This window comes from Pan paniscus, chromosome 1, assembly GCF_029289425.2.
Source record: "Pan paniscus chromosome 1, NHGRI_mPanPan1-v2.0_pri, whole genome shotgun sequence".
In the NCBI taxonomy this organism is placed as follows: domain Eukaryota; kingdom Metazoa; phylum Chordata; class Mammalia; order Primates; family Hominidae; genus Pan; species Pan paniscus.
Genome location: NC_073249.2, coordinates 100,749,009 through 101,902,441, shown reverse-complemented (window position 1 = coordinate 101,902,441; position 1,153,433 = coordinate 100,749,009). Strand labels below are relative to the sequence as shown.

Below are 1,153,433 nucleotides of genomic sequence, written 5' to 3'. Positions count from 1 at the left end.
AGGCGTGTATCTGGAGGAAGAGTGTTGGAGCAGACAGACCAACCAGTACAAGAGCCCTACGATTGGTGTGGGCCTGACATGTTTGAGAAGTAGTAAGGAAAGCAGTGTAGCCGGAGTCCAGTAATGGAGTAGGAGGAAAAGAGAAGGAAATGAAGTCAGAAAGGTAACAGCACCAGATGACATCAGTCATTGTGAGGACTTTGGTTTTTACACTCTGAGAAGTAGAGAGCCATTGCGGGACTTTGAGCAGAGGAGACACATGGTCTGACTTATACTTTCTAAAAAGACCTATTTGGCTGCTATGTTGATAATAGACTATAGAGAGAAGAGTGGAAGCAGAAAGAACAGATAGGAAGCTGTTGCAATAATCCAGGGAAGCAATAGCAAACGTGGTAGCGGTGGGGTGGTGAGAAGTGGTCAGATTCCAGACATGTTTTGAAGGCAGTGCAAACAGAATTTGCTGAAGGACCAGATATGGAGTATAAGGGAAAGAAGGCGGGGAGAAAAAGATGACTCCACAGAAAAATACAGTTGCCATCAATTAAAATGGGGAACTCTGAGGGTGGATCAGAGGGATGAGCTGAGATATTTATTAGATGTGGATATGTTAAGTAGACTGTTGGATATGTAAGTTCAGGAGAAAGGTTTTAAAGTCATGACAGTAGGCTAGGCTCAGTGACCCACGTCTGTAATCCCAACACTTTGGGAGGCCGAGGCTGGCAGATCACCTGAAGTCAGGAGTTCAAGACCAGCCTGACCAACATGGCAAAACCCCGTCTCTACTAAAAAAAAAAAAAAAAAAAAAAAAAATAGGTGGGTGTGGTGGTGGGCGCCCATAATCCCAGCTACTTGGTAGGCTGAGGCAGGAGAATCACTTGAACCCGGGAGGCAGGGGTTGCAGTGAGCCAAGATCGCACCACTGCACTCCAGCCTGGGCAACAGAGTGAGACTCTGCCTCAAAATAAATAAATAAATAAATAAATAAATAAATAAATAAATAAATATAAAATCATGACAGTGAATGAGGTCACCAAAGATGCAAATATAAATGGAATAGAGGGGAAAGGACCAAGCCCTAGTTCACACTAATATTAAGAGATGAGGAGGAAGCAGAGGAACTCTCAAAGGAGACTAAAAGGAGGGAATCCCAAAGAGGACAGACCAGCGTAGAAAGTCGAGTGTAGCCCTATAGGTCATTTTAAGTAAGAAGACAACTGAGAACTAACCATGTGATCCAGCGATGTGGAAACCTTGGGGATTAACTGATGTAACACATGAGGCTTGGTGAAAGGTGTGCTCCGGAATAGTGATTACCATTACCCTCATCAATAGGCTTTATTAAACACCCAGTTGTATCAGCATCCCTGCTCCCATCTGCCTGACACCGAGGGATAAGAAGCCTGGGTTTTCATGAGTGCAGCTAGATTTATTTAGCACTGGACAGAGAGGAAAATCAAGCTGGAGTCTCTCAGGAAAAGTGGGGAAGACTGAACCCAAAGAACCAGAAGGAGGAATCTGAGTAAAGTCAAGTTAAGGGTCAGGGGAGACTGTGTCAGATCAAGGACAAATTGGGTATGAGCTAGGAAGGCCGTGGGTGATCTCAGCAAATACCTAGTTTGGCCTCTATGGCCTTTCTGGATGGGTGGGGACAAGGTTCCTACAGGACTGGGTAGTTTTAAAGGTCCAGAGGCAGGCAGATAGTGTAGACACAGTCCTCTCCAGTTCTCCCTCTCTTAAGACTAAAAAAAAAAATAAATTAAATTAAATGTATAGAGTCCCATTATATGGCTCATTATACATGACTTGTCGTTGGCCAAGTCATATGTGTGCCTGAAAATAACAATTACTAACCCAAAGGCACCCTGCACCATGAAGCTCCTCCTGGTCTCTTTTCTGATACTGAGTACTAAGTTATGAAGGACTCATAGCCTCAGGAATATATATCAATGGTCAGCCTGCACGGTGGAATGTTGGCACTGGAAGCTGTTCCCTACCCTCTAAATCCTGCTCACAGTCCCCACCTCACCTCCAAAATCTTTTCCCACATCTTGGCTTTCATCTGCCTTGATTTTGCTAAGACTTGGCCTTCTCTTTGTCCAAACAATTACAATTATAGTACCTTTCTTGCAAGGTGGTTATAAGGATCAAGTGACATAATGCATGTGTGTATGGTGCCTAGCACAGTGCTGGGCATAGAAAAGTGTCAGAAAATGCTTGTTGGTGTTGTGAGTTAATCCCTTGTTAGGATGCAGATGTGCCTGAAAAGAGTAATGCTTTAAACCTGCCCCCGAGGGTAAAGGAAGTTCATTAGAAAAGGTTTTGATAAGGGTCAGGGTGGGAGCACACATGAAGAAATGGGGAAAAGGGTATAAGGGGGCTTCAAAAACAAACTAGTCGTGTGGCCTGCCCCAGCATGTGGGCCTGACCAAAACAATCCTATATATAGGCACTCTCTTACCTTCCTTAGCATTGCAACCTATTGCGTTAATACCAGGCCCTCAGGCATCACAGCTCCTCTGTCTCTCTAGACCATCTCCAGCCACTACCTTCACCCGACTTACAATTCAGCTAAACTCAACTACTGTGTCTTTGCTTGTGCTGTTTCTTTCCTGCTTCTTCCTCAAGTGGCTCCCACTTTGCATTCAAGACTCAGCTCTTGTGTCTGGAAACCTTTTAAATCATTTCTCCCAAGCTGAGCATTGAGCCCTCCTCTGTGTGACTACAAGCCTATACTTACTTATTGTATACAGCTTAGCACTTTTAATATTAGTTGGTGCAAAATTAATTGTGGTTTTGGACCGTGAATTTTAAACATTGTAACTAGGCTCAAACACTTCTTTATTAATTAAAATAAGAACCATTACAATCAACATATTTTTGCCAATGAGAAGTAAATTTGTTTATTCCTGTAGCATAAAAAATCTGTGCTTTGGGATTCAACAACTCTTGGAAAGTACTTTCTGCATCCTGCTGATTGTGGAAGCATTTCCCCTGCAAAAAGTTGTCAAAATGCTTGAAGAAGTGGTAGTCAGTTGGCAAGAGGTCAGGTGAATATGGTGGATGAGGCAATACTTCAAAGCCCAATTCGTTTAACTTTTGAAGCACTGGTTGTGCAACCTGCAGTCGGGGGTTGTCATGGAGAGGAATTTGGCCCCTTCTGTTAACTGATGCCAGCTGCAGGCTTTGCAGTTTTCAGTGCATTTCATCGACTTCCTGAGAATAGTTCTCAGATGTAATGGTTTCTGGGATTCAGAAAGCTGTAGTGGGTCAGACTGGCAGACCACCAAACAGTGACCACGACTTTTTTGGTGCAAGTTTGGCTTTGGGAGGTGCTTTGGACCTTCTTCCCCATCCAACCGCTGAGTTGTCATCACCGATTGTCATATAAAATCCACTTTTCGAAGTATGTCACAATCTGATCGAGAAATGGTTCGTTGTTGTTGCATAGAATAAAATGATGGTTCACAATGACGATTTTTAAAATTTTCACTGAACTCATGAGACACCCACTTTTCCAGCTTTTTCACCTTTCCAATTTGCTTCAAAGGCTGAACGACCATAGAATGGTCAACATGGAGTTCTTCAGCAACTTCTTGTGTAATTGTAAGAGGATCGGCTTTGATGATTGCTCTCAATTGGTCGTTGTCAACTTCCAATGCCCAGACACTATGCACCTCATCTTCAAGGCTCTCATCTCCTTTGCAAAATTTCTTGAACCAACACTGCACTGCATGTTCATTAGCAGTTCCTAGCCAAATGTGTTGTTGATGTTGTGAGTTGTCTGCACTGCTTTACGACCTATTTTGAACTCAAATAAGAAAGTCACTTGAATTTGCTTTTTGTCTAACATCATTTCCACAGTCTAAAATAAACATAAAATAAAAAGCAAGTAATAAGTCATTAGCAAAAAAAAAAAAAAAAGCAAGAAGTGCACGTTAAAATGATGTATAACATAACCACATTAGTTAAGAATGTGTTCCAATATCAAATGGCCAATTTCAACAATGCAAAAACCACAGTTAAGTTTGCACCAAGCTAATAACATGCCATCTCCCACTAGGTTTTATGGTCTTCCAGCAATGCATCTGACACCTCTCACTCTGTACAGTGTACAGTCCCTGTACAGTGGCTGGCACATAGTAGGTGCTTACTAAGTGTGGCAGTATACACATGTACAGAGTTAGGCAAAAATTGGTGTATTTTGGAATGAATAATGCAGAGGAAATAGCCAAGCAATTTTCATGTATGTTTAGAAATAATCAGATAAGAGAGACCAAACTTTCTCTTTTATCATTCCAGAAACATTTCACAGAAAAGGTCACTTTTAATAGCTATTTGGAAGAAAATGAGAGATGAAAAGAGCACTTTCAGCAGTGGAATGGAATGGAGCAGAGTGGGGTTTGAAGGAGGGAGTAGAGAGGAATGGAGTCTCCTGGGCTTGTGGGGCCACAGCAGGAAAGAGAAGTCCAATTACACCCAGGGTGTTTGAAGTTAGCATAAGGACTTCGTTTTCTATTCCTCTTCTGTTGGATCACATCAAAAAAAAAGAAAGTGGTACATGGCATAACAGTTGGGGAGTCAGATAGACTCCCCAACATTTGAATTTTGTCTGTTTTCGTTTTTTTATAATCCTATGCGAGTTGCTTGACTGGTGGACCTCAGCTTCCTCATCCACGAAAATGGAATGATCCACTGCACAGGTAATGAGGTAACATTTGAAAGTTCTTAGCACAGAATCTGACTGGATTAGTCAGATTTTGCTGCAGCAACATATAACTCCCAAATCTGAGTGGCTTACAAACACAAACATTTATTTCTTGAGGGCTGTGAATTGGCTTTGGCTCTGGTGGTCTCCACAGATCTCCATTTATCTTTTCATTCAGTGACCCATAGCAACGGGATGGCCATCGTCTAAGATAACCTATTTTCACTGTGGAGCACAGGCTCTGAAGGGGACACATCCAAACCACACCAGCTCATTAGCATCTTCAGCTCTGCCATGGCATAGGGCATGTCTGCTCATACTCCACTTGACAAGGTAAGTCCCATGGCCCAGCCCAAGGCCAATAGGGATGTCTTCTCCACCTCCAGAGGAGTGCAGCCATCGGGGAGTGCACACATCATTGTCAACAAGTAAAGCTGCCTACCACATGTGGCGTTTCATTGGCTACTGCTCCTGAGTCAGTAAATATGTTCATAGATACCTAGAGATGCAAGCGGCCTAGGAGAAGGACGGGACAGTTATGTCTAAGGAGGTAAAAAGAAATGTACACTTGTGTCAAAACCTATTCCCGCCACCACAAACCTCTTCTATTGCTCCAAATTCCCAGCTTTGGGAAAAAATGGGTGAAAAAGAATTAATTTTTTTATAGGGGTTCATGGTAACAGTTCCTTTATCTCTTACTTTCTTCTTCCTGCTCACTTCTCACCAACCAATCTGGCCTCCTTGGCATTTTTTGAAACATTAAACATGCTGCCAGCTCAGGGCCTTTGCACATACTCTTCCATCTGCTTGAATAAGCTGCCCCAACATCTGCATGACCCCATCTCTTACTTCATCAGGTCTCTGCTCAAATGTCACCTTGTCCAAAAGGCCTCCTCTGACCAATCTATATAAAATAACCAACCCCTGCCCCAACCATCCCTTATTACCCTTAACCTGATTTACTGTTCTCCATAGGACTTATAGTCTGGGATATTATATATGTACTTATTTTTGTTGTTATTTATTATCTATCTCCATCATTTAGAATATAAGCTCTGCGAGAGCAAGGAATTACTCACTGCTGTATCACCAGCACCTAGAATGGTGAATGATACATAACAGGTAGTCATTAAATATTTGTGGAATTAATTAATTGAGCAAATATGCACCATGACTTTACAGAAATGAATCTCATTTTAATCTTCACAGGAACTATACAAATATACACGCATGTGGTATTGCCAAGCCCCATTGAATGGGTATGAATACTTAAGTGAAAGATTTAAAATAACTCACCCAAGATCAAACAGCACAGGGCTGCCCACACTGCCAACACTATAAGGAGGGGTAGGCAGGGCAAAGGCTCTCCCTCCAGGTTGTAGCTGAGACACAGCATTGCTGCTTCTCCTTCCCAAGACGGAGGAAGTATGGAAGATCCCTTGTACCCTGTAGGACCAGCAGAGCCCTGTGCCCTGGCCACCCTGCCTCCCAGGAAGGTGCCAGGCAGAGAACAGAATATCCTCCACCTGGAGGTAGGGAGGTTAGGACTGGGGAGAGGGAGTAAAGGAGACACTTGTCTGCTTTTTGTGACCATGACCAGCAGAAAGAGGGCTAGCCCGGAGCACATCAATAGCACCTTGTTGACTTTTAACGCTTCCTCACCACCTCTTCTTCTGTGTGCGCCATCTCTGATAACATGCCACAGCCAGCGTAATCTCTTCAGGGTGTCTCTCAGCCCTCCTGCCCTGCTACAGCCTTTCCTCTGCCCAGCTCCAAGCATGCAGTCTGCAGACAAAGGCCTTGAAGAGGCTGCATGTGTCCTTGACCCTCACTGACAGCACTTGCTTCTGGACTAAGAGGGAGCCCCAGGGAATGCCCCGGCCTCCTTCCGCCTGTTTCAAGGCTTTACCATCCAAGATCACTGGCAGTAAGAATTCGTTCATCCCTTTTACTGTCCCATCATTCCCACTGCCCCCCAACCCTGCAGTGCCTTTCCCTTGTCAGTAGCCACCAACAGAAAATTACAGAAACAAAAGATCGTCACTCTTTAATTATTTATTCAATGCCTGTGTATAAAACACCACCATAATACTGTCCTACGTGTCTGCAGAGCTGAAAGTGTCCAGCCCCCACTAGACAACCTGATGCCCTTCCTCAGATGTCACTCTACAGGAAGCTGCTCACCCAGCCCATACACAGAGACTAGCGAGATGACCCAGAGGTAAACTCCAGATCAGTGTGTCTCTCATGCTGATTTTTAACTTCAGATGAACTTGCAGGACCAAGGGAGCCTGCAGGAGGAATGATCTCCAGGAACCACCACCCCTTCCAGGAGCCACCGTTTAAGGGCTTGAGAATGGCCCTCTCTTCCCCTGCCAACTGTCCTTTGATCCTCTAGAACAGTGTTTTTTAAACACAGCAAATCACAGCTCATTAGTGAGACATGAAATCAATTTAGTGAGCTGAAATCACCATATTTTATCTTAAAAGAGAAAAGAAAATAGTTTGCGTTGCACAAAGTAAAGGTGAGTATTGTTTTATAAAACTTCTCTTTCGGTTGTGTGTGTGTGTGTGTGTATTCTGGGTGGAGTATTGAGTGTATTTTTTGCTGTTATGACACAGAATTTACCCATCAAAGAAAAGCACCTATTATAAGCTGTGGCAGAGGGTCTTCCAAAGGTGGTTGTCCTACCCACTCAACAAGGACAAGCTTGGGGTTCATGAATCATGGGATGTGAACTGTGAGGAGCTGACAGTCACCTTAGCTCGTGGGTATCAGGGCATCCAGAGGAGTTTGATTTGAGAGTGGGACTGATCAGAGGATTCAACAGTCCTAAAAGAAAAGGATTCTTGCTGCTAACAGTAAGGACAAAACTGAGAGACTAAAGGCAGCAGAACAAACAAAGGGTCTGGTGCATGGATTGCTCCAAAGAGGAAGGTTAAAGTAGGCTGTCAGTATTTAATGTTAATACAAAGCACCTAGCTAGGTGCTGTGGAGTTCAAAGGAACAAGATAGATCCTGGCCTTAATGAGCCCACATCACATTAAGGTTGAAAACCAAGCAGATCTGAACCAGTAATGGGCCCACATGTGCAAAACAGCATGTTAATCAAGAGTAGACCTCATGGGTATCAACTATAAGAGTAGTAAGCAGCCAGAAGCAGAGAGAGTGTGAGCAAACTCACAGGGGAACTTGAGCAAGGCGCTAAGGGATGAGTCAGAATAGTGGGGTGGGAAAGGCATTTAAGATCCAATATCCAGAGAAATTGAGTCAAGGTGGGAGCTCCGAGCCAATGTGATGTGTTCTTGAGCCTACACCAATATTAGCCTAGCTGGAGCAGAGGGATTCTGTCTGGAGACTTGCTTTGTAGGGTGAGGCAAGTTTATGAAGGGTCAAGGAAATGGATGTGATATTATAAATAAAATAAAAATCTAACACAACCCAAATGTCAGTTTCAGACACCCTGCCACTTGAGATTCAGATAAGATTGGCTCGAATCTCCATTCCACATCCTGTGGAAAGTTCAATGCCCTCCCCAAGATGTCTGCATTCTCTCAGAGCAGTTACTTTTTTGTGGCCTCCTCTGGTTCTGGAATTAGTTCTGTTGTTAGTGATCTCACCTTCCAGTGCGTGTAGCCCTCTTACCCAGTCCCTTGAGTGACAGTCCCTTGAAACCCAGTCCCTTTCCTTGATTTACTTATACACACATACATAGACACACACACACCACAATTTTACAAGGCCTTTGCTGACATTTTGAGAAAAATGAAGAAGGGAGGATTTACCCAGAAGCAATGGAAACAAATCAAAATTTAATATTAAAAAGTCTGTGTTCTTAACAGATTATTTCTTCCCTAACAGGAATTCTGATGCCAGCTACTAAGATAATAGTTGAGTTTTTATTTTTAATTATTATTCTGCTTCACCAAGAAATGTTACAGAAGAAGAGTGGCAGCTATAAATGACAGAGTAGGAGGTGGAGGACTAAGTGCAGAGGAGGAATGAAAGAAAGGAAACAAAAAAGAGGGTGTGGAGATGATTTTGAGGTTTAAAACATTGTCAAAGGAATGAAGGAAAACAGAAGTTAAGGAAATTCAACCAAGTCACATTGCACTGACTTGTATTTACTAAACTGATGTTTTGAAATTCAGGTCTGAGGCTGGTAGGAGGAAGGAGTTTGGAGAAAGGAGCCATGTAGAATGACACATGGAGGTTAGACCTCCAGCCAGAGAGGAACATGAAGCATCTGAATTCTAGCCTGAATATGCTCCTAACTTGCAGTATAATCTTATTTAACTCACTTCCTTTTCTGGAACACTCAGTTTCTTATCCGTACAGCAAGAAAGTCAGATTAGTGACCCTTTGCCATAAATTCCATCATCATCTGTTTATTTTTATTGTCTTTCTAAACTTATTATTAATAGCTGAAGGAGCCACAGGAAAGAGTTCAATAATTGTGAGTGGAGGGCAAGAGGGATATCGAAACTTCTGAAAATGAGTGGGATTGGAGATGTTAGACTAGTTGACTAGGACATTAGCTAAAACGTTGTACAGTTATTCTAATAGAGTTGTATTTTAATAGAGAAAGAAGATCTTTAGCAGAAACACATACTAACTGTTCTGAGACCCAGCTCTCCAAGAAGGCCTGGTAGGTGGGCCCACACCAACATGAACATTCCTCTCTGTTATTCTGGTGTCTCCTATCCCAACTTTGGACATAGTATCTAGAAAAGAAAAATACGCCCACTAAATTCTGTCTTGATAAACCTACCTTCCAAAGAAGAAGTGTTTCTCAAAGTGTGCGCAGTTGGTCCTAAAGATGCTCTGAAAATAAATGAAAAACAAAGGGGAACCCTTGTGGGAAACCAGCATATGCACCCCCCCAACATGTGACTGTAGGAGACCAGAATATGTTACCCCAAAATATGACTATGGGGAACATAATATGCACCCCAAAATATGACTATGGCAGAAAAGAATATCTACCCCCAAATATGCCTTTTTGGCATAAGGATTATTTTGAGCTGATTATTTTGAGAAACTTCAGACACAGGAGAAATTCTGAAAACAGAGTAGAAGTTACCCTTTTGTAAGGGAAATTTATACCTATAAGCCTCCATTTGTAAGGATATCTTTCTCTCAGTATAAGGAAGAGAAGGCTGACTAAATAACAAGAGACTTATCAATGGAGAAGACACTGACTTTAATCTGCATAACCAATCTTACCCTTGTTTCCCATGCTTCTCCTGGGCATCTCCTCATAACCAGCCTTTCCCACACCTTTCTTTCTTTGTTTTAACAGATAATGGTATTTAAGTCTGTTCTGAGATTAACTCATTTCTCTGGGTATCTCCCAGAGATATACATGAGGTATACATGTTACTAAACTTCTGTTTCTTTTTCTTTTATTATTCTGTCTTTTTTTTTTTTTTTACAGGAGTCTTTCTTATCTAAAAACTATGAAGGATAGAGAGAAAAACATTTCCCCCCCACAACATGTACTTGCTTTGAGTCTTGCTGAACTTCCCACACATTCTGTGCTCATGGGACATTGTAGATGTTATATGTAAATAGGGTAACAGAAGGGCAGAGACACATATTCTCTCTATTCGTGGACCTGCTCCGTTTTCCCATCAGATTCCACTTATCAAACAAAAGTTCAAAGATAAGATTAGGAATAATTTCAAGATGGTGAGAGCAGTGTACCAAGCCAAGTAAAGGGGTCTTCTGAGCACAGGGTCCTATGTGACTACACATGTCTCTGCCCATGGAGCCAGCCCTGGAAAAGGGTTCATCAATCACATAAATGTCTCTCCCTCTGCTGGCCATTATTGTGCTGTATTTGGGAGATATGGCAGCCATCTTCCGACCACAAGGGGAACTAGCCTGAGGACACATCTGACATAAGGGAAGAAAGAAAGAATGGTGTCTCAGTTCATTTTGTGCTGCTGTAACAGAATATCAATTTGTGGGTAATTTATAAGGAACAGAAACTTCTTTCTCACAATTCTGAGGCTGAGAAGTCTAAGAGCAAGAGGGCAGCATCAGGCATGGACCTTCTTGCAGTGTTATCCCATAGCAGAAGGCAGAAGGGCAAGAGAGGGTGAGAGAGGGCAAGAGAGGGTGAGAGAGGGCAAGAGAGGGCTAAACCACTTTTATTATAACAACGCACACTCTCCATAACGAACCCACTCCCACAATAATGACATAAATCCGTGTGTAAGGGCAGAGCCCTCACGACCTAATCACCTTTTAAAAGTCTCACCTCTCAAAAGTCCCACCTCCCAACACTATTGCATTGGGGATTAAGTTTCTAACACATGAACTTTGGGGGACACATTTGAACCATAGCATTCTTCCCCTAACCCCCAAAATTCATGTCCTTCTCACATGCAAAATACATTTATTTCATCCCAATATCCCCAAAGTCTTAACTCATTCCAGCATCAGCTCAAAAGTCTGAAGTCCAGAGTTTCATCTAAACTGATTATCGGTGAGACTGAAGGCAGAATTCATCCCAAAGCAAATTCTTCCAGCTGTGAGCCTGTGAAATTAAACATATTATCTACTTCCGATATACAATGGTGGGACAAGCATATAATAAACATTCCCATTCCAAAAGGGAGAAATAGGCAAGAAGAAAGGAGTAACTGGTCCTAACTAACTATAAAACCCAACAGGGAAAGCAACAGTATGTCTTAAAGCTGGAGAATAATCTCCTTTGACTCCAAATCCTGAATCCTGGGCACACCTGGGTGGAGGTTAAGCCCCCATGGCCCAGGCAGCCCTACCCCCACAACTTTGCTGGGCTCAGCCAAGCTTCATCTCTCTCAAGCTGGAGTCTGGTATCTGCGGCAATCCCAGCCTAGATTACACTAAAGCACCCAGGCAGCGATATTCTGTTATGGCAGCACAAAATGAACTGAGACACCAATTTTGGAGTCTTGGTGGTGGTCTTGTTCCCTCAGCTCCAGTAGATATTTCCGTAGTGGGAGTTTTCTGCGGTGGCCTCATTCCCGTGGCTTCACTAGTCATTGCCTAGGTAGGGATCCTCTGTGGCAGCCTTACTCCTGCAGCAAGTTTCTGCCTGAGCCCCCAGGCTGTCCACAACACCCTTTGAAATCTCAGTGGAGGCTGCCATGGCCCCACAGCTCATGCACTCTTTGTGTCTGCAGAGTTAGCACCACATGGACAACACCAAGGCTTACAGCTTGCACTCTCTGGAGCTGGGGCACGAGCCACATCTGGGCCTACATTCACCAAGGCTAGAGTGACCAAGGAGCACTGTGCCAGAATGTGGGGAGCAGAATCCCAAGGCAACCCTGAGCAGAGAGCTCATGGAGGGCACTCAAGGCTCATCCCCCCAAATCATTCTGCCCTCTTAGAGTTTTGGGCCTGTGATGGAAGAGGCAGCCTTGAAGATCTCTGAAATACCTTTGGGGTCATTCTCCCATTGTCTCAATGAATAGCATCTGGATTCCTTCCATCTGTAATCATCTCCTTATTAAATAGTTGCTTGTCTGCATCCTTGGTGTCCTCTCATAAACATGCTTCTTTGCCAGGCACGGTGGCTCACTCCTGTAATCCCAGCACTTTGGGAGGCCGAGGCGGGCGGATCACAAGGTCAGGAGATCGAGACCTTCCTGGCTAACACAGTGAAACCCCATCTGTACTAAAAATACAAAAAATTAGCCAGGTGTGGTGGTGGGCGCCTGTAGTCCCAGCTACTCGGGAGGCTGAGCCAGGAGAATGGTGTGAACCCAGGAGGCAGAGGTTGCAGTGAGTTGAGATCATGCCACTGCACTCCAGCCTGGGTGACAGAGTGAGACTCTGTCTCAAAAAAAAAAAAAAAAAAAAAAAGCTTCTTTATTCTTTACATGGACAGAAAACATTTTTCTAAATTTTTATATTCTGCTTCCTTTCTGATCATAAATTCAATCTTTAAACTATTTGTCTCATTTTTCATTTTACTGCAAGAGGCCAAAAGAAGCTATGCAGCACCTTTGGTGCTTTGGTGCTTAGAGATTTCTTCTGTAAGATATCCTAGTTTATTGCTCTTAAATTCTGCCTTCCATAAAGCCCTTGGGCATGGATACAATTCAGCCAAATTGTTTGTCATTCTGTAACAAGGATGACCTCTACTCCAGTTTCCAATAACTTGTCTCTCATTTCTGTCTGAGACCTCATCAAAATGGCCTTTACTGTCCATATTTCTACCAACATTCAGATCATGACCACTTAAGTAATCCCTAAGAAGACAGGCTCTCCCTACAGCTCTTGTCTTCTTCATAGCTCCCACCAGAATCACCCTTAACGCTCAAGTTATGACAATATCGGCTTTTTCTAGCCTGTTCCTCCAAATTCTTCCAGCCTCTACCCATTACTCAGTTCCAAAGTCACTTTGACATTTTTAGGTATTTGTTATAGCAACAGCCCCACTGCTTGGTACCAATTTTGTGTCTTATTTCATTTTGTGCTGCTATAACAGAATCCTACAGTCTGAGTAATTTATAATGAACAGAAATTTATTTCTCACAGTTCTGAAGACTGAGAAGTCTGAGATCAAGGGGCCAGTGTCTGGCAAGGCAAGAGAGAACAAGAGAGGGCTGAACTTGCTTTTATAACAACCCACTCTGTCAATAACAAACCTACTCCTACAATAACGACAAAAATCCATTCATGAGGGCAGAGGCCTCTTGACCTAGTCACCTCTTAAAGGTTCCACCTCTAAACATTGTTGCATTGGGGATTAAGTTTCCAACACATGAACTTTGGGGACACCTTGAAATCATAGCAGAAGTGTCTTTGGAGAGGTTATTGAGTCTCTAAATTAATCAGTTCCCCTAGCCACTTTGAGTTGAGTTTTCTCTTATTTGTAGCTGAAAGCATCCAAATTTGGCCCCAACCCAGAAATCTATATTTTTAACTAGCTCCCTAGGTGACTCTGATGCAGGTAGTCTAGAAACCATATTTTGAGAAACTCAGCTCTAAAATGATGGCAAACATCTCAGCTGTATCAGAAAAACCATGTTTCCACGAGATGGATCACCTCGATTGATTCAAGTGGATGCCTCAAATGCACAGTTCTTACTTGCTTTGACCATCAATACTGCCTTTGTACAAAGTTCCACATACCCTCTACACTTAAGAATTTCTTTTTTAAAAGTTATCTGTGATTGCTTAACATCCTGGGAACTAAATAGCTGAAAATCTTGGTTTTATATCTATTTTCTTCATGTTATCCCTCCAGGGTGATATGGGAAGATTTATTGACTTCCTTAGTACCTCATGGAGAAACTGCATGGTGTAAAATGTTTTTAGAGTCTCAGGATTCTCCAGGGGCTCACCCAATCACTCAATACCCATGCATTGATCTAAATAAAGAATAGCGGCGGCGGCTGCTATTCTTGCAAAGTAGGGTCACAGTGCCTAACTTCCCCTCCTGAGAAAACAGGGGCCCAGTTCTGACCTGCACTGTCCTCATAGAGCTTAGATCGGGCAAGGGAACAGAAGCAGCTGCAGCAGGGAGTATGGAGTAACTGGGGAAGAGAAATCATTCAGGGCTAAAATAGCGCCTGAAACTCAAAGACAGTCCAATTCAAATGCCCAATTCACAGTGATCCGAAAAGAAAGACCAGGCCAAGGAAAAGAACAGGTCGTAACCTGGGTCAGTAAGACAGAGAGAGAGAGAGAGAAAGAGAGAAAGACAAATAGAGAGAGAACTGGAAGTTGAGAGGGATACAACCAGTTCCCTTTAGGGGTGCCTGTGGCTTTCCATGGAAGAGAAAGAACTATTGATGACATTAAGTTGGTTTGTTGTGGAGAAAAACACCACAAACTTCTTAGTACAGATTGAGTAATCCTAATCCAAAACTGAAATTCAAAATGTTCCAAAATCTAAAACTTTTTGATTGTCAACATGGTGCTTCAAGAAAATGCTCATTGGAGCATTTCAGACTTTTAATTTTCAGATTAGGGATGCTCAACTGGTAAGTATAATGCAAACATTCCAAAATTCAAAGAGACCTGAAATCCAAAGCACTTTTGGTCACAAGCACTTCGAATAAGGGATACTTAACCTGTATATGCATTTGTCTCTCAGCAAATTGGTAACAAGTAGAGGCTCAAATCTCCGACATAATATATTATAGATGGCACTTTTGCTGCAAGGGGCAGAAGGAAGGGATAAAAAATTATTTTAAAGCTGTACATAGTCCTCCATAATGCACTGTCTTACATTATTTTCTTACTGCATCATGGAGAAGAATCGTCTGCATCTCTCAAGGGGATTATAGCTCCCTGAAGGCAAGGACCATGTTTTATGCTTGTATCACCACTTTATGGTGAATTTACATCTCCACAAGTTGAACTGAATTGATTTGAGCTATACCATTTCCCAAAGGAGTCATTTGATTTAGAAAGCAATAAATGAAACAAAGGCCGTCCCTCTGTAGAGGAAAGCCAACAGGCACTTCCATAGACATTGTATCAGGAAGTGGGAGAACTGATTTCATCCCACCCAAATGCCATATTTTAGGCCATTATCCTTTTGTAATGAAAATGGGTGAGAAGATATTAATATTTCTCCTCTTCCTCCTCTATCTTCTTAGTCTTGTCTCAGAAAGTCTCTCTTGAAACTCCTCCTTCCATAAGGCCTGCATTTCCACCACTGGAGACTTGTTCCTTTGAATTAAGTATAGCCCTCTTGAGCCCAAAGTTTTAAAATGTAAATACCTCTGGGAAAAGTAACACATTACATCTCTATTACTTTTATATAAATGCACTTAACCCAGGCTTTTCTCCTCGTAGAAAGGACTAGGCTCCTCCGGGGGCTAAGAATGATGAAAAGGGAGGAAAGCAATGATGCCCAGAGAAGAACAGATGTATGGGGCAGGGAAAAATGGTGCTCAGGTAAAAGTCGGCCTCTGTCCCAATCTCACTGAGGTCTGGCCCTGAATAAAACCAATAATAATAATCACAGTAGCTTTTATTGCTCATTATGTGAGACTCATTTCTTCGTGGTAAAGCTCCTTTACAAAGCTCATTACAAATAACTCCTTACACAGGGCTATTATCCCTTTGTAATTAAAACAATATATTGCATCCTCCACTTGGGATTCCTGTGAAACAGCATGGATAATACACAATGGCACTCTGAAAGCTTTTATTTAGTTCCTCTTGAGTCAAAGCAGAAGCTTCCAGGAAAGATTTATCAGCTAATTCCAGAGAGTTATCTCAAATAACTCACATGCAAGATATGGAAACCGTGGGGGAGATTCAAAGCTCCCTTTATGGTGTGAAGAAGGTGCAAATGTAAGATCATCTCCAAAGCTCTCATGAAGCCAATGACGTATCACCTGTGGATTTACTGGGGAAAGAGTGAGAATTGTGGTGTGAGCAGAGAATGAGGGCTTATCTCTTCTAAGCAAGCTAATCTTTCCCTGACATCTTTCTTTTTTCACTAGAAAAATGTATTTTTAATAGGTATGCTTTGTATAAAAGAAATTTTGAACTTTTGAAATCCACTGTTTGTTCTTTTCAAAGGGTACTAATAGTGGGCCTCAGTGACTTTATCTATAACTTGGATTAATATGCCCACCTCAGAGGGCAGAAGTGAGGATCAAATGAAGTTGCATGTGAAGCACCTGGTCAGAGCCAGGCACAAGGGAGAGGCTCCATGGATATTTGTTAGGTCCCTTTCCAACTTCTCTCAACCTGACTGTAATCCCAGAACTTGCTCTGGGAAGCCACTGTGTCAAAACTCCTAGATCCCATTTCTAACTTCTACTCTCCCCTAAACTACATTGCTGACAAGGAGCTGCCTCTTCTAGGTACAACAAGAAAGGATTTTGATTTCCTAACTCTCCCATAACCAAATTTTCCAAAACCAAAGACTGGAATGCATGGCCTCACCATACGGATGGGTTTTTTTCTTTTCAGATATGTTAATTTATTTATGTGACAAGTCTTTCAAAGGCAAAATAATTAAGATACATTCAGTTATGTATGTAAAGAACTATCTTTTTAAAGAATGAAATTACATCAAAAGAAAGAAAACTCAGCAAAAAGTCCTGGATAATTTGACATTGGGACTGTTGGAAACAGCATAGTCATCACAGACACCTTCTTCATTCGCTGATCACTAAGGGTTTTTAGAGTTGTTGCCAACAATGTTAAGTCCCATTCGGTCATGGGCTGACCTTTCTTTGCCAAGTAGCCTGGAACATTTTAGTCCTTTGTTGCATGTGTTGCCATTTCCTCAGACCCACAGATCTTATGACACACACTCTGGGTGTTGCTGAGCTGAGATGCCTGGAAAGTGGTCAGTATGTCCAAGTGATGTGAATGGAGGGAGAATCCTCCAAAAATAGAAACATAAACAGATGCAAGGTTGAGAAATAAGTCAAATTGCCATATCATTATTTTGTTTGGAGTAGTTTAATGCTGTGGCTCATTTTTATCTCATTTCTTACATCCTTTAGCCAAAGCAGAAAGACTGGTTATCCCCATTCCCCTCTGCCCTACCTTCCTACCATCTCAGAGACAGGCTGCTTGAGGGCAAGGACTGTGCCTTCCAATAAACAATTCAGCTAGCAGATGTTCATTGAGTGAGTCACAGTTAATTACTTAATAAATCTGACATTGAAGTCCAGACTGTGTGACCTGAACAATTGTTTCCCTTTAGTTAACACCATTCTTCATAGAGCTAATAAATCCACTGAGAATTCTCTAGAGCTTCCCCTTCTTCCACAAATGGAATGGCTCCAGCTTGACCAGGCTAAGAAGCACAGTGACACCCATCTTAGCTGGCTTAATTCTCAAATTCTCAATTGCTGGATAAGTCTTATCTATAGCCACGGCCAGCCCTTGACAAACTGTAAGTCTAGCAAAATTGCGTGTCTCAAACACATGTGTGTTTTTTTTTTTTTCCTCCTACATCTCCTCCCCATCACTGGCTTCCCTCTTCCCCTACTTCCATTTTCATCACTGCAGGGCCCAAGCTCTTACCTGTCTTTATCAGAATTAACTCTAAGGGGGATAAGAATGGTATGGAAAATATACATCAGTTAGCATCAGTTAAAGAGGCCAGTCAATTCCTGCCTCTGAATACTATATTCCAGCCCTTCAATTAACCATTTCTCTCCTTTTTAGCCCTGCTCCATTTCTCAGATCCATCCTGAGAGGCTGAAAGTATGTTTGCACAAGCACGAGCTTTGGAGTCTAGCTATGTGACATTGAACAAGTCATATCATCTTGCAGTAAAATGGGAACAATAAATACCTACCTCTTGGGGTTATTGTGAGGAGTGAGATAATATGTATAAAGAGTTTAGTACCAGACCTGAAACATAGTAAGTACTCAATAAATGGTTGCTGTTATTATTACACTTCCCACCCCAATCTGGTACTTAATTTTGATCACTCTCTCCATATACCTGCATGTCTTTGAGGTCAGGATCTTAACTAATCTATCTTTGACCCCCTGTACAGTGCCCCATGTCTAGCAAAAGGTAGATGCTTAGTAAATGCTGAGTGAAGGAACAGGACCAACACTCTGCCTTAGATAGAGTGGGGCTGACTGCTGGGCTCATGAATTGTTCCCTGAGTTGTAGCTCCTCTTGAATTGGGCTTCTGATTAAGCTTTATTCTAGTTTCCCAGTTCTCCAGAGAGGACTAAACATTTTCTGCACCTGGGACACTGGATTCCTGTCCCTGAGTCACATTTCAGGCTGGGGCTAAAGCCCAGGAATAATCCCAGGCATCGATTCTCTGCCCCAGGTTCTACATGGTCCAACTGCTGAGGAATAGCTTGAAGTTCAATACTCTTCACCTCCATCAGCGCTTCTCCCACCTATGTGGACAACTGCCATTTTCTAAACCTTACATAAAACATGAATAGAAGTTTTTTGTTGTTGTTTTGTTTTTTGACATGGAGTCTTGCTCTGTCACCCAGGCTGGAGTGCAGTGGTACAATCTCAGCTCTCTGCAACCTCTGCCCACCGGGTTCAAGCGATTCTCCTGCCTCAGTCTCCCTCTAGGACTACAGGTGTGCACCACCATACCCGGCTAATTTTTATATTTTTTAGTAGAGACAAGGTTTCACTATGTTGGCCAGGCTGGTCTCGAACTCCTGACCTCAGGTGATCCATCTGCCTCGGCCTCCCAGAGTGATGGGATTACCAGGCATGAGCCACCACGCCTGGCCTAAAAGTTTATTTTTAAAGTACTGCTTTGTTGATTGATCTATGCTGTACAATCTAAGTAAAAACAGAGTGCTTGCTATGCAAAAGCAGCTTCAAGACAAGAATCCTAACACCCACTCTGTCTTTGTCTTTTTGGGCTGCTATAACAAAATGCCATTGATTGCATGGCTTATACACAACAAAAATTTATTTCTTACAGTTCTGGAGGCTGAGGTCCAACATCAAGGCACCAGCAGATTCAGTGTCTAGTGAGAGCTTCTTTCTGTTTCCTTCTAACTGTGTTCTCACATGGCAGGCAGTCCAAGGCAACTCTCTAGGGCCTCTTTCATAAGAATATTAATGCAATTCATGAGGGCTCCATCTTCATGACCTAATCACCTCCCAAAGCCCCAACTCCTCATACCAGCACATTGGTGATTAGATTTCAACATGAGTTTAGGGAGTATATAAACATTCAGATCACAGCACCCTCCAATCTGATTCTTGTCCCTAAGTGCTACCCCAATATGGAAATTCTAGAGCCACCACTAACCCTGTCCCCTGGTCACTGATAGATGACTTCTGCTAAACTTGGAAACTTGGGCTAAACTTGGGCTGGGGCAGCTCCCCAAGCACTGCCCTGCTCTAAGGCTGGAAAGGCGGAGGGGATGTTCTTTTTTTTCATCCACCCATGGGAAAACCACCCTAGCCTTGGATCTTGCTTCCCTAGACCTGCTATTGAACCCTGGTCACTCTCATCTTCCCAGGCCTTGTCCAGTGTATAAAGGAGTGAGTGAAAACAACTGTGAAGGGTCTCCCAGCCTGATTGATGTATTCCTATACCAATGGCCCCTTCCAGGTAGTGGATTTAACTCAGCCAGAAATGGCCTCCTCAAAGCCAAAAAAGCCTCTTCCAGGCAGATGGAGGTCTACCTCAGCATGACATCTGACACTCCCTTTCCTGCAGTGCAGCTCTCATTGCCTGAAACGCCCTCCCTGAGTCAGTCACCCTGCATCACTTGCCTCAGCACTCAGGGCTCTGCACATGTGCTGTAGGCATTTCATCTATTTTAATAATAAAACAAAAATGACCTCAGCATAGGGACAACAGCAACCAGTCAATGGCTGCAAAATCATTCCTACAATTTCATATTAACATTCTGTCACCAGTGACGGCAATGATGAAGACATTCATTAAAAAAAAAAAAAAAAAAGGACAGACTTAGCCCTGGGAAGATGGATAATTATCTCTGCTAATTATTTCTGTGCCTTTGTTTAACCATTGCCCAGCCCAGAAGGCCCACCTGCATGCCCATCAATTAAAGTCTTACTCATCCTTGAAGGCCCAACTCAAATGCCACTTTCTCCAAGAAGCCTTTCCTAGTCCTCCAGGTAGAATTAATTGTCCCCTGCTCAATGTTCCTGTGATGTTTATTGTATAATATTCCCATGTCATTATATTAAAATGTTATCTATTTATTACATAATATATATTATGCAGTATTCCTATATCATTATTATAAAAATGGTACCATAAAGGTATATGGAAGATGATTACCACTCTGAGCAGCCTATAACTCAGCCTCAATAAAAAAGAACTATTTTAAGATTATGAATAACTTCATATCTGCCCCACAGGTCAGGCTCTAAATGTACATAGTTAGAAAGAAACTAACTTCTTTGACATTGTGAATCACAAAATCTAGCTGTTCTAAAAACAAACCTGAAAGAAAATGTAGGTATGAGCCATAACCCGCGTTCCTTCATCCGCTGGGATAAACACTTCACTTTGTCCAAAAGATGTCAAGTCTCAGAATGAAACAGGCCCTACTAACCTAACCAGCCCATCACACCACATAAGACACATAAAATCCCCTTTCCATCATTCCAGCTGTGCTCAAACTCACTTCCACCTGAGGCTACTCACTAAACTTTTAAGCAACTATAGCAACAAGCATCATAAAAATAGCTATCACATATTGAGTCTCTACAAGTAGTAGACCATATGCTAGATTATTTAATATCTCAGTTAATCCTCATGAAAACAAAAGGGTCAATTTCTCAGAGTCACAGCTCCTAAGTAGCATATTAGAGATTCAAATAAAGATCTAGCTCCAAAGCCTATGCTCTTACCATTAGGTATTCCTGCTTCCTTAGTCACCGGAAAAGTTTCCTAAATTTTGTAATTTAGGTGGAAGCTGCAAATTTCACCCATGGTTGTGAGTTTTCCTCTTTGAGACCATCAAAACATATCTAATTCCCCTTCTACTTTACCAGCCTGCAAATAATTAAAAAGAGGTGGTGTGACTCCAAGACCTCTTATCTCTGGGCTAGACATCCTTCAGCTATTGTCCCTCTTATAAAATGGCTTCAGATCACATCATGGTCTGGCCCCCATCTCTTTTTTTATTATTGTTATTTTTCCATAAATTATTTTTAATTTATGGAATTATAATTCTATAATTTATAATATTCCATAAATTATAATTCCATAATTTAATTTATGGAATTTTAATTCTTAAAAAATAAATTATATTTATTTTTCCATAAATTATTGGGGTACAGGTGGTATTTGGTTACATGAGTAAGTTCTTTAGTGGTGATTTGGTGCACCCATCACCCAAGCAGCATACACTGCACCTTATTTGTAGTCTTATCCCTCACCCTCTTCCCACGCTTCCCCCAAGTCCCCAAAGTCCATTGTATCATTCTTATGCCTTTGCGTCCTCATAGCTTAGCTTCTACGTATCAGTGAGAACATATGATGTTCTGTTTTCCATTCCTGAGTTACTTCTATTAGAATAATAATCTCTGATCTCATCCAGGTCGCTGCAAATGCTGTTAATTCATTCCTTTTTATGGCTGAGTAGTATTCCATCGTATAAATATACCATGGTTTCTTCATCCACTCATTCATTGATGGGCATTTGGGTTGCTTCCACGATTTTGCAGTTGTGAATTGTGCTGCTATAAACGTGTGTGCAAATATCTTTTTCATATCATGACTTCTTAACCTCTGGGTAGATACTCAGTAGTGGGATTGCTGGATCAAATGGTAGTTCTACTTTTAGTTTTTTAAGGAACCTCCACACTGTTTTCCATCACACTGTTTTCCATGGCGGCTGTACTAGTTTACATTCCCACCAGCAGCGTAGAAGAGTTCCCTGATCACCGCATCCATGCTAACATCTACTGTTTTATTATTTTTTTATTATGGTCATTCTTGCAGGAGTAAGGTGGGATCGCATTGTGGTTTTAATTTGTATTTCCCTGATCATTAGTGATGTTGAGCATTTCTTCATATGTCTGTTGGCCACTTGTATATCTTCATTTGAGAATTGTCTATTCATGTCCTTAGCCCACTTTTTGATGGGATTGTTTGGTTTTTTTTCTCGCTGATTTGTTTGAGTTTGTTGTATATTCTGGATATTAGTCCTTTGTCAGATTTATAGATTATGAAGATTTTCTCCTACTCTGTGGGTTGTCCGTTTACTCTGCTGACTGTTCCTTTTGCCATGCAAAAGCTCTTTAGTTTAATTAGGTCCCCACTATTTAAATTTGTTTTTGTTGCATTTGCTTTTGAGTTCTTGGTCATGAAATCCTTGCTTAAGCCAGTGTCTAGAAGAGTTTTTCCAATGTTATCTTCTAGAATTTTTATAGTTTCAGGTCTTAGATTTAAGTCCTTAATCCACCTTGAGTTGATATTTGTATGGGGTGAGAGATGAGGATCCAGTTTCATTCTCCTACATGTGGCTAGCCAATTATCCCAGCACCATTTGGTGAAAATGGTGTCCTTTCCTTAACTTTATGCTTTAAGATCAGTTGGATGTAAGTATTTGGGTTTATTTCTGGGTTCTCTATTCTGTTCCACTGGTCTGTGTGCCTATTTTTATACCACCACCACGCTGTTTTGGTGACTAGGTGACTATGGCCTTATAGTATAGTTTGAAATCAGGTAGTGTGATGCCTCCAGATTTGTTCTTTTTGCTTTGACCATGAGGGCTCTTTTTTGGCTCCATATGAATTTAAAAATTTTTTTTCTAATTCTGAAAAGAACGATGGTGGTATTTTATGGGGATTGCATTGAATTTGTAAATTGCTTTTGGCAGTATGGTCATTTTCACAATATTGATTCTACCCATCCATGAACAGGGGATGTGTTTCCATTTGTTTGTGTCGTTTATGATTTCTTTCAACAGTGTTTTGTAGTTTTCCTTGTAGAGGGTTTTTGACCCCTTGGTTGGGTATATTCCTAAGGTGTTTGTTTGTTTGTTTGTTTGTTTGTTTTGCAGCTATTGTAAAAGGGGTTGAGTTCTTTATTTGATTCTCTGCTTGGTCACTGTTAGTGTATAGAAGAGCTACCGATTTGTGTACATTAATCTTGTATCCAGAATCTTTGCTGAATTCTTTTATCAGTTCAGGAGCTTTCTGGAGGAGTCTTTAGGATTTTCAAGGTAAACTATCATACCATCAGAAAACAATAACCGTTTGACTTCCTCTTTACCTATTTGGATGCCCTTTGTTTCTTTTTCTTGTCTGATCGCTCTGGCTAGGACTTCCAGTACTATGTTGAAGAGGAGTGATGACAGTGGGCATCCTTGTATTGTTCCCATTCTAAGAAGAAATGCTTTCAACTTTTCCCCATTCAGTATTATGTTGGCTGCAGGTTTGTCATAGATGGCTTTTATTACATTAAGGTATGTCCCTTGTTTTCCAATTTTGCTTAGGGTTTTAATCATACAGGGATGCTGGATTTTGTCAAATGCTTTTTCTGCATCTATTGAGATGATCATATGATTTTGTTTTTTAATTCTGTTTATGTGGTGTATCACATTTATTGACTTGCATATGTTAAACCATCCCTGCATCCCTGGTATAAAACCCACTTGATCATGGTGGATTATCTTTTGATATATTGTTGGATTTGGTTAGCTAGTATTTTGTTAAGAATTTTAGCATCAGTCGGGTGTGGTGGCTCACGCCTGTAATCCCAGCACTTTGGGAGGCTGAGGCGGGCAGATCATGAGGTCAGCAGATCAAGACCATCCTTGTTAACACGGTGAAACCCCGTCTCTACAAAAAATACAAAAAATTAGCCGGGCTTGGCGAGCGCTTGTAGTCCCAGCTACTCAGGAGGCAGAGGCAGGAGAATGGCGTGAACCTGGGAGGCAGAGCTTGCAATGAGCCGAGACCGCACCACTGCACTCCATCCAGCCTGGGCGACAGAGTGAGACTCCGTTTCAAAAAAAAAAAAAAAAAGAATTTTAGCATCTATGTTCCTCAGGGATATCAGTCTGTAGTTTTCTTTTTTGGTTATGTCCTTTCCTGGTTTTGGTATTAGGGTGATGCTGGCTTCACAAAATGAATTCGGGAGGGTTCCTTCTTTCTCTATCTTGTGGAATAGTGTCAAAAGGATTGGTACCAATTCTTCTTTGAATGTCTGGTATAATTCTGCTGTGAATCCAGCTAGTCCTGGACTTTTTTTGGTTGGTAATTTTTAAATTACCATTTCAATCTTGCTGCTTATTATTGGTCTGTTCAGGGTATCTAATTCTTCCTGATTTAAGCTAGGAAGGTTGCCTTTTTCCAGGAATTTATCCATCTCTTCTAGGTTTTCTAGTTTATGTGCATAAAGGTGTTCATAGTAGCCTTGAATAATCTTTTGTATTTCAGTTGTAATATCTCCTGTTTTGTTTCTCAGTGAGGTTATTTGGATTTTCTCTCTTCTTTTCTTGGTTAGTCTTGCTAATGGTCTATCAATTTTATCTATCTTTTCAAAGAACCAGCTTTTTGTTTCATTTATCTTTTGTATTGTTTTTGTTGTTCTTTCAATTTCATGTAGTTCTGCTCTGATCTTGGTTGTTTCCTTTCTTCTCCTGGGTTTGGGTTTGGTTTGTTCTTGTTTCTGTAGTTCCTTAAAGTGTGACTTTAGAATGTCAGTTTGTGCTCTTTCAGTCTTTTTTTTTTTTTTTTTTTTTTTTTTACTATAGAATGCCAGTTTGTGCTCTTTCAGTCTTTTTTTTTTTTTTTTTTTTTTGAAATGGAGTCTCACTCTGTCGCCCAGGCTGGAGTATAGTGGTGCAATCTCAGCTCACTGCAAGCTCCGCCTCCTGGGTTCACGCCATTCTCCTGCCTCAGCCTCCCAAGTAGCTGGGACTACAGGGGCCCACCACCACACCCGGCTAATTTTTTTGTATTTTTAGTAGAGACGGGGTTTCACTGTGTTAGCCAGGATGGTCTTGATCTCCTGACCTTGTGATCCACCCACCTCGGCCTCCCAAAGTGCTGGGATTACAGGCATGAGACATTGTGCCTAGCCTCTTTCAGTCTTTTTGATGTAGGCGTTTAGGGCTATGAACTTTCCTCTTAGCACTACCTTTGCTGTATCCCAGAGCTTTTGATAGATTGTGTCATTATTGTTATTTAGTTCAAAGAATTTTTAAATTTCCATCTTGATTTTGTTTTTGATCCAATGCTCATTCAGGAGCAGATTATTTAATTTCCATGTATTTGCATGGTTTTGAAGGTTCCTCTTGGAGTTGATTTCCAGTCTTACTCCACTGTGGTCTGAGAGAGTGTTTGATATAATTTCAATTTTCTTAAATTTATTGAGGCTCATTTTATGGCCTATCAGATTGCCTATCTTGGAGAAAGTTTCATGTGCTGTTGAATAGAATGTGTATTCTGCAGTTGTTGGATGAAATGTTCTGTATATATCTATTAAGTCCATTTGTTCCAAGGTATAGTTTAAGTCCATTGTTTCTTCAGTGACTTTCTGTCTTGACGACCTGTCTAGTGCTGTCAGTGGAGTATTGAAGTCCCCCACTGTTATTGTGTTGCTGTCTATCTCATCTCTTAGGCCTATTAACAACTGTTTTATAAATTTGGGAGCTCCAGCGTTAGGTGCATATATGTTTAGGATTGAGATATTCTCCTGTTGGACAAAGCATTTTACCATTATATAATGTCCCTCTTTGTCTCTTTTAACTGCTGTTACTTTAAAGTTTGTTTTGTCTAATATAAGAATAGCTACCCCTGCTCACTTTTGGTGTCCATTTGCAAGAGATGCCTTTTTCCACCCCTTTGCTTTAAGTTTATGTGAGTCCTTATGTATTAGGTGAGTCTCCTAAAGGCAGCAGATAGTTCATTGGTGAGTTCTTATCCATTCGGCGGTTCTGTATCTTTCAAGTGAAGCATTTAGGCCATTTACATTCAATGTTAGTATTGAGATGTGAGGCACCATTCCATTCATCATGCTATTTGTTGCCTGTGTACTTTGTTTTGTTTTTTGTTTTTACTTTTTAACTTGTATTTTTGTCTTATAGGTCCTGTGTGGTTTATGCTTTATAGAGTTTCTGTTTTGATGTGTCTCCAGGATTTATTTGTTTCAAGATTTACAGCTCCTTTTAGCAGTTCTTTTTTTTTTTTCTTTTGAGACGGAGTCTCACTCTTGCCCAGGCTGGAGTGCAGGAGCATGATCTTAGCTCACTGCATGCTCCACCTCCCAGGCTCACGCCATTCTCCTGCCTCAGCCTCCTGAGTAGCTGGGACTACAGGCACCCGCCACCAAGCTGGCTAAGTTTTTGTATTTTTAGTAGAGACGGGGTTTCACCATGTTAGCCAGGATGGTCTCGATTTCCTGACCTCGTGATCTGCCTGCCTCAGCCTCCCAAAGTGCTGGGATTACAGGCGTGAGCCACCACGCCCGGGCAGCTGCTCTTATAATGGTGGCTTGGTAGTGGCGAATTCTCTCAGCATTTCTTTGTCTGAAAAAGACTGTATCTTTCCTTTATATATGATGCTTAGTTTCACTGGATACAAAATTCTTGGCTGATAATTGTTTTGTTTGAGGAGGCTGAAGACAAGGCCCCGATCCCTTCTAGCTTGTAGGGTTTCTGCTGAGAAATTTGCTGTTAATCTAATAGGTTTTCCTTTATAGGTTATCTGGTGCTTCCATGTCACAGCTTTTAAGATTCTTTTCTTCATCTTAACTTTAGATAACCTGATAAAAATGTGCCTAGGTGATGATCTTTTTGCAATGAACTTCCCAGGTGTACTTTGTGCTTCTTGTATTTGGATGTCTAGGTCTGTAGCAAGGCAGGGGAAGTTTTCCTCCATTATTCCCCCAAATATGTTTTCCAAACTTTTAGAATTCTCTTCTTTCTCAGGTACACCAATTATTCTTAGCTTTGGTCATTTAACATAATCCCAGACTTCTTGGAGGCTTTATTCATATTTTCTTACTCTTTTTTCTTTGTCTTTGTTGGATTGGGTTGATTTGAAGACCTTGTCTTCAAGCTCTGAATTTCTTTCTTCTACTTGTTCAATTCTATTGCTGAGACTTTCCAGAGCATTTTGCATTTCTATAAGTGTGTCCAATGTTTCCTCATGTTTTGATTGTTTTTTCTTTTTTTTCTTTTTTTTTTTTTTCTGAGACAGAGTCTCGCTCTGTCACCCAGGCTGGAGTGCAGTGGCGCAATCTCGGCTCACTGCAAGCTCCGCCTCCCGGGTTCACGCCATTCTCCTGCCTCAGCCTCCCCAGTAGGTTGTTTTCTCTTTAAGCTATCTATTTCCTTGAATATTTCTCCCTTCACTTCTTGCATCGTTTTTTGGATTTTCTTGCATTGAACTTCGCCTTTCTCTGGTGACTCCCTGATTAGCTTAATAACTAACCTCCTGATTTCTTTTTCAGGGAAATCAGGGATTTCTTCTTGGTTTAGATCCATTGCCAGTGAACTAGTGTGATTTTTTGGGGGGTGTTAAAGAGCCTTGTTTTGTCATATTACCAGAGTTGGTTTTCTGGTTCCTTCTCATGTGGGTAGCTTCTGTCAGAGTGAAGGTCTAGGGCTGAAGGCTGTTGTTCAGATTCTTTTTGTCCCACGGCGTATTCCCTTGATGTAGTACTCTCCCCCTTTTCCTATGGATGTGGCTTCCTGTGAGCTGAACTGCAGTGATGGTTGTCTCTCTTCTGGGTCTAGCCACCCAGTAAGTCTATCCAGCTCTGGGCTGGTACTGGGGGTTGTCTGCACAGAGTTCTGTGATGTGAACCGTCAATGGGTCTCTCAACCGTGGATACCAGTGCCCGTTCCAGTGGAGGTGGCAATAGGAGGTGCAATGGACTCTGTGAGGGTTATTAGCTTTATGGTTTAATGGTCTATTATTGTGCTGGCTGGCCTTCTGCAGGGAGGTGGCACTTTCCAGAGAGCATCAACTGTGATAGTATGGAGAGGAACAAGCAATGGACAGGTCCCTTTAACATCCAAGATTATATGCCTTTGTCTCCTGCTACCAGGGTGGGTAGGGAAGGACCATCAGGTGGGGGCAGGGCTAGGTGTGTCTGAGCTCAGACTTTCCTTGGGCCGGTCTTGCTGCGGCCGCCGTGGGGGATGGGGGTGAGGCTCCCAGGTCAATGGAGTTGTGTACCGAGGAGGATTATGCCTCTGCTGAGTCACGCAGGTTGTCAGGGAAGTGGGGAAAGCTGGCAGTCACAGGCCTCACCCAGATTCCACACAAACTGAGGGGCCAGTCTCACTCCCACCATGCCCCCACTAACAGCACTGAGTCTGTTTCCAGGTAGTGGGTGAGCCAGGCTTGACAACTTGCCCCAGGCTACCCACCTCCCAGCTGCAAAAGAAAAGGGCTTGGTTCTTCCCCCACCTGTGGAGTCTGCACACCAGATTCCCACCCTCCCCTGAGTTCTGGCCAGGAGGCTTCTTGACCTATTCACACTGTTACAAAGTTCAGCTGGAGACCTCCTTCTCCCTGTGGAGAAGGAAATGTTATATCTGGGATATCACTTCAGTCTGCTGAAATCTTTCTAAATCCTGATCTTGTCATCCAACATAGTCACTAACCCTCTCAGCAAATTTGATCAGTATATTCTGTGAATCCATCCATGTCATTAATAAAAACGTTGACTGGGACCCTGTGTCAGGCCTCTGAGCCCAAGCTAAGCCATCATATCCCCTGTGACCTGCACATACACATCCAGATGGCCAGTTCCTGCCTTAACTGATGACATTCCACCACAAAAGAAGTGAAAATGGCCTGTTCCTGCCTTAACTGATGACATTGTCTTGTGAAATTCCTTCTCCTGGCTCATCCTAGCTCAAAAGCTCCCCTACTGAGCACCTTGTGACCCCCACTCTGCCCGCCAGAGAACAACCCCCTTTGACTGTAATTTTCCTTTATCTACCCAAGTCCTATAAAACGGCCCCACCCTTATCTCCCTTTGCTGACTCTCTTTTCAGACTCAGCCCGCTTGCACCCAGGTGATTAAAAGCTTTATTGCTCACACAAAGTCTGTTTAGTGGTCTCTTCACACGGACACACATGAAACCCTGCAGCAAATGACTAGAGACCTCCTGTAAAGTTGACGCAGATTCATTAATCATCAGTCTTCACATGTGATTGTTCAACCAGTTACATATCTGCTTAACTGTTCTGAGCTCACAGGTCTATATCCTGCTGAAACTCACTAGCTCAGTAACCCCATCAACAAAGGAAATGGGTTTAGTCTGGCATAATTTGTTTCAAGTGAGTTCCTGTTATTTTATGAAGGTTCATCTGGCAGGATGGATCCTAAACCCACACTGCTTCTGCTGACGGTGTCTGTACCTATGGTGGGAGTTGTGATAACATAATAAATAATCTATAATCACTTGCATAACCCTAAGAAGCCAGGATTACCAATTACCTACCCAATACAAAACAAAAAATGAACATATGCAAAAGACCAGCCTAAAGTAAAATGGCAAAATTTTTCTTTTTTTTTTTTTTTTTTTTTTTAATTATACTTTAAGTTTTAGGGTACATGTGCACATTGTGCAGGTTAGTTACATATGTATACATGTGCCATGCTGGTGCGCTGCACCCACTAACTCGTCATCTAGCATTAGGTATATCTCCCAATGCTATCCCTCCCCCCTCCCCCCTCCCCACCACAGTCCCCAGAGTATGATATTCCCCTTCCTGTGTCCATGTGATCTCATTGTTCAATTCCCACCTATGAGTGAGAATATGCGGTGTTTGGTTTTTTGTTCTTGCGACAGTTTACTGAGAATGATGGTTTCCAATTTCATCCATGTCCCTACAAAGGATATGAACAAATGGCAAAATTTTTCTTTGGCTCTCTGACACGTTGCTCTCAGCCTTCCTCTATTGCACGGTATCCTCTCTTTCCTACCCCATATGAATCCTGTGACCTCATGAGACCCTCTGACTTCCCAAGGCTCCCCACCTTGGTATTTTATTTCATTCCTGCCCTCCCTTAAATGCTCAAAGCTCCAAAATGAACCCTTCCTGAACTCCTCCCTCCATTCTATTTTCTCAGATAGATAAGACAAAAAACAACTGGACTGTAAGAATTCACACTAAAGTATGAATGATGAATTACCCTGCAAGAATGCAGGTATTTGTAAAATAGGAACACAGTCAACCCCAAATAAGCTCTACTTAGTGGAATTACAAGCCCTGTGATAAAATCTGGGTGGAAAATTGCAAACAGAATTTGACATATCTTTTGCTGGGGGGGCTTTTGTAGTAGTCAAGGTTCTTGGATATAAGTAACAGAAACCTTCCCTGATTATCTTAATCAGAAATGAGATTGGAAAAAGTATCAGGTATGTATACTCAGAACTGATAAGGAGGCTTAGAAGTCAGACAGAACCCAAGAAAGACTGGGCAGCCGAAACCTCATTTGGATCACACAACAAAAACATGCTGTCTAGAAAGCCATGGCAGGCTCCACTGCTAATGGACCTTGACTCGTACTGGACTCTAAATACTGAATCCCTAGGCACCTGAATCCCTCCTGCTTTAAACATTTTCAACCCTTCCTAAAATTCAAAGACCAGGCCCAAAGTGTCCATTGGTCAAGGCTGGGCTGCATAGCCACTCCTCAGTGCCAGGGAACAAGAGAAGAGTATTTTCTGTTCTTTAGCTTTCTTAATGGGAGAGTAGTCCTCCTCACTCTTCCTCCTTCTTTTAGGATTCAGAAGTAGATTATCCAAGAGCATGAGAAATGTCTAGTGTAACTCCTAGAACTCCTTAAGTTTTACATATACTTTTAATTACAGTCTGATCCTGTATCTGCCCCTTCTACAGCCATTTGTTGGGGTTGGGGTGAGCTTGCCACCTTCAAGAGTCATTGTGGTAGACAACTGAGTACTGTATCTGTTTCTTGGTGGGCAGGCCTACACAAACCTGTCCCCAGAGTCCGAGGAAGCCTCTCAGCTGCTAAAGAAAGAGGCTAACAAATCCAGTTTCTTAGAAGGAACATTTATTTAATAGGAACTTAACAAACAGAAGCCATGTCTACGTCTCAGGCAGTGGCACGACAAGATGGATGATCCTGCACCATTACCCCCCAGACTGGGTGTTTATATACTGTAGAAGAGGAGCACAAGTGCTTCAGAGAGAACAGGTAGGAATGTGCCGTAAGGGCAGAATTTACAGTAAGTAGGAACTCACCCATAAGGAACAAACCAAAAATCTTAGAGGCCTTCCCAGAAGAGGGGTCAATCAGAAGCCAAATGGGGAGTTAGCATCTAAGACAGAATTGCTTTGGCCTCTATAGTATCACCCCACATGTATCCCAAGCTCAGCAGTCAGAATCTTGACAAACTTTTTAAAAAAAAACTGTTGGAATATTCCACACATACAGAAAAGTGCACAGATCATAAGTGCACTTTCATAAAGCAAAGTGAAATTTCACAAAGCAAACATATCTTCTGAAGAAATATTACCAGCACCCCAGGTGCCCCCCATCTGTGTCAGTTACTACCTTCCCAAGGTGACCACTACCCTGGCACCTGGCACAACTGATTTTTTTCTTTGCCTTCAAATTTTGAAAAATTGAATTGTATGGTATTTTCTCTTTTAGGGCTGGATTCTTTCACTCGACATTTTGTTTGTGACAGTCATCCATATTGTATGTGGTTGTATTTGACCAACCACTTTAGAAAGATTGCTGTTGCACTAGCCGGCTGTCCCAAGGGGGCCTGGGATTTACTGACAATCATATACTGAGGTCAGCTCAGAAACAAAACTCTAGACATTTGTTACATTCACAAGAAATCTGGGCAACCATGATTAGTTCTAGTGAACTTGAATATCACCCTTTTGTTATCCTGTGCTAAAACCAGGGAGATCTGAGTAATAATAGTAGTGATACAGATATAAGGAATCCCTTAGATTTACAAAAGTGTTTTACATGAGCTTAAAATGCTCTAACGAGTGTCCTCTTGGTTCCTAAAAATGCTTGCACCAGAAACAGAATTCAACTTCCCAATAATTAAAGGACTTCATATTTGGAGTTCAGGGAGTTCTGGCCTTGTGACAGACAAGAACTCACCATTCACCTGGACATGCCCAAGTGAGTCATCTCTGTGTCCAGCGCAGTGGTCTCTAAACACATAGGTCATTTGGGATAAACTTGTAGTGGAGAAATCATGGTAATGAGGGGAAAGTTACTGGTACAGCTAGAGATAATGAAACTGGTTTACAAAGAGGCTGCAGATGGAGACAAGGGAATGCATTAAGGGAGGGGCAGGCAGGACGAGGAATGCTAGATGATCAGACTAATACATTTAAGCTCTTCCAAAAATGTGCTCCGGAAAAGCAATCTCCTTGGAGAAACAAGTTGAAGATTAAATTGCCCCTCCCTGGGGGCACCCGCAGTCATACGATAGTGCGCTTGTGGGGTAGAGGGATCTGGAGGTGAGAAGCCAGAGGGAGGGCTAGCAGGGCTCTATGAGGAGGCAGCATTCCTGGTTCTCAGCTGTTTGTTTTGTAAATGGAAGAAGAAAGTACTTTGCATTCCACAGGTGTCTGTGGATAAAGCCATCACTTTGCAAACCTCTGTTCTTAACTCAAACCAACAGGACGAAGAGTGGTTGCTGCATGTCTGCAAGCTGAGTAGTTTGAAGTTAGCGAGGAAGGCAGTGAGATGGCAGTAGTCAGAGGGGAGTCAGAAGTCTGGTGCTACTGGGGACCAAAGAAGCCATGAGGGGTCACACCTTGGCTCAGTGGGCTAGCCTTTCTCCATGCGAATGTATCTGTTTGTCTCTGCTTCTCATCTTCAACCCAGCCCCAGACTCAATGTCCTTTATGGCTCTAGATGGTGATAGAGAAGGTGAGGCAAACAGGAAAAGCAGAAGGAGAAGAAACAGAGAGAAGAAAGTGTCTGAGTCAAGAAGTTGAAAGACGGCCAAGATGAGGGAGAGAAAGGATTGTGGGAAGAGAGCAGGGAGGGGCATCTTAGTCCTGTGTTGACACTTCCCCCAAAATCCATGAATTCCCCCACGGTGTGAGTGGCAGATGAGGTGAAACCATGAAAAGACATGGAGGGGTAAGCAGGGAGAGGCTGTAGTGGGCTGGGAGCTAAAGCCCTGCTTCACACTTCACTTCAGTGTTCACTCACATTTGCCTTGTCACTCACTCTTAGCCTATTGAGAATTTTTGAAAACGAAACTTGATATTCAAAGTTAAGCACTCTTCAAGTCAGGTCAAGAGTCTCAACAATTATGTGCATCTGCATATATGAGGCACTGTTAGAAGTTGTAGAGATATGAAAATGAGACCAAAGAATGTCCTACCAAGGAGTGTAAGACAGATGATGTTAAGGGCCACAGGAGGGTAGATATTACTAAGATGCTGAGAGTCAGCAAGGGGAGAGAACTCACCCAGTTGGAGTCAGAGAAGCCTACCAAGAGGAAGGCATACTTAAGAAGAGCACTGAAAGATAAGGAATGCAATAAGGAATTCCAAGTAGAAGGAAACACCTCAGCTGGGCAAAGGGGCTCATGCCTGTAATCCCAGTGCTTTGGGAGGCTGAGGCCAGAGGACTGATTGAGCCTGGGAGTTTGAGGCTGCAATGATCACACCACTGTGCTCCAGCCTGTGTGACAGAGCAAAACCCTGTCTCTAAAAAATGAAAATAAAGAAGGAAACACCTTAAACCAAGACCCACAAATGAAAAAGTACTGGGCATGTTTTAAATATGACTGATGCTTCTGTGTAGTCAAAGGTATAAGGAGATGAGGCTAGAAGGAAGAGAAGCCATATTATAAAGGCATCTGAATGTCACAGTTCGGATTTTACTTTGCAGGTAAACAGGAGCCATTGAAAATTTTTCTGCAGGGAAGTTCTATGACCAAGTAGCATTTTAAGAAGAATAATCTGGCAGCAATATATATAAGTAATCATCATGACAAGGACTGAAGTCAAGGAATCCCGTTAGAAGGCTACTAGAATAGTCTAGGGGGAGTAATAGCCTAAACTAGGCTTGTGTGTGTGTGCGCGTGTATGTGTATATATATATATATGACATATATATAGAGACATATATATGAGACATATATAGAGACATATATATGAGACATATATAGAGACATATATATGAGACATATATATAGAGACATATCAGACATATACATGAGACATATATAGAGACATATACATGTGACATATATAGAGAGACATATATATGAGACATATATAGACATATATATGAGACATATAGAGAGACATATATATGAGACATATAGAGAGACATATATATGAGACATATATATGTAGACATATATATGAGACATATATATGTAGACATATATATGAGACATATATATGTAGACATATATATGAGACATATATATGTAGACATATATATGAGACATATATATGTAGACATATATATGAGACATATATATGTAGACATATATATGAGACATATATATGTAGACATATATATGAGACATATATATGTAGACATATATATGAGACATATATAGAGACATATATATGTGAGACATATATAGAGACATATATATGTGAGACATATAGAGACATATATATGTGAGACATATATAGAGACATATATATGTGAGACATAGATATGAGACATATATATGTGAGACATAGATATGAGACATATATATGTGAGACATAGATATGAGACATATATATGTGAGACATAGATATATGAGACGTACATATGTGAGACATAGATATGAGACATATATGAGACATATATATACATATGAGACATATATATGTATATATATGAGACAGGGTCTTGCTCTATTGCTCAGGCTGGAGCACAGTGGCATGATCATAGCTCCATAATCTTAGATTCATAAGCTCAAACAATTCTCCCACCTCAGCCTCCCAAAGTGCTAGGAGTACAAGCATGAGCCATTGTGGCCAACCCAGATACATATATTTTTAAATGTTTCATTGATAAAACCTACAGAACTTAGTTATTGATTGGATGTAGTTGATACAGGAAAGGAAGTCTTGACTCCAAGGTGTGTGTCCAGAGCTGATAGAAGTGTAATGGTGCCATTAACATAAATTTAAAAATCAGAAAGAAGCTCAGAAGTGTAGGGGGAGGGGAGGTCTTTGTTTTGGGATGTATTGAAATGTCAGTAGAATATTTAGATAAAATGTCTAGCCAGTATTTTAAATACAGAAAGTAAATGATTTGTGGCTGAATATATAGACATAATGACTAGCTTCATAGTAATAGGAGTAGTAAAAATCGCACACACAAAAAATTGTAATGCTGAGTGTTCAGTCCCTGAGCAAGGAGTGTGGTAGTTTAAGGGAGGGGCTGTCATCATCCTTGCTTTCAAGTTAAACTGTTAATTAAATTCCCCCCAATGCTAGCTTGGCTTATGCCCAGGAATGATCAGAGATAGCTTGGAGATCAGAAGCAAGAAGAGTCAACTATGTCAGGTTTCTGTTAATGTCATAGTTATGAAAAGGTGGTCTCATACGGATTTTGGATGAGAGAGTTTCTTTTCTTTTTTGTTTGTTTGTTTGTTTTGTTTTGTTTTTTTGAAATGGAGTCTCACTCTGTTGCTCAGGCTGGAGTACAGTGGTGCGGTCTCGGCTCACTGCAACATCTGCCTCCCAGGTTCGGCGATTCTCCTGCCTCAGCCTCCCAAGCAGCTGGGATTACAGGAGAGCACCACCATGTCCGACTAATTTTTGTATTTTTCATAGAGACAGGGTTTCATCATGCTGGCAGGCTGGTCTCAAACTCTTGACCTCAAGTGATCTGCCTGCCTCGACCTCCCGAAGTGCTGGGATTAAAGGCACGAGCCACCGCGCGCGGTCATGACGAGAGAGTTTCTAGTTGAGGGGTGTTTACTGCCTGTATATGGAATGTTAACTGAAACTACACCTATCACTGAAGGACATAAAATGATCCTGATACCTGAAATACCCATACTGTCTGGGATGATGTCAGATAAATATGTTAATGAGGATGGCAGTTCCCAGAGTTCCATACTTAAATAGCAATGGTTTGTATAGGATCATGCCACCTGGGGAATGCCAGAAGGAGATACTCACAGGCACAGATCTTCTTTTTCCCTAAAACTGACTCTGGAACTACGCGAGGAGCTGCCAGTTTCCATGGTTCCTGATAAGCAGTTCCCTCACTGACAAAAAGCTATTGGATTTGTGGATGGCAGTTTCAAAGTGAAAGGACCACCTCTTGTTTGGAAGGCTGCTCCTCTGATTATTTATCAAAATGAGCCTCCAGGCCACACCCAGACTCCTGGAGCTGGTGGGGCAGAGCCTGCTGAGGAACCGGTTCTTGGCCATCTTCACCCTGGAGGAGCTGCCCAAGGAGGTCTTCTGTCTGCTGTTCACTGAGGCCTCCACCAGGAGATGCTGTGAGATTCTAAAGGCCATGGTGCAGGCCTGGCCCTTCCCCCGCCTCCCTCTGGGTTCCCTGATGAAGACACCTCATCTGGAGACCTTGCGAGCTATGCTGAAGAGACTTGATACACTACTGGCCAGAAGGTTCGCCACAGGAGGTAGAAACTTCAAGTGCTGGATTTGCGGGATGTTGATGAGAATTTCTGGACCATATGGTCTGGAGCCAGGGCCCTGTCCTGCTCCCCAGAGGCCATGAGTATGAGGCAGACAGTGGTGGACTGTCCAAGGACAGGAAAGCACCAGCCCTTGAAGGTGTTCATAGACCTCTACCTAAAGGAAAACACCCTGGATGAATGTCTGCGCTACCTCTGTGGGTGGATCCACTACAGAAGAGGTTTAGTACACCTGTGTTGTAGTAAGGTACAGAATTACTCAATGCCCACTTCAAATTTCAGAAATTTATTGGAAAAGGTATACCCAGACAGCAGTATCCATGATTTGGAAGTCTGGAAAAAGTGCTCGCTGAATAGAACAGGAAAGTTTGCCCCTTACCTGGGCCAGATGAGCAATCTTCACAAACTCTTTTTAGCCTTCAGTTATGGGTGTGAGTTATACATGTGCGGCCAACAGCAGTTCATTCCTGACTTGGACTCTCCATTCCTCTGCCTGGAACCCCCAGATGCTTTGTATAAGAAAGGTCAATAATATCAAAGAGCACCTGCTCAGGTGCCTCAAGAACCCCTTGGAGGCCTTTACATTCTGTCATGCTTACCTAGCTGATCGGGACATGGGGTGTCAGTACCCAAGCCTCAGTCAGCTAAAGCAGCTGCATCTGATTCATATCCTAATGTGGACCACCAATCTTGAGCCCCTTGGAGCTCTGCTAGAGAAAGCTGCTGCTACTATCGAGACCCTCGTCTTAGAGGACTGTCGGATCCAGGACTCCCAACTCATGGTCATCCTACCTGCCCTGAGCTGCTGCTCCCAGCTCACCACCTTCTACTTTCATGGAAATGAGACCTCCATGAATGCTCTGAAAGTTCTGTTGCATCACACAGGTGAACTGAGCAAGTTAGGCCTGGAGACATATCCTGCCCCTCTGGAGAGTCTTAACAACAGGGGTCATGTCAGTTGGGAGATCCTCGCCCCAATTCAGGCTGAGCTGATGCGTACACTCAGGGAAGTAAGGCAGCCCAAGAGGATCTTCTTGGTCCTGCCCCCTGCCCTTCCTGTGGCTCATGGCCATCTGAGAAACTGGAGCTCCATCTTTGCTTCTAGGGAAGGCCTGGTTAGTGGGGTGGATAGGCTTTCTCCCGGACACTTGGGCACTAAAATCTAGGATGCAGGTACATTTTGTTGTTGTTGTTGTTGTTTTGAGACAGAGTCTCACTCTGTCACTCAGGCTGAAGTGCAGTGGCACAATCTCAGCTCACTGCAACCTCCACCTCCCAGATTCAAGTGATTCTCCTGCCTCAGCCTCCTGAGTAGCTGGTGTTACGGGCGTGCGCCAACATGCCCAACTAATTTTTGTATTTTTAGTAGAGACATGGTTTCACAAGTTGGTGAGGCTGGCCTCGAACTCCTGACCTCAAGTGATCTGCCCACCTCTGCCTTCCACAGTGCCAGGTTTACAGGCATGAGCAGCCGGGCCCGGTCAGGTGCATCTTAAAGGAAGCACAGAGCCAGTGTGTTTCAGGCACGTGCTCACTGTGAGTAGAAAAACAAAGGTGACTAAGCAGGGGGCAGTACTGGGTGAAAATGCTAACTTGGCGTCCATGAGGCCTTCAGGGACCTGTGTCCTAGAGTCAGAACCTGAAATTCTAGAGTGATGCAGGAGTTACTCCCACAAGGATGGTTATTTAAAAATGTCAAAAATAAATGGAACCTGAATGGAAAAAAAAAATCGTAATTCTAACACATAGCTGAGACCAGGAATTAGGCTAAGATAATTAAGCTAAAATATATACATATATAAAATTTTTTTTTAAAGTCCTATAAATTATATGTTGTTTGTCTTTATCTGTTTTGCATTGCTAGAACAGAATAACTGAGGCTGGATATAAAGAAAAGAGCCTTATTTGGCTCACAATTCTGGGGACTGGGAGGTCCGAGATTGGGCAGCTGCATCTGTTGAGGGCCTAAGGCTGCTTCCACTCATGGCTATAAGTGGAAGGGGAGCAGACATGTGCAAAGAGGTCACATGGCAAGAGGGGAAGCAAGAGAGAGAAACTGAGGAAGCCAGATTCTAAAAGCCCACTCTCACCAGAACTAATCCATCCCCACAAGAGGAAGAACTGACTCACCCCCACAGAGGGCATTAATCTATTTATGAGAGAGCTGCCCCTGTGACCCAAACCTCCCAGCAGATCCCACCTCCCAACACTGCGACATTGGGAATCAAATTCCAACACGAGTTTGGGCAGGGACAAACCACATCCAAACTATAGTACTGTTACTATCCATGCTTAGAGATGAACAGAACTAGGTTAGAGAGATTAGGTAAACGAGGATTTGAAGCCAGGTATTCTGACTTCCAAAGACTGCACTCTTGGCCACCATGCTTTACTGCATCTGTAAGGGCTATTTTGACAGCTAGTGTGCAGAGAACACGTGAGTGGTGGGGAAGTAGATGCAGTAGGCAATGGAATGAAAAAGAACAAAAGAACAGAAGGCAGCAATGGCAGGACCCAGGGGAACAGATAGAAGCCTAAGCAAATGTAGAAGTCTGGGGAGATCCTGAAGAGAAGCCTAAGAAAGGCTAATTGGCACAGAAGGACCCAGGAGGAAGTTGGAAGGGATGGAATTAGAAGGCCTAGGAAGGAGTTAGCCTGGTCAAAGAAAAGAGAGGCTTTTCTGGAACAAAGAAGGAGGAAGGTGAAAGTACCAAGGAATTCTGAGGAGAAGCTGAGAGATCTTAGCTGTCATGGTCAAATTTTATCCCCCAAAAAATGTTGAAGTCCTAACCTCCAATATCTGCGAATGCGACCTTATTTGGTGTCTGCTGTTGATCAAGTCAACATGAGGCCAGTGGGTTGGGCCCTAATCCAATATGACTGTATCCTTATAAAAAGGGGAAAAATGGACACTAAGACAGAGACATGGGGAGAATGCCATGTGAACCTGAAGGCAGAGATCAAGATGATATGCCTACAAGTCAAGGAATACCAAATATTGAAATTGTTCTTTTTTTTTTTTTTTTTTTTTTGAGATAGTCTTGCTCTGTTGCCCAGGCTGTAGCATGATCTTGGTTCACTGCAACCTCCATCTCCCAGGTTCAAGCAATTTTCCTGCCTCAGCCTCTCGAGTAGCTGGAATTACAGGCACCTGCCAAATCACCCAGCTAATTTTTGTATTTTTTTAGTAGAGACAGGGATTCACCATGTTAGTCAGGCTGGTCTCGAACTCCTGAACTCAAGTGATCCACCTGCCTCGGCCTCCCAAAGTGCTGAGATTACAGGCATGAGCCACTGTGCCTGGCCCAGATATTGCATTTGAAATGCAATATTGAGAAGACATCCAGAAGCTAGAAGTGAGGCATGGAACAGATTCTCCCTCACAGCCCACAGAAGGAACACTTGTATCTTGGGCTTCTGGCCTCCAGAACTGTGATAAAAAATTTCTGTTGCTTAAGTTACTCACTTTGTGGCACTTTTTATTATGGCAGCCCTAGCAAACTAATACAGTGACCTTGACTTTCTCAAGAAATAGGCAACTTGTTCCCCATATCACATAGCTTCTGTAAAGAAAGACTTCTGGCTCGGTCCAGGGCCAACCCAGGTGTGGTTGGTGGAGATAATATTATAAGTGCAGCACTTGGGCCACAGCTTAGGAGAAATCAAATGGGAAAAGTCTTTTTCCCTTCTCCCTCCAGCGACTCGAACAGCAACTGATTTCCTCATCCAACTTGACCCTCCAAGGTGTCCTGGGAACAGGGTGCAAGAGTGCAAGGTAGGCATGCTCCCTGAACTGAGCTGTAAGGAACCTGGCTTGCTTTGGTCAAGGATAGGCCGAGGTAAACATTCAGAGTGACTCAGTGAGTTTAGAGCGCAGGCGTATAACTCCACTTGTTGTCATGCCATGTAGACATAACATAGAGAAGCTCACCACCATAGTCATAATATAGGGAAGGCTCATCACTTGGCTCTAAGCCGCTATTGTCTATAAAAGGTATAATTGCTTTGCCGACACTGTACAGGCACACTGGTGTCCAGAGAAAGAGCCAAAGCTGTCCATCTTTGCAGATGGACAGAGGGGAGCCAGGATGCAGCTTGGCTCACTCATGTCCAGAGAGAGAAAGAGTTAAGCTGCTGACCCTGAAGGCAAAGAAGAGCCAACCATGCAGCTGTGTGTGGGAGCCACTGAACTAACCAGCTGAGACAGGGTGGACAGTGTGAGAAAGTTGTTGATGAGAGCTGATGCTGAATAAAATCATCTTTCACCTGCCTACAGCCCCCCAAGTGTTATTTCTGCTCATCCACCCACTCCCTTCAGACTGCAACATGACATTTGGCATAGTCGTGAACCTGACATAAGCATAACTGAGGCAGGCAGATGTAAGACCTGAGTGTGCAAAGGGCCCTTCTAGGGTGGAATTTATACCTATGGCCAGGGCACTGGGAAATCCAGCTCACCCTGGATGTCGCCATTAGCATAGCTCACTTGGCATTTGAGGTTACATTAGATCCCTTGAGGTATTGTTGTGAGGCTGGCTTTTTTTTTTCTTTGAGGAGAAAAAGGAGGAATTCATTTTTATTTTCACAAGGTCTCCAGAAGCCTGGGTTGGTACAGGTGGGAATGTGCAGCTGACATTGAAGCCTGTGGGAGGGTGGGAAGGAGCCCCACTGGGGATAACACATCCCTGGCCCCCACTTAGCTTTTACTCCTATCTCGGTGGTCTATGAGTCTTTTGTCCCCAGTAGCCCTACTGGTCAGGGACTGTGTCTCATTCTTTTTGATGGCCCCACAGTGCCTAACCTAGCGCCTGACACAGTCACTCCCCAGTGAATATAGAGTAGTGGCTCAATAGCTTCTTCAATATTAGAACAATGATGAATGTTTCCATGTTTCCCATTCCAAAAGTAGATTTAGAACACTGACACCCATTTAGAAGCAGGATCAAAGCCCACAGCATAAGGGCTATTCTGACACTGTTGATACCACCTATTCCAGCACACCACCTTCCAAGGTCAAAAGCAACTGCTCCCCTCCATTTCCCAGCTGTCCTGCCTGGGAAAAACAGGATTGTAACAGAACAGGAAGTATTAAGTAGGAAAACACTAGAAGTTAGAATTGTAAAATGTAGTAACACACTAGATGCCTGAAGACTCCTTAAGCAGGCCTGATGGGAAGCTGGGAAGGAGGAGGGACAATTGTGAAAGAGACCAAAAGACCAGGTGCTTGAAAAACTTTGGTTCCCTGACTAATTAGTGGAGTCAAATGGAAAGACAGCCTAAGAGAGGACATTGCGGGTAAAGTGGAAATGGAAACCAGGCCATTAAAAATATATAAAGAAGAGCCTTGCAAGGAACTCCATAATCAATAACAAAGACACATACCCCTGAACATAAAATAAAAGTTTGAAAAAAAAAAAAGACGTGAAAGAGAGAAAGCCAGCTAAGGACTCACCAACAGCAATGACACCTCCGGTGCAGATAGCACTTTACAAGGTGCTTTCATGTATAACAACATAGAGAGTAAGATAGGACTTCGTATTCCCACTTTATAGAGTGGGCAGCTGAAGTTCAGAGAGGGCATATAATTTATCTACAGTCACACAGCTGGTAAGTGGCAGAGCCTGTTCTCTAGCACTCGGAATGGAAAAGGATTCAGTGAATAGGCTGAAAGAATTCTTTATCTTTGTCTCACCAAAGGAGGTGGTAAATTTGCCACTAAAATAGACAAATAAATATGTTCTCCCTACCATGCAGCAGCAACACAGCATAGCTAAGGCATGGTTTCTGGAGTCCCACAGACCTAGGCTCCAGCCGTAGCTCTTCTACCTACTAACGAGAGACCAGGAACAAGCTGTTTAATCTCTCAGAACTTAATTTCCACAACTGAAAGATAGGAATAATACTAGAGTTATTTTGAGGGGGGAAAACATGGTTGTGTATGTAATAAAATTGCTAATATTTATAAAGTGCTTAGTGTTTTCTTTTTCTTTTTCTTTTTTTTTTTTTTTTTTTGAGATGAAGTCTCGCTCTGTCACCCAGGCTGGAGTGCAGTGGCACTATCTCGGCTCACTGCAAGCTCCGCCTCCCAGGTTCACGCCATTCTCCTGCCTCAGCCTCCCAAGTAGCTGGGACTACAGGCGCCCGCCACCATGCCTGGCTAATTTTTTATTTCTAGTAGAGACGGGGTTTCATCATGTTAGCCAGGATGGTCTCGATCTCCTGACCTCGTGATCCACCTGCCTTAGCCTCCCAAAGTGCTGGGATTACAGGCGTGAGCCACTACACCCAGCCAGTTTTTTTTTAACAATAACATGTTTTCTATTGAAAACTTAAAGTAAATTTTAAACTTTTCAGAAAGAAAATCATAACTCACTGAAGAGTGTGCTCATTTTGCCCCCAGTACACCTAAGGAAAGTCTGTATCAGGCAGTTCCACCATCAAAATACCACTGTGGTCTCCAGACATTAAAAGCAGAATTACTAGGGATGGGCTGAAGTGAACCACCTGATGTAGGACCTGTGTACCATCTCCTGCAATCCTCACATTACCATGTGAAGTCACAACTAGCATTCGTTCCACAGATGAGGAAACTGAGGCCAATAGAGATTGAGTAACTTGCCCAAGATCAGGGCAAATTTGCATCCAGGTTGATCTGACTCCCAATCCTATGTTCTAAATCTATGGATTTCCTGAATCAGTAATTTTTTTTTTAATTTTGGAACTTATATAGAGTTCCAATACTTGTGATAGGTAAGAATATAATTTCTGACTCTCTAAAAGTCATCTCCTATTATTCATATATACATTTATTCGATAAATGTTCATTGGTGTCTACTATGTTCCAGGAACTGTCTTGGGGGCTGGGGCACTGAACCAAGCCAATTCTCTTCCTCATGCCATTATCAATTATCATGTTTGATACCAAAAAGATTTTAAATGACTCATTACTATGAAAACGTGGGAAATAGTAATACCATACATAGATAATAATAATTCCAGACATGGAAACAGTAATCTAAAACATAAGAAAAAGGATTAGAAATAATAATACCAAACATAGGAAAAATATCAAATGTAGAAAATATACCAAACACAGGAAAGCAGGGTGTTTAAAAGATAGGAAGACACAAAAAAGTGCAAGATCAATTTTTATTTTATGATATTCAATGTATTTACTATAATTGTTTACCAGTTTGGAGATTAATATTCAACAGTGCAATAAGTGGAGTTTAGTAGTCCAACTTGTTTTAGTGGCTCCTTTCAAATCAGTCTCTCTAGAAAATTTTTTCTTATATACCTATATGGCAAAAAAAAAAAAGAGAAAAAAGGAAATAAATTTCTTTTTTTTGAGATGGAGTCTTGCTCTGTCACCCAGGCTGGAGTGCAGTGGTGCGATCTTGGCTCACCGCAAGCTCCACCTCCTGGGTTCATGCCATTCTCCTGCCTCAGCCTCCTGAGTAGCTGGGACTACAAGTGCCCGCCACCACGCCTGGCTAATTTTTTGTATTTTTAGTAGAGATGGGTTTCACTGCGTTAGCCAGGATGGTCTCGATCTCCTGACCTCATGATCCATCCGCCTCAGCCTCCCAAAGTGCTGGGATTACAGGCATGAGCCACCACACCAGGCAGAAATAAAATTCTAACACCATGTCTCCCAATTTTGGGTGAAACAAGCACACCCTCCTTTCCCCTCCCACCCTCACCGTTCTTTTCACCATCTCCTGGAAAGATCAAGAAGGAAGGGTTTGAGGGGGCTGGTTAGGTGCCCAGGCCAGGTGGGCCTGTGGGAGCTCTGACCACTCATCTAGCAGCAGTTAAGCATTTATCTGAAATGGATGCTGCAGATGGATGGAGAATCCTTCTGCAAAGACTAGCACAGTCTGAGGTGATGCCAGGGAGCTCTGCCCCACATTTCAGTCCCCCAAAGCCATCCCACCATGCTACCGCTTTCTTTGAGGCCCAAAGAGCTTCTCTCTTCTCAAAAGGCCCCTAGTAAAAATGGAAGTATTTCTGTGGGTGTTAAGCATATCAGCTAACACTTTTCTTATCAGCCACAGCACCTTTGTTATCAGCGAACACCTTGGCTCAAATTACTTGACAACTTTCAGAGTGTGTGTGCACAGAAGAAACCCCTGTTTTGTCCCTGGTAGAGGAAGGTGAAGGGTGGCAATAAGGGTTTAGGGAATGCAAAGTGAACAGGGAGAATTTTTAGAGGAGACCCAAGATAAGTCTCCACCACTTGCTTTGCTTGCCCTGCACTCATGAGAGAGGGGACAGGGGGAGATGCAAGAGGTGCGTGTGTTCGTGTGTGTATGTGTTTGTGTGTGTTATATAATCTGTGTAAGGACTCCTGGGAAGCAGACAGCAAGTTCTGAGAAGAGGATTGCAGAGAAGTTTGCATGGCCTGAATGGGGAGTGTAGACCCTCAAGGGATGGCTGAATCTGTTGTTGTAAAATGTTTTAAATCAATCATTTAAAAAATTTATTTAATAACTAGCCTCTCTCCTAATACCCAATTTGTACTTGCTTCACTTATGAAAAGCCATTTGAATATTTACCTTCCAAATCAGATCATTCTGAGCATCCAGTCAGTAGTTACACTATGAAAAACTTGTTAACAGGCAAGAGAGGCTATAGTTTATAGCCAGCACCTGGTAGCTGGGAACAGTGAACTATGACAGATGCAGGGGGAGGGGATGTGTCCTGTTTCAGGGGCTGATCGTTGATACCAGATCCTGCTCCCCAAATCACACCTCTCAACTATTAGCTCAGCGTAGATGGCATCCACACCTCCTCTCTCTCATAGTAAGGGAATCAGGGGCATCTCCAGGTGTATACTCCACCTAGCTCTCAGCATCATTCACTCCACTTTGTTCTCCTAAGTTCTCCTAGGAATCTTCCACTAACATATTTTAGTGTGGCTCCAGGGAATAAAAGAGACAAAACCAATGGCTTACTGAGAATAATATTTTAAGTGATATTTAATGCTTCAGATAATTGGTCATAACAAGGTAAAAGGTCAGTTTACCAAATTATAGCTACAATGTTATCCCAACACTATAAAAATATACTGTTACGTATATATGTATATGCAAAAGAAAATACATGAAAATATTAACCTGGTTAATATTAACATTAACAATGGATATCTCTGCGCACTGAGACTGAGGGTGACTTCTGTTAGCTTTCCTCAAGTCCATTCACTTCTCTCCAGGTCTTTGGCATCACCTAGTCATGTCACTATCATCTCCCTCCTGATCTTCTACAGTAACCTCCTAAATGATCAGCCTGCAGCTGGTCTTACCAATTCACTCCCCACACAGAATCAAGACTGAACTTCTTCAAATGCAAATCTGGTGACCATGGAGGCAGGATGACAAACTGGCACCAGCTGCTTGCTCCTTCCATGAAACCCAACCCTAGAGATGTCCAAGAAGCAAACGTGAGCTTATTAGATTCAATGCTTATTGCAAAAACTATTTTTTTGGTTTGTATGCTTGTTTGTTGATTGGTAGGGAGTTAAAGGTTGGTTAGGTTTTGGAGGTGTCACAAAGACAGAAAATGGCAGCCTACAGCAGACAAGGGCTAGAAACTTTGGACAGTATATTAGCTTCCTATTGCTGTGTAACAAATTATTGCAAATTTAGCACCTTAAAACAACATACTTTTAGTGTCTCTTAGTTCCTGTGAGTCAGGCATCCAGACATGGCTCAGCTGGGCCCTTTGCTCAGGGTTTCACAAGTTTGTGATCAGTGTCTGGACTGCATTTCTTTCTAGAGCTCCAAGTTCTCCTTCTCAGCTCATATAATTGTCAGCAGAGTTAGTTCCTTGCGTTTGTAGGACAGAGGTCCCTGCTCTCTTGCTGGCTGTCAGTAAGGGCCACTGTCAGCTCCTAGAGGCCCCCACAGTTCCCTGTCATATGGCTTTCTGACAACCTGGCCACTTACTTCTTTAAAGCCAGCAGGGAAGCTCACTCTATCTCCATCTTACTAAGATGGAATCTTATATAATGTAATATAATCACAGTGTGACTATTCCACCATATTCACAGGTCCTACTCACATTCAAGGGGAGGAGACTATAAAGGGTGTGTATACCAGGAGACAGGAATCTTGGGGACCATCTCAGAATTCCACCTACCACAATTTGACCTCTGGCCTCCAGTAATTCATATTCCTCCCACATGAAAAATACATTCACCTTATCTGTTACAGGCTAAATTGTGTCGCGCAAAATTCATACGTGAAAGTCCTAACTCCCAGTATGTGACTGTATTTGGAAATAGAGTCTTTAAAGAAGTAATTAAAGGTCGGGCGCAGTGGCTCACACCTGTAATCCCAGCACTTGGGGAGGCTGAGGCAGGCAGATCACGAGATCAGGAGATCAAGACCATCCTGTCTAACATGGTGAAAGCCTGTCTCTACCAAAAATACAAAAAACTAGCCGGGTGTGGTGGCACACATCTGTAGTCCCAGCTACTCAGGAGGCTAAGGCAGGAGAATCGCTTGAACCCAGGAGGCGGAGATTGTGGTGAGCCGAGATCACGCCACTGCACTCCAGCCTGGACAACCGGGTGAGACTCCGTCTCAGAAAAACAAAAATAAATAAATGAATAAATGAATAAATAAATAAATAAATTTAAACACAGAATGACTCAAAATATACGTTTGCTTGTTTTTGAAAAAAAAAAAAAAGAAGTAATTAAATTGAGATCCTTAGGATGGGCCCTAATGTAACATGACTGGTGTCCTTATACAAAGTAGAAATTTGAGCATAGATGTATACAAAAGGAAGACCGTGTGAAGACACAGAGAGAGACAGGCATCTATAAGCCAAAGATATGGGCCCTCAGGAAAAAAAAAACACCCTGCCAATACTTTCATTTCAGACTTCTAACATCCAGAATTGTGAGAAAAATCATTTCTGTCATCCAGGTCACCCAGTTTGTGGTACTTTGATTTGGCAGCCCTAGCTGACTAATACACCATCCCAGCATCTTCATCCCATTACATCATCAGCAAAATCTCTTCATCAAATCTCATCTCATCAGCTCAAAATCCAAAATCTCATTATCTAAATCATATAACTCAGGTACAGACAGGGATCCTGGGTACAGTCTATTAAGTACAATTCCTGGGGCACAATTTCTCTCCATTTAAGAACCTGTAAAACTTAAGAGACAAATTATCTACCCACAAGGTACCCAACATACAATGTTCAGACAGACATAGGATAATTGCTGTAGACATCCTGGTTCAAAAATGGGAGAGATGAGAGATAAATAAAGGAGTCACCTGTCCATCACAGTATTGAAATTCAGCCAAGCAAATATTACATTTCCTTGATTAAGTTTCAAGGAATGGGAATAGAGACTGTTTAGCTCTCTAACCTCTGAACTCTGCACTCTGGTCTCTGAGTCATCTTTCCTTTTTGACAAAAGGTAGCTCATGTTTGCAGCTGAGTCATTTTAATCAGTCCACTTTCTGCCAGTAGCTCAGAGTCCTCTTTCAAGCCTGGTGTAGAAAGCTAGAACTAGCATATAGAGTGAGGAGGGCATATTTGCAGGTGAGGGGCTAGCAACGAAAATAGGAGATTGGTCTCATACAGGAACACTGGTCACATAATTAAATATATTAAAGATATTGAGAGCCAGGTTTCTTACCATCAGAAAATGGATTAACAAATATGAAAAATGAGAAATATAGAATGAACTCTGTGGTTTTGGATTGGAATTGGAAGTATCCGTTTGCAATATATAGAGAGAAATATAAAAATATAGATATAAACGTGTGTGTATATCTATATATATTTCTTAGCTATGTCCACTGAGAAGTCCTGGGAAGTGAAACACCCCAAAAGCAAGAACCAAACCTGTTGCCCAGATGCGGGCTTCGCAACATCATTCTCTACTTGAAGGAACCAGGCCTCCTCAGAGGAATGTCTTGAGTTTAAGGCTTGGGCAGGGAAAGTATGAGGTGAGCTCATAACATTTTTTCCCCTCAGAAGGCAAGAAAGTACTCAAAGAATGATAGGACTATATCAAAAGCACACAAACACCAGCTTGAAGAGGCTTCCAATGGCCAAACTGGAGACAATTTGAGTATCAAAGAATGATAGTAACAGATCATAATTCATTGAATAAAATAGGAAACCATGAGCCCATACAGGTATAAAACAATAAATTAATTAATTAAAAGTTTGTTCAGGAATAGAATAGTTACAAAGCTTCAACATTTTTCACACAAAATATTCATTAATTACAAAAAGAAGTAACTTGAAACTGGAGACTAGTAGACATCATCTTAATAAAGCAACTCTTGGCTGGGAGCGGTGGCTCATGCCTCTAATCCCAGCACTTTGGGAGGCTGAGATGGGTGGATCACCTGAGGTCAGGAGTTTGAGACCAGCCTGGACAACATGGTGAAACTGCATCTCTGCTAAAAATACAAAAATTAGCCAGGTGTGATGGTGCGTGCCTGTAATCCCAGCTACTCAGGAGGCTGAGGTAAGAGAATCACTTGAACCCTAGAGGCAGAGGTTGCAGTGAGTCAAGATCACGCCACTGCACTCCAGCCTGGGCAACAAGAGCAAAACTCCGTGCCAAAATAAATAAATAAATAAATAAATAAAGCAACCAAAATTGACATCATCAATAATGGGAAAAATTGAAGTTTTGCACTACCTGGCATGATGCACTGAGAAGAACACAGTATCACTTCTATGTTATTCTTTCCAAAGATGCATAACCCAAGTCTATTCTGAGGAAACAGCAGATGGCTCTGAATTGAGAGACATTCTACAAAATAACTGGCCTACAATCTTCGAAAGTGGCAAGGATATGACAGTCAAGTAAAGATGAGGAACCATTTCAAATTGAAGTTAGCCAAAGATGTGATACATGCAGCATTTTGAACTGGATCCTCTTGCTATAAAGAGTATTATTGCAACACTTGGCAAAACTTGGAATGGGATCTGATAAAAATGATTCATCAAGGTTAATTTTCTTTTTTCTTTTTTTTTCTTTTTTATTTAAGACACAGGATTTCACTCTGTCACCCAGGCTGAAGTGCAGTGGCACAATCACAGCTCACTGCAGCCTCAACCTCCCAGGCTATAGTGATCCTCCTGCCTCAGCCCCCTGAGTAACTGGGAATTGTATTGTATATACTACATTTAGTCTATATAAGCATATGGAAGAATGTCTTTGTAGGAAATAAACACTGAAGTTTTTGGGATAATAGGGAATCAGGTTAGCAGCTTATTCTCAAAGGGTTAAGGAAAAACAGTTACTTCTACCATACTTGTACGTTTTTAGTGTGACTGTAATCCTTTAAAAATATTTAATTTAAAAGTATACTAATAAATAAACGGGCCATGGTTTGACTACTTTTGGGCAGGCTGTCCTCTCACTCCAGCTTGTAGGCCATTTCAGGGCCTGTTGGGTTGGAGACCAATAGTTCGTTGCCAGTCTCAGGCAGGAAAATTGAACTGATTTTGTCCATGCATCAGCAGCTGCCTGAACGTGGCTCAAGATTTCCTGCCTGGCCACATTTCTGGTTAAACTTCACTGACAAATCATTCTCACTGCTCTCAAAATATTTCCCCATGTGTAACAGAGTCACCAAATCAAAGACCTAGGTCTGGCTCTAAAATCTCTCACATTCTTTAGACTACAGCTCTCTGTCTGTCCCTGAATCTTCCTAAACCAGCCAGGCACCCAGGGCTCCTCAGGAATGATTTACTTGCTATTATATTGTGGGGAATGTGGCTGACTTTTGCAAGAGATTTCCTGTCTTCTCTCAGCAAGTGACTAAACTGGTTACAGCTAATTCTGCTGGGAAGTAACCAGCTGTTTTTCCACAATGCTGCAGCCATTTCCATGAATTAATTTGGGAGTATTGTAGACCCTTGAAGCAGCATAAGGCTCTGGTGCCTATAGCTTTAGTAGGATTTAGCATCCTCAGCAATGGGCTGAATATAAAGAAACATAAAATCTATTAACGGCTGCTCCTGAAAATGCCTGTGCAGTCTTGGGTGAGGTAAAGAATCTCCCTATTCTTATGAGTGATGAAATGATAGCACCACTAACCCATACCTATTGTCAAGGTGTGTGTGAGGATAAACAGAGTGTATTTGGAGAGTCTTGAATTCTATATTAAGAGAATGTTGTATAGCCATATTGCCATATTTATTCAGTGTTAATAGCAGGAAGCAATTTAAAATCCTAGCCCTGCTAAATAAAGGAAGAATTATTATTACTAACAATTACATTTAGATAATAGTTTGTGTTCAGCCACTTATTTATATACTCAGCACACATTCACTGAACACATACTCTGTGCTGGTCACTGTATAGGCACAAAGGATGTAACTGTGAACAGGACAGCACAGTCCTTGCCCTCATGGTGCATAGAGCCCAATGGGGAACTGTGCAACTAGCCACTTCTTGCAAGTTTGAGGAGTAATAAAAAGAAAAAAAAAGAACTTAATTTTCAATGAAAATGACTATTATTATTAGGCAAGTGAAAAAAAAAATCATAGGCCTGGAAGTCAGAAGAGGATTTGAGACCTGGATCTCCTGCTTACTGCTATGTCAGCCTCAAAAAGTTACTTAAATTCTGGTCACCTGGGCAAGATGGCCAACTAGTGACAGCTCCAGGCTGCAGCTCCCAGCGAGATCAACACAGAAGGTGGATGATATCTGCATTTCCAACTGAGGTACCCAGCTCATCTTATTAAGACTGGTTAGACAGTGGGTGCAGCCCACGGAGGGCAAGCAGAAGCAGGGAGGGGTGCCACCTCACCAGGGAAACACAAGGGGTCAGGGAAGTCCCTCCCCTTGCCAAGGGAAGTCGTAAGGGACTGTACCACGAGGAATGGCGCATTCTGGCCCAGAAACCATGCTTTTCCCACAGTCTTTGTAACCCGCAGACCAGGAGATTCCCTCAGGTGCCTACACCTGGGTTTCAAGCACAAAATTTGGTGGCCGTTTGGGCAGACACAGAGCTAGCTCCAGGAGTTTTTTTCATACTCCAGTGGTGCCTGGAACGCTAGCAAAACAGACTGTTCACTCCCCTGGAAAGGAGGTTGAAGCCGGGGAGCCAAGTGGTCTAACTCAATGGATCCCAACCCCATGGCTAAGACCCACTGGTTTGAAATTCTTGCTGCCAGCACAGCACTCTGAAATTGACCTGGGATGCTAGAGCTTGGTGGGGGGAGGGGCATCTGCCATTACTGAGGCTTGAGTAGGCGGTTTTTCCCTCACAGTGTAAACAACGCCGCTGGGAAGTTCAAATTGGGCAGAACCCACCACAGCTCAGCAAAGCTGCTGTAGCCAGACTGCCTCTCTAGATTCCTCCTCTCCGGGCAGGGCATCTCTGAAAGAGAGGCAGCAGCCCCAGTCAGGAGCTTATAGATAAAACTCCCATCTCCCTGGGACAGAGCACCTGGGAGAAGGGGCGGCTGTAAGCGCAGCTTCAGCAGACTTAAACGTTCCTGCCTGCCAGCTCTGAAGAGAGCAGCGGATCTCACAGCACAGCGCTCAAGCTCTGCTAAGGGAGAGACTGCCTCCTCAAGGCACCTCCTCCAGTGCCTCCTGACTGGGAGACACCTCCCAGCAGGGGTCGACAGAAACCTCATACAGGAGAGTGACAGCTGGCATCTGGTGGGTGCCCCTCTGGGATGAAGCTTCTGGAGGGAGGAAGAGGTAGCAATATTTGATGTTCTGCAGCCTCCGCTGGTGATAGCCAGGCAAAGAGTGGACTTCCAGCAAACTCCAGCAGACCTGCAGCAGATGGTCCTGACTGTTAGAAGGAAAACTAACAAACAGAAAGGAATAGCATCAACATCAACAAAAAGGATGTCCACACAAAAACCCAACAGAAGGCCATCAACATCAAAGACCAAAGGTAGATAAATCCATGAAGATGAGGAAAAACCAGTGCAAAAAGGCTGAAAATTCCAAAAGCCAGAATACCTCTTCTCCTCCAAAGGATCACAACTGCTCACTAGCAAGGGAACAAAACTGGACAGAGAATGAGTTTGACGAATTGACAGAAGTAGGCTTCAGAGGTGGGTAATAACAAACTCCTCTGAGTGAAAGGAGCATGTTCTAACCCAATGCAAGGAAGTTAAGAACCTTGAAAAAAGGTTAGAGGAATTGCTAACTAGAATAACCAGTTTAGAAAAGAAGATAAATGACCGGATGGAGCTGAAAAACACAGCACGAGAACTTCGTGAAGCATACATAAGTATTAACAGCCAAATCAATCAAGCAGAAGAAAGGACAAAAGAGATTAAAGATCAACTTAATGAAATCAAGCGTGAAGACAAGACTCAAGAAAAAAGAATGAAAAGGAATGAACAAAGCCTCCAAGAAATATGGGACTATGTGAATAGACCAAACCTATGTTTGATTGGTATACCTGAAAGTGATGGGGAGAATGGAACCAAGTTGGAAAACACTCTTCAGGATATTATCCAGGAGAACTTCCCCAGCCTAGCAAGGAAGGCCAACATTCAAATTCAGGAAATACAGAGAACACCACAAAGATACTCCTCGAGAAAAGCAACCCCAAGACAAATAATTGTCAGATTCACCAAGGTTGAAATGAAGGAAAAAATGTTAAAAGGAGCAAGAGAGAAAGGTGAGGTTACCCACAAAGGGAAGCCCATCAGATTAACAGTGGATCTCTGCAGAAACCCTACAGCCAGAAGAGAGTGGAGGCCAATATTCAACATTCTTAAAGAAAAGAATTTTCAACCCAGAATTTCATATCCAGCCAAATTAAGCTTCATGAGTGAAGGAGAAATAAAGTCCTTTACAGACAAGCAAATGCTGAGAGATTTTGTCAACACCAGGCCTGCCTTACAAGAGTTCCTGAAGGAAGCACTAAACATGGAAAGGAAAAACCAGTACCAGCCACTGCAAAAACATACCAAATTGTAAAGACCATCAATGCTATGAAGAAACTACATCAACTAATGGGCAAAATAGCCAGCTAGCATCATAATGATAGGATCAAATTCACACATAACAATATTAACCTTAAATGTAAATGGGCTAAATGCCCCCAATTAAAAGACACAGACTGGAAAATTGGATAGAGTCAAGACCCATTGGTGTGCTGTATTCAGGAGACCCATCTCACATGCAAAGACACACTTAGGCTCAAAATAAAGGGATGGAGGAAGATTTACCAAGCAAATGGAAAGTAAAATAAAAGCATGGGTTGCAATCCTAGTCACTGATAAAACAGACTTTAAACCAACAAAGATCAAAAAGACAAAGAAGGGCATTACATAATGGTAAAGGGATCAATGCAACAAGAAGAGCTAACTATCCTAAATATATATGCACCCAATACAGGAGCACCCAGATTCATAAAGCAAGTTCTTAGAGACCTAAAAAGAGACTTAGACTCCCACACGATAATAGTGGGAGACTTTAACACCTTACTGTCAGTATTAGACAAATGAACAAGACAGAAAATTAACAAGGATATTCAGGACTTGAACTCAGCTCTGGACCAAGCAGACCTAATAGACCTCTACAGAACTCTCCACCCCAAATTAACAGAATATACATTCTTCTCAGCACCACATCATACTTACTCTAAGATTGACCACATAATTGGAAGTAAACACTCCTCAACAAATGCAAAAGAACGGAAATCATAACAAACAGTCTGTCAGACCACAGTGCAATCAAATCAGAACTCAGGAATAAGAAACTCACTAAAAACCGCACAACTACGTGGAAACTGAACAACCTGCTCCTGAATGACTACTGGGTAAATAACAAAATTAAGGCAGAAATAAATGAGTTCTTTGAAACCAATGAGAATGAAGACACAATGTACCAGGATCTCTGGGACATAGCTGAAGCAGTGTTTGGAGAGAAATTTATAGCACAAATGTCCACAGAGAAGTGGGAAAGATCTAAAATCAACACCCTAACATCACAATTAAAAGAACTAAAGAAGCAAGAGCAAACAAATTCAAAAGCTAGCAGAAGGCAAGAAATAACTAAGATCAGAGCAGAACTGAAGGAGATAGAGTCATGAAAAACCCTTCAAAACATCAATGAACCCAGGAGCTCATTTTTTGAAAAGATGAACAAAATAGATAGATGGCTAGCCAGACTAATAAAGAAGAAAAGAGAGAAGAATCAAATAGACACAATAAAAAAATGATGAAGGAGACATCACCACTGATCCCATAGGAATACAAACAACCATCAGAGAATACTATAAACACCTCTATGCAAATAAACTAGAAAATCTAGAAGAAATGGATAAATTCCTGGACACATACACCCTCCCAAGACTAAACCAGGAAGTCAAATCCCTGAATAGACCAATAACAAGTTCTGAAATTGAGGCAGTAATTAATACCCTAACAACAAAAAAAGCCCAAGACCAGGTGGATTCAGAGCCAAATTCTACAAGAGCTACCAAGAAGAGTTGGTACCATTCCTTCTGAAACTATTCCAAACAATAGAAAAAGAGGGACTCCTCTCTAACTCATTTTATGAGGTCAGCATCATCCTGATAACAAAACCTGGCAGAGGCACAACAAAAAAAGAAAATTTCAGGACAATATCACTGATGAACATCAATGTGAAAACCCTCAATAAAATACTGGCAAACTGAATCCAGCACCATATCAAAAGCTTATCCACCATGATCACGTCAGCTTCATCCCTGGGATCCAAGGTTCAACATATGCAAATCAATAAACAGAACCAATGACAAAAACCACATGATTATCTCAATATATGCAGAGAAGGCCTTCGACAAAATTCAACACTCCTTTATGCTAAAAACTCTCAATAAACTAGGTATTGACGTAACGTATCTCAAAATAATAAGAGCTATTTATGACAAACCCACAGCCAATATCATACTGCATGGGCAAATGCTGGAAGCATTCCTTTTGAAAACCAGCACAAGACAAGGATGCCCTCTCTCACCACTCCTATTCAACATTCTGGCCAGGGCAATCAGGCAAGAGAAAGAAATAAAGGGTATTAAAATAGGAAGAGAGAAAGACAAATGGTCTCTGTTTGCAGATGACATGATTGTATATTCAGAAAACTCCATCATCTCAGCCCAAAATCTCCTTAAACTGGTAAACAAATTCAGCAAACTCTCAGGATACAAAATCAATGTGCAAAAATCACAAGCATTCCTGTACACCAATAACAGACAAGCAGAGAGCCAAATCATGAATGAACTCCCATTTACAATTGCTACAAAGAGAATACAATACCTAGGAATACAGCTAACAAGGGGAGTGAAGGACCTCTTTAAGGAGAACTACAAACCACTGCTCAAGGAAATCAGAGAGGATGCAAACAAATGGAAAAACACTCCATGCTCCCAGACAGGAAGAATCAATATCATGAAAATGGCCACACTGCCCAAAGTAATTTATAAATTCAATGCTACACCCATTAAACTAACATTGACATTCTTCACAGAATTAGAAAAAACTATTTTAAAATTCATATGGAAGCAAAAAAGAGCCTGTACAGTCAAGATAATTGTAAGCAAAAAGAACAAAGCTGGAGGCATCACACTACCTGACTTCAAACTATACTACAAGTTTACAGTAACCAAAACAGCATGGTACTGGTACTAAAACAGACACATAGACCAGTGGAACAGAATAGAGACTCAGAAATAAGACCACACATCTACAGCCATCTGATCTTTGACAAAGCTGACAAAAACAAGCAATGGGGAAAGGATTCCCTATTTAATAAATGGTGCTGGAACACTGGCTGGCCATGTGCAGAAAATCGAAACTGGTACCCTTCTTTGCACCTTATACAAAATTTAACTCAAGATGGATTAAAGACTTAAATGTAAGACCTAAAACATAAAAACCCTAGAAGAAAACCTAGGCAATACCATTCAGGACATAGGCATGGGCAAAGACTTCATGTCTAAAACACCAAAAAAAAAATGGTAACAAAAGCCAAAATTGACAAATGAGATTTAGTTAAACTAAAGAGCTTCTGCACAGCAAAAGAAACTCTCATCAGCGTGAACAGGCAACCTATAGAATGGGAGAAAATTTTTGCAAACTATCCCTCTGACAAAGGGCTAATATCCAGAATCTACAAGGAACTTAGACAAATTTACAAGAAAAAAACAAACAACCCCATCAAAAAGTGGGCAAAGGATATGAACAGACACTTCTCAAAAGAAGACATTTATGCAGCCAACAAACATATGAAAAAAAAAAGCTCACCATCATTGGTCATTATAGAAATGCAAAACAAAACCACAATGAGATACTGTCTCACACCAGTTAGAATGGTGATCATTAAAAAGTCAGCAAACAACAGATGCTGGAGAGGATGTGGAGAAATAGGAACACTTTTACACTGTTGGTGGGAGTGTAAATTAGTTCAACCATTGTGGAAGGCAGTGTGGTGATTCCTCAAGGATCTAGAACCAGAAATATCATCTGACCCAGCCATCCCATTACTGGGTATATACCCAAAGGATTATAAATCATGCTACTATAAAGACACATGCACACATATGTTTATTGCAGCACTATTCACAATAGCAAAGACTTGCAACCAACTCAAATCCCCATCAATGATAGACTGGATAAAGAAAAAGTGGCACATATACACCATGAAATACTATGCAGCCATAAAAAAGGATGAGTTCATGTCCTTTGCAGGGACATGGATGACGCTGGAAACAACCATTCTCAGCAAACGAACATAGGAACAGAAAATGAAACATTGCATGTTCTCACTTATAACTGGGAGTTGAACAATGAGAACACATGGATACAGGGCAGGGAATATCACACACCAGAGCCTGTTGTGGGGTGAGGGCCTAGGGGAGGGATAGCATTGGGAGAAATACCTAATGTAGATGATGGGTTGTTGGGTGCAGCAAACCACCATGGCATGTGTATACCTACGTAACAAACCTGCACGCTCTGCATATGTATCCCAGAACTTAAAGCATAATAAAAAAAAAAAAGTTACTTAACTTCGAATAGCCTTGATTTCATCAGCATTCTCTGAGAATCCATATAGCAACATCTGTACAGCCTCTCTCATGAGGTTGTTGTGAAGCTCAAATGAGATAACCAATGTGAAAGCACTTGCAAAACTCATAGATGAGAGTTTTTAAGCCCTGCCAGGTGCCAGAAGATGTGACTGTCCCCAGACATTACTGATCCACCACCACCCACCACTGCCCACTGGCCTCATCTCTGTCCTGTTCAGTATGTTTAACAACATATTGGATGAAAACATAAGATGTTTATTAATATACAGCACAAATGAAGCTAAAAATAGAAAATACAAAGAATGATGGATTGATCTGTTCCAAGATGGCCAAATAAGGACAGCTTCAGTCTGCAGCTCCCAGCATGATTGACACAGAAGATGGACGATTCCTGCATTTCCAACTGAGGTGCCTGGTTCCTCTCACTGGGACTGGTTGGACAGTGGGTGCAGCCCACAGAGGGTGAGCCAAAGCAGAGTGGGCATCACCTCACTCAGGAAGTTCAAGGGGTTGGGGGATTTCCCTTTCCTAGCCAAGAGAAGTCAGAACCGACTGTACCTGGAAAAATGGGACACTCCCACCCAAATAGTGTGCTTTTCCCAAGGTCTCAGCAACCAGCAGACAAGGAGATTCTCTCCTGTGCCTGGCTCAGCGGGTTTCATGCCCATGGAACCTTGCTCACTGCTAGCGCAGCAGTCTGAGATCAAACTGCAAGGTGGCAGCCTGGCTTGGGGAGGGACGTTCACCATTGCTGAGGCTTGAGTAGATAAACAAAGTGGCTGGGAAGCTCGAACTGGGCGGAGCCCACCACAGCTCAGCACAGCCTACTGCCTCTATAGACTCCACCTCTGTGGGCAAGGCATAGCTGAACAAAAGGAAGCAGACAGCTTCTGCAGACTTAAATGTCCCTGTCTGACAGCTCTGAAGAGAGCAGTGGTTCTCCCAGCCTGGTGGTTGAGCTCCAAGAACAAACAGACTGCCTCCTCAAGTGGGTCCCTGACCCCCGTGTAGCCTAATGGGGAAACACCTCCCAATAGGGGCTGACAGACACTTCATGTACGCAGGTGCCCCTCTGGGACAAAGCTTCCAGAGGAAGGATCAGGCAGCAATGTTTGCTGTTCTGCAATATTTGCTGTTCTGTAGCCTCCACTGGTGATACCCAGGCAAACAGGGTCTGAAGTGGACCTCCAGCAAACTCCAACAGACATGCAGCTGAGGGACCTGACTGTTAGAAGGAAAACTAACAAACAGAAAGCAATAGCACCAACATCAACAAAAAGGACATCTACACCAAAACCCCATCTGTAGGTCACCAACATCAAAGATCAAAGGTTGATAAAACCATAAAGATGGGGAGAAACCAGAGCAAAAAAGCTGAAAATTCTAAAAACCGGAGCACATCTTCTCTTCCAAAGGATCGCAGCTCCTTGCCAGCAATGGAACAAAGCTGGATGGAGAATGACTTTGATGAATTGACAGAAGTAGGCTTCAGAAGGTCATAATAACAAACTTCTCCAAGTTAAAGGAGCATGTTCAAACCCATCGCAAAAAAGCTAAAAACCTTGAAAAAAGGTTAGACAAAGGGTTAACTAGAATAAACAGTGTAGAGAAGACCTTAAATGACCTCATAGAGGTGAAAACCATGGCATGAGAACTTTGTGATGCATGCACAACCTTCAATACCTGATTCCATCAAGTGGAAGATAGGGTATCAGTGATTGAAGATCAAATTAATGAAATGAAGCAACAAAACAAGGTTAGAGAAAAAAGAGTAAAAAGAAACAAACAAAGCCTCCAAGAAATATGGGACTATGTAAAAAGATCAAATCTATGTTTGATAGGTGTACCTGAAAGTGATGGGGAGAATGGAACCAAGTTGGAAAACACTCTTCAGGATATCATCCAGGAGAACTTCCCCAACCTAGCAAGGCAGGCCAACATTCAAATTCAGGAAATACAGAGAACACCATAAAGACACTCCTCGAGAAGAGCAACCCCAAGACACATAATTGTCAGATTCACCAAGGTTGAAATGAAGGAAAAAATGTTAAGTGCAGTCAGAGAGAAAGGTTGGGTTACCCACAAAGGGAAGCCCATCAGACTAACAGTGGATCTGTCTGCAGAAACCCTACAAGCCAGAAGAGAGTGGAGGCCAATATTCAACATTCTTAAAGAAAAGAATTTTCAACTCAGAATTTCATATCCAGCCAAACTAAGCTTCAAAAGTGAAAGAGAAATAAAATCCTTTACAGACCAGCAATGCTGAGAGATTTTGTCACCACCAGGCCTGCCTTACAAGAGCTCCTGAAGGAAGCACTAAACATGGAAAGGAACAACCGGTACCAGCTACTAAAAAACATGCCAAATTGTAAAGACCATCAATGCTATGAAGAAACTGCATCAATTAACGGACAAAATAACCAGCTAACATCATAATGACAGGATCAAATTCACACATAACAATATTAACCTTAAATGTAAATGGGCTAAAAGACACAGACTGGAAAATTGGATAAAGAGTTAATACCCATTGGTGTGCTGTATTCAGGAGACCCATCTCATGTGCAGAGACACACATAGACTCAAAATAAAGGGATGGAGGAAGATATACCAAGCAAATGGAAAGTATAAAAAGAGCAGGGGTTGCAATCCTAGTCTTTGATAAAATAGACTTTAAACCAACAAAGATCAAGAGACAAAGAAGGCCATTACATAATGGTAAAGAGATCAATGCAACAAGAAGAGCTAACTATCCTAAATGTATATGCACCCAATACAGGAGCACTCAGATTCATAAAGCAAGTCCTTAGAGATCTACAAAGAGACCTAGACTCCCACACAATCATAATGGGAGACTTTAGCACCCCACTGTCAATATTAGACAGATCAACGAGACAGAAGGTTAACAAGGATATCCAGAAAAACAGACCTAATAGACATCTACAGAACTCTTCACCCCAAATCAACAGAATATACATTCTTCTAAGCACCACATCACACATATTCTAAAATTGACTGCATAGTTGGAAGTAAAGCACTCCTCAGCAAATGTAAAAGAACAGAAATCACCACAAACTGTCTCTCAGACCACAGTGCAATCAAATTAGAATTCAGGATTAAGAAACTCACTCAAAACTGCACAACTACGTGGAAACTGAACAACCTGCTCCTGAGTGGCTACTGGGTAAATAACAAAATTAAGGCAGAAATAAAGATGTTCTTTGGAACCAACAAGAACAAAGACACAACATACCAGAATCTCTGGGACACATTTAAAGCAGTGTGTAGAGGGAAATTTATAGCACTAAATGCCCACAAGAGAATGCAGGAAAGATCTAAAATTGACACCCTAACATCACAATTAAAAGAACTAGAGAAGCAAGAGCAAACAAATTCAAAAGCTAACAGAAGGCAAGAAATATCTAAGATCAGAGCAGATCTGAAAGAGATAGAGACACAAAAAACTCTTCAAAAAATCAATGAATCCAGGAGCTGGTTTTTTGAAAAGATCAACAAAATTGATAGACTGCTAGCAAGACTAATACAGAAGAAAAGAGAAAAATCAAATAGATGCAATAAAAAATAATAAAGGGGATATCACCACTGATCCCACAGAAATACAAACTATCATCAGAGAATACTATAAACACCTCTATGCAAATAAACTAGAAAATCTAGAAGAAATGGATAAACTCCTGGACACATACACCCTCCCAAGACTAAACCAGGAAGAATTTGAATCTCTGAATAGACCAATAACAGGCTCTGAAATTGAGGCAATAATTAATAACCTACCAATCAAAAAAGTCCAGGACCTCATGGATTCACAGCCGAATTCTACCAGAGGTATGAAAAGGAGCTGGTAACATTCCTTCTGAAACTATTCCAATCAATAGAAAAAGAGGGACTCCTCCCTAACTCATTTTATTAGGCCAGCATCATCCTGATTCCAAAGCCTGGCAGAGATACACACACAAAAAATAGAATTTTAGACCAAAATTCCTGATGAACATCGATGCAAAGATCCTCAATAAAATACTGGCAAATGAAATCCAGCAGCACACCAAAAACCTTATCTACCACAATCAAATTGGCTTCATCTCTGGCATGCAAGGCTAGTTAAACATATGCAAATCAATAAATGTAATCCATGACATAAACAGAACCAATGACAAAAACCACAGGATTATCTCAATAGATGCAGAAAAGGCCTTCAACAAAATTCAGCAGCCTTCATGCTAAAAACTCTGAATAAACTAGGCATTGATGGAACATATCTCAAAATAATAAGAGCTATTTATGACAAATCCACAGCTGATATCATATTGAATGGGCAAAAACTGGAAGCATTCCCATTGAAAACCAGCACAAGACAAGGATGCCCTCTCTCACCACTCCTGTTCAACACAGGGTTGGAAGTTCTGGCCCAGAAAATCAGGCAAAAGTAAGAAATAAAGGGTATTCAATCAGGAAAAGAGGAAGTCAAATTGTCCCTGTTTGTAGATGACATGATTGTATATTTAGAAAACCCCATCGTCTCAGCCCAAAATCTCCTTAAGCTGATAAGCAACTTCAGCAAAGTCTCAGGATACAAAATCAGTGTGCAAAAATCACAATCATTCCTATACACCAATAACAAACAAACAGAGAGCCAAATCATGAGTGAACTCCCATTCACAATTGCTACAAAGAGAATAAAACACCTAGCAATGCAACTTACAATGGATGTGAAAGACCTCTTCAAGGAGAACTACAAACCACTGCTCAATGAAATAAAAGAGGACACAAACAAATGGAAGAACATTCCATGCTCATGGATAGGAATCAATATCATGAAAATGGCCATACTGCCCAAGGTAATTTATAGATTCAATGCTATCCCATCAAGCCACCAATGACTTTCTTCACAGAATTGGAAGAAACTACTTTAAAGTTCATATGGAACCAAAAAGAGCCTGCATTGCCAAGACAATCCTAAGCAAAAAGAGCAAAGCTGGAGGCATCATGCTACCTGACTTTAAACTATACTATAAGGCTACAGTAACCAAAGCAGCATGGTACTGGTACCAAAACAGATATATAGATCAATGGAACAGAACAGAGGCCTCAGAAATAACACCACACATCTACGACTGTCTGAACTTTGACAAATCTTACAAAAACAAGCAATGGGGAAAGGATTCCCTATTTAATAAATGGTCCTGGGAAAACTGGCTAGCCATACGTAGAAAGCTGAAACTGGATCCCTTCCTTACACCTTATACAAAAGTTAACTCAAGATGGATTAAAGACTTAAATGTTTGACCTAAAACCATAAAAACCCTGGAAGAAAACCTAGGCAATACCATTCAGGACATATGCATGGGCAAGGACTTCATGACTAAAACACCAAAAAAAAAAAAAAAAAAAAAGGCAACAAAAGCTAAAATAGACAAATGGGATCCAGTTAAACTAAAGAGCTTCTGCACAGCAAAAGAAACTCTCATCAGAGTGAACAGGCAACCTACAGAATGGGAGAAAATTTTTGCAACATACCCATCTGACAAAGGGCTAATATCCAGAATCTACAAAGAACTCCAACAAATTTACAAGAAAAAAACAACCCCATCAAAAAGTGGGCAAAGGATATAACAGACACTTCTCAAAAGAAGACATTTATGCAGCCAACAGACACATGAAAAAATGCTCATCATCACTGGTCATCAGAGAAATGCAAATCAAAACCACAATGAGATACCATCTTACGCCAATTAGAATGGTGAACATTAAAAAGTCAGGAAACAGCAGATGTTGGAGAGGGTGTGGAAAAATAGGAATGCTTTTACGCTGTTGGTGGGAGTGTAAATTAGTTCAACCATTGTGGAAGACAGTGTGGCGATTCTTCAAGGATCTAGAACCAGAAATACCATTTGGCCCAGCAATCCCATTGCTGGGCATATACTCAAATGATTATAAGTCATGCTACTATAAGGACACATGCACATGTATGTCTATTGTGGCAGTTTTCACAATAGCAAAGACTTGCAACCAACCCAAATCCCCATCAATGATAGACTGGATTAAGAAAATATAGCACATATACACCATGGAATACTATGCAGCCATAAAAAAGGATGAGTTCATGTCCTTTGCAGGGACACAGATGAAGCTAGAAACCATCATTCTAAGCAAACTATCACAAGGACAGAACACCAAACACCGCATGTTCTCACTCATAGGTGGGAACTGAACAATGAGAACACTTGGACACAGGACAGGGAACATCACACGCTGGGGCCTGTTGTGGAGTGGGGGCCTGGGGGAGGGATAGCATTAGGAGAAATATCTAATGTAAATGACGAGTTGATGGGTGCAGTAAACCAACATGGCACATGTATACCTATGTAACAAACCTGCACATTGTGCACTTGTACCCTAGAACTTAAAGTATATATAATAAAACAAAAAACAAAACACAAAAAAAGAATGATGGAGCCAGGATCCAATTATCTCCTCAGGATAACAAGATGAAATAGAATCACGATACATGTAAAGTCCTGCATTTAGGTTCACCAAATTGAACATTAACACAAAGAAAAGACCTAGGAGTATCTTGGTATTTCACATGTGAATAGTGTTCTGTTGTTCACAGAGCACTTGAATCTCATTTAATCATTTAGGAAGTTGGCTTCAGTGAATCCGATTTGTTAGATTAAAAATTTGCTCTGATTTATCCTTTTGGTTGCTAATCCACTATTGCTTGAATTAGGTTTAATTAAGTCTGGATTTATGTTTATTACCACATATGGCTGTATTCTAATCCTTGTCACATCCAAGAGTGCTGGGAGTGTGTACCTTTCTCAGGATTACACAGTGATGCCTGGGTGGGACTGGGAAGAAGAGTAAGATTTCCTTCTTAAACTCAGAGTTCTACCTTTGCTTTAATCTCTACCTCCCCTCTCTTCCCAGTTACAATTCATCAGTTTTGTTTTCACTATATTCCCCTATACAGAAAAGTGTGTGTGCATGTGTGTATGTTTGCATGGGACTGTTCACTGGCTTAAACTCAGTTATCCTGCACCAACCAACTTCCCCGCCCATAACTCAACTCTAGATCATAGCCCCTTACAAGATAAGATCCATGCCTTACACCTCTTAAAATCTTCAATACTCTAGCAGAGATTTGCACATATTAGGTGCTCAATAAATATTGGCAGAATTGAGTGGTTTTAATGGAATACAGGCTTCACAGTCACACCTGAATTGAATCACTGTTAAGCTATTTACTAAGCTCCATCCATTACTTTTCCCTCTGATTTTGTTTTGTTTTTAATCTTTAAAATGGGCATAATAACCACTTCATAGGAATTTTCTGAGTATTAAATGCTATCATAAGTTAAATAAATATTAGTTCCCTTCCCTTTTGATTTCTAGCCTATTAACTCTACTGAGGTCATGAGGAGAGTTTCTTTACATGAAATAGTAAGGTTAAGGTACCTTAACTCTAGCCTTCCAAAGTTCCTATACAGAGATCAGATGTCCATGGCTTCTGGTCCCCATCAGCTCACAGTTCCTGCAGACTATCCCCGCCCCTGACTACTCCCTGGAGTCACAGCAAGGCAGCTCTTCTGATTTAAGTCCACCATGCAGGGCTATTTGGGAAGCATGAGGCCTCTTTTCTTCACCATGGCCCTTAACACATCTCATCTGCATAGAACCTGGGCTCTCAGACCTCACAATTATTTTCAATTCAAAAAATGTTTCACTATTTACTTTGTTCCAGGAACTGTGCTAGGGCCAAAAGGTCAAAAAGTTGACAAAGGCATAGCATAATTCTGCCTTCAAGGAACTCAGTCTGCTGACAGTAAGTACACGTATACAAACTGATCTCCCACAGAGCAGAATGGAATAGCAGCCAATAAAGAGATAAGCCCCTGGGGAACTCCAAAGTGGGAGATCAACTCTAGATCTGATCAGAAAAGCCTCTGCAGGAATAGTGGTATTTGAGCTGTGCTTATAGATGTATACAGATAGCTGTGCAGGTGAAGAAGACTAAATGGTGGAAGGAATAGCCTAAGTAAAGGCATAGAGGTAGAAAAGAATCAGAGGTATTCAAGTCACAGCCAGCACAAAATTTTGGCCAGAACCTAGGGTATAAACAATGGAGTAGCAGACAAGAAGCCTAATACAGTAGGCAGCTTCTGAAATGTCTCCCACTGATTGCCTCCTGATATTCACACCCTGTTACCATACTCACCTCCCAATCCAATTAAGTTCTAAAAGACTGGACTGACTTCCATCTTGGTCTCTCCCTCTCCTGTCATTAACTTTGATGGAGCCAGCTGCCGTGTTATGATCTACCCTATGGAGGTGCCCAATTGGCAAGAAACTGAGGGCACCCTCCAAACAAAAGCCAGTGAGGAACCGGGGCCCTCCATCCAATGACCCACAGGGAGCTGAATCCTGCCAGTAACCTCTGGCTGAGCTTGGAAACAGATCCCATCCCGGTCAAACCTTGCATTGACTGTGGCCCTAACTAACACCCTGATTGCAGTCTTTTGAGAACCCTAAGCTGGAGGACCCAGTCAAGCCATACCCAGATTCCTGTCACACAAAAACTGTTAGAGAGTAAATGTGTACTGTTTTAAGCCATTAAATTTTGATTATGCTGCAATAGACAATTAGTAAATATATGTGGAAAGAATTAGAGACAAATCTTGGAGAATCCTCAGTACCAGACTGATATATCTGACCCATGACTGATACATCTTGTCTGTACCTGAAGGCAATTGTGAGATATTAAATGTTGTGTGCAATGATGTGAGTGGAGACAGGTTTTTTGAACAGTCATCTGTCAGTGGTGCATAAGATGAGTTGGAGCAAAAAAGAGAGAGATTCCCAAGATAAGAAATTAAGCAAAACTCTTGAGAAGCTCATGATTCCCTGACAAGAAGCAAAGAATACTTGAGCAATAGTGACAATGGGATTGGAAGGAAGACAGGAGAGATATAAATTAGACTCACCTGGTCTTGGCTGTAGATGGAACATCAGGGGGAAGGAGAGACAGAAAATCAAAGGAAGATTCCAAAGAATAAGGCTTAGGAAGCTGGAAATAGGGAAACATCATTTACAGACTGAAGATCACAGAACTAAGGGCAAGTTTTGAGGGAAAGATGCTGAGCTCAGGTTAGCGCTGTTGAGTTTAAAGTGCCAATGAAACATCTAGATAAATTCAATATTCAAGACTGAAGCTTAAGCCAGAAGTGTGGGAGTCACCTACATAAACTTAGAATCTGAACCTAATGGGGACCAGGGTTACAAGTCACAGCTCGAGTGACGCAGCAACTACCTTAACACACAGCATGAGAAGGTGAGGCTGCAGCTCAGGGACCACAGTGCCACACTTTTCATCTTGAAATCATGGAGAACACAACCTGGAGAAATCACTGGCTTATTGCCAGTGATGCCGGGGATCATGCTGGGAGGACACAGGGCTCTACCTATTGATTCAGTTAGGCCCTGACAAAGGTGTATATATTTTCTTGCATTAATATACCAAATACTGCCCCAGGGAGTGATGTGAAGCCTTCAGGTCTCATTCCAGATGAATATTCATACTCATGTTTAAAAAAAGACATTATCTCATAATCTCCTACAAACATAAAGTAAAATTGTAGTTGCCAGGGACTTAGGGGAAGGAAAAAAAAGAGTCATTTAATGGGTATAGAGTTTCCATTTTGCAAGATTAAAAAGTTCTAAAATTGGTTGTAGAACACTGAATCTACTTAATACTAAACCACATTTTAAAATTGTTAAGATGGTAAATTATAGGTTATGGACATTTTACCAAAATTTTTTTGATAAGAAATTATTTGTCTAAGAGTTCCTGGCACCTCATCAACAGAATTCTGGTATTGTCAGAGAAAATAATTTAAACAGCTACCATTTACTGACTACCTCCTACATGCCATGTGGCTATAAGTTAATCTTCATAAAAATCCAATGAAATAGGCTATTATCAACCTTATGGAGGCTAAGAAATGTGCACAAGATACACAGCCAGTGAGTAGCAAAGCCAAAATTTGGACCAAGATCTCTCTGATTCCAATAACGTGCTACTTCGTGTGCTACACTGCCACTGGTTGAAATGTAGAAAACAAGCTTAAGGTGTGGAAGACAACTTCGAGGTGGGGGTGGATGGAATTAGGAGAATATCATGTAGTCTTAGGCCAAGAACCATGTCTTATTGTTCTTTCTAACTCCCACAAAGCCCAGCACAGTGCAATGTACAGTAAGACCTTCAAAAAATATTTTGGAGAAATAAGTGAATAAGAAATCACTATTAAAAAAAACAAAATGACCCATTTCCTTCACTCCTAAAAGTTAAGGTAATTGCTTTCTCTGGCTTTCAAACCAGCCAATCAAAGGTAAGTTTATTCCAAATAAAAAGGCCCCTGGGTCTTCTGATCAACGATCCAACATGTACAGAGTTGGAAGTCAGCACTCCCATCCACTCAACAACAAAAAAGTTGAACAAACAACTCTTCTTAGATCCATCAGAGAACCAAAATCACAGGACAAACAGCTGTCCTGAAAACTGGAGAGACAATGAGGCAAATACAGAGAATTACAGTTTACTGGTGCAAAAGACCACAGCTGGAGCCAATTCCAGAAGAAACACTGACACTATAATGGATGAATTGCTGCAGGTTTAGTGTGGGCTAGCTTGAGAGTTAAACACTGAGGGGTAGCAGCTGTCTTCGAGGGTCCCCAACACTTTCCTGAGTTTTACCTTCAGGACCCCCACCAGGTTCTTATTGTGAAAATTGAAGAAAAATCCCCTGATGCTGCCAGCAAAGGGGTCGGAGATAGACAAAGTAACCATTTAAAAATATTCCCAGAGAGCCCTATTCTCCTTAAGAAAGCTGCCTTCAAGGAAAACTATTTTACCAGAACCTAACTGCCTTGGGGGAAGGAAATACCCAGTTCCAGCCCCTTCAAGCCTTCCATGACCTATTTTAGAAAGTCTCTAGAGAAACCCAAAGACAACAGAGAAAACAAAAGCAAAGACACGAGAGGGAATGTTATCATCTGACACTACGGTTACAGCAAACAGTAAACACACCTAACTCCCAGCCAGAAAAACAAAACCTCACACCAAAGGCCAATATTCCTGTTTCTTTTAACCAGATGTGTAGCTTTGTATGGCAGATGCACCTGCTGGCAATAACTTAAGCATACCCCCAAGAATGCAGACTCACCTGATCTATATAACTGCATGCTTTCCACAAATGGTAGTGGTTTTCCTGTCCCAGCCCTCCACCACTGGTCCACCCTATATGTAAGTTCCCTCAGTAAACCCTATGTCTCGTTCTCTGACTCCGTCTCTTCTTCAGCCTCTCAAACCTAGTATAGAACTCAATAGGAGTCTGGCTGACAAGCTCTCAACAAAAAAATACAAGATATGCCAAAAAGCAAAAAAACACAGTCTAGACAAAAAAAAAAAAAAAAAAAAAAAAGCATCAGAACCAAAGGCTAATGTGGCAGAGGTTTTGGAAAAGACCCCTTGAAGGTTCCCAGTGGAGTCCATTTCTTTGAGAAGAGGGTTGTTTTTTCCCTTCTAACTCTATGATCCTGGACAAGCTTTCTAAAGCTGGTTCTGCTGATTCTTCTATCTCAAAGTCTGTCAAATCAATACTATATTTTCTTTTATTTTATTATTATTATACTTTAAGTTTTAGGGTACATATGCACAATGTGCAGTTTAGTTACATATGTATACATGTGTCATGCTAGTGTGCTGCACCCATTAACTCGTCATTTACATTAGGTATATCTCCTAATGCTATCCCTCCCCTCTAACCCCACCCCACAATAGGCCCCGGTGTGTGATGTTCCCCTTTCTATGTCCTTGTGTTCTCATTGTTCAATTCCCACCTATGAGTGAGAACATGCGGTGTTTGGTTTTTTGTCCTTGCAATAGTTTACTGAGAATGATGATTTCCAATTTCATCCATGTCCCTACAAAGGACATGAACTCCTCATTTTTTATGGCTGCATAGTATTCCACGGTGTATATGTGCCACATTTTCTTAATCCAGTCTATCGTTGTTGGACATTTGGGTTGGTTCCAAGTCTTTGCTATTGTGAATAGTGCCACAATAAACATACGTGTGCATGTGTCTTCATAGCAGCATGATTTCTAGTTCTTTTGGTAAATACCCAGTAATGGGATGGCTGGGTCAAATGGCATTTCTAGTTCTAGATCCCTGAGGAATCACCACACTGACTTCCACAATGGTTGAACTAGTTTACAGTCCCACCAACAGTGTAAAAGTGATCCTATTTCTCCACATCCTCTCCAGCACCTGTTGTTTCCTGACTTTTTAATGATTGCCATTCTAACTGGTGTGAGATGGTATCTCATTGTGTTTTTGATTTGCATTTCTCTGATGGCCAGTGATGATGAGCATTTTTTCATGTGTCTTTTGGCTGCATAAATGTCTTCTTTTGAGAAGTGTCTGTTCATATCTTTCACCCACTTTTTGATGGGGTTGTTTGTTTTTTTCTTGTAAATTTGTTTGAGTTCATTGTAGATTCTGGATATTAGCCCTTTGTCAGATGAGTAGGTTGCGAACATTTTCTCCCATTTTGTAGGTTGCCTGTTCACTCTGATGGTAGTTTCTTTTGCTGTGCAGAAGCTCTTTAGTTTAATTAGATCCCATTTGTCAATTTTGGCTTTTGTTGTCATTGCTTTTGGTGTTTTAGACATGAAGTCCTTGCCCATGCCTATGTCCTGAATGGTAACGCCTAGGTTTTCTTCCAGGGTTTTTATGGTTTTAGGTCTAACATGTAAGTCTTTAATCCATCTTGAATTAATTTTTGTATAAGGTGTAAGGAAGGGATCCAGTTTCAGCATTCTACATATGGATAGCCAGTTTTCCCAGCACCATTTATTAAATAGGGAATCCTTTCCCCATTGCTTGTTTTTCTCAGGTTTGTCAAAGATCAGATAGTTGTAGATATGTGGCGTTATTTCTGAGGACTCTGTTCTGTTCCATTGATCTATATCTCTGTTTTGGTACCAGTACCATGCTGTTTTGGTTACTGTAGCCTTGTAGTATAGTTTGAAGTCAGGTAGTGTGATGCCTCCAGCTTTGTTCTTTTGGCTTAGGATTGACTTGGCGATGCAGGCTCTTTTTTGATTCCATGTGAACTTTAAAGTATTTTTTTCCAATTCTGTGAAGAAAGTCATTGGTAGCTTGATGGGGATGGCATTGAATCTATAAATTACCTTGGGCAGTATGGCCATTTTCATGATATTGATTCTTCCTATCCATGAGCATGAAATGTTCTTCCATTTCTTTGTATCCTCTTTTATTTCACTGAGCAGTGGTTTGTAGTTCTTCTTGAAGAGGTCCTTCACATCCCTTGTAAGTTGGATTCCTAGGTATTTTATTCTCTTTGAAGCAATTGTGAATGGGAGTTCACTCATGATTTGGCTCTCTGTTTGTTTGTTATTGGTGTATAAGAATGCTTGTGATTTTTGTACATTGATTTTGTATCCTGAGACTTTGCTGAAGTTGCTTATCAGCTTAAGGAGATTTTGGGCTGAGACAATGGGGTTTTCTAGATATACAATCATGTCATCTGCAAACCGGGACAATTTGACTTCCTCTTTTCCTAATTGAATACCCTTTATTTCCTTCTCCTGCCTAATTGCCCTAGCCAGAACTTCCAACACTCTGTTGAATAGGAGTGGTGAGAGAGGGCATCCCTGTCTTGTGCCAGTTTTCAAAGGGAATGCTTCCAGTTTTTGCCCATTCAGTATGATATTGGCTGTGGGTTTGTCATAGATAGCTCTTATTATTTTGAGATACGTCCCATCAATACCTAATTTATTGAGAGTTTTTAGCATGAAGAGTTGTTGAATTTTGTCAAAGGCCTTTTCTCCATCTATTGAGATAATCATGTGGTTTTTGTCTTTGGTTCTGTTTATATGCTGGATTACATTTATTGATTTGTGTATATTGAACCAGACTTGCATCCCAGGAATGAAGCCCACTTGATCATGGTGGATAAGCTTTTAGATGTGCTGCTGGATTCCGTTTGCCAGTATTTTATTGAGGATTTTTGCATCAATGTTCATCAAGGATATTGGTCTAAAATTCTCTTTTTTGGTTGTGTCTCTGCCCGGCTTTGGTATCAGGATGATGCTGGCCTCATAAAATGAGTTAGAGAGGATTCCGTCTTTTTCTATTGATTGGAATAGTTTCAGAAGGAATGGTACCAGTTAAATATAGTGTGGAGGAACAAGGAGGAATCCATACTATATTTTCATCCTGCTGCTGTCCCCTGAATCTAGGTCCCTGGGCCACTTGGATTGTTATGTAATCTAACTATTCTCCCTGCCTCCCCGACTAGTCACCCTATAACTACCCCAGACTGATTATTCTAAAACATCACTTAGCACATCACAGCTCCACCTGTGAGACTCAACGTCAAGGGAATCAAGGGCAAGCTCTTGAGCCTGGCTTCCTGAAGGAGCTTTCCACGCTGGTCCACCCGTTCCACTGCCTCCCGGTTCCCTCCTCTGCCCTGTCCCAGAAGCCTGCCATTACCATGCCCAGTGCTGCCTTCTCCTTCTCTGTTTACCCAAGTGTGGGTTACCTTCCAAGTACAGTTCAGTCCAGCTCCATCTCAATGAGAGCCTCAGTGCTCTGTAGCCACGCCTTCCTCCATAATTCTGTAACTTTTTTCTCTACTATTCATTTAACCTTTATTTTTATTCATGTAGCCTTTATTATTAATAACACCAAAGAATGGTGTAAGCTAGTGTAAACTATTTATTGATCACTTATGTGCCAGATTTTTTTACATATTTATATACTTTACATAGTTATTAATCCTTAGTCATCAAATCTTACTAAATTCCCATGCAATAGGTATTATAATCCTCACTTTTCAAATGAGGAAACTGAGGCTCACAGAGGTTATCCTACTTCTCCAAAATCATACCAGCCAAGAAGGAGTACAGTTGGAAATCAAATTCAGGTCTGTGAAATTCCAGGGTCTCTATTCTTTTTATATTATATTATGTGACTTCTCATTCACACCATCATTATTCATTCAACAAATAGTCCTGGTGTACCTATTATGTGCCATGTGTTGTAATATGTGTTATAACAGAGTTAAAGATGAATTACGGGCCAGGCGCAGTGGGTCACACCTGTAATCTCATCAACTTTGGGAGGCCAAGGTGGGCGGATCACAAGGTCAGGAGTTCAAGACCAATATGGTGAAACCCCATCTCCACTAAAAATACAAAAATTAGCCAGGTGTGATGGCAGCCACTTGTAATCCGAGCTACTTGGGAGGCTGAAGCAGAAGAATCATTTAAACCTGGGGAGTGGAGGTTGCAGTGAACTGAGATCGCACCACTGCACTCCAGCGTGGGTGACAGAGCGAGACCGTCTCAAAAAAAAAAAAACCAAAAACCAAACCAAAACAAAAAGGTGAATTAGACACAAATTCAGGTTACATAGAGCTCTGAGATATGCTTCTTTATGTTGCCATTTCTCTTTTTATGTACTTTCTGTCTTTCCATGCCTGGTATAACCATGTCTGAACATAATGGATCTTTTCCATCAGGCTATAAGTGACTGAGGTCAAGGATGGGAGGTTTTCCTTAAGCACTGCTATATTGTTAGTATTTAACACAATACCTGTCACAAAGTAGTCTGGGAAAACACACACACTGTTTCTCCACCGTCTCACACACTTCTGGCCCAAGATGTATGAGTTTTTTCTACAATTCTCCAACTCTCTGAACACCAGATGGAAGCCCTACAATTTAATTCCATTCTGCCACTATCTACCTGGAGTTAATGTCAGATCCTACAAGTTAAGGGCTCATTCCAACAAGACTATCTCCCCACTTCAGATGCCAATTGCAAGTTTGGGCCTCTGATACTTCTGACCAACCAGCTATAAATCAGAGGTTCCCACAACCTTCTTCTCAGTTTTAATAATTTGCTAGAATGGCTCACAGAACTTAGGGAAACACTTTACTTATGTTTACTGGTTTGTTATAAAGGATCTAACTCAGGAACAACCAGATGGTTGTTCCTCTCAGAGGCCACCACCCTCCTGGCACCTTCAGGTGTTGAGCAGCCTGGAAGCTCATCAAATCTTGTTCTTTAAGAGTTTTTATAGAGCTTCTTAATCTTCAGTCCCCTCCCCTCTGCCAAGAAGTCAGTGGGTGGGACTGAAAGTACCAACCTTCTAATCATTTTGTCCTTCTGGTAAGCAGCCCCATCCTGAGGCTATCTAGGGGTCCCTAACCCTAAATCACATCATCAGCATAAACTCCAGTGGGACTGAAAGGGCTCCATATGCATAACAAAGGACATTCCTATAATTCTGGAACTTCCAAGGGATTTAGGAGCTCTGTGCCAGGAATAAGGGACAAAAACCAAATGTATTTCTTATTATACCACAGGTAGGTACTCAAGAAATATTTGCTGAACAAGGGAATAAATGAGTGAATGAATGAAAGAATATTAAAAAGGGATGAGGATATGAAAAGTGAGGAAGGTGAGAAAGAGAACAAAGTTCTCCATTTCCATGTCCCAAGATTCCCAAGGGAGCAGTGCATAAATATATAGTAGCAGTTTGAGAACAGGAAGGAATTTAGTGCTAGTGTTACTGCTTAGGGGATGGGTGGGAGTCAAATCTTTCCCTTGTTGGAGATCTGGCCCACAGGGCTGATTGACAGACCCTGTACAATGTCCCCACTTCCACACCAGGAAGAGAGGACTTCAGGTCCAGGGTTCCCAAGTTCAATAGCCTTTTCTTTTTTGCCTTAAAAAAAATTGCTAAGGCATGAGATACTTCCGTTCTCCATTGGCATCTTTGCACTGTGCCCAGAGAAACAATCATATCATGTTCAGGAAGGCCAGGGCCTGCAATGGCGGGGAAACAGGAACCGTCCCCACAGATGTCCTTCCCACGGGGGGAAAACAGCTAGGGGCTGGGAAAAAAAAATACTGTGTGAAAAGGAAAGCCAGACTTCCCCAGAGCCTCCAGGGTGAGGGCCTGGCACTTCCAGCATCCAGAACGACCCTCAGCCATAAAGTCCAGGAACAGCACATTATTCTTAAACATACACACGTTTCCTTCCATATCCCCATCCTCCTACACGCGTGTGCACACGTACACAAAACACACACAAACACACACCCGCACACAATTCCTGGATGAAATTGGACCAGGAGGCTTTGTGCTGCTGAGCATATTCCAACTCCTTAGCCCAGAGGCCAGGCCCTCACCAGAAAAGTGTCCATCCCCCTCTGGAATACATCTCCATACCCCCAGATCCAGCCTGACCTTCCTGCCCACTGTCCCCAAACATATGTTAAGCCCAGTTTAGTCCAATCCATTCTTCTCTTCCCCTTCCACATACTCCCTTCCCTCTTCACTGATTAGCAAGGTTTTCCCCATAGGTCCTCAACCGAGAGCATCTCAGCCAGAGCTACCTCCTCTTCCTTTCAAATTTCAATAGCACTTCTTGTCCAAGTCAGTGCTTCCTCACCTTTTTCAGGGATTAGAAAATGATCATATTTGTACAGCACATAAAGCTGATGTCAGCCAGGTCCATAAGCCCAGAGACTCAAGATGCCTGGAGGACAGAGGAGATCAATATCCCTGACACACCCCACAATCCCTTCAAAGTCACCGCACACACAAATGATGGACAAGCTCAGGTCTACAGACTTCCTGACTCTGCTACAGAGCATTCTGCAAGCCAGTTGGGGAACTAGAAAAGAGGTATATAGGAAAGTCCTTGCCTTTGAGGAGCTTCCATGCTAGTTTAAGAAACGAAATATACCTGCATGTATAAGTAATATACACCTGCACAATCATTTTTAAATTATTTGTATAACAGAATATGGCCTTTGGCATCAACAACGTATGGAGGTTCAAATTCCGGCCTTGCCATTCACTTGATGTGTGAACTTAGGCAAGATAGTATCACCTCTCTGATCCTACTTTTCCCACCTTTGAAATAGGGTAATAAATATCTACCCTCATAAGGTCATGTTTTTAAATAATCTTTATTGAGGTATAATTTCCACGCAGTAAAGTTTACCCATTAAAAGACCCCACACAGTGGCTCATGCCTGTAATCCCAGCACTTTGGGAGGCCGAGGCAGGAGGATTGCTTGAGCCCAGGAGTTTGCAACCAGCCTGGGCGAGATGGCAAAACCTCATATCTAAAAAAAAAAAAATATATATATATATATATACATACACACACTAGCTGGGTGTGGTGGCACATGCCTGTAGTCCCAGTTACTCAGGAGGGTAAGGCTGGAGGATCCATTGAGCCTGGGAGGTCGAGGTTGCAGTGAGCTGTGATTGTGCCACTGCCCTCCAGCCTGGTGACAGAGCAAGACCCTGTCTCCAAAAAAAAAAAAAAAAAAAAAAAAAAGCCATACAATTTAATAAGTTTTCACAAAGGTATAGGATCATATAGTCATTACTATAACCAAGATAAGAACATTTCTATCACCTCAAAAAATTCCTTCTAGCCTCTTTACAGTCAATACCCACCCCTGATTCCTTGTCCCCTGGCAGCCATGGATCTGATTTCTATCACTATAATTTTGCCTTTTCTAATTTTTCATATAAATGGAGTCATAAAATCATAGTCCTTTGTGCCTGGCCTCTTTAACTTAGGATAATGTGTTTGAAATTCATTTATGTTGTTGTGTGTACCAGTAGTTTGTTCCTTTTTGTTGCTGAATAGTATTCCATTGTATGGATATACCACAATTTGTTTACCCATTCTCTTGTTTGTGGACACTTGATGAGTAAAGCTGCTGTGAAGATTCTTGCACAAATCATTCTACAGACGTGTTTTTATTTCTCTTGGGTAAATATATAATAGTTAAATTGCCTGGTTATATAATAGGTGTATGTGTGACATTTTAAAACTTTCAAAGACTATTGCCAAGTGGCTGTACCATTTGAAACTTCTAACACCAATGAATGTGAGTTCAAGTTGCTTCACATCCTTGCCAACATTTGGTGTTGTCTTGTTAATTTTACCCATTATGATGGGTATATAGTGAAATTTTATTATAGTTTTAATCTTTATTTTCCTGGTGACTAGTGATGTTGAACACATTTTTATGTGCTTATTAGTCATTCATGTATCTTCTTTTGTGAAGTCTCTATTCAGATCTTTTGCCCATTATATTTGTTGGATTATCTTTCTATGATTGATATGTAAAAGTTCTTTATATATGTGAAAGGAATTCTGTGTCAAATCTATATTTTACAAATATTTTTTCCTAGACTGTGGCTGGCTTTTTCATTTTAATGGTGACATCTTTTGATGAGCAGAAGTTTTGGACTTTGATAAATCTAGTTTATCAACTTTTTAAAATTTCTGGTTAGTGTATTTTGTGACCTCTTTAAAAAATATTTTCCATCCCAAGATCACAAAAAAATATTCTCTGAAGGTTTCTTCTAGAAGTTTTATAGTTTTAAATTTTATGTTTAGGTCTATGAGCCATGTCAAATTAATTTTGTGTAGTAATATGGGGTAAGGGTAAAGTTTCATATTTTTCATACATTTATTCAGGTGTTTCAGCACCATATGGGGAAAGGTTTTCCTTTCCTCTACTGATTTGAGTTGTTGATTTGTCAAAAATTGATTGATCATATATGTATATCTCTTTCTGGACTCTATATTCTGTTCCATTTATCTATTTTTTTCTGTGTTTACATCAATACTACATTGTCTTAATTACTATAGTTTTAAAATATTTTTCTTTTTTTTTTTTTTTTGAGACAGAGTCTGATGCCAGGCTTGAGTGCAGTGGCACGATCTCGGCTCACTGCAACCTCCGCCTCCCGAGTTCAAGCGATTCTCCTGCCTCAGCCTCCCGAGTAGCTGAGACTACAGGCGCGTGCCACCACGCCTAACTAATTTTTGTATTTTTAGTAGAGATGGGGTTTCACCATGTTGTCCAGGATGGTCTCAATCTCTTGACCTCGTGATCTTCCCACCTCGGCCTCCCAAAGTGCTGGGATTACAGGCATGAGCCACCATGCCTGGCCTAAAGTATTTCTTTAATAGATAATGAAAATTCTCCAAATTTGTCCTTTTTCAAAATTGTTTTGACTATTAAAGTCCTTTGCATGTCCACATATATTTTAGAATCAAAATGTCAATTTACATTTAAAAAATCTTCTAGGATTCTGATTGGGATTGCACTGAATCTACAGATCAATTTGGAGAGAATGGGCATCTTAGCAATACTGTTTCTTCCAATCCATGAACGTGATATATCTCTTCATTTGTTTATATCTTCTTTAATTTCTCTCCACAATGCTTCTCAGCGCAAGCATTTTGCATTTTATTAAATTTATTTCTAAGTATTTGATGTTTTTGATGCTATTGTAATGATACTTTTTAATTTTATAGTTGAACTTTTTGCTGCTGGTATATAGAAATAAGATTGATTTTTGTATATTGACTTTATATCCCATGATTTTCTAAATGTATTTATTCTACTAGAGACTTCTTTTCAGATTCCTTAGAATTTTTAACATACACATCATGCCATCTGAAGATAGTTTTATTTCTTCTTTTTCAAACTTCATACTGCATTTCTTTGGCTTGCCATATTGTACTGGTTACAGCCTTCAATATAAGTGGTGAGAGAATTTTTCTGATCTCAAGGAAAAAGCATTTGATATTTTACTATTAGGTATGATATTAGCTGCAGAATTTTTTCATAGATACCATTTTTCAGATTAAGGAAGTTATATCTGAAAGCATAAGCATTTTAATCATGAATGAGTATTAAATCATTTCAAATTTTTTCTGCATTTATCAAGTTGATCAAATGGCTTTGCATCTTTATGTTGCAGATATGGTAAATTGTACTAACTGATTTTCAGACACTAAACCATCCTTGCATTTTTTGGGGAAGAACCACATTTGGTCTTATAATATCCTTTTTTATTTTTTAATTATCTCTTTTATATATTGCTCAATTATGTGTGCCAATATTTTAGTAAGGCTTTTGCATCTATATCCTTGAAAGATCTTTAGTTTTATTTTATTGTGAAGTGTTTTTTCTGGTTTTGTTTCATTCGATTAAAAATATTTTTTAATTTCTCTTGTGATTTCTTCTTTGAAACATGGATTACTTATAAATGTTTAATTTCCAAATATTTGGAGATTTTTCTAGATATTTTATTATTATTAATTTCTAATTTAATTGATTTATAATTTAATTCTATTGTAGCTAGAGAATATATTATGTATAATATTAACCTTTTAAAAGTATTAAGAGTTATTTTATGACTCAGCATATGATTAATTTTGGTGACTGTTTCCTGGGCACTTAAAAAGAATGTTTATTCTGCTGTATAAGGTAGATTGTTCCATGAATGTCAATTAGGTCAAATTGTTGATTGTGCTGCTCAGGGCTTTTTATCCTTACTGATTTTTTATCTACTTGCTCTATAAATTACTTAAAGAAGGCTATGTTGTTAAAATCTCTCACTATAATTAGATATTTGTTTATTTTTCCTCTTAGTTATGTCACGTTTTGCTTCTGTTATTAGATACATTTATATTTAGGATTGTTATGTCATCCTGTTGCATTGATTTACACTTAGGAGTAAACAGGGACTAGAAATAGACTAGCCCTCAAAAAGAATAAATCTCAGCTTCTAATAAACTCAGTCATTGATTGGATTGAGATAATTTGTCAGCACCGATTATCTAAACCTGGATCACAACCACAGCTACCTTCAATATACACCTTCTTTTAGCCTAGAATTGGGCAGAGTTTTGACTATGAAGTTTAGGCTAATCTGGTGTGCAGATATGCCATGCAATTCCTTCGGTTTTCAAAATCTAGACTTGCTAGTATGTCATTAGTATTTTATTAGCTAGCCTGTATGCTAGACACCCAGGATTTAGTGGTGCCAAATGTTGATTCCTTGTATTGGTTTATTTATACATTTTGTTGTCTGACTCTTTAAGAAGTTCAGGTCATTGCTTGAGACAAATTGTATTTATTCATTAATTCAACAAATACTTTTTGAGTATCTAACAGAGTAAAACTCCTGCAATGACAATGCACTAGAATATAAGACCCTGATATTGGCTTCCTTCTTCCATTCAGCCACTATTCTCAAATTAGCAGACAGCTTTCTTATTATTTGAGGAAAAAGAGAAAATGTGGAAAGAAGAAGAGGGGCAGGATGGAAAAAATAGGGGAAATGGTGGTAAATTTGTCTTTGGAAGCAGCGAAGTGGAGAGTAAGTCCCAGCATCCCTAATGTTTTTCTGGACCTATCTACTTGAATTGGGCCAAGTGGGTACCACTAACCAGGAGATGTTTGGAATCACTGCTCTTTCCCTGGAAATTCCAACAACAGGACCCAGAAGCATCCCCATCAATATTTAGGCTAGAGCAGACAACTGCTATCAGGAGTTGCCAAAACATAGCCAGGTGGTAATGAATTTAGATGGGAGTTCCCTGCTGGCTAGCTGTGCTGGCCAGCCCCAGTTATTTTATTAACCTAATTAATTTGACCCCTCATTCTTTATTTATTATGACTTTTGGATAATATTTAATCAAAGATCAGCAAAATTTTATTAATATGAATTTTAATTAATATGCCCTCAAGGAACTTGCATTTTATTGGAGAAGCCAGCCAGGTTAACCAATAACTACCATGCAATTTAATAAAGTCCATAATAGAGGTATGGACCAAATGGCACCATCCCAACCAAACAAGAGGATCATTAACTGTTTTTCTTTTTTCATGTTTTTCAAGAGACCATAGTGATCATCTTCATTGTAAACACGTTTGGGTGTTGAACAGGTCAAGAATGATGGGTTTTATATCTTTGTGGCAGCAACAAATGAATGTGTTAAAACAAATAATACAAATGAAACAACCACCATCCCCTCCTGCAGTATGATTTTCTTTCATTGATTCTATTCAGTGTTACTGTTATTGTGGTTATTATTTCAGTCATTCTTGAGTTAAAGCTAGAACCACATAAAGTCGATTCTTAAACTAAACTAATTAACTCTTAAGCAGGTATAAACGTGAACTCCATTTGACTATGCCAATAGAAAAATAGACCAGTTAGTTTAAGGACACTATGAAAATCATTAAACTTAAAACTAACATGGTGTGGGGCAGGGGAGAACAATCCCTCTGAGACCAGTGCTTTTTAAATTTCCAAGAATAGAAGAAGTGATAACAAGAAAAATCATACAGTTGGAAGCTTAGCATTTTACAAGGCAGGTAGAGAGGACCCAGAGGAGAAGCCTATCCAAGATTGATCTCTGTAATGGTTAATTTTATATGTCAACTTGATTGTGCTAAGGGATGCCCATTTAACTGATAAAACATTATTTTCAGGTGTGTCTATTAGGATGTTGTAGGAAAAGATTAGCATTTAAATCAATACGCTGAGTAAAGAAGATTCATTTCCCCCAGTATGGGTGAGCATCTTCTAATCTATTAAAGGCCCAAATAGAACAAAAAGCAGGAGAAAGGGTAAATTCTCTCTTCTTGAGCTGGGATACCCATCTTCTCCTGCTCTCAGAAATTGGAGCTCCTAGTTCTCAGGCCTACAGACTCCAGGATTTACTCCAGTGCCTTCCCCACCAACTCCCCATCCCACCAGCTCTCAGCTTTGAACCAGGAGTTACACCATCGATTCCCCTGGTTCTCAGGCCTTCAGACTTGAACTGAATCGCACCACAAGCTTTCCTGGTTCTCCAGCTTGCAGATGGCATATTGTGGGACTTCTTGGCCTCCATAATCACGTGAGCCAAATCCCATAACAAATCTCTTATATGCCTATATATATATCAGATTGGTTCTGTTTCTCTGGAGAACCCTCACTAATACAATCTCATGTGGACAATACAAGTTAAAGGAAGATGGAAGACCAAAATCCCTGGGCATGCATCTTCTCAATGTCCTTACCTTGCTCTCACTGCCCAGTTCTTTCACTGCCTCTTCTTCCAATCTACTTGAACAGTTAACCAAACAGCAGCTAACTGGTCTGGTCAGCTGGTTGTGATCATTCCGACCCTGGGAATGATTGCAGTAGGGTCTCAAAAATACAATGTACAGGCAAAAGTTTACAGCAGGAAGCATGAAAGGAACTGGATTATGTATAAACCATGAAACATATCTGCCAGGTCCTCTTCCTTAAAAAGGATGGATCTAATTATACAGGGGATCACAAAGGGGGCAGAATTTGTAGGAATGACCGCCCCAGAGTTTCACATTACCAAGACTAAGGGAAAAGTTTTAGGGAGAACTTTGGTGTCTCTAAACAGAAATAACTCCAGCTTGGCAATGAGATATGCGTCTCTTTTCTCTATGATCTTCTGGGTCTTGGTCCCTTTCATGCACTTTCATATTTGCCAGCTACGTGTCTCAGTTTCTTTTATCCAAGCCCTCCATCAACTGATTATATTTCATCTCTAATTTTAACAGGCATGTGAAAGTACAGGATCTTCCACCCCCATCTCAGAGCAGACATCTTATTTCCTAGACTTTCATTTCAAGGCCAACCCAATAAAAGACATTGAACTTAAAATGTTATAAAATATGCTTCCACTAATCCCCAATTTAAAGCTCAGTTGTAGACTCTTTCCTCCCCCCAACCCCATTTCTTTAGTAAGAGAAAGTAAGTAATGTTACCAAACTCTTGAAGTCCAGCTGCTGTCTCTAACTCTAACCAAAAGACACGTACCATGTAATGGAAAAAATGCAAGTTATAAACTTCAAATTTGGGCCTGGATATAAATCTTGATTCTACCACTTCTTAGCATTATGACCTTGAGCAAGTGAATAATATATTTAACTGCATTCCCACATCTGTAAAACAGGAATAAAAGAGTTACTTTATAGGGCTTTAATAATGATGAAGTGAAATGATGTATATAAAGGTGCCAGCCTTATAATGTACATTTAATAAGTTATGACTATTTTAAAAGGGATCTTCAAGTTTTGTAATAATGTTGGTGTTCACATCTGCATATGCCTAACTGTTAGCATAGAACTGGTGAATGAGAAATGCATTGTGTCAATTCCTGAAAGTATGAGTGATGGACAGTAGCAGACCTTTCTGCTCATAATTTTGGTCAAGAAGTTGTGCGTTCTTATTTTTTTGTGAGATTTCCAACCAAAATAGATGATGAATTCATAAATATGAACTGGTCTCTGTGCTCCAGCAACTGATAGAAGCCTTTCTCAACCTATTCCCACCCACTCCTGGGCCTTTCCCACTCACCAGGTAGAATTTTGAGAAAGAAATTGGCCTCCTTCAAGAGAGAAAGTTCAGGCAGAAACAGCACCCCAGGCATTACACAGGAGCAATCTTGTGCCCATTCAGAGACTAACCACAATCCAGATGAATCCAGACAAAGCCTTAGTTAGCACTTCACAGTTTTCAAAGGGCTTTCATATTTCTCACCTCCTGGGCAAGGCCAACTCTTCATTATACCCATATTTAGCACTCTGTATATGTCTTCATTGTGATGACGATGATGACTTTTTTTTTTTTTTTTTTTTTTTGAGACAGAGTCTCACTCTGTTGCCCAGGCTGGAGTGCAATGGCATGATCTTGGCTCACTGCAACCTCTGCCTCCTGGGTTCAAGTGATTCTCCTGCCTCAGCCTCCCACGTAGCTGGGATTACATTCACTGGCCATCGTGCCTGGCTAATTTTTGTATTTTGTAGAGAAGGGGTTTCACCATGTCGGCCAAGGTGGTCTTGAACTCCTGACCTCAGGTGATCTGCCCACCTCAGCCTCCCAAAGTGCTGGGATTACAGGCATGAGCCACCACGCCTGGCCCATTGTGATGATTATTAATTAGATGATAATGATTGCTCACGTGTATTATTTCTTCAGTGTCTATCTCCAGGAGGACAAGGACCATGTCTAACTAGTTCAGCATTGTATTTCCAGCTCCTAGCCCAGTGCCTGGCACATAGTAGGTACTCAATAAATATTTGTTGAATGAAAAGAAGCTGTAGCATTCATATGCCCATCACTCTCTAATGAAATATTTACAATTGAGCTAACAGGTCTAGTTCAAAAATTTATCTACTGCCAAAACAAATATCATGACATTTTTCAGAGTCAAAAGCAAATCTCTTTTTGGCTAATCCAGGTTACTACTTCATAGATAATCAGAAAAGGACTACAGACACCCCTAACCCTCACTGCTAATGAATCATCTTCCCATTTAAGAAGTCAGCGGACTATTTTCTTTCCAGTTTCATGTCATCAGTTTTACTTAAACAGTTGTCAACCCTAATGGGTTGTTTCTCCAAATTAATTCTTCTCGCTTTTTTAGGAAGATTTATAGCACATCACCCTCATTCTGATCTTTTTATTGTCCAAGATTCTCCTCCTATAAGATAATCATATGATTTAGAGACTGGCTTAAATGGCCCAGGACCTAGAATTCATAATATATATATTTTAAATTTTAGGAAAATTTCAGATTTTTCCTGACTACTCTCTCCTGATTCCTACCCACAATGATTTCTTTTTTCTTTTCTTAAAATTTTCTTGTTGGAGACTCTAAAAATAAATAATCAGAGAGGTGCTCTATTCCTGGTGTTACCCCAGATTCACTGCAGCTGTGCCGAAGGCTGCCAACACCGTCTAATGACACATTAAATACACTGTCTATGACTTGTCCTGTCAGGCAGAGCCAAAAGCTACTTTGATTAATTTTTATTTTTAAATGCAACTGGCATGTGGACATAGATCCTGCCTTTGTGACCTTTGGGCAGGGCACGTAATCTGTCTCTTTCACCTACTCTTCTACCTGCAAAATTGGTTTGACAATAAAATCTTTCTTTCTAAACTGATATGTAGTAAAAGATAAACTATACAGGAGCACTAGTGAAAAGATGCCATGCAAGTGCCTCAAAGGGATCTGTTTTCTGGACTCTCTGTGGCACATCTTGCATCTCTAACAAGTCTCCCTCAGCCATGTTCTAAGCCCCAGCCCCAGCATTAACCAGTTGTACAAGTAACAAATACAGATTCACCTTAGTGCAAACTAAGTCAAATAAGAAAATAATTCTCCTGCTAACTAAAACACGCATCTTAGTATTCTAGAGCAAAATGCAGGTAACTTTTGGATAATCCAAACCACAGCTTTATAGGCAGTGATGACCAGCCTTCTTTGAGTACTCAGCATATGCCAAGAACTGTTTCCAGCGCACTGCATACATTATCTATTCAGTCCTAAGTACCCTGTGACATAGCTGTGATTATTAAACTTCATTTTTAGCCAGGCATGGTGGCTCATGCCTATAATCCCCGTGCTTTGGGAGGCTGGGGTGGGAGGATCACTTGAGGCCAGGAGCCTGAGACCAACCTGGGCAACACAGCCAGACCTTGTCTCTACAGATTTTTTTTTTAATTAGCTGGGCATGGTGGCACATGCCTGTAGTCCTAGCTACTCAGAAGGCTGAAGCAGGAGGGTCACCTGAGCCCAGGACTTCAAGGTTACAGTGAGCTATGATTGTGCCACTGCACTCCAGCCTGGATAACAGGAGAGAGGCCCTGTCTCAAATAAAAAAATTGCATTTTACATCTGAGAAGACTGAGGCATATAGAAATCAAATGGTTTTCCTGAGCTCACACTGACGGTAAGTGGTAGAGCTCAGATTTGAGTCAGCTGGCTTAGCCTTTATACTCCACTGCATTTCAAGATAATGATAACAACCATTTATGTGCCAGCAGTTGGGCCGAGTACTTTACATGGATTATCTCATTAAGTTCTCATAATAATCATCTCCATCTACAGATGATAAAAATGAGATTTAAAAGGGTTAATTTGCCAACTATCACAGAGCTAGTAAGTGATAGATTCTGAGCCAGAATTATAGAATTACAGCCAGATTATAGAGACTGACAACAAAAATACTAAACCATGTTGTGAAAGCCAGTGATGGCTCTACCTACAGTCTTCCATGGAAGACTCCCTCATCGTTTACAAGGACATGAAAATGTGTTTGCTGGACCTAGTGGGGAGAGAAACTCCTCTGCACTCTTCACCCTAATGGGTTTACAGGTAGGCCAAGGGCAAAATGAACTCCTGAGTAGGAGCCTGGAGTCTTTGTTGATGCAAGCTGTACCAGTGGATTTCAATTAGCCAGGAGGCTTTTGGAGTGCAAGCCCAGGCATGGACAACTCACAAGAGAGAAGGTCCCAAAAGCTCCCCAATTCTGCCCTTAGCAACAGAGGCTTCCTGTAGCCAAGTCTGTCTCTGATTTGCAGGTGGGTGAGTTAAATTCACACAATCTCAGCCATAACTCTTAGAATGGGTTCTCCATTGCCCTAACCAGAAAGGCCCCAGAATGTTTGTCTCCAGTGATCAAGGTCTGCCATCTGCTGAAGTTTTGCCCTTTGCTTTGTCATCACATGAACCTAATGCTCTACAATTTACTCTGCCCTTTATCATCAAATATTGCCCCTGGTACAATCAGGGATACAGTAGAATTGTGCAGGACCAAAGGAAATAAGGACAGGTCTGGGAGAAGGGAGGGGGATAGAGCAAAGAATCTTGAAACCCTCGGGTTGGTGATTCTGGATTTGTGGTGCTGTGGGAGACAGGGCAAATATTTCCGTGATAAAAGGGACTTCTGAATAGGAAGAAAAGGAAGAGAAGAAAAAGAGGGATACCCTCTGGGGCATCCAGTGCCACCAGTATAATGATCACTAAACAGGGTGAAAGGGAAGGCACAAGGAAATCGGCCCAGAAAGTGTGGTTATACAGTAAAATTAAAGCCAAGGTTGTCCCCCTTTGCATTTCCTGTCCTCCCAGCCCCTCCCATTTAGACCATATCCATCTTTTCCCGTGTGGAAAAAAAGAGTTCACTTGACTCTCCTTTGCAGACTTGGAGTAAGCCTCTTTTCTTTGCCCTCAGGCTCTGAAGGCGTCTACTACAGTGCGTGGAGCAAAAGAGAGACGGCATCGCCCCCTCGTGGCGCAGGGCCAATCTCTGCGGTATTCCGGACGCTGTCGCGGGCTGCCCAGACAGGGGCACCCTGTGGGAGTGGAAATGCTGTCCTCAGAATCTCTGGCTGTTGAATGACTTGTGTCGTGTCAGAATGGTGAGATCCCCGAATGCCATCACCCTGTTCCTTCTACCCTTCCCATTGATGTTCCCACAGGTCAGCTAAGCTAGACCTGTCTGCAGTGTGTCTTGAAAACAGGTTGCCCCTGCAAGAAAACTCCTGGTTTAGTAAATCAGCACATCAGGGCTAGAGAAGAAAAGAGTTCTGCTGTCTTTGTTTCCATTTCAGTCCATTCTGCCAAGTTGAAGCAGAATGATTTTCATTCATCTTAAATCCCCCCAAAATATTTTTTTTAAATAAACCTCTCAAACCAAACACCATCACATATGTACCCTAAGGAATAATAAGTCACCTTTTCAGGCAACGGAAAGAAAGGACCAGAGAATTGCTGTCAAGCCTAGGGTGGGTGGAGGAGGCAGGGAATTAATTTTGTTGAGTGGATAAAGGTCTGGGCCTCAATCCCAAAAGCCCAGATTGGGGCATCGAGCCTACAGCACCCCTGTCAGTCACTCCCTGCTGTCCCTGGAGCCTGGGCAGGCAAACAGTCATCCTTCTGCACTGTCTCTCTGGGACAGCCGGAGCCTTTGCCCCCATCCCAAGGTCACCCTCTCCCAGAACCTCCTCTGCCTCTGGTAAGAGGAGGTAAAAGGAAGGGGGACGCAGGAGGTCCATCAGAGCATGGATGAAGCTGCCCCTACATCAGAGTGCAGAGTTTGGAGTCTAGCCCCATCCTGGCCAACACAGAAGCAGGGAGTGAGAGAGGCAAAAACGAGGAGCCAGCCTGTTTCCATAGATACAGATTTCAGTTGCATTTTATGACAGCCGTGCCAGGCTGCCTGGAGAGGCATTGTTTGGATGCCTAGGGACCCGCTCAGAAGGAAAATGAAGTAAGAAGCGATTTTTTTAAGATTCAAGTGGTTTCCCTCCCAGTTTCAGATTGAGATCCACCCTCCGCCCTCTGGCCTTCTGGCAGAGGTCATCCCTGGTAGGACACTTGCCTTTAGTACAGCCTGGGCAGATTTAGGCCCTCCAACCCCAGGCCTCGAAGATCACAGTCAAAATGATTCTTAGAAGCAAGCCTGCTTTCCCTGGAGCCTGGGCAGTCAAACAGCCATCCTTCTGCACTGTCTCTCTGGGACAGCCGGAGGCTTTGCCCCCATCCCGAGGTCCTCCTCTCCCAACACTGCTAGTGCTTCTCTAACAGCTGCTCTGTGGCTGAAGGAGTTCCAATTTCCCAGCCCCTGGTGACCTCTTGTGAGGGCTGCCACTGAGGCTTTGAGAGAAGAAGGCTTACCTGGTCTCCTGCCGGGGGCTCAGCCTGCAGCTGGGGAAGGACTCCCCTTACTTCTAGATTCAAAACACTCATTTTCCTTTGCCACTCCTACATCTTCATCTCCTACATCTTCATCTCCTACCTCCTCATCTAGGTGGTGCCCTTCTCTCTACTCATCACTCATTCATTTCTCAAAACCCATTGAGTTCTTTCATTTGCCAGGCCTTTATAAAATAGACGTAAGAGACTTTCCCTGTACTCAGAAATCTCACAGACTAGTGGGGGATGCAGACACATAAGTGAACTACTAGAAAACAACTTAGATAGGGTCAAGTAAGAAGTCTTGGGAAAGTTAAAGCCCAAACTGAGCCCCAACGGATGAGTCAGTTAGGGGAGAGGAGATTCAAAATAGAGAGGGGACTGCGTAGGCAAAGGCATAGAGGCAAGAAACAGGGTTATGTGCATAAGAAACTCGGTAGATCATAGGTGCCGAGAGCCAGTGCAAAGCTATGAGTGGCAAGAGATGGGCTGGAGTAAATTGGCAGTCGTCAGACAGCAGAGGGCCCTATGTGCCATGCTAAAGGCCCCAAGCTTCCTCCTGCAGTGGTTCTTCAGCCGTGACTCACAGAGTTCCAGGGCTCCACCGTGGTGCCTCAGGGGCAGGACTAGGGGCCTCTCACTCTCAACCTGAGTGATTTTTTTTTTTCCAGACAGAGTTTCACTCTAACTCAAGTGATCCGCCCGCCTCAGCCAAAGTGCTAGGATTACAGGCGTGAGCCACCGCACCCAGCCCTGAGTGACTTATTTTATATGTACTTGAATAGGTGACAACAAACCACAGTGAGATTAAAGTCTGGGAAGGACACGATAAAAGAGGCATGTATGGGAAGGACATGATCAAACGACGTTTCAAAGAGACCACTCCAGTTTCCAGGCCTCACTTCCAACCATTCCTCAGGGAAGTCTACTGCCCAAGAAAATCTCTGATGGTAATACATGATTTACAGCAAAAATGAAGACTTCTTCAGTACATCTGTGATAATTATTTCCAAACTTCATCCTGAGAAAAGAAAATGAAGTGGGATCCCTTTCCCTTAGACTTCAGAGCTGTTTTCACCAGCTGGCTGTGCTGATCATGCCATCTAGTGGTAGGAGTGCAGCATGACTCCAAAAGGAAACAAGCTTGCATTTCTTTCTGAATATCTGTATTATCTTATTTAATCCTCAAAAAACCTTGGCAAAGTATGTCTCATTAATATACCCATGTTACAGGCCATAAAACTGAGAGATGGGAAGAAAACAATATTTGTTTTGAGTCTCCTGTGGGTTAGGAACTATGTCAGCTGATGTACATGAGATGCATTATCCCCACTTACAAGACAGACAAACTGAAGACCTTGGTGACTGAGAGACCAACTAGATTAAGCTACAGACACTGAGGTTTTCCTGCTTCCAGGTCTAGATTCATTCCAAAGAATCTGGTCAGATTCAAATCTCTAACTTGAGTTGAAAAGAAACCAAGTAGTAAAGAATGAGGAAAGAGGCAAGCCTTTGTGAAATTCAGAGTAACTGGCACAGACAGACCACAGCTATTTCTTTGTCATGAATGGCAACCAAAGCACAGTTGTATATTAGATTCTAGAATAATTATAGGAAGAATAATTACCACCGGAATATGCAAATTATAGGAATCTGTGAGCCTAAAGCCAATCAGATGCCCAGCAAGTACGTTTCTTAAGAGTGAGTGGCTGCTTTCTGTAGAACAGAGCATCGCTTGGAGCCAGGAAAAACTGAGAATTGTGGTTTGAATGGAACCTTGATTCCACATCTGAAACCTTAATTCCTCTTTGCCATGTAATATAGCATATTCCCAGGTTCCAGGGATTACGATGCTGACATCTTTGCGGGCCATTATTCTGTCTTTCACATACATTGAGACCAAAAAGACCAAGTACCTATAAGAGGACCAACCCAGACGGGCTGTGACAATTACGCTGTTGCTTCTGAATGAGAAGTTACAGGCCCAAGAAAGGGTAATGACAGCCTTAGAGATACATAAAAGAGACAAGCAATTTCCAAAACAAAAAGCAAAGGCAAAAAGAAAAATAAAAAAGCTCTCTCTCCGTAAAAAGGTAGAAAATATGCCTATAAAGGAGAAAAACAGGGCTGGATGTGGTGGCTCACGACTGTAATCCCAGCACTTTGGGAGGCTGAGGTGGGCAGATGACCTGAGGTCACGAGTTTGAGACCAACCCAGCCAATATGGTAAAACCCCATCTCTACTAAAAATACAAAAATTAGCTGGGTATGGTGACACACACCTGTAATTCCAGCTACTCAGGAGACTGAGGCACAAGAATTGCTTGAACCCAGGAGGTTGCAGAGAGCCAAGATTGCATGACTGCTCTCCAGCCTGGGTGACAAGTGAGACTCTGTCTCAAAAAAAAAAAAAAAAGTTAAAATTAAAAAAATAAAATAAAAATAACATTCTTGCTCTTTCTCACCTATCTCATCCATCAGTGATATCTGAATATAGTACAAATCAGGCATCCAGAGCCATAAAATGCAAGACAAAAACACATTGGAAAAGCAAAATGTCACAGATAATCCCCAGGTTTGACTTTCTGATTTGCGAATCAGAAGAGGCCCTTGCAAATGATGATAAAATCTGTCTCCAGATGCACCAAGATGATGAATTTAAATATATATGTATATATAGTTGACCCTTGCACAAAATGGATTTAAACTGTGTGGGTCCACTTATACACAGGTGTTCTTCAATAAATGCAGTCTGCCTTCTGTATTGTCTCCATATTGGTGGGTTCTGCATCAGCAACCAAACATGGGTAGGAAGGCAAAATTTGGAAATCTGCATTATAGTAGGGCTCGCTTTTCATATCCACGGGTTTCATAGGGCAGACTACAGGACTTGAGTTTGTGTAGATTTTGGTATCTGCGGGTGGTCCTGGAGCCAATCCCCCACAGATACTTTGGGATGACTGTACTCCTTTATTATCATTATGTTTAATGCCAGCAGAGAAAGAGGACTAAAAACTAGGAGGAGAATCAGCAGTACTGACATTGCTATCATAATCCAGTTTTTTAAGCATCCAGGCTTAAATGCTGAACTGAAACAGAAGCTGATCTGGCAAAATTTTTTTCTAACTGGTTTCTTGAATTTAAGTGAAATGTAGAGGCCTTTCTAAGCCAGGCACAAAGTCAAGAAACAATACATTTTTAAATGACAGACTTGATTAGATAAAAATATTAATTCTCTGTACAGCAAAACACACTAAAAGTAAACTTGCAAGACAAGTGATGATTTGGAAAAAGTTTTACAACATAAGTGGCAGAGGAATAATAACCATAGTCTATAAGAAGAGCTTATACATCTATAAGGAAAAGACAACTTCTCCCCCTACCCAAATGGACAAAGGATATGAGTAGGCAATTCAGAAAAAAGAAAGGCAAATAGCTAGTAAACATGAGGAGTCACGCCATCTCTCTAGTAACCAGAAAAACACAAACTAAAATAAGATACTTTCTGCCCATCCCATTGTAAAAAATGTGAAGCTGGACAATAGCCAGTGATGGTAAGAATACATAACGAAGTGCTCCCTTGACAGCTATATGAGTGTAGTATGGTACAGTGTGTTTGAGAGCGATTGGTAGTACCTATCAACTTTAAAATTTTACCTCTTTTGAACAATCATTTCTACCTCTACACACTCCTGAAATATTCCTACATGTGCTCAAAATATATTCATAAGGATGTTATTACTTAAAAATATTGTGACAGGAAAAAAAGCAATCTAAGCGTCTTTCAATAGAGAACAGACCAAATAAATGTACAGGATGTCCTTACTGTGGAATACTATTACAGACATTAAAAGGATGAGGTTGATCTGCATGCACTGCAAAGATCACCAAGATATATTAAGGGAAAAAGGCAAGTCACACAATAATATGCAATTCGTTGATCTCATTGACATGTACATACATATATGCATAGAAAAAGCATCTAGAAAGACACATATCAAACTGTTAAGCATGGTCACAGTGATGGTAGGATAGGAACAAGAGGGTAAGGAGAAGCCTCCACTCTTTTTATTTTTATGTTTTTTTTGGAGACGGAGTCTCTCTCTGTCACCCAGGCTGGAGTGCACTGGCACGAACTCGGCTCACTGCAACCTCCGCTTCCCAGGTTCAAGCAATTCTCCTGTGTCAGCCTCCCGAGTAGCTGAGATTACAGGTGTCTGCCACCATGCCCGGCTAGTTTTTGTATTTTTAGTAGAGATGGGGTTTCACTATGTTGTCCAGGCTGGTCTCGAACTCCTGACCTCAGGTGATCTGCCTGCCTCGGCCTCCCAAAGTGCTGGGATTACAGGTGTGAGCCACCATGCCTGGCCGAGGCCTTTACTTTTTACCCTACATGCCCCTATATTGTTAGTTTTTTTTCAATGTGCAGATATTCATGCCATACATTTGTAGTTTTATTAAATATATAGATATGTGCAAAGTGAATTAGTCTATTTAGAAGATATTTGCAGCTATATTGGTTTTACAGAACAAAAAGCAGCTTTTTAAAACATGCTAAATGTTAACTAATTAGCACAAAGACCGGAGACCCGAGATGCTCTGAAAATTCAGCACTGTAGAACCAAATCTTATAATTAAAGGAGACAACATGGGCAGGCCAGAGCAAACATGGTCTCTGGAGTCAAGCAGATCTGGTCCTAGTCCTGGCCCTGCCCCTTTCTTTCTGCAACTGTGTGCTAATTACTTAAGTTCACTGCGTCTCCATAAAATAAAGATACAAGTGCCTACCCCTCAGTCTTGATGCAAACACCATGTGTATACAAAATATTTTTCTCCCTTTCTCATTTATGATATTGTATATGTAGGCTGGGCTCATATGGCAGCTGGGAGACTGTAGTGAACATTTTACAATGATGTTTTTTTTAGGTGGACCCAGAGAAATGTTTTTAGGGCCCTATCTTGGTGGTAGAGTGTCAAGAGGTGCAGTTTGTTGTTGGGGAGGGTTGTGATACAAAAGCTTTGAGCACCAGGGCCAGGATGAACATTTCTAGTAGCGGCAGCTTCCTAGATCAGTGGTTCTAAAATTTTAGCATGCATTAGAATCACCTGGGGGGGGGCTTGTTAACCCAGCTTGCTGGTCTTGCCCTCAGAGTTTCTGATTCAGCAGGTCTGGGGTAGGGCTTGGGAGTACACACTGTCCTAACAGGTTCCCAGGTGATGCCGATCCTGCTGGTGTGGGGAGCACACTTTGAGACCCTCAGACTTAAAGCATCAACAACTGCCCCTAGCCAGTGAATTTTAGGCTGCAGCAGACTCTTTCCCTACCCCTAGTTCTGGAGATGCTTCCTCTGGCGTTCTCTCTGAACCTTCCCAGGCATCAAGAATTCCAGGACACTCCCTGGTTTTACCCATGGCCAGTGGCCAATTTCTGCAGCCTGTGCTAATTCTGTCCAAGGTGATGCGGCAGCTGAAAGAACCCAAGACTTTTAGTTAAGGGAGGGGAGAAACTGGGGGGAATGCGGAGAGCCAGACCCAGCCCCTGGCCTGGGTCCTGCCTGCTCTGTGTGCTCAGCACAAGGACAGGAATTGTATCCCCCTTCTGCCTAAGCAGATTGGGAAAGATAACTATGTTAGCAGGAGAAGCCTGGGCTGAGGGGTCGTGCTCTATAGAATTGGCACAATCTGCTCTCATGCATGAGCTGCTCCTATCAATAGAGAGACCTGCCTTGCCCTGACAACTCGTCTGTGCTGGAAATCCTCTCTCGAGTGAAAGTCCCCCCAGTTCCCCCCTCCAACACACCCTTTGCCCCTCAGGGCACGGGAGCCCTTGAACCTCAGCCAAATGGTTGTGATGAAGAATTTCTAGCTCCCAACCAAATTGGCCAGGGAGGAGGGAAAGAGAGGGCCATGGCCTGCCTCCTGACCCTCTCCAGGTGGCACAAACAGACCAAAAAAGCAAGTATTGATCTCTCTGCTGGTGAAGCAAAGTACCCTTGGTTTCTCTCTCTGGTGACCCTCTTCCTAATAATGGTGATAGCAATTACTATCTGTCAAGCGCTTACTATGCAAAGTATTGGACTCAGTTTCACACACACTGTTTTATTTAATCACTGCAACTCTTTGAGGCAGACACTGTTCACCATTTTTCACAAGAGAAAACTGAGGCTGAAACCAGGAAAGTCACTTAGGCAAGGTCAGGCAGCTGGCTAGTTAGTGGTGAAGCTGAGACAATCTAACCCCAGAGTCTGGCATTAACCTCTTCACTGTTCAGTTTCCCACAAGATGGAGGCTCCCAGGCCAAGGTTAGGCCCAGGATTCAGCATGATGGGGTAGACCAGATTCTCCCCCAACCCCTCTCTTTGAGCAGCGTACATGAGGCCTCTTTGCACACTCCATGTGCTAAGCATCACATAGGGGACCATGCTTCATTTACCTTTGTGCTCCCAGCACAGTGCCAAGCACACAGTAGCTGCTTAGCAAAGCCTGTGGTAGAAAGGAAGGATAAAGCTGTACGATGGGCACTGGGTAGTAACTGGCTTCTTGCTGGTGTTGGGGTTTTGAAGACATGCAGGTGAACAAACAATACATAGATGAACAACCAACAGATTAAAATTACATTTCCCAATTATGTTTGTCCTTGCCCACTCTACCGCAGCCCCTCTGGCTTCCTTGCTGCCTCAAGCTTCACCCCCATGCCCTCACGATTCTCTCACCTTCTTGAAAAATTGCTCAAATCTCACCTCAGTGAGGTCTCTTTGGGCACCACCTCCCCTCCACCAGCAATCCCAATCCCCCTCACCCTGCCATATGTTCTCATTTCTGGTACTTACCACCTTCAAATGTTCTGTATAATTCACTCATTCATTGTGTTTAATGCCTATTCTCCACCTCCCCGCTAGGAATCTTTGTCTTACCAAAGTGTCCCACACACCTTAAAGGGTGGGAGCTCAACAACTACTTATTGAATGAATCTCTAAACATTGCCCACTAAGTCAGAGCTGGGCTTGAAATACTCAGAGAAGTGACCGGATTCTCCCACAGCCCCCCGTCCTATGTGAGACTCGTTCCCCCTGGCACTTCCCAGTAACTGGAAGAGAGATTCTACATCTCCCAATTCCAGTCACCACAGGGATTGACTGAGGATGGTCCTCTTGGGCCCCATAAATCTTTCTGCCCTTCTCCTCAGGCCAGGGCTCACCTGGTTCTCCCTAAAGAGACTCTCTGCATATTGAGTCTGTGTCCCATAACTGGAGGCACCCGGAGCCATGGAAAACACATGGGCTTGAGAGCTATGCCACAACCTTAGGGTGTCATTTCAACTCTAGCCTTGGTTTCCTCATCTATAAAATAAGGGCTGGGACCAATGATCTCCTCCAGTCTTTCCCAGTTCTGACATTTTCCCTGTGGAAGTGGGGGAGTGCGTAACCTTGGTCAAAACGTACTTAGAAACAAACCAACCCATGGCCCTGGGGCACAGGACATAGCCACACTCAGATCATAGCAAATATAACCAACAAGTGAACAGGCATTCACAGCATCACATAGGTTAGATTAGCAGCCACCATCTGTTTTCACAAAGCAAAAAAGGCAGTGATTATTATCTCTATTTCACAGATGAGAAAACTGAGGCTCAGAAAGGCTAAACAAGCCACCCACACACAGGAAGCAGAAGAGCCACACTCAAAGCCAGGTCTTCCAATGGCAAATTCCACAGACTTTCCACAAAGAACTGCCTCATTACTTTTGAAATGCACCCTGGGCCAGGTGCAGTGGCTCACGCCCGTAGTCCCAGCACTTTGGGAGGCTGAGGCAGGCAGATTGCTTGAGCTCAGGAGCTCGAGACCAGCCTGGGCAATACGGCAAAACCCCATCTCTACAAAAAATACAAAAATTAGCTGGGTGTGGTGGCCTGCGCCTGTAGTACCAGCTACTTGGGGGGCTGAGGTGGGAGGATTGCTTGAGCCCAGAGGTGGAGGTTGCAGTGTACCAATATCAGGCCACTGCACTCTAGCCTGGGTGACAAAGCAAGACCTTGTCTCAAAATAGAAAAGAAAGAAAAAGAGAGAGAGAGAAAGAAAGGAAAGAAAGGAAGGAAGAGAGAGAGAAAGAAAGAAAAAGAAAGAAAGAAGAAGAAAGAAAGAAAGAAAGAAAGAAAGAAAGAAAGAAAGAAAGAAAGAAAGAAAGGAAAAACGAACCCTGGTAGGAGAATGCCACCATTAGATTATCCAAAATGTCAATAATCTAATAATCTATAAGATTACAGAATATAAAATTGGAACTTACATTTGAATGTGGTTATGTCTCCTATTCTAGACATTTACTTATTTATCTCAAATAATGCAATACAGACACCCTGGGAAGACATCCCTCTGAAAGACCTGAGAAAGTGATTCTTGGTAGGAATAGACAAGTCATCTCTCAATGGTAGCTAAGGTGAGCCTCTTTCCCGATCTCTTTCAAAACTTTCCCCAAGATATACACGACTGAGTGTTTATATTTTCAAGGACTTCCCAGCTACAAACAGAAGAACCAATAACAAAGATAACTTAATCAATTGGGTACTACGAGTAGAGGAGTATCTTCTTTGTTAACAGCGTAAGAAAACAAAGAAAGTGCTAAATTGAAAAGCTAGATTTGTCTAAATCCGAGAGACTATAACTGGTTCAGAGCCTTGTTGACAGCCCCGTTTTTCTGGATTCAAATGCATCCTCTACTACCATCTCTCACAAAATGATCATGAGCGATGACACCACCCACTACATTAGCCAAGTTGGACTGGGAAGCCTTGGATAGGGAGAACTTCATTTTAAAGAGAAGCTTTGTAGATTCTTTTCTCTTCATAGGACTATATCAGGGAGAGCGCAAGCTTCAGGAATCAGCATGTACTGAATATTCCCAAAGAAAGAATGATTGGATTTTTTCCCCTCATCCTCTGACTTCTTACCTTATTGATATTGCAGGGATCAGCCTTGACCATCTATTTTTAACTGAAAGATTTGCTATAGGGCATTGTCCCAGTCAGTGTGGGCCCTCAAACTTGGGAGTTCAAAAGAAATCAGACATCTAAAGTAAACAAGGTTTTGGGCTAGTGACCATTTTATTTAAAATGGAATTGGGGACTCACACAACATTGGTACCATCCTCCTTCAAACTGCCCCCATCAAAATGCAATATGTCCATGACACCAGAAAGGACAGGAAGGGGGGGTGGGGTGGTGAAGCCAGTGCTTAGATTTTTTTTGTCTAGTTTGCCCTCAAAGTTGTCTTCAATTTAGTAATCATACATTGCAGATTTCGTAAAACAATCTAAGTTTCAACTATTTTTGCTCCATTGTTTTCACGAATAAACTTGTAGGATAAAATGCCCCTATTTTTGGTTTGGAAATGTAGTCAAAATAACCATTTTTTATACTACCAATAGTCAGTCCCAGATGATGGGAAGGGAGTGGGCCTCAGAGAGCATGTGTCCATGCCCTCCAAGCATCATTCCTCATTAAGCCACATTAGAACTTAATCCAAGAGCCTCCTGGTGAGCAAAACCATCATATCCCCATTTAACAGATGAAGGCACTAAAGTCTAAAAATGTTAGCTGACATTGATTGAACTTCCGCTACTCAAAAGTATATGTAATTATGAGTGAAACATGGTGAGAAATGCTATTACTTTGACAAATGGCACCAGAATTCTTTGGAGTGTTAAGGCTCCTTTCAAAGAGGGAGACCACCCTGCTGAAGGTTGTTTGTGTTTCTTTTTTATTGTTTTGATCTTTTTAGAAAGCTTTTTCCTTTTATGTTTAGTTGACACATAATAATTGTACATATTCGTGATACACAGTGATATTTCAATACATGTATACAATGTGTAATGATCAAATCAGGATAATTAGCATATTCAGCATCTCAAACATTTATCATTTCTTTCTGTTGGGAACAATCAAAATCCTCTCCTCTAGCTTTTTGAGACTATACAATAAAATAGTTAACGGCCAGGCATGGTGGCTCATGCTTGTAATCCCAGCATTTGGGGAGGCCAAGGCGGGCAGATCGCCTGAGGTCAGGAGTTTGAGGCCAGCCTGGCCAACATGGTGAAACCCCGTCTCTACTAAAAATAGAAAAAAAAAAATTAGCTGGGCGTGGTTGTGGGTGTCTGTTATCCCAGCTACTCAGGAGGCTGAGGCAGGAGAATAACTTGAACCTGGGAGGCAGAGGTTGCAGTGAGCTAAGATCGTGACATTGCACTCCAGCCTGGGTGGCAGAGCGAGACTCTGTCTCACACACACACAAAAATATAAAAATTAAAATAATTAATTAATTAATGTTAACCATATTCACCCTACAGCACTGCAGACCACCAGAACCCATTCCCCGTATCTAGCTGTGCTTTTGTATCTATTAGCAACATGCTCCCCATCCTTCCTTCCGCCACTACACTTCCCAGCCTCTAATATCCACAATTCTGCTGAAGGCTTTGAGAGACAAGAGCAAACCACCAATAAAAAATGAAATATGGTCCTTTGGAAAGGACCAACCACTCTTGGTGTGACTCAGGGCAGAGGGATTCACACAACTGACCACTTACTGTCCCTACATCATTAAGATTCTCCCAGCTGATGATAAGGCCTTGGGAAAATGCCCCTAGGCTCATGCGCTCTGGAGAGACGCCAAAGGTTTACTGATGTACAGGCCCAGTCTGCTGCTAAAAGAAACTTTGGGAGGCACAGAAGCCCCAGCTAAGCTTTCACACATCAGCTTTCCCCATCCTCCTCCCCTCAGTGCCCAACACAGCTCTCCCATTCTCTCACTCCCATTGTTTCCCAAACATCCCTCCCTTCATAAAAGCTGTCTGGCTGGGAGCTTAAAATATTGCTGGACAGTAAAACCTACCCATCAGGGCCAATCCAGTCATATCTGCTCAGTCGTGCAGCACAGTAGGGGCGGGGTAGAGAAGTGGGAGGTGGGCTTTTAGGCAGCAAAGGAAAGAGACGAAAGTTGCCATTTTGCTGCTGAGCGCCAAGAGAGAAAGAGCACATATTTCTCCGTGGGACACTCCTTGTATTGGCAAGTTTTCCTTGGGTGATATTAGTTTGTAACCTTCCCCCCAATTGTTCTTTCTCAGCCTAATCTAAGGGCCATATATAGGCTTCTCCAAAAGGAAAAAGGTTGTCAATAAGATTCAGTCTTGGGCTGGGATGGCTAGACTTGCACTCCAACTCTGAAAACCCTCTTCAAGTTGACCTAAGAACTGGCAGAGGTTTGGAAGGGAGAGGAATGCTGGAATAATCAGCAGGATGGGGAAACAGAGATGTCCAAACTCAAACTACAATTTGACTTCTTAAGCTCTTTTCATGTCTACAGGAATCCACAGGGACCTAAACCAAGTATTTGATATTTATGAAAAAGTTTTGTGCCCTTTTCACTCAAATTCTACAATAGAAATAATAGTCATAATTACTGAATGCTGTGGGGGTAGCGGAGGCTTCGTGCTCAGCATTTTCCATGTTGGAGCATTTAATGGAGCACAGGAATGGATCTGGCTAAGGACCATAAAATTCCTCCTAGGAGCAGGTTCTGTCGTCTGTCTATGAGAACTGCTGGCTAGTGGCTGTTCTAGAAACTAGAAAAGAGGCACTTTCCACTCGGTTACCAACCAGAGTGGTAAGTGGCCATTGAACGCTTTGGATAACTTATTAATGGATGTATATGTGTTATTCTGCCTCTTCAAAACCAGAGGAGGGCTATGCTGTAATGGGCTAGATCTGGAAGACCAGGGCTCACATCCTAGCTCTGCCCTCACTAGCTAAGCCCCCATCTTGGAGACTCATTTCACCTCCCAGCCTGTCTTTTTGTCTGGTAATGGGGATTGATAATGCCAAGTTCACTGGTTCTCAGACATCCATCTGGGGATCTGTCAGTTCTAGCTCAAGATGAAGGTTTCCACAACCTGTGACCAAAATGTGACAATGATAAAGTTAACAATGTAGTAAATGTTTCACCAAGTTAAGTGTGTTCAATTTAAAGGCTTGTCTTTTATTCTGAAGTTATGTCCTCTCAAGTTTTGTGGTGTTAAAATCCCCTTTTATGAAATGATGATGAAAATAGACTGTAGTTGTAGTTAGTAATTTAATAACTCTTTTTTTTTTTTTTTGAGACAGAGTCTCGCTGTGTTGCCCAGACTGGAGTGCAGTGGTGTGATCTCAGCTCACTGCAGCCTCCACCTCCCGGGCTCAAGCAATTCTCCTGCCTCAGCCTCCCAAGTAGCTGGGATTACAGGTGCCCCACCACCGTGCCCAGCTAATTTTTGTATTTTTAGTAGAGACAGGGTTTCACCCTGTTGGCCAGGCTGATCTTGAACTCCTGACCTCAAGTGATCCTCCCACCTCGGCCTCCCATAGTGCTGGGATTACAGGCATGAGTCACCACGCCCAGCCAATAACTCTTATTTTTATGTCCTTGTTTGGCAAAATAAGGAGTTGGTATCCTTATGTTGGTCACACTAGTTTGTTATTATTATACTAGTCTGTGAAATCTAAGTCTGAGAACCACTGGCCTAGTTCACAGCTTGTTATGAGGACTGAAATAAGATATGAGAAAATGTATCACTTAGATCAAGGATACCCAAACATAAGGTGTTATTTTAATCATTACCTCTAGCCATCATTTTCTGGTGGGATGTTCCTGGCCATATATGGACACCCTGGGGTTGGAGGCTTGAACTCTATCCATTTATTTTCCATCTGTAATAGGTCTGTTCACTAAATTTTCACAAGCAAAATAAAACAGAGAATTATCTCTGAGAAAGAGAAGAGAAACATTCTTCCTTTGGTTCAGATTTCTCCCTGCTCCCACAGAACGCTTTGCTTCTCTGATCTGACTTCCTTTAAATTTTCACTGTTAGAAGTCAGGAAACCAATACATTTCCCTTCGCACCTCTAAAGTGTCTCTCCTTAACAGCACAGTAGGCCTGTTTCAACATCATGGGGTTGGAAAGATTGTGTCCTAAATTACAGTTTCTCTCCTTCAGTTATCACAAGAAACTGTAACTAGACATTTAAAAAAAAATACAATCTTAGCATGGCGGCTTAGAGTATAGAAAGACATGGGCTTGTTTGGCTTTGGTTTCAAAATTACTAATGAGTGGTCAGGAACGACTTCCTGTGTCATGAACATGTATCATGACACTCTGGTCAAGAATTGTTGGCCTTCCAGTTTATAGATTTGATCTCATACAAAATAAGCAGTTTTGTGTCTCAGAGCAGCTGGTTGGGGATCAATTTACTATCCTTTTTGTTATTTACCATTTATTACAAGTTCTTAATTTTTCTGCTGTTAGCTGTAGCAAGAGGACTGAAGTTCCTTGGTCTCTAGTATTCATATTACAGGAATTTGGGGATTGAGAATTTCAGATTTCACAAGGATTACTATTAGAACCATGCACTGCTGTCTATGGAGCTCCCACTCTGTGAAGGGCTTTGTTCTGTGTTGTGATGGTTCACAAAAGATGAGGCCAAAATGGTTCCTGCCCTCCAAAACCTTTTGATACTAAAGGGGGGGAAACAAGATTGGTTAACATACAGGACTGAGAGCATGTGCTCATCACACACATTCATGTGGGTATGTGAGTGAAATACACTGTCAAAAATGAACTGATATATCAATGAGGGTAAGTATTAGCAAGATAGTTAAGATTAAGTAAGATATTAGTAAGATAGTAAGATATTAGCCAAATCTTATAGAAGTACAGTTATTCAAATTGCTGTTTTAACATAAATTTTAGAATGAACTATTTGATAAGAAATGAACTTTTTCCTGGCTCTGCCACCAGTGAGCTTTATGCTTGGGCTGCTTACCTGATTGTGATGTTTCCCACCTATTTTCCAAAAGGCAATGGGAATGGCTACCACTCTTACCAGGGCAAGTACTAGACTTAACTATAGTCTGAAGAGTTAAAAATAGATACATGTGGCTGGGATTGAGTTGCTGGTTCTGATTCCGAGCTGCTGGTTCCTTCCCCCTCTCCATTACCCATTTCTACAAGGAACTCTTCCCAATGCCAGACCCATGACTGGGGATGCCACAGCTGCTGTCACTTTTTCAGGAGAAGAGAAGCTGCTGCAGGATGCCCTGCGTGATTGGGAGCTTATGAGGCCTCAAGAGGAGGAGCACTCTCTGCTCTCCCACAAGAAGCGAACAGCTATTGTGCCTGCCCTGACAGCACAGGCTGGACATTGCAGATGCCTGCAATTAGTATCCTGCCACCAGGTTCTGTCTGGCCAGACTCCAAATCACAGGTTGGAAATAGGCTTTTGTGTTTAACAAATATCACTGTGATTAAAAAACAATAGGCATATCCCTTAAGCCCCATAGGTTCCTAGGCCTATAGCATGGGGCATGGCTAGAGGAAGCCCAGAGCAAGATCCTCTAACATGGGCTCTTGCCCTGGTCTGAGGGCAGTGATGAGTAAACTTTACAACTCTAGAGATGTTCAAGCTGCAGGAACAACTGTTCTCCATTGAGGTGGAAGTTTTGCTCATCATTCTTTATAGGTTACAGGTTTGCACTGGATGAATGACCCAGTTGCAGGCAGCCCCTTGTCAGCTCAATGCCATTTCCATTAGCCATTGCTGTGCTACAGGCATTATATACTATCATGTTTAACGATATTTTTTCTATAGACCAAATTTTTGACTCTATTAAAACAGCCATATGTTACAGACCCTGAAACATTTTCATTCCGTAGGACACTAAAAGTGTCCTAGAAGACCTTCCTCATCCTGTGACATGATTCCTTCCCAAAGCATTCTCTCTGTTCTTTGGATTTAAAAGAGTAATAATAAAAATATACGGCCCTCAATGTGTAAAGCTATTAATAAGGGTTTCCAGATTTCAACCTAGAGAAGAGGAAACATAAATTAAGAGCACAGAAGTCAAAGAATTGTGTAGCTTTGATTGCAGGCAGTTTATCTCAATTGTGTAGTGGGAAGAACCCAGCCTTTGTGATCAAGCAAACAGAACTGCTGCTATTTAGCTGTCTAATCTTGGACAATATATTTAGCCTCTATGAGCCTCAGATTTCTTTTTTCTTTTTTTTTCTTTTTTTTCTTTTTCCTTTGAGACAGGGTCTTTCTCTGTTGCCCAGGATGGAGTATAGTGGCACATATCAGGGTTCACTGCAACCTCGACCTCCCAGGCTCAAGCAATCCTCCTGGCTCAGCCTCCCAAGTAGCTGGGAACACAGGCATGCACCACCAAGCCCAGCTAGTTTTTAAAGTTTTTTGTAGAGATGGGGTCTCACTGTGTTGCCCAGGCTAGTCTCTATCTCCTGGGCTCAAGTGATTCTCTTGCCCTGGCCTCCCAAAGTTCTAGGATTACAGGCATGAGCCACTGTGCCTGGCCTTCAGTTTTCTTATTTGTTGGAATCAACTTAATTAACAAATACTTATCAAGTTCTCACTGTGTGCTGGGCTGTATGTCAGGCATTGAGTATATAGCTGTAAATAAGACAGGCATGGCTCCTACCGTCATGGAAATTACAGTCTAGCAGGATCAAGTTAAATGAAATAATATAATGTCAAAGTTCTTTCACAAAGCTGGTATTCAATAAATGCTAATCCCCTTCCACTTCCCTTCAAATATATGATCATTATATATTCTGACACTCAAACATAAGATGGCCACAGACAATTTCATACATACAAGAATTGTGTTGGGAGCCCAGACACCCATAGTATAAGGGAACTCTTCAGCATTATGTCTCACGAAACTTAGATCAGTGTGTGGTCTTGATTTAAATCCATGTAACCAAGGGTTTCCATTTATGGTCAACAATGAATCCTTATTTTTGGTGGACTTTAAGGAATTATACAAATATTGCCTCATTGATGCTTTCAGACCATTTGTGAAGTGAATGAAAATAGGTATTATTATTATTAAACCCATTTTACAGATGAGGAAGCGGATGGAAGCACATTCTTTGGGGCCTTCTTTGTTCTCTAGTCCTAGTCTGCACAAAGGAAGCACTGGATAGACGCTGTGTGCACATTGACCGTTCTGGCAACTTGGAAAGGAGAGGTACCCCGCGTTAGCAAAAACAGATATTAACTCAGGGTTGCATTGCGGCCGCTCAGCTCTTGCCTTCTCCCTCATTTCTTCAGGTGGGTGAGAAATGGGCGACTGGAGTTTCCTGGGGAACATCTTGGAGGAGGTGAATGAGCACTCCACCGTCATCGGCAGAGTCTGGCTCACCGTGCTTTTCATTTTCCGGATCCTCATCCTTGGCACGGCCGCAGAGTTCGTGTGGGGGGATGAGCAATCCGACTTCGTGTGCAACACCCAGCAGCCTGGCTGCGAGAACGTCTGCTACGACGAGGCCTTTCCCATCTCCCACATTCGCCTCTGGGTGCTGCAGATCATCTTCGTCTCCACCCCGTCCCTGATGTACGTGGGGCACGCGGTGCACTACGTCCGCATGGAGGAGAAGCGCAAAAGCCGCGAGGCGGAGGAGCTGGGCCAGCAGGCGGGGACTAACGGCGGCCCGGACCAGGGCAGCGTCAAGAATAGCAGCGGCAGCAAAGGCACTAAGAAGTTCCGGCTGGAGGGGACCCTGCTGAGGACCTACATCTGCCACATCATCTTCAAGACCCTCTTTGAAGTGGGCTTCATCGTGGGCCACTACTTCCTGTACGGGTTCCGGATCCTGCCTCTGTACCGCTGCAGCCGGTGGCCCTGCCCCAATGTGGTGGACTGCTTCGTGTCCCGGCCCACGGAGAAAACCATCTTCATCCTGTTCATGTTGTCTGTGGCCTCTGTGTCCCTATTCCTCAACGTGATGGAGTTGGGCCACCTGGGCCTGAAGGGGATCCGGTCTGCCTTGAAGAGGCCTGTAGAGCAGCCCCTGGGGGAGATTCCTGAGAAATCCCTCCACTCCATTGCTGTCTCCTCCATCCAGAAAGCCAAGGGCTATCAGCTCCTAGAAGAAGAGAAAATCGTTTCCCACTATTTCCCCTTGACCGAGGTTGGGATGGTGGAGACCAGCCCACTGCCTGCCAAGCCTTTCAATCAGTTCGAGGAGAAGATCAGCACAGGACCCCTGGGGGACTTGTCCCGGGGCTACCAAGAGACACTGCCTTCCTACGCTCAGGTGGGGGCACAAGAAGTGGAGGGCGAGGGGCCGCCTGCAGAGGAGGGAGCCGAACCCGAGGTGGGAGAGAAGAAGGAGGAAGCAGAGAGGCTGACCACGGAGGAGCAGGAGAAGGTGGCCGTGCCAGAGGGGGAGAAAGTAGAGACCCCCAGAGTGGATAAGGAGGGTGAAAAAGAAGAGCTGCAGTCGGAGAAGGTGTCAAAGCAAGGGCTGCCAGCTGAGAAGACACCTTCACTCTGTCCAGAGCTGACAACAGATGATGACAGACCCCTGAGCAGGCTAAGCAAAGCCAGCAGCCGAGCCAGGTCAGACGATCTAACCGTATGAAGTGACGCCAAAGAAAAAAAAAAAAACGCCCAGGCTTACATAGGGCAAGATGAAAGGAAAAGGTGCCAACATGATCTGAATCTTCTGTCTCCTGTCCTCCCACCAGCCTCTGGTTGGAGAGGCACTGCAGCAGGGCAGTGCACTCCAGGCAACTCTAGGAAACAGTCTTTCCCACATCCAGCATAAGGGCTACCAAGAGAAACACATCGACCCACTAAAGTTCCCCAGTCTCATAGGACTACCCCACTCCTCCAACCCCAGCAGCTATGGGTGACTCTTCTTTCATCCCCATTTCTCCATAGAAACCCTTAAATCGGAATTGGGGTTGCCTCATAGCCTTTTACCCATCTTGTCTCAAGCTCACTAAGCCAGAATCTATCATCCCAGCATTTCTGAAGCAGATACCATGTGACCATATTTCAGGGATCCAGACTCAAAAGCCTACAGAATACAGACAGGTGACATAAGTTGCAAGACAGGCCTGTTCTAATGCAAGGGAGAGAATGGGGCTGTGAAAGTTGGAAAGCAGGGGCAGCTGCTGCTCACTTCCAGACAATGAATACCATGAAGTGTTACCTGGTCTTTCTGATTTTTCAAGGGAAGCCAGAAATCCAACCTTTCTTTTAGACAGGCTCTCTCTTGCCCAGGCTGGGGTGCAGTGGCACAATCTCAGCTCACTGCAGCCTCAACCTCCCAGGCTCAAGTGATCCTCTCACCTTAGCCTCCCAAGTAGCTGGGACTATAGGCGCACACCACCACACCCGGCTAATTTTTGTATTTTTTGTAGAGATGGGGTTTCACCATGTTGCCTAGGCTGATCTCAAACTCCTGGGTTCAAGTGATCCACCCACCTCAGCCTCCTATAATGCTGGGATTACAGGTGTATGCCACTGTGCCTGGCCCATGAAATCTAAATTTTAATTGAAATTTTCAAAATTGTTAATGTTGGCAACTAAATTTTAAATACAACATGTGGACCAAATGAAATATGTGCAAGCCACATTTAACCTGTGAGGCACCAATTTGCAATATCAGCTTATGCTAATTAGCCCAGCTTTCCTATGGAATTGGTCTTATTATTTATGGTCTCAACTTGTTTCTGTGGCTCCTAAACCTTATTTCACTACTTTGGAGTGTTTTGTTTAAATCATCAGTCCAGGAGATATCTAAAGTTCTCACTGACCATTCTTTTGGCTCATTGTAGCCCCTGGGTTCTGAAGCAATGATATGCTTTGTATTGGTGGGAATTCTGCCCTGGGTACCATCAGAGAAAGAGAGCAAGTTGCCAAAACTCTCTCTGTGAAATCAAAAGGCTTTGAGGCCTGGTTGTAGTTTGTTTTTCCTGAAGCAAAGAAGATCCTTTCTTTATTCCCCTCTCGCAGCATCAGTGCTCAGCCTAAAATCTATACCTTTTTTCACTAGTGACTAGAAGCAAGCCCAGTTTCGAGCTGGAGGACATCTGCTCACAGGCATGTCCTGGGAAGAGGCAGCTCTCAGACATGATCAAAGGGCCATCAGGGTGGCACCAGAGGGAGCCTCTCACAAAGTGGGTGCTCACACAGCCAGGATCCCAAAGTGGAGTCTCAGGCCAAGCTTCATCCCTGGAAAGGACACAGAGGCTAAAGGGAACAAGAAGAATCTTGAAGGGCTCCTGTCCTCATATTCCCACAACTCACCCTCCTCAAACACAGAGTCTATTCAGGGGAAATCCTCATGTACACGTACATATTTCATACCAGGAGCAATTTTACCCTCAGCCAATTGATTTCCAGAGCAAGGAGAGAAAACTAAGATGGTTCACCTAAAGCAATACTATGCTTCATGGACTGCAGTGCCAAAGATAGGGTAGGAGGTATAGAAACCAAGTTGACATAGCAGGGACCTGGACAGGAGACCAGCAAGGGGCCCAAAAGGGATACTTAGAAAAACTGCGTTTGTTGTATCTTCCCAACCCCGATCAGCATCATCTCAAAGTATATCAATCCCCTTTGCTGCCCTCTGGTTACCACCTTCCTTTTAAGATATTCATTCAAGATATACCTTTCCAAAGCAGGCCTTTTCCAAAACTATTCCTCCCCCTTGACAAAATTTCCATTCCTTGGTGACCCATTCTAAAGCAAAGTAGTCTAAAAATTAAATTCACTCTAAGGTTTGATTGTTCGGTAACTAATCCTGGGGAAAAAACTGCATTTAAAAGAGAAAGACTAAAATATATTTTTACCTAGGTAACCCAAAGTGACAAACCTTCAGTGGAGGGATGTTGAATAGAAGAGGTATGTTTATCTTGGAGGCACGTGATTTTCTGGCTACCGCTTAATCTTACCCCTAGCAAGCAACGTTATTCTACACAGACTTTCTCCTATATGGTGAGAGAATTAACACAATCCGAGGCCTGAGAACCAGAGAGTGCATCCTTGACCCTAATGGCTGCACTATTGCTCCCATAGTTTTGTTCCTGAAGATGCATTTTAGGAAGAGCCTTATGAATAGCTTGATCATTACCAGAATAAAGTGTCTATCTCAACTAGAGCCTAATACAAAAAAGAAAAAGAAAAACGATATCCTGTTCTAAATAAAACTGCTGTTTGGTACCAGTTGTAGAAATGAGGGCTACTGGTCTCCTTATCTCAGGTGGGACATAGGTGTGTGATAGAGCGTCTTTCCTCAGATGAGGCAGTATCCTGCTTCAATGAACGTACCCACACTGTCCCCACATTTTCCCTCTTAGTCTTCCCAATAAAAGGAGAAGCCTATTTAGGAAGAAACAGACACAGGCATCAAGGGGCTGCATTTTTTTTCTATTTCTGCCATTTAGTAGCTGTATCATTATTGTGCCTTGAGCTCTCTTTACTTCAGTTTTCTGTCTACAAACTAAAGCTGGCATTTGCCACCTACCTACATCCAGGGGTGTCCTAAAGATTGAGTTGGCTGCCAAGCATGAGGCCTGCTGAGTGGTACCATTCCCTGAGAGATTCCTCCAACAGCAGTAAGACTGGGAAGAAGGGCAGGTGGATGGTTTCCATCTGTCCCTCCAACCTGCCTCGTAGTTACCTGGTGAGTTTTTCAACGTGAAATAGACACTCCAGAGATCACTTTTCTCAGAAGAGATTCAAAACAGAATCTTAACCCCATATGTTTAGTAGGAACCTGAGGCTCATTGACCTTAATAAATGACTGGAGACAGATTGCCAATTACTTTCATCCTCTGAGAAAGAGGTCCCATCTTAAGCGGCCACACAAACACAGCCAGTTTCCATTTAGAAGCAGCTGCATGTCTGTGGTGGTCTTTACTCTAGGCAGCTACACCACTCAGCATCCGTTTTGAGGCAAATAATTATGACTGAGTCAGGATTATAATCCCCATGGGCTTCATTATGTCCAGATTTCATTTCTACTCCTAGTCGGTCCCTTGTTAGATAAAAACCCTAGGGCACATGGACCTACCAATAAAAAGATGCATTAGACAGCGGGACATCAGTAGTACAGCTCCCTCCAGAGGAAAAGGGCTAATCACTTGATAGCAGTTCTAACACCACCATCAGGGGATATCTGTGACCAAGGATAGATGTACTCAAAGTTCAGTGAGAAAGTTTTGAGCCTGGCTGTGTAAACCCTGGCCTAGTGTTTTGGGCATTATTTAAAAAAAAAAAAGAAAGAAAGAAAGAAAAGAAAGAAAAAAGCCTGTCTGCTTTTTACCATGTCTTTGTCCCCTGCCATACAGGGAAGCATCCAGTACAGCACTGGACAGATATTCCTGAAGGTCTGTGTGACCTGGGGACCCACAAAGAACACTGACATTCAAGTCAGGGGTGTTGATTGCCCCTCCTGACTCTAGGTATTCCAAGATGCCACTTACCTGCTCTATGAGACAATTTTCTCTATGTTAGTTGAGGATGATAAATTCTGCCCCTCCTTCACAAGATGTTATAGGTCTTTTTTAAAGCTCACTAATTTGGAAATAAATGGAAAAGAAAGAAGCCATCATCAAATTTTGTAAGACCATATTATAAAATGTATACTGAAGCAGTGACAGTCATCACTTTCAAATACTGCATAGATTGTTAACTAAGATACTGATAAAAAGTGAGCCAATAACTAAAGTAAGGGAAATAAATTTGGAGGGGCAGCAGGTAGTCTTGAATTCCTAAGAATTATGGTACAAAAAAAAGAATGTCTTTAATCACGCAAGAATTGGTTGCCGAAAGAGGTGCTAAAGGTACTCGGCTTAGGAGAGCTCACATATGGAGAAGCGTCAACCCCTGAGATAATCTCTGATTCATGGCAGAAGGGGCTCCATGGATACGGAAAGAGCTGCATGCAGGAACTCTTCAGTCCAGGCCATGTGGAAGGCCTAGGACAAGATTGGTACAAACCACTGCTCCTCTCCAGTTCCCGAGAAGGGTCATTAGGCATGCTCTAAGTAAGAATGAGAACACCACCCCAACTGCATGTCCCATTCCATTCCCCCAGCCTCCTCTTCTCTCCTTTCCCTGACCATGATTTACCCTCTATGCATACTGTGTGCAAATGATTGCCCAACCCAGCTTAGCAAAGTTTAGATGAGAAAGGTTTGCCTGGTTGGAAGAAAAACTCTTCTGAGTGTAAATACAATCTGTAAAACTAGTAAGTGTGTACCTAGAAGTGATAGCGAAATAGGCAAGGAGACTTTCCCCTTTTGCAATTATTGTATTATAACTAAATATGTACTTGGGGAAGGGAAGAGAAAAAGGAAAAAAAATTCTCGGTTCAGCAGTTGGGTAAGAGGAAAGAAAAACTTTTATGAAAGACAGTTCACTCTCCACTGCCCTAGACATTGCAGCTCCCAGAGCCAGGAAAAAGTGGTATTCAGCTCTGGGAACCGAATACCACATAAAAAAGTAGCCACCAAGTTGCAGTGGGACATCCCATAGTCTCCAACGCCACTGCTTTCTGGAAGTTCTACAGAGCAGACAAAGAAGATTCTAAAAGAATTCATAAGGTTGTCTGAAAGGAAAAGTAGATGACCCCATGGCCTTTTTCTGCAATTTTTTCATCTATAAAACAAAGTGGTAAAGACTCAGTTTGTTATGAAGCACATTCATAACAAACTTCCTGGGGAAATCTCTGGCAAAAGAGAGACACGTTATTGGGATGGTGGTCCTGTATTCTCCAACCTTCCACATCCTTGTGCCAGAGCTAATAGTCGTGTGTTAGACTGTTACAAAGCAAATAAAATTAACTTGACTTTTCACCATCTTTGTTTTTTCTTTTTACGTGTCAGCTGAACTAGACTGTGAAGAGACTGCCTCAGTTTCTAGTTATTTTTCCTTTGGAGTTGAGGGCCTAGAAAACAAGGCGAGTGGGGTAAAGGTGGTGAGGTTGGTATGTTAGTAAATGTTCAACCACCAGCTCTCTCCAGGGTAAAGAAGGCAGACTTTGTAGTGTTTGCCAATTTCCTTGGTTTAAATTATCCCACTGCCACCAATTTCAAGCTACCAACCTAATGTCACTGAATGCAGAGTTGGGAAGATGTGCAGTAGCATAACATGATAAGGGTTTCCACCATACGATGGATGTGTACCATTGAGTAGGTATAAATAACCTCAAGAACATAGACGATAGTAAAATAATTAGGAAGTGATCAGCTTTGAATATTTATTACCTTTGCGTTTCATATCTTTTTTTGTTTAAATGTATATAACTTAATTGTTAATAATGACTGTTCTTAACAAATGACTCACAGAATTCCTGAAAATTTAGCAAATGACTCTTGTCAGCCAGTACAAACCAGCTCCAACACACCACCGGGTGGGATGGAAGAGAATCTGATTCAGAAAGAGCATGAAACTTTCTTGATCAATTGAGATTTGGTCCAATTTTTTTCCCTCTCTTTCACTACACAAATCTCAGGAAAAAATAAACGGTATATTTGTTTGGACTATGGAAAGGTGCGATAGAATGATATTTGTTCTCTTCCATGTCAATGAGAACTACAGAAAGAGTTAACTTTGTTCATTACAGGTAAAAATAAACTGATAACAAAATAAAATTAGCCAAAAGCTTCTGTCTGGGATTTATCATGTCACTTCTCTGCTCATATTCCTTCAACAGCTCTTCATTGCCTACCCAATAAATTCTAGATTTTTTTAACATGACTTTTGAAGCCCTTTATTACTGACTCCAACTCACCTAGAGACTACGTCTGTTTTTACCTGACCAGAATCTATTCTTCCTTCTTTTATAATCTCCATTTCACCTATGGGAAACATCCTTCCTCAATTAGATGTAGTCTTAGTGAACCCTTAGTCATGTTAACCCAGCATCCCCTGGTCAAGGGTCAGGTTTTTGGACCCAAATGGGCCAGTCACTCTCTCCCTGGAATGTGAATCTTGAATAAGAGTAACAAAGAAACTGAAAATTGGTTGGAATTCATTTATCTTGGCAGAAGCTCCAGAAGAAAAATTCACAATTAGTTTCTGCTTACCTAGATTTCCAGGAGATGTTTGGCTCCACATTTTTCAGATCATGGTTCTTCAGCCTTCCTTCAATTTGCTAAGCTACCTAAGCTACCTCTGAGTTCCTTTTTATTTTTTTAATTTAACATAGCCAAAATCATCTCCATTGCTTGCCAGCACAGCCCGCCTAGTACACCACATTTCTAGCCTCACCTCCCACATTTGTCTACACATAACTGTGCCCCAGCCTTACAGAACCATTGGCCAGTCCCCAGTATGGACAGTCCTGGCAGATCACGATGAAAGTCATGTTGTTTCAGGACTCTGTGCTCTGTCCTGCCTTTTTCCTACTGTCAGCTTCTTCTCATCCTATGAGAGTCAGCTCAGTTGTCTTTCTCTTTATGAAATTTTACAAACTTCCCAAGAAAAGTCAGTTGCCCCCCCCCTTTGTGGTCCCTCAGTACTTTTGTGCCCTTCTATCACAGCACTTACCAAATTGTTGTATTTACTTGCTTTTCTCCCATCTGACTGCAAGCAACTTTAGGACAGAGATTTTATCCTATATCACTGAATATTCAGTAGTTAGCACAGTGCCTGGAACGTTGTAATGTTTGCTGAATGAATGAATGATTAGTGAGACATCTCCCAGGGCAGGAAGAAGATAATCAGCCAAGCACTTCCCAGCAATAGAGCAGGTTGACACTACGCAGGCATGTATCTGAGGAAGAGGTTCCCTGAAGGTCCCAGGCGTTCCAGGCTTGAAAGCAAGCAAACTTTCTTTGTCATAAATAAAAATAAAGGAAGAAAAAGATATTTTCATATGAATTACTGGATGTTGTCATCTAGAGCAACCCCAGAAGCCACATATTAAAGATAGCATCCTTATGTTAAAGATGCTGTCACCCAGAGCAACCTTGGAAGCCATGTTATGAAGATGTCAGTTTTTGAACAGTTGTTGATCAGAGGGCTTCCCACCCTGCAAATTCCCATTAATTGGACTTTTAGACCTTACATGAGATGAAAAATAAACTTTTATTGTATTAATCCACTCAGATGTCAAGATTTATCTGTTATGGTACCTAGCATTATCTATTTACAGAAATTGGTACATTGAGGTTAGGTGTGATTGTAACAAAAACCTAAAATATGTGGCTTAACAGTCAGTGATTGGTAAAAAACAAAAATCAAAGCCTACAAAGATGGAGACCCAGGTTTGTACTATGCAAATATTTAATAAAAATATTACCTGTGATGACTTGTGTATTTGTTGTATATTGCTGTGTAACAAATCACTCTAAAACTTAGTGGGTTAAAACAACAAGCATATCTTATCCCTCACAGTTTCTGTAGGTCAGGAATCCTAGAGCAGCTTGGGTGGGGTCTGTTGGAAGACTGCAGTCAAATATAGGTGGGACCTTCAGTTATCAGAGGTTTGACTAGGATGGTAGGATCCACTCATTCACACGGCTGCACAACTACCAAGTTAATGCTGGCAAGTTGGTTTCTCTCCACTTGGGCCCCTCCATGGTGCTGCTTGAGTGTCCTTATGACCCAGTAGCTGGTTTCCCCCAGAGAAAGTGATTCAAGAGACAAAGCAGAAACTTCAATGTCTTTTATGACCTAACCTTGGAAGTCGCATACCATCGATTCCACCGTATTCTGTTGGTCATTTTCTCTCAGACTGCCCCGACCACTGTGGAGAGAATAAACTAGAAAGAAGCAAGATTTAAGGCAAAGACATCAATTTTGGCTCTTTTTTCTGTTTCAATGATTTCATTGTACGTATAATATGCATTGTAATCTGCTCTAAATGCTTCTGTTCAATTGTCACCATAAAGGAAGCCCTCATCCGAGGATAATGTGTGGTCATGACCCCTTTGGCCAGGACAGTTTTTGTGTCCTCTTTTTTTCTTTTCCTCCAGCATCTGTTTTTCTCTGATACTCAGCTTTCCTGAAAACTGTTTAGTGTTTCTAATTCATCCAAGTTTTCCAGTTGTATTTTTCTTTCTCATCTGCTGCAGTTTTCATCTTTAAACTAGCTAGATCTGTAGATGGAAGAAAAAATGAGGTACCTCTAAAATTGAGTTAGATCAATGTAACCAACAGAAAATGATGAGATTAGATAAACGCAAGAGACCTGAGCCAATGGAATATAACTTAACAATTAAAAAAACTCAGTAATATCTATAGGGCAGATATTATGACGGGGATGATATTACAACAATTGTTCATCTCTCTAAGATCTCTCAGATCAGAAGGTCAACTTTCTTCAGTTTTTTTTCATAATTGTATCAGCCTATGGCACTAAATTCTAGGACAACTCTATATTTTTCTTGAATTATAGTTTACTTGTCTTCCTTTAAATTTTTTTTTTTTTTTTTGAGACGGAGTCTCGCTCTGTCACCCAGGCTGGAGTGCAGCGGCTCAATCTCGGCTCACTCACTGCAAGCTCTGCCTCCCGGGTTCACGCCATTCTCCTGCCTCAGCCTCCCGAGTAGCTGGGACTACAGGCACCCGCCACCATGCCCGGCTAATTTTTTGTATTTTTTAGTAGAGACGGGGTTTCCCGTGTTAGCCAGGATGGTCTTGATTTCCTGACCTCGTGAACCGCCCGCCTTGGCCTCCCAAAGTGCTGGGATTACAGGCGTGAGCCACCGTGCCTGGCCAAATATTTTTTAGAAATTTACTTATCCAATAGTCAAACAGGATTCTTCTTTACATTTTTATTAATTCTGCTGACCTAATTTTACTGTGTCTAGTCAGGTCCTATATCTATTCTGGGATGGATGAGATTCTCAGTTTTATAGATAAGTAATAGACAGGGAAAATAACAACAACTAGACAGAGAATAACCTGGAGTCTCTGGAAGGTTTCAGAGACATGAGAAGAAAACAATAAACACCAAAAGTAAAAGAATGGCATAATTTCAAAAAATCTTTACTTAAAAAAGTAAAAATTTACTTAAAATCTGTACTCTCAAAAAAAAAGGGTTAAAGAAAACATGGACTCTATAAAACAATACATGAAACAAGATAATAAGGTACTAGATTGAATTGTAAAAGGAGCTGGCAGAGTTAGCAAACAATGCCACAGCAGAATTTAAGAATAAAGAGCAGAATTAGCAATACATAAAACCAAATCAATTTTGTAAAGAATCAATATCAGAAATTCTCCCAAATGCCAAAAGAAAGGACAAAGAGATGAAAATTATCAAAGAAGAAATAATAGATATGGAGGAAAGACAATAAAAATCCAACACATGGATATCGATGCTCCTGAAGAAAAGTCAGGACAAGTGAACCGTAAGCTCTAAAGATACAATAGAAGGAAATTTTCTTGAGCCGATAAAAGACCTAAAATTGCAAATTGGAAGGGATTCATCATGCACCAGGGAAAAAATCTAGATAAATTTTGATTTGCAAGTATAAAGACATAATTCTATAATTTAGAAATGTAATGGAACAACCCCTGCGATGGTTTTTGTACCACTGTTTAACAACTATGTTTTCACATTCTTGTCTGCTTGTGAACAGAGAGTAGGGTCATACCTCTCTCAATAGGAGGTGAGGCTTCCTTGAAGATAATAGATATTTCAAATGTCAACTGCTGAAAAGAGAAAGATTCTAAGATGAGAAAAGAGAATTTGGAAGGTGGGCCTTAAACAGGAACAAAAGGGAATTCCTTTCTCTGAGCCTCATTCTCTTGAGCCTACAATCCAAAGAGTCATAATATGCTCGCTATTGCTTCCAAAAAAAGAAGGGAAAATGGCATCTGCCAGATGGAGGCAAGCTAGGAACTAAGTTGGAGAGTTAATGAGTTAATACAAGTCAAGATCTTAAAACAGTACCTGGCACATGGTAAGCATTTCACAAATGTTAGCTATCATCACCTTCATAATTATCATTCTATGTGATATGATCACTGTAATTTAGCATAGCCTTATTATTATTATTGAGACAGTCTCGCTCTGTCACCCATGCTGGAGTCCAGTGGCACAATCTCAGCTCACTGCAACCTCCACCTCCCGAGTTCAAGCAATTCTCCTGCCTCAGCCTCCAGAGTAGCTGAGACTGCAGCTGCATGCCACCATGCCTGGCTAATTTTTGTATTTTTAGTACAGACTTGGTTGCACCCTGTTGGCCAGGCTGGTCTCGAACTCCTGACCTCGTGATCTACCCACCTCAGCCTCCCAAAGTGCTGGGGTTACAGGATGAGCCATCGCGCCCGGCCTAGTCTTATTATTAAATGATGTACCTTAGACTCAGCTTTGATAGCGATTTAAGAAAAGGGTTTATGTGGTCTGGAGGGTAAAGGAGAGAGATTCCTCCTCTCCCTCAGAGGCCACTGTTGCTCATAGGGATGAGTAATAGCTCAAAAGGAAAAGGGAAGCTGGAGTGAGCATAAGGAACCAAAAACTCATGGCTCTCAGTTTCAGCCAACCCTCTCAACGTCGCGCTAGTCCTTCCAGTGCCAACTGTGGATGAACAGAGCATATATCAAGTTACTCACAAAGGAAAAAAAACATCAGGCTGGCATCATGCTTCTCCATAACACATTAAATTTCAGAAAAGAGAACATTATCCACAGAATATTGCGGATGAAAAACTTAAGCTGAAAACTCCACAACAAGCCAAATTTCATTCATGTGTGAAGCCAATTGAAAGGCACTCTCAATCATGCAAAAGCTCAAAATACCTGCAAACCCTTCTTTAAAGAAAAAATGTATTTCATAAGCCTAGATATATATATATGTAGATATATATATGTAGATATATATGTAGATATATATATGTAGATAGATAGATATATATATATATATTTTTTTTTTTTTTTTGAGACGGAGTTTTACTCTTGTCGCCCAGGCTGGAGTGCAATGGCATGATCTCGGCTCATTCAACCTCCACCTCCCGGGTTCAAGAGATTCTCGTGCCTCAGCCTCATGAGTAGCTGGGATTAGAGGCGTGTGCCACCACACCTGGCTAATTTTTGGATTATTAGTAGAGACAGGGTTTCACCATGTTGGCCAGGCTGGTCTCGAACTCCTGACCTCAGGTGATCCACCCGTTTCAGCCTCCCAAAGTGCTGGGATTATAGGCATTACCCACCACGCCCACCCAAGAGAAATATTTTTTAAAAGAATTCAAGGCTCAAGAATAGTGGCTCATACCTGTAATTCCAACATTTTGAGAGGCAGAGGTGGGAAGACTGCTTGAGCCCAGGAGTTTGAGACTAGCCTGGGCACATTGTAAGACCCTGTCTCTACAAAAATTTAAAAATTAGCCAGGCATGGTGGCACATGCCTATAGTCCCAGCTACTTGAGAAGCTGAGGTGGGAGGATCACTTGAGCCCAGGAACTACAGTGAGCTGTGATCATGCCACTGCACTCCAGCCTGAACAACAAAGTGAGAGTCTGTCTCAGAAAAAAAAAAAAAAAGAAAGAAATCAAGAAGGCAAAGTATGAAAGAGGCTGATGATGAATACTGAAGACATTTAAGCATAAAATGAATTAAATGTAACTATTTTACGTATAATTACAAAACAGAAGACAAATATCATAAATATTCCCTAACAAAAAAATATTTTTAAAGTAAGGTTTAAAATCCCAGATTACACCAACATAAACTTGGGTATTGTGTGGGGTGAAGGGAGTAACAAGGAGAAACGTGAGAAAGTAGAAGTGTCCTGGTATTCTCAACGTACAAAGATACTATTTTATTCTGTATGTTAGTAATAAGAAAAATATAAAGTTGTGTGTGTTATTTTAAAACAAAATGCATGCCTTCCAGATTACTAGGAAACAAAACAAGAAACAAGGACTACACAGTCCATACAGCAAAAAGAAGAAAAAACAGAAAAAAGGCAAAAATAAAGACCAAACACACAAAATACGAGAGCAGAATAATTAAATCAAACCAAAATATTGATCTTTATTAATATAAAATATAATATGCAACAAAGACATACTATGAATCATTTTGCACTGAAAAATAAGGCATTGGACTGTATGAAGCTCTCAGAAATACATGGAGATATGGACAGAAAAATAATAGCGATAAAAGACTTCAGTCCTTGACGAATTGATAGAAGACAAAAATAGAGAGGACCTAAATGTAATTTACAAGTCTGATTTAATGGATATGTAATGAAATGTTAAACAAAATACTTCCTATGTCTTGGAGTTTCAGTAAGGCTACATAACCAAGGACAATAAATGCTCAATGTCTATACTCTCTAAAAAGTGGTACAAAGCACAATCTAGAATTGCTTTAAAAAAAAAAAAAGTAGCCCCCAAACAGTCTTGCAACTCCTAGCTCACAATCCACCTCTGGGTTATTTAAGAGAACGATAAGGGTTAACTGATAGGAGCAGTCTTTGAAGAGAGTTGTCAGACTAGAAGAAAGAGCTGTGGTGTTTCTCACCCCCTTCCCTCACTCCCCTCCAAGTGAGGGGCTCAAGGAAAACCCCTGAGACTTTTTGGGAAGCACTTGCTGGGAGGGAGGCCTGACCTCTTTCTCACTAGTCATTAGCGGCCTATTGGTCTGCAGAAGTTCACAGGCTCACCTCCGGCTACCACAGTAGCCAAGCTTGCAGGACCTTGATGTGTGTCCTCAGAATTTGCTGGAACATAGACACAGTGACCTTCCCTTGCCCAGGGAAAATTGGAGGCTTGAATAAGTGTTTCCTGTGGGCCAAATTCTTCACCATCATATTATTTTATTATAGTAAACACCACCAAAAAAAAAATCCAAAAGGTAGATTGGTTAAGTTACTCATGAGATAACCATATGATGGAATGTTACTGAGTCAATAAAAATGCTATAAAGTCTTTGGCAAAAGAAAATATTCATAATATACATTTTTTTTTTGAGACAGGGTCTCACTCTGTCACCCAGGCTGGAATGCAGTGGTGCAATCACAGATTATTACAGCCTCAACCTCATAGGCTCAAGCAATCCCCACACTTCAGCCTCCAGAGTATCTGGGATTACAGGTGTGCACCACCATGCCTGGCTAATTTTTTTTTTTTTTAATAGAGACAGGGTCTCCCAATGTTATCCAGGTTGGTCTCAAACTCCTGGACTCAAGTAATCCTCTCACTTCGGCCTCCCAAAGTGCTGGGATTACAAGTTTTAGCCACCATGCCTGGCCTATAATATATTTCTTTTTGTTGTTGTTTTTTGTTTGTTTGTTTGTTTGTTTGTTTTTTAGACAAAGTCTTGCTCTGTCACCCAGCCTGGAGTGCAGTGGCACAATCTCGGCTCACTGCAACCTCCGCCTCCCAAGTTCAAGCAATTCTTCTGCCTCAGCCTCCCAAGTAGGTGGGATTACAGGCATGTGCCACCATGCCCAGCTAATTTTTGTATTTTTAGTAGAGATGGGGTTTCACCATGTTGGCCAGGCTGGTCTCAAACTCCTGACCTGAAGTGATCCACCCACCTCGGCCTCCCAAAGTGCTGGGACTACGGGCGTGAGCCACCATGCCCAGCCCCATAATATATTTCTAAAATGAAATATAATGAAAACTATGTAACAACATAGTATGCTCATTGTCTTAGTTCAAGCTACTATAACAAGATACCATACATTGGGTGGCTTCAACAACAAACTTTAAAAAATTTTTTATTCTTAAGTTTTGTGGGTGCATAGTAGGTGTATATATTTAACAAACATTTATTTCTTACAGTTCCAGATGCCAGAAGTCCAAGATCAGGGTGCCAGCATGGTCACTTCTTGGTGAGGGCCCTCCTTCTGGTTCACAGACAGCTGCCTTCTCACCATATACTCACCTATCAGAAAGAGAGTGTGCTGGTCCTTCATCTCCTTGGAAGGGCACAAATCCCATCATGGGGCTTCACTCTCATTACCTCATCTAAACCTAATCAGCTCCCAAAGGCCCCTCCTCCAAATACTATCACATCGGAAACCAGGGCTTCAACATATGCATTTTGGGGGTACACAAACAGGATCCATTTTTTCAATATTGGATCACAAGGAGTCCATAGCACTCCTTGTGATCCAGTTTTGGGAAAATCAAAAGGTATATGTGCATTGGTGTGGGTATGCATCACGTTAACCAAGAATAAGAATGAATATCCCAGACTTTGGAAATATGCCAGTGTTGTACTCCTTTGCAACTGTCTTAATGTCATGGTGGCAAATCTCAATCCAGTGGTAAAGGTGGGCACTTCTTTAAAATAAGCAAATGTCCCTGCTGGTAGTTATCCCAAGAAGAAGTTAGTCCTCGAGCAAGAAGTGGTGGGGCAGTAGGGAGAGCTTTCTGCTCTGCCTGAGCACAGACAGCAGGGGACCAGAAGTTTGGAACAGTTCATACATTAAGAATATGAACATCCTTTACTTTGAACTTCAACTAATATATTCCATTTAAAATTTAATCTCTACACATTCTTCCCGTTTGTTCACAAAATATATGGATCAAATTCATTCTGCATGATAATTATATTAACAGAGAATCCCAAAATTAGTTTTAATAAATGGAAAAAGTTGGTGTTATATATTTCAAATAATGCCGCTGAATCTTTCCAAATTTGGGAGCTCTACAATCATCAATCTTTTCAGTATAATTTGAATAACTGACAACCAAAACTTTTAAATATACATTTATAAATATTAATAAATAAATATACATTGAAACTAATTAACAATGAAGGAAAACTGAATGTAAACTCATAATAATGGGTAAAAATTATTGCATACTTACTATAAAGTGCTTATTTTCCTGAGGGCTTTATGTATATTAATCTTCATAATAGCCTTATGAGATAAGGTACTATTACTATCTCTATTTTTTAGATGAGGAAACTGAAGTACAGAGAGTTTAGTAACTTGCATAAAACCACACAACTATTTAATCTTCTTTATTCCTCAGGAACACGGCCTCAAGAACAACCAAGCACTTGATACAGAGTTAACTCTAACTCATATGAACCAATCAGTGCACACCAGGTCAGCACCAAGGTCAATATATCCAAAATGAGATTGTATAAGAGGAAAGGACCGGAATGCACCTCCAAGAAGGTCTGGCAAAGTGAGCATCAACTAGGGAAGAGGTTCAAAGTAGACTCAAGGAAGATGAAGGGGAATTCTTGAGCCAAAGCACAAGTGGTTGGAAAAGATTTTTAGGCTTCCTGAGGCTGTGGAGTGAGCATATCTAGAGAAAGGGGGGTGGGAGTGGAAAAAAGGAAAGAGCAAAGCTAGCACCACTCTGGCCCTTAGTCCTCTTTCTCTAGGCAAATCAGAACTGGCATTTTCCTAGTGTGAAGGCGCTGACTCACTCTAGGAAAGTTTTGAGGTGGGGAGCAGAGTCTCACAACCAGTCCCCAGTCAGTGTGCATAAGAATCTCCTGGGAAGCTGTTAAAAATGCAGATTCCTTCTAAAAAAAAAATTGAATGCACAAAAGCAGAGAGTAGAGTGGAGATTACCAGGGGCTGGCGGGGGATAGTCGGGTTGGGTAGGGGAGATGTTGGTCAAAGGAAATTTCAGTTAGATAAGAGGAGTAAGTTCAAGAGATCTATTGTACAATATGGTGACTATAGTTAATAACAATGTATCCATTTTTGAAAATCTCTAAGAGAGTAGATTTTAAGTATTCTCACCACAAAAAATAAGTATCTGAAGTAATACATATGCTAATTACCTTGATTTAGCCATTCCACAATGTATACATATTTCAAGACATCATTTTGTGCATGATAAATGTATATAATTTTTATATATTATGACTCCCAGATTCCTCCTCAGAGACACTTTCAGAAATCCCAAGTCCACTGGTCTACATTAGGGCTTATGAATCTACATTTTAAATAAGCCCCCCAAGTCGTTAGAGAACCACACTTTGAGAAAACTGCACCTATACATTTTCTAGGTATCAAGTATAGATACTGTCCATGGGACCATTGGGAAATAAACACTTTTCCTCCGAATACTTGGGGTTTCCTGTCCAGCTTACACTGGTGACTTAGTGGGGCAAACAGGGGAGTTCAGAGACTCAGTGAACCTGGCACAGTTGGCAAAACTACAAGATAGGATGTCTATCCATGAAGGGAGACAGCTGGAGTAGGATGCCACAGAATTGGTGATATCATATGTCACAAAAGATCCCAGACTTACAACTGCATGTGAATCTACAACTATGTCAAAGTAAGTAAAAAGTTTCAAAAGAAAATCCCTAACAGAGATCATCCAGCCACTGGCATGAGCAGGTGCTATGTATGTGCATGGAGAAGAGGTACTAGGGTGTCTCCCAGGGATCTAGTGTTAGTGTCAACTCCTGGGCCCAGTCCTTTGCATTAATTTGGAGGAAGGGGGTGAAGTAGTTAGCTGTCAGTATGTGGATGGTGCTGGGAAGTGTGAGAGTACCGTAGGTATGAACACTGCAGTTGCTATGAAAAAGGACAGTAAAGTGGTGTGAGCAAACACTCATCCAAAGGACACAGACTGATCATCTTGTCAATCCACTCTTCATAGCACATCTATGGGACTGGCTGTCAATCTCTGGATGAGTGGCAAACCATGGCTACTAGTTATGAACATGACATATTTTGAAAACCTCCCTTGGAAAAATAGCACAAACTGGGGACTCAGAGCCCAGATGGTGTGACTGTCCATGGAGGCAGAACCAAAAGATCCCACTATTCTAAGAGGATGGCAGCAGCTAGAGTGGATCGGGAGAATATTACCAGCAGTAGAGATGGGAGGACAAGCCATTTTAGTGTCAGAGTCCACCACCAGCAGTAGAGACTTGCTTTGAAAGGAGAGTCAATTGGATACTAAATGCAGTGCGAAGGTTTCTAAAGACATTCCTCAATCAAAATCAGGGGATAAAGCAGTCGCTTGAATCACCTAGGCCTGTCCTTTACCTGGACACAAGTGGTACAGTAGGGAGAATTCTGAATAGTGTCACCCAAAGCTTTGCATAGGCCTTAGGCCAGCAGGTATTGCACACCTTTCTCTGCTATTCCTCATTACTGATATTCTGATCCCCACTGTGCACCCCAGTAAGCCACCAAGGTAAACTGCTTGCCTTGATAGTCTCTTTCAGCACTCTGCACTCTACACACTTTTGAATGTCAGTTAGGTGCTGTTATGTGGGAATCTACCTGCTTACCCAATAGATATAGCCAGGACACACAGTTCTCTGGTTTATGACACTCCCGTAGTAGAGCTGCCTCTACAGCTCCTTGAAATTCTGGATCAGGGATTGGACATCTGACAGGTAGTTTTGACTGCTTAGTATGACGGAGTTCAATCCAACAAAAGGAAGACATGTTCCCTTGTGTGTAATGAATCTGCAGGTCACTTATTCAAACTGTAGTAGTCTGAACTCAGATGCTGGATGTCAGGTCCCCTCAGGATTGTCTTCCTGGCTTGACTGCAGCCACTCCTACACAGGGTGATTTCCTGGGCTGGAACCAGTTTGCAGGACTATGAGACTATATGAACTACAAAGCCTAGTTAGGCCCCAGGTCGGTGGCAGAGTAAGCCCCACAGCAATGCATTAAGCCTTCATGAAATGAGTGTTGAATGAATGAGGTAGTGATTCAGTGTATATTTGATCCACTGCAACATGTGGGAAGGGGGCAGAGGCAGCTACTTCCTAAAATAACCCTTCTTCAGACTCTTAAAGAACTGATCCTTGTTTGAATTAAAATCTATCTTCATTTAACTTCCAATCCTTTTCCCTACAGATAACTCGTAGCGCCACATCGGTTCTACCCATTCTTTCACAAGAAGACAGATGTCATGTTCTAAGTCATCTTTCTTCACCTCCTTCCACCAGCCCTTATCTGGTGGCTCACATTTGAGTGAGCTCCAATATGTCTTTGTATAATCTCTCGCTTTTTTTTCTTTTTTCTTTTCTTATCTTTTTTTTTTTTTTTTTGAGACGGAGTTTCGCTCTTGTTGCCCAGGCTGGAGGGCAATGGCGCGATCTCGGCTCACCGCAACCTCTCCTCCCGGGTTCAAGCGATTCTCCTGCCTCAGCCTCCCTAGTAGCTGGGATTACAGGGATGCGCCACCAGGCCCGGCTAATTTTGTATTTTCAGTTGGTCAGGCTGGTCTCAAACTTCCGACCTCAGGTGATCCGCCCGCCTCGGCCTCCCCAAGTGCTGGGATTACCGGCGTGAGCCACTGCGCCCGGCCTGTAAAATCTCTTAAAAGTGTGGTACACAGAGTGCAGTACTCCACCTGTGGCCTAACTGACATGCAGTACAATATTATTACTAAATTGCTACAGACGGTGCGCTTTTCGTTGTTGTCACAGAAATGTATTTGGTTATATTTGTTAATGTCTCATCTGACTTTCCAGTCTTCCCTCACTTTGTGCAGTCATATTTGCCAAGTCAAGTAAGTTATAACATTTAGGACACAATGCCTGACTTACTATAATTACCATTATTATCTTATTAGCTATGATCATTACAAAACAGAATTACAACCTAGCTCTCAAGCCCTACCTCCTTCAGCCTCAGAAATGTTAACGCTACCTTGCATTTTTGCTTTTAGCATCGCCCCTAATAAGCCCCGCCCCTGGGGCCTCCGCGGCTGGAGCCTAGCGTCCGCCCCACCCACGCGGAGCCCGAGGCGGGGGCTCTGGATGTAGCCGCTGATTGGCTGGCTGGGGCGCAGCTTGATGGCGTCGGGCTGGAGCGCCGCAGTCCCGGCTGCGGCACCTGGGAGAAGGCACCCTGTGTGAGGGTCCGGTGTCCCCAGCGTGCCGTGGCCTCGGGGAGTGGGAAGTGGAGGCAGGAGCCCTCCTTACCCTTCGCCATGAGTTTCCTGATCGACTCCAGCATCATGATTACCTCGCAGGTGAGTCACCGCCTCCCGCCCCGACACCCGTCGGCCTCCCTTGCCCGAATCGCCCTCTCGGGTCCTCCGCGGTGCGGGCTGGTCGGGGGTCTCGCTCCTCTCGCACGCGGTCTGGCCACTCACTCTCGGACCCAGAGCGCGAAGAGGGTGTGCGATTTGCTGCGTCCGGTTGCCTCAGCCCCGGCCGTCTGGAGGCTGGCCTGCGGCCGTCCGCGGCCCCACCTGGCATCCATCCCCGGAATTTCAGTCAACTTTTGGAAGGGGTCCACCGGCCTCCACGCTAAGAGCCGGCGCCGCCAGCTAAGGCGACGGTCCTCGGAGCTCCTCGAAGCTTCTGGGCTGCGCCGCTGACCTGAACTGGGGAAGCCTGTGTGGTTGCGGGCGCGGGGTGTGCGACCTGCCAATCAGGGCTGGATACTAAGGACACGTCGGTGCAGGCTTTGCTGTTAGATGTCAAGTCCTGCATCCGGGTGTGGAGAAATTTGCTGCTTCAGAGTATCAATATAAGGTTATACCTGTGCTTTAAAGTTAAGATTTCGTTTTTGCACTGACACCTCATCCTTTATCCTCTGCTTACTTACCCACCCTTTTCGGATGTTTTTCTGACCCTCATTTCTTTTCCATTGGCCACTTTCATTTGTTTGTACAGTCAACATTTATCGACCATTATATAAAGCTCTGAGCGTACAAGCATGTAAGACACTGTCTCTGCTCGGTAGAAGCTTTGTCTAGTGAACCTCTTGCTTTTACCATGTAATCCATTGTTAATTATTGTTTCTTCCTAGCATTTATCATAGCACTGGCATCATTTATGTATGTGTTTATGATTTTGTTTTTTGAAATCCTGCTTTGTTCATAGCTGTATCCCCACTTCCAAGTGCAGGCATTCAGTAAATAATTGTTGGCCAACTGTTAATATTTGTGAAGCTCAGACTACCTATTGACCTTTTTCCCCTCGGCTTTCCAATAATTTAACGATGGTTTTTTTTTTGTGGTTGTTTTTACTTGTTCTTTCTCTCAAATGACAAATAACAGAAACAGTTACCTTTTGGGGCTTAAAGTGAACTAAATTTGTGTTCTTTGATTCAGTTTTTGTATTGCTTCATCCTAATACTCGTCTCCGTAGAGCGGAGCATTGTCCTTTTCTCTTCAAAAACTTGTTTACAATATTTAAGAAAATAAGAAAGAAGGAAAAGCCATCCACAATCCTACCACTCTAATGCAATAGTTTTTTCATTTTTAAAATTTACTACCTTTTCTATAGTTTTCATAATTATTGTTTTTATTGGCTGCATAGTATTCAAATGTATTAATGTAAAAAAACCTGGGCATGTGACTCTTCTGCTTAAAACCTTTCTAAGGCTACCCAGTGCCCTTGGTGACAACTCAGGGTTATTTTTAGCCCTATTGCCAATTTAAGAAGAATAACAATATTTAATTAGCTTTTTTTTTTCACTTAGAATAAAGATAAGAATGTCAGTAGAAAATTGGCTTTGCATTGCAGCCTTTAAGATTTTTAGCATGGATATAATTGATAACGTTGAACCAAGGAAGTGGCTTTCTAATTTTGTATGCCTTATAATCATAGACTTTCACTTCACACATGCATCCACATGCAGTAATTAATTGTTAAACCTACTCTTTACAAATGTGGAAGAAAGACCCAAAGACTCCTTTGCATGGAATGTTCTCTGTTCAAATATTTATCTGGCTACTTTATCATCATTTCGGTATTAGTAAAAATGTCACTTTAGGAAGGTTTTACCTGACACCCTGCCCACAGCCAAAGTAGCTTTCCATTTCGGCTGCCTTCTTCCTCATTTCCATGTTTTATTTTCTTCTTGGCATTTATTACTATAGTTCATTTGTATGTTTATGTGTTTGTTATCTGTCCATGAAGTCCAAGATACTGTCGTTCTTGTTCTCTCCTGTATTCACCAGCATCTAGATCAGTTGCGGGCACATAGTAGAGTTGTAGTGAATATTTGTTTAATAAAAAGCACCTCTCTAGAGAGGTGTGGTTACCTTGGAAACACCACCATTGCCCCCTGCGCCCCTTCCCCCTCATTTTTTCTGTTTTGTATTAATTGAAAGGTTTATTTGAAATGAAATCTGAAATCAGAGGTCACATATTGAATCTTGCTCACCACGGCACAGGATGAAGTTCAAACTCCTTTACATGGCTTTTCAGGTCCATTATTGATGGGACCCTCGCTCTTATCAGGTCCCTTATTGATGGGACCCTGGCTCTTCTCTCTTCAGCTGTGGCTTTCACCATTTTATTCTTTAGGCTTCCTGAACTTCTTTTAGTTCCCTAACCTGGCCATGCTATGGTGCCTCCAGATTTCCAGTGTGTTTTCTCTTTCTGGGCCTTTTCCTCATATCCCTCCCCTTCTTTCAGCCTTCAGATCTCAACTTGAACATCCAAGAAGCTTCCCCTAGACTGGACTAGATGTCCCTATACCTACTGCCATAGTACCCTTCACATACTTCCCCTGTAACAACACTACCACATTGTTTTGTAATTACTTGTTTATCTCCTCCGTAGATTATAAACTCCTTGACAGTAGCATTCATGCTCTCTTGTTTGCCATTCTATCCCTTCGACCTGGCACATATTAGGCACAATAAATATTTGTTAAATGATTAAAAGGGTGAATAAATGATCCAAGAAAGGTGTCTTTTATAGTTAATTCTTTAATAACTATCCTGCTGATGGCCATCTTTTTTTTTTTTAACAGTAGCTAATTTTCAACCCAGAAGTCACTTTTATAAAAGCAACTGTTATCTAACTCGTGTTTTGAGCCCTCTATACCGTCATAAGACTTATCAGTTCCAGAGTACACTCTTAAGTCCTAACGTCAAGACTCTACTGTGTACAATTCCGAAAGTATTGTCTCGTTTTTAATAAGAAGCTATGCGCCTTCCATTTTATTTGCAAAGCTATTTGAAATTGCATTTTGCTTTTGCATTCTTTTTGGATCCTCTATAATCTTGCCAGAATTTGTATTTATCTTAGATGTAATGAATTCTCCAGCTACTTTTGTGTATGTGTGTAGTTTAAAAGTCTTTTTTTTTTTTCAACTTTTATTTTATTTTAGATTTGGTCCTTGTGCTGGGTATATTGTGGGAGCTGAGGTTTGGGGTACAAATGATCCGGTCACCCAGGTACTGAGCGTAGTACTCAATGATTAGTTTTTCAACCCTTCCCCCTTCTCCCCTCCCCTGCCCCCAAGTAGTCTCCAGTTTCTGTTTTTGCCATCTTTATGTTGGTGAGTACCCAATATTTAGCTCCCACTTAGAAGTGAGAACATGTGGTATTTGGTTTTCTGTTCTTGGGTTAATTTGCTTAGGATGATGGCCTCTAGCTGCATCTATGTTGCTGCAAAGGACATAATTTTGTTCTGAAAGTCTTTTTAAGCTTTCTTTGTCAATGTGAAACGAGGCCACAATGAAATATTAAAGGTATATATCTGTTTCGCTTTTCTTCCATTCCCCTCCCCACCATATAAACTTAAAATTTTTGCTTGTTTTCCTTGTCTAAAGTTCCATTTCACAGCAATCTTGGTGATTTTTTTTTTTAATCATCCATTTCCACTATACATACCATTCTCAGTCCTAACTGCCCAACTTCTCTGTCTTCAGTTGTGGCTTCATAAGTCATATAAATATGGTTTCTAAACTCTGAATTTACATCTGTCTCCACTGGTGACTATTTATAATAGCCAAAGGGTATCCTGGACATTTTCTCCTAATCTATTTGACCCTTTCCTTTTCTGCTTGATCTAGATGCTTGGATCCAACTTACTTTCTTACACCCTCTTGTTCGTTTACCTTCCTATATATAAGTCCACACTTGGATCACTGCTATAGTTTGTTTATTACTAATACAGAGGCCTGAAGGCTACTGTAGAAAATCACACAACTGTGTAGTTTGCCAACGCCATGAGTTTAACCCTCAGCTCACTGAATTATTCCTTTTCTTGACCTTAATCAGCTACTTGTTTCATTCCCCTCAAAGTTTCTATGAATCTTTGTCACTCTCCTCAAAGCTCCCTTTTCTATACTCACCTCTCTTACTCTTAGCAGATAACCTTGCCTCGTACTTACTCAACAAAAGTGAAGCCAAAAGGTATGATCTCCTACTATGAATACTTTCTGCATTTTAATCTAAAAAGTTATCTGTGTTCACAACCATTCTCACCTCCTTTCCTTCCATTTCAGAAAATGGGGTTCTGCTACTCCAGTTTAAGGCCATTTTACTTGCCTTTGATCTTAGAGTAGCTTATTTTGAAGTGGTTAAAAGCACAGGTTTTCTAGACAGACAGACAGACTCAATAAGAGCTGAAAAAATAATATTAAAAAAATAAAAACAAAAAAAGATTTTGGAGTCAAACAAGCTTGCGTTCAATCTTGATTCTGACACTTACTATAAATTGATTAACTTCTGTAAACCTCATCTTTCTCTGTGAAAATAGGACAATCAAACCTACCTTACTGGGTTTTTAATGATTTTTATAAGATTATAATGCTAAGTACTACTTAGAGAGCCTGGAGTATAGTAAATGCTCAATAAAAGTTACCTAATAATATTAATAATAGTATTATCAGTTCATCCTCTAGTATTCCACCATCCTTCTCATCTTTTTCTCCTTACTTGACTGCTTTCTTTCCCCTTGGCCAATAAACTTTCCCTTTATTCCACATTCTTCTCTAGCCTATTATCTAATGTTTTCTTTTTTTCTCGTTCCTGGCTCTCCCTAGAGTAATTTGCATTTACTGTCCCCACTGCTTTAGCTCCCATTCATTCTGACCTGCCACACTCTGGTTCCTCACCATTCAAACTGTTTTCCTTACCTCACCATTCAAACTGTTTTCCTTATCCTCTAGTGTTTTCTTCTTGGCACATTGCTCTCCTTACTCTAGATATTATTCCCGGGTGATCTCATGTACTTTGGTGGTTTCAACTATAGGTATATCTTAGACGTGTCTTCGCAATCTATCTTTTATTCAGATGCTTGCTGGGTATCTTGACCCATCTTGCTGGCTGTCCCTCAGGCCCTTAGTGTGTTCAAAAATGAGCTCATCATTTTCCCCGTCCTCTGCCCCCTTTCCTAAACCTCTTCTTTCTCCAATATTCTTTATATAAATTGGGTAGCTTCACTATTCATCCTGTATTCCAAACTAGTCATCCTTGAATTCTCCCTGCTGATTTTACCTTCTAAGTAGTTCTCAAATCTGTTATCTCCTCTTCTGTCACCAAATGTCTTAATTCAGGGCTTTATCATCTTTCATCTGAACTCCCATAACACATTTCTATAATGTTTCTCTTCCTACAATGTTGTTTCCTTCAAATGTGTCTTCCACACAGCCACCATACCGCTCTATATAATATAAAACAAATCAGACCATGCCATTTCCCTGCTTAAATAACCCTCACCACCTACAGACTATAATCTAAGCTCCTTAGGGTGGCCTTCAAAGCTCTCAGTGATTGGACATCCACTCCTCCTGTCTAGCCTCATTTTTAACTTCTTTGAATTTCATCTTCTAGCGGCACCAAGTGCAGTTCCTGGCATATAGCATGCTGTTCACTCTGTGCCTTTACTCATGCCCTTTGCTATCTGGAAAGCCCTGTCCTCCTACCCCTACCACCTATTTTTACCCTACCTAATTCGTTTTTTTGTTCATTTGTTTTGTTTTGAGACAGGGTTTTGCTCTGTCACCCAGGCTGAAATGCAGTGACGTGCGCACGGCTCACTGTAGCCTCCACCTGCCAGGCTCAAGTGGCCCTTCCACCTCAGCCTCCCCATAAGCTGGAACTACAGGCGCGCACCACCACACCTAGCTAATTTTTGTATTTTTTGTAGAGATGGGGTTTTACCACGTTGCCCAAGCTGTTCTCGAACTCCTGGGCTCAAGTGATCCACCCGCCTTGGCCTCCCAAAGTGCTGGGATTACAGGCATGAGCCACCGTGTCCAGCCTCCCTACTTGATTCTTTTTTTTTTTTAATTAATTAATTTATTTATTTTAAATTTTATTTTATTATTATTATACTTTAAGTTTTAGGGTACATGTGCACAATGTGCAGGTTAGTTACATATGTATATATGTGCCATGCTGGTGTGCTGCACCCATTAACTCGTCATTTAGCATTAGGTATATCTCCTAATGCTATCCCTCCCCCCTCCCCCCACCCCACAACAGTCCCCCGAGTGTGATGTTCCCCTTCCTGTGTCCATGTGTTCTCAATGTTCAATTCCCACCTATGAGTGAGAACATGCGGTGTTTATTCATCCTTTGAGAGGGTGGTTTTTAATATGTTAGGGGTGGTGGAAACCTTTGAGTGTGTGATGAATACCTTGAAACCACTCTAGAAAAATGCACATAATCCCAAAATTTGCACACAATATCAGGTTTTAACCCCAAATTAAAACTTCCTTCAGCTCAGGCATTATCTTCTCCAGAAAATCTGTCCTAACCCCCTCTTTCATATTGTTTTACAATATCATGTATGTATTTCTATCATTGCATATCCCTATTACGTTATTTATGTTTTGTCTTCACTATATTGTGATCTCCTAGAGGGTAGTAACCATCCTATTCATCTTTGTATCCTCAGCACTTAGCATAGCACATAGTAGTTATTACAGAAAATTTAAGATTGAATGCTGAAGAATAAACCATCTTTTATGTAGACCACTTAGCCATTCAGCAAGCACTTATGGAGAGCCTGCTACGTACCAGGCTTTGTGCTAGATGCCAAGGATACAAAAATTACAAGACAAACATGGTTTTTGCCCTCATAGAGCTTATAATCTAATGTCAAAAAATATTTAAATCAGGCATTACAAAACTGTATGGTAAGCACTTTGATGAGGGAAGTACAATGTAAAATAGGATTATATAAAAAGAGCAATTTATCTGCATTTGGGAGGGCAGAGAGGGCCTTCCAGAAGGAGTAAATAGCATAACTGGAGAGGGCTGGAAAGAAGTTGCTGTCAGAGGACATCTACAGAGGTCTCAATGTGAAAGAATATGGGTCTAAAGAACCAAAGGAAGTTCCAGGGGGCTGAACACATGAGTTTGCTAGGCAGCAGGGGCATAAGAAGCTAAAGTAGTCTGTGCTAAACTACTGAGTTTACACTTGCTCAGTAAAGTAGTCCCTAGAAAGACATAAAATCATTTTATTCATAAAGGTCCTAGCCAGTTTAAGAAGAAAAGAGTAGTTGTGTCAGTGTGTGTCTATGTATAGAAAGTTCTATTTACTACAGACCAGCTTTGTCAGCTGTCATGTGGCTACGGTCTCTGCCAGTTTGAAACAAAACTGATGAAAGAGGGATCCTGCAATCTCTCCGCTTTACACTGAGATGAAAACCACTTTATGTAGATTAGGCAGGATGGTGGAGAAGCTAAGAAAACTCTCTGAAGGAAACAGATATAAAAAATATTAGGCTTTCTACTACTCTTCTAATTTTGGTCTCAACTCCTCTCCCCTGAAGTTTTTATTTTTAAAATTAATTTATTTTTATTAATTTTTTGAGACAGGGTCTCACCTGTTGCCCAGGCTGGAGCACAGTGGTGCAATCATGGCTCACTGCAGCCTCAACTTCCTAGGCTCAGGTGATCTTCCCACCTCAGCCTCCCAGGTGGCTGGGACTACAGGCATGCCCCACCACCCCCAGCTAATTTGTGTGTGTGTGTGTGTGTGTGTGTGTGTGTGTGTGTGTGTGTGTGTGTGTGTTTTGTAGAGATGGGTTTTTGCCATGTTGGCCAGGCTGGTATTTTTTTAAAATACTTGCAGTCAGGGATCATCCATAAGAAGCAAGTCTCACTCTGACTACTTTTTTTTTGAGACCGAATCTCACTCTTATCACCCAGGCTGGAATGCAGTGGCGCGATATTGGCTTTCTGCAACCTCCGCCTCCCAGATTCAAGCGATTCTCATGCCTCAGCCTCTGGAGTAGCTGGGATTACAGGTGCCCATACCCAGCTAATTTTTGTATTTTCAGTAGAGAGGGGGCTTCGCCATGGTGGCCAGACTGGTCTCGAACTCCTGGCCTCAGGTGATCTGCCCACCTTGTCCTGCCAAAGTGCTGGGATTACAAGTGTGAGCCACCACGCCTGGCCACTGACTCCTTTTCTGTTTGCGAACTTCTCTGGCTCATATAATGATTATCGTTAAGATTATGGGAAAATACATACTTCCATTTTTGTCTTACTTAAAGCACACTCTGTAACATGGATAACTTCAAAAATCCAAGAGTATTTAAACTTTTATTTCCAATGTCATGAGCTTTAATAAGTAGGTCTTATAAGAGTGGATCTTATCTTTAATCCCTGAAATAAGTTAACCATCTAGTTAGCAGACCTTTTATCATAAAAGAGTTTCTATAAAACATTTCTCAAAAGAAAATATATATTGACATTCTATTTTCTTTCTCCCCCAGATACTGTTTTTTTTTTTTTTTGGATTTGGGTGGCTTTTCTTCATGCGCCAATTGTTTCAGGCTATGAGGTGAGAATAAATCATTTTGTCGTACTTACACTATATGAATTTAGATTGTTTTAAAATGGGACAAGAAAAATGCCTCCATTAAAGAAACATTATGTTCATTTCCAAGATAGGAAGCTTTTACCAAATAAGTACTATATAACTATTAGATTGGAGAATATAATTAGGCTTATTTGATTTAAAAGGGGGGAAAAGGCAAGTCAAATATAGCCCAGAAGTTAGGAGCAAGGAATGTCATGCCTTAGTCATATCAGGATATGCACCAATAGCAAGTAGTTATTCTGTAGGAGAGAATTTAATTCATAATGTTTCACAAATGTTCCCTTTCATTTGTCTGTCTGGCCCTGAATTGCCAGTCTTATATTTTAAGTTAAAACCAAAATCCCAAGGCTGGTGTTGTTTTTATCTTAAGCTTTGGATTCAGAAGATCACCACCCTAGACTCGACATTTCCTAATTAGTTATCCTAATTAGTAATAAGATCAGTGGTTATAGTCTACATTTGGGTCATTTCTAGGATGTTCTCCATTAAACTTTCCCAGGGAGTTTATTGTCTGAAAGAGCCTGGGATTCTGGAGATTTTCTTCTGCCCAATACTTTAAGACCTCCCAGAGGAGGTTCCAGAACTGATCCAGGATCTGCAGAGTGTTGAAGAACCCCTTTAAACATTGACCATTATATACGAATCTGTCAGTTTTTTGTCAGTGTGCATCAGGAATTCTAAGTGCTACCTATGACACTGTCACTTCATCTTCTTGTCCTCAAAATTCTTCTTCCACAAGAGGATGCTGGTAATAGTGACTCAGGATTCAGAAGTGCCACCTACTTTGATCTTTTTCTTCAGCTCCAGGCAAGTTGTTGTTGTGGCCCTACTTCCAGTGAGTTGAGAATTTTCTCAAAATAAGTTTCTGACTTGTAACCAGAAGGAGGTTATCAGTTCAGTTTTTAAACAAGGAAATAACTTCTAGTCTCTATTTGGCTTTTAACAGGTAACGTCAGTATGTTGTACAGGTGATCTTCTCCATGACGTTTGCATTTTCTTGCACCATGTTTGAGCTCATCATCTTTGAAATCTTAGGAGTATTGAATTGTGGGTGAGTAAGAGTACTGAAAATTCCTCTTGAAGAGTTCTGTGCTACATTCTTTACGGTGGAAAATCTACCTGGATCTCATAACTGAAAAAAAACACACTGTGTTAATAGTTTAGTCTCAGTAACTGCAATGATCACAGCAGATATGGGTCACAGCCACCTAATAGCTGGTTTGACAAAGATTATGAGATACCAGGAAACAAAAGATCTGACCATTAACTCTGAAGAACTCTTTGGAGTGAGACTGTGAAGCTGCTTCGCTCCTAGAAGCTTTATTTTTCTGGGACTGCTCACTGACTGAATCCCAGTAACAGCCCTTCACATTGTTCTACTGATTGAAAATCTCTACCTGAAAAGATTAGAATTCCTCAGAGCTACTTAATGATCTCTCTGAAGGCTGAACTCCAGTTCTTACTTAACTTAGTTACTTTTACTGATTTTACAGTCATGGTCAAGTTTGGTTGAATTTAAAGTGTTTCTTAAAACACTTTTTTAAAGTAACTCTTTACTGCTCTCTAAATAATAGACCTGTTAGTTTATTAGACAGCCTATCCAAAATATTTCTTGCTTCTTAATCTGCAAGCTTGAGTACTTTTTTAGGCCAGCATTTATATGTAGGGTTCATCAACTATACCATGCAGACTTTTGTTGTACTTTTTTTATCACCACCTGGAAAAACCTTTTAAGAGTAAAGTAGTCTTTCACTCTAAAGTTAGGACCCAGTGCCGAGGTGAGTTCATTATAGACCCCTGGCACTTGAGACTTGTAGAGAGACTGTACTCTCAAATCCTTTGATAATCAGAGTTGAAAACAAAATTTAAATTAAAAAGAAAAACTTACTGTACAAATGGTTAATCACAAAACATTGAAAGGTTAAAAAAAGAGAGAGGGGCCAGACACAGTGGCTCACGCCTATAATCCCAGCACTTTGGGAGGCTGAGGCAGGAGGATCATTTAAGTGCAGGGGTTCAAGACCAGCCTGGGCAACAAAGTGAGAACCTGTCTCTACAAAAAAATAAGAAAAATTAGCAGAGTGTGGTAGTACACACCTGTAGTCCCAGCTACCCTAGAGCCTGAAGCAGGAGGATCCCTTGAGCCCAGGAGTTTGAGGATGTGCAGTGAGCTGTGATCATTGGACAAGACAGTGAGATCCCATCTCTTTAAAAAAAAAAGAGAGAGAGGGAGAATCAGAGTTGGTAATAATGGTCTCTTGACAGAACAATGAATAACATGTATAATGGTAAAATAGAAGTATGTTCTGATTCTCCTACTTTTAAACTTTAATAATCCAAACCTTTTTTTAGATGAGCTAGATATAGATCCTATGACTATAAAGAATAGACAAGTATTATTTTACATAATGGTTATTAAATTTTATTATCACAACCTGCATCTTTCACTGCTATTTAAGCAGGGGTTGGCAGACTTTCTTCTGTAAAGGGCCAGATAGTAAATATTTTAGGCTTCTGTGGACCAGAAGGTTTCTATCGCAAGTACTCAGCTCTGCTGCTGTAGAGTGAAAGCAGTCATAGGCAATATATAAACAAACGAGCATGGCCATGCTCCAATAAACTTAATTTGTAAAAGCAGGTGGCTGCCAGGCTATAGTCTGCCAACTACTCATCTAAATATTGATACAGAGGATTCAGATATTCCAAAGCTATAGTTACTGTTTTTGGTAGATGATGTCCCCCAACTTTTAACTTACAGTTAATAACCCATATAGTAAGAAACATCAGTTATACTTTGGTATATATTTCTTAAATTTCTTAATTAATTAAAGAGGATAAGAAGTAGCATTGCTAAAATCTGGTTCTTCTTTGTGTGCTATATAGAGGATTGGGTTTGTTCAGTCTGAGACATGTCTTCAGTTATACCTGTTTTTTCATGCTAATGTTTCACCCAGTTATGGAACACAAATGTGAACCTTGATGATGTAGTATAACTGTCCATTGGACTGGACTCAGAATAGTTTTGAAAAGAGAATCTTGCCCAGAATATTCCTTTGACTCGCCTCTTGTATGACTTCCTATTCAACTGTGTAATCTTGTTGGGATCCTTAATTTTTCTGAGAGAATATCACTTTACTCTCAGCTCAAAAGACTAGTTAAAACATGTGGTTCACTTTTAATAGGCAGTCCATACTGCCAAGTAAAGTTATACTTGTTATTTCAAACCCACTGCCTCCCAAAATCTTTCAGAAGCTTAGCTGAAATACTATGTAGTATTGCCTGGAGGATGTCCAGCTTGTTTCCTTCTCTAAATGTTCTAAAGTAGGTTAACCTAGAGGAGCGAAAAGTTGTCAATGTATCTAGTCTGAATGGTATTCATTCCCTGTAGGGTAGCTTTTACTGAATGGCTCTTTGTTTCATGATGCCTGCCATCTGTACTAAGGAAGGAACAATTAAGAAACAGCCCTCTGAAACTGATATTTCTCTTGAAAGGATGTTGTTGATGACACTGTTAATTGCCTTTGCATTTTCTTCTTTATGAAGCTCGAACTGGGTGGAGCCCACTGCAGCTCAACTAGGCCTGCCTGCCTTTGTAGACTCCACCTCTAGGGGCAGGGCATAGCTGAACAAAAGGCAGCAGAAACTTGTGCAGACTTAAACGTCCCTGTCTGACAGCTTTGAAGAGAGCAGTGGTTCTCCCAGCACAGAGTTTGAGATCTGAGAATGGACAGAGTGCCTCCTCAAGTGGGTCCATGACCCCCGAGTAGCCTAACTGGGAGACACCTCCCAGTAGGGGCCGACTAACACCTCATACAGCCGGGTGCCCCTCTGAGATGAAGCTTCCAGAGAAAGGATCAGGCAGCAACATTTGCTGTTCTGCAATTTTTGCTGTTCTGCACCGGGCATGTTTTTCAACAGTTACCTCTCCTTCCCCTCCAGAAGCATGTAAGGAGTTTTCTCCAATTCTCACCCTAAGTCTTCTGGAGACAAAACTCATGAAGGTATGGGAGGCTCCCACTAGTTAGGCCCCCAGGAGTTTTTACCTCTCAGGCTAGGCTGCTGTCAGCTCCAGCAATTAGCCAATTCCCTTTGAAGTATGTCTACCCAATGCTGGCTCCAGTGGTGGTTTCTGATCCAGGTAAGTTGTGATTCTCTGTATTTGCCCATGGCTCCAGGTTCCATAGGGTTGGCATGTCTTAGGACCTCCATTTTCTGTTGCATATAAGTAGAGTTATTGATGTTCAGTTTGTTCAGCTTTTTTCTGGTGAGAGTGGGAGTGATGGCTTTTAAGCACTTTACAAGTCTGGTTGTAATTTCTGATTTTTTCTTCAAGCCATCAATAAATGTCATATAAATCCTCCATCGTACTGTTAGTTGTTCTCTGGACGCTCCCCACATGAGGTCCTGCATCCCTCTGCTCACCCTACTTCTGATTGTTCACAAGGCCAACTGCGTAGCTGCCATCCTGGGGCTTCCCTTGCCTCCTCTATCATTCTGGATCTCCAGTTTCTCAGATATCAGGTTTTCCTAGTGGTTTTCTCTTTCATTTTAATGTAAGTACTTGTGCATAACATGCGTCACACATTTGCCAGTTTCATGGTGGAAAAAAATTTATCCTAACAGTAGTGTGCTCAGATTGTTTTTTCTAGTTTTAATGTTATGAAGTATTTCAGTGACATTCTGAGACCTAACCTTTTCTATGGAGTTTTCCCCCAACCCCTCTAGAAGCTCTTGGGATCTTTTGCTCATGCCTAGAGTTCTGGCATTCCAGGATGATGTACCGCAGTGTGCCTCATTTTTTGCTTCCATGGGTTAAGCATTTCATCAAGCCATTCATTAGGACACTGTATGTCTTTAAGGCCCAGGATATTTTCTCATAATGATTATTCGATATTTTCCTCCCCTTTGTTTTCTCTGCAGGTGAGAGAAATTGTTTCAATTAGTAGTGATTTATTTTGCCCTTGTCATAGCAAACTGGTGTGTGTGTGTGTGTGTGTGTGTGTAAGAGAGAAATACTTACTTGATGTCGTGTGGAAATTATTGCCAGGTACCAAATTACAAAGCAAACACACAGTTACATCCTGAACCCTGAAAAGATGTCAAAAGAAAGATCCCAAGAGAAGCTCATTCATACCCTCACCAAGTCTCTATACTTTTCTAATGGTTAGTGCCAGAAATGCTAGCAATCCTAAAACTCTGCTAAAAGAAAGAGAATTGTCATATTAGGTTTTGGATAACAGGTTTCAGGTTCTTCTCATGCTCTTGAGTCTTTGGAACTTGCTGGAATCAGTATACTTCTGCAGGCAGGGGTAAGTGAGATGCATTCCTGTCTTTCAGGAGATGTGGAAGAGGTCTCAGGAGTTTTCAAGGCCACATCCATCAGTGCACATTGTGCTTATGGAATCTGTGATGTCACTGCCTCCCCCGATGAAAATCAGCCCTGAATCTGTTTGCCTTTAGGAATTAACACCAGCAGAGGAGCAGTAAAACAACGTGGGATTCTTCTGGCTTCTGGAGCCTCTGCATATGTCAAGACAAAATTGCTTCACCAGTGAATCAGGTCACCCAGCATCTCTAACTATTAAAATTCAGCTTGGTTGGACATAACCTTGGGTTTTATTGATTTGTTGGAGTTTGAAATACTTATTCTAGATACTAATCACGTTTTCCCATGTTACATGTACTTTCTTCAATTTCGTGCTTTCCCTTAATCTGATGCCCAATTTTATGTGTGCACAGACTCATTTTTCATTTTCATGTAGTCAAAGCCTCAAAAAGTCTCACCCCAATTTCTTCATGAAAACTTCATCAAAGGTTTAGTTCAATCCTATAAGCCTATAATCAAATCCAGTCCTTTCCAGAAAAGAAGTTCTTATGTAAGCAAATTCACATATTTCTGTCTTGGTAGAAACCATAAGGAGTCAATGATAATCATTTGTTCAACTGAATACAAAAGATTAATGTCTGGGTACAGACAATCAATTTCTTATGAAAATGATTTAAGGTTATTTGGCTTCATTGAAAATGGAAAAACATCTTAGGATTCCCAGAGGAACTTTTACATTTATGGTAGTCTATCAACATTGTATCAGGAATGCTGCTGTACTCCCAGAAGTGGTTGGTGATCACTGCAGATCACAAAAGTTGTTTCCAAGCTCAGATTTAGTACAATTTTCTATCTCAATATTATCTTTTATTTATTTGCAATATTTAAAACATTTAAATCCATGTCTATCATACTTTCTGTGTATTAATTACTTTTAGTAAAATATGATTTTGTTCTTGTTTAAATTTCACCATTATTTTAGATACCAGGGGCACATGTGTAGGATTGTTACATGGTTGTATTGGACCCAGGTATTAGTGGGCATAGTACCCAATAGCTAGTTTTTCAACCCACTCCCTCTTCCTTCCTCTCCCCCTCCTGGTAGTCCACAGTGTCTCCTGTTCCTCTGTTTATGTCTGTGTGAGCTCACTATTTAGCTGCCACTTCTAAGTGAGAACATTCGGTATTTTGTTTTCTGTTCCTGTGTTAGTTTCCTCTGGATTGTAGCCTCCTGCTCTATCCGCGTTGTTGCAAAGGATGTGATTTCATTCTTTTTTATGGGTGTGTAGCATTCCATATTGTGTATGTACCACATTTTCTTTCTTTAATCCACCGTTGATGGGCACCTAGATTGGTTGCATGCCTTTGCTATTGTCAGTAGCCTGGTGATGAACATACTAGTGCTCGTGTCTTTTTGTTATCATGATCTATACTCCTTTGGGTATATACCCAGTAATGAGATTACTGGTTGAATAGCAGCTCTGTTGTAAGTTCTATGAGAAAACTCCAAACTGCTTTCCACAGTGACTGAACTAATTTACATTCACTGCAAAGGTGTATAAGCCTTTTCTCCACAGCCTCATCGGCATCTGTTGGTTTTTGACTTTTTAATAATGGCCATTCTGACTGGTGTGAGATGGTATCTCACTGGAGTTTCTATCTGCATTTCTCTGATGATTAGTGATGATGAGCATTTTTTCCTATATTTGCTGGCTGCTTGTGTGTCTTCTTTTGTGAAGTGCCTATTGATGTCTCTTTGCCCACTTTTTAGTGAGATTATTCGGGGTTTGTCTTCTTGTTGCTTTTTCAAAGTTTCTTGTAGATTCTGGACATTAGACGTCTGTCAGATGCACAGATTGTGAATATTTTCTCGATTCCGTATGTGGTCTGTTTACTCTGTTGATGGTTTCTTTTGCTGTGCAGAACCTCTTTAGTTGATTTAGGTTCCAGTTGTCAATTTTTTATTTTGTTACAGCTGCTTTTGAGGGTTTGGCCATAAATTCTTTGCCAAGGGTGATGTTAAGAATGGTATTTCCTAGGTTTTCTTCTAGGATTTTTCTACTTCGAGGTTTCTGTATGTAGTGTTTCATTGCAGATGACAACCATCCGGAGACTAATCATTACAAGCCAAGAAAGGGAATTTATTGTTTGCCAGAAAAAACATCCAACACAAAAAAATTAGCAAAGGAGATTCCTGAGTGTCCCTTTCTGTAAAGCATCCAGCATTGTTCTCTGCAGAGTTCAGCAAACGTTTTTCCGTAAAGGGCTAGAGAGATATTAAATATTGTAGGTTTCTAAGCCAAGAGGCAGAAACCATGGTATTATGTAAGTGCACATGTAACCAAGGAGAAAACAAATTTCCATACCATTTTTGTCGATGAGATCCTAAGTTAACAATAGTAACTGAGTAGAACCTCTCAGGTGTTAAATGTTCTTTGCATTGAGAGCCTAGATCTGCTCACCTAGGCTCCCTGGTACAGCCCTCCCTTCCCTCCCCACAGGCCATTTCCTCCCTGCTTCCCTCAGATGAAGAGTTCCATACAAAAGACCTACTCCCCTGAGAAGCAGTGAAGTGGTCCTGGGGCCCACCAAGGCCACACAAATCAAGGAGTGGGTGACCTCACCCAGCTGATTTTGAGATCACCTTTGTAAAATGACATCTTGCTGGGAGATGGTCATCAGACATAAGGCCATGGATGTGGCTGTTGGAGGAGGTGAGAGGAGAGATGCCCAGGGGGAGAAGTGGCCAAGCACCGACACCTCTGCATCCAACCTCACAAAAGACTCAAGGGTATGCAGAAATGGAGATGGGGGAATGGAAACCTCTTTCAAGCAAGGCTTTGAGGCCTGGTACTGATCTCTCTTCTTCCTCCTGCAACCTACCGCACCTGCAGTTTTCTCACCTCAGTTGATGGAAACTCCATCCTTACATACGCTCAATCCAGAAATCTTAGAATTTTCATTGACTGCTGATCTGTCTCTCACCCCGTATAGCTGATTAGCCAAGAACTCAAGTTATCTTGAACTGTCAGGGTGTGGACCTTAATCCACACCACCCTTTTCTCCCTAGTTTAGGAAACTTGGCAAGTCATTTCTCCTGATAAAGACAATAGGATTTCCTTGAAATTGCATGATTTCAGTCCTTCCTAGATTCATGACTCACTTAAGAGCACTGTTTTGTTTGCTACCATTTTCCCCTATTTTTATTTCATACCTGTTTGATCTGCACTCTTTCCTATATGGCAGGCAAACCAGTTCAGGTGTGCTTTCCTAATCATAGAATTAGCAATAATAACACCCTTGGTAACAACTTATTTCTGGCTGCACCACCAGGCAAATGTCACAGGATTTAATAGGTAGAGGATCTTAGGATCATCTATATATCTTGATGTTATAGACTGAAATGTTTCCTTGTGAATTCATATGTTGAAAGCTTAACCCCCAAGTCGACTGTATTTTGAGATAGGGTTTTTAATGCGGTAATTAATGTTAATGAGGTCATACAAGTGGGCCCCTAATCTGGTGGGAATGGTGTCTATATAGGAGGAGGAAGAGCATCAAAGAATCTCTCTCTTTCTCCACGCAGGCACAGAGGAAAGACTATGGGAGGACACAGCAAGAAAGTGGCTTTCTGCAAGCCAGGAAGAGAGGCCTCCCCAGAAACCAACCCTGCTAGCATATCCAACCTCACAAAAGACTCAAGGAGAACTTCTGGCCTCCAGAACTTTGAGAAAATGTCTACTGGTAAGCCACCCAAACTTTGTTATCTTTCTATGGCAGCCTGAGCTGACTAATACCCTTGGTAGGTGGGCGGCACTCACCTAATTGGGCTATATGATGTGAAGTTAAAGTACCTTTAGCAATAGGCACCATCTAATTTCGTTGTATAGATATCGTGTCTTTTGCATTGATATTGCCTCTCTTAGTTGTATGTATATTGATGCATGAGGCTAGGATTACAAGAATAGTCAAAAAAGGAAGAAAGAAGAGAAAGGTGGTGAAGATATGAAGTTCCATAATTGCATCCTCTACCCACATCCTGTTCTTAGAATCTTTTCCACTGGAGGCTGCACCTGTGTACCCTCAGATTCAATCTGAGCACACAATTATTTATACAAGCAAGGCAACTTTTCCAATTTTGCCTATCACCTGCTTGGAGAAACAAGTACTTCAATCACCAATTTGAATATTCATTGAGATAACTGTTCGGAGATTGATAAAAAATGTGGCATCTCCCTGTATTGTTGCTTTCTCCTGGGCCAACAATGCCGTCTGTACTCTGCTGGTCTGCATTTGACCACAAACTGGAGTCGCAGCAAATCTTAGCCTCTTGGGAAGCCTATTTTTTTTAAATTTTATTATTATTATACTTTAAGTTTTAGGGTACATGTGCACAATGTGCAGGTTTGTTACATATGTATACATGTGCCATGTTGGTGTGCTGCACCCATTAACTCGTCATTTAGCATTAGGTATATCTCCTAATGCTATCCCTCCCCCCTCCCCCCACCCCACAACAGTCCCCAGAGTGTGATGTTCCCCTTCCTGTGTCCATGTGTTCTCATTGTTCAATTCCCACCTATGAGTGAGAACATGCGGTGTTTGGTTTTTTGTCCTTGTGATAGTTTGCTAAGAATGATGGTTTCCAGTTTCACCCATGTCCCTACAAAGGACATGAACTCTTCACTTTTTATGGCTGCATAGTATTCCATGGTGTATATATGCCACATTTTCTTAATCCAGTCTATCATTGTTGGACATTTGGGTTGGTTCCAAGTCTTTGCTATTGTGAATAGTGCCACAATAAACATCTGTGTGCATGTGTCTTCATAGCAGCATGATTTATAATCCTTTGGGTATATACCCAGTAATGGCATGGCTGGGTCAAATGGTATTTCTAGTTCTAGATCCCTGAGGAATCGCCACACTGACTTCCACAATGGTTGAACTAGTTTACAGTCCCACCAACAGTGTAAAAGTGATCCTATTTCTCCACTTCCTCTCCAGCACCTGTTGTTTCCTGACTTTTTAATGACTGCCATCCTAACTGGTGTCAGATGGTATCTCATTGTGGTTTTGATTTGCATTTCTCTGATAGCCAGTGATGATGAGCATTTTTTCATGTGTTTTTTGGCTGCATAAATGTCTTCTTTTGAGAAGTGTCTGTTCATATCCTTCACCCACTTTTTGATGGGGTTGTTTGTTTTTTTCTTGTAAATTTGTTTGAGTTCATTGTAGATTCTGGATATTAGCCCTTTGTCAGATGAGTAGGTTGCAAAGATTTTCTCCCATTCTGTAGGTTGCCCGTTCACTCTGATGGTAGTTTCTTTTGCTGTGCAGAAGCTCTTTAGTTTAATTAGATCCCATTTGTCAATTTTGGCTTCTGTTGCCATTGCTTTTGGTGTTTTAGACATGAAGTCCTTGCCCATGCCTGTGTCCTGAATGGTATTGCCTAGGTTTTCTTCTGGGGTTTTTATGGTTTTAGGTCTAACATGTAAGTCTTTAATCCATCTTGAATTAATTTTTGTATAAGGTGTAAGGAAGGGACCCAGTTTCAGCTTTCTATATATGGCTAGCCAGTTTTCCCAGCACCATTTATTAAATAGGGAATCCTTTCCCCATTGCTTATTTTGGTCAGGTTTGTCAAAGATCAGATGGTTGTAGATATGCGGCATTATTTCTGAGGGCTCTGTTCTGTTCCATTGATCTATATCTCTGTTTTGGTACCAGTACCATGCTGTTTTGGTTACTGTAGCCTTGTAGTATAGTTTGAAGTCAGGTAGCGTGATGCCTCCAGCTTTGTTCTTTTGGCTTAGGATTGACTTGGCGATGTGGGCTCTTTTTTGGTTCCATATGAACTTTAAAGTAGTTTTTTCCAATTCTGTGAAGAAAGTCATTGGTAGCTTGATGGGGATGACATTGAATCTATAAATTACCTTGGGCAGTATGGCCATTTTCATGATATTGATTCTTCCTACCCATGAGCATGGAATGTTCTTCCATTTGTTTGTATCCTCTTTTATTTCATTGAGCAGTGGTTTGTAGTTCTCCTTGAAGAGGTCCTTCACATCCCTTGTAAGTTGGATTCCTAGGCATTTTATTCTCTTTGAAGCAGTTGTGAATGGGAGTTCACTCATGATTTGGCTCTCTGTTTGTCTGTTATTGGTGTATAAGAATGCTTGTGATTTTTGTACATTGATTTTGTATCCTAAGACTTTGCTGAAGTTGCTTATCAGCTTATGGAGATTTTGGGCTGAGATGATGGGGTTTTCTAGATATACAATCATGTCATCTGCAAACAGGGACAATTTGACTTCCTCTTTTCCTAATTGAATACCCTTTATTTCCTTCTCCTGCCTAATTGCCCTGGCCTGAACTTCCAACAGTATGTTGAATAGGGGTGGTGAGAGAGGGCATCGCTGTCTTGTGCCAGTTTTCAAAGGGAATGCTTCCAGTTTTTGCCCATTCAGTATGATATTGGCTGTGGGTTTGTCACAGATCGCTCTTATTATTTTGAGATACATCCCATCAATACCTAATTTATTGAGAGTTTTTAGCATGAAGCGTTGTTGAATTTTGTCAAAGGCCTTTTCTGCATCTGTTGAGATAATCATGTGGTTTTTGTCTTTGGTTCTGTTTATATGCTGGATTACATTAATTGATTTTCATATGTTGAACCAGCCTTGCATCCCAGGGATGAAGCCCACTTGTTCATGGTGGATAAGCTTTTTGATGTGCTGCTGCATTCGGTCTGCCAGTATTTTATTGAGGATTTTTGCATCAATGTTCATCAGGGATATTGGTCTAAAATTCTCTTTTTTTGTTGTGTCTCTGCCAGGCTTTGGTATCAGGATGATGCTGGCCTGATAAAATGAGTTAGGGAGGATTCCCTCTTTTTCTATTGATTGGAATAGTTTCAGAAGGAATGGTACCAGCTCCTCCTTGTACCTCTAGTAGAATTTGGCTGTGAATCCATCTGGTCCTGGCCTTTTTTTGGTTGGTAAGCTATTGATTATTGCCACAATTTCAGAGCCTGTTATCGGTCTATTCAGAGATTCGACTTCTTCCTGGTTTAGTCTTGGGAGGGTGCATGTGTTTAGGAATTTATCCGTTTCTTCTAGATTTTCTAGTTTATTTTCATAGAGGTGTTCGTAGTATTCTCTGATGGTAGTTTGTATTTCTGTGGGATGGGTGGTGATATCCCCTTTATCATTTTTTATTGCGTCTATTTGATTCCTCTCTCTTTATTAGTCTTGCTAGCAGTCTATCGATTTTGTTGATCTTTTCAAAAAAAACAGCTCCTGGATTCATTAATTTTTTGAAGGGTTTTTTGTGTCTCTATTTCCTTCAGTTCTGCTCTGATTTTAGTTATTTCTTGCCTTCTGCTAGCTTTTGAATGTGTTTGCTCTTGCTTTTCTAGTTCTTTTATTTGTGATGTTAGGGTGTCAATTTTGGATCTTTCCTGCTTTCTTTTGTGGGCATTTAGTGCTATAAATTTCCCTCTACACACTGCTTTGAAGGTGTCCCAGAGATTCTGGTATGTTGTGTCTTTGTTCTCGTTGGTTTCAAAGAACATCTTTATTTCTGCCTTCATTTCGTTATGTACCCAGTAGTCATTCAGGAGCAGGTTGTTCAGTTTCCATGTAGTTGAGCGGTTTTGAATGAATTTCTTAATCCTGAGTTCTAGTTTGATTGCACTGTGGTCTGAGAAACAGTTTGTTATAATTTCTGTTCTTTTACATTTGCTGAGGAGTGCTTTACTTCCTACTATGTGGTCAATTTTGGAATAGGTGTGGTGTGGTGCTGAAAAAAATGTATATTCTGTTGATCTGTGGTGGAGAGTTCTGTAGATGTCTATTAGGTCTGCTTGGTGCAGAGCTGAGTTCAATTCCTGCGTATCCTTGTTAACTTTCTGTCTCATTGATCTGTCTAATGTTGACAGTAGGGTGTTAAAGTCTCCCATTATTATTGTGTGGGAGTCTAAGTCTCTTTGTAGGTCACTAAGGACTTGCTTTATGAATATGGGTGCTCCTGTATTGGGTGCATATATATTTAGGATAGTTAGCTCTTCCTGTTGAATTGATCCCTTTACCATTATGTAATGGCCTTCTTTGTCTCTTTTGATCTTTGTTGGTTTAAAGTCTGTTTTATCAGAGACTAGGATTGCAACCCCTGCCTTTTTTTGTTTTCCATTTGCTTGGTAGATCTTCCTCCATCCCTTTATTTTGAGCCTATGTGTGTCTCTGCACATGAGATCGGTTTCCTGAATACAGCACACTGATGGGTCTTGACTCTTTATCCAATTTTCCAGTCTGTGTCTTTTAATTGGAGCATTTAGCCCATTTACATTTAAAGTTAATATTGTTATGTGTGAATTTGGTCCTGTCATTATGATGTTAGCTGGTTATTTTGCTCGTTGGTTGATGCAGTTTCTTCCTAGCCTTGATGGTCTTTACATTTTGGCATGTTTTTGCAGTGGCTGATACCGGTTGTTCCTTTCCATGTTTAGTGCTTCCTTCAGGAGCTCTTTTAGGGCAGGCCTGGTGGTGACAAAATCTCTCAGCATTTGCTTGTCTGTAAAGTATTTTATTTGTCCTTCACTTATGAAGCTTAGTTTGGCTGGATATGAAATTCTGGGTTGAAAATTCTTTTCTTGAAGAATGTTGAATATTGGCCCCCACTCTCTCTGGCTTGTAGAGTTTCTGCCGAGAGATCCGCTGTTAGTCTGGTGGGCTTCCCTTTGTGGGTAACCTGACCTTTCTCTCTGGCTGCCCTTAACATTTTTTCCTTCATTTCAACTTTGGTGAATCTGACAATTATGTGTCTTGGAGTTGCTCTTCTCGAGGAGTACCTTTGTGGCGTTCTCTGTATTTCCTGAATCTGAATGTTGGCCTGCCTTGCTAGATTGGGGAAGTTCTCCTGGATAATATCGTGCAGAGTGTTTTCCAAATTGGTTCCATTCTGCCCGTCACTTTGAGGTACACCCATCAGACATAGATTTGGTCTTTTCACATAGTCCCATATTTCTTGGAGGCTTTGTTCATTTCTTTTTATTCTTTTTTCTCTAAACTTCCCTTCTCGCTTCATTTCATTCATTTCATCTTCCATCACTGATACCCTTTCTTCCAGTTGATCACATCAGCTCCTGTGGCTTCTGCATTCTTCACGTAGTTCTCGAGCCTTGGCTTTCAGCTCCATCAGCTCCTTTAAGGACTTCTCTGCATTGGTTATTCCAGTTATCCATTCTTCTAATTTTTTTTCAGTTTTTAACTTCTTTGCCATTGATTTGAATTTCCTCCTGTAGCTCAGAGTAGTTTGATCATTTGGAGCCTTCTTCTCTCAACTTGTCAAAGTCATTCTCCATCCAGCTTTGTTCCGTTGCTGATGAGGAGCTGCATTCCTTTGGAGGAGGAGAGGCACTCTGCTTTTTAGAGTTTCCAGTTTTTCTGTTCTGTTTTTTCCCCATCTTTGTGGTTTTATCTACTTTTGGTCTTTGAAGATGGTGACATACAGAAGGGTTTTTGGTGTGGATGTCCTTTCTGTTTGTTAGTTTTCCTTCTAACAGACAGGACCCTCAGCTGCAGGTCTGTTGGAGTTTGCTAGAGGTCCACTCCAGACCTGTTTGCCTGGGTATCAGCAGCCGTGGCTGTAGAACAGCAGTGGCTATAGAACAGCGGATCTTGGTGAACCGCAAATGCTGCTGCCTGATCGTTCCTCTGGAAGTTTTGTCTCAGAGGAGTACCCGGCCATGTGAGGTGTCAGTCTGCCCCTATTGGGGGGTGCTTCCCAGTTAGGCTGCTCGGGGGTCAGGGACCCACTTGAGGAGGCAGTCTGCCCATTCTCAGATCTCCAGCTGCGTGCTGGGAGAACCACTGCTCTCTTCAAAGCTGTCAGACAGGGACATTTAAGTCTGCAGAGGTTACTGCTGTCTGTTTGTCTGTGCCCTGCCCCCAGAGGTGGTTCCTACAGAGGCAGGCAGGCCTCCTTGAGCTGTGGTGGGCTCCATCCAGTTCAAGCTTCCCAGTTGCTTTGTTTACCTAATCAAGCCTGGACAATGGCAGGCACCCCTCCCCCAGCCTTGCTGCCGCATTGCAGTTTGATCTCAGACTGCTGTGCTAGCAATCAGTGAGACTCCGTGGGCCTAGGACCGACTGAGCCACGTGCGGGATATAATCTCCTGGTGTGCCGTTTTTTAAGCACATTGGAAAAGCTCAATATTAGGGTGGGAGTGACCCAATTTTCCAGGTGCCGTCTGTCACCCCTTTCTTTGACTAGGAAAGGGAACTCCCTGACCTCTTGCACTTCCCGAGTGAGGCAATGCCTCACCCTGCTTCGGCTCGTGCACAGTGCGCCGCACCCACTGTCCTACACCCACTTTCTGGCACTCCCTAGTGAGATGAACCCGGTACCTCAGATGGAAATGCAGAAATCACCCATCTTCTGCGTCGCTCACGCTGGGAGCTGTAGACCGGAGCTGTTCCTATTCGGCCATCTTGGCTCCACCCTCCGGGAAGCCTATTTTAAGATAGTCCCCATCTCAAACTTGTTTTAAGACTAGTATGCTGATTGAGAAGAAGTAGCCTCATTGTAAAAATTTAACTAGAGCTGGCGTGAACTTGGGAGGTGGAGCTTGCAGTGAGCCTAGATCACGCCACTGTACTCCAGCCTGGGTGACAGAGTGAGACTCCGTCTCAAAAAAAAAAATTTAACTAGAGCTGCGGGTGACAGTTGTGAGTTTCAGTACAGGTCTGGGCCCAGGTTTCCCTTGAGCACCAAATGAATATGCTCCTTTGCAGGGATCTTCAAGGTGCTCATTATTTCTATCTCATAGCCTCAAAAGAAGTGATCAGCTAACAGAATTTGTGTACTATCCTGAGGAGAAATTAGTGTAGAAATAGAGAAGATAAAGAATTTATAAAATAGATTCTACAGTTGTTTAAGATGTAGAAAGCTGCAAGAGACAGTTGTTCCACTCTAATGCCAAGAGAAAGCTGTATGGTCTGCAAAATCTTATGTGTTTTGATCCCACCAGAGAGCTGAATTTGCAAGGCCACTAGATCAACTGAAGTCCAAAGCATGAGAACCCCCACTAAAGAAGGACAAACAGATGAAGCAGTTTCCTTCCAGTTAATGGAAGAAAAAGATGGCAGCCATAAATGTTGGTTGGAGAAAATCACTGAAGTTTTCATCATTTCTTAAAGGCCAAATGTGAACTATTGTGACAGCTTAGAATCTATGCGAGTCCCAGATACATAGCATGTTTTTGCCCATTTGCCAAGTCTTTTCCTCCCACATTTCCTGAGTGCTGACAAGAAACGTGGCAGGGAAAGAGAATTTCTTGAGCTTGCCACAGTGGTGTAGGCATATAGGTCATGATCGGCCACCACAAGAGTACAGGCACAAAACCTCGTTGCTTCTCTCACATGAAACAAAAGGCATTTGCCACTGATGTTGGAGGAAGGAACCCTTCTTACCTTTGGTCCCAGGTATAGGTCACCTGCTGAGTAGAGTTAGACACAAAAGCTACCTATACTAGACAAGGAGAGTAGAGTTGCTCTTTCCCAAGACTTCCCATCATTGAAAGGTAGAGTTCCACCACCCCAAGGGGATGTCACAGGAACACTAGGACTCAGGCACCCATGGCCTGAGGTTTGGTACACATTCAATGCAATCAGTAACTTCAGTTGGTTTTGACCAATCATTTGAATTGGTTGCAGATCCTTTCCTTTAATGAAGGAAAGCTCGATATGGGTACAAAGTTTCCATGTTCGGGACAGATTGGCCTTGTCCTTTAGGAAATTATATGAATTGGGATTTCTCTCAACCTAGTTGTTTTTACCATTATTAAAATTAAGCGACATTCACTTGGATTAAGTGGTGATGAAAAAAATGATGTGAGACTTTCTAGTGATTTTTGAACCCAAGCCTTGTATCACTGTTAGGCCTTCATGTGTGTACTTGAAAACAAAACATGTACAAATATTGCACTGGTTTGAAGATTTTAGTGGTGAAAGTGACCTAATCAGTAATCAGTAGAAACCAATCTTGGAAATATGTGGTTATGCTCTTTTAAAATAGCTGAAAAGAGGGCCCGGTGTGGTGGCTCATGCCTGTAATCCCAGCATTTTGGGCGGCCAAGGCGGGCAGATCACCTGAGGCCAGGAGTTTAAGACCAGCCTGGCCAACACCGCCAAACGCCATCTCTACTAAAAATACAAAAATTAGCTGGGGGTGGCGGTGCGCGCCTGTAATCCCAGCTACTCGGGAGGCTGAAGCATGAGAATCACTTGAACCTGGTAGGTGGGGGTAGAGGTTGCAGTGAGCCAAGATCCTGCTACTGCACTCCAGCCTGGACAACAGAGGGAGACTTTGTCTCAAAACAAATAAATAAATAACATAGCTGAAAAAATTATTGTGTGTTTACTCTCACTTTGTCCTTGTTTTGTTGTATGGTGTTTAAAGAAAAGGAGATTATTTATCCCCATACTAAATTTCCAAAACTGTTCTTTGCATTTACTGTTTTGTTAAATGATGGAGAGAAATGTTAATTGTCTTACTTTGATAAATTTGGCATAGGCCCTGTCATATGTTTTATGCTTTTGGTCATGGTTCTGTGATTAGAATGCTGGCAATTAGGTACATGCAGGGAGTATCCTAACCAATTTAATACAGTGGTTTGAAGTGCTGTAGGCAGTAACTACTGGACACCAAATCACAGTGTTTTCATTTGTGACATGTAAGAGAGAAATAGGACTTCCTGCAGTACCAACGTCCTATTAACTAATCCCTGTGCTTTTAGCTTATGGGGCTTTGACTCCTGGGTCTGAAAAAAGGCACCTACTCCTGCTAAATCTTGAACATTGATGCCAATCAGTCCCTTGTGTTCAGACCCTGGAGATCACAACCAAAATGAACTGCTTTCATGAGACGCAAAAGCAGAAATTGAAACCATTCAATCCATCTAGGCCCAACAATCCCACATGCACCTCTCTTCTGCCTCATGCCCCCCTCTTCATCTAGACAGAAGAGATGGGCACATGAGATTTGTAAGGTCGGAGTTTGAGGAATAAGTTTAGTTCAGAGATTTTCTCTTCTTTAATATTCCCTTTCTTTCCTTTCTTTTCTTTCCTTTTCTTCTTTCTTTCTTTTCTTTCTTTTTTTTTCTTTTTTTGTGTTTTTGGTAGAGACAGGGTTTCACTACATAGCAAAGATGTAAAAGCCAGCCAGGCTCACAATAGCATCAAGAAATATACACTACATAGAAAAGATGTGAAAGCCAGCCAGGCTCGGCTTCAAATCCCAGCACTTTGGAAGGCTGTGGCAGGAGAGTCGCTTGAGCTCAGATGCTTGAAACTAGCCTAGACAACATAGTGAGAACTCATGTCTACTGAAAACCAGAAAAATTATCCAGGTGTGGTGGTGTGAGTCTGTAGTCCCAGGAACTCAGTGGATGAGGCCCTAGGATGTCATAGGCCCGAGAATTCCATGCTGCAGTGAGCTGTGATCGTGCCACTGTACTCCAGCCTGGGTGAAAGAGTGAGATCCTGTCTAGAAACAAAAGAAAAAAAAATGTGAAAGCCTGTATATTGAAGACTACCAAGTATTGCTGAGAGCAGTTAAAGACCTTTGGGATAGAGAGTGTTCCTTCTTGCATTTCAAGATTGCTTTTGTTTTGGGGGGACACTTGCTATTTTTTAGGAATATGAAGTTCTTAGCCATTCCTGTAAAAAAGACCACGTTTTGATAGGATTGTATTGAATCTGTGAATTGCTTTGAGTTGTATTTTTATCTTAACCATGTTACAGCTTCCAACCCGTGAACACAAGATGTCTTTCCATTTATTTAGGTCTTTCTTAATCTCCATGAGCAATGTTCTGTAGTTGCCTGTGTACAAGTACTGCACCTTCTTGAACAAATTTATTCCCAGGCATATTATTCTTACCGGTGCTATTATAAATGAAATCATTGTGTCAATTTTCTTCTCAGATTGTTCATTGCTAACACAACTGATTATTTGCTGAAAGTTTGCTGAATTAGCTTACTAACTCTAGTGGTGTGTGTGTGTGTGTGTGTGTGTGTGTGTCTGGTGTCTGTGTGCATATATGTGTGTTTGCATTTGTATTATTTGGGATTTTCTATATATAGGATCACGCCATCTGCAAATGGAGATAATTTTGTTTTCTTTTCAAAAATATTTTTTCTCATGTTTATTTTTGAAAGCTAATCTGGCTAGGTGTAGAATTGTAGGTAACAGTTTTTCTTTTTTTAAGTACTTTAAAACTATTGCAGACTTCTTGTTTGTAAAGTTTCCTATGAGAAATCTTATGCCATCCTTATATTTAGTCCTCCGTATGTAACATGTTCTTTCCCCTTTTATTCCTTTTAGGATTTCCTCCTTATCACTGGTTTTGATGGATTTGATTAAGATGTTCCTTGGTGAAGTTTTCTTCATGTTTCTTGTTTTTAGGATAATCATATTTCTGTAATATTTGAAGTTTATGGTTTCCGTGAAGCTCCTTAATCTTTCATCCAGTATGTTTTAAATATTTTTGTCTCTCTTCTCCACCACACACCCTTCAGGGATTCCATTTAGGCCTATACTAGGGTGTTTAAAGTTTTTACGCTGATAGTCCTTTTAAGTTTTCCAGTCATTTGTTACTGTGTGTTTCGTTTCTGTTAGTTTCAACTTCTATTCCTTCTAGCTCAATAATCTTCTCTTCTGCAATGTTTAATCCAGTGCCTTCTTCCATTTCAGACTGTAAATCATAGTTTTTATCTACAGAATCTGATATTTAAAAAATCTTCAACCTCTCCATTTAATTAAAATAACAATTATAACTGCTCTAATGTCCTTTTCTGCTATTTCCAACATGTGTGTCAATTTCAAGTAGATTATTAGATTCTTCATTATGTGTCATGTTTTCCTGCTTCTTTGGCTGCTTGATATTCTTTTATTTTATTTTATTTTTGGGATGGAGTTTCACGCTTGTTGCCCAGGCTGGAGTGCAATGGTGTGATCTCAGCTCACTGCAACCTCCGCCTCCCAGGTACAAGCGATTCTCCAGGTACAAGTGATTCTGTGCCTGGGCAAGTAATTGACTTTCACTGGGATTTTTTTTTTTTTCCACATCTAGAAACTTAAGTTGGCAATTAACTTTCTCAAAGAAGTTATGTGAGAATTAATGAGACCTAAAAATTGCATCTTTAATATGATAGCTAACCTTTATTAGTTATAGTGTTCATGCTGGGTCAGGTACTGTTTTAAAATCTTAATGGATATTAACTCATTGAATCCTCACAAGTCAATGAGGCACATTCTATTATCCCTGTTTTATAGAGGAGGAAACAGATTTCTGAAGCTAAGTAACTTGTCCAAGCTAACATAGCTAATAAGTAGCAGATCCAGTATCAACCTAGGCAGTATGGCTCCATTCCACCACCATGTGCCATCAGTTAGTACAGAAATAGAAACCATCGCTATGATAGCAAATATAGTGTTTAGTATTCCTTTCAGCTTATCGTTTTATGCTTCCCCCTGTTAAGTTACACTGGGGAGAAAACAAATAAATGAACTGAGTGTCCATTTATCCTCATCTAACATTAATTGTTACATGCCCTGAACAAATAGGAAAAAGACTTATTTCAGAAAACAATATGTATGTAAGTGGCCACCAGAGATAGTTTTCTGTATTGTTTGTATTCATTCCTGGGACATGTATTTAGAGATTTCTGTGTTCCAGGCCTGTGCTAGATCTGGTAAAACAAAAATGAGTAAAACGTGATACTTATTCTCAAGAATCTCACACCTCCTTCTTCTATGATAGATTCTTATAAGCCCTTTGATATTTAGTAGAGGCAGTTCTTTCCTCCAGAAACTTACAGTGTCCCTTCTGCATTAGGATCTTAGTGCAACATTGCTCTGCAAACTTGAACCAGGGCAGAGTGAGATAGCAGAGGAGCTGTGCCAGCGTCTACAGCGAAAGGAAAGGATGCTGCAGGACCTTCTAAGTGATCGAAACAAACAAGTGGTGGAACATGAAATGGAGATTCAAGGCCTGCTTCGGTCTATGAGCACCAGGGAGCAGGAAAGCCAAGTAAGGATTAATGCACAGATCAGAAAAGTATCATGTAGTGCATTTATAGTCTGCAAATAGGAAGCATTTGCAGATATAGATGTGTGTATATTTATATATTTTACAGTCAACTCTGTTAGTTTCTTTCCTTCTATTTATTACCTAGACCACAGTTTTATTTATTTATTTACTTATTTAGAGGTGGGGGGTCTCGCTGTGTTGTGCAGGCTGGTCTCAAACTCCTGGGCTCAAGCAATCATCCTGCCTTGGCTTCCCAAAGTGCTGGGATTATAGGTGTGAGCCGCTGCACCTGGCCTTAGACCACAGTTTTACATTAATCATCAAAGTATGAAACATTTCTTGAAAACCTTGCATTTGGAAGGGTGCCTAAACAATACATGTATCCATTAACTTCATTACATACATTTTCTTTTCCTTAATAATATGATCATTTTGAGAGAAAGGAGTAGGGGTTGTGAGTGTTTTGATTTTGAATCTAAATTATTAATACTTGAGTGATATTTTGCATTTCCAGTCAAGGTATGGGAAAATTTACACTCAGCATGTTTACTTTTAGTTTTTGTAAAATCTGAGTTGTCTTAAGAAGAAAAAAAGATTGCATTTTTCAGAGGTCATGGTGAGAATAAACAATCTCATAATAATATGGGGTATATTAATTTCACAATATTTAAGAAGTAAAATTTTTTTTTTTTGAGAAGAGAGAAGATGGTGCAAGCCTTAATGGAAAGAAATTCAGAATTACAGGCCCTGCACCAATATTTAGGAGGGAGAGACTCCCTGATGTCCCAAGCACCCATCTCTAATCAACAAGCTGAAGTTACCTCCATTGGCTTCCCCTCTTGGAGAATAGACTGATCAAATAAGAACTATAGACTTAGATAATTCATACTGATTCCATTTCCTTTTTACATTCGAGGTGTAAGTTTGATAATTTTAATACCAAATTCTGAGAATATTCTCAGTACTATCATTGTGGACATAGTTCCTGCATCTTCCTAAGTCCCCCAACTTTTCCAGTTTTTTAGGGTTCAATGCAGATACCTTCCAGAGATGACAGCACTTCATCGACTGCCAAAGAGGATGCCAGCATACCCAGATCCACATTAGGTAAGTATCAAATTTCATTTCATTAAGGGACTTTGTTTTAGTCTTGTTTTTCCTTCTAGTAATCTCCGTATCTATAGGTTTGGCCAAGACTCTTTTCTCTTCCTACCTTAATGGAACAATTAAGTTTGGAATTCCGCTGAAAGGCTGAAGAACTGTCCTCACCTTATGTTGAGTTGAGGTCATTGCTCTGGGTTCACAGTTTGGCCCAGAGAAACTCTATCCTTATTCTCCTTTTCAGATAGCTTTGCAGGGATTCAGAAATGCAGGAGGTAGTTGTTCCAATCCTGCACAGCAGGGCCATGAGCTGACACCTTTTTCCGGGTATCTTTCAAGTCTGGGGCCACTCACTGTAACTTGACGTCACCTACATTAAACCATTAGGAAGGGTAGGCAACGTACATTGAGTTATTTGCCAAGCCTAGCCCCATTCAGGGAACGGTTTAGAAAAGCCTTACAAGTAGTCATTCTCTAGTAGGAAAGCTTTACACTAATCAAAGAGTAAAAGCATGTTGAATTTGTTTTATTTATTCTTTATTTGCCTTTTTAAAAAAGTATACTTTTCCCTAAAGTTTTTTATTTTGGAAATTTCAAACCTACAGGAAAGTGGCAAAAATAGTATAGTGAATACTCCTAGACATTTTTATTCAGACTTACCAGTTATTAACATTCTGCCACATTTGCCTTTTTTCTTTCTATTACACACACATATGTAGTTGTAATGTATTTTCTGAACCATTGGAGAATTTCTTACAGAAATCATGACATTTTATTCCTGAATACTTGAGTAAGTATTGCCTAAGAAGAAGGGCATTCTCCTACATAGCTACAATATAATTATCACACTCAGAAAACTTAAATCTTGATGTAGGCTTAATATCTAATATACAGTCCACATTCAGAGTTCCTGTTGTCCCCATAATGTTCTGTATAGCTACTTTGGTTTCCCCCAACCCAGGGGTTATGCATTGTGCTTAGTTGTCATGTCTCTTAGTCTCTAATCTAGAACAATTGTCTAGCTTTTTTTTTTCTTTAGTGAGATTGGCATTTTTTTTTCTCTCTTGTTAGCTGGATATATTTGTTTTCTTTTCTTTTCTTTGTTTGTCACAGAACACTGTTTGCAGTAGAGGAAACTGGCATTGCAGTCTGGTGGTATAATGGCTTATTCACATAAAACATTACATGTTCATCCTTTAGCACAAAAAGTCCTAATGGCGCATACCCTATTAAAATTCAGGACATCTCCAATATTATCTCTGTCTGTTTTTCTTTGTCATCTTTTTTTTTTTAAATAAACATTTTTGAGGTTTGTCCAAAAGAAGACCATATAGGTTCTTGGCTAGCAGAAGACAATTCAGAACAGCTGTTGCACACTCGGACTGTCACCTTCTCCAGGCTGGCAGTTGATATCTTACATTTTTTCCAACTCATTTTTATTAAAAAAATTTTTTAAATGTTCCAACTATCAGTTTTACAAAATCTCTAAGAGAAACACAAGAGCAAGGTGCTGAGGTAAAAAACACCTGAGGTAGCTTTTTCTGTGTGTTTTTCTCATTAAAAATATCTGTAAATTTAATGCCCTGGACCAGCAACCTTGGTAAATTTCTACTTTCCTCCACATTTTTTCTTAAAGAAAGAAATCATTTTGCTGAATATTGATGGCTTATACATCAAAATGCAAAAAGACAAAATACATTCTTTCATTGTGGAATTTTTTCTTTGTTTGGTTGATTGGTTGGTTTGATGGATTCCTGTTTTCCTCTTCCAAAACGCTAGGACATGTACCATTGACTCTTGTTCTTTTGAGTAACCAAGTGTAAGTTGAGGCTGGTTTGTGTATTTCACTTTTGTTCCTTTTGTGTGATGTGATACTCAGAGCACTGCTTTGCCTGGGAGGGGGTGGGCTGCGTAGATACGGGATTGAGGTGGAGGGATGAGGGAATTCAAAAGAATGGAGATGGAGAAGAAGAGGAGGGGAGGGAGGGGAGAGATAAACAGAGAGAGACGGAGAATTATATAGCAGTATGCAAAAATCCAGTTTAAAACCTGTGAAGCAAAGAGAAATGGGTGTATGAACTAGACAGGCATGAGGAGTGACAGAGTTTCCTCTTCAAGGAGATGGTATCCCTTCTGTTGACATACACAGGTGATCCAGAATTGCTGTGAGTGTCCTTCCCAGGAGATTTCCCTCTGGGTGAATTTTGTGTGGGTGGCCTCAAAGCTCCTCTCTATACCGTGAGACCTCCCAAAGAAAGACTTTAAAGTCTAGAAAAGCCTGCTTTCTCTTTAAAAAGAAAAAAAAATTAATGATTGATTAAAAATTGAAGTCAGTTGAGTTATTTGATATATTATTTCTAAAATATGTTACTGCTGCAGGCACCCTGTGTAACCCACAGGCCACATATCTTAACATCTTCTCCTTCTAATATGTACACACATGTACAGAGATGATTTACCACAAAAGAAGGGTGTGCATTTTGCTTGGCTTTGAACACATTCACCAATGTTAGTTCAACTAAAAGGGATAGCGTTGTGGGAGTTAAGGAGAGATCCGCATGGATGGTAAAGTGGATGGCTGAAGCCTGCAGAAGACCTGGGGGGCGGGAGGCGGGTCCGGTGGTTCTGGCAAAGCTGGCTGACCTTCCCCACCCCTCCTTGGCCCCTGGAATTCTCAGGGCCTCTTCAGAGTCCGTGGCAGCCTCCACAAACTTCTCATTCCTCAGATGGTCTTTGGTTTGCTCCCGATCTGGCTGGCTGTGTTTGGTCTCATTCTGTCAGGTGTTGGAAGGGCTCCATTCATCCGTTGTTTTGCTGGTGCCTGTGGGAGCCTCACTTGCTGTGCTGTGAGGCGACTCCCTGAGGGTATTTCTGCTCTTGCTGCTTCACCTGTTGTACAGTTTCCCTGATCTTGTGCTGTGCAGTTGGGCTAGCAAAGAAGTGTCCAATAATTCTGACGATCATTTCCTCATTTTCATCTGGCGTTTGGTCACGAGGCACGATGACTTCTGCACTGGTTAAGTTCTGCAGTTCATTCACGGTCTTGCCACCTTTGCCAATCACCCTGCCAGTTGTGGAAGAGGGCACTCTGATATGGGCTTCCAGCTTCACTTCTTCTTTGGGGTTAAAGAAGTTTTCTTCTTTCAGTTTCCCAAAGATCTGTCCCTGGGCCTTGAACTGGGCTTCCGGTGGCCGGGTGATGATGACCATCCTTTCGTTGACGTCTGGGCCTTCCTCAGGGGTGATCTTGATGGAGGCTGCGGCGAATCTCACCAGCTGTTTGATGTGTGCCCCCTTCTTCCTGATAATGGTGCCCACAGCCTGGGTTGGGATGAAGAGATTCACAATCTCCTGCTCTGGATGAGTGATGATGCGGGAACAGGCCAAACCGGTGATTGGGGTACAGGCTGGAGAAGTATCCGGAGTGCGTATTAACAGCCAACATATCATTTTCAAAGGTCTTACGCAGCTTCTTCATAATCTCTATCTCAGCACTGGCACAGGCCTCAACTGTGCCCTTCACAGTGATGGTTCTTTCCTGGTTGTATATGCTCAAATCCTGCAAAGATGAGATTGCTAGCTTGGTCCCTGTTTCATGTTCAATTTTCTTCAAATTTCTGCCTTCTTTTCCAGTCAGTCTTTCAACCAAGCCATTGTGGGCCAAGATTTTCAGAGGAATCTCTTTGGCTAGTTTGGTTTCATATGCCTCTTTCTGCATGATTTCAAGAATCATGCGGCATGCTTCAGAAATTCCACCTGGGGTGGCATGGATGGTGACAGGCTTCTCTGCAGCTCCAGAGTTCTCTTTTCTATGGATGTCTACCCGGGACTGGGTCTGCTTAGTGATATTCTTTATGGTCAAGCCCTCCTTTCTGATGATGGCACCAACAAACTGGGTGGGGACCAGGATCCGCAGCAGGAAATCAATCTGTCTGGCCTGAGAAACGTCCCCAGGGGCGTGGCCTTGCTCCCTGGGAAGAGTGGTCCCCACGCTGGGCTCGCTGAGGGGGCGAAGGGGAGCTCAGCTCTTCATCCGGGATGTAGGAAATCTTAAAGGGCTAGTTCTCAAACTGATGCCCGCTTAGCTTCTGCATGGCTATTTTCTTCTCTTGTTGCATACGTGACGTTGACAACAGCAGTTTCTGTGTCTGTGTTGACTTGTTCCACATTCTCCACTGCTCCATTTTGAGCCAAAAGTCCATCCAACACCTCCCACTGGAGGTGAGGAGGGATGTTTTGAATCTGAATTTTCCTGCTCCTTAGCTTTTTAGAGACTGAGTAATCAACTTCCATGATTTTCCCATACAATTCCACTTGACCGGGGAGAGTCTCGATGGCGCGCATGGCCCAGTTCTGGTCGGGATAGTCCACGAAGGCATAGCCGGGCTTGAGCAGGACCTGTCCTGCGGGGGGCAGCTTCCTGTCCCCAAAGAGCTGCCAGAGGTCGTCGGCGGTGACGGCAGGGCTAAGGTTCCCAATGTAAAGCTTGTTCATCATCCATCTCTTCCCCGAGAGCCTGCGGCTCCCCCGGCCTGGTACCCGGCGCTCCTCGCCTCCTTCTCTGCCCTCCTCTCCTCCGCTGCCCTCGTCTCCCCTCCTCCTCCTCCGCCAGCCCTTCCCACCCTCCGCCCTCCCGCTACCCACCCGCATTCTCAGCCTGGCTTCCCCCACCGCGATCGCCCGGCCCTGCCTGGGGGCAGAAACCAAGATTGGCATTTTTGAAGAATCCAGGCCAGATAATATTCCTCAATTTAGCTGTGATTGTTTCCTCATGGTTAGATTAGAGTTAAACATTTTTGGCAGGAATACCATATGGATGACATCTATCTTTCCTCCCTTTCTTCCTTCCTTCCTTCCTTCCTTCCTTCCTTCCTTCCTTCCTTCCGTCCATCCTGCCTGGCTGCCTGCCTGCCTCCCAGTTTCAAGCGATCGGGACCCGCCTCAGCCTCCCAAGTAGCTGGAGCTACAGGCATGCACTACCATGCCTGGCTAGTTTTTTTGTATTTTTTTCTTAGAGACAGGCTTTTGCCATGTTGGCCAGGCTGGTCTAGAACTCCTAGCCACAAGTGATCCACCTACCTCGGCCTCCTAAAGTGCTAGGATTACAAGCGTGAGCCACCGCCCATGGCCTGGATGACATCTTTTTTAGTGCATCACATCAGTGCGTGATAATCAGTTTGTATCATCCCTGGTGATATTAAATTTAATCATTTGGTTAAGGTTGTCGCTGCCAAATCTCTCCAAAAAAGGTTTATTTCCCCCTTAGTATATAAGTGATCTGCTGGCTGAATGTAAACTACGTTGGTAGTTTAAAAATAGTGATTTTCAGGGTTGGGCACGGTGGCTCATGCCTATATCCCAGTACTTTGGGAGGCTGAGGCAGGCAGATCACTTGAGCTCAGGAGTTTGAGACCAGCCTGGCCAACATGGTGAAACCCTGTCTTTACTAAAAAATACAAAAATTAGTCAGGCTTGGTGGTGCATGCCTATAATCCCAGCTACTCAGGAGACTGAGGCAGGAGAATCGCTTGAACCTGGAAAGCGGAGAGATTGCCCCACTGCACTACAGCCTGGAGGACAGAGCAAGACTCAGTCTCAAAAAAAAAAAAAATTACGATTTTGTTTGTAAAATTTCTTCTTTGTTTGTTTGTGGGTGTTATTTATAAAGAAGAGCTGTCCTTTCCTTATCTCTATACCCCATTTGTTTTTATCAATGTGGAGTTTTAAAGATCATTATATTATTGATTTTGGTCATTATTTCCTTTAATGCTCAAATTAAGCCACATTTGGTCAGTGGGAGCCTCATCAAGCTGTTTCTCTGACCCTTTGCCATATGCCCATCAGTTTTGTTTTTTTTTTTTTTTAGCATAGTTTCATAGTTTCTGGCACAATAAGATGTTCTGTGATTACCTTTTGCTTTACCTGCCTCAGTCCCAGAATCAGCCATTATCCTGAAGAGCTCCCTGGTTCCTTTTGGTGGGTAATGGCATTCAGAAACTATGATCTGGACACAAGATGTGTCCATTGCTACATGAATGCCTTTTGCTTCTAGGCCCTTTTAAGAGAACAGAGCTAGCAATGAAAATTTTTAAGTATGTATGTGTGTATTTGTATACATAATGAAGATTTGAAGATTTGATACTGACTTCTGTAATTCCAATTTTAACAATATAGGTTCTTTTTCCCCTCATTTCATATTTATATCTCCTTGAGAGCCCTAGTTACTTATAGCATCAATATGTTTCAAAATGTTTACACATTTGCAGAATACTATAATATGCAAAAGTAGTTTCAGAATTGCTACATAAATACCACCATCAACAATAAATGTATTAAGTAATGTTTAAGATTTTTTTGTAATTCTTTTTATCCTTAGGATATTTTGCACTGACAGTGTTCATTTAGAGTAGTGAGTTCAAAAATTATTTGGATTAATTTTTTTATTATCTTCTGGGTAGTTTTATTATCTATTTGCTATATAGATTTATTTATTTATATTAGTATTCAATTTTAGATGTTTTCTCTCCCATTTATTGTCAAGCTGACTTACACATTAAAAATTAAACATTTACACAGTTCAAAACTCCAGTATATAAAACAATATACTCAGATGTCCCATATTTCCCTATCCCTTCTCTCCTGTTTCAACTCGTCTCCTTCAGGTAATCAGTTTCATTTCTGGGTTATTCTTCCTGTATATCTTTTTGCAAAAATAAGCAAATGAATCATTTGTGTATATGTGATGTATATCTGTACATTATTTCCCCTCTTTCCTAATATAAAACCTACTACCTTAGATGTATTCTTAAGCATATAGCTTGTTTTACTTAACATATTCTTCAAATCTCAAAATCACTCCATAAAAGTTCATAAAGATCATCCTTATTCATTTTTTACATCAGTATATAGTGCCATCTGTGAATATACTATAGTTTATTCAATCTTTATCACATCTAGGATGATTGCAGTATTTTGCTATGATAAATAATGCTACAAAGAACAATCTGTGTGTATGTTTTCTTTTTTCTTATTATTGGAATGTGTCCTCTGTAAATTACTCAAAGGAGGCAGCAGATACCACATTATGTTAATAGCAATTAAAACTAGTGCTATATTTTCATTTTAGGAGAGTTGGACACAGTTAAAGGGCTGGTGGAAAAAGAACTGAGTACTGCCAAAGAGGAACTTGAACTCATGGCTAAAAAAGAAAGTCAGGTGAGTTTTCTAGTCAAGTTTTAATTTCTAAATCCCTATTATTTTTTCTTTCAAAATAGTTTATATTTAAAAGCATATAATTCTCCAAGTATAATATCTGAGTCCAAATGCCAGGTATGACTTTTTTCTTTTTGGAGATAAGTTATTTTATATATACATTATCTCAAAAAGATGCTCCTGTTTTTAGATTGGGACCATTAAAACTTATTAAGTGCTGGAAAAACGTAACCCTCTCTCCCCATTGCTAACTGGAATAAAATAATTGTAAAGGCTGGGTGCAGTGGCTCATGCCTGTAATCCCAGCACTTTGGGAGGCCGAGGTGGGCGGATCACTTGAGGTCAGGGGTTCAAGACCAGCCTGGCCAATATGACGAAACCCCGTCTCTACTAAAAATACAAAAATTAGCCAGGTGTAGTGGCGGGTACCTGTAATCCCAGCTACTTGGGAGCCTCAGGCAGGAGAATCGCTTGAACCTGGGAGGCGGAAGTTGCAGTGAGCTGAGATCGTGCCATCACACTCCAGCCTGGGCAACAAGAGCAAAACTCCGCCTCCAAGATAATAATAATAATAATAATTGTAAAGCACTAGTGAAAAAAGGAAGTGTTGTGTGATTGCTGCTTAGAGTTATGACATTAACCCATGAAATTAGTTTTAGAAACATTAAACGAGAAATTTGAGTATAATCAATGTTTATCGAGTATTCATGTGCAATGTACTGTGCTAGGTATTTAAATTAGCACTAATGCTCACAACTCTACACAAAGTCAGTGGTGTCGGCCCAATTATTATAGACGAAGAAGCTGAAACACTGATTTCTCTTTTAAAATGGGAGTGGAGAATAGTCATGTAACCAATAAATGCCAGAGCTGTGATTCAAACTCAAGCCTTTTGTGACTTCACATACTTCCTAAGAAGATTCATTTCCTAGAGCACATTTTTCCCACCTTATGCTTTAACTCTCTCTAGCATAGAGTTCTCTTCAATTTTTTTAGAAGAGACCTTTAAACCTTAGAGATTCCCTTCCCCCTGCCTTTCCTCCACAGCTAGTTGCATATTCAACTATGATGCTGAAGAAATACTAGGACCACAGCGCAGAGTTAGAATGAAACTAAAAGCTTGTTTGTTACTATGTTGGCATCTCTTTTAGAAGATCAGTCAGTGTCATGGCTTCTTAAATTCAGTTTAGCGAGCTAGTCCAAATAGCTCTTAGTTTTTTTCTACCTTTTGCCATAGCTAGATATATAATATAAAACCTGTGTTTGTATTTGTGACGGAATTACCGTATTTTATCTTTTGATTTCATTACCATATTTCTGCTTACAGACTCATGTTTTATGACTCAATTAGTTTTCAGGATATGAGAATGTGTAGCATTTAAGAAATACCAGTTTTAAAAATCCCCTAGTCTTCTTTCCTTTTTGTGGTTCTACCTTAGCCGTTATCTGAGTATTCATATCAGATATTTTAGTTTCCACATCCTCTTCCTGTTTTTGTCGCATTTATCAAATCCAGAGTAATGTTACTTTTTGATTCTGTCCTGTTTTCAGGATCATGAAATTGTAATGCCTATGAATAGATATTTTGAGTGAGTGATATTTAGCTATTGCTAAATTCCTTTAAAGGGTTTATTTAAAATAACTGGTCCTTACCATAAAGATTGTATGGATATGTGGTATCTACAGGAAAGACATTATAACCTAGTGGCTCTGAGTCAGCTTCCCTGAGTTCACGTTCTGGGTTTACCACTTACTAGCCAGCCCTGTGATTTTTGAACAAGTTCCTTAATTTCTCTGAGACTCAATCACCTTGTCTGTAAATTGAAGAGTAGAAGAAGTCACCTTGTATATAAATCAAAGAGTAGTTATCTCATAGGATTGTTGTGAGGATTCACTCATTCATTCATTAGCTATATGGGGACCTTCTCTAAGCTTGGGCTAGTGCTGGGGATGAGGTAGTGAATGAAATCAGTAAGGTCTCTGGCTCTATGTAGTTAATTTCTCCTGGGGAGATACAGACAATAAATAAATAAACATTATAATTATAGAGTATAGTAAGTGATATGAGGGAAATGGTAGAAAGCAACATGGATGGAGACCATCTTAAATAGGGTGGCCAAAGAAGGCTTCTCTGAGCAGATGGCACTTAAGCTGGGACCTAAGGATGAAAAGGAGGCAGCCCTGGGAAAGATATTTCAGACAAAGGGAGTAGTAGTTGTAAAGGCCGAGTCAAGAGAAAGTCTGGTGTTCCTGGAACAGAAAAAGTCTAGTGTGCCTACAGAGTCATGAGTGAGCAGTAAAATGGCAGATATCAAAGTAGGAAAAGTAGGCAGGAGCCAGATCACTAGATTTGTTAAAAGGATTAAATATACACAAAGCATTTATTAGAGCACCCGGGGCATAGTAAGCGTTAGCAGCTATGGTTATTATGAAGTTTTTTTTTTGTTTTTTTTTTTTTTTTTTTGAGACGGAGTCTCACTCTGTTGCCAGGCTGGAGTGCGGTGGCGTGATCTTGGCTCACTGCAACCTCCGCCTCCCGGGTTCAAGCGATTCTTCTGCCTCAGCCTCCTGAGTAGCTGGGATTACAGACACACACCAACACACTTGGCTAATTTTTGTATTTTTAGTAGAGATGGGTTTCACCATGTTGGTCGGGCTTGTCTCGAACTCCTGACCTTGTGATCCGCCCACCTCAGTCTCCCAAAGTGCTGGGATTACAGGCGTGAGCCACCGCACCCTGCCTATTATCATGATTTTTAATGAACTTTGTCGTAAGCAAGTACTTGTCATTTTCTGGTGAGAACACTGAAAGTTTAGGGCATGTAGTGCCAGCTTTTGGCAATATTTCTTCATAGGTGGTGGCGTGTTCTTCCATCAGGAGGCATGTAATGTTTGGTGATCTCTCATGATGTTAGCAGCTGTTGCTGTTTGATGCCTTATCCATTAATTCATTAAGAGTTGCAAAATGGAGATATCCTAATGCTATCATTTTTTTCATGTTAGGTGAAATACATAAAAACTTCATCTCTTCTTGCTTCTGCTAATGGTGACCATTCTTTTTCAGTATCATAATAAGCTTGTTAAATGAATTTGATGTGTTTTACAGTGCCAGCTAAAGTGGAAGACATCATTAAGAACGACTATGACATCTTCCCATAAAACATCCTTTGTTACCATACTGCATGGATTATTGATTTGATGCTGTAGAGCCCTATTCATGTTCTCGTTTTCTTTTGCATTACTGGCTGATAGTGATATGATATGCAAAAGCATTTGCCTCAGTGTTAAAATGTAAACATGGCAGACATTGTTTCCTCTTTTCACAGATGGAACTTTCTGCTCTACAGTCCATGATGGCTGTGCAGGAAGAAGAGCCGCAGGTGCAGGCTGCTGATATGGAGTCTCTGACCAGGAACATGCAGATCAAAGAAGATCTCATAAAGGTCTTTCAAAACTTTTTAAAGACCATTGGAAATGTTCACAGCTCAGAATACCTGTAGGGCATCTTCAGACAATATTTGCACACATCGAATCCCTTGGCCAGTGATTATCCATATCCCACTTGAAAGTATAGGCAGAACATTTCAAGAACATTTGTTCCCGTGCTCCTCTGCTGAGTAATCCTTTTATTACTATTTTCACATCCACACTTATTTTTTGACTTCTGGGACCTGCAAATGCAACTGGTTGATCCTGAAGACATACCAGCTATGGAACGCCTGACCCAGGAAGTCTTACTCCTTCGGGAAAAAGTTGCTTCAGTAGAATCCCAGGGTCAAGAAATTTCAGGAAACCGAAGACAACAGGTAAGTTATTGGAATATAAACCTTATTTATTTATTTACTTTTTTTTGGTATTCTTTTTTTTTTTTTTTTTTTTTTTTTTTAGTAGAGATGGAGTTTCACCATGTTGGTCAGGCTAGTCTTGAACTACTGACTGCAAGTGATCCATCCTCCTCAGCCCCTCAAAGTGCTGGAATTACATACAGGCATGAGTCACCACATTGAGACAGGGTCTCACTGTGTCACCCAGGCTGGAGTGCAGTGGTATGATCACGGCTCACTGCAGCCTCAAACTCTGGGGCTCAAGGAATCTTCCTGCCTCAGCCTCCTGAGTAGCTGGAGCTGCAGATGCACACCACCACGCCTGGCTCAAACCTTATTTTTCTACTGTGAAATAAACCATGGTAAAGCTGTCAATCTCAGCTATTTGTGGAGGGTTAGTTGATGGTATTTCATAGAGAAACTGTGCTCTAAAGTTTTCTACTTTGGTCGGTAGCAGCTATAGATGCCCCTTTCTGACATTTGTAGTTCTGAAAAGAGCAGCAATTCTTTTGGACACATACCAATAGTTATCCCTCACACTCATACCTAAGTCACCTCCCTCAACTGAATCTTTCTCTTTTGTCTGCATTTAACCATGTTCAGATCTCTCCCACTTAAAAAAAAAAAAGAGAAAGAAACCCCTACATTTGCCCCGATTTCTTTGTAGCTACAGCCCCGTTTAACCTTTCTTCAATGCCAGACTTTTCCAAAAGACTTACTTGCCTGTACACCCTGTCTCCATTATCATGTGTCTCACTAACTACTCACCTCACTCCTTTCTGGCTTTTAACTCTACCTTAAACAACTCTGTTGGTTATACATTATCATAGCTCATTATCTTTATAGCATTTATTACACTCACAATGACACACATCTATGATTAATGAGTGTCTTTTTCCTCCACTAGATAGTAAGCTTTCCCCTAGAACCTAGAACAGAGTCTGTCCCATAGAAGGTGCTCAGTAAATATTAATTGAATGAATGAAGAATACTAGTAAGTCCTATTATATACATTTCCCTCTTGCCTGTCCTGTTTCCCTCTTACTCCTTTCTCTTGGCTGCTTTCCTGTGCTTCTGGCTTCTCTCCTTTTTCTTCTTTTTGCTCCCATGTTTGAATTCTACCTTACAGGTTTTAAAGATAAAAAAAAAAGATAATATGACATTGATTTGAAAATTATAAAATAGTATCAAAAGCTTAAGTACTAAGATAGTCGGCTTTTTAAATCATAGTACATGCTAATGCATTTTCTTGTTTCTCAGGATTAACTGTGGTTTCATGTCTCACTGTGCCATTTGCGTATTGCTGCTTCTCTCTTCTTTTCTCAGTTGCTGCTGATGCTAGAAGGACTAGTAGATGAACGGAGTCGGCTCAATGAGGCCTTACAAGCAGAGAGACAGTTCTATAGCAGTCTGGTGAAGTTCCATGCCCATCCAGAGAGGTAAGAGAGTGGCTGTTTTTTCTTTTATTCTTTATTGAAATTTTTATTTCTTTTACTATTGTATTATTTTTATGCCTTTTATTCTTCATTAAGTGCAGATGCTTATGATACTGAAGAGGGGAGAAAAAAGAGGGACAATTACCGGGGCTACCCACTTTGTCATTTGTTTTATGGATTGCTCTAAGCCTCAGTGTCAAAATCTTAAGTCGGGAATAGCGCCTGTTTCACACAGCTATTGCAGAGATTAAATAAGAAGACAGCTTTGGTGTCTAAAACAATGCCTTGCATGTAGTAAGCACTCAATGTATGTTCATTTCTTTTCTGTGATCCATGTCCTGTTAAAGCCTGTTCTATTATAAACATAAGGCTATACCCTGTCTCTACTAAAAATAGAAAAATTAGCTGGGTGAGGTAGTGCACACCTATAGTCCCAGCTACTCGGGAGGCTGAGGTAGGAGAATCACTTGAACCCAGGAGGCAGAGGTTGCAGTGAGCCGAGATCACACCACTGCACTCCATCCTGGGCGACAGAGCAAGACTGTGTCTCAAAAAAAAAAAAAAGGTAAGGCTACAATGGGGACTGATATTCATTTAATATCATCAAAGAAAATATATTAATTGGGATGGCTAATATCATCCTGGGACCACCAATAACTATCATGATGAATATAGTTTCTTCTACCTCTTGATTTTTGGTCACATATATGATACCTCTCTGGATCGTTTTATATTCTCTTCATTTTTGTTTTCTCATTTTGCCTTCCCTACTAGCCCCTTTTACTCTTTTTCAATTATTATTATTATTATTATTATTGCTATTCAGTTTCTTGTAATTTATTGTTGGGCTTTAAAAATGTTTTCTTTCTACCAGGAAAATGAAGGCAGAGGAAAGGTATGATAGGACCAGTTGATTGTGTTACTTTTTAAAGAACCTCTGGAGCTTTAGTTTTTATGAACCAGATTCCTTTTCAGCACACCATCCCACCGTCAAGTTTGATAACAAATGAGAAAACAAATATCTTCAGTAGTGGTTCTACTTGGCTCAGTCTTGCTCCAGTTTATATTTAGTTTGTCCTGGGTTTTAGTTTTTCAGAAACAAAAGCTTTTAGTCAAATAATGAAATTTCTCTTGTTTGGGCTATAGGGGTGTGAAGTAAGTCTTAGGAGCTATAATTTTATGTGAAATTGGCCCAGAATCTAGCATAAGGGGCAAGCTTTTAAAAAAAGCAACAGTCCTTACTAATCTATCAACAGTGAACACAAATGCCACACAAAGACTACATTCATTTATTGTGTCCTGGAGAATAATTACTTTACAAAGTCGTGTGGCTCAAAGTGGCATTGTTGGTTCTTTGGAAGCAAATGTGGACTCACTACAGTTGATGTCTAATCCATTTTCCTTCCATGTGGCATGTTTAATCAGCTCTGAGAGAGACAGAACTCTGCAGGTGAAACTGGAAGGGCTCAGGTGTTACGCAGTCGGCTAGAAGAAGTTGTTGGAAGAAGCTTGGAGTGCTTAAACAGGCCGGAGACCCTGGCCACCACTGGAGGTAGGGAACTGGAAAGTGTGCAAATTCATCACAAGCTTGCCTACTGAGCACTGGCGGGTCAGACTGCAGCCCAGGATGGAAAACCTTGTTTGCACTAACCAGAAAGATCCTTGTCTGACTTTGGCAGAATTAAACGGTGACTTACTAATGATAGAACTGGTACAAGTAGCATCAACTACAAAGTGAAACTCACTTTAGCCTACATGGATCTCACTGTACATACATATCAATCCCTAAATTGAATGGTGGAGGTTGCAAAGTGTATTAGTTTTTCCACTTTTATTCATTCTTATCCCTAGCCCCTTCTCATTGCCTCATCCCTTCTGTGAGCCAATAAAGTTTATTGTTCCCCCACTTTTACAATCCATTTCATATGTTCCATATCATATCATAAATGCATGTGTATTATTTTTGCCATTCAGTCAACTCCTCTTTGAGAGCATTTTTTTTTTTTTTTTTTTTTTTTTTGAGATGGAGTCTCGCTCTATTGCCCAGGCTGGAGTGCAGTGGCGCAATCTTGGCTCACTGCAAGCTCTGCCTCCTGGGTTCATGCCATTCTCCTGCCTCAGCCTCCTAAGTAACCGGGACTACAGATTCTGGCCAACATGCCCGGCTAATTTTTTTGTATTTTTAGTAGAGACGGGGTTTCACTGTGTTAGCCAGGATGGTCTCGATCTCCTGACCTCGTGATCTGCCCACCTCAGCCTCCCAAAGTGCCGGGATTACAGGCATGAGCCACCGTGCCTGGCCAAGCATTTTTTAAATCAAAAGAATACAAGTTTTAAGATGAGAGAGCAGGAAAGAGATTGAGAGTCTATAAGAATGACTTCGCAGAAGTGATATAATCCTTATCAGAAGGTAATCAAAACCAGGAGAGTAGTCTTGTAATAGTAGACTGCAAGTATTGGGAAGGCCAAGTTAAAGAACAGAGGCAAAAACTATGAAAGTGATCATAGTCAACTTTTATCTCCAATACTGTCTCAGAGTTGACTGTTGTACACAAGTGAAATTAGATTAAGTACAGATTCAATTCTACTTAAAATTTGTTCTTTATTGATTCCTTTAGGTTTCTTTAAACCAAGGTCATGCTATTTAGTCAGAACATGACTTCTAGAATGGTCTTCCAGAGTCAGAATTCTCTGTTTACAAAGATAATTTCAAATATAGTATCCCTCTTTATATTCAGTGTTTCACCAAATAACTCATTATAGCCAGAAGAGGGTATTGCTTCTTCCATTTGTGGCACTAGATAGGGTCCTATGTTTTTCACTATTTAGTACGTATACTTTTCTCCATATAAAAGTAATAGGCTTCAGGCTTTGAAGTGCTTGAATAGTTTAGAAAGAAATGTTACAGATGTATGTTTATAGTTTTAATCATTGTCTCAATGCTTTCTTGTGGCAACACGACAGGTATAAGGAGAGGGACACCAGAGATTGTATTTCTGATGTCTTGAATATCCATAGTGTGAAAAGTAACCAAGATTGCTTTGCAGCTTTGTGGGTTCAACATCATGAATTTGTATTTATTTCCTCTGGTTTTAAGTTTCCTAGGTCAGAAGCCGAGGTTCCAATTACTTTAAATATGGAATTTGGGAACAGGGTTCGAGGCTTTCTAGCACAATAAATGTGACTGAATACCCTTTCTAAACTAAGTAGGGCACAGCTTTTTTTCCTTCCATATTTTTTTTTACATGACACTATTTCTTTCATATGTTGACATGGCTTGTATTACATTCTAAATTTCATCTGTTTCTGTAACTTTAGCTGTGTCTATAACAGATAGAGCATCAGTCAAACTAGAGTGGACAGGGAGAAAATGTTTTACTGGGGAAGCACTCTGGAATCTTCTGATTAAGTCATTTGCAAAAGATTGATAGCCATAAGCCTTACTCTTAATGAATCTGCCATTTCAGTTTCAATGGCTTTTGAGGAAAAAGGAGTCATTTAAGGAAGGAGATAGGAAGTGTAGGCCGATCCATCCACTTTTCTTAGTCTCCCAATTTTAAGAGACCTTTTCTTGCACAAAATTTTTTGTAACTTTCCAGAAGTAAAGAGGAAGGTAATGGAGCTGTAGTAATGTCAACCCATCAAAGACTAGTTTGTCCTGTCATTACAACAAGGCATTTAGGGAACATCTTTCCTTAATTTTACTAATAGACCAAGGAAGCCTTCTGAGTCCGCTAGTAAGATTCAGTTCTGGGTGATTCTTGGTTTCTAATGGCTCATAGTGATTACAGTTTATGTTAATAATCACTCCTACTTCTGTCAACCTGCAACAAGAGTAGATTGATAGCAGGATAAATTAAAAGTCTGATCTTAATGTCATAAATATGACTAAAATATGGTACTAACTTTCTGGTCTAGATAGCTGGAATGAGGCTTGCAAACAGTGTTGTCTGGAGAGAGCTTGCTGGTCTAACAACTTTGTGTGATAATTTGGCATTTGGTTAGAGAACATGAGTCTGATAAATTTTATAATCCACACATAGATCATGCTGTGGTTGGACACATCATTTAATAATATTTAGCGTGATATAATATTCCATTTTCTCTTCAGGAGCACAGACTCTTTCTCATACTGGATTATTCTACCTTTCACAGTCATTTTTCAACATGACAGTAATTTTAGATAAAGCATCCTGTGCTTATAGAACCTTGTGCTTGAGTAAAAATAATCTTCAAATAAAAATAATGAAGTAAATTTTTACTTAGGCTGTGCTTAATTGGAAGCATAGAACTTAAATTGAGAAAAAAAATCCATATGATAGATTTTGTTTTTCTCATGTTTCTTTTTAAAATAATAGTAAATAATGCAGAGTAATGGTTGTAAGAGTACAGGGTAGATGAAGTCTGTAGGTTTTAGAACTATAGAGTTGAAAAGAACCTCCAAGAGGACTTATTTAATGAGTGAAATAAATGTCCTTAGGTAGATATTGTCCCTAAACTCTTTTCTATTAAAAGTTTATAGTATTGAAAATTTGATGATTATTAGTACCTAGTACTAATAAGTGCAGTGGTCTTATCTCCTGGTCTGCCCAGGAGTCCTAATTTACATGTGCCTTGGTTAGCCTAAGGATAGAAGACTGTAGTTGTATTGAATCATTATCCTTTTGGAGAAGTAGAAACTGTTTCCAGAATTTTAGTGGGATTTCCTACCCCCAAAAGTGTTTTAGATTATGATTTGGCCTTTTCAAGTCACTTGAAACAGCTACTTTCTGAAACATGTGAGCTGGAAAGCCCTAAGGCTACTTAAGAGATGTTACAATTTAAAGACAAAGATACACCATAAAGGGGTTTGACTGCAGACAGCAGTTTTCTACCACTTCTGTTCCATGATCAGAATCTGTCTAGATAGAGAATTTTATTTCTTAGCAGAAACTATGGAGGACTATATGGAATCTTAATAGTTTTCTTATGATCCTGAAGGGAACGTGTGCAGGTGAAATTGTAGTTTGATAGGAGGCCTCTTTTCCTTGATTCTCTCCATAACATTACAGCACCATAACATTAAAGTCAGCAATAGTTGGTTCATGACATGAAAATGTGAGCATTCTTGTAATGAACGCATGGCAGTGTACCTGGGAGTCAGAGTGAAATGGGGCTGAGATTATTAGACACAAGGGCCCAGTACCGAAGGAAAGAACACTTGGCACTGCCAACTTATTCATGCTTAAAGTTTTAGTTCTTCAGATCACATTTTAAAATGAATAAAATATGATCTCTTGCTATGTTCTAAGTAACTATATGGAAAAACATCACTCCTTTTCTGTTGATCCGATATTAATGGCTTAAAGGAAGATAATAATGACTACAGAGTAGAATTTGGGGGAAATGGTCTTGACTCCACCCAGTTTGGACTCATTACTAAAGAACATGTCATGAGCCAGGTGTGGTGGCATGCACCTGTGGTCACAGTTACTTGGAGGCTGAGGCGGGAGGATCTCTTGGGCCCAGCAGTTCAAGACCAGCCTGGGCAACATAATGAGACCTCATCTCTAAAGCAAAATCAAAACAAAAAAGGAGGTCATGAAGTTTCCCCTAAGGCTTATTTATGCATGTTGGAGTTTTAAGACAGTTATCATTTAATGATGATTAATCCTTTTTGTAAGGCACCTAGTCCAAAGAGTTCAACCTACTTTACTGGCAAATCCTTACTTTTGCAATGTCCTTTGAGGCAGAGAGCAAAGAGTGTCATTTCAAGCCTCCTGCTGGGGAAACAAGTATTCAGAAATGAAGAAGTGCAGGTAGAATCAATCAAGATCATTCAGATAATAACATCAAGTATACAACTTCCTTCTGCTGATGCTATTTAGGTTCTATGGCCTTCAATTTTCTCAGCCTTTAACTTACAAGCCCATGGACCACTTCCATTTACCTACAATAACAATAATAATAATATTGTTTAAGGATGGTATTTATTGAGTACACACTGTGTACCAAGCGCTGTTCTAAGCACTTCAAAATCAGCAAACCCTTTAAAGTTCACAACAGTACGGAGCGGATAATACTCTTACCCCTAGTTATTAAATGAAGAAACTTAGGAAAGGTGATGACTTGCCTAAAGTGACATAACTAACGAAAAAAGCACAAGTAAAATCTAGACAGTCTATCTCCATAGTTCATGTTCTTAATTATTATGCCATACTCAATTTAAAAAGTTCTACAATAGTATGAATTTTTGCCTCAGTGATAAGAATACCTTATATTTGCATAGTGCTTACATTTTCACCCAAGGATTTTATGTTCTTATGTTTTAGAGGCTTATTGTTGTGTGCTTTGTAGAATTAGATAGCTGATAGAAAATAATCTAAATCTAAGTAAGAGACATCTTGATATCACCTCCATTTTGTGTTGCTCAGAGCCTAGAAACTTCCAAGAACCACAAGTTGAGAACTTTTATTGAAGTCTCAAAAGTTTTTGATGAAATTGCCAGTCTAACATATAAAACTTAATCTCGAAGAAGCAAGTTAAATGAACAGATTCTTAGCTTTCAGAGAATCTAAAGGTGGCAGACTATTTTATATTTTATCAAAAAATAAGCACAAGAGTCATCAATATAAAAGCATAGGTACCTTTAAATTAGAAATTCAAAGTATTCGAAGTTAGTTCTGAAGATAGTGTTTCGTTGTGCTATAAAAGTTTAGAAAAGGGTATCACCCACACAAGAGAAATTCTCTCATTTATTTAAAAAATGGGCCGGGCACGGTGGCTCACGCTTGTAATCCCAGCACTTTGGGAGGCAAAGGCGGGTGGATCATGAGGTCAGGAGATCGAGACCATCCTGGCTAACACAGTGAAACCCCGGCTCTACTAAAAATACAAAAAATTAGCCGGGCGTGGTGGCGGGCGCCTGTAGTCCCAGCTACTCGGGAGGCTGAGGCAGGAGAATGGCGTGAACCCCGGAGGCGGAGCTTGCAGTGAGCCGAGATCGCGCCACTGCACTCCAGCCTGGGTGACAGAGTGAGACTCTGTCTCAAAAAAAATAAAAAATAAAAATTAATAAAAATAAAAAATGGAAAATGGTAAAAGATGTCTAATGTAAACTTATGTTCAGGACCTTGTATGAGATAACTCACTCTTTTATTTCCATATTTTCTATAAATTTTTTAGCTTTACCCCTCAAACATGGGAGAAGAAGTTTCAGCATTTTAATTCAAATTGGTAAAAGGCTGAGCAATTAAATTAAATTAAATTAAATTAAAGCTGCCATAATGGAAGAAGACTGTGAGCTAGCTTAAAAAAGAGAGAATGAAGGGGAAGAAACAAAACCCCTGTGTAGTAGAGTGTCGAGATGAGATGAGCATTTATTTGTCTCTGTCGAATTCCTTATGAAGCCAGAACCATAGCATCCTGCTCTTAAGTGAAATAAGATGGAGCATTATCCAAGAATGCAGACATGGCACCAGAAAGGCTGTCAAGATAAGTGGAGGGCAGAAAGTGTCAGATAAAAACCTTCAAGACCAGTGACAGTCACCCTTTCCAATTCTTGCTTCTGGAACCTGGCAGGAATGGTCCTGGGATGTGGGCCCAGCTTGACTCCACAACCCAGCAACAATGGTAGGGGATGAGGATCCTGACCTCATAGAGCTGAGCTTTCTTCAACTACAGGATCCTTCTCTAGCCCCATGTTCAAATGAGAAACAATGTGAACAGTCTGTTTTCTGTCACTGAGTGAGACAATTCATTTCCTTTGCTGGAAAAACATAAAAGATTGTGATCGCTACTGTTGTACAGGGAAAGATTTTCCAAAGTAAGCATAACATGATATGGGTGTCCTAGGTAAATTAGTATCCTGGGTTCGGTAAGTTTTTAAAGCAGCAAAAGATTAGGGAATGTGTCCATACACCTCTACTCAGCTAGTATCCTGAGTGAGATGGTTTCTGGGGTTGGTTTGAATGAGTAAGTATTGGAAATTCCTCTTGTACACTGTCAGCCACAGACCTCTAAAGATGCTGAGTGGTAGAGGTGGTAGAGGCTACACTGAACAGGACCCTTCCTTGATCCAAAGTTAACACAAAATTCATGGTGTAGATGAGGAAACCTAAGCTGTTATTACCAGCATACTTACTACCTCTTAGCACTTCCATGAGATCAGCCTGGGCCATTGCAAATATATAGATGTGAACTGCCCCTGCTTACCTTCTCTGCATTGGGTAGTGAATGCTCATGATTCAGGCAGAACCTTTCATGCCTGGATGTCTGAACTCAACAGAAGGTTCTTTGGTCTTGGAGGAAGAAGCAAAGATAAAGATCTGATTTGTCACCAGAAGAAAAAGTGAGTGGCTTCTGTCTAAGAGTCCACAGTCTTGACTTACTGGCACAGCTCTAGTGAAGGCTAGTTGTGTAACCTTGGACTCACCACCTGATCTCTTAGAGGTCCAGGTTAATCAGTGGTCAGAAGTGGAGTTGTAACTGGTTGGTTGCCGAGGCTAGGATCAGAACACGATTTCAAGATTCTTTAAGTTGGGGAGGTTCTATAAGACACAGTGAGTGTCACAGTAGATTTTCTTTGATAAATTAACCATAATAAATTTCTACACTTCCCGAAAACTACAATAATGTAAAACATAGTTCTTGGTCTTAAAATGTATGAACAGTCTTAATTTCAATATAAGAAGGAAGAAATACCCTAGATTTGTGCTGTCCAATAGGATAGCCACTAGACACATGTAGTCATTTAAATATGTTAACTTAAATAAAATAAAATTTAAAATTCAGTGCTTTGAAATGTGGGCCATACTACTCACATTTCAAAGCTCAATAGCCATATATGACTGTGTCCACTGTACTGGGCAACACTGGCACAGAACATTGCTGTCATTGCAGAAAGTCCTCTTGGTCAGTGCTGCCTTAGACCTTTGCCCATACCACAAACTGCAGCTACTTGTACCTTAGAGCAAGGTGTAGATGTTTGGGCCCTAGAGTAGCTGTGTCCATCTTTGGAGAATGAAAGGATGGGTTAAATCCCACGGGGATAAAGCAGTGCAAGAAACCCTTCAGGCAAAGGGTGTCTGCATAAAATAAGAGTTTGAGAGAGGTAAGGAGGAAGGGAGGTTAGAGGAAGAAATTAGGGAACAACTGAATCGTTGGGTATCTTGAATCTTGACTAGACCTGAACCTTACTAGGACACAGGACCCCCAGAGGGAAGTTCCTCAGAGAGATTGTCACCCTATGCACAACTGATCCCAACAATAGATACCTCTGAGAGATTCAGGGCAGCTCTAATCTCCAGGCAGTCAGTGGTGGGGAAAGGGTTAGGCATGTTGGACTCACGTTATGGAAGAGAAAGTTTTTATGTAGCCAGGCAGTGGGGAGTAATTCAGGCTTTCTTGACATTCGAGTGGGGTAACCAGTGCATCTGACAGTCGGCTCCTTAGAAATGGGTCTGTGCAGGCAAAGTCAGCTTATGTTGTGAGGCTCAGGCTTGAGTATGAGTAAGAAAGTGTCTGTGATACAAAAAGTTCTATTTTTCTTTCCAGCCCTGCTGGCTAGGGAGAATTTCTTCCCCATGTATATGGAGAGAGGAAGAAATCAGAGGCAGCTGGCAAAAAGAGTATAATTTAACCTGCTGTCTGGAAGCCATCTGTGAAGGGAATCACTTTTCTTTACTGGACTTGTTTCCAGGTGCAGCTGCAGGGGATGACACCAAAGATGCAAGCACTGAGTTCACTGACAGTATTGAGGAGGCCGCACACCATAGTCACCAGCAAGTAAGTCAGTGTCAGGGTCTGGGGCTTCCAGGGTGGATGACACACAGCCCTTCTGAGGTCTGATGGTCTCCTGCAGCCCCTGTGGACTTAGAGTGAGAAGGTATCTTTTTATATAAACCACTTCTCAGTCATCTTCCTGTTCTCCTTGAGCTTCCCAGCTGCCTTTCCAACCCATGTTTTCACTCCCATTTTTCTCTCCAATCCACCCTTTGGTTTGTGTTGTATCTCTTTCTTCTGCTTCCTGCCCCCTCCTACCCACATTAGTCTCTGTTTATTTTCTGTAGCTATAGCTTCAGAATAATTTTTACTTGCAAGACAATGGACACATTCTTCTTGGGCTTTTTGTAATTGAAACGCACCACAGAAGACAGGGAGTCATCAAAGGGCTGCTCGGGGAGGTGGCAGGGCGGAGGACCTGCTTGGGAAGAAACTCCAAGAAGATTGGAATGCTTCCAAAGCAAGGATCTTTCTCAGTGAAATCTCATTATACAAAGAGAACCTTATGCAACCTGACAAACCACTGAGGTCATGGTGACTCAGTGATCAGCAGATGGTACTTCAACAGCAATCCCCTGTCAAACCTCAGAACTTGAGGCTGAAACATTGTTTCCACCCACCATCAGTGAAGATGTAACTAGCATGTTACAAGAGTGAATAATCTGGACTTCAGAGATTAAGTCACCAATAGTGATCCCACAAGCACTCACTGGAACTCCTATAATGTCTCCACTTTGTCCATGCCATTTAGCAATCTCATCTCCTAGATGGACTGTGCCTATGATTCTTAAGGAGAAAGTGAATCATTGGTAGATATCCTGCACAAGCAGCTGGACTTTCCAGTGATAGCTTTCTTGGGGCTATTAGGAAAACTAAACAAGAAATGAGGCTTTCTGGGTCTGCCTGTATGTCTTCTGCATAAGAAAAAGAGGAGACATCAAATCAACCAATAAGAAAAGCCCAAGTGAGCGTCCTCAAATCTTTTGGGATTTGGCACTTGGGGACATGAGTAGTTGTCTGGGATATGTCATATTCTCAACAGTTTCTTTATAGTAGTAGGATCACCTTCTTATAATAGGATCACCTTCTTGTTGCTATAGCTGTATCCGACCTTCCCTTCTCGCTTGAGTGCTTGCATGAGCTCCACTTTTCCTTTTGCTTGAACAGCTTCTCCTAAGTCCTCCTTACCGATGGTTGTGACTTTAATTATATACATCTCTGTCCCTCCAGACAGATCCCTCTGTCCTCACTCTCTGATTTCATTGAGGATCTTGGGTGAGAAAAAGGGACCTTCAGGGTGAACAAATGTCTACTCTGAGACAGCTAGATTGGGAGGTTGGCTGGTCACTGATGGTTATAATGACTGTGGGACAGGATTAACTTCAGAATAAATGAACAGGAGACACAGATATGAAGACAGTTTCTGATTGATATGGTCTGAAGTACTCCAGGTATTGCAAGTCATTTGCTCTAATTCTCAATTGTAGGCAAACTGATTTGTAAATTTGCTTCTTCAGCCTTCTTTCCTGTAGCCTAGCATGGAGAATCTGACCAGACCCCATTTTGAGAAGGTCAGCCCACCCTGGAATGAACTTTTTACATTAGGGCATTTGTATTTCCCTCACAATACTTGCCACATTACCTGGCATAGGAGAGACGCTTAGTGTAATTATGAGTTAACAAGCCTTTGGATCAGGGCTTGACTCATGATAGACAAAGTATATGCCTGCTGGATGGAAGAATCTCTTGGGTAAGCACCATTTTTCTTTCTATCACCTTTCCTTGAAAATACATCTTCAGTTTTGGGTAGGAGGAATCTTGGTGTAAGAAATCATTGCAAATTTACTTCATCTTTTCTGGAGTTTGAGGTTGTGACTCTCCTGCTACCAGTTAAATAAAGCTTACTTTGCCATAAGTGTTTTGTGTTCAGATTCTCAAAATTTGTTTGCTTGTTTCCAGGAAAATGGTCCCTTAAGATAGATTTTGAGCTTCTCCTTGTTATGTCCTTGGAAGGTAAACTTTTGGTTGACACCAAGCTCCCTTCCTACTCCAAGCATTCATATGCTTTTCCTAACAGACACATCCCACCTTGTCTTTCTTCCAAGGTGAGAATCACCTTTTGGCCAATGCAAATTGCTTCCTCCTTATTTTTTGGACTCATCCACTTCGGGAAGCCTCAAGTCTGGCCATGATAGTAATTTTCCCTAGATTATCTCCCACAAAATTCTATTCTCAAGCAGATATAAGATCTATAATAAATACCTATGAAATTGCTGTGAGAGAAACTAGAGTATCAACCATTGCTTTTTTTATGTGAAGTTTTGTAATGGACAAAAAGTTAATCAAGAATAAAGATTCAAGCCCAGGTAGTGTGCATCTATAGTTGCAGCTACTCGGGAGGCTGAGGCAAGAGAATCTCTCGAGCCCACGAGTTCGGGGCCAGCCTGGGCAACATAATGAGACCCCCCACCTCTTAAAGAAAAAAAATCAAGATTCAAATACAAAGAACAGACGTTAGTAGACAAAGTGTGATAAACTTGAAAAAAGCTATTTTTAAAAAAGTTATTTTTGATTGACAAATTGTAATTATATACATTTATGGGGTATGATATGATTATATATATACACACACATATGTATACACACACACATATGTATACATACAAACAATATGGAATGAGTAAACCAAGCTAATTACATATTCATCAACTTGCCTACCTATCATTTTTGATGGTGAGATATTGGAAATTTACTCTTATTTTGAAATATACATTATTACTGGCTATAGTCACCCTAGTATGAATATATCTTAAGACCTATTCTTTTTTTGATACCTTTGATCAATAATTCCCCCTACTCTCCCTTCCCACTCTACCAGCCTCTAGTAACTACCATTCTACTCTGTGCTTCTATGAGTTCAACTTTATTAGATTCCACATATAGGTGAGCTTATGTGGTATGTGTGCCTGGCTTATTTCACTAAGCATAATGACCTTCAGATTCATTCATGTTGTCACAAATGAAAAGAGCTCTCCCCCAACATTTTAAGGTTAAATAGTATCCCATTGTGTATTATCTGCCACATTTTCTTTACCCATTTATCTACTGATGGACCTAGGCTGGTTCTACATCTTGACTATTAATGAATAATGCTGTAATTAACACGAGAGTGCAGATATACCTTTAACATATTCATTTCAGTTCCCTTGGATATATACCCAGAAATGGGATTACCGGATCATAGGGTAGATTCTATTTTTAGTCTTTTGAGGAAACTCCATACTGTTTTCCACACAATGTAGTAATTTACATACCTATTCACAATGTGTGTATTCCCTTTTCTCTGCATTATTTCTAACATGTCATTTGCCTTTTTGATAAATGCCACTCTAACAAGTGTGAGATGATATCTCATTATGGTTTTAATTTGCCTTTCCCTAATGATTAGTGATGCTGAGCATTTGAGAAAAGCTAATTTACATTGTGACAGATATGAAGCAATAGGGTAAAAACAAAACAATGTCATTCAAACAGGATATCAGATTTGCACAGAGGCCTTTGTGGGGCAAATGGGAACCCAGCACACAAAAAGTTGAATTATATGAAGCAATATCACAAGTGAGTTAGGAAATCTGAAAAAAAAAAACCAGTAAGAGAGATATAATTAAAAATAGACCTAATGGATTCACACTATCACTACAAATACTGGAAGCCCTGGGGTTTCATTTGGGGGAAAGAAATATTTGCTTTCATACATGATCAAAACTAATGAAAAGGCTAGATCCTGAGTTACTTTTCAGGCATTTACATTTAAAACTTAAAGTTAGCCAAAGAAAGTCCACTTTGAGATGGAAATATGAAAACCCAAATTAGCCTGGGGAAAAATCAGATCCCTAGGCAATGTTTGATTTTCTCACTTTAAAGTGGGAAATTAGATCAGATGTACCTTAAGGTTTTTCTGGTGTTAACATTCATGGTTCATAATTTTTTCTTTTTAAAGAAAATAGGTATATTGAAACCAATAGAACAAGATAACATATATCCAGAAGGCACTTTAATAATGGGTAAACTTCATTAAAGTTAGACATTATTTTTAAGCAGAAGGAACCCTTAAGGCCTAGAAAAGAATAATGCTGTGCCCACACTCAAGACTAATGGCAAAGTGTGTTTTAGTTAAGTTACTTGGAAAGAGTTTATATAGAATGAGAACATCACGTAGTTTAAATGAGGGATGGGATCATAAGCTTTCAGAAGTGGTTTTATTTGGTCCCCATTCCTTTGTTTTGTCAAAAATGCAGGGGGGCACATATGGAGATGGCCACCAGCCTGATTAAGCCTGTCAGCAGAGTCTTAGAGACAGACATTCCCAGGAGCCTGCCAAATCTCAGGCTCACAAAGTCCAAATAAGATTGGGTGCCTGGGAATTGAGTGGCTTTGTCTAAGGATCTTTCTTCTTTGACCTGGGTGCACATGTCTTCACAACCTCAACTGCTATGCTACTGAACACCATTGCACATGCATACTGTGAATCGACCCTACCACAAACCTGTGACCTACATTTGAACATAACTTTGTTATGGGGAATAGCAAAAGTCAGTGGCTTTGCACCAACCCCAGCAGCTCTGTCAATCGTTGATCCATATACGCTGTTCTGGGCCCTGCTCTCTTCAATGTATTGGTGACCTGAATGGAGATATAAAGCATATAATTAATTCTACAAGTTATCCCCAATCAGGGGGCCACTACATGATTTGTGGAAATGCACATCAAATATTTGGATGACTTGGATAATTGAGAATGATGCAGTATAGCCAGAATGAATTCATAAGTGACAATTACAAGTCACAATATTTATAGAGAGAAAAGAAAACAACATGACTCAGCAACAGCTGTGGGGGAGGGGTGGAAAATTCAGAGGTCAAAATTGACCCGAAGTTAAGTAAAAGCTCCAAATGCTGCCACTGAGAAGAAAAAGAAGCCAATGTGACATTGGGACGTATTAAGATTAATATTGGACAGACAGGCAGGAACTCCTTGTACTAAAGTAATTAGTCGTATGCTAAGTAGATTATCATACTCAGATTTTGATTTCTACACTTTTTTTTTTTTTTTTTTTTTTTTTGAGACGGAGTCTCGCTCTGTCGCCCAGGCTGGAGTGCAGTGGCGCGATCTCGGCTCACTGCAAGCTCCGCCTCCCGGGTTCACGCCATTCTCCTGCCTCAGCCTCCCGAGTAGCTGGGACTACAGGCGCCCGCTACCACGCCCGGCTAATTTTTTTTTGTATTTTTAGTAGAGACGGGGTTTCACCGTGTTAGCCAGGATGGTCTCGATCTCCTGACCTCGTGATCCGCCCGCCTCGGCCTCCCAAAGTGCTGGGATTACAGGCGTGAGCCACCGCGCCCGGCCGATTTCTACACTTTTAAAAGCATGGGAAAAGACCAAAGATAAGCCCAAAATGAACAATAATAAAGTCTAAAAGTTAACAAATTCCCATTTGAGGAAAAGCCATAAGATCTGCTCTAATTAAAACATTGATGAGTAACTTCAAGAGTGTCCTCGAGAAATAGAAAGGTGCTGGGCAATTGTTCCTGCCTGTGTTTCTTCCACATGCTGAGATTTGTAGAGAGAGTTTGTCTGGCAGCATCAGCACAAGGATAATAACCAAAAAGTGAGGTTGGCTGCTAGGCAGGATGGCTTCACCTCCACCTCCCAGTAGCTGCAGAGTGTGATTCTTCTGCTGCCAATGAAATAGTTGGTGTTGTCTTCCCTGTAGCTCCACGTTATTCTAATTCTATAACTGTGTCTGCCGACTGTTTCCCCGGTGCCGAGTCCCCCCTCTCAGCTGTCCTTGAGGGAGTTGGAGTTACAGGCAGGGCATTAGGCTTTGCGCCCTGATATCTTAAGCCATCATCTCCCGCCATCCAGGACTCAGGTGTTGCAGAGCTGATGAAGCTTCCTGACTTGTGAGAAAACTCGCAGGACTCTGTCTCCTCAGGAAGAGAAAGAATCACCGTATTCACACCCTCCAGTCCTGTTTCAACCTCGTTTGTTTGCATTTGTTTTAATTTCTTATGTGCTTTTCTCCCTCACCATCTCTGGATTCTCCTCTTCTCCATGGGGAAATTCCTCCTGCTCATTTTGTGTGTCCTTCCCACCCAAACCAGTCCCCAGGGCCCTTATGCCTGACTAAGGAGGTTCTGGTTAGGGAGTTTATTTTAGATCTGCTTTTTTTGTTTGTTTTTGTTCTCATTGAAAATTGCCTTTGCAATCTCATGTTTCTCCTGGGTCCTCTTTAATGGCCTAACTTCTTCAAACCATGATTTTCTTTTAGCTCATCAAGGTGGCTTTGGAGAAAAGTCTGGCAATTGTGGAGACCCAGAACCCATCTTTTTCCCCTCCTTCCCCGATGGGAGGGGACAGTAACAGGTGTCTTCAAGGAAGAAATGCTCCACCTGAGGGCTGAGATCCACCAGCACTTAGAAGAGAAGAGGAAAGCTGAGGAGGAACTGAAGGAGCTAAAGGCTCAAACTGAGGAAGCAAGATTCTCCTCAGTGTCCCACATCAGGTAGGACATTCTTCCCAGGGAAGGGGAGCTTGAGGGTCATGAGGCACCACAGCCAAGGGGTGCCTATCCCAGGCTCCATGCATTAATATTTCTACAAATTATTTAGATAGAAGTAAGTAATATTGGCTAATGGTAATCACTTTCTGTTATTCAAATAATCCTGGTCTTAATTCAGTATAACAGTGCCCACTATTATTGTGCATCTGCCAGTCATACATATGACAGTCATGGTGGAAACCTCCTTGTTACATGACCTGTATTACAGTTTTTAATTGACTGAAACATATAAGGAATCCTAGCTACCTAATACGTCTCACTGCTATACAGAACCAGAACAGTTCACGAAGGCGGAGGAATTTTTTGTTTTTTGTTTTTTTTGAGATGGAGTCTCCCTCTGTCACCCAGGCTGGAGTGCAGTGGCGCGATCTCGGCTCACTTCAAGCTCCGCCTCTTGGGTTCATGCCATTCTCGTGCCTCAGCCTCCTGAGTAGCTGGGACTACAGGCACCCGCCACCATGCCCAGCTAATTTTTGGTTTATTTGTTTTTTTAGTAGAGGCAGGGTTTCACCTCGTGATCCCCGCGCCTCGGCCTCCCAGAGTGCTGGGATTACAGGCGTGAGCCACCGCGCTCGGCCAGAGGGTTTCTATAGAGGCCCCTCCCTCTCCTCTCAGCTCTCGCTCATAAGTCCTTGAATCATAGAATATCAATTTTAATCATCTCTGCTGCTTTAGTAATTTTACAAAAATAGCAGATAGCTCATTCATTGGTTAGATTGGCCACTCTGTCTTTGATGGCTTTTTGTCAAAAGATACTTGGAGAACATGCTGATACTGTAGGGCTGATCCATTTATTCATTCACTCCCAGGACTATAATCATCACTGTCTGTTTAAAGTACAGCTGTACAACTTCTAAATCATGCCCTATTGTTTCCCTGCATATTACGTGCCACTTAAACTTCCCTGAATAATGTTAGCACTTTGAAAAGGACCTACACATCTAGCCTCATGTCCTTGTTTCATAGCTGAGGAAACTCAGGCCTAGAAGGTTTCAAGTGACTTGCTCAAGGTTGCATAATAGTCTGTGGCTCCCAATTTCTAACATCTAAACCTTGCTTATATACTGTATACTTTGTCAAACAATTTTTTAAAAATTCTTGTGATTGTTCTAAGTGCTGATTCTCTTGCTCTGAATTATCAAAACTTTTTCCTTAACTTCTACATATTATTTATATGTAGCATATTATTATATTATTATTAAGTAAAATAATAGCATATTATTTTACTTAAAATTTTGTATGTGTAAACTTAATTGAGTTGTCATGGGTAAAAACAGTACATCTCTTTTGATTCTATTGTTGAACCTACAATCAAACCCTCTGTAGATATCCCTGTGGATTATTTTCCTTTGTCCTCAGAGTTACTAACCTGAAACTCTGATTTGTTCAACCCTCCACCCAACCTACAGAATCACTTATACTGTAGAAGCTAGAATCTAATGCATTGTTCTTCCTTTCAAGAAGGTTGTGTTTTTTTTATGTTTGTATTTTAAAACATCAGTTAATTTTTAAACATGAAGTTAGAACATAATATTAAATATTCTTTTCCATATACACCTGTGCCTTCTTTATCCCCTTTCCACATCCCAGTTTTGGTAAAATACTTATCCCCTTTTTCTTTATTGAGAAACTATCTCATAGATTGTCTGTGTGTATCCTAGTCCTATTTTCCTCCCAGAAACACACCAGACAAGCTCTTCTCTAGATTCCAAGACTCCTGGATTCTGAGAAAAATCAATCTAGGTACATAGGCCATTGCTGATCCTTCAAGTTGTGAATTACCCATTTCCTGTGCATCCTCTAGCTCAGCGGTTCTCAGTTTAGCATGCTTAAGAATCACCCGTGGGCCGGGCGTCGTGGCTCATGCCTGTAATCCCAACACTTTGGGAGGCCAAGGCGGGCGGATCACCTGAGATCAGGAGTTCGAGACCAGCCTGGCCAACATGGTGAAACCCCTTCGCTGCTAAAAATACAAAAATTAGCTGGGCGTGGTGGCGCATGCCTGTAGCCCAGCTACTTGGGAGGCTGAGGCAGCAAAATTGCTTGAACCCAGGAGGTGGAGCTTGCAGTGAGCTGAGATCTCGCCACTGCACTCCAGCCTGGGCGACAGAGTGAGACTCTGTCTCAAAAAATAAATAAAAATTTAAAAATCACCTGTGGAACTTAAGTAAAATGTGGATTCATAGGCCTTAGCTCTACAGCTTTTTTAACAAGCACCTTATGGGATTCTGCTGTTGGTATTTCTCAGGTCTGCAGCTAGTACAGCAGGGATTGAATGACTTCCCAGTTAGACCCTGAGCTAGCCATACCGTATATGCAATTTCATGTAAGCATCTGCTAACTCCACTAGGTAAGTGTTATCATCCTTATTTTATATAAAAGGAAACTGAGGCTCAAAGAAGTTAAGTGAATAGACTTGTTACAGCCATGTTTGCTTCCACTCAACCCTAGTATGAGTTTGTTGTTGTGGAAAGAATTTATCTGGAATGTCTTGGTGCAAATTAGCTGTTTTGGTCAGTTTTCTTTCTTCAACAAATATGAATGATTTATGTAGCAGGCACTTGTGTAAGCACTGGGGATATGGGGTGAATAGGACAGACACAGTCCCTACTCTCAAGAAGGTTATCTCTATCATGTGAGCCAGACATAAAGCAAACAATTATCTAAGTACATTTTGATTGTATTAATGGTACTGATTAGTGTTATTTATTTATTCTGTGTTCCTAAGTCCCAGTGGTTTGAAACTGACTAATGATAAATAGAACTGTAGAATTCATAACAATAAATTTGTTACAGAAAAGGTCTTATTTTTTAGCAGCGTAAGTACTCTTGTTTATTCCAGAGGCTACTAAAAATTAGAACATATGAGGCTGCGTGGCACAAGTAAAGAAAACTAGCCTGCATGGGCTCTGAAATTGAGGCAGTAATTAATAGCTTACCAACCAAAAAAACTCCAGGACCAGACAGATTCACAGCCGAATTCCACCAGAGGTACAAGGAGGAGCTGGTACCATTCCTTCTGAAACTATTCCAATCAATAGCAAAAGAGACAATCCTCCCTAACTCATTTTATGAGACCAGCATCATCCTGATACCAAAGCCTGGCAGAGACACAACAAAAAAAGAGAATTTTAGACCAATATCCCTGATGAACATTGATGCAAAAATCCTCAATAAAATACGGGCAAACCGAATCCAGCAGCACATCAAAAAGCTTATCCACCAGGATCAAGTGGGCTTCATCCCTGGGATGCAAGGCTGGTTCCAACATATGCAAATCAATAAACATAATCCAGCACATAAACAGAACCAAAGACAAAAACCACATGATTATCTCAATAGATGCAGAAAAGGCCTTTGACAAAATTCAACAGCCCTTCATGCTAAAAACTCAATAAATTAGGTATTGATGGGACGTATCTAAAAATAATAAGAGCTATTTATGGCAAACCCACAGCCGATATCATACTGAATGGGCAAAAACTGGAAGCATTCCCTTTGAAAACTGGCACAAGACAGGGATGCCCTCTCTCACCACTCCTATTCAACATAGTGTTGGAAGTTCTGGCCAGGGTAATCAGGCAGGAGAAAGAAATAAAGAGTATTCAATTAGCAAAAGATGAAGTCAAATTGCCCCTGTTTGCAGATGACATGATTGTATATCTAGAAAACCCCATTGTCTCAGCTGAAAATCTCCTTCAGCTGTTAAGCAACTTCAGCAAAGTCTCAGGATACAAAATCAATGTGCGAAAATCACGAGCATTCTTATACACCAATAACAGACAGAGAGCCAAATCATGAGTGAACTCCCATTCACAATTGCTTCAAAGAGAGTAAAATACCTAGGAATCCAATTTACAAGGGATGTGAAGGACCTCTTCAAGGAGAACTACAAACCACTGCTCAACAAAATAAAAGAGGACACAAACAAATGGAAGAACATTCCATGCTCATGGATAGGAAGAATCAATATTGTGAAAATGGCCATACTGCCCAAGGTAATTTATAGATTCAGTGTCATCCCCATCAAGCTACCAATGTCTTCGCAGAATTGGAAAAAACTACTTTAAAGTTCATATGGAACCAAAAAAGAGCCCGCATCACCAAGTCAATCCTCAGCCAAAAGAACAAAGCTGGAGGCATCACGCTAGCTGACTTCAGACTATACTATAAGGCTACAGTAACCAAAACAGCATGGTACTGGTACCAAAACAGAGATATAGACCAATGGAACAGAACAGAGCCCTCAGAAATAATACCACACATCTACAACTATCTGATCTTTGACAAACCTGACAAAAACAAGAAATGGGGAAAGGATTCCCTATTTAACAAATGGTGCTGGGAAAACTGGCTAGCCACATGTAGAAAGCTGAAACTGGATCCCTTCTTTACATCTTATACAAAAATTAATTCAAGATGGATTAAAGACTTACATGTTAGACCTAAAACCATAAAAACCCTAGAAGAAAACCTAGGAAATACCATTCAGGACATAGGCATGGGCAAGGACTTCATGTCTAAAACAACAAAAGCCAAAATAGACAAATGGGATCCAATTAAACTAAAGAGCTTCTGCACAGCAAAAGAAACTACCATCAGAGTGAACAGGCAGCCTACAGAATGGGAGAAAATTTTTGCAATCTTCTCATCTGACAAAGGGCTAATACCCCAAATCTACAAAGAACTCAAACAAATTTACAAGAAAAAAACAAACAACCCCATCAAAAAGTGGGTGAGGGATATGAACAGACACTTCTCAAAAGAAGACATTTATGCAGTCAACAGACACATGAAAAAATGCTCATCATCACTGGCCATCAGAGGAATGCAATTCAAAACCACAATGAGATATCATCTCACACCAGTTAGAATGGCGATCATTAAAAAGTCAGGAAACCACAGGTGCTGGAGAGGATGTGGAGAAATAGGAACATTCTACACTGTTGTTGGGACTGTAAACTAGTTCAGCCATTGTGGAAGACAGTGTGGTGATTCCTCAAGGATCTAGAACTAGAAATGCCATTTGACCCAGCCATCCCATTACTGGGTATATACCCAAAGGAATATAAACCATGCTAGTATAAAGACACATGCACATGTATGTTTATTGCGGCACTACTCACAATAGCAAAGACTTGGAACCAACCCAAATGTCCAACAATGATAGACTGGATTAAGAAAATGTGGCACATATACACCATGGAATACTATGCAGTCATAAAAAATGATGAATTCATGTCCTTTGTAGGGACATAGATGAAGCTGGAAACCATGCTTAGCAAACTATCGCAAGGACAAAAAAACCAAACACCTCATGTTCTCACTCATAGGTGGGAATTGAACAATGAGAACACTTGGACACAGGAAGGGGAACGTCACACACCGGGGCCTGTTGTGGGGTGGGGGGAGGGGGGATAGCATTAGGAGATATACCTAATGTAAATAATGAGTTAATGGGTGCAGCACACCAACATGGCACATGTATACATATGTAACAAATCTGCACATTGTGCACATGTACGCTAGAACTTAAAGTATAATAAATATATATGTATATATATAGAAAAGAAAACTAGCCTGCATGTCATGAGTCCAAGGTTTCTAGTGATGGTGCTGCCACCAAGAAGCTGTGGAAGTTTGGGCAAGTCTCTTACTCTTCCTGAGCCTTGGCTTTCTTGTATATAAAAGACCTTGTGGTAGGTCTCAGGTTGCTTCATGCTCTGGGGTATGTCTGAGTTTATCGTGGGCTGAGATGTGGGTAAGAGGAACTGTTAGGAACTGTTGTCAGGACCAGACCTAGCCCTCAATTATGTGTTTTCTGCAGGAATACCGTGCTGAGCCTTTGCCTTGAGAATGCAGAGCTGAAAGAGCAGATGGGAGAAGCAATGTCTGATGGATGGGAGATCGAGGAAGACAAGGAGAAGGGCGAGGTGATGGTTGAGACTGGTAGCCAAAGAGGGTCTGAGTGAGAGTAGCCTTCAGGCTGAGTTCAGAAAGCTCCAGGGAAAACTGAAGAATGCCCACAATATCATCAACCTCCTCAAAGAACAACTTGTGCTGAGTAGCAAGGAAGGGAATAGTAAACTTACTCCAGAGCTCCTTGTGCATCTGACCAGCACCATCGACGGAATAAACACAGAACTGGTTGGTTCCCCTGGGAAGCACCAACACCAAGAGGAGGGGAATGTGACTGTGAGGCCTTTCCCCAGACTCCAGAGCCTTGACCTTGGGGCTACCTTCACAGTGGATGCCCACCTAGTAAGTGTGGGCTTAGATTGAGTGAAAAACAATTGGAGAAGGGCTTGAGATGACAGTGTTTACCTTAAAACATTCTCCCATATGAATCAGGAGGTACCAAGAGAAGGTTCTCTGTACCACAAACAATAGTAATAATATTCTGCCTACATTCAGCCTTTAGAAAGGCTTTTATAACATAAATATTTCTTGAGTACTTAATTTTTCAGATAACATACTAGGCATTGGCATGGGGCAATAAAACCAATGGCTGCACTTGAGATACTTAATATAGTCAGGAAAGATGACACACAAACAGGTAATTTTAACAGGATGTGGTAATTGCTGTAACATAGGGATTCATCAGGTTATGAGGCAGCCCAGACAAGTGGTATGTAATGACATCCCTTATCACTGCCATTTTTTTGTCACAGCTCATCACAGGTGTCTGTTCCTGGACCTCAGATGGGTTACTGGGATCCTCTTTAGGGAAGGAGCCGTGCTGAAGATTCAGTGAAATGGAGAATACAGGGATTCTGAGAGAATCAATGGGACAGAATGCAAGGGGAGATGAGTGGAGGGTTCCACCCCTTCTCTTTTTGACCACTGAGAAAACATTTCCTGAGAGCTCCTCTGTAGACTTGATTGGTGCTGTGCTGTGTGCTGTGGATACAGATATGAAGAAAACTTTATCCCAGCGCTCCAGGAGCTCCATCTGGAAAGCAAGTCACTGCCAAATGGCATGAGAAGTGCTGTGACAGACTTGAGTAAAGTCCACAGGGTTCAGAAGGGGCGGTGGTCGTCACTGCATGGGGGTGACCTCAGACTGTCCCGATCCCTGTATTGGCCCCTTTCACAGTTGGATAACCAGTCCCAGCCTCATGACCCTGGGCCTCAGTCAGCGTTTAGCCTACCAGGGTCCACCCAGCACCTGTGCTCCCAGCTGTCACAATGCAAACAACGCTATCAAGATCTCCAGGAGAAGCTGCTGCTATCAGAAGCCACTGTCTTTGCTCAGGCTAATGAGCTGGAGAAATACAGTTATGCTTAGTACTTTTACTAGTAAAGAAAACTAGCCTGTGTGTCTTATAAGTTCTGTATGTTCCATACCTACATAATGTGGTTATTGAACACATGAAGTGTGGCTAGTGCAACTTGGACATTTGGTTTTATTTAATTTTAGTTAATGTAGTATAAAGTGGCCGTATGTGGCTGCTAACTACCTTATTGGACAGTACAGGTCTAGGGTCTTGGGGCTCTAAATTAGTTCAGCTCCATTCAACATTTATTGAACCCCTGTGGATAAAGCACTTGCCAGCTTCAGTGGGGCTGCTAAAGATGGTAGTGTATAATCGCTGACTTAAGGATATCTGGTCCCAACTAAAGCCTGGGTTTTCTGAAGGGGAGATAATCAATGGAAAATGCAGACTCCTCCTGTGGAAAGAAATTCTGCTTCCTGGAGCTGGTGGTCTCTTCTCCCACCAGTTCAGAGAAGCTTCTCTCGCACTGTGGATCTGCCCTCCCTGCCCCAAAAGGTTAGGGCATGTGCCATTGAGGCTGAGGGCATATGTGGGAAATTCAGACATTGTCTAACACCTGCTGTCTCTTCCCAAGCAGGTGAATCCTTGGTGAAGCAGGACAGCAAGCAGGTCCAGGTGAACCTCCAGGACCTGGGCTATGAGACTTGTGGCTGAAGCGAGAATCAGGCTGAAGAGGAGGAAACCACCAGTCCTGGTAAGAGCACAGGGTGTGGGGCTCACCCCTCCCTGGAGTCAGCTGTCACATTTGGATGCTGTTGGCCAATTCCACACCTAACAAGTGGTGGGAAAGAGGAGGACAGGAGGTTAATAGGAGAACTCTAACCCAAAATGAGGCTAAGTATAAGTTGGAATTTCTACAATTAGTTTTTGACATACTACTACTACTACTACTAATAATAATATAAAGTTCTATCCAACTGATTATTATAGAAATACTAAGACCTACTTAGAGACCAGATGAGGTTTTGGAAACATGCAAACCGTAAGTTAAACATAATTTTGTTTTGCATTATAAAAAGACTACAACTATAGGGCCACCCACCACACTGAAAACCAGAAGAGAAGAAAAACAGAATCTCTCTCATTCTTGAGGCAGTGTAGTGTGGCAGTTAAGAGACAAGATCCTGGGGCCAGACTGGTTGGTTCAAATCCCAGTTTGAAAACTTTCCTATGTCCCAGTTTCTTTATATGTTAAAATAGTAATAAAGGAACTACCTACCCCATCAGGTACTAAGGTCAATTAAATGAGTAAATTCTTATAAAATGCTTTAGAACAGTGCCTGGCATCTGGTAAAATGCCATGGATTAGTTCTCATTCTGACTACCACCGCCCTAATACACTGATGTTAACATGCTGATATATTTATTCGAAGTCTTATTTTCCTATGCCTATTTTTCACACAGTTGTAACCCAATAAACTTTTAAATTATAGTAAAATTTAGAAAGCATTAAACTTTCAGCATGCAGGAATATCTTGTCCTATGTTCTTGTGGCCATTCTAAATAGATAAGGCCATGTTAATGTCTTAAGAAACATCAGCGTGTGTGGAATGAACACAGGACATTGGGGGATTTGAATTCTGGTTCTGCCATGTGCTAGTTTGAGTGATCTAGAACAAGCTAGTTTACCACCTCTCTTTAAGTTTTGGTTTCCCCAGTCAGTAAAATAGAAAGTGATGAAACCTAACTTGTAGGTATAAGGAGGATAAGAAATATTGTATTTGAATGCCTAGTACAGTGTCAGGGTTGAGTAAAGTACTAATTCAACTTTTTCCCTAGTAATTATTGTCCTCATGAACAAACCTGCCTCCTCTCAAAGGCAGTGGCCACAACAGCACATCCAACTTTTATTTAGGAAGACATCTTTGTCTTTTTTCAGAGTGTGAGGAGCACAACAGCCTCAAGGAAGTGATCCTGATGAAGGGGCTGTGCTCTGAGCAGGGGTGCCGGGGCTGGCTAGTTCGTCTGAGAGGAAGCCCTTGGAGAACCAGCTAGGGAAGCAGGAAGAGTTCCGGGTATATGGAAAGTCAGAAAACATCTCGGTCCTACGAAAGGAGATCAAAGATCTGAAGGCCCAGCTGCAGAATGCCAACAAGGTCATTCAGAACCTCAAGAGCCAGGTCTGGTCCCTCTCAGTTACAAGTGATTATTCGTCTAGTCTGGAAAGACCCCAGAAGCTGAGAGCTGTTGGCACCTTGGAGGGGTCTTCACCTCATATTGTCCCTGATGAGGATGAGGTGTGGCTGTCTGATGGCACTGGGGCTTTCTACTCGCCAGGGCTTTAGGCCAAAAAGGACCTGGAGAATCTCATCCAGAGAGTATCCCAGCTGGAGGCCCAGCTTCTTCATGACACTTGTTCATTTACATTGTAGCTCAAAGCATACCTCCTCAGGGAGGCCTTTCCTAGACACTATCTGAGGTACACTCCTGCACCCCCAGCCTTCATGATTGCTTTTTATACATTACTGGGTTTTGTTTCCAATGGAACTTATTGCTTATTACTGTCCAAAATTATTTTATTTATTAATTTTTTAGCCACCTTTCTCTTATAGAAATAAGGTTCCTGAGGACAGGGAGTTTATTCTGTATACTACGGTATCCCTGACATCAGGGCTTGTGCCTGCCGATAGTAGATGCTTTCTAAATATGTTCTGAATATTAGATAGCTAGTTCCCAAATGCACTGCACTGAAAGTGTAAGAAAATTGGAAATTGGCGTCTAGATTTTTGTATTATATTGCCAAATGATGGAGTGATGAGATTGAAATCTACTACTTCTTTTTGCCTTTTTTTTTTTTTTTTTTTTTGGTGGAATAGAGGAGGGCCTGCACAAACAGCAGATACACACACAGTAAATAAGATTTATTTCAGCCAGCGAGTATTTATTGACATGAAAATTGGGGTTAAATGTGACTCTTTGTGAGTGACTAGTTTCTTGGAGTCTATTAAAGCATCAGTTTAAACATCAATTCTCTATGGTATGATTAATGTTTCTTTTTTCACTTTATAAGCATGAAGCTGCCTTCAATTTTATTGTTAAATTTAAGTGTTTTACATTGGAAAAAAGTAAATTGAATTTTGAAATGAGGTCTGTCCCGGTCTCACTTTCATGGCTTCAGGTTATCAAAGTTTTATTTTCTCTTTGTATGGAAGATAACTATAGTATTCATTTTTGCTCCTGAGTACAGCCACGAGTCTCAAGATTATTTTTCTTTTTTAAAAATTAGAATTGTCAATTTATAGTTGTATACATTTATAGGGTACAAGGTGATGTTATAATTTGCTAATACAATGTAGAACAATTAAAAGGTAGTTAGTGTATCCTTCATCTCAAATATTTAACATTTTTTGAAATTTACTCTCTTAGCAATTTTGAAATGTACAATACCCTATTATTAACTATATTCACCACACTATGCAATATATCTCAAACATATACAAAAAAATTCTTCTTGTGTAACTGTAGCTTTTTGTACCCATTGATCATCAGGCCCATAGCTTCCGTAACCACCATTTTTCTCTCTGCTTCTATGATTTTGATGGTTTTCAATTCTACATATAAGTGAGAACATGCTGTATTTGTCTTCCTGTGCCTTATTTCACTTAGCATAATGTTCTCCAATTCTATCCATGTTGTCTCAAATGACAGAATTTATATCTAAAGGTTGAATAGTATTCCATTGTATGTATCTACCACAGCTTTTTTTTTTTTTTTTTTTTTTTTTTTTGAGATGGAGTCTCTCTCTGTCACTCAGGCTGGAGTGCAGTGGAGCAATCTCGGCTCACTGCAACCTCTGCCCCCCAGGTTCAAGTGATTCTCCTGCCTCAGCCTCCTGAGTAGCTGCGATTACTGGCGTGCTGTAATTTTTGTACTTTTAGTAGAGATGGGGTTTCATCATCTTGGCCAGGCTGGTCTTGAACTCCTGACCTCGTGATCCACCCGCCTCAGCTGCCCAAAGTGCTGGGATTATAGGCGTGAGCCACTGTGCCCGGCCTATCTACCACCTTTTATTTATCCATTCATCTGTTGATGGACTCTTCCATAACTTGGTATGGGTGTACAGACATCTTTTCAATAAACTGATTTAAAATATTTGGGGTAAATACGCAGCAGTGGGATTACCAGATCATGTGGTGATTCTATTTTCAGTTTTTTGAGGAACGTCTGCACTGTTTTTCACAATGGTTGTACTAATTTACATTCCCATTAACAGAGTAGAAGGGTTCCATTTCTCCACATCCTGTTTATTCAGACGATATGTTATCATCTAAATCATCTAAGACCTCTATATTATATAGCTTTTGAGTATTTTTAAAAGTGGACACTCAAGCGTTCATATAGTCATAGTGTGTGGTTCCTCAGACCTGTGGTATCAACATCACCTGGGAATTTGTTAGGAATGCAGATTCCCAGGCTCCCTGCGGACTTAGTCAGAAATTGTGGGGGTCGAGTCTAACACCCTTTTTTAAAAAGCCCTCCAAGTGATTCCAATGCTTACTAAAGTTTGAGAACCGTGGCTCAGTAAAAGCTAAAGGTTCAAGGTAGCAAGATCCCACACATCAGCCAAGTGGCATTAATTATTAGCCTGGTAAGCCCACCTTCTTTTCAGTCACTGAGTTTGATTGGTTCACTAAGGCTAGGCTGTAAAGTTATTTGCTAGATTGATTGCTACATATTGACTTTGGGTTGTTTGTATTTCTCTGAACCTGTCACTGTAATGATTTGTCAGGACACTTAATAGGAACAGGCCGTGATTTTTGCACCCGTGGCATTCTGAGTCATGGGTGGCTGGGTCATTATGTACTCCAGGTTTCTTCAGGCACTGGGCATGCCATTCATGTACTTATAAGGAGGGAGCTGTCGCTGGTGGATCACAGGGAACCTTTAGGGACATTTAGTTAGCTCTCAGCTTGGTACGGGTAGGGAAATTGAGCCCCCATGAAGTTGTGCTTTGCTTGCAGTTAGGGGTACAGACAGGATTTCAGGTCTCCTGAGTCCCTCCACTGCACCAGGATTCCTGCAGGGGGACAGAGCTACAGCTTTTTCTGTGCCTACAGGACATTCCTTTCCTACTGTGAGGGTTTTATTTATTTATTATTTTATTTAAAGAAAAAAAGTAAATAGAAAAACCCCCAGAAGTTCTCACTGAAACTAATAAAAGTGTCTAAAGAGAATGAAAAAATCAGTTTGAGAACTTTGGTATGGAGGAAATAACCTGACATTAACTGTTTTAATTATAGTTGTTACATTGGGCTTATCAGTGTGGGAAGAGGGAGCATTTGAGCCTTACAGGGAAGTGGGATATGGACAACAAGATGACCCTCTTCCTCAATTTGCCTGTTTGGGCCTGCAGCCTGGTGACTCTTTGTGTGATCCCAACAGCTGTCATAGAGATGGGTTGGACTTTTACTGAGACCTGGGTCCTAGGCCCAGCACTGCCACCAGCTAGTGGCGCGATGCCCCATAAAGAGGCCACTTATTCTCTCTGGCCTCTACTATTGGTAAATGGGTATAATAATATCCACCCTGCCAATCCTGAGAAATTTCAGGTAGTGGGAAGCAGTGTATCTTGGTGGTTAAGGGCAGAGTCTCTGGATTCAAATTCTGGCTTTCTAACTCACTGGCATGGCAGTAGGCAGGCCACTTATCCTCCCTGTTTTCTCACCTGAGAATGGGTATAATGAAATTTACTTCTAAGGGTTGTTGTGAAGATTGAATTAGTTAGCTAATTTATGTAAAGTACTTAGGATAGTGCCTGGTATTTAGTAAGTTCTATGTGTTAGCCTATTATTATTACTATTACCATTTAAAAATATTATTTCAAGGATGGGATGCATTTTCTGTAAACATGTTCTCAAATGATTCTACTACTGGATACAATACTGGGCTTTTATGCAGTAATTGTTGGTGGAGGAGTTGTTCTGACATCCAGCTTGCACCTGGGCTACTGGTTTCATGGCCAGGGATGGCCAGGCCTAGCGTCTCTGATCTTGCACAATTTATGCATAGAGTGGTGTGGTTAGAGGAAACTTGGAGGGGGGAACTTCTCAGTTTTGCTTTCAGGTATTTATACATTAACTATCATAAGTGATGGACATCTTAATAACTTCCAAGAAAGAGTTCATGAGCTTCAATTTGATATTTATTGTTTGACTAGGTTTCTTTCTGTCTTACCTTTCCAGTTGTTAGGGTTCTTGATATGTATTTTGGTGATGAAAATTTCAACTCTAAAAGCTAAACAATCAAGATATTGTAATTATCCAGCAAGTGATTGGCAGATTTCGAGTAGACTTCTTCCGTTCTTGGCTGGAATGAATGAAAATGTCTACTATTGCTGTTGTTTTTGTTCTTTTCTCTGAAAAGTCTGTTTTTGGGAGGGCCTCAGATGGTAAAGTGCCTTTTTATTGTCTCTTAAAGGGAATGGGGGAATCAACAGTTTGAGAATTTTTGTTTTATCTGTATGTATAAAATTGCCTTCTCCTTTTATTTCTTTTGATACTCTCTCTGCAGTCTCTATTCATGATCTACTCCCCATCTTTTTATGGGCCCCTTAAAGCTAGAGATTATGTTTATTCGTTTATTTATGTATTCCATTTCTCCTTTTTTCTGGATCCTAATTTTGTGCCTGGTGCATACTAGGCTCTCAATTTTAGTTTGTCGAATTACTGATATTGCTGTTTCTGATTACTTCTTGAAGCGGTCTGTTTTAAAACTTCACCTGAAGGCTAAGTAATTCATCAGTATAATGGTGATCTATTATTTATCTAGCATTTTCCTAAACACTCATTGATGAATCCTTATAATACTCATCTGAAGTATCTAAATCCCAAGATGATGTGTCATGTCATAGATGGTATGGCTTTAATTTTTAATTGGGAGATGGAGATGTAACAGCTGGCGATACTGAAACACAGAGAAATAAGAGCATCATTCAAGACCACAAACGTGGTTATTGTTGGAAGATAGTTTTGGGATGGGCTTCTGTGCTAGAAGCCAAAACATAAAAAACTGATTAAAACTCTAAAAAGAAACCCAGATTAGGTGGGAATGAATGCTGATCTGGATTGGATTACACTTCTTTGGTGTCTGAGGGTTATGATTAGTGACTTACTTCTAATGTGCTTTTGTTTTTATTTTTAGCATTGCAGTGTCGAGATGGCTATGAACCCTGTGTAAATGAAGGAATGTGTGTTACCTACCACAATGGCACAGGATACTGCAAGTAAGTTTTTCTCTTCATATATTTTCTTTTTGCGATAGAACACTGGACAAGATTTGATTCTACTCCTCTATTTTTAATGCTTCTGTGGAATGTTACTGGTTCTTGAGCTTTCCTGCTACAGATTTTGGTTGGGGGTGAGGATGGAAGGATGTGGATGCCAGATAATTGGCTAATAAGAACTTCTTACTATCTTACTGTTATCTTTCTCACTATGAAAAAGACTTTTCAGTGAGTGGCTAGTTAATGTATATGGGGTAGACCAGAAATGGTGGCTCATGCTGGTAATCCCAGCACTTCAGGAGTCTGAGTTGGGCGAATCACGAGGTCAGGAGTTCAAGACCAGCCTGGCCAACATAGTGAAACCCTATCTCTACTAAAAATACAAAAATTAGCCGGGTGTGGTGGCGCATGCCTGGAGTCCCAGCTACTCGGGAGGCTGAGGCAGGAGAATGACTTGAACCCAGGAGGCGGAGGTTGCAGTGAGCTGAGACCACATCATTGCACTCTAGCCTGGGTGACAGAGCAAGACTCCGTCTCAAAAAGAAATAAAAAAAATATAAAAAATATATATATTAGATTCCCTTGTGTTTTTCAGATTAAGGCATACTCTTAGAGTCTCCCCTTAACATGTTACCTATTATCTTGTTTTTAAGTAAAACCAAATAGATATCAACTTTAATATTCGGCCCAGTATATGTGAATATTATATTCATATTTTTTTCTAGTGTAAAAAATCTAATTCTGAAAGTGAGACAGTGAGAGAGGAAGATGTGTGCATATGTGTAGATTGAGGGGGAGCAGGGGCTTTGGGTGTGTATTATTTGGGGATAAAAGAGTAAGGATGAAGGAAAATGTAGGCTAGTTCTTGGCTTAAGAGCATTTTTTTTTCCTTTTTCTCCAACCATCTACTCTAGCCAAGACGTTTTGTTTGTTTGAGGAAGGCTGTGAGATAATTTCATAATAGCTTTTCTAGGTTTCCTGCAAATAACTTTTTTTCTTCTGCCTCAATTGAAAATTTTTAAGAGGAATATGTATCCATTCTGTTTATTTCAGGGAAGATGCTGGAGAAATAAAATTTGGTAATATGAAATTTCTCTTCTTTTCCTTCACTTTTGTGAGGAGTAGTTCTTCTTTGCTTTGGTGGAGGTACTTGCTTAGTAAGCATTTTAAGTGAGTTTATCCAACACATTTGTATTTCTTACCAGGAATGTAATTACAACTTTTTTCCAGTGAGATCTGTTCTGACACCAGGATTTAGTTTTTTAATGTTATAAACAAGATTTTTTTTTTCAAGTCAGAAATAATTTTCTCCACTAAAGTGAAAATATTTTAAGCTGTGATGACAGTAAAGCTTAACAATAGGTTGTTTGGATTGGAATAAAGATAACATTGGAAATAAAGGTTTTATGTAGCTTATTATGGGCTGCTCATTTAGTTTCTCTAGCTGGGGGAAAAAAAAACATGTGGTGCATTCTCCTCTAAGAATGGAGATACAACTGGAGATAATAAGGGAGGGAACTTAATACCTTAGAGTAGGCCACTGAAATCTTGTTTAGTCTTTTTGTGGCATTTGGTGCCTTAGTTGCTTGCTTTATTCTGTTATGCAACTCTTGTGGTAGTTAACCCCATTGCATTATGGTCATTTGTTGATGTGTTTCTTTTGCTAGAATGTGAGGTCTTAGTCTTATGCATTTTTTGCATAGTTAATGCCTAGTACAGTGCCTGGTGTAGTTATTGTTCAGCAATGTGTTTCTTAAACTAAAAGGTGCTAAGTAGATACCATCATGCACATGTTTCTTATCTATTTATGTTAAATAAGAAGACACTGGTTCTCTCCTTTAAAAATTTCAGTGTGGCGATTCCTCAAGGATCTAGAACCAGAAATACCATTTGGCCCAGCAATCCCATTACTGAGTATATACCCAAAGGATTATAAATCATTCTACTATAAGGACACATGCACATGTGTGTTTACTGCAGCACTATTTACAGTAGGAAAGACTTGGAACCAACCCAAATGCCCAACGGTGATAGACTGGATTAAGAAAATGTGGCATGTATACACGATGGAATACTATGCAGCCATAAAAAAGAATGAGTTCATGTCCTTTGCAGGGACATGGATGAAGCTGGAAGCCATCATTCTCAGCAAACTAACACAGGAACAGAAAACCAAACACGGCATGTTCTCACTCATAAGTGGGAGTTGAACAATGAGAACACATGGACACAGGGAGGGGAACATCACACACTGGGGCCTGTCAGGGGGTGGGGGGAAAGGGGAGGGAGAGCATTAGGATGAATACCTAATGCACGTGGGGCTTAAAACCTGGATGACGGGTTGATAGGTGCAGCAAACCACCATGGTACATGTATACCTATGAAACAAACCTGCACATTCTGCACATGTATCCCAAAGCTTAAAAGTAAAATTAAAAAAAAATTTATTTACTTCACATAGCATTCAGGGTGGTAATACCATACAGAGAGGCAAATTGGTTCTATTTGAAGATCATTCAACTTGGTGACTTATATATGGAGAATTTCAAATATGTTCTAAGTGTTCGCCTATATATTTTTGGTCTGACATGGGGAGAGAAGGTTTCTAGGGGAGACTAATCTCTGAGCACTTACCAGGAGAGGACACCTAAGGGTCACTGTTGGGAAGAAGTCCAATAGTTCTTTGTTGGACTGTTGGGCTGCTAGTCTCATACTCTCCAACCAAGGTTGGAGACCATCCTGGCTAACACGGTGAAATCCCATCTCTACTAAAAATGCAAGAAATTAGCTGGGCGTGGTGGCACGCACCTGTAATCCCAGTTACTCGGGAGGCTGAGGCAGGAGAATGGCCTGAACCCAGGAGGCGGAGCTTGCAGTGAGCCAAGATTGCACCACTGCACTCCAGCCTGAGCGACAGAGCGAGACTGTGTCTCCAAAAAAAAAAAAAAAAAAAAGAAAGAAAATGGAGCTGCCTAAATTCTGTCCCTGGCTACTTGTTAATTGTTGATAGGATGGAATGCTTATGGATACAGTTCTGGGTATGTCCCTCAGATGTCTTTCCTGTTTTGAGGGAAACAAACTCCTTGAGAGAGAGTAAGAAAAAATTTGGTGAGGCCATCCTTTTGGGAGACCAAGATGAACAACAAAACTTGTATAAAGAGAATGATTCCCTACCTCAGCAAAAGTAATATTAGCATATTTAGGAGTGGCAGGGTCAACATAAGTGGACAAAGAAAAAGCAAGAACAATATCAAGGCAGCCATGTCAATCATTCTACAGTGCTTTGCCAGCCTCCACAGAATTTTAAGCAAAATTTTATGCAAAAATAATGTGTACCTAGCAGAGCTTTCAGTGTATTTTCACCAACCTTACCTTTTTTTCTGTGGAGAAAGAAGATGATCTAGCTTGTTCAGTAAATATTATTTTCACAAATAGAAAATAAATATTAAAACACTTAGAAGATTTATAAAAATTCTATCAGGCATGCAGGGCATGTGATTATCTTTTTATTCATGAGATTGCTTAGTGGATTAAGAAAAGAAAGTTGAAGCCAAATTCCTTTTACAGGGCCAGCGTGGGGGTGAGTGGTGAGTGGTGGGATGGGAACTGGTAGAAAGTGTTTTAAAATAGAAGGAATCTGACTATCTGTTTAGACAGCATAATGCTACTGATTCAGCTAAAATATAATGATTGTTTATAGAAATTATAAAAATCCTTGATAAGATCACATTGACAGATGAAGATAACTACTTTTGAAGATTAGTTTTGTACTCAGCTCAACTGTTTTTTCTCACTGTTAGGAGCCTAAGTACCCTATCAGTCTGTGATTAGATTTTGATGCCAGATTAGGAGAACTTGTATAATCTTGCATAAAACTCAATTATTGCTGTTAAATAACTACTGTCAAATCTTAATAAAGCCCTCTCACTACAGGGAGATAAGATATTTTATTCTTTCCCTTGTCCTACTGGGAGGTGTAAATATGTAATTAAATTTGATGTCATTAATCACTTTCAAGTTGTTTGCTTCAGACTTTCAAATATAAACCATTCTAAATCCCAATTTGATTAAAGATCATGGACAACTCAAGTTCACTAGGATTCTGGGGGTAGGTTAGGTTATGATTTGTATAATTGACAAAATATGTATTTTAAGGACATTTATTGTAGTTATTTAAAATCTTTGTCTGCTGGTTCTTAACATCTGGGTTGTCTATGGATGTGTTTCTGTTTCTATCAACTGCTCCTTCTTTGGACCATGGGTATGACTTCCCTTTACTCTACACATGTATGGTAGTTTTACATTACTTACTGGACATTGTGGGTGATAGATTTTAAAGTTTATCTCCCACTAAAGAATGTTGAATTTTGTCAAGATTGGCAGATCATCTTGATCCTATGGATGCTAGGTTTTAGGACACGTTAGGGTGGGCCTACTTCTGTTCTGCCCTTAGTCCGATGACACAAATCTTAGTCATGGGATAGGGCTCTTATTCCCAAGATGTGACCCTTCTAGGGGTTCAGTGGAAAGTGTGAGGGGCCTACCAAGCCCTGAGGTGTTCATTAAGCCCCTCTAAGGCAGAACTTATCCTCCCAGCCCCAGGAGCCTTCTGCTCAGTCTTTTCAGCCGTCCAGCTCTTACTTTCTCTTGGGTTTCTGAATCTTATCTTGCTCATGCATAGTCAGGAATTATTTAAGGATTTGAGCAGAGTTGTATGCATACTTTGAAGCTACCCACTCTGTGGTTCTGTCTTTTCCAGGATTTTTTCTCCTCATATTCTAGCTGCTGTGACAGCTCCAGATACCTCTGACTCCTCAGTATCGCAGGACTTCCGTTTTCTGCTTGCACACTCTTCCTCTTCTGCTGCATGAACTGGGGTGTACCTTCACGATAAAAAAAAAAAAAAAAAACTGTAAATGTGGGTTTCATATAGTTTGCTTCGCTTTTTCTGGGGCTTATATCCCTTCTAGTTTATGCCTGCTTTCAGTGATTCTCCAGTGCGTTTGATATTTTGTCCAGAGCAAGAGGGCTAGTCTGATATAAGTTACTCTGCAATTATTTTTAATGATGAAAGTTGGAAATATAAAGGGGCCTTTCAGAATTTCATACATACCACTTGGTAAATATCTAACATAGTGTTTGTAAAACAGCAGAAAGTCACCGTGAGTTGTATACGTTCCTGTAGATGGGTGCTTGCATTTGAGAATGTCCACTTTTTGCTAAAGTGCTGATCTAAAAACTACACTTTAAGGTAAATTATTATAAATATAAAGTGTTATAAAATATAACTTTGTGTCACATTTTTCCTAAAACTTGTCTGCTAGCTGTAATAAACATTAAACATTAACAGCTAACAATTTTCCTTTCCAGGATTAGGCAGTCATGTTGGTGGTCCAGATTTCCTGAATCCATCCAAGAAAAACTAGAGCCATTGCCTTCTTTGTCTTCTTGGTAAATGTCTGTATAGTAAGTAGAGAGTAGAGACACTCATAATCCCTTAGAACTTAGCTTTTTATGGAGGATGCATTCGCAATGTTTCTGTTGTGGTGCTTCTCCCCCAAAAAGGCGTTTTCAGAAGTCATGGCTGACTCAGCATTTCCCCCTTTCCTTCACCTTCTTGTGAGTGCATTCAGGGAGGCACAGGGGCGTTGTCAGATCAAAGAAATAGACAGGGAAAAATATCAACTGTTAAATTACTTTCTCTTTCTTCTCAGCTGAAACTGGTTCTGCCAGCCTAGTTCCTTCAAGTACGGTGCCTATTTAGCTGAACATTGTGTATATAGTTTTTCTGGAAAATGATAGCAGAAGCTTGGCCAGTTTTCCATAGTTCATTTATCTTTTTAACATAAAACAAAGAATGCTGTTTTTTTGGCTCATTAAATACCTTCCATAGAGTAATCTTTTCTTAAAATGTAATATGTTCAGGTTTTATTAATTCAAGAGTTATTTATTGCATGCTATTTATGCGTACCACATATAACAGATAACTCAAGTCTGTGGTAGTAGTTGCAGTTAATCAATATTGTTATCATATTATTTCACACTTCTTTGGGAAGTCATAAAATAATTACCAGTTCATTAACTTGGGCTTCTTAGAGAGGTTCAGAGTAAAGCCAAGTATGAAAAAAACTGACTATAATGTGGCCTTCTGTACAGGGGCCGCCAGTGAATGGCAGGGCTGGGACCATGGTGAGGCAAGTAAGGCACAGGCCTCTCTTGTGAAATTTAAGAGAGTGCCAAAAAACTCACTAATCAAAATAATGTTTGTATGTAGTTGTTCAAAAAATCAAAATTAATGCAAAATAAGTTGAAAATTATCAAAATTTTAAATAAGGAGATCAGTACTACTGATTTTTTCTTTTGCCTTATGACCTAGTATGGTTCAGCCTGCACTGGTGAGTGGAGTAAGGATCCTGGAAGATCCTTGACTGGTGACATGAAGAGGACATAGTTTTTTTTTGTTGTTTTTTTTTGAGACAGAGTCTCGCTCTGTGGCCCAGGCTGGAGTGCAGTGGCGCTTTCTTGGCTCACTGCAAGCTCCGCCTCCCGGGTTCATGCCATTCTCCTGCCTCAGCCTCTCAAGTAGCCGGGACTACAAGCGCCCGCCACCACGCCCGGCTAATTTTTTGTATTTTTAGTAGAGACGGGGTTTCACTGTGTTAGCCAGGATGGTCTCTATCTCCTGACCTCATGATCTGCCCGCCTCGGCCTCCCAAAGTGCTGGGATTACAGGCATGAGCCACCACGCCCAGCCGAGGACATAGGTTTTTTTATGCCAGATAGACTTAAGTTTGAGTCCTGATTCCTATTAACAATTGGATCTTTTGCAAGTTAAAGTCTATAATGCTAGCTAACATTATTGCGTATTAGGGTCTGTTCTCAAGTAGTTTACATGTATTTACTTTAGTCCTCATGTGAGAGAGAGACTATATGGAAGCTAAGAGAAGTTAAATAATTCACTCAAGATCCCATCACTCTGTAGCTAACCTGAGATATACTCGTGGAAAATGTACTGTCACCTTGAGTCTCAGTTTGCCAGTCAATAAAATGGGACAGAATTACCTGTTTTAAGTTGGTAGTTCAAATGGAACCTTCTGAAAAGGAAGTGTGGAACATTTGAAAGTATACAAAAAGGGGACTTTTCAGATCAGGAATATGATTAAAACACTGCTTTATGTAATTTCTAAATTTAAAGACAGTAGCATTAGGTAGGCCTGAGTACCTCATATCATTCTAGAACACTAAATCTGCATATAGTTGCATGAGTGTACATGGGCCAGGTTTGGTGAATACTGCATTTCTGAGAAATGGCCTTTAACATGAAAGCTCAATGTAATAACTGTGGATGAAATAGAAGAAGAGGGCAGTGAAGGTGGGGATAGAGGATATTGTCTATTAAAGTGTGCTTCAGTAGAGAGAACTAATTTGAAACTTCTCCTTTCTTTTTACTAATGGAACAGGAGCAAGTCCAGACAGATTTATGCAGTTGTGAAATTGAGACAGGTTAAATTCAGTGATTTTTCATAAATGTTGTTGCCAGCACAAAAGTCACAAGTTGTTGAATATGGCACCTTACATTTGCATAGTGGGTTACAGATGCATATGAGTATGTCCTGTGAGGCTTTTCCTTGTATTAGGACTTGAGATCTGGACCCTTTAACAGTACCATTCCTAAGTGATTCTTATTAATACTTATGTCCTATTAAAATCCTTTATCAAATATGATGTTTCCCTAAGGGGTCTTTTGTAAAGGAAGTCTTGTTTACTAGCATCTCCATCTGTGGCCCAGGCTTGAGTGCAGTAGAGCAATCATGGATCACTGCAGCCTCCACCTCCTAGGCTCAAGCCATCCATCCTCCTGCCTCAGTCTCCCATTTTTAAAACTTTTTATAGAGACGCGGTCTCACATGTTGCTCAGGCTGGTCTTGAATTCCTGGGCTCAAGTGATCCTCCCACTTCTGCCTCCCAAAGGGCTGGAATTACAGGCCTGAACAACTGTGCCTGGCCAGTTAGTAGCTTCTTAACACATAGCAACATAATTTCCATACTATTTTCAACTAATTTTTATTCTTTCAGTTGGGACCTTTATATATTTCAGTGTTCAGTGAAGAAGTAGGAGAATCTAGTTCTTAGGCTCTGCCTATATCCTTTTACCTGTCTTGGGTAACTGCCAAGAAATTAAATCAACAAATTTTGGCCTGCAATCTGGCATTAATAGATGTGAATTTAGCTAGGTTTCTTTCAACACAGTCTCCAGGTCAATCGTAATCTTATGTGAAGTTTCTTATTCAGGCATGTCTCATTAGCACCATTAATTTCACACAGGAATTCTTTTTTTCTCCCTTTTTTTGTGACTAAGCAAAATGAGAAATATTTCTCTTTCAGGATATGGAGAGGCTTAATTAAATTCTTTAATTTTGTCTACATCTGCCCTTATGAATGATAGCAAAGGAATGGGGGATATCAGAATATGAGAAAAAGTAATCATCTAAAAATTTCCAAGCACTTTAAAATGTGTTCAGCTAGCATAAATATGTGGGTGTGATAGAGGTTTTCATTAGGCCTCCTCTCAACATACAGTAGTTAGGAATGAAGTTTAGTGTCTCTCCGTCCTCCTGTCATATGTGTGTATGCACACACGTGTGCACATGCGACTGTGTTATGCATTTTGTTGTCATATTTCTTTTAGTTGAGTTTTACCTTACAACCCAATGTAAGGTAAATTAAAATTTCTATTGGATTTCCGCACATTTTCTAGATCCTATTTATTCACTGTCAGTGACCTACACTAGCACTTAGTCCTCTGTGTCCAAAAATGTATTGCCAATTCTTAGACTCCATCAGCCTTCTCCTATGAAAAAGTAATGCAGTTAATTTCTGCTCGAAATGCTCTTCTCCTAAACAGTCTTCTACTTGATCTTTATGAAAAGACTTTTATGAAAGAAAAGTGAAAATAAAGACTAAGAAAGGCATTATTTAAGTGATGGGTGATATTATTCAGCGAACACATTCAACTAGAGCATTCTATCCAGTTTTTTGCCTTCACGTAAATATGAGGAGAAAGGTAGGTGTTAATAAGAAAATAATCTGATCAGGATTTATGTAGAATGGTAGCATTTAGGGTATTAAATCTGTATAGATTCAGGTCATTTTCCTGCAGTCACTGTCTATAATCCTGTGTGCTGAACACTGAAAGTTAGATGGACTCTGAAGCACTATAGAATCCTCACTTTTCAAACAAAAGTTTAATTTTTATCACACTAGTATTTATTGAGCAGGCTACTATAACTGATCACTGTACTGGGTATTGTGAATAGACAGAAAAGCCCAAGAGGCCTGTGTTACCTGACTTCTTTATTCACAAGTATACATACCCAGAGACTGTCTGACAGTGAATGCAGTTTCTCCTGCATAAGACATGGTGGCAGTCTTCTGAAGTCTTGCTGGGGAGATGAAGCATACAGAGATGTGTAAAATAAAACAGTTTGTAATATCCCAGTGTAGGGGCACAGATAATAACTATGGACACTCAGACAAAGGAACAAGTACTGTGGGACAAAAGAGTAAAATCAGAGTACTTTTGGTGCACTGCTTAGATCCTAAATCTTTGAATATTAGTGGTGCCTTAGAAGATGGATAGGTAGGAGAAGGGTGAGAGGAAGGGAGCTGAGGAGACTAGAAGGGACTGTTATTTCCTGGAATAATCATTACCAATTTCTTCATCACGTTTTCTTAATGACACAGTTTCAAACGTTTTCTTCATCTTGATTGCTGTCTTCTGTGTATATGCTGGTTTGTGTGAGGTTTTACTAAACCAGTATGTGGATTAATCTAGTTTCACAGTAACAGGTAAGTGATTTAGAAAATCATTCCTTTAGCACATGTTAACTTGAATGTTTGGAGGTAGAATGCCTAGAGTGAGGGTGAAGGAGAGGACCTGGGGACAGGAAGAGAGGGCAGCTGGGAGCAATTATGCTCCTTCCCTCAGACCTTTTTGGCCTTGACTCTTGATTCTTGTACTTCTACCAGACAGAGAGGCGGTAGGCTTGTGGCCATGTTTTGTGAGGAAAATCAGAATCTAAGAGTCTCTAAGGCAAGAGCAAGAATGGATTTTGATAGGGGAAGTGATAGGAAAACAGAGGCACTAAGAAGAGGGTTGGTTTTCATGTACTGCATAGTTCATTCCCTTAGTTGAGAAATCAGGTATCTCAACCTCAGATATCTTCTGTCCAGCATATCACTGGCCAGATCTGATTCATATGAGGGATCCAGAGTAAGGAAGCATCTGTTAGCCAAGTCTTTGGTTACCCCAAATTAGCTCAGGTCCTTTACTGCTTGTTTCCTCTGATTATATAGTACATATCCAAACCCTCAATTTTCCAGAATAAACTAGGTCTGCCTATTCTGTGTGGAAAACATTTGATGGTGGTTAAGATTCTCTTGCCTAGACGATGGTAGTGCCTTGGTCGTTTAACTGCCTGTCACTTTAAGATTTTGAAATACTGGTTCTCGTTGTGTAAGCCAGACACATCTTGAGGATATTTTACGGGGCAACTTGCCCTTTCTGAAACCTCAGTCATCCTGAAAAGTAACTCTGTACCTCCTTGACTTTAATTTTTCTGTCTTAATTCTATTTGTATACAATGTTTGTGGTGTCTGATTCTCTGTCTCGTATTGCTGAAACTCATGGCCTTGAATTTCTGGGTCACTCTTAAAAAATAGACATAACTTGATTACTAATGAAAAAGTGACTCATTTTCTTCCAGGCAAAGGCTGACACTGACTGTCACAGTTTGTGACAGAAGCAAACTCTCTAATTAGGAGACATCACCTATTCTTTTCTAAATTTTATAAGAATTGATGATAGCATCATGAGATGGGAAGTGAGTAAGATAAGCGTTTATGCTTGTAGAGAGGATGCATAAAAATGAAATCTGGATAAAGTTCTATCTGAATTTACCTTTTTAAGTGGTTGATTCCCTGTGAGCTTAAATTTAGTGCTTCTCTTCCCAGACCGTTGTCTTACCTACACACTTCAGTCAGTTTTAGCCTTGTATAACTAATCAGCAGGTCAGATTCCATAGAGGCTGAAATACCTACCACCATTCTATGCTCAAGAAAACAGGCTCTCATGTTGGCCAGTTGTTTGGGATAGAAGATGGTTAGACCTTTCTATCCCTTTTAAACACAAGATTCTTTTTCATTCCCCTTATCTTGTTTAAATATATTGTTCCTTCTCTTTGGTTGTTCTTTGCTTTCTTATGCATCTGTGAGGGGCTAGCTGAAAGTGTGAGTTGTGGAACAATTCATTTACATAAGTGTATATTGAATTATCTGTGCACCTAGAGGGTGATGGGATATTAAAAAAGAGACACAGTACAGTTCTTACCCTAGGATCCCCTGCTTGGAGTGGGACAGTGGTCAAGACATATACAACCACAAACACCCAAACATTAACATCAGCAAGCATCATTACATCCTTGGGTAGTATTGCCAAGGGACTTCAAAGGCCAAGATTATAGAGTCATCACACTTAGGAGGTCAAAGGGACTTTGGAAAGCACCTTTGTCACTCATTTTGTTTTATAAGTGAGGAGGCTGAGGTGTAATACAGCTAAGCGAATTAGCCTTTATTACATAACTCATTAGAATGTAGACTGGGACTAAGAGCTGTTTCTCCAGATCCCATTAGGCAATCTAAAGATTCCACACTATTTCTTTTTCATTTTTGGTATCCAAATAGGTACAATTGTTTTTCATCTAGGAAAATCCTTTTAGACTAAACAGTAAGCTTTTTAAATTACTCTGCTTTTAGATATTTTTTGGACTTCAGAACTTTGAAGGTGGTCATCCACCAACATTGGGGAATGGAAAGAAGGCTCCAACACTTTTCTTTCTAGAGATCTTCTTTAATTTTCAATGGCAGTCACTACAGGATCTAGCAGTTCATGCTATTGAGGCCACTTTGTAGGATTTTTTTTTTTTTTTAGTCAGGGCTCCAGGTCCCTGGTGGTTTATGTAGTCAGTCTTTTATCAACAACCGATGAAAGACTAATAAAAGTGCAAGAGGGAATGAGGACTGTGTGTGTGTATGTCTGCACATGCACACATGCCTCTCTGTGTGTGTTGGTTAACTTCATATTTGGTAGGTGGGAGGGAAGGTGATTAAAAAATAATCTACTTTGCATGGAGTTGGCCCAATTTGACTGATATAGGGGTGAGTGGGGGTTAAGAAGTAGTCTATATATCAGGAATCTTAATTAGTTTTGAAAATCCTTTAGGTAAATAGCTCAACCCAGTTGTTCCCAAACTTCAAGTGTATTTATAGGGTCTTTTTAAGGGGTAAAGATTCCACAGAGCCCTTCATTTTGACCTTTTGCTTCTGCACTGAATAGTTGAATGCCTTCTATATGCCAGTCATTGTGTTAGGCACTGGGAGTATGAGAATTAATAATTTTAGTCTGTTGACAGATAATCATAATAAGGGCTAATGAGTAACACAGGCTCAGGGTTATAAGAACAGAGGGGGTGTGAAGGCTGTTTTTCACAGGAAATAACATTTAAGTTGAGACTTAATGAAATTTTAGGGCTTAGCCATGAGAAAGTGGGGAAAAGCATTTTGGGCTGACTGAACAGCGTGTACAGAGGTCTGGAAGTGAGAAGTAGTGTACCATAGCATTTTCTAGGAGCTGAAAGGCGTTTAGCAAGAGTATAGTGCATAAAGGAGAGAGCTTGAGATGAAACAATTTCTCAGTGTGTTGTTTGAATACAATGTATACTGTCAAAATCTAAGAATTCAAGAATCATTTAATATATCTTTATTTTACTAGTCATAAAAGCATATACATATATTTAAATATGGACAAGATACTGTTTAGTAGTTTAGAAAGTGATTTATAAGGATTGCAATCCCTTGCAATAACTCCACAGCCCATACCTTGGGAACAACTGAGCTAACTCATTCAGTTTTGTCCATTACATCGAAGGGTGTTTTTTGTAAACTCATATGTCTAGAATGTGTTTGCCATGTTTTAATCACAAGTAGATATTTTCTCAGGGTCCAGTGCAGTGAAGTATGGTAAGATCCTGATTGTGTTCTGGAACACAGAGGAAAGACCACCTTCTGTTATAGCAACAACACAAGTCTTTTAACACTGTGTGCCCCTTCCCAATCTTTCAAGTGATGATTGAAGAGACTAGGTGCTCAGCTCAGCCTTTGAGTTCTGATAAATGAGCCCAGACTGTAAACTGGAAGATAAAGATGTTTGTAAAGTTCTTGTATAAATAAAGCATGGTTTCTCATTGCAGTGGTTACTGATTTCATAGTCTGAGTGAAGATGAATGATGCTGTGAATCAACAGCTTTAAAGTCCGTACCACTTCAGCTTCTTTTTGGTTTAGGTTTATTAAAATCAGTGTGTATTTAATGCTTTATTCAGATGAGGGGGTGAAAAACCTAACCCATGTAAACTAAGTGAGGTGGGGTTTCAGAGATAATTCCCAGCCTCACAATTCCTCGTGAAGTTCTTTTCCTGTGGGTAACTTTTAATTTGGAAGCATGCAACCTAATGTGGGAACCAAGATTAACATTTTCTGAAATACTTCTACAAGAAAAGCAGAAATGGTCTGTCCAGGAAGCTGAATTTACATAGTAGAAAAATGAGCTGCCCTGCAGTATTTGGTAGTCTTTGTGTATTAGTTGTGATAAAAGTGTGTATGTGTGTGTGTATGTGTGTGAGAGTGAGAGATTGTATACTTGTCTTTGTTTCCTTCACATACAACTAGTAAGGCCCTAGAAAAACTACACTAGAAAGTGTGTTTTACCACAAGCGTCCCAGTTCTGGACACCAATCTATACACAAATACTTTTTTTAAAAGTTCTTTTTGTTTTTCCTTCTTGCTGAGTAAGCTATAGTATTTCCTTTTTTTTCTTTCTTTTTTTTTTTGAGAGAAGGGGGTGTTGAGAGTAGAGTGGGAATGGCAAGAAGTAGTATGACAGAGCTTCTTCTCTTTTTTTCCCCTCTTTACCAGGAAGTTAACTAGAGGTCCTCATGCATGTTTTTAAAACAAAGTTGGTAATTAGCATAACCTTGTTAGTTACCTTTACACAGACTGACAAAATTAAAAAGTTGACAAGCCCATCAGACCTCAGCCAGGAGGTACTGAAAGGAGGGAGACCAGTGAGTCTAGACCAATAGGTGGGTTAGGCCTCCTGAATGCCAGCCTAGAAGTTTAGACTTGATTCTATAGGCTCTGGGGTACCTACAAGTTTGTAGTCGGAGCCTTGGGAATTGAATGTTACATAGGAACTTTCACTGTTTCCAGCTAGCCTTGGCTGTTAGCAATTATTTTTATCTACTTTAACAGGGGGGACAGAGTAGGGGGGCAGGAAACTAAGCTGGCATTATGGTCACAGGAAAGAACAGACTGATTTGGAGCCTTTCAAACTGCAGACCTTTGTTACTGACCGATGCTTAATTTGGTTTCTGGGTTTTGTTAGTTTTTTCCCCTGCCCTTACCTCATTTACCTTAACGACAGCTCCCCCCTCTAGAGCTCAGCTAGGGCAGGCTGCCACTGCGGATTGGGGGGCCAAGAGGCCCAGCGCAAGAAGAAAGTGGGTTGAAAGCAGAGTTCTGTTTAAAGAATTTTCTGCTGGAAACTAGCCCAGAGGGAGTAAAGAGGAGCTTTAATGAGGAGCAGCTGCAGTGCCGACGCAACCCACATGAGACTTTTTTTTCCCCTTCGTTCCACATTCTGTATAGTTTTTTTAAAAATCATGATTTTGAAATAGCTGTTTTGTAAAGCATGCCTCTCTTTTTCTTCTTGTATGTGGTGGGATTTTGCTTTGTTGTTGTTGTTGTTTTTTTTTGAATGGCCAAATCCTCGTTTAAAAAAAAAAAAAAGCTAAAGACAGAGCTGCAGGAAAGCCCTGGATGCAATTTGGCCTCACCCTGCTGATACAGAACATTCGGTGGAGAAAACAAGGGGAGAGAACACTGGCTTTTGTTTGGAAAAGGGGCTTATTTCCTGCTCAGACTTCAGTCATCTCGGAGCTGACACAAGCTGCTACACTGTTTTAAGCTTTTCTGTAGACAAGTGGCTATTCATTTAGGAAACGTGAAAGAACAAATTTTTCTGTCCTGTATTACTAGGGAGACTGATCCTGAACTGCAGCCATTGCCAGACAGATTGGAATTGCTATTCAGATCCCAGCTTCGTTGAAATCTGTAAAGTGGCTACATGTAAACTAATCCAGGCTGCTAGTGAGATGTGAGGGTTGGGGTCTGGTTTTCATCTGCTTAAGTGAGAGGAAACTGTAGGGGTATCCTTCAAATGGAATGTTTTCTAGTTCCATTAGGAGGAATCCCTTGTTTTTCTCTGTTTTCTTCCTTCCTTTGCTTTTCTACATCCAACCCCATGCGTATGTTTGAACAGTAACAATGAAAACGTGGACCTCTCAATGTCAGAAATGACACTTTTTTTTTTTTGAGATGGGGTTCTCACCATGTTGCCCGTGTTGCCTAGGCAGGTCTCGAACTTCTGCTCTAGCAATCTGCTCGCCTTGGCCTCCCACAGTGCTGGGATTACAGGTGTGAGCCACTGTGCCCAGCTGAGACTTTTAAAGAAAAAGTCATAAATATATCTTTATGGACCTGGTAAGTATTCAGATTAGTTTATGGAGTTTAAAATGGAAAAATGCTCCCCAAACCTTTCTCTGTATTCACAACCTCATCTGCGAAGTATGTTCTTTCAGAGTTCCAATGCTAGAGAAGAGAGAGTAAGTAGAAGTCACTGAGAGACATTGAAGAGACAGTTATGAAAATAATTAATAAACTCCCTACAGGAGGGAAACATTCATATAGTTTTGCGGATGAAAGGCATCTGTTAGATTTTTGTGGTTATTTTTTAGAATATACACCTTTAGTTCAAGTGGTAGACTATTTTCCAAAATGTGTGCTGGGTAGCTTAATGGAATTATAGATATGTAAGGGTTGTTGGGTGTTTAGCCATGTTTTCACTCTCTAACCAAATTCAACTTTAGCCATCTCAAGAAGACAGCTATTTAAGCCCTTGTTTTGAAGCAGAGAACCTTACTTTCCACCAAGACTAACAGAGTATATTTTCTCCTTATACCACAGTTGAACAGGGATTTGCAAGTTGAAAGATCTCCTGCCTTAGGAAACAAGGGTCTGTTATTTCTGACTGTCTTACCTATTACTCCCCTTTCTTCCCATGTCCATAATGCTGCTTAGCTTCCTGGGGTGTGAAGGATAATTCTATACCTCAGGATGACTATTAGGTTGATTTGGCCTGTTATTCTACCAGACAGATCACAGAGTAGAGATGGATTTTGTGGAACATTTGGATTGAGAGACTGACTTTATCCATCACATGAAATTTAGCCTGCTTTGGAACCAGCTGCTTAGTGGGGTTTAGGTACTCAGGTATTCAGGGAACCTACACCAAGGGTTCAAGACAGCCTCTTCCCCACAAAAACTATCTAGATGGGAGTTTGAGAAAGGTACAGCAAAGACATAACAGTGGCTTAAATAAAGAAGAACCATACCAGTGGAGACAATGTAGTGCATGACATGGCACTACATCTGCTGTTGGAAGGATCAGAGACAGGTGGGATGATTTGTAGAAGGCTTACTATAGGACAGGTTTACAGCAGATTTTTGAAAAAAGGGTGGAAGAAAGGAACCTAAATTGGAGATATACCAGAAGGGAAGCATGATGTTTCTCACTGGAAATTAAAAAGATTTTAATATAGGGGACAGTAAACAAGATTGTGGAAATAATATGGAGTGTTCGAGTTATGGATTACTAAAGAGTAAGATGGTTAGATGATTGGAATGGGACAGACAAGCAGATCAGAGATTGTAAAGAACTTGGATTTGAAAGGCTTGGTATTAATACTGTTGCTAGTTTCTGAGCAGAAGAATGACATGAAAATTATGCTTAGGAAAGATTATTCTTTAAGTCATATGCTTAGGTTCAGCAAGGAATTTCCAGACTGTCCTTAGGGAGAGGAGAGGTATGGATAGGATGCTGGTCCATTTAGGATGTTAGAGCTGATTGAATAGGTGCTAGTCTTGGGGCAAGACTTAGTCATACACTTTCAGTTAAGTACTATTTCATTGCAAGGTCTAGGTGAAGATAGGGATATATTTGTAAAACTGGGGAAATTGCTAGATTCACAGATAACCAACTTTGGGTAGATCAGTTAGCTTTGGTGTCCTTTTCAGTGCTATAGGGGTTCAGACCATTTGGTTTCTGAGATCACTGCTGAAATTCTGTGATTGTATGAGTATAATGTAAAAGTTGTCTCAATCAAGGAAACTTGGAGTAAAGACTCAATATGATGGATTTAAAAGGAATGAATGACAGTTCCAATTATTGGGTTCAAAAAACATGTGCTACAAGTATAAGATGAGAAAAATAGGGTACACTAGTAGTTCATGTGAAATAAGGCTCTGAATATTTTAGCTGAGTGTGTATTCCATAGCACGTAGTAGTATTTTGTGGCTTCTAAAAAAGCACACACATCCATTGGGTATGAGTCGGAGCATTATTCTTTCTTGAACTGCGCTCTCACGATGCCTCCTCAGTTTAAGAACTTACTCTGAAATAGTAAAAGCATAGTGTCCAGATCAGGAGGTCATGGTTCAGCTCTGTGCTGCACTGGTAAGAATATGTTAAGCCTTTTTCCATTTTGAGCCTCACTTTTTAAAGAGGTTTTTGATGAACTGGAGTCATCCAGTGATGGGGAGGCAGGATAGCCTAGTGTTGAAGCACACGCACTCTAGAGTCTTCTTGGGTTTGAATCCTGCCTCTTCCATCTACTAGCTGTGAATTTTTTTTTTTTTTTTTTTGAGAGGGAGTCTCGCTCTGTCGCCCAGGCTGGAGTGCAGTGGCACGATCTTGGCTCACTGCAACCTCCAACTTCTGGGTTCATGCCATTCTCCCTCAGCCTCCCGAGTAGCTGGGACTACCGGCGCCCGCCACCACGGCTGGCTAATTTTTTATATTTTTGGTAGAGACAGGGTTTCACTGTGTTAGCCAGGATGATCTCGATCTCCTGACCTGGTGATCTGCCTGCCTCGGCCTCCCAAAGTGCTGAGATTACAGGTGCGAGCCACCGCGCCCGGCCTAGCTGTAAAATCTTAATCTTTCTAAGCTTCGAGTTCCTCATATATAAAATGGAGATTATAATATAGCACTGGAGCGAGTAATACAAGAGACAATAGCTATCAAATGCTTAGCAAATATACAATACATAGTTAAGTACTTAGAAAATATGTTTTCAGTTACTTCGGGTATATACCTGGGAAGGGAGGCAGAAAATTTTGGTCATTCTGATTATTATTACTACTATTAAGCATAGAAGCACCACTAAAAAGGTGAAGAAGCCTGGACATAACCCTATACTGAGGAATACGCCAAACCATTGAATCCTGGAAAAGAGAAAACAAAAGGCCCACATAACTATCTTCAGATTCTTGAAGGGCTACGTGTAAGAGAAGCAGAAGGCTTGTTCTTTTTTGTTCTAGAGGGTAGAGATAACCTGGAAATTGTAGAGAGACAAAGTTTGTTCTTTTCAAAGTTAAGACATAATTTATGTATCATAAAATTTACCCTTTTAAAGTGTTTAATTTAGTAGACTTTAGTATTTCCAGAGTTATGAGACCACCACCATTATCTAATTTCGAAACATTTTTATCACCCTGAAAGAAATTCTCTACTGCTTAGTAGTCACTGTCTATTTCCCTTTCTTTACAGCTCCTGGCAACACTAATCTACTTTCTATCTCTACGGATTTGCATATTCTGGACATTTCATATAAATGGAATTATATAATATGTGGCCTTTTGTGTGTGGCTTCTTTCACTTAGCATGTTTTCAAGGTTCATCCATGTTGTAGCATGTATCAGAATGTCATTCCTTTTCATGGCCACATATTTCATTTATGGATATACCACATTTTATTTATCTGTTCATCAGCTTATAGGCATTTGGGTTGTTTCTACTTTTTAGCTATTATGAATAATGCTGCTATGAACATTTTTATTACGTGGGCATATGTTTTCAGTTATCTCGGGTATATACCTAGGAAGGGAGGCAGAATTTGAAGAATTAAGAAAGAAAGAGCTTTCTCACAGTGGGATCCACCCACATTGAAGACTGTTCTTTTGTTGAAGTAGTCAGCCAGTAATTTCACTTAACAAATGCATAGTGTTTACTATGTGTTGGATAGTGTTCTAAGTGCTTTACCCTTATTTAAAAATCCTATGAAGTAGGCACTGTTATTACATCTGTTTTACAACAGGGAAGTTTAGTACCTGGCTCAAGATTACACATTGAGTAAATGGTGGAGTTGGGATTGAAATCCAGGTGGTCTGGTTCCAGAGTCTGTACTCTTAAGAGCAGAACAATAATAACTCCAAGCATTTATTAAATTCTCAAGATTTATCCGGCACCATGCTACATGCTTGTATTCAAGCAGAGGCTGGTGATCATCTTTTAGAAATATTTTAGAAATGATTACTTAATTGGATAGAAATTAAATTTCTTGAATCTGAAGGTTCTGTTATTCCAAGGATGGCTGGAAATGGGGAAAAAGCCAGCAACAAGATGATGTCTGGCCTGAGGCTTTTAAGATGATCAGAATTTGTATCAAAAAGGAAACTGTGAACACGAATGATAAGTATTATAGGAATTCAGTTAACAAGTCTTGTCAGAATGTGGTAATAAATTATATACAACTTAAAGAGATGAAGTTACTTTAAATTGTGTGTGGAAGCCTTAGAAAAATTGAATAATTAAAGTCTCTTGGGAAGATGATCTCCTTTTACAAATGTTTAGTTTCAAATAGTGGCAGCACATATTAGGATAGAGAGATGACTTCTAGAAAACTGAACATATGGGACTGGAACAGTGTATTTTGGAGTCAGTTACAGGAAGGAAGTTGTTTAAAACCAAGTGAACAACAACAGTAACAAATGCATTTGAGAGAAAGAGCAGTGCAGTCCAGACTTAAACATTAGGGTGGCCATAATAGATGGGGAAGAAGGAGAAATCAGCAATCCAGACTAAGACTTCACTGGGTTTTGAGTTAGACAGAGGGAGTCATAGAAGCCAAGGTAAAATGATTAAAACGGTGCATGGAGTGGTTAGCAATTCTCCCTATAGGAGAGAGAATTTCCTTATGAAGTTTCAGATGAGACCACTGAACTTGACTAGAGGAAAGTCATTGCTTTTAGAAAACAGTTTCTAAGCAATAATTAGAATTAAAGTTTTGTTGCAGAGGGATAAGTAAGAAGTAGATGGAAAAGAAAGAGAAATATCTGAAATTAGGCTACAGTCATAGAAGGTTAGCTGTGAAACAATAATTTGGAAAGGGAAATGGGACCTCATGAAAATGTGGGTTAAAAGAGACTTGTTATCTTCTAAGGTAAAAGTAAAGAACTAAGCTGATGTCCAGCCCTCTAAAACATTTTAAATAGAAATCAAACTTTATTAATACAGTAGGTCTAGTTTCACATAAAGCAAATATGTGGTTCTGTACACGGGCTTTAGGAGAGTAAGTCTGTTGTACCTCATATGTAAGTATTATCCCATTTAGAGGAAAACCCTAAGTCTTTCTTTACAGTGGCTTAAAGGCCCCAATTGATCCACATCCCAGTTACAGCTCTCATCTATTTTCTGCTGCTCCAGATATTCTTGCTGCTTCTCAAACACGCTAGGGCTGCTCTCTGTGTTATGGCCTTTGCATTTGCTGTTCCCTTTCTCATGAATGTGTTTCCCTAAGATACCTGCATGATTACTCTCACCTTATTTAGGTCTCAACTCAAGTATTGTCAGTGAAGGTCTTCTCTGATTTTCCTATTCTAAACTGAGATACTTCTCTTTGCTCACCCCACACCCTCATCCCCAGCTCCATTCCTTCCTGTTTAATTTTTTTTCACAGCACTTAACTCCATCTATTGTGCATCTTTTACTTAGTAATTTTGTTTTCGTCTTCCGCTATTAGAATGTAAACTCCAAGAGTGTAAGAATTTTTCTAGCACTGGAAAAATGCCTGGCACATAATAGGCATTTACTAATTGTTGTGTGAATGAATGATTATAAGTTTAATATTCTTTGTGGAAACTAATAAGGTTGATTTCCTATCAGAAACCGATCATTATTAATAAGCATATTGGATGGTATTTATAGAATTAGCCTTCATATGTTCTCTACTCAGAAGTTGGCAAACTTTTTCTGTAAAGTGCCAGAGAGTAATTATTTTTGCAGGCTTTGTGGTCTCATTACAGCTACTTGACTCTGTTGTTGTAGTGGAAAATCAGCCATAGACAATCTATAAATGAATGAGCATGGCTGTGTTCCAGTAAGACTATTTATGGACACTGAAATTTGAATTGTATATAATTTTGAAATGTCAGAAAATATCCTTCTTTTGTTCTTTTTTTCTAATCATTTAAAAATGTAAGAAACTATTCACAGGCCAAACAAAAACAGGCAGTGGTCCAAATTAGACTTGCAAACTGTACTTTGTCAATCTCTGGTTTTACTGATTTCTTAAATATATCTTAGGTTAAAACTTATTTTTCCATACTTGATAGGGAGCAACAATGTGAATTAAACTGTAGAAACAAATAATTCAGAAATACATCTGTTTAGCTTTAGAAACTTCCATTTTGCTTCATTTTTGTTTTCCTGGGAACCTTATGTTTCCATTATATGTTTATGATGCTACCATTTAAATGAGTTTGCATTCTCTTAGCATATGCCACATGATAGTGTTAGGGTGGTGTAATAGTTCCGGAGCAAAGCTGAGCAAAGCCCACCCACGTTTAAAAATTTGCCATTATTTAGAAGGTGCATAATTCCCATATGGGAGAATGAGGAGTCATCTAATAATGCCCAGAGGGCTGCACTGTGAGTGAGACTTGTGTTGCAGTTTTTAACATTCATAACACATTTCTTGAATAAGCTGCAAATGCTTTTAATAATATATCTCAGAGTTAATTTTAGCTATGCTACATTGGCACTTTTTGCTCCTCCACTTCGAAAAACCAACACAAGAAACTATTCTCAAATCAAGCTGTGATTTGGATGGGGCATTGTATTTTCCTCAATAAGCACAAAGAAGAGAGAAAAGATGTTTTCACTTGCAAAACTTTTTTTTTTGAGATGGAATCTCACTCTGTTGCCCAGGCTGGAGTGTAGTGGCACAATCTCGTCGGCTCACTGCAACCTCCGCCTCCCGGGTTCAAGCAATTCTCATGCCTCAGCCTCCCGAGTAGCTGGGATTACAAGCGTGCACCACTACCCTGGCTAATTTTTTTATTTTTAGTAGAGCCAGGGTTTCACCATGTTGGCCGGGCTATTCTCAAACTCCTGACCTCAGATGGTCCTCACACCTCAGCCTCCCAAAGTGCTGGAATTACAGGTGTGAGCCACTGTGCCCAGCCCACTTGCAAAACTTTTTAACATTTATAAGGTTTTTTACATACTTGATTTTGTTCAGTTGTTAGAATAATCTCATGATGTAGGTGACCTTATTAACTATTTACAATGTGAGAAAATGGATAGTCAGTGAAGATAAGTAACTTGTCCAAGGTCACAGCACCAGAACTCCAAACCAGACCTTCTGACCTTCTTGATACAGACTCCTCACAGTCACCTGCATGCCATCTTTGGTTTCAGTGCTATGAACTTTCTTCACTGCCTGTTGGTCTGTAGCTACACCTACTCATGAAGATGCCCAGAGCCTTAGCCGCTCCTTGCTCCGCCATGCTTATCTTATGCAGCTCTGGGAGGGGTGAAGAGGCTGTGGCCAGTTACCTCACTACCACTATAGCTATTCACCACCCTGTTTTCTCCTTTAGCCATTTTAGCTACTACACAATTCTTCTGGGCATTTTCTGTCTTAGTTCCCTAGTATCTGGCCTTCCTTCTTTTCTCAGTAACTGTGACCCCTGCTAGCTAGCCTTGCCAACCAATGGTTAATGAAAGGTCTTGGATATGACTGTCAAAGACAAAAGCACTCATGACCCCAATGTTTCAGGTCACAATGATTAGGAAAATCAGGACAACAAGGCTTGGGCACAGAAGAGCTGGTTTTTGAGAGGGGGATTTAGAGTTTGGTTTAAATGTGTAATCTTTGAGGTAATGGTGGAACAGCCTACTAGATTCAGTTTTCTAGTCCCTGAAAACTAAAACGAGGAATAAGTTGAATCACATATTTGGGACACCAGCCAAATATATAGCAGCATTTATAGTTAGAATCAAAGTGTTTGTGTTTCTTAATTTAAATGCTTCTCAGAGATTCCATTTAAACAACTTCATTATGAAAATGGAGACTTACCATGCCTTTTTGATATTGTTCAGAGAAAATTGTCATAAATAATACACACAGTTTGAAATGGTTGTACATCTTATGAATCAAGGGGTGGCATGTAAAAAGGTTCCTCAGTGCCTCAATGTGGAAAATATCATAGAATGTTATTCTTCAATTGATTCCTTCCTTCACTTTGGTGTTTATATGGTATCTTAGATATTTTATGTTATTTTAATTATATTTTGTGCCTTTTTATTTGGTTAAAAATGCCTACTACTTAAATATTAACAGATTTTTAAATATCCCTTTGAACTCTTCCCCATTCCTGTACCTCCTTTCCCTTTTTCCGTTGTAATGTCAGCCACCTGAACATAACCCAGAAAACTAGGTATCAGCCAATTGATGTTTCAGTGGAAATAAGAGAAAGAAGCACTTACTACTTCTCAACGCTTAATTGAGGAAAAGCACATGATATCTTACATATTTTAAATTGGAGGGGATAATAGGGTCAAGTTCATGCATTATATTGTGGACATCTTAATCCTATCAAATGGCTTAGTCAAAATGAGAAAGTTAATGAATTTAAGCAGACAAGTACGAACAGTGCTCTAAAAAAGGTGCTGTTACACCATCCCAACCTGTACACACATGAAAAAAAGCTGGGGTGCATTTTGCGTTTGAATAAGGGTCATGTTGACTGGCCATGGCAGACCCTGCTAGACCATACACCTGATACTCTGTCACCTGCCAGGACTCAAAAGGACATGGGAATATGTGGTTAAGTTCTCTAAGGACTCTTTCTTCTAAAGGGAAGCAGTTTTATAGGTGGTACTTGTAGGTCTGTTGATTCACAATCTCGTGCTTTCTTGATTGGACTGTATTGTTTTACTGTAATTTTTTGGACTTACAAGAAGTCAGGTGTTTTCATGGACTCTTCTCTTTTCCATACAGATGTCCAGAAGGCTTGTTGGGGGAATATTGTCAACATCGAAACCCCTGTGAGAAGAACCGCTGCCAGAATGGTGGGACTTGTGTGGCCCAGGCCATGCTGGGGAAAGCCACGTGCCGATGTGCCTCAGGGTTTACAGGAGAGGACTGCCAGTACTCGACATCTCATCCATGCTTTGTGTCTCGACCCTGCCTGAATGGCGGCACATGCCATATGCTCAGCCGGGATACCTATGAGTGCACCTGTCAAGTCGGGTTTACAGGTAACTAATGAGACCAAAGCCAGTGCTTTCCTACCTTCAGCAGATACCTTTATTTAGCATCTTTTAGATCATGGTGTCTGGCTCTTAAATGTCCCCCAGCTCTGGTGCACATTTAGCATTGTGATAAGGAACTGGAATGTTCCAGACAACTATCCCTAACTTCCTTTTAAGAGTTTCAGGGGGCAGAGAAAGAGAAAGAAAAAGGACCAAATACTTTGACTGCTTAAAGTATATATATCAGAGCCAGGTGCGGTGGCGCACGCTTGCAATCCCAGCACTTTGGCAGGCCAAGGCAGGAGGATCACTTGAGGCTAGAGGTTTGAGACCAGCCTGGGAAACATAGCAAGACCCCATCTCTACAAAAAAACAAGAATAAAAATAAAACAAAATTAGTCATGTGTGGTGGTGTGCACCTGTAGTCCTAACTACTTGGGAGGCTGAAGTGGAAGAATTGCTTGAGCCCAGGAGTTTGAGGCTGCAGTGAGCTATGATCGCACCACTGCACTCTAGCCTGGGTGACAGAGTGAGACCCTGTCTCAAAAAAAAAAAAATATGTACACCAGGATGGGGAATCAGAGTTTACTTCACTAAAAGAAATAAGTACACTGTCACCAGAGGAAAAGTTGCTGATGTTATTGACTATTTGCTTTTAGAAATCTCCCTCCCTAGACATTCAGGGCACTGGCTTTTCTGGTTTTCTGAACCCTGTTCCTTTTGCTTCTTCATTACCTTGTTCTTATCCATTAAATGTCTGTGCTCCCTGGAGCACTGTTTTGCGCCCTCTTTTGAGCCACATCACAGCTCTCCCTAGGGAATTTCACTGTGTGTATTCGCCTCCACTGCCACTGTCTTCATTAGCTTGCTGATGAATCTCACCATCATTCCCTTAGCTCCACCCAACCCTGACATTCAGGCTCATGTTTCTAGCTATCCTTTGTATGTTCTCCTTGGAGATATTCTACAGGTACTTTCAGCTCACCTTGTTGACAGAAATACGTAGCAACCATGTACATCCCAAATACCCACGCTAGAAACTCCCTGTCCCTTGTTCTGACCTCATTTCAACTCAGTCACCCAAGCCAACCTCTGAGTTGCCTTTCACCTGTCTATTCCTCCCATTTCCTCTGCTACCCTGTAGTTGAGGGCCATGTTATCTCTCACCTGGACTTCTGAAGTAGTTTCTGAATACGTTTTCTTGCCTTTTTTCTCTCCCCATCTCATTCACCCATGATATTACTACATCTTTGATTATAAATGCAAATATTCTAACAATCTCACCTGCTTACAATGTCTAATATTTTTTCATCATCCGCAGAATAAACTGCAAACTCTTTTACATGACTTCCATAGCTCTCTACAGCCTAGACTTTACATGTTTTTGTAGCCTGGCCTCCCCACAAGCATCTAGGCCTAGTCACACCAAATTCTCCTTATTTCCTGAAAATGTTGTACTTATTATTGCTTCCATACAGTTACACACCCTTTTTCCTGGAATGCCCTTTTCTACAACTGGTGATTGTCCAGTGTTATTTAAAACTGTGACTTAGTGACCCTTTCATGATTCCTTTAGGCAAATGGTCTCTAGGTTTTATTATTTTTATGTATCACATTTTATTGTAATTTTTTTTTACACATATCTCACCTGAATAGATTGTGAGTTTTTCTAGGTGGGTCTGAGCTTTATTCAAAAGTGTTTATTAAATTAGATGAGAAAGGGAGGAACATTCTTCATTTTTTCTCCTGCTTTAAGCACTAAACCAAGAGTTCTATAAATGCAATAAGCAAAAAATTGAAAAATGTACTCAGAAAACTATACTGGATCAGTTAGTGTAGAATACTGTTATATTAATTTTTCATTGTATTAGGGTTCTCTAGAGGGATGGAACTAATGGAATATATATGTATGTATATATATTCCAACCCAAAGTGTCTTGGTGGCAATCTTAATATATATATATTGGCAATCTTTATATATATATAAAGGAGAGTTTGTTAAGTATTAATTCACATGATCACAAGGTCCCACAATAGGCTGTCTGCAGGCTGAGGAGCAAGGAGAGCCAGTCTGAGTTCCAAAACCGAAGACCTTGGGGTTCGCTATTTGAGGGCAGGAAACATCCAGCTCGGGAAAAAGATGTAGGCTGGGAGGCTAGGCCAGTCTCCCTTTTTCATGTTTTTCTGCCTGCTTTATATTTGCTGACAGATGATCAAATGGTGTCCATCCAGATTAAGGGTGGGTCTGCCTTCCCCAGCCCACTGACTCAAATGTTAATCTCCTTTGGCAACACCTTCACAGACACACCCAAGATCAATACTTTGTATCCTTCAATTCAATCAAGTTGACACACTCAGTTTTAACCACCACAAATCTACCCCTTGTCAACTTGAACCCATACACATCTCCTGAGATCACACATAATCTTCAAATAAAGACAATAATTAGGTCATAATCACACCTAATGTAGTACAACTATTCTTCGTACATCCGGAAACACACCAGTCCCCAACTGAAACACTCTTACATAAAGTTAACGATACTTAAATGCTGACGTGAAGTCAATAAATCTTATGTCACATGATAAAGGAGAAAGGAAATAAAATGAAGATATTTTCTTAGTACAAGTGTGTGCAAGCACAGACATGTTTTTAATAAAAGAAGGAGGAAATACTGAGGACAATTACAGTCCTCATTTCTGCAGCTGGTCACATGGTAGTAGCTGGTATTGATGGCTACCTTCTTCTACCCATTTTGTATTCCTTTTGCCTTCAGCAAACACCTCAGCAGGTTGTGTTTTTTTTTTTTCCTGATGGAGAGGCCCAAACCTTCATTCATCCAGGCGGGACCATTTGTAGTCCCGCCTGGATTGGGCTGTTGTAGTTGCCCATTGACCTTAATCACAGGGCATGGTAATACTAAGAGACGCCCTAATGGATCTCCTGTATTCCATGAATACTCTTTCTTACCTCCATTCTGGAGTAGTAGACTGATTTCATCTTGATAGCCTGGGTCTTGATAGCCTTGATGTCCCAGCCAACACTGTAACGCCTTTCTTAGCCTGTTTACTTAAAGGTAGGAACCCAAAGTGTCCTGGTGGCAATCTTAACTACCAGTTGAATGGAATTGTTGTTGTGTCTTCTGGTGGCAGCGTTCCTCCCTCTGGAACTAAGACCTCTAGGCCAGCAGAACTTAATGTTGCGGGAACAGGAAGCAAACATTTTGCTAGTGGATCACTAGGGGTGATGGTGAGTGGTACCACTTCCATTTCCACCCCTTGATTCCTGGACCTGTGAATCCTGGCTATGGGAGAAACAGTACCACATATTGGACGCTGATTCAGAGCATACACAGCCTTCTTGAGAACTTTGCCCCAACCCTGCAAAGTATTCTCACCTAGTTGGCATTGTAATTGTGACTGCAAAAGGCCATTCCACCGTTCTGCTTCAGGATGTTGGGGAACATGGTAAGACCAGTGAATTCCATGAGCATGAGCCCACTGCTGCACTTCTTTAGCCATAAAGTGAATGCCTTGGTCAGAGGCAATGCTGTGTGGAATACCATGACAGTGGATAAGGCATTCCGTGAGTCCGCGGATGGTAGTCTTGGCAGAACCATTGCATGCAGGATAGGCAAACCCACATCCAGAGTAAGTGTCTATTCCAGTAAGGACAAACATCTGCCCTTTTCACAATGGAAGAAGTCCAACATAATCAACCTGCCACCAAGTAGCTGGCTGATCACCCTGAGGAATAGTGCCATATCAAAGGCGCAGTGTTGGTTTCTGCTGCTGGCAAATTGGGCACTCTGCAGTGGCAGTAGGCAGGTCAGCTTTCCACCGGCCCATCTTGTTTTCTGCACTGGGAAGGTGGGGCATGAGCACAAATGTTAGGACCTGAAAGGTGGTGAACTCTGCCTGGGCAGGGCAAAGCCAGAGGAAACTCTGGTGGAGGTCCGTAGCAGTCCTGATGTGCAAATCGGTCATCCAACCTGGGTGTAGGGGCGAAAGACTGATTGAACCATCTAGTAGCTGCTTCCCTCCAAAGTTTCCCTCGTGATAGCTGGCACTCTCGCAAAAACCCCACTCTTGGTACCAATTTACTGTATTAGTCCAGTTTCACGCTGCTGATAAAGATATCCCCGAGACCGGGAAGAAAAGAGGTTTAATTGGACTTACAGTTCCATATGGCTGGGGAGGCCTCAGAATTATGGTGGGAGGCAAAAGGCACTTCTTTCGTGGTGGTGGCAAGAGAAAATTAGGAAGAAGCAAAAGCAGAACCCCTGAGAAACCCATCAGATCTCATGAGACTTATTCACTATCATGAGAATAGCATAGGAAAGACTGGCCCCCATGATACAATTACCCCACTGGGTCCCTCCCACAACACATTGGAATTCTGGGAGATACAATTCAAGTTGAGATTTGGGTGGGGACACTACCAAACCATATCATTCATCAAAAGGTGTTGGTTGGTTAGAGGGTAGTTAGGATGATCCATTATCTCCATCATGACGATGATGGTATTGATGATGTAAGTCACTGAAAATATTTGGTGTTATAAGAATAATTTCTTCCTGATTGTCAGTTTTAAGTTGTTTTGTTATTAGGAGGCAAAGTAGGGGGGCATATACCCACTTAAAATATTTTAATTCTGGCTAGTGGAAATGACAGTAATGCCTTCTTCATAATTAAAATGTCACTCTGAAATGGTCCCAAATTAAAACTTCTTCCTTTGTTGTTAAGAAGGGTCTCTTCTTGGTGTGTTCTGCAAGATTCTGATCACCTTTTTTTTTTTTTTTTTTTTGGGATGGAGTATTGCTTTGTCGTCCAGGCTGGAGTGCAGGGCGCAATCTCGGTTCACTGCAAGCTCCACCTCCTGGGTTCACGCCATTCTTCTGCCTCAGCCTCCTGAGTAGCTGGGACTACAGGCACCTACCGCCATGCCCGGCGAATTTTTGTATTTTTAGTAGAGATGGGCTTTCACCTTGTTAACCAGAATGGTCTCGATCGCCTGACCTCATGATCCACCCGCCTCGGCCTCCCAAAGTGCTGGGATTACAGGTGTGAGCCACCACACCCGGCCGATGCTGATCATCTTTTATACATATGCTATTTTTGTCTATCACTTTAGGAATCATCACAGATCAAGGTCATCCTTTTGGTTTTTGTGATAGCGCTATACCTCAGTCAGCTTACTAGCTCATCTCCACTCAGAGATGAAGAAGCAGAGGCAGCAAGTTAGTGCCTATACATAATATATATGGAAACCAAATTCAGGGTTGATTCTTTCTTTCTTTTTCCCTTTCTTTCTTTCTTTCTTTCTTTCTTTCTCTCTCTTTCTCTCTCTTTCCCTCTCTCTTTCTGTCTTTCTTTCTTCTCACTCTGTTGCTTAGTACAGTGGCGCAGTCTCGGCTCACTGCAACCTCCACCTCTTGGGTTCGAGTGATTCTTGTGCCTCAGCCTCCCAGGTAGCTGGGATTACAGGCATGCGCCATGAAGCCCGGCTAATTTTTGTATTTTTAGAAAAGATGGCGTTTCACCATGTTGGCCAGGCTGGTCTCAAACTCCTAACCACAAGTGATCTGCCCACCTCAGCCTCCCAAAGTGCTGGGATTACAGGCATCAGCCACCACTTCCGGCCCAGGGATCTTTGTGTTTCAGTTGTGGGCATCACTCTGAAAATCACACTTGCTAGAAGTGAGCATTTATATCTCTTCTCCACTGTAAATAAGTGCCTCTTAGTGACATGAGTGGAAAGACAAGAAGAATTGCAGTTCCTTCATTTTCTGTCTTAGCTCCCTGAGATGTATATGCTGTGCCTAAATTTGTGTTATAGTTTTCTCCTTTGATTTGACATTCCTTGATAGGCAGAGAGCACTTTTCTGTGCTCATATGTCACATCTCGCATCTTTTTCCCTCATAGAAAAACTCTTGTGTCTCCCATTTACCTTTCTATGAGGTCAGAGATTTAGATACTTTCCTAGACAATCAACTGGAGTATTAACAAATTCAAGGAGTTCTCGCCATCCCATTACTGGGTATATACCCAAAGAATTATAAATCGTGCTGCTATAAAGACGCATGCACACGTATGTTTATTGCGGCACTATTCACAATAGCAAAGACTTGGAGCCAACCCAAATGTCCATCAATGATAGACTGGATTAAGAAAATGTGGCACATATACACCATGGAATACTATTCAGCCATAAAAAAGGATGAGTTCATGTCCTTTGTAGGGACATGGATGAAGCTGGAAACCATCCTTCTCAGCAAACTATTGCAAGGACAAAAAACCAAACACCGCATGTTCTCACTCATAGGTGGGAATTGAACAATGAGAACACTTGGACACAGGAAGGGGAACATCACAAACCGGGGCCTGTCGTGGGGTGGTGGGACGGGGAAGGGATAGCATTAGGAGATATACCTAATGTAAATGACGAGTTAATGGGTGCAGCACACCAACATGGCACATATATACATATGTAACAAACCTGCATGTTGTGCACATGTACCCTAGAACTTAAAGTGTAATAATAATAATAATAAAAATTCAAGGAGTTCTCATCTCTGTAGTTTAAATAATAAGCGACTTGGACTAATGACAGCAAAAAGCCAGCCATGTGAATACCAAATTTACTAGTTCTGTGAGGATATTTTTTTCTCCTTCTCTTTCTGCCTCAAAGAATCTGCTTTGCTTCCCCTGGCATCATGATTTAGTTTTCAACCCGTCAGAGTCTTCCTGCTAGTGCTGGTACTTTCCTACTTGAGAAAGTCCACGGAATACCTTCTAGACCTCTGTCCTCCTGATGGCTTCTATTTCATTTGTTATATAGGGACCCAGAGGTCCTTCATCATTTTCAAACACATCAACAGATATTTATAGCAAGGCCACAGTTAATAAAATGTTTCCCAGAATATATGTGTGTGTTACATTTAGAGGAAACAGAAGTAGTATTGACTTGTTTCTATCACCAGAGGTCTATTTAGTAACTATATTTTGTGGAAAATATCGATATATTTTATCCATTCAACAGACATGATTTGAGAGCATACCATGGAGACCCAACCCTGCCAGTGTGGCAGGTGGTATAAAGAAGAAAATAGCAAACTCGGTGTATCTGTGTTTGCACACATGTATGTATGTGAGGGGCACTAAGGATGACTTTACAGAGGTTGGAACTTTTGAGTAGAGTTGCCAAGATAGGTGAGAGTTCACTAGGAAAACAGAAGGGAAGTTGATTATTTTTTTTTTTTGAAATGGAGTCTTGCTGTGTCGCCCAGGCTGGAGTGCAGTGGTACAATCTCGGCTCACTGCAACCTCCGCCTCCTTTGTTCAAGTGATTCTTCTGCCTCAGCCTTCCAAGTAGCTGGGATTACAGATGCGTGCCACCATGCCCAGCTAATTTTTGTATTTTTAGTAGAGACAGGGTTTCACCATATTGGCCGGGCTCGTCTTGAACTCCTTACCTCATGATCTGCCTGCCTCGGCTTCCCAAAGTGCTGGAATTACAGGTGTGAGCCACTGCTCCTGGCCCGGAAGTTGATATTCAAACAGGAGCACCATATGCAAAGACAGTGAGCTCTGAGAGAGTAGATGGATCCAGACTCCTATTGCTGATAGCGTCCTGCAGGATTGGGCTTCAATGTGACTAACCTACAATTGCCTCCAGGTGCTCCACCCCACTGAGTCCTTGTGTCTCTGCTGAGGTCCTTGGAGAGTTACTGGAGAGGGCTCTGTGTCAGATGACCTTGAGGAGGCTCTGATTTAGCCTTTTGTAAAATGCAAAGAGTTGAGGTCTTCTCCACACAAGAGCTCGCTGATGTCAATGAGGTATTGAGGATGGGGCCATCTCCTATTTCTGTGGCCAGTACTGAGTTTTGTTATCCTTCCTTTAGGTAAGGAGTGCCAATGGACTGATGCCTGCCTGTCTCATCCCTGTGCAAATGGAAGTACCTGTACCACTGTGGCCAACCAGTTCTCCTGCAAATGCCTCACAGGCTTCACAGGGCAGAAGTGTGAGACTGATGTCAATGAGTGTGACATTCCAGGACACTGCCAGCATGGTGGCACCTGCCTCAACCTGCCTGGTTCCTACCAGTGCCAATGCCCTCAGGGCTTCACAGGCCAGTACTGTGACAGCCTGTATGTGCCCTGTGCACCCTCGCCTTGTGTCAATGGAGGCACCTGTGGGCAGACTGGTGACTTCACTTTTGAGTGCAGCTGCCTTCCAGGTAAGGAGCTCCCTAGTGTCCCAGGATTAGGGGACAAACCCCTAGCACAGGAGGTAGTGGGTGTGGCTCAATTGCTTTTTTTAGGAAGCGCAAGGAAAAAGGGAAGTGAGAATTTTGTGTGGGGTGGGTTGCTAGTGAGGGAGGAGTTTTATGGGCCCACTGTGGTCCATAAACTGAGCAGGGGATAATTTAGCATGTCAGGGTTTATGGATGATGAGTGGCTAGAAAATTGTTTATCGTCCCTTTTGTAGAAACAGTGAGAAATAAGAGGAACAGAGCTCTGGGAAAGAGACAGGCAAGTCTGGAATGGAAAAGAACACGATGAGAATTAGACACTGGAAAATATGTATGTGTGGTTAATAAAGTGCTTTAAACTGAATTGACATTAACAGTAGGTGATCAACTTTCCTATGTGCTTGTGCTTTTGCTTTTGATGGAGTAATTCATTGTTTTCTTATCCACCTAAATGCACCCAGCTGCCCTTGATTTTCTCTGGGCTACTGGCCTTCACAACCCTCTCCCATGTACCCTCTCTGACTTTGGGGTAACCCTCCCCTAACTTAAAGCTAGAGAATTCTGAAACTGAGGAGGGGATCCTCTGTTAATCAGTGAGCACTTTTTGATGAGCTGATAGATGATATATGAGAGACTATGCGTGGCACAATACTTTGTTACACTCTTCACTGATACAAGTGTTCTAGAGTGCACACACAACCCAAAGATAGAAACAAAAAGAGGAGCAGTGTCGGGGAGCTTGGGGCCTGGTGTTCCATGGAGAGGGAGAAAGGAACAAGCCTGGCCAATTCATTCAACTCCTTATAAAAATGATGAGGAGGCTGAAAACCAAGAATTTTGATTGGGAACAGAATACAAGCAGCTGGAGCAGATGAATTACTAAGCAACAAAGATCCTGTTTTTATACAAATATCCTTAGTACAAAAACAAAAGAAGGAAAACTGTAGGGGGGAGTAATGTGCTAAGTAAGCAGAATTGCCTGAAAAAGAAGTTGTTCTAGTTACTCTTTCAGAGTGGGAATCTTAGATTCTGGTATTGTGGATATGGTTCACATATAATGGGATTGTGTGTTTTATTTTGGAGGGATTAAAGGTCATAGGTTGGTCCTCAGTATAAAATCAACTGGTAATTTATTCATTTCATTTGGTAAAAATGTATTGACTGCCTGCTATGTTCTAGGCACCATGCTATGTATTTGGAATACAGCTATACAAAGCATTGTCACATAATTGAAATGAAAACTTTATATTATTTAAGTCACAAGAACAAGCTATTTAATTATATTACTTTTAGTTTCTGTTTTAATAAAGAATAGATAATGCTATCATTCTAGATACTAAATAAGTGTTTTCTTAACATAATATTACTATCCACTTTATCTTGTAGAAGAAATAACTAAAATACATCTGTCTTCACTCCTGTATTTGTTTGCATTTTAAGGGTTAAAGACAGAAATAGAAATGTAAACAACTTTATTTTGAAAATATTTCAACATTGCAAATATCTCTGGGTCTGATATTCTAGTAATCTAATTGGCTAGTAATTGATGTTAGTGTGATTTATTGTTGAAGGCTAAATGTGTTTTTCAGTTTCAAGAAAATTGCTTTTAATAATTGCCTAGAACAAGAGGTTGATTTGGCAGCAAGATGTTGACAGGAAGTTAGAGAAGTCAATAAAGGAAGTTTTTAGCTGAGAGAGAGTGATTATTCACTCCCATAGCCTCTGCATTGTTATCCATTAGCCACGATAAGAACCTTAGGGAATTCTGAGAGTGTGTCCAGGAAAGGATCTGTCAAACTAGAATCGTATCTCCTCCTTGAGAAAGGAAATAACCAAGGATTCCGCAGCTGAGAGGCTGCCAGGGCTAGTGAAATAGAGTAAGGAAATCTTGGCTGTCTCTTATTCTCTGGTTGTAGTTTAACACAAGACACTTATTTACTCACTGATGGTGTGTGTGTGTGTGGGAGGGGAGATTAGCATGAGGGGTGGGAATGGGGAGATTTGATGAAGAGAAAACTAACATTTTTTTGGTGACTCAGGAACTGTGCCAGGTACTTCCATGCTTATTAGCTCAATTACACAAAAATCTTGGGACCAGGTATTATTTTTCAAGTCTTCCCACATGAAGTAACTGAAGTTTGGAGATGTTAAGTGATTCACCCAAAGTTGTACAGCTAATATGTGGTTAGGCTGGGTCCTGAAACCGAGGCAGTTTATTTTCAAAGCCTTTGCTTTGTGCATCTTACTGCGCCACATTGCACTGCACATCTGCTTCCTGAAAGCACTTTGTAGGTGTGTAAAACTTTTCGTTAAATGCTTTAAGCTGTTTGGGTTAAAAATATATGTTCATGTTATAAGAAAACCAAGACACTCCTAATTATAATGAAATAGTACTTGTTACATATCAATATGTGTGTGTGTGTATATATATGTATATATATATATGTATATATATATATATATATATATATATATGGCGTTGTGCAGATGTTTAAAAGTAGTTACGTAGACTAGTTCTTGCTTTTCAGGGTCCCATAATCTAAACCAGATGACTTCAGCTTTGGATAAATATATAGAAGGAAATTTAAAGAGAATTCAAAACAATAGATGATGCAGTGACACTGTGAATAAATGTTATTTATACAGTTTGTAAGATTTCTTGCTCATTGTTCGTATGTCCCAGGTGGAGTTCAGAAATTATTCACTTCATTTCCACAAAGGGAAATAGTGCCTAGAGATGGTTTTCTTTTAAAAAGTCCTTTTCATAATGCAGTGCCCTTCCTTCCATTGCCCTTCATTCCATTGCTTCCCATGCTTGTCAAGAGACTAAAATGTTACTTATAGTAATAGTCACTATCTCAATGTAAATAGCACCCTTATTTGATGAGAATTATTATTTCAGTTCTAAAAATGGGGAAACAAAGTCAGCAGGAGGCAAAGTAGCTTGTTAAAGTATTGTGCAACTTTCAAATGGTTGCTTCCACTGCATTTCACGTCTTGGCACTTCTAATTGAGGGTTACTCTAACCACCCTATTTAAAATTGTAACTGTCCCCCACCCCCTTAATTACTAACCCTGGTCTACTTTTTGTTTTCTTTTTCTGTAACTCTTATCTTCTTACTATATAATTTATACTAGATAATTTACTTTATTATGTCTATTGTTTATTGTCTGTCTTTTCCAAATTCTACTGCCTCTTACCCTCTCCAGAATGAAAACTAGTATCTTTGTTTTTGTTTACTGATGTAACCCAAACACCTACAAACAGTGCCCAGTATATACTAGGCCCGCAAATATATATTGGCTGACTGACTGTATGGTTTAGTATCATGTCATAGTATTGAGACTGTAACTTTGGTCTTCTCATTTTCTTCTTTGTATTGTGCGTCCTAGACTTAGTTTGGCCTCTCTTTTGTCCTTGTATACTCTTAATACTGGATAAGAATTTTGGAGTCTTTTTCAACTCTGAGTCAGTGAATGCCACATAACTTAGTGACTATATTTAAATGGTTAATTTACAATTCTTTCCCTGCAAAGGATACTGTAGTCACTGTGAGTATTTTAGTATTATTTTAGGACTCAAGAGGGAATTAAAACTACAAAAATCACTCGTCTTATTTGACACAGAAAGAAATGTTTCTTCACAGAGGGAGGAGAAAAATATGTTCAAGAGAGAACTAATAGAATCAAATCAATGAACCATGTCTCATCTTTTTGGATAAGTAACTGTTAGTAATCCAGACACTTCATGAGCTTTCGTTATGTAAAGTCTTTAGCAGAAGCTAAAGGAGGGGCACCAACCACAGTAATTTTAATTTAAGAACAAAATGGAGCATGAAAATAAATTATTAAATCATTTACTCCCTCTATTTTTGGGTTAGGGCCAATAATGGGGAGAGAAAGAGGTAGACTAGTTTTGTGTTTGTGGCTATTTTAGTAGAGTAGCACAAGTAATCAGAAAACAGTAGGCTGTTTTGAATTTACTGGCTGTCCCTTATGAGTTCACAGTTAGATTGGACTGTCCTCAATGTACTTTCTTTTTTTTCTTTCTTTCCCACATCTCTTTATTTCTCTGATTTTGTTTAAACTTCATAAAGAGCTCTCTGATGTTTCCTTTCCAAACAATGAAGGTTTATCCTTTGTAAACTACCTCTGTACTCCACAGGCTGATGATATGTGATATCCCTATATCATTAAAGTAAAGCCTAAGCACATTCTGTGGCTTTTGTGTCTACTCTGTTGTTGCTGAGCTTATGAACTATTAGAAATAATTCCCTCTTGCATTTTCACACATGGGGAATGTGATGTTCTCTTGGGTATTATGCTAATCATATTTTGGCAGGTTTCTCTGGAGCAGATGCAGAAATGATCATACCACTTTCCAGGGTGTATTATTTTAGCTCCTTTGACTTGGGCCCTAAGTCTGTTTTACCTGATGTTCCTGAAAGATGTTCCTGATGTCCCTCACTGTTCTTTCATGCTGGATGTTCTTGCCTATGCTGCCTCCTCAGCTATCACCCTCTCTTCCCCTTTTTAATGTAGAACTCATTCTTAATGATTTGTCAAAGGCACCCTATTTCACTGAAATGCCTTCTATATTCCCTACCCTCCAAGTGGATTGTAGACCTTCTAAGGTCTTTTGACATCTGCGTATCTCTAGCACAGCACTTATCACGGTGATTATTTATCTGTTCATCTTTCCAAGTAGACACTCTCATTTTAACTCCCTACCCTAGTCGCCAGCATCCCCAGCATAGTGCCTGTCATAAAATGGTGCCACAATGAAAATTTGAAAAATGAATGAATTGAACGTGATAAACATAGATGAGAACCCTATATTCTACAATTTTTTAAATGTACTGAAATTATTCTTTTTGAATCCTCCTATTTATTTCTGTGACTTCTTTGGTGACAAAGTTAGAAAAAAGTGGAGGTCAGTAGGGAGATATGAAGGGACGCCGGTGGGAGCAGTGAGCCTGGGCGGGTGATGGAGTGGGAGATACGTGGCACAGGGGTCAGTGAGTTAATCTGGGCTCATTCAGAGAATGGAAGGTGTGTGCCAAGAAAACTGGTTGGATAGGGATAGGTCAGGGATTCCCTCTTGCATTCTCACATTTGGGGGCATGCGTGATTTTCTTTTCTTTTCTTTTCTTTTTTTTTTTTGAGACGGAGCATCGCTCTTTCTCCCAGGCTGGAGTGCAATGGTGCTATCTCGGCTCACTGCAACCTCCACCTCCCGGGTTCAAGCTATTCTCATGTCTCAGCCTTCCAAGTAGCTGGGACTACAGGTGCCTGCCACCATGCTCAGCTAATTTTTGTATTTTTAGTAGAGATGGGGTTTCACCATGTTGGTCAGGTTGTCCTCGAACTCCTGATCTCAGGTGATCCACCTGCCTCGGCTTCTCAAAGTGCTGGGATTCCAGGCATGAGCCACCATGCCTGGCCGCATGTGTCATTTTCTTGGGTGTTATACTGATCGTATATTTGCAGGTTTGCTTTTGTGACAGACTTCTTCTGGGGGAAAAAAAGTATCCTTCTATCTTTTTACTTTTGTCCAGTTCCAGGTATCCCTGTTTTTTTCTTCACTCTTCCTTCCTTGTTCATGGGAGTTTTTCTTGAGGACTTCAAGCCCAGCTTCGGAGAATCCTGGTTGTGTCATCTCATCTCCTTTCTGCTCTCTTCTCTACCTAGCCTTTCCACCCTCACACCTCCCGGGGTCTGAAAATGGAAAGATAAGGGTGTTTCCCTGAAAGTTGCTCTTCTGTGTGGGGATGACAGGTTCTAAAGACTCTTTTCTGGTCCCTGCCCTCATTGCCATGATTAATCAGTTAAGTGGCCCGAGGTTTTGTAACAGCACAGTCTTAAAATGCTTCTCCCAAGTTTAATTTCTCTCCATTTGACCTTTTAAGGATGTGAATTGGCTTTAAGCAGTAGACTCCCTTTAGTACGGCACTGTGAGCCTCTCAGTGAATCGGCTACATCCATTCCACCCACGGGTCTGGAAACTTGTCTGTTTACCTTTCCCTAAAAACCTAAGATATATTTTTAAGAAGTGCCTTGTAACTTTTCATATAGCCTTTCCCCTACTTTGGGCAGACTGTTTCTTACAGGAATTTGGTAGATCTTTCCAAAGAGAATTCTGTATCTCTATTTTTAAAGCATAAATCCTGTCAACTTTGGAGGAGAAGTGATTTGGCTTGAGTTTTCTCAGACATGGGAACTTTTGACCTAAGTTTGTATTTTACATTGTTGAAAGGGAACTCCGGGATCCCAGAAAACATATGGACTGCAATTGGGTAAAGTTTCTGTTTCAGTACTTATTCCTACTTAGTAGCCGTTTAATCTTGGTCAAGTCAGCCATGTGGCTCTCAACTTCCTCATCTGTAACATAAAAGGATTAGAGTAGACAATCTCTAACAAATGCTATAATACCACTGACAAATGATAATATTAGCTAATATGTGTAAGGCACTGTGTTTAGTGCTTTTTCCCTTAATACAATAGCTTTGAGATATAATTTATATACCATACAATTTACTTCTTAAAAAAGTACACAATTCAGTAATTTTAGTAGATAGGAGTAACCATCACCACAGTCAATTCTAGAATATTTTTATACATCAGAAGAAACCCTTTACCCATTATCAATTACTCTCCATTCCTCCTAACTCTCTCCCAGCCCTAGGCAACTAGTAGTCTACTTTCTGTCTTTATTTGCCTCTTCTGGACATTTCACACAAATGGAAACATGCAGCATGTAGTAATTTATGACAGCTTCTTTCACTTAGCATGAGGTTTTCAAAGTTCATTGATGTGGTAGCATTTATCAGTACTCTGTGCCTTTTTATGGCTGAATAATATTTTATCATATGGATTTACCACATTTTATCATTTTATTTATCCATCATCAGTTGATTGACATTTGAGTTGCTTCTACTTTTTGAGTATTATCAATAATTCTGTTATGAACATTCTTGTACAATTTTTTGGTAGACATTTATCTTCATATTTCTTGGATATATACCTAGGAGCAGAATTGCTGTGTCAGATGGTAATGCTGTTTAACCTTTTCAGGAACTGTCAGACTGTTCTGAAGTGGGTACATTATTTTACATTCCAACCAGCAGTGTATGAGAATTCCAGTTTCTCCACATCCTCATCAACAGTTGTTATTGTCTGTCTTTTTTATTATATTCATCTGTAATGTGAAGTGTTTATCTCATTGTGGTTTTGATTTACATTTCCCTGATGGTTGATGATTTTCAACATTTTTTCATATACTTATTAGTCTTTATGTATCTTCTTTGGAGAATGTCTGTTCAGATCCTTTACCTACTTTATAATTGGTTTATCTTTTTAATATTGAACTGTAATAGTTTTTAAAAAATATATCCTAAATACAAGTCTCTTATCAGATAATATGATTTGCAGATATTTTCTGTCATTCTATGTACTGTCTTTTCACATTCTTGATGATATACTTTTCAGCCCAAATGTTTTTAAGTTGATGGAATACAATTTACTTTTTCTTTTGTTGCTTGTGCTTTCAGTCATATTCGTGAAAACTTTGCTTATCCCACATTACAAAGATTTACTATTTCTAAGTGATTTATAATTTTACCACCTACCTTTAGGTCTCTGATCCATTTTGAGTTAATTTTTATGTGCGAGGAGGGAGTCTAAGTTGATTCTTTTACATGTGGATATTTAGTTGTCCCAGGACCATTTGTTGAATTAAGTGCCCAGAACAAGTACATCTATATATAGAGAAAGTAGATTAGTGGTTGTCAGAGACTGCAAGAAGGGGGGAATTGGAGAGTGACTGCCCATAGGTACAGGCATGCTTTTTGGCATTATGAAAATATTCTGGAATTAGGTAGTGGTGATGGTTGCAGAACTTTTGGAATACGGTAAAAGACACTGAAATATATGCTTAAAAATGGTGATTTTTGTGATATATGAATTATACTATAGAAATAATAATAACAACAGTAATAAAGCAAGGTGTCTTTCCATATCTCCATGCCTTGTATTTTCATTAAAAAAAAAAAAAAAAGAATTTCAGGGCCAGGCTCAGTGGTTTACTCCTGTAATCCCAGCACTTTTGGAGGCCTAGGTGGGAGGATCGCTTGAGGCCAGAAGTTCAAAACCAGCCTGAGCAACATAGCAAGACCTTGTCTCCATGAAAAATAAAAAATTAGCCAGAAATGGTGATGTGTGCCTAGAGTTCCAACTACTTGGAAAGCTGAGGCAGGAGGATCGCTTGAGCCTAGGAGTTCAAAGTTGCAGTGATCTATAATCACCACTGCACTCCAGCCTGGGTGACAGAACAAGACCCTGTCTCAAAAAAAAAAAAAAAGGCATCTCACTTTAATAGTAAGAGGCCAGCATATGATGCTGGCAGCATGTTGTGAGGAAATGTATTCGATGAAAGAAGTTAAATTCCAGTTCTCCTTTTTTCAGAAATGAGATATAGGGGAGAGAAACACGTACTTGGAAAGAATTGACCCAGCTGAATTGGAAAATGTGGGAAGGGGATGGGGAAGAGGCTGCTCCACCTGAGATCTGGCTCCAGGACTTACAGCAAGGGGAACTTGGGCAAGTTACAGACTCTCTATGCCTCAGTTTATCAGCAAAACAGAATCATCCCATAAACTATAAGGTCGATGGTATCAGCGGGTCCCCAAACTGACTGCACATCTGAGTCATGTTAACAAACACATTCCAGGCCCCACCTGAGCCCTCTGAATCAGAATCCCTGTAAGGAGGACGATGAACTTGAATTTGCACTGACTTTCCCAGCTGTTTCTTACTCTGATCAACTTGGGGGTAGGACCCATTGAGCTGCATCACATCATTCCAAAGCCAAAACACAACAGCAGGACAAGAATATTTTCAAGGCAGTCTCTAAAGCAGAGGAGAAACTGTTGAGGGAACCTAGAAGTCAAGGAGATCTGGCTTGCTGGGCTCCATTAGAACTTTGAGTACAACAGAGACATGAGCCCTTTGGGACACATGCCTGAGGTAGTGACAGTCCAACTTTGGAAGAGTGGAAGCCCTAGTTTCAAATTCAAGCATGCTTTGAGTAGAAATTAAATTTACCTCTTTTTGCACAGCAACATGGCCAATCTTTCCTAAGCTGCTCAGCTTACAAGAAAAGGAATCATACTGCTAAGAATTCAAACTTCAGCAGTCATAGGTAAGTAAGGAAGTCTTATAAACCTATTCTAGCCACCTAACCAGAAACTCGAAATTTAGCAGGTTCTTTCAGTTTCAGGACAGTTGTGTTCACTAGATCAGAGGCATTGAGACATGAAGAACAGACCCTTAAAAAGGGAAAGTGTTCCCTTCAGTTTGAGGACATCACTGGAACATTAGGGAAGTGGGAACACAGCTGCTCACTCTACAGTGTGGGTTGCCTTTGTGTCTGGAATGTGTCTGATGTCCTGATCCCTGTGCACATTTCAGGGAGCCTTGGGAGGACCCCGAATCACTGATGGAATTGGGCAGTGCATGGAGATGGCTCAGCAGGACGAGGGTAAATGCAGGGGCAAGTCCAGGTCATACTGAGAGACAATGAGTGGCGCTGATGAGGACAAAGATAAAATCAAAAGTTTGTGCTTCATCTTCAAAAACTCAAGCTGATAACAAACTTGGCCTGATGAGAAATAATAATTATTTTTCTATTTACATGAGAATTTAATCTCAAAACAGAAATCAGAAAAATATGAAGTCCAGGGCATAAAACCTAAAACTATTGCTCATGTTTATTCTTTCTAAATAGAGCAAAGTGTAAAATCTTCTCCATAAGACATACATTATGGTTATAAAAAGGCAAAAGTCTTAGTGAGAATCATTGGTATTCCATAGAAGAGTGAATTAAACACAGCCAAGGGAAGACCCACGTCTCATACTTCTCTTGTATATTCCAAAGTTCCAGGGAAATTCCAGGTGATAGAGGTTATTTCCCATACTGTTAAAGCAAGGTTTCAGACACTTCTGAATTTTGGTACCAGTACTCTAGAAGGGCACACCTCTGTCCTGGAAAATAATACAGGAATGAATACTCTTCCCGTGACCCATTCTGGTCATTCTTCCAGCATCACAAAAACCAAAAAATGGAAATATGGCCAAATACGTGATTAGCTGTCCCTCATCTTCAGGTTTCTTATCTGTTACTTATAGATAATAGCATTACCTTAAGGATTATGATGAAGATACAATGTCCAAATATAAACACAGTTTTGAGCAAAATGCCTTGTACGAATTGGTCAATGAATAATTACTAAATATGTGAATATTTACTGGATTGTATGGATCCTATGAATAATTACTGAATAATTATTGTGATTGCTTTTATTGGCAGTGCTGAAAACTCATCCCTTTGTGACCTCAAGTAACCCATGACACTTTGTGAACCTGCAGTTTTTTCATTTAGAAACTTGACAGATTTTCATTCTGACACAGAATGTCAGGTCTCCCACACCCTAGAAAATACATTGACTTAAAGCCTTTGATACATCTCAAAGCAGTATCCTTACAGTGTCACTGGAAGATGGTGCGGGCTGCAGAGAGGGATGCTTTCAAATGGGATTAACCAGTCCTCCTTCCTTCACTTCCACATGAATGCTGGGCAGCCCAGGGTCAACCCACTGCACCCTCAACTCAGGCAAGTCCAGCAGCCAATCTTAGGAGACCTGGGCTACAGAACAGTCTCTCAAGTTCCAGGCTCACAAAACCTAGGTGGGGATGAAAGCTGAGAAAGTGAAGAGGTGGTTCAGGGGATCACTCTTTCCTACTTGTTCCTCTCACCTTAAACTCACCTTCTACTGCACTGCAACACTGAGGATCGCCAACCAACCCTGACCATAACCTTGATCTTGCCATGTTCTGTTAGTGGAATGCAACCCAAAATCAATGGTGTTAGGTCATCTCAACAAAATATATATCAAACCATATTCCATAAGAACTGCTCGTGGCCCTGTTCTTTTCAGTATATGGGAAAACAAAATGGAAACAACAAAATAGCATCAGGTTTACAAAACTTCCCAAGATAGATGGTCACACATGTTTTCGGAGACCTCTATATAAATGACTTTGATCACTTGATACCTTGAAAAGAGGTCTTGTGGCACTAGAATGACATCTATAAGTGACAAGTATAAAATGTAGTGCTCAGTGACATTAAAAAACAAATCAACCCACATAGAGGAAGAGCTTTGGACGTAGGGATGTCAAACTGGTCTAGAATGTAATGAAAACCCAAGAAGGTGCCCCAGTAAGAAAGAAGAAATCAGTCTAACAATGGGATGCAGCAGCAAGAATACTGAGACAGGAAAGAAAACATTTTAAAAAAAAGAATTATTCATTCACTTTCTAGTGGATATAGAAAAAACTGCAGAAGACCCGGAGGATATCAGGGCAGGCTAAAAGTTTGATATCTTACACCTGTGGAAAAGCCTTAAGCTCTGTTTTAACTGAGAGCAGGTGGGGTGACTTCATGACTACCATTAAGAAAATATAACCTGTTGGGAAACTGTTTCTGCCTTGATGATGTTGTACAGACAAGAGATAAACAGTGAGGAATATGCTTAGATGTATTGGGAAAGACACGGGTCTGTGGCATTGTCACAAGGGTACACGAATACTGAGAGTGAATGCTGAAGGAATGATCCCCATTGGTGGTGACCCTCAGGTGAGACTAGGGTGCCTGTGTTTCAGCAAAGCCTGGGCAATTGGAATGCAGGGCTCCTAAGATTCCGTGACACCCCCACCTTCTAATTCTGTTATGGCAACTGCAGACGGTTACCTGGCACGCTGGCCACATTCTACCTCACTCTTATCAGAGACTGAGCTACTGGCAGTGCTTTCAGCTCTGTGTTCAGGCACCTCGAACCTTGTTTTTGCGGTGAAGGATCCTAAAGTGCTGTGGGGAGTGAACACATTTTTCACAAGAGTAAGTTAAGAATTTCAGTTACTGACATCCCTCAGTCCTGATTAAACCTGTTTGATTTCACCAGTTTTTAACCCATCATGTGTTTGCCTTTCTTCTCCCCAGTCCCTGGCCTCACCTCTTCTGCCACAAACGTCAGCATGGTGGTATCAGCCGGCCCTTTGTCCAGCGAGTAGGCAGAGATGAACATTCTAGAAATCAATGAGAAATTGTGCCCCCAGCTGGCAGAGAAGAAACAGCAGTTCAGAAGCCTCCAAGAGAAATGTTTTGTAATTCAACTGGCCGGCTTCCTGGCCAACGGACAGAAGAAATACAGTAAGATCTATAGGCTCACCATCATGAAAGTGATGAATGATGTCCTGTCTTCTCTCTGAGACACTAAATGCTCTCTCCATCAAAAATAATTTCATCCTTCCTGTACTTCTAGGAAAACAGAAATGGGTATTTTAACATTTTGTTAAAGTTGGAAGACAGAGGTACCAAAGTATTTAGCAACTTTCCATGTTTGCAATCAGGTGGGGGTGGGACTAGAGTTAAACTGCCATTTATTGATTTCTGACACAGGCGCAGAATGACCTGTTTTCTCCAAGAGGCTCAATCGTGTTTTCAAGAATCCTCTCTGTACCATATAAGATCCTGCAGACAAATAACATCTAGTCTGTTGTTCTAAATGTCTGAGACTAGTGAACTTTTATTCAGTTCAAGTTTCTGTTGAGGCCCAACAGGCAAAGCTCTGTTCTCGTGACTCTGAGGGAAACTTGGTGATAGTAGCCAGTACCTGCTCTGAGGGGCTTCAAGAGGAGTCTACTCCTAATAGAACCTGTGCTGTCTATAAGTGACAGCATCAAGAGCAGGGAGTAGGGGCCGTGCATGGTGGCTCACTCCTGTAATCCCAGCACTTTGGGAGGCTGAGGCGGGCAGATCATGAGGTCAGGAGTTTGAGACCAGCCTGGGCAACATGGAGAAACCCCATCTCCACTAAAAATACAAAAAGTAGATGGGCGTGGTGGCAGGTGACTGTAATCACCCCTTTTCAGGAGGCTGAGGCAGGAGAATCCTTTGAACCCAGGAGGCTGAGGTTGCAGTGAGCCAAGATTTTGCCATTGCACTCCAGCCTGGGCGACAGGGCAAGACTGGTAAAAAAAATAATAATAATAATGATAAATAAAAATAAGAATAAAAAGCAGAGAGTAGCTTGGTGAGACTGAAGTCCTGCTTCCTGGGGCACAGAGTCTTGTTGCTAAAGAGGAAGAAAGATCGCACCTGAGAATGTGTGGAGATAGCAGTGCAGTGTACAGAGCAGGGACCGTGGGCCTGTCTCCTGGGCTCCATCCAAGTTGCTTGTCGTGTCTGTCCCTCAGTTACCTCACCTGTTCAGAGGGTACTACAATAATACCTACCTCTGTAAATTGCTGCAGTGAATTACATGAGCTATTTCTTGTCAATCTCCTAGAACATTTATTGGCACAGAGTAAACACTATCTATTAGTTCTTCATTCTGCTGTTTCTAAATTAACACAAATTTTATTAGCATTTGGGCATATTTCCTTCATGGCCTTATGGTGTTATGTGTCACACTTTATGCTTCAGATATGATTCTTAAAATCATAACTGAAGATATGATTTAAAAATCAAAGATTTTAAAAATCTTTCGCATACTTGTCCTTGAAATTCCCAGTAAAAGGGAAACCATCAGTCCCATAGTCCTAGGGGCCTTCCCGACTGTACAAGAAATCACTACTCATGCCCCAGTGCAGTGTTTTAGAGGAGAGGCTGCAAGGCTTGGGAAAGTGGCCCCGCATTCAGAGTCAGACCTCAGGGACTGTGAATTCTGACTCCACTTCGTTGTGGTTGAATCATCTTGTCAGCTTCCTTGATGTGCCCTTGAGGTTCTCTTTCTTCATCTCTAAATTTTGGAGGATCAGATGCCAGAAAGTCAGGAGACTGAAGAGTAAAGATGTGGAAATCCCTGTCTACATCCTGGTACTGGGGAGAGTTTTGTCCTTGGGATGGACCTGGCTCCTGCCCTGTAGGCAATGACCACAGCAGCATGTCCAGCCTTCCACCGAGGCAGGCGTGTCTGTCTTTTCTCAGAATATGAAGAGTGCGAAGACCTCATAAAATCTATGCTGAGGAATGAGCGACGACAGTTCAAGGAGGAGAAGCTTGCAGAGCAGCTCAAGCAAGCTGAGGAGCTCAGGTGAGGGGACCCCATGGGGGCAGGCAGGGGGGCAGGTGTGTACATTTCTGAAGTACAACAGCTCGGTGGGGAGAAATAAGAACGAAGCTGGGCCAGGGGAAGGGCAGGAATTGCCATGGCAGGCTCGCAACACACAAGTATTTATCAAGCAGAGAAGAAGTATAATAAAAATGTATGGGTTGCAGTTGTTTGTCAGGGCCTTGTTTTCTCTTTTTCAAACAAGTAATTGTTGATGTGAAATTTACATAACACAAAATTAACCAGAGGAGTGTGAACCACACAGCAGCATTCAGTATACTCAAAATGGTGTGCCGTCACCACCCCACTTACCCTTAGTGAGAATCACCTCCTGACTGACTGCGGCTTCTCATTCTTTCACTCAATCAATGTTGCCTTCTCGACCCTGTCATTCTTTTCTTCTTTCGTCTTTTCAATTCGCCCCATCTGCATCTGGCCTCATTTCTGTACATGGCTTTGTATCTAGTGGCCGCCAGATGCACTATGTGTATTTTCACATGGAAATGTCCATGGCCAGAGTGAGGAACTGAAAGGATGTCTTTTTGAAACGGAATTAGGAAGACACCTACTTTTGTTTACAGAAGAGAAAGATGAATGGAACATCATCGAGGATCTTGCAGGAGCCCTCTCTGATACAGAGGAAGCCTGTAAACCATTTTCTATTCTTTCTCTTGGCCACAGACATTCCTTTCAACATGTGCTGACCTTCTGCTTGAAGGTCTCCTTGAGGACATTGTCTCAGAAGTCTCTGTTGCAATATTTGAACGGATCACTCAACCCTTTCTACTCTTAAATTTTCTCTACTGTCTCACCTTAGGCAATATAAAGTCCTGGTTCACTCTCAGGAACGAGAGCTGACCCAGTTAAAGGAGAAGTTACGGGAAGGGAGAGATGCCGCCCGCTCATTGAATGAGCATCTCCAGGCCCTCCTCACTCCGGATGAGCCGGACAAGTCCCAGGGGCAGGACCTCCAAGAACAGCTGGCTGAGGGGTGTAGACTGGCACAGCAACTTGTCCAAAAGCTCAGCCCAGGTAAGGTGGCCATAGGCCCTGATGACCCAAAACCCCAGGCTTATGAGAGGCTCCAGACCTCCATACTTTCACAATGACAGTTGTATCAGTGGGGTTTTTTTCCGCTACACCTATGTGGCCATGACATGACCAGGACTTCCTGGGTAAGAACAGAGATGGGAAACCCATGGGTTTGGAGGTCACAGTATTGCAAGTGTCCCTCCTTCCTTGATGGAAGGTGGTCTTTGGAGCAAGAGGCAGCATCTGTCTAGTTTTAAAGGACAGGAAGGAGGCTGTGATGGGAGGGCGCTTGTTGGAGTGAAAAGAGCTCTGGGCTAAGAATGAAGGTTCCCAGGCTGTCTTTTGGGCAATGTTCTTAGTAAGTGTCGGTGAGTGAGTGATTTATCTTTCCAGAGTTTCTCTCTCTGCATCTGCAAAGGCAGACAAATTGTCTCTTGCAAGGCTCTGAAGCATCCAAATATGGGAACACTTACGAATGCTTTTCAAAATGAGATGAAGCCCCTCTCCATGTGGTGTTGGAGAAGGCACTTGATGTGGGGGCATTTGGTGGTAGGAAGTGCTTCAGACTGGATCACTCCCCATGGATAGAATGTCCCTGAATAACACAGCAGAAGCCACATGGAGGGCCTGTGCTGTCTCATGACGCATAGAGGACTGTGGGACAAGTTTGTCCTCTCCTAAGAGAAAGAATGAGGTTTGAAATGCGAGCTGTGACAGGACACCAAGCCTGTTCCTGGGAATCAGATCTGTGGTAGGATGGGGGAGACAGCTGCCAAAGTCCAGAGAGAGGCTGCACAAGCCTCCAGTGATATGGGAAGCAAAAGGTCTTTTCAGTATTTGGCCACATCTTGATGGTGGCCCTCCACATCAGAAATGCATTGCCCGATGGATCAAGAAACCATGCCAGGGCATTTTGTGAAAGATAAAACATGAGAGTTTTCAGTACAATGCTGAACCATATGTAGATGTTCATGTCTCTGTGCACGTTGGGCTGACTGTGCTTGCGGAATGTGAAGTGGGAAATATCTGAACGAACATTTTTTATTTATAGAAAATGACGAAGATGAGGATGAAGATGTTCAAGTTGAGGAGGCTGAGAAAGTGCAGAAATCATCTCCCCCCAGGTAACACTGAATACTCAGGAGCAAGTAATGGGTGGTAACACATGAAAATGTCTAGGAGGCACACCCTCTCTGGCATCTATGGTGGGCCAAAAGCCCGCATCCCCTTGGCCACAGTATGTGAAATTGAACCCAGCTTAGACACAGGGTGCGGCAGCTGTCGTGTTTCTCTATGTGTGCCGAGTGTCATGTCTGCACCATACAGGGATAGCTGAGTCTTCATCCTCCTCAGCTCCTATCTGTCCAGTGCAATGAACACCAGCTGCTCTCTTCCTCTCTGGTTCCCATGGCAGCCATGCTCTGTTGCAGAGAGAAGAGGATTGCCTGTTCCCTCTTTAAGGGAACCTCCATTTTGCTTTCTGGGACCACTCTCTTAATGCCGCCTGTCAAAACCAGCTAGGACTCCCTGGGGTTCAATCCCTCTGTGTTTAATCTTCTGTCATCTCTGTCCCACCTGGCTCATCAGGGAGATGCAGAAGGCTGAAGAAAAGGAAGTCCCTGAGGACTCACTGGAGGAATGTGCCATCACTTATTCAAATAGCCATGGCCCTTATGACTCCAACCAGCCACATAGGAAAACCAAAATCACATTTGAGGAAGACAAAGTCGACTCAACTCTCATTGGCTCATCCTCTCATGTTGAATGGGAGGATGCTGTACACATTATTCCAGGTAGCCTCTGTTTTCCTTGTGTCTCATACCTCTCTCTAGGCTGACGAAGATAAACTCTGAAGACAGGCTCTATAAACACAAATTCATTTGAATAAAAAACTATGATGGGTTTCTAAACAGATATCAGGGAGTTTTTTTGTCCTTCTCAGCTAATGTCATGCCTTTGTCTGCCAGTCCCCAGTATCAAGTTACTCAACCCCAGGCAAGTGTGACAATCTCATAGTCACCTGAGTGCAGGAGGTGCACAGGCAGTATCTGTCAGGCCTCCTAGCTTCGATTCAGTATCTCTTGTCATCTGTGATTAAGTCATCTGTCCCTGAACAATGTCCATGGAGTTTCTATGCCTGTTTAAGGAAGCTGGCAGCCTTGCCTTTGTATTTGGAAATATTGTTCCCCAGGCTTCACTGCTCTCAGCTTTCATCTGGATCTCCTTTAAGTCAGCTTGCTTAGCTGCACAGTCACCCTGAAATCAGGACAGAAACTTTTCTTCTTTACTTTGCTGATATATTTCCATAAAGCAAGGCTGGACCCTGGTTTTCCACCCTGTCAATGCAATGGCTGATCCAATGTTTCTTTGTAGTATCGTGGATTTTTTTTTTTTTTTTTTTTTTTTTTTGCGATGGAGTCTTGCTCTGTCACCCAGGCTGGAGTGCAGTGGCACCATCTTGGCTTGGTGCAACCTCTGCCTCCCAGGTTCAAGTGATTCTCCTGCCTCAGCCTCCTGAGTTGCTGGGACCACAGGTGCACAACATCACATCTGGCTAATTTTTGTATTTTTAGTAGAGACAGGGTTTCCCCATATTGGCCAGGGTAGTCCTGAACTCATGACCTCAAATGATTCACCTGTCTTGGCCTCCCAAATCACAGATTCTTTTTAAAGCAAGAGTTGTTCAAATTTATCTATCAGTCGTGTTTCATGTATAGATGCCTCTAAACATTTAATGTCCATGTTACCTGGTGATATAAGTCCGTACTGCAGCAACACTCTTAGAAAATTGTTTGACCAATTTTTGGAGATTTTTTTGGGGAAAAAATTTTGTTTAACTTTGACTCAGGTAGGGAATATGGCATTATGGTCTACACGTAGAGGGAGATTTTGGCCTGTGGATCTGGAAAGCAGGGTCATCTAATTCTCACCAAAGTTAATCTAGGACACCCTAGAATATTCCTGTCAGAATCCTTATTCTTGCACTGAGAATAGTTATGTCCTTGTGCTATGACTGGACAGTGATTTCTTCATATGTGAAGTATGAATTGCTTAATGTGACCTGCTTCTCTGAATTTATTTACAGAAAATGAAAGTGATGATGAAGAAGAGGAAGAAAAAGGGCCAGTGTCTCCCAGGTAATGTTGTGGAATTGTTGGCTGTTAATTCAGTAGTGACATCTGGAGATTGTAGATTTAGGGAAAATGAGGAAGTGATGAATAGAACTATTTCTTCCATTCACCCAGCTACAAATTGTGCTGATTTACAATGTTGTATGTTATTTGTGGCACTTGTATTGGTTTTAATTTCATAGTCCTCTCAAGATAGGAACTTGCCATCAGATGAGCCAGGTGAACTAGCCAAACAGGGTTTTCTTGTTGATCTTTTCAAAAAACCAGCCCTGGATTCATTGATTTTTTGAAGGTTTTTTGTGTCTCTATCTCCTTTAGTTCTGCTCTGATCTTAGTTACTTCTTGTCTTCTGCTAGCTTTTGAATTTGTTTGCTTTGCTTCTCTAGTTATTTTAATTGTGATGTTAGGGTGTCAATTTTAGATCTTTTCTGCTTTCTCTTGTGGGCATTTAGTGCTATAATTTTCCCTCTACACATTGCTTTAAATGTGTCCCAGAGATTCTGGTATGTTGTGTCTTTGTTCTCATTGGTTTCAAAGAACATCTTTATCTCTGCCTTTCCCAGTAGTCATTCAGGAGCAGGTTGTTCAGTTTCCATGTAGTTGTGCGGTTTTGAGTGAGTTTCTTAATCCTGAGTTCTAATTTGATTGCACTGTGGTCTGACAGTTTGTTGTGATTTCCATTCTTTTACATTTGCTGATGAGTGCTTTACCTCCAACTATGTGGTCAATTTTGGAATAAATGTGATGTGGTGCTGAGAAGAATGTATATTCTGTTGATTTGGGGTGGAGAGTTCTGTAGATGTCTTTTAGGTCTGCTTGGTGGAGAGCTGAGTTCAAGTCCTGGATATCCTTGTTAAGCTTCTGTCTCATTGATCTGTCTAATATTGACAGTGGGGTGTTAAAGTCTCCCATGATGATTGTGTGGAGTCTAAATCTCTTTGTAGGTCTCTCAGGACTTGCTTTATGAATCTGGGTGCTCCTGTATAGGGTGCATATATATTTAGGATAGTTAACTCTTCTTGTTGAATTGATCCCTTTACCATTATGTAGTGGCCTTCTTTGTCTCTTTTGATCTTTGTTGGTTTAAAGTCTGTTTTATCAGAGACTAGGATTGCAACCCCTGGCTTCTTTTGTTTTCCATTTGCTTGTAGATCTTCCTCCATCACTTTATTTTGAGCCTATGTGTGTCTCTGCATGTGAGATGGTTTCCTGAGTACAGCACACTGATGGGTCTTGACTCTTTATCCAATTTGCCATTCTGTGTTTTTTTAACTGGGGCATTTAGCCCATTTACATTTAAGGTTAATATTGTTATGTGTGAATTTGATCCTGTCGTTATGAAGTTAGCTGGTTATTTCGCCCGTTAGTTGGTGCAGTTTCTTCCTAGCGTCAATGGTCTTTACAGTTTGGCATGTTTTTGCAGTGGCTGGTACCGGTTGTTCCTTTCCATGTTTAGTGCTTCCTTTAGGAGCTCTTGTAAGGCAGGCCTGGTGGTGACAAAATCTCTCAGCATTTGCTTCTCTGTAAAGGATTTATTTCTCCTTCACTTATGAAGCTTTGTTTGGCTGGATATGAAATTCTGGGTTGAAAATTCTTTTCTTTAAGAATGTTGAAGACGCTGGAGAGGATGTGGAGAAATAGGAACACTTTTACACTGTTGGTGGGACTGTAAACTAGTTCAACGATTGTGGAAGGCAGTGTGGCAATTCCTCAGGGATCTAGAACTAGAAATACCATTTGACCCAGCCATCCCATTACTGGGTGTATACCCAAAGGATTATAAATCATGCTGCTGTAAAGACACATGCACACATATGTTTATTGCGGCACTATTCACAATAGCAAAGACTTGGAACCAAGCCAAATATCCAGCAATGAGAGACTGGATTGGTTGACCATACCTCAAAAGCTGTATTCTCATGGTAACTGCAGGGAGACTTGAGCACATTTTATGCAAAATTATTGAGGACATGCTTTTCATGATCACTGTTCACTGTGTGTCCTGAGAGCACAAATACAGAGTGTCCTTTGACTCCCTCATCAGTGTGTCACCTGACGAATTCACTGAGCTCACTCTGTGTGTGTGTGTGTGTGTCTTTCTCTTTCGTTGTTTTCTACCTGGCCCTGTTCTATCCCAACATAAAGGCAATAATTTGTTACCTCATTAATGGATCTGTCCTTTTTCTTTTCAAACTCTTCCTTACGTTAGCCATGAAATCCAGCTGGGGCTGTGTGGTTTCTGATTCCCCCTGGCTTATTCTTTACTTTTTCCCACTTTTCCAGGCTCAGCAGGGAGCTGCTGGATGAGAAAGGGCCTGAAGTCTTGCAGGACTCACTGGATAGATGTTATTCGACTCCTTCAGGTTGTCTTGAACTGACTGACTCATGCCAGCCCTACAGAAGTGCCTTTTACGTATTGGAGCAACAGCGTGTTGGCTTGGCTGTTGACATGGATGGTGAGTACCTTTCTATGAAGGTGATAAGGATCCACTGAGTCTTCTGGTTAGGGTCATATTCCTACTGCAAGTGGCCCTTACTGAGCTGAGAGATGTCATTGCCACAGGGAGGACCTATAGGCACATGTAGGTTGAATGAAACTCTAGTTCCACTTGGAAGCCCAGACAAGGGATGGGTCAGTGAGCAAGACTCTCTTCCTAGTCTCAGGCCATGCCTGTGGCGCCCTAATCCTACTCTCAAGATGTTGGATCTGGGCAGATGTGACAAATTCACACAACTCTGATTTTGTCTCAATTTTGTAGATCTTGTAGATTTCATCCTTCACTCTAATTTCAGCGTCTAAAATCCTCGCTACCGTGAACAATCTGAGTATTTGATGAGACAGGGCTGAATAGTGCAGTTTTTCTCCTAGCAACCATTTGGGGGCATTTGCTTTAAATCGATTGGAAAAATATGGCATAACCATTTGCACAAACTTGGGACAAATGATATTGGGATAACGATCTACCAGAATAGGGAATTTTACCCACAGTTTCTGGGACAAAAACCAAGGACTCTCTATTGTGATCAGCCTTCAGGCCTCCTGAAGAATATCTCTCACAGTGTCCTATTCTCATGCTGAGGAGCCTGAAGTCCCTGTGTGAGGATTAGACAGTGGATTGTTACGTGTGTAGGAGAACCAGCTTAATATGTCTGTCCATGTCTGAACTTATTGCAGAAATTGAAAAGTACCAAGAAGTGGAAGAAGACCAAGACCCATCATGCCCCAGGTAACTTTGAGCAATTATGGATGCTTCATTCTGTGTTGACACCTGGAGATGCCAGGTCCAGGGAAAACAAGAGTGTGTTCAATTTCATGTTTTCAACGAAGGTTGAATTACTCCTACTGACATTGCTGTTGGTTTTCATTGCAGTAGATGTTTAGGTTTCCATTTCTTCCTCCCCTTATCATTTACTAACTTACTGTAGGTTGATCTCAAAGGCTGTATGGCAACTGCATGGAATCTTGAGCAAGTTTATGGAAAATTATTGAGCCCACTCTTTTCATGATCACTGTTCGCTGTGTGTCCCGAGGGCACTAACTCAGAGTGTCCTTTGACCCCTTCATCAGTGTGTCACCCAGCCAATTCGCTGAGCTCACTTTCTCCTCTCTCTCTCTCTCCCTCTCCCTGTCTTTCTCTTTCATTCTTTTCTACCTGGCCCTGGTCTATCCCAACATAAAGGCAATAATTCATTACCTCATTAATGGATCTGTCCTTTTTCTTTTTAAACAGTTCCTTATGTTAGCCATGGAATCTAGCTGGGGCTGTGTGGTTTCTGATTCCCCCTGGCTTATTTTTTACTTTTTCCTACTTTTCCAGGCTCAGCAGGGAGCTGCTGGATGAGAAAGGGCCTGAAGTCTTGCAGGACTCACTGGATAGATGTTATTCGACTCCTTCAGGTTATCTTGAACTGCCTGACTTAGGCCAGCCCTACAGCAGTGCTGTTTACTCATTGGAGGAACAGTACCTTGGCTTGGCTCTTGACGTGGACAGTGAGTACCTTACTATGAAGGTGATAAGCCTCCACCTGGTCTTCCAGATAGGGGTGATATTCCTGTTCCAAGTGGCCCTTACTGACCGGAGAGATGTCATTGCCACAGGCAGGACCTATGGGCGCATATAGGTTGTAATGAAACTGTAGTCTCAGTTGGAAGCCTAGACATGAAATGGGTCAGTGAGCAAGGCTCTATTCCTAGTCTCCAGCCATGCCTGTGGCAACCTGAGCCCGCTCTCAGCACATTGGACCCAGGCAGATGTAAAAAATTCACAGAACTATGATTTGGACTCAAGGGTTTGTAGATTTCCTCCTTCATTCTAATTTCAGTGTCTAAAATTCTTGCACCCATGAACGAGCTGGGCATTTGATGAGACAGGGCTGAATACTGCAGTTTTCCTCCTAGAAATCATCTGGGGCATTTTCTTTGAACTGATGGGAACAATAAGGCATAACTGTTTGCACAAACTTGGGATAAATAATTTTGGGATAACGATCTACCAGAATGGAGATATTTCACCCTTGGTTCTGAGATGCAAACCAAAGAATATCATGACCAGCTTTCAGGCCTCCTGAAGTATATCTCTCACATTGTCCTGTTCTCATGCTGAGGAGCCTGAGATCCCTGTGTGGGGATTAGACAGTGGACTGTTATGGGTGTAGGTGAATTGGCTTATTTTGTCTGTCCCTGTCTGAATGTATTGCAGGAATTAAAAAGGACCAAGAAGAGGAAGAAGACCAAGGCCCACCATGCCCCAGGTAACTGAGCAGTTGTGAACAGCTACTTCTGTGTTGACATCTGGAGACTCCTGGTTCAGGGAAAACAGAGCGGGCTGACATTATCGATTACATCTTTTCAACCAAGCCTGAATTATTCCTAGTAACATTGCTGTTGGTTTTCATTGCAGTAGATATTTAGGTTTCCATTTCTTCCTCCCCTTATCATTTACTAACCTACTGTAGGTGGACCAGACTTCAGAAACTGTATTCTCATGGCAACTGCATGGAAACTTGAGCACATTTTATGGAAAATTATTGAGCGCAGTCTTTTCATGATCACTGTATGCTGTGTGTCCTGAGGGCACTAACTCAGAGTGTCCTGTTACTCCCTCATCAGTGTGTCACCTGGACAATTCACTGAGCTCGTTCTCTCTGTGTGTGTGTGTCTGTGTGTGTGTGTGTGTGTGTGTGTGTGTCTGTCTTTCTCTTTCATTCTTTTCCATTTGGCCCTGTTCTGTCCCCACATGAAGGCAATAATGTGTTACCTCATTAATGGATCTATCCTTTTACTTTTTTAACCACTTCCTTATGCTACCCATGAAACCTAGTTGGGGCTCTGTTGTGTCTGATTTCCCCTGGCTTATTCTTTACTTTTTCCTCCTTTTCCAGGCTCAGCAGGGAGCTGCTGGAGGTAGTAGAGCCTGAAGTCTTGCAGGACTCACTGGATAGATGTTATTCAACTCCTTCCAGTTGTCTTGAACAGCCTGACTCCTGCCAGGCCTATGGAAGTTCGTTTTATGCATTGGAGGAAAAACATGTTGGCTTTTCTCTTGACGTGGGAGGTGAATACCTTTCTATGAAGGTGATAAGGATCCACTGAGTCTTCCATATAAAGATCATATTCCTGCTCCAAGTGGCCATTACTGAGCTGAGAGATGTCATTGCTGCAGTGAGGACCTATAGGCACATGTAGGTTGAATGAAACTCTAGTTCTACCTGGAAGCCCAGACATGGGATGGGTCAGTGAACATGGCTCTCTTCCTAGTCTCAGGCCATGCCTGTGGCACTCTGATTCTATTCTCATGACATTGGACCTGGGCAGATGTGACAAATTCAGAGAACTATGATTTTGACTCAAGGGTTTGTAGATTTCCTTTTTCACTCTAATTTCAGTGTCTAAAGTCCTCACAACCATGAACAATCTGAGTATTTGATGAGACAGGGCTAAATATTGCAGTTTTTCTCCTAGAAATCATTTGAGGGTATTTGCTTTAAATTGATTGGAAAAATATGGCATAACTGTTTGCACAAACTTGGGACAAATGATATTGGGATAACGATCTACTAGAATAGGGACATTTTACCCACAGTTTCTGGGAGAAAAACTGAGGAATTTCTATCACGACCAGCCTTCAGGCCTCCTGAAATATATCTCTCACAGTGTCCTATTCTTATGCTGAGGAGCCTGAAGTCCCTGTGTGAGGATTAGACAGTGGATTGTTATATGTGTAGGGGAATCAGCTTAATGTGTCTGTCCATGTCTGAATTTATTGCAGAAATTGAAAAGAAGGGGAAGGGGAAGAAAAGAAGGGGAAGAAGATCCAAGAAGAAAAGAAGAAGGGGAAGAAAAGAAGGGGAGGAAGATCAAAACCCACCATGCCCCAGGTAACTTTCAGCAATTGTGGATGCTTAATTCTGTGTTAACACCTGGAGGCAACAGATTCAGGGAAACCAGAGTGTGTTTGATGTCACGTTTTCAACGAAGGCTGAATTACTCCTACTGTCATTGCTGTTGGTTTTCATTGCAGTAGATGTTTAGGTTTCCATTTCTTCCTCCCCTTATCATTTCCTAACGTACCATAGGTTGACCATACTTCAAAAGCTGTACTCTCATGGCCACTGCATCGAATTTTGAGCATATTTTATGGAAAACTATTGAGCTCACTCTTTTCATGATCACAGTTTGCTGTGTGTCATGAGGGCACTAACTCAGAGTGTCCTTTTACTCCCTTACCAGTATGCCACCTGGCCAATTCACTAGCTCACTTTCTCTCTGTCTCTGTCTCTGTCTGTCTTTTTCATTGTTTTCTACCTGGCCCTGTTCTATCCCAACATAAAGGCAATAATTTTTTTTTTTTTACCTCATTAATGGATCTATCCTTTTTCTTTTCTAACCACTTCCTTATGTTACTTCTGAAATCTAGTGGGGCTCTGTGGTGTCTGATTTTCCCTGGCTGCTTCTTTAGTTTTGTCTCCTTTTCCAGGCTCAACGGCGTGCTGATGGAAGTGGAAGAGCCTGAAGTCTTACAGGACTCACTGGATAGATGTTATTCGACTCCGTCAATGTACTTTGAACTACCTGACTCATTCCAGCACTACAGAAGTGTGTTTTACTCATTTGAGGAACAGCACATCAGCTTCGCCCTTTACGTGGACAATAGGTTTTTTACTTTGACGGTGACAAGTCTCCACCTGGTGTTCCAGATGGAAGTCATATTCCCACAATAAGCAGCCCTTACTAAGCCGAGAGATGTCATTCCTGCAGGCAGGACCTATAGGCACGTGAAGATTTGAATGAAAGTACAGTTCCATTTGGAAGCCCAGACATAGGATGGGTCAGTGGGCATGGCTCTATTCCTATTCTCAAACCATGCCAGTGGCAACCTGTGCTCAGTCTGAAGACAATGGACCCACGTTAGGTGTGACACGTTCACATAACTGTGCAGCACATGCCGGGAGTGATCAGTCAGACATTTTAATTTGAACCACGTATCTCTGGGTAGCTACAAAATTTCTCAGGGATTTCATTTTGCAGGCATGTCTCTGAGCTTCTATACCTGCTCAAGGTCAGTGTCATCTTTGTGTTTAGCTCATCCAAAGGTGTTACCCTGGTTTCAATGAACCTAACATCATTCTTTGTGTCTTCAGTGTTGGCTTGTTTTAGCTGATCCATCTGTAACACAGGAGGGATCCTTGGCTGAGGATTGTATTTCAGAACCACCAACTGCTCTTGACAATTGTTAACCCGCTAGGCTCCTTTGGTTAGAGAAGCCACAGTCCTTCAGCCTCCAATTGGTGTCAGTACTTAGGAAGACCACAGCTAGATGGACAAACAGCATTGGGAGGCCTTAGCCCTGCTCCTCTCAATTCCATCCTGTAGAGAACAGGAGTCAGGAGCCGCTGGCAGGAGACAGCATGTCACCCAGGACTCTGCCGGTGCAGAATATGAACAATGCCATGTTCTTGCAGAAAACGCTTAGCCTGAGTTTCATAGGAGGTAATCACCAGACCACTGCAGAATGTAGAACACTGAGCAGGACAACTGACCTGTCTCCTTCACATAGTCCATATCACCACAAATCACACAACAAAAAGGAGAAGAGATATTTTGGGTTCAAAAAAAGTAAAAAGATAATGTAGCTGCATTTCTTTAGTTATTTTGAACCCCAAATATTTCCTCATCTTTTTGTTGTTGTCATGGATGGTGGTGACATGGACTTGTTTATAGAGGACAGGTCAGCTGTCTGGCTCAATGATCTACATTCTGAAGTTGTCTGAAAATGTCTTCATGATTAAATTCAGCCTAAACGTTTTGCCGGGAACACTGCAGAGACAATGCTGTGAGTTCCCAACCTCAGCCCATCTGCGGGCAGAGAAGGTCTAGTTTGTCCATCACCATTATATCAGGACTGGTTACTTGGTTAAGGAGGGGTCTAGGAGATCTGTCCCTTTTAGAGACACCTTACTTATAATGAAGTACTTGGGAAAGCGGTTTTCAAGAGTATAAATATCCTGTATTCTAATGATCATCCTCTAAACATTTTATCATTTATTAATCCTCCCTGTGTCTATTATTATATTCATATCTCTACACTGCAAATTTTGGGTCTCAATTTTTACTGTGCCTTTGTTTTTACTAGTGTCTGCTGTTGCAAAAGGAAGAAAACATTCTCTGAGTTTTAATTTTTGTCCAAAGCTAATTTTAATCTATACAATTAAAACCTTTTGCCTATCACTCTGGACTTTTGGATTGTTTTTTACATTCAGTGTTATAATATTTGATTATGCGGATTGTTTTTGGTGGGTACTGATGCAAATTAATAAAAACATTTCATTTCCATGTTTATTTTCTAATCTCTTCCACATTGTAGGCTATGTTTACCATATGTAGCAGAATGTATTTACATTTCTTGGTTCTAGTCATTTGTATTCTTCGTGAGTGTGAGTGTGTGTGTGTGTGTGTCTGTGTGTGTGTCTGTGTGTGCCTTTGGCATTTAGGAAGGGTTGTATAGCTCATGTTAAATATTGCACTAAAAATGTTTTTGATGGTTTTCCTCCCTTTGAACTAGACACACTTCTAATATTTGGTTTATAGTTTTAAATTATAACTTTCAGCATCAAATATTTCCATACAACAGTCAATTACATGATGTGTTTTCTTTTTCCTACCTCCTTTACCTGCCACTTCTCATAATAGTATTTGAACCTAAACATATACCGGTGACATTCTGTGATTATCATCTTGCCCCTACCTTGGTTTTGGTTTTTGGTGCAGTTCCAGGCTCTTGGTGTCTTTGTTTGGGACACCAAGAGCCTGGAACTGCACGGCACCAGCTGGTAAGAATTAGGCTTTTTTGGCCGGGCGCGGTGGCTTATGCCTGTAATCCCAGCACTTTGCGAGGCCAAGGCGGGCGGATCACGAGGTCAGGAAATCGAGACCATCCTGGCTAACACGGTAAAACCCCATCTCTACTAAAAATAAAAAAAATTAGCCGGGCGTGGTGGCGGGCGCCTGTAGTCCCAGCTACTCGGGAGGCTGAGGCAGGAGAATGGCCTGAACCCGGGAGGCGGAGCTTGCAGTGAGCCGAGATCGCGCCACTGCACTCCAGCCTGGGCGACAGAGAGAGACTCCGTCTCAAAAAAAAAAAAAAAAAGAATTAGGCTTTTTTTTTCCCTAAGGGTTAACAACAAACCAGCCCTTTGGAAAGACTTGCTTCACCACTGTTATCAACCAACGGCCTGATGCTTTCCCTCACTTTTGTGATTTTGAGAAAACAAGCAAGCAGCATTCCCTCCTGATAAGAGACCACCGACCTAGGAATGATTCTGGCCAGACTAGAGAGGATGCACAGTGAGGGTTTTCATGTCCTCTGCTTCAGCTTTTGATGTCAGAGGGCCACAAACTCCACTCTCAGATGATTGCTAATGCCACCATTTTATGAACATGGGCCCCATGGAGAGGCACGAAGCTCAATTGCACTTCTGCACATTTTTCCTCCTATAAATATTGCTATTGGAATATTATTTGGTACGGCTCCCGTGAAAGATACATTTGCAGAATGTACTCAAATTAGAAGCATCATGTAAACCCTATAATGTAGGAATAGTGCATCAACTTCCCTACACTATAGAAATATCTGCGGTGTAAACATTTCCACAATGACCAAAGATATGTGTACAAGAAAGGTGGCTGCAACATTCTTTGTAATCCTAAAACAATGAAACCTACCTCATCTCAAAAACTTTATTTTATTTTATTTTATTTTTTGAGATGGAGTCTCGCTCTGTTGCCCAGGCGGGAGTGTAGCGGTGCAGCCTCCACTGGTGCAGCCTCCACCGCAGCCTCCACCTCCCAGGTTCAAATGATTCTCCTGCCTCAGAATCCCAAGTACCTGGGATTACAGGCACTTGCCACCATGCCTGGCTAACAAAAACATTTTGAAAAGGGTTAAATAAATCATGCACAAAGTGAGGAAAAATACTCTTTTCAAAAATGATGGAGAGGATCAGTATGATGATGAATGATTCCACTGGTCACATTATTGATAGAGCAATCAGTAAATCCAGGCACATCCTCGGGATATTACTGACCTCCTATTATTAAAATATGAAAAAATGGAGGCATGTAAATTACTCGTTTAAGCGTATAACGGACTGAATTAGAATTTTATCACACCAGAAGTGGGTTCCTAGGTCTCTTTCAGGATTCCTGAGTTACACACGTATAAACCCAGGATTTCAGGAGACACTCGGTTAAGAATCCGGTCGGGGAGGTGGGCTGGCCCTTGACATGGATAAGTCACAAATAGTGGCTTAGGACTCCAGGAAGATAAAATCTTCCCCATTTATCTAGTGATTGACAATGCATGAATACTTTAAAAGCTCGAACAAGCGTCCCTGGGTGGGCTCGAACCACCAACCTTTTGGTTAACAGCCAAACGCGCTAACCGATTGCGCCACAGAGACAGGAACTATCAGTTCTACTGGGCGCTATAGGAAGGGCGCACGCACGAAACTTCCTCCGTCCCTTGCATCCTCAGGGCCCGCCCGGCAGGACGACTGAGCAAGGCCTTGGAAGACCGGAGAGATTGGAGCGGTAAGTCGCGCTGGTCACATTGGACACCTGCGCGTTGGGAGATTCTGGAGCCGGAAGGATAGCCGAATGGTCTTCGCCCGCCCTGTCCCTCGCCTGCTTCAGAAACCCCCGGAAAGGCCCCGGTTGAGACCCCGGCCCGAGCCGCCTGGGGGCCCTAGGGAGGCTGAACGCCCGGTGGCTCCCGGGATGGCTCTTCCCGTTCTTTGCGCCGCCTTCACCCAGTGAGGGAGCCTGTGCCCTCCCTGCCCAGTCGCTTTTGGGGCCGCTGCGGAGCTTCCGCTGCCATCTTCAGATCCTGTGTTCCGCACGGGGGCTCCACCAGGGCAGGGATCGTGGTGAGGGTGGCTCGTGGGTCCCCCTCGCGGGGAGCAGGGTCTGGCACTCACCAGGGCGCAGGACTAGGACTTGTCGAATGAATCCATCCTTTTAGCTTTTAGTCCTTTGAAGAGCCTTGAGAATGGAAATCATGAGAGATTTTTCCATGGGGAAGTTCCTTTTACAAAGCATTTATTTACGTTGACTTCTTGGCACCCCGCGGGGCGGCAACGGGCAGGGCCTCCAGTGCACCTTTTGCGCGGTGGAGCCACGGGGGCTCAGCTGGGCGGTGGTCGGGTCCTGAGGCCGGAGGGCGGGAGCAGGGGAGGGGAAAAGCAAAAGCGGGGAAAGAAGCCGGGGAGCGGTGGACCAGACGTCCAGACCTCCTGAAAGGCTGGCGGGGAGGCACAGGCGGGATCTTCCGGAGGTGAGAATTTTTTTTTATTATAGCAGAATGGGGAGGAATTGAGGGGAAAATGGAGATAGAACCTGAAAGAGCCCCAAACGCCAGAACCTGTAGCTCCCCAAGAATAAGATCTTCCAGAAGAACTAGACCCAAAACTAGCCGTTGGGGAACACCGAAATCCTTGGAGGAGCAACATCCTCATGACCCTCTGTGTTCCTTTAGGCAAAAGGACTTGCTTCCATTGTTTGTTCAATTGTTTGTGTTTGTTAAATAAATAAAACGATTTTCATGTATCTTTGAAATTACTTTGGCGCTACTATTTTATGATTACAAATAATGCGGCAGTGATCATTCTTGTACACTTCTCATTGGCCATTTGTGTATTTCTATAGGGTAGAGGCCTGGAGAGCAGTTGCTCCAGCATAGGGATTACACAGTTTTTGTTTGTTTATTTATTTACTTATTTATTTATTTTTGAGACAGAGTCTCGCTCTGTCACCCAGGCTGGAGTGCAGTGGCGCCATCTCAGCTCTCACTGCAACCTCCGCCTCCCAGGTTCAAGCGAATCACCTGCTTCAGCCTCCCAAGTAGCTGAGATTACAGGTCCGTGCGAGCCACCACATCGGGCTAATTTTTGTATTTTTAGTAGAGACGGGGTTTCACCGTTTTGGCCAGGCCGGTCTCAAACTCCTGACCTCAAGTGATCTGCCTGCCTTGGCCTCTCAAAGTGCTGGGATTACAGGCATGAGCCACCGCACCCAGCGATTACATGTTTTTTTTTATATATATCATTCTATTTTCTTTCCTTATTTGGCTTATTAGCTGTAACTCTTTCTTTTGTTATGTCAGTGATGGCTTTAGGGTCCCTAGAATACATCTTTATCTGTCTGCCATCAAGTGACATTATACCTCCCCTTCTGGCCTTTATGCTAGTGTTGTCAGGGAATTTGATTTTGGACATGTTATAAACCCCAACATCCAAGTACGTACATAGCGACTTTCAGTCGTCTCCATTTCTTTGTGTAGGTTCAGATTTCTGTTTGGTATCCTTATCCTTAGGCCTGGAGGACTCCTTTCATATTTCTTGTAGTGTGGTTCGGTGAATTCTGTCATTTTTTTGTATGTCTTTAAATGTCCTGATTTCAGTCACATTTTTGAAAGATATTTCAATTTGGCATAGAATTCTAGAATAACTTTTTTTCTCTCAGTACTTTAGGATGTTGCCACTTTGACGCTTTGTCATGGACATATCTTTCCTGTTTTTGTAAACTTGGCATAAGGTGGGTTTCCTGTACTTGTTATATGATTTTTGGATTGTGTATTCAAATTAAAAGTATTAAATTAAAATTAAAATGGCCTGGGCGAGGTGGCTCACACCTGTAATCCCAGCACTTTGGGAAGGGGAGGCAGAGGATCGCTTGAGACCCAGAGTTGGAGACCACCCTGGGCAAGATAGCAAGACCCTGTGTGTGTGTGTGTATGTGTGTGTGTATATATATACACATAAATATGTATATATATTATATGTATGTATGTATATATATGTCCTACAGTCACCTTAAGTTCCACCAACAGTGCGCTTAAAGTAAAATGTGCCCAACCTGAGGCTCAAACCTACCTGCTGGCACGCAATTTGTGTTTGTGAGACAATCTCAACAGCATTTGCTTTTTCTAGCATAGTGGTTTTCCTGTTTTCCTCACATGTGAATGTCTTCAGTGCAAAACCTGTCAGAATTCATTTCCTTTGCTAAAATGTTTTAAAATAACTCTTACTTCAAGTAAGTGCATTAAAAATAAACTTCTCAGTTGCATCCCTGGAATCCATGGAAAGTCCAGGAGAGACAATCAAGTGCTACGGGATCAAGCCCAAACAGAACAGGACTAGGCATGGCTTCCTCACAAGGAGCCAGGCCAAAGTCATCTCCTTTGGTCTCCAATGGAGGCCAGAACTCGGTTCACCTGCAACGGGAGGACCTGGCCCAGAAGAGGTGGCCTTCATCTTCATGGTGCCTTCGGACAGGAAATCTAGGATTTCTTTTCTTCTCTTTGATCTACTTCCAACTCTCCCTTTCTATTTATTTATTTATTTATTTATTTATTTATTTATTTATTTATGAGACAGAGTCTTGCTGTGTTGCCCAGGCTAGAGTGCAGCGGGGCAGTCTCAGCTCACTGCAACCTCCGCCTCCTGGGTTCTAGAGATTCTCCTGCCTCAGCCTCCTGAGTAGCTGGGATTACAGGCGCCCGTCACCGCGCCCGGCTACTTGTTGTATTTTTAGTAGAGACAGGGTTTCACCATCTTGGCCAGGCTGGTCTCGAACTCGTGACCACGTGATCCACCCACCTCGGCCTCCCAAAATGCTGGGATTACAGGCGTGAGCCACCGCATCTGGCCCTCCCTTTCTATTTCTTCAAGACCTTTTTCGGATCCCTCCTGCGCAGGACCTAAACGGGCGGTGCCCTTACCCACTGGTCCCTCCCTGCCTGGTGTCTTCGGAGCCCTAGCTCACCCGGAACGTTACTGCCTGCCGGTGACAGCGAGAGGACCAAAGAGGACAGCGGGTGCGGTGGGAACCACAGAGTCACCGCGCACCTGCGCCTCGCGGGCTCCTCGCAAATTGAATAAACGCCCCCTGAAGCTTCTCTTCAAGTCACAGGGAAGGGGAAGGTGGCTGACGACCCGGCGGGAGAAGCCGGCCCTGCCCCTGGTCCTTGAAGACAGGTTTGGCCAGGCTGATTTTGACTGGTAGGCCCAAAGAAAAGCCTTAAGGGCAGACCAAACTCCGACAGGCTCCGAGATTAAGGCTTTCAAACGTCTGATCGTTTTCAGCTTGGTCAGTAAAATCGATCCCGCCTTTATCAGGAGATTCCTTTGCCAAAGTTCAGAGACCTGGGGTTCCTGCTGCTTGCCACACAGAAAACCAATCACTGAGACGGTTATTGCCAAGGAAGAGGCTTTAATAGGGTGCTGCAGCGGAGGAGATGAGAACTCAGTCTCAAATCCATCTCCCTGACCAACCAAAACTAGAGGCTTAGATGGCAGGGAAAAAATGTGACAGTGTGTAAGAAAACAGGAACTAGACCAGGCGCGGTGGCTCACGCCTGTAATCCCAGCACTTTGGGAGGCCGAGGCGGGCGGATCACGAGGTCAGGAGATCGAGACCATCCTGGCTAACACGGTGAAACCCCATCTCTACTAGAAATACGAAAAGAAATTAGCCGGGCATGGTGGCGGGCGCCTGTAGTCCCAGCTACTCGGGAGGCTGAAGCAGGAGAATGGCGTGAACCCGGGAGGCGGAGCTTGCAGTGAGCCAAGATAGCGCCACTGCACTCCAGCCTGGGAGGCAGAGGGAGACTCTGTCTCAAAAAAAAAAAAAAAAAAAAGAAAAGAAAAGAAAAGAAAGAAAACAGGAACTAGGGAGGGGCAAGGAAGCAATCAGGATGAGTGAGGGGTCCGGCATCTCATTGTCTGGGTGACTTTCAGTTCTTTGATATCTTTTTTGATAGGCCTGAAGGAAGGAACTCAAATAAAACAAATATCGAGTTTCAAACTTTCAGGTCAGAAGGGTCCATTTCTATGTTTATCCAAAAATCTACGTATGGGACTATTGGGTGGGTTTCAGACCAAGAAAGAGTGTGCATATCAAAGTCTGCGGTTAACCAAAGAGAAAACATAATTTTCCGACCAATAGGATGTGTAGGGGTCAAAGAACGACCAGCCTACAGTACTGTTCATTGGCCTGAGCATACGGAAGGATGAAGTTGCACCAGCGAAATGGGATTAAGCTGCAGGTGCGGGCTGGGCGCTGTAGCTCACACCTGTAATCCCAGCACTCTGGGAGGCTGAGGTGGGTGGATCACTTGAGATCAGGAGTTTGAGACCAGCCTGACCAACATGGTGAAACCTCGTCTCTAATAAAAATACAAAAATTAGCCGGGCGTCATGGCGGGCACCTGTAGTCCCAGCTACTAGGGAGGCCGAGGCAGGAGAATTGCTTGAACCCGGGAGATGGAGGTTTTAATGAGCCGAAATTGCGCCACTGCCCTCCAGCCCGGGCAACAGACCGAGACACCTTCTCAAGCAAAAATAAAAACAAAAAGCTGCAGGTGGAAAAAAAGTCTGGATTTTGGTTCAGAGCCCCTGGGGCCTTCCTCAGTAGTTTTCTCTTTCCTTGAAAAAGGAAGCCTGTCTCAGTCTCTGCATCTCTCTGAGTCCTTTTGGAGATTGAGGATGGTGAGGTCTCAGTGCTTGGCCCCCTTCTAACTCTGGGTACCTCCCCTCCCGTGGGTCAACCTGGTCCAGTGCACAGGCCCCAGCTCCGACGACCATCTCCCCCCTACCCTTTGCTCCCAGCAAAGGCCATTTCTAGGTCAGTTGTGAGGTACAGCCAGGACAGGGCAGCTCGCTCCGAGATTTTTGGCTCTCGAAGGCCTTGAGCGCTGTGGTTCTGCAGAACGCTGTCTGCCTCTTGTGGAGGAACTGACACCCGCTGGAGAAAGTGTGGAGGGAAGCGAGGGCTGCACCTGCACGCAGGAGCTGAGGCAAGCGGCGGTTCCCAGCTCTCAGTGCAAAAGACATTTGTCATCTGAGAGGCTGGACTCAGTTATTATAATTTTCAATTTTGTCAATAAAAACCGAATGGAAATTTGTTTTCTTACTTGTAGAAACCTCCTCACAAGACCTCCCATCTTACATTCCAGGGAGAATTAGCAGGGTATTCCGCCAAGACATAGGTTAGACTGCGGTTCTGATCTGCAGGCCTCGATGCCCTGCGCCGGGGCACCAGGGCACGGGCAAAGCCCTCCCTCTACACAAAGCAAGGGTGTTATGTCTACAACTGAACGGGGACACTAAGAGCCCCCAACATGCACGGTTTTCATTCCAAAGAAAACCACCAGTTCTGAGTACAATTTCCACCTGGCTCTATTAACTGAGTACACGTTTCCCCAGCACAGAAATCCTACAAACTCCCGTGAATGCTGTGGTGAAAAGCAGGAGCTGCCAGGGCAAGATGGATCGCACCTGTAATCCCAGCACTTCAGAAGGCTGGGCGGACCACTTGAGCCCAGGAGTTGGAGCCCAGCCTGAGCAGAATGGTGAAACCGCTACGAAAAAAGAAAAAGAAAGGAAAGAGAAAGAGAAAGAAAAGAAAAGAAAAAAAAAGAGAAAAAACTAGCCGGGTGTGGTGGCGTGTGGTTGTCCTACTCGGGAGCCTGAGATGGGAAGATCGCGCCACTTCTCCAGCCTGGACGGTACAGCGAGACTTGTCTCAGGGAGGGGGGGAAAAACAGCAAAAAAAAACAGAGGCTAAGAGGTAACTCCGAGGATGACAGAAAACACCAGAGTTTTTAAGAGATGTTAGAAGCCCTGGGAGCACTGAACAAACCAGAAAGCTCCCGATGCTTGATCCCTGAGCTCCACCTAGCAAGTACCGCGGCGGCTAACCTGGGAGACCACCCCAACCAACAGAGACTGAAATTCGCCCCCCAAGAGAGGAAGTGGATAGTTCTAAGCTGTCCCCAAACATGACCTCACAAACGAAAACTAACCGTTGCGAACGGAAACAACTGACCGGACAGAACACAGCCACAAGACACGAGTCCGCACCCTGAATTACAAAAACACTTAAGGCTCACCTACTATTCACACCACAAAAGCACCAGGGGAAAGCGCGAACGTAGTCCCCCACTACCACAAATTATGCAGTCGAGTTTCCCACATTTGGGGAAATCGCAGGGGTCAGCACATACGGAGTACTATGGATAAGCCTCGCCCTGGGAAAAACACCTTCGTGATCGCGGTATCTCCCCTGCCAGGTAAGTATGAGCTCTTGCACCTCCGCCCCGCCACAGACTCACACGCTTCACCCTTTCCACGCACGGTCACTTCCCCGCGCACCCCCCACCCCCCCAAGCCCTGACACACAGCTGGGACTCTCAGGTCCGACCAGCGGTCCAGAACCCGCTCCCACGGCACAGGAACTCCTTCGTGGCGAAGCAGCAGCCCCTGCTCTGCCTCATCTACATAGAAATCGCCCTATCCGTGATGTCACCGACAGCGCCTTTCCCAGTCCCCGTCTGCTTTTCCGCCCCACCCTCGGCCGACTCAGCCGATCAACCCGCTGCCGGAGCTGGCGGAGGAAGTGACGTCTGTCTCTTTCTCCTTTTCCTCCTGCCATTGTCCTTTGGGGAGGTGCGCAGAGACCCCGCGTCTGGTCTCCCCCTAAGACTGTGGTACTTGATCTGTGTCCTGCAGAGAACCCTTCTGGCAGCCAACAGGAAGCTTGTGCACCCTTCTTCAGATAATGTCTTTTAATGCGCAGACTTGAACGTTTAGGATTACAAGGAAAACCGGTTCCTTTCAAACCTGTTTATCTTTGTGATGTAGCATTCCGCTTAAAGTTGAAAGCCGTTCAATGTCAGAGAGAAAACATATCTATGAAACCAGAGAGGCTGCTCAGATGGGTTGCAAACTAGCCATCCTTACTGGTTTTACCACTAGAAGTGTTACAAAGACAGTTGTCCAATTTTATGAATCTTGAAGGGTTTTTTGTTGTTGTTGTTATTTCAAATACAGTGTAATACAAAAATATGTGGCCCCCGCAGAGACGATTGGACACTCTCAGGCATGGTGATGGACTTTGTCATCTCTTCCACGGCCATCTCAGAACCTTAGTGCTTACCTCATATTAGTATTTTATATTCTCCAAAGACACAAAAATAATCCCAATTTGACAAAACAAACAAACAAAAAAACATCTAGGGCATGTCTTATTTGAGGCGCTTAACAAATGACTGGATCATCTCCCTTGTATATAACCCAGAAAACACTGTGAAGTAGAGCAAAATTGGAAAGCCCAAGTCAAAGACCATTTGCAAATTTCAAGTAGATTCCAGTCTGTTGCTCAAATCACAAAACATGAAATGGAGGGGTCTCCCTTGGAGACCATAAAGTCTGTGACATGGTGGCCAGTTGGGTCACTGGAAAACATGGCAAAATATTGAAAATGAGGGATTAGGTGAGAGTGTAGCAACTGAACACTAAATGCTTGATCCAGGTGCCATTCCCTGGATACTGACAGGGAGACACATTGTCCAGGTAATACTGGAAAAATACTTTCTATAGTGTAAACCACAAATAAAATTCCAAGTCCCTCAACTATTTGAATGCACCCCTCCTCTCAGCCAGGGTCATTCCAAAGTTAACCTGAAAAACTGGTTCAGACCATGACGGGAAGTAGGGGTCAGATATGCCTCATTATACCCTCCTTCCTTTGGAATTCAGGCACAACTGACCAGCACATCCGACCAGGCCCAACTGACATTACAACAGCGATCTTAAGACTTTTTGTAGCAATAAGACACCAAACTCCAGGCTGACTCTAGTGTAGCATTACATGACAGATAGCAGGCCCTGAAAGAAATAAAAATATTTTACCCTAAAATACATTTTTTATCATATTTTGAAATGTCCCTACAAAGTTGTCTCTTGTGGGGAAAGTCTACATGCTATAGGGAATCCCTTTCCAGGCCTTTTCCCTAATCTAGGCACCTTTTTAAGTCTGATAAGAAACATTTACAATCAATTCTCTCTGAAGCCTGCTACCTGGAGGCTTCATCTGCATAACAAGAACAACCCCTTAACACAGAGACTCCCGTCTATGGATTCCAGGTCTTTAGATAAACTCTTTCCACCAATTGCCAATCAAAGTATCAGAAAATAACGGCTGGTAACTATGTAATTATGCACATATATGAGTAGAATTTTGGGGGTGGGCACAGTGGCTCATGCCTGTAATCCCAGCACTCCCTCAGGAGGCTGGCAGATTGCCTGAGTCCAGGAGTTTGAGACCAGCCTGGGAAACATGGTGAAACCCCATCTCTACAAAAAAAAAAAAAATTAGCCAGGCATGGTGGTGAGCACCTGTGGTCCCAGCTACTCAGGAGGCTGAGGTGGGAGGATTACTTGAGCCTGGGAGGTGAAGGTTGCAGTGACCCAAGCTTGCAACACTGCACTTCAGCCTGGATGACAGAGGAATGGGCCTTCACTAGACACTGAACCTGCTGGCAACTTGATCTTGGACTGACCATCCTCCATAACTGTGAGCAATAAATTTTTGTTGTTTATAAGTTACTCACTCTGTGGTATTTTGTTATAGCAGCACAACTGGATTAGGACATCAACCTGACCTTAAGAAATCATCTCAATTCAGTCTTGGCTCTGGTGGGAAACAAGGGGCACACTCGGATGTGTGATTTAAAGAGAGTTGTGTTTTTTTTTTTTTTTTTTGAGATGGAGTCTCGCTCTGCCGCCCAGGCTGGAGTGCAGTGGTGCCATCTCGGCTCACTGCAAGCTCCGCCTCCTGGGTTCATGCCATTCTCCTGCCTCAGCCTCCCGAGTAGCTGGGACTACAGGCGCCCGCTACCACACCCAGCTAATTTTTTGTATTTTTAGTAGAGAGTGGGTTTCACCACGTTGGCCAGGATGGTCTCAATCTCTTGACCTCCCAAAGTGCTGGGATTACAGGCGTGAGCCACCGCGCCCGGGCTAAAGAGATTTTTATGAAGAGAATATTTATAAATATAATATGGACAGGATCAAAACAACCCAACCAAGGACTGAGAGGCGCTCAGAATCTGGAATCAGCAGAGAAGTTGTATTGCCTCTAGGACTGGATTGTTGTATAAGTCTGTTCAGGTTGCCATAACAACCTGGACAGGACAGTAGTCATGTCCAGTGATCCTCCCCAAGACAACAGTTCTCTCTAGTAACTATGGTTTTCCTTTCTCATTTCAATTGCCACCTCAATTGACTGAAATGTGAACACCAACTCCTGCACTTAAATGTTGAAGCCCTAACACCCACTGTGATGATTTATGCAGCTGGGGCCTTTGAGAGGTAATCAGGATTAAAAGAGGTTATGAGAGTGGTGTCCTCATGCTGAGATTAATGCCATTACAAGAAGAGAGACACTAGAAAGCTTGCTTGTCCGCCTTCCCCCTGGTGCACGAAGAAATGGTCACATGGGCACACAGTGAATCTACAGCCACTTACAGGCCATAGGAAGAGACCTTAGAAAGAAATCCGCTTTGCTACCACCTTTATCTTGGACTTCCCAACTTCCAGAAGTGTGAGAAATACATTTCTATAGTTTAAGCCACTTGGTGTATGGTATCTTGTTATGGCAACCTGAGCAGACTTATACAACAATTAAGTTGCCTTTCCACTGATGGACTTAGACACAATCTCTTTCCCAAAAAAGAGCTATATTTAGCTACTTTTCTTTTGCATATTGTTCCATTTGCAGCCACACTATTTGTCTTCCCCCACACCACTTCTATCACCAGGAATCCATTTTCCTTGTTTTCTTTTTAATATCGGGAGCCTCTGCTCACTGCACTGCATAGTCCTTGGGGCTTTTTTTAAACTTTATTTTTAACAATCATTTCAGCAGAAAGTAGCCAATTCAGTTCTTTAATTTCCCATTTTATTCTTGGTTTGAAACTGACCTGATTGTGTCCCTTTTGTTATGACCAGTTACTTAGAAGCCATACAGCCCACAAGGTACCCTTGGGTATAAATCCAACTTCTTCATTTTAATGGTGAGAAACCAAAAGCCCATGTTTCCTGATTTCTGGCCCAGCACTGGAACCGTTTTCATGGTCAATTCATCATACATTTTAATAGTGATATTTTATATTTGCATAATTTTATTGCCTTTGCAATGGGCTTTCACATCTATCTTCTCATGTGTATATAGTTTAAAGGCCATTTTTACCCACTATCTCCTAATCATATCGACCACAGCCTCAGGAAATGTCTGCTCTATTATTTCACTTGCCTGTCTGGGTTCTTGGGCAACAGCATAGAATCCTGCACTGTGTTTTCCCTCACGCTTTCTCACTCTCTGCAGAACAAATTTTTGTTACATGCCTTATTATCATGGTAATATTGGCCTTCAGTCCTGTATAGAAGCATTAAAAATGTGCGTAATGTATATCCTTTTAAAATGTTATCCTAAGAAGCATCTTTTAAAAAGAGTTAAGGAGAGTTAGATGAATAAAGAAAGAATATAGTTTCTCCTAAACAAACCCACTAAGAAAATCATGGAAAGAATTATGACAACTATGAAAATGAAGGAGGTATACTTTGTCAACAAAAGCAAAATAACCAAGCTACTCTTAGACATAATCTCACGTTATCTTTCTGTAGTGCTCTAGCATTTTCTAAGCCTTTTCACACACTGTTATCTCTTTTTTCTTTCTCCTTCTAGAAATTAATTATGACTTTTCCTTTCAAAAATGAAGGACTTTTTTTTTTTTTTTACTCTTTTCATTTTTTCCTGAGACCATATGTCAAAGGGAATGTGAGGAACAACTTTGGTGTGGTAATAGCCAAATTTCTCCAGGTCTGCTCCTCAAGCTTGCAAAGTCAAGACTGGCAGAAGTGGTGATTTTTACCTGGGTATCCTGAGAACCTTGCACAGTCCTTATCACATGCAGGTGTTCAGAGTGTGCAAATAAATGAAGAAATGTGAGATTGTGATGATATTTTCATGGCATGCTTTTTTTCCACACTTCCTCATGCAGCCCAACATCCTCTACACTGTGTTGTTCTACCCGTTTAAGTGATTTACCACTTCTCCATTAAGCCAACTTAAACCATGTTGCCTTCAACTCAACATTGATTGATCCCCAATACAGTCCTGTAGGGAGGCAAGAAAACTTACAAACGAACTGGTAAAGAAAGAGAGAGATTAAGCAATTTGCCTCAAATCTCATAACCACTAGGTGATAAATCTTCAACTAGAACTCAAATATCTGGCTGAGAATTCAGTGCTCTTTTCATTTAAATCACATTGCTTCATAAAAATAGATCTGCAGGAAGAATAAAAATGTCCAAAGTGCAATGAGACAGAGAAGATAATATGGAGACAGACATATTGCACAGAAAGCATTTGACCATATGTCTGCCTGATCCCCTTCATGTGTCTTGTTCATAACTTACTTTACTCGGGCAGCAGGAGATAGCATAACAACTGTCAGAGTGAATTTAGGCCACAGTTTTGTGTTGCTGAATGTGTTGAGTCATTTCCCTTAGTTCACATTTCTACCTAACTTTATCTTTTAAGTCATCATCATGGCTTTAATCTCTGATTTATTTTGACTGTTGAGATTTTGTAGCCATTATCCAAATAAAACATTTATTTTCACTCGTGAGTCCCTAATCCTTCCTCAATGGAATTAGCTATTTATTTGATGCAATAGCTAGACCAGTAGGGTTAAAAATGCTTTTATAAAGACATTAATAGCTGGGTATGGTGATGTGCACCTAGGGAGGCTATGGCAGGAAGATCACTTGAGTCCATGAGTTTGAGGCCAATGCCTTCGCAACATAGTGAGACCCTGTCTTTAAAGTAAAACTTTAAAAATTAAAAGAAAAGACATTTAAAAAGGCTGTTTACCAAAATGATGGTTAATTGACAGAAAATAGAAACTGAAACTAGAAATCATTGCCATCAGCTTTCTCTAATGTGTACTTGATCCTTTTCTCCCTGTGATGGAAGTCGAAAGTCTTTTTGTTTTTTTTTTTTTAATCCACTACTGTTCAAATGAGAATAAACAGCCAAATGACTGAATTAGTTGGTAGACATAATTCCTAGTCTTCAATTATTTTTATATTCTTTTGTAATACAGTCATTATTTTTTCAGACTTCTATATTATTGCATTTAACCAGTCCCCAAATAGGGAGATGTTATGTAATTTTTCTATTATTTACAGTTCCTTGATTATAATCTTTTATTTGAAAAGATTATATATTTATATAAAAACACAGTTTCTTTCTTACATATAAATATTAGTAGTAGTCTAAAAATGTCACTCTCAATAAACAGGATGAGTCAACTTGAGGACTAGAGAATCAGGTAGTCAACATCAGAGAACTGGTTTAGCAAACAGAAGGGGCCTACCCAGATAGAGAGAAGTCAGGCAGGGCTGTGCTGTGAAAATATTAGAGAAGCTTGATGGGAGGCCTAATATAGTTTGTCTTTACACCTGTATATTTTGCTTCTTGCATCTGCTTCAATGCCCTCTGTCATTTATTATAACTAGATGTATTGTTCCAATAGATTTGTACTACAGTCAGAACAAACAAATCACTGGATCCAGCAGAAGCCTTAGATATATGACATAACAGAGATTTGCACAAAGATTTGCCCCATTGCCTTCTCGAATTTCTCTTATCATCAATCCATCTAGCTGGAGCTCTCTGAAGGTCATCAGAGGTCAGTATAATTTTAGTAAGATTTTAACTGAAGGATAGCCTTGATGTTCAGTGACCTTCAGACATGTTTATAATCGAGAAGCCACTCCCCCTGTTGAATGATAACCTCTTCCATGAATTACCAAACCAATGGTGTTCACATTCTGATTAACCATTGATTCCCATAAACCCAGCTTCCCCCAACACTGATGATCTAAATAACCTGAATTATTTGCATTGCCTTATCAATTCCATCTCATTTCCTGTCTTGGTGGTTTTGCTCACACTGCTTCTATGTGGAATGTCCGTATGTAGCCACTCGAGTTTCCACCTCATCGTTCCATCATCTGTAGTCTCTATACACTATCCATCATCAGGACTAATGTGAGCTGACTTTCCTCCAAAAAGCTTTCCCTGAACTTATCCTGAAATAACGTTTTTCTCTGCTAACTTACCATTTGTCACGTTAGTATACAGCTTCTCTAACTGTCATGAAATGAAATAAATGGGAAGAAGATGAAACTTGAAAAGAAATCTGCTTCTTAAGGCAGGCTCTGGGGGAATAGCCCTGGCTGGAGGTAATGTAAGGTCTAGATGGTGTTTTTAGAATCTGAAGACTGCAACACCAAACACAACAAGTATAAGCCTAGGCAAGCTGTCAGTGCAGGGCCTAAAATTAGGTATTAGGTATTTCAACAAGTGGATGAATCAATTTGGGGAATTGTATTAGTAAACAGAGGAAGCCCGTCCAGTAAAAGGGAGAGTAAGCAGGGATGCAATTTAAAACTATTGAGGAAAAATGGCTAATAGTAAAATTAACACATGGCCTAAAATATTAAGAAATTAAGCCTGTTACAGAATTACTGACCTGGCTAGTATATAGGAGCATTAACAACACAAAAACAGATTAGGTCGGGATTAGCAGTGGGGGTGAAATAATCTTCAGGGCTGAACTACTGAGCTAGAAATATTTAAATCCTCCTTGCAGATGAAAACTATAGAGGACAATTTATTGGTTCAGCATGAATTTCTGGTCTTCTGTTAAGAAATACGCTCTTTCATTGAAAGCGAACATTGAGGCAGTAAACTCCAAATACAGCTGCAGGTACTATCTCCTGCTGATTTGTGTGTATAGAGCATGAAAGAAAGGCTCAGAAACAAACGCATGTTGGAAAAATAAGCAGAAGGAGGCATTTACTTGCAAAGAAATGTGAGGAAGTCAGTCTTCAAAAGAACTGCCCAAAAAATTTAAAAAATAGAACTTTTTAAAACAAACAATATTATGAAGACTATAGGGTTTATATTAATCTCTTCATGGCAGAAAACAGCAATTTTATCATGGTTATTGTATTCAGAAAGTTCATGACATATCTTCCGACAATAAACAGCATTGTAAAGTCAAGGATAAAGTGATTTTCATTAAGGAGTTAGCAACTCTCAGGAAATGCTCAAGGTTTTATTCATTTGGAGGACTGCAGGTAGACAGAGAGACCCTTTTATTGTTTCTTTATGTCAGAGTGCAGAGTTTTTTTTTCTCTGTTTCTTCAGCAGTGGAACATGATGAACGGGCTGACAATGGTGTCAGGCCCAGATGTCACTTTGGTTTTTACACTTCATCTTGCGGTCATGTTTCCTTCTCTACAGGACATGTTTGTCTACCTACATTTGCTGAACAATGTTCCTAATCAGTACTATTGATTTTACATTTTAATTTGATCCATTTTATTTGCACAGATCTAAGAAGTGTTGATTAATATTTAATGACCTCCTAGTATTTTTTTGATGAAACAATAAACTAAGGCTCACAAGTTTACGTCTATCTATAGATTTATAAAGCCCTTGTGGTTTAAATTTACTTTTACATGTTTAACAGCTCAGTTTAGAGCAGACCAAACCAGTCCGTTCACCTCTACCTGATTTCATCTGCAGTATTTATAATGCAAATGTATCCTTTTTAATAAAAGATATCCAATGTTTCGGTGTCCCTGCTCTGCCAAGAAAGGACATTCTTTCTTACCTCCAAGCCTGAGATTGCATAGTCCATAGAGCAAGCACCAGATTGGTTTCCTAGAAGGATATTATAGGCATCGCTTCTGCGTGAAAAACATAGAAATTATTCTTATTACTGGATTTGTCTTGTCTAATTAAATTGAATTTGTAGCACAGCTATAAATTTTTTATTAAAAAATTGATTCTTCCTGGCTGGGCAAGGTGGCTCATGCCTCTAATCCCAGCATTTTGAAAGGCTGAGGCCGGCAGATCACCTGAGGTCAGGAGTTTAAGACCAGCCTGGCCAACATGGTGAAACCCCGTCTCTATAAAAATACAAATATTAGCCTAGCATGATGGTGGGTGCCTGTAATCCCAGCTACCTGGGAGGCTGAGGTGGGAGAAGTGCTTGAGCCCAAGATTGAGAGGTTGCAGTGAGTTGAGATCACGCCATTGCACTCCAGCCTGGGCAACAGAGCAAGAGTCCATCTCAAAAAAAAAATAAATAAATAAAAATTTCTAATTAGTAATATATTCAGGTAGAAGGAGGACAAATTCTTATTGAACCAATACAAATAACTACATAGTCACAAAAGGTAAATGTTTTTATTAAAGAAACTTTGTGCAAGATTTAACCAATATTGCTAATTAAGGGTATGTTAATAGACAAAACCAAATATTGTATGTCACAATTCTTTACAAAATAATTATTTGTATGTTTTTCTTGGCAACTTATTAGCTTTGTTTTTATATTAAGAATTTCTGCAAGGTATTTTTTCCCTCAACACTAAGGATTCAGAGTGTTTTATTTAGTTTTTACAAATTTAATAATTTGTAAATTTAATTGGAGATTAAAGGTAGATTAAGAAGAAAATGGGTTTCTCTCATGTTCATTAAAGTAGAAAATTAAACTAACTTCAATTAAATTGCCTTACTGAGGCCCTTTAATCCTAAATAACAACCTCTTGTCGTGCTGGTCTTGAGTTAAGCAGTCTACTTTCATGAATTCATCCGCTTCTACATTGTGAATGTCTTGGAAATCCTGACTCATTTACTTCGTATAGTTGGAATATTGTTTGTGGAGACAAGGTCAGCCTATTCTTGGAGGCCTATATCCATGAGTCAATTTCCTGTGGTATCAATAGTATCAACAGTGTCTGCTACCGTTATTACTGGAGCTCTTTTGATATTTCTTCCAGATGACTCAAATTCTGATTGGCGCTTTGTAGAGAGGCTTTTAGGTATGCTTAAAGGGAAAGGAGGGCTGGGCACAGTGGCTCATGTCTGTAACCCCAACACTTTAGGAGGCTGAGGCAGGCAGATCACTTGAGGTCCGGAGTTTGAGACCAGCGTGGCCAACATGGTGAAACCCTGTGTCTACTGAAAATAGAAAAATTAGCCATGCGTGGTGGCGGGCACCTGAATATAGCTACTCAGGAGGCTGAGGTAGGAGGACAGCTTGAACCCGAGAGGTGGAGTTTGCAGTGAGCTGAGGTCACTCATTATGAGGGTGGGAGTTAGATGGTGGGACAAAGAGATAGAGGTCACTCAAATGAAAAGGACCCTGGATAGTATTAAGAATATCTTCACACAGGGTTGCATATGGTGACCAAATGGTGGTAGCGCCCACGGTGGGAGGGGTAGCAGACATGGTGATGGTATTTCCCTAGAACAGGGGTCCCCAGCCCCCAGAGCATGGACTGGTACTGGTCCTGGCCTGTTAGGACCCCAGCTGCATAGCAGGAGGTGAGTGGCAGGCCAGCGAGCATTACCCTGAGCTCCACCTCCTGTCGATCAGCAGACCAGCAGCTGCATTCAATTCTCATAGGAACGGGAACCCTATTGTGAACTGGGCATATGAGGGATCTAGGTTGCCTCCTTCTTATGAGGATCTAATACCTAATGATCATTCCAAATCCATCCCCCACCCTGTCCATGGAAAAGTTGTCTTCCTTGAAAATGGTTCCTGGTACCAAAAAGGTTGGAGACCACTGCCCTAGGACACTTTAACCTCTTCATGAAGTTGCCTGTTCTCTTAGATTTATTTGCTAGAGCAGCCTCATAACTATAGGTGATTCATACTAGGTCTCACAGGAGTTCCAAACAGAATTCTGTAATGATTTTATATTGTGAAACCTGACATCTCATGGCAGCAACATTATCATTATCACCATAATTACATATATAATTACATGATTAATATTTATCGAGTAAATGATAAATGCTAGGCCCTATCTTAAACATTTCATAAGAATAATATTATTTAATTCTCACTATAATTCTGTGAGAAAGATGCTATCGTGATCCCATTTTATAGAGAGGTTAAGTAATTTGACAAGATCACACAGTTATGAAATGGTAGAAGTTGTGTTTAATTGGCAGGTGTTGATTTTCTGTTTCATGTGTATTAGAGTAATTGTTTTTGTGCATCTTGTATGTTTTTAAGATTTTTGCCTAGGTTTGCTTTTTGTTAAAAAGTAAACCAAAACAAAACAAATGAAGACTATAAAACGAAAACCTTTGGTAGAACTTGGGCAAAAATGGTCTGGTCTTCAAGTTAGCATACCAAGTATGAAAATGTCATCTGTTTAAAAATACTAAGCTGCATGATTAAAATTTGACCTTGTGAAAATTTGCTTTCTAATTTATATGGCACACCACCTGAAGGCCAGCACAGAGAAATATATGACCTGTTTAAAACGAAAGGAAGTGTACCTGGGCACGACCAAGAATCTATCAAAAAAGCATCAGAAAGCTCCATATTAAGGTTAATAAAAATAGGTGAACCGCACATTTCAAAGGAGAATCTGGGACACTATTCAAATAACAAAGACTTAAAGCAGGCTGGGTTCACTGACCGGAATAATAGGCACATGCATTTACAGAATGGGGGGATTTTGTCCACTGTACGCATGCTCATTCACACTCACATCTAACCCTACAACACCAGCTCTGAGAAAGTGGATGCAATGAAGGAAATAACATGAGCAGTGACCCTAGTGTACAAACAATATTAAATTTTAGATTCTTTTTGTTTCCATGATAGTCTAATCTGTATTATCTTTTGGCTATATCAACCTTGACTTTGAAATCTCCAAATAAACATTTCAACCAAAATGTACGGCTGTATTGTAATTTCAGCAAGAAGGGTTTTCATTGTTTGCACATATCTTCAAAAAGAAAAAAAAAGTGTGCTTGGTAGTAATCAAAAGCACATTCTCGAGTGAGCATGCTTTGGTGGTATATTCTACAGACTGGGAAAGGTCCTACTTATCACTCCCAAATTTTCAGCATACATCTAGTTTCCTGATGTGCAGCGTTAAAAAACTGCTCTGACTTCTTTGTCTTTCTTTACTGTAGAGAGAATAATAGCTTCTTTGTGAATGGGAGAGCTGGGTCTCTAACTCCACAGAATGACCTTGGATTGGGGAAAGGTTCAGAAGTCTGTGTGTTTGTTACTATTACTATTGCTGCATAGCAAATCACCTCAGTGGCTGAAAACTGCAAGTATTTAGTACTCACAGTTTTGGAGGGTCAGAAATCTGGGAGCAGCTTAGCTGGTTAGAATTGCCTCAAGTTCTCTCATGAGGTTGCAGTCAAGCACTCAGCTGGGGCTGCTGTCATCTCAAGACTCGACAGGGGCTGAAAGGTCCGTTTTCAGACTCATGCACACGGTATTTGGCAGGCTTTAGTTCCTGTCCACACAATAGGTCTGCTTATAACACGGTAGCTTAGTTCCCCCAGCACAACTGATCTAAAAGAGAGCATGCATACTCAAAATGGAAGCCACAGTTGTTTTTGCTTTTTAAAAAATAATCTAATCTCGGAAGCAACATTCCATCACTGCTGCCCTACTGTATTCATTACAAATGAGTACTAGATCCATCCCAGACTCAAGGCGAGGGAATTACACAAGGGTTTGATGACCAGGGATCACTGGGGACCAACTTAGAGACTGCCTATTACAGTCTGCATCCATTACCTGAGCTGGACACCAGAGGAGCAGCAGAATTAGTTCTCTCTTTCTTCTTCTGGAACAAGACTAGTACAAACTAAGCACAAAAGGGAAGGGGGAGTATAACCAGAGCTGAGGCTGAAGACTATGCCAAGCTATGTAAGCCTTATTAAAGATTTTTGTCTATATCCTCAGAACAATAACAAACTCAGACTCTGCTTGCCTCAGTCATCCCTTCAACCACCGCTGGAAGACATTGCTGGCAGTGACTGGCCCTGGGGACTTCAGTGTCTTCTTGCGTGCCTTAAAGGCTAAGGTTCACATCTATGGCTCCAGTGTCCTACCCGAGGGTAGGTTAAAAGAATGACATGGGTGACTCAAGACTAGAGAAGTGCCTGGCCCTGTGAGGCAGACATATTAATAGTTTGAGAGGCAAGAAGTCGGGCCCCAGGTTCCCACCATGAGGAACTAGGAAGCCATAGAAGGAAAATGCAAATGCCACACACCTGCAGGTGCCTGGCGGGTAGCATAAATAAGTGAACCTGCTTAGGTGCAAGGGCATAGGGAATAGTGTTGGTGACTGTGACTGTGACTTTCTGGACCATTGACCAAACAAAATACATCAGTGAAGGCAAGTCTCTAGGAGAGTACCACCAGCAGGGGGCACCTGCAGATGGTTTTCATTGTCACAAAATTAGGTTTGGTACTTGGGGATGAGCAGCTATTCACAGTAGAGAAGCTCCAGTTTGAAGTATCCTACACTACTTGAATTCACTACAGGCTGCATGGAGGAAGCAGCATGGCCACTTTGATTTCCAGAACTACCCGTACACAATGTGAAAAGAAGAATAGAGGTGAGGTGGATTTGGTTTTGGAGGTGAGTGAGCAGGTGCCTCCAAATAAGAGTTGGGGCTCAAGGTTTTCTTAAAAAAGATAGACTCTTGAAAAATTGCACTCTAGTTACGTTAGTGCCAACTCATGAGGTCACCTGTTCTTTTTTCCCTCTCCCATTATCTCCCCTTTCTACCCCATTCTACCCTCTCCCTGATGTCCTATACATCACAGAAACTTGCCCTTGAGATGTAAGACTGTTTGGAAGGAGGTTGGAAGAGCTGGCCTTGGCTCAGAGAGTTGCTTTTACCTTGTGGTATCTTAAAGGTGCCACCTGATGTCCAACCATTCATAACAGACAGAGAGCTGTTGCCAACAAGGTCAGCAGAACATAGCACTAGAGAGCACCAGAGGAGACACCTAAACATGCGGCTTTTGGCACATCATCTGGGGATGAACAAGTTGGGCCTGGAGTAGGACGAAGCAAGTAAGACACTCCCTGAATCATGAAAATGCAGGGTCAGATCCTGTCTTTATTTAAAGTTTTGATATTTTGTTCATTGTGGATTTTTTTTGCATTACTATTTTTCTAAAATATTGCATTAAAATATTATTTATCTTGATTACCGAGATTTTGGCACGCTTTAAACTTTGCACCTCAGGTGAGTGCCTTGCTCCTCTCATCCTAGTTCCAGCCCTGAATACCTTAACAGTTGAATCAAAGTTTGAACCAATTGATCTGGTCCATCAGCACCAGACCCTTCTGGTTTTGATTTTTTTTTTCTCTCCCTGTATCTCCTAAGAATGTACCAAAGCCAGCAAATAAAGGATGCAATAATTCTCTTCTGTATACCACAAGCTCTGAGCCTGGGCCAGCTTGGGTATTTCTGTACCTCTCTGTCTGTTATTATTATATCACACGCATAGCCTAAAACTGGGATACTTTTATCTGAATAAAAGATTATTCTGATCGAAAGGAATTGTGATGGTTAATGTTGGATGTGCTTGTTCTTTTACCAAACTGATATAATGTTTTGTTTTGGTTTTTGAGACAGCGTCTGCCTCTTTCACCCAGGCTGGAGCGCAGTGGCACAGTCTCCAGTCACTGTGACCTCTGCCTCCCAGGCTCAAGCCACTTTCCCACCTCAGCCTCCTGAGTAGCTGGGACTACAGATGTGCACCAGCACGCCTGGCTAATTTTTGTTGTATTTTTTGTAGAGATGGGTTTCACATGTTGCCCAGGCTGGTCTCGAACTACTGTGCTCAAGCCATCTGCCTGCCTCGCCTCCGACAGTGCTGGGATTACAGGCATGAGGCGTGGCACCCTACCCCTATGGCATTAACTCCTAAAGCCACTTGAACTTTGCAAAGATAAAGGACTGTTGAGTTTTGCTCATCTTTTGTCCAGAATTGCCAGATGTTTGATACGGTACTCAACAGCTCAGTATTTTGACATTTTATATGCTAAAATGAAAATGAAAACAAAAGCGAATACAGAACGTGAGATTTTTCTCATTAAAATTTCTTCCTCGTGTGAAGCTTTCTGAGGCTGTATCTTGATATTTTTGAACCTTTGTCAGCTGGAAGAAAGGACAAAACAGCTGTTCTAAACTGCCAAGAAATTGGCTGGTGCATAGAAGAGGGAATTTGTCTTTGTTGTATATTTTGCCTTTGTCCTGGGAGTGATTATTTTGATCAGCACTTTTGGTTGTACAGATGTGAGCCAAATATCTAGCGGAGGGTAGCTCCTGATTTTAGTTAAGTAATTCACTGCTGAGACTTCAGATTATGATGTAAAGTGTTCTGCTTAATAGTGATAAAAGCTGACCTGAAAAGGGTGTTATATTCTTTTTTTTTTTTTTTTTTTTTTTTTTTTTTTTTTTTTTTGAGACAGAGTCTCACTCTGTCACCCAGGCTGGAGTGCAATGGGACGATCTCAGCTCACTGCAAGCTCTGCCTCCCGGATTCACGCCATTCTCCTGCCTCAGCCTCCCGAGTAGCTGGGACCACAGGCACCCGCCACCACGTCCAGCTAATTTTTTGTATTTTTAGTAGAGATGGGGTTTCACCGTGTTAGCCAGGATGGTCTCGATCTCCTGACCTTGTGATCCCCCTGCCTTGGCCTCCCAAAGTGCTGGGATTATAGGCGTGAGCCACCATGCCCGGCCAAGGGTGTTATATTCTTTTACATAATACAGTTATGCAATGATTTTAAATATTCTCAGGAGATACACATTAAATATTTAGGGGTGAAGAATCTACATCTTACTCTCAAATGGTTCATCAAAATAATACTAATGATTGTGTCTGTGTGCTTGTGTGTGTGTGTAAAGAGAGAAAACAAATGTGGCAAAATGTGAATCTATGAAGCAATTGAAAGATTTACAGGACTTTATTGTGCTAGTTTTACAACTTTACTATATGTTGAAAATTTAAAATTTTTCAAGCTGGAAAGTTAAAAAATCAGTGTTACTTTTCACTCATATGTGTGTATGAGTGAAAGTTATTATATATGGCTTCAGGGACCAGCTAGTAGATGGCATGATACAAGAAACAAAGGCAAGGGCCATGGATATAAATGGCTATCTTGTCCATAGAGGTATTTTTTCTTTTTTTTAAGAGACAGGGTCTTGCTCACTGTCACCCAGGCTGGAGTGCAGTGGTGTGATTACAGTTCACTGTAGGCTCAACTCCTGGGCTCAAGTGATCCTCCCACCTCAGCCTCCAGAGTAGCTGGGACTAGTGGTTTGCACTACCATCCCTAGATAATTTAAAAATTTTTTTTTTTAGAGACAAGATCTCGCTATGTTGCACAGGCTGGTTTCGAACTCCTGGCCTTAAGTGATCCTCCTGCCTCAGCCTCCTGAAGTGTTGAAATTATAGGCATGAGCCACTGAACATGGCAGCGATATTTTTTTTTCTAATTCAGAATCCAATCCAAGATCTGAACTAGGATCATGCATTACATTTAGTTATTGTTATCACTATGGATTTTTAAAGCAGTCTGGATTGATTGACACATGCTCCTTTGACTTGTACTGGAATTACTTGCCCCACCCTGGAAAATGACTCGGATTTTAGCGATGGTGTGATTGTCATGAATGCCTTGAAAGCTATTTATGAATTTATTCCAGTATTGTTTCTGGTCCCAGAAATGTATTTATTGACCCTAACATCAGTCCCTTCAATTTTTGAGATCTGATATCTATGTTCAAATCAAGGAGAATTATTCATGTAATTCACACAAGTCTTCCCTCACTATTCCAACCCCCTTTCCAGAAATTTACATACCATATTTCTTGCATGATTTCCCCTCTCCCAACGTCAGATACAGATAAATAGTGGGTGTTGAAAGGATAAAGGGGATTGTGTGAGTAAATTACCACCAGTTGTCTGAAGGCTTGGTTGTAATTTCTTTCCTTGAGGTTTGAGGTTTTTGTTATGGCTGACAGACAAGGCTAACCATTGAAAGGGATGGATCTGAATAAACACACACACACGGTTCACAGTAATTATTTATTGAATGAATGAATGAATGAACGAATGAATGAGATAATGCATCAGAAATACTGTGTACATTTTAAGGCATTGTCCCAGTTGTCTATTCCTGCATAAACACACACACACACACACACACTTCCTCAAGACAGATACAAGATGGGGGAAATGTCCACCTTTTCTGCTCCCTAGACCTCCAGCCAGCAAGTGAGGAAATCCACTTATTCAGCTTCCTTGCCAATGCTTTGGTCTCACATGATAAATCAGAAAGATGAGAAATGGAAAATCTGGGTCACTGGCCTAGCCCTAGGGAGCACTTTGGAGCAGAACTGAAATTAAAATTCATGACTTCTACACAGTATTGGAGTCCTGCCTGGTATGCAAACATTAATGAAAAATAGCTATGATTTATAGAATGCTTAAAATGTGCTAGACAATGAATTAAAAACTTTTCATATATTAGCTCATTTTGTTCTTACAGTGGCCCTATTAGGTAGTTATTATCATTAAACTTGTTTTACAAATGAGGAAGCTAAAGCACAGAGTTTAAGTCATGTCCAAAATTGCATGGTTGGAAATTGACAGAGGAGGAGGATTGGAACCCATGTCCCTGACTGTAGAGCCAGTAATCTTAACTGCTCTGTTGTAATACCTGCCAGCAACCTCAGCTGCGCTGCACCGCTCTTTCAGATGAATGGGACCCTAGGCACTCACTCACAGGAGACCGGGAATATTTTTCCTTCTACCAGAGAAAAATAAAATTGTTTTCATCAATACTGTTTTTAAGTTAATTTTTTAATTGACAAATAGTAATTGCATATATTTATGGGGTACAATGTTTTGATATATGCATATACTGTGGAATGATGAAAACAAGCTAATATTTTTTAATTTTAAATAAAAGCACTGTATTTTGCAATCCCAATGTATGATAAAATTTTATATTGCTAGCATACTTCAGTACTCTACTCAGATGCTACCTTCTTTAGAAAAACTTCTCTGGTGGAATTTAATTAATCACTCCCTCCTTCATGTTCTGCTTGGTGTAGAACTTTACCAGATCTGGTTTGTATTATGGTTTGATGAATGCTTGCCTGGCTTTACACACTAGATTTTAACACTGGATTTATACACTAGATTTTAGCAATGCCTAGCACATGCTCTGTTTGTTTAATTAAATGAATGAAGGTAACCACACTGTCCTTGAGTTTTACCAACTGTGGAAATAAAATTAAGTCCCATGAGCATTAGCTGCCTCTGAACTCCTACCTGTTCACTTAGGAAATTAAGTCCCTTACAAATTCCCCTGTACCCTACAAATACTTCTGCTTTTTCCAAGAATTGTTTTCTCTTCTAAACTGCTCCTGGTCCTGATTTTGGTTGTTCCGAGTCACAGCTGGCACTTTGCCTACTATGTATAGTCTTCAGAGCCACACATCCTCCTCCAAACCCTCCTGCCCCATTCCACTCCAGCTACTGAAGGGCAGATCTTTTCATTCTTTTTTTTTTTTTTAATACTTTAAGTTCTAGGGTACATGTGCACAACATGCAGGTTAGTTACATATGTATACATGTGCCATGCTGGTGAGCTGCACCCATTAACTCCTCATTTACATTAGGTATATCTCCTAATGCTATCGCTCCCCCGCCCCCCCACCCCACAACAGGCCCCAGTGTGTGATGTTCCCCTTCCTGTGTCTATGTGTTCTCATTGTTCAATTCCCACCTATGAGTGAGAACATGCGGTATTTGGTTTTTTTGTCCTTGTGATAGTTTGCTGAGAATGATGGTTTCCAGCTTCACCCATGTCCCTACAAAGGACATGAACTTATCATTTTTTATGGCTGCCTAGTATTCCATGGTGTATATGTGCCACATTTTCTTAATCCAGTCTATTATTGATGGACATTTGGCTTGGTTCCAAGTCTTTGCTATTGTGAATAGTCCCGCAATAAACATACGTGTGCATGTGTCTTTATAGCAGCACGATTTATAATCCTTTGGGTATATACCCAGTAATGGGATTGCTGGGTCAAATGGTATTTCTAGTTCTAGATCCCTGAGGAATCACCACACTGACTTCCACAATGGTTGAACTAGTTTACTGTCCCAACAATGTAAAAGTGTTCCTATTTCTCCGCATCCTCTCCAGCACCTGTTTTTTTCCTGACTTTTTAATGATTGCCATTCTAACTGATGTGAGATGGTATCTCATTGTGGTTTTGATTTGCATTTCTCTGATGGCCGGTGATGATGAGCCTTTTTTCCTATGTCTGTTGGCTGCATAAATGTCTTCTTTTGAGAAGTGTCTGCTCATATCCTTCGCCCACTTGTTGATGGGGTTGTTTTTTTCTTGTAAATTTGTTTGAGTTCATTGTAGATTCTGGATATTAGCCCTTTGTCAGATAAGTAGATTGCAAAATTTTTCTCCCATTCTGTAGGTTGCCTGTTCACTCTGACGGTAGTTTTCTTTGCTGTGCAGAAGCTCTTTAGTTTAATTAGATCCCATTTGTCAATTTTGGCTTTCGTTGCCATTGCTTTTGGTGTTTTAGACATGAAGTCCTTGCCCATGCCTATGTCCTGAATGGTATTGCCTAGGTTTTCTTCTAGGGTTTTTATGGTTTCAGGTCTAACATTTAAGTCTTTAATACATCTCGAATTAATTCTTGTATAAGGTGTAAGGAAGAGATCTAGTTTCAGCTTTCTACATATGGCTAGCCAGTTTTCCCAGCACCGTGTATTAAATAGGGAATCATTTCCCCATTGCTTGTTTTTATCAGGTTTGTCAAAGATCAGATGGTTATAGATATGTGGCATTATTTCTGAGGGCTCTGTTCTGTTCCATTGGTCTGTTTTGTTTACCAAAAATCTCTGTTTTGGTACCAGTACCATGCTGTTTTGGTTACTGTAGCCTTGTAGTATAGTTTGAAGTCAGGTAGCGTGATGCCTCCAGCTTTGTTCTTTTGGCTTAGGATTGACTTGGCAATGCGGGCTCTTTTTTGGTTCCATATGAACTTTAAAGTAGTTTTTTCCAATTCTGTGAAGAAAGTCATTGGTAGCTTGATGGGGATGGCATTGAATCTATAAATTACCTTGGGCAGCATGGCCATTTTCAAGATATTGATTCTTCCTGTCCATGAGCATGGAATGTTCTTCCATTTCTTTGTATCCTCTTTTATTTCATTGAGCAGTGGTTTGCAGTTCTCCTTGAAGAGGTCCTTCACATCCCTTGTAAGTTGGATTCCTAGGTATTTTATTCTCTTTGAAGCAATTGTGAATGGGAGTTCACTCATGATTTGGCTGTTTGTCTTTTACTGGTGTATAAGAATGCTTGTGATTTTTGCACATTGATTTTGTATCATGAGACTTTGCTGAAGTTGCCAAACAGCTTAAGGAGATTTTGGGCTGAGATGATGGGGTTTTCTAGATATACAATCATGTCATCTGCAAACAGGGACAATTTGACTTCCTCTTTTCCTAATTAAATGCCCTTTATTTCCTTCTCCTGCCTGATTGCCCTGGCCAGAACTTCAAACACTATGTTGAATAGGAGTGGTGAGAGAGGGCATCCCTGTCTTGTGCCAGTTTTCAAAGAGAATGCTTCCAGTTTTTGCCCATTCAGTATGATATTGCCTGTGGGTCTGTCATAGATAGCTCTTATTATTTTGAGATATGTCTCATTCATAACTAATTTATTGATAGTTTTTAGCATGAAGCGTTGTTGAATTTTGTCAAAGGCCTTTCTGCATCTATTGAGATAATCATATGGTTTTTGTCACTGGTTCTGTTTATATGCTGATTACGTTTATTTATTTGCATATGTTGAAGCAGCCTTTGCATCCCAGGGATGAAGCCCACTTGATCATGGTGGATCAGCTTTTTGATGTGCTGCTGGATTCGGTTTGCCAGTATTTTATTGAGGATTTTTGCATTGATGTTCATCAGGGATATTGGTCTAAAATTCTCTTTTTTTTGTTGTATCTCTGCCAGGCTTTGGTATCAGGATGATGCTGGCATCATAAAATAAGTTAGAGAGGATTCCCTCTTTTTCTACTGATTGGAATAGTTTCAGAAGGAATGCTACCCACTCTTCCTTGTACCTCTGATAGAATTCGGCTGTGAATCCATCTGTTCCTGGACTTTTTTTGGTTGGTAAGCTGTTAATTATTGCCTCAATTTCAGAGCCTATTATTGGTATATTCAGAGATTCAACTTCTTCCTGGTTTAGTCTTGGGAGGGTTCATGTGTCGAGGAATTTATCCATTTCTTCTAGATTTTCTAGTTTATTTGCGTAGAGGTGTTTATAGTATTCTCTGATGTTAGTTTGTATTTCTGTGGGATCGGTGGTGATGTCCCCTTTATCATTTTTTATTGCATCTATTTGATTCTTCTCTCTTTTCTTCTGTATTAGTCTTGCTAGCGGTCTATCAATTTTGTTGATCCTTTCAAAAAACCAGCTCCTGGATTCATTGATTTTTTGAAGGGTTTTTTATGTCTCTATTTCCTTCAGTTCTGCTCTGATCTTAGTTATTTCTTGCCTTCTGCTAGCTTTTGAATGTGTTTGCTCTTGCTTCTCTAGTTCTTTTAATTGTGATGTTAGGGTGTCAATTTTAGATCTTTCCTGCCTTCTCTTGTGGGCATTTAGTGCTATAAATTTTCCTCTACACACTACTTTGAATGTGTCCCAGAGATTCTGGTACATTGTGTCTTTGTTCTTGTTGGTTTCAAAGAACGTCTTCATTTCTGTCTTCATTTCATTATGTACCCAGTAGTCATTCAGGAGCAGGTTATTCAGTTTCCATGTAGTTGAGCAGTTTTGAGTGAGTTTCTTAATTCTGAGTTCTAGTTTGATTGCACTGTGGTCTGAGAGACAGTTTATTATAATTTCTGTTCTTTTACATTTGCTGAGGAGTGCTTTACTTCCAACAATGTGGTCAATTTTGGAATAAGTGCGGTGTGGTGCTGAGAAGAATGTATATTCTGTTGATTTGTGGTGGAGAGTTCTGTAGATGTCTATTAGGTCCACTTGGTGCAGAGCTGAGTTCAATTCCTGGATATCCTTGTTGAATTTCTGTCTCGTTGATCTGTCTACTGTTGACAGTGGGGTGTTAAAGTCTCCCATTTTTATTGTGTGGGAGTCTAAGTCTCTTTCTAGGTCTCTAAGGACTTGCTTTATCAATCTGGGTGCTCCTGTATTGGGTGCATATATATTTAGGACAGTCAGCTCTTCTTGTTGAATTGATCCCTTTACCATTATGTAATGGCCTTCTTTGTCTCTTTTGATCTTTGTTGGTTTAAAGTCTGTTTTATCAGAGACTAGGATTGCAACCCCTGCATTTTTTTGTTTTCCATTTTCTTGGTAGATCTTCCTCCTTCCCTTTATTTTGAGCCTATGGTGTCTCTGCATGTGAGATGGTTTTCCTGAATACAGCACACTGATGGGTCTTGACTCTTTATCCAATTTGCCATTCTGTGTCTTTTACTTGGAGCATTTAGCCCACTTACATTTAAGGTTAATATTGTTATGTTTGAATTTGATCCTGTCATTATGATGTTAGCTGGTTATTTTGCTTGTTAGTTGCTGCAGTTTCTTCCTAGCCTTGATGGTCTTTACAATTTGGCATGTTTTTGCATTGGCTGGTACCGGTTGTTCCTTTCCATGTTTAGTGCTTCCTTCAGGAGCTCTTTTAGGGCAGGCCTGGTGGTGACAAAATCTCTCCACATTTGCTTGTCTGTAAAGTATTTTATTTCTCCTTCACTTATGAAGCTTCATTTGGCTGGATATGAAATTCTGGTTGAAAATTCTTTTCTTTAAGAATGTTGAATATTAGCCCCCACTCTCTTCTGGCTTGTAGAGTTTCTGCCAAGAGATCCGCTGTTAGTCTGATGGGCTTCCCTTTGAGGGTAACCCGACCTTTCTCTCTGGCTGCCCTTAACATTTTTTCCTTCATTTCAACTTTGGTGAATCTGACAATTATTTGTCTTGGAGTTGCTCTTCTCAAGGAGTATCTTTGTGGCATTCTCTATATTTCCTGAATTTGAATGTTGGCCTGCCTTGCTAGATTGGGGAGGTTCTCCTGGATATTATCCTGCCGAGTGTTTTCCAACTTGGTTCCATTCTCCCCATCACTTTCAGGTACACCAATCAGACGTAGATTTGGTCTTTTCACATAGCCCCATATTTCTTGAAGGCTTTGTTCGTTTTATTCTTTTTTTCTTTAAACTTCTCTTCTTGCTTCATTTCATTCATTTCATCTTCCATCACTGATATCCTTTCTTCCAGTTGATCGAATCGGCCACTGAGGCTTGTGCATTTGTCACGTAGTTCTCGTGCCTTGGTTTTCAGCTCCATCAGGTCCTTTAAGGACTTCTCTGTATTGGTTATTCTAGTTAGCCATTCATCTAATTTTTTTTCAAGGTTTTTAACTTCTTTGCCATGGGTTCGAACTTCCTCCTTTAGCTCAGAGTAGTTTGATCGTCTGAAGCCTTCTTCTCTCAACTTGTCAAAGTCATTCTCCATCCAGCTTTGTTCCATTGCTGGCGAGGAGCTGCGTTCCTTTGGAGCAGGAAAGGCACTCTGATTTTTAGAGGTTCCAGTTTTTCTGCTCTATTTTTCCCCATCTTTGCGGTTTTATCTACCTTTGGTCTTTGATGATGGTGATGTACAGATGGGGTTTTGGTGTGGATGTCCTTTCTGTTTGTTAGTTTTCCTTCTAACAGTCAGGACCCTCAGCTGCAGGTCTGTTGGAGTTTGCTTGAGGTCACTCCAGACCCTGTTTGCCAGGGTATCAGCAGCGGAGGCTGCAGAACAGCAGATACTGGTGAGCAGCAAACGTTGCTGCCTGATCGTTCCTCTGGAAGTTTTGTCTCAGAGGAGTTCCTGGCCATGTGAGGTGTCTGTCTGCCCCTACTTGGGGAGGCCTCCCAGGTAGGCTACTTGGGGGTCAGGGACCAACCTAAGGAGGCAGTCTGTCCATTCTCAGATCTCAAGCTGTGTGCTGGGAGAACCACTACTCTCTTCAAAGCTGTCAGACAGGGACATTTAAGTCTGCAGAGGATTCTGCTGCCTTTTGTTTGACTATTCCCTGCCCCCAGAGGTGCAGTCTACAGAGGCAGGCAGGCCTCCTTGAGCTGCAGTGGGCTCCACCCAGTTCGAGCTTCTGGGCTTCTTTGTTTACCTACTCCAGCCTCGACAATGGCAGGTGCCCCTCCCCCAGCCTCGCTGCCGCCTTGCAGTTTGATCTCAGTCTGCTGTGCCAGCAATGAGGAAGGCTCTATGGGCGTAGGACCCCCCGAGCCATGCACAGGATATAATCTCCTGGTGTGCCGTTTGCTAAGACTGTTGGAAAAGTGCAGTATTAGGGTGGGAGTGACCCGATTTTCCAGGTGCTGTCTGTCACCCCTTTCTTTGACTAGGAAAAGGGAATTCCCTGACCCCTTGTGCCTCCCGGGTGAGGTGATGCTTCGCCCTCCTTTGGCTCATGCTGGGTGCAGTGCACCCACTGTCCTGCAACCACTTCCCGACACTCCCTAGTACCTCAGTTGGCAAGGCAGAAATCACCCGTCTTCTGCATCGCTCACGCTGGGAGCTCTAGACTGGAGCTGTTCCTATTTGGCCACCTTGGCTCCACCTCAGATCTTTTCATTCTTGTATATACAACAGTTTACTTGGACAGCCTGGGTAGTCAGGAACATCCATCCAAGCCACACTTCTGCCTATTAGGTTCCTCTGTTGTGCTAAACAACAATTTGAATTTATAAATTCTATTGAACAGTGTTTCATCAAGTGAAACTCCAGTTTCATTGTACCTAGGAACTTGCTTCTCTTACTGCCTATTATTTAATCTTTCTAAGACTCTGTTTTCTCTTCTATAAAAAGAGGGTTGTCTTGCTGGGATGCTCCCTTGACATGCTTCACTTATCTTTATCGCCCTTATCACCATCTGGCATATTGTAGTTATTCCTTTACTTATTATCTATCTAAACCAGTAGATTGTAAGCTCCATGAAAACAGGGTCTTTGTTGGCCTTTTTTTAAACTACTGTGTCTCTAGAATAAAGAGTAGTGCCTGACACATAATGGTTCACAGTAATTATTTATTGGATGAATGAATGAGATAATGCATCAGAAATACTGTGTCCATTTTAAGGCATGGTCTCAGTTGTCTATTCCTGCATAAACAATCTACCCCACAATTCAGTAGCTCAAAACAACCATTTTGTTGTATCTTATGATTTTGTGGGTCAGTAATTTGGACAGGTCTCAGCTGAGCAATTTGTTTTCCCCATGCAGTATTGACTGGGTCACTTGCTGGTATTCAGTGGAAGGCAGGGCTGCTCTGGAGGTCCCAGGTAACTTCACTTATATTGTGTGCCTGATGCCTTTGAGGACTGCTGGTGGCCTCAAGACCTCTCCTCTCTATAGCTCCAGCAAGGTAGTCGGATTTCTTTCATGGCAGCTCAGTATATCAAGAGGCCTACTGGAAACTGCAAGGTTTCTTATTGCCCAGGTTCAGGAGTTTATGGCTTAGAACTGCATTCTATTGGTCAAGCAAGTCATGAAGACCAGCTTAGATCCAAGGGAGGGGAATTAGATTCTACCTCTGAATAAGAGAAGTAGCAAAAAATTTGTAGCCATCTTGAATCTACCACATTCCTTTTCCTCTGGCCACAGACATTATTACCACAAGCAAAATAAACTCACACTCTCCTAAAGCCCTCAAAAGTTTCCTGACATTTACTGCATCAGCCTAGAAGTCCACTTTCTCACCATCTAACTCAAATTCAGGTGATGATGAGGCTCCTGGCACTCAGCTCCTTGAGTATAGTTCCCCTTGATCTGAAGTCACTGGGGCTCTCACACCCAAGAAACAATGGGACAGAGATAGGATAACCATAATAGGCACTCCCATTCGAAGAGTCAGAGAACAGAGGCATACAGTGGTCAGTAGTCCACAGAAAGTTTGAAATCTAGCTGAGTACATATTACCAGTTCCTTGATTAGGGCCCAGTCCTCCTCCTGGGAATGATTCCCTCTGGCTATCCATCAGTCCTCTGGGCTCTTGGTTCCGTTCTTTGAGCTGTTCTTCTTTTTCCCTAAGAAGTAATCCTTGTTTTTGGCTGGGTAACTTTCTCAGCCTGCTTCTCTGAGGCAGGTTGAGGGTCCAAAGGCATCTTTTCACTTTGTATTCTCTTCATCCTTTTCAGTCAGTCCATGCTGGTATAATTCACTTAAAAATGTTAAGGCATCTTATATACTAATTGATAACGAACTGTACTAGGCAAAAGCCACACCCACATTTCATTCTGAAGCCAGCTTTTTCACCTTGCTTGGACTAACTGTGAGTCTGACATGGGATAACAGAACCTTAAAATTCTTAGAAACTCTTTTGTCCAATGGAGAGGTACATTGCCCAAGATTGTAGAAGGCTTTTTGTTTAACTGAAAGGATATATGAGGCACCACCTTAATTGAGGTCTTAATCATGGGTCTAGCTGTCATATCTTGGAATTTATTTTTGCCCTGAAGCCATTTCTTATTTTGAAAGCTTTCCCTGTCTAGAGAGATTGAGGATGAGAAGCAGTTTGATGTTTGAACCCAGCAAAGTCTACGGCCATGCCACCCTGAATGCACCCGATCTCTTCTGAACCCAGCAAGTCCTGCCTCTTTATAATTCCTCTAAATTCTGCTTAAAAACCAAATGGCTCCTTTTTTAGCCCACTTTTTTTCTTTTTCTTTTTTAATCAATATCTTATAATAATGTGGCTAAAAGAAACCTCTTTGTAGTTTTCAAATTCTGCTGAAAATCTCCTTAGCCAGATCCTCCCATTCATTGGGCACCTTTTCTATTTTCCCACATTATCAAAGACGAAAACTTTCTGCCACTACATAACACAGGTCATTTCTTCAGCCACCCCCCATAGTATTTTCTTTACTGTCCTTCAGTCTCTCCAGCAGTCTCCTCGATGTCCTTCCAGTATTCACTAACATTTTTCTCGAGGCCTTTCTAACTTCTGTGGCAACCAGGTACAAAGTCATTGCCATTTGTTTTCAGTTTTTGTTATAGTGAAAGTCCACTTTCAGATACCAAATTTAGTTCCAGTTATCTATTGTTACTTAGTAAACTACTCCAAAACTTAGCACAATAAGCAATTTATTGTATCTCATCATTTTGGTAATCAATAATTCTAGCATGGTTCAGCAGGGCAAATTTATTCCATAGTGGCCACAGTTAGGGTTGCTCAGTTGTGTCCAGCTGATGGAAGACTGCTTCACACATAATGCCTGGCACCCTGATGGGAACTGCTGGTCGTTGTGCTCAGCTAGGCCCCTCCCCTTGTCATGTGGTCTCATGGCCTCTGCACGTGGTTTATCTAGCATGGTAGTTTGACTTATCCAGCAGCTTAGGCCTTAGAAGACATGTCCCAAGAGTCTCACATGGAAGCTACAAGGCTTCTTACTTACCTAGCCTGGCCAGTCAGACATCTCTTCTGCTGTATTCTATTAGTCAAGTAAGTCTCTAAGGGTAGCCCATATTAAAGGGAGGAGAATTAGATTCCACCTCTCAGTGGGAGAAGTAGCAAGTAATTTGTGGTCATCTTTAATCTACTACAGACACTGTATCCTTGATCTCAGAATGATGCCTCTTTGTCTGGAAAGGGCATTTGTTTTTTAAGCCCAAGGTTAGAGAGACAGACATGGAGCTGTGATGGATCAAGAAGACATCATGTTCTGACTAACCAGGTGATCACAGGGATCACTGAAGTGACAGATGTTGCAGACATATTGTTCTCCTATCTAAGTCCCAGCCAATGTTATGTGTCAAAATTAGGGAAGCAGTACGCAAAATGGTTAGGCAGGCCATTCTGAAACAAAACTGATTGGTTTCAAATCTCAGCTTTGCCATCAATCAGTTTTGTGAATGTGGGCAGTATAATTTACCTCCCTGTGCTCCACATTAGTCATTTGTAAAGTGGGCATTAACTAGAGCCTACCTCAAAAGACTGCTGCGAGGATGAAAAGAGTTAGTACACACACAATTGTTAGAGGAGGATCTGGCAAAAATATATTAGACACAGCTATTTTTATTATTGATGTATAGATTATGCAGTAAACTATATCAACATCAATAATCCTTTTTACCCAGAAACAAGTTGGAGAGAAGAAAAGGAAAATGAATTTTAAAAACTGAATGAAAGGTGAAAGTATCATTGGAATATTTGGAGCTGACTGTAAAGACTGTGACACCTTCCGATTTTTTGTCCCTTATCATCAATTCAGGTATTCCCTGAAGCACAATCAGTTGACCAAACTAAGAGCAGTGCCCTCAGGAAAGAATAAAATGAATAGTTTAATTTATCAACATCATTTATTTACCCAGGTTATTTGAGTTCTTTTTATTTTTTATTTTTTTTTGAGACGGAGTCTCGCTGTCGCCCAGGTTGGAGTGCAGTGGCGCGATCTCGGCTCGCTGCAGGCTCCGCCTCCCAGGTTCACGCCATTCTCCTGCCTCAACCTCCCGTGTAGTTGGGACTATAGGCGCCCGCCACCTCGCCCGGCTAATTTTTTGTATTTTTAGTAGAGACGGGGTTTCACCGTGTTAGCCAGGATGGTCTCGATCTGCTGACCTCGTGATCCGCCCGCCTCGGCCTCCCAAAGTGCTGGGGTTACAGGCGTGAGCCACCGCGCCCAGCCGGTTATTTGAGTTCTAAGCCAGAAAACTGAGAGCAGACACACACATAACAATACTTGGTTGCAAAATGGAAATAAAAAGCAATGTGTTAGGATAGGCTAGATTATGCTCCAGTAATAAATAATCTCCAAATCTCAGTAACTTAATACAACAAAAATGAATTTCTTGCTCATTCTACATGTTCAATTAGGGTTAGCAGGAAGGCTCTGACCATCACAGTAACTCAGGGACTTAGGTTGATGAAAGCTTCATCTTATCGATCTTCAAGGATAAATAAAACAGTGGAAACTGAAAAGGGCCAATTATGTACTAGCTCTTAAAAATGTCTGCGTTCTTCCCAGAAGTGACCACATGAGACTTCCTCTCACGTTTCAGCCAACAAAACAAGTTACATTTCACTGTTCAAAAGTCATAGCTAAGTTAAAATGGGATGAGGAAGAATAATGTTACCATGTATCTACAAGGAGAAAAGCTTAACAAAAAGCAAGAAAGTAGCACATACAGTGACTGGCGGATTGCATTATTGTTCCACAAATATTACTCTCCCCTCCTGCACTCTGTGGGCAGACTGTACTTTTCTGCACCAATGACTTTGGACTTGGCCATGTGACTTACTTTGGTGAACGGAAAATGGCAGAAGCGAGACTGTGCCAGTTCTGAGCAGAGACCAGTCATCATGAGTCTCTGCCAACTCTCTTGCACTCCTGCACTCTGCCATGAAAATGACAGACTTAAACCAATCCATACCTAAACTATAGATCCTTGAGGGAGAAATGGATGTGCGTTGTATAATACTGAGATTGGGGAGTTCTTTGTTGAGCAGCACTGTTTCTGCAAAAAGGTGACTAATACAGTGACTCAACACAAGGATTTCATGAGACTGGCTACTACACATATGGTTTCCAAGAAAGGATATGAAATAAGACCTTACTCGCTAGTATTCTAAGAAATGTAAAGCAAAATGAGATGGTGTTACATTATTTGTATACTAGCTAGATATAGAACTAAAATATAACTATCCAATTATTTACAAATTAAATAAGAAAAAAATAAAAGGAGAATTTCTAGTGCTTTTGAGGCTAAGATAATAAAATTAGAAAGTCCTTTTATCCCAGGAAAGTCGTCTTTAGTCCATTCCTGCTGCTATAGCAAAATAGCTTAGACTGGGTAATTTGTAAATAATAGAAATTTATTTCTCACAGTTCTGAAGGCTGGACCAAGATCAAGGTGCTGGCAGATTCAGTGTCTGGAAGAGCTTGCTCTCTGCTCCCAAGATGGCTCCTTGTTGCCACAGATGCTGTGTCCTCACATGGCTGGAGGGACAGAGGACAAAAGGGACCAGAGCAATCCTTTCAACCTCTTTTTTAAGAGCATTAATCCCATTCATGAGAGTGGAGTGTTCATGCCTTATCACTTCCTAAGACATATTCCTAAAAGGCCCCACCCTGTAGTACTATAACACTCGGTATTAAGTACCAATGTATGAATTTTGAAGGCATACATACATTCAACCATAGCATAATTCAAAAAAGGAGAATGATAAAGGCAGAAAGCTCTTCATTAAGGCATTATTTATAACAGTCTAATATCAGAAACAGCATAACTATGCAATAGTAGAATATTTTAAGTAATCTATGGTCCTACTAATATTATAAAATATTGTACACTCATTAGAATAACTATGAACTTTCCCTAAAAACATGGACAAATATTTACTAAGTGAAAGAAGGAGAATATAAACATATACCTAAGCTGTAATCATAATTATGTAAATATATATTTAATATATATAGATAATGACTAAAGGGAATTTGGAGAAATTTAAACATTTGTGCTGTAGCAGTGGTTATATGGGTGAATATTTTTCTTCTGAAATCTAACGCAAAAAAATTGTTCTTTTGACAATAAGTATAATTTTTAAAACAACAAGGAAATTTCTCTTCTCAAGAATATACCCATGTGTGTAAGAAAGAGTTGGTGTTTGGATTAAAAGATGCATTTTTTAAAGAGTGGGGAAAAAATGCAACACATTTTTAATATTGAAGATCCCTGGGTATTCTGAGTAATCTATATAACTTTCTGTATTTTTCAAATGTTTTTACAATGAATGTGCTATAAACTTTTGAAAAAAGTTATTTTAAAAATACATGAACGTATTTTCTAGCGTCACTTCTGAGACCCCACAGCTCACCTAGTTAGTGCTATCATTTCTTGAATCCAGTGAGCTGCCTGTAGACAGAGTTCCTCTCCACAACTCGGTAGCCCATAATTTGATTTGAGACAAAGCTAAATACAGCCCCAACTTTGGTAGGAAGGATGGGAATCTGACTCTCCCTGCCTTTTCTTCCCCCCCATCAGAGGCAACAGGATATTCTTTTCAAGACAGGTGGCCTGTGAGCCTTGTCTAAGATCAAACTGGACCTTGAAATTTTTCCTGGTAACATTTTGAGCTCTGGAGCAGTGTGGTCCTACCAATAAATCAAGTGTTGGAGGAGTCTAGACTAGGGGCTTTTTAGACAGTTCTGCTAAACCTTCAAATGTTTTGTTATCCTCCCCTCCCCACCCCTACTTTGTACTAGTATGTAGGGGAACCAATCCAAGAGATAACAGACAGATGACAGGTTCCCCCAAGAACACAGACTCCCCACAGTCTCACCAATACCCAGGCATGCCAGGTTCTTCCTGAGTTAAATGCCTAGGAGGCCTGAAAGAATAAATTCATCCTGGAGAAGTCTTGTGGGTTGTAGCTTTAGAAATTCAGGGAACATATCTCTGGGGCCATCCAATGGAGAACACAGCCTGTATCAGAACCTTAGCAGAGACGTTGGGCCTTTTGGGGTCTCAAATTTATCATCTCTGAAACAAGTACAATGAAATTAACATTGCCACATGTGGGCACTATAAAGCCTTTTTCAAATAAAAAAAGGTCAGTGATAGTGCTAATAATAACAGTGATTATGTCATTTAATAAAACGGTCTCATTTGAAAGCTAAAAAGGAGCTTCAGGGTGGCAAGCACTCTAATTATAGTATGTCTGCCTTGTTTAAATCTTGATACATAAGTACATGGTACAGGGCCTGAGGCAATGCCATCTCCAAAGAGCCCTTTTCCATGATCTTAAAACAGTCACAAGGGAGTGTCTAGCTCCTGATGGCTACTGTCTTGAGGCTTTTCTAGTGTTCTGGGAGTCAGGAAGCTTCTCCCTCCTTGAAGCTATTGGTAGAGCCCAGTCGCTGGCGAAACTGAAAAACGAGGAGGTAGAATACCCTAAAACAGGAGATGTCTGAGATACAGGCAGCTAATAGGGCTGTAAGGTTTTGTTGGGATGCTTCCCTTCCTGATGAAGGGTCCTGTCCCTGGATTAATGGTGAAACTGGCATGTCACATCTCTAGGAAGACAACATCGTGTTCCATGACCACGTAGGGTATACATCTGCATTCAGCCGGGATTGCTCCTAAACCTTCCTAGACTCCATCTCTGGCTCTGGGGTTACCTGTGGGTGGGGCGATGCAGACACACAAGAAAACCTCCTCTACAAATTCTTCCTGTAGTTGGTTGATTGTATTCTAAGACCTTCGTTGGGATGGGCGAGGGACGGGGCTTGGTATGGCGTCCTCTAAGCTCTCTGCCCTCTGCCGTCATCATTCATGTGAGCCAACGAGAGAGGGGTCGGGGAGACGCGAGGGTGGTTCAGGGGGCGTGCAACCTGGGCCGATTCTGCCCCAGCACACTGGTTGTCGGGAGCCCCGCCTCCGCTCACGGTTGACAGCTCAGCTGGTGCCGAGCAACTCGTGCCAGCCAGTCGTGTCTCAGCCTGGAGAGTGCGCGCACCGCCCCCCGGGCAGCCGCTGGCTCCAGCTCACGAAACAGCCCCGGGCGCCGCGCCGCTCTGAGTCCAGCCTCCTACTGAGAACAGTCCCTCCCTTGTGCGGGTCGCACGGCTAGCCGCAGGTTCGGCCACGTCAAATCCATTTTCTAAAAAAGCAGGGAGCAGAGCTCTCTCTTCGCCGCCGACGCAGAAAGGAGCTGGGGAGGAAAAAGCTGCTGCTTTTTGCGCTGGAGATTCGTGGGCAAGGCTTCTCATTTTCCCAGTTTCAAGGAGACTCGCTTGAACCCGGAAAGCGGAGGTTGCAGTGAGCCGAGACCGTGCCACTGCACTCCAGCCTGGGCGACAGAGCGAGACTCTGTATCTCAAAAAAAAAAAAAAAAAAAAAAAGTGAGCCTAACTCAGATACTTGCAGGAATGGTTCTGGCAGGAGTAAATGATCTAATGTGGGACATGAAGTAGTAAATGCAAAATTAATTAATAAGTCTCTGCCCAGATTTCATCCTGAAGAGTTTCATGCGCCCTCACTACCATCTTGAATGTTCCAAGTCCTACTAAAATTAAAATCAAAAGCATGATCCTGTAACCTGTGGGACATAATCTAACGTGGGACATTAGATTATTCACTCCTGCCAGAACCATCCCCGGGAGTATCACAGTATACTTTGCCTTCCTCTGTAAACCTGTAGTTCTCACCTCCTACCCTGTCTTTTTTTTTTTTTGAGACGGAGTCTCACCCTGATGTCCAGGCTGGAGTGCAATCACTCAATCTCAGCTCACTGCAAGCTCCGCCTCCTGGGTTCAAGTGATTCTCCTGCCTCAGCCTCCCAAGTAGCAGGGATTACAGGTGCCCACCACCACGCCCAGCTAATTTTTAATTTTTTTAGAAGAGATGGGGTTTCACCATGTTGGCCAGGCTGGTCTCGAACTCCTGACCTCATGATCCACCCGCGTCAGCCTCCCAAAGTGCTGGGATTACAGGCGTGAGCCACCATGCCCAGCATGACCTCCTACCCTATTCCAGTGCTCTTCCATGTCAGGCTGACAGAAGGATGAAAGCTGATGAAAAGCTTGGATGGACAGGAAGACACACATGCTCAGCATTACTCTTCATGATTTAGAAAGAGTTTTGTTTCAAATGCCAAGTGGTTATCAAATGCCTAATCTATACAATATAATGTATATTTCTTTTCCTGGGCCATGTGAGACAGGGGACACAAGCCCAAAACTGCGTTCTCACTTATGACCTTGATCATACCTCATAGAAAAAAACACCCGCCAAGTGAAGCTGAAATTAAATGTTTACCTGCTAGAACAGCAACAAAACAAAACATTTAAAACTCTTCTCAGCCAGGCATGGTGGCTCACGCCTGTAATCCCAGCACTTTGGGAGGCCAAGGCAGGCAGATCACGAGGTCAGCAGTTCGAGACCAGCCTGGACAACATGGTGAAACCCCATCTTATAAAGATACAAAAAATTAGCCGGTTGTGGTGGCACATGCCTGTAATCCCAGCTACTCAGGAGGCTGAGGCAGGAAAATCGCTTGAACCTGGGGAGGCAGAGGTTGCAGTGAGTTGACATCACGCCACTGGACTCCAGCCTGGGCAACAGGGCTAGACTCCATCTCAAATAAAAAAAAAAAACTTCTCAGTAGGCCGGGCACGGTGGCTCATGCCTGTAATCCCAGCACTTTGGGAGGCCAAGGTGGGTGGCTCACCTGAGGTCGGGAGTTTGAGACCAGCCTGACCAACATGGAGAAACCCCATCTCTACTAAAAATAGAATATCAGCTGGGCATGGTGGCACATGCCTGTAATCCCAGCTACTCAGGAGGCTGAGACAGGAGAATTGCTTGAACCCGGGAGGCGGAGGTCCTGGTGAGCCGAGATGACATCATTGCACTCCAGCTTGGGAAACAAGAGCGAACCTCCATTTCCAAGAAAAAAAAAAAAAAAAATCTTCTCAGTAAAAACCATCACCAAATTATGCCCAAATTTTATTATTACTATTTTTTGGAGACAGAGTCTCACTCTGTTGCCCAGGCTGGAGTGCAGTGGCACGATCTCAGCTCACTGCAACCTCCATCTCGAGCTTAAGTGATTCTCGTGCCTCAGCTTCCCGAGTAGGTGGGACTACAGGCATGCACCACCATGTTAGGCTAATTTTTGTATTTTTAGTGGAGACAGGGTTTCCCTATGTTGGCCAGGCTGGTCTCAAACTCCTGACCTCAAATGATCCACCTGCTTTGGCCTCCGAAAGTGCTAAGATTACAGGCGTGAGCCACTGTGCCCGGCCCCCCATATTTTATTCTTTTATTTAAATAAAGATCGGAGAAAAATTAATACCCTATATGATACCGGGTGCAGTGGCTCACACTTTGGGAGGCGAAGGCAGGCAATCACATGAGGTCAGGAATTCATGACCAGCCTGGCCAACATGGTTAAACCCCACCTCTACTAAAAATACAAAAATTAGCTGGGTGTGGTGGTGCACGCCTGTAGTCCCAGCTTCTTGGGAGGCTGAGGCATGAGAATTGCTTGAACCAGGGAGGCAGAGGTTGGCATGAGCCAAGATCGCGCCACTACATTCCAACCTGGATGACACAGTGATACTCTGTCTCAAATAAACAAATAAATAGCCTGTATGAAACCTTTTAAAAGCTTTTTGTGTATGGCCTCTGAATTTTCAGTAGTGTGATCCTGTTACCCCCACAAAAGTTGTTTCCATCCTATAGATGAAGACTTCTTTGTAACTCTAGTATGCAGAAATCTCTGGCTATAGTTGATACCATTTAACAATGGCCAGTTACTCCTATATACCCATCTGCTTGCTTCCTGTCAAATGAGAGCACTACCTATATGATAGAAGGAAGAGTCAATTAGACAAAAGTAAAAACAAAATAACAAAAATACATCCCTTACCACCGCTCATCTGTGTGGAGGGAAGTTTCTTCTCACTTATCCTCTCATGGTTGGTGGGAAAGGCAGATGGCTCTCTGTTGGCTGACGGTATCAGGCTCTCTAGGGCAGTAGTATCCTGGGGAGGATGTACTAAATATGTCTCTTTAGGCATTTGGACCATGAGGCTGGACAGTGTCTGATCAAGAACGTCCTCCTCAGCAATATAGGTGTATGGACAGTATTCTCGGGTCCTGGAGTAGATGTTGGCATTGTCATAACAATCTGAGCAAATCACCCGGGTACCAGTGCCACCTAATAACAAGAAAAAGAATCTAAATATCTTTCTGTTAAGGAATTATTTTTTGCCAATCATCAGTTTTCTTCAAAAGTTGTCATCATCATTGCTAGCATGTATTGAGCACTTACTTTATAAAGTAGGTGAAGTTTCAAGCCATTTCTGTGAATTGATTCATTAATCCTCACAACATCCCTATGAGGTAGGTATTATTATTATCCCCACTTTACAGATAGGGTAAACTAAAGCACAGAGAAGTTAAGTAACTTAACCAAAGTCATACCGCTGCCGGGTGCGGTGGCTCATGCCTGTAATCCCAGCACTTTGGGAGGCCGAGGCGGGCAGATCACAAGGTAAGGAGATCTAGACCATCCTAGCTAACACGGTGAAACCCCGTCTCTACTAAAAATACAAAAAATTAGCCAAGCGTGGTGGCGTGCGCTGGTAGTCCCAGCTACTCGGGAGGCTGAGGCAGGAAGATGGCGTGAACCCGGGAGGCGGAGCTTGCAGTGAGCCGAGATCACGCCACTGCACTCCAGCCTGGGCGACACAGCGAGACTGTCTCCAAAAAAAAAAAAACAAAGTCATACTGCCAGAGTGAGGAGCAGAAACAGCCATTCTGGCTCCAGAGCCCATGCTCTTGAAAACTACACTGAACCATCTCTGTCTATCGTGGATAGACAGATCATGCCCAAATTAAGGGAGCAAGATAAGGCTGGTACTGTGCTACAAGACACATGCTTGGCTTAAGCAAACTAAGTCAGAGAATAAGGAGTTATGATGACTTCACTTCATGAAAAACCATGTTACCTTCATGAGTCAAGAGGTTAAGTAACACCAATTGCTACAAGCATCCCTAGGGAAAGCTTCTGACAATGAGAAGTCCTGCCTGACAAGTACACGGTTGACAGAAGTATAGGTTTAACAATGAACTCCCTGGATTATTATGTGCTTTGAAAACTGAATGATGAAGGAGAGAAGAGAGAATGAGAAATAAAGAGTGAGTTACTTATTCAAAATCATGCAACAGGCCAGGAGCAGTGGCTCATGCCTGTAAGCCCACCATTTGGGGAGGCCGAGGCAGGTGGATCACCTGAGGTCCGAAGTTTGAGACCAGCCTGGCCAATATGGTGAAACCCCATCTCTACTAAAAATACAAAATAAGCCAGGCATGGTGACAGATGCCTGTAATCCCAGCTACTCAGGAGGCTGAGGCAGGAGAATCGCTTGAACCTGGGAGGCAAAGGTTACAGTGAGCTGAGATGGTGCCATTGCACTCCAGCCTGGGTGACAAGAATGAAACTCTGTCTCAAAAAAACCAAAAAACAAACAAAAAAATCATGCAACAGAATGTTAGAATTGGAAGACAGTGAAAAGTAATTTAGTTTAACCCAGAAAGCAGTGTTATTTCCCACATATTTCAAAGAACAGACTTTTAAGTATTCTTTTAAAAGTCAGAAATGCCGGCCAGGTGCGGTGGCTCATGCCTGTAATCCCAGCACTTTGGGAGGCTGAGGCAGGCAGATCACAAGGTCAGCAGTTCAAGACCAGCCTGACCAACATGGTGAAACCCCCGTCTCTACTAAAAATATAAAAATTAGCCGGGTATGGTGGCGCGCACCTGTAATCCCAGCTACTTAGGAGGCTGAGGCAGAGGAATCGCTTGAACCTGGGAGGTGGAGGTTGCAGTGAGCTGAGATCGTGCCACTGCACTCCAGCCTGGGTAACAGAATGAGATGCTTTCTCAAAAACAAAAAAAGAGTCAGAACTACTATATTTTTCATGAAAAGCCAAAATCCAATTTATCAATTAGATAAAGTTCTGTTGACACCCAGCCTAAAAAAGTCTCTGAAGAAATGGAACAAATCTTCCATTTGTATAGTATTTGAAGTACCACACAGATTTGCTGAAAAGATCTGTGAGAATCTTGGGGGAAGTGCTTTACAAATTATTGTCTCTTTATTTAAAAATTAGAAAAGTAAAGCTCAGATCTTAAGTAACTAGCTTCATGGTCACAGAGCTGGAAAAAGGAAGAAGTATCAATTAAACCCAATTCTTCTGTCCCTTAATTCATTCAGTTCTGTCACTCCCTATGGGAGCGAGGCTATGAAAAGGGTGGAGGGAGAAGAACTCTGTGTATGGGTACGCATCTCTACGTGTTGGGATGTCAGGTTCATTTAATTAGAGAACTCTTTACATCTCTCTGATGTTCTCCAGTATATGCTGAGAACCATTGCTACCATTTGTTGATTTCTTTTAGAGGTGGGGAGTCTTGCTATGTTGTCCAGGCTAGAGTACAGTGGCTATTCATAGGTGCACTCACAGCACAATACAGCCTCGAACTCCTGGCCTCAAGTAATCCTGCTTTAGCCTCGTGGGTAGATGGGACTACAGGCATGCCACCATGCCTGGCTCCTAGCTACCTTTTAAACTTTACTGAATGTCTACCTGTCAGGAAGAGAAACCGGCCTCCCTTGGATGTGGTCTGAAGGATGCCCACGCCTGAAAAGGGTAAGAAAGAGATACCTGAAAAAAGTTTGCAGAATATCCCTTTCCTATAATTACACAAGTTTGGGAGCCTCTGATGTGTACTCTGATCTCTTGTTTAATGTGTTTCTCCACTCTGTAAGATGATTTTCATATCCTTTTAAGACTTGAGTCAATTTTCATCCTATTTTGCATGTGGCTAAATGCTTTCATTAGGTATCTTACTTTAAAATATTGCTTCAGATTAATGGAGAAACTACACACTGAAAAGTAAACTCAATACAATAGGCTAAAATTGTAACCATAAACAACAGTCATTACCGTCAGTGCCTTTGTGTATATATCCATTGGCAGGAGGCATAAGTTGCTGATGACTGCCTGCCTCAGAGTTGCTGTAGCCTTCCTGTGGCTCAGACAGCATTCCTTGGGAAGACAAGTAGCTGGGAATGTCTGCAGGCAGATTGAGCTCCTCTGTAAAAGAGACATTTTTAACTCTCAAAGGTAGGCAGTTGAAGCCAACACTCAGAAGACTATTTTGCAAATGTGTTCCACTTTGATACTATTAGCAAGAAAAACTGTACGTACCTAGGACCGCAACAGCTCTTGGTACTTCCCCTAAAACTATTTCTCACTAGAACTCTTCTCAAAGCTTCACTTTAAAAGTTTCATTGAAAGAAACAAAACCTAAAGGTTGAAATCTTATCTACTGCCACGCTTTCATAATCTATCTGCCTAGATTTCTTTTCTTGCAGGATTCCAGGGTGAGAGGTGTAAAAGACTGACCTCAATGATCCAGTTTGATATTCAAGGGAAAAAAAGAGACTGATCTCAATCACAAGGGCTCCACTCTTCCTTACAGCAAAATTATGATGAAAAGGAGCCTTAGACATTAAAGAGAATGCATCTGTCATGCGTTTTTAGAAGTAAAGTTTGGCCGGGCGTGGTGGCTCACACTTGTAATCCCAGCCCTCTGGGAGGCCAAGGTGGGTGGATCACAAGGTCAAAAGATTGAGACCATCCTGGTCAACATGGTGAAACCCCGTCTCAACTAAAAATACAAAAATTAGCTGGGCATGGTGGCACACGCCTGTAGTCCCAGCTACTCGGGAGGCTGAGTCAGGAGAATCGCTTGAACCCGGGAAGTGGAAGTTGCATTGAGCCAAGATCATGCCGCTGCACTCCAGCCTGGCAACAGAGCGAGATTCTATCTCAAAAAAAAAAAAAAAAAAAGTATTTACAAATTCTTAAAATTGGTCAGACGCAGTGGCTCATGCCTGTAATCCCAGCACTTTGAGAGGCCAAGGTGGACAAACTGCTAGAGCCCAGGAGTTTGAGATCAGCTTGGGCAACATGGCAAAACCCGACTCTACTAAAAATATAAAAACTTAGTCAGGCGCGGTGGCACATGCCTATAGTCCCCGCTTCTCAGAAGGCCGAGATGGGAGAATCACCTGAGCCTGGGAAGTCAACGCTGCAGTGAGCCATGAATGTACCGATACACTCTGACCTGGGCATTACAGTAACACCCTATCTCAGATAAACAAAATTCTTTCCTCAAAGAGGTTCTGTTATGAACCTATTCCTCAAAGAGGTTCTGTTATATCAAAGAAGTTGAACATTTTAACAACAAAAACTCCCTTCTATCACATATCAGGTAATGTATCACAGCTCTTCAGTTTTTTGAGGGGGAAGATGAGGTCTCGCTATGTTGCCCAGGTGGGCCTTGAACTCCTGGGCTCAAGCAGTCCTCCCACCTCATCCTCCTGAGTAGCTGGGAGTACAGGCATGTGCTACTATGACCAGCTCTCAGTTTTTTATATTGTACAATTAATCCTATACTACATTCTTGACTGAAGTACAAGCCATAGGTGTCATGTGGGTACACTTACCTGTGTTTGTGATACTATAGTCTTCATTTTTCCTTCTCATGTGGTAAATAACAATGACCCAGATCAAAGAAGTGCCAACAACACAGCAGACCACAACAATGATGACAATGCCAACTGTGGTCCAGCCATCATCTTCATGCCCAATGCTACTCTGGGAAGAGTCACAATTGGGGGATGAAATGACATTTAGGTACATGTGGCCACGTTCTGTCCCAAGGGTGTTAGACATAATGCAGGTATATTTCCCAGCATCTTCTAGCCCGGCATCTACAATGATGAGAAGCTGATTGGCTGCAGCAAAGAAATGTCGTTCTGTCACCAGCAAAGGCCCATCATCTTTAGTCCAGTTGAGACGAGGGGCAGGACTCCCTCCAGCTATGCACTGTAACACCGCAGTTCCACCTCGGGTTACTGTCTTATCCTCCAGGGGTCTAATAAATGAGGGTGTCTCTAATAGGAAAACATTTTTAAAAAAAATGAAAAGTTAGGCAATTTTATTCCCTAATTCCTACTGAATTAGACCAATGGGGGTATAATAAAATGAGTAATTTTATATACTCATGGGAGGATTAGAAGTTAATGTTTCAGAACAAAATCCTGAAAAAAGCCTCAATCTTTTCTCGATAATTCCAGCTTAGGCAAGCTATCCTAAGAAAGAAGTTCAGGGCAGCTGCAATAGCTGGAGGGGGTGAGCAGGGGTGACCCATTAAAAAAGATTTAAAATAACTTAAAAAAAAAAAGAAATTCAAAGATTTATACGCAAAGATGTTTACTGCAAAATGTGTAACTTTAAAGAATAAAGAAAAATATTTTTAAATCTAGCAGAAAAATGATTAAGTAAATTATAGTCACATGATCTTTTACAAAGACTTTAATAACAAGGCAACTTGTGGTACAATAGTAAATGAAAAAAATGTAGGTATATTTGACTACATAAAAGTGAGAGGGGAAAGTCTAGAATATGCTAAAATCCTTAAGTATTTGAGTGACTTTCCTCCCCTTTTCCTAATTTTCTGTATATCTTAACATCTTAAGACAATAAATGACTTATTTTTCTAAGACTGAGGCAGGCGGATCATGAGGTCAGGAGTTCGAGACCAGCCTGACCAACATGATGAAACCCCGTCTCTAAAAAAAATACAAAAATTAGCTGGGTGCAGTGGTACATGCCTGTAGTACCAGCTACTCAGGAGGCTGAGGCAGGAGAATCACTTGAACCCGGGAAGTGGAGGTTGCTCTGAGCCGAGATTGCGCCACTGCATTCCAGCCTGGGCAACAGAATGAGACTCTGTCTCAAAATAAATAAATAAATAAATAAATAAATAAATAAATAAATAAATAAATGACTTCTTATTTTTCTGGTTATACAAGTAAACAAGACAAACCAACAAACTTAAAAATAATAATAATAATAACTGACATCTAGGAAAATAGAGAACTGGAAAGTAGAATTTACCCTGGATTTCAGTTCCATGAAGAAAAGTATTGTAATAAGGAAGAAAAAACAAAACAAACAAACAACAACAACAAAAAAAACCCAGGCTAGCAGGGGAAAATTTTTAGGAAAAAAAGGCATTTTACCAGAAATAGGGTTAAGAAGAACACACTGAAAAGGAAAGCAGAAACTCTAACCAGAAAACACATCTTTTTTTTTTTTTTGTATTAAATTTTTTTTGAAAATGAACTAGGAGCAAACAGTTAAATAATCTTAGGTTCCTATCAAGCAATAAGTGAAGCAGCATCAAATGGCTGGGATACTCCTAAAAGAACAGTGGAACTCTCAATGCAAACTCACTGAATAGTAAACACACCTACATGAAACAGAAACCTTACAGAGAGGGACTTAAAAAGATAAGCTGATAAAGGAATTTGAACTTTCAATTATTGTGACAAGGATGCCTACCTAATTTTGCCCTATGTATTTTCCCACATTTCAGTTATCTGACCCACTAATTCCTAGACTGACATAACCTTGCATAAAACTGTGAAATAAGATAAAGATCTGAGACTCACAGAGGTAATCTCAAACTTATTTTTCTTGCTCATTAAGACCAAGAGTAGCTCCCAAAGACTCCAACAAAAGCAGGGACCCACAGAGCAGTAAACGTACCTAACACTGTTAGGGAAGCATTTGCTGAGAGACCTCCTGCTGTATTTTGTGCCATGCAGCTATAGATTCCCATATCTTCTATTTTCACATTGGCAATAAAGAAGACGTCATCCTCGGGCATGACGTGCATGCGTCTTTCTCGAGCCGCAGGAAAGTCAGTACCACCATCTTTCTGCCAGGAAATCTGAGGTGCAGGGTGTCCCTCTGCAGCACATTCTAATCTGGCCATGGCACCAGTGCGAATAGTCAGATCCATTGGCGTTTTCAGAAAAGATGGCATCTCTGTTTCCAGAAAAATCACCAAGAAAAAGTGGGCAAGGGAACAAAGACACATATATGCATACAAATAGGCATGAAAGAATCTAGTAGGCAAGACACCCCCTAATGTTCCATTTCTTTGTGAAGACAGGCTCTCTGACTGAGAGTGAATATAGTTTTATAAATTTAAAAAAACAAAAACAAACTTTAGAGATAGGGTCTTGCTCTGCTGTCCAGGCGGGAGTACACTGGCGCAATCATAGCTCACTGCAGCTTCAAATTCCTGGCCTCAAGCTATCCTCCCACCTTGGCCTCCCAAAGTGCTGGGACTACAAGCCTGAGCCACAGCACCCAGCCAAGAGTGAATATGGTTTTGAGAACACCTTTTCTTCCAGGACCTCAGAGTATTTGGAGCACACTGATGACTCTGTCTTCTAGGATGCATGATACACTTAATCATCAGCTGGAACTAGGGAAAGCAGAAGGCCACAAACCTTCTTTGAACTTCGTATTTTAGAACCTGGTATTTACTATGACTCTCTCACTTATGAAGCTAAATGATGCTTCCCTGGGAGGCTGAGGCAGGAGAATCACTTGAAACTAGGAGGCGAAGGTTGCAGTGAGCTGAGATCACACCACTGCACTCCAGCCTGCATGACAGAGTGAGAGTCCATCTCAAAAATGTTCCCAAACCAACATCTACAAAGCTATCAAGGAAACTGCATGCTAAAAAAAACTTATGACTTCAAAAGTATCATTAAATAAGATCTGATTCCACAGAAATTTCAATTTTAACTCTTTTTTTTTTTTTGAGACAGAGTCTCGCTCTGTTGCCCAGGCTGGAGTGCAGTGGCGCAATCTCGGCCCACTGCAACCTCTGCCTCCCGGGTTCAAGCGATTCTCCTGCCTCAGCCTCCCAAATAGCTGGGACTACAAGTGCGTGCCACCACGCCCAGCTAATTTTTGTATTTTTAGTAGAGACGGGGTTTCACCATATTGGCCAGGATGGTCTTGATCTCTTGACCTCGTGATCCACCTGCCTTGGCCTCCCAGAGTGCTGGGATTACAGGCGTGAGCCACCACGCCTGGCAAAGTTTCAATTTTAAGAATGAAAAAAATTGACTTACATTGTTCAACTGTTCAAAGTTGACATATTGTTATTAAACAAGAGGGGCACTGGCAAAGATTACTATGCTTTTATAATGCTTTAACAAGTTTCATTGAGTAATTTTTTCTCTAACAGTTGGTTTGAACAAACTGCTATTGCAGGAACTTTAATGCAACTGTGTTGTGAGACAGGAACTTGCTGTGTTGCCCAGACTGGTCTCTAACTCCTGGACTCAGAGGATCCTCCCACCTGAGCTTTCTGAGTATCTGGGATTACAGGCATGAGCCACCACACCTGGCTCTAATGCAACTTTTTTACTGAGAATTGTTGGTTGCTTTTGGTTACTTTAAAAGTCATATTTATAATACTTTTTAGGTCAACATTTATTAAAATCTCTCTATACTTTTTGGTATTCCCCACAAGGCTTTGCATCAATAATAGGAGGTGTATGAAAAACTTGCATATAAATTTTAAAATGCTTTCCATTAAAGTTATATAATTATAGTAGAAAATTAGAAAGTGCCACTAAACCAAGAAGGAGAGAAAGCTCCTCAAATCCTCACTACTCAAAGACAACCACTAGCAATATTTTAGTATAATCTATCCACACATTTGTTGAGAGAATACCGTATACTCTGTTAAGTACTTGTGGTCAGGATTTGGTTAGTATATGAAGAATGGAAAGAAGCAAAAGACATAGAAGTGAAGGAAGCTACTGTGAATTAAGTTTCGTCTGTGGCCAGGCACTGGGCTAAATACTTTATTTATTTATTTATTTATTTTTTGAGACAGAGTCTTGCTCTGTCACCCAGGCTGGAGTGCAGTGGTGAGATCTCAGCTCACCGCAACCTCCACCTCCCGGGTTCAAGCAATTCTCCTGCCTCAGCCACCTGAGTAGCTGGGATTACAGGCACATGCCACCACGCCTGGTTAATTTTTGTATTTTTAGTAGAGACAGGGTTTCACCATCTTGGCCAGGCTGGTCTCGAACTCATGACCTCGTGATCTGCCCGCCTCGGCCTCCCAAAGTACTGGGATTACAGACATGAGCCACCGCGCCCGGTTGAGGTAGGCATTTTCAATTCCATTTTCTAGAAATGGAAACTGAGATTTTGGAGGCATTCAGTATCACGTCTAAAATAAATGGTAGAGTTAGGATATGAGCCCAGGTCTTTTGAGTCCAGCTTATATTATACCTAAGAAAACATAAATTGGACGAGGTCACTCCTCTTTTCTAAAGATACAAAAATTAGCTGGGTGTGGTGGTGGGCGCCTGTAATCCCAGCTATTCAGGAGGCTGAGGCAGAACTGCTTGAACCCGGAAAGCAGAGGCTGCAGTGAGCTGAGATCGTGCCACTGCACTCCAGCCTATGTGACAGAGGGAGACTCCATCTCAAAAAAAAAAAACTTTTATTTTGCCATGATGTGTAATCTTATGGAGGCTGAAGAGACATCTAGGGGCTGTCTGGATATCTCCAAAGCCCATCTGAGTGTAGATAAAATACTTAGTCTATTTCCAATTGTTCTTTTTCCTTTTCAACCCAAGTCATTACTTTTGGGAGTCCCCAAGTCCCCTGAGAGATCCCCAGGAAGGGTGGGGGGCCTACAGTCCCAGTGACAAAGAGTCCAGAATGAGAAGGAAAAAGTCTAGCAGTGGGTGGACAGATGGATGGAGGATGTAAGAATTTGAAGGGAGTCATATCAAAGGGCTCAAGGGAACTGGAAGGAACATTAAAGGTGGTAAGAGGAGGAATAAGGAGCAGTAGCAATGGGAAGAAAGACAGCTTACAGGATGCGGTCTGGGGAGATCTTAAGTATTCCAAACAGGCCAATAAAGGTCCAACAAGGAGGAGGTGGACAGAACCAGTGGTGGAGCAATATAGTTAGCAGGGGCTCAAACAGAGGGGATTCAGATGCCAGAGAAATTGCCATGGGAGAAGTAGGATCCATTAGAGACAACAGAGTAGCCTCACAGAGTTTCAAGGACTTTTAGTCCAGGGAGTCAGGGAATAAACCCCACTCAGGAAAGAGAGCCAGGAAGAAGACCTTCAAGCCCAGGAGGTACCTTTCAAAAGAAGTCTGGCCTCTAGCCCAACTCCAGAGAATATATTCACAATCTTGAGAATCGAAATCTTTCCTTACCAGCTTCAACAGATGTTTGTCCGGAGCAATGGTTCGTTAGTCTGACTCACCATTGGATCCCCGATCTATCAGTCAGGAGTGAAGACAATGGCTTCAAAGGTGCACACTTGGGGTCCTGGGTGAGAGGTCTGGGGGTCCAATGATGAATCTGATCCTATCGGAGTCACAGCACCGTAACTGTTAAATAAAAAATTACTCAGTGATACTTGTTAAAGCATGGTAAGGTAGATGTTATTCAGGATCATCTCAATAGATATAGGGACCACGGCAATGTGATGTTGCAGCTGGGGAGAGAGACTGGGTTCGACTCAGTGAGGGAGAGACAGTAGGGAAACAGCAAGGGCAAGTATAGCCAAGGAGCAAGGTGGGTTTGCTTTCATCCCACTCAGTGGATGTGAAATTACTAAAAAATAACATCCAGAGTAAGGAAGACTCTGGCTAAACCCTAACAGGATTCTTGCTGAAGACAGGCCAGGGTGATCAGACATCACCTGGGAATGGTCTACAATGAGGAAGAGTTCTTGCTAAACTGGTTTTACAGGGTTTGTGCTAAAATTGGATTTTACACAGCTAGGCCTAGGAGAAGGTTTAAGGGCTTGCCTACGGGTTGGTTAAGCAAAGAATCTTTGTGACAACTCTCAAATTACTAAATGACTCTCTGAAGATTGAGACTGCAATATTTGCTTTGACCTACTGTTTAAATTTTATGTTAAACTGAGTTCTTGTAACAGTTAAAACTTTCTTGCCAGCTCTCAGGTTATCACTGGCAAAAAAAAAAAAGGATGGGGGCGGAGTATACTAATTTGTAGTAAGTCACAACTTATAATTAAACTAAGCCTATGAGAAATAACTCAAAATATCTCAACAGATCAAAATATCTACTTTAAAAATCTGGCAGAAAATAACTAATGATGATTTTCATAACATTTTAATTTTAGTTTTTATTGTTAACATTACTCAGCTTCTACTCTGTGCCAAGCTCTGTGCTGAGCATTTTCTCAAAACCCTCCAGTTTCCTAATGCACACAAGAAAGCAAAAATCCTAATTCCTCGTGGTCTATTATGATCTGCCTCCTAACTCTCTCTTTAAAAAGAAAAATATGAACATAATTTTATTGTTGGACCTATTAAAACTGTAAATTCGATATGCTTTTCAAGAACAACAAAAAAGGTAGGTTAGAACAAAGCAGTTTGGGGTAAAAAAAAAAATATATCTTGACAGGCCAGGCGCGGTGGCTCATGCCTGTAATCCCAGCACTTTGGGAGGCCGAGGCGGGTGGCGCGGTCAGGAGATTGAGACCATCCTGGCTAACACAGTGAAACCTCATCTCTACTGAAAATACAAAAAAATTAACTGGGCGTGGTGGGGGGCGCCTGTAGTCCCAGCTACTCAGGGGGCTGAGGCAGGAGAATCACTTGAACCCGGGAGGCAGAGGTTGCAGTGAGCTGAGATGGCACCACTGGACTCCTGCCTGGGCAAGAGCGAGATTGCATCTCAAAAAAAAAATTAAATTAAAAAAAAAATACTGGAACAAATGAAGAGAACGACTAATGAGAAATAAGATGATTAATATCAAAAAAATTGTAGATATTTAATTATTCTACTCTGCTTAACTCTCTAAACTCATTTTACTTCCTACTCCTTGTGCCTGGAAAGCCATTCACCCAGTGTTCACATGGTTTGCCGTTTCATTAAGGTCCTGGTTCAAATGCTGTATCTTCAAAAGAGTTTCCCCTCACTGCTTTATCTAAAATAGCAATCCCCACCACTCTTCATACCTTTGACTTAGTTTTTTTTTTCTTCAGTTGTTACCTGATGAGATATTATATATCTACTGGTCTATTATTTATCTTCCTCACTAGGATTTACTGTAATATGCTATGAGTACAGAGACTCTGTCTTGTGCACTAATGTTTTCATCATCCAGAACAGTATCCTACATAGCAGATTATGAATAAATATTTGAGTAAACAAGTTATCTCACTTTATCTTCACATAACCCTGAGGGAGGTGCTATTCCCATTCTGGGAACAGAAACTGAGTCGTAGGCTAACAGTTTGCCCATTATCACACAGTTGTAAGGAATGGAGTAAGGATTTGAACCTAGGCAGTTTGAAAACTCACACATTTCCAGTGCATCTCAAATTATCCATGGTAAGGACCAGTCTTTTAAATTTCCAATCCACAGCAGACTAATACTTTTATAAACTACAACAAAAGTGTCACAGTAATGTCAAATTGTTCTAAAAGTTTCTAAAGGCTTATTCTGCATTTCTATCCTTATCTTCTCATCAACCAGTTCTGCTCCACAGAGTATCCTTTGAGTAGCTTCCCAGGCAAGGCAAAATAATTTCTATAATCTAGTGGTTCTTACCCCTGACTGCATATTTGAATCAATAGAGTTTAAAAATAATACCAGGTGGGACCGGTGGCTCACGCCTGTAATCCCAACACTTTGGGAGGCTGAAGCAGACAGATCACCTGAGGTCAGGAGTTCGAGACCAGCTGGCCAACATGGCGAAACCCTGTCTCTACTAAAAATACAAACATTAGCCGGGTGTGGTGGCAGGCGCCTGTAATCCCAGCTACTCAGGAGGCTGAGGTGAGAACCGCTTGAACCCAGGAGGCAGAGGTTGCAGTGGGCCGAGATCGCACCACTGCACTCCAGCCTAGGGGATAGAGTAAGACTGTCTCCAAAAAAGTATAAAAATATATAAATATAAATAATACCAATGCCCAACTAACCTCCAATCCCCTAGGGAAATCTCGAAACCAGTAAGAACAATTTTTAAAACTCATCAATGAAAAAGGGTATAAAATGATACATACACACACTTGTCTATTTTGACATTTTAGTAGTTTGAACAGGTTAGAGAACCGTCTCTGACAATTATACTAACTGTTAAATCACCTCGGAAACTAAAACAAAATCACATAATACCTTTATTGTAACCCACACAAGGTGTTAAGAACTGGTAACACATGTTTCTGATAATCCAAAAAGGAACAGTAGGGTATACATAAAGCATAAGGAGCAGTGCTGAGGTCTCCTAATTATAAGCATTGGTAGAACAGGCAAAACAGAAGGTCTTGGTGCCACACACTCTGGGCTTTTCAATGTTGGCTATTTTAAAATTACCTCCAGCCGCTTAAATAACTGAGTATTAATACTTTCTTTTTTCCTGCCTGAACTGTGTGCTTTTGGAAATAACTTGGGTCACTCCCATCACACTTTAAGCACAACAAGCAGGAACAATGATCCAACTGGTGATTTTAAAAAGACAAGTTACTTACAGTTCTTTTAAATGAGTCTGAGAAAAAGCATTTTCTTGGATAGATATTATAGCATTATTGTTCAAATCTCTGAAATAAAGAGAAATGAAACATTATCAGTCACCATTTCTATATCAAGTTACATAAACACTTTACATGGTCATGAAAACCTCTGCTAATAGCAAAGATTATTTATAGAGTAAGCAAAATGTATGCAAAATACTTACAGATGCTCAAGGGATTCAAGACCAATGAATGCTTTCTTTGTAATTGACTTAATCTGGTTTCCTTGTAAGATTCTGAAATATAAACAGATCTTTCTAAGAAAGCTCTCCACTAAACAAAATTAAATTCATTAAACATTTACCTATAAAAAGTGAAAATAAGCCTAGCGTACTTTTTTATATACTTCACAGCTTTACTGAGGTACAATTGATATACTAAAAACTACACATATTTAATGTGTACAATTTGATGAGAACGTGCATTTTTAAGAAAGTTATGAAATTTAATTATTAATCAATGCAAAACATAGCATAAAAGTGTCTATCAAGATGTTAAAGCTCAATGAGGTGAACAACCATCTTGACCACTGATAAACTGGTAATTTTCAGATGTTAAATTCATTATATTCCTCATGTCTCCATTCAGAGCAAAAGATTGTCAGATGAAAGAAATTCAGACAAGTGTGAACCTTTGGAGAAATTCTTCTCACGGGAAAAGATCTAAAATCTTATGTGAGAGAATGCTCTACTTCTGCTAGATAAATTACTCATAAATCTCCTACAATTAAACAAACTACAAATTAAACAGATTACCAACACATTACTCTACTTTCTCAATGCATTCCTTTTACTTGAATAGAAATTCTACTTCCATAAATAACTTCTCTTTAAGTGTCCACAGGAATGCTTTTTCAATAAAAAGTGCCCCGACAACAACAAAAAAAAAACACAAAAACAAAAAAACTAGCTGGGCATGGGGGCTCATGCCTATAATCCCAGCACTTTGGGAGGCCAAGGTGGGAGGATCACTCGAGCCCAGGAGTTCACCACCAGCCTGGGCAATATAGTGAGACTCTGTCTCTACAAAAAAAAAATTTTAATTAGCTAGGCATGGTGATACACACCTTTAGTCCTAGCTCCTTAGGAGGCCAAGGTGGGAGATCACTTGAGCCTAGGAGGTTGAAGCTGCTGTGAGCTGTGATTGCACCACAGCACTCCAGCCTGGGTGACAGAGCAAGACCCTGTCTCAAAAAAAAAAAAAAGAAAAAGAAAAAAACCAGCCAAGTTCAGTGGCTCATACCTATAATCTGGGCACTTTGGGAGGCTGAAGCAGGCAGATCACGAGGTCAGGAGTTCAAGACCAGCCTGGCCAAGATGGTGAAACCCTGTCTCTACTAAAAATACAAAAATTAGCTGGGCGTGGTGGCATGCGCTTGTAATCCAAGCTACTCAGGAGGCTGAGGCAGGAGAATTGCTTGAACCAGGACCTAGGAGGCAGAGGTTGTAGTGAGCCGAGATCGCGCCACTGCATCCCAGCCTGGGATACAGAGTGAGACTCAGTCTCAAAAAAACGAACAAACAAACAAACAAAGAAACCCCACAGAGCTCCCAGAGTGTCAGAAAGCTCAGACTTTGTAGCCATATGAAATAAACATAATTCAATCATATTTACAGCCAGTTCTTGAAAACATGCCTATGTAGACATACATAAATATTATAATACATACAGTTTAGTGAGACTTGTGAGTCCAGCAAAGGCTTCACTAGCATCTTCTATGGCCCATGAAATTTCATTGTTTCTTAAGTCTCTACAAAAATGTCAGAGAAAGACAGGTTCTATTAGTCAATACAACCATCACAACATTGAGCAGTATCCTGGTATGGTGATGTCAAGGTGCACATGCTAATTCTGACCCTTACTTTAACAGTTATTTATGATGAAGGCTCAACTCTGCTTCTTAAGAAATATCTGTAATAAACACGTAAGAACTGATTCTTATAAGCTAAGAATTAAGCTGGCCTTGGTAAATAAAGCAACCTGCTAAAAGTATTACTCTTCCAAGCAAAGAGCCCTTCATTATGTTAGCATATTAAAAATTATAAACAGGGTCCTGAAAAGAGCAGGAGGGTTTCAAGATGCAGGGTATATGGCTTATAAATCTGATTTCAGATTAACGGGATTTCTGGGTGACCCAAGCCTTCCTCTGGGACCTTGAACTTACAATGGCTGACAGAGAGTAATATCAATACAGTTTCATTGCTCAAGAGCAATTAAAGATGCCCCATGGGAAGCAAAAATGATAAACCCATGTGTTAGCGTGTCATCAGATTTTCTTTCAAAGGGAAAGTATGGATCTCCTAAAATTCACTGTTCCATTCTCAGAGGAAATGCAATTGTACCACATCATGTTATGATAAAAGAATTATTTCCATATAATTAAAAATATTTAATCGCTTTTGCTTCCTTAAGTCATCTCATAATAAAGCACAAAGCTTTCTACTTTATAAGGGATATGTAGAGTTGTGTGATTAGCAGTAAAGAGGAGATCCCTGTTTTCACTTAGCTTTCTTTAAGTGAAAAGCTAATAAAGCTCATTTTATTTTACTAAGGAATAAATAATGAAAGAACCAATGGCTCAACTCTTCAGGATTTTCCCCCTCCTCCACAGCACAGCATAAATAGAAACCATTCAACAAATTAAGAACTGTATCTACCCTGGCAAGAGCATGAGGCTAAAGCCAGAATTCCCCAGATTTGATCCTAACTCTGTCTTAACTATCTCTGTGGCACTACACAACCATTTACTTCTGCTATTACTTCCCTAAACTTTAATTCTAAAAGTAATAATCAGTGGTATACTAAAATAACCTATTTGCCATCCCTTCGACTGCCAAAAGGCTGCAGCTACATCTAAGTTTCTGAGATTGCATTGATCCAGTTTCACTTCTGATAATATAGGAAAAGGAAAAATACAATCACTTTTAATTTTTCAAGGCCAAATCTAAAGGAATTTTTTAAAAAATCAAATACACACCTGTGCATGTATATACCCTTCACAAAATTATCTTGTTTTCCCTCTCATTGATGGTTAGGTCTCCAAGTTGGGAACCTGCCTCTTCTCTGAACCATTTCAACTCGAAACCTAATGACCACAAAGTCCTCTATTCAGGAAGCTTAAGAATCTACAAATTCTACTAATTACTCTTTGTTTTCTTTTATTCTGCTCTGTGTTTGAGATTACTATAGTTCATTAAAATACCTCTTCATTTAATAAAATTATATTCTAAAATTAGATATATTTATATATAAATATATAAAGTTCATAAAAACACATTCTTATATTCTGTAAATTGAATAACTTAGAGAACCACAGAATTTTAGCGTGGAAACTGCCTTTAGCAACCATCTAATCCTATATCCTTCCTTCGCCGTATAAAGGAGAAAAAAAAATGATGGCCAGGAAAAGCTAAGTGATTTTGTTCTTCTGTTAGTATGATAAAATGGACATGAGCTTTAGCATCAAACAGACCTGGGATCTGATTCTGGCCCAACATTTACAAGCTATGTGACTTAGAGAAAATTATTTAAATTTCTCTGAACCTCAGCCTCCTAATATGGAAAACAGCAGTATCATCCTAGTATTTGAAAGTACCTGGCACATATCAGATAATAAGTATTAGTTTCTTCTGTCCAAAGTCATGTAGCAAACCAGTAACAGTGAACTGGTCTCCTACCACGGCAGTTCCCGCTACACATCCTGCATCCTTTCGAATGAGAACTAGTAGCTCTGGTGTATTGTCAAAGTCAAAGGAACAAGAAAATGACTGCTCTCCTGACACTAGCAACTGTGTTTTATTCCACAGCAACTAACACAATAAGACATGCTTTGATGCTTATGGGATTAACTCAGAATTAAACTACAAACTGAATTGCCTATGACAGGCTTGGGATTTTTATGGGGATGGAGACAAATAAGACTGTCTTGCTCTGAGGCATAGGACAGAAGAACCACAAAATGTTAGCATACAGAATTTGCAGACTGATTAGTTGTTTTAATTAATTTGCTTTATTGTACTAAAAAAATCAGTAACAACAACCAAAAAGGAGAATGGATATACTTACAATGTCTGAAGATTGGAAAGAAATCTAAATACACCATCAGCAATATGAGTGACTCTGTTGTCTCCTAAATTCAATCTCTCCAATAAGCTCAGACCCACAAAGGCAGATTCATCCAGGCGGGTCAGCTGGTTATAGGACAAATCACTGAAAACAAGAAATGTGGAAGGTAAGGAATTCATTGTATTTGGTTCAACTTACAATTCTTATTATATCTACATGGTAAATTTAGAGCTTTCTACAAATTTCTAGTAAAGAGGGATGTTACATCTCATTACTGCCCATGGGAATGATTTATGCCAATCTGCTCTAGTCTTAACTGCCTCCAGTGAAATGCTATCCAACACTTACAGTTCGGATAGTCTTTGGCAGAACTCCCATGCATCAGGGCTGATTCTTTCAATAGCATTCTGGCTCACATAGAGCTGCTGTAACATTCGCAAGCCATACAACCACCCCTTGTTCACTCGTGTAAGGTTGTTGTGTTCCAGTTCTCTGCAGAATTAGAGAAAGAGAAGAAAATACGTTCCAAAACAAGGCAGTTCAATAACTAGCTTTAAATCTTAAGTTTTTCCCAGAGAAGCATATACCTTTGTTCAACCCAACTGAGCTGACCAATTCTATTCAATAAAAATGAATATCTTATTTAAGATTTAGTGCTTGGCCGGGCACAGTGGCTCACGCCTGTAATCCTAGCACTTTGGGAGGCCGAGGTGGGCGGATCACAAGGTCAAAAGATCAAGACCACCCTGACCAACATGGTAAAACCCCATCTCTACTAAAAATACAAAAATTAACTGGGCACGGTGGTGCGCGCCTGTAGTCCCAGCTACTCGGGAGGCTGAGGCAGGAGAATCGCTTGAACCCATGAGGCAGAGGTTGCAGTGAGCCGAGACTGTGCCACTGCACTCCAGCCTGGCAACAGAGCAAGACTCTATCTCAACAACGACAACAAAAAAAGAGATTTAGTGCTAGAAGGTAGTAAGACTGTCTAAAATAGGAGCTCTACAAAACCAACAGGCCAAGTGGTATAGTATACCTGTTTGGATAAATTCTGATAATTTTCATTAGCCAAAACATTAAGAATATAAACTTTTTGGCCGGGCACGGTGGCTCATGCCTGTAATCACAGCACTTTGGGAGGCCAAGGTGGGTGGATCATGAGGTCAGGAGTTTGAGACCAGCCTGACCAACATGGTGAAACCCCATCTCTACTAAAAATACAAAAATCAGCCAGGCCTGGTGGCACACACCTGTAATCCCAGCTACTCAGGAGGCTGAGACAGGAGAGTCACTTGAACCTGGGAGGCAGAGGTTGCAGGAGCTGAGATCACACCATTGCACTCCAGCCTGGGCAACAGAGTGAGACTCCATCTCAAAAAAAAAAAAAAAAAAATATATATATATATATATATATATATATATATATATATATAAACTTTTTAGATGAGAAGTTTGTAAGAATTATTTCAAAACTGATCAGTTAGCTAACAAAACTTTAAAGGTTTTATGTACACTTACTTCACATCAGTGACCAGGGAATGAATGAATGTATCTCTATAATCAGAACAACTACCCTAGCCATTCGACACTGAAAAGTCCCAAACAGACTACTTTCCTAATAATCACCTCTAGTCCCGAGTACTTACAGTTCTTCCATGTTATTCAAGCCAAAAAATGCTCCATCCTTAAGTTTGCTAATTCCATTCCGCTGCATTTTCAAAGATCTTAAGGAGTCAAGCCCTTGGAATGTAAGACCTTCCACAATTTTAATTCTGTTTCTTTTAAGTTCCCTTTAACAAAAATAGTTTTACAGTCAGGAAATTGGTTTGCTAAAATGTTCTAACAGTAATTAAATTAAAAAGAAAAAGACCCTGTAAGAAAAAACTATCTTCTTATAATCCGTCTATTTTGTTACTCACAAGAATGGGAGGTGAGGCAGCTTGAAGATCTTAGGTGGAATCATGCTAATTCGGTTACGGTTTTACTTTACCACTAATAAGGAACTTGATAAATTATCGAAGCAACCGGCCTCCAAGGTGGTTATTCTGTTATTACTTAAATTCCTAAAATAAACAAGATAATAGCAAAAGAAAAAATTTAGTAAAATAAAAATTCTACCACTAGAAAGCTGCCAAAAATCTATGTCTAAGCCCCCAGGTCTATCACTTAATGCCCATCCACAACTTTATAAATCATTTAACTGCTCTGTTTCTTCATCTACAAAATTAAGAGGCTACCTACTTCATTTAGGTTGTTACAAAACAGCATGTGTGAATATGCTTTGTAAACTGGAAAACATTGGCACACATGCTAATTATCATTATATACAGTAAGCCATTGTTTAACAAATCTCTATTTACCTTTTAGAAAGCTTGGTTCAAAAAAAAACAAACAAAATTGAATCTCAAAATTACCCTTGATATCTACCAATATTTTCTGACAATAGTGCGATCTTTCTTTAGGGGGCTTGTGGGGTGAGTGGCAAAGCCAACCACCCAACACACCAACTCTAGGTTTGTCTCACATATGCATATAAAAAGCACAATAAATAACCAAATATTTTTGGATAGGTACTGATGAATAATAAACATGTGCTTTATTTTATTTTATTTTTATTTATTTATTATTATTATACTTTAAGTTTTAGGGTACATGTGCACAATGTGCAGGTTAGTTACATATGTATACATGTGCCATGCTGGTGCGCTGCACCCACTAACTCGTCATCTAGCATTAGGTATATCTCCCAGTGCTATCCCTGCCCCCTCCCCCCACCCCACAACAGTCCCCATAAACATGTGCTTTAAAGTAAATCTAATTTAATCTGTGTTACTTACAGGTATTTAAGCTGCATGCGAGGAAATGAAGATGTCTTGATTTCTGATATTATATTTGAGCTGAGGTCTAAACTCCCCAGAGCAGGGTAAAACTGGAGCGCCTGTGCATTTATTTCTGGGATTATATTATGGACTCTGTAAAACAAAGATTATAATGAAGCTGCTGCCACTGATCCACCCCAGGCCACAAAAATGTTAATTAGAATCAACAATATATGTGCTTTAAAAAAAAAATGTATACTTTTCATAATTTAAGTAAAAAACCTGAAAACTTACTAACTTACAATGAAAGTAGAGTAATATTAGATGTAGGTTCTCCAAAATACGGGATTTCTGTTAGTTCATTGTAATTCATTTTCCTAGGCAAGAGGAAAAACAGATTTAAATGTTTAGTGAGGGAAATATTACCTCTTGGATTCTACCTTCTGGCTAACACACATTCTTTAGAATAAGTGCCAAATTTGAAAAAGAATATGACTCAGAATGAGTTAGACGAAAATAAAAATGTATTTATTGAGAAATTAGAGGTTTTAATGAGAAATGTATTTTCTTTCTTTTTTTTTTGAGACAGAGTTTCATTCTTTTTGCCCAGGCTGGAATGCAATGGTGCAATCTTGGCTCACTGCAACCTCTGCCTCCTGGGTTCAAGTGATTCTCCTACCTCAGTCTCCTGAGTATCTGGGATTACAGGCATGCACCACCACACCCGGCTAATTTTGTATTTTTAGTAGAGACAGGTTTCACCATGTTGGCCAAGCTGATCTCAAACTCCTGACCTCAGGTGATCTGCCCACCTTGGCCTCCCAAAGTACTGGGATTACCGGCGTGAGCCACCATGCCTGGCCAAGAAATGTATTTTCATAGTGTTGATCTACTGTTGATATTAATATCAGAAAGGTTACAAAGTATTTTGCACATTAAATATTGTTAGTTCAAGCAAAGTTCTTTGAATAAGTTGGGGTTATGGCAGCTAATTTGAGTCCTTAAACAAAGAAGGCATAATCAGTCCATCCAGATCTCTCTTTCTCTAAATATATATAAACACACACACACAAATGTATATATATTTTTTCTAAAGCTATACAAATGTTAGAGAGTGTTACTTGAGACCACAGATGAAATTTATCAGCCCACCCAGAGATGGAACCTATCACTAATTTTACAGATAACATAACATGTTGCATCTGATCCCAGCAGCCCTTTAAACAGTTTGTCTCAAATGTTTTAGTAGCAAATCTAATACAATCACATTTCATTAACCTGGTTTTTAGTCACTGAACAACCTCAACAATCTAGAACACAGAAAAGAAACCAGAAGTAAAGACCTTCAGGAAACCAACCAAAGTTACAAAGTCCATGCAATAAAGCTCATGCACTTCCCACTGAAGCATTTTCAGGCCTTTCCTCAGTGCCTACTCTTTCAGCTAACAAACTTGTCAACTGTGTACTCATCCACAACGTATTAGAAGCAGTGAATCTGGGGCCAGGAGGAGAGAATGCAGAGACAATTAGCATGAAGAAGTTATCCCTGTTAGCAAAGAATTAAAAAGGAAAGTAAATCTCAGGGTTCTGATGGTGTTAATTGTAGAGGCAAATAGGCCTATATACCTTAACGGTTGTGCCTCTAGGAATGTAACAACGCAAAAACTAATATTAATAATATCTTAGAAAACTCCTTCCAAAATTACATAATACATCTCAGTATTAAAGGAAAAACTTTAGTTAAGAGAAAAACTTAATTCTATCAATCATTACATTCTCATACAATATCAAGAATACTCTATTTCATATAAATCTACTTTAGACATGATGCTTCCAATCTTAGATAACATGTCAAGACATTTAAAAAGGTTATACAACAGAGTTTCACTGGCTGAAAACTTGACCAAAATCAAAACACATTTACTCTGAAGAGGCGTAAATCTTACTTTTAGCCCCAGGAAGGTAAAATATTTCCCCCACAGCCTGCAACTTGAAATCACCAACCCAATGCCAAGACAGTCTGATAATAACAAAGCCAAAGAAAACATTTTAGGTTTTCAAATAATTTAACTAATTTTTTCCTTCAATTTTTTTATGGCATCTCTGGATTAAACATCCCACAAATCACAATTTATTAAGTTCCCTCAGGAATTTAACATAACTTTAAATAAATAAAAATAACTTACACTTCCTGTAATGTTTGTGATTCCAAGCTGATGTTCCAGTTAGACAACTGATTATGACTCAAATCCCTGAAAGGGGACAAAATATCATTCTTAGTTTAGTCCTGGAAAGTAGACCTAAAGAAAAAAAAAGAAACTAAATAGAAATACAAAAAGTCCTCTTGGCCAGGTACAGTGGCTCATGCCTGTAATCCTGGCACTTGGGGAGGCTGAGGCAGGCGGATCACCTGAGGTCAGGAGTTCAAGACTCACCTGGCAAACACCATCTCTACTAAAAATACAAATATTTGCCAGGTGTGGCAGATCACCTGCGGTCAGGAGTTCAAGACTCACCTGGTGAAACCCCATCTCTACTAAAAATACAAATATCAGCCAGGTGTGGTGGCACACGCCTGTAATCCCAGCTACTCAGGAGGCTGAGGCAGGAGAATTACTTGAACCCGGGAGGCAGAGGTTGCAGTGAGCCAAGTTCACGTCACTGTACTCCAGCGTAGGTGACAGAGCGAGACTCTGTCTCAAAAAAAAAAAAAAATTTTTTTTTGTTTTCTTTTTGAGACGGAGTCTCGCTCTGTTGCCCAGGCTGGAGTACAGTGGCGCAATCTCGGCTCACTGCAAGCTCCGCCTCCCAGGTTCACGCCATTCTCCTGCCTCAGCCTCCCAAGTAGCTGGGACTACAGGCGCCCGCCACCATGCCCGGCTAATTTTTTTCTGTTTTTAGTAGAGACGGGGTTTCACCGTGTTAGCCAGGATGGTCTCGATCTCCTGACCTCGTGATCTGCCCATCTCAGCCTCTCAAAATGCTGGGTATACAGGCGTGAGACACCACACCCAGCCAAAAAAAATTTTTTAATAAAAAAAAAAAGTCCTCTTAAATGTCAATTTGAGTAGTATAGACAAGAATGTTTATAAAGGATGAATAAAAATGTATCTGAATTTCAAAATAGCTATTTTACTTTACGTGTGTGTATTTATATATGTGTGTGTAGCTTCTGAGTTCGGGAATATATTCACATGGTCCAATAATCAAAAAGTGTAAAAAGTCTCCCACTTTTGTTTCCAGCCACCCAATTCCCCTTCCCAGTAACAACAAATGAAAATATGCCATTTATTGTGCAGACTTCTGGATATTTTATGCATGTACAGCAAATTTTTACAGAAATGACACAACAATTTACACATTTTGCCCCTTGCTTTTTTCACTCAATAATACATCTTAGATCATTCCATTGCAGTATTTAAAGAGTTTCTTTATTCCCTGTAGTGACTATGTATTATGCCTTAACTGTAAATACATCTGAAGATATATTTCACAAGTCAAAATGGTGAGCTTCTAAATTAAAATTGAAGTTGACCACATCCTTGATAGGGATGTGGTCTTCCTTTAAAAAAAAAAAAAGGCCAGGCATGGTGGCTCACGCCTGTAATCCCAGCAATTTGGGAGGCCAAGGCGGGTGGATCACCCGGGGTCAGGAGTTCAAGACCAGCCTGGCCAACATAGTGAAATCCATCTCTACTAAAAATACAAAAAAAATTAGCCAGGCATGGTGGCATGCACCTGTAATCCCAGCTACTCGGGAGGCTGAGGCAGGAGAATCACTTGAACCCTTGAGGCGGAGGTTGTAGTGAGGTTGTAGTGAGCCAAGATTGCACCACTGCACTCCAGCCTCGGTGACAAAGCAAGACTCTGTCTCCAAAAAAAAAAAAAAAAAGCAATCCACCTTCAGGAAGAGGAAATTAATCTCACCCCAAATTATGTTAATAATAATGATGGCATTGGTGGCCAGCATTTATAAAGGCAGGCAGGCATTCTTCTATGCACCTGACACATATTAACTGGCTAAATCCACACAACAATCTTATGAGGCAAATACTTTTAAAATACTTTCCTAATATGGAAACAGGCATAGAAAGATCACTGATTGGCCAATCTAAGGTCACACAACTAATAAAAGTTATAAATTTGAAATTTCATCTCACTTCTAGCAAGTACTTTATTAGATACAGTAGAGATTTCACTGAAATTAGTCAAGTCTAAATAGTTAAATAGGCTTTAAAAATTCACCTTGATGCTTCTGGCATCTTTACAAGGCTGAGGTGGAATGCAGCCCACACAAGCTGTCTGCCTAAAAGATGTGCTGTATGTTACAATATGGCTAGCAACAGGGACACATTACAGAAACATTACAGATCACTTTATCTCACTATGCCACCATAAGCAGTTGACAGATGCATGCAGGTTTGAATAATGTCTCTATCACATTAGAACAATTTGTTCTCAGCTAGATTCATGCCGGCCTATCTGTAAAAGCTAGCCACTTTCATTTAAGAGCTTAATTTACACCATATCATAACTAAAGCTGTGTGTTAAACCATCACTTTTCCACAACAGTTCTAAAATATTCCAAGATGTCTGGCACAAGGTATCAGCTCAAGGACACTCATGAATGGAGGAGGGTGTCAGAAAATATAAAAGATAAAAATATGAATTCACTACACATAAAAATCTCATGTTCAGATACTTCATCCAATTCACTCTTGCTACTAAACAACAAACACATACACTTGTATAAAAATATAAGTGAAAAGATTTTTTTGTTGTTGTTTTGTGGTGTTTTGACTCAAGGAGAAATTCAACTGTTCTAATTTAAGTTAGATATTCTATATTCTACTCCAAGCTGGTTAGTCTGGCAAATGAAGAGCTAATATCATCTGTGTAGCAGGCTAGCATAATATGATCTAATTTTGTATCTGGTGACTACTATAACTTAGCAGTTTTCCCCTTCCAGATTAAGGGCTTTCATTTTAATCCTAACAGTGTTCATAATGCCTTTCCCAACCCTAAATCTTCCTGGCAATGTAACTCTTGACTGTATTCATCCCCTAGAGTTCTCCTATGATTGTCAATAATCATTGACCCACATAATCATTTTTAAAGAAAATAATTATTAAAGAAATCTAAAGCAATAAAATGAAACTCAATTTATACGTTATAAATAACTTAGTATTTGGTATTAGTGAAAACTGTCCAGTGTCCTCTGTTTTGGGAAAGAGTAATTTTCTCCTATCTTTGAAGAACCTATAGGCTTTTCAATGCAACCCAAAGGATACCTGAAATGCTTTGCAGCCTCTGTACCGGATAATGTTGTTGAAAGGATATATGCTTTCAAACAGCCTCATAGGTCAGAGCCCCATATAATGAGGCTCTCTGGACCCTCTAAAACAAACCCACATTTATTAAGATTGAAAAACACTAAAGGTGAACTGAAATATACTCCCAAAGCAGTACTATCATAGAAAGCAACTAATATACATCAGCATCAGTACAACTGTTTTAAGTTATCAAGTGTCTAACTAGAATTACATGGATTGATCTGATCAGTCATGCATACAATAAACACTTATTGGACCATGTGCCAGGCAGTGGACTAAGCGCTAGGGTTGTAAGCACTGTCAACTTTAGTAACGTTTTTCTTTTTCCGAAAGCAACACTTAACAATTCTCAGAGGTGCAGTCACTCCAAAACTGTAAGAAAATTCAACATCAACTCTATTATTCTCCTTTACTGCAAATGGGTAAATTAGCTTTTACGCCTAATTTCACTCTGGAATTTGATCAAATGACACGTGCACACAGGAGTGCACAGGCATACTCGTGTTCCCCGTAAGCATGCCTTCCCTATTTCTTTTTTTAAAAGTACCTCCCAAAAGACAGAAGACTAAAATATGAAGACTTCGGGGCCAGGCGCAGTGGCTCACACCTGTAATCCCAGCACTTTGGGAGGCCGAGGTGGGTGGATCGCCTGAGGTCAGGAGTTCGAGACAAGTCTGGCCAGCATGGTGAAACCCCGTCTCTACTAAAAATACAAAAATTAGCCAGGCATGGTGGCAGGCACCTGTAATCCCAGCTACTCGGGAGGCTGAGGCAGGAGAATCGCTTGAACCCAGGAGGTGGAAGTTGCAGTGAGCTGCGATCGTGCCACTGCACTCCAGCCTGGATGACTGAGCTAGACTCTATCCCCAAAAAAATTAAAAAATTAAAAATAAACAAATAAATGAAGACTTCAAATATCAGATTTAAAGCTCTTGGAATATGGATTTGGATGATTTTAAAAATTGAAGTCTCTCACTGTCCTTCCCAATGTCCATTAATTCCAGGTGGTTTGCATAATTTTTTTTTAAAAAAGCAGGAGTCCTGAAATGGAGAACTCTCTTTCAAATATCCCTAAAATGTACTTAAGAACTTGAAGTAATCTAAAGCTCTGTTGCCTAGGCTGAAATGCAGTGGTGACATCACACCTCACTGCAGCCTTCACCTCCCAGGCTCAAGCAATGCTCCTAGCTCAGTCTCCTTACAGCTGGGACCACAGGCAAATGCCACCAAGCCCAGCTAATTTATTCTGTTTTGTAGAAATGGGGTCTCCCTATGTTGCCCAGGCTGTAAACCTAATGCTTAATAAACTTAACCTAAAGTCTAGCTCTGTAACAGTCCTCCCTTTATTTTCTAACACCACTAATATCTGAATATTTATAGATATGATGACAGAGGAGTAAAGGTCTCTCAGAGGGCCTGATCTCAATGTTGTAAACTCAGTTCCCACTCATGCTAATCTACAAGGATGTAGCTGTAATAAATGATGAATTATTAATGACCTTGATATCATGTGGAGCCAGAGGTGCCATTAATGTAGTCGTTTAGTACCATCAGGGGTAAATTATTTATAGGATGTACAAAGCAATCACAACAGTTCGAAGAGAAAATCAAGTTCAGCAAGCTAATTGCAACAAAGTCCTACAGCAACAGAAATGGAGGGGTTTTCTTCTGCACAGTCACACATACATCTGAATCATCAACAATTTTGTTTTCAAGAATATGCAGCAATAATAGGCTGAACCGGGAACTTCAGCAACTTCTGACAAAGAGGCCCTTTGTAAAAGTTAAAGCATAAGAAAATATTGTATCTAATATTTTGGGTATGACAGTGCTTCATTTAGCCTGCATAATTTACGCTTCCTTTTGTGAATGGAAATCCTTGCCTTGTTAAGAGTGTACCTAGCATAATTTAGTTTTAAAGATAATACTCGGCCGGGCACAGTGTCTCACGCCTGTAATCACAGCACTTTGGGAGACCGAGGCGCGTGGATCACCTGAGGTCAGGAGTTCAAGACCAGCCTGGCCAACATGGTGAAACCCCATTTCTACTAAAAATACAAAAAATTAGCCAGGCGTGGTGGCGTGTGGCTGTAATCCCAGCTACTCAGAGGCTGAGATAGGAGAATCGCTTGAACAGGAGGCGGAAGTTGCCATGAGCCAAGATGGTGCCACTGCACACCAGCCTGAGCAACAAGAGTGAAACTATCTCAAAAAAAAAAAAAAAAAAAAACCTCAGGGTTACCATTATAATCAATTACCATATTGTGATTTAACGTGCTTATGATCTTGAATATTCTTGGAGTAAACTGAACTAAACAGAAGAATTCTAAAACAACTCTGAAAATTGTCTGCTCTTGTAAGTTGGCTTTTCCTCTACAACTAACAGCTTTACACTAAAAGCTCTCACTTCTTGGAACTTTCAGTCTTCCTTTCTGTAACAGGCTACTTAACTTTTTACAAAATTTGTTTCTAATCAATTGCCATAGGCTAGGAGACCCCACCTCCTGTTAGAACTATCTGAATTAGGAGTAAATGAGATCTGAGTCTTTTCCGTGAATAAATGCTTCCTGGAAGCATTTTTGCTTTGTGGTTGAACTAGAAATGGCTAGCTATATTGGATAAACATTAGGTAAAGATCTTCAGGATAGACCGGGCACAGTGGTTCACGCCTGTAATCCCAGCACTTTGGGAAGCCAAGGCGGGCAGATCACCTGAGGTCAGAAGTGCAGTGCGGGACCAGCCTGACCAACATGGGGAAACCCCGTCTCTACTAAAAATACAAAATTAGCCAGGCATGGTGGCGCATGCCTGTTAATCCCAGGTACTTGGGAGGCCGAAGCAGGAGAATCACTTGAACCCGGGAGGCGGAAGTTGCGGTGAGCAGAGATCCCACCATTGCACTCCAGCCTGGGCAACAAGAATGAAACTCTGTCTCAAAAAAACAAACAAAAAAACACGAATTTAGTTACAAGTTGATTTACACCACACTTCACTACTGTTCCTCTGTTAATGGTTTAACTTTAAAACTGCTAATCACCCACTAGTTATTCTGGCAATTATTCTGCCAGTTATTTGTTACAAATAATGTAATTACAGTCTTTTTTGGGAAAGGCTGAGGAAGGCAAAAGGAGAAGAGATAGAGAATACAAATACCTTAAAAAACTGGTTTACAACAAAGTAAAGTTCAATTAACTATTCCATTCTCCAGGTTTTTCTGCCAAACATGAAATCAATAATTTGGATAGAGTGTAATTACTTAAATTGCTTTTATTTTTTATTTGCACCAACTGAATATTGTAACATTTTTCATGACTGAAATAATACAGAATAAATGTGTTGAGTCATTTTCTCTAGCATAGGAAATATAAGAATGCTTTCAGAGTATTTCTAAAAAACATTTTGCTAAGCCTTTACTTAATATGATGTGATCTTTTCTCAACTGGTTAAATGCCAGTTTTCCATCAGGATTGAAAGACCTTTAAAGAATAAAGCATATAAAATGTCATCCATCTAAGATGAAGGAAATGTATTTTCTAGCATTAGGAAACCAAGTGATTATCTTAATATACAAGTAATCCTTTGATTACTCATGTGCTGATTTTATTTGTTTTACATTGGAAAATGCAAAACATTTTTAATATAATGAAACATAATTAGGACATTAATCTCTACAAAAATAAACGGGTCCTTCAAAGCAGAAAATAATTTTAAAGAATTAAGTATGCCGGGCGCGGTGGCTCATGCCTGTAATCCCAGTACTTTGGGAGGCCGAGGCGGGCGGATCACAAGGTCAGGAGATCGAGACCATCTTGGCTAACACGGTGAAACCCCGTCTCTACTAAAAATATAAAAAATCAGCCGGGCATGGTGGCGGGTGCCTGTAGTCCCAGTTACTCGAGAGGCTGAGGCAGGAGAATGGCGTGAACCCGGGAGGCAGAGGTTGCAGTGAGCCGAGATTGCGCCACTGCACTCTAGCCTGGGTGACAGAACGAGACTCTGTCTCAGAAAAAAAAAAAAAAAGAATTAAGTAAAGCACAGATTTCCTCAACTAACATTCAATAAGCAAAAATTGCTTATGGTTCAGTGGTTCTCCATCACGGCTGCACATTAGCCTCACTAGGGAAGATTAATATTGATAGTTAAGTCCCACCCCAGACCAAACAAATCAGAGAATCACCGGGATAAGGCCAATATTATTATTATTATTATTATTATTATACTTTTTAAGTTCTAGGGTACATGTGCACAACGTGAAGGTTTGTTACATATGTATACATGTGCCACACTGGTGTGCTGCATCCATTAACTCGTCATTTACATTAGGTATATCTCCTAATGCTATCCCTCCCCCCTCCCCCCACCCCACAACAGGCCCTGGCATTTGATGTTCCCCATCCTGTGTCTAAGTGTTCTCAACAATGGTATTTTGTAAAAGCTCTCCAAGCAACAGTCTAAGGTACAGGTGGGGCTGAGAACGTTACCAGTCCAGAAATCCATCTAATAACCCAAAGCCTGATGGGCAGAGGATGTTCTGAGTTCACATGAGATCTGGTGGCTTAAAAGTGTGCAGCTGGCCGGGCACAGTGGCTCACATCTGTAATCCCAGCACTTTGGATAGCCAGGGCAGGTGGATCACCTGAGGTCTGGAGTTCGAGACCAGCCTGGCCAACATGGAGAAACCCCGTCCCTACTAAAAATACAAAAATTAGCCGGGTGTGGTGGCACGTGCCTGTAATCCCAGCTACTCGGGAGGCTGAGGCAGGAGAATCGCTTAAACCCAGGAGGCAGAGGTTGCAGTGAGCCAAGATGGCACCACTGCACTCAAGCCTGGGCAACAGAACAAGACTCCGTCTCAAAAAAAAAAAAAAAAAGTGAGCAGCCAGGTGCGGTGGCTCATGCCTGTAATCCCAGCTCTTTGGGAGGCTGAGGTGGGCAGATTACTAGAGTTCAGGAGTTCCAGACCTGGGAGACTCCATATCAAAAAAAAAAAAAAAAAAAAAAAGTGTGCAGTAGCCAAGCATGGTGCCTCATATCTATAATGCCAGTAATTAGAAGGCTGAAGCAGGCAGACTGCTTGAGATTCAGAGTTCAAGACCAGCCCGGGCAACATGGCGAGACCCTGTCTCTATAAAATCTACACAAAATTAGCCAGGCATGGTGGCACACATCTGTAGTCCCAGCTACTTGGAAGGCTGAGGTGGGAGGATCCTCAAAGCCCAGGGAGGTTGAGGCTGCACTGAGCCATGATTGCAACACTGAACTCCAGCCTGGGCGTGGTGGCTCATGCCTGTAATCCCATCACTTTGGGAAGCCAAGGTGGGTGGATCACCTGAGGTCAGGAGTTTGAGACCAGTCTGGCCAACATGGCAAAACCCCATCTCTACTAAAAATATAAAATCATTAGTCAGGCATGGTGGCAAGCACCTGTAATCCCAGCTACTCAGGAGGCTGAGGCAGGAGAATTGCTTGAAACTGGGAGGTGGAGGTTGCAGTGAGCTGAGATCTCACCACTGCACTCCAGCCTGGGCAACAGAGAGAGACTTTGTCTCAAATAAATAAATAAATAAGAGACCCTGTCTCTAAATAAATAAATAATAGCGTGACACCTCCCCTACACAACTCTCTCTCTCACTCCTGCTTTTGCCATGTGAATTGCCTGCTCCCGCTTTGCCTTTGGCCACGAGTAAAAGCTCCCTGAGGCCTCACCAGAAGCCAAGCTGATGCCAGTGCCACACTTCCTGTACAGCCTACAGAACTGTGAGCCAGTTAAACTTCTTTTCTTTATAAATTACCCAGTCTGATTTAATTGTATATAGCAGTGCAAGAGACTAATACACCAGGGTATAATTGTGTAACAACCAAGCCCAGGTGATCTGTATCAGATCTGTATTAGATCAGATTTCTTTAGGCTCTCTTGTTGCAGATTTTCTTGTTCAGATATCTTATAAACTAACAAAAATGTCTTGAAGATATCACTAGATTTTAAAGGCTCACATTTGCTGTTTACCACTTCCCCAGATATACCAGGATAAAGAAGACAAAATATGTTAAAATCCTTAATACAGTGAAAGCATCGTATATGCTTTGAAATGACTGTTGCAAGTGAAACAGTTCATTGTAACAGTATCATGCAAGCCAGGGGCAAAGTATATTGGATTCTGGAAACATAGCAGCTTTTCCCACGCCTCATTCCCAATTTGGTTTAGGGATTTACTACGTCTTTTATTTACTTAATTTTTTTACTTGGCCACTAATATCCAGTTAAGGTGTTTCTTTTGCAAACTAAAACTGCTGTTTCTGCTACTGTCTAAAAAAGATAATCTTTCTATTACATGAGATTATGTGAGAGACATCCATAATACTTTTGAAGTATCTCAACTTTAGAAATGGGTGGCTGGAGGCCGAGCACAGTGGCTCACGCCTGTAATCCAGCACTTAGGGAGGCTGAGGTGGGCGGATCACCTGAGGTCAGGAGTTTGAGACCAGCCGGGCCAACATGGTAAAACCCCATCTCTACTAAAAATACAAAAATCAGTCAGGCCTCGTGGCGGGTGCCTGTAATCCCAGCTACTCGGGAGGCTGAGGCAGGAGAATTGCTTGAACCCAGGAGACAGAGGCTGCACTGAGCTGAAATCACCCCACTGCATTCCAGCCAATCACGAGGTCAAGAGATCGAGACTATCCTGGCCAATATGGTGAAACCCCGTCTCTACTAAAAATACAAAAATTAGCTGGGTATGGTGGCACATGCCTGTAGTCCCAGCTACTTGGGCGACAGAGCAGGACTCTGTCTCAAAAAATTAAAAAAAAAAATAGAAATGGGTGACCAGTATACAGTTTCAGACCACTAAAAACACCTCCATCTACAGCTGTCAGCCATCATGACACTGCATGCAACTACTTATTCATTAATATTTAGTAACTATCTAATGGAGGCTGCAAGGCTCTATAAAAACAAAGATAAAGAAAAAATGAAAGATTACTTGTGGATACGTTTTTCCGAATTTTGAGGCAATTAGACGAAACATCCCAGATGCAGAGTCAGATGGGAACCAGAGTTAGTAATAACTTTTTGGGCCAGGCGCAGTGGCTCATGCGTGGAATCCCAGCACTTTGGGAGGCCAAGGTAGGCAGATCACGAGGTCAGGAGTTTGAGGCCAGCCTGGCCAACATGGTGAAACCTCGTCTCTAGTAAAAATACAAAAATTAGCCAGGCGTGTGGTGCATGCCTGTAATCCCAGCTACTCAGGAGGCTGAGGCAGGAGAACCCCTTGAACCCAGGAAGCAGAGGTTGCAGTGAGCCAACATTGCGCCATTGCACTCCAGCCTGGGCAACAAGAGCAAAATTCCGTCTCAAAAAAAAAAAAAAACAAAACTTTCAGTGTTCCCATATTTAGAATTTTTCTTTGTTTAAAAAGATGATTTTGAAATAATTAGCTAAGATAATGCCCTGATTCATTCACAACATTTACTATGGATAATGAGGTACCTTGAAAAGAAACCACATAGTAAGGTAGTTAAAAGACCAGAAGCAGGCCGGGCACAGTGGCTCACGCCTGTAATCCCAGCACTTTGGGAGGCCGAGACGGGTGGATCATGAGGTCAGGAGACCAAGACCATCCTGGCTAACACGGTGAAACCGCGTCCTACTGAAAATACAAAAAATTAGCCGGGCGTGGTGGTAGGTGCCTGTAGTCCCAGCTACTCTAGAGGCTGAGGCAGGAGAATGGCATGAACCTGGAAGGCGGAGCTTGCAGTGAGCCGAGATTGCGCCACTGCACTCCAGCCTGGGCAACAGAGCGAGACTCCGTCTCCAAAAAAATAAATAAATAAAAAAGACCAGAAGCAAATGAGAATGGGTTGCTTTAACTTGTTTTAAAATTTCTCCTGATAGGCTGGGGGCAGTGGCTCACGCCTGTAATCCCAGCACTTTGGAAGGCCAAAGTGGGCCAATCATGAGGTCAGGAGTTGGAGACCAGCCTGGCCAACATGGTGAAACCCCGTCTCTACTAAAAATACAAAAATTAGCTGGGTGAGGTGGTACGTGCCTGTAGTCCCAGCTACTTGGGAGGCTGAGGCAGCAGAATCGCTTGAACCTGGGAGGCGGAGGTTGCAGTGAGCCGAGATTGTGCCACTGCACTCCAGCCTGGCGACAGAGCAAGATTCCGTCTCAAAAAAAAAAAAAAAAAAAAAATTCGGGCCAGGCGCAGTGGTTCACACCTGTAATCCCAGCACTTTGGGAGACTGAGGCAGGCGGATCACGAGGTAAGGAGTTCGAGATCAGTCTGGCCAACATGGTGAAGCCCCGTCTTGACTAAAAATACAAAAATTAGCTAGGCATGGTGGTGGGCGCCTGTAATCCCAGCTACTTGGGTGGCTGAAGCAGAATCGCTTGAACTCGGGTGGCAGTGAGCCGAGATTGTGCCACTCCACTCTAGCCTGGGCAACCGAGCAAGACTCCGCCTCAAAAAAAAAAAAAAAAAAGATTTCTCCTGATTTCCCTCCAAAGGTATAACCTTTCTTTTTTCTTTTCTTTTTTTTTTTTTTTTTTTTTTTTTTTTGAGATGGAGTCTTGCTCTGTTGCTAGAGTGCAGTGGTCTCAGCTCACTACAACCTCTGCCTCCCGGGCTCAAGCAATTCTCCTGCCTCAGCCTCCAGAGTAACTGGGATTACAGGCGCCCGCCACCACGGCTGGCTAATTTTTGTATTTTTAGTAGAGATGGGGTTTCACCATCTTAGCCAGGCTGATCTCGAACTCCTGACCTCGTGATGTACCCGCCTCTGCCTCCCAAAGTGCTGGGATTACAGGTGTGAGCACTGTGCCCGGCCATCTGTACCTTTTTTAAAGGGGCTCATTTTCTTTCTCTTTTTTTTTTTTTTTTTAAATAGGATCTTGCTCTATCTCCCAGGCTGGAATACAGCGGCACGATTTCGGCTCATTACAACCTCTGCCTCCCAGGCTCAAGCAATCCTCCTACCTCAGCCCCCCAAGTAACTGGGACTAGAGGTGTGTACCAGCATACCTGGCTAACTGTTGCACTTTTTTTGACAGACAGTGGGTTGTGCCACGTTGCCCAGCCTAATCTTGAACTCCTAGGCTCCAGTGATCAGCCGGCCTCAGCTTCCGAAAGTGCTGGGATTACAGGCGTGAGCCACTGCACCAGGTCACAGGGCTCATTTTCAATTTACCAACTTGTGGTTTAAAGCTATTAAAGTAGATTACTTTTACATTTCAGCTAGATTATCCAACCGCAAGTTACAAAGTTATCTCAAAAAATTTTGCCTCCTCTGGCCGGTTGTGGTGGCTCACAACTGTAATCCCAACACTTTGGGAGGCCGAAGTGGGCAGATCACCTGAGGTTGGGAGTTCGAGACCAGCCTGACCAACATGAAGAAACCCCATCTCTACTAAAAATACAAAATTAGCTGGGCGTGGTGGTGCATGCCTGTAATCCCAGCTACTCGGGAGGCTGAGGCAGGAGAAGCGTTTGAACCTGGGAGGCGGAGGTTGCAGTGAGCTGAGACTGGACCATTGCACTCCAGCCTAGGCAACAAGAATGAAACTATTCCATCTCAAAAAAAAAAAAAAAAAAAAAAAAAGTAGAAAGGAACTGCAAATGATCTGCCCCTTTAGGAAGGAAATATGAAATACAGGCAAAGCTATGAAGTTTTTGCTTGACATCACACAAGTCATTGCTAGTGAGCTCATACTCTTTTAAGGGATCAAGACTAAATCCATGGGAGGCCGAGGTGGGTGGATCACCTGAGGTCAGGAGTTCAAGACCAGCCTGGCCAACATGGTGAAACCCCGTCTCTACTAAAAATACAAAAATTAGCCTGGCGTGGTGGTGGGCACCGGTAATCCCAGCTACTTGGGAGACTAAGGCAGGAGAATCGCTCAAACCCAGGAGGCGGGGGTTGCAGCGAACCAAGATCCCACCACTACACTCCAGCCTGGGCAACACAGCAAGACTCCATCTGAAAAAAAAAAAAAGACTAAATCCACATGTTAATAGTAAAAACATAAAGACACATGCACACGTATGTTTACTGTGGCACTATTCACAATAGCAAAGACTTTGAACCAACCCAAATGTCCATCAGTGATAGACTGGATTAAGAAAATGTGGCACATATACACCATGGAATACTATGCAGCCATAAAAAAGGATGAGTTCATATCCTTTGAAGGGACATGGATGAAGCTGGAAACCATCATTCTCAGCAAACTATTGCAAGGACAAAAAACCAAACACCACATGTTCTCACTCATAGGTGGGAAATGAACAATAAGAACACATGGACACAGGAAGGGGAACATCACACATCGGAGCCTGTCATGGGGTGGAGGGAGGGGGGAGGGATAGCATTAGGAGATATACCTAATGTAAATGACGAGTTAATGGGTGCAGCACACCAACATGGCACATGTATACATATGTAACAAACCTGCAAGTTGTGCACATGTACCCTAGAACTTAAAGTAGAATAAATAAATAAATAAATAGTGAAAACATTTTGCCAGGGTTACTAAAATAGCTACAGAGGTTGAAGCTCAAGTCACACATGGAAAGACTTCCCTAGAGCTATTCAACATAAGCTTATGTCCTCTATGCTAAAAAACGAATCTGTTCACAACTATTATAAAGAAACAAATGCAAACAAATTTTAAACAATTATAATGAAAATAGAAAGAACTAAAAAACTATAGGTAACTAAGTATATATATAATTCAATAAATTAATCAAGTACAGCACTGGTTGCCAATACTGATCCAAGACAAAATTTTTAGCAGCTGGCCAGGCACAGTGGCTAATGCCTGTAATCCTAGCACTTTGGGAGGCCAAGGTGGGCGGATCACCTGAGGTCAGGAGTTCGAGACCAGCCTGGCCAACATGGCAAAACCCCTTCTCTACTAAAAATACAAAAATTAGCTGGGCATGGTGGAGGGCGCCTATAATCCCTACTCAGGAAGCTGAGGCAGGAGAATCACTTGAACCCAGGCGACAGAGGTTGCAGTGAGCCGAGATCAGGCTGCTTCACTCCAGCCTGGGCGAAAGTGAGAAACTCCATCTCAAAAAAAAAAGAAAAAAAATTTAACAGTCTACAGTGAAATAAAACAGTAAGGAAAAGGTTACTTTTATTTCATAAAGCTAAATCTATATAATCTATAGAAGCGTCCTTAACCCTAAAAATACATACTTCTTAATGTTTTGGTACTATCGTGAAATGACCAAGACAACACATCATTGGGGGAAAGGGGTTCTAACAAAGTTACTTTGCAAAATAAGAAGTTGAGTCATAAACCTAGTCTTTCAATGCTGTGTATGTGTGTGTAATCAGAACAACGTGAAACAGAGCTCTATACCCACAGAGAACCCAGTCAAGCTCTGAATGATCAAATACTATTCTAGAGAGTTTCTCACACAGAGAAGCATAAAGACAGTATCTGAGTATGTTTCCAAAAATCAGTATTAATGAATTTTGTCCATAATCATTTTGATGGTCACAAGTTTGAGCATATATTTGAATCCCTAATATATTTAAAGCATTACATGTATTTCAACATTCAAAATTACATAAAGAAACCCAAATGTACTGGGTGGTTTTATAGCTAAAGGCAACTGCTGAAGAATGTTTCATTTCTCAATTTAAAATAGTACGGTACTATCTTTTAATATTCTAAGAGTTCTACCAATGTAAGACTTCCATCCAATTACATTTCTACAACTGAATTGTTCTCTAAGTCATTTCACTTCAACTGAAAATGTCATTTCATTATAGGACATTAAAAATTCTGAATGTCACTTGGCTCTAGGCAATTGGTCTTGATTAAACAAAAATCAAACCTTAACACAAAAATATATCTTACATAAAATTACTTCTAAATGTTTACCAACCAACGGAGAATCTTAAATGTAGGCCCGGCTGTGGCCAAGCGCAGTGGCTCGTGCCTGTAATCCTAGCACTTTGGGAGGCCAAGGTGGGCAGATCACCTGAGGTCAGGAGTTCAAGACCAGCCTGGCCAACATGGTGAAACCCCGTCTCTACTGAAAATACAAAAATTAGGTGGGCATACTGGCTCAAGTCTGTAAACCCAGCTACCTGGGAGTCTGAGGCAGGAGAATCACTGGAACCCAGGAGGCAGACGCTGCACTGAGCTGAGATCGTGCCACTGCACTCCAGCCTGGGTGACAGAGCAAGACTCTCTCTTAAATAAAAAAATTTTAAAAAAAGTAGGCCAGGCCGGGCTTGGTGGCTCATGCTTGTAACCCCAACACTTTGGGAGGCTGAGGTGGGTGGATCACCTGACATCAGGAGTTTAAGACCAGACTGGCCAACATGGTGAAACCCCACCTCTACTAAAAATATGAAAAATTAGCCAGGCATGGTAGCGCACGCCTGTAATCCCAGCTACTTGGGAGGCTGAAGCAGGAGAATCACTTGAACCTGGGAAGCAGAGGTTGCAGTGAGCCGAGGTCACACCATTGCACTCCAGCCTGGGCAACAAGAGCGCGACTCCATCTCAAAAAAAAAAAAAAAAAAGTATAGGCCACATTCATTTCAATTACAGCTAAATGAAGCTGTTTTGTCAAATCTGTGCCAGACTTATTGTTATAATCAGATAGCTCTTCCAAGAATGTCTTAGAAAAAGGCACTTGCTGCATAACAAAGAGGCTGTGCTAGGTTTAACTGACACTACACTGCACACTGATAGTTGTTTTTAAATTTGGGTCAATAAAACCAGAAGTGACTACAGGTGTCACTACCATGAAAGAGAAAGCATCTTACTACACTGCAGTTCTATGTTTACTAAAAGATATGATTATTTATGTTAATTTTTTCAATGACTACGAGGTAGCTTTCTTTCCTATCTGTGCTAACCTATTTGCAAATATATAAATACTTCTTAACCTCCGCAACACCTCTTATTTGTATTCTATTTCCAATAAAAATCCAAGCAGCCTCTCAAATTTTAATTGCACTTCAACCTATTTTTTTAGTGATGACTCCTTTTTTTTTTGAGACAGAGTTTCACTCTTGTTGCCCAGGCTGGAGTGCAATGGCACGATCTCGGATCACCCCAACCTCGCCCTCCCGGGTTCAAGTGATTCTCCTGCCTCAGGGTGTAGCTAGTATTACAAGCACGCGCCACCACACCCAGCTAACTTTGCATTTTTAGTAGAGATGGGGTTTCTCCATGTTGGTCAGGTTGGTCTCGAACTCCCAACCTTAGGTGATCCGCCCGCCTCAGCCTCCCAGAGTGCTGGGATTACAAGCGTGAGCCACCGCCCCCGGCCCCTCTTCCTCCCCGACCCCCCCTTCCCCCAGACGGAGTCTCGCTCTGTTTTCAGGCTGGAGTGCAGTGGCGTGATCTCAGCTCACTGCAACCTCCACCTCCCGGGTTCAAGCGATTCTCCTGCCTCAGCCTCCCGAGTAGCTGGGACTACAGGCGCGCACCACCACACCCAGCTAATTTTTTTGTATTTTTAGTAGAGACAGGGTTTCACCATGTTGGCCAGGATGGTCTCGATCTCTTGACCTCGTGATCGGCCCGCCTCGGCCTCCCAAAGTGCTGGGATTACAGGCGTGAGCCACTGCGCCTGGCCCAGTGATGACTCTTTCTTAACGACTCCATCAGAAATCTGTCAGTTAATAAACGTGCTGCTCAGTTAGTGACGAGAAATAACTGTATGTTAGTGGTTAAGAAGCCCCATAATTGCAGCATTTAATACCTGCTGTTGTTCCTAATACCACCAGGCTGACTCAGACTAAGGAGCCCTCCAAGTTCCACTGTCTAATAAAGACCTGTCAAAGTGAAAACTCAACAGTGGAAACTCCAGAATTCATTCAACCGTTGTACCTGCTTTACATACATAAATAAGCAGAACTGATTTTTGGGTTCTTTGCCACAAGAAGATGCGCTGAAAACAAAGCATCAAATGGTTCTGCAAAAAATACTCCTCCTCTTTACAGTGAAGTTTAAATTAGATCAAGAATGCTACTTACAAAGATATTCTGAATTACAGGATCTCCTGATTCATCATAATGAACTTTTCAACCCTGTTAAGTATCAAAACTGCAACACAAAATCAGCCAACATGCGAACTAAGGACTAAAGACAGTTCATAGGTCTTTGGCGATTGTGATTATAAAATCACGTGCCTGAGGACCACTAAGTCTGAGGTACACACCAAATAATGCAGCTCAAAATAAGCAGAAAGCACTGTTCCGTGCTCAACCCACCCCCCGCCCCACCAACCATCCAAAGTCAATGCTGGTGCCCAGGACCCGTGAGTCCTTACCATTAAATATGCCCGCCCCATTTCCTCCCCAGTTGAGGAAATCACAGACTCCTTGGCCCCAAGAATCTTAACCCTCGTCTTCATACAATTCTCCAGAAACCTTAACACCGGCTTTTTCAGGCTCCCACCACCTAAAACAAAGTTCATAAAATCCTGACGGCAGTTTCCTTCAGAGCTTAGGCTCTCGACCACACCCTCCGACCAGGCCTGTCTCCCTCCTGCCTGCCCCCTGTAGAGGGAAGGCTCCCCCTCCTTTTGGTCACTCTGCCTGGCCGCTCTACTCACAGGATAGCGGTGTCGGGGGGCAGCAAGCCCGACAGCGCCCTCCAGCTCGGTGCGGGCAATTTCCTGCGACTGCAGTCCAGGAGAGGAATACGGCAGGAGCAGGGCGCGGGGCAGAGACCTGCTCCGGCGGCGGGCAACAGGAGGAGAGCGGTCTGGGCAATGAAGAGTAACCGAGAAAGCAATCTAGATCGACAACCCAGCAACTGCTATTCCGGGACGCCTAGGGGCGCCGGCGCCATTTTCCCCCTCGACCTGGACGTGGCCTAGAAGAGCTGCCTGCTAGAAAAGGAGGATCGGCGGAGAAGCTCAGCAGAGATGCTCGGCGGCTGCACTGTCTCCCGAAGCCCCGGCTGCAGGCTGTACCATCTAAAGGCATGCAAGGAGCAGACGCAGCGCGACAGCGGGGTCGACGGCCTGGGACACACGGCCTGACGGACACTTCTCGTCCGCCCCTCCCCACGGCGCAACGTCCTCACGCACAGGGGCCAGCCAATCGGTGCCATAAGATGAGGTTGCGCCCGGGGCGGAACTCAGTGAGGGGGCGGGGCCAGACGCAGCCGAGTCTCTTGAGGAGAAGGACTTTAAAGCGTTCAGGGATTTTAGCTGCCGCTGTGGAGTTCCGCCGCTGTTCTTCCGCTGGAGGGCGCAGTAGTTCCTTAAGAGGGAATGGTGCGGCGAATAGCTGTGAGTTCAAAGTCCTGACTACAGGTATATCTACTGTAGTAGAAAAGGATCTTTTATTTGCTCTAGGCTTTAAGAAAGGGGAGTGGCAGAAGGGCTGCCTTCCAAGTCGCACACACGAATGGGTCACGGGAGCTTCTATCCTGACTTTGGCCAGATCGGCCTCCAGAGCCGAGCTCGAGCCTCTTCTGCCCCCTGCTGCTTGGCTGTAGCCCCTGCTCTTCTGCAAGTAGGCGGCAACTGCCATTTGCATAAGATCAATATCACTCTCTGTTAATGGCCTTGTAAGCTCCTGAAGGCAGAGGCCCTGTTTCTTCATCGGTGCACCTCCACCTTTTGTTCTAGCTTGGAGTTCAATAAATTTTGGTGGGACTGCACCTGCATGTCTATATAAGGGAAATACCCTTCTCTTTGGAGGGATGCTGTCAAGGTCACTCTCAGAAAAGCAAGCGAGACAAGAGGGTGTTGAGCAGTCAACAAAGCAAAGACTGGAGGTGAGGAAATTTATTTCTCCTAAAGCAGAGGCTATGGAAAACTTACTAGGAACAGTGAAGTCTGGCCATCTTATGCTCATTCAGCCATCCAAAGTTGTAAATAAGACTTTGAGATTAATAGTGATGGTTCACTTATATGTAGTGAACTTTTCAAAGGGCGTTTGCATCTGTTATCTTGTTTGCTCCTTCAGTGACTGTGACATTGGCAAGACAATTATTGCTGATGATGCAACAAGCCCCAAGAGGTTAAACCAGGTTACTCTTGAGGCAGAGGCAGGTTCGACATTAACATGGGTTTTCTGACATAAATTGAAAATCTGAGCAGGTTAAAAAGAATGATAATGCCTAGGTTAGGGTTCTCATAGAAAGTAACTGAAAGCAATCTTTCCCATGGCAGATTATGGAGTCGTAATTATGTTTTTAAAAACCTTTTTCTGTTTTTTTTTTTAATATTGAAGTATATATTGGAAACAAGGCCATATCCAATGCTACAGTCCAAACCAAACTTTTAAAGCCAAGACAGCGGAATGAAACTTACTCTTAGCCTTCTTCCCTTAGCTGTTGAGCAGACTTAACAAACTCTGGTAAGAAATCCGGCATAGGCAAGAACCTTACAAAAAAAAAAAGGAGGCAGTTTAGTTCCTTTCTACATTATAGTTTCAGAGCTTTCCTATGAAACTATACCAAATGGGGCCATTAGAAATTAATGCTCTCTAACCTGTATCCTCCGCAGTAAGTGGCTCACTGCAATCTCCGCCTGCCGTATTCAAGCGATTCTCCTGCCTCAGCCTGCCGAGTAGCTGGGACTACAGGTGTGCACCACCATGCCCGGCTAATTTTTGTATTTTTAGTAGAGACGGGGTTTTGCCTTTTTGGCCAGGCTGGTCTCGAACTCCTGACCTCAGGTGATCCACCCACCTCGGGCTCTCAAAGTGCTGGGATTACAGGCATGAGCCACTGTGACTGGCCACAAATACACATTTTTTTTGTTTTTTGTTTTTTGTTTTTTTTTTGAGACAAAATTTCATTATTGTTGCCCAGGCTGGAGTGCAATGGCACGATCTCGGCTCACCGCAACCTCCGCCTCCTGGATTCAAGCGATTCTCCTGCCTCAGCCTCCTGAGTAGCTGGGATTACAGTCATGCGCCACCACGCCCAGCTAATTTTGTATTTTTAGTAGAGATGGGGTTTCTCCATGTTGGTCAGGCTGGTCTCGAACTCCCAACCTTAGGTGATCCGCCCACCTCGGCCTCCCAGAGTGCTGGGATTTCAAGCATGAGCCACCACACCCAGCCGCAAATATGTGTTTTTAACAGAATTTAATGATTTATTTCTGAATAACAATGGAATATAGAGCTTTTATATTCATTGCCCTAAATTGTCTAATTAATTCGTGGGTGCTAAAGTACCTGGGCTGAGATTTTAGAGTTCAGTGGAATCCATAAGCACAGAATACCCCAGCTCCAGATTACTTAAAAAAAAAAAAACTACTCACTTGATATCCCTTGTTCCACACCTTAACATAAACCCCAATCCCTTACAATTTAGCTGCCCTATATCTCCTTACCTCCGGACTTTACTCTTTGCAAAGTCATAGCTAACTAACCTGATCAATTCTATTCTTTCAAACTAGAAGTCTCAGGATTGCCTGTGCTTTCCCCCCATTCTTTCCTGTCACATCTAATCACTAGACTCTCTTGATTCCCCCTCAGGAATGTCTCAGATCTTTCCCCAGCTCTCCATCCCCACTGCTACTTAGTTCAGACCTTCATCTCATATGACTACTATTTCAATAACCTTTGAACCCATCTCCTGTCCTCCAGTCTCTCCTGTATCCAAGTCTCTAAGCTGTCACTAGAATTATCTTTCCAAAGCATAATGTTACAGATATGTTTTCTCATTTTATATCCCCATTGCTAAGAGCAGTGTCTGGAATATAGGCAATGCTGAATAAATATTTATTGTTGACTAAATTACTGTTAATTTGGCCGGATGCAGTGGCTCATGCCTGTAATCCCAGCACTTTTGGAGGCCGAGGCGGGCAGATTACTTGAACTCAGGAGTTCGAGACAAGCCTGGCTAACATGGCAAAATCCCATCTTTATTAAAAATACAAAAATTAGGCTTGGTGCTGCACGCCTGTAATCCCAGCTGGGGAGGCTGAGGCACGAGGATTGCTTGAACCTGAGAGGCGGAGGTTGCAGTGAGCCGAGATTGCACCACTGCACCCCAGCATGGGCAACAGAGAAAGACTCCATTTCAAAAAAAAAAAAAAATTACTGTTAATTTCACTGCTTCTCTGTAAATATGCCCAAATCTAGTGAGAATGCATTTTTGTCTCCTTCCATCTCTTCCTTTCCCTGTTTCCTTTTCCCACTAAAGCAAAGAAGGAATAATGATAACAATTGTAACTACTATTTATTGAAGTGAAACTTAAAGCCAGAAAAAATAGATAAATTGTACTTCATCAAAATTAAAAACAGTTCATTAAAGGACACTATCTACAGAGTGAAAAGGTACGCCATGTGATGGAAGATTTGCAAATCATATATCAGATAAGGGATTAGTATCCAGAAAAACATAAAGAACTCCTACAACTTAACAACAAAAAAGCAACCTAATTTAAAAATAGGCAGAGGACTTGAATTCCTCCAAAGATACACAAATGACCAATAAGCACAAGTAAAAGATGCTCAAGATCACTAATCATCAAGGAAATCCAAATTAAAACCACAATGTGATACTACTTCACAACTAGTAGGATGGGTATTATATATATATTATATGTATATGTATATGTATATGTATAGAAACCAGAAAATAACAAGTTTGGTGACGATGTAGAGAAACTTGTAATTCTTGTACATTCCTGGTAGGAATATAAAATGGTGTAGCTGGCTAGGTATGGTGGATCACACCTGTAATCCCAGCACTTTGGGAGGCCAAGGCGGCAGATCACCGAGGTCAGGAGTTTGAGAGCAGCCTGGTCAACATGGTGAAACCCCATCACTGCTAAAAATACAAAAATTAGCTGGGCCTCGTGGTGCATGCCTATAATCCCAGCTACTCAGGAGGCTGAGGCAGAATTGCTTGAACTCAGGAGGCGGAGGTTGCAGTGAGCTGAGACCGCGCCATTGCACTTCAGCCTGGGCAACAGAGCAAGACTCCATCTCAAAAAGAAAGGAGAGGAGAGGAGAGGAGGGGGAGCAGAGGGGAAGGGAGGGGAGGGGAGGGGAAGGGAGGGGAAGGGAAGGGAGGGGAGGCTGTGGAAAATAGGACAGCATTTCCTCAAAAAATTAAACATAAAATAATTGAAACGACTTGAAGAAATATGGGTATACCCATGTTCCATAGCAGTATTATTCACAATAGCCAAAATATGGAAGCAACCCAAGTGTCTTATCAATGGATGAATAAACAAGTAAAATTTGGTATGTATGTGTGTATGTATATATATATATATATATATACACACACATACACATATATATGTGTATGTGTATATATATATACATACACATATATATGTGTATGTGTGTGTATATATATATATATATATATATATATATACACACACACATACATACATATATTTCAGCCTTTGAAAGGAAGGGAGGGAATCCTGGCCGGGCACGGTGGCTCACACCTGTAATCCCAGCGCTTTGGGAGGCCAAGGCGGATGGATCACCTCAGGTCAGGAGTTCGAGACCAGCCTGGCCAACATGGTGAAACCCCATCACTGCTAAAAATACAAAAATTAGCTGGGCCTCGTGGTGCATGCCTATAATCCCAGCTACTCAGGAGGCTGAGGCAGAAGAATTGCTTGAACTCAGGAGGCGGAGGTTGCAGTGAGCTGAGATCACGCCATTGCACTTCAGCCTGGGCAACAGAGCAAGACTCCATCTCAAAAAGAAAGAAGAGGAGAGGAGAGGGGAGTGGAGGGGAAGGGCGGGGAGGGGAGGGGAGGCTGTGGAAAATGGTACAGCATTTCCTCAAAAAATTAAACATAAAATAATTGAAACGGCTTGAAGAAATATGGGTATACCCATGTTCCATAGCAGTATTATTCACAATAGCCAAAACGTGGAAGCAACCCAAGTGTCTTATCAATGGATGAATAAACAAGCAAAATTTGGTATATATGTGTGTGTATGTATATATATGATTCAGCCTTTGAAAGGAAGGGAATCCTGGCCGGGCATGGTGGCTCACACCTGTAATCCCAGTGCTTTGGGAGGCCGAGGTGGGTGGATCACCTCAGGTCAGGAGTTCGAGACCAGCCTGGCAAACATGGTGAAACCCCGTCTCTACTAAAAATACAGAAAATTAGCCGGGCGTGGTGGCACATGCCTGTAATCCCAGGTATTCGGGAGGCTGAGGCAGGAGAATCGCTTGAACCTGGGAAGCGGAGTTTGCAGTAAGCCGAGATTGCGCCATTGCACTCCAGCCTGGGCAACAAGAGCGAAACTCCATCTCAAAAATAAAAAAGGAAGGGAATCCTGATACTTGCTACAACATAAATAAACCTTGAAAACATTATGCTAAGTGAAATAAATCAATTATAAAAGGACAAATAGTGTGATTGCACTTATATGAGGTACTTAGAGTAGTCAGATTCATACAGACAGAAAATAGATTGGTGATTGTCTGGGCTGGGAGGGGCTAGGAGGAGGAGAGAATGGGGAGTTATTGTTTAATGCATAGTGAGTTTCAGTTTGGGAAAATGAAAAAAGTTCTGGAGATAGATGGTGGCAATGGTTGCACAATAATGTGAATGTACTTATTACCACAGAACTGTATACTTAAAAATAGTTCCAAATTGTTACATTTTATGTTATATATTTTTTACCACAATTTTTAAAGAAAAATCTCCAGAAATTTAGAACTCATCTTTGAGTCTTCTTTCCTTTCCCTTTATTCTCCATCTACTCCTTACCTTACTGCAACCCATCAGCAAATCCAAAATATATTTTTAAACTGACTACTTCTTTCCATCTATCTTACCTCCACACCAATCCAAGACACAATAATCTCTCATCTATACAACCTTAGTAGCCTCGTAACTGAACTCTTCTTTCTATCTTGTTCCCATCAAAACCACCCACACAGCAAATGGGCCTATAAATGGCCTCTTTAATAGGTAAACTAGAAAGTGCTAGCAATCCACTACATTATCAGAGTAAAGGAGAAAAAGCATAACTATTTTAGTATATGAAAAAATATGACTTTTTATATGATATATGTGATATGTCATATATATATATAGCATATATTTGTACATCCTAAAATAGTATGGTTTTTCCTCTTTAACACATATGTACTATTTGATATATAATATATATCACATATATATGGAAAATATGTAAATATGTAATGTATGATATATAATATATCACCAAGATTTGGCCGGGTGTGGTGGCTCACACCTGTAATCCCAGCACTTTGGGAGGCCGAGGCGGGTGGATCACCTGAGGTCAGGAGTTCAAGACCAGCCTGGCCAACATGGTGAAACCCCATCTCTACTACAAATACAAAAATTAGCTGGGCGTGGTGGCAGGCATCTGTAATCCCAGCTACTCAGGAGGCTGAGGCAGGAGAATCATTTGAACCTGGGAGGCGGAGGTTGCAGTGAGCCGAGATCGCACCATTGCATTCCAGCCTGGGCAACAGGGTGAGACTCCATCTCAAAAAAAAAAACAAAAAACAAAAAACAAACAAACAAACAAAAACTCTTAGCCAACTTGGAATAGAATGAACTTCTTCTTGCTAATAAAAGGTGTTTACCAAAACCTACAGCAACTTTTACTTAACAGTGAAACATTAAAAAAACTCCTTTTACATTAGGATCAAGACAACGATACCTATCATTGCTTCTACTGGACACTATTCTAGAGTTCCTAACCAGTACAAGATAAGAAAAAGATATTAAAGATATAAAATCATAAGGGAGCAAACAAAACTGCCCTTACTTACACAGGATATGATTCTCTGCAGAAAAAAATCCAAAAGAATCTCAAGTAAACTGTTTAAACTAACAAAAAATTCAACAAGGATGTGACTACAAGATCAATATACTAAAATCAATTTTGTCATAATAAATCAGCAATTATAAAATACTTTTAAGATGGCATATGCAATAGCAATAAAAACTAAAAGATACGTAGATCAAACAAAGAAATACAAGAGAAAAAGTATATAGAGAACATTATAAAACTTTATTGGAAAGCATAAAAGAGGATCTAGCTGCCTCTGCCTCCTGCCTCCTGCCTCCTGCCTCTGCCTCTCCCCACGGTCTCCCTCTCCCTCTCTCTCCATGGTCTCCCTCTGATGCCAAGCCGAAGCTGGACTATACTGCCGCCATCTCGGCTCACTGCAACCTCCCTGCCTGATTCTCCTGCCTCAGCCTGCCTAGTGATTGGGATTGCAGGCGTGCACCGCCACGCCTGACTGGTTTTCGTATTTTTTTGTTGGAGACGTGGTTTCGCTGTGTTGGCCGGGCTGGTCTCCAGCTCCTAACCGCAAGTGATCTGCCAGCCTCGGCCTCCCGAGGTGCCGGGATTGCAGACAGAGTCTGGTTCACTTAGTGCTCAATGTTGCCCAGGCTGGAGTGCAGTGGCGTGATCTCAGCTCGCTACAACCTCCACCTCCCAGCCGCCTGCCTTGGCCTCCCAAAGTGCTGAGATTGCAGCCTCTGCCCGGCCGCCACCCCGTCTGGGAAGTGAGGAGCGTCTCTGCCTGGCCGCCCATCGTCTGGGATGTGAGGAGCCCCTCTGCCCGGCTGCCCAGTCTGGGAAGTGAGGAGCGCCTCTTCCCTGCTGCCATCCGTCTAGGAAGTGAGGAGCATCTCTGCCCGGCCGCCCATCGTCTGAGATGTGGGGAGCGCCTCTGCCCCGCCGCCCTGTCTGGGATGTGAGGAGTGCCTCTGCCCGGCCGCGACCCCGTCTGGGAGGTGAGGAGCGCCTCTGCCCGGCCACCCCGTCTGAGAAGTGAGGAGCCCCTCCGCCTGGCAGCCACCCCGTCTGAGAAGTGAGGAGCCCCTCCGCCCGGCAACCGCCCCGTCTGGGATGTGAGGAGCGTCTCCGCCCGGCAGCTGCCCCGTCCGGGAGGGAGGTGGGGGGGCAGCCCCCGCCCGGCCACCTCCCCATCCAGGAGGTGGGGGGCGCCTCTGCCCAGCCGCCCCTTCTGGGAAGTGAGGAGCCCCTCTGCCCGGCCGCCACCCCGTCTGGGAGGTGTACCCAACAGCTCATTGAGAACAGGCCATGATGACGATGGCAGTTTTGTGGAATAGAAAAGGGGGAAATGTGGGGAAAAGATAGAGAAATCAGATTGTTGCTGTGTCTGTGTAGAAAGAAGTAGACATAGGAGATTCCATTTTGTTCTGTACTAAGAAAAATTCTTCTGCCTTGGGATGCTGTTAATCTATAACCTTACCCCCAACCCCGTGCTCTCTGAAACATGTGCTGTGCCCACTCAGGGTTAAATGGATTAAGGGCGGTGCAAGATGTGCTTTGTTAAACAGATGCTTGAAGGCAGCATGCTCCTTAAGAGTCATCACCACTCCCTAATCTCAAGTACCCAGGGACACAAACACTGTGGAAGGCCGCAGGGTCCTCTGCCTAGGAAAAACAGAGACCCTTGTTCACTTGTTTATCTGCTGACCTTCCCTCCACTATTGTCCTATGACCCTGCCAAATCCCCCTCCACGAGAAACACCCAAGAATGATCAATAAATACTAATAAATAAATAAATAAATAAAAATAAATAAATAAATAAAAGAGGATCTAAATAGATGGAGAAAAATACTATGCTCTCAGACTGAAAGAATCAATATTATAATCCAGGCAAAATGGCTCATGCCTGTAATCCCAGCACTTTGGGAGGCTGAAGCAGGTAGATTACTTGATGTCAGCAGTTCAACATCAGCTTGGCGAACATGGTGAAATCTCGTCTCTACTAAAAATGCAAAAATTGGCTGAGTGTGGTGGCAGGTCCCTGTAATCTCAGCTACTCCGGAGGCTGAGGCAGGAGAATCAATCAAACCCAGGAGGCATACATTGCAGCAAGCCAAGACTGTGCCACGGCACTCCAGCGTGGGCAACAGAGTGAGACTCTGTCTCAAAAAAAAAAAAAAATCACTATTATAAAGATGATGACCAGGTGTGGTGGTGTGGGCCTGTAATCTCAATTATTTGGAAGGCTGAGGCAGGGGGATTGCTTGAGCCTAGGAGTTCAAGGCCAGCTTAAGCAACACAGCAAGGCCCTTTCTCTAAAAATAAAAATAAATTAAAAATAAACAAATAAAAGATGTCAATTCTCTCAGACTGATTTATAGATTGAATGCATTCCCAGTAAAAATCCCAAATGTGCATGGTGTTCTAAGGTGAAAATAATCACAAAGACACTCTCAGGGTTAAAAAAGTAGAAATGGCCAGGCACAGTGGCTCACGCCTGTAATCCCAGCACTTTGGGAGGCCGAGGCGGGCAGATCACGAGGTCAGGAATTCTAGACCAGCCGGCCAACATGGTGAAACCCCGTCTCTACTAAAAATACAAAAATCAGCCGGTGTGGTGGCGCAGGCTTGTAATCCCAGCTACTTGGGAGGCTGAGGCGGGAGAATTGCTTGAAATCGGGAGGCGGAGATTGCAGTGAGCTGAGAGCATGCCACTGCACTCCAGCCTGGGCAACAGAGCAAGAAGCCATCTCAAAAAAAAAAGGTAGATGTAGTAGGATCACAGATAAATCTAAAAACAGTGGCAAATGGGAAAAAAGCAAACTGCTAACAAATATGTACAATATATCTAAAATATACAATGTTCAAAATATGTGGAAAATACTAGGTAGAGCCAGGCATGATGGCTCACACCTGTAATCCCAGCACTTTGGGAGGCTGAGGCGGGCGGATCACCTGAGGTCGGGAGTTCGAGACCAGCCTGACCAACATGGAGAAACCCTATCTCTACTCAAAATACAAAATTAGCCAGGCATGGTGGCGCATGCCTGTCATCCCAGCTACTAAGGAGGATGAGGCAGGAGAATCGCTTGAACGTGGGAGGCAGAGGTTGCGGTGAGCCAAGATCGCGCCATTGCACTCCAGCCTGGGCAACAAGAGGGAAACTCTGTCTCAAAGAAAAAAAAGAAAGAAACGAAAATACTATGTAGGAAATATGTAGTAAAAACATGCACAGGAATGACAAATGCCAAATTCAAAAATGTGACCTCTGTGGAGAAAAGGTGAGGAATGAGTTAATGTGTGAATGTATGGGTACATGCTTTCTATTAACTTAGGAGGAGAAAAAAATCAACCTCTACCACGTGGACCTCCAGAGAGGGAAGCAAAACCCCATGAAAGACGCTTTTTATATTCCTGTAGGCTTTTGTTTGTTTGTTTGTTTGAGATGGAGTCTTGCTCTGTCGCCCAGGCTGGAGTGCAGTGGCACAATCTCGGCTCACTGCAACCTCTGCCTCCTGGGTTCAAGCGATTCTCCTGCCTCAGCCTCCCGAGTAGCTGGGACTACAGGCACATGCCACCATGCCCGGCTAATTTTTTTGTATTTTTAGTAGAGACGGGGTTTCACCATGTTAGCCAGGATGGTCTCAATCTCCTGACCTCATGATCCACCTGCCTCAGCCTACCAAAGTGCTGCGATTACAGGCGTGAGCCACCGCACCCAGCTGCTCCTGTAGGCTTTTAAACAGTTCTATTTACAATTCAGTTTTGGCCTGGCATGTTGGCTCATGCCTATAATCCCAGCACTTTGGGAGGCTGAGGCAGGTGGATCACCTGAGGTCAAGAGTTCATAACCAGCCTGACCAACATGGTGAAACCCTATCTCTACTAAATACAAAAAAAATTAGCCGGGCGTGGTGGCCCGTGCCTGTAGTCCCAGCTACTTGAGAGGGTGAGGCAGGAGAATCGCTTGAACCCAGGAGGCAGAGATTGCAGTGAGCCAAGTTTGAGACGTTGCTCTCTAGCCTGGGCAACAAGAATGAAACTCCATCTCAAAAAAAAAAAAGAAAAGAAAAAAAATCAGTTTTAAGTTTCCTTCCTTACATTGTAACTTTTTTCAAGTCACCCTCAAACATACAGCGTAAGTTCTTAAACTTCATCAAGTATCAGAATCACTTGGAGGGCTTGTGAAGGGTGCAGTGGCTCATGCCTGTGGCTCACGCCCATAATCCCAACACTTTGGGAGGCCGAGATGGGTGGATCACTTGAGCTCAGGAGTTCAAGACCAGCCTGGGCAACAAAGTGAAACCGTGCCTGTACTAAAATACAGAAAATTAGCCAGGTGTGGTGGTGCACGCCTGTAGTGTCAGCTACTCAGGAGGCTAAGGCAGGAGAATCACTTGAACCCAAAAAATGGAGGTTGCAGTGAGTCAAGATGGCACCACCGCACTCCAGCCTGGGTGATAGAGCCAGACTCTGTCTCAAAATAATAATAATAATAATAACAACCATAAAAGAATCACTCGGAGGGCTTGTTAATATATGGATTGTTGAGCTGGCCCCCAGACTTTCTGATTCAGTAAGTCTAAAGTGGGACCTGAAAATTTGCATTTCTAACAAGTTCCCAGGTATTGCTGAAGTGGCTGGTCCATGGATTATGCTTAAAAACCACACTGTGAGACCTACAGTAAAGTCTGTCTACATAACACAGGTGTTTTTGTGGTTGTGAGGAATTAAGAGGCAGTGAATGAAAGCCTGCCATTTTCTACATTCTCTTTGGGCTGAGGCCAGCACAGAAGCTCATAATTCTAGGTGGTGAATAGGAGTATTGACAGTGCAGCAGGTGGGAGCCACATGTCAGGAGAATTAGTGTGATATGAACCCCCTCTTCCAAATACATGCCTGAAGAAGTAAGTACAATGTAACTGGTGGAGAAAATCAAACCATGCCCCTCATGCCCCCACCCTAGTCCCCATCCTTAGCACAAACTTGATTTATACCCTGAAGGTGTGGGGAGGAGGGGATTGAAAATGCTGACCTCCATCCCATACCCAGCAAACCATCTTGTCCCTGGGCTGCTTGAGCTTCTGAGCTAACCTGCAGCGAGTCCCATTTTTGCATTTTCAGCTAGCTGGGCTACTCCCCAGACCTGCCCCTTTATCCTTCCAAGGTTGGGAGGAAACCTTGCTGTCACTCTGGATGAGACGTTTGTATTGGTTTAATGGGCTCTTGGTGGGAACTTCAGAGTTTGATTATTCTCAGCAATCAGCAGAGGCAGTCATGCATTTCTGGGCCCTCCAGCCTCACTCTGTTCACCAGCTTTCCAGGCTGGGAATGTACCCACAAACCCTTGAGCTGACTGAAAGCCCAGGGAACTTGTGTGCGTGCCTGCATGAATGCATATGTGTGCATGCCCAAGAGGGAGCTGAAGGCCAGTGCACAGAAGGCCAGAGGCCCCAGGCTGGTCATTATCTCCAAGCCAGAAACTTCCTGTCCCTGAATAGGACCCTGGCACAATGCCAAACAGCCAGACTCTCACCCTATATAATGAAGTTCTCACTGATTATCCTGATGATGGCCCAGGAGACCTGGGCCTAGGGAGGTTCATCTGCTGTCAACCCTGGTTCCTATTTCCACTCCACTGTGGAAATTAGGATGTCCCTGCGGCTCCCCCATCATCTCACTTCCCCAGCATAACGCCTATCCCCAAGGGACCCTGATCCTGGAGCTGAACTGAAATGACAGCAACAGTTTATTAACTGGACTAATGAGAGGCCTGGGCAGGGAGAGAAAGAGAAGCTGGAAGAGTGAGAAGGAAAGGGATGAAGAGAGGAACACTGTATAGCACAGGAAGACAGAACTAGATTTAAGACCAGAGCCAGCGGCTCACTTTCTGAGTGTTTGGGGAGAGGCCGGGGAGGGACTTAGAAGATGGTTTTACAAACTTCATATTCTGTATAGGAAACATGCTATTTTTTCATCAGCAGCAAATTAGAACAGCCTCATTTCCTGATTGCCTGTGTTCCAGGCACTTTACTGTTTTACATGTACTCAGTTAATCTTCGTAAGATTCCTATGAGATGAGAATATTCATTTTACTGATGAAAAAGCTGAGGTCCAAAGAGCTTTGCCCAAAATCATACTCATCATAAGGAATAGGCCAGGCACAGTGGCTCACGCCTGTAATCCCAGCACTTTGGGAGGCCAAGGTGAGCAGATCACAAGGTCAGGAGTTCAAGACCAGCCTAGCCAACATGATGAAACCCTGTCTCTACTAAAGATACAAAAAAGTAGCTGGGCATGGTGGCATGTGCCTGTAATCCCAGCTACTCGGAGGCCGAGGCAGGAGAATCTCTTGAATCCAGAAGGCAGAGGTTTCAGTAAGCCGAGATCACGCCATTGCACTCCAGCCTGGGTGACAGGGCAAGACTCCATCTCTAAATAAATAAATAAATAAAATAAGTAATAGAGCTAAGATTTGAACCTAGACAATCTGATTCCAGAGCCCAAACTCTTTTTTTTTTTTTTTTTTTGAGACAGAGTCTTGCTCTGTCGCCCAGGCTGGAGTATGGTGGCGGGATCTCGGCTCACTGCAAGCTCCGCCTCCCAGGTTCATGCCATTCTCCTGCCTCAGCCTCTCCCAGTAGCTGGGACTACAGGTGCCTGCCACCATGCCCAGCTAATTTTTTTGTATTTTTAGTAGAGACAGGGTTTCACCGTGTTGTCGATCTCCTGACCTGCCCACCTCGGCCTCCCAAAGTGCTAGGATTATAAGTGTGAGCCACTGCGCCCGGCCCAGAGCCCGAACTCTTAACCACTGCTACTGTGGGGAGTGATAGGAAATGAGGCTTACTGCATAAATAAATATAGCACTTGCATTCCTCTATATCCAACCCTATGAGGCAGGTATATTTATTTTCCCTATTTTACAGATGAGGAAACTTAGTCTAAGAGAGGTGAAGTCATTTGCCTAAAGCCACATGATTAGAAAGTGTCAGAGCAGAGATACGATACCCATCTACCTGCACTTCATCCACTACAGCTGCACTTCTTGCCTTGATTGTCTTATAAGGAATTTTCCCTTTACTCTGAGCTCCTGCAGGCATCCTGCGTGAGAGAAGGCTAGCTGCAGGAATGGTGAGACGTTTTATTTTTCCATGAAAGAAGCTTTAGTTTGACGTAGGGGGATAGGATTGCCATGGGATTTAGCCTGTGGAACGTAACCCCTAACCAAGTGTTGGGGGCAAGTTGCTAGGACATGGAGCTGGAAGTTTGTTACATGCAATTGTGAGGATTCCTTCCGAGCAACCCAAATCCAGTTCACTGCCTGATCTAGGCAGAGGCATGAGGGAGTTGTTAATAGCATGACATTTTCCTCAACATTTTAAGGTTTAAATTTTTTTCCTGTCAATAAGGCTAACAGGGTAATCTGCACTGGCAGCTGCATCCTTCCTGTTTGTCCTCCTGAAGCAGTTCCAGCTGACCAGCCACTGGGAACCTGCTGCTTAAGCAGCTGGTAATGAACTGCAGAACAGAACAAGAAGAACCAGGCAGGCAGGGGTCAGCACCCTCCCGGGACAGTAAACTGGCCTTGCAGAGAGGAGCCAAGGAAGAAGAACACAGGAGTACAGCTGATGTATGCATATCTAGCTATTCTCTGCTCTGGGCTTATTTCACTTTTGCAAAAAATAGTAAATGCTTGTAAACAAGCTATACAGAAGAATATTAAATAAAAAGTGAAACTTCCCCTCCCAGACACCCCACCCACGAGGTATAGCCATGGTTAATTTAATCATTTGTTTATCTTTTTGTACCTTCTCTGTGTAAATCTTGGTATAAATGTGAGCTTAATTTTTTGTTTTTTATTATCTAATACAAAGTGGGATTTATATGTTGATCTTCAATTTGATAACTAGCTCTTTAAATTTCTTTTTTTTTTTTGAAGATAGGGTCTCACTCTGTCACCTAGGCTGGAGTGCAGTGGCATGATCATAGTTCATTGCAGCCTCGACCTCCAGAGCTCAAGCGATTCTCTCACCTCAGCTTCCCAAGTAGCTGGGGCTACAGGCCTGAGACTGCAGGCACATCCCACTACACCTTGATAATTTTTTTTTGTTTTTAATTTTTAGTAAAGTCTTGCTATTTTTTTAATAGAGTTTTGTTGGTCTTGCTGTGTTGCCCAGGTGGTCTTGAACTTCTGGCTTTAAGTGATCCTCCCATCTCAGCCTCCCAAAGTGCTAGAATTACAGGCATAAGCCACATCACCCAGCCCCGCTTCAAAATTTTTAGCAATTTACACTTCCAACAATAGTGTATAAACCTAGCCAACAGTGACTCGTTTTTTAGTTAAAAACAAATCAAAACATGCTAGTATGTCAACTGAACAAATATTTCTCTCACTCCCTTTCCTTCTGTCCTTTCCTCTGTTTTCTATTACATTTCCAACCTCTGACCCATGCTTATTACACAGAATTCCAGAAATTTGTCAGTAGGTGAGAAACAGGGGAGGGAGAGTTTATGGCTAATCAACAAAGATACACAAAGGTGCAATATTACTCTGTAAAAGGTGATAGCAGCTTTTACATATATATTTACAAGACTTCATAGGTACAGCTCATTAGCTGGCAAATAAAAATGTACAAGCAAGACACCTTGCTAGGTGTGGGATCTCATTTGATCCTTAGATAATAGTGCAATTAGGAAAAGCACGCATTATCTCCCCATTTTACATATGATTAAAAAGAAATTCAACAAATGTGCCTGTAAGGTCACAGTGCTAGTCAAATATGGAACTCTGAGTCAATATTCTCTTCCCTACATTATATTCACCATTTTTATATGTGTGTAAAATATAAGTGTGTATATAAACTCTAAAGTGCACAATATGTAATCCGTAAGCACATTTGTCACACCCTTTTTTATACCTGTGGCTATATACTAAATGTAATCTTGGTGTGTGCAATACAGTATATATAAAACATGGAAGATGGTACAGGAGGCACTAAGAGGTAGTTAAAAAAAAAAAAACCCCACCTAAATGTGACCTAGCAGGCCCTGACAAATACACAGGTGGGTCAGGGACTAAAGAGTGCTGGGAAATTGTTGAATTCTAAATGAGATCTCTTCTAGTCATGGTTCTGGAACAAACAATTTATAACAGGGGTTAAGTGCATGGAGTTTTGAAGTCAGGTACATATGGGTTCAAGTTCTGTCTTAGCCACATACTAGATACATGATCTTGGACAACTAAGTTAAGTTGGACAACTAAGTTAAGAAATAGGCTGGGCGCAATGGCTCATGCCTGTAATCCCAGCACTTTGGGAGGCCGAGGCAGTCGGATCACGAGGTCAGGAGTTCGAGACCAGCCTGGCTAACATGGTGAAACCCCGTCTCTACTAAAAGTATGAAAATTAGCTGGGCGTGGTGGTGCACACCTGTAATCCCAGCTACTCAGGAGGCTGAGGCAGGAGAATCACTTGAACAGAGGAGTCGGAGGTTGCCATGGCTGAGATTGCACCACTGCACTCCAGCCTGGGTGACAAAGTGAGACTCCATCTCAAAAATAATAATAATAATAATAATATTCTGTGTTTCACAAGATGAAATGAGACAATGTATGTAAAACATCTTGCAATGTGCTTGAAACATAATTCTCAATAAGAGTTATTATTATTTGTATTATATGTTTGACTTTATCATTCTTGTTTAGTTTCAACATAGTTCAGCTGTACGTAAAACTAAGCATATGACTGCAGAAGTGGCAATCATGAAAGATTAATGCAATGGTTCTCAGCTCTGTCTGCTCATTAGAATCACCTGGCGAGCTCAAAACAAAATGCTTATATCTAGGCCAGTGAAGTCAGAATCTCTGAAGGCATTGAGAATCAATGGATTAAACAGAGGCTTTGAGTGTGAAGTTTTCAGGGCTACTAAAGAAGAGTAAGATTATGTGAAAATCAAGGCTTTTAGTGAGTCCTCTGAATTTTCATTATGACTGTAGAGGATGGTTGTTGGTTGATCCCTTTCCACTTTCCCAGGAGTCCTGTTTTACATTTGGACATCTTGAGTCCTGGAAAAGTTGATTCTTTCCCTGATTTCAGGGGTCAAGGAAGAAATCCCTAAAGGCAAAGGTAATATTGCATTTTATCCACCGCTATTATGATTGGTGCATATGGCCAAAGCTTTGTAATCAGGGTGATTCTCAGGACTGTTGGAAACACTGGGACAAAAATGCTGTCTTTCTTGCTGAGCATAAAGAGAAGGCAGGTAGGTAGCCCATCTTGGGATTGCAAAGGAGGTCAGCTTTAGTATAAAGACAGCAGAGAAGAAAGAAAGACATTGTTTTGGGGCTACATCAAGCCTCATCTAAAGCCAGTTGCCTCTGGACTTTCCAGCATAATGAAGTGCAAATTCCTTATTCAAGTTTATTTTTCTGTTAGTTGAAACTGAAAGCATCCAAATAGAATAATAACCTTCCTTATATAGGTTGTAAGAACAATGAAGAGGGAAGCATGCCTGGTGTTTCTGTTTTACAAGAAAATAGCAAGTATTTTGCCGGAGCCTCTTCCTGCCCCTTCTAAAACCAGTAGCCCAAGCAAATAAAGCAAAAGCAAATAAACAATAAACAGAGCAGTAACTCCTCTTCTTTCAAAGTCATAACCAGTTTGAGCTCAGGGTCTCTTTGGACTTGTGGTGAAAGTCTCAGGTTCTCCATGTTAAGCTGATAAGGTGGAGTCACACCAGCATCCTCACCACAGCTCTGACCCTGTCATTCTGTTCATACACTTTCCACGGCTCCTGAACAGCCATCAAGGCCTCTCATAATCTGGCTCCGTCCTCACCTCCCACTGTAACACCCTATTCTCTCTTCACGTGATTTGCTTTTCTCCAAAATATGAAATGCTTTCGTGTTTCATTCTCCCGTGCCCTTTGTACATACAGTTCCCTTTGCCTGCTATATCCTTTCCCCCTTCTCTATGTGGCAATCTCACCTATCCTGCAACGTCCAGCTCAAATGCCACTTTCTCTGCTTTCCCCAAGCAGGGCTAGGGGGACTTTCTTGGTCCTTTCTTTTTTCTTTTTTCAGACGGAGTCTCACTCTGTTGCCCAGGCTGAAGTGCATTAGCGTGATCATGGCTCACTGCAGCCTTGACCTCCCCGGGCTCACAGGATGCTCCCACCTCAGCCTCCCGAGTAGCTGGGACTACAGGTGCACACCACCACGCCAGGCTAATTTTTTCTTTTCTTTTTTTTCTTTTTTTTTTTTTTTGTAGGGACAGGGTTTCTGTATGTTGCCCAGGCTGGTCTCAAACTCCTGGGTTTAGGCGATCCATCCACCTTGGCCTCCCAAAGTGCTAGGATTATAGGTGTGAGCCACCACACCTGGCCTCCTTGGTCCTCTTACGGTACTTTGTATACACCTTGTGGTAGGGTCAATGTGTTTTGGTACCCATCTCCCCACCAGTCCATGAATGCCTCAACAGCAGGGCCTCTATCTTTTTCATTTCAGTACCCTAGAGAGGCAGTATAAAGTGGTGGTTAAGTAAACTGGTTCTGGAAGAGCCTAGAATAAAATCCCAACTCTATCACTCATTAACTCTGTAACTTAAGGTAAAATACTTCTCTTTGACTCAATTTCATCATCTGTAAAATGAAGATTAAAAATAATAGCTGGCTGGGCACGGTGATTCACGCCTGTAATCCCAGCACTTTGGGAGGCCAAGGCAGGCAGATCACCTGAGGTCGGGAGTTCCAGATCAGCCTGACCAACGTGGAGAAACCCTGTCTCTACTAAAAATACAAAATTAGCCGGGCATGGTGGCGCATGCCTGTAATCCCAGCAACTCAGGAGGCTGAGGCAGGAGAATCGCTTGAACCTGGGAGGTGAAGGTTGCGGTGAGCCGAGATCGTGCCATTGCACTCCAGCCTGGGCAACAAGAGCGAAACTCCATCTCAATAATAATAGTAATAGTGTACATGACTGTTAGAATTAAACAAACAATATACTCCATGTAAAGACGTCTAACTGAGTGCCTTGTACAGGTTAACTATGGTGATGATGATAATGATGATTACAGTGACAATTACTATGAAGACAACCATTCGTTTCCATTCTAGTGCCTTGCATGTTCTAAGCGAAGTACATGTTGAAGATGAACAAAAACCAGATTTGTTTTTTCTTTTTTTTTTTTTTTTTTTGAGACGGAGTTCGCTCTGTCGCCCAGGCTGGAGTGCAGTGGTGTGATCTCGGCTCACTGCAAGCTCCGCCTCCTGGGTTCACGCCATTCTCCTGCCTCAACCTCCTGAGTAGCTGGGACTACAGGCGCCCGCCACCACACCCGGCTAATTTTTTGTATTTTTAGTAGAGACGGGGTTTCACCGTGTTAGCCAGGATGGTCTCAATCTCCTGACCTCGTGATCCGCCCGCCTCGGCCTCCCAAAGTGCTGGGATTACAGGCGTGAGCCACCTCACCCGTCCCCTTTTTTCTTTTTTGGGACGGAGTCTCACTCGGTTGCCCAGGCTGGAGTGCAGTGGCGCCATCCCGGCTCACTGCAGCCTTCGCCTCCTGGATTCAAGCAATTATCCTGCCTCAGCCTCTTGAGTAGCTGGGATTACAGGCATGCGCCATCATGCCCGACTAATTTTTGTATTTTAGTAGAGACAGGGTTTCCCCATGTTGGCCAGGATGATCTCAAACTCCTGACCTCAAGCGATCTGCCCGCCTTGGCCTCCCAAAGTGCTGGGTCACAGGCATGAGCCATCCCACGAAGCCTATCATTTTTTCCTTTTATTTATTTATTTTTTTGAGATGGAGCCTTGCTCTGTTGCCCAGGCTGGAGTGTGATGGCGTGATCGCTGCTCACTGCGACCTCTGCCTTCTGGGTTCAAGTGATTATCCTGCTTCAGCCTCCTGAGTAGCTGGGACTACAGGCGTACACACCACCATGTCCAGCTAATTGTATTTTTAGTAGAGACAGGGTTTCACCATATTGGCTAGGCTGGTCTCGAACCCCTGACCTCGTGATCCGACCACCTTCGCCTCCCAAAGTCTTGAGATTACAGGCATGAGCCACCATGCCCGGCCCTCTTTTTTTTTTTTTTTTTTTTTTGACAGAGTCTCGCTCCCTCACCCAGGCTGGAGTGCAATGGTGTGATCTCGGTTCACTGCAACCTCCACCCCCTGGGTCCAGGCAATTCTCCTGCCTCAGCCTCCCAAGTAGCTGGGATTACAGGCACCCACCACCATGACCAACTAATTTTTTGTATTTGTTTAGTAGAGACGGGGTTTTGCTATGTTGACCAGGCTGGTCTCGAACTCCTGACCTCAGGTGATCCACCCACCTTGGCCTCCCAAAGTCCTGAGATTACAGGCGTGAGCCACTGCACCCGGCCGCCTGGCCCTCATTTTTTATAACAGATTTAAACAGCACAAAAAAGGAAAATTAAGTCATCCCTTCCACAGTCCTAACTTCAAAGGGTACTGCTTAGAATTTCCTGTATTTCCTTTCACACATTTTCTTTTTCTTTAATTTCAACTTTATTGAAGTATAACTGACGTAACATAAACTGCATATATTTTAAGTGTACAACTTGGTGAGTTTCAACATATGCATATACTCGTGAAACCATAACCACAGTCAAGATTAAAAATGCACTATCCACCAGGTGTGGTGGCTCATGCCTGTAATCCCAGCACTTTGGGAGGCCGAGGCGGGCAGATCACGAGGTCAGGAGTTTGAGACCAGCCTGGCCAATATGGTGAAACCCCGTCTCTACTAAAAATACAAAAATTAGCCGGACGTGGTGTCAGGTCCCTGTAATCCCAGCTACTCTGGAGGCTGAGGCAGAAGAATCACTTGAACCAGGGAGGCAGAGGTTGCAGTGAGCTGAGATCGCACCATTGCACTCCAGCCTGGGCAACAAGAGGAAGACTCTGTCTCAAAAAAAAAAAAAAAAATGCACCATCCATCACCCATCATTCCTCATGCTCCTCTGTAATCCATCCCTCACTCCCCCACCCACCAACCCTGTTTGCAGACAACCACTGATCTGCCTTGTCACTATAGATTAGTTTTACATTAAACTCTTATATAAATAAAATAGTACAGCATGTACTCTTTTTTCTTGGCTTCTTCCACACAGTATAAGGTTTCTGAGATCTGTCTACATTGTTATGTGTATCAATAGTTGATTCCTTTTCATACTTTTGTATTTCCATGGTATGGATGTACCTTAATTTGTCTACCCATGCATTATTGATGGACATTTGAGTCATTTCCAGTTGTTTATGACAAATAAAACTGTTCTGAATGTTTATGTACAAGTCTGTGTACACATACAAACCAATCTGATTTGAATAACTGTTAAAACAACAAGAGCAACAGCTGTGAGTGACTGAGGAGAGGACCTGGGTAGAGTGATAGTGGCAACATGGGAGCTGTTTCCTTTTCAATGTGTGAGTAGCAAACATTTTAATAAAGTTGTAAACATCCAGTTATCCAAATGTTTACAAATAGGAATTATTGCTGAGCATGATGACTCACGCCTGTAATCCCAGCTCTTAGGGAGGTAGAGGCGGGAGGGTAGCTTGAGCCCAGGAATTCGAGACCTGCCTGGGCAATATAGCGAGACCCTGTTCTCCACAAAAAGGAAAAAAAAAAAGAGACAAATAGGAATTACTGAGTTCATCGCAAACTTAGATTTCACCAATCCAAGTGCCCATCTAGTATAGGCCCAATGGGTATGTCACCACTTCTGGAAGGAATCTGGAGAGGCCACCAGCCATATTTTCCTTGCAAACTTAGAAACATTGGAAATAGCTGGGCACGGTAGCTCACGCCTGTAATCCCAACACTTTGGGAGGCCGAGGCAGGTGGATCACCTGAGGTCGGGAGTTCGAGATCAGCCTGACCAACATGGAGAAACCCCATCTCTACTAAAAATACAAAAAAATTAGCTGGGCGTGGTGGCGCATGCCTGTAATTCCAGCTACTAGGGAGGCTGAGGCAGGAGAATCACTTGAACCTGGGAGGTGGAGGTTGTGAGCTGAGATTGCGCCATTGCACTCCAGCCTGGGCAACAAGAGCGAAATTCTGTCTCAAAAAAAAAAAAAAAAAAAAGAAAAGAAAAAGAAACATTGGAAATAAACTCCCTGAGGACAGGAACTTAGGTCACTGCTCTATCCCAGTACCTAGTGACCTGACACATATACACACAAATTATTCTTTTCTAAGCAGTTCATTCCCTTTTTGGACAGTTCCAACGATTATAAACTTACATGGAGCAGATAAGTGATCTATCTTTTTGCCCTAATTATGCCCTCAGGAACCATATTTTCTAAATAAGACTTTAAAAATATTTTAAAATAGCTCCACTCCCTTTACTTCTCTAAGTTAAACAGACCCAGAGTCTTTAACCGTTTGTGTTAAGGCACCGTTTAACTTAGGAAAGTACTGACCAGGTCTTCTTTCTTCTGAAAGGCAGTGTGCTTAGTGACTAAGCATATGGGTGGAAAAGTCTGCCAGATCTGTGTTCAAATCCTGAGTATTGTGGTATGGTTTGTGGCAAATTCTTAATTTTATTATGCCTTAGTTTCTTCGTTTGTGGAGTGAGGATAGTAATAGCTGCCATACAAGATTGTTGCTAGAGTTAAATGAGAACACTTTTTGTTGTTGTTGTTGTTGTTGTTGTTGTTTATTGAGACGGAGTCTCGCTTTGTCACCAGGTTTGAGTGCAGTGGTGTGATCTCGGCTCACTGCAACCTCCGCTTCCCGGGTTCAAGCGATTCTCCTGCCTCAGCCTCCCGAGTAGCTGGGACTACAGCATGCACCACCATGCCCAGCTAATTTTTGTATTTTTAGTAGAGACGGGGTTTCACCATGTTGGCCAGGATGGTCTTCATCTCCTGATTTTGTGATCCGCCTGCCTCGGCCTCCCAAAGTGCTGGGATTATGGGCCTGAGACACCGCATCCGGCCTGAGAAAATGTATTTAAAGCCTCCTGCACAGTGTTCTTAGCATTAAATATCTCCCAGGTTTTTTTCATTTGTATAAATTTAAGAAATACAGTTTAAGGAGTGTGGTTTTGTTACATGGTTATATTTTGTAGTGGTGAAGCCTGGGCTTTTTTTTTTTTTTTTTTTTTTTTTTTTTTTGACAGAGTTTTGCTCTTGTTGCCCAGGCTGGAGTGCAATGGCGCGATCTCGGCTCACCGCAACCTCTGCTTCCCAGGTTCAAGCGATTCTCCTGCCTCAGCCTCCTGAGTAGCTGGGATTACAGGCATGTGCCACCAAGCCCAGGTAATTTTGTATTTTTAGTAGAGATGGGGCTTCTCCATGTTAGTCAGGCTGGTCTTGAACTCCCAATCTCAAGTGATCTGCCTGCCTTGGCCTCCCAAAGTGCTGGGATTACAGGGGTGAGCCACTGCGCCCGGCCAAAGTCTGGGCTTTTAGTGTATCTATCACCTGAATAATGTGTACATTGTACCCATTAAGTAATTTCTCAACCCTCAACCCCTCCCACCATTCTGAAGCTCCGTCATTCCACACTCTATGTATAGGTGTACACATTATTTAGCTCCCACTTGTAAGTGAGAATATGTGTTATTTGACTTTCTGTGTGTGAGTTGTTTTACTTAAGATAATGGCCTCCAGCTCCATCCACATTGCTGCAAAAGACATGATTTCATTTGTTTTTATGGCTGAATAGTATCCCGTTGAGTATATATACCACATTTTCTTTATCCAATTATGGTTGATGGATACTTAGGTTGATTCCATATGTTTGATATTGTGAATAGTGCTGAGATAATCATATGAGTGCAGGTGTCCTTTTGATATAATGATTTATGTTCCCTTGGGTAGGTACCCAGTAGCGGGATTACTGGATAGAATGGTAGTTATTTTTAGTTTTTTGAGAACTCTCCATACTCTTTTCCATAGAGGTTGTAGTAATTTACATTCTCACCAATGGTTTTTAACCTATTGGATTACTGACATTTAAATAAATAATAGCATGTTAATATCTAGTGAGGCTTCAGAATATTAACTGAGTATTCATAGGCAAATTACTCACCCTCTATGCCTCATTTTCTTCATCTATGAAAATGGAATAATAACAGTACCAACTTCATAAGATTATGACAATTAAATAAGTTCATGTATGTAAAATACATAGAACAGTATGGTACATGCAAATGTTACATAATTACTTGTTTTATTAGTTATTAGCCAAAGGTATTGGTGTGTATATCAGACCCTGGAGAGGGAGGGGGTTTACAGTGGAGAGACAGAAACACTGCAAAAGTGAATCTGACCATCATTTCTTTCCCAACGCCTCCTTGCTAATTCCATTTTCGGGCACCTCTTCCTTTTCCCTTGGCCTCCCCAGAAACTCAATTCCCCTCAATTTTGTTACACAAGCAACTGACTTCTCTACCCCCTATTCAACCCCAGGCCTTCTTTGCAGAGCTAGCTTTGTGACTGTGCCCTGCTATCCTGTGAGCATTTTCCCCAGATCCAACCCCTCAGGACCACTTCGAGCTCTCTTTTCCTTTTGCCTCCCCCAATAGCTTCTGGGAAGAGCAGGGAATAAGATAGAGATTTATTTCCCCACCAAACAGAATTTTGTCATCTCTCTTAGAAGAAGAAGAAGCAACAATCAATTCTTACATTAAATGGCAATTTTAATTATTTTGACTCATAAACATTTTAAAAACATATTTTAACCACAGTTAAAAATACATATTTTAAACATATTTAAACATATCCTCCATATTATGAAATTTCAGTGGTGCGTTACCTAGGTCTTGATGTTTTAATGAGTGAAGTCTGTGAAAATGAGGTTCTAAATGCTAATCAGGGTTTCCTAATTCTGAGAAAGAAGTCAGGAAGGATGTCGTTAGCTCATCTGACCACAAATGTAACACTGATTCTGCCTAGGAGAGGAAGAAAATAAAGCAAAACGTGAGCAGTGCTGCTTTCTCAGCCTCAATTAACATGAGAACACCATCTCCTCCACTCTCTCCCAAGGACTTGACAAGAGAGGCAGAAGCCCTTGTTCTTGAACAATTCAGAGGGTTGGTAGGAAGGTCTCCAGGGAGATACTGGACCTCCTGCCACTAACTGCAGTTGGGCTCTCAAGTGATTAATGGAAAAATAAAAGATGAGACTATATTTATATCCCAAACTGTGGAGTATGTCATACCAGTGACACTTGATTATACGGCTAAGTGTTCCAAAATTCATCAGCCTGAGACTACAGAATCAGGTTACATTTTCTCTTTTTTTTTTTTTTTTTTTTTTTTTTTTGGGACAGAGTCTTGTTCTGTCTCCCAGTCTGGATGGAGTGCAGTGGCGCCATCTTGGCTCACTGCAACCTCTGCCTCCTGGGTTCAAGCCATTCTCTTGCCTCAGCCTCCCAAGTAGCTGGGATTACAGGCATGAGCCACCACGTCAGGCTAATTTTTGTGTGTTTTTTTTTTTTTTAGTAGAGACAGGGTTTCACTGTGTTGGCCAGGCTGGTCTCGAACTCCTGACCTCAAGCGATCCACCCACCTAGGCCTCCCAAAGTGTTGGGATTACAGGCGTGAGTCACTGTCCCCGGCCACATTTTTTTTCTTTTTTTTTGAGACGGAGTCTTGCTCTGTCACCCAGGCTGGAGTGCAGAGGTGCAATCTCGACTCACTGCAACCTCTGCCTCCCAGGTTCAAGCAATTCTCCTGCCTCAGCCTCCCAGGTAGCTGGGACTACAGGCGCGTGCCACCACGCCCAGCTAATTTTTTGTATTTTTAGTAGAGATGAGGTTTCACCGTATTAGCCAGGATGGTCTCGATCTCCTGACTTCATGACCACCCGCCTTGGCATCCCAAAGTGCCCGCATTAAAGGCATGAGCCACCATGCCCGGCCGACATTTTCTTTAATATACAAATTTCAATGATTCCAATCGTCTTCTCTGGAATATGACAAGCTAATTCTTTTTTTTTTTTTTTTGAGTCAAAGTCTCGCTCTGTCACACAGGCTGGAGTGCAATGGCGCAATCTTGGCTCACTGCAACCTCTGCCTCCCAGGTTCAAGCGATTCTCCTGCCTCAGCCTCCTGAGTGGCTGGGATTACAGGCACACACCACCACACTCGACTAATTTTTTGTATTTTTAGTAGAGACGGGCTTTTGCCATGTTGCCCAGGCGGGTCTCAAACTCCTGAGCTCAGGCAATCAACCCGCCTGGGCCTCCCAAATTGCTAGGATTATAGGTGTGAGCCACTGCGCCCGGCCTGAGAGGCTAATTCTTATTATTAGACTTCCCTTTACTTAATTGTTTGTTTGTTTGTGGCAGGAATACTGGGAGAAAGTCAATATGACCCTGGCATTTGCAGGTGTCCTCCCCAAGTACATTTGCCACCCTTGCTGTGCTCCATAGCTCTCAGGTCACCTGATGCCATCTAGGGACTGACTTCCCCCTGACTGCTGTTGCTTTCTCCCCGAGATGTGGTTCCCCAAGCCTGGACACAGGCTCTACCCTTTACTCCCCAAAGAATACCTAAAACCAACAAGTAGGTGCCAGGAAAAAAAAGCCTGACAGAAGTTTTGAGGATCACAGAAGGGAATGACACTAAAATTGAGGAAAATCTAAACACGAGGGGATGTCCCACTGCTCTTTGAATCTGTTAGCCCACACCCTCCCTAGGGTACCTTCTACCAGGGCTGGCTTCATGGGACTGTGACCTATGCCATCACACAGGTCCCCAGTCTTAGAAGGGGCTTCATGCTTAGTGTTCTGCTGTCATCATCTTGAAATTCTTAATAATTTTTGAATAAAAGATATCCTGAATTTTCATTCTACACTTAGCCCTGCAAATTATGTAAGTGATTCATGCCTTCTAGTAACCATTCTTCTCTTTAACCCCCTACCTGCCTGTATGTGCAGAGACCAGTCCCACATCTTGCCAACAAAAGCGCCCATGATTATAGTCAACTCAGGCACACTATTGCTCCAGAGATGCAAAAAACCTTGCTCACGATGAAGACTTAGGAGTGACGAAATTGTCCTTCAAGTACCATAACCACAAGGTAGTGATACGAACAGATAACCAGCATATATTTGGGGTAATATTGGCAAAATTATCCAAATGTGGTAGATTCAGATATGTGGTCCCATGTAGACCAAAAACGAAGCAAATAAATTTTTATTTAAAGATGTTTGTTTTGGTTAAAGGGCTTGGCCTCACTTAGATGGACTCACCCTATACATGAGGGTGCTTGGGGGAGAGGCTAGAGTGTTTCATGACACAAAAACATTCTATTTGTTTTATTATTATTATTATTATTATTATTATTATTATTTGAGATGGAGTCTCGCTCTGTCGAGCCCAGGCTGGAGTGCAGTGGTGGGATCTCGGCTCACTGCAACCTCCACCTCCTGGGTTCAAGCGATTCTCCTGCCTCAGCCTCCCGAGTAGATGGGATTACAGGCACCCGCCCCCACGTCCGGCAAATTTTTTGTATTTTTGGTAGAGACTGGGTTTCACTATGTTGGTCAGGCTGGTCTCGAACTCCTGACCTCAGGTAGTCCACCTGCCTCGGCCTTCCAAAGTGCTGGGATTACAGGCATGAGCCATCGTGCCGAGCTGACACGAAAACATTCTGAAGAATTTGGCTACAGCACTGATCTCCAGCCCACCTGCACTCTCATCTCCACCCCCAATTCTCCACCTCCTACACCCCTCCCCCTACTCCACCTCAGCCCCTTAGGGCGATTTAAGTAATTTTCCAGACCTGACTCTGAAGTTATCTCCCCAGCAGGAGTCGCAAGGGTGAGTGGTAGAGGGGTGAAGACCCTCAGTGACCAGCTATAGTCTGAGCTGGGAAGGGACAAAGACAAGAAGAAGGAGGAAATGGGTCACTGCCCATGGCTGGCAGAGCAACTGCTGTGCCTGAGCTTTTATTCTGTGAACAAATCTTTGCTCTCTTCACCAGTGACCCACATGAACTGTCATTCCCAACTGCAATAAAGTGGGGCAAGGGCTGAGAAGGGCTGAGAAGGGCTGACTCCACAGCTGTGGAGTAAGAGTTCCCTGGCAGGAGAAGAAAGACTGAAAGACACAGGGCTTTCATGGAGGCAAAAGAAACAAAGAAAGTCGGAGACAAGGAGATTAAAAAACAAAAACAAAAAAACAAACAAAAACCTCTGAAAAGCCTAATTGCCCCTAAATGCCTCGACACCAAAACTTTGTCATTTTTTTCTTTTTTGTGGCTGTCTTCCCATTTTATTGTTAATTATTTTTTTTTTCCAAGACGGAGTTCCGCTCTTGTTGCCCAGGCTGGAGTACAATGGTGCGATCTTGGCTCACTGCAACCTCTGCCTCCCAGGTTCAGACGATTCTCCTGCCTTAGTCTCCCGAAAAGCTGGGATTACAGGCATGCGCCACCATGCCTGGCTAATTTTTGCATTTTTAGGAGTGACGGGGTTTCACCATGTTGGTCAGGCTGGTCTGGGACTCCTGACCTCAGGTGATCCACCCGCCCGGGCCTCCCAAAGTGCTGGGATTACAAGCGTGAGCTACCACACCCAGCCTGTCTTCCCATTTTAAACACCCTTTATGTTCCAAGTGAGGTAAAGGTGAGGAATAAAAGGGAGAATGGTTGCAGAGCCTCATTAAGCTGGGAGCTAGGATCACAGGAGCTAGTGGAGATCTTGGGTGAATCCTGCTGTTTCTTGAATGAGTCCTAGAAACGCCCGCTCATTTGGCTACTTCTTCCTTTCCTGCACACAGGAATTTAACAAGATTCTTCTACAGCCTGGTGACTTTGTGATCTCTTGGCCTTAGTCATGTCCTCTTTCCCTCCCACCCTAGCCCCAGAGACTCTTCCTCTTTTCCTTGGCAGTTCGAGTCCCAGAGTGTTATTTATCAGTCAGCAGCAGAGGGCGATCTGGCCCCGGAGAATGACCCGGTCAACTCGGGCCATACGCCTGGGTTGCTAATGACTTGCAGCTCCATCAACATAAAGCTGAATTCTTCACAAAGGCACACTGTCACTAAGCTTTTTCCTTTTCATTCTTGAAAGCTACACTGCCTTAGCTAACCCCTTCCCCCTCCCGCCTTCATTCCTGCTCTCTTTCCTCTCCCAACCTCTTGGAAGCAGCAGGAAATGAACAAGGTCCACAGTGGAGAAAAACAAATCCCAGGGCCCTGCTGAGGAAAACCACAGGAAAATGACCAAGTGGCATTAGCAGCTGCAGGAGTTTTAGGTAGCTGTGTGGTGTGCGTGTATGTGTATGTGTGTGTGTGAGAGAGAGAGAATCCCACATAGCAGTACTTTTCATAGTTTAGCATAACATAAAAATCACCTGGAGAGCTTGTTAAACCACAGCTTCCTGGGCCTTACCCAGGAATTCCCGGGGCCCAAGAATTTGCATTCTTAACACTCCTAAGGTATTTTAATGATGCCAGTGGAGGACTGACCACATTTTGAGCAGCACTGCTGTACACAAATGCAGTGAAATAGAAGGTATAGATCTGAGCCAGGGGCTTGCTTGGATAAAATCCTGATATGATGGCCTCCCCCAGAAGAGTCAGGCCAGATCCTTCCAATTCCAGGCCAGAAGATTTCATAGATCAGCCTACAGCCGTTCCCTCCCCTTGAAAAAGAAGCAGAGAATGTATCAACAAGAGCATTGTTTGGAGAGGGCTGAGCTCAGATAATAGGCTGGTTCTCCATTGACTGTTTCTTTCATCCCAACTGGCAGAAGAATCACAGAAGGCCCCTCCTTTCCCCTCCAGCAGAGATGGATGCTCTACCTACTTAAAAATCAAGAATTCTTCTGACCTTGGCTGTGTCCAACAACTCATGCCCAGAGGCTTCTGACCTGTCCCCTCCTTAGCACCCTCCAGATCTGAGAACCTCCAGAGTCACAAAGGCCTGTGGAAAGAGCTGGTTATCTTCAAGATACCCAGAGGTGCTTGGGCTGATTTAAAGGCACTACTCCCTTCTGTTTATGCAGCAGAAGATAACAAGACAGACAGAAGTGCTGCTATGGTCTGACTGTTGATGTCCCCACAAATTCATCTGTTGGAATTTAGTCCCTGATGTGATACCAATTAAGAGATGGGGACTTTAGGAATTGATTAGGTCAGAAGGCTACAGCCCCCATGAATGGCATTAGTGCCCTTATAAAAGAGGCTGGGGGGCCTGGCGTGGTGGCTCACGCCTGTAATCCCAGCACTTTGGGAGACTGAGGCAGGCAGATCACTTTGGGTCAGGAGTTCTAGACCAGCCTGGCAAACATGGTGAAACCACATCTCTACGAAAAATATTAAAAAATTAGCTGGGCGTGGTGGCGCATGCCTGTAGTCCCAGGTATTCAGGAGGCTGAGGCAAGAGAATCGCTTGAATACAGGAGGCGGAGGTTGCAGTGAGCTGAGATCGCGACACTGCACTCCAGCCTGGGCGTCAGAGCAAGACTCTGTCTCAAAAAACAGAGCTGGAGGGAGACTGTGAGACACGTTTAGAAAGCATCATTTATGAGGAACCAGCCCTCTTTGGCAGCTTGATCTTGGGACTTCCCAGCCTCCATATATGGTACCAATCCTTCTTTAGTTTTAGTGTCCATATCACAGAAGGGCTCATGTTGTAAAAGAAGTCAAAAGCAGCCTTGAATAATCAGAACCCTTCTGCCAGATTGTCTAATGTCAATTTGTTTTCTAGAACTACTGCTTCTACATGTTCTTCCTCTTCATCTGGCTCTGGTTTGGAAGCACTTATCTCCATCAAGTCATCTTCTGTTAATTCCTCAGGTGTGGTGTCTATTAGCTTTTGAATTTATCCAAGATCTGTATCTTGAAACCCTTTATCTCCCACCTTTTTTGGGACATCCACAATCTCTTTCATGATTTCCTTGATTGCTTCTGTCATATATCCTGATAAGTCATGCACAACATCTGGACACAGTTTTCTCCAGCAGGAATTTATTGTTTTGGGCTTGATGGCTTTCAAAGCTTTTTCTGTAACAATGATGATGTCTTCAATGGTGTAATGCTTCCAGACTGTCATGATGTTCCTATCAGGGTTATCTTCCATACTGTTGACAATCCTTTCCATAGAGTATCATGTGTAATGAGCCTTAAAGGTCCTTATGAACCCCCCATATAGAGGCTGAATTAGAGACATATTTGGGGGCAAATAGACCACTTTGACACCTTCGGTGTTGAACTCATGAGGTTCTGGGTGGCCAGGGGCATTGTCCAATATCAAAAGAACTTTAAAAGGCAGTCCCTTACTGGCAAGGTACTTGCTGACTTCAGGGACAAAGCATCAGTGGAACCAATCCAGAGAAAAGGATTCTCATTATCCAGGCCTTCTTGTTCCACAACTAAAAGACTGGCAGCTGGTATTTATCTTTTCCCTGCAAAGCTTGAGGGTTAGCAGCTTTACAGATAAGGGCAGTCTTAATCTAAACCTGACTGCATTTGTACAAACAGTAGAGTTAGCCTATCTCTTCCTGCCTTAAATCCTGGTGCTCGCTTCTCTTCCTTACTAATAAATGTCCTTTGGGTCATTTTTTTCGCCAGAATCAAGCACTTTCATCTGCATTAAAAACCTATTCAGGTAGATATCCCTTTTCCTCAATGATTTTCATAACGTCTGGAAAATCATCTGCTGCCTCTTAGTTGACAGAAGCTAATAATTCTCTTGTTATCTTGACATTTTTAAACCCAAACCTCTTTCTAAAATTACCAAACAATCATTTGCTAGCATTAAATTCTCTCGCTTTAGATTTCACCTTCTTTTTGCTTCAAGTTGTCATATAATGACTTTACTTTTTCTGGAATCATATTAGAGTATATACGTATGAATTTCTTATAGCAATACCGCACCAATATAAAAGTTGCATTTTCAATACAAGATATAAAGGTAGTTTGCAAAAAGTGCAAGGTTTTCATGACTGCTGGTATAGCTGCAGTGACAGTTTCACAAATTTCCTTTCCTTTTTTTTTTTTTTAATGGTTCTTATGCTGGATTCATTTATCTCGAAATGGCAGACAAGTACAAGCTGCAGGCCTCAATCTATGGAAATATCAAGCAATTCAACTATTTGTTGTAATGATATAACTATTCTGTGCTTCTTGGGAGCACTTCCAGCATCACTAATGGCACTTCATATGGTCCCAAGGTGTTATTCAAGGTTTATGGTATTGCACTAAACATGATGAAAACTATGTGAGAACTGAGAGATCACTTTTTTTTTTTTTTTTGAGACAGTGTTTCACTCTTGTTGCCCAGGCTGGAGGGCAATGTTCACAATCTCGGCTCACTACAACCTCCGCCTCCTGCGTTCAAGCAATTCTCCTGCCTCAGCCTCCCGAGTAGCCAGGTTCAAGCGATTCTCCTGCCTCAGCCTCCCAAGTAGCTGGGATTACAGGCGTGCACCACCATGCCCGGCTGATTGTTTTTTGTATCTTTAGTAGAGATGGGGTTTCACCATGTTGGCCAGGCTGGTCTTGAACTCCTGACCTCAATTGATCTACCCACCTCGGCCTCCCAAAGTGCTGGGATTATAGGTGTGAGCCACTGTGCCCAGCCTACTACAGTTAATTGTATGCAGTTATGATTTAATACTGCATCTCTATATTTGTTTGCATTTATTTCCACTGTGAATGGTGCAAGTGTTTGTTAAGTGTACTTATGTGTAAGTTTTGATTTTTTTTTTTTTTTTTTTGAGACAGAGTCTTGCTCTGTTACCCAGGCTGGAGTGCAATGGCATGATCTCGGCTCACTGCAATCTCCGCCTTCCGGGTTCAAGCAATTCTCCTGCCTCAGCCTCCCAAGTAGCTGGGATTACAGGCATGTGCCACCACGCCCGACTAATTTTTTGTATTTTTAGTAGAGACAGGGTTTCACTATGTTGTCCAGGCTGGTCTCGAACTCCTGACCTCAGGTGATCCGCCTGGTGGCCTCCCAAAGTGCTGGGATTATAGGTGTGAGCCACCATGCCTGGCCTCTGATAAATTTTAACTTTTTATAATGGATTTATATATCTTTTATGGCAGTAAATAATAAAGTACACTAGTATCTACATATATTTTATGCATTTATGACACACTCAACTTTTTCTTTCTTTTTTTTTTTTTGAGATGGAGTCTCGCTCTGTCGCCCAGGCTGGAGTGCAGTGGCGCGATCTCGGCTCACTGCAAGCTCCGCCTCCCGGGTTCACGCCATTCTCCCACCTCAGCCTCCCAAGTAGCTGGGACTACAGGCACCCACCACCACGCCTGGCTAATTTTTTGTATTTTTCTTTTTTAGTAGAGATGGAGTTTCACCGTGTTAACCAGGATGGTCTCCATCTCCTGACCTCATGATCCACCCTCCTTGGCCTTCCAAAGTGCTGGGATTACTGGCGTGAGCCACCGTGCCCGGCCCAACTTTTTCTTAATTTAAAAAACATTTCTGGGCTGGGCGCGGTGGCTCACGCCTGTAATCCCAGCACTTTGGGAGGCCGAGGCGGGCGGATCACGAGGTCAGGAGATCGAGACCATCCTGGCTAACATGGCGAAACCCCGTCTCTACTGAAAATACAAAATTAGCTGGGCATGGTGGCACATGCCTGTAATCCCAGCTACTCAGGAGGCTGAGGCAGAAGAATCGCTTGAACCCAAGAGGCGGAGGTTGCGGTGAGCCGAGATCATGCCATTGCACTGCAGCCTGGGTGACAAGAGCAAAACTCCATCTCAAAAAAAAAAAAAAATTAGCCAGTGTAGTGGTGCATACCAGCAATCCCAGCTACTCAGGAGGCTGAGGCAGGATAATCGCTTGAACCCAGGAAGTGGAGGTTGCAGTGAGCCAAGATCGTGCCACTGCACTCCAGCCTGGGTGACAGAGTGAGACTCTGTCTCAAAAAAAAGAAAAAATCTGAGTATAAGTGGACCTGTGCAGTTCAAACCCATGTTGTTCAAGGGTCAACTGCACATTTCTCTTACAAGAGTAACTTTCCAAAGCTACTCCTATGTCTGCAATTTCTCAAAATAACCAGCCGGAAATTATTAATATGCCAAAAAGGCATGTTTTGGGGTGGCATATTTCTGTCTCCTACAGTCATACTTAAATGTGGTATCTCCTGAGTCCCAACACCCTCAGAAGCCCATAGTCTAACTGGATACAAAGACTAACAAGCAAATATATAGTAAGAGCAAATAAACCAAAATGTAGTAAAAGCATGGAGATAGCAGAAAACCCTCAAGGGCATTAGCGGAATGGGAACACATCCTGAAAGAAGGGATTGAGCTGAGATTTGAAGGGTGAATGTGAGTTCATCAAGGAGATCAAAGAGCAAAGACTTGAGAGGGAATCTTGAGTCGTGGGATATGAAAAAATAGTGGGTAATGCTGAAATATAAAGTGCAGTCAGGGATCACAGGCCCCTTTCTGTTCTTTTATAGCACCTGGCACTTCAGACCACTTTGAGCATTTATCACCACTTCTCAACCAAAAGGGTGACCAAATGGGATTATTTGTTTCACAAACCCCTGTAAGAACTGTCAGCAGGGAGTGCTTTCCCTTCTAAATCCCCTCATGGCAGGGAAGAGTACTGGATAGGAGTAGGGGTAGATTTCCCTCTGGAAGGTCACTACACCAGAAACGCCCCAGGAATCTGGAGGTTGGTTTTGTCACATGGAACAGTCTGTTTGGCTCTGGCAGCTAAGAGGCTAGCAGTTCTACTGTGCCAAGCTATAGGAGATGAATGAAATGAGCAGAAACCACCAAGAGGCCAAGAAGACCAATTAGTGAGCATATGAAATCTACTCCCAGAGACTCCAGAATGACTCAGAAGATCACTGAGAGGGTTATAGGTTGTGTAAATCTGGTGGGGTAAGGAACAAAGAGCACTGCTTGGTTACTGCTACCATGACCCAGTTTCTCCCTCTGGGCAGGTGTGGCTAGGAGAAACACATTTAACATGGAGATCATTAGGGCTGCCAGTAGTGGTTAGGGTAGGTATGTAAATACTTTCCAAGGAGTACAGGGCAGTGGTTAGTTTCAAAGAAATCAATTTCTAGATCCTCAATTTGATGCGCCCCAGAGGACATCTGCAGCCCTGATTTTCTTTTCCCATCTATCTCATTTTCTCAATTGCCCTCTTCTCACTTTATCAAAAAAAGTTTATCTCTTACTCTTCCCTAATCCTGACAAATGATGCATTACTCTGGGGTGAAAAAAGCATGTAAGGCATCAAAGGGACAATTCCAAATTTTTTTTTTTGAGACAAAGTCTCACTCTTGTCCCCCAGGCTGGAGTGCGATGGCACGATCTCGGCTCACTGCAACCTCCGCCTCCTGGGTTCAAGCGATTCTCCTGCCTCAGCCTCCCGAGTAGCTGGGATTACAGGCATGCACCACCATGCCCGGCTAATTTTGTATTTTTAGTAGAGACGGGGTTTCTCCATGTTGGTCAGGCTGGTCTCGAACTCCCGATCTCAGGTGGTCTGCCCACCTCAGCCTCTCAAAGTGTTGGGATTACAGGCATGAGTCACTGTGCCCGGCCGTAAAATGTTTTTAATCACTAATTATATTAGTACAAGATTACATAGAAATGGATTCAAAATATGATTTAAAAAAATAATAATAATAATGTAAAATTAAAGAGTGTGATATGAGAGCTGGGAGGTTGGCTTGAGCCCAGAAGTTTGAGACTGCAGTGAGCTGTGATGTGCCACTGCTCTCTAGGCTGGACAACAGAGCAAGACCTTGTCTCAAATAAATATATAAAGATAAAAATTTAAAGAAAAAAGAGTGTAGTCATGAATTTTCTAAATTGATGATGGTAATATCAAATTACTATATTTATATTCCTGTAGATTCCTTTAAAAGGGTGCTTTCGGCTGGGCTCAGTGACTCAAGCCTGTAATCCCAGCACTTTGGGAGGTCGAGGCGGGCAGATCGCCTGAGGTCAGGAGTTCAAGACCAGCCTGGCCAGCCAGGTGGAACCCCATCTCTACTAAAAATACAAAAATTAGCCAGGAAGCTGAGGCAGGAGAATCGCTTGAACCTGGGAGGTGGAGGTTGCGGTGAGCCGAGATCATGCCATTGCACTCCAGCCTAGGCAACAGAGTGAGACTCCTTCTCCAAAAAACAAAACAAAACAAAGTGCTTTCATAGTTTTATTATATTAATCACAAAAAGCCAGTAATTCTATCTTACAGCTCTTTAAACTTACAATGAAAAATGTCAGTTGCTAACTTTAAAACGTACAAGGGGGTACATGGTTTTTCAAGTCTCTTACAAAATATAAGAACAAAAACATTTGACGACCATGGTTTTAGGCCAGCGTCATTTCTGGAAGGGGAAACCTAGAACAGCCTAAACTTGCCTTTTCTATTCGGCACCATTCCATGATTCCCCCAGGGCAGGGTGAGAATGGTCTTCAGCTTCCTTTGCAAACCCTTTCAGCCCATTCCCAGTAACTGGCATAGGTTACTCACCTTGGAGTCACACAGCCTGACTCAGTCATGTACACAAATACTTGGGCACTCTTGGGCAAGGTACTGAATCTCTCTGTGCCTCAGTTTTCTTTTTTTTCTCTCTTTTTTCTTTTTCTTTTCCCGAGTAGCTGGGACTACAGGCACGCATGATATCATGCCTGGCTAATTTTTGTATTTTTAGTAGAAACTAAAAATAGTTTAGTCAGGCTGGTCTCGAACTCCTGACCTTGTGATCTGCCCACCTCGGCCTCCCAAGGTGTTGGGATTACAAGCATGAGCCATTGCGCCTGGCCTGAGTTTTCTAATTTATAAAATGAGAGTAATGTTTTATAAATTAAAATATTATTCTTTTTTTACTAATACTACTTTTAAAATTTATGTAAATTATCTTAAAAAGTGCCTGGCCATGGAAGCTATTAATGTTGTTGTTGTTGTTGTTGTTTTTGAGACAGAGTCTTGCTCTGTTGCCAGGCTGGAGTGCAGTGGCGCGATCTCGGCTCACTGCAACCTCCGCCTCCCAGGTTCAAGTGATTCTCCTGCCTCAGCCTCCCGAGTAGCTGGAATTACAGGCATGTGCCACCATGCCCAGCTAATTTTTGTATTTTTAGTAGAGACGAGGTTTCACCATGTTGGCCAGGCTGGTCTTGAACTCCTGACCTCAGGTAATCCACCCGCCTCGGCCTCCCAAAGTGCTGGGATTACAGGCGTGAGCCACCGTGCCTGGCCCTATTATTGTTTATTTGAGTACTCATTTAACAAAAAAGGAAGAAACAGAGAGGTCAGGCCAGATGTCAAAGGTCATTTTAGCTGGGCATGGTGGCTCACACCTGTAATCCCAGCACTTTGGGAGGCTGAGGCGGGTGGATCACGAGGTCAAGAGATCAAAACCATCCTGGCCAATATGGTGAAACCCCGTCTCTACTAAAAATATAAAAATTATCTGGGCGTGGTGGCACATGCCTGTAGTCCCAGCTACTCAGGAGGCTGAGGCAAGAGAATCGCTTGAACCAGGGAGGCAGAGGTTGCAGCGAGCCAAGATTGCACCACTGTACTCCAGCCTGGTGACAGAGCTAGACTCCATCTAAAAAAAAAAAAAAAAAAAAAAAAAGAAACTCCATGTCTACTAAAAAATACAAAAATTAGCCAGGCATGGTGGCAGATGCCTGTAATCCCAGCTACTCTGGAGGCTGAGGCAGGAGATTGCTTGAACCTGGGAGGCAGAGGTTGCAGTGAGCCAAGATCATGCCACTGCACTCCAGCCTGGGTGACAGAGTGAGACTCCATCTCAAAAAAAAAAAAAAAAAAAAAAAAAAAAATCCGGTCATTTTGTTGGTCAGTGGTAAAGACTGAAAACCTGGAGTCCTTGCATTTGGCCCACTTATACTTACCTTTTGGTTTCTGGGCAGGGACTCAGAGCTTGTCCAGGAATCTGGAGGGATGGCTTGTAACATCTTTTCCTCCATGGGCCTTGAGAACAGTCTGTTCTTTCATGGACTTCCACTTAGCACTGTTCAGAAGCATCCACAGCCACAGCCATAGTCGGGTTCCTAGGCTTATAGAGTAGTGTCTCATGTCCTAAGGCTAGGCTCCACCACAGCAGAGCAGAATAGGTATCTGCTAAAATCTCCTATCACTTCTCATTTGTTTATTAAATCCTTTTTTTTTTTATTAGAGGGAGTCTCCCTCAGTCACCTAGGCTGGAGTGCAGTGGCGTGATCACAAGTCACTGCAACCTCTACCTCCTGGGTTCAAGTGATTCTCCTGCATCAGCCTCCCGAGTAGCTGAGATTACAGGTGCGCACCACCATGCCAGCTAATTTTTGTATTTTTAGTAGAAATGGGATTTCACTGTGTTGGCCAGGCTGGTCTCCAACTCCCGACCTCAGGTGATCCACCCGCCTCAGCCTCCCAAAGTGTTGGGATTACAGGCGTGAGCCACCGTGCCCAGCCTATGTTTCCTTTTCTTTCTTTCTTTTTTTTTTTTTGAGATGGAGTCTTGCTCTGTCACCCAGGCTGGAGTCCAATGGAGCAATCTTGGCTCACTGCAGCCACTATCTCCCAGGTTCAAGTGATTCTCCTGTCTCAGCCTCCCGAGTAGCTGGGAGTACAGGCACCTGACATCATACCCAGCTAATTTTTGTATTTTAGTAGAGACTGGGTTTCACCATGATGGCCATGCTGGTCTGGAACTCCTGACCTCATGATCTGCCCACCTCGGCCTCTCAAAGTGCTAGGATTACAGGCATGAGCCACTGGGCCAGCGGAAGTGTTTTTTAAAACACATTCTAACTGATAGCTATTAATATTTCTTGGATTGTTATATATGAGATAGGATAAGTTTAAAAAAAAAAAAAAAAAGGGCCAGGCTCGGTGGCTCACGCCTGTAATCCCAGCACCTTGGGAGGCCGAGGTAGGTGGATCACCTAAGGTCAGGAGTTTGAGACCAGCCTGGCCAACATGGTGAAACCCCGTCTCTACTAAAAATACAAAAAATTGGCCAAGCATGGTGGCAGGCGCCTGTAATCCCAGCTGCTTGGGAGGCTGAGGCAGGAGAATCACTTGAACCCAGGATGCGGAGGTTGCAGAGAGCTGAGATCACGCCATTGCACTCCAGCCTGGGCGACAAGAAAGAAACTCTGTCTCAAAAAAAAAAAGAAAAATAAAATCCTAGTATTAATAGGAAAATGCCAGGCAGTCAAGCATTCTAACAGAAAAGGTCAAAACAGGGATTTCTAATGTGAGTCCTGAACCCCTACTACCACTAACCTGGAGGCTCCATGGAGGTGTTAATGAAGGTGTAAGAGTTGTTTTCTCCTTTCCAAAGAAGTCTAATAGAAATCATCAATTATATTTATGCTACCTTTGCTTTTTTTTTTTTTTGTCCAGAAACCCATCAAGGTAGTGTGGTAGGCCTGGCTGTCTTAAGGGAAAAGGGATTAATTAATGATATTTGTCTGGCAGGCTAAAATCTTTTGAAGCTTTGAGATCCACTCCTAAGAGCTACTTAGTGGTGAGAAGGTTAGGGATCTGCAATTTAATCTCTGGGAACAAAGTCTTAAACCAAAGAAATAAACCTCTTCAACAAACACTCAGGCAACAGTGCTGTTGTGTTTCAGGAGAAAGGTATGGATTAAAGAATTGAAGATACACTGGCCTTGATATCTAGGTCTCTAATGTAGAATCAGTAGTCTACGGTGGTTAAAATAATGGACTTTTTTCTTTTTTCGAGACAGAGTCTCACTCTGTCAACCAGCCTGGAGTGCAGTGGCGTGATCTTGGCTCACTGCAACCTCTGCCTCCCGAGCTCAAGTGATTCTCCTGCTTCAGCCTCCCGAGTAGCTGGGACTACAGGTGCAAGCCACCATGCCCGGCTACTTTTTGTATTTTTAATAGAGTTGGGGTTTCACCATGTTGGCCAGCCTGATCTGGAACTCCTGACCTCAGGTAATCTGCCCGCCTCTGCCTTCCCAAAGTGCTGAGATTATAGGCATGAGCCACCGCACCTGGCCAAAATAATGGACTTTTAATAGTAAAGAGACATAGTTCAAATCTTGACTCTGCCACTTGCTATTAATAATTAACAAATTATTGAACTTCTCTGTGCATCAGTTTTCTCATTTGTAAAATAATAGAAACTATCTCATAGGCTTGCCAACTAGATGAATAATACATTTGAACTACAAGATGCTTGACATACAATAACTTCTCAATGAATGTCACAAATTTTTTTAACGGACCATAACTCAAATCTGTCTTTCACTATGACACAGGCACATCTGTTCATCCCCACCTGCCTGCCAATTCCTTTTTTTTCGCCCCCTGAATTAATTGGATGTTTTAGATGTTGTCAAAAATGCCTGAAACCAAAGCAGAAGGAAAGTGTAGGCTGGGCCCCCACCCAGAAGTTGTGTGTCAGTTTGTTCCTCCTGAGTGAGGTTCACTACTAGGCTGAACACAGTGTGGAGGGAATTTGGGCCTCTGTTACAAAGGGAGGAAGAGGAAAAGAACAATTAAGGGCCTGTTCTCAGGAAGCTCACTCTAATATTACGGGAGTCACGAGTCAGGCTTGGAAAAGAAAGAAGACCAACTGAAAACATAATTGGTTAAGTATAAATATTGAATATGTAAGTGCTAGGTGGGAAGTTCTCCCTTGAGCTGCATTTGATGCGGAGGTAGGAAGACTTTATTATGCTCTGCTATCACCCGCATTGAAGCACCTAGATCTTTTATCCCTCCAATCTGTCCCCACCACCCGGGCAGTTGCCATATTAATTGCCCTAAAGCACTACTTTAATCATGTCATTTCTCAACGAAAATATCAGACACTCTATGGAATTATCTATGGAATTAAGTACAGACTTTTTAGCCTCTCCAAATGTGAGCCCAACTTATCACCCCATTGTTCCCTGACATGTGTCAGATTGGTGTAGTCACTGTTCCCTAAGCACATCTTGAATGGTTGCTCTTCTACACCTTTCTTTATTCTATCTGGAATGTCTTCTTGCCCCCTCCAGTCTCAAATACCACTCTCTCCTTTAAAGCTTCCCCTAACACCCTCCTAATTTTCTCAGCATTCGCTATCTAAAATTTGGGACTCTTATTTGCTGACTGGGGTTACAGTTTGTTTTGTTTTTTTGAGACAGAGTCTTGCTCTGTTGCCCAGGCTGGAGTGCAGTGGCACGATCTTGGCTCACTGCAACCTCTGCCTCCTGGGTTCAAGTGATTCTCCCGCTCAGCCACCCAAGTAGCAGGGATTACAGGTACCCGCCATCATGCCTGGGTAATTTTTGTATTTTTGTGGAGTCGGGGTTTCATTATATTGGCCACGCTGGTCTTGAACTCCTGACCTCAGGTGATCCCTCCCCACCGCCTCGGCCTCCCAAAGTGCTGGGATTACAGGCACGAGCCACTGCACCCGGCTAATACATCTCTTTAACTCTCTCCTAAGAGAATTTTAAAAGGTAAAAACAAAGAGAAGAAGGAAATTTAGCCCCCAGAAAAATTTACTGCAAAGTAAAATACAGCTTTAAAATTCAATGTTTTTCTTCTCTGAAGATACCCAGGACAGTTTGCCTCTGCTGTTTTTTGTTTTGTTTTGTTTTGTTTTTAATCATATAAATTGCTTTGCTTGAAAGGCAAGTGGGGGTAAATATAGCAGCAGTATCTCTGATATAACATTCTCTGACCTGTCCTGGACATGTCCTTGACATTGTCCTTTAGAAAGGAAAGAGAAGGAGAGAAAGTGTGTCCCTGCTACTGTATATAAGAGAAACTCCTATTTCTAGCCATTATCAGGGCACAAGGGGACTGATGAGTATACAGAATAAAAATAAAGGTCGAGTGCAGTGGCTCACACCTGTAACCCCAGCACTTGGGTAGGCAGAGGCAGGAGAACAGCTTCAGCCCAGGAGTTTGAGATCAGGCTGGGCAATACAGCAAGACGCTGTTCTCCACAAAAAGAAAAATAATAATAATAAAAATAAAGAAGCAAAAGATGATAGTAATTTGTCATGTCTCCTGTGTTTGGCTGTCTCTGGCAGGACAGCCAGAGCCAGAGAGAGTCGATCAGCAGTATTTACTGAGGTGAAGGTGGCCAGATGCCCTGTACTGGAAACCACACTCAGTTCAACTTCCATTTCTGCCAACTGCATTTTGAAAAGCGTCCTGCCTAAATGCTTTGTAGGTTACTGAATCCCACTTCCTCCTTACCCTTTTCAGAGTTTTTCTTTCTTTTTTTTTTGAGACGGAGTCTCGCTCTGTTGCCAGGATGGAGTGCAGTGTCAAGATCTCGGCTCACTGCAACCTCTGCCTCCTGGGTTCAAGCAGTTCTCCTGTGTCAGCCTCCCGAGTAGCTGGGACTACAGTGCGCACCACCACGCCCGGCTAATTTTTGTATTTTTAGTAGAGATGGGGTTTCACTATGTTGGCCAGGATGGTCTCAATCTCTTGACCTCGTGATCCGGCCTCCTCGGCCTCCCAAAGTGTTGGGATTACAGGTGTGAGCCACTGCACCCGGCCCAGAGTTTCTTTTTTCTTAAAGGAAAATGTAAGGATACCAATAATGAAATTTAACTTGAAAATGACTTGGAATATACATCATTGTGGTTCTCTGTTAAAGGGATTGGGTGGTGGGAGAGTGAGGTAAGGGGCTGGGGGCTGAAAGGAAGGCTGAGTAGAGAATGACCCCTAAGTCTTTGCTCTATGTTGTTGACCCTTTTATAATGAGAATGATTTATGAATTATGTGTATAATTTTTTTAAGTAGAGAAGGAAGGAAACAAATAATGTGTTGAGAAATAGCTCACCTGTGATTTATACAGGATACTTGATTTAGACATATTATGTATTCTCTATTGCTATCAAGTAAAATATCTGTTTAGTAGGTTAACTGTGATTACCTTATTTCCAGTGTCTAGTACAGTATCACACCAATGCAAATTTTAAATTATGTACTAATTCTGCCTCCCATTTCTGTCTTTTGATTACTTGTTTCCTTGATAAGATTAAAATTAGAGAACCTTGTGATAGTACCCTTGGCACACGTGCCCACCCTTTTAGAAGATCATTTGTCAAATTAACAAAGCAATGCTGTGCTAGAAATCAGTGTATACATTAGTGTACAAAAGTCCCTCATATAATGCCTGATACATGCTGGTTGCACTGTAAAAACTAAGACCTTTCTTCTCTTCCCCTTTGTCCAAGGAATAAGACAGGGTTGACATCAAAGAATTTCAATTTGTAAGCATCTGGCCTAGCAAAGTTAGTTAGAGCTAGGAAGTGTGTTAGGTATTATTTCACCAATTTTCCTCATCTTAAGATAGAGAAACTCAGGCCCAGAGAGGGTTAATGTTTAATACAGGTTACAAATCCACCGAGTGGCAGAGTCTTAATGAACTCTTCTAAACTTCTACCTAGCCGGGCACTGTGGCTTGTGCCTGTAATCCTAGCACTTTGGAAGGCCGAGGCAGGTGCATCACCTGAGGTCAGGAGTTCAAGACCAGCCTGGCCAACATGGTGAAACCCCATCTCTACTAAAAATACAAAAAATTAGCCAGGCATGGTGGCGTGTGCTACTTGGGAGGCTGACATGGGAGAATCGCTTGAACCTGGGAGGCGGAGGTTGCAGTGAGCCGAAATCATGCCATTGCACTCCAGCCTGGGTGACGGAGCTTTTTTGAAACTTCATCTCAAAAAAAAAAAAAAAAAAAAAAAATCAAAGTACTGGCCTAAAGGCATTTTAACCTCTCTCAGAGCACAGTATGTGAAGAACAGGCATAGTTCATTATTATTATTATTAGCATATTAGCAGCTTATCATCCTTGTCAGTTTTGGCTTCTGTGTGTGAGTTTTCAATACAATGTTTCAAAGGCCAGTGCAGCTTTCCCGCCTCCTCAGGGAGTGAGCCAGCATCCAGGTGTCTCTGAAGAACAATACCTACCCTTGACTCCCCAGGTGGCTTTGTGATGCTGAGCCTCACAAAGACAGGGAGGTCTTGTGGAAGGGAAGCCCTCAGCCCTCAGCCCTCAGGGTGCTGACTGGGGTGAGCTCCAGGAAAAGCTTGCCTAATTCTCACCTAGAAAAACAGAGCTCTTCTCTGGAATTCAAACACAATTTAGAGAGGTCAGAGAAATTCAAAGCCTGGGGCCCTTTGTCCTCCTGGTGCCCAAACAACCACACATTCTGCTTTCTGCTTCACAGTTTATAAAGCACTATGAAAGGCAGGAGATCTGCATAATAGGTAGTTCACTGTTCTTATTTTATAAAGTAAAAGCAAACAAACAAAAACAGCCCAGAAAGAAACAGGTGAAGAGAAAGGAGAAGACACTAACATGGCTTAAGCACTCATGTGTGCTAGGCATCTTAGATCCCTCATCCCACTTTCAAAACCTCCCTGGAAGGAAGCGTTATCCCTATTTTATAGAAACGGAAGCTTACAGGCCAAGCAGCATGTCCAAGGTCGCACAGCAACAAAGTGGCAGAGCCAGAAGTTGAAGTACATCCTTTGACCTCTATCTAGTAAATTGAGTGCACCTTCTACAGCCCCACATGAGGAAACCCAATCCCAGAGCGGTAACATGCCCTGCAGAAGGTCACGTAGCTAGTAAATAGCAGGGCTGGAATCTGACTGTAATTCTCATCTGAAGCTTGAAGTGGACAGTCTCTGTTTTAACAAGATGTTTTGTTTGCTGGTGGGAAACAGAGCTTATGGAAGAAAATGAAATGTCACGCATAAATTGATCTGTTTAGATTAGATTTGATAACTTCGGTTGGGGGTATCACTTGCAGGGAGAGGTCTCTAAACTAAAACTCCACAGTACAAAATCACAAAGCGGATGAACAAGTTGGGCAAGGAAATAAATAAATACTGGAGGCTATGCTGACCAAAAAACTAAATCTTAAATTTCACTACTCAGCCTTAATTGAGTCTTTAAAGTACCAACTTACTGTTTCAATAAATGACACATGATCATAATACAAAATTTAAAAGATATAACAGATATGATGTGAAAAGTCCCTTTCCTTCCCTCCCTAACCGTTTATCCAGCCTGACCATTATAGAGTATCCAGAAATCTTGATTTGGCCTAAATAAAGAGTGTTCTATGTATTGGAAGAGGGTACTCTTTACATAGTGTGATCTGAGAAGTGTGGAAAGATCCAATGCATTGTAAAAATACATCTCCACTGGCTTGCTTCTACCTTCCCTTTCTACCTAGCAAGAAATTCTGCCAGTGAGAGGTAATCCTTTCTGCTAAACTAAGAGGAGGACATTACTTCCAGAACTACATAGGAAAAGCATAATTTTGCCTAAGGGCCTTTCTGTTCATCAACCTAATCATTATTTTCCCTTGTCTTTTTTTTTGAGATGGAGTCTCGCTCTGTCGCCCAGGCTGGAGTGCAATGGTGCAATCTTGGTTCACTGCAACCTCCACCTCCACGGTTCAAGCAATTCTCGTGCCTCAGCCTCCCAAGTAGCTGGGATTACAGGTGCATGCCACCATGCTCAGCTAATTTTTGTATTTTTAGTAGAGATGGGGTTTTACCACGTTGGCCAGGATGGTCTTGAACTCCTGACCTCAGGTGATCCATCCGTCTCGGCCTCCCAAAGTGCTGATTACAGATGTAAGCTACTGCACCTGGCACCTGTATTTTATTTTTAAAATATAGAAATAATTGAGAAAATGCTATCTATTTTAAATAAAATAACATTTCATTGAATTTACTCTATTACATAGGAAAAGAAAATACTCAAATACATGTGCAAAAGATTCAGTTAAAAGTAAACTATTTGGTTTGAAGTCTTTACACTGCTGCCAGAAGAGTACACTGCCTCTGTCCTTCTTCGAGTTAGATGACAATTGTATCTCTTCCTGCCTGTTTTCAGGTCATCCGTGTAAGGTTGAGAATAGATGGGTAACAGCAGAAACATTAAGAGGATTAGTTTCTAAATAAGAATGTATGATACCTACCTCCATAAGTGAGTGGATCCTCTCTTGGAGAGATTGCCAACAGATGATGCCAACCTTATGATGACCAATCAAGCAAAAAACACAAAGAAATAAATTTCTTCCTCCAGTCATTGAGCCTAAACTTAACCTTACCCTAACCAGAATTAGGAATTTTGCCACATGACATGGAGTGCATTAGCCAGAGTTCTCCAAAGAAACAGATCCAAAAGGAATCTATTTTATTTTATTTTATTTTTATTTATTATTTATTATTATTATTATTTTTGAGACAGAGTCTCATTCTGTTTCCCAGGCTGGAGTGTAGTGGCGCAATTTCAGCTCACTGCAACCTCTGTCTCCCAGGCTGTAGCGATTCTCCTGCAGTCTCCCAAGTAGCTGGGATTACAGGCATGTGTCACCACGCCCGGCTACCAAAAGGGTATCATGCCTATGGAGGCTGAGAAGCCTCATGATCTGTCTGCAAGCTGGATGCACAGGAAAGCTGGTGCTTAAGTCCCATTCCAAGCCCAAAGGCCTGGGACCAATGGGAGCCAATGGTATAAGTCCCAGTTCAAGTATGAAAAAGTGCAGATATCCAAGGGCAGGAAAAGACAGACACCCCACTCAAGAAGAGACAGTGAATTCATCCTTCCTCAACCTTTTTTTTTTTTTGATTAGGGCCCTCAATGGGTTGGATGATGCCTGCCCACTGCGGTGAGGGTGGATCTTCTTTACTCAGTCTACTGATTCCAATGCTAAGCTCTTCTGAAACTACCCTCATACACACATTCAGAAATAATGTTTTACCAACTATCTGGCCCTTTCCCAGGGTGGGGTTAACCAGCACCTTTCTCTTCTCTATGGTGACCATGCTGATGGGGTGCCCCTGACTGAAAGCTGAGAGGTCACCAAGACCCCAGATCTTCCAGCACTTTAACCTGGAGTGTAAGTCAGTGTGCTCCCTGCCCTACAGCAATGCTTTTTGCTTGGAAGACATCCAAACATGCCAAAATTGGCATTAATCACCACTTCAGGGCTGGGCACTTATGAGGTCAGCCATCCACTTCTAGCAATTCCTGCGTAAGCTGGGAGACCCTAGGTCTTTTCCTCAAAACACACCAAAGCCAAATTCTAAAGGAGATCCAAAGGTGATCGGTAAAATCCTTGAGAATCCTCCCAAAGCCTCCATGGAAAAATAAACTGGAGAACTGTTTCTCTTTTTCAATCAAATTTAGGCCAGTTATAATGAAATATGAATGGGCAGAAGACACAAAAGAAGATTAAAGAGTCTTTTAACATATAATAAATAATCAATAACTTCCTGGGTATGGTACAGGGATGTCTTTCTAATTGCAATAGATGAGTTTCTGATAAATTGCCTATAAACTGAATTTCTGCAAGTGCCATGTGCTAGTGTGGATTCACTATAAATTCACATATGTGGCCGGGCATGGTGGCTCACGCCTGTAATCCCAGCATTCTGAGAGGCCGAGGTGGGCGGATCACCTGAGGTTGGAAGTTCAAGACCAGCCTGGCCATGGTGAAACCCCGTCTCTACTAAAAATACAAAAAATTAGCCGGGCGTGGTGGTGTGTGCCTGTAATCCCATCTACTCGGGAGGCTGAGGCAGGAGAATCGCTTGAACCCAGGAGGCGGAAGTTGCAGTGAGCCAAGATGACGCCATTGCACTCCAGCCTGGGCAACAAGAGTGAAACTCCGTCTCAAAAAAAAAAAAAAAAATTAACGTATGTTTTACTGTCATTCTGGTTCTACTTCAAATTATACGAGCATCATTTTCACAACTTTTTCCTTCTTCTTCATTCTACTTTATGTTCTTTCTCCTAACCAAATATGTTCAAACTTCCTAAAACATCTATTTTGTAAATGCAGGCATGTGCATAACTTCCTTAAATCAGGACACACCTATCTATGCACTGAGTAGAAAGACTAATAAGTTCAAAGTGATCTCAATAAATGTGTTGCCAGCCATCCTGTCCTTCCTGCAGCTGTTATATAAGCTTATACTACCTTCAATTTATTAGTCTAGGACAAGTTAATTGCATGGTTTCCACAAAATAGGACATGTCGTTCATAGTAACTATATGCTAATTCCTTTGAAAACATCCGTAATTATACAGTGACTTCACAACACTTGTGCACCTAACTGTTGTTACATGTTTAAAGCTATGAGTGAATTAAACATCAAGGCAGAGTTCTGACTGGGTTCATGCATAAAAGGACACTTTTCTATCTTAACTCTCTTTCCTAAGACCTTACCTCTTTATTAAGGCTAGTGGGTGTGCACACGGCCCTGCTGAGGTAGGAGGGATTGCAGCAGCAGCCTTGACATTTAAGGCAACCACACAAAGGCAGCAAAGCTTTTCCAGGCACAGAACAGCATGTACTCGAGGAAGACAATATCAATGGTTGCCCAGTAAATACACATCTATATAAAGTTCAGTAAACACACAGGTGTAGGTGTAATGGCTTAACTTTTACATCTAAATCCAACTTTAAAATCACACTTCAGGCTGAGTACTTTTGAGAAATGATTGCACTTTTAAAGATATTCGAAGTTATATGGCTTACAGGATTCTGTCTCATAAAGCTGAGAAAGAAATGTCATTTTTGCCTGAAGTGCTGATTTGGCTTTGAACTTCACATTTTACAGACTATTCTGCTTTGGGTTATGTTTGTAGATGTGAACACCATTGGTACTCTTTATTAACATTTCTCTGATGTCTTATTGCCCCCTCTTTCCTCTCCCCAAATCTCTTCCTCAACCCTTCCAGGTCTGATAAGACAAAATATATTTTGTCACCCCATTATTTTTTCCTGAATGTCTGCTTTGGTTAGCTGCTTCAACATGAAGGACTCTATCTTTTAGGAGAATTAGGTCACAAAGACCCCGGGTGGGTTTAAAACAAAATGAAAAGTGCTTTCATTGTAAAACTACAAGGAAGTAAAGGAAATGCAAATGTGTTAAAAGCAATGAATTTGCAGAGCACAGATTTCTTAACAAAATTTAATGAAATGTAATCAGCCATCTGACTCAGCTTATAGGTGACAAAAGTCCATTTTCTTTCCCTTTTCCCAAACTCTTCAGGTCAGATGGAAGAAATGTTCCTTAGATTTCAACTCCAACAGTTTGAGGTTGGCATCTCAGCAGGACTGTCCAGATGTTCAGTTTAAAGAATTTAATTTTCTAGAATTTAATTCAGGTGTGGAAACTTTGAGGCTATCCTAGGAAACACTGAGTTATTGTGTCCATCAGATCTTGGGTCTCTCTTGTTGACAAAAGGCAAAACCTGCGTGGAGAGGAGATATTCCTCCCTTGACCTTCCCAGTACCATGACTATAGACTCCTCAACCATCTCTTCCTGGCCCATTTATGTAAAGCCAAATCATGAGCCTATTTGTCTGACACTTCTAAGCCCCATGAATGATCACTCTCTGATTCAGGTATCAGTTCTTTGATGATTCATCTTCAAGCATCCCCTGGGAATGACTTCTGAAGCTTTATAAACTATGACTTTATAAAACCAAAATTGCTTTTCAAAAGTTGATTCAATTTTCAACAATCAAAGAGGTGAATCATTGTATCTCAGGTGCCCTTGGAACAGAAAGAAAGAGGAAATCATTTCTTTTCTTTTTTTTTGAGACGGAGTCTTGTTCTGTTGCCCAGGCTGGAGTGCAGTGGCTCAATCTTGGCTCACTGCAACCTCTGCCTCCCGGGTTCAATGATTCTCCTGCCTCAGCCTCCCAAGTAGCTGGGATTACAGGCATGTACCACCGTGTCCGGCCAATTTTTGTATTTTTAGTAGAGATGAGGTTTCACCATGTTGGCCAAGCTGGTCTCAAATTTCTGACCTCAGGTGATCCGCCCGCCTCAGCCTCCTAAAGTGCTGAGATTACAGGCATGAACCACCGCGCCCAGCCAGAAGAAATTATTTCTATGGCTCCTCGGATCCCCATATTTACTCCAAAGCAGCAGCCTATAGCAGCTTATCATTATAAGTCTTATGTGTTCACTCTTAATATAAAATATATAAGCAGAATAGACACATATGTAACGTGTAATATGTATATATACACATATGCAATAGAGGAGTAAGAGTGCCAAGAAATAAAGATAAATAATGAAACATGAGAAGAATATGTGTCTCTATAATTTTGCGGCTCAAATTTCTGATTTTAATTACAGATTCATATTTGAAGGTCTTTGAGAATTGGCATTGTACCAGTTACTGAAAGGCACATTATCTAATTTCTAAAGAAGAATAGCATTTGAAAATTTTAAAGCACTCTATTCTACTTCTTTTTACTCTTTTAGACACAGGGACTTACTCTGTTGCCCAGGCTGGATTCAAACTCTTGAGCTCACACAATCCTCCCCCATGAACCAATCCTCCCCCATGAACCCAGCTGTTCTGTTTCGAAAGAAACGGTGTGCCATAGGCAAAACTTTTACCTCGCTATATCTCTGTTGTATTTTTACAGTCCATAGATTCTAAGTTTTATTATTTCATTTAGAGTGTGATGACAAATACTTGACGTTCCACTAAATTAGACAATATCAGTAGAACAATGTTCCGAAACAAGATACTTACTGGAAAGACATTGGCTAATATTTTCAGTGTTAATTCCTATATTTATAAGTTTAAATCTCTTGCTTTAGTAAATATTAAAATACCATGCATTTTATGCCTTTGAGGGTGAGGGTAGAAAGTTTTCATTGTCTATTAACCTGTATAATAACACATTTAATTCACTGTCCACTATTGACACAGCACTGTACTAGATACTCTATAAATTATAGATTTTATAGATTATTATAGATTTTTCACATACCAGAAGTTCTATAAAACACAGTTATTTTTATAATTTATGTTTATTGAGCACTTACAAATGCCAGATTTTGCATAAGGGTTCACATGAATTATATCATTCAATCCCACATTAACCCAAAAAAGTATTATTTTTTCCTCATTTTCTAGATGAGGAAATGAGGCTGAGAGAAGCTGAGCAACTTTTCCTCTCACAGTTAGCAAGTAGCAGAGAAGAGATCCTTCTGCCCCCGGAGCCTATGCACTAATACTCTGCTGTAGATCCAGTCCCTCTTCTCAAAGATACTTAAATCTTCTTTCTTTTTTTCTTTTCCTTTTTTTTTTTTTGAGATGGAGTCTCAGTCTGTAGCACAGGCTGGAGTGCAGTGGTGAGATCTCAGCGCTCTGCCTCCCTGTTTCAAGCAATTCTCCTGCCTCAGCCTCCCTAGTACCTGAGATTACAGGCATGCACCACCATGCCTTGCTAATTTTTGTATTTTTAGTGGAGACAGGATTTTACCATGTTGACCAGGCTGGTCTTGAACTCCTGGCCTCAAGAGATCTGCCCGTCTTAGCCTACCAAAGTGCCGGGATTATAGGCGTGAGCCACCATGCCTGGTCTCAAAGATACTTAAATCTAATGAGGGGATTAGTATAAGGATCAAGAGAAAATTTAATAAATACTGCATAAGCCTGGAAAAAATGCATACTAATTCTTACAGCAATAAAGGATGACATGAATGTTTGTAAATGGAACACTCACATGTAATGTCTTAGACTCCTCTTGTATTAATTAATTAATTTTTTTTAAAAAAAAGACGGAGTCTCGCTCTATCACTCGGGCTGGAGTGCAGTGGTGTGATCTTGGCTTACTACAACCTCTGCCTCCCAGGTTCAAGCAATTCTCCTGCCTCAGCCTCCCTAGTAGCTGAGATGACAGGTGACTGCCACCACACCTGGCTAATTTTGTATTTTTAGTAAAGATGGGATTTCACATGTTGGCCAGGCTGGTCTCGAACTCCTTACCTCAGGTGATCCGCCTGCCTTGGCCTCGCAAAGTGCTGGGATTACAGGCATGAGCCACAGTGTCCAGCCCTCTTGTGTTAATTTATAAGGCTATTTAACTCATATTGTTCTGTAGCATTTTCCATGTATATTAGTCCCTTCCTCAGCTAGATTTTGACCTTACTGATGGCAGACTATATTTTCTATTTTAAGAGTTTGCCATAGCCACTAGGACAATGACACACACATAATAAGTGCTTTATAAATATTTGTGGAGTGCATGAATGACGGAATTATAGGCAATTAAGACAAGGTTGCATATAGCTGTGTGGCATCGCTATACACAAGGGAGTGGCAATAACTTAAGTGAGATAGCAAAGGCCTGGATAAGATAAAAAAGAAATATAGATTCAGGAAGTGGGTTATAAAATAGGCAACAGTTATAAAGTGTTTATTATTTGAAGTAACTTTAGAGGTATTTGCTCCTTTTTTTTTTTTTTTTGAGACAGTGCAGTGGTGCAATTATAGATTACTATAACCTTGAACTTCTGAGCTCAGCCATCCTCCCATCTCAGCCTCCCAAAGTGCTGAGATTACAAGCATGAGTCACCATGCCCAGCCTACTCTTTACAACAACAATCCTATGAGGTAGGTACTACTATCATCCCTACTTTATAGATGAAATGCAAATAGATAAATAATTTAACATCACCCAGCCAGGAAGTGGTTGTGTCAAAAGCTCATGCAGTTTTGTTCTGCCCTTGCCTGTATAGGATCCAAAGATAGTCTGAGCAACCACATGGATGTTAAGAGTACAAGACAACAAAGATTTGAAGGTTACAACAAAAATCCTTGATTGAAATATGTTTTTATTTTTATTTTTTAGTGATAGGGTCTCACTCCATTGTCCTCACTATTTAATCTCAAACTCCTGGGCTCAAGCAATCCTCCTGCCTCAGCCTCCCAAGTAGCTAGGACTACAGGCACACATCTCCGCACCTGGCTAATTTTTTTAAAACATTTTTTGTCGAGATGGGGTATTGTTATGTTGCACAGAATGGTCTCAAACTCCTGGCCTCAAGCGAGGCCTCAGCCTCCCAAAGTGGTGGGATTACAGGCATGATTAAAATATTAGGGCTGGGTGCAGTAGATCACTCCTGTAATCCCTGCACTTTGGGAGGCCAAGGCGGGTGGATCACCTGAGGCCAGGAGTTCGAGACCAGCCTGACCAACATGGTGAAAGCCCGTCTCTACTAAAAATACAAAAATTAGCCAGGCTGGGTGGCAGGCACCTGTAATCCCAGCTATTCAGGAGGCTGAGTGAGGCAGGAGAATCACTTGAACCCGCGAGGTGGAGGTTGCAGTGAGCCGAGATCATGCCACTGCACTCCAGCCTGGGTGGCAGAGCGAGACTCCGTCTCACATAAAATAAAAGAAAATAATATTAGAAAGTTATTACATTGCCCAACACTAAGAGAAAGTTGGCATAGGAAAGGCATAGAGGGAAAATAAGCAGTTGCGCTATTTTTTCCACATTCAGCTTGAGTGGCCACAGGAGTCATTTTAGGAAAGGAGGACTACAGAAAACTGACCTGGGGAGAGTTGAATGACAACAACAATCATTTTATAGCCCTTTATATTTTATGGGAATTATGATTAGTGAGATAGTTGACATAAATTCTATGTTCAATGACTAACCTAGCATAGTTAATTCTCTTCCCACATACGAAGTTATCTGAGAAATTATTTCCTTGTTCTTCACAGTTCTATAGATTTGTCATGTTTCTTTTTTTTTTTTTTTTTTCTTGAGACAGAGTTTTGCTCTTGTTGCCAAGGCTGGAGTGCAATGACACAACCTCAGCTCACTGCAATCTCTGACTCCCGGGTTCAAGCGATTCTCTTGCCTCAGCCTCCCGAGTAGCTGGGATTACAGGCATGCACCACTACACCCGGCTAATTTTGTATTTTTAGTAGAGACAGGGTTTCTCTATGCTGGCCAGCCTGGTCTCGAACTCCTGACCTCAGGTGATCCACCCGTCTCGGCCTCCCAAATTGCTGGGATTACAGACGTAAGCCACCGCATCCCACCTTGTCATGTTTCTTATTTGAAGAGGAAAACACAGACTGAAAGTTTTAATGACTTGCCAAAAGTATCTCACCTGATCAGATGTTCAAACATGTCGAAGCCTGATTTTCTGGCTCCTTCTTGTGAGGCAGATTTCAGTTTTAAAAAAACCTGGTCAGAGCAACCTTGCCTGCCCCAACCCATTATTCCCTATCTCATCTCTATTGTCATTTGTAACAGAGCACTCATGCCAGGAGCTTATCTCTACCTTCCATTTTCTGTTGGCTCCCATTGGAACATAAGCTTTATGAAAGCAGAATCTGGGATCAGTCTTGTTCTCCGATCTTCACCTACACAATGTCTGGCAAGTAGTAGGCAGTCAAGGTTTGCTGTAGTCATGACAGAAACCCAAAACCCAAAACTTGCCATGTTATCAAAGATAGTGGACACAATGCTTGAACAAGGACAGGACAGTGAAGCAATGTTTTCATGTGGTTTCTCCCTGTTACATTGTTCTGTCGGTGAGACAAGTGCTCATTTACAGGAGTTCATGTGGGTAGGGAATGAAAGAGAACAGGAATTAATTGAGGAACTTTATGGGAAATTCTTCCCAACAATGAAAAGTGGTATTGGGTTGATTAACGCAGGGAAGACTATAGGGTAACCAAAGAGATGTAGAAAGCAAACCCGATGGTGGAAGTATACCAAAAGGCCATTTGGTACTTACCTGAGCTTACATGGAATTTATTAATGTATTATTAGCACCCACCTAAAGCACGTACTTTTTAAAACTCTACATTAAATTATCATATTGATGGTTTCCCAAATCCTACATTCTTTAGGAATTTAGAAAAATGTATAAAAGTCAAGTGAATCTGCTTTGTGTATACATTGTTTATGTGATGATTTTTACCAATTCCAAAGTAAATCAGTTCTGGTTTGCTTGCTTGGTTAGTGACCTGTTTAAGCCTTGTATAACATCTACAATATACAGAATTTTTCATTAAACACTCAAACCTAATCATTTTTACATTAATGTGTGGACATACATGGCCTCCCATTGGAAGAGAACCTTGGAAATTTTGATAAAAGCTGAACAGAATGCAAGAAAAAGTATAGTACAGTCAGTGGTTTCTGTGCCAGCTCTGCTAGTTCTACTAGTGAGCAGCTGTGTTACCTCAAATAAGCAACACTGTGCTCAACTCTGTAAAATGGGAAGAGCAATCCCTAATCCATAGATTGTTATATATTAGATTCCTGAAAAGTTGTCCGGTTGCTATGGGTGGGGCTTTAAGAGTTTTTCAAGCCCTTTTATTTCATTATAGTAGGTTCTTTGGATAATAGAGAAGAAAATCTTTTTGTAGCATTTGAATAAGAGATAGTTCTTTCCTGCTTCAGGTGCATAAAAATCTTCATAACTGCAGCAGCAATTTCCAGTTCAGCGCAATCTCCAAATATGGGTTTTTCTCTGTACACCACCTATGGAACACCTGATAATGTCTTTTATGTCATTAAAAGCCTTCTGCTGTAGGATACCTTTAGGCTCTATGCAGCCTGAACAATCCAACCCCTCTTGAGCTCAAGAGGTGAACAGAGTAGAGTGCAAGGTTGTATTTGGAATTAGCAGCAAGGTGGGATTTGGTTAGGTCTATATGTCCAATTTACATTAAGTCTAGGAGTAGAAACCAAATATCAGAGACTCATGCAACCATATGTCAAATTCCCCAGCTTTCTGAGCCCCTTATTTAACAATCCAGGTAATGACAACTCAAGTTTCCATAATTCCATACATTTCTGAGGGTGCTTCAAGTTCTTAGACATCTCTCTGTCTGAAAGAGGCATATTCCTCAAGCTCACACTGCTGTTATCATCCCCTCAGGTAGCCATCCTGCTCCAATCCCCTCAGCTCACTTTAATAAGCTTCTCCTGGCTAGTATTGTCTGCCCAAATTTTTCTCATAAGTGTTAACAGAGGCCCCTCCCTTAACTCACAAAGCAGAGCTAAAGCCAAGCTACAGCATTTAACAGAACTTACTGAAAACTTGAGGTTATGAAGGAGAATTATAATGGAAAAAAAAAAGATTATAATCTCATAGAGTAGCCATCACTGCTCCAAAGAAGGCAATGGTCAAGAGCACTGGCTTAAGAAGTGGACAGCTGGGGTGAGAATCCTTGCTTCTCTGCTTCATGTCTGAGTGATCTCTGACAGGTTATTTTATTTTTATTTTTAATTAATTTTTTTTTTTTTTTTTGAGACAGAGTTTCACTCTTGTTGCCCAGGCTGGAGTGCAATGGTGTGATCTCAGCTCACTGCAACCTCTGCTTCCTGGGTTCAAGTGATTCTCCTGCCTCAGCCTCCCAGGTAGCTGGGATTGCAGGCATGCACCACCACGCCTGGCTAATTTTGTATTTTTAGTAGAGATAGGGTTGCTCCATGTTGGTCAGGCTGGTTTCAAACTCCCGACCTCAGGTGATCCACCCGCCTCGGCCTCCCAAAATGCTGGGATTACAGGCATGAGCCATCACACCTGGCAATTAGTTATTTATTTTTTTTCTTTTTTGAGACAGAGTCTCACTCTGTCACCCAGGCTGGAGTGCAGTGATGCAATCTCCATTCACTGCAACCTCTACTTCCTGGGCTCAAGTGATTCTCCTGCCTTAGCCTATTGAGTAACTGGGATTAGAGGCACGTGCCACCAGGCCTGGCTAATTTTTGTATTTTTAGTAGAGAAGGGATTTTGCCATGTTGGCCAGGCTGGTCTCAAACTCCTGACCCCAAGTGATCTGGCCCGGCTCAGCCTCCCAAAGTGTTGGGATTACAGGCGTGAGCCACTGTGCCTGACTGACAGGTTATTTCAAATCTGTGAGGGCTTTGCTTTTTTAAAAAAGGAAAAAATGAGAGGAAGACCGGGCCTGGTGGCTCATGCCTATAGTCCCAGCACTTTGGGAGGCTGAGGCGGGTGGATCACCTGAGATCAGGAGTTCGAGACTACCCTGGCCAAAATGGTGAAACCCCGTCTCTATTAAAAATACAAAAAATTAGCCAGGCGTAGTGTAGTCCCAGCTACTGGGGATGTTGAGGCAGGGGAATTGCTTGAACCCAGGAGGCGGAGGTTGCAGTGAGCTGAGATTGTACCATTGCACTCTAGCCTGGGCGACAAGAACAAAACTTCGTCTCAAAAGAAAAAAAAAATTAGAGGAGAAGCCATTGTCACTACCCCTTGCCTTTTCTTGTCTTCATTATAGAAGTGATGCATAGAGCTATGGCATCTATTTTGAGACTATAAAGCAACAAATAAATATGCTATGTATGGCTGAATATAAAAATAAAAACAAACTGCATCCTTGATGAACTTACGGAGTCATTAGACAACAGCCCTGAAACCAGCTGCTGTCTAATGTGGAAAAAAAAAAAAGCGCTTGTTGTTTAAGTAATTGTTGGATTTTTTCCATTATTTGCAGCTAAAAGCACTCCTAACAAATATAACAAAGTAGTGACATGACCATATTTTTCAAGAACATGCTTCTTAAGGGAGATCCTGCTGTTCTTGGATCTTTTAAGAAGATCCTAGGGCTATATGTAGAATTAGATCACTAACAGAACATTACTGTAAATGTTCTTTCTTTTATAGAGATGGGGTCTCATTCTGTTGCCCAGGCTAGAGTGCAGTGGCATGATCACAGGTAACTGCATCCTCAAACTCCCAGTTTAAGCAATCCTCCTACCTCAGCCTCCCAAGTCGCTGGGACTATAGGCACACACCACCACATCCAGCTATTTTCTTTTCAATTTTGTATAGAAGACAGGGTCTTGCTGTGTTGCCCAGGCTGGTCTTGAACTCCTGGGCTCAAGTGATTTTCCCACTTTGGCCTCCCAAAATGTTGGGATTACAGGCATGAGTCCCTGTGCCTGGCCCAGTGTAAGTTTTCTATGATGAGTACAGTTTGGGTTGCAAATTCATAATCACACAGACATCAGATTCAGAGGGAGCCTTAACCACCTCAAGATAAGAGGAAATACTTTGGAAATACTTCAGAACCTTTTCTCCTTAGATTGAGTTAACTATCTATTAGAGAAGTGTTGTCTCTTCTGAGAAAAAGCAGAGGGTGAAGTCTAGGATAATCACCACATCATAATCCATTCAGTCTTTTCCTTATGCCAACTGCTTACCTGCTAGGGCAATAATTCTCAAAGTGCTTCTGTAATAAAGGTTAAGGTACTTGATATACTATGACTCATTCTATTTTACATAATTTCTGTGAGAATGAACAGAGAAAAAATGGTAGGGAAAAAAATGAGCCTTCATTTTCACCACCAAAAAAATGCATTAAAAAGAAAGTTAATATAATATATTAAGTCTGTTGATAGAGGGTTATACCTGATGATCGTTCAGGATAATGATACAGATGGAATGTGACAAGCAATTAGGTCTTCACTTTTTCTTTAATATGATTTATCAAGATACTCTTCCCACATAAAAGTCATCAATGTTGCTGAACCTTCTAAAAGAGAAAAACGAGTAAATCCTGAAATTTGGATCCTATTAAATCTCATCTGACTAAGCTCTCTGTACGATTCTCACTTCTGGGAGGATTCAAGTCAAATCAAGTTTCGTAGCTTTGAAATTTCATCCCTCTGCATGCAATACTACAGACTTAGCCAGAAAAGTTGTGAGATCTGAATAATAAGGAGCAAGTAGTAATTAGAAAATAATTCCAGCTAGAAGACGATCTATGCTCTATGCTCATCAGTAAGAATCTATGAATTAATCAATCGATGTCAGATATTTTTTTAAATACCTATCACCTAATTTATATTTTTTGCCATAAGAAAATTCTCAAAAATATATTTTCTAATTTTTTTGTTCAATGTTATCTTTTTTTTTCCAGTTTCCACTTTTCTTCTCTATAAAATTATTGTATTCATCATGAGTAAATTTTTTTCTGCAGGCTTTAAAAAAATGTTTAAATAATCAACTATGACATTACTTCTAGCTATGGTCTCATACTGTTTACCTTGTAGCTATAAAGTCCATTTTTCTTTAAACTGCCTAATTTGTAAGATATAATTTATGAATGAGTCAGAGTTCTATAGATACAGACAACAGAAAGAGGCTCTAGTTCATTTATGGAAAGGAAACTTACTGAAATATATCAGACTTCATCGCCTGGAAGTAAGGCTAGAGAACCAGACTTTGAAATGTGCTGATCCAAGGTATTCGCAGTGGTCCAGGATCTGGAGATCACAAGAATGGCTTCACGTTGACAAAATCCAGGAGTCGCCCCGGAATAGATTAATCCTCTCTTTAATCCTCTACCCAAGATTTACATTCCAGAGAGGAGGTGTCTGATTGGCCTGGTTTCAACCATATATTCAGACTTTGGCTAAGAAAGTATAGGTCTGCTGAGTAAAAGTCCACCAGGCTGAATCCAAAATGGTAACAAGGCCAGGCACAGCGGCTCATGCCTGTAATCCCAGCACTCTGGGAGGGCGAGGCTGGTGGATTGCTTGAGCCCAGGAGTTTGAGACCAGCCTGGGCAACACGGTGAAACCCCGCCTCTACTAAAAATACAAAAAATTAGCCGGGGACAGTGGCACCTGCCTCTAGTCTCAGCTACTCAGGAGGCTGAGGTGGGAGAATCACCAGAGCCTGAGGGGTCAAGGCTGCAGTGAGCCGAGATCACCCCACTGCACTCCAGCCTGGACAACCAGAGTGAGACCCTGTCTCAAAAAAACCAAAACAACAACAACAATGACAAATATATAAAAATATATATGCAAATAGTAACAACAATAATAATAAAATTATAATTCCCTCTAAAAGAAATGTGATGTTATTAGGAAAGAGAAATGAATGCTGAACAGTCACACATTAAAGATGCTCAATACACCATCCTTAACCATTTTTTTAATAAATACCTCACCTATTTTCAACCCATATTTAATAAAATAAAAATCTTTTTTTTTTTGAAACAGAATTTTGCTCTTGTCACTCAGGCTGGAGTGCAGTGGTGATCTCGGCTCACTGAAGCCTCTTCCTCCCTGGTTCAAGCGTTCTTTTTTTTTTTGAGACAGAGTCTCACTCTGTTGCCCAGGCTGGAGTGCAGTGGTGCAATCTCAGCTGACTGCAAGCTCCGCCTCCCACGTTCACACCATTCTCCTGCCTCAGCCTCCCGAGTAACTGAGACTACAGGTGCCCACCACCACGCCCAGCTAATTTTTTGTATTTTAGTAGAGACAGGATTTCACAGTGTTAGCCAGGCTGGTCTCAAACTCCTGACCTAGTGATCCACCAGCCTTGGCCTCCCAAAGTGCTGGGATTACAGGCGTGAGCCACTGCACTCAGCCTCAAGTGATTCTTGTGCCTCAGCCTCCCGAGTAGCTGGGATTACAGGCGTCCACCACCATGCCCGTCTAATTTTTTGAATTTTTAATAGAGACAGGGTTTCGCCACGTTGCTGAGGCTGATCTCAAATTCCTGTCCTCATGTGATCCACCCACCTCGGTGTCCCAAAGTGCTGGGATTACAGGTGTGAGCCACCACACTCAGCTGAAAATCATTTTTTATGACCATTCTGAAAACCCAAGAAGCTCCTTATCAATGCTTGATAATTGCAGTCACTGAAATACAGAAAGGACTAAGTGGATTTTATTCAAGGTGAGAGTTCAGAGTAGTGAAAAGCTCTTAGTGGTTCTTTAAGAATTTTCTCCCCATTTCTGAGTGGCAATACCATCAGCTGGCCTGATGAGAAAGTGGTTTGTCACACATTCTTTTGAGTCATAGTGAAAGGCATGATGGTGTCACCTAAAATTAGTAGATTAGCTATGCTTCATTTCTCATCTACACCAGGAACTGGTAAGGTTATCACCATGACCATGGCATTCTTTTTCTTCTTTATTGTCCTATATTGGCTAGAAAGCCCACCTCATCCTACATTTTGACCTTCCCTCTGCTTCCTCAGAGGGAACTTGATTTTTTTTTTTTAACGTTATTGATATCTCCTCATCCACCCCCTTTTTCTATCAAGCATTATAAAGTGAAGCCAAGGAATTATATGCTTTTCCTCATCTCTTTAGTTAAGAAATTCTAAAGTAAAGCCGGGCGTAGTGTCTCACATCTGTAATCCCAGCACTTTGGGAGGCTGCAGTGGGTGGATCACCTTGAGGTCAGGAGTTCAAGGCCAGCCTGGTCAACATAGTGAAACCCCGTCTCTACTAAAAATACAAAAATTAGCCAGGTGTGGCGGCACATACCTGTAGTCCCAGCTACTCGGGAGGCTGAGGCAGGAAAATTTCTTGAACCCAGGAGGTGGAGGTTGCAGTGAGCCGAGAGCAGGACAGAGCAAGAATCTGTCAAAATAAATAAATAAATAAATAAATAAATTCTGGCATTCTTTTTTGTTTTGTTTTGTTTTGTTTTTTGTTTCGCTCTGTCACCCAGGCCAAAGTGCAATGGCACAGTCTCGGCTCACTGCAACCTCTTCCTTCCGAGTTCAAGCAATTCTTCTGCCTCAACCTCCCAAGTAGCTGGGACTATAGGTGTGCACCACCATGCCCGGCTAATTTTTGTATTTTTAGTCAAGACAGGGTTTCACCATAGTGGCCAGTCTGGTCTCAAACTCCTGACCGTCCACCTCATCCTCCCAAAGTGCTGGGATTACAGGCATGAGCCACTGCGCCCAGCCATCATATTTTATTTGTAATGGGACACAGGATATCTTCGAAGTCCTTAAAAAGAGATGTGCCAAATGTTAAACTGAGGGAGGCAGTTTTCAGTTGTTTAACTTTAGACTCATCAGGAGTAGAGTGGAAGAAATACTTTGAAAGTTATTTACATTCTTTGCTTAGGTTTTTGACATAGTGAATGGTATCTAGAAAAAGTCAAATTCAATCTTTTGGGTAGTTTTAAATAAAATAAAAATTTTGATTACATATTGATTTTTCTCATGGAAAGGAGATAAGTTCTTCTTGGTGGTGGTGGTGGTGGTGGTGGTGGTGGTGGTGGTGGTGGTGGTGGTGGTGGTGGTGTTTGAGACAAGTCTCGCACTGTCACCCAGGCTGGAGTGCAATGGTGGGATCTCGGATCTCTGCAACCTCCACCTCCCAGGTTCAAAAAGCCGCGGCGGCGGAGGGGCAAAAAGCGGCGGCGGAGGGGCAAAAAGCCGCAGCGGCGGGTTGGGGCAGAAAGCCGCAGCGGACAAAAAGCCGCGGCGGGCAAAAAGCCGCGGCGGCGGGGGGTAAAAAGCCGTGGCGGGCAACAAGCCGAGGCGGGGTGGGGGCAAAAAGTCGCGGCAGCGGGGAACAAAAAGCCGCGGCGGCGGGGGGCAAAAAGCCGAGGCGGGGTGGGGGCAAAAAGCCGCGGCGGGTGAAAAGTTGCGGGGGCGGGGGGAAAAAACCACGGCGGGGAAAAAGCCGCGGCGGCGAGGGGGCAAAAAGCCGCGGGGTGCAAAAAGCGGCGGGGTGCAAGAAGCGGCGGGGTGCAAAAGGCGGCGGGGGGCAAAAAGCCGCAGCGGGCAAAAAGCCGCGGCGACAAAATTCGCAGCGGCGAGGGGTCAAAAAGCCGCGGCGGGCTAAAAGCCCTGGCGCCGGGGGGCACAAAGCCGCGGCGGGCAAAAACCCGAGGCGGGGTGGGGGGAATAAGCCGCGGCGGCGGGGCGGGAAAAAGCTGCGGCGGCGGCGGGGGGGCAAAAAGCCGCGGCGGGGTCGGGGCAAAAAGCCGAGGCGGGGTGGGGGCTAAAAGCCGCGGCGACGGTGGGGCAAAAAGCCACGGCGGCGGGGGTTAAAAAGGCGTTGCGGGCAAAAAGTCGCGGCGTCGGGGGACAAAAAGCTGTGGCGGCCGGGGCTAGAAAGCCGCCGCGCGCAAAAAGCCGCGGTGGGGGGGGGGGGGGGCAAAAAGCCGCGGCGGGGGGGGGGGGCAAAAAGCCGCGGCGGCGGGGGGGGCAGAAAGCCGCGGCGGGCAAAAAGCCGCGGGGGCAGGGTGGAAAAAGCCACGGCGGTGATAAAGCCGCGGCGGCGGAGGGGGCAAAAAGCGGCAGGGGGCAAACAGCCGCGGCAGGGGGCAAACAGCCGCGGCAGCAGGTGGGGGACAAAGCCGCGGCAGGCAAAAAGCCAGGGCGGCAAAATTCGCAGCGGCGAAGGGTCAAAAAGCCGCAGTGGTCAAAAAGCCCTGGCGTTGGGGGTGCAAAAAGCCGCTGCGGACAAAAAGCCGAGGCGCGGTGGGGGGAAAAAGCCGCGGCGGCAGGGGGGGCAAAAAGCCGCGGCGGCGGAGGGCGAAATAATGGAGATGGGGTGGAAGGCCGGCACAGCTTGGCATTGCTGGAGTGCGATGTGACAGGAAATGTGCAGCCAAAGACAAAAAAAGATGTAAGTAGGCTTGACTCATTGAAGCTAAGAACCAAGATGTTATCTTGAGGCTATTAACTAATAAGCAGTTTAAATCAGAATGGCACATTCTGATTTGTTTCTTGTACGTTCACATTTGGCAGGCATAGATACTGTTTGAAGAGAGAAAAGTCAGTAGAGAGAGGTAACAAAAATATGTGCCAAGTCTAGAAACAAGAGACCAGGGGGATAGGGACCTTTCCAAATAAAATGCAAGATTTGAAAACTGATTGGCTGGGGGATGAGTAAAAGGCAGGTCTTTAAGGTCCATCCCTGTTTTGCTTTAAGTTGTTAGGGGGTGGTTTTATCACATGTTGTAGAATATGTCATTTCAGTTTTGAACATCTTGAGTTAAATTGTCCTAACATATCTTATGAATTTGATTTTCTTCCCTGGGAAGCTAATATTTCAAACACTTAAAGAGTATATAGATTTCCAACTTGTATCCAGTTTATAAAACTATCTCTAGGCTGCTGATTTCAGGAGGAGGGTCATGAGTATTCTCTTTGCAGAGAATATATCAGGAGTTAACAACAGCTTCAATATTTGTGGACGACCAGTTAACTAAGCCACCTCTTCGTGTCTTTAGTTGGGAAATCTTAGCTGAAGATATTCAATAATGAACCAAGAGTGACTAAGAAATTCAATATTTAAGTATATTTCATTGTAATTAATTTGAATTGAAGTAGCCATATACAGCTAGTATTTACTCTATTGAACAATGCAAATAAGAGGAGAAAATTAATAACCATCTCTAATACCACATGCCAAAATCCTGATCAATTTCTTCTAGCTAAAGGAGTTGATCAGAAGCAGTAGTTGAAAGCACCAACTAAACCAGCTGGGGTTAGTTCACTGTCATTCTCTCAGAACCATCTCTTCTCTGAACAAAACAAGTACAAGAGTTCATTGTGAATCTGCATTCTCCTTGCCTATTTTAAGGTTTTGATGCTGACACAAATTTGTGAAATCCCTCCTGTGGTGTGATATTTCCTTTTCCTTGCTTTCTGTTAGGACAAGAATGCTTCAGCTCTTAATTTAAAATTATGTTTCTCCCTCCTAGGTTGAGTGAACTTAGAATGCATTCTCTGACATATCCAAGATTTTGTTAATATGAATTTCGGGAAAAAAGCATACTTAATTAGCTAAGACGTCTTATTCTAAGCTTGACCCTATGTTCGACATCTTTTGAATTTGTAGTTGCATGGCTGCTCTCTGACACTGGTTAGTGACCTGGAAGCTATATTAATGTTAGGGGAGGTGGTGTATGAGCATTAGAGGTATCCTTGCAAGGAAAGACTTGTCTTATCTCAATACGTCTTTTTTTGGCACACAAGAAAGTCAATGTCTGAGTCTTCTAAAATCTTCCTATTTCCAAATTGCAGATTATGATTGATTCCTAAACAAAGACCTAATTTTTGACTCAGAGACATGGCAAGGTAGTGAATCACCGTTATAATTTAACAATCTTCAAGATAAAATTATCTCTGATATTTAGATTTTGCCCAATTATTAAGATATTTGGGTGTTTCGTTAAGAATGGAAAACTCTAGTCTCTTGAGCAGAGACTATAAAGGCCTCAGATGATCATTTTTAATTTTATGCTCTTTTCTTTAACACCTTCAACACAGTTGGAATCAGCTGATATTCCCCAGAGTTGTTGTGTTTTTTAAACCAAATGCATGGTTCAGTGGTAGAAAACTGGGCTCATCCAAGCTGTTTTCAGTAAACACTTCATTTCAGGTGACCTATTTCATATTAAATAATCTCTAGATCCTGTCTTCGAAACTAACTAGATCAGATAACCTACCCTGGATTTTCTTTTAAGGTCCGTGAGCTGCAGTCACTTTTGTGAAAATGATTGCAATGACAAGATAGAGTTGTGGATGGGGAAAATGTTTTGACTCATTTAAGCATAGTGGTATTTCACATGAGAATTTAAGTTACACACATTTGAAAATTATAATGGAGTCTCTTGGCTGAGCTTTAAACAAAAATAGCGTTTAGGCTAAAAAGGGAACTGCTACCTCTCCTAAAATCAGAAAGATGTTACAGTAATTCTCCATTCTCTAGAATTATCAAGAAGCACCTTTGTGATGATTTACTTTTGCTCTTGCGAGTGTGAGCCCGTGCAGTCGTGGAACCATCAATTAGAATGGTGGCTTTCTGATCCCAAAGTCACTGGTTCTGAAAAGAATATTTTTCATAAATTTGAAAGTGAGAAGTTTTGATCTTGCCATTCCCAAGTAACTCTCTTAATAAGAGGCATCAGCATGCTTCAGTGACAGCTGTCACCTTCCAGTGCTGAGAGTCATCTTTGAGTTCTCTATTTCACTCCCTACACTCCAATTTAGCTGCAGTTCTCTTGGCCAGTCCTATGAAATACATCCATGGCCTAACGACTTCTCACCACTACTACCACTCATGCTGACAGCATTCTCACCTAAGTCACTACCTTTTTTCGCTGGATTAGAGTAGCCTCCCAATTTATTTGCTCACATAACCTATTTATTCTACACAGTGCACCAGATACACCCCTTTGAAATGCAAACACAATCATATTATTCTCTGGTGAAATTATCTCATATATTCCTATCGCATTTAAAATTAATTCAGAATCATCCCATGATTATCAAAACCCTACATGCTCTTCCACAACATGGTTTACTTCCAAGATATCTCTTCAACATTTTTTTCAGTGTACTGAATTGGTGACTAATGGTCATATTTTTGTTTTTGCTCAAAAAGTCTTGACTTGTAAATTTTTCAGTTTCTCCTTTATCCACAGGTAACTCTTTCCTCATAAGGCGAATTGCTTGCTTCCTTGAGTTCTGCTCTTAAAGATACCCTTCATTTTCTACCTAATATTAATAACTTTAATCATTCATTATTCCATTACTATGCTCTATAGTGTATACAATTTCTGTTCTTTGTCATGTTATTAACTAAATTATTTATTGGGTCCAGTAACGTATTCCATAAATATTGTACACATAAAAATTGTGTTATTTTTATTCCGGTTAGAAAGCACAGTTTAAAGAAAAAGTTGTTAAGAATGTTCAGATAATAACAGCAGAGTTAAACCAGACTCAGCATCTTTCTGAGCATAGGGCTCTGTGTAACTGCACTGGTCAAATGCTCATCAGGCCCACTCTGATTTGCAGGATGAAGTCTGAAGACTGAAGTTTCTCCACACCCTGCATGTCAAAGTGCCTTGTACCACTTGACATATCAAGGCTGCAGCCCGGGTCCGAGAGAGCATGGCTTCTTTGTCACAGCAGCTTTTCCATATCTTAGAAGGCCTGGAGGAGCAGAGTGGTGACCACCTTCTTGATGTCTGAAATCTCTCACCTCCACTCCCCACCAGGCTGGTTCTCAAGCCACACATGAGGATAACATTGATTCCTGCCTTAGTTCTGTCTTTAGAGGGGCTTCTTGTGCCCACCTTGTTCTGTTCTCAGAAATTAGTCCTTCCTTCTATTCCTAAGACTTCCATAAACAATACAAAGTTTTTAGTAGGAAAAAACAAGAAAGAGAAAAGGAAAGGATAAAAACAGTAATCTCCTGGAAGAAAAATTAATATGGTTAATAAATAATAAATAAATGGATGGATAAATAGGTGGTAAGTGATGTGTATCACCAGTGATAAGGGATATACAAATTAAACGTCATTTGTCACTGATTTGTTAAATGTTAAAAAGATTGACAACAAACCAGCCTTTAAATTAATGCATAATTTATGATATTTGGATTCCTACATTGAAGACATGAATGTTTTTTCCTTTACTATAAAGACATTCATTTTAGAATAACAAACTTTAAACCTAAAGTCCAAGCTTTTTAGTTAGAGTCTGGAAATATAATTGACCACATTCCCGTGGTCAAATTAAAATACATCTTATTACCCAAAAAAAAAAAAAGAAAAAATGCAAATTCAACCCCCTGGTATGTTTCCAAACTCTCACACAATGCCATGCTCTTGAAGCATTCACAGCTGATGCTTTGCAAAATTAAAATTGTGTATTTCATGAGCGAAATTCTTTTGTTTTTATTGCTTTCAATTTTGTTTTGTTTTTGCTCTTAAGCATAAGCATGACTGGAAAGCACTAGTTACCATCTCGAGGAGTTTTCCAGGCACAGAAGTAGCAAAAGGGGATCAACCATTGAAGTCAAGTTGATATTTATTGGCTATAATTTTTTAAAAGACATATCTTACCACATTGAAGGCATGTTTTACTATAGCAAAAGCACTATCTAAAAAATATATGACAAACTAACAAAAATAACAAAAGTCCGAAAGTTTGCTGAGTAGAACCGAGACATCATATGAAAGAATTTTAAAAATTGGGATCTTGGAGAAAATGGCAGACAATACTAATAAACTAAACTCATCTGCTCCATTGAGCATTAGTAGTAATGATTTTTTAATGAATAAAATCCTATATATTTGGTTTTTGACAAACCCTTTACAATTCAGATTCATGTAACATGACAAGAGAACACTTCTTTCCAACTTATTAGAATGCATTTTTTCTGTATTTTTTAAAGGAAATCATTCTGATATAACCTTTAATTTTACTATCCACCAATTTTCAGAGACCTGATTTTAGGAACAAATGTATCTGACATTGGCAATAGTTTAGAGAAAGGAATGACTTCATATTTCATATTCTTTTTTTTTTTTTTAAGTTTCACCATGAGGGTTTCGAATTCCTGACCTTCAGTGATCCACCCACTTCAGCCTCCCAAAATGCTGGGATTACAGGCATGAGCCACCACCACACCTAGCCAGGAATGCATTCATATTCTATTAGAGTAAGTTCACATTGTTTTCACTTTTGTTAGAGGACAAAATGGAAAAAACTATCAAAATATAAAATATGCCAAATCTCTGACCCAGCAATCCACATCTATTGTTTAAAAATTGTTACAGTATATATTCATCCATTTTCATGCTGCTGATAAAGACTTACCCGAGACTAGGAAGAACAAGAGGTTTAATGGACTTAACAGTTCTACAGGAGTGGGAAGTTCTCACAATCATGGCAGAAGGCAAGAAAGAGCAAGTCAACATCTTACATGGGTGGTGGCAGGCAAAGAGAGAGCTTGTGCAGAGAAACTCCTGTTTTTAAAACCATCAGATCTCGTGAGACTCATTCATTATCACGAGAACAGTTCAGGAAAGACCCACCCACATAATTCAATCACCTACCACCAGGTTCCTCCCATGACAGGTGGGAATTGTAGGAGTTACGATTTAAGATGGGATTTGGGTGGGGACACAGCCAAACCATGTCACACTAGTTTACAGAGGTTTATGCAACGTTTATTGCAGTATCACATAACAGTTGACATCACAAACTCTGATGCCTGATTATCTTTGCATAATTCCAGTACCAGTTTAATAATTCTGTAATTTAGGACACAGTATTTAAACTCTCTGCTTCAGTTTCCTCATTGGGAACATATGGGAATAACAACCATTCCTAACTCATGAACGTATTGAGATTAGATGAGATTAGACTATTAGAGCTGTGCCTGACCCATAGTAAGTTCTTAGTAAATATCATCTGGCTTGTTTTTAGAGAATTAGTTACATGAATGACTGTATTATAACTACAGAATTCTAGGCAGTCTTTAAAAAGAGAAGTCCATTGCTACGTATGCTATAAAAGAATATCCACTATAACTTGCTGAATAAAGAAAAAATATGACATGCATATGAGCATTTTGCATATAAATTGTGTGTGTGTGTGTGTCTAAAAAAATTTCTAAGTAGCTAAAACCATATCTGTCAGTGCCACTTCCACAGTTGCACTGGAAATAGAGATAGAGTAGCCAAAGGCAGTCAATTTCATTATAAAGTACTGTATGGTTTGAATTTTTATAAAATTTAAATAAAGCCAATAAAATAAGATAAAAAATCTTTTCCAGCATACCCTGACCAATCCTGTCTGTCTTATCCTATGTAATACTAAAGCCTATCTGATATTCATTTGAAATCTCTTTCATTACTTCTCTTTCTTGACTGATGCTATAGATGCAGGCATCAGCACTTCCAAATAATGTAAAATGGTACATCATATTATTACATAAGTATTGTTCTTGTCCCCACTTCTTGGTCTGAAATATTTCACTTAAACGATACTATGATGTATATGTTACTCTTAGTTTCAGCTGAGTATAAATAAATAAAATGCTATACCTATTCCAGCCCAACCACCATAAACATTTCATGAAAAAACAAATGAACAAACAAAAACTAACCAAATGGTCAGCCAAGAAACATGGATTTAATTCTGGTCCTGTAAATAGAAAAAAGCAATGCTTTCCATCCTGACGTAGCCAAGACACATGACAAACAATGGAGGCCACAGTGAAGAAAAATTGCAATTACAGATTTAAGTTTATTCTCACTCTGTCATGATACTTTGCTTATGATTATTGCTACATATTGTAAAAGTGCAAGTACTGGTATAAGAAAATAACAATGACTACCTTTCAAATGTGCATACTACCTTTCGGATGATTGAAAAAATAAGGTAAAAAACAGACATCATATCTTCAGATGAAAATATTGACAGATTGTATTTATTTATTCAGTCATTTATTCAGCAAGTACTTATTGGGCACCAATGATATTCCAGGTACCATTCTAGGTTCAGGGGACAAAGTAATGCACTGAAGAAAGGTCCTACCCTGATGGAAGGGAGAGAATGACAACAAATGGAAATATAATGTCTCTCAAACTGATAAAAACCCATACACACATTTAATCTTCGCAAGCTCCTAAGTTTGGTGCTCTCATCATTGTCATTTTTCTGATTTTACAAGTGGGAAAAATAAGGAATAGAAAGGTTGTCACTTACATATAAGCAGTAATATAAATAGTTTGTGATAGAAATAATATTCAAACCCCAGAATTTGATGCCAGATCCTGAGGTCTTGATATTCCTGTTCAAAATCACATCACAAGGTTGTTCAGGGGACTAAATGAGATAATTTATGTTGAACCATTTTTTAAATTGTATTTTTAAAAAATATTGACATCATCATCACCATCAGCTATGGTATTTTTGTCTGGGCAAATTGCAAACTCCAAGGTTGGCATTGGAAAACAGCATCGGCTGCGCTAAATTTTTCTTAGGAATTTAGTGAAAGTCCTTTGGTATAAAACAGCCAAGAAAGCCTGTGTGTGATTCAAAGGTCCAAAAAATTCACTACGTCATACAGAGGAGGTACAGAGAGACATACGTGTTCAGGGGCTGCAGTGAGGCCCAAAAACTTAGCATGGAGATTATTTGAGAGCACAGCAAGAATAATTCCACCTGATGCCATACCTTGTAGAAAGCTGCTTTTAAAAATGTTAATATAATAACAGTAAAACTAAATCTCTTCATACTTCTATAAAGATATGACCAAGAGAAATCTCTCTAAAAGAAAGAACTAGAAACTGAGTTATAATCTAGCTGTAAAATCACACCTCCCACATACAAATTATTTATTTCTCAGATACTGCAGCTTCTCTCACCATGGAGTCAAAGTGTAAATATCAATGAAGAATAGCCTTAACATTCAACATACATGTATTGTGAAACCTGAAGGAGAATTATTATGAAAGATGGTAATTATCAATTTGAGAATGGAAGATGGAAAAGATGCTAAACTGGGCCAACTGAGTTAATAATTAAAAGGTTATTTTTATACAGCAATGATATACTTATCACAGGAAAAACAAACAGTGGATGATAATTGTCTTAGTGAGGGTTTTATCAGAGAAGCAGATCCACTATAAGTGATACAGAGTAAGGGATTTATTTCAAATTTAGAACGTATGCAAATGTGGCAGTGGTCAGACTGTCTATATAACACCTCACTTGGCCTGAAATTAGCAGAGTTAGTGGTTGAAAACAACATTTCCTCCAGGAATCTCTTTCTGAGGTCCAGAACGTATTAGGTCTCTATAAAATTAGGACTTGTGTTTGTCTGCTGATAAGAGAAAATGGAAATAATAATGGCTTTTAAAACTCAGGTTACTTCTCTTACATAAAGAGGTTCAGAGATAGGAAGACCAACTTTCCATTGTCAATAGGATCCAAAACCCTCTTTCTACACCATCCTGGCACATGATTTTCATACTCAGATTTACCTCAGGTCACTATGTGGCTGCTAGAGATCTTGGCATCATAGTCATGCTAGAGGTCACAAAAAAATAGGATAGAAGAGAAAAATGGTGGTGGTCGTAGTGGGCTTGATCTCTAATTTGTGTCAGGTCTCATTAATCAGTTTTCATGGATGTCCCACACATCACATCTTCTTGCATCTCATAGATCAGAATATCATCACCTAGCTGCAAGGAAAGAAGATAAATTTAGTCCTTATTCCAGGTAGCAATGTGCCCAATAATAATAATAATAATAATGATTTAAGAATCATTATTTATGGATTCAAGTAATAAAGATGAAAATGTGAACATATTAAATATTAAATTAACTACTAAAGACTTACTTTGTATTTTTTAGACAAAAATACATCCAAATGCAAATTCTATTTTTTTTCTTGCACTCTAAACAACATTCTAGAACATCCCCTGAAATACATACAAATCACTTTGGAAGCCACTGATTTAGAGAATGGAAAAACGTTATTTGAAAGTGACAGATGATGACTAATAGTTCACATGTGTTGATTCCCAAGAGATGCATTATTTCATCCAGCATTTATTAATATAGATTATTTGGAACATTAATATTTAAAATATTATAATGCATATATAATAAACATGCATTGAATTTCTATATTTATTAGATACGATTCAAAAGATTTCAAAGAAAGATATTAAAGTTACTCATGTATAGAGTTAAATATGTCGCTGAATGATTCATGTCATATATTTGAGAGTGAGCACTAAAACACGCAGACACTTTGGGTATACACACTGGCACACATACACAAACATATGCATACATACATCCATTTACTTATTCAACTTTTTCTCTAAAACTGAAAATGAATGCATTTTGAAAGGCTAATTTAAATTTCTCTCAGGTTGGCAGAACTAAAATTTATCTTTTGCTTATGATTACTATATATGCCATCTATAAGTTTTTTACAGAATCTTTATTTTTAGTAAATAAAACATTCTTTAAAGAATGTTTAATGTTTAATTCTTAATAGGAAAAAAGTGGGTCTTTATTTAACAAGACAATAAAATTTTAGAAACAATAAAACTATAGAATTAATAAAACTTTAGAAACTGTAAAAAATGTGATATTAAAAGTTAAACATTTTTACTTTAAAATATTACCAGAAATAGCTCCATAAATAAATAGCAAAAAAAATTCTTAATTAGCCCTTATCTCATCTTAGAAGCTAAAGTTTTGCAACTTCTAGAGTAATTTCAAATAACTGATTTTACCCATTGATGGCCTTACACTACTTACGTTTCCTATTTCAACAGTCATTTATCTTTGAAGTGGCGTAGTTTGAAATGAGATATTACTCCTTGGGGAAATTCTAGACTTCTGCCTTTCAGTTTCACTTCTCTAAACAACTCAACTTTATAGATGGGAAGATAGGCAACATCTTTTATATATAAAGGAAGAGAAAGAGAAAGGCAGAAAAGAAGATGGACTCTTGATAATCTGTTACTAAATAAGCTCTTTAGTCGAATTTGCTTTATTCCATAATTTACACTATTCTATTCACTTTCTACACAATTTCATGAGCATTGGTACCTGACTGGATTAACCTCTCTGCACTCACAATTATTGTTTATTTGACAGAAACAACCACATTTTTCTCTGAAGTTTAAATTTCCCAAGGTTGCAAATACAGCCTGGTTCTTACACTGTGGAGGTGTGTGTGTGTGTGTGTGTGTGTGCACTCAAGCATGTGTGTGTCATATATGCAATTACTGATTATTCTCTATTAGGTAGGCTCTGCACTTTATATATCTACTACTAAATTTAAGGGAAGTAAATGCAAAACTATGTTATCAAAATTATAATATTTAACTTTCTATATTACATATATCCATCAAATAGCTATACTGCTACATTCTGCATTGCATATAAATGTATTTGGAATATAAAATTGTATTTTCCCTATATTCCCATCTAATGGGGAATTTCATCAACATTATATTAAGATAATCGCATACTATTGCACATCAGGTTTTAGGATTATTTGTAGTTATCTATTTTCTACCTTTTACTGGACTAAATTATAATTAGTCTCTAAAATGCTTTATTGTACTTTGTCTAGAGTATTTTCCTCAATCCCATTTTGTCTGCAGAAAAGAATATTCAGAAAATTTCAAAGAACAGAACAGTAATGCCCTCATGGCATGGAAAGCACATGAGATTGCCCTAAAATACACAAATTCATTTCAAGTCATACACAAATGCACATACATATGTATGTATATGTTCATATGTATATAATTTCAAATTCATGTATATGACAAAATTTTCAATTTAATAAATATGTATACACAAAAAATGAAATTAGAAATATTAGAAATATTTGACTAAAAGTCCGGATTCCTCACAAAATAACACAATTCAGTGTGTATCACTCTTTAAAATATGAAACTATGTATACTACTTCAAAATTATCAGAACTTTTCTGCATATGAATCCTGTAGTGGTACTAAAATTGCAACATAATCCTTTCAAATAACAGTGGCTGTTCCATCTGAACTCTAACCTTCTCAGGCTAAGATCAAAACCTGAGCTTAATTCAACTCCTTTCTTAAATCAAACTATGTGCCCAAACAAGGCAAAGCAAAAATACACAATAGTTTGAAAACTACATATTAGTGAAGCACTCATATTGGTTGATTTTTAAAGATATTTTACTAGAAAATAATGTTAAACCACTGAAAATAAAGGCATCTCAAAATGTAACTACTGGAGCTAGGTATAATTTTAACATTATAACCAACTGTAATAATTTGACTTAAAAATCAAGACTCAGAGTACATAATGTTCTTCTTAAACACTTCTACATTGTATTCGAGTCAGTATTGACTTTGAAAATTTTTGTGACTTCAGATTTTGTATAGTTGTTTTTCCTAGACTTTTCCTATCTTCTACATTTTGTTATGGAATAATTCAGAGCAATAGTCCAGGTTATTCTTGATGTGAGAAATAGTGACAAATAGCACAACTCTAAAAGCTGACAGTATCTGTGAAGATAAGCAGCCAGCAGCATTTTATCTTGGTGTTGGAACAGAGGCGAGGGTGTCAGAATATGGAAATTAGCTTCCAATTTTGAGCCACCTCTATTGCCTTTGAAGAGATCCTTCTCCTCATTACTACCCCATACCTACCCAGTTTTCACAATATTCTTTTTTTTTTAAGAGCAACCCTTGTTGATACATTTCTCTCATGTATACTATTGTATTTATAAGCTTATGATCTGATTAACACAGAAAATAAATGGATCAACAGCAAAATAATTGATAAATTGATAAACTCTTGGTGCCTCCACATTGTTTTAATTGCAGACAAAGACATTAAGAAACTATCAAATTATAACATCAACATCTTTTCAAAAACAGCGGTTTGCTGAACACGCATCAAGTGAGAATATTTACTGGTATTTGATTTACAGGTGAAACAGAGGACAGCAGTAAAATGTGATCCAGACCAGGACAGATGTTTGTTGGTGCAATCCCAACTGTAGGTGTCACTAATATTCAAATAGTAGATTAGCGGCTTATACCAGACTCACAGATAGTATTTTTTATAGTTTTGGGCATGTTCATTTGACCATCAATTCATTACCATGTCCTCCAGTTGACAGTTCTCCAACCTGTTGCCCATCAAAATCAATTTTTGAAATGTCTTACAAGCACAGTTGTAAGTACAGTCTAATTCAGATCTACTTAATCAGAATCTTTGGGAAGAAAATGTAACATTTTTCCCTCCTTCCTTCCCTTCATCTCTTTTTCCCTCCATCTTCTTTCCCCCGTTTTTCTCCCTCCCTCCAGGCATATTATATGACAAAAAAAATTAATACTAGAAAAAAGAGAGAAATAATGAAAATAAATAAATCAGTATTAAAAATCTTTACTTAATAGAACAAAAGTAAATATTCGAATAATTTTTTGAATGAAAAATATGACTTATCAGCTCATATAAAAGTTGTACCAAACTGTTCAAAACCAGATATAATACCAAAGAAGATAACTCCATGTTTTTGTTTTTGCTTTTTTGAGACAAGGTCTTACTCTGTTGCCCACGCTGGAGTACAGTGGTGTGATCACAACTCATTGCAGCCTCGACCTCCGGGGCTCGAATGATCCTCCCGCCTCAGCCTCCTAAGTAGCTGGCACTACAGGCACACACCACCGTGCCTGCCTATTTTTTTCTATTTTTTGTAGAGACAGAGGTTTGCCATGTTGCCCAGGTTGGTCTCAAACTCCTGGACTCAAGCGATCCTGCCTCACCCTCCCAAATTGCTGGGATTACAGGTATAAGCCCCCACAACTGGCCAACAACAGCATTTTAGGCCTTTTAAAATAAGTATTTATTTCAAGGGTGAGAGGTTCCCACTATCATGTTTCTATGGCATTTTATTGAAACTTCTGAAGGTCCAATATGATTGGTTTAGTTGCCTACCTATATACATCTGTAATATGAATTTCTTAAAGGAAATTTAATAGTACTGAGTTTGTCTCTAATTTGGCCCAATTTTTCCTGCTCCTTCCTTGCTTCCACTGCCTAACACACCTTTTCCCATCTGTATTTGTCAGGGTTCTCCAGAGGAACAGAACCAATAGGATATATGTATATATAAAAGGGAGTTTATTAGGAAGAATTGGCTCACATGATTACAAAGTGAAATCCCACAATAGGCATTCTGCAAGCTGAAGAAGAGAGAAGTTGGTAGTGGCTCAGTCCAAGTCCAAAAGCCCCAAAACCGGGAATCCAACAGTACAGCCTTCAGTCTGTGGCACAAGGCCTGAGAGCCCTGGGGAAGCTGCTGGTACAAGTTTCAGAGCCCAAAGACCAAAGAAACTGGAGTATGATGTCCAAGGGCAGGAAGAGCAGAAGCAAGCAACCGGCATGGAAAGAAAAAAGAGAGCTGCCTGCCTTGTCCTAGCTGGCCGGCAGCCAATTAGATGGTGCCCACCCACATTTAGTGTGAGTCTTCCTCTCCCAGTCCACTGACTGAAATGTCAGTCTCTTCTGGAAACACACTCAGACACACAGAGAAACAATACTTTACCAGCCATCTAGGCATCCCACAATCCAATCACGTTGGCACCTAATATTAACCATCATGCTATCTCATTCATCTCTTAAATTCCTTTTTTTCCTTCTAAATTAAGCTTGTACATTCAGTAAATAATTATTGAATGCCTATTTAGTGCCAAGAGTTGTGATTCCATAGAAAATACAAAATGGAATTAAGCTTTGTCTCTTCATCAAAGATATTACTGTCCTGCTGTTGGGAGTGATAGGTAAATAAATAATTACAGAAAGGTGTAACGAAGATATGCCTGGAACCGATCCCCAGTGAATATCAAGGGACAACTGTATATCATTACTATTTAGGCCTTAATGTGTCTACTTGACTGTGCTGAACTACATTTTCCAGCATTCCCTTAATTGTATGTTAGGGTGGACCACAAGGGAGACATTTGGCAGATCTGAAGAGCAGATAGGAAGCAACAACTTTTGTTGCTAACACTTGTTGTTGCTGATCTTTGAAATGCAGCTAAAGCAGTATTGGGAGGAAAGTTTACAGTGCTAAAATCCTACATCAAGAAGTTAGAAAGATCTCAAATTAACAATTTAACAGTGTACTTAGAGGAACTAGAAAGAAAAGAATAAGCCAACCCCAAAGCTAGCAAAAGAAAGAAATTAACTAAAGTCAGAGCACTGAATGAAATTGAGATGCAAAAACTTATACAAAAGATTAATGAAACCAAAAGTCTGTTCTTTTATAGATGAAACAAGATTGATAGACCACTAGCTAGATTAACAAGAAAGAAGATCCAAATAAGCACAATCAGAAATGACAAAGATGTCATTACAGCTGATCCCACAGAAATACGAAGGATCCTCAGAGATTATTACGAACACCTCTGAGCACACAAATTAGAAAACCTAGAGGAAATGGATAAATTCCTGGACATGCATAACCACCCAAGATTGAACCAGGAAGAAAGTGAAAACTTGAACAGACCAATAACAAGTTCCAAAATTGAATCAGTAATTTAAAAAAACCTATGAACAAAAAAAAAAGGCTTGGACCAGATAGATCCACAAATGAATTCTACCAGACATACAAAGAACTGGTACTAATTCTACTGAAACTACTGCAAAAAATCAAGGAGGAGGTACTCCTCCCTAACTTATTCTATGAAGCCAGCATCATTCTGATACCAGAATCTGGCAGACACACAACAACAACAAAAAAGAAAACTTCACACCAATATCACTGGTGAACATAGATACAAAAATCCTCAACAAAGTACTAGCAAACCATGTTCAGCAGCACATCAAAAAGTTAATTTATCACAATCAAGTAGGCTTTATCCCTGGGATGCAGGATCGGTTTAACATATGCAAATCAATAAATGTGATTCACTCCATAAATGGAATTAAAATAAAAAACCATATGATCATCTCAAAAATGCAAAAAAAGCTTTTGATAAACTCCAACATCTTTTTATGATTAAAAACCCTCAACAAATTAGGCATCAAAGGAACATACCTCAAAATAACAAGAGCCATCTATGACGAACCCACAGCCAACATCAGACTGAATGGGCAAAAGCTGAACCATTCTCTTTGAGAAATGGAACAAGACAAAGATGTCCACTCTCACCACTCCAATTCAACATAGTACTGGAAGTCCTAGCCAGAGCAATCAGAAAACAGAAATAAAAGAAATACCCTTCTTGATATCAGCGATGGCTAATAATTTATGGCTAAGTCCTCAAAAGCAATTGCAACTAAAACAAAAATTGATTAGTGGAACCTAATTAAAGTAAAACACTTCTGCACAGCAAGAGAAACTGTAAGGAAGTAAACAGACAACCTGCAGAATGAAAGAATATACTTGCAAGCTATGCATCCAACAAAAGCCTAATATCCAGAATATATAATAAACTTAAAGAAATCAGCAAGTAAAAGACGAATAACCCCATTAAAAATTGGACAAAGGACATAAACAGATATTTCTCAAAAGACAACATACAAGCAGCCAACAAACATGTGAAAAAGTGCTAATCAACTCATTGTCGGAGAAATACAAGTCAAAACCATAATGAGACACCAGATCACACCTGTCCAAAAGGCTTTTGTTGAAAAGTCAAAAAATAACTGATGTTGGTGAGGTTACAGAGAAAAGGGACACTCAGACACTGTTGGTGAAGATGTAAATTAGTCCAGCCACTATGCATTACAGAGAGTAGTTTGAATACTTCTCAAAGACCTAAGAGTTTAACTACCATTTGATGCAGCAATTTCATTAATGGGTATATACCCAAAGGAAAATAAAGTAGTCTATCAAAGGACACATTCACCTGTATGTTCTTTGCAGCACTATTTACAATAGCAAAAACATGGAATCAACCCAGGTGCCTATCAACAGCAGTTTGGTAAAGAAAATGTGTACATATACACCATGGAATACTATGCAGCCATAAAAAATGAAATCATGTCATTTGCTGCAACATGGTTGCAGCTGGAGGCCATTATTTTAAGCAAACTAATGCAGAAACAGAAAACTAAATACTGCATATTCTGACTTATAAGCAGGGCTAGACATTGAATAAATGCTGACATAAAGATGGGAAAAACAGACACTGAGGACTACTAGAATGGGGAGGGGGGAGGGAGTAAGAGCTAAAAAACTACCCATTGGATACTATGCCCATTACCTAGGTGAAGGGTTCAGTCATACCCCAAAACTCAGTGTCATGTAATACACGTTTTTAATAAACTTGCACATGTATTCCCTGATTCTAATATAAAAGTTGAAAAAGAAAAAACCATAAAAAAGAATAGCATAATATTTGCATATAACCTACACACGTTCTCCCATATACTTTAAATCATCTCTAGATTACTTATAATATCTAATGCATTGCAAATGCTACATAGTTCGCTATACTGTTGTATTATTTAGAAAATCGTGACAAATGAAAGAAGTCTGTATATGTTCAATACTGATGCAACCACTCATTTTTTAAAAAATACTTTTGATCAATGGTTGATGAAATCCATAGATGCAGAACCCATGGGTACAAGAACTGACTGTGTTGTTCACCTACCAGGCTACTTTAGAAGAAAGTATGCTACCTGTTTTCTCACATTTAATAATTTCACTGTATTTGGCAGACAATATCTACATTCAATGCTGGGTATTGCATTTTAAGAAGGTCATGGAGGAAATGAAATGTGATCTGAGGGTGCATTCATAATAGTCATATGAGGAAGATTCTGGTGACCCATGAGATTTTTGAAAAGTTCACATGTGGAAGATGTAATAGGCTTATTTGGCTTACTGCAGAGGATCAACAGTTAAAATGTCATGGAAAGGTAATTTTTTTTCTTTCATTTAAAGTCCAAAAACTCGTCTTAAATGCAAGCTCTACACAAACAGGGAATAGTGTATTTGTGTGTGTGTGTGTGTGTGTGTGTGGTGTGTATTTTTAAAATTTCCAATGCTCAGTACATATCCACATATGTTGAAGTGATCAAAAATGTTTGTTGGATTAATCAATTAATTGATGGACAACTGAGACAGTTTCCTTGAAAAAAATAAAATTGAAGTAGTTAACTGTGAAATGGGCTATCCATATATTCCATAACTCCATTTTGTTACAGCATAAGTGTGCCATCTCTTTATAAGCATATATTCTTGTAAAAAAGATGATGAGAAAATTTTAAAACATAAGCAATCTGCATAAAAGATTCAGAATATCTCAGATCTCTGAGAATTTACATTTTAATAAAATCATGAAAATAGCACAATGGCTAAAAATATTTTATTATTTCTCAGGCAATCTGAATTTGTCGAATTGTAAAACTAGATGGAGGGTAAAAAATTATCTTAATTTTATTTTGTAGTAATGTTTATTATTCCTGAATGATATAATTGACCAAAATATGATTTCATTTCTCATTTACTTTTATTGGCTTAGTAGTAACTCATTCTACATCAAAGACAAAAACATTGAGGATACAAAATAGTGGCTACTTAGGAATGTTTTTGGTTTCACATGTTTTTGGTTTCACATTTAGGTACCTAGCATCTTTTGAGCAACCCACTTTTATGCATATATACAACCAATGTTTGCATCACAGGTCGCCTGCACCCCTAGCAGCAACCTACAAATGCAGTGAGAATACCTATCAATTCTCCTAAAACAAAACAAAACATCCTGCCTTTTACTCATAATCCAAGGTCCCTTCTGCCCAATGCCCCAAATATGAAGTATTTTTATTACGGTACGTGAGATGATTTTCTATTCAAAATACTTCCTGAAGAGTAATAGATTTTCAAAATAAATTAGTAACATTCCATGTATTTGTGAGCATAACAATGTGAATTTAATGTTGTATATAAAAACAAAACTATCCTTCTAGAGCTTTCTGTATCCCTCATTTCAAACTGTTGTATTTTTCTTAGTTTTTTGAAATTTGGTTGCAGAAAATTGAGTTAGTTATACTCTGAAGAGTATCATTAGCACAATCGAGACCCTTTGCTGGTTGATATTGACTTTTCCCTTTCATCCCTGATCCCTGTACCCATCACTTTTCTCACCTCTTAGATTCATTTACAGCAAGTCCTTGAACAACATCATTTAATTCAGTGTCACTTTGTAATAACCGTAATAAGAAAACAAATGGATTCCCACACAAGACCACTCTCCATGCAGAATTTGCATGTTCTCTCCATGTTTGCATGGATTTTCTCCAGATATTCCAGTTTCCTCCCACGTCCCAAAGATGTGCATGTTCAGTTAATTGGTATGTCGAAATTGTTCCAGGATGGGCTGGCGTGGATGTGTATGTGAGTGTGCCCTGTGATAGAATAGCATCCTGTCCAGGGTTGGATCCTGCCAGGATAGACTCTGGCCACCCATGCCCTGAATTGGAATATGCAAGTTAGAAAATAAATGAATGAATGAATGAATACAAATTATTTTAAAATAAAAATTAGTAAACTATACAATAATCCTACAAATGCTCGACAATAAACAGTGAGGTACAAAAGCCCTCATGGAGCCATATTTGTGATTGTTTTTGAGCTGCATAGTGGTAGGACGTCCTGATTAAAACTTTCACTTTGCAACATTTATTCTTTGATTTAACCCATGACCGCTATGACTGCTGTAACTCACTGATTCACCAAAAATTAAGTAAATAATTACTTTACTTGTTTCTATTCATCTTTCTTATACATATGTATAGCTCACATTTATTTCAATGTTTAATATAAGTGTTTGGGGCCTTTATTTAGAAATTTGGTGATGTTTTTGTGTCCAGAAATATGCCAGAAATAGCAACTTAACTCCTGTTTATATCAATTAGCTTATGGTAAAATTGGTTCCAATATTCATCATTGTGCCTAAAGTCACAGTTTCCAAGAAGTTACCGACAACAATAAGTGAGGACTTACTGGATATCCCCGCAAATTATATTGAATTTTGGGAATGTCAGTGTTTTAAACTTTTTCCTTTGCCCTCTTCTTCCCCCCTGGATTTTCTGTCTTTTCCATGTTGATTTTCATGGATTCTTTCCCTAATCTAGATGTCAATCTAGAATATTTATTTATTTTATACATTGTAAATATCTTTTCTGAATTAGTCAACAACTGTTTAACTTTGTCTCTATTTCTTCATTAAAATAAACCTTTAATTGTAATGTAATCAAATCCATAATTTCTTTTTTTCTCCCTCCTTCCTTCCTCCCTCCCTCCCTCCCTTCCTCCCTTCCTTCCTTCTTTCCTTTATAGTTTATCCTCCTAGGGTCATACTCAACATGATTTTCCACTACCTCCAGGTAACACTTATATTCTCATGATCTTTTTTCCTTCTTAATAATTCTACTTTTCACTAATTTAATGTGTGGCATATGGCCTTAACTTATTTTTTCAATATTCTGATGCGATCTACCAAACTGTGTTTCCCCAAATCATTTATAGTTCAACTTTATTATAAATCAAATTAACACACATGTTTATAACTGCATGTTTGTGTCTATTTCTGAGCTCTCTGTTATGTCATCTTTCTTTCTATCTGTGATGAATACCACACTGGTTTCATTATTATTATTATTATCATGACTTTGTACTTATATTGTGTCTAGCAAGGTGTGTCCCCATTCCTTGCTTTTCTTTCTTTCTTTTTTATTTTTTTTTTTGATGGAGTCTCACTCTGTCACCCAGGGCGGAGTGCAATGGTGCAATCTCGACTCACTGCAACCTCCCCCTCCTAGGTTCAAGCAATTCTCCTGCCTCAGCCTCCCAAGTAGCTGGGATTACAGGTGCGTGCCACTATTCCCAGATAATTTTTGTATTTTTAGTAGAGACGTGGTTTCACCATGTTAGTCAGGCTGGTCTCGAACTCCTGACCTCAGGTAATCCACCCACCTCAGCCTTCCAAAGTGCTGGGATTACAGGCGTGAGCCACCACACCTGGCTGCTTTTCTTTAAATAAAAGTAACTAAACTATTCATAGACCTTTATTCTTCCATGTATATTTTTGAATACAGTGGCTAATTTCTTAAAAAAAAAAAAGGAAGTCTGAATTTTGTTTGAAAATAAGATGGCATCTTCTTGAAAATTGTGGCCATGCATATTTTAGATCCTTATCTGTGTGGTCCATTAATTCTGCTGACTAGGTTTTAGTTTATTGCCTTTCTTTTACAACACTGGAACAATCTCTGGTCTCCTCAGGGGCGGGGGTTAAAATCCAGGCCCTAGCTTGTATACAGCTGATGAGGTTACAAATGGAGCAGGATACAGAGGGCCTCTGGTTTAACAATCAAGACTTAACCATTCTGGTTTAATTTTCTCCCTCCTCCCAACACTGCCATGTGGCTGGCTGACAGGCTGGGGTCTCTGCTCTCCCTACACCGAGTGTCTTCCAGTGCCTACCAGAAGTACTCCTTTCCGATATTAACTCTTCAGTGTTTGGCTAATGCAGCTACTCTCTCATTCTGAGTTCAGCTTCTTCTTAACATTGTTAATAATGATACCATCACAGGTCCTGTTTATTAGTTCAGATTGTCCATAAAACTTAACAGTGCTGGTAGTTTGCAGCATCAATAAAATACATTTTCAGACTTCTGTTTCCCAAGGTGTGTATATGAGACTGCTCCCAAAATTCCTGGCTTGCCACACAATGCAGTAAAAGCAAGGTAGGAAATTTATCATGCTAGAAGAAACTACTTGCTTCCTCTCACAGGTTAGAGGATGATTGTACACACTTTGTAATAAAATATGACACACAAAAAAGAGATTTTCATCCACGGGAAGAAGTAAGAATTAAGTGTGCAGACTGGGGATTTACTTACTTCACATCCTTGCACAAATTATTTAACCTCAGTTTCCTCATCTACAAAATGGAGATACTGATAGTACCTATCTATAGGATGGTTGTGAAATTAAATATGTGAGTGTGTGTGTGTGTGTGTGTATTCATCAATTTAATTAATATTATATATTATACAATTTCTACAACTGTGCTTGGCACATAGTAGGCACCTCATAAATGTTAACTATTGTTATTATTACAGTTGTCTTCAGAGGTTCCAGAGGCTTGAAAATTCAGATTCCTGAAATCCACTATTATTATGTATTCTTTCCCCCTATTTTCTGCCCTCTAGTGGTAATTTCAAATATGATTTCTGTGCTTGATTTTATTTGGAATTCTTGTTAAATAAAGACCCACTTTTTTCCTTTTTTCCTATTAAGTGCAAGTTATTTTAAGTTCAGTCTTGTATATGCAGGACTGCAAACAATTTGTAACCGTTTCTCATGGAGTTGGTAAGGGATAGTTTGAATCTTGTAAAGGAAACTTTCTTTTAATGCCTATTTGTATTCATTTCTCTAAGACACCTCCATCCTAAAACAATCCCTTTCTCTAGAAACAAGAGCTCTTCTTTCACCTGACCTTACCTATGAGATTCCACCCCATTTTAAGTTCTGTAAAAGTAATCAGGTATTTTTACATTAAAGATATTACTTTCTGAAAAGTAAATATTTATCTCCAAAAATAACAATGTTCCAAAAATGGAATGTTAGCATCCATAGCTATTGAAAACTTTAATCAAATAATAATAACAATCCTTACTTAAGCTATTCATTGCCTCAGAAAATATGCTACGTCCTTCCATTTCTTTAACACAGCCTCTTTCCCAATATACTTATACATACTCTGAATGTAGAGATACAGATGAATATTCTTAACTGCTTTATAGTGAAGACAGATATTGTCAATTAGTGTAAACAACAACTGCCAAACCCCCTCCCCATTCCCTTTTTCTCCCAGTCTCAGAATATAAATAATAGCAAGGACTTAACTGGCATTCTGAAGAGCAGATTTGTGGTGCTTTTACAACATATATTTTTATACACAATTTTAAAATATCATCTTGGGCCATATAGCTTTATCAAATAGATATATAATGAAGACAGCTTTACTAAACTGTAAGAAATTAACTGAGTTATCAGGACTTGAAGTTTACATTTATAAATCAGGAAATTGAGTCAGAAAGAACTGAAGAAGGACTGCACTGAGTAATAAACTATAAGATTTAGTGAGTGGATCAAGTATTCAAATATGATCTTGAACTACTTAATGTATCTACGTATTATTTTGTCCTTGATCAGGATAGGATCATAAATATGAGAGGGGGAAAGAACCCCCAGGCTGTGTAAGTCTGTTCAGTTTGACTGATAACATTCGTTTCATGCTCCCTAAATCTTTCTCTAAGTAGTCTTTCCTTGAGCTTGGTGTAGAAAGATGCTTAATATAAATAAAATTTTATTACCTTCCCCTTCTGAGTTAGTGAAATAATGAAGACATGTTCTCCCGATGTCAGAAATGTAAGATGTAAGATTGCAATCACACCTTAGAATCAGAAAGCTAAAAGTGGAATAAAGGGAAAGCCTACCTACTCTCTTCAGAAAGGAGATGCTGGAGACACCCTAGGCATAGACAACAATGACTTTTCAGGAATATACCTAAACCTGATACATAAGCAGCTATTATTGAGCAACAGCACTGGTATTAGAAATTAATGTCTTGGTACCAATTCATATTAACTGTTTTAAATCCCAAATGCTTTATGCACAATCAATATAAGCTAATATAACTGTGCTAAATTTCTATTACTTATTAAGATTTATTTGACAAACTTAATTTCCTTTAATTCCATTGAATGGAAGAGCTAGCAAAGGCAAAAAAAAGAGGAAGAGATTTTGAGATTTTACAAGAATTCAAAGAAGGAAGTGGAAGAAACAGAAAAAAAAGGGAAAAAGCAAGTGGCCTAATCTTCTCAAAATAATAAAGCTAAAAGAAAATGTAAAAATTAATGCATTCAAACACATTTTATTAGTACCTTTTATAAGTAAGGTAATGTGCTAAGTCCCAGAGATAAAATAAGCAAAAAGACTTCAAATAACTTGCCTTGTGGAGTCAGTTAACATTTACCAGTGGTAATAACATCTGAGGTGAGTGCTGGAGAATAAGTGAGAGACAGATAAAGAGTAGTGAAAAGAGTATTTTAGGTAGAGGGAAATATGTGCAAATGCTGGGAAGTAAGAAAAAGAATGCACAAACACAACTGAATGAGCAGGTTAAAGCAGCTAAAAGTAATTCAGTGTAGTTGGAGATTAGAGTTGTGGGGGCAGGGAAGAAAGTGATGGAGAAATCCAAGAATAAGGATGAAATCTGGGGCCAGATATTAAAAGATCCTCTAAGGTCTGTTGAAGAGTTTCTACCTTATCACACAGAGATGGGATGGGGTAATACACAGGGGGTTTAAATATTAGTTAACATGTCCGTGTGTGTGCATGTGCATGTGTGTGTAAAATGCATTGGAATAAACGAGACAGAAGAGAAAAAGAAATGAATGTATTCAAGTTATTTAGGAGAAGGAATATAAACAAATTGGGTATTACTTAGCATAAAGTATAAGGGAAAGAAAGGGAGAAGCTATTCATCTGGGGCATGGGCAGATGAGTGAGTGGTGCATCCCTGCCCCTAAAATACAACACACAAAGAGAAGGACAGCTGGTTCATTGGGAAAATGGGACAGATGTGTTTGGTGATTAAACATCCACTCCACCTTAACTTACAGATGAGGAAACTGTGGTCTTTGTTTTAATTGAAAAAAATTTAAAAGTACCATGCTAAGATGCTAATACTTACAAGGCTTTGGCCTATTAATTTACAGGAAGTCAGGAGATAAAGTATAAATCCTGTCTTGTAATGCAAATCCGCCTGACAGGCCTTGCTAAATTCTTCTTTTTACACACTACTTTGCCATTTATTCATCCATAAACATGTGTTGATCTTTTACTATGGGCTGGCAGCATTTTAAGTGCTGGAGATATAGGGGAAGCAAAACCAAAGACAGTCTTGCTTTATGAATCCCATGTTCAGTCCAATGTCCTAAAGCGAAACTGTAGAATGAAAGTACAAAGGACATGGGGGAGCTGTATGAATCAAAGATTCAGTGCCATAGAGCTATGAAGCAAAATAATAGTAATAATGATACTGCAATCTATTTTTTCCCTCAAAAAGTGAGCCTTTGCTTCAGATTTTATTATAACCAAAAGACAAAAATAATGCCCCTGGGAAGGCAACACCTGAGCTCACCACTGGATGTATATTAAACTGTACAATGCAGTGGGATGGAAATGTTATATTTTAACAGTTCTAGTGAGTGATATTGCTTTTAAAAAAATCTCAATTTAAATGTATACACTATGCACACATTTCCAAAGTTATCTTCTGGGAGAGTTGAAGGATATACAGTATATACTCATACCTTGATACACTCACCATGACTAAATGTTTGTTTTGGGCTTTGTGAAGTTGTGTGATGAGTGCCCTAACATATTTTTTCCTCTCAGCTTTAAATAACATACAATATTGTGATTCATGCATATATCCAATTTTCTGGTAAGTGTTTTATGGTCTCATATATGTCCTCCTTAGAGTGTAGCTCACTTGTAAGGCTTAAAATCATGAGATTTTTATGTCTTTTTTTTTTGCTTTGTTTTTGTTTTTGTCTTTTTTTGTGGGATATTTAAAAGTGGGTTACATATTTTAAAGACCCTGACAAGAAGCATCCTAAGGGGCCCCACTGCATCAAGTATTAGAGTTCTCCAGAGAAACAGAACACATAGCATGTGTGTAGTGTGTGTGTGTATACACACACATATATAATATTGTATATAATTATCATATATCCTATTTTATATATGCTTATTGTACATATATTTTATATAAACACATTTATTATGAGGAATTGATTCACACAGTTATGGAGACTCACAAGTCTCAAGATCTGCAGGGTGAGCCAGCAAACTGGACACCCCAGAGAGCCAATGGTGTAGTTCCAGTGTGACTCCAAAGGAAAACTGGAGACTGAGGAGAGTCAGTGTTATAGATCAGTCTAAAGTGTGGTAAGGTTGAGACTCAAGAAGGGTCAATATTTCAGTTCATGTTGAAGTAAAAATGCCAAAGTAAAAGTAAAAAATGCCAATGTCACAGTTCAAAGAGTTAGGCAGGAGGAATCTTCTCTAATCAGGGGAGAATCAGTCTTCTTATTCTATTCAAGCCTTCAGCTGATTGAAGGAGGCTCAGACACATTAAGGAGGAAAATCTGCTTTACTCAGTCTACTATTTCAAAAGTTAATCTAATCCCCAAAGACACATTCACAGAAACACGCAGAATAATGTTTCACCAAATATCCGGGAACCCCGTGGCCCAGTCAAGTTGACACATAAAATCAACCATCACAGTGACATCATTTCTTTTGGCTTCTCAAGCTAATAAAAATGCCATAAACATTAAAAGAAAAGAGAAAGGGTGGGAGCAAAACCAACGCCTGGCTCGGAGCAGCAGCCTCTGAGGTGTCCCTGGCCAGTGTCCTTCCACCTGTCCACAAGCATGGGGAACATCTTCGCCAACCTCTTCAAGGGCCTTTTTGGCAAAAAAGAAATGCGCATCCTCATGGTGGGCCTGGATGCTGCAGGGAAGACCACGATCCTCTACAAGCTTAAGCTGGGTGAGATCGTGACCACCATTCCCACCATAGGCTTCAACGTGGAAACCGTGGAGTACAAGAACATCAGCTTCACTGTGTGGGACGTGGGTGGCCAGGACAAGATCCGGCCCCTGTGGCGCCACTACTTTCAGAACACACAAGGCCTGATCTTCGTGGTGGACAGCAATGACAGAGAGCGTGTGAACGAGGCCCGTGAGGAGCTCATGAGGATGCTGGCCGAGGACGAGCTCCGGGATGCTGTCCTCCTGGTGTTCGCCAACAAGCAGGACCTCCCCAACGCCATGAATGCGGCCGAGATCACAGACAAGCTGGGGCTGCACTCCCTACGCCACAGGAACTGGTACATTCAGGCCACCTGCGCCACCAGCGGCGACGGGCTCTATGAAGGACTGGACTGGCTGTCCAATCAGCTCCGGAACCAGAAGTGAACGCGACCCCCCTCCCTCTCACTCCTCTTGCCCTCTGCTTTACTCTCATGTGGCAAACGTGCGGCTCGTGGTGTGAGTGCCAGAAGCTGCCTCCGTGGTTTGGTCACCGTGTGCATCGCACCGTGCTGTAAATGTGGCAGACGCAGCCTGCGGCCAGGCTTTTTATTTAATGTAAATAGTTTTTGTTTCCAATGAGGCAGTTTCTGGTACTCCTATGCAATATTACTCAGCTTTTTTTATTGTAAAAAGAAAAATCAACTCACTGTTCAGTGCTGAGAGGGATGTAGGCCCATGGGCACCTGGCCTCCAGGAGTCGCTGTGTTGGGAGAGCCGGCCACGCCCTTGGCTTTAGAGCTGTGTTGAAATCCATTTTGGTGGTTGGTTTTTAACCCAAACTCAGTGCATTTTTTAAAATAGTTAAGAATCCAAGTCGAGAACTCTTGAACACACAGAAGGGAGACCCCGCCTAGCATAGATTTGCAGTTACGGCCTGGATGCCAGTCGCCAGCCCAGCTGTTCCCCTCGGGAACATGAGGTGGTGGTGGCGCAGCAGACCGCGATCAATTCTGCATGGTCACAGTAGAGATCCCCGCAACTCGCTCGTCCTTGGGTCACCCTGCATTCCATAGCCATGTGCTTGTCCCTGTGCTCCCACGGATCCCAGGGGCCAGGCTGGGAGCCCACAGCCACCCCACTCTCCCGCAGGCCGCCCTACCCACCTTCAGGCAGCCTATGGGACGCAGGGCCCCATCTGTCCCTCGGTCACCGTGTGGCCAGAGTGGGTCCGTCGTCCCCAACACTCGTGCTCGCTCAGACACTTTGGCAGGATGTCTGGGGCCTCACCAGCAGGAGCGCGTGCAAGCCGGGCAGGCGGTCCACCTAGACCCACAGCCCCTCGGGAGCACCCCACCTCTGTGTGTGATGTAGCTTTCTCTCCCTCAGCCTGCAAGGGTCCGATTTGCCATCGAAAAAGACAACCTCTACTTTTTTCTTTTGTATTTTGATAAACACTGAAGCTGGAGCTGTTAAATTTATCTTGGGGAAACCTCAGAACTGGTCTATTTGGTGTCGTGGAACCTCTTACTGCTTTCAATACACGATTAGTAATCAACTGTTTTGTATACTTGTTTTCAGTTTTCATTTCGGCAAACAAGCACTGTAATTATAGCTATTAGAATAAAATCTCTTAACTATTAAAAAAAAAGAAAAGAGAAAGAGTTGACACAAAAACCAACCCACTGACAAATATTTACTGCATATTTTCTGTGTGATCAGTGGGACTGCTTTCCAGGGTCTGGTGAGCTGGCTGTAAATCTAATCCATGCAATAGGACATTAAGGTAGGAGGACATGTTTCACTGGACAGTTGGGTAGGATTTAAAGAGGAAGACGTAAGCAGATAAAATAAACAAGAATAAAAGTAAGGATAAACATGACATCTTAGGAAGTTTATTTTACCTGGACAGAGATTGCCCATAGAACAGTGATGAGCAGTAAAGATAGATAGATGTGTGGTAGTCAATTTATAAAAAGGCTTGAAATAGGTAGTGTACAACTTTATTTGTATAATGCTTTGCACTTTTAAAATTGCTTTGACATACATCGCCTTTTTTATCCTTTTAACAATTTTGTGAGGTAAATAGTATCATTATTAATTTTATTTAAAAAAATTTACTATCGTTTGTAGAGACAGGGTCTCACTATGTTGCCCAGGCTGCTCTCAAACTCCTGGGCTCAAGTGATGCTCCCACCTTGGCCTCCCAATGTGCTGGGATTACAGGCATGAGCTACCATTCCCAGCCCATTATGAATTTCATAGTGGAGAAGGCTTAATATTGTGCGGGTGTTAAAACTATCATCGGATTCCTACTTCAGGCCCTTTTCCCATTGAAGTTGCAATGGGTAACTATTACAGTTCTTGAGCAAGCGGTGCCAGTATAAAAATAGTGCTATAGAAGGTTTGAACATGGTTTATAAGTTGCATTGAACAATGAGACCTAGGAAGCCAAGAGGGCAGCAGTAATGCCTTGTACTTTTCTGGGCATTAAGCATTACCATGGAATAAAGGAACAAATGAAAATTGGCATACGTGGAGTCATGTTTAAAGGAAGAAATAATAAGCTTTAAAGTGTGAGATCTATGAAAATGCATGTAGTAAGATACAGAATACAGGCATGGAGACAAGAGGAGATAGATACCCACTTCAAAAACTTTAAAAGATATATTTTATCTATATTTAAGTATACATTCAGCTTAGTTTTAAAGCTAACCAAAATGTTCAATTTCATTTTCCTCTTACATAGTCTTACATAGTCTTGTGGAATCCCCCACAGTTCAGGGGAAACAACTCTCAGAAGAGTTTATTCTCATATATTTATGTCATTTCATGGAACAAGCAATAGATTCAAACAATTTCAATAAAAGGAAGGGTATTTGTTTCTATCTTAGTTTGTGCTGCTATAACAAAATGCCTGAAACTGGACAATTTGTAAACAACAGAAATTTGCTTCTCACAGTTCTTAGGTTGGGAAGTTCAAGATCAAGGGGCCAGTAGGATCAGTGTCTGGTAAGGGCTGCTCTCTGCTCCCCAGACGACACCTTCAACACTGTATCCTCTGGAGGGGATGAATATAGTATCCTCACATGGAGGAAGGGATGGAAAAGGGGAGGCATCTCTCTGAAGGTGTTTGTAGAAGGGTACTAATCTCATTTATGAAGGCAAAGCCCTCAGAGCCTACTCACCTCCCAAGGGTCTCATCTTTTCATACCATTACCCTGGGGGTTAAGTTCCAACATATGAATTTTGAAAGGAAACATACATTCAAACCATAGCAATTACTATGTCCAAAGCACTCCTCTTTTTCTTCTATACCTCCTTTTCTTCTTTTATTTTTAATTCTTGTGGGAACATAGGAAGTGTATATATTTTGATACAGGTATGAAATGTAAAATAAGCACATCATGGAGAAGGAATTACCCATCCCCTCAAGCATGTATCCTTTGGGTTACAAACAATCCAATTACACTCTTTAAGTTATTTTAAAATGTACAATTAAGTTATTACTGACTATAGTCACCCTGTTGTGCTATCAAATAGTAGGTCTTGCTCATTCTTACTATTTTTTTGCACCCATTAATCATCCTCCCACCCCTGAGCCCTCCACTACCATTCCCAGCCTCTGATAACCAGCCTTCTATTCTATGTGTCCATGTATTCAATTGTTTTAGTTTTTAGATACCACCAATAAGTGAGAACATGTGATGTTTGTCATTCTGTGCCTGGCTTATTTCACTTAACATAACGATCTCCAGTTCTATCATGTTGTCACAAATGATGAGATCTCATTTTTTATGGCTGAATAGTACTCCACTGTGTATAGGTACCACACTTTCTTTATCCATTCATCTACTGATGGACACTTAGTTTGGTTCCCCATCTTGGCCATTGTAAATAGCGCTGCAACAAACAGGAGCACAGATAGCTCTTCGATATAGTGATGGTCTTTCTTTTGGATATATACCCAGCAGAGGGATTGCTGGATTGTATGGTAGCTCTATTTTTAGTTTTTTGAGAAGCTTCCAAAATCTTCTCCATAGTGGTTTAGTAATTTACTTTCCCACCAGTTGTGTACGTCTGTTCCTTTTTTTCCACATCCTTGTCAGCATTTGTTATTGCCTGTCTTTTCTAAGCCATTTTAAGTGAGGTGAGATGATACTTCATTGTAGTTTTTATTTGAATTTCTCTGATGTTTAATGATGTTCAGCACCTCATCATATGCCTATTTACATATAATTGCTTGCTATTTGTATGTCTTCTTTTGAAAAATGTCTAATCAAATCTGTTGCTTCTTTTTTTTTTTTCTTTTGAGACAGAGTTTCTCTCTTGTTGCCCAGGCTGGAGTGCAATGGCACAATCTCAGCTCGGTGCAACCTCCGCCTCCCGGGTTCAAACAATTCTCCTGCCTCAGCCTCCCGAGTAGCTGGGATTACAGGCATGTGCCACCATGCCTGGCTAATTTTGTATTTTTAGTAGAGACGGGGTTTCTCTATGTTGGTCAGACTGGTCTCAAACTCCCAACATCAGGTGATCAGCCCACCTAGGCCTCCCAAAACCCTGGGAGCCAACACGCCCAGCCATCTGTTGCTTATTTTTTAAGCAGAGTATTAAGTCTTTTCTTATAGAGTTGTTAGGAATCCTTACATATTCTGGTTGTTAATATCTTATTAGATGGATAGTTTTCAAATATTTTTTCCCATTCTGTGGGGTGCTCTTCACTTTGCTGATTGTATCCTTTGTTGTGCAGAAGCTTTTTAACTTGATGTGATCTCATTTGTCCATTTTGACTTCAATTGCCAGTGCTGTGGGGTATTACTCAAGAAATTTTGCCCAAACCAATGTCCTAGAGAGTTTCCCCAAAGTTTTCTCATAGTAGTTTCATAGCTTTAGGTCTTCGATTTAAGTCTTTAATCCATTTTTATTTGATTTTTGTATGTGGCAAGAGATAGAGATCTAGCTTCATTCTTCACCATATGGATATCTAGTGTTCCCAGTACCATTTACTGAAGAGACTGTCTCTTCCTCAATTTATATTCTTGGCACCTTTGTCAAAAACGAGTTCACTATAGGTGTGTGGATTTGTTTCTGGGTTCTCTATTCTGTTCCATTGGTGTATGTGCCTGTTTTTATGCCAATACCATGCTATTTTGGTTACTATAGCTCTGTAGTATAATTTGAAGTCAGGTAATGTAATTCCTTCAGTTTTATTCTTTTTGCTTAGGATAGCTTTAGCTACTCTGGGTAATTTGTGATTCCATATAAATTTTAGAATAGTTTTTTTTTATTTCTGTGACATGGATTGCATTGAATCTGTAGATTGCTTTGGGTAGTATGGCCATTTTAGCAATATTAATTCTTCCAATTCATGAACATAAAATACCTTTCCATTTTTTGATGCCTTTTTAATTTCTTTCATTAGTGTGTTATAGTTTTCATTGCAGAGATCTTTTATTTCTTTGGTTAATTCCTTGGTATTTAATTTTATGTGTGGCTATTATAAATAGGATAACTTTTCAACTTCTTTTTCAGACTGTTCACTGATGGCATATAGAAATGTCACTGACTTTTGTATGTTGACTTTGCACCCTGCAACTTTACTAAATTTATTCATAAGATTTAAAAGTTTATTAGTGGAGTCTTTAGGTGTTTCCAGCTATAAGATCACATCATCTGCAAAAAAGAATAATTTGACTTCTTCCGTTCCAATTTAGATGCCCTTTATTTCTTTCTCTTGTCTGATTGCTCTAGCTAGGACTTCCAGTACTATGTCGAATAAGAGTGGTGAGATTGGGCATCCTTAATGTGTTCCAGATCTTAGAGGAAAGGCTTTCAGTTTTTCTATATTAAATATGATACTAGCTGTGGGTCTGTCACATACGGTTTTTATTATGTTGTGTACATTCCTCTTATATCCAGTTTTCTGAGGGTTTCTTTTTTATCATGAAGGAATGTTGAACTTTATTCAATACTTTTTCAGCATCAATTGAAATGATCATATGGATTTTATTCTGTATTCTGTTGATACGATGTATCACATTGATTGACTTGCATATTTCGAATCTTCCTTGCATCTCAAGGATAAATCCCACTTTATCGTGATGAATGATCTTTTTAATGTATTGTTAAATTTGGTTTGTTAACATTTTGTTGAGGATTTTTACATGAATATTCATCAGAGATATTGACCTGTACTTTTCTTTTTTTTGATGTGTCTTTGTCTCATTTTGGTATTAGGGTAAAAATGATCTCATAGAATAAGTTTGGAAGTATTCCTTCCTCCTCTTTTTTTTTTGGAAAAGTTTGACTAGAATTAGTGTTAGTTTTTCTTTAAATGTTTGGTAGAATTCAGCAGTAAAGTCACTGGGTCCTGGGATTTTCTTTACTGGGAGATATTTTATGACAGCTTTGACCTTGTTATTTGTTATTGGTCTGTTCAGGTTTTAGATTTCTTCTTGGTTCAATTTTGGTAGGTTGTATGTATCTAGGAATTTGACTATCTCTTCTAGATTTTCCAATTTATTGGCATATAATTGCTCATAATAGCCACTAATGATCCTTTGAATTTCTGCAGATTCAGTTGTAATGTCTCTTTTTTCAATTTCTGGTTTTATTTATTTGAATGCTCTCCCTTTTTTTCTTAGTCTAACTAAAGGTTTGCCAATTTTGTTTAACTTTATAAAAAAACCAACTTTTTGTTACATTGATCTTTTGTATGGTTTTCAATTTTATTTATTTCTGCTCGGATCTTTATTATTTCTTTTCTTCACTGATTTTGGACTTGGTTTTCTCTTGCTTTTCTAGTTCTTTAAGATACAGCATTAGATTGTTTATTTGAAGTTTTTCCTCTTTTTTGATGTAGGCATTTATAGCTATAAACTTCCCTCTTAGCACTGCTTTTACTATATCCCATACATATTGGTATGTTGTGTTTCCATTAACATTTCTTTCAAGAAATTTTTCAATTTCCTTCTTAATTTCTTCATTGCCCCACTGGTCACTCAGGAGCATATGTTAAATTTCTATGTTTGTATAGTTTCAGAAATTCCTCTTGTTATTAATTTCTAGTTTTATTCCATTGTGATCAGAGAAGATGCTTGATATTATTTCAATTTTTAGCATGTTTTAAGGCTCGTTTTGTGACTTAACATATGGTCTGTCCTTGAAAATAATTCATGTGCTGAGGAGAATAATGTGTATTCTGCAGCTCGTGGATGAAATGTTCTATATCTATCTACTAGATCTATTTGGTCTATAATATAGATTAACTCTGATATTTCTTTGTTCATTATCTGTCTGGGAGATCTGTCCAATGCTGAAAGTGGGGTGTGGAAGTCTCCAGCTTTTATTATATTGGGACCTATGTCTCTCTCTGTCTCTCTCAGTTTAATAATATTTCCTTTATATGGGTGCTCCAGTGTTGGGTGCATATATATTTACAATTGTTATATCATCTTTTTGAATTGACCCCTTTTTCATGATATAGTGACTTTCTTTGTCTCTTCTTATAGTTTTTGTCTATAGTTGTTGATGTAAGTACAGCTACTCCTGTTCTTTTATGGTTTTCATTGGCATGGAATATCTTTTTCCGTTCCTTAAGTCTATGTGTATCTTTAAAGGTAAGGTGTGTTTCTTGTAGACAACAGATCATTGGCTGTTGTCTATTGATTGGACAATTTAGTCCATTTACATTCAATGTTATTAATGATAAGTAAGGACTTACTTACTCCTTCCATTTTGTTATTTATTTTCTGTGTCTTTTTGTGTGTGCGTGGTCTTCTCTTCCTTCTTTCTTTCCTTTCTCTCTTCCTTTAGTAAAGGTGATTTTCTCTGGTGATATGATTTAGTTTATTGCTTTTTATTTTCTGGTATCCATTGTATGTTGTTTGGTTTGAGGTTACCACGAGGCTAGCAAATACTATGTTACAAACCATTATTTTAACCTGATAACAATTTAACGCTGCTTGGATAAACAAACAAGCAAAAAGAAAACTAACAAAAACTACACTTTATTTTGTTGTTTTATTTATATCATATAGTACTTCCTATGTCTTTTTTTGTTGTTGTCGTTGTTTTGAGACGGAGTTTCACTTTTGTTGCCCAAGCTAGAGTGCAATGGTGCCATCTCGGCTCACTGCAACCTCCACCTCCTGGGTTCAAGTGATTCTCCTGCCTCAGCCTCCTGAGTAGCTGGGATTACAGGCATGTAACACCACATTTGGCTAGTTTTGTATTTTTACTAGAGACAGGGTTTCTCCATGCTGGTCAGGCTGTTCTTGAACTCCTGACCTCAGGTGATCCACCCACCTCGGCCTCCCAAAGTGCTCCTGGCGTGAGCCACCGTGCCCAGCCTGTACTGCTTATGTCTTGAAAAGTTGTTGTAGTTATTATTTTTATTGGTTCATCATTTAGTCTTTCTACTTAGGATAAGAGTAGTTTACACACCACAGTTACAGTGTTATGATATTCTGTGTACTTACTATTACCAGTGAGTTTTATACATTCAAGTGATTACTTATTGGTCATTAATGTCCTTTTATTTCTGATTGAAGGACTCTCTTTAGCATTTCTTGCAGCACAGGTCTGGTGTTGATGAAATCCCCCAGAAATCCCTCAGCTTTTGTTTGTCTGGGAAAGTCTTTATTTCTCCTTCACGTTTAAAGGAAATTTTCTCCAGATAAGCTATTCTAGGGTAAAAGTTTTTTCCTTCAGCATTTTCAATATGTCATGCCACTCTCTCCCAGACTGAAAGGTTTCCTTGGAAAAGTCTGCTGCCAGACATACTGGAGCTCCATTGTATGTTATTTGTTTATTTTCTGTTACTGCTTTTAGGATCCTTTCTTCATCCTTGATCTTTGGGAGTCTGATTATTAAATGCCTGGAAGCAATCTTCTTTGGGTTAAATCTGCTTGGTGTTCCATAATCTTCTTGTACTTGGATATTGATATCTTTCTCTAGGTTTGGAAAGTTACCTCATGTTATCCCTCTGAATAAGCTTTCTACCCCTATCTCTTTCTCTACCTCCTCTTTAAGGCCAGTAACTCTTAGATATGCCCTTTTGAGGATATTTTCTAGATCCTGTAGGTGTGCTTCATAATTTCTTATGCTTTTATCTTTGTCTCTTCTGTGTATTTTCAAATAGCTTTTCTTCAAGCCCATTGATTCTTTCTTCTGCTTGATCAGTTCTGCTATAAAATAACTCTGATGCATTCTTCAATATACCACTTATACTTTTTACCTCCAGAATTTCTGCTTGATTATTTTCAATTATTTCAATCTCTTAGTTACATTTATCTGATAGAATTGTGAATTCTGTCACTGTGTTAACTTGAATTTCTTTGAGTTTCCTCAACACTGCTATTTTGAATTATCTGCTTGAAAGGTCACACATCTCTGTTTTTCCAGCATCGATCCCTGGTACCTTATTTAGTTCATTTGGTGAGGTCATGTTTTCCTGAATGGTGTTGATGCTAGTAGTTGTTCTTTGGTGTCTGAGCATTGAAGAGTTAGGTATTTATCGTAGTCTTCATTGCCTGGCCTTATTTGTAGCTGTCCTTCTTGGGAAGCCATTCCAGATACTTGAAAGAACATGGGTGTTGTGATCTAAGCTGTGACCTAAGCTTTAAGGGGCACCCAAAGCCCAGTAATGCTGTGGTTCTTGCAGAATGGTAGAAGTACTGCCTTGACAGTCTTGGACAAGATTTGGAAGAATTCGCTGAACTACCAAGAAAAGTCTCTTGTTTTCCTTCCTTACTTTCTCTCAAACAGAGTCTTTCTCTCTGTTCTGAGCCACCTAAAGCTGGGCTGGCAAGACACCCCTGTGGCTACCACCACTACGACTCCACTGGGTCAGACCTGAAGCCAGCAAAGCACTGTCTACCCGAAGCCTCCTGTAGCCATTCTCTGGCAACTGCCTATGTTTGTTCAAGGCCCTGGAGCTCTAAAACTGCCAGTGTCAAAGCCAGCCAGGCTCGTGTCCTTCCCTTCAGGGTGGCAAGGTCCCCCAGATCCCAGATGGGTCCAGAGGTGCCATCTGGGAGTCAGGGACTAGATTCAAAAACCTTAGAAGTCTACCTGGTATTCTTTTCTATTGTGGCTGAGCTGGTGTTTAAACCCAAAAGATGCAGTCCTTCCCACTCTTCTCTCCCCTTTCCAAAGGCAGAGGAGCATCACCCCCTAGTCACCACCACCCTCAGGCCAAGAGGAGTTCTGCCAGACTACCACCAATGTTACCAATGTTCCCTGAAGGCCCAAGGGCTCTTAAGTTAGCTTGTGATAAATGCTGCCTGGCCTGGGACTCACCCGTCAGGGCAGTGTCCAGGAATGTCATCCAAGAGCCAAGTCCTGGAATTGGGGATCCCAAGACCCCACTTGGTTCTCTGTCCCTCTGCTGTGGCTGTGCTGGTACCTAAGGTACAAGACAAAGTCCTCTTTACTTTTCCCTCTGCTTTTCTGAAGCAGCAGTTTTGCCCCATATGCACCACAGCTGGTAATGTACTGAGTCTCACCTGAAGCCAGCAAATTTCAGAGGCTCACCCAAGGCCCTTGATGTAGTGCCTGGGTATTGCTGCTGATTATTCAGGGCCCAAGGACTCCTCTGTTAGCAGGTGATCAATATTTCCAGGGCTGGGTCCTTTCAAGGCAGTGAGTTCCCTTCTGGCCTAGGGTTTGTCTAAAAATGTCAGATGGGAGCTAGGGCCTGGAACGGGGGCTTCACTACTCTGACTGGTGCCTTATCCTGCTGTGGCTGAGCTGGTATCCAAGATGCAAAACAAAGTCCTCCCCATTTATCCCTCTCCTCTCCTCAAGCAGAAGGAAGGGTCTCTTTTGAAGCTGTGAGCTGTGCAGCCTAGGGTTAGGGGAGGGGTGATGCCAGCACTCCTTTGGCTGCCCCAGCTGATGTCTCAGTATGTCACGTGCCCCCCAAGTGCACTGTCTCTGGACCTAGTTCAGCACTAGGTCTTGCCTAAGAGTTGCAGTCTTTATGGTCTAGACTGCCTTTCAAGTTTACTTAGAGACATGTAGTGCTGTAACCCTAGGTGGCAAGGTTTGGGGGAACTCAAATTTGGACCACTAAGCTCAGGAATTCCCCTCTGGCTAGGGCTGGTTTAAATGTTCCTTTCATGGGTGGGTGTCAGGTGAGTTTGGTCTGGTTTTTCTTTTTACTCTAATAGGACAGAACTGAGTTCAATGCCTCACAATTACGTGTCCTCCCTCCCACAGCACCCAGAGATGCTCTCGACAACACGCAGCTGCTGGGGTGAAGGGGAAGTGAAGGATGGGGGTGGAGGAGGGGTAGCATTGGTGATTCAAGGCTGTTTTTGCTATCTTTTCTGCCTTTTTCAGCAATATGAAGTTAAAACCAGGTACTGTGAGTGCTCACTTGATTTTTGGTTATTATGAAGGTGTTTTTTTCTGTGTAGATACTTGCTAAGTTGCTGTTCTTGTAGGGGTAGGGGGATGATGGGTGGAGCCTTCTGTATCACCATCTTGACTATGTCTCTCTTTTCTCACAATAATAACCTTCCTTATTTTACTGCTAAATGTATCTCACAAACACCTTTGGACAATGTTTAGATATAGACTTTTTTTGTTTGTTTTTTGGTTTTTGGTGCAGACAGAGAAAGTTGGAAAATAGACCCTTAGCTAGAAAGGACTAAGAGAGAAGAGTATTCTGAGAATTTAAAGATCAAAATGAAATAAATCATTAAATATCTGCCTATTTTTAAGTTACACGATGAAAACAAACTCATTTGACTCTTTCTGTCTCCTTTCTGGTTTGATACACAAGCACATGCTGTCTTAGAAAAAGGAATTGCCTAAATGAATAATATAAACTTTATTCTTATAGACTCTTAGAGCAAATCCAGTCAACTAAGAGACTCTATCATCATCATTAGAGCAAGAGTCAAAAGGGACATTGACTTTTACAGGTAGAGTTTATACTGACCAATTCTCTGATTTATTTTGTTTGACAGTTAATGTAGTGCTCTGAGAATTTAGAGAAGAAATAAAATACTCATTCTTTATTTCTTATGTAAAGATTCAGGGAACGAAAAAGAAAGCACAAGATAAATATGACATAGTTTCTACTCTTCAAGAGTTTAAAATATCTTTACTTATAAAGTGAGTATAAGAAGAGTTTTGCTATTTTTTAAGCCAAACCTACTGCATATGAACAACAAGTACAAATTAACAGTTTATCTAAATTTATGGTGTAAGTGCTGGGATGACTTAGAAAAGTCACAACCAATATCAAGCGGGGTTGAGGAGAAAATGTACTTAATGCAGTTTAATATAGAGCTGTCTCGAAGGGAACAGATCTGAAATTGCAATGGAGAAGCACAAAACAAGCTAGTTGAGTGTAAGAAATAGCTAGAATATTGAGAGGTGTGGGTGGGATTAAGGACTGCTGCATGATTAATAAATATTCTCAAACTCAGTGGAAGCAAAAAAAGAAAAAGAAAAAGAAAGAAAGAAAAAAAAGAAATGCCTTTGGGCAATATATCACAAGACTTCTACAGAATCAATATACTTCAAAATGAAACTGAACAAAAAAGCCAAAACTTACATATTTTTCACCAACATAGAGAAATGGAGATTCTTTCTAAAATTATGACATTTTGGTTTTTTAAAGAAAGAAAGAAAGAGAGAAAGGGAAAGAAAGAGGAAGGAAGGAGGGAAGGAAGGGAGGAGGGAAGGAAGAAAGGAAGGAAGGAAAGAAGGAAAGAACATTTAACCCAATTAGGTCAAATATTTTGTTACAGAAATTTAGTTCAACTTCAGAGGATCTTTCTTGTTTCCTATTCCCAGGAAAAATAAGTAATACAACCGCAAGCAAATCTTAACATAGAATGTATTTTCTTCCTCATTGCCTTATGCCTAATTTAATCATGTGCAGATCATCTATTTCACCTACAGAGCTGTGTACAAATTTGTTTTGACCTTTTTTTCAATATATTTCAGAAATAATACACTATTTGGGATTTGTATTTGATTGGCTGTATTTAAATTTTTTTGAAAAACTACTTACTACATGTGAAAAATATTCCCTCCTCCCATTGTAAGCTAAATTTAAAATTGTTCAGGTGGTGCTGTCATCATTATGCATATATGAAAATCATCACTTTTTTTACAAGCCTTATAATTTTTCCTAAAATACTGACTTTCTGCTGAGATGCTTCAAATGTAGATATACCACATTTCCATTTTCCTTTACCCATCTGCTAATTATAAAGATCAAACTATAAGCTATATCTAAATAATTAGAAGCAAAGTCTATACATTAAGAATGTAGAACCTGAAGAAGGAAGAAATGAGTAAGTGAATAAATGATGAATTGTTTTGTGTCTATGTGGATTTTGTGTCTATGTGAATTTTTTTGTGTCTATGTGGACTTTTTTCTAAGTGAACTCTGAACAGCTGTTTTATAACAGGGATGAGGGAGAAAACCAGGGCAGACTATCCATGTAGCAATAATTGAAATAGCTAATATTTACTACATTCCACCCTCTTTTCTAAATATTTTACACACATTCACATGCTTAATCCTCACAAGGACCAGAGGATGCTATCGTCATTCCCACTGTGCAGATGAGTAAACTGAGGCATTTAGAGGTTAGGCAATTTTCTAAGGTCATGGAACTTATAAGTGGTGGAGCTGGGATTCGAGGCTAAGGCATGTGACTCCAGAGGCCAAAATTGAAACCACCACTCCAAAAATGAAATATACAGAGAAGGAAGCCTGTTACTGAGTACTGATCATACAACCATCTGACGACATGCTACATTCATCTGCATTGGTGCAAAGCAGGTGTCTACCCCAGTTAACTCACATTTCTTCTTAACTTTCTGTCAGCAACTAACAAACCCTAGCATATAAATTTTACATTTTCTAAATCATTGTTCTTCTCTTATATGGGAGACCTGCTTCAGTTTTTGAATTTGTTTCTTCTTGATGAATAGGTAAATCAAACTAACCAGCAAGGACTCATCTTTCAAGATTCTCTGGCTATGACTCTGAATCCATATTAACCTAACTCTTCGATATAGATCATCTCAACTAAGTATCATTTCCAGGAAGCTGTGCATCATGTTGGGTGCTTTCACTGTGTCTGAAACTTACTAGCTGACATGTCAAAACCTTAATTATCTTTAAAACTCTTGCTAGGATGCAAACTCCTCAATGAGATCTTCCTTCCCTATATTGCATCCATCCCTTCTACATGCTATTAGTACTGCATCGTCACTACGGATTTGCATTTTTTATATGTTGTTCTCACACTGGGTTCTCCAGTAAATAAGTAAGATCATTAAAAATAATCATGGTATTTTGGAATGCCCTGGTCTGAGAAAAGTGCCTGGCATATATTAGAAGCATCGCAAATGTTTATGAAACCACATTGAAATGTGACTGCTATGTCAGCATTGTTGCAGGCTGGCAGGACTTTATCCAACTACCTGTACAACTTGCTTTTTAGCTAGAGTATGATTTAAGTCATACACATTGAGAAAAAATTTCTGTCATATTTTCCCCAAATTGTCCACAAAGCTATATTCTTCTAGTATATCTTGTCTCCATATACTCTTGTGACATTTTTAGTTTTACTTTAAGTCACATTTTTAATTGATTTATTAAATTTAGGAAGAAATCTACAAATTAAAAGCCATTACATATGTACAGTGGCACATTTTATGTGGTGCACATTTTAAAAACATTATATTTTAGCAGTATAGAAAACAGCATCTAATTTTATCAAAATAAGCTTGCTAGTCATTGTCATTCCCATTAAGAGGATAAATTATCTTTTCAAATAATTCTTAAAGATATATAAAATGCAACTTCAATTTTTAGCAGGATCGTTGATTAAGATAACTAGAAACTCTAAAAGTGTAAATAACTAAATGTAATATATAACATGGTTAACATATAACAAAATGGGTTGGTAACAATTAACAAAACGTTTTAAATGCATAGCTACGTTTTCAACAAAGAAAAGGAAACCTGTAGGTACCAGAAATAAGATGGAAACCAAAAACCAAAGGATAAGCATGCAAGCGGAACCTGAGGCGATGTACTTTTCCTCCCAGTATTTTCAAAACTCAAGTTGTATTTACAAGATGAGACAGAGGACAAGCATGGCCTATGCAACCTATGCATGGCAAAGAACAGGAACTGAGAGAATGGAGCAGAGCAGGTACCCTCAAAAGTCTACACATTTGATAGATGATTAAATTTTTTAATTGCCTAAAATCACAGGAAGATAGCAAAGAAGTTTGTCTGTCTCTGTCTAGGCTCTATGTTTTAGACGTATATATCTCCAAAGAGAAATTTTAGTCCTACGGCTATCCCAGCTTTGAGGTTAAAATGAATATACTGTTAATTTTAACAATATACATCATATTATTCCTAAGACAGGGATTACCATTAAACCACCTGGTAAATCTACTTCAAAGCTGTTTCTTAAAGACAGGCCACAAGTGTTCTCTCAGATAAAATGTAGGGAAAAGCCTCAGTAAAATAAAGTAGCAATTAAAAAAGAAAACATGGAAATCGCAGAAATAAATTACCATGAATTAGATTAAGCAAACACTATAGAAAGATTAGAGTCTTGGCTGGGCATGGTGGCTCACACCTGTAATCCCAGCACTTTGGAGGGCTGAGGTGAGTGGATCACAAGGTCAAGAGATTGAGGCCACCCTGGCCAATATGGTGAAACCCCGTCTCTACTAAAAATACAAAAAGTAGCTGGGCGTGGTGCACACCTGTAGTCCCAGCTACTGTAGCTTGGCACCTGTAGCCCCAGCTACTCAGGAGGCTGAGGCAGGAGAATCACTTGAACCCAGGGGGCGGAGGTTGTGGTGAGCCGAGATCGTGCCATTGCACTCCAGCTGGTGACAGAGCAAGACTCTATCTAAAAAAAAGGAAAAAAAAAAAAGATTAGAGTCTCAAGAATGTGAGCTATAGAAAGATAATTTAAATGAGAATATAGAAAAATACATATCAGTGTACAACTTTTTTTAATGCACAGAGGCATAAACATGGCTGCACCAACAGGTAATTTTCCTATAGGGGTATGGGGAGGAAGAGATCAGACTAGACAGGAAAAGGAGGATCAAAGGTAAATAGGTAAATTAGGGTAAATGAGGTCATGATCTATGTAAAGGAAACAGTTTGAAGAATAAGAATATTGTAAAAATAACCCAATTTTGGTGCATATTATAGAATCCTGAGAAATCAGGTTGAGTGGATAGAATGAGTCAATTTCAGTAGGGTAAGCTAGGCTGAAGTAAACATCTTGGTTGGTTTCCAACATCCATCCCATTACTTCTCTACTAAGTAGCTGTATGATTTGGGAATGCAATTCTATTCAAGGTGGGCTTGACTGGTCCACCCATCCCCTCCCCAAATCATGTCTGACCTATAAGACTTTAAACCCACTGACAACTTATTGGCACCTTGTGCCAGTGTAGGCCCTCTTGCTCTATTTCTCCCCACATTGTTTTCTGGAATTTATAGTATCCAGTTGAACAACAAAAAAAGACAAGCACAAGTGAAGGGCTCAAAAATATTCCTGCTGCCTTAAAAGCAGTACATGTGTAGTAGCATAACAGACATTTAGAATTCTGATTGGTGTAATGCAGAGGAAGGAAGTAAAGATAGGATGAGTAATGTGTTCATAAATGTTTAACAAAAGGGGAGAGTCCTGATTTGTAGCCTGTGATGATCCCATCGAAATGGGAGTAAACACTCTCACCATGGCTGATTTCAAGATTTAAGTAGTTTAACAAGCAACTTTCAAAATTCCTGATAATGCAGCTCTTGACTTGACAAACCATTATGAGCAGTCTGGCTCTCATGCACCATAGCTCTCAACCCACCTTTAGAAGATAGCAAAGTACCACTTCAGATGTTCTCTCACCAATGGATTATCCATCGCATTTTTCCAACTGGTTGTATTAGCCTATGGATGACAAATATTCTTCTCAGATTCTAGCAGTAGAGTTACTGTCATCCTAGGTGTTAATGGTAGTGTGAGCATTGTCTTTTTCTTATTTTAATAGAAAGTTTGGAAACAACAAAAAAAAAATACGAAGCTATTTTAAGTTAGGCTCCCAAACTACAAAATACTAATAATATTTATAAATTTATTCATTAATTTAACAAAAATGTATTAAGCTCTTTCTAGGTACAGTTTTAGGTTGCAAGGGTAGAGCAGTGGGGGAAAAGTAAAATAATTAAAACCAACTAACCAAACAATTTCTTCTCTTCTGCTCCCCTCTGAGTTCTTCCCTAATTTGGTTTATAAAATATCTCATTTCTTTCCTTTATGTAAATGAAATATATGGCAGTATATATACACATAATTCTGAATTTGAATTCATAAATGATGGAAGGAAATAAATGTGCTTGAAAAAAAATGACAGACCATAGATAAACATCCACAAATCGAATTAAAAAAAAAAACTTGCGTAAGTTTTTGCAAGTCACAAGAACAGCAACCCATCTAGTAAATAAAACAATTGCAGCACTTTTTGTAATAGAAAAATATCTGAAAGATCCATCAATTGGAAAATTGATAAATAATTGTGCTGGATCCATATAATAAAATGTTGCATAACAGAGAAGATGAATAAATCCAAGCTATAGATACCAATATGCGTGAACCTTACAAATTTAAAGTTGAACAAAAACAAATGCCAAAAATATACACAGCACAATGTTTTAAATATATAATTGTAAAACCTTTAATCTATGTATAAGTACACATGTGTGTGGATAATCAATCTTACATTCATGGCAATAATAAAAAATTTCATAAAAGTGGTAGCCTCAGAAGTTGAAGAAAGCATGATGCTATTAAAGAGTTATAATCGGCTTTAGCTGTTTTCAGATTGATTTCTTTTTAAGCTGGATAATTAGCATACAGATTTTTTTATCCTACTTTTTCTTTTGGAACACATGAAGTGTTTTATACATATTTTATTTATTTTTTAAATAAATTTTTCAAATTTTTTTTTTAGACAGGGTCTTGCAGAGCCCTGGGTGGAGCACAATGATGCAATCATAGCTCCTTGCAGCATCGAACTCCTGAGCTCAAGCAATTCTCCCACCTCAGCCTCCAAACTAACTGGGACTACAGGCATGCTCCACCATGAGTGTCTAATTTTTTTTTTTTTTTTTTTTCGTAGAGCCTGGGTCTCACTCTGTTGACCAGGTTGGTGTCAAAACTCCACTCCTGGTCTAAAGTGATCTTCCCACCTCAGCCTCCCAAAGTGCTTGGATTACAAGTGTGAGCCACTTAGCTGGGCTGATAACATATTTTAATAATAGATTTTAAATATATTGACTAAATTTTTGTAGCTTCACAAGTATTTGTGTGGTTTGAACATTAGTAAACAGTGTATTATCTTATGCATAAAAACCTTCATTAGTAGTTCTTCCTTTCAAGTTTGGGAATTACTTGAATTAAATATGGAAGCTCCATATTTAATTACCAATGAGTCAGTAATGTTATTAAGGATTTTCTACCCAATTTCAAATTGTAACTTTCAGAGTAATTCATGTGCAAAAAATCAGAATTAATAATTGAGAATTGGAGACAGGAGTAATCTCACCTAGGATATAAAGAATGGTGACACAAATACAGTCTCTCTTTGTTATCCATTATCTGCATTTTGCCCCAGGAAGACCTACCCAGTTTTTCATGACCAAGATTTGTGATGTCATCTGAGTGTATACGCTGGTGTGTATGTGCACAAGCACGTGTGTGCAAATGTATGTGTATCCAGTGAAAAGTGCCTGGTATAATTTTTAATTATAGAAATGAATCCAAAGCACAGAACATAAATTGTAATCAAATAGGATAGTTTCTCTGAAACTAACTTCTATATTGATTAAAGACTCAAAGATATTGAGCTTTTGATCTAGAAATCCCTGCTTTGCCAACCTTAGAATGAAATGTAAACACTGCTGGATGGAGGTAAACACTGCTGAGATAACTCCAAATTAGCCTATAGGGAATATTTTTTTCTCCCTTCATTGAAGTTTAAGGTCAGATCTAAGCAAAAATTTATTTGCAATAAAATGGGCTTGGGGAGAACAAAAACGTAGTCAGCCATAGATTTTCCAAATTCTAGACCTCCTTTGGTCACTGACCAGTTTTGTAACCTTATTTCTCTAGTCTTACTTTCTCATATCTCATCTTTTCCCATTTGTATAAAATATCTGGCATTTTATGCATAATTATGCAATTCATCCTGATTATATTTACCTGTGCTAAATAGACCTGGAATGTTTAATAGAATTTGTTTCCCAAGGCAACCCATGACTTTACATGTGCCCCAGAATTTTCCTCTGAAATAATGAAAGTTTCCTAGCATTACAAAAACTGAAACAAGGTATTTTTTTCTGGTTTATTCTTGATGAAAAAATAAAATAAAATTAGAATACTTGGGAACTGAAAGAATCAGGAAAGTACATGCAGATGTGCTTGCCCTAAAATGAAAACAAATTTTGAGGAGAAATGGAGAAGCAGCATATAAGGTTTTACTGATGCTCGAACTTTTCTTCTTTGCTAAGACTATGCAGTTTTTTTCTTAGAACCGTATAACTAAAGGGGTTTTATCAAACACTAGCACAAGTGTACTTTAAGGAAACGAAACAATTATAAAACTCTACATGGAAAAGTGTTGATATGTCAAAAATTGTAAGTTAAGTAAGACTAGTTTACTTACAAATGCTGTAGCATTTCATACATTGTATAAGACCAAGCCTGGTGGCTCATGCCTGTAATCCCAGCACTTCGAGGGGCCAAGGCGAAAGGACTGCTTGAGCTCAGGAGTTGGAGACCAGCCTAGGCCACACAGGGAAACCTTTGTCTCTACTACTACTACTACTACTAATAATAATAATAATAATTTAAAAATCAGCTGGGTGTCGTGGTACTTGTCTGTAGCTCCAGCTACTCAGGAGTCTGAGGCAGGATGATTGCTTGAGCCCAGGAGTTTGAGGCTGCAGTGAGCTATGATGACACCACTGCACTCTAGCCTGGGCAACAGAGTAAGACCCTGTTTCTAAAATGTAAATAAATAAAAATAAAATGTAGTTCACTTATGAGAATTATATCTCCATTTAAACTTTATTAAATCTGTATTGGTTAAGGTGTTGTACAGCTTTGATTTAAAACTTATGTTAGCACAACATCTTGCGTACATAAAAATGATGTTAGATGTTGCAGTGGTTCTTTCTGTTTTTTCATTTTTAACTGAGGACTGTGTTGCAAATGTGAACAAACCAGAACCTCAATATTGGTTTTGCAGATTAATACTCTGAAATGTACAATTCTGTCATTTGATGAAGTAGTATAAGTGGACTCAGGGTGGATACAGAGTATAATAATGACATTAAAAGTAATTTAATTTGAACCTTCATGAGAAAGGCCTGTAGATTGTTTTCTTTAGGATAAATCCACAATTAGTTTCCAAATATCATTACTAGCTTGAAGCAATAAACCCCTTTCCCAAAATAGTCCAGAAGGAAAAATTTTCCTTTCTTTTCCGACCACCACTATGCAATTTCAAAAAAAAAAAAATTGTAACAAGTTATGTTACAGTTTCAAATGCTCAATTGCCTTCTAGACTGTTCTAATTCAGAGCATAGAATCCACTGTGTGCACCTGTCCAGATCCTCACATTCAAGTCTGCTTTGATAGCCTGCTCATTGGAACACTTCCACATCACTGTCCCTTTGGGGCCTCATCTGCTTACACTGCTGGCTGTCTCAGCCCTCCCAGGTGTCAGCTGGGCTCCAGCACAGCCCTCACTTCCTAGTCACAAGGGGACCTGCAGCAGCCCAAGTGTCCAGACCTACATTGAAGGGACACATAGGGGCTGTGGTTCTTCCCATCATGTCCATAATCAGAGGAAGTTCTGTGGAATGCCTGAGACAGAACTTCCTGAGCAGCTAATGACACAACTCAGAAGTGTGGGGTGTGATGCCTCATTGTTCAGCAGCGAGAGACAGAAGAAAGAGGTTGACAAATCCAGTTTCTCAGAAAGAAACATTTAATCGTGTAAACTAAAAATAAAATTCTACACCCCCCAACAGACTGAATGGACCGTTTCTTGGCCAAGTTGGACCCCAGAGAAACCTTGAAAACTGAATTCTCAGCCATGACAGGATAGGAGGTTGGACGCCACTCATTAGACCCCCTCCCTTACTAATGGCTAACCACCATTAGGCTTTCTTTCCTAGGGGCTAAAAAGAAACGAGCCCTCTCAAAGGACTCTACCACAGATATCAACCAACCACCTGAAAAAAGACCACCGACCCCGGAGTAGTACTGACCAGTCTATGGAGAACGGGCCGTAAGGATTTTCATGTCCTCTGCTTCATCTTTTGGCGTCAGAGGGCCGAAAACTCTACCCTCGGATCATGCTAATGCTGCTGTTTTTTTGTATGTGGGACCCATGAGGGCTGAGACGCTCAACTGCACATAAGCGTAGTTCTCCTTTCACAAATATACATGACTCCTCCCATACCTTATGGAATGTGTACACTTGCCACCCTGCCCAACATAGATTCCTGTTCCAGTTTTCCCTCCCTGGAAGTGTCCGTTTCTGGTTTCTGGCTATAGGCTACAATTCCCAGCCTGTCAGAATGGCACCCTGAAGGCTGCAGCCCTTTATGAGAAATAAAGCTCTCCTCTCCAAATTTATGAACCTTGTCATTCTTCAGTTGACAATTTACGAACCTTGTCATTCTTCAATTGACTTAGGAATATTAGCCATATCTCTGGTGGGGGTGAGAGGATATGGTGGATCCCTGCACCATTCTCCCTCAGACCCAGGGTTTTTGGTTTTTGTTTTTTTTTTTTTTTTTTTTTTTTTTTTTTTACCATAGGGAAAGGGTAACGTGCTTCAAAAGGAATTTGTAAGACAATTGAAGTAATTTGCTCAAGGACAGAATTTGTGGTAAGTCAGTCAACACATCTGAGTAGCATTCAAGATGGAGTTGCTTTACCTCCACACAAACTTAGAGTAATGAGAAAAATAAAAAAGCCAGCAGATAAATTCCTGTCCTGTCTTTCTATCTCACACTTTCCTGAGTAGCAGGGGTTACCTTACGACCTGCGTGGAATACGTCCTTAGTGTTAGTGAGGAAGCAAAAGGTGCTTTGTTCTAAAGCTGTGGATTCCTGGACGATGTACTACATTTTCTCCTTCCCTGAATCACTTCTTTTTCCCTCACTGTTGCTACACTAGCATTGCTTTTTCAAGAAAGTATTAGGACTTAAGCTTTGACCCAGGCTATATGTTTTTAGGGAACTTTAAAACGTTCACTTTAGGCATATGTAATCTTAAACACATAAGAAATCTAAAATATGAGAATAATTAAAAGACTTTCAGTATAATTCCCCCGAATATCCATAGTTTTCACTCCTTAACAACAATACCCCAAATTAAAAATATATATATGGCAAAAGTCTCCTTAATGCCAGTCAATTAATCTAGTTCAGAAGAAAGCTTTATTTTTCTCATAGCTCTGTACCATATAATATAAAATGCTAATAATTTAATTTTTTATTTTATTTGTATTTTTTTTTGAAACGGCGTCTCGCTCTGTCGCCCAGGCTGGAGTGCAGTGGCACGATCTCCGCTCACTGCAAGCTCCGCCTCCCAGGTTCGCGCCATTCTCCCGCCTCAGCCTCCAGAGTAGCTGGGAGTACAGGCATCCACCACCACGCGCGGCTAATTTTTTTTTTTTTTTTGTATTTTTAGTAGGGACTGGGTTTCACCGTGTTAGCCAGGATGGTCTCAATCTCCTGACCTCATGATCCGCCCGCCTCAGCCTCCCAAAGTGCTGGGATTACAGGCGTGAACCACCGCACCCGGCCAAAATGCTAATAATTAAAAAACAAAAACAAACAAACGAAAAAAAACCTTAGTGAGGACTGGTGAAAAATAAAATAATTAAGTCAATATTTTAAAAGAAATACAGGAAACATTTTATTTAGTTTACTATGGAGAAAAGATCCTATAAACAATAATGATAAACCTTAACAGAAACAAATCCATTGACTGTTTTTTAAAACAAATTTTATTGAGGTGTAATATTCATATAAGAAAATGTACTCATTTTTAAAAATGTACCCACTTTACAGTTTAATGAGTCCTGACAAATACGTATATCCATGTAACCACCATCACAATCAAGATTTAGAATATTTGCATCACTCCAAATAGTTCCCTTGTGACCTTTTGCAGTCACATTTTCCTACCCTTACACCCAGGCGACTGCTGGCCTCATCAGCTTTCACTTCCTGTCACTATACAGTTTTGTCCATTCTAAAATTTCATGTAAATACAATCATCACACACACGTGTTAGGTATGTATGACATGTTATGTACATGTGGTGTATATATCTGCTCTTTCTCTCAGCACGTTTTTGAGACTCATCCATAGAGTTGTGTGTATGATTTTGTCCTTCCTATTGCTAATATACTATTGTATTCAGGTACCACATGTTGATGCACATTTGCATTACTTCTCATTTTTGGCTCTTACCAATGAAGCTGCTATGAACATTCATGTGCAAGCTTTTCTGTAGATATATATTTTTACTTATTTTGGGCAAATATGTAGTAGTGGAATTGCTGTATCATAAGGTAAGTGTACGTTTACTTTTATAAGAAACTGCCACATTATTTTCTAAAGTAGTTGTACCCACAAGCAATGTGCAAGAGTTCCAGTTGTTCCACGTCTTTCCCAACATGACATTGTTAGTTTTTATAGCTATATGTATTTATATGGCTAGTCTTATCTCCTGGTAGTCTTATTTTGTATTTTCTTTCTGAATAATGATGTTGAGCATCTTTTCATATGCTATTGGCCATCTTGTATCTTTTTTGCGAAGTGTCTGTTCAAATCTTTCATCCTTTTTTTAATTGCTGTGTTTGTCTTTTTATTCACTTTTAAGCAATAGAAAGCTGGCAGAATCTACTGGGCATCTTGTAATCTGTAAATATCCCAGGAAATTTTAGTTAAATTTATGAAATAAACTGTTGGCAATAATTTATTACCTCATTTTCTGCTTCAATCTTCCTTTTTCAGGAAACTTCATCTATTTTAGCTTTCTATCCATCCTTGGAACAGGCCCAGACTTTCTCCTCACTTCACATTGCTCTTACAATTAGCTGTGCTTAGAATTTCTTCCTCCCTATCCCCTGGCTCCTTCTCATTTTTCTAGTCTCAGCTCCAATGTCATATCCTCAAACGTACCTTCCCTGACCACCAAAACTAAAATAAGGACTTTTATACCGTTTCTTATCACGGCACTCTGTTCCATCACTTCTCACAATCTGCAGTAATATATTTTTATTTGCTTATTTGTGTGTTGTTTTGTTCTCCCACCAACTTGTGCTGCATGAGAGCAGAGATTATATTCAAACTGTTTTCCAAGGAATCTCCAGCACATTGCACAGTGCAAGGTTCACAATGAGTGTTGAATAGATATTTGTCATTGAATGAATATCTTAATTCTCTATGAGTTATTAAATTGAAGGGTGAATAGGTTTAGAACAATCATTCCCTATAGTTCTTTTGTAGTTTTTCACAACTATGAGTAATTCACAAATGCAGATAACCTTGTAATTCCTTCTTACTTTCTTGTTCATCAGGAGATTCTTGTAGTAGAAGAGGCTTCATAAGCCTTCCTAGATAAATGTATGCAAAAATGGATATTCCAAGGAGCCATACAGATTTGTCCTTGACTTTTTTGGAACTCCATATCAATGTTGAAACTTTTTAGAAGTTTACAACTTTGGGAACTACCCTAGAGGGATTTTTGGAATAACAAGGTTAGCCTACGTCTACTGGGCTATTACCGGGCTCATTGGGAGACTAGGCAGATTCCATAATGAAGAAAGCATGCCCAGGAGAAGACAATGAGGAGTGGTGGGTAGCCTGGTGAGCACCAACACAAGTGTTGTCATGCAGAAATGCAGGATCAATTTTTCCTAATCATTGAATGTGAGAATGAATAAATGAATAAAGATCTTGGTTTTAACTTTTTAGCCCCCGCTGCCGCGGCTTTTTCTCCCCCGCCGCCGCGAATTTTGCCCCCACCCCGCCTCGGCTTGTTGCCCGCCGCGGCTTTTTACCCCCCGCCGCCGCGGCTTTTTGCCCCACCGCCGCCGCGGCTTTTTGCCCCACTGCCGTCGCGACTTTTTGCCCCCACCCCGCCTCGGCTTTTTGCCCGCTGCGGCTTTCTACCCTAACCCGCCGCCGCGGCTTTTTACCCCACCGCCGCCTAGGCTTTTTGCCCGCCGCGGCTTTGTGCTCCCCCCCGGCTCAGGGCTTTTAGCCCGCCGCGGCTTTTTGACCCCTCGCCGCTGCGAATTTTGCCGTCGCGGCTTTTTGCCCCCCGCCGCTTTTTGCACCCCGCCGCCGCTGCGGCATTTTGCCCCCCTCCGCTTTTTGCACCCCGCCGCTTTTTGGCCCCCGCCGCCGCGGCTTTTTCCTCGCCGTGGCTTTTTTCCCCCTGCCCCCACGGCTTTTTACCCGCCGCGGCTTTTTGCCCCCACCCCACCTCGGCTTTTTGCCCGCCGCGGCTTTTTGCCCCCCGCCGCTGCGGCTTTTTGCCCCCTGTCGCCGCGAATTTTTGCCCGCCGCGGCTTTTTACCCCCCGCCACCGTGGCTTTTTGCCCCCACCCCGCCTCGGCATTTTGCCCGCCGCGGCTTTCTGCCCCACCCCCGCCGCCGCGGCTTTTTACACCCCCGCCACAGTGGCTTTTTGCCCGCTGCCGCGGCTTTTTAGCCCCCGCCTCTGCGGCTTTTTGTCCCCCGTCGCCGCGACTTTTTGCCCGCCGCGGCTTTTTACCCCCCGCCGCCGTGGCTTTTTGCCCCCACCCCGCCTCGGCATTTTGCCCGCCGCGGCTTTCTGCACCCCCCCCCCCGCCGCGGCTTTTTACACCCCCGCCACAGTGGCTTTTTGCCCGCCGCCGCTTTTTACCCCCCGCCGCCGTGGCTTTTTGCCCCATCGCCGCCGCGGCTTTTAGCCCCCACCCCGCCTCGGGTTTTTGCCCGCCGTGGCTTTCCGCCCCACCCCCGCCCGCCGCCACGGCTTTTTGCCCGCCGCGGCTTTTTGCCCCACCGCCGCCGCGGCTTTTTGCCCCACCGCCGCCGCGGCTTTTTGCCCCACCGCCGCCGCGGCTTTTTGCCCCACCGCCGCCGCGGCTTTTTGCCCCACCGCCGCCGCGGCTTTTTGCCCCCACCACGCGTCGGCTTTTTACCCGCCGCGGCTTTGTGCCCCCATCGCTGCCGCGGCTTTTTGCCCGCCGCGGTTTTCTGCCCCCACCACGCCTCGGCTTTTTACCCGCCGCGGCTTTGTGCCCCCATCGCCGCCGCGGCTTTTTGCTCCCACCCCGCCTCGGGTTTTTGCCCGCCGCGGCTTTGTGCCCCCCGGCGCCAGGGCTTTTAGCCCGCCGCGGCTTTTTGACCCCTCGCCGCTGCGAATTTTGTCGCCGCGGCTTTTTGCCCGCCGCGGCTTTTTACCCCCGCCCCCGCCGCGGCTTTTTGCCCCACCGCCACCGCGGCTTTTTGCCCGCCGCGGCTTTGTGCCCCCCGCCGCCGCGGCTTTGTGCCCCCCGCCGCCGCGGCTTTGTGCCCCCCGCCGCCGCGGCTTTGTGCCCCCCGCCGCCGCGGCTTTGTGCCCCCCGCCTCTGCGACTTTTTGCCCGCCGCGGCTTTTTACCCCTCGCCGCCGTGGCTTTTTGCCCCACCGCTGCCGCGGCTTTTTGCCCCCACCCCGCCTCGGCATTTTGCCCGCCGCAGCTTTGGGCCCCCCTCCCCGCCGCGGCTTTTTGCCCGCCGCGGCTTTCTGACCCCCCCCCGCCGCCGCCGCGGCTTTTTACCCCCGCCGCCGTGGCTTTTTGCCCCATCGCCGCCGCGGCTTTTAGCCCCCACCCCGCCTCGGGTTTTTGCCCGCCGTGGCTTTCCGCCCCCCCACCCCCGCCGCCACGGCTTTTTGCCCGCCGCGCCTTTTTGTCCCCGCCGCCGCGACTTTTTGCCCCACCGCCGCCGCGGCTTTTTGCCCCCACCACGCCTCGGCTTTTTACCCGCCGCGGCTTTCTGCCCACCCCGCCTCGGGTTTTTGCCCGCCGCGGCTTTTTCCCCCCCCGCCGCCGCGGCTTTTTCCCCGCCTCGCCGCCGCGGCTTATTCCCCCCACCGCGCCTCGGCTTTTTGCCCGCCGCGGCTTTGTGCCCCCCCGGCAGCCAGGGCTTTTTGCCCGCTGCGGCTTTTTGCCGCCCCCGCCGCTGCGGCTTTTTGCCCCCCGCCGCCTTTTGCACCCCGCCGCTTCTTGCACCCCGCCGCTTTTTGCACCCCGCGGCTTTTTGCCCCCTCGCCGCCGCGGCTTTTTCCCCGCCGTGGCTTTTTCCCCCCTGCCCCCGCAACTTTTCACCCGCTGCGGCTTTTTGCCCCCCGCCGCCGCGGCTCTTTAGTCCCCGCCGCCGCGGCTTTTTGTCCCCCGCCGCCGCGACTTTTTGCCCCCACCCCGCCTCGGCTTGTTGCCCGCCACGGCTTTTTACCCCCCGCCGCCGCGGCTTTTTGCCCGCCGCGGCTTTCTGCCACCCACCCGCCGCCGCGGCTTTTTGCCCCACCGCCGCCGCGGCTTTTTGCCCCCACCCCACCTCCGCTTTTTGCCCGCCGCGGCTTTCTGCCATGTATCTGGTGTGGAAAGTTCTCTATTCCTGGTTCATTGACTTTCTTTTTTCATTTTTAATCATTAAAGCATTTGTATTTTGTTAAATGTCTTTTCCGAATCTATCGAGATGATCATGCAATTCTCGTTTGTTATTCGACGGATAAGATGTATTACCTGAATGGACTTTGGGCTGTTAAACCAACCTGGGATTACTTGTATAAGTTTCACTTTGTCATAGTGTATAGTTCTTTTATATGTTGCTAGATCTGATTTGTTAGTATTTTTTAAGGAATTTTGCATTTATACTTATAGTAGTTTTATTTTTCTATGCTATTTGGACTAATTTTTGTATCAAGGTAACACTGGCCCCACAGAATAAATTGGGAAGTGAATATTTCTCTTTTTTAAAAAAGCTAGTCAAGAATTAATATCAATTACTCAACACTAAAAAATATTATTATAAATTATTAATTTCTCTAATTTTTATTTTCTTCCTTCTGCTTGCTTTAAGTTTAGTTTGCTATTCGTTCCAGTGCCTTAATGTGGAACATCATCTTATCCTTTCATTTGTCTTTTCATTTTGTAAATAGTGTCTTTTTAGCATCAGGTGAGCTTCCCAGGTTGGTAGTACTCCATGTTTATTGCTGTACAACGACAGGTAATATGTCCTGAAGACAATGGAAACTTAACATTCAAAACCTCCTGGATTCCATCTTACATGCTATGTCTCTTCAATTGATCCTAATTTCTACCCTTTCTCTATTATAAACCATGAGTACAATGGCATTCAATGAGTTCTGTGAGTCTTTCTAGTAAATTGTTGAAACTGAGGGTGTTCAGGGGAAACCCCTGAACTGGCAGTTGGTGTCAGAAGTGAGAATCTTCTTACGTGGCCTCTCCCTTTGAACTGTGCAGCTGGACGCAAACTCTGCACAATTTGGGCCAGAAGTCTCGTGTTGACTTTGCAGCCTAAAGTATCTTGTAGTTTGTCTAACCCTCAATAAATTTGCTTTCATCAAATATTGTGTTTGTTACCCCAAAATTACCATCACGTTTTTTTTTCTCCAAATAACTAACATTGGGAGAAATAGCCAGCTGAGTCTGTAACTCAACAGAAACAAGTGATCCTTATACTATATACCATATAAGTGGCCATTTCATTTTGCCTTCTTCCACCAAATCTTAGCAACCTCAACCATTGCCATGAGCCACTGTAGGCCTACCAGCTACAAACAAACAAGTATCTTGTAAAAACACTTCATACTCCCATTTGATACATTTCCCAGCAAAGAGATGCCTACTTTAACTCTATGCAAGTGGCTCATATTCACGAAGTCTGTAGAAATTATTCATGTAATGTGAGAAAATCATCCCAGCGATGCCAGCACATTCTCCTTCCCATGATCTGCTTAGTTTGCAAACATATTCAGGCCATGGGTGAGAGATTTGTATTTCACAGTACAACAGTTTTACGGAGGGCATTGAAACTTACATTGAGCATTTTAGTACAGTCACACATCACTGAATGATAGGGATACGTTCTAACAGATGTATCCATAGGCAATTTCATCGTTTTGCAACCATCACAGAGAATATTACAAACACCTAGATTGTACAGCCTACCACGTCTAGGTTTTATGGTATAGCCTCTTTCTCCCAGGCTACAAATCTGTGTACTACATTACTGTACTGAATACTGCAGGCAATAAGAACAGAGTGGTAACAGGTTATGTATCTAAACATACTTACACGTAGAAAAGTATGTAAGAATATTATAATCTCATGGGACCACTTTTGTATATGTAATCCATCTTTGACTGAAATGTTATTATGCATGACATGACTCTATGACAAAAATAAAATAACACATTGTAAAAAAATGTACACAGGTATCAAACAAATTAATATTGTAAAAATAGAAATATTTATTCAGTGTAAGAATTTGTAATGATCACAAAATATTCACAGCTTATATTTTAGTATAGCTTCAAATGCCTAGTGCAATTAGTATTTATTTCTGTATTTTAATCATGTGTACAATAAATATTTTTCAGGTTCAACAATATATATCAATCCAACTGGCTCGTATAAATACTAGTTAGCATCAGTTAGTAAATTCATATATATATACACACACGTGAATCAGTCTGTATGCATGTATGTGTGTGTAAATGTAACTGTATGTGTGTGTAAACGTAACTGGATGCATCCTAATATTTACCCTTACCTACAAGGTTTCCAAGATTCGTTTATTATCTTTAAATGGTGTGCATTTAAAGATTTACCAAATAAAACCGCAATCGTGGAAAATATCAAGATGTTATTAAATTCATCTTGTGCACATTATTGTTTCTTTAAATTTATGTTTCTTGCAAAACTTGCGGTAATGCTCATGCACAAAATAATTTTCTAAATAAAAAATAAAAACATTTTCTCAGTCATTAATTCTTAATAATTATTTCTCCCCAATAATTACTGTGAATTACTTCTTAATTCTTAATTATAGAATAATGATGCCCTTCAGAGTTCTGAATCTTTTGCATATTGTATACATTTCACTAACTAGAACATCTTCTGGAATACTGACATTAATTAATGTCACTCAGCAATTAATGATTTCAAAGAAATTAAATACCATTCATATTCTGAATCACAAGGGTACTTTGGCATCTAATTTAATCAAGCTTTTTGTATCATCATCTACACTTTAATTACTTAACAAACATTTCTCTGTGTGAGAAAGATTGAGCAGGTTATTGTGCTTTTTTATGATGCAACTTTTGCTTAATCTAGAGATAGGCAATGCTCCCTATAAGGGACAAAGAGAAAAATGAAAGAGCAATAGAGATGTGACAGGCATGGAAAAAGACAATACATTTATAAAACAAATAGGGCCACAGATGATGATAATGGGGATCAAATGTTGAGATACTGACTCAGTTTTTATCCGCACTGTACAATAGAGCAAATCATTTGTTAATTTTTTTACAAATGGAATTTAATTTAATTAAGATGAATACAGTGTTTTAAACCAGGCAGGTCATCTTAAAATAAAATAGTGGAAAAAGTGATAAAACCAATGTAAAAATCATAAACATTTTATAAAGAATTTTTGTCATGTAATTTAATATTTTTCTTTATTTAAAATCACCCAAATCAAAATAATTTTATCTTAATTAACAAATAATCATCAGAAGTTAACAAATTTTTACTTTATACTACTAGGTTTAAAAATTCTTCACTATATTTTTAATCATACATGCTTATACATAAAATAGACATAGGGTATATGTTTACATGTTCACAATATTATATTGCAAGTGTTCCTATGGATGTGGTTTTTCAATAGAATTAATAAGTACTTTTAAAAAGTTTCCATTTCAATGATACATATGTTTGATTTTTCTTTGACAAAGCATACATATATTGATAGGTAATAATAAGAAAATCTTCTAAAGACATTACAGGAACATGAATAAGTAATTAAATCCTCAATAATTTGTAATGTTTTATGTAAGCGGAACACATTTAACTGAAAATTGCTTTTATATAATACTCAAACGAGACTAAAAACATTTTAACTAACGGAGTAAGTCTTCAAATTGATAATCTGAACTATATAAGAGGAGAAACTTCAAGCACTCAAATATTTGAAATGCTACAAAATATTTGTATAAACTATTATTTAACAATTTCTGTTTGTAGAGGGCTATACAGTAATCAATATAAATGACATCTCAGTCTTTCTATAGCTTTGACCACATTTACCTCCTAATTTTAATTATTAATATGTTGGAGCAGTGCATACAACTAGATTCCGATCTTCCTTTTTAATGAGTAAAAATATGTCCTTTGACACAGCATTAAAGAAAGAGCACCTTGTATAAATTCAATGCCAAGAGACAAGATATTCTTGATTCTGAAGTCTTGTTCTTTTATACAGCAATGTAATTAATAAGAAGAAAAGCAGGACATAGATATGGAGTCTATTTTCATCAAAAATTGTCTATAGATTTTGATGATAAAAATTTAAAACTCTACTATATTTAGTTAGTCACAAAACACTAGGTTGTGGGAACATATTTGGTCAATAAAACACCCCTACCAAATGCTGACAAGAAAAAAAGTTAGGTACCACCTTTCTTCTCTGCAGATGGCCTGAGATGGGTTAATTTGAAAGAATGCTTCCAAACCTGAGGTGAGCCCTGAGAACAGCATAATCCACTGCTGTCTCCCACATTCAGTTTCTCAGTCTGTGCTCTTTTAATTTTGGGGGGAGGGAAGCCAGTCCTTTAAAGCGATCTTCAGCATGATGGCAGAGCCAAGGAGTGTGGACAGGTGGCACGGTGTCTGACTTTGTTCCAGCAGCCACTTGGGCTTTCTCTGGGTCTTCTCTGCCCTAGGGATAGCACTACTATTGAAAACATGTCTTTGTGACATTCTCTATGCCAGGAACTCCCAACATATTTTCCTTGAAACTGATGAAATGAATAAAAATAAACCAAGAGCTGTGCTGTTTGTTTCTGTTTCCTCCTTTCTGCAGCCCTTCTTGATCATCTAATATTTTTAAATACATTGTCGATCACCAAAAGGAGCATAAGGGCTTTATTGGTTTGTAGCAGATGTATTAATAGCCCAGCCCCTATTCCTTACCTGTAGCTGCTGGGAAGAAAACCATTCTTAACACTCTACAAGGTCTCATCTCCAGAATTTGCACCAGTTTCGAGCTGAGGACTTTCTCTAGCAGCACGGGAGCTTGTTACTGGGCATGAAGTGGGAAGAAAAGGTGAGGGTAACTAAGAAGAATCTCCCTGGATTCAGTGATGTAATTCTGAGGCATGTTCCATATAGCTTCCCATAGAATTAAGCCCAGATATCTAACACAGGAACTTACCTCTTAACACGTGTGGTATTGGCTTTTCTCTCTTTCCTGTTTTATTTTGTTCTCTTTTCCTTGTCTCACTTTCGCTGTGTCCTCACTCCTGCTTTAAGAATACCCAAACAAATACGTTCATTTATTTTTTTAGACTCTCAGAACACAGTTGATAGTTGAACTTGTAATCTATGATAATCAGCTTGGATGCTATATTGACAGGAAGATGGTGAACTCACAATGTCTAATTAAGATACAATTTAAAAAATATATTGAATCATGTCCAAAGACTTAAAAAGCCTAAGCGGCAGCGTCACAATTTCTTCTTTTTAGTTTATATGGTTTCTTAAACGCCTACAATTATTTTAACGGAAGCCTTGAGTCTAGGAAAAATTGAGACATATGGAATAAATTACTAACCCATTTCTCCTTGAAATCCATTAGATGTTTGATGATTCTTCACATACCTTTCTGAACTGAAAAGCTAGTTGGGAATTATTTTTATAAGCATATCCTTATGTAGTATTTTGTTTCTAAGAGTGAATTGAAGGTTTAAAGATTAAATTATTCTATCCGGAGAATAAAAAGCAATTATTTCACAAGGAGAACATGTGTATGTTGACACGACATTTTAAAATCTAGATTTTAAAATAGGTCCCATATAATTTTGAGTCAATTAGAATATGTTTGTATCAGTCTGTCTACAGTTTAACACCTGTCAAAAGGTACTTGAACTAAAAGAAGTAACTTGAACAATTTTGAAATTTATTATTCCTCTGAAACTGATTAAAAGAATGACGGTAGAGTGAAATTTGGATTGGCAAAATTTAGGAGAGAAATTATTCCTTGGAGATCAACCTCTGCCAAGATAGTTTATAATGACATTGAGACTTTTTGATTTACACAATTTGTTATATAAAAAATACTAAGACGATGACAGATAATACACAGACTTTAATTAAAATTGTACTAAAATTAAAAGTCTAAATAAATTACAAGGGTACGTGGTACATCTAAACGTATGTTTATATATTTTATTTGTGCATTTTATTCCTAGGGTTGCTTTTGCTTTAGTTTGTAAAACGTTCTTATTTTTATGACAATGTAGTATATACTAAATAAAGAAAAATCAGGAAATAGAAAATGAAGAAGGAAACATTAGCTATCGTCAACCAAATAAAAATTGTGCAATCTCTAAGTACATGAACGATGTATTATTTGTACAGCATGTACAATGTTTATGCTTCACAGGGTGAGGTAGAGACTGCAAAACATTGAACCTGGGACAAAGAAGAAAGTAAGGAAATTTTCACAATATATTAATATTACAGAAAATGTTGAACTTAACAGTTAAGATACAAGTAGTGAAAAATGATAGTATTTAAGGAGATCTAGAAAATTTAATCTATATCAGTAATGTGTGAGAAGTATTAGAATAATGCTTGTATTTCTGGATTGGCATCGATTTCTATTGAGACTGGAAACATAATAGAAGTGAGCAAAAAAGAATTTAAATCGTGGATACTTGAGTTTTATACCTAGGAGTTCGAGAAATATATTTTGTTACTATCAAAGCAGTTGGCACAAGAGTGTATAAAATTCCCTAATTGTGTCTATGTGGTGAAGACATAGACAAACAGAGAATAGCAAAACAGAAATAGCAAAACAGCACAAATAAATTTTACCTGTATTTTTACGTAAAAGCCAATTAGAGTAGGAAAACATGAAATTTGTGTTTTATCAAAACTTTTCTCTTATAGTATAGTTGATTATATTGCTGGAAAAAAATTGAATTCACAAAAAAAAAAAGTAAAATATAAGGTCAAAACCATGGGAATGCAGGGAGCAGACAAAATACACCTAAACACTGAAACTGATTTTGCCCTACGGACATGTAGCAAAATGAATGAGTGCAGATTCCTACTGTCATACATCACATAGGACAGTAAAGAAATACATAGTGTTTCCCAAGATAGGGCATCACACAGGAGCTCTTCCCTAAAGCTAGCACCAAAATTTATATCCTCAGTCTAAAGAAGAATCAGAGGTAAATTATTCTCATTTCACATTCCCTGGAAATGGCAAATAAAAATGACTTGAGATTGGACAGATTTAAAGAAACTCAATCCTTAATGATTTACAGCAATTAATTTAAAAATTGTTTAAATGTGCTGTCCAAACATATGTCCAAACACCTTTAGGCCAAGAATTAATATAATGTGGTCCCAGAATGGTGGTGCCTTTAGTAGACTCACAAAAAATTCAAATTCCCTTTGGAAAATTTTCTTCTTACTAATATGCAAAAGTGCACAATAATAATTTTCAGAGAAAAATAAATCTTTGTCATTCAAGGCATCCAAGTACGCAAGGAAATGATATTCCGCCATTTGAAAGGAAAGCAGAAAAAGAGTACAAACAGATCCACAAAGGTTCATTAGTAGAAATATCACTGTTAGATTATAAAGCACATTTGCTTTCAAAAAATTTAAAAAAAGAATATATTTTTAGGAGACTAACAAATTGATGTAGTAAATTTGAAAAGTAGTTTGTATATAATATTTTAAATTAAAAACCCAAAAATGAACTCATCAGATTAGACATGGCCATGGTGAGAGTTCATAAATATTTCAGAATGCATTAGAGAAAATTTTAAAAAAGGCACAATGTGGACAGAATCATGAAGAGACATGGAAGATTCAGTGAGAAAGTGTAGCATGTGTTTAGTGAGTGTTCTCATAGAAGAAGGGAACTGGGAAGGGACAATATGTGATGGTATTTTGGCTGAAAGTTCTCTAGACTTTTGTAAGACACTAATCCACATATTCAAAACTTCTATGCATGCTAAGCAAGCTACAATGGAGATAAACCTACATCTGCATATCTCCTAGAGAAATAGTAAACAATCAGGAAGGGAAAAATATTTCAATTAGCACTAGAAAAATCAAATTACCTTTAATCATATTGAAATCTGAAAGCATGAAAGGTAAAATAAACAATATTATTTGTTAAGAATAATAATGCCATTCTGAAATTCTCAACCAAGAAAAATATTCATCAACCTATGGCTAAATCACATATTTAGAGACAAAAAACAAAACACCACCAGCAGAATTCCACTAAAGAAACTAAAAGGAAACTCTGAAAACATGCTTCAGAAAGATTGGAGTTCTGAAATCAAAGAAAGAACACAGAGCAAAATATATTGTAAACATACAGATAGATCAAAATAGAAAATTAGGTGTTGAAACAAAAGGATATTTAAAATTAGATAAGCACTGCAATATGTATGTTAGGAAGCAAATTATTAGGGCTGAAGTATTCAAAGACCCCTTAATTGTCTGACAAGAGCAGAAAGGTATGACTTTGCAACTCTTTTTTTTTTTTTGAGAAGGAGTCTCATTCACTCTTTCTCCCAGGCTGGAGTGCGGTGGCGTCATCTCCGCTCACTGCAACCTCTGCCTCCCAGGTTCAAGCAATTCTCCTGCCTCAGCCTCCTGAGTAGCGGGGATTACAGCCACGTGCCACCATGCCTGGCTAATTTTTGTATTTTTAGTAGAGACGGGGTTTCACCATGTTGGTCAGGCTAGTCTGCAACTCCTGACCTCGTGATCCACACGCCTCGGCCTCCCGAAGTGTTGAGATTACAGGCATGAGCCACTGCGCGCCACCGACTTTGGAACTTTAAAAAATTGACTGGACATTATGCATTTCTCTGTTGTATCTATGAAAACAATAAAAATCAAAGTCATAATTTTAAAACAAGAAGACAGAAAGTGATAGGAGAAAATGAGACATTTTATATATATATATATACACACAACAAATTAATAATACAAAATTAAGTATAAATGATCAAAGATTCACTTAAACCTAAGTAGACAATGTTCTTGTTAAAATACAAAGATTGGCAAAATTTAAAACATCCGTCTCTATCATGGTTACAAGAGACACAACTAATATATAAATTTACAGAAACTTTGAAGTTCAAACAATACAGATACTGTGTATATATGATATACATGCAAACATACTACATGAATATAATTTTTTAAAAAGTTGCTATGTAGACAAAATAGAATGTAAGTTAGAAACATTTATTAAAATAAGTTAGTCTAACCAGTGTGATAAAAGTTTTAAGTTATTAAGAAGATGTGATGACTTAAATGTGCATTAGCCTGATACATACATATATATACACACAAACCACACACTCTCTCTCACACACACAGACACACACGTATTTAGAGAGAGAGTCAAATTATATAAAGCAAAAATATCAGAAGGTAAGTAGAAATGGATAAGCCCCCAAATATTATAGACATTTCAAACACACGTCTTTCAGTAATAGATAAAAGAAAAAATTAAAAGAGTAAGTTTTAAAAGAAGCTAGTGGATTTTAAAAAGGGCAAATATTATATAAGGAACATGAATATGATAATTCATGTTATTTTCATGTTCATACAGAATACTTACAAAAATTAACATTTTCTAGACCATACCACAAATTCAAACAATTTTCACGGAAATAACGTGACACAGAATATATTTCCTAAACAAACAGCAATGAAGGCAGATATCAATACAAAAAGGAAAGTTAGAAACATAAGTGTAATAATATTGGTTGGAAGCTATTTTAATGAATATTGAAATATTTTAAAGGTGAATAGTCAATACAAATAAACCAAACACTTTTGTAAGGCCACTAAGATGCATGTGTAATGTGTAATGCCTCCTTTTATAAGGAGTAAATCTGTAACATCACCTGGGCTATTTGACAACTACAAAGTGAACGTGAGAAGGAGAAAAACAGTGAGAGAGAGAGAGATAAAACCAGTATAATAAACATAAAGAATGAAGGAGATAGCCAGGCGCCATTGTTCACGCCTGTAATCCCAGCACTTTGGGAGGCCGAGGCAGGTGGATCACCTGAGGTCAGGAGTTCGAGACCAGCCTGGTCTAACATGATGAAACCCACTCTCTACTAAATATACAAAAATTAGCCTGGCATGGTGGCATGCATCTGTAATCCCAGCTACTCGGGAGGCTGAGGTGGGAGAATTGCTTGAACGTGGGGGGTGGAAGTTGCAGTGAGTAGAGATCACACGACTGCACTCCAGCTTGGGCGACAGAGCAAGACTCCGTGTCAAAAAAAAAAACACCAAAAAACAAAAAATAAAAAAACGAGGAAATAGTACACGAAAAAGCAGAAGTAAAGCAACTGGGTATATATTTAAAAATGCAAAAGCTCACTTTTTCAGAAAAATATTAAAATATTAAATCTAACAAATATCTAGGTAGACTGATGGAGAAAAATACAGAAAATGCACAAAAAAACAATTACCTGGAATGCGAACGTTACAAAACGTCAGCAGTTGTAGATTTTAAATAAGCAATGATTTTTGAGTTCAACCATGGTGGGGTATATTGAAAAGAATCTCTCAGAAAAAAAGAAAAAGAAAACTGTTATAAAGCTATGTACAAAATGTTAAGCACTATTAAAGTCTTCCAAATCTACCAGTTACGGAGTTATTGGTCTTGGACTAACGCTCCTGAAAAGAAAAAAACCAAACAAAATAAGACAATACCTAAAAACCTGGATAAAATGGCCTACCGTGGGCACTGGCAATGCATCCAAGCAGGTAGGACCTGGGTGCTACATTCTCTTTGTCAGAACACAAAGCATTCATACACTCTTCTCACCCTCACTTTCACCTTTTAATCTTTGATCTACTATTAAATGTATTCTACATTACTATCAATCCTTTGCTCAAAATTTCTTTACTCACATTTTGCTTGATGCACTTGGATAGACTGTTCAAGAAAGTGTGAGTAGTGAATTCCTCAAACTCTTGCATATTCAAAAGCACATTTTTGAACCCTGATGCTTGAAGTGTAGCTTGGGTAACAGATGGGCTTTAAGCCAATTTTGGCATGCAAGGGGTTGAGTTTATTAGGCATCAGCACCGCTGAAAATCGTGGGGATGCAGGCTTAATTTCAACACTATTCTAAATACTTGAAAGATATTATATAAGTCTTTAATAAACTCCTGTGTCTACAAATGGTTCACATTAACTCAATATCCATGATTAAACATGTATAAAATCAAGGCACTGTTCTTTAGTGGAGACTTGCTGGCTATTCTATGAGAGGAGGTTATTGTTATTGTAATCTCATCCTCTCATAAAATTGTATCATATTACTCATAACCAGCCCTTCATATTCTATTCCTATTTTGGTATTTTAAAATAAGATATCTTTGAAACTCTTGAATTCAAAGAGGGAATCTGAATAATTTTTAAAATGTCAATGAAATGTCATTTCTTCATGCTGCAACAACTAAAAATTGACTAAAGTGCTTCTCTTCAATCTTTCTGGAACATTTTTTGTCTAAATTCTAAGAAAAATCACAATAGGTTTTAACCACAAATGTGAGAATATTCTAAATGTTACGGTGGAACAATTTTTTAAATATTTTACAGTAATTTTTCATCATGGTGACAGTGTGCTAAATTTTTTTAAGCCAACTATTACTGTAGACATTTAAGTCAGGATTCTAAGAAGCTGTTCTAAAGTCCAAAATTGAGTTTCATATACGCTGATATTATATATATATTTGCTTAAAAAATTAATACATGTGAGCTGTGTTTCAAATAGTTGAGAGATTATTATATCAAAGATTCTTGATTATATAAAATGCCAATTACTTATAGGCAGACATGCTTTAAATAATTACTAAGGCAGTTGTGGTTGATTCTACTCTTGCTACTGGCATTTATATGGACATACTATTATGGTCCGAAGAATATTTAGGCAAATTTATACCTCATATGATCAGAAGAACAATGCAAGATAGTTTATATCTGAAAGGAAAAAAATCTTTATATGGTTCTGAAAGCGTAAATCATTAACAACTTGGATAATAATTAGCATAAAAATACACAAACATGCCCTCTTCCTCGCAGTAAGTACACAGTGACAACAGAATCAAAGCATGTGGCTATGTGCATGTTTATATTTCAAGACGCAGAGCACTCTATTCCTCCTCTCTGCCCTTTCTAGATGGCACAATTCCTCATGAATCTAAGTGCAGTTATAGGGTGGATTAGGGTGACCTGCCATTTGTATGCAACTTATCTCTAGTTTGGAAGTAATTAATGTCAAAATATATTTTTAAAAGATAATTTCAAATTTCAGGGCAAACTAGCATGGTTTCACCCCTTTTCTTTGGAACATTTTTTCTAAGGTTGGAAAAGTAAGGTAGGCTTTAGTACGATTTTAAATAATAAGTTTTCAAAGTGAGACGCAAAATGGTGGCGCCAACACATTTCAAATCTGCTACATTTTGAAGACACTTATTGGAGAAAAGACCTTCTCATCATTTTTCTCTTACAGGAAAGGAAATAACATGTACAGTTGACCCTTAAGCAACACGGAGGTTGGGGTGCTGGCCCCCCTGCACAGTAGAAAATCCACTATAACTTTGACTCCCCCAAAACTTAACTACTAATAGCCTACTGTAAGCCTTACAAATAACACAGTCAATTAACACATATTTAATATGGTATATGGCTTATATACTGTATTCTTAACAAACATGCCAGAGAAAAGAAAAAAGAAAATCATAAGGAAAATAGATTTACTAGTTATTAAATGGAAGTAGATGATCAAACAGGTCTTCATCCTCATCCTTTTCATGGGCAGGGTGTGGATAAGGATGTAGAATTGTTGGTTTTGCTAAGTGGACGTGCACAGTTCAAACCCCTGTGGTGCAAAGGCCAACTGTATAGCCATTGAATAGCAATTTATTTTTAGAAATTAACCTCACTAAAATACTCTTAGAAGGATGCCAAAAAAAAAGTGAATAAGTATTTTTGGTTCATCTATTACATCATCTCATTTCATTATTTCATTTCTTTTCATCATTTCATTTCCTCATTTCATCATTTCATTTCATCCTTTCATCACTTCATCATTTCGTCTCATCATTTCATCTCATTTTATCATTTCATTTCATTCTTTCATTTCATCACTTCATCTCAACATTTCATTTCATCCTTTCACTTCATCTCATCATTTCATCTCATCATTTCATTTCATCTCATCCTTTCATCTTTTCGTCTCATCATTTCTTCATTTCATTTCATCTTTTCATCTCATTTCATTTCATCAATTCATCATTTCATCTCATTTCATTTCACTTCATTTGTTGCATTTCATTTCATCATTTCATTTCATCACTTCATCTCAATATTTCATTTCGTCACTTCACTTCATCTCATTTCATCATTTCATCTCATGATTTCATTTCATCTACTTTCATTTCATCATTTCATTTATTTCATCATTTCATCATTTGACTTCATGTCATCATTTCACATCATTTCATCATTTCATCTTTTCATTCCATCATTTCATCATTTCATTTCCTCATTTCATCCTTTCATTTCATCTCATCATTTCATCCTTTCATTATTTCATTTAATCATTTCTTCTCACTGTTGCATTTCGTCATCTCATCACTTCATCATTTCACTTCATCTCATCATTTCATCATCTCATGATTTCATTTCATCTCATCATTTCATCTCATTTCATCTTTTCATCTCGTCATTTCATTTCATCTTTTCATTTCATCTTTTCATCTCATCATTTCATTTGATCATTTCATCAATTCATCATTTCATCATTTCATTATTTCATCATTTAATCATTTCACTTCATTTCATCATTTCATTTCATCATTTCATATCATTTCTTCATTTCATCATTTGATCTTTTCATTTCATTTCATCATTTCATCATTTCACTTCATCATTTCATTTCATCATTCCATTTCATTTCATTTCATTTCACAATTTCATCATTTCATCATTCCATTTCATCATTTCATTACATTTCATCATTTCATCATTTCACTTCTTCTCATATCATCTTTCATTGCGTTATTTCATTTCATCTCATCATTTCATTTCATCATTTCACTTCATCTCATCATTTCATCTCATCTCATCATTTCATCTTTTCATCTCCTCATTTCATTTAATTATTTCGTTTCATTTCACCTTTTCATCTCATCATTTCATTTCATCAATTCATCATTTAATTTCATTTTTTCATCATTTCATCATTCACTTCATCATTTCATTTCATCATTTCATATCATTTCCTCAATTCATCATTTCATCTTTTCATTTCATTTCATCATTTCATCATTTCATTTCACTTCACTATTTCATTTCACTTCACTATTTCATTTCATTATTTCATTTCACCATTTCATGTCATCATTTCATTTCATCATTCCATTTCATCATTTCATTTCATTTCATCATCATTTCATCTCATTATTTCATTTCTTCGTTTCATCATTTCGTTTCATTTCATCATTTCATTTCATCATTTCATCATTTCTTTTCATTTCAGTGATACATGTATTTAATTGCTAATGCGATGCTCAGGAGACACCCTATTTCCCTTTGTAAAACACCTCCTTCAACAAAAGGCAACTTCTCATGGCTGGCTAAGTCTACAGGGATACCAGCCTCTCTTCAACCACCCAATTTCATTTAGAACCTCAAACAGCGCCTCAGTTTCATAAAAACCTAAAACATAAACACAACACTTGGTTGTAAGTGAGCCAACAGTTTCTTGTCTCTTTCTCTGCTCAAGGCTTAAGGCCGTGTCTCTCCAACTACATTCAGTGGAAGAAAAGATCCCATGGACAAATAAGTTTGAGAATTGTTGTTGCAGGCATTCTCAGAACTTTCAAAACACAAATCCTCATCCGCAGGGATCTTCAGGAGGGAGATGGCTGATGCAGCACAACTTTCTTTCACAGGAGTATCTTGCAGAATACAGTATGAGATACAGAAAGGCTGCATTGAGTCTTTTTAATGGCCCAGGCCTTGGTGGGGGTGGGATAGGAGCTCTCCAGATAGCATCTAATGAGTAGGAACATTCAGGTGGCTTTTTGTTTCCTTATTGGCAAAACTGTGTGTACACCATGAATGAAGCTGGTCTCCCTTATCCACGTCAAAACTAAACTCAAATTAATTGGCTAAATTGGGACTCAACACCTCCAGGAGCCACGCGGCAGAAAGCCCCAACACACTTTAAATCAGCTTACCTCATCATATTTGAGGAAAGCAAAACGCTTATGACCAGTATGCTGCTAATACAAGTCTACAGATAATGCTGTATGAAAAACTAGTTTTCCCAATCATAGCTGGCATGGTCCACATTTTGCATTACACTTTCCCCCCCTTTTTTTAAATTTCAAACACAGGTCTTTTTCTCTTCTTTTTTTCAATTTTAATTAAATTATACAAGACAGAGTCTCAGTATGTTGCCCAGGCTGGTCTTCAACTCCTGAGCTCAAGCGATACAACCGTCTCCGCCTCCCAAAGTGCTGAGATTGCAGGCCTGAGACACTGTGCCTGGCCTTAAACACAAATCTTAATTCATTCTTACAATTATTCTGAGGTTACAAAAATGGAAGGGGAAGAAAAATGGCAAGTAGTTAGGCTGACTTCGGCTTCATTATTTGGAAGGACAGTTTGCTCGGTTAAAACACACTACTGCCTCCAAAGGCCAAGACAACAGAAAAATACAGACTTACATAAATAGATTTTATATGTGACAGCAGTTTGAATGGAGACTTTTTCAATGCAGTGAGAAACAGCTGTGCTTGGGAATAAATGACAACGAATTTTTTTATCTCAACAGCTGTCCTGAGAGCATGTCTCTACATCTCTACCTGCATTCTGGAATCAGGGAGAAAGCCAAAACGGACGACAAGACACTAGATCAGCCGTGTCCAACCCTTTGACTACAAGGACTTTTTCACCTATCTGTGGTGGTGGGTAGCATGAAAATTATGCACAAACCTTTTTTTTTTTAACCCCATCAGCTGTTGTTAGCATTAGTGTATTTTATGTGTGGCCCAGGAGCATTCTTCTTTCAATGTGGCCCTGAGAAGCCAAAAGACTGGACACCTGTGCACTAGATCAAAAGGCTACTCCTTCTGGAAGCAATTGTAAAGAATTTCTGACATTATCTTGACATGAAAACCAATGGATAGTGGGACAGAATGCAAAATCTTGAAGAATTTTTCTTGTCTTTTTTTTTTTTTTGAGTCACGGTCTTGCTCTGTGGCCCAGGCTGGAGTACACTGGTGAGATCAGAGCTCAGTGCAGGATCAAGTGCTCCTCCCGCCTCAGCCACAGTAGTAGCTGGGACTACAGATGCGCACAACCACCCCTGGCTAATATTTTATTTTTTGTAGAGATGGGGTCTCACTATATTGTCCAGGTTGGTCTCAAACTCCTTGACTCAAGGGATCCAGGAAAGGATAACAGGTGGGAGCCACCACACCTGGCTATGTGCATGAACTTTTAAGACAAACACAAGGCCCCACAAAAGTTAAGGTTTTTCCCACCTAATTTCCAGGGGGATCTTTTGGTGCAAGGCTGAGAAACCCTTAAAAGTACACAGACAACTCCAAAGATTCAAGACAGTTCATTCGGGCTGAGCCAGCCCACTGGGCAGACTGACCTTCCAAAAAGACCCACCCATGACATACACCAGCTGGCTCTCCAAGAATCTCTTCAGTCCTCAGGGTCCCTAACGTACTGGACAGAGCTAGGAAAGCAAACCCATTTGCTTCTTCCTGCAGGAAACCCCTTGAGGTTAAGACCCCACAATCACATGAGGATGGAGCGGCTCACCCTCTGTCAACAGGCCAGACTCAAGGTGGTATAATGTCTTAACCAAGGGTGCGGGCCTCTAGGTCTGACTCCCAACTCAGTTCTTCTTTAATAACCACACTTTGTTAATTTTCCTTAACAGGGGTTCCTGGCAAGTCATTTCTCCCTCAGGCCTTCGGTTTCCTCACCTACAAGATGAGAGGGCTGGACCAGATGGAAATTCAGGGGTAAGGGGATGTCCTCGCGCAGCCTACCCCCACCCCCACGGGACCCTGGAGCCTCCACCCCAGTTCCCACCACGCACCCACTCCACAAATCCTGCCCAAGGTGAGGGCTGGTCCCGGGTCCTCTGGCTGCCGCATCAGCGAGTGCAGGAGGGAGGGGAAGCCTCCAAGGGGGTGACGTGGGCTCAAGGATGCAACTCGGCCAGGAGTGAACTGGGGCCCCGAAGGAGGTGTCCGGGCCGCTCCTGGAGCCCAGCCCGGGTCCCCGAACCCCTTACCTCCAGGGTCTGTATCTCCTGCTGGGTGAGGTCGTTGGACACAGCGCACTTGGTGCACAGCCCGCACAGGCTGCCAATGAAGATGACGATGAGCTTCTGGAGCTGCCCGCACTGCTGCAGCGCCCGGCTGGCCGCAGCCCCTGTGCCACCCTCCGTGGCCGCCGCATCACCCCCACCACCGCCCTCCTTCTTCTCTCCCATCGCCTCCGCAGGCAGCGCCGCTCTATGCAGGCCACAGGGGCCTAGGCAAGGAGCCCGGGGCGCCGGCGCCTAGGCAAGGAATCCCTGAGCCAGGAGAGCTGGACCAGGAGCACCCCTCGGCGCTGCCCTTGCCAGGACGCCAGTAGAGCTGGCAGCCGAGTCTGCCGCTCCCGCCCTCAGAGCCGCGGCGGCGGGGACAAAAATCCTCGGCGGCGGGGGCAAAATGTCGCGGTGGTAAAAAGCGGCGGCGACCGGGGCAAAAAGTCGCGGCAGCAAAAAGCCGCGGCGGCGGGGACAAAAAGGCGCGGCGGGGAAAAAGTCGCTGCGGCGGGGGGGGCAAAAAGCCGTGACAGCGGGGGGCAAAAAGCCGCGGCGGGTAAAAGGCCATGGCGGGTAAAAAGCCGCGGCGGGCAAAAAGCCACGGCGGCGGTGGGGCAAAAAGCAGCGGCGGTGGCGGGGGGACAAAAAGCCGCGGCGGCGGGAGGGCAGAAAGCCGCAGCAGCAAAAAGCCACGGCGGCGAGGGTCCAAAAAGCTGTGTCGGCGGTGGGGCAAAAAGCCTGGTCGGGCAACAAGCCGCGGCGGGGTGGGGGCAAAAAGCCGCGGCGGCGGGGGGCACAAAGCCGCGGCGGGCAAAAAGCCGAGGCGGGGTGGGGGCAAAAAGCCGCGGCGGGTGAAAAGTTGCGGGGGCAGGGGGGAAAAAGCCACGGCGGGGAAAAAGCCGCGGCGGCGAGGGGGCAAGAAGCCGCGGGGTGCAAAAAGCGGCGGGGTGCAAAAGGCGGCGGGGGGCAAAAAGTCGCAGCGCCGGGGGCGGCAAAAAGCCGCGGCGACAAAATTCGCAGAGGCGAGGGGTCAAAAAGCCGCGGCGGGCTAAAAGCCGAGGCGGGGTGGGGGGAATAAGCCGCGGCGGCGGGGTGGGCAGAAAGCCGCGGCGGGCAAAAAGCCGCCACCTTGATTTGAATCCACTAAGTTCCCTGTTAGACTTCTGATCTACAGAACTGTGATAAATTTATGTTGTTTTATGCCACTAGTTTCATGATAACTTATTACAGCAGCAATAGAAAAATGCATGTCTTCTTATATTGACCTGAACAATGTTAAATAATAATGCAAATTTTGGGTGGAGAAAGAGATATTTAGGTTGAAAAGACAAATGAGGCTGCCTTGTCTCAACAACAAATGATTTAGAAATTTTCTACTTCATTAGATTAAATTAATGTTCTAATTTATTATAGTATTACTAATCTAGTTTCTAATGATATATTTCAATGCTTCATATTTCACTTTTCTGATTTTCTTTATCTGTATTTATTAATTTTTTGAAGTATCATTTTCAAAGGATTGGTATTTTCTCTAATGGTTTCTTATTTGAAATGCAAAGTCTCCTTAAAGTATTGGCACCCTCTACTACTTTTGCTAGTGTTTCTCCCATATATGCTGTGACAAAATTCAAGCCTTCTGTGTATATTTTGATTGTCATCTTTGAACATTTCTCACATTTCAACCATATCGCTAAGGATAGAATCTATCAGCTGAATCAATAGACAATGATCTTGCCCCATTCTCCTTAATTTCTTTCCCTAAACTAGTCATGGATAAATTGAGTATCAGCTGTTGTCTTTCCAGCAGCCCTTCCCCCTTTTTTTACTAGCAGCGCACTGCAATTAGATTGTAAATCACAGTACCCTGCCCCTTCCAAACTAACAGATAGCAAATAACCAAGATTCTCCCTCTCCTGGTAATCTGAAACCTGAATAGAATGTTTAGTTGGTCTTGAAATCGTCAATAGCACTCAAAAGAAACTGTCTCTAAGTTTCTGATTGAGATGACCCAAGCTGCTATAGTTTATTAATTTCTGAGACCTTGTTATCTGGTTTTTCCTTCAATTGTGTAATCTAAGCAGTATCTTCCTTTAAATGTCTTTATTTATTTATTTTTATTTTTTATTTTTTTTGAGACTGGGTCTTGCTCTGTCACCCTAGCTGGAGTGACAGAGCAGCAGCCTCAATTTCCAGGGCTCAAGCAATCTTTCCACTTCCACCGAGTAGCAAGGACTATAGGCATGTGCTATCATCCCTGAAAATTGTGTGTGTGTCTATGTGTGTGTGTGTGTGTGTGTGTGTGCGGAGGAGTGGTGGGAGATGGGGTCTCACCATGTTTTCTGGGCTGGGCTTGAACTCCTGGGCTCAAGCAATCCCTCTGCCTCAGCCTCCCAAAGTTCTGGGATTATGACCAGTGTCAGTTTCTAATGTTTTCGACCAAAGACTTTGAACGGATTGATTCACAGGGGATGGTGGTCACGATGGCATGTATCATCATCTATTTCTGTGGATTCGATGCAAAAGTGTTTCTTTGTGTGCTATCTTAGTTAAGAATCATTTGGTTTTAGTGTAAGAATGGGGATAACAAGAGGAAAGAGAAAAAGAACAATTTTCAGAAGAATCTCCCCAGTGACTCCAATGCTGCCAATGTTCCTTCCAATTAACTCCTGTTCTCTTTCAGCTAAGAGGCAGCAAAATGGAGGCTGGAAAGAGATAGTGTACCTTTTGCTCCCTACTTGGCAGTAGAGTGTCAACAAACCTCTTTCCCAAGTCAATCCTATGTAACTTTTTAATGAAATTAAAGGCTCTAGCAACCATGTGTCTGTGTCAACTCTATCCAGCGCTCGACTTCTAGGTGGTGACATGTAAATGAGGATGAGTTTCACATAATGAGGCTGAATGTTCTATACATCAAAGTAGGGCAACATGGCCAATGGCAAGAATGTGAGTGGCAATGGGGACCACCCTTGGAGAAAAAGCCAGAATGATACCTTTGTGTCAGTCATGCTAAGTGGTAAACATTAGCAAATAAATGAGGTTGCATAGTGGACATATTTGTTTTGAGAGTTTTGGCTTTAAACCATTAGAACACTCAATACTCAATACCTTGCCCCCTCCTTAAAAAATGAACACTTATAAATCTGGGTTTTCGCAGAAAAGTGAAGTAAATTCGACCAAGGACACACAAATAGAAGCCACATTGCTAGTATTCCAATGCAGGCAGCTGTCTCCATTTTACTAATATGCTATTTAATGGAAAACCCTAGAGACCTAACTAGACCATAGCCTCATTGTGTCTTAGTCTAGTTCTGTGCCTGAGTCATACATTTCTGCCCTTCTCCTTGCACAAATTTGCTCTTTGTTCTACCAGCCTGAGCTGCCCTACTTCAAACAGTATTTATGCACTTCCCACAGAGGTACCTCCTTACCAGAGCCTTGCAGCTGACCTCGGCAATTCGGCCAGCTCCCTCTCCTGAAACTGCACCTCCTCCTCCAGCACAGATTCTATAACTTTGCACTCTTCACACTCTGAGAAAAGACAGACATGCCTGCATCATGGAAGGCTGGCCATGCTGCTGTGGTCACTGCCTGCAGGGCAGGAGGCAGGGTCTATCTCAAGGATAAAAGTATCCCCAGTACCAGGCTTTACACTGGGATTTCCATATCTTTATTCCTCAGTCTCTCACCTACTCCCTGTTTTAGAGATGAGGAAAGAAAAGCCCACAGGCTGATAAAGTCACTTGACAAGATGATTCAACTGGAATGAGGCAGTCAGAATTCACATCCCCTGAGGTCTGACGCCACATCTTTTTCTTTTCTTTTCTTTTTTTTTTTCTTTTTTTTTTTTTTTTTTGAGATGGAATCTCACTTTTTTGCCCAGGCTGGAGGGCAGTGGCACAATCTCGGCTCACTGCACCTCTGACTCCCGGGTTATTCTCCTGCCTCAGCCTCCCAAGTAGCTGAGATTACAAGTGTGCCCCACCACACCCTGCTAGTTTTTGTATTTTCAGTAGAGACAGGGCTTCACCATGTTGGCCAGGCTGCTCTCAAACTCCTGACTGAAAATGATCCACCCACCTTGGCTTCCCAAAGTACTGGGATTGCAGTAAGTGAGCCAATGCATCCAGCCATTACTTCAAATCTTAAGGCCAATTTACCAAGCCTTACAGCCTCTTAAGTAAAACATGAACATAAGGGCATGAAATAATGACTTCCTGTGTGTTTGGGAAGATACTAAGAATGGTAGGACTGATGGTCCTCCTGTGTCAGGAGTTTCAATAATCCCAAAAGATTTCAAAGATTTCAACATTTATCTGTATACAGCTGTGTAAAACTGTATATAGAGGAGAAAGATCCAAATGATATATGCCCAAAAGCTAGTAGGTGGTGTTTTAAAGGGAAAACCAACACATAGTGTTTGTCACGGTACTGTTGCAGTAGGTTTTTAAGAATTATCATCATATGATCGTCACCACCATCCAAAGAGGTAGTTACTACTCTATTGCCATTACAGATGAGAAAACTGAGGGACAGTGATGATAAGTTAGATTTGAACCCAGGAAATTTGGCCTTAGGGTATATGCTCTTTAATCACTGCACAATAATACCTTTATACTAGGGTCTTAAGTAATATCTTTCTTCTTCTCTAGCTTGAGAAATTTTTTTCCTACAATTATAATGAGTGAAGGTTTTTTTTTTTTTAAACTAGTTTTTCCACACACCAAAGCTCATCTTTTCACTTCTTTAATAAGTGGGCTTTTGGCTTTACTTTTCTATGACAGTAAGTTAGACAGCAACTTTTAGCCACCCCCCACACAATGATGTATTTTAAAATAATTGTAGAAATTGGAAAACAAACTCAATTTCTATGTTAACCAGAATCCTCTTCTAATATCCCTGTTCCTCTCATGCCCTTGTTCCCATGTTTCCTTGTCATTACAGCTTCCCTTCCCTGACTATTAGTAACAGGTTTGGGATTTTACAGTGGATTTAAAAATGTGAGAGCTAACTGTGGAGAGGAAGGGGCCAGCCCCTAACCTGGCCTGGCCTTCTATTGAGAATGGCAGTCTGTTCCACTTGGCCTTGTTCTCATTTTGGCCATATGTCTCATAGCTCTGATCCTGGATGTCCACCTGCAGTTGCTTGCTGTCTGTAAAGTTGATACTCAGAGAGAGACAGAAAGGGTGTTACAAAGTCTCTGATTTTTCTGGAAATACCCTCAATCTAACCAGAGCATGAGGAATGGCTTATCTGAACTTATGTGCGAAGAGAATCTTGATCCAGGTATCATAAAGACTTTTTTCTGTGTCTGCTATTGAAGTTCACATCTCCACATATCTGTGACTCAGTTGAGAATAGCTAGTTTTAAGTTCCTTCAAGGCAGATAGGGTATACTATTACTTCTATCACCCCTGATGCTGTTGGCACAGTGCTTTGCAAATGGGCGCTCTTAAAAAAGTTTAAATCGAATCCTGAGATGTTTTAGCCAACAGTGATGTTACATGTTTGTAGAATCTGATATTCATTGCTGAGAGGGGAAAGACAGTTTCATGCCTAAACCAAGGTTTTAGTCTCTATTCCTCACTACACTTGCCCTGCAAACTTTACACCTTTGTGCCTCAGTTTTTCTGTCCTTGGCAAATTGAGAGTAAAATGCCCACTTCTACCTTTCTGGGAGTGTAGTTAGCATAAAATTAATTTTGATAGAGAATAAAGTCCACAGTGTTTCATTTCACAGAGGAAAGATGGGCAATCATTTATCACTTTGGTGACCATGCCCCTTTGGGACCTACTATATTTCTGCAGGTGATTGGCCAGGGAGTAGGCAGTAGCTTTGGATGTCAGGAATTTCTCTGTGAGGTCTTGGAAGTTCTGTTTGCACTTTTCCAGTTCAGAGCGCAAGCGCTGATTGGTTTCCAGGATGCTGATTTCTGCCCTTGGACCAAAACAAGTGGTGGCAGATACTGCCATGCTGAAGCTTGTGGAGGAAGTAGAATCAGAACCCAGACAAATAATAAATTAAAAACAAATGCATGGATTATGGTAATGGTTGCACTACTTGGGTAAATTACTAAAAATTATTCAACTGTACAATTATAATGGGTAAATTTTATAGTTTGTAAATTATACCTCAATAAAGTTACTTTACATTAAACAAAGGATTTAAATGAGTCAAAAGAAAGCAGATCTGATTCATAACTTACTTTTGGGATAAATTTCATCAGCATCCCACAACTCTGAGAATCCTTAGCCACAAAAACAAGACAAAGGTACCTAAGCTTAGACTCTAAGGTACTGTCTGTGGTTCAGGCTCTGATAGGAATGCCAGAGGTAAGACCCAGTGCCAGGTAATGGTCTGGAGTCACAATCAGAATTAGAAGGTGGGGGTGTCATGGAATGTTAGGATCTCTGCCTTCCAGGTGTCTAGGCCATGTGGAAACACAGGTCTCTTCTGAAGGTCACCACCAGTGGAGACCACTGCCTCAGCAAGTCAATCTCAGTATTTGTATACCCTTGTGACAATACCACAGGCCTATCTCTTTCTAAAATTCAACCATATTTTCATTGTTTATTATTGCAAATGCATAGAAAACATCAAGGAATACATATTTTCCCAAGTTCTATCGCTGTCTTAATTACTATCATGAAGTCATTTTCTTCCTAATGAAAAATTTAACACTTTTAGATAGTCTTGGCATTCTTCTTTGGTTCTCCAGATTTCCACATCATTTATATTATAAGAAAAAAATCCTGAATATTCCTCTCAGTGTGTGAATAATTGATTTATATCAATTTAGAGGCCAGGTGCAGTGGTTCACACCTGTAATCCCACCACTTTGGGAGACCAGGGTTGTTGGATCACTTAAGCTCAGGAGTTTGAGACCAACCTGGGCAGCACGACGAAACCCTGCCTCTACAAAAACATTTAAAAAATTAGCCAGGCATAGGGCTAGGCACGGTGGCTCATGCCTGTAATCCCAGCACTTTGGGAGGCTGAGGCAGGCAGATCATGAGATCAGGAGATCGAGACCATCCTGGCTAACACGGTGAAACCTCGTCTCTACTAAAAATACAAAAAATTAGCCAGGTGTGGTGGCAGGTGCCTGTAGTCTCAGCTACTTGGGAGGCTGAGGCAGGATAATGGTGTGAACCCAGGAGGCGGAGCTTGCAGTGAGACATGATTGCTCACTGCAAGCTTGGGTCCAGGTGTTTTCTGCTGTAGTGAACCAAGATCATGCCACGGCACTCCATTCTGGATGACAAAGTGAGACCCTGTCTCAAAAAATAAAAACAAAATAAATAATAAAAGGATTTTGATCAATATCTTAATATACTTCTTGCTGCAAACCAATGTTATACTGACATCTTTTCCCCCACTGGGGAAGCATGTTAGTTTTTTGTTTTTTTGCTTTTTTTTAATAGAAAGGGTCTAGCTCTGCTGCTCAACCTGGAGTGCAATGGCATGATCACAGCTCACTGCAGCCTCAAACTCCGAGGCTTAAGTGATCCTCCTGCCTCAGTCTCCTGAAAGCCGGGACTGTAGGCACATGTCATCACACTCAGTTATTGTGTGTGTGTGTGTGTTTGTGTGTGTGTGTTTGTGTAGATGGGGTCTCACTATGTTGCCCAGGTGGGTCTCAAACTCCTGGGCCCAAGTTATTCTCACACTTTGGCCTCCCAAAGTATTGGAATTACAGGCATAAGCCACCACACCTGGCCCATGCTGGCTTTTCACTTAACTTGAGGACAAGCTTGATATTCATAACTCCTAACCCCACTCTCCTCTTCTATGTGTGGTTTGCTTAGTGTTATAATCTCTGTATACATATTTTGTGCTTGTCACTTATGATTTTCATTCTAACTCCACATGCTTTCTTTCCAATTTGTCACAATTGCTGAAATAATTTATGTATATCTCTTTAAATACATGTAGTTGCCACCTAATTTGGAATGACTTATAAACTGTTACTATTTTATGTGTTTGAAGCAGTTTTTATGGAACACTAATGATTTGCATTGGCCTGAGGATATATTCTCAGACAAAGCATGGTAAAAATCAAGTTAATGAGTCTGTGGTGGTTGGCGGTGATCAACAGTTTTCCTGTGCAATGGGGTTTAGTGGGATAGAAACTGAGGTTTTAAAGACAGGAATAGATAGGCAGAAGAGAAGTCATCCCCTGATGTAACTCTTCACTTCCTGTGTATCAATTCCTCCCTGGTTTTTTGAGACTGAGATAGGGAGACTCTTATGGAATATGTGTCCTTTCCCTTCAGCTGCCTGACTTTCCTGGGCTACTGGCCTACACATGTGTAATCATGGTCACCTCCACATTCATGACAAACAGAAGGAAGCAGGACCAACAAACTGCATACCCTACATGCTAACCTGAAACTATAGTGTGTGATAGTATTAGTTTATGAGATATATCAGAAGTTATATGATTTTAGTCCTTTTAAATTTATTAAGATTTATTTTAAAGGCTAACATATGGTCTATTCTATAGAACATCTCGTGTGTACTTGAGAGGAAGTGTATTCTGTTTTTGTTGAGTGGAGTATTCTATAGATGTCTGGTAGGTTATGTTGTTTAAATCTTTTATTTCTTTATTGATCTTCTGTGTAGTTGCTGTATCCATTATTGAAAGTTGTGGTATTAAAGTCTCCATCTACTATTGTTAAATTGTCTATTTCTCCCTTCAATTCTGTCAGTTTTTGCTTCCTGTGTTTTGAGGCTCTATTAGATGCATGTGTATTTATGATTGTACTCTCTTCCTGATGGATTAACCCTTTTATCATTACAAAATAGCCCTCATTGTCTTCAGTAACTTTTTTTGTCTTAAAGTCTCTTGTTTATTTTGTCTGGTATTAGGATAGTTGCTACTGAAACACCAGAGGTTTGATTTAAGTCTTGCTGTTCACTGCACAGAAAACCAATCACTGAGCCAACTAGCGTTGCTAGGAAAGAAGGCTTTCATCAGGTACTACAACTTAGGAGATGGGAGATCAGTCTGAAATCCATCTTCCTGACCAGTGAAAATTCAGGGTTTAGATAGCAGGGAAGAAATGGAACTACATGCAGGAAAACAGGAATTAGGGAGAGGTAAGAAAGAGGAATTGGTCAACAGGAAGCAGGTGGTCACTTAGGCAATTTTGATGGGATAAGGGGTCTGACATTTCATTGTCCAGATGTGGTACTCTGGTAAATTTCAGTTCTTTGATACTATCTGGAGGGCCCAACGCTTGGTTTCCTGAGAAAGGAACTCAGATAATGCAAATGTAACTTTCTCAAATTTCAAGACTGAAAGGGTCAATTTCTATGTTTATTCAAAAGAAACGGTAAACATCAGTTCTATGGGACAATTGGGTTGGTTTAAAAGTCACTTCAGCTTTCTTATGGTTGCTAATTACATAATTATATTACATTGTATGGCAAAGGGATTTTGCAGATACAATTAACCTTAAAATGGGGAGATTATAAAGGTTGACTAATCTAATAACATGGGCCTTTAAAGTCTGGATCTAGAGGTCAGAGGTCAGCAAACTAGGAAGTCAGAGAGATCCAAAACGTGTTAGTGATTCAATGAGGAAGAAACTCTTCATTGCTGACTTTGAAGATGGTGAGAGTCACAAATAAATAAAGTCCTCAGTCCAACAACTTCATAATTAGTGCTACCTGCAAATATGAGCTAACAATATTTTTAAATGCATTTACAATATGTGGTGAACAGATTCACATTGTCTCTGCCTACTCTTCTCTTTTGCTTTGTCCCTGCATGCTACTATGTCTGTCTAGATGGGGGGACACAAACATCAGGGCTTTGTGCAGCCTTCTCTCCTTTCCTGGAATGCTATGGCTCTCTAGAGCCAGATAGCACTGCTGAAGGTGGCTGAGTACAGGCAACTGATGGTGTTAGAAGCCACAGGCCCTTGATTAATCCAGGCTCTAATCTTCACCCACCTCAAAGTCCTAAGAGTCCTCCTTATAGCTTCCTATCAGATTTATACAGATTATTACCCACAAACCTTGCTCTTCCTTGGACCCCTAAGGCCAGGGCTTCTAATATCTTCATCATTTTTGAGGTATCTAATAACTCTTCTTTCTGGAGTTTCAGTTACTTCATCCCCACTGCCAAGTGAAAAGTTACCAGATAACCAGCACAAAGTCTCATATGCAAATCAGGGCTAAACAGCGACTGGATGATATTTTGTCTAGATCAGCCATGGGTATTGTCAAATGTGACAAGAATATTATTTCTAAAAGTTCCACACTACAGAAACACACTAGAACTTACTTCCCACGTTAAAAGATAACCTGGAGGAGTGGCTATTACATCTCAGGCCACGCATTAATCTTTCCAGGATTACAACTTGGCTCCCAAAGTTGCCAAGCTATTGCTTAGACAAATTATTTAATCTCTGTTATACCAAAATTATTTCCAGGCCCCCACAATTTGCACCTGGCTGCTATACCTCTATGAAGACTAGAATTACCTATGAGTAAGAGTCCAAAATAAGCTTTCTAAATCAATTCAGACCTGTCTCACATACTTTTTGGTTTACAATTGATAACCATGAAGGAATTCTGAGTGGAGGTGCCCTGACCTTTGACAAATCTCCTATCTGTACTTGGTACCAGCTTGAGCTATTTTTATTGCTCAAACCAATAGGACAATTTGCTGAGGCCTCAGAGATCCACCCCCTCCAGAGAATCCCTGATTTCCCAAAATTTGATTGAGATCTAAGGTTTATTTTGCTGTACAACTCATTTTCTGGAGTTTTACTTGCTTCCAACAATGAAGGCAACTTTTCCTGCTTCCATGATGATGGAGAGCAGGCAATTCCTTTCTGGGGTTTCAGTTCACTTCTAACAGGGAAGGAGGGAAGGAGAGTTTGGGTTTTTTCCTGCTTCTAGGATGGTACAGAGCAGTCTTCAGCCTGGGCCCCATTCCTAGGTAAGTAACTGAACCTGTGTTTTGTCTTGGAAATTCTCCTAAATGATTAAAGTTATGATTAACAACCAGGCTGAGGCAAGAGAATGGCGTGAACCCGGGAGGTGGAGCTTGCTGTGAGCCGAGATCGCGCCACTGCACTCCAGCCTGGGCAACAGAGCGAGACTCTGTCTCAAAAAAAATAAAAAATAAAAAAAAAAAAAGATTAACAACCAACTGATCATAATTTCTTCTTACCGTTAGAGTGCTAGGCAATCATATAAATTGTGCGATCATTAATTTTCTGAACTGTTTTTTGTTTTCTGTTTGTGTTTTTATTGTTGTTTCCTTCTTTTCCCCATTGGGTTTGACCAGTTCTATCTGACTTGATCAAATCCAAAGGAAAGTTCCAAATTATGGGGACAAGACCTCTGAATTGGATAAATCTCTGCAGAAATATAAATAAGTAAATAATAAAAATTTAAAAAGAGGGAGAGCGGGGAAAGAAAAATAAATAAATAAATAAATAAGCAGCCATCACGAAAATAAAGGTTTTCATTGGGCACGGTGGCTCACGCCTGTAATCCCAGCACTTTGGGAGGCCGAGGCAGGCAGATCATGAGGTCAGGAGATCGAGATCATCCTGGCTAACATGGTGAAACCCCGTCTCTACTAAAAATACAAAAAATTAGCCGGGCGTGGTGGCGGGTGCCTGTAGTCCCAGCTACTAGGGAGGCTGAGGCAGGACAATGGCTAAACCCGGGAGGCAGAGCTTGCAGTGAGCCGAGATGTCGCCATTGCACTCCAGCCCGGGCGACAGAGCAAGACTCCATCTCAGAAAGAAAAAAAGAAAGAAAGAAAGAAAGAAAAATGAGGAAGCTACTGATAGTCCAGTATGGTATACTGTGATAGATTGAAAAAAAAAGTGGTTATATTTTGCAGCTTCTCTCATCAAGAGAGTCTATTTCTCCTCTCTTTGAATCTTGGATTGGCTATATGACTTGCTTTGGGCAAATGTTGGTGCCTTCGCAAACCTGGCAGAAGAGAGGCTTGCACATGGGAGGATTACCTGCTTTTTCCTTCACTTGAAATCCTGAGGCCATGATCTGGAGATGCCCCAAAGCTAGCCTGTTAGAGAGATCACATGAAGAAAAAGATCCATGCATCCCACTTTTTCCAGCCAATCCACCTATACCCCAGATGTGTGAGGCCATCCTAGACCATCCAGCCCCAAATGAATCAGCTTGGACTAGAAGAATTTCCAAGCCAACTCACAGAATCACTAAAAATAATAAATTATTGTTTTTTTTTTATTTTTTATTTTTATTTTTTTATTTTATTTTATTTTTTTGAGACGGAGTCTCGCTCTGTCGCCCAGGCTGGAGTGCAGTGGCGCGATCTCGGCTCACTGCAAGCTCCGCCTCCCGGGTGCACGCCATTCTCCTGCCTCAGCCTCCCGAGTAGCTGGGACTACAGGCACCCGCTACCACGCCCGGCTAATTTTTTGTATTTTTAGTAGAGACGGGGTTTCACCGTGTTAGCCAGGATGGTCTCGATCTCCTGACCTCGTGATCCGCCCGCCTCGGCCTCCCAAAGTGCTGGGATTACAGGCGTGAGCCACCGCGCCCGGCCTTTTTTTTATTTTTTAAGAGACGAGATCTCAGTCTGTAGCCCAGGCTGGAGTGCAGTGGCATGATCTCGGCTCACTGCAACCTCGGCCTCCCGGGTTCATGCCATTCTCCTGCCTCAGCCTCCCTAGTAGCTGGGACTACAGGCGCCCAGCACCACGCCTGGCTAATTTTTGTATTTTTAGTAGAGACGGGGTTTCACCGTGTTAGCCAGGATCGTCTCGATGTCCTGACCTCATGACCTGCCCGCCTTGGCCTCCCAAAGTGCTGGGATTACAGGTGTGAGCCACCGCACCCAGCCAATTATTGCTATTCTAAGTCAATAAGCTTGGGATGGTTTATTATACAGCAGAAGTGTATCAAAAGGGTGATGGTAGTTGCAGGAAATAAATATAAACTTTTAATTGTATATGCATAAACATCTTTGGAATGATACCTCCAAAATACAAATTCCCATATTGAAAGAGCACACTGAGTACCCAGCATGGTGGATGGAAATAGATCATGAAGTTTCAAACTAATAGGAAGAGGTAGAAGATTCTATAGGCTTTTGGGAGGGGAGATGGGAGAAGAGTTTAAGGCAAATAACAAAGAATCAGAACGGCATCCATCTTCTCTATGGTGCTGATGTGCTCCAGTGTGTAACCATCAGGAACAAACCTATAGTCAAACCTGAGTATATTGGCTCATTGCAACAGAGGAGACAGCAAACACTATGGGGAAATTGTGGGACAATTCTTCCCCTGGGAATCTCGATATTTTTATCTAGAAAGTGAGAGAAATGGTTGCAAGACTAAACACATAATTGGTAAAGAATCAACAGTCAATACAAAAGTTAGCCAAGCATGGTTGGGCATGCCTGTAATCCCAGCTACTTGAGAGGCTGAGGGAGGAGAATCACTTGAATCCAGGAGGCGGAGGTTGCAGTGAGCTGAGATGACGCCGCTGCACTCCAGCCTGGGCAACAGAGACTGTCTCAAAAAAAAAAAAAAAAAAAATGACCTGGTGCAGTGGCTCATGCCTATAATCCCAACACTTTGGGAAGCTGAGCGGGGCGGGGGTGGATCACAAGGTCAGGAGTTCCAGACCAGCCTGGCCAATATGGTGAAACCCAGTCTGTACTAAAAATACAAAAATTAGTTGGGTGTGGTGGCAGGTGCCTGTAGTCTCAGCTACTCGGAAGGTTGAGGCAGGAGAATCGCTTGAACCCAGGAGGCAGAGGCTGCAGTGAGCTGAGATTGTGCCACTGCACTCCAGCCTGGTGACAGAGCAAGACTCCATCTCAAAAAAAAAAAAAAAAAGTGAAGTATGTATCTTCTACAGTATACTCTTCCAACTTATCAGATTCTGTCATTGACATACGATGTTGCATCAATACTTGTGTAAGGGGTTTAACACTACTACTATATATAATAGATGTAATATATTTTATATATATATGTATATATATATATATATAACACTAAGGTTTATTAAAACAACTCTCAGTAAACAGATGCCCCTGATGTTCCAACAAAATAACCTACTATAATTAGAAACCAAATAAACTCCTCCTCCTATGAGGAAGAAAGTAAACAACTTCTGGCTTGGCGCGGTGGCTCACGCCTGTAATCCCAGCACTTTGGTAGGCTGAAGCGGGTGCTCATGATCACCTGAGTTTAGGAGTTCAAGACCAGCCTGGCCAACATGGTGAAACCCCGTCTCTATTAAAAATACAAAAATTACAGCGCGCCTATAATCCCAGCTACTCGGGAGGCTGAGGCAGCAGAATCGCTTGAACCTGGGGGGCAGAGGTTGCAGTGAGCTGAGATCACCCCACTGCACTGCAGCCTGGGCAACAGAGCAAAACTCCATCTAAAAAAAAAAAAAGTAAACAATTCTGGAACAGTTTGAAAAAGCAATTTAAGTGAAAATGAAACCAAAAAGGGTAAAAAGAAAAAGGAGGGAATTGTAGGAAATACAATCCCTATATGTGATTACCTATTTTCAATTCTAAGTGGCTTGGCATAGGTTTAGGCAGGCTACCTGGAAATAAAGACATAAAGAAGCAGAATGTACTGAGCCACCCCCTCCACCTTCCTTCTTTCCCTTTCACCCAGTGGCCAGGCATCTATCGGTGGGGGCCCCCTCATCTACCCCTTCCCCACTCCACAAAGAAATTTAGTTTAAGCTAGCTTGCAACATAGATAATTGTACCCTTTCTTATCAGCTAAGTGCAGCCACTAGAGCCGTAAGTCAACTGTTTGAAAAATCCTGAGAGTCATAATGCATTGTGTGCTGCAATAAAATGCAGCAGAAAGACCCTAAAGAATGTACTTGAAGAACAATCAATAGGTGATGTCTAGGAAGATTGTGGAAGGCTAGTAATCAGCCTATGAGGAACTGAGGGAGGGGCCTGTGCACTAGGGCATAAATTGCTTGTTGAAACTGTGCTGGGTGTGCCTGCATGCCAGACACCCGATCTTGCACGACCGTCATTAAAAGTCTCACTTTCGCTGTTCTCTGGGTCTCTGAGTTCATTGTTTGGGTTTAGACGGGTGAATTTGTTTCTCACAAATTTGATTGGATTGAAGGATGAAAGTATTGATCCTGGGTGTATGTGTGAGGGTGTTGCCAAAGGAGATTAACATTTGAGTCAATGGGCTGGGGAAAGCAGACCCACCCTAAATCTGGTGGGCATAATATAATCCACTGCCCATGAATATAAAGCAGGCAGAAAATCATAAAAAGGCAAGACTGGCCTATCCTGCCAGCCTACGTCTTTCTCCTGTGCTGGATGCTTCCTGCCCTGGAACATCAGACTCCAAGTTCTTCAGTTTTGAGACTTGAACTGACTTTCCTGCTCCTTAAGCTTGCAGACAGCCTATTGCGGGACCTTGTGATTGTGTAAGTTAATACTTAATAAACTCCTGGCCGGGTGTGGTGGTTCACACCTATAATCCCAGCTCTCAGAGACGCAGAGGTGGGAGGATAGCTTGAGCCCAGGAGTTGGAGACCTGCCTGGGCAATATAACAAGATCCTGTTTTCCACAAAAAGTAAGAAAAAAAAAGACAAAAAAAAAGTAAGTGTAATACTGAATAAACTACTTTGTATATCTATCCTATTAATTCTGTCTCTCTAGAGAACCCTGACTAATACAGAGTCACATAAAAATATGAGCCTCAGGCCGGGCACAGTTGGTCACACCTGTAATCCCAGCACTTTGGGAGGCCAAAGCGGGTGGATCCTGATCACCTGAGGTTAGGAGTTCGAGACCAGCCTGACCAACATGGAGAAACCCCATCTCTACTAAAAATACACAATTAACCAGTTGTGGTGGCACATGCCTGTAATCCCAGCTACTCGGAAGGCTGAGGCAGGAGAATCACTTGAACCTGGGAGGCAGAGGTTGCGGTGAGCTGAGATCACGCCATTGCACTCCAGCCTGGGCAACAAAAGCAAAACTTTGTCTCAAAAAAAAAAAAAAAAAAAAGCCTCAAAGAAGGCCGTATGGTTGAAGTTTATATGCAGCACATAAAGGACTAACTAGGCTTGGAGTTCTTAGGGGATGGTGGCCACAGGTTATGGGAGGTTGAGGGGAGGAAAGACATGGTGAGCAAAGGCTGTGTTGTGATGCAGATGTGATGCAGATGAAGTCTCTCAAGAAGCAGCCCTCCACCAGATGTGGTGGCTCATGCCTGTAATCCCAGCACTTTGGGAGGCTGAGGTGGGCAGATTATTTGAGGTCAGGAGTTCAAGACCAGCCTGGCCAACATGGCAAACCCCATCTCTACTAAAAATACAGGCCGGGCTCGGTGGCTCATGCCTGTAATCCCAGCACTTTGGGAGGCCAAGGCAGGTGGATCATGAGGTCAAGAGATCGAGACCATCCTGGCTAACACAGTGAAACCCCGTCTCTACTAAAAATACAAAAAAATTAGCCAGGTGTGGTGGCGGGCACCTGTAGTCCCAGCTACTAGGGAGGCTGAGGCAGGAGAATGGCATGAACCTGGGAGGCAGAGCTTGCAGTGAGCTGAGATGGCACCACTGCACTCCAGCCTGGGCGAAAGAGCAAGACTCTGTCTAAAATAAATAAATAAATAAATAATAAATTAATTAATTAACCTGGTGTGGTGGTGGGCACCTGTAATCCCAGCTGCTCGGGAGGCTGAGGCATGAGAATGGCTTGAACCTGGGAGGCAGAGGTTGCAGTGAGCCAAGATTGCACCACTGTACACTCCAGCCTGGGTGTCAGAGTAAGACCCCGTTTCAAAAAAAAAAAAGTTTCTCTGTCAGACCTTTAAAAGCATGAGATCTTTTGTTTCCTTTTCCTGTGAGTTAATCTTACCTGGATCCAGATAAAGCAGATAAGAAGGTCTCAGAGAAAGCCATTTGCAGTTGATGTTTACTTCCTCTACACATGCTAATCTCCCTGACAAAAGGACAGCTTTTCATAGGTATTTCTGTGACTGTGTTACCTATTGCACTGCCTACATGACTTACCTGGACCCCTACCCAGATGTTGTTGGCCATTGCAGTGCATATGTGACATGGCTGAATTCTTACTCACCTTTAACTCTGCTTATTTTTAAGAAACAGGATGTCTGTGGTCAGAAGTTTCTTCTTGGGACTAAACCAGCTGAAGCTGGTGAAATCCATGATGGCAGCTTACGCAACCTCTGAAAAACATCTAGCTTTATTATAATCCAATTTCCATGCTAAATAGCACTCCCATCAGTGCATGACAGTTGACAATCACTGTGACAATGAACGGAAGAGACCAAGAAAGGACAGAAATGAGGTGACTCCTTGATTCTAGGAAAATCTCCATCCCTTCCTAAGAAAAGCATGAATATTCCTCACCTTGCTCATTCCCTTCATTAAAGATCCTCTGTATTTGTAACTTCCTGGTTCTCAGTAGCCGAGAAGGTGATTTGCAAGCTATACTACTTCTCCAATTCCACGCTATGCTCCTACTTCTCCAATGCCATTGAATAGAGCCTGCACTGCTTGATGCTCACTCTTGGTTTCATACATTAGCTTTGCAATAATAAACAGGAAAGAGTCCCTTTTTGGGGTGAGACCCCTCAGTAACATCTGCAGCCCCTCTAAATAGCCATCTCAAATTATACCAAAGGAGTGTATTTTGGGGTGGCATATTTTGGGCTTCCCACATGGCTAAGCCAACATATAGCATTCTTGCTGAACGCAGGGTGATCAGACATCACCTAGCAGATGGTGAAGGATGAGGAGCCCTATTAGATATTATGAGTGATCAGCTATTGAAGATGGGGAATTCTGGCTAAATTGACTGAGAAGGATTCTTGCTGAGATTGAACAATGCAGAGAGGAACACAGAAGCTCAATAGTTGAGGCCTAGTGAGAAGAGGACTCAGAAGAGCCTGATTAGAGTTTGGCCAAGGAGATGTCAACCTGAAATAATTGAAAGGTTCAGAATTCAGTGTTAAAATGTTTATTCATTCTGCTTGTGGGAACTAATGGTAAAAATTAAAAAAGAGTTTATTCAAACAAAAATCTGGGAATAGCCAATCAGGACACACAGACTCCAGAGAAATGGGGTCAGTGCTGCAAAGTCAAAAGTGAAGTTCTTGCTTACATAGAAAGAAAAAAAAAATAATAGGATCACAACATTTTCTATATAAGGCTGCTTTAAGAGTTACAACAAATTAATTAGTTGCAGAATTTTTTTTTGTTTGTTTTGTTTGTTGTTGTTGTTGTTGTTGTTGTTCTGAGATGGAGTCTCACTCTGTTGCTAAGGCTGGAGTGCAATGGCATGATCTTGGCTCACTGCAACCTCTGCCTCTTGGTTTCAAGTGATTCTCCTGTCTCAGCCTCCTGAATATCTGGGATTACAGGTGCCCACCACCATGCCCAGGTAATTTTTTGTATTTTTACTAGAGATGGGATTTTACCATGTGAACCAGGCTGGTCTCAAACTCCTGACCTCAAGTGATCCACCCACCTCAGCCTCCCAAAGTGCTGGGATTACAGGCATGAGCCCCACTGTGCCCAACCTTTTTCTCTTTCCATACTACTTGTTTTCTTTCTTTATAGCTGGCTCACATTTCCTTTCCAATTTAAAGGAGTGTATTTAACATTGCATCTTAAGACAATGCAATAGCCATGAAGTCTTTATGAGAGCAAGGTAAGAAGGAAGTTAATCTATAATGAAAGTCAGCAGTGAAGAGGGAAGCAGTCTTCCCTGGCACCCTTCAATAATTTATATGACATGTTAGAAAACAATGCATGTGGCTGGGTGCAGTGGCTGATGCCTGTAATCCCAGCACTTTGGGAGGCTGAGGCAGGTGGATCATGAGGTCAGGAGATGGAGACCATCCTGGCTAACATGGTGAAACCCCGTCTCTACTAAAATACAAAAAATTACCTGGGCATGGTGGTGTGCGCCTATAGTCCCAGCTACTCGGGAGGCTGAGGCAAGAGAATGGCATGAACCCAGGAGGCCAAGGTTGCAGTGAGCCGAGATCATGCCACTGCACTCCAGCCTGGCCCACAGAGCAAGACTCCATCTCAAAAAAAAAAAACAAAAATAAAAAACAATGTATGTAAGGAAGAAGGCCAATCTATAATCAGAGAAACAAAGGTTACAACTGCCTAGTTTACAGGTGCCTCTCATGTGACTTAGGCTCCATACCCACATTTTCTTTTTTCTTTTTTTTTTTTTTTTTGAGACAGAGTTTTGCTCTTGTTGCCCAGGCTGGAGTGCAATGGTGCGATCTCAGCTCACTGCAACTTCTGCCTCCCAGGTTCAAGTGATTCTCCTGCCTCAGCCTCCCGAGTAGCTGGGATTACAGGCTTGCACCACCACACCTGGTTAATTTTGTATTTTTAGTAGGGATGGGCTTTCTCCATGTTAGTCAGGCTGGTCTCAAACTCCTGATCTCACATGATCTGCCTGCCTTGGGCCTCCCAAAGTACTGGGATTACAGGTGTGAGCCATGGTGCCTGGCCCATACTCACATTTTTTAAAGGCTCAAAGTAATTTGGAATTCCAACAACTTACATTTTAAATTACTTATTTTCACAGAAAGAATCTTTGTCAGTTGTCACTCACTTATTTCTCCAAAGACCATAGTCCTGTCCAGTTATCCTCTCCAAGACAATAGCTCTCTCTAGTAACTATAGTTTTCCTTTCCCATTTCAATTTCCACTCCAATTGACTGAATTGTGAACACCAACTCCCACACTTAAATGTTGAAGCCCTAACCCCCAGTGTGATGGTTTATGCAGCTGGGGCCTTTGAGAGGTAATCAGGTTTAAAAGAGGTTGTGAGAGTGGGGTCCTCATGCTGAGATTAATGCCATTATAAGAAGAGACACTAGAAAGCTTGCTCATCCCCCTTCCCCATGGTGGACAAAGAAATGGTCACATGGGCACACAGTGAAACTACAGCCACTTACAGGCCATAGGAAGAGATCTTAGAAAGAAATCCGCTTTGCTAGCACCTTTATCTTGGACTTCCCAACTTCTAGAAGTGTGAGAAACACATTTCTATAGTTTAGGCCACTTGGTATATGGTATTTTGTTATGGCAACCTGAACAGACTTATACAACAATTCAGTCCTAGAGGCAATACAACTTCTCTGCTGATTCCAGATTCTGAGCACCTCTCAGTCCTTTGTTGGGTTATTTTGATCCTGTCCATATATTTATAAATATTCTCTTCATAAAACTCTCTGTAGGCCGGGTGCAGTGGCGCATGCCTGCAATCCCAGCACTTTGGGAGGCCGAGGCGGGCAGATCATGAGGTCAAGAGATCGAGACCATCCTGGCCAACACAGTGAAACCCCGTCTCTACTAAAAATACAAAAAATTAGCCAGGTGTGGTGGCGGGTGTCTGTAGTCCCAGCTACTCTGGAGGCTGAGGCAGGAGAATGGTGTGAACCCAGGAGTCGGAGCTTGCAGTGAGCCGAGATCATGCCACTGCACTCCAGCCTGGGGGACAGAGCGAGACTCCATCTCAAAAAAAAAAAAAACTCTCTTTAAATCACACATCCGAGTGTGCCCTTTGTTTCTCATCAAAGCCAAGACTGATTTGAGATGATTTCTTAAGGTCAGGTTAATGTCTTAATCCAGTTGTGCTGCTATAACAAAATACCACAGAGTGAGTAACTTATAAACAACAAAAATTTATTGCTCACAGTTATGGAGGATGGTCAGTCTAAGATCAAGTTGCCAGCAGGTTCAGTGTCTAGTGAAGGCCCATTCCTCTGTCACCCAGGCTGAAGTGCAGTGTTGCAAGCTTGGGTCACTGCAACCTTCACCTCCCAGGCTCAAGTAATCCTCCCACCTCAGCCTCCTGAGTAGCTGGGACCACAGGTGCTCACCACCATGCCTGGCTAATTTTTTTTTTTGGTAGAAATGGGGTTTCACCATGTTTCCCAGGCTGATCTCAAACTCTTGGACTCAGGCAATCTGCCAGCCTCCTGAAGGAGTGCTGGGATTACAGGCATGAGCCACTGTGCCCACCCCCCAAATTCTACTAATATATATATGCATAATTAAATAGTTACCAGCCATCATTTTCTGATACTTTGGCAATTGGTTGAAAGAGTTTATCCAAAGACCTGGAATCCATAGAAGGCAGTCTCTGTGTTAAGGGGTTGCTCTTATTATGCAGATGAAGCCTCCAGGTAGCAGGCTTCAGAGAGAATTGATTGTAAATGTTTCTTATCAGACTTAAAAAGGTGCCTAGATTAGGGAAAAGACCTGGAAAGGGATTCCCTGTAGCATGTAGACTTTCCCCACAAGAGACAACTTTGTAGGGACATTTCAAAATATGATAAAAAATATATTTTAGGGTAAAATATTTTTATTTCTTTCAGGGCCTGCTATCTGTCATGTAATGCTCCACTGGAGTCAGGCTGGAATTTGGTGTCTTATTGCTACAAAAAGTCTTAAGATCTCTGTTGTAATGCCAGATGTGCTGGACAGTTGTGCCTGAATTCCAAAGGAAGGAGGGTATAATGAGGCATATCTGACCCCTACTTCCCATCATGGTCTGAACCAGTTTTTCAGGTTAACTTTGGAATGACCCTGGCTGAGAGGAGGGGTGCATTCAAATAGTTGAGGGACTTGGAATTTTATTTGTGGTTTACACTACAGAAAGTATTTTTCCAGTATTACCTGGACAATGTGTCTCCCTGTCAGTATCCAGGGAATGGCACCTGGATCAAGCATTTAGAATTCAGTTGCTACACTCTCACCTAATCCCTCGTTTTTAATATTTTGCCATGTTTTCCAGTAACCTAACTAGCCACCATGTCACAGACTTTATGGTCTCCAAAGGAGATCCCTCCATTTCATGTTTTGTGATTTGAGCAACAGACTAGAATCTACTTGAAATTTTCAAATGGTCTTTGACTTGGGCTTTCCAATTTTGCTTTACTTCACAGTGTTTTCTGGGTTATATACAAGGGAGATGATCCAGTCATTTGTTAAGCACCTCAAGTAAGACATACCCTAGATGTTTTTTTGTTTGTTTGCTTTGTCAAATTGGGATTATTTTGTGTCTTTGGAGAATATACAATACTAATATGAGGTAAGCACTAAGGTTCTGAGATGGCCGTGGAAGGGATGACAAACTCCATCACCATGCCTGAGAGTGTCCAGTCATCTCTGCGGGGGCCACATATTTTTGTATGACACTGTATTTGAAATAACAACAACAAAAAACCCTTCAAGATTCATAAAATTGGACAACTGTCTTCGTAACACTTGTAGTAGTAAAACCAGTAAGGATGGCTCATTTGCAACCCATCTGAGCAGCCTCTCTGGTTTCACAGATATGTTTTCTCTCCGACATTGAAGGGCTTTCAACTTTAAGCGGAATGCTACATCACAAAAATAAACAGGTTTGAAAGCAACCGTTTTCCTTTGTAAGCCTAAACATTCAAGTCCGCGCATTAAAAGACATTATCTGAAGAAGGGTGCACAAGCTTCCTGTTGGCCGCCAGAAGGGCTCTCTGCAGGACACAGATAAAGTACCACACTCTTTGTGGGAGACCAGATGTAGGGTCTCCGCGCACCTCCCCAAAGGACAACGACAGGAGGAAAAGGAGGAAGAGGCAGAAGTCACTTCCTCGGCCAGCTCTGGCAGCGGGTTGATGGGCTGAGTTGGCGGAGAGTGGGGCGGAAAAGCAGACGGGGACTGGGAAAGGCGCTGTTGGTGACATCACGGATAGGGCGATTTCTATGTAGATGAGGCAGCGCAGGGGGTGCTGCTTCGCTACTAAGGAGTTCCCGTGCCGTGGGAGGGGGTTCAGGACCGCTAGTCGGAACTGAGAGTCCCAGCTGTGTGTCAGGGGTAGGAGGGCTCAGGGGTGCGCGATCTCGGCTCACTGCAAGCTCCGCCTCCCGAGTTCACGCCATTCTCCTGCCTCAGCCTCCTGGGTAGCTGGGACTACAGGCGCCCGCCACCACGCCGGGCTAATTTTTTGTATTTTTAGTAGAGATGGGGTTTTACCGTGTTAGCCAGGATGGTCTCGATTTCCTGACCTCGTGATCCGCCCGCCTCGGCCTCGCAAAGTGCTGGGATTACAGGCGTGAGCCACCGCACCCGGCCAAAAAAGCCTAATTCTTACCAGATGGTACCGTGCAGTTCCAGACTGTTGGTGTCCCAAAGAAGTGTACATGACACACACAAAGCAGCAAAGCAAAGCAAAAGTTTATTAAGCACAGTAACACTCTCGGAGTGGGGAGAGTGGGCTGACCTCTGGGAGATGAGATCAGTATTAGTTTGGTGTACATTGGGTCTTTTGATGTGTGGGTTTTTTTCTTCACAAGGATGCCTAATCTTTTTTTTTTTTTTTTTTTTTTTTTTTTGAGACAGAGTCTTGCTCTGTCACCCAGGCTGGAGTGCAGTGGCACAATCCTGGCTCACCGCAAGCCCTGCCTACCGGGTTCAAACCATTCTCCTGCATCAGCCTCCCCAGCAGCTGGGACTACAGGCGCCCGCCACCACGCCCGGCTAATTTTTTTGTATTTTTAGTAGAGACGGGGTTTCACCGTGTTAGCCAGGGTGGTCTCGATCTTCTGACCTCATGATCTGCCCGCCTCGGCCTTGCAAAGTGCTGGGATTACAGGCCTGAGCCACCGTGCCTGGCCAAGAATGCCTAATCTTTAGCCAGGGTTTGCCATTTGATTGATAGTTGGGTTGCTTAGTTACTTTGGCCCTTGTGTGCTTGAATGTTGCCTCTATCCCATAATTTTAAGTACATGCATGATATGCAGTCCATATGCGTGAGCTTTAATGAGCTGATTATCATATGAAGTCATGTTAAGGATACTTTTTCTCTCTAATGCACATGCCTATCTCTGAAGAGCTGCCCCTTTATTGGTTTGGATCTTGCTGGCCATGGGGTCCTTGCTTGCTTGTTTTATTTTTTTTTTTTAAGACAGGGTCTTGCTCTGTTGCCCAGTCTTGAGTGCAGTGGCATGATCTTGGCTCACTGCAACCTCTGCCTCCTGGGTTCAAGCAATTCTCCTGTCTCAGCCTCCTGAGTAGCTGGGAGCACAGGAGTGCACCACCATGCCCAGCTATTTTTTTCTTTTTGTATTTTTAGTAGAGAAGGGGTTTCACTATGTTGGTCAGGCTGGTCTCGAACTCCTGACCTCAGGCGATCCACCTGCCTTGGCCTCCCAAACTGCTGGCATTACAGATGTGAGCAGCTGCGCCTGGCCTTGCTTGCTTTTTTTAATCTTACTTTTTGTTTTGGTTGCTTAGTTTATGCCTTTTATCTTGCTTCTTGCTCTCCCACCCCATCACCTTACTTCTGTTTCTGCTTTTACTCATTCTGCCTTTTATCCAACTTCCAACTCCCTCTGCTGTTCTCCTGCCTCATAACCGCGGTTAGTGAGGGAGGGGTTTTAAGGGGGCATGTCCAGCCTTCTATCCTGCCACAGCCAGAAACAGCTTTCAAGGTTTCTCTGCGGTCCTGTCAGCCAAGAGGGAGTCTGTTCAGTTGGCTGTAGGGCCTAGGGCTTATTTTTATTTCTCAATCCTGACAAGGGAAGGCTGGATTAATGCAGATTCTCTGTAGGTGTAAATTTCCCCTATAAAAGACAGTTTTGCAGAGTTACTTCTGTTGCTGGCTCTCTGACAGCCATCTTAAAATATGCCAAAGAAATATATTCTGGGGTAAAATATTTTGATTTTTTCATCTATCTAGCTTCATCATGCTGACAGCCTCCAGTTGAAGCATACCTGAAGCCTTCCTTTTTAAAAAGCTTTCCCACTTTTCTGACTGCCTTCAAGTCTCTGCCAAAACACAAGTAACAGTGGCTGACTCCCTGCTATAGCAAGCTCAGAATAAATAGCCTTTGCTTTTTTTCATTTGGTTGGTCTTCGTTTATTTGCAGAAGCTTCAATTTAGAGTTGACAAGGACTCCATCTTTGACCAAACCTTAGTCAGTTTCCTCTGAGCCCTTTTCTCTATTAGTTCTTGGCCTGCCAAGTCCAGTTTTAGAAAAGAATACTGTTGAGTCTAGTTTAGCAAGAGTCCTCCCAACCACCTTTGATAGCTAATCAAGTTCCTCTTAGTAATTTTCCATCCACTGACTTTCTTATCTTGCCGATTGGCTATAAATCTTCAACTCTTCTTGCTGTATTTGGAGTTGAGCTCGGTTCTCTGCTGGTCTCTCTTGCCTACTGTAGTACATACAATAAAATCCATCTCATGCTTTTAACAAGTGTCTGTGTAGTCCCTCTGAAACTACTTTTGCAAAATTATGACAATAAGAGAAATCTGACATGGCTGACTCCATTTTGGTTCTAGCCTCACTGGTTAGCTGTCTTTGCTCATTCCTGCACAATTTCTCCCAAGCTATTTTTGGGAAAAATTGAGTTTATAGTTTAAATCAGGGGTCCCAAACCCCCAGGGCCACAAGACAGGTATTGGTCCATGGCCTGTTAGGAACCCAGCCAAACGGCAGGAGGTGAGCTGCAGGCTTTCGAGCATTACCACCTGAGCTCCGCCTCTTGTCAGATCAGCATCAGCATTAGATGCTCATATTAGCTTGAACCCTATTGGGAACTGTGCGTGTGAGGGATCCAGATTGTGCACTCCTTATGAGACTCTAACTAATGCCTGATGACCTGAAGTGGAACGGTTTCATCCGGAAACTATCCACCACCCCCTTCCATGGAAAAACTGTCTTCCATGAAGCCAGTCCCTGGTGCCAAAAACACTGGGGACAGCCAAAAAGTTTGGTTAAAATGATAACCTTCCCCAAAGCTAAATTACCCCTGTAAAACTAATGAAAGGCCACCAAGTTAGGAGGATGAAAGGGACCTGAATTCTACTAAGATGTATGCCTCGTTAAATAATTACCAGCCATTATTCCAGAGGTCACAAGATTTGCAGCTTCCCCAATTACTGCTGTGAAGAACATCACTATTGCAGAACCTAAGACTGGCCTCTTGAGATGTCTTTTCAGGCTTTTGCATTTCTGACTACTGGATGTCACCATTTGGCCCGCAAATCAACCAGTCCCTTAGCTCCCACCCAGAAGCTGACTCAATGCAGGAGGGCCATTTTCCACACCCCTGTGATTTCATCCCCAACAATCAGCACTGCCCAAACCCTAGCCCCCTCCCCACCAAACCGTCTTTGAAAAACCCCTTACCTCCAAGCCTTCAGTGAGATCGATTTGAGTAATAACTCCGTCCCCCACATGTTGTGGCTGGCCTGTGTCAATTAAACTCTTTACTGCAACGCCATGGTCTCCATGAATTGATTTTGTATGTACAATGGGCAGGAAGAACCCATCAGGCAGTTGCACCTGCAGGATGGTGCCAGTTCTTTCCACGAAGGCTGGTCAGATACCCAGAAAGTATTTCTCCACTACTACCTGGATGATGTGTCTCTCTGTCAGTCTCCAGGGAATGGGGCCTGGATCAAGTATTTAGTATTCAGCAGTTACTATACCGTCACCTAATCCCTCATTTTCAATATTTTGCCATGCCTTCCAGTGGCCTAACTGGCCACCATGCCACAGAATCTTTACTTTATGCTCTCCAGAGGAGAACTCTCCATTCAATGTTTTGTGATTTGAGCAATGGAATAGAATCTGATACTGGTGGGCTGGGGGAGGTCCCCGGACACTGGTGGGATCTCGACCCCAGCTGTGGTGTCCAGGCTCTTGACACCATCTCGAGAACCAAGTCAAGGATGAGTCAGCAAATAGTGAAAGAAGAGATGTATTGCAAAGCAGAAAGTACACACTCAAGAAAGGGGAGTTTGGGCATACCCGAGAGAGAACAATGGGTTCTGGGGTTTCATCTCGATGGGTTTCTTTAACCAAGGAGTGGAATATTCGTGAAAATTCCTGGGTAAAGGTGGAGATTTCTCGGAACTGTGGTGCCATCCATTTTTACATCACATATTGGTCTCAGAACTGTCATGGCACTGGTGGGTGTGTGATTTAGTCTGTTAATAAGCGTATAATGAGGGCCTAGGTAAAACCTACCTCAAATCCAGCACCACATTGGGTCCAGTCAGTCTTAGCCAGCTTGGTCCACAACCCTGGTTTTTCAGCATCTTATCAGCCCATAGCCTCAAGTCATGTAAATCTGCTGCCTAGAATTTGTTACCCTGCGGCCACCCTGTATTATTCCTGTCTCAAATCTACTTGTAAATATTCAAATGGTCTTTGACTTGGGAATTCCAACTTTACTTACTTCACAGTGTTTCCTGCGTTATAATCCAATGTAAGAAAAGAGGATCCAGACATTTGTTAAACATCTCAAATAAGATGTATCCCAGGTATTTGTGTCAAATTTGGATTACTTTGGTTTTGTCTTTGCAGAATATAAAAAACTAACGTGAGGTAAGCACTAAGGTCTGGAGATGGCTGTGCAAGAGAGGACAAAGTCCAACACCACGCTGGAGAGTGTCCAATCATCTCTTCTGGGGCAGCATATTTTTCTACAATACTGAATTTGGAAAACAACAGCAACAACAACAACATCAAAAGCAAACAAATAAACAAAAACCTACAAGATTCATGAAACTGGACAACTGTCTTTATAACATTACCAGTGATAAAACCAGTAAGGAAGGCTGGTTTGCAGTCATCTGAGAAGCCTCTTTCATTTCATAAATATGGTTTCTCTCTGACATTGAACGGCTTCCAATTTCAAGCGGAATGCTACATCACAAGGATAAGGATGTGAAGAGAACCGGTTTCTTTTGTAATCCTAAACGTTCTAGTCTGAGAATTAAAAGCCATTATTTGAAGAACGGTGCCCAGGCTCCAGCTGGCCACCGAAAGGTTGCTCCGCAGCGCAGACTAAGGACCAGCTTCTTCGGGCGAGAACAGATGCCGGGGCGGGAGAGAAAAAAGGGAGAGACAAACGTCACTTCCCCTTGCCGGCTCCGCCAGCGGGTTGGTAGGCTGAGCGACAGAAAGGCAGACGGGGACTGGGAAAGGCACTGTCGGTGACATCACGGATAGGGCGACTTCTATGTAGATGAGGCAGCGCAGGGGCTGCTGCTTCCCCACCTGCTGCTTCGCCACGAAGGAGTTCCCGTGCCGTGGGAGCGGGTTCAGGACCGCTGGTCGGACCTGAGAGTCCCAGCTGTGTGTCAGGGCTAGGAGGGCTGGGGGAGGGGGAGGGGGGTGCGCGGGGCAAGTGACCGTGCGTGTAAAGGGTGAAGCGTGTGAGGCTGTGGCGGGGCGGAGGTGCAAAAGCTCATACTTACCTGGCAGGGGAGATACTATGATCACGAAGGTGGTTTTCCCAGGGCGAGGCTTATCCATTGCACTCCGGATGTGCTGACCCCTGCGATTTCCCCAAATGTGGGAAACTCAACTGCATAATTTGTGGTAGTGGGGGACCGCGTTCGCGCTTTCCCCTGATTCTTTGTAGTTTAAAGAATAACCTGCACAGCAAAGGTTACTTGATTTTTTTTACTGGCTTGTGTTTTAGTGTTAATCGTTACTCTTACAGTCGAATGCTGAGGAATAGTAGTAACATGCCGCTTTCTCCCCGCCCCGGGAGAAATAAGAAGCGTCGACCTTTACACAAGCTAGCTAGCGCCAAGGCCGCACAGCTTTTCCTTTATCTACGCGGGGCTGCTTTTTGCAGAGATTTGTCTGTCCATGGTCTGCAGTCTCTTGGGTTCTCAGGGTCTGTGAAAATCTACGTGTTTTTCCCTAGCCCCCAGTCACATTTCACATAGCCTCTGCTTCTAGCCGCAGCCCCCTCAGGAGTTTGTAGGATTTCTGTGCTAGCGGGGAATGTGTTCTCACCTCATAGAGCCGGGTACAAACTACGCAGGCGGGGGCTGTTCTTTGGGATGAAAGCAGGGCCTTTGGGGCTCTTAGCGCGTCCCCGTTGGGTTGTAGACATAACACGCTTACTTTGCGGAGTGGAACGGCTCTCCCGGAGCCCAGGTGCCCTAACGCAATTCATCGAGGCCCGCAGGTCAGAACCGCAGTCTCACCTGTCTTGGCCGAAATGCGCTGCGATCCTCCCTGAAATATAAGGCGGGAAGTTTTATGAGGAGACGGGTCCAGTTTCCCTACTATCTCCTGCCGTTTACATATCTAGTCTTTCTTCAGACTTTATTTAAGCGACAGCTTCTTGTTTGATGTCTCGCTTCCGCATCCCACAGCCATTGCCAGGCAACATTCTAGATAGCACCCCGACCCATCCTTCCCACTCCCAAGCAGCCCTTTCCTATTTCTGGCGCCAGTGTCCTCCCCCCTTCCTCTTTCTTCAGGCCCTCGCTTATCACCTTCATGGACAGAAAATACTTAGCTCTCTCTGAACCTGCAGTTTGCACCTGACACGCGTCAGTACCCTGGCAAATTCCTTAATACCCCTTCTCAAATGGCACTGTAAATTCATCTTTTTTTTTTTTTTTTTTTTTTTTTTTGACGGAGTCTCGCTCTGTCGCTCAGGCTGGAGTGCAGTGGCACGATCTCAGCTCTCTGCAAGCTCAGTCTCCCGGGTTCACGCCATTCTCCTGCCTCAGCCTCCTACCAGTAGCTGGGACCACAGGCGCCGGCCACCACGCCCGGCTAATTTTTTGTATTTTTAGTAGGGATGGGGTTTCACCGCGTTAGCCAGGATGGTCTCGATCTCCTGACCTCGTGAACCCTCCCAAAGTGCTGGGGTTACAGGCGTGAGCCACCGCGCCCGGCAAATTAATCTCTTTTTAACTCCCAGAAGTATCTAATTGGTTTTGTCCCTGCACTACATGAATACTACAGAAGAAAACCCCAGGCCTAGCGATGGCGGATCTGGGCATTGTGCCAGCCTCTCCCAGGGTATGTTTTCTGACCTCACCTACTTCTGATCAACTGAGGTCAGGAGTTCGAGACCAGCCTGACCAACATGGCGAAACTCTGTCTCTATTAAAATACAAAACAAAACAAAACAAAAAAATAGCCAGACGTGGTGGTGTGCGTCTGTAGTCCCAACTACTTGGGAGGCTGAGGCAGGAGAATCGCTTGAACCCGGGAGGCGGAGGTTGCGGTGAGCCAAGATCGTGCCGTTGCACCCCAGCCTGGGCGACAGAGGGAGACTCTCTCTCAAAAACCAAAAATAAAAAACAAAAACAAAACAAACAAAAAACAAAAAAACTAGTCCATCTGAGACATATTATTGGAGACAGTAGAATCCTGTATCCAACAGGCACTTGGTGCATATCTGAACCCATTGAGCTATTGGCTCATGTTCCCTCTGTTCTATTAAGTATCATGAGCAGAAATTGAGCTCTTTGGCTTTTACCCACTAAGTATGGCTGTAGGACAGGTCTCTCTCTCTCTCTCTCTCTCTCTCTCTCTCTCTCTCTCTGTCTCTCTTTCTCTCTCATTTTTGCATTATTATTTTTTGCCATCAGTGTGGGTTTTTGGTTTTGATGTTATGAAGTGAATTTCTGGGGACAATCTCTGTTGGGTGGTGTTGACAAGGATCCAGTCCCTGTTTGGTAATACATGACAGCTAAGCTGCTCTGTGAGTCTTTTTTTATTGTCTATTTATTGTCCTGAGAATAATGGTATTTCCTGATATTTGAGACTGCAGCAATGATGAGTTGTTCATATCTTGTCTTTCCAATGTTTGTTAAAAATTTTATGGGCCCAATAGTTGTCAATATCTGCAAGAGTGGCATCCCTGTTACAAGAGTGATCTTACTACTCCACGTCCCCCCTCCCACCCAACTTCGTTCCATAGGAGCTCTTGGCTTTAACAAATTTACTATATCTAAAAGACATCTTAGCACAGGAAGAACACTAAATCTGTAGCATGTAAGGAGCAGTTTTCTTTGATTGGTATATTCAGGTTTCTAACCAGCTGAAAAGTTCAAATACATGTCCTTTAAGGATTAAGTTTAAACCACACTACAAAAAGGAGAGAAAAGACTTATATGATCACATGTAAGCAATGGAATCAGCAATATGAGCACTTTTCACAACCATACAAATCAAATTTAATAATCTCCAGAACATTAAGGAGGTTCAGCCCTTAATGAAAATGAATGAAAAGAAATTATTTGCCCACTGTCATATGCCCTGGAAAGAGAATGTCCTGCCGGACTCAAAAGGGTATCACAATATTACTCAGATTTTCAGCAATGAAGGCCCTCTGAGGATTTAATGATGTTAATATTTTCAGTTTATTTCCTTCACTGATAAACATTGTTAATAGATACCATTGCCTCTGTTTTCACCTTAAGTGATGTTACTTAGCACAATTCGTTTCTTTAGAATGCCCCCTAGTTTGGTAGAAGGAATTTTCGTGCTTTATTAATATAGGATATTTTCTCATGAAGCAAACTGGCATACTCTTTCAGTGAAGTGAATAGACAAATTAGGTCTCTAAAATTTTAAAGGAGTCACTGCCCCAATTATCTTAGGAACAATAATAATCACTTATATAAAATTAAAATAAGAAAATTAAGCCAGGTATGGTGGCTCATATCTGCAATCCCAGCACTTTAGGAGGCTGAGGAGGGAGGATCAATTGAGGTTAGGAGTTGGATACCAGCCTGGCAATATAGTGAAACCCCTGTCTCTACAAATTTTTAAGTATTAGCTAATTTTTTAAAGTTGGCCAGGCATGATAATGCATGACTGTAATCTCAGCTACTTGGGAGACTGAGGCAGGCTGCAGTGAACTATGATTGCGCCACTGCCCTCCAGCCTGGGTGACAGAGTGAGACTCCCAACTCAAAAAAAAAAAAAAAAAAAAAAAAAAGAAAAGAAAAAGAAAAAGAAAGAAAATTAAGTATTTGTTGAAAATTGTTTTACTACAATGCTAGGCTGCATGTCTTGCACCTGTACTCCCAGCAACTCAACAGGCTGAGGCAGAAGGATTGCTTTAGGCCAGCAGTTGGAGACCAGCCTGGGCAACAGGGCAAGACCCCATCTCTAAAAAAATACAAGGCAAGCTGAGCCAGGAGGATTGCCTGAGCCCAGAAGTTCCAAGCTGGTCAGCTATGATAGCCCCACTGCACTCAAGCCTGGATAACAGAGCAAGACCCTGCGCCTTATTTTTTTATCTTATTATTATTATTTTTTTTTACTACTTATGCTTATTTATTTATTTTTGAGACAGAGTCTTGCTCTGTAGCCCAGGCTAGACTGAAGTGGTGCAATCTCAGCTCACTGGAAGCTCTGCCTTCCAGGTTGAAGCTATTTCCCTGCCTCAGCCTCCAGAGTAGCTGGGATTACAGGCGCACGCCACCACACACAGCTAATTTTTATATTTTTAGTAGAGACGGGGTTTCACCATGTTTGCCAGGCTGGTCTCAAGCTCCTGACCCCAAGTGATGCACCTGTCTTGGCCTCCCAAAGTGCTGGGATTACAGGTGTGAGCCACCTTGCCCAGCCTACTTATGCTTGAAATGTGAGGTTTCATTAGGGAGAAATTTTCTTGTTGAATTTCTAACATGAAAAAAATAATAGATTTAGCAGTAGATTAAATTAATGGTCTTCATAGTTTGGTACAATAAAATAAATGGAATGAAGTTGAGAGCAGAGAGGAATCTTTGATGCTTTTGAACAATTTAAATAGTGTAAGTATTGTGGGGAAAAGAAAGAGAGATCAGACTGTCACTGTGTCTATGTAGAAAGGAGACATAAGAGACTCCATTTTGTTCTGTACTAAGAAAAATTCTGCCTTGAGATGCTGTTAATCTGTAACCCTACCCCCAACCGTGTGCTCCCTGAAACATGTGCTGTGTCCACTCAAGGTTAAATGAATTAAGGGCTGTGCAGGATGTGCTTTGTTAAACAGATGCTTGAAGGCAGCATGCTTGTTAAGAGTCATCACCACTCCCTAATCTCAAGTACCCAGAGACACAATACACTGCAGAAGGCCGCAGGGACCTCTGCCTAGGAAAGCCAGGTATTGTCCAAGGTTTCTCCCCATGTGATAGTCTGAAATATGGCCTCGCCGGAAGGGAAAGACCTGACCGTCTCCCAGCCCGACACCCGTAAAGTGTCTGTGCTGAGGAGGATTAGTAAAACAGGAAGGCATCTGTCTCCTGCTCATCCCTGGGCAATGGAATGTCTCGGTGTAAAACCCGATTGTATGTTCCATCTACTGAGATAGGAGAAAACCGCCTTAGGGCTGGAGGTGGGACATGTGGGCAGCAATACTGCTCTTTAAGGCATTGAGATGTTTCTGTATATGCACATCAAAAGCACAGCACTTTTTTCTTTAGCTTGTTTATGATGCAGAGACATTTGTTCACATGTTTTCCTCCTGACCCTCTCTCTACTATTACCCTATTGTCCTGCCACATCCCCCTCTCCGAGAAACACCCGATAATGATCAATAAATACTAAGGGAACTCAGAGACTGGTGCCGGCGCGGGTCCTCCGTATGCTGAGCGCTGGTTCCCTGGGCTCACTTTTCTTTCTCTATACTTTGTCTCTGTGTCTCTCTCTTTTCTCAAGTCTCTCCTTCCACCCGACGAGAAACGCCCACAAGTATGGAGGGGCAGGCCACCCCTTCATCTATTTAATATGTAAACGATGAAAACGTTCATTACATTATTATTTGCTTATTTATGTATTCATTTTGAAACGGAGTCCCACTCTGTCACCTAGTCTGGAGTGCAGTGGTGCAATCTTGGCTCACTGCAACCTCCGCCTCCCGGGTTCAAGCAATTCTCCAGCCTCAGCCTCCTCAGTAGCTGGGATTACAGGCACACACCACCACGCCCGGCTAATTTTTGTATTTTTAGTAGACACGGGGTTTCACCATGTTGCTCAGGCTGGTCTCGAACTCCTGACCTCGTGATCCGCCCGCTACGGCTTCCCAAAGTGCTGGGATTACAGGCGTGAGCCACCGTACCTGGCCCATTACGTTATTTTTTAAAAAATCAATGTGACTCTTTTGACAAATTAGAATGGCTCAATAATCTTGGTTACGCTGGGCACGGTGGCTCACGCCTGTAATCCCAGCGCTTTGGGAGCCGGAGGTCAGGAGTTCGAGATCAGCCTGGCCAACATGGTGAAACCCTGTCTCTACTAAAAATACAAAAATTAGCCGGGCATGGTGGCGGGCTCCTGTAATCCCAGCTGCTCAGGAGGCTGAGGCAGAAGAATTGCTTGAACCTGGGAGGCAGAGGTTGTAGTAAGCCAAGACCGCGCCACTGCACTCCAGCCTGGGCGACAGAGTGAGACTCTGTCTGAAGGAAAAAAAAAAAAAAAAAGAGAGAGAGAGAAATTTGGTTTTAGAACCAGACAAATTAAATGGGAGACTTACTTGCAATGAGACCTAGAAATTTCCAAATTTCTAAATTTCTAAAATTTCTAAAAGAACTGAGAAAATTGCGCCAGGCGCGGTGGCTCAGGCCTGTAATCCCAGCACTTTGGGAGGCCGAGGCGGGCGGATCATGAGGTCAAGAGATGGAAATCATCCTGGCCAACATGGTGAAACCCCGTCTCTACTAAAAATACAAAAATTAGCCGGGCTTGATGGCGGGCTCCTGTAGTCCCAGCTCTCGGGAGCCTGAGGCAGGAGAATTGCTTGAATCCGGGAGGCGGAGTTTGCAGTGAGCCGAGAGCCAGACTCCATCTCAAAAAAAAAAAAAAAAAAAAGAACTAAGAAAATTGCCTCCATTGAGGAAGTAAGCTTAAGGAGGTAAACTGACACGTTTTCTGAATTGAGAAATATTGAGGAGGCTTTGTCTCTTTCGCCTCCAACTGCTCCTTCTCCTCCTGCCCCTGCGCCTGCATAGTCTTTCTTACCTGAGCCTTCCTGTCCTGCCTTGCCTCTTCTTCCATCACCATCACCTGAGGAAAGTCCCCAGGGCTCTGGCCCCTTCCCTGAAACTTCTGTTCTGACAGCCCCTTTCAAGGTAAAACCGAAACCCACAGGAAGAGGGGAGCCTACCATTGTGTACACCGCTTCACCAAAATGTGAATTAAGAATATTATAGCAGGGCGCGGTGGCTCACGCCTGTAATCCTAGCACTTTGGAAGGCGGAGGCGGGCGGATCAGAAGGTCAGGGGATGGAGACCATCCTGGCTAACACGGTGAAACCCCATCTCTACTAGAAATACAAAAAATTAGCGGGGCGTGGTGGCGGGCGCCTGTAGTCCCAGCTACTCAGGAGGCTGAGGCAGGAGAATGGCGTTAACCCGGGAGGCGGAGCTTGCAGAGAGCCCAGATCGCGCCACTGCACTCCAGCCTGGGCAACAGAGCAACACTTCATCTCAAAAAAAATAAATAAATAATAAAAAAATAAATAAATAAATAAAGGACTTCCCTGATCTAAAGTTAAACACATTTCGTTCTTCTGTTTCTAAAGCAGGCTCCAAGATGCTATAGGCTTTGGCAGAAAATTCGACTTAACTGTCGAAACCTTTGAGCCCAAATATTCTGATCTTTATCAATTAATTCACATTCTGGTGAAGAAGGCAAGGCCACTAACTGGTTGCAAAAGGCAAATTGGAAGGATTTTCAAGCAGAACATGAAAGGTTCACATTTTAGCCAAATATGTGCATGTTGCCATTCCCCAGGTCCTTCCTAAAAATATAGATTGGAGGATAATTCAGCAATGTACTAAAAAGCCAGACAAATCTGTCTTTGCTTACTTAAAATGGTTTGAGAGCCAGGCGTCATAGCTCATGCCTGTAATCCCAGCACTTTGGGAGGCTGAAGCGGGTGGATCCCTTGAGGTCAGGAGTTCGAGACCAGCCTGCCAACCTGGTGAAACCCTGTCTCTACTAAAAATACAAAAATTAGCAACGTGGCTACTCAGGAGGCTGAAGCAAAAGAATCGTTTGAACCCGGGAGGTGGAGGCTACAGTGAGCTGAGATCCTGCCACTGCAATACAGCCTGGGTGACAGAGCAAGACGCTGTCTCAAAAAGAAAAAAATTAGCAGGGTAGTAGAAATATAATGCACACGAGAATGATAATCACGAAGACAATCTGTATTCCAGAATAGTAAGGGAACCTATTCCATTAGGGAGCCAACTGAAAATATAAAATCGCAGTTCACACCCCAGGGTGTGGTGTCACGTGCCTGTAGTCCCAGCTACTCGGGAGGATTGGTAAGGAAGTTTGCTTGAATTCATGAGGTCAAGGCAGAAGTAACCCTGATCATGCCACTGCACTCCAGCCTGGGGGACAGTGAGACCTTGTCTCAAAAACAAACTAAAAAACAAACAAAAACCCCCACAAAACCAGACAACAACAACAACTTGTCTCCTCACTCTGAAATGACAGCGGCAAACAACACTTTGCTATTGGAAAATTGAAAGAAAAACACTCCCTCTTGCTGTCGACCTGCCTTCTTGCTCTAACATTTCTGACCCATGGTTTAAAATGCCCAAAAGCTGATGTACTCAATTTCACTTACCTGTTCTGCACCAGCATTTATTTTTGTGTGGAGGAGATCACCATGCATGGTCCTATAAATGTCTAATGGCATGGAATCATGAAGGGCCGTGTCTTTTAGGATATTTGGATATTTATACACATACACACACACACATATATATATATATATATATACCTGAAGAAACCCAACATTACATATATATATGTAAGCGGAATGCTTCATCACAAGGGTAAGGACGTGAAAAAAACCAGTTTCTTTTGTCATCCTAAACGTTCTCGTCTGCGAATTAAAAACCATTATTTGAAGAAGGGTGCCCAGGCTCCAGCTGGTCGCCGAAAGGTTGCTCCGCAATAGAAGCTAAGGACCAGCTTCTTTGGGAGAGAACAGACTAGGGAGCGGGAGAGAAAAAAGGGAGAGGCAGACGTCACTTCCCTTTGCCGGCTCGGCAGCGGGTTGGTCGGCTGAGTTGGCGGAGAGTGGAGCGGAAAAGCAGACGGGGACTGGGAAAGGCACTGTCGGTGACATCACGGATAGGGCGACTTCTATGTAGATGAGGCAGCGCAGAGGCTGCTGCTTCGCCACATGCTGCTTCGCCACGAAGGAGTTCCCGTGCCGTGGGAGCGGGTTCAGGACCGCTGGTCGGACCTGAGAGTCCCAGCTGTGTGTCAGGGCTAGGAGGGCTCGCGGGTGCGCGGGGAAGTGACCGTGCGTGTAAAGGGTGAGGCGTGTGAGGCTGTGGCGGGGCGGAGGTGCAAGAGCTCATACTTACCTGGCAGGGGAGATACCATGATCACGAAGGTGGTTTTCCCAGGGCGAGGCTTATCCATTGCACTCCGGATGTGCTGACCCCTGCGATTTCCCCAAATGTGGGAAACTCGACTGCATAATTTGTGGTAGTGGGGGACTGCGTCCGCGCTTTCCCCTGATTTCTTTTTTTCTGGTTTCAAAAAAAGACTGTACGCTAATTATAACTGTTTTCTTTTATTGGTTGTGTTTTTTGTGATGCCCTTAAGTGTTACTGTTGCAGTCAGAAGCCTTCAAAATAGAAAGTGGCATGTCGCTGTCTTTCTCGCTGGAGAAGTAAGAAGTGTCAGCCGGTTTATCCCAGGCTAACCAGCGCGAAGACTGCATAGCTCTTCCCTTTGAACATAAGGCTGCTTATTGCAGAAATTGATCCACGGTCTCCAGCGTCTTGGGTTCTCACGCTCTGTGAAGATTTTCGTGTTTTTCTCTAGCCTCCAGAGTCCCCTTTTACACAGCGTCTGCTTCTAACCCCTTTTACACAGCGTCTGCTTCTAACCGCAGCCCCCTCAGGAGTTTGTAGGATTTCTGTGCTAGCGGGGAATGTGTTCTCACCTCACAGAGCCAGGTACAAACTACGCAGACGGGGGCTGTTCTTTGGGATGAAAGCAGGGCCTTTGGGGCTCTTAGCGCGTCCCCGTTGGGTTGTAGACATAACACGCTTACTTTGCGGAGTGGAACGGCTCTCCCGGAGCCCAGGTGCCCTAACGCAATTCATCGAGGCCCGCAGGTCAGAACTGCAGTCTCACCTGTCTTGGCCGAAATGCGCTGCGATCCTTCCTGAAATATAAGGCGGGAAGTTTTATGAGGAGACGGGTCCAGTTTCCCTACTATCTCCTGCCGTTTATATATCTAGTCTTTCTTCAGACTTTATTTAAGCGACAGCTTCTTGTTTGATGTCTCGCTTCTACATCCTACATCCACTGCCAGGCAACTTTCTAGATAGCACCCCGACCCATCCTTCCCACCCCCAAGCAGCCCTTTGCTATTTCTGGCGCCAGTGTCCTCCCACGTCCCTCTTTCTTCAAGACCCCCCTTATCACCTTCATGGACAGAAAATACTTAGCTCTCTCTGAACCTGCAGTTTGCACCTGACACGCGTCAGTACCCTGGCAAATTCCTTAATACCCCTTCTCAAATGGCACTGTAAATTAATCTCTTTTTAACTCCCAGAAGTATCTAATTGGTTTTGTCCCCGCACTACATGAATAGTAGTATTTCAGCACAGAAGAAAACCCCAGGCCTAGCGATGGCCGTTCTGGGCAATTTGCCAGCCTCTCCCAGGGTGCGTTTTCTGACCTCACCTACTTCTGATCAACTGAGGTCAGGAATTCGAGACCAGCCTGACCAACATTGCGAAACCCCGTCTGTACTAAAAATACCAAAAAAAAAAAAAAAAAAAAAAAAAAAAATGCCCAGCGTGGTGGTGTATGTCAGTAAGGCTGTAATCCCAACTACTCAGGAGGCTGAGGCAGGAGAATCGCTTGAACCCAGGAGACAGAGATTGCAGTGAGCTGAGATCCTGCCACTGCATGCAATACAGCCTGGGCAACAGAGTGAGGCTCTGTCTCAAAAAAAAAAAAAAAAAAAAAAAAAAGAAAAAAGAAAAAAAAGAAAAGAAAAAAGAAAAAAAAATTAGCAGGTTAGTAGAAATATAATGCACACGAGAATGGCAACCATGAAGACAATCTGTATTCCAGAATAGTAAGGGAACCTATTCCATTAGGGAGCCAACTGAAAATATAAAATCCCAGTTCACACCCCGGGGTGTGGTGTCACCTGCCTGTAGTCCCAGCTACTCAGGAGGATTAGTAAGGAGGTTTGCTTGAATTCATGAGGTCAAGGCAGAAGTAACCCTGATCGTGCCACTGCACTCCAGCCTGGGGGACAGTGAGACCTTGTCTCAAAAATGAACAAAAAACCCCACAAAACCAAACAACAACAACAATTTGTCACCTCACTCTGAAATGACAGTGGCAAACATCACTTTGCTATTGGAAAACTGAAAGAGAAACACTCCCTCTTGCTATCAACGTGCCCTCTTGCTCCAACGTGTCTGACCAATGGTTTAAAATGCCCAAAAGCTGATGTACTCAATTTATAGTACACTTACCTGTTCTGCACCAGCATTTATTTTTGTGTGGAGGAGATCACCATGCTTGGTCCTATAAATGTCTAATGGCATGGAATGATGAAGGGCAGTGTCTTTAAGATATTTGGATATATATATATATATATACACATACACACACACACACACACACATATATATATATATATGTATATACACACACACACACATATATCTGAAGAAACCCAACATTGGGCGAGTTCCCTCTAACTTTTCACTAGGCATGACCACTGCTCTATTTTAGATAGAGATTCAGTGGGGCAAAACCTGAGAATTATCTGCCCGGCTATCAAGAAGATAGCTCCTTGCATTTTTGGGGGGAGAGCACTTTTGCTTCAAGGGAGTGTTTCTTCCCAGGATTACAAATCTTTCTGTAACCTCAGGAAACACTGCTGATGAAAACCAGGCATGGTGGCTCTGGCCTGTAATCCCAGTGACTCGGGGGCTGAGGCAGGAGGATCACTTAAGCCCAGGAGTTGGAGGCTGCAGTGAGCTATGATGGCACCACTGCACTCCAGCCTGGGCCACAGAGACAGACGCTGTCTCTGAAAGAAAAAGAAAAAAGAAAGAAAAATATTGCTGACGAAACTGCGGCCTCTTTTGCAGCTCAATAAAAAGCTATTTATTCACTGGCTAAGGTTGTACTAGGTAATCACATCACTTTAGATGATATATTTAGCTGAGCAGGGAGATGTATGTGTGGTGGCAAATACCTTTTGTTGCATATACATAAATGTTTCCCATGCAGTAGAACCTTCTCTAGAAAAAAAAATTAGAAAAGAAGCCACTTGGCTACAAGAAATCACTAAAGAAGAAATGGTATTTGATGTTTTCCCTGATGTTTTCAGTTGGCTGCCTAATGGAATAGGTTCCCTTACTGTTTCGGGATATAGATTCTCTTTGTGATTATCATTCTTGTATGCATTATATCTCCACTAGTCAAATTATTAATGTTATGTATTTCTCATTGTTTTACTTCTTTTGAGAAACGAAATTCATGGTACTCTGAAGACTAGAGATGATTCAACAAGTGACAGCAACTATAGAATTGGCCGAGATCTCTCTGTCTCCCCCCCCCCAATTCTGTGATGCCAATTCAGCTTCTGGGCACTGTTAAAAATTCCTTAGTGAGAGGGCTCCTTTCCTCCCCTGCCCCCAGTGTGGGACAGGACTATCTGGGAATGAGCCTTTCTGGCAAGGAGAGATACAGCTTTTGATCGACAATGCTTTCAAGAAAGACTTTTTATCTGGCCGGGCGCGGTGGCTCACGCCTGTAATCCCAGCACTTTGGGAGGCAGAGGCGGGCGGATCATGAGGTCAGGAGATCGAGACCATCCTGGCTAACACAGTGAAACCCCGCCTCTACTAAAAATACAAAAAATTAGCCAGGCGTGGTGGCGGGCGCCTGTAGTCCCAGCTACTCGGGAGGCTGAGGCAGGAGAATGGCGTGAACCCGGGAGGCGGAGCTTGCAGTGAGCCGAGATCCCGCCGACAGAGCGAGACTCCGTCTCAAAAAAAAAAAAAAAAAGACTTTTTATCTAAAGGGAGAATGAGAAAAGAAGAGAACTTTTATGAGGAGTGCGAGCCTTTCCAAATTCTCAGGCCCAGAGAGGCATTACATTGAGACAGCGACCACATTCTGCTTCCTTTTTGTACAATACCGTATTTGAAAAACAAAAAAACAAACCTACGAGACTCATGAAATTGGACAACATTCTTTATAACACTACTACTGGTAAAACCAGCAAGGATGGCTGGTTTGCAGTCATCTGAGCAGCCTCTCTAGTTTCATAGATATGATTTCTCTCTGATAGTCAAAGGCTTCCAATTTTAAGCAAAATGCTACTTCACAAAGATAAACAGCTTTGAAAGGAAACGGTTTTCTTTGTAATCCTAAACGTTCTAGTCTGCGAATTAAAAGCCACTATTTGAAGACCGGCGCACAGCTTCCAGCTGGCCGCCAGAAGGGTCCTCCGCAGGACACAGGTTAAGTAGTCGCTTCTTTGGGGGATACTAGATGCGGGGTCTGGGCGCACCTCCGGAAAGGACAAGGGCGGGAGGGAGAGGTGGGACAGCAGACGTCACTTCCTCCGTCGGCTCCCCCAGCGGGTTGGTAGGCTGAGTGGCGGGGGGTGGGGCGGAAGAGCAGAAGGAGACTGGGAAAGGCACTGTCGGTGACATCACCGATAGGGCATTTCTATGTAGATGAGGCAGCGCAGGGGCTGCTGCTTCACCACGAAGGATTTCCCGCGCTGTAGGAGCAAGTCCAGGACCACTGGCTGGACATGAGAGTCCCAGCTGTGTGTTAGGGCTAGGAGGGCTCGGGGTGGTTGGGGATTGGCTGGAGTGGTGCTGGGGCAAGTGACTGTGCGTTTAAAGGGTGAGGCGTATGGAGCTGTGGCGGGGCGGAGATACGTGGAATCTTACTTATGTGGCAGGGCAGATATTATGGTTATTGAAGTGGCTTCTAAACCCGACTCAACTGTTTCATTCCAAGTATGCTGTTCTGTCATTTCCTCTAACGTGGAAAGCTCAGCTGCGTAATTTGTAGTAACGAAGGGGAAGTTACAACGAAAAGACAAGTTTTCTTGTACTTGGCAGGCGCCCCTCTCCCCCGCGCCCACACACACACACCAAGGCCTGCAGTGGATAGAGCCTAGCAGATCCTGGACAATACTATCCGAAAAGCTACATCTCTGACAGTGATTTCCAGCGACTTTGTCAACACGGTCCGCCCCCAGCAAGTATAAGAGGAAAAACAACAAATGTCTTTACTGCCTTGTCTTTCCCCCTTGCCACTTGTCATTATTCAAGTTTTGTAAGTTCCTGATTTCCATTCAGTGCAGCTGCAAGGTTACCAGCTGTGCTTGCGTTGCAAGACCTGTCACAGTTTGATTAACTGCCTTCTTTCTGCTTCTGTAAGCCCTCTTGCCTGCCCCGCGAGTTTCGCACCATCAAATTCCTGCTGCACCATTCAAACTAGCCAACCCCCTTTCAGAAGTGTGTATAAAAGTCAAGTCCCCTGTCTTTCTTCGGGGCTCACGCTAGGCCCGAGTGCACTCAATAAAATCCTTCTGTTCCACCCGTTGGTCTCTTTGTTCTCCTGATTCCCGCAACAGTAGTAGGGGACTGCGTTCGTGCTTTCCCCTGGTCTTTCATGGTATGAATAATAGCATTTGTTTTTTTCATCTATAGTCGCAGGCCCGGTCTCAGTGATTGTATGGTGTGGTCAGCTGTTTTTGTTTTTGTGAGACCTTATTTTCTTGTTTACTGTCCTGGGACAGATGTCTGTAGTCACTTGTTTCCTCAGGAGGCAAATTTCAGTCTCTGTGGGGGAGGTCTCTCATGTTAGCTGTGGTGGTACTTGGCGGGCAGAGCTCAGGGATCTAGGCTTCCCTGCTTTGTAGATTGCTCAATGGTCCCCAAGGCCTACTGGCTTTTAACACCACTTGAAAACCTTAGTGTTTTTCCATTGTCCCCGGAGTCACCTCTTACAGAGCCTCTTTTTTTTGTTTGTATTTTTCCCTGAGACAGAGTCTCACTGTATCTGGTGGGATCTTGGTTCAAGCGATCCTCCCACCTCAGCCTCTGGAGTAGCACAGGCACGAGCCATCGCAGCTGGCTAATTTCTGTTCTTGTTTTGTTGTTGTTGTTGTTGTTGTTTTGTTTTTTTAAGAGTTGAAGTTTCGCCATGTTGCCCAGGTTGGTCTCCAATTCCTGGACTCAAGTGATCTGCCCTGCCTTGGCCTTCTAAACTGCTGGGATTAAACGTATGATCAATCACACCTGGCTAGCCCCTGCTTTTCCCTATAGCATTCATGGGAGTTTGTGGGATTTCTGTGCTGGGGGGAACATGTACTCAGCTCATAGAACCAAGTAGAAATTGTACTTGGAACTGGTGCCATTGGGTTGTAGACATAACACGCTTGCTCTTTGTATGGAAAGGGCTTTGCCAGTGCCCTGGTGCCCCTGCACAGGGCATCGAGGCCTGCAGGTCAGAATGGCAGTCTCACCTATGTGTTCGTGTAATACGCAGCAATTCTCCCTGGAATATAAGATGGGAGGTCTTGTGAGGTTCCTACAAGTAAGAAGACAAATTTCCCTGAAGTTTGTATTGACGAATTTAAAAATTAATAATAACAGCCCAACCTCCTGGATGGCAAATGTCCTTTACATTGACAGACCGCAACTGCCCTACTTGCCTCAGCTCCTCCGTGCAGATGCAGCCCCTGATTCCCTCCACACGGGTCATTTCCTCTCTGCTTTATCCAAAAGAGGGAGACAGCGGTTCTGCAGGAACCGCTAGGCCTTCAGGCCTTTGCTAGGAGCAAAGTAGGGGGAAATGGTCGCTGGAGCTGGGACCTGGGCACTGGGCCAGGTTGCCCTGCAGGAGGGGAAGTACTCAGGGCTAGAGGGGGCCAAGCACCAAGACCTCAGCATCCCCAACCTCCAAAAGGACTCAGAGAGAGGCAGAAACCGAGACAGGGTTCTTCTTTCAAGGAAGACCCCAGGGCTCTGAACCAAAATCCAGATTTTTCCCCATCTGCAGCTTAATTCCACCTTAGTTGGTGCAACTTCATCCTTCCCCTATGCTCAGGACAAAAAACGGTTCTTCTATAGCCTGGTCATTCTCTGATCCCATACATCCTATTGGTCAGAAAATTATGTTTTTTCTTTGGTTAACTGCAGACTTTGGTCTGCACAATCTTTTTCTTTCTTGGTCTGAAAACCACCCCACAGTCCCATATGTAGCTTTTTTGGATAAACCTAGAAATGGACCCTTCTGGTCTTACAGCTTGAAACTTAGTATTTGTTGGCCGGGTGCGGTGGCTCACGCCTGTAATCCCAGCACTTTGGGAGGCCGAGGCGGGTGGATCACGAGGTCAGGAGATCGAGACCATCCTGGCTAACACGGTGAAACCCCGTCTCTACTAAAAATACAAAAAAGTAGCTGGGTGTGGTGGTGGGTGCCTGTAGTCCCAGCTGCTCGGGAGGCTGAGGCAGGAGAATGGCATGAACCTGGGAGGCGGAGGTTGCAGTGAGCCGAGATCGCGCCACTGCACTCCAGCCTGGGCGACAGAGCAAGACTCCGTCGCAAAAAAAAAAAAAAAAAAAAAAAAAGAAAGAAAGAAACTTAGTATTTGTTATATCTGAGTTCCTTCCTCAGGAAATGACCTTCAGGCCTGTCAAAAAAGCTATCAAAGTACTGAAATTCATCCGGAAAATGAGATGCTGGGACCCCTCATTCATCATGATTGCTTCCTTGCTTCTCCCTAGTTCCTCTTTTCTTACTCATTGTTAACATTTCTTCCCTGCCATCTAAACCTCTGGTTTTGGTTGGTCAGGGAGATGGATTTGAGACTGAGTTCTCATCTCCCCCACTGCAGCACCCTATTAAAGTGCCTTCCTTGGCGATAATCGTCTCGGTGATTGGCTTTCTGTGCGGCAACCAGCAGGAATCCCAGATCTCTGAATTTTGGCAAAGGAGTCTCGTGATAAAGGTGGGATGGATTCTACTGACCAACATCAAAACGTTCAGACATTTGAAAGCCTTAATCTCAGGGTCGGGGTTTGGGCCGCCCTTGAGCCTTTTCCTTGGGCCTATCCATTAAAATCAGCCTGGCCAGGCCTGTCTTCAAGGTCCAGGGGTAGGGTCAGGTCCTCCCGACGCTTCTTGACGCTTCTCCTGCCGGGTCGGCAGCCACCCTCCCCTTCCCTGTGACCTGCAGAGAAGCTTCAGGGGGCGTTTATTCAATTTGCGAGGAGCCCACAAGGCACAGGCACACGGTGACTCTGGTTCCCACTGCACCCACCGCCCTCCTTGGTCCTCTCGCTCTCTCTGGCAGGCAGTAATGTTCTGGGTGAGCATGGGTGCTGAAGACACCCAGGCAGGGAGGGTAGGGAAGGGCACCAGCCCCTTAGGTCCTGCGCAGTAGGGATCCAAAAAAGGTCTTGAAGAAACAGAAAGGGAGCGTTGGGAGTAGATCAAAGGGAAAGAAAGAAATCCTAGGAGATTTCCTGTCTGAAGGCACCATGAAGAGAAAGTCCGCCTCCTCTGGGCCGGGTCCTCCCGTCGCAGGTGAACCAAGTGCCGGTCTCCATTGGAGACCAAAGCAGATAACTTTGCCCTGACTCCTAGTTAGGAAGCCATGCTTTGTCCTCCCCTGTTTAGCGCTTGATCCTGTAGCACTTGATGGTCTCTCCCGGGCTTTCTATGGATTCCAGGGATGCAACTGAGAAGTTTGTTTTTAATGCACTTTTGCTTGAAGTAAGAGTATTTTAGGCTGGGCAAGGTGGCTCACGCCTGTAATCCCAACACTTTGGGAGGCCAAGGTGGGCAGATTATTTGAGGTCGGGAATTTGAGACCAGCCTGGCCAACATGGTGAAACTCCGTCTCTACTAAAAATACAAAAATTAGCCGCCTGTGTTGGCGCAGGCCTGTAGTCCCAGCTACTCGCGAGGCTGAGGCAGGAGAATCCTGTGAACTTGGGAAGTGGAAGTTGCAGTGCGCTGATCTCAAAAAAAAAAAAAAAAAAAGAAAGTATTTTAGAATCTTTCAGCAAAGGAAATGAATTCTGACAGGTTTTGCACTGAAGACATTCAGATGTGAGGAAAACACGAAAACCACTATGCTAGGGGAAAGCAAATGCTGTTGAGAATGTCTCACAAACACAAATTACACGTCAGCAGGTAGGTTTGACCCTCAGGTTCGGCACATTTTACTTTAAGTGTACTGTTGGTGGAACTTAGGATGAATCTAGGACATTCACGATGTATGTATGTATGTGTGTATATGTGTATATATATATATACACACATATATATACATATATATGAGCATATATATATACACACACATATATATACATACACATGAGTGCATATATATGTGTATATATATGTGTGTGTGTGTATATATATATATGTATATATATGAGAGACAGAGAGACAGGGTCTTGCTGCCTTGCCCACACTGGTCTCCAACTCTGGGCCTCAAGCGATCCTCCTGTCTCGCCTTCCCAAAGTGCTGGGACTACAGGCGTGCACCACCTTGTCCAGCCCATCTTAATGTTTTTAATTTAAATACACATTCCAAAAATTATATAACAAGTACAAGAAGCCCGCTTTATGCCAGTTTTACAAAAACAAAGTGGCAACATCCTAAAGTACTGAAAGAAATAAAGTTTTCCTAGAATTCTATGCCAAAATGAAAAATCTTTCAAGAATGTGATTGAAATAAGGACATTTAAAGACATACAAAAAAAAAAAAAGAAAGAAAGAATTCAGCAACCCACACTACAAGAAATGCAAAGGGAGTCCTCCAGGCCTAAGGATAAGGATACCAGACAGAAAACTGGATCTACACAAAGAAATGGAGACTACTGGAAATCGGTATGTACACAGTGAAATATATATGTTCTTCTTATTTAAATCTTTTAAAATAATTTGACCGATTAAACAAAAGCAATAATAATGGATTGTGGGGTTTATAACATGTCTAAAACCAAATTACATGACAACACCAGCATAATGGCCAGAAGGGGAGGTAGAATGTCACTAGATGGCACTGATAAAGATGTATTCTGGAAACCCTAAAGCCATCACTGAAAAAGCAAAAGCAGGGAAAGAAGTCGGGGATGCGGTGGACAAGAAGAAAGAAAGAGTTATAGCTAATAAGCCAACAAAGGGAAGAAGAACATGGAATGATATAAAAACCATGTAATCACTGTGCTGGAGCAACTGCTCTCCAGGCCTCTACCCTATAGAAATACACTAGTGGCCAATGAGAAGTGTACAAGAATGATGACTGCAGCATTGTTTGTAATCATAAAATAATAGAGCCAATGTACTTTCAAAAATATATGAAAAGGGTTTTATTTATTTAACAAACACAAACAATTGTACAAACAAGGGAAGCAAGTCCTTTCGCCAAAAGGAACACAGAGGGTCATGATGATGCTACTCCTCCAGGGATTTCAGGGTTCCCAGACACCCAGTTTTCTGTCTAGTTCTTCTGGAAGATGTTATTCTTGGGGAGTTATACGTCCTCGCGTTTGGAGCTCTTTCATGTTCTCTCTGAATTTTCCCCTCAGTTCCTCCCCATTCTGCTTCAACAACAACAACAACAACAACAACAACAACAACAACAACAACAACAAACAATTCTCACCTCCAGAAGATCCAGCCTGTGCCTCTGCACGAGTCTTTCAGGAGGTCTGGATGTGTGTTCCACCGCTCCCCGGCTTCTTTCCCTGCTTTTGCATTTCCCTTCCCTCCTGCCCTCCCGCCCCAGGACCCTACCACTGCGCAGCTGAGCCCCCGCGGCTCCACCGCGCAGAAGGTGCACTGGAGGCCCTGCCCGTTGCCCTCCCCGGGGGATGCCTAGAAATCAACGTGAATAAACGCTTTGAAAAAAGAACTTCCCCATGGAAAAATCTCATGATTTCTATTCTTGGGATTCTTCAAGGGACTAAAAGCTAAAGGCGACGATGGCCCCGGGAGGTCGAGGCTGCAGTGAGCCGTGTTTGCACCACTGCACTCCAGCCTGGGCGACCTAGCGAGACCCTGTCTCAAAAACAAACAAACAAAAACAAAAAACAAAAAACTTCCCCATGGTAAAATATTCCATGATTTCCATTTTCGGGGCTCCTCAAAGGACTAAAAGCTGAAGGTGACGATGGATTAATTCAACAAGTCCTAGTCGTGCGCGCTGGTGAGTGCCAGACCCTGCTCTCCGCGAGGGGACCCACGAGCCACCCTCACCACCATCCCTGCCCTGGTGGAGCCCCCGTGCGGGACACAGGATCCGAAGATGGCAGCGGAAGTTCCGCAGCGGCCTCAAAAGTGACTGGGCAGGGTGGGCACAGGCTGCCTCACTGGGTCAAGGCGGCACAAAGAACCATCGCGGGAGCCCACCGGGCGTTCAGCTTCCCTTGGGCCCCCAGGCGGCTCAGGTCCGGGTCGGGGCCGGGCGTTTCCGGGGGCTTCTGATGCAGGTGAGGCGCAAGGTCGTCCTGGTTCCAGAATCTCCCAACCTGCGGGTCTCCAATGAGACCAACACGATTCACCGCTCTCATCGCTCCAGTTTTCCAAGGCCTTTCACAGTTGACTGCCGGGTGGGCTCTGAGGATGGGAGGGTTGGGGAGTGTTTGGTGAGTGCACCCTTCCTATAGCGCCCAGAAGAAGGTACACTACGTGTCTCTGTGGCACAATCGGTTAGCGCGTTCGGCTGTTAATCTAAAGGTTGGTGGTTAGAGCCCACTGAGGGACGCCTGCTCCAGGTGTTTTGTTTTGTTTTGTTTTGTTTTTCTTCTTCCCTGAGACAGAGTCTTGCTCTTTCGCCAGGCTGGAGTGCAGTGGAGCGATCTTGGCTCACTGCAACCTCGGCCTCCCGGGTTCAAGCGATTCCCCTGCCTCAGCCTCTGGAGTAGCTGGGAATACAGGCGCGGGCCACCCCGCCCAGCTAATGTTTTGTGTTTTAGTAGAAACAGAGGTTTCACCTTGTTGGCCAGGAAGGTCTGGATCAGCTGACCTCGTGGTCCGTCCGCCTCGGCCTCCCAAAGTGCTGGGATTACAGGTGTGAGCCACCGCGCCTGGCCGCCTGTTCCAGCTTTTAAAGCGTTCATGCATTATCGATCACTAGATAAACGGGGGAGATTATATCTTCCCAGAGTCCTAAGCCACTAGGGTTGTGTCTCTGTGGCACAATTAGTTGTCGCATCCGAAAGGCCTAGCTAACTTTTGTATTTTTTGTAGAGAAAGGGTTTCATTATGTTGCCCATGGTGGTCCCCAAACTCCTGGGCTCGGGCACCTCCGAGGTCTCCCAAAGTGCTAGGATTACAGGCATGAGCCACTGCACCGGGCCTTATACAATGCTTCTAATTTCAGCACATTTAGCAAACTTATCTTCTGTGGGAAAGGTACCAAATCACATTCCAGTTTATTTCTCAACTCTAATAATGTCCCTTTCTTCATTTACTTGCTGACACAACAAATTTTCTCCCCTCCCCTACTTTTTGTTTTGAGACTAGGTGTCACTCTGTCACCCAAGATGGAGTGCAGTGGCGTGATCTCAGCTCACTGCAAACTCACTGCCCCTGCCACCCTGGCACTAGTGATCCTCCGGAAGAGCTGGAACCACAGGTGTGCACCATCAAATCCAACTTTTTTTTTTTTTTTTTTAGAGATAGGGTCTTGCTATGTTGCCCAGGTTGCCCCCAGGAGCTCCAACTTCTGGGCTCAAGAGATTTGCCTGCCTTGGCCTCCCAAAGTGCTGGGATTTCAGGTGTGAACCACTGCACCTGGCCTAACAAACTTTCTATACATGTGCCCATGATATTCTTTTCTTTCCTTTTTTTTTTTTTTTGAGACACAATCTTGCTCTGTTGCCCAGGCTGGAGTGCAGTGGAGTGATCTCAGCTTACAAGCCTGCACCACCACGCCCAGCTAATTTTTGTATTTTTAGTAGAGACAAGGTTTCATCTTGTTGGCCAGGCTGGTCTCAAACTCCTGAACAGCCTCCCAACATGCTGGTATTACAGTCATGAGCCACCATGCCCGGCCATGTGCCAATGATATTCTAATATGGGGACAAGTGCCTTTCCGGTTTAAGTAAGGGGGAGGTAAAACAGAAGGACATGGTGGACATTACACATGGATATTCAGTTGCATAGGATGGACAGCTAAACTTCTAAGACATGTTATTTTATTTTTTGAGATAGAGTCTTGCTCTGTTACCCAGGTTGCAGTGCAGTGGCATGATCATAGTTCACTGTAAGCCTCAGCCTCCTGGGCTCAAGTGATCCTCCTGCCTCAGTCTCCCAAAGTGCCGGGATTACCAGCCTGAACCACTGCACCTGGCTGAGATATTTTAAAGTCCTCCAACATCTGTAGTTGTTTCTTTTTATTTTATTATACATAATAAAATATATACATATTTTTATTAAAATTATATGATAATAAATATATACAATTATATATTATGTATAATAAAATATAGTATATATTTTATTATATATGTTTATTTAAAAATATATATGTATTCTTTAGAGATGAGGTCTCACTATGTTGCCCAGGCTGGTCTCGAACTCCTGAGCTCAAGTGATACTCCCATCTTGGCCTCCCAGAGTGCTGGGATTATATGTGTGAGCCACCGTGCCTGGCCCTGTTTCTTTTTCAAACTTAATTTATTTTAGAGACATGGTCTTACTCTGTCATCCAGGCTGGAGTGCAGTGGTGTAATCATGGTTCACTGCAGCCTGAACCTTCCTAGGCTCAGGTGATCCTCCCACCTCAGCCTCCTGAGTAGCTGGGACTACTAGCAGACACCACCATGCCTGGCTAAATTTTGTATTTTTTGTACAGACAGAGTTACATCATGTTGCCCAGGCTACTCTTCAACTTGCGAGCTCAAGTGATCCGCCCACTCCGCCTCCCAAAGTGTCGATATTACAGGCATGAGCCACTGTGCCCAGCCTGTAATTGTTTGCTGTGGTGACCAAGTCACACTGGTCCGGAGAAGACAGGTCATAGTGACCTCTTTGATAGCTTTCTGCCAAGTTGCTTATCCAAAGGGAGCAAAATCACAATGGTCCCAGTCATTTTTTTCTCCTCCCCTTTCCTCTTTTCTTTATAAATGTTGATTTTACTTTTATTTGATGAACACAATCTAATGCCAGTTCCCCTTCTATATTGATGGAGAATGAGCATGCAGACAAGTGTCTCTGTATTATTCCTCGACTGATTTCTTTCAGAGGCTATGCCCATAAAAATTAATCCATCTGACACCCATCATTGGAGCCAACAGAATCCTGCACCTAACAGGCCCCTGGTGCAGACCTGGATCCTTAGAGCCACTGGTTCTTGTTCCCTCAGTTCTTGTTCTCATGAGCAGAAATTGAGCTGTTTTGCTTTTATATACTAAGTATGGTCATTGGGCAAGTCCTTCCTTTCTCTATCTCCCTCTCTCTCTTTCTTGCATCATTGTTTTCTGCCATCAGTGGCATCAGTGTGGGTTTCTGGTTTTGATGTTATGAAGTGAAGTTCTGGGGACAATCTCTGTTGGGTGGTGTTTGACAAGGATCCAGTCCCTGTTTGGTGATACATGACAGCTAATCTAGTCTGTGAGTCTTTTTTGATTGTCTATTCATTGTCCTGAGGATAATGGTATTTCTTGATATTTGAGACTGCAGCAATCAGAAGTTGCTCATATCTTGTCTTTCCAATGTTTGGTAACAATTTTTTTGGGCCCGATAGCTGTCAATATCTGCAAGAGCGGCATCTCTATTATAAGGCCGATCTTACTACTCAATGCCCCACCCACTCCCGCCACCTAACTTCATTCCATAGGAGCTCTTGGCTTTAACAAATTACTATACCTAAAAGAAATCTTAGTACAGAAAGAAAACTAAGTCTGTGGCAGGTAAGGAGCAGTTTTCTTTGATTCGTATACTCAGGTTTCTAGTAGCTAAAAACCTCTAACCAGCTGAAACACATGTCCTTTAAGGATTAAGTTTAAATCACACTACAGAAAGGGGAAAAGAGATTTATATGATCACAAATAAGCAATGGAGTCAGCAACATAAGCACTTCTCACAACTATACAAATCAGAATTTTTTTTTGCTTAAGACAGAGTCGCGCTCTGTCACCAAGGCTGGAGTGCAGTGGCACAATCTTGGCTTACTGCAGCCTTGGCCTCCTGGGTTCAAGTGATTCTTGTGCGTCAGCCTCCTGAGTAGCTGGGATTACAGGCGTGTGACACCATGCCTGGCTAATTTTTGTATTTTTAGTAGAGATGGGGTTTGGCCATGTTGGCCAGGCTGGCCTCGAACTCCTGAACTCAAGTGATCTGCCCACCTTGGCCTCCCAAAGTGCTAGGATTACAGGCGTAAGCCACTGCGCCTGGCCACAAATCAAATTTAATAATCTCCAGAACATCAAGGAAGTTCATCTCTTAATGAAAATGGATGAAAAGAAATGATTTACTCACTTTTATATGCTCGGGAAAGAGAATGCCCTGCCAGACTCAAAAGGGTATCACAGAATCACTCAGATTTTCAGCACTGAGGGTTTTCCAAGGATCTAATGATGTTCCTTTTTTCAGTTTGTTTCGCTCACTGATAAGCCTTGTTAATAAATACCATTGCATCTGTTTTCACTTTAAACGATGTTACTTAACACAATTATTTGCTTTCGAATGACCCCTAGATTGGTGGAAAGAAATTTTCTGATTTATAAATATATTTTCTTATGAAACCAATTGGCATACTCTTCCAGTGGAGTGAATAGATAAATTAAGTCTCTAAAACTTTAAAGAGATTACTGCCCCAATTATCTTAAGGACAGTAATAATTACGTATATAAAATTAAAATATGGAAATTAAGCAGGGTGTGGTGGCTCACACCTGTAATCTTAGCATTTTAGGCAGCTGAGGAGAGAAGAAGGATTGAAGTCAGGAGTTTGATACCAGCCTGGGAAATATGGTGAGACCCCTGTCTCTACAAATTTAAAAATGAGCTGATTTTAAAAAACTAGCCAGCACAGTGGCTCACATTGGTAGTCCCAGCTGCTTGGGAGGCTGAGGCAGGAGGATCGCTTGAGCCCAGGAGATCCAGGCTGCAGTGAACTATAATTGTACCACTGCACTCCAGCCTGGGTGACAGAGTAAGACCTCAACTCAAAATAAAAGAAAATGAAGAATAATTTCTTGACTTTTTTTTTTTCCTGCAATGCCAGGCTGGTTGACTCACACCTGTAATCCCAGAAAATCAGGAGGCTGATGTGGGAGGATTGCTTTAGGCAAGGAGTTGGAGACCAGCCTGGGCAACAGGGCGAGATGCCATCTCTAAAAAGTTAAAAGGCGGGCTGAGCTGGGAGGACTGCCTGAGCCCAGAGTTCCAGGTTGGTCAGCTGTGGTTGCACCAGTGCACTCTCACCTGGATGACACAGCAAGACACTGTCTATTACATTTTTTAATTCTACTTATGCTTTAAATGTGATGTTTCATTAGGGAAAAATTTTCTTGTTGAATTTGTAACATGAAAAAATAATAGATTTCGCTGTAGATTAAATTAATGGTATTGGCTGGGCATGGTGGCTCACGCCTGTAATTGTAGCACTTTGGGAGGCCGAGGCAGGTGGATCATCTGAGGTCAGGAGTTCGAGACCAGCCTGGCCAACATGGTGAAACCCCATCTCTACTAAAATACAAAAATAAGCCAGGCATGGTGGCTGGCACCTGTAATCCCAGCTACTTGGGAGGCTGAGGCTTGAGAATCGCTTGATCCCTGGAGGTGGAGGTTGCAGTGAGCAGAGATGATGCCACTTCACTTTATGGGTGGCACAGTAAGTGAGAGTGTGTCTCTAAAAAAAAAAAAAAAGAAAGAAAAGAAAAGAACTTTTTCATGTGAAGAAAATGAGTGCTTTCAACTTAGCATGCCCAGAGCTAGGCATTAAAATGAGACAGCAACCACATCCTACTTCCTGCTTTCTAAAATCTTTTAAGTTAAAAAAATTTTTTTTTTATTGTATTGAAATGGAGTCTCACTCTGTTGCCCAGGCTGGAGTGCAGTGGCAGGATCTTGGCCCACTGCAACCTCCTCCAGTCAGGTTCAAGCAATTCTCCTGCCACAGCCTCCCGAGTTGCTCGGACTGAAGTCGCGAACCACGATGCTCCCCTATATATATATATATATATATTTTGTATTTTTAGTAGAGACAGGGTTTCGTCATGTTGGCCAGGCTGGTCTCAAACTCCTAACCCAAGGTGATCTGCCCAACTTGGCCCACCAAAATGTGAATTATGACCACCACCGGCCACTTCCCCACTTTTGAGCTATGTATTCATCCACTGAAACTGCTTGCTATTGCCACAGTTAGCTATAAAGTAACCTAATCACGTGCACTGGACACCATCTCTCATTCCCTGTAGCTGAACAATGTATAGCTAATCCCTAATCAATGTTATTTCTGTAAACCACTGGGAGTTCCTGACAAGCAACTTTCTACCAGCCAACTCCCTGTCTCCCTTTTTGGTCTTTACAAACCTGCTTGTAACAAAGGCCAAACAGAACCCATATCCAAGATTGCTTGGCTCTGAGCCTTCTGGGCAACTATCCTCACACTGGCTCAAACAAACTCTTTAAATCATATTTTGTGCTTAAGCCCCTTCCTTCTAGGTCGATGTTTTTGGCCCTGGGAGCAGGATTCAGAGCAACTTATCTCTGACCATCTGACCGTCCTCTCAAAGGCCTCCAGGGTGGCTACATAGTAGGTAGAATTTGATTGGTGAGATCAGTTTGCAGTCCGGGAAGAGACAGTCTCTGGTGTGTGTCTTTGAAGAAGTGCTTTCTCTCCAGAGAGAGAAAGAGAGAGAGAGAGAGAGAGAGAGAGAGAGAGAGAGAGGGCAGGTTGGTTTTTGTGCCTCACAGGGTGTGTATCACACAATAGAGTCATACATATTCAGCAGGTTTGGGGAAACGCCATTTCTGAGGGGTATTGAGCTCATGTGCAACGGGTAAACATATATGTAACATGCACCCCATCTTCACATTGGGAAGGGATTTTAGCATTAAAATGAGGTGGAAATTGGCTGTTTATGTCAAAAGGTGAACTACTGGACACGAAGTCGGTTTGTGTGCAGTCCCTGTAACATGGCTGAAACTGGCTTGATATCTGCAGTTGCTTATCGGGAAAGAATGGAAGGCCACTCCTCTGTCCCATCAGAGCTCTAGTGATCTGGGTTGTAAATCCAGTTGAGAAGGGCTGGGAAGATTTTGACAATTTGCTTGCTAGCCCCTATTGTTAAGGAGTTTAGCAACAGTGTGTTTTTTCCTGTAGCCATAGGAATTCAGGACGTTGCCATGCCAGATGAGCCCTGAACCCTGGACCTGTAGCTAACTTTTGTTTCCTTAACCTTACAGTCTGTCTTAGTCTATAAGGGGGCATGTATTTTCATCTCTCAGATCACACCACATTCCTCCTGGACTGGGTGCCTGGCCAGCTCTGAAGCCCTCGAGTTTGGACTCTGAGAGAAACAGTTGGGCAGTAGTAAGTGGGGAATCCTCCTGAAATCTGGACCTTCCCACTCTTTGGCTGAAGGCCTGGACTTTGCTTGAGTGTCCTTTCCAGCTCTCCCTTTCTAGAATGGAGGTTTTCTGTCTTTACCCTGTGGGTAAGAGGTTTGAGTCTCAGGGGGAGATAACTGCCTTTTCGACCTCTGCATCAGGACAGAAAGTTTGGGTCACAGTCAGGCAAAGAGCTCTCCAGAGAGCTTCTGCCTTTCCTGCCTCTGTTCCTCAGCAGGAAGTTCTGGGTCAAGGTATTGGCAGGTAGGCCCTGGTGGTGTCATTTTATGTAGCATGTTGTTTTGAACATTCAGGCTTAGCTTTTCATTTGTGACTAATTCCTGTTAGTTCTTAACTGGAAAGTGCATGGAGGTGCATTCCCCTGCCCTGAAGAAAAGAAGTGATCTGCTTCCGCCAATCCATTCAGGTGCTCCAAGTGATCAGGGATGTTGCAGAGGTGTCGGGGTCATTACTCACCATGTGAAGGTGGCCTTATAGGACACTCCCCATCAGAACATCTTTATGAACCCCCTTTCCTGCTCTTCTGGGAGGGTATATGTCGGACGGGTCCCTCATAGCACATGCACTCTGTGGCCACCTGGTGGTTAGAAACAGTGGGAACCACTGAGACAGCGATACACAACTCCGGTGTTATCTGTCGGAGTGACTTCATAAGCACCACACTGTGACCCAAAACACATCACAGGCCTTGGTCATCTGAAAAGCTCCTGAATTATGGGAAATCAAGCTTCAAAATTTAGCACACTGTGAAGAAACAACCACCTTTAGAAACATCAGCTGGGTTTATGTATAACACTTATGAAGTGTCCTCTTGTAAATATCCAAGAAACTGGACCCACCTAACCAGGAAAACTCATAAGCAGAATGAAGAAAATGGGGATATTTTGAAATGCTTAAAATAATTTATTAGTGTGCACAATTGGAAAAATTTGGTTTAAGAACCAAATTAAATGGGAGACTTACTTCCAATAATACCTAGAAATTTCTAAAAGAACTGCGAAAATTGCCTCCAGTGAGGAAGTAAGCTGAAGGAGGTAAACTGACACGTTTTCTGAATTGAGAAATATTGAGGAGGCTTTGTCTCTTTCGCCTCCAACTGCTCCTTCTCCTCCTGCCCCTGCACCAGCATAGTCTCCCTTACCTGAGCCCTCCGGTCCTGCCTTGCCTCTTCTTCCATCACCATCACCTGAGGAAAGTCCCCAGGGTTCTGGCCCCTCCCCTGAAACTTCTGTTCTGACAGCCCCTTTCAAGGTAAAACCCACAGGAAGAGGGGAGCCTACCATTCTGTATACTGCTTCACCAAAATGTGAATTAAGAATATTATAAAAGACTTCCCTGGGCCGGGCGCAGTGGCTCATGCCTGTAATCCCAGCACATTGGGAGGACTAGACAGGCGGATCACGAGGTCGGGAGTTCGAGACCAGCCTGGACAACATGGTGAAACCCGGTCTATACTAAAAATACAAAAATTAGCCGGTCATGGTGGTACATGACTGCAATCCCAGCAACTTGGGAGGCTGATGCAGGAGAATCGCTTTAACTCGGGAAGTGGAGGTTGCAGTGAGCCAAGATTGCACCATTGCACTCCAGCCTGGGTGACAGAGCAAGACTTTGTATCAAAATACATAAATAAATAAATAAAAAATAAAAAAGACTTCCCTGATCGAAATTTAAATCAATTTCCCCTTCTAATTCTAAAGCAGCCTCCAAGATCCTATAGGGTTTGGGAGAAAATTTGACTTAATTATCCAAACTTTTAGCCCGAATATTCTGATTTTTATCAATTAATTCACATGTGGTGTAAGAAGGCAGGGCCACTAAATGGTTGAAAAGGGCGAATTGGAATAATTCTTTAGAGGATTTTTAAAAACAGACTAAAGCAGACAATGAAAGGGTCTGCATTTTGGCCAAATGCCTCCATGTTGCCATTCCCCAGGTTGTTCCCAAAAATGTAGATTGGAGAATTCAGCAATGCACTTAAAAGGCCAAGCAAATCTGTCATTGGTATTTTAAGTGGTTAAGATTTATTTATTGATTGATTGAGACAGGGCCTCACTCTGTCACCCAGGCTGGAGTGCAGTGGCTCCATCATGGCCCACCACATCCTCAACCTCTCAGCTCTAGCAATCCTCCCACCTCAGCCTCCCGAGTAGCTGGGACCACAGGTGCATGCCACAATGCCCAGCTAATTCTTTGATTTTTTTTTTGTAGAGAGGACATCTTGCTGTGTTTTCCAGGCTGGACCTGAATGAACTCCTGGGCTCAATCAATCCACCTCAGCCTAACATTTACACTGGGAGCAGAGATGCATTTGGAGTAGGTGATGATTTTGGAATGCTTTAGAAGCAACATAGGTATCTGATTTCATCAGGTCAAGCCATCAAAAATGACCAATAAATCTCTGACCTCTTAGAAGCAATTTGAAGACCCAAATTTTGGCCATCATCAAAATTTGTGTTCATTCAAAATTAGATATTCTGGAGAGCAAGGACAATCATTTTGCTGATGCTGCAGCTAAGAATGCAGCTCTGAAGGTGACATCAGACACAGAACTTCTCAAAATGACCTTGCTGACTTATGACCCATTGAAGACTTCATTAGAAGTACAAGTGGGCTGGGCATGGTGGCTCACGCCTGTAATCCCAGCACTTTGGGAGGCCAAGGCTGGCGGATCACCTGAGGTCAGGAGTTTGAGACCAGCCTGGCCAACATGGTGAAATCCTGTCTCTACTAAAAATACAAAAATTAGCTGGTGTGGTGACACATGTCTATAATCCCTGCTACTTGGGAGGCAGAGGCATGAGAATTGCTTGAACCTGGGAGGCGGAGGTTGCAGTGAGGTGAGATTGCACCACTGCACTCCAGCCTGGGTGACAGAGCAAGACTCTGGCAAAAAAAAAAAAAAAAAAAAAAAAAAAAAGAAGCATAAGCAGGAGAGGGATCTCTGGAAGGATAAAGGGAACAAATTTCTTCCAGAAACAGTCATATGGTATGGGCCCAATGATACACTGATCTATCCCTTAGGCTTCAATTACCCTTTTACAGTACTTCATAAGCTGATTCATTGGAATTCAGACAAAATGTTGGCATGGGGAAAGCAATGGTATTGAAAATCATTGCCTATGATTGCAGAAAATGTTTAGTCTTGCCATACTTTCTGTCCCAAACATAATCCTGGAAAACCCCTTCATGGGTCACAGGGACATTTTGCCTTTAGGACCCTTCGAGACATGGCAGTTAGACTTTATCCAGCTGTCTCCATCTCAGGGTCACAGATACTTTCTGGTGCTAATTTGTATATGCTCACTGGGGTGAGCATTTCCATGCCGATGAGCCACAGCCCAAGTAGTAGGTAGAATGTGATTAGAAAAGGTAATTCCTCATGGGGGGTGCCATCTGAACTCCATAGAAACCGAGGAACACACTTCGTTGGTCAGGTAATTTGATCCATTTGTAACATTTTTGCCTAAGTCCCAACATTTCCATTGTGCCTATCACCCCTAATCCTCTGGGCCGATGGAATGCACTAATGATACAATAAATACTCAATTGGCAAAGCTAACAGAAGTTTTTAACTTTTCTTAACCAAGGATCTCCCACTGGTTGTGGAAAATGTCCGCACTCTCTGTCTTTGAAATAATAACAGGAAGACCCATGCAGTAGTTAGATGAAGGCGCTTATGAATCTGCACTTCTTAAAGGTGACATTCTCCATTACTGCTAAGATCTCACAGAACTTACTAAGAACTCTACATTAACAAAGAATTCCATTCATAATGAACTCCTGGGAGATGAAAATATCAAAAATCTTGGCCTATAACCTGGAGATGTTGTTGTTTACTGGAAACAACATCAAATAAAATATTCTCCCCAAGACTGTTGGAAGGGACCACATCAGCTATTATTATTATTTTATATATTTTTTTGAGATGGGATCTCATTCTATTCCCCAAGCCAGAATGCAGTGGCACAATCATGACTCACTGTAGCCTTGAACTCCTGGGCTCAAGCCACCCTTCTGCCTCAACCTTCCAAATATTTGGGACCACAGGCATAGGCCACTGCACCTAACTGACAACAGGTATTACTGACCAATCTGTGCCAGTAAACTTAAGGGCGTTGACACATGGATTCATGTTTCTCTTGTAAAAGGCAACCCTACCAGAGTGGACATCTGTCAGTGGAGATTTTCACTTAGAGGTAACTCACAATCTTCCTGACAGAGATGGCAAGTAGCTGACATCTGGTGTAGTCCGCTTTCACCCAAGATACTGGCCTGTATAATCAGTTACAATTCCAGTGCTGACCGTGCCTGAGAGAGTTAGTCTCTTTTTTGCTGACTGGAATACATACACCATTAGGGCTCCTTTAAGTTGTAGGGGTTGTCTCTTGGTGGTTTTGGTAAAATCACCCTATATGCATATTCTCTTAAGATATGACACACTACTCCTCTTGCGTGTATGTGTATATACATATACATACATAGCAGAATACCTGTGATCAGATTTCTGTTTTACTGTCCCTAATTAATTTGATTACAGCAGGGAGGGATAATTCTCTGATTAGAATCTCACAAACCATTACCTCTGTGGGAAATTTGACAAGGTTCCAGGTTTGCCACTCAAAACCACAAACCACGTTTGACTGTAATGACCCATTGGTACATCCTGTGCTAAATTTCACCTGTATTCCTCCTGATTGCACTCACGATACAACTCAGGGTCATATCAAGCAAAACCTGTTTATCTAATCTGTCTGACTCACCCTAAACTTCCTGCCGCACATCTCAGTTTAACCCATCATAATCATATTGTCAAAATAACTGCCTGTAATCCCAGCACTTTGGGAGGCCAAGGCAGAAGGATCACTTGAGCACAGGGGTTTGAGACTAGCCTGGGCAAAATGGTGAAACACTGACTGTATAAAATATATACAAATTAGCTGGGTGTGGTGGTGCCCACCTGTAGTCCCAGCTACTCAGGAGCATGAGGTGAGAGGATGACTTGAGCTAAGGAGTTCAAGCCTGCAGCGAACCCTGATGACGCCACTGCACTCCAGCCTGGGCAACAGAGTGAGACCCTGTCTCAAAAAATAAATAAATAAGCTGCGTGTGGTGGTGTGTGCCTGTAGTCCCAGCTGCTTGGGAGGATGAGCCATTGAGCCTTGGAGGTCAAGAGGTCAAGGCTGTACTGAGCTGTGATCTTGTCACTGAATTCCAGCCTGGGAGACAGAGTCCTTGTCTTAAAAAGTAATTATAATAAAAATAAAAAGTACAAAACCAACCAAACAAAAAATTGTTTCTTCACTCTGAAATAACAGTGGTTAACACCATGATGCCACTGGAAAGTTAAAAGAAAAACACTCCCTCCTGCTATCAGGATCCAACCTGCCCTCTTGCTCTAAATTTCTGACCCATGGTTTAAATGCCCAAAAGCTGATGTACTCAAATTATAGTGCACTTACCTGTTCGGCGTTTATTTTTGTCTCTTGAAAAGATCACCATCCATGGCCCTATAAATGTCTAAGGGCATGGAATGATGAAGTGCAATGTCATTATTGTTATGTATCTCTCATCGTTTTACTTCTGGGAAAACTAATTTCATGGTATTCTGAAGAGTAGAGATGATTCAATAAGTGACAGCAGCTGTAGACTTAACTGAGGCCCCCCTCTATCTCTCTTTTTTTTTTTTTTTTGCCACTCTATGATGCCCTTTTTTTTTTTAAGACCGAGTCTCACTCTGTCACCCAGGCTGGAGTGTAGTGGTGTGATATTAGCTCAGTGCAGCCTCAAACTCCCAGGCTCAAGCAGTCCTCCTACCTCAGCCTCCTGAATAGCTGGGACTAAGGTGTGTGCCACTACACCTGGCTAACTTTGTATTTTTTGTAGAGATGGGGTTTCACCATGTTGCCCAGGCTGGTTTTGAACTCCTGGACTCAGGCAATCCACCTATCTTGGCCTCCTGAAGTGCTGGGACTACAGGTGTGAGCCACCATGCCTGGCTGTAATGCCCTTTCAATTGGACTTTTGGGCATTCTTAAAAATTCCTCAGTGAGGTGGCTTCTTTCCTCCCCTGTCCCCTGCTTGGGACAGGACTATCCGGGAATGAGCCTTTCTGGCAAAGAGGGACACCCTTGACTTAGCTTTTGATCATCGATGCTTTCAAGAAGAAAGATTAAAAAAACTTTTTATCTGAGGAATGTGAGCCCTTTCAAATGATCAGGCCCAGAGAGACGTTAAATCGAGACAGCAATTTCCGCTCCTTCCTTTTGAGCTGCACTGAGCTATGTATTCATCTGTTGAAACTGCTTGCTATTGCCTCAAGTAGCTGTAAATTAACCTAATAATGCCACACCAATCCTTATACCCCCATACCCTATAACTTAACAACATATAGCCAATCACCAAGCAATGTTATTTCTGTAAACCAATGAGAATTCCTGATAGGCACCTATCAGCCCACTGTCTGTCCCTGCTTTTGAACTTTAAAAACCTGCTTGTGGGCAGGGTGCGGTGGCTCACGCCTGTAATCTCAGCACTTTGGGAGGCCGAGGCAGGCGGATCATGAGGTCAGGAGATCGAGACCATCCTGGCTAACACGGTGAAACCCCGTCTCTATTTAAAAAATACAAAAAAAATTAGCTGGGCGTGGTGGCGGGTGCCTGTAATCCCAGCTACTAGGGAGGCTGAGGCAGGAGAATGGCGAGAACCCGGGAGGCGGAGCAGAGTTCGCGCCACTGCACTCCAGCCTGGGCGACAGAGTGAGACTCCGTCTCAAAATAAATAAATAAATAAAAAATAAAAAATAAAAACCTGCTTGTGACAAAGGCCAAAGGGAGCTCAGATCCAAGCTTCCTTGGTGTGAGTCTTCCAGGCAGTTGTCTTCATGTTGACTCAAGTAAACTCTAAATTATATTTTGTGCTTCAGCCTCCTTCTTTTAGGTCAACATGTTCAACAACAGTAGAATAAATACATAAGTTAATGTATATTCCTACAAAGGAATACACGTAGAACCAAATAACCATATGAATAACATGAAAAATTCATAGACATAGGACTGAGTGAAAGAAGTCAGACCTATGCCTCTGCTTCTGCAACCGCCTTTGCAAAAATTACAACTGGGACAATTACCACAGTGAAAGAGATCTGATCTAACTGATTCCATCTTGTTTCTAACGTACAAGCTGTCCTTGTTGATTGCTGGGCACAGGCCGAAATAACTTTGGGAGGAAATTAGTTTATGGTTTAGCTGTGAAACAAAGATGATAATATCCCTTTCCCGAAGCAAACCCCCTTCCTGCCTGGGGACTAGACTGCCTTTGCCGGACTAACAAATTAGCCACGAGATTAGAAATTATGGTTTAGGAGTCATGTAGCCTCTGGCTGCAAGATTCTAAACCTCCCCAAATTGTTCCTGGAGATCACATCGTTATTGGAAAACCTAAGATCAGTGCTTGAGATATTTTGCCGACCCTGCACTCAGTGGATCAGCTGGCACCAGCTAGACTGATAACCTGGCTCAGCTGGTCTTGTGGCCCCCAAGCAGGAACTGACCCAGCACAAGACCACAGCTTCAGCTCCCTGTGATTTCATCTCTGACCTGGCCAAGCAGAACTCTCAATTCACCGGCCCCCAATCACCAAATAAAGAGTGCAACTCTTTATTGCAATTCCCCTGTGTCGAAAAATTGGCTCTGTCTAGGCAGCAGGCAGGGTGTACCTGTTGGGCAGTAACACTCCCCCCAAAACCCACTACAGACTGTGACTCAGCTTATATGAAAGTAAAGGGCAGGAAAAACTTGCCTGATAGATTTGCAGAGACGGGGGTGGAAACCATTAATAAGTCTGTGGAGTATTCTGAGAGTTTGGTGTTGTAGTCTACATATTAAAAGTAATCAGTTAAACACCTGAAATAAAATTTCTCCCAAATATTTTTGCCAAATTTGGATGACTGTGTTTCTGTCTTCGCAGCATATAAAGTGTTAACATGAGGTAAGCGCTAAGGTCTAGAGAAGGCAGTGAAGAGACGACAAACTCCAGCACCATGCCTGAATGTCCAGTGTGCTCTGCTGGGGCAGCACATTTTTGTACATTGCTGTATCTGAAAAAAACCCTACAAGATTCAAGAAACTGGACGACCGTCTTTATAATACTCCTAGTGATAAAACAAGTAAGGATGGCTGGTTTGCAGTCATCTGAGCAGCCTCTCTAGTTTCATAGATACGGTTTCTCTCTGATATTGAACGACTTCCAAATGTCAAGCGAAATGCTACATCACAAGGATAACCGTATGTGAAAAGAACCGTTTTTCTTTGTAATCCTAAACTTTCTAGTCTTGAGCTTTAAAAGCCATTATTTGAAGAAAAGCGCACAGGCTCCAGCTGGCCGCCAAAGGGGTCCTTTGTATCACAGGCTAAGAACCTACTTCTTTGGGAGAGACCAGGGACGGGGATGGGAGGGAGAGGAGGTAGAGTCAGGTGTCACTTCCTCCGCCCGCTCCCGCAGCTGGTTGGTCGGCTGAGTGGCAGAGGGTGGGGCGGAAGAGCAGACGGGGACGGGAAAGGCGCTGTCGGTGACATCACAGATAGGGCGATTCCTATGCAGATGAGGCAGCTCAGGGGCTGCTGCTTCGCCACGAAAGATTTCTCGTGCTGTGGGAGCTAGTCCAGGACCACCGGTTGGACGTGATAGTCCCAGCTGTGTGTCAGGGCTAGGAGGACTTGAGGCGGCATGGGGGCTGGGTGGGGGAATGCGCGGGGCAAGTGACCGTGCGTGTAAGGGGTGAGGCGTATGGAGCTGTGGCAGGGCAGAGGTACGTTCACTTATATTTACGTACCAGGAGAAAATACAGTCACGAAGTTGGTGTTTTTCGGGGAGATTTCTCTATTGTACTCTGTATGTCCTGACTCTTACATGTGGGGAAACTGGACTGTAATTTGTGATAGTGGGGAATTCCGTTTGCGCTTTTTTCTGGAGGTTGTAGTGCAAAAAGCAGTTTGTCTACCAAATGATACTTTCAGCTTTTACAAATGCTGAATAATATCCATGGTGTGTTATCATGTCACCTCCTCTCACTTATTTGTCAGAAAAAAATGGAAGAGCACGTGGATGTTTTGAGATGAGAAGAGATGCGTTCACCCCCTTCACCTCCGTGTAGGCTTGTTATTAAGGGAAAGGGAACAAAGGAGTCTCACTTATGTAAGATGACCTTACATGAGAAGAAGAAATTCGAGTTGGTGAAAAGAAAGAAATTCAATTTCAGCCGGGCGCGGTGGTTGACGCCTGTAATTCCAGCACTTTGGGAGGCCGAGGCAGGCGGATCACGAGGTCAGGAGATCAAGACCATCGTGGCTAACACGGTGAAACCCCGTCTCTACTAAAAAATACAAAAAAATTAGTTAGGTGTCGTGGCGGGTGCCTGTAGTCCCAGTTACTTGGGAAGCTGAGGCAGGAGAATGGCGTGAACCTTGGAGGTGGAGGTTGCAGTGAGCCGAGATCGCACCACTGCACTCTAGCCTGGGGGACAGAGCGAGACTCCGTCTCAAAAAAAAAAAAAAAAAAAAATTCAATTTCAACAGTCTAATATCCTGGCATGCAAGAGAGAAATTCTAAGACTGTCTCAACTGTAGAAATGTTCAGGGGGAAAAAAAATAGATGATTATTTATTCTGGTTCATTCATTGTCTCGTTGAGTTTGTCAGATGCCAGGTGAGGTGCCTTACATGTGTTCATAACCTCAAGACATAAAAGGGAAGGAATTTTAGAATGATTCAATGATATCACTGTTTTGCCTAATAAGCAAATAATTCAGTAAGAGACACTTATTAACAAATCTAAGAATAAAGCTTCCTTTTTAATCACAAAATTGCCTTTCTTCACATTATCTTTCTTTACATTCTTTGACAAAGTACCCCAACCCATCAATATTGTCTGTCTTATCCAAACTGAAGGATTATAATCCAGATTTAAGAAAATATCTATCAAAATAATGACAACATTGAGCATGTACTCAGTATCTGCTGGGTATAGGGCACAACAAATATCTCTCAAGTTAGTACCAGGCCCTGTGCTGAGGCCTCCACTCCTCTCTAGCTCATGTGCACTGAGCAGCGAGTGCCACTGGCTCCTTGAAAGCTGCTCAGGCACCACCGTTTTTAATTCCCATGAGAGGTGCTGTGTGCACCCCAGTGGACACATGAGGGAATGGAGAGCAGGTGGATACCCTTGGGTAGAGAGCCACACACGGTTGGATCCAGCTCTAGAAGGACTGACCCCTTCTCTACCCGACTCGAGAAAGCCCACTGTCAATGATCTCGACCTCTACTTTATGTCTCCTATTTCTGGAACGGAAATGACCTCGTGCATATTTCAAATTCTCCAGCTTTTCCTTGCCTTTCCTCCATCTTGTCAGTACTCAAATAGGAAAATGATATATACATATATGTTGATCATGTACACTTAATTTCCTAGATGTAATTAAGTATAAATTTCAGGCAAAATGCTAACTTGAATATATTTTTATGTTAAAACTTTTCCATATTTCATTCACTTATCATTAAGAAAGCAAAACCTTTGCACAAAATATTGTGCTAGCCTTTGCCAGGAGACAGAAATGAGGAGTCATGGGCTGTGTTCTTCAGGAGTGTTGAGTTCTCCCGAGAGTGTGAGAATACACAGGTAAGCCCAATAGAAAGCAAAAGTCAGGGCCGGGCATGGTGGCTTATGCCTGTATTCCCAACACTTTAGGAGGCCGAGGTGGGCAGATAACTTGAGGTCAGGAGTTCGAGACCGGCATGGCCAACATGGTGAAACCCCATCTCTACTAAAAAAAAAAAAACACACACACACACACAAAAATTAGCTGGGTGTGGTGGGATATACCTATAATCCCAGCTACTTGGGAGGCTGAGGGAGGAGAATCACTTGAACCAAGGAGGCAAGGGCTGCAGGAGGCAGTGATTGTGCCACTGCACTCCAGCCTGGGTGACAGAGCAAGACTCTTGTCTCAAACAAGCACACAAACAAAAAGCAAAAGTCAGATGACTAAGGCAGTGATGATTGCCACATCCTGTGCAGGGCAGCCTCTGGGATTTGTCTCAAAACACACTCGATCTAGTTCTTGACGCCCATTGAGATGGATGCTAGGCTATAGGCAGTTACATAAGATCTTTGAGCCTCAGTTTCCTTATCTCTGAAGTGAGAAAAGTAATATTGATATTGTTAAAAAGGCATGAGATTTAGATATAAGTAAAATACTTGTATTTTACTTAGTACCTACTTAATCTTCATGAGTGAGTCAAAGAAAGCAAGTAGAATTAGGCAGGGTTGTGGGGATGGGGAGAGGCAAGCTGTGCTAAAGACAGGGGAAATGGGCAGATAGAATGCAGGGCTAAACACAGATACTTACAACCTGCAGCAGAGGCAACTTACTGAGCTTAACATAGAGAATACAAGTCACTTTAAAATGTACAGCTCTATGTTACTTTTCACCCCACAATAAAATCGGTCCTTACCTAGAAAAAAGTAAAGATAAAAATGAAAGAAAAGAGGAGTGGGGGAAGTACCATACATGTGTACACATTCAGACCTTTGGCATGCTTACATCAGAGAAAGAACACTTTTGCAAGTTTTCTTGGCACAACAAATGGTAATAATTTTTAAGTCTATTGTGTCTGTCATCTATTCATATATTCTGAAACTGCTGACCTCTCATTGACAACAGTATGCCTCTTTTTCTAAGATTAGAAATTTTAAAATGTAATTGCTGATAGTAAACAATGGACATTATGCTAAGTGAAGTGAGCCAGTCAAAAAAAGAAACAAACAAACAAACAAATAAATACTACATGATTCAACTCATTTTAGGTTGGTGCGAAGTTATTGTGGTTTTTGCCATTAAAAGTAATATAAAGTACCTGGAATAGTCAAATGTATAGCAAGAGAAAATAGAATGGTGCTTGCCAGGGGCTGGAGGGAAGGAGAAATGGGGTTGTTGTTCAGTGGGTGCAGGGTTTGAATTTTGCAAGATGAAAGGGTTCTGTGGCTGGATGGTGGTCATGGCTTCACAGCACTGTCAACGTGCATGATGCCACTGACCTGCGCACATCTTAAGTGGTTAATGATAAATTTTATGTCATATGTATTTTTTCACATTTGAAAACACTTTTAAAAACCATTCTTGTTAGTATTTAAAGAACTGCAAAATAAAAAAGAGACATTTTTAAAGTGTGAAGTCGTGTGCACAGGTTCATCGTCTAGGTGTGTACTCATGAAAACAAATCTCTTGTGTTGCAGATAGCGCTCGTTAAGGTTGATTTCTGCATATCAGTGAGAGTTCAGTGATCTTACATTCAACATAAATATGACAACTTTACAAACATCCCCCCTTTCATCCACTGAGTGAGTTTATCAGGAAAACCCAACAAAATCCTTCCAGGCCTCCCTGGGGGAAGGTACACAGTCCCCTGCTCTGGAGGAGGACATGGAGGCTCACGCTGGTTAAGGGAGTTTTCCAAAGTCACCAGCAGCAAGGAACCTTCTGAAACTGCTGACAAGTCCGTGCTTTTCCCACGTCCACTTACATTATTTAGGCAAGACCCACTTGGGAATCTATTTTTTCAAGGCATGATCGGGACTAGGTTCTGGATGGTAGAGCAGGGCTGTTTTTGAAAGGCGGTCTCTTTCTCTTTGCACCAAGCTTTCCGTAAGTGTGTGGGTGACCCTCCCAACTTCCTCCTCTCTCCCACAACCACCGCCCTCGCTGCTTCTCTCAGCTTCTCTCCCCGACACCTGGATGACTCCTTTTGGCTACCTGGGGGCTGGCATTGTGGGAGGCAGCCGACGCCAGTGGGTGCTGCTGGGATCCCTGCCCACACCCAGCAGTTGCCTGGAGTTGGAGGTATGCCAGGTATGTGGGCCAACAGCTGCAGAGTTGCCACTGACAGGCCGGAGGAGGATTCTTTGTCAGTGACCGCACCAGACCGAGCCCCTGCCAGCTGTCCCACTCAGTATGCCCTGGCTTCCAGGGCCCCAGCCAAGGAAGGGTGTGGACATGTGATACAGTGGTGGCCACAAGGCAGGGGTCAAGGGGAAGGCAGGCCGATACTAGCAACAGAGGAAATGACACTTCAGAAGCGTCCTCTCTTACAAACAAGAGCAACTGTGTGTGTCCCAGTGAGTATGGGAAGCTCAGTCTCCTAACATCATTCAAGGGTCTCCAAGTGACTGTGCATACAGTTTTAAAAATATCACCGAACTTGTTTTTCTTACCCCAGCCATTTTTTATAACTATATCTAGGGAATGGGTTGGTTGACTCTAAAGAGCAAGGAACTAAAGAAAAGATAAACATGGACTTCCGTCCGTGGGGGGAGCTGCGGCGGTGGCGGTGCAGGAGGCCGGGCAGGGGTGCGGAGGGACCGACGGACGCACGGGCGGGCGGCCGGGAGCCATGGAGCGCGGCCCTGGGGCCCGGGGGCACGGGCCGGGGTGGGCTTCCCACGGCACGACATGGAGACCTGTGGTTGCGAGGCTCCCTGGGGCTCGGCTTGGACCGCGATGGGGCTGGGCCCTGGCCTCCTAACGGGGCTGCTGTCTGGGGCGGTAGCTGGGGGGGCGCTCTCCCCCCTGCCCGCGACTCGGAGCACCTCCACCCTCCCCTGCCGGGCCAGGCCGGGCGGCGTTGTTGGCGGGGGCCCCGGTGGAGGCCCGGCCCGGGCGGCGCCCGCCATGAACGGGCTGTCGCTGAGTGAGCTCTGCTGCCTCTTCTGCTGCCCGCCCTGCCCCGGCCGCATCGCTGCCAAGCTCGCCTTCCTGCCGCCGGAGGCCACCTACTCCCTGGTGCCTGAGCCCGAGCCGGGGCCTGGTGGGGCCGGGGCCGCCCCCTTGGGGACCCTGCGGGCCTCCTCGGGCGCACCCGGGCGCTGGAAGCTGCACCTGACGGAGCGTGCCGACTTCCAGTACAGCCAGCGCGAGCTGGACACCATCGAGGTCTTCCCCACCAAGAGCGCCCGCGGCAACCGCGTCTCCTGCATGTATGTTCGCTGCGTGCCTGGTGCCAGGTACACGGTCCTCTTCTCGCACGGCAATGCCGTGGACCTGGGCCAGATGAGCAGCTTCTACATTGGCCTGGGCTCCCGCCTCCACTGCAACATCTTCTCCTACGACTACTCCGGCTACGGTGCCAGCTCGGGCAGGCCTTCCGAGAGGAACCTCTATGCCGACATCGACGCCGCCTGGCAGGCCCTGCGCACCAGGTGAGGGCGACCCTGGGGGCAGCTCAGCCTGGGCACACCCAAGAGGGGACCAGGCGGGGGGCCGGGGGGCGGGCTTCCCTGGGAGGAAGGTGGGCGGCCCTGCAGGAGGGGAGCCACAGTGGATGCACAGGGCCAGAGAGCCGGACAGGCGAGCTTGGGTGTGCAGGTGCCGCCTCCACATGGCTAAGGTGTGGCCAGGCGGTCCTCGCACACCCTGGCCTGTGGAGCCAGGCTCCCTGGGAACCCCTGGCCTGAGGATGGGAAGGGGCTGAGCTTGTCACAGGGGTGTAGATGCCACCCGGCGGGAGGGAGTGGGTGGTGGTCTGGGGGTCTGTGCACGTGTGGCTGGGAGCCCATCGGCCGAGGCAGCACTTGGGGCCAAGTGAGGCGAGGCTGCTGCATCCAGGTCCGGAGGCCTGGCCCATGAGGCCCTGTGGCTGCGGAGCTTGGCCATCCTGGGGCAGGGCCTACAGGGTAAGGTGCAGACCCGCAGCACACATCCGAGGTCTGGGCCAGCCTCGATTCCAGATCCAGCCCTCCTAATCATCCACGTCCCCAGCCCTGCGCTTGCCTGGGCCCTTGACCGGTGTTTGAGCACCGCTCGGGCCAGTGCTGCTTTGGACGAGGAGACCCGGGTGGGCCTCTGGTGGCTTTTCCTGCTCGCCATCCACTGGGGCTGTCTCGTCCTGGCCCTGCCCAGCCCACTGGTCTGACCTGCTCCCGCAGGGACCAGGCACAGCTCTGAGAAGTCAGAGGCCCTAGAGAGGTGAGGTCGTCGTTGCCTTGGTGATATGCAGGCAGTCCCTGCAGTGGGCCTGGGAGCTGGTCCCCTGGCACCACCCTGGCTCTGGGGGCCTCCCAGCAGTGTGGGATGCTGACACCAATCACCACTTCATGCGACTTCCTTGGCCCCTCCTGTCTCTACTGCCTGGGCCACTGGCAGAGTCACACCCGTCATGGCCAGCTCTGAGCTCTGTCTGCTCGGCCATCTGTCCTGCTGCCACTTTGTCCTGCAGGAACCTAGGCCCAGAGCTGTGAGGGGGAGGCCAGAGCGTGCCCAGGGCCTCCACTGGGGATGTGTCCTGTTCGTTTGAGTGGTGACATCCAGGTGGCAGCTGGGGGCTCCTGCCTGTAGCAGGTGACAGGGCTGGGCTGGCTCAGCACACTACTGACCATGGCTGCCAGGGAGCAGGCCAGGGAGGCCGAGGCAGAGCTGGGGCCACAGGCACAAGCCAGGCAGCATCCTTTGGGGCATGGGTGAGTGGTGAGCTGTGGAGTGCTGCCAGGAGGCTGGGATTCCAGGCCAGGGACGGGGACAGCCCTGCTGGTGGAGTCCGAATGCCAGGCAGAGGGGACGCACACCTGCCCATGCTCCTGCCTTGCAAGAGGGCATCTGCCTGGGATCAGAGCCTAGAGCGTGTGGGAGGAGAGTTGTGGGGTCCCGGCATGGGCAGGGTGGCAGGTGGGTCCCGCGTGCTTGGGACTGGGCACAAGGAGGCCTTGTAACTGGTGCTGGATCAGCTGGGTCAGGGGCCACACACCAATGACCTGGGGGTGGGGGTGGCCCTGGGTGGGAGCTGGTGGTGCTGAGGTGGCCGAGGACTTGTCCACTCCCAAGGGAAGGTGCTGGTGGGAGGGGGTGCCACCTCCGCAGCCACCACCCTCGATGCTGACCTGGGTTGCACTGGCATCTCACTGGGCGTGGGGAGTCCGAGAGTCCAAAATTGGGTGGAGACATCTGGGGACACAGCTGCCTGAATTCCTCATGGCCAAGGGGGTGGGCAAGGGCTGCAGGGTGGAAGAGTGTCCGCTGTCCTGGCCAGTGCACCAGGAACGGCTTTCTAACCCGGGCAGGAAGGCGTGAAGCATTCAGGATGTGGGGGCCACACAGTTCCCAGTGTGCACCTAGGGGTGACCAGGAGGAGGAGAGGCGCCAGGGCCTCTCCTACCCCCGCCCCAGGGGCACTCCGTAGGCGGGATCCCTGCAGATCCTAGCTAGGAAACGCCAGTGAATGGCAGCGCAGGGAACGGGGCGGGGCCGCTGGCTTCGCCCACCGCCGCGGTGTTGGGGGCTGGGGGTGGCCCTCGGGACTGGTGTGGAGCCTGGGCCTGACCCACTGACTTGGCTGAGTGGGGAGACTGGAGGGTCGCATCCGGAGCTGGGCCCGGGGACGCCCGCTGGTGGGAAGGGTGCGCGCGCGTCGGAGGCCGCGGCTGACCCTGCTCCGGCGCCGCCAGGTACGGCATCAGCCCGGACAGCATCATCCTGTACGGGCAGAGCATCGGCACGGTGCCCACCGTGGACCTGGCCTCGCGCTACGAGTGTGCCGCGGTGGTGCTGCACTCGCCGCTCACCTCGGGCATGCGCGTCGCCTTCCCCGACACCAAGAAGACCTACTGCTTCGACGCCTTCCCTAACATCGAGAAGGTGTCCAAGATCACGTCGCCCGTGCTCATCATCCACGGCACGGAGGACGAGGTGATCGACTTCTCGCACGGGCTGGCGCTCTACGAGCGCTGCCCCAAGGCGGTGGAGCCGCTGTGGGTGGAGGGCGCCGGGCACAACGACATCGAGCTCTACAGCCAGTACCTGGAGCGCCTGCGTCGCTTCATCTCCCAGGAGCTGCCCAGCCAGCGCGCCTAGCGGCGGCCCCAACCGGCCGGACCTCAGCAATAAGGCGGCCCCCGGACCTCACCCCGCGCCGGCCCCCCAAGGGCTGCATGTGGACCCCCCGGGCGGCCCAGGGGACCCCGCCTCGACCCAGGGGCTGTGGAAGATGTACAGGCAACAGAGCTACGCACTCCTTTCCTTTTGGAAGCAAGAAGAAAATACGTGAAAACGGAAATTAAAGATTTAAAATTTTTTTTAAAAAAAAAGAAAGATAAACATGGAAACTTCAGGTTTTCCAGAATCTTGCATATTTCCCTCCTGTTTCCCTATTATAATTCACATTTAAAATGGAGAGATATGCAGTTTAAGCCAAATGTTTTGAATCATGAAAACAAGTGAAACTCTTTTGCCTGTTCATGATAAACCTTCAGATTTGGTGACTTCTTTCCACCAAGGCAAGATAGGTTTCACTGGGGGGAACTGAACTGGTGTGGTGTTTTCTGCCTTCAGCCATCTGTGTGTACACTCTGACAATATGGTTCTGTGCTGGATGAGACGCCTACTATTTTTTCATTTCACTAAAGAGCCTCAAGTTTCTCAGCTACAACCTGGAGGAAGTGTCTGAAAGCTGATTTTCTGATGCCCAGCCCCAGGCCTCCTTTTCCACCGCACAATATCAGACCTGCTTTTCTCTAAATCAGAATTAGGCACGCCACTCCAGATGAAAGAGCCCTGTCGTTGAAATGCCTTTCTTTGGCTCACACTAAGTATAATTTCTGCTCCCGTTTGAACTCAAATATCACATTTATATTTTAACAGCTGCTGCTCTCTAAGCAAACTGATTCACATAGAAAATCCAGGATTCTGACTACTTATTTTTTCCTCTCTACACATGAAACAGATTCCCTGGAAACACAGTTAGCTTAAGTAGCTGGAATTGTCTAACTTCGGTTATTTTATTATTTACAAATCAGCCAGGTGAGAACAAGAAAGTGAAAAGCAGGAAACCAGATAGGCAGAGAAACAAAAGGCTTGATCGGAAGAGCAGCAAGATGCCTGAGCAGACCCACAGGGTTCTCAGGGCTGCAGCAAAAATCAAAGAACAGTCGTGGTCTCAGGACTCGCCATAGATCAGACCAAGCTTCCAACCATGCCACAGGCTGTCTGTGTGTTCCCTGCACACCATTCATTTTTTTTCCTTCTATTTTAATGATCTGAAACCAACTTTGGGCCATGTGTAGACAGGCCATTCGGAGGAGGCTTCAGGAAGGAGGGTGCATCTGAGACTAGTTGTAAAAGATGAGGAGGATTTCCACAATCGCTCAAAGGAAAGGGGCATTTCAGAAAGAGAGAAGAGCACGTTCACGTGAGCCCAGATAGGAGCACGGGGCACACGCATGAAACTTGCTGATGCTGGAGTTCATGCGCACGGTGGATGCAGGCTTGGCAGCCCGCAAGGCACAAGGGGAGGTGGTGCAGGAACAGTGGCTGCTCTAGGAAACTTGAGCTCCATTCTGCAGGCTCAAGGAGAGATGGAGTAAGAGGAAGGACTCCTTGGGTGCATTGTTCATGGGAGGACAAATTAGAAAGGGGATTATCTCATGGCAGGCAGCCACTTCCAAGTAGGGAAGTTGGAGAACTTGTTGTCAGGTGGAAGAAAAGAGAAGACCCTTGAAAAGTCATCCAGGAATGGGTGTACACAAACATGCAGTGTGTTCCTCATGCCGTAATTCTGATCCAGGTCCTTGACTTAATTGCATTGCCATTAAGCTTGTGAAAGGAGGGGAAAGCCGGTACCAGACATTGGTTATATGTCCAATATCTGTTTGACTCTTTGTTAGAGGTATTACCTAAGTTACCTTACAATACTCTAAAAGCAATTCTACAAAGCCCATTGCTATTTTACAGAAATGAAATCTGAAAATGAAGAGGGTCAAGTAAACTAAGAAGTCTACGCATAACTAAGAAGTGGGGCTGCCTGACCCCAATCCTGCACTCTTGGCTCTTTATGACTTCACTTGTGAGCATACTGAACTCAGAGTGTTCTGGACGTCTCCAGGTAGAGGGCTCTAGGAGGCAGCTGAGTACGTGAGTCTGGAACTTAGGAGAGTTCCAAGCAGGGCTGTGGGTGTGGGATGGGGTGCGTGGGAAGGAGGTTGTCAAAGCAAAGCAATGGGCAGCTGCTTAGGGAGGGGGCACAGGAGAGTGGCCTGGCCCTTCTTAGATCATTGTCAACTCAACTTGTCTAAATGGCTTTTATGACCTCAGTTATCACCTGTATTAATTCTGGCCTATGGTATTTTGCAGCTCTTCGGGAAATAGTGATCCTTTGTTTCTGACAAAGTTCTTCTTAAAGGGTTTATTGTCTTATTTACTAGGAATCATGGGGAATAGAGTGTTACACAATGTAATTTTTTCCCTAACAAATAAAGCTTATTTTTATAAATTCCAGGGCTTTTTAATTTGAATCATGCTTAACTATTTTTCTATATTTTATTACATTGTTTGCTTCCTCCCTAAAGACAGTATATTTTAGTATTTTCACAGAAAAATGAGAAGCCCTCATTATGAACATACCTGATTAAATTGAGCATTTCCAAGTGATGTCCACATCATTGCTCAAGTGTTATGAGGCCACAGGATGAACTACTGCCCCCCGAATGATGCTAGAATGCTGTGCCTTTATTTATTTCATTGGACAACTCATTCAACATATATTTATCAAGTGACTCCTATAAGAGTAACTAAAATAGAATTTCCTGCTTTTGTAGACCTTACACTATAGTTGATTCCATAGTGTCTAGTGTTTCATGAAATTATACAAAATTTCACTAAATCTAAAATGCCATTGGTAATGACATACACTTTTTAATGCACTAATATTAAATAATGCTGAAATTAAGTTATGCTTATCTAATGTAAGATACATTGCAGTTTCAGATACTAAAATTTGAACAAGTAGACAAACGTTTCTCTTGAAATCAGTGAAATCTATATCTAAATCCCTTAGAATAGGGTTAGCACATAGTATTCCAGGAAAGCAAAGCTCTAATTATTATTATTGGAATGTACCCAGATTATGTTACTATTTAAGTTTCTACTTTATGTAAAGCACTTTTTCATATGGATATTCTTTATCCTAACAATAGTCCATTTGTTACACCAGAAGTAACACCAGATACTTCTGAATAATAATGGCAGTTAAATCTGTGGTTTTGTGGAACTTTGCTTATGTACATCACTGTTGATTCAAACAATATAGCAGCTCTAAGAACATCTGTGCCTCCAGCCTCTGCATTTCAACCATGAGAGCGTCATTTCTCTCCATGATGCTTAAATTAAAAATCAAATTTTACGCTTTTCTAGAATATGTTTTGTTAATATTATATTCTAGTAAAAAAAAAAGTTCTTAGCCTGAGAAAGATTTTACAGAAAAGCTTTAGTAAACATTATACTTCATAATGTACCTGTACTACACTAAATGTATAATGTACTTATACTAAAGAGTGAACTATATTATCTTTGAGTTTAGGAATAAGATGAGTAAATATGTAAATGTAATAATGAGAAACTATTAAAATGCAGTAGTTTCAATATGATTATTTAAATAGAAAATCCAAAAATTTGTACATGAATTAAATTAATAAACAAATTCAATGAGTTTACTAGATACAAAATTCATTGTCCAAAGGAATTGTATTTCTTTACACCAGCAATAATGTTAAAAATAATAATTTATAAGATTAACTTCATATTTCATGAAAAGTATAAAATTTAAGAATAAATTTAAAAATAGTGTATGAAGTCTTTATATACAATAATATAAAACTTTTGTACAATAATAACATCAAAATGAGGGGTGATATGTACTATGTTCATAGGCTAAATGTCTCACTTTTATAATAATGTTAATTCTCAAATATATTTATATTATGCTTGAGTTTGACAAAATTATATAGGTTTGACAAAATTCCAATAAATTCCCAATACATTTTGTGGAACTTATAAACTACACAATAAAGGCCAAAACAGTTCTTAAGAAAAACAAGTTGAGAAGACTTGACATATCATGAATGATTTGAAATTTACAAATTTCAGAATTTTTCCCATTGTAATATAAGCATGTAATACTATCACATTTCCCCAAATGGCTACTTTAAGTGCATCCTACAAATTGTGATATATTCTGTTTTTGTTTTCATCTTCGTTCTCTTTGAAATACTTTCTAAGTTCATCTGTGACTTCCTCCTTGACTCAGGAATTTTTAGAAGTGTGTTGTTTCATTTCTGAACATTTGGAAATTATTTATTTCTAGTTTCATTTAGTTGTGCTTAGAGATCATACTGTGTATGATTTCTATTCTTTTTAATGTACTGAGACATGTTTATATAGCCCAGATTATCGTCAATTTTAGTGAATGTTTTAAATGTGCAGTTGATAACAACGTCTTTTATATTGCTGTTTAGTGGACTGTTTTAGAAAAGTCAATCAGGTAAATCTGATTAAGAGTATTGTTTTTCTTCTATCCTTTTGCTGGTTTCTTATCTCATTCTATTAGTTACTGAAAAAAATGGGTTAGAATCTACAATTTCCAACAATAACGGGATATATCCATTTCTTTTTTCTGTTGTATATTTCTTCTTTGTATATTTTAAAGCTCTATTGTTGGGCAATATTTGGTATTGTTGTGTCTTCTTGTTGAATTGACCCTTCTAACATCATGAAATGTTATGCAATTCTGGTAACATTTCTTATTGTAAAACTTACTATTTCTGTCCAAATCTATGCCCTGTCCCTTTATAAAATAATGATGATAACAAATAATACATAATATTTATTGTTTTTTTATCTCCCATTTTTAAAAATTCTGGGGGTTTAGATTATTTGAATTTATATAATTATTGATAAAACTAAAATCAAATCCACCATCTTTCTATTTGTTTTCTACTTGTTCCATCTTACTTCTTAATTTTATTTTTATTTTTTAAATTTTTATTTCATCTAGAGTTTACAATACACATCTTTAACTTATCACAGCTCTATGTAGAGTATAAAGAATGTACAGCAGGAGAAGTCAGTTTTTCTCTTCTGTCTTTGCACTACCGTTATCATACATTTTACTTCAAATGCATACATTTAACATGTGCCACAAATCCTATAACACTTTATTGTTTTTGCTTTAAATAATCAATTATCTTTTAAGGAGAAAAAACAAAAAAATTTTACATAATTTTTATATATTTCTGGGACTCTTAATTTCTTTTTTTATAGATCAAATTTTCCTTCTGGTATTATATTTCTTTTACTAAAGAAATTTTCTTTAACACTTATGTAGTGCAAATGTGCTAATAATGAATCAGCTCAGTATTTGTTCTGAAAAGTTTTTTTCTTTTTGGAAGACATTTTTGCTGGTTAAAGACTTCTAGGTTGGCAAAAATGTTTTTAAGTACTTTAAAGAACAGCTCTATAGTTCCTGGCCATTTTTTTCTTACTTACATAGATTCCGATGAGGAGTCTGCAGTATTCTTGTTTGTATGTAGTGAGTTTTCCCCTCATGAGCTGTTCTGCCCCTCTCTCTCGGTTCTCTTCTTCTGGCACTCCAATTACATATACATTCAACTCCTTGACGCTTTCCCAAGTGCAGTGCTGGAGACTGAAGATTTAACTGCAGTGAGCTTGGACTGTGAGGATTGAAGCAGAGCCAAAAACTGACAGACAGTTAGTAATCATTGCAGATGTTTGCTGAACAATTGCAAGGTAGCAGGCACTATTCTACTTTTCACCTGTATAATTCTGACTTATCCTCAAGATTTATCTTGAAATTTTCCAGAAAGCCTTCCTATACCATCCTTTCTCACCCTAACCTCTACCTCACCTCTCACACTAGGTTAGGTAGCCCTCTTTTTTAGTTTTACTGCACACTGGGTTTCCAGTGTTTTTAAATCTACTACTCTTTATTCTATTAGATCTTTTTATTTTTAATCTCCATGGCTAGGCTGTGAATTCCATGAGGGCAAAGACTATGACTATTGTCTTGTGTCATAGTCAAATGACCTCTCCTTTGCCCAGGGTGTGTTACATTCTCAATGTGTATTTCGTGAAAGAATGGATGAATAAATGGTGTCTCCCACTAGACTGTGAGTTCCTCAGAGGCAGAAATTACACTTTTCCCATGTTTTCGTGACCCTGGTTCAATATATATGATTGATGAAAAACAGCGTTTCAGCAATTACAGTTTTTGTTTGTTCGGTTTTTGTTTTTTGTTGTTTTGAGACAGGGTCTCGCTCTGTCTCCCAGGCTGGAGTGTAGTGGCACTATCTCAGCTCACTGCAACCTCTGCCTCCCGGATTCAAGTGATTCTTGTGTCTCAGCCTCTCAAGTAGCTGGGATTACAGACGCAAGCCACCATGCCTGGCTAATTTTTGTATTTTCAGTAGAGATGGGGTTTCGCCATGTTGGCCAGGCTGGTCTCTGACTCCTGACCTCAAGTGATCTGCCCTCCTTGGTCTCCCAAAGTTCTGGGATTACACTAAACTCATGGGAGGCAGAGAAGCAACAGCTAACAGAAGTGGGGAGGAGGCACTGTAACAATTACATTGAGGGCCATCTTTGTTTAACATCAGAAGATTACAGGATAAAATTATTTGTCATGTAGTGAGCCAGGGGTAGAAATCCTGTTTTAAAACTGATTTTCTGTGGCTTCAGCAAATCATAGAATTGTCAGAGCAATTACCCAAAGCTCCAGTGGAAAGGAAGAGTCAGTCTTGTTTGCATACTTGCCTGGCCTAGATCTTTTCATGATCTTTCTGCCACCATGTTGCTGAAGAAATCTTCACTCCCTTTGCCTGTGTGTGTTTGGGATGGAATTACTGAAATCCTTCCTGAATTCTGCTTACGTGAAATGTTACTCCATGTGATTTTAATTCCATGAAGATATTTCCTCCAGTGTATGTGAGTTATATAGGTTGGGAATAACTAGAAAAAGAGATGACTGGGTTAGAAACAGGAAAGAAAAGGAAATAAAATGCAACAAAACAAAGCACAAAGCAGGCAGAACAGGCAGAGGTCCTGCAAAAGGGCTTTGGGCAATGGAGGGGAGTGCTGAGAGCCAGACGATGTCTGGACATGCATTAGAGGGGGTGAGTGCAGGTCTTTGGGGAATCTTCCTCTGTCCCTGTAGTCACACTGTCCATCAAAGGTGGCAGACAGGCCAGGCACAGTGGCTCACGCCTGTAATCCCAGCACTTTGGGAGCCCCAGGCAGGCGGATCACCTGAGGTCAGGAGTTCGAGACTAGCCTGGCCAACATGGTGAAACCATGTCTCTACTAAAAATACAAAAATTAGCCAGGCATGGTGGTGCACGTCTGTAATCCCAGCTACTCGGGAGGCTGAGGTATGAGAATTGCTTGAACCCAAGAGCTGGAAGTTGCAGTAAGCTGAGATAGCGCCACTGCACTCCAGCCTGCGGGATAGAGTGAGACTCTGTCTCCAAAAAAAAAAAAAAAAAAATTGGGGGACAGACAGACCTTCACTCCATCAACTCAACCAGGAATCTTGTGGAGAAACCCCCTAAGAAGAAAAAAAAAAAAAGCAAAGGAACATGTCTCTCAGTGGGTGTATTACCCACGAGGAACGAAAATGAATGTATGGGAGTCTGGTTGGAACAGACAGAAGGGGAGATCCTGAGAAGATTCTTCCAGCAAAAGATATTAACAGGAAATGGGCTTCAGAGAACCCAGTATATGAAGATGTGCAAAATGCCTTGTACAGCCTTTTTTAGTTTGCCTTTATTGCTGTATTGTAATAGATATTAAAATAGATATTTACGAATGTCTTCAGGGTGAGTCACAGCTCTTGTTTCCCAGCCCTCCCTTTCTCAAGTCTTCCATTCCTCCATTGCAAGTTTTCCAGCACAGATATTTTCAGAAGCTGGATTCCTGTATTGGGGAAGTTGTTCTGCACTTTAATCACTGACTTGTACCTACACAAGGGGAGAAGTTGTAACTCGGGGAGCTAATGTAAAGAGAAGCTGTACCATTCAACATATGTATATGAATGTTGTCATTTTTACTTTACATGCATTTATTTGCTTACAGAAAATTGCATAGTGCAGCAAATCTATAAAAAGTCAAGCTTTATTGTCAAGAAGCTTAGAGTGACCAAAGACAAAGGGAGACCCATAATATGCTCATTACTGCTTACACTTTTAACTCGAGCTAATCATATTCTTATGTTCGCCACATGTACACATTAAAGAAAATGTCAGTAATTACTGAAGAATTTAACATAATGAATCCATGTAAAAACAAGGTTTTAATTACAGCATTTACACAGGTTACAAACTCTAACATGCCTTTGTATAAGAGACAATCAGATCCATACATTTTGTTTTCTAAGCCATTTTGGGGAGGAAAAAAAAAACAGCCCTTGATATTTGAGTCATGCGAATACTCTGGGGTTCCAAGATAGTACTCTGGCATTTTTCAACAAGGTCTTTTTCCTCACTATGGAGAAAGCATCAGTCTCAGAGTTCACAGTGTGTAGTCACATCACTGAGAAATGTGCATGCATCTGACCTCACACCCGGATACTTCTCCCTGTGTGACCAGTTCCAAAGACGCCTTCTCAGTTTAGTTCCAGGACAAGCTAAAGTGAAATGTTGACTTTCAGTTTCATCAACTGCTGATGTTGACCGCACTCCAACGATGGAAAGAGTTTGAGGTCATCAGCAGTTACTGGGCCAGGGAGCCTATTTTCCTCAGGAATCCAAGAGAATCAAACCCTCAGTATGGACCAAGAAGCGATATGGACTTATCTGATCTACAAGATGAAAAGTATTCAAAATTGGCTTTAAAAAATAGTCAATTTGGTTCTGGAAATAAATTGTGAGAATTTCCGTATCTATTTCTATTATCTTAAAAAGTAAGCAAATATCTAAGTGTTACTAATATTGAACATGTAGACTGATTCTGGACTCCCCACTCAGGCTGCATGTCAGAGATTTGCATAGCAAGTGAAGTCACTGATTTCCTGAGAAATGTGGGCCCTGCAGAGGGCAGAGGAGTTCCCACAGCCCCACTCACAGGATCTCTTGCAGCTATTGTTAAATGGCACAGTCATCTTAACCATGGCAAGTGAATTCAAGGATTAAATTGTCTACTTTTGACTAAACTAACTTCACAAAAGGTTAAGTGGGTTAAAAAATTTCCTACAAAGAAATACCAAATTTAGATAATATGATAATTCAAGAACAATAAAATATCAGAGCTACATTTCTTCAATTAGTTGTATATACTCTTGTCAACCACGTAGCAAAGTTGAAAACAATGGCAAGGAGTCAGCCAAAAATTCTACATTATCATCAGGAAAGCATTTTGAAACATAGGTTATATCCATTGTCATCAATGTCAACTCACTCTAAGTGCATATTCTAACTCAAGATTTGAAGTTGATGATAGTATTCAGGAAACACGTATGATTTGATTACTCATGCTCAAAGCCATGTGTTATTGAACCAACCACTTTACAAAATTTAATTAAACTTAATGATGAAAATTAAAAGTCTCTCTGAAAGATCTTATCAAAGAGCAAAAGACAAAAGCCACTTACTATTTGGGGAAATGTGTTCCTTATAATATGCAAGCTTATTTTCCCATCATTTTGATCAAAACAGAAGAAAAAATATATGAAAATGTATAATAACAAGCTTAATAAATAAAACATGCAAAAATATGGTGTGTTACTTATTTTAACATGAATTTCTATGTATTTACAGTTATCTGAAAAAATATAAAATAGTTTGGATCCTTGTGATCGGTCACAAACTTAGAAAGCCTGCCCTTTACGTGCAGCAAACTTTTAAAATTTTTGCATATAACAAACTTTTAACTGATTAAAGTAATGCCACTCTAGTTATTTATGAAATACATCAAAAAGGCCGGGCATAGTGGCTCACACCTGTAATCCCAGCACTTTGGAAGGCCGAGGCGGGCAGATCATGAGGTCAGGAGATGGAGACCTTCCTGGATAACGTGGTGAAACCCAGTCTCTACTAAAAAATACAAAAAATTAGCTAGGCATGGTGGTGGGTACCTGTAGCCCCAGCTACTCTGGAGGCTGAGGCAGGAGAATGGCGTGAACCCAGGAGGCAGAGCTTGCAGTGAATTGAGATCATGCCTCTGCACTCCAGCCTGGGCAACAGAGCAAGGCTCCATCTCAGAAAAAAAAAAGAAAAAGAAAAAGAAAAAGAAATACATCACAAAGTAGATGGTATTTTATTTGGATTGATAGGTTTATCATTTATAAATGCTTTTCTGTAGTATTCATTTTGTCCATAAAGCACAAAGATGCTAAATCATATACAAGTTCTTCCAGGTACTTGTCAAGTGAGTTGATTTTTGTTTTCTAACTATGTAGAAAGTTAAATTCATCAGTTGCTTTTCCAGATGGACCCATTTCAGGTCTCTTGACTACCATCACCTATGTGAGCAGAAGGATTCAGGGTATCCTTGGTGGACTGCTGAAGAATGAAGCATGTGCACCCACTTTACTTCTACACTTTGGCAGCTGTAGAACAGAGACAGTGGTGGTGCAGGATACATCCTTGTATCTGGGAATTAATTCCTTTCCGAGGTGTATACTACTTAGCTTTGTGACTAAAATCTACGGGCTTCAGTTTCCTAGTCTTGCTAAATTGGAAACATGTTAATATCTATGATTGTAGCACATCACAAGTACAGATAAATGAGAAAATGTATGCTTTGGCTGGGCATGGTGGCTCACACCTCTAATCCCAGCACTTTGGGAGGCCGAGGCAGGTAGATCGTGAGGCCAAGAGATTGTGACCATTCTGGCCAACATGGTGAAACCCTGCCTCTACTGAAAGTACAAAAATTAGCTGGGTGTGGTGGCGGGTGCCTATAGTCCCAGCTACTTGGGAGGCTGAGGCAGGAGACTCACTTGAACCTGGGAGGCGGAGGTTGAAGTGAGCCAAGATCACGCCACTGCACTCCAGCCTGGCGACAGAGCGTCACTTCATCTCAAAAAAAGAAACCAAAAAAAAAAAAACAAAAAAAAACCCCAAAAAAAAAAGGACAATGTACGCTTTGTAAACTTTAAGTCTGGGAGATGGCTAACATTATGGGGGAAGACTTAGCCAAGACAGCCCAGAAACCACAAGGTGAATAATAGCACCCAGAACAGAAGGTCCACCATGAAGATAAGGACTTAATCTATCAGGAAGGATTAAATGTAACCGTCAAGAGTAGGCTTGATGGAGGAGGGTGAATGTGAATGGAGCCTTGAGCTACAGTGGGGTTTACAGCACAGGCAAATCCTGGTGACTGCATGCTAGATGAAAGGAATTGGACAAATGAACTAACTGAGAGGCAAGAGAGGTTGGGCATGTTCAAATTCGTATCTGTATTGCATAGATAGCTTAAGAATGAAGTAGAGCCAGAAAAAACATACTAGGCTCAGATTACGGAACATGTTTAATGCTAGGCTAAGAACTGTGTTCTATTATATATGCAAAGAGGATCCATGATCGCTTTTTGAGCAGAAAAATCACCCAACTTAATGTGATGTTTTAGGAAGATACTTGGGTAGCAATGTGGAAGAGGCACTGAAGCAAGCAGATTGAAGGCAGATGCTACGTATAAGACCATAAAGCTTTTGCACTGGATTTGATCAGTTGCAATGAAGGCTTGAGTTTGGATGGTGGTCTTGGGAAAGTTAAAAAAAAAAAAAAGGAGAGGAGGGGTCATAACTGAAAGCCATTTTATCATGACTAAGAAGTCAAACATGTTAATAACCTCAAGAGATATTGGAACAAGCAGAAAATATTCCTCTTTTGTGCATCCATACTTTTATTAAGAAAAGCTTAATGGAGCTTGAGATATTTATAGAAAAGGCCAGTACCATGAGGAAGGAGATGTGTTCCTAGAACACGTTTAAAATGATAGTGTTCTTTAATTTTAAAATATGATGGAGGATAGTTTTCAAATTTTGTGTCGCAGTTTTTGCAAAGTTACTGAAGTTTCCAAATTCTAAAACCACATGGTAGTCTGCCAGCTACACATGGAGCAAATAACCTGCCCTGATGCTCCCCACTTGTAATCCAGCCAGCAAGCCCTGTCTCTCCATTCCCAAGGCTGTGTTCACAGACAGCATTGACCAAAACCAGCCAGTTCCCCCCAAACCCCTGCTGCACAGTATCTGACAGATATCAGTGATGGCTTATCTTCACTTGTCTTTCAACCCCTCTTTATTCTCTACCCCTCTTTATGCACCCCAAAACTGCCAATATCTCTATAAATAGCATGACTCTGGCTTTCCTGGGCTTGAACTTCCATGTGGATTTGGCTGACAGAGATCAATGTAAGGTGATGGGATGCTCAGAAGACAGAGAGTTGGGGGTAATTTTCTCCCACTCCTTTTCTGCAGTGGGAACTGCAGTGATGGCAACAGTATTCTCTCCACGAAAACACTCCCTGCCTCCTGCTATGGTTTCAATATTTGTGTCCCTCCAAAATTCATGTTGAAACTTCATCCTCAGTGTGACAGGATTAAGATGTGAGGCCTTGAGGAGGTGATTATATACCCTTATAACAGCACTCTAGGGGACTAGCTAGATCCTGTTTGCTTTTATATTCCTTCTGCAATGTGAGGACACAGCAAGAGTCGCCATCTTGGAAGCACAAAGCAACCCTCTCCAGCCCCCAGATCTGCTGGCACCTTGATCTTGGACCCACAACTGTGAGAAATATGTTTTTTTCAATAGACTACATAGCCTCCATGTCCATGTTCTGTTAATGCAGAACAAACAGATTAAGACATCCCACAATTCGGGCATTGACCAGTGCCCTCTTTGCCCACCTTTGCTGCTGGTAGCCTGTCTTGCAGATACCCAGTGGCTTGACAGAAGGGGAGGTGGCTTCCTGAAGGTTCTCACACAGTGCGAGCTGAGAGATGGCATGCTGCAGGCCTGGAGCACTCCTCTCCAGCATGCAGAATGACTGTGGAGCAATGACCAATGTATGACTCTGTCTCTTGTGTGACCATGTGCTCCAGTTTTCCCAGGACATAATAATAATAATTTCTAACATAATTATTAACAACAACCCCTTTCACCGTCAAAAGTGACCTGACTTAGATAACTGAATTGTAAGTTCACTCCACCTTTTCCACAAAGCCAGAATACTAGAACACATGGTCAGAAAACAAAAGGGTGAAATTGGGTATGACCTCCCTCAGTCTTACACTGATGGGATCTGTATTTTTCATTCTTAATTCCTTATACTCAGTGTGTTGTGAAGTCCTAGGGCCAAGGGAAGAATTTTGCATCAAGAAACATAGTCCTGGTTTCGTTCAATGAGAACCTGAGACTGTTCTATAATCATGTTGGGCTTTTCATGTTACGAGATAGAGAATTCCTATTTTGAACTGGCATTTTACAGTGCCGAAAGGATGTTGGAGTGTTTGTATACAATGGGAGCAAAGAAGATTGCATCTAGAACATGGGCAATTTACTGGGGCTCCTTAATTCACTAGTGTCCAAAGATAATGGTTAGTGGGAAACTGTAGCTGTAAAGGATTTGCAGTCTATTGGAATGAAAATTTTGGTCATACTACTAGTTTAAAATTTCTGATAGGGAAAGGTGTTGGTAGAAGGTAAAGGGAGCATTGATAGGTGATTTGAAAAAATGAAAAAGAGGAGCTGACTATCAACATAGAACATAGACCAACAGCAGAGGCAGAACCTATATCAACTATTGTTTACTTGTGCTGATTAATGCCTTCCTTCCCTTTATCATGCTGCCTGATCTGAAGAGTACTGGTGGAACTAACATTACAACCTAGGTTCCAGGTAGGGGTATGACTGAGTTGATACCAGCCCACCACCATACAGTGGCAGGTGCCCTTTGTAAGTAAGGAGGATAGTAAATGTTATCCTCCTTACTCTACCATTGCACTGCTAAGTAGGCTTTTATTTTGCTGTATTTTCCACCTTTAAAATTTATCCTTCGCATCGTAGTCATAACAAGTGAGGTAATTAATGAGGCTTCCTTACCTTCACTATCTTTCTTCACCTTTGACATGGTAAAGTCTATTATTTCTATGTTATTGGGGCATATGACATTTCCAGCCTATTCTGTAACCCTAATCCACATTTGGTTTCAGTCTACAGTAAAATACATTCAATACTTACAACTTTCTTTTTTGGCTGTATTTTACCAAAGCATCTTCCTTTAATTGGTTGTTATTGTTTTCCTTCCTTCTGTAACCAAATGTATTGCCCTTTTTCTCCACATACCCATGTTTTTGTTCTCTCAAAAACATTAATGAAAATATTTTTTCCTGAATTCTTGCTTGATAAAAACCGCAACAAATTGTAATATATCATGTCTACATAGTAAGACTAGCTTGGCTGCACATAAAAATCCTTGGTTGGCATTGAGAATCTTGTTGGTCTTCCCTCATGACCATCCAGCTTCAGTACAGCTAGGGGAGCCAGGACAGCCTTCTTCATTTCTCCTGTGAGTGACTTATTCTTTTTTTCTGGCTACCCAATAGATACCTTATTTTTTTTAAGTCCAATACCTTCATTAAGATGTGGTTCACTTTTTGCCTGTCATGAATGGATATACCTTGCTTCTGATGTGCCCTTTTGAAAGGTAGATTCAAGTCTTCATGCATTGCACAGAAGTGTTCTTGAATTAGAATTCTGAAGTATTCGTTCTGTCTCTTTTGGTTTCTTCTTTGGATGTTCCAGTAATGTATGTGTTCAATCCATTTGTCGGTCTTCCATAGTTCTCATTTTCTCTGTAATACTTGAGTTTTGCTTTTCAGATGTTTGCTTAGATAATTTTTGTATAAATGGGTATCTATTTCCTTTTATTTTTGTAATATACTACTAAATGGTTTGGGTTTTCCTAGATAACTACGGAGGTTCAGAGAGAGAATTAAGACAACCTTCTGGGCATCACACCAGAATGGCTCTTTCCTACTGGGCTGTCACAGAGACAGACTGCTTCCTGCAAGTATGGCTCCTCTGGTGATTCTCTGTGTGGTTGAATCTCCCTTGTTCCTCCCTTGAACAAAACTGGGTCCAGGAGGGGACTTTTTCTGGTAGACTGTGTACCCTGGTTCCCACTCCTGTGGTTAAAAAAAAGGGGTATAAGTTTTGAACATGGAAGTGAACTCCCAAATTTTCAGGGAGTACATTTTGTTGGTGTTTTCTGAGATTATCAGCCATTGGCCTCACTACCTCCATACTTCATTTACTCCCATGTGGCTTGTGCCTGATTCCAACTAGATTTAGTCATCTCTACATATGTTTTGAAATCTTTGGATTCTAACTTTTTCTAGTTTCACTAAGGATATATTTGGTTCTTTTTTTCTCCATTTTCCTTGTTGCTTTTTTATGTGTTCTGGAATAATATGAGGAAAAATGCTGACTTTTACAGCCTGTGTATACAACTACCTCTACAGAAAATTTTAAGATATATATTAGTTCTTTATATTCACACAATAACTTTGCAAATAGTCCTAGTGTACAAAGCTTATTCCGATATCTTGCTGTGTTTTTAAACAAACATATATACATATATGCTGTGATAGTTGATGTTGAGTGTCAACCTGATTGGATTGAAGGATGCAAAGTACTGTTCCTGGGCATGTCTGTGAGGGTGTTGCCAAAGGAGATTAACATTTAAGTCAGTGGATTGGGAGAGGCAGACCCTCCTTCTATCTGGGTGGGCACCATCTAATCAGCTGTCAGCACAGCTAGAATAAAGCAGGCAGAAGAAGATGGAAGAACAGACTTGCTGAGTCTTCTGGCTTTCATCTTTCTCCTGTGCTGGAAGCATCCTGGTCTCGAACATCAGACTCCAAGTTCTTCAGTTTTTAGGCTCTTGGACTTACACCAGTGATTTTTCAGGGGCTCTCGGGCCTTTGGCCACAGACTGAAGACTGCATTGTTTACTTCCCAACTTTTGAGGTTTTGGGACTCGGACTGATGCACCACTGGCTTCCTTGCTCCTCAACGTGCAGATGGCCTATCATGGGAATTTATCTTGTAATCATGTGAGTTGATTCTCTTTAATAAACCCCCTTTTATATGTACATCTATTCTACCAGTTCTGTCCCTCTAGAGAACCCTAATACACATGCATACACACATGTGGTCATGCAGACATGTATACATGCATGCACACATATGTGACCACATGAACATGCATACACATATGTGATCTTTGCCATTGTGGATGGCTAGGATGATTTTTCTCAGGAAAGGTATCTGTGTTATTAGAAAAATAGCCCTGGTTCTCATCCTAAAGTCATAAAAATCAGGAGGTAACTCAGTAAAAGGAGACACACACACGATGTTATATGTATAAGTGATTTAATATTTTATATATATAATCAAATCCTTGAAATTGCCCTTTGTATTAATCAGGGTTCTTTATAGAAACAGAATCAAGAGTATGTGTGTGCGTGTGCGCGCATGTGTGTGTGTGTGTATATATACACATATATATTTAATATGTGTGTGTGTGTGTATATTTATATATAGACAGAGAGAGAGGGAAAGAAGGAGAGACAGGGAGTTTATTATAAGAAATTGGCTCATGTGATTATGGGGGCTGAAAGTCTCACGATCTGCCATCTGCAGCTGGAGACCCAGGAAAGGCAGTGATGTAGTTGAGAGAACCAAAGTATCGATGGTATAAGACCCAGTCAAGAACAGCACAGGGGGCTGATGTGTCAGCTCAAGCAGTTAGGCAGAGGGTGAAGTCACCCTTCCTGTGCTTTCTGTTCTATTCGGGTCTCAGTGAATCGGATAATGTCCACTCACACGGTGGAGGGCCACCTGCTTTACTCAGTCTGCTGATTCAAACGCTAATCTCATACAGAAACAGCCTCACAGGCATAACCAGGACCCATGTTTAGTCTGGGCACCTCATGTCTAAGTGAATTTGACACAAAAATTATCCATCATACCCAGAGTTCTTAATCAAAGTTTCAATGACTGAGGCCAGTCCTGGGCCGCTAATGTTCGTCCAATATTGCGTCTAGTTTTACCATCCCTTCCGTTTGCCAGAAATAGAAACAGAAAATGTTCTACATGTTTGCACCACCAAATAATGAATAAGCAATCAAATGCCATTTTGATTATTGACCTTCTAGCTTTTACAAAACACAAAACTTGCACAAATAAAGATATTACTGGAAGCCAAGGAACCTAGAGACACATGTAAATTCTCTTTATCTCTGCTCGATGCGTAAAGTATTCCTATTTAAGAGTAAATTTCCTCTTGTTTCAGTGAAAGATATTTTTAACTGATATTTTTACCTTCAGCAAACACATAAACGGTGAAAGTTATCCCAAACATTGCCATTTTCAATTTCCAAAGGAGCTTATGCTAATTTCAGAGGCATCTCTATGGTTTATATGTATATTTAATATATAAGGCAGGTCCTACTATCTCTATTTTACAGAAGAAGAAACTGAAGTTGGAAAGATCAACAAGCTTACCTGAAGTCACAGGGCGGGAGAGTAAAGGAGCAGAATTTTCAACCTAAGTTTATATGATTCTAAAATTTTCCACTACCGTGCTACTAAAAGAAATTACTCAACTAGTTCTTCCTGTTCAGGTAAGTCAGTTCAGACTTTGCTAATTCTGAATAAAGGGGACAGAAGTTATGATGCTGTAACTATTTGACATAGACTGTGTTAGATTAGAGATGAGAGGCAAAAATCTGACCCTAGTATATTTGCTTTCATTGATTCCAATGTCATCTTTAGGTTTTTGTATATTTCTTTCTGATTTTAACATATGATCCTTTATTTTCTTCTTACTTTCCTCCCTTCCTCCTCTCTCTGTCAAATTGTTTTCCTCTTCCTCCTCTTTTAAAAATTCTCAAAATTTGACTATAAATTGCTTTTTCTTCTTTGCTCCTTTTCACAACTCTTTCATTGCCACAAGGCATTCAGGTAGAAAAAAAGGCCAAGGTAGTCTGCAGTGTGCTAGCTATTTACCCAATTGACCCACCATATCTTTTACATAAGCAAATAAATTAACAAGTTATGTAAATAATTTATATTCAAATATTCAGAAGTGTCTTAGACATGTTTAATATGCTACCAGTAAACTCCTTTTAGGAGGAGACCACATGCAGCTTTAGAATAGAAAATAGAAGAAAGGAAAAAAATAAACAAATGAAGGTTTTTCTCTGCAGTCTTTATGCAAGCAATGACTTATTTCTTCAACTCTCCCCTTTGTGGCTATCACTCAAAGAAAATAAAGAAGAAAAGCTACTGGCTTTCTAGTTTAAATCACAGTCTCATTATTCTGTAGGTGAATGGGGAGGGGGATTGGAATCGTAGGTCCGAGTGGGCAGTAACTTGAAGTCAATGGAGATATATACAAAACAGAAGCACAATCACGATCCAGCAGTTCTGGAGCTGCTAACTTTTTCTGCCTTTTTCTAAATGTCCAATAATAAGGTTCTAATGGAGACTGAAGATCCATCACCTGCTCCACATCTCCAGGGGGCCCATGTGTGCATCGCAGTGCAGATCATACATGCTTCTTTCCCCTCCCATGGCAAGGGGAATACTGAATGATGACAACTCACATGTGTAACCCAAGGGCTTTGCTTGGGTTTGCAAGGACTAGTGCACAATACATTCCTTGAGTGTTATAATAACATTAAGTCAATGCACGAATTATAATCCCTATTTCACAAGTACAAAAACACATTCAAAGAAATTAAATTCCTTGCTCACCAAACAGTTATTGACAAAAATTACAATATTTATGTTTCTTTTGAAAAATATTATAAAGATTCTCAAATTGTCTAACCAATCATATTATCCGTATTTGTCTCTTCTCAAGCTGCTAATAAAGACATACCCAAGACTGGGACATTTATAAAGGAAAAAGGTTTAATTGACTCACAGTTCGGCATAGCTGTGGAGGCCTCAGGAAACTTACAATCATGGCAGAAGGGGAAGCAAATATGTCCTTCTTCACATGGCGACAGCAAAGAGAGGTGGGAAGAAGGAGGGAAAAGCCCCTTATAAAACCATCAGATCTCATGAAAACTCACTTACTATCAGGAGAACAGCATGGAGGTAACTGCTCCCATGATAAAATCACCTTCCACCAGGTCCCTCCCATGTCAGGTGGGGATTATGGGAACTACAGCTCAAGATGAGATTTGGGTGGAGACGTAGCCAAACATATCGTTATCTTGATAAGATATTGCTTTGGATTGAACTGTGTCCCTGCAAAAATCTTATGCATAAAAGTTCTGATCCCTGATGTGACTGTTTTTGAAGACAGGCAGGGCCTTTAGTAGGCACTTAAGGTCAAATTAGGTCATATGGGTGGGACCTCAGTCTACTAGGACTGGTGGCTTTATACTGAAAGAAAGAGACAGATGTCTCTCCCCTCGACCTCACATGTATAAAGGCCACATAAGGAAAAAGCAGCCCAAGCCGGTAAGAGGCCCCAACAGACGCCAAACCCTTCCAGCTTCATGATCTTGGACTTCACTGCCCCCAAAACTGTAACAGAATGAAATTCTGCTGCTTATGCCATCCAGTCTGTGGCATTTAGTTACGCCAGCCTGCACTGGCTAATGCAGATATTCAGAATCAAATGAGTCATCCCAAGCAATTTCTCAGTATATACAGCACAGATTTCACCTTCTAAACTCACCCTTGTCTTCGACTTTTTTTTTTTTTTTTTTTTTTTTTTTTTGAGACGGAGTCTCACTCTATCGCCCAGGCTGGAGTGCAGTGGCGCGATCTCGGCTCACTGCAAGCTCCGCCTCCCGGCTTCACGCCATTCTCCTGCCTGAGCGTCCCGAGTAGCTGGGACTACAGGGGCCCGCCACCACGCCTGACTAGTTTTTTTTTTTTTTAATATTTATATTTTTAGTAGAGATGGGGTTTCACCGTGTTAGCCAGGATGGTCTCAATCTGCTGACCTCGTGATCCGCCCGCCTCGGCCTCCCAAAGTGCTGGGACTACAGGCATGAGCCACCACGCCTGGCCAGTTTTTCTTAATTATTAAATAATCTTTCATTGATTTAAGAAATATTTTCATATGGTTCCTATTCAGGCCCAGGCATTGTTTTTTTGTGCTGCAGACAATGTGTTAATAAAAGCTGTCCAGTCTTGTTAGTACATCATGATATTTATATTTGACAAATCCTCTACTTAGATATGTATCACCTCCATAATTTTTTGGAACACATAAATTTTTTGAACCAAATGGAATAAAAAGCTAGATATATAGGTATAATGAATATATTTGAAACTTTGTACTTTGCTTTACAATTTGCAAAAGAACATCATATACAGTGTTGTATTTGAGTCTCCCTTAAGCCCTATTAAGAAGAAATTTTTCTATTTCTGCTGTTCAGTGAAGAAAATGAGCAAAAAAAGGTGCAGCAACTTCCCAATATCCCATACTTACAAACATAAAGGAGTGGGACTTTAATGTAGACTCTTGGTGTCCAAGTTTGTGCTCTTTATGCTTCATGACACCAGGTAAAGTGCAATGAGCACAGCAAATGTGCCCCCTCAGGAGCCAGCTAAGACCTTCCGGGGGCTTCTCCTGGAAGTACAGAGTCTGCGACCCCCATCCTAAATACACAAGCATTGGCATCACTGTCTCACAGTAAAACAAAACAAAACAAAACAAACAAACAAACAAACAAAGAAAAAAACAAATACAATCTGTTCAGCAGAGTAATTGTACATAACACAAAAGAACTTCTGGGAAAAACACGGAACGCATATTGAAGTCAGAGGCTCAGTCATGTGAAAATAAAAGGTCTTGTTGGGTGCCTAAGTCTTGTCTTTGCTAACAGCTGTTTTCGTGCAATACCAGTAAACCCAGCCAAAGGCATTCTAGTGAGCAACACAGGAAGACTCCTATACACTTCAATTTTCCAGCAATCCATAAAATTGAAACATAAAAATAGGATTCTATTTCCCTTGCTCATTCTATATCTTACCAGTACTTATATTTGCATATGTGTAGAAACTCAAGGTTTACAAAGCATATCCACGGTCTTTATTGTATTTGATGCTCCACAAAATGTTGCAAGGGACTCAGACAAAGTCCTGTTTGTACTATGTTACAGGTGAGAATGCTGACATGTAGAGGGGCAAGTACTTACCTGATCACGTTGTCTTAGTATGATGAAGCCTCACTTAAACCCATGATCTCATGTCTTCCCTTACACTGATGCACTGAAATACAGTCAGGTAAAATAAAGAGTTAGGGGCACATTTTAAAATACATTTAACGTGCATCAAAGATTTAAACCAATCACTTGTAACATCTCTATTTGTCAAACTCATTGGTGATCATTAGCATTTAGAGAGACCCAGGACAATCCCAAGATTCTAAATAATTTTCAAACCATAGTAGAGGATACTTTGTTTACTGTTATTTATGTATTAAATATCTTTTAATATACTATAACTTTATAAGAACAGATAATCCTTTTTTAGAATAAATTTGTGTTTTAATTGGCCAAAGAGTTAAATCCATTTTTTCTAGATCCTCTGGATAATTAGGAATCGGTAGTAAAAAGCAATTGCACTTTTCCAATAAAATAATATGCTCAGTTGTTCAAACCCACATTCTTGATAAAAACAACTAGAAATTCTGCATAAGATAGAAGAAAAAGATTTTGGAGCAACAAAGAGCATACAAGATGGTAAGGAATTACAAGACCAAAATCTAAGTGATGTCTTGATCTCAGAAAAGAAAGCTAAATGTTGAATTCCCTTTGGCCCTTGGAGAATTCATGAAAGCAGTGAATTTGAGCTTCAGTTTTTCAGTCTCTGTGGAGTGATACGGAAGAAGGAAAAAATCTCAAGTCCCCAGCAACACGCATGTGATAATAGAAGACTTTCCCCCTATGAAACAAGACCTCCAAAGAGCTATAATTTCACAATAAGCATAAACCAAAAGTAAACCCACACTACCTCACTCCTGCTTCCATGTGTCGGCAAGTAAGTGTTCGTTGGTGCTGAACAAAGCATGGGGAAAATGCTGCTGTTGCATAAATTACAATCTCAAAAACTCAAGCTATAAATTTAGTTTAAAACAGTTCACAATACCTAATAGAAACAAATGTGCAGTTCCTCCTCATCCTGAAAGAATCTCCACAATAATATTCCAAGGAAAATAATGCACTCACAGCATATGTATGTATCACCTATATGATGTATATAGCTGATAGATAAGTACATATGTATCATATATATATATACATATAACCATTACAGAGAACTAGAAGAAATAGTGGAGAAAGAAACAGTTCTACAAAGACCCTAGATTTAAAAATAATCAGAGAAAAAGGTTGTAAAACAACTCTTCTCATAACGCCCAAAGCTAGAACACACTTGAAACAATCTCAGCAAAAGAAAGCTGTCAAATATGCAGCCATAAAAAAGGATGAGTTCATGTCCTTTGTAGGGACATAGATGAAGCTGGAAACCATCATTCTCAGCAAACTATCGCAAGGACAGAAAACCAAACACGGCATGTTCTCACTCATAAGTGGGTACTGAACAATGAGAACACTTGGACACAGAAAGGGGAACATCACACACCAGGAGCTGTCGTTGGGTAGGGGGAGGGGGGAGGGATACCATTAGGAGATATACCTAATGTAAATGACAAGTTAATGGGTGCAGCACGACAACATGGCACATGTATACATATGTAACAAATCTGCACGTTGTGCACATGTACCCTAGAACTTAAAGTATAATAATAATAATAATAATAACAATAATAATAAAAGAAAGCTGTTAAAAATGACCAGCATGGAATCTCTCTTCCCCACTGTCAGACAACATTTCAGTGGTCCCTGTAACTATTGCTCTGGTCCTGAATAAAATCTTTCTCGCCATGCTTGAAAAAAAAAAAAAAAAAACAGAATTGCAAAATATGTCTCTGACAAAGGACTAATATCAAGAATCTACAAGGACCTCAAAGAATTCAAGAAGAGAAAAAGAAACAACCCCATTAAAAACTAGGCAAAGGACATGAACAGACATTTTTCAAAAAAAAAAAAATGCAAGCAGCCAACAAACACATGAAAAAATGCTCAGAATCACTAATCATTAAAGAAATGCTCATTAAAACCACAATGAGATATCATCTTATATCAGTCAGAATGGCTGTTATTAAAAAGTTGAAAAAAGAAAAAAACAGAGGTTGACTTGGATGCAGAGCAAAGAGAGAACGCTTATACACTATTGGTGGGAATATAAATTAGTTCAAGCTCTATGGAAAACAGTATGAAGATATCTCAAAGAACTGAAAACAGAACTACCATTTGACCCAGAAATATTCATAACTGGACACCTACCCAAAGGAAAACAAATCATTATAGGACAATACCATGACAATATAGCAAAGTCACGGAACCAACCTAAGTCTAACCTATGGGTCCATCAATAATTGATTGGATAAAGAAAATGTGATATATATACACATCATGTAATACTACACCACCATAAAAAAGAATGAAATCATGTCCTTTGAAGCAACATGGATGGAGGTGTAGACCATTATTCTAAGTGAATTAACTCAGAAACAGAAAATAAAATACTGCATATTCTCACCTACAAGGGGAAGCTAAACAATTGGTACACATGGGCATAAAGATGGAAATAATAGACACTGAGGTTTCCCAAAGGGGAGAGGATGTGAGTGTTGAAAAACTACCTATTAGGTACAATATTCATTATTTGGGTAATGGGTGAACTAGAAGCCCAATCCCCACCAGTATGCATTATACCCATTTAACAAACATTCACATGGACCCCTTGAATCTAAAATAAAATAAATATTTTTTAAATGACTGGAATGTGTGAAAAAGGAAACAAAGAACATTTCTAAAATAGAAAGATGCAAAAAATAAATTTTTAAATGCAATGGCTGTTCACTATTTTGTAGTAGCTAAAGTAGGTACTAGTGAATCCAAAGATCAGTCAGAAGAAATTATGCAGAATGCATCACAGCAAAACAGAGGCAGTGAGACATTTTACCATATTTTTACTTGGATTCCTAAACAAAGAGGAGAAAGAACATAGAACAGAGAAAACGTTTGTAAGTAATATTTTAAGATAATGACTGATACCCTACATCAAAAGAAAGCCAATGGGAAGTTCCTAAATCTATAGAGGGTACACAAACATAAAACTACTCTTGAACATGTCATGGTGAGTTGGACGAACCAAAAACAATAGTAAAACCAAAGAACAACCACACACATGCATAAATCCACAAGGTAGTGAATAAAACAGCTTACTTTCAAGGCGGCAGAATGGCATTGACCACTAACTACTCAACAGAAATGATGAAAGACGGATGCCAGAAGAATGAGATCACCAAAGTGCTAATAAAAAATAATTGCCAACCTAGAATTTCTAAGACCCACTTTTTAAGAGTAGGATGAAATGCAGACATTCTTGGGCAAACAAAAAGAGTTTATCTGCAGCATATCCTCAGAAAAGGATGTAATTAAATCAGAGAAAAAGATGAGGATCAAGAAGGTAGGAAACATGCAAAAATCATGACAAGTAGTTTTTGCCATTAAGAAAAAGATGAAACTAATTAATTCCACAAAACAAGTCAAGAATAACTCGTGAATTAGAAGGAGCAGAAATGGAGTTGCCATCTTCAAAGGCACTCGTTTTCAGGAGATGTATACAATTTTTGGAAAAACTTGTATTTGAAAAGTTAAGTATGCATTTTGCAATTTTCAGAGAGTGAAAGAATAGCAACAAAATACTTATAAACTAGGAAAGGAAAAATCTTGAATAAGAAAATAATCTATACCAAAAAAGCCACATTTAAGTACCATGTTTATTTTGTTAAATTAATTTAAATTTTAAAAATTTATCTTCACTCTATGCAATAATATTTGTGAAATTTTGACTCTGGTGTGTAAATTAACTTGTTTACTGCATTGAATCCTTTGTCATTTTTGTAATACTTTGATTATCTCCATCTAAATATTCAAACATCACCTCTTAACATAACCAGTGGTACACTTTCCATGATTTAGATATGGTAGTCTGACTAGCGTTGAAACTTGAGAGAAGCTAGCCTCAATAACAGGACCCAGGGATAACCATCTAGTTCTCCAGCGAAGGGCCTTAAGCCCTCTGGGGTCCACATTGTTGGTTACTCACTAATCAAAGATGTGCCCGGCCCCTAGTTTTCTCCTCCCTGACTCAAGTTCATGTCATTCAACTCTCTGCCTGGTTCACAGACTCATGGTATTCTGCCCTACTCCTGCTGCTTGGCTATCCACCAGTTACCAAAAGCTGAAGTTGATGCAACCACATGAAATTTCTACAAGACCCTCCCCTCTTTGGGCTCGCATCACATTGTCACTACTGCCAGATGTCATCAGCGTGAGAGAATCAGTGGTGGTCCACAGGAGCATCTTGTTGTCTCTCCCTAAATGATACCAGCACCACTTTCCTCCCAAAATCAATGCTCCCAACCACAATACCCCCCTTGGCTTCACTTGTGTTCCCAGCAAGCCATCAAAACTAGCACCAAGGCTCTCTCTAGGAGGCTATAAATATGTATGTTTTCCTTTTTTCTGTCTTTAAATGGTGAGTTAACACAAACAGACCTACGTACACCAGACCCCAAGGTATCAATCTGGATCCCTTCACAGGATCCTTTGACATTTTCCATTCACAGAACCAAGAAAAAAAAGCAAACTCTGAAGCCCAGCCCTTCCCTCCTCTATTCCGGAGCAGGCAGCTGATGGGACGCAAATGGGGCTGCTGAGCTTCAGGTAGGAAATGGAAGCCAGGGCCTTGTGCTCCTTGTGATGTGAAACGTGTTGCAGGGGCGCAGAGAAACAAGAGTTTTCACTGGACACAGTGCAAGGAGCAAGCAGGATGCCTTTCATGGACAGAAGCTGCATCTGTCTATACTTCAGCCATTCAATCAACAAACATTTCATGATCATCAGTTACTGCTATGAAAGGTAGATGCTGAGGGTAAAACAAGGAACAAGATGAGAATGCCCCACTCCCATATGGCACATGTAAAAGCATAAAAGTCTATCTGAATCATTTTTGAAACAGAAGGCCCATGACATTGCCTGCTGAGTCCACATTGGCTCTTGTTTGTGGATACCAGCACATATTAAAATTATCTGAAATATTCAGTTGTGAGCCCCCTCCCCTGATATGGTTAGGCTTCGTGTCCCCACCCAGATCTCATCTTGAATTGTAATCCCCATAATCCCCATAATCCCTATTTGTCAAAGGAGAGACCAGGTGGAGGTAATTGAATCATGGGGATGGTTTCCCCCATGCTGTTCTCATGATAGTGAGTGAGTTCTCCCAAGATCGGATGGTTTTATAAGGGGCTTCTTCCCCTTTGCTTAGCACTTCTCCTTTCTGCCACCTTGTGTAGAAGGTGCCTTGCTTCCCCCTCACCTTCCACCATGATTGTAAGTTTCCTCAGGCCTCCCCAGCCATGCTGAACTGTGAGTCAATTAAACCTCTTTCTTTGATAAATTACCCAGTCTCAGGCAGTTCTTTATTACAGTATGAAAATGGACTAATACAGTGAGAAAAAAATAGCTCTGGAGGGCTGGGTTACATTCAGGACATGTACTAAATATTTTAATGCATTTTTTTAGCAAGCACGTAAAATGTCTCCCCCAAGGCTTTAAGCTCTCTTTCTACTTCCCTAAAGGTTTCCCCATCAAAATAGGAAATAAATATTGAAGCTAAAAAAGGCTTGTCCCCTTCAAAGTAAGTAAGGGCACGCTTCATGACAGGCATATCTTTCTTCAGACAGTGGGGGAGGACACCTAATTCCTTCACCTAAGAAAAAAAAAGTTACAAAACAGCAACCTATGGAAACAAGAACATGGAATCAATGCATCTCCTGAAATAACTTCTCTGTAGTCCTGAGGGTGGTGTTTTGTTTGGCTTGTTCTCCTTCCCACCTTTTTATACCCCCCAAGGATCCTTCTCATTCTGTTGTAGCCAGGGCTCCTAGAGAAGGCTGTCAACATTGAAGGGCCCAGATCCCTTCTACCAGTTTTTCTTGTGCTTCCTATGTGCTTGTAACTGTGAATCTCCTGCTTTTCAAACAACTCTTCTGCCTTTTGTATGGGTATACATTAAAGGGGAAAATCAGGGCCTCTTCACACTACTCTGGCAAAATCAACCTGAACTGCTGGATTATAGGTCTTGGCATCTGGAGCTGCCTGCTTGAGCCCTGGCAGGTCTGGAGGCTTGGGGCTCTTTCATTGACTCAGGAAATATTTCTGCTTCCCACCCAGGACTTCTGTTGTCTCTTCCTCCCTTCTCCTCCCCTGCTCTCAGGACTCTTAGATGTAGCCCAGGTTTGCTTCCACACAGTTGACATTGGCGGTGCACGGTCTTCTCCCCTCTACGCCCTCAGATCTCCACGCCTGTGCCTACGACACGTGCCACCTGCACCTGTGTTGCCAAGCCTGGCTCCTCATCCGTGGCCACTCCTGCCCCCACAACCTGCCAGTTCTGCCTCCTTTTTGCCTGCCTCCTGCCTATCTTTACTTCACTGATTTCTTTGGCTGGAAAATATTTCTACAACTTCCCCTCCCACACTCACCTGGGGCTATGACATTGTTGTGCGCACTGGTTGGGCCTCGCCCCTGCCACCTAACAAGTACATCCTACAGGCCCAGGAGGGCATTATCTGTGGTTTTGAATTTCTAGTGTCTCGAACTGTACTGGCCCAGAGAGGACCTCAAATATGGAAAACTGAAGTGATTGCTTTCTGCATGCGTTATCTATGCACCCATGCATAACTCACACAAACTTACTGAATCTTCATTTACTCTTCTGTAAAAGGGGAGTAATCAAAGAAATGCACTTTGCTAACAACAAGAGGATGGCATAGTTTATCTTTTAAAGTGATAAAGATGTTCTGAAATAAGAATCTATGTTTTCAAGGGTACAGGACTTTGGTAGTTACACCATGACAGTAAAGATGCATATTTTAGGAACTTGGTGGGGGATAATTTGACAATACACATCTACATGTTTACATTGTACATACCCTTTGACTGACACTCCACTGTTAGAAATTTGTACTAAGGAAATAATCAGACCTACAACATAAGCACTTAGCTATAGGAATACTGGTCAAAGAGTTGTTGATCATACTCAAAAATTAGAAACAATCTAAATATGCAATAAGAAATATTTAAAATAAATTATATTGCATTCATCTGATGTAATATTATACAGACATTTAGAAAGCTCTTGTAGTCAAAGGATAAGTAGGTTACCTTTGGCATATTAAATGAGTAAAACTGATACTAAGTTGATATACCCATTGTGATATAATTTTCTTTGGTTCTTAAATATTTTTATATACCTAAGGAAAAAGATTAAAAGCTTATGAAACCAAAATATTCACAGTTTAGTTATCACAGTCTAGTGTGATTATGGGTAATTTTTATTGTTTTAATTTCATATTTTTCTGTTCAAAGTTCCATTGCTTGTTTAATTAAAAAAAACTTTTAAATAATATTATAAAATGACCATCACAGAAAAAAATATCATTAGGCAATATTGCCATGACTATAGACCTTTCTCCCTACACTGTTATTCTTACAGTTGGATGCTTTGAATCGGGAAGTGATATATCGCCTTGCTTTTCGCTGGAGAAGGAAGCGCCAGCCTTTGTGAGCATGTGTATCACAAGCTAACTAGCACGAAGATTGCATAGCTCTTTCTACATAAGGCTACTGTTTGCAGAAATTTGGTCCATGGTCTCCAGTCTCTTGGGGTCTCACGCTCTGTGAAAATCTTCGTGTTTTTCCCTAGCCCCCAGAGTCACCTTTCACGCAGCGTCTGCTTGTAACCGCGGTCCCCACAGGAGTTTGTAGGATTTCTGTGCCAGCGGTGAAGGTGTTCTCACCTCATAGAGCAAGGTAGAAACTACGCAGACAGGCGCTGTTCTTTGGGATGAAAGCAGGGCCTTTGGGGCTCTTTCTTAGTGTCCCCGTTCGGTTGTAGACATAACACGCTTGCTTTGTGTAGGAGATCGGCTCTGCCGGCGCCCAGGGGCCCTAACGCAATTCATCGAGGCCCGCAGGTCAGAACTGCAGTCTCACCGTCTTGGCGGAAATGCGCTGCGCTCCTCCCTGTACTACATAAGCACGAGAATTCCACTACAGAAGAAAACCCCAGGCCTAGTGATGGCGGTTCTGGGCATTTTGCCAGCTTCTCCCAGGGTGTGTTTTCTGACCCCACCCACTTCTGATCTGTAATGTCATGGTCAATAGAAACTACTTGGCCCAAACGGAAAAGGCAAGGAGGAACACAGCGGGAAAGCCTATGGCGTTCCCTGGTGGCTACCCCGGGGACTGCACTCATAGATCCGCATGTTCCGAGAAGCCTCTGCCATCCCGACCCCGGAGCCGTGCAGAAACCCGCGGCTCCAAAGAAAACCGGCTAGAACGCACAGGAAGCCCAGCCAGTGTTCAGGACACTGAGAGTGGAAGCCGTACGTCCCACGGACTGATCTAGTTTGCTGAAGACGAGCCATTTACTTCTAACCCCAGCAGCGGACATTGCCTTGCTCAAATATAAAATATATGAACCAAGACCGAAAGCAACTCTTATTGCGTTACTGATGAGCAAACGGGTTTTTAGAATGGTTAAGAAATGTCCCTTGTTTCGGGACCATTATCACTAACGTATGCTTGGGATTCCTGATCGAGGAGTTTCTGAGCAAAAGCAGCCCACCAATCCAGTGACTGAGAACGGCTTGGATATTGGCTTCCAGGCGCATCAGAAATACCGAGGTTCTGACAAAGACGTGAGCTTCTGTCTGCCTTTGGGAAGGCCTTCTTCCAGTACTGGCGCTGCCGCTTGCCTTCTGTTTGACCTGGGGCCAGGTCCTTCAATTTGCTAGGCTTCAAGTTGGAAAGTGTTACAGGAAAATAATAATTTGAAGTACTTCTTAGAGTTATTGCACAGATTACAGAAGATAGTCTAATACTACAGCTAGCATCGTGTGTGGCTTACATTAAGGATTTGCTGATAGGAAACAATATCCCAAATAAAGTTTTTTCCCCTTAATTATGAAATATAACAAAGGAAATTGTGTAGGCTTCTGCTTCAGGCCTCTGTAAAATTTGAATGAATTTTGCACTTATGAAGGTTACGTCCTTTTACAAAATAAGTTAATACTAAAGAATGACAAACGGAATTTACAAAACAAATATTAACAAAAAGAACTTGTTCTTAGCAGCTTTGTTTACAATAGTCCCCAAACTGGAAACAGTTCATATGTATCAAGAGGTGAATGGACCTTTTGTGATATATTCATCCAATGGAATACCACCCTCAGTAAGATGGGACAAATTATGGAAACATGAGATAACATGGGTGAATCTCAAAAGAGTGCATTCTGTGTGGTGCCATCAAGGTGAATTTCTAGAACAGGTGAAACTAACCTGTATAGTGACAGAAAATACATCATTAATTGCTGGGGTCAGGGAGTCGAGGGGACTGACTGCAAAGGGCACAAGAGGACCTTCTGGAGTAGTAGACATGTCATGAAACTTGAAATGGATGTATTGTACGATATTCAACCAATGCCTTAATCAATTTGATTGTAAAAAGTAGTAAGAAAACCACTGCAGGCCAGACGTGGTGGCTCACGCCTGTAATCCTTGCACTTTGGGAGGCTGAGGCAGGCGGATCACCTGAGGTCAGGAGTTTGAAACCAGCCTGGCCAACATGGAGAAACCCCATCTCTACTAAAAATACAAAAAAAAATTAGCTGGGTGTGATGTAGACGCCTGTAATCCCAGCTACTCAGGAGGCTGAGTCAGGAGAATCTCTTGAACCTGGGAGTGGAGGTTGTAGCATGTGGAGATCGCGCCACTACACTCCAGCCTGGGTGACAGAGCAAGTGATGCTGCTCTAAAAAAAAAGAAAAAGAAAAAGAAAAAGAAAACAAAAGAAAAAGAAAAAGGCCGGGCACAGTGCTTCATGCCTGTAATCCTAGCACTTTGGGAGGCTGAGGCAGGCAGATCACAAGGTCAAGAGATCGAGTCCATCCTGGCCAACATAGTGAAACCCCATCTCTACTAAAAATACAAAAATTAGCCGGGTATGGTGGCACACGCCTGTAGTCCCAGCTACTTGGGAGGCTGAGGCAGGAGAATTGCTTGAACCTGGGAGGTGGAGGTTGCAGTGAGCTGAGATCGAGCCACTGCACTCCAGCCTGGGCAACAGAGAAAAACAAAACAAAACAAAACAAGAACTCCATCTCAAAAACAAACAAACAAACACTGCAAATCATAATGCATTCTACTTAATTTAACTTATGTTTAGCTTTAGAGGATTCCTTTAGAAAAGCGTCTCTCTAAATGTGATTGAGAGTTCAGGAATTCCTTCGTTTCTGTTTCTGTCTCTTTGTCTTCAGTTAAATTCATGCACTATTAAATGGAATATTTGTTTTTTGTTTTTTCGTTTTTGCTTTTTTTTTTTTTTTTTGAGACGGAGTCTCGCTCTGTTGCCCAGGCTGGAGTGCAGCGGCGCCATCTCGGCTTACTGCAAGCTCAGCCTCCCGGGTTCACGCCATTCTCTCTCCTCAGCCTTCTGAGTAGCTGGGACAACAGGCGCACGCCACCGCGCCCGGCTAATTTTTTGTATTTTTAGTAGAGATGAGGTTTCACTGTGTTAGCCAGGATGGTCTCGATCTCCTGACCTCGTGATCCACCCGCCTTGGCTTCCCGAAGTGCTGGGATTACATGCGTGAGCCACCGCGCCGGGCCCAAATGGAATATTTGTAAAATAAAAATAGAGTCTAAGCTCAATATTAGAAAAGCATATATATATATATATATATGTATATATATAATATTTAGCTCCTATATATGTATATATATAATAGCTCCTATATATGTATCTATATAATAGATAGCTCCTATATATATGTATATATATAATATATAGCCCATATATATATATATCTTTATTTATTGTTCTGTTTTTTCTTTTGCAGGGGCGTTGGGGGGACAGTCTAGCTAAAATATACCTTCTTCTCTCTGTAGATATACCAGAAGAACATGATTCAATCAGTGTTGCCCTAATGTTAACAAAAGTTATTTTGAACTTATGGTGATCAGAAATTTTACATATCTGTACTTTTTCTGTATTAGTGTTATGGTTTATGCTAAGCATGTATGATTTTAAAAAAAATGAGAGTAACTTTAAAATGATTTGGAAGAAAAATATGTACATATGTGAACAGTACTTAATTCCAGGTAGTGGGAATATGGATGACTGGTTATCTTCTTCTTTCTGTATCTTTCATATTTTTAAATGGAAAAACTCAATGACCTGGAAGTGAAAGAACAGATTTGGAAGGGGTGTGGGGCAAGTGAGAGGAAAATGCAAGGGAAGGACAAACCTAGTTCTGGCAGGATTGTGTTTAAGTTGGAGGTTTCTAGGGAGCAGTTGTTGGGATAAGAAGGATATGGGGAGGCAGGAGAATCATGAAAATATTTAGGACAGTGTATTGCCTGTCATATTATTCCTCCTCCTTTCCTGTTTCTTCAAAAGAAATATACAGACTTACACTTCTTTTCAAGCGTATGTACTATTTGTGTTTCTCTTTTATTAATGTAACTGGTGAGTTTATCTTGCTGGTTGCCCAGAAAAGCCAATGGAGCTGAGAAAAGCAGGCTTCCTGCAATAGAGAAAGAATCTAATAAATGCAGAGACAGCTAAGTGACCAGGACAGAGGTTTATTATTACTCAAATCTGTCTCCCCCCAAATTCAGAGGACATTTTTTTTTTTTTTTTTTTTTTTTTTTTAGGATAGTTTGGCAGGCAAGGGGCTAGGGAATGGGGAAAGCTGATTGGTTGGGTTGGGGATAAAAATCACAGGGAGTCAGAGCTTGTCTTCCTGCACTGAGTCAGTCCCTGAGTGGGGGCCACAGGACCAGATGAGCCAGTTTACCGGTCTGGGTGTGCCAGCTAGTCCATCATAAGGCAGGGTCTGAAAAACACCTTGAACACCAATCTTAGGTTTGACACTAATGATGTTATCTATAGGCACAATTGGGGAGCTTAGGAATCTTGTGGCTTCTGGCTTCATAGCTCCTGAGCCATAATTTCCAATCTCGTGCCTAATTTGTTAACTTTGCTAAGGAGGTCTGATCCCCAAGAAAGGAAGAGGTTTGTCTCGGGAAAGGGCTATCATCTTTATTTCACACTTAGACTTCGAACTAAACTCCTCTCATATTTAGCCTGGCTTATGTCCAGGAATGGACAAGGGAAGCTTGGAAGTTGGAAGCAAGATGCAGTGCTCAGGGTCACTTAGCCAGGGAAGGAGGATGTGAAAGCAGGAATTTGAAGTGAAGGCAGCCTGGCTCCAGAAGACATTCTCAGAACCACTGTGTTTATATTGCTCCTAATGAAAGTGCCCTGGCAAAAATTATGACAGTGAGAAAAACTTGACATAGAAAAAGTATGACAGTGAAAGAAATCTGACCAGAGTCACCCTGGGCAGGTAACTTAACATCTCTGCATCTCAGTTGTCTCATATGGAAGATAAAGATGATGGTGTGACCTTGGCCTGTGGTAAAGACTAAATAAGTAATTATGCACACTCATTGACTGTGCCTGACATGTGGCACTTGGCATGTCAGGCACAGTTGATGAGTGTTCATATGTTACTTATTTGCATGTTAGCTCTTGTATTATGCCTGCAACACTGCACAAAGAGCAGATGTGACCAGGTGCAAGGGCTCATGCCTATGATCCCAGCACTTTGGGAGGTCGAGTGGGCAGAGCACCTGAGGACAGCAGTTCGAGACTAGCCTGGCCATCATGGAGAAACTCCGTCTCTACTAAAAATACAAAAATTAGCCGGGCATGGCAGTGCACCTGTAATCCCAATTGCTTGGGAGGCTGAGGCAGAAGAATCACTTGAACCCAGGAGGCAGAGGTTGCAGTGAGCTGCGATTGTGTCACTGCAGTCTAGCCCGGGTGATAGAGTGAGACTCCATCTACAAAAAAATAAATAAACAAAAAGAGCAGATATGATGACAATTTGTTGTATTGAAGTTACAGCAGTGATACTTTCCAGCGGCTGTGCACCCTCCCAGGGAGACTGCAGCAATCTTCTCACCAGCAGTAATCTCCTGGGCTGGGAGGTCCCAGGAAGGCCCCTCAATCTCCAGCAGGTTTGACCCTCAAGGAGATTCAGGGAATGAGCTAGAGAAGTATTTCTATCTGGGAGGAACTGGGGGTTTGTTAGCTCATCCGTTCAGTTCATCCAAAGGGGAATAATGATTCAATTTCTTGCTTCAAACCTGCCTCAATAAAATTTTTACAGTTTTACAGTGGAAGACATTTTGTACATGTAAGGGGGGAAATATGACTCTTCCTCACCCAGCCTAGGTTCACTGCTGAGAACCTTATAGCAAAAGACAGACTAACAAGAGAAGAGCATATCTAGTTATTTAATGTAAGTTTTACATGATAGAAAAAGAGCCTTCCTAAAGAAATGAAGACCTGAAGAAACAGCTAAACTTCAAGTTGTTTTTTTTTAACGGTAGGTTTGATGACTAGTGGATAGTCATAGAGAAGTGAGATATGATGAAAGGAGTATGATCTAATGGTAATAAACTGGGGGAAATGTAGCCAGGCCTGTATGCTCAGACTCTGTGTCGCTGTGTCTTCAGACACAGCAATGCATCTTTCCTCTGGGTACAGAGAGAGCACCTCTCACATGAGAGCCTTATGATCTGCTTTGGGGAAGAAGGGCAGGGGGAGGGTGACAGTGACCTTCCTGCTTTTGTTGTTTTCTCAAATTCCTTTAGCATAAAATATTCAATACCCCAAGGTGTTTGGAGTAGTGTGTCCTGAACCTCACCATATACATGCTACAAAACTCAGAATCTTTGAAGAGTGATACTTATGACTATAAAATATTTAAATTCAAAATACAAATGATGGCTGGGCATGGAGGCCAGCACGTAATCCCAGCAATTTGGGAGGCCCAGGCAGGAAGATCCCTTGAGTCCAGGAGTTCGAGACCAGCCTGGCCAACATGGCAAAACCCCTGTCTCTACAAAATTAGCTAGGCACCGTGTTGTACACCTGTGGTCCCAGCTACTTGAGGAGGACGGGCTGAGGATCAATTTAAACAATATCATATGTAAAAACAATTTTTTTTTCCTTTAAGTTTAGTCAAGTGAAGCAGTGGGAGTGGAGCAGGAACAAAGAAATCTGTAGCTAGTTGTGATAATTGGTTGTAAACAGGAAGGATTTTTGATGCACTGTACAGTTACCAGTTACATATGCTCTAAAGCTGGTGGTGAACAGCAACAACAGCAGTGTTCTGGTCCCCCCTACACTTTTTTCTAGGGATAACAATTTTGTTTTCTTCCTTCCTTCCTTCCTTCTTCCTTCCTTCCTTTCTTTCCTTCTTTCTATTCTTTTCTTTTTTTTTTGCGACGGAGTCTTGTTCTGTCGCCAGGCTGGAGTGCAGTGGCGCGATCTCAGCTTCAGCTCACTGCAACCTCCGCCTCCCAGGTTCAAACGATTGCCCTGTCTCAGCCTCCCGAGTAGCTGGGATTACAGGCACGCGCCAAGACGCCCGGCTAATTTTTGTATTTTAGTAGAGACGGGGTTTCACCATGTTGGCCAAGATGATCATCTCCCGACCTCGTGATCCGACTGCCTCGGCCTCCCAAAATGCGGGATTACAGGTGTGAGGGATAACAATTTTCAATGCATGCAGTCAACCTCTACATATTGTTGCTCTTTGACTGCCCAGTTTTCCATCCTAGGCCCTGCAGTCCAGCCTGCAAGGGGAAATGGAATTTGTGTGTTTTCCTTCCTATCAGTCCACTCCAAGGAGCCAACAAGGCACCTCTCTCCCGTCTCCCACCCCCACACCTCCGCACGCCCTCCAAACTGAGCCCCTCAAAGACTGCGGTGTTTTTCAGTCCTTCGTAACCGCTGAAAATTTTCATATTTGCAAAATATGAAAATCAGAGCGATGGTCCTAAGCGTCTGGCGGGACATCTTAGCTTGCTCTCAAGACCCACCATAAGCCGCATCCAAAGTGTTCTGCCAAGCAGAAGAAAAGATTTTTCATCTGTCGCGTCCTAAGGCATCTTCTCCTTGGGGCAAGGTACTGGCAGGAAGAGGGGGAGCCCCCACCGTCCCGCACTCATCCCTCCGAGCTGCTCAGGCTCCTCTTACCCGTGGTGCTGCGGGAGCCCGGCCCGGTGACTGAAGGTCAGAACCCACGCTCCCGGCCCGGGCGCTTGAAGAGGCCGCCGCGCAGATTTCTCTTTCCGGTTGAAATTTTGGGACGAAAGAATGAGATTTCCTGGAGTCGGGTTCCAAAGCTTACTGAAACAGCGACTTTTAGGGCCCGCAATAGAGACGTAGGAGCTAGAAATTCGGCATGGAAATCTGAATATGAAGAACAGAGTAAATTAACATTCGGAAGAGGATGGGCCATCCGAATAAAACAGTGTTACTTCTAAGTTAGGTCTCAAACCATCTACCCTAAACTGAGACATAATCACCAATGACTGAGCTAACCCCATCAAAATTTCTCACGTCACCGTTTACTTACCAAAAAGACAATGGGTGCGATTACGAGATTTCCCGAGTGAAAGGAATCTCGGGGTCTAGCACTGAGGGGCCGCAGCCCTTTTAGCGTAGGAAACCTCTCACCCCGAGGCCCAGGGTCGCCCTGAGAGGGGATGGGGACTTGTTCGGTTGCTGGGACGCTGGCTGCGGGGTCCGGGCCTCCGATTGCAGGGGGCCGGGAGGCTCGCCCAGGACTGGGACCAGGATTGGTGACTCCGATGGGATGTTTGGGCAATTTCCCTGTGGACCAGGCCACTGCAAGAAGCCGGTTTCTGGGACCCGGACCACTGAGGAGGAAAAGGGAGAGGAGGAGGGACATCGTAAGGGACGCATTGCGAGGCCGGAGCAGGAGGGACACGGGAGAGGAGGAGGGACATTGCAGGGGACGCATTGCGAGGCCTGAGCAGGAGGGACTAGGGGATTTGCAGCAGCAGAGCTTCCTTCCCCGGGACCCAAACCTTCCTTTCTCTTCTCTAACCCAGGACTTGGTACGAAGGGCAAATGTAAACCACATCCCTTTCACTCTGTCTTTGAGGGTGGAGTTTGCTTCCCAAAGTGGCTTCTGGCTCCAGAGTAAAAGGCCAGCAGACAACAAGGTACCACCGAGATTTGAACTCGGAACGCTTGATTCAGAGTCCAGGGTGCTCACCATTAACCCATGGAACAAGCTATTGAGAAAATTCTCAGTTATGGGCATTTGACAAGTGAATTCTCAGCCTCCATAGTCACCAGAATTTCCTTTTCAGGTATTTTTTTCTCTTTGTCACACAGGACTTGAGTACCTTTAATCTACAATAGGAGGAGTCGCCCCAGACTTACCTCTCTCTGCCCTTCTCTTTAGGTTTCTATCTCAGAGAATGAGATTAAGCACCTTTCAGGATTAGGAACAGAGAAGAGCTATATTTAGGCCTCCACTAAAGCCAACAGTTCTGCCTGGGTTGCCAGAGTTTCCTGCTCTGAAATAAACATTCTGCCGAGACCCTCTACCCGCTGGGGTTTCTTTCTTTTTCTTTGCAAATTTCCTTTTCCCTTTATCCATGGGGCACTGATAACCATTTCCGGAACAAGATTTGGGATATGCTGGAATTTCTGCTCTTCTTATTCTGCCTTCTTCTCCTCCTCTTTCTCCTCCTCCTCTCCTTCTGTTTCCAGTCCCCTCTCTCTCCTGCTCCCTGTCTTCCTCACACTACCCCCACACCCATTTTCCCCAGCTCCCTCCAGCTTTCCATACTTCCTGCCTCCTCCTCCTTCTCTGCTCCTTTTTGGCTGCCATTCCTCTTCCTTCTCTAGGCTCCCACCCTACCCACCACCAGCCTCCCACATGCAGCCTACATTAACAGAAGAATGGCTACCACGAGCTGAGAGGAAGTTGAGGAATATGTTTCTAGTCAGGACACTTTGGGGGATCTTTGCTGGGGATTGTGAGTGCGGTGACACCAACCGAGATGATGAATATCAGCCAGTCCTTCAGGCCTGGGGAGGACCAGCAGATCCAAGGCCACCCCATACCTGGGGTGACCCAAAAGAGTCATGTTCACATTCCAAAAGGCTAAATCTGATTGCAAAAGTCCAAGGAAATTGAAAGCAGTAGGAGCCATCGTCTTTGCAAGTCCAGTTCCAAGTGGAAGGATCATGGTGCTTCCTTCCAGTCACCACAAGGTCAGCACACAGGCATTTGCATTGCCTAGGACTCAACCGGTACCCTGGATCCCTGGCTAGGGCCTGTCCAGAGAAAAGCTAGGCGTGGGGCCCATTTCCACCTAGGCAGAGGTTCCTGGGGAAGTAGGTGCTCACCAAGAGATTGCCCCTTACCATCCTCCTGAGGGTGTGTGGAGCCTCAGTGCTGCTACCTCTTGGACTCCACCCTCCGGATGCCACCAGCTCCCACTGTCCAAGGCTTCCAGTGAAGTCTCCAAGGCTCTGATTTTTGAATCATCCTGATTTGGTGCGTCAAGAGCTGCCTCCCACAAAGTGAGCAGATGTGGAGAGCTGCCAGATCTAAAAGGTAAAATCGCAAGGCATTGCCAGCTAGATAGGGACAGAGTTCCCTCTCTATTTGATGATTTGGATTCAAAGGGTAGATGTCATGGCCCCTAAACATCACAGCATGACCAGGGCATGCCACCCACGACCTGCAGTGCCCTTGCACCTGGTTAGGTGTAAATTATTTTACTGAAGCAGACAAGTGTTCTCTTCTGGACTTTTTCCTTCCTTAGTGGCTAGATCTCTCTCTCCTTCTCTCTCTCTCTCCCCCTGAGTCCCCCCATTCTCTACCCACCTTTATTTTCTCTCTCTATTTCCACCCTGTTGCCCCTCTTCCACCTGCTTTCTCCTGTTCAGCTTTCATGGTTCACCCCTTCCTTGCCCACTGGCATCCCCCAAATTAAAGCTGCTGCACTGTCCTGGGTGGGGAGGTGGGTATGGCTGTAGACAGTGCCCTCCAGACATGTCCAGGATGGGGAAACATAGTGCAGCTGCCAGCATAATGCTTTAAAAGAATGGCCACTTTCAAAAGCCTTTCACATCTCCTAATCTGGGATCTTTGGGGACTAAAACGTTATGGACCATAGGGGAATTCTTTGTCCTCCAGGACCTTGTGGTGGATGCCTTCTTTCACTGAGCTTTCATGTGTGGCTATTAAGTGCCAGTCCCTGCTCTTGGACAGGGACATCATTGTGAGCAAGTCTCAAGTCACTACTCATGGAGTGGGTCTGGAGCTCACCTCTGCAGGCATCAAGAGGTGTCAGAGAGAAAGAGGCATGGCCAGTTTGTGTCTTTCCCATGTGGCCACTCACTGAGTCCTGGGGAGTGGAAGTCAGTGCAAGGAAAGAAGCCCAGTGAGAAAGCAAATGGACAACATCAGACCTGGGGCTGAGGCCCCCACCTGCAGCGGGGCAGCCTCTGAAGCAGGCAAGGGGCAGCAGGGAAGGTCGTGGCCTGGTGTAATCTGGTGTTGGGTGCCCCAGCTCATTCATGTGGATGCCCAAACTCACCCAAAGGCAAGATTCAATATCTCTGTTCTTCGGAAGAAAATGTGTCTTCAGAGGAGAACGGAGAGGTTGGGGAACACTTTCTTACCCCCATGCTAACTGTACTTGATGTTACAGTATGGTATCTCTGTGCTATAATTAGTTAGCATGTGGTCATTAATGGAAACGATTGATGGTTTAAGCCCATTCCCAGATATTCTAGTCTTCATCTAAGTTCCCTCCCTCCCTCTTTCCCTCCTTTCCTTCCTTCCTTCTCTTTCTTTTTAAATAGACCACTTTGCACTGAAATCTAAGTTCTTTTTCTGACATTTAATTCTCTCACAAAATTTGCCAAAATCTCTGAAGCTGCCTTTATCTTTCAGTCAGGGAGCTCATTCTGTAGCCTGCAGTTCCTCCCTGTCTCCTTCTCCTTTGATCTGTGGTTCCAAGTATTTAGCAAGTTCTGCCCTCCAAGGTGATTTCACCCTGTCCTTACTAGAACCTACACTGTCTGGAGTGCTGATGCCACTATGACCTAACTGATCTGCCATCTGGATTCCAGGGGCATCCCCAGGCACAGAGGGTGAAGGCACAGACATTGAAATCTTCAACTGCTCTGACTCCAGTTTGGTGCATCTCAATGCCAAGTATTAACCACATGATATCAGGATGCCACCAAAAATTGAATTTGGAGCTTTCACATTCTAACTTAGAAAAATTAATACATATTACTTTATAGAACAGTTCTAGGCTTACAGATAAATTGAGCAGCTACTATAGAGAGTTCCCATGTGCCTCCCTGTCCTTCAATACACAATTTCCCCCATTAGTATCTTGCACTATTGTGGTACATTTGTTACACTGGATGAACCAATATTGATAATTATCATCAACTGAAGTCTATAGTTCACATTAAGTGTTTTGTCTTTTATCTTATTTTTTTAAAACAATTCTTTGGGTTTTGAAAATTACAGTGTCATGACTCCCAAATACAGTATCATGTAATAGTTTCACTGCTGAAAACTCCCTGTGCCTCACTAGTTCATCCCTCCTTTCCCTCCTTCACCCTTGGCAACCACTGATCATTTTACTATCTCCATCTTTTTGACTTTCTCAGAATGTCCTACAGTTGGAATGATACAGTATGTAGGTTTTCAGACTGGCTTCTTTCAGGCGTTATGAACTGAATGTTCCTTTATGTCTTTTCATAGCTTGATAGCTCATTTCTTTTCATCACTGACTAATATTCCATTGTATGGATACACCACAATTTGTTTATCCATTCACTTGTTGAGAAGGGCGTCTTGGTTGCTTCCAGTTTTTGACAATAATAAATAAAACTGCTGTAAATACCTGTGTGCAGGTTTTTGGGTGAACATAAGCTTTCCTCTCATTTGGCTAAATAAGTCAAACTGCCATTGCAAGATTATAGGGTAAGATTATGTTTAGCTTTGTAAAAGAAAAAAAAAAAAACTCCCAATTTTCCAAAGTGATTGTACCATTTTGCATTTCCACCAACAATGAATGAGAGTTCCTGTAGCTCTGTTTGTTTGACAGCTTTTGGGATTGTCACTTTTTACAGATTTTAGCCACTCTAATAGGTGTGTTCTGTTATCTCATTGTTTTCATGTGCAATTTTCTAATGACAAATGACTTTGAGTATCTCTTTCATATACTTATTTGCTATCTGTATATCTTTTCAGTGAGGTGTTCAGATCTTTTGCCTACTTTTAAATTGGGTTGCTCACTTTCTTATTATTGAGTTTGAAGAGTTCTTCATTTATTTTGGACACCAGCCCTTCATCAGATCTGTATTTTGCAAATATTTTCTCTCAGTCTGTGACTTGTTTTTTCATTCTCTTAACAGTGTCTTTCACAGAGCAGAAGGTTTTAATTGTAATGAAGTTCAACTTTTCAATTTTGTTTCTTCCATGGATTGCGCTTTTAATGCTGTTTCTAAGAAATCATCACCAAACCCAAGGTCACCTAGCTTTTCTCCTGTGTTATCTCCTAGGAGTCCTGTGGTTTTGAACCTTACAGGTAGTTATAAGATCCACTTGTGAAAGTTATAAGATCTGTGTGTACATTTATTTATTTTTTCATGTGGTTGTCCAGGTGTTTTCGCACCATTTTTTGAAAAGGCCATCCTTGCTCTGTTAAATTGTCTTTGCACCTTTATCAAAGATCAGTTTATTATATTTATGTAGGTCTATTTCTGGGCTCTGTTTTCTTTTCCATTGATCTATGAGTCTGTTTTACATTTTTTCACCAACTCCATACTGTTTTGGTTACTGTAGCTGAAGTTGGCAGTGCCAATCCTCGGGGATTTTTTCTGATCTTCTCCATGAGAACTTTGTTGGGTTTCTAGTGGTCAGATTTAGGAAAGTGTGAGATTCCCCCCATGACTGGTTCTCAGAGTGTTTTTAATGCTCAAGCCAAGCCACCCTCAGCTTCTAGTAATCTGTCAATACTATTTAAGTTCTCCTCCCAGGTGCTGGCTCCAGCAGTTTCTGTTCCTGGTAAGCTGTGACTCCGTGCGTTTGCCTGTCTTTCTAGTTTTCAGGGTGGCAGCGACCTCAATTCTCTGGCCGTCTAGGAAGAGTTGTTGGTTTTCAGTTTGTTCAGCTTTATTCTTGTTGTGAGGACAAATGGTGACTTCCCACCTCTTTATATGTCAGAATTGAAACCGGAAATTTCATATAAAAAGTTACTTGTGGCCAGGCGCAGTGGCTCACGCCTGTAATCCCAGCACTTTGGGAGGCTGAGGTGGGTGGATCACAGGGTCAGGAGTTCGACACCAGCCTGACCAACATGGTGAAACCCCGTCTCTACTAAAAATACAAAAATTATCCAGGCATGGTAGCATGTCCCTGTAATCCCAGCTACTCAGGAGGCTGAGGCAGGAGAATCACTTGAACCCAGGAGGTGGAGGTTGCAGTGAGCCAAGATCACACCATTGCACTCCAGCCTGGGCAACAGAGTGACACTCTATCCCCCCCAAAAACAAACAAACAAACAAACAAAAAAGCTTACTTGTAATAAAGCTCACCAATTGCGCAGCCATCAGCAGTGTCACATTTTAGAATATTTTTGTCTTTCCCCAAATTCCCTCAAGCCTCTGCACAGTCATTTCCTAATCTCTGGTGCCCATGACTGGGCCCCAACAAAATAAAAATTTGGAAAACCAACATCATTAAATTTCAACCTTTCTTAGATTAGGATTTTTAATAGTGAATCACTGTCTTACTTTTGTGACATTTAGAGGAAATATTGCATTTTAGGGACTTTTTTGAGGAACATAATAGTCCTGTTCATTGCTCTTCATTAGTTGTTTCATTTTTACTGATAACTGATAGTTGCTACCAAACCTCATCTGGCAAGCCTAAATGAATGAGCTAAAAAAGAAAAAGAAATCTGCTATAAGAAATAGAGATAGATGATGAATTTGCACATAAGATTATGTGAAGTTAGTATTGTACCATCTTTATTCTTTCAGAAATTTGGTTGGTAACATTATAGATACTCCTCATGTGCTTGGAATGCCTCTCATTATCTTCTTCAGGTTGCAAGGGCTCCAGAATAGTGACATAAAGGTGAGTGCAAGATTTTTGCTGTAGTTCTTTGCTTTTTTTTTTTTCTCTCTTAGAGGGATTAGCATCCATATATCTGAAATAATAAATCAAGAGTAGAGATAGACATCTCTACTCTTTCTATTGGCAGTTTTCTATTGCTGCCTATTAACACATGCAACAAACTAGTGGATTGAAACCACAGAAGTCTGGAACAGAGGCTGGGTTCTCTGATAAGGGTTTTAGGAAGCTGAATCCAGGTGTGTCTGGCTATGTAATTATGTGGAGCTCAGGCTACTTCTCCAAGTTCACTTCAGGTGTAGGAGGAATTCATTTTTGGGTGGTTGAAAGACTGGGTTTTCTTTTTGTGTGCTGGCTGTCAGGCAGGAGACGCTCTAACTCCAGAGGCCACCTGCATTCCTTCTCACCTGGCCTTTTCCATTTTCCAACCAATAACAGCTCATGGAGTCCTTCTCCAGCTCCCTTTCTTTCTGACATCACCCTCTCCTGACAACTAGAGAAACCACTGGCATGTGTGCAGTGATGTGATTAAATCCAGTTTACACAGGTAACCTCACCATCTTAAAGTCATATAACTGGCATATAACAACATAATCACAGGAATGATGTTTCATCACCTTAACAGGCTTTAGAGACAAGGGTGTGGCATGTTTGGGGGCCATTTCAGAAATTCCATCTACCACAGTCGGACACTCACATTCCCCCATTTGCAAAATACATTCACCCTCTCCTCTAAGGTTTCCAAATTTCATGTCATTAAAGCATTAGCTCAATGTGAAAAATGTTATGTAGACCACACCAGATCAAAAGTTTAAAATCTTATCTTAGTCAACTATACCAAGTGTGAATGAGGCTTCTGAGGGTGTCCATTAAGTCCAGATCCTTGACATAATTCCCTTCCCTCTATCAACCTGTGAAACTGAACAAACGGCTTATCTGCCCTCAGTGTGCAATGGTGGGACAGACAGAGAAAAACGATTCTAGCGATTCTTGTTCACAAAGGGGAAACATGGAAGTAACAAAGAAGTCACTGATCCAAAACTTTTTTGAAATTGGGCTGAGCAAAGTCCAGCAGGAATTTCTTGGTTAGGATCCAAAACCTGGAACTAACCCTCTGTGACATGGGGCTTGCCTCTGGGCTCTGCCTTTCTATCTTTATATAAATCATTTTATTTTCCTTCTTCTCCTACTCCTTTGGTTCTTCCTCTTTCTACTTATGGCAGCATCCTCCCCTTAATCCTTGGCACATTATCCCCAGCAGAATTGGTCAAATGTTGCCCATGTCACGGTCCTGACCATCTCCATGAGGGGCTGTCCTTGTGACCCCCTGCTCCCCTGGGACCCTCGTCACTGACCTGACCTCTCTGTCATGACTGCTTCCAGCTGACCTGGCTGGTTTAGGAGAAAACCTAGAATTGTGGATACCCAGAACCAATCTCTGCCCTGTCTTATCTCCAGGAGAGGAAGAAAGTAACAGGTATCATCATGGAGAAATGACCCACATGAGGGCTGAGACTCTCCAGCAGTTTCAGCAGAGGAAACTCCCTGAAGAATGGAGGAGCTGAGATCCCAGGCTGGGAGAGCAGGCTTGTGTTAAGCATTACTTAATCTTTATGTGCTCCCTGCCCCAATCTACCAGCCAGTGAATGACAACTGACTGAGCATAAATACTAGGACTGCAGAACGGTTATAAAGCGTTTGTCCAAGGAAAAGCCCTTTTACTTTATTTGTTTTCACAGTGGAAATTGCTGTTTTTGATCCAAAGTTTTCTGAAACGCAGCAGTGAGTTCCTGGAGGGTGAGTTAGCTGCTTTAGACCTGGAGGCTGAGGCCAAGGCTTGTGTGGTCGATCTGCTGCCACCATGTGGTGAGGGAGCCTGGGAGAGTGTTAGTCTTTCTTGGCTTCACTTTCCTCCTCAGTGAGGTAGGGGCTTATTGTTCCTCTCTGAGGTACCTTCCTACTTTGTTTTCTCTGAGTCTCTGAGGAACTGAGATGGTTTTTAATGCCACCCAGGACCTGCAGCTGAGACCTGACTCTGTGTGTCTCCTGCAGGAGCCTGAGCTGAGTCCCCACACTGGAAGCCCAGAACTGAGGGAACAGATGAAAGAAAGTCAGCAGGTTTAGGGGATGAGAACAACCCACAAAGGACAAGCCATTGGTAAATGAAAACCAAAGAAGGGGGAAATAAGGACAAATTGGGACAGAAGCCTCAGGGGAAATGGGCAATGCCTATCATCATCCAAGCCCTCAAGGAGTAGCGTGAGCTGAGCAGTGGGGACTGAGAGAGAAATTTACTCCACAGGAGTCTCCTGCCCCTGGCCAGGGAGAGCCACAGGGTGGATCAGAGCTGGTTTATAGTGAGGGGGCAGCAGCAACTCCAAGGGGGGAAGATGCGACCATGAGCCCCGCCCCAGACCCAGGAGCCTTGACCTTGGGGCTGCCATAGCAGTGGATGCTCTTCAGGTCAGTGTGGGTTAGAGGGAATAACCATGCTGGGAGAAGGGTTGGAGACATCCATTCTTACATAAAAAGCTCTGCCCTAGGTCAGGTGCCAGAGTAAGCGTCCCTTGCTAGTATACAAAGCAGTGATACTTATAATATTCTTCTGTACTTACAGTTGAAGGAGGTTTCCAAATGTTATCTCATAAATATTTATTGGGTGTTTAATTTTCTTTACATTGTGTTAAACACTTGGGATTCAGATATTAATGTCTCCCCAAAGGAACTCAAGCCCATGAGAGAAAGAACAGAAACATAGCATTTTAAGAAAATATGGAAGTTCCCCCACATTGGGGTGTTGTGGCAACCCAGAGAGTGGGAGTTTAGGTGAAGACATTGCTCCTAACGACAGGGGGAACCATAAGAGGACTTCTTCAGAACAGACTCATTTTCCTCTAATGTCCCACAGAGAGGGATCCTGGGGCATGAATGGTGTAAGGCAAGGGCCAGTCTAAGGAAAGGGATTTGCTGCATCCTGGGAGAAATCTCCGCACCCCCGAAAGGACATTTGGGACAGGAATACAGGTGAGAGGAGGTTTGCAATTGCTTTTATTCAATAATTGATGAACACTCTCCTGAGAACTCCCTCAGTGCTAGACCCTGAGCTGGGAACCATGAACACAGAGATTAGTAAGATATGATCTCAGCTTTCACAGAACTCTCAGTCTAGTGACCAGCGATTCCTGAGAAGTATGGTGATGGTGGGTTCATTGGAACCAGTGGTCTATGCTGCATGGAGATTACCTCAGTGGATGGCCTGGTCTCTCTTCTGTTTTTTTTCAAACAGCTGAATGACCTGTCCTGGGCCAGTGACCCTGGACTTCAACCAGATGTCAGAATCTCAAGGTACAACCAACATTTTCGCTCCATGTTGGGTCAAAACAGTTAACACAGCCAAGATATTCAAGGTTTCAGTAGATACTGACTAAGTCCTGGCCAGCTGTGAAAAGAAAGAGGTGAGTTTAACAAGAATTCTAAAATTGTCCTTGACATAGTAATCACAGATGATCTATCTTCTGTCTACTTTTATATATATATATTATATATATATATATATATATATATATATATATTTGTGATGGAGTTTCGCTCCTTTTGCCCAGGCTGGAGTGCAATGGCATGATCTCAGCTCACTGCAACCTCTGCCTCCGGGTTCAAGTGATTCTTCTGCCTCAACCTCCTGAGTGGCTGGGATTACAAGCGTATGCCACCATGCCCGGCTAATTTTCTATATTTTCAGTAGAGATGGACTTTCACCATGTTAGCCAGGCTGGTTTCAAACTCTTGACCTCAGGTGATCCACCCACCTCAGCCTCCCAAAGTGCTGGGATTACAGGTATGAGCCACCGTGCCTGGCCTCTGTTTGGTAATTGAAATGCTTTGCAGACTTCAAGATTCACCTGTGTCCAAAATAAATTCTATATCAGTCATAGTACTAGCATTTAGAAATTGTGTATTTTATCCTCTAATTATAGAGGAAATACCTAAGGTGGAAAGGAGTAAAGCAGCTTCCATGAATGTAGTGAGAATGTAGGAGAGTTAGGGACTAAAGTCCTGCCTTAGGATTCCCCAGCAGTTGCCAGTCACAATTTTTGTACTCTAACAACAACAACAACAATAACAACAAAATGACATACTGTTTTGTTCCTCTGCTTACCCTATCCAATTCTCTACACCATAACATCTCTGCTTATCAGGCAACTTGGATTCTCAATTTGTTGAGCTCAACAAGTGCATTTCCTGAGCCCCTGTGAGTAAAGCATTATGCTAGTTATGGCGAGTGATACAGAGGAAGCACAGAAGAGTCCTTAGTGACAAGAGCTTAAGATTTCTGCTCTCAGCTCAGCCTGAGTTGCCTGGAGGTGAGAAAATCAGTAGCCGACACACATTCTGGTGAAAGGGTCAATGATAATGAATAGTGGTTCTGACAGGGCTGGGCTCTTAACCTCCCAAAGATGCTGGTCAAACAGGATCTGGAGGATCTCTGCACATAGTGTCTGACTGCCGACTGTCATAAGTGAATGTCGCCAAGTCTTGGCCTGGATCCTCTCCTTTGTTTCATTTCACAGATTACATGTTGACAGCAGGAAAATCAACAGAAAGACCATGAGGCTAGACTCCAAAAGACTTAGTAATGCTGCTGGGTGGGCCATGAATTTCTAAAAACTCGTGAAGGGCCTTCTCAGAAGTGAAGTTTTAGGAAATATAAAATGCATAGCTGGGATACATTATAGTGTACTGATAGAACAAATATTGGATATAGCAGCATCTAATAACTTCTGGAGGAAAAAATATTTTTCACATTACTCCAATTATGGCCTTATATGACAAAAAAGAAAAAAAAATCCCTAAGAGAACCACTAACATCCACTGGTTTTGTAGAAACAGGATACCCTTAGTGCACTTAAAGTTGGAAAAATGGCTCTGCCTTTAGGGCCATGCAATGAAACAGACTGTGTGGTAGTTGACACAGGAAGAGCAGAACAGAGTTTATAACAATGGCCACAAGACAGTTAAGAAAATGCTTTGGGGCTTTTAAGCAGCAGATAAGGTGACTCAGAGGAATGTTAGACAATCGCAGAAAAGCAACTTCAGCAAAGTTTTTGATTCAGTGGGCACTGCATACTTATTCCATGTTCTGCGTCTGTTCTTTCACAGTCTGTCCCTTCATCGACTTGGGCCTACAATGACTTTTCTGGGAGGGGAGAGGGATCAACACAACAGGATGCACACACCTGAAATAAATAATGAATTTCTGATTTTCAGATTTTAGTCTCTGACATAACCAAGGAAGTGACTACCATAGATGTTAACTTTTTTTTTTATTATTATACTTTAAGTTTTAGGGTACATGTGCACAACGTGCAGGTTTGTTACATATGTATACCTGTGCCATGTTGGTGTGCTGCACCCATTAACTCATCATTTAACATTAGGTATATTTCCTAATGCTATCCCTCCCCCACCCCCCCAGATGTTAACTATTAATAACATAAATGATGCTCACAAATATGCAGATCTTATAATAATGAGGTAAAACAGCTTAAAAAATAGATGGTAGAACTGTAGTCCAGGGACACTAATAGAAGTGACCCATAACATTACATCATCTCCACTTCCAACAAAAATCAGGCAAAAGAAGGAAGGAGACTGGCAACCCAATGCACAGAACTATATATAACAGGCATACTAGTTATTGGTTGGTTATAAACCAGTGGGAATAAATCTTTTTTATATACTGACTCTTGGTTTATGTCACTGAGGCACAGCATGGAACAACAGAAAACCGGACTGTAAGATAAATTCATTTGAGTAACTGGACTTTTGTAAACCATTAGACAGACATTTGAGAAACCAAATTTAAAGCTGTTTGTGAGCCATGTTAGCCTATCAAGGTTGAAATTCAGCAGAGATACAGAACGAAAAATAAATGCTTTTTTTTTTTTGTGACACTGTGATCTGATGCATTGGGAATGTGATCTTGTGAATCACTCAGGTGAGCAAGCCTGACATGAGTGGGCATAAAGGTCAGTAACTGAAGAGGTACCAAAATGTGCTACATGTGTCAATTGTGACCTAAAGAACTGAAGGCATTCACCCTCCCTTGAAGTAATGAAGTTGACACAGCAGGGGGCTGCAAATTCCACTGCAGATCAGGGTCTTGAAGCTGACATACTGAAGAGTGGACTCCCACTTGAGATACAGAGTAGGAACTACTGTTTCCTATGGCTACTGAATATCCCACAAACTAACCTCCTCAGCATGCCATTATTAATTATTTTAAAGCTCTTAAAGGTCTCATTTTATAATAGATCACATCAGAAATAAGACTAATAAGGATCAGGTACAAACTCATACTTGCTGGACATATCATTGCATATCATCCCAAAGTTTTTGGCACTACATAATGTTGGAATAGATTCTTGAACATTAAATTTTAAACTAAGGGAGAACATTGGCTTCTAAATTTTACAACTATAGTATTGCAGCTAAACACAAGTGCAAATGGGCAGCCTTATAACTGCATGAGTAATCTTAAGGAAAACTTATGGGTGAACATACAGAACATTTCACATGCATTTGTCTACAAAGGACAAACTCTTCCCAACCTCAGAACTTGATATGCGTTAGGACTTTCCTCTCCCTTGGGCTGGTGATAAAGCTCCAATTGAAATGAGAAAGATTCTTCATACCTGGTAAATACGCAAGTTTCCAAAGATATTGCCACTGGCCGATCAAACCTGAATCCAAAAAGCATTTGTTTCTAGCAGGATATAAGATCAATATGCAAAAATAAATTGTATTTATGCAATTGCACGGCAGAATTTAAATGTAAAAGGAATACCATTTACAATAATGTCAAGTGTATAAAATCCATAAATGTGAATATGACTGAAAATTAGAGCATATTTCACGGAGAACATAGCGCAGGCCTAATAACTGGAAAGATATTGTTTGCTCATGTGTAAGAATATTGTTGAGATGTTCATTTCCCCTAATTTGATCTATGAATTCAATGCAATCCGACTCAAAATTTCAGCATGCATCGTTGGTAGAAAATGGCAGCTGATTCTAAAATTAACATGAACTAGCATAACCAAAATGCCTGTATAACGAAGTGCAGAATTGGAGGGCTAGCTCCACCTGATTTAAAGAACAATCACAGAGTTGTAATGGCCACAACAGAGCTTTGGTATGTGATCAATTAAATGGATCAAAAGAAAATAGAGTCCAAATATAAATGAACACATATATTGAGAACAGATTTTTGACAATCTTGAAAAAGCAATGTATTTAAAAATGCATAATATTTCAACAAACGATTGAAGATTTTCTTTTTAAGCAATGGATGTGACATATTTGTAACCATATAAAAATAAACAAGTAGAAAAAACTGAATTCATGTGTCATATCATATATTAAAATTAGTGGTTACAAGAGGCTGGGAAGGAGATAGGGGAGAAGGAAGAAAAGATATTGGTTAATGCATATAAAATATAGTTAAATAGAAGGAATAAGTTCTAGTATTTGATAGTATATTAGGGAGACTATAACTCAAAATAACTTCTTGTATATTTTAAAATAACTAGAAGAGAGGAATTGGGATATTCCTAACATAAAGAAAAGATAAAGTTTTGAGGTGACAGATATACTACTTACACTGATTCGATCATTATAAATTGTATATGTTTATCAAAATATCATGTGTATCCCCAAAATGTGTGCAACAATTATACATCAATTAAAATAATGAAGAGTACATCTTAGACAAATTAACAATGATTCCAATCCCATCGAGTATCTTTTCTGACCACAATGGTATGAAACTAAAAATTAACTACATAACAAAAACTGGAAAATTAAAAAATACATGGAAATTAAACAACTTGCCTTTGAACAACTGATTGATCAAAGAACAAATCAAAAGGGAAATTTGAAAATATATTCAGGCCAACAAAAGTGAAAACAAACATAACAAAATCTTTGGAAACAGCAAAAACAGCTCTAAGAGTCAAGTTTATAACCATAAATGCATACATTAAAAAAGAAGAAAGACTTCAAATAAACATTACACCTCAAGAAACCAGGAAAAAAACAACAAAATAAATCCAAAGTTCACTGAAAAAAGGAAACAAAAATCAATGCAGAAGTAAATCAACTGAAGAACAGAAATACTACAGAAAAATAATAAACAAAAGTGAGTTGTTGGTTTTTTGTTTTGTTTTGTTTTGTTTTTTTCCTTTTCCTTTCTCTTTCTTTTCCTCTTTTTAGGAGAGACAACGTCTTACTATTCTTTCCAGGCTGATTGGGAACTACTGGCCTCCAGTGGTGATGCAACGTAGGCCTCTCGCACCCGAGTTGTTTTTCTGGAAAAAGTAAAATTAACAAACACTTGGCTAAACTAACTAAGAAAAAAATAGAGAAGACTCAAATAAATAACATCCAAAATGAAAGTGGAGGCATTACAACAGAAACCTCACAAGTAAAAAGGATCATAAGAAACTATTATTAGGCTGGGCGCGGTGGCTCCTATGCCTGCAATCCCAGCACTTTGGGAGGCCGAGGCGGGTGGATCACGAGGTCACGAGATCGAGACCATCCTGGCTAACACGGTGAAACCCCGTCTCTACTAAAAATACAAAAAAATTAGCTGGGCGTGGTGGCGGGTGCCTGCTACCCAGCTAGCTACCCAGTAGCGTGTAGTCCCAGCTACTCGGGAGGCTGAGGCAGGAGAATGACATGAACCCGGGAGGCGGAGCTTGCAGTGAGCCGAGATCTTACCTAGAGTAAGTCTTCCATCCTCTGCCCACCTCGGGGAGACTGACTTCTGGGTCCTTACTGTGGCTCCCAGCGGAGTTGGGATGCCAGGGAAACACTATCGGCCACTCTCAAAATGAGGTGTATATTTAATGTAACTTTGCTCCAAATTCCAGGTTTCCTGGAACTGAAACAAAATGTATTTTCCATATAAATTTCAAATAAACTTATATGAAAAAATTAAAGTTTAAAAATTATCAAAACTTTTAGAAATAAAAAAACCTGAGAAAGTGACTGTCAGACATTAAAATGTAGCTCAGGAAGGTCCAGTAATTAAAACAGCACGGTTTAGGACACAGATCAACAAGGCAGAAATAAACGTGTAGAAACAGATCTGAGTCTAGTGCTTATGGCAAGCACTAGAAAAGGGGGCCTTTGAATTAGATGGAAAGGTGTATTGTTTCATAAACGAGGTGGTAACCATTAGTTAAGTCTTCGAGATAAAGTAACCTTAGCTCTCTCCCTGTATGCAAAAATAAGTCCAAGATGGCTTGAAAATCAAAATATAAGGAAAATCAAAACAGAAAAATTATAAAAATATCAGCAAAGAGTTCTGGATGATTTTTGTATAACCCTGGAGTAAGAAAGACTTTTTAAAGCAAGACGGGAACATTTGACAACTGACTTCACAAAAATTTATGAACTTCACATTGCAAAAGACATGATAAACACAAAATTTTAAAAGACAGACTGAAAGAAATACGTTGGAAACACATAGATCAGAGAATTACTATCCCTAATGTGCAAAGACCACTTAACATTGACAATACAAACAACTCCATTTAAAAGTGTGCAAACATTTGAAAAGCTAATTCATACAAGAGGAACTGTGAAACGGTAAAAAAGAGAATGACAATATGTTCAGTCTCATTAGTAATAAGGAAAATGCACATTGAAACAATTAAAAGTGTTATTTGGATAAAACTAAAAATACCTTGCTAATATCTGGTGCTGAAAAGAGTGAGGAAATTGAAGGAAATTTGCATTGTTCAAACCTTTTGGTAAAGTAAGTAAAAAGAAACTATGAGGATTTAAAATGCAAATGCCCTTTGACTTTTAAGTGTTCTACAGAAACAAAACAATATTGTCAGTATCTGACAACCTTGGCACAAAGGTGCTTCTTGCAATTCTGTTTGCAAAACCTAAACTTGGTCATAAACTTAATATCCTGTAGTGAACAATGGTTGACTAAGCCACGGTATATGCACATCATGAGAGGGTGAAGTTCCTGACAAGAATAAAACACATCTATATGAAACGTCAAGAGCGTAATCCATGCCACACTGTTGAAGAAATCAAAAAAGGAAGTTGCAGAATAATTCATATGGTATACGTTAACCTCTCAACGTGAGTGAATCTGTATAGAGAAAAAACATGTATTTACCCTCTATTATTAAAATGGCATTTTGACGTGGTATTCAGGGAGGGAGGTGCAGAATATTTTTAACTTATGTACTATCGTATTCAAACTGATACAATTAGAATGTAATACGGTTATAAGTTCTGAGTGTAAGTTAGGTAATAAATTCTCTCCCATCTAAATGTTGCTCCATGGCCAGACAGAGTGGCTCATGTCTGTAGTCCCAGCACTTTAGGAGGCTGAGGCAGGCAAATCGCTTGAGCTCAGGAGTTCGAGACCAGTGTGGGCAACATGGTGACACCCCATCTCTACAAAAGTTGGCTCAGCGTGGTGGCATGAGGCTGTGGTCCCTGCTACTTGGGAGGCTGAGGTGGGTGGATTGCGAGAACCCAAGTGGCAAAGGATGTAGTGAGCTGAGATTGTGCCACTGCACTGCAGCCTGGGTGACAGAGTAAGACCCTGTCTCAAAAAAATAAAAAATAAAAAAGTAAATGTTGCTCCATGATCCAGTGCAGCTGGGTTGGGAGGATAAGGCCAGCTGGGTGCACTCATCTGTGAGGGGGAGACCGGGAGACATGTGGTGACCTCAGCAGTCTGGGGTCCCAGGTGCCTCTAGAGGAACCCTGAGCAGCTCCAAGCCATAAGGTGTGGGTGCCCCTTCTTCCCAGCATGAACAGCCTCCCTCACACACACTCCCTGAATAATGTCGGCAGTGTCTCTGGGCATGTGTCCACTGGGCCCTTCCTGATTTGGACATCTGGCCCTCCTGAGCAGCATGACCTACTGCAATGGTGGCAGAGACCCCAGAGGTCCTGGGCCAGGACAGCTGCAGCTGCTGGGTGCCCAGAGAGGAGGATGGGGCTGTTCTGTGCAGGCTGGGGTGGGCGCTTCCCCTGTGGGGTCAGCTGGGACTCCCTGCAGTGACAGGAGGAATATGGCGGGAAGGCTGGGGACTGGGATGTGAGGTGAAGGCAGGAAGGAGGCTGTGTCAGTGTGACAGAGTGTGACTGTGTGCGAGAGTGTGTGTGCACGCACGTGCCTGTGTCTGTGCACCTGGGGTGGTTTGAGCCAATGACTCCTACCTTTCCATTTCATTTTCTTTTAGGTTGTATTAAATGGTTCTAGATGAAACTTTAGTAGAGTGTCGGAGTGCAATATCTAAACCCTGAAACTCTGGGAAATGTTGTATAAAGCTGCTTTTTAAAATATAAAGTTAATATGTGTTCATTTTATGGAAAAGAAAATGAAATAGCAAACAAGGAGTAAATAATTTACTCAGCATCATGTGTGAGTAGATTTCCTATTACTCTACGTTCTGTGAGAATTGTATCCTGTACTTGAGATTCTCTGGGAAGAATATGCATTTGTCATGGCTGCACAATTTTATTTCATCATGGGAACAGGGTACCCTTTAGAATGTGTGCTTAAAACTGGATCATGGTCCTCTTTATAAGGGTCTTCTTTCAGCTTTGTAGTTTGAAGGGTGAAAAAGTGGTGTGCAGTTGGGCTGGAATTGTGCAGTGTTGGGGCAGAGCTGTCATCAGTGGATGTATTTAGAGTTGAAATGACAAGATCTGACTCTCAATGAAACACTATTAGAAACATTAAAAAACATTCAGGCTCACAACATTACATGTGTTTAAAGAAAGAAAATAACTACGCTTGGCCTTATTTTTGTGCGTAAGTTCAAATGTTAGTTATAAAGAATTCTATAATTTTTTCAAGTAAGATCAGTGCAATAAGCCACATGAATGGCTATAAATGTTCAGTGAAGCATTTCTACTTTCCCTTATGTCATCAGAATATTTGAACATGTTAAATAGAGAACATATTTTCCTAGGTAATTTGAGTTCAGGCGAGTGTACAGACAGATAAAACGTTCCCATTAAACTTACGAACTTACCCAAGTGTAGATGTACTCGGGGCATCATCTGCTTCCTGTGGGGGGAAGGGAAGCAAAATTCATAGGATGAACAAAGACCTGGTTGACATTAAACTTATTCTTAAACAAAATTCAAGTTCATTACTAGTCAGTTCTGAGTAATGGTACTTCAAGAATGCCTGGATCATGGAATAGGATCTCAGTGGTGGCACAGCACCCTTCCTCCCAATCCTTGTATTATGGGCTGAACTATATCCTCCTCCAAATTCATAGGTTGACATCCTGACACCCAGTACCTCAGAATGTGACTATATGTGGACACAGGGTCTTGAAAGAGGTAATGGATGTTAGATGAGGCTATTAGAGTGAGCCCTAATCCAGAGTGACTGGTGTCCTTTTATGAAGGGGAGATTATAACAAAGATGCAGACAGAGGGAAGACTGTGAGAGGACACAGAGAACAGGTGGCCGTCTACGAGGCAAGGAGAGAGGCCTTGGGAGAAACCAACCCTGCAGACACCGTGCTCTGGGACTTCTAGCCTGCAGATATGTGAGAAAATACATTTCTTGTTGCAACACCCCATCCGTGGTTCCTGCTTGTGGAAGCTCTAGCAAAGAAAAACACCTGCTATGTGTGCACACACATGTTGTTCTCAGTGCTCTTGGTGAAGAACCTGGGAGTGGGAGTGCTGGCTCATATGATAAGTATATGCTCAGCATCTGAAGCTTTGCCAAACTGCTCACCAATGTGGCATCATCTTTCATCCCCATGAGCAATGGATGAGACTTCCAGTTCTCCGATGTCTTCACCAACACTTGATATTGATCACCTTTTTTTATTTATATTTTTTAGAGGCAGGGTCTTGCTATGTTGCCCATAGTGGTCTCAAACTCCTGGCCTCAAGGGATCCTCCTGCCTTGTGGGCCACCCAAAGCTCTGGGATTTCAGGTGTGAAGCTTTGTGCCTGGATGGTATCCTTAATCTGCTTTCTTGCAGCTACTCTAATGGGGTGCAGCAGTATCTTATTGTGATTTTAGCTGGTGGTTCCCTGGTGGCAAATGATGTTGAGCACCATTTTGTGGGCCTTATTTCTCATGGATATTGTTGCCTTGGTGAAGAACGTGTTCAATCTTTCACCCATTTAAAAACTGAGCTGTTGTGTATTTTTGAGTTTTCATGGTTCTTTAAATATTCTGGATGAAAGCATATGACTTGTAAATATTTTATTTCAGCCTGTGGCTGATATTTTCATTCTTTTACTAGTGACAATGGAAGAAATAATTTTAAATGCTTAAAGTCAAATGTATCCGTTTTGTGAAATAGTGTATTTGGTATCTATCAAAGAAGAGTTTGCCTAACACAAGACCCCGGAGATATTCTAGGATTTTTGTAGGAATGTTAAAGTTTCCCCCTCTTACTATGAGGTCTATGATGGATTCTGCACTGCTTTCTAGGTGGGACTGAGCTGCGTGTGTGTGTTTGGCATGTGGTTATCCAGCTGCTGCACCACACTCATTACAAACCCTTGCATGTCTCCCCATTGCCTCACCTTGGCACCTTCCATTTAAGCCAAACATTAGAAATGTAAAGAAGGGCTTGTTTCTGGAGTTTCCAGTTTGTTCCATTCATCTACTCAGAGCATCTTCTTTGGACAACACTGTCTGCAGCTGTGGGCCCACTCCACGGGGAGGCGATGGACTGTAGGTCTGTGGAGCTCAGCACAGGGCTGTGCCACGGACGCGGGTGTCAGTGAAGTCACGCGCATTTTCAGATGGAATTCTCCTCCCCGATGTGAACAATGAACCGACGGTGTCACTTTCATAGGATTGTCCTGGAGCCCACGGGACACGGGCTTGGGATTCAACGTGATGCTGAGCGGATCTTCTCTGCTTCAGAACAGGCCTCATGTGGCTTCACTATTCATCCACACATAGAAGCTGCAGAGACACTGAGGGGACTCACAAATGCACCTGCGCAGAAGGTGTCAACGTGGACAATCACAGGCAGAGAAACTCCCATGAGCCCGTGTGCCACATGCAGTGAGGGAACTTTGGTGGCTGAGTCTGGGCCAGGGTGGGCTGGGGGCTCAATCGATTTCCACTGAGTGTGTCTCCAAATCTTTGCTGGAAGTGCAGGCAAGGGGCAAGGCTTGGACACCAGCGTCACTGTTCCTCCAGCCTAGGCTGATCCCTTTTTATTTCCAAGTCACAGGAGCCTGTTCCCTGAAATCCTGGGGAAGTGTGGTGAGGTGGCCCTGCCCCCACAGGGAAGGAGAACACACCTGTAACCTCCAGAAGCTGGCCCAATGACAAAACCTGCTCAAAAGGACCAGCCTGCGGCCTGGCGTGGTGGCTCACGCCTCTAATCCCTGTGCTATTAGAGGCTGAGGTCAAGGAATCACTTGAGATGAGAAGTTCCAAACAAGCCTGGACAATAGAGTGAGATCCCATCTCTTAAGAAATAAAAAATAAAAAATAAATTGGCTGGGCGTGGTGGCATACGCTTGTACTTTCAGCTACTCAGGAGGCTAAGGTGGGAAGATTGCTTGAGCCCAGGAGTTGGAGGCTGCAGTGAGCCATTATCCCACCACTGCAATCCATGCTGGGTGATGGAGTGAGATCTCATCTCTAAAAAATAAATAATGACCCAGCAGAAACCACTGGAAGCTGACCCCAGAGCAGGAACAGAAATATGTGGCCCTAAAGTCGGCAGCCGCGCTGGTCTTTTCCTGTGAAGGATGGACACGGAGTCCATGTAACAAACACACACCATTCACACACATATACACGTGACCACACACCACACACAAAACCACACACATAACCACACCCCCCCACATATGTGCAACCACACACCATACACTTGTATGTGTGACCACACATACATCGTCTATTACCATCTGTCTCCTACACACAGTCTTTCCTAAGCATTTTATTTAAAAAAAAAAACAGCACATGGATTCTGCCATGGCTACCAATTTCCCTCCATCCTTTATCACAACACTGTCCCTCGCTGCATGTTCTGGGCACTTCAGAGCCTGCCTTGGGCATCTGCCCATCACCACAGCCTGATGGTGGTGCTCCAGTGCTGGGGGCTCCCACTTTGGTACCCATCTGTCTCTGTCACCCACAGCTGGGAAGCATTCCTGACTCTCACTCCATCTCTCTTCCGTGCTCCACCCACCATCATTCCCATGTGAGCAGCACCCTTGGACACAGAGTGCTTCCATTCTGAATACTGCCTTAACCTCAGCTTGGGGGACCCGAGACCACATATTCTGCACACGGCCCTGACCTTGGGGTGCATCGCTGGTGACTGCAACTTACCTGTGCCGTCGAATCCCCATCCTGGTTTACTGAAGTGCAGAAGTGACATAAGTGCTTGTGAATCAGCAGGGAGCTCTTGGCCTTGACTCTGGTGGGACAGGAAGGAGGAGAGAAACTCATCTCAGCTTTGTAGGGGGACTCAGGGTGGCACTGGAGGCTGCACAGCATCGTGTCAGCACCACTGCTGTGGGGCACACATGTCTCAGAAACTTGTAGACCAGCAGCTCCTGGGAGGTTGTCTAAGTACTCCTGCGTTATGTGCAGTGGCAAACGTAAGAAGCTCCTCATGTAAAGGACCATGACTCTTTGCCACTGGGACAATGCAAAGCAGTGCCTCCACCCACTGTGTGAGACCTGCCCTACACCAATGCCTAAGACGGGTTCTGAAGAGTGATGGCAGATGGGAGACAGTTCTGATGTGCAGCTCCCACATGGAGAGACAGAACAGCATGTGGAGACTCATACTGTGGCCTTTCACTCCAGGAACCACCACAGCAGCATACCAGAAAAAACAAAAAAAGTCACAGAGCCTTTGGAAGATGCCATAGGCCACTGCAAATTCCACAGAACAGGTGACAACTCTGCTGCTGTCTCAAAAGTGCCACCTCCTGGCTGGAGGCCAGTCAGCTCAGGACATGACAGCAACTCATGACAGAACAACCCTGCTCCTAGGAAGGAGAAAACAAGAGCTTATTCCACCTCCTGCAACATCCTGAATAACCAGAGGTCCTGAGTCTGCCCATGTGACAACTTCACTGCTAGAATAACCAGCCTCTGAGAAAGTCAGCACAGTAAACCTATCGACCGCCGAGGACCCCCACAGAGTCCACTTCGGTCCCCTGTCACCTCCACCGGAGCAGGTGCTAGCATCCACAGCTGGGAGACCCGAGGACGGATCACATCACAGGACTCTGTGCAGACATTCCCCAGCACCAGCCTGGTAGCCCTGCTGGGTGGAGAGACCCAGAAGAACAATAGCAATCACTGCTGTCTGGTTTGCAGGAAGCTCCATCTCTAGGGAAAGGGGGAGTGCACAAATCAGGGACCACCCCATGGGACTAAAGAATCTGACCAGCAGCCTTGAGTTCCAGATTTTCCCACTGAAATAATCTACACACATGAGAAGGAATCAGACAAGTAATCCTGGTAATATCATGAAACAGGGCTCTATTCCACCCTCAAAAGACCACACTAGCTCCCCAGTGAGAGATCCAAACCAAGAAGAAAATCAGAATTGCTGGAAAGAATTCAGAAGGTTGATTATTAAACTACTCAAGGAGATACCAAAGACAGGTGATAACCAACTTAAAGAAATTTAAAAATCAATACAGGATATAGATGAAAAATGCTCCAGGGAAATAGAGATCCTAAAGAAAACACAGTCACAACTTCTGGAACAAAAGACACACTAAGAGAAATGGAAAATGCACCAGAAACTTTCAACAGCAGGATCTAACAAGTAGAACAAAGAACTTCAGAACTCAAAAACAAGGCTTTTTAAATAACCCAGCCAGACAAAGAGGAAAAAAATAATTTTAAAAAAGAACAAAGCCTCCAGGAACTTAGGGATTATGTTAAACAGCCAAACCTAAAAATAGTGTTCCTGACAAAGCAGACAAATCCACAAGTTTGGAAAACTTATTTGAGGAAATGATCAAGGAAACCTTCCCTGGCCTTGCTAGAGTTCTAGAGATCCAAAGACAAGAAGCTCAAAGAATGCCTGGGAAATTTATTGCAAAAAGATCATCACCGAGGCACATGGTCATCAGGTTATCTAAAGTCAACACAAATCAAAGAATCTTAAGAGCTGGGAGGCAAAACATCAGGTAACCTCTAAAGGAAAACCTCTCATATTAGCAGCAGATTTCTCAGCAGAAACTCTACACACTAGAAGGGATTGGGGTCCTATCTCTAGCCTCTCCAAACAAAATAATTAACAGCCAATAATTTTGTATTCAGCAAAACTATGTTTCCTAAATGAAGTAGAGAAAATGTCTGTTTCATAACAACAAATGCTGAGAGAACTAGCCACTAACAAGTCAGTCCTACAAGAAATACTAAAAGGAGTTCCAAATCTTAAAACAAAACCTCAAAATACACCAAAACAGAACCTCCTTAAAGCACAAATCTTACAGGACTGAGAAAACAGTAACACAAATTAAAAAACCAAGGTATTCAGGCAACAACTAGCATGATCAATAAAACAGTACCTCACATCCAAATGCTAACACTGAATGTAAATGGCCTATAAGCACCTTCTAAAAAATACAGAGTGAAAGAATGGAGAAAAATCCACCAACCAAGTATCTGCTGTCTTCAAGAGACACACCTAATGTATAAGGACTGAAATAAACTTAAGGTAAAGTGGCGGAAAAGATATTCCATACAAATGGAAACCAACAGCAGGCAGGAGGAACTATTCTGATACCAGACTCAACAGACTTTAAAGCCACAACAGTTAAGAAAGACAAAGAGCAACATTATACGATGATAAAAGAATCACTCCAAAAGGAAAAATATCACTATCCTAACTATATATGCAAGTAATGAGGGACCTGCCAAATTTATTTTTTTTATTCTTTATTATTATTTTTTTTATTGATCATTCTTGGGTGTTTCTCACAGAGGGGGATTTGGCAGGGTCATAGGACAATAGTGGAGGGAAGGTCAGCAGAAAAACAAGTGAACAAAGGTCTCTGGCTTTCCTAGGCAGAGGACCCAGCGGCCTTCCGCAGTGTTTGTGTCCCTGGGTACTTGAGATTAGGGAGTGGTGATGACTCTTAAGGAGCATGCTGCCTTCAAGCATCTGTTTAACAAAGCACATCTTGCACCGCCCTTAATCCATTCAACCCTGAGTGGACACAGCACATGTTTCAGAGAGCACAGGGTTGGGGGTAAGGTCACAGATCAACAGGATCCCAAGACAGAAGAATTTTTCTTAGTACAGAACAAAATGAAAAGTCTCCCATGTCTACTTCTTTCTACACAGACACAGCAACCATCCGATTTCTCAATCTTTTCCCCACCTTTCCCCCTTTTCTATTCCACAAAACCGCCATTGTCATCATGGCCCGTTCTCAGTGAGCTGTTGAGTACACCTCCCAGATGGGGTGGTGGCCGGGCAGAGGGGCTCCTCACTTCCCAGAAGGGGCGGCCGGGCGGAGGCGCCCCCCACCTCCTGGACGCGGTGGCTGGCCAGGTGGAGGCGCCCCCCCACCTCCCTCCTGGACGGGGCGGCTGGCCGGGCAGGGGCTGACCCCCCACCTCCCTCCCGGACGGGGGACCTGCCAAATTTATAAAACAATTCTTACTGGACATAAGAAATGAGACTGATGAAAACACAATTATAGTGACGGACACAATACTGCACTGATAGCACTAGACAGGTCAAGACAGAAAGGCAACAAAGAAACAATGACCTTAAACTATATCCTAGAACAAAAGGACTTGACAGATATTTACAGAACACTCTACCCAACAACTGCAGAATGTACATTCTTTTCATCAGTACATGGAAAATTCTCCAAGATACATCATATAATAGGCCACAAAACAAGTTTCAATGAATTTAAGAAAATCAGAATTACATCAAGTATCTTTTCAGACCACAGGGGAATAAATTGATAATTAACTCAAAAAGGAACCCATGAAATTACACAAATATGTAGAAATTAAATAACTGCTTCTGAATGATCTTTGGGTCGACAATGAAATCCAGAGGGAAATTTAAAAGTTCTTCAAACTGAATAACTGTGGCACAACTTATCAAAACCTCTAGGACACAGCAAAAGTGATGCTAAAAGGAATGTTCACAGCATTAAATGGCCACATCAAAAAGACTGAAAGAGCACAGGCAATTTAAAGTCACACCTGAAGTAACCGGAGAAACAAGAACGAATCAAACCCAAACCCAGCAGAAGAAAAGTAATAACGAACATCGGAGCAGAACTAAATGAAATTCAAACAAAAAAACAAAAAAACCACAAAAGATAAATCAAAAAGCCAGTTTTCTGAAAACACAAACAAAATTGATTGACCATTAGCAACATTAAGCAAGAAAAGAAGAGAAAAGATCCAAATAAGCTCAATTAGAAATGAAATGAGAGACAGCACAATTGATACCACAGGAATACAAAAGATCATTTAAGGCCAATATGAACACCGTTATTATGCACACAAACTAGAAAATCCAGAGGAGATGGATAACTTCCTGGAAAAATACAACCCACCTAGATTAAATCAGGAAGAAATAGAAACTCTTAACAGACTAATAACAAGTAGCGAGATTGAAACAGTAATAAAAAAATTGCCAACTAAAATATCCAGGATGTATTCACAGCTGAATTCTATCAGGTATCCAAAGAACGACTGGTACCAATCTTATGGAAACTATTACAAAAGATAAAGAGGAAATCCTCCATAAATCATTCTATGAAGCCAGTATCACCTTAATACCCAAACCATGAAAGGACATAGCAAAAAGAGAAAACTACAGACCAATATCCCTCATGAATATAGATGCAAAAAACCTCAACAAAATACTAGCAAACCGAATCAAACAGCATAGCAAAAAGATAATAACACCATGGTCAAGTGGGTTTCATACCACGTATGCAGGAATGGTTTAATATATGCAAGTCAATAAATGTGATACCTCACATAAACAGAATTAAAAACAAAAAATCAGAGATCTCAATAGATGCAGAAAAAGCATCTGACAAACTCTGCCATCCCTTTATAAATAGAACACTCATCAAAATCAGCACGGAAGGGACATACCTCAAGGTAATAAAAGCCCTCTATGACAAACCCACAGCCAACATTATACTGAATGGGGAAAAGTTGAAAACATTGCCCTTCAGAACTGGAATAAGACAAGGATGCCCACTTTCACCACTTCCTTTCGACACAGTACTGGAAGACCTAGCCAGAGCAATCAGAGAAGAGAAAGAAAAAGCATCCAAATTGGTAAACAGGAAGTCAAATTGTCCCTGTTCACTGATGATATGGTTGTATACCTAGAAAACTCTAAATACTCATCCAGAAAGCTCCTAAATCTGATACATGAATTCAGTAAAGTTTCAGGATATAAAATCAATGGACACAAATCAGTAACATTGCTATGTGCCAACAATGACCAAGCTGAGAATCAAATGAAGAAGTCAACCCCTTCTGCAACAGCTGAAAGAAAAAAAAAACAACTTAGGAATATACCTAACCCAAAAGGTGAAATATCTCTACATGGAAACTACAAAAACCTGCTGAAAGTGAACATAGAAAATGCAAATAAATGGAAACACATCCCAGGCCTGTGAATGGGTAGAATTACTATTGTGAAAATGACCACACTGCCAAAGCAATACACAAATTCAATGCAATTCCCCTCAAAGCAGAATCATCTTTCTTCACAGAACTAGAAAAAAACAATCCTAAAATTCATATGGAACCAAAAAAGACCCCAGATAGCCAAGGAAGACTAATCAAAAAGAACAAATCTGGAGGCATCACATTACCTGAATTCAAACTATACTACAAATCTAGAGTTACCAAAACAGCAGGGTACTAATATGGAAATAGGTGTGTAGATCAATGGAACAGAATAGAGAACCCATAAATAAAGCCAAATACTTACTGCCAATCGATCTTCAACAAACAAACAAAAAACATCAAGTGGGGAAAGGAATCCTATTCAATACAAGGTGCTGGGATGATTCACAAGCCACATGTGAAGAATGAAGCTGGATCCTCTCCTCGCACCTTTTACAAACATCAACTGAGGATGGATAAAAGACTTAAGACCTGAAAGCATACAAAAATCTACAAGATATCATCAGAAAAACTTTTCTAGGCATTGACTTCGGCAAAGAGCTCATGACGAAGAATCCAAAAGCAAATGCAACAAGAACAAAGATAAATAGATGCAATTTATCTTAATTTATCTTTATTTTAAATAAGTACCTTCTGCACAGGAAAAGAAGTAATAAGCAGACTAAATGAACCCACGGAAAGGAAGAAAATATTAACAACCTGTACATCTGACAAAGGACTAATATCCAGAATCTAAACGGAACTCAAACAAATCCACAAGAAAAAAACAAATCATCCAATTGGGTGTGGTGGCTCATGTCTGTAATCCCAGTCCTTTCAGAGGCTGGGGCAGGCAGATCACTTGAAGTCAAGAGTTCAAGACCAGCCTGGCTAACATGGTGAAACTTGTCTCTACTAACGACACAAAAATTAGCTGGGCGTGCTGGTGGGTGACTGTAATCCCAGGTACTTGGGAGCCTGATGCAGGAGAATCGCTTCAACCCAGAAGGCAGAGGCTTCAGTGAGCCAAGATCATGCCCCTGCACTCCAGCCTGGGTGACAGAGTGAGACTCTGTCTCAAACAAACAACAAAACCAATCCCATCAAAAAGTGGGCAACATTCATGAAGAGACAGTTCTCAACAGAAGATACACAAATGGCCAACAAGCATAGGAAAAAATGCTGAACATCACTAATTAACAGGGAAATGCAAATAAAATCCACAATGCAATACCACCTTACTCCTGGAAGAATGGCCATAATTTAAAAAATAAAGAAATAACAGATGTTGGCATGGATGTGGTGAAAAGGAACACTTTTACACTGCTAGTGGGAATGTAAACTAGTACAACTACTATAAAAAACAGTACGGAGATTCTGTAAAGAACTTAAAGGTAGAACTATCATCTGATCTAGCAATCCCACTACTGGCTATCTACCCAGAAGAAAAGAAGTTATCTTATGAAAAAGATACTTGCACCCACATGTTTATAGCAGCATAGTTTGCAATTGCAAAAATATGAAACCAGCCTAAAACAAATCAGTGGATAAAGAAAATGTGATATATATTTGTGATCTGTATATATGTAAATACCATGGAATACTACTCAGCCATAAAAAGGAATGAAATATCAGCACTCACACAACCTGGATGGAGTTGCAGACCATTATTCTAAGTGAAGTAACTCAAGAATGAAAAACCAAACATCGTAGTATCTCATTTATAAGTGGGAGCTAAGCTACGAGGATGCAAAGACGTAAGAATGATGTAATGGGCTTTTGGGATTCAGGGGGAGTGGTGGGAGGAGGGTGATGGATAAAAGACTACACATTGGGTACCGTATACATTGCTCAGGTGGTGGGTGCACCAAAATCTCAGAAATCAACACTAAAAATCTTTTCCATGCAACCAAACACCTTGTTCCCCAAAACTATTGAAATAAAATAAAAATAAAAATTATAACTAGGACTGGTGTGGTGGCTCATGTCTGTAATCCCAGCACTTTGGGAGGCCAAGGCAGGCAGATCATGAGGTCAGGAGATAAGAGATCGTCCTGGCTAACAGGGTGAAACCCATCTCTACTAAAAAAACAAACAAACAAAAAAATTAGCCGTGTGTGGTGGCCGGTGCCTGTAGTCCCAGCTACTAGGGAGGCTGAGGCAGAAGAATGGCATGAACCCGGGAAGTGGAGCTTGCAGTGAGCCGAGATCACACCACTGCACTCCAGCCTGGGTAACAGAGTGAAATTCCATCTCAAAAAATAAAAATAAAAATAAAAAAGTTATAACTATATAAGCAAAGAGTATTGGAGGATATTTGTATAACCTTAGAGTAATGGCGCCTTTTTAAAGCAAGACAAAAGGAAATGTTAACAAATTTGGCTTCAGAAAAGTTCACAACCTCTACACTGTGAAAGATCCCATAGGGTTCCTAATAAGCAAAGAGCTGTTACGTTTGATAATCCAAATAGCCCAACTGTTGAACATTAATTCACACAACAAAAATTGTAAAATGGTCAAAACATGAAAAAATGTTCAGTCGTAATTGTAGTAAGGAAATGCATATTAAAACATTATATATTTTCTTTGAATAAAACTAAGCATACTGTTAGTATCTCATAGTGAGAAGAGCGACAGCGTTGAATGAAGTGTGAACTGCTCCACCCTTGTGAGAAAGTCATCAGAAAGAGTCTGTGAAGATTGAAAATGCGCGTGCCCTTTGACTCTCAGCTTCCAAAAGAAAACAAACCGCACTGCACAGCACTAGCTCAAAGACGCTTCTTGAAACCCTGTTTATGAAGCCAGCCCTGGCCCTGTTGGGTGGGGCTCCGGGTCAAGGCACCCCCAGTGCTCCCATTTACTTAGCACCTTGACTCAGGAATGGGTTGGACTCTCAGAGCTTACAATTTCTATGAAACACTATTAGAGATCATAAGAAATACATTCAGACTCACAACTACCCACATGTTCATGGAGAGATGTAGAAATAAATAAGCGGGTCTTACTCTTGTGTGTTAGTTTAGATGTTAGTTATGAAGAAGGGAGTGAAGAATGTAGTTTCTGCAAGTAAGACAAGCACATCGAGATAGATAATTTGGTATAATTTAACAATATTAAACAAAGCTATTTTATCTTCTACTGCATCATCCCATGATTTCAAAATGTCTCATCATAGGTGAATTATTTTCCAAAGTCATTTGAGTTAAGAAAAGAATGCAGCTATTCTTCAGAGCGACCAAGCTACTGCAGGAAGCTTGCAACTTACCCCTGTGCAGATGAGCCCAGGGCGCCGTCTCCTTGCTGTGGGGCAAAAGAAAATTCGTCACATGAAAAAAGAAGTTGCTGACATGCAGCTGATTCTTACATAAAAGTCACGTCTATTATTCCTGGGTTTTGAGGAATGGTACCTGGAGTTCTCTTGGGTCCTGAGTTCAGATCTCAGAACCACTTACGTGTGCACGTGTTTTCATTTCTCTCTGGTGAGAAACTGGGAGTGGGATTCTGGTCATATATTAGACATTTATCTTTTAAAGAAATGCCAAACTGCTTTCCAATGTGGTGGCACTTTATACCCTCATTTAACTTCCACTAGCAAAAAACGCAGGAGACTTGCAATTTCTCTACAACTTCATCAACCCTCGGTGGTGACTGTCTTTTTGATGACAGGCATTCTCCTGGGTGTGTGGTAGTATCTGATTGTGGTTTTAATTTGCAGCTGCCTGATGTAGAATGATGTTGAGCATTTTTTTCCATGTGCTTATGTGGCATCCATGTATCTATACATCTACATCTACCTTGGTAAGGAGTTTGTTCAAATCTTTTGCCCATTTTTTATATGTATGTATGTATTTTTATTTATTTTTGTAGAGATGCTCAGGCTGGTCTTGAACTCCTGGCCTCAAGCAATCCTCTTGCTTGGCCTCCCAAAGCAATGAAATTATAGGTGCTTCCCATTGTGTCCAGCCCTCTTGCCCATTTGAAAAACTGGGTTTTCTGTATGTTTTTGTTTGTTGTTTTTTTACAATTGCACTTTGAAAGCTCTTTGTGTCTTTGTGTATTCCGGACATCAGTCTAAGACTTGAAAATATTTTGTTTGCCTGTGGCTTGCACAGGAATGAACACCTGGCTTTATTGTGCTTTGCTTTACCGCACTTCACAGATACTGTTTTTTCACAAATTGAGGGTTTGTGGTGACCCTGGTCAAGCAAGTATGTCGGCGCCATTTTCCCCGCAGTGTGTGCTCACTTCAAGCGTCTGTGTAAGCAGCTTTTAGCAATAAAGCACTTTTAATTCAGATACATAGTTTTTAGACATAACGCTGTTGCACACGTGTCATATAAACATAACTTTTATAAGCACTGGGAAACCAGAAATTCATGTGACTTGTTTTACTGACATGTTCACTTTATTGTGGCTTTCTAAAACCAAACCTGCAATATCTCTCATGTGTGCCTGTATTTTTATTTTTTTAATGGTGACTTTTGAAGAGCAAATATTTTCAATTTTGGTAAACTCCAAACTATGATTTTTTTCTTTAATAGGCAGTGATTTTGGTGTCAGATCAAAGACAAGCTTTGTCTCACTAAAGATCACAGAGATTTCATTCTATGCTTGTTTCTAGAAGTGTTCTATGTTCAGCTTTTAAGTTTAGGTGTCAGATGGATTTGGGGCTAATTCTTCTGTGGGGAATGAAGTGATCCTGGGTAATCTTTGTACAGGTATGAAGAACTCAATCATTCTTTTTTCTTTTCCATGTGGATATCCAATTGTTCTAGTACCACTTGTTGAACTATAATTTCTCCCTATTTAATGATTTTAGTACCGTTATTTAAAGTCAATTGACCGTAAATGAAAGCTTTAACTTTGGACCTTTCTTCTGGTCCATTTCTCTATATCTGTCTCTGTCGGCGCCACACTGTTTTTATTACTGTAGCTTTATGTCTCTATGTCAGCGCCACCTGTCTTTAGTGCTACAGCTTTATAGTAAAATTTAAAGTCTGGTTGTGTAAGTTCTCCAATTTTATTTTTTCTCAAAATCATTTGGCTAGTACAGTAGCCTAGGTCTTTTGAATTTGCATATACATTTTAGGACCACCTTGTCATTTCTGCTAAAACAGAAGCCTGCTGGGGTTCAGCAGGGATTGTGGTAAATCTGTAGATAAGTTTTGGGGAAAATTGCCCTTTTAATAGTATTTTTTTCCAATCTATGAATGCTGTACACCTTTTCACTTAATAGAGCATCTCTGACTTCTCTCAGTCATGGTGTGTAGCTTTCAGTGTACATATTTGCACAAGGTTTGTTAAATTTATTCTTTTTTTATTAGATTATGAAAGGAAGTTTTAAAAATATAACCCGGATTTTTCATTGCTGGTGGATAGAGATGTGCGAGTGTGTATTTTAATATGTGCCCCACATCCTTGTTAAGTGATTTTATTATCTTAACTAGGTCTTAAAACATACTTTTTAGGTTTCGTTGCCTGCAAATAAACACAGTTTTATTTTGTATTCTGTGTGACTTCATTTTCCCTGCTGCGCTGTGTTGGCTGGAATGTGACTGTGATGTCAAAAGTAGGAGGAAAGGGCGTCATCACCTGTGCCCAGCCTCCAAGAGAGGGTCACCAGCCTTTCACCAGTAAATGTCATGTCAGGTGCACAGGGTGCTTTCCTATCATTCCTAGGTCACTGAGATTTGTTAAAAATCATGAACGGGAACTTGCTGTTAACAAACCCTTTTCTGCATTGATTCGCATGATTGCATGGTTACCGTTCTCTATTGGACTAACGTGCTGAGCTGTAGTAATTGATTCCTAGGCCTTAAGCCACTGCTTACCCCTGGAGTGATATCACTTGGCCACAGTGCACAGTCCTGCCCCATGCTGCTCCATTTGGTTTCCCAAGGTCTTATCAGTGATCTCTGCCTGTGTTTCCTGAATGTACTGGCTTACGAATATCTGGCTTTGGTGTCAGGTTGATAGTGGCATTGCTGAATGAGTTGGGAAGTGTTGCTTCCTTCTCTGTTTTCTGAAAGAGTCTGTGTGTAGGTGGTATTGTATTTTTTCTTTAAATCTTTGCTGGAATTCATGCATGAAGACTACAGGGCCTGGGATTTTTCTTCACTGGGAGATTTTAAATTAGTACTTCAGTCTCTTGGCTGTTCTATGTCTATTTAGACTTTCTATGTCTTCTTGAGTTAGTTATAATAATTCATGTCACTTAACTGGAAAGGGAACTAACTTCCTTAAGTTAAAAATCAAGTTTCAGGCCAGGTACAGTGGCTCATGCCTGTAATCCCAGCACTTTCGGAGGCCAAGGCGGGCGGATCACCTGAGGCCAGAAGTTTGAGACCAGCCTGGCGTGTCAAAACCACGTCTCTACTAAAAATACAAAAATTAGTCAGGCGTAGTGGCATACATCTGTGATCCCAGCTACTTGGGAGGCTGAGGCAGGCAAACTGTTTGAACCCAGGAGGTGGAGGCTACAGTGAGCTGAGATTTCACCACTTCACTCCACCCTGGGCAACAGAGCGAGACTCTGTCTCAAAAAAAGAAAAAAAAGATGCAAAAAGCACATTTCAACTTTGGAAGATGTATAATGCAGTAGAGAAATGTCCAGGAGACTCAGTTCCTTTCCTATCTTTGCACTAGGAAGTCAGTGGTGCATGACTGGTGTTTATGTTCACAAAGACACACAGACACACCCATGCACAGAGCCTCACACAGAGACACACACACAGCAGAGTCCACGGGCTGCATCAGCCCTGAAATAAAGGAGCATGGCTGAGAGTACCAACCACCGAGTGACCTTAGACATTGTCCCAGGCCTGGAGAAATGGAGCAGAGAGACAGGTGGTACCTGGAGAAATCCTTTGTCCATTTGCACGTATGGATCTTTCCTCACTGCTTGATGTTTTGAACTCTCTTCTTTGCAGGTATTAATGAGATACTCAAAGGTGGTCATCTTCTTGGCCTCTGGAAAGGGAAAAGGAGGAACAGGACAAGTTACCAGCCCTGCGGCTTTGCACGGCGCCCACAGGACAGCTCAGCAGAGTGGCCAGTGCCACTGATCCGGCCCCTGCACAGGTAGAACTGCTCCGCCCAACATGCAGGCCCTGTGAGGTCAGGATGAGTGCAGGTACCTTGTGGGCCCAGGTCTGCAGCTAGCTGATGGTCAGCAGGAGGGGTTTGCAGCTGCAACCTGGGGAACGGTGCTGACCCACGGCCCCCCGCCTGCCAAGGCCTCATTGAGCTGCATTGTTAGTGTTGTCAGAGATGAGCTGTCTCTCACAGACCTGGGTCCCCCAATACCATGCAGCCTGAGAGGTTGCTCCAGATCCCCTGGGATTGCTGGCAGGGGTAAGAGGCCAGCTCAGGAGGGGCCGCTCTGTCTGAGGGTCCAAGTGGCCTGTGGGGTTCCCCACATCTGGACACTGGGTGGGGCGCACCTTGGGGGATGCACAGAGACCCTACAGTCGGAGGACCACGCAGTGGGGCGGCCACCCTGAGGTGCTGGCTAGCAGGTCCTGGGACCACACACTCCTGAGGGTGCTCAGAGCCCCAGGCCCAGGAGGTGAACACGAGTGCTCTGATGGGGCTGAGACAGGTCACCATCCCTGCAGCCCTGCACAGTGCCCACAGGACAGCTCAGCAGGCCGGCCAGAGCCCCATCCACCCGGCCTGTCCTGCGGGCAGCAAAGCAGCCCAGGGAAGCAAAGCAAAACCTGATACACCCGTTTATCTAAAAGAGCCGTCTTAACAAACGTTAATAAAATGGGCTCTGCACCTATTTCAGCCACGAGCTTCCATGGAGGGGCCAAACTCTCCATGCTTCTTTCCCTAAACACCAACACCGTGAGAGCCGATGTCTTGTGACTATTTCTGGAGACTGGGGCGGCCGCCCACAGAGGCCTATTTGCAGTGAGGAGCAGATGGCGGTGGGCGCCCTGGGGAGCTGCCTGCGGCCAGCCCAGCCCTCACAGGATGCGTCTCACCACAGCCTCTCCAGTCCTGTGAGGTAGAGAAGAAGCTCCTGGCCATCCCGGAGTCACTGCCCAGGGAGGCTCTGGGTCACGGGGGTGGGGACAGGCCTGGGCGTCCTGCTTCCAGGCATCCTGCCTCCCGCCCACAGCAGCCGCCTGCCTGTCCTTTCATGTTTCTGCCACACTTGGTCTGGGCTTTGCATTCAAGAAGCCCGTTCCAAGTGCAGTGCCTGGCTCAGAGGACAGACCAGGTCGTCCCTCCCAGCCCTGCATGGCTTCAGGCCCACTGCACTTCCCTGCTCCGCCTGAGGCAAGGGCCAGCTTCTCCGCAGCACAAGGGCCAGCCACACTTGTTTGTGTCTCATTCTTCATCCTCTCCCCGCAGCGTGCAGGTGACCATGCCTCACCCAAAGAAGCCTGCAGCCCCCTACGTGCTGAGCACACAGTGGGCATTGACTATTTTAACCCAGGGAAACATTTTGTACACAAAGTTGGAAAAAAATGACAAGTGCAGACTTTGTATTACTGGGCAGTTTGAGCATCCCTTAATCTGCGGCACATGTGGATAAGACCATGTGGCCTCGGCCCAACCTCTGCCGATTCTCCTGTTGTGGGGGGACTCACCCTGACTCTAAGCATCTGAGGGTGAGAGATTTCCTGATAAGGACAGATGATGAATTCTGGGTGGAGTGAAACTCCAGAAAAGCCTTCATAGGTGGTAAACCCAAAAATATTTAAATGTAAGAGAGACTGCTAGATAATTCTAGAAAGTACTTTTAAAAATATTCCTGATTCTAAGAGGGGTGGAGAGTTTTGAAGGAGGCCCAAATGACTTCTCACTCTTAAGGGTTTCAGCTTCAGGAACAGGCAGCCTGTAACATTCTACAAGGCAGACGCGCGTCTCCATGAAGTTACACCTGAGGCTTTAGTTCCATTCCATTCAGTAAACATATCCTAAGCACCTATTCTATACAGGCACTGGCCTTGACATCCAAAATTAAAACTCTGAAAACAGCACATTCAGCACTGTGTCCGTAGGATTAAATCCAGTGATTTTCATTGCACTTCCATTAAAAAAATTCAACCCTCAGGCAAGACAACAGTGACTGTAAGATGTGCGTTAGAGGTGTGTGTTTTAAAACATCCCCAGGGTTGTGTGGGGACAGTGGTTTGTAGCGTAACCTGTGGTTATGAACAAGGAGGCTCTTGGTGGGGTGTGTTCATTCTGAGCTGGGTGTTCTTGCCACAACTGCAGGCAGGGGATGCTCTGGAGATGGAGGTGAGCCCAGAGCCTGACCCAACCAACTCCCTCTGCCCTGACCAGGGGTTGGCCAAGCTGTCAGGAGCAGGGCATTCTTGGGCGCTGGCCTGGACACACTCTGCTGCCCGCATCCACAGAAACCCCCTGAGGCCACAGCCTCGGGGCCACCACTGCCCAGAGAATGGAAGACACTTTGCAGCTGGCCCACCATGACCAAAATGGCTGGTGCCAGGAGCAGAGAGGTTGTTGTTACTTCCAACAAGTTTCCTTGGGGCTGGGGAGTTTACCCTCCCTCGTTCAGCAACATGACTGACCGCCTACCGCTGTGCCCACTGCGAGACTCAGCAAGACCACCAGCTCTCGCTTCAGTTGTTTGGTTAGTGGGTGACCTGCCTGTAATATTTTTCATTGTTAGAATTTCTACTTGTGCTTTTGTAAGTCCACCTGTCCTTATTTCATAATGTCCTGTTCTTGCCTAATAGATTCCATTCCATTGTCTCTGAACATTTTAAACTTGTTACTTCAAGCACCTGGCACTGCTCCTGCAGGTCTCGGCATGAGTTCAGCTTCTTGCTGGGCCTGCTGGGCCCTCATGGATTTAATTTCTTCCTGTGATTTGCCCTTTTTGTCTATGATCTCACTTCTGGGAGAGGCTGACCCTGAACACATGCGCACATGGGGGACAAAGACCCTGGCCCCAGGTGTGGGGGGCTCAGGGTTAGGGACATACTCAAGTAGAGGTGTAAGATGAGCAGCTCTGACCAATCAGGCTTGGGGGGATCGGGGACTTCGGGTGGGGGACATACTCAGGTAGATGTGGAAGATGAGCAGCTGGCCCAGGTGCACCAAGCCAAGGAAGTCCAGCAGGAGCACGAGCATCCCGATGATCACGACTATCAGGGTCTGCACCTGCACCGGGAACAGGGGGAGGAACAGCAGCCACGTGTTCATATTCTTGACATCTGGGGAGACAAGGGAGAGACAGTGTGTCCAGCACCTGCTGACGGGTGCCACATCAGGCGGACGTCACAGACCAGAGCTTGCTGGGGATGCGGCGGCATGGGGACAGCCAGTGCGAGGGATGTCTCCCTGCCCAGGTGGACGCCTCCCTTACCTGAGTGCCCCGTAGGCCCTGCTGCCTGCAGTTGGTTTTCATGATCCCTGCTTTATGGATCTGGGAGGTGAGGCTCCAACAGGGTCACTAAGTGCCGGGGTCACAGTGCCCACCCCTTCCTGAGTGCTGGGGTCACAGCACCCCCCCTTCCTCACTAAGTGCCGGGGTCACAGCGCCCACCCCTTCTTAAGTGCGGGGGTCACAGCGCCCAACCCCCCTTCCTCACTAAGTGCCGGAGTCACAGTGCCCACCCCTTCCTCACTAAGTGCCGGGGTCACAGCGCCCACCCCTTCCTCACTAAGTGCTGGGGTCACAGTGCCTGCTGGCTCTGCCGGGCCCCAGCACCCATCCCTTCCTAAGTGCCAGGGCCCCAGCACCCACCCCTTCCTTACTAAGTGCCAGGGTCACACTGCCCACCCCTTCCTAAGTGCCGGGGTCACAGTGCCCACCCCTTCCTCACTAAGTGCCAGGGTCACAGCACCCATCCCTTCCTTATTTAGTGCCAGGGTCACGGTGCCCACCCCTTCCTAAGTGCCGGGGTCACAGCGCCTGCCATCTCTGCCAGGCCCCAGCACCCATCCCTTCCTCATGGCCCACTCTGTGTCCCTGGACCCTCTGCACCCTAAAACAGCTGTCTTCAAATAGAACAGGAAAGCCACAGCTCCCGCCTGGGGTCATTTCTAAGATATGGTCCTCTGTGACACTGGGCTGCCAACACTCAAAACCACAACACTTCCAAAAATCAGGCGTAATGCAGAATGGCAGAGGGCTGGGCAAGGCAGAATGGCAGAGGGTCGGGCAAGGCAGAATGGCAGAGGGTTGGATTCAGCATGGATGTCTTTGGGTGACTCAGCATGGATGTCTTTGGGTGACAGACCCTCTCTGGAACTGGCGGCCTCGGGGGCCATCCTAGAAGGCAAACACCACACTCAGCCTGACAGGACTGCAGCTCCATGTGCCTGGGCCGGGCTGGACCCCATGCTGCCCCCCTTAGCCAGGGAGATCATGATGAGTTCAGCCCATGAGAACAAGGAGCTGCTTTGCTCAGGGCTCTGCTGGTTTTGAAGCCCTGCAGAATCATCTGGAACAGCAAACCCAGGAATTCGCTCAAGCCACAATCAATGAATTCACACGGAGACACTGGCACTGCCATGTGGAAGCAGCATGTTCCAGGAGAGAAGGCAGCACATGCCATCTTGGCCACCTCTGCTCTCTCACTCTCCCCTGGCATCCCCCACAGGGAGAGCCCAGACAACATGGTGGCTGCTGGGGAAGGTGACTTGCTACAGTGGGGAGAAGAACGCAACAGGCATCGTCCTGGGCTTGGGTCCGCCGAGGTCAGGGCCTCGCCAGGGTGGAGCTGGCTTTCAGGAAGTGCTTCAGAAGTGGCTGTGAGGCCCTGGAGGCATCAGTCATGCTTCGAAGTGGAAGGAGGAGCTTTAGGGCCTTCCACATGGAGCTGGCAAAGCTCATCCTTGAAAAAAATGTCACACCATGTTGGCTCTGGAATGTTCTGGAACAAGGGGCATGCAAGTCCTCCCTGTCTCGCCACCCGGGCTGTGTGCAGTGCGGGTGCAGCCATGCCTGGGGCTGAGACTGGCAGTCTTGTCCTGCACCGCGAGGGGCTTCTCTGGCCCAGGTCCTCCTGGTCAGGGTCCCGGCGCTGCTGCAATAAATACATCAAGTGGTGGCGGGTGGAGGCAGCTTCTACAGCAGACTCTTGCAGTCTGAGGCAGGGCTCTGACGTCCAGCTGCAGGACAGGTGGGCACACTGCCTCCGCAGGGTCCAGCGAGGTCCTCCCACCTCTGCGAGCTCCTGTGGCTCCGGGCGACCCCGGGCTGTGGCTGTGTGACTCCACCCCTGCCTCCATCCTCACGAGGCCGCCTCCCCTCTGCATCTCTCCTTTCTCTTACGAGCACACTCGTGGCTGGATTTGGACCCACTGGGACATCCCAGCATGACCCTCCCACCTCAGATCTTAAGTCACAGCTGCAGGCCCATTTCCCAAGGATGCTGGCATCATGGGATCTGGGTTAGGCGTGGACTCGCCTCTGGAGCCCACAGTCCTCACCGCCACGTCTCTCCAGTGGCTCAGTGTGAGCATCGGTTCCCGAGGCCCAGGCTCCAGGCCCACTTGGCCAAGGGCCTCAGCGCACCGCAGCCTACAGCCCAGCACCCTCAGCGCTGCCTCCACTCTCCCTCCCCATGGGCTGCTCCTGCAGGATGGGCACCCCCACCCTCCCACAACTACATGGCCCCACAGGATGGTGTGACAGGTGCTACAGGGCTGACTGCGGAGCGCAGGGGCAGAGGTGGACCCCACTGTCTCTCGCCTGACACGACCTGGCAGCATCCACAGAGCAGCTTGGCCAGTGCCCTCCCTGAGCCTGCCTCCTGTGCGCTGGGGGCTGCTGAGTTGTGTGGACACTGGGCTGCTGCCGTCGGGCCAGGTCAGAGCCTGCCTGGGGCTGCCTGCCCCGGCCTCTCCCTGGGACAAGAGGGGCCGACCACCCCAGACCCGATACTACCGCCCGGAAAGATGGCTGGAGGCGAGGATGAGGCCCCTTTAGAGCGGCGGCCACGTACCTTCATACTTGGGGTCCGTGCGGAGCACCCTGGGGTTCACGAGGTACTGGACGAGGACGTACAGCAGGATGGCAATCAGGCAGAGCATGCCAGCTGTGGCCGAGGCCACAGTGCTGAAGAAGAACCTGCCGGGAGACACACAGGCAGGCATGGGGGTGGGGACGTGGGAGCAGTGGGGGCGCAGGGGCAGGTGTGGGGGGCACAGGGGCAGGGGGTGTGCACAGGGTGGGCAGGGGTGGGCGTGGGGGACACAGGGGCAGGGGACACACAAAGGCAGGCATGGGACGTGCAGGGGCATGCGGGGCATGTGGGACAGGTGTGGGGGCGGGGAGGCAGGGGCAGGGACACGCAGGGCATCCGGGGCAGGGGCGGGGGCACGTAGGGCAGGTGTAGGGGGCGCAGGGGCAGGGGTGGGGACGCGCAGGGCATCTGGAGCCCATAGGGTGGAGGTGACAGGTCAGTGTGGGCGTCCACTTGAGGGCGCCTGGCCACCGCCCAACACTGGCCTCAAACCCCACTCCCGACCATGCCTGGAAGCTCAGGCTCCTGTCTCTGTGCCGTCCTGTGACACCCCCCCAGGTCTCCAGGCCTCTCGCTGGAGAGGGGTGGCCGTGGGACATTCCCACCAGCACACCGCCCAGCAATGCAGGCAGCGCTTCTTGCAAACGTGATTGCCTTTAATCCCCACAAGGAACAAGGAGGTTGTGACGAGGGGGAACCAGCCCTTTTCATGAGTGGGGAAAGTGAGGTCAGAGATGCGGTGTGACTCGCCCAAGCCTACCAGCGGAGCATGAGGGTCACACAGCGTCTCCAGTGTCACAGCTCTGGGGCCTCTGCCCGCACCTCCCGACTCCACCTGATGCAGACAGGGCTCCCTACCAGCCAAGGAGCACGCCGGCTGGGTCCACTCAGGGGGCCCTGAGCATGGTCTGTGCTGGGGTCTCCATGGCACCATGCTAGGCAAAGGCACTGAAGCCAGGGAAGGGGAGAGCCATGAGAGTGCCGTGGCACCCAGGAGGGCCTGCAGGCTCAGGGACCTGGATCTCTGCACCCAAAGGGAACTCGGGCTGAGGAGGCCCTGGAGGAGCCCGGTCACTCCTCGGCTACAGTCCCCCCTTCTCCAAGGGTCTCGTGCAAATCTGAGCCAAAAGCGATGTCCATGCTGCAGACGTGAGACCAAATCCACTCCCAGTCTCTCGTCTTTGCTCAAAAGATGCAGAGAATAATCCATCCAGAAAAACCAATTCTGGGCAGCAGTTCCTGGAACACACTTTGACTAAACCATCTTCCCTTGGTCTTTCTGCCACGATGATATTTTTTTAAAAGTATCCTTTAACCTCCTTTAATCTTTTCCATTGTATTATGTTCACCTAAGCTTGTTTAAATCCCTTTTTCTATTTTCAACTGGAGGACAGAGCATGAATGCCGCAGTCGTCCGAAGACGCAGTTAGGGCACAGCTGCCTTCCCCGCGCTCCTCCTCCCTCTAAGAGTCTTCTGGATAATCCAGGGGTGAGGGGTGGCTCCGGGCGTGAGCGGCTCCCTGACTGCTGCTCCCTCATACTGCCTTCCCTCTCACAGCTTAGGTTTCCAAAGCAGCAGCCCCTCCAGGCAGCGGACACGCCCTACCCTGCCCCCAGTCCTCCTGGGCTTGAGCCCACTTGTGGGGAGTAAAGACCCCTCATCCTCATCCTACTCTCTGGACAAGACTTCCCTCTTCATCCAGGAAAGAAGGCGGGTCTCTAAGACCACAGAGACCAAAGACCACAGAGACCAAAGCCCACAGGATGGGGCAGAGCCATTCATGCGGGGCCTCCTCTCCCCGCAGCCACCCAGGGCCGCTCTCCTCTTGGTTAGCACAGCCTCCTGCCCCTGCTGCCCGTGTTTAACCTGCAGAGTCCGAGGCCAGCGCTCGCAGTCTTCCCAGGACACCAGTGCCGCCTGCCTTCTTTCCGTCCCCCTTCCTCTCTTATCACTACAAAGTATGCAGCCTCCCTCACAGGGGCTCTGCCATCAGCTGGGCCTCCCCGCAGGGGCTCTGCCATCAGCTCGGCCTCCCTCAGAGGGGCTCCGCCATCAGCTCGGCGTCCCTTGCGGGGGCTCTGCCATCAGCTCCTCAACTTTCCTCATCTTGCTCTCAATTCCGTTGCTCTCTCCGCCTCTGGCGGATGAAGGGACAGAAGCGAGGTTGGCACAGATGCCGGCGCTGGCTGCTGCCCGAAGCCGAGGGCGCCCATGACCCTAGCCCTGCTCTCCTGATGCCCCTTTCCCACACACAGATGGTGTCTATACTTGGCGCCCACGTGGTCCCTCTCCAGCACCCCTCCTGAGGAAGGCAGACTCTCTCCTTGCCACCTGCCTGTGGGCCCTCACCCCCTCACCTTCCCCACCAGGACCCGCCGGATTGAGCCAGCTCGAGGCACGAGAGCAGAATGAGTCCAGAAGGAAGTGGCACCTGGGGCTAGCGTGAGCCAGAGAAGCTGGCCCCACCTTGGCCATCGTGGAGCTGCTCTTCTCCAGGGGAGGAGGCGGGTGGGTCTCCCCGGCCCCTACCATCTCACGCAGCCTCTGGACTCGCTGTGCGGTCATGCAACCTCTCTGTCCCTGCCGGGCTGCTCAGCCTCTCTGGACACATGCTGTGCTCCAGACGGGATGGCAGGGAGGCAGGGCAGGGACCCCCCGGTGCGTCCTGTGACAGGCAACGTTGGTCCCCACTCCCACGCACACCAAGGCCTCTTTCAGGTCAGCACGGAGTAGCTGGGGAGCAAGCGTGGTTCTTTTCCCTGGTAATCTTCACAACACAGTGCTGCAGACAGCCAGGGCTCAGCACACGGGGCCTTGAGAGTCCCTGGATCCTCCACTGTGCTCAGGGGAAAGACGTCTCGTCTATGAGCCTCCACCGTGCTCAGGGAAAACACCTCTCGTCTATGAGCCTCCACCGTGCTCAGGGGAAACACCTCTTGTCTATGAGCCTCCACCGTGCTCAGGGGAAACACCTCTCATCTATGAGCCTCCACCGTGCTCAGTGGAAACACCTCTCATCCTTGCACCTCCACCGTGCTCAGGGGAAACACCTCTCGTCTATGAGCCTCCACCGTCCTCAGGGGAAACACCTCTAGTTTATGAGCCTCCACCGTGCTCAGGGGAAGCACCTCTCGTCCTTGCGTCTCCACCGCGCTCAGGAGAAACACCTCTCATCTGTGAGTCTCCATCATGCTCAGGGGAAACACCTCTCGTCCATCTGCGCTGGGTGCCCACTGCCCTTCCGTGGCCCCACCCTTGTGCTGGATGGGCCTCTGCCTGGGTGGAGAGAAGGCAGCCCAGCCCAGGACAGCGTGGTCAGGAGGCCTCAGCCAGTGTGGCCCCGCAAGTGCCCATGGGGGACCTCCAGGGACTTACTCTGTGCCGATGAGCTTGTCCAGGGACGGCTGCACCACAGCCCCAGGGCCAGACAGGAGGCCAGGGCATGCAGGCACCAAGCGTCACCACATCAGGACAGGGACGCGGCCCCAAGAGGACCCTCCACCCTTTCAACACGAGGACCCCTGCCCACAGACCCCTCCCTTCCAAATTCCCCCAAGCCTGGCCCGTGCCGGCCATCCCCGCTGTGCCCCTCACCAGTAATTCCGGCTTCCCACGCAGTTGTTGATCCATTTGCAGTGGTGGTCGAAGCCGGACACACACTTATTGCAGGAAATGCAGTGTTTGGTTTTCTTGTTCCTGGAGGGATGAATCGGGGAATGCCTGTCAGGCCCCAAGTGCGCAGGTTGGGGCAGGGCCAGAGGTCCATCACTGGAAGCCAGGTGCCTTGGAGGAACCAGCCCTGTGTGGCCTGGGGAGTGGGCATCCAGCAGGGAATGGGAGGCTGGGGGAGGGTGTTGAGGCCTGTGGGGAGGAGGAGAAGCAGGGCAGCTGTGGGCAGAGATAGCCACAGAGCAGGAGGAGCTGTGTCTGTGGTTGCCCTGAGCATAGACTCCCCCCACCAGCCGTCCTACACCAGCCTCACTCTGGGTCATGGCCCTGGAGGAGGCCGCGCCTGCCCCATGGTTCCAGGAGTTGAGGCCGGGGGCTTGGATCCCACCTGTGCCTACAGGGCCTCCCTTGCAGCCGATAGCAGCCCTGTGGCCATCCCCTAGGCCATCACAGAGGCCTCCAGGGCCCCTGGAAACACTGGAACCCTTACCTCCCTCTTTCCTAAGGGCTTGTCTTGAAAATCCCCAAGAAAGGCAGTGCTCTCTTGCCCCGGGACCTCAGGGGAGGGAACTCATGCACAAAATCCACTGAGGACCAAACATGCCTGAGTGCTGCTGCGTTTCATTCCAGGGGAGCAGCGGGTCACCTACAGGTGACAGACCCAGCCCTCCAGTCTCAGCCCTGCCTGCGGAGGAGTTGGGGCGGCCCAGCACTGCACCCGGTTCACAGCGTGATGAGGGGCTATCCACCTGCAGCCACAGGGCCAGGCCCTGGAAGCTCCATTAGCATCAGCTGTGGCCATTGCATGGGCCCTGAGGGGCCAGCAGTGACCTGAGCCCCGGGCCCCTGGAGATGACCCTGACAGCTTGGGGCCTCAGCGAGGGCAGACACTCACACGGTGACCTTGCACAGGTGGCAGAACTGATTCTGGATCACGTGTGCATGTTTTGATCTGTCGAAGAGGGGCATGGGCTGAGAATAGTTCTTCATGAGTCTGACTTTGGAGTCAGCCGGGTCGATGCAGGAGGCAATCAGGTGGACGACGAGGTGGAAGGAGAAGATCCCCCCGGTCACCTGGTATGTCAAGGAAGAACCTGGCCCAGGGCCTGGTCAGCCTGGCACGAGGCATCCCCGTGAGGCCCAAGGGCCCAGACGAGGCGCGACCACTGGTCAGCCCTGCTCACCCAGCCCTGCACAACTGAGCCCAGCTCACCCAGGCCTGGCCCTGCTCACATGGCCCTGCTCACATGGCCCTGCTCACGCAGCCCTGCACACCCAGCCCTGCACACCTGAGCCCTGTTCGCCTGGCCCTGCTCACCCAGGCGTGCTCACCTAGGCCTGCTCACCTGGGTGTGCTCACCCAGCCCTGCACACCCAAGCCCTGCTCACCTGGGCCTGCTCATCTGGCCCTGCACACCCAGCCCTGCACAGCCAGCCCTGCTCACCTGAGCCCAGCTCACCCATGCCCGGTCCTGCTCACATGGCCCTGCTCATCCAGTTTTGCACACACGGCCCCATACACCCGGCCCTTCACACATGGCCCTGCACACACAGCCCTGCTCACCCAGGCCTAGAGATGAGGCCACACATCGGCCCTGCACACACAGCATTGCTCACCCAGGCCTAGAGATGAGGCCACACATTGGCCCTGCACACACATCCCTGCTCACCCAGGCCTAGAGGAGATGAGGCCACCCATCGGCCCTGTACACACAGCCTTGCTCACCCAGGCCTAGAGGAGATGAGGCTACCCATTGGCCTTGCACACACAGCCCTGTGCCAGTCGGGGACCGGGAAGGCTGCCCCCATGCCCCTTTTGGTTCATCCCTGTTGGACACAGGGCAAATCCCCCACAGAATGCAATGCACCCCCAGAGGCTCAGTCAGCCCAGCCAAGCACAGTGACCCCAAGACCCTTTACAGCTTGAGGGACAGAGCAGGGCCACAGGAGGGACGCCCCAGGTATAAACACAGCCAGATGCAGCCCCAAAGGCCCTGGAGGAGCCTGGGTTCTTTCATACCAGAGACCCCTGAGCACTGGGAGAGAAGACAGCCGCAGACAGGAGGAGCAGGGGGAGGAGGGAGGGAGCTGCACAACCTACCCGCTCCCTCTAGGCCCCAGACAGCTCACTCAGGGACCCTCTCCCCAAGAATAGCTCAGGGAAACCCCACCCCAGACTCCCTCAGGACCCCTCCGGACTCTCTCAGGGACTCTAGACTCTCTTGAGGACCCCAGACTCACTCAGGAACCCTGGGCCTCTTTCTTGGGCCCTCTGGGCTCAGAGCCTGGCTGCAGGGGCACTGGGGAGAGGGTCCTTGTCCCCTGGAGCCAGGAGAAGCTAGACTCCCCATGACTGGGACGTCAGCTCCCGCCCTCAGATCCTGGCTCCCTCCTCCTCTCACCCTGGGACCAACACAGACTCTCCATGGCAACCAAATAGAAGGGGTAGAGTGCGGGGCCCTCCAGTCACCCTGCCTGGCCCCTGGACCGCCTTCTAGCCAGGAGTTCAGGGTTGACAGCCATCTCCGCAGGGCAGCCCAGAGGCCCTTGCAGTGTGGCCTAAGCTTGGCATGGAAACGCAGGCTGCTGACCTGCGGGGCACGGCGCTGTTCCTCCTTGGCACCAGGGGCAAGAAGAAAGGTGCTGGCCATGTGCAAAATGCTGCGCAGGGATTTTAGTGGAAGGCTGCCCGCAGGGCGGGTCCTGCGCCACGCCAGGGGGCTGCTGTCCCTCCTGACAGATTCCCTCTCCGGAGCCCCCTCAGCCAACGCTGTCCTGTCCTGACCCTAAGCAGGGGCTGCACAGAGCACGAGTGGCCACTGGGCCCACCTGCAGGCTCGGGGGACATAGTCTGGCCCAGGGCAGGTGACTGGTGCCACCAGGAAGCCATGGCCCAGATCCCACAGCCAGGTCCATCGCAGGGTCCTCCAGGAACCCCTCCCGCTTAGACCATGCCACGATGAAAAGGATACCACGTAGGCAATGTATTTCCACGCGTGAGGCAGGAGGGGAATGAAGATCCCGAAGGTGGCCGAGGAAAGGCCCACGAAGACAGCCCAGGTCACTACCTGGAAGTAGTGCAGGGGTAACGACCAGCCGTTCACTCTGGAGATGCGGGGTGGCAAGACCAGCTTTTCATTGTTGAGTATGGCTTCTGGGGTGACGGAACACTGGCTCCCGGAGCGGGTGTCCATCTGCAGGACACAGAAGGGGAAGACCTGCGCCGTCAGATCCTGGGAGGGCCGGCCCCACCCACTGTCACAGAGACCAAGGGGACTGGGAACACAGCCGTCAGGACCAGCACTGACAGCCAAAGGCCCAGCACTGCCTGGGGCCATGTTCCCCGCAGAGGGAGCAGGGGCTGGGCTGGAGTTAGTGCAGGGCACTGCCCAGGGGAATGAACAGACATGCTGCAGAATCTCACCCCGGCCAGAGCCGAGTGGCAACGGAAAACGGCTCTCCAGGGTGTGGAAGACCCTGGGCGGAGGACCTGGCCAGGCCCCCGGTGCCCGCGCGACCGCCCGTCAGTTCCCCTGACGATTTGTTACGTTCTGGGGAGTGCTCAACAGCCCCCACACAGCGACAGGTCCCAGAACCCGTTCACGAATACACAGGCTCACCCAGGACTCCCCAGGTGCAAGAAGAAAACCCACATCAGAAAGAGGCCACACTGAGCAGAGGGCTGCACCTGTGAGAAACTGAGGCAATGCCTGAAGAGCTCGCGAGCTGTTACTCACTGCTGCAACACTGAAACCTGCCAGATCCTCCCCGAGCTTCCCAGAGGAGCAGGACCCGAGAGCTCACTTCACAGGGTCCTGTGTGTCTCCCCTTCCACAGGAGAGGGAAGCCCATCCAGCCACGCGGGGCTGGGGTCTCTGCCCAGGTGGACAGTGGCTGGGAGGTTCTGAAAACCCTGTGGCCGCTCCTGGCCAGTCAGGTGGGGAGGGCGGCAGGGGAGGGAGGGATGTGGTGTCACAGAGGGGCAGTGAAAGACACTCAACGGCCGCTACAGGGTGGGGCGTTGATCTTCAGGGGCTGGGCGGTCTCTACAGAGGAGGGTTAGGAAGCTTCACCACGTTATGCCTCGCTCAAAGTCCTTGTTGTCTCTTTGGGAAAAAATCTTCAGAAAATGAAGTTGATATTAAATGTATTTCTTTGAGAAGAGAGACATTGAGAAATAGTTAGCAATTCTTCGTTCTTGCAGTCGTGAACGTCCATGATACAGTGGCTCTGCGCTGCCTTTGGTGGCTCCTCCCTGGTCCTCTAAATGTGACACCAGGCGGATGCGGGGCCACAGGACCCTGGGGCTTGAGTCACACAAGAATGTCTCTGGGAGACCCGAGAGACTCACAGTTATGAAACAGGACCATGGTTCTTTGGCTGGGCGGGGGGGCTCACGCCTGTAATCCTAGCACTGTGGGAAGCCGAGGCGTGCCTATCACCTGAGGTCAGGAGTTCGAGACCAGCCTGGGCAACACGGCGAAACCCTGTCTCTACTAAAAATACAAAGATTAGCAGGGCGTGGTGGCACATGCCTCTAATCCCAGCTACTCGGGAGGCTGAGGCATGAGAATCGTTTGAACCTGGGAGGTCGAGGCTGCAGTGAGCCAAGATTGCACCACTGCATTCCAGCCTGGGCAACAGAGGGAGACTCCATCTCAAAAAAAAATAAAAAAAAAGAAACAAAAGTCAAAGTGGCCAAGGAAGGAAATAGAAACACAGAAAGACAAACTTGTAAAAACACAATTCCCAGTTAAAAACAAAACCCAAATGAAAGTGCCAACAAACAGAAATGATGTCGCCAAAAGTCACATTGGTAAAACCTGGAAGATCAAATCGAGGAAGGACCACAGATCTTAGAGAGGAGAAGAGGGGAATCGCTCAGCGGCCTGGAGCCTTGAGCCTGGAGACAACACATTCATCTGTTAGGATTTCGGAAGAGAAAGGTGGAGAGTCTGTGAGAGAAAAAAGAAAACACTGAAGAACTTTGAGAAGACTGAAGACTTCAGGTCGAAACTCTGCACCAAGGGCCGGAAAGGACGATTGGAAAAAGAAATACATCCAAATTGGAGAAAATGTGAGCAAGCCAGGGAGACAGACCCCACGGTGGACAACGAGCAGCGGGGACAGACGCCACGGAGAACAGTAAGCCGGGGGTACAGACTCCACAGAGGACAGTGAGCCAGGGGGACAGAGGACAGCAAGCCGGGGAGACAGACCCCACGGAGGACAGCGAGCAGCGGGGACAGACCCCACGGAGGACAGCAAACCGGGGGACAGACCCCATGAAGGACAGCGAGCCGGGGGGACAGAACACACGGAGGACAGCAACCAGCGGGGACAGACCCCACGGAGGACAGCAAGCCGGGGGTACAGACCCCACGGAGGACAGCGAGCAGCGGGGACAGACCCCACGGAGGACAGCGAGCCGGGGGACAGACCCTACGGAGGACAGCGAGCAGCAGGCACAGATCCCATGGAGAACAGCGAGCCAGGGGGACAGACCCCAAGGAGGACAGCGAGCCAGGGGGCACAGGCCCCATAGAGGACAATGAGCAGCGGGGACAGACCCCACAGAGGACAGCAAGCCAGGGACACAGACTCCACAGAGGACAGCGAGCCAGGGGGCACAGACTCCACAGAGGACAGCGAGCCGGGGGGCACGGACCCCACGGAGGACAGTGAGCAGCGGGGACAGACACCACAGAGGACAGCAAGCCGGGGGGCACAGACCCCACAGAGGACAGTGAGCCAGGGGGCACAGACCCCATAGAGGACAGACAGCAAGTGAGGGGCACAGACCCCACAGAGGACAGCAAGCTGGAGAGACAGACCCCATAGAGGACAGCAAGCCAGGGGGAAAGACCCCACAGAGGACAGTGAGCCACGGGGACAGACCCCATGGAGGACAGCAAGCCAGGGAGACAGACCCCACAGAGGACAGTGAGCCGGGGGGCACAGACCCCACAGAGGACAGCGAGCCAGGGAGACAGACCCCATGGAGGACAGCGAGCCGGGGGGACAGAACCCACAGAGGACAGTGAGCAGCGGGGACAGACCCCACAGAGGACAGCGAGCCAGGGATCACAGATCCCACAGAGGACAGCGAGCCAGGGATCACAGATCCCACAGAGGACAGTGAGTGAGGGGCACAGACCCCACAGAGGACAGTGAGTAGCGGGGACAGACCCCGGAGAGGACAGCGAGCCAGGGTCACAGACCCCACAGAGGACAGCGAGCCGGGAGACAGACCCCATGGAGGACAGCAAGCCGGAGGAACAGACTGCACAGAGGACGGTGAGCAGCGGGGACAGACCCCACAGAGGACAGCGAGCCAGGGGGTACAGACCCCACAGAGGACATGATCAGCGGGGACAGACCCCACCGAGGACAGCGAGCTGGGGGGCACAGACCCCACAGAGGACATGATCAGCGGGGACAGACCCCACAGAGGACAGCGAGTCAGGGGGTACAGACCCCACAGAGGACAGCGAGCCAGGAGGACAGACCCCATGGAGGACAGAGAGCCAGGGGGCACAGACCCCACAGAGGACAATGAGCAGCGGGGACAGACCCCACCGAGGACAGTGAGCCGGGGGGCACAGATCCCACGGAGGACAGTGAGCCGGGGGGACAGACCCCACGGAGGACAGCGAGCCAGGGGGACACACCCCACATAGGACAGCGAGCTGGGGGGACAGACCCCATGGAGGACAGCGAGCCAGGGGGACACACCCCACATAGGACAGTGAGCAGCGGGGACAGACCCCACAGAGGACAGCGAGCCGGGGGGCACAGACCCCACAGAGGACAGCGAGCCAGGGAGACAGACCCCACAGAGGACAGTGAGCCGGGGGGCACAGACCCCACAGAGGACAGCGAGCCGGGGAGACAGACCCCACAGAGGACAGCAAGCCGGGGGCACAGACCCCACAGAGGACAGTGAGCCAGAGGGCACAGACCCCACAGATGACAGCAAGCCAGGGGCACAGACCGCACAGAGGACAGTGAGCAGCGGGGACAGACCCCATGGAGGACAGGGAGCAAAGGAGACAGACCCCACAGAGGACAGTGAGCCAGGGGGCACAGACCCCACAGAGGACAGGGAGCTGGGGAGACAGACCCCATGGAGGACAGCGAGCTGGGGGGACAGACCCCAAGGAAGACAGCGAGCCGGGGAGACAGACCCACAGAGGAGAGCGAGCCAGGGGCACAGACCCCACAGAGGACAGTGAGCAGTGTGGACAGACCCCACAGTGGACAGAGAGCTGGGGGGACAGACTCCACAGAGGACAGCGAGCCGGGGAGACAGACCCCATGGAGGACAGCAAGCCGGGCAGACAGACCCCAAGGAGGACAGCGAGCCGGGGGACAAACCCCACGGAGGACAGCGAGCTGGAGGGACAGACCCCATGGAGGACAGCGAGCCTGGGGGCACAGACCCCACAGAAGACAGACAGCGAGCCAGGGGGCACAAAACCCACAGAGGACACACAGCGAGCGAGGGGCACAGACCCCACAGAGGACAGTGAGCAGCGGGGACACACCCCACAGAGGACAGCGAGTCAGGGTCACAGACCCCACAGAGGACAGCGAGCTGGGGAGACAGACCCTATGGAGGACAGGAAGCCAGGGGGACAGACCGCACAGAGGACAGTGAGCAGCGGGGACAGACCCCACCGAGGACAGCGAACCGGGGGGCACAGACCCCACAGAGGACAGTGAGCAGCAGGAACAAACCCCACAGAGGACAGCGAGCTGGGGGGACAGACCCCATGGAGGACAGCGAGCCAGGGGGCACAGACCCCACAGAGGACAGTGAGCAGTGGGGACAGACCCCACCGAGGACAGTGAGCCGGGGGGCACAGACCCCACGGAGGACAGCAAGCCGGGGGGGACAGACCCCACGGAGGACAGCGAGCCAGGGGGACACACCCCACAGAGGACAGTGAGCAGCGGGGACAGATCCCACAGAGGACAGTGAGCCGGGGGGCGCAGACCCCACAGAGGACAGTGAGCCGGGGAGACAGATCCCACAGAGGACAGCAAGCCGGGAGGACAGACCCCATGGAAGACAGCGAGCCGGGGAGACAGACCCCACGGAGGACAGCAAGCCGGGCAGACAGACCCCACGGAGGACAGCGAGCCGGGGGACAGACCCCACGGAGGACAGCGAGCTGGAGGGACAGACCCCATGGAGGACAGCGAGCCTGGGGGCACAGACCCCACAGAAGACAGACAGCGAGCCAGGGGGCACAAAACCCACAGAGGACACACAGCGAGTGAGGGGCACAGACCCCACAGAGGACAGCAAGTCAGGGTCACAGACCCCACAGAGGACAGCGAGCTGGGGAGACAGACCCCATGGAGGACAGGAAGCCAGGGGGACAGACCGCACAGAGGACAGTGAGCAGCGGGGACAGACCCCACCGAGGACAGCGAGCCAGGGGGCACAGACCCCACAGAGGACAGTGAGCAGTGGGGACAGACCCCACCGAGGACAGTGAGCCGGGGGGCACAAACCCCACAGAGGACAGCAAGCCGGGGGGACAGACCCCATGGAGGACAGCGAGCCAGGGGGACACACCCCACAGAGGACAGTGAGCAGCGGGGACAGATCCCACAGAGGACAGTGAGCCGGGGGGCGCAGACCCCACAGAGGACAGTGAGCCGGGGAGACAGATCCCACAGAGGACAGCAAGCCGGGAGGACAGACCCCATGGAAGACAGCGAGCCGGGGAGACAGACCCCACAGAGGACAGCGAGCCAGGGGGCACAGACCCCACAGAGGACAGTGAGCAGCGTGGACAGACCCCCAGTGGACAGCGAGCCGGGGGGACAGACCCCACAGAGGACAGCGAGCCAGGGGGACAGACCCCACGGAGGACAGCGAGCCGGGGAGACAGACCCCACGGAGGACAGCGAGCCGGGGGACAGACCCCACAGAGGACAGCGAGCCAGAGGGACAGACGCCACGGAGGACAGCGAGCCTGGGGGCACAGACCCCACAGAGGACAGACAGCGAGCGAGGGGCACAGACCCCTCAGGGGACAGTGAGCAGCGGGGACAGACCCCACAGAGGACAGTGAGCCGGGGGACACAGACACCACAGAGAACAGCGAGCCACGGAGACAGACCCCACAGAGGACAGTGAGCCAGGGAGACAGACCCCATGGAGGACAGCGAGCCGGGGGGACAGACTGCACAGAGGACAGTGAGCAGCGGGGACAGACCCCACAGAGGAAAGTGAGCCAGGGTCACAGACCCCACAGAGGACAGCGAGCCGGGAGACAGACCCCATGGAGGACAGCAAGCCGGGGGGACAGACCGCACAGAGGACAGTGAGCAGCGGGGACAGACCCCCACCGAAGACAGCGAGCCGGGGGGCACAGACCCCACAGAGGACAGTGAGCAGCGGGGACAGACCCCACAGAGGACAGTGAGCAGCGGGGACAGACCCCACGGAGGACAGTGAGCCAGGGGGCACAGACCCCACAGAGGACAGTGAGCCGGGGGGACAGACCCCATGGAGGACAGCGAGCCAGGGGGCACAGACCCCACAGAGGACAGTGAGCAGCGGGGACAGACCCCACCGAGGACAGTGAGCCGGGGGGCACAGATCCCACGGAGGACAGCGAGCCGGGGGGACAGACCCCATGGAGGACAGTGAGCCAGGGGGACACACCACACATAGGACAGTGAGCAGCGGGGACACACCCCACGGAGGACAGCAAGCCAAGGGGCACAGACCCCACAGAGGACAGCGAGCCAGGGAGACAGACCCCACAGAGGACAGCGAGCCGGGGGGCACAGACCCCACAGAGGACAGCGAGCCGGGGAGACAGACCCCACAGAGGACAGCAAGCCATGGGGCACAGACCCCACAGAGGACAGCGAGCCAGGGGGCACAGACCCCACAGAGGACAGTGAGCCAGGGGCACAGACCCCACAGAGGACAGCGAGCCAGGGGCACAGACCACACAGAGAACAGTGAGCAGCGTGGAAAGACCCCACGGAGGACAGCGAGCCGGGCGGACAGACCCCACACAGGAGAGTGAGCAGCGGGGACAGACCCCACAGAGGACAGCGAGCCAGGGGCACAGACCACACAGAGAACAGTGAGCAGCGTGGAAAGACCCCACGGAGGACAGCGAGCCGGGCGGACAGACCCCACACAGGAGAGTGAGCAGCGGGGACAGACCCCACAGAGGACAGCGAGCCAGGGGCACAGACCCCACAGAGGACAGCGAGCGAGGAGCACAGACCCCACAGAGGACAGCGAGCCGGGAAGACAGACCCCACAGAGGACAGTGAGCAGCGGGGACAGACCCCACAGAGGACAGCAAGCCACGGAGACAGACCCCACAGAGGACAGCGAGCCGCGGGGACAGACCCCACAGAGGACAGCGATCTGCGGGGACAGACCCCAGGGAGGATAGCGAGCCAGGGAGACAGACCCCACAGAGGACAGTGAGCCGGGGGGCACAGACCCTACAGAGGACAGCGAGCCGGGGAGACAGACCCCACGGAGGACAGCGAGCCGGGGGTACAGACCCCACAGAAGACAGTAAGCAGTGGGGACAGATCCCACAGAGGACAGCGAGCCAGGGGGACAGACCCCATGGAGGACAGCGAGCCGGGGAGACAAACCCCACAGAGGACAGCGAGCCAGGGGGCACAGACCCCACAGAGGACAGCGAGCCAGGGGGCACAGACCCCACAGAGGACAGCGAGCCAGGGGGCACAGACTCCACAGAGGACAGCGAGCCGGGGAGACAGACTCCACAGAGGACAGCAAGCCAGGGGGCACAGACCCCACAGAGGACAGTGAGCAGCGGGGACAGACCACACAGAGGACAGCGAGCCTGGGGGCACAGACCCCACAGAGGACAGACAGTGAGCGAGGGGCACAGAACCCACAGAGGACAGTGAGCAGCGGGGATAGACCCCACAGAGGACAGGGAGCTGGGGGGACAGACCCCACAGAGGACAGACAGTGAGCGAGGGGCACAGACCCCGCGGAGGACAGCAAGCAAGGGGCATGGAACCCATGGAGGACAGCGAGCAGGGGACACGGACCTCACATCAGCCAGAGAAGACTCCAGGACAGCTCCTTCCCCTCAGGCCCACGCTCAGCCTCAATACCACCGTGGCCTGTAAGCACGTTCATATACCACACCACACAATCCACATCACACACCATATACCACACAGACCACGTACCACACACACCACACACCACACACACCACACCACACCACACAACACAGACCACACCGACCACACACCACATACCAGACCACACACCACACACCACATAGACCACACAACACACACCAAACAGAAACCACAACACACAAAACACAACACATACACAAGACACCACACACACCATACACCACACGCCACACACCACACAATACATACCACATATATCATACAACACAGACCACACACAACACATACCACATACACACAACACAAACCACAAAACAGAAACCACACAACACACATCATACAGATTACACACCATACCACACGAAACACACCAGAGACCACACAATCCGCCACACCACCCACACACCACACAACACAGATCACACACACAATTCCACGCACACCACACATGCACCACACACCACACAAACCACACGCACACACCTCACGCCACACATATGCAACAGAAGCAAAACACACCAAACACACCACACACTGCACGTGCACCACGTGACAAGTACCAGACACCAACCACAAACGCATCACTCTCCACATACCACACAGGGACCACACAATACAATACACATCACGCACACAGAATACACACCACACACAGCACACCACACCACACAAACCACACACCACACACAGAGCACACACTTGCACTACACACTGTACACCACACACACCAAACATCACACCACATACTGCACATATACCACACCCCCAAAATACCACACACCAAACCACACACCACACACACACCACACAAACCACACACCACCGGGCACACCCATTTGCACTACACACCGCATACCACACACAGCACACAAACCACACACACCACATACTGAACACATACCACAACTCCCACAAAATACCACACACAACACACAATGCTCACACTCCCACACACACCAAATGCACACACACTCCCACACACAATTCAAGTGAAAGGAGCATCTGTGAGTCATGACACTGAAGACTTGTAATGTTGGGTTCAGGTCCCCTTAGCACGACTAAGGCTGGATGGATGGGCCCCCCGTGTTATGACAACCAGACTGATGCCCGGGGAACTGGCTGCCCAGCACCGGGGCCTGCAGCGCAATCCTGTGTGGTGGACCCCAGGCGCCTCCTGTCTGCCCCCATCTGTGGATGTGGAGACAGCCCCCTTCTCAGACTGGGACTCCATCCTTCTCTGCACCACCACACGAGAACCAGCCCCTGCCACAGACCCCAGGTGCCCATCCCACCCTATCAGGTCTTTAAGATGCCATGACCTCCTCAGTCTTTCCTGTTTCCATCTGTGTATATGACACCAGGCCCCTAGAGTCTGCCCCGGTCCCCGTCCTATCTTTATGACTCCGTGGTCCCCTGAGTCTGTCCTGGTCCCCGTCCTGTCTTTACGACACCAGGCCCCCAGAGTCTGTCCCGATCCCATCCCTGTCTTTATGACACCAGGCCCCTAGAGTCTGTCCTGGTCCCCGTCCTATCTTTATGACTCCATGGTGCCCCCGAGTCTGTCCTGGTCCCCGTCCTGTCTTTACAACACCAGGCCCCCAGAGTCTGTCCCGGTCCCATCCCTGTCTTTATGACACCAGGCCCCCAGAGTCTGTCCCGGTCCCCGTCCTGTCTTTATGACACCGTGGTCCCCCAAGTCTGTCCAGGTCCCCATCCTGTCTTTATGACACCGTGGTCCCCTGAGTCTGTCCAGGTCCCCATCCTGTCTTTATGACACCGTGGTCCCCTGAGTCTGTCCAGGTCCCCGTCCTGTCTTTATGACACCAGGCCCCTAGAGTCTGTCCTGGTCCCTGTCCTATCTTTATGACACCGTGGTCCCCTGGGTCTGTCCCGGTCCTGTCCCAGGCCTGTCTTTATGACACCAGGCCCCTAGAGTCTGTCCTGGTCCCATCCCTGTCTTTATGACACCGTGGTCCCCCGAGTCTGTCCCGGTCCCCGTCCTGTCTTTATGACACCAGGCCCCTAGAGTCTGTCCCGGTCCCCGTCCTGTCTTTATGACACCAGGCCCCTAGAGTCTGTCCCGGTCCCCGTCCTGTCTTTATGACACCAGGCCTCTAGAGTCTGTCCAGGTCACATCCCTGTCTTTATGATACCATGGTCCCCCGAGTCTGTCCAGGTCCCCATCCTGTCTTTATGACACCGTGGTCCCCCGAGTCTGTCCAGGTCCCCGTCCTGTCTTTATGACACCATGGTCCCCTGAGTCTGTCCAGGTCCCCATCCTGTCTTTATGACACCAGGCCCCTAGAGTCTGTCCTGGTCCCCGTCCTATCTTTATGACACCGTGGTCCCCCGGGTCTGTCCCGGTCCTGTCCCAGGACTGTCTTTATGACACCAGGCCCCTAGAGTCTGTCCTGGTCCCATCCCTGTCTTTATGACACCAGATCCCCAGAGTCTGTCCTGGTCCCCATCCTGTCTTTATGACACCAGGCCCCTAGAGTCTGTCCCGGTCCCCATCCCTGTCTTTATGACACCGTGGTCCCCCGAGTCTGTCCCGGTCCCCGTCCTGTCTTTATGACACCAGGCCCCTAGAGTCTGTCCTGGTCCCCACCCTGTCTTTATGACACCGTGGTCCCCCGAGTCTGTCCAGGTCCCCGTCCTGTCTTCATGACACCGTGGTCCCTGAATCTATCCTGGTCCGAGTCCCCATCCTGTCTTTATGACACCATGGTCCCACAGGTCTGTCCTCTTCATCCCTGTCCTGCCTTTATGACACTGTGGTCCCTGAGTCTGTCCTCACCGTCCCTGCCCTTATGACACTCTGGCACCCCTGAGCATGTCCTCACTCTCCTCCAGCCCCCCAAACGTGTCCTCGTCCCCCTCTGGGCCTGCTCAGCCACGCTTTTTCCATGGGGACCCTCTGGAAGCCACCCCACCCTGGTGAAACCTTCCATTCCTCTACTCCCCACAGTGGAAACGGCCTTTTCTGAGGCCCCTCATGAGACAAATCCTCACAGCCTGAGTCCCGGACAGTCTTGCTGTGTTGTCTTTACTGCTTGACTCCTTCAGGAGTGCAGGGATTGCATCTGCCTTTTGGGAACATGGGAAAGTAAGGCCCCACTTTCCTTACCGCCAGAACCCACAGTTCCTTCTCACGCCTATCACATCACAGGTCCAGGCTGAAGAGCAAGAGAAAAGCAGCGTCACTCTCGCTAACTCCAGACCAAAGTGAGAAGTGGGTGGGCTGCCCTGGTCGACACGGTAGCCACGGAACCCAGGGCGCCTCACAAAGCCATGGCAGTTGGGAGGATGAGGGGACAAGGGGGCATGAAGAGGGAGGAAAGTGTGAGATGGACTCGGGTGGAGGTGAAATAATGCACGCAGTGGTCCATTTCCAAGACAAGGTGGCTTGATCCGGTTTAGGTCAGCAAACTACAAAAAAATAGGATGTACTAGGCCCCTGCTTGGATGGGCCCCAATGCCTGCTTGTCGGCCTCCCCCTCCCTGCCTTCCCACCTGCTTTGCCGCCCTCACCTGAACCAAAGTAGTCTAAGGTGAAAGTTTACTAGCCTGCAAAAGAGCTCGCTTTGTCTGTTCTTATCAGCCTGCCCAACTACTCAGCTCTTAAGTCAAATACTTGAAAAGCCCCAGAGCTGACTAGGATTGCAATGCGTTGTGGTCCGCAACAAAATGCAGCAAGACAACCCTAAAAAAAAAAACACCTAAAACCCCTACAACAACCAACAGGCGACGTCCAGGAAGACTGCGACCCCAGAGTACTCAGCCTAGGAGGAACCGGGGGAGGGACCTGCGCAGCTGGTTCTGAGCAAAGACTTTGGCCACCGTGGCTCTAACTGACTTCAGCACGTTTTTTCGTAGTCTCACGAGTGGAGGGAGTCTCAGCATTTTAGCAAGCTGTTTCATTGGCTGTCCTCTGAGCTCAGGAATTCGGTCACTGGCTTAACTCGGGGCACAGCTTCACCATGACCCATGCCAAGGAAGGGTTTCTCCTGAGAAGGGCCAGCAAGTGTGTTTAAGGGCATCCTCCCTCCTGTCCCTGCAGCCCTCCTCCCTCAGTACTCAAGGCATTTCCAGTTCCTGTCGGTTGGGGGGGGTCCCCAAGGACTCCTAACTGAATGCCTCCGATGCAGGCCAGCTGCTGACGCTGACTTTGGGGGTGAGGATGGGAAGGTGGACAGGGATGCACCCTTTCTGTTAGCAGGGGTCCCTCCAAGACCACCACCGTGAGGGAGTCGTCCACAGTCAGGGGCCCTCTTGCCGGCTGAAGCCTGCTGGGTCTCACTCTGGTGCCTGGAGCCTGCAGTGGCCAGAGGTCTGCTGCCCATGGACATCTTGTCTATCAGGGGCACACACGAGGTACACAAGTAAGAGGAACAGCTGGGCTGGGGTGGGTGCCCAGGACAACATGGGGGGAAGGGGCAGGGAAGCCTACCTGACATAGCTCTCCAGGACTTGAAGGCCCCTGCAGGGCAGCTGCTCTGGCCAGTGAGGCTGAGACGGTGCTGCTGGACCACTAAGGGTGACGGCAGGTCCCCCAGGACAAACGCCCCGTCTTGTCGCCTGGAGTGGCTTGTGAGGCCTCTTCCAAAGGTTTTCTTGCCAAACTCAGGACAACTGGCTTTTATTCACCAAGGTCTGCAGTTAACGTCCCGACACCTGCAGGTATTGTGGCCCTGATGCCGTCTAAAGATTGACGCAAACACCCTCAAACACACCTGCACACCCTCCCCCACCACCTGCACACCCAGTATCAGTCCCCATGTGCTGCTGTAACAAAATACCTGAGACGGAGTAATTTTAAAGAACAGAAACTTCTTATTTCTCCCCATTCTGGAGGCTGGAAGTCCAAGATTCAGGAGCCAGCAGGTCTGGTGTCTGGTGAGGGGGGCGCTCAGCTTCCAAGGTGGTACCTTTCTGCTGCATCCTACGGAGGGGACAGACACTGTGTCCTCACGTGGAGGCGCTGGGAGGGTGAGAGGTCTCTGCTGACTGAGGCCTGGTCTGCAAGGACCTTCATCCCCTTCACGGCCTAACCACTCCTAACACCATCACACTGGCCATTCGGTTATGACGCTTAAATTTTGGTGGAGACAAAAACCACAGCACACCCACACCCCCACCCCGACCCCTCACACCAAACACATCATGCACTCGCACACCCACACACCCACCTGCACCCCATACACACACACACACCCAATACCTGTACCTCATACACATCTGCACACCCCCATACATGCACCTTCATATGCACCTGCATATACCCCATAGCTTCACCCCCATACACACCTGCACACCCCCACACCCGCACCCCATACACACCTGCACACTCCCACACCTGCACCCCATACACACCTGCACACACACCTGCACCCCATCCAAACCTGCACACCCCCACACCTGCACCCCATCCACAGCGGCATACCCCCACACCTGCAGCCCATGCACACGTGCACTCCCTACCCAGACTGAGGTCTTGGAGGAGACCCCTTTGCCCCTCCTCTGCCTCCTGATTCAGAACAGGAGGCTGTGAGCTCGGGGAGGGGTCAGGCACCTAAAAGTTGACAAGTGCCCAAGGTTAACAGATGGTGGGGGAGGCTCAGCCACACTCAGAGGACCTAGGGTAGTTCTGGGTGAATGGGCATCTGCCTCAGTTTCCCCACCTGCAACAAAGCCCTGAGGGCACCACGGGGTGGGCGGATCTTGGATTCTGCAGGCCCCAGAACAACCAAAGGGTGGGAGGGGCTGGACAGAGGTTGGAAGTGTGGCCCAAGCCAAGCCCAGAGGATGCCACCTCCCACACAGCACATCCCACCACCCTCCTGCTTCCTGGCTCAGACAATCACGGGCTTGCAGGGCCCTGGCTGGGGATGCACAGCTGCTGGCCCTCACGCCCCACAATCTGCAAGTGGTCCCTGTCACTGCCGCCCTCTGCTCCCAGCTACCTCCCCCTCCCCTACCCAGGTTCTGCCCACATCAACCGGGGAGCAGGGTAGGGGGTACCAGTAGCTGTTCCCCGCCTGCACAGGGAGAGCTGGAGCTGCACCCCCAGCCGCTCCCCAGGCTGAGACATGGCCATGTCTGTGGGGCCTCCCTGGAAAGCTCTTGTGTCCTGTCAGACACAGGCGTGGCAGCCTGTTCCCCTCTGCCCCTCCTCTGGCCTCAACGTGAGATGGCTGCCACAGCAGCAGTCACTGTGTGACCACAAAGGAAGCATCCAGGGACCAGAGAGAAGCTGAGCTCAGGGAAGGCCCCAGCCCCTGCTCCCTCCACCGTGGCTGCTGTGTGCCCTGGCATGCGGGCTTGGGGACACCCAAAGGTGGTGTACCCACAAATGAGGGTGGAGGGACCCACGGGCTGCCAACAAGAGCAGAGGCTGCCGGAATCCCGGGAGGCCACGCATGACCTACCTGGACAGCTCCAGCCACCACCAGGGCCCTCTAAGTCCTGCAGGATCAGCTGACCAGGGTGGCCCCGTATCTGCGCAGCCCAAGGGGCAGCGGGAGGAGCCCTGGACTCTCCAGCCCACTCCCATCTCCTGACCCGAGGGGAGCCTCTCGGCCTGTAGGTCACCCATAGGCCTCTTCAAGATGTCCCCTCATTGCACACTCACTAAGACTGAAGCCACATGGTGGCTGCTGCCCAGTGCCCCTCTCTGCTGGGACCCTGTTGACCAACAATGCCACCCAGAGGGACAGCCAGTCTCAGGGGCCTCGGGGAGTGAGGGGTGCAGCAACAAGGGCCAGGCCACCAGGAAGCCGGGCAGGGTGGCTGCCTCCCGCAGCTCAGCACTGCCTGTGGGCTGCACCTGACCTCCACCCAGAAACTGCTTCAGAGCGCTACGAGCCTGGAGGGACGGCCGCCCACGCCTGCTGCACCATGAGGGCACAGCTGTGTCATCTCGATGCAGGTGCTTTGTGCTGCTGTAACAGAACGCCTGAGACTGGGTAACCTGAAAGACACGAGGCTTATTTGGCTCATGGTCCTGAGGCTGCAAAGTTTAAGACAAGGCCCCAGCATGTGGCGAGGGCTCCTCCACTCACAGTGGATGTGCAGTGAGGTGTTCAGAGATCAGATGGTGGGAGGACACCTGACTCCACAGCAACCTGCTGTCAGGAGCCACGTTGTTCCTGAGCCCAAGCTCTCTAAGGCTGTACCCTGGGGACCCGGCTGTGGGAAGTGTCTGTCCTGTTAAGGGAATCCTGGCCTCTGGAGCCCCAGTGGAAGCTGGGTGCGGTACACAGCCCCACTGAGCTTGGGACTGCAGATGCTGCCTTTCCCACCCTCCCTGCAGCAAGGGCATCCTCCCAGAGTTGGGGGTGGGGAGCAGAGCCTGCAGGCAGCCACTGGAACGGTGCACTTGGTGGCATCCAGGGACAGGACGGCAGGTGCAGCTGTGCAGACAAGCGTGGAGTCTGCTTCCTAGCCAGCACAGAGGGTGCAGCCCAGGCTCTGCCCCTCGTCTGAGCCCTGTTCACAAACTCTTCCTGTGAGTCAGCTACTGTGGCTTCTTCATGCTCTGTCCAGAGGCAATGGCTTTGCTCCCACTTCCACCAGGGCCCAGGAAGGACCTGAGAATGCTCACCCACACCACACAGAGCACCGGCCACCCTGCTCACCCAGCGTCAATGGCCTGCGAGGGTCAGCCCTGTGGTCCCGTGGCGTGAGGGCCCAGGCACTGCATACTGCCCCCGGGGCCTCTTCAGAGTCACAAATGCTGCTGCCCCCAGGACGACTGAGCTCCCATCCATGCCTGGCCTCTGGAAGGTGTGGCTTCTTCACTTTCAAGTTTCCATGGTCACAGAGCAGGGCACCCTGCAGGAGGTGCTGCTGGGCGCACAGGTGTACCTGACGTCACTGTGGGCACGACAGCTGGGCCAGAGGACCACCACCAGCTGGTAGGACACAGCACCCTCGCGTGCTGGGAGCAGTCGGGTGCACTTTGGCGCTCTGTGTCTTGTGATTGGAAGCTGTGTTTATGGTATTTTGCAAATACTAACATAAATGGGCACTCAGTAAACACCCAGTTAGAAAATGTTTTATGGACACGGAACGCTCCACTGTAACGGGCAGGCAGAACACACTCCTTTCCCAGGCTCAATTAAACAGAAAACGGGAGCTCTCCTCACCCCAGCCTGGCCCTGTGCTCCCCAGTGGCCCTTGCGAGGCCCCTACCATGGCCTGCCTGGGAAACACAAACTATGACAGGAACACGCAGGACTGATACAGAATGAGGCCAGACACACCCATGCCTGTGCCTCCCAAGAGCGACCCCAGGACAGTGGGGCAGACAGAGGTGTCTACACTGGCAGAAATAAGGGCTGGAGCTACACGTGATGCTCGGACACAGACGGCACGCAGCTCTGCGGCCTGGCCACACACCCTTCGCATATGACTCCACTCCTCAGGGTTCACGGGGCTGTGTACAGAGACTCTCTCTGCTGACACGATGGCCACACGCCCTTCGTGTATGACTCCACTCCTCAGGGTTCACAGGGCTGTGTACAGAGACTCTCTCTGCTGACACGATGGCCATATGGCCTTAGCGTATGACTCCACTCCCCAGGGTTCGTGGGGCTTGGAGACTCTGCTGACATGATACCACAGACAATTCATTACCTCCCCAGGGCTGCTTCCCGCATGCCAAAGGGGACAGGATCAAAGTCCTTGTCTGATGACAAAAACTCTACACGTGCAAAATAAAACTAAAAAAATAAAAGAGCTGAAGGTGGTCTAGAGTTAGGTCTTGGCAGAGGCCGCAGCCTCTGGAGACTGAAGAAACTCATAGGGGTCGTGGGTGACGTCTGGCTGCTCCCCGACACTCAGGCGAGAAGGGCTTCCTGCAATTTTCAGAACACAGGACTTCAACACACAGGACAGACCCGCAGCACACGTGGGGCTCCTGGAGCCCAAGGTCTGCTTCGTGACCTACCGCCAGGGCTCAGGGACTCCCAGGACACAGGGGCACCTCTCACTCCCTGCCAAGGAGAGCTGTGTGTAGAGACCCTGGAGCCAGGGGTCGCCCTGACCCGCACACAGCACGGATGCTGCTTCTGAAGGAGAGAAAGCTCCTTGGCCAGGAGTCCCTCAGACACAGCCCAGACCTCAGGGCAGTTCCCAAAGTCATACTGGGATATCGGGGGCCTCAGACTTTGACCCACGGCCCTCCAAAGCCTGCTCCATGCACTGTTAACACCCTGATCACAAGGTCAATGGAATCGAAAATACTGGTCTTTCTGCAGATGGTTGCAGCTAAACCTCTGCAGCTGAAGAAGTGTCAAGATTCACTCTGCCGATAGAGTGATCCAGTGTTTACAAGTGGGAACAAACCCCCACCCACCAAAACCACTCCAGGACACATGGCCAAGGAAGCCATGCTCTCTCCCCAGCAGAAACACTGGAACCAGGGTCCACAGAGGGCACAGGGGTGGACAGAACTGGGGACGGTATCTGGCAGAAAGCCTGTAACCCAGCGTGCGGCCAGGCCAGCATCCCAGCTCCGCTCCGGCTCTGCACCCTGAGGCCGCGACCTAAGGACGTCTGTGGAAACCGACCCCCACAACAGCACAGCTGCCCATGCAGCCTCCAGCCTTCCCACAACTACAATGCTGCCCACTACCTCGTCTAGACGTCACACTGACTGTGCTGGGGTCTCTGGGGATGCGGCGTGGGTGGGGGCGTCTCACCCAGGTGGTGCTGGTCCCTCTCGGAGGCGTTGGACAGGGAGCTGAGGTTGGACGACGGCCGAGATCCACCGCGCTCCGCCTGTGCTTCGTGCAGGTCCTGCAGGAGCTTCGTCGTCTCATCCAAGTTCAAATGGCTGTCGTCAGGGTCCAGCTCCTTCTTCACCTTCCCTGTGTAAACAGGACATGACCCCACGTCGGCTGAGCTCAGCCGGCCCGTCTACCCTAAGGGCAGGAGCGCACTGCCCATCCAGACAGGCCTCTCCGCTCAGGACAATAATTGCTCTGGAAACTGAGTGGACGAGCTCACAGCAGACAGGTGGACAGGCCTGGAGGACAGACATTACCCTTAGCAGTGAGTGAAGGAAAGGCAGACACCCAGGGTCCTTTGCTCAAGCAAAGCATCAGACAAGACCTAGCACCGCACAGACCACGTCATGTCACGCACAGACACCGTGGAGGGATGTGGCCACAACCCAGGATGGGCCTGGTGTGGGCTCCTGTCCTCAACACACAAAGGCCAGACAGCTGGATGGAGGGTGCAAGAGGCTGGCAGACCCCGGTACCCGCCCAGCTCACTGTGGAGCAGGTTCCAGGCCACAGCCATCGGGGACGCAGCACATCCAGCGGAGAGGTGGAAAGGATGAGCTCCCAGCCTACTCCTGAACTGTGCACCAGACATGCCAAGAGCCTGCACACAGGTCTGTGGTCACCTGAGCCCCACCAGCCAGGGGACCAGCTTCACCCTCCCCGGGGTGACTCTGGGCTTACCCTGACAATGCCTGGGGAAGGTCCCACAGAGTCTAAGCCACTTCTCAAACTCAGAACAAAGGCCGCCAGGCCTCAAAGGTGTGTAAGCAGACCTATCACCCAACGGCATCAACTACAAACTCCACCTGGTATCCAGTAAATGATTCCAACACACACGAAGGGGCAGGAAAACACAGCCCCAAACTAGGGGAGACTCAAAGCTGACATCAGGGAATCAGTAGACAAAGTGTAAGAACAGTGACTACAGACATGCTCTGTAGAACTGGGTAATGAGCAGAGGCTAGAACAGCTGGGAGAACTTAAAGACAGAAGATGAGGGAAAGTTTGGAACTACCTAGAGACTTCCTGCATGGCTATGATTCAAATGCTGATAGTGATATGGACAGTGAATTCCAGGCTGAGGTGGTCTCAGATGGAGATGAGGACCTCATTGGGAATGGGGGCAAAGGTCACTCTTGCTATTCTTTAGGAGAGACTGACAGCATTGTGACCCTGCTCTAGAAATCTGTGCAACTTTGAACATGAGAGAGATGATTGAGGGCACCTGGTGGAAGAAATTTCTAAGCACTAAAGCGTTCAAGAGGTGACTTGGCTGCTTCTAAAAGCCTATGCTCACTTGCATAAACAGAAAAATGACCTGAAACTGGAACTTATATTTAAAATGGAAGCAGAGTGTAAAAGTTTGGAAAATTTGTACCCCAGCCATGTGGTAGAAAAGAAAAACCCATTTTCTGGGGAGGAAGTCAAGAAGGCTGCAGACATTTGCATAAGTAAAGAGGAGCCAAATGTTAATACCTCAGGGACATTTCAAAGACCTTTGCCCAGACACTGCCATCACAGGCCTGGAGGTCTAGCAGGGAAAAATGGTTTTGTGGGCCAGGCCCAGGGCCCCACTACTCTGTGAAGCACTGGGACATGTGCCATGGTGCTCTGTGTCCCAGCCATGGCTAAAAGGGGCCAAGGTACAGGGCTAAAAGGGTCGATGCTTCAGAGGGTGCAAGCCCCAAGCCCTGGAAGCTTCCACGTGGTGTTGGGTATGTGGGTAGGCAGAAGGCAAGAGCTGAGGTTTGGCAGCCCCCACCTAGATTTCAGAGGATGTATGGAAAAGCCAGGGTGTCCAGGCAGAAGTCTGCTGCAGGGGCAGGCCCTTCATGGAGAACCTCTGCTAGGGCAATGCAGAGGGGAAATGTGAGGTTGGAGCCCTCACCCCACAGAGTACCCACTGGGGCACTGCCTAGTGGAGCTGTGAGAAAAGGGCCACCATCCTCCAGACCTCAGAATGGTAGATCTGACAGCTTGCACCATGCCATCTGGAAAAGCTGCAGGCACTCAACACCAGCCAGGGAAAGCAGCCACAGAGGCTGTACCCTGCAGAGCCACAAGGGCGGGGCTGCCCAAGGCCGTGGGAGCCCATCCCTTGCATCAGTGTAGCCTGGATGTGAGACAAGGAATCAAAGAAGATTCTTTTGGGAGCTCAAGATGTAATGACTGCCCTGCTGGGTTTCAGATTTGTAGCCTGCTGCCCCTTTGTTTTGGCTGATTTCTCCCTCTTGGGATGGGTCTATTTACCCAATGCCTGTACCCGATTTGTATCTTGGAATTAACTAATTTGTTTTGGATTTTACGGGCTCACAGGCAGAAGTAACTTGCCTTGTCTCAGATAAGACTTTGGACTGTGGACTTCTGAGTTAATGTTGGAATGAGTTAAGACTTTAGGGGACTGTTAGGAAGGCGTGATTGTGTTTTGAAATGTGAAAAGGACAAAAGATTCGAGAGGAGTCAGGGGCAGAATGATACAGTTTGGTTCTGTATTCCTGCCCAAATCTCATGTTGAATTGTAATTCCCAATGTTAGGGGAGGGTCCTGGTGGAAGGTGATTGGATCATGGGGATGGATTTCCCCCTTGCTGTTCTCTGTTCTCATGATAGTGAGTGACTTCTCATGAGATCTGGTTGTTTCAAAGCACTTCCCCCTTTGCGCTCTCTCCTGCTCCGCCATGTTTCTCCTTCATCTTCCGCCATGATTGGAAGTTTCCTGATGCCTCCCAGCCATGCCTCCCAAACAGCCTGAGGAACTGTGAGTCAATTAAACCTCTTTCCTTCACCAATGACCAGTCTCAGGTGGTTTTTTATAACAGTGTGAGGACAGACTAACACACCACAGCACATCAGCACCAAAGCACATCAGCACCAAGCTGCTGAGAAGTAGTAATAAGGACAAAATCTTAGAAGTGCTGAGAAAAACAGCTGCTGTGCAGAAAAGTGCTGTCACAGCAGCCTGGGGCCAGGGTCCCCTGGAAGGCAAGGCCAGCCACGGCTGGCATCTGGGGTCCCTCCCAGTGCTAGGGATTGTTCACAGCTCCAACAACAGGAACAGAGTGGTTTATGCTAAAGCTCACCTCCCCTCCGGGGTCTGGATTTTGGTACCTGCCTGGCAAGGGGGTACCCTGTGACCAGACCCCAGTGACCCTGGGCACCAAGCCTCTGATGAGCTTCCCTGGTGGGCATTTCACATGTGTTGTCACAGCTCACTCCTGGGAATTAAGCGTGTCCCATGTGCCTCTGCTGGGAGTGGATCTGGGCCTCACGTTGGATTTCCTTGGATGTCACTCCTGTCCCTCTGCTGCTGTTGGCACCCTTCCCCTATAATAAATCACGGCCATAAGTGCCTGAACAGAGCCAGCAGAGACAGGTGGAATGTCACCACGCGAAGCAGTGGGACCCATGGATCCAGGCACCACAAATGCTGCTGGAGGTCAGAACAGCTGGGGGGCGCTGCACCGGCAGCCTCCCAGGTGAGGGCACAGTCTCCAGGATGGCCCCACCAGCTGATGCCAACTGAAAGCCCCAGGCTGTGGTCTGTGCTTCCGACTAACCAGCTATCAAATGGGGTTCCCAGAAGACCAGACTTGAGCTCTATGAATTTCCTAGAGTGACTCACAGAAGTCAGGGAAACATCTGTAAATGAAAAATAAAATTCTAAGCCCCATGGACTGAACGGATTCCCACTCTTGGCCAAGGGCACTCCAAAGTCAACCTGGAAAATGAGGTCAGGCCATGATGTGAAGCGGGATTGGACTTGCCTCATTATCCCCTCTTTTGGAATTCAGGCACAGCTGACCAGCATTAACTTTAAAACAGAAATCTGAAGGTTGACAAAGCAGACTCCGTGGTAATAAGACACCAAATTCCGATCCAACTTTAGTACAGCATCACGTGATAGACGGCAGGCCCTGAAAGAAACTGAGTATTTTATCTCAAAATATATTTTTGACATATTTTGAAATAGCCCTGCAAAGCTGTCTCTTGTGGGAAAAATCTACATTCTGTAGAGAATCTCCTGCCCCTTCCAAGTCTCTTCCTGACCCAACAGAGATTTAACTAACAATCTGGTACCTTTGAGGGCCTCATGAGTGATGTTTGCCATCTACTCTACTCTTTTTGAAGCCTGCTACCTGAAGGCTGAATTCATCTATGTGACAAGAACCTTGGCTTCTACAACTGCTTATGTTAACCACGCACATTTCTTTCTGACTTCAGCTCTTCAGAGCTTAACCCTTTCAACCAAATGCCAATCAGGAAATCTCTGAATCCACCAACGACCCGACGTTCCTCGCTTCAAGTTGTCCCACCTTTCCAACATGAACCACTGTAACAACTGACATCTACTGACTGATGTCCTCTGTCTCCCTAAAACATATCAAAACAAGCTGCAGACCAGTCCTCCTCGGCAAATGTTCTTGGGACCTCCTGGGACTGTGTCACAGCCACGGTCTTCATATCTCACTCAGAAGAAACCTCTCTAAATACCCTGCAGAGTTTGACTCTTCTGTCCACACACTAGGCTGACATTTACCCATTTATTCTGCGGGGTGTCACCCAGGGTACAGATGGGCCCCAGGTGGGAGCGATGCAGAGGGGACCCGTGGGAAGGGGCTGCCTTCTTCCCAGAGCCTCCAGGCGTCCGGCAATGAGGCTCCCTAGGGAACCCCACCTTTGGGGATTTCATGGAGGCGGTAGGCAACACTGATGAAATCCACAGCCACTGGGGATCGGCCAGACCCCATCCTGAGGTTACCCAGGGGCTGCAACCACTTCTCATTAGCTTAAAAAAGACACAACACTCAGGAGATTCCAGGGGTTTTAGGAGCTATGGTCCAAAAACCTGGGACAAAGACCAAATACTGTAACAAAAGATTTTCCTGGCATCCCTGTCTAGTCAGGAAGGGAGAGGAGGTGGAGGCCGCGTGTTTTCTTCCTCTATCACACCTTCACCGGGTGCTGTGGGAAAGCACCTGTTACAACTCACCCAGAGAGCTGAGCATGGAGATATCCACAGAGACGTCGGGATAGGACTTCATCGACATGAACTCCAGAACAGAGCTGCTGCTGTCTCCTAGGGTGTCCCCAACCTGTGGAGACAGACACGCATCAAGCTCAAATGAAACATCAAACGAAAAACGAAATGTTACTTCACACTCGCTATTGAAATCACTCTAATTATTTGCTAAACGTGAACCCACCCCTCAGTAAGTGACAAGACCAAGCCCTGTTCACTGAGGCTGCTGTTCAAGGGACTGTCAGGTTGGAGCTCATGAACGGATATGCAAATCCATGTCAAAGAAAAACCTACTGAGACCAACAATGCAAAGTAACAATCCTTTGTTAACTTTTTGGGGCTAAAGAAATTGGGGAGGGACATTATGCAACAGGAAGATACATGGAATTTTAGGGTCCAGGACTATTTCTCAGGCACTTCACAGAGCACACAACGTTCCCTTTCCTTTCCCAGCAAGGCGTGTCCTCAGGGCTAGACTACAGCCACCCTAACACATACTCTCTCATCAGCTCCCTGCAGCTCGGCCTCTGCCCTCAGACAGATGTTAAGGGGTCTCTCCAGGTTCCCAGGGACCCTGGACCAAAGCCCAAGCCCATGCCTGTTGACTGTCAGAGACACACACCTGCCAATCGGCAGGTGCAGCAGTCTGGGCTCACAGCACTGCCCTGCCAGCACTGGCCCCAGAGCCCACTGTGCTTGGGACAACACCTGCTACTCACCAAGCAGGTCCCGAGAAGGCCCATCCTGCCCAACCCTTACAAGGGTGTTCCACAAGGACAGCACCCAGCGGGGCCAACTGCTCTGAAACTACCCATTTCTGGATTTGGAAGAACGTACTGCGGCTTCACACCACTCACCTCAAGTCATGAAAAGAGGAGGAGAAACACTATTGATCTTACTGATCAGAAACGGACTCCATTTCTAAACGCCGTCATACACACAGACCTCCCCACCTCAAAGGCTGGACACAACTTTCCCTGTGAGAATAATATTTGGCTTGCCCTTCCATGTTCAAAAACTTACCTTGGCTTCATCTGGAGGCTTCATGGGAACATTTCTTCTCTGAAAAGTAAATGAGGACAGAAACTAGTTTTTCCAGAGTGATTTCATAGAAACGGACAATTCGCTGACATTACACACACGTAAAAATGGCTTGCGCGCTTCTGCGAATTCTGCTCCCCAGTCACGCCATCTTAATGGATTAAGGCTGGGGGTCCTCCAAACCTTCTTCATCACCGGTCACTGACCCAACCATGCCCAGCCCCCTCCTCAGCGCCAGGATTGTGTGCCGGGGACAGCGCTCCACAGGGCGAGATGGAGAGGACAGAGAGAGAGGACGCCGTTGCTGTTTTGGCAGCCTTGGGTGGCTTAAAACAGAAAAAAAAAGATGTGCCTAGATCCTATGGGAAGCTTAGGATAAGAGGGGTCTCGTGGGTTCCACCTGGAATATGACCAGGTGCCTGAGACCAGCTCGAGTCCTGCAGGGGCAGGTGTGTGCAGGAGTGAAGGAGGCAGACACCTCCTGGCGGTGCCTGCAGCAGGTGGGCCGGGCCGTGCATTGTCTCCTTCCACAACTGTTGGCATCCGTGGCACACCCGTCCTGTGCTCCGGTGGAGCGATGCTGTAGTATGCACTCTATCATGTGTGATCTTTGTTCGAAATAAAGTTTCTCAGATTCAATGACATTGATTTTCACAAGCTTTTAATTAGAAAATGAATACTGCTGTTTTGTTCGCATCTGTTTCCCCACAAGCCTTCAGTCACTTTAGTCCTGAGCATCATTTACTGCGGGGGTGCACTCGGGGTCACTCAACTCCATATCCAAGTTCACTTTCCCAAAAGGAATCTAACTGGAACCCAGAGAGGAAACCACAGAGCCATCCCATTTCCGGGCTGTGAGGGGGTCACTTTCCCTACCCCACAGCAATGCCTGATTCTAACGCGGTGTTGGGGGGGCCAGCTTCCTGCCTGGAGGGAGCCTGCAGGCCACAACACGGGAGGGTGACCAGAGCTCAGAGTCAGAACCACGAGGGGCAGGCTCTGCAGAGGGAGCTGCTCCTCAGAGCTGCAGAAATCTGCGTGGGGACTCCCGCCTGGCTGCAACCCTCTCTTCAGGGGCCTGCGAGCCCTCCACGCATGGAAATCAAGGAAAATCTTGAGTTCCTTCAAGGGAAATTCCAGTTACTTAGATAACTCCGAGAAGTAAATCAGCGACTTGATAAGCAAGAAGGTAACAGTATCCTAAAACAACAGTCAAGGAAGCTGGAGACAGATGTTTGTTCCCTGTAGAAAGTAAAGACAACCTCCCAGCACTGTTCCCTGTAGAAAGAAAAGACAACATCCTACCACTCTGGGAGGCTGAGATGGATGCATCATTTGAGGTCAGGAGTTCAAGACCAGCCTGGCCAACATGGCGAAACTCCGCCTCTACTAAAAATACAAAAATTAGCCAGGTGTGGTGGCGCGTGCCTGTAATCCCAGCTACTCGGGAGGCTGAGGCAGGAGAATTGCTAGAATCAGGGAGGCAGAGGTTGCAGTGAGCCACAATCACGCCACTGCACTCCAGCCTGGGTGACAGAGTGAGACTCTATGTCTCAAAAAGAAAAAAAAAGAAAGTAAAGATAACATCTTAATGTATATCCCTGAGTTGTCTTTCAGAAACCTGGACCCTCCACCTAGGACCTCCCCAACAAACTAATCTACTGGCATGAAGGGCTCAGATAAGGAGAAACTGAAGACTGAGCTCTGACCCCGTTCTTTGTTCTGAATTTCTTCCTGATGGGCCTGGAGGAAGCCACACCCACAAGCCTAAGCTAACATTCTTTTCTCTTCACCCCAAATTTTTAAACAAAGCTTCTCCTCCTTAACCAGCTGCAAATCAGAAAACCTTTGAATCCACCTATTACCTATAAGGCCCTGCTTGCAGATACCGCCCTTCTAGGCCAAGCCGACATGTAACCTCTGTGTCCTTATGCATGACTCTGTCTTTCAGTTCTGCTTTCCTGAGATCTACCCCTGCTTTACAAGCCTTGCCTGTAGCCAGTGGGGGAGGCCAGGATTTATACATGAGCCTCCTGGTCCACCTTGCTTGGCGCCCTGCAAATACACGTGTCCTTTCTACGACAAAACCTCGGCATGGGTGTCTGGGTTTACTGCACCAGGCATGTGGACCCCAGTTCATCTGTAACAAGCACAGATGAAACCGTCAGGTCAAGGGACTGACCCCTCCTCGGGAGCCATGAGCCAAACGTTCTCAGAGCCTGGGCAGGACAGAGACTCATCCGAACTCCACCCACAGCAGAGACCACGCTGAAAAGACAGGGCTCCCCGAAGGGCCACTCCTTAGCATTAAGGCTACACGAACCCTAGAATAAGGCTGCCCTGGACCCACCCCAGACAAGCCTGGTAGGATCCGGCCATCATCCACAAGTAACAACTGCCAAAATGATCATCAGTATTCTCCGAAAGAGAGCAAGAACCCAGATCAGCCTTGCCCAGCAGACATAACGTGAGCACACGCCTCGTTCTAAATGTTTTTTTATCTTTTTTTTTAGACAGGGTCTTGCTCTATTGCCTAGACTAGAGGGCGGTGGTGCAATCGCACTGCAGCCTCGACCTCCCGGCCTCAAGTGATCCTCCCACCTTAGCCTCCTGTGGAGCTGATGACAGGTGCATGCCACCGTACCCAGCTCTTAAAATTCTAGCTGCCACATTAAAATTACTCTTAACATTCAATTAACTAATGCATTTTACTTAGACAAATTTATTGAAGATGTTTTTATTCCAACATGCGGGCCATAAGAAATCGTTACTCATATTTTTACGTTTTTTGTATTAGTTTTTTAAGATCTAGTTTGTAGCTCACACATCACATCTAAATTCAGACTGGCCACATTCAAATTTCCCAGCGGCCATGTGGCCAGTGCTATTTTATCAGACAGCGAGGGTCAGGACTGTCCACCAGGCATGTGCACAATGGCCCACAGCTCCAAGTGCAGCAAAGTGTCAAACAGAAACAGAACCGGAAACGGCAGAGGCGACAGACTCAGTGACTGAGGACTTCAAAAGCAGCAGCAATAAATACGAACATGGCTCAAGGATGTAAGGAAAAACACACACACAACATGAGAGAAGATACACAAAAGCCGCAAATGGAGCCCAAGTGATGAGCAGCGCGGGACGGCATCATCAGTGAAAACTGATCCGGGATAACAGGTTCAGGTGTGGCCAGAGAACAGGTGAATGAACTTAGCCAACAGCATCAGAAACTAATCTGCAGCAGCCTGGTGCGGCAGCACAGTGTCGGTGCCATGTGAGATAACGCGAGCTGTCCTCAGAGTGCCACAGTCCAGCAGGAGGAGGAAGAGGCAGTGGTGGAAAATGACATTTGAGTAATGGCTAAAAATCTTCCAAATATGATGAAAACTACAGACATATCCAAGAAACAACAAATGCTAAGTAGAACACAAAGAAAAGCCCACCAAGGCACCTGGAAAATACAATGCTGAAAATCACTGATAAAGAAAGATAAAAGTTCAAAAGCTCCTAGAGCACCGGCCAGATCCCGTCCTGCCGAGCGCCCGGGAGTGAGCAGCCGAGGCTCTGTGAGCCACACGCTGCCTGAAGCATCTTCTTCTTCCTTTTCTTTTCTGTAAACACCCTTTTAAAGATGTAAAAGACATTCCTGGCTTGTGGTCTGTACAAAAGCAGACTTCAGGTCAGATCTGGCTGAAAAGACACGTCACATGTGGGAAACAAAGATGACAATGACTTCAGATGCTTTTTTTTTTTTTGGAGATGGAGTCTGGCTCTGTGGCCCAAGCTGGAGTGCAGTGGCATGATCTCGGCTCACTGCAAGCTCTGCCTCCTGGGTTCACACCATTCTCCTGCCTCAGCCTCCCGAGTAGCTGGGACTACAAACACCTGCCACCACGCCCGGCTAATTTTTTCTATTTTTTAGTAGAGACGGGGTTTCACCGTGTTAGCCAGGATGGTCTCGACCTCCTGACCTTGTGATCTGCCCGCCTCGGCCTCCCAAAGTGCTGGGATTACAAGTGTGAGCCACCATGCTTGGCCCAGATGCTTTTTTATAGCAACAATGCAAGTCAAACCTATTTTACAGTAGATGGGAAAAAAGGTCATCTAAAATTCCATACACAGGGAAAATGAATTTCAAAAATGAAGATGAAATAAAGACTTTCAGAGAAGCCAATGCTGAGAGATCACTGTCAGTAAATCTGAACTACAGGAAATATTTTTTTAAACTCTTCAGGATGAAGGAAAGTGACAGAGATGAAAGATGAAGATGGAAATAGAGAGTTACGAGTGCGCTGGAGTGGTGAGCACACAGTCACGGTCTCCAGGGGACACCTGCCCATGCAGAGAAGCACGCAGATCCTGACGAGGAGCCGGCAGCAGAGTCCCTGCGACAGCTCCTCGTCCCCGAAAGCCTGGTCAGGCTGCAGGCTCTTCCCACCAGCAGCACCCCAAGGGCACCTGCCCCTCCACCCCGGTGCGAGTGCAGCCCACCTGCTTCAGCTGGAAGAGCGTCCTAGAGTGGTCTCCGCCTGTGATCTGGTCCAGGAGGTCGTCCACCACTTTCTTGCTGTAGCTCCCAGCATCCTTCACAAACTCCTGCAGGCTAGAGGGGCCGCGGGAGAAGGTACGCTGAAAGGCATGCTGTGTGCTCCACGCCAAGCCCTTGTCGCCTGGCCCTCGCAGCGGCCCTGATCACAGAAGCCTGCCGTGCCAGTGCAGCTCCTCGGTCCCCGTGACCCTCCCAGAGCGGGTATTTTGGGGAGTGGCTGATAGTTTTCATTAGATTTTCAAAGTGGTCCATGACCCAAAAAGCTTAAAAAGATCTCAGTGGGGAGAGGGAGAAAAGCATGAATACACACGCACACAGCCTAGAAACACACGTGTGCTATGTTATCATCTGTAAAAGGATACTCCTATCTTTCCACTCGTTATGCGTTTAAAAACACAAGTGGGTGTGGACAGAAGCACATCGGTGGGCAGCGCCTGCCGGTGAGGAATGGGCGCGTAGGGCAGGGGTGGGCCGACACTTCCAAGGCACTCCTTTTAGTACCATCCTGATTCTTGGCCATATAAATGAAACAACTTAAAAAATAAAACATAATACAATCTAAAAAGTAGGCCAGGAACAAAAATGCATAGTCTTAGAATCAAAGCACCAAGCAAGGGCCTCAGAAGGGCTCCCCAGACTCCAAAGACCTTCGCAGAGAGGAACAAGGATGGCTGCTGGTCAGAAGCTGAACCACGGTCAGAGGAGGCAACAAGGAGACTCCGTGTCTTTGTTAAAACACCCACAGCCCAGGACAGGCCAAGCTCGGCACTCGCAGTGTGCACGGAAGCAGCACTCAGGGGCAGAGGATCTGGGTGTCTCTGCGCTGAGGCTGGCATGGGACCACGTAGCCTCATGCCAGGCCCTAGGAGATGTGCTTCTGAGTGTTGCCCCTGCAGCCATAAGGCAGGCGGGGTCAGAATGATCTTTCTTCACAGCAACATGGAACCTGACGCGTTCTAGGACAGACAGCTGGGGAAGGCAGGGGGTGTGCACAGTCCGCTGATGATACCACATGGACAACAGGTGACTGACGTCCTGAAGGAGCCACAAGCCGTGGACAGGGAGCCGACTGCGGACAGGATGGAACCAGGGGAGCCGCGGCCTTGGCCCAGGCTGGGCAGAGGCCCCACAGCAGGGGTGAGGTGAGGGCTGGCGGGAGGGTGGGGAGCAAACAACTCTTTAATTTCTGACTTATGACCCCATCGTCTCCTACTAGAATTTCCTCTTCATTTTCCACATTTACTTCCTTTTTTGCTATAAAACTCAGGGTCAGGTTTTCACTTATTTTATGAAGCACTAAGGGGATTCTTATTTATTTTTAAAACATATTCTGCATTCTTGTTGGAATAAAATGAAGACCTGATATGTCAAGATGCCATTTCTTAAAGGCTAGCAAAATTAAGTTGCTTTCTCCATTAAAAACTGCCAAATTTTACAAGAGTGACCCACTTTTATTTTGCCACAGAAAACAAAAAATACACACAGCAACATTCTACGGAAAAGCAGGCTGCTACATTTGTGATTTTGGTATTATACTTTAGCCTGCCATGGCCTGAACTGTGTCTCCCGCTCAGAGTTCATAAGTTGAAATCCCGACCCCAGTGCCTTGGAATGTGACTATACTTGGAGCTGGGGCCTTTACGGCCTTTAGAGGTAACTGCAGTGACATGAGGCCATTAGGGTGGCCCTGATCCAATATGACCAGGGTCCTTGAGAACGGTAGGGTCTCCAGGAGAGCCGAGGACACAGAAACGCACAGGATGGCCCTGGGAAGGCACAGGGAGAAGACGGAGAAGACAGCACCTGCAGGTCCAGGAGAGAGGGCTCGGGAGGAACCAGCCCTGCCCACACCTTCATGGCAAATGCCAGCCCCCAGGAGTAAGACCCCAGTCTGTGGTGCTTTGTCACTGCAGCCTGAGCTAGCACGGCCACTTAGGAAACACAATTCAATACGATCCAGTGCGCTCAACACACCCCCAACCCCGTCACAAGCTACGCCCTGATCACCACCTTCTGACTGAGTTACCCAGATTTCAGGACTGGCCTGTGGCAGACCTGTGTGGATGACTGAAAGCAACGGGAAGACCCAGGCTGCCATCTGGACGGCTGCGGGATGGCCCTCTCCCTACCCGCACACATGTGGGGCTCCAGGTCCCACACCAGGGCGCAGCTCAAGCTGCACAGCAGCCAAGGGCTTCCCGGGGCCGACACTTGCCTCAGCGCACACTGCACGCCTGTCTCATCTCTGTAGGCTGAGTAGAGCAGCTCCATCTCGTCCGACTTCAAGTCGCCAAATACTGAATTATTCTGCATCGAAAGCGCAGTAGTGGCACTGGAGAGAAAGGTGACTGGGAGGAAGAGGAGAAAGAGAACATCACTGGACTCACTGGAAGGACTCGGTGTGCAGGCCCCACCCCGCTTCTCCAGGGGCTGAGGGACCGCCTGGCTTGCTCTCCACAAAATTCTCGCTCCTGAGTTTTCCATGTGTAACCAGCAGGGGTGTAATTCACCACCCCTCATTTTACTTCTGCAGGCCAAAGACCGCAGGGAAATGCGCTCTCTGCAAAGGGGTGAGCCCCACAAGCTAAAGAGCTGTGTGGAAACGTGGGCAGAGTGCACTGTCTGTCACTGTGAAGGATCCCAACCAACACACACCACAGGGACCACGCCTGCCCAGGGCCAGCTCTCGCTATGGGGGACACAGGCCAGGTGTACTGTGCAGTGTCCCATAGGGTGTGGAGCAGCACCTCTGGCATCTCCCTACCATCTGGTGCCAGCAGCACCCCCAACCCCAGTGGGACCATCAACACACTTCTGGACACTGCCAAACATCTCCAGGGACAAAAGTCCTGTGGTTGAGAACTGTGTTAGAGGGTGAGAACAAGGAGTGTGTCAAACACAACAAAAAAAAAGTATCAACAACCACAACAGCCCCAAGAGGAAGAGGGGAGCAGGGGCTGGTGAAGACAAGTGGTGAAAGCAAGAGTATCCTTCCCAGTGGAGGGCGTCCGTCAATAGGAGACCCAGACCAGGCAGAATTTCAACACCTGGAGCTGGAGGAAAGAACATTCAAGAAACAAGGAAGCTCTTGAGCCAAGGCCATGGTTTGGAGGGAAGAGTGAGCTGTCCCATTAGCAGATGGTGTCAGTGGCTGAGGGAGAAAGGGCCGGCAGGAGCAGTGTCCATGCAGCTGTCTGCACGGGAGGGACCCAGCAGAGGTGGAGAAGTGGAGGATGGGGCCGTGCAGGAGGTCCCAGCAGCAGTGCAGCCAGGAGGCAGCAGTGCAGATGGAGAGGAGAACACACAGGCCAGACCCAAGGCCCAGGGGCCACACATTCTGACCCCTGAAGGGATGTTCTGTAATGTGACAGGGACAGAAACACAAGGACCCCAAAACACTGACCAAGGTGAAGTCCAGTGATGCAACCAAGGTGCCCGCTGTGTGTGTCCCCATCCAACACAAGTTTCATTCCTGTCACTGTAACTGATCTCAATCTTACCCATGCGAAAATATGAATCCAGGTACAGTGAGGAAACCGTGAAGTAGGAATCAGCAGCATTTGCCATCACTCCACTAAACCCCTGCCACCTTCCCTGCTCCGGCCGGCTCCTGGGACGGGACTACGGATTTACCTTTGTTTCTTCTCTCGTCTTTGAAGCCCAGCGTGGTGAAGCCTGGGAGTAGCTTACTGGAGAGCGAGCTCAAGTCCACCGGGTGGGTCTCCTCCTCTGCAACATGAACATGGCGGGCCGTGAGTGGCAGGTGTGACCCCAACGCGGTGCCCCAGTGCAGTGCCATGAGCCCTTTCTCCACATCACAGTGGATGTGATTGGTGCGGGTGGAGGGATTTTATAATGATCACCTGAAAACAAATTTGCGAAAGCCAACTACCATTCTCAAAACTAACTGCATTTCAATTTCATTTCTTTATCACCCCAAAGTCAACACAATAAAAAATACCACATTTGGCCACCACACCAGCAATACTTTGAGAACATTTTCAAATGGATCACTCAACAACTCCAAGAAGAAATCTTGTCCTGCGTGCTCTAACAGCGAAACGGTGGCGTGTGCACCCGGAGCGCGTGCATCTGACAGCATGTCTGCCATGCTCAAGTCACCACCCACACACCACTCATGGGATCAGAGCAGGAGTTCCTCAGTTCCCAACCGGTGCCTCGGTCTCAACACTCTCATAAGCTAAATATGGATCAACGGTCTATCCTCTTTAGGAAAATAAGCTGAAGATTATATAGATCAGCCCGTTTCTATCCTTCACACACTGGAGAAAACCACGCTGGCATGGTGGAGCTGGGTGAAAGACCACCAGCAGGCATGCGGGTGAGAGCGAGGGAAGCGGGAATCGAGAGGCAACCCGTGCCGGGCTGCGCGTTCCTCATGTGAGCCCGCGAGTGCGTTTCAAACCCAAGTGATCACACTTTCGTTCAAAGGACAAGCCTCTTAATTACTTCCAGGCCAACAAAGCGCCCCTGACGGGCTGGACAGGCCTAGTGCGCGCCGTCCTTCAACACTGTCCTGACGTCATCATCTAACAGCTCTTCTAAGACTGCTTTTCAGATTCAAGGAGCAGGGTGGGCCAGCACTCCGGTCTTTGCTGAAGACTGAGCTCGGGATGTGAACCCTTCCTGATGCTAGTGAGGTTTGGCCTTAAAGGCCTCTCGGCAGCTTTTCAGGAACGTGGCTCGAGTCCCGCTGCTCCCAAGGAGCCCTGACCGAGGTCTGACCAGCACACCCGCCCCGCGAGATGGCCGTCCACGCCTCCACTCAGCGCACGTGTCACGTTGGGGTGCGAGCAAGGTTGGGAAGCCGGGCAGCTTCTCATGCTGCCCCATGGCCATGGCTCAGCTTTTCATTACACAATATCAACGGAGGCCCAAAAAACAGTGTACGGAGAGCATAAAGCCAGCCCTGAGCGGGCACCCACCATCAGCGTCTGGCTCGGCCGTGTTGACCACACTGTAGAGCAGGCTCCCGTCCCCGTTCCTCTTCAGGTAGCCCATCTGGAAGGAAGCACTGCCTGAGCGTCTGTCCCTCAGGAGGGGCAGCGTAGCACAAATGAAATGAAGGTCAACAAGCAGGGCTTAATGGGGGTGAAAGCACATTTGTCCAAGAACAAACGCCAGAGGGCCCCTCACGGCATTCCCTGGAATTTCAGACTCACCGGCAACAGCAGAGCGCGCACAGGTGCCAAGGAGAACCTCTTAGGCTCCCCATGGCCCTGCTATAGGGGGTACAGCTGAAACAAAAACCTTCACCCACAAGTAAACATTTAAAATTGCTCATGAGCCTTGACAAAATGGAATGGTCAGCAGGTCAGCATGGCACTGCCTTGACGGCAGGCGGCTCCAGCTCTCAAGCATGTGTGGACCGGTTTTCATTTAAAAACCCACCACCCACACCCCAGCTCTGTGTACAGGCCATCAGGAGGATCCAGGAAGAGGAGGCACTGGTGTGTGCAGACTTGGGGTTCAAGGGGGAAGAGGGCTGTCATGCAGGGGTTGGCTGGGCTCCAGTGCAAGGGTGATGTCCATGCGCTGGACATCATGCCATGTCAGGGCAGCCACCTGGCCTGAGAAGAGCCGGACGTTTGTGTGGGGACAGCTCCCCACCGCCGATCCATGCAAAGTCTCAGAGCCCACAGGAGGGCCAGGGCCCTGGGGGAGAGGCGGAAGATCAGCTGCCATGGGACACGGAGTTGATACGTAGATTAGGAGCAGGGCCCTGGGGGAGAGGCGGAAGGTCAGCTGCCATGGGACACGGAGTTGATACGTAGATTAGGAGTCAAGTCCTCACGGCGCAGACACAAAACTGAAAGGGAAGAAGTGGGGGGAACCCACGGGGCACGAGGGAACCGGAAGTTTCCATGTAAAAACAGTTTTCAACCCATGTAAACACAGGTGCCAACAGAATCCTTCTGCACAGTGTCCATGTATGTGGTGCAGACACACACCACAGGCATCTCCCAGCTCTATCTGCAGAGGGCTTCACCCAGAACCCAGGTCCTGGCTTCTAAACAAGGCTCTCTAGTCAAGAAACCAGGGCTTCTTGGAGAATGTGGCAATTCCAGGGCTGAAGCACAGACTGCAGAACAAGGCTGTCCAAAAGAACTACAGTGCAAGCCACGCAGACCACAACCTCCAGCACACAAGCCACATAAACCACTTCCCAACACATGAGCCACGCAGACCACAACTTCCCAACACGTGAGCCAAGCAGACAACTGCCCAACACATGAGCCACGCAGACCACAACCTCCCAACACGTGAGCCACACAGACCACAACCCCCCAACATGCAAGCCACAAAAACCACAACCTCCCAACAGATAAGCCACACAGACCACAGCAACTTTCCAACACACAAGCCATGCAAACCACAAACTCCCAACAGGCGAGCCAAGCAACTGCCCCACACGTGAGCCACGCAAACCACAACCTCCCAACACGTGAGCCACACAAACCCACAACCTCCCAACAAATAAGCCACACAGACCACAGCAACTTCCCAACACGCAAGCCACGCAAATTGCAACCTCCCAACACACGAGCCACGCAAACCACAGCAACTTCCCAACACATAAGCCACAGAGACCACAGCAACATCCCAACACACAAGCCACGCAGACTGCAACCTCCCAACACACAACCCACACAAACCACAACCTCCCAACACATAAGCCACGCAGACCACAGCAACTTCCCAACATGCAAGCCACGTGAACCACAACCTCCCAATACACAAGCCACGCAGACCACAACCTCCCAACACACGGGCCACACAGACTGCAACCTCCCAACACTCAAGCCACACAGACCACTGCAACTTCCCAACACGTGAGCCACGCAGACCACGACCTCCCAACACGTGAGCCACGCAGACCGCAACCTCCCAACACACAAGCCACACAGACCACTGCAACTTCCCAACACGTAAGCCACGCAGACCACGACCTCCCAACACGTGAGCCACGCAGACCGCAACCTCCCAACACGCAAGCCACTCAGACCACTACAACTTCCCAACACATGAGCCACGCAGACCGCAACCTCCCAACACACAAGCCACAAAGACCACTGCAACTTCCCAACACGTGAGCCACGCAGACCACGACCTCCCAACATGTGAGCCACGCAGACCGCAACCTCGCAACACACAAGCCACACAGACCACTGCAACTTCCCAGCAGGCACAGGCAAACAGAAGCAGACACCTCTGAAATGCCCCCACTTCAGCATTCTTTACATCCCATCCCATGTGCATTTTGAAGACTTAATATGAAAAAAACCCATAAAGCTCAAATTAACGTTTTCTACAGACTACATGTTGAGATAAAATGTTGGATAGAGAGGTGAAATGAAACCTGCAGGATTAACGTCACCTGCATTGCTCTACTTCTCTTATCAGGGCTGCTAGGAAGCCTGAGACTGCAGACAGCCTGTGCTCTGTTTCCACTGAAGACACTGGGTCTAGAACGTCTCCTGCCAGAAAGGAGAGCGTGGTCAGCTGAGTGGGCCCCACCACCACAAAGACCATCTGTGGCAGGAGCCACGTGAACACAGTCGGTGGCCTATTATGGACCATCTGTCGGATCCAACGCCAGCACCCCCACTGGAATAAAAAGGGCGGTGCCTCACGTCAACACCCAGTGACAGAGACACAGAAGTCAGCATTCACTCCAAGAGAAAGGATTAGCCTGCAGCAGGGCCTCCATCAAGGAAATGAGGTCAGTGACCATGTGGCCTCCACGATGCGTGAAACACCAGCGGCAGCCCTGCCAGAGGCACCTGGACCCCGACTGAAGAGACCAGCCTTATGTGTGTCTGATCCGGACCTCCCGTCAGGGCCCCACGCTGACCTCTGGATCCCGGTGGCTGTGCTAGATCACACAGCACCAACCCAGAAGGAGAAGCACACAGAGAGTCTGGGGCCACGTGGCACCCTCTCTCGGTGGCCACAGAGCACACTACCTTGCCGCCTGGGAGGAACCGGTTGATCCTGTCCCGAGCTTCATCAGCTGCGTGCTCCACCAGCGCCAGCACGTGCTCCTCTGTGGTACTGTCCGTCAAGCTGCAGGCGTTCCCTTCAGGCTCAAACATGCAGCTGTGAGGTGGGGACAACCAAGTCACCTGGAGGCAGCATCCCCACCGCACACCTGCTCCCCATGCGTCGGCACCTAACCCAGCTTCTACCGACCCTGCCCTCAGACACAGAGCTGGCAGAGCATACTTAACTCCTTTTAGGTCTCAAAGCATCCCTTTTCACCCTAACCAAATGACAAATTAAGACACTTTTATTAAAATAAAGAGTAAGTGTAAGCCAAGTAGACAGACTCCCTGTTTTTCAAGGCAGTGCAAACTCAGTTAAAGTGCTTTAGCAACAAAGTAACAGATGCCCACACTGGTTAGTTATTAAAGGCCCCATCAGAAAAGTGACTGGAAAAGCCACCCGTGACTACGCAGGGTTCACAGCAAGGCAGGATAGGCGGGGCTGCTCGGGTGAGGTCTGGTGCTGCTGGGCTGGGTGGACAGCAGCCCCCTCTGCTGTGGCCACTGGGTGGCACAAAGAACACACAAGGACGTCAGCAAGTGGCCCCAGGTTCCACCTGAAGCAGTTCTCCAACAGCTGATGGGCACAGGCTGTAGCACCCAAGGAGTGTGGAAGGTTCTAGAAGCAAGCGAGTGGGCTCCTTCCCACCCTGGGCACTTGCCTGGGCATGGGTCTGAACGGCCTAGGGCCAGGTGCAGGCCCAGGACAAGCCCTGCCCATGAGAGCGGCCCTGCCCTTGCCTGACCTACAGTGACAACCTGGCAACCCTACACAGGAGTCAGAGCCCCATGAGCTCCGCAGGGAGGGGCTCCACTCAGGCACCTGCGTGAGCCCATTACCGATGCGCACTGCTGTGACACTAGGTGAAGGTGACTGCCTGAGCTCGGCACGCTCTCCTGCCTGCAGACTGACAGCTGGGGATCCATCTAAAGGGCCTGGATCCCACAGGCAAGGGTGAAGCTGCAGCACCAGAGACACCCAAAACCAACCTGGGGTGGGTCTGCCAGGACACAACCCCACCGCAGCTGAGCATGCTGACCAGCACTAACTTCAATTCCCCCTCAATGCTCAGTCACCATGAGGCGGCAAAGGGCGGCCATGAAACCCCGACCCCTGAAGGCCAGCAGCACACTCGAGTCGGGCGCTGAGGCCGGACACAGCCACCAGCCAACCACGCAGTGAGTGTTCACACGGCAGCGGGGTGGGAAACGCAATGCACGTGGGGAGACCGCCTTAGGAGACTGTCGTCCGTTGCCAAGCAACACACTCTGGCCACGCAGAGCACCCTGTCTCCTAAGCCAAGGCTGCAGGAACTGAGGCGCTGGTCTCAAGACCACTCTCCCTTTTGACGGTTGGAGGGAGCTGCTCAGAGCAGAAGCACCGAGCCCAGCACCGCTGCCGCCCCACCTGTTAAATCCACGTGAGTCCCATACACACTGTGAGAAGGAAACAAACAATGGAGGGCCGTGACCATCACAATTGCCTCAAGGACATTCAGTACCAACTCCAGACGGTCCCTGACTTCCCACAAGATGGCACAAAAGCAATACACTTCAGCAGAAACCATCCTTCAAATCTGATCTGTCCCCAGGATGGCAACAGGCCAGTCCTCTCAGGATACTGGGAAGACCGCGAGCCACAGTGCTGTCAGACACACGGCCATGAGGGTGGATGTCCTGAGACTGCGCTCTCTGGGGCCTGCGCTCAGCAAGTGACACGTGATGAAGCAGGCTCTGTGCCAGGCGCTTCTGCCCGCTGCAGGCTATGGTAAGTGCTCTTGGTGCCTCTAAGGCCCCTGGCAATACTCTCGCTTTGTTTGGTCCTATCAGGCGGCCACCTCACATAGGTGGAGGAGCGTCTACAGGAATGACGTGTGATACGGACTTTGATACAATCTCAATGCTCAGCCACCATGAGACAAAGAGCCCCCATGAAAACCACTCTGGGGTTTAGAAAAAAAGGAAGAAGGTTCCCTGAAGGACCAGCTAAGTTGGCTGCTCCCTGTGGGAGGGAGCAGAGCTACAGGGAGCTGTGGCCTGCAGTCCTCACCTGGTCCCCCGCAGCATCCACACCTTCCTGAGCACAGGCCTGCACCTGCTCCACTCCAGCGTCTACACAGACACAGAAGCGAACAGTTCAGGAGTGTGCGTCTACCCCACGGCAAGAAAGAACCCCCGCCAATGCTGGCTGCCCAAAGTCAGCCCGCTTGTGCGGCACAGTCTGGGACAAGGGCACAGCTTTGGCTGCCGGCAGGTGCTGTGCAGGGGAGGGAGGGGCCAATGATCTTAACGGCGTGTAGAGACAGAGACCACCAGTCAGTAGCAGTTGGGGGCAGGGGTGATCGGACGGGCTTGGGTACCACACCTGGGTCAGAGAGTGCACGTGGCCGGTGGGCAGGAGGGGCTGTCTGGCCACACTCCTCCTACCAGAATAAGCTACACCAAGGACGTCTACGTGACATGACATCCATTCTCTCACTCACTCACTCTCCCCTACAAGGCAGCTGCTTTCCTGGCTGTGGTGCTCAACTCCAAAAGCAAATGTGGTTTCCACAGAGCCTTTACCTGATAACTTCTCTACTCGGCTTTTTGGATTTCTTGGCAGTTTCTACTTGTACTGGTACAACTTCAGGGACAGGTTCCTCAACAGCTGTCTCTTCATTGCCCAAAAGAGCTGCCTGCTGAGAAAAATCCATGTCCTGCATAAACGACATGCTGCGCTTCAAAGCTAACAGCCGCTCCTAGAATCAGAAAGGACAGAGCAGCAGGGATTTACCTTTCCCTCACAGCCAGGGTGCCGTGATGATGGGATGGGATGGGGATGGTCACAGCCTCACCTGGCCTAAGAGCTAACTTTCCACGGCGGAGCAGCGGGAGATGGTTGTGGGGGCTTGACCCACCGCCAGAGCACGGCAGGTGCCGCACCTCCCCTTTACCTTCACCTACGTGGGATGCATGCAGCCTGGCTCACGGCACAGATCTGGGAAGCCACTCAGGATGGCCAAGGAAGACAAGGATGTCCCGTCTGGATTCAGTGAGGCAGTCACGCAAAACAAGCCTGCAATGCTGGCTGCCATCCAGCAAGACTGACACCTGACACCCAGGCTTAAGATCAAGAGATGCGGAACTTTCCACCAAACCTCAATGAGATGTTACAGCTAGGTCATGAGCAGAGAGGGCGGCCGGGGACGTCTACCCTAGAGCAAAGGGGGCAACACCATGAAGGTGGCAGGTGGATGGAGCACGTGTTCACTGTGAGGCTCCCTTCGGGCACAAGCGACGGGGGGCAGAGCCCCTGCTTTCCGTAGCTCGCTGCTGCCAGTGAGTTTCTTACTTTGCTCATCATCTTAAAGCCTGCGTGAAGGACCTTCTTCGCCAACTTGTAGTACACGGTATCTGGCCTATTGTATGTCATTGCATTATCACACATCAGCTTGAAATCTGCCTGAAAAGAAAACAGGAAAGACTTACCAGGTTTGAAATGCCACAGACAACAGCAAAGCTCTAGATGACTACCAAGAGACCAAAAGGAAAAAGCTACAATCGAGTAGAAAACAATTCAACTGGGCTCTCTGATCTAAAAATAACGTTTAAGAACTTAGAGAAGTTTTCTTAGTTGCACGTTGGTCTTGCATGAAAAATATTACAGCAAACAGTTGGCCAAGCCTGTAACTTCTTTCTAAGCATCACATACAAATGCTGTGCAAGGAAAAAGCATTTCCTGCGCTTCTTGCATTTCTCCAGAACATAAATAGGAACGAGAAGCAACGACCTGATTCTTTCAAGTGAAAGTCAAGGGATAAAGGCAGGCGTGCGGCACAGTGATATCCTCTATCTCTAGAATTTCTCCACAGAATCGAATTTAAAATTCTGTCACCAAATGGTTCCCTCAAACTACTAGAAAAAGACTTTGCCCCACAAAAGGACAACCTTATTTCGTAATTTATGGTGAAAATATGGAAACATCAGTATTTTATTATGAGAGGCCAGTTTCCTCAGCACAGGCCTCTCAAAGGTGAGTACCAACGTCAGGCTGGAGCATGACCCCGGAGGCCGGCCACCCTAACTGAGAATGTGCCATCTGGACCCTCCCCAAGTCCCGGTTCCAGAACCAGCAGCCCTAGGGCCCGGCCCGAGGCTGTGGAGCCCCTCCCCTGAAGACTCCACTGCGGACACTCCACGGAGTGAATGCTGTTCCCCTTCTCACTTTGTTGCTAGGAATGGCCAGACTGGGGCCCGAAGCAGGGAATACAGAGGGCTTTCGGGCATGGAGTGCTCTTAACATCTACCCTCAGGCGCTGCCTGATCCTCTCATCAAGTTTCCTTTTCTCCCACTCTCCTTTAAGTCTGTTCTGTTGTGTTTCTGTGAGTCAGCAAACAAACCCTTCAGTAAGCATAAAATAGAAAAGTCAAGCTTTCCCCAGGGGAATGGAACCTAAGAGAGAAATCTAATGCCTTTCTAAACTACACTAATGCCAATTTTATCAAGCATTTGTTTTGCTTTCTTCCCCTGGGCTGCAAAACCAATGAGCAGTTGCTAATTCTCACAGCCAGCAGCAAGAAACAGAGTTAAGAGCAAAGTGCTCAGGAGACAGAAAAACTTACTATGCTAAAAAAACTAAATGCTCAATTAGTGTAAGACTAAACTAAGAATTAAAAAGAAGTATGTTTTTAAAAATGTCTAGTCTCAAGCCGTGCCACACCGGACACCTCACTGCTTGAAACAACATGTCCTATTTACGCCAGCGCAGTAACTTAGAAAGAAAAGAAACAGACTTCTAACAGCGTGCAACCTGACCTAGTTTCTAGACCAAAGCACAGAGAAAACGTTCACGACCAATCATTTCCTTAATGCTGTGTCTGTAAAACATCACCCGAACACAGAAACACCTGTGAAAGCTCAAAAACTAGAAATGATCTAAGGTGAATGAAGTCTTCCCAAGACATGAATACACAGAATTATGCCACGATTACTTCGGGCAATGAAAGTAACTTACCTTAAATTCCGTAACTGACTTGTATTCATTAGCTACAATTTTGTCTTTCATGGTGCCAAAATCCATGGGATGTTTTATTATCATTGAATATCCAGGAGCAATTGCATCCGTGACAGGAAAAGCAAAAAATCCATGGAGATCTTTTCTGAAAGCAAAGACATCTTAAAGTGGAAAAATCTAGATTTCTAAATGATACAAAATCTCTTACAATCCAAAAATTGGATACAACTGACCGAATTTTGTTTCTTAAAAATAAAAAAGTTACGAGCGTCTTTTCATTTATTGTGATAGGTATTTCAGATATAATAAAAATCCCCCCAACGCATCCTGGCGGCCGTCAATGTCCCAGCTCTAGCCTTGACTTCCCTCACTCTACTCTGACTTCAGAGTGAGCCACTAATGAGTTCATGAACTCTTCCTACGCACCCCGAAGTGGACTGGGAGTCACCAAGACAAGGTGCAGGGTCTGTTTCACAGCTGACGAGGCTGGGGTGGGGAATAAGGCCTCAGAAAAGATGACACCACACACCCCCAGACACTAGCTCTTCAGAAACGCCCAGGTTTACCTCTGAAGCTGGCGGAGGAAGTGTTCCAGGAGTTGCTGAATAGGTGTGCTCTCATTTTCGGCTGACAATTTAAGGAAAAAAAAATTGAATACAAGACTTTGGTATCCTTTCATTAGAGAGCTCCAAGTTCACAGTATCTGTCTGTCTAGTGTCTCACAGCATTTTAAGTTCCACCGAGAACTGGGGATATAAAGATACATCCGACTCAGCCTTGGCTCCCACGAAGCTCAGCCGGGTAGAAAGGGCACCCCCACAGCAGGAGTCATAAAAATCTCTTGTAATAACCGGTAGCCCTTACATCAACAATATGTGGTGATCACTTAGCAATGTTTTCAGCTCATACCACTACTCTAGACAAGAAATGGAGGACGGAACAAACGCTCTGGACATAAAGGTTGATCCTGAATTCACCGATTATTATTTCACTTGAGGTCCCTTAAAATTCAACAAAAAGTAAATAAATGGCCAGCGTGGTGGTGCGTGCCTGTAGTCCCAGCAACTTGGGAGGCTGAGGTGGGAGGATCGCTTGAGCCCAGGGTTATCTGAGCCCAGGAGTGAATCACGACACTGCACTCCAGCCTAGGCGACACAGCAAGACCATGTTTCAAAAATAAATTAAAAAAAGAAAGTGCCTGAAGAGCCAAATGACCACAGAAGCTCAGAAGGCCACCAGCTTTCCAGAACTTTCCTTCAGTGGAGCCAGCAGGCCTCAGACAGTTTCTGACGGCCTGAATGATTGCAGCACTAGTCTCCCCACTCCCTGATGTCCCATGTCCCAAAGCCCAGCCATCTGTTTCCCTATAATCCAGGAACCACTGGATGCTGAGAGTTGCTGGGAAGAGACACCCCTTGTCTTAGGTACAAATGCCTCATCACTGTGAGTTGTGCACAGGAAGGCTGGGGACAAAGAGAACTCAGAGGGCAAGTCCTTGTCAACTGGAAATTCCAGCCAAATGCCATCCTTCGCAGATGGTGCCCACGACAGAAATTCTACTAAAGGCCTCCAGCTTCCTTTGTCTCAGCCTATGGTCACTTTCAGCAACTTCAGACCCACCATTTGGGCCTCGAGGTCCCTTCTTCCCAAGGGGAATTACCTGCGTTTTCACTGACATGCATCTCTCTTACCAGTCTGACCCAGATGGGGCTACTGTTCCAATACTGTCTTAAGTGCAAACAAAACCAAACTTCAAGACCCAGGGCTGGCAAACTTTTTACATAAAGGCCAGACAAAAAACAGTCTAGGCTTTGCGGGTCACATACGATTGGTCTCTGTGGAGATGCCTTTTTGTTTCTTTTTATGAACGCTTAAAAAACATATAAGCCATCCTTAGCTAATAAGTTAAAAAACAAAACTGAAGGGCACCAGTGGTAACTGGCCACGCCTTGCTCTAGACATTCAGAGACACCGGAGGAAACCTCAGGCCAGAGGACACCTGGGATGAGGCCCTGGAAATACCAGCTCTCCTCCCTCCCATGCTTCTCCCCAAAGCAACAGGACACGGTGCCGACCCCTCATTTACAACGATGAGCTGTGAATACCAGGAGAGTCTCTAAAAGTGCACCCTTGCCTGGCTGTGTCCGGCACGCTCGGACTGGCCGATCTGGGGGCGGCTCCACCTCCACCTTCTTCCCAGGATCAAAGTCATCAGCCTCTCCCTCCGTGTCACAGTGCTCCCTCTCTCGCTTCCACTTCTTCTCTTCCTGGGCGGCAGAGTCAAGGGAGTGAGAAAGGCAGGAGTAGGTAGGATCCGGACAGGTCTGCCCAATCCCCTCGCAGTTCTCAGGGGAGGGACAGAACTAAGGGAAACCCCCTCCGAGATCCTCCTCATGCCAGGCTCCCTCCTCACAGAGACCCTGGCAGGGTCCGCTGAGGAACAGCACACCCAGGATCCTGGAAGTGAGTCTGCGGGCCTCAGCGGTTCGCGTTTTGCTACCAACGGAACACCCCCTCCCCTCCTCCAGCCACGCAGGCGCACTCTGCCTGGGTCCTAGGACCAGGCTCCCCACGGGCTCCTCGTGGGCAGCGTCCGGGCCACCGCCACTGCTCCTTTACCTTTCGCTTCCTTCTTTCCTCATCGTCCAGATGCTTCTCCTTCTCGGACTTCTTCTTCTTCTTTTTCTTTTCTTTGTGCCTCTCTCGCTCATGGTCTGACCTGTCATCATAGTAACTGAAGTCGTGGCCGGATCCTGAGAGTTCAGTCACTTCACTTCCTCCGACCTTCAGGACTAGCTTTAGAGGCTTCTCCAGGGGCTTGTCGGCATAATCTGCACAGACACAGACCGAGTTCTACCCGCGTGCTCGGGTGCAAACGCCACGCAGCCAGGTGAGACGTGAAGGTGCTAAGAAGGAAAGGCCTCCCTAAGGAGTACAGCGGGGCTGCCAACCAGCAGGGAAAGACGGAAGGGAAGACCACAGTGGCGGCATGTCACTGCCTCCTTGTTCTCCCTTCCCCTCCACAGGGAGCTTCAGGTCCCTTTCGAGCCACGGTGTCCTCATCAGAGGCCCTGTGGGATGTTGTTCACATTACTCGTTCAAGAAGATGGATTAAGAGGGACCTGGAACCCCGGAGCCCGATCTCCCTCCTAGAAACCCCCAGCACTTCGGTTCACCCTCGCCTGACTTCCTGCAGGCGCCCGTGCTGCCCGCTGACACCCATGGAGCTGCTGCGGGAGCAAGGGAGAGGAAGGGAAAGGCGGGAGAAAGGGCAGCCCAGCTTCTCCCTGAGCTCCACACAAAAGCCAGCACAGATGCTTCCCTAGTCTCCAGGACCGGGGTGAGTGGGCTTGCAGCCTCGAACCCAGAACCCTCTACCAGGAACGTAAGCGCCTACCCAGGACCCCTCACGTGTGCCCGGTTCCCTGCCCGAAATCCCAGGACCCCCTCCCGCGTGCCCAGAACCCCTCCCTCGTGGCCAGGACCTCGCCCGGTGCCCAGGACCCCCGTCCGCGTGCCCGGAACTCCTCCCCCGTGCCCGGGACCCCGCCCGCCGCGCGTCACAAAGCGCCGCCGCCTCACCCTCGTAGGACGAGCGCCACTCGGCCTTGTGCTTCTTGCCCATGGCGGCGCCGGCGGCGGGCCCGAGGCGGGGGCTGGGAACAGCTGGCACCCGGTCGGACCTTGGCCGCCACCGCCCCCTGGCCCTGGCTGGCCGCCCGCGCTCGCTGCGCCGAGGTTGCCGAGCTCGCGGGGCCGCGGCAGGAAGTGGCCCTGCCGGGCCCGAGCGCTTCCGGGTCAGGAGGTGGTGCGCCTCGCGCGGCAGATTCGAAGCTAGGGCGGGGCCCGCGGGCTGAGGCAGCGGCTGTGGCGGCGACGCTGGGCGTGAGGTGGCGGCGGCCGCGCCCTGGTTGGGTCCCCACTGCTCTCGGGGGCGCCACGGACGAGGCCGTGGGCGACCTGAAGCAGGCGCTTCCCTGTGTGGCCGAGTCGCCAACGGTCCACGTGGAGGTGCATCAGCGCGGCAGCAGGTGAGCCGGCCCTGTCCGACACATCCTCTGGGCACCCACCCGCCCCGACCCCAGCGCGTGCACCGAGCCCCGACCCCAGCGCACTGATTCTGATGCGACTGAACCCCAGGGTACTGATCCGGCCCGACTGGACCCCGGCGCACAGGCCGCCGGGCCCCGACCGGATCCTAGCGCAATGACCCGACCCCACCGCAGGGCACTGACCCGGCTGACCCGAGCCCTGCGCGCAGGACCCCAGCTCACAGATTGAGCCCCGACCCGACCTCAGCTCACGGACCTGGCCCTGCCCCTGCCCCGGCTGTCCTCCAGTGCATTGATCTGGCCCTGAGTCCCACGTTGGAGAATAGGATGGCTGCGCATTACAGAGAGCTCTGAAGTCTCAGCCGAAAGTTGGGTGGTTATTCTTTGAGCCACTGTTTCTCAGACCCTTTAATTGTTCCCGTTCCTCACGGACTCGATGTTAAATTTTTAGGGTTCAAAGCAAATCCCACTCATTTGTGACCAAGTCAGTTCATGGTATGGTGGGGCCTGTGGGCTGTGCTGCTCCCTGGAGTGGGGGGAGCTCAGCGGCGGGGCCAGACCTTCACAGACCCTCCTTATGTCCATGGAGGGTGGATTGAGGTCAGGTGAGACCACCAGCCTCAGAGGGGATGCAGAGGAAGAGACCTTTCCTTTAACAGAATAGCTGTTGACTGGGTATTTTCTAGGTGCTGGAGTTCAGACACGTCAGCATAATTGCACCAGGGCCCAGAGACACCTGCACAAAGCCCCATCACAGCCTGGCGACACCTGTGTAAACACCTTAGCGCTCAGAGACACCTGTACACAGTGCCACCGCAGCCTAGAGACACCCCATGTACAACCACACCTGGGCCCAGAGACGCTAGGCATAATCACACCAGAGCACAGCTGCACCTAGAGGACAGACACCTACGTACAACTGCACCAGAGTTCATAGACACCTGCACACAACCGCACTATGCATGGTGGTCGCTGCTTGTAGGGTGCTGGGACGATTGCAAAGGGGCCACATATCACCTGCCTGGCTCTGAGGAGCCTGTCCAGGAGGGCTCAGAGGGAGGCAGACATTGAATAGGACTTAGAGGGTGACTGCAGTTGATCAGCCCAGTAAGCTGGGACAGTGCATAGCAGGGCACAGAGGTGTGATCCAGGACCAGGTCACTGTTGTAGAAAGGGGAGGTGTTAGGAGGACTGCAGCAAGGGGGGCCGAGGGAAGCCCTGGATACCAAGCTTAAAGCATTAGATTTTCTCAGCACGAATCACAGCTATTGGAGACTTGTTACAATGCAGACCCCAGGCCTGACCCCACAGCTGTGGAACTTCATTAATAATAGTGAAAGCCAACATTATTGGGTGCTTACTATGTGCCAGGTATCGTCCTAAACACTTTGAATGTATTAATGACTTCACAGTAGCCCAGCATAGCGAGAACTCTTACTGTTGTCCCCTTTTTCTAACTGGGAGCTGAGGCACAGCTTCTTCAGGGCACAGCTGGTAGAGGACCCACAGGCAAGGGGTGGCTCTAGATTTGGTCCCAGGCAGGCCAACTCCAACCTATCCTGTTAACTACTGGGCTTTCTTATGTATTGTCTGAGTTTTTCAAAACACTTCATTTTAACATTTTGTTTTTGAACTAAGATCATTTATGTGTGTTTTGGCTTCTTTTTTTAGCACTGCAAAGAAAGAAGACATAAACCTGAGTGTTAGAAAGCTACTCAACAGACATAATATTGTGTTTGGTGATTACACATGGACTGAGTTTGATGAACCTTTTTTGACCAGAAATGTGCAGTCTGTGTCTATTATTGACACAGAATTAAAGGTTAAAGACTCACAGGTAAGTTACTAATTTGCTGGACCAAGGAACAGTTAGCTGAATACAAAGGTTGTATCATGAATGTCTTGCCGTTTTCATAGCCTGTTGTCAGAAACAGGTTCACTTCTCTGTTGGTTTGGGTGGCTAGACAAGTTCTTTTCACTAGCTGTCAGGAGCCAGGTGCTGGGAGTAGGAAGTAGCCCTGATGTCGGGGTGCTCTCAGTATAGCAGTAACAGATTGGAAACCAGGAATGAGAATGCAGTGCTGTACAATAGTGGGCTGCACTGGTAAGGCCTGTGTGCCATGTCTCATTCTTTCAATCAGCAAATGTTTATAAAGTGCTCAGTGTGTGCTAGGGCCATAGGAGGTGTGGGGCCACAGAGATGAGAAGATGGGCTTGCCTTATAGAATTCCTTTATCTCATCCCATGCATGGCCACCTCACCCACCATCTGAGTTGATGCGTATGGGTTAGAGGAACTTTGTGTGAGGGCGTGGAGGCATTGGGGCGATTCTGGCACCAGTATAAAAACAACCTGAAACATTCCTAAGGAAGACTTATCACTTACAGTAGTACAATTCCTGTCCTGTAAGAACCAGCTGTGAAGGACAGGCTTGGTACTAGGTTCTGCTCGTGAGGTGGACCTCCCCATTCATACGTTAGGACTCATGTTTGCGCATGCTCAGAGCTTTGTGCACACCGAGATCTGATAATGCCGTGGTTTTGGCCAGTCTGAGGGAAGGAAGAGCTTCCCACACTGTTGTGGAGGGATGGACACCCTAACTGGAGGGCACGGGCTGCCCAGGGAAAGTTCTAATGTTCTCTGATTGCAGATTCACTTGTAGGAATTTATTGTAGCTGATAATCATGCAATTTTGTAGATCTTTCTGAACAGATGTTTGTTAGATGCTGTTAATAATAGCCAACAATTTGAAATATTTTAACTGTCCACCAGAGGTCAGTTAATAAATGTAGGAATTCCATATGTCTACACTATGTACAATATAGCCATTAAGAAGAATGAAATAGATTTCTTTCTACCAATGTAAACATTTCTCTGAGTTAATAACAAATGTAAAAAGACACAGTTAGGAAACCGACTGGGCAAGGTGGCTCATGCCTGTAGTCCCAGCACTGTGGGAAAAGGATGGAAGGATCACTTGAGGCCAGGAATTGGAGAATGGCCCGGGGATCATAGCAAGACCCCGTCTCTAAAAAGAGTTTTAAGAAATTAGCCAGTGCGGTGGCGCACACTTGTAGTGTCAGCTACTCAGAAGGCTGGAGGTGGGAGGATCACTTGAGTCCAGGAATTTAATGTTGCTGTGAGCTGCGATCGTGCTGCTGCACTCTAGCCTGGGCGACAGAGCAAGATCCCGTCGCAAAAAATAAGTTAATAAAAAAAAAAAAAAAAAAACCTTATGTGATAAAACTCAGTTTTTGGTCCCATCTGTGTGAGTGTATTTATATAATAACGTCCCGGAGGCTGGATTTAGGGCACTTTTTCATTCTGTAAGTAAATGTAGGGCCCAAAGAGCAAGGGATGGGTATTAGCTTTCAAAAGAGCCAATCCTCAATCTGAAATAAAATAATAGCCTTCTCATCTAATCTGAGAACTAGCTTTGATTATACTATACATTCAGTTTTTATTTGTAGACCTTAACATCTAATTTGTATGGTTGGAGTTAAGTGAGAGTTGGAAATGTGTGTCGATATTGGCTTTTCCCTCATTTTAGCCCATGGATTTGAGTGCATGCACTGTTGCACTTCACATTTTCCAGCTCAATGAAGATGGCCCCAGCAGTGAAAATCTGGAGGAAGAGACAGAAAACCTAATTGCAGCAAATCACTGGGTTCTACCTGCAGGTATGTGGGGTGTGATGGGAGTTGAGGGGGAGGCTGAGGTCAGAGGATTGTATACTCAATGCCATGTCAGTTCACGGGGGGGGGAGGGGTTCTGTTTGTCCATTTGTTTTGTAGGATTTTAGGATGTTTTCTCTCTTATGAAATGGAAAGTATATCACAAAAGAGGAAAGTAGAGATTTCCAGTGTGGGACCATACTGTTCCTTTGGGTGGGTACCTTAGAGTTCATGGCTAACGGAGAGTGCCCATGTGCTCTTCTCACATGCCTGCTTGGTCTGTCCTGCTGAGTGGCTCCTTGTCTGCTTGATGCTTCTCCATGGGCATTGCTGATGGGCTCTAGCAGGCCAAGCCCAGGGCTTCATTCAGTCAGTGTGTGGAGAAACAGGTGGATTTGGCATCTGAACTTGTGTTGAAGCATGGGTAAAAGACAATTGTAAATGGTTATGATCATAAATTTTATAATGTGTTGTTTACCACCAAAAAAATGATAGTTTAATGAAAACATATTGTGGGGATTATGTTATACATCAATGTAAAATAAATGACAATATCGTAAAGAAGGATGGGAAGTTAAAGTTTTTTTAAAAGACTATTGCGCGTGATAATGAGACATAAAGTGTAATTCTTTGACTCCATCCAATTGTCTGCCAGAAGTTACATGTGACTGGCATTTATTTTGCATCTTTGATTTTAATAAAAATCAAAATTTGAAGAAAAATTTGCAGAATTTATACTTTCCTGTAATCAGAATCATAGTCTTGCCTGGAGCAGCACAATGGGAAGCTCAGGCTTAGGCTCAGGGGAGACTGACTGGGGGTGGCTGTAATTGCTTGCCTTCCTGAAGTCAGGTCTTTGTTTAATTCTGTCACAGCTGAATTCCATGGGCTTTGGGACAGCTTGGTATACGATGTGGAAGTCAAATCCCATGTAAGTTGCTGTGCCTTTTCCCAGAATGCCCTGTTATTTGAAGAGGAACCATTACTGTTTTGCTCTCCAACACCCCTGAGCAACTTGATGCAGATGGGTTTTTGGGAGCCCCTGTCTGCTGGCAGCCCTTGTCCTGGACATCTATCCTCTAGGATTGCTCCAGAGTAGAGCTGGTCTCTGAGGAGCTCCCTGAGGGAGAAGAGGGAAAGGGAGAATGTGAAGGCAACTTAGAGAATTCAACCCTCTGGAGATGGGAGGAGGGAAGGTGAGCAAGCCTGGTCCGCACAAAGGAAAGGCCGGTGTGTCTTAACCCTTGCACCCTCTTCAATGGGAAGGGTCTTTCCCATGCCAGCAGCTGGCTAGAAGACTATCACTCAGCTGTCCTCTGCATTGATAGTCTGAGACTATCACTCAGACTGCTCCTCTGCATTGTGGCTGTTGTTATTTTGCGAATAATAACTGCTGTATCATTCTAGGGAAGGAGCTTACTCATTACTTGATAAACAAACCCCTTAGTGGTTTTGTTTAATGTTGGCACTTTAAATAAAAGTGATCATTTTGTTGCTCTTCTTATATTTATAATAGTAATAGCCAGTGTTTTTCCTTTTCCCTTTTGGAAGCACCTTCTCTTCTGAAATGAAAGCATTTGGAGGTGATGATCTCTTAGGAGGCGGCCTCGCTCCCTGTGCTCCCTCTTCTCATGTAGGATTAAGCCCTGGGGGAGGGCACATTTCTTGGGGACCTTTGCCTTGTTGGTACCTTTATCAAGCTCTTTTTCTTTTTCTCTATCAGCTCCTCGATTATGTGATGGCAACTTTACTGTTTTCAGACAAGAACGTCAACAGCAACCTCATCACCTGGAACCGGGTGGTGCTGCTCCACGGTAAATTATGCAGGCTTTTATTTGACCAGATAAGTGGCATGAAATTTAGCCTTTACTTGTACCTTCGTCCTTCTGCAAGGAGTTACCGCTCTTTGTTTTCTGAAGGAGCCACAGCTGTCCTAGAATGTCCCCTCTCTGTGAAGCAGATCCAGCTCATGACACTTGGGACATTTTTTGTTTGTTTGTTTGTTTTTGTTTTTGAGACAGTCTCGCTGTCGACCAGGCTGGAGTGCAGTGGCCCGATCTCGGCTCACTGCAACCTCCACTTCCTGGGTTCCTCCCAGGTTCCAGCAACTCTCCTACCTCAGCCTCCCGAGTAGCTGGGATTACAGGCATGCGCCACCACACCCAGCTAAGTTTTGTATTTTTAGTAGAGACGGGGTTTCACCACATTGACCAGGCTGGTCTCAAACTCCTGACCTCAGGTGATCCACCCGCCTCAGCCTCCCAAAGTGCTGGGATTACAGGCTTGAGCCACCGCGCCCGGCCCTTGGGGCATTGATTACTCAGCACTTAATCAAGTCTTCCTGTGGGGGGCCACATTCCAAGACATCCTCAGATGCCCCAAATGTGGATAGTACTAAACCTTATGTAGACTATTTTTTCCTACAGACATTCCTATGATAAAGCTTAACTTATAAATTAGGCTTGTAGTACTCAGAGCTTTACTTTGTGAGGAGTAAACTGAAAAAGCCATATTTTAAAGAAATTCTGTCTGGTTCTTCTCAGGAGAAAATACTGATGGTTTGTTGTTTTGTTTTGTTTTGTTGTCAATATCACCGGGTAGAATGGGGACACGGGAATTGAGTGGACTCGAGAGTATGAAACTGTAGCAAAGTGTTAAATAGAAGCTTGAAGGGTACTTGGCTTCTTTAAGTCAGTTAAGATTGCGTGACAAAGTGACCTTAAAACACAATGTTCTTTTAAAGAGCAGACAGGCCCTGCATACTGCCCTCATAGCACAGTCAGAGTAAGCAGCAGGTGTTTTAATTAGTGAAATAAGTTGTTTCTGTTTGGAACCAGTTACGTATTTCCTCTTTAATTCTTGAAAATACCTGCAGAAAATTAGAGTTGTATGTCTCCATTTTCTGTTAGATGCTTTCCTTTTTCCATATTGGTCACCTCGCAGCTTCTGTGAGGCATCGTTTGTAGGGTCCAGCCCCACAGGGTTGGTGGGTTTTCTCCCCATGTGCAGAGACGAGAGAGTGTAGAAATAAAGACACAAGACAAAGAGATAAAAGAAAAGACAGCTGGGCCTGGGGGACCACTACCACCAAGACGCGGAGACCGGTAGTGGCCCCGAATGCCAGGCTGCGCTGATATTTATTGGATACAAGACAAAGGGGCAGGGTAAGGAGTGTGAGCCATCTCCACTGATAGGTAAGGTCACGTGGGTCATGTGTCCACTGGACAGGGGACCCTTCCCTGCCTGGCAGCTGAGGCAGAGAGAGAGAAGAGAAACAGAGAGACGGCTTACGCCATTATTTCTGCATATCAGAGACTTTTAGTACTTTCACTAATTTGCTACTGCTAGCTAAAAGGCAGAGCCAGGTGTACAGGATGGAACATGAAGGCGGACTAGGAGCATGGCCACTGAAGCACAGCATCACAGGGAGACAGGCCTCTGGATGACTGCGGGCGGGTCTGACTAATGTCAGGCCCTCCACAAGAGGTGGAGGGGTAGAGTCTTCTCTAAACTCCCCGGGGGAAAGGGAGACTCCCTTTCCCGGTCTGCTAAGTAGCAGGTGTTTTTCCTTGACACTGACGCTACCGTTAGACCACGGTCAGCTTGGCAGCGGGCTTCTTCCCAGACGCTGGCATTACTGCTAGACCAAGGAGCCCTCTGGTGGCCCTGTCCAGGCATAACAGAAGGCTCGCACTCTTGTCACTTCTCACTATGTCCCCTCAGCTCCTATCTCTGTATGGCCTGGTTTTTCCTAGGTTATGATTGTAGAGCGAGGATTATTATAATATTGGAATAAAGAGTAATTGCTACAAATTAATGATTAATATTCATATATAATCATATCTAAGATCTGTATGAAGTATAATTATTCTTATTTTATTTATTTTATTATACTGGAACAGCTCGTGCCCTCGGTCTCTTGCCTCGGCACCTGGGTGGCTTGCCGCCCACATCATGCTAGGGGACGCTTGGCAGGCAGGCGTGCAAGAAGAGTGCTGGCCTCTGCCTCTTCTAGTATGGGGTATGAGCCCACTGAGAATTGTCTTAGGAAAGAGAGTGGTTCTGGGGGCAACAGGAATAACACATGACCCCTCCACCTCCATTTATCAAGAAAGGTGTGTTTGATCTCTGAAAGGTGCCTTGATGAGTGGATTTCATAAAGGAAGAGTGGGGACAAGGACAGGTGTCAGCAAAGATGTAGGCTAGAAAATGCAATGTTCATTCCCGATGCTAAGTGAGACTGTAGGCCGAGAAGCTGGGAGCAGTGCTGGGGGTGGGGAGGCGATGGAGGCTGAGACCAGAAATACGAAGTTGAGTACAAATAAGAAAGAGGGGGAGACGTAAGTGTATTGGTAATATTTCATAGCATTTAAGTTTCCAAGCAGACTTCATTGTAGTAATAACATTAATAGCTTTTAACTGTATTCCTTATATTTTATGGATAATGGAAGTTACTATTGTTTTAAGAAATTTGTTGTAGCACTGACTTAAAAATATATTTGCTTGGATCTTTGTCACAGGTCCTCCTGGCACTGGAAAAACATCCCTGTGTAAAGCGTTAGCCCAGAAATTGACAATTAGACTTTCAAGCAGGTAACTTTCGGTAATCTGTGAGAGGAGAGCCATGGGAATGGGATTTATAACGGGAGGTTGTTCTTTTTTTTTTCTAAATCATTTTACGCAAATAATAGATTCCTCTCCACTGTAAGTCACTTGATTCCTCTGTATTCAGCAAAGTTTTGAGTTATGATTTCAGTCTTTTAAGATTTGAGACTTACTTGATTGCCAGCACATGATCTCTGCTGGTGAATTGCACTTCAGAAGACTATACTTTCTCCCCTTGCTGGATGCAGTGTTCGTCTCTAATTACGGATTTGTCTTTTCCTCTTGAGTTCTGTCTGTTTGGGGCTTATGGTTTTCATCATATTTGGAAAATACCTGGTCATTGTTTCCTCACTGAATTTCCTTGACCCTCCCCTTTATCTGGGACTCTGTCTGTTTTCATGTTAGACTGTTTGATGTTGTTCCACAGGCCACTCCTGTGCTTTTTCGTTTTTTTTTTTTCAGTTCTTTAGAAATATGTTTTATTCGAAAGTTTCTATTGCCGTATTTTAAGTTGACTGATTTTCTACATCATCTAATCTGCTTTTAATTCCATTCAGTGAAGTTGTTATGTCTGATAGTGTATTTTTCTGCTCTGAATGTTCTATTTGATTCTTTTTATACTGTTTTTTCATTATGTTCTCGTTCACGTCTTGAACAACCCCATAATAGCTGTTTTAATGTTCTGTCTGCTAATTCCATCATGATTGTCATTTCTGATTGTGTTTGTATTGACTGGTTTTTCTTCTGGTTAGGGGTCACATGGTTTTGCTTTGTTGGCATGTTAGGTAGTGTTTGATTAGCTGCTGAACATTGTGATCTGAAGTGTGTGGATTGTGTGTTCCTTTAGTGAGTGTTAGATTTTGTTCCGTTAGGCATTTCCATTACTTGTGATTTGGTGTGATCCTTTGAGGTTTGGTTTTTTTAAGCTTTGACTGGGAGGGGTTTAGGTTTGGTCTTAACACTCAATTATGGTCCTCTGGGGTCTCCACTGAGTGTGCTGAAGGATCCGTGGGCACTCTCCACTCTGGCGGTCGGAGTATGCACTCCTCTCAGCCTGTGTGAGGTCCAGGAGCCCTTCAGCTCACAGACCACGGGCGCCCTTTACATAGCTGCAGGGAATGTCCCCTGCTCACACACACCTGAGTATTCATCCAGGACATCGGGGGCGCCATGAGGATCCTGGGCACTCCTTCTGAGGTATTTCTTCATATTTCCTTCCCCTCTGGAATTCTGTTCTGCAGCCTTCAGTCACTTCAGACTCCCTGAACTCCAATCTCTGTCTCCTCGACTCAGCGAGTGGCTGTGCTCCACTTGGGCTCCCTCCCGTGCCTGTGGTTGGAAGATGCCTCCCGGCAGAAAGTTAGAGCATTTGTAGAGAGGGTCCCTGGTCTTCCGACTCAGGAGTCCCAGCCCTCACTGCCCTGTGTACAGCAACCTTACCAGATGTCATTTCATCCATTTTGCCTTAAATGAGGTTTTCTCATTTAAGATTAGATGGTAAATCTGCTTCCTGTTACTCCAGTATGACTAGCGGAAATCCTGTGAGGTTTAATTTCATATACATAATTTTTGTTCTTCAAAAATGTCTTGTAAATGTTTTTACATAGGGAAATTGCTTTATTTTGACCCCTTAGCTTATGTTCAGCAACTTGCCCTTTGCTTTGACATATTGAAATACATGTGTGTTTTCAAGATCTCTAGGGGCATGCCAGCATGGCGGCTCAATGCCTGTAATCCCAGCGCTTTGGGAGGCTGAGGCAGGTGGATCGTTTGAAACCAGGAGTTTGAGACCAGCCTGGCCAACATGGAGAAACCCTGTCTCTACAAAAAAATACAAAAAATTAGCTGGGAGCACATGCCTGTGGTCCCAGCTGCTTTTGAGGCTGAGGTGGGAGGATCACCTTAGCCCAGGGGGTCCAGGCTGTGGTGAGCCTGGGTGACGGGAGTGAGACCCTGCCTCCAAAGAATAACCAAAAAAGATCTCTAGGGGCAGAGAGGGAAACACAAGAGAAGGAAAATGTTATTATAAGGAATATAGCTTTTTCCAGTACAAAGATCTGGAAATATGCATTGGTTTTATGGCTTAGAAATGGCAAAAAGAAGTCTTAGCAAGCCTTTATTCCTCACTCTATCAAAGAATCAAAATGTTTTATAATTAATTTTGTTTAATATTCAACCCAGTCTATATTTTGTTAGATTGTCTGTATCCCTCCACTGTTTTAATAAACAGTATCAGTAAACGGTCTCTCTCTTTTTTACGTGGAATGCCAGTGATGCTTCTTGAACGTAATTCTTTTTCTTTTGTGGACTTTTGACATGGAAGCAAGTGAAAAGAGGACCTGGAAGTCAGTTTCTCTCTGGCCTCAGTCTTGTTCTCTGGTGATTTAGTCAGCAGCTAAGCACGCCCAGATCTGTCTGCGGGCTTCTGAATGGATAGAGGAGTGTTTCTGGGTTCCGGTCAGTCTGTGTGTGTTAAGGTTAACTTTGGGCCACCTGAGCATTCCTGGGCTCTGGGGTCTGTGCTGTTTAGGGTTCTGTGGAAGGAGGGGAAAATGCTCAGCTCCTGCCAAAAGCTCTTGATGCTTCTATTTTGTTTCGTTTTCTATCTTATGTTAGTACTGCTAATATTTTTAAACATAGAAATATAATTTGTAAATAGATATAAAATGGGAGTTTTTACTCTTTAACTCAATTGATACAGTCTAGAACTACTGATTGAATCTTGTTAGACTTTTTCATAATTATTTAGTAGACGGAGGGCTGGATTCCTGAATTCTTTGTCAGTAATTGTAATCCCCCCGATGCTGGGCACTTGAGATGTTGCATTCAAGACGCATGAATGGCTGCCGCTGAGGATCCACAGGACCAATTAGTAATTCTCTCAACTCCTTTTTTCTATCTCAGGTACCGATATGGCCAATTAATTGAAATAAACAGCCACAGCCTCTTTTCTACGTGGTTTTCGGAAGTAAGTATTAAATATTAATTCTAATTGTCTGGATTGTATAGCTGAAAAAATGTCTTGTATGTTAGGCAAATCCTCCTCCAGAAGCTTCAGGAGAGAACTGGGTGGGAAGGGTGTGTGAGGATTGGGGCTGACTGTGATCAGAGAAGGTTCCGGAGCTGGGGCCCATGGGGACCCTCCCTTGGTTCTCCCCAGACCTATGACTGGGTGGGACAGGACAATCGATGGACTCTCAGCAGGGCAGGGCTGGCACTCAGGGGACTGCAGCCCTGCCATGCATGTCCTTGGTGCTCATGCGCCGTAGCACTGTCTGTGAGCTGAGGGGGTCAGACAAGGTGATGTCACATGTGATTCTTACCTCTGAGGAGCTGTGCCCAAGTCACCTGGCATCCGCACATCCCTCTAGTGAGGTGAGGTGGGACCAGGCACGCTGGGCACAGGAGAGCCTGTGAGGAGTGCATCCCAGCCTGTTTGCATCTGTGGTCTGCCTCTTTTCCTCATCAGAGAGGACACACAGGTAAAGCAGAGGTACAGGTCACCCTCACTGTGCCACCCCGGGCAGGTCAGGTGTGGTCTCAGGTCTCAGCACCCTGGCATTCAAAGCAGAGGGGAAGAGTGTTAGGCTGACCTCCTCCCATGCTGCCCTAGCTTCTCTGATTTAGGGAGCTTTCTGAGGGGCCGTCAGGAGACAGTGGGCTTGTGGGGACAACTGGGGCAGCAGGCCACGTCAGGGTCCCCCTGTGCACCTGGCAGTGTGGTCCCTGCACGTTGACACTAAAAGGGTGTTTGGGTTCCAGAGTGGCAAGCTGGTAACCAAGATGTTTCAGAAGATTCAGGATTTGATTGATGATAAAGACGCTCTGGTGTTCATGCTGATTGATGAGGTAGGCATTTCCAGATAAGGAAATTCATGACAGAATCGCCTTTTGCCATTGTGGGGACACAGCCTACTCCTGATGCTCCTAGCTTTCCCCTCCTACAGCCGGGCTGCCCTCTATCCCTCCCTGCACTGTGCGCCTTTCCACCTTGCCGCAGCATCCGCAGGCTAGGCATGGGAACACCCATTCATTCATCTTTTTCACGTGCTCAGGGGGGCGTATCCCCATAGCTGCCTGTGAAGTGCCAGGCCCTGTCCTTTTTGACCCCATTGCTCCCTCCCAACAGGTGGAGAGTCTCACAGCCACCCGAAATGCCTGCAGGGCGGGCACCGAGCCATCAGATGCCATCCGCGTGGTCAATGCTGTCTTGACCCAAATTGATCAGATTAAAAGGTAACCAGGACATGCAGCAATTTTCCCTGAGAAGTGATGAGAAGTTTGTCCCAAAGAAATGCGTGATACTTGTACAACCCTAGATCTTAGTGCCCAGCTCTTTCACCGGAAAGTGCATTTGGCATTGAGTATCGACTCCTTTTCCACATTGGAAGCAGCATATCACAAATGCTTTTTAAAGAAATTGTTTTTAGTGTATTAAAAATGTAAAAGAAGGCCAGGCATGGTGGCTCACACCTGTAATCCCAGCACTTTGGGAGGCCGAGGCAGGCGGATCACAAGGTCAGTAGATTGAGACCATCCTGGCTAACACGGTGAAACCCTGTCTCTACTAAAAATACAAAAAATTAGCCGGGTGTGATGGCGGGCGCCTGTAGTCCCAGCTACTGGGGAGGCTGAGGCAGGAGAATAGTGTGAACCCAGGAGGCAGAACTTGCAGTGAGCCGAGATCATGCCACTGCACTCCAGCCTGGGTGACAGAGCAAGACTCTGTCTCAGAAAAAAAAAAATGTGAAAGAAAACTCAGGCATGGTAAGCATTTTACGTAGCACAGAAAAGCATAAAATGAAGAACTGCTACATTCAGGCCTTATCCCACCCACTTCTCTCCTATCCCACCCACTGTCAGCACCAACTAGTGCTGCTCGTAGGTGAATGGCTGTCCCCTGCTCGCCCTGCTGGCCCAGGACAGACAGCTTCGTGTGCAGATGGTCCACGTCTCCACAGCCCAGCCTCACAGGGCCAGGGCCTGTTGTCATTGTAGCCCAAGTTTATCAAGCTTAAGGAGCGACAGCTGCTGGCCCAACTCCCAAGGAAGTGATGGGCGAGCCAGAACCTGCCTGTCCCTGTGTGGTGCTCAGCCAGGACTCAGGTTCCTTCTGTGAAATGCTTTCTGTCCTCAGGGTACCTGGGGAGTCCCTGGCATTCTCAGAAGCTGGATTGTTGAGTGTGGGGTGACAGCAGACTGAACTGTGCAGAGGAACGTTTTGTCCAGGCCATCACCGCTGTCTCACCACAGAGAGCGTATCTGGCTTCCTGAGAATCGCTCGTTTTGGGGTCAGCTGCAGGAATGTGTGCCAAGACCAGCTCGGTCGGGGAGACCCTAACCCAGTGGCGCTAGAGGAATTAAAGACACACACACACAAATATAGAGGTGTGAAGTGGGAAGTAGGGGTCGCACAGCCTTCAGAGCTGAGAGCCCCGAACAGAGGTTTACCCACGTATTTATTAACAGCAAGCCAGTCATTAGCATTGTTTCTATAGATATTAAATTAACTAAAAGTATCCCTTACGGGAAACGAAGGGATAGGCCGAATTAAAGGAATAGGTGGGGCTAGTTAACTGCAGCAGGAGCATGTCCTTAAGGCACAGATCGCTCATGCTATTGTTTGTGGCTTAAGAACGCCTTTAAGCGGTTTTCCACCCTGGGCGGGCCAGGTGTCCCTTGCCCTCATTCTGGTAAACTGACAACCTTCTAGTGTGGGCGTTATGGCCATCATGAACATGTCACAGTGCTGCAGAGATTTTGTTTATGGCCAGTTTTGGGGCCAGTTTATGGCCAGATTTTGGGGGGCTTGTCCCCAACAAGTGTGCAGGTCCTGGAGGGGGGCCTCCTCTGCCTCTGACTTCCTTCTCCTCTTGTCCACTTCCTCCCCCACCTGGCTTGTCTCTCAGTCTACTGCAATCTGGCTCCTGCCCCCGCCGCAGCCCAGCAGCCCCGCATTCACATGAGTGTTCCCTTTTCTCTTTCTGGAACTTTGCACAGCGCTGACACCCTGATGGCCCCTTCCCTGAATCTCTTTGTGCCTCCCTCCCTGGCCTCCATTCTCCTGTCTCCCCGGTTTATGCTGCTGGCGTCTCTCCACAGGGAGGGGTCTACACAGCCTGTCTGTGGCCTTCTCTCCTGGCGTGTGCCCCTTCAGCATGGCTCAGGGTTCTGTGGGGGGAATCCCAGACCTGCACATCCACCTGTGACCAGACATCAGGCTTAGATGCCCGGGATGCCAGGCACACTCCCACACTGCTCACTGGGCCCCAAATCCCTAACTTCCTGGGATTCCACACGACGCTGATGGCCTCACTGTGCACCTGCCACTCAAACCAGAGGATGGAGGCCACCGTGACTTCTCCCTGTCAGTCACAAGGGGGTGTGGCTCAGGAAGAAACAAGGAGACACGCTTGCCTCTCTTGCCTTCATTCCCTCATGCTCCTGGTTCCAGCCCCTCTCTAGAGGACTCTTTCTGTCCCCCACCAGTCCTGTCCACTCCCGCATCTCTGGATTGTCAGCCCCTGGGTCGTGATCTGCAGGCCTAGGCCTCCCTCTGGCCCTTCCTGCAGCCCCACCCTCCTGGTGCTGGACTGAGCAGCTGTGAGTTCACCCAACCTCTGTGCCTTGTTCCTCTGCTGGGGACCCACAGGCTCCCTGTCCTGCCTCTGCTTAGCTCACCCCGGCGCGCAGGCACAGGGCCTGCCCTCCCTTGGCCAGGGTCTACGTGAAGTTGACCTTCCCCAGGCAGCAGTGGTAGCACTGCCACATGTGCAGCCACGCCCCCAAGGCCTGTGCAGCATGCTCCCTGGGGGCACCTTGTGCCCGCTCTGCTGGCTCATGCTGGGTCCTTGGGGGACATTGGTCAACAGACCAGGCAACAGGGGCTCTCTCTATGGAGTTTAGACGCTAGAGGGGAGAGCAGATCATGAACATGGGAAGTAACCCAGCTCTAGAGTATGTCTAGGGATGATGAGTGGCCATGCCCAGGTGGTGGTGGGCACCAGAGCCCACGGTAGGTGGCACAGTCAGGAATGCCATGCGAAAGTGAGATCCTTGCTAGGCCAGGCGCGGTGGCTCACGCCTGTAATCCCAGCACTTTGGGAGGCCGAGGCGGGCGGATCACGAGGTCAGGAGATCGAGACCATCCTGGCTAACACGGTGAAACCCTGTCTCCACTAAAAATACAAAAAATTAGCTGGGCACGGTGGCGGGCGCCTGTAGTCCCGGCTACTTGGGAGGCTGAGGCAGGAGAATGGTGTGAACCGGCGAAGCGGAGCTTGCAGTGAGCCAAGATAGCACCACTGCACTCTAGCCTGGGCGAAAGAGCGAGACTCCGTCTCAAAAAAAAAAAAAAGGAAAGTGAGATCCTTGCCAAGGTTGAAGGCAGTGAGGGAATGAGCCAAGTGGGGCTGTAGGAGAATTCCCGGAAGGCCTGGAAGGCCAAGGAGCAGCGAGAGCAAAGGCTGGGGGGTCTGCGTGGCCTGTGTTGGCACAAGGCCGCTTTCCTTCCTGTTGGCAGCCTGCTGGCCATCGTCCTGCCAACCTCCTTGCCAGATAGGGCAGGATAGAATTGGGTCACCGACAGCCGTGATGACTGTGGTGCTTGCTTCTTGGCCACAACAGGCATTCCAATGTTGTGATTCTGACCACTTCTAACATCACCGAGAAGATCGACGTGGCCTTCGTGGACAGGGCTGACGTCAAGCAGTACATTGGGCCGCCCTCTGCAGCAGCCATCTTCAAAATCTACCTCTCTTGTTTGGAAGAACTGATGAAGGTACCTTTATTTTTTTTTTCCTCTTGATACAAATGTATTTCTTATATGTTCTTAATTAATTAAGATAGCTTAAAATAAGCTCGTTCCAGTACGGAAGATTTCAACATATGCATTAACTCCCTTCTTAAATTGAAAACTAGTTTTGTATGTGACAGGTTGAGCTGATAGTTGAAACTAGGGCCACTGACTCAATATTTTTGTTCTTTTGGCACAATACAGTCATCATTGTTCATTATTTGAGGTACCAGTCAGTGTAGGGGACGTCAGTGACGGGCTGTGCTCACCTGGCTGGCTGCACAAATCTTAGTTCTCAGCTTACCCCGGGCATTTCCAATGCCCTGCCTCTCGGGGGCCTGTATCCTTACCTGAAAGAGGAAACATCACGGGCGTAGTATGGGCCTGGTTTTGGTCACGGGGTCCACATGACGTCACGTTCTTGAGTCGCCTGTTGTGATGATAGGCAGGAACACTGTTGCCGTGGGCAGAGTGACACGTTCGGGGAGTGTGTGTGAGTCCGGAAGGCCGTCGCCATGGGCCCAGCGACGCGTGCGGGTTGTGTGTGTGAGTCAGGAAGGCCGTCGCCGTGGGCAGAGTGACGCATGCGGGGAGTGTGTGTGAGTCAGGAAAGCTGTCGCCACGGGCAGAGTGACACGTGCGGGGAGTGTGTGTGAGTCAGGAAGGCCGTCGCCACGGGCAGAGTGACGCATGCGGGGAGTGTGTGTGAGTCAGGAAGGCCGTCGCCACGGGCAGAGTGACGCGTGCGGGGAGTGTGTGTGAGTCAGGAAGGCCGTCGCCACGGGCAGAGTGATGCGTGCGGGGAGTGTGTGTGAGTCAGGAAGGCCGTCGCCATGGGCAGTGACACTGCGGTGTATGTGAGTCAGGCTAGCAGGGACCTGCCCCATGCTTGTGTTTCTGCTGCTCTAGCCCCTGTGGGAACAGACCTGTCCCAGACAAATCATCTTGCAGGGGCCTTTGTTTAGGGTAGTTGGGCCGTAACCAAGCAAACCAGTGAATGGGGATTTAAACAGTGATGAGTTTAATGCAGTTGTTGCCACCTGCTGGTACCACAGAGTAGGGGTGTTAACAAGGATGGCACACCCTGCTGTGGTTGCGGACGGGAGAACTGGTCTCAGCCATGGACCCACTGGGCCTGCCCGGGTCAGCTCTGTTCAGGCATGGTTTTCTTGGGGGTTGGGGAAAGGAGACGGAGCTCTGTGGAGCTTTGCCTGGAGAATGCCAGTGATCTGAAGACTGAATCTACAGCAGTTTTGCTGCCAAGGAGCCCCACGTGATAGCAGATCCTGCGAGGAAGTCGTGTGTTGGAGGTCCTCACGCACCTTCAGTGTGGGTTCCAGCCCTCACAGTGTGACGTTTATACACTTGTACACTCATGCTGTGAATCCAGGGGATGTTTAAAATGTTAGCTAAGAGGGATGGACTTTTTCTGGGACAGTGTAGGACAGGGGTAGTTTTTTGTTTGTTTGTTTGTTTATTTTGAGACACAGTCTCACTCTTACCTAGAGCTGGAGTGCAGTGGTGCGATCGCAGCTCACTGCAACCTCCGCCTCCTGGGTTCAAGCGATTCTTGTGCCTCAGCTTCGTGAGTAGCTGGGATTACAGGTGCATGCCACCACACCTGGCTAATTTTTGTATTTTTAGTAGAGAAAGGGTTTCATCATGTTGGCCTGGCTGGTCTCAAACTCCTGACCTCAAGTGATCCGCCCACCTCAGCCTTCCAAAGTGCTGAGGTTACAGGCGTGAGCCACCGCGCCCAGTGATAAGGGTAGTTTCTTATTTTAGGCAGTTTATATGAAATTAAGACATGCAGATGTCACAGTGGATATTGAACTGGTCTCGAAAGCTCAATATCCCCCAAAGCACAAGCACAAACTGTCTTAATTTTGCTCACACCCCTCAACAAACCTCCAAAATGTTCAGACAATGCTATTTTCTTCCTTCTCCTGGTTCCTGAGTCAGAACGGTTCGTATTAGAATTCAGTCATAGTAAGTCAGTGTGCGCACCTGACTGTTGGCAAGGCTGCTTGGAAAAGCATGACTTCCAGACAAATGATCTCTGAGGGGAACTTCTGGTGCCCAGCTCCTCGGTCAGTCAGACACTGTCATGCTGCCAAACAAGCCTCACCTTTAAAACAGACAAACTAGGATCCTGCTTTGGAAGTCAGTGGAAGTCCTGGCTCTAAGTCCCAGCTCTGCCCACTGTGGGTTTTGACGTCTCCGAAGGTGGCATAACAGACTGGACTGGGTGCCTCCAGGTCCCTTCCCTTCCTGACACACAGGGAGGAAAAGTTTTGGCTCGAAACACAGAAGAGGCTATGTTGCTACTGGTTTCTGAGGCATGTTCCGTTCTTTGTATTTGTTTGAAAAAGCAGAATGTGTATGCTGAGAGGCATGAGAGAGCGAGCTTGTTCCCTAGTGCAGCTGTGCATCTTGAGTCGTCACCGTCTGGATTTCTGTGAGACGTGGCGTGGTTGACATTTGACCTGCAGGTGCTGTCCCTCTTGCTGACGGTGCCTACGCTCAGGCCTCTGTGGACTCAGCTAACTGCCTGTACTTCTGTCTCCCCAGTGTCAGATCATACACCCTCGCCAGCAGCTGCTGACCCTCCGAGAGCTAGAGATGATTGGCTTCATTGAAAACAACGTGTCAAAATTGAGCCTTCTTTTGAATGACATTTCAAGGTGCAAATTGACCTCATTTTTGTAATCAAGAAGAATCCATTTGTGATATTAACTAGGGAGTCATTGTTTCCTTTGAGGAGACCAGGGAGGGCCGTGGGTGTGAACTCTCAACACAGTATAGGTGTGAACATGCATGTACACACGTGTGTGTGTGTGCATGTGAGTAGAAACACGCAGCACAGCCACCTCCTTCCAAAGGAGATGTAACCCTTGCTCAGGGAGGGCGCTGGCTCACGTGCTGGAAGCCTGCAACCCTACGGCTGACGACACTTACAAGGATTCGCAGAGTCCACAGAAAGGAAATGGCTTTGGGGGTCCAGGGAGGGTGGAAGGGAAGGTAGGAAAATCAAACGGTGCCTTGAAGGATAGAATTTGGTTCCAGCTGGAGAGAAATCAGGAAGGCTGCTGGAGCAGTGTGTTCAGGTGACTGTCTAGTGGGTTGCAGTGTGGAGGCTGGGGAGGTGCCGGAGAGGCGGGGGGTGGAATGGACAGAGCCTCGGGTTTCTGGCCAGAGTTTGAATTTTATTTTGAAGTTGGCAAGAATGTGGAAGGCTTTAAACAAGGGATAACATGAAGAATGTAGTATTTTTTAAGGATTTGGATTATCTGTTGAAGAGATTTAAATCAGTTAAGATGGGAACGAAGAACAGTTCAGAGACTTCTACAAAAATTGAAGATGTGAACCCACCCATTATTTGGGGACTCCGTGCCTACTGACCATGTGCCCGCTGCATCGTGCCCTACACCTGGTGCTCCCAGGCAGGTGATGCCTTCCCTGAGCGCAAGGATGCTGGCCCTGGGGCAGAGGCTCCCGGGCAGGTGATGCATTCCCTGAGCGCAAGGATGCTGGCCCTGGGGCAGAGCACACAGGTGTGCCTTGGGTGTGCTTCAGAGCCGCGAGGACACTGCCTCCCAGAGCAGGAGCTGAGGATGGGGAGAGACCGGCCCCATACGAGAGGCCAGGGGCAAAGGGACATTCAGAGGGCAAGGCTCAGGAGACCAGTGAGGGGCAGGAAGTGCCCTATGAACCCAGGGTGTGCCTGGGACGCCTCGGCTTGTGTTCCCAGGGATGCCTCGGCCAATGAGGAAAATTAGTCCTGAAACGTGTGATTGTATAAATTGCTGTCTCTGAACTGGGTTTTCTTTACACAGGAAGAGCGAGGGCCTCAGCGGCCGGGTCCTGAGAAAACTCCCCTTTCTGGCTCATGCGCCGTATGTCCAGGTGAGTCTTCACTGCTGTCCTCCAGCACCCGCCCTGTCCGCAGGTCTCAGCCTCGCTGGAGATTCCGCTTAGTAGCCCTGGGGTATCAGCCTCATTTTATCTCAGTTTCTAAACCACAGGGTCCTGGGGCCGGAGGAGGAGCTGACCTTGGCACCGAAACACAGGGGCTGTCTTGAGTCCTTTGGGAGGAGGCGGCTGTGCCACATGCCTCTGCTCACACGCATGCATGCACACACATGCACGTCTGCCTCTGTGGTGTGCTGAGCTCGTGGCCAGGGCCCTCGCTGGCCTCACCAGAGGTTTGTGCTCTTTCAGTCTGGGTTCAGCTCACATAGAACAGTGACTTGGATCCACAGCCTCACCCACTGGGTGCTGGGCCTGTTGCAGACGCTTCGGCCCGGGGCACTCACCCCTCCCCTGCACTGTCCCCAGCAGCCGGTTGGGGTAAGGACTCAGTGTCTGGCAGAGCAGGTACACTTACATCTGAGAAGAGAAAACCCCCATCTTGGAATGTTTCCTTTCAAATCAGAAGTGACTCAGGCTCTGTCTGATCAGTAGCAGCCTCTGTGCTGGACACAGTGCTCAGCACAGAGGTGACAGTGGCCATGGATCATGAGTGGGAGCCTTTTGATGCAGGGGAGGTGACAGCTCTGGGCACTGGGCCATGGGAATTCTCTGGTTATAAGCCTGGGACATAGGGTGGGCCCTCCAGGGTCTGCTCCCTACAGCTTCTCATCCTTCTCAGTGTGTGGGTGGCTGCCTTGGTGCTCCCCTGCCCACCCCCGCAGCTGTTTCTGACATGCAGGACATGGCGGGGGGGGGGGTCACGTAGCCACCTTGTTCGCCTTTTCTGAAGTAAAGAGCTTGGCTGATGTGCGTCCTGGACGTGTGTGGTGCGCACTCACTGCTCACCTCATCAGCTACCACCCCCTTCTGTGCTATCTGCACTGTGGGTGGCGGCAGGGGCTGTGGATGCCAGATGGCCCCACCAAACGTGAGTTGAGCCCCTCCAGCAATGACCGTGTACCTTCTAGGCCCCCACCGTCACCATAGAGGGGTTCCTCCAGGCCCTATCTCTGGCAGTGGACAAGCAGTTTGAAGAGAGAAAGAAGCTTGCGGCTTACATCTGATCCTGGGCTTCCCCATCTGGTGCTTTTCCCATGGAGAACACACAACCAGTAAGTGAGGTGGCCCCACACAGCCGTCTCCCAGGGAATCCCTTCTGCAAACCAAACGTTACTTAGACTGCAAGCTAGAAAGCCACCAAGGCCAGGCTTTGTTAAAAGAAGTGTATTCTATTTATGTTGTCTTCCTTATGTCACTCTTACCTAGAGCTGGAGTGCAGTGGTGCGATCGCAGCTCACTGCAACCTCCGCCTCCTGGGTTCAAGCGATTCTCGTGCCTCAGCTTCGTGAGTAGCTGGGATTACAGGTGCCTGCCACCACACTTGGCTAATTTTTGTATTTTTTAGTAGAGGCATGGTTTCACCATGTTGGCAAGGCTGGTCTCGAACTTCTGGCCTCAAGTGATCCATCCACCTCTGCCTCCCAAAGAGCTGGGACTTAGGCATGAGCCATCATGCCCAGCCTTCTTTTCAATTTTAAAATAAATCCTGCAGTTTACATTTCCACACACTGATTCCACAGCCTATTAATGGGTTCAGCACTGCAATGTAAAAATTCTGCTTTGCTCAATTCTTGTCATTCAGCCAAATCCTCAAAGAGAACTCGTAGGTCTCACTCCACTAGACAGAATATAATAATAAGTAAAAACTGAAACTTGGCCGGGCATGGTGGCTCATGCTTCTAATTCCAACACTTTGGGAGGCTGAGGAGGGTGGATCACCTGAGGTCAGGAGTTCGAGACCAGCCTGACCAACATGGCGAAACCCTGTCTCTACTAAAAATACAAAAATTAGCCACGCATGATGGCACGTGCCTATAATCCCAGCTACTCAGGAGGCTGAGGCAGGAGAATCACTTGAACCCGGAAGGCGGAGGTTGCAGTGAGCTGAGATCACACCACTACACTCCAGCCTGGGTGACAGAGTGAGACTCCATCTCAAAAAAAAAAAAAAAGAAAAAGAAATAATAATAATAAAAAAACTGAAACTCAGGAAGAGATGATATATGAATACTTTTTTATGCTACCCTTGATGCTGTCATGAAATTCTAAAAAGAAATCTTTCCCAACAAACCACTCTGGGAAAAATGTAACAGGGAGAGGAGAATGTAATAAAACACAAACTAATCCTTTTCACTTTCTACTTCAGAGTTTTGTTGATCAGATATTGAGCATGTTTCTAGAAATGCCTTAAGGTGTAACCAGGTGTGGAATCAACTTCAGGGAATTAGGGATAATAAGTTGGGCCATGGTTATAATCACCACCCTTCCTTTGTAATTCCATTTGACTCTTTCCTTTTCTTCTGATCCTTTTTGGAAGAACACATAATATTTCTTTTGTCTTTTTCTCATTTTTTATTTTAACCAACAAAACAAGCAGCAGTGACATCATATTTCTTTGTAAAAGCTCATTCCTATCCTAGCCAAGGTGACCCAGCAACCTCTAGTGACTGTCGAGAACTCCAGATTGGAGAATTGACTCTCCCTTCTCTCTAACTTATTGAAAGAGACTTCGTGCGTGGGTTCTAGTTTCAGGGTTGTCAATTGCAAGTCATGTGGCTTTAGTTAAGTCAGCCCTGTGGCATCACTGCTCCTCTGTTGTAAAAGGCAGAACTGGATGTGGATGCGGTCTGAGGTCCTTCCTGTATCTCACCTCCAGGGTTCTTCCCATGGCCCTGCGCACCCTTCCCTAAGAGACGGGGACATGGAGTTGTAAGGGAGTGGGTTTCTCTGCAAAAGGTCCTTTCCTTCTGCAGCCTTCTGTTTCTGAGCTTTCATGGTTGATGCTGAGAACATCCTCACTGAGGGGTGTGAAAAGCCATTACTCTGCTCCAGACACTGGGGATCAGGAGGAAAGGGGCTGCTGGTTGGGCAGAGCTAGGGTCCCTATATCCTTCACCTCAAGCTGACTGGAAGTTCAGGGGTATTTATTTTTCACTTGCGGATGGCACTTGCCTCTTCACTTAGCCTGAGGCTCACCCTTCAGCTCATCCTCCTAACAGGAGCTCAGTTTGCCCCTGGGCTATCACCACTTAACAGTCCCTCTAGACTCAGCCATCAGCAGGACCTGACAAAGATGCCCATTTGATCTTTCCTTCTCTCTCTCCTACAGATACTAAATGCTGCTGGAACAATGAAAAGAAAGAACGGATGTCACAAAAAGCATTTTCATTTGATGAATAGAACTAAAAGAGCAAAGCAATTGAAAGCTCAACACAACACAGGAGGGATCCATGGCTGAGGACTATATTTCAGAACCACTGACTGCTCTTGACAATTGTTAACCCACTAGGCTCCTTTGGTTAGAGAAGCCACAGTCCTTCAGCCTCCACTTGATACCAATACTTAGGAAGACCAAAGCCAGATGGACAAACAGCACTGAGAGGCTTTAGCCCTACTCCTCTCAGCTTCCATCCTGTAGAGAACAGGAGTCAGGAGCTGCTGGCAGGAGACAGCATGTCACATGGGACTCTGCCAGTGCAGAATATGAACAATGCCATGTTCTTGCTAAAAATGCTTAGCTTGAGTTTCATAGGAGGTAATCACCAGATAGACAACTGCAGAATGTAGAATACTGAGCAGGACAATAACCTGTCTCCTTCAGACAGTCCATGTCACCACGAATCACACAATAAAAAGGAGAAAAGACATTTTGGGTTCAAAAAAACTAAAAAGATAATGTAGCTATATTTCTTTAGTTATTTTGAACCCAAAGTACTTCCTCATCTTTTTGTTGTTGTCATTGATGGTAGGGACATGGACTTGTTTGTAGAGGACAGGTCAGCTGTCTGGCTCAATGTCCTACAAGAGACAGGGGACATGGAAGCGTACAGCTATATTTGTGGATTAGTCTAGCTATCTGTTCAGCATTTAAGGTTGTTGTTGCATAGGTATTTATGACTTTTGTCAGGGGAGGGGTTGGTGGATTGGTCCTTTCATCATTTTATAATGTCCCTTTCTCTCTCTGATTAGTTTCTTTGTTCTGAAATATACTATATCTGGCATTAATATAGCCAGTCTTCCTTTCCTTTAGCTAATGTTTGCATGATATATCTTTTTCCATCCTTTTGATTTCAACTTGCCTGTATCATCATATTTGAAGGTAGTCTCTTTGTAGCCAGGATGTAGTTGGGTCATGTCCATTAACCTACTCTGCCAATCTCTGTCTTGTAATTGGTGTACTTAGCCCATTGATATTTAATGTGATGATTGATATGGTAGGGCTTAAGTCTGCCATTTTATTTTTCCTTTTCTGTTTGTTCTCTCTGGTTTCATTTTCTGGATATGCTTTATTTTTCTTACCTGCTGTGGTGACTTGAACATCTTTGAGAATGGTGTTTTGCCTTATCCATAGTATTTTTTAGTATATGTGTTTGTATAGCCCTCTTGGTTTTTCCAGGTATATATATATATTTATATGTCTGTGCATCTATATCTGACCACACGGTATACTGGTGTCATTGTTTCACCAGTTGAGTGAACGATAGACGAGCAACCTTCTATATAGGTCTCTTTACCCTTCCAGTTTATAATTGTTTCCAACATTTTCTGTATGTAGAGTTAGAACCACATCGAATGGTTCTATGATTTTTTTCTGAAACCGTCAAGCATAGTTTAGAAAACACAAGAGGAGAAAGAAGGCCTATTTTGCTCACTGTTTTTTAAAATTTTCTTTCTGACGTCCCAAGTTTCCTTCTTTAATCATTTCCTTTCTGTCTAGAGAACTCCCTTTAGCCTTTCTTTTAAGGCAGAACTGCTGGTCAGAGATTCCCTTAGCTTTTCTTAATCTGAAACTGTTTTGATCTTCCCCTTAATTCCTGAAAGATGTTTCTGTTGGACAGAGGAGTCTGGGCTGACAATTATTTTCTTTCATGGCTTGAAAAGCACTGCACAACTTCTTTCTGCCTCCATGGTTTCTGATGAGAAATCCATCATTACCGGAATTGTTTTTCCTTTCTAGGTAAGGTGTCACCTTTCTCTGTTGTTTTCCGGATATTTTCCTTGTCTTTCTTTTCCAACATTTTGTTTTTTCATGTGTCTTGCCATAGACCTCTTTGGGTTTTATCCTATTTAGGGTTCTCACAGCTTATTGAGCCTGTAGGTTTATGTCTTTTGCCAAATCTGGGAAGCTTTTGGCCATTTACTTCTTTGAGTATGTTTTCAGCCTTGTCTTCTTCCTCTTCCCCTTCCAGACACTGATAACAACATGAAAGTGAGAACTTTTGAGGTAGTTTCACAGGTCCCTGAGGTTCTGTTCACTTTCCCCCCCAGTCTATTTTTACCCTGTTAGGATTCTGTAATTTCTGTTTTTCTCATCTGCAGTATATGGATTTGTTTGCTCCACACCATCCATTCTGCTGCTGAGCCTATCTGCTGGACTTTTTATTTTAGTTGCATTTTTCACTTCTAATACTTCCATTTGGTTCTTATTTATGTCTTGTATTTATTTGTTGAGTCTTTCTACTTGTCCATTTGTTTCAAGTGTTCTTATAAGTACTCATTAAATCATTTTCATCAGGCTTGCCTGCTTTAAACTCTTTGTCAGACAATCCCAACACTTCTCTCATCTCATTGCCAGCGTGTATTTGCTGTCTATTTTCATTCAGTATGAGATTTTCCTAGTTCTTGGTATGATGAATGATTTTCAATTGAAACTTGGACTTTTGGGTGTTATGTTATCAGAGTTTCGATTTTATTGAAACCTTCTGTTTTAACTACCTTTTTTTGAATCTGTTTCTGCAGGGGAAGAAGAGTGGTGCCATCTCATTGTAGCCGGGTGTGTGTAAAAATCCAGGTTTCTCATCTGACTGACCTCTGTTGACACCCTGAGTGGAGGAGCTGCTAAGGTAGGAGAGGGAGTTCCAGCAGCCCACTCCTCCTCCACTGCTACCTCCCTGGCTGGGTGGGTAGGAGTGCTTCATTACTACTTTCCACATGGCCTCCAGTGACACCACAGGACAAGGGCAGCCTTATTACTGCTGGGTGGATGAAAGTCCTGACTCTCCACCAGGACTCTTCTGATACCAGCCTAGCAGACAGAGGGAGAGGTGCCTCATGACCATCTAATGAAGTCTAGGCTCCAAATGTAGTTTCTATTGACAGGGAGGTAAACATATTATCACCTGGCAGGGATGATGATGACAGCCCCAGCTTCCTCCTCTAACATCTGTCATTGAAATTGTTTTTCCCCTCTAGGTAAGATGTCATCTTTCTCTGTTGCTTTTGAGGTATTTTCTCTGTCTTTAGTTTCCAGCATTTTAGTCATTGTGTGTCTCATGATAAATAAAATGCTGGAACCTAAAGAACCCCCGGGGCAAGGTGGGGGTTTAGCATATGTCATTATACCTGCGCAAGTGTGAAACCCGAAGCCCCTCACTGGGATTTTGCTAGCTTTTATGTTGATGCAGCCACAGCTTTTCTTCCATGGTGCTTGACCTGAGGAAACTGATGATCGTATATGTGTCTTGTCTTGCTAGACTGCCCCTTTGCTCATCCTTTGCCTAGAGAGCAAGATTGTATTGGGGTTTGCTGGATCTGTAGCCATTGGTATTTCTGGGTTGCCATCTCCTTTGGCTCTACATCTAGGATGTATGCCGGGGCATGGAGGAATCCTGGGAACTCATCTCCTGGCTTTCTGTGGGTCTTGAGGAAGCCAGATGGCCTCCTATCTTCTCTTTGCCCTTCAGTCTTCCTATGTTTGTTGTATGTACAATGCCCAAGGTTTTTAGATGTAATGAGCAGGAAGAATAGGGCAAAGTTCATCTATTCCACCTTCCCAGTGTATGCCTGTGATTTCCTTGTCTTGCCTTATTGATTTGGGTAGGATTGTCATGTGAAATATCAGTGGTGAGCGTGGTCTTCCTTGCTTAGTTCCCAGTCCTAGAGGGAAAGCATGTGGTCTTTCACCATGAGGTAAGATGTTAACTGTGAATTTTTTTGTAAGTTGTCTTTATCGAGCTGACAAAGTCCTGTATTCCTATGTTTCTGATAGTTGTAAAACATTCTCTTTCTTCCCTTCTTTCTATTTTTTCTTATTTCTGTTTTTGTTTGTTTTGTTTTTTTGAGATGGAGCCTCGCTTTGTCACCCAGGTTGGAGTGCAGTGGCGTGATTTCGGTTCACTGCAAATTCCACCTCCCAGGTCCAAGCAATTCTCTGCTTCAGCCTCCTAGTAGCTGGGATAACAGGCACCTGCCACCATGCCCAGCTAATTTTTGTATTTTTAGTAGAGATGGGGTTTTGCCATGTTGACTAGGCTGGTCTCAAACTGTTGACCTCAGGTGATCCACCCACCTTGGCCTCCCAAAGTTCTGGGATTACAGGCATGAGCCAAAGAGCCTGGCCTCCCTTCTTTATTTCTATCATGAATAGATGTTGAATTTGTCAAATGATTTTTCTTCATTGACTGATAAACATTTTTGTGGTCTGGTTTTGGAATTGGGGTAATCATAGCTTTACAGAAATAGTCGAGAGGTGTTCCTTCATCTTCTATTTTCTGGAACAGATTGTACAGAATTGATGTTAATTCGGCTGGGCGCGGTGGCTCACGCCTGTAATCCCAGCACTTTGGGAGGCCAAGGCGGGCGGATCACGAAGTCAGGGGATCGAGACCATCCTAACACGGTGAAAACCCGTCTCTACCAAAAATACAAAAAATCAGCCGGGCGTGGTGGTGGGCACCTGTAGTCCCAGTTACTCGGGAGGCTGAGGCAGGGGAATGGCGTGAACCTGGAGGGCGGAGCTTGCAGTGAGCCAAGGTTGCACCACTGCACTCCAGCCTGGGAGACAGAGCAAGACTCCGCCTCAAAAAAAAAAAAAAAAAAAAAGAATTGATGTTAATTTTTCTTCAACCGTTTGGTAGAATTCTCCAGTGAAACCATCTGGACCTGGAGCTTTTCTTTCTGGAAATTTTAAAATTAGGAATCCAATTATTTTCACAGTTACAGAGCTACTCAGATGACCTGTTTTGCTTTAGGTAAGTTGTGGTAGTTGATACTTACGACAAATTTGTCCAATTCATCTGGGTTGTCAAATATATGTGTGTACAGAATTTTAAATAGTTTTTCCCTTATTATTATCCCTTTGATATCTGCAGTCTGTAATGAGTGTAGTCCCTGTTTCATCCTGATGTTCATAAGCTGACTTCTTTTTTTCTTTGTCAAGTTTATTGATCTTTTCAAAGAGACAGCTTTATTTTCACTAGTTTCCCCTTTTGTTTTTTTCTGTTTTCAGTGCCATTGATTTCTGCTATTATCTGTATTATTTCCTTCCATTTGCTTTAGGTTTTTTTTTTTTTTTTGTAGATTCAGTCTCATTCCCATGGCGCAGGCCAGAGTGCAGTGGTGCGATCTCAGCTCACTGCAACCTCCACCTCCCGGGTTCAAGCGATTCTCCTTCCTCAGCCTCCAGAATAGCTGGGATTACAGGCGGGTGCTACCATGCCCAGCTAATTTTTTTGTATTTTTAGTAGAGACGGGGTTTTGCCTTGTTGGCCAGGCTCGTTTCAAACTCCTCACCTCAGGTGATCCACCCACCTTGGCCTCCCAAAGTGCTTGTATTACCGGCGTGAGCCACCGTGCCTGGCCTGCTTTAGGTTTCTTTTTTTTTTTTTTTTTTGAGACGGAGTCTCGCTGTGTCTCCCAGGTTGGAGTGCAGTGGCGCGATCTCGGCTCACTGCAAGCTCCGCCTCCCAGGTTCATGCCATTCTCCTGCCTCAGCCTCCCAAGTAGCTGGGACTACAGGCACCCGCCAACACGCCCGGCTAATTTTTTGTATTTTTAGTAGAAACGGGGTTTCACCGTGTTAGCCAGGATGGTCTCGATATCCTGACCTCGTGATCCGCCTGTCTCGGCCTCCCAAAGTGCTAGGATTACAGGCGTGAGCCACCGCGCCCGGCCTAGGTTTCTTTTACTTGCTTTTTTCTTGTTTCTTGAGGGGGGAGCTTAAGTGTATTCATTTGAGAGGTCCCCTCTTTTCTTTTATCCCTTTTAAAAACTTTTGTATATAATTATTATTGTAGGAAGTTAGGCTTGGGCCCGCAAACTATGGAAGAACAGAATATACTAGGCCGCTGCTTTAATAGCTGGTGCCTGCTTGTCGCCCACCCCCACTCCCCCACCTTAGCTGCCTTGTCCAAACCAAAGAGTTTAGTCTAGAATGGACATTTACTAGCCTGCAAAATAGTTCACTACATCTATTCTTATCAGCTTGCCTGACTGCCCAGGTCATAAGTCAAATACTTGAAAAGCCCCGGAGTTGACCATGATTGCAATGCATTATGGGCTGCAACAAAATACAGGGAGACAACCCTAAAAACAACAACAACAACCTAAAAGTCCCAACCCAAGATCCAATAGGCGACATCCGGGAATACTGTGACCCCATAGTACTCAGCCTATGAGGAACTGGGGGAGGCACTTCCACACTAGGGGATAAATTGCTAGTTGTAAGCCTACTGGGTGTGCCTGCCTACCAGACACCCGATCTTGCAAGACTGTCATTAATAATAAGTCGCACTTCTGCTGTTTTCCGGGTCTTGGAGTCCATTCTTTGGGTTTGGACGGGTGAGTTTATTTCTCACGATTATTTCCAGGCAGGCCTTGCCCAGTGGGTGGCTCATGCTTGTAATCCCAGCACTTTGAGAGGGTAAGCCTGGTGGATCACCTGAGGTCACGAGTTCGAGACCAGCCTGGCTAACATGGTGAAGCCCCGTCTCTACTAAAAATACAAAAATTAGCCGAGCGTGGTGGCGAGGGCCTGTGGTCCCAGCTACTTGGGAGGCTGAGAGAGGAGAATCACTTGAACCCAAGAGGCGGAGGTTGCAGTGAGCCGAGATTGCATCACTGCATGCGACAGTGCAAGACTCCGTTTCAAATAATAATAATAATAATAATAATAATAATAACAATAATAATAATGGCACGACCTAAAGTTATGCAAGCATTTGCCTTAGATAAAATTTCAAGTTTTCAAAGTTGTTAGCTGGGTGGACGTCATGGCTTTACTTCCTATTTCTTGGTATTTCCTAATCTTGTTGAAAAAGTTTTTCTTTTTCTCAAAGGCTTATTTCAGTGGAAGCCCATCTGCAAAATCTGTTATTAATTTAAATTAGAAAATCACTACAAGTCCCACTGACATGTGGGTTATTGTTTTTGCGAGTGACCTAAGGCCACCTCTCAGGGGAGCTGGGGGTTGCCTTCCCACGTCTGCGCGTCTGCACCGCATGCCCGGGCCTGGAAGTCAGACTCGGGGGCGGTGCTGCAGCACCAGGCCTGCAGTCCTAAACGCGGGGTCGCTCCGGGCCCCCGAGGGGGTGTGCCTTCTGCCCCTTTAACCTGGCAGGGGCGGTTCAAGTGGCCCGGGAAATCAGCGATTTGCAGGGTCAAGGGCTGGTGCTTTGAAAGAGAGGCGGAGGGGAGAGAGGGATTTCCCGGTCTCTGCTGCACTCTGTCTATCCGCTCTGTTACTCCTTTTCCTGGCCCGCGCGAACCCGCTGTGCGGCAGAGGCGGCCATGTACCTTTAAGGCCCCGCTGCACCTGCGCCTTGGGCTCTCCTGACGCGCCGAGCGGGACCCTGAGGAGCCAGCTGGCGCAGGCTATGGGCTGGGCGGCGGTTGAGACAGCGGCGGTATTGGGAGGGGTAGGTGAGGGTCGCGAGGCTGCGTGAGCTTCTGAGTGAACGCGGTGCTTTTGGGAACGCAGGACGGGCGACCTGTGGCGCCAGGAGCGGGCCGAGGCGCGGCGCACGGATGCCGTCTGGATGGGAAGTTACGGTTTACAGCGAAGTCCACCCAGCGTTTCCGAGGTGAAGGCGCCGCGCCAAGCCGGGCGGGCGGTGAGTCCGGGACCCGCGGGTACACAGCTGGGTCGAGCTGCGGCTGTCGCAAGTTTTGTTGCGAGCGACGGAGGGCGAGGCGGGGTGGGGGGTTGGGAGGGCGTGTGTTCCGGCCCCGCCGGGGCTTAAGTTCCATGCGTTCGATTCCTCGCTTGCCGCTGCCGCCCGCAGCCCTCATCTCTTGGGCGCTGGGGAAGAAACTCGCTGGCGGGTGTTCTGTGGCATCCCAGGGGGTGGAGGGACGAGCAGCTTCGGGGGCACGTCCTCGTGTATCCTGTGGAGGAACCTGACCCCACACCCCACCCTCGAGGCCAGAAATCGGTTGCCTCTGGGGACCTGAGAGGCGAGACCACTCGCGCCCCTGACTTGCGAAGTTGGGGTCTTTATTGGCCTCCGGGATTCTGCTCCTGGCGGTTTCTCCAGGCTGGTGATGGGCAAGCCGGGTGTACCAAGTCCATGATGCACATGAGGAGCGTTTGTAGCCATCACTGAATCACCTCATGACTAGCGGGGCAGGCCTCTAATTCACCGCAGGATTTCCGGTAGGTTGGATTGTGGGGTTGGTGTTTGCACTCCAAAGAGTTGCTGTGATTTCCCTGTGTCTGTCTTTCTGGCTTGTTAGATCTTCTCATTTGGCGTCCTTTCTCCGAAGAGTTAACCAAGACGTTTGGCGTGGTTTCCTTGCTTTCCTCCTATCTTTTGCTGCTAGAGCTGCTTTCGAAAAGAAGTCTTTTCTTGCAGTGGTATCTTTTCTTTGGGTTACAGTGTTGTTCATCCTTTCTTTGCCGAAAGAATGAATCCCAGTGCTTCACGAAGTTAAAGGAAAGATCTACTGGTAGTGTTTAGTCTTTGTTCTGAGCTGATATGTGTTAGTAGCTTTTTGTTTTAAAATTTTATTAGTAAAATTTCACCAGTGAACCAGAAGCTCTTTTTTTCTGTTGTGAAATGCTAGCTTTAAGATTTCTGAGAACTTTGTGTCAAAGAAATCTTTGAAAAGTTACTGAAGTATACAGAGAGGTTCACAATTTTAAATGTGCAGGTGGTCCGGGCGCGGTAGATCACACCTGTAATCCCAGCACTTTGGGACGCCAAGGTGGGCGGATCACTTGAGCCCAGGATTTCCAGACCAGCCTGGGCAACGTGCCAAAACCCTATCTCTACTAAAATTACAAAAGTTAGCTGTGTGTGGTGGTGTGTGCCTGTAGTCCCAGCTACCTGGTAGGCTGAGGTGGGAGGATCACCAGAGCCCAGGAGGTTGAGATTGCAGTGAGCCATGATCATGGCAGTGCACTCCCACCTGGGTGGCAGAGTGAGACCCTGTCTCCAAAAAAAAAAGTACAGGTAATGAATTTTTACCAAGTGAACCACCACAGATCAAGAAATAGAACATTACTAGACTGGGGTGTATTTGTAGGAGTGGCATTGTTGGTTTTAGAGGTATATGAATGATAAAACTTAGTATTACGTATTGTTGAACGTTTTCCCAAAGTGGTTGTACCATTTAGCAGGGATATTCTGGTTACCCCACATCCTTGCTGATGCCTGTCAGTTAAAAATTATTTTGCCATTCTAGTAGGGGTGCAGTAATGTATCAGTGTGATTTCATTTTGCATTTTCCTGGTATTGAGATTGAGTATCTTTTATTGTCATTTGTGTGTCCTCTTTTGTGAAGTGCCTGTTAAATCTTTTCATCCAGTTTTCATTGATATGCTTGTTTTCCTGTTGATTTGTAATACTTTTTTCTGGATATGTGTCCTTTCTACAATATATATGTATTACATTTCCCTTTTTTCAATCTGTAGCTTGCCTTTTCACTCTTTTAATGGTGCTTATTCATGAATGGAGATTCTCTAACTTTTTTTTTTCTTTTTGAGACAAGATCTCACTCTGTTGCCCAGGCTGGAGTGCAGTGGCACAATCACAGCTGACCGCAACCTTGACCTCCCAAGGCACAGGTGATCCTCCTGCCTCAGCCCCCAAGTAGCTGGGACCTACAGGGGAGCACCACCACACTCAGCTCTTTTCTGTATTTTTAGTAGAGATGGGGTTTTGCCACATTGCGTAGGCTGGTCTGGAATTCCTAGGCTCAGGTGAGACATCTGCCTCGGCCTCCCAAAGTGTTGGGATTACAGGCATGAGCCCCTGCACCCAGCCTGAGATTCTTAATTTTAATGAAATTATACTTTATCAATCTTTTCCTTTATGGTTACTGCTTTTTGTGTCCTGTTTAAGAAATCAATGCCTAACCTAGGAGTATGAACACATTTTTCTGTGTTAACCTTATAGCAATTTTATTTTAGTTTTTGCATTTCTTTTTTTTTTTTTCAGACAGGGCCTCACTCTGTTGCCCAGGCTAGAGTGCCGTGGCAGGATCTCAGCTCACTGCAACCTCCACCTCCTGGCTCAAGCGATCCTCCCACCTCAGCCTCCTGAGTAGCTGCGACTATAGGAGTGTGCCACCATGCCTGGCTTAATTTTCATATTTTTTGTAGAGATGGGGATTCAACATGTTTCCCAGGTTGGTCTCAAACTCCTGGGCTCAAGTAATCTTCCCACTTAAGCCTCCCAGAGTGTGGGGATTACAGGCATGAGCCACCCCACCCGGCTATGATTCACTTTTTACTACATGGATGTGTCTGCTTGATCCAGCACCATTTATTGAAAAGACTATCCTTTTTCCTTCTGCACTGTTTGGCACTTTTTTTCATAAATCGGATGACTGCATGGTCATCCAATTTATGAAATTAGTGTGGGTCTGTTTCTGTTTGTGGACCAACCTGGGCAATATAGTGAGATCCCATCTCTACAAAAAATAAAAATAATAAATAAATGAGTAAAATTTAAAAAATAAGTGCATAGAGCAGATGGAGTCATAGGTGATAATTTATAAATGATTGTCAGTTTCTTGGCTACATACGGGTGTTGGTAATTCAGATGTGTTGGGCATTCAGGGAAAATGTATTAAGGGAATTATGTGGTGTTCACAGTGGTGTTCACAGTGATTGCTAGATGTTCATTGTGACTTGAATTAGATGTTATTTGAGCCTCACAGAGCTACAATTTTGACTCTTTATTTATTTATCTTTTTACAATTTTTACAATCTTCCTGTCAAGGCAGTAACTCTTTTATACTTCATTGTTCTTAGGTATACTTAATTACCAGGAAAACTTTATGGATCGTACCTAAATAAGCGTTAAGCCATTTAAAGGGCCGAGGTGATGTGATGTAAACAATAGTATTCTACATAATAGTTTTAGGACTACATCGAACAATTTTTTTTTTTTTCTTGAGACAGTGTCTCGCTCTGTTGACCAGGCTGGAGTGGAGAGGTATGATCATGGGTCTCTGCAGCCTTGACCTCTCAGGCTCAAGCAGTCTGCCCACCTCAGCTTCCTTAGTAGCTGGGTCTACAGGCATGCACCACTATGCCTGGCTAATTTTCTATTTTTTGTAGACAGGGTTTTCCTGTAGTGCCCAGACTGGTTTCAAACTCCTGGGCTCAAATGATCCTCCCACCTTGGCATCTCAAAGTGTTGGGATTACAGGCATAAGCCATCACCGCTGGCCATTTTAGTTTTAATAATTTTTATATTTTTCTAATTTAAAAGATTTACTAAAATCTCTTACAGCTATTATTTATGAATATAGTATTCATTGTTGTTGTTATGATTATTTTGTATGTGTTCAATCTCATTTTCAACATAAGCTCCTGGAAATTTGAGATTTTGTCTCTTATTCACCACTGTATTCTCAGTACTTGACCTTGCCTGGCATGAAACAGATATTGAATAAATATTTGTTAAATGAATGAATGAATGAACATACTAATACCATATTCAACAATCTCCCAAGTGTCACAGTTTTCACCATCTAACAAATAAAATAGCTTGTATACAGCAGAGTCACAGTCAACCTGACATAAAAGGAAATGTCAATGAAAAACCTTTGTATGTGTTGCTGCTAAGATTTTGGGGCTTTTGTTACTGTAGCATAACCTAGCGAAAGCTCAGCGAGACAGCCTGTAGAATATACGTGTACAGATAGACCAGATAGACCAGTAGATGAGATTCCAAAGAAGCATTAACTACACCCACACACTCTTAATTCCCTAACAGAAAGAATCGAATTCTTGTTCACTAAGATCTGCCTCAAGTATTACTTTGTGAAAACTTCCCTGGCTACTCAAGTATTTAGTCAGGACTCTTTATTTTTTTCCCCCCCAGGCTGGAGTTCAGTGGTGCCATCATAGCTCACTAACCTCTAATTCAAGGCTCAAGGAATCCTCCTGCCTCAGCCTTCCAAGTAGCTGAGACTACAAGGGTGTGCCACCATGCTGGGCCAATTTTTCATTTTTTATTTTCAGAGATGGGGTGTTACTATGTTGCCGAGGCTGGTGAGGACTGTTGATTACATATGACAGGAACCCAAAGAATTCTAGTTCCCCACCACCTTTCAACCTGCTCCTCCCTGGGTCTTCCCAGTCTCCGTAAACGGCAGCTCCATCCTTCAAGTTGCCGAAGCCCCAAATCTCAATATTAACCATGATTTCTCTCTTTTATCTCATAGGCAATCTGAAAGCAAATCCTGTTTAGATGCAGGCGAAGGTTCCTGGTGACCCAGGCTCTCACCTTACCGTCCCTTACCGTCCTCCTGAGGGTGTCTGGAGCTTCAGTGCTGTGTGTTCTTGGCCTCCATGCTGGGGGTGCCACCAACTCTCACTGTCCAGGGCTTCCAGTGGACTCTCCGAGGTACTGATGTAGAAACTTCCCCATTCGGTGCACCAAGAGCAACCTCACACGGTGTGGGCCGAATGAAGAGCTGCCAGATCCCACAGGTAAAAACCCTGAGGCATTGCCAGCTCGATGGAGTCAGAGAGTCCTTTTTCTATTGTGACTCAGATGTGAAGGGAAGATGCCAAGGGCCCTAAACATCGCAGGGCCTTGCCTGGCATGAAACAGATACTGAATTAATATTTGTTAAGTGAATGAACAAACATTCACAGTGTGTGCCACCCTCGACCTGCAGTGCGTTGTCAGGTGGAAGTGATTTTACTTCAGGAGAGGACAGTGTTCTCTCCAGGACTTTTCCTTAGTAGCTAGATCTGCATCCCACTCCTTGCTCTTCCCCTCTTACCCCCCATTCTCTGCCCCCATTTCCGTCTCTTGTTTCCACCCTGCCGTCCCCTTTCACCTGCTTTCTCCTCTTCAGCTTTCATGGCTCACCCCCTCCCTGTCCACCCGCATCCCCCAGGCTAAGGCCCTGCACTGTCCTGGGTGGGGAGATGTGTGTGGTTTTAGGCAGTGCCCTCTAGATGTGTCCAGGATGGGGAAACATGGCTCAGTTGCCAGTATAATGGGTTAAAAGAGAGGCCACTTTTGAAGGCCGTTCCCATCTCCCATTCCAGAATCCTGTAGGACTTAGAATTTATGGGCCACAGTGGAATTCTTGGTTCCCCAGGACCTTGTGGTGGACGCCTTCTTTCACTGAGCATTCATGGGGTGACTATTAGGTACCATGCCCTGCTCTGGGCTAGAGACCCCATAATGAGTAAATCTCAGGTCACTACCCCATGGAACCCACCACTGCAGGCATTGAGAGGGGGAGAAAGAAAGGGGCATGGCCTGTTTGTATCCTTCTCACGTGGCCGTCCACCAGGTCCTGGGGGAGTGGGAGCCAGTGCAAGGAGGGAAGTCCAGTGAGAATGACAAATGGACGATGTCAGACCCAGGGGCTGAGGCCCCCACCTGCAGCCGGGCAGCTTCTGGAGTGGACAAGGAGCAGCAGGGAAGGTTGCGGCCTGGTGTTCTGGGATCCACTGTCTCATCTCATTCTTTTGGGCACCAGAACTTATCCAAAGACAAGACTCAGTGTCTCTGGCAACAGTGGACCAGAGGAATAATGTGTTTCAGAGGAGGAAGAAGGGGTTGTACCCCATGGAAACAGTATATAGTTTTACAGTAGTGCGTCTGTCTCCAATAACTAGTTAGCGTGTTCCTGTTAATGGAAAATACTGGTGGTGTAAGTTCCCCTGGATGTTCTCATCTTCATGTAAATTTGTTCATTTCCTTCCTTCCTTCCTTCCTTCCCTACTTCTCTCCCTTCCCTACTTCTCTCCCACTCTTTTTCTCTCTCTCTTTATTCTTTCCCTCCCTCCTTCCCTTCTGCCTTCCCTCCCTTCCTTTCTTCCTCCCTTCCTCCCTCCCTCCCTGCCTTCCTCCCTCCCTCCCTTCTTTTCTTCCTCCCTCCCTTCCTCCCTCCCTGCCTTCCTTCCTCCCTCCCTTCCTTCCTCCCTTCCTCCCTCCCTCCTTCCTTCCCTCCCTCCATTCTTTCCTTTCTTCCTTTCTTCTTTTCTTTTTCTTTGTCTCTCATGCTCTCTCTTTTTCTTTCCTTTTTGTTCTACTTTTTTAAATAGACCACACTGCACTGAAATCTACATTACTTACCAAAACCTCTGGAGCTGCTTCTGTCTTGTAGGCAGGGAGCTCGTCCTGTAGCCCTTAGGTCCTCCCAGCCTTCTCCTCCTCTGATTTGTGGGTGCCACTGGGGCAGCTGCTGAGTCTCAGTGGTTCCTAGTCGTCACCAAGTTCTGCCCACCTAGATGGTTTGCACCTGTCCTTACCAGAACCCTGCACTGTCTAGATGACTGAGGCTGCTTCTGCCTAACTGATCTGCTATCTGTGTTCCGGGGGCACCCCAGGGTTAGAGGTAAATGGCACAGGCATTGAAATCTCCAACTGCTCTGACTCCAGGTTGGTGCACTTCAATGCCAAGTACTAACCACACAATAACAGGATGCCACCAAAACCTTGGTATGGGGCTGCTGCATCCTAATTAAAAAAAAGTAATAGATGTTATTTTTTAGAACAGTTCTAGGTTTACAGAAAAATGGAGTGGATAGTACAGAGAGTTCTCCTAGGTTCCCCTGTCCTCCAGCACGCAGTTTCCCCTATTAGTATGTTGTATTAGTGTGGTCCATTTGTTACAATTGATGAACCACTATTGATACATCATTATCAACTAAAGTCCATAGTTTACACTAGAGTTCATTCTTTGAGTTTCACAGATTATGGGTTTTGGCAATTATGTAATGTCCTAAATCCCCAATACAGCATCATGCAAAATAGTTTCACTGCTGAAAATTCCCTGTACTTCACCATTTCATGCCTCCTCCTCTCCTCCACCCCGGACAACCACTCATCATTTTACTACTTCTATCTTTTTGACTTTCCAAGAATGTCCTAGAGTTGGAATTACAGTATGTAGGTTTCCAGACTGGCTTCTTTCTAGCATTATGTACTTTAAGTTCCTCCACGTCTTTTCATGACTTGACAGCTTGTTTTGTAAAATCACTGAATTCATTGTATGGCTACAACACAGTTTGTTTATTCATTCACTTGGTGAAAGACGTCTTGGGTACTTCCAAGTTTTGACAATTAGGATAAAATTGCTGCAAGTACTTATGTGCAGGATTTTGAATGAACTTAAGTTTTCCAAAGTGACTGTACACTTTTGATTTCCACTAGCTATGGAGAGTTCTGGTTGTTCCTCATCTTTGACAGCATTTGGTGTGTTCACCATTTTGTGTTTTAGCCATTCTGATAGGTTTACAGTGATATCTCGTTGTTTTAATGTGCAATTCCCTCACAACAAATGATTTTGAGCATCTTTCTCATATGCTTATTTGCCATCTGTATATCTTATTAATGAGGTATTCAGATCTTTCACCTTTTTTTTTTTTTTTGCTTTGTGTTGTTTAGTTCTCAGAATTCTTCATATATTTTGGACAGCAGTTTTTCCATCAGATTATTTTGTAAATATTTTCTCCCAGTCTGTGACTTGCTTTTTCCATTCTCTTAACAGTGTCTTTCACAGAACAGAAGTTTTTAATTTTAATGAGGCTCAACTTAATTTTTTTTTCATTAGTAGATTGTGCTTTTGGTTTTGTATCTAAGAAGCCATCATTGAACCCAGGATCCCTCAGATTTTCTCCTATTTTATCTCCTAGGATTCTTATGGTTTTGCACCTTACATTTACATGTAAGATTTATTTTATAAAGGGTATAACATGCATACCTGGATTTATTTATTTTTTTGCATGTGGTTGTCCAGCTGTTCTAGCACCACTAGTTGGAAAGGCTATCTTTGCTGTTTTAAATTGTCTCCAAACCTCCATGGAAGATCAGTGGACTGTATGTAGGCCTGCTTCTGGGCTCCGTATTCTTTTCCATGCATCTATATGTGTGTGTTTTCTCTTTTCACCAACTTCACACTATTTGGGTTACTGTAGCTTAATGTAAGTCCTGAAGTTGGTAGTGCCAAACCTCAGGGAGTTTTTCTGAACTTCATCATGAGAACCTGGTTGAGATCATTGTAGTAACACTTGGAAATGTGTGAGATTCCCCCTTAGTCTGGTCTTCAAGGAGTTTTTAATGTTCTAGCCAGGCTACCCTCAGCTTCTAGTAATCTGTCAATACCATTTAAGTGCTCCTCCCACTTGCTGTCCCCAGTAGCTTCTCTTCCCTGTGAGCTGTGACTCCTTGTGTGTTAGCCTGTGTTTCTCATTTTTAAGGTGGCAGTTTTCCCTGTGACCTCAATTCTCTGATCCACCCTAGAAGGGTTGACTTTCAGTTTGTTCAGCTTTTTTCTAGCTGTGAGGACAAGTGATGACTGCCTAGCTCTTTCCATGTTGAAATAGAAACCCAGAAGTTTGTTTAAAGAATTACTTGTTATAAAAGTCCCCCATTGTTAATGTACAACTCAATGATGTAAGTTGATTTATCGAATTGTGCAGCCATCAGCAGAGTTCTACTTCAGCATATTTTGTCACTTCCCAAATTCCCTTGAACCTGTTTGTAGTCATTTCCTAATCCCTGGTTCCCATGACTGGGTCTGAATAGAATAAACATTTGGAAAGCAGATTTCATTATATTTACATTTTCCTGTGTTTGGGACTTTATATAGTGGACTATTGTGTTCGTTTTGTGACAAGTAGAGAAGAGATTGCATTCTAGGGATGGTTTTTGGGGAAACATAATAGTAGTCCTGTTTATGGCTCTCCTTGAATTGGTTCATCTGTGCCGGTGACTGGTATTTGTTACCAAACCTTGTCTGGTGAGCACAAGAAAAGGAATTTTTAAAAATCTGCTATTAAAATTGAGACGATACATTTTCACATAATAATATTTGGAGTTAAGTAGTGAACCGTCTTTATTTTATTTTATTTTATTTTTTTGGAGATGGAGTTATTTCTCTTTTCCTTGGGCTCGAATGCAACGGCGCCATCTCAGCTCACTGCAACCTCCACCTCCTGAGTTCAAGTGATTCTCCTGCCTCAGCCTCCTGAATAGCTGGGATTACAGGCGCCTGCCACCACACCTGGCTAATGTTTGTATTTTTGGTAGAGACAGGGTTTCTTCATGTTGTCCAGGTTGGTCTCTAACTCTTGACCTCAAGTGATCCACCTGCCTTGGCCTCTCAAAGTGCTAGGATTACAGACATGAGCCACGGCCTGACCTGAACTGTGGGGAAAAGAAAGAGAGATCAGATTGTTACTGTGTCTGTGTAGGAAGAAGTAGACATAAGAGACTCCATTTTGTTCTGTACTAAGAAAAATTCTTTTGCCTTGAGACGCTGTTAATCTGTAACCCTACCCCCAACCCTGTGCTCCCTAAGACATGGGCTGTGTCAACTCAGGGTTAAATGGATTAAGGGCTGTTCAGGGTGTGCTTTGTTAAACAAATGCTTGAAGGCAGCATGCTTGTTAAGAGTCATCACCACTCCCTAATCTCAAGTACCCAGAGGCACACTACACTGCGGAAGACTGCAGGGACCTCTGCCTAGGAAAGCCAGGTATTGTCCAAGGTTTCTCCCCATGTGATAGTCTGAAATACAGCCTTGTGGGAAGGGAAAGACCTGACTGTCCCCCAGCCCGACACCTGTAAAGGGTCTGTGCTGAGGAGGATTAGTAAAAGAGGAAGGAAGGCCTCTTTGCAGTTGAGATAAGAGGAAGGCATCTGTCTCCTGCTCGTCCCTGGGCAATGGAATGTCCAATTGTATATTCCATCTACTGAGATAGGAGAAAACCGCCTTAGGACTGGAGGTGGGACATGCTGGCAGCAATACTGCTCTTTAAGGCATTGAGATGTTTATGTATATGCACATCAAAAGCACAGCACTTTTTTCTTTACCTTGTTTATGATGCAGAGACATTTGTTCACGTGTTTACCTGCTGATCTTCTCTCCACTATTATCCTATTGTCCTGCCACATCCCCCTCTCCAGAAATGCCCGATAATGATCAATAAATACTAAGGGGACTCAGAGGCCAGTGCCGGCATGGGTCCTCCGTATGCTGAACGCCGGTCCCCTGGGCCCATTTTTCTTTCTCTGTACTTTGTCTCTGTGTCTCTTTCTTTTCCAAGTCTCTCCTTCCACCTAACGAGAAATGCCCACAGGCGTGGAGGGGCAACCCATCCCTTCACTGAACCATTTTTATTCTTTCAGAAATGTGATTGATAACAGTAAAGCCACACTCCTCAAGTGCCTGAAATACCCCTCATTGTCTTCTTCAGGTGGCAAGGGCTCTGGAACAGCCACATAAAGGTGAGGGCAATATTTTTACTGTAGTTCTTTCATTGATTGGTTGATTGATTTTTTTCTCTTAGAGGGTTAGCATACATTTATCTGAAATTGAAATTCAAGAGGAGAGACAGGCACCTGTACTAGTTTTCTCTTGCTGCCTTTTATCACATTACCACAAACCAGTGGTTTGAAACCACAGAAGTCTGGAATGAAGTGGCCGGGTTCTCTGATCAGCTAAGGAAATATTTCTTAGACTAAATACTGTAGCACTCACCACAATAAGAAATCAAGCGAATTGCACTTCATTTTTTAAAAGTTCTCATTCAAAAAACTATGTCTTGAAGAAAACATAGGTACAAATCTTTGTGACTTTGGATTAGAAATTTTTTAAGTAGGCACAAACAACCCCAAAATAGATAGATAAATGGACTTCACTAAAATAAAAAACGTATATGCTTCAAAGGATAATGTCAAGGAAGTGAAAAGATAATCCACATAATGGGAGAACTATTTCCAAATTATATATTTGACATGGGTCTAGTACCTAGAATATATAAGGAATTCATATAACTGAGCAATAAACGACAAACAACCAAATTTAACAATGGGAAAAAATCTGTGAGTAGAGGTTTCTCTAAAGCAAACACACAAATGGCCAAGAAGCACATGCAAAGATGTTCGATGTTTTTCATCATTAGGAAAATGTAAATTTAAATCAAAATGAGATACCACTTCACACCCACTAGTATGACTTAAGAAAAAATAAAGACAACACATGTTTGGAAAGTTATGGAGAATATGGAATTCTCATATATTACTAGCGGGAATGTAAAATGGCATAGCCATTGAAGTTGGTAAACAGTGTGTAAGTTCCTCAAAAAGTTAAACATAAAAGAAAGTTAAACATAAAGTGACATGATGCAGCAATTGCACTTCTAGGTTTATAACCAAGAAAATGAAAAACAGAAGTTCACTCAAAAACATGTACAAAGCTGTTCATAGCAGCATTATTCATAATGGTTAAAAAGTGCAAACATCTTAAACCACCGTCAGTTGATGAATAAACAAAATGTGGTATAATCATATGGTGGAATATTATTTGGCCATAAAAATGTTGAAGTATTGATGCAGGCTAAAAAGGATGAAACTTGAGAACAAAATGCTGAGAAGCAGATGCAAAATGCCACACTTCGTTATCCCATATAGAGGAAGTGCCCAGAACAAGTACATCTATATATAGAGAAAGTAGATTAGTGGTTGTCAGAGACTGCAAGAAGCGGGGAATTGGAGAGTGACTGCCCATAGGTACAGGCATGCTTTTTGGCATTATGAAAATATTCTGGAATTAGGTAGTGGTGATGGTCGCAGAACTTTTGGAATATGGTAAAAGACACTGAAATATATGCTTAAAAATAGTGATTTTTGTGATATATGAATTATACTATAGAAATAATAATAACAGTAATAAAGCAAGGTGTCTTTCCACATCTCCATGCCTTGTATTTTCATTAAAAAAAAAAAAAAAAAAAAAAGCATTTCAGGGCCAGGCTCAGTGGTTTACTCCTGTAATCCCAGCACTTTTGGAGGCCTAGGTGGGAGGATCGCTTGAGGCCAGAAGTTCAAAACCAGCCTGAGCAACATAGCAAGACCTTGTCTCCATGAAAAATAAAAAATTAGCCAGAAATGGTGATGTGTGCCTAGAGTTCCAACTACTTGGAAAGCTGAGGCAGGAGGATCGCTTGAGCCTAGGAGTTCAAGGTTGCAGTGATCTATAATCACCACTGCACTCCAGCCTGGGTGACAGAACAAGACCCTGTCTCAAAAAAAAAAAAAAAAGGCATCTCACTTTAATAGTAAGTGGCCAGAATATGATGCTGGCAGCATGTTGTGAGGAAATGTATTAGATGAAAGAAGTTAAATTCCAGTTCTCCTTTTTTCAGAAATGAGGTATAGGGGAGAGAAACACGTACTTGGAAAGAATTGACCCAGCTGAATTGGAAAATGTGGGAAGGGGATGGGGAAGAGGCTGCTCCACCTGAGATCTGGCTCCAGGACTTACAGCAAGGGGAACTTGGGCAAGTTACAGACTCTCTATGCCTCAGTTTCTTTATCAGCAAAACAGAATCATCCCATAAACTATAAGGTCGATGGTATCAGCGGGTCCCCAAACTGACTGCACATCTGAGTCATGTTAACAAACACATTTCAGGCCCCACCTGAGCCCTCTGAATCAGAATCCCTGTAAGGAGGACGATGAACTTGAATTTGCACTGACTTTCCCAGCTGTTTCTTACTCTGATCAACTTGGGGGTAGGACCCATTGAGCTGCAGCACATCATTCTAAAGCCAAAACACAACAGCAGGACAAGAATATTTTCAAGGCAGTCTCTAAAGCAGAGGAGAAACTGTTGAGGGAACCTAGAAGTAAAGGAGATCTGGCTTGCTGAGCTCCATTTGAACTTTGAGTACAACAGAGACATGAGCCCTTCGGGACACATGCCTGAGGTAGTGACAGTCCAACTTTGGAAGAGTGGAAGCCCTAGTTTCAAATTCAAGCATGCTTTGAGTAGAAATTAAGTTTACCTCTTTTTGCACAGCAACATGGCCAATCTTTCCTAAGCTGCTCAGCTTACAAGAAAAGGAATCATACTGCTAAGAATTCAAACTTCAGCAGTCATAGGTAAGCAAGGAAGTCTTATAAACCTATTCTAGCCACCTAACCAGAAACCCGAAATTTAGCAGGTTCTTTCAGTTTCAGGACAGTTGTGTTCACTAGATCAGAGGCATTGAGACATGAAGAACAGACCCTTAAAAAGGGAAAGTGTTCCCTTCAGTTTGAGGACATCACTGGAACATTAGGGAAGTGGGAACACAGCTGCTCACTCTACAGTGTGGGTTGCCTTTGTGTCTGGAATGTGTCTGACGTCCTGATCCCTGTGCACATTTCAGGGAGCCTTGGGAGGACCCCGAATCACTGATGGAATTGGGCAGTGCATGGAGATGGCTCAGCAGGACGAGGGTAAATGCAGGGGCAAGTCCAGGTCATACTGAGAGACAATGAGTGGCGCTGATGGGGACAAAGATAAAATCAAAAGTTTGTGCTTCATCTTCAAAAACTCAAGCTGATAACAAACTTGGCCTGATGAGAAATAATAAGTATTTTTCTATTTACATGAGAATTTAATCTCAAAACAGAAATCAGAAAAATATGAAGTCCAGGGCATAAAACCTAAACTATTGCTCATATTTATTCTTTCTAAATAGAGCAAAGTGTAAAATCTTCTCCATAAGACATACATTTTGGTTATAAAAAGGCAAAAGTCTTAGAATCATTGGTATTCCATAGAAGAGTGAATTAAACACAGCCAAGGGAAGACCCACGTCTCATACTTCTCTTGTATATTCCAAAGTTCCAGGGAAATTCCAGGTGATAGAGGTTATTTCCCATACTGTTAAAGCAAGGTTTCAGACACTTCTGAATTTTGGTCCCAGTACTCTAGAAGGGCACACCTCTGTCCTGGAAAATAATACAGGAATGAATACTCTTCCCGTGACCCATTCTGGTCATTCTTCCAGCATCACAAAAACCAAAAAATGGAAATATGGCCAAATACGTGATTAGCTGTCCCTCATCTTCAGGTTTCTTATCTGTTACTTATAGATAATAGCATTACCTTAAGGATTATGATGAAGATACAATGTCCAAATATAAACACAGTTTTGAGCAAAATGACTTGTACGAATTGGTCAATGAATAATTACTAAATATGTGAATATTTACTGGATTGTGCGGATCCTATGGATAATTACTGAATAATTATTGTGATTGCTTTTATTGGCAGTGCTGAAAACTCATCCCTTTGTGACCTCAAGTAACCCATGACACTTTGTGAACCTGCAGTTTTTTCATTTAGAAACTCGACAGATTTTCATTCTGACACAGAATGTCACGTCTCCCAGACCCTAGAAAATACATTGACTTAAAGCCTTTGATACATCTCAAAGCAGTATCCTTACAGTGTCACTGGAAGATGGTGCGGGCTGCAGAGAGGGATGCTTTCAAATGGGATTAACCAGTCCTCCTTCCTTCACTTCCACATGAATGCTGGGCAGCCCAGGGTCAACCCACTGCACCCTCAACTCAGGCAAGTCCAGCAGCCAATCTTAGGAGACCTGGGCTACAGAACAGTCTCTCAAGTTCCAGGCTCACAAAACCTAGGTGGGGATGAAAGCTGAGAAAGCGAAGAGGTGGTTCAGGGGATCACTCTTTCCTACTTGTTCCTCTCACCTCAAACTCACCTTCTACTGCGCAGCAACACTGAGGATCGCCAACCAACCGTGACCATAACCTTGATCTTGCCATGTTCTGTTAGTGGAATGCAACCCAAAATCAATGGTGTTAGGTCATCTCAACAAAATATATATCAAACCATATTCCATAAGAACTGCTCGTGGCCCTGTTCTTTTCAGTACATGGGAAAACAAAATGGAAACAACAAAATAGCATCAGGTTTACAAAACTTCGCAAGATAGATGGTCACACATGTTTTCAGGAGACCTCTATATAAATGACTTTGATCACTTGATACCTTGAAAAGAGGTCTTGTGGCACTAGAATGACATCTATAAGTGACAAGTATAAAATGTAGTGCTCAGTGACATTAAAAAACAAATCAACCCACATAGAGGAAGAGCTTTGGACGTAGGGATGTCAAACTGGTCTAGAATGTAATGAAAACCCAAGAAGGTGCCCCGGTAAGAAAGAAGAAATCAGTCTAACAATGGGATGCAGCAGCAAGGATACTGAGACAGGAAAGAAAACATTTTTAAAAAATGAATTATTCATTCACTTTCTAGTGGATACAGAAAAAACCGCAGAAGACCCGGAGGATATCAGGGCAGGCTAAAAGTTTGATATCTTACACCTGTGGAAAAGCCTTCAGCTCTGTTTTAACTGAGAGCAGGTGGGGTGACTTCATGACTACCATTAAGAAAATATAACCTGTTGGGAAACTGTTTCTGCCTTGATGATGTTGTACAGACAAGAGATAAACAGTGAGGAATATGCTTAGATGTATTGGGAAAGACACGGGTCTGTGGCATTGTCACAAGGGTACACGAATACTGAGAGTGAATGCTGAAGGAATGATCCCCATTGGTGGTGACCCTCAGGTGAGACTAGGGTGCCTGTGTTTCAGCAAAGCCTGGGCAATTGGAATGCAGAGCTCCTAAGATTCCATGACACCCCCACCTTCTAATTCTGTTATGGCAACTGCAGACGGTTACCTGGCATGCTGGCCACATTCTACCTCACTCTTATCAGAGTCTGAGCTACTGGCAGTGCTTTCAGCTCTGAGTTCAGGCACCTCGAACCTTGTTTTTGTGGTGAAGGATCCTAAAGTGCTGTGGGGAGCGATCACACTTTTCACAACAGTAAGTTAAGAATTTCAGTTACTGACATCCCTCAGTCCTGATTAAACCTATTTGATTTCACCAGTTTTTAACCCATCATGTGTTTGCCTTTCTTCTCCCCAGTCCCTGGCCCCACCTCTTCTGCCACAAACGTCAGCATGGTGGTATCAGCCGGCCCTTTGTCCAGCGAGAAGGCAGAGATGAACATTCTAGAAATCAATGAGAAATTGCGCCCCCAGCTGGCAGAGAAGAAACAGCAGTTCAGAAGCCTCCAAGAGAAATGTTTTGTAACTCAACTGGCCGGCTTCCTGGCCAATGGACAGAAGAAATACAGTAAGATCTATAGGCTCACCATCACGAAAGTGATGAATGATGTCCTGTCTTCTCTCTGAGACACTAAATGCTCTCTCCATCAAAAATAATTTCATCCTTCCTGTACTTCTAGGAAAACAGAAATGGGTATTTTAACATTTTGTTAAAGTTGGAAGACAGAGGTACCAAAGTATTTAGCAACTTTCCATGTTTGCAATCAGGTGGGGGTGGGACTAGAGTTAAACTGCCATTTATTGATTTCTGACACAGGCACAGAATGACCTGTTTTCTCCAAGAGGCTCAATCGTGTTTTCAAGAATCCTCTCTGTACCATATAAGATCCTGCAGACAAATAACATCTAGTCTGTTGTTCTAAATGTCTGAGACTAGTGAACTTTTATTCAGTTCAAGTTTCTGTTGAGGCCCAACAGGCAAAGCTCTGTTCTCGTGACTCTGAGGGAAACTTGGTGATAGTAGCCAGTACCTGCTCTGAGGGGCTTCAAGAGGAGTCTACTCCTAATAGAACCTGTGCTGTCTATAAGTGACAGCATCAAGAGCAGGGAGTAGGGGCCGTGCATGGTGGCTCACTCCTGTAATCCCAGCACTTTGGGAGGCTGAGGCGGGCAGATCATGAGGTCAGGAGTTTGAGACCAGCCTGGGCAACATGGAGAACCCCCATCTCCACTAAAAATACAAAAAGTAGATGGGCGTGGTGGCAGGTGACTGTAATCACCCCTGCTCAGGAGGCTGAGGCAGGAGAATCCTTTGAACCCAGGAGGCTGAGGTTGCAGTGAGCCAAGATTTTGCCATTGCACTCCAGCCTTGGCGACAGGGCAAGACTGGTAAAAATAATAATAATAATAATAATAATAATGATAAACAAAAATAAGAATAAAAGCAGAGAGTAGCTTGGTGAGAGTGAAGTCCTGCTTCCTGGGGCACAGAGTCTTGTTGCTAAAGAGGAAGAAAGATTGCACTCGAGAATGTGTGGAGATAGCAGTGCAGCGTACAGAGCAGGGACCGTGGGCCTGTCTCCTGGGCTCCATCCAAGTTGCTTGTCTTATCTGTCCCTCAGTTACCTCACCTGTTCAGAGGGTACTACAATAATACCTACCTCTGTAAATTGCTGCAGTGAATTATATGAGCAATTTCTTGTCAATCTCCTGGAACATTTATTGGCACAGAGTAAACACTATCTATTAGTTCTTCATTCTGCTGTTTCTAAATTAACACAAACTTTATTAGCATTTGGGCATATTTCCTTCATGGCCTTATGGTGTTATGTGTCACTCTTTAAGCTTCAGATATGATTCTTAAAATCATAACTAAAGATATGATTTAAAAATCAAAGATTTTAAAAATCTTTCGCATACTTGTCCTTGAAATTCCCAGTAAAAGGGAAACCATCAGTCCCATAGTCCTAGGGGCCTTCCCGACTGTACAAGAAATCACTACTTCATGCCCCGGTGCAGTGTTTTAGAGGAGAGGCTGCAAGGCTTGGGAAAGTGGCCCCGCATTCAGAGTCAGACCTCAGGGACTGTGAATTCTGACTCCACTTCGTTGTGGTTGAATCATCTTGTCAACTTCCTTGATGTGCCCTTGAGGTTCTCTTTCTTCATCTCTAAATTTTGGAGGATCAGATGCCAGAAAGTCAGGAGACTGAAGAGTAAAGATGTGGAAATCCCTGTCTAGACCCTGGTACTGGGGAGAGTTTTGTCCTTGGGATGGACCTGGCTCCTGCCCTGTAGGCAATGACCACAGCAGCATGTCCAGCCTTCCACTGAGGCAGGCGTGTCTGTCTTTTCTCAGAATATGAAGAGTGCGAAGACCTCATAAAATCTATGCTGAGGAATGAGCGACGACAGTTCAAGGAGGAGAAGCTTGCGGAGCAGCTCAAGCAAGCTGAGGAGCTCAGGTGAGGGGACCCCATGGGGGCAGGCAGGGGGATAGGTGTGTAAATCTCTGAAGTACAACAGCTCGGTGGGGGGAAGTAAGAACGAAGCTGGGCCAGGGGAAGGGCAGGAATTGCCATGGCAGGCTCGCAACACACAAGTATTTATCAAGCAGAGAAGAAGTATAATAAAAATGTATGGGTTGCAGTTGTTTCTCAGAGCCTTGTTTTCTCTTTTTCAAACAAGTAATTGTTGATGTGAAATTTACATAACACAAAATTAACCAAAGGAGTGTGAACCACACAGCAGCATTCAGTATACTCAAAATAGTGTGCCATCACCACCCCACTTACCCTTAGTGAGAATCACCTCCTGACTGACTGCGGCTTCTCATTCTTTCACTCAATCAATGTTGCCTTCTCGACCCCATCATTCTTTTCTTCTTTCGTCTTTTCGATTCGCCCCATCTGCATCTGGCCTCATTTCTGTACATGGCTTTGTATCTAGTGGCCGCAAGATGCACTGTGTGTATTTTCACATGGAAATGTCCATGGCCAGAGTGAGGAACTGAAAGGATGTCTTTTTGAAACGGAATTAGGAAGACACCTACTTTTGTTTACAGAGGGGAAAGATGAATGGAACATCATCGAGGATCTTGCAGGAGCCCTCTCTGATACAGAGGAAGCCTGTAAACCATTTTCTATTCTTTCTCTTGGCCACAGACATTCCTTTCAACATGTGCTGACCTTCTGCTTGAAGGTCTCCTTGAGGACATTGTCTCAGAAGTCTCTGTTGCAACATTTGAATGGATCACTCAACCCTTTCTACTCTTAAATTTTCTCTACCGTCTGACCTTAGGCAATATAAAGTCCTGGTTCACTCTCAGGAACGAGAGCTGACCCAGTTAAAGGAGAAGTTACGGGAAGGGAGAGATGCCTCCCGCTCATTGCATGAGCATCTCCAGGCCCTCCTCACTCCGGATGAGCCGGATAAGTCCCAGGGGCAGGACCTCCAAGAACAGCTGGCTGAGGGGTGTAGACTGGCACAGCAACTTGTCCAAAAGCTCAGCCCAGGTAAGGTGGCCATAGGCCCTGATGACCCAAAACCCCAGGCTTATGAGAGGCTCCAGACCTCCATACTTTCACAATGACAGTTGTATCAATGGTGTTTTTTTCCACTAAGCTTATGTGGCCATGACATGACCAGGACTTCTTGGGTAAGAACGGAGATGGGAAACCTATGGGTTTGGAGGTCACAGTATTGCGAGTGTCCCTCCTCCCTTGATGGAAGGTGGTCTTTGGAGCAAGAGGCAGCATCTGTCTAGTTTTAAAGGACAGGAAGAAGGCTGCGATGGGAGCAGGCTTATTAGAGTGAAAAGAGCTCTGGGCTAAGAAAGAAGGTTCCCAGGCTGTCTTTTTGGCAATGTTCTTAGTAACTGTCAGAGAGTGAATGACTTGTCCTTCCTGAGTTTCTCTCTCTCCGTGGCAAATTGTCTCTTGCAAGGGTCTGAAACATTCAAATGTGGGAACACTTACTACTGCTTTCCAAAATGAGATGAAGCCCCTCGCCGTGTGATGTTGGAGAAGGCACTTTATGTGGGGGCGTTTTGTGGTAGGAAGTGCTTCAGACTGGATCACTCCCCATGGATAGAATGTCCCTGAATAACACAGCAGAAGCCACTTGGAGGCTTGAAATCTTCTGTGCATAGAGGACTGTGGGACAAGTTTGTCTGCTTCTAAGAGAAAGAATTAGGTTTGAAATGCAAACTGTGACAGGACACCAAGCCTGTGCCTGGGAATCAGATCTGGCAGGATTGGGGAGACAGCTGCCAACATCCAGAGAGAGGCTGCACAAGCCTCCAGTGATATGGGAAGCAAAAGGTCTTTTCAATATTTGGCCACATCTTGATGGTGGCCCTCCACATCAGAAATGCATTGCCTGATGGATCAGGAAACCATGCCAGGGCATTCTGTTAAAGATGAAACATGAGAGTTTTCAGTTGAATGGTGACCCATGCCTAGATATTCATGTCTCTGTTGAACATTGGGCTGAGTGTGCTTGCAGACTGTGAAGTGGGAAATATGTGAATGAACACTTCTGTATTTACAGAAAATGACAACGATGACGATGAAGATGTTCAAGTTGAGGTGGCTGAGAAAGTGCAGAAATCGTCTGCCCCCAGGTAACACTGAATACTCAGGAACAATTAATGGATGGTAACATATGAGGAATATCTAGGAGGCACACCCTCTCTGGCATCTATGATGGGCCAAAAACCCGCATTCGCTTGGCCACAGTATGTGAAATATAACCCAGCTTAGACACAGGGTGTGGCAGCTGTCGTGTTTCTCTATGTGTGCCGAGTGTCATGTCTGCACCGTACAGGGATAGCTGAGTCTTCATCCTCCTCAGCTCCTATCTGTCCAGTGCAATGAACAGCAGCTGCTCTCTTCCTCTCTGGTTCCCATGGCAGCCATGCTCTGTTGCAGAGAGAACAGGATTGCATGTTCCCTCTTAATGGGAACCTCCATTTTGCTTTCTGGGACCACTCTCTTAATGCCGCCTGTCAAAACCAGCTAGGACTCCCTGGGGTCCAATCCGTCTGTGTTTAATCTTCTGTCATCTCTGTCCCACCTGGCTCATCAGGGAGATGCAGAAGGCTGAAGAAAAGGAAGTCCCTGAGGACTCACTGGAGGAATGTGCCATCACTTGTTCAAATAGCCATGGCCCTTATGACTCCAACTAGCCACATAGGAAAACCAAAATCACATTTGAGGAAGACAAAGTCGACTCAACTCTCATTGGCTCATCCTCTCATGTTGAATGGGAGGATGCTGTACACATTATTCCAGGTAGCCTCTGTTTTCCTTGTGTCTCATACCTCTCTCTAGGCTGAGGAAGATAAACTCTGAAGACAGGCTCTATAAACACAAATTCATTTGAATAAAAACTATGATGGGTTTCTAAACAGATATCAGGGAGTTTTTTTGTCCTTCTCAGCTAATGTCATGCCTTTGTCTGCCAGTCCCCAGTATCAAGTTACTCAACCCCAGGCAAGTGTGACAATCTCATAGTCACCTGAGTGCAGGAGGTGCACAGGCAGTATCTGTCAGGCCTCCTAGCTTCGATTCAGTATCTCTTGTCATCTGTGATTAAGTCATCTGTCCCTGAACAATGTCCATGGAGTTTCTATGCCTGTTTAAGGAAGCTGGCAGCCTTGCCTTTGTATTTGGAAATATTGTTCCCCAGGCTTCACTGCTCTCAGCTTTCATCTGGATCTCCTTTAAGTCAGCTTGCTTAGCTGCACAGTCACCCTGAAATCAGGACGGAAACTTTTCTTCTTTACTTTGCTGATATATTTCCATAAAGCAAGGCTGGACCCTGATTTTCCACCCTGTCAATGCAATGGCTGATCCAATGTTTCTTTGTAGCATCGTGGATTTTTTTTTTTTTTTTTTTTTGCGATGGAGTCTTGCTCTGTCACCCAGGCTGGAGTGCAGTGGCACCATCTTGGCTTGGTGCAACCGCTGCCTCCCAGATTCAAGTGATTCTCCTGCCTCAGCCTCCTGAGTTGCTGGGACCACAGGTGCACAGCATCACATCTGGCTAATTTTTGTATTTTTAGTAGAGACAGGGTTTCCCCATATTGGCCAGGGTAGTCCTGAACTCATGACCTCAAATGATTCACCTGTCTTGGCCTCCCAAATCACAGATTCTGTTTAAAGCAAGAGTTGTTCAAATTTATCTATCAGTCGTGTTTCATGTATAGATGCCTCTAAACATTTAATGTCCATGTTACCTGGTGATATAAGTCCGTATTGCAGCAACACTCTTAGAAAATTGTTTGACCAATTTTTGGAGATTTTTTTGGGGAAAAAATTTTGTTTAACTTTGACTCAGGCAGGGAATATGGCATTATGGTCTACACGTAGAGGGAGATTTTGGCCTGTGGGTCTGGAAAGCAGGGTCATCTAATTCTCACCAAAGTTAATCTAGGACACCCTAGAATATTCCTGTCAGAATCCTTATTCTTGGACTGAGAATAGTTATGTCCTTGTGCTATGACTGGACAGTGATTTGGTCATATGTGAAGTATGAATTGCTTAATGTGACCTGCTTCTCTGAATTTATTTACAGAAAATGAAAGTGATGATGAGGAAGAGGAAGAAAAAGGGCCAGTGTCTCCCAGGTAATGTTGTGGAATTGTTGGCTGTTAATTCAGTAGTGACATCTGGAGATTGTAGATTTAGGGAAAATGAGGAAGTGATGAATAGAACTGTTTCTTCCATTCACCCAGCTACAAATTGTGCTGATTTACAATGTTGTATTTTATTTGTGGCACTTGTATTGGTTTTAATTTCATAGTCCTCTCAAGATAGGAACTTGCCATCAGATGAGCCAGGTGAACTAGCCAAACAGGGTTTTCTTGCTGATCTTTTCAAAAAACCAGCCCTGGATTCATTGATTTTTTGAAGGTTTTTTTGTGTCTCTATCTCCTTTAGTTCTGCTCTGATCTTAGTTACTTCTTGTCTTCTGCTAGCTTTTGAATTTGTTTGCTTTGCTTCTCTAGTTATTTTAATTGTGATGTTAGGGTGTCAATTTTAGATCTTTTCTGCTTTCTCTTGTGGGCATTTAGTGCTATAATTTTCCCTCTACACATTGCTTTAAATGTGTCCCAGAGATTCTGGTATGTTGTGTCTTTGTTCTCATTGGTTTCAAAGAACATCTTTATCTCTGCCTTCATTTTGTTATTTTCCCAGTAGTCATTCAGGAGCAGGTTGTTCAGTTTCCATGTAGTTGTGTGGTTTTGAGTGAGTTTCTTAATCCTGAGTTCTAATTTGATTGCACTGTGGTCTGACAGTTTGTTGTGATTTCCATTCTTCTACATTTGCTGACGAGTGCTTTACCTCCAACTATGTGGTCAATTTTGGAATAAGTGTGATGTGCTGAGAAGAATGTATATTCTGTTGATTTGGGGTGGAGAGTTCTGTAGATGTCTTTTAGGTCTGCTTGGTGGAGAGCTGAGTTCAAGTCCTGGATATCCTTGTTAAGCTTCTGTCTCATTGATCTGTCTAATATTGACAGTGGGGTGTTAAAGTCTCCCATGATGATTGTGTGGAGTCTAAATCTCTTTGTAGGTCTCTCAGGACTTGCTTTATGAATCTGGGTGCTCCTGTATAGGGTGCATATATATTTAGGATAGTTAACTCTTCTTGTTGAATTGATCCCTTTACCATTATGTAGTGGCCTTCTTTGTCTCTTTTGATCTTTGTTGTTTTAAAGTCTGTTTTATCAGAGACTAGGATTGCAACCCCTGCCTTTTTTTGTTTTCCATTTTCTTGGTAGATCTTCCTCCATCCCTTTATTTTGAGCCTATGTGGGTCTCTGCATGTGAGATGGGTTTCCTGAGTACAGCACACTGATGGGTCTTGACTCTTTATCCAATTTGCCATTCTGTGTTTTTTTAACTGGGGCATTTAGCCCATTTACATTTAAGGTTAATATTGTTATGTGTGAATTTGATCCTGTCGTTATGATGTTAGCTGGTTATTTCGCCCGTTAGTTGATGCAGTTTCTTCCTAGCGTCAATGGTCTTTACAGTTTGGCATGTTTTTGCAGTGGCTGGTACCGGTTGTTCCTTTCCATGTTTAGTGCTTCCTTTAGGAGCTCTTGTAAGGCAGGCCTGGTGGTGACAAAATCTCTCAGCATTTGCTTCTCTGTAAAAGATTTATTTCTCCTTCACTTACGAAGCTTTGTTTGGCTGGATATGAAATTCTGGGTTGAAAATTCTTTTCTTTAAGAATGTTGAAGATGCTGGAGAGGATGTGGAGAAATAGGAACACTTTTACACTGTTGGTGGGACTGTAAACTAGTTCAACGATTGTGGAAGGCAGTGTGGCAATTCCTCAGGGATCTAGAAGTAGAAATACCATTTGACCCAGCCATCCCATTACTGGGTGTATACCCAAAGGATTATAAATCATGCTGCTGTAAAGACACATGCACACATATGTTTATTGAGGCACTATTCACAATAGCAAAGACTTGGAACCAAGCCAAATATCCAGCAATGATAGACTGGATTAAGAAAATGTGGCACATATACACCATGGAATACTATGCAGCTATAAAAAATGATGAGTTCATGTCCTTTGTAGGGGCATGGATGAAGCTGGAAACCATCATTCTCAGCAAACTATTGCAAGGACAAAAAACCAAATACCACATGTTCTTACTCACAGGTGGGAATTGAACAATGAGAACACATGGACACAGGAAGGGGAACATCACACACTGGGGCCTGTTGTAGGGTGCGGGGAGGAAGGAGGGGTAGCATTAGGAGATATACCTAATGTTAAATGATGAGTTAATGGGTGAAGCACACCAATGTGGACATGTATACATATGTAACTAACCTGCACATTGTGCACATGTACCCTAAGACTTAAAGTATTAAAATATATATATATGTATATACATACACACAAAAAATAATAAAAGAAAACTATACATATGGAAAAAAAAAATGTTGAATATTGCTCCCACTCTCTTCTGGCTTGTAGGGTTTGTGCCAAGAGATCTGCTGCTAGTCTGATGGGCTTCCCTTTGTGGGTAATCCGACCTTTCTCTCTGGCTGCCCTTAGCATTTTTTCCTTCATTTCAACCTTGGTGAATCTGACAATTACGTGTTTTGGGGTTGCTCTTCTCGAGGAGTATCTTTATGGTGTTCTCTGTGTTTCCTGAATTTGAATGTTGGCCTTCCTTGCTAGGTTGGGGAAGTCCTCCTGGATAATATCCTGAAGAATGTTTCCCAGCTTGGTTCCATTCTCCCCGTCACTTTCAGTACACCAATCAAACGTAGATTTGGTCTTTCCACATAGTCCCATATTTATTGGAGGCTTGTTCATTTCTTTTTACTCTTTTTTCTCTAAACTTCTCTTCTCGCTTCATTTCACTAATTTGATCTTGAATCACTGATACCGTTTCTTGCACTTGATCGAATTGGCTACTGAAGCTTGTGCATGCATCACGTAGTTCTCGTGCCATGGTTTTCAGCTCCATCAGGTCATTTAAGGTCTTCTCTACACTGTTCATTCTGGTTAGCCATTCATCTAATCTTTTTTCAAGGTTTTTAGCTTCCTTGAGATGAGTTCGCACATCCTCCTTTAGCTCAGAGAAGTTTGTTGTTACCGACTTTCTGAAGCCTACTTCTGTCAGCTCATCAAAGTCATTCTCCATCCTGCTTTGTTCCATTGCTGGCGAGGAGCTGCGATCCTTTGGAGGAGAAGGGATGTCAGGTTTTTGGAATTTTCAGCTTTTGTGCTCTGGTTTCTCCCCACCTTTGTGGTTTTATCTACCCTTGGTCTTTGATGATGGTGACCTACAGATGGGGTTTTGGGGTGGATGTCTTTTTTGTTGATGTTGATGCTATTCCTTTCTGTGTGTTAGTTTTCCTTCTAACAGTCAGGTCCCTCAACTTCAGGTCTGTTGGAGTTTGCTGGAAGTCCACTCCAGACCCTCAAACAGGGATTTCTTGGTGTTGCCTATTCTCTCCCATGTGTTTAAATCCAGGGAGAGATGTATATATGCTTTCTTCCTATTTGTTGGTAGTTTGTTGGCTAGTATTTTTGCAAGAAAAGAAATCGAAAAAGTAAATATATTATATCAAAATATTGGGAAAATGGGGCCCTTAATACACAAGATCTGTGTCTGCACTGCGTCAAGAACTCTCTTCACTTGAATGCTGCATGTAAAATTCAACCCAATTTATGCAAAGTAGTTGAAGCCCTGTGTCAATTCTCTGTGCTGCAAGTCATGATGGTAGTTTACAGGGAGAGTCTGGGTGCCCTGAGTTGGCTCATCTGTGGCAAATGTACGGAGCACATGCTGCCCATTTTTGCTCTGTCCCCAGAGCAGTCACCCTCCACCCTGTATTTAGAAGGATAGTTTTATTTCTCTTGAAGGAAAAATGCCTTTGGTTTCTGTGACCACTCCATTCTGTCTCCCATCAGATCATCTGGGAGGTTTTGTTGTCTAATGTCTGTTGGTTAAATCTTCTATCATCCCTGTCCTGCCTGGCTCATCAGGAATCTGCAGGAGTCTGAAGAGGAGGAAGTCCCCCAGGAGTCCTGGGATGAAGGTTATTCGACTCTCTCTATTCCTCCCGAAATGTTGGCCTCGTACCAGTCTTACAGCAGCACATTTCACTCATTAGAGGAACAGCAAGTCTGCATGGCTGTTGACATAGGCAGTGAGTACTCCATTGTGAAGGTGATAAAGCTCCAGTTCATGGCCCAGGTAGACCCCATAATCTTTGGGCCTTGTGCCCCTTGTTGGGCTGAGATTTGCCATCACCATGGGCTGAACCTATATATCAATGTAGATTTCAATCACTCTGGAGTCGAGTCTGAAGCACAGGCATGGGGTGAGTCAGTGAGCTTTGCTCTCTTCCTAGTCTCAGGCCATGCCCGTGCCAACCTGGACTGACTGTCACGACATTGAACTCAAGGCAGGTGTGGCAAACTCACACCAAACTATGCAGCACATGCCCAGGAGTTGTCCGTTAGATCAGCTCATCTGAATTAAATGTCTCTTGCCAGCTACAAAATTCCTTATGAGTTTTGTTCCCAAAGCATGTCTGTGTGGTTCTTTACCTGCCCAAGGCCAGTGTCACCCTTGTCTACCTCTCAGTGAAAGATGTGACCTAGGTTTCACTGAATTTATCCCCATTTTCTGTGTCTTCTAAGTTCGCTTGTTTTAGCTCATCTGTCCGTCATGTTCCTGGTATGTTTTCTAGATAAATGGCTGACTTTTCACCCACAAAAGCCATAATAGCTGATGCTTCTGTGTAGAACCAAGTTTCATTTTGACTCAAGAGCTGGTACATTGCACCCCTTCATCAAATCTCTGTGTCCACAATCTCATAAACTATCAAATTCTGGGTATTTGATGAGAGAAAGCTTAATATTGAAGTATCTCTCCTATGAGGTGTTAGAACTATTTGCCTACAATTTATTGGGGAAAAAATTGCTCATTTGTGTACACAAACCTAGGACAGAGGACATAGGGAAGATAACATTCCAAAACAGGGGAATTTTGCCCAAGGCTCATGAAAGAACCCAAGCCAGTTTTCTCAAGACTTGACCTCAGGCCTACTGGAATATTTCTCTCAAAGTCTCCTGTTCTCACACTGACAAGACTGATGTCCCTGTGTTAGGATTGGACAGAGGAATGTTTCTGTGTGCAAGGAAGAACTGCTTAATGTAAGAGGGCCCATCTGAATTTATTTGCAGGACATCGGTGGGATCAAGTGAAAAAGGAGGACCAAGAGGCAACAGGTCCCAGGTGAGTCTGAGAAATTGTGGACAGTTAATTTGATGTTGACACCTGGAGATGCCAAGTCCAGGGAAAACAGTACATGCTGAAAATAATGATTTTGTCTTGTCAGACAAGTCTGAATTATGCCTACTACATTGCTTTTTGGTTCTCATTAGAGTAAATGTTTAGGTTTCCATTTCTTCCTACCCTTATCATTTACTAACCTAGTGAAGGTTGACCATACCTCAGAAGCTGTATTCTCATGGTGACTGCAGGGAAACTTGAGCACATTTTATGCAAAATTATTGAGGGCATGCTTTTCATGATCACTGTTCACTGTGTGTCCTGAGAGCACAGATACAGAGTGTCCTTTCACTCGCTCATCAGTGTGTCACCTGGCCAATTCACTGAGCTCACTCTGTGTGTGTGTGTGTGTGTCTTTCTCTTTCATCCTTTTCTACCTGGCCCTAGTCTATCCCAACATAAAGGCAATAATTTGTTACCTCATTAATGGATCTGTCCTTTTTCTTTACAAACTCTTCCTTACGTTAGCCATGAAATCCAGCTGGGGCTGTGTGGTTTCTGATTCCCCCTGGCTTATTCTTTACTTTTTCCCACTTTTCCAGGCTCAGCAGGGAGCTGCTGGATGAGAAAGGGCCTGAAGTCTTGCAGGACTCACTGGATAGATGTTATTCAACTCCTTCAGGTTGTCTTGAACTGACTGACTCATGCCAGCCCTACAGAAGTGCCTTTTACGTATTGGAGCAACAGCGTGTTGGCTTGGCTGTTGACATGGATGGTGAGTACCTTTCTATGAAGGTGATAAGGATCCACTGAGTCTTCTGGTTAGGGTCATATTCCTACTGCAAGTGGCCCTTACTGAGCTGAGAGATGTCATTGCCACAGGGAGGACCTATAGGCACATGTAGGTTGAATGAAACTCTAGTTCCACTTGGAAGCCCAGACAAGGGATGGGTCAGTGAGCAAGACTCTCTTCCTAGTCTCAGGCCATGCCTGTGGCGCCCTAATCCTACTCTCAAGATGTTGGATCTGGGCAGATGTGACAAATTCACACAACTCTGATTTTGTCTCAATTTTGTAGATCTTGTAGATTTCATCCTTCACTCTAATTTCAGCGTCTAAAATCCTCGCTACCGTGAACAATCTGAGTATTTGATGAGACAGGGCTGAATAGTGCAGTTTTTCTCCTAGCAACCATTTGGGGGCATTTGCTTTAAATCGATTGGAAAAATATGGCATAACCATTTGCACAAACTTGGGACAAATGATATTGGGATAACGATCTACCAGAATAGGGAATTTTACCCACAGTTTCTGGGACAAAAACCAAGGAATCTCTATCGTGATCAGCCTTCAGGCCTCCTGAAGAATATCTCTCACAGTGTCCTATTCTCATGCTGAGGAGCCTGAAGTCCCTGTGTGAGGATTAGACAGTGGATTGTTATGTGTGTAGGAGAACCAGCTTAATATGTCTGTCCATGTCTGAACTTATTGCAGAAATTGAAAAGTACCAAGAAGTGGAAGAAGACCAAGACCCATCATGCCCCAGGTAACTTTGAGCAATTATGGATGCTTCATTCTGTGTTGACACCTGGAGATGCCACGTCCAGGGAAAACAGGAGTGTGTTCAAGTTCATGTTTTCAACGAAGGTTGAATTACTCCTACTGACATTGCTGTTGGTTTTCATTGCAGTAGATGTTTAGGTTTCCATTTCTTCCTCCCCTTATCATTTACTAACTTACTGTAGGTTGACCATACCTCAAAGGCTGTATGGCAACTGCATGGAATCTTGAGCAAGTTTATGGAAAATTATTGAGCCCACTCTTTTCATGATCACTGTTCGCTGTGTGTCCCGAGGGCACTAACTCAGAGTGTCCTTTGACCCCTTCATCAGTGTGTCACCCGGCCAATTCGCTGAGCTCACTTTCTCCTCTCTCTCTCTCTCCCTCTCCCTGTCTTTCTCTTTCATTCTTTTCTACCTGGCCCTGGTCTATCCCAACATAAAGGCAATAATCCATTACCTCATTAATGGATCTGTCCTTTTTCTTTTTAAACAGTTCCTTATGTTAGCCATGGAATCTAGCTGGGGCTGTGTGGTTTCTGATTCCCCCTGGCTTATTTTTTACTTTTTCCTACTTTTCCAGGCTCAGCAGGGAGCTGCTGGATGACAAAGGGCCTGAAGTCTTGCAGGACTCACTGGATAGATGTTATTCGACTCCTTCAGGTTATCTTGAACTGCCTGACTTAGGCCAGCCCTACAGCAGTGCTGTTTACTCATTGGAGGAACAGTACCTTGGCTTGGCTCTTGACGTGGACAGTGAGTACCTTACTATGAAGGTGATAAGCCTCCACCTGGTCTTCCAGATAGGGGTGATATTCCTGTTCCAAGTGGCCCTTACTGACCCGAGAGATGTCATTGCCGCAGGCAGGACCTATGGGCGCATACAGGTTGTAATGAAACTGTAGTCTCAGTTGGAAGCCTAGACATGAAATGGGTCAGTGAGCAAGGCTCTATTCCTAGTCTCCAGCCATGCCTGTGGCAACCTGAGCCCGCTCTCAGCACATTGGACCCAGGCAGATGTAAAAAATTCACAGAACTATGATTTGGACTCAAGGGTTTGTAGATTTCCTCCTTCATTCTAATTTCAGTGTCTAAAATTCTTGCATCCATGAACGAGCTGGGCATTTGATGAGACAGGGCTGAATACTGCAGTTTTCCTCCTAGAAATCATCTGGGGCATTTTCTTTGAACTGATGGGAACAGTAAGGCATAACTGTTTGTACAAACTTGGGATAAATGATTTTGGGATAACGATCTACCAGAATGGGGATATTTCACCCTTGGTTCTGAGATGCAAACCAAAGAATATCATGACCAGCTTTCAGGCCTCCTGAAGTATATCTCTCACATTGTCCTGTTCTCATGCTGAGGAGCCTGAGATCCCTGTGTGGGGATTAGACAGTGGACTGTTATGGGTGTAGGTGAATTGGCTTATTTTGTCTGTCCCTGTCTGAATGTATTGCAGGAATTAAAAAGGACCAAGAAGAGGAAGAAGACCAAGGCCCACCATGCCCCAGGTAACTGAGCAATTGTGAACAGCTACTTCTGTGTTGACATCTGGAGACTCCTGGTTCAGGGAAGACAGAGCGGGCTGACATTATCGATTACATCTTTTCAACCAAGCCTGAATCATTCCTACTAACATTGCTGTTGGTTTTCATTGCAGTAGATATTTAGGTTTCCATTTCTTCCTCCCCTTATCATTTACTAAGCTACTGTAGGTGGACCAGACTTCAAAAACTGTATTCTCATGGTGACTGCATGGAAACTTGAGCACATTTTATGGAAAATTATTGAGCACAGTCTTTTCATGATCACTGTATGCTGTGTGTCCTGAGGGCACTAACTCAGAGTGTCCTGTTACTCCCTCATCAGTGTGTCACCTGGACAATTCACTGAGCTCGTTCTTTCTCTCTCTGTGTGGTGTGTGTGTGCGTGTGTGTATCTCTGTGTGTGTGTGTGTGTGTCTATCTGTCTTTCTCTTTCATTCTTTTCCATTTGGCCCTGTTCTGTCCCAACATGAAGGCAATAATGTGTTACCTCATTAATGGATCTATCCTTTTACTTTTTTAACCACTTCCTTATGCTACCCATGAAACCTAGTTGGGGCTCTGTTGTGTCTGATTTCCCCTGGCTTATTCTTTACTTTTTCCTCCTTTTCCAGGCTCAGCAGGGAGCTGCTGGAGGTAGTAGAGCCTGAAGTCTTGCAGGACTCACTGGATAGATGTTATTCAACTCCTTCCAGTTGTCTTGAACAGCCTGACTCCTGCCAGCCCTATGAAAGTTCCTTTTATGCATTGGAGGAAAAACATGTTGGCTTTTCTCTTGATGTGGGAGGTGAGTACCTTTCTATGAAGGTGATAAGGATCCACTGAGTCTTCCATATAAAGATCATATTCCTGCTCCAAGTGGCCATTACTGAGCTGAGAGATGTCATTGCTGCAGTGAGGACCTATAGGCACTTGTAGGTTGGATGAAACTCTAGTTCTACCTGGAAGCCCAGACATGGGATGGGTCAGTGAGCATGGCTCTCTTCCTAGTCTCAGGCCATGCCTGTGGCACTCTGTTTCTACTCTCATGACATTGGACCTGGGCAGATGTGACAAATTCAGAGAACTATGATTTTGACTCAAGGGTTGTAGATTTCCTTTTTCACTCTAATTTCAGTGTCTAAAGTCCTCACAACCATGAACAGTCTGAGTATTTGATGAGACAGGGCTAAATATTGCAGTTTTTCTCCTAGAAATCATTTGAGGGTATTTGCTTTAAATTGATTGGAAAAATATGGCATAACTGTTTGCACAAACTTGGGACCAATGATATTTGGATAACGATCTACTAGAATAGGGACATTTTACCCACAGTTTCTGGGAGAAAAACCGAGGAATTTCTATCATGACCAGCCTTCAGGCCTCCTGAAATATATCTCTCACAGTGTCCTATTCTTATGCTGAGGAGCCTGAGGTCCCTGTGTGAGGATTAGACAGTGGATTGTTATGTGTGTAGGGGAATCAGCTTAATGTGCCTGTCCATGTCTGAATTTATTGCAGAAATTGAAAAGAAGGGGAAGGGGAAGAAAAGAAGAGGAAGAAGATCAAACAAGAAAAGAAGAAGGGGAAGAAAAGAAGGGGAAGAAGATCAAAACCCACCATGCCCCAGGTAACTTTCAGCAATTGTGGATGCTTAATTCTGTGTTAACACCTGGAGGCAACAGATTCAGGGAAACCAGAGTGTGTTTGATGTCACGTTTTCAACGAAGGCTGAATTACTCCTACTGTCATTGCTGTTGGTTTTCATTGCAGTAGATGTTTAGGTTTCCATTTCTTCCTCCCCTTATCATTTACTAACGTACCATAGGTTGACCATACTTCAAAAGCTGTACTCTCATGGCCACTGCATCGAATTTTGAGCATATTTTATGGAAAACTATTGAGCTCACTCTTTTCATGATCACAGTTTGCTGTGTGTCATGAGGGCACTAACTCAGAGTGTCCTTTTACTCCCTTACCAGTATGCCACCTGGCCAATTCAGTAGCTCACTTTCTGTCTGTCTCTGTCTCTGTCTCTCTCTCTCTGTCTTTCTCTTTCATCCTTTTCTACCTGGCCCTGTTCTATCCCAACATAAAGGCAATAAATTTTTTTTTTTTTTACCTCATTAATGGATCTATCCTTTTTCTTTTCTAACCACTTCCTTATGTTACTTCTGAAATCTAGTGGGGCTCTGTGGTGTCTGATTTTCCCTGGCTGCTTCTTTAGTTTTGTCTCCTTTTCCAGGCTCAACGGCGTGCTGATGGAAGTGGAAGAGCCTGAAGTCTTACAGGACTCACTGGATAGATGTTATTCGACTCCGTCAATGTACTTTGAACTACCTGACTCATTCCAGCACTACAGAAGTGTGTTTTACTCATTTGAGGAACAGCACATCAGCTTCTCCCTTTACGTGGACAATAGGTTTTTTACTTTGACGGTGACAAGTCTCCACCTGGTGTTCCAGATGGAAGTCATATTCCCACAATAATCAGCCCTTACTAAGCCGAGAGATGTCATTCCTGCAGGCAGGACCTATAGGCACGTGAAGATTTGAATGAAAGTATAGTTCCATTTGGAAGCCCCGACATAGGATGGGTCAGTGGGCATGGCTCTATTCCTATTCTCAAACCATGCCAGTGGCAACCTGTGCTCAGTCTGAAGACGACCCACGTTAGGTGTGACACGTTCACATAACTGTGCAGCACATGCCGGGAGTGATCAGTCGGACATTTTGATTTGAACCACGTATCTCTGGGTAGCTACAAAATTCCTCAGGGATTTCATTTTGCAGGCATGTCTCTGAGCTTCTATACCTGCTCAATGTCAGTGTCATCTTTGTGTTTAGCTCATCCAAAGGTGTTACCCTGGTTTCAATGAACCTAACCTCATTCTTTGTGTCTTCAGTGTTGGCTTGTTTTAGCTGATCCATCTGTAACACAGGAGGGATCCTTGGCTGAGGATTGTATTTCAGAACCACCAACTGCTCTTGACAATTGTTAACCCGCTAGGCTCCTTTGGTTAGAGAAGCCACAGTCCTTCAGCCTCCAATTGGTGTCAGTACTTAGGAAGACCACAGCTAGATGGACAAACAGCATTGGGAGGCCTTAGCCCTGCTCCTCTCAATTCCATCCTGTAGAGAACAGGAGTCAGGAGCCGCTGGCAGGAGACAGCATGTCACCCAGGACTCTGCTGGTGCAGAATATGAACAATGCCATGTTCTTGCAGAAAACGCTTAGCCTGAGTTTCATAGGAGGTAATCACCAGACCACTGCAGAATGTAGAACACTGAGCAGGACAACTGACCTGTCTCCTTCACATAGTCCATATCACCACAAATCACACAACAAAAAGGAGAAGAGAGATTTTGGGTTCAAAAAAAGTAAAAAGATAATGTAGCTGCATTTCTTTAGTTATTTTGAACCCCAAATATTTCCTCATCTTTTTGTTGTTGTCATGGATGGTGGTGACATGGACTTGTTTATAGAGGACAGGTCAGCTGTCTGGCTCAATGATCTACATTCTGAAGTTGTCTGAAAATGTCTTCATGATTAAATTCAGCCTAAACGTTTTGCCGGGAACAGTGCAGAGACAATGCTGTGAGTTTCCAACCTCAGCCCATCTGCGTGCAGAGAAGGTCTAGTTTGTCCATCACCATTATGATATCAGGACTTGTTACTTGGTTAAGGAGGGGTCTAGGAGATCTGTCCCTGTTAGAGACACCTTACTTATAATGAAGTACTTGGGAAAGCGGTTTTCAAGAGTATAAATATCCTGTATTCTAATGATCATCCTCTAAACATTTTATCATTTATTAATCCTCCCTGTGTCTATTATTATATTCATATCTCTACACTGCAAATTTTGGGTCTCAATTTTTACTGTGCCTTTGTTTTTACTAGTGTCTGCTGTTGCAAAAAGAAGAAAACATTCTCTGCCTGAGTTTTAATTTTTGTCCAAAGTTAATTTTAATCTATACAATTAAAACCTTTTGCCTATCACTCTGGACTTTTGGATTGTTTTTTACATTCAGTGTTATAATATTTGATTATGCTGATTGGTTTTGGTGGGTACTGATGCGAATTAATAAAAACATTTCATTTCCATGTTTATTTTCTAATCTCTTCCACATTGTAGGCTATGTTTACCATACATAGCAGAATGTATTTACATTTCTTGGTTCTAGTCATTTGTATTCTTCGTGAGTGTGAGTGTGTGTGTGTGTGTGTGTGTCTGTGTCTGTGTGTGCCTTTGGCATTTAGGAAGGGTTGTATAGCTCATGTTAAATATTGCACTAAAAATGTTTTTGATGGTTTTCCTCCCTTTGAACTAGACACACTTCTAATATTTGGTTTATAGTTTTAAATTATAACTTTCAGCATCAAATATTTCCATACAACAGTCAATTACATGATGTGTTTTCTTTTTCCTACCTCCTTTACCTGCCACTTCTCATAATAGTATTTGAACCTAAACATATACCGGTGACATTCTGTGATTATCATCTTGCCCCTACCTTGGTTTTTGGTTTAGATCCACAATGAAATATATTAACGCTCATGAGCTATTCAAAAGTGAATGTCACAGTCATCACTTGCTGAGTGGTACTCATCCTTAACAGAGTCCTCATGAGGGAATCAGGTCTCGCTGAGTTTAGCATGTTTAATAATCTTTTCTCACGGTCTCGATACATGGGTCGCATTACTAGATATAAGGTGCTTGCCCAAAATGATTTTTCTGGAGTTTTTAGGAGATATTGTCTTCCTTAGGGGACATACATGGTGTATGTTCTCATTGTGGGATTCTATTTTGTTCTACCAGGACCTCTAATTTCTGCCAGTTACTTCATTCATTTGTTCTCTTCACCATGAGTCTCCAGAGGATACTTCCATGGTCCGTGCCTCCCCATCTCCCAGCAATTCTGCATTTCCAAGATTGGCACCTCTGGTCCTCTGCACGGTGAAGCCCCTTCCTTTCAATTCCCCAGTAGCCAGTGCTCTAATCCACCAGGTCTCAGGCATGATCTATGTTTCTCCACACTCGCTTTCTGAGGATAGTTTTACCTGGGTTCTATCATGAACAGGCCCTCCCTGCTGTCCTGGCCTCTATTTACATAGTGTTTCCTGCTCCCTCTGCCGTCGTGTGGCTCCGAGACCTGGCTAAAGAAAATCACCTGAGGGCCACAGTGTTCCCTAGCCCTGGTGTTTAGGGGCAGGATTATGGGTGAGATTTTTGAGTCTCTAAGTTGACCCCTACGGCTCTGAAGTGTATGTTGAGAAATTCAGCTGTTATCATCCTAGGTGGACTTGCTCCCTCCTATCCTCCTACTTCAAATGCAGAACTTCAATCGTTTACAAAAGAAGACTGAATCGTATAATAGAACACACCCTTATTCATTGGCTGGCTTCACCAATCATCTCATGGCTGAACTTGTAAAAATACAATCTTAGCCACATACCTATGAAATGTATATGTGTGTGTATATATATACATGAATTTGCTTCTGAGATTATGGAGGCTGAAATTCCCAAGATGGAAGGAAAGCTGGATACCCAGGAAAGCATTTGTTTCCCATTAGGCCTCTTAATTCTCTCCTGGCCCTTGATTGATTGCATGAGGCCCACCCCTATTAAGGAGGGCAATCTGCTTCACTTAGTCTGCCCATCCCAATGTTAATCATATCTGAAAGACTCTCTGGAACACAACCAGAATCATGTTTGACCAAATGTCCTGGCACCCTGGTGCTCGGTCACAGTGACAAGTACAAGTAACTATCACACATGCCCTTTGTCATATTGGTGATTTCCACTGTTTTTCTCCCAAACTGCAGCTTATATTTGTTCTCTTAATACTGTTGAGCAAAAACTTTTAATTTTTATGAAGTCGAATGTATCAATGTTTTCTTTAATGGTTTGTGTTTATTGATAATAAAGAACACTTTGCCTAACTCTGTGTCATGAAGATTTTGTCTTATATTTTCTGCTATACTTTTTCTAGTTTTATAGTTTATATTTAGTTGCATAATCCATTTTGAGTTAGTTTTTGAGTTAGTATTGAGGTTCAGGTGAATTTTTTTCCTTTGGGGATATGCATGTCCAGTTGTTTCTACACAATTTGTTGACAAGAGAATGCCTTCTCCATTGAATCATATTTGCACCTTTGTCAATCCATTGGGTATTTGAGACTGGTGAGAGGACTGTCCTGGTGTTTGTGTGGACAGAGAGACAGGGCATGAAGTAGGGTGGTTCTTATGGGAAAAACTAAGGAAGACACATTTTTCCATGAGGAATAGGAAATCCCCAAGCACAATTGGGGTACCCTCTACCAGCATGTTGTAGCACACTCATCTCTGCTCTACCTGTCCTGCTGCAAAAGCTTGGGTGTGCATAGACACTGAGGTTGAGTGGTGTCTTTGGGCACTTCTGAGCATTGACACCAAAGTTCCAGCATCAAATCTTAGAATATCAAGCAGCCAGATGGATCACCTGAGGTCAGGAGTTCACAACCAGCCTGACTAGCATGGTGAAACCCCATCTCTACTAAATACAAAAAAATTAGCCAGGCATGATGGTGCATGCCTGTAATCTGAGCTACTTGGGAGGCTGAGACAGGAGAATTGCTTGTGTACCTGGGAGGTGGAGGTTGCAGTGAGCTGAGATCACACCATTGCACTCCAGCCTGGGCAATGGGAGTGAAACTCCATCCCCCACCCCCCCAAAAAAATAAATAAAAATAAAAGAATATCAAGGAGCCAAAGAAGCAGGAAAACATGACACATAATGAAGAATCTAATAATCTAATTGAAATTGACAGACATGTTGGAAATAGAAGAAAAGGACATTAGAGCAGCTAGTATAATTGTATTTTAATTAAATGGGGAGGTTGAAGATTTTTTAAATATCAAATTCTGTAGATAAGAACTCTGATTTACAGTCTGAAATGGAAGAAGGCAGTTGATTAAACATTGCAGAAGAGAAGATTATTGAACTAGAATGAATAGAATTTGAAACTAACATAAATGAAACACACAGTAACAAATGACTTGAAAACATAAAAAGACCATCGGCATCAAAACTTTAAACCCCCCAGTACAGGGCTAAATGGAATCCCTGAAGGGCAGGTAGTGGAGAAGAGAGACAAATATATTTAAAACATACTGGATGAAAGATTTAGAAGCTCCATGGAAACCATAAACTTCAAATATTACAGAAATATGATTATTCTAAGAACAAGAAACATGAAGAAAACTTCATCAAGGAACGCCTTAATCAAATCCATCAAAACCAGTGATAAAAAGGAAATCCTAAAAGGAATAAAAAGGGAAAGAACATGTTACATACAGAGCACTAAATATAAGGATGGCATAAGATTTCTCACACAAACAAGAAGTTTGCAATAAAGTACTTAAAAAAAGAAAAACTGTCACCTACAATTCTACACCTGGCCAAATTATCTTTTAAAAATAAACATGAGAAAAAGTATTTTTGAACAGAAAACAAAATGATCTCAATTTGCAGATGGTGTGATCCTATGCATAGAAAATCCCAAATAATACCTACAGATGCAAACACACATACATGCACACAGAGGCCAGACACACACACACACACACTCACATGCACACACTACTAGAGTTAATAAGCAAATTCAGCAAACTTTCAGCAAACAATCAGTTGTGTTAGCAATGAACAATCTGAGAAGAAAATTGACACAATGATTTCATTTATAATAGCACTTGTAAGAATAATATGCCTGGGAATAAATTTGTTCAAGAAGGCCGGGCGCGGTGGCTCACGCTTGTAATCCCAGCACTTTGGGAGGCCGAGGCGGGCGGATCACGAGGTCAGGAGATCGAGACCATCCTGGCTAACACGGTGAAACCCCGTCTCTACTAAAAATACAAAAAAAAAAAAAAAATTAGCCGGGCGTGATAGCGGGCGCCTGTAGTCCCAGCTACTTGGGAGGCTGAGGCAGGAGAATGGCATGAACCTGGGAGGCGGAGCTTGCAGTGAGCCGAGATTGCGCCACTGCACTCCCGCCTGGGCCACAGAGCGAGACTCCGTCTCAAAAAAAAAAAAAAAAAAAAAAAAAAAAAAAAAAAATTTGTTCAAGAAGTTGCAGTACTTGTACACAGACAACTACAGAACATTGCTTGAGGAGATTCAGGAAGACCTAAATCAATGGACAGACATCTTGGGTCCATGGGTTGGAAGTTGTAACATGGTTAAGATAAAAATACAACTCAAAGCAACCCACAGATTCAATACAATCCTATCAAAAAATGGCCTTTTTTACAGGAATGCCTAAGAAGAACTTCATATTCCTAAAAAATAGTGTGTCCCCCCAAAACAAAAGCAATCTTGAAATGCAAGAAGGAACATTTTCTATTCCAAAAGTCTTTAACTGCTCTAAGCAGTACTTGGTAGTCTTCAATATATAGGCTTTCACATCTCTTTTTTTCTTCTTTTGTTTCTGCACAGGATCTCACTCTTTCACCCAGGCTGGAGTACAGCGGCACAATCACAGCCCACTGCAGCATGGAATTCTCAGGCCTATGACATCCTAGGGCCTCATCCACTGATTCCTGGGACTACAGGCTCACACCACCACACCCGGATAATTTTTCTGATTTTCAGTAGAGATGAGGGCTTACTATGTTGCCTAGGCTAGTTTCAAGCTTCTGAGATCAAGCAACCCTCCTGCCACAGCCTTCCAAATTGGTGGGATTTGAAGCCAAGCCTGGCTGGCTTTCACATCTTTTCTATGTAGTTTATATTTCTTGATGCCATTGAGAGCCTGGCTGGCTTTCACATGTTTGCTATGTCGTTTATATTTCTTGATGTTATTGTAAATGTTTATTAAAGGAATCTTTTAAAAACTTTGTTTTGGCCAGGCGCGGTGGTCCACGCCTGTAATCCTAGCAGTTTGGGAGGCCGAGGTGGGTGGATCATGAGGTCAGTAAATCGAGACCATCCTGGCTAACATGGTGAAACCCCATTTCTACTAAAAATACAAAAAATAATTAGCCGGGCGTGGTGGCGGGCGTCTGTAGTCCCAGGTACTTGGGAGGCTGAGGCAGGAGAATGGTGTGAACCTGGGAGGTGGAGCCTGCAGTGAGCCAAGATAGTGCCACTGCACTCCAGTCTGGGAGACAGAGTGAGACTCTGTCTCAAAAAAAAAATTGTATTAAAATTATATATTTAAGGAATTACATATATATTTATATATATACATAATACATATCCTTAAACTATATATATTTAAGGAATACAACCTGAGGACTACATATACATATACATAATGAACTAATGCCTACTAGGTGAGGGGCTGCCTTGTGAGCAAACCCAAGGTCCCTGGCTTATGATGCCTTTGTCTAGAACGATGGAGGGATCAGCAAGTGGGCACATGGCAGGTTCTGTCTTTGGTGCGGGCATCTGCCCACTCGGGTCTCTGGCAATAGTAACCAGGCTTCACAATGGGTGAGGTGAGCTAGGAATGGGAAAGTGGATGACTTCAGATCCAGAGACTGCAGTTGTCACCTGGGGACCTGGTGTAGGCGTGGAGGAGTCTCCCACTGACTTGGCCCTGGGTCAATGCCCAAACTTGCACAAGGACGGGATTCTCGGCCTCAATGCTTTAGGAGCCCCCAGTCTTCTAAAGAGGGTTTGTGGTGGGGAAGAATGTTCAACAAAACAGAAGAGTTATGGGTACTCTAGCTTGGCAACGGAGAATACTTCCTTGTGCTACTAAATGGCAATATTTGACAATTATGGATGACACAATTGAGCAACAGCTTTCACTGTTTAACAAGCAGTGTCTCTGGAACACTGGGTTAGTGCTGTCGGATGTTGACTGAAAAGTCAGTGGTTTGAGCCCATCCAGTCATATTAATGTTTCTAGCTGACATGACCTTCCATCTGAAGAGTCTCTTCCTTGGACCAAATATCTCTTAAAGCTTCTCTTCTTCTTGTCTCTTGTCTATTTTCTAAGGTGCCTCTTTGTTGCTTGGGGCAAAAAAAAGTCCATTTTAAATCCACACCCAACAAACATCTACCCTTACGTATCCTGGTTTTTAGGGTTTTGAGTTTGTTGTTTGTTTTCTCAGCTTCTCATATTTGGAATACTGGAAATTCCTAAAGTGGAGAATGACAGAACGTGAATCACACCTATGGTGAAGCCACAGGCTCTGGATGAAAAACCTAATCTGCCAGGGTTTGAAGTTAAACACATTAATCTTCTGTGCCTCCATTTCTATCTGTCCAATGGGCTAAATCAGAACACTTAGGTTGTCCAGTGTTTAAATGAGCAGTGCAGGAAAAGCGTGGAGCCAATGCCTGTCACGTAGTAATTGGTCAACACGCATGAGCTCCTATCAGCACCATGGTCTCCAGCATTTCCATCAGGTTTTGATCTTTGAAATGTCCTTCTTGATATGAAAGGATCATTCCTCAAATATTCTCTAACCGATGGCCATGAAATTGCTCCAATGTGTATTATTACAAATACAACTGCAGGGACCAGACTGACACATGTATCTGTCGTGCATCTCTTGTCTATTTCTCCATAGACACCTGGAGATGGAATTGTCAGACCAAAGTATTTATACATGTTTGATTTTGCTAATTTCTGTCTAAATTACTGTGAAAAGAAAATATAACATTTCATACTTTTAACATTTTTTGAGAATTCTTTTTTTCTCCATCTTCTGGCCAAAACTGGGAAGTACTTGCCTACCATTTCCTCTGAACTCACTTTTGCCAACGTTTGTGTAGTCATACAGTGGGATCACATTGTATGCAAGACATCAAACTCAAATCCTTAAATGAAAAGAGTGATTAAAATGACTGTATAAAAATTATCTTCAAAATACAATGAATGCAAATATATATGTGTATATAATTATATATATACACACATACATATATGGGAAAGGAATTTTTTTATTTGGATACTTTATCGAAGTTATATATACTTGAAAATTTGTTTAGTAAAATAGCAGTCCCCTTGTGTACTCCCAGACTTTCATCACATAGAAGCAATTATTTCGTTATTTATCTCCTTATGTCTAAATAGATATTGTTACTTTTTGATTTTCAAGTTTAGGCACTACCTCTCCTTCACATACTTGCTCATCACCACCACCCCCAAACATGCCTCTCACCACCTTACCCTCCAACACGTTTGTGTCCTCGTTTGCTGGGTCAATTGCTACATTGTTATAACTTGTATATTTTATTCAGAGTTCAGTCACATTGGATATACATAGCAGGAATGAGAGGCCAGTATCTTCAGGGACTCTCTCTCAAGTAGATAAGCTTCAGAGATTTTTGTAATCTTTGGTCACTCTCCCCATTTTTTTCCTATTCCAGGTAAGTACTGGATCTGATGGGCCCAGCTCAGGTCAGGCACTCTCTCCTTGAGCAGTGGAGAGCGGGACATCTTCATGTGTAGTACCAGGAAGACAGTGTCCAAAGAGGGACAGGTAGTTCTGAGACAGAAAAGTCTGTCTGGGGTACAGGTAGGCAAAACAAGGACACACACACAAAAATTAGTCTGTTCTGTGAGGGGAGCATGCAGTAGAGGGTGGATTCAGAGTGGGAGGGGAGAGTTTTGAGAGATATGGGCCATGGATATCACTCTGTGGGCCGGAGCCACACAAGACGGTTGTGGTCTCTCAGGGGCAGGGAGCTGAGGAGGATCTGCCCTCCCCAACCTGGGACACTGGTGAGGGGACTGTCCTGGTCACCAGACAGAAATGGGGTCTGGGCCAGGGTAGTTCTGGTGGGAAAGAAAGAACAGGACATCTCCTTAAGGAAAGGTCCTGAGTCAGGTCTTGGTAGGGAGGGAGGTTACCTTGGGCATTGGCAGCTGAAGATGGTTGGCCAGATGAGGGCACTGAAATCTATGTCCTATAAACTTGTAGTTCTAGTAAAAGAATGACAGCAGTAAAGGGTCTTTAGGAAGAGGAGGTGGAAGACCTGATTTGGGTTGGGGGCTCCAAGAAGAATGTCTGCCTTGCTGTGCAGAAGCCTTCTGCATAACCTCCCTGGTCCCCTTGCTCAGTCTCCTGGACAGACCCCTGTGAGCCCTGGAAGTGCACAGTCAGCTCAGCCAAGGCATCTCCAGCCGGGACTCATCCCTGGGCATTTCTGTGGCCTTGGGTTCCCTGGCCTCCTCCAGGCCCTGTCTTGCAGGCAATCATCCTGCAAGGGAAGGGGGAAAGGAGGTTACCTGACAGTTAACTCTGAGTGGCTTCACAAGGTCCTGACTTAGCTCCTAGTCACTTGCAAACCTATATACCCCCATCTTATCCCCCAAACGATGACAAGAAACTTTGCAGGACTCATGCCAGACAAATAGAGTGGGACCGTTCTGTAGAGCCAAGTTCTCAGGACATCAATAAGAGATGGAAACCACCTGCTGGAAGGTGCCACAGTGGGAACCTTGGGGTCAGGGAGCAGTCACTGAACTGTCAGGGTGAATCCTGGCTCCTGGCCCTCACACACCATTTCTCCCCCTCCCTCCTTCTCTCCTCCTGTCTGCTCTTTCCCCTCTCTCCCCTGCATCCCTCAGGTACCTTCCATGGGCCCTGACCCCTCCTTTTCAGAGGCTCCAAAGTGAGCCCTCAAAACACTTGGTAACCTTGGACATTTCCAAAACTGGAGAGACTTGACCACAGCATTTTTATGAACTAGGAAGGTCCTCCAGAGCTCTTGCCTAAATTTTTCTGCTGATGAGAAGAGAACAAGAGTTTCCATCTGATCTGGTCCTAAGGCAACTTCTCCTTGGAGCAGAGTCTGGGCAGGAAGAAGGGGGTTGCCCAGGGCCCTGGACTTGCCCCTCCCAGCTGCTCTGCTCCTCTCCCCTTCACTGCGGGAGGCTGGCCAGGGATCAGGAACCTCTGCTCTCCACAGATGCTGGGATTCCAGGCTCAAATCTAAATATTGGTTGATTTAAGAGGCTAAGGGAGGCAATTCCCTGGAGGGAGGTGTCAGGATTTGGGACAAGAGCAGCATCTAGTTACCATCCACAGAGACCCCAAGGACAGGAATCCACTGGTAGCTGGTTGGAGGGGATCCCATGAAAACAAGACGAAACGCACGCATTAGTACTGGACCCAAGATCAGGAGATGAAAAACTGCACTGTCCTAGGGGATGAATGAATTAGGGAATCCTGGAAGTAAAGTTTTTCATATAGGTCATTTCTTCCAAAGAGACACAGGGCAATGGCCCAATGACGTGAACAAAAGAAAACTCGGGGTCTAGGATTGAGGGGAGGCAGCCTTTTTAGTGGAGACCTGTGACCTGGAGGCCCAGGGTCACTCTGAGAGGGGAGGGGTCTTGCTGGTCGCTGGGTCTGGGACTCCAATTGCACACAGCCAGTGGCATGAAGGGTCTGTGACCACGATTGGGGCAATTTCCCCCATTCTGCTTATGGAGCAATAGAGAGGAACCTCACTGAAATTATACAGAAAGGTCCCAGTGAGACTTGAACTCTGATCACTGTATTCAGAGTCCAAAGTGCTCACCATTACACCATGGAACCTCACACTAGCTTATAACTGGAGGTAACTGAGTTCATACTTAGCAGCCATAGTTCCCACACACCTATGTTAAGGCATTTCTTCTGATCCCTCAAGCAACACCAAGGAAGGTGGACCTGCAAGAGAGGAGTCATCCTCTTTCTCTCTGCCCTCTCCTTTAATCAACTTTTATCATTTCATTTGCACCTCAGAAAATGAGGCAAAATCCAGTTTGGGCTTAGGGCCAGAGAAGAGCCCTTGAGGCCTCCCTCATGGAAAACATACTCTCTCAGTTTGCCAGAGTTTCCTGTACCAAGGGGAAATTTCTGCAAACAGTAGTGCTATATTCTTTTTGCCTTCCCTCTTTTCCCTTTGCCAAGGGAGGCCAGATGATTGTGAGAACAGGACTTGGGACTTCCTGGGTGCCTTGCCCCCTTCCTCCATGTAATAAATAATGGCTGACACCAAGCAAGTGGGATTGGGAGGCAGTGAATCTTTCATTTTCTTCTTCATATACTTCTATGCATTTGTTTGGTTGGTTTTGGCAAGATTTTCTCACCAGAAATGGAGATTTGTTGGATTTAAAATAAAAAGTAATCAGCCATGTTTTACATTTCTATAAAACACTCAAACCAGGCCATACTCCCCTGCTGTGCCTCAAAATCAACCATAAACTGTCGAGGTCAGGAGGCAGGGCCCTGACACTTAAGCACAGTGTGTTTTCTCAGAATTGGCCAAGTTGATGCCATTCCAATTTCTCAATATACCACAACCCATTAATTTCAGTTTTTAAAAGTGTACATGTATTTTTACCAAAACCCCAGGGCTACAGTGTTCTCAGCACACAGAAAGCCAATCATTGAGACATTGAGTATTGCGAGGAAGAAGGCTTTAATCGGGTGCTGCAGCTGAGTAGACGGGAGATGAGTCTCAAATCTGTCTCCCTGATTGACTAAAGTTAGGGGTTTATATAGCGCAGAAGAAACGTAACTGTGTGTGGGAAAAGAGGAACTAGGGAGGGGTGAGGAAGCACTCGTGATGAGTGAGGGGACTGGCATCTCATTGTCTGGATGCTGTGATTGGCTGAGTTTCAGGTCTCTGATGCTTTTTGAGAGGCCTGAGAGTCCTTTCCTGAGGAAGGAACTCAGATAAAATAAATATAAGTTTGTTTCATATAATGGCTTGACCTCAGGGGTTTGAAACCAGCCTGGGCAATATGGTGAAACCCTGTCTCTACCAAAATACAAAAAACAAAAGAGGGTTGCTTCCAAGATGGCTGAATAGGAACAGCTCCGGTCTACAGCTTCCAGTGAGATAGACACAGAAGACAGGTGATTTCTGCATTTCCAACTGAGGTACCTGGTTCATCTCACTGGGACTCATTGGACAGTAGGTGCAGCCCATGGAGGATGAGCCAAAGCAGGGTGGGGTGTTGCCTCACCCGGGAAGTGCAAGGGGTTGGGGGATTTCTTTTTCCTAGCCAAGGGAAGCTGTGAGTGACTGTACCTGGAGGAGCAGTACACTCCTGCCCAAATACTGTGCTTTTTTCCACTGTCTTTGCAACCGACAGACCAGGAGATTCCCTCTTGTGCCTGGCTTAGCAGGTTCCATGCCCATGGAGACTTGCCTGCTGCTAGCACAGCAGTCTGAGATCAACCTGGGACACTGGAGCATGGCAGGGGGAGGAGGTTCTGCCACTGCCGAAGCTTGAGTAGGTGGTTCTGTGGTCACAGTGTAAACAAAGTGGTAGGGAAGCTCAAACTGGGCGCGGTCCACTGCAGCTCAGCAAGGCCTACTGCCTCTAGATTCCACTTCTGGGGGCAGGGTATATGTGAATAAAAGGCAGCAGACAGCTTCTGCAGACTTAAACTCCCTGCCTGACAGCCCTAAAGACAGCAGTAGTTCTCCCAGCATGGCATTTGAGCTCTGATAATGGACAGACAGCCTCCTCAAGTGAGTCTCTGACCACCATGTAGCCTAACTGGGAGACACCTCCCAGTAGGGGCTGACGGACACCTCATACAGGTGGGTGCCCCTCTGGGACAAAGCTTCCAGAGGAAGGATCAGGCAGAAATATTTGCTATTCTGCAGCCTCTGCTGGTGATACCCAGGCAAACAGGGTCTGGAGTGGACCTCCAGCAAACTCCAACAGACCTGCAGCTGAGAAGCCTTCCTAGTTAGAAGGATTAACAAACAGAAAGGAATAGCATCAACATCAACAAAAAAGACATCCACACTAAAACCCCATCTGTAGGTCACCAACATCAAAGACCAAAGTAGTACATAAAACCACAAAGATGGGGAGAAACCAGAGCAGAAAGACTGAAAATTCCAAAAACCAGAACGCCTCTTCTCCTCCAAAGGAACACAACTCCTCACCAGTAAGGGAACAAAACTGGATGGAGAATTAGTTTGATGAGGTTACAGAAGCAGGCTTCAGAAGGTCGGTAACAACAAACTTCTCCGGGCTAAAGGAGCATGTTCTAACCCATCACAAGGAAGCTGAAAACCTTGAAAAAAGGTTAGATGAATGGCTAACTAGAATAAACAGTGTAGAGAAGAGCTTAAGTGACCTGAAGGAGCTGAAAACCACAGTATGAGAACCTCGTGAAGCATAAACAAGATTCAATAGCCAATTCAATCAAGCAGAATAAAGGATATCAGTGATCAAAGATCAAATTAATGAAATAGTGAGAAGACAAGATTAGAGAAAAAAGCTTAAAAAGAAATGAACAAAGCCTCCAAGAGATGTGGGACTATGTGAAAAGACCAAATCTATATTTCACTGGTGTACCTGAAAGTGACGGGGAGAATAGAACCAAGTTAGAAAACACTCTTCAGGATATTATCCAGGAGAACTTCCCCAATCTAGCAGGGCAGGCCAACACTCAAATTCAGGAAAGACAGAGAACGCCACAAAGATACTCCTCGAGAAGAGCAACTCCAAGACACATAATTGTCAGATTCACCAAGGTTGAAATGAAGGGAAAAATGTTAAGGGCAGCCAGACAGAAAGGTCGGGTTACCCACAAAGGGAAGCCCATCAGACTAACAGTGGATCTCTCGGCAGAAACCCTACAAGCCAGAAGAGAGTGGGGACCAATATTCAACATTCTTAAAGAAAAGAATTTTCAACCCAGAATTTCATATCCAGCCAAACTAAGCTTCATAAGTGAAGGAGAAATAAAATCCTTTACAGACAAGCAAATGCTGAGATTTTGTCACCACCAGGCCTGCCTTACAAGAGGTCCTGAAGGAAGCACTAAACATGGAAAGGAACAACCGGTACCAGCCACTGCAAAAACATGCCAAATTGTAAAGACCTTCTACCCTGTGAAGAAACTGCATCAATTAACGCGTGAAATAACCAGCTAGTATCATAATGACAGGATCAAATTCACACATAACAATATTAACCTTAAATGTAAATGGGCTAAATGCCCCAATTAAAAGACACAGACTGGAAAATCGGATAAAGAGTCAAGACCCAACAGTATGCTGTACTCAGGAGACCCATTTCACGTGCAGAGACACACACAGGCTCAAAATAAAGGGATGGAGGAAGATCTACCAAGCAAATGGAAAGCAAAAAAAAGCAGGGATTGCAATCCCGGTCTCTGATAAAATAGACTTTAAACCAACAAAGATCAAAAGAGACAGAGAAGGCCATTACATAATGGTAAACGAATCAATTCAACAAGAAGAGCTAACTATCCTAAATAAATATGCACCCAATACAGGAGCACCCTGATTCATAAAGCAAGTCCTGAGAGACCTAAAAAGAGACATAGACTCCCACACAATCATAACGGGAGACTTTAACATCCCACTGTCAATATTAGACAGATCAACAAGACAGAAACTTAACAAGGATATTCGGACTTGAACTCAGCTCTGGACCAAGCGGACCTAAAAGACATCTACAGAACTCTCCACCCCAAATCAACAGAATATACATTCTTCTCAGCACCACATCACACTTATTCTAAATTTGACCACATATTTGGAAGTAAAACACTCCTCAGCAAATGTAAAAGAATAGAAATCACAACAAACTGTCTCTCAGACCACAGTGCAATCAAATTAGAACTCAGGATTAAGAAACTCACTCAAAACTGCACAGCTATATGGAAACTGAACAACCTGCTCCTAAATGACTACTGGGTAAATAATGAAATGAAAGCAGAAATAAAGATGTTCTTTTGAACCAATGAGAAGAAAGACACAACATACCAGAATCTCTGGGACACATTTAAAGCAGTGTGTAGAGGCAAATTTATAGCACTAAATGCCCAGAAGAGAAAGCAGGAAAGATCTAAAATTGATACTCTAACATCACAATTAAAGGAACTAAAGAAGCAAGAGCAAACAGATTCAAAAGCTAGCAGAAGACAAGAAATAACTCAGATCAGAGCAAAACTGAAGGAGATAGAGACACAAAAACCCCTTCAAAAAAATCAGTGAATCCAGGAGCTGGTTTTTTGAAAAAAATCAACAAAATAGATAGACTGCTAGCAAGACTTATAAAGAAGAAAAGAGAGAAGAATCAAACAGATGCAATAAAAAATGAAAATGGGGATATCACTACCAATCCCACAGAAATAGAAACTACCATCAGAGAATACTATAAACACCTCTACACAAATAAAACTAGAAAATCTAGAAGAAATGGATAAATTCCTGGATACATACAGCCTCCCGAGACTAAACCAGGAAGAACTCAAATCCCGGAATAGACCAATAACAGGTTCTGAAATTGAGGCAATAATAGCCTACCAAGCAAAAAACTTCCAGGACTGGACAGATTCACAGCCAAATTCTACCAGAGGTATGAAGAGGAGCTGGTACCATTCCTTCTGAAATTATTCCAATCAATAGAAAAAGAGGGAATCCTCCCTAGCTCATTTTATGAGGCCAGCATCATCCTGATACCAAAGCCTGGCAGAGACAAAACAAAAAAAGATAATTTTAGGCCAATATCCCTAATGAATATTGATGCGAAAATCCTCAGTAAAATACTGGCAAACCGAATCCAGCAGCACATCCAAAAGTTTATCCCCCATGATCAAGTCAGCTTCATCCCTAGGATCCAAGGCTGGTTCAACATACACAAATCAATAAATGTAATCCATCACATAAACAGAACCAACAACAAAAACCACAATTATCTCAACAGATGCAGAAAAGGCCTTTGGCAAAATTCAACAGCCTTTCATGCTAAAAACTCTCAATAAATTAGGTATTGATTGAATGTATCTCAAAATAATAAGAGCTATTTATGACAAACCCAAGCCAATATCATACTGAATGGGCATTCCCTTTGAAAACTGGCACAAGACAATGATGCCCTCTCTCACCACTCCTATTCAACATAGTATTGGAAGTTCTAGCCAGGCCAATCAGGCAAGAGAAAGAAATAAAGGGTATTCAATTAGGAAAAGAGGAAGTCAAATTGTCCCTGTTTGCAGATGACATGATTGTATATTTAGAAAACACCATTGTCTCAGCCCAAAATCTCCTTAAGCTGATAAGCAACTTCAGCAAAATCTCAGGATACAAAATCAATGTGCAAAAATTACGAGCATTCCTATACACCAAGAACAGACAAACAGAGAGCCAAATCATGAGTGAACTCCCATTCACAATTACTACAAAGAGAATAAAATATCTAGGAATCCAACTTACAGAGGATGTGAAGGACCTCTTCAAGGAGAACTACAAACCACTGCTCAATGAAATAAAAGAGGACACAAACAAATGGAAGAACATTCCATGCTCATGGATAGGAAGTATCTCGTGAAAATGGCCATACTACCCAAGGTAATTTATAGATTCAATGGTATCCCCATCAAGCTACCACTGACTTTCTTCACAAAATTGGAATAAACTACTTTAAACTTCCTATAGAATCAAAAAAGAGCCCGCATAGCCAAGACAATCCTAAGCAAAAAGAACAAAGCTGGAGGCATCACGCTACCTGACTTCAAACTATACTACAAGGCTACAGTAACCAAAACAGCATGGTACCAGTACCAAAACAGAGATACAGACCAACAGAACAGAACAGAGCCCTCAGAAATAACACCACACATATAAAACCATCGGATCTTTGACAAACCTGACAAAAACAAGAAATGGGGAAAGGATTCCCTATTTAATAAATGGTGCTGGGAAAACTGGCTAGCCATATGTAGAAAGCTGAAACTGGATCCATTCCTTACACCTTACACAAAAATTAACTCAAGATGGATTAAAGACTTAAATGTAAGATGTAACACCATAAAAACCCTAGAAGAAAACCTAGGCAATACCATTCAGGACACAGGCATGGGCAAAGACTTCATGATTAAAACACCAAAAGCAATGGCAGCAAAAGCCAAAATAGACAAATGGGATCTAATTAAACTAAAGAACTTCTGCACAGCAAAAGAAACTCTCATCAGAGTGAACAGGGAACCTAAGGAATGGGAGAACATTTTTGCAATGTATCCACCTGACAAAGGGCAAATATCCAGAATCTACAAATAACTTAAACAAATTTACAAGAAAAAAACAACCCCATCAAAAAGTGGGCAAAGGATATGAACAGACACTTCTCAAAAGAAGACATTTATGCAGCCAACAGACATGAAAAAAATGCTCATTATCATTGGTCATCAGAGAAATGCAAATCAAAACCACAATGAGATACCACTCACACCAGTTAGAATGGCGATCATTAAAAAGTCAGGAAACAACAGATGCTGGAGAGGATGTGGAGAAATAGGAATGGTTTTACACTGTTGGTGGGAGTATAAATTAGTTCAACCATTGTGGAAGACAGTGTGGTGATTTCTCAAGGATCTAGAACTAGAAATACCATTTGACCCAGCAATCTCATTACTGGGTATATACCCAAAGGATTATAAATCATTCTACTATAAAGACACATGCACAGCTATGTTTATTGTGGCACTATTCACAATAGCAAAGACTTGGAACCAATCCAAATGTCCATCAATAATAGACTAGATAAAGAAAATGTGGCACATATACACCAAGGAATACTATGCAGCCATAAAGAGGGATGAGTTCATGTCCTTTGCAGGGACATGGATGAAGGTGGAAACCATCATTATCAGCAAAATATCACAAGGTCAGAAAACCAAACTCCGCATGTTCTCACTCTTAAGTGGGAGTTGACCAATGAGAACACATGGACACAGGGAGGGGAACAACCCCCTCTTGTGGGGTTGGGGGCCGGGGGAGGTATAGCGTTAGGAGAAATACCTAATGTAAATGATGAGTTGATGGGTGCAGCAAACCAACATGGCACATGCATACCTATGTAACAAACCTGCACGTTGTGCACATATACCCTAGAACTTAAAGTATTAAAAAAAAAGATAATTTCTTTGAATAAGCGTTCTGTTCTTTGCTCCTTCTCAATCCCCTCTTTAAGGCCAATAAATCTTTGATTTTCTCTTTTGAGGCCCTCTTCTAGATCTCTTAAGCATTCTGTGTTCCTTCTCATTCTTCTTTTTCTCCTCTGACTGTATTTTCTTTTTTTTTTTTTTTATTATACTTTAAGTTTTAGGGCACATGTGCACATTGTGCAGGTTAGTTACATATGTATACATGTGCCATGCTGGTGCGCTGCACCCACCAACTCGTCATCCAGCATTAGGTATATCTCCCAATGCTATCCCTCCCCCCTCCCCCCTCCCCACCACAGTCCCCAGAGTATGATATTCCCCTTCCTGTGTCCATGTGATCTCATTGTTCAATTCCCACCTATGAGTGAGAATATGCGGTGTTTGGTTTTTTGTTCTTGCGATAGTTTACTGAGAATGATGGTTTCCAATTTCATCCATGTCCCTACAAAGGATATGAACTCATCATTTTTTATGGCTGCATAGTATTCCATTGTGTATATGTGCCACATTTTCTTAATCCAGTCTATCATTGTTGGACATTTGGGTTGGTTCCAAGTCTTTGCTATTGTGAATAATGCCGCAATAAACATACGTGTGCATGTGTCTTTATAGCAGCATGATTTATAGTCATTTGGGTATATACCCAGTAATGGGATGGCTGGGTCAAATGGTATTTCTAGTTCTAGATCCCTGAGGAATCGCCACACTGACTTCCACAATGGTTGAACTAGTTTACAGTCCCACCAACAGTGTAAAAGTGTTCCTATTTCTCCGCATCCTCTCCAGCACCTGTTGTTTCCTGACTTTTGAATGATTGCCATTGTAACTGGTGTGAGATGATATCTCATAGTGGTTTTGATTTGCATTTCTCTGATGGCCAGTGATGATGAGCATTTTTTCATGTGTTTTTTGGCTGCATAAATGTCTTCTTTTGAGAAGTGCCTGTTCATGTCCTTCGCCCACTTTTTGATGGGGTTGTTTGTTTTTTTCTTATAAATTTGTTTGAGTTCACTGTAGATTCTGGATATTAGCCCTTTGTCAGATGAGTAGGTTGCGAAAATTTTCTCCCATGTTGTAGGTTGCCTATTCACTCTGATGGTAGTTTCTTTTGCTGTGCAGAAGCTCTTTAGTTTAATTAGATCCCATTTGTCAATTTTGGCTTTTGTTGCCATTGCTTTTGGTGTTTTGGACATGAAGTCCTTGCCCACGCCTATGTCCTGAATGGTAATGCCTAGGTTTTCGTCTAGGGTTTTTATGGTTTTAGGTCTAACGTTTAAATCTTTAATCCATCTTGAATTGATTTTTGTATAAGGTGTAAGGAAGGGATCCAGTTTCAGCTTTCTACATATGGCTAGCCAGTTTTCCCAGCACCATTTATTAAATAGGGAATCCTTTCCCCATTGCTTGTTTTTCTCAGGTTTGTCAAAGATCAGATAGTTGTAGGTAAGCGGCGTTATTTCTGAGGGTTCTGTTCTGTTCCATTGATCTATATTTCTGTTTTGGTACCAGTACCATGCTGTTTTGGTTACTGTAGCCTTGTAGTATAGTTTGAAGTCAGGTAGTGTGATGCCTCCAGCTTTGTTCTTTTGGCTTAGGATTGACTTGGCGATGCGGGCTCTCTTTTGGTTCCATATGAACTTTAAAGTAGTTTTTTCCAATTCTGTGAAGAAAGGCATTGGTAGCTTGATGGGGATGGCATTGAATCTGTAAATTACCTTGGGCAGTATGGCCATTTTCACGATATTGATTCTTCCTACCCATGAGCAAGGAATGTTCTTCCATTTGTTTGTATCCTCTTTCATTTCCTTGAGCAGTGGTTTGTAGTTCTCCTTGAAGAGGTCCTTCACATCCCTTGTAAGTTGGATTCCTAGGTATTTTATTCACTTTGAAGCAATTGTGAATGGGAGTTCACTCATGATTTGGCTCTCTGTTTGTCTGTTGTTGGTGTATAAGAATGCTTGTGATTTTTGTACATTGATTTTGTATCCTGAGACTTTGCTGAAGTTGCTTATCAGCTTAAGGAGATTTTGGGCTGAGACAATGGGGTTTTCTAGATAAACAATCATGTCGTCTGCAAACAGGGACAATTTGACTTCCTCTTTTCCTAATTGAATACCCTTTATTTCCTTCTCCTGCCTGATTGCCCTGGCCAGAACTTCCAACACTATGTTGAATAGGAGCGGTGAGAGAGGGCATCCCTGTCTTGTGCCAGTTTTCAAAGGGAATGCTTCCAGTTTTTGCCCATTCAGTATGATATTGGCTGTGGGTTTGTCATAGATAGCTCTTATTATTTTGAAATATGTCCCATCAATACCTAATTTATTGAGAGTTTTTAGCATGAAGGGTTGTTGAATTTTGTCAAAGGCTTTTTCTGCATCTATTGAGATAATCATGTGGTTTTTGTCTTTGGCTCTGTTTATATGCTGGATTACATTTATTGATTTGCGTATGTTGAACCAGCCTTGCATCCCAGGGATGAAACCCACTTGATCATGGTGGATAAGCTTTTTGATGTGCTGCTGGATTTGGTTTGCCAGTATTTTATTGAGGATTTTTGCATCAATGTTCATCAAGGATATTGGTCTAAAATTCTCTTTTTTGGTTGTGTCTCTGCCAGGCTTTGGTATCAGAATGATGCTGGCCTAATAAAATGAGTTAGGGAGGATTCCCTCTTTTTCTATTGATTGGAATAGTTTCAGAAGGAATGGTACCAGTTCCTCCTTGTACCTCTGGTAGAATTCGGCTGTGAATCCATCTGGTCCTGGACTCTTTTTGGTTGGTAAACTATTGATTATTGCCACAATTTCAGCTCCTGTTATTGGTCTATTCAGAGATTCAACTTCTTCCTGGTTTAGTCTTGGGAGAGTGTATGTGTCAAGGAATGTATTCATTTCTTCTAGATTTTCTAGTTTATTTGCGTAGAAGTGTTTGTAGTATTCTCTGATGGTAGTTTGTATTTCTGTGGGATCGGTGGTGATATCCCCTTTATCATTTTTTATTGCATCTATTTGATTCTTCTCTCTTTTTTTCTTTATTAGTCTTGCTAGCGGTCTATCAATTTTGTTGATCCTTTCAAAAAACCAGCTCCTGGATTCATTAATTTTTTGAAGGGTTTTTTTGTGTCTCTATTTCCTTCAGTTCTGCTCTGATTTTAGTTATTTCTTGCCTTCTGCTAGCTTTTGAATGTGTTTGCTCTTGCTTTTCTAGTTCTTTTAATTGTGATGTTAGGGTGTCAATTTTGGATCTTTCCTGCTTTCTCTTGTGGGCATTTAGTGCTATAAATTTCCCTCTGCACACTGCTTTGAATGAGTCCCAGAGATTCTGGTATGTTGTGTCTTTGTTCTTGTTGGTTTCAAAGAACATCTTTATTTCTGCCTTCATTTCGTTATGTACCCAGCAGTCATTCAGGAGCAGGTTGTTCAGTTTCCATGTAGTTGAGCGGCTTTGCGTGAGATTCTTAATCCTGAGTTCTAGTTTGATTGCACTGTGGTCTGAGAGATAGTTTGTTATAATTTCTGTTCTTTTACATTTGCTGAGGAGAGCTTTACTTCCAACTATGTGGTCAATTTTGGAATAGGTGTGGTGTGGTGCTGAAAAAAATGTATATTCTGTTGATTTGGGGTGGAGAGTTCTGTAGATGTCTATTAGGTCCACTTGGTGCAGAGCTGAGTTCAATTCCTGGGTATCCTTGTTGACTTTCTGTCTCGTTGATCTGTCTAATGTTGACAGTGGGGTGTTAAAGTCTCCCATTATTAATGTGTGGGAGTCTAAGTCTCTTTGTAGGTCACTCAGGACTTGCTTTATGAATCTGGGTGCTCCTGTATTGGGTGCATAAATATTTAGGATAGTTAGCTCCTCTTGTTGAATTGATCCCTTTACCATTATGTAATGGCCTTCTTTGTCTCTTTTGATCTTTGTTGGTTTAAAGTCTGTTTTATCAGAGACTAGGATTGCAACCCCTGCCTTTTTTTGTTTTCCATTTGCTTGGTAGATCTTCCTCCATCCTTTTATTTTGAGCCTATGTGTGTCTCTGCACGTGAGATGGGTTTCCTGAATACAGCACACTGATGGGTCTTGACTCTTTATCCAACTTGCCAGTCTGTGTCTTTTAATTGGAGAATTTAGTCCATTTACATTTAATGTTAATATTGTTATGTGTGAATTTGATCCTGTCATTATGTTGTTAGGTGGTGATTTTGCTCGTTAGTTGATGCAGTTTCTTCCTAGTCTTGATGGTCTTTACATTTTGGCATGATTTTGCAGCGGCTGGTACCGGTTGTTCCTTTCCATGTTTAGCGCTTCCTTCAGGAGCTCTTTTAGGGCAGGCCTGGTGGTGACAAAATCTCTCAGCATTTGCTTGTCTGTAAAGTATTTTATTTCTCCTTCACTTATGAAGCTTAGTTTGGCTGGATATGAAATTCTGGGTTGAAAATTCTTTTCTTTAAGAATGTTGAATATTGGCCCCCACTCTCTTCTGGCTTGTAGGGTTTCTGCCGAGAGATCCGCTGTTAGTCTGATGGGCTTCCCTTTGAGGGTAACCCGACCTTTCTGTCTGGCTGCCCTTAACATTTTTTCCTTCATTTCAACTTTGGTGAATCTGACAATTATGTGTCTTGGAGTTGCTCTTCTCGAGGAGTATCTTTGTGGCGTTCTCTGTATTTCCTGAATCTGAATGTTGGCCTGCCTTGCTAGATTGGGGAAGTTCTCCTGGATAATATCCTGCAGAGTGTTTTCCAACTTGGTTTCATTCTCCGCATCACTTTCAGGTACACCAATCAGACCTAGATTTGGTCTTTTCACATAGTCCCATATTTCTTGGAGGCTTTGCTCATTTCTTTTTATTCTTTTTTCTCTAGACTTCCCTTCTCACTTCGTTTCATTCATTTCATCTTCCATTGCTGATACCCTTTCTTCCAGTTGATCGCATCGGCTCCTGAGGCTTCTGCATTCTTCACATAGTTCTCGAGCCTTGGTTTTCAGCTCCATCAGCTCCTTTAAGCACTTCTCTGTATTGGTTATTCTAGTTATACATTCTTCTAAATTTTTTTCAAAGTTTTCAACTTCTTTGACTTTGGTTTGAATGTCCTCCCGTAGCTCAGAGTAATTTGATCTTCTGAAGCCTTCTTCTCTCAGCTCGTCAAAATCATTCTCCATCCAGCTTTGTTCCGTTGCTGGTGAGGAACTGCGTTCCTTTGGAGGAGGAGAGGAGCTCTGCATTTTAGAGTTTCCTGTTTTTCTGTTCTGTTTTTTCCCCATCTTTGTGGTTTTATCTACTTTTGGTCTTTGATGATGGTGATGTACAGATGGGTTTTTGGTGTGGATGTCCTTTCTGTTTGTTAGTTTTCCTTCTAACAGACAGGACCCTCAGCTGCAGGTCTGTTGGAATACCCTGCCGTGTGAGGTGTCAGTGTGCCCCTGCTGGGGGGTGCCTCCCAGTTAGGCTGCTCGGGGGTCAGGGGTCAGGGACCCACTTGAGGAGGCAGTCTGCCCGTTCTCAGATCTCCAGCTGCGTGCTGGGAGAACCACTGCTCTCTTCAAAGCTGTCAGGGACATTTAAGTCTGCAGAGGTTACTGCTGTCTTTTTGTTTGTCTGTGCCCTGCCCCCAGAGGTGGAGCCTACAGAGGCAGGCAGGCCTCCTTGAGCTGTGGTGGGCTCCACCCAGTTCGAGCTTCCCGGCTGCTTTGTTTACCTAAGCAAGCCTGGGCAATGGCGGGCGCCCCTCCCCCAGCCTCGCTGCCGCCTTGCAGTTTGATCTCAGACTGCTGTGCTAGCAATCAGCGAGATTCCGAGGGCGTAGGACCCTCCGAGCCAGGTGTGGGATATAGTCTCGTGGTGCGCCGTTTTTTAAGCCGGTCTGAAACGCGCAATATTCGGGTGGGAGTGACCCGAGTTTTCCAGGTGCGTCCGTCACCCCTTTCTTTGACTCGGAAAGGGAACTCTCTGACCCCTTGCGCTTCCCAGGTGAGGCAATGCCTCGCCCTGCTTCGGCTCGCGCACGGTGCGCGCACCCACTGGCCTGCACCCACTGTCTGGCACTCCCTAGTGAGATGAACCCGGTACCTCAGATGGAAATGCAGAAATCACCGTCTTCTGCGTCGCTCACGCTGGGAGCTGTAGACCGGAGCTGTTCCTATTCGGCCATCTTGGCTCCTCCCTCTCTGACTGTATTTTCAAATAGCTTGTTTGCACGCTCACTAATTCTTTCTTCTGCTTGATCAAGTCTACTGAGACCCACTAATGCATTTTCCAGCTCCAGGATTTGATTTTTTTCTCTTACTTCAGTAATCTTGTTAAATTTCTGATATATTTCTGAATTGTTTTTGTGTTTTCTTGAAGTTCATTGAGCTTTCTCAAAATAGCTATTCTGAATTCGCTGAGAGGTTACACATCTCCATCTCTCCAGGGTTGATCACTGGGTGCCTTACTTGGTCCATTTGTTGAGGTCATATTGACTTCAATGTTATTGATACTGTCGATGTTTGTCAGTATCTGGGCATTGAAGGATAAGGTATTTATTCCAGCGTTTGCAGTCAGGTCTTGTTTGTACCTGTCCTTCAGAGGACCTTCCTGGAATTCAAAGTGGGCTGATGAGTTCCCTAAGCCAGTGAATCACTGCAGCCAGTTTTGTACTACAGGGCACCCTAGGCCCAGGTACACTGCAATTCTTACAGATTCCTAGGTCCCCAGCCCTGTGGACTTGGGGAAGATCAGGGATTGTTCTCTGCATTCCCAGGTAAAGCCCCTAGCTTACTTCCCTTTCTTTCCCCCAAGCAAAAGGAATCTTTCTTCAGGCTGCACTGCCTGAAGTGTGGGGAGGGGTGATACAGGCATTCCCCATAGCTGCTGCAGCTGCTGCCGTCATACTGGCTCACACCTCAAGTCCAGGGTCTTCCAGACCTATGCAGCATCAGGGCTTGCCCAAGGACTGCGGTCACTACAGCCTGCCGGCCACTGAAATTTACTTGAAGCCCAAGAAATCTCCAGTGATAAAGCCAGCCAGAACTTTGCTGGGTTCTTCCTGCTGGGGCAGCTGATTCCCTTGTGGCCCAGGGTGGGTTTAAATGCTTCTTTTGTGGACACCAGCCTGGAATCAAGTGCTGTGGGGTTCTGTCCAGTGCCGTGTGTCACTATGGCAAGACAGGTACTAAGTTTCATAAAGTCCCACACTTTCCCCCTTGTCCCCAAGCCATTAGATTCTCTCTCGGAGATGCATTTCCTGTGGTTGGGGGAGAGGTGTCATAGGCAATGCAAGACTGTCCTTCCTCCCTTCTTCAATGCATCTTTTCTTGTTAGCATGTTAAAACCAGGTGCTATGATCTCTCACCTGGTTAGCCCTTGTGAAAGTGTTTTCTTACATAGATAGTTGTTCAATTTGATGTTCCTTCAGAGAGACCATTGCTGGAGAATTCTATTCTACCATCTTACTCCACCTTCTACCTGTTTTTATTTTTTAAATGTTTCTAGTACATAATTGTGAAGTGATAGCTTTATTTTAATCTTGGGGATCGAAAGCATGTAGCTAAGAACTTTTCCCAAGGAATATTTTAAAATTTTTACATCAATGTTTATGGAATGACATACTTTTTGATTCAAGGTTCTTAAATGTAGTTTTAGTTTTGATTCAATGTTATAGAACACTGTTTTTTTAAACTGTGATCTGCAGCCCACATGTAATGGAATCACCTGGGGTGCTTATATTTAAAAAATGCAGATTCTAGGGCTCACACCAACTAAATCTCCTGGGATTGGAGACCAGGAGGTAGCTCCTATAATCTCCACAGTTGCTTCTAAGGTACACTAAGTTTAAGAACCATTCTTTCATATTTTCAGACTGGGGATTCTTACAAAATGACAAAGAAGGAAAACCTTAATCTTTTAAAGTTAGAGTTCAAGCATTAGACTATGTGCTTCTTAAACAGTTTGTCTTTCCCATTTTCTCTTTCCAGTTCTTTATACTGTCAAGGGATTGGTGCAGAAATGGGAAACAAAGCAGTGAAAGAAAAACTATTTATTTCTTTATACACATTTTCCTTTAATAATCACCAAAGACTTTCATTTTCTGTCACCCACCCTGTCCACCAGTTATGTTGGCCTTCAATATATGGCGATAGCAACATATATAAATCTATATCATACATTTATACACACAAACACATTCTACCAGCACTGTGAAGACACAGACTAGGCTTTACCATGGCTGGAGGCCTCTCCCATGCCACTTAAAAATGAGCACAGGTTTGCTCTATGCAAGAATTTCAACAGAGTTGGTCTGGCCATCAGTCTCCAATTTCCCCAAGGTAAGATAGGATGACAAAATAGGACAGCATCTTTGAAGTGAGGTCAGTCCAATTTGGATATCATAGAAGAAAAGAAATAGGATGTGCTAGGTTAAGCCTGAGATGGTATCTGGGAAGTCACCACATTCATGATGTGAACTCAAAGAACGCAGGTGCTACAGTGCAGACCAAAGGCCAGCCTGACTCGACCCAACAGGGTCAGGTGTGGATCTGTGAGTAGTGCTCACTGAGCCCCCGCCAGCAGTGTCCGGCAGGGCACCGCTGCTCTGTAGTGTGCTTTTAGAACCTGACAGAGGAGCTCCAGCATTGGGACCACGTGCCCCATTCGTCGGAATCAGGGTCCTAGATCCACTGAGTTTTCCATCTCAGGACAGCCGATGAGGCAAGAAATGTGCTCTTGCTAGTTCCCAAGCTGCTGGGGCTGTTGAGAGGCAGTATCCCAAAACCTTCTATGCAAACTACGCATCTTTTGCTTAGTGCTGGGCCAAGTGGACCTTGGCTAATGGTATTCCATAGCTGTCAGAAAGGCTTTCTGCCTTTCTCCCAGCTCCACCAGGATACATCTCTGACTCCCTCTTCTGGACCCTCCAGTGGACTTGGAGGAATGAGGCCCAGATGCTCCTCAGCAGATAGGTAGCTGCACAAAAGGGGGACAGGCCAACCTTTCCTGCTGTTTTAAGGACTTCTGGTGGCTGCGCTTCTTGCATGGTTCCTGGAAGGCAAGGGTCACAAGGCTGGAGTACACGTCAGAGCCCTTAGGGATTTCACCTGCAGACAAACATAAAACAAACCAAATCAGTGTATATTGCCAGGCCCTACTGATGGCTACCTGAAGCAGGAGTGAGAGCTACATGGTGACCAAAGCCAGGAGCATGGTGAGAGCCAGTTAAGAGGATGAGCTAAGAGCATGCGCTGCAGTCTGGAGGAGCAACAGGTGCCCGAGGTTAGGGGGAGCCTCCCACCTCCCTGTGTGCTGAGATCCCTGCTCCAATTCACTGCACACTGGGTGGCTGGATCCTACCACTCCCTCTTCAGGGGCCAGGTGACTCTCCAAATCACTTTGTCTCAGCAGAAAGAGGCCTTTGCCATCTCCAACCAAGAAAGAAGTGCTTAGCGTGAAACATGCACATACAGAAACAGCCTGTTGTAGGAAGAAGAGGACATTTTGCAGGGAAGTCCTCTGTTAAGTTTATGTCCAGTCGCCATAATGAGGGTGTGGAGGGGCCAAGTCCACAGGGACCTCAGAGCTCAACTAAGTCCAGTTCCATCTTTGACAGGTGAGGGTGCAGCAGTCTCACAGAGACTAAGGGACAAGCCAAAGCCACACAGCAGTTAGTGATAAGCCAGGGATTAGAACCGAGGCCTCGGGTCCTTTCCAGTGATCTATGGGAGGTGGAGGGGAAAGCTTCCACACTGGAGAAAGCCAGTGGATACTAGAGATTTTTGGGTTACCTTTTCTGGGACAGGAATAAGGCTTTACAGAGGCAATCCTGTAAGTGCTGCTCTAAAGAGGCTCAGGAAAGAGAAGAATTATCAGAGAAAAATAAAAGGGAATTAGTGAAAAAATTAAAAAAAAAGAGCAAGTTAAACTGGCCCAAGTCATTTTCACACTATGGAGATCAACATTCTCTCAGGTTATGGTTTAGAAACATTTCTAGGAATATGCTGAATTGCTTATGGCAAAGCTTTGAAGTTCACATTAAAAGGTTTAGTTTCTGATTTTTAACCATTTCATATACCTCAAGTTTTTCTTCAAAGCACTTCCTAGGGAATGATGAACACTTAGTGTTTTAAGTAAATGTAGATAATGTCTGGTACATATGTAATATTTTTCCCGTGAAGGTTCAGTTGTTATTTAACAAATTCTCTTTTAGACCAATGAGACCCAACAGATCTCTTTTGTCGTGCTACTTAAAGATACAGCAAAATCAAATTGCTGTTCTTAACCCAGGAGTGTGCAGTGAAATCAGTTTATTAGGTTGCAAATTGCTTTTACTTTTTCATGAAGAGTAGAACACATAACTGGCCTCAAGATCCCTCTACCAAAAGCTCATTCAGAGGCAGACTCCTGAATGTCTAATGACTTCCAGAGTGAGCTGAATTGCATTTCTCCAGTCTCCTGACCTGGCATCAAAGAAGAAAAATTGGAGTAAAATGGAGAGATGAGGACAATGTGAGAGTGAACCAAGATACAGGGGCAGGAGCTGACGGGGTGGGAGGGTGATGGGAACAGAAACTATCAGGAAGCTCACTGAGGACCTGTGATCTTGCAAGTGGACTGAAAATCTTCTCCTGGAAGGCCAAAGCAGGCCAAGCATCGCCTACAAGATCTGCTAACGGATGGTGATGGGTGGGGGACAGGCTTGGTGCCTCTGACTGGTGCAGTAGTTTCCTTACCTCTAAGTTAGTCCTTGCCTTCTTTAAAACATCGTGTGTTCTGGCCTCTGAAACAACAAAAGAGCACCACAGAGTAGAAATCACCAGCAGAAATTAACCCTATTTGCTTAGCGTGAGAATTCTAAAGCATTTATTTCTTTCTAGCTATTCAGTTTGGAGTCTCATTCTATCCACCCCGTCCTCCCCTCCCTCTGCATCCACAATTGCTCGTGGCACAGGAGGTTTGGGGACATCAAATCAGTCTCCACTCCCAACATCTCCAAGCCCACCTGGTCACTGCTCATCAGCAGCACAAGTGCGGCATTGGGAAGACTGCCTGTTTCTTCCCCCATTCCCTCTCAGGGAACCTACGCTGGCTGACGATGAACTGCTTCATGCTCTCCTTCTGTTGGTTGGTGGTCTTCAGACGCTCAGCTGTGCTCTGAAGGAGCCGCTCCTGTTTGGATACTTTGGTTCTCAGTTCCAGAAGTTCCCTTTCTGTTGATTCTCCCTGGATAAGAGGAACAGACTCTTACTGAACAGGCAGAAGGCCTAAAGCACCCTGTGCTTTGTGGCTCTTTCCAGTTCAAAGAAGGATTCTACAATCTTCTCAACCCTCCTGAACTGGATTTCCTCCTTCACAGCCTCGAATACCTCCAGCTGAGGACAGTTTAGGATGAGGCCATTAGGCAGGAATAATGAGACTCTGGAATTCCCCATGCAGACTAGCACAGGCCTACACACCTGTAGCTTAAGAGAACCTCGCCTCAGGCTGGTATCAAACTCTCAACTCTGAAGAGGACCTTGCTTTAGTCCTGATATCAGTTCTGTCACTCTCCCTTCACAGGTAAGATTGAGAGTTCAGAAGTGTTATGCTGGGGAGAGAGATCTGGACTCAGGCAAGTTTGCAAGTTTGTAAATATTTGTGCCAACATGAAGATGGCACAACACCCTCTCCCTGGAATTAGCATAGTTGGATCCAAAAGGTATTGGTGACATTGACCTGGAAGTAGAATCCCTGGGGAGGGGATCCTGAAACCTGCCTACACAAGGGTCTGCCAATCAGAGTTAGCCTGAGCTCTGAGCAGATCCTGAGGGGAGGCTGACTTTCCCCAGGCCTGGTCCAGCGATGCCAGCTTAAGTTGTATGTTGGGATTCCAGGCAGTGGCTAAAAAGGCTCAGTCTCATGGGGCATTCTGTGATCATTTGACCACGGGACCTGTGGGGTGGGAGATGGGTGCTAAAGCTTTAACTGAATTTCAGCTCATCCAAACTTCAGAGAGGTAAAGAAACTGAACATTTATGGATTGCCAGGGTTCTGATGTCTCCGCCTTCTCCACACTCCTTCCTCGTCTTCTTTGATTTCTTATCCAGGGGTCAAGGGGCTGGTGGGGAATGGGATGTATTTAGAGCTGCAATGAAAGCAGCCACCAAGGGTCAGAGATGTCCCTCCAGGGACACTCCTCTAAGTTCCTGTCTATCCCAATTCACTATGTGGCTCCTGATTTTCTGGAAAAGCTGTGACATTGAGGAGACAGAACAGTATTGGAGGGCAGGAGAACTGGGTTTGAACCAAGAAAGGACACTGGCATCTTACCACTTTGCCAGGCAGCACAGGGATGTGGGTGCTTGGCAGGGCCGCTCTCCAGAACATGGTGAGGGGGGAAGCCGACTCCTCTAGGGCATGGTGCAGGGCACTGGTGCTGCTCCGAAGCTCATGAATGCCTTTGCTGCCTAGCACCTGGGGAAAGGTAACACCACAGGAGCGGAGAGATTACTTTCTTCCCCCTGCGTGGGCTCAAGCTTCCTTTGTGAGTGAGGCGCAGAACATGGGCCTGCTTGAACCTGTGAAGCCCTTGCACAACCATTTGCAGCTCTCAGAACTAAGGTGCTGCTCCCTTTACCAGGAATGCCTTCCTCCACCTGCAGAACCCATAAGGCTTTCAAAACTCACCCCCCTTGCTATGTCCTCTATGAACCTGTTACCTTCCTTGCCTGAGATAAATGACCACATTTGCATTGGCGCTGTCACGGCACAAAGGATGACTTCTCATACTGTGCCTGTAGACCCGTACTGTGCTTATCTACTTGGGTGTGTGTCTTGCCCTCTAGTGTGGGGGCTCCGTGGAGGCAGGGCTGTCCCTATGCATCCATGGGTCTCCAACAGCTCAGACAGCACAGCCACTGGTGCCTGGTCTCTCTCACTGGAAAGGTGCTCTGAGAAGCTTTGCTGACTACCTTCCCTCCCCGTATGCAGTCTGCACAAGGAAATGCCGTGGCTGTCAGGCTTCTCACCCCTTCCACATGTGGGGGCCATACACCTGCAAATCCTTCAGTTTCTGTCCATCCCATTGAGTTGACTCTGCCCACAGATGGTCATGTGCCTGCATGACTATGGTAGATAATAAGCTACCAAAGGCTGCTAGGCAATGCCACGTGTTTCTGTGTGGCTGAGGGGAAATATCCAGTCAGCTATATATGGAACAGAGCAGAACTCACAGTGAAAATAGGAGATAGAGAAGAAAGGGCCTGGCTGCTATGCATGGAAGAGGAAGCCTCAGATGTTGAGAGATGCAAAGCATGGAAAAAAACAAAAAAACAAAAATGGTGGGAGAAGGAGTTAACATCAAAGGAAGAAGGGGCACAAGGAAAGAGTGCACCTAAAGCTTCAGGTGTGATTACCCCTGTGCCTTGGGCTTCAAGGCCAGGGAAGCTGCACGCTGATCTCACAAGAGACACTATCTTTTTGACCAGCAGCTTGCCCTCTGCAATCTGCTGTCTTAGGGCACTGTAGTCATCAATGTGGCCAATGACACGGTGGCCATGCTTATTGGCAAAGGAGCCATCAGTAGCATCACCCTCCAGCTTGCGAGGGGTCTTCAATACTGGAGAAGTATCCAAACCCAAGCCTAAAAAAGAAAATGACAACACAACAGAATCTTCTGTTATTCATAATGATATCCTCAGTTTGCTCCAACTCAAAAGAGGTAGGGAACAAGAAAAGGACGAGGCTGGGAACAAGAAAGGAAGCCTTGGAATTTACAAGGGTGGGGTAAAGTCCATAGAGATCTTCTGGCTTCTATATATTTTATAATCTTTCTTACATTATCTCTTAATGATAAATTTGCCAGGAGACAATTTTTTCCTTGGCAAATGAAATAGGATGAATCATAATAAATAATAAGCTTCTGGGTAGAGAAGACACAGACAAGGAAATCAAGCTGGATACAGGGAACATTTTCAAGAATGGAGAGATTATGGTGCAATGAAGCAAGAACAGCAGTAGGAAAACTACAGGAGGATGAACAATGGCAAGAAAGGCAGCCACAGAAGGTGCAGGGAGTAGGGCTAAAGGCCTTGGGGCATGCAGAGAATACTCTCTAAATACAGATAATATGTTTACAGACAAGAAAAGGTTGTTTGCATTAATCTCTTTCCATCATCAGTCCCTGGGCCCTTTAGTTGCCATATTTACCATTTGCTCTCTTGATTATGGCTGTTTCTGAGCCAGGAGTAGAGGAAGTCGAGCTGGGGAAGACCAGAGCTGGGGAATTCATACCAACATCCCAGACTGGAGGGGACACAGCTGAATCTAGGGGGTAAAGGCAACCACAGTTTTCAGGAGCCCTGGAATACACTGCACATGAAGCACATGCACACCTAGCCATCCCCACTGAGACCTAAGGTGGCAGGACTCTCCTCTTACAGAATTATCCATACCCCACAAGCAAAAGCAAAAGCCCATGAGTCACTGAGTTCAGAGTGTGTCCATTCTTCAGAACAAAAAGGTATTCCTTTAACTGAGGGGTGTTCCATGAGAAAGTAACCTCTAGTTTGAAAAATTATTAGGTATATTTTTATAAACCGAGTCTTGAGTATAATTTGTGTGTGGTATCTAATAAGATGCCCTGTAACTAAATGTAATATGTATAAATATACATAGTACATATTAAAATCTAGAATCAAGGAATGAAGGAATGAATGGATTCATGGGGGACTAAACTCAACATTCTAGTCATCATTCTGATGAGGTAATACTGAAAAAAATTGACTTGTATGAGAAGAACGGAGAGAGAGGGCTTGGTGGGTTAACATTGTCTTGCTGGAGACTAAAAAGCAACCCTATGGTGGAGGAATTGGAAAATATCACAAAGAAGGAAGAAAAGGTCCTGCTCAAGCAAGTGTGGCCCAGTGCCTGCTTTCCAGCTCAGGCCTCGGGGGTGCTAGAGAAAGACGGGCAGGGACTACACCAGTGGGGCTGAGTCTTGGCTGCTGTGTGGGAAGCCAGTGAGAGGGGAAGGCCTGGTTAGAAGGAAGAGTTGGAGACATAACTGAACACCACAACCATCAGGGCAGTCCAGAGGAGGGCAAGGTGTCCAACTAATGTAAGCTGAGCAGTTCCTGGTGGTCAGGTGGTTTGCTTGGCGGCCCACGTGTGTTTTTTTATTGAATTGCTAAAACAGCATAATCATGTTATTGTCACCTTCATTTGACAAATAAGGTTACTGTCAGATAAATAAGCATCTACAAGAACCAGAGAAAAATAAAGATTAACATGATCCAGAAATAGCTGGCAGGAGAGTTTGAAAGCTCAGCTTTAGAGAAACTGAACAGAAGTGGTTCCTGATTTGAATAAAATTGAAGGTATGGCCATGGAGGTGAGTGGAGATGGTGTACTAAATGGTGTATCAAAAGGAGAAAAGGACAGAGGAAGTAGAAATTGAACGATTTAAGAGACTAGGGGGACACCACTGACACTTCAATGAAAACTGGGAGAAGTGAGATTGATGGGGGATATTGAGAAGAGAAGGGGGACCTGGTCAAACACGCCTATCTGAAAAGGCAGGCAAGGGGTGGGGTAGAGAAAGCGAATGATGACCACCCAAAATAAATCACCCACCATCCAGGACTTCCCCAGAGCCCTGTTTCCTTAGGGGCAGGAACATTTTGCCACACAGTTGAGTTCCCCACCTGTGAGGGAAAGGGGGACTAGAGAATCTGGGAAGGTCGGCAATACTGAGACAGGGCACAATGAGCTGGAAGGAACACAGACTGAAAATCACAACATCTGGTTCTGATCCTGGCTTTGTCTATAACTTCTCTAAACCCTCGCTTGTCTGTTAATATCTCAAGACCTAAGTTTTCTTATGTGAAATACAGAGACAGCAAAATCTGCTTTACTTCAGACGAAATTATATATGTGAAAACACTTGGCTAAAACTAAAGCACCAAGCAAATCCAAGAAAAAGATATGAACATATACAGCTGCTAATTATTGAGCAATTCTTAGTGTGCCAAGCACTTGTAAATGATCTCATTTAATGCTCAAAATCATATAAACTATATATTGTTATTATCCTCATCTTAAATATGAGGAAACTAAGGCTTAAACCACTGAGACTTTAGACACCTTGCCCAAATCAAACGACCTATAAGCGGTAAACTCAGAATCTGGAGCCCAGTCTGACCTAAATCCCATGCTTTCACTCAGGCTGCTAGACTAGAGCATCTCTGATTTCAACCTGACCCTAAGGAGCATGGACCAGGCTGATTGCACCTTCTGCCGCAGACATCCTGGTGATCTCCCCACTGGCCAAGGGCTTTCTAAGTCCCTTTTCCTTCCTGCCTTGGAGGAGCAGCTGCTTGTTTCCAGAGTCAGCGCTGGCTGGGAAGTTCTGGTTAATGGAGGAGGGGCTGAGGCTGGCTTTGCCAGCAGGCTATCCAGCTGCTGTTGCAGCTGCAGTCACAGACAATTGTTCCCCTGAATGCTCTGCTCCAGCTGCCCTCTCAGAGCTCATACCTCTGCCACCAGGTGGCTCAGGTCACTGCTCAAAAGGATTTGGTGACAGGCATCCAGGCTGTAAGCTAAGAGAGAAGAGGAGTCTGGTAACATTGACCCAAGTATTTCCAAGCACTTGTCAGAAGCCTCCTCTGTGACATTCTTTTCTGCCAAGGACCCCACTATCATCTGAGTCTCATGTAACCCATCTATGATGGAGATGTCACCATTTCTGTGTGTGGCCTGGGGATGGAACTGAGCTAGCACACATCCAGTCTGAAACTTCCCTGCGGCTTAAGTTACACACATGCACCTATAGAGCATTTGATTGGCAGATGAAGATAAGTCCATGGTAATCTTAGTCCTGTAGGCTAAAGTATACGATCCTCCAAGGTAGAAGGTCAGCACTGAGCTAGAGAAGGGTAGGGGATGAGGGAGAAAGAGATTTCACGGTCTCCACTCTCAAAAATGAGAGGAGAAGGAGGAGGCCTTTTGGTAGCATGTGAGAATGCGAGTTGGGCACCTTAGACGAGGGATTATAAATAAATGAGTTTTTCAACGTCTTTCTCTTTCTCTCTTTCTATATATATATGTGTGTGTGTGTGTACATATATATACAACTATATATAGTGTGTGTATATATATGTCACGTGTGTATATACATGTGTATATATGTATATATACGTGTACATATATATGTACACGTATATATACACACACATATATAAATATATATGTACATATATTTACCTCCATTCACCACATGTAGTCTATTTCTTTGTACTGGGGATGAAGAGATCTAAGAAATATTCTATAAGGCCACAATCCCTTATCTGAAAACCTTAAGGCCAAACAAATGTATTTTGAAAGGTAAAATTTATTTTAGTTTTTAGCAAGGCAACAGAGTGCATATATCATATATAACATGTACCCAGTTGCATGTGAGCCACAATCCTTAATCAAACATGTAACTATTTCTGCAATGAGCTATGTGAATATTCTAAGTAGATAAATAAAGACTTATGACTATCCTCTTGTCAGATCATCTAGATTTTGTCACTAAATGAGTATTTGAAAATTTTAATTTGGAGATCTTACTGAATTTTGAAATTACAGGTAAGAGATTATGGAGCTTTAGTGGTTGTAGCTTTGAAATGAGTCCTAAAAGGCAGGGAGAAAAGCATGAAAGGAAATGTAGCTCAGGATGAAGTAGTTTTAGAGATGTTTTAAAATCTATCTATATGCTTTCATCTTCCCAATAGCACCTTATATTAGACTGTCATCTCTTAATGTACCAGAATATCACTAGACCCCTCCAATAGTTTCCCAGATTCTAATGCCTCCCAACTCCAGGACATCCCCTGAGACTTAGCATCCTAAAGTTCTCTTTTCATCATATGCTTATCTTCTTTGAAAAAGAACAGACTTAGTTTCATTATCTACTATACAGAATGTCAACTTTCACCCTGACCTGTGAGCTTTCAAGATTTGGTGACTCTGCTCCACCATCCTAACTTCTCACTCCCCCAACCCCAAGCTTCTCCTATGGGCAGGCTGGTCCCACTGACCCAACACTCACCATGACTATGTACTTAAGCTATTCTCCCAGCCTGGTGAGCCCCCTCTATTTCTTCAAGTTCCAGTTCACCTTCTCTTTAGAAAATCAGGAAACTAAATCAGGATTTATGATAATTCCAATCTAAATTCCACTGCCCTTCACTCTTTGTTTAGCCCTCTGGAGGGACATAAAATAGAGTTCTTTTTCACCTGACTGTTCTTCAAATATCCGAAGCCAGTTCTCATGTCCTCAAGATCTTTTGAAAGCCTAAATTTCTTTAGTTTCTTTGACCAGTTGGAGATTTCTGGTCCACACCATTGTGTGCCCTGCCCTGTCTTCATTATGTTCCCTAGTGTGTCAATGCCCTTTTCAAAGATAGTGCCCCTTAATCTAACAATATTTTAGACATGGTCTCCACAGGCAAACATCACACTTACACTACTGTAGTGTCAGTTTGAGCTGGCATTTCTAGCAATCTTTGGCCTATGCCTTACTTGTGTGAACATGTTTCTACCAAACCCCAAACCCTCAAGTCCATGAATGGCTGCCTGTCCTATATTTCTACCCTCATCCGTTATTTCTACCACTGATATTTTTAATTGAGCTCAGGATTTTGCTTTTTATCTTTGCTAAATTTCATGACATTGATGTCAGTCCTCTGTCCCAGCCTGCTGTGACTTATTCACATTATGTTTTGAGTACCCTTCTCCATTTAAAGAATGAAGAAATATATCAAAATTCTCAAATATTAGATTATTATTTCAGCAGGCAGCAAAGTCTTCAATAAATGTCCTTAATATTTAAATCCAGGATTGAAATTTAGGTCCTTTTAGTGGTATTTCTATAAGGGTTTTTTGTTTTTGTGTCTTTTAATTTTCTCCTGTGGGCAGGCTGGTCCCCACTGACTCAACACTCACCATGACTTTGTACTTAAGCTATTCGCCCAGCCTGGTAAGCCCCTGTATTTCTTCAAATTCCAGTTCACCTTCTCTTTAGAAAATCGGGAAACTAAATCAGAATTTATGAAAATTAAATGAAAGGGCAATAAGCTAAGAGCCAGATGTCACTAGGGAAAGGGTCAGGGTGGGAGCAGACTGCCTGCTGCATTGGGCTGAATGGGTTGTCAGTATATATTACCGACAATATTAAAGGCCTTTTCAAATGATGATATCATTAGGACAGTTCTTTTGCTTTAAAAAATGTTACAATCTAGACATTGTTAGGAATGTCTAGATTTTCTTAAAGTAATTAGGAATGATCAGGCTGGATCTTGCTCGTGCCACAACCTGTCCCCTTGGGCTTTGTGTATGAGATTCCTACTGGGAGCCCCAGGCTCGGGTGGCGGTTTCTGAGACAGAACTCTGTAGCTTCTCATGATCTCCACAACTCCCAAAGGAATGACCTCACTAGCATCCTATGCAAGGGCAAAAAGCTCATGGGGTGAGGGGAGAAGAACACATACCTTTCAGCCCCTTCTTGGAATTGCCATAAAGTGCCTCGTAGATTTGTAGCTCTGACTGGAGGGACTCAAAGAGCTGCTGTTTCTCTTCACACTGTTGCTGCAGGAGAACCAGCTTGTGCTGCAGTCTGACCAGGGAGAGGCAAGGCCCACTGAGATGGCAGAGCCACTCAGCCACACCAGAGCAACAAGCTGAGAGCCAGATGTCAACTCAGAGGGTCATAAAGGGTTACGGTTAGGGTTACATCTGAGCCCCAGATGTCAACTCAGGGGGTCATGAAGACCATCACTTATTTTGCAGATGTGGAAATGGTGGCTGAGGGAGGTCAAGTAACTTTGCTTGAAAACACACCATTACCTACATTAGTTCAGAGCAGAACAGACACACCAGCACAGTCTCCTTACTGCTCCTACAGTGCTCTTTGCATCCTGACAAGCAGTTACAGGGCTTATGCTGGGACCAAGCATCACAGCCAGTATAGAAGCTTCCTAGGTGATGGTGAGACTAATGTCCTATATGTAATTGGAAACATAGGAACCCTTCTTTTTCATGTCTCTGATATACTGAAGACTTCTATAACAGAGTTTTACTCTCTCAACTTGAGAGGGACAAGGCATTCCCAGAGAAGTCCTTTCTTCTGCTCAAAGCACCCCACCCCCTCTCCACACCCCGACTGACACACAAAACTCAGGAATAGCAGAGGGAACATTGAGGTTTCCAAAAGAGGACACCAATTGTCTTGCCAATATCCCTTCTTATAATGTATGTAAGAATGAATGTAAGAATGAAGAATGCTGCCTTATCTGTCAATGGGTCCCCTCTTACCTGGAATCGTTTTCCTGCAGGGAAAGACGTTCCTCCCTGAAACGCAAGACCTCTTGCTGCTTCTCCCTCAAGTCTTCCAAAAGCTGCTGCCTTTCCACCTTCTGGTGCTCCAACTCCTTTTCCAGCTCTTGAAGGTGGGATCGAGATGACAGCAGAGCCTCCCTCAGGCTTTCCGTTTCTTGGGAGTGCTCTGGTGAGAGGAACACAGGAAGACTGATTTATTATGATGGGGCCAGAGCTCAGCAGGAAGATGACCCCAAGCACATCCGCCCTGACAAACAGAGCTAAGGAGCAGGGAAGGAAGGCCCTATGTTGGTGGGAAGAGCATGCTGGCTCAACATCCCCCACAGTCTGGAGAATGGTGCCTCTCTCTCTTTGCAAAACCCTTCATTCCACTTATTTAATCTGTCCTACCTTGCTCTTAGAGAAATTCTGCTTTCTAATGCTCACCACTTTCCAAGTGCTCACATACCATCTGTTCAATAATCCATTCTTGAATTTTGACAAAGATCAACGTCAAGATTTTTTTGGAATGTATCACTTTCATTATTTTGAAAACTGGGATATTTGTTCTTTTTTGAACTTGCAGCACTTCTCTGATCTTCACAAGTTGTCAAAGATTATTGAAGGGACTCTAAAAATACAGCTGCTGGCTCAGTAAGTCCTCTGGGGAAAGAGTCACCTGAGCCTGGCAAATTGTACTCGTTTAAATCTTTTACTGTCTTCTCACCTGTGAGGTCTGTTCTATTCTCTCCAAGCATGCAATGGTAGCTTAGTAGTTCTGCCCTCTTTCTTATCTGTTAACTTTTGTTATTGTCCCCCAGCAGTGACCTTTCCTCTCAAATCTTCTTGCTAATACAGAAATCAATTAATTAAATTAATTAATTAATTTAGGTGGCTAATTTAGAAGTATCTCTTGGTGGCTTTTTCCTTTTCCACAAGCATTCCTTCATTCTGAGCTTAATCCTTTTGGATACTACTCTCAGTCTTTTTATGGCTGTTCAATAAATATTTGTGAATAAAAATACTTTGTTATTGATAATATATTGATCTGATCAAGTAGACCAACACCAAAGTCAGCTGCCTCCCAGCCACACGAGAAATGATGCCCACCTGTGAGTGCCCCCTGGCTAGTGCTGGGAAAGTGCTGGGGGGCATTTGCTAGTACCACTCGGCATGGAGTCATAGGAGTACTGACCAGAGAGGGGCCCTGAGTCTATGAGTGAGGGACGTGGTGAGGAGGCAGAGGGATAGCAGAGCAGGGCCAGGAATGACACATGCTGCTGCAGTAAAGTCTGGAGAAACTTGAGAGGGAAGATAGGCATTCGCACTCCCTCCTTTATTGGTTCCAAATCAGTTGTGAGTGAAGGGAGGTAGAACATATACCAGACTGGTATCCAGGTTGATAGCTCGTGATTCTGGATATATGCAGGTGGGCTTGTACAGAAATGATGGATTTCTTAGAGCTCTTCGCTCCCGGGGACGAGGAGTCTGAGGGGCCCATAGTTGGCACATCTTAGAAAGCAGCCTTCTCTAGACTGAGAATAGCTGTGAGTTTGGGTTGGTGGATCTGAGTAGCTCTGTTACCTCTACCTTCTTTTGTTTGCTTCTCCAGTTGGTGGTTAGTGTGGCCAGGGAAGAAAGAAACTTAAGAGTGACCACAATTTGTGGGTTTTGACCACGTACCTCTGGAAACATGACTCAGTTGAGCCTGAAGTCTTCGATTTTCTTCCCTGAGGACTCTGTTCTCATTGCAGAGCTGAGGTATGGACTCCAGACCCTGACTGTAGAACTTAGAGGTGGATCCTGTCCCAGAAAGTATACATTTGGGTAACAGAAGCTTCCAAAAGTTTCCCATTCTTTATCTCTCAAAGATACTGCCCCAACCCAGCAGAAAACCCCAAGGACTGAAGGCCTGGCCCTGAATGAAGCATGGGGGGCTGGGTACATGTTTTCTGTGTGCCTCTTCTCAGTGGATTCTTTGCATGCATCATCACATGCCGTAACTGCAATGGTGCAGGAGGCTCAATCTCCCTAAACAGCTGCTGCTGTGGTATAGGCAGGACAACAACCTATGGAAAGACTGGCCTCCACGTGACAGCAGCTTGGAAGGAGAGTGCAAGGAGAAAGGCCACCTTGGTAAAGAGGCGAGGGTAGAGGTGGGAGGACCCTTACAGACCTGGTTCCACCACTTATCAATCACACAACAAAGGCACAGACATCAGCAGTATATAAGCAGATTAAGTATGGGGTGAGAAGTCCGGTGACTCTGGGCATCAGACGTAGTTCTGCCTTAAAGAGAGTTACTCTCTAAACTCAGATATATTCAGAAAGTAGGGATGACAGTACTTGCCCACCTCCCTTGCTGGACTGTTCATAAGGAGCAAGTGAAGTAAATAATATCTGTGAAGCTCTGCCTAAAGGTCCCTAAATAGAGCCAGAAACAGGAAGGTCTGGGCCTCTCCTACCACTTCCACATGCAGTAGAGGTCAGCCGGTGTTCCACTTGCTCCCATAGGCGGTCATTGATGCAGATGGACTCCTCCAGGCGCTGGTGCAGGTTCGGGATTTCACCAAGATGCTCTTCCAGCAGGTCAGCCCCTGCAGCCAAACCACCAGGACATGGAGAAAGGTGGGAGATGGAGAATCCTGGTTACTGATGGGGGTGGGGCTCAGCCAGGGGCCTTGCAGCAAGACCTGTAAATATCACTAGCCTTCTGCCAACTGTGTCCTCTCACACGGACACCCAAAAGAATGGTAGTTTTGTTCAAATAGTAAATGTGCTTGCAAACACATAACAGTCACTTGCTAAAAAATCTCCATGGGCCTCCTCCCACACAGGGGTCTTGTGAGAGTTCCACATGTTTTAGAAAAATAACTGAGAGCTCTGGATAAGGCCTGCCTAGCATCTGGAAAGGTATGGCCACCTCCTGGGTGTGACTATGAGGATGATAGGTGAGATCTCACTCTACCTTTCTTCTTACTGACACGTGAGCGAGCATTCTTTAGCAAGGGACAAAGCCCTTCCTCCCACCCTTAGAAAGAAGGCCTAAAGTAAAAGTGTGTGATCTTACACTCACCCTATGCAGTTAATGACTGACACTGAATGCTTCCCTGAAATCACTTTTAATATGGAAGATGAAAGAATAACCTGGAAGGATCTAGAGATCTGAAGGCAGATTAGAGAGGGGACAACACCCCCCCACCCTGCCAAACAAAGGAAAAAGATGCAGAAAAGTCAGAGGGATGCTTACACCGGACATTAACTGCACCATTTTGCTTTGGGCTCAGTCTTTTCCTGAAAATTACAATTGTCTTACTGTTGGAAATGAGTGGCATCCCAGCATTTATGAGTTTAGCCATACCTCTCCACTTGCTGTGACTGAGTTTTGTGCACAGGATATATGTGCAGGGTTGGGGAGCTGCACCCTTGCACCCTTTCCTGTGACAACTCCTGACTGATGGAAGAAAGTCCCGTCTATGCCTGGCATTCTGGAGGGGTCTAAGAGAGTGGGCTGCAAAGAGGCCAGGCTGCAGAGAGATGGAAGGATATGAGTGTGAGAACACAAGAGGTGGGTCCCTGACTTTCCCATATCCCTACAGAGCACTGAGGCCCTGGGCAGGAGAATGAAGAAATGAACTTGGAAAGGACTGAGCCCTGATACAGCTCTTCCATTTTCTACCCCTCACTCTGTGAGCCAGGGATGGAGGAATGAAACAGTCCAGCCTGGGTAGGAAAAGAGTAGACTCCGAATGAGACTTCTTTTCAAAGGCTGCCTTCTTTACTTTGTGCTTTACCTGTGGGTTTGGAGTTAAGCTGGTACACAGAGGAGCCTGAGGATAGGTCCCCAGATACACTCCCTTTCTGAGGCCTCATCATGTCCCACTGGCCACTGCTGCCCAGGTACCCAGGCTCCAGGATTCTTCCTAGTTCTATGGTGTCCCTAGGAGGAGAGTGAGGCTGGGCAGATTTGAGGTAGTGGGAAGAGTCAGCTTCCAAGTCATTGCTTGGCAATGTAGCTGTGGAAGCAGAAGGAAGAGTGCTGGCACCTGGGCAGAAAGAAACATGAGTAAGAAGCAAATGGGGTGTCAGAAGGGAAGGATTTGCAAGGAAGTGTGTGATTGCTAAGAATAGAGACTAAAAGGAGACCTGTGGAATGTCAGAGATCCCAGTTCACTGTGGTATACCAATTAAACTAAGGCTCATAACCTAGAGGTTGCAACTCTCACCCTTTGCATTTCCTAGCAGGAGACACAAGAGGTAGAGAATAAAGTATCTTAAAGTCATCAGTATACACAATGGAAAAGTCCAGTGGCCCTGCTCCTGGCTCCTTCTAGAATCCTTCATGACAGACTCCAAGGAAAGTTCTAAAAGTAGGATTCACTCCCACAGTTAGAAGTTGTGAGTGCAATGGAATACAGGATTGAGCTTACCTGTGAACACGAACATCTGTTTGTCTACATGTACTTGCCTTTCCCTGAAACTAACCGGTCAATATGTCCGTTCCACCTTGGAGTTTTTCAGAAGAGAAAGGGGACATGAAATCAAGCTGGATATGGTGGCCCTAGTTCCTCCAGACTGAAGAACTCTTTGCTGAGGCTGGGGAAGGGTCTATGTAAGGCAAGTATTTATTTGGATCCCATCCAACATGACTCAAGGAGCTGCAAAATGTCATCACTCCTGTCTGAAGAATCATTGAATACTATTCCACAGAGGCAGGTAAGACCTTTCATTTCATAGGCTGACACTTTCATAGACCCTTTGAAATCACAGGCCTTTCCCTTGAGCCCCATCATCTCCACTTCTTTGTAAAAAGAAGCCCAGCATGGGGGAGATGGGGAAAGAGGTGGGCAGAGACACAGTTTAGAAGAAAATTCAGAAGCCTGCTTTCTTTCAGGGATTATGAACATGGGCAGCAGAATAGACAGGTAGCTCCTCCTAAGCAACAGGAGTGAGGTCATTGTTTCTTCCAACCAAGCCAAACTCCTCAGAGGGGTTAGTGTAATTGCCACTTGCCAGTTTTTAGCCCCACTTGTAGCTGGTTCTCAAATTTGGGTACATATTGGAATCAGCTGAGAAAGTATGGAAACATATACTGATTCCTGGATTCCAGAGATTTTGCCTTAATCAATATGGGATACATCTTGAACAATGGATGTTTTAAATTCATTCTAGGTGATTCTAATAGGCAGAAGTTTGGGAAGTCTTGTCATGAGTCTCTCCTCCAATTGGCAAAATACTAGATGTTCATTAGGATCACTTAGCTAAGGAAGAAGATTAAAAATTTAAGCACCTACATTTTAGAAGGGAGGCAACAAATACATGATTTCCTACCTCTTTCAAACTGCCTTCAACCCCATCCGAACACAAGGCAAAGGGGGAAATCAGTGGTTGTAGATAGCCAGCTTACTTTTTTTTTTTTTTGGCATATGAAAATTTATTACTACAATGTTTTCACCATTAATATTTATGATCTTGGTCTTTCCTTCTTGCCTTTGTATAGGGCCAAAAGAGAAACATTGGCTACTTTGACAACCTTAAAGTGGACTCCAGGAATATCACCAACAGCATGACCTTTGCGACCAAATCCAGCAACCAGAACTTCATCATTTTCCTCAATAAAGTTCAAGCAACCGTCGTTGGGTACAAAGGCTGTGATTTTCTTGCCATTCTTGATCAGCTGGACCCTTACACACTTCCTAATGACAGAATTTGGCTGTTTGGCTTCAACTCATACTTTTTCCAACACGATTCCTTTTGCATGAGAAGCACCTCCAAAAGGGTTGGCCTTTAGGGCTGTGCCCAAATGAGCTTTCTTATACTGTTTATCATGCCACTTCTGGTCTCGTCGGTGACTACGGAGCTTCCTAGCAGTACGAAGTCCACGACACTTGCCCAACCTGTCGGCGCCACGGGCCTGAGCGAAAGAGTCAGCTTACTTTTTAATCAAGGCCATGTGAGGTTTTAAGTCTATCAGTAACAATGATCAGTATTCTCATGCTCCAGTTCCTTGGCCACACAATACACAGCACATACTCTAAACCATGCAAAGATACCATACAGACTCTTGCACAAGACTTTAACCCAGGGACCTGAGAGGCCACCATGCACCACTGTCCACATGGAAAATTGGCTCAAAGCAAACAATGAGCTTGGATAAGCAATGGTCCCTTGGAGAGGACCTTAACTTCAGGTGGAGAAAGAAAGGGCTACAATCTTCCTCATCTAGGCTGGGACCATTCGAATTCCAGTCAATGGCTTCAGACTTGATGTAATTCCAATTTAACCCAAAACGACAGACCCCTTTTCAGGGACAGTGCTCTCCTTCCATCCTTCCCTTTGGGCAAAGACAAATGTGGAAAGATAAAAGGAGGCAAGGGGAAGAAATGGAAGCTAGAAAATACTCTTGCCATCTGTCATGGGGTACATTTGTTGCCCATCCATTGTTGGTGCCAGAACTGCTAAAGTAACAAGTTTTAGGTCAGAAACACCAGCAGCTCCTACTGGTCTCTAAAGAGACGGAAAAAATTGTTGCAAGGAGTCCCCAGAGTTTGATCAGCTGAGCTCGGCCTCATACTCTAAGCAGGATGGTGACAAAGCCTAAAATTAAGCTGGATATGGTGGCCCTAGTTCCTCCAGACTGAAGAACTCTTTGCTGAGGCTGGGGAAAGGTCTAAGTAAGACAAGTATAAGTAGAAAAGGTATAACAGAAATGTGAAACCTGGAGCAGAAGACCAGATTCGAGCCCATCTCTCCCACTTATTAGTGACCTTGAACAAGTAACTTCACTTCTCTGAGTTTTTTTTTTTTTTTTCTCTCTCAGCTTTAGAGTTCCCTGCACTAGACAAAGTATCCATTTCCTGGGTTGACAAAATAAATAGGCTAGGCCGGGTGCAGTGGCTCATGCCTGTAATCCCAGCACTTTCGGAAACCGAGGTGGGCTGATCACTTGAGCTCAGGAGCTCTAGACCAGTCTTGGCAACGTGGCAAAACCCCGTCTCTACAAAAAATACAAAAATTAGCCAGGTGTAGTGACACACACCTGTAATCTCAGCTACTTGGGGGGCTGAGGTGGGAGAGTCGCTTGAGCCCAGGAGGTTGAGGCTGCAGTGAGCCGAGATTGTGCCACTGCACTTCAGTCTGGGTGACAAAGTGAGACCCTGTTGAAAAAAAAAAAAGAGGAAGAAGGAAAGAAACAGGCTGGTCCACATGACATTTGGGGCTACAGGGAGGGGGACGCAAATTCTTGGCTATTGTCTCGCATCACTGGAAACTGTTGGCATGGTGACCCTATCAGTCTCTGGCTCACCTAAGCTTATTTACAGGCACAGAAAGTGCCTGACAAATAAGTTAAAGTTCATTCAAACTGCTTTCTAACTGTTGTGCTTAAGGTACTATGAGAGAGCAAATTCATGTGAAGGTTTGTCATTTTTTTCTAAGCTATCAGTGACCACCAGCACACTAAATTTATGATGAGCATCCAGCCTACAAATACATCAAAGCACTTTCTAAAAGGTGACTGTCCACAGTCTACATAACTACATGAGATCAATTATCTTTGGGAATCAGAGGATGGGATTCACAGTCAGATGCCATAGCTGGTGCTGTGGTTCTAAGCTGTCTATGTGTCACCTGTCCCAGGGCAGGGATGAACCCTGTGCAGTAGGAAAAGGGGCTCATCATTTCCTCTTCTGAATCCCTCTACTATTATCCTTTTTGCTCCAACCTAATGATGTCAGGAACTGAACTTGATTAACAGCATGTCACAGCAGAAAAATATAATAGCCACACAAAGGAGTCCACTGAATGTGGCCAACTTTTTCTTGGCCACTTCATCCTGCATAGGCAAAGCATAACATCTCTCTCCCACCCCCTACCAATGAGCAGTCCACCAGTCTGTCAGGGATTCAGCATACTTGGTGGTATCCAATACTGTCTACAGTGTGAGAGCACCAGGTCTAGAGCCTTGTGAACATATCTACCTGTTAACTGATGAGACACACACACCACAGAAATAACAGTAAATACATTTCCAAAAAATAAGCAAGCAGAGCTTTCCCTCACTCTTCCATCTGTAACGTGTACCTGTGTTGTTTTTTTAAACTCTGCCATCCAGCCCAAGCCATGCACAACAACACAGTGTGGGGCTGCCATTCACAAGCACACAAATGCAGAAGTGCTCAGTTTCTCCTAACTGCTTCTGCAGCATCTGCAGCTCCTGCTGAGCCTCAGCCAAGGAGACCACTGGTGTCTCACAGCAGCCAAGGAGGGGAGGGCCAGTGGGGCTGAAAGGCAGGAAGCTGGATGGAGCTGAGGGCAATGGTGCCTGAGGAAGGCTAGCCAGCTTGGGTATGGAGTGAAATTGAAAGCCTAGGAACAGAAAGTTAGGGGGAAAAGAGACATATCATCAAGAGAAAATGAGAGAAAAGAATGGGTAAAAGATTGAGAAGGTAAAACCATTCCCTGACCAGATATCACCCTGCGGAGTGGCTATCACCTAGTGTGGTACAGGATGAGACAGCCAAGGGTGACCATTGCTACCAGAGGCTGGCCTGGCTGACCTTCCCTCTTTTCCCCTGCCAGGGCTATCCTGCATATATCCTCTGTGTTCATCTTGAAAGCAATTGGCTAAAGAAGGTAAGGTGGCATTATTGAGCCCCACCCCAGCAATCCTGGACATGGACAAGTCAGAGAGCCTGAATGCTCTCAGGGGCCCCTGGGGCTCTGCTCCCAGCATGTATCAGTCCTTGGCCCTCGGACAAGACTCTTTCTCCACCTAGAACTCCTGACAGCATCAGGTCCCATCCTGAGTAGGAGAGATGTGAACAAAGGCTGTGGGGAAATTTTCATTACTAGTGCATGCAGTTCAGGACTCTGATGGAAACAAACTTCAGAATTCTAAATCAATGTGTTCATTCACCAAATTAAAAATAGATGCTTTGGTAGAGTGGCTTAGACCAAATGGCTTGCAAATCCTTCTGGGCATTTAAATCACATAGCAAAAACTCTTAATATATGTAGATTCTTTAGGCCTTCTTGATTCTGTCTAGGCCTTAATGTAGACTTACAGAATTATAAATTCTTGGAACAGGAAATTTGCATAAAAAAAGTCTTCCCTGGTGATCTTTAGGCAGCCCATCTACAGACAGGTTTTTAGAAACCCTGGCAAGGTTCAATGTTTAAAATTGTTTCCTCTTCCCTAAAAGAATTTAAAGGGCAGGTAGCCGATGGAGAGGGAGCAGAAACCAAGGCTGACCCATACAGAATGTCTAATGTAGAAGACAATGATTACATCCTAAAACACATCCCAATGGTGCTGGCACCATTTCAGATCAATACTGCAAATATACTCAAATTGCCAGGAAACACAGCCCCGGCATTCTTTGAGGAGGCATTCTGATTTTAAAATCCTCTGTTCTTTACCTACTGCTCTGTTTGAACCCAAAACATTTAAGCAGATGTCTACAAGTCTGGAAGCACAGCTTTTCCTCATGATTCTGGTCCAGCTGCTGCCCACTCTGGCCTAGAAACTTTGAAACCAGGCTCAGGAAACATTGGAACACTTCCTCTTCCTTAAGATTTTGGTTGAACTGCCTTCAGGGAAATGAGGGCAGCAGAACAAAGCACTGTGCTTTCTGGGAGCACCTCTACTCAAGTCAAACCTCACAACAAACCACACTGAAGGCAGCCAGCCAGCTATGTTGGGAGGTAGGAGGGGAAGACAAGGTTTGCCTTTTCCTTGCCATTCCTGATACAGGGCTGTGAATGAGCAGTGTACCCTCCGGCAACTAAGCTGGACTTGTAAATGAAATGCACTTCTTTAACTGCCCCCAAGATATGCATTATGTACATATCAAGGACTGCCAATCCATTTATACATCCATTAATGGTAACGTACTATGAACAGAACCTTGTCTGAGGCTGTTCTCACCATCCTTGGCTATGAAATAAGTAGCACCACCTCTTGCAGAGGATCTCCATGCAGATTTAATGGGTAACACACAGTGGATCGGCAGATGTGAATTTCTTTTCATCCTATGGCTGTTGGAATCCTGGGAGAAACATTTTGCTTTTTTGCTCCCAGGATAAAATGAGAGAAAAACCAATAAAGATATTTCTTTTTAAATGATTAGCCAACTACTAGTCAAAGCTGATATGCAGATCAAAACCTGATGTGGATTACTTATTTTCTAAAATATTTTCTTAAATCAGACACAATTGGCAAATGAGGGTAGTTTCTTGATTCTGTCTAGGTTTTGATGCATTTAGGCCCCTAGCAGTCCAAACCTCTGTCGTTGAAGAAAAGTCAAACAGGCAGCAGAGAAAGAGGAGACGAAGCGTTTGCCCCATTGGCTGCTGCATACCTGAATGGGCCTGGTTGGCCTCCTTGTGGGGATTCTGGGGAGTTGGCAAGCTGATGAGGTTGCTGTTGGATTCGGCCTTAACCCCCTGAGATGCACTGGTTGATGATGGTTTAGAAGATAACACAGCAGAATGACTCGAATGATGGATGGAATCTATAAAATCCATGAATGAAAGAAAACGTATGATGTTCTACAGAGAACTGGAATCCTGGCCTTATATTTACCCAGGGGTACCAGGGCTAGAGTCTTGCTTTCAGGGAAAGAACCAAGCACAAGCACTGTTAGCAGTGTTCATTTTCTTGCTTGCAGACAGCTCCTATAGTGAGGCAAACCACCTTAGGGATGATAGTGGTGCTCTGAGCTCTGAAACATGAAAATGGCAACTCCAAAAATATCAGGCAAGACTAGCAGCATCTGTGGACACCCACGTATACTTAGGGAACACTGCTCAGGAATAAGTAGCAAGATCATTGTAGGAGAGATGAAGGAGGTTTTCCATCTTAAAGATCTATCCGACAGAGTCACTGAGGAAGAAGAGTCTGCCGTGATCTTCTCACTCTCCCCACAATGGCTCACCTTGTGCCCAACAGCATGCACATGCCCATGGAGGCCACGGTGACAGAGGTAACTTGTAGAGTTAGGAGCAGAGCAAAGATCCTGATCCACTGGTGCCTGTGCATGGCACTTGGCCCCACAGCCATGTTCAGCCTGATACACACCATGGTGGAGCTATAAGGCCTGTTTCCTCACATCTCCACTCAGTCTAGACAAAGACAGTACCACCCAGAAAGGAGGCTACCTGAGTGACCGGGAGAAGCTTTCTTCTCTTCATAGTGTGTGTACTCGCTGGCTATGTCCATGTCAGAGCAGGCTTCCAGCTCATCAGACAGTAAAGAGGTGTTGCTGGGAGAGCGGTGGGAGTCAGAAAAGGCATGGCTGCTGGAGGGTGTGAGGGACCGAGCATCCAGCTTGGCCTGCAGGACTTCAATCACTTTCTCCTTCTCCTGCAGCTCCCTGCTGAGCCTGGTGGGGAGAAGGGGGACAACAGGTAAAACCAAGGTCACCCAAACCAACCTGTCCTGACCATGGCTCATAGGAAAAGCCAAGTGAGCCAAGGGGACCATGCCTGCAGAGAATAATAGAAATAACCCACCTCTGCTTAGGGATGGAGCGTAGGTGGGGTGTAGATGGAGAGAGAATAGCTACCCAGTGCTCTGACCACATAATATGCTGAAGACAAGCAAAGACATAGCTAGCCCTCCTTTTAAGGCACTGCTGCTTAATGTATGATCCCTGGAACAGTTGCAGCCTGCGAACCGTTTGTTACCATCTCCAACAAGACAAGTATAAAAATTGAAAGCAAGCATTGAGAAATGCAGAGCAAACCATTGTCCCAACATCCAAAAGCATGGGAGGTGGAGTCATGTAGTTAACTGAATTCAGACCATGTATGTTTCTATGATGAATTAGAAATAAAAACAAAACAAAACAAAAAACAACACTGCGTCCTTCACTACCGATATTTTCAGAAGCATTTATGTAGTCTGAGACACAAGCATGACACAAAGAACCCCAACTAGTGGCTACAGTGGACTCTGAGCCCATATTTCATTGATCATTATATGAAGCAACTCACTGAGAACTGGGTCCTGAGGCACTGCAACCTCCTGGTGATCTACACCATCTAGGCCTCTTTCACCAGGTCCTGTTATATGATTCCTTTTTCCCCCCAGGGCAATTGAGTGACTATTAAACTAGCTGTCAACCCAACTTGGGGCAGGTCAACTTTGCAAAAAGCTCATCCTACTTATAAAACACATAGCAGGAAAGCAGGACGCTTAGTGGGGCAGAAGACTCTTGAAACTTAGTTAGTTCACTTTCAGCTCAGACTGTTTCTAGGTTACTAAGCCTGGAGAATTAATGTGCCAATGTAATTGAACCAAAAGAGAAGAAAGACTTCAGTTAAAAACAACAGTGAGGTGTTCAATGAATGCCTGAATTCAATACATTCAGCACTTTCCTTTATTCCCCTTGATTTGTGGAGCTGCCACCACCCTTGACCCTTTGGGCCTCAGTCCCAATCTCTTTCCCAGATTCTCCTCTGAATTACCTGAGGGCCAGTGGCTCAAGTCCAGCTTGATCTTTCTCACTTTTATGATCCTCTGTAAACCAAATTTAGAAAGAAACAATAAGAAATTAGGCTGGTCCCACTTCCCGCATTACAAATGCAGGAGCCTATCTGGAGACAGAGTAGTGAGCATTTCATGTGTGCATCCAGAACAGTTACTCTGGGAGACCTCAGCTTGTGTCTCTAGAGAAGTGACCCCACTGTCCCTGACCTGCCGGTCACCATGATGACTTCCTCTGCCCTAAATCAGGGTAAAACATTTATAATGTCTTTTGTTCCATTAATCATGAGGCCCTTGCCCAGCTGCCCTGTGGGACACTCCAGCCTCCATGTCCTGCTGCAGACTAGCTCCCCAATGCATATGCCCCACCACAGCTTTCATGCAGAACCTGCACTGGTCTCTGAGGAGATGACAAGAAGCCCTGCCCCACCTCTGCATCTGTCACCAGGAGGTGGGCTGGGTGGCTCCCAAGTCTGATCTGATCCTACTTTACTCCCTTGGATAGTCTCTAGAAATTCTGAGTAGAGGACCCCAATAATAACCAATGTAGCCCTTGAACTACTGCAGCCAGTGCCTAAACCATGTATAAAAGAACATGGCGCTTTATCCATATGTGGAGTACCTGCATGCACATTACCATGCCATAAATGGAGACACCACAAGGATAAGGCATTTAGTGAGTTGGTGGCAGCATCCAGGCTAGAGCTTGGGTCTTGAAATTCTTGGTTCAGGGCTCTTCCTCCTATAACAAGGCCCTTCCATCTCATGTCTGCTACTCCCTCTTAGCATCAGATAGATGCTGCCCCTGCCCCACAGGTCACATTCCATCAGTGGTGAAGTTTCTATAGTTGTAACCATGGCATCTCCAGCCCTGTGTGTTCCTCTCCATGCTCCCCACTGAGCAGTCTTGATCCTGTATTAGCTCCAGGAAATGAAATAGAAACAGGACCCTAGGAGATGTGGTGGCCACCAGGGGCTGGAACTGTGGGGGTGACTGAGAGTATTCCAAAGCCCTGTGGCCAACTTACTGGTGCTGAGTTTGCTGGTGAGCCTCTCTGTCAGCTGGCTTCCCTGGGTGAGTTGCTCCCAGAAGCTTTGTCCCAGGTAGTAGTCAATGTCATTGCTCCTTAGGAGATCCTCAGAAGATTTTACTGTATCTTTTGCATGCTGGGTGATAAGATAACAAATACCTCTCCCTTCTCGTATTTTTTGCCGTAGGTAAGAGAGTTTCTGGGCCTGATCCTAAATCAGGGAATCACAGTTCCTAATGCAGGACAGAAGAGGAAAGAATAAGTATGGAAAGTGGATGATAAGTTATGGAGTTATGGGGGCTTCTGTAGAGATTTCTATGAGAACATTCCTAAGGAACTCCCCCAAGCTGAATATGGTACATAAGCCATAGGAGGTATTTAAGAGTAAATTCTACCCTGATAAAGTATTGCATTAAAAAACTTAGTATGGGCCGGACATGGTGGCTCACTCCTGTAATCCCAGCACTTTGGGAGGCCGAGGCAGGCAGATCACAAGGTCAGGAGTTTGAGACCAGTCTGGCCAATATGGTGAAACCCTGCCTCTATTAAAAATACAAAAAAAAATTAGCTGGGCATAGTGGTGCATGCTTGTAATCCCAGCTACTCGGGAGGCTGAGGCAGGAGAATTGCTTGAACCTAGGAGGTGGAGGTTGTAGTTAGCCAAGACGGCACCACTGCACTCCAGCCTGGGTGACAGAGTGAGACTCCGTATCAAAAAAAAAAAAAAAATTTAGTATGCCACTGTTCTTCAACTGTTATACATGTGTTAATTATATGTCCCTAGATAAATCATAAGGTCTGTGAGAATAAACATAGTTCTGCATTTTACATCCCTTACAGCACCAGTATCACATAGATTCACAGCAGTTACTCAATGAATAATTAGCATCATTTCATCCTAAGTCTAGATAGGACCTTTCATGCCTTCTGTTTTAACCACCACCTGATGCCTGAATTTCTTCTATGTTATGATACTGTGGCTGACTGTATTTTGCAATGATGGCCATCACATAAACGCTCATACCGTCAACTGATGGGACCCAAAACAAGAGACCCTAAGTGAGAACCACCCAGCTGAGCCCAGTCAAACCATAGAACCATGAAGCATAATAAAGTGTTGTTTGAAGTCACTAAGTTTTACAGTGGTTATTACTTAGCAATAGATAACCAGGACACACCAAGATGAATGTCTGTGTTTTCAACACTAAGTATCAATAACACTTATAACTATGGCAAATAGCACTGAGAGCTTAATATATGCTAGGCACTATTCTAAGCACTTGCATTAATTCTTTTTTTTTTTTTTTTTTGGAGACAGAGTCTTGCTCTGTCACCCAGGCTGGAGTGCAGTGGTGCCATCTCGGCTCACTGCAACCTCTACCTCCCAGGTTCAAGCAATTCTCCTGCCTCAGCCTCCCGAGTAGCTGGGATTACAGGCATGCACCACCATGCCCAGCTAATTTTTGTATTATTAGTAGAGACAGGGTTTCGCCATGTTGGGAAGGCTGGTCTCGAACTCTTGACCTCAGGTGTTCTGGCTGCCTCGGCCTCCCAAAGTGCTGGGATTACAGGCATGAGCCACCACGCCTGGCCAGCACTTGTATTAATTCATTTAAACCTAATATCTACCCTTTGAGATGGGTTCTCTTATCATCCTCATTTAATAGGTAAGGACAAAGGCTCAGAAAAGTTAAGAAGGCTGCATGGGTAGTAAGCATCAGAGCTAGGCAGACTGATTCCAGTATTACTACTATACTATGCCATATATACTATTACTTTACTAATATATCCCTAAGAGGAAATCCCTGAGACCCGGTTTCTCCCAGATACTGGGACATATCCTATGCCCTCCTGGTTGCCTACCTGTCTTTTCCGCAGATCTATATCTACCATTTAAATCAGTGTCTTTGTGAATACCCAGACATGTTCTTTCTTCCAACTGCCTGAGCTACCCTACAGCAAGCACAAACTTACACATTTTCAATCCAGGAAGTGCCCAAATAGTGCCATCCTTACCCAGGCCAAGAGGCTGATTTCAACTCCTCAGCCAGCTTCCTTTCTAGTCCATTTTTTGGGAGCTGGGCCTCCAGCTGGGATACTCTCTGGATGAGACTCTCCAGGTCCTTTTTGGCCTAAAGCCCTGGCGAGTAGAAAGCCCCAGTGCCATCAGACAGCCACACCTCATCCTCATCAGGGACACTATGAGGTGAAGACCCCTCCAAGGTGCCAACAGCTCTCAGCTTCTGGGGTCTTTCCAGACTAGACGAATAATCACTTGTAACTGAGAGGGACCAGACCTGGCTCTTGAGGTTCCGAATGACCTTGTTGGCATTCTGCAGCTGGGCCTTCAGATCTTCGATGTCCTTTCGTAGGACCGAGATGTTTTCTGACTTTCCATATACCCGGAACTCTTCCTGCTTCCCTAGCTGGTTCTCCAAGGGCTTCCTCTCAGACGAACTAGCCAGCCCTGGCACCCCTGCTCAGAGCACAGCCCCTCCATCAGGATCACTTCCTTGAGGCTGTTGTGCTCCTCACACTCTGAAAAAAGCCAAAGATGTCTTCCTAAATAAAAGTTGGATGTGCTGTTGTGGCCACTGCCTTTGAGAGGAGGCAGGTTTGTTCATGAGGACAATAATTACTAGGGAAAAAGTTGAATTAGTACTTTACTCAACCCTGACACTGTACTAGGCATTCAAATACAATATTTCTTATCCTCCTTATACCTACAAGTTAGGTTTCATCACTTTCTATTTTACTGACTGGGGAAACCAAAACTTAAAGAGAGGTGGTAAACTAGCTTGTTCTAGATCACTCAAACTAGCACATGGCAGAACCAGAATTCAAATCCCCCAATGTCCTGTGTTCATTCCACACACGCTGATGTTTCTTAAGACATTAACATGGCCTTATCTATTTAGAATGGCCACAAGAACATAGGACAAGATATTCCTGCATGCTGAAAGTTTAATGCTTTCTAAATTTTACTATAATTTAAAAGTTTATTGGGTTACAACTGTGTGAAAAATAGGCATAGGAAAATAAGACTTCGAATAAATATATCAGCATGTTAACATCAGTGTATTAGGGCGGTGGTAGTCAGAATGAGAACTAATCCATGGCATTTTACCAGATGCCAGGCACTGTTCTAAAGCATTTTATAAGAATTTACTCATTTAATTGACCTTAGTACCTGATGGGGTAGGTAGTTCCTTTATTACTATTTTAACATATAAAGAAACTGGGACATAGGAAAGTTTTCAAACTGGGATTTGAACCAACCAGTCTGGCCCCAGGATCTTGTCTCTTAACTGCCACACTACACTGTACACTGCCTCAAGAATGAGAGAGATTGTGTTTTTCTTCTCTTCTGGTTTTCAGTGTGGTGGGTGGCCCTATAGTTGTAGTCTTTTTATAATGCAAAACAAAATTATGTTTAACTTATGGTTTGCATGTTTCCAAAACCTCATCTGGTCTCTAAGTAGATCTTAGTATTTCTATAATAATCAGTTGGATAGAACTTTATATTATTATTAGTAGTAGTAGTAGTAGTATGTCAAAAACTAATTGTAGAAATTCCAACTTATACTTAGCCTCATTTTGGGTTAGAGTTCTCCTATTAACCTCCTGTCCTCCTCTTTCCCACCACTTGTTAGGTGTGGAATTGGCCAACAGCATCCAAATGTGACAGCTGACTCCAGGGAGGGGTGAGCCCCACACCCTGTGCTCTTACCAGGACTGGTGGTTTCCTCCTGTTCAGCCTGATTCTCGCTTCAGCCACAAGCCTCATAGCCCAGGTCCTGGAGGTTCACCTGGACCTGCTTGCTGTCCTGCTTCACCAAGGATTCACCTGCTTGGGAAGAGACAGCAGGTGTTAGACAATGTCTGAATTTCCCACATATGCCCTCAGCCTCAATGGCACATACCCTAACCTTTTGGGGCAGGGAGGGCAGATCCACGGCGCGAGAGAAGCTTCTCTGAACTGGTGGGAGAAGAGACCACCAGCTCCAGGAAGCAGAATTTCTTTCCACAGGAAGAGTCTGCATTTTCCATTGATTATCTCCCCTTCAGAAAACCCAGGCTTTAGTTGGGACCAGATATCCTTAAGTCAGCGATTATACACTACCATCTTTAGCAGCCCCACTGAAGCTGGCAAGTGCTTTATCCACAGGGGTTCAATAAATGTTGAATGGAGCTGAACTAATTTAGAGTCCCAAGACCCTAGACCTGTACTGTCCAATAAGGTAGTTAGCAGCCACATACGGCCACTTTATACTACATTAACTAAAATTAAATAAAACCAAATGTCCAAGTTGCACTAGCCACACTTCATGTGTTCAATAACCACATTATGTAGGTATGGAACATACAGAATTTATAAGACACACAGGCTAGTTTTCTTTACTAGTAAGTCATAGTTACTTACTAAGCATAACTCTGTATTTCTCCAGCTCGTTAGCCTGAGCAAAGACAGTGGCTTCTGATAGCAGCAGCTTCTCCTGGAGATCTTGATAGCGTTGTTTGCATTGTGACAGCTGGGAGCGCAGGTGCTGGGTGGACCCTGGTAGGCTAAACGCTGACTGAGGCCCAGGGTCATGAGGCTGGGACTGGTTATCCAACTGTGAAAGGGGCCAATACAGGGATCGGGACAGTCTGAGGTCACCCCCATGCAGTGACGACCACCGCCCCTTCTGAACCCTGTGGACTTTACTCAAGTCTGTCACAGCACTTCTCATGCCATTTGGCAGTGACTTGCTTTCCAGATGGAGCTCCTGGAGCGCTGGGATAATGTTTTCTTCATATCTGTATCCACAGCACACAGCACAGCACCAATCAAGTCTACAGAGGAGCTCTCAGGAAATGTTTTCTCAGTGGTCAAAAAGAGAAGGGGTGGAACCCTCCACTCATCTCCCCTTGCATTCTGTCCCATTGATTCTCTCAGAATCCCTGTATTCTCCATTTCACTGAATCTTCAGCACGGCTCCTTCCCTAAAGAGGATCCCAGTAACCCATCTGAGGTCCAGGAACAGACACCTGTGATGAGCTGTGACAAAAAAATGGCAGTGATAAGGGATGTCATTACATACCACTTGTCTGGGCTGCCTCATAACCTGATGAATCCCTATGTTACAGCAATTACCACATCCTGTTAAAATTACCTGTTTGTGTGCCATCTTTCCTGACTATATTAAGTATCTCAAGGGCAGTCATTGGTTTTATTGCCCCATGCCAATGTCCAGTATGTTATCTGAAAAATTAAGTACTCAAGAAATATTTATGTTATAAAAGCCTTTCTAAAGGCTGAATGTAGGCAGAATATTATTACTATTGTTTGTGGTACAGAGACCCTTCTCTTGGTACCTCCTGATTCATATGGGAGAATGTTTTAAGGTAAACACTGTCATCTCAAGCCCTTCTCCAATTGTTTTTCACTCAATCTAAGCCCACACTTACTAGGTGGGCATCCACTGTGAAGGTAGCCCCAAGGTCAAGGCTCTGGGGTCTGGGGCAAGGCCTCACAGTCACATTCCCCTCCTCTTGGTGTTGGTGCTTCCCAGGAGAACCAACCAGTTCTGTGTTTATTCCGTCGATGGTGCTGGTCAGATGCACAAGGAGCTCTGGAGTAAGTTTACTATTCCCTTCCTTGCTACTCAGCACAAGTTGTTCTTTGAGGAGGTTGATGATATTGTGGGCATTCTTCAGTTTTCCCTGGAGCTTTCTGAACTCAGCCTGAAGGCTACTCTCACTCAGACCCTCTTTGGCTACCAGTCTCAACCATCACCTCGCCCTCCTCCTTGTGTTCCTCGATCTCCCATCCATCAGACATTGCTTCTCCCATCTGCTCTTTCAGCTCTGCATTCTCAAGGCAAAGGCTCAGCACAGTATTCCTGCAGGAAACACATAATTGAGGGCTAGGTCTGGTCCTGACAACAGTCCCTAACAGTTCCTCTTACCCACATCTCAGCCCACGATAAACTCAGACATACCCCAGAGCATGAAGCAACCTGAGACCTACCACAAGGTCTTTTATATACAAGAAAGCCAAGGCTCAGGAAGAGTAAGAGACTTGCCCAAACTTCCACAGCTTCTTGGTGGCAGCACCATCACTAGAAACCTTGGACTCATGACATGCAGGCTAGTGTTCTTTTCTATATATATACATATATATTTATTATACTTTAAGTTCTAGGGTACATGTGCACAATGTGCAGGTTTGTTACATATGTATACATGTGCCATGTTGGTGTGCTGCACCCATTAACTCATTATTTACATTAGGTATATCTCCTAATGCTATCCCCCCCTCCCCCCACCCCACAACAGGCCCCGGTGTGTGATGTTCCCCTTCCTGTGTCCAAGTGTTCTCATTGTTCAATTCCCACCTATGAGTGAGAACATGAGGTGTTTGGTTTTTTTTGTCCTTGCAATACTTTGCTAAGCATGGTTTCCAGCTTCATCCATGTCCCTATAAAGGACATGAATTCATCATTTTTTATGACTGCATAGTATTCCATGGTGTATATGTGCCACATTTTCTTAATCCAGTCTATCATTGATGGACATTTGGGTTGGTTCCAAGTCTTTGCTATTGTGAGTAGTGCCGCAATAAACATACATGTGCATGTGTCTTTATACTAGCGTGGTTTATATTCCTTTGGGTATATACCCAGTAATGGGATGGCTGGGTCAAATGGCATTTCTAGTTCTAGATCCTTGAGGAATCACCACACTGTCTTCCACAATGGCTGAACTAGTTTACAGTCCCAACAACAGTGTAGAATGTTCCTATTTCTCCACATCCTCTCCAGCACCTGTGGTTTCCTGAATTTTTAATGATCGCCATTCTAACTGGTGTGCGATGATATCTCATTGTGGTTTTGAATTGCATTCCTCTGATGGCCAGTGATGATGAGCATTTTTTCATGTGTCTGTTGACTGCATAAATGTCTTCTTTTGAGAAGTGTCTGTTCATATCCCTCACCCACTTTTTGATGGGGTTGTTTGTTTTTTTCTTGTAAATTTGTTTGAGTTCTTTGTAGATTTGGGGTATTAGCCCTTTGTCAGATGAGAAGATTGCAAAAATTTTCTCCCATTCTGTAGGCTGCCTGTTCACTCTGATGGTAGTTTCTTTTGCTGTGCAGAAGCTCTTTAGTTTAATTGGATCCCATTTGTCTATTTTGGCTTTTGTTGTTTTAGACATGAAGTCCTTGCCCATGCCTATGTCCTGAATGGTATTTCCTAGGTTTTCTTCCAGGGTTTTTATGGTTTTAGGTCTAACATTTAAGTCTTTAATCCATCTTGAATTAATTTTTGTATAAGATGTAAAGAAGGGATCCAGTTTCAGCTTTCTACATGTGGCTAGCCAGTTTTCCCAGCACCATGTGTTAAATAGGGAATCCTTTCCCCATTTCTTGTTTTTGTCAGGTTTGTCAAAGATCAGATAGTTGTAGATGTGTGGTATTATTTCTGAGGGCTCTGTTCTGTTCCATTGGTCTATATCTCTGTTTTGGTACCAGTACCATGCTGTTTTGGTTACTGTAGCCTTATAGTATAGTCTGAAGTCAGCTAACGTGATGGCTCCAGCTTTGTTCTTTTGGCTTAGGATTGACGTGGCGATGCGGGCTCTTTTTTGGTTCCATATGAACTTTAAAGTAGTTTTTTCCAATTCTGCGAAGACTTTGGTAGCTTGATGGGGATGACATTGAATCTATAAATTACCTTGGGCAGTATGGCCACTTTCACAATATTGATTCTTCCTATCCATGAGCATGGAATGTTCTTCCATTTGTTTGTGTCCTCTTTTATTTTGTTGAGCAGTGGTTTGTAGTTCTCCTTGAAGAGGTCCTTCACATCCCTTGTAAATTGGATTCCTAGGTATTTTACTCTCTTTGAAGCAATTGTGAATGGGAGTTCACTCATGATTTGGCTCTCTGTTTGTCTGTTATTGGTGTATAAGAATGCTCGTGATTTTCGCACATTGATTTTGTATCCTGAGACTTTGCTGAAGTTGCTTAACAGCTGAAGGAGATTTTGGGCTGAGACAATGGGGTTTTCAAGATATACAATCATGTCATCTGCAAACAGGGACAATTTGACTTCATCTTTTGCTAATTGAATACTCTTTATTTCTTTCTCCTGCCTGATTACCCTGGCTAGAACTTCCAACACTATGTTGAATAGGAGTGGTGAGAGAGGGCATCCCTGTCTTGTGCCAGTTTTCAAAGGGAATGCTTCCAGTTTTTGCCCATTCAGTATGATATCGACTGTGGGTTTGCCATAAATAGCTCTTATTATTTTTAGATACGTCCCATCAATACCTAATTTATTGAGTTTTTAGCATGAAGGGCTGTTGAATTTTGTCGAAGGCCTTTTCTGCATCTATTGAGATAATCATGTGGTTTTTGTCTTTGGTTCTGTTTATGTGCTGGATTATGTTTATTGATTTGCATATGTTGGAACCAGCCTTGCATCCCGGGGATGAAGCCCACTTGATCCTGATGGATAAGCTTTTTGATGTGCTGCTGGATTCGGTTTGCCCGTATTTTATTGAGGATTTTTGCATCGATGTTCATCAGGGATATTGGTCTAAAATTCTCTTTTTTTTGTTGTGTCTCTGCCAGGCTTTGGTATCAGGATGATGCTGGTCTCATAAAATGAGTTAGGGAGGATTGTCTCTTTTGCTATTGATTGGAATAGTTTCAGAAGGAATGGTACCAGCTCCTCCTTGTACCTCTGGTGGAATTCGGCTGTGAATCTGTCTAGTCCAGGAGTTTTTTTGGTTGGTAAGCTATTAATTACTGCCTCAATTTCAGAGCCCATGCAGGCTAGTTTTCTTTACTTGTGCCACGCAGCCTCATATGTTCTAATTTTTAGTAGCCTCTGGAATAAACAAGAGTACTTACGCTGCTAAAAAATAAGACCTTTTCTGTAACAAATTTATTGTTATGAATTCTACAGTTCTATTTATCATTAGTCAGTTTCAAACCACTGGGACTTAGGAACACAGAATAAATAAATAACTAATCAGAACCATTAATACAATCAAAATGTACTTAGATAATTGTTTGCTTTATGTCTGGCTCACATCATAGAGATAACCTTCTTGAGAGCAGGGACTGTGTCTGTCCTATTCACCCCATATCCCCAGTGCTTACACAAGTGCCTGCTACATAAATCATTCATATTTGTTGAAGAAAGAAAATTGACCAAAACAGCTAATTTGCACCAAGACATTCCAGATAAATTCTTTCCACAACAACAAACTCATACTAGGGTTGAGTGGAAGCAAACATGGCTGTAACAAGTCTATTCACTTAACTTCTTTGAGCCTCAGTTTCCTTTTATATAAAATAAGGATGATAACACTTACCTAGTGGAGTTAGCAGATGCTTACATGAAATTGCATATACGGTATGGCTAGCTCAGGGTCTAACTGGGAAGTCATTCAATCCCTGCTGTACTAGCTGCAGACCTGAGAAATACCAACAGCAGAATCCCATAAGGTGCTTGTTAAAAAAGCTGTAGAGCTAAGGCCTATGAATCCACATTTTACTTAAGTTCCACAGGTGATTTTTAAATTTTTATTTATTTTTTGAGACAGAGTCTCACTCTGTCACCCAGGCTGGAGTGCAGTGGCGAGATCTCAGCTCACTGCAAGCTCCACCTCCTGGGTTCAAGCAATTTTGCTGCCTCAGCCTCCCAAGTAGCTGGGCTACAGGCATGCGCCACCACGCCCAGCTAATTTTTGTATTTTTAGCAGCGAAGGGGTTTCACCATGTTGGCCAGGCTGGTCTCGAACTCCTGATCTCAGGTGATCTGCCCGCCTTGGCCTCCCAAAGTGTTGGGATTACAGGCATGAGCCACCACGCCCGGCCCACGGGTGATTCTTAAGCATGCTAAACTGGGAACCCCTGAGCTAGAGGATGTACAGGAAATGGGTAATTCACAACTTGAAGGATCAGCAATGGCCTATGTACCTAGATTGATTTTTCTCAGAATCCAGGAGTCTTGGAATCTAGAGAAGAGCTTGTCTGGTGTGTTTCTGGGAGGAAAATAGGACTAGGATACACACAGACAATCTATGAGATAGTTTCTCAATAAAGAAAAAGGGGATAAGTATTTTACCAAAACTGGGATGTGGAAAGGGGATAAAGAGGGCACAGGTGTATATGGAAAAGAATATTTAATATTATGTTCTAACTTCATGTTTAAAAATTAACTGATGTTTTAAAATACAAACAAATAAAAAAACAACAAAATCTTCTTGAAAGGAAGAACAATGCATTAGATTCTAGCTTCTACAGTATAAGTGATTCTGTAGGTTGGGTGGAGGGTTGAACAAATCAGAGTTTCAGGTTAGTAACTCTGAGGACAAAGGAAAATAATCCACAGGGATATCTACAGAGGGTTTGATTGTAGGTTCAACAATAGAATCAAAAGAGATGTACTGTTTTTACCCATGACAACTCAATTAAGTTTACACATACAAAATTTTAAGTAAAATAATATGCTATTATTTTACTTAATAATAATATAATAATATGCTACATATAAATAATATGTAGAAGTTAAGGGAAAAGTTATGATAATTCAGAGCAAAAGAATCAGCACTTAGAACAATCACAAGAATTTTTAAAAAGTTGTTTGACAAAGTATACAGTATATAAGCAAGGTTTAGATGTTAGAAATTGGGAGCCACAGACTATTATGCAACCTTGAGCAAGTCACTTGAAACGTTCTAGGCCTGAGTTTCCTCAGCTATGAAACAAGGACATGAGGCTAGATGTGTAGGTCCTTTTCAAAGTGCTAACATTATTCAGGGAAGTTTAAGTGGCATGTAATATGCAGGGAAACAATAGGGCATGATTTAGAAGTTGTACAGCTGTACTTTAAACAGACAGTGATGATTATAGTCCTGGGAGTGAATGAATAAATGGATCAGCCCTACAGTATCAGCATGTTCTCCAAGTATCTTTTGACAAAAAGCCATCAAAGACAGAGTGGCCAATCTAACCAATGAATGAGCTATCTGCTATTTTTGTAAAATTACTAAAGCAGCAGAGATGATTAAAATTGATATTCTATGATTCAAGGACTTATGAGCGAGAGCTGAGAGGAGAGGGAGGGGCCTCTATAGAAACCCTCTGGCCGAGCGCGGTGGCTCACGCCTGTAATCCCAGCACTCTGGGAGGCCGAGGCGCGGGGATCACGAGGTGAAACCCTGCCTCTACTAAAAAAACAAACCAAAAATTAGCTGGGCATGGTGGCGGGTGCCTGTAGTCCCAGCTACTCAGGAGGCTGAGGCACGAGAATGGCATGAACCCAAGAGGCGGAGCTTGAAGTGAGCCGAGATCGCGCCACTGCACTCCAGCCTGGGGGACAGAGGGAGACTCCATCTCAAAAAAAAAAAAAACAAAAAATTCCTCCTCCTTCGCGAACTGTTCTGGTTCTGTATACAGCAGTGAGACATATTAGGTAGCTAGGATTCCTTATATGTTTCAGTCAATTAAAAACTGTAATACAGGTCATGTAACAAGGAGGTTTCCACCATGACTGTCATATGTATGACTGGCAGATGCACAATAATAGTGGACACTGTTATACTGAATTAAGACCAGGATTATTTGAATAACAGAAAGTGATTACCATTAGCCAATATTACTTACTTCTATCTAAATAATTTGTGGAAATATTAATGCATGGAGCCTGGGATAGGCACCCCTTGGCTGTGGTGCCTCATGACCCTCAAGCTCCCCTTCCCTGGGAAGAATGTCCTACCTGATGTGGGACACTGAGGAGAATCTTGCTTCCTCAGTTTGAGCCTTTAGCTCCTTCAGTTCCTCCTCAGCTTTCCTCTTCTCTTCTAAGTGCTGGTGGATCTCAGCCCTCAGGTGGAGCATTTCTTCCTGAAGACACCTGTTACTGTCCCCTCCCATCGGGGAAGGAGGGGAAAAAGATGGGTTCTGGGTCTCCACAATTGCCAGACTTTTCTCCAAAGCCACCTCGATGAGCTAAAAGAAAATCATGGTTTGAAGAAGTTAGGCCATTAAAGAGGACCCAGGAGAAACATGAGATTGCAAAGGCAGTTTTCAATGAGAACAAAAACAAACAAAAAAAGCAGATCTAAAATAAACTCCCTAACCAGAACCTCCTTAGTCAGGCATAAGGGCCCTGGGGACTGCTTTGGGTGGGAAGGACACACAAAATTAGCAGGAGGAATTTCCCCATGGAGAAGAGGAGAATCCAGAGATGGTGAGGGAGAAAAAGCACATAAGAAATTAAAACAAATGCAAACAAACGAGGTTGAAACAGGACTGGAGGGTGTGAATACGGTGATTCTTTCTCTTCCTGAGGAGACAGAGTCCTGCGAGTTTTCTCACAAGTCAGGAAGCTTCATCAGCTCTGCAACACCTGAGTCCTGGATGGCGGGAGATGATGGCTTAAGATATCAGGGCGCAAAGCCTAATGCCCTGCCTGTAACTCCAACTCCCTCAAGGACAGCTGAGAGGGGGGACTCGGCACTGGGGAAACAGTCGGCAGACACAGTTATAGAATTAGAATAACGTGGAGCTACAGGGAAGACAACACCAACTATTTCATTGGCAGCAGAAGAATCACACTCTGCAGCTACTGGGAGGTGGAGGTGAAGCCATCCTGCCTAGCAGCCAACCTCACTTTTTGGTTATTATCCTTGTGCTGATGCTGCCAGACAAACTCTCTCTACAAATCTCAGCATGTGGAAGAAACACAGGCAGGAACAATTGCCCAGCACCTTTCTATTTCTCGAGGACACTCTTGAAGTTACTCATCAATGTTTTAATTAGAGCAGATCTTATGGCTTTTCCTCAAATGGGAATTTGTTAACTTTTAGACTTTGTTATTGTTCATTTTGGGCTTATCTTTGGTCTTTTCCCATGCTTTTAAAAGTGTAGAAATCAAAATCTGAGTATGATAATCTACTTAGCATATGAGTAATTACTTTAGTACAAGGAGTTCCTGCCTGTCTGTCCAATATTAATCTTAACACATCCCAATGTCACATTGGCTTCTTTTTCTTCTCAGTGGCAGCATTTGGAGCTTTTACTTAACTTCGGGTCAATTTTGACCTCTGAATTTTCCACCCCTCCCCCACAGCTGTTGCTGAGTCATGTTGTTTTCTTTTCTCTCTATAAATATTGTGACTTGTAATTGTCACTTATAAATTCATTCTGGCTATACTGCATCATTCTCAATTATCCAAGTCATCCAAATATTTGATGTGCATTTCCACAAATCATGTAGTGGCCCCCTGATTGGGGATAACTTGTAGAATTAATTATATGCTTTTTATCTCCATTCAGGTCACCAATACATTGAAGAGAGCAGGTCCCAGAACAGCTTATATGGATCAATGATTGACAGAGCTGCTGGGGTTGGTGCAAAGCCACTGACTTTTGCTATTCCCCATAACAAAGTTATGTTCAAATGTAGGTCACAGGTTTGTGGTAGGGTCGATTCACAGTATGCATGTGCAATGGTGTTCAGTAGCATAGCAGTTGAGGTTGTGAAGACATGTGCACCCAGGTCAAAGAAGAAAGATCCTTAGACAAAGCCACTCAATTCCCAGGCACCCAATCTTACTTGGACTTTGTGAGCCTGAGATTTGGCAGGCTCCTGGGAATGTCTGTCTCTAAGACTCTGCTGACAGGCTTAATCAGGCTGGTGGCCATCTCCATATGTGCCCCCCAGCATTTTTGACAAAACAAAGGAATGGGGACCAAATAAAACCACTTCTGAAAGCTTATGATCCCATCCCTCATTTAAACTACATGATGTTCTCATTCTATATAAACTCTTTCCAAGTAACTTAACTAAAACACACTTTGCCATTAGTCTTGAGTGTGGGCACAGCATTATTCTTTTCTAGGCCTTAAGGGTTCCTTCTGCTTAAAAATAATGTCTAACTTTAATGAAGTTTACCCATTATTAAAGTGCCTTCGGGATATATGTTATCTTGTTCTATTGGTTTCAATATACCTATTTTCTTTAAAAAGAAAAAATTATGAACCATGAATGTTAACACCAGAAAAACCTTAAGGTACATCTGATCTAATTTCCCACTTTAAAGTGAGAAAATCAAACATTGCCTAGGGATCTGATTTTTTCCCCAGGCTAATTTGGGTTTTCATATTTCCATCTCAAAGTGGACTTTCTTTGGCTAACTTTAAGTTTTAAATGTAAATGCCTGAAAAGTAACTCAGGATCTAGCCTTTTCATTAGTTTTGATCATGTATGAAAGCAAATATTTCTTTCCCCCAAATGAAACCCCAGGGCTTCCAGTATTTGTAGTGATAGTGTGAATCCATTAGGTCTATTTTTAATTATATCTCTCTTACTGTTTTTTTTTTTCAGATTTCCTAACTCACTTGTGATATTGCTTCATATAATTCAACTTTTTGTGTGCTGGGTTCCCATTTGCCCCACAAAGGCCTCTGTGCAAATCTGATATCCTGTTTGAATGACATTGTTTTGTTTTTACCCTATTGCTTCATATCTGTCACAATGTAAATTAGCTTTTCTCAAATGCTCAGCATCACTAATCATTAGGGAAAGGCAAATTAAAACCATAATGAGATATCATCTCACACTTGTTAGAGTGGCATTTATCAAAAAAGCAAATGACATGTTAGAAATAATGCAGAGAAAAGGGAATACACACATTGTGAATAGGTATGTAAATTACTACATTGTGTGGAAAACAGTATGGAGCTTCCTCAAAAGACTAAAAATAGAATCTACCCTATGATCCGGTAATCCCATTTCTGGGTATATATCCAAGGGAACTGAAATGAATGTGTTAAAGGTATAGCTGCACTCTCGTGTTAATTACAGCATTATTCATTAATAGTCAAGATGTAGAACCAGCCTAGGTCCATCAGTAGATAAATGGGTAAAGAAAATGTGGCAGATAATACACAATGGGATACTATTTAACCTTAAAATGTTGGGGGAGAGCTCTTTTCATTTGTGACAACATGAATGAATCTGAAGGTCATTATGCTTAGTGAAATAAGCCAGGCACACATACCACATAAGCTCACCTATATGTGGAATCTAATAAAGTTGAACTCATAGAAGCAGAGAGTAGAATGGTGGTTACTAGAGGCTGGTAGAATGGGAAGGGAGAGTAGGGGGAATTATTGATCAAAGGTATCAAAAAAAGAATAGGTCTTAAGATATATTCATACTAGGGTGACTATAGCCAATAATAGTGTATATTTCAAAATAAGAGTAAATTTCCAATATCTCACCATCAAAAATGATAGGTAGGCAGGTTGATGAATATGTAATTAGCTTGGTTTACTCATTCCATATTGTTTGTGTGTATGTATACATATGTGTGTGTATACATATGTGTGTGTATATATATAATCATATCATACCCCATAAATGTATATAATTACAATTTGTCAATGAAAAATAACTTTTTTTAAAATAGCTTTTTTCAAGTTTATCACACTTTGTCTACTAACGTCTGTTCTTTGTATTTGAATCTTGATTTTTTTCTTTAAGAGGTGGGGGGTCTCATTATGTTGCCCAGGCTGGCCCCGAACTCGTGGGCTCTAGAGATTCTCTTGCCTCAGCCTCCTGAGTAGCTGCAACTATAGATGCACACTACCTGGGCTTGAATCTTTATTCTTGATTAACTTTTTGTCCATTACAAAACTTCACATAAAAAAAAGCAATGGTTGATACTCTAGTTTCTCTCACAGCAATTTCATAGGTATTTATTATAGATCTTATATCTGCTTGAGAATAGAATTTTGTGGGAGATAATCTGGGGAAAATTACTATCATGGCCAGACTTGAGGCTTCCCGAGGTGGATGAGTCCAAAAAATAAGGAGGAAGCAATTTGCATTGGCCAAAAGGTGATTCTCACTTTGGAAGAAAGACAAGGTGGGATGTGTCTGTTAGGAAAAGCATATGAATGCTTGGAGTAGGAAGGGAGCTTGTTGTCAAGCAAAAGTTTACCTTCCAAGGACATAACAAGGAGAAGCTCAAAATCTATCTTAAGGGACCATTTTCCTGGAAACAAGCAAACAAATTTTGAGAATCTGGACACAAAACACTTATGGCAAAGTAAGCTTTATTTAATTGGTAGCAGGAGAGTCACAACCTCAAACTCCAGAAAAGATGAAGTAAATTTGCAATGATTTCATACACCAAGATTCCTCCTACCCAAAACTGAAGATGTATTTTCAAGGAAAGGTGATAGAAAGAAAAATGGTGCTTACCCAAGAGATTCTTCCATCCAGCAGGCATATACTTTGTCTATCATGAGTCAAGCCCTGATCCAAAGGCTTGTTAACTCATAATTACACTAAGCGTCTCTCCTATGCCAAGTAATGTGGCAAGTATTGTGAGGGAAATACAAATGCCCTAATGTAAAAAGTTCATTCCAGGGTGGGCTGACCTTCTCAAAATGGGGTCTGGTCAGATTCTCCATGCTAGGCTACAGGAAAGAAGGCTGAAGAAGCAAATTTACAAATCAGTTTGCCTACAATTGAGAATTAGAGCAAATGACTTGCAATACCAGGAGTACTTCAGACCATATCAATCAGAAACTTTCTTCATATCTGTGTCTCCTGTTCATTTATTCTGAAGTTAATCCTGTCCCACAGTCATTATAACCATCAGTGACCAGCCAACCTCCCAATCTAGCTGTCTCAGAGTAGACATTTGTTCACCCTGAAGGTCCCTTTTTCTCACCCAAGATCCTCAATGAAATCAGAGAGTGAGGACAGAGGGATCTGTCTGGAGGGACAGAGATGTATATAATTAAAGTCACAACCATCGGTAAGGAGGACTTAGGAGAAGCTGTTCAAGCAAAAGGAAAAGTGGAGCTCATGCAAGCACTCAAGGGAGAAGGGAAGGTCGGATACAGCTATAGCAACAAGAAGGTGATCCTATTATAAGAAGGTGATCCTACTACTATAAAGAAACTGTTGAGAACATGACATATCCCAGACAACTACTCATGTCCCCAAGTGCCAAATCCCAAAAGATTTGAGGACGCTCACTTGGGCTTTTCTTATTGGTTGATTTGATGTCTCCTCTTTTTCTTATGCAGAAGATATACAGGCAGACCCAGAAAGCCTCATTTCTTGTTTAGTTTTCCTAATAGCCCCAAGAAAGCTATCACTGGAAAGTCCAGCTGCTTGTGTGGGATATCTACCAATGATTCACTTTCTCCTTAAGAATCATAGGCACAGTCCATCTAGGAGATGAGATTGCTAAATGGCATGGACAAAGTGGAGACATTATAGGAGTTCCAGTGAGTGCTTGTGGGATCACTATTGGTGACTTAATCTCTGAAGTCCAGATTATTCACTCTTGTAACATGCTAGTTAACATCTTCACTGATGGTGGGTGGAAACAATGTTTCAGCCTCAAGTTCTGAGGTTTGACAGGGGATTGCTGTTGAAGTACCATCTGCTGATCACTGAGTCACCATGACCTCAGTGGTTTGTCAGGTTGCATAAGGTTCTCTTTGTATAATGAGATTTCACTGAGAAAGATCCTTGCTTTGGAAGCATTCCAATCTTCTTGGAGTTTCTTCCCAAGCAGGTCCTCCGCCCTGCCACCTCCCCGAGCAGCCCTTCGATGACTCCCTGTCTTCTGTGGTGCGTTTCAATTACAAAAAGCCCAAGAAGAATGTGTCCATTGTCTTGCAAGTAAAAATTATTCTGAAGCTATAGCTACAGAAAATAAACAGAGACTAATGTGGGTAAGAGGGGGCAGGAAGCAGAAGAAAGAGATACAACACAAACCAAAGGGTGGATTGGAGAGAAAAATGGGAGTGAAAACATGGGTTGGAAAGGCAGCTGGGAAGCTCAAGGAGAACAGGAAGATGACTGAGAAGTGGTTTATATAAAAAGATACCTTCTCACTCTAAGTCCACAGGGGCTGCAGAAGACCATCAGACCTCAGAAGGGCTGTGTGTCATCCACCCTCGAAGCCCCAGACCCTGACACTGACTTACTTGCTGGTGACTATGTTGTGCGGCCTCCTCAATACTGTCAGTGAACTCAGTGCTTGCATCTTTTGTGTCATCCCCTGCAGCTGCACCTGGAAACAAGTCCAGTAAAGAAAAGTGATTCCCTTCACAGATGGCTTCCAGACAGCAGGTTAAATTATACTCTTTTTGCCAGCTGCCTGTGATTTCTTCCTCTCTCCATATACATGGGGAAGAAATTCTCCCTAGCCAGCAGGGCTGGAAAGAAAAATAGAACTTTTTGTATCACAGACACTTTCTTACTCATACTCAAGCCTGAGCCTCACAACATAAGCTGACTTTGCCTGCACAGACCCATTTCTAAGGAGCCGAGTGTCAGATGCACTGGTTACCCCACTCGAATGTCAAGAAAGCCTGAATTATTCCCCACTGCCTGGCTACATAAAAACTTTCTCTTCCATAACGTGAGTCCAACATGCCTAACCCTTTCCCCACCACTGACTGCCTGGAGATTAGAGCTGCCCTGAATCTCTAGGAGGTATCTATTGTTGGGATCAGTTGTGCATAGGGTGACAATCTCTCTGAGGAACTTCCCTCTGGGGGTCCTGTGTCCTAGTAAGGTTCAGGTCTAGTCAAGATTCAAGATACCCAACGATTCAGTTGTTCCCTAATTTCTTCCTCTAACCTCCCTTCCTCCTTACCTCTCTCAAACTCTTATTCTATGCAGACACCCTTTGCCTGAAGGGTTTCTTGCACTGCTTTATCCCCGTGGGATTTAACCCATCCTTTCATTCTCCAAAGATGGACACAGCTACTCTAGGGCCCAAACATCTACACCTTGCTCTAAGGTACAAGTAGCTGCAGTTTGTGGTATGGGCAAAGGTCTAAGGCAGCACTGACCAAGAGGACTTTCTGCAATGACAGCAATGTTCTGTGCCAGTGTTGCCCAGTACAGTGGACACAGTCATATATGGCTATTGAGCTTTGAAATGTGAGTAGTATGGCCCACATTTCAAAGCACTGAATTTTAAATTTTATTTTATTTAAGTTAACATATTTAAATGACTACATGTGTCTAGTGGCTATCCTATTGGACAGCACAAATCTAGGGTATTTCTTCCTTCTTATATTGAAATTAAGACTGTTCATACATTTTAAGACCAAGAACTATGTTTTACATTATTGTATTTTTTGGGAAGTGTAGAAATTTATTATGGTTAATTTATCAAAGAAAATCTACTGTGACACTCACTGTGTCTTATAGAACCTCCCCAACTTAAAGAATCTTGAAATCTTGTTCTGATCCTAGCCTCGGCAACCAACCAGTTACAACTCCACTTCTGACCACTGATTAACCTGGACCTCTAAAAGATCAGGTGGTGAGTCCAAGGTTACACAACTAGCCTTCACTAGAGCTGTGCCAATAAGTCAAGACTGTGGACTCTTATACGGAAGCCACTCACTTTTTCTTCTGGTGACAAATCAGATCTTTATCTTTGCTTCTTCCTCCAAGACCAAAGAACCTTCTGTTGAGTTCAGACATCCAGGCATGAAAGGTTCTGCCTGAATCATGAGCATTCACTACCCAATGCAGATAAGGTAAGCAGGGGCAGTTCACATCTATATATTTGCAATGGCCCAAGCTGATCTCATGGAAGAGCTAAGAGGTAGTAAGTATGCTGGTAATAACAGCTTAGGTTTCCTCATCTACACCATGAACTTTGTGTTAACTTTGGATCAAGGAAGGGTCCTGTTCAGTGTAGCCTCTACCACCTCTACCACTCAGCATCTTTAGAGGTCGGTGGCAGACAGTGTACAAGAGGAATTTCCAATACTTACTCATTCAAACCAACCCCAGAAACCATCTCACTCAGGATACTAGCTGAGTAGAGGTGTATGGACACATTCCCTAATCTTTGGCTGCTTTAAAAACTTACCGAACCCAGGATACTAATTTACCTAGGACACCCATATCATGTTATGCTTACTTTGGAAAATCTTTCCCTGTACAACAGTAGCGATCACAATCTTTTATGTTTTTCCAGCAAAGGAAATGAATTGTCTCACTCAGTGACAGAAAACAGACTGTTCACATTGTTTCTCATTTGAACATGGGGCTAGAGAAGGATCCTGTAGTTGAAGAAAGCTCAGCTCTATGAGGTCAGGATCCTCATCCCCTACCATTGTTGCTGGGTTGTGGAGTCAAGCTGGGCCCACATCCCAGGACCATTCCTGCCAGGTTCCAGAAGCAAGAATTGGAAAGGGTGACTGTCACTGGTCTTGAAGGTTTTTATCTGACACTTTCTGCCCTCCACTTATCTTGACAGCCTTTCTGGTGCCATGTCTGCATTCTTGGATAATGCTCCATCTTACTTCACTTAAGAGCAGGATGCTATGGTTCTGGCTTCATAAGGAATTCGACAGAGACAAATAAATGCTCATCTCATCTCGACACTCTACTACACAGGGGTTTTGTTTCTTCTCCTTCATTCTCTCTTTTTTAAGCTAGCTCACAGTCTTCTTCCATTATGGCAGCTTTAAGGGTTGCTCAGCCTTTTACCAATTTGAATTAAAATGCTGAAACTTCTTCTCCCATGTTTGAGGGGTAAAGCTAAAAAATTTATAGAAAATATGGAAATAAAAGAGTAAGTTATCTCATACAAGGTCCTGAACATAAGTTTACATTAGACATCTTTTACCATTTTCCATTTTTTATTTTTATTAATTTTTATTTTTTATTTTTTTTTGAGACAGAGTCTCACTCTGTCGCCCAGGCTGGAGTGCAGTGGCGCGATCTCGGCTCACTGCAAGCTCCGCCTCCGGGGTTCACGCCATTCTCCTGCCTCAGCCTCCCGAGTAGCTGGGACTACAGGCGCCCGCCACCACGCCCGGCTAATTTTTTGTATTTTTAGTAGAGCCGGGGTTTCACTGTGTTAGCCAGGATGGTCTTGATCTCCTGACCTCATGATCCACCCGCCTTTGCCTCCCAAAGTGCTGGGATTACAGGCGTGAGCCACCGCGCCCAGCCCATTTTTTAAATAAATGAGAGAATTTCTCTTGTGTGTGTGATACCCTTTTCTAAACTTTTATAGCACAACGAAACACTATCTTCAGAACTAACTTCGAATACTTTGAATTTCTAATTTAAAGGTACCTATGCTTTTATATTGATGACTCTTGTGCTTATTTTTTGATAAAATATAAAATAGTCTGCCACCTTTAGATTCTCTGAAAGCTAAGAATCTGTTCATTTAACTTGCTTCTTCGAGATTAAGTTTTACATGTTAGACTGGCAATTTCATCAAAAACTTTTGAGACTTCAATAAAAGTTCTCAACTTGTGGTTCTTGGAAGTTTCTAGGCTCTGAGCAACACAAAATGGAGGTGATACCAAGATGTCTCTTACTTAGATTTAGAAGATTATTTTCTATCAGCTATCTAATTCTACAAAGCACACAACAATAAGCCTCTAAAACATAAGAACATAAAATCCTTGGGTGAAAATGTAAGCACTATGCAATTATAAGGTATTCTTATCACTGAGGCAAAAATTCATACTATTGTAGAACTTTTTAAATTGAGTATGGCATAATAATTAAGAACATGAACTATGGAGATAGACTGTCTAGATTTTACTTGTGCTTTTTTCGTTAGTTATGTCACTTTAGGCAAGTCATCACCTTTCCTAAGTTTCTTCATTTAATAACTAGGGGTAAGAGTATTATCCGCTCTGTACTGTTGTGAACTTTAAAGAGTTTGCTGATTTTGAAGTGCTTAGAACAGCCCTTGGTACACAGTGTGTACTCAATAAATACCATCCTTAAACAATATTATTATTATTGTTATTGTAGGTAAACGGAAGTGGTCCATGGGCTTGTAAGTTAAAGGCTGAGAAAGTTGAAGGCCATAGAACCTAAATAGCATCAGCAGAAGGAAGTTGTATACTTGATGTTATTATCTGAATGATCTTGATTGATACTACCTGCACTTCTTCATTTCTGAATACTTATTTCTACAGCAGGAGGCTTGAAATGACACTCTTTGCTCTCTGCCTCAAAGGACATTGCAAAAGTAAGGATTTGCCAGTAAAGTAGGTTGAACTCTTTGGACTAGGTGCCTTACAAAAAGGATTAATCATCATTAAATGATAACTGTCTTAAAACTCCAACATGCATAAATAAGCCTTAGGGGAAACTTCATGACCTCCTTTTTTTGTTTTGATTTTGCTTTAGAGATGAGGTCTCATTATGTTGCCCAGGCTGGTCTTGAACTGCTGGGCCCAAGAGATCCTCCCGCCTCAGCCTCCAAGTAACTGTGACCACAGGTGCATGCCACCACACCTGGCTCATGACATGTTCTTTAGTAATGAGTCCAAACTGGGTGGAGTCAAGACCATTTCCCCCAAATTCTACTCTGTAGTCATTATTATCTTCCTTTAAGCCATTAATATCGGATCAACAGAAAAGGAGTGATGTTTTTCCATATAGTTACTTAGAACATAGCAAGAGATCATATTTTATTCATTTTAAAAGGTGATCTGAAGAACTAAAACTTTAAGCATGAATAAGTTGGCAGTGCCAACTGTTCTTTCCTTCGGTACTGGGCCCTTGTGTCTAATAATCTCAGCCCCATTTCACTCTGACTCCCAGGTACACTGCCATGCGTTCATTACAAGAATGCTCACATTTTCATGTCATGAACCAACTATTGCTGACTTTAATGTTATGGTGCTGTAATGTTATGGAGAGAATCAAGGAAAAGAGGCCTCCTATCAAACTACAATTTCACCTGCACACGTTCCCTTCAGGATCATAAGAAAACTATTAAGAATCCATATAGTCCTCCATAGTTTCTGCTAAGAAATAAAATTCTCTATCTAGACAGAGTCTGATCATGGAACAGAAGTGGTAGAAAACTGCTGTCTGCAGTCAAACCCCTTTATGGTGTATCTTTGTCTTTAAATTGTAACATCTCTTAAGTAGCCTTAGGGCTTTCCAGCTCACATGTTTCAGAAAGTAGCTGTTTCAAGTGACTTGAAAAGGCCAAATCATAATCTAAAAGACTTTTGGTGGTAGGAAATCCCACTAAAATTCTGGAAAGAGTTTCTACTTCTCCAAAAGGATAATGATTCAATACAACTACAGTCTTCTATCCTTAGGCTAACCAAGGCACATGTAAATTAGGACTTCTGGGCAGACCAGGAGATAAGACCACTGCACTTATTAGTACTAGGTACTAATAATCATCAAATTTTCAATACTATAAACTTTCAATAGAAAAGAGTTTAGGGACAATATCTACCTAAGGACATTTATTTCACTCATTAAATAAGTCCTCTTAGAGGTTATTTTCAACTCTATAGTTCTAAAACCTACAGACTTCATCTACCCTGTACTCTTACAACCATTACTCTGCATTATTTACTATTATTTTAAAAGGAAACATGAGAAAAACAAAATCTATCATATGGATTTTTTTCTCAATTTAAGTTCTATGCTTCCAATTAAGCACGGCCTAAGTAAAAATTTACTTCATTATTTTTATTTGAAGATTATTTTTACTCAAGCACAAGGTTCTATAAGCACAGGATGCTTTATCTAAAATTACTGTCATGTTGAAAACTGACTGTGAAAGGTAGAATAATCCAGTATGAGAGAGTCTGTGCTCCTGAAGAGAAAATGGAATATTATATCACGCTAAATATTATTAAATGATGTGTCCAACCACAGCATGATCTATGTGTGGATTATAAAATTTATCAGACTCATGCTTTCTAATCAGATGCCAAATTATCACACAAAGTTGTTAGACCAGCAAGCTCTCTCCAGACAACACTGTTTGCAAGCCTCATTCCAGTTATCTAGACCAGAAAGTTAGTACCATATTTTAGTCATATTTATGACATTAAGATCAGACTTTTAATTTATCCTGCTATCAATCTACTCTTGCTGCAGGTTGACAGAAGTAGGAGTGATTATTAACATAAACTGTAATCACTATGAGCCATTAGAAACCAAGAATCACCCAGAACTGAATCTTACTAGCGGACTCAGAAGGCTTCCTTGGTCTATTAGTAAAATTAAGGAAAGATGTTCCCTAAATGCCTTGTTGTAATGACATGACAAACTAGTCTTTGATGGGTTGACATTTCTACAGCTACATTACCTTCCTCTTTACTTCTGGAAAGTTACAAAAAATTTTGTGCAAGAAAAGGTCTCTTAAAATTGGGAGACTAAGAAAAGTGGATGGATCGGCCTACACTTCCTATCTCCTTCCTTAAATGACTCCTTTTTCCTCAAAAGCCATTGAAACTGAAATGGCAGATTCATTAAGAGTAAGGCTTATGGCTATCAATCTTTTGCAAATGACTTAATCAGAAGATTCCAGAGTGCTTCCCCAGTAAAACATTTTCTCCCTGTCCACTCTAGTTTGACTGATGCTCTATCTGTTATAGACACAGCTAAAGTTACAGAAACAGATGAAATTTAGAATGTAATACAAGCCATGCCAACATGTGAAAGAAATAAAGTGTCATGCAAAAAAAAATATGGAAGGAAAAAAAGCTGTGCCCTACTTAGTTTGGAAAGGGTATTCAGTCACATTTATTGTGCTAGAAAGCCTCAAACCCTGTTCCCAAATTCCATATTTAAAGTAATTGGAACCTCGGCTTCTGACCTAGGAAACTTAAAACCAGAGGAAATAAATACAAATTCATGATGTTGAACCCACAAAGCTGCAAAGCAATCTTGGTTACTTTTCACACTATGGATATTCAAGACATCAGAAATACAATCTCTGGTGTCCCTCTCCTTATACCTGTCGTGTTGCCACAAGAAAGCATTGAGACAATGATTAAAACTATAAACATACATCTGTAACATTTCTTTCTAAACTATTCAAGCACTTCAAAGCCTGAAGCCTATTACTTTTATATGGAGAAAAGTATACGTACTAAATAGTGAAAAACATAGGACCCTATCTAGTGCCACAAATGGAAGAAGCAATACCCTCTTCTGGCTATAATGAGTTATTTGGTGAAACACTGAATATAAAGAGGGATACTATATTTGAAATTATCTTTGTAAACAGAGAATTCTGACTCTGGAAGACCATTCTAGAAGTCATGTTCTGACTAAATAGCATGACCTTGGTTTAAAGAAACCTAAAGGAATCAATAAAGAACAAATTTTAAGTAGAATTGAATCTGTACTTAATCTAATTTCACTTGTGTACAACAGTCAAACCTGAGACAGTATTGGAGATAAAAGTTGACTATGATCACTTTCATAGTTTTTGCCTCTGTTCTTTAACTTGGCCTTCCCAATACTTGCAGTCTACTATTACAAGACTACTCTCCTGGTTTTGATTACCTTCTGATAAGGATTATATCACTTCTGCGAAGTCATTCTTATAGACTCTCAATCTCTTTCCTGCTCTCTCATCTTAAAACTTGTATTCTTTTGATTTAAAAAATGCTTGGCCGGGCACGGTGGCTCATGCCTGTAATCCCGGCACTTTGGGAGGCTGAGGTGGGCAGATCACGAGGTCAGGAGATCGAGACCATCCTGGCTAACACAGTGAAACCCCGTCTCTACTAAAAATACAAAAAAATTAGCCGGGCATGTTGGCCAGAATCTGTAGTCCCGGTTACTTAGGAGGCTGAGGCAGGAGAATGGCATGAACCCAGGAGGCAGAGCTTGCAGTGAGCCGAGATTGTGCCACTGCACTCCAGCCTGGGCAACAGAGCGAGACTCCATCTCAAAAAAAAAAAAAAAAGCTCTCAAAGAGGAGTTGACTGAATGGCAAAAATAATACACACACATGCATTTATGATATGATATGGAACACATGAAATGGATTGTAAAAGTGGGGGAACAATAAACTTTATTGGCTCACAGAAGGGATGAGGCAATGAGAAGGGGCTAGGGATAAGAATGAATAAAAGTGGAAAAACTAATACACTTTGCAACCTCCACCATTCAATTTAGGGATTGATATGTATGTACAGTGAGATCCATGTAGGCTAAAGTGAGTTTCACTTTGTAGTTGATGCTACTTGTACCAGTTCTATCATTAGTAAGTCACCGTTTAATTCTACCAAAGTCAGACAAGGATCTTTCTGGTTAGTGCAAACAAGGTTTTCCATCCTGGGCTGCAGTCTGACCCGCCAGTGCTCAGTAGGCAAGCTTGTGATGAATTTGCACACTTTCCAGTTCCCTACCTCCAGTGGTGGCCAGGGTCTCCGGCCTGTTTAAGCACTCCAAGCTTCTTCCAAGAACTTCTTCTAGCCGACTGCATAACACCTGAGCACTTCCAGTTCCACCTGCAGAGATCGGTCTCTCTCAGAGCTGATTAAACATGCCACATGGAAGGAAAATGGATTAGACATCAACTGTAGTGAGTCCACATTTGCTTCCAAAGAACCAACAATGCCACTTTGAGCCACACGACTTTGTAAAGTAATTATTCTCCAGGACACAATAAATGAATGTAGTCTTTGTGTGGCATTTGTGTTCACTGTTGATAGATTAGTAAGGACTGTTGCTTTTTTTAAAAGCTTGCCCCTTATGCTAGATTCTGGGCCAATTTCACATAAAATTATAGCTCCTAAGACTTATTTCACACCCCTATAGCCCAAACAAGAGAAATTTCATTATTTGACTAAAAGCTTTTGTTTCTGAAAAACTAAAACCCAGGACAAACTAAATATAAACTGGAGCAAGACTGAGCCAAGTAGAACCACTACTGAAGATATTTGTTTTCTCATTTGTTATCAAACTTGATGGTGGGATGGTGTGCTGAAAAGGAATCTGGTTCATAAAAACTAAAGCTCCAGAGGTTCTTTAAAAAGTAACACAATCAACTGGTCCTATCATACCTTTCCTCTGCCTTCATTTTCCTGGTAGAAAGAAAACATTTTTAAAGCCCAACAATAAATTACAAGAAACTGAATAGCAAAAAAAATAATAATAATAAAAATTGAAAAAGAGTAAAAGGGGCTAGTAGGGAAGGCAAAATGAGGGGAAAAAAAATGAAGAGAATAGAAAATGATCCAGAGAGGTATCATATATGTGACCAAAAATCAAGAGGTAGAAGAAACTATATTCATCATGATAGTTATTGGTGGTCCCAGGATGATATTAGCCATCCCAATTAATATATTTTCTTTGATGATATTAAATGAATATCAGTCCCCATTGTAGCCTTACCTTTTTTTTTTTTTTTGAGACAGAATCTTGCTCTGTCGCCCAGGATGGAGTGCAGTGGTGTGATCTCGGCTCACTGCAACCTCTGCCTCCTGGGTTCAAGTGATTCTCCTGCCTCAGCCTCCCGAGTAGCTGGGACTATAGGCGTGCACTACCTCACCCAGCTAATTTTTCTATTTTTAGTAGAGACAGGGTATAGCCTTATGTTTATAATAGAACAGGCTTTAACAGGACATGGATCACAGAAAAGAAATGAACATACATTGAGTGCTTACTACATGCAAGGCATTGTTTTAGACACCAAAGCTGTCTTCTTATTTAATCTCTGCAATAGCTGTGTGAAACAGGCGCTATTCCCGACTTAAGATTTTGACACTGAGGCTTAGAGCAATCCATAAAACAAATGACAAAGTGGGTAGCCCCGGTAATTGTCCCCTCTTCAGTATCATAAGCATCTGCACTTATTGAAGAATAAAAGGCATAAAAATAATACATTTCATCACATCATTTCATCTTTTCATCTCATTTCATTTAATTATTTCGTTTCATCTCATCATTTCATCAATTCATCATTTAATTTCATTTTTTCATCATTTCATCATTCACTTCATTTCATCATTTCATATCATTTCCTCAATTCATCATTTCATCTTTTCATTTCATTTCATCATTTCATCATTTCATTTCACTTCATTATTTCATTATTTCATTTCATTTCACCATTTCATGTCATCATTTCATCATTCCATTTCATCATTTCATTTCATCATCATTTCATCTCATTATTTCATTTCTTCGTTTCATCATTTCGTTTCATTTCATCATTTCATCATTTCATTTCATCATTTCATCATTTCTTTTCATTTCAGTGATACATGTATTTAATTGCTAATGCGATGCTCAGGAGACACCCTATTTCCCTTTGTAAAACACCTCCTTCAACAAAAGGCAACTTCTCACGGCTGGCTAAGTCTACAGGGATACCAGCCTCTCTTCAACCACCCAATTTCATTTAGAACCTCAAACAGCACCTCGGTTTCATAAAAACCTAAAACATAAACACAACACTTGGTTGTAAGTGAGCCAACAGTTTCTTGTCTCTTTCTCTGCTCAAGGCTTAAGGCCGTGTCTCCCCAACTACATTCAGTGGAAGAAAAGATCCCATGGACAAATAAGTTTGAGAATTGTTGTTGCAGGAATTCTCAGAACTTTCAAAACACAAATCCTCATTCGCAGGGATCTTCAGGAGGGAGATGGCTGATGCAGCACAACTTTCTTTCACAGGAGTATCTTGCAGAATACAGTATGAGATACAGAAAGGCTGCATTGAGTCTTTTTAATGGCCCGGGCCTTGGTGGGGGTGGGATAGGAGCTCTCCAGATAGCATCTAATGAGTAGGAACATTCAGGTGGCTTTTTGTTTCCTTATTGGCAAAACCGTGTGTACACCATGAATGAAGCTGGTCTCCCTTATCCACGTCAAAACTAAACCCAAATTAATTGGCTAAATTGGGACTCAACACCTCCAGGAGCCACGCGGCAGAAAGCCCCAACACACTTTAAATTATCTTACCTCATCATATTTGAGGAAAGCAAAACGCTTATGACCAGTATGCTGCTAATACAAGTCTACAGATAATGCTGTATGAAAAACTAGTTTTCCCAATCATAGCTGGCATAGTCCACATTTTGCATTACACTTTCCCCCCCTTTTTTAAAATTTTAAACACAGGTCTTTTTCTCTCCTTTTTTTCAATTTTAATTAAATTATACAAGACGGAGTCTCAGTATGTTGCCCAGGCTGGTCTTCAACTCCTGAGCTCAAGTGATACAACCGTCTCCGCCTCCCAAAGTGCTGAGATTGCAGGCCTGAGACACTGTGCCTGGCCTTAAACACAAATCTTAATTCATTCTTACAATTATTCTGAGGTTACAAAAATGGAAGGGGAAGAAAAATGGCAAGTAGGTAGGCTGACTTCGGCTTCATTATTTGGAAGGACACTTTGCTCGGTTAAAACACACTACTGCCTCCAAAGGCCAAGACAACAGAAAAATACAGACTTACATAAATAGATTTTATATGTGACAGCAGTTTGAATGGAGACTTTTGCAATGCAATGAGAAACAGCTGTGCTTGGGAATAAATGACAACGAATTTTTTTATCTCAACAGCTGCCCTGAGAGCATGTCTCTACATCTCTACCTGCATTCTGGAATCAGGGAGAAAGCCAAAACGGACGACAAGACACTAGATCAGCCGTGTCCAACCCTTTGACTTCAAGGACATTTCCACCTATCTGTGGTGGTGGGTAGCATGAAAATTATGCACAAACCTTTTTTTTTTTTTTAACCCCATCAGCTGTTGTTAGCATTGGCGTATTTTATGTGCGGCCCAGGAGCATTCTTCTTCCAATGTGGCCCTGAGAAGCCAAAAGACTGGACACCTGTGCACTAGATCAAAAGGCTACTCCTTCTGGAAGCAATTGTAAAGAATTTCTGACATTATCTTGACATGAAAACCAATGGATAGTGGGACAGAATGCAAAATCTTGAAGAATTTTTCTTGTCTTTTTTTGTTTTTGAGTCACGGTCTTGCTCTGTGGCCCAGGCTGGAGTACACTGGTGAGATCAGAGCTCAGTGCAGGATCAAGTGCTCCTCCCGCCTCAGCCACAGTAGTAGCTGGGACTTCAGATGCGCACAACCACCCCTGGCTAATATTTTCTTTTTTGTAGAGATGGGGTCTCACTATATTGTCCAGGTTGGTCTCAAACTCCTTGACTCAAGGGATCCAGGAAAGGATAACAGGTGGGAGCCACCACACCTGGCTATGTGCATGAACTTTTAAGACAAACACAAGGCCCCACAAAATTTAAGGTTTTTCCCACCTAATTTCCAGGGGGATCTTTTGGTGCAAGGCTGAGAAGCCCTTAAAAGTATACAGACAACTCCAAAGATTCAAGACAGTTCATTCAGGCTGAGCCAGCCCACTGGGCAGACTGACCTTCAAAAAAGACCCACCCATGACATACACCAGATGGCTCTCCAAGAATCTCTTCAGTCCTCAGGGTCCCTAACGTACTGGACAGAGCTAGGAAAGCAAACCCATTTGCTTCTTCCTGCAGGAAACCCCTTGAGGTTAAGACCCCACAATCACATGAGGATGGAGCGGCTCACCCTCTGTCAACAGGCCAGACTCAAGGTGGTATGATGTCTTAACCAAGGGTGCGGGCCTCCAGGTCTGACTCCCAACTCAGTTCTTCTTTAATAACCACATTTTCTTAATTTTCCTTAACAGGGGTTCCTGGCAAGTCATTTCTCCCTCAGGCCTTCGGTTTCCTCACCTACAAGATGAGAGGGCTGGACCAGATGGAAATTCAGGGGGTAAGGGGATGTCCTCGCGCAGCCCACCCCCACCCCCACGGGACCCTGGAGCCTCCATCCCAGTTCCCACCACGCACCCGCTCCACAAATCCTGCCCAAGGTGAGGGCTGGTCCCGGGTCCTCTGGCTGCCGCATCAGCGAGTGCAGGAGGGAGGGGAAGCCTCCAAGGGGGTGACGTGGGCTCAAGGATGCAACTCGGCCAGGAGTGAACTGGGGCCCCGAAGGAGGTGTCCGGGCCGCTCCTGGAGCCCAGCCCGGGTCCCCGAACCCCTTACCTCCAGGGTCTGTATCTCCTGCTGGGTGAGGTCGTTGGACACAGCGCACTTGGTGCACAGCCCGCTCAGGCTGCCAATGAAGATGACGATGAGCTTCTGGAGCTGCCCGCACTGCTGCAGCACCCGGCTGGCCGCAGCCCCTGTGCCACCCTCCGTGGCCGCCGCATCACCCCCACCACCGCCCTCCTTCTTCTCTCCCATCGCCTCCGCAGGCAGCGCCGCTCTATGCAGGCCACAGGGGCCTAGGCAAGGAGCCCGGGGCGCCGGCGCCTAGGCAAGGAATCCCTGAGCCAGGAGAGCTGGACCAGGAGCACCCCTCGGCGCTGCCCTTGCCAGGACGCCAGTAGAGCTGGCAGCCGAGTCTGCCGCTCCCGCCCTCAGAGCCGCGGCGGCGGGGACAAAAATCCTCGGCGGCGGGGGTAAAATGTCGCGGTGGTAAAAAGCGGCGGCGACTGGGGCAAAAAGTCGCGGCAGCAAAAAGCCGCGGCGGGGAAAAAGTCGCTGCGGCGGTGGGGCAAAAAGCCGTGACGGCGGGGGGCAAAAAGCCGCGGCGGGTAAAAGGCCGTGGCGGGTAAAAAGCCGCGGCGGGCAAAAAGCCACGGCGGCGGTGGGGCAAAAAGCAGCGGCGGTGGCGGGGGGACAAAAAGCCGCGGCGGCGGGAGGGCAGAAAGCCGCAGCAGCAAAAAGCCACGGCGGCGAGGGTGCAAAAAGCTGTGTCGGCGCTGGGGCAAAAAGCCTGGTCGGGCAAAAAGCCGCGGTGGCGGCGGGGGGCAAAAACCCGCGGCGGGCAAAAAGTCGAGGCAGGGTGGCGGCAAAAAGCCGCAGCGGCGGAGGGGCAAAAAGCCGCGGCGGCGGGTTAGGGTAGAAAGCCGCAGCGGGCAAAAAACCGAGGCGGGGTGGGGGCAAAAAGCCGCGGCTGCGAGGGGGGCACAAAGCCGCGGCGGGCAAAAAGCCGCGGCGGTGGGGGTAAAAAGCCGCGGCGGGCAACAAGCCGAGGCGGGGTGGGGGCAAAAAGTCGCGGCGGCGGGGGACAAAAAGCCGCGGCGGCGGGGGCTAAAAAGCCGCGGCGGCGGGGGGGCAAAAAGCCGCCGCGGCGGGGGGCAAAAAGCCGCAGTGGGCAAAAAGCCGAGGTGGGGTGGGGGCAAAAAGCCGCAGCGGGTAAAAGGCCGTGGGGGCAGGGGGGAAAAAAGCCATGGCCGGGAAAAAGCCGCGGCGGCGGGGGGCAAAAAGCGGCGGAGTGCGAAAAGCGGCGGGGGGCAAAAAGCTGAGGCGGGCAAAAAGCCGAGGCAGGGTGGGGGCAAAAAGCCGCGACGGCGGAGGGGAAGAAAGCCGCAGCGGGCAAAAAGCCGAGGCGGGGTGGGGGCAAAAAGCCGCAGCGGCGGCAAAAAGCCGCAGCGGCGAGGGGGGCACAAAGCCGCGGCGGCGGGGGGTAAAAAGCCGTGGCGGGCAACAAGCCGAGGCGGGGTGGGGGCAAATAGTCGCGGCGGCGGGGGACAAAAAGCCGCGGCGGCGGGGGGTAAAAAGCCGCGCGGCAGGGGGCAAAAAGCCGCGGCGGGCAAAAAGCCGAGGCGGGGTGGGGGCAAAAAGCCGTGGCAGGTGAAAAGTTGCGGGGGCAGGGGGGAAAAAGCCACGGCGGGGAAAAAGCCGCGGCGGCGAGGGGGCAAAAAGCGGCGGGGTGCAAGAAGCGGCGGGGTGCAAAAGGCGGCGAGGGGCAAAAAGCCGCGGCGACAAAATTCGCAGCGGCGAGGGGTCAAAAAGCCGCGGCGGGCTAAAAGCCCTGGCGCCGGGGGGACACAAAGCCGCGGCGGGCAAAAACCCGAGGCGGGGTGGGAGCAAAAAGTCGCGACGGCGGGGTGGGCAGAAAGCCGCGGCGGGCAAAAAGCCGCGGCGGCGATGGGGGCACAAAGCCGCAGCGGGTAAAAGGCCACGGGGGCAGGGGGGAAAAAGCCACGGCGGGGAAAAAGCCGCGGCGGCGGGGGGGGGGGGGCGAAAAGCGGCGGGGTGCGAAAAGCGGCGGGGTGCAAAAAGCCGCGGGGGGCAAAAAGCCGCGGCGGGCAAAAAGCCGAGGCAGCGTGGGGGCAAAAAGCCGCGGCGGCGGGTTGGGGCAGAAAGCCGCAGCGGGCAAAAAGCCTAGGCGGCGGTGGGGCAAAAAGCCGCGGCGGCGGGTGGCTGGCAGAAAGCCGCGGCGGGCAAAAAGCCGAGGCGGGGTGGGGGCAAAAAGCCGAGGCGGGGTGGGGGCAAAAAGCCGCGGCGGCGGTGGGGCAAAAAGCCGCGGCGGCGGGTGGGTGGCCGAAAGCCGTGGCGGGCAAAAAGCCGCGGCTGCGAGGGGGGCACAAAGCCGCGGCGGGCAAAAAGCCGCGGCGGCGGGGGGTAAAAAGCCGTGGCGGGCAACAAGCCGAGGCGGGGTGGGGGCAAAAAGTCGCGGCGGCGGGGGACAAAAAGCCGCGGCGGCGGGGGACAAAAAGCCGCGGCGGCGGGGGCTAAAAAGCCGCGGCGGCGGGGGCTAAAAAGCCGCGGCGGCGGGGGGCAAAAAGCCGCGGCGGGCAAAAAGCCGAGGGGGGTTGGGGGCAAAAAGCCGCGGCGGGTGAAAAGTTGCGGGGGCAGGGGGGAAAAAGCCACGGCGGGGAAAAAGCCACGGCGGGGAAAAAGCCGCGGCGGCGAGGGGGCAAAAAGCCGCGGGGTGCAAAAAGCGGCGGGGTGCAAAAAGCGGCGGGGTGCAAGAAGCGGCGGGGGGCAAAAAACCGCAGCGGCGGGGGCGGCAAAAAGCCGCGGCGGGCTAAAAGCCCTGGCGCCGGGGGGACACAAAGCTGCGGCGGGCAAAAAGCCGAGGCGGGGTGGGGGGAATAAGCCGCGGCGGCGGGGCGGGAAAAAGCCGCGGCGGGCAAAAACCCGAGGCGGGGTGGGAGCAAAAAGTCGCGGCGGCGGGGTGGGCAGAAAGCCGCGGCGGGCAAAAAGCCGCGGCGGGTAAAAAGCCGAGGCGTGGTGGGGGCAAAAAGCCGCGGCGGCGGTGGGGCAAAAAGCTGCGGCGGCGGGTGCGGGCAGAAAGCCGCGGCGGGCAAAAAGCCGCGGCGGCGGTGGGGCAAAAAGCCACAGCGGCGGGGTGGCAAAAAGCTGCAGCGGCGGGTGGGGGCAGAAAGCCGCGGCGGGCAGAAAGCCGCAGCGGCGGTGGGGCAAAAAGTCACGGCGGCGGGGGCTAAAAATCCGCTGCGGGCAAAAAGTCGCGGCGGCGGGGACAAAAAGTCGCGGCGGGCAAAAAGCCGCGGCGGCGAGGGGCACAAAGCCGTGGCGGGCAAAAACCCGAGGCGGGGTGGGGGCTAAAAGCCGCGGCGGCGATGGGGCAAAAAGCCACGGCGGCGGGGGGTAAGAAGCCGCAGCGGGCAAAAAGCCACTGTGGCGGGGGTGTAAAAAGCCGCGGCGGCGGGGTGGGCAGAAAGCCGCGGCGGGCAAAAAGCCGCGGCAGCGAGGGGGGCACAAAGCCGCACCGGGTAAAAAGTCGCGGGGGCAGGGTGGAAAAAGCCACCGCGGTGATAAAGCCGCGGCGGCGGCGGCGGCGGGGGGGCAAAAAGCGGCAGGGGGCAAAAATGCGGCAGGGGGCAAACAGCCGCGGCAGCGGGTGGGGGACAAAGCCGCGGCCGGCAAAAAGCCAGGGCGGCAAAATTCGCAGCGGCGAAGGGTCAAAAAGCCGCGGTGGTCAAAAAGCCCTGGCGTTGGGGGGGCAAAAAGCCGCTGCGGACAAAAAGCCGAGTCGCGGTGGGGGGAAAAAGCCGCGGCGGCGGGGCGGGAAAAAGCCGCGGCGGCGGAGGGCGAAATAATGGAGATGGGGTGGAAGGCCGGCACAGCTTCCCATTGCTGGAGGGCGATGTGACAGGAAATGTGCAGCCAAAGACAAAAAAAGATGTAAGTAGGCTTGACTCATTGAAGCTAAGAACCCAGATGTTATCTTGAGGGTATTAACTAATAAGCAGTTTAAATCAGAATGGCACATTCTGATTTGTTTCTTGTACGTTCACATTTGGCAGGCATAGATACTGTTTGAAGAGAGAAAAGTCAGTAGAGAGAGGTAACAAACTTAAATATGTGGCAAGTCTAGAAACAAGAGACCAGGGGGATAGGGACCTTTCCAAATAAAATGCAAGATTTGAAAACTGATTGGCTGGCTGGGGGATGAGGAAAAGGCAGGTCTTTAAGGTCCATCCCTGTTTTGCTTTAAGTTGTTAGGGGGTGGTTTTATCACATGTTGTAGAATATGTCATTTCAGTTTTGAACATCTTGAGTTAAATTGTCCTAACATATCTTATGAATTTGATTTTCTTCCCTGGGAAGCTAATATTTCAAACACTTAAAGAGTATATAGATTTCCAACTTGTATCCAGTTTATAAAACGATCTCTAGGCTGCTGATTTCAGGAGGAGGCTCATGAGTATTCTCTTTGCAGAGAATATATCAGGAGTTAACAACAGCTTCAATATTTGTGGACGACCAGTTAACTAAGCCACCTCTTAGTGTCTTTAGTTGGGAAATCTTAGCTGAAGATATTCAATAATGAACCAAGAGTGACTAAGAAATTCAATATTTAAGTATATTTCATTGTAATTAATTTGAATTGAAGTAGCCATATACAGCTAGTATTTACTCTATTGAACAATGCAAATAAGAGGAGAAAATTAATAACCATCTCTAATACCACATGCCAAAATCCTCATCAATTTCTTCTAGCTAAAGGAGTTGATCAGAAGCAGTAGTTGAAAGCACCAACTAAACCAGCTGGGGTTAGTTCACTGTCATTCTCTCAGAACCATCTCTTCTCTGAACAAAACAAGTACAAGAGTTCATTGTGAATCTGCATTCTCCTTGCCTATTTTAAGGTTTTGATGTTGACACAAATTTGTGAAATCCCTCCTGTGGTGTGATATTTCGTTTTCCTTGCTTTCTGTTAGGACAAGAATGCTTCAGCTCTTAATTTAAAATTATGTTTCTCCCTCCTAGGTTGAGTGAACTTAGAATGCATTCTCTGACATATCCAAGATTTTGTTAATATGAATTTCGGGAAAAAAGCATACTTAATTAGCTAAGACGTCTTATTCTAAGCTTGACCCTATGTTCGACATCTTTTGAATTTCTAGTTGCATGGGCTGCTCTCTGACACTGGTTAGTGACCTGGAAGCTACATTAATGTTAGGGGAGGTGGTGTATGAGCATTAGAGGTATCCTTGCAAGGAAAGACTTGTTTTATCTCAATACGTCTTTTTTTTGCACGCAAGAAAGTCAATATCTGAGTCTTCTAAAATCTTCCTATTTCCAAATTGCAGATTATGATTGATTCCCAAACAAAGACCTAATTTTTGACTCAGAGACGTGGCAAGGTAGTGAATCACCGTTATAATTTAACAATCTTCAAGGTAAAATTATCTCTGATATTTAGATTTTGCCCAATTATTAAGATATTTGGGTGTTTCGTTAAGAATGGAAAACTCTAGTCTCTTGAGCAGAGACTATAAAGGCCTCAGATGATCATTTTTAATTTTATGCTCTTTTCTTTAACACCTTCAACACAGTTGGAAGCAGCTGATATTCCCCAGAGTTGTTGTGTTTTTTAAACCAAATGCATGGTTCAGTGGTAGAAAACTGGGCTCATCCAAGCTGTTTTCAGTAAACACTTCATTTCAGGTGACCTATTTCATATTAAATAATCTCTAGATCCTGTCTTCAAAACTAACTAGATCAGATAACCTACCCTGGATTTTCTCCTTTTAGGGTCTGTGAGCTGCAGTCAATTTTGTAAAAATGATTGCAATGACAAGATAGAGTTGTAGATGGGGAAAATGTTTTGACTCATTTAAGCATAGTGGTATTTCATATGAGAATTTAAGTTACACAGATTTGAAAATTATAATGGAGTCTCTTGGCTGAGCTTTAAACAAAAATAGCGTTTAGGCTAAAAAGGGAACTGCTACCGCTCCTAAAATCAGAAAGATGTTACAGTAATTCTCCATTCTCTAGAATTATCAAGAAGCACCTTTGTGATGATTCACTTTTGCTCTTGCGAGTGTGAGCCCGTACAGTCGTGGAACCATCAATTAGAATGGTGGCTTTCTGATCCCAAAGTCATTCGTTCTGAAAACAATATTTTTCTTAAATTTGAAAGTGAGAAGTTTTGATCTTGCCATTCCCAAGTAACTCTCTTAATAAGAGGCATCAGCATGCTTCAGTGACAGCTGTCACCTTCCAGTGCTGAGAGTCATCTTTGAGTTCTCCATTTCACTCCCTACACTCCAATTTAGCTGCAGTTCTCTTGGCCAGTCCTATGAAATACATCCATGGCCTAACGACTTCTCACCACTACTACCACTCATCCTGACAGCATTCTCACCTAAGTCACTACCTTTTTTCTCTGGATTAGAGTAGCCTCCCAATTTATTTGCTCACATAACCTATTCATTCTACACAGTGCACCAGATACACCCCTTTGAAATGCAAACACAATCATGTTATTCTCTGGTGAAATTATCTCATATATTCCTATCGCATTTAAAATTAATTCAGAATCATCCCATGATTATCAAAACCCTACATGCTCTTCCACAACATGGTTTGCTTCCAAGATATCTCTTCAACATTTTTTTTCACTGTACTGAATTGGTGACTAATAGTCATTTTTCTTTGTTTTTGCTCAAAAAGTCTTGACTTGTAAATTTTTAGTTTCTCCTTTATCCACAGGTAACTCTTTCCTCATGAGGCGAATTGCTTGCTTCCTTGAGTTCTGCTCTCAAAGATACCCTTCATTTTCTACCTAATATTAATAACTTTAATCATTCATTATTCCATTACTATGCTCTATAGTGTATACAATTTCTGTTCTTTGTCATGTTATTAACTAAATTATTTATTGGGTCCAGTAACGTATTCCATAAATATTGTACACATAAAAATTGTGTTATTTGTATTCCTGTATGCTCAGCTGCCCAATAACAGTCTGAGGATTAACATATTTGTTAAATGCACAAATACATTCTTTCACAAATATTAGTTTAATAATTTTATATTAAACTCCCTCTATACTTACAATATGAATTAGATAATTCAGAATAAACATTCCATTGGAAAAAGCTACACAATTTGTTATAAAACATCCTTACAAGCATCAGAAAGTTAATACAGCAATGAAGAATTACAGGCCCAAATTAAGAATGGTATGAAAGCCTGTTTGTGACGCTTATGTTTGGGTTATCTCTTTATTTGAGTGACTATAAATCTCAAAAGAGAACTAAAGCGAGAAATAACCGTATCTACTAACATGCTAAGGGTACTTAAACATCTCTTAGTAATTGAGAAAATTGAAAGAAAAGAAAAAAGAGAACGGGAGAAAGAGAAACAGCGAAAGGGATAATGAAGGAGAGAAAGAAGAAGAGAAAGGAAGAGGAAGAAAAGTAAAAAGGAGGAGGAGAGGGAAGGAGGAAGGAAGAAAGGTGAAAAGAAAGAATGGTAAACTTTTTAACAACATAATTTATCCTTCTAGAATATGAATGTTGGTCTATTTGATGATGTCCCACAGATTCATTAGTCTCTGCTCATTGTTTATTTTTTATTCTTTCTGTTTCTCAGAGTCAGTATTTTCCATTTTCTTCTCTTCAAGTTCATGGCTTCTTCTGTGTGGGCAAATATACTCTTAAATCCCTCTGGTGATTTTTAAATTTTTATCATTGTAGTTTTCCACTCCAGAATTTCTGTTATCTCTTTGCTGATATTCCTACTTTTTAATATTTTTTCTGATTCCTTTATTTCTTTCTTTATGTTTTCCTTTTGACATTTGAGTATAATGAAGAGAGTTGTTTTAAAGTCTTTGTCTGGTAAGTTTGATGTCTGGGTTTCCTTAGGGATATTTTCTGTCAATTTATTTTGGTCCTTTGAATGAGCCACACTTTCCCATTCTTTGTATGCCTTGTAACGTTTTTTGAAAACTGGACATTCTAATAATTATAATTACTATGTGGTTACTCTGTAAATCAGACCCCCCCGTACAAACACAGTAATATTTTGTGGTTTTAAATTTTCTTTATTATTATATTGTTAAGGATTTTTTTTTTTTTTAGTGAAATTTTCCAAACTGATTTACAAAACTGTTTGGTTTATAAGGTGTGGTCACCGAAGTCTTTTTGTTTCCTTAACAAATGTTAAGCTAATGTTTTGACAGTGATTTTCTGGTATGTCAGAAACCAATCAAACAGGCAAATACAAGAAAAACAAAAAGAAAAACAAGTAATCATTGTCCAGCAAAATATGTCTCCAGGCCATGCAGACTGGCTTTGTGCTGGGTTCTTTAAAGCCGGCACAAAGTGTGTGTTCACTCTTGCACTGAGTGAAGTTCAAGTTCACTCTTGCACAGAGCTTGCACTGAGGGGAGGGATCGGCCAAGGTAAAAGTGTAGGGTCTTGTTGTGAAATTTGTCAGCATGTGGCTTAACCTATGAATACATGTGACTTTGTAGACTCTCCCATGTACGTGAATGATTTTGTATGTCTTCGTTTTTGAAATACTCTTCTCCAACTTTTCTTGCTGTGCTGAAGGTGAGCTACTATATGCATAAACTTTAATTTTTGCCCTAAGCATCTGTGGTTTGTTAGGTCTCCTTGCAGAGTTTCTTAATAATGTCCATTCCTTATCTGTTCTGTATTCTAGCAACACAGAAAAAAAAAAAAAAGCCTTTCATGAGTCCTTTAGGTATCCCCCAGACCAGTCAGAACAGACACATAATAATTTGCGGGTAAGATCTTCTCTTGTTCCTTTGGACCATGGACCAGCCTTCCTCACTGGGAACGTGGGATTCTGACACTTCAGAACTGCCAATTTGCTGGGGCAAAGGCAAGTTAAAAATGTCGTAAAGTTTTCCAGTTGTCTTTTTCTTGAGTCTGCTTTCACTTGGTTGTTGTAATCTTTTGACCATTTCCCAGAGTTTTGGCGAAGTTTATTCGGACAGTTTCTCTTAGTTGTGTGATGTTTCTGTGGGGAAATGAAAGATTGCAGCTGTCTCCACTGCCATTTTGCTGATGCTCCTCTTTTGTCAATTTTTGCTTCATGTTATTATGCTTTGTTATTAGTTCATGTATTAGTTTTCTAGGGCTGCCATAACCAAGTAACACAAACTGGGTGCCTTGAACAACATACATTTATAGTCTTATAGTCTTATAGTCCTGGAAGCTAAAAGTCTGAGATTGACGTGTCAGCAGGGATGGTACCTTCAAGGGCTATGAGAGAAAGCCTGCTCTGTGCCTTGTTTCTCACTTCTGGTGGTTTAGTGGCAGTCTTTGGCATTCCTTGGCTAATCTCTCTCCTCATAACCACATGGTACTCTCCCTGTGTGTATGTCTCCCTCTACTCAAATTTCTTCTTTTAACAAGGACATCAGTCATATTGAATTCAGGCTCATCTGATTGTATCTTAACTTGATCAGCTGCAAACAACCTATTTCCTAATGAGGTCATATTCAGTGGTTAGAATTTCAGTATTTATACAGAGGAAACAATTTAGCTCCTATCTGTGCATACATGATTGTAATAGCTATGTCTTCCTAAAGCGTTCACCCCCTTTTCACTAGAATATAAATTTTTGAAATCCTATTCATATTTTTTAAAGTCTGTATTGTGTGTTATGAGTATAATGAGTTCAGTGTTCTTATGATTGCTATTTGCATGATATTTTTTGTCATCTTTTTACTTTCAATCCATTAGTATCCTTGCATCTCAGCGTATATTGGGATCACTTGTTTTAATCCAGTCTGACAATCTCTGCTTCTGGAATGGATTTTAATCTGCTCACATTTAAGATTATAATTGGTATAATTCTATTTATGTCTGCCATTTTACCGTTTGTTTTATATATTTCTCAAATATTTTTCTTTATTGCTTTATTTTGCAATGAAAGAATATTTTCTAAAATAGGGAACTTTAGATTAGTAATGAATTATTTTATTATATATTTTTGAGAATTTTTGTTGTTGTAAGTTTACCATATAGGTATATGGAAAATTAATTATTCAAACCACCTTCCAATTTATACTAGTAAACGTTTAGTAATACATAGAAACAACATTCTTATATATATCTCTTTTGTTTCCTCCATTTTAAAGTATCATCACTTTACACATTACATCTATTAAAGTTACAAAGCCAACAATACATTTTAGTAATTATTACTTTACCATCTAGAGTTATTACCTTATCACAATACATTTTTCTTCCAACTACCTCCTTTTTGATGTTACTGGAAAATATGTTATAGAGGTATTCCATTTCTACATGTCAAATACTCAGCAATACATTCTGCACATATTATTATTATCATGGAGACGGAGTCTCCCTCTGTCACCCGGGCTGGAGTGCAGTGGCACAATCTCTGCTCACTGCAAGCTCCATCTCCCGGCTTCATGCCATTTTTCTGCTTCAGCCTCCCGAGTAGCTGGGACTACAGGCGCCCGCCATCACTCCCGGCTCATTTTTTTGTATTTTTAGTACAAACGGCGTTTCACTGTGTTAGCCAGGATGGTCTCGATCTCCTGGCCTCGTAATAAGCCCGCCTTGGCCTCCCAAAGTGTGGAGATTACAGGTGTGAGCCATCGTGCCCGGCCATTATACACATGTTATTTAATAAACTATGATAAAGAGAAAAAATGCATTTTTACTGTCTTTTATAATGTCAGTATTACCTATACCAGTGCTTCTTTAAAAATGTGGATTCAAGTTACTGTCTTCTGTAACTTGCTTTTAGCCTTAGGAATTTATTTTAGAGTATTTTTTTATATAGTAGGTCTGCCAGCAACAACTTCAGTTAATATTTCTGTTTATCTGGGCAAGTCTTTGTGTTATCTTCATTTTCGAAAAATAATTGCTGGATAAGGAATTCGTGGCTGAGAGGTTTTTTTCCTTTGCATCTTTTGAATATATTATTCTACTGCCTCTTGCTTCCATTGTTTCTCTTAAGTCAGCTGTTAATCTTACAAAACATAGGTGCTCAAAAAATAAACATGTGCATGAATATTTACAGCAGTAATATTCATACAGTCAAAAAGTGGAAACAATCCATATGCTTGTTGACTCATAAATGGACACCCAATTTTCAGCTATAACAAAGAATGAAGTACTTATATATGGTATAATATGGGTGAAATTTGAAAGCATTCTGTTGCACAAAAGGACAAATATTACTTGATTTTATTCACATGAAACATCAGGAATTGGCAAATCAATTGGGATATAAATCAGATTAGTGGTCATTAGGGCTCAGGGAAGCAGATTAGGGTGTAACAACTTTATGCATAATGGGTTTTTGGAAGGGACATGATGAAATTGCCCTGGAACATTGTGAATATACCAAAAGCAAGTGCATTGTATGCTTTAAAATGGTGGTTGTTAATTTTATATTATGTGATTTTTACCTTAAAAAACAAAAAAGAGAAAATAGCCTTACTCTATACATAACAAACTCAAGATATGTTACAAATTTACATGTGAAATCCAAAATACTATAGTATTTAAGGAATAGCTAAGTAGAATAACACTGAAATTTAACATAATGAAACATTTCCTTAGAAAAGAAAAAAGCACAGTAATTAAAAAGGGAAATATATTTAATATTTTTTCTCTCCATTAAGCATGCCATTAACTGAGTAAAAAATCAAGCTGCAATTATGTAAACTACCTTTTCTAAAACCATAAAGAAAAGAAGAAATAAAAAGGTATTTGGGGAAAAAATCCAAAGGTACAGTCAACTACACAAAAAAAGCTTAGTCTCATTAATCATTATGAAAATGCAAATGGTAACTGAAAGAAGATAAAACTACAATTCAAAGAGAAAGCCTAAAATTTCAACCCCCCAAAAAGTCTGGGTTTTGGAGATCTGCGATGGAATAGGGTTCCAAACCTGACAACAATGAAAGACCCAAACTAACTTCAAAGTCATGACTTTATTTTTATAGCAACGAGGTTGCCAAGAACTGAGTGAAAATGTGAGGGAAAACAAGCACCTGCAAGGAGAAAGAGGACGGATGCACTTACATAGGACAGATGCAAATAGACACCACTATGACAAGTAAAGCTGGAATAATCAATGAATTCCTAAAGACAAAGTGGGGCTGGTGAGATTGGGAGACCACTGACAGCTGCAGAAGTTGGGAAAGATCCATCATCTTGACAACTTTTTCCCCACAAACCCACTGCGATCTCTCAAGCAATTGGTAAGAAATCCAAGAGAGTCTGTATATGACACAGATCAGGGAGAGCAGAACACTTGGGAGGTGAGCAGGTCTTGGGGGCCGAACCCTTATGAATGGGATTAGTGCCTTTATAAAAGAAGCTCAATGGAGTTCTTGTGTGCCTTCCACTATGTGAGGACATAGAAAGCAGGCACCACCTATGAACCATGAAATGGGCTCTCATCAACACTGAATTTGTGAGCATCTTGACCCGAGATCTTACAGCCTCAAGAAGTGTGAAAAAAGAAATATCTGTTGTTTTTTAGTCACCCGGTTTACGTTATTTTGTTATAAGAGTCCAAATAGAGCAAGATATTCCACTTAATATGTAGGGGAAGGCAACAAAAACTGCCACACTTAGGATCCTCCTGATGCTGGGAGTATGAAAACAGGAAAAACAAAACAAAACGGCTCTTGAAGGTGAAGGAGGAATATCACTGAGCTCACCAACACAGCCAGGAAAAGAACAGAAGTGTGAGAAGGCTACATTCCTGAGACCCTGAGAAAAAGTACCTGCATAAGACTGAGATGAAATTACCTACTCTAGTTATGAATGAAATCCCAAAAAGAAAAGAGGGAAAAATAATTGAGCAAAAGAAATATTTTTCAAAATAACTGCCAAAAATATTCTAAAAGAAGTGACAGAGAATCAAACTTCAAATATAGGAAACTCAGAGAATGTCAAATAGAACAAAAAGAAATAAGAATCATATCTTGAAAAATCTTTAAAAAATCAAGTCTAAATTTTATATCTTGCTCCAAATATATAGAGATATAAAGAGGTTATCATCAAGATATGGAGAAATCCATATCATGGAAACACTAAAATAAGGCTGTGGAAGGACTACATTGATATTAGACACAACAGAGTTCGGAACAAGAAATAGTAAGAGAGATGAGAGATAATAGATAATAGAATAATCAATTCTCAAGAAGATGTAAACATCCTACTAATTAGGGTATGCAGCTAACAACAGAACCTCCAAATACAAGAGGTAAAACAGGAAAGAAATCAAAGGTGAACTGGAAAAATCCAAAATTATATTTGCCGACATCAACACTTTTGTCTTAGAAATGGAAAGACTAGGCACTAACTCAGTAATCATGTGGAAGATAAGAACAACAATATCACCAACAAGACATCCAATCTTCAATGGCAGATACTCTTTCCTTTCAAGTGAAAAAAAAAACAGTATGGCATATTCTCTAACAAACCCAGAATTTCTAATATTTGCCTTCTTCCTTCTTTCTTTCCATCTTCCTTTCTCTTCTCTTCCCTTCCCTTGCCTTCTTCCTTCCTTTCTTCTTTTCCTCTTCCTTTTCTTTTTTCTTTACCTTTCTTTCTTTTCTTTGTTTTTTCTCCTTCCTTCCTTCTTTCCTTCTTTCTTTCTTTCCTCTTATTCTTCCTTCCCTCCTCCCTCCCTTCCTTTCTCCCTCACTTTTCTTCCTTCTTTTCTCATATTCCTTCTTTCTTTCTCACCTTCTTGCTTTCTTTCCTTTTTTCTCCCTTCCTCCCGCCCTCCTTTTCTTCCTTCCTCCCTCTCTTCCTTTCCTCTTTTTCCTTCCTTCCTTCGCCTCTTTATTTTCTTTGTTTCTGTTCCTTCCTCCCTTTTACCATTCTCTCTTCCTCCTTTCCTTCCTCCCTTCCTCCCTTCTTTCTTTCTTTCTCTCTTTCTCTTTCTCTTTTTCTTGCTCTTTCTTTCTTTCTTTCCTTCTTTCTTTCTTGTGTTCATGCTTTCTTTTTTCTCCCTTCCTGCCTTTCTCCCTTCCTCCCTCCCTCCCTTCCTTCCCTCATTTCCTCCTTCTTTTCTTTCTTCTTTCTTTCTTTATTTACTTCCTTCCTTCTTTCCTTCTTTTTTTTTCTTTCTCTTTACTACAATTAATATTATTTTTAAAAAATTAAGAGAGGGCGACAGAAAAATAAAGAACGCTTTAATCTGCAGGTAAACAGATTATGTCTGCTGTAGGCCAAAGAATGGCCTTCCCCAAAATTTTCATGTCCTAATTCCCAGAGTCTAACATACAAATATGTTAGGTTGCACGGCAATGTGAAATTAGATTTCAAGTGAAATTAATGTTGTGGAAAAATGATAGAGAGATTGTCTTAAATGGATGGGATCATTGAAATCACAAACTTCCTTATAAGTGAAAGAAGAAGGCAGAAGAAAGGCAACCTTGGAGGTGGTGGCATGAGAAATTACTCAACATCACTGACTTTTAAGATACAAGAATGAGGACCCAGCGTGGTGGCTCATGCCTAATCCCAGCACTTTGGGAGGCTGGGGTGGGTTTATCACGAGGTCAGGAGATCGAGACCATCCTGGCTAACATGGTGAAACCCCATCCCTACTAAAAATACAAAAAATTAACTGGGCGTGGTGGCAAGTGCCTGTAGTCCAAGCTACTCAGGAAGCTGAGGCAGAAGAATCACTTGAACCCGGGAGGCAGAGGTTGCAGTGAGCTGAGATCGTGCCACTGCACTCCAGCCTGGGTGACAGAAGGAGACTCCATCTCAAAAAAGAAAAAAAAGAAAAAGAAAAATAGGATCTAAGAATGAGGTCATGTTCCAAGGAATAAAGGTGGCCTCTGGATGCTGAAAAAAATCAATAGATTCTGCCAAGTAGCCCTCAGAAAGACTGCAGCCCTGCCCAAAACTTGATGTTAGCCCTGTGAGTTTAATTTAAGGCTTCTGAACTACAGTACTGTGGGATTAATGGTCACTTTATTGTAAGATATGAAGTTTATGGTAATTGGTTACAGCAGCAAGAGGAAGTTTATATTGTAATTGTATCATGAAAATGAGAACCATAATTTACAACTGCTTTTAATACTGCACTTGGATGTTTGAAATCACGTACATGGAAATGATCTCTACGTGCATGAGGGAGGATAGCAAGTTGATGCCAAAATAATGCAAATGCAAATCTTACACTCATTTCTATGTAGGTTTCATTTAATCTTTGAAATTAAAATGAAATTAAAAGATTGTGATCTTTTGATGAAATTAGACTAAAATGAACAATAACAAAATAAGAACTTACTTATATTCTTTATATGGTCAACAAAGAAGTGATAGTGGAACAAAACAAGATCAAATGAAGGTGATGATATAGGAAGTTAGAAAGATAGCTGAAACTACAAAATGGTATATAGCCTGTGAACACATAGACACACTGATTGAAGAACTTCAGCTTTTGGCTTGGTGAGAGCATAAAATGAGAACAGTTGAGATTTGCCAATTTGTATTGTCCTTGTGGAAAAACAGGGGAAAACACACCTCAGCCTAATAAGATTTATCTACTAAAGAGTCTAGACTTGATCCATTTGTCCTTGTAATTCAAAAGCTAATTCAAATACTGATTTGATGTACTGTGTGAACAACCATTGCTGATTATCATCGCATACCTGGCATTCTCTTGTATCTGATATCTAAAATATTTGGTAATTCCTGGACTTTCTCTTTTCAAACCAAGTACGGTTTGAGTCTTAGAACAGTTGTCTTTGAGAAATTCTTCCCTCTACTGCATCTGTGAATGGGCATAGCATGGTTACATACATACTGTCACTCCATAGAACATTTGTTAAATTAAAGCCACAGTTTAAAGCAAGAGCTTTAACTTACTGGTTTTACTAATGGTTTCCTCCCCAATAGCCACAACAATATTGATACCCTCACACCTTTTAACATAAAGCTTGGTGTTGTCTATTTTTCAGGTGCTGTCATCTATACGATCTCAGTATTTTAAAAATCAGCTTCCATCCCGTATGGTGGTTCATGCTTGTAATACCAGCAGTTGAAGAGGCTGAAATGAGAGGATTCCTTGAGCCCAGGAGTTCACAAGCAACCTGGGCAACATAGCAAGACCCAGTCTCTATCAAAAGTTAAAAAAAAAAGTGGGCATGGTGATGTGCACCTGTTGTCCTAGCTATTTGGGAGGCCAAGGTGGAAGGATTGCTTGAGCTTGGGAGGCTGAGGCTGCAGTGAGCAGTGATTGCACCACTGCACTCCGGCCTGGACAACAAAGCAAGACCCTATCTCAAAAAATATATATAATAAAAATAAAAATCAACTCTCATTGATTTCTATGTAAATATGCACAGGTGATGTCCATATAGACATAAATAATAATATTTCTGACAATGGGTCCATATGATCTTCAAAATGTAAAATGCCTGTCTGTGTAATTGACTGGTTAGTCTCATTAATGAATACAGATTCAATTCTACTTTCTTGTTCTAGATAAATTATACAATCTAGCTTTCATTTCACATATTTACTGATAACAACAGGAAGAATGACAAGATATCTATTTTGCAAAAATACTGTGGTAGGAGTAAAGATGAAACAATGATAGAATTGCACGGAAAACTAGAAAAAAGTATGGTCTTCTGATATTCTATCACATCACATACTAAAGGCCTCATAAAACTCAAATATTTTATCTAAAAATGTTATTTTCATCATAGGAGTGATCAAAGCATGAGACTACAATTCTATTAAAATGTGCTTGTATCACAAGCACAAGTGCTAAAATGGAGTGGAAAACATCGTTACTGATATTTTCAACGTATGTTTTACTTTTCATCAACATGAACTTCAACTTGATATGATGCAGATTGAAGGAAATCACCCATAATTCCATAGGAAGAAGGCCTGTGATATTTTATGGGAAAATAGAGAAAATGCTAACAGAAACCCTGTTAAGCATGAAGCTTTATGGAGAAATCACAAATCCAGTGGTGAAACACACTCGAGTTCTGTTTGTTGTCTTGGAACAATGCGGTTTAGAGGTGACTGGCGGGTGAGGAGAACATATGCGAGTTCACCTAAGAGAAAAGCTGAATGAGGCAATGCCTCTTCCTGACCATATCTGTTACTCAGATAACTATAGAATTTATTATTCAGTAAAGGGTATATTAAAAAATCATATTAAAAGTCATATAGTGAATTTGTCCAGGGAAATCAAGACTTAACAGTCTCTCCCTGACCATAATGAACAGGGGGATTCCCTCAAGATAGACTAGGACATGACCCCACACTGGCAGGTAGTAGTACCAGAAAAGAACGCATGGAAAATCTTTACCTTACGGTTGAGGTAGGGACCAGGCTAAAGTGAAAGCCAGACCTAAAATTCTATCTAAAATAAATCCACAATCGAAGAAAATATGTGGTGTACAGGCATAGAACGTCTTTACTGGATCATTGAAATAGTAAGATAAATTCAACTTTTTACATTGTTTTCTTTTCCTCCAGTTAGGGCTTGAGGTTTGTCTCTGGAGAATGACTGTCAATTGGAGCCCTGCCTATCTGGGGTTCTGGTCAGGGGGTTGTGGATGCTTAACATGTGCCTTTCACAGGACACTTCCTTACCCCAGCAGTGGCCAGGTGTGCATCCCACGACGAGGCCTCCCTCTCACAGAACATCTGTTGAGACTAGGAGATGCCTGGTGACTGTTGCCTGACATGTGTCTTGTGTATTTCTGACAAGAGCCACTCTCAGAGACCCTGGCCAGGAGGAGAGTTAGGTTCCAGTGTAGGTCAGCTCAGACACATGGAGGCCACAGAACCAAACATGGGAAATCACAGAAGTAGGTTTATTACTCACAGATCCAGAGAGAAGAGGGTAGCTGAGAAGAGGGTTTAGCTGTGTCCCCAGCCAAATCTCATCTTGAATTCCCACATGTTGTGGGAGGGAACAGCTGGGAGGTAATTGAATCACGAGGGCAGGTCTTTCCCATGCTGTTCTTCTGATAGTGAATAAGTCTCACAAGATCTGATGGTTTTATAAAGGCGAGTTTCCTGCACAAGCTCTCTTGTCTTGTCTGCTGCCAGGTGAGACGTGCCTTTCGGCTTGTGCCATGATTGTGAGGCCTACCCAGCCATGTGGAACTGTGCGTCTATTAAATCTCTTTCTTCTGGCAATTACCCAGTCTTGGGCATGTCTTTACCGGCGGTGTGAAAATGGACTAATACAGTAGCACACCTCATAGGGCTGAACAAATTGGGGAAGATGAGTGGGGAGCAGGAGAGAGAAAAGGGGTCTGTGGGATTCCAGCCTTTATTGGGCCCAGAACATTATCCAATTAAGTCTTCCATGGGGCACTAGTTGGTGGGGTGAGTGCCAGCAGGCACATTTCTTGACTCCTGCTGCAATCGAGGAGGTCACTCTGGTGTGTGGGGGCTGTCCATGTGCACTGTGAGGTCTGTGGGGTGAGTCAGGTAGGTTGTATCTAACGGTTCCATAGCTGGTAGTCACCAGGAGGAGGCAACTGTGTAGGGTCAATATCTGGGCCAGCCACACTGAGGAACTGTGAGGGTTAGAACTGGAAATTGTCAAGGGAATCCAAACCCAGCTACCGAGAGAGTTCAACTTATGTTCAATGTGAATGCCATGGCAATATTAAAAGGTAAGAATTCGCTCCATACGTGCTTGAGGTAAATAGGAGAAACCTAGAATTTATGTAAACAGTGAGAAGATTGGATGTGTTTTATGTCACATATTTCAATACTAGCAGCTTATTAGATATGTCAATCCATCAGGCATTCAGAAATACATGCTTATGAAAATTTTTTGCACCATCAGACAAAAGACAAGGGTAGAAGACATTTGTAACCCTATAAACACCAGTAAATTAAAAACAGAAGGACCTTTATGTCCTAACATATCTGTGTTGTGAAAGGCTGCCCTGTGAAATACGGGATTTCTTAAACATATTTTAAAAATCATAGGTGTCAATATTTTCTAGAAATCCATTTAAATTTTCTCTTGTTATTTTACAATGCCTATTTATTTATTTAGTGGCTCTGCTGATTTTGATGTATATCCTAAACTTTATATTTTCTTTAAAGAATGTTTTATACAACTTTATGTAAAATGTTTCAGTATCTTCACATTATTTCCCTGTCCTTTTGTTTTGCTCTTATATAGTGGTCTCGAGTCTTTTCTCTGGCTTTTCAAACCTGGTAAGACTAAGACACTAAAGGAACTTTGCCCGTGGTTTCGTAATGCCTTCCAAAGCACATCTTATGCTCTCGTGCATACAGGTGTCTCCTTTGAGCTCTGTGCTTTTGAGATCCCATATACCTAAATTCCTGTACTCCAAATCAGTACTGCTCAGTTTTAGTGACTAAGTTTAAAAAGGTATTTTAATAGCAAGTTAATTTAGTGCACTCTTGCTTCTTTCTTGACTGCTTGTATACATGTATATTCCTTTAAATGAATCTTGGAATTTATTTAAATATTTTAAATTATACTAAGGAAACTGTATATTGTTGTGAATTCATAAGTGAATTTGGAAAGAATTTGTCTTTATGATACTAAATCTTTTTTACCAAAGAATCATATGTGTCTTTATATTTATTCCAGTCTATATTTATATCACTAATTATAGAATGCTATTGAATCAACCCCAGTGCAACGGAATGGAACGGAATGGAATGGAACGGAACAAAACGGAATAGAATTCTTTCAATCACACCGAGTGGAGTGGAGTGGAGAGGAGCGAAGTGCAGTGGAACGGAAAGGAACGGAACGGAATGGAATAGAATGCTATTGAATCAACCCCAGTGCATTGGAATGGAATGGAATGGAATGGAGTGGAATGGAATCGAATGAAATGGAACAAAACGGAATAGAATGCTTTTCAATCAACTCGAGTGGAGTGCAGTGGAGGGGATCGGAGCGGAGCGCAGCGGAACGGAACAGAATGGAACGGAACAGAATAGAATGCTATTGAATCAACCCCAGTGGAATGGAATGGAATGGAATGGAATGGAATGGAATGCAACGGAACGGAATAGAATGCTATTGAATCAACCCCACTGGAATGCAATAGAATGGAAAGGAATGGAATGTAACGGAACAGAATATAATGCTAGTGAATCAACCCCAGTGGAATGGAATGGAATGAAATGGAATGGAATGGAACGGAACGGAATAGAATGGTATTGAATCAACCCGAGTGGAGTGGAGAGGAGCGGAGCTGAGTGGAACAGAATGGATTGGAATGGAACGGAATGACATAGAATGCTATTGAATCAACCCCAGTGGAATTTAATGGAATGGAATAGAATGGAATGGAATGGAATGGAACGGAATGGAATAGAATGCTATTGAATCAACCCCAGTGGAATGGAATGGAAAGGAATGGAATGGAATGGAATGGAACGGAATGGAATATAATGCTGTTGAATCAACGTGAGTGGAGTGGAGCGGAGCAGAGCGGAACGGAACGGAACGGAATGGAACGGCAAAGAAAGCTATTGAATCAACCCCATTGGAAAGGAATGTAATGGAATAAGAATGTAATGGAATGGAACGGAATGGAATAGAATGCTATTGAATCAACCATAGTGGAATGGAATGCAATGGAATGGAATAAAATGGAATGGAACGGAAAGGAATAGAATGCTGTTGAATAAACCGCAGCAGAATGGAAGGGAATGGAATGGAATGCAATGGAATGGAATGGAATGAAACGAATCGCAATAGAATGCTTTTCAATCAACCCGAGTGGAGTGGAGCAGAGCGCAGCGGAGTGGAGCTGAGCGCAGAGGAACGGAATGGAATGGAACGGTACAGAATAGAATGCTATGGAATCAATCCCAGTGGAATGAAATGGAATGGATTGGAACGGAATGGAACGGAATAGAATGCTATTGAATCAACCACAGTGGAATGGAATGTAATGGAATGGAACGAAAGGGAATAGAATGCTTTTCAATCAACCCGTGTTGAGTGGAGCGGAGCAGAGCGGAGCAGAAAGCACCGGAACGGAGCGGAACAGAACGGAAATGAACGGAATAGAATGCTATTGAATCAACCCCAGTGGAATGGAATGGAATGGAATGGAATGGAACTAAATGGAATAGAATGCTTTTCACTCAACCCGAGTGGAGTGGAGCGGAGCGGAGTGGAGTGCAGTGGAACGGAATGGAACGGAACGGAACGGAATAGAATGCTATTGAATCAACACCAGTGGAATGGAATGGAGTGGAATGGAATGGAACGGAATAGAATGCTACTGAATCAACCCGAGTGGAGTGGAGTGGAGCGGGGCGGAGCGGAACGGAACGGAACGGCAAAGAATGCTGTTGAATCAACCCCAGTGGAATGGAATGGAATGGAATGGAATCGAACGGAATGGAATAGAATGCTATTGAATCAACCACAGTGGAATGCAATGGAACGGGATGGAATGGAATGTAATGGAACGGAATAGAATGTTATTGAATCAACCCCAGTGGAATGGAATGGAACGGAATGGAATGGAATGGAACGAAACTGAAAAGAGTGCTTTTCAATCAACCCGAGTGGAGTGGAGTAGAGAGGAGCGAAACGCAGTGGAACGGATAGGAACGGAACGGAACGGAACGAAATAGAATGCTATTGAATCAACCCCAGTGGAATGGAATGGAATGGAACGGAACGGAATGGCATAGAATGCTATTGAATCAACCCCTGTGGAATGGAATGGAATGGAATTGAACGGAACGGAATTGAACGCTACTGAATCAACCCCAGTGGAATGGAATGGAATACAATGCAATGGAATGGAATGGAATTGAATGGAGCGAAAAGGAATAGAATGCTTTTCAATCAACCCGAGTGGAGTGGAGCAGAGCGCAGCCGAACGGTACGGAATGGAAAGGAATGGAACTGAATAGAATGCTATTGAATCAACCCCAGTGGAACGGAATGGAATGGAATGGAATGGAATGGACGGAATAGAATGTTATTGAATCAACCCCAGTGGAATGGAATGGAATATAATGGAATGGAATGGACGGAATAGAATGTTATTGAATCAACCCCAGTGGAATGGAATGGAATGGAACGAAATGGTATAGAATGCTTTTCAATCAACTCGAGTGGAGTGGAGCAGAGCGGAGTAGAGCGGAGTGCAGCGGAACGGAACGGAACGGAATGGAATAGAATGCTATTGAATCAACCACAGTGGAATGGAATGGAATGGAATGGAACGGAACGGAATAGAAAGCTATTGAATCAATGATAGTGGAGTGGATTGGAGTGGAGCAGAGCGGAACGGAACAGAATGGAAGGGAACGGCATAGAATTCTATTGAATCAACCCCATGGATTGGAATGGAATGGAATGGAATGAAATGGAATGGAATGTAACGGAACGGAACGGAATAGAATGACATTCAATCAACCCAAGTGGAGTGGAGTGGAGTGGAGCAGAACGGAACTGAACGGAATGGAAAGGAACGGCATTGAGTTCTATTGAATCAACCCCAGGGGAATGGAATGAAATGGAATGGAATGGGATGGAATGGAATAGAATGCTATTGAATCAACCTCACTGGAATGGAATGGAATGGAATGGAATGAAATGGAATGGAATCATATTCAATCAACCCGTGTGGAGTGGAGCGGAGCGGAGCGGAGCAGAATGCAGCGGAACGGAATGGAACAGAATGAAAAGGAACGAAATAGAATGCTATTGAATCAACCCCAGTGGAATGGAATGGAATGGAGTGGAATAGAATGGAATGGAATGGAATGAAACGGAATAGAATGCTTTTCAATCAACCTGAGTGGAGTGGAGTGGAACAGAACGGAACGGAATAGAATGCTATTGAATCAACCCCAGTGGAATGTAATGTAATGGAATGGAATGGAATGGAATGGAACGGAACGGAATAGAATGCTATTGAATCAACCACAGTGGAATGGAATGGAATTGAATGGAACGGAATGGAATGGAATGGAACGGAACGGAATAGAATGCTATTGAATCAACCACAGTGGAATGGAATGGAATTGAATGGAACGGAATGGAATGGAATGGAACGGAACGGAATAGAATGCTATTGAATCAACCCCGGTGGAATGGAATGGAATGGAATGGAACGGAACGAAATGGAATAGAATGTTTTTCAATCAAACCGAGTGGAGTGGAGAGGAGCGAAGCGCAGTGGAACGGAAAGGAACGGAACGGAACGGAACGGAATAGAATGCTATTGAATCAACCCCATTGCAATGGAAAGAAAAGGAATGGAATGGAATGGAACGGAATGGAACGGAATAGAACACTATTGCATCACCCCGAGTGGAGTGGAGTGGAGCGGAATGGAGCTGAACGGAACAGAACAGAACGGCACAGAATGCTATTGCATCAACCCCAGAGGAATGGAATGGATAGGAATGGAATGGATAGGAATGGAATGGAATGGAATGGAATGGAATGGAATGGAATGGAACGGAATGGAATGGAAAGGAATGGAAGAGAATGCTATTGAATCAACCCCAGTGGAATGGAATGGAATCGAATGGAATGGAACGAAACGGAATAGAATGCTTTTAAATCAACCCGAGTGGAGTGCAGCAGAGCGGATAGGAGCGGAGCACTGCGGAACAGAACGGAACGGAATAGAATGCTATTTAATCAACCCCAGTGGAATGGAAAGGAATGGAATGGAATGGAATGGAATATAATGGAATGGAATGGAACGGAACGGAACAGAATAGAATGCTCTTGAATCAACGCGAGTGGAGCAGAGCGGAGTGGAACGGAACGGAACGGAACGGCATAAAATGCTATTGAGTCAACCACAGAGAATGGAATGGAATGGAATGGAAAGGAATGGAATAGAATGCTATTGAATCAACCCCAGTGGAATGGAATGGAACGGAACGGAATGGAATGGAATTGGAAGGAACGGAACGGAATAAAATGCTATTGAATCAAACTGAGTGCAGTGGAGTGGAGCGGAGCAGAGCGGAACGGAATGGAGCAGAACAGAATGGAACAGCATAGAAGGATATTGAATCAACCTGGTATAATGGAATGGAATGGAATGGAACGGAATAAAATGCTTTTGAATCAACCCCAGTGGAATGGAATGGAATGGAATGGAATGGAATGGAATAGAATGGAACGAAACGGAATTGAGTGCTTTTCAATCAACCCGAGTGGAGTGGACTGGAGCGGAGCGGAGCGCAGCGGAACGGACAGGAACGAAATGGAATGGAACGGAATAGAATCCTATAGAATCAACCCCAGTGGAATGGAATGGAATGGAGAGGAATGGAATGGAACGGAATGGAACGGAATAGAATGCTATTGAATCAACCCGAGTGGAGTGGAGTGGAGCGGATCGGAGCGGAACGGAACTGAACGGAATGGAACAGAATGGCTTAGAATGCGATTGAATCAACCCCAGTTGAATGGAACAGAATTGAATGTAATGGAATGGAATGGAATGGAACGGAACGGAGTAGAATGCTACTGAATCAACCCCAATGGAATGGAATGGAATGGAATTGAAAGGAATGGAATGGAACGGAATGGAACGAAACGGAATAGAATGCTTTTCAATCAACCAGAGTGGAGTGGAGCGGAGGGGAGCAGAGCGCAGCGGAACGGAACGCAATGGAACGGAATGGAATAGAATGCTATTGAATCAACCACAGTGGAATGGAATGGATTGGAATGGAACGGAATAGAATGCTATTGAATCAAACCAAGTGCAGTGGATTGCAGCAGAGCAGAGCGGAATGAAACGGAACGGAACTGAATGGCATAGAATGCTATTGAATCAACCCCAGTGGAATGGAAAGGAATGGAATGGGATGGAAAGGAACGGAATAGAATGCTATTGAATCAAGCCCAGTGTAATGTAATGGAATGGAATGGATTGGAATGGAATGGAATGGAACAGAACAGAATAGAATGCTATTGAATCAAGCCCAGTGTAATGTAATGGAATGGAATGGATTGGAATGGAATGGAATGGAACAGAACAGAATAGAATGCTATTGAATCAACCCCAGTGGAATGGAATGGAATGGAACGAAAGGGAATAGAATGCTTTTGAATCAACCTGTGTGGAGTGGAGCGGAGCGGAGCGGAGCAGAACGCAGCGGAACTGAACGGAACAGAACGGAAAGGAATGGAATAGAATACTATTGAATCAACCCCAGTGGAATGGAATGGAATGGAGTGGAATGGAATGAAATGGAATGGAACGGTGAGAAATAAAATATTATTGAATCAAACCTAGTGGAATGGAATGGAATGGAATGGATTGGAATGGAATGGAATGGAACGAAACGGAATAGAATGTTTTTCAATCAACCCGAGTGGAGTGGAGCGGAGTGGAGTGGAACGGAACGGAACGGAATGGCATCAAATGCTATTGAATGAACCACAGAGAATGGAATGGAATGGAATGGAATGGAATGGAATAGAATGCTATTGAATCAACCCCAGTGGAATGGAATGGAATGGAATGGAATGGAATGGAATTGGAAGGAACGGAACGGAATAAAATGCTATTGAATCAAATTGAGTGCAGTGGAGTGGAGCAGAGCAGAGCGGAACAGAACGGAATGGAACAGAAAGGAACAGCATAGAATGCTATTGAATCTACCTGGTGTAATGCAATGGAATGGAATGGAACGCAATAGAATGCTTTTGAATCAACCCCAGTGGAATGGAATGGAATGAAATGGAATGGAATGGAATGGAGTGAAACGGAATAGAATGCTTTTCAATCAACCCAAGTGGAGTGGAGCGGAGCGCAGCCAAACAGAACAGAACGGAATGGAATGCAACGGAATAGAATGCTATTGAATCAACACCAGTGGAATGGAATGGAATGGAATGGAATAGAATGAAACGGAATAGAATGCTTTTCAATCAACCCGAGTGGAGTGGAGCGGAGCGGAGCGGAGCGCAGCAGAACGGAGCAGAACAGAATGGAACGGAATAGAATGCTATTGAATCAACCCCAGTGGAATGGAATGGAATGGAATGGAACGGAATGGAATAGAATGCTATTGAATCAACCCCAGTGGAATGGAATGGAATGGAACGGAAAGGAACGGAACGGAACGGAATAGAATGCTTTTCAATCAAACCGAGTGGAGTGTAGTGGAGAGTAGCGAAGCGCAGTGTAACGTAAAGGAACGGAACGGAACGGCACAGAATGCTATTGCAACAACCCCAGTGGAATGGAATGGATAGGAGTGGAATGGAATGGAATGGAACGGAAAGGAATGGAAGAGAATGCTATTGAATCAACCCCAGTGGAATGGAATGGAATGGAATGAAATCGAATGGAATGGAACGAAACGGAATAGAATGCTTTTCAATCAACCCGAGTGGAGTGAAGCGGAGCAGATCGGTGCGGAGCGCAGCGGAACTGAATGGAACGGAACGGAATGGAATAGAATGCTATTAAATCAACCCCAGTGGAATGGAAAGGAATGGAATGGAATTGAATGGAATATAATGGAATGGAATGGAACGGAATGGAAAGGAATAGAATGCTCTTGAATCAACCCGAGTGGAGTGGAGCGGAGTGGAGCGGAACGGAACGGAAAGGCATAAAATGCTATTGAATCAACCACAGTGGAATGGAATGGAATGGAATGGAATTGGAAGGAATGGAATGGAATAAAATGATATTAAATCAAACCGAGTGCAGTGGAGTGGAGCGGAGTGGAGCGGAACGGAACACAATGGAACAGAATGCAACAGCATAGAATGCTATTGAATCAACCCCAGTGGAATGGAAAGCAATGGAATGGAATGGAATGGAATATAATGGAATGGAATGGAACGGAAAGGAACGGAATAGAATGCTCTTGAATCAACCCTAGTGGAGTGGAGCGGAGCGGAGCGGAACGGAACGGTACGGAACAGCATAAAATGCTATTGAATCAACCACAGAGAATGGAATGGAATGGAATGGAATGGAACGGAATGGAATAGAATGCTATTGAATCAACCCCAGTGGAATGGAATGGAATGGAACGGAATGGAATGGAATTGGAAGGAATGGAACGAATAAAATGCTATTGAATCAAATTGAGTGCAGTGGAGTGGAGCGGAGGAGAGCGGAACAGAACGAAATGGAACAGAAAGGAACAGCATAGAATGCTATTGAATTAACCCGGTGTAATGCAATGGAATGGAATGGAACGGAATAGAATGCTTTTGAATCAACCCCAGTGGAATGGAATGGAATGGAATGAAATGGAATGGTATAGAATAGAACGAAATGGAATTGAATGCTTTTCAATCAACCCGAGTGGAGTGGACTGGAGCAGAGCGGAGCACAGCGGAACGGACAGGAACGAAACGGAACGGAACGGAATAGAATGCTATTGAATCAACCCCAGTGGAATGGAATGGAATGGAAAGGAATGGAATGGAACGGAACGGAACGGAATAGAATGCTATTGAATCAACCCGAGTGGAGTGGAGTGGAGCGGATCGGAGTGGAACGGAACTGAACGGAAACGAATGGAATGGCTTAGAATGCGATTGAATCAACCCCAGTTGAATGCAATGTAATGGAATGGAATGGAATGGAATGGAACGGAATAGAATGCTACTGAATCAACCCCAGTGGAATGGAATGGAATGGAATAGAATGCTATTGAATCAAACTGAGTGCAGAGGATTGGAGCAGAGAGGAGCGGAATGGAGCGGAATGGAACGGAATGGAACGGCATAGAATGCTATTGAATCAACCCCAGTGGAATGGAATGGAAAGGAACGGAATAGAATGCTATTGAATCAAGCCCAGTGTAATGGAATGGAATGGAATGGAATGGATTGGAATGGAATGGAATGGAACGGAACAGAATAGAATGCTATTGAATCAACCCCAGGGGAATAGAATGGAATGGAATGGAATGGAATGGGATGGAACGGAATAGAATGCTATTGAATCAACATGAGTGGAATGGAGTGGAGCGGAACGGAGTGGAACGGAACGGAATGGATTGGAATGGAACGGAATAGAGAGCTATTGAATCAACCCCAGTGGAATGGAAAGGAATGGAATGGAATGGAATGCAATGGAATGGAACGGAATACAATGCTATTGAATCAACCACAGTGGAGTGGAATGAAATAGAATGGAATGAAATGGAATGGAGCGGAAAGGAACAGAATGCTATTTAATAAAGCCCAGTGGAATGGAATGGAATGGAATGGAATGGAATAGAATGGAATGGAATGGAATGGAATGGAATGGACTGGAATGAGACGAATCAGAATAGAATGCTTTTCAATCAACCCGAGTGGAGTGGAGCGGAGCGGAGAGGAGCGGAGCGGACGCAGCAGAACAGAACAGAACGGAACAGAACGGAATGGAATAGAATGCTATTGAATGAACCCCAGTGGAGTGGAATGGATTGGAATGGAATGGAATGGAACGAAATGGAATAGAATGCTTTTCAATCAACCCGAGTGGAGTGGAACGAAGCGGAGTGGAGTGGAGTGCAGCGGAATGGAACGGAACAGAATAGAATTAAATTGACTCAACCCCAGTGGAATGCAATGGAATGGTACAGAATGGAATGGAATGGAATGGAATAGAATGGAATAGAATCAACCCGAGCGGAAAGGAATGGAGTGGGATGGAATGGAATGGAATTGAATCAACTGGACTGGAATGGAATGGAAAGGAATGGAAAGGAATGGAATGGAATGAAATGGAATGGAATGCAATGAAATGGAATAGAATGGAATTGAATCAACCCGAGTGGAATGTAATGTAATGTAATGTAATGGAATGGAATGGAATGGAATGGAATGGAATGGAATAGACTGGAATTGAATAACCCCGATTGGAATGGAATGGAATGGAATGGAGTGGAATAGAATGGAAAGGAATGGAATAGAAAGGAATTGAATCAACCCGAGTGGAACGGAATGGAATGCAATTGAACGGTATGGAATGGAATGGAACGGAACGGAATCGAATGGTATTGAATCAACCCCAGTGGAATGGAATGGAATCGAATGGAATCAAATGTTATAGAACGGAATAGAATGTTATTGAATCAACCCAAGTGGTTTGGAGTGGAGTGGAGTGGTGTGGAGTGGAATGGAAAGGAATGGAAGGGAATGTCAAGGAAAGGAACGGAATGGAATAGAATGCTATTGAATCATCCCCAGTGGAATGGAATGGAATGGACTGGAATGGAATGGAACGGAATGGAATGGAATGGAATGAAATCAACGCGTGTGGAATGGAATGGAAAGGAATAGAATGGAATGGAACGAAACGGAATAGAATGCTTTTCTATCAACCAGAGTGGAGTGGAGTGGAGAGGAGTGGAGCGGAGCGCAGAGGAATGGAACGGAACGGAATGGAACGAAATACAATGCTATTGAATCAACCCAAGTGGAATATAATGTAATGGAATGGAATGGAATGGAACGGAACGGAATAGAATTCTATTGAATCAACCCGAGTGGAGTGGAGCGGAGACGAGCAGAACGGAACGGAATGGAATGGAAAGGAACGGCATAGAATGCTATTGAATCAACACCGGAGGAATGGAATGGAATGGAATGGAAAGGAATGGAACGGAACATAAAGGAATAGAATGATATTGAATCCACCCGAGTGTAGTGGAGTGGAGCGGAGCGGAGCGGAATGGAACGGAACGGAATGGAATGGAACGGAAAGGAATAGAATGCTATTGAATCAACCCCAGGAGAATGGAAAGGAATGGAATGGAATAGAATGGAATGAAACGGAATAGAATGCTTTTGAATCAACATGAGTGGAGTGGAGCAGAGCGGAGTGTAGTGGAGCGCAGAAGAACGGAATGGAACGGAGCGGAATAGAATGCTATTGAATCATCCCCAGTAGAATGGAATGGAATGGAGTCGAATGGAATGGAGTGGAATGGAATGGAATGGAATGTAACGGAATAGAATGCTACTGATTCAATCCGAGTGGAGTGGAGCGTAGCGGAGCGGTACGGAACGGAACAGCATATAATGCTATTGAATCAACCCCAGTGGAATGGAATGGAACGGAATGGAAAGGAATGGAACGAAACGGAATGGAATGCTATTGAATCAACCCCAGTGGAGCGGAGTGGAGCGGAACGGAAAGAAATGGGTCAGAACGGCATAGAATGCTATTGAATCAACCCCACTGGAATGGAATGGAATAGAATGGAATGGAAGGGAATGAAACGGAATAGAATGCTTTACAATCAGTGCGAGTGGAGTGGAGCAGAGCTGAGCGGAGCGGAGTGCAGCGGAATGGAACGGAACGAAACGGAACGGAACGGAATAGAATGCTATTGAATCAACCCCAGTGGAATGGAATGGAATGCAATGGAATGGAATGGAACAGAACGGAATGGAACGGAACGGAATAGAATGCTATTGAATCAACCCAAGTGGAGTGGAGCAGAGCGGAACGGAATGGAACGGAACGGAATGGAACGGATCGGCCTAAAATGCTATTGAATCAACCCCAGTGGAATGGAATGGAATGGAATGGAATGAAATGGAATAGAATGCTTTTCACTCAGCCCGAGTGGAGTGGAGCGGAGCTGAGCGCAGCGGAACAGAAAGGAATGGAACGGAACAGAATAGAATGATATTCAATCAACAGCAGGGAATGGAATGGAATGGAATGCAGTGAAGTGGAATGGAATGGAATGGAATGGAGTGAAGTGGAATGAAATGGAATGGAATGGAACGGAACGGAACGGAATGGAATAGAATGTTATTGAATCAACCCGAGTGGAGGGCAGTGTAGCGGAGCAGAGCGGAACGGAACTGAATGGAACGGAAAGGAGCGGCATCGAATTCTATTGAATCAACCCAGGTGAAATGGATTGGAATGGAATGGAATGGAACGAAACGGAATATAATGATTTTCAATCAACCCGAGTGGACCGGAGTGGATCGCAGCGGAATGGAATGGAACGGAATGGAACGGAATGGAATAGAATGCTATTGAATCAACGCCAGTGGAATGGAGTGGAATGGAATGGAATGGAACGGAACGGAACGGAATAGAATGCTATTGAATTAACCCACCTGGAGTGGAGCAGAGCAGAGCGGAGCGGAGCGCAGAAAAGCGGAATGGAACGGAACGGAATAGAATGCTATTGAATCAACCCCAGTGGAATGGAATGGAATGGAACGGAACGGTATAGAATGCTATTGAATAAACCTGAGGGGAGTGGAGTAGAATGGAGCAGAGCGGAACGCAACGGAACGGAATGGTACGGCATAGAATGCTATTGAATCAACTCCAGTGGAAAGGTATGGAATGGAATGGATAGGCCTCAGAGAGGTGCTATTATCCACTTGCAGTTTCTACAAAAAGAGTGTTTCAAACCTGAACTATCAAAGAAAGGTTCAACACTGAGTTGAAGGGAGACATCATGAAGAAAGTTCTGAGAATGCTTCTGTTTAGTTAGGTGCAGTTATCCCGTTTCCAACGAAATCCTCAGACAGATCCAAATATCCACTTGCAGATTCTACAAAAAGTGTGTTTCAAACCTGCTCCATCCAAAGGAATGTTCAGCTCTGTGAGTTAAACTCAATCATCACAAAGTATTTTCTGAGAATGCTTCCCCCTAGTTTTTATATGAAGCTATTCCGTTTATTATCATAGGCCTCAAAGAGGTGCAATTATCCACTTGCAGTTTCAACAAAAAGAGTGTTTCAAACCACAACTATCAAAGAAAGGTTCAACACTGTGAGTTGAATGCAAACCTCACGAAGAAAGTTCTGAGAATGCTTCAGTTCAGTTCTGTGCGTTTTAACCTTTTTCCAACGAAATCCTCAGAGAGGTGCATGTATCCACTTGCAGTTTCTACAAAAAGAGTGTTTCAAACCTGAACTATCAAAGAAAGGTTCAACACTGTGAGTTGAATGCAAACATCAGGAAGAAAGTTCTGAGAATGCTTCTGTTTTGTTCTGTGCGGTTTATCCCATTTCCAACGAAATCCTCAGAGAGGTCCAAATATCCACCTGCAGATTCAACAACTAGTGTGTTTCGAAACGGCTCCCTCCAAAGGAATGTTCAGCTCTGTGAGTTACACTCAGTCGTCACAAAGAGTTTTCTGAGAATGCTACTGTCTAGTTTTTATATGACGTTATTTCCTTTACTAGCATAGGCCGCATAGCGGTCCATATCTCCACTTGCAGATTCTACAAAAAGAGAGTTTCCAAACTGCTCTGTCAAAGGGAATGTTCAACTCGGTGACTTGAATGCAATCATCCCAAAGTAGTTTCTGAGAATGCTTCTATCTAGTTTCTACGGGAAGATATTTCCTTTTCCACCACAGGCCTCCAAGCCCTCCAAATGTCCACTCGCAGATTCTAGAAAAAGAGTGTTTCAAAGCTTCTCTCTCCAAAGGAAAGTTCAACTCTTTGAGTTGAATGCAAACATGACAAAGAAGTTTCTGAGAATGCTTCTGTTTAGCTTTTCTGGGAAGATTATCCCGTTTCCAACGAAATCTTCAAAGAGGTCCAAATATCCACTTGCAGATTCCACAGAAAGAGTGTTTGGAAACTGCTGTTAGAAAGGGAACATTCAGCTCTGTGAGTTGAATGCAATCATCACAGAGAAGTTTCTGACAATGCTTCTCTCTAGTTTTTAGGTGACGATAATTCGTTTTCCACCACAGGCCTGAGAGCTCTCCAAATGTCCACTTGCAGACACTACGAAAAGAATGTTTCAGAACTGCTCTATGAAAAGCAATGTGAAACTCTGTGAGTTGAACACAAAGATCACAGAGAAGTTTCAGAGAATGCTTCTGTTTAGCTTTTATGTGAAGATATTCCCGTTTGCAAAGAAATCTTCACAGAGGTCCACATACCCACTTGCAGATTCCAGAAAAAGAGAGTTTCAAAACTGCTCTATCCATAGGAGTGTTCAACTCTGTGAGTTGAATGCGTTCATCACAGCGAAGTTTCTGAGAAGTATTCTGTCTAGATTTTATGTTAAGATGTACCCGTTTCAAACGAAGGCCACAGAGTGGTCCAAATATCCACTTGCAGATCCTACAAAAAGAGTGTTTCAAACCTATCAACAGAAGGTTCAACTCTGGGATTTGAATGCAAACATCACGAAGAAGTTTCTGAGAATGCTTCTGTTTAGTTAGGTGCAGTTATCCAGTTTCCAACGGAATCCTCAGAGAGATCCAAATATCCCCTTGCAGATTCTACAAAAAGTGTGTTTCAAACCTGCTCCATCCAAAGGAATGTTCAGCCCTGTGAGTTAAACTCAATCATCACAAAGTATTTTCTGAGAATGCTTCCCTCTAGTTTTGATATGAAGCTATTCCCTTTACTATCATAGGCCTCAAAGTGGTGCAATTATCCACTTGCAGTTTCTACAAAAAGAGTGTTTCAAACCTGAACTATCAAAGAAAGGTTCAACACTGTGAGTTGAATGCAAACATCACGCAGGAAGTTCTGAGAATGCTTCTGTTCAGTTCTGTGCGGTTTATCCCGTTTCCAACGAAATCCTCAGAGAGGTGCAAGTATCCACTTGCAGTTTCTACAAAAAGAGTGTTTCAAACCTGAACTATCAAAGAAAGGTTCAACACTCTGAGTTGAACGCAAACATCAGGAAGAAAGTTCTGAGAATGCTTCTGTTTAGTTCGGTGCGGTTTATCCCGTTTCCAACGAAATCCTCAGAGATGTGCAAGTATCCACTTGCAGTTTCTAGAAAAAGTGTGTTTCAAACCTGAAATATGAAAGAAAGGTTCAACACTGTGAGTTGAATGCAAACATCAGGAAGAATGTTCTGAGCATGCTTCTGTTTAGTTCTGTGTGGTTTATCCCGTTTCCAACGAAATCCTCAGAGAGGTCCAAATATCCACCTGCAGATTCTACAACCAGTGTGTTTCGAAACGGCTCCCTCCAAAGGAATGTTCAGCTCTGTGAGTTACACTCAGTCGTCACAAAGAGTTTTCTGAGAATGCTACTGTCTAGTTTTTATATGAAGTTATTTCGTTTACTACCATAGGCCTCAAAGAGGTCCATATCTCCACTTGCAGATTCTACAAAAAGAGAGTTTCCAAACTGCTCTGTGAAAGGGAATGTTCAAACGTGTGACTTGAATGCAATCATCCCAAAGTAGTTTCTGAGAATACTTCTATCTAGTTTCTACGTGAAGATATTTCCTTTTCCACCACAGGCCTCCAAGCCCTCCAAATGTCCACTCGCAGATTCTAGAAAAAGAGTGTTTCAAAGCTTCTCTCTCCAGAGGAAAGTTCAACTCTTTGAGTTGAATGCAAACATGACAAAGAAGTTTCTGAGAATGCTTCTGTTTAGCTTTTCTGGGAAGATTATCCCGTTTCCAACGAAATCTTCAAAGAGGTCCAAATATCCACTTGCAGATTCCACAGAAAGAGTGTTTGTAAACTGCTGTTAGAAAGGGAACATTCAGCTCTGTGAGTTGAATGCAATCATCACAGAGAAGTTTCTGACAATGCTTCTCTCTAGTTTTTAGGTGGTGATAATTCGTTTTCCATCACAGGCCTGAGAGCTCTCCAAATGTCCACTTGCAGACACTACGAAAAGAATGTTTCAGAACTGCTCTATGAAAAGCATTGTGAAACCCTGTGAGTTGAACACAAAGATCACAGAGAAGTTTCAGGGAAAGCTTCTGTTTAGTTTTTATGTGAAGATATTCCCGTTTGCAAAGAAATCTTCACAGAGGTCCACATAGCCATTTGCAGATTCCACAAAAAGAGAGTGCCAAAACTGCACAATCCATAGGAGTGTTCAACTCTGTGAGTTGAATGCGTTCATCAGAGCGAAGTCTCTGGGAAGTCTTCTGTCTAGATTTAATGTGAAGATATACCCGTTTCAAACGATGGCCACAGAGAGGTCCAAATATCCACTTGCAGACCCTACAAAAAGAGTGTTTCAAACCTGAACTATCAACGGAAGGTTCAACTCTGGGTTTTGAATGCAAACATCACAAAGAAGTTTCTGAGAATGCTTCTGTTTAGTTAGTTGCCTTTATCCCGTTTCCAACGAAATCCTCAGAGAGGTCCAAATATCCACTTGCAGATTCTACAAAAAGTGTGTTTGAAAACTGCTCCATCCAAAGGAATGTTCAGCTCTGTGAGTTAAACTCAATCAACAAAAAGTGTTTTCTGAGAATGCTTCTGTCGAGTTTTTACATGACGCTATTTCCTTTACTACTTAAGGCCTCAAAGCGGAACAAATCTCCACTTGCAGATTCTACGAAAGAGTGTTTCAACCTTAACTCACAAAGGAAGGGTCAGGTCTGTGAGTTGAATGCCAACATCACAAAGAAGTTTCTGAGAATGCTTCTCTTTGTTTATGTGAGGTTTATCCCGTTTGAAAGATATCCTCAGAGAAGTCCAAATATCCACTTGCATATTCTATAAAAAGTGTGTTTCGAAACTGCTCCATCAAAAGGAATGCTCAGCTCGGTTAGTTAAACTCAATCCTCACAAGGAATTTTCTGAGAATGCTTCTGTCTTCTTTTTGGATGAAGTTATTTCCTTTACTACGATAGGCCTCAAAGAGGTGCAAATCTCCACTTGCAGATTCTGCAGAAAGAGTGTTTCAAACCTGAATTACCAGAGAAAGGTTCAACACTGTGAGTTGAATGCAAACATCACGAAGAAGGTTCTGAGTATGCTGCTGTTTAGATAGGTGAGTTTTATCCCGTTTCCAACGAAATCCTCAGAGAGGTCCAAAGATCCACTTGCAGATTCTAGAAAAAGTGTGTTTCGAAACGACTCGATCCAAAGGAATGTTCAGCTCTGTGAGTTGAACTCAATCGTCACAAAGTGTTTCCTGGGAATGCTACTGTCTAGTTTTTAAGTACAGTTATTTCCTCTACTGCCATAGGCCTCAAGGCGGTCCAAATCTCCACTTGCAGATTCTACCAAAAGTGTGTTTCCAAACGGCTCTATCAAGGGGAATTTTCAACTCTGTGACTTGAATGCAATCATCACAAAGTAGTTTCTGGGAATGCTTCCATCTAGCTTTTATGAGAAGATATTTCCTTTTCCACCACAGGCCTCGAAGCCCTCCAAATGTCCACTTGCAGATTGTAGAAAGAGAGGGTTTCAAAGCTATTCTATCAAAAGGAAAGTACAACTCTGTGAGTTGAATGTAAACATCACAAAGAAGTTTCTGAGAATGCTTCCATTTAGCTATCACAAGAAGATTATCCCTTTTCCATCGAAATCTTCAAAGAGGTCCAAATATCCGCTTGCAGATTCCACCGGAAGAGAGTTTCCAAACTGCAGTAGCAAAAGGAATCTTCAACTCCGTGGGTTGAATGCAATCATCACAAAAAAGTTTCTGACAATGATTCTCTCTAGTTTTTATGTGAAGATATTTCCTTTTCCACCACAGGCCTGAAAGCGCTCCAAACGTCCACTTGTAGACACTACGAAAAGAATGTTTCAAAAGTGCTCTATGAAAAGCAATGTTAAACTCTGGGTGTTGAACACAAGCCTCACAAAGAAGTTTCTGAGAATGCTTGTGTTTACTTTTTATGTGAAGATATTCCCGTTTCCAAAGAACTCTTCACAGAGTTTCACCTATCCATTTGCAGATTCTACAAAAAGAGAGTTTCAAAACTGCTCTATCAAAAGGAATGTTCAGCTCTGTGAGTTGAACGCATACAACACAGAGAATTTTCTGAGAAGGCTTCTGTCTAGATTTTATGTGAAGATATACCCGTTTTGAACGAAGGCCACAAGGTGCTCCAAATATCCACTAGCAGATCCTACAAAAAGAGTGTTTCAAACGTGAACTATCAAAGGAAGGTTCAACTCTGGGCTTTGAATGGGAAACATCACAAAGAAGTTCTGCGAAATCTTCCGTTTAGTTAGGTGTCGTTATCCCGTTTCCAACGAAATCCTCAGAGAGGTCCAAATATCCACTTGGAGATTCTACAAAAAGTGTGATTGAAAACTGCTCCATCCAAAGGAATGTTCAGCTCTGTGAGTTAAACTCAATCAACACAAAGTGTTTTCTGAGAATGCTTCTGTCGAGTTTTTCATGAAGCTATTTCCTTTACTACCTTAGGCCTCAAAGCGGAACAAATCTCCACTTGCAGATTCTACGAAAGAGTGTTTCAACCTGAACTCACAAAGGAAGGTTCAGGTCTGTGAGTTGAATGCAAAAATTCCAAAGAAGTTTCTGAGAATGCTTCTCTTTGGTTATGTGAGGTTTATCCCGTTTCCAACGAAATCCTCAGAGAAGTCCAAATATCCACTTGCATATTCTATAAAAAGTGTGTTTCGAAACTGTGCCATCAAAGGGAATGCTCAGCTCGGTTAGTTAAACTCAATCCTCACAAGGAATTTTCTGAGAATGCTTCTGTCTTCTTTTTGGATGAAGTTATTTCCTTTACTACGATAGGCCTCAAAGAGGTGCAAATCTCCACTTGCAGATTCTGCAGAAAGAGTGTTTCAAACCTGAATTACCAGAGAAAGGTTCAACACTGTGAGTTGAATGCAAACATCACGAAGAAGGTTCTGAGTATGCTGCTGTTTAGATAGGTGAGTTTTATCCCGTTTCCAACGAAATCCTCAGAGAGGTCCAAAGATCCACTTGCAGATTCTAGAAAAAGTGTGTTTCGAAACGACTCGATCCAAAGGAATGTTCAGCTCTGTGAGTTGAACTCAATCGTCACAAAGTGTTTCCTGGGAATGCTACTGTCTAGTTTTTAAGTACAGTTATTTCCTCTACTGCCATAGGCCTCAAGGCGGTCCAAATCTCCACTTGCAGATTCTACCAAAAGTGTGTTTCCAAACGGCTCTATCAAGGGGAATTTTCAACTCTGTGACTTGAATGCAATCATCACAAAGTAGTTTCTGGGAATGCTTCCATCTAGCTTTTATGAGAAGATATTTCCTTTTCCACCACAGGCCTCGAAGCCCTCCAAATGTCCACTTGCAGATTGTAGAAAGAGAGGGTTTCAAAGCTATTCTATCAAAAGGAAAGTACAACTCTGTGAGTTGAATGTAAACATCACAAAGAAGTTTCTGAGAATGCTTCCATTTAGCTATCACAAGAAGATTATCCCTTTTCCATCGAAATCTTCAAAGAGGTCCAAATATCCGCTTGCAGATTCCACCGGAAGAGAGTTTCCAAACTGCAGTAGCAAAAGGAATCTTCAACTCCGTGGGTTGAATGCAATCATCACAAAAAAGTTTCTGACAATGATTCTCTCTAGTTTTTATGTGAAGATATTTCCTTTTCCACCACAGGCCTGAAAGCGCTCCAAACGTCCACTTGTAGACACTACGAAAAGAATGTTTCAAAAGTGCTCTATGAAAAGCAATGTTAAACTCTGGGTGTTGAACACAAGCCTCACAAAGAAGTTTCTGAGAATGCTTGTGTTTACTTTTTATGTGAAGATATTCCCGTTTCCAAAGAACTCTTCACAGAGTTTCACCTATCCATTTGCAGATTCTACAAAAAGAGAGTTTCAAAACTGCTCTATCAAAAGGAATGTTCAGCTCTGTGAGTTGAACGCATACAACACAGAGAATTTTCTGAGAAGGCTTCTGTCTAGATTTTATGTGAAGATATACCCGTTTTGAACGAAGGCCACAAGGTGCTCCAAATATCCACTAGCAGATCCTACAAAAAGAGTGTTTCAAACGTGAACTATCAAAGGAAGGTTCAACTCTGGGCTTTGAATGGGAAACATCACAAAGAAGTTCTGCGAAATCTTCCGTTTAGTTAGGTGTCGTTATCCCGTTTCCAACGAAATCCTCAGAGAGGTCCAAATATCCACTTGGAGATTCTACAAAAAGTGTGATTGAAAACTGCTCCATCCAAAGGAATGTTCAGCTCTGTGAGTTAAACTCAATCAACACAAAGTGTTTTCTGAGAATGCTTCTGTCGAGTTTTTCATGAAGCTATTTCCTTTACTACCTTAGGCCTCAAAGCGGAACAAATCTCCACTTGCAGATTCTACGAAAGAGTGTTTCAACCTGAACTCACAAAGGAAGGTTCAGGTCTGTGAGTTGAATGCAAAAATTCCAAAGAAGTTTCTGAGAATGCTTCTCTTTGGTTATGTGAGGTTTATCCCGTTTCCAACGAAATCCTCAGAGAAGTCCAAATATCCACTTGCATATTCTATAAAAAGTGTGCTTCGAAACTGTGCCATCAAAGGGAATGCTCAGCTCGGTTAGTTAAACTCAATCCTCACAAGGAATTTTCTGAGAATGCTTCTGTCTTCTTTTTGGATGAAGTTATTTCCTTTACTACGCTAGGCCTCAAGGGGTGCAAATCGCCACTTGCAGATTCTACAGAAAGAGTGTTTCAAACCTGAATTACCAGAGAAAGGTTCAACACTGTGAGTTGAATGCAAACATCACGAAGAAGGGTCTGAGAATGCTGCTGTTTAGATAGGTGAGGTTTATCCCTTTACCAAAGAAATCCTCAGAGAGGTCCAAAGATCCACTTGCAGATTCTAGAAAAAGTGTGTTTCGAAACGACTCGATCCAAAGGAATGTTCAGCTCTGTGAGTTGAACTCAATCGTCACAAAGTGTTTCCTGGGAATGCTACTGTCTAGTTTTTAAGTGCAGTTATTTCCTCTACTGCCATAGGCCTCAAGGCGGTCCAAATCTCCACTTGCAGATTCTACCAAAAGTGTGTTTCCAAACGGCTCTATCAAGGGGAATTTTCAACTCTGTGACTTGAATGCAATCATCACAAAGTAGTTTCTGGGAATGCTTCCATCTAGCTTTTATGAGAAGATATTTCCTTTTCCACCACAGGCCTCGAAGCCCTCCAAATGTCCACTTGCAGATTGTAGAAAGAGAGGGTTTCAAAGCTATTCTATCAAAAGGAAAGTACAACTCTGTGAGTTGAATGTAAACATCACAAAGAAGTTTCTGAGAATGCTTCCATTTAGCTTTCATGAGAAGATTATCCCTTTTCCATCGAAATCTTCAAAGAGGTCCAAATATCCGCTTGCAGATTCCATCGAAAGAGTGTTTCCAAACTGCTGTATCAAAAGGAATCTTCAACTCCATGGCTTGAATGCAATCATCACAAAGAAGTTTCTGACAACGCTTCTCTCTAGTTTTTATGTGAAGATATATCCTTTTCCACCACAGGCCTGAGAGCCCTCCAAATGTCCACTTGTAGAAACTACGAAAAGAATGTTTCAAAACTGCTCTATGAAAAGCAATGTGAAACTCTGGGAGTTGAACAGAAGCCTCACAAAGAAGTTTCTGCGAAAGCTTCTGTTTAGTTAGGGGACGTTACCTGTTTTCAACGAAATCCTCAGAGAGGTCCAAATATCCACTTGCAGATCCTACAAAAAGTGTGTAATAAATATGCTCCATCCAAAGGAATGTTCAGCTCTGTGAGTTAAACTCAGTCATCACAAAGTATTTTCTGAGAATGCTTCTCTGAAATTTTTACATGAAGCTATTTCTTTAATACCTTAGGCCTCAAAGCGGGACAAATCACTTGCAGATTCTACGAAAAGACTGTCTAAACCTGAACTCACAAAGGAATGTTCAGGTCTGTGAGTTGAATGCCAACATCACAAAGAAGTTTCTGAGAATGCTTCTGTTTACTTTTTATGTGAAGGTATTCCCGTTTCCAAAGAAATCTTCACAGAGTTTCACCTATCCATTTGCTGATTCTACAAAAAGAGAGTTTCAAAACTGCTCTATCAAAAGGAATGTTCAACTCTGTGAGTTGAATGCAATCATCACAGAGAATTTTCTCAGAATGCTTCTGTCTAGATTTTATGTGAAGATATACCCGTTTCGAACGAAGGCCACAAGGTGCTCCAAATATCCACTTGCAGATCCTACAAAAAGAGTGTTTCAAACGTGAACTATCAAAGGAAGTTTCAACTCCTGGATTTGAATGGGAAACACCGCAAAGAAGTTCTGCGAAAGCTTCTGTTTAGTTAGGTGACGTTATCCCGTTTCCATCGAAATCCTCAGAGAGGGCCAAATATCCACTTGTAGATTCTGCAAAAAGTGTGTTTCAAAACTGCTCCATCCACAGGAATGTTCAGCTCTGTGAGTTAAACTCAATCAACACAAAGTATTTTGTGAGAACGCTTCTCTGAAATTTTTACATGAAGCTATTTCCTTTACTACCTTAGGCCTCAAAGCGGGACAAATCACTTGTAGATTCTACGAAAAGAGTGTTTCCACCTGAACTCACAAAGGAAGGTTCAGGTCTGTGAGTTGAATGCCAACATCATAAAGAAGATTCTGAGAATGCTTCTCTTTCGTTATGTGAGGTTTATCCCATTTCAACCGAAATCCTCAGAGAAGTCCAAATATCCACTTGCATGTTCTATAAAAAGTGTGTTTCGAAACTGCTCCATCAAAAGGAATGCTCAGCTCGGTTAGTTAAACTCAATCATCACAAGGAATTTTCTGAGAATCCTTCTGTCTTGTTTTTAGATAAAGTTATTTCCTTTAATACGATAGGCCTCAAAAAGGTGCAATTCTCCACTTGCAGATTCTACAGAAGGAGTGTTTCAAACCTGAATTACCAGAGAAAGGTTCAACACTGAGTTGAATGGAAACATCACGAAGAATGTTCTGAGAATGCTACTGTTTATATATGTGAGATTTATCCCGTTTCCAATGAAAACCTCAGAGAGGTCCTAATATCCGCTTGCAGATTCTACAAAAAGTGTGTTTCAAAACTGCTCCATCCAAAGGAATGTTCAGCTCTGTGAGTTACACTCAGTCAACACAAAGTGTTTTCTGAGAATGCTTCTGTCGAGTATTTACATGAAGCTATTTCCTTTACTACCTTAGGCTTCAAAGCGAAACAAATCACCACTTGCAGATTCTACGAAAACAGTGTTTGAACCTGAACTCAGAAAGGAAGGTTCAGGTCTGTGTGTTGAATGCCAACTTCACAAAGAAGTTTCTGAGAATGCTTCTGTTTAGTTATGTGAGGTTTATCCTGTTTCCAATGAAATCCTCAGAGAAGTCCAAATATCCACTTGCATATTCTATAAAAAGTGTGTTTCGAAACTGCCCCATCAAAAGGAGTGCTCAGCACGGTCAGTTAAACTCCATCATCACAAGGAATTTTCTGAGAATGCTTCCGTCTTGTTTTTAGATAAAGTTATTTCCTTTACTTTGATAGGCCTCAAAGAGTTGCAAATCTCCACTTGCATATTCCACAGAATGAGTGTTTCAAACCTGAATTACCAGAGAAAAGTTCAACACTTTGATTTGAATGCAAACATCACGAAGAAGCTTCTGAGAATAGTGCTGTTTAGATAGGTGAGGTTTATACCGTTTCCAACGAAATCCTCAGAGAGGTCCAAATATCCACTTGCAGACTCTACCAAAAGTGTGTTTCCAAACGGCTGTATAAAGGGGTATTTTCAACTCTGTGAGTTGAATGCAATCATCACAAAGTAGTTTCTGGGAATGCTTCCATCTAGCTTTTATGAGAAGATATTTCCTTTTCCACCACAGGCCTAGAAGCCCTCCAAATGTCCACTTGCAGATTGTAGAAAGAGAGGGTTTCAAAGCTATTCTATCAAAAGGAAAGTACAACTCTGTGAGTTGAATGTAAACATCACAAAGAAGTTTCTGAGAATGCTTCCATTTAGCTTTCATGAGAAGATTATCCCTTTTCCATCGAAATCTTCAAAGAGGTCCAAATATCCGCTTGCAGATTCCACCGAAAGAGTGCTTCCAAACTGCTGTATCAAAAGGAATCTTCAACTCCGTGGGTTGAATGCAATCATCACAAAGAAGTTTCTGACAACGCTTCTCTCTAGTTTTTATGTGAAGATATTTCCTTTTCCACCACAGGCCTGAAAGCGCTCCAAATGTCCACTTGTAGACTCTAAGAAAAGAATGTTTCAAAACTGCTCTACGAAAAGCAATGAGAAACTCTGGGAGTTGAACACAAGCCTCACAAAGAAGTTTCTGAGAATGCTTCTGTTTACTTTTTTGGTGAAGATATTCCCGTTTCGAAAGAAATCTTCACAGAGTTCCACCTATCCATTTGCAGATTCTACAAAAAGAGAGTTTCAAAACTGCTCTATCAAAAGGAATGTTCAACTCTGTGAGTTGAATGCAATCATCACAGAGAATTTTCTCAGAATGCTTCTGTCTAGATTTTATGTGAAGATATACCCGTTTCGAACGAAGGCCACAAGGTGCTCCAAATATCCACTTGCAGATCCTACAAAAAGAGTGTTTCAAATCTGAAATATCAAAGGATGTTTCAACTCTGGGATTTGAATGGGAAACACCGCAAAGAAGTTCTGCGAAAGCTTCTGTTTAGTTAGGTGACGTTATCCTGTTTCCATCGAAATCCTCAGAGAGGGCCAAATATCCACTTGCAGTTTCTGCAAAAAGTGTGTTTCAAAAGTGCTCCATCCACAGGAATGTTCAGCTCTGTGAGTTAAACTCAATCAACACAAAGTATTTTCTGAGAATGCTTCTCTGAAATTTTTACATGAAGCTATTTCCTTTACTACCTTAGGCCTCAAAGCGGGACAAATCACTTGCAGATTCTACGAAAAGAGTGTTTCCACCTGAACTCACAAAGGAAGGTTCAGGTCTGTGAGTTGAATGCCAACATCATAAAGAAGATTCTGAGAATGCTTCTCTTTCGTTATGTGAGGTTTATCCCATTTCAACCGAAATCCTCAGAGAAGTCCAAATATCCACTTGCATGTTCTATAAAAAGTGTGTTTCGAAACTGCTCCATCAAAAGGAATGCTCAGCTCGGTTAGTTAAACTCAATCATCACAAGGAATTTTCTGAGAATCCTTCTGTCTTTTTTAGATAAAGTTATTTCCTTTAATACGATAGGCCTCAAAAAGGTGCAATTCTCCACTTGCAGATTCTACAGAAGGAGTGTTTCAAACCTGAATTACCAGAGAAAGGTTCAACACTGTGAGTTGAATGGAAACATCACGAAGAATGTTCTGAGAATGCTACTGTTTATATATGTGAGATTTATCCCGTTTCCAATGAAAACCTCAGAGAGGTCCTAATATCCGCTTGCAGATTCTACAAAAAGTGTGTTTCAAAACTGCTCCATCCAAAGGAATGTTCAGCTCTGTGAGTTACACTCAGTCAACACAAAGTGTTTTCTGAGAATGCTTCTGTCGAGTATTTACATGAAGCTATTTCCTTTACTACCTTAGGCTTCAAAGCGAAACAAATCACCACTTGCAGATTCTACGAAAACAGTGTTTGAACCTGAACTCAGAAAGGAAGGTTCAGGTCTGTGTGTTGAATGCCAACTTCACAAAGAAGTTTCTGAGAATGCTTCTGTTTAGTTATGTGAGGTTTATCCTGTTTCCAATGAAATCCTCAGAGAAGTCCAAATATCCACTTGCATATTCTATAAAAAGTGCGTTTCGAAACTGCCCCATCAAAAGGAGTGCTCAGCACGGTCAGTTAAACTCCATCATCACAAGGAATTTTCTGAGAATGCTTCCGTCTTGTTTTTAGATAAAGTTATTTCCTTTACTTTGATAGGCCTCAAAGAGTTGCAAATCTCCACTTGCATATTCCACAGAATGAGTGTTTCAAACCTGAATTACCAGAGAAAGGTTCAACACTTTGAGTTGAATGCAAACATCACGAAGAAGCTTCTGAGAATAGTGCTGTTTAGATAGGTGAGGTTTATACCGTTTCCAACGAAATCATCAGAGAGGTCGAAATATCCACTTGCATATTCTACCAAAAGTGTGTTTCCAAACGGCTCTATCAAGGGGAATTTTCAACTCTGTGACTTGAATGCAATCATCACAAAGTAGTTTCTGGGAATGCTTCCATCTAGCTTTTATGAGAAGATATTTCCTTTTCCACCACAGGCCTAGAAGCCCTCCAAATGTCCACTTCCAGATTGTAGAAAGAGAGGGTTTCAAAGCTATTCTATCAAAAGGAAAGTACAACTCTGTGAGTTGAATGTAAACATCACAAAGAAGTTTCTGAGAATGCTTCCATTTAGCTTTCATGGGAAGATTATCCCTTTTCCATCGAAATCTTCAAAGAGGTCCAAATATCCGCTTGCAGATTCCACCGAAAGAGTGCTTCCAAACTGCTGTATCAAAAGGAATCTTCAACTCCGTGGGTTGAATGCAATCATCACAAAGAAGTTTCTGACAACGCTTCTCTCTAGTTTTTATGTGAAGATATATCCTTTTCCACCACAGGCCTGAGAGCCCTCCAAATGTCCACTTGTAGAAACTACGAAAAGAATGTTTCAAAACTGCTCTATGAAAAGCAATGTGAAACTCTGGGAGTTGAACAGAAGCCTCACAAAGAAGTTTCTGCGAAAGCTTCTGTTTAGTTAGGGGACGTTACCTGTTTTCAACGAAATCCTCAGAGAGGTCCAAATATCCACTTGCAGATCCTACAAAAAGTGTGTAATAAATATGCTCCATCCAAAGGAATGTTCAGCTCTGTGAGTTAAACTCAGTCATCACAAAGTATTTTCTGAGAATGCTTCTCTGAAATTTTTACATGAAGCTATTTCTTTAATACCTTAGGTCTCAAAGCGGGACAAATCACTTGCAGATTCTCCGAAAAGACTGTCTCAACCTGAACTCACAAAGGAATGTTCAGGTCTGTGAGTTGAATGCCAACATCACAAAGAAGTTTCTGAGAATGCTTCTGTTTACTTTTTATGTGAAGATATTCCCGTTTCCAAAGAAATCTTCACAGAGTTCCACCTATCCATTTGCTGATTCTACAAAAAGAGAGTTTCAAAACTGCTCTATCAAAAGAATGTTCAACTCTGTGAGTTGAATGCAATCATCACAGAGAATTTTCTGAGAATGCTTCTGTCTAGATTTTATGTGAAGATATACCCGTTTCGAACGAAGGCCACAAGGTGCTCCAAATATCCACTTGCAGATCCTACAAAAAGAGTGTTTCAAACGTGAACTATCAAAGGATGTTTCAACTCTGGGATTTGAATGGGAAACACCGAAAGAAGTTCTGCGAAAGCTTCTGTTTAGTTAGGTGACGTTATCCCGTTTCCATCGAAATCCTCAGAGAGGGCCAAATATCCACTTGCAGATTCTGCAAAAAGTGTGTTTCAAAACTGCTCCATCCACAGGAATGTTCAGCTCTGTGAGTTAAACTCAATCAACACAAAGTATTTTCTGAGAATGCTTCTCTGAAATTTTTACATGAAGCTATTTCCTTTACTACCTTAGGCCTCAAAGCGGGACAAATCACTTGCAGATTCTACGAAAAGAGTGTTTCCACCTGAACTCACAAAGGAAGGTTCAGGTCTGTGAGTTGAATGCCAACATCATAAAGAAGATTCTGAGAATGCTTCTCTTTCGTTATGTGAGGTTTATCCCATTTCAACCGAAATCCTCAGAGAAGTCCAAATATCCACTTGCATGTTCTATAAAAAGTGTGTTTCGAAACTGCTCCATCAAAAGGAATGCTCAGCTCGGTTAGTTAAACTCAATCATCACAAGGAATTTTCTGAGAATCCTTCTGTCTTGTTTTTAGATAAAGTTATTTCCTTTAATACGATAGGCCTCAAAAAGGTGCAATTCTCCACTTGCAGATTCTACAGAAGGAGTGTTTCAAACCTGAATTACCAGAGAAAGGTTCAACACTGTGAGTTGAATGGAAACATCACGAAGAATGTTCTGAGAATGCTACTGTTTATATATGTGAGATTTATCCCGTTTCCAATGAAAACCTCAGAGAGGTCCTAATATCCGCTTGCAGATTCTACAAAAAGTGTGTTTCAAAACTGCTCCATCCAAAGGAATGTTCAGCTCTGTGAGTTACACTCAGTCAACACAAAGTGTTCTCTGAGAATGCTTCTGTCGAGTATTTATATGAAGCTATTTCCTTTACTACCTTAGGCTTCAGAGCGAAACAAATCACCACTTGCAGATTCTACGAAAACAGTGTTTGAACCTGAACTCAGAAAGGAAGGTTCAGGTCTGTGTGTTGAATGCCAACTTCACAAAGAAGTTTCTGAGAATGCTTCTGTTTAGTTATGTGAGGTTTATCCTGTTTCCAATGAAATCCTCAGAGAAGTCCAAATATCCACTTGCATATTCTATAAAAAGTGTGTTTCGAAACTGCTCCATCAAAAGGAGTGCTCAGCACGGTCAGTTAAACTCCATCATCACAAGGAATTTTCTGAGAATGCTTCTGTCTTGTTTTTAGATAAAGTTATTTCCTTTACTTTGATAGGCCTCAAAGAGTTGCAAATCTCCACTTGCATATTCCACAGAATGAGTGTTTCAAACCTGAATTACCAGAGAAATGTTCAACACTTTGAGTTGAATGCAAACATCACGAAGAAGCTTCTGAGAATAGTGCTGTTTAGATAGGTGAGGTTTATCCCGTTTCCAACGAAATCCTCAGAGAGGTCCAAATCTCCACTTGCAGACTCTACCAAAAGTGTGTTTCCAAACGGCTCTATAAAGGGGAATTTTCAACTCTGTGACTTGAATGCAATCCTCACAAAGTAGTTTCTGGGAATGCTTCCATCTAGCTTTTATGAGAAGATATTTCCTTTTCCACCAAATGCCTAGAAGCACTTCAAATGTCCACTTGCAGATTCTAGAAAGAGAAGGTTTCAAAACTATTTTCTCAAAAGGAAAGTACAACTCTGTGAGTTGAATGTAATCTTCACAAAGAAGTTTCTGAGAATGCTTCCATTTAGCTTTCATGGGAAGATTATCTGTTTCCCATTGAAATCTTCAAAGAGGTCCAAATATCCACTTGCAGATTCCACTGAAAGAGTGTTTTGAAACAGCTGTATCAAAATTAATCTTCAACTCCATGGGTTGAATGCAATCATCACAAAGAAGTTTCTGACAATGCTTCTCTCTAGTTTTTATGTGAAGATATTTCCTTTTCCACCACAGGCCTGAAAGCGCTCCAAATGTCCACTTGTAGACTCAAAGAAAAGAATGTTTCAAAATTGCTCTATGAAAAGCAATGTGAAACTCTGGGAGTTGAACACAAGCCTCACAAAGAAGTTTCTGAGAATGCTTCTGTTTACTTTTTTTGTGAAGATATTTCCGTTTCGAAAGAAATCTTCACAGAGTTCCACCTATCCATTTGCAGATTCTACAAAAAGAGAGTTTCAAAACTGCTCTATCAAAAGGAATGTTCAGCTCTGTGAGTTAAACTCAATCATCACAAAGTATTTTCTGAGAATGCTTCTCTGAAATTTTTACATGAAGCTATTTCCTTTACTACCTTAGGCCTCAAAGCGGGACAAATCACTTGCAGATTCTCCGAAAAGAGTGTTTCCACCTGAACTCACAAAGGAAGGTTCAGGTCTGTGAGTTGAATGCCAACATCATAAAGAAGATTCTGAGAATGCTTCTCTTTCGTTATGTGAGGTTTATCCCATTTCAACCGAAATCCTCAGAGAAGTCCAAATATCCACTTGCATGTTCTATAAAAAGTGTGTTTCGAAACTGCTCCATCAAAAGGAGTGCTCAGCACGGTCAGTTAAACTCCATCATCACAAGGAATTTTCTGAGAATGCTTCTGTCTTGTTTTTAGATAAAGTTATTTCCTTTACTTTGATAGGCCTCAAAGAGTTGCAAATCTCCACTTGCATATTCCACAGAATGAGTGTTTCAAACCTGAATTACCAGAGAAAGGTTCAACACTTTGAGTTGAATGCAAACATCACGAAGAAGCTTCTGAGAATAGTGCTGTTTAGATAGGTGAGGTTTATCCCGTTTCCAACGAAATCCTCAGAGAGGTCCAAATCTCCACTTGCAGACTCTACCAAAAGTGTGTTTCCAAACGGCTCTATAAAGGGGAATTTTCAACTCTGTGACTTGAATGCAATCCTCACAAAGTAGTTTCTGGGAATGCTTCCATCTAGCTTTTATGAGAAGATATTTCCTTTTCCACCAAATGCCTAGAAGCACTTCAAATGTCCACTTGCAGATTCTAGAAAGAGAAGGTTTCAAAACTATTTTCTCAAAAGGAAAGTACAACTCTGTGAGTTGAATGTAATCTTCACAAAGAAGTTTCTGAGAATGCTTCCATTTAGCTTTCATGGGAAGATTATCTGTTTCCCATTGAAATCTTCAAAGAGGTCCAAATATCCACTTGCAGATTCCACTGAAAGAGTGTTTTGAAACAGCTGTATCAAAATTAATCTTCAACTCCATGGGTTGAATGCAATCATCACAAAGAAGTTTCTGACAATGCTTCTCTCTAGTTTTTATGTGAAGATATTTCCTTTTCCACCACAGGCCTGAAAGCGCTCCAAATGTCCACTTGTAGACTCAAAGAAAAGAATGTTTCAAAATTGCTCCATGAAAAGCAATGTGAAACTCTGGGAGTTGAACACAAGCCTCACAAAGAAGTTTCTGAGAATGCTTCTGTTTACTTTTTTTGTGAAGATATTTCCGTTTCGAAAGAAATCTTCACAGAGTTCCACCTATCCATTTGCAGATTCTACAAAAAGAGAGTTTCAAAACTGCTCTATCAAAAGGAATGTTCAGCTCTGTGAGTTAAACTCAATCATCACAAAGTATTTTCTGAGAATGCTTCTCTGAAATTTTTACATGAAGCTATTTCCTTTACTACCTTAGGCCTCAAAGCGGGACAAATCACTTGCAGATTCTCCGAAAAGAGTGTTTCCACCTGAACTCACAAAGGAAGGTTCAGGTCTGTGAGTTGAATGCCAACATCACAAAGAAGTTTCTGAGAATGCTTCTGTTTACTTTTTATGTGAAGATATTCCCGTTTCCAAAGAAATCTTCACAGAGTTCCACCTATCCATTTGCTGATTCTACAAAAAGAGAGTTTCAAATCTGCTCTATCAAAAGGAATGTTCAACTCTGTGAGTTGAATGCAATCATCACAGAGAATTTTCTGAGAATGCTTCTGTCTAGATTTTATGTGAAGATATACCCGTTTCGAACGAAGGCCACAAGGTGCTCCAAATATCCACTTGCAGATCCTACAAAAAGAGTGTTTCAAACCTGAACTATCAAAGGAAGTTTCAACTCTGGGATTTGAATGGGAAACACCGCAAAGAAGTTCTGCGAAAGCTTCTGTTTAGTTAGGTGACGTTATCCCGTTTCCATCGAAATCCTCAGAGAGGGCCAAATATCCACTTGCAGATTCTGCAAAAAGTGTGTTTCAAAACTGCTCCATCCACAGGAATGTTCAGCTCTGTGAGTTAAACTCAATCAACACAAAGTATTTTCTGAGAATGCTTCTCTGAAATTTTTACATAAAGCTATTTCCTTTACTACCTTAGGCCTCAAAGCGGGACAAATCACCTGCAGATTCTACGAAAAGAGTGTTTCCACCTGAACTCACAAAGGAAGGTTCAGGTCTGTGAGTTGAATGCCAACATCATAAAGAAGATTCTGAGAATGCTTCTCTTTCGTTATGTGAGGTTTATCCCATTTCAACCGAAATCCTCAGAGAAGTCCAAATATCCACTTGCATGTTCTATAAAAAGTGTGTTTCGAAACTGCTCCATCAAAAGGAGTGCTCAGCACGGTCAGTTAAACTCCATCATCACAAGGAATTTTCTGAGAATGCTTCTGTCTTGTTTTTAGATAAAGTTATTTCCTTTACTTTGATAGGCCTCAAAGAGTTGCAAATCTCCACTTGCATATTCCACAGAATGAGTGTTTCAAACCTGAATTACCAGAGAAAGGTTCAACACTTTGAGTTGAATGCAAACATCACGAAGAAGCTTCTGAGAATAGTGCTGTTTAGATAGGTGAGGTTTATCCCGTTTCCAACGAAATCCTCAGAGAGGTCCAAATCTCCACTTGCAGACTCTACCAAAAGTGTGTTTCCAAACGGCTCTATAAAGGGGAATTTTCAACTCTGTGACTTGAATGCAATCATCACAAAGTAGTTTCTGGGAATGCTTCCATCTAGCTTTTATGAGAAGATATTTCCTTTTCCACCACAGGCCTAGAAGCCCTCCAAATGTCCACTTCCAGATTGTAGAAAGAGAGGGTTTCAAAGCTATTCTATCAAAAGGAAAGTACAACTCTGTGAGTTGAATGTAAACATCACAAAGAAGTTTCTGAGAATGCTTCCATTTAGCTTTCATGGGAAGATTATCCCTTTTCCATCGAAATCTTCAAAGAGGTCCAAATATCCGCTTGCAGATTCCACCGAAAGAGTGCTTCCAAACTGCTGTATCAAAAGGAATCTTCAACTCCATGGGTTGAATGCAATCATCACAAAGAAGTTTCTGACAACGCTTCTCTCTAGTTTTTATGTGAAGATATATCCTTTTCCACCACAGGCCTGAAAGCCCTCCAGATGTCCACTTGTAGACACTACGAAAAGAATGTTTCAAAACTGCTCTATGAAAAGGAATGTGAAACTCTGGGAGTTGAACAGAAGCCTCACAAAGAAGTTTCTGCGAAAGCTTCTGTTTAGTTAGGGGACGTTATCCTGTTTTCAACGAAATCCTCAGAGAGGTCCAAATATCCACTTGCAGATTCTACAAAAAGTGTGTAATAAATATGCTCCATCCAAAGGAATGTTCAGCTCTGTGAGTTAAACTCAGTCATCACAAAGTATTTTCTGAGAATGCTTCTCTGAAATTTTTAAATGAAGCTATTTCTTTACTACCTTAGGCCTCAAAGTGGGACAAATCACTTGCAGATTCTACGAAAAGACTGTCTCAACCTGAACTCACAAAGGAAGGTTCAGGTCTGTGAGTTGAATGCCAACATCACAAAGAAGTTTCTGAGAATGCTTCTCTTTGGTTATGTGAGGTTTATCCCGTTTCCAAAGAAATCCTCAGAGAAGTCCAAATATCCACTTGTGTATTCTATAAAATGTGTGTTTCGAAACTGCTCCATCAAAAGGAATGCTCAGCTCTGTGAGTTAAACTCAATCATCACAAGGAATTTTCTGTGAATGCTTCTGTCTTGGTTTTAGATGAAGTTATTTCCTTTACCACAATAGGCCTCAAAGAAGTCCAAATCTCCACTGGGAGATTTTACAGAAAGAGTGTTTCAAACCTGAAGTGCCAGAGAAAGATTCAAGACTGTGAGTTGAATGCAAACATCACGAAGAGGGTTCTGAGAATACTGCTGTTTAGATAGGTGAGGTTTATCCTGTTTCCAACGAAATTCTCAGAGAGGACCAAATATCCACTTGCAGATTCTACAAAAAGTGTGTTTCAATACTGCTCCATCCAAAGGAATGTTCAGCTCTGTAAGTTGAACTCAATCGTCACAAAGTGTTTCCTGAGAATGCTACTGTATAGTTTTTATGTGCAGTTATTTCCTCTACTGCCATAGGCGTCAAAGCGGTCCAAATCTCCACTTGCAGATTGTAGCAAAAGTGTGTTTGCAAACTGCTCTATCAAAGGGAATGTTCAACTCTGTGACTTGAATGCAATCATCACAAAGTAGTTTCTGGGAATTCTTCCATCTAGCTTTTATGAGAGGATATTTCCTTTTCCACCACAGGCCTAGAAGCCCTCCAAATGTCCACTTGCAGATTCTAGAAAGAGAGGGTTTCAAAGCTATTCTATCAAACGGAAAGTACAACTCCACGAGTTGCATGTAAACATCACAAAGAAGTTTCTGAGAATGCTTCCATTTAGCTTTCATGGAAAGAGTATCCCTTTTCCTTCGAAATCTTCAAAGAGGTCCATATATCCGCTTGCAGATTCTACCGAAAGAGGGTTTCCAAACTGCTGTATCAAAAGGAATCTTCAACTCCGTGACTTGAATGCAATCATCACAAAGAAGTTTCAGACAATGCTTCTCTCTAGTTTTTATGTGAAGATATTTCGTTTTCCACCACAGGCCTGAAAGCGCTCCAAATGTCCACTTGCAGACACTACGAAAAGAATGTTTCAAAACTACTCTATGAAAAGCAATTTTAAACTCTGGGAGTTGAACACAAGCCTCACAATGAAGTTTCTGAGGATGGTTCTGTTTACTTTTTATGTGAAGATATTCCCGTTTCCAAAGAAATCTTCACAGAGTTCGACCTATCCATTTTCAGATTCTACAAAAAGAGTGTTTCAAAACTGCTCTCTCAAAAATAATGTTCAACTCTGTGAGTTGAATGCAATCATCACAGAGAAGTTTCTGAGAAGGCTTCTGCCTAGATTTTATGTGAAGATATACCCGTTTCGAAGGAAGGCCACAAAGTGCTCCAAATATCCACTTGCAGATCCTACAAAAAGAGTGTTTCAAACCTGAACTATCAAAGGAAGTTTCAACTCTGGGATTTGAATGCAAACATCACAAAGATGTTTCTGAGAATGCTTCTGTTCAGTTAGGTGAAGTTATCCCTTTTCCACTGTAATCCTCGGAGAGGTCCAAATATCTACTTGCAGATTCTACAAAAGGTGTGTTTCAAAACTGCTCCTTCCAAAGGAATGTTCAGCTCTGTCAGTTAAACTCAATCATCACAAATAATTTTCTGAGAATGCTTTTGTCTAGTTTTTATATGAAGCTATTTCCTTTACTACCATAGGCCTCAAAGCGCTGCATATCTCCACTTGCAGATTCTACAAAAAGAGTGTTTCCAAACTGCTCTTTCAATAGTGATGTTCAACTCTGTGAGTTATGTTTAATCATCACAAATTAGTTTCTGAGAATGTTTCTATCTAGTTTTTATGTCAAGATATTTACTTTTCCACCACAAACCTCAAAGCCCTCCAAATATCCACTTGCAGATTCTAGAAAAAGAATGTTTCATAGTTGCTCTTTCAAAAGGAAAGTTCAAGTCTGGAAGCTGAATACCAGCATCACAGAAAAGTTTCTTAGAATGTTTCCTTTTAGTTTTTATGAGAATTTTATCCCCTTTCCAGTGAAATCTTCAAAGAGTTCCAAATATCCACTTGCAGTTTCTGTAAAAAGAGAGATTCAAAACTGCTCTCTCAAAAGAACTGTTGAATTCTTTGTGTTGAATGCAGTCATCACAGAGTACTTCCTGAGAATGCTTCTGTCTCGTTTTTGTATGAAAATATTTCCTTTTCCACAGCAGGCCTCGTACCACTCTAAATGTCTACTTGCAGATTCTACAAAAAGAGTTTCAGAACTGCTCTATAAAAATAAATGTTCAACATTCTGAGTTGAATGCACACATCACAAAGAAGTTTCTGAGAATGCTTCTGTTTAGTTTTTATATGAAAATATATCGTTTACTAGCCTAGGTCTCAAAGCACTACCAACGTCCAGTTGCAGATCCTATAAAAAGAATATTTCAAGACTGCTCTATAAGTACGAAGTTTCAACTCTCTGTGCTGAAGCAGACCTCACAAGGAAGTTTCTAAGAATTCTTCTGTCTCGTTTTTATGTGAAGATATACCGTTTGAACGAAGGCCACAAAGTGTTCCAAATATCTACTTGCAGATTCTACAAAAAGAGTGTTTCAAACCTGAACTATCAAAGAAGTGTTCAACGCTCTGAGTTGAATGCAAACATCATGAAGAAGGTTCTGAGAGTGCTTCTGTTTAGTTATGTGAAGTTTATCCCATTTCCAATGAAATCCTCAGAGAGGTCCAAATATCCACTTGCAGACTCTTCAAAAAGTGTGTTTCGAAACTGCTCCATCAAAAGGTGTGTTCACTTCTGTGAGTTAAACTAAATCGTCACAAAGTGTTTTCTGAGAATGCTACTGCCTAGTTTTTATGTCAAGATGTTTCCTTTTCCACCATACGCCTCAATGCGCCCCAAATGAACACTTGCAGATTGTAGAAAGAGTGTTTCAAAACTGCTCTTTCTAAAGAAGTGTTCAACTGTCTGGGTTGTTTTCACACATCACAGTGCAGTTTCTCAGAATCCTTCTCTCTAGTTTTTATTTGATGATATCTCATTTCCAATGAAATCCTCAAACAGCTCCAAATATCCAACAGCAGATTCCACAAAAGTAGGGTTTCAGTACTGCTCTATCAAAAAATGTTCAACACTGTGATTTGAATGCACACATCTCATACTAGTTCCTGAGAATGCTTCTGTCAAGTTCTTGTATGAAGAAATTTCATTTTCCAACATAGGCATCAAATCTCTCCAAATATCCACTTGCAGATTCTACAAAAATACTGTTTCAAAACTGCTCTCTCAAAAAGAAGGTTCAACTTCATGAGTTAAATGCATACATCACAAAGAAGTTTCTGAGAATGCTTCTGCCTATTTTTTATGTGAAGATGTTTCATTTTCCACCATAGGCCTCAAATCTCTCAGGATGAAAACTTTCAGACACTAGAAAAAGAGTGTCTCAAAACTGCTCTGTCTAAAGAAGTATTCAAATTTCTGAGTTGAATTCATGCATCACAAAGCAGTTTCTGAGAATGCTTCTGTCTAGTTTTTATTTGAAGACATTTCATTTCCAACGAAATCCTCAAACAGCCCCAAATATCCACAAGAAGATCTTTCAAAAGTTGTATTTCAGTACTGCTATATGAAAAGAAATGTTCAACTCTGTGAGTTGAATGCACACATCACAGAGCAGATTCTGAGAATGCTTCTGTCAAGCTTTTATATGAACACATTTCCTTTTCCACCATAAGCCTGAAATCGCTCCAAATATGCACTTGCAGATCCTACAAGGAGACTGTTTCAAAACACCTCTCTCAACAGGAATGTTCAGCTCTGTGAGTTGAATGCACCCATCACAAACAAGTTCCAGAGAATCCTTCTGTATAGTTTGTCTGTGAAGATATTTCCTTCTCCAACATAGGCTTCAAATCGCTTCATATATCCACTTGCAGATTCTACAAAAAGGGTCTTTTAAAACTGCACTCTCAAGAGGTAGGTTCAACTCTGTGAGATGAATGCATACATCACAAAGGAGTTTCAGAGAATGCTTCTGCTTAGTTTTTATGGGAAGATGTTTCCTTTTCCACCTTAGGCCTCAAAGCACTACAAATGAACTCTTTCAGATTCTAGAAAGAGTGTTTGAAAACTGTTCTGTATAAGAAGTGTTCACCTCTCTGAGTTGAATTCACACATCACAATGCAGTTTCTTAGAATGCTTCTCTGTATCTCTTAATTGAAGTTATCTCGTTTCCAACGAAATCCTCAAACAGCTCCAAATATGCTGAAGCATAATCTACAAAAGTAGTGTTTCAGTACTGCAATATCAAAAGAAATGTTCAAATCTGTGAGTTGAATGCACACATCACGAAATGATTCTGAGAATGCTTCTGTCAAGCTTTTATGTGAACATATTTCCCTTTCCACCATACGCCTGAATTCGCTCCAAATATCCACTTGCAGATCCTACAAAGAGACAGTTTCAAAAAAGCTCTCCCAACAGGAAGGTTCAGCTGTGTGAGTTGAATGCACACATCACAAACAAGTTCCTGAGAATGTTTCTGTCTAGTTTTTCTGTGAAGACATTTCCGTTTCCAACATAGGCTTCAAATCGCTCCAAATATCCACTTGCAGATTCTACAAAAAGACTGTTTCAAAACTGCTCTCTCAAAAGGATGGTTCAACTCTGTGACATGAATGCATACATCAGAAAGAAGTTTCTGAGTATGCTTCTGCCTAGTTTTTATGTGAAGATGTTTCCTTTTCCACCATAGGCCTCAAAGCGCTCCAAATGAACACTTGCAGATACTACAAAAAGAGCGTTTCAAAACTGCTCTTTCTAAAGAAGTTTTCACCTCTCAGATTTGAATTCAGACATCACAAAGCAGTTTCTGAGAATGCTTCTCTGTAGTTTTGGTTAGAAGATATATCATTTCCAACGAAATTCTCAAAAAGCTCCAACTATCCACAAGGAGATTCTACAAAAGTAGTGTTTCAGTACTGTTCTATCAAAAGAAATGTTCAACTCTGTGAGTTGAATGCACACATCACAAACAAGCTCCTGAGAATGCTTCTGTCTAGTTTTACTGTGAAAATGTTTCCTTTTAAAGCACAGGCTTCAAATTGCTCCAAATATCCACTTGCAGACCCTACAAAAAGACTCTTTCAAAACTGTGCTCTCAAAAGGAAGTTTCAACACTGTGAGTTGAATGCATACATCACAAAGAAGTTTCTGGGAATGCTTCTGCCTAGTTTTTATGTGAAGATGTATCCTTTTCCACCATAGGACTCAAAGCGCTCGAAATGAACACTTGCAGACACTAGAAAAAGAGTGTTTCAAAACTGCTCTTTCTAAAGAAGTGTTCAACTCTCTGAGTTGAATTCGCACATCAAAAAGCAGTTTCTGAGAATGCTTCTGTCTAGTTTTCATTTGAAGATACCTCATTTCCAACGAAATCCTCAAACAGCTCCAAATATCCACAAGCAGATCCTTCAAAAGTAGTGTTTCAGTACAGCTCTATCAAAACAAATGTTCAACTCTGTGAGCTTAATGCACACATCATGAAGCAGTTTCTGACAATGCTTCTGTCAAGCTTTTTTGGAAGATATTTCCTTTTCCACCATACACCTGAGATCGCTCCAAATATGCACTTGCAAATTCTACAAAGACACTGTTTCAAAACAGCTCTCTCAACAGGAAGGTTCATGTCTGTGAGTTGAATGCACACATCACAAACAAGTTCATGAGAATGCTTCTGTCTAGTTTTAATCTGAAGAGATTTCCTTTCCCAACATAGGCTTCAAATCGTTCCAAATATCCACTTGCAGATTCTACAAAAGGACTGTTTCAAAACTGCTCTCTCAAAAGGAAGGTTCAACTCTGTGAGTTGAATGCATACATCACAAAGAAGTTTCTGAGAATGTGTCTGCCTAGTTTTTATGGGAAGATGTTTCCTTTTCCACCATAGGCCTCAAAGCATTACAAATGAACTCTTACAGATTCTAGAAAGAGTGTTTCAAAACTGCTCATTCTAAAGAAGTGTTCAACTCTCTGAGTTGAATTCACACATCACAATGCCGTTACTGAGAATGCTTCTCTGTAGTTTTTAATTGAAGATGTCTCGTTTCCAACGAAATCCTCAAACAGCTCAAAATATCCTGAAGCATATTCTACAAAAGTCGTGTTTCAGTACTGCTCTATCAAAAGAAATGGTCAAATGTGTGAGTTGAATGCACTCATCACAAAAAGGTTCCTGAGAATGCTTCTGTCTAGTTTTTCTGTGAAGATATGACCTTTTCCAATATAGGCTTGAAATCACTCCAAATATCCACTTGCAGTTTCTTCAAAAAGACTGTTTCAAAACTGCTCTCTCAAAAGGAAGGTTCAACTCAGTGAGGTGAATGCATACATCAAGAAGTTTGTGAGAATGCTTCTGCCTAGTTTTTATGTGAAGATGTTTCCTTTTCCACCATAGACCTCAAAGCTCTCCAAGTGAACACTTGCAGATATTAAAAAAAGAGCGTCTCAAAACTGCTGTTTCTAAAAAAGTGTCCAACTCTCTGAGTTGAATACACACATCACAAAGCAGTTTCTGAGAATGCTTTTGTCTAGTTTTTATTTGAAGATATCTCGTTTCCATCGAAATCCTCAAACAGCCCCAAATATACACAAGCAGATCCTACAAAAGTAGTGTTTCAGTACTGCTCTATGAAAAGATATATTCAACTCTGTGAGTTGAATGCACACATCTCAAACAAGGTCCTGAGAACGCTTCTATCTTGTTTTTCTGTGAAGATATTTCATTTTCCAACATAGGCTTCAAATCGCTCCAAATATCTAGTTGCAGTTTCTTCAAAAAGACTGTTTCAAAACTGCTATCTCAAAAGGAAGGTTAAATTCCGTGAGTTGAATGCATAGATCACAAAGAGGTTTCTGAGAATGCCTCTGCCTAGTTTTTATGTGAAGATGTTTCCTTTTCCACCATAGGCCTCAAAGCACCGCAAGTGAACACTTGCAGATACTAGAAAAAGAGTGTTTCAAAACTGCTCTTTCTAAAGAAGTGTTCAACTCTCTGAGTTGAATTCACACATCACAAAGGAGTTTCTGAGAATGCGTCTGTCTAGGTTTTATTTGAAGATATCTCGTTTCCAAAGAAATCCTCAAAGAGCCCCAAATATCCACAAGCAGATCCTTCAAAAGTAGTGTTTCAGTACTTCTCTATCAAAAGAAATGTTCAACTCTGTGAGGTGAATGCCCACATCACAAAGCAGTTTCGGAGAATGCTTGTGTCAAGCTTTTATGTGAAGATATTTCCTTTTCCACCATACCCCTGAAATCGCTCCAAATATCCACTTAGAGAACCTACAAGGAGACTCTTTCAAAACACCTCTCCCAACAGAAAGGTTCAGCTTTGTGAGTTGAATGCACACATCACAAGCAAGTTCCTGAGAATTCTTCTGTCTAGTTTTTCTGTGAAGAGATTTCCTTTTCCAACATAGGCTTCAAAACGCTCCAAATATCCACTTGCAGATTCTACAAAAAGACAGTTTCAAAAACTGCTCTCTCAAAAGGATGGTTCAATTCTGTGGGTTGAATGAATACATCACAAAGACGTTTCTGAGAATGCTCCTGCCTAGTTTTTATGTGAAGATGTTTCCTTTTCCACCATAGGCCTCAAGGCGCTCCGAATGAACACTTGCAGATATTAGAAAAAGAGTGTTTCAAAACTGTTCTTTCTAAAGAAGTATTCAACTCACGGACTTGAATACACACATCACAAAGCAGTTTCTGAGAATGCTTCTCTTTAGTTTTGATTATAAGATATCTCACTTCCAAGGAAATCCTCAAACTGCTCCAAATATCCACAAGCAGATTCTACAAAAGTAGTGTTTCAGTACTGCTCTATGAAAAGATATAGTCAACTCTGGGAGTTGAATGCACACATCTCAAACAAGGTGCTGAGAATGCTACTGTCTTGTTTTTCTGTGAAGATATTTCCTTTTCCAACACAGGCTTCAAATCGCTCCAAATATCCACTTGCAGTTTCTTCAAAAAGACTGTTTCAAAACTGCTATCTCAAAAGGAAGGTTAAATTCCATAAGTTGAATGCATAGATCACAAAGTGGTTCTGAGGATGCCTCTGCCTAGTTTTTATGTGAAGATGTTTCCTTTTCCACCGTAGGCCTCAAAGCACCATAAGTGAACACTTGGAGATACTAAAAAAAGAGTGTTTCAAAACTGCTATTTCTAAAGGGTTGTTCAACTCTCTGCGTTGAATTCACACATCAATAAGCAGTTTCTAAGAATGCTTCTGTCTAGTTTTTATTTGAAGTTATCTCGTTTCCAACGAAATCCTCCAAGAGCTAAAAATATACACAAGCAGATCCTTCAAAAGTAGTGTTTCAGTACTGCTCTATCAAAAGAAATGTTCAACTCTGTGAGTTAAATGGACACATCACAAACAAGGTCCTGAGAATGCTTCTGTCTAGTTTTTCTGTGAAGATATTTCCTTTGCCAACATAGGCTTCAAATAGCTCCAAATATCCACTTGCAGATTCTATAAAAAGACTGTTTCAAATCTGCTCTCTCCAAAGGAAGATTCAACTTCGTGTGTTGAATGCATGCATCACAAAGTAGTCTCTGAGAATACTTCTGACTAGTTTTTATGTGAAGATGTTTCGTTTTCCACCATAGGCCTCAAAGCGCACTAAATGAACACTTTCAGATACTAGAAAAAGAGTGTTTCAAAACTGCTCTTTCTAAAGTAGTTTTCAACTCTCTGAGTTGTATTCACACATCACAAAGCAGTTTCAGAGAATGCTTCTGTCTAGTTTTTATTTGAAGATATCTCGTTTCCAAAGAAATCCTCTAACAGCCCCAAATATCCAAAAGCAGATCCTTCAAAAGTAGTTTTTCAGTACTCGTCTATCAAAAGAAATATTCAACTCTGTGAGGGGAATACACACATCACAAAGCAGTTTCTGAGAATGCATTTGTCAAGCTTTTATGTGAAGATATTGCTTTTCCACAATACGCCTGAAATCGCCCCAAATATCCACTTGCAGATCCTACAAGGAGAGTGTTTGAAAACACCTCTCCCAACAGGAAGGTTCAGCTGTGTGAGGTGAATGCACACATCACAAACAAGTTCCTGACATTTCCTCTGTCTAGTTTTTCTGTGAAGAGATTTCCTTTTCCAACACTGGCTTCAATTCTCTCCATATATCCAATTGCAGATTCTACAAAAAGACTCTTTCAAAACTGATCTCTCAAGAGGAAGGTTCAACTTTGTGAGTTGAATGCATAAATCACAAAGAAGTTTCTGAGAATGCTTCTGCCTAGTTTTTATGTGAAGATGTTTCCTTTTCCAGCATAGGCCTCAAAGTGCTAAAAATGAACTCTTGCAGATTTTAAAAAGAGTGTTTCAAAACTGCTCTTTTTAAAGAAGTGCTCACCCTTCTGAGTTGAATTCACACATCACAATGCAGTTTCTGAGAATGCTTCTCTGTAGTTAATTGAAAGTGTCTCATTTCCAACGAAATCCTCAAACAGCACCAAATATCCACAAGCAGATCCTTCAAAAGTAGTGTTTCAGTACTGCTCTATGAAAAGAAATGTTCAACTCTGTGAGGTGAATTAACACATCACAAAGCAGTTTCTGAGAATGCTTCTGTCAAGCTTTTATGTGAAGATATTTCCTTTTCCACAATACTCCGGAAATCGCTCCAAATATCCACTTGCAGATTCTACAAGGAGACTGTTTGAAAACAACTCTCCCAACAGGAAGGTTCACCTCTGTGAGTTGAATGCACACATCACAAACAAGTTCCTGAGAATGCTTCTGTCTAGTTTTTCTGTGTAGAGATTTCCTTTTCCAATGTATTCTTCAAATCTCTCCAAATATCCACTTGCAGTTTCTTGAAAAAGACTGTTTCAAAACTGCTGTCTCAAAAGGAAGGTTCAACTCCATGAGCTAAATGCATACATCACAAAGAAGTTTCTGAGAATGGTTCTGCCTAGTTTTTATGTGAAGATGTTTCCTTTTCCACCACAGGCCTCAAAGCACTCCAAATGAACACTTGCAGATTCTAGAAAGAGAGTGTTTCAAAACTGCTCTTTCTACAGAATGGTTCAACTCTCTGAGTTGAATTCACACATCACAAAGCAGCTTCTGAGAATGCTTCTGTCTAGTTTTTATTTGAAGATATATCGATTTCAACAAAATCCTCCAACAGCTCCAAATATCCACAAGCAGATCCTTCAAAAGTTGTGTTTCAGTACTGCTCTACCAAAATAAATGTTCAACACTCTGAGTTGAATGCACACATCACGAAGCAGTTTCTGAGAATGCCTCTGTCAAGTTTTTTTGTGAAGACATTTCATTTTCCACCATATGCCTGAAATCTCTCCAAATATCCATTTGCAGATCCTACAAAGACACTGTTTCAAAACAGCTCCCTCAACAGGAAGGTTCAGGTCTGTGAGTTGAATGCGCACATCACAAACAAGTTCCTGAGAATGCTTCTGTCTAGTTTTTCTGTGAAGAGATTTCTTTTTCCAACATAGGCTTCAAATCGCTCCATGTATCCACTTGCAGATTCTACAAAAAGACTCTTTCAAAACTGCTCTCTCAAGAGGAAGGTTCAACTCCGTGAGTTGAATGCATACATCACAAAGGAGTTTCTGAGAACGCTTCTGCCTAGTCTTTATGTGAAGATGTTTCCTTTTCCACCGTAGGCCTCAAAGTGCTACAAATGAACTCTTGCAGATTCTAGAAAAAGTGTTTCAAAACTGTGCTTTCTAAAGAAGTGTTCACCACTCTGAGTTGAATTCACACATCACAATGCAGTTTCTGAGAATGCTTCTCTGAAGATTTTAAGTGAAGATGTCTCGTTTCCGACGAAGTCCTCAAACAGCTCCAAGTATCCTGAAGCAGATTCTACAAAAGTAGTGTTTCAGTACTGCTATATCAAAAGAAATGTTCAACTCTGTGAGTTGAATGCACACATCTCAAACAAGGTCCTGAGAATGCTTCTGTCTATTTTTTCTGTGAAGTTATTTCCTTTTCAAACATAGTCTTCAATTCGCTCCAAATGTCCACTTGCAGTTTCTTCAAAAAGACTGTTTCAAAACTGCTCTCTGAAAAGGAAGGTTGAATTCCATGAGTTGAATGCATACATCACAAAGAAGTTTCTGAGAATGCTTCTGTCTAGTTTTTATGTGAAGATGTTTCCTTTTCCACCATAGGCCTCAAAGTGCCCCAAAGGAACACTTTCAGGTTCCAGAAAAAGAGTGTTTCAAAACTGCTCTTTCTAAAGAAGTGTTCAACTCTCTGAGTTGATTTCACACATCACAAAGCAGTTTCTGAGAATGCTTCTCTGTAGTTTGGATTAGAAGATATCTCATTTCCAACGAAATCCTCAAACAGCTCCAAATATCCACAAGCAGATTCTACAAAAGTATTGTTTCAGTACTGCTCTATCAAAAGAAATTTTCAAATCTGTGAGTTGAATGGACACATCACAAACAAGTTCCTGAGAATGCTTCTGTCTAGTTTTTCTGTGAAGATATTTCCTTTTACAACACAGGCCTCAAATCTCTCCAAATATCCACTTGCAGACTCTACAAAAAGACTTTTTGAAAACTGCCCTCTCAAAAGGAAGGTTCAACTCTGTGAGTTGAATGCATACATCACAAAGAAGTTTCTGGGAATGCTTCTTTCTAGTTTTTATGTGAGGATGTTTTCTTTTCCACCATAGGCCTCCAAGTGCTCTAAGTGAAGACTTACGGATTCCAGAAAGAGTGTTTCAAAACTGCTTTTTCTAAAGAAGTGTTCAACTCTCTGAGTTGAATTCACACATCACAATGCAGTTTCTGAGAATGCTTCTCTGTAGTTTTTATTTGAAGATGTCTCCTTTACAACGAAATACTCAAACTGCTCCAAATATCCACAAGCAGATTCTACAAAAGTAGTGTTCCAGTACTGCTCTATCAAAAGAAATGTTCAACTCTGTGAGTTGAATGCGCACATCTCAAACTAGTTCCTGAGAATGTTTCGGTCTAGTTTTTCTGTGAAGGTATTTCCTTTTCCAACATAGGCTTCAAATCACTCCAAATATCCACTTTCAGTTTCTTCAAAAAGACTGCTTCAAATCTGCTCTCTCAAAAGCATGGTTCAACTCATTGAGTTGAATACATACATCACAAAGAAGTTTCTGAGAATGCTTCTGCCTAGTTTTTTTGTGAAGATGATTCCTTTTCCACCATAGGCCTCAAAGCACTCCAAATGAATACTTGCAGATTGTAGAGTGTTTCAAATCTGCTCTTGCTAAAGAAGTGTTCAACAGTCTGAGTTGTATTCACACATCAAAATGCAGATTCTGAGAATGCCTCTGTCTAGTTTTTATTTGAAGATATCTCGTTTCCAAAGAAATCCTCAAACAGCTCCAAATATCCACCAGCAGATTCCACAAAAGTAGTGTTTCAGTACTGCTCTATCAAAAGAAATGTTCAACTCTGTGAGTTTAATGTACTCATCTCAAACTAGTTCTTGAGAATGCTTCTGTCTAATTTTTCCGTGAAGATATTTCATTTTCCAACAGAGGCATCAAATCCCTCCAAACATCCACTTGCAGATTCTATAAAAAGACTGTTTCAAAACTGCTCTCTCAAAAGGAAGGTGCAACTTTGTGAGGTGAATTCATACATCACAAAGAAGTTTCTGAGAGTGCTTCTGCCTAGTTTTTATGTGAGAATGTTTCGTTTTCCACCATGGGCCTCAAAGTGCTCCAAATGAACACTTTCAGATACTAGAAAAAGAGTGTTTCAAAACCGGTCTTTCTAAAGAAGTGTTCAACTCACTGAGTTGAATTCACACATCACAAAGCAGTTTCTGAGAATGCTTCTGTCTAGTTTTTATTTGAAGATATCTCGTTCCCAACGAAATCCTCAAACAGCCCCAAATATCCACAAGCAGATCTTTCAAAACTAGTGTTTCAGTACTGCTCTATCAAAAGAAATGTTCAACTCTGTGAGTTGAATGCACACATCACAAAGCGGTTTCTGAGAATGCTTCTGTCAAGCTTTTATGTGAACATATTTCCTTTTCCACCATACGCCTGAAATCGCACAAAATATCCACTTGCAGATCCTACAAGTAGACTGTTTCAAAACAACTCTCTTAATAGGAATGTTCAGCTCTGTGAGTTGAATGCACACATCACAAACAAGTTCCTGAGAATGCTTCTGTCTAGTTTCTCTGTGAAGAGATTTGTTTTTCCAACATAAGCTGCAAATCACTCCATATATCCACTTGCAGATTCTACAGAAAGACTTTCAAAACTGCTCTTTCAAGAGGAAGGTTCAACTCTGTGAGTTTAATGCATACGTCCCAAAGGAGTTTCTGAGAATGCTCCTGCCTAATGTTTATGTGAAGATATATCCTTTTCCATCATAGGCCTCAAAGCGCTACAAATGAACTCTTGCAGATTCTAGAAAGAGTGTTTCAAAACTGCCCTTTCTAAAGAAGTGTTCAACTCTCTGAGTTGAATTCACACATCACAGTGTAGTTTCTGAGAATCCTTCTCTGTAGTTTTTAATTGAAGATGTCTTATTTCCAATGAAATCCTCAAAAAGCTCCAAGTATCCTGAAGCAGATTCTACAACAGTAGTGTTTCAGTACTGCTATATGAAAAGAAATGTTGAACTCTGTGAGTTGAATCCATACATGTCAAACAAGGTCCTGAGAATGCTTCTGTGTAGTTTTTCTGTGAAGATATTTCCTTTTCCAACATAGTCTTCAATTCGCTCCAAATATCCACTTGCAGTTTCTTCAAAAAGACTGTTTCAAAACTGCTCTCTCAAAAGGAAGGTTCAACTCCATGAGTTGAATGCATACATCACAAAGAAGTTTCTGAAAATGCTTCTGCCTAGTTTTTATGTGAAGATGTTTCCTTTTCCACCATAGGCCTCAAAGCACTCCAAGTGAACACTTGCAGATAATAAAAAGAGTGTTCCAAAACTGCTCTTTCTAAAGAAGTGTTCAACTCTCTGAGTAGAATTCACACACCACAAAGCAGTTTCTGAGAATGCTTCTCTGTAGTTTTGATTAGAAGATACCTCATTTCCAATGAAATCCTCAAACAGCTCCACATATCCAAAAGCAGATTCTACAAAAGTAGTGTTTAAGTACTGCTCTATCAAAATAAATGTTCAACACTGTGAGTTGAATGCACACATCACAAACAAGTTCCTGAGAATGCTTCTGTCTCGTTTTTCTGTGAAGATATTTCCTTTTACAACACAGGCTCCAAATCCCATGAAATATCCACTTGCAGACACTACAAAAAGACTCTTTCAAAAATGTCCTCTCAAAAGGAAGGTTCGACTCTGTGAGTTGAGTGCATACATGACAAAGAAGCTTCTGGGAATGCTTCTGCCTAGTTTTTATGTGAAGATGTTTCCTTTTCCACCATAGGCTGCAAAGCGCTACAAATGAACTCTTGCAGATTCTAGAAAGAGTGTTTCAAAACTGCTCTTTCTAAAGAAGTGTTCACATCTCTGAGTTGAATTCACACATCACAATGCAGTTTCTGAGAATGCTTCTCTGTAGTTTTTAATTGAAGATGTCTCGTTTCCAATGAAATCCTCAAACAGCTCCAAATATCCACAAGCAGATTCTACAAAAGTAGTGTTTCAGTACTGCTCGATCAAAAGAAATGTTCAACTCTGTGAGATGAATGCACACATCTCAAACAAGGTCCTGAGAATGCTTCTGTCTAGTTTTTCTGTGAAGAGATTTCCTTTTCAAACATAGGCTTCAATTCGTTCCAAATATCCACTTGCAGTTTCTTCAAAAAGACTGTTTCAAAACTGGTCTCTCAAAAGGAAGGTTCAACTCCGGGAGTTGAATGTATACATCACAAAGAAGTTTCTGAGAATGCTTCTACCTAGTTTTTATGTGAAGATGTTTCCTTTTCCACCATAGGCCTCAAAGCGCTCCAAGTGAACACTTGCACATACTAAAAAAAGAGTGTTTCAAAACTGCTCTTTCTAAAGAAGTGCTCAACTCTCTGAGTTCAATTCACATATCAAAAAGCAGTTTCTGTGAATGCTTCTGTCTAGTTTTTATTTGAAGATATATCTTTTCCAAATAATCCTCCAACAGCTCCAAATGTCCACAAGCAGATCCTTCAAAAGTAGTATTTCAGTACTGCTGTATCAAAGAAAAAGTTAAACTCTGTGAGTTGAATGGATACATCACGAAGCAGTTTCTGATAATGCTTCTGTATAGCTTTTTTGTGAAGATATTTCCTTTTCAACCATACGCCTTAAATCGCTCCAAATATCCATTTGCAGATCCTATAAAGACAATGTTTCAAAACAGCACTCTTAACAGGAAGGTTCAGGTCTGTGATTTGAATGCACACATCACAAACAAGTTCCTGAAAATGCTTCTATCTAGTTTTTCTGTGAAGAGATTTCTTTCCCAACATAGGCTTCAAACCGCTCCAAATATCCACTTGCAGATTCTACAAAAGGACTGTTTCAAAACTGCTCTCTCAAAAGGAAGGTTCAACTCTGTGAGTTGAATGCATACATCACAAATAAGTTTCTGAGAATGCTTCTGCCTAGTTTTTATGTGAAGAAGTTTCAATTTCCACAATAGGCCTCAAAGCGCTCCAAATGAATACTTTCAGATAATAGAAAAAGAGTGTTTCAAAACTTCTCTTTCTAAAGAAGTGTTCAACTCTCTGAGTTGAATTCACACATCACAAAGCAGTTTCTGAGAATGCTTCTGTCTAGTTTTTATTTGAAGATATCTCGTTTCCAATGAAATCCTCAAACAGCCCCAAATATCCACAAGCAGATCCTTCAAAAGTAGTGTTCCAGTAATGCTCTATCAAAAGAAATGTTCAGCTCTGTGAGTTGAATGCACCCATCATAAAGCAGTTTCTGAGAATGCTTCTGTCAAAGTTTTATGTGAAGATATTTCCTTTTCCACCATGCACCTGAAATCGCTCCAAATATCCACTTGGAGATGCTACAAGGAAACTGTTTCAAAACACCTCTCCCAACAGTAAGATTCCGCTCTGTGAGTTGAATGCACACATCGCAAACAAGTTCCTGAGAATGCTTCTGTCTAGTTTTTCTCTGAAGACAATTCCTTTTCCAAAATAGGCTTCAAATGGCTCCAAAATACTGCTCTCTCAAGAGGAAGTTTCAGCTCTGTGAGTTGAATGCATACATCCCAAAGAAGTTTCTGAGAATGCTGCTGCCTAGTTTTTATGTGAAGATGTTTCTTTTTCCACCATAGGCCTCAAAGCGCTCCAAATGAACACTTGCAGATTCCAGAAAAAGAGTGTTTCAAACTGCTCTTTCTAATGAAGTGTTCAACTCTCTGAGTTGAATTCACACATCACAAAGCAGTTTCTGAGAATGCTTCTCTGTAGTTTTGATTAGAAGATATCTCGTTTCGAAAGAAATCCTCAAACAGCTCCAAATATCCACAAGCAGATTCTACAAAAGTAGTGTTTCAGTACTGCTCTATCAAAAGAAATGTTCAACTCTGTGAGTTGAATGCACACATCACAAACAAGTTCCTGAGAATGCTTCTGTCTAGTTTTTCTGTGAAAATATTTCCTTTTACAACACAGGCTTCAAATTGCTCCAAATATCCACTTGCAGACTCTACAAAAGGACTCTTTCAAAACTGCCCTCTCAAAAAGAAGTTTCGACTCTGTGAGTTGAATGCATACATCACAAAGAAGTTTCTGAGAATGCTTCTGCCTAGTTTTTATGTGAAGATGTTTCCTTTCCCACCATAGGCCTCTAAGCGCTCCAAGTGAACACTTGCGGGTTCTAGAAAGAGTGCTTCAAAGCTGGTGTTTCTAAAGAAGTGTTCAACTCTCTGAGTTGAATTCTCACATCACAGTGCAGTTTCTGAGGATGCTTCCTTGTAGTTTTTAATTGAAGATATCTCGTTTCCAAGGAAATCCTCAATCCGCTCCAAATATCCACAAGTAGATCCTACAAAAGTAGTGTTCCAGTACTGCTCTATAAAAAGAAATGTTCAACTATGTGAGCTTAATGCACACATCATGAAGCAGTTTCTGAGAATGCTTCTGTAAAGCGTTTTTGTGAAGATATTTCCTTTTCCACCATATGCCTGATATCGCTCCAAATATCCACTTGCAGATCCCAGAAAGAAACTGTTTCAAAACAGTTCCCTCAACAGGAAGGTTCAGGTCTGTGAGTTGAATGCACACATCGCAAACAAGTTCCTGAGAATACTTCTGTCTTGTTTTTCTGTGAAGAGATTTCCTTATCCCAACATAGGCTTCAAATCGCTCCAAATATCCACTTGCAGATTCTAGAAAGGGACTGTTTCAAAACTGCTCTCTCAAAAGGAAGGTTCAACTCTGTGAGTTGAATGCATACATCACAAAGAAGTTTCTGACAATGCTTCTGCCTAGTTTTTATGTGAAGATGTTTCCTTTTCCACCATAGGCCTCAAAGCGCTCCAAATGAACACTTGCAGATATTAGAAAAAGAGTGTTTCAAAACTCCTCTTTATAAAGAATTGTTCAACTCACTGAGTTGAATTCACACATCACAAAGCAGTTTCTGAGATGCTCCTCTTTAGTTTTGATTAGGAGATATCTCGTTTCCAAGAAAATCCTCCAACAGCTCCAAATATCCACAAGCAGATTCTACAAAAGTAGTGTTTCAGTACTGCTCTATCAAAAGAAATTTTCAACTCTGTGAGTTGAATGCACACATCCCAAACTAGTTCCTAAGAATGCTTCTGTCTACTTTTTCTGTGAAGACATTTCATTTTCCAACACAGTCTTCAAATCACTCCAAATATCCACTTGCAGTTTCTTCAGAAAGACTGTTTGAAAACTGCTCTCTCAAAAGGAAGGGTCAACTCCGTGAGTTGAATGCATACCTCACAAACAAGTTTCTGAGAATGCTTCTACCTAGTTTTTATGGGAAGATATTTCCTTTTCCCCCATAGGCCTCAAAGCGCTCCAAATGAACACTTGCAAATTGTAGAAAGAGTGTTTCAAAACTGCTCTTTCTAAAGAAGTGTTCAACTGTCTGAGTTGTATTCACACATCACAATGCAGTTTCTGAGAATGCCTCTCTGTAGTTTTTATTTGAAGATATCTCATTTCCAAAGAAATCCTCAAACAACTCCAAATATCCACCAGCAGATTCCACAAAAGTAGTGCTTCAGTACTGCTCTATCAAAAGTAATGTTCAACTCTGTGAGTTGAATGCACACATCTCAAACTATCTCCTGAGAATGCTTCTTGTCTACTTTTTCTGTGAAGAGATTTCCTTTTACAACATAGGCTTAGAATCGCTCCAAATATCCACATGCAGATCCTACAAAAAGACTGTTTCACAACTGCTCTCTCAAAAGGAATGTTCACCTCTGTGACTTAAATGGGTACGTCACAAAGAAGTTTCTGAGAATGCTGCTACCTAGTTTTTGTATGAAGATGTTTCCTTTTCCACCATAGGCCACAAAGCTCTCCCAATGAACACTTGCAGATTGCAGAAAAAGAGTGTTTGAAAACTGCTCTTTCTAAAGAAGTGTTCAACTCTCTGAGTTAAATTCACTTATCACAAAGCAGTTTCTGAGAATGCTTCTGTCTAGATTTTTATGAAGATAATTCATTTCCAACGAGAAACTCAAACAGCTCCAAATATCCAGAAGCAGATTCTACAAAAGTAGTGTTTCAGTACTGCTCTATCAAAAGAAACGTTCAACTCTGTGAGTTGAATGTACACATCTCAAACAAGTTCCTGAGAAGGCTTCTGTCTACTTTTTCCGTGAAAATATTTCCTTTTCCAACATAGGCTTCAAATCACTCCAACTATCCACTTGCAGATTCTACAAAAAGACGGTTTCAAAACTACTCTCACAAAAGAAATGCTCATCTCTGTGAGTTGAATGCGTACATCACAAAGAAGTTTCTGAGAATGCTTCTGCCTAGTTTTTATGTGAAGATGTTTCCTTTTCCACCATAGGCCCCAAAGCGCTCCAAATGAACACTTACAGATTCTAGAAAAGGAGTGTTTCAAAACTGCTCTTTCTACAGAATTGTTCAACTCTCTGAGTTGAATTCACACATCACAAGGCAGTTTCTGAGAATGCTTCTGTCTGGTTTTTTTTGAAGATATCTCTCTTCCAACGAAATCCTCAAACAGCTCCAAATATCCACAATCAGAGTCTACAAAAGTAGTGTTTCAGTACTGCTCTATCAAAAGAAATACCCAACACTGTGAGTTGAATGCAAACATCCCAAAGCAGTTTATGAGAATGCTTCTCTCAAGCTTTTATGTGACGGAATTTCCTTTTCCACCATAGGCCTGAAATCGCAACAAATATCCACTTGCAGATCCTACAAAGAGACTGTTTCAAAAGAGCTCTCTCAAAAGGAAGGCTCAGCTCTGTGATTTAAATGCACAAACAAGTTCCTGAGAATGCTTCTGTTTATTTTTTCTGTGAAGATGTTTCCTTTTGCAACATAGGGTTCAAATCGCTCCAAATATCCACTTGCAGATTCTTCAATAAGACTGTGTCGAAACTGTTCTCTCAAAAGGAAGGTTCAACTCTGTGAGTTGTATGCACACATCACAAAGAAGTTTCTGAGAATGCTTCTGCCTAGTTTTTATGTAAATATGTTTCCTTTCCCACCATGAGCCTCAAAGCTCTCCAAATGAACAATTGCAGATTCTAGAAAAAGAGTTTTTCTAGCAGTTTCAAAACTGCTCTTTCTAAAGGAATATTAAACTTTCTGAGTTAAATTCATACTTCACGAATCAGTTTCTGAGAATGCTTCTGTCTAGTATTTATTTGAAGATAATTCATTTCCAACGAACTCCTCAAACAGCTCCAAATATCCACAAGCAGATTTTACAAAAGTAGTGTTTAAGTAATGCTCTGTCAAGAGAAATGTTCAACTCTGTGAGTTGAATGCACACATCACAAACAAGTTCCTGAGAATGCTTCTGTCTAGTTTTTCTGTAAGATACTTCCCTTTCCAACATAGGCTTCAAATCACTCCAAATATCCACTTGCAGATTCTACAAAAATACTGTTTCAAAACTGCTCTCTCAAAAGGAAGGCTCAACTCTGAGTTGAATGCGTACATCACAAAGAAGTTTCTGAGAATGCTTCTGCCTAGTTTTTATGTGAAGATATTTCCTTTTCCACCGTAGGCCTCAAAGGGCTCCAAATGAACACCTGCCTATCCTAGAAAAAGAGTGTTTCAAAACTGCTCTTTCTAAAGAAATGCTCAACTCTCTGAGTTGAATGCACACATCACAAAGCAGTTTCTGAGAATGCTTCTGTCTGGTTTTTGTTTGAAGATACCTCGTTTACAGCGAAATCCTCAAACAGCTCCAAATATCCACAAGCAGATTTTACAAAAGTAGTGTTTAAGTAATGCTCTGTCAAAAGAAATGTTCGACTATGTCAGTTGAATGCACACATCAAAAAGAAGTTTCTGAGAATGCTTCTGTCAAGCTTTGATGTGAAGATATTTCCTTTTCCACCACAGGCCTGAAATCACTCCAAATATCCGCTTGCAGATCTTACAAAGAAACTGTTTCAAAACAGCTATATCAACAGGAAGGTTCAACTGTGTGAGTTGAATGCACACATCACATACAAGTTCCTTAGAATGCTTCTGTCTAGCTTTTCTGTGAAGATATTTCCTTTTCCAACAAAGGCTTCAAATCGCTCCAAATATCCACTTTCACATTCTACAAAAAGACTGTTTCAGACTGCTCTCTCAAAAGGAAGGTTTAACTCTATGAGTAGAATGAATACATCACAAAGAAGTTTCTGAGAATGCTTCTGCCTAGTTTTTATGTGAAGATGTTTCCTTTTCCACCATAGGCCTCAAAGCTCTCCAAATGAACACTTGCAGATTCTAGAAAAAGAGTGTTTCAAAACTGCTCTTTCTAAAGAAGCGTTGAACTCTGAGTTGAATTCACCCATCACAAAGCAGTTTCTGAGAATGCTTCTGTCTAGTTGTTACTTGAAGATATCTCGTTTCCAACAAAATCCTCAAAGAGCTCCAAATATCCACAAGCAGATTCTGCAAAAGTAGTGTTTCAATACTGCTCTATCAAAAGAAATATTCTATTCTGTGAGTTGAATGCACACATCACAAAGCAGTGTCTGAGAATGCTTCTGTCAAGCTTTTATGTGAAGATATTCCCTTTTCCACCATAGGCCTGAATTCGCTCCAAATATCCACTTGTGGATGGTAAAAAGAGACTCTTTCCAAACAGCTCTTTCAATAGGAAGGTTCAACTCTGTGAGCTGAATGCACACATCACAAAAAAGTTTCTGAGAATGCTTCCGTCTACTTTTTCTGGGAAGATATTTCCTTTTCCATCATAGAATTCAAATCGCTACAAATATCCACTTGCAGATTCTACAAAAAGACTGTTTCAAAACTGCTCTCCCAAAAGGAAAGTTCAACTCTGTGAGTGGAATTCATACATCACAAATATGTTTCTGAGAATGCTTCTGCCTATTTGTTATGGGAAGATGTTTCCTTTTCCAATGTAGGCCTCAATGAGCTCCAAATGAACACTTGCAGGTTCCAGAAAAAGAGTGTTTCAAAGCTGGTCTTTCTAAAGAAGTGTTCAACTCTCTGAGTTGAATTCACACAACTCAAATCAGTTTCTGAGAATGCTTCTATTTTTTATTTGAAGTTTATTCGTCTCCAACGAAATCCTCAAACAGCTCCAAATATCCACAAGTATATTCTACAAAAGTAGAGTTTCAGTATTGCGCTTTCAGAAGAAATGCTCAGCTCTGTGAGTTGAATGCACACATCACAAACAAGTTCCTGAGAATGCTTCTGTCTAGTTTTTCTGTGAAGACATTTCCTTTTCCAACATAGGTTTCAAATCGCTCCAAATATCCATTTGCAGATTCTACAAAAAGACTGTTTCAAAACTGCTCTCTCAAAAGGAGGTTTCAATTCTGTGAGTTGAATGCATACATCACAAAAAAGTTTCTGAGAATGCTTCTGCCAAATTTTTATGTGAAAATGTTTCCTTTTCCACCATAGGCATCAAGGCGGTCGAAATGAACACTTGCAGATAATAGAGTGTTTCAATACTACTCTTTCTAAAGAAGTGTTCAACTCTCTGAGTTGAATTCACACATCACAAAGCAGTTTCTGAGAATGCTTCTGTCTAATTTTTATTTGAAGTTATCTCGTTTCCAACGAAATCCTCAAACAGCTCCAAATATTCACAAGCAGATTCTACAAAAGTAGTGTTTCAGTACTGCTCTATCAAAAGAAATGTTCAACTCTGTGAGTTGAAAGCACACTTCACAAAGTATTTTCTGAGAGTTCTTCTGTCAAGATTTTATGTGAAGATGTTTCCTTTTCCAACATAGGCATGAAATCACTCCAAATATCCACTTGCAGATCCTACTAGGAGACCATTTCATAACAGCTCTCTCAGCAGGAAGATTCAGCTCTGTGAGCTGAATGCACACATCACAAACTAATTCCTGAGAATGCTTCTGTCTAGTTTTTCTGTGAAGATATTTCCTTTTCCAACATTGGCTTCAAAGCACTACAAATATCCACCTGCAGGTTCTACAAAAAGAGTGTTTCAAAACTGCTCTCTCAAAAGGAAATCTCAACTCTGTGAGTTGAATGCGTACATCACAAAGAAGTTTCTGAGAATGCTTCTCCCTAGTTTTTATGTGAAGATGTTTCCTTTTCCACCTTAGACTTCAAAGCGCTCCAAATGAACACTTTCAGATACTAGAAAAAGAGTGTTTCAAAACTGCTCTTTCTAAAGAAGTGTTGAACTCTCTGAGTTGAATTCACACATCACAAAGCAGTTTCTGAGAATGCTTCTATCTAGTTGTTAGTTGAAGATATCTCGTTTGCAACGAAATCCTCAAACAGCTCCAAATATCCACAAGCAGATTCTGCAAAAGTAGTGTTTCAGTACTGCTCTATCAAAAGAAATATTTTATTCTGTGAGTTGTATGCACACATCACAAAGCAGTTTCTGAGAATGCTTCTGTCAAGCTTTTATGTGAAGATATTTCCTTTGCAACATAGGCTTCAAATTGTTCCAAATATCCACTTGCACATCCTACAAAAATGATGAGTTCGTATCCTTTGTAGGGACATGGATGAAATTGGAAACCATCATTCTCAGTAAACTATCGCAAGAACAAAAAACCAAACACCGCATATTCTCACTCATAGGTGGGAATTGAACAATGAGATCACATGGACACAGGAAGAGGAATATCATACTCTGGGGACTGTGGTGGGGAGGGGGGAGGGGGGAGGGATAGCATTGGGAGATATACCTAATGCTAGATGACGAGTTAGTGGGTGCAGCGCACCAGCATGGCACATGTATACATATGTAACTAACCTGCACAATGTGCACATGTACCCTAAAACTTAAAGTATAATAAAAAAAATAATAATTAAAAAAAAGAAAAAAAAAGACTGTTTCAAAACTGCTGTCTCAAAAGGAATTTTCAACTCTGTGAGTTCAATGCATACATCACAAAGAGGTTTCAGAGAATGCTTTTGCCTAGTTTTTATGAGAAGATGTTTCCTTTACCACCGTAGGCCTCAAAACGCTCCATATGAACAATTGCAGATTTTAAAAAAAGAGTGTTTCTTAACTACTCTTTCTAAAGAAGTGGTCAACTCTGCGTTGAATTCACACATCACAAAGCAGTTTCTGATAATGTTTCTGTCTAGTTTTTATGTGAAGATATTTCCTTTTCCACCTTATGCCTCAAGGCACTCAAAATGAACACTAGAAGATTGTAGAAAAAGAGTGTTTAAAAACTGCTCTTTAAAGAGTAACGTTCAACTCTGTGAGTTGAATGCACACATCAAAATGTAGTTTCTGAGAATGCTTCTGTCTAGTTTTTATGTGAAGTTATCCCGTTTCCAAAGAAATCCTCAAACATCTCCAAATATCCACAAGCAGATCCTACAAATGTAGTGTTTCAGAACTGCTCTATCTAAAGAAATGTTCAACTCTGTGAGTTGAATGCACACATCACAAAGCAGTTTCTGAGAATGCTTCTGTCAAATTTTCATGTGAAGATATTTTTGTTTCCACCATAGGCCTGAATTTGCTCCAAGTATCCACTTGCAGATCCTACAAAGAGACTGTTTCAAAACAGCTCTATGAAAAGGAAGGTTCAACCCTGTGAGTTGAATGCACACATCACCAAGCAGTTTCTGAGAATGCTTCTGTCGAATTTTTACCTGAGGATATTCCATTTCTAACGAAGGCCTCAAAGAACTCCGAATATTTACAAGCAGATACCGCAATGGGAGTGTTTCCAAGCTGCTCTATCAAAAGAAATGTTCAACTCTCTGAGTTGAATGCACACATCACTAAGCAGTTTCTGAGAACTCTTCTGACTACTGTTTATGTGAAGATACACCGTTTTCCACCAAAGGCCTCAAATCCTCCTAAATATCCACTTAAAGATTCCTCAAGAAGACTGTTTCAAAACTGCTCTGTCAAAAGGAAGATTCAACTCTCTGAGTTTTAGGCACACATCACCAAGAAGTTTCTGAGGATGCTTCTGTCTAATTTTTATTTGAAGATATTTCCTTTTCCACTATATGCCTCAAAGCTCTCCAAATGAACACTAGAAGACTCTAGAAAAAGAGAGTTTCAAAACTGCTCTATCAAAGGAAAGGTTCAACTCTGTGAGTTGAATGGACACATCACAAAGAAGTTTCTGAGAATGCTTCTGTCTAGTTTTTATGTGACGATGTATCCTTTTCCACTATAGGCCTGATATCACTCCAAATTTCCACTTCTAGATCCTACAAAAAGACTGTTTCAAAACTGCTCTGTCAAAACCAACGTTCAACTCTTTGAGTTTTAGAGACACGTCAGAAAGAAGTTCCTGAGAATGCTTCTGTCTAGTTTTTATGTAAAAATATTTCCTTTTCCACCTTAGGCCTCTAAGTGCACTAACTGAACACTTGCAGCATATACAAAAAGAGTGTTTCAAAACTGCTTCATCAAAAGAAAAGTTCAACTCTGTGAGTTGAATGCAGTCATCACAAAGCAGTTTCTGAGAATGCTTCTGACTAGTTTTTATCTGAAGTTATTCCCGTATCCAACGAAGTCCTCAAATATCTCCAAATATCCACTAGCAGATTCTACAAAAGGAGTGTTTCAGAACTGCTTTATCAAAACGAAGGTTCAACTCTGTGAGTTGAATGCACACATCACAAAGAAGTTTCTGAGAAGGCTTCGGTCTAGTTTTTATGTGAAGATATTTCCTTTTCCACCATAGGCCTGAAAGCCCTCCAAATGAACAGTTGCAGATTCTAGAAAAGGAGTGTTTCTAAACTGCTCAATCAAGCAAAATGTTCAACACTGTGAGTTGAATGCACACATCACAAAGCAGTTTCAGAGAATGCTTCTGTCCAGCTTTTATGTGAAGATATTTCCTTTTCCAACATAGGCCTCAAATCTCTCCAAATATCCACTTGCACATCCTACAAAGAGACTGTTTCAAAACAATTCTATGAACAGGAGGGTTCTACATTGTGAACTGAATGCACACATCATAAAATAGTTTCTGAGAATGCTTCTGTCTAGTTTTTATGTGAAGTTATTTCCTTTTCCACCATAGGCCTCAAAGCGCTCCAAATGAACACGAAGATTCTACAAAAAGAGTGTTTCAAAACTGCTCTATCAAAAGAAAGGTTCAAATATATGAGTTGAGTGCACATATCACAAAGCAGTTTCTGAGAATGCTTCTCTCTACTTTTTATGTGAAGGTATCCCGTTTCCAATGAAAACCTCATTCATCTCCAAATATACACAAGCAGATTCTACAAAAGTAGTGTTTCAGTACTGCTCTATCAAAAGAAATACTCAAGTCTGTGAGTTGAATGTACACATCACAAAGCAGTTTCTGAGAATGCTTCACTCTAGTTTTTATGTGAAGATATCCCAATTCCAATGCAGGCCTCAAAGAGCTCCATATATTTATAAGCAGAATCCACAATAGGAGTGTTTCAAAATTGCTCTATCAAAATAAACGTTCAACTCTGTGAGTTGAATGCCGACATCACAAAGCAGTTTCTGAGAACTCTTCTGACTAGCTCTTATGTGAAGATATTCCCTTTTCCACCATAGGCCTCAAATCGTTCTAAATATCCACTTGCAGATTCTACAAGAAGACTCTTTCAAAACTGCTCTCTCAAAAGGAAGGTTCAACTCTGTGAGTTATAGACACACATCACAAAGAAGTTCCTGAGAAGGCTTCTGTCTTGTTTTTGTGTGAAGATATTTCCATTTCCACCATAGGCCTCAAAGCTGTCCAAATGCAGATTCTAGAAAAATAGTGTTTCTAAACTGCCCCATGAAAAGAAGTGTTCAACACTGTGAGTTGAATGCATACATCACAAGGCAGTTTCTAAGAATGCTTCTGTCTAGTTTTTATGTGAAGATGTTTCCTTTTCCACCACAGGCTTGAAATCGCTCCAAATATCTACTTGCAGATCCTACAAAGAGACCGTTTCAAAACAGCTCTATCAACAGGAAGGTTCCACTCTGTGAGTTGAATGCACACATCACAAAGAAGCTCCTGAGAATGCTTCTGTCTAGTTTTTCTGTGAAGATATTTCCTTTTCCAACATAGGCTTAAAATCGCTCCAAATATCCACTTGCAGGTTCCACAAAATGACTGTTTCAAAACTGCTCTCTCAAAAGGAAGGTTCAACTCTGTGAGTTGAATGCATACATCACAAAGAAGTTTCTGAGAATGCTTCTGCCTAGTTTGTATGGGAAAATGTTTCCAAAGTGGCCATTCAACCCACGGGGTTGAACTTTTCTTTTGATAGAGCAGTTTTGAAACACTCCTTTTGTAGAACCTGCTTGTTGATATTTGGAGCTCTTTGAGGAGTTCATTGGAATCGGGATATCTTCACAGAAAAACTTGACAGAAGCATTCTCAGAAACTTTTTGTGATGTGTGCATTCAACTCACAGTGTTGAACATTGCTTTTGATAGAGCAGTTTTGAAACACTCCTTTTTTAGGATCTGCTAATGGATATTTAGATATTTTTGAGGCCTTCGTTGGAAACGGGAATATCTTCAGATAAAAGCTAGTCAGAAGTGTTCTCAGAAACTGCTTTGGGATGAGTGCATTCAACTCACAGAGTTGAACCTTTCTTCTGATGGAGCAGTTTTTAAACACTCTTTTTGCAGAAGCGGCAAGTGCACATTTGTTTCGCCTTGAGGTCTGTGGTGTAAAAGGAAATATCTTCATATAAAAACTAGACAGAAGCATCTCAGAAACTTCTTTGTGATGTGTGCCATCAACTCAAAAAGTTGAACCTCCTTTTGACAGAGCAGTTTTGAAACAGTCTTCTTTTAGAATCTGCAAGTGGATATTTGGAATGATTTGAGACCTATGGTGGAAAAGGAAATATCTTCACAGAAAAACTAGACAGAAGCATTCTCTAGAACATCTTTGTGATGTGTGCATTCAACTCACAGATTTGAACGTCCTTTTGAGAGAGCTGTTTTGAAACAGTCTTTCTGTAGGATCTCCAAGTGAATATTTGGAGCGATTTCAGGCCTATGGTGGAAAAGGAAATATCATCACATAAAAACTTGATAGAAGCGTTCTCAGAATCTGCTTTGTGATGTGTGCATTCAACTCACAGAGTTGAACATTTCTTTAGACAGAGCAGTTTTGAAGCCCTCTTTTTCTAGAATCTGCAAGTGTTCTTTTGGAACACTTTGGGGCCTATGGTGGAAAAGGAAATATCTTCACATAAAAACTAGACAGAAGCATTCTCAGAAACTTCTATGTGATGTGGGCCTAAATCTCACAGAGTTGAACCTTACTTTTGACAGATTATTTTTGAAACTGTCTTCTTGTAGAATCTGCAAGTGGATATTTGGAACGATTTGGGGCTTATGGTGGAAAAGGAAATATCTTCATGTAAAAACTAGTAAGAAGCATTCTCAGAAACTTCGCTGTGATGTGTGCATTCAACTCACAGAGTTGAACCTTTCTTTTGATAGAGCAGTTTTGAAACACTCCTATTGTGAAATCTGCTCGTTCATATTTGGAGCTCTTTGAGGCCTTCTTTGGAAACCGGATATCTTCCCATAAAAACTAGACAGAAGTATTCTCAGAAACTGCTTCATGATGTGTGTGTTGAACTCACAGAGTTGAATCTTTCTTTTTATAGAGCAGTTTGAAACACTCTTTTTGTAGAATCTGCAAGTATTCATTTGGAGCGCTTTGAGGCCTATGGTGGCAAAGGAAATATCTTCACATAAAAACTAGACAGAAGCATTCTCAGGTACTTCTATGTGCTCTGTCCATTAAACTCACAGAGTTTAACTTTTCTTTTGATAGAGCAGTTTTGAAACTCTCCTTTTGTAGAATCTACTTGTGGATATTTGGAGCTATTTGAGGCCTTTGTTGGAAAGGGGTTATCTGCACATAAAAACCAGACAGAAGCATTCTCAGAAATTTCTTTGTGTTGTATGCATTCAACTTAAGGAGTTGAACCTCCCTTTAGAAAGAACAGTTTTGAAACAGTCTTTTTGTAGGATCTGGAAGTGGAAATTTGGAGTGGCTTGAGGCCTATGATTGAAAAGGTAACATCTTCACGTTAAAACTTGACAGAAACATTCTCAGAAATTTCTTTGTGATGTATACATTCAACTCACATGGTTGAAACTTCCTTTTGATAGAGCAGTTTTGAAACACCCTTTTTGTAGAATCTGCAAGTGTTCATTTGGAGCCCTTTGAGGCCTATGGTGGAAAAGGAAATATCTTCACATAAAAACTAGACATAAGATTTGTCAGAAACTTCTTTGTGATATGTGCATTCAACTCACAGAGTTGAACCTTCTTTTGAAAGAGCAGTTTAGAAACAGACTTTTTGTAGGATCTCCTAGTGGATATTTGGAGAGATTTGAGGCCTATGGTGGTAAAGGAAATATCTTCACATAAAAACTTGACAGAATGATTCTCAGATACCTCTTTTTGCTCTGTGCATTCAACTCACAGAGTTGAACTTTTCTTTTGATAGAACAGTTTTGAAACAGTCTTCTTGTAGAATCTGTAAGTGGATATTTTGAACAATTTGAGGCCTATTGTTGAAACGGGATATTTTCACATAAAAACTAGACAGAAGCATTCTCAGAAACTGCTTTGTGATGTGTGCATTCAACTAACAGTGTTGAACCTCTCTTTTGATAGAGCAGTTTTGAAACTCTTCTTTCGTAGGATCTGCTGGTGGATATTTGGATATTTTTGAGGACTTCAATGGAAACGGGAATATGTTCACATAAAAACTAGACAGAAGCATTCTCAGAAGCTGCTTTGTGATGTGTGCATTAAACTCACAGAGTTGAACCTTTCTTTTGATAGAGCAGTTTTGAAACAGTCTTTTTGCAGAATGTGCAATTGGATATTTGGAGCGATTTGAGGTCTATTGTGTAAAAGGAAATATCACATAAAAACTTGACAGAAGCATTCTCAGAAATTACTTTATGATGTGTGCATTCAAATGACAGTGTTGAACTTTTCTTTCGATAGAGCAGTTCTGAAACACTCCTTTTGTAGAATCTGCTTGTGGATTTTTGGAGGTATTTGAGGTCTTCATTTGAAACTTTGTATCTTCAAATAAAACCTAGACAGAATCATTCTCAGAAACTGCTTTGTAATGTGTGCATTGAAGTCACAGAATTGAACCTTCTTTTTGATTGAACAGTTATGAAACAGTCTTTTTGTAGGATCTCGAAGTGGAAATTTGGAGCGATTTGAAGTCTATGGTGGAAAAGGAAATATCTTCACATAAAAACTTGACAGAAACATTCTCAGAAATTTCCTTATGATGTGTGCATTCAATTCACAGCATCAAACCTTTCTTTTGATAGATCAGTTTTGAAACACTCTTTTGTAGAATCTGCTTGTGGATATCTGGAGCTCTTTGAGGCCTTCATTGGAAACGGGATATATTCAAATAAAATCTAGACAGAAGCCTTCTTAGAAACTGCTTTGTGATGTGTGCATTCAACTCACGGAATTGAACCTTTCTTTTAATAGAGCAGTTTAGAAACACTATTTTTGTAGAATCTGCAAGTGTTCATTTGGAGTGCTTTGAGGCCTATGGTGGAAAAGGAAATATCTTCACATAAAAACTAGACAGAAGCATTCTCAGGTACTTCTTTGTGATGTGTGCATTCAACTAACAGAGTTGAACATTTCTTTTGATAGAGCAGTTTTGAAACACTTTTTTCTAAAATCTGCTGGTGGATATTTGAAGATTTTTGAGGCCTTCGTTGGAAGCGGGAATATCTTCTCATTAAAATTAGACAGAAGCATTCTCAGAAAGTTCTCTTTGTTGTGCGCATTCAACTCTTAGAATTGAACCTTTCTTTTGATACAGCAGTTTAGAAACACTCTTTTTTAGGATCAGCAATTGTTCATTTGGAACGCTTTGAGGCCTACTGTGGAGAAGGGAATATCTTCACATAAAAACTACACAGAAGCATTCTCAGAAACTCCTTTGTGATGTGTGCATTCAACTCACAGAATTGAACCTTCTTTTGGATAGAGCAGTTTTCAAACAGTCTTTTTGCAGAATCTGCAAGTGGATATTTGGAGCGATTTGAGGCCTATTGTGGAAAATTAAATATCTTCACATAAAAACTAGACAGAAGCACTCTCAGAAACTTCTTTGTGATGTGTGCATTCAACTCACAGATTTGAACAATTCTGTTGTTAGAGCAGTTTTGAAACACTCTTTTTGAAGAAGCTGCAAGTGTTCATTTAGTGCGCTTTGAGGACTATGGTGGAAAAGGAAATGTCTTCACATATAAAGTAGACAGAACCATTCTGAGAAACCACTTTGTGATGTGTGCCTTCAACTCACAGAGTTGAATCTTCCTTTTGACAGAACAGTTTTGAAACAGTCTTCTTGTAGAATCTGCAAGTGGATATTTGGAACGATTTGAGGCCTATGGTGGAAAAGGGAATATCTTCACATAAAAACTGGACAGAAGCACTCTCTGATACCCCTTTGTGATGTGTGCATTCAACTCACAGTGTTGAACCTTTCTTTTGATAGAGCAGTTTTGAAACCCTCCTTTTGTAGAATCTGCTTGTGGATATTTGGAGCTCTTTGAGGCCTTCATTGGAAATGGGATATCTTCAAATAAAAACTAGACACAGGGTGGAGCAGCCAAGATGGCCGATAAAGGGAGAGTTCCATTCTACAGCTCCCAGGGTGAACTACGCAGAAGAGGGGTGATTTCTGCATTTGCATCTGAGGTTCCATGTTCATCTCACTAGGGAGTGCCAGAGAGTGGGTGCAGGTTAGTGGGTGCGTGCACTGTGCATGAGCCGAAGTAGCAGGAGGCATTACCTCACTTGGGAAGTGCCAGGGTCAGGGAGTTCCCTTTCTTAGTCAAAGAAAGTGGTGACAGATGGCACCTAGAAAATCGGGTCACTCCCACCCAAAGACTGCACTTTTCCAATGGGCTTAAAATATGGTGCACCAGGAGATTATATCCTGCACAAGTCTTGGAGGGTCCTGCTCACACAGAGTGTCACTGATTGCTAGCACAGCAGTCTGAGATCAAACTGCAAGGTGGCAGCGAGGCTGGATAGGGCTCCCACCATTGCCCAGGCTTGCTTAGGAAAACAAAGCCAATGGGAAGCTCGAACTGGGTGGAGCCCACCACAGCTCAAGGAGGCCTGCCTCCCTCTGTAGGCTCCACATCTGGGGACAGGGCACAGAACAACAAAAAGACAGCAGTAATCTCTGCAGACTTAAATGTCCCTGTCTGACAGCTTTGAAGAGAGCATTGGTTCTCCCAGCACACAGCTGGAGATCTGAGAACGGGCAGACAGCCTCCTCAAGTGGGTCCCTGACCCCTGACCCCCAAGCAGCCTAACTGGGAGGCACCCCCAAGCAGGGGAAGACTGACACCTCACACGGCCGTGTACTCCAACGGACCTGCAGCTGAGGGTCCTTTCTGTTAGAAGGGAAACTAACAAACAGAGAGGACATCCACACCAAAAACCCATCTGTACATCACCATCATCAAAGACCAAAAGTAGATAAAACCACAAAGATGGGGAAAAAAACAGAACAGAAAAACTGGAAACTCTAAAAAGCAGAGCGCCTCTCCTCCTCCAAAGGAATGCAGTTCGTCACCAGCAACGGAACAAAGCTGGATGGAGAATGACTTTGAAGAGCTGAGAGAAGAAGGCTTCAGATGATCAAATTACTCTGAGCTACGGGAGGAAATTCAAACCAAAGACAAAGAAGTTGAAAACTTTGAAAAAAGTTTAGAAGAATGTATAACTAGAATAACGAATACAGAGAAGTGCTTAAAGGAGCTGATGGAGCTGAAAACCAAGGCTTGAGAACTACATGAAGAATGCAGAAGCCTCAGGAGCCGATGCGATCAACTGGGAGAAAGGGTATCAGTGAAGGAAGAGGAAGTGAATAAAATGAAGTGAGAAGGGAAGTTTAGAGAAAAAAGAATAAAGAGAAACGAGAAAAGCCTCCAATAAATATGGGACTATGTGAAAAGACCAAATCTACGTCTGACTGGTGCACCTGAAAGTGACAGGGAGAATGGAAACAAGTTGGAAAACACTCTGCAGGATATTATTCAGGAGAACTTCCCCAATCTAGCAAGGCAGGCCAACATTCAGATTCAGGAAATACAGAGAATGCCAGAAAGATAATCCTCGAGAAAAGCAACTCGAAGAAACGTAATTGTCAGATTCACCAAAGTTGAAATAAAGGAAAAAATGTTAAGGGCAGTCAGAGAGAAGGTTGGGTTACCCACTAACAGCGGATCTCTCGGGAGAAACACAACAAGCCAGAAGAGAGTGGGGGCCAATATTCAACATTCTTAAAAAAAAGAATTTTTAACCCGGAATTTCATATCCTGCCAAACTAAGTTTCATAAGTGAAGGAGAAATAAAATACTTTACAGACAAGCAAATGCTGAGAGATTTTGTCACCAACAGGCCTGCCCTAAAAGAGCTCCTGAAGGAAGCACTAAACATGGAAAGGAACAACCTGTACCAGCTGCTGCAAAATCATGCCAAAATGTAAAGACCATAGAGACTAGGAAGAAACTGCATGAACTAACGTGCAAAATAACCAGCTAACATCATAATGACAGGATCAAATTCACACATAACAATAACAACTTTAAATGTAAATTGACTAAATGTTCCAATTAAAAGACACAGACTGGCAAATTGGATAAGGAGACAAGACCCATCAGTGTGCTGTATTCAGGAAACCCATCTCATGTGCAGAGACACACATAGGCTCAAAATAAAAGGATGGAGGATAATCTACCAAACAAATGGAAAAGAAAAAAAGGCAGGGGTTGCAATCATAGTCTCTGATAAAACAGAGTATAAACCAACAAAGATCAAAAGAGACAAAGAAGGCCATTACATAATGGTAAAGGGATCAATTCAACAAGAAGAGCTAACTATCCTAAATATATATGCACCCAATACAGGAGCACCAAGATTCATAAAGCAAGTCCTGAGTGACTACAAAGAGACTTAGACTCCCACACATTAAAAATGGGAGACTTTAACACCCCACTGTCAAAATTAGACAGATCAACGAGACAGAAAGTCAACAAGGATAACCAGCAACTGAACTCAGCTCTGCACCAAGCGGACCTAATAGACATCTACAGAACTCTCCACCCCAAATCAACAGAATATACATTTTTTTCAGCACCACACCACACCTATTCCAAAATTGACCACATACTTGGAAGTAAAGCTCTCCTCAGCAAATATAAAAGAACAGAATTTATAAAAGACTATCTCTCAGACCACAGTGCAATCAAACTAGAACTCAGGATTAAGAATCTCACTCAAAACTGCTCAACTACATGGAAACTGAACAACCTGCTCCTGAATGACTACTGGATACATAACAAAATGAAGGCAGAAATAAAGATGTTCTTTGAAACCAATGAGAACAAAGACCCAACAGACCAGAATCTCTGGGACACATTCAAAGCAGTGTGTAGAGGGAAATTTATAGCACTAAATGCCCACAAGAGAAAGCAGGAAAGATCCAAAATTGACATCCTAACATCACAATTAAAAGAACTAGAAAAGGAACACAAACACATTCAAAAGCTAGCAGAAGGCAAGAAATAACTAAAATCAGATCAGAACTGAAGGAAATAGAGACACAAAAAACCCTTCAAAAAATTAATGAATCCAGGAGCTGCTTTTTTGAAAGGATCAACAAAATTGATAGACTGCTAGCAAGACTAATGAAGAAAAAAAGAGAGAAGAATCAAATAGACGCAATAAAAAATGATAAAGGGGATATCACCACTGATCCCACAGAAATACAAACTACCATCAGAGAATACTACAAACACCTCTAGCAAATAAACTAGAAAATCTAGAAGAAAAGGTTAAATTCCTCGACGTACACTCTCCCAAGACTAAACCAGGAAGAAATTGAATCTCTGAATAGACCAATAACAGGATCTGAAATTGAGGCAATAATCAATAGCTTACCAACCAAAAAGAGTCCAGGACCAGATGGATTCACAGCCAAATTCTACCAGAGGTACAAGGAGGAACTGGTACCATTCCTTCTGAAACTATTCCAATCAATAGAAAAAGAGGGAATCCTCCCTAACTCATTTTATGAGGCCAGCATCATCCTGATACCAAAGCCGGGCAGAGACTGAACTGAAAAAGAGAATTTTAGACCAGTATCCCTGATGAACATTGATGCAAAAATGCTCAATAAAATACTGGCAAACCAAATCCAGCAGCACATCAAAAAGCTTATCCGCCATGATCAAGTGGGCTTCATCCCTGGGATGCCAGGCTGGTGCAATATACACAGATCAATAAATGTAATCCATCATATAAACAGAGCCAAAGACAAAAACCACATGATTATCTCAATAGATGCAGAAAAGACCTTTGACAAAATTCAACAACCCTTCATGCTAAAAACTATCAATAAATTAGGTATTGATGGGAAGTATCTCAAAATAATAAGAGCCATCTATGGCAAACCCACAGCCAATATCATACTGAATGGGCAAAAAACTGGAAGCATTCCCTTTGAAACCTGGCACAAGACAGTGATGCCCTCTATCACCACTCCTATTGAACATAGTGTTGGAAGTTCTGGCCAGGACAACTAGGCAGGAGAAGAAAGTAAAGTGTATTCAATTAGGAAAAGAGGAAGTCAAATTGACCCTGTTTGCAGATGACATGAATTGTATATCTAGAAAATCCCACTGTCTCAGCCCAAAATCTCCTTAAGCTGATCAGCAACTTCAGCAAAGTCTCAGGATAGATAATCAATGTACACAAATCACAAGCATTCTTATACACCAACAATAGACAAACAGAGAGCCAAATCATGAATGAACTCCCATTCACAATTGCTTCAAAGAGAATAAAATACCTAGGAATTCAACTTACAAGGGATGTGAAGGACCTCTTCAAGGAGAACTACAAACCACTGCTCAAGGAAATAAAAGAGGATACAAACAAATGGAAGAACATTCCATGCTCATGGGTAGGAGGAATCAATATTGTGAAAATGGCCATACTGCCCAAGGTAATTTACAGATTCAATGCCATCCCCATCAAGCTACCAATGCCTTTCTTCACAGAATTGGAAAAAACTACTTTAAAGTTCATATGGAACCAAAAAAGAGCCCACATCGCCAAGTCAATCCTAAGCCAAAAGAACAAAGCTGGAGGCATCACACTACCTGACTTCAAACTATACTACAGGGCTACAGTAACCAAAACAGCATGGTACTGGTACCAAAACAGAGATATAGATCAATGGAACAGAACAGAGCCCTCAGAAATAACGCCGCATATCTACAACTATCTGATCTTTGACAAACCTGAGAAAAACAAGCAATGGGGAAAGGATTCCCTATTTAATAAATGGTGCTGGGAAAACTAGCTAGCCATGTGAAAAACCTGAAACTAAATCCCTTCCTTAAACCTTATACAAAAATCAATTCAAGATGGATTAAAGACTTAAACGTTAGACCTAAAACCATAAAAACCCTAGAAGAAAACCTAGGCATTACCATTCAGGACATAGACATGGGCAAGGACTTCATGTCTAAAACATCGAAAGCAATGGCAACAAAAGCCAAAATTGACAAATGGGATCTAAGAGCTTCTGCACAGCAAAAGAAACTACCAACAGAGTGAACAGGCTACCTACAAAATGGGAGAAAATTTTTGCAACGTACTCATCTGACAAAGGGCTAATACCCAGAATCTACAATGAACACAAACAAATTTACAAGAAAAAAACAAACAACCCCATCAAAAAATGGGCGAAGGACATGAACAGACACTTCTCAAAAGAAGACATTTATGAAGCCAAAAAAACACATGAAAAAAGGCTCACCATCATTGGCTATCAGAGAAATGCAAATCAAAACCATAATGACATACCATCTCACACCAGTTAGAATGGCAATCATTAAAAAGTCAGGAAACAACAGGTGCTGGAGAGGATGTGGAGAAATAGGAACACATTTACACTTTTGGTGGGACTGCAAACTAGTTCAACCATTGTGGAAGTCAGTGTGGCGATTCCTCAGAGATCTAGAACTAGAAATATCATTTGACCCAGCCATCCCATTACTGAGTATATACCCAAAGGACTATAAATCATTTTGCTATAAAAACACATGCACATGTGCATTTATTGTGTCAGTATTCACAATAGCAAAGACTTGGAACCAACCCAAATGTCCAACAATGATAGACTGGATTAAGAAAATGTGGTACAAATACACCATGGAATTCTATGCAGCCATAAAAAATGATGAGTTCATGTCCTTTGTAGGGACATGGATGAAACTGGAAATCATCATTCTCAGTAAACTATCGCAAGAACAAAAAAGCAAACACCGCATATTCTCACTCATAGGTGGGAATTGAACAGTGAGAACACATGGACACTGGAAGGGGAACATCAGACTCTGGGAAATGTTGTGGGATGGGGGGAGGGGGAAGGGAGAGCATTGGGAGATATAACTAATGCTAGATGACGAGTTAGTGGGTGCAGCGCACCAACATGGCACATATATACATATGTAACTAACGTGCACATTGACAACATGTACCCTAAAACTTAAAGCATAATAATTCAAAAAAAAAAAAATGAAAAAAAAACTAGACAGAAGCATTCTCAGAAACTTCTTTGCCATGTGTGCATTCAACTCACAGAGTTGAAACTCTCTTTTGATAGAGCAGTTTTGAAACACTCTTTTTGTAGAATCTGCAAGTGTTCATTTGGAGTGCTTTCAGGCATATGATGGAAAAGGAAATATCTTCAAATAAAGACTAGACAGAAGCATTCTCAGAGATTTCTTTGGGATGTATAGATTCAATTCACAGAGTTGAACCTTCCTTTGGATAGAGCAGATTTGAAACAGTCTTTTTGTAGGATCTCCAAGTGTATATTTGGAGCGATTTGAGGCCTATGATAGAAAAGGAAGTATATTCACATAAAAAGTTGACAGAAGCATTCTCAGAAACTTCTTTGTGATGTGTGCATTCAACTCACAGAATTGAAACTTTCCTTTTATAGAGCAGTTTTGAAACACTCCTTTTGTAGTATCTCCTTGTGGATATTTGGAGCTCTTTGAGGTCTTCGTTGGAAACCGGATATCTTCAAATAAAAACTAGACAGAAGCATTCACAGAAACTGCTTTCTGATGTGTGCCTTCAACTCACAGAGTTCAACCTTTCTTTTGATAGAGCAGTTTTGAAACACTCTTTTTGTAGAATTGGCAAGTGTTCATTTGGAGCGCTTTGAAGCCTATGGTGGAAAGGGAAATAGCTTCACATAAAAACTAGACAGAAGCATTCTCAGAAACTTCTTTGTAATGTATGCATTCAACTCACAGAGTGGAACCTTTCTTTTGACAGAGCAGATTTGAAACAGTATTTTTATAGAATCTGCAAGTGGATATTTCGATTGACTTGAGGCCTGTGGAGGAAAAGGGAATATCTTCACATAAAAATTAGAGAGAAACATTCTCAGAAACTTCTTTGTGATGTGTGCATTCAACTCACAAACCTGAACTTTTCTTTTGATAGAGCAGTTTTGAAACACTCTTTTTGTAGAAGCTGCAACTGTTCATTTAGTGTGCTTTAAGGCTAAGGTGGAAAAGGAAATATCTTCACATAAAATCTAGACAGAAGCATTCTGAGAAACTTCTTTGGGATGAGTGCCTACAACTCACAGAGTTGAACCTTCCTTCTGGCAGAGCAGTTTTCAAACAGTCTTTTTGTAGAATATGCAAGTGGATATTTGGAGAGATTTGAGGCCTAGGGTGGAAAAGGGAATATCTTCACATAAAAACTAGACAGAAGCATTCTCAGAAACTTCTTAGTGATGTGTGCATTCACCTCACAGAGTTGAACATTTCTTTTGATAGAGCAGTTCTGAAACACTCCTTTTGGAGAATCTGCTAGTGGATATTTGGGCATTTTTGAGGCCTTCGTTGGAAACGGGAATATCTTCACATAAAAGATAGTCAGAAGGATTCTCAGAAACTACTTTGTGATTTGTGCTTTCAACTTACAGAGTTGAACCTTTCTTTTGATAGAGCAGTTTTGAAACACTCTTTTTGTAGAATATGCAAGTGTTCATTTGGAGGGCTTTGAGGCCTATTGTGGAGAAGGAAATATCTTCACATAAAAACTAGACAGAAGCATTCTCAGAAACTTCTTTGTGATGTGGACATTCAACTCAGATAGATGAACATTTCCTTTTACAGAGCAGTACTGAATCACTACTTTTGTAGAATCTGCTTGTGGATATTTGGAGCTGTTTGGGGATTTTGTTAGAAATGGGATATCTTCAAATAAAAACTAGACAGAAGCATTCTCGGAAACTGCTTTGTGAAGTGTGCACTCAATTCACAGATTTGAACCTTTCCTTTGAAAGAGGAGTTTTGAAACACTCTTTTTGTAGTATCTTCAAGTGTTCATTCATAGCGCTTTGAGGCATATGGTAGAAAAGGAAATAACTTCACATAAAAACTTGACAGAATCATTCTCAGAAACTTCTTTATGATGTGTGCATTCAACTCACAGAGTTGAACTTTCCTTTGATAGAGCAGTTTTGAAACAGTGTTTTTGTAGGATCTAGAAGTGGAAATTTGGAGTGATTTGAGGCCTATGGTGGAAAAGGAAATATCTTCACATAAAGAGTAGACAGAAGCATTCTCAGAAAGTCCTTTGTGATGTGTCTCTTCAACTCACAGAGTTGAATCTTTCTTTTGATAGAGCAGTTTTGAAACACTCCTTTTGCAGAATCTGCTTGTGGATATTTGGACCTCTTTGAAGCCTTCGTTGGAAACGGGATATCTTCACATAAAAACTAGACAGAAGCATTCTTAGAAACTGCTTTGTGATGTGGGCATTCAACTCATAGAGTTGAACACTTCTTTTGAAAGATAAGTTTTGAAACACTCTTTTCCCAGAATCTGTAAGTGTTCTTTTGGAGCACTTTGAGGCCTATAGTGGAAAAAATAATCTTCAAATAAAAACTAGACGTAAGCATTCTCAGAAACTTCCTTATGATGTGTGCATTCAGCTCACAGCGTTGAACCTTCCTTTTGATAGAGCAGTTTTGAAACACTCCATTTATACGGTCTGCTGGTGGATATTTGGAGATTTTTGAGGCCTTCATTTTATGTGAATATCTTCACATAAATGCCAGTCAGAAGCATTCTCAGAAACTGCTTTGTGTTGTGTGCATTCCACTCACAGTGTTGAACCTTTCATTTGATAGATCAGTTTTGAAACTCTCTTTTTGTAGAACCTGCAAGTGTTCCTTCCATGCGCTTTGAGGCCTATGGTGGAAAAGTAAATATCTTCACATAAAAACTAGATGGAAGCATTCTCAGAAACATCTTTCTGATATGTGCATTGAACTCATAGAGTTGAACTTTTCCTTTGATAGGGCAGTTTTGAAACACTCCTTTTGTAGAATTTGCTTGTGGATATTTGGAGCTCTTTGAGGCCTTCATTGGAAACGGGATATCTTCAAATAAAAACTAGAAAGAAGCATTCTCAGAAAGTGCTTTGTGATGTGTGCATTCACCTCACAGAGTTGAACCTTTCTTTTGAGAGAGCACTTTTGAAACAGTCTTTTTGTAGAATCTGCAAGTGGATATTTCTAGCGATTTGAGGCCTAAAGTGGAAAAGAAATATCTTCACATAAAAACTAGAGAGAAGCATTCTCAGAAGCTTCTTTGTGATGTGTGCATTCAACTCATGTAGTTGAAACTTTCTTTTGATAGAGCAGTTTTGAAACACACCTTTTGAATAATCTGCTTGTGAATATTTGGAGCTCTTTGAGACCTTCATTGGAAACGGGATATCTTCAAATAAAAACCAGACAGAAGCAGTCTCAGAAACTGCTTTTTGATGTGTGCATTCAACTCACAGAGTTGAACCTTTGTTTTGATAGAGCAGTTTTGAAACGATCTTTTTTTAGAAGCTGCAAGTGTTCATTTGGAGAGCTTTGTGTCCTATGGTGGAAAAGGAAATATCTTCACATAAAACCTAGACAGAAGCATTCTCAGGAACTTCTTTGTGATGTTTGCATTCAACCCACAGCATTGAACAAACCTTTCCATGGAGCAGTTTGAAACAGTCTTTTTGTAGAATCTGCCATTAGATATTTGGACCGCTTAGAGGCCTTCATTGAAAACGGAAATATCTTCACATAAAAACTGGACAGAAGCATTCTCAGGCACTTCTTGTGATGTGTGTATTCAACTCACAGCGTTGAACTTTTCTTTTGATAGAGCAGTTTTGAAAAAACTCATTTTGTAGAATCTGCAAGTGGCCATTTGGAGAGCTTTGAGGCCTGTTGTGGAAAAGGAAATATCTTCACATAAAAACTAGACAGAAGCATTCTCAGAAACTTCTTTGTGAAGTGTGCATTCAACTCACAGAGTTGAACCTTGTTTTTCATAGAGCAGTTTTGTAACATTCCTTTCGTAGAATTTGTAAGTGGAAATTTGGATAGCTTTGAGGCCTATGGTGTAAAAGAAAATATCTTCAAATAAAAACTAGACAGAAGCATTTTCCGAAATGTCTTTGTGATGTGTGCATTCAACTCACAGAGTTGAACATTCCTTTTGATACAACAGTTTTGAAGCACTCTTTTTGTAGAATGAGCTAGTGGATATTTTGACTGCTTTAATACCTTCGTTGGAAAAGGGAATATCTTCACATAAAAACTAGACAGAAGCATTCTCAGAAACTACTTTGTGATGTGTGTCTTCAACTAATAGAGTTGAAGGTTTCTTTTGATAGAGCAATTTTGAAACACTCTTTTTGTAGAGTCTGCAAGTGCACATTTGGAGAGCTTTGAGGCCTATGATGGAAAAAAAATATCTTCACGTTAAAACTAGACAGAACCTTTCTCAGAACCTTCTTTGTGATATTTGCATTCAACTCACAGCGTTGAAACTTTCTTTTGATAGAGAAGTTTTGAAACAACTCTATTTGTAGAATCTGCAAGTGGACATTTAGTGAGCTTTGAGGCCTATGCTGGAAAAGGAAATATCTTCACATAAAAAATAGAAGAATTCTCAGGAACTTCTTTGTGATATTTGCATTCAACTCACAAAGTTGAACATACCTTTTCATAGTGCGGTCTTGAAACACTCTTACTGTAGTATCTGCAAGTCAATAATTTGACCACGTTGATGCCTTCGTCTGAAGTGGAAATATCTTCACATAAAAACTAGACAGATGCATTTTCAGAAACGTCTTTGTGATGTTTGCATTCAACTCACAGGATTTAGCAAACCTTTTCATAGAGCAGTTTTAAAACACTCTTTTTGTAGAATCTACACGTGTATATTTGGACCGCTTTGAGGCCTTCATTGGAAACGGGAATACCTTCACATAAAAACTAGACAGAATCATTCTCAGAAACTTCTTTTGGATGTGTGCATTCAACTCACACAGTTGAACCTTCGTTCTGATAAAGCAGTTTTGAAACACTCTTTTTGTAGAATCTGCACAGGACATTTGAAGAGCTTTGAGAGCTATGGTGGAAAAGGAAATATCTTCACATAAAAACTAGACAGAATCATTCTCAGAAACTTCTTTGTGATTTTTGCATTCAACTCACAGAGATGAACATTCCTTTTCATAGAGCAGTTTTGAAACACTATTTTTGTAGAATCTGCAAGTGGGTATTTGGACCACTTTGAGGCCTTCGTTGGAAACCGGAATATCTTCATATAAAAACTGGACAGAAGCATTCTCAGAAAGTTCTTTGTGCTGTGTGCATTCAACTCACAGATTTGAACTTTGTTTTGATAGGGCAGTTTTGAAACCCTCTTTTTATAGAATCTGTAAGTGTTTATTTGGAGAGCTTTGAGGCCTATGGTGGAAAAGGAAATATCTTCACATAAAAACTAGACAGAAGCATTCTCAGAAACTTCTTTGTGATGTGTGCATTCAACTCACAGAGTTAAACCTTCCTTTTGTTAGAGCAGTTTTGAAACACTTTTCGTAGAATCTGCAAGTAGATATTTGGACAGCTTTGAGGCCTTTGTTGGAAACGGGAATATCTTTACATAAAAACTAGACAGAAGCATTCTCAGAAACTTCTTTGGGATGTGTGCATTCAACTCACAGAGTTGAACCTTCCTTTTGATAGAGCAGTTTTGAAACACTCTTTTTGTAGAATCTGCAAGGGACATTTGGAGAGTTTGAGAGATATGGTGGAAAAGGAAATATCCTCACATAAAAACTAGACAGAAGCATTCTCAGAAACTTCTTTGTGATGTTCGCATTCAATTCACAGAGTTGAAGATTCCTTTTCATAGAGCAGTTTTGAAACAGTCTTTTTGTAGAATCTGCATGTGGATATTTGGACCACTTTGAGGCGTTGGTTGGAAACTGGAATATCTTCACATGAAAAGTGGAGAGAAGCATTCACACAAAGTTATTTGTGATGAGTGCATTCAAGTCACAGAGTTTAACATTTCTTTTGATGGGGCAGTTTTGAAATACTCTTTTTGTAGAATCTGCAAGTGGCCATTTGGAGAGATTTGAGGCCTATGGTGGAAAAGGAAATATCTCCACATTAAAACTAGACAGAAGCATTCTCAGAAACTTCTTTGTGATGTGTGCATTCAACTCACAGAGTTGAACCTTCCTTTTGTTAGAGCAGTTTTGAAACACTCTTTTTGTAAAATCTGCAAGTGTATAGTTGGACCACTTTGTGGTCTGCGTTGGAAAAGGGAATATCTTAAAATAAAAACGACACAGAAGCATTCTCAGAAACATCTTTCTGATGTGTGCATTCAATTCACAGCGTTGAACCTTCCTTTTGATAAAGCAGTTTTGAAATACTGTTTTTGTAGAATCTGCAAGTGTAAATTTGGAGTGCTTTGAGGCCTATTGTGGAAAAGGAAATATCTCCACATAAAAACTAGACAGAAGCATTCTCAGAAACTTCTTTGGCATGTTTGCATTCAACTCAGGGAGTTGAACCTTCCTTTTCATACAGCAGTATTGAAACACTCTTTTCGAAGAATCTGCCAGTGGATATTTTGACAGCTTTGAGGCTTTAGTTGGAAACGGGAATATCTTCAAATAAAAACTAGGCAGAAGCATTCTCAGAAACTTCTTTGAAATGTGTGCATTCAACTCACTGAGTTGAACCTTCCTTTTGATAGAGCAGTTTTGAAACACACTTTTTGTAGAATTTGCAAGTGGACATTTTGATAGCTTTGTCGCCTATGGTGGAAAAGGAAATATCTTCACATAAAAGCCAGACAGAAGCATTTTCACAAAGGTATTTATGATGTGTGCATTCAAGTCACAGAGTTGAACATTCCTTTTGATAGAGCAGTTTTGAAACCCTCTTTTTGTAGAATCAGCAAGTAGATATTTGGACTGCTTTGATGCCTTCGTTGGAAATGGGAATATCTTCACATAAAAACTAGACAGAAGCATTCTCAGAAAGTTCTTCGTGATGTGCACATTCAACTCATAGAGTTGAACCTTTCTTTTGAAAGAGCAGCTTTGAAACCCTCTTTTTGTAGAATCTGCAAGTGGACATTTGGAGAGCTTTGAGGCCTATGATGAAAAACAATTATCTTCACATAAAAACTAGATGGAAGCATTATCAGAAACTATTTTGTGATGTTTGCATTCAACTCACAGAGTTGAATATACCTTTTCATTGTGCGGTATTGAAACTCTCTTATTGTAGAATCTCAAAGTGGATAATTTGACCACTTTGAGGCCTTCGTCTGAAACGGGAATATCTTCACGTTAAAACTAGACAGAAGCATTCTCAGAAACTTCCTTGTGATGTTTGCATTCAACTCACGGGATTGAACAAACCTTTTCATAGAGCAGTTTTGAAATACTCTTTTTGTAGAATCTGCAAGTGGATATTTGGAACGCTTTGAGGCCTTCGTTGGAAACGGGAATATCTTCACATGAAAACTACACAGAAGCATTCTCAGAAACTTCTTTGTGATATGTGCATTCAACTCACAGATTTGAAATTTTCTTTTGATAGACCAGTTTTGAAACACTCTTTTTGTAGAATCTGCAAGTGGACATTTGGAGAGCTTTGAGGCCTATTGTGGAAAAGGAAACGTCTTCAAAGAAAAATTAGGCAGAAGCATTCTCAGAAACTTCTTTGTGTTTGCATTCAACTCACAGAGTTGAACCTTCCTTTTCACAGAGCCATTTTGAAACATTCTTTTCATACAATCTGCAAGTGAATATTTGGATCGCTTTTAGGCCTTCGTTGGAAACGGGAATATCTTCACATAAAAACTAGATGGAAACATTCTCAGAAAGTTCTCTGTGATGTGTGCTTTGAATTCACGGTGTTGAACCTTTCTTTTGATAGAGCAGTTTTGAAACACCCCGTCCGTAGTATCTGCCAGTGGTCATTTGGAGAGCTTGGAGGTCTAAGGTGGAAAAGGAACTATCTTCACATAAAAACTAGACAGAAGCATTCTCAGAAACTTCTCTGTGATGTTTGTATTCATCTCACAGAGCTGAACCTTCCTTTTCCTTGAGCAGTTTTGAAACACTTTTTTTGTAGATTCTGCAAGTAGATATTTGGATTGATTTGAGGCTTTCTTTGGAAAAGGTAATATCTTCACCTAAAAACTAGACAGAAGCATTCTCAGAAACGTCTTTGTGATGTGTGCATTCAACTCACAGAATTGAACCTTTATTTTGGTACAGCAGATTTGAAACACTCTTTTTTTTTTTTTTTGTATTGCTTGTATGAAATTAGCAGTGTCTTTTTATTAAAGAGATTGCATTTTTTCACAGATATATAGGTAAGTCCTGTTCGGTGCTCATGAATTATTAAACTCTAAGGATAAATCTTTACTATTTAATTTAAGTCTAGTTAAATTCCTTATGGTTTCTACATCCTGCTGGATCTAGTAGCTAATAACCTATCTAAACACTTGGATAGTGAAAGAGCAAAAAAGACCTTTTACTTGAAACATATATTTTAAATATAGGATTTCATTTTAAAGAGTAAAATTAATTCTTCTGGTTGTGCTCCCATCTCAAATAATGGAAACATGAAGCTCATGCTACCTGTTGTGCCTTGAAGAATAAAGTTTTTTGTCTCTGACTGAGGAGCCTCTGCTAGAGTCTTCTGGCAGCATCTATAGAACTATTGCAGGGTAACTATTAACTTTCAAGTAAAGTAGAAGTTCAGAACCGTCACAGTTCTTAACAATGTGAACGAAGAAGAGAAAGAAAAAAAAAAAAGAGCAACATCTTGGACTAGCCAACATGTACAGGTCAGGAGAAATGGAAGATCCAGAAAAGGAGAAGAAGAAGAAATAGACATTGAAACACTCTTTTTGAAGAATCTGCAAGTGGACATTTGGAGCACTTTGAGGGCTATGGTGGAAAAGGAAATATCTTCACATAAAATCTAGACAGAAACATTCTCAAAAACTTCTTTGTGATGTTTGCATTCAAGTCTCAGAGTTGAACATTCCTTATCATAGAGCAGTTTTGAAACAATCTTTTTGTAGAATCTGCAAGTTGATATTTGGACAGCTTTGAGGCCTTCGTTGGAAACGGGAATATCTTCACATAAAAACTAAACAGAAGAATTATCACAAACTTCTTTGGGATGTGAGCATTGAACTAACAGATTTGAACCTTCGATTTGATAAAGCAGTTTTGAAACACTCTTTTTGTAGAATCTGCACAGGACATTTGAAGAGCTTTGAGAGCTCTGGTGGAAAAGGAAATATCTTCACATAAAAGCTAGACAGAATCATTCTCAGAAACTTCTTTGTGATTTTTGCATTCACCTCACAGAGTTGAAAATTCCTTTTCATAGAGCAGTCTTGAAACACTATTTTTGAAGAATCTGCAAGTGGATATTTGGACCACTTTGAGGCCTTCGTTGGAAACCGGAATATCCTCACATAAAAACTGGACTGAAGCATTCTCAGAAACTTCTTTTGGATGTGTGCATTCAACTCACAGATTTGAACTTTGTTTTGATAGGGCAGTTTTGAAACCCTCTTTTTGTAGAATCTGTAAGTGTCTGTTTGGAGAGCTTTGAGGCCTATGGTGGAAAAGGAAATATCTCCACATTAAAACTAGACAGAAGCGTTCTCAGAAAATTCTTTGTGATGTTTGCTTTCAACTCATAGAGTTTAACCTTTCTTTTGAAAGAGCAGTTTTGAAACCCTCTTTTTGTAGAACCTGCAAGTGGACATTTGGAGAGCTTTGAGGCCTATGACAGAAAAAAAATATATCTTCACATAAAAACTAGACAAGCATTCTCAGAAACTTCTTTGTGATATTTGCATTCAACTCACAGAGTTGAATATACCTTTTCATTGCGTGGTTTTGATACGCTCTTATTGTAGAATCTGCAAGTGGATAATTTAACCACTTCAAGGCCTTCGTCTGAAACGGGAATATCTTCACATAAAAACTAGACAGAAGCATTCTCAGAAACTTCTTTGTGATGTTTGCATTCAACTCACGGGATTGAACAAACCTTTTCATAGAGCAGTTTTGAAATACTCTTTTTGTAGAATCTGCAAGTGGATATTTGGAACGCTTTGAGGCCTTCGTTGGAAATGGGAATATCTTCACATGAAAACTACACAGAAGCATTCTCAGAAACTTCTTTGTGATGTGTGCATTCAACTCACAGATTTGAAATTTTCTTTTGATAGACCAGTTTTGAAACACTCTTTTTGTAGAATCTGCAAGAGGACATTTGAAGAGCTTTGAGGCCTATTGTGGAAAAGAAAATGTCTTCAAAGAAAAATTAGGCAGAAGCATTCTCAGAAACTTCTTTGTGATGTTTGCATTCAACTCACAGAGTTGAATCTTCCTTTTCACAGAGCCATTTTGAAACATTCTTTTCGTACAATCTGCAAGTGAATATTTGGATCGCTTTTAGGCCTTCGTTGGAAACGGGAATATCTTCACATAAAAACTAGACGGAAACATTCTCAGAAAGTTCTCTGTGATGTGTGCTTTGAATTCACCGTGTTGAACCTTTCTTTTGATAGAGCAGTTTTGAAACACCCAGTCCGTAGAATCTGCCAGTGGACATTTGGAGAGCTTGGAGGTCTAAGGTGGAAAAGGAACTGTCTTCACATAAAAACTAGACAGAAGCATTCTCAGAAACTTCTCTGTGATGCTTGTATTCATCTCACAGAGCTGAACCTTCCTTTTCCTTGAGCAGTTTTGAAACACTTTTTTTGTAGATTCTGCAAGTAGATATTTCGATCGATTTGAGGCTTTCTTTGGAAAAGGTAATATCTTCACCTAAAAACTAGATAGAAGCATTCTCAGAAACGTCTTTGTGATGCGTGCATTCAACTCACAGAATTGAACCTTTCTTTTGATAGAGCAGTTTTGAAACACTCTTTTTGAAGAATCTGCAAGTGGACATTTGGAGCACTTTGAGGGCTATGGTGGAAAAGGAAATATCTTCACATAAAAACTGCACAGAAACATTCTCAAAAACTTCTTTGTGATGTTTGCATTCAGGTCTGAAAGTTGAACATTCCTTATCATAGAGCAGTTTTGAAACATTCTTTTTGTAGAATCTGCAAGTGGATATTTGGACAGCTTTGAGGCCTTCGTTGGAAACGGGAATATCTTCACGTAAAAAGTAGACAGAAGAATTATTACAGACTTCTTTGGGATGTGTGCATTCAGCTAACAGACTTGAACCTTCGTTTTGATAAAGCAATTTTGAAACACTCTTTTTGTAGAATCTGCAAGAGACACTTGAAGAGCTTTGAGAGCTATGGTGGAAAAGGAAATATCTTCACATAAAAACTAAACAGAATCATTCTCAGAAACTTCTTTGTGAATTTTGCATTCAGCTCACAGAGTTGAACATTCCTTTTCACAGAGCGTTTTGAAACACTATTTTTGAAGAATCTGTAAGTGGATATTTGGGCCACTTTGAGGCCTTCGTTGGAAACCGGAATATCTTCACCTAAAAACTGGACAGAAGCATTCTCAGAAAGTTCTTTGTGATGTGTGCATTCAACTCACGGAGTTGAAATTTGTTTGGATAGGGCAGATTTGAAACCCTCTTTTTGTAGAATCTGCAAGTGGCTATTTGGGGAGCTTTGAGGCCTATGGTGGAAAAGGAAATATCTCCATATTGAAACTAGACAGAAGCATTCTCAGAAACTTCTTTGGGATGTGTGCATTCAACTCACAGAGTTGAACCTTCCTTTTGTTAGAGCAGTTTTGAAACACTCTTTTCGTAGATTCTGCAAGTCGATATTTGGAGAGTTTTGAGGCCTTCGTTGGAAACGGGAATATCTTCATATAAAAACTAGACAGAAGGATTCTCAGAAACTTTTTTGGGATGTGTGCATTCAACTCACAGAGTTGAACCTTCTTTTTGATAGAGCAGTTTTGAAACACTCTTTTTATAGAATCTGCAAGGGACATTTGAAGAGTTTGAGAGCTATGGTGGAAAAGGAAATATCTGCACAGAAAAACTAGACAGAAGCATTCTCAGAAACTTCTTTGTGATTTTTGCATTCAACTCACAGAGTTGGACATTCCTTTTCATAGAGCAGTTCTGAATCACTCTTTTTGTAGAATCTGCATGTGGATATTTGGACCACTTGGAGGCATTGCTTAGAAACCAGAATATCTTCACATAAAAACTGGACAGAAGCATTCTCAGAACGTTCTTTGTGATGAGTGACTTCAACTCACAGTGTTGAACCTTTCTTTTGATAGGGCAGTTTTGAAACACTCTTTTTGTGTGATCTGCAAGTGCCCATTTGGAGAGCTTTGAGGCCTATGGTGGAAAAGGAAATATCTCCACATTAAAACTAGACAGAAGGAATCTCAGAAACTTATTTGTGACGTGTGGATTCAACTCACAGAGTATTCCTTTTGTTAGAGCAGTTTTGAAACATTCTTTCTGTAAAATCTGCAAGTGGATATTTGGACAGCTTTGTGGTCTGCTTTGGAAATGGGAATATCTTAAAATAAAAACTAGATGGAAGCATTCTCAGAAATATCTTTCTGATGTGTGCATTCAACTCACAGCGTTGAACCTTCCTTTTGATAAAGCAGTTTTGAGACACACTTTTTGTAGAATCTGCAAGTGGAAATTTGGAGTGCTTTGAGGGCTATTGTGGAAAAGGAAATATCTTTACATACATACTAGACAGAAGAATTCTCAGAAACTTCTTCAGGATATTTGCATTCAACTCAGAGAATTGAACCTTGCTTTTCATAGAGCAGTTTTGAAACACTCTTTTCGTAGAATCTGCAAGTGGATATTTGGACAGCTTTGAGGCCTTCATTGGAAACGGGAATATCTTCACATAAAAACTAGACAGAAGCATTCTCAGAACCTTCTTTGAAATCTGTGCATTCAACTCACAGAATTGAACCTTCGTTTTGATAGAGCAGTTTTGAAACACTCTTTTTGTAGAATCTGCAAGGCACATTTGGAGAGCTTAGAGAGCTCTGGTGGAAAAGGACATATCTTCACATAAAAACTAGATAGAAAAAGTCTCAGAAACTTCTTTGTGATTTTTGCATTCAACTCACAGAGTTGAAAATTCCTTTTCATAGAGCAGTTTTGAAACACCGTTTTTGTAGAATCTGCAAGTGGATATTTGGACCACTCTGAAGCCTTTGTTGGAAACTGGAATATCCTCATATAAAAACTGGACGGAATATTCTCAGAAAGTTCTTTGTGATGTGTGCATTCAAATCACAGTGTTGAACTTCATTGTGAAAGAACAGTTTTGAAACACTCTTTTTGTGAAATCTGCAATTTGCCATTTGTAGAGCTTTGAGGTCTATGGTGCAAAAGGAAGTATCTCCACGTTAAAACTAGACTGAAGCATTCTCAGAAACTTCTTCGTGATGTGTGCATTCAACTCACAGTGTTGAACCTTCCTTTTGTTAGAGAAGTTTTGAAACACTGTTTTCTTAGAATCTGCAAGTGGATATTTGGAGAACTTTGAGGCCTTCGTTGGAAACGGAAATATCTTCACATGAAAACTAGACAGAGGCATTCTCTGAAACTTCTTTGGGATGTGTGCATTCATCTCATAGAGTTGAATCTTCCTTTTGATAGAGCAGTTTTGAAACACTCTTTTTGTAGAATCTGCAAGGGACATTTGGAGAGCTTTGAGAGCTATGGTGGAAAAGGAAATATCTTCACATAAAAAAAGACAGAAGCATTCTCAGAAACTTCTTTGTGATGTTTGCATTCAACTCACAAAGTTGAACTTTCCTTTTCATAGAGCAGTTTTGAAACACTCTTTTTGTAGAATCTGCAAGTGGATATTTGGAACACTTTGAGGCATTCGTTGGTAACTGGAATATCTTCACATTAAAACTGGACAGAAGCTTTCTTAGAAAGTTCTTTGTGATGTGTGAATTCATCTCACAGAGTTGAACTTTGTTTTGATAGGGCAGTTTTGAAACACCGTATTTGTAAAATCTGCAAGTGGCCATTTGGCGAGCTTTCAGGCCTATGGTGGAAAAGGAAATGTTTCCACATAAAAACTAGACAGAAGCATTCTCAGAACGTTCTTTGTGATGTGTGGATTCAACTCACAGAGTTGAACCTTCCTTTTATGAGAGCAGTTTTGAAACACTCTTTTCGTAGGATCTGCAAGTGGATATTTGGACTGCTTTGTGGTCTGCATTGGAAACGGGAATATCTTCACATATAATTGGACAGAATGATTCTCAGAAAGTTATTTGTGATGTGCACATTCAACTCACAGAGTTTAAAGTTTCTTTTCATATAGCAGTATTGAAACACTCTTTTTATAGAATCTGCAAGTGGACAATTTGAGGGCTTTGAGGGCCTTGGTGGAAAAGGAAATATCTTCACACAAAAACTAGACAGAAGCATTCTCAGAAACTTCTTTGAGATGTTTGCATTCAACTCAGAGAATTGAACCTTCCTTTCCATACCGCAGTTTTGAAACACTCTTTTCGTAGTATCTGTAAGTCGATATTTGGACCGTTTGAGGCATTCGTTGGAAACGGGATTATCCTCACATAAAACTTGACAGAAGCATTCTCAGAAACGTCTTTGTGATGTCTGCATTCAACTCACAGACTAGAACCTTCCTTTTCATAGAGCAGTTATGAAATGCTCTTTTTGTAGAATCTGCAAGTGGACATTTGGAGAGCTTTGAAGGCTATCTGGGAAAAGTAAATATCTTCACATGAAAACTAGACAGAAGCATTCTCAGAAACTTCTTTGTCATGTTTGCATTCAACTCACAGAGTTGAATCTTCTTTTTCATAGAGCAGTTTTGAAACACTGTTTTTGTAGAATCTTCAAGTAGATATTTGCACCGATTTGAGGCTTTCTTTGGAAACGGGGATATCTTCACATAAAAACTGGACTGAAGTATTCTCAGAAACGTCTTTGTGATGTGTGCATTCAACTCACAGAGTTGAACTTTCTTTGATAGAGCAGTTTTGAAACATTCTTTTCATAGACTCTGCAAGTGAATATTGGGACTGCTTTGAGGCCTTTGTTGGAAATGGGGATATCTTCACATAAAAACTGACAGAAGCATTCTCAGAAACGTCTTTCTGATGTGTGCATTCTACTCACAGATTTGAACTTACTTTTTCATAGGACACTTTTGAAATACTCTTTTTCTAGAATCTGCAAGTGGATATTTGGACTGCTTTGAGGTCTTCGTTGGAAACGGGAATAACTTCATATAAAAACTAGACAGAAGCATTCTAAGAAAATTCTTTGTGATGTGTGCATTCAACTCACGGAGTTGAACCTTCCTTTTGATACAGCAGTTTCAGAACTGTCTTTTTGTGGAATTTGCAAGCGGACATTTGGGTAGCTTTGAGGCCTATGGTGGAAAAGGAAATATCTTCACATAAAAACTAGACAGAAGCATTTTCAGAAACGTCTTTGTGATGTGTGCATTCAACTCACTGAGTTGAATATTCCTTTTGATAGAGCAGTTTTAAAACACTCTTTTTGTAGATTCAGCAAGGGGATATTTGGACTGCTTTGATGCCTTCATTTGGAAACTGGAATATCTTCACATAAAAACTAGACGGAAACATTCTCAGTAACTTCTTTGTGATTTGTGTATTCAAGGCAAAGAGTTGAACCTTTCTTTTGATAGAGCAGTTTGGAACACTCTTTTTATAGAATCTGCAAGTGGACATTGGGAGAGCTTTGAGGCTTATAATGGAAAAAAAAATCTTCACATAAAAACTAGGCAGAAGCTTTCTCAGAAAGTTATTTGGGATGTGTGCATTCAACTCACAGAGGTGAAACTTCCTTTTTATGGAGCAGTTTTGAAACACTCTTTTTGTAGAATCTGCAAGGGACATTTGGAGAGCTTTGGGAGCTCTGGTGGAAAAGGAAATATCTTCACATAAAAACTAGACAGAAGCATTCTCAGACACTTCTTTTTTAAAATTTATTTATTATTATTATACTTTAAATTTTAGGGTACATGTGCACAATGTGCAGGTTAGTTATATATGTATACATGAGCCATGCTGGTGTGCTTCACCCACTAACTCGTCATCTAGCATTAGATATATCTACCAATGCTGTCCCTCCCCTCTCCCCCCACCCCACAACAGTCTCCAGAGTTTGATGTTCCCCTTCCTTTGACCATGTGTTCTCATTGTTCAATTCCCACCTATGAGTGAGAATATGCGGTGTTTGGTTTTTTTGTTCTTGCGGTAGTTTACTGAGAATGATGATTTCCAATTTCATGCGTGTCCCTAAGAAGGACATGAACTCATCATTTTTATGGCTGCATAGTATTCCATGGTGTATATGTGCCACATTTTCTTAATCCAGTCTATCATTGTTGGACATTTGGGTTGGTTCCAAGTCTTTGCTCTTGTGAATAATGCCCCAATAAACATACGTGTGCATGTGTCTTTATAGCAGCATGATTTATAGTCCTTTGGGTATATACCCAGTAATGGAATGGCTGGGTCAAATGGAATTTCTAGTTCTAGATCCCTGAGGAATCGCCACACTGACTTCCACAATGGTTGAACTAGTTTACAGTCCCACCAACAGTGTAAAAGTGTTCCTAATTCTCCACATCCTCTACAGCACCTGTTGTTTCATGACTTGATTTTTGCATTCAACTCACAGAACTGAACATTCATTTTCATAGAGCAGTTTTGAAACACTGTTTTTGTAGAATCTGCAAGTGGGTATTTGGACCACTTTCAGGCCTTCATTTGAAACCAGAATATCTTCACATAAAAACTAGACAGAAGTATTCTCAGAAACTGCTTTGTGATGTGTGCATTCAACTCACAGAGTAGAACGTTTCTTTTGATAGAGCAGTTTTGAAACACTCTTTTTGTAGAATCTGCAAGAGTTCATTTGGAGCACTTTGAGGCCTATGGTGGAAAAGGAAATATCTTCACATAAAAACTAGACAGAAGCATTCTCAGAAAATTCTTTGTGTGTGTGCATTCAGTTCACAGCGTTGAACCTTCCTTTTGTTAGAGCAGTTTTGAAACACTCGTTTTGTAGGATCTGCTAGTGGATTTTTGGAGATTTTTGAGGCCTTCGTTGGAAACGGGAATATCTTCACATAAAAGCTAGTCAGAAGCATTCTCTGAAACTGCTTTGTGATGCGGGAATTCAACTCACAGAGTTGAGCATTTCTTTTGATAGAGCAGTTAGGAAACACTCTTTTTGTAGAAGCTGCAAGTGTTCATTCAGTGCTCTTTGAGGCCTATGGTGGAAAAGGAAATATCTTCTCATAAAAACTAGACAGAAGCATTCTCAGAAACTTCTTTGTGATGTATGCATTCAACTCACAGAGTTGAGTCTTTCTTTTGAGAGAGCAGTTTTGAAACAGTCTTTATGTAGTATCTCCAAGTGGATATTTGGAGCGATTTGAGGCCTACGGTAGAAAAGGAAATATATTCACATAAAAACTTGACAGAAGCATTCTCAGGAACTTCTTTGTGATGTGTGCATTCAACTAACAGAGTTGAACGTTTCTTGTGATAGAGCAGTATTGAAACACTCCTTTTCTAGAATCTGCTAGTGGATATTTGGAGATTGTTGAGGCCTTCTTTGGAAACGGGAGTATCATCTCATAAAAAGTAGACAGAAGCATTCTCAGAAAGTTCTTTGTGATGTGTCCATTAAACTCATAGAGTTGAACCTTTCTTTTGAAAGAGCAGTTTTGAAACACTCTTTTTGTAGTATCTGCAAGTGTTCATTTGGAGCGCTTTGAGGCCTATGGTGGAAAAGGAAATATCTTCACATAAAAACTAATCAGAAGCATTCTCAGAAACTCCTTTGAGATTTGTGCATTCAACTCACAGAGATGAACCTTCCTTTTGATAGAGCAGTTTTCAAACAGTCTTTTTGAAAAATCTACAAGTGGATATTTGGAGCGATTTGAAGCCTATTGAGGAAAAGGAAATATCTTCACATAAAAACTAGTCAAAAGCATTCTCAGGAACTTCTTTCTGATGAGTGCCTTCAACTCACAGTTTTGAAGCTTCCTTTTGATAGAGCTGTTTTGAAACCATCTTTTTGTAGGATCTGGAATTGGAAATTTGGAGCGATTTGAGGCCTATGGTGAAAAACGAAATATCTTCACATAAAAACTTGACAGAAGCATTCTCAGAAACTTCTTTGTGATGGGTGCACTCGACTCACAGTGTTGAAATTTCCTTTTGAGAGAGCACTTTTGAAACAGTCTTTTTGTAGAATTTGCAAGTGGATATTTCTAGGGATTTGAGGCCTAAGGTGGAAAAGAAATATCGTCACATAAAAACTAGAGAGAAGAATTCTCAGAAACTTCTTTTTGATGTGTGCATTCAATTCACAGAGTTGAAACTTTCCTTTGATAGAGCAATTTTGAAACACTCCTTTTGTAGAATCAGCTGGTGGATATTTGCAGATTTTTGAGGACTTCATTGGAAATGGGAATATCTTCACATAATAACTAGACAGAAGCATTCTCAGAATCTGCTTTGTCATGTGGCATTCAAGTCACAGAGTTGAACCTTCCTTTTGATAGAGCAGTTTTGAAACACTCTTTTTGTAGAATCTGCAAGTGTTCATTTGGAGCACTTTGAGGCCTATGGTGGAAAAGGAAAGATCTTCACTTAAAAACTAGACAGAAGCTTTCTCAGAATCTTCTTTGTGATGTGTGCATTCAAATAACAGAGTTGAACATTTCTTTTCATAGAGGAGTTTTGAAACACTCCTTTTCTAGAATCTGCTAGTGGTTATTTGGAGATTTTTGAGGCCTTCATTGGAAACGGGAATATCTTCTCATAAAAAGTAGACAGAAGAATTCTCAGTAAGTTCCTTGGGATGTGTGCAATCAACTCTCAGAATTGAAACTTTCTTTTGATGGAGCAGTTTTGAAACACTCTTTTTTTGGAATCTGCCAGTGTTTATTTGGAGTGCTTTGGAGTCTAAGGTGGAAAAGGAAATATCTTCTCATAAAAAGTATACAGAAGCATTCTCAGAAAGTTCTTTCTGACGTGTGAATTCAAGTCACAGAGTGGAAACTTTCTTTTGATAGAGTAGTTTTGAAACACTCCTTTTGTAGAAGCTGCAAGTGTTCATTTAGTGCACTTTGAGGCTTATGGTGGAAAAGGAAATATCTTCACATAAAAATTAGACAGAAGCATTCACAGAAACCTCTTTGTGATGTTTGCCTTCAACTCACCGAGTTGAACCTTCCTTTTAAAAGAGCAGTTTGGAAACAGTCTTTTTGTGGGGTCTCTAAGTGGATATTTGGAGGGATTTGATGCCTATGTTGGAAAAGGAAATATCTTCACATTAAAACTTGACAGAAGCAGTCTCAGAAACTTCTTTGTGATGTGTGCATTCCACTCACAGAAGTGAACCTTTCTATTTGAAAGAGCAGTTTTGAACACTCCTTTTGTAGCGTCTGCTTGTGGATATTTGGAGCTCTTTGACGCCTTCTTTGTAAACGGGATATCTTCAAATAAAAACTAGACATAAGCATTCTCATAAACTTATTTGTGATGTGTGCATTCAAGTCACAGAGTTGAACCTTCCTTTTGATAGAGCAGTTTTGAAACACTCTTTTTGTAGAAGCTGCAAGTGTTCATTTTGCGTGCTTTGAGGTCAATGGTGGAAAAGGAAATATCTTCACATAAAAACTAGAGAGAATTATTCTTAGAAACTTCTTTGTGATGTGTGCCTACAACTCACAGGGTTGAACCTTCCTTTGGACAGAGCAGTTTTGAAACAGTCTTTTTATAGAATCTGCAAGTTGATATTTGGAGCGATTTGAGGTCTACCGTGGAAAGGGGAATATCATCACATAAAAACTAGAGACAGAAGCATTCTCAAAAACTTCTTTGTGACGTGTGCATTCAACCCACAGAGTTGAACATTTCTGTTGATACAGCAGTTTTGAAAGAGTCCTTTTGTGGAATCTGCTTTTAAATATTTGGAGCTTTTTGAGTCCTTCGTCAGAAACGGAATATCTTCACAGAAAAACTAGACAGAAGCATTCTCAGAAACTGCTTTGTGATGTGTGCATTCAAATCACAGAGTTGAATCTCTCCTTTGATAGAGCAGTTTTGAAACACTGTTTCTGAAGAATCTGCAAGTATTCATTTGGATCACTTTGAGGCCTTTGGTGGAAAAGGAAATATCTTCACATAAAAACAAGACAGAAGCATTCTCAGAAACTTCTTTGCATTGTGTGCATTCAACTCCCAGGGTTGTACCTTCCTTTTGTTAGAGCAGTTCTGAAACAGTCTTTTTGTAGGATCTGCAAGTGGATACTTGGAGGGATTTGAGCCCTCTTCTGGAAAAGGAAATATCCTCACATAAAAACATGACAGAAGCATTCTCAGAAACTTCTTGTGATGTGTGCATTCAACTCACAGAATTGAACTTTCTTTTGACAGAGCAGTTTTGAAACACTGCTTTTGAAGAATCTGCTTGTGGATACTTGGAGCTCTTTCAGGCCTTTATTGGAATCGGGATATCTTCAATAAAATGTAGACAGAAGCTTTCTCAGAAGCTGCTGTGTGATGTGTGCATTCAACTCACAGAGTTGAATCATTCTTTTGATAGAGCAGTTTTGAAACACTCTTTTGTAGAATCTGCATTGTTCATTTGGACCACTTTGAGGCCTAAGATGGAAAAGAAAATATCTTCACATAAAAACTGTACAGAAGAATTCTCAGAAACTACTTTGTGTTGTGTGCATTCAACTCACAGAGTTGAAACTTCCTTTTGATAGAGCAGTTTTGAAACACTCCTTTTGTAGAATCTGCTAGGGGATATTTGGAGATTTTTGAGGTCTTCGTTGGAAATGGGAATATCTTCACATAAAGACAAGTCAGAAACGTTCGCAGAAACAGCATTGTGATGTGTGCATTCAACGCACAGAGTTGAGCTTTACTTTTAATAGAGGAGTTTTGAAACACTCTTTTTGTAGAAGATGCAAGTGTTCATTTATTGTGCTTTGAGGTGTATGGTGCAAAAGGAAATAACAACATAAAAATTAGAGAGAAGCATTCTCAGAAACTTCTTTGTTATGTGTGCATTCAACTCACAGAGTTGAACATTTCTTTTGATAAAGCAGTTTTGAAACACTCCTTTTGTGGAATCTGCTTTAAATATTTGGAGCTCTTTGAGGCCTTTGTTGGAAACGGTATGTCTTCACATAAACAGTAGACAGAAGCATTTTCAGAAACCAATTTATGATGTGTGCATTCAAGTCACAGAGTTGAACCTTATTTTAGATAGAGCAGTTTTGGAACACTCTTTTTGTAGAATCTGCAAGTGTTCATTCAGAAGGGAATATCCTCACATAAAAACTAGACAGAAGCATTCTCAGAAACTTCTATGAGATGTGTGCATTCAACTCACAAGGTTGAACCTTCCTTTTGAGAGAGCACTTTTGTAACAGTATTTTTGTAGAATGTGCCAGTGGATATTTCTAGCGATTTGAGGTCAGTGCTGCAGAAGAAAATATCTTCACATAAAAACTAGAAAGAAGCATTCTCAGGAACTTCTTTGTGATGTGTGCATTCAACTCACAGAGTTGAATCTTTCTTTTGATAGAGCAGTTTTGAAACACTCCTTTGTAGAATCTGCTAGTGGATATTTGCAGGTGTTTGAGGACTTCGTTTGAAATGGGAATATCTTCACAAAAAATTAGAAGCATGCTGAGAATGTGGTTTGTGATGTGTGCATTCAACTAACAGAGTTCAACCTTTCTTCTGATATAGCAGTTTTGAAACACTCTTTTTGTAGAATCTGCAAGTGTTGATTTGTAGCCCTTTGAGACCTATGGTGGAAAAGGAAATGTGTTCACATAAAAACTAGACAGAAGCATTATCAGAAACTTCTAAGTGATGTGTGCATTCACCTCACAAAGTTGAACCTTCGTTTTGATAGAGCAGTTTTGAGAAAGTCTTTTTGTAGTATCTGCAAGTAGATATATGGAGCGATTTGAGGCCTATGATGGAAAAGGAAATATCATCACTTAAAAACTTGACAGAAGCATTCTCAGAAACTTCTTTATCATGTGTGCATTCAACTCACAGAGTTGAATCCTTCTCTTTGATAGAGCAGTTTTGAAACACTCCTTTTGTGAAATCTGCTTGTAAATATTCAGAGCTCTTTGAGGCCTTCGTTGGAAATGGGATATCCTCACATAAAAACTAGACAGAAGCATTCTCAGAAACTGCTGTGAGATGTGTGCATTCAACTCACAGAGTTGAACATTTCTTTTGGTAGAGCAGTTTTGAAACACTCCTTGTCTAGAATCTGCTAGTGGATGTTTGGAGATTATTGAGACCTTCGATGGAAATGGGAATATCTTCTCATAAAAAGTAGATAGAAGCATTCTCAGAAAGTTCTTTGTGATGTGTGCATTCAGCTCACAGAGTTGATCCTTTCTTTTGATAGAGAAGTTTTGAAACACTCCTTGTCTAGAATCTGCTAGTGGATATTTGGAGATTTTTGAGGCCTTTGATGAAAACAGGAATATCTTGTCATAAAAAGTAGACAGAAGCATTCTCACAAAGTTATTTGTGATGCGTGCATTCAGCTCACAGAGTTGAACCTTTCTTTTGATAGAGCAGTTTTGAAACACTCTTGTTGTAGAATCTGCAAGTGTTCATTTGGAGCGCTTTGAGACCTATGGTGGAAAAAAAATATCCTCACATAAAAACCAGAGAGAAGCAGTCTCGGAAACTTCTTTGTGGTGTGTGCATTCAACTCACAGAGTTGAGCCTTCCTTTGGATAGAGGAGTTTTGAAACTGTGTTTTTGTAAGATCTGCAAGTGGACATTTGAGCGATTTGAGGCCTAAGGTGGAAAAGGAAATATCTTCACATAAAAACTAGACAGAAGCATTCTCAGGATCTTCTTTGTGATGTGTGCATTGAAGTCACAGAGTTCAACATTTCTTTTGATTGAGCAGTTTTGAAACACTCCTTTTCTAGAATCTGCTAGTGGATATTTGGAGATTATTAAGGCCTTCGTTGGAAACGGGATATCTTCAAATAAAAACCAGACAGAAGCATTCTCAGAAACTGCTTTGTGATGTGTGCCTTCAACTCACAGAGTTGAATCTACCTTTTGAGCGAGCAGTTTTGAAACAGTCTTTTTGTAGAATCTGCAAGTGGATATTTGGAGCGATTTGAGGCCTATTGTGGAAAAGGGAATATCTTCACGTAACACCTAGATGGAAGCATTCTCAGAAACTTCTTTGTGATGTGTGCATTCAACTCACAGTGTTGAAACTTCCTTTTTATACAGCAGTTTTGAAACAGTCTTTTGTAAACTCTGCAAGTGGATATTTTGATCGATTTGAGGAATATAGTGGAAAAGGAAATATCTTCACATAAAAACTGGAGAGAAGTATTCTCAGAAACTTCTGTGTGATGTGTGCATTCAACTCACATAATTGAACCTTTCTTCTGACAGAGCAGTTTTGAAACACTCCTTTTGTTGAATCTGCTAGTGGATATTTGGAGATTTGAGAGGACTTTGTTGGAAACAGGAATATCTTCACATAAAAACCAGAGAGAGGCATTCTCAGAATCTGATTTGGGATGTGTGCATTCAACTCACAGAGTTGAACCTTTCTTTTTATAGAGCAGTTTTGAAGTCCTGTTTTTGTAGAATCTGCAAGTGTTCATTTGGAGGGCTTTGAGGCCTATGGTGGAAAAGGAAGTATCTTCACATAAAAAGTATACAGAAGCTTCCTCAGAAACTTCTTTGTGATGTGTGGAGTCAACTCACAGAGTTGAACCTTCCTTTTCATAGAGCAGTTTTGAAACAGTCTTTTTGTAGGGTCTGCAAGTGGATAATTGGAACTATTTTAGGCCTATGGTGTAAAACGAAATATCTTCACATAAAAACTAGACAGAAGCAATCTCACGAACATCTTTGCAATGTGTGCATTCAGCTCACAGAGTTGAAGCTTTCTTTCAATACAGCAGTTTTGAATCGCTCTTTTTGTAGAATTTGCAAGTGTTCATTTGGAGCGCTCTGAGGCCTATGGTGGAAAAAGAAATATCTTCTCATAAAAACTAGACAGAAGCATTCTCAGGAAATTCTTTCTGATGTGTGCTTTCAACTAACAAAGTTGAACCTTCCTTTGGATAGAGCAGTTTTGAAACACTCCTATTGTGGAATCTGCTTGTAAATATTTGGAGCTCTTTGAGACCTTCATTAGAAATGGCATATCTTCAAATAAAAACTAGACAAAAGCATTCTCAGAAACTGCTTTGTGATGTGTGCATTCAACTCACAGAGTAGACCCTTTCTTTTGATAGAGCAGTGTTGAAACACTCTTTTGTTGAATCTGCAAGTGGTTATTTGTAGAATTTGAGGCCTTCATTGGAAACGGGAATATCTTCTAATAAAACTAGACAGAAGCATTCTCAGAAACTGCTGTGAGATGTGTGCATTCAACTCACAGAGTTGAACCTTTCTTTTGAGAGAGCAGTTTTGAAACAGTCTTTTTGTAGGACCTGCAAGTGGAAATTTGGAGCGATTTGAGGCCTATGGTGGAAAAGGAAATATCTTCACATAAAAACTAGACAAAAGCATTCTCAGAAACCTTTGTGATGTGTTCATTCAACTCACAGAGTTGAACCTTCCTTTTGATAGGGCAGTTTTGAGACACTCTTTTTGAAGGATCGGCAAGTGGATATTTGTAACGATTTGAGGCCTATCAGTGAAAAGGAAATATCTTCACATAAAAATTTGACAGAAGCGTTTTCACAAAATTCTTTTGATGTGTTCATTCAACTCACAGAGTTGAACCTTCCTTTTGATAGGGCAGTTTTGAGACACTCTTTTTGAAGGATCGGCAAGTGGATATTTGTAACGATTTGAGGCCTATCAGTGAAAAGGAAATATCTTCACATAAAAATTTGACAGAAGTGTTTTCACAAAATTCTTTTGATGTGTGCATTCAACTCACAGAGTTGAACCTTAATTTTGATAGAGCAGTATTGAAACATTTTTTGTAAAATCTGCAAGTGTTCACTTGGAGCACTTTGAGGCCTATAGTGGAAAAGGAAATATCTTCACATAAAAACTAGACAGAACCACTCTCAGAAACTTCTTTGTGATGTGTGCCTTAAACGCACAGAGTTGAACCTTCCTTTTCAGAAGAGTAGTTTTGAAACAATCGTTTTGTAGAAGCTGCAAGTGTATATTTGGAGCGATTTGAGGCCTATGGTGGAAAAGGAAATATCTTCACATAAAAATTAGACAGAAGCATTCTCAAGAACTTCTTTGTCATGTGTGCATTCAACTATCACATAAAAACTAGACAGAAGCATTCTCAGAAACTGCTTTGTGATGTGTTCATTCAACTCACAGAGTTGAACATTTCTTTTGATAGAGCAGTTTTGAAATATTCTTTTTGTAGAATCTGCAAGTGTTCACTTGGAGCATTTGAGGCCTAGTGTGGAAAAGGAAATATCTTCACATAAAAACTATACAGAAGACTTCTCAGAATCTGGTTTGTGATGTGTGCATTCAACTCACAGAGTTGAACCTTTCTTTTGATAGAGCAGTTTTGAAACAATCTTTTTGTAGAATCTGCAAGTTTTCATTTGGAGCGCTTTGAGGCCTATGGTGGAAGAGGAAATATCTTCACATAAAAACTAGACAGACGTATTCTCAGAAACTTTTTGTGATGTGTGCTTTCAACTCACAGAGTTGAACTTTCCTTTTGAGAGAGCAGTTTTGAAACAGTCTTTTTGTAGAATCTGCAAGTGGATATTTGGGGCGATTTGAGGCCTATGGAGGAAAAGGAAATATCTTCACGTAAGAGCTTGAGAGAAGCATTTTCAAAAACTTCTTTGTGATGTTTGCATTCAACTCACAGTGTTCAACCTTTCTTTTCATAGAGCAGCTTTGAAACACTCCATTTGTAGCATCTGCTAGTGGATATTTGGAGCTCTTTGAGGCCCTCATTTTAAAATGGAATATCTTCACATAAAAGATTGACAGAAGCATTCTCAGAAACTTCCTTGTGATGCGTCCATTCAACTCACAGAGTTGAACCTTCCTTTTGAGAAGAGCAGTTTTGAAACACTCTTTTTCCAGAATTTGCAAGTGTTCATTTGGAGCGCTTTGAGGCCTGTGGTGGAAAAGGAAATATCTTGATTTAAAAACCAGACAGAAGCATTCTCAGAAACTTCTTTGTGATGTGTGCATTCAACTTACAGATTTGAACCTTCCTTTTGATAAAGCATTTTTGAAATACTCCTTTTCTAGAATCTGCTAGCGGATATTTGGAGATTTGTGAGGACTTCGTTGGAAATGGGAATATCTTCAAATAAAAACTAGACAGAAGCATTCTGAGAAACTGCTTTGTGATGTGGGCATTCAACTCACAGAGTTGAACCTTAATTTTGATAGATCAGTATTGAAACACTCTTTTTATAGAATCTGCAAGTGTTCATTTGGAGCACTTTGAGGCCTATGGTGGAAAAGGAATTATCTTCACATAAAAACTAGACAGAAGCACTCTCAGAAACTTCTTTGTGATGTGTGCCTTCAACTCACAGAGTTGAACCGTCCTTTAGAGAAGAGCAGTTTTGAAACTGTCGTTTTGTAGAATATGCAAGTGGATATTTGGAGCGATTTGTGGCCTATGGTGGAAAAGGAAACATCTTCACATAAAAACTAGGCAGAAGCATTGTCAGAAACTGCTTTGTGGTGTGTGCATTCAACCATCAGAGTTGAACCTTTCTTTCGATATAGCAGCTTTAAAACAGTCCTTTTCTAGGATCTGCTAGAGGATATTTGGAGATTTTTGAGGTCCTTGTTGGAAACTGGAATATAGTCTCATAAAAAGTAGATAGAAACATTCTCAGAAGCTCCTTTGTGATGTGTGCGTTCAACTCAGATTTGAACCTTTCTTTTGATAGAGCATTTTTTAAACACTCTTTTTGTAGAATCTGCATGTGTTCATTTGGAGCGCTTTGAGGCCTATGGTGGAAAAGGAAATATCTTCACTTAAAAACTACATGGAAGCATTCTCAGAAACTTCTTTGTGATGTGTGCATTCAACTCACAGAGTTGAACCCTCCTTTGAGAGAGCAGTTTTGAAACCATCTTTTTGTAGAATCTGCAAGTGGAGATTTGAGCGATTTGATTTCTATGGTAGAAAAGGAAATATCTTCACATAAAAACTAGACAGAAGCATTCTGAGAAACGGCTTTGTGATGTGGGCATTCAACTCACAGAGTTGAACCTTAATTTTGATAGAACAGTATTGAAACACTCCTTTTATAGAATCTGCAAGTGTTCATTTGGACCGCTTTGAGGCCTATGGTGGAAAAGGAAATATCTTCACATAAAAACTAGACAGAAGCACTCTCAGAAACTTCTTTGTGATGTGTGCCTTCAACTCACAGAGTTGAAACGTCCTTTTGAGGAGAGCAGTTTTGAAACTGTCGTTTTGTAGAACCTGCAAGTGGATATTTGGAGCGATTTGTGGCCTATGGTGGAAAAGGAAATATCTTCACATAAAAACTAGGCGGAAGCATTGTCAGAAACTGCTTTGTGATGTGTGCATTCAACCACCAGAGTTGAACCTTTCTTTTGATATAGCAGCTTAAAACAGTCCTTCTCTAGGCTCTGCTAGTGGATATTTGGAGTTTTTTGAGGCCTTCGTTGGAAACTGGAATATAATCTCATAAAAAGTAGATAGAAACATTCTCAGAAGCTGCTTTGTGATGTGTGCATTCAACTTACAGAGTCGAACCTTTCTTTTGATAGAGCATTTTTTAAACACTCTTTTTGTAGAATCTGCATGTGTTCATTTGGAGCACTTTGAGGCCTGTGGTGGAAAAGGAAATATCTTCACATCAAAACTACATGGAAGCATTCTCAGAAACTTCTTTGTGATGTGTGCATTCAACTCACAGAATTGAACCCTCCTTTGAGAGAGCAGTTTTGAAACCATCTTTTTGTAGAATCTGCAAGTGGAGATTTGAGCGATTTGAGTCCTATGGTGGAAAAGGAAATATCTTCACATAAAAACTAGACAGACGCATTCTCAGAAACTTCTTTGTGATGTGTGCATGCAACTCACAGAGTTGAACCTTCCTTTTGATAGAGCAGTTTTGAAACCCTCTTTTTGTAGTGTCTGCAAGTGGATATTTGGATCGATTTGAAGCCTATGTGGAAAAGGAAATATTTTCACATAAAAACTAGGGAGAACTCTTCTCAGAAACTTCTTTGTGATGTGTGCATTCAACTCACAGAGTTGAAAGTTTCTTTTCATAGAGCTGTTTTGAAACACTCCTTTTGTAGAATCTGCTAGTGGATATTTGGAGCTCCTTGAGGCCTTCTTTGGAAAAGGGAATATCTTCACATAAAAACTAGACAGAAACATTCTCAGATACTGCTTTGTGAAGTGGACATTCAACTCACGCAGTTGAACCTTTCTTTTTATAGAGCAGTTTTGAAACACTCCTTTTGTAGAATCTGCTTGTCGATATTTGGAGCTGTTTGAAGCTTTCATTGGAAACGGGGTACCTTCAATCCAAAACTAGAGAGAGGTATTCTCAGAAACTGCTTTGTGATGTGTGCATTCAACTCACAGATTTAAACCTTTCTTTGGATAGAGCAGTTGTGAAACACACTTTTTGTAGAATCTGAAAATGTTCATTGGGAGCGCTTTGGGGACTATGGTGGAAAAGGAAATATCTTCACATAAAAACTAGAGAGAAATATTGTCAGAAACTTCTTTGTGATTTGTGAATTCAACTCACAGAGTTGAACTTTCCTTTTGAGAGAGCTGTTTTGAAAAAGTCTATTTGTAGGATCTGTAAGTGGATATTTGGAGTAATTTGAGGCTTATGGTGGTAAGGGAAGTATCTTCACATTAAAACTAGACAGAAACATTCTCAGGAACTTCTTTGTGATAGGTGCATTCAACTAACAGACTTGAACCTTTCTTTTGATAGAGAAGTTTTGAAACCCTGCTTTTCAAGAATCTGCTGATGGATATTTGGGTATTTTGGAGGCCTTCGTTGAAAACGGAAATATCGCCTCATAAAAATAGATAGAAGCATTCTCAGAAACTGCTTTGTGAGGTGTGCATTAAACTCACTGAGTTGAACCTTTCTTTTGATAGAGCAGTTGTGAAACACCCTTTTTGTAGGATCTGCAAGTGCTCATTTGGAGTGCTTTGAGGCCTGTGGTTGAAAAGGAAATAAGTTCAGATAGAAATTAGACAGAAGCATTCTGAGAAACTTCTTTGTGATGTATGCATTCAACTCACAGATTTGGACGTTCCTTTTGACAGAGCAGTTTTGAAACACTCTTTTTGTAGAATCTGCAAGTGTTCATTTGGAGCAATTTGAGGCCTATGGTGGAAAAGGAAATATTTTCCCATAAAAACTAGACAGGAATATTTTCAGAAACTTCTTTGGATGTGTGCATTCAACCCACAGAGTGGAACCTTCCTTTTGAGAGAGCAGTTTTGAAACCGTCTTTTTGTAGAATCTGCAAGAGGATATTTGGAGCGATTTGAGGCCTATGTTGAAAAACCAAATATCTTCACATAAAAAGTAGACAGAATCATTATCAGGAACTTCTTTGTGATGGGAGCATTCACCTCACAGAGTTGAACTTTCCTTTGAGAGAGCAGTTTTGAAACCGTCTTTTTGTAGAATCTGCAAGTGGAAATTTGAGCAATTTGATGCCTATGTTGGAGAAGGAAATATCTTCACATAAAAACTAGACAGAAGCATTCTCAGAAACTTTGTGATATGTGCATTCAACCAACAGAGCTGAACCTTTCTTTTGATTGAGCAGTTTTGGCACACTTCTTTTCTATAATCTTCTAGTGGTTATTTGGAGATTTTTGAGGCCTTCATTGGAAACGATATATCTTCTCATAAAAAGTAGACACAAGGATTCTCAGAAACGGCTTTTTGACGTGTACATTCAACTCACGGATTTGAAACTTTCTTTTGATAGAACAGTTATGGAACATTCTTTTTGTAGAATTGGTAAGTGTATATTTGAAGAGTTTTGAGGCCTTTGGTGGAAAAGGAAATATCTTCACATAAAAACTAGACAGAAGCATTCTCAGAAACTTCTTTGTGATGTGTGAATTCAACTCACAGACTTGTACCTTTCTGTTGAGAGAGCAGTTTTGAAACACAACTTTTTGAGAATCTTCTTGTGGATATTTGGAGCTCTTTGAGGCCTTTGTTGGAAACGGGATATCTTTAAATTAAAACTAGACTGAAGCACGGTCAGAAACTGCTTTGTGATGTGTGCATTCAACTCACCGAGTTGAATCTTTATTTTGATAGAGCAGTTTTGAAAAGCTCTTTTTGTAGAATCTACAAGTGTTCATTTCGAGCACTTTGAGGCCTATGGTGGAAGAGGAAATACCTTTACAAAAAACGTAGACAGAAGCATTCTCAGAAACGTCTTTGTGATGTGCGCATTCAACTGACAGAGTTGAACCTTCCTTTTGAGAGAGCAGTTTTGAAAGAGTCTTTTTGTAGAATCTGCAAGTGGATATTTGAGCAGCTTGAGGCCTATGGTGGAAAAGGAAATATCTTCACATAAAAACTACACGAAACATTCTCAGGAACTTCTTTGTGATGTGTGCATTCAACTAACAGAGTTGAAACTTTCCTTTGATAGAGCAGTTTTGAAACACCCCTTTTGTAGAATCTGCAAGTTAATATTTGGCGATTTTTGAGGATTTCGTTGGAAACGGGAATATCTTCACATAAAAACTAGATAAAAGCATTCTCAAAATCTGCTTTCTGATGTGTGCATTCAAGTCACAGAGTTGAACCTTTCCTTTGATAGAGCAGTTTTGAAACTCTCTTTTTGTAGAAACTGCAATTGTTTATTTTGAGCCCTTTGAGGCCTATGTTGGAAAAGAAAATATCTTCACAGAAAAACTAGACAGAAGCATTCTCAGAAACTTCTTTGAGATGTGTGCTTTCAATTCACAGAGTTGAACCTTTTCTTTTTGAGAGAGCAGTTTTGAAACCTTCTTTTTGTAGAATCTGCAAGTGGATATTTGGAGCAATTTGAGGTGTATGTTGGAATACGGAATATGTTCGTATAAAAACTAGATAGAAGCATTCTCAGTGACTTCTTTGCAGTGTGTGCATTCAACTCACAAAGTTGAACATTTCTTTTGATAGAGCAGTTTTGAAACACTCTTTTGTGGAATCTGCTTGTAAGAATTGTGAGCTTTTTTAGGCCTTCGTTGGAAACGGTATATCTTCACCTAAAAACTAGACAGAAGGATTCTCAGAAATGGCTTTGTGATGTGTGCATTCGACTCACAGAGTTGAAACTTTCTTTTGATACAGCAGTTTTGAAACACTGTTTTTGCAGAATCTGCAAGTGTTCATTTGGAGAGCCTTGAGTCCTTTGGTGGAAAAGGAAATATTTTCACATAAAAACTTGACAGAAGCATTCTCAGAAACATCTTTGTGATGTGTGCATTCAAATCACAGAGTTGAACCTTCCTTTCTATAGAGCAGTTTTGAAACAGTCTTTTTGTAGTATCTGAAAGTGGAAATTTGGAGCGATTTGAAGCCTGTGGTGGAAAAGGAAATATCTTTAATTAAAACTTGACAGAAGCATTCTTGGGAACGTTTTTCTGATGTGTGCATTTAACTCACAGAGTTTAAACTTTCTTTTGATAGAGCAGTTTTCAAACCCTCATTTGTGGAATTTGCTTGTGGATATTTGGAGCTTTTTGAGGCCTTCATTGGAAACGAGATATCTTCATGTAAAAACTACATAGAAGCATTCTCAGAAACTGCTTTGTGATGTTGCATTCAACTCAGAGAGTTGAACATTTCTTTTCATAGTGTAGTTTTGAAACACTCTTTTTGTAGGATCTGCAAGTCTTCATTTGGTTCGCTTTGAGGTCTACGGTGGAAAAGGAAACATCTTCACGTAACAACTAGACAGAAGCATTCTCAGAAACTTCTTTGTAATGTGTGCATTCAACTCACAGAGTTGAAGCTTCCTTTTTATAGCACAGTTTTGAAACACTCCTTTTGTAGTATCTGCAAGTGTTCATTTGGATCGCTTTGAGGCCTATGGTGGAAAAGGAAATATCTTCACAGAAAAACTAGACAGAAGCATTCTCAGAAACTTCTTTGAGATGTGTGCTTTCAACTCACAGAGTTGAACCTTCTTTTTGAGAGAGCAGTTTTGAAACCTTCTTTTTGTAGAATCTGCAAGTGGATATTTGGAGCAATTTGAGGTGTATGTTGGAATACGGAATATGTTCGTATAAAAACTAGATAGAAGCATTCTCAGTGACTTCTTTGCAGTGTGTGCATTCAACTCACAAAGTTGAACATTTCTTTTGATAGAGCAGTTTTGAAACACTCTTTTGTGGAATCTGCTTGTAAGAATTGTGAGCTTTTTTAGGCCTTCGTTGGAAACGGTATATCTTCACCTAAAAACTAGACAGAAGGATTCTCAGAAATGGCTTTGTGATGTGTGTATTCGACTCACAGAGTTGAAACTTTCTTTTGATACAGCAGTTTTGAAACACTGTTTTTGCAGAATCTGCAAGTGTTCATTTGGAGAGCCTTGAGTCCTTTGGTGGAAAAGGAAATATTTTCACATAAAAACTTGACAGAAGCATTCTCAGAAACATCTTTGTGATGTGTGCATTCAAATCACAGAGTTGAACCTTCCTTTCTATAGAGCAGTTTTGAAACAGTCTTTTTGTAGTATCTGAAAGTGGAAATTTGGAGCGATTTGAAGCCTGTGGTGGAAAAGGAAATATCTTTAATTAAAACTTGACAGAAGCATTCTTGGGAACGTTTTTCTGATGTGTGCATTTAACTCACAGAGTTTAAACTTTCTTTTGATAGAGCAGTTTTCAAACCCTCATTTGTGGAATTTGCTTGTGGATATTTGGAGCTTTTTGAGGCCTTCATTGGAAACGAGATATCTTCATGTAAAAACTACATAGAAGCATTCTCAGAAACTGCTTTGTGATGTTGCATTCAACTCAGAGAGTTGAACATTTCTTTTCATAGTGTAGTTTTGAAACACTCTTTTTGTAGGATCTGCAAGTCTTCATTTGGTTCGCTTTGAGGTCTACGGTGGAAAAGGAAACATCTTCACGTAACAACTAGACAGAAGCATTCTCAGAAACTTCTTTGTAATGTGTGCATTCAACTCACAGAGTTGAAGCTTCCTTTTTATAGCACAGTTTTGAAACACTCCTTTTGTAGTATCTGCAAGTGTTCATTTGGATCGCTTTGAGGCCTATGGTGGAAAAGGAAATATCTTCACATAAAAACTAGACAGAAGGATTCTCAGAAACTTCTTTGTGGTATGTGCATTCAAATCACAGAGTTGAACCTTCCTTTTGACAGAACAGTTTTGAAGCAGTCTTTTTGCAGAATCAGCAGGTGGATATTTGGAGCAATTTGAGGCCAATGGTTGGAAAGAAAATATCTTCACTTAAAAACTGGACAGAAGCATTCTCAGAAACTTCTTTGTGATGTGTGCATTCAACTAACAGAGTTGAAAATTTCTTTTCATAGAGCAGTTTTGAGACACTCATTTTATGGAATCTGCTTGTAAATATTTGGAGCTCTTTAAGGCCTTCTTTGGAAACGGGATATCTTCACATTAAAAACTTGACAAAAACATTCTCAGAAACTGCTTTGTGATGTGTGCATTCAACTCATGGCATTGAAACTTTCTTTTGATAGAGCAGTTTTGAAACACTCTTTTTGTAGAATCTGCATTTGGCCCTTTTGAGCGCATTGAGGCCTACGGTGGAAAAGGAAATATCTTCACATAAAAACTAGACAGAAGCATTCTCAGAAACTTCTTTGTGATGTGTGCATTCAACTTACAGTTAAACCTTCCTTTTGAGAGAGCAGTTTTCAAGCAGTCTTTTTGTAGAATCCACAATGGATATTTAGAGCGATTTGAGGCCTATGGTGTAAAAGGAAATATCTTCACATAAAACTGGACAGAAGCATTCTCAGGAACTTCTTGTGATGTGTGCATTCAACTCACAGAGTTGAACCTTTCTTTTGATAGAGCCGTTTTGAAACACTCCTTTTGTCTAACCTGCTAGTGGATATTTGGAAATTTTTGAGGACTTCTTTGGAAATGGGAATATCTTCACATAAAAACTAGACAGAAGCTTTCTCAGAACCTGCTTTGTGATGTGTGCATTCAACTCATAGAGTTGAACCTTTTTTTGATAGAGCAGTTTTGAAACACTCCTTTTGTTGAATCTGCTTGTAGATATTTGGAGGTCTTTGAGGCCTTCGTTGGAAATGGGATATCTTCACATTAAAATTAGTCAGAGGCATTCTCAGAAAGTGATTTTTGATGTGTGCATTCAACTCACAGAGTTGAAAGTTTCTTTTGATAAAGCAGTTTTTAAACACTGTTTTTTTAGAAGCTGCAAATGTTCATTTAGAGCGCTTTGAGGCCTATGGTGGAAAAGGAAATGTCTTCACATAAAAACTAGACAGAAGCATTCTAAGAAACTTCTTTGTGATATGTGTTTTCAACTCACAGAGTTGAACATTTCTTTTGACAGAGGAGTTTTGAAACAGTCTTTTTGTAGAATCTGCAAGTGTTCATTTAAAGAGCTTTGAGGCCTTTTGTGGAAAAGGAAATATCTTCACATAAAAAATTGACAGAGCATTCTGAGAAACTTCTTTGTGATGTGTGCATTCAACTTACAGGGTAGAACCTTCCTTTTGCTAAAGCAGTTTTGAAACAGTCTTTTAATAGGATCAGCAAGTGGATATTTGGAGAGATTTGAGGCCTATGGTGGAAAATGTGATATCTTCACATAAAAACTTGACAGAAACATTATCAGAAATTTCTTTGTGATGTGTGTATTCAACTGTCAGAGTTGAACTTTTCTTTTGATAGAGCAGTTTTGAATCACTCCTTTTGTAGAATCTGCCTTTGGATATTTGGAGCTCTTTGAGGTCTTCTTTGGAAATGGGATATCTTGAAATAAAATCTAGATAGAAGCATTCTCAGAAACTGCTTTGTGATGTGTGCATTCAACTCACAGAGTGGAACCTTTCTTTTGATAGAGCAGTTTTGAAACACTCTTTTTGTAGTATCTGCAAGTGTTCATTTAGAGCACTTTGAGGCCTATGGTGGAAAAGGAAATATCTTCAAATAAAAATTAGACAGAAGTATTCTCAGAAACTTCTTTGTGATGTGTGCATTCAACTCACAGAGTTGAACTTTCCTTTTGACAGGGCAGTCTTGAAACAGTCTTTTTGTAGAATCTGCAAGTGAATATTTGGAGCGATTTGAGGCCTATGGTGGAAAAAGAAATATTTTCACATAAAAACTAGGCAGAAGCATTCTCAGGAAGTTCTTTGTGATGTGTGCATTCAACTAACAAATTTCAACATTTCTATTGATAGAGCAGTTTTCAAACACTCCTTTTCTGGAATCTGCTAACGGATATCTGGAGATTTTTGATACCTTCATTGGAAACGGGAATATTTTCTCATAAAAAGTAGACAGAAGAATCCTCAGAAAGTTCTTTGTGATGTGTGCATTCAACATACAGAGCTGAACCTTTCTTTTGATAGAGCAGTTTTGAAACACTTTTTTTGTAGAATCTGCAAGTGTTCATTTAGAGCAATTTGAGGCCTATGGTGGAAAAGGAAATATCTTCACATAATACCTAGACAGAATCGTTCTCAGAAACCTCTTTGTGATGTGTGCATTCAACTCACATAGTTGAACATTCCTTTCTATAGAGCAGCGTTGAAACAGTCTTTTTGTAGAATCTGCAAATGGATATTTGGAGCGATTTGAGGCCTATGGTGGAAAAGGAAATATCTTAACATAAAAACTAAGCAGAAACATTTTCAGGAACAACTTTGTGATGTGCGCATTCCACTAACAGAGTTGAACCATCCTTTTGGTAGAGCAGATTTGAAACACTCCTTTTGTAGGATCTGCTAGAGATATTTGGATATTTTTGAGGACTTTGTTGGAAATGGGAATATCTTCACATAAAAAATACATATTAGCATTCTCAAAATCTGCTTTGTGATGTGTGCATTCAACTCACTGAGTTGAACCTTTCTTTTGATAGAGATATTTTGAAACACTCCTTTTGTAGAATCTGCTTGTGTATATTTGGATCTCTTTGAGGCCTTCGTTGGAAAAGGAATATCTTCACATAAAAACTAGACAGAAGCATTCTCAGAAACTGCTTTGGGATGCGTGCATTCAACTCAGGTATTTGAACCTTTCTTTTGATACAGCAGTTTTGAAACTCTCTTTTTGTAGAATCTGCAAGTGTTCATTTGGAGCGCCTTGAGGCCTATGGTGGAAAAGGAAATATCTTCACATAAAAAATAGACAGAAGCATTCTCAGAAACTAATTTGTGATGTGTGCATTCAACTCACAGAGTTGAAACTTCCTTTTGATAGAGCAGTTTTGAAACACTCCTTTTGTAGAATCTGCTAGTGTATATTTGGAGATTTTTGAGGCCTTCATTGGAAAGGGGAATATCTTCACATAAAAATTATTCAGAAGGATTCTCAGAAAACGTTTTTTGATGTGTGCATTCAACTCACAGACTTGAACCTTTCTTTTGATAGAGCAGCGTTGAAACACTCTTTTTGTAGAAGCTGCAAGTATTCATTTTGTGTGCTTTGAGGCCTATGGTGGAAAAGGAAATATCTTCACATGAAATCTAGACAGAAGCATTCTCAGAAACTTGTTCATGATATGAGCCTTCAACTCACAGAGCTGAACTTTCCTTTTGACAGAGCAGTTTTGAAACAGTCTTTTTGTAGAAACTGCATGTGTTCATTTGGAGAGTTTTGGGACCGATGTTGGAAAAGGAAGTATCTTCACATAAAAACCAGACAGAAGCATTCTGAGATACTTCTTTGTGATGTGTGCATTCAGCTCACAGAGTTGAGCCTTCTTTTTGATAGAGCAGTTTGGAACAGTCTTTTTGTAGTATCAGAACGTGGAAATTTGGAGCGATTTGTGGCCTATGGGGTAAAAGGAAATATCTTCACATAAAAACTTGACAGAAGCATTCTCAGAAATTGCTTTGTGATGTGTGCATTCAACTCACGCAGTTGAATCTTTCTTTTGAAAGAGCAGTTTTGAAACACTCTTTTTGTAGCATGTGCAACTGCTCATTTGGAGCGCTTTGAGGTCCATGGTGGAAAAGGTAATATCTTCACATAAAAACTACACAGAAGCATTCTCAGAAACTCCTTTGTGATGTGCACATTCAACTCACAGAGTTGAACCTTCCTTTTGACAGATCAGTTTTGAAACAGTCCTTTTGCAGAATCTGCAAGTGGGTATCTGGAGCTGAGGCCTATGGTGGAAAAGGTAATATCTTCACATAAAAACTAGACAGTAGCATTCTCAGGAACTTCTTTGTGATGTGTGCATTCATCTCACAGAGTTGAACGTTCCTCTTGATAGAGTAGTTTTGAAACATTCCTTTTGCAGAATCTGTTAGTGGATATTTGGAGATTTTTGAGGCCTTCTTTGGAAACGGGAATATCTTCACATTAAAACTATTCAGAAATATTCTCAGAAACTGCTTTCGATGTGTGCATTCAACACACAGAGTTGGACCTTTCTTTTGATAGAACAGTTTTGAAACAGTCTTTTTGTGGAATCTGCAAGTGGATATTTGGAGCGATTTGGGAACTATTTTGGAAAAGGAAATATCTTCACCTATAAACTAGACAGAAGCATTCTCAGAAACTTCTTTGTGATGTGTGCATTCAACTCACAGAGTGGAACCTTTCTATTGATAGAGCTGTTTTGAAACACTACTTTTGTAGGATCTGCCAGTGGATATTTGGAGCTCTTTGAGGCCTTCGTTGGAAATGGGATATCTTCAAATAAAAATTAAACAGAAGCATTCTCAGAAACTGCATTGTGCTTTGTGCATTCAACTCATGGAGTTGAACCTTTCTTTTGATAGAGCAGTTTGACACACTCTTTTTGTAGAATCTGCAAGTGTTCATTTGGAGCGCTTTGAAGCCAAAAGTGGAGAAGGAAATATCTTCAAAGAAAAACTAGACAGAAACATTCTCAGAAACTTCTTTGTGATGTGTTCCTTCAACTCACAGAGTTGAAACTTCCTTTTGAGAGAGCAGTTTAGAAACAGTCTTTTTTAGAATCTGCAAGTGGATATTTGGAGCGATTTGATGCCTATGGTGGAAAAAACAATACCTTCACATAAAAACTAGACAGAAGCATTCACAGAAACTTCTTTGTGATGTGTTCATTCAACTCACAGAGTTGAACATTTCCTTTGTTAGAGCAGTTTTGAATCACTCTTCTTGTGGAATCTACTTGGAAATGTTAGGAGCTCTTTGAGGCCTTCTTTGGAAATGGGATATCTTCACATAAAAACAAGACAGAAGCATTCTCAGAAACTGCTTTGTGATGAGTGCATTAGACTCACATATTGAAACTTTCCTTTGATAGAGTAGATTTGAAACATTCTTTTTCTAGAATCTGTAAGAGTTCATTTGGAGCACTTTGAGGCCTATGGTGTGAAAGGAAATATCTTCACATAAAAACTAGACAAAAGCATTCTCAGAAACTTCTACGTCTTGTGTGCATTCAACTCACAGAGTTGAAAATTAGTTTTTATAGAGCAGTTTTGAAAAAAATCATTTTGTAGGATCTGAAAGTGGAAATTTGGAGCACTTTGAGGCCTACGGTGGAAAAGGAAATATCTTCACATAAAAACTACACAGAGGCATTCTGAGAAACTTCTTTGTGATGTCTTCATTAAACTCACAGAGTTGAACATTCGTTTTTATAGAGCAGTTTCAAAATAGTCTTTTTGTAGGATCTGAAAGTGGAAATTTGGAGCGATTTGAGTCCAATGGTGGAAAAGGAAATATCATCACGTAAAAACTAGACAGAAGCATTATCAGAAACTCCTTAGTGATGTGTGCATTCAACTCACAGAGTTGAACCTTTCTTTTGATAGAGCAGTTTTGAAATAATCCATTTGTTGAATCTGCTTGTGGATATTTGGAGCTCTTTGAGGCGTTCCTTGGAAATGGTACATCTTCAAATAAAAACTAGACAGAAGCATTCTCAAAAACTGCTTTGTGATGTGTGCATTCAACTCACAGATTTCAACCTTTCTTTTGATGCAGCAGTTATGAAACACTCTTTCTGTACAATCCGCAATTGTTCATTTGCAGAGCTTTGAGGCCTATGGTGGAAAAGGAAATATCTTCACATAATAACGAGACAGAAGAATTCTCAGAAACTTCCTTGTAATGTGAGCATTCAACACACTGAGTTATACATTCCTTTTCATAGAGCAGTTTTGAAACAGTCTTTTTGTAGTATCTGCAAGTGGATATTTGGAGCTATTTGAGGCCTATGGTGGAAATGGAAATATCTTCAAATAAAAACTTGACAGAAGCATTCTCAGAAACTTCTTTGTGATGTGTGCATTCAACTAACAGAGTGGAAACTTTCTTTTGATACAGCAGTTTTGAAACACTCCTTTTGTAGAATCTGCTGGTGGATATTTGGATCTCTTTGAAGCCTCTGTTGGAAACGGGATATCTTCAAATAAAAACTACACTGAAGCATTATCAGAAAGAGCTTTGTGCTGTGTACATTCAAGTCATACAGTAGAACCTTTCTTTTCATAGAGCAGTTTTGAAAAACTCTTTTTGTAGAAGCTGCAAGAGTTCATTTAGGGTGCTTTGAGGCCTATGGTAGAAAAGGAAATATCATCACATAACAACTAGACAGAAGCATTCTTAGAAACATCGCTGTGAAATACGTATTCAACTCAGAGAGTTGAACCTTTCTTTTGACAGTGCAGTTTTGAAACAGACTTCGTGTAGAATCTGCAAGTGCATTTTGCAGAATCTGCAGCACTCTCCCTTTGGTTCCCTGAAATTCGCTTCGGCCAGAAGATCAAGGGAGTCTGTCCACCCAGGAGCAGAGGAGAGGATGTCCCTCAAGAATGAGACAAGAAGTGCAGAGGAACTGCAACACCACCTGTCCTGGAAGACGAGGCCTGTCACGGTCGCCTAGGGCTCTTTCTAAGCAATCCACCCACCCTTGAGGGGAAACGTGGAGAAGTAGGAAGCTTCCCTGCCTGAGACATGCAGGGAAGCCGAGAGCTCCAGGTTCATGAGACCCGTCCAATGAAGCAAAAACACGTTTGGAGAGAGAAACAATCATGACACGGATCTCCAGGAAGTGTCTCCCTGACGGACTGGGAAGTCGTCTTTGTGGAAGACATTTGGCCAGAGCGAGAGGCAACCCGGCCCCTGAGAAACAGGGGAGGCAGAGCAAGAGGGAGGACAGAGCACAGGCCAGAGCCCAGGCAGGATACGGCACCATGCCACCACCACGGGCATAAGGGGAGGTGTTCCAAAAGGGTGGCTTGTCCAGAGAGGCCAGCGTTCCAGTGACAGGGATTGTTGCCATCTCCCATTCCTGGCTTCCTCTTGCAGAATGTATCATGGTGTGACTTCATTTCTCAGAGAAGAGGCGTGAAAAGATACAAGCATCTTCTCTGACGTGGGTCTGCTGCTCTCCTGCGGGACAAAGAGCTCCTGTGGGGCTCTTGTCCTCGGCTGCAGTGTGTTCATCTTGATCCTAGAAAGGAGGCCGCTCAGGATGTTGATGAGATTTCAATTGCTCCGGGAACGACGCATCTCCTCACCTGGGCCAGGCCCTCACACACCCAAAGCGGATCCGTGGCGGCAGAAACCATTGACAACCGGCCTCATGACCCAGGCAGAGACGCAGAAAGAGGCTCACCTGAGACAGACCGCCATGCAAGAAACCGCATTGTGGCGCACAGGGCACATGCGGCCAAACACGCACACGGACACATGCACACAGACACAAACCGACAGAGAGAGGGAAAGAAACACACAGAGAGTGAGAGACAGAGAGAGAAGAGAGAATGAGAGACACATACCCAGACACATGCAGACACACACACACTCACACAAACACACACACACACAGAGTCATACAGCAGCAGCATTGAAACACACACCCCCAGTCAACCCCTGAGGCTGCGGGGTTCTGCTCTCGACGAGAACGACCCTCGGGTGAAAGAGCAGCCCAGGGGCACGCAGGTGGACCTGTCCTCGAGATCACGGCGGCACGACTTTGGGGAGACTCACCCCAACCAACACCGTCCGGGCAGGCCTGAGGCTGGGATGCTGTGCTGCTTCTCCCAGACTCTGCCTGGGGTTTCCTCAATCTGGTCTGCCCTTTGCGGCTCCTGGCATCCAGAGACGTTCCAGTTGACCCCGTGGAGAGGTCAGGCCAGAGCCTCAGAGCCCCGACACCCAAGCACTGCCATGGAGGGCTCCTGCTTTGCCAAGCCTTGGGGACCGGTTTCTAAGACAACCATGGGAAGCACTGTGACAGGAGAAGCCACTGGCACCTTGCGCATGCTCATTGGCTGGGCCGACTCCCACACTGCTCCTGGCAGTCAGGCTGTGTCCCCTTTAAATAACGCCAACGACAAGTTAGTTGGTGCAGCACACCAGCATGGCACATGTGTAGGTATGTAACTAATCTGCGCAATGTGCACATGTACCCTAAAACTTAAAGTATAATAAAAAAGTTTAAAAAAATAAAAAAATAAAATAAAATGTTTGCTTACACCCTAAAAAATAAATAAATAAATAAATAAATAAATAACGCCACCGCTGCCCACCGGGGGCGGCTGGATCCGGGGTCCAGTTTGGGGTGGTGTGGGAGAGGGGCCACGGGTGTCCTGTCAAAGGGCCAAATCCCCACGAGTGCTGTCCTCAGGAACTCCTTGAGCCGACTTCCACCGAGGGAGGGGGAGCTTCAGGACGCCTGTTGTGTTCTCAGGACTCCCCTTCAGATCCGATTTTGGCCCCCTCCGAGTGAGATAGGATGGGCTACCCTCATCTGTTGAGGCAGGCAGGGCCTCGCTGCAGCACAGAATGATCCCATAGGAATCAAGGCTAAGTGTCAGCTGCAAGTGCACTGATCCATCAGCCCTCCACCTCCCTCGTCCTTTGAAAGAGCAGTGGCCTGCCCTGCTTCTAAAAGTCTTGGGGCTCCGGAAAGCTGACCCCGCTTTACAGGACATGTGCAAAGAGGAAGACGGGCGAATCCGAGGTAGAGACCATGTGACCACGCGTGGCACTGGTGTGTCCCACTGCAGATGGTGTGAATGTGTGTCACCGGAGGCATACGGGGCGATGGCGAAACAGACGGCGGTGTCCAGGCATGTGCCGGGGGAAGGGGGGGAACGAGTGACCTTTCCATCAATGCCAAGGAAAATGGAAGAACACCAGGGACCCGGGGGCTGAGGAGGCCTGTGGCTGACCCAAGCCACGTTTTCAAATGCCTACCAGAGGAGCAAAGAGGTTTCTGCAAAATTCGCCCCACCCCCAACCCTCCACCGCCCTGGTAGCCCTGAGGCAACTTCGGCTGCAGCCAGCCACAGGCCCAGCCCCAGCCCCAGACACAGCCCAGTCCCTTTGGTTCTCTGACATTCGTTTCGGCCAGAAGATCAAGGGAGTCAGTCCACCCAGAGGACAGCACTCGTGGGGATTTGGCCCTTTGATGGGACACCCGCGGCCCCTCTCCCAAGCCGCCCCAAACTGGACCCCGGATCCAGCCGCCCCCGCGGCTGCAGCAGGAGCCTCTCTGCGTACGCACAGCGGTGGCATTATTTATTTCTTTATTTATTTTTTAGGGTGTAAGCAAATATTATTTTATTTTATTTATTTTATTTTTTTAATCTTTTTTTATTATACTTTAAGTTTTAGGGTACATGTGCACATTGTGCAGGTTAGTTACATACCTATACATGTGCCATGCTGGTGTGCTGCACCAACTAACTCGTCGGTGGCGTTATTTAAAGGGGAGGCAGCCTGACTGCCAGGAGCGGTGTGGGAGTCAGCCCAGCCAATGAGCATGCGCGAGGCGCCAGCGGCTTCTCCTGTCACAGTGCTTCCCATGGTTGTCTTAGAAACTGGTCCCCGAGGCTTGGCAAAGCAGGAGCCCTCCATGGCAGTGCTTGGGTGTCGGGGCTCTGAGGCTCTGGCCTGACCTCTCCACGGGGTCGACGGGAAGGTCTCTGGATGCCAGGAGTCGCAAAGGGCAGACCAGGCTGAGGAAACCCCAGGCGGAGTCCGGGAGAAGCAGCACAGCATCCCAGCCTCAGGCCTGCCCAGACGGAGTTGGTTGAGTTCAGTCTCCCCAAAAGTCGTGCTGCCGTGATCTCGATGACAGTTACGCCTGCGTGCCCCTGGGCTGCTCTCTCACCCGAGCGTCCTTCTCGTCGAGAGCAGAACCCCGCAGCCTCAGGGGTTGACTGGGGGTGTGTGTTTCAATGCTGCTGCTGTATGACTCTGTGTGTGTGTGTGTGTGTGTGAGCGTGTGTGTGTCTGCATGTGTCTGGGTGTGTGTCTCCCATTCTCTCTTCTCTCTCTGTCTCTCAGTCTCTGCATGTTTCTTTCCCTCTCTCTGTCGGTTTGTGTCTGTGTGCACATGTGCATGTGCGTGTTTGGCCGCATGTGCCCTGTGCGCCACAATGCGGTTTCTTGCATGGCGGTCTGTCTCAGGTGAGCCTCTTTCTGCGTCTCTGCCTGGGTCATGAGGCCGGTTGTCAATGGTTTCTGCTGCCGTGGATCTGCTTTGGGTGTGTGAGGGCCTGGCCCAGGTGAGGAGATGCGTCGTTCCCGGAGCAATTGAAATCTCAACATCCTGAGCGGCCTCCTTTCTAGGATCAAGATGAACACACTGCAGCCGAGGACAAGAGCCCCACAGGAGCTCTTTGTCCCGCAGGAGAGCAGCGGACCCACGTCAGAGAAGATGCTTGTATCTTTTCATGCCTCTTCTCTGAGAAATGAAGTCACACCATGATACAGTCTGCAAGAGGAAGCCAGGAATGGGAGATGGCAACAATCCCTGTCACTGGAACGCTGGCCTCTCTGGACAAGCCACCCTGTTGGAACACCTCCCCTTATGCCCGTGGCGGTGGCAAGGTGCCGTATCCTGCCTGGGCTCTGGCCTGTGCTCTGTCCTCCCTCTTGCTCTGCCTCCCCTGTTTCTCAGGAGCCTGGATGCCTCTCGCTCTGGCCAAATGTCTTCCACAAAGACGACTTCCCAGTCCGTCAGGGAGACACTTCCTGGAGATCCGTGTCATGATTGTTTCTCTCTCCATATGTGTTTCTGCTTCATTGGGCAGGTCTCATGACCCTGGAGCTCTCGGCTCCCCTGCATGTCTCAGGCAGGGAAGCTTCCTACTTCTCCACGTTTCCCCTCATGGGTGGGTGCATTGCCTAGAATGAGCCCTATGCGAACGTGACAGGCCTCGTGTTCCAGGACAGGTGGTGTTGCAGTTCCTGTACATTTCCTGTCTCATTCTTGAGGGACATACTCTCCTCTCCAATCATCATGTAATGGAATAGGATGTAATCATAGAATGGAATCGAATGGAGTCATCATCATATGGAATCGAGTGGAATTATCGAATGGAGTCAAAAGTAGTCATTAGAGAATGGAATCAAATGAAATAATCTAATGGACTCCAACATTTAATGGAATATAATGGAATCATCATTGAGTGGAATCAAATGGAATCATCCAACGGACCCGAATGGAATCATCACTGAATGGAAAAAAAAATGGAATCAACATCGAATGGAATCAAATGGAATCATCTAATGGACACGAATGGAATCATCATTGGATTGAATAGAATGAAATCATCATCAAATGTAATCGAATGGAATCATCTAAAGGACACGAATAGCATCATCATTGAATGGAATTGAATGGAATCATTTAATGTTCTCGAATGGAATCATCATCTCATGTAATAGAATTGAATCATCGAATGGAATCAAATGGAATCATCATCATAAGGAATCGAGTGGAATCATCAAATGGACTCGAAAGTAATCATCGGGGAATGGAATCGAGTGGAATCACCGAATGGACTCGAATGGAATCATCATCAAGTGTAATCAAATTGAATCATCTAATGTACCCAAAGGGAATCATCATCAAATGGAATTGAATGGAGCCATCGAATGAAATCGAATGGAATCACCATTGAATGGAGTCGAATGGAATCATCATCGAATGGAATCTATTGGAATCATCAATTAAGAGAATCGAATGGAAGCATCATTGAATGATATCAAATGGAATCATCAACAAGTGGAATCAAATGGATTCATCGAATGGAATCCCATGGAATCACCATCAAATGGAACCTAATGGAATCATTGAATGGACTCAAATGGAATCATCATCGAATGGACTCTAATGGAATCATCATTGAATTGAATCGAATGGTGTCATTGAATGGATTCAAGTGGAATCATCGAATGGACTTAAATGGAAACATCATCGAATGGAGTCAAATGGAATCATCGAATGGCAACGAATAGCATCATCAATGAATGGAATCTAAGGGAATAATTGAATGGACTCGAATGGAATAATCAAATGGACTCGAGTGGAATCATCATCATATGGAATCTTCTAATGGACTCAAATGGAATCTTCATCAAATGGAGTCGAATGGAATCATCAAATGGACTCGAATGGAATCATTGTCAAATGGAATCTAATGGAATCATCGAATGGACTTGAATGGAATCATCATCGAATGGGATCAAATGGAATCATCGAATGGCATCGAATGGAATCATCATCGAATGGTATTGAATGGAATCTATGAATGGACTCGATTGAAATCTTCATTGAATGCAATTGAATGGAACCATCATCGAATGGAATTGAATGGAATCATCCAATGGAATACAATTGTATGATAATCAAATGGAATCAAATAGAATCATTGAATGAAATTGAATGAAATCATCATCGAGTGTAATTGAATGGAATAATCATAGTTTGGAATCGAATGGAATCATCATTGAATGGAATAAAAAGGAATCATCCAATGGAATATAATTGAATCATCATCGAATGGAATCGAATAGAATCATCGAATGAAATCAAATAGCATCATCGAATGAAATCGAATGGAATAATAATCAACTGGAATCAAATGGAATCATCATCGAATGGAATCAAATGGAAACATCCAATGTAATAGAATTGAATCATCATCGAATAGAATCATTGAATGAAATCGAATGGAATCATCATTGAATGGACTGGAATGGAGTCATCGAATGGACTCGAATGGAATCATCATCAAATGGAATAGAATGGAATCATCGAATGGAATCGAATGGAATCATCATCGAATGAAATAAAATGGAATCATCGAATGGACTAGAATGGAATAATCATCGAGTGGAATCGAATAGAATCATTGAATGGACTCGAATGGAATCATCGTCGAATGAAATCGAATGGAATCATCGAATGGACACGAATGGAATCACCATTGAATGGAAACGAATGGAATTATAGAATGGAATTGAATGGAATCATCATTGAATGGAATCAAATGGAATCGTCCGAATGGAATCCAATGGAATCATTATCGAATGGAATCTAATGGAATCATCATGTAATGGAATTGAATGGAATCATCAACGAATGGAATTGAATGGAGAAATCGAATGGAAACTGCTGGAATCATCATCGAATGGAAACGAATGCAGTCATCATCGAACGGAATCAAATGGAATCATCATCAAAAGGAATCGAAAGGAATCATAGAATGGAATCGAATAGAATCATCGAATGGACTCGAATGGAATCATCATCAAATGGACTCGAATGCAAGTATCAGTGAATGGAATTGAATGGAATCATCGAATGGACTCGAATGGAATAATTGAATGGACTCGAATGGAATAATTGAATGGACTCGAATGGAATAATTGAATGGACTCGAATGGAATAATCGAATGGACTCAAATGGAATCATCAAATGGAATCGAATGGAATCATCGAATGAACTCGAGTGGAATCATCATCAAATGGAATCGGATGGAATCATCGAATGGACTCTAATGGAATCATCAAATGGACTTGAATGGAATTATCGAATGGTCTTGAATGGAATAATTAAATGGACCCTAATGGAATCATCATCGAATGGAATCTAATGGAATCATCAAATGGACTCGAATGGAATCATTGAATTGACTCGAATGAAAACATCAAATGGATTCGAATGGAATAATCTTTGAATGGAATCGAATGGAATCCTTGAATAGAATCAAATGGAATTATGAAATGGAATTGAACGGCATCATCATTGAATGGAATCGAATGGAATCATCGAATGGAATTGAAGGCAATAATCATCGAATGGAATCAAATGGAATCATCAAATGGAATGGAATGGAATCATCGTCAAGTGGAATTGAGTGGAATCATCGAATGGAATCGAATGGAATCATTGTCGAATGGAATGGAATGGAATCAATGAATGGAATTGAATGGAATCACCAATGAATGGAATTGAATGGAGTCATCATCGAATGGAATCGAATGGAATCATCATAGAATGGAATCATGTGAAATCATCTAATGGGCACGAATACAATCATCATCAAATGGAATCGAATGGAATCATCATCAAATAGAATCGAGTGGAATCACTCAATGGACTCGAATGGAATCATCATCAAATGGAATCGAATGGAATCATCTAATGGACTCAAAAAGAATCATCATCAAATGAAATCAAATGGAATCACTGAATGGACACGAATGGAATCATCATCTAATAGAATCGAATGGCATCAACAAATTGACTCAAATTGAATATAATCAAATTGAATCAAAAGCAATCATCGAATGGACTCAAATGGAATTATCGAATGGACTCAAATGGAATCATCGAATGGACCCGAATGGATTCATAATCGAATGGACTCAAATGGAATGATCAAATGGACTTGAATGGAATCATCGATTGGACTCAAATGGAATTATCAAATGTGCTCAAATGGAAACATCGAATGGACTCGAATGGAATCATTATCGAATGGAATCAAATGGAATCATCGAATGGAATCGAATGGAATCATCAAATGGAATTGATCGGAATCATCATTGAATGGAATCAAATGGAATCATCAAATGACTCGAATGGAACCATTATCAAATTGAATCAAATGGAATCATCGAATGGAATCAAATGGAATCATCGAATGGAATTGAATGGAATCATTGAATGGAATTCATTGGAATCATCATAAAATGGAATCAAATGGAATCATCGAATGGAATTGAATGGAATCAGCATCGAATGAAATCGAATGGAATCATCATCAAATAGAATCGAATGGAATATTGGAATGGAATCATCATCAAATGGAGTCCAATGGAATCATCAAATGGACTCGAATGGAATCATCATAGAATGGAATTTCATGGAATCATTGAATGGAATCGAATGGAATCGAATGGAATCATCATAGAATGGAATTGAATGGAATCATCGAATGGAATCAAATGGAATCGAATGGTATCATTGAATGCACTCGAATGGAATCATCAATGAATGGTATCGAATGGTATCATCGAATGGAATCGAATGGAATCATCCTCAATTGGGATCAAAAGGAGTCACCGAATGGACTCAAATGGAATACTAATCAAAAGGAATCAAATGGAATCATTGAACGGATTCGAATGGAATCATCGAATGGACTTGAATGGAATCATCATCGAATGGAATCCAAAGGAATCATCATCAAATGGAAACGAATGGAATCATCATTGAATGGAACCGAAAGGAGTCATCATCGAATGGAATTGCATGGAATCATCGTCGAATGGAGTCGAATGGAATCATCATTGAATGGAATTGAAAGGAATCATCAAATGGACTTGAATGGAATCATTCAAAGAACTCGAATGGAATCATCATCGAATGAAATCGAATAGAGTCATCGAATGGACAAGAATGGAATCATCATCAAATGGAATTGAAAGGAATCATCAAATGGCCTTGAATGGAATCATTCAAAGAACTCAAATGGAAACATCATCGAATGAAATCAAATAGAGTCATCGAATGGACACGAATGGAATCATCATCGAATGCAATCGAGTGGAATCATCGAATGGAATCAAATGGAATCATCATTGAATGGAATCGAAAGGAATCATCATCAAATGGAATTGAATGGAATCATCATCAAATGGAACCTAATGGAATCATTATCTAATGGAACCGAATGGAATCATCAACGAATGGAATCAAATAGAGAAATCGAACGGAATACATTGGAATCATCATCGAAAGGAATCGAATGCAGTCATCATCGAATGGAATCAAACGGAATCATCATTGAATGGAATCGAATGGAATCATCATAGAAAGGAATCTAAGGGAATCATCGAATGGAATCGAATGGAATAATGCAATGGAATCGAATGGAATCATCATCGAATGGACTCCAATGGAATTATCATTGAATGGTATCGAATGGGATCATCGAATGGACTCCAATGGAATAATCAAATGGAATCAAATGGAATCATCGGATGGAATTGAATGGAATCATCGAATGGAATCAAATGGAAACATCATCAAATGGAATCTAATGGAATCATCAAATGGACTGGAATGGAATCATTGAATGGACTTGAATGGAATGATCATCGAATGGAATAGAGTGGAATCCTCGAATGTAATCAAATGGAATCATCAAATGGAATTGAATGGAATAATCATCAAATGGAATCGAATGGAATCTTCAAATGTAATTGAAGGCAATCATCATCGAATGGAATAGAATGGAATTATCATCAAATAGAATCAAATGGAATCATCGAATGGAATCGAATGGAGTCATCGTCAAGTGGAATCGAGTGTAATCATTGAATGGAATCGAATGGAATCATTGTCGAATGGAATGTCATGGAATAAATGAATGGAAATGAATGGAATCACCAATGAATGGAATGGAGTGGAGTCATCATCGAATGGAATCAAATGGAATTATCGAATGGACTCAAATAGAATCATCATTGACTGGAATCGTGTGGAATCATCTAATGGTTAAGAATAGAATCATCATCAAATGGAATGGAATGGAATCATTGTCGAAAGGAATGGAATGGAATCAATGAATGGAATTGAATGGAATCACCAATGAAAGGAATGGGATGGAGTCATCATCAAATTGAATCGAATTGAATCATAGAATGGACTCAAATAGAATCATCATCGAATGGAATCGTGTGGAATCATCTAATGGGGAAGAATAGAATCATCATCGAATGGAATCAAATGGAATCATCTAATGTACTCGAATGGAATCATCATTGAATGGAATAGAATGGAATCATCGAATGGAATTGAATGGAATCATCATTGTATGGAATCAAGTGGAATCATCGAATGGACTCGAATGTAATCATTGGAGAATGGAATCAAATGGTATCATCAAATGGACTGCAATAGAAACATCATCGAATGGAATCATCTATTGAATCCGAATGGAATCATCATAAAATGGAATCAAATGGAATCATCGAATGGACTCGAATGAAATCATCATCGAATGGAATCAAATGGAATCATCGAATGGAATTGAATGGAATCATCATCAAATGGAATCGAATGGAATCACGGAATGGTCTCGAATGGAATCATAATCAAATGGAATTGAATGGAATCATCTAATGGACTGCAATAGAAACATCATCGAATGGAATCATCTATTGTATCCGAATGGAATCATCATAAAATTGAATCAAATGGGATCATCGAATGGACTCGAATGGAATCATCATCAAATGGAATCGAATGGAATCAACAAATGGACCCGAAAGGAATCATCATCGAATCATCGAATGGAATCGAATGGAAACAACGAATGGACTCGAATGGAATCATCATCGAATATAATTGAAATAATCATCAAATGGATTTGAATGGAATCATCAAATGGACTCAAATGGAATCATCATTGAATGAAATCAAATGGAATCGTTGAATGGACTCAAATGGAATGGTCACTGAATGGAATCGAATGGAATCATGGAATGGAATCCAATGGAATCATCTTCGAATAGAATTGAATGGAATCATTGAATGGACTCGAATGGAGTCATCATCAAATGGAATTGAATGGAATCATCGAATAGAATTGAATGTAATTGTCATAGAATGAAATCGCATTGAATTATCAAATGGACTCGAATGGAATCATCGTCGAATGGAATCATCGAATGGACTCGAATTGAATCACCATTGAATGGAATGGAATGGAGTCATCAAATGGATTCGAATGGAATCATCATCGAATGAAATAGAAAGGAATCATCGAATGGAATCATCATTGAATGGAATCTAATGGAATGATCTAACAGACTCGAATGGAATCATTGTCGAATGGAATCGAAAGGAAACATCGAAAAGACACGAACTGAATCATTATGGAATGGAATCGAATGGAGTCATCATCAAATGGAATCGTATAGAATACTATTCGTATGGAATTGAATGGAATCATCAAATGGAATAGAATAGAATTATCTCTGAATGGAAACAAATGGAATCATTGAATGAAATCAAATGGAATCATCATCGAATGGAATCATCATCAAATGGAATCGATCAGAATCATCATCAAATGGAATGGAATGGAATCATCGAATGGAATCAAATCTAATCTTCAAATGGACTTGAATGGAATCATGATCGAATGGAATCCAATGGAATCATCAAATGGAATTGAATGGAATCGTCATCGAATGAATTGAATGGAATCATTGAATGGTCTCGAATGGAATCATCTTCAAATGGAATCGAATGGAATCATTGCATAGAATCGAATGGAATTATCATCGAATGGACTCGAATGGAATCAACATCAAATGGAATCAAACTGAATTTTCGAATGGAATCGAAGAGAATCATCGAATGGACTCGAATGGAATCATCAAATGGAATGGAATGGAATAATCCATGGACTCAAATGCAATCATCATTGAATGGAATCGAATGGAATCATCGAATGGACTCGAACGGAATAATCATCGAATGGAGTCAAATGGAATCATCAGCGGATGGAAATGAATGGAATCATCATCGAATGGAATTGAATGGAATCAGCAAATGGTATCAGATGGAATCATCATCGAATGGAATTGAATAGAATTATGGAATGAAATCGAATGTGATCATCATAGAATGGACTCAAATGGAATCATCATCCAATGGAAACTAATGGAATTAACAACGAATGGAATTGAATGGAAACACCATTGAATTGAAATGAATGGAATTATCATGAAATTGAAATGGATGGACTCATCATCGAATGGATTTGAATGGAATCATTGAATGGAATTGATTGGAAACATCATCAAATGGAATCGAATGGAATCATTGAATGGAATTGAATGGAATCATCATCAGATTGAAATGAATGGAATCATCATAGAATGGAATCAAATGGATTCGTTGAATGGAATCAGATGGAATCATCGAATGGACTCGAATGGAATCACTATTGAATGGAATTGAATGGAATCATTGAATGGTCTCGAATGGAATCATCATAGAATGGAATCGAATTTAATCATCGAATGGAATCAAACGGAATCATCATCGAATGGAATCGAATAGAATCGGCATCGAATAGAATCAAATGGAATCATCATCAATGGAATTGAATGGAATTTTCTTCAAATGGAATCATCATCAATGGAATTGAATGGAATTTTCTTCAAATGGAATCAAATGGAAACATCATCGAATAGGATCGAATGGGATCATCAAATGAAACTGAATGGAATCATCATCAAAACAAATCAAAATAAAACAAAGAATAGAATCCAACAGAATCATCGAATGGAATCAAATGGAATCATCATTGAATGGACTCAAATGGAGTCATCATTGAATGGAATCAAATGGAATCATTGAATGGACTCGAATGGAATCATTGAATGGACTCGAATGGAATCATTGAATGGACTCGAATGGAATCATTGAATGGACTCGAATGGAATCATCGAATGGACTCAAAAGGAATCATCATCGAATGTAATCAAATGGAATCATCGAATGGAATCCAATGGAATCATCATTGAATGGAATCATCATTGAATGGAATCGAATGGAATCATCTTCAAATGGAATCGAAAGGAATCATCATCCAATGTAATCGAATGGAATCATCATCGAATGGAATTGAAAGGAATCATCATTAAATGGAATCGAATGGAATCATCAATGAATGGAATCGAATGGAGTCTTCGAATGGAGTCTGTTAGAATCATCATCGAATGGAACCGAATGCAGTCATCATCTAATGGAATCAAATGGAATCATTGATTGGACTCAATGGAATCATCATCACATGGAATCGAATGGAATCATCAAATGGACTCAAATGGAATCATCATCAAATGGAATCGAATGGAATAATCAATTGGACATGAATGGAATCACCATTGAATGGAATCGAATGGAATCTTCGAATGGAATCGAATGAAATTATTGAATGGAATCAAATAGAATCATCTTTGAATAGAATCGAATTGGATCATCATTGAATAGAATCTAATGAAATCATCATCAAATGGAATCTAGTGGAGTCATCATCTAATGGAATTGAATGGAATCAGCAAGGAATGGAATCAAATGGAGAAATTGAATGGAATCCATTGGAATCATCATCGAATGGAACCGAATGCAGTCATCATAGAATGGAATTGAATGGAATCAACGAAGGGATTCGAATTGTGTCATCATTGAATGGAATCGGATGGAATCCTCAAATGGACTCGAATGGAATCATCGAATGGACTGTAATGGAATCATCATCGAGTGGAATCGAATGGAATCAAATTGAATCATTGAACGGACTCTAATGGAATCATCATCAAATGGATTCAAATGGAATCATCGAATGGACTCGAATGGAATCATTGAATGGACTCGAATGAAATCATCATTGAATGGAATCGAGTGGAATCCTCGAATGGAATCAAATGGAATCATCAAATGGAATCGAACAGATTTATAAGAAACTTACTTGAACCAAACAATAGAAAAACAAACAAACCAAAACCCCCTAAAACTGTGATGAGCAAAGTAGACATCAGAACAGGAAATATCACTGGGGATGAAGAATAACATTTCAAAATGACAAAGGGGAAAATACACCAAGAAGTCATGTAAATGAGAAATATGTATGCACACAATAGCATTACTTCAAAATACATAATACAAAACTTATTAAAACTGAAAGGTAAAATAGTAAAACCATAGTCATCCATGGGGATTTCAACAGTCTCCTGCCAGAAATTTTTAAATTTTGTTAAACGAAATGTTGGGAAGGGTAGAGAGGATCTTAAAAATATAATTAGCCAACTTGATCTAATTGAATCTTTTAGAATAATCTAAGGATGAGGAATGAGGTAGCAGAGAGAGAAAAGGCAGACATCAATGTGACATTAGTGTTTCAAGGCTATGAGAATACACCAATAACGGTGTGTGTGTGTGTGTAGATGGTAAGCTCAATCTCAAAAATATTGAGTTTTAACTGACAATTCATTATTAGGAAAGATAAGAGGAAATGATATCTAGTGAGAGACTATATGACTGAACTCTAAGAGAAAGGTCACAGCAGAAATTGTGTACTTGACAGCTCTATAAAGAGGTCAGTCAAAAATAAGTCAGTGATGAGTTCTCTGGTGTAAAAGCAGAGGAATGAGGATTAGATTTAAAACACATGGAAGCAGAGTGACTTATGATAAAAACATGAGCTTGAAAATCCTGCAGAGAGGGCTTTAAATCCTGGGTATGATATTCTGCTTGTGTAGGCAATAGTGATAAAAACACAACAACAAAGGGAGGTAAAGAGCACTTTCCTTTGATATAAGTAAAGGGCACGTCTTATTGCACACACACACACACACACACACACACACACACACACACACATATATATATATGTATTCAACTGAGATTCAACATGTTTCTCTCATTGAAACAGCAAGCTCTCCAGGCCTTCATGTTCCCAGTGAGGTAGGTAACCTTCTGATGATTATACTCACCCTCTCTCATTGCAAAGCTCCCATTGTTATTGTCTTGGCTCTGGATTCCCTCAAAAATAGACTATGAAACAAATATCTGGGGTCAGATACTTTAATCAGAAATTGAGTGAGAAAGCACAGAAGTGGAGAAAATGAAACAGAACACGAAGCCAGTGTGAATGAGTAGTTACTGCTATGTGCTCAGTAATGATGGAGGTATGGAGGTTGTGTCAAAATAACTTTACAAAGAGATGGGGATGCTGGAATCCCCATCTCTTATTGCTTAAGGATTGCCTTAGAATCATTAACTCTCCACCCCTAACTCCTTTTTGGTCCTATATGTGGTTGAGAAGCACTGATTAGCCTCAAGAAGCTTGCAGGCAGGCCCAAAAATCAGAAAGACAGGCATGATGTGGGGAGCTCTCAGTTAGCTGGAAACAGGTGAATTTCAGGTGAACACATTGAATCCAGGACATAGAAGACAAGTCATCAGCAATATCTGCTATAGCCAGTTTTCTTTTTCTTTTTAAGAATATATATACTTTTTATTGGGGGTCCCCAAGTCCCCCTTTGGTTTAATGATTCACATAACCCAAGAAAGCTGATATTTTTGTGGTTATAGTTTCTAACAGTGAAAGAAACCAGATTAAAATAATCAGAAGCATAAAAGCACATAAAGTTGAGTCCAGGACAAGCCAGATGTGAGCTTACAGGTGTCCTTTCATAGTGGGGACTTCACACTGACTAATTTTCTTTACAATGGTGTGAGACAACATGTGTGAACTTGTTGCCAACTGGAGAAGCTCAGTCAGTCTTGAGTCCAGGGTTTTTATTAGGATTCCACCACATATGCATCAAGCATCCTGTGACTGAACTTAGCTACTTACTTCCCAACCTCCCTATGCCCTAAGAGAGGTCATATTAATATGGCATTACACAAAGTCATAGGCATACAGAAACAGGTGCTCACAAGAAATCACGTTGTTAGCATCAGCTATTTGATATGACCTACGTTTTCAGGTATACAAAGATTCTCATCAGGCAACATATACCAAGATCTCATAGGTTATCGTCTCCCAGGAGCTTGTCAAGGGCCAGTCCTGAAGACCTTTGGAATGCGCAAGGTTTTGGAAAGCCATGTCTGCAGAATTAACCCTTCATTACACAACCTCCAAGAATTTTTTTATCTTTAAAAATGTTCTTTGATCTTTGACAATGTAACAACCAATACTGAGTAATTAGTAACAACAGTGTACTCCTGAGTACTTGCACCTGCAAGGAGAAAGAGGACAGATGCACTTACATAGGACAGATGCAAATAGACACCACTATGACAAGTAAAGCTGGAATAATCAATAAATTCCTAAAGACAAAGTGGGGCTGGTGAGATTGGGAGACCGCTGACAGCCGCAGAAGTTGGGAAAGATCCATCATCTTGAAAACTTTTTCCCCACAAACCCACTGCGATCTCTCAAGCAATTGGTAAGGAATCCAAGAGAGTCTGTATATGACACAGATCAGGGAGAGCAGAACACTTGGGAGGTGACCAGGTCTTGGGGGCCGAGCCCTTATGAATGGGATTAGTGCCTTTATAAAAGAAGCTCAATGGAGTTCTTGTGTGCCTTCCACTATGTGAGGACATAGAAAGAAGGCACCATCTATGAACCATGAAATGGGCTCTCATCAACACTGAATTTGTGAGCATCTTGACCTGAGATCTTACAGCCTCAAGAAGTGTGAAAAAAGAAATATCTGTTGTTTTTTAGTTACCCGGTTTATGTTATTTTGTTATAAGAGTCCAAATAGACCAAGATATTCCACTTAATATGTAGGGGAAGGCAACAAAAACTGCCACACTTAGAATACTCCTGATGCTGGGAGTATGAAAACAGGACAAACAAAACAAAACTGCTCTTGAAGGTGAAGGAGGAATATCACTGAGCTCACCAACACAGCCAGGAAAAGAACAGAAGTGTGAGAAGGCTACATTCCTGAGACCCTGAGAAAAAGTGCCTGCATAAGACTGAGATGAAATTACCTACTCTAGTTATGATTGAAATCCCAAAAAGAAAAGAGGGAAAAATAATGGAGCAAAAGAAATATTTTTCAAAATAACTGCCAAAAATATTCTAAAAGAAGTGAAGAAAATCAAACTTCAAATATAGGAAACTCAGAGAATGTCAAATAGAACAAAAAGAAATAAGAATTACATCTTGAAAAATCTTTTAAAAATCAAGTCTGAATTTTATATCTTACTCCAAATATATAGAGATATAAATTGGTTATCTTCAAGATATGGAGAAAGCCATATCATGGAAACACTAAAATAAGGCTGTGGAAGGACTACATTGATATTAGACACAACAGAGTTCAGAACAAGAAATAGTATCAGAGATGAGAGATAATAGATAATAGAATAATCAATTCTCAAGAAGATGTAAACATCCTGCTAATTAGGGTATGCAGCTAACAACAGAACCTCCAAATACATGAGGTAAAACAGGAAAGAAATCAAAGGTGAACCAGAAAAATCCAAAATTTTATTTGCAGACTTCAACACTTTTGTCTTAGTAATGGAAAGACTAGGCACAAACTCAGTAATCATGTGGAAGATAAGAACAACAATATCACCAACAAGACATCCAATCTTCAATGGCAGATACTCTTTCCTTTCAAGTGAAAAAAAAGGCATATTCTCTAACAAACCCAGAATTTCTAATATTTGCATTCTTCCTTCCTTCTTTCCATCTTCCTTTCTCTTCTCTTCCCTTCCCTTGTCTTCTTCCTTCCTTTCTTCTTTTCCTCTTCCTTTTCTTTTCTTTTTTCTCTTCCTTTCCTTCTTTTTCTTTATTCCTCCTTCCTACCTTCTTTCCTTCTTTCTTTCCTCTTATTCTTCCTTCCCTCCTCCCTCCCTTCCTTTCTCCCTCCCTTTTCTTCCTTCTTTTCTCATATTCTTTCTTTCTTTCTCACGTTCTTGCTTTCTTTCCTTTTTTCTCCCTTCCTCCCGCCCTCCTTTTCTTCCTTGCTCCCTCCCTTCCTTTCCTCTTTTTCCTTCCTTCCTTCACCTCTTTATTTTCTTTCTTTGCCTTCCTCCCTTTTACCATTCTCTCTTCCTCCTTTCCTTCCTCCCTTCCTCCTTTCTTTCTTTCTTTCCTTTCTTTCTTTCCTTCTTTCTTTCTTGTATTCATGCTTTCTTTTTTCTCCCTTCCTGCCTTTCTCCCTTCCTCCCTCCCTCCCTTCCTTCCCTCATTTCCTCCTTTTCTTTCTTCTTTCTTTATTTCCTTCCTTCCTTCTTTCCTTCCTTCTTTTTCTTTCTTTGTTTTCTTTTCTTTCTTTCTCTTTACTACAATTCATATTATTTTAAAAAAATTAAGAGAGGGAGAGAGAAAAATAAAGAACTCTTTAATCTGCAGGTAAACAGATTATGTCTGCTGTAGGTCAAAGAATGGCCTCCCCAAAATTTTCATGTCCTAATTCACAGAGTCTAATATACAAATATGTTAGGTTGCACGGCAGTGTGAAATTAGATTTCAAGTGAAATTAAGGTTGCGGAAAAATGATAGAAAGATTGTCTTAAATGGGTGGGATCAATGAAATCACAAACTTAATTATAAGTGAAAGAAGAAGGCAGAAGAAAGGCAACCTTGGTGGTGGTGGCATGAGAAATTACTCAACATCACTGACTTTTAAGATACAAGAATGATGACCCAGTGCGGTGGCTCACGCCTAATCCCAGCACTTTGGAAGGCTGGGGTGGGTTTATCATGAGGTCAGGAGATCGAGACCATCCTGGCTAACATGGTGAAACCCCATCCCTACTAAAAATACAAAAAATTAACTGGGCGTGGTGGCAAGTGCCTGTAATCCAAGCTACTCAGGAAGCTGAAGCAGAAGAATCACTTGTACCCGGGAGGCCGAGGTTGCAGTGAGCTGAGATCGTGCCACTGCACTCCAGCCTGGGTGACAGAAGGAGACTCCATCTCAAAAAAAAAAAAAAAGAAAGAAAGAAAAATAGGATCTAAGAATGAGGTCATGTTCCAAGGAATAAAGGTGGCCTCTGGATGCTGAAAAAAATCAAGTAATAGATTCTGCCACATAGCCCTCAGAAAGACTGCAGCCCTGCCCAAAACTTGATGTTAGCCCTGTGAGTTTCATTTAAGGCTTCTGAACTACAGAACTGTTGGATTAACGGTCACTTTATTGTAAGATATGAAGTTTTTGGTAATTGATTACAGCAGCAAGAAGAAGTTTATATTGTAATTGTATCATGAAAATGAGAACCATAATTTACAACTGCTTTTAATACTGCACTTGGATGTTTGAAATCACGTACATGGAAATGATCTCTATGTGCATGAGGGAGGATAGCAAATTGATGCCAAAATAATGCAAATGCAAATCTTACACTCACTTCTATGTAGGTTTCATTTAATCTTTGAAATTAAAATGAAATTAAAAGACTGTGATCTTTTGATGAAATTAGCCTAAAATGAACAATAACAAAATAAGAACTTACTTATATTCTTTATATGGTCAATAAAGAAGTGATAGTGGAAAAAAACAAGATCAAATGAAGGTGATGATGTAGGAAGTTGGAAAGATAGCTGAAACTACAAAATGGTATATAACCAGTGAACACTTAGACACACTGATTGATGAACTTCAGCCTTTGGCTTGGTGAGAGCATAAAATGAGAGCAGCTGAGGTTTGCAAATTTGTAATCTCCTTGTGGAAAAACCGGAAAACACATCTCAGCCTAATAAGATTTATCTACTAAAGAGTCTAGACTTGATCCATTTGTCCTTGTAATTCAAAAGCTAATTCAAATACTGATTTGATGTATTGTGTGAACAACCATTGCGGATTATCATTGCATACCTGGCATTCTCTTGTATCTGATATCTAAAATATTTGGTAATTCCTGGACTCTCTTTTCAAACCCACTACGGTTTAATTTGAGTCTTAGAACAGTTGTCTTTGAGAAATTCTTCCCTCTACTGCATCTGTGAATGGGCATAGCATACTGTCACTCCATAGAACATTTGTTAAATTAAAGCCAAAGTTTAAAGCAAGAGCTTTAACTTACTGGTTTTACTAATGTTTTCCTCCCCAATAGCCACAACAATATTGATACCCTCACACCTTTTAACATAAAGCTTGGTGTTGTCTATTTTTCAGGTGCTGTCATCTATATGATCTCAGTATTTTAAAAATCAGCTTCCAGCCCATATGCTGGTTCATGCTTGTAATACCAGCAGTTGAAGAGGCTGAAATGAGAGGATTCCTTGAGCCCAGGAGTTTAAAAGAAACCTGGGCAACATAGCAAGACCCAGTCTCTATCAAAAGTTAAAAAACAATAAGTGGGCATGGTGATGTGCACCTGTTGTCCTAGCTATTTGGGAGGCCAAGGTGGAAGGATTGCTTGAGCTTGGGAGGCTGAGGCTGCAGTGAGCAGTGATTACACCACTGCACTCCAGCCTGGACAACAAAGCAAGACCCTATCTCAAAAAATATATATAATAAAAATAAAAATCAGCTCTCATTGATTTCTATGTAAATATGCACAGGAGATGTCCATATAGACATAAATAATAATATTTCTGACAATGGATCCATATGATCTTCAAAATGTAAAATGCCTATCTGTGTAATTGACTGGTTAGTCTCATTAATGAATATAGATTCAATTCTACTTTCTTGTTCTAGATAAATTATATAATCTAGCTTTTCATTTCACTTATTTACTGATAACAACAGGAAGAATGACAAGATATCTATTTTGCAAAATTACTCTGGTAGGAGTAAAGTTGAAACAATGATAGAATTGCACGGACAACTAGAAAAAAGTATGGTCTTCTGATATTCTATCACATCACATACTAAAGGCCTCATAAAACTCAGATATTTTATCTAAAAATGTTATTTTCATCATAGGAATGATCAAAGCATGAGACTACAATTGTATTAAAATGTGCTTGTATCACAAGCACAGGTGCTAAAAAGGAGGGGAAAACATCATTACTGATATTTTCAACGTATGTTTTACTTTTCATCAACATGAACCTCAACTTGATATGATGCAGATTAAAGGAAATCACCCATAATTCCATATGAAGAAGGCCTGTGACATTTTATGGGAAAATAAATAGAGAAAATTCTAACAGAAACCCTATTAAGCATGAAGCTTTATGGAGCAAACACAAATCCAGTGGTGAAAGATACACACTCGAGTTCTGTTTGTTGTCTTGGAACAATACGGTTTAGAGGTGACTGGCGGGTGAGGAGATCATATGCGAGTTCACCTAAGAGAAAAGCTGAATGAGGCAATGCCTCTTCCTGACCATATCTCTTACTCAGATAACTATAGAATTTATTGTCCAGTAAAGGGTATATTAAAAAATCATATTAAAAGTCATACAGTGAAGTTGTCCAGGGAAATCAAGACTTAACAGTCTCACTCTGACAATAATGAACAGGGGGATTCCCTCAAGATAGACTAGGACATGACCCCACACTGGCAGGTAGTAGTACCAGAAAAGAATGCATGGAAAATCTTTACCTTATGCTTGAGGTAGGGACCAGGCTAAAGTGAAAGCCAGACCTAAAATTCTATCTAAAATAAATCCACAATCAAAGAAAATATGTGGTGTACAGGCATAGAATGTCTTTACTGCATCATTGAAATAGTAAGATAAATTCAACTTTTTACATTGCTTTCTTTTCCTCCAGTTAGGGCTTGAGGTTTGTCTCTGTAGAGTGACTGTCAATTGGAGCCCTGCCTTTCTGGGGTTCTGGTCAGGGGGTTGTGGACGCTTAACATATGCCTTTCACAGGACACTTCCTTACCCCAGCAGTGGCCAGGTGTGCATCCCACGACCAGGCCTCCCTCTCACAGAACATCTGTTGAGACTAGGAGATGCCTGGTGACTGTTGCCTGACCTGTGTCCTGTGTATTTCTGACAAGAGCCACTCTCAGAGACCCTGGCCAGGAGGAGAGTTAGGTTCCAGTGTAGGTCAGCTCAGACACATGGAGGCCACAGAACCAAACATGGGAAATCACAGAAGTAGGTTTATTACTCACAGATCCAGAGAGAAGAGGGTAGCTGAGAAGAGGGTTTAGCTGTGTCCCCAGCCAAATCTCATCTTGAATTCCCACATGTTGTGGGAGGGAACAGGTGGGAGGTAAGTGAATCATGAGGGCAGGTCTTTCCCATGCTGTTCTTCTGATAGTGAATAAGTCTCACAAGAACTGATGGTTTTATAAAGGGGAGTTTCCCTGCACAAGCTCTCTTGTCTTGTCTGCTGCCATGTGAGACGTGCCTTTCAGCTTGCGCCATGATTGTGAGGCCTACCCAGCCATGTGGAACTGTGCGTCTATTAAACCTCTTTCTTCTGGAAATTACCCAGTCTTGGGCATGTCTTTACCGGTGGTGTGAAAATGGACTAATACAGTAGCACACCTCATAGGGCTGAACAAAATGGGGAAGATGAGTGGGGAACAGGAGAGAGAAAAGGGGTCTGTGGGACTCCAGCCTTTATTGGGCCCAGAACATTACCCAAATAAGTTTTTGATGGGGCACTAGTCAGTGGGATGAGTGCCAGCAAGGCACATTTCTTGACTCCTGCTGCAACTGAGCAGGTCACTTTGGCGTGTGGGGGCCGTCCATGTGCGCTGTGAGGTCTGTGGGGTGAGTCAGGTAGTTTGTATCCAATGGTTCCATAGCTGGTAGTCACCAGGAGGAGGCAACTGTGTAGGGTCAATATGTGGGCCAGCCACACTGAGGAACTGTGAGGGTTAGAACTGGAAACTGTCAAGGGAATCTGAACCCAGCTACCATATGAGAGAGTTCAACTTATGTTCAATGTGAATGCCATGGCAATATTAAAAGGTAAGAATTTGCTCCATACGTGCTTGAGGTAAATGGGAGAAACCTAGAATTTATGTAAACAGTGAGAAGATTGGATGCGATTTCCATCTCATATTTTAATACTAGCAGCATATTATATATGTCAATCCATCAGGCATTCAGAAATACATGCTTATGAAAATTTTTTGCACCATCAGACAAAAGACAAGGGTAGAAGACATTTGTAACCCTATAAACACTGGTAAATTAAAAACAAAAGGACCTTTATGTCCTAACATATCTGTGTTGTGAAAGGCTGCCCTGTGAAATACGGGATTTCTGAAACATATTTTAAAAATCATAGGTGTCAATATTTTTTAGAAATTCATTTAAATTTTCTCTTGCTATTTTACAATGCCTATTTATTTATTTAGTGGCTCTGCTGATTTTGATGTATATCCTAAACTTTACATTTTCTTTAAAGGATGTTTTATACAACTTTATGTAAAATGTTTCAGTATCTTCACATTCTCTCCCTGTCCTTTTGTTTTGCTCTTATATGGTGGTCTTGAGTCTTTTCTCTGGCTTTTCAAACCTAGTAAGACTAAGACACTAAAGTAACTTTGTTCGTGGTTTGGTAATGCCCTTCCAAAGCACATCCTAAGGTCTCGTGCATACAGGGGTCTCCTTTGAGCTCTGTGCTTTTGAGATCCCATATACCTAAATTCCAGTAGTCCAAATCAGTACTGCTCAGTTTTAGTGACTAAGTTTAAAAATGTATCTTAATAGCAAGTTAGTTTAGGGCACTCTTGCTTCTTTCTTGACTGCTTGTATACATGTATATTCCTTTAAATGAATCTTGGAATTTATTTAAAAATTTTAAATTATACTTATGAAATTGTATATTGTTGTGAATTCATAAGTGAATTTGGAAAGAATTTGTCTTTATGATACTAAATCCTTTTCATCCAAGAATCATATGTGTCCTTATATTTATTCCCGTCTATATTTATATCACTGAGTAAATGTATAGAAATGTAGATACATACAGCTGTAGTTATAGATACAAATATAGATATAACATGATATATCTATATCTATCCCATATAACATATATACATGTTATATGTGTGTGTGTATATATATATGTTTATGGTATTAAAGAGCTCCCTTAAAATTTTTCTTTTATTTCCCATACAATTTTAGGTCGAGCTTGAATTTTCCTTGTATAAACAAGCAAATATTTATACTAGTTTTAATACTGATGTTTAGACATTGTATCTTATTTTAGCATTGAATATTTTCACAATTATTATAAATGTTATCTAATATTAATAATGCACCTGTTAAAAATATTTAAAATTTTACCCTTGAATTATTTTATTGTTAAATTAAAATTCCTTTAATATGATAGTAAATTTCTATTTTATGCTTTCTCTATGCATATGCAAATTAATCTATCCACTTCTCTATCTCTATGTAGTAACTTATGAAAATCAGGCCTCTCTTCTTCTAATGGACATACACATGTTTGCATATAGAATATCAGACCCGTTATAGCATTTAAAATCTTTAAAGACATGAATATTGCTTTTTAACGAATATATTTTAGCATGTACTGAGAATCCCCTATTTATTTTTAATTTGGGCTAATCAATATGATTATTAATAGTATTGGATTACCAAATTTGGAAACACACTTTCATCCCCAAGGTGGATATTTGTTTTATTATTTTTGCCAATTTCTTGTCTTACTGTTTCAAATATTGTTGTATATTATTTTTATTTTATTTGGCCTTTTAGTATCAACATTTGTAATTGAGGTACTCTACATATTTTTTCTTCAATATCTGGTGGGTTTTATAATTACTGCTATATTGGATTTGTAGTAGACATTGACAAAAATTATTCCTGTAGGTTTTATAGCTGTATGAGGGAAACATATATTTTACCCCTAAATATATTTCCTTGATATATATCAAAATGGCTATTGAGAAGGGCTGGAAATGCAAAGTTAGCTGCAAAGCTGTCTTGGGGAGATTTGCATCAGTAGAGAATCTGCCTTGATGCAGCCAGGCTTTCTCTGAGGTCTGCCCCCTTGTTTGGATCTAGGAAAGTTTAACTGAGAGTCTGAGGTCTCCAAAGGTCTGAAAGAAACATTTTCTGTCTATTCTCTCTGAGGACTGCTCCTAGTGAGGTTCCACCTAGGTAATAAGTCCACTGTTGCTAACCAGGGTCGTTTTCTCACATAACCTTTCTTTTTTTTCCCCTGTGATCCAAGACCCCATTCTTTTTGTAAACTTCATGTGGTAGAAAAGCTTCTGCACGCATCGTGTGTCTGGGTCTTCGTTCTAAGGGCTCCAGTGTACACATATTGCAGAAACCTGTATGCCTTTTCTACTATTTATCTGCCTCCTATTAGTGATTTTCAGGGAAAATTCAGAAGGCAAAAGGGACATTCTCCGTTAGCCCATTCTCAGACAAAATCCCCCAACATTTAACTGATTCCTAATAGCTTAAAATCACATTGAAAAATCCATTTATTTATAACCTTTTCTTCCCTTTATGATTTCTGGTCAGCTTGGGTTTTGTTTTTCATTCCATTTACTTCATCCTCGAAAAGATCTATTTTACGTCTATTTATTCTCATTTATGGACATTGAGAAAAGAAAATAACTTTCATGTGAGAAATGCAAGTCCTTTTAAATAATCAGGTCCAGAGAGATATTCAAATGAGACAGCAATTCTGTCCTGCTCCTCTTTGAGCTGTGTGTTCATCTAGGCTGCTTGCTCTTGCCACAGTAGCTATAAATTAACCAATAACCCCACACCAGACACTATAATCCACACCCAATAATAAATGTTAATTCCATAAGCCAATGAGAATTTGTGACAAACCTCTTTGCATCATCCCACTTCTGGACCCTTTTTTGCCTTTAACAAACTGCTTGTTACAAAGCTCCAAAGGGTGTTCATATCCAAGGATACTTGGGTCTGTTTCTTCCAGGCAGCTGTCCTCATTGTGGCTCAAGTAAACTCTTTGAATTACGTTTTGTGCTTCAGCCCCTTCCACTTAGATTAACAACATGGATTTGTGTCACCATGTACAGCAATTAAAGTGTTTACACTTTTCCCCTCGAGGGCAATGATGTGTTTTCCTGAGCACTTGGAATAGCTACGTAGTGTTTCCTGTCTAGATTATGGTTTCTGATCCTTGGTGCTACTTACCTTTAGGACCAGAGGATTCTTTGTTGTGGGAGGCTGCCCTAGCAATGCTAGGTGTTTCGTTTGACCTCTAAATTTCACAACTCCACCAGTCTTGACATCCCCACAATAACCCTAGACATTGACAAATGTCTCCTGGGGAAAACTCCACCAGTTGACAGGCAAAGTTCTGGAAATATTGGAATTGTCCATTGAGATTTTATGTTATCTAAAACAAATATTTTTCTTTGTTTTTAAACATCTGCTTCCATCTACTTATCTACTTAGTTTTACTTTTGTTTGTAACTTAATTCTATCAAGGAGAGAGAGTGCATCTTTTGTTATGCTAAATTTTTGAAGAATGTATTGATTTTTTATGACCTGATATATGGATGATACGTAGATATTACATGTTTGTATTATCAAATTTCAGGGCGATAATAAAATAAATACTTATAATATTTATATTGTCACTGTATATTCGTTATTTTCTTTCTTCACTACAGGAGTTTTTCAACCTATAGGCTATTTTTCAATTCTAGGTTATCCAGTAGATTCTGAAATGTTATGATTAAATATCTACTTCTCAAGCATTCATCTTTGCAAATGAAACAATCCCAAGCTCTTATAATGCACATCATATAAAGGGCAGATTAGTCAATATATGGTTCAGAAATAATTATGTAATATTTATAAGAAAATTAAAAATTTAGATCCTTAACTCAGATAACAATAATCCAAATTAAAATTTGATTTGATTACATAATTTAAAATGACGCCAGAATACTAGTAAAAATGTAGATAAGTTTATATAATCTTTTTTAGCTGTAGGACTTTATTAGCATAAATTGAAATACAGGATCCAAAGTAAGATTGAGACCTATAGTCAAAGGTTAAAATGTACACATCATAGGGGCAAGATTAAACTAATTTAAAGCATAATAACATGGAGAAATATTGGAAAACATACCTTTTACTGAATTAATTGTTAATATCTAATCATTATGTGAGAACAAAATTAAAGAGTAGCTACACAGGCACACACCCACACACAACTGCAATATTGTCAAATAAACGATGTTCAGCTACACTAGAAATCACACCTGTGTTTTCTCCACAGAAGAATAAAGATTAAAAATCACAATATTATTTATTGTACATATGGAGGTAAAGATACTCAAAATATTACCCAAAAATGCATTTTTTTTTGAGATGGAGTTTTGCTTTTATTGCCCAGGCTAGAGTGCAATGGCACAATCCTGGCTCACTGCAACCTCAGCCTACCAGGGTCTAGTGATTCTCCTAGCTCAGCCTCCCAAGTAGCTGAGATTACAGTCATGCACCACCACACTCGGCTAATTTTTTGTATTTAGTAGAGACGGGGTTTCACCATGTAGGTCAGGCTGGTCTCCAACTCCTGATTTCAGGTGATCTACCCACTTCAGCCTCCCAAAGTGTTGGGATTACAGGCGTGCACCTGGCCAGCTTTTTGACATATTTCAAGATGGCTACTCGGAAGACTGGAGATAGCTTCTTCTACAAAAATAGCTGAAAAGCTGTGTTTGTTGGGGAGATTTGTATTTGTAGAGAAAATATGCATTGATATAGACAGGCTTTCCTTGAGATACTCCCTTGTCTGGGTTTAGGAAAGATTAACTGAGTCTGGCACGTTTACATTTCTAAAAACCATTTCCTATTTATACTTCCCAAGAGGAGGGCTGCTCCCTGTGAGGTTTCATCTATGTAACAAGACCACCTCTGCTGCCAGGCTCCTCTTTCTTCCTTGTCGTCACCTGTCTTCCGCAAAGCCTGATTTACCAACCTACAGCTCTGTGTTTTCTGTAACCTCAAGACAGCATAGGCGTGTTGACTACCTTGCCTTTCCCGGAATTTTTATATATATAGTATATATTTTTATATCTGTTTATAATATACAAATATTTGTATAGATATATTATATATATTATGTAAACTCCAAGTGCATACTTGTGCACATATCTGTAAACCTTTATTTCCTGTTAATTTGTACATTATCAGTTTATTTTATAGACTCAAATAATTAAAGCTTCAAGGGAAAAATGGAAACTTTCCTATTGAGAAAAGACAAATATATAGGTGACAAATAATATTTAGAGTGTAAGACGCTTTTTAAAGGTATATTTGCAGTTTGTGTCAAAACATTTAAGTATACATTTGTTACCTTAACTATAAAATTTCAAATAATTTAAGCCAAATACATAGTATGTGCAGAAAATTAGCAATATATCTATGTAGCACCTTACTGTGCATTACTGTAAGCAGCCTTCTAACATAAAGAACTAATTAAGGTATCACCTACTTTTCAAATATCGCATTTTTTCACAGACCTATTAAATAAGACAAATAACATTTAAACTTTATTTTTAAATTTGCAGAATAGTAGTTTTCAGCAGATGGTTTATTTTAGCAAATTCCGTCTTCACATTGTGCTATGCTTTTATGAGTTCCAGCTGTTAATGGATATTTTACTGCTGAAACTATCATGTGTGATATAATTGCTCATTATGTGCCTTAAAACACAAGCAATATAATTATTTTCAACTTGGAGCAAATTAAAATCTTATCAGCAATTTAAAAACTCTACAGTCGCCTTCTTCTGGTTAATTATTTTAAACTTGTATTTTTCTCTTTATGTTTTTAGTGAGTTGTCTTATCAAGGAGAAGAACTCAAGCTGATTATTCTTTTTTTTCTCTTCCATCCACCTCTCAGGTGTGTTAATAATTTCATTTCTCAGAAAATGTTCTTTCATATCCATCTTACAAGATGAGAGACCTTTCAACATCTTCCATTCGGATGTCATACGAGTAATGGAACATATTCCAGCTTCATGAATATGGTGATACAAATAGTTATCCGTCTAACCTCTTTCAGTGCCAAATGTTTACTTTACTCAGTGAATTACTCAGTTGACTGGTAATTTCTTCTGAAATCACTAATGAGAGGATCAGAGGTCTGGCTGTGGTCTGTACCTCATATGACTCCCAGTGCAGACAATTGTTTCTATGGAGCACAGACAGTTGAAAGGATTGACTTCCTGCCTAGAATAGTTTCTGCTGTGCTTCTTATCCTTCTTGTGGAGATTTCAGATTATCTGAATTGCTTTTCTATCTTAAGGAAAAACGCAACAATTCTCCCACCTGAGAGGAATGTAAACTGTAGTAAGTTAGCAGAACCAATCCGTAAAGTTTTTACATTGTTTGTTGCAAAATGCAGCGCTGGTGTCTCCATCACTAACCTTTTCTATCCCTCATTGCTTTCTTTGACTGCAATAGGATACCTCTAGGCAAATCTGTATTCCTGAGACAGAGTGCTCTTTTGGTGAGCTATAAGTACACTCAATGGTAGGCTGAAATACTAGCTTTTATCTATGGCGAAATGGAATCATATCAGTGATTTTTTTTAAAAAAGGAAATTTAACTCTTGCTATGGTTTGAATGCTTGACCCTTCCAATCTCATGTTAAAATTTGATCCCCAATGTTGCAGGTGGGGCTCACTGGGAGGTGTTTGGTCATGGGGTTGGACCTTCATGAATGGATAATACCCGCCCTTAGGAATCTAAAGCTATCCTCCCTCCTCGGTGCCCTCAGGAATGAGTGTACCGTTCTTTATTCACCTATAATTTCCCCACCCATCCTTTTTGAGATATTGATTACATGTATGTTACACTGCTGCATATTGTCTGACATATCAGTGAGTTTCTGGCTTTCTTATTTTAGTTTACCCTTTGTCCTTTAGTTTGTAAAGCTTCTATTTTGTTCTATAAATTTTCTGTTGTTAGGGTAAAATCCATTACTTATTCTATCTCATGGAATTTTTATTTCAAATATTTATTTTTCATCTATACATGTCACATTTTCATTTTATAACTTCTATTTTTCTCCTATGTTCAATTTTCATTTAAGTACCTTGACATATATATGTATTTATCTATATGTATTTATAAAATATATTTACTTTAAGGACCTTGAAATTTCTTTCTTCTCTGTCATTTATAAATGACTTATTTTTATCCTGTTAATATATGTCTTAATTATATCTTACGGCTTCTTTGCATGTCAGAGTTTCTTTTGGGGGTATTTTGGTGTTATGCTATTGAATATCTAGATTTGATTGGCAACCTTTGAACAATGTTGTGGAAGGCAGTTCAGTACCTTCAGGATGAGTATTTTTCTGTTGTTGTTTTAAATCTTCTCTTTAAACTTTGTTGAGTAAGTCTAGAGCCATCAGTAATTTTGAGCTAAATGAGCACTGTCACTAGGGCATGAACCTCCAGTGGTCTTTACTGAATATCCTGGAGGTACAGAGGGGATTCCCTTCTCTGGCTGGTCAGAGCTAACGTGTCTTCCTGTCATGTGATGCCAGGGAAATGTTCTTCTTCCAACTCCCTGGTAGAGTCCTTTGCTGAGCTCCTTAGAATTTCATCCTATGTACATTTGGCTTAGGGACTTGGGAGAACCCTTAGGCTGATTCTTGGTTCCTTTTTCTGTAAACGTTCTCTTCTACTACACATTCCAGCTTCTTAACCTTTTTTGATTTTTATCTGGTTCCTCAGTGAAATGACAATGTCTGCTCTCTCTGGGATTCCTCTCTACTGCTGTCACGGAGAGTCTGGGAATAAAGCAGGACTCATTCTGGCTCCTTCTCTTCTCTTGCAGAGCACAGTCCTGTGCTGCCTGATGTTCAGTACTTCAAAAAGATGTTTCATATATTTTGTCCAGTTTACTATTCTTTAACTCTAAAAGTGTAACTCCAGTCCCAGTTACAGCATCATGTTCTGTAACTCTACTCCTTGTTGCTTCATTCTGCCATTGTCTGGTATGATCTCCCCTTTCCCTTCTGTAATCAGGCCAAGAGCATAATATAATACTAGTTATAACTGCACAGGTTGCCTCCGTTGTGTAAAAAAATCACTGAGACTTAACTGTGTCCAACTTTTAAAATGTGAGTGTAAGTACAACTAAAGCTATATTTTGGCTAATATTTGCATTGCATGCTTTTCCATTATTTACTTTCAACATATGTGAACTATGAATATAAATTATAAAAACTTTAAGAGCGTCCATTTAAAAAATCAGGTCTGGTTATGTTTTACCTGGTTTAATACAACGTGCATTCTTGAATTCAGGGTCTAATATAATTGGTACATCTGTCTATTTGCAAAAAAAAAAAAACTTGACAATATTTTAAAATTAATTTATCCAACTCACAACTTATATGCTTCTGCCGTTGTATGGAAGATACATTTTAAACTTTATGAGATAGCATTCTGTTATACAGTCAATATCCAATTAAATTTCTCTCTATGTTTATTTCTTTCATTAAAAAAATGTTCTTCTAACTGCAAACTTTCATCAGGGATCATGGCTCTTCTACCTGAAGAATAATCTTTAGTATTTCTTTGCCTGTGGGTCTGTTTGGGAGAAATTCTTTATTGTATCTTTGCTTTTGATGGATATGTCCACCAAGTAGACAGTTCTAGGTCAGCACTTATTTTATTTCAGGACTTGAAAGATATCAATACCTCACTTGTTGGCTTTCGTTGTTTCATTTGAGAAAGTTGTTATCAGTCAACTCTTTCTCTTTGTAGTTAGCCCAATTTTTTATCAAGTGCTCTTTACATTTTCCTTTTACTTTTCAGAAATTATCCCATTATGTTTCTAGATGTATCCTCTGTGTGTGTTTTCCTTTGCTTTGAAAAGCCTCCTGAACCTGTCGTTTAATATTATTGGTCAATTTTGATAAAACCTCTAGCATTGCCACTTAAAATGCTGTTCAGACAAGCCGTTTTCTCCTTCTTAGATTTCAACGTGTTAGATTATTACTCTATCCTTCATATTTTTTAAATGACCTTTCTCTACAATTTTTTTAGTTGGTTAATCTGTATTAGTGTATATTTTGTTATTCTATTCTATTTTATTTTATTATTATACCTTAAGTTTTAGGATACATGTGCACCATGTGCAGGTTTGTAACATAAGTGTTCATGTGCCATGTTGGTGTGCTGCACCCATTAACTCGTCATTTAGCATTAGGTATATCTCCTAATGCTATCCCTCCCCACTCACCCTACCCCACAACAGTCCCCGAAGTGTGATGTTTCCCTTCCTGTGTCCATGTGTTCTCATTGTTCAATACCCACCTATGAATGATAACATTTAGTGTTTCGTTTTTTGTCCTTGCCAGAGTTTACTGAGAATGATGATTTCCAGTTTCATCCATGTCCCTACATAGGACACGAACTCATCATTTTTTGTGGCTGCATAGTACTCCATGGTGTATATGTGTCACATTTTCTTAATCCAGTCTATTGTTGTTGGACATTTGGCATGGTTCCAAGTCTTTGCTATTGTGAATACTGACGCAATAAACATATGTGTGCATGTGTCTTTATTGCAGCATGATTTATAGTCCTTTGTGTATATACCCAGTAATGGAATGGCTGGGTCACATGGTATTTCTAGTTCTAGATACTTGAGGAATCGCCACACTGACTTCCACAATGGTTGAACTAGTTTACCATTCCACCAACAGTGTAAAAGTGTTCCTATTTCTCCACATCCTCTCCAGCACCTGCCGTTTCCTGACTTTTTAATGATCGCCATTCTAACTGGTGTGAGATGGTATGTCATTGTGGTTTTGATTTGCATTTCTCTGATGGCCAGTGATGATGAGCATTTTTTCATGTGTTTTTTGGCTGCATAAATGTCTTCTTTTGAGAAGTGTCTGTTCCTGTCCTTCACCCACTTTTTGATGGGGTTGTTTGTGTTTTACTTGTAAATTTGTTTGAGTTCATTGTAGATTCTGGTTATTAGCCCTTTGTCAGATGAGTAGGTTGCAAAAATTTTCTCCCATTTTGTAGGTTGCCTGTTCACTCTGATAGTAGTTTCTTTTGCTGTGCAGAAGCTCTTTAGTTTAATTAGATCCCATTTGTCAATTTTGGCTTTTGTTCCCATTGCTTTTGGTGTTTTAGACATGAAGTCCTTGCCCAGGCCTATGTCTTGAATGGTATTGCCTAAGTTTTCTTCTAGGGTTTTTATGATTTTAGGTCTAACATGTAAGTCTTTGATCCAACTTGAATTAATTTTTGTATAAGGTGTAAGGAAGGGATCCAGTTTCAGCTTTCTACATATGGCTAGCCAGTTTTCCCAACACCATTTATTAAACAGGGAATCATTTCCCCATTGCTTGTTTTTGTCAGGTTTGTCAAAGATCAGACAGTTGTAGCTATGCGGCATTATTTCTGAGGGCTCTGTCCTGTTCCATTGATCTATGTCTGTGTTTTGGTACCAGTAACATGCTGTTTTGGTTACTTTAGCCTTGTAGTATAGTTTGAAGTCAGGTAGCGTGATGCCTCCAGCTTTGTTCTTTTGGCTTAGGATTGACTTGGCGATGCGGGCTCTTTTTTGGTTCCATATGTACTTTAAAGTAGTTTTTTCCAATTCTGTGAAGAAAGTCATTGGTAGCTTGATGGGGATGGCATTGAATCTATAAATTACCTTGGGCAGTATGGCCATTTTCACGATATTGATTCTTCCAACCCAAGAGCATGGAATGTTCTTCCATTTGTTTGTATACTCTTTTATTTCATTGAGCAGTGGTTTGCAGTTCTCCTTGAAGATGTCCTTCATGTCCCTTGTAATTTGGGCTCCTAGGTATTTTATTCTCTTTGAAGCAATTGTGAATGGCAGTTCCCTCATGATTGGGCACTCTGTCTGTTTTTGGTGTACAAGAATGCTTGTGATTTTTGTACATTGGTTTTGTATCCTGAGACTTTGCTGAAGTTGCTTATCAGCTTAAGGAGATTTTGGGCTGAGACAATGGGGTTTTCTAGATATACAACCATGTCATCTGCAAACGGGGATGATTTGACTTCCTCTTTTCCCAATTGTTTCCTTCTCCTGCCTGATTGCCCTGGCCAGAACTTCCAACACTATGTTGAATAGGAGTGGTGAGAGAGGACATCCCTTTCGTGTGCCAGTTTTCAAAAGGAATGCTTCCAGTTTGTGCCCATTCAGTATGATATTGGCTGTGGGTTTGTCATAGATAGCTCTTATTATTTTGAGATACGTCCCATCAATACCTAATTTATTGAGAATTTTTAGCATGAAGTGCTGTTGAATTTTGTCAAAGGCCTTTTCTTCATGTATTGAGGTAATCATGTGGTTTTTGTCCTTGGTTAGGTTTATATGCTGGATTATGTTTATTGATTTGAATATGTTGAACCAGCCTTGCATCCCAGGGATGAAGCCAACTTGATCATGGTGGATAAGCTTTTTGATGTGCTGCTGGATTCGGTTTGCCAGTATGTCATTGAGGATTTTTGCATCAATGTTCATGAAGGATACTGGTCTAAAATTCTCTTTTTTTGTTGTGTCTCTGCCCAGCTTTGGTATCAGGATGATGCTGGCCTCATAAAATTAGTTAGAGAGGAATCCCTCTTTTTCTATTGATTGGAATAGTTTCAGAAGGAATGGTGTCAGTTCCTCCTTGTACCTCTGATAGAATTCTGCTCTGAATCCATCTGGTCCTGGACTCTTTTTGGTTGGTAAGCTATTGATTATTGCAACAATTTCAGAGCCTGTTATTGGTCTATTCAGAGATTCAATTTCTTCGTGGTTTAGTCTTGGGAGAGTGTATGTGTCGAGGAATTTATCCATTTCTTTTAGATTTTCTAGTTTATTTGCATAGAGGTATTTGTAGTTTTCAGTGATGGTAGATTGTATTTCTGTGGGATCGGTGGTGATAACCCCTTTATCATTTTTTGTTGCATCTATTTGATTCTTCTCTCTTTTCTTCTTTATTAGTCTTGCTAGTGGTCTATCAATTTTGTTGATCTTTTCAAAAAACCAGCTGCTGTATTCATTAATTTTTTGAAGGGTTTTTTGTGTCTCTATTTCCTTCAGTTCTGCTCTGATTTTAGTTATTTCTTGCCTTCTGCTAGCTTTTGAATGTGTTTGCTCTTGCTTTTCTAGTTCTTTTAATTGTGATGTTAGGGTGTCAATTTTAGATCTTTCCTGCTTTCTCTTGTGGGCATTTAGTGCTATAAATTTCCCTCTACACACTGCTTTGAGTGTGTCCCAGAGATTCTGGTATGTTTTGTCTTTGTTCTCGTTGGTTTCAAAGAACATCTTTATTTCTGCCTTCATTTTGTTATGTACCCAGTGGTCATTCCAGAGCAGGTTGTTCATTTTCCATGTAATTGAGTGGTTTTCAGTGAGTTTCTTAATCCTGAGTTCTAGTTTGATTGCACTGTGGTCTCAGAGACAGTTTGTTATAATTTCTGTTCTTTTACATTTGCTGAGGAGAGCTTTACTTCCAACTATGTGATCAAGTTTGGAATGGGTGTGGTGTGGTGCTAAAAAAATATATATATATTCTGTTGATTTGGGGTGGAGAGTTCTGCAGATGTCTATTAGGTGTGCTTGGTGCAGAGCTGAGTTCAATTCCTGGGTGTTCTTGCTAACTTTCTGTCTCGTTGATCTTTCTAATGTTGACAGTGGCGTGTTAAAATCTCCCATTATGATTGTGGGGGAGTCTAAGTCTCTTTGTAGGTCACTCAGGACTTGCTTTATGAATCTGGGTGCTACTGTATTGGGTGCACATATATTTAGGATAGTTAGCTCTTCTTGTTGAATTGATCCCTTTACCATTATGTAAAGGCCTTCTTTGTCTCTTTTGATCTTTGTTGGTTTAAAGTCTATTTTATCACAGACTAGGATTGCAACCCCTGCCTTTTTTTGTTTTCCATTTGCTTGGTAGACCTTCCTCCATCCCTTTATTTTGAGTCTATATGTGTCTCTCCATGTGAGATGGGTTTCCTGAATACAGCACACTGATGGGTCTTGTCTCCTTATCCAATTTGCCAGTCTGTGTCTTTTAATTGGAGCATTTAGTCCATTTACATTTAAAGTTAATATTGTTATGTGTGAATTTGATCCTGTCATTATGATGTTAGCTGTTTATTTTGCTCATTAGTTGATGCAATTTCTTCCTAGTCTCAATGGTCTTTACAATTTGGCATGTTTTTGCAGTGGCTGGTACCAGTTGTTCCTTTCCATGTTTAGTGCTTCCTTCAGGAGCTCTTTTAGGGCAAGCAAATCTCTCAGCATTTGCTTGTCTGTAAAGGATTTTATCTCTCCTTCACTTATGAAGCTTAGTTTGGCTGGATATGAAATTCTGGGTTGAAAATTATTTTCTTTAAGAATGTTGAATATTGGCCCCCACTCTCTTCTGGCTTGAAGAGTTTCTGCTGAGAGATCAGCTGTTAGTCTGATGGGCTTCCCTTTGTGGGTAACCCGACCTTTCTCTCTGGCTGCCCTTAACATTTTTTCCTTCATTTCAACTTTGGTGAATTTGACAATTATGTGTCTTGGAGTTTCTCTTCTTGAGGAGTATCTTTGTGGCATTCTGTGTATTTCCTGAATCTGAATGTTGGCCTGCCTTGCTAGATTGTGGAAGTCCTCCTGGATAATATCTTGCAGAGTGTTTTCCAACTTAGTTCCATTTTCCCCATCACTTTCAGGTACACCAATCAGACGTAGGTTTGGTCTTTTCACAGAGTCCCATGATTCCTGGAGGCCTTGTTCATTTCTTTTTATTCCTTTTTCTCTAAACTTCCCTTCTCCCTCCGTTTCATTCATTTCATCTTCCATCACTGATACCCTTTCTTCCAGTTGATTGCATCGGCTCCTGAGGCTTCTGCCTCCTTCATGTAGTTCTCGAAACTTGGCTTTCAGCTCCATCAGATCCTTTAAGCATTTCTCTGCATTGGTTATTCCAGTTATACATTCGTCTAATTGTTTTTCAAAATTTTTAACTTCTTTGCTATTGGTTTGAATTTCCTCCTGTAGCTCACAGTAGTTTGATCATCTGAAGCCTTCTTCTCTCAAATCGTCAGTTATTCTCTGTCCAGTTTTGTTCCGTTGCTGGTGAGGAACTGCATTCCTTTGGAGAAGGAGAGACACTCTGCTTTTTAGAGTTTCCAGTTTTTCTGCTCTGTTTTCTCCCCATCTTTGTGGTTTTATCAACTTTTGGTCTTTGATGATGGTGATGTACAGATGGGTTTTTGGTGTGGGTGTCCTTTCTGTTTGTTAGTTTTCCTTCTAACAGACAGGACCCTCAGCTGCAGGTCTGTTGGAGTTTACTAGAGGTCCACACCAGACCCTGTTTGCCTGGGTATCAGCAGCGGTGGCTGCAGAACAGCAGATTTTTGTGAACCACAAATTCAGCTGTCTGATCATTTCTCTGGAAGTTTGGTCTCTGAGGACTACCCGGCCGAGTGAGGTGTCAGTCTGTCCCTACTCGGGGGTACCCCCCAGTTAGGCTGCTCGGGGTTCAGTGACCCACTTTAGGAGGCAGTCTGCCCAGTCTCAGATCTCCAGTTGCATGCTGGGAGAACCACTACTCTCTTCAAAGCTGTCAGACAAGGACATTTAAGTCTACAGAGGTTACTGCTGACTTTTTGTGTGTCTATGCCCTGCCCCCAAAGGTGGAGCCTACTGAGGCAGGCAGGCCTCCTGGAGCTGTTGTGGGTTCCACCCAGTTCCAGCTGCCTGGCTGCTTTGTTTACCTAAGAAAGCCAGGGCAATGGTGGGCCCCACTCCCCCAGCCTCCCTGCCGCCTTGCAGTTTGATCTCAGAGTGCTGTGCTCGCAATCAGCAAGACTCCATTGGCATAAGACCCTCTGAGCCAGGTGCGGGACAAAATCTCCTGGTGTGCCATTTTCCAAGCCTGTTGGAAAAGTGCAGTATTAGGGTGAGAGTGACCCGATTTTCCAGGTGCCGTCTGTCACCCCATTCTTTGACTAGGAAAGGGAACTTCCTGACCCCTTGTGCTTCCTGAGTGAGGCAATGCCTCACCCTGCTTCGGCTCCCACACGGTGGGGCTGCACCCACTGTCCTGCACCCACTGTTTGGCACTCCCTTAGTGAGATGAACCCGGTACCTCAGATGGAAATGCAGAAATCACCTGTCTTCTGCGTCGCTCATGCTGGGAGCTGTAGACCGGAGCTGTTCCTATTAGGCCATCTTGGCTCCACCCCTCATTTCATTATTTCATCATTTCATCATTTCACTTCTTTTCATCATTTTATTTTATCATTTCATACCATTTCTTCATTTAATCATTTCATCATTTCATTTCACCATTTCACTTCATCATTTCATTTCAGTATTTCATTTCATTGCACCATTTCATTTCATCATTTCATCATGTCATTTCATCATTCCATTTCATCATTTCATCATTTCATTTCATCTCATCATTTCATTTCAGCATTTCATTTCATCATTTCACCATTTCATTTCATCTCATCATTTCATTTCATCATTTTATCATTTCATTTCATTTCATTTCATCTCATCATTTCATTTCATCATTTCATTTCATTTCATGTCATCATTTCATCATTTCATTTCATTTCAGTGATACATGTATTTAAGTGCTAATGTGATGCCCAGGAAACACCCTATTTCCCTTTGTAAAACACCTCCTTCAACAAAACTCAACCTCTCATGGCTGGCTAAGTCTACAGGGATACCAGCCTCTCTTGAACCACCCAATTTGATTCAGAACCTCAAACAGCAAATCAGTTTCATAAAAACCTAAAACATAAACACAACATTTGGTTGTAAGTGAGCCAACAGTTTCTTGTCTCTTTCTCTGCTCAAGGCTTAATGCCGTTTCTCCCCAACTATGTTCAGTGGAAGAAAAGATCCCCTGGACAAATAAGTTTGAGAACTGTTGTTGCAGGACTTCTGAGAACCTTTAAAACAAAAATCCTCATCCACAGGGATATTCAGGAGGGAGATGGCTGATGCAGCACAACTTTCTTTCCCAGGAGCATCTTGCAGAATACAGTATGAGATGCAGAAAGGCTGCATTGAGTCTTTTTAAGGGCCAGGGCCTTTGTGGCGGTGAGGTAGGAGCTCTCCAGATAGCATCTAATGAGTAGAAACATTCAGGTTGCTTTTTTTTTTCCTTACTGGCAAAACTGTGTGTTCATCATGAATGAAGCCGGTCTCCCTTATCCATATCAAAACTAAACCCAAATTAATTGGCTAAATTGGGACTCAACACCTCCAGAAGCCATGCGGAAGAAAGCCCCACTACACTTTAAAGTAGCTTACCTCATCATATTTGAGGAAAGCAAAACGCTTATGACCAGTATGCTGCTAATACAAGTCAACAGATAATGCTGTACGAAAAATTATTTTTCCCAATCATAGCTAGCATAGTCCACATTTTGCATTACACCTTCCCTCCTGTTTTAGAATTTTAAACACAGGTCCTTTTCTCTCCTTTTATTAAATTTTAATTTAATTATACAAGACGGAGTCTCAGTATGTTGCCCAGGTTGGTCTTCAACTCCTGAGGCATCCATCTCTGCCTCCCAAAGTGCTGAGATTACAGGTCTGAGACCTTGTGCCCGGCCTTAGAGACAAATCTTAATTCATTCTTACAATTATCCTGAGGTTAGAAAAATGGAAGGGGAAGAAAAATGGCAAGCAGGTAGGCTGACTTCGGCTTCATTATTTGGAAGGACAGTTTTCTCGGTTAAAACACACTACTGCCCACAAAGGCCAAGACAACAGAAAAATACATACATGTAAATAGATTTTATATGTGACAGCAGTTTGAAATGGAGACTTTTTCAATGCAAATGGCAAACAGCTGTCCTTGGGAATAAATGACAAGAATTTTTTAATCTCAACAGCTGTCCTGAAAGCATGTCTCTACATCTCTACTTGCATTCTGGAATCAGGGAGAAAGCCAAAACGGACGACAAGACACTAGATCAGCCGTGTCCAACCCTTTGACTACAAGGACTTTTCCGCCTATCTGTGGTGGTGGGTATCATGAAAATTATGCACAAACCTTTTTTTTTTTTTTTTTTTAAGCTCATCAGCTATCATTAGCAGTAGTGTATTTTATCTGTGGCCCAGGAGCATTCTTCTTCCAATGTGGCCCTGAGAAGCCAAAAGACTGGACACCTGTGCACTAGATCAAAAGGCTACTCCTTCTGGAAGCAATTGTAAAGAATTTCTGACATTATCTTGACATGAAAACCAATGGATAGTGGGACAGAATGCAAAATCTTCAAGAATTTTTCTTGTTGGTTTTTTTTTTTTTTTTTTTTGAGTCAAGGTGTTGCTCTGTGGCCCAGGCTGGAACACACTGGTGAGATCACAGCTCAGTGCAGGCTCAAGTGCTCCTCCCACCTCAGCCACAGTAGTGCACACCACTCCTGGCTAATATTTTATTTTTTGTAGAGATGTGGTCTCATTATATTGTCCAGGTTGGTCTCAAACTCCTTGACTCAAGGGATCCAGGACAGGATAACAGGCGTGAGCCACCACACCTGGCTATGTGCATGAACTTTTAAGACAAATACAAGGCTCCACAAAAATTAAGGTTTTCCCACCTAATTTCCAGGGGATCTTTTGGTGCAAGGATGAGAAACCCTTAAAAGTACACAGACATCTCCAAAGATTCAAGACAGTTCATTCGGGCTGAGCCAGCCCACTGGGCAGACTGACTTTCAAACAAGGCCCACCCATGACATACACCAGATGGCTCTCCAAGAATCTCTCCAGTTCTCAGGGTCCCTAAGGTACTGGACAGAGGTAGGAAAGCAAACCCATTTGCTTCTTCCTGAAGGAAACCACTTGAGGTCAAGACCCCACAATCAGACGAGGATGGAGTGGCTCACCCTCAGTCAACAGGCCAGAGTCAAGGTGGTATAATGTCTTAACCAAGGGTGTGGGACTCCAGGTCTGAATCCGAACTCAGTTCTCCTTTGATAACCACACTTTGTTAATTTTCCTTAACAGGGGTTCCTGGCAAGTCATTTCTCCCTCAGGCCTTCGGTTTCCTCACCTACAAGATGAGAAGGCTGCATCAGATGGAAATTCGGGGCGTAAGGGGATGTCCATGCGCAGCCCACCCCACCGACGGGCCCCTTGAGCCTCCATCACAGTTCCCAACACGCACCCACCCCACAAATCCTGCCCAAGGTGAGGGCTGGTCCCGGGTCCTCTGGCTGCCGCATCAGCAAGTGCAGGAGGAGAAGCCTCCAAGGGGGCGACGCGGGCTCAAGGATGCAACTCAGCCAGGAGTTAACTGGGGCCCCGAGGGAGATGTCCAGTCCGGTGCTGGAGCCCAGCCCTGGTCCCCGACCCCCTTACCTGCACGGTCCGTATCTCCTGCTGGGTGAGGTCCTTGGACACAGCGCACTTGGTGCGCAGCACGCGCAGGCTGCCAACGGAGATGCCGATGAGCTTCTGGAGCTGCCCGCACTGCTGCAGCACCCGGCTGGCTGCGGCCCCTGCACCTCCCTCCGCGATAGCCACGTCACCCCCGCCACCGCTCTCCTTCTTCTCTCCCATCAGGGCCGAGCGCAGCGCCGCTCTATGCAGGCTGCAGCAGCCCAGGAACAGAGCCTGGGGCGCGGGTGTCTAGGCAAGTAACCCCCGAACCGGGAGAGCTGGACCAGGAGTGACCCTCGGTGCTGCCTTATCCAGGACGCCGGTAGATCTGGCAGCCGAGTCTGCCGATCCCGCCCTCAGACCCGCGGAGGTGGGGGCAAAAACCCGCGACGGCGGGGTGAAAAAGCCGCAGCGGTAAAAACCTGTGGCGGCGGGAGTAAAAAGCCGTGTCGGCAAAAAGCCGCGGCAGCGGGTAAAAAGCCGCGGTGATTGGAGCAAAAAGCCGCGGCGGCGCGGGCAAAAAGCCGCAACGGTGGGGTCAAAAAGCCCGGGCGGTGAGGGAAAAAGCCGGGGCGGCGGGGACAACAAGCCACGGCAGCCAAGGCAAACAGCCGCGGCGACAAAAAGCTGTTGTGGCGGGGGCAAAAAGCTGCGGCGGCGGGGGCAAAAAGCTGCGGTGACGGGGGCAAAAAGCCGTAAAAAGCCCCAGCGTCGGGGGCAGAAAGCCGCGACGGCAGGGGCAAAAAGCCGCGGTGGCGGGGTAAGAAGCCGCGGCGGCAAAAAGATGCGGCGGCGTGGGCAAAAAGGCGCGGCGGGGGCAAAACGGTGTGGCGGCTGCAAAAAGCCGCGGCGGCGGGGGCAAAAAGCCTCAAAAGGCCGCGGCGTCTGGTGCCAAAAGCCGCAAAAAGCCGCGGCGGAGGGGGTAAAAAGCCGCAAAAAGCCGCGGCAGAGGGGGCAAAAAGCAGGGGCGGCAAAAAGCCATGACGGCGGGGACATGAAGCCGCAAAAACTCTCGGCGGCAGGGGCGAAAACCCGTGGCGGCGGGGGCAAAAAGCGGCTGGGGTGATAAAAAGCCGCGGCGGCGGGGGCAGGAAGCCGCGTAGGGGACAAGGAGCCGCGGCGGCGGGGGCCAAAAGCCTCGGCGGCAAAAAGCCGCAAAAAGCCGGGGCGGCGGGGCAAGAAGCCACGGCGGGAAAAACTGCGGCTGCGGGGGCGAAAAGCAGTAAAAAGCCGCGGCGCCGGGGGCCAAAAGCCATAAAAAGCCGCGGCGGCGGTGACAAAAAGCCGCGGCGGAAATATTCGCGGTGGCTGGGGCAAAAAGCTGCGGCAGCAGGGGGAAAAAGCCGCAAAAAGCCGTGTCGGCTAGGGCAAAAAGCCGTGGCTTCAGGGGCAAAAAGCCGCAGCGGCGGGGGGGAGAAAGAGGCAAAAAGCTGCGGCGGCAAAAAGCCGCGGCGGCGAGAGCAAAAAGCCCCAAAAGCCGCGGCGGCAGGGGCTAAATTCCACGAGGCCGGGGGCAGAAAGCCGTGGCGCGGGGGCAGAAAGCAATGGCGGCGGGGGCAGAAAGCCGCAAAAACCCGCAGCGGCGGGGTCAAAAATCCATGACGGCAAAAAGCCGCGTCGGCGGGGGCAAAATAGTGGAAATGGGGTAGAAAGCCAGCACAGCTTGGCATTCCTGGAGTGTGATGTGGAAGGAAAAGTGCAGAGGAAGACAAACAAAGATGTAAGTAGGCTTGACTCAGTGCAGCTAAGAACCCACATGTTATCTTGATGTTATGTATCAGCTAATTTTTTGTATTTTAGTAGAGAAGGGGTTTTACCACGTTGGCCAGGATGGTCTCGATCTCCTGACCTCATGATCCACGCACCTCAGCCTCCCAAAGTGGTGGGATTAGAGGCATGAGCCACAAAGTGCTCAAAAAATCTATTAATTAAAAAATGTGTATGTAGCTGTCTTTAATCTACCATGTCCATTAGCAGATAAATACTATAAGCAAAATAACAATGAAAGAAACATAGACTTAGATACTCTGATTTATTTAATAAAAATTTGAAAATAGACCAAATTACTCTATGATAAAAAAAAAATCTGTTACTACTGAGGATGAGGGTTAGTGTTTGGAAAGGGGCAGGAGAAGTATCTCTATTTTTAGTAATGTTCTATTTTCATACATGGTTATAAGCAAATACATGTGTTTCATTAATGAAGCTATCCATATTTAATCATTGTACTTTTCTGCATGTATGATATATGTCAATAAATGTCTTAAATTATATACAGCAAAAATAGACAAAAACACAAGAAGACATACACAAATGTTAAACCTAGAGAGAAATTTGAATATAAGTAAGTCTCTGAATGACTGGTAGAACAAACCGAAAAATAGGATGGAGAGGTTTGGAACAGCATGATTAGCAAAATTGCCATATCTGTCTTTTAATATAGGTAGAAACAGAGTTAGATAAAAAAAGGACTTGTCTCAGAGCATGATTTCTGAAAATAGTGGAATCGAGTTTGAATCTAGTAAGTACATATAAATAAATGTCTTAAAACTCTATTATTGTAATAGACATTAGAAAATATTTTAATAAATTGAGTGCATTTCACACGCTAAGGAAATGATCTTACTTGCATTTGATAGTTTAATTAGATACATATATACCTATAGGTAGTTTAAAATATTTCTAATAACCTTATATACTTTTAAAAAGCATTGATATATGTTTGCACTATCTGGTCTATAGAGTACACACACCAAACATGATTATAGCTCTTCTGCTATAAACTTCAAATGTCTAATTAATACAAAAATCTAGAATGAGAAGACTTCTTTGCATTTTTTTTTTTAACCAAATAGAATATAGGAAAGATAGCTGCAAATATACCTGACACACTTATCTGTGAGTATGGTGGTAGCCTTTTTATTTTATTTTATTTTGAGAGAGTGTCTCACTTTGTCACCCAAGATGGAGTGCAGTCATGTGATCAGAGCTCACTGAAGCCTTCACATACTGTGCTCAAGCGATTCTCCCACCTCAATCTCCTGAGTAGCAGGGACTGCAAGTGCATGACACCATACTAGCTAATTTTTGTAAAGATGGGGTTTCACCTTGTTGCCCTGGCTGATCTCCATCTCCTGGACTCAAGAGATCTGGCCACCTTGGCCTCCCAAAGTGCTGGGATTATAGTTTTGAGGCACCGCAATCAGCCCAGCCTTCAAAAAGGCAGACTAGAGATCTTTATCTATGTATATCTATATCTATCTATAAAATAAACATATGTGTTCCTTATATAAAAATATATGTTATTATATAAATTTTTTTTTTTCAAGGTAGAAATATATAAAGAGGGTGCATGTAGAGCCTGGGGCATTGTGTAGTGAAGCTCAAGGCCTCTGAAGAAATGCCCCTTGCCTCTTTTGTCTGGGCTAGAATCCGAGAAGGGAAAGCAGCAGATGCACTGGTTCCCAGGTTCTTGGCATCCTACAGAGAGAAACTTGTTTGAGCTAGGGTAGTGTTTAACACCCTTATTCTTACTCTTCTGTTTTATGTAGTAAGCAGAGACTAGCTTCATGAGAACAGACAGTGACAGTCAAGGCTGTCTGTTATTTTCTGCAGCATTAATTGAGAAATTCTAGCACCTGAAGACCTCTGGGCAATTTGAGGGTAGGTGCAGGGGAGGAAAGGGAAGTTTGCATCCCTCCTGCTGTGGAGAGAACCCGTGGGAAGCACAGACCTTGTCCTAACTGAAAGCAGACCCCCTGGCTAACCAGCTTCTCATCAGCCAACCCTGGATGAGTTTCCATGTCTATTTACTAAATAACCCTTATCGCTCTTCTTCGTATGGGCAAAGTATGGTTTACAGGGAATATTGTTCCTTTGAGCACCCATCGTGGAAACCCCTTCCTGTTGTGGGAAAACAGGCTTCCATATGTGTCTTATTGGGAAACACATAGGCAATTTCTATGTTTTTACTGCATCTATTTCAGGGATATGGGAACTGAATAGTGCCCATCAAAGTCTCACCTGATGTTGGAAATTGATCTGAGAGCGCGGAAGGACAGAATTCTTTCTTTGTTCCTGGGCAGCGGTGGTTGAGGGATCATTTTGTGGCAGCTACAGTGGCAATGATGGAGGCAGAATGGAGGGCTCAGTACCAAGACAAGGAGAGACTTGGCCTCACAATGGCAGCATTGCAGGGGTGCGCTCTACAGAGCATTTGCTCACATGGTTTTGGGCATTGTCTCTAACTACATTGCTTCCCCAATAGGTTGACCCATTCTAAATAACTCCTTTTCTCTTTAAAAAAGCAAACTTCATTTGTATGACTTGCAATTGTAAACGACACCAATTGGCCAGTTATCATTCAAATTCTCTGTTACTTAATCCTGCCTTTTCCTGACGTATGCAACTTTCGCCTAAAAAATTGGACACTTTGTTGCTACTCATTGTCTTTACACATTTTAAAATGTTGCTTTGTGCCCCCAATCCCTAACTACATTTTCAATGTTTTGCAAGTGGAGTCCATGTGTTCTTGATTTACATGAAGCTCAAAATAATGGTTATAGTAACTAGTACTTCATAATTAAGCAAAAAGCTCTTATTGAAAAATGACAGAACTATACATAGGGATGAGAACATGGAGAGATATTTCGTGAGATCACAAAGTTATGGTATGACAGAAGTAGAACGCTGAGTAGAGACTCTGTGTTCCCAATCATTATTTCTACCACCAGCTTTCTATTTTGATGTTAATAATGTTCTTATGTGGGAAACCCTACATATTTGCCAATGTTTAGTTCATTGACAAAGAAATAGAAAGAGCTTCAAGAACACTCTAATCTTTAAAAAATAAAATACCTATAATTGGCCATACGAAAAAATTGGTACTTGACATGTACTGAGATCGTTTTATTTTGTGCTAGACAAATGAAGTCATAGAACAGAATGTGCTTTAAATATTATGAATAGTGCTTGCATGTGTGTGTGTCTATAGATGCATATTAGGCCGCTGAAGTTTTATTATTCTTCCCAGGAGAGAGACTGCCAACTTTTGAACCTAACTAGAACAAGTATATTGCTTCTTCATATTTTTATTAAGGCAAAGAGAGTCTAGTTAAAAATAATTCAAATTGTCGTGGAAATGCTATAAATTGCTGTGAAGTGAGTTGCTGGCTATGGCTTGTCAGAGCAAATATATTGTACAAATCTTAGGGGAGAATTAGTACTTGTGCATTAAAATCAAATCATCTTGCAGCACACCGAGAAAAAGGTTAGATTTTTAAAATAATTTCAAAGTCATGAAAAGAGCAAATATGCTCCACAAAGAGCCTAGCAACCCTCAATGACCAATGCCCCTTTTATATAGTTTGGTATCTGAATTAGAATCCCAGAATCTACAAATTCCTCTGGGTGTGGGTGCTGCATTTTGAGGATTTTATAACACTGCCATCGCCAAGCTCTCTTTTGATATTCACTTTACGGAGATAATTTACTGGCAACCAGAGAGCATAAACCAAAGCAGATATCTATCTAGATAGCTAGATACATCTCCATGTCATTGACAGGATACCTTCTGGCCGAGTGTGAGTACAACCTATGGATGTGGTTGGAGAGAACAAGTGTTCCACCTGAATGGCAGATCAGGATTATTCCTTCTCATCTGCTGCAATGGCTCAATGTGTTAAGGAGAGGAGCGAGACAGCAAGAACCGCATTCATTCAGTCATACAGACCAAAAGGAGGAATGTCGCCCAGCCCTCTAAACTGACCCAGAACCCAGCTCATGTCTCAACTGCTACCTCTCCTACTTAGAAAGAAGTAACTCCACCAAAGCAGGGTTCTGGACAAATATATTTTTATTGATCATATACAAATAGATGAAGATGGACTTGGATGTTAAGAAAAATAATACTATACAAAATCGAGAGTAGACTGTCGCCCCTAGACTTAAATTAAGGGTGTGTACATTAGATAATTTAATCCAATGTATCAGGTAAAAACTTGAACAAACCTTCTGGCCTCTTCCTTAAAATTCAAGGAAGCATGTCCTCCAAAAAACAGAATCAAAATATAAATAAAAGACTGGCTTAAGATGAAAGGAAACCTTACAAACGAAAAGAAGCCAGATGAGAGGCACTTAACTGAGAATGAAAAGAAACTGAGTGGACAAAATAATTATGAGAAGATGAACCTTCAAATCAGAAAGAGGGCAAAAAGCTTATTTGATACTATGGGAACTCAAAAGAGAGTGAACACAAATGTGAAAATTCCAGGAGTAAAGACAAGTAGCATAGCTAAATTAAGAGCATGAGAAAATGTATACAATTTTGAGTAATAAGAACAGAAATCAAAAGTAACTATTGTATGTTATATTTTAGTAGAGCAACACTGAAGAAGAATGAAAACAAGAAATAATATTAAATATGAACATATGGAGAACAGAATAATATTTTTAAAATTTTTAGTTTCTCAGCTTATCTGAAATTTTAATTTTGTTTTCTTATGTAATACCAGAGTTATTAGGAAGGTATTACCTAATAACACTATTTTCAGTGATATTTTAAGTAGTTGTCCTAGAAAAATTTTATTTTTTAAAAATGTATATTTAAAAATACATTAAATGTGTATACACATCAATCACATGTATCGATTTCTGTTTTTCTTGAATTGCAAATGAAATTTGTATTTTTGTGTTCCCGAATAAAATAAACTTGAATGGATTGTAATATGTTATTCATGCTGCAATTCAATGTATTTGAATACTTTAAAAATGTTACATTTATAGTTAACAGATACTGACCTATAAATTTTCTGTCATATAATGATGCTGTGAGACAATCTAAGAAGAATTAAAATTTAAATTCATGTATTCCTACTTTTTTCTCTGTTCTCTAACTGTAATATATTTTAATTACAGATGGAGGAACAGATAGATGTTAGATAAATAGATATATAATAGATAGATCATCCAAAATTCTTATTCTTATGGTTTTATGTAGTCAGTATTTACCTCTATTTTTCTACATGTTTATCCTTCCAATTTAGTTCATTACTTCCTGCACCTTTGATGTCATATATATAAACAGGAAATAACACATGGTGGCCGGGATGTAGAGAGAGCCACAGGACTTGTGAATAAAATCCACAGGCAAGGATGTGGCGATTCCTTTTGCAATATTGGAGGGAATGCCAAACCCTATGTTTGCTGTGGAAAAGAGTATGGTAGTTCCTCAAAACATCCAAATGGTATTGCCTTATGATTCGGCAGCCCCACATCTCAAGATAGCAAAAGAATTGAAAGCGGAGTCTTGAAAAAATATTTGCACATCCATGTTTGCAGCAGCATTATTGGCAATAGCTAAAACGTAGAAGCAATTGAAGTGTCCAACCACAGATGAATGGATAAGCAAAACATGAGATATACATACAATGGAAAATTATTCAGCCTTAAACATGAGGGAAATATTCTGACATATGTTGCAACTTGGATGAAACTTGGGGATATTATGCCAAGTGAAATAAGTTAGTCAGTGAAGGACAAATACAGTATAATTCCATTTGTATAAGAGACTTAAAGTGGACAGAATCATAGAGATAGTACAGTGATGATTGCCAGAAGCTGAGGGGAGGAAGACATGGGGAAATACTGTTTAATGGGTATAGAGTTTCAGTTTCACAAGATGAAACGAGTTATGGAGATGGATGGTAGGGATGGCTGCACAATGTTATGACTCTATTTAGTACCACTGAACTGTACACTTAAAATGGTTAACAGAGTACATTTTATGTTATGTGTGTTTTACCACAATAAAAAAATAAAATACCTTAGGAACATTTTCCTGAAAGAGTCCACATAAAATTCATTTTAATGCATGTGTTTATGCATAGCTTTCTATTTTTCTCTTTTCTATTTATATTCCAAATTAGAATATAATGCTAATCAAGCATAGTGGCTGTGTTTCTTGCTTCCTCTAGTCTGCAGGTAGCATACAAATGTAATAAACTACTCATTAATGTCACATATATTTATTTTCTGCCTTATACCAAGCTTGTGGGATTCTCTTAAATACAACATTTTTATACTTACACCTATGCAATACCCATTAGCATCGCCTTCCTAAATCAGGGGAAATTGAGTCTCTGTAAGGTGCAGTAACTTACTAAGATACAAAACTCAGCATTAAAGTCTGTATACTTCAATATCCTGCCCTCTTCTCATGTGCCTTTACTGCCTTTTATGTATGTGTTAGATGTTCAATAAATTCTCTTTTTTAAACTGAATTTAAGCCGTGGAGCAGTGTTTTGTTGAACAATAAATATGATATTGGACACTCTTCCTCCCTTTCATTTATGATGCAGTTCATGAAAAAGAGAAATTCTTTCATTGTGCTAGAAGCTTAAAATAATGAAAATGCCACTTTCTACATTAAACAGAAACTGAAGGGAATCAAGGTGAATTGCATGAGACATAGAAAACAAGTGGGAAATAAATCTAGTATAATTTGCCCTTTGTATACCTTTGTTATTTAGCATTTGAGAAAATGTTTCCCCCAAATATCTTCCCATCTTAATTCATGTCTATAAAGTAGATATTTATGTCTCACTTTGTCAAGAAAGGCCAACTCTAACATAAACATTTCCCAAAAATGCTTCCTGCTAAAACGTAAGCTCAGTCTGGCTAGAAATTAAGCTCACTTCATAAAAATTAGTTGGTAGCTAATCTTTGCATGCTGCTCTCTGAACTTCAGTGAAAGCTGTCCATCAGGCATACAGGGAATGACGGAAACGGTGACAACAGAAGATGAATGCTATGTCACTAACCTTAAAAATGACCTGCCTTTTATTTCAAATTCTTGATACCTTAAGACTTCATTAATTCATCTCTCTTTGCCCGTGGTTCAACATTGTGCTATACCAAAACTCATGTAAAACAATGATCTATTGTAATAAAAATGGCATTTTTCTTTCATGTAGATGCAAGCTATCTGGCATTTTTACAATCAACATACTTCCGTTGTCAAATTTTCATTCTGTATTGGAACTAATTGATAGGTATTTCTGAAGGGATGAAGGTGATTCTGTGTTCATTGTGATCCAAGCTTTTTTTAGACTTAGTGGTGTTTGTAAAACAATTTGTGCCAGTTGACCAAGGACCACTGTGGCAGAAAGCAGCAAACTTGCATAAGATGTCGCTGCCTCATCAGTTGGCCTTGAAAACTAGGGGCTTAGTCTATAGTCCTATGAATCAAAGACATTGATAGATGTAGTATAAGATTACAATCATATTTTCCTTTTGACAGTCACATTATAAACCATGATGTACTGCAATTAATCTCAATTAGCTGATCACAATTAAAATTAATAGTTTATTATTGCTGATAAACAATCATGACTCTCCTGTTCTCAACTGTGCAAGGAATTCTGGTAATTTTAATACAAATTTGCATATTATAACTAATTGATTTAATCTCATTGGATTTGGTTCATGGATCCAATTTATTAAAATATTCACAATGGGATAATGATCTGTCTCCCCATTTCATTTACACTAAAAGACGCAATTCTTACAGTGGTCTGCAAGCCCATCATCATCTGCCGCATGTTAACCGCCAAAATTCTTTTATGTCTTCAGCCTTGAACTTACCAGTGGTCCTGGCCACCTCACTGTCCTCTGGACATGCCAACATGCTGCTGCCTTATGACCAAGACTCTAGTTAATTTCTTAGCTTGGAAAGATAGCCCTCCATGTATCCATTGATGAGCTCATTCAACTTCCTCAAGTCTTTACTGAAACCTCACATTCTCGATGAGACCTATTCAGTATTTCAAACTGCCTCCCAGCTGCAACAGTCCAAAAGCCCTTAGTCTTCTGTGTATTTTTGAAAGGATTTATTGAGATACAATTTACATACTGTAGAGTGCACATAGTAATGTCTACAAGTCAATGGCTTTTAGTATATGCACAGATAAGTGGAGCCATCATCACAATGAATTTTAGAGCATTTTCATCACTTCAAAAAGAAACCCCACCTTCTCTAGCTGTTAACCTCCTATGCACTCATCCCCTACTCAATCCTAAGCAACAACAGATCTGTTTTTTGTCTCTGTAGATCTTCCTTTTCTTTTTTCATCTAAATAGAATCATACAATAGGTGGCCTTTTGTGCCTGGCTTCTTTCAGTTGGCATAATGCTATCAAGGTTCATATGCGTATTGGTACTTTATTTCTTTTTATAACTGTATAACATTCAATTTCATGGATATAACATTTTGTTTATCCAATAATATTTTGTTGACATTTGAGTTGTGTTCAGCCTTTGGCTATTTTAAATACTGCTGTTAAAATACTTGTGTACAATTTGTGTTTGAACACCTCTTTCCAATACTCTGGGGGTATACCTGGGAATAAATTTCTGGGTCATATGACAATTCTATGTCTCATATATTTAGAAGCCATCAACCTATTTTCCAAAGTGGCCAGTTCTAGCCATAGAGTATCTAACTGTGGTTTTGGTTTGTAGTTGCCTGATGAGTGATGCTGTTGAGTATCTTTTTATGGGATTATTGACCATTCGTGTATCTTCTTGGGATACACAACTATTTCTATCATTTATCAGTTTTGAGTTGGGATTTTTGTTACTGAGTTAAAACAATTTTTCTATATTCAAGATACACATATAAGCAGACATATAGATATGTGTTTCTCAAATATCTTCTCACAATTTTTGAGCTGCCTTTTGACTTGCTTGGTTGTCCTTTGAAACACCAATGTCTTTAATTTTTAAGAAATTTTAAATATCTAATTTTTATTTTGTTGCTCATGTTTTTGGTGTTACAGCTATTTCTTTGCTAGATCCAAAATCCTGAAGATTTTCGCATATGCTTTATTCTAGCTCTTGCATGTATGTCTTTAATTCATTTGAGTTAATATTTTTGTATGCTTTGGGGTAAGGGTTCCAATTTACTATTTTGCAAGTGGCGATCCACGTGTACGTTGTTGACCCAGTGTGTTCAAAGACTGTCTCTTCCTCATTGAATTGCACATGGCACCACTTTAAGAATCCATTGACTATAGATATATAGTTTTATATATGGACTCTCAGTTCTCTTCCATCAATCTATATAATTTTCCTTCATCAGTATTGTGTTGTCTTGATTACTGATGCTTTGCCGTAAGGTTTGGAGCACAGGGGTGTGAATTATCCTAATATGTTTTCTTTTATCAAGACTATTTTGGCTATTTTGAGTCCCTTACCATCCCATGTGTATTTTAGAATCAGCTTGTCAGTTTCTAGACAGAAGTCTGTTGGGATACTTGCAGGGATTACATCAAATCTGTAGTTCACCTTGTAAAGTACTACAATATTAAATCTTCCAATTCATGGGTGGAAGATGTTTGCTAATTATTTAGACATTCTTTAAACAATAATTTTTAATTTTCAGAGTAAAATCTTGTATCACATTTTCCAAATGAATTATTATTTCTTTTTTGATGCTATTTTAAATTGAAGTGTTTTCTTAATTTCATTTTGGAGTTTTCATTGCAGATATGTGTAATTGATTTTTGTACATTTATCTTGTATGCTGTAATATTGCTGAAATAATTTACTAGTTCTATCGTTCAATGGATTCCTTAAAATTTTCTATATACAAGAATGTTATTTTCAAATAAAGTTTTATTTCTTCCTGTTCAATATGGGTGACTCTTTTTTTTTTAGTTGCCGATTTGCCCTGCATAAAATCTTTAGTACAGTGTTGACTAGAAGAGGTCAAAGTATATATCCTATTCTTATCTCTGACCATAGCGGGAAAGCATCCTTTACCTTTAAGTTGCATGCTTGCTGTTGGCTTTACACAGGTGCCATGTATCTGGTGTAGAAAGTTCTCTATTCCTAGTTCATTGAGTTTTTATTTTTATTTTTAATCATTAAAGCATTTGGATTTTGTTAAATGTCTTTTCCAAATCTATCGACATGATCATGCAATTCTTCTTTCTTATTCTATGGATAAGATGTATTACCGTAATGGATTTTGGGCTGTTAAACCAACCTGAGATTACTAGTATAAATTTCACTTTGTCATAGTGTGTAATTCTTTTATATGTTGCTAGCTCTGATTTGTTACTGTTTTTTAAGGAATTTTGCATTTATACTTATAGTAGTTTTATTTTTCTATGCTATTTGGACTAATTTTTGTATCAAGGTAACACTGGCCCCACAGAATAAATTGGGAAGTGAATATTTCTCTTTTTAAAAAAAGTCAGTCAAGAATTAATATCAACTGGTAAACACTAACAAATATGATTAATATTATAAATTATTAATTTCTCTAATTTTTATTTTCTTCCTTCTGCTTGCTTTAGGTTTAGTTTGCTATTCTTTCCAGTGCCTTAATGTGGAAGGTCATCTTATCGCCTCCTTTCCTTTGTCTTTTCATTTTGTAAATAGTGTCTTTTTAGCATCAGGTGAGCTCCCCAGGTTGGTAGTACTCCATGTTTATTGTTGTACAACAATGACAGGTAATATGTCCTGAAGACAATGGAAACTTAACATTCAAAATCCTCCTAGATTCCACCTTATGTGTTATGTCTCTTCCTTTGATTGGTCCTAATTTCTACCCTTTCTCTAGTATAAACCATGAGTACAATGGCATTCAATGAGTTCTGTGAGTCTTTTTAGTAAATTCTTGAAACTGAGAGTGTTCTGGGGAAACCCCTGAACTGGCAGTTGGTGACAAAAGTGCGAATCATCTTATATGGCCTCTTCCTTTGAACTTTGCAGCTGGACCCAAACTCTGCACAATTTGGGCCAGAAGTCTCGTGTTGACTTTGCAGCCTAAATTATCTTGCAGTTTGTCTAACCCTCAATAAATTTGCTTTCATCAAATATTGTATTTGTTACCCCAAAATTACTATCATGTTTCTTTTCTCCAAATAACTAACATTCAGAGAAATAGCCAGCTGAATCTGTAACTCAACAGAAAGAAGTGATCCATATACCATATAAGTGGCCATTTCATTTTGCCTTCTTCCACCAAATCTTAGCAACCTCAACCATTGCCATGAGCCACTGTAGGCCTACCGTCTACAAACAAACAAGTATCTTTTAAAAACACTTCATACTCCCATTTGATAAATTTCCCAGCAAAGAGATGCTTACTTTAACTCTATGCAAGTGGCTCATATTCGCAAAGTCTGGAGATATTATTCATGTAGTGTGAGAAAATCATCCCAGCGATGCCAGCACATTCTCCTTCCCATGATCTGCTTAGTTTGCAAGCATATTCAGGCCGTAGGTGAGAGATTTTTATTTCACAGTACAACAATTTTATGGAGGTCATTGAAACTTAGATTTAGCATTTTAGCGCAGTCACGCATCACTGAATGACAGGGATACGTTCTAACAGATGCATCCATAGGCAATTTCATCATTTTGCGAACGTCAGAGAGAATATTACAAACACCTAGTTTGTACAGCCTACCACGTTTAGGTTATACGGTATAACCTCTCTCTCCTAGGCTACAAACCTGTGTACTACATTACTATACTGAATACTGCAGGCAATAAGAACACAGTGGTAAGAGTTTATGTATGTAAACATACTTAAACATAGAAAAGTATGTAAAAATATGTATTATAATCTCATGGGACCACTTTTGTATATGTAATCCATCTCTGACTGAAATATTATTATGCATGACATGACTCTATGACAAAAATAATACATTTTAAAAAATGTACACATGTATCAAACATATTATTATAAAAATAAAAATATTTATTCAGTGTAAGAATTTGTAATGATCACAGCTTATATTTAAGTACAGTTTCAAATGCCTAGTGCAATTAGTATTTATGTCTTTGTGTATTTTAAACATGTATATAATAAATATTTTTCAGGTTCAACAATATATATCAATCCTACAGGCTCTTATAAATATGAGTTAAAATCAATTGGTAAATTCATGTATATATATGCATACCTGTATCAGTGAGCGTGTGTGCATGTATGTTTGTGTAAATGTAATTGTATGTGTGTGTAAATGTAATTGGATGCATCCTTATATTTACCCTTACCTACAAGATTTCCAAGATTCATTTATGATCTTTAGATGATGGGCATTTAAACTCATAGGTGGGAATTGAACAATGAGATCACATGGACACAGGAAGGGGAATATCACACTCTGGGGACTGTGGTGGGGAGGGGGGAGGGGGGAGGGATAGCATTGGGAGATATACCTAATGCTAGATGACGAGTTAGTGGGTGCAGCGCACCAGCATGGCACATGTATACATATGTAACTAACCTGCACATTGTGCACATGTACCCTAAAACTTAAAGTATAATAAAAAAAAAAACAAAAAAAACAACAAAAAAAAGATTTACCAAACACAACTGTAATAGTGGAAAATATCAAGATGTTATTAAATTCATCTTGTGCACATAATTGTTTCTATAAATTTATGTTTCTTGCAAAACTGGCAGTAATGCTCATGCGTAAAATAATTTTCTAAATAAAAAATAAAAACGTTTTCTCAGTCATTAATTCTTAAAATTATTTTTCCTCAATAATTAATGTGAATTAATTCTTAATTCTTAATTATAGAATAATATTGCCCTTCAGAGTTCGGAAATTTTTACATGTTGTACACATTTCACTAACCAGAACAACTTCTGAAATATTGGCATTAATTAATGTCACTCAGCAATTATTGATTTCAAAGGCATTAAGTACCATTCATATTCTGAATCACAAGGGTATTTGGCATCTTATTTAATCAAGCTCTTTGTATCATCATCTACACTTTAATTACTTAACAAACATTTCTCTGTGTGAGAAAGTTTGAGTAGGTTATCTTCTACCCTTGTCTTTTGTCTCATGGTGCAAAAAATTTTCATAAGCATGTATTTCTGAATGCCTGATGGATTGACATATATAATAATCTGCTAGTATTAAAATATGTGACATAAAACGCATCCAATCTTCTCACTGTTTACATAAATTCTAGGTTTCTCCTCTTTACCTCAAGCACGTATGGAGCGAATTCTTACCTTTTAATATTGCCATGGCATTCACATTGAACATAAGTTGAACTCTCCCATATGGTAGCTGGGTTCAGATTCCCTTTACAATTTCCAGTTCTAACCCTCACAGTTCCTCAGTGTGGCTGGCCCAGATATTGACCCTACACAGTTGCCTCCTCCTGGTGACTACCAGCTATGGAACTGTTGGATACAACCTACCTGACTCGCCCCACAGACCTCACAGTGCACATGGACAGCCCCCACACGCCAGAGTGACCTGCTCGATTGCAGCAGGAGTCAAGAAATGTGCCTGCTGGCACTCACCCCACCGACTAGTGCCCGGTGGAAAGCTTATTTGGATAATGTTCTGGGCCCAATAAAGGCTGGAGTCCCACAGACCCCTTTTCTCTCTCCTGCTCCCCACTCATCTTCCCCATTTTGTTCAGCCCTATGAGGTATGCCACTGTATTAGTCCATTTACACACAGCCGGTAAACACATGCCCAAGACTGGGTAATTTCCAGAAGAAAGAGGTTTAATAGATGCACAGTTCCACATGGCTGGGTAGGCCTCACAATCATGGCGCAAGCCGAAAGGCACGTCTCACCTGGCAGCAGACAAGACAAGAGAGCTTGTGCAGGAAACTCCCCTTTATAAAACCATCAGATCTTGTGAGACTTATTCACTATCAGAAGAACAGCATGGGAAAGACCTGCCCTCGTGATTCAATTACCTCCCAGCTGTTCCCTCCCATAACATGTGGGAATTCAAGGTGAGATTTGGCTGTGGACACAGCTAAACCCTCTTCTCAGCTACCCTCTTCTCTCTGGATCTGTGAGTAATAAACCTACTTCTGTGATTTCCCATGTTTGGTTCTGTGGCCTCCATGTGTCTGAGCTGACCTACACTGGAACCTAACTCTCCTCCTGGCCAGGGTCTCTGAGAGTGGCTCTTGTCAGAAATACACAGGACACAGGTCAGGAAACAGTCACCAGGCATCTCTTAGTCTCAACAGATGTTCTGTGAGAGGGAGGCCTGGTCGTGGGATACACACCTGGCCACTGCTGGGGTAAGGAAGTGTCCTGTGAAAGGCACATGTTAAGCATCCACAACCCCCTGACCAGAACCCCAGAAAGGCAGGGCTGCAATTGTCAGTCACTCTCCAGAGAAAAACCTCAGGCCCTAACTGGAGGAAAAGAAAACAATGTAAAAAGTTGAATTTATCTTACTATTTCAATGATCCAGTAAAGAAATTCTATGCCTGTACACCACATATTTTCTTCGATTGTGGATTTATTTTAGATAGAATTTTAGGTCTGGCTTTCACTTTAGCCTGGTCCCTACCTCAAGCATAAGGTAAAGATTTTCCATGCGTTCTTTTCTGGTACTACTACCTGCCAGTGTGGGGTCATGTCCTAGTCTATCTTGAGGGAATCCCCCTGTTCATTATTGTCAGAGTGAGACTGTTAAGTCTCGATTTCCCTGGACAACTTCACTGCATGACTTTTAATATGATTTTTTAATATACCCTTTACTGGACAATAAATTCTATAGTTATCTGAGTAAGAGATATGGTCAGGAAGAGGCATTGCCTCATTCAGCTTTTCTCTTTGGTGAACTCGCATATGTTCTCCTCACCCGCCAGTCACCTCTAAACCGTATTGTTCCAAGACAACAAACAGAACTCGAGTGTGTATCTTTCACCACTGGATTTGTGTTTGCTCCATAAAGCTTCATGCTTAACAGGGTTTCTGTTAGCATTTTCTCTATTTATTTTCCCATAAAATATCACAGGCCTTCTTCCTATGGAATTATGGGTGATTTCCTTCAATCTGCATCATATCAAGTTGAGGTTCATGTTGATGAAAAGTAAAGCATACATTGAAAATATCAGTAAGGATGTTTTCCCCTCCTTTTTAGCACCTGTGCTTGTGATACAAGCTCATTTAAATACAATTGTGGTCTCATGCTTTGATCATTCCTATGATGAAAATAACATTTTTAGATAAAATATCTGAGTTTTATGAGGCCTTTAGTATGTGATGTGATAGAATATCAGAAGACCATACTTTTCTCTAGGTTTCCGTGCAATTCTGTCATTATTTCATCTTTACTCCTACCAGAGTAATTTTCCAAAATAGATATCTTGTCATTCTTCCTGTTGTTATCAGTAAATAAGTGAAATGAAAAGCTAGATTATATAATCTATCTAGAACAAGAAAGTGGAATTGAATCTATATTCATTAATGAGACTAACCAGTCAATTACACAGACAGGGATTTTACATTTTGAAGATCATATGGACCCATTGTCAGAAATATTATTATTTATGTCTATATGGACATCACCTGGGCATATTTACATAGAAATCAATGAGAGCTGATTTTTATTTTTATTATATATATTTTTTGAGATAGGGTCTTGCTTTGTTGCCCAGGCTGGAGTGCAGTGGTGCAATCACTGCTCACTGCAGCCTCAGCCTCCCAAGCTCAAGGAATCCTTCCACCTTGGCCTCCCAAATAGCTAGGACAACAGGTGCACATCACCATGCCCACTTTTTTTTTTTTATTATACTTTAAGTTTTAGGGTACATGTGCACATTGTGCAGGTTAGTTACATATGTATACATGTGCCATGCTGGTGCGCTGCACCCACTAACTCGTCGTCTAGCATTAGGTATATCTCCCAATGCTATCCCTCCACCCTCTCCCACCCCACAACAGTCCCCAGAGTGTGATATTCCCCTTCCTGTGTCCATGTGATCTCATTGTTCAATTCCCACCTATGAGTGAGAATATGCGGTGTTTGGTTTTTTGTTCTTGTGATAGTTTACTGAGAATGACGATTTTCAATTTCATCCATGCCCTACAAAGGACATGAACTCATCATTTTTTATGGATGCATAGTATTCCACGGTGTATATGTGCCACATTTTCTTAATCCAGTCTATCATTGTTGGACATTTGGGTTGGTTCCAAGTCTTTGCTATTGCGAATAATGCCGCAATAAACATATGTGTGCATGTGTCTTTATAGCAGCATGATTTATAGTCCTTTGGGTATATACACAGTAATGGGATGGCTGGGTCAAATGGTATTTCCAGTTCTAGATCCCTGAGGAATCGCCACACTGACCTCCACAATGGTTGAACTAGTTTACACTCCCACCAACAATGAGAAAAACAAGCAATGGGGAAAGGATTCCCTATTTAATAAATGGTGCTGGGAAAACTGGCTAGCCATATGTAGAAAGCTGAAACTGGATCCCTTCCTTACACCTTATACAAAAATCAATTCAAGATGGATTAAAGACTTAAACGTTAGACCTAAAACCATAAAAACCCTAGAAGAAAACCTAGGCATTACCATTCAGGACATAGGCATGGGCAAGGTCTTCATGTCTAAAACACCAAAAGCAATGGCAACAAAAGACAAAATTGACAAATGGGATATAATTAAACTAAAGAGCTTCTGCACAGCAAAAGAAACTACCATCAGAGTGAACAGGCAACCTACAAAATGGGAGACAATTTTCGCAACCTACTCATCTGACAAAGGGCTAATATCCAGAATCTACAAAGAACTCGAACAAATGTACAAGAAAAAAACAAACAACCTCATCAAAAAGTGGGCGAAGAACATGAACAGACACTTCTCAAAAGAAGACATTTATGCAGCCAAAAAACACATGAAAAAATGCTCATCATCACTGGCCATCAGAGAAATGCAAATCAAAACCACAATGAGATACCATCTCACACCAGTTAGAATGGCAATCATTAAAAAGTCAGGAAACAACAGGTGCTGGAGAGGATGTGGAGAAATAGGAACACTTTTCTTTTTTTAACTTTTGATAGAGACTGGGTCTTGCTCTGTTGCCCAGGTTGCTTGTGAACTCCTGGGCTCAAGGAATCCTCTCATTTCAGCCTCTTCAACTGCTGATATTACAAGCATGAACCACCATATGGGCTGGAAGCTGATTTTTAAAATACTGAGATCATATAGATGACAGCACCTGAAAAATAGACAACACCAAGCTTTATGTTAAAAGGTGTGAGGGTATCAATATTGTTGTGGCTATTGGGGAGCAAACCATTAGTAAAACCAGTAAGTTAAAGCTCTTGCTTTAAACTTTGGCTTTAATTTAATAAATGTTCTATGGAGTGACAGTATGTATGTAACCATGCTATGCCCATTCACAGATGCAGTAGAAGGAAGAATTTCTCAAAGACAACTGTTCTAAGACTCAAATTAAACCTTACTGGGTTTGAAAAGAGAAAGTCCAGGAATTACCAAATATTTTAGATATCAGATACAAGAGAATGCCAGGTATGCGATGATAATCAGCAATGGTTGTTCACACAATACATCAAATCAGTATTTGAATTAGCTTTTGAATTACAAGGACAAACGGATCAAGTCTAGACTCTTTAGTAGATAAATCTTATTAGACTGAGATGTATTTTCCCCTGTTTGTCCACAAGGAGATTACAAATTGGCAAACCTCAGCTGCTCTCATTTTATGCTCTCACCAAGCCAAAAGCTGAAGTTCATCAATCAGTGTGTCTAAGTGTTCACTGGTTATATACCATTTTGTAGTTTCAGCTATCTTTCCAACTTCCTACATCATCACTTTCATTTGATCTTGTTTTTTTCCACTATCACTTCTTTATTGACCATATAAAGAATATAAGTAAGTTCTTATTCTGTTATTGTTCATTTTAGTCTAATTTCATCAAAAGATCACAATCTTTTAATTTCATTTTAATTTCAAAGATTAAATGAAACCTACATAGAAATGAGTGTAAGATTTGCATTTGCATTATTTTGGCATCAATTTGCTATCCTCCCTCATGCACATAGAGATCATTTCCATATACCTGATTTCAAACATCCAAGTGCAGTATTAAAAGCAGTTGTAAATTATGGTTCTCATTTTCATGATACAATTACAATATAAACTTCCTCTTGCTGCTGTAACCAATTACCATAAACTTCATATCTTACGACCGTTAATCCTACAGTTCTGTAGTTCAGAAGCCTTAAATTAAACTCACAGGGCTAACATCAAGTTTTGGGCAGGGCTGCAGTTTTTCTGAGGGCTATTTGGCAGAATCTATTACTTGATTTTTTTCAGCATCCAGAGGCCACCTTTATTCCTTGGAACATGACCTCATTCTTAGATCCTATTTTTCTTTTTCTTTTTTTTTTTTTTTGAGATGGAGTCTCCTTCTGTCACCCAGGCTGGAGTGCACTGGCACGATCTCAGCTCACTGCAACTTCTGCCTCCCGGGTTCAAGTGATTCTTCTGCCTCAGCTTCCTGAGTAGCTTGGACTACAGGCACTTGCCACCATGCCCAGTTAATTTTTTGTATTTTTAGTAGGGATGGGGTTTCACCGTGTTAGCCAGGATGGTCTCGATCTCCTGACCTCGTGATAAACCCACCCTAGCCTCCCAAAGTGCTGGGATTAGGTGTAAGCCACCGCGCTGGGTCCTCATTCTTGTATCTTAAAAGTCAGTGATGTTGAGTAATTTCTCATGCCACCATCTCCAAGGTTGCCTTTCTTCTGCCTTCTTCTTTCACTTATAAGGAAGTTTGTGATTTCATTGATCCCACCCATTTAAGACAATCTCTCTATCATTTTTCCGCAACCTTAATTTCACTTGAAATCTAATTTCACACTGCCGTGCAACCTAACATATTTGCATGTTAGACTCTGGGAATTAGGACATGAAAAATTTTGGGAGGCCATTCTTTGGCCTACAGTAGACAAAATCTGTTTACCTGCAGATTAAAGCGTTCTTTATTTTTCTGTCTCCCTCTCTTAATTTTTAAAAATAATATTAATTGTAGTAAAGAGAAAGAAAGAAAAGGAAACAAAGAAAGAAAAAGAAGGAAGGAAAGAAGGAAGGAAGGAAATAAAGAAAGAAAGAAGAAAGTAAAGAAGGAGGAAATGAGGGAAGGAAGGGAGGGAGGGAGGAAGGGAGAAAGGCAGGAAGGGAAACAAAAGAAAGCATGAACACAAGAAAGAAAGAAGGAAAGAAAGAAAGAGAGAAAGACAGAAAGAAAGAAGGGAGGAAGGGAGGAAGGAAAGGAGGAAGAGAGAATGGTAAAAGGGAGGAAGGCACAGAAACAAAGAAAATAAAGAGGCGAAGGAAGGAAGGAAAAAGAGGAAAGGAAGGGAGGGAGGAAGGAAGAAAAGGAGGGCGGGAGGAAGGGAGAAAAAAGGAAGGAAAGCAAGAAGGTGAGAAAAAAAGAAAGAATATGAGAAAAGAAGGAAGAAAAGGGAGGGAGAAAGGAAGGGAGGGAGGAGGGAAGGAAGAATAATAGGAAAGAAAGAAAGAAGGAAAGAAGGAAGGAAGGAGAAAAAAGAAAGGAAAGAAAGAAAGGTAAAGAAAAAAGAAAAGAAACGGAAGAGGAAAAGAAGAAAGGAAGAAAGAAGGCAAGGGAAGGGAAGAGAAGAGAAAGAAAGATGGAAAGAAAGAAGGAAAAACGCAAATATTAGAAATTCTGGGTTTGTTAGAGAATATGCCATACTGTTTTTTTTTTTTTCACTTGAAAGGAAAGAGTATCTGCCATTGAAGATTGGATGTCTTGTTGGTGATATTGTTGTTCTTATCTTCCACATGCTTACTGAGTTAGTGCCTAGTCTTTCCATTTCTAAGACAAAAGTGTTGATGTCGGCCAATATAATTTTGGATTTTTCCAGTTCACCTTTGATTTCTTTCCTGTTTTACCTCATGTATTTGGAGATTCTGTTGTTAGCTGCATACCCTGATTAGTAGGATGTTTACATCTTCTTGAGAATTGATTATTCTATTATCTATTATCTCTCATCTCTGATACTATTTCCTGTTCCGAACTCTGTTGTGTCTAATATCAATGTAGTCCTTCCACAGCCTTATTTTAGTGTTCCATGATATGGCTTTCTCCATATCTTGATGATAACCTCTTTATATCTCTATATATTTGGAGCAAGATATAAAATTTATACTTGATTTTTAAAAGATTTTTCAAGATGTAATTCTTATTTCTTTTGGTTCTATTTGACATTCTCTGAGTTTCCTATATTTGAAGTTTGATTTTCTGTCACTTCTTTTAGAATATTTTTGGCAGTTATTTTGAAAAATATTTCTTTTGCTCCATTATTTTTCCCTCTTTTCTTTTTGGGATTTTAATCATAACTAGAGTAGGTAATTTAATCTCAGTCTTTTATTATTATTATTATTATTATTTTTTATTATACTTTAAGTTTTAGGGTACATGTGCACATTGTGCAGGTTAGTTACATATGTATACATGTGCCATGCTGGTGCGCTGCACCCACTAACTCGTCATCTAGCATTAGGTATATCTCCCAATGCTATCCCTCCCCACTCCCCCCTCCCCACCACAGTCCCCATAGTGTGATATTCCCCTTCCTGTGTCCATGTGATCTCATTGTTCAATTCCCACCTATGAGTGAGAATATGCGGTGTTTGGTTTTTTGTTCTTGTGATAGTTTACTGAGAATGATGGTTTCCAATTTCATCCATGTCCCTACAAAGGACATGAACTCATCATTTTTTATGGCTGCATAGTATTCCATGGTGTATATGTGCCACATTTTCTTAATCCAGTCTATCATTGTTGGACATTTGGGTTGGTTCCAAGTCTTTGCTACTGTGAATAATGCCGCAATAAACATACGTGTGCATGTGTCTTTATAACAGCATGATTTATAGTCATTTGGGTATATACCCAGTAATGGGATGGCTGGGTCAAATGGTATTTCTAGTTCTAGATCCCTGAGGAATCGCCACACTGACTTCCACAATGGTTGAACTAGTTTACAGTCCCACCAACAGTGTAAAAGTGTTCCTATTTCTCCACATCCTCTCCAGCACCTGTTGTTTCCTGACTTTTTAATGATTGCCATTCTAACTGGTGTGAGATGGTATCTCATAGTGGTTATGCAGGTACTTTTTCTCAGGGTCTCAGGAATGTAGCCTTTTCACACTTCTGTTCTTTTCCTGGCTGTGTTGGTGAGCTCAGTGATATTCCTCCTTCACCTTCAAGAGTAGTTTTGTTTTGTTTTTCCTGTTTTCATACTCCCAGCATCAGGAGGATCCTAAGTGTGGCAGTTTTTGTTGCTTTCCCCTACATATTAAGTGGAATATCTTGCTCTATTTGGACTCTTATAACAAAATAACATAAACCGGGTAACTAAAAAACAACAGATATTTCTTTTTTCACACTTCTTGAGGCTGTAAGTTCTCAGGTCAAGATGCTCACAAATTCAGTGTTGATGAGAGCCCATTTCATGGTTCATAGGTGGTGCCTGCTTTCTATGTCCTCACATAGTGGAAGACACACAAGAACTCCATTGAGCTTCTTTTATAAAGGCACTAATCCCATTCATAAGGGCTCGGCCCCCAAGACCTGGTCACCTCCCAAGTGTTCTGCTCTCCCTGATCTGTATCATATACAGACTCTCTTGGATTCCTTACCAATTGCTTGAGAGATCGCAGTGGGTTTGTGGGGAAAAAGTTTTCAAGATGATGGATCTTTCCCAACTTCTGCAGCTGTCAGCGGTCTCCCAATCTCACCAGCCCCACTTTGCCTTTAGGAATTTATTGATTATTCCAGCTTTACTTGTCATAGTGGTGTCTATTTGCATCTGTCTTATGTAAGTGCATCCGTCCTCTTTCTCCTTGCAGGTGCTTGTTTTCCCTCACATTTTGACTCAGTTCTTGGCAAACTCGTTGCTATAAAAATAAAGTCATGACTTTGAAGTTAGTTTGGGTCTTTCATTGTTGTCAGGTTAGGAACCCTATTCCATCCCAGATCTCCAAAACCCAGACTTTTTGGGGGGTTGAAATTTTAGGCTTTCTCTTTGAATTGTAGTTTTATCTTCTTTCGGTTACCATTTGCATTTTCATAATGATTAATGAGACTAAGCTTTTTTTGTGTAGTTGACTGTACCTTTGGATTTTTTTCCCAAACACCTTTTTATTTCTTCTTTTCATTATGGTTTTAGAAAATGTAGTTTACATAATTGCAGCTTGATTTTTTACTCAGTTAATGGCATGCTTAATGGAGAGAAAAAATATTAATTATATTTCCCTTTTTAATTACTGTGTTTTTTTCTTTTCTAAGGAAATGTTTCATTATGTTAAATTTCAGTGTTATTCTACTTAGCTATTCCTTAAATATTATAGTATTTTGGATTTCACATGCAAATTTGTAACATATCTTGAGTTTATTATGTATAGAGTAAGGCTATTTTCTCTTTTTGTTTTTTAAGGTAAAAATCACATAATATAAAATTAATAACCACCATTTTAAAGCATACAATGCACTTGCTTTTAGCATATTCACAATGTTCCAGGGCAATTTCATCATGCCTGTTCCAAAAACCCATTATGCATAAAGTTGTTACACCCTAATCTGCTTCCTTGAGCCCTAATGACCACTAATCTGATTTATATCCCAATTGATTTGCCAATTCCTGATGTTTCATGTGAATAAAATCAAGTAATATTTGTCCTTTTGTGCACTTAACATAATGCTTTCAAATTTCACGAATATTATACCATATATAAGTACTTCATTCTTTGTTATAGCTGAAAGTTGGGTGTCCATTTATGAGTCAACAAGCATATGGATTGTTTCCACTTTTTGACTGTATGAATATTACTGCTGTAAATATTCATGCACATGTTTATTTTTTGAGCACCTATGTTTTGTAAGATTAACAGCTGACTTAAGAGAAACAATGGAAGCAAGAGGCAGTAGAATAATATATTCAAAAGATGCAAAGGAAAAAAAACTCTCAGCCACGAGTTCCTTATCCAGCAATTATTTTTCAAAAATGAAGATAACACAAAGACTTACCCAGATAAACAGAAATATTAACTGAAGTTGTTGCTGGCAGACCTACTATATAGAAAAAAACTCTAAAATAAATTCCTAAGGCTAAAAGCAAGTTACAGAAGACAGTCACTTGAATCCACATTTTTAAAAAAGCACTGGTATAGGTAATGACATTATAAAAGACAGTAAAAATGCATTTTTTCTCTTTATCATAAATTGTTTATTAAATAACATGTGTATAATGGCCGGGCACGATGGCTCACACCTGTAATCTCAGCACTTTGGGAGGCCAAGGCGGGCATATTACGAGGCCAGGAGATCAAGACCATCCTGGCTAACACAGTGAAACCCCGTTTGTACTAAAAATACACAAAATGAGCTGGGCGTAATGGCGGGCGCCTGTAGTCCCAGCTACTCGGGAGGCTGAAGCAGAAAAATGGCATGAAGCCGGGAGATGGAGCTTGCAGTGAGCGGAGATTGTGCCACTGCACTCCAGCCTGGGTGACAGAGGGAGACTCCGTCTCAATGATAATAATAATAATATGTGCAGAATGTATTGCTGAGTATTTGACATGTAGAAATGGAATACGTCTATAACATATTTTCCAGTAACATCAAAAAGGAGGTAGTTGGAAGAAAAATGTATTGTGATAAGGTAATAACTCTAGATGGTAAAGTAATAATTACTAAAATGTATTGTTGGCTTTGTAACTTTAATAGATGTAATGTGTAAAGTGATAATACTTTAAAATGGAGGAAACAAAAGAGATTTATATAAGAATGATGTTTCTATGTATTACTAAAAGTTTACTAGTATAAATTGGAAGATGGTTTGAATAATTAATTTTCCATATAACTATATGGTAAACTTACAACAACAACAAAAATTCTCAAAAATATCTAATAAAATAATTCATTAGTAATCTAAAGTTCCCTATTTTAGAAAATATTCTTTCATTGCAAAATAAAGCAATAAAGAAAAATATTTGAGAAATATATAAAACAAACGGTAAAATGGCAGACATAAATAGAATTATACCAATTATAATCTTAAATGTGAGCAGATTAAAATCCATTCCAGAGGCAGAGATTGTCAGACTGGATTAAAACAAGTGATCCCAATATACGCTGAGATGCAAGGATACTAATGGATTGAAAGTAAAAAGATGACAAAAAAATATCATGCAAAGAGCAATCATAAGAACACTGAACTCATTATACTCATAACACACAATATAGACTATTACATATGTGAATAGGATTTTAAAAATTTATATTGCAGTAAAAAGGGGGTCCACGCTTTTGGAAGACATAGCTATTACAATCATGTATGCACAGATAGGAGCTAAATTGTTTCCTCTATATAGATGCTGAAATTCTAACCACTGAATATGACCTCATTAGGAAATAGGTTGTTTGCAGCTGATCAAGTTAAGATACAATCAGATGAGCCTGAATTCAATATGACTGATGTCCTTGTTAAAAGAAGAAATTTGAGTAGAGGGAGACATACACACAGGGAGAGTACCACGTGATTATGAGGACAGAGATTAGCCAAGGAATGCCAAAGACTGCCACTAAACCACCAGAAGTGAGAAAGAAGGCACAGAGCAGGCTTTCTTTCATAGCCCTTGAAGGGACCATCCCTGCTGTCACTTCAATCTCAGACTTTTAGCTTCCAGGACTATAAGACTATAAGACTATAAATGTATGTTGTTCAAGGCACCCAGTTTGTGTTACTTGGTTATGGCAGCCCTAGAAAACTAATACATGAACTAATAACAAAGCATAATAACATGAAGGAAAAATTGACAAAAGAGGAGCATCAGCAAATTGGCAGTGGAGACAGCTGCAATCTTTCATTTCCCCACAGAAACATCACACAACTAAGAGAAACTGTCCGAATAAACTTCGCCAAAACTCTGGAAAATGGTCAAAAGATTACAACAACCAAGTGAAAGCAGACTCAAGAAAAAGACAACTGGAAAACTTTACGACATTTTTAACTTGCCTTTGCCCCAGTAAATTGGCAGTTCTGAAGGGTCAGAAGCCCACGTTCCCAGTGAGGAAGCCTGGTCCATGGTCCAAAGGAACAAGAGAAGATCTTACCCGCAAATTATTATGTGTCTGTTCTGACTGGTCTAGGGGATACCTAAAGGATTCATGAAAGGCTTTTTTTTTTTCTGTGTTGCTAGAATACAGAACAGATAAGGAATGGACATTATTAAGAAACTCTGCAAGGAGACCTAACAAACCACAGATGCTTAGGGCAAAAATTAAAGTTTATGCATATAGTAGATCACCTTCAGCACAGCAAGAAAATTTGGAGAAGAGTATTTCAAAAACTAAGACATACAAAATCATTCACGTACATGGGAGAGTCTACAAAGTCACATGTATTCACAGGTTAAGCCACATGCTGACAAATGTCATAAGAAGACCCTACACTTTTACCTTGGCCGATCCCTCCCCTCAGTGCAAGCTCTGTGCAAGAGTGAACTTGAACTTCACTCAGTGCAAGAGTGAACACACACTTTGTGCCAGCTTTAAAGAACCCAGCACAAAGCCAGTCTGCATGGCCTAGAGACATATTTTGCTGGACAATGATTACTTGTTTTTCTTTTTGTTTTTCTTGTATTTGCCTGTTTGATTGGTTCCTGACATACCAGAAGATCACTGTCAAAACATTAGCTTAACATTTGTTAAGGAAACAAAAAGACTTCGGTGACCACACCTTATAAACCAAACAGTTTTGTAAATCACTTTGGAAAATTTCACTAAAAAAAAAAAATCCTTAACAATATAATAAGTAAAGAAAATTTAAAACCACAAAACATTACTGTGTTTGTAGGGGGGGGTCTGATTTACAGAGTAACCACATAGTAATTATAATTATTAGAATGTCCAGTTTTCAAAAAACGTTACAAGGCATACAAAGAATGGGAAAGTGTGGCTCATTCAGAGGACCAAAATAAATTGACAGAAAATATCCCTAAGGAAACCCAGACATCAAACTTACCAGACAAAGACTTTAAAACAACTCTCTTCATTATACTCAAATGTCAAAAGGAAAACATAAAGAAAGAAATAAAGGAATCAGAAAAAATATTAAAAAGTAGGAATATCAGCAAAGAGATAACAGAAATTCTGGAGTGGAAAACTACAATGATAAAAATTTAAAAATCACCAGAGGGATTTAAGAGTATATTTGCCCACACAGAAGAAGCCATGAACTTGAAGAGAAGAAAATGGAAAATACTGACTCTGAGAAACAGAAAGAATAAAAAATAAACAATGAGCAGAGACTAATGAATCTGTGGGACATCATCAAATAGACCAACATTCATATTCTAGAAGGATAAATTATGTTGTTAAAAAGTTTACCATTCTTTCTTTTCACCTTTCTTCCTTCCTCCTTCCCTCTCCTCCTCCTTTTTACTTTTCTTCCTCTTCCTTTCTCTTCTTCTTTCTCTCCTTCATTATCCCTTTCACTGTTTCTCTTTCTCCCTTTCTCTTTTTTCTTTTCTTTCAATTTTCTCAATTACTAAGAGATGTTTAAGTACGCTTACCATGTTAGTAGATACGGTTATTTCTCCCTTTAATTCTCTTTTGAGATTTATAGTCACTCAAATAAAGAGATAACCCAAACATAAGCGTCACAAACAGGCTTTCATACCATTCTTAATTTGGTCCTGTAATTCTTCATTGCTGTATTAACTTTCTGATGCTTTTAAGGATGTTTTATAACAAATTGTGTAGCTTTTTCCAATGGAATGTTTATTCTGAATTATCTAATTCATATTTTAAGTATAGAGGGAGTTTAATATAAAATTATTAAACTAATATTTGTGAAAGAATGTATTTGTGCATTTAACAAATATGTTAATCCTCAGACTGTTATTGGGCAGCTGAGCATACAGGAATAAAAATAACACAATTTTTATGTGTACAATATTTATGGAATACGTTACTGGACCCAATAAATAATTTAGTTAATAACATGACAAAGAACAGAAATTGTATACACTATAGAGCATAGTAATGGAATAATGAATGATTAAAGTTATTAATATTAGGTAGAAAATGAAGGGTATCTTTAAGAGCAGAACTCAAGGAAGCAAGCAATTCGCGTTATGAGGAAAGAGTTACCTGTGGATAAAGGAGAAACTGAAAAATTTACAAGTCAAGACTTTTTGAGCAAAAACAAAGAAAAATGACTATTAGTCACCAATTCAGTACAGTGAAAAAAAAGTTGAAGAGATATCTTGGAAGTAAACCATGTTGTGGAAGAGCATGTAGGGTTTTGATAATCATGGGATGATTCTGAATTAATTTTAAATGCGATAGGAATATATGAGATAATTTCACCAGAGAATAACATGATTGTGTTTGCATTTCAAAGGGGTGTATCTGGTGCACTGTGTAGAATAAATAGGTTATGTGAGCAAATAAATTGGGAGGCTACTCTAATCCACAGAAAAAAGGTAGTGACTTAGGTGAGAATGCTGTCAGGATGAGTGGTAGTAGTGGTGAGAAGTCGTTAGGCCATGGATGTATTTCATAGGACTGGCCAAGAGAACTGCAGCTAAATTGGAGTGTAGGGAGTGAAATGGAGAACTCAAAGATGACTCTCAGCACTGGAAGGTGAGAGCTGTCACTGAAGCATGCTGATGCCTCTTATTAAGAGAGTTACTTGGGAATGGCAAGATCAAAACTTCTCACTTTCAAATTTATGAAAAATATTGTTTTCAGAACGAGTGACTTTGGGATCAGAAAGCCACCATTCTAATTGATGGTTCCACGACTGCACGGGCTCACACTCCCAAGAGCAAAAGTAAATCATCACAAAGGTGCTTCTTCATAATTCTAGAGAATGGAGAATTACTGTAACATCTTTCTGATTTTAGGAGAGGTAGCAGTTCTCTTTTTAGCCTAAACGCTATGTTTTTTTAAAGCTCAGCCAAGAGACTCCATTATAATTTTCAAATGTGTGTAACTTAAATTCTCATATGAAATACCACTATGCTTAAATTAGTCAAAACATTTTCCCCATCTACAACTCTATCTTGTCATTGCAATCATTTTCACAAAAGTGACTGCAGCTCACAGACCCTAAAAGGAGAAAATCCAGGGTAGGTTATCTGATCTAGTTAGTTTCAAAGACAGGATCTAGAGATTATTTAATATGAAATAGGTCACCTGAAATGAAGTGTTTACTGAAAACAGCTTGGATCAGCCCAGTTTTCTACCACTGAACCATGCATTTGGTTTAAAAAACACAACAACTCTGGGGAATATCGGCTGCTTCCAACTGTGTTGAAGGTGTTAAAGAAAAGGGCATACAATTTAAAATGATCATCTGAGGCCTTTATAGTCTCTGCTCAAGAGACTAGAGTCTTCCATTCTTAACGAAACACCCAAATATCTTAATAATTGGGCAAAATCTAAATATCAGAGATAATTTTATCTTGAAGATTGTTAAATTATAATGGTGATTCACTACCTTGCCACGTCTCTGAGTCAAAAATTAGGTCTTTGTTTAGGAATCAATCGTAATCTGCAGTTTGGAACTAGGAAGATTTTAGAAGACTCAGACATTGACTTTCTTGTGTGCAAAAAAAAAAAGACGTATTGAGATAAGACAAGTCTTTCCTTGCAAGGATACCTCTAATGCTCATACACCACCTCCCCTCACATTAATATAGCTTCCAGGTCACTAACCAGTGTCAGAGAGCAGCCCATGCAACTAGAAATTCAAAAGATGTCGAACATAGGGTCAAGCTTAGAATAAGATGTCTTAGCTAATTAAGTATGCTTTTTTCCCGAAATTCATATTAACAAAATCTTGGATATGTCAGAGAATGCATTCTAAGTTCACTCAACCTAGGAGGGAGAAACATAATTTTAACTTAAGAGCTGAAGCATTCTTGTCCTAACAGAAAGCAAGGAAAACGAAATATCACACCACAGGAGGGATTTCACAAATTAGTGTCAACATCAAAACCTTAAAATAGGCAAGGAGAATGCAGATTCACAATGAACTCTTGTACTTGTTTTGTTCAGAGAAGAGATGGTTCTGAGAGAATGACAGTGAACTAACCCCAGCTAGTTTAGTTGGTGCTTTCAACTGCTGCTTCTGATCAACTCCTTTAGCTAGAATAAATTGATGAGGATTTTGGCATGTGGTATTAGAGATGGTTATTAATTTTTTCCTCTTATTTGCGTTGTTCAATATAGTAAATACTAGCTGTATATGGCTACTTCAATTCAAATTAATTACAATGAAATATACTTAAATATTGAATTTTTTAGTCACTCTTGGTTCATTATTGAGTATCTTCAGCTAAGATTTCCCAACTAAAGACACTAAGAGGTGGCTTAGTTAACTGGTCGTCCACAAATATTGAAGCTGTTGTTAACTCCTGATATATTCTCTGCAAAGAGAATATTCATGAGCCTCCTCCTGAAATCAGCAGCCTAGAGATAGTTTTATAAACGGGATATAAGTTGGAAATCTATATACTCTTTAAGTGTTTGAAATATTAGCTTCCCAGGGAAGAAAATCAAATTCATGATATGTTAGGACAATTTAACTCAAGATGTTCAAAACTGAAATGACATATTCTACAACATGTGATAAAACCACCCCCTAACAACTTAAAGCAAAACAGGGATTGACCTTAAAGACCTGCCTTTTCCTCATCCCCCAGCCAATCAGTTTTCAAATCTTGCATTTTATTTTGAAAGGTCCTTATCCCCCTGGTCTCTTGTTTCTAGACTTGGCACATATTTAAGTTTGTTACCTCTCTCTACTGACTTTTCTCTCTTCAAACAGTATCTATGCCTGCCAAATGTGAACATACAAAAAACAAATCAGAATGTGCCATTCTGATTTAAACTGCTTATTAGTTAATACCCTCAAGATAACATCTGGGTTCTTAGCTTCAATGAGTCAAGCCTACTTACATCTTTTTTTGTCTTTGGCTGCACATTTCCTATCACATCGCATTCCAGCAATGCCAAGCTGTGCCGGCCTTCTACCCCATCTCCATTATTTTGCCCCCCCGCTGCCGCGGCTTTTTCCCCCCACCGCGCCTCGGCTTTTTGCCTGCGGCAGCTTTTTGCCCCCCCAGCGCCAAGGCTTTTTGACCACCGCGGCTTTTTGACCTTCGCCGCTGCGAATTTTGCCGCCCTGGCTTTTGGCCCGCTGCGGCTTTGTCCCCCACCCGCCGCCGCGGCTGTTTGCCCCCTGCCGCTTTTTGCCCCCCCGCCGCCGCGGCTTTTTCACCGCCATGGCTTTTTCCCCCCTGTCCCCGCGGCATTTTACCCTCCGCGGCTTTGTGCCCGCCGCGGCTTTCTGACCCCGCCGCCGCCGCGGCTTTTCACCCCCCCGCCGCCGCGGCTTTTTAGCCCCCGCCGCCACGGCTTTTTGTCCCCCGCCGCCGTGACTTTTTGCCCACAGCGGCTTTTTAGCCCCCGCTGCCGTGGCTTTTTGCCCCATCGCCGCCACGGCTTTCTGCCCCCACCCGCCGCCGAGGCTTTTTCCCCGCCGTGGCTTTCCCCCCTGACCCCGCAGCTTTTTACCCGCCGAGGCTTTTTGCCCCCCGCTGTCGCGGCTTTTTGCCCCCCCGCCGCAGCGACTTTTTCCCCGCCGTGGCTTTTTGCCGCCGCGACTTTTTGCCACTGTCGCCGCCGCTTTTTGTCCCCGCCGCAGCGGCTTTTTGTCCCCGCTGCCGCGGCTTTTTGCCGCCGCGACTTTTTGCCCCCGTCGCCGCCGTTTTTTTGCCACCGCGACTTTTTGCCCCCGCCGCCGAGTATTTTTGTACCCGCCACCGCGGCTCTGAGGGCGGGAGCAGCAGACTCGGCTGCCAGCTCTACTGGCGTCCTGGCAAGGGCAGCGCCGAGGGGTGCTCCTGGTCCAGCTCTCCTGGCTCAGGGATTCCTTGCCTAGGCGCCGGCGCCCCGGGTTCCTTGCCTAGGCCCCTGTGGCCTGTATAGAGCGGCGCTGCCTGCGGAGGCGATGGGAGAGAAGAAGGAGGGCGGTGGCGGGGGTGATGCGGCGGCCACGGAGGGTGGCTCAGGGGCTGCGGCCAGCCGGGCGCTGCAGCAGTGCGAGCAGCTCCAGAAGCTCATCCTCATCTTCATTGGCAGCCTGTGCGGTCTGTGCACCAAGTGCGCTGTGTCCAACGACCTCACCCAGCAGGAGATACAGACCCTGGAGGTAAGGGGTTCGGGGACCCGGGCTGGGCTCCAGGAGCGGCCCAGACACCTCCTTCGGGGCCCCAGTTCACTCCTGGCCGAGTTGCATCCTTGAGCCCACGTCACCCCCTTGGAGGCTTCCCCTCCCTCCTGCACTCGCTGACACGGCAGCCAGAGGACCCGGGACCAGCCCTCACCTTGGGCAGGATTTGTGGAGCGGGTGCGTGGTGGGAACTGGGATGGAGGCTCCAGGGTCCTGTGTGGGTGGGGGTGGGCTGCGCGAGGACATCCCCTTACCCCCTGAATTTCCATCTGGTCCAGCCCTCTCATCTTGTAGGTGAGGAAACCAAAGGCCTGAGGGAGAAATGACTTGCCAGGAACCCCTGTTAAGGAAAATTAACAAAGTGTGGTTATTAAAGAAGAACTGAGTTGGGAGTCAGACCTGGAGGCCCGCACCCTTGTTGAAGACATTATACCACCTTGAGTCTGGCCTGTTGACTGAGGGTGAGCCGCTCCATCCTCATGTGATTGTGGGGTCTTAACCTCAAGGGGTTTCCTGCGGGAAGAAGCAAATGGGTTTGCTTTCCTAGCTCTGTCCAGTATGTTAGGGACCCTGAGGACTGAAGAGACTCTTGGAGAGCCATCTGGTGTATGTCATGGGTGGGTCTTTTTTGAAGGTCAGTCTGCCCAGTGGGCTGGCTCAGCCCGAATGAACTGTCTTGAATCTTTGGAGTTGTCTGTGTACTTTTAAGGGCTTCTCAGCCTTGCACCAAAAGATCCCCCTGGAAATTAGGTGGGAAAAACCTTAACTTTTGTGGGGCCTTGTGTTTGTCTTAAAAGTTCATGCACATAGCCAGGTGTGGTGGCTCCCACCTGTTATCCTTTCCTGGATCCCTTGAGTCAAGGAGTTTGAGACCAACCTGGACAATATAATGAGACCCCATCTCTACAAAAAATAAAATATTAGCTGGGGTGGTTGTGCGCATCTCTAGTCCCAGCTACTACTGTGGCTGAGGCGGGAGGAGCACTTGATCCTGCACTGAGCTCTGATCTCACCAGTGTACTCCAGCCTGGGCCACAGAGCAAGACCGTGACTCAAAAAAAAAAAAAAAAAAAAAGACAAGAAAAATTGTTGAAGATTTTGCATTCTGTCCCACTATCCATTGGTTTTCATGTCAAGATAATGTCAGAAATTCTTTACAATTGCTTCCAGAAGGAGTAGCCTTTTGATCTAGTGCACAGGTGTCCAGTCTTTTGGCTTCTCAGGGCCATATTGGAAGAAGAATGCTCCTGGGCCGCACATAAAATACATGAATGCTAACAACAGCTGATGAGGTTTAAAAAAAAAAAAAAGGTTTGTGCATAATTTTCATGCTACCCACCACCACAGATAGGTGGAAAAGTCCTTGTAGTCAAAGGGTTGGACACGGCTGATCTAGTGTCTTGTCGTCCGTTTTGGCTTTCTCCCTGATTCCAGAATGCAGGTAGAGATGTAGAGACATGCTCTCAGGACAGCTGTTGAGATAAAAAAATTCGTTGTCATTTATTCCCAAGCACAGCTGTTTCTCATTGCATTGAAAAAGTCTCCATTCAAACTGCTGTCACATATAAAATCTATTTATGTAAGTCTGTATTTTTCTGTTGTCTTGGCCTTTGTAGGCAGTAGTGTGTTTTAACCGAGCAAACTGTCCTTCCAAATAATGAAGCCGAAGTCAGCCTACCTACTTGCCATTTTTCTTCCCCTTCCATTTTTGTAATCTCAGAATAATTGTAAGAATGAATTAAGATTTGTGTTTAAGGCCAGGCACAGTGTCTCAGGCCTGCAATCTCAGCACTTTGGGAGGCGGAGACAGCTGTATCGCTTGAGCTCAGGAGTTGAAGGGCAGCCTGGGCAACATACTGAGACTCGGTCTTGTATAATTTAATTAAAATTGAAAAAAAGAAGAGAAAAAGACCTGTGTTTAAAATTTAAAAAAACGGGGGAAAGTGTAATGCAAAATGTGGACTATGCCAGCTATGATTGGGAAAACTAGTTTTTCATACAGCATTATCTGTAGACTTGTATTAGCAGCATAGTGGTCATAAGCGTTTTGCTTTCCTCAAATATGATGAGGTAAGCTAATTTAAAGTGTGTTGGGGCTTCCTGCCGCGTGGCTTCTGGAGGTGTCGAGTCCCAATTTAGCCAATTAATTTGGGTTTAGTTTTGACATGGATAAGGGAGACCAGCTTCATTCATGGTGTACACACAGTTTTGCCAATAAGGAAAAAAAAAGCCACCTGAATGTTCCTACTCATTAGATGCTGTCTGGAGAGCTCCTACCCCACCCCCACCAAGGCCCGGGTCATTAAAAAGACTCAATGGAGCCTTTCTGTATCTCATACTGTATTCTGCAAGATACTCCTGTGAAAGAAAGTTGTGCTGCATCAGCCATCTCCCTCCTGAAGATCCCTGCGGATGAGGATTTGTGTTTTGAAAGTTCTGAGAATTCCTGCAACAACAATTCTCAAACTTATTTGTCCATGGGCTCTTTTCTTCCACTGAATGTAGTTGGGGAGACACGGCCTTAAGCCTTGAGCAGAGAAAGAGACAAGAAACTGTTGGCTCACTTACAACCAAGTGTTGTGTTTGTGTTTTAGGTTTTTATGAAACTGAGGTGCTGTTTGAGGTTCTAAATGAAATTGGGTGGTTGAAGAGAGGCTGGTAACCCTGTAGACTTAGCCAGCCATGAGAAGTTGCCTTTTGTTGAAGGAGGTGTTTTACAAAGGGAAATAGGGTGTCTTCTGGGCATCGCATTAGCAATGAAATACATGTATCAATGAAATGAAATGAACTGATGAGATGATGAAATGATGAAATGAAACGAAATGATGCAATGAAGAAATGAAATAATGAGATGAAATGATGATGAAATGAAATGATGAAATGGAATGATGAAAAATGATGAAATGATGACATAAAATGGTGAAATGAAATGAAATGAAATAATGAAATGAAACAATGAAGTGAAATGAAATGAAATGATGAAATGATGAAATGAAATGAAAGATGAAATGATGAATTGAGGAAATGATATGAAATGATGAAATGAAATGATGAAATGAAGTGAATGATGAAATGATGAAAAAATGAAATTAAATGATGAACTGATGAAAATGAAATGATGAGATGAAAAGGTGAAACAAAACGAAATGATTAAATGAAATGAGGAGATGAAAAGATGAAATGAAATGATGAGATGAAGTGAAATGATGAAATGAAATGATGAGATGAAATGAAATAAAGCAATGAAGGATGATATGATGAGATGAAGTGAAATGATGAAATGAAATGATGAAATGAAATTGTGAAATAAAATGAGGAAATGAAATGGAATGATGAAATGAAATGATGAAGTGAAATGATGAAATGATGAAATGAAATGAAAAGATCAAATGGTGAAATGAAGAAATGATATGAAATGATGAAATGAAATGATGAAATGAAGTTAAATGATTAAATGATGAAATAATGAAATGATGAATTGATGAAATGATCAAATGAAATGAGATGAAAAGATGAAATGAAATGATGAAATGAAATGACGAGATGAAAAGATGAAATGAAATCGTGAGATGATGAAATGATGAGATGAAGTGAAATGATGAAATGATGGAATGACGAAATGCAACAATGAGAAGAAATTATGAAATGAAATAATGAAATGAAAGGATGAAATGAGATGAAATGATGAAAGGATGAAATGAAATGATGAAATGAGGAAATGAAATGAGGAAATGAAATGATGAAGTGAAATGATGAAGTGAAATGATGAAATGATGGAATGAAAAGTTGAAATGATGAAATGATATGAAATGATGAAATGATGACATGAAGTCAAATGATGCAATGATGAAATAAATGAAATGAAATGATGAAATGAAATGATATGAAATGTTGAAATGATGAGATGAAAAGATGAAATGAAATGAGATGAAATGAGATGAAATGAGATGGAATGAGATGGAATGAAATCATGAGATGAAATGATGAAATGAGATAAAGTGAAATGATGAAATGTTGAGATGAAGTGATGAAATGAAATGAAACAATGAAATGAAGTGAAATGAAATGAGATGAAATTATGAGATGAAATGATGAATTGATGAAATGAAATGAGATGAAAAGATGAAATGATGAGATGAAATGAAATGATGAGATGAAATGAAATGAGATGAAATGATGAGATGAAGTGAAATGATGAAATAAAATGTTGAGATGAAATGATGAAATGAAAGAATGAAATGATAAAATGAGATGAAATGATGAGATGAAATGATGAAATGATGAAATGATGAAATGAAAGGATGAAATGAAATGATGAAATGAGGAAATGAGATGAAATGATGAAATGAAAGGATGAAATGAGGAAATGAAATGAAATGATGAAAAGAAATGAAATAATGAAATGAAATGATGTAATAGGTGAACCAAAAATACTTATTCGCTTTTTTTCTTGGCATCCTTCTAAGAGTATTTTAGTGAGGTTAATTTCTAAAAATAAATTGCTATTCAATGGCTATACAGTTGGCCTTTGCACCACAGGGGTTTGAACTGTGCACGTCCACTTAGCAAAACCAACAATTCTACATCCTTATCCACACCCTGCCCATGAAAAGGATGAGGATGAAGACCTGTTTGATCATCTACTTCCATTTAATAACTAGTAAATATATTTTCCTTATGATTTTCTTTTTTCTTTTCTCTGGCATGTTTGTTAAGAATACAGTCTATAACATATTAAATATGTGTTAATTGACTGTGTTATTTGTAAGGCTTACAGTAGGCTATTAGTAGTTAAGTTTTGGGGGAGTCAAAGTTATAGTGGATTTTCTACTGTGCAGGGGGGCCAGCACCCCAACCTCCGTGTTGCTTAAGGGTCAACTGTACATGTTATTTCCTTTCCTGTAAGAGAAAAATGATGAGAAGATCTTTTCTCCAATAAGTGTCTTCAAAATGTAGCAGATTTGAAATGTGTTGGCGCCACCATTTTGCGTCTCACTTTGAAAACTCATTATTTAAAATCGTACTAAAGCCTACCTTACTTTTCCAACCTTAGAAAAAATGTTCCAAAGAAAAGGGGTGAAACCATGCTAGTTTGCCCTGAAATTTGACATTATCTTTTAAAAATATATTTTGACATTAATTACTTCCAAACTAGAGATCAGTTGCATACAAATGGCAGGTCACCCTAATCCACCCTATGACTGCACTTAGATTCATGAGGAATTGTGCCATCTAGAAAGGGCAGAGAGGAGGAATAGAGTGCTCTGCGTCTTGAAATATAAACATGCACATAGCCACATGCTTTGATTCCGTTGTCACTGCGTACTTACTGCTAGGAAGAGGGCATGTTTGTGTATTTTTATGCTAATTATTATCCAAGTTGTTAATGATTTACGCTTTCAGAACCATATAAAGATTTTTTTCCTTTCAGATATAAACTATCTTGCATTGTTCTTCTGATCATATGAGGGATAAATTTGCCTAAATATTCTTCAGACCATAATAGTATGTCCATATAAATGCCAGTAGCAAGAGTAGAAACAACCACAACTGCCTTAGTAATTATTTAAAGCATGTCTGCCTATAAGTAATTGGCATTTTATATAATCAAGAATCTTTGATATAATAATCTCTCAACTATTTGAAACACAGCTCACATGTATTAATTTTTTAAGCAAATATATATATAATATCACTGTATATGACACTAAATTTTGGACTTTAGAACAGCTTCTTAGAATCCTGACTTAAATGTCTACAGTAATAGTTGGCTTAAAAAAATTTAGCACACTGTCACCATGATGAAAAAATTACTATAAAATATTTAAAAAAATTGTTCCACCCTAACATTTAGAATATTCTCACATTTGTGGTTAAAACCTATTGTGATTGTTCTTAGAATTTAGATAAAAAATGTTCCAGAAAGATTGAAGAGAAGCACTTTAGTCAATTTTTAGTTGTTGAAGCATGAAGAAATGGCATTTCATTGACATTATAAAAATTATTCAGATTCCCTCTTTGAATTCAAGAGTTTGAAAGATATCTTATTTTAAAATACCAAAATAGGAATAGAATATGAAGGGCTGGTTATGAGTAATATGATACAATTTTATGAGAGGATGAGATTGCAATAACAGTACCTCCTCTCATAGAATAGCCAGCAAGTCTCCACTAAAGAACAGTGCCTTGATTTTATAGATGTTTAATCATGGATATTGAGTTAATGTGAACCATTTGTAGACACAGGAGTTTATTAAAGAATTATATAATATCTTTCAAGTATTTAGAATAGTGTTGAAATTAAGCCTGCATCCCCACGATTTTGAGCGGTGCTGATGCCTAATAAACTCAACCCCTTGCATGCCAAAATTGGCTTAAAGCCCATCTGTTACCCAAGCTACACTTCAAGCATCAAGGTTCAAAAATGTGATTTTGAATATGCAAGAGTTTGAGGAATTCACTACTCCCACTTTCTTGAACAGTCTATCCAAGTGCATCAAGCAAAATGTGAGTAAAGAAATTTTGACCAAAGGATTGATAGTAATGTTGAATATATTTAATAGTAGATCTAAGATTAAAAGGTGAAAGTGAGGGTGAGAAGAGTGTATGAATGCTTTGTGTTCTGACAAAGAGAATGTAGCACCCAGGTCCTACCTGCTTGGATGCATTGCCAGTGCCCACGGTAGGCCATTTTATCCACATTTTTAGGTTTTGTCTTCTTTTGTTTGGTTTTTTTCTTTTCAGGAGTGTTAGTCCAAGACCAATAACTCCGTAACTGGCAGATTTGGAAGACTTTAATAGTGCTTAACATTTTGTACATAGCTTTATAACAGTTTTCTTTTTCTTTTTTTCTGAGAGATTCTTTTCAATATACCCCATCATGGTTGAACTCAAAAATCATTGCTTATTTAAAATCTACAACTGCTGACGTTTTGTAACGTTCGCATTCCAGGTAATTGTTTTTTTTGTGCATTTTCTGTATTTTTCTCCATCAGTCTACCTAGATATTTGTTAGATTTAATATATTAATATTTTTCTGAAAAAGTGAGCTTTTGCATTTTTAAATATATACCCAGTTGCTTTAATTCTGCTTTTTCTTGTACTATTTCCTCGTTTTTTTCGTTTTTGTTTTTTGGTTTTTTTTTTTTTGACACAGAGTCTTGCTCTGTCGCCCAAGCTGGAGTGCAGTCGCGTGACCTCTACTCACTGCAACTTCCACCCCCCACGTTCAAGCAATTCTCCCACCTCAGCCTCCCGAGTAGCTGGGATTACAGATGCATGCCACCATGCCAGGCTAATTTTTGTATATTTAGTAGAGAGTGGGTTTCACCATGTTAGACCAGGCTGGTCTCGAACTCCTGACCTCAGGTGATCCACCTGCCTCGGCCTCCCAAAATGCTGGGATTACAGGCGTGAACAATGGCGCCTGGCTATCTCCTTTATTCTTTATGTTTATTTTACTGGTTTTATGTCTCTCTCTCTCACTGTTTCTCTCCTTCTCACATTCACTTTGCAGTTGTCAAATAGCCCAGGTGATGTTACAGATTTACTCCTTATAAAAGGAGGCATTACACATTACACATGCATCTTAGTGGCCTTACAAAAGTGTTTGGTTTATTTGTATTGACTATTCACCTTTAAAATATTTCAATATTCATTAAAATAGCTTCCAACCAATATTATTACACTTATGTTTCTAACTTTCGTTTTTGTATTGATATCTGCCTTCATTGCTGTTTGTTTAGGAAATATATTCTGTGTCACGTTATTTCCGTGAAAATTGTTTGAATTTGTGGTATGGTCTAGAAAATGTTAATTTTTGTAAGTATTCTGTATGAACATGAAAATAACATGAATTATAATATTCATGTTCCTTATATAATATTTGCCCTTTTTAAAATCCACTAGCTTCTTTTAAAACTTACTCTTTTAATTTTTTCTTTTATCTATTACTGAAAGACGTGTGTTTGAAATGTCTATAATATTTGGGGGCTTATCCATTTCTACTTACTTTCTGATATTTTTGCTTTATATAATTTGACTCTCTCTAAATACGTGAGTGTCTGTGTGTGTGAGAGAGAGTGTGTGGTTTGTGTGTATATATATGTATGTATCAGGCTAATGCACATTTAAGTCATCACATCTTTTTTTTTATTATACTTTAAGTTTTAGGGTACATGTGCATATTGTGCAGGTTAGTTACATATGTATACATGTGCCATGCTGGGGCGCTGCACGCACTAACTCGTCATCTAGCATTAGGTATATCTCCCAATGCTATCCCTCCTCCCTCCCCCCCCACCACAGTCCCCAGAGTGTGATATTCCCCTTCCTGTGTCCATGTGATCTCATTGTTCAATTCCCACCTATGAGTGAGAATATGCGGTGTTTGGTATTTTGTTCTTGCGATAGTTTACTGAGAATGATGGTTTCCAATTTCATCCATGTCCCTATAAAGGACATGAACTCATCATTTTTTATGGCTGCATAGTATTCCATGGTGTATATGTGCCACATTTTCTTAATCCAGTCTATCATTGTTGGACATTTGGGTTGGTTCCAAGTCTTTGCTATTGTGAATAATGCCGCAATAAACATACGTGTGCATGTGTCTTTATAGCAGCATGATTTATAGTCATTTGGGTATATACCCAGTGATGGGATGGCTGGGTCAAATGGTATTTCTAGTTCTAGATCCCTGAGGAATTGCCACACTGACTTCCACAATGGTTGAACTAGTTTACAGTCCCACCAACAGTGTAAAAGTGTTCCTATTTCTCCACATCCTCTCCAGCACCTGTTGTTTCCTGACTTTTGAATGATTGCCATTCTAACTGGTGTGAGATGATATCTCATAGTGGTTTTGATTTGCATTTCTCTGATGGCCAGTGATGATGAGCATTTTTTCATGTGTTTTTTGGCTGCATAAATGTCTTCTTTTGAGAAGTGTCTGTTCATGTCCTTCACCCACTTTTTGATGGGGTTGTTTGTTTTTTTCTTGTAAATTTGTTGGAGTTCATTGTAGATTCTGGATATTAGCCCTTTGTCAGATGAGTAGGTTGCGAAAATTTTCTCCCATGTTGTAGGTTGCCTGTTCACTCTGATGGTAGTTTCTTTTGCTGTGCAGAAGCTCTTTAGTTTAATTAGATCCCATTTGTCAATTTTGGCTTTTGTTGCCATTGCTTTTGGTGTTTTGGACATGAAGTCCTTGCCCACGCCTATGTCCTGAATGGTAATGCCTAGGTTTTCTTCTAGGGTTTTTATGGTTTTAGGTCTAACGTTTAAATCTTTAATCCATCTTGAATTGATTTTTGTATAAGGTGTAAGGAAGGGATCCAGTTTCAGCTTTCTACATATGGCTAGCCAGTTTTCCCAGCACCATTTATTAAATAGGGAATCCTTTCCCCATTGCTTGTTTTTCTCAGGTTTGTCAAAGATCAGATAGTTGTAGGTAAGCGGCATTATTTCTGAGGGCTCTGTTCTGTTCCATTGATCTATATCTCTGTTTTGGTACCAGTACCATGCTGTTTTGGTTACTGTAGCCTTGTAGTATAGTTTGAAGTCAGGTAGTGTGATGCCTCCAGCTTTGTTCTTTTGGCTTAGGATCGACTTGGCGATGCGGGCTCTTTTTTGGTTCCTTATGAACTTTAAAGTAGTTTTTTCCAATTCTGTGAAGAAAGTCATTGGTAGCTTGATGGGGATGACATTGAATCTGTAAATTACCTTGGGCAGTATGGCCATTTTCACGATATTGATTCTTCCTATCCATGAACATGGAATGTTCTTCCATTTGTTTGTATCCTCTTTTATTTCCTTGAGCAGTGGTTTGTAGTTCTCCTTGAAGAGGTCCTTCACATCCCTTGTAAGTTGGATTCCTAGGTATTTTATTCTCTTTGAAGCAATTGTGAATGGGAGTTCACTCATGATTTGGCTCTCTGTTTGTCTGTTGTTGGTGTATAGGAATGCTTGTGATTTTTGTACATTGATTTTGTATCCTGAGACTTTGCTGAAGTTGCTTATCAGCTTAAGGAGATTTTGGGCTGAGACAGTGGGGTTTTCTAGATAAACAATCATGTCATCTGCAAACAGGGACAATTTGACTTCCTCTTTTCCTAATTGAATACCCTTTATTTCCTTCTCCTGCCTGATTGCCCTGGCCAGAACTTCCAACACTATGTTGAATAGGAGAGGTGAGAGAGGGCATCCCTGTCTTGTGCCAGTTTTCAAAGATAATGCTTCCAGTTTTTGCCCATTCAGTATGATATTGGCTGTAGGTTTGTCATAGATAGCTCTTATTATTTTGAAATACATCCCATCAATACCTAATTTATTGAGAGTTTTTAGCATGAAGGGTTGTTGAATTTTGTCAAAGGCTTTTTCTGCATCTATTGAGATAATCATGTGGTTTTTGTCTTTGGCTCTGTTTATATGCTGGATTACATTTATTGATTTGCGTATATTGAACCAGCCTTGCATCTCAGGGATGAAGCCCACTTGATCATGGTGGATAAGCTTTTTGATGTGCTGCTGGATTCAGTTTGCCAGTATTTTATTGAGGATTATTGCATCAATGTACATCAAGGATATTGGCCTAAAATTCTCTTTTTTGGTTGTGTCTCTGCCCGGCTTTGGTATCAGAATGATGCTGGCCTCATAAAAAAAAGTTTCTGTAAATTTATATATTAGTTGTGTCTCTTGTAACTATGATAGAAACGGATGTTTTAAATTTTGCCAATCTTTGTATTTTAACAAAAACATTGTCTACTTAGGTTTAAGTTAATCTTTGATCATTTATACTTAATTTTGTATTATTAATTTGTTGTGTATATATATATATATATATATAATGTCTCATTTTCTCCTATCGCTTTCTGACTCTTTGTTTTAAAATTATGACGTTTATTTTTATTGTTTTCATAGATACAACAGAGAGATGCATAATGTCCAGTCAATTTATTAAAGTTCCAAAGTCGGTGGCTTGCAGTGGCTCACGCCTGTAATCTCAACACTTCGGGAGGCCGAGGCGTGTGGATCACGAGGTCAAGAGTTGGAGACTAGCCTGACCAACATGGTGAAACCCCGTCTCTACTAAAAATACAAAAATTAACCAGGCATGGTGGCACGCAGCTGTAATCCCTGCTACTCAGGAGGCTGAGGCAGGAGAATTGCTTGAACCTGGGAGGCAGAGGTTGCAGTGAGCGGAGATGACGCCACCTCACTCCAGCCTGGGAGAAAGACTGAATGAGACTCCTTCTCAAAAAAAAAAAAAAAAAAAAGAGTTGCAAAGTCATACCTTTCTGCTCTTGTCAGACAATTAAAGGGTCTTTGAATACTTCAGCCCTTATAATTTGCTTCCTAAAATACATATTGCAGTGCTTATCTAATTTTAAATATCCTTTTGTTTCAACACCTAATTTTCTATTTTGATCTATCTGTATGTTTACAATATATTTTGCTCTGTGTTCTTTCTTTGATTTCAGAACTTCAATCTTTCTAAAGCATGTTTTCAGAGTTTCCTTTTAGTTTCTTTAGTGGAATTTTGCTGGTGATATTTTGTTTTTTTGTCTCTAAATAAGTGATTTAGCCAGAGGTTGATGAATATTTTTCTTGGTTGAGAATTTCAGAATGGCATTATTATTCTTAACAAATAATATTGTTTATTTTACCTTTCATGCTTTCAGATTTCAATATGATTAAAGGTAATTTGATTTTTCTAGTGCTAATTGAAATATTTTTCCCTTCCTGATTGTTTACTATTTCTCTAGGAGATATGTAGATGTAGGTTTATCTCCATTGTAGCTTGCTTAGCATGCATAGAAGTTTTGAATATGTGGATTAATGTCTTAGAAAGGTCTAGAGAACTTTCAGCCAAAATACCTTGTCCCTTCCCAGTTCCCTTCTATGAGAACACTCACTAAACACATGCTACACTTTCTCACTGTATCTTCCATGTCTCTTCATGATTCTGTCCACATTGTGCCTGGTTTTAAATTTCTGTAATGCATTCTGAAATATTTATGAACTCCCACCATGGCCATGTCTAATCTGATGAGTTCATTTTTGAGTTTTTAATTGAAAATACTATACACAAACTACTTTTCAAATTTACTACATCAATTTTTTAGTCTCCTAAAAATATATTCATTTTTTAAAATTTTTTGAAAGCAAATGTGCTTTATAATCTAACAGTGATATTTCTACTAATGAACTTTTGTGGATCTGTTTGTACTCTTTTTCTGCTTTGCTTTCAAATGGCGGAATATCATTTCCTTGCGTACTGAGATGCCTTTGAATGACAAAGATTTATTTTTCTCTGAAAATTATTATTGTGCACTTTTGCATATTAGTAAGAAGAAAATTTGCCAAAGAGAATTTGAATTTTTTGTGAGTCTACTAAAGGCACCACCATTCTGGGACCACATTATATTAATTCTTGGCCTAAAGGTCTTTGGACGTATGTTTGGACAGCACATTTAAACAATTTTTAAATTAATTGCTGTAAATCATTAATGATTGAGTCTCTTTAAATCTGTCCAATCTCAAGACATTTTTATTTGCCATTTCCAGGGAATGTGAAATGAGACTAATTTACCTCTGATTCTTCTTTATACTGAGGATATAAATTTTGGTGCTAGCTTTAGGGAAGAGCTCCTGTGTGATGCCCTATCTTGGGAAACACTATGTTATTTCTTTACTGTCCTATGTGATGTATGACAGTAGGAATCTGCACTCATTCATTTTGCTACATGTCCGTAGGGCAAAATCAGTTTCAGTGTTTAGGTGTATTTTGTCTGCTCCCTGCATTCCCATGGTTTTGACCTTATATTTTACTTTTTTTTTTGTGAACATACAAATGCTTCAATTTTTTTCCAGTAATATAATCAACTATACTATAAGAGAATAATTTTGATAAAACACAAATTTCATGTTTTCCTACTCTAATTGGCTTTTACGTAAAAATACAGGTAAAATTTATTTGTGCTTTTTTGCCATTTCTGTTTTGCTATTCTCTGTTTGTCTATGTCTTCACCACATAGGCACAATTAGGGAATTTTGTACACTCTTGTGCCAACTGCTTTGATAGTAACAGAATGTATTTCTTGAACTCCTAGGTATAAAACTCAAGTATCCACGATTTAAATTCTTTTTTGCTCACTTCTATTATGTTTCCAGTCTCAATAGAAATCGATGCCAATCCAGAAATACAAGCATTATTCTAATACTTCTCACACATTACTGATATAGATTAAATTTTCTAGATCTCCTTAAATACTATCATTTTTCACTACTTGTATCTTAACTGTTAAGTTCAACATTTTCTGTAATATTAATATATTGTGAAAATTTCCTTACTTTCTTCTTTGTCCGAGGTTCAATGTTTTGCAGTCTCTACCTCACCCTGTGAAGCATAAAGATTGTACATGCTGTACAAATAATACATCGTTCATGTACGTAGAGATTGCACAATTTTTATTTGGTTGAAAATAGCTAATGTTTTCTTCTTCATTTTCTATTTCCTGATTTTTCTGTATTTATTATATACTACATTGTCATAAAAATAAGAACGTTTTACAAACTAAAGCAAAAGCAACCCTAGGAATAAAATGCACAAATAAAATATATAAACACACGTTTAGATGTACCACGTACCCTTGTAATTTATTTAGACTTTTAATTTTAGTACAATTTTAATTAAGGTCTGTGTATTATCTGTCATCGTCTTAGTATTTTTTATATAACAAATTGTGTAAATCAAAAAGTCTCAATGTCATTATAAACTATCTTGGCAGAGGTTGATCTCCAAGGAATAATTTCTCTCCTAAATTATGCCAATCCAAATTTCGCTCTACCGTCATTCTTTTAATCAGTTTCAGAGGAATAATAAATTTCAAAATTGTTCAGGGGTACTTCTTTTAGTTCAAGTACCTTTGGACAGGTGTAAAACGGTAGACAGACTGATACAAACATATTCTAATTGACTCAAAATTATATGGGACCTATTTTAAAATCTAGATTTTAAAATGTCGTGTCAACATACACATGTTCTCCTTGTGAAATAATTGCTTTTTATTCTCTGGATAGAATAATTTAATCTTTAAACCTTCAATTCACTCTTAGAAACAAAATATTACATAAGGATATGCTTATAAAAATAATTCCCAACTAGCTTTTCAGTTCAGAAATATATGTGAAGAATCATCAAACATCTAATGGATTTCAAGGAGAAATGGGTTAGTAATTTATTCCATATGTCTCAATTTTTCCTAGACTCAACGCTTCCTTTAAAATAATTGTAGGCATTTAAGAAACCATGTAAACTAAAAAGAAGAAATTGTGACGCTGCCGCTTAGGCTTTTTAAGTCTTTGGACATGATTCAATATATTTTTTAAATTGTATCTTAATTAGACATTGTGAGTTCACCATCTTCCTGTCAATACAGCATCCAAGCTGATTATCATAGATTACAAGTTCAACTATCAACTTTGTTCTGAGAGTCTAAAAAAGTAAATGAACGTATTTGTTTGGGTATTCTTAAAGCAGGAGTGAGGACACAGCGAAAGTGAGACAAGGAAAAGAGAAGAAAATAAAACAGGAAAGAGAGAAAAGCCAATACCACACGTGTTAAGAGGTAAGTTCCTGTGTTAGATATCTGGGCTTAATTCTATGGGAAGCTATATGGAACATGCCTCAGAATTACATCACTGAATCCAGGGAGATTCTTCTTAGTTACCCTCACCTTTTCTTCCCACTTCATGCCCAGTAACAAGCTCCCGTGCTGCTAGAGAAAGTCCTCAGCTAGAAACTGGTGCAAATTCTGGAGATGAGACCTTGTAGAGTGTTAAGAATGGTTTTCTTCCCAGCAGCTACAGGTAAGGAATAGGGGCTGGGCTCTTAATACATCTGCTACAAACCAATAAAGCCCTTATGCTCCTTTTGGTGATCGACAATGTATTTAAAAATATTAGATGATCAAGAAGGGCTGCAGAAAGGAGGAAACAGAAACAAACAGCACACCTCTTGGTTTATTTTTATTCATTTCATCAGTTTCAGGGAAAATATGTTGGGAGTTCCTGGTATAGAGAATGTCACAAAGACATGTTTTCAATAGTAGGGCTATCCCTAGGGCAGAGAAGACCCAGAGAAAGCCCAAGTGGCTGCTGGAACAAAGTCAGACATCGTGCCACCTGTCCACACTCCTTGGCTCTGCCATCATGCTGAAGATCGCTTTAAAGGACTGGCTTCCCTCCCCCCAAAATGAAAAGAGCACAAACTGAGAAACTGAATGTGGGAGACAGCGGTGGATTATGCTGTTCTCAGGGGTCACCTCAGGTTTGGAAGCATCCTTTCAAATTAACTCATCTCAGGCCATCTGCAGAGAAGAAAGGTGGTACCTAACTTTTTTTCTTGTCAGCATTTGGTAGGGGTGTTTTATTGACCAAATATGTTCCCACAACCTAGTTTTTTGTGACTAACTAAATATAGTAGAGTTTTAAATTTTATCATCAAAATCTATAGACAATTTTTGATGAAAATAGACTGCATATCTATGTCCTGCTTTCCTTCTTCTTATTAATTACATTGCTGTATAAAAGAACAAGACTTCAGAATCAAGAATATCTTTTCTCTTGGCATTGAATTTATACAAGGTGCTCTTTCTTTAATGCTGTCTCAAAGGACGTATTTTTACTGATTAAAAAGGAAGATCCGAATCTAGTCGTATGCACTGCTCCAACATATTAATAATTAAAATTAGGATGTAAATGTGGTCAAAGCTATAGAAAGACTTGAGATGTCATTTATATTGATTACTGTATAGCACTGTATAAACAGAAATTGTGAAATAATAGTTTATATAAATATTTTGTAGCATTTCAAATATTTGAGTGCTTGAAGTTTCTCCTCTTCTATAGTTCAGATTATCAATTTGAAGACTTACTCCGCTAGTTAATATGTTTTTAGTCTCGTTTGAGTATTATATAAAAGCAATTTTCAGTTAAATGTCTTCCGCTTACATAAAACATTACAAATTATTGAGGATTTAATTAATTATTCATGTTCCTGTAATGTCTTTAGAAGATTTTCTTATTATTACCTATCAATATACGTATGCTTTGTCAAAGAAAAATCAAACATATATATCATTGAAATGGAAACTTTTTAAAAGTACTTATTAATTCTTTTGAAAAACCACATCCATAGGAACAATTACAATATAATATTGTGAACATGTAAACATATAGCCTATGTCTATTTTATGTATAAGCATGTATGATTAAAAATATAGTGAAGAATTTTTAAACCTAGTATTATAAAGTAAAAATTAGTTAACTTCTGATGATTATTTGTTAATTAAGATAAAATTATTTTGATTTGGGTGATTTTAAATAAAGAAAAATATTAAATTACATGACAAAAATTATTTATAAAATGTTTATGATTTTTACATTGGTTTTATCACTTTTCCCACTATTTTAAGATGACCTGCCTTGTTTAAAACACTGTATTCATCTTTGTTAAATTAGATTCCATTTGTAAAATAATTAACAAATGATTTGCTCTAATGTACAGTGCGGTTATAAACTGAGTCAGTATCTCAAGATTTGATCCCCATTATCATCATCTGTGGCCCTATTTGTTTGATAAATGTATTGTCTTTTTCCATGCCTGTCACATCTCTATTGCTCTTTCATTTTTCTCTTTGTCCCTTATAGGGAGCATTGCCTATCTCTAGATTAAGCAAAAGTTGCATCATAAAAAAGCACAATAACCTGCTCAATCTTTCTCACACAGAGAAATGTTTGTTAAGTAATTGAAGTGTAGATGATGATACAAAGAGCTTGATTAAATTAGATGCCAAAGTACCCTTGTGATTCAGAATATGAATGGTATTTAATTTCTTTGAAATCATTAATTGCTGAGTGACATTAATTAATGCCAATATTCCAGAAGATGTTCTAGTTAGTGAAATGTATACAACATGCAAAAGATTCAGAACTCTGAAGGGCAACATTATTCTATTATTAAGAATTAAGAATTAATTCACATTAATTATTGGGGAGAAATAATTATTAAGAATTAATGACTGAGAAAATGTTTTTATTTTTTATTTAGAAAATTATTTTGTGCATGAGCATTACCGCAAGTTTTGCAAGAAACATAAATTTAAGGAAACAATTATGTGCACAAGATGAATTTAATAACATCTTGATATTTTCCACGATTGCGGTTTTATTTGGTAAATCTTTAAATGCACACCATTTAAAGATAATAAATGAATCTTGGAAATCTTGTAGGTAAGGGTAAATGTTAGGATGCATCCAGTTACGTTTACACACACATACATGCATACAGACTGATTCACGTGTGTATATATATATATATGAATTTACTAATTGATGTTAACTAATATTTATAAGAGGCAGTTGAATTGATATATATTGTTGAACCTGAAAAATATGTATTATATACATGTTTAAAATACACACAGAAATAAATAGCAATTGCACTAGGCATTTGAAACTACTAAAATATAAGCTGTGAACATTTTGTGATCATTACAAATTCTTACACTGAATAAATATTTTTATTTTTGCAATATTAATGTTTGATACTTGTGTACATTTTTTACAATGTGTTATTTTATTTTTGTCATAGAGTCGTGTCATGCATAATAACATTTTAGTCAAAGATGGATTACATATACAAAAGTGGTCCCATGAGATTATAATAGATATTTTTACATACTTTTCTACGTTTAAGTATGTTTAGATACATAACCTCTTACCACTGTGTTCTTATTGCCTGCAGTATTCAGTAGAGTAATGGAGTACACAGATTTATAGCCTGGGAGAAAGAGGCTATACCATATAACCTAAACGTGGTAGGCTGTACAATCTAGGTGTTCGTAATATTCTCTGTGATGTTTGCAAAATGATGAAATTACCTATGGATACATCTGTTAGAACGTATCCCTACCATTCAGTGATGTGTGACTGTACTAAAATGTTCAATGTAAGTTTCAATGCCCTCCATAAAATTGTTGTACTGTGAAATACAAATCTCTCACCCATGGCCTGAATATGTTTGCAAACTTAGCAGATCATGGGAAGGAGAATGTGCTGGCATCGCTGGGATGATTTTCTTGCATAGAGTTAAAGTCGGCATCTCTTTGCTGGGAAATTTATCAAATAGGAGTATGAAGTGTTTTTACAAGATACTTGTTTGTTTGTAGCTAGCTGGTAGGCCTACAGTAGCTCATGGCAATGGTTGAGGTTGCTAAGACTTGGTGGAAGTAGGCAAAATGAAATGGCCACTTATATGGTATATGGTATAAGGATCACTTGTTTCTGTTGAGTTACAGACTCAGCTGGCTATTTCTCCCAATGTTAGTTATTTGGAGAAAAAAAACGTGATGGTAATTTTGGGGTAACAAACACAATATTTGATGAAAGCAAATTTATTGAGGGTTAGACAAACTACAAGATACTTTAGGCTGCAAAGTCTACACGAGACTTCTGGCCCAAATTGTGCAGAGTTTGCGTCCAGCTGCACAGTTCAAAGGGAGAGGCCATATAAGATGATTCTCACTTCTGACACCAACTGCCAGTTCAGGGGTTTCCCCTGAACACCCTCAGTTTCAAGAATTTACTAGAAAGACTCACAGAACTCATTGAATGCCATTGTACTCATGGTTTATAATAGAGAAAGGGTAGAAATTAGGACCAATAGAAAAGATATATCATATAAGGTGGAATCTAGGAGATTTTGAATGTTAAGTTTCCATTGCCTTCAGGACATATTACCTGTCATTGTTGTACAGCAACAAACATGGAGTACTACCAACCTGGGAAGCTCACCTGATGCTAAAAAGACACTATTTACAAAATGAAAAGACAAATGAAAGGATGAGATAAGATGACGTTCCATATTAAGGCACTGGAACGAATAGCAAACTAAACCTAAAGCAAGCAGAAGGAAGAAAATTAAAATTAGAGAAATTAATAATTTATAATAATAATATTTGTTAGTGTTGAATAATTGATATTAATTCTTGACTAGCTTTTTGAACAAAGAGAAATATTCACTTCCCAATTTATTCTGTGGGGCCAGTGTTACCTTGATACAAAAATTAGTCCAAATAGCATAGAAAAATAAAACTACTATAAGTATAAATGCAAAATTCCTTAAAAAATACTAACAAATCAGATCTAGCAACATATAAAAGAATTATACACTATGACAAAGTGAAATTTATACAAGTAATCCCAGGTTGGTTTAACAGCCCAAAATTCATTAAGGTAATACATCTTATCCATAGAATAAGAAACGAGAATTGCATGATCATGTCGATAGATTCGGAAAAGACATTTAACAAAATCCAAAGGTTTTAATGATTAAAAATAAAAATAAAAACTCAATGAACTAGGAATAGAGAACTTTCTACACCAGATACATGGCACCTGTGAAAAGCCAACAGCAAGCATGCAACTTAATGGTAAAGGATGCTTTCCCACTATGGTCAGATATAAGAATAGGATATATACTTTGACCTCTTCTAGTCAACACTGTACTAAAGATTTTATGCAGGGCAAATCGGCAACAAAAAAAATAAGAGTCACCCATATTGAACAGGAAGAAATAAAACTTTATTTGAAAATAACATTGTTGTATATAGAAAATTTTAAGGAATCCACCGAACGATAGAACTCGTAAATTATTTCAGCAATATTACAGCAAACAAGGTAAATGTACAAAAATCAAATGCACACATCTGCAATGAAAACCCCAAAATGAATTTAAGAAAACACTTCAATTTAAAATAGCCTGAAAAAAAGAAATAATAATTAATTTGGAAAATGTGATACAAGATTTTACTCTGAAAATGAAAAATTATTGTTTAAAGAATATTTAAATAATTAGCAAACACCTTACACCCATGAATTGGACTATTTAATATTGCAGTACTTTACAATTTGAACTACAGATTTGATGAAATCCCTGCAAGTAATTCAACAGACTTCTGTCTAGAAACTGACAAGCTGTTTCTAAAATACACATGGAATTGTAAGGGACTCAAAATAGCTAAAATAATCTTGAAGAAAGAAAACATATTAGGATAATTCACACCCCCATGCTCCAAACCTTACTGCAAAGTATCAGTAATCAAGACAACACAATACTGATGAAGGAAAAATATACAGATTGATGGAAGAGAATTGAGAGTCCATATATAAAACTATGTGTCTACAGTCAATGGATTTTTAAAGTGGTACCATGTGCAATTCAATGAGGAAGAGACAGTCTTTGAACACACTGGGTCAACAACGTACACGTGGATCACCACTTGCAAAATAATAAATTCGAACACTTACCCCAAAGCATACAAAAATATTAACTCAAATGAATTAAAGACACACATGCAAGAGGTAGAATAAAGCATATGGGAAAATCTTCAGGATTTTGGATCTAGCAAAGAAATAGCTGTAACCCCAAAAACATGAGCAACAAAATAAAAATTAGATATTTAAAATTTCTTAAAAATTAAGACATTGGTGTTTCAAAGGACAACCAAGCAAGTCAAAAGGCAGCTCAAAAATTGTGAGAAGATATTTGAAAAACACGTATCTATATGTCTGTATATATATATGTATCTTGAATATAGAAAAATTGTTTTAACTCCGTCACAAATATCCCAACTCAAAACTGATAAATGATAGGAATAGATGTGTTTCCCAAGAAGATACACGAACGGTCAATAATCCCATAAAAATATACTCAATAGCATCACTCATCAGGCAACTACAAATCAAAACCACAGTTAGATACTCTATGGCTACAACTGGCCACTTTGGAAAATAATTTGATGGCTTCTAAATATATGAAACATAGAATTGTCATATGACCCAGAAATTTATTCCTAGGTATACACCCAGATTATTGGAAAGAGGTGTTCAAACACAAATTGTACACAAGTATTTTTAGCAGCAGTACTTAAAATAGCCAAAGTCTGAACACAACTCAAATGTCAATAAAACTATTATTGGATAAACAAAATGTTATATCCATGAAATTGAATGTTATACAGTTATAAAAAGAAATAAAGTACCAATACGTACATGAACCTTGATAGCATTATGCCAACTGAAAGAAGCCAGGCAAAAAAGGCCACCTATTGTATGATTCTATTTAGATGAAAACAGAATAGGAAAATCTATAGAGACAGAAAACAGATTTGTGGTTGCTTAGGATTGAGTAGGGGATGGGTGCATAGGAGGTTAACAGCTAGAGAAGGTGGGGTTTCTTTTTGAAGTGATGAAAATGCTCTAAAATTCATTGTGATGATGGCTCCACTTATCTGTGCATATGCTAAAAGCCACTGACTTGTAGACATTAAAGTGTGCCCTCTACACTATGTAAATTATATCTCAATAAATCCTTTCAAAAATACACAGAAGAGTAAGGGGTTTTGGAATGTTGCAGCTGGGAGGCAGTTTGAAATACTGAATAGGCCTCATCGTGAATGTGAAGTTTCAGTAAAGACTTGAGGAAGTTGAATGAGCTGATCAATGGATATATGGAGGGCTATCTTTCCAAGCCAAGAAATTAACTAGAGTCTTGATCATAAGGCAGCATCATGTTGGCATGTCTAGAGGACAGTGAGGTGGCCAGGACCACTGGTAAGATCAAGGGTAAAGATATAAAATAATTTTGGCGGTTAACATGCGGCAGATGATGATGGGCTTGCAGACCATTGTAAGAAATGTTGTTTCTAGTGTACATGAAATGGGGAGACAAATCATTATCCCATTATCAATATTTTAATAAATTGGATCCATGAACCAAATCCAATGAGATTAAATCAATTAATAATAATATGCAAATTTGTATTAAAATTACAAGAATTACTTGCACATTTGAGAACAGGAGAGACATGATTTTTATCAGCAATAATAAACATTATTAATTGTAATTGTGATCAGCTAATTGAGATTAATTGCAATACATCATGCTTTATAATGTGACTGTCAAAAGGAAAATATGACTGTAGTCTTATACTACATCTATCAATGTCTTTTATTCATAAGAGTATAGAGTAAGCCCCTAGTTTTCAAAGCCAACCTATGAAGCAGTGACATTTTATGCAAGTTTGCTGCTTTCTGCCACAGTGATCCTTGGTCAGTGGGCACAAATTGTTTTACAAACGCCCCTAGGTCTAAAAATAGTTTGGATCACAATGAACACAGAAAAATCTTCATCCCTTCAGAAATTCCCATCAATTACTTCCAATACAGAATGAAAAATTGACAAAGGAAATATGTGGATTGTAAAAATGCCAGTTAGCTTGCAACTACATGAGAGAAAAATGCCATTTTTATTACATTAGGTCATTGTTTCACATGAGTTTTGGTATAGCAAAATGTTGAACCAAGGGAAAACAGAGATGAATTAATGAAGTCTTAAGATATCAAGAATTTGAAAGAAAAGGCAGGTCATCTTTGAAGGTTAGTGACATAGCATTCATCTTCTGTTGTCACCTTTCCCGTCATTCCCTGTATGCCTGATGGACAGGTTTCACTCAAGTTCAGAGAACAGCATGCAAAATTAGCTACCAATTAATCTTTATGAAGTGAGCTGCATTTTTAGCCAGACTGAGCTTACGTTTTAGCAGGAAGCATTTTTGGGAAATGTTTATGTTAGAGTTTGCCCTTCTTGACAAGGTGAGACATAAATGTCTACTTTATAGACATGAATTAAGATGGGAAGATATTTGGGGGAATCATTTACTCAAACGCTAAATAATAAAGGTACACAAAGGGCAAATTATACTAGATTTCTTTCCCACTTGTTTTCTATGTCTCATGCAATTCACCTTGATTCCCTTCAGTTTCTGTTTAATGTAGAAAGTGGCATTTTCATTATTTTAAGCTTCTAGCACAATGAAAGAATTTCTCTTTTTCATGAACAGGATCATACATGAAAAGGAGGAAGAGTGTCCTATATCATATTTATTGTTCAACAAAACACTGCTCCACGGCTTAAATTCAGTTTAAAAAAAGAGAATTTATTGAACATCTAACACATACATAAAAGGCAGTAAAGACACATGAGAAGATTGCAGGATATTGAAGTATATAGACTTCAATGCTGAGTTATATATCTTAGGAAGTTACTCCACCTGACAGAGGCTCAATTTCCCCTGATTTAGGAAGGCGATGCTAATGGGTATTGCATAGGTGTAAGTATAAAAATGTTGTATTTAAGAGAATCCCACAAGCTTGGTATAAGGCACAAAATAAATAGATGTGACATGAATAAGTAGATTATTACATTTGTATGCTACCTGCGGACTAGAGGAAGCAAGAAACACAGCCACTATGCTTCATTAGCATTATAGAGATGGTACATTGATGGTTGCCAGAAGCTGGGGGGAGGAAGAAATGGGGAAGTGTTGTTTAATGGGTATAGAGTTTCAGTTTTACAAGATGAAGCGACTTATGGAGATGGATGGTAGGGACGGCTGCACAATGTTATGACTATATTTAGTACCACTGAACTGTACACTTAAAATGGTTAACAGAGTACATTTTATGTTATGTGTATTTTACCACAATAAAAAAATAAAATACATTAGGAACATTTTCATGAAAAAGCCCACATAAAATTCATTTTAATGCACGTGTTTATGCATAGCTTTCTGTTTTTCTATTTTCTATTTATATTCCAAATTCTAATCAGAGAAGGGAATCCCCTCTGTACCTCCAAGATATTCAGTAAAGACCACTGGAGGTTCATGCCCTAGTGACAGTGCTCATTTAGCTCCAAATTACAGATGGCTCTAGACTAACTCAACAAAGTTTAAAGAGAAGATTTAAAACAACAACAGACAAATACTCATTCTGAAGTTACTGAACTGCGTGTCACAACATTGTTCAAAGGTAGCCAATAAAATCTAGATATTCAATAGCATAACATCACAATACCCCAAAAAAACTCTGAAATGCAAAGAAGCCGTAAGACATATATAATTAAGACATATATTAACAGGATAAAAATAAGTAATTTATAAATGACAGAAAAGAAGGAAATTTCAAGGTCCTTAAAGTAAATATATTTTATAAATACATATAGATAAATACATATATATGTCAAGGTACTTAAATGAAAATTAAACATAGGAGAAAAATAAAAGTTATAAAATGAAAAATGTGACATATATAGATGAAAAATAAATACTTGAAATAAAAATTCCATGAGATAGAATAAGTAATGGATTTTACCCTAACATCAGAAAATTTATACAACAAATTAGAAGCATTACAAACTAAAGGACAAATGGTAAACTAAAATAAGAAAACCAGAAACTCACTGATATGTCAGACAATATGCATCAGTGTAACATACATGTAATCAATATCTCAAAAAGGATGGGTGGGGTAATTACAGATGAATAAAGAATGGTACACTCATTCCTGAGGGCACCGAGAAGGGAGGATAGCTTTAGATTTCTAAGGGAGGGTATTATCCATTCATGAAGGTCCAACCCCATGACCAAACACCTCCCAGTGAGCCCCACCTGCAACATTGGGGATCAAATTTTAACATGAGATTGGAAGGGGCAAGCATTCAAACCATAGCAAGAGTTAAATTTCCTTTTTAAAAAAATTCACTGATATGATTCCATTTCGCCATAGATAAAAGCTAGTATTTCAGCCTACCAGTGAGTGTGCTTATAGCTCACCAAAAGGGCACTCTGTCTCGGGAATACAGATTTGCATAGAGGTATCCTATTGCAGTCAAAGAAAGAGCAATGAGGGGTAGAAAAGGTTAGTGATGGAGACACCAGCGCTGCATTTTGCAACAAACAATGTAAAAACTTTACGGATTGGTTCTGCTCTACTTACTACAGTTTACATTCCTCTCAGGTGGGAGAATTGTTGCGGTTTTTCTTAAGTTAGAAAAGCAATTCAGGTAATCTGAAATCTCCGCAAGAAGGATAAGAAGCACAGCAGAAACTATTCTAGGCAGGAAGTCAATCCTTTCAACTGTCTTTGCTCCATAGAAACAATTGTCTGCACTGGGAGTCATATGAGGTACAGACAACAGCCAGACCTCTGATTCTCTCATTAGTGATTTCAGAAGAAATTACCAGTCAACTGAGTAACTCACTGAGTATAGTAAACATTTGGCACTGAAAGAGGTTAGACGGATAACTATTTGTATCACCATATTCATGAAGCTGGAATATTTTCCATTACTGGTATCACATCCGAATGGAAGATGTTAAAAGGTCTCTCATCTTGTAAGATAGATATGAAATAATATTTTCTGAGAAATGAAATTATTTACACACCTGCGAGGTGCATGGAAGAGAAAAAAAAGAATCACCTTGAGATCTTCTCCTTGATAAGAGAACTCACTAAAAACATAAAGAGAAAAATACAAGTTTAAAATAATTAACCAGAAGAAGACGACTCTAGAGATTTTAAATTGCTGATAAGATTTTAATTTGCTCCAAGTTGAAAATAATTATATTGCTTGTGTTTTAAGGCACATAATGAGCAATTATATCACACATGATAGTTTCAGCAGTAAAATATTATCCATTAACAGCTGGAACTCATAAAAGCATAGCACAATGTGAAGATGGAATTTGCCAAAATAAACCATCTGCTGAAAACTGCTATTCTGCAAATTTAAAAATAAAGTTTAAATGTTATTTGTCTTATTTAATAGGTCTGTGAAAAAAAATGCGCTATTTGAAAAGCAGCTGCTACCTTAATTAATTCTTTATATTAGACGGCTGGTTACAGTAATGCACAGTAAGGTGCTACATAGATACATTGCTAAATTTTCTGCATATACTATGTATTTGGCTTAAATTATTTGAAATTTTATAGTTAAAATAAATGTATATTTAAAAGTTTTGACACAAATTGCAAATATACGTTTAAAAAGCGTCTTACACTCTAAATATTATTTGTCACCTATACATTTGTCTTTTCTCTATAGGAAAGTTTAGGGGGGGGAGGAGCCAAGATGGCCGAATAGGAACAGCTCCAGTCTACAGCTCCCAGCGTGAGCGACGCAGAAGACGGGTGATTTCTGCATTTCCATCTGAGGTACAGGGTTCATGTTACTAGGGAGTGCCAGACAGTGGGCGCAGGCCAGTGGGTGCGCGCACCGTGCGCGAGCCGAAGCAGGGCGAGGCATTGCCTCACATGGGAAGCGCAAGGGGTCAGGGAGTTCGCTTTCCGAGTCAAAGAAAGGGGTGACGGATGCACCTGGAAAATCGGGTCACTCCCACCCGAATATTGCGCTTTTCAGACAGGCTTAAAAAACGGCGCACCACGAGACTATATCCCACACCTGGCTTGGAGGGTCCTACGCCCAGGGAATCTCGCTGATTGCTAGCACAGCAGTCTGAGATCAAACTGCAAGGCGGCAGTGAGGCTGGGGGAGGGGCGCCCACCATTGCCCAGGCTTGCTTAGGTAAACAAAGCAGCCCGGAAGCTCGAACTGGGTGGAGCCCACCACAGCTCAAGGAGGCCTGCCTGCCTCTGTAGGCTCCACCTCTGGGGGCAGGGCACAGACAAACAAAAAGACAGCAGTAACCTCTGCAGACTTAAATGTCCCTGTCTGACAGCTTTGAAGAGAGCAGTGGTTCTCCCAGCACGCAGCTGGAGATCTGAGAACCGGCAGACTGCCTCCTCAAGTGGGTCCCTGACCCCTGAACCCCGGGCAGCCTAACTGGGAGGCACCACCCAGCAGGGGCACACTGACACCTCAAACAGCAGGGTATTCCAACAGACCTGCAGCTGACGGTCCTGTCTGTTAGAAGGAAAACTAACAAACAGAAAGGACATCCACACCAAAAACCCATCTGTACATCACCATCATCAAAGACCAAAAGTAGATAAAACCACAAAGATGGGGAAAAAACAGAACAGAAAAACTGGAAACTCTAAAACGCAGAGTGCCTCTCCTCCTCCAAAGGAACGCAGTTCCTCACCAGCAACAGAACAAAGCTGGATGGAGAATGATTTTGATGAGCTGAGAGAAGAAGGCTTCAGACGATCAAATTACTCTGAGCTACGGGAGGATATTCAAACCAAAGGCAAAGAAGTTGAAAACTTTGAAAAAAATTTAGACGAATGTATAACTAGAATAACCAATACAGAGAAGTGCTTAAAGGAGCTGATGGAGTTGAAAACCAAGGCTCGAGAACTACATGAAGAATGCAGAAGCCTCAGGAGCCGATGCCATCAACTGGAAGAAAGGGTATCAGCAATGGAAGATGAAATGAATGAAATGAAGCGAGAAGGGAAGTTTAGAGAAAAAAGAATAAAAAGAAATGAGCAAAGCCTCCAAGAAATATGGGACTATGTGAAAAGACCAAATCTACGTCTGATTGGTGTACCTGAAAGTGATGGGGAGAATGGAACCAAGTTGGAAAACACTCTGCAGGATATTATCCAGGAGAACTTCCCCAATCTAGCAAGGCAGGCCAACGTTCAGATTCGGGAAATACAGAGAACGCCACAAAGATACTCCTCGAGAAGAGCAACTCCAAGACACATAATTGTCAGATTCAACAAAGTTGAAATGAAGGAAAAAATGTTAAGGGCAGCCAGAGAGAAAGGTCAGGTTACCCCCAAAGGGAAGCCCATCAGACTAACAGCGGATCTCTCGGCAGAAACCCTACAAGCCAGAAGAGAGTGGGGGCGATATTCAACATTCTTAAAGAAAAGAATTTTCAACCCAGAATTTCATATCCAGCCAAACTAAGCTTCATAAGTGAAGGAGAAATAAAATACTTTACAGAGAAGCAAATGCTGACCGATTTTGTCACCACCAGGCCTGCCCTAAAAGAGCTCCTGAAGGAAGCACTAAACATGGAAAGGAACAACCGGTACCAGCCACTGCAAAATCATGCCAAAATGTAAAGACCATCGAGACTAGGAAGAAACTGCATCAACTAACAAGCAAAATCACCAGCTAACATCATAATGACAGGATCAAATTCACACATAACAATATTAACTTTAAATGTAAATGGACTAAATTCTCCAATTAAAAGACACAGACTGGCAAGTTGGATAAAGAGTCAAGACCCATCAGTGTGCTGTATTCAGGAAACCCATCTCACGTGCAGAGACACACATAGGCTCAAAATAAAAGGATGGAGGAAGATCTACCAAGCAAATGGAAAACAAAAAAAGGCAGGGGTTGCAATCCTAGTCTCTGATAAAACAGACTTTAAACCAACAAAGATCAAAAGAGACAAAGAAGGCCATTACATAATGGTAAAGGGATCAATTCAACAAGAGGAGCTAACTATCCTAAATATATATGCACCCAATACAGGAGCACCCAGATTCATAAAGCAAGTCATGAGTGACCTACAAAGAGACTTAGACTCCCACACATTAATAACGGGAGACTTTAATACCCCACTGTCAACATTAGACAGATCAACGAGACAGAAAGTCAACAAGGATACCCAGGAATTGAACTCAGCTCTGCACCAAGTGGACCTAATAGACATCTACAGAACTCTCCACCCCAAATCAACAGAATATACATTTTTTCAGCACCACACTACACCTATTCCAAAATTGACCACATACTTGGAAGTAAAGCTCTCCTCAGCAAATGTAAAAGAACAGAAATTATAACAAACTATCTCTCAGACCACAGTGCAATCAAACTAGAACTCAGGATTAAGAATCTCACTCAAAGCCGCTCAACTACATGGAAACTGAACAACCTGCTCCTGAATGACTACTGGGTACATAACGAAATGAAGGCAGAAATAAAGATGTTCTTTGAAACCAATGAGAACCAAGACACCACATACCAGAATCTCTGGGACGCATTCAAAGCAGTATGTAGAGGGAAATTTATAGCACTAAATGCCCACAAGAGAAAGCAGGAAAGATCCAAAATTGACACCCTAACATCACAATTAAAAGAACTAGAAAAGCAAGAGCAAACACATTCAAAAGCTAGCAGAAGGCAAGAAATAACTAAAATCAGAGCAGAACTCAAGGAAATAGAGACACAAAAAACTCTTCAAAAAATCAATGAATCCAGGAGCTGGTTTTTTGAAAGGATCAACAAAATTGATAGACCGCTAGCAAGACTAATAAAGAAAAAAAGAGAGAAGAATCAAATAGACACAATAAAAAATGATAAAGGGGATATCACCACCGATCCCACAGAAATACAAACTACCATCAGAGAATACTAAAAACACCTCTACGGAAATAAACTAGAAAATCTAGAAGAAATGGATACATTCCTCGACACATACACTCTCCCAAGACTAAACCAGGAAGAAGTTGAATCTCTGAATAGACCAATAACAGGAGCTGAAATTGTGGCAGTAATCAATAGTTTACCCACCAAAAAGAGTCCAGGACCAGATGGATTCACAGCCGAATTCTACCAGAGGTACAAGGAGGAACTGGTACCATTCCTTCTGAAACTATTCCAATCGATAGAAAAAGAGGGAATCCTCCCTAACTCATTTTATGAGGCCAGCATCATTCTGATACCAAAGCCGGGCAGAGACACAACCAAAAAAGAGAATTTTAGACCAATATCCTTGATGAACATTGATGCAAAAATCCTCAATAAAATACTGGCAAACCGAATCCAGCAGCACATCAAAAAGCTTATCCACCATGATCAAGTGGGCTTCATCCCTGGGATGCAAGGCTGGTTCAATATACGCAAATCAATAAATGTAATCCAGCATATAAACAGAGCCAAAGACAAAAACCACATGATTATCTCAATAGATGCAGAAAAGGCCTTTGACAAAATTCAACAACCCTTCATGCTAAAAACTCTCAATAAATTAGGTATTGATTTGACATATTTCAAAATAATAAGAGCTATCTATGACAAACCCACAGCCAATATCATACTGAATGGGCAAAAACTGGAAGCATTCCCTTTGAAAACTGGCACAAGACAGGGATGCCCTCTCTCACCGCTCCTATTCAACATAGTGTTGGAAGTTCTGGCCAGGGCAATCAGGCAGGAGAAGGAAATGAAGGGTATTCAATTAGGAAAAGAGGAAGTCAAATTGTCCCTGTTTGCAGATGACATGACTGTTTATCTAGAAAACCCCATCGTCTCAGCCCAAAATCTCCTTAAGCTGATAAGCAACTTCAGCAAAGTCTCAGGATACAAAATCAATGTAAAAAATCACAAGCATTCCTATACACCAACAACAGACAAACAGAGAGCCAAATCATGAGTGAACTCCCATTCACAATTGCTTCAAAGAGAATAAAATACCTAGGAATCCAACTTACAAGGGATGTGAAGGACCTCTTCAAGGAGAACTACAAACCACTGCTCAAGGAAATAAAAGAGGATACAAACAAATGGAAGAACATTCCATGCTCATGGACAGGAAGAATCAATATCGTGAAAATGGCCATACTGCCCAAGGTAATTTACAGATTCAATGCCATCCCCATCAAGCTACCAATGCCTTTCTTCACAGAATTGGAAAAAACTACTTTAAAGTTCATATGGAACCAAAAAAGAGCCCGCATTGCCAAGTCGGTCCTAAGCCAAAAGAACAAAGCTGGAGGCATCACACTACCTGACTTCAAACTATACTACAAGGCTACAGTAACCAAAACAGCATGGTACTGGTACCAAAACAGAGATATAGATCAATGGAACAGAACAGAGCCCTCAGAAATAACGCCGCTTACCTACAACTATCTGATCTTTGACAAACCTGAGAAAAACAAGCAATGGGGAAAGGATTCCCTATTTAATAAATGGTGCTGGGAAAACTGGCTAGCCATATGTAGAAAGCTGAAACTGGATCCCTTCCTTACACCTTATACAAAAATCAATTCAAGATGGATTAAAGATTTAAACGTTAGACCTAAAACCATAAAAACCCTAGAAGAAAACCTAGGCATTACCATTCAGGACATAGGCGTGGGCAAGGACTTCATGTCCAAAACACCAAAAGCAATGGCAACAAAAGCCAAAATTGACAAATGGGATCTAATTAAACTAAAGAGCTTCTGCACAGCAAAAGAAACTACCATCAGAGTGAACAGGCAACCTACAACATGGGAGAAAATTTTCGCAACTTACTCATCTGACAAAGGGCTAATATCCAGAATCTACAATGAACTCCAACAAATTTACAAGAAAAAAACAAACAACCCCATCAAAAAGTGGGTGAAGGACATGAACAGACACTTCTCAAAAGAAGACATTTATGCAGCCAAAAAACACATGAAAAAATGCTCATCATCACTGGCCATCAGAGAAATGCAAATCAAAACCACTATGAGATATCATCTCACACCAGTTAGAATGGCAATCATTCAAAAGTCAGGAAACAACAGGTGCTGGAGAGGATGTGGAGAAATAGGAACACTTTTACACTGTTGGTGGGACTGTAAACTAGTTCAACCATTGTGGAAGTCAGTGTGGCGATTCCTCAGGGATCTAGAACTAGAAATACCATTTGACCCAGCCATCCCATTACTGGGTATATACCCAAAGGACTATAAATCATGCTGCTATAAAGACACATGCACACGTATGTTTATTGCGGCATTATTCACAATAGCAAAGACTTGGAACCAACCCAAATGTCCAACAATGATAGACTGGATTAAGAAAATGTGGCACATATACACCATGGAATACTATGCAGCCATAAAAAATGATGAGTTCATGTCCTTTGTAGGGACATGGATGAAATTGGAAACCATCATTCTCAGTAAACTATCGCAAGAACAAAAAACCAAACACCGCATATTCTCACTCATAGGTGGGAATTGAACAATGAGATCACATGGACACAGGAAGGGGAATATCACACTCTGGGGACTGTGGTGAGGAGGGGGTAGCGGGGAGGGATAGCATTGGGAGATATACCTAATGCTAGATGACGAGTTAGTGGGTGCAGCGCACCAGCATGGCACATGTATACATATGTAACTAACCTGCACAATGTGCACATGTACCCTAAAACTTAAAGTATAATAAAAAAAAAAAAACCAAAAAAAAAAAAAAAAGAAAGATTAAATTTTTCCCTTGAAGCTTTATTTGGGTCTATAAAACAAACTGATAATGTACAAATTATTAGGAAAAAAAGGTTTACAGATATGTGCACAAGTATGCACTTGGAGTTTACATAATATATATAAATATATCTATACAAATATTTGTATATTATAAAGAGATATACAAATATATAATCTTTATATAAAAACTCCAGGAAAGGGAGGGTACTCAACACGCCTATGCTGTCTTGAGGTTTCAGAAAACACAGAGCTGTAGGTTGGTAAATCAGGCTTTGTGGAAGACAGATGACGACAAGGAAGAAAGAGGAGCCTGGCAGCAGAGGTGGTCTTGTTACATGGATGAAACCTCACAGGGAGCAGCCCTCTTCTTGGGAAGTATAGATAGGAAATGGTTTTTAGAAATGTAAACATGTCAGGCTCAGTTAATCATTCCTATACCCAGACAAGGGAGTATCTCAGGGAAAGCCTCTTTATATCAATGCAGATTTTCTCTACAAATGCAAATCTCCCCAACAAACACAGCTTTTCAGCTATTCTTGTAGAAGCTATCTCCAGTCTTCCGAGTAGCCATCGTGAAATATGTCAAAAAGCTGGCCAGGCGCATGCCTGTAATCCCAGCACTTTGGGAGGCTGAAGTGGGTAGATCACCTGAAGTCAGGAGTTGGAGACCAGCCTGACCAACATGGTGAAACCCCGTGTCTACTAAATACAAAAAATTAGCCGAGTGTGGTGGTGCACGCCTGTAATCTCAGCTACTTGGGAGGCCGAGCTAGGAGAATTACTTGACCCTGGGAGGCTGAGGTTGCAGTGAGCCAAGATTGTGCCATTGCACTCTAGCCTGGGCAATAAAAACAAAACTCCATCTCTAAAAATAATGTATTTTAGGGTAATATTTTGAGTATCTTTACCTCCATGTGTACAATAAAAATTATTGCGAATTTTAATCTTTTCTGTGGAGAAAACACAGGTGTGATTTCTAGTGTAGCTGAACATCGTTTATTTGAGAATATTGCACTTGTGTGTGGGTGTGTGCGTGTGTAGCTACTTTTTAATTTGGTTCTCACAAAATCATTAGATACTAACAATTAATTCAGTAAAATGTAAGTTTTGCAATATTTCTCCATGTTATTATGCTTTAAATTAGTTTAATCATGCCCCTATAATGTGTACATTTTAACCTTTGACTATAGGTCTGAATCTTACTTTGGTTCCTGTATTTGAATTTATGCTAATAAAGTCCTACAGCTTAATAAGATTACATAAACTTTTTAATATAATTTTTACTAGTATTCTGGTGTCATTTTAAATTATGTAATGAAATCAAATTTTAATTTGGATTATTGTTATCTGAGTTAAGGATCTAAATTTTTAATTTTCTTATAAATATTACATAATTATTTCTGAACCATATATTGACTAATCTGCCCTTTATATGATGTGTATTATAAGAGCTTGGGATTGTTTCATTTGCAAAGATGAATGCTTGAGAAGTAGATATTAAATCATAAAATTTCAAAATGTACTGGATAACCTAGAATTGATAAATAGACTATAGGTTGAAAAACTCCTGTAGTGAAGAAAGAAAATAACTAATATACAGTGACAATATAAATATTATAAGTATTTATTTTATGATCACCCTGAAATTTGATAATACAAACATGTAATATCTACATATCATCCATATATCAGGTCATAAAAAATCAATACATTCTTCAAAAATTTAGCATAACAGAAAATGCACTCTCTCTCCTTGATGGAATTAAGTTGCAAATAAAAGTAAAAATAAGTAGATAAGTAGATGGAAGTAGATGTTTAAAAAGAAAGAAAAATATTTGTTTTGGATAACATAAAATCTCAATTGACAATTCCAATATTTCCAGAACTTTGCCTGTCAACTGGTGGAGAGTTTTCCCCAGGAGACATTTGTCAATGTCTAGGGTTATTGTGCGCATGTCAAGACTGGTGGAGACGTGAAATTTAGAGGTCAAACGAAACACCTAGCATTGCTAGGGCAGCCTCCCACAACAAAGAGTCCTCTGGTCCTAAAGGTAAGTAGCACCAAGGTTCAGAAACTATAATCTAGACAGGAAACCCTACGTAGCTATTCCAAGTGCTCAGGAAAACACATCAGTGCCCTCGAGGGGAAAAGCGTAAACATTTTAATTGCTGTACATGGTGACACAAATCCATGTTGTTAATCTAAGTGGAAGGGGCTGAAGCACAAAACGTAATTCAAAGAGTTTACTTGAGCCACAATGAGGACAGCTGCCTGGAAGAAGCAGACCCAAGTATCCTTGGATATGAACTCCCTTTGGAGTTTTGCAACAAGCAGTTTCTTACAGGCAGAAAAGGGTCCAGAAGTGGGATGATGCAAAGAGGTTTGTCACAAATTCTCATTGGCTTATGGAAATAACATTTATTAGTGACTGGCTATACACTGTTACACTATTATGGGGTGTGGATTATAGTGTCTGGTGTGCCGTTATTGGTTAATTTATAGCTACTGTGGCAACAGCAAGCAGCCTAGATGAACACACAGCTCAAAGAGGAGCAGGAAAGAACTGCTGTCTCATTTGAATATCTCTCTGGGCCTGATTACTTAAAAGGACTTGCATTTCTCACATGAAAGTTATTTTCTTTTCTCAATGTCCCTAAATGAGAATAAATAGAAGTAAAATAGATCTTTTCGAGGATGAAGTAAATGGAATGAAAAACAAAACCCAAGCTGACCAGAAATCATAGAGGGAAGAAAAGCTTATAAATATATGGATTTTTCAAAGTGATTTTAAGCTATTAGGAATCAGTTAAATGTTGGGGGATTTTGTCTGAGAATGGGCTAAAGGAGAATGTCCCTTTTGCCTTCTGAAGTTTCCCTGAAAATCACTAATAGGAGGCAGATAAATAGTAGAAAAGGCATACAGGTTTCTGCAATGTGTGTACACTGGAGCCCTTAGAACGAAGACCCGGACACACGATGCGTGCAGAAGCTTATCTACCACATGAAGTTTACAAAAGAATGGGGTCTTGGATCACAGGGAAAAAAAAGGAAAGGTTATGTGAGAAAACGACCCTGGCTAGCAGCAGTGGACTTATTACCTAGGTGGAACCTCACTGGGAGCAGTCCTCAGAGAGAATAGACAGAAAATGTTTCTTTCAGACCTTTGGAGACCTCAGACTCTCAGTTAAATTTTCCTAGATCCAGACAAGGGTGCAGACCTCAGAGAAAGCCTGGCTGCATCAAGGCAGATTCTCTACCGATGCAAATCTCCCCAAGACAGCTTTGCAGCTAACTTTGCATTTCCAGCCCTTCTCAATAGCCATTTTGAAATATACCAAGGAAATATATTTAGGGGTAAAATATATTAGTTTCCCTCATACAGCTATAAAACATACAGGAATAATTTTTGTCAATGTCTACTACAAATCAAATATAGCAGTAATTATAAAACCCACGAGATATTGAAGAAAAAATATGTAGAGTACCTCAATTACAAATGTTGATACTAAAATGCCAAATAAAATAAAAATAATATCCAACAACATTTGAAACAGTAAGACAAGAAATTGGCAAAAAAAAAAAAAAAAAAAAAAAAAAACCAGATGTCCACCTTGGGGATGAAAATGTGTTTCTAAATTTGGTAATCCAATAATATTAATAATCATATTGATTAGCCCAAATGAAAAATAAATAGGGGATTCTCAGTACATGCTAAAATATATTCGTTAAAAGGCAATATTCATGTCTTTACAGATTTTAAATGCTATAAAGGGTCTGATATTCTATATGCAATCATGTGTATGTCCATTAGAAGAAGAGAGGCCTGATTTTCATATGTTACTACATAGAGATAGAGAAGTGGATCGATTAATTTGTATATGCATAGAGAAACCATAAAATAGAAATTGACTATCATATTAAAGGAATTTTAATTCAACAATAAAATAATTCAAAGGTAAAATTTTAAATATTTTTAACAGGTACATTATTAATATTAGATAATATTTATAATAATTGTGAAAATACTCAATGCTAAAATAAGATACAATGTCTAAACATCAGTATTAAAACTAGTATAAATATTAGCTTGTTTATACAAGGAAAATTCAAGCTCGACCTAAAATTATATGGGAAATAAAAGAAAAATTTTAAGGGAGCTCTTTAATAATGTAAACATATATATATATACACACACACATATAACATGTATATATGTTATATGGGATAGATATAGATTTAACATGTTATATCTATATTTGTATCTATAACTATAGCTGTATGTATCCACATTTCTACATATTTACTCAGTGATATAAATATAGACTGGAATAAATATAAGGACATATATGATTCTTGGATAAAAAGGACTTACTATCATAAAGACAAATTCTTTCCAAATTCACTTATGAATTCACAACAGTATACAGTTTCATTAGTATAATTTAAAATTTTTAAATACATTCCAAGATTCATTTAAAGGAATATACATGTATACAAGCAGTCAAGAAAGAAGCAAGAGTGCACTAAACTAACTTGCTATTAAAATACATTTTTAAACTTAGTAAAACTGAGCAGTACTGATTTGGAGTACTGGAATTTAGGTATATGGGATCTCAAAAGCACAGAGCTCAAAGGAGACCCCTGTATGCACGAGAGCTTAGGATGTGCTTTGGAAGGCATTACCAAACCATGGGCAAAGTTCCTTAAGTGTCTTAGTCTTACTAGGTTTGAAAAGCCAGAGAAAAGACTCAAGACCACCATATAAGAGCAAAACAAAAGGACAGGGAGAGAATGTGAAGATACTGAAACATTTTACATAAAGTTGTATAAAACATCCTTTAAAGAAAATGTAAAGTTTAGGATATACATCAAAATCAGCAGAGCCACTAAATAAATAAATAGGCATTGTAAAATAGCAAGAGAAAATTTAAATGGATTTCTAAAAAACATTGTCACCTGTGATTTTTAAAATATGTTTAAGAAATCCCGTATTTCACAGGGCAGCCTTTCACAACACAGATATGTTAGGACATAAAGGTCCTTCTGTTTTTAATTTACTAGTGTTTATAGGGTTACAAATGTCTTCTACCCTTGTCTTTTGTCTGATGGTGCAAAAAATTTTCATAAGCATGTATTTCTGAATGCCTGATGGATTGACATATATAATATACTGCTAGTATTAAAATATGAGACGGAAAACGCATACAATCTTCTCACTGTTTACATAAATTCTAGGTTTCTCCTCTTTACCTCAAGCACGTATGGAGCGAATTCTTACCTTTTAATATTGCCATGGCATTCACATTGAACATAAGTTGAACTCTCTCATATGGTAGCTGGGTTCGGATTCCCTTGACAATTTCCAGTTCTAACCCTCACAGTTCCTCAGTGTGGTTGGCCGAGATATTGACCCTGCAGAGTTGTCTCCTCCTAGTGACTACCAGCTATGGAACCGTTGGATACAACCTACCTGACTCACCCCACAGACCTCACAGCACACATGGACAGCCCCACACGCCACAGTAACCTCCTCGGTTGCAACGGGAGTCAAGAAATGTGCCTGCTGGCACTCACCCCACCGACTAGTGCCCCGTGGAGAACTTATTTGGGTAATGTTCTGGGCCCAATAAAGGCTGGAGTCCCACAGACCCCTTTTCTCTCTCCTGCTCCCCATTCATCTTCCCCATTTTGTTCAGCCCTATGAGGTGTGCTACTGTATTAGTCCATTTTCACACCGCTGGTAAAGACATGCCCAAGACTGGGTAATTTCCAGAAGAAAGAGGTTTAATAGATGCACAATTCCACATGCCTGGGTAGGCCTCACAATCATGGCGCAAGCTGAAAGGCACGTCTCACATGGCAGCAGACAGGACAAGAGAGCTTGTGCAGGGAAACTCCCCTTTATAAAACCATCAGATCTTGTGAGACTTATTCACTATCAGAAGAACAGCATGGGAAAGACCTCAATTACCTCCCACCTGTTCCCTCTCACAATATGTGGGAATTCAAGATGAGATTTGGCTGGGGACACAGCTAAACCCTCTTCTCAGCTACCCTCTTCTCTCTGGATCTGTGAGTAATAAACCTACTTCTGTGATTTCCCATGTTTGGTTCTGTGGCCTCCATGTGTCTGAGCTGACCTACACTGGAACCTAACTCTCCTCCTGGCCAGGGTCTCTGAGAGTGGCTCTTGTCAGAAATACACAGGACACAGGTCAGGCAATAGTCACCAGGCATCTCCTAGTCTCAACAGATGTTCTGTGAGAGGGAGGCCTGGTCGTGGGATGCACACCTGGCCACTGCTGGGGTAAGGAAGTGTCCTGTGAAAGGCACATATTAAGCATCCACAACCCCCTGACCAGGACCCCAGAAAGGCAGGGCTCCAATTGACAGTCACTCTCCAGAGACAAACCTCAAGCCCTAACTGGAGGAAAAGAAAACAATGTAAAAAGTTGAATTTATCTTACTATTTCAATGATCCAGTAAAGACATTCTATGCCTGTACACCACATATTTTCTTCGATTGTGGATTTATTTTAGATAGAATTTTAGGTCTGGCTTTCACTTTAGCCTGGTCCCTACCTCAAGCATAAGGTAAAGATTTTCCATGCATTCTTTTCTGGTACTGCTACCTGCCAGTGTGGGGTCATGTCCTAGTCTATCTTGAGGGAATCCCCCTGTTCATTATTGTCAGAGTGAGACTGTTAAGTCTTGATTTCCCTGGACAACTTCACTGTATGACTTTTAATATGATTTTTAAATATACCCTTTACTGGACAATAAATTCTATAGTTATCTGAGTAAGAGATATGGTCAGGAAGAGGCATTGCCTCATTCAGCTTTTCTCTTAGGTGAACTCACATATGTTCTCCTCACCCGCCAGTCACCTCTAAACCGTATTGTTCCAAGACAACAAACAGAACTCGAGTGTGTATCTTTCACCACTGGATTTGTGTTTGCTCCATAAAGCTTCATGCTTAACAGGGTTTCTGTTAGCATTTTCTCTATTTATTTTCCCATAAAATATCACAGGCCTTCTTCCTATGGAATTATGGGTGATTTCCTTCAATCTGCATCATATCAAGTTGAGGTTCATGTTGATGAAAAGTAAAACATACGTTGAAAATATCAGTAAGGATGTTTTCCCCTCGTTTTTAGCACCTGTGCTTGTGATACAAGCACATTTTAATACAACTGTGGTCTCATGCTTTGATCATTCCTATGATGAAAACAACATTTTTAGATAAAATATCTGAGTTTTATGAGGCCTTTAGTATGTGATGTGATAGAATATCAGAAGACCATACTTTTCTCTAGGTTTCCGTGCAATTCTGTCATTATTTCATCTTTACTCCTACCAGAGTAATTTTCCAAAATAGATATCTTGTCATTCTTCCTGTTGTTATCAGTAAATAAGTGAAATGAAAAGCTAGATTATATAATCTATCTAGAACAAGAAAGTAGAATTGAATCTGTATTCATTAATGAGACTAACCAGTCAATTACACAGACAGGCATTTTACATTTTGAAGATCATATGGACCCATTGTCAGAAATATTATTATTTATGTCTATATGGACATCACCTGTGCATATTTACATAGAAATCAATGAGAGCTGATTTTTATTTATATTATATATATTTTTTGAGATAGGGTCTTGCTTTGTTGTCCAGGCTGGAGTGCAGTGGTGCAATCACTGCTCACTGCAGCCTCAGCCTCTCAAGCTCAAGCAATCCTTCCACCTTGGCCTCCCAAATAGCTAGGACAACAGGTGCACATCACCATGCCCACTTATTTTTTTTAACTTTTGATAGAGACTGGGTCTTGCTATGTTGCCCAGGTTGCTTGTGAACTCCTGGGCTCAAGGAATCCTCTCATTTCAGCCTCTTCAACTGCTGGTATTACAAGCATGAACCACCATACGGGATGGAAGCTGATTTTTAAAATATTGAGATCATATAGATGACAGCACCTGAAAAATAGACAACACCAAGCTTTATGTTAAAAGGTGTGAGGGTATCAATATTGTTGTGGCTATTGGGGAGGAAACCATTAGTAAAACCAGTAAGTTAAAACTCTTGTTTTAAACTTTGGCTTTAATTTAACAAATGTTCTATGGAGTGACAGTATGTATGTAACCATGCTATGCCCATTCACAGATGCAGTAGAGGGAAGAATTTCTCAAAGACAACTGTTCTAACACTCAAATTAAACCGTACTGGGTTTGAAAAGAGAAAGTCCAGGAATTATCAAATATTTTAGATATCAGATACAAGAGAATGCCAGGTATGTGATGATAATCAGCAATGGTTGTTCACACAATACATCAAATCAGTATTTGAATTAGCTTTTGAATTACAAGGACAAATGGATCAAGTCTAGACTCTTTAGTAGATAAATCTTATTAGGCTGAGATGTGTTTTCCCCTGTTTGTCCACAAGGAGATTACAAATTGGCAAACCTCAGCTGCTCTCATTTTATGCTCTCACCAAGCCAAAAGCTGAAGTTCATCAATCAGTGTGTCTAAGTGTTCACTGGTTATATACCATTTGGTAGTTTCAGCTATCTTTCCAACTTCCTACATCATCACCTTCATTTGATCTTGTTTTTTTCCACTATCACTTCTTTATTGACCATATAAAGAATATAAGTAAGTTCTTATTTTGTTATTGTTCATTTTAGTCTAATTTCATCAAAAGATCACAATCTTTTAATTTCATTTTAATTTCAAAGATTAAATGAAATCTACATAGAAATGAGTGTAAGATTTGCATTTGCATTATTTTGGCATCAATTTGCTATCCTCCCTCATGCACATAGAGATCATTTCCATGTACGTGATTTCAAACATCCAAGTGCAGTATTAAAAGCAGTTGTAAATTATGGTTCTCATTTTCATGATACAATTACGATATAAACTTCCTCTTGCTGCTGTAACCAATTACCACAAACTTCATATCTTACAATAAGGTGACCGTTAATCCAACAGTTCTGTAGTGCAGAAGCCTTAAATGAAACTCACAGGGCTAACATCAAGTTTTGGGTAGGGCTACAGTCTTTCTGAGGGCTATGTGGCATAATCTATTACTTGATATTTTTCTGCATCCAGAGGCCACGTTTATTCTTTGGAACATGACCTCATTCTTATATCCTATTTTTCTTTTTTTTTTTTTTTTTTTTTTGAGATGGAGTCTCCTTCTGTCACCCAGGCTGGAGTGCAGTGGCACGATCTCAGCTCACTGCAACCTCTGCCTCCCGGGTTCAAGTGATTCTTCTGCCTCAGCTTCCTGAGTAGCTTGGACTACAGATACTTGGCACCACACCCAGTTAATTTTTTGTATTTTTAGTAGGGATGGGGTTTCACCATGTTAGCCAGGATGGTCTCGATCTCCTGACCTCGTGATAAACCCACCCTAGCCTCCCAAAGTGCTGAGATTAGGCGTGAGCCACCCCACTGGGTCCTCATTCTTGTATCTTAAAAGTCAGTGATGTTGAGTAATTTCTCATGCCACCACCTCCAAGGTTGCCTTTCTTCTGCCTTCTTCTCTCACTTAAAAGGAAGTTTGTGATTTCATTGATCCCACACATTTAAGACAATCTCTCTATCATTTTTCTGCAACCTTAATTTCACTTGAAATCTAATTTCACACTGCCGTGCAACCTAACATATTTGTATGTTAGACTCTGGGAATTAGGACATGAAAATTTTTGGGAGGCCATTCTTTGGCCTACAGCAGACATACTCTATTTACCTGCAGATTAAAGAATTCTATATTTTTCTGTCTCCCTCTCTGAATTTTTTAAAAAATAATATGAATTGCAGTAAAGAGAAAGAAAGAAAAGAAAACAAAGAAAGAAAAAGAAGGAAGGAAAGAAGGAAGGAAGGAATAAAGAAAGAAAGAAGAAAAGAAGGAAGAAATGAAGGAAGGAAGGGAGGGAGGGAGGGAGAAAGGCAGGAAGGGAGAAAAAAGAAAGCATGAACACAAGAAAGAAAGAAGGAAAGAAAGAAAGAAAAAAGAAAGAAAGAAAGAAAAAGAAAGAAAGAGAGAAAGAGAGAAAGAAAGAAAGGAGGAAGGGAGGAAGGAAAGGAGGAGGAGAGAATGGTAAAAGGGAGGAAGGCAAAGAAACGAAGAAAATAAGCAGGCGAAGGAAGGAAAGAAAAAGAGGAAAGGAAGGGAGGGAGGAAGGAAGAAATGGAGGGCGGGAGGAAGGAAGAAAAAAGGAAAGAAAGCAAGAACGTGAGAAAGAAAGAAAGAATATGAGAAAAGAAGGAAGAAAAGGGAGGGAGAAAGGAAGGGAGGGATTAGGGAAGGAAGAATAAGAGGAAAGAAAGAAGGAAAGAAGGAAGGAAGGAGAAAAAAGAAAGAAAAGAAAGGAAAAGAAAAAAGAAAAGGAAGAGGAAAAGAAGAAAGGAAGGAAGAAGGCAAGCGAAGGGAAGAGAAGAGAAAGGAAGATGGAAAGAAGTAAGGAACAACGCAAATGTTATAAATTCTGGGTTTGTTAGAGAATATGACATACTGTTTTTTTTTTCACTTGAAAGGAAAGATTATCTGCCATTTAAGGTTGGATGTCTTGTTGGTGATATTGTTGTTCTTAACTTCCACATGATTACTGAGTTTGTGCCTTGTCTTTCCATTACTAAGACAAAAGTGTTGAAGTCTGCAAATATAATTTTGATTTTTTCTAGTTCACCTTTGATTTCTTTCCTGTTTTACCTCATGTATTTGGAGATTCGGTTGTTAGCTGCATACCCTAATTAGTAGGATGTTTACATCTTCTTGAGAATTGATTATTCTATTATCTATTATCTCTCATCTCTGATACTAGTTCCTGTTCCGAACTCTGTTGTGTCTAATATCAATGTAGTCCTTCCACAGCCTTATTTTAGTGTTTCCACGATATGGCTTTCTCCATATCTTGATGATAACCTCTTTATATCTCTATATATTTGGAGCAAGATATAAAATTTATACTTGACTTTTTAAAGATTTTTCAAGATGTAATTCTTATTTCTTTTTGTTCTATTTGACATTCTCTGAGTTTCCTATATTTGAAGTTTGATTTTCTGTCACTTCTTTTAGAATATTTTTGGCAGTTATTTTGAAAAATATTTCTTTTGCTCCATTATATTTCCCTCTTTTCTTTTTGGGATTTCAATCATAACTAGAGTAGGTAATTTCATCTCAGTCTTATGCAGGTACTTTTTCTCAGGGTCTCAGGAAATGTAGCCTTCTCACACTTCTATTCTTTTCCTGGCTGTGTTGGTGAACTCAGTGATATTCCTCCTTCACCTTCAAGAGCAGTTTTGTTTTGTTTCTCTTGTTTTCATACTCCCACCATCAGGAGTATTCTAAGTGTGGCAGTTTTTGTTGCCTTCCCCTACATATTAAGTGGAATATCTTGCTCTATTTGGACTCTTATAACAAAATAACATAAACTGAGTGACTAAAAAGCAACAGATATTTCTTTTTTCACACTTCTTGAGGCTGTAAGAACTCAGGTCAAGATGCTCACAAATTCAGTGTTGATGAGAGCCCATTTCATGGTTCATAGGTGGTGCCTGCTTTCTATGTCCTCACATAGTGGAAGGCACACAAGAACTCCATTGATCTTCTTTTATAAAGACACTAATCCCATTCATATGGGCTCGACCCCCAAGACCTGGTCACCTCCCAAGTGTTCTGCTCTCCCTGATCTGTGTCATATACAGGCTCTCTTGAATTCCTTACCAATTGCTTGAGAGATCGCAGTGGGTTTGTGGGGAAAAAGTTTTCAAGATGATGGATCTTTCCCAACTTCTGCAGCTGTCAGCGGTCTCCCAATCTCACCAGCCCCACTTTGTCTTTAGGAATTTATTGATTATTCCAGCTTTACTTGTCATAGTGGTGTCTATATGCATCTGTCCTATGTAAGTGCGTCTGTCCTTTTTCTCCTTGCAGGTGCAAGTACTCAGGAGTACACTGTTGTTACTAATTACTCAATATTGGTTGGTACATTGTCAAAGATCAAAGAACATTTTTAAAGATAAAAAAAAGTCTTGGAGGTTGTGTAATGAAGGGTTAATTCTGCAGACATGGCTTTCCAAAACCTTGCGCATTCCAAAGGTCTTCAGGACTGGCCCTTGACAAGCTCCTGGGAGATGATAACCTATGAGCCCTTGGTATATGTTGCCTGATGTGAGTCTTTGTATACCTGAAAACGTAGGTCATATCAAATAGCTGATGCTAACAACGTGATTTCTTGTGAGCACCTGTTTCTGTACGCCTATGACTTTGTGTAATGCCATATTAATATGACCTCTCTTAAGGCATAGGGAGGTTGGGAACTGAGTAGCTATGTTCAGTCACAGAACGCTCGATGCATATGTGGTGGAATCCTAATAAAAACCCTGGACTCAAGACTGACTGAGCTTCCCTAGTTGGCAACAAGTTCACACATGTTGTCTCACACCACTGTAAAGAAAATTAGTCAGTGTGAAGTCCCCAGTATGAAAGGACACCTGTAAGCTCACATCTGGTTTGTCCTGGACTCAACTTTATGTGCTTTTATCCTTCTGATTATTTTAATCTGGTTTCTTTCACTGTTAGAAACTATAACCACACAAAAAAATCAGCTTTCTTGGGTTATGTGAATCATTAAACCAAAGGGGGACTTGCGGACCCCCAATAAAATGTATATATATTCTTAAAAAGAAAAAGAAAACTGGCTATAGCAGATATTGCTGATGACTTGTCTTCTATGTCCTGGACTCAATGTGTTCACCTGAAATTCACCTGTTTCCAGCTAACTGAGAGCTCCCCACATCATGCCTGTCTTTCTGATTTTTGGGCCTGCCTGTAAGCTTCTTGAGGCTAACCAGTGCTTCTCAACCACACATAGAAACAAAGAAGGAGTTAGGGGTGGAGAGTTAATGATTCTAAGGCAATCCTTAAGCAATAAGAGACGGGGATTCCAGCATCCCCATCTCTTTGTAAAGTTATTTTGACACAATCTCCATACCTCCATCATTACTGAGCACATAGCAGTAACTACTCATTCACACTGGCTTCGTGTTCTGTTTCATTTTCTCCACTTCTGTGCTTTCTCACTCAATTTCTGATTAAAGTATCTGACCCCAGATATTTGTTTCATAGTCTATTTTTGAGGGAATCCAGAGCCAAGACAATAACAATGGGAGCTTTGGAATGAGGGAGGGTGAGTATAATCATCAGAAGGTTACCTACCTCACTGGGAACATGAAGGCCTGGAGAGCTTGCTGTTTCAATAAGAGAAACATGTTGAATCTCAGTTCAATACCTATATATATATATATATATATATGTGCAATAAGACGTGCCCTTTATTTATATCAAAGGAAAGTGCTCTTTACCTCTCTTTGTTGTTGTGTTTTTATCACTATTGCCTACACAAGCAGAATATCATACCCAGGATTTAAAGCCCTCTCTGCAGGATTTTCAAGCTCATGTTTTTATCATAAGTCACTCTGCTTCCATGTGTTTTAAATCTAATCCTCATTCCTCTGCTTTTACACCAGAGAATTCATCACTGACTTATTTTTGACTGACCTCCTTATAGAGCTGTCAAGTACACAATTTCTGCTGTGACCTTTCTCTTAGAGTTCAGTCATATAGCCTCTCACTAGATATCATTTCCTCTTATCTTTCCTAATAATGAATTGTCAGTTAAAACTCAACATTTTTAAGATTGAGCTTACCATCTGCACACACACACACACACCATTATTGGTGTATTCTCATAGCCTTGAAACACTAATGTCACCTTGATGTCTGCCTTTTCTCTCTCTGCTACCTCATTCCTCATCCTTAGATTATTCTAAAAGATTCAATTAGATCAAATTGGCTAATTATATTTTTAAGAACCTCTCTACCCTTCCCAACATTTCGTTTAACAAAATTTAAAAATTTCTGGCAGGAGACTGTTGAAATCCCCATGGATGACTATGGTTTTACTATTTTACCTTTCAGTTTTAATAGGTTTTATATTATGTATTTTGAAGTAATGCTATTGTGTGCATACATATTTCTTATTTACATGACTTCTTGGTGTATTTTCCCCTTTGTCATTTTGAAATGTTATTCTTCATCCCCAGTGATATTTCCTGTTCTGATGTCTACTTTGCTCATCACAGTTTTAGGGGGTTTTGGTTTGTTGGTTTTTCTATTGTTTGGTTCAAGTAAGTTTCTTATAAATCTCTTCAATTCCATTTGATGATTCCATTTGATTCCATTCGAAGATTCCACTCGATTCCATTCGATGATGATTCCATTGGAGTCCATTTGATGATTCATTTCAATTCCATTTGATTCCATTCGATGATGATTCCATTAGAGTCCATTCAATGATTCCATTCGAGTCCATTTGATGATTCCATTGGAGTCCATTCAATGATGACACAATTCAAGTCCCTTCATTGATTCCATTCAATTCCATTCTATGATGACTGCATTCAGTTCCATTCAATGATGATTCCAACGGATTCCATTCAATTTCTCCATTCGATTCCATTCCTTGCTGATTCCATTCAATTCCATTAGATGATAACTCCACTAGATTCCATTCAATGTTGATTTCATTAGATTCTATTCGATGATGATCCAATTTGATTCTATTCAATGATGATTCTATTCGATTCCGTTCAATAATTTCATTCAATTCCATTCGAAGATTCCATTCATTTCCATTCGATGGTGATTCCATTCCTGTCCAATCGATTATTCCATTCGATTCCATTCGATGATGATTCCATTTGAGTCCATTCGATGATTCCATTCGATTCCATGTGATGATGATTCCATGGAGTCCATTCGATGATTCCATTTGATTTCATTAGATGAGGACTGCATTCGGTTCCATTCGATGATGATTCTAACGGACTCCATTCGAAGACTCCATTCGATTCCATTCATTGATGATTCTATTTGATTCCATTTGATGATGATTCCTTTCAAGTCCATTCGATGATGATTCCATTCGATTCCATTCGATGATGATTTCATTCGAGTCCATTCGATGATTCCATTTGATTCCATTCAATGATGATTCCATTCAAGATCATTCGATGATTGTATTCGAATCCATTTGATGAATGCTTTTGATTATATTCGACGATGATTCCACTCGAGTCTATTCGATGATTCCATTCGATTCCATTCGATGATGATTCCATTCGAGTCCATTTGATGATTCAATTTGATTCCATTCTCCAATGATTACATTCGAGTCCATTCGATGATTCCACTCGATTCCATACAATGATGATTCCGTTCAATTCCATTCGATGATTCCATTCTATTCCATTCAATGATGATTCCATTCAGGTCCATTAGATGATTCCATTTGATTCCATTCGATTCCATTCGATGATTATTCCATTCGAGTCCATTCGATGATCCCATTTGATTCCATTTTATGATGATTCCATTTGGGTACAATAGATGATTCCATTCGATGATGTTTCTATTGCAGTCCATTAGATGATTCCATTCGATTTCATTTGATTATGATTCCATTCGAGTCCATTCAGTGATTCCATGCGATTCCATTTGATGATGATTCCATTCGGTTCCATTCGATGATTCCATTCGACTCCATTCGATGATGATTTCATTCGAGTCCATTCGATGATTCCATTTGATTCCGTTAGATGATGATTCCGTTCAATTCCATTCGATGATTGTATTCGAATCCATTTGTTGATTGCTTTTGATTATATTCGATGATGATTCCACTCGAGTCCATTTGATGATAATTTCATTCGAGTCCATTTGATGATTCTATTCAATACTATTTGATAATTATTCCACTCGAGTGCATTCGATGATTGCTTTTGAGTCTATTTGAAGATTCAATTCGATACCATTCGATGATGTTTCCATTCGAGTCCATTCGATAATTCCGTCCAATTCCATTTGATGATGTCTGCATATGGTTCCATTTGATGATGATTCCAAATCCTTCCATTGGATGACTCCATTCAATTCAATTCATTGATGATTCCATTCGATTGCACTTGATTATGATTCCATTCAATTCCATTCGATGATGATTTAATTCAATTCCATTCCATGATGATTCCATTCGATTCCATTCAATGATGATTCCATTCAATTCCATTCTAAGATTCCATTCGATTCCATTCAATGATGATTCCATTCGATTCCATTTGATGATTCCATTTGATTCCATTCGATGATGATTCCATTCGATTCCATTCGATTCCATTTGATGATTCCATTTGATTCCATTCGATGATGATTCCATTCGATTCCATTCAATGATGATTCCATTCGATTCCATTTGATGATTCTATTTGATTCCATTTGATCATGATTCCATTCGAATCCATTCAATGATTCCATTCGATTCTATTTGATGAAGATTCCATTAGAGTCCATTTGATGATTCCATTCAAGTCCATTCGATGATTCCTTTCGATTCCACTCGATGTTGATTTCATTTGAGTCCATTCGATGATTCCATTCAAGTACATTCCGTTATTCCATTCAATTCCATTCAATGATGATTCCATTCGAGTCCATTCATTGATTCCACTTGATTTTATTCGATGATGATTCCATTTGATTCTGCTCGATGATTCCATTCGAGTCCTTTCAATCATGATTCCATTCAATTGCATTCGATGATGATTCCATTCCATTTCATTCAATGATCCTATTTGATTCCATTCAATGAAGATTCAATTCTATTCCATTCGATGATTCCATTCGATTCCATTCGATGATGATTTGATTCGATTCCATTCGATGATGATTCCATTCGATTGCATTCGATGATGATTCCATTCGATTCCATTCAATGATGATTCTATTCGATTCCATTCGATGATGATTTGATTTGAGTCCATTCGAAGATTCCTTTCAATTACATTCCATAACGATACCATTTGTGTCCATTCGATGATTCGATTCGACTCCATTCGAGGATGATTCCATTCAATGCTATTCGATGTTTCCCATCTATTCCATTTGATGATGATTCCATTCACCTCCATTCAATGATTCCATTCGAGTCCATTCGATTATTCCATTAGATTCCTTTCAATGATGATTCAGTTCGATGCCATTTGATGATTCCATTAGATTCAATTCAATGATGATTGCATTCGTGTCCATTTGATTATTCCATTCAATTCCATTCGATGATGATTCCATTCTAGTCCAATCGATGATTCCATTTGATTCCATTCGATGTTGATTCCATTTGAGTCCTTTTGATGATTCCATTTGATTCCATTCTCCAATGATTTCTTTCGAGCCCATTCAATGCTTCCACTCGATTCCATATGATGATGACTCCATTTGATTAAATTTGATCATGATTACATTTGATTGCATTCCATGATGATTCCACTGGGGTCCATTTGAAGATTCCATTCGATTACATTCCATGATGATTCCATTTGAATCCATTCGATGATTCCATTCGACTCCATTCGACGATGACTCCATTCGATGCTATTCGATGATTCCATTCGATTTCATTCGATGATGATTCCATTCAACTCCATTCGATGATTCCATTCGACTTCATTCGATTATTCCACTAGATTTCATTCGATGATGATTCATTTCAATACCATTCAATGATTCCTTTTGATTCCATTTGATCATGACTCTATTCGAGTCCATTCGATGATGACTGCATTCAATTCCATTTGATGATTCCATCTGATTCCATTCGATGAAGGTTCCGATCAATTCCATTCGATGATTCCTTTTTTTTTTTACTATTTTTTTAAAATTATACTTTAAGTTTTAGGGTACATGTGCACATTGTGCAGGTTAGTTACATATGTATACATGTGCCATGCTGCTGCGCTGCACCCACTAACTCGTCATCTAGCATTAGGTATATCTCCCAATGCTATCCCTCCCCCCTCCCCACTCCCCACCACGTCCCCAGAGTGTGATATTCCCTTTCCTGTGTCCATGTGATCTCATTGTTCAATTCCCACCTATGAGTGAGAATATGCGGTGTTTGGTTTTTTTGTTCTTGCGATAGTTTACTGAGAATGATGGTTTCCAATTTCATCCATGTCCCTACAAAGGACATGAACTCATCATTTTTTATGGCTGCATAGTATTCCATGGTGTACATGTGCCACATTTTCTTAATCCAGTCTATCATGTTGGACATTCGGGTTGGTTCCAAGTCTTTGCTATTGTGAATAATGCCGCAATAAACATACGTGTGCATGTGTCTTTATAGCAGCATGATTTATAGTCCTTTGGGTATATACCCAGTAATGGGATGGCTGGGTCAAATGGTATTTCTAGTTCTAGATCCCTGAGGAATCGCCACACTGACTTCCACAATGGTTGAACTAGTTTACAGTCCCACCAACAGTGTAAAAGTGTTCCTATTTCTCCACATCCTCTCCAGCACCTGTTGTTTCCTGACTTTTGAATGATTGCCATTCTAACTGGTGTGAGATGATATCTCATAGTGGTTTTGATTTGCATTTCTCTGATGGCCAGTGATGATGAGCATTTTTTCATGTGTTTTTTGGCTGCATAAATGTCTTCTTTTGAGAAGTGTCTGTTCATGTCCTTCACCCACTTTTTGATGGGGTTGTTTGTTTTTTTCTTGTAAATTTGTTTGAGTTCATTGTAGATTCTGGATATTAGCCCTTTGTCAGATGAGTAAGTTGCGAAAATTTTCTCCCATGTTGTAGGTTGCCTGTTCACTCTGATGGTAGTTTCTTTTGCTGTGCAGAAGCTCTTTAGTTTAATTAGATCCCATTTGTCAATTTTGGCTTTTGTTGCCATTGCTTTTGGTGTTTTGGACATGAAGTCCTTGCCCACGCCTATGTCCTGAATGGTAATGCCTAGGTTTTCTTCTAGGGTTTTTATGGTTTTAGGTCTAACGTTTAAATCTTTAATCCATCTTGAATTGATTTTTGTATAAGGTGTAAGGAAGGGATCCAGTTTCAGCTTTCTACATATGGCTAGCCAGTTTTCCCAGCACCATTTATTAAATAGGGAATCCTTTCCCCATTGCTTGTTTTTCTCAGGTTTGTCAAAGATCAGATAGTTGTAGGTAAGCGGCGTTATTTCTGAGGGCTCTGTTCTGTTCCATTGATCTATATCTCTGTTTTGGTACCAGTACCATGCTGTTTTGGTTACTGTAGCCTTGTAGTATAGTTTGAAGTCAGGTAGTGTGATGCCTCCAGCTTTGTTCTTTTGGCTTAGGATTGACTTGGCGATGCGGGCTCTTTTTTGGTTCCATATGAACTTTAAAGTAGTTTTTTCCAATTCTGTGAAGAAAGGCATTGGTAGCTTGATGGGGATGGCATTGAATCTGTAAATTACCTTGGGCAGTATGGCCATTTTCATGATATTGATTCTTCCTACCCATGAGCATGGAATGTTCTTCCATTTGTTTGTGTCCTCTTTTATTTCCTTGAGCAGTGGTTTGTAGTTCTCCTTGAAGAGGTCCTTCACATCCCTTGTAAGTTGGATTCCTAGGTATTTTATTCTCTTTGAAGCAATTGTGAATGGGAGTTCACTCATGATTTGGCTCTCTGTTTGTCTGTTGTTGGTGTATAGGAATGCTTGTGATTTTTGTACATTGATTTTGTATCCTGAGACTTTGCTGAAGTTGCTTATCAGCTTAAGGAGATTTTGGGCTGAGACAGTGGGGTTTTCTAGATAAACAATCATGTCATCTGCAAACAGGGACAATTTGACTTCCTCTTTTCCTAATTGAATACCCTTTATTTCCTTCTCCTGCCTGATTGCCCTGGCCAGAACTTCCAACACTATGTTGAATAGGAGAGGTGAGAGAGGGCATCCCTCTCTTGTGTCAGTTTTCAAAGGGAATGCGTCCAGTTTTTGCCCATTCAGTATGATATTGGCTGTGGGTTTGTCATAAATAGCTCTTATTATTTTGAAATACATCCCATCAATACCTAATTTATTGAGAGTTTTTAGCATGAAGGGTTGTTGAATTTTGTCAAAGGCTTTTTCTGCATCTATTGAGATAATCATGTGGTTTTTGTCTTTGGCTCTGTTTATATGCTGGATTACATTTATTGATTTGTGTATATTGAACCAGCCTTGCATCCCAGGAATGAAGCCCACTTGATCATGGTGGATAAGTTTTTTGATGTGCTGCTGGATTCGGTTTGGCAGTATTTTATTGAGGATTTTTGCATCAATGTTCATCAAAGATATTGGTCTAAAATTCTCTTTTTTGGTTGTGTCTCTGCCCGGCTTTGGTATCAGAATGATGCTGGCCTCATAAAATGAGTTAGGGAGGATTCCCTCTTTTTCTATTGATTGGAATAATTTCAGAAAGAATGGTACCAGTTCCTCCTTGTACCTCTGGTAGAATTTGGCTGTGAATCCATCTGGTCCTGGACTCTTTTTGGTTGGTAAACTATTGATTATTGCCACAATTTCCGCTCCTGTTATTGGTCTATTCAGAGATTCAACTTCTTCCTGGTTTAGTCTTGGGAGAGTGTATGTGTCGAGGAATGTATCCATTTCTTCTAGATTTTCTAGTTTATTTGCATAGAGGTGTTTGTAGTATTCTCTGATGGTAGTTTGTATTTCTGTGGGATTGGTGGTGATATCCCCTTTATCATTTTTTATTGTGTCTATTTGATTCTTCTCTCTTTTTTTCTTTATTAGTCTTGCTAGCGGTCTATCAATTTTGTTGATCCTTTCAAAAAACCAGCTCCTGGATTCATTGATTTTTTGAAGGGTTTTTTGTGTCTCTATTTCCTTGAGTTCTGCTCTGATTTTAGTTATTTCTTGCCTTCTGCTAGCTTTTGAATGTGTTTGCTCTTGCTTTTCTAGTTCTTTTAATTGTGATGTTAGGGTGTCAGTCAGATTCACCAAAGTTGAAATGAAGGAAAAAATGTTAGGGGCAGCCAGAGAGAAAGGTCGGGTTACCCTCAAAGGGAAGCCCATCAGATTAACAGCGGATCTCTAGGCAGAAACCCTACAAGCCAGAAGAGAGTGGGGGCCAATATTCAACATTCTTAAAGAAAAGAATTTTCAGCCCAGAATTTCATATCCAGCCAAACTAAGCTTCATAAGTGAAGGAGAAATAAAATCCTTTACAGACAAGCAAATGCTGACCGATTTTGTCACCACCAGGCCTGCCCTAAAAGAGCTCCTGAAGGAAGCACTAAACATGGAAAGGAACAACCGGTACCAGCCGCTGCAAAATCATGCCAAAATGTAAAGACCATTGAGACTAGGAAGAAACTGCATCAACTAACGAGCAAAATCACCAGCTAACATCGTAATGACAGGATCAAATTCACACATAAAAATATTAACTTTAAATGTAAATGGACTAAATGCTCCAATTAAAAGACACAGACTGGCAAGTTGGATAAAGAGTCAAGACCCATCAGTGTGCTGTATTCAGGAAACTCATCTCACGTGCAGAGACACACATAGGCTCAAAATAAAAGGATGGAGGAAGATCTACCAAGCAAATGGAAAACAAAAAAAGGCAGGGGTTGCAATCCTAGTCTCTGATAAAACAGACTTTAAACCAACAAAGATCAAAAGAGACAAAGAAGGCCATTACATAATGGTAAGGGGATCAATTCAACAAGAGGAGCTAACTATCCTAAATATATATGCACCCAATACAGGAGCACCCAGATTCATAAAGCAAGTCCTGAGTGACCTACAAAGAGACTTAGACTCCCACACGTTAATAATGGGAGACTTTAACAGCCCGCTGTCAACATTAGACAGATCAACGAGACAGAAAGTCAACAAGGATACCCAGGAATTGAACTCAGCTCTGCACCAAGCGGACCTAATAGACATCTACAGAACTCTCCATCCTAAATCAACAGAATATACATTTTTTTCAGCACCACACTACACCTATTCCAAAATTGACCACATACTTGGAAGTAAAGCTCTCCTCAGCAAATGTAAAAGAACAGAAATTATAACAAACTATCTCTCAGACCACAGTGCAATCAAACTAGAACTCAGGATTAAGAATCTCACTCAAAGCCGCTCAACTACATGGAAACTGAACAACCTGCTCCTGAATGACTACTGGGTACATAACGAAATGAAGGCAGAAATAAAGATGTTCTTTGAAACCAACGAGAAAAAAGACACAACCTACCAGAATCTCTGGGATGCATTCAAAGCAGTGTGTAGAGGGAAATTTATAGCACTAAATGCCCACAAGAGAAAGCAGGAAAGATCGATGATTCCTTTTTATTCCATTCTATGATTCCATTTAATTCCATTCGATAATGATTCCATTTGAGTCCATTCAATGATTCCATTTGAGCCCATTCCATAATTCCATTTGAGTCCAATCCTTGATTCCATTCGAGTCCATTCGAGTCCATTCAATGATGATTCCATTCGGGTCCATTCAGTGATTCCACTCGAGTCCATTCAATAATTCCTTTTCAGTCCATTCGATGATGGCTTTTGATTCCATTCCATGATATTCCACTGGAGTCCACTCAATCATTCCATTTGATTCTATTCAATGATGATTCCATTCGTTTCAATTCAGTGATTCCATTCGATTTCATTCGATGATGATTCCTTTCAAGTTCAGTAGATGATTCCATTCAATTCCATTTGATGATGATTCCAATCGAGTCCATTCCGTGATTCCATTCGATTCCATTAGATGATTATTCCATTCCGTTCCATTCCATTCGTTGATTCCATTTGATTCCGTTTGATGATGATTTCATTCGAGTCCATTTGATGATTCCATTTGATTCCGTTTGATGATGATTCCATTCGAGTCCATTTGATGAATCTATTCGAATCCATTTGATGATTGCTTTTGATTATATTCGGTGATGATTCCATTCGGGTGCATTCAAAGGTACCATTCGATTCCATTCGATGATGATTCCATTCGAGTCCATTTGATGATTCCATTTGATTCCATTCTCCAGTGATTACATTCGAGTCCATTCTATGATTCCACTCGATTCCATACAATGATGATTCCATTCGATTCCATTCGGTGATTCCATTCTATTCCATTCAATGATGATTCCATTTGAGTACATTAGATGATTCCATTCGATTCCATTTGATGATTAGTCTATTCATGCCCATTAGATGATTCCACACAATTCCATTCAATGATGATAATATTCGAGTCCATTCAGTGATTCCCTTCGAATCCATTCGATGATGACTCCTTTCGATTCAATTCATTGGTGATTCCATTCATTTCCATTATTTGATTCCATTCCATTCGACAATGATTCCATTTGATTTCTTTCAATGATTCCACTAGATTCCCCTTGAGAATGATTCCATTTGATTCCATTCAATGATTCCATTTGATTCCAGTCGATGATGATTGCCTTTGAATCCATTCTATCATTCCATTCGATTCCATTCGATGATGATTCCTTTTGATTTCATTTGATGATTCCATCTGATTCCATTCGATTCCATTCGATGATGATTCCATTTGATTCCTTTTGATGATGATTCCATTTGATTCCATTCGATGAATCCATTCAATTCCATTCAATGATGATTCCTTTCATGTTCATTGATTATTCCATTCCATTCCATTCAATGATTCCATTCGAGTCCATTTGATGATTCTATTTGATTCCATTCAATAATTCCTTTTGATTCCATTTGATGATGATTCCATTCGAGTCCATTAGATGATTATTCCATTTGATTCTATTCGGTGAATACTTTTGATTCCATTTGATAATAATTCCATTTGAGACCATTCAATGATTCCATTCAATTCATTCGATGATGATTCCATTCAATTCAATTCGATGATTCCACTAGATTCCATTTGATGATGATTCCATTCGATTTCATTCAATGATGATTCCATGCAATTCCATTCGATAATGACCCCTTTCAGTTCCACTCGGTGATGATTCCATTCGGTTCCATTTGATGATGATTCCTTTGGATTCCAGTCGATAATGATTCCATTCCACTACATTTGATGTTAATTCATTTTGATTCCAATTGATGATGATTCCATTTGATTCCATTCGATGATGATTCCATTCAATTCCATTTGATGATTCCATTCAATTCCATATGATGATGATTCCATTCTAGTCCATTCAGTGATGATTCCATTCGATTCCTTTCGATGTTTATTCCATTCGTGTCCATTCGGTGATTCCTTTCGATGTCAATTGAAGATTATTCCATTTGATTCCATTCGATGGTACCATTCGATACCATTCATTGGTGATTCCATTAGAGTGCATTCGATGATACCATTCGGTTCCATTTGATGATAATTCCATTTGATTCCATTCCATGATTCCATTCAATTCCATTTTATTATGATTCCATTCGAGTCCGTTTGATGATTCCATTGGACTCCATTTGATGATGATTCCATTCTATGATTCCATTTGATTATATTCTGTGATGATTGCATTCAATTTCATTCGATTCTGATTCCATTCAATTGCATTCGATGATTCCATTTGATTCCATTCAATGATTCCATTCAATTACATTCGATGATGATTCCATTCGATTCCATTCGATGATTCCATTCGAATCTATTCGAAGATGGTTCCACTCGATTCATTCGATGATGACTGCATTCAATTCCATTTGATGATTCCATTTGATTCCGTTCGATGATGATTCTGATCAATTGCATTTGATGAGCCCATTCGATTCCATTTGATGATTCCATTTGATTCCAGACGATAATGATTCCATTCGAGTAAATTTGATGATTCCATTTGAGGATATTCGATAATTCAATTTGAGTCCATTCGATGATTCCATTTGAGACAATTCGATCATTCCATTTGAGTACATTCGAAAATGATTCCATTCGAGTCCATTCGATAATTCCATTGGAGTGCATTCGATGATTGCTTTTAATTCCATTCAATGATATTCCATTTGAGTCCATTTGATAATTCCATTCAATGCTATTTGATGATGATTCCATTCGTGTCCATTTGGTGATTCCATTCGATTTCATTCGATGATGATTCCATTCGAGTCCATACAATGATTCCTTTCAAGTCCATTTGATGATTCCTTTCAATTTCATTCGATGATGATTCCATTCGAGTCCATTCAATGATTCCATTCAATTGCATTTGATGATGATTCCATTGGAGTCCATTCAATGATTCCATTTGATTTCATTCGATGATGATTCCATTCGATTCCATTTGATGATTCCATTCTTTTCCATTGGATGATGATTCCATTCGAGTCCATTCGATGATTCCATGCGAGTCCATGTAATGAATTAATTGGGTTCAATTCAGTGATGATTATATTGGATTCCATTCTATGATTCCATTCGATTCCGTTCATTGATGATTTGATTCCATTCGATGATGATTCCATTTGATTTCATTCGATGATTCTATTCGATTCCGTTCGATGGTGATTCAATACTATTATATTGGATGATTCCATTCGATTCCATTTGATGATGATTCCTTTCGATTCCATTTGATGATGATTCCATTCTCTTCCATTGGATGATTCCATTTTATTCCATTTGATGATGACTCCATTTGATTCCATTTGATGATGATTCCATTCAATTCCATTTGATGATTCCATTTGATTCCATTCGATGGTGAGCAATTCAATTCAATTCCATGATTATTCTATTTGATTCGATTAGATGATATTTCCATTTGATTCCATTCGATGATGATTCCATTGGAATCCATTTGATGATGATTCCATACGAGTCCCTTCGATGATGATTACATTCGATTTCATTCGATGCTTCTATTTGATTCCATTAGATGACGATTCCATCTGATTCCATTCTATGATTCCATTCGATTCCGTTTGATGCTTCTATTGGATTTCATTCCATGATGATTCCATTCGATTCCATTTGATAATTCCATTTGATTCCATTCAATAATGATTCCATTTGAGTCCATTCGATGATTCCATTCATTGATTCCATCCGATTCCATTTGATGATGATTCCATTCAAGTCCATTCGAAGATTCCATTCGATTCCATTCTATGATTCCATTCGAGTCCATTCGATTAATCCATTTGAGTTCATTCGATGATGCCATTCGTTTCCGTTCAGTGATGATTCCATTCGATTTCATCTGATGATGATTTCATTTGATTCCATTCGATGTTGATTCCATTCGAATCCATTCGATTATTCCATTCAAATCCCTTCATTGATTCCATCCAATTCCATTCGATGATGACTCCATTCGAGTCCCATCTATGATTCCATTTGCTTCCATTCAATGATTCCATTCGAGTCCATTTGATTATTCCATTCGTGTCCATTTGATGATTCCATTCGATTCCATTCAATGATGATTCCATTTGATGATTCCGTTCAGTTCCTTTCAATGATTCCCTATGATTCCTTTCTGTGATGATTCCATTTGATTCCATTCGTTGATGATTCCATCTGATTCCATTCGATGATGATTCCTTTCGATTCCCTTTGTTGATGATTCCATTAGATTCGATTTGATGATAATTCCATTCGACTCCATTCAAAGATGACTCCATTTGATTTCATTCGATGGTTCCATGCGATTCCATTAGATGATTAATCGATTTGATTCCATTCGATGATACCATTTGATTCCATTTGATGATAAGCCATTCAATTCAATTCCATGATGATTCCATTTGATTCAATTCGATGATGTTTCCATTCGATTCCATTCGATGATGATTCCACTCGATTCCATTTGACGATGTTTCCATTCAAGTCCATTCAGTGATGATTCCATTCGATTCCGTTCAATAATGATTCCATTCGATGTCATTCAATGCTTCTATTTGATTCCATTCGATGATAATTCCCTGTCATTCCCTTTGATAATTCCATTCGATTCCTTTCAGTGATGATTCCATTTGATTCCATCTGATGATGATTTCATTTGATTCTTTTCGATAATGATTCCATTCGAGTCCATTCGATGATTCCATTGGAGTCCAATCGATCATTCCATTCGATTCCATTCGATGATGATTCCTTTTGAATCCATTCAATGATTCCATTCAATTCCATTTGATGTTGATTCCATTCGGGTTCATTTACGGATTCCCTTTGACTCCATTCGGTGATGATTCCATTCGAGTCCTTTCAGTGATTCCATTTGTTTACATTTGATGATGATTACATTCGAGTCCATTTGATGATTCCATTTGATTCCATTCGATGATGATTACATTCGAGTCCATTAGATGATGCCATTTGATTCCATTAAATGATTATTTCATTCGAGTCCATTGGATGATTCCATTCGAGTCCATTTGATGATTCAATTCTTTTCCATTCGATGATGATTCCATTAGTGTCCATTCAATTCCATTTGAATATATTTGATAATTCCTTTTGAGTCCATTTGATGATTCCATTCGAGTCCATTCGATGATTCCATTCAAGTCCATTTGATGATTCCATTCTTTTCCATTCGATGATGATTCAATTAGGGTCCATTTGACGATTCCATTCAAGTCCATTCGATGATTCCTTTCAAGTCCATTTGATGATTCCATTATTTTCCATTCAATGAAGATTCCATTAGGGTCCATTTGATGATTCCATTCGAGTCCATTCGATAATTCCTTTCGAGTCCTTTTGATCACTTCATTCGAATCCATTTGATGATTCTGTTTGATTACATTCAGTGATGATTCCATTCGAGTCCATTCGATGATTGCATTCGAGTCCATTCGATGATTCCATATGATTCCACTCAACAATGATTCCATTTGTGTCCATTTGATGATTCCATTCATTTCCATTCAATGATGATTCCATTTGAGTGTATTTGATGATTCCATTCAAATCTATTCGATGATGATTCCACTCGAGTCCATTCCATCATTCCACTTGATTCCATTCGATGACTATTCCATTCAAATCCATTTGATGATTCCATTCGATTCCATTCAATGATACCATTCGAGTACATTCGATGATTCCACTTGATTCCATTTGATGATTATTCCATTGGAGTCCACTTAGTGAATCCTTTAGATTCCACTCGAAGATGATTCCATTCGATTCCATTCAATGATACCATTCGATTCCATTCGTTGATGATTCCATTCAAGTGCATTCAATGATATCATTCGGTTCCATTTGATGATGATTCCATTTGATTCCATTGGATGATTCTATTTGATTCCATTCAATGATGATTCCATTCGATTCAATTCAATGATTCCATTGGACTCCATTTGATGATGATTCCATTTAATGATTCCATTCGATTCTATTTGTTAATGATTTCATTCAATTCCATTCGATGATGATTCCACTGGATTCCATTCGATGACTCCATTCTATTCTATTCGATGATGATTCCATTCAAATCCATTCGATGATGATTGCATTCAATTCCATTCAATGATTTTATTTGATTCCATTCGATGATGATTCCGAGCAATTCCATTCGATGATTCCATTCGATTCCATTCGATAATGATTACATTCGTGTCCATTCGATGATTCCATTTGAGCCCATTTGATAATTCCATTTGAGTCCTATCAATGATTCCATTCATTTTCATTCAATGATTCCATTAGAGTCCATTCGATCATTCTGTTAGAGTCCGTTTGATGATGATTCCATTGGAGTGCATTCGATGATCCCATTCAAGTCCATTTGATAATTCCATTTGAATCCATTCGATGATTGCTTTCAATTCAATTTGATGATGATTCCATTCGAGTCAATTTGATGAATCCATTCGATTCCATTCGATGATGATTCCATTCGTGTCCATTCAGTGATTCCAATCAATTTCATTCGATGATGATTCCTTTTGAGTCCTTTTGATCACTCTATTCGGGTCCATTCGATGACTCTATTTGATTCCATTCGATGATGATCCCATTCGAGTCCATTCGATGATTGCATTCAAGTCCATTCAATGATTCCATATGATTCCATTCAACAATGATTCCATTCGTGTCCATTTGATGATTCCATTCATTTCCATTAGTTGGTGATTCCATTCGAGTCCATTCGATCATTCCACTTGATTCCATTTGATGACTATTCCATTTGAATCCATTCGATGATTCCATTTGATTCCATTCGATGATACCATTCGAGTACATTCGATGATTCCACCCAATTGCATTTCATGATTATTCCATTGGAGTCCACTTAGTGAATCCTTAAGATTCCACTTGAAGATGATTCCATTGTATTCCATTCAATGACACCATTCGATTCCATTCGTTGTTGATTCCATTCGAGTGCATTGGATGATATCAGTCGATTCAATTTGATGATGATTCCATTTGATTCCATTGGATGATTCTATTCTATTCCATTCAATGATGATTCCATTGGACTCCATTTGATGAAGATTCCATTCAATGATTCCATTCGATTCTATTCAATGATGATTCCATTGGATTCCATTCGATGATTCCATTCGATTCCATTCGATGATGATTCCATTCTATTCTATTCGATGATGATTCCATTCGATTCCATTCGATGATGATTGCATTCGATTCCATTCAAAGATATTATTTGATTCCATTCGATGATGATTCCGATCAATTCCATTCGATGATTCCATTCGATTCCATTCAATAATGATTACGTTCGAGTCCATTTGATGATTCCATTTGAGCCCATTCGATATTTCCGTTTGAGTCCTATCAATGATTCCATTCATTTCCATTCAAAGATTCCATTAGAGTCCATTCGATCATTCTGTTAGAGTCCGTTCGATGATGATTCCATTGGAGTGCATTCGATGATTCCATTTGAGTCCATTTGATAATTCCATTTGAATCCATTCGATGATTGCTTTCAATTCCATTCGACGATGATTCCATTCGCGTCAATTCGATGATTCCATTCGATTCCATTCAATGATGATTGCATTCGATTCCATTCAATGATTTTATTTGATTCCATTTGATGATGATTTCGATCAATTCCATTTGATGATTCCATTTGATTCCATTTGATAATGATTACATTCGAGTCCATTCGATGATTCCATTTGAGCCCATTCGATAATTCCATTTGAGTACTATCAATGATTCCATTCATTTCCATTCAATGATTCCACTAGAGTCCTTTCAATCATTCCGTTAGAGTCCATTCGATGACGATTCCATTGGAGGTCATTGGATAATTCCATTCGAGTCCATTTGATAATTCCATATGAATCCATTCGATGATTGCTTTCAATTCCATTTGACGATGATTCCATTCGAATCAATTTGATGATTCCATTCGATTCTATTCGATGATGATTCCATTCATGTCCATTCAGGGATTCCAATCAATTTCATTCGATGATGATTCCTTTTGAATCCATTCGATGATTCCATTCAATTCCATTTGATGTTGATTCCATTCGGGTTCATTTACGGATTCCCTTTGATTCCATTCGGTGATGATTCCATTCGAGTCCTTTCAGTGATTCCATTTGTTTACATTTGATGATGATTACATTCGAGTCCATTTGATGATTCCATTTGATTCCATTCAATGATGATTCCATTCAAGTCCATTAGATGATTCCATTTGATTCCATTTGATGATAATTCCATTCAAGCCATTTGATGATTCTATTCGAATCCATTTGATGATTGCTTTTGATTATATTCGATTATGATTCCATTCGATTCCATTCAATGATTCCATTCGATGATGATTCCATTCGATTCCATTTGATGATGATTCCATTTGAGCCCATTCAATGATTCCATTCAATTCCATTTGCTGATGATTACATTCGAGTATATTTGATGATTCCATTCGATTCCATTCGATGATGATTCCATTTGGCGTCATTCAATGATTCCATTCATTTTCATTCGATTATGATTCCATTTGATTCCATTAGATGATTCCACTTGATTCCATTCGATCATGATTCCATTCAAGTCCATTCAATGATTCCATTCGATTCCATTTGATGATTCCATTAGGGGCCATTCGAAGATTCCATTCAATTCCATTTGATGATTCCCTTCGAGTACATTCGATGATTTCATTCGAGTCCATTCGAGGATGATTGCTTTTGATTCCATTCCATGATTATTCCATTCGATTCCATTTGATGATGATTCCATTCGATGATTCCATTCGATTCCATTCCATGATGATTTCATTTGAGTCCGTTTGATGATTCCATTTGATTCCATTCTCCGATGATTACATTCGAGTCCTTTTGATGATTCTACTTGATTCCATACTATGATGATTCCGTTTGATTCCATTCAATGATTCCATTCTATTCCATTCAATGATGATTCCATTCGAGTACATTAGATGATTCCATTCGATTCCATTCGATGATGATTCTATTCGTGCCCATTAGATTATTCCACAGGATTCCATTCGATGATGATTCCATTCGAGTCCATTTGAAGGTTCCATTCTATTCCATTCGATGATGATTCCATTCGATTCCATTCATTGGTGATTCCATTCAATTCAATTCACTGACTCCATTCGATTCCATTCGAAGATTCCACTCAATTCCACTTGATGATGATTCTCTTTGATTCCGTTCGATGATTCCACTTGATTCCATTAGATGATGATTGCCTTCGATTCCATTCGATGATTCCATTCAATTCCATTTGTTGATGATACCGTTCGATTCCATTTGAATATTCCATTTGATTCTATTCGAGGATTCCATACGATTCCATCCGATTATGATTCTTTTCGAGTCCATTCGATGATTTCATTCTAGTCCAATCAATGATTCCATTCGAGTCCATTTGATGATTCCATTCTATTCCATTTGATGATGATTCCATTAAAGTCCGTTCAATGACTCCATTCGAGTCCATTAGGTGATTCCATTCAATTCCATTCAACGATGATTCCATTTGAATCCATTCGATGATTTCACTCAATTCCATTTGATGATGATTCCACTCAATCCATTCGATGATTCCATTCGAGTCCATTCGATGATTTCATTAGATTCCATTCGAAGATGATTCCATTCAATGTCATTTGATGATTTCATTCGAATCGATTCAATGATGATTCCGTTTGTGTACATTCGATGATTCCATTCAATTCCATTTGATGGTCATTCCATTCTAACCCATTTGATGATTCCATTCGATTCCATTCGATGATGACTGCATTCGGTTCCATTTGATGATGATTCCAACGGATTCCATTCTATTTCTTCATTTGATTCCATTCGTTGATGATTCCATTCGTTTCCATTAGATGATGATTCCATTACATTCCATTCGATGATGATTCCATTTGATTCCATTCAATGATGATTCCATTTAATTCCATTCAATTGTGATTCCACTCGATTCCATTCGTTGATTCCATTTGTTTCCATTCGATGGTGATTCCATTCAAGTGCATTCAATGATTCCATTTGATGCCACTCGATGATACTTCAATTCAAGTCCATTTGATGATTCCTTTCGATTCCACTTAATGATGATTCCATTTGAGTCCATTCGATGATTGTATTCGAGTCCATTTGATGATTCTATTCCATTCCATGTGATGATGATCCCATCGAGTCCATTCGATGATTCCATTTGATTTCATTTGATGATGACTGCATTCAGTTCCATTCGATGATGAACCCAACGGACTCCATTCGATGACCCCATTCGATTCCATTCATTGATGATTCCATTCGATTCCATTCAATGATGTTTCCATTTGATTCCATTCACTGATGATTCCATTCGATCCCATTCGATGATGTTTCCATTTGATTCCATTCGATGATGATTCCATTTGACTCCATTCCAGGATTACTCCATTCGATTCCATTCAATGATGATTCCATTCAATTCCATTCAATGATTCCTTTTGATTCCATTCGATGATGATTCCATTTGGCTCCATTCGATGATTCCTTTTGATTCCATTCGATGATTATTCCATTCAGCTCCATTCGATGATTCCATTCGATTCCATTCGATTAAGATTCCATTCGATGATTATTCCATTCAGCTCCATTCGATGATTCCATTCGATTCCATTCAATTATGATTCCATTCGATGATGATTCCATTCGACTCCATTCCATGATTACTCCATTTGATTCCATTCAATGATGATTCCATTCAATTCCATTCGTTGATTCCTTTTGATTCCATTCGATGATGATTCCATTTGCTTCCATTCGATGATTCCTTTCGATTCCATTCAATTATGATTCAATTTGATGATTCCATTCAATTCCATTTGATGTTTCCTTTCAATTCCACACAATGTTGATTCCATTGGAGTCCATTCGATGATTCCATTCAAATGCATTCCATGATTTTATTTGATTCCATTTGATGATGATTCCTTTCAAGTCCATTCGATGATTCCATTTTATTTCATTCCATGATAATTCCATTTTATTTCATTCCATGATAATTCCATTCAATTACATTCGATGATTCCATTCGATTCTTTCAAAAATTATTCCATTTCGTGTCCATTTGATGATTCCATTCAATTCCATTTGATGATGATTCCATTCGAGCCCATTTGGTGATTCCATTTGATTTTATTTGATGATGATTCCGTTCGAGTCCATTTGATGATTCCATTGGACTCCATTTGATGATGATTCCATTCAATGTTTCCATTAGATTCTATTTGATGATGATTCCATTCGATTTCGTTTGATGCTGATTCTATTCAATTCCATTCGATCATTCAATTTGACTCCATTCAATGATTACATTCGATTCCATTTGATGATTCCATTTGATTCTATTCAATGATGATTCCATTCTATTCCATTCAATAATGACTGCATTCTATTCCACTTGATGATTCCTTTCAATTCTATTTGATGATGATTCCATTCGTGTCCATTCATTGATTCCATTTGATTTCATTCGATGATGATTCCTTTTGAGTGCATTAGATTATTCCATTCTATTCCATTTGATGATGATTCCATTCGAGTCCATTCAGAGATTCCATTTGATTCCATTCGATGGTGATTCCATTCGATTCCATTCGATGATTCCATTCGATTCCATTCGATGATGATTTCATTCGAGTATGTTAGATGATTCCACTTGATTCCATTCAATGATGATTTCATTCCAGTCCATTTGATGATTCCATTTGATTCCATTCAATGATTATTCCATTCGAATCCATTCGATGATTCTATTCAAATCCATTTGATGATTGCTTTTGATATTTGATGATTATTCCATTCGAGTTGATTCGATGATTCCATTCGATTCCATTCGATAATTATTCCATTTGAGTCCATTTGATGATTCCGATTGCTTCCATTCTCCGATGATTACATTGGAGTCCATTCGATGATTCCACTCGATTCAATATGATGTAGATTCCTTTTGATTCCATTCGATGATTCCATTCTATTCCATTCAATGACGATTCCATTCGAGTACATTAGATGATTCCGTTAAATTCCATTCGATGATGATTCAATTCATGCCCATTAGATGATTTCACATGATTCCCTTCGATAATGATTCCATTCAATTGCATTCGTTCATTCCATTTGATTCCATTCTATGATGATTCCATTTCATTCAATTCATTGGTGATTCCATTCAATTACATTCATTGATTCCATTCTATGCCATTCAACAATGATTCCATTCGATTCCATTTGGTGATTCCACTCGATTCCACTTGACAATGATTGCCTTCAATTCCATTCGATGATTCCCTTTGATTCCATTCGATGATGATTGCCTTCGATTCCACTTGATGATTCCATTTGATTCCATTCAATGATGATTCTGTTCGATTCCATTTGATGATTCCATTTGATTACATTCGAGGATTCCATTCGATACCATTCGATGATCATTCCATTCGATTCCATTCAATGATTTCATTTGATTCCAATGGATGATGATTCCATTCAAGGCCATTCAATGATTCCATTTGATTCCGTTCAATGATGCTTCCATGCAATGCCATTAGAAGTTTCCATTTGATTCCATTCGATGATGATTCCATTCGAGTCCATTCGATGATTCTATGCGATTCCACTCGATGATAATTCCATTCGATTCAACTCAATGATTCCTTTTGATTCCATTCGATGATGATTCCATTCAAGCCCATTCGATGATTCCATTTGATTCCATGCAATCATGATTCGAATGAGTCCATTCCATGATTCCATTTGATTCCATTCGATGATGACTGCATTCGGTTCCATTCGATGATGATTCCAAGGGACGCCATTGGATGACCCCATTCGATTCCATTCATTGATGATTTCATTCGATTCCATTCAATGATGATTCCATTCGATGCCATTCGATGATTCCACTTGATTCCATTTGATGATGATTCCATTCGTGTCCATTCGATGATTCCATTCGATTCCGTTTGATGATGATTCCATTTGATTCCATTCGATGATTCCATTTAATTCCATTCGGTTTGCTTTCAATTCCACTCGATGTTTATTCCATTTGAGTCCATTCGATGACTAAATTTGAGTGCATTCCATGATTTCATTTGACTCCATTCGATGATGATTCCATTTCAGTCCATTCGATGATTCCATTTGATTTCATTCGATGATAATTAAATTCGATTTCATTCAATGATTCCATTCGAGTCCATTCGATGATTCCATTCGAGTCCATTCGATGATTCCATTCGAGTCCATTAAATGATTCCATTCGATTCCATTCGATTATGACTCCATTCGAGTCCATTCGATGATTCCATTCGAGTCCATTTGATGATTCCATTCGAGTCCATTAAATGATTCCATTCGATTCCATTCGATTATGACTCCATTCGAGTCCATTCAATGATGTTCCATTCGATTCCATTTGATGATTCCTTTGTATTCCATTCATTGTTTTACTTCGATTTTTTTATGGTGATTCCATTCGATTGCATTCGATGGTTCCTTTGTACTCCATTCTTTGTTTTACTTCGATTCTTTTGATGATGATTCCATTCGATATCATTCGATAATCCCAATCATTTCTCTTTGATGATAATTCCACTCGATTACATTTGAGGAAAATTCCATTCGATTCCATTGGATGATGATTCCATTGGATTCTATTCAATTCCGATTCTATTCAGTTCCATTCGATGATGATTCCATTCGATTTCGCTCGATGACTCCATTCGATTCCATTTGATGATGATTCCATTAGAGACCATTAGATGATTCCATTCAATTCCATTCAATGATGACTCCATTCAAGTACATTAAATGATTCCATTCGATTCCTTTCGATGATGACTCCATTCGAGTCCATTCAATGATGATTCCATTCGATTCCATTAGATTATTCCTTTGTATTCCATTCTTCGGTTTACTTCGATTCTTTTTGATGGTGATTCCATTCGATTCCATTCGATGATTCCTTTGTATTCGATTCTTTGTTTTACTTCGATTCTTTTGTCGATGATTCCATTCGATTTCATTTGATGATCCCACTTGATTCTATTCAATGATGATTCCATTCGATTCTATTCGATACCAATTCTATTCGGTTCCATTCGATGATGATTCCATTCAATTTCACTCGATGATTCCTTCGATTCCATTCGATGATGATTCCATTCGAGACCATTCTATGATTCCATTCAATTCCATTCAATGGTGATTCCATTCGAGTCCATTCGATGATTCCATTCAAGGCCATTCGATGATTCCATCTGATTCCATTTGATGATGATTCCATTCGAGTCCATTCGATGATTCCACTTGATTCCATTCCTTGATGGTTCCATTGAAGCCCAGTCGATGATTGCATTCGAATCCATTTGATGATTCCATTCGATTCCATTCAGTGATGATGTCATTCGATTATTTTCAATGATTCCATTCGATTCTATTCGATGATGATTCCAAACAATTCCACTCGTGATTCCATTCGAATCCATTCGATGATGAGTCCATTCATTTCAATTACATGATGATTCCATTCGATTCAATTCGATGGTTATTCCATTCGATTCCATTCAATGTTGATTCCATTCGATTCCATTGGATGATGATTCCATTCGAGTCCGTTAGATGATGATTCTATTCAAGTCCATTCAATGATGATTCCATTCGATTTCTTTCAATGATTTTATTCTATTCTATTCGATGATGATTCCATCTCATTCCATTCGATAAATCCATCTGATTCCATTCTATGATGATTCCATTCATTTCCATTCAATGATGATTCTATTCGATTCCATTCAATGATTCCATTCGATTACATTTGATCATAACTCCAATCAATTCCTTTCAATGATTCCATTGGAATCCATTTGATGATGAGTCCATTCGTTTCAATTACATGATGATTCCATTCGATTCAATTCGATGGTGTTTCCATTTGATTCCATTCGATGTTGATTTCTTTCGATTATATTTTATGATGATTACATTCGAGTCCATTCGATGATGATTCCATTCGAGTCCGTTCGATGATGATTCCATTCGATTTCATTTGATGATTCTATTCTATTCCATTCATTGAAGATTCCATCGGATTCCATTCGATGATTCCATTCGATTCCATTCGATGATTCCATTCGATTCCATTCGATGATGATTCCATTTGAATCCATTCGATGATTCCAAGCAATTCCATTTGATGACTCCGTTCAATCCCATTTGATGAATCCCTTCGATTCCATTCGATGATCATTCCATTTGATTCAATTCGGTGATTCCATTCGATTCTATTAAATTATGATTCCATTCGACTCCATTCGATGATGATTCCATTCGACTCCATGCAATTATGATTTAACTAATTCCTTTCGATTATGATTCTATTCGAGTCCATTCAATGTATACATTTGATTCCATTTCATGATGATTTCACTCAAGTCCACTCGATGATTCAATTTGAGTCCATTCAATGATGCCATTAGATTCCATTCGATCATAATTCCATTGGTTGGCATTCGATGATTCCATACGATTCCATTCAACGATGATTCCATTTGTGTCCATTTGATGATTCCGTTCAATTCCATTTGATGGTCATTCCATTCGAGTCCATTCGATGATTCCATTCAATTCCATTTGATGATGATTCCATTCTAGTCCATTTGATGATTCCATTCGATTCCATTCAATGATGACTGCAATCGGTTCCATGTGATGATGATTCCATCGGATTCCGTTTCATTTCTCCATTTGATTCCATTCATTGGTGATTCCATTCGTTTCCATTAAATGATGATTCCATTAGATTCCATTTGATGATGATTCCTATCAATTCCATTCAATGACAATTCCATTCAATTCCATTCAATGATGATTCCATTTGATTCCATTCAATGGTGATTCCATTAGTGTCCATTCGATGATTCCATTTGATTCCATTCAATGATGATTCCATTCGAGTACATTCAATGATTCCATTCAAGTCCATTCAATGATTCCTTTCGATGCCATTCAATGATGATTCCATTCGAGTGCATTCGATGATTCCATTCGATTCCACCGAAAGACAACTCCATTTGAGTCGATTAGATGGTTCCATTTGATTCCATGTGATGATGATTCCATCGAGTCCATTTGATGATACCATTTGATTCCATTCGATGCTGCGTGCATTCAGTTCCATTCGATGATGATTCCAAAGGACTCCATTTGATGACTCCATTCGACCCCATTCATAGATGACTCCATTTGATTCCATTTGATCATGATTCCATTTGATTCCATTCCATGATGATTCCTTTCAATTCCATTCAATGATTCCATTCGTGTCCATTCGATGATGATTCCATTCGTGTCCATTCGATGATTCCATTCGAGTCACTTCATTGATTCCATCTGATACCATTTGATGATGATTTCATTCGAGTCCAATCGATTATTCCATTCGATTCCATTTGATGATTCCATTCAAGTCCATTCGAGTATCCGTTTGAGTCTATTCGATGATTCCTTTTGATTCCATTCGATGATTACTCCATTCGAATCCATTAGATGATTCTGTTCGATTACATTTGATGATTCCCTTTGATTTCTTTTGATGATGATTCCATTCTATTCAATTCGATGATACCATTCTATTCGATTCGAAGATGATTCCTTTCAATTCCATTCGATGATGATTCCATTCTATTCCATTTGATGATGACTGCATTCGGTTCAATTCAATGATGATTCCAACGGATTCCATTCGATTTCTCCATTCAATTGAACTCATTGATGATTCCATTCGATTCCAGTAGATCATAATTCCTTTGGATTCCATTCGATGATGATTAATTTCAATTCCATTCAATGATGATTCCATTCAACTCCATTCGATGATGATTCCATTTGATTTCACTCGATGATTCCATTCAATGATGATTCCATTCGTGTCCATTCAATTATTCCATTCGATTCCATTCCATGATGATTCCATTCGTGTCCATTCAATGATTCCATTCAAGTCCATTCGATGTTTCCTTTTGATTCCATTCGATGATGATTCCATTTGAGTCCATTTGGTGATTCCATTTGATTCCATTCAATGATGATTTTATTCGGGTCCATTCGATCACTGCCTTTGATTTCATTCGATGATGATTCCATTCGATTCCATTCGATGATTGCATTCGATTTCATTCGATGATGATCCCATTCGAGTCCATTCTATTATTCCATTCGATTCCATTTAATGAATCCATTGGTTTCAATTAGATGACGACTACATTGGATTCCATTCGTTGATGATTCCATTCGATTCCATTCGATGATGATTCCATTCAATTTCATTCGATGATTCTATTTGATTCCATTTGATGATGATTCAATTCTATTCCATGGGATGATTCCATTCAATTCCATTGGATGATGATTACATTCGATTCCATGGGATGATGATTCTGTTCGATTCCATTAGATGATGATTCCATTTGATTCCATTCGATGATGATCCCATTGGATTCCATTCAATGATGATTCCATTCGGTTCCAGGTGATGACAATTCCATTAGATGCTTTTCGATGATTCAATGCTATTCCATTTGTTGAAGATTCCATTCGAATCCATTTGATGTTTATTCCATTTGATTACATTCGATGTTGATTCCATTTGATTTGATTTGATGATGATTCCATTCGATTTCATTTGATGATTCTATTTGATACCATTCGATGATGATTGCCTTCTATTCCATTCGATGATTCCATTCGATTCCATTCCGTGATGATTCTTATTGATTCCATTTGATGATTCCATTTGATTGCATTTGATGATGATCCCATTCGTGTCCATTCGATGATTCCACTCGATTCCATTTGATGATGATCCCATTCCTGTCCATTCGATGACTCCACTCGATTCCATTCAATGATGATTCCATACGAGTCTGCTAGATGATTCCATTTGATTCCATTTGATGATGATTCCTTATGATGCCATTCGAAGATTCCATTAGATTTCATTGGATGATGATTCCATTCGTTTCCCTTTGATGATTCCATTGGATGATGATTCCATTCAATGCCATTCGAGAATTCCATTCGATTCCATTTGAGGTTTCCATTCTATTCCATTCGATGATGATTTCATACGAGTCCATTCAATGATTGCATTTGATTCCATTCGATGATGATTACATTCGAGTCCATTCAATGATTCCATTTGATTTCATTCAATGATGATTCCATTCGTTTCCATTCAATGTTTCCATTCGATTCCACTCAACGATAATTCCATTCAAGTTCATTGGATGGTTCCATTCAATTCCATTCGATGTTGATTCCATTAGAGTCCATTTGATGATTCCATTCAGTTCCATTTGATGATGATTCCATTTTATTCCATTCAAGGATTCCATTTGATTCCATTCATTGACTCTTCCTTTCGATTCCATTCCATGATGGTTCCATTTGATTCCATTTGATGATGATTCCATTTGATTCCATTAGACGATGATTCCATTCGAGTCCATTCGATGATAATTCTGTTTGAGTCTGTTCGATGGTGATTCCATTTGATTTCATCCGATGCTTATATTCAATTCCATTCGATGATGATTCCGTCAGATTCCATTCGATGATTCCATTGATTTCATTCAGTGATGATTCCATTCGATTCCATTCGATGATGATTCCATTCGATTTGAATCATTGATGATTCCATTTAATTCCATTCGATGATTCAATTAGATTCCATTCGATGATGATTCCATTCGAGTCCATTCGTTGATTCCATTAGATTCCATTCAATGATGATTCCATTGCAGTCCATTCGATGATTCCATTCGGTTCCATTTGATGATGATTCCATTGGATTCCATTCAATGATTCCATTTGATCCCATTCGTTGATAATTCCATTAGATTCCATTCGATGTTGATTCCATTTGACTCCATTTGATGATGATTCCATTCGATTTCATTCGATGATTCTATTCGTTTCCATTTGATGATGATTCCCTTCTATTCCAATCAATGATTCCATTCGATGTAATTCAATGAATGCATTTGATTCCATTCGATGATGACTCCACTCTATTCCATTTGATGATTCCATTCGATTTCATTCGATGATTCTATTCGTTTCCATTTGATGATGATTCCCTTCTATTCCAATCAATGATTCCATTCGATGTAATTCAATGAATGCATTTGATTCCATTCGATGATGACTCCACTCTATTCCATTTGATGATTCCATTCGATTCCATTCAATGACGATTCCATTCCATTCCATTCAATGATGATTCCATTCGTGTCCATTCGATGATTACATTTGATTGCATTCGATGAGGATTCCATTCGTGTCCATTAGATGATTCCATTCGATTCCATCTGATGATGATTCCATTCGATGATTCCATTCAATTCCATTCATTGATGATTCCATTTGATTCCATTCAATGATTCTATTCGATTCCATTCGATGATGATTCCATTCGATGCCATTCAATGGTTACATTCGATATCGTTCAATGATGATTCTATTCGATTCCATTCAATGATTCCATTCGAGTTCATTTGATGTTCCATTTGAGTCCATTTGATAACACCATTCAATTCCATTCGATGGTGATTCCATTCGAGTCCATTTGATGATGATTCCGTTCGAGTCCACTCGATGATTCCATTCAGTTCTATTTGATGATGATTCCTTTGGATTCCTTTCAATGATTCCATTAGATTCCATTCGTTCATGATTCCATTAGATTCCATTTGATGATGATTCCATTCGATTCCATTCATTGATGATTCCATCAGATTCCATTCAATGATGATTCCATTCGACTCCATTCGGTGATGATTCCATTCGATTTCATTCGATGGTTTCATTCGATTCCATTCAATGATAATTCCATTCGATTCCATTCAATGATTCCATTCAATTCCATATGATGATGATTCCATTCGATTCGATTCGATCATGAGCCATTCGATTCAATTCCATGATGATTCTATTTGATCCAATTCCATGATGTCTCCATTCGGTTCTATTCGATGATGATTCCATTCGATTCCATTCAAAGATGATTCCATTCGAGTCCATTTGATGATGATTCCATTCGGGTCCATTCAAAGATGATTCCATTCGATTTCATTCAGTGCTTCTATTAGATTCCATTCAATGATGTTTCCATCTGATTCCATTTGATGATTTCATTCGATTGCACTCAGTGATGATTCCAATCCATTCCATCCGATGTTGATTTCATTTGTTTCCATTCAATGATGATTGGATTCGTGTCCATTTGATGATTCCATCCGAGTCCATTCAATGATTCCTTTCAAGTCCATTTGATGATTCCATTGAACTCCATTTGATGATGATTTCATTCAATGACTCCATTCGATTCTATTTGATGTTGATTCCATTAATTTTCGTTCGATGCTGATTCCTTTCAATTCCATTCAATGATTCCAATTGATTCCATTATGTCATTCCGTTCTATTATATTCGATGATGACTCCATTCAATTGCATTCAATGATTCCATTCAATTCTATTTGATGATTATTCCATTCGATTCCATTCGATGATGACTGCATTCAATTCCATTCGATGATTCCATTTGATTCCATTCAATGATGATTCTGATTGATTCCATTTGTTAATTCTGTTCGATTCCATTCGAGGATTCCATTTGATTCCATTTGATCATGATTCCATTCAATTCCATAGGATGATTCCATTTGATTCCATTCGATGATGATTCCACTTAAGTCCACTCGATGATTCCATTAGAGTCCATTCTATGATTCCATTAGATTCCATTCGATGATGATTAGATTCAATGCCATTCAATGATTCCATTCAATTCCATTCAAGGATGATTGCACTCGTGACCATTCGATGATTCCTTTCGATTCCATTTGATGATGATTACATTCATGTCCATTCCATGATTCCATTCAATTCCATTCAATGATGATTCCATACGAATCCGTTCAATGATTCCATTCCATTCCCTTCGATGATTCCATTCGATTCCTCTCTATGATTCCATTCAATTACATTCGATGATGACTCTATTTGGTTCCTTTTGATGATGATTCCATTCGATTCCTCTCTATGATTCCATTCAATTACATTCGATGATGACTCTATTTGGTTCCTTTTGATGATGATTCCATTCGGTTCCATACGATGATGATTTCATTCGATTCCATTCGATGATTCCATTCGATGATGATTCCATTCATTCCATTTGATGATGATTCCATTCGAGTCCATTCATTGATTCCATTCGATTCCAATCGATGATGGTTCCATTCGTTTCAATTCGATGATTCCATTCGGTTCCATTCGGTGATGATTCCATTCGATGCCATTCAATGATTCCATCCGATTTCATTCGATGATGATTGCATTTGCTTCCGTTCATTGGTGATTCCATTTGATTCCATTCGATGATGATTCCATTCATATCCATTCAATGATGATTCCATTCGAGTCCAATCAATCATTCCATTTGGGCCTATTCGATGATTCCATTCGATTCCATCCCATTATGATTCCATTCGAGTCCATTCGATGATGATTTCACTCGTGTCCATTCAATGATTATTCAATTTGATTCCATTCGATGATTCTCTTCAATTCCATTCGATGATGATTCCATCTGATTCCTATTGATGAATCCATTCAGTTCCACTCTATGATGATTCCATTCGTTTCCATTCGATGATGATTCCATTGGATTCCATTCAATGATTCCTTTCAATTCTATTCACTGATGATTCCAATCAATTCCATATGATGATTCCATTCGAATCCATTTGATGATGAGCCCATTCGTTTCAATTCCATGAGGATTCCATTCGACTCAATTCGATGTTTCCATTCGATTCCATTAGATGTTGATTCCATTGGATGATTATTCCATTTGTGTCCATTCGATGATGATTCCATTTGAGTCCATTCGATGATGATTCCATTTGAGTCCATTCGATGATGATTCCATTCAATTTCATTCGATGATTCTATTTTATTCCATTCGATGGTGATTCTGCCTGATTCGATTTGATGATTCCATTCGATTCCATTCGATGATGATTCCATTCGTTTCCATCCAATGATGATTCTATTCGATTCCATTCGATGATTATTCCATTCGGGTCCATTCAATGATTCCATTCGATACCATTTGATGATGATTCCATTTGAGTCCATTCAATGATTCCATTTGACTCCATTCAATGATTCTATTCGATTCCATTGGATAATTCCGTTCAATTTCATATGATGATTATTCCATTTGAGTCCATTCAATGATTATTACATTCGATTCTATTCAGTGATTCCTTTCGATTCCATTTGATAATGATTCCATTTGAGACCATTCGATGATTCCATTCAATTCATTTGATGATGATTCCGTTCAATTCCATTCGATGATTCCATTAGATTCCATTTGATAATGATTCCATTCGATTCCATTAGATGATGATTTCACGCGATTCCATTTGATGACGACTCCTTTTGCTTCCATTCGATGATGATTCCATTCGGTTCAATTCCATGATTATTCCTTTGATTTCCATTCGATGATGTTTCCATTCGAATCCATTTCATGTTGATTCTTTTTGATTCCATTCAATGATTATTCCATTTGATTCCATTCGATGATGATTCCATTCGAGTCCATTCGTTGACTCCATTCGATTCCGTATGAGGATGATTCTATTCCAGTCCATTTGATGACTCCATTCGATTCCATGCGATGATGATTCCATTCGATTCCATTAGAAGATTCCATTCGATTCCTTTTGAACATTATTCCATTCGAGTCCATTTGATGATCCCTTTTGATGCCAATGGAAAATGATTCCATTCGAGTCCATTCGATGATATCATTCAATACCATTCGTGGATGATTCCATTCGAGTGCATTCGATGATACCATTCGATTCCATTTGATGATGATTCCATTCGATGTTTCCATTCAATTCCATTCTATGATGATTCCATTCAAGTCCATTTGGTGATTCCATTGGACTCCATTTGATGGTGATTCCATTCAATGATTCCATTCGATTCTATTCGATGTTGATTCCATTTGATTTCATTCGATGCTGATTCTATTCAATTCCATTCGATGATTCCATTTGATTACTTTCAATGATGATTCCATTCAATTCCATTCAATGATTCCATTTGATTCTATTCGATGAAGATTCCATTTGATTCCATTTGATGATGACAGCATTCTATTCCATTTTATGATTCCATTTGGTTCTACTCGATGATGATTCTGATAGATTCCATTCGATGATTCCCTTAGATTCCATTCAATGATTCCGTTTGATTCCATTTGATAATGATTCCATTTGACTCCATTTGATGATTCCATTCGAGCAAATTCGATAATTCCATTTGAGTCCAATTGATTATTCCAATCGAGTCCATTCGATGATTCCAATCGAGTCCATTCGAAAATTTCATTTGAGTCCATTTGATGAATGCCTTTGATCACATTTGATGATATTCCATTCGAGTCCATTTGATGATTCCATTCGATTCTATTCGATGATGATTCCATTTGTGTCCATTCAGTGATTCCATTCGATTTCATTCGATGATGATTCCTTTTGAGTGCATTAGATGATTCCATTCAATTCCATTTGATGATGATTCCATTCAAGTCCATTCAGTGATTCCATTCGATTCCATTCAGTGATGATTCCATTGGATTCCATTCGATGATGATTTCATTTGAGTCCATTTGATGATTCCATTTGATTCCATTCGATGGTGATTTCATTTGAATCCATTCAATGATTCCATTTGATTACATTCTATGATGATTCCATTCGAATCCATTCGATGATTCTATTCGAATCCATTTGATGATTGCTTTTGATATTTGATGATTATTCCACTCGAGTCCATTTGATGATTCCATTCAATTCCATTCATTGATGATTCCATTCGAGTCCATTTGATGATTCCGTTAGCTTCCATTCTCCGATGATTCCATTCAAGTCCATTCGATGATTCCAGTCGATTCCAGATGATGTTGATTCCATTCGATTCCATTCAATGATTCCATTCTATTCCATTCAATGATGATTCCATTCGAGTATACTAGATGATTCCATTCGATTCCATTCGATGATGATTCTATTTGTGCCCATTAGGTGGTTTCATACGATTCCATTCCATAATGGTTCCATTCATGTGCATTCGATGATTCCATTTGATTCCATTCGATGATGATTCCATTCCATTCAATTCCTTGGTGATACCATTCAATTCCATTCATTGATTCCATTCCATGCCATTCAACAATGATTCCATTTGATTCCATTTGATGATTCCACTCGATTCCACTTGACAGTCATTCCCTTCGATTCCATTTGATGATTCCCTTTGATTCCATTTGATGATGATTGCCTTCGATTCCATTTGATGATTCCCTTTGATTCCATTTGATGATGATTGCCTTCGATTCCATTTGATGATTCCATTCGATTCCATTCGATGATGATTCTGTTCAATTCCATTTGATGATTCCATTTGATTACATTTGAGGATTCCATTCGATATCATTCGATGATCATTCCTTTCAATTCCATTCAATGATTTCATTTGATTCCAAAGATGATGATTCCATTCAAGGCCATTCAATGATTTCATTCGATTCCATTCGGTGATGCTTCCATGCGATGCCATTAGATGTTTCCATTCGATTCCATTCAATGATGATTCCATTCGAGTCCAGTCGATGATTCTGTTCGATTCCACTCACTGATAATTCCTTTCGATTCCATTCGATGTTTCCTTTTTATTCTATTTGATGATGATTCCATTCGAGTCCATTCGTTGATTGCTTTCGAGTCTATTCGATGATTCCATTCAATTCCATTCGATGATGATTCCATTTGAGTCCATTCGATAATTCCATCTGATTCCATTCGATGATGACTGCATTCGGTTCCATTCGATGATGATTCGAACGGACTCCATTCGATGACTCCATTCGATTACATTCATTGATGATTCCATTCAATTCCATTCAATGATTATTCCATTCGATTCTATTTGATGATTCCACTTGATTCCATACGATGATGATTCCATTCGTGTCCATTTGATGATTCCATTCGATTCTATTCGATGATGATTCCATTCGACTCCATTCGATGATTCCATTCAAGTCCATTTGATGTTTCCTTTCAATTCCACTCGATGTTGATTCTATTTGAGTCCATTCGATGATTAAATTTGAGTGTGTTCCATGATTTCATTCGATTCCATTCGATGATCATTCTATTCGAGTCCATTCGATTATTCCATTTTATTTCATTTGATGATGACTCCATTCGATTCCAATCAATGATTCCATTCGAGTCCATTTGATGATTCCATAACATTCCATTCGATGGTGATTCCATTCGATTCCATTCGATGATGATTCCATTTGACTCCATTCAATGATGATTCCATTTGATTCCATTCAATGATGATTCCATTCGACTCCATTCGATCATGATTCCATTCGATTCCATTCGATGTCTCCATTCAATTCCTTTTGATAATGATTCCATTCGTGTCCACTGGATGATTCAGATCAATTCTTTTGATGATGATTCCCTTTGATGCCATTCGATGATCCCATGCCATTCCATTCGATGATGATTCCTTTCAATTCCATTCCATGATTCCTTTCGATTCCAGTTGATGATGATTCCACTCGAGTCCATTCAATGATTCCATTCAATTCCATTCGATGATGATTCCATTCGTGTCCATTTAATGATTCCACTCAATTCGGGTCGATGATGATTCCATTTGGGTCCATTCGATGATTCCGTTCAAGTCCATTTGATTGTTCCTTTTGATTCCATTTGATGATGATTCCATTCAATTCTATTCGATGATTCCATTCAATTCCATTTGCTGATGATTCCTTTCGTGTCCATTTGATGATTTCATTCAATTCTATTCAATGATGATTCCATTTGAGGCCATTCAATGATTGCATTTGAGTCAGTTTGATGATTTCATTCGCTTCCACTCGATGATGATTCCTTTTGAGTCCATTCGAGGATTCAATTTGTGTCCATTTGATGATTCCATTCGATTCCATTCGATGAGGACTCCATTCAATTCAGTTAGATCATTCCATTGGAATCTATTTGATGATGATTCCATTCAGTGATTCCATTCAATTCTATTCTATAATGATTCCAATCGATTCCATTCGATGATGATTCCATTGGATTCCATTCTATGATTCCATTTGATTCCATTAGACAATGATGCCATTCGATTCCATTCGATGATTCCATTTGATTCTATTTGATGATGATTCCATTCGATTCCATTCGATGATGATTGCATTCGATTCCAATCGATGATTCCGATCGATTCCATTCGATGATTAGATTCGATTCCATTAGATGATTCCATTTGATTCCATTCGACAATGATTCCATTCGAGTCCATTCGATGATTCCATTCGAGCCCATTCGATAATCCCATTTGAGGCCAATCGATGATTCCATTCGAATTCTCCATTTGATTTCAATCGTTGATGATTGCATTCGTTTCTATTAGAGGATGATTCCTTTTGATTCCATTCGATGATGATTTCACTTGATAACATTCCATGATGATTCCATTCGATTCCTTTCATTGATTCCATTCGATTCCATTTGATGATGATACCATTTGTGTCGATTCTATTATTCCGTTTGATTCCATTTGATGATGATTCCATTCAAATCCATTCAATAATTTCACTCAAGTCCATTTGATGATTCCTTTCAATTCCATTCAATGATGATTCCATTCGATGCTATTCGATGATTCCACTTGATTTCATTCGATGATGATTCCTTTTGAGTGCATTAGATTATTCCATTCTATTCCATTTGATGATGATTCCATTCGAGTCCATTCAGAGATTCCATTTGATTCCATTCGATGGTGATTCCATTCGATTCCATTCGATGATTCCATTCGATTCCATTCGATGATGATTTCATTCGAGTATGTTAGATGATTCCACTTGATTCCATTCAATGATGATTTCATTCCAGTCCATTTGATGATTCCATTTGATTCCATTCAATGATTATTCCATTCGAATCCATTCGATGATTCTATTCAAATCCATTTGATGATTGCTTTTGATATTTGATGATTATTCCATTCGAGTTGATTCGATGATTCCATTCGATTCCATTCGATAATTATTCCATTTGAGTCCATTTGATGATTCCGATTGCTTCCATTCTCCGATGATTACATTGGAGTCCATTCGATGATTCCACTCGATTCAATATGATGTAGATTCCTTTTGATTCCATTCGATGATTCCATTCTATTCCATTCAATGACGATTCCATTCGAGTACATTAGATGATTCCGTTAAATTCCATTCGATGATGATTCAATTCATGCCCATTAGATGATTTCACATGATTCCCTTCGATAATGATTCCATTCAATTGCATTCGTTCATTCCATTTGATTCCATTCTATGATGATTCCATTTCATTCAATTCATTGGTGATTCCATTCAATTACATTCATTGATTCCATTCTATGCCATTCAACAATGATTCCATTCGATTCCATTTGGTGATTCCACTCGATTCCACTTGACAATGATTGCCTTCAATTCCATTCGATGATTCCCTTTGATTCCATTCGATGATGATTGCCTTCGATTCCACTTGATGATTCCATTTGATTCCATTCAATGATGATTCTGTTCGATTCCATTTGATGATTCCATTTGATTACATTCGAGGATTCCATTCGATACCATTCGATGATCATTCCATTCGATTCCATTCAATGATTTCATTTGATTCCAATGGATGATGATTCCATTCAAGGCCATTCAATGATTCCATTTGATTCCGTTCAATGATGCTTCCATGCAATGCCATTAGAAGTTTCCATTTGATTCCATTCGATGATGATTCCATTCGAGTCCATTCGATGATTCTATGCGATTCCACTCGATGATAATTCCATTCGATTCAACTCAATGATTCCTTTTGATTCCATTCGATGATGATTCCATTCAAGCCCATTCGATGATTCCATTTGATTCCATGCAATCATGATTCGAATGAGTCCATTCCATGATTCCATTTGATTCCATTCGATGATGACTGCATTCGGTTCCATTCGATGATGATTCCAAGGGACGCCATTGGATGACCCCATTCGATTCCATTCATTGATGATTTCATTCGATTCCATTCAATGATGATTCCATTCGATGCCATTCGATGATTCCACTTGATTCCATTTGATGATGATTCCATTCGTGTCCATTCGATGATTCCATTCGATTCCGTTTGATGATGATTCCATTTGATTCCATTCGATGATTCCATTTAATTCCATTCGGTTTGCTTTCAATTCCACTCGATGTTTATTCCATTTGAGTCCATTCGATGACTAAATTTGAGTGCATTCCATGATTTCATTTGACTCCATTCGATGATGATTCCATTTCAGTCCATTCGATGATTCCATTTGATTTCATTCGATGATAATTAAATTCGATTTCATTCAATGATTCCATTCGAGTCCATTCGATGATTCCATTCGAGTCCATTCGATGATTCCATTCGAGTCCATTAAATGATTCCATTCGATTCCATTCGATTATGACTCCATTCGAGTCCATTCGATGATTCCATTCGAGTCCATTTGATGATTCCATTCGAGTCCATTAAATGATTACATTCGATTCCATTCGATTATGACTCCATTCGAGTCCATTCAATGATGTTCCATTCGATTCCATTTGATGATTCCTTTGTATTCCATTCATTGTTTTACTTCGATTTTTTTATGGTGATTCCATTCGATTGCATTCGATGGTTCCTTTGTACTCCATTCTTTGTTTTACTTCGATTCTTTTGATGATGATTCCATTCGATATCATTCGATAATCCCAATCATTTCTCTTTGATGATAATTCCACTCGATTACATTTGAGGAAAATTCCATTCGATTCCATTGGATGATGATTCCATTGGATTCTATTCAATTCCGATTCTATTCAGTTCCATTCGATGATGATTCCATTCGATTTCGCTCGATGACTCCATTCGATTCCATTTGATGATGATTCCATTAGAGACCATTAGATGATTCCATTCAATTCCATTCAATGATGACTCCATTCAAGTACATTAAATGATTCCATTCGATTCCTTTCGATGATGACTCCATTCGAGTCCATTCAATGATGATTCCATTCGATTCCATTAGATTATTCCTTTGTATTCCATTCTTCGGTTTACTTCGATTCTTTTTGATGGTGATTCCATTCGATTCCATTCGATGATTCCTTTGTATTCGATTCTTTGTTTTACTTCGATTCTTTTGTCGATGATTCCATTCGATTTCATTTGATGATCCCACTTGATTCTATTCAATGATGATTCCATTCGATTCTATTCGATACCAATTCTATTCGGTTCCATTCGATGATGATTCCATTCAATTTCACTCGATGATTCCTTCGATTCCATTCGATGATGATTCCATTCGAGACCATTCTATGATTCCATTCAATTCCATTCAATGGTGATTCCATTCGAGTCCATTCGATGATTCCATTCAAGGCCATTCGATGATTCCATCTGATTCCATTTGATGATGATTCCATTCGAGTCCATTCGATGATTCCACTTGATTCCATTCCTTGATGGTTCCATTGAAGCCCAGTCGATGATTGCATTCGAATCCATTTGATGATTCCATTCGATTCCATTCAGTGATGATGTCATTCGATTATTTTCAATGATTCCATTCGATTCTATTCGATGATGATTCCAAACAATTCCACTCGTGATTCCATTCGAATCCATTCGATGATGAGTCCATTCATTTCAATTACATGATGATTCCATTCGATTCAATTCGATGGTTATTCCATTCGATTCCATTCAATGTTGATTCCATTCGATTCCATTGGATGATGATTCCATTCGAGTCCGTTAGATGATGATTCTATTCAAGTCCATTCAATGATGATTCCATTCGATTTCTTTCAATGATTTTATTCTATTCTATTCGATGATGATTCCATCTCATTCCATTCGATAAATCCATCTGATTCCATTCTATGATGATTCCATTCATTTCCATTCAATGATGATTCTATTCGATTCCATTCAATGATTCCATTCGATTACATTTGATCATGACTCCAATCAATTCCTTTCAATGATTCCATTGGAATCCATTTGATGATGAGTCCATTCGTTTCAATTACATGATGATTCCATTCGATTCAATTCGATGGTGTTTCCATTTGATTCCATTCGATGTTGATTTCTTTCGATTATATTTTATGATGATTACATTCGAGTCCATTCGATGATGATTCCATTCGAGTCCGTTCGATGATGATTCCATTCGATTTCATTTGATGATTCTATTCTATTCCATTCATTGAAGATTCCATCGGATTCCATTCGATGATTCCATTCGATTCCATTCGATGATTCCATTCGATTCCATTCGATGATGATTCCATTTGAATCCATTCGATGATTCCAAGCAATTCCATTTGATGACTCCGTTCAATCCCATTTGATGAATCCCTTCGATTCCATTCGATGATCATTCCATTTGATTCAATTCGGTGATTCCATTCGATTCTATTAAATTATGATTCCATTCGACTCCATTCGATGATGATTCCATTCGACTCCATGCAATTATGATTTAACTAATTCCTTTCGATTATGATTCTATTCGAGTCCATTCAATGTATACATTTGATTCCATTTCATGATGATTTCACTCAAGTCCACTCGATGATTCAATTTGAGTCCATTCAATGATGCCATTAGATTCCATTCGATCATAATTCCATTGGTTGGCATTCGATGATTCCATACGATTCCATTCAACGATGATTCCATTTGTGTCCATTTGATGATTCCGTTCAATTCCATTTGATGGTCATTCCATTCGAGTCCATTCGATGATTCCATTCAATTCCATTTGATGATGATTCCATTCTAGTCCATTTGATGATTCCATTCGATTCCATTCAATGATGACTGCAATCGGTTCCATGTGATGATGATTCCATCGGATTCCGTTTCATTTCTCCATTTGATTCCATTCATTGGTGATTCCATTCGTTTCCATTAAATGATGATTCCATTAGATTCCATTTGATGATGATTCCTATCAATTCCATTCAATGACAATTCCATTCAATTCCATTCAATGATGATTCCATTTGATTCCATTCAATGGTGATTCCATTAGTGTCCATTCGATGATTCCATTTGATTCCATTCAATGATGATTCCATTCGAGTACATTCAATGATTCCATTCAAGTCCATTCAATGATTCCTTTCGATGCCATTCAATGATGATTCCATTCGAGTGCATTCGATGATTCCATTCGATTCCACCGAAAGACAACTCCATTTGAGTCGATTAGATGGTTCCATTTGATTCCATGTGATGATGATTCCATCGAGTCCATTTGATGATACCATTTGATTCCATTCGATGCTGCGTGCATTCAGTTCCATTCGATGATGATTCCAAAGGACTCCATTTGATGACTCCATTCGACCCCATTCATAGATGACTCCATTTGATTCCATTTGATCATGATTCCATTTGATTCCATTCCATGATGATTCCTTTCAATTCCATTCAATGATTCCATTCGTGTCCATTCGATGATGATTCCATTCGTGTCCATTCGATGATTCCATTCGAGTCACTTCATTGATTCCATCTGATACCATTTGATGATGATTTCATTCGAGTCCAATCGATTATTCCATTCGATTCCATTTGATGATTCCATTCAAGTCCATTCGAGTATCCGTTTGAGTCTATTCGATGATTCCTTTTGATTCCATTCGATGATTACTCCATTCGAATCCATTAGATGATTCTGTTCGATTACATTTGATGATTCCCTTTGATTTCTTTTGATGATGATTCCATTCTATTCAATTCGATGATACCATTCTATTCGATTCGAAGATGATTCCTTTCAATTCCATTCGATGATGATTCCATTCTATTCCATTTGATGATGACTGCATTCGGTTCAATTCAATGATGATTCCAACGGATTCCATTCGATTTCTCCATTCAATTGAACTCATTGATGATTCCATTCGATTCCAGTAGATCATAATTCCTTTGGATTCCATTCGATGATGATTAATTTCAATTCCATTCAATGATGATTCCATTCAACTCCATTCGATGATGATTAATTTCAATTCCATTCAATGATGATTCCATTCAACTCCATTCGATGATGATTCCATTTGATTTCACTCGATGATTCCATTCAATGATGATTCCATTCGTGTCCATTCAATTATTCCATTCGATTCCATTCCATGATGATTCCATTCGTGTCCATTCAATGATTCCATTCAAGTCCATTCGATGTTTCCTTTTGATTCCATTCGATGATGATTCCATTTGAGTCCATTTGGTGATTCCATTTGATTCCATTCAATGATGATTTTATTCGGGTCCATTCGATCACTGCCTTTGATTTCATTCGATGATGATTCCATTCGATTCCATTCGATGATTGCATTCGATTTCATTCGATGATGATCCCATTCGAGTCCATTCTATTATTCCATTCGATTCCATTTAATGAATCCATTGGTTTCAATTAGATGACGACTACATTGGATTCCATTCGTTGATGATTCCATTCGATTCCATTCGATGATGATTCCATTCAATTTCATTCGATGATTCTATTTGATTCCATTTGATGATGATTCAATTCTATTCCATGGGATGATTCCATTCAATTCCATTGGATGATGATTACATTCGATTCCATGGGATGATGATTCTGTTCGATTCCATTAGATGATGATTCCATTTGATTCCATTCGATGATGATCCCATTGGATTCCATTCAATGATGATTCCATTCGGTTCCAGGTGATGACAATTCCATTAGATGCTTTTCGATGATTCAATGCTATTCCATTTGTTGAAGATTCCATTCGAATCCATTTGATGTTTATTCCATTTGATTACATTCGATGTTGATTCCATTTGATTTGATTTGATGATGATTCCATTCGATTTCATTTGATGATTCTATTTGATACCATTCGATGATGATTGCCTTCTATTCCATTCGATGATTCCATTCGATTCCATTCCGTGATGATTCTTATTGATTCCATTTGATGATTCCATTTGATTGCATTTGATGATGATCCCATTCGTGTCCATTCGATGATTCCACTCGATTCCATTTGATGATGATCCCATTCCTGTCCATTCGATGACTCCACTCGATTCCATTCAATGATGATTCCATACGAGTCTGCTAGATGATTCCATTTGATTCCATTTGATGATGATTCCTTATGATGCCATTCGAAGATTCCATTAGATTTCATTGGATGATGATTCCATTCGTTTCCCTTTGATGATTCCATTGGATGATGATTCCATTCAATGCCATTCGAGAATTCCATTCGATTCCATTTGAGGTTTCCATTCTATTCCATTCGATGATGATTTCATACGAGTCCATTCAATGATTGCATTTGATTCCATTCGATGATGATTACATTCGAGTCCATTCAATGATTCCATTTGATTTCATTCAATGATGATTCCATTCGTTTCCATTCAATGTTTCCATTCGATTCCACTCAACGATAATTCCATTCAAGTTCATTGGATGGTTCCATTCAATTCCATTCGATGTTGATTCCATTAGAGTCCATTTGATGATTCCATTCAGTTCCATTTGATGATGATTCCATTTTATTCCATTCAAGGATTCCATTTGATTCCATTCATTGACTCTTCCTTTCGATTCCATTCCATGATGGTTCCATTTGATTCCATTTGATGATGATTCCATTTGATTCCATTAGACGATGATTCCATTCGAGTCCATTCGATGATAATTCTGTTTGAGTCTGTTCGATGGTGATTCCATTTGATTTCATCCGATGCTTATATTCAATTCCATTCGATGATGATTCCGTCAGATTCCATTCGATGATTCCATTGATTTCATTCAGTGATGATTCCATTCGATTCCATTCGATGATGATTCCATTCGATTTGAATCATTGATGATTCCATTTAATTCCATTCGATGATTCAATTAGATTCCATTCGATGATGATTCCATTCGAGTCCATTCGTTGATTCCATTAGATTCCATTCAATGATGATTCCATTGCAGTCCATTCGATGATTCCATTCGGTTCCATTTGATGATGATTCCATTGGATTCCATTCAATGATTCCATTTGATCCCATTCGTTGATAATTCCATTAGATTCCATTCGATGTTGATTCCATTTGACTCCATTTGATGATGATTCCATTCGATTTCATTCGATGATTCTATTCGTTTCCATTTGATGATGATTCCCTTCTATTCCAATCAATGATTCCATTCGATGTAATTCAATGAATGCATTTGATTCCATTCGATGATGACTCCACTCTATTCCATTTGATGATTCCATTCGATTTCATTCGATGATTCTATTCGTTTCCATTTGATGATGATTCCCTTCTATTCCAATCAATGATTCCATTCGATGTAATTCAATGAATGCATTTGATTCCATTCGATGATGACTCCACTCTATTCCATTTGATGATTCCATTCGATTCCATTCAATGACGATTCCATTCCATTCCATTCAATGATGATTCCATTCGTGTCCATTCGATGATTACATTTGATTGCATTCGATGAGGATTCCATTCGTGTCCATTAGATGATTCCATTCGATTCCATCTGATGATGATTCCATTCGATGATTCCATTCAATTCCATTCATTGATGATTCCATTCGATTCCATTCAATGATTCTATTCGATTCCATTCGATGATGATTCCATTCGATGCCATTCAATGGTTACATTCGATATCGTTCAATGATGATTCTATTCGATTCCATTCAATGATTCCATTCGAGTTCATTTGATGTTCCATTTGAGTCCATTTGATAACACCATTCAATTCCATTCGATGGTGATTCCATTCGAGTCCATTTGATGATGATTCCGTTCGAGTCCACTCGATGATTCCATTCAGTTCTATTTGATGATGATTCCTTTGGATTCCTTTCAATGATTCCATTAGATTCCATTCGTTCATGATTCCATTAGATTCCATTTGATGATGATTCCATTCGATTCCATTCATTGATGATTCCATCAGATTCCATTCAATGATGATTCCATTCGACTCCATTCGGTGATGATTCCATTCGATTTCATTCGATGGTTTCATTCGATTCCATTCAATGATAATTCCATTCGATTCCATTCAATGATTCCATTCAATTCCATATGATGATGATTCCATTCGATTCGATTCGATCATGAGCCATTCGATTCAATTCCATGATGATTCTATTTGATCCAATTCCATGATGTCTCCATTCGGTTCTATTCGATGATGATTCCATTCGATTCCATTCAAAGATGATTCCATTCGAGTCCATTTGATGATGATTCCATTCGGGTCCATTCAAAGATGATTCCATTCGATTTCATTCAGTGCTTCTATTAGATTCCATTCAATGATGTTTCCATCTGATTCCATTTGATGATTTCATTCGATTGCACTCAGTGATGATTCCAATCCATTCCATCCGATGTTGATTTCATTTGTTTCCATTCAATGATGATTGGATTCGTGTCCATTTGATGATTCCATCCGAGTCCATTCAATGATTCCTTTCAAGTCCATTTGATGATTCCATTGAACTCCATTTGATGATGATTTCATTCAATGACTCCATTCGATTCTATTTGATGTTGATTCCATTAATTTTCGTTCGATGCTGATTCCTTTCAATTCCATTCAATGATTCCAATTGATTCCATTATGTCATTCCGTTCTATTATATTCGATGATGACTCCATTCAATTGCATTCAATGATTCCATTCAATTCTATTTGATGATTATTCCATTCGATTCCATTCGATGATGACTGCATTCAATTCCATTCGATGATTCCATTTGATTCCATTCAATGATGATTCTGATTGATTCCATTTGTTAATTCTGTTCGATTCCATTCGAGGATTCCATTTGATTCCATTTGATCATGATTCCATTCAATTCCATAGGATGATTCCATTTGATTCCATTCGATGATGATTCCACTTAAGTCCACTCGATGATTCCATTAGAGTCCATTCTATGATTCCATTAGATTCCATTCGATGATGATTAGATTCAATGCCATTCAATGATTCCATTCAATTCCATTCAAGGATGATTGCACTCGTGACCATTCGATGATTCCTTTCGATTCCATTTGATGATGATTACATTCATGTCCATTCCATGATTCCATTCAATTCCATTCAATGATGATTCCATACGAATCCGTTCAATGATTCCATTCCATTCCCTTCGATGATTCCATTCGATTCCTCTCTATGATTCCATTCAATTACATTCGATGATGACTCTATTTGGTTCCTTTTGATGATGATTCCATTCGATTCCTCTCTATGATTCCATTCAATTACATTCGATGATGACTCTATTTGGTTCCTTTTGATGATGATTCCATTCGATTCCTCTCTATGATTCCATTCAATTACATTCGATGATGACTCTATTTGGTTCCTTTTGATGATGATTCCATTCGGTTCCATACGATGATGATTTCATTCGATTCCATTCGATGATTCCATTCGATGATGATTCCATTCATTCCATTTGATGATGATTCCATTCGAGTCCATTCATTGATTCCATTCGATTCCAATCGATGATGGTTCCATTCGTTTCAATTCGATGATTCCATTCGGTTCCATTCGGTGATGATTCCATTCGATGCCATTCAATGATTCCATCCGATTTCATTCGATGATGATTGCATTTGCTTCCGTTCATTGGTGATTCCATTTGATTCCATTCGATGATGATTCCATTCATATCCATTCAATGATGATTCCATTCGAGTCCAATCAATCATTCCATTTGGGCCTATTCGATGATTCCATTCGATTCCATCCCATTATGATTCCATTCGAGTCCATTCGATGATGATTTCACTCGTGTCCATTCAATGATTATTCAATTTGATTCCATTTGATGATTCTCTTCAATTCCATTCGATGATGATTCCATCTGATTCCTATTGATGAATCCATTCAGTTCCACTCTATGATGATTCCATTCGTTTCCATTCGATGATGATTCCATTGGATTCCATTCAATGATTCCTTTCAATTCTATTCACTGATGATTCCAATCAATTCCATATGATGATTCCATTCGAATCCATTTGATGATGAGCCCATTCGTTTCAATTCCATGAGGATTCCATTCGACTCAATTCGATGTTTCCATTCGATTCCATTAGATGTTGATTCCATTGGATGATTATTCCATTTGTGTCCATTCGATGATGATTCCATTTGAGTCCATTCGATGATGATTCCATTTGAGTCCATTCGATGATGATTCCATTCAATTTCATTCGATGATTCTATTTTATTCCATTCGATGGTGATTCTGCCTGATTCGATTTGATGATTCCATTCGATTCCATTCGATGATGATTCCATTCGTTTCCATCCAATGATGATTCTATTCGATTCCATTCGATGATTATTCCATTCGGGTCCATTCAATGATTCCATTCGATACCATTTGATGATGATTCCATTTGAGTCCATTCAATGATTCCATTTGACTCCATTCAATGATTCTATTCGATTCCATTGGATAATTCCGTTCAATTTCATATGATGATTATTCCATTTGAGTCCATTCAATGATTATTACATTCGATTCTATTCAGTGATTCCTTTCGATTCCATTTGATAATGATTCCATTTGAGACCATTCGATGATTCCATTCAATTCATTTGATGATGATTCCGTTCAATTCCATTCGATGATTCCATTAGATTCCATTTGATAATGATTCCATTCGATTCCATTAGATGATGATTTCACGCGATTCCATTTGATGACGACTCCTTTTGCTTCCATTCGATGATGATTCCATTCGGTTCAATTCCATGATTATTCCTTTGATTTCCATTCGATGATGTTTCCATTCGAATCCATTTCATGTTGATTCTTTTTGATTCCATTCAATGATTATTCCATTTGATTCCATTCGATGATGATTCCATTTGAGTCCATTCGTTGACTCCATTCGATTCCGTATGAGGATGATTCTATTCCAGTCCATTTGATGACTCCATTCGATTCCATGCGATGATGATTCCATTCGATTCCATTAGAAGATTCCATTCGATTCCTTTTGAACATTATTCCATTCGAGTCCATTTGATGATCCCTTTTGATGCCAATGGAAAATGATTCCATTCGAGTCCATTCGATGATATCATTCAATACCATTCGTGGATGATTCCATTCGAGTGCATTCGATGATACCATTCGATTCCATTTGATGATGATTCCATTCGATGTTTCCATTCAATTCCATTCTATGATGATTCCATTCAAGTCCATTTGGTGATTCCATTGGACTCCATTTGATGGTGATTCCATTCAATGATTCCATTCGATTCTATTCGATGTTGATTCCATTTGATTTCATTCGATGCTGATTCTATTCAATTCCATTCGATGATTCCATTTGATTACTTTCAATGATGATTCCATTCAATTCCATTCAATGATTCCATTTGATTCTATTCGATGAAGATTCCATTTGATTCCATTTGATGATGACAGCATTCTATTCCATTTTATGATTCCATTTGGTTCTACTCGATGATGATTCTGATAGATTCCATTCGATGATTCCCTTAGATTCCATTCAATGATTCCGTTTGATTCCATTTGATAATGATTCCATTTGACTCCATTTGATGATTCCATTCGAGCAAATTCGATAATTCCATTTGAGTCCAATTGATTATTCCAATCGAGTCCATTCGATGATTCCAATCGAGTCCATTCGAAAATTTCATTTGAGTCCATTTGATGAATGCCTTTGATCACATTTGATGATATTCCATTCGAGTCCATTTGATGATTCCATTCGATTCTATTCGATGATGATTCCATTTGTGTCCATTCAGTGATTCCATTCGATTTCATTCGATGATGATTCCTTTTGAGTGCATTAGATGATTCCATTCAATTCCATTTGATGATGATTCCATTCAAGTCCATTCAGTGATTCCATTCGATTCCATTCAGTGATGATTCCATTGGATTCCATTCGATGATGATTTCATTTGAGTCCATTTGATGATTCCATTTGATTCCATTCGATGGTGATTTCATTTGAATCCATTCAATGATTCCATTTGATTACATTCTATGATGATTCCATTCGAATCCATTCGATGATTCTATTCGAATCCATTTGATGATTGCTTTTGATATTTGATGATTATTCCACTCGAGTCCATTTGATGATTCCATTCAATTCCATTCATTGATGATTCCATTCGAGTCCATTTGATGATTCCGTTAGCTTCCATTCTCCGATGATTCCATTCAAGTCCATTCGATGATTCCAGTCGATTCCAGATGATGTTGATTCCATTCGATTCCATTCAATGATTCCATTCTATTCCATTCAATGATGATTCCATTCGAGTATACTAGATGATTCCATTCGATTCCATTCGATGATGATTCTATTTGTGCCCATTAGGTGGTTTCATACGATTCCATTCCATAATGGTTCCATTCATGTGCATTCGATGATTCCATTTGATTCCATTCGATGATGATTCCATTCCATTCAATTCCTTGGTGATACCATTCAATTCCATTCATTGATTCCATTCCATGCCATTCAACAATGATTCCATTTGATTCCATTTGATGATTCCACTCGATTCCACTTGACAGTCATTCCCTTCGATTCCATTTGATGATTCCCTTTGATTCCATTTGATGATGATTGCCTTCGATTCCATTTGATGATTCCCTTTGATTCCATTTGATGATGATTGCCTTCGATTCCATTTGATGATTCCATTCGATTCCATTCGATGATGATTCTGTTCAATTCCATTTGATGATTCCATTTGATTACATTTGAGGATTCCATTCGATATCATTCGATGATCATTCCTTTCAATTCCATTCAATGATTTCATTTGATTCCAAAGATGATGATTCCATTCAAGGCCATTCAATGATTTCATTCGATTCCATTCGGTGATGCTTCCATGCGATGCCATTAGATGTTTCCATTCGATTCCATTCAATGATGATTCCATTCGAGTCCAGTCGATGATTCTGTTCGATTCCACTCACTGATAATTCCTTTCGTTTCCATTCGATGTTTCCTTTTTATTCTATTTGATGATGATTCCATTCGAGTCCATTCGTTGATTGCTTTCGAGTCTATTCGATGATTCCATTCAATTCCATTCGATGATGATTCCATTTGAGTCCATTCGATAATTCCATCTGATTCCATTCGATGATGACTGCATTTGGTTCCATTCGATGATGATTCGAACGGACTCCATTCGATGACTCCATTCGATTACATTCATTGATGATTCCATTCAATTCCATTCAATGATTATTCCATTCGATTCTATTTGATGATTCCACTTGATTCCATACGATGATGATTCCATTCGTGTCCATTTGATGATTCCATTCGATTCTATTCGATGATGATTCCATTCGACTCCATTCGATGATTCCATTCAAGTCCATTTGATGTTTCCTTTCAATTCCACTCGATGTTGATTCTATTTGAGTCCATTCGATGATTAAATTTGAGTGTGTTCCATGATTTCATTCGATTCCATTCGATGATCATTCTATTCGAGTCCATTCGATTATTCCATTTTATTTCATTTGATGATGACTCCATTCGATTCCAATCAATGATTCCATTCGAGTCCATTTGATGATTCCATAACATTCCATTCGATGGTGATTCCATTCGATTCCATTCGATGATGATTCCATTTGACTCCATTCAATGATGATTCCATTTGATTCCATTCAATGATGATTCCATTCGACTCCATTCGATCATGATTCCATTCGATTCCATTCGATGTCTCCATTCAATTCCTTTTGATAATGATTCCATTCGTGTCCACTGGATGATTCAGATCAATTCTTTTGATGATGATTCCCTTTGATGCCATTCGATGATCCCATGCCATTCCATTCGATGATGATTCCTTTCAATTCCATTCCATGATTCCTTTCGATTCCAGTTGATGATGATTCCACTCGAGTCCATTCAATGATTCCATTCAATTCCATTCGATGATGATTCCATTCGTGTCCATTTAATGATTCCACTCAATTCGGGTCGATGATGATTCCATTTGGGTCCATTCGATGATTCCGTTCAAGTCCATTTGATTGTTCCTTTTGATTCCATTTGATGATGATTCCATTCAATTCTATTCGATGATTCCATTCAATTCCATTTGCTGATGATTCCTTTCGTGTCCATTTGATGATTTCATTCAATTCTATTCAATGATGATTCCATTTGAGGCCATTCAATGATTGCATTTGAGTCAGTTTGATGATTTCATTCGCTTCCACTCGATGATGATTCCTTTTGAGTCCATTCGAGGATTCAATTTGTGTCCATTTGATGATTCCATTCGATTCCATTCGATGAGGACTCCATTCAATTCAGTTAGATCATTCCATTGGAATCTATTTGATGATGATTCCATTCAGTGATTCCATTCAATTCTATTCTATAATGATTCCAATCGATTCCATTCGATGATGATTCCATTGGATTCCATTCTATGATTCCATTTGATTCCATTAGACAATGATGCCATTCGATTCCATTCGATGATTCCATTTGATTCTATTTGATGATGATTCCATTCGATTCCATTCGATGATGATTGCATTCGATTCCAATCGATGATTCCGATCGATTCCATTCGATGATTAGATTCGATTCCATTAGATGATTCCATTTGATTCCATTCGACAATGATTCCATTCGAGTCCATTCGATGATTCCATTCGAGCCCATTCGATAATCCCATTTGAGGCCAATCGATGATTCCATTCGAATTCTCCATTTGATTTCAATCGTTGATGATTGCATTCGTTTCTATTAGAGGATGATTCCTTTTGATTCCCTTCGATGATGATTTCACTTGATAACATTCCATGATGATTCCATTCGATTCCTTTCATTGATTCCATTCGATTCCATTTGATGATGATACCATTTGTGTCGATTCTATTATTCCGTTTGATTCCATTTGATGATGATTCCATTCAAATCCATTCAATAATTTCACTCAAGTCCATTTGATGATTCCTTTCAATTCCATTCAATGATGATTCCATTCGATGCTATTCGATGATTCCACTTGATTTCATTCGATGATGATTCCTTTTGAGTGCATTAGATTATTCCATTCTATTCCATTTGATGATGATTCCATTCGAGTCCATTCAGAGATTCCATTTGATTCCATTCGATGGTGATTCCATTCGATTCCATTCGATGATTCCATTCGATTCCATTCGATGATGATTTCATTCGAGTATGTTAGATGATTCCACTTGATTCCATTCAATGATGATTTCATTCCAGTCCATTTGATGATTCCATTTGATTCCATTCAATGATTATTCCATTCGAATCCATTCGATGATTCTATTCAAATCCATTTGATGATTGCTTTTGATATTTGATGATTATTCCATTCGAGTTGATTCGATGATTCCATTCGATTCCATTCGATAATTATTCCATTTGAGTCCATTTGATGATTCCGATTGCTTCCATTCTCCGATGATTACATTGGAGTCCATTCGATGATTCCACTCGATTCAATATGATGTAGATTCCTTTTGATTCCATTCGATGATTCCATTCTATTCCATTCAATGACGATTCCATTCGAGTACATTAGATGATTCCGTTAAATTCCATTCGATGATGATTCAATTCATGCCCATTAGATGATTTCACATGATTCCCTTCGATAATGATTCCATTCAATTGCATTCGTTCATTCCATTTGATTCCATTCTATGATGATTCCATTTCATTCAATTCATTGGTGATTCCATTCAATTACATTCATTGATTCCATTCTATGCCATTCAACAATGATTCCATTCGATTCCATTTGGTGATTCCACTCGATTCCACTTGACAATGATTGCCTTCAATTCCATTCGATGATTCCCTTTGATTCCATTCGATGATGATTGCCTTCGATTCCACTTGATGATTCCATTTGATTCCATTCAATGATGATTCTGTTCGATTCCATTTGATGATTCCATTTGATTACATTCGAGGATTCCATTCGATACCATTCGATGATCATTCCATTCGATTCCATTCAATGATTTCATTTGATTCCAATGGATGATGATTCCATTCAAGGCCATTCAATGATTCCATTTGATTCCGTTCAATGATGCTTCCATGCAATGCCATTAGAAGTTTCCATTTGATTCCATTCGATGATGATTCCATTCGAGTCCATTCGATGATTCTATGCGATTCCACTCGATGATAATTCCATTCGATTCAACTCAATGATTCCTTTTGATTCCATTCGATGATGATTCCATTCAAGCCCATTCGATGATTCCATTTGATTCCATGCAATCATGATTCGAATGAGTCCATTCCATGATTCCATTTGATTCCATTCGATGATGACTGCATTCGGTTCCATTCGATGATGATTCCAAGGGACGCCATTGGATGACCCCATTCGATTCCATTCATTGATGATTTCATTCGATTCCATTCAATGATGATTCCATTCGATGCCATTCGATGATTCCACTTGATTCCATTTGATGATGATTCCATTCGTGTCCATTCGATGATTCCATTCGATTCCGTTTGATGATGATTCCATTTGATTCCATTCGATGATTCCATTTAATTCCATTCGGTTTGCTTTCAATTCCACTCGATGTTTATTCCATTTGAGTCCATTCGATGACTAAATTTGAGTGCATTCCATGATTTCATTTGACTCCATTCGATGATGATTCCATTTCAGTCCATTCGATGATTCCATTTGATTTCATTCGATGATAATTAAATTCGATTTCATTCAATGATTCCATTCGAGTCCATTCGATGATTCCATTCGAGTCCATTCGATGATTCCATTCGAGTCCATTAAATGATTCCATTCGATTCCATTCGATTATGACTCCATTCGAGTCCATTCGATGATTCCATTCGAGTCCATTCGATGATTCCATTCGAGTCCATTAAATGATTCCATTCGATTCCATTCGATTATGACTCCATTCGAGTCCATTCAATGATGTTCCATTCGATTCCATTTGATGATTCCTTTGTATTCCATTCATTGTTTTACTTCGATTTTTTTATGGTGATTCCATTCGATTGCATTCGATGGTTCCTTTGTACTCCATTCTTTGTTTTACTTCGATTCTTTTGATGATGATTCCATTCGATATCATTCGATAATCCCAATCATTTCTCTTTGATGATAATTCCACTCGATTACATTTGAGGAAAATTCCATTCGATTCCATTGGATGATGATTCCATTGGATTCTATTCAATTCCGATTCTATTCAGTTCCATTCGATGATGATTCCATTCGATTTCGCTCGATGACTCCATTCGATTCCATTTGATGATGATTCCATTAGAGACCATTAGATGATTCCATTCAATTCCATTCAATGATGACTCCATTCAAGTACATTAAATGATTCCATTCGATTCCTTTCGATGATGACTCCATTCGAGTCCATTCAATGATGATTCCATTCGATTCCATTAGATTATTCCTTTGTATTCCATTCTTCGGTTTACTTCGATTCTTTTTGATGGTGATTCCATTCGATTCCATTCGATGATTCCTTTGTATTCGATTCTTTGTTTTACTTCGATTCTTTTGTCGATGATTCCATTCGATTTCATTTGATGATCCCACTTGATTCTATTCAATGATGATTCCATTCGATTCTATTCGATACCAATTCTATTCGGTTCCATTCGATGATGATTCCATTCAATTTCACTCGATGATTCCTTCGATTCCATTCGATGATGATTCCATTCGAGACCATTCTATGATTCCATTCAATTCCATTCAATGGTGATTCCATTCGAGTCCATTCGATGATTCCATTCAAGGCCATTCGATGATTCCATCTGATTCCATTTGATGATGATTCCATTCGAGTCCATTCGATGATTCCACTTGATTCCATTCCTTGATGGTTCCATTGAAGCCCAGTCGATGATTGCATTCGAATCCATTTGATGATTCCATTCGATTCCATTCAGTGATGATGTCATTCGATTATTTTCAATGATTCCATTCGATTCTATTCGATGATGATTCCAAACAATTCCACTCGTGATTCCATTCGAATCCATTCGATGATGAGTCCATTCATTTCAATTACATGATGATTCCATTCGATTCAATTCGATGGTTATTCCATTCGATTCCATTCAATGTTGATTCCATTCGATTCCATTGGATGATGATTCCATTCGAGTCCGTTAGATGATGATTCTATTCAAGTCCATTCAATGATGATTCCATTCGATTTCTTTCAATGATTTTATTCTATTCTATTCGATGATGATTCCATCTCATTCCATTCGATAAATCCATCTGATTCCATTCTATGATGATTCCATTCATTTCCATTCAATGATGATTCTATTCGATTCCATTCAATGATTCCATTCGATTACATTTGATCATAACTCCAATCAATTCCTTTCAATGATTCCATTGGAATCCATTTGATGATGAGTCCATTCGTTTCAATTACATGATGATTCCATTCGATTCAATTCGATGGTGTTTCCATTTGATTCCATTCGATGTTGATTTCTTTCGATTATATTTTATGATGATTACATTCGAGTCCATTCGATGATGATTCCATTCGAGTCCGTTCGATGATGATTCCATTCGATTTCATTTGATGATTCTATTCTATTCCATTCATTGAAGATTCCATCGGATTCCATTCGATGATTCCATTCGATTCCATTCGATGATTCCATTCGATTCCATTCGATGATGATTCCATTTGAATCCATTCGATGATTCCAAGCAATTCCATTTGATGACTCCGTTCAATCCCATTTGATGAATCCCTTCGATTCCATTCGATGATCATTCCATTTGATTCAATTCGGTGATTCCATTCGATTCTATTAAATTATGATTCCATTCGACTCCATTCGATGATGATTCCATTCGACTCCATGCAATTATGATTTAACTAATTCCTTTCGATTATGATTCTATTCGAGTCCATTCAATGTATACATTTGATTCCATTTCATGATGATTTCACTCAAGTCCACTCGATGATTCAATTTGAGTCCATTCAATGATGCCATTAGATTCCATTCGATCATAATTCCATTGGTTGGCATTCGATGATTCCATACGATTCCATTCAACGATGATTCCATTTGTGTCCATTTGATGATTCCGTTCAATTCCATTTGATGGTCATTCCATTCGAGTCCATTCGATGATTCCATTCAATTCCATTTGATGATGATTCCATTCTAGTCCATTTGATGATTCCATTCGATTCCATTCAATGATGACTGCAATCGGTTCCATGTGATGATGATTCCATCGGATTCCGTTTCATTTCTCCATTTGATTCCATTCATTGGTGATTCCATTCGTTTCCATTAAATGATGATTCCATTAGATTCCATTTGATGATGATTCCTATCAATTCCATTCAATGACAATTCCATTCAATTCCATTCAATGATGATTCCATTTGATTCCATTCAATGGTGATTCCATTAGTGTCCATTCGATGATTCCATTTGATTCCATTCAATGATGATTCCATTCGAGTACATTCAATGATTCCATTCAAGTCCATTCAATGATTCCTTTCGATGCCATTCAATGATGATTCCATTCGAGTGCATTCGATGATTCCATTCGATTCCACCGAAAGACAACTCCATTTGAGTCGATTAGATGGTTCCATTTGATTCCATGTGATGATGATTCCATCGAGTCCATTTGATGATACCATTTGATTCCATTCGATGCTGCGTGCATTCAGTTCCATTCGATGATGATTCCAAAGGACTCCATTTGATGACTCCATTCGACCCCATTCATAGATGACTCCATTTGATTCCATTTGATCATGATTCCATTTGATTCCATTCCATGATGATTCCTTTCAATTCCATTCAATGATTCCATTCGTGTCCATTCGATGATGATTCCATTCGTGTCCATTCGATGATTCCATTCGAGTCACTTCATTGATTCCATCTGATACCATTTGATGATGATTTCATTCGAGTCCAATCGATTATTCCATTCGATTCCATTTGATGATTCCATTCAAGTCCATTCGAGTATCCGTTTGAGTCTATTCGATGATTCCTTTTGATTCCATTCGATGATTACTCCATTCGAATCCATTAGATGATTCTGTTCGATTACATTTGATGATTCCCTTTGATTTCTTTTGATGATGATTCCATTCTATTCAATTCGATGATACCATTCTATTCGATTCGAAGATGATTCCTTTCAATTCCATTCGATGATGATTCCATTCTATTCCATTTGATGATGACTGCATTCGGTTCAATTCAATGATGATTCCAACGGATTCCATTCGATTTCTCCATTCAATTGAACTCATTGATGATTCCATTCGATTCCAGTAGATCATAATTCCTTTGGATTCCATTCGATGATGATTAATTTCAATTCCATTCAATGATGATTCCATTCAACTCCATTCGATGATGATTCCATTTGATTTCACTCGATGATTCCATTCAATGATGATTCCATTCGTGTCCATTCAATTATTCCATTCGATTCCATTCCATGATGATTCCATTCGTGTCCATTCAATGATTCCATTCAAGTCCATTCGATGTTTCCTTTTGATTCCATTCGATGATGATTCCATTTGAGTCCATTTGGTGATTCCATTTGATTCCATTCAATGATGATTTTATTCGGGTCCATTCGATCACTGCCTTTGATTTCATTCGATGATGATTCCATTCGATTCCATTCGATGATTGCATTCGATTTCATTCGATGATGATCCCATTCGAGTCCATTCTATTATTCCATTCGATTCCATTTAATGAATCCATTGGTTTCAATTAGATGACGACTACATTGGATTCCATTCGTTGATGATTCCATTCGATTCCATTCGATGATGATTCCATTCAATTTCATTCGATGATTCTATTTGATTCCATTTGATGATGATTCAATTCTATTCCATGGGATGATTCCATTCAATTCCATTGGATGATGATTACATTCGATTCCATGGGATGATGATTCTGTTCGATTCCATTAGATGATGATTCCATTTGATTCCATTCGATGATGATCCCATTGGATTCCATTCAATGATGATTCCATTCGGTTCCAGGTGATGACAATTCCATTAGATGCTTTTCGATGATTCAATGCTATTCCATTTGTTGAAGATTCCATTCGAATCCATTTGATGTTTATTCCATTTGATTACATTCGATGTTGATTCCATTTGATTTGATTTGATGATGATTCCATTCGATTTCATTTGATGATTCTATTTGATACCATTCGATGATGATTGCCTTCTATTCCATTCGATGATTCCATTCGATTCCATTCCGTGATGATTCTTATTGATTCCATTTGATGATTCCATTTGATTGCATTTGATGATGATCCCATTCGTGTCCATTCGATGATTCCACTCGATTCCATTTGATGATGATCCCATTCCTGTCCATTCGATGACTCCACTCGATTCCATTCAATGATGATTCCATACGAGTCTGCTAGATGATTCCATTTGATTCCATTTGATGATGATTCCTTATGATGCCATTCGAAGATTCCATTAGATTTCATTGGATGATGATTCCATTCGTTTCCCTTTGATGATTCCATTGGATGATGATTCCATTCAATGCCATTCGAGAATTCCATTCGATTCCATTTGAGGTTTCCATTCTATTCCATTCGATGATGATTTCATACGAGTCCATTCAATGATTGCATTTGATTCCATTCGATGATGATTACATTCGAGTCCATTCAATGATTCCATTTGATTTCATTCAATGATGATTCCATTCGTTTCCATTCAATGTTTCCATTCGATTCCACTCAACGATAATTCCATTCAAGTTCATTGGATGGTTCCATTCAATTCCATTCGATGTTGATTCCATTAGAGTCCATTTGATGATTCCATTCAGTTCCATTTGATGATGATTCCATTTTATTCCATTCAAGGATTCCATTTGATTCCATTCATTGACTCTTCCTTTCGATTCCATTCCATGATGGTTCCATTTGATTCCATTTGATGATGATTCCATTTGATTCCATTAGACGATGATTCCATTCGAGTCCATTCGATGATAATTCTGTTTGAGTCTGTTCGATGGTGATTCCATTTGATTTCATCCGATGCTTATATTCAATTCCATTCGATGATGATTCCGTCAGATTCCATTCGATGATTCCATTGATTTCATTCAGTGATGATTCCATTCGATTCCATTCGATGATGATTCCATTCGATTTGAATCATTGATGATTCCATTTAATTCCATTCGATGATTCAATTAGATTCCATTCGATGATGATTCCATTCGAGTCCATTCGTTGATTCCATTAGATTCCATTCAATGATGATTCCATTGCAGTCCATTCGATGATTCCATTCGGTTCCATTTGATGATGATTCCATTGGATTCCATTCAATGATTCCATTTGATCCCATTCGTTGATAATTCCATTAGATTCCATTCGATGTTGATTCCATTTGACTCCATTTGATGATGATTCCATTCGATTTCATTCGATGATTCTATTCGTTTCCATTTGATGATGATTCCCTTCTATTCCAATCAATGATTCCATTCGATGTAATTCAATGAATGCATTTGATTCCATTCGATGATGACTCCACTCTATTCCATTTGATGATTCCATTCGATTTCATTCGATGATTCTATTCGTTTCCATTTGATGATGATTCCCTTCTATTCCAATCAATGATTCCATTCGATGTAATTCAATGAATGCATTTGATTCCATTCGATGATGACTCCACTCTATTCCATTTGATGATTCCATTCGATTCCATTCAATGACGATTCCATTCCATTCCATTCAATGATGATTCCATTCGTGTCCATTCGATGATTACATTTGATTGCATTCGATGAGGATTCCATTCGTGTCCATTAGATGATTCCATTCGATTCCATCTGATGATGATTCCATTCGATGATTCCATTCAATTCCATTCATTGATGATTCCATTCGATTCCATTCAATGATTCTATTCGATTCCATTCGATGATGATTCCATTCGATGCCATTCAATGGTTACATTCGATATCGTTCAATGATGATTCTATTCGATTCCATTCAATGATTCCATTCGAGTTCATTTGATGTTCCATTTGAGTCCATTTGATAACACCATTCAATTCCATTCGATGGTGATTCCATTCGAGTCCATTTGATGATGATTCCGTTCGAGTCCACTCGATGATTCCATTCAGTTCTATTTGATGATGATTCCTTTGGATTCCTTTCAATGATTCCATTAGATTCCATTCGTTCATGATTCCATTAGATTCCATTTGATGATGATTCCATTCGATTCCATTCATTGATGATTCCATCAGATTCCATTCAATGATGATTCCATTCGACTCCATTCGGTGATGATTCCATTCGATTTCATTCGATGGTTTCATTCGATTCCATTCAATGATAATTCCATTCGATTCCATTCAATGATTCCATTCAATTCCATATGATGATGATTCCATTCGATTCGATTCGATCATGAGCCATTCGATTCAATTCCATGATGATTCTATTTGATCCAATTCCATGATGTCTCCATTCGGTTCTATTCGATGATGATTCCATTCGATTCCATTCAAAGATGATTCCATTCGAGTCCATTTGATGATGATTCCATTCGGGTCCATTCAAAGATGATTCCATTCGATTTCATTCAGTGCTTCTATTAGATTCCATTCAATGATGTTTCCATCTGATTCCATTTGATGATTTCATTCGATTGCACTCAGTGATGATTCCAATCCATTCCATCCGATGTTGATTTCATTTGTTTCCATTCAATGATGATTGGATTCGTGTCCATTTGATGATTCCATCCGAGTCCATTCAATGATTCCTTTCAAGTCCATTTGATGATTCCATTGAACTCCATTTGATGATGATTTCATTCAATGACTCCATTCGATTCTATTTGATGTTGATTCCATTAATTTTCGTTCGATGCTGATTCCTTTCAATTCCATTCAATGATTCCAATTGATTCCATTATGTCATTCCGTTCTATTATATTCGATGATGACTCCATTCAATTGCATTCAATGATTCCATTCAATTCTATTTGATGATTATTCCATTCGATTCCATTCGATGATGACTGCATTCAATTCCATTCGATGATTCCATTTGATTCCATTCAATGATGATTCTGATTGATTCCATTTGTTAATTCTGTTCGATTCCATTCGAGGATTCCATTTGATTCCATTTGATCATGATTCCATTCAATTCCATAGGATGATTCCATTTGATTCCATTCGATGATGATTCCACTTAAGTCCACTCGATGATTCCATTAGAGTCCATTCTATGATTCCATTAGATTCCATTCGATGATGATTAGATTCAATGCCATTCAATGATTCCATTCAATTCCATTCAAGGATGATTGCACTCGTGACCATTCGATGATTCCTTTCGATTCCATTTGATGATGATTACATTCATGTCCATTCCATGATTCCATTCAATTCCATTCAATGATGATTCCATACGAATCCGTTCAATGATTCCATTCCATTCCCTTCGATGATTCCATTCGATTCCTCTCTATGATTCCATTCAATTACATTCGATGATGACTCTATTTGGTTCCTTTTGATGATGATTCCATTCGATTCCTCTCTATGATTCCATTCAATTACATTCGATGATGACTCTATTTGGTTCCTTTTGATGATGATTCCATTCGGTTCCATACGATGATGATTTCATTCGATTCCATTCGATGATTCCATTCGATGATGATTCCATTCATTCCATTTGATGATGATTCCATTCGAGTCCATTCATTGATTCCATTCGATTCCAATCGATGATGGTTCCATTCGTTTCAATTCGATGATTCCATTCGGTTCCATTCGGTGATGATTCCATTCGATGCCATTCAATGATTCCATCCGATTTCATTCGATGATGATTGCATTTGCTTCCGTTCATTGGTGATTCCATTTGATTCCATTCGATGATGATTCCATTCATATCCATTCAATGATGATTCCATTCGAGTCCAATCAATCATTCCATTTGGGCCTATTCGATGATTCCATTCGATTCCATCCCATTATGATTCCATTCGAGTCCATTCGATGATGATTTCACTCGTGTCCATTCAATGATTATTCAATTTGATTCCATTCGATGATTCTCTTCAATTCCATTCGATGATGATTCCATCTGATTCCTATTGATGAATCCATTCAGTTCCACTCTATGATGATTCCATTCGTTTCCATTCGATGATGATTCCATTGGATTCCATTCAATGATTCCTTTCAATTCTATTCACTGATGATTCCAATCAATTCCATATGATGATTCCATTCGAATCCATTTGATGATGAGCCCATTCGTTTCAATTCCATGAGGATTCCATTCGACTCAATTCGATGTTTCCATTCGATTCCATTAGATGTTGATTCCATTGGATGATTATTCCATTTGTGTCCATTCGATGATGATTCCATTTGAGTCCATTCGATGATGATTCCATTTGAGTCCATTCGATGATGATTCCATTCAATTTCATTCGATGATTCTATTTTATTCCATTCGATGGTGATTCTGCCTGATTCGATTTGATGATTCCATTCGATTCCATTCGATGATGATTCCATTCGTTTCCATCCAATGATGATTCTATTCGATTCCATTCGATGATTATTCCATTCGGGTCCATTCAATGATTCCATTCGATACCATTTGATGATGATTCCATTTGAGTCCATTCAATGATTCCATTTGACTCCATTCAATGATTCTATTCGATTCCATTGGATAATTCCGTTCAATTTCATATGATGATTATTCCATTTGAGTCCATTCAATGATTATTACATTCGATTCTATTCAGTGATTCCTTTCGATTCCATTTGATAATGATTCCATTTGAGACCATTCGATGATTCCATTCAATTCATTTGATGATGATTCCGTTCAATTCCATTCGATGATTCCATTAGATTCCATTTGATAATGATTCCATTCGATTCCATTAGATGATGATTTCACGCGATTCCATTTGATGACGACTCCTTTTGCTTCCATTCGATGATGATTCCATTCGGTTCAATTCCATGATTATTCCTTTGATTTCCATTCGATGATGTTTCCATTCGAATCCATTTCATGTTGATTCTTTTTGATTCCATTCAATGATTATTCCATTTGATTCCATTCGATGATGATTCCATTCGAGTCCATTCGTTGACTCCATTCGATTCCGTATGAGGATGATTCTATTCCAGTCCATTTGATGACTCCATTCGATTCCATGCGATGATGATTCCATTCGATTCCATTAGAAGATTCCATTCGATTCCTTTTGAACATTATTCCATTCGAGTCCATTTGATGATCCCTTTTGATGCCAATGGAAAATGATTCCATTCGAGTCCATTCGATGATATCATTCAATACCATTCGTGGATGATTCCATTCGAGTGCATTCGATGATACCATTCGATTCCATTTGATGATGATTCCATTCGATGTTTCCATTCAATTCCATTCTATGATGATTCCATTCAAGTCCATTTGGTGATTCCATTGGACTCCATTTGATGGTGATTCCATTCAATGATTCCATTCGATTCTATTCGATGTTGATTCCATTTGATTTCATTCGATGCTGATTCTATTCAATTCCATTCGATGATTCCATTTGATTACTTTCAATGATGATTCCATTCAATTCCATTCAATGATTCCATTTGATTCTATTCGATGAAGATTCCATTTGATTCCATTTGATGATGACAGCATTCTATTCCATTTTATGATTCCATTTGGTTCTACTCGATGATGATTCTGATAGATTCCATTCGATGATTCCCTTAGATTCCATTCAATGATTCCGTTTGATTCCATTTGATAATGATTCCATTTGACTCCATTTGATGATTCCATTCGAGCAAATTCGATAATTCCATTTGAGTCCAATTGATTATTCCAATCGAGTCCATTCGATGATTCCAATCGAGTCCATTCGAAAATTTCATTTGAGTCCATTTGATGAATGCCTTTGATCACATTTGATGATATTCCATTCGAGTCCATTTGATGATTCCATTCGATTCTATTCGATGATGATTCCATTTGTGTCCATTCAGTGATTCCATTCGATTTCATTCGATGATGATTCCTTTTGAGTGCATTAGATGATTCCATTCAATTCCATTTGATGATGATTCCATTCAAGTCCATTCAGTGATTCCATTCGATTCCATTCAGTGATGATTCCATTGGATTCCATTCGATGATGATTTCATTTGAGTCCATTTGATGATTCCATTTGATTCCATTCGATGGTGATTTCATTTGAATCCATTCAATGATTCCATTTGATTACATTCTATGATGATTCCATTCGAATCCATTCGATGATTCTATTCGAATCCATTTGATGATTGCTTTTGATATTTGATGATTATTCCACTCGAGTCCATTTGATGATTCCATTCAATTCCATTCATTGATGATTCCATTCGAGTCCATTTGATGATTCCGTTAGCTTCCATTCTCCGATGATTCCATTCAAGTCCATTCGATGATTCCAGTCGATTCCAGATGATGTTGATTCCATTCGATTCCATTCAATGATTCCATTCTATTCCATTCAATGATGATTCCATTCGAGTATACTAGATGATTCCATTCGATTCCATTCGATGATGATTCTATTTGTGCCCATTAGGTGGTTTCATACGATTCCATTCCATAATGGTTCCATTCATGTGCATTCGATGATTCCATTTGATTCCATTCGATGATGATTCCATTCCATTCAATTCCTTGGTGATACCATTCAATTCCATTCATTGATTCCATTCCATGCCATTCAACAATGATTCCATTTGATTCCATTTGATGATTCCACTCGATTCCACTTGACAGTCATTCCCTTCGATTCCATTTGATGATTCCCTTTGATTCCATTTGATGATGATTGCCTTCGATTCCATTTGATGATTCCCTTTGATTCCATTTGATGATGATTGCCTTCGATTCCATTTGATGATTCCATTCGATTCCATTCGATGATGATTCTGTTCAATTCCATTTGATGATTCCATTTGATTACATTTGAGGATTCCATTCGATATCATTCGATGATCATTCCTTTCAATTCCATTCAATGATTTCATTTGATTCCAAAGATGATGATTCCATTCAAGGCCATTCAATGATTTCATTCGATTCCATTCGGTGATGCTTCCATGCGATGCCATTAGATGTTTCCATTCGATTCCATTCAATGATGATTCCATTCGAGTCCAGTCGATGATTCTGTTCGATTCCACTCACTGATAATTCCTTTCGATTCCATTCGATGTTTCCTTTTTATTCTATTTGATGATGATTCCATTCGAGTCCATTCGTTGATTGCTTTCGAGTCTATTCGATGATTCCATTCAATTCCATTCGATGATGATTCCATTTGAGTCCATTCGATAATTCCATCTGATTCCATTCGATGATGACTGCATTCGGTTCCATTCGATGATGATTCGAACGGACTCCATTCGATGACTCCATTCGATTACATTCATTGATGATTCCATTCAATTCCATTCAATGATTATTCCATTCGATTCTATTTGATGATTCCACTTGATTCCATACGATGATGATTCCATTCGTGTCCATTTGATGATTCCATTCGATTCTATTCGATGATGATTCCATTCGACTCCATTCGATGATTCCATTCAAGTCCATTTGATGTTTCCTTTCAATTCCACTCGATGTTGATTCTATTTGAGTCCATTCGATGATTAAATTTGAGTGTGTTCCATGATTTCATTCGATTCCATTCGATGATCATTCTATTCGAGTCCATTCGATTATTCCATTTTATTTCATTTGATGATGACTCCATTCGATTCCAATCAATGATTCCATTCGAGTCCATTTGATGATTCCATAACATTCCATTCGATGGTGATTCCATTCGATTCCATTCGATGATGATTCCATTTGACTCCATTCAATGATGATTCCATTTGATTCCATTCAATGATGATTCCATTCGACTCCATTCGATCATGATTCCATTCGATTCCATTCGATGTCTCCATTCAATTCCTTTTGATAATGATTCCATTCGTGTCCACTGGATGATTCAGATCAATTCTTTTGATGATGATTCCCTTTGATGCCATTCGATGATCCCATGCCATTCCATTCGATGATGATTCCTTTCAATTCCATTCCATGATTCCTTTCGATTCCAGTTGATGATGATTCCACTCGAGTCCATTCAATGATTCCATTCAATTCCATTCGATGATGATTCCATTCGTGTCCATTTAATGATTCCACTCAATTCGGGTCGATGATGATTCCATTTGGGTCCATTCGATGATTCCGTTCAAGTCCATTTGATTGTTCCTTTTGATTCCATTTGATGATGATTCCATTCAATTCTATTCGATGATTCCATTCAATTCCATTTGCTGATGATTCCTTTCGTGTCCATTTGATGATTTCATTCAATTCTATTCAATGATGATTCCATTTGAGGCCATTCAATGATTGCATTTGAGTCAGTTTGATGATTTCATTCGCTTCCACTCGATGATGATTCCTTTTGAGTCCATTCGAGGATTCAATTTGTGTCCATTTGATGATTCCATTCGATTCCATTCGATGAGGACTCCATTCAATTCAGTTAGATCATTCCATTGGAATCTATTTGATGATGATTCCATTCAGTGATTCCATTCAATTCTATTCTATAATGATTCCAATCGATTCCATTCGATGATGATTCCATTGGATTCCATTCTATGATTCCATTTGATTCCATTAGACAATGATGCCATTCGATTCCATTCGATGATTCCATTTGATTCTATTTGATGATGATTCCATTCGATTCCATTCGATGATGATTGCATTCGATTCCAATCGATGATTCCGATCGATTCCATTCGATGATTAGATTCGATTCCATTAGATGATTCCATTTGATTCCATTCGACAATGATTCCATTCGAGTCCATTCGATGATTCCATTCGAGCCCATTCGATAATCCCATTTGAGGCCAATCGATGATTCCATTCGAATTCTCCATTTGATTTCAATCGTTGATGATTGCATTCGTTTCTATTAGAGGATGATTCCTTTTGATTCCCTTCGATGATGATTTCACTTGATAACATTCCATGATGATTCCATTCGATTCCTTTCATTGATTCCATTCGATTCCATTTGATGATGATACCATTTGTGTCGATTCTATTATTCCGTTTGATTCCATTTGATGATGATTCCATTCAAATCCATTCAATAATTTCACTCAAGTCCATTTGATGATTCCTTTCAATTCCATTCAATGATGATTCCATTCGATGCTATTCGATGATTCCACTTGATTTCATTCGATGATGATTCCTTTTGAGTGCATTAGATTATTCCATTCTATTCCATTTGATGATGATTCCATTCGAGTCCATTCAGAGATTCCATTTGATTCCATTCGATGGTGATTCCATTCGATTCCATTCGATGATTCCATTCGATTCCATTCGATGATGATTTCATTCGAGTATGTTAGATGATTCCACTTGATTCCATTCAATGATGATTTCATTCCAGTCCATTTGATGATTCCATTTGATTCCATTCAATGATTATTCCATTCGAATCCATTCGATGATTCTATTCAAATCCATTTGATGATTGCTTTTGATATTTGATGATTATTCCATTCGAGTTGATTCGATGATTCCATTCGATTCAATTCGATAATTATTCCATTTGAGTCCATTTGATGATTCCGATTGCTTCCATTCTCCGATGATTACATTGGAGTCCATTCGATGATTCCACTCGATTCAATATGATGTAGATTCCTTTTGATTCCATTCGATGATTCCATTCTATTCCATTCAATGACGATTCCATTCGAGTACATTAGATGATTCCGTTAAATTCCATTCGATGATGATTCAATTCATGCCCATTAGATGATTTCACATGATTCCCTTCGATAATGATTCCATTCAATTGCATTCGTTCATTCCATTTGATTCCATTCTATGATGATTCCATTTCATTCAATTCATTGGTGATTCCATTCAATTACATTCATTGATTCCATTCTATGCCATTCAACAATGATTCCATTCGATTCCATTTGGTGATTCCACTCGATTCCACTTGACAATGATTGCCTTCAATTCCATTCGATGATTCCCTTTGATTCCATTCGATGATGATTGCCTTCGATTCCACTTGATGATTCCATTTGATTCCATTCAATGATGATTCTGTTCGATTCCATTTGATGATTCCATTTGATTACATTCGAGGATTCCATTCGATACCATTCGATGATCATTCCATTCGATTCCATTCAATGATTTCATTTGATTCCAATGGATGATGATTCCATTCAAGGCCATTCAATGATTCCATTTGATTCCGTTCAATGATGCTTCCATGCAATGCCATTAGAAGTTTCCATTTGATTCCATTCGATGATGATTCCATTCGAGTCCATTCGATGATTCTATGCGATTCCACTCGATGATAATTCCATTCGATTCAACTCAATGATTCCTTTTGATTCCATTCGATGATGATTCCATTCAAGCCCATTCGATGATTCCATTTGATTCCATGCAATCATGATTCGAATGAGTCCATTCCATGATTCCATTTGATTCCATTCGATGATGACTGCATTCGGTTCCATTCGATGATGATTCCAAGGGACGCCATTGGATGACCCCATTCGATTCCATTCATTGATGATTTCATTCGATTCCATTCAATGATGATTCCATTCGATGCCATTCGATGATTCCACTTGATTCCATTTGATGATGATTCCATTCGTGTCCATTCGATGATTCCATTCGATTCCGTTTGATGATGATTCCATTTGATTCCATTCGATGATTCCATTTAATTCCATTCGGTTTGCTTTCAATTCCACTCGATGTTTATTCCATTTGAGTCCATTCGATGACTAAATTTGAGTGCATTCCATGATTTCATTTGACTCCATTCGATGATGATTCCATTTCAGTCCATTCGATGATTCCATTTGATTTCATTCGATGATAATTAAATTCGATTTCATTCAATGATTCCATTCGAGTCCATTCGATGATTCCATTCGAGTCCATTCGATGATTCCATTCGAGTCCATTAAATGATTCCATTCGATTCCATTCGATTATGACTCCATTCGAGTCCATTCGATGATTCCATTCGAGTCCATTTGATGATTCCATTCGAGTCCATTAAATGATTACATTCGATTCCATTCGATTATGACTCCATTCGAGTCCATTCAATGATGTTCCATTCGATTCCATTTGATGATTCCTTTGTATTCCATTCATTGTTTTACTTCGTTTTTTTATGGTGATTCCATTCGATTGCATTCGATGGTTCCTTTGTACTCCATTCTTTGTTTTACTTCGATTCTTTTGATGATGATTCCATTCGATATCATTCGATAATCCCAATCATTTCTCTTTGATGATAATTCCACTCGATTACATTTGAGGAAAATTCCATTCGATTCCATTGGATGATGATTCCATTGGATTCTATTCAATTCCGATTCTATTCAGTTCCATTCGATGATGATTCCATTCGATTTCGCTCGATGACTCCATTCGATTCCATTTGATGATGATTCCATTAGAGACCATTAGATGATTCCATTCAATTCCATTCAATGATGACTCCATTCAAGTACATTAAATGATTCCATTCGATTCCTTTCGATGATGACTCCATTCGAGTCCATTCAATGATGATTCCATTCGATTCCATTAGATTATTCCTTTGTATTCCATTCTTCGGTTTACTTCGATTCTTTTTGATGGTGATTCCATTCGATTCCATTCGATGATTCCTTTGTATTCGATTCTTTGTTTTACTTCGATTCTTTTGTCGATGATTCCATTCGATTTCATTTGATGATCCCACTTGATTCTATTCAATGATGATTCCATTCGATTCTATTCGATACCAATTCTATTCGGTTCCATTCGATGATGATTCCATTCAATTTCACTCGATGATTCCTTCGATTCCATTCGATGATGATTCCATTCGAGACCATTCTATGATTCCATTCAATTCCATTCAATGGTGATTCCATTCGAGTCCATTCGATGATTCCATTCAAGGCCATTCGATGATTCCATCTGATTCCATTTGATGATGATTCCATTCGAGTCCATTCGATGATTCCACTTGATTCCATTCCTTGATGGTTCCATTGAAGCCCAGTCGATGATTGCATTCGAATCCATTTGATGATTCCATTCGATTCCATTCAGTGATGATGTCATTCGATTATTTTCAATGATTCCATTCGATTCTATTCGATGATGATTCCAAACAATTCCACTCGTGATTCCATTCGAATCCATTCGATGATGAGTCCATTCATTTCAATTACATGATGATTCCATTCGATTCAATTCGATGGTTATTCCATTCGATTCCATTCAATGTTGATTCCATTCGATTCCATTGGATGATGATTCCATTCGAGTCCGTTAGATGATGATTCTATTCAAGTCCATTCAATGATGATTCCATTCGATTTCTTTCAATGATTTTATTCTATTCTATTCGATGATGATTCCATCTCATTCCATTCGATAAATCCATCTGATTCCATTCTATGATGATTCCATTCATTTCCATTCAATGATGATTCTATTCGATTCCATTCAATGATTCCATTCGATTACATTTGATCATGACTCCAATCAATTCCTTTCAATGATTCCATTGGAATCCATTTGATGATGAGTCCATTCGTTTCAATTACATGATGATTCCATTCGATTCAATTCGATGGTGTTTCCATTTGATTCCATTCGATGTTGATTTCTTTCGATTATATTTTATGATGATTACATTCGAGTCCATTCGATGATGATTCCATTCGAGTCCGTTCGATGATGATTCCATTCGATTTCATTTGATGATTCTATTCTATTCCATTCATTGAAGATTCCATCGGATTCCATTCGATGATTCCATTCGATTCCATTCGATGATTCCATTCGATTCCATTCGATGATGATTCCATTTGAATCCATTCGATGATTCCAAGCAATTCCATTTGATGACTCCGTTCAATCCCATTTGATGAATCCCTTCGATTCCATTCGATGATCATTCCATTTGATTCAATTCGGTGATTCCATTCGATTCTATTAAATTATGATTCCATTCGACTCCATTCGATGATGATTCCATTCGACTCCATGCAATTATGATTTAACTAATTCCTTTTGATTATGATTCTATTCGAGTCCATTCAATGTATACATTTGATTCCATTTCATGATGATTTCACTCAAGTCCACTCGATGATTCAATTTGAGTCCATTCAATGATGCCATTAGATTCCATTCGATCATAATTCCATTGGTTGGCATTCGATGATTCCATACGATTCCATTCAACGATGATTCCATTTGTGTCCATTTGATGATTCCGTTCAATTCCATTTGATGGTCATTCCATTCGAGTCCATTCGATGATTCCATTCAATTCCATTTGATGATGATTCCATTCTAGTCCATTTGATGATTCCATTCGATTCCATTCAATGATGACTGCAATCGGTTCCATGTGATGATGATTCCATCGGATTCCGTTTCATTTCTCCATTTGATTCCATTCATTGGTGATTCCATTCGTTTCCATTAAATGATGATTCCATTAGATTCCATTTGATGATGATTCCTATCAATTCCATTCAATGACAATTCCATTCAATTCCATTCAATGATGATTCCATTTGATTCCATTCAATGGTGATTCCATTAGTGTCCATTCGATGATTCCATTTGATTCCATTCAATGATGATTCCATTCGAGTACATTCAATGATTCCATTCAAGTCCATTCAATGATTCCTTTCGATGCCATTCAATGATGATTCCATTCGAGTGCATTCGATGATTCCATTCGATTCCACCGAAAGACAACTCCATTTGAGTCGATTAGATGGTTCCATTTGATTCCATGTGATGATGATTCCATCGAGTCCATTTGATGATACCATTTGATTCCATTCGATGCTGCGTGCATTCAGTTCCATTCGATGATGATTCCAAAGGACTCCATTTGATGACTCCATTCGACCCCATTCATAGATGACTCCATTTGATTCCATTTGATCATGATTCCATTTGATTCCATTCCATGATGATTCCTTTCAATTCCATTCAATGATTCCATTCGTGTCCATTCGATGATGATTCCATTCGTGTCCATTCGATGATTCCATTCGAGTCACTTCATTGATTCCATCTGATACCATTTGATGATGATTTCATTCGAGTCCAATCGATTATTCCATTCGATTCCATTTGATGATTCCATTCAAGTCCATTCGAGTATCCGTTTGAGTCTATTCGATGATTCCTTTTGATTCCATTCGATGATTACTCCATTCGAATCCATTAGATGATTCTGTTCGATTACATTTGATGATTCCCTTTGATTTCTTTTGATGATGATTCCATTCTATTCAATTCGATGATACCATTCTATTCGATTCGAAGATGATTCCTTTCAATTCCATTCGATGATGATTCCATTCTATTCCATTTGATGATGACTGCATTCGGTTCAATTCAATGATGATTCCAACGGATTCCATTCGATTTCTCCATTCAATTGAACTCATTGATGATTCCATTCGATTCCAGTAGATCATAATTCCTTTGGATTCCATTCGATGATGATTAATTTCAATTCCATTCAATGATGATTCCATTCAACTCCATTCGATGATGATTAATTTCAATTCCATTCAATGATGATTCCATTCAACTCCATTCGATGATGATTCCATTTGATTTCACTCGATGATTCCATTCAATGATGATTCCATTCGTGTCCATTCAATTATTCCATTCGATTCCATTCCATGATGATTCCATTCGTGTCCATTCAATGATTCCATTCAAGTCCATTCGATGTTTCCTTTTGATTCCATTCGATGATGATTCCATTTGAGTCCATTTGGTGATTCCATTTGATTCCATTCAATGATGATTTTATTCGGGTCCATTCGATCACTGCCTTTGATTTCATTCGATGATGATTCCATTCGATTCCATTCGATGATTGCATTCGATTTCATTCGATGATGATCCCATTCGAGTCCATTCTATTATTCCATTCGATTCCATTTAATGAATCCATTGGTTTCAATTAGATGACGACTACATTGGATTCCATTCGTTGATGATTCCATTCGATTCCATTCGATGATGATTCCATTCAATTTCATTCGATGATTCTATTTGATTCCATTTGATGATGATTCAATTCTATTCCATGGGATGATTCCATTCAATTCCATTGGATGATGATTACATTCGATTCCATGGGATGATGATTCTGTTCGATTCCATTAGATGATGATTCCATTTGATTCCATTCGATGATGATCCCATTGGATTCCATTCAATGATGATTCCATTCGGTTCCAGGTGATGACAATTCCATTAGATGCTTTTCGATGATTCAATGCTATTCCATTTGTTGAAGATTCCATTCGAATCCATTTGATGTTTATTCCATTTGATTACATTCGATGTTGATTCCATTTGATTTGATTTGATGATGATTCCATTCGATTTCATTTGATGATTCTATTTGATACCATTCGATGATGATTGCCTTCTATTCCATTCGATGATTCCATTCGATTCCATTCCGTGATGATTCTTATTGATTCCATTTGATGATTCCATTTGATTGCATTTGATGATGATCCCATTCGTGTCCATTCGATGATTCCACTCGATTCCATTTGATGATGATCCCATTCCTGTCCATTCGATGACTCCACTCGATTCCATTCAATGATGATTCCATACGAGTCTGCTAGATGATTCCATTTGATTCCATTTGATGATGATTCCTTATGATGCCATTCGAAGATTCCATTAGATTTCATTGGATGATGATTCCATTCGTTTCCCTTTGATGATTCCATTGGATGATGATTCCATTCAATGCCATTCGAGAATTCCATTCGATTCCATTTGAGGTTTCCATTCTATTCCATTCGATGATGATTTCATACGAGTCCATTCAATGATTGCATTTGATTCCATTCGATGATGATTACATTCGAGTCCATTCAATGATTCCATTTGATTTCATTCAATGATGATTCCATTCGTTTCCATTCAATGTTTCCATTCGATTCCACTCAACGATAATTCCATTCAAGTTCATTGGATGGTTCCATTCAATTCCATTCGATGTTGATTCCATTAGAGTCCATTTGATGATTCCATTCAGTTCCATTTGATGATGATTCCATTTTATTCCATTCAAGGATTCCATTTGATTCCATTCATTGACTCTTCCTTTCGATTCCATTCCATGATGGTTCCATTTGATTCCATTTGATGATGATTCCATTTGATTCCATTAGACGATGATTCCATTCGAGTCCATTCGATGATAATTCTGTTTGAGTCTGTTCGATGGTGATTCCATTTGATTTCATCCGATGCTTATATTCAATTCCATTCGATGATGATTCCGTCAGATTCCATTCGATGATTCCATTGATTTCATTCAGTGATGATTCCATTCGATTCCATTCGATGATGATTCCATTCGATTTGAATCATTGATGATTCCATTTAATTCCATTCGATGATTCAATTAGATTCCATTCGATGATGATTCCATTCGAGTCCATTCGTTGATTCCATTAGATTCCATTCAATGATGATTCCATTGCAGTCCATTCGATGATTCCATTCGGTTCCATTTGATGATGATTCCATTGGATTCCATTCAATGATTCCATTTGATCCCATTCGTTGATAATTCCATTAGATTCCATTCGATGTTGATTCCATTTGACTCCATTTGATGATGATTCCATTCGATTTCATTCGATGATTCTATTCGTTTCCATTTGATGATGATTCCCTTCTATTCCAATCAATGATTCCATTCGATGTAATTCAATGAATGCATTTGATTCCATTCGATGATGACTCCACTCTATTCCATTTGATGATTCCATTCGATTTCATTCGATGATTCTATTCGTTTCCATTTGATGATGATTCCCTTCTATTCCAATCAATGATTCCATTCGATGTAATTCAATGAATGCATTTGATTCCATTCGATGATGACTCCACTCTATTCCATTTGATGATTCCATTCGATTCCATTCAATGACGATTCCATTCCATTCCATTCAATGATGATTCCATTCGTGTCCATTCGATGATTACATTTGATTGCATTCGATGAGGATTCCATTCGTGTCCATTAGATGATTCCATTCGATTCCATCTGATGATGATTCCATTCGATGATTCCATTCAATTCCATTCATTGATGATTCCATTCGATTCCATTCAATGATTCTATTCGATTCCATTCGATGATGATTCCATTCGATGCCATTCAATGGTTACATTCGATATCGTTCAATGATGATTCTATTCGATTCCATTCAATGATTCCATTCGAGTTCATTTGATGTTCCATTTGAGTCCATTTGATAACACCATTCAATTCCATTCGATGGTGATTCCATTCGAGTCCATTTGATGATGATTCCGTTCGAGTCCACTCGATGATTCCATTCAGTTCTATTTGATGATGATTCCTTTGGATTCCTTTCAATGATTCCATTAGATTCCATTCGTTCATGATTCCATTAGATTCCATTTGATGATGATTCCATTCGATTCCATTCATTGATGATTCCATCAGATTCCATTCAATGATGATTCCATTCGACTCCATTCGGTGATGATTCCATTCGATTTCATTCGATGGTTTCATTCGATTCCATTCAATGATAATTCCATTCGATTCCATTCAATGATTCCATTCAATTCCATATGATGATGATTCCATTCGATTCGATTCGATCATGAGCCATTCGATTCAATTCCATGATGATTCTATTTGATCCAATTCCATGATGTCTCCATTCGGTTCTATTCGATGATGATTCCATTCGATTCCATTCAAAGATGATTCCATTCGAGTCCATTTGATGATGATTCCATTCGGGTCCATTCAAAGATGATTCCATTCGATTTCATTCAGTGCTTCTATTAGATTCCATTCAATGATGTTTCCATCTGATTCCATTTGATGATTTCATTCGATTGCACTCAGTGATGATTCCAATCCATTCCATCCGATGTTGATTTCATTTGTTTCCATTCAATGATGATTGGATTCGTGTCCATTTGATGATTCCATCCGAGTCCATTCAATGATTCCTTTCAAGTCCATTTGATGATTCCATTGAACTCCATTTGATGATGATTTCATTCAATGACTCCATTCGATTCTATTTGATGTTGATTCCATTAATTTTCGTTCGATGCTGATTCCTTTCAATTCCATTCAATGATTCCAATTGATTCCATTATGTCATTCCGTTCTATTATATTCGATGATGACTCCATTCAATTGCATTCAATGATTCCATTCAATTCTATTTGATGATTATTCCATTCGATTCCATTCGATGATGACTGCATTCAATTCCATTCGATGATTCCATTTGATTCCATTCAATGATGATTCTGATTGATTCCATTTGTTAATTCTGTTCGATTCCATTCGAGGATTCCATTTGATTCCATTTGATCATGATTCCATTCAATTCCATAGGATGATTCCATTTGATTCCATTCGATGATGATTCCACTTAAGTCCACTCGATGATTCCATTAGAGTCCATTCTATGATTCCATTAGATTCCATTCGATGATGATTAGATTCAATGCCATTCAATGATTCCATTCAATTCCATTCAAGGATGATTGCACTCGTGACCATTCGATGATTCCTTTCGATTCCATTTGATGATGATTACATTCATGTCCATTCCATGATTCCATTCAATTCCATTCAATGATGATTCCATACGAATCCGTTCAATGATTCCATTCCATTCCCTTCGATGATTCCATTCGATTCCTCTCTATGATTCCATTCAATTACATTCGATGATGACTCTATTTGGTTCCTTTTGATGATGATTCCATTCGATTCCTCTCTATGATTCCATTCAATTACATTCGATGATGACTCTATTTGGTTCCTTTTGATGATGATTCCATTCGATTCCTCTCTATGATTCCATTCAATTACATTCGATGATGACTCTATTTGGTTCCTTTTGATGATGATTCCATTCGGTTCCATACGATGATGATTTCATTCGATTCCATTCGATGATTCCATTCGATGATGATTCCATTCATTCCATTTGATGATGATTCCATTCGAGTCCATTCATTGATTCCATTCGATTCCAATCGATGATGGTTCCATTCGTTTCAATTCGATGATTCCATTCGGTTCCATTCGGTGATGATTCCATTCGATGCCATTCAATGATTCCATCCGATTTCATTCGATGATGATTGCATTTGCTTCCGTTCATTGGTGATTCCATTTGATTCCATTCGATGATGATTCCATTCATATCCATTCAATGATGATTCCATTCGAGTCCAATCAATCATTCCATTTGGGCCTATTCGATGATTCCATTCGATTCCATCCCATTATGATTCCATTCGAGTCCATTCGATGATGATTTCACTCGTGTCCATTCAATGATTATTCAATTTGATTCCATTTGATGATTCTCTTCAATTCCATTCGATGATGATTCCATCTGATTCCTATTGATGAATCCATTCAGTTCCACTCTATGATGATTCCATTCGTTTCCATTCGATGATGATTCCATTGGATTCCATTCAATGATTCCTTTCAATTCTATTCACTGATGATTCCAATCAATTCCATATGATGATTCCATTCGAATCCATTTGATGATGAGCCCATTCGTTTCAATTCCATGAGGATTCCATTCGACTCAATTCGATGTTTCCATTCGATTCCATTAGATGTTGATTCCATTGGATGATTATTCCATTTGTGTCCATTCGATGATGATTCCATTTGAGTCCATTCGATGATGATTCCATTTGAGTCCATTCGATGATGATTCCATTCAATTTCATTCGATGATTCTATTTTATTCCATTCGATGGTGATTCTGCCTGATTCGATTTGATGATTCCATTCGATTCCATTCGATGATGATTCCATTCGTTTCCATCCAATGATGATTCTATTCGATTCCATTCGATGATTATTCCATTCGGGTCCATTCAATGATTCCATTCGATACCATTTGATGATGATTCCATTTGAGTCCATTCAATGATTCCATTTGACTCCATTCAATGATTCTATTCGATTCCATTGGATAATTCCGTTCAATTTCATATGATGATTATTCCATTTGAGTCCATTCAATGATTATTACATTCGATTCTATTCAGTGATTCCTTTCGATTCCATTTGATAATGATTCCATTTGAGACCATTCGATGATTCCATTCAATTCATTTGATGATGATTCCGTTCAATTCCATTCGATGATTCCATTAGATTCCATTTGATAATGATTCCATTCGATTCCATTAGATGATGATTTCACGCGATTCCATTTGATGACGACTCCTTTTGCTTCCATTCGATGATGATTCCATTCGGTTCAATTCCATGATTATTCCTTTGATTTCCATTCGATGATGTTTCCATTCGAATCCATTTCATGTTGATTCTTTTTGATTCCATTCAATGATTATTCCATTTGATTCCATTCGATGATGATTCCATTTGAGTCCATTCGTTGACTCCATTCGATTCCGTATGAGGATGATTCTATTCCAGTCCATTTGATGACTCCATTCGATTCCATGCGATGATGATTCCATTCGATTCCATTAGAAGATTCCATTCGATTCCTTTTGAACATTATTCCATTCGAGTCCATTTGATGATCCCTTTTGATGCCAATGGAAAATGATTCCATTCGAGTCCATTCGATGATATCATTCAATACCATTCGTGGATGATTCCATTCGAGTGCATTCGATGATACCATTCGATTCCATTTGATGATGATTCCATTCGATGTTTCCATTCAATTCCATTCTATGATGATTCCATTCAAGTCCATTTGGTGATTCCATTGGACTCCATTTGATGGTGATTCCATTCAATGATTCCATTCGATTCTATTCGATGTTGATTCCATTTGATTTCATTCGATGCTGATTCTATTCAATTCCATTCGATGATTCCATTTGATTACTTTCAATGATGATTCCATTCAATTCCATTCAATGATTCCATTTGATTCTATTCGATGAAGATTCCATTTGATTCCATTTGATGATGACAGCATTCTATTCCATTTTATGATTCCATTTGGTTCTACTCGATGATGATTCTGATAGATTCCATTCGATGATTCC

General features: G+C 41.7%; 7 protein-coding genes, 4 long non-coding RNA genes, 4 other non-coding genes and 6 pseudogenes across 36 annotated transcripts; 10 read left to right on the top strand and 11 right to left on the bottom strand.

Moving 5' to 3' along the window:
- The first annotated feature begins 36,427 nt into the window (after window positions 1-36,427).
- LOC100975274 (PRAME family member 17-like) lies at window positions 36,428-37,836 on the top strand (annotated as a pseudogene).
- A 64,899-nt stretch (window positions 37,837-102,735) lies between these two features.
- On the top strand, window positions 102,736-111,835 carry GJA8 (gap junction protein alpha 8). Its single transcript, XM_034964591.3, has one exon. The coding sequence runs from the start codon at window positions 104,400-104,402 to the stop codon at window positions 105,699-105,701; it is 1,302 nt and encodes a 433-aa protein (XP_034820482.1). The 5' UTR covers window positions 102,736-104,399; the 3' UTR covers window positions 105,702-111,835.
- Window positions 111,836-156,319: 44,484 nt separating this feature from the next.
- Window positions 156,320-162,432, bottom strand: LOC100974948 (insulin-like growth factor 2 mRNA-binding protein 2; annotated as a pseudogene).
- A 31,629-nt stretch (window positions 162,433-194,061) lies between these two features.
- LOC100982596 (notch homolog 2 N-terminal-like protein R) lies at window positions 194,062-243,147 on the top strand. Of its 3 annotated transcripts, none has more exons than XM_055102325.2 (5): window positions 194,062-194,297; window positions 199,318-199,399; window positions 223,697-223,956; window positions 231,855-232,190; window positions 241,322-243,147. In XM_055102325.2, the coding sequence occupies exons 2-5, from the start codon at window positions 199,362-199,364 to the stop codon at window positions 241,378-241,380; spliced, it is 693 nt and encodes a 230-aa protein (XP_054958300.1). In that variant the 5' UTR covers window positions 194,062-194,297; window positions 199,318-199,361; the 3' UTR covers window positions 241,381-243,147. The 3 variants fall into 3 exon arrangements, with proteins under 3 accessions (XP_054958300.1, XP_054958297.1, XP_054958299.1); XM_055102324.2 differs by lacking the exon at window positions 241,322-243,147 and adding an exon at window positions 232,442-240,331 and having other exon boundaries at window positions 194,066-194,297; XM_055102322.2 differs by lacking the exon at window positions 241,322-243,147 and having other exon boundaries at window positions 194,063-194,297; window positions 231,855-240,331.
- LOC117978246 (neuroblastoma breakpoint family member 15-like) lies at window positions 232,135-744,241 on the top strand (annotated as a pseudogene).
- LOC134730754 (uncharacterized) lies at window positions 256,924-267,638 on the top strand. Its single transcript, XR_010112703.1, has 2 exons — window positions 256,924-261,628; window positions 262,394-267,638. It is a non-coding gene; the product is annotated as an uncharacterized LOC134730754 (long non-coding RNA).
- On the bottom strand, window positions 261,425-261,498 carry TRNAN-GUU (transfer RNA asparagine (anticodon GUU)). Its single transcript has one exon. It is a non-coding gene; the product is annotated as a tRNA-Asn (tRNA).
- On the bottom strand, window positions 268,011-268,174 carry LOC117978378 (U1 spliceosomal RNA). The gene has a single exon (XR_004669209.1). It is a non-coding gene; the product is annotated as a U1 spliceosomal RNA (small nuclear RNA).
- On the bottom strand, window positions 310,107-344,064 carry LOC117981017 (leucine-rich repeats and immunoglobulin-like domains protein 2; annotated as a pseudogene).
- Window positions 344,317-412,774, top strand: LOC129394584 (uncharacterized). Its single transcript, XR_008621883.1, has 3 exons — window positions 344,317-344,445; window positions 367,042-367,159; window positions 410,219-412,774. It is a non-coding gene; the product is annotated as an uncharacterized LOC129394584 (long non-coding RNA).
- On the top strand, window positions 432,134-433,871 carry LOC100978202 (ADP-ribosylation factor 1). Its single transcript, XM_003809199.6, has one exon. It carries the CDS (start codon window positions 432,215-432,217, stop codon window positions 432,758-432,760), a length of 546 nt encoding a protein of 181 aa, XP_003809247.1. The 5' UTR covers window positions 432,134-432,214; the 3' UTR covers window positions 432,761-433,871.
- On the bottom strand, window positions 461,938-505,021 carry LOC117974368 (uncharacterized). Its single transcript, XR_010112708.1, has 5 exons — window positions 503,324-505,021; window positions 468,496-468,614; window positions 467,844-467,861; window positions 464,915-465,005; window positions 461,938-464,782 (listed from the first exon to the last, which is right to left on the bottom strand). It is a non-coding gene; the product is annotated as an uncharacterized LOC117974368 (long non-coding RNA).
- LOC112438856 (U1 spliceosomal RNA) lies at window positions 505,394-505,557 on the top strand. The gene has a single exon (XR_003027172.3). It is a non-coding gene; the product is annotated as a U1 spliceosomal RNA (small nuclear RNA).
- On the top strand, window positions 514,272-514,435 carry LOC112438801 (U1 spliceosomal RNA). Its single transcript, XR_003027140.1, has one exon. It is a non-coding gene; the product is annotated as a U1 spliceosomal RNA (small nuclear RNA).
- Window positions 545,962-549,619, top strand: LOC117980195 (alpha/beta hydrolase domain-containing protein 17A-like). The gene is made up of 2 exons (XM_055102269.2): window positions 545,962-546,780; window positions 549,019-549,619. The coding sequence occupies exons 1-2, from the start codon at window positions 546,035-546,037 to the stop codon at window positions 549,422-549,424; spliced, it is 1,152 nt and encodes a 383-aa protein (XP_054958244.1). The 5' UTR covers window positions 545,962-546,034; the 3' UTR covers window positions 549,425-549,619.
- On the bottom strand, window positions 584,910-588,192 carry LOC134730762 (uncharacterized). Its single transcript, XR_010112717.1, has 2 exons — window positions 587,923-588,192; window positions 584,910-585,927 (listed from the first exon to the last, which is right to left on the bottom strand). It is a non-coding gene; the product is annotated as an uncharacterized LOC134730762 (long non-coding RNA).
- On the bottom strand, window positions 592,542-645,757 carry LOC103785123 (palmitoyltransferase ZDHHC11). Of its 9 annotated transcripts, none has more exons than XR_010112639.1 (12): window positions 645,619-645,757; window positions 632,963-633,184; window positions 630,886-631,064; window positions 629,916-630,017; window positions 626,300-626,424; window positions 623,405-623,560; window positions 620,215-620,330; window positions 616,627-616,661; window positions 608,055-608,142; window positions 606,278-606,982; window positions 604,750-604,784; window positions 592,542-596,108 (listed from the first exon to the last, which is right to left on the bottom strand). XR_010112639.1 is itself a non-coding variant. In XM_063606081.1 (11 exons), the coding sequence occupies exons 2-11, from the start codon at window positions 633,182-633,184 to the stop codon at window positions 596,072-596,074; spliced, it is 1,095 nt and encodes a 364-aa protein (XP_063462151.1). In that variant the 5' UTR covers window positions 644,296-644,397; the 3' UTR covers window positions 592,542-596,071. The 9 variants fall into 9 exon arrangements, 5 of the variants coding, with proteins under 5 accessions (XP_063462151.1, XP_034820799.3, XP_063462150.1 ...); XR_010112638.1 differs by lacking the exon at window positions 592,542-596,108 and adding an exon at window positions 601,451-601,613; XR_010112641.1 differs by lacking the exon at window positions 592,542-596,108 and adding an exon at window positions 601,451-601,613 and having other exon boundaries at window positions 606,278-606,698.
- On the bottom strand, window positions 645,795-678,398 carry LOC106634368 (bromodomain-containing protein 9). Of its 12 annotated transcripts, none has more exons than XM_063605907.1 (17): window positions 678,211-678,391; window positions 677,248-677,459; window positions 676,763-676,895; window positions 675,195-675,255; window positions 674,629-674,773; window positions 672,966-673,076; window positions 672,197-672,372; window positions 669,554-669,686; window positions 666,512-666,587; window positions 665,199-665,294; window positions 663,781-663,913; window positions 661,508-661,619; window positions 657,002-657,040; window positions 655,949-656,051; window positions 650,873-651,040; window positions 645,968-646,110; window positions 645,795-645,842 (listed from the first exon to the last, which is right to left on the bottom strand). In XM_063605907.1, exons 1-17 carry the CDS (start codon window positions 678,251-678,253, stop codon window positions 645,828-645,830), a joined length of 1,899 nt encoding a protein of 632 aa, XP_063461977.1. In that variant the 5' UTR covers window positions 678,254-678,391; the 3' UTR covers window positions 645,795-645,827. The 12 variants fall into 12 exon arrangements, with proteins under 12 accessions (XP_063461977.1, XP_063461991.1, XP_063461996.1 ...); XM_063605926.1 differs by lacking the exons at window positions 645,795-645,842; window positions 645,968-646,110 and adding exons at window positions 649,209-650,026; window positions 671,669-671,743; XM_034963066.3 differs by lacking the exons at window positions 645,795-645,842; window positions 645,968-646,110 and adding exons at window positions 649,209-650,026; window positions 667,152-667,241.
- A 25,585-nt stretch (window positions 744,242-769,826) lies between the features above and the next one.
- Window positions 769,827-825,981, bottom strand: LOC100990288 (myomegalin-like). Its single transcript, XM_063599202.1, is given in 29 exon segments — window positions 769,827-770,244; window positions 771,874-771,920; window positions 772,225-772,363; window positions 773,450-773,593; window positions 774,535-774,761; window positions 775,328-775,444; window positions 777,479-777,568; window positions 777,571-777,717; window positions 780,652-780,776; window positions 781,475-781,664; window positions 783,161-783,280; window positions 783,943-784,074; window positions 785,272-785,523; window positions 789,641-789,844; window positions 791,839-791,991; window positions 792,638-792,861; window positions 793,949-794,000; window positions 794,996-795,231; window positions 797,015-797,462; window positions 797,465-797,536; window positions 798,729-798,845; window positions 799,422-799,614; window positions 800,450-800,762; window positions 800,764-800,883; window positions 806,774-807,006; window positions 813,019-813,104; window positions 821,212-821,301; window positions 821,304-825,553; window positions 825,853-825,981. Coding segments are annotated over 28 exon segments (4,389 nt in total). The 5' UTR covers window positions 821,380-825,553; window positions 825,853-825,981; the 3' UTR covers window positions 769,827-770,202.
- On the bottom strand, window positions 786,885-787,918 carry LOC106634359 (small ribosomal subunit protein uS12-like; annotated as a pseudogene).
- A 202,048-nt stretch (window positions 825,982-1,028,029) lies between the features above and the next one.
- Window positions 1,028,030-1,029,507, bottom strand: LOC134729000 (keratin, type I cytoskeletal 9-like; annotated as a pseudogene).
- Window positions 1,029,508-1,153,433: the final 123,926 nt, after the last annotated feature.

Excerpts from the sequence above, each read along its gene's own strand:
- GJA8 (XM_034964591.3), top strand. The coding sequence starts at position 104,400 with ATGGGCGACTGGAGTTTCCTGGGGAACATCTTGGAGGAGGTGAATGAG.
- LOC100982596 (XM_055102322.2), top strand. The coding sequence starts at position 199,362 with ATGTGTGTTACCTACCACAATGGCACAGGATACTGCAA. Across the intron at positions 199,400-223,696 it reads AATGGCACAGGATACTGCAA|ATGTCCAGAAGGCTTGTTGG; the intron begins GTAAGTTTTTCT and ends TTTTCCATACAG. Across the intron at positions 223,957-231,854 it reads CTGTCAAGTCGGGTTTACAG|GTAAGGAGTGCCAATGGACT; the intron begins GTAACTAATGAG and ends TCCTTCCTTTAG.
- LOC100978202 (XM_003809199.6), top strand. The coding sequence starts at position 432,215 with ATGGGGAACATCTTCGCCAACCTCTTCAAGGGCCTTTTTGGCAAAAAA.
- LOC117980195 (XM_055102269.2), top strand. The coding sequence starts at position 546,035 with ATGGAGACCTGTGGTTGCGAGGCTCCCTGGGGCTCGGCTTGGACCGCG. Across the intron at positions 546,781-549,018 it reads TGGCAGGCCCTGCGCACCAG|GTACGGCATCAGCCCGGACA; the intron begins GTGAGGGCGACC and ends CGGCGCCGCCAG.
- LOC103785123 (XM_063606074.1), bottom strand. The coding sequence starts at position 633,184 with ATGGACACCCGCTCCGGGAGCCAGTGTTCCGTCACCCCAGAAGCCATA. Across the intron at positions 626,425-629,915 it reads GTGGGAAGCCGGAATTACTG|GTTCTTCTTCAGCACTGTGG; the intron begins GTGAGGGGCACA and ends GTCTCCCGGCAG. Across the intron at positions 620,331-623,404 it reads CATCTTCCACATCTACCTGA|AGGCCAAGAAGATGACCACC; the intron begins GTATGTCCCCCA and ends TTCCCTTTCCAG.
- LOC106634368 (XM_034963066.3), bottom strand. The coding sequence starts at position 678,253 with ATGGGCAAGAAGCACAAGGCCGAGTGGCGCTCGTCCTACGAGG. Across the intron at positions 666,588-667,151 it reads TCCGGCTCTTCTCAGGCCAG|ATGGGCTACCTGAAGAGGAA; the intron begins GTGGCTGCCCTG and ends GCTTCCTTCCAG. Across the intron at positions 665,295-666,511 it reads GGCCGAGCCAGACGCTGATG|AGGAGGAGACCCACCCGGTG; the intron begins GTGGGTGCCCGC and ends TTCATGTTGCAG.